This window comes from Rattus norvegicus, chromosome 4, assembly GCF_036323735.1.
Source record: "Rattus norvegicus strain BN/NHsdMcwi chromosome 4, GRCr8, whole genome shotgun sequence".
Classification (NCBI taxonomy): Eukaryota; Metazoa; Chordata; class Mammalia; order Rodentia; family Muridae; genus Rattus; species Rattus norvegicus.
In genome coordinates this window covers 62668202-63665701 of record NC_086022.1, presented here as the reverse complement: position 1 = coordinate 63665701, position 997500 = coordinate 62668202, and the positions used below count along the sequence as shown (strand labels likewise).

Here is a 997500-nt window from a genome sequence, read left to right as displayed (position 1 = left end):
ATTCCAGACAGGGCTGTCATGGACCTGCTAACAAACCATGCCCCTGGAAACCACACTGTTGGGAAGGAAGGAAATCTGGACGGCCATCCCTACTAATGGCATTCTAAAGTGTCCAGGGCAAGGTGAAAGGAAGAAAAGCCATCTAAGAAGAAAGAATGAGAAGGTAGTTGGGGAAGTAGACTGTCCCAGTGAGACTCAAGCATAGCTTTAGAACCTTAGTTCTGGACTTGAGTGCCTCAGGAAACCATGAGCAGGACAGTGAGTCCTGTGCGTCCTGTGCTAATTCAGGCAGAGCTTGGCTGAGCCCATGATTCAGTCCATGGTAATATGTCGTATTGTTGTGATTTCTCTCAATGTGTAGCCACAGAAGCCCAGGTGTTCTGAGTAGGCTAACGCTGTTGTCTGCACACCCAGGGCATCAGGAAATTGCTGGACATAGTTGAAGGGATCATGAACACAAGGGGCTCCAGGGAGCCACCCCTATGCTCATGTTCTGGTGAGTAGAGACTGCCTGGCTCGTGCCAGCATCACCTGCCCACTTTATTGTAACCCATCTCCCTGTCTCCAGTGTTCCTTCCCAAAGCCTTGTCCCAAACTGCCCACCTGGCACCTTTGTTAAAGCACAGATGGTAACATCCTGCTCCCTGCTTAGACACTCACGGTGACCAGACGTCTGTCTACCTTCCTAGCCTAGACTTCCTAGTCTTTTGTCTGCCCACCTTCCTACTTTCAAGTTTAGCCTTCAGAGTTGTTCAACAGTGTGTCCTCTCTCTTAACAAAGTGTCTATGCCTCACTAGGGCAGTGTCTCCATCAGACCCTACATCCTACCATGCTGTCGTGGGCTCTTCCCTGGTAACAGAACTCTGCCAGGTCTCTTGTTAGAGAGCATTTCCTGCGTAAATCCCATCCAACATGCATTGTTTTATGAAGCCAGAAGGATGGGGCCCATATTTGCTCATTTCAGTTTTATCATTGGTGCCTGGACCATGGCCATCCCGCATTACTGAATAAGTCAAGGAGACATGCTATAAGGCTGTTACATTCGTAGAAAGGGACGCATCAGAGAAAAATGGCCTTAGGCTTTCTCGTTCAGCTAAACTGAACTTTAGCTATCTCATGCAGCCAAACAGCTAAAATAAAGACATTTTTATTTTAATGCTAAAAATAAAAACACATGTAGTAGTCAGTATCAGAAAAAGCAGTAGAGATTATTATTATAAAACAGAGATGGAGGAAAGAACAGTCTGTCTTTCAGGACGACGATTCAGGTCACATGACTGGTGTTAAGACTGGAAGACAGTCTTGGTGGGGCCTTCTTTATTTAACACGTTTCCAGTCACAGCTCGTATGGTAATATGGAGTAAGAAATAGACTTTGAGAGCAGTACTTTCTTATCTCTAGGCCACCAGTAACTATAGGTAAAGAAATGGCATCTGACCTGGTTCTACACCAAGAAGCAGCAGTAAAAGCAAAGCCTAGTATCACAGAACACACCGTCCACCACTGTTGGGTATATCACGGAATCATGCTCTTTCTTCATGTATCTGTGCATGCAAGTCGGCATGTGAGAATTTCACTCATTGCCTTGATCATGGTGCATGTAATTATAAGGAGAAAAACACCAAAGAAAAGAAAATAAATAAGAGAGAAGAGTCGAGTAAGTAGCCGGGAAAATGTTGCAGTGAGATTGTATCTGTGCCTTCTTTCATTTAATTAAAAATCTACAATCTATGTGGGATAAGGAACATTAAGAGGAAACTGTAAAGGAATGGCTTATCTCTTAAGATGTGCTTTGGTTTACTTCTGGTGTTAATCAAAGTGGCAGGCCTAGCTTGGCCTTCTCCACGGATGAAGTCACTAGCTACCTAATACTCTTCTTCTTTGTGGCCCAAGGACAAGGTCTCTGACCCAGACCCTGGGGGAGCTGAGAACGATCCGCCACAGGACGGGCGTGGCTGAGACCAGTGTGTAGGCCTACCTCTGCCCCTGAGGTGGGGGTGAAGGGGGAGGGGGTGGAGCAACTGGTAGCACAGTCAGAAGGGGAGAATCAGTGGCCGCCCCAGAACAGCCATGAAGCTCATTCTGTGGGATTTGCCACCTCACACCTGCACAAATGCCACACAGTCCATGTTTTAAGGCAGCAGCTCCTTTCCAGGCTATACGCTGCACAAAGGAAAGACCTCAGCAGTCTCTCACTGTGTCATCAGGGACTAGAACATGGGAGAAACTCAGTAAAGATTGAATGAATGAATGAATGAATCCATCTATCCATTTCTCCACAGAGCCATCAGGAAGGCCATCAAAACTTCCTGTCGCTGTCATTTCAGCTAAATTTGCATACATGGCCACTAACTTAGCTGTCCATTTATTCAATTAGTCATTCATGTAATAAATATTTATTATACATGTTCTAAGTACCTGGTCATATGTTAGACACTGAGAACTCACTGGTGAACAAGGCTAAGGTGGCCACTCATCTACCTGGGCTTAGAAAAAGACACTAAGTAAAGCAATCGAATCAGGATGGGTAAGCATTTTAACTTGTTTAACATGTGGGACTGGTGGAAATGAGTAGTTGGGCCAGATAAGAGCATTGGAGCAGTCTGGATCAGAAATCTTGATGGAAAGTTAATAAACATTTCCAAAAGCACGTCACAGCAAACATGCTGTGGAAAGAGCAGCAATAAATGAAAAGGTCCAGGCCACCAACTATTGCCAGATGCTGCCAGAGACGTGACAGGGATGAGAGAAAGACCTGGTTCCCTAGGTGGCTTTGGTTTGCTAAAAGGTTCCAAATGTATACCGTGGCACAATGGTCAGTGTGTCCCTTGATCTCTTACTTGACCTTCCACACACTGTGTCCAGCTTGTCTTTGAAAGCCGATTGGGGGGCTGGGGATTTAGCTCAGTGGTAGAGCGCTTACCTAGGAAGTGCAAGGCCCTGGGTTCGGTCCCCAGCTCCGAAAAAAAAAAAAAGAAACCAAAAAAAAAAAAAAGAAAGAAAAAGAAAGCCGTGGAACATATTGGCCGCTAAGCTTTTAACGCTAGTACTAACTTTTAGCTCATTTTTATAACTTTGTGGTATTTCTATTCTATAGTATTTGTGTCTAGAATGCCCAAATGTGTGCTGTAATTTTAAGTATCTAGATAAATGGGCCTTTTAAAGATGGTATGTACACTGTTTGAACACATACAGCCTCAGGAAGGAACCTTTTCTGTAATGGCATTAGAAACTAGCATTTCGTACTGGCCTACACAGCTTTGTAGTTACATCTTCAACTCGATGGCATACACACCACTAATTTCAAAGTAAATCCTTTGCCACATATAAAGACCAAAGAGGAAGGGGTCAGAAGATCACAGTTCAACTCTAAATGTGATTTCCAGAAACGTCTAAAACTCTTGCAAGTTCAGTGGGCTGGTTTTCTCAGATGGTTCCTTTTGCTCTGTTTTGCACCCCCACGACCCCCTACTGGCCCCCACCCCCATCTACTCCATTTGCTACAGGAGACCTGGAGCTTGTTGAGTCACCTGAGGGAAGGGACAGGAGACCCTCGTGCTGCCCCCTCTGCTGCTATGTGCCTCTGGAGAGGAGACGAGGAGCCTCAGAGTTGCCAGCATGTGTTCCAGGCCCAGCTCGGGAAAGGCTGTCCGCGGAAGACAGACCACCAGGTAAGAGTAACTCCATGTGACCCACACTATGACCTCGCAGGCACTGTATACCAATGTCTCCTGACTGAAACAGTTCATCCCAGAGGGATGCTCAATACGATTCAGGGAGTCCTGGCATCCCAGAAAGTTCCAGATACAAGATTCATGAACACAGCTCCCATCACCACCTGACCCTGTCCACCAATCCCCACCCACCCCATCCCCTCCTACCCCTGCTCCCTGAGGCCTCTTTTTCCCTGAGGTTAACTATGCAGTAAGGACTGCTGAGGGCCTGCTGAGGGGGCTGGACGTGGTGCTGTGAGCTGCAGGGTCCCAGCCTTTGTGAGCCATCTCCATGCTGAGATGGGTTTTGGTGAGGCAGCTGCCTTTGAGCTGTCCCTGCTACTGTAAGTAACCCCAATAAACTCATTGGTTCAATAAGTTGGTCTCTAATGGAATCACCACCTTGGTCTGTCAGACTCAGATGCCAACAGGCATACTTACCCGTATCTGAAGTAAGTACTAAACTGTCTGCAGAGGCGGTGGGCAAGTTCTCGTTTCCCACAAGCTTCAGGCCCAGTCAGTATGAGCATGGGATAAGGGGCGTCCAGACTTGGCAGAGTGCTGCAACGAGACCCAGCAGAGACGCCCTGTGTTAGCCACTTCACAGTCATAGTCACCTCACTGCTGAATACAGGCAAGGACGGTTCCACTTTCCAGAAACAAGATTATAATATGCCCAGAATGACATTTAGGGCTGGAGAGACAGACCAGGGCTTAATTTCACTTGCTGCTCTCGTGAGACGACCCAGGCTTGGTTTTAACACCTACATCTAGCAGCTCATAACCAACTATAGCTCCAGTTCCATAGGAATCTGACATCCTCTTCTGGCCTCATAGGCACCTACACACACATGGTGCACACATACGTGCACTTGGGCACACATACATACAACATAAAATAAAATATAACCATTGGGGGAAAATAACATTCAAAGGATAGATGATAATAATGATGATGATGATGATGATGATGATGATGATGATGATGATGTAAAAATGCAAGTTTACCTCAATTTACTTTACCAAGCTTTTCTAAAGGAAAAACATGGAAGGACACATTAGTTCCTGACTGCTAATCTATTCCTCTTAGAAGTTATCAATGAGCAAAGTGCGTGAATTCTGGGGGCAGTGTTTAGAATCCATATCTACTGTCCCAGAACACAGGCATGCCAAGCAGGCTTCAGAGGAACAACAGACGTCACATGTGAACAGTCACTGCATGCCAGGCACTGCTCTACACTCTCCACACACCCCTCACGTAATTACCACAACAGCTGAGGAGGCTGTTTCTACCGTTCCTCATTTGACAAACTGGAGTAAAGAAAAGGCTGACTGACTTGCTCAAAGGGAAGGATGGGCTGGAGCATGACTCCAGACTGGAAGAATAAAGAATCAAACTCTTGCTGGCCTAGTGGCACACTCCTTCAACCCGGCACAGATTCAGAGATAGAGGAAGGAAGATCTTTGTGCTTTGAAGGCCGACTTGGTCTACATAGCAAATTCCAAGCCAGCCAGAGTTGCATAAAGAGACCCTGTCTTTAAACAACAACAACAACAACAACAACCAATGAATGAAATGATCAACACTGTGTCCGTCCTCATCCTGTCCTGAGTATGAAGCATACCACAGAAACAGATTAAAATAAAATGTCGGGGTTGGGGATTTAGCTCAGTGTAGAGCGCTTGCCTAGGAAGCGCAAGGCCTGGGTTCGGTCCCCAGCTCCGAAAAAAAAGAACCAAAAAAAAAATAAATAAATAAAAAAATAAAATGTCTGTTGGCGTAGCTGAGATGTGGATCCAGTTCTACAAAGGTCAGGAAATAGCAGATTTCTAATCTCTATGGATAGGCATAGAAATGGGGAAAGCATGGGACAAACGCCCATGGAAAACACTCATAACAGAAGTGTCTCCAGGGAAGGGCAGACTGCCTGGTGCTGGAGCCCGTGCAGGACAGGGAACAGTGGGTGCCATCTAACAGATCTGAGGTCAGGAACCCTCCAAACAGCCCTGGGTAGGCACTGGGAGCAGACAGGCTCAAGCTGACATGTGCTAACACCTGCAGGTGGTATTCACAGTTCTTCAGCAGTGGCAGCCCAGACTGGAGTCAGCCTAAATAACCTTTCACATGTGAACGGTTAAACTAATGCAGATAAACCTATGCCCTAGAATGCTACTTTGCAATGAAAAAGAATTCAATCACAAGGACGGATTTCCAGGAAGGTATCCTGCATGGGGTGGGAGGGTGCCAGTTTGGGCAAGTTACTCTGTATGATCCACACATATCATCAACTTTTTTTTATAAGATTATTTTTTATTTTATGTATGTGTGTGGCATCAAATCCCATTATAGATGGTTGTGAGTCATCATGCAATTGCTGGGAATTGAACTCAGGACCTGTGGAAGAGCAGCCAGTGCTCTTAACCACTGAGCCATCTCTCCAGCCCCGACACATCATCTTCTTGAAGTGAATATTATACAATGAGGGTAGATCCAGAGACGGTAGAGAGGAGAGGAGAGAACAGGAGGGGGTTCTGGCTATCCAAAGGCACACAGGAGACACTTGTGGTGACACTGCTAAGTCTTGAGAGTGGTGTTTGAGTGACTGAGTCCTGATGAACCTGCATAGAACCAGATGGAACTGAACCCACAGGAGCGCCTGAGGGGCTGCAGAAACCTGAGGACTCAGAAGGCCTCCATCAAGTCTCCTAGTTTTTGGCACCTGACTAACGGCTGTACAGGGCACCATTATGGTGGAATATGGGGAAAGGCTGCACTGTTCCCCACTACTGCATGTGCATTACTGACTCCATCAAAGTACATTTTCAAGAAAGAAAATATGACAGACAGTGACAAATACAGAAAATAGGCAAATGAACAAAACAAAACAAAACAAAAAAAATCAAAGCCACCAAACAAGAAAAATGTTAGACAATTCAAAAATGTCCCCTATTGTAAAAACAAATACAAATGAAAGCACATACTACATCCAAGGCAAAGCCTAGCCAACCAAGCCAAGCCGAGGCCTCTTAAAGAAAGGCCTAGTGTCAGAACTGGGGCGAAGCATGTGCAAGGCGATTCTGGGAAGCTGGCCACACTAAAGAGCAGGAGCTATCAGTGACAACCAGGCCACTCAGTTTGTCTTCATCCTCACCCCAGTGACACCAGGTGAGGGGACAATGGATCTCTAACAATGCAACACACAATTGACAGGGCCAGGTGCGGGCAGCGGCTGGTGCCCCACTCCAGCTGCCCCGGCCTGCCGTGTCTTGGCACAGTGGGAAGGGCAATGGTTGGGCTAAATGCAGCCATTGATGCAGAACCGTGAATGGTGTCCCATCCTTCCTCATCCAGACCTGCTTGGCCTCTGCCCTTGTTTGTCTGGCAGCAGACATGACCATGAGATATGTGTTTCTCGAACATGGCCACTGATTTTTTGATACACGTTCTTACACAAACGCGACCTTAAGCACCAAATAAGCTGCCCCATTACAAATCAGAAGAGACCTTCTTCCAAGTCAAATGTACTTTTCCTGATGTACACAAAGGAAGGATAAATCATGTCACCCACAGAGCTCTCATAAACATGCAAGCCGGTCAATGCTGACATGATTATATTATATGTAATAACTGTGTCCTAGATTGTGAAATAAAACATTCTACTACTCTCCATGGGACTCCAACCGTGAGGCGCAGAAGCAAACACCACATGAAGAAAAGGGTGCTTATATCCAAGAGTTTTACATGTATTTTTAAAATGCCTTTGGGTATTGATAGAATTTCTGTGTTAAACTTATGGTTTAAATGGCCATCTGTTCTGACAGACTGTTCAAAAAGAGATGGAGAAACCGTGGTAAGTCTGTCTTTGGCTCTGGAGGTGAGAGACTGGAATTGTGTGTGCAGCCAGGCACGGTGGCTCCTCCCTGCTGGGCTGATGGCGGCTCTGTAAGGGACTAGTCAGGTCTCCCTGAGGTGAGCAGTGCTTCCTTCTAGGGACTCCCTAGAAGTCTGAACTCACAGGACGCTCTCTGGCAGGAGTATATAACATCTGCTCATGGTTAAGGATGGGTTTACAATTGACGGTGTGATGGTTAATTGTGATGGTCAGCTTGTCTGGATTGAGAAAGAAAGCCTAGGGTATCAGTGAGGCAGACCTCTGGGCGCGTCTTTGAGGATTCTTCCAGAGAAGATTAACTGAGGGAAATATGACCCATGCTCAACGTGAATGTGTGGGGTGATGCATTAGTGACTTCTGGGGCTGTGATAAAATAGCCTGGCTAAAAGCAGCTAATAGAAGAAAGTTTATTCTGGTCTCACGTTCTTCATCAAAGAACAAGAAACGTAACAAATGTGTTTACGATGATAAAAATTTTCTATTCATTTATTTTAGAATTCAAACTCACTGTCATTTGGCTCAGGGTATCTGTGACAGAGTAAAGAATCAGATCGCGATTATGTCTGCACGGGCCACCAAAGGGTGAATGAACAGCACATTCGAGTACATGATCACAGGCCGTGATTGAACACTTGGGCCCTTACCTCTGAGAAGACGACAGAGAGCTTGGAAAATTCTATTATCTAATGTATGCGGGTGTTTTGCCTGTGTGTTTCCTGGGTACTGTGTGTGCCTGGTGTTCATGGAGAACAGAGGAGAATGTCAGATCCCCTGGAACTGAAGTTGCAGACAGTTGTGAGCTGACATGTAGGTTCTGGGATTGAACCCCAGGTCCTGTGGAAGAACACCCAGTGCTCTAAACTGCTGAGCCATCGCTCCAGCCCTGAGAAAGCAGCTTTCACAGGGAGTGAGTGAGTCACAGAAGAGAGGTCTGGGGAAAACAGCAATGCTGTCTTTGCTTACCCACCCAGAGTTCTATCTGTGTGGCCCTAATACGTACCTGTCGAAGATCCTCTGTGGCTGCGACATGCTGTTGACGACATGTGTCATGTGATCTTGGGCAGCAACCACTTCAGGGGGAGGGTCATACTTATTCACTGCATAAACCTTTGCCAGAATTAGAAAAGTAAAGAGAGACATGTTTGTTTCTCAAAAGAACCAAGGTTGGACCTGCCCTTCCTGTGATTCCTAGATGTGCAACCAGACTAACAAGGTGAGTCCTGCGGTCCGCAGTCTTGCAGTCTCCGGTCAGCTCTAACTTTCCTCAAATCCCAATAATGAGAGTTACTGTAAAAAGCTAGGGAGTCCTTTTTTCCTTTTCTTTATATTCTCTGGTTTGGGAGGAGCTAAAGAAAAAAGTCAAAACAAAATCTCTGAAGTGTCTGATCGGTTTTAATCAATAAACAATCCAACTTGTAGTACAAGAAGTAGGAATACAAGGCGCTGTCTAAGACTCCACGGTGTTGGCACTAAAGAACCATTTCCTGACATCCTCTTGTCCGTAACTGTTCCCACCCCCTCCAATCCTCCCAGACCTGCACCTCTTTACCCTGGCTTTCTCTAGCCAAGGATACAGGCCCTTTCCTTGGTGTAGAGGCCTCTCTGTCTTTACTACCCTCCTAAATACATTATCCCTTTACTTAATAGTGACTTTCATTTTAATTCCATTTGCAAAATGTTAAAAGAGGCATGTACCAGTGGCCCGGAGCGTGGAAATATGGATGAAGAAGCATCTGGGACTATTTTTAGTCTGGGCTGCAGAAAGACATTTGTGGGATGGAATATGTGCCCACCTATATACTGTCCTTCATTCCCATCTCAAATTGGATCTGGTGTAGGAAACCCCTCATTAGTATTGATTCCTGCTACAGCTATGGGAGGGAGGGCGGGCGGTAGGTGATGGCTAGCACGCAATGGCTCACTCCTCTGGAGCTTAGTGGATCTGACGGATCCTGGTAAGGAGCAGAATTAAGGAAACTACAGTATTAGATCAGCGATTTAAACAGCATTTGATTAGATAGTATGGCACGATATATTTCACTGTTAACTTTCAATGTGACATAGATAGAATTTCAGACTCTGTGATTACGTAGGGAAGCTATACATGTTGCAAACCAGCCACGACTGGCCACGGGCAGCAGGAGGGGCACCTGTATTCCTTCCTCAATGACAGACGTCCCACTGTACCCAAGGAACACCTGTCAACGCCCAGCTTAGCGGCTTCGGCTGGCAAATCCTAGGACAAGGAAACTGTTCCTAAATAAGGAGTGAATTCGCACACCGCTCTGCCGCTCACTGATGGTCACGTGTCCTGCTGTAAGCGCTGTGACATTTTTTAATGTATCAACCAGAAAGCACGTGAGGCAGAGTGGTCACACACCTTTTCCTCCACCTTAATCTTCTGCTGATCTAGCTCTGTCAGTCGCAGCAGCATAAATATCACGAAGAACCAGTACTCGGGTTTGGTCTGTTGAAAACAAGAGGACTATTGAATGGCTTTCCTCTCCCCAGGTCAGCAAGCGCCAGCATTCTATACTCAAGGGCCTCTCAACACTTGCTGCCATGACTGTCTTCCAGTCCCCAACACCGGGCTGGGCATTTTTCAATTAACAGCCAAGATACAGAATGTGTCTTGCAATGCATAAAACTCTTCAAATGTGCAGATCCCACTAATCTCCGTGAGATAAGCAGGAAGGCAGGATTATCCTCTGAGCCCACAGAGGTGGGCAGCCCAAACCTCTCTCTACTCATGCCAAAGAGTTTCACTTCTGAAAATAATGACATCTGACGATGTCTCATGATTCATTACGGGTTGATTATTTATTGTGCTCTTTTGTATTAGTTGGGATCATTACGAACTTGTCTTACAGTAACAAAATGTCGCTTGCTTATGAACGAATTCCTCTTTATTCCCTGCCAGCTGTTAGGATTGCCTGACTGTAAAGTGGTAACTGAGGGGTTTATTTTGTATAAGATGCTTCGCCTCCCTCAATAGCAAGACACGGCTGTAAGATCCCTTTCTCGGATGGGAATGCACGAGAAGTATATAACAGCATCTTCCAGCAGGGTCCCAACACAGGGACACAGGAAATGGAATGCTAATTACCCTGATTGGATCACTTCCGTGTTGTAAGAGAGAGTGAACCACCACCCTGCAACCCGGGAACCTGTGTGATTATTAAATACCAAATGAAGCAAATTAAAACTTCTCTTACGTACTTCGAAGGGTGTTGAGAGTGTTTTTCTATAAGTGAATTCCTCTGCATGAGAGGATTTGCCATGGTCATTGGTGTGGATGCAGAGCACTCTCCAACAGCCGGAGTCCGGGGTGTGATGGGCACCTCAGACCTTCCTCCGAGGTGCCTTTGCGTTGTCTGCCGCCCTCCCCTATGTGCTTTTATTTTTCAATGTTTCTTTTTAATTTCTGATTTGGTGTTTTCATTTGTCTAGATGTATTTACTCATCAAGATATGAACAAAATGAACACAAGAGAAGCTTCCATAGTCAGGCACTTGGGAAGGATATGGGTAGAAAATCTGAACAAAGCTGTGATAGGTGGTGAGTAGGGCAAGGGGACTGGGAAGGAGGCCTTAGCAATAGAGGGATAGAAAAACCTGGAAAACTGTCCCTGATCCTTAGGTCTCGAAGGGTGCAGCCCCCTAGGGATTGCATTTGTTTCAGCCTCTAGTTGTTTTATTATGGCTGTGCCAGTCCAATGGCTATATCCAGGCACATTCCTCTAATACTGCCTTCCCTCTGTTAGAAAAGAGGAACCACATTCTGTCTGGACCTCGGGGGCTCTTCATTCTCTGATAGAAAAGAACGATGCTTTACAATTTTAATTAGTTCTCATTAGGAAGGTTTAGATCCACCCACCATCTGTCTTAAAGGACCAAGAAGTCAGTGACTTTCAAATGTGGGCTTTAGGGGAACTGGGGCAGCCCACAGTTTGTTAGCCATAAAAGACCACCTTACTTTTCCTAAACAAGTTGTTTGAAGTGTTAGCTGTGCAATTGTTTTCAGAGGGTGTGTGTGTGTGTGTGTGTGTGTGTGTGTGTGTGTGTGTGTGTGTAATTGTATTTACATTCCTGATAGTACAGATCAAGGCTGAATCAGAATTCCAAGACTGGTCCCTGTTCCCCTCCCCTCCCCTCCCCCGCCCCGAGGAAAACAAACTCTCACCTGAATTGGATTCCTTAGTAGATTGAGAACTCGAAGGATAGGAAGATTTTCAATGTATTCTATTTCACTCAGCTCCTTAATCTATTTGATTAAATAAAAAAAAAAATAAATGAATGAATCCATTGTCAACAGCCAGTGAGCAAAGACAATAAGGAACACAATATAATAGAAGCCAATATAATTAGCTCCTTTAAATGTAATTTATTTTAAACATGTCTTGTTGAATATTCAGTTTTTCAATGAGAGTACTACAAAGCCATTGAAGAACACAGGAATGACCACATTAACTTCCGAAGACGTGAGAACTCATAGGAGGGGGGCATTTCCTCTTTCCCCTCTGGGCTGGAGAATGGTTATCTCCTCATCCATGTTGATTTTGAGGACAAATAAAATAGTGTGTAAAGGAAGAGAAACAGCCAGCCACCCCGTTCTAGCCATCAAGGCTCCTGCTTCATTCCTCAAGGCCTTATCTCCTCCCTTGCTGTGTCTGTGACTGGCTAAGCCTTCTTACTGCTACGAGACATGAAACTCTACACTTTTCCCGTAAGAATTACTTTGCAGTGGAAACTGTATGATTTGCTTGTTTATTTTGAGGTCTCTATGCAACTCTAACCAGCCTAGGACTTGCGGAGATCCTGGGTGGAAGTTCTAGTTTACAATTTGAAAAAACGGAAATGATTCTGCAGATGGCCGAGTGCCTTGGTTTAGCCAGGGGTCCAGCCTGGGTTACAGAGGTCCTGCACCCTTGACCATACTAAAGACAAATGGGCTTACTTAAATGTTCTACGATAAACAATTACAATCTTATTGTGGACACAGATGGTGGCTTTTGTAATAAATTAGTGTTTCTCATAACATTCCGCATGCCTCATAAAAGCATTCTACCAACAGGTTCACAGAAAATTTCTTGGTTTCCTTCCAAAACCAAGGGACACCAAAATAAAAAATTATCCCAAAACTAAGTCAGGGGTGGGCACACATGCCACTTTTAAAGAATGTCATTTCCAATAATGTAATCAGTTATTCCAAAGTTCCAAGTGTCCCCCATCCCAAAACCAATCTAGCTCGTGTAGTGGCAGGCTGTTATTCACATTTTTTTCTCATATAGGAGGATGAGATTATCCTTTAGGCTACCATTTCAGTTCTAATACAAACTAAATTATGGATTAAGAGTTCAAGGTAGCTGAGTGTGTGGTGTCACATGACCTTAGCCCCAGCCTGAGAGGGGGACAGACCTCTGGTTTCAAGGCCAGCTTGGCTTACACAGTGAGTGTCAGGCCAGAGTACTGCACAGTGAGAACGTATCTAAAAACCAGAAGAACGAGGACAACAACTGTGGAGGAGCCAGGAGAGGGTGTGGGATTAAGAGCACTGGCTGCTCCTCCAGGACACCTCCATTTCATTCCCAGCACCCACATGGCAGCCCCAGGAGACTTGATTTCCTCTGCTGGGAGGGAAAGCATCTGCACACTAAACAAGCAAGTAAATACAAAAGAAGAGGAGATATGAAAGTCCCCACTCTTAAAATTGTTTTGTTTTTTAAAAAAACAGTAGAGAGAAAAAAAAAGTTTAAGGCAACAACATAGTGGAAAATAGTTTAGATAAGCATCTATCAGATCCAGAATGGAAAAAGATTTGCAAGAAGATAAAAATAATAAAGGGATATATTACAGAAAATGTTGACGTATTCTATACCTTATTTTAAATGTGTAGCTGAATACCTTTCTTACAATAAGAAGCACATTGCAACTGTCATAGAGGAAATGATGGTGAGGAGAATGGACTGGGAATTTTTTAAAAAGAAATAAAAGTTTAAAAATTGTTTAACCATTGATAACCAAAGAAATGTATATAAAACGGTATGCAAAGCACCAGGATTCGCTACTGGATTGACAATTCTTAAATGATGTGGTTGACAAACGAACAGCCAGATATGCCTACAATAAGTTATCCTAACTTCATAACTGCAGTGGGAGGAGAAAGCATGAGCGTTCGAAGGAAAAATCAACAAGCTTTATGACACCCATTCCCAGAAACGGCATTTCCAGAAATCCGTCATACGGAAATAATAAAAGATGCAAGTAATGACAGATTTATGTGTGAGCACATATACTTCAACATTATTTTAACAGTGAGTTGTAAACACAACAAATTTCAATAAGTAAATAATTCAATAAATCCTGACAGATCCATTAATAGATTATCTTATGCTATTAAATCAGATTTTTGAAATGTTGGCACAATTTGTTTTCTATATGGGAATTCAATGTCTATTTCACACTGCACACACAGACACCTAAATCCTACTTAAACACTACATAATGAAAAAAATTCGAAACTTAAAATTGTAAAAAAACAAAAATGTAGACTATTTTAAAAATCAAAATAAGGAAGATTTATTAAAACAAAAATCTTAAGAACAGAAATGACAAGAGATCACAGTTAAAAATAACTCCTAGACTCCTCTCCATTCCCCAGACACAGCACCACACATACTCAAGCTTGGAGGGTCCATAGCAACCCAAAACGTATAGCCCAGAACCACAGGAGCTGATTCTTAGGGATCTCAAGAGGAGACTACAAGTCAGGGCTGGTGAGGCAAGCCTGTGAGTCCTTTGAAGACTCTAGAGGAGAACCTTTCCTTATCTCTCCCAGCTTCTGTTAAGCCAGACAGCATTGACTTAAAGCAACATAAACCCAGCCTCTGTGTCTGCTGGAGGAACCAAGTTCCATTCTCAGCTTCCCACATGGAGGCTTGAAACCAGCGCAACTCCTGTTCCACAGGTCCTGATGCCCTCTTCTGGCCTATGCAGACATACACGTACCCACAGACATAAAATAAACTGATAACTGAAAAACAAAACAAAACAAAACAAAGAAACAAAAAGACACTGACTTTCAGGCCACCCTAATTCCTAATTCCAGGATGACGATCTCATCTTGAGATCATTAACTTCATCTGTGGAAACTCCTTTTCTAAACAAGGGTACATTCATAGTTTCAGAGGCAGGTGGGTCTTGGGTATATCCGTGGTGGGGGATGTCACAGCTTAACCCATTCCACCTTGAAGGATTAGCTTCCAGGGAAAGCTGCCCACAACTACCTTTACCTTCTATCTGAGAGAGAGGCCGTGGTGCAGCTCCCTACACTCCAGCTACACCGGAGTGGGGCGCCACTTCTAACGCATTTAGGGACAGCCTGCCTGACCACCATACAGGTTAGCACCACTGTCATCCAGTCAGCAGCTCGAATCATTACAGCATCTTCCCATCCACTACCTCTACTCTGCTATTTCCACCTCAGAGGGCGCTCTGGAATCTTCCTTCTTCACTGCCTTACAGAAGACCCCCCCAGTCTCCATTAAACCAATGTACTGAGCTTCATGACCCTTTCCCCTTTCTTTGCCTAGTAGGGAAACAGTGGACCGAGCCTCCTCCTTAGACATGGTTTTCTCAGGTTTTTACTCCACCTTAAACATCACCCACACCCTTCAGAGGTGAGGGGCTGAGAGCTCTTGAGAGTTATATTTTCATCCAACAATCTTCATAAGTACCAACCATAAACCAAACATTGCAAAATTTGAACAAAATAAACTCCCCAAGGTCAACTATCACGCTAGAACAGTGGCTCTCTTGAAGGGGCTCGAGACCCCATATGTACAACAATGTCAAGCAACCAGAGCTTCCAGGGACTAAGCCACTACCTAAAGACTATACATGGACTGACCCTGGACTCTGACCCCATAGGTAGCAATGAATATCCTAGTAAGAGCACCAGTGGAAGGGGAAGCCCTGGGTCCTGCTAAGACTGAACCCCCAGTGAACTAGACTGTTGGGGGGAGGGGGACAATGGGGGGAGGGTGGGGAGGGGAACACCGATAAGAAAGCGGAGGGGGGAGGGGGATGTTTGCCCGGAAACTGGGAAAGGGAATAACACTCGAAATGTATATAAGAAATACTCAAGTTAATAAAAAAAAAAAAAAAAAAAAAAAAGAACAGTGGCTCTCATGCTCCCTAACTCTGCTACCCTTTAACTCAGTGCCTTGTGTTGGGGTGGACCCCAACTAAAAATTACTTCTGTTACAACTCCATAATGGTAACTTTGCTACTGTTAAGAATAGAAATGTAAACATATGTAAATGTTTTCTGATGGCCTGAGGCTGCCCCTGTGAAACTCAAAGAGGTTGCCATCCACAGGTTGAGAAACACTGTTCTAGAGGGAAGGAAAATAACTTCAAGATATGAGGTATAAAACGTGGCACAGTCTAATCTTTAGCAATAGCAACAATGAAAAGCCCTGTGCAGGACAGAGAACACAGGAGGAGGTGCTGGAGAGGCTAGACATGGAGCCCGCGAGGCAGACAGGAAGAAAATGACGCCCTCCAACCCCTAACTGAGAGCATGTGGCCCCATGCCTACCCCGAAGCATACTGGCCCCTGCCCTAAGTAGTGTAGACTGACCATAACAGATCTTCTGTCTTACATCGATGGGCTAATGATCTCAGTCAAGTCCTCAACTTCTTTAGCAGGCTCTCTCTAACTCTGTTGACGTTGATGAGTCTGGGCCAAGCCTGGTGCTATGGAGTCGGCATTAAGTAAGGGCTATGACTAAAGGGAAAGTCATATTGGTCTTGACCTGAAAGCTCAAAAAGTACTGGAGAGGCAACGAAGCAGTTTAGGAACAAGGCTGCAAGGGAACGCCCATCAGCAGTCTGAAGAGAACCAGGGACACAGCCACTATCTTTTTTTTTTTTTTTTTTTTTTGAGCTGAGGACCGAACCCAGAGCCTTGTGCTCTACCACTGAGCTAAATCCCTAACCCTTAGCCATTATCTTTAAGACTGGATAGTAGCTCAGGCTATCTACCTAGCCTGGGCTGGCCTCCTCCTTGCTTGTCTCCAATGGCAGGAGTAGACAAGAGACTGACTGTAACAGTGATGTGACCATGACAGCATCTCCTTGGGCTGCCTCTGCTTCAGTGTTGGCCCCTGCATAAACCAGGAGCCCCCCAAGATCATATACCCAGCCATTCCTCAAGTCTAATAAATGTGAATCCAGAGAGAGAGAGAGAGAGAGAGAGAGAGAGAGAGATCAAGTTCACTCAGCAGTCAGCTCACAAAAAGCTCTGAGATATAGCACCAAGGTTCAGAAGTAGCCCGAGTCACCCCTGACAAGTACTGCACTTCTGGGAGGGAGTGGAGAGGTTGTAGAACTGAAAGTCTGGGTCAGTTTTTAAGTGCTAGCTGTGGTTTGGGATGTCACTGGGACCCCAGAGTGGAAGCTGGCAGAGGCCTCCCTAATCAGCAAAGAGTAGACACTGGCGAAGGGTCGGCATGCACATGCATTCACACAGGTGTAACACAGATGAAATTTCTACCAAGAAGACAGAATTTCTAACATCAGATTTAATCAAGAAGGAAGCAGCATACCCCTATGTTGTGCTCACTTTACAAATACATTTTCCATTCCTGAATCAAAGAATTATCAACTGTCCTGGAGAAACCCCTGAGGAACTAACTCTTCAGATGGTTCAAATGGCATTTCAAAGGACTGTGGGTTATTCCCCAGCATGCCCAGTGGGGAACCAGGGAGTTATGTTACCATCAATGACTGATTTGCCAGAGGAGTCCTCTGTAGGGCATGTGGCCACTTTTTACAAAATAGAGTCTCTAACATTTGAAGATTACGGATTCCTTCATTTGAACATGTCTTTTTTTTTTTTTTCAACTTTCCAATGCAGTTTAGAAGGTGACTTGAAAAGCAAGGGAGTAGTAAACCCTGTGTAAGGTTGCTCTATTCCCTTATTCTGGCTAAATGAAGGGAGATGCCCTCCAACTATAGTAAACACCCACGTCAAAGGCCAGTACAAAACAAGGAGACAAGGTAACGCAATGATAATGTTGTATAGAGCGTGTGTGCTAAAATTACATTTCAGATACTGTGGTGGTTGGTATACGCTTGGCCCAGAGAGTAGCACTGTTGGGAGGCATGGCCCTGTTGGAGTAGGTGTGCCACTATGGGTGTGAGCTTTAAGACCCTCGTCCTAGCTGCCTGGAAGTCAGTCTTCTGCTAGCAGCCTTCAGATGAAGATGTGGCACTCTCAGCTCCTCCTGCACCATACCTGCCTGGATGCTGCCATGTTCCTGCCTGGATGAGAATGGACTGAACCTCTGAACCTGTAAGCCAGCCCCAATTAAATGTTGTCTTTTATAAGGCTTGCATTGGTCATGGTGTGTGTTCACAGCAGTAAAACCCTAAGACGGACATACCTAGTTAAATAATATGTATTACTAAAGTTAGTATTTCCTGTTTCGTTTTCCTATTATTAGTGGGAGGTGCTTTACATCACACTCATAGCTCACGTCTGAGCCTCACCATTTTCAAGTGTTACACCATACTCATTTCCGAAGGGAGGACCCGAGATTCTCATCTACTGTATCTCTTTTTTTTTTATCAGCCTTGCTGTTTCTCCTCTTGAATTTTGAGATGTACTGAGTTAGTATTTAATGAACATAGTCTACCTTTTCAGCATCCCCCGTATAAATATGAGAAAGAACATATTTCCTAAGTCAATCTTCAATGGCAACTTCAGAAAAAGAACAATGAAAGCCATCTGCAACAGAAGTTATACTGACTTCCTGCCACAAGGACTAAAGTCATTTAATAGAATTAATTACCTTATAAGAAGTGACTAGATCTACTCAGTAAACAGATCAAGTGAGGTGAGGATCAACGTTACAACTGTGTTTATTCTCAGACCTTAATAACTGACTTGTGTTGGGTTGTTTGCAGCCTAAGCTGGGGGAAGGGTTAAGTTGCTGGGAATACAACTTAGTATTCCAACTTACATACAACTTAGTATGGAGTGCGTGAGTACCTATGTGAGGTACTGTGCAAGGAAAGAAGAATGGAAAGAAAGAAGGAAGAAAGAAGGAAGGGAGAGAGGGAAGGAGGGAGGGAGGGAGGGAGGGAGGGGAGAGAGAATTAAGTAAATTAATCTGAGACACAGCTCAGTGGTAGAGAGAATTCAAAGGGTTCTGGGTTCAGTCCCCAGTACCACCAAAACAGAGAGGGAAGGGTAGGAAGAGAAAACACAGAGACAGACAGACAGACAGAATATGAATATGAACAGTAAAAAGTACATTAAGTCAGTTATGCAAACAAGTTCATTCCCAACCCATCAAAGAGGCAGAGTTGCTACCAGCAGTATATAAGGAATCACTGCTATGTTTTGTGGGTTTTTTTTTTTTTTGGCTTAATTTTTATGTTAAGCCTATGGTATTTACATGTATTAAATTACAGATACAACTGTATATATTTAACATGTACAGCATGATACTGTCAAGTATATCTACATTTTATAAAAGGCTAAATACAGCTAAAAATGTATTATTTTCTAAAGTTTATCATCTTTGTGGTAAGAACATGTAAAACTCAATCCCAGCACTTCTCAAGACCACTATTGATAACTAGTGGTGGCTCTTGTCTATAAATTTTAGCACTTTGGAGATGGAGGCAGGAGGGTCAATGGTTGAAAGCTGACTTTGGCTATATAGCAAGTCTGAGGTTGGCTTAAACTTCCTGAGACCTTGTCTCAACATCCACTACTTTACCACCACCAGCAGCATCACCAAAGAAACAAAAACCAAAAACAAAACACCCCATACTATATTGTTAACTCCAGTTATTGGTGTCAATAGACTGTGTCCCTCTGCCTGGCCTCTAACCGAAGCTTGTATTCTTTTTAGTAGCACCCCTCCCTCCCACAAGCCTCTTCCACCAACAGTCATTTTTCTCTGAGCATAGACAAGAGGTATTAGCCTGTGGATATTCTGTTGCCTCATCTTGCTTGGACATTTCAAATGTTCCCGATGATCTCTTGCTACAGAAAATGTTGCCTGAACACAACTTCAGAAAATTATACACAAGTGATGACAGTTTGAACCTTTAAAGCAATATAAATAAGAATCGTCAAGTGTTTAAAAATGATTGAGTTTTTTCACAAAGTCATACTGTCCCCTGGAACTTGCTAAGAGGCCATTTCATATATCATCCTTGGAAAGCCAACGTGAAGTCATTGGGCCAACTCTCCAATACGCCCACGTCCTATTGCCATTGAAGCCACGCCCTGCAGCCCACTTCACTTCCTGAAGCCACGCCCTGCAGCCCACTTCCTGAAGCCACGCCCTGCATTACCAACCTTGTTATCCTCGAGGTTAATCACCTCCAGGAGGTCATGGTTCTCCAAGCCGTGGAGGCTACTGATCTGATTGTGGGACAGATCCAGGTTCTGCAAGGCTTTCAGTTCCTCCAGACCTGTGATGGTCTCAATCTGATTGTTGCTCTGAAATGGATAAAATACAGTTTGTGTTTTTAAGCGATGTCTAAGAGGACTTGTAGTGGCAAATCTTCACATTTGGACATGGGCCCCAAATTCTTTAAAAACAAAAACGAGTCAATAAGCTGTTTTTGCCCCACCCCCACTTTCACCATTCATCTATCTAAATGTCTACACAGATGTCCAAGGAGTAAATCCTAGTTTTTCTAACTAAAAAGCCAGAAGGTAGTGTTTTTATTTAGTATTTTAATATTTTCATCTTCAGAATAAACTTTCAAGCCAGTAGGAAAGCTTTAAAAATGCATGATATGATGGTGCTAGTGCTTTGACTTTTCAAATTATTTATTTTTAAGATTATCATTTATATCGTTTCCCTCTTTCCTTTCTTCCCCCCAAACCCTCTCATATGCCCCTCCTTGCTCTTTTTTCAAGTTCATAGCCTCTTTTTTTCCATTAATTTTAAACTACATATAGCTTGGGAAGGGAATCTCAAGAAAAGATTGATGAGGTGGGTTGCCTGTGGGCACGTCTGAGATGGATTATATTGATTATGTTGATTGAGGTGGAAGCCGCATCCAGCATCCACTGCGGGCAACAGCATTCCCTAGGCAGAGGACTCTAAAGAAAGGCAGCTGGGCACTGACATACATGCACCAGTTCACTGCTCTCAGCCTCTGTGAATTCTGTGAATCCCGTTAGATATGCTTCCTCAATCCCTGCTCACATACATGCACCAGTTCACTGCTCTCAGCCTCTGTGAATTCTGTGAATCATGTTAGACATTCTTCCTCAACCCCTGCTATGTTGGACTGTGGCCCGGAACTGTGAGCTTTGTCACTGTTGTTTATCAAGGCCACTAGGAAAGAAACTCAGACACACACCTGGAACCTGAACATCAGTTCTTCACTGTGGTCTCAAAGACATGAGCTGGATCCGCTCTTTTACCATCATCACAGGAAGCCAACACTGTAACTCCACAAACATTTTGTGTCTCAGCGTCTCAAAGTCAGTGGTGATGGCTGACTCGGTAGAGTCTGTCTGGTTGTTTCTGCTCTCTAACCTGTGCTAGCCTATCAGAACCTGCCTTAACCAAAGGTGCGTGGTAGAACTGTGCAGTACTAATTCTAAGATATAGGACCAAGTCACTTGTGCTTTCAGCTCTGAGGAGCTAGAGACACCATGCACCCGAGACTACATTGGGTGAAAATCTAGTCATCAAAGCAAAGTCAATAATTCACATATAAGCATTTCTCAGACAATGAGACTAGGAGGAAGTTCCCATATTCGAATGGTTGCCCACTTTTTCAGTCTCCACACACCCTGAGCAATAGCAGTAATGAGAATAATTTCCATTTTTGAATATTTTCCAACATTCTCCTCATTATTTGGCTCCTTTGCCTGAAGGAACAGGAAAAGATCATAGTAAAATTTAACCTTTGGTTTGAGTCAAAAGTTGTCATAAAGAATAATTTCAAATTTTTGGTTAATATTATGTTTTACCCACCCTTAAGACATTCAAAACTTTCATGCAGAGGCAGGGGGATCTCTGTTCAAACTTTCAAATTTTCAGCTAATATTATGTCTTACGTAGCCTTAAAACATTCTAAACTTTCAGGCTAAGTGAGGTGACACAGAGGCAAGTGGATCTCTGTAAGTTCAAGGCCAGCCTGGTCTACATAGGGAGTTCCAGAATATCCAGGACTACATGGAGAAACACTGTCTCAAAAAACAAAAACAAAAACAAAACAAATTAAAAAAAAACATTCAAAACTTTCAAGATTGACTTAAGAACTGAAAATTTAAATTAATGTATTCCCTTTAATCTGAATATTTTCACTGTTAAATGTTTCATGGCACATTGAATAGCAAGAGCTCATTTTCATCCTATTCTTCGTAAAATTTCATTTTAATAATGAGCCAGATTTGTGCTCACTGGTAACTCTATAGCCCTTAAAATGGCATAATAGGATGTTAATAATCTTTAAAGGTAGGTTATAGCCTATGAGGGTTTATTATACTATTCTTTTTACCTCTATATGTTTAAAAAAGTGTAATAAAAAGGAAAAAAACCCATAACCTTATTTGCCAAAGTGAAACCACATTTTCCTGTTCAAAGTTCAAAAAACTTAGAAGAAGTGAAAAGAGGAAAGAGACCACGCTGAGCTCGCCATATCAATTTAATGTATTGAAATGAGGGCTCAATCTCCCATTCAAACACTGCCCACATATCCAATTAATATACAATACACTTTCCCCCAAAGGACTGTGAAGCATTTTCTATGCACAAGACAGATGTGAGATGGTCTGAGCAGAGTGAGGCATAGAGAAGTTTAATTAGATAGCCTGTGGCCATGAAAGAGAAGAGGCTGAGAGAAGTTGAGAATCACAGAATCGCTGATTGAAAACCAGCTAGGTAGTGCCTTTGTCCAGCACTGCGAACCCAAAGGCTCACTCCTGGGTGTGGACATGGAGTTTCTGCACACAGTTCCTCCAGTCTCACAGTGAATAGCAGGGGGAAAAACCCACCATTTTTATAGAGAAGCTGTTTGAAGTAAAGTAAATTAGAAAGCATTCCTTATCTTCCAGTGTAGAGGATTGTACTTTGACAAAGTGAAGTTCAAGGTTTGCAATTCAGTGTCACTGTGTTCTAATAAGGATGTAGTGGCCACAGGCAAGTCATGAGGCTCCCCTGCCAGCTTTTCCAACCCCGGGGGGGGGGGGGAGAGAGAGAGAGAGAGAGAGAGAGAGAGAGAGAGAGAGAGAGAGAAGGGCAAGTATTAGCAGGTGGAGTGTTCTTCTTACTATGCTGTAGACTGAATTCTGGTCAATAGCTAAATCACACTATGTTGTGATTCCATGAGTTAAAAATAAAGTCAAGAAAACTCCTGAAGCAAACATGTATCGTTTTTGGTTATAAATTGTATTCAAATTTGGGAAGAACAATTTTCCAATTTTCAGAATCTCAGTGAAAATAAGTAAAAGCATTTTCTGTATTTTCTAGTCCGTCTTGGGTGCTGGGTATAGGGACTAGAATAACCAATCTCATTTGTTGGCGGGAAAAAAAATGGTAAAATATGCTAGTGTCAGTGAGCGAGGGGCATGTGGTTATTGAAGTGCAGAATGACAGGAATGTGCTGTTTTAATAATAACTGCTGCCCCCAAACATACGCGTCTTTCTTTCCCCTCTACTGCAGGTGGACGGGAATGTCAATACAGACAAGACACATGGAGGGGTCTGCAGTGAAGGTTCACACCTGCAGTCCGGTGGCAGAGGCAAGAAGATCATCACAAGTTCAAGGCCAGCCTGGTCCTCATAGCAAGTCCCAACCAAAATTGCAAAACCACATGCGTGCACGCACACTCACATATACACTCACATGCACACACAGAGAGACAGACAGACAGACAGACATGCACACAGACAGAGAGAAGTGAGGAGGAAAAGAAGGTAAACTTCAAAATGGTGAGCAAAATAGCAATATGCCAGCAATAGCTTTTTGGATAGTTGACATTTTCCAATGTAATTGGCTTTATTTTATAACTTAAAGTTTTATATCTCATTTCTTAAGATTCTCCGTTATTCACATTTTGTTAACATGCCTTAGCAGGCAAAAAACAAACTCTCAGGGTGAATTATGAAACCTTTGTATACATGGTGGGAGAATCCCTGCCCTCTGCCCTCACTGAATTCCATGGAGGGCTAGAAGAGTCTTTAGAGCATTTCGAGCTTTAAGAGGAGCCAAACGTAGGTCACCTATGGTTCAGTACAGAATTTCTATGTGTATGTAAGCTATGTGAGAAGAGGCTGGAGAGACGGCTCAGCAGTTAAGAGCACTGGCTACTGTTCCAGGTCCGATCCCCAGCACCTACATGGTGGCTCACAACAGTCTATAACTCCTGTTCCAGGGGATCCTACACCCTCCTCCTGCCTCCCTGGACTCGAGGCATGAAAGTGGTGCACAGATATTCATGCAGGCAAAACATTTACATATATAAAATAAAAAATAATTTTTTAATTAAAAAATGTACACATAACCCAATATGCAATTTCATGCTTAACACCCTCCTGAGAGAGAGACATAAACATTACTAAGATACAAGCCTCCATGAAATGTTCCCCTACCCAATGGATATAATAAAGGCCAAGAGAGCCTAAGGCTAAGCGGGAGGAGAAAAGAAAGAAGAATCCTGTATATAAACAACATTGGCACCCTCTCTCAGATACCAGTAACCCATACTGTTAATTTATAAATACTGTGTGCACCTTTGAGTCTCTTGGGTCTTATTAGTGAACAGCCCCTACGTGCATGTGCATTTTGGTCATGTGGCATGCCACAGGACTTAGAAAGACACCTTCTTTGGGAAAGGGCAATCAGATGGAATCCTTTGGACTGGAACTACGCTTTTATTCTCAGCACAACCTACAACTTTGAGAGCAGGAGACTAGACTAGCACACAAGATGGGCTGCCTAAGTTCAGTGTTTAGGAAGCATTCTGTAGATCATTACATCCAATAAAGTGTGAGCAGCACTAAACACAGTTACCATGCTCAGATACCATTTTCATTATATATATATATATACATATATATATGTATATATATATATATATACACTTACTTGTAAAAATTACCTTCTTTCACAGCATAGAAAATCAATTGTCTACATTTTTTTACCTTGGACACCAAATATGAAACTGACTTTACTTGGACATGGACTATTGACCACACACATACACAAGTACACACACACACACATACACACACACCCACACACACAGAGCAAGAAAGGGAGAAGTGGGGGGGGGAGAGGGAGGAGGAGAGGGAGGGAGAGAGGGAGGGAGAGTGCGAGAGAAGATAGAGAGAGAGAAGCATGTGTGCACACCAGACACCATAAGGAACAAAGAAAAATTCTAAGCAGTCGCCACTCACACTTCTTAAATACTAGTCACCACTTCTACAAAGAATGCTATCATATTGGACTCACCACAGAAAGCACTTTGATGGGTAATGTCCCTAAGCCCTTGATTGTTGTGATTCTGTTACCAGCCAGACTAAGGTGGGTCAGGCTGATGCACTTCTCCAGCCCAGTGATTTCTTCTATCTCGTTGTCTGTACGTGATGACTACGTTTAAGGAAAATGTTATTCAAAGCCTTAGGAAAGATATCCGAGGACCTGGAGTTCAATCCCTAGGTCCTATATGGTGGGAGGAGAGAACCAATTCCTAAAAGTGGTCCTTTGACATTTCACACAAGCACCTTGGAAAACACACACATGCACCCACACTAAATCAGTGTTAAATTATCACTGGAAAAATCAGACTGGAGTTTAAATAAAGGAATATTATATGCCCCACATAGGATAAGCCCTAAATCTTGATGTGGTGTTCATATAGGATAAAACACCAATTCTATGAAATGTTAAAAGTATACTGGGGCTTGGGGATTTAGCTCAGTGGTAGAGCGCTTGCCTAGCAAGCGCAAGACCCTGGGTTCAGTTCCCAGCTCTGAAAAAAAAAAAAGTATAGCATGTGTGTCTCCGTGTGACTCATTTAAACTATGGAAGGAAACAGTAGTTCAGAGCTGTGTCCTGGACCATGCACGCTTCCCTCAGTTAATGATGTCCATGAGTAATTCATGGGGCTCCCCTCAGGCAAGAATTTGGAAGACAGGGTCATCCTACGGAGACAATGTGAATGGGGCTTTCTCATCTTGCAGGTGACCTCTGGCGCAAATGGGAAGGCCACCACCCTCTCATAGAAGGGAGCAGTCTTTCCAACTCATATTGGCTTCCCTACTCCCATTCAAATGCAGAACCCTGGAAGTCTCTAACATCACCATTTGTGGTTTCTATTCTTGCTGATTGCATTTTAACTTTATCTCGTGCCCAAACTGCAGTTCCAAAGCTGAGTTGTGTGCTCCCTGGTGAGCCACCAGGCTCCCATGGAAGGTTTTAAACCCATGATCACATGGACAGCCCTTGTTAAATGCAGTGGGTCACAAAACAGAATGAAAATTCGTAAGTGAAGGAAGGGGGCTTGGGAAGACAGGAGAGGGGTGGAGATGAGTGGGGGTGGGGACAAGAAGAGCTAGGATGCATTGTATACATGCATGCTGTCAAAGAACAATTTTAATGTTTCAAAGGGTGTGAACAAGCTATTCTTCCGATTAGAAGGCGCTCGTATTATCACTAAGTTACAATCACATGGGGCCAAGGAGTCATGTCCTCTCACTCTTAGCATGGAAATGGATCGCTCAAGGCTAGGATCGAATCCAGAGAGATCTGTACTAGGGAAAGAGATAAATAAGAAAACTGGACAAAGACGTGTTACCAAATGTAGCAGAAATTTCCAGGTCTCCCTTATTAGTTCCAGATCCCACTCATGGGCAGAAACACGGTTTTTGCAGTGGTCATATGCCATCTAAAATCTCCTGTGAGCAAGGCCTCTGCCAAAACCACCACACAAACAGATACTCACGAACATCGTCTTTTAGATCCCGTTTTCTTTGGGATGGCTAAACAATGATTTTGGATATAGAACAAAGGCCAGTTCTTTGTAAATATGGACCCTCGTGAAAGATGAACATGAAATATAGGAAATAAGAGATTAAATTATCTCACACAGCTGTGATGGAATATCTTTGCAGCGAGCGATCTTTGGCTACAAAAATTAAGCCGTGGAAACTTCAGATGGCCATCTGCTCAGCATCATGGGGACGCGGTGTCTAAGCCTGTTTCAGAACACCAGTGTCCTGGAAGCTCTGTTCTGGCCAAGAGGAGGACGCTCCAAAGCCCAGCAGCGAATGGAGGCAGTAAGTAGGCAAGGCGAGGAGCTCCGTGACAGGAATCCTAGTGGTGACGGCGATGCCAGGGATTGGAAGCTTGTTTCTGAGACCCCAGAGGCTGCCTCAGTTCCCCTGGAACCTCCAGAAAGGAAGTGAAATGTGGGTGCCTTACTGCAACCACAGCCCAGCCTCCAGCAGGTCCCACTTGATGCTCAAGGAGTTTTGCAGAGAGTAAGGGATCTAACGAGCACCCCTGTTGAGAACAGTGCTCATTTCCTACCATTGCCTCCCACCTCCCGTGTCTCACTCCCCTTGACACAGGAGGGTGTCCAGGCACACCCTAGGTTAGGCTCACACGTAAAGGGTTCGCTGGCCCTGCGTCTGCATGGATTCTACACTCTTTCGTTCAACCAACCACATAATGAAAAACTTGATGCAAAAACCAGACAACTGCGTCCAAGTCATACAGACTCATCCTTTGTCTTTATTCCCTAGCAAAATGGCATAACGACGTTTGAGACAGCATCTAACTTATTATACACAAGGATTTGAGTGTTCATGGCTTAGGCATCTGAGGAGTTCTGGAACCATCCTCCCTCCCACCCCCAGGAATGGCCACACTCTATGTTGTCACCGACTTCTTCACCTACTTATTCCAACAGTCACTTTAAGGGTCACTGCCTGTGTTGATTCCAATCAGTACACGTGACTGGGTCGTCAGGAGCTGAGTTCCTAACTAGCCACACCTCTCCAGCTACAACACCCTCATCTCTCTCGTCTCCCTCCTGTTTCAGGCCCTTCGTGGAGCGATTCTTGCCCTTCCTCCTAACATTATCATTTCATGTTCTTTCTGGGGTCTTGGGAGCTGCTGATAAGAAGTACAATCTGATAAGTCACTAAACTATTCCGATGAATTAGCTTACTGGATTAATCCTCTTAGGGGCCTTATAATATTAAAAGGGGGCTATCAGGAGAAAGACTCCAAGAACTCGAAATCATCAGGGTTGCTTTCTAGTTCTGAAGTTTTACCATTTTTTGTGAATAAATCATTTTCGGTGGAATTTTAGATTGTTCTGGAAACCTAGTGAAGAAGCCCTGTGGCGCTACGGCCTAACTTCACGGCCGAGGTCCCGGGAACCCAACGGTATTTTTTTACATTCCAGCAATGCCGTCAGTAGCTCATAAATGTTTGACATGAATTATTCACTAGCCCAGCATTTGCTCTTATTCATTTGTCTGCAGTCATAAAATATGGTTTGGGTGTACAGAAAACAGTTACAGAGAAATCATGCCGAAGTCCATCACGATTCTCTCAGTGGAGAGAGATCCGGGATGACGGCTTTAATCACAACCAACCCTGAGAGATCTCTGCCGCCTCACCGGTGAAACGTGGCCTTTGCCACCAGAGTGAATCTGGAGGAGGAAGGAAATGTGCACACCCCTTAAATGGTAGCATTATAAAAGTAGTAATTGCTCAGGGCACTGCAAAGTGAACAAGCCAACAGGATGCAGAACGGTAAACTCTAATCAGCTGTTTACCAGGTAGCTCCAGAAAGGTGTTGACCTTCCTGGGTCTCTGGCTCCTTTTCCATAAAATACATAAAATAATGATTAGTCTGGGCAACCTCTAAAATCCTGTCTGGATTTGAAATTCTACAAATCATGTTTTTAACTTATCAGGAACCAGTCAGGGTTTGTAAGGTAAAGGATCAACTATGCCTAATACGTGCATTTACCTTACCTTGACTGGGCTTCTCATCTTGTAATTTAGGATGCTTGTCAATTAATCATCAGCCATCTACACAGGGAAGGACAGAATAATCTAATAATGATAAACTGAAAAATCGACACCTTAGAGTTAATAGTGTCGTCCAAGATATCAACATATAACTACTATAATCATTTTATATTACAAGCATAATTGGTTTAAATCATTTTCATATGACTCAATTAAGGATTTCCAGGGTGTGGGGCTGGAGAGATGGCTCATGGTTAAAAAATATGTACTGCCTTTACAGCGGGCCTGAGTTTGTTGCTCAGCACCCACATCAGGTGCTTCTGACCTCCATGGGCACCATGAATGCACACAGTGCACATACATACATGCAGGCAGCATATTCACAGACATCAGAGTAAACTAAGGGCTAAAAAGAGTTCTTAAATATTCCTCTCTGCTGCAGCCCACTGGCACCCTTGCTCCATCGCCACCGCTGTCACATTCTCTGTGACCTGACAGTAGCGGAATTTATGTACAGCCTGTCTTCCTTGATGAACACTCGGTGCGTCTTCCTTCTTGCTGCTACAGCCAACAGCACAATAAGCTTGCTCTGCAAGCCTCCAGGCACACACACGAGCAGCTTCACACAAGTCAGAAGTGCCAGGTCCTAGTGAGTGCGGACACTCAGCTTTATAAGAGAACTTACGGCTGTTTTCTCCGAGAGGAAGAGCTGGTTTCCAAAGCACAGGCAAGTTTCAAAGAGGTCCTCTCACTCTGTGTGCAGCTGGCGTTTTGAGATTAGTGTGCCCAGAATACCTTTGTAGAGAGCATGCACAGCGAGAACTGTGTATTCTCGTGTCCAGGGTTGTACTGTGAAAAAGCACTAGTTTGGGAGCTGCAAAGATGCCTAGAGGCATCTGTCACCACGTTCGGGACACGATCCACTTGAGTTGGATCCCTGAGAGCCATGTGGTGGAAAGAGAGAACTAACTCCCAAAAGTTGTCCTCTGACCTCTGACCTCCAGGTCACTGTGTGCACCCACAAACATGAGACATGCGTGCATACAAAATAAATTATAGAATGTAATAAGAAATTTAAAGAGTGATAGATTTCATTAAAATTTACAGATCACTTGAGTTTCTTTATGGGGAAAACAAAGTTTATTTTCCCAAATCTGTTACTTATATTTATAGAATTTCTAATATGAAACTATTTGTATAATGGCTCAAGAAGAGCGGTTTGTTTTGGCTATTTGTCTCTGTAGTTCTTCAAACAGTTTTTCAAACATGTTCTTCAAACATGATATACTCTATCTGCCTATGTTCTGGATTGCCATCAGTCTTGATATAACAATTACTTCTCTTTGTATGTCAGTGGTGAGACCCGACTACTATGATGAATGTCAACATTTAAAAAGCAAACCTAGTCATTCTTTATGTGTCACTATATTATTTGACATTTACAAAGTGCTAATGCTTTACTTTTGTACATGGAAAGCTAAATATATTTAAAAAATTAAAACTCTCATGATAGAAGTGTTTTGAGTCTACAAAGTGAGAGTGGCAATTCTGGGCTGCACACTGAAGATATCTTTCCAGACTGAACATTCTCCGGACCTGACTCTATGCTGTTCTCTGGGTGTCCTGAGGCAGGGCCTCAGAGTACTGAGTCTCTTCTGACAGGCAAGGCTCCAGCATACAGTCAGCTTCTTAGCTTGCATGTGTACTAAACTGTCTAGATAGTTGGTTCAAATAGGCTTTGGGCAGAGCCCAAGGATCTGGATTCCTAGACGGTTCCGGGCTATGCTACGCTGGTCCCGGTGGCAGCATTCTTCTGCAGGGCCAGAGATGAGTGGATTTCTGAACCCGGTGGCTTCTGAGTTCTCGTTCTCTGAACGTTCAATCAAGCATGAAGCCAAGGTTCCATAGGAAGGCGTTGTGTATGTGTGTGCCTCTGGTTTGCCATGGAAACACTGTTTAAATTCTTATCTGCATCATCTAACTGGTCACCCACTGTTATTGTCATCTGTAAGCTCAACAGGGAGTGAGGGAGTGTGGCTGTGTTCTAGGGCTCCACATAGAAGAAAGACTTTCTCTACAAAACACATCTCCAAGATCACCACTTCTGCAATCTCAGACGTACACAAACAGGCTGCTGTTTCACCCCTGGAATGAGATACTCAGGGGTAATCAACTCATCCTCCACCCGCCCCACAAGTGGAGAGGAAGATACTTGCTGAGCAACAGAAGGCACTGCTCTCTTATTACCCAGAGAACACCAGTCCCTGGTGTAAAGGAGACGCAAGCTCATTAGATTCACAGATCTTCAGTTAACTCTTTAGGCTCTACAAGGTGAAGCTGGCATTCTGTTTGCATGGGAGCCTGACGCGTGCAACGCATACATGCACGTTCCTGAGGGAACTGCACATCAAAAACCGAGCTTTTCCTTTAAGTTAAACATGTTTTAAATATACTCAAAGGGCTGGAGGTCTAGGTCTGTGGTAAAGCACTTAACCAAGCATGTCCCCAGTTTAATCCCCAACACATAAGGATAGATAGATAGATAGATAGATAGATAGATAGAAAGATAGATAAATAGGTAGATGGGTGGATGGGTGGATGGACAGACATAAAATACTAAAATACCTTGCTTTATTTAAAAGCAGAAGTTTGACTTCCTCTGTAGAATAAATACAAATTTTCCTGATGATAAATCTAGATTTTAAGATTCTGAATTTATATAAAATAAGGCAAAAACTTAAGTAAATTTGAAGAAACATGTTCCTTAAACAGAATTTTTTTTTAGTTCTAGAATCAAAAATAATCTTTGTTTTATGACTGCCTATTCTTAGTTACATGAGTCACACTCTTCCGGGAACCACGTCTCTGGTGCCTTCCCGTGTCATCTGTAACAGCCTCTTTGGTGGGGCTACTCCCCATCGTCTCCCCTTCCCACCTTCAAAGGATACTGTCCAAAATCAGTTGAGTGAGAGTGTGGTACGCCGACAGGTCATACATTTCAGAAATCTGGTTGGAGGAGAAATCCACCTTCTGCTGACAAAAAGAGGAAGAAGGTTACACGACGTCCTCCTTCAGGCTCTCGACAGCGTTTTACAGCAGAAAAGAAGACATGCTTCTGGATGCAGACTTAGAGTTGACTCCTGCACGAGAGTCAAACTCGGCATCCCCTCTCTGTCTCTTGTTGGCTTTTTTTTTTCAATAACTTATTTTTTTTCTCTGTCTTTTCTAACCTGGACCCTATAACTGTCACCACCTTGAGAGGGATCTGAGGAGGAAAAGTCTTCTACATGGCCCAGAGGATGGATCTACAATTCTCCCTTTCCCTCCTTCCCCTACTCTCCAAAGTTGCACTCACTAAGTAGACCAGGCTGGCCTCGAACTCAGGGATCTGCCTGCCTCTGCCCCAAGTGCTGGGATTAAAGGCATGAGCCTTCATGCCGCACCAATTTTTTTTTAAACTTCCTTGGTCTTCCTTCAGGATTTAGCTCAGTTTCACCCACAGCATCATGGTCCCAATATCTCTAATACCCAAAAGACCACATTCACTTCCCGTATATGCATGCCCATCCATCTTTTGTTTGCCAGACATTGCCATGCGCCACCCACGACTGCTAGGGCTGCAGTCCTTATGACCCCTCAGGCTTCAGCTTAATAGCCTTTCTCAACTGACTCATTTAGACAGGCATTTGTCAGCAACATCTCTTGACCCTGGTCTAGAATGATACTACAAACGAACTTAACCAATTAAATAAATAGCTTTGCTCTACTTTCATTTACTGGCAAAAAAAAAATGGCAAGAAAACTCAAGAATTTTGAAACAATACATCCATGAGGATGTTACAGTGTCATTCTGGAAGGTCATCAGGCAGGTACTGAATAAACGTGGTCCCTCCTGTGCCCTTTAAATCAGTGACTGCACTTCCCACAAGCTGACTAAGATAATAGTTTCCCTGACTGAATCCTAGCAAGCACTGTAAGGCAAGAGTAGACAACAGGTCAGGTCAGTGATAGATGTAACTGGGAGGGAGGGCTACGCTGTCGCTGTCGGTGAGCGAGCACTGTAGAGCACCTGGAGGAGGACAATGCGAAATGAAACATTGTTTTGACTACAGGAATCCAAATGGAAATTTAGGCCTGAGCACATGGGGGGATATGGAAAAGACATGGTATGACATCAGCCAACCTGACATGGCAGAAACAAAGTTCAACATGCACCCTTTTTGCTTTTGTGTGATAGTGAGGGACTCAAAGTGAACTTACTGTGAGGGCTTACATGCGACAGGTGCAGTTCCTTCTTACGCCTTATGCAAGCACAGTGTGCATGCATGCCTTTGTCAGGGCTGTACGCCGACACCATACCTTCTGCGTACCAGTGACATTAGGCTTTTGAGCAATTTAAAAAGGTTACATTTTTTCTATGACTCCCATTGAAACCTACAGTTCATAGAACATGCCCACCAAGTCAAATGAACAGTTTCACCTACTATGATCAAAGCATATAAAAATAGTTATTTTATGTCATGTAAGTGTCTGCCTGCCCACCCACATGTGTATCCTGTCTGTGCTTGGTACCCAAAGCAGCCAGAAGAAGGTACCAGATCCCCTGGAACCGGGGCTAACAGGCTTTTTCAAGCCATCATGTGGGGCTGGGAACCAAACTCAGGTCCCCTGCAAGAGGAGTAAGTGCTCTTAACCAGAGCCAGCTCTTCAGCCCTGAGACGGAAGTGTTTAAAGAAACACAAGCATGTCAGTACAAAGTTCTGCCCCTCACCAAGGAAGTGCCTGCTTTCTCTTGTTGATGGCACAGGCCTCACCAATATTAAGTAGGAAAGAAGCCAATCTTCTCGAGTGTGAGAGAGAGTTCTATTTCGGCTTGTCTTATAGAAAACGGTGGACTCTTAGTGGTTCTTCCGTCTCCCTCACAGCTTAACCATCTTGTGCTTTGGTGTTTTCATCCACAGATGGGCCAATATGAAGTGGCTCACAGCCTTGTTGGACTAAATGAGAGAATGTACTGGAAGCAGCAGAAAGCCTGAGTGTGGGACTGTGTGGCACTGCACAGGCCTAGCGCTGAGCAGGCTCCCTCCAGGCAGTCTGGCACACGGCGCACTTCTCTGGGAGACAGGATATGAATTCTCCAAGAAGTTAGACCCCTGGAGAAGGAACGCATGGCTTGTTTGGTTGATTCGTAAGGTCTTCTGGAGAGGGGGCTGGGGTGAGAAGAAAGTCCTAGAATAACTTCTGAGGGGAGGGTCAGGCTTCTCCTGTAACTCACTTCCCTGGGATGCAAAGCAAAAAGGGAAGCTGAGGAGACAGAGTTGTTTAACTCTGCAAATGCAGCTCTTAGGATGCTCAGAGCCTCCTGCTGAGCCAGACAGGCATCTAAGGCAGCCTCTCTGAACAAAGGAGTATTGCCCAGGCAGCAGGCAGTAAATGAGGGGGGGGAGAGAGAGAGAGAGAGAGAGAGAGAGAGAGAGAGAGAGAGAGAGAGGGAGAGAGACACTATGTCATCTCTGTGTGTCTCTGTATGTGTGTCTGTGTGTCTGTCTCTGTGTGTATATTTGTATTTGTCTCTGTGTGTGTGTCTGTCTGTCTGTCGGCCTCTGTCTGTCTGTGTGTATATGTGTGCATTGATCAAATCAGAATGGCAGAATGACTTGAAACTATAGAAGAGACCACAGTGTTTTGACATCAGTATGGAGAATGCCAAATTCTTGATTTCAAATAGACTTTTGTTTTGATTCAGGGCGAAGCAGAAGGATTTGGGTCTAAGTTTATGAACCAAACAAGTGTATAATAAAAGATAAGAGTTGTTGTTCATTTATTCCTTAAAATAATGTTTTTGTTAAATATTTAAGTCCAACAGAAGGAAGCTTAGCCCATGTTCTCGGGTAATGGGTCTCAAATTGGTTAGAATATTAGGCTCATCTGGGAGCCATTTAGCAAGTCCAAAATCCCAGGCCTCTCCTTGAACCTCTTAAATAGATATTCTGGCAAAGGATCCACACCTTATAGGTCTGCAAGTTCCCCCAAGTGATGCCAGTGGTGAAAGGCCTAGGAACCACCTAGGCCCTTGTGACCTCTCATGGCCCGGTCCATGCACCAACTCCTCTGATGACAGCTGGACCAAGAAGCTTAATCTCAGGCACAGCTCCCACCAAACTGCCCAGTTAGAACCTTACTTTCCCTGAGAAGCACAAGTGACCAGGGCACCCCTGGGAGCAGGAGAAATGGCACTCACTCTGCACACAGCAAGCTGCTCCCCAAACCACCATTTGTATGTGATTCAGTCCTGCTTTCAAAGAACAAGCTCTTCAAAAGTGAGTGCAGGAGACAAACATGGAGGTGGAGAGGAGAAGGGGGCCCCTGCCTCTCTCTGGGGCGATGCTCAGGTGGTCAGCACTGTTAAACTCTGTTAAAAATCATGGGCGTGTCAATCATAAGTCCACAAAATTCTTCTTGCAAGCATTTCTTCTGGTGGATGTTTTTCTATAAGCAAGGGAAGGGGTAGGGGTAGGACAATTTGGCCCCTAACTGACAGCTGTCAGACTCTCTTGTGATGCCCTAGCCACCTTGACAAGAGAAACAAACGTTAGCCAGTCAGCCAATCCTTATGCCAGCACAGCCATTTTGAGCATCCCATGGAAACAAAAGCTACCTAATAATTCCAGCTCGTCTCTCCAGTTCCTGAGGGCACAGCTTCAACCAGGCCTGCTTCACTTTTACACCATACCTTTTTTTGTCACGCACGAACGCATGCACACACACAGGGTCTTGCAATCATCTCCACCGAGGTTAGTGGAGGCTCACTTCCATGATGACCTAGGTAGGAGACTGCTCTAACTGGGGGAAAGTAGAAAGGCTGTTGATTGGTGCAAACACAGCACTTCATTTACATGCAAGGTGAGCTGTGATTGGTCCAACATTTCTTCCTTGGTTCTGAGAGCAGGTTGCTCAGGTGTCTGGAGCAAGCTGGCTGAAAGACCTTCTCCTATGCTGGCTCTACTGGTTATACAGAGCAGCAGGTCCAGCAAAGGTTTCTCTGGGGGTGAGCTGGTGACAGGAAGACAGCAGCAACAGAGACAGCTGAGCAGTGGTGACAGAGGAAGCATCAAAGCGACCGCAGGAACAGCTGCACAGCTAACCACCCGGGTTACAAAAGGTGGCATCAGGTTCCTTGAACACTGAGAGAATGGCCAGAGCGGGACTAGGGTGACCGAAGGAACAAGGGGAGACAGTGAGCAGAGGCTGAAGCTGATGGAGGATGGAAGCCTGGAAGAGTTGGGGGACAGAAACCGCTGAGTTCCAGAGGCCTGTCAAGTCCTTAGGGTCCAGAGTCAGCTACTGCATGCCCTGGAATTCTAACACCAGTCACTGTCAAAGGCTGAGAGAGACCCTGCTATCCAGACCTCGCTGGAAGCTGCTATGCCAAGTACTGCCAAAGGCTATCTGTGGAGGGCTGACTTCCCGGGACATACAGGAGCCTACACGAGGTTTGCAGGAGCTTTAACAGCAGAGCGAGCTGCCTGCTGCCGCTCCCTCGTGTGCCATGCCGCAGGCTGCTGTCAAACACTAAGGGAACAAAAGTAGCCAGACACCAGCACTGAAAGAACCTGCATTGCGGACTGTGACGACCATCTGGGTTGAGCCAGCCAATGAGGAATACAAGCATTATTTCCCTAAAAAGCCAAAGTTGGATAAGCAAGAGGACAGAGTGTGCACCGAGGAAAATGTTATCACTTTTTCAGATAGAATTATGCTGCTGTAACAAAAGAAAACACAGCAGCCACTGCTACTTAGAGCAAAGGTGATACGTGGTGGCTCATGCCTGAACTCCCAGCTTCCGGGAGCCTGAGGCAGGAAGGGAAGGAGTTTGAGGCCAACTGGAGCTGCACAACAAGACCTGCCTCTCCTAACCAAAGAAATAACAATCAATTAAAATCCTATTTTTAATCTAGGAAAATAAAATAGGTGGGTGGTGGTGGTGAACTTCTTTAGTCTCAGCACTTGGGAGGCAGAGGCAGACAGATCTCTATAAGTTCGAGGCCAGCCTGGCCTACAGAGTGAGTTCCAGGACAGCCAGGGCTACACAGAGAACTCCTGTCCTGAAAATCCAAAAGGAGAAGACACAACATATGGCCAAGAGAACAGAAGGCAGCTGCTGTGTGAACCAAGTTTTCAGCAGAGCTCTCAAGGACTGAATGTTGATGGAGCATCTTTTGGCAAAGCAGCAACGCAGACACTTGTCTGTATTCCGGTGCAGACACTCACACTCTTGGTCTACATCTGCTCGCTGCGTTAGCTCTCTCCGCATTGTTCGGGCGCGGTGGCAAGCACTTACCGGATGTGATTAGGGCACTGATAAGTATACCTTGAGATTTTGGGGTGGTTTGAAATTGAAGAAGGTGGTCAGCCTGTTTTGAGAAGCATTCAGTTCTAGAAGATACGGCATGCAGCTCACACAAGACAAATCTGGGGGCAAAAACGGTAAACCAGTAAGATACTAGAAAAAGCCAATAAGCGCGTTACTTCAGAACACATACATTTTTTTCCCTAGGCTGGATCTCACTGGATAGCCCTGGCTGGCTTGGACCTCACTGTGTAGATCAAGTGCTGGGATCAAACGTGCCCTACCACGCCTGGCCCATATTGGGCTAATTTTTAATTATGCCGGTGCAAGCACATCTCAAATATTTCAGTTGAGTCAAATTAATAAAATCAGGAATGTGTGAAGTACTTTGTAAAATGTAGAACAGACAAAAGCAGGCATGTTAGTGGAGGGAGGGAGGAGTATAAGAGAAGTTGGAGGGTAAATAAGAGGTAGAGGAACCCTAAGGACACACTTCGTTCTAACAAATCCTAACAGTACCCAACACACTATGAGCTGACTTAAAGAATCAGTCGTTTCTCTTTCTCCCTTCCTTCTCCTGTATCTCTAGGATGCCTGAGTAGCCAATGACTGCGGTCCCTTGCACAGCCCCTCTTATTTTTCCCACAATCTGCTAACCCCTGAGGGTTTCAAATATTACCAGCCTTACTGGGAGGGATGAAAGACTATAAAGCCTTAGATAATCCTCTTGATAATTAGCTCCTAAATGACTGCATTAGGTCTTTTCAGAAGATTGGAAATACCACAATTAGGGAAGTCTCGGTTGCAAATTCAATTTTGTTGTCGTTGGACTTAATCCTAAATCACATTAATTATTCGAGGTGATTTAGATCATTGCTTGTTACTGTGCCTTGACTCTGGATTGGTTCAAAATTACATCTGAGCTCTGCATTTTATCCCAACCAGATATCCCTAAAGTTGATGCTAAGGAAAGCACTGTGCTAATGGAGTTCATATGGGACAGAATTGCATGCGGGCTGTGGCTGGGAAGTAGCATTTGCCATTTTTTGTGGCGGCCGAGGCACTTTGGGCACCCAAATGCAAGAATCCACACAGTAGCCCTGTCAGTATGAGAGACTCAGTCGTCACGAGAAAGAGGTGTGGTGACAGCATCCCCTTTCTCTCTCAGTCGGAAGGACACAGCAAACCAGGACAGACATGCTAAGCACAGGCAAAGCCAAGCCAACCGGCACAGACACGCACAGAGAGGGTGGCACGCCGGCTGTGCCTTGGGCAGGGTTAGCAGGCAGTGAGAGATGGCTCTGCCATCGTACATTTTGTGATGGTCTGAGTGAGAACTATTCCGCATAGTCTTGGGCGTTTGAATGCCTGTTCTCCAGCTGGTGGCTGTTCGGGTAGGGCTGGGAGGCAGGGCTGGCGGTAGGAAGTGTCACTGGGGGCAGGCGTGGAGGTTCTAAAAGCCACACACCATCCCTGGTCCACTCTGCTTCCTGCCTGAGGTTCCGGGTGTGGGCTCTCCACTCTCAGCTCCTAATGCGGCCGCCATGCCTGCTGCTTGTCTCCATCACTATGGACTCTAGCCCGCTGGAACCTTAAGCGCACGTAAACTCTTTCTTCTGTTGGCTGCTTTGGTCATAGAATTTATCACAGAAACAGAAGAGTAATCAATACGCCTGGTCAAGAGTCTCTGAAGCCAGAAAATATCACCAACTTCTACTTCAGCTTTCTGGCTCAAACAATACCCTAGTTGCAAACCTCTCTGAGATACACTGGGATATTAACATTTTGGTAGAAGTCGATGATGGGCCAATTAAGGAAGGTTGGTTGACACAAAACCTATGGGGAAGTCAGATGCTTAACAGTTTATATCTATCAGCCCATAAACCGTATCAGCCCATCAGCTGCCCATTCTGCCACCAGCTGCATGTCTGTTAAGAGTGGTCTCACTTCTACTAGTTTCCACTGAGCGCCTGAACTTTAACGTCATCTTTAACGTCAGCTGCATGGATGTTTCAGAGTAGAAGCACAAACTAGTGTTTAGACAGATACATCGAGATGGTAAATATATCTCATGCTGTGTATGAGACACTCATACAGTCAGACACTCACTGTGACAGAAGCAGTCCCTGGCTTGCTAACTTCTATGTCGTCCCTCCTCGGTGCAGTACCCTCTGTGTCCACCAGATGGCAGGAGCACCTTGCGTCTACACCAAGGGTTCTGGACCAGCAGCATAGGCCTCACCCACCCTTCCCGCAACTGTAAATTCTCAACCCTTACTCCAGTTCTACTGAGTCGGAAACCCTGAGGGAGGGGTTCAGCAACCTGTGTGCTCACAGCCCCACTCTAACACAAGTGAGTCTGTTCAAAGTTGAAATGTGGTCTCCCTCAGGATAACCTGTAAGACTGACGTCAATCCCCCAGAGAAACACACACTGCTCTCCTGACAGGCGGCAGACTCTCAGACTCCTGATGAATTAATACAGTGGGCCATGGAGAGCAGTGAGGCACGGTCCTCGTAGAGAGGAGTGTGCCTTGAGCGTCAGGGTGTGAAGCTAAGCCTCTGGCATTGGGCAGCCCACCAGGCTGCAGTTTCTTATTCAGTAAGGGGGAAACCTACCCTGGAGATGTGGGGTGGGGCAGAACGTAATCAACCTTGCTTCGGGCAGGCAGACCACTGCTGCCAACGGCTAAAATGCCTTCCTGATGGCTGGACCATTGCATAGTCTGGATTTGCTTTAGAGTAACGCGGAGGAGGAGGGACAGGGAGGGTCACATAGAACGAGACTACTGCTTGCTACTGCCGAGCCTCAGTACTCATCCCAGACGTTTCTCGGCTCCTGCATTTGTTTGCAAGTTCCTAAACCGGGTTAATTAAAACTAGGAAAACAATGAAACAGCCTCTTGTACAGGGGTATTTGAAAGAGTACAAAGCGTCTTGGCACTCAAGGCCTGAACTTTGATTATTAGAGTCAGCTGAGGGCGTGGGGAAACGCCATGGAGAGACCATTGTATTTAACGGTTCCGAGAAGGCAGGGAAAAGACCCAAGCAGAAGGGCGCTCAGTGGAGAAAGCGATTCAGAAGTACTCGCCTGTATCTCTAGGAATCTAAAGGGGAAAATGTACGCTGTCACATCAAAGATGGGAAAATCAGAAACGAGGACCTGGCTCTGAAGAAAATCTGACAGTTAGAGGACTACATTCGCTGAGCGTGAAGAAGGAGCGTGTACTGGTAAATACAGGGACCTGCAGATGGTGTGGTCAGAAGATGGTGTGGAGACAGGGAAGGACGACTCTGGGAAGAAGCCCTGGTGCTTAAGCATTAAAAATGGACGAGCTAGCTAGGATGGAAATGGAAATCCAAAAGCAAACCAAAAAGGTAGGGAAAGCTAAATGGGCTGGGCTGATACAGTTCAATAAAAACAAGTGTTGTCTGTCCCTGGAGGGCCTGCTCCTTTCTGAGGGAAGGCGGAGGGGGTGGGCGTGGGAGTCAGGGGAGAGACTGTGGAGAGGGAGAGTATGGTGGTCCGGATGTGATGTAGAGGAGACAAATAAAAATAAATAAATAAAAGAAAAGGCATCATCAGACAGCCTGCGAGTACTGAAGGAGTGTTGACCCTGCGAGGCTCCCTGGATGACCCACCACTGTTCACCACACAGATCTACAAATCGCTCACATCAAATTCAGTATTATTCAATTCCATTAAGTTCCACACGCAGCCTGCAAATTTTTGTACTAGCTCAGTGATCAATCTCCCGGACCGACAATCACATACCTTCGATTCTGTTTCCTGAAAGATTCAACTTCTGCAGGTGAACATAGCCACTCAGAATGCTGACGTCAATCAACTCACAGTGCTGAGGGGAAGAAGAGGGGGAGGGGCTTGAATATGGCTTCTTCTGTGATTGTGTAAGCCTTCAGGCAACACCTAAAAAACAACACTGATGGAAAGAAACTCGGAATTTCTTTCAAAAGTATAGAAGGGAAAGAACAAAACCTAAGGCCTACTACCAATGGGATCCCAAAGTGGACTACAGATCCCACTAAAATAAAGTATTCCTTCAGAGGAAATCCTAGTATGTCTGGTGTGGTGGCACAGGCTTTAAATTAAGGCAGACAGGTGGATCTCTGTGAGTCTGAGGCCAGCCAAGTCTACATATAAGACCCTGCCTCAAAAATAAGAAAAAAAAAGAAATTTAAAAAAGAATTTATCAGCATAAGAAATTAGTGTCAGTATGAACAAACCTCGTGAAAAGATAAACGGCTTATGAGAACCGTTAGGGCGGAGTTTGAAATAAAACCTAGAGCAATGAAGACCACATTTTCATCTAGCCAAGGAAAAGCAAGCAAGCGCTGGGAGCTTAAATGAAGTTTTAAGGGGACATCACACCCCACGAGGCTATCACTTACAACACACTAGCAAACAGAAGCACAGAGTGCCAGCCTGGAGTGACAGAGCACCTGGAGTGACAGAGCACCTGGAGTGACAGAGCACCTGGAGTGACAGAGCACCTGGGGGAGCTGCAGCATCTGACTCTGCTGAGTCTCCATCCAAAATTCATACCAGAAAACGGTACCCAAAGCAAGTTCAGGTGGACTGAGGAGGGGAATTTGATCCCGTGGCATAAAGACTTATACCACTGTTTATGTCATTCTGTCACAAGCAGTAAAAAAAACAAAAAAACAAAAACAAAACAAAAACGAAGGACTCTAAGACAGAGTCATCTGAAAGCAAGCTCTCATGAATGTGTGTGTGGGGGAGGAATGATGGTTGCTACAAGTGGCAAATTAGCACTGTGTACATCATCCAGGAAAACAGGGAAGGGTGGAGCTCTACTGTGCCTTTAAGAATGCAGGAGAGAAGATATGTATGCTGGTAATTAGAGGAGTCAAATAAAGAATAATAATAATACATCATCATCATTTACAGCATAAGTAAGATACTGAACCAGAAAGTGTATTCTTTTTTTTTTTTTCAGAAAGTGTATTCTTTAAGAGAGGTTTTTGAGGCCAAGTAATTTAACGTGTAATACCTCAACAGTAAGGAGGCCAGCAGCAAAATGAGTTAAGCTCCATTCCTCTGGCTGAAATAAGATTCAAAGGATCGCTTTTTCTGGCAGATCAACTTAAGGCATAGCACTACATACATGAGCAGACTACTGGCTGAAATGGACCTTCATAGGGCTATACTGGCTGCTAGGATGACATCACCCCAATGTCCTACACAGTGCTGTGTGTACCGGGCGCTCCCCATACGTCACACCTGAGTGCCTGGGACGCCCACAGAAGGTTAGAGATTGCTGGGGATGGAAGACTATGGCCTTCGGAAGCTGAAGGACATACTATGAAGCCAGCACAGGGATGACACTTCATTAGTCCTTGGGTATTTTATTAGTTCAAATCGGAGGCAGAGCACCCTTTCAGTCAGGAATGAGGCAAACCAGACCAGAAAGCGGCAGTAAAATTCCAATGTGCTTTTCTTTAAGTACATGTAGAGTGTATATTTGTACAGGTATGGGTGCGTGTGTGTAAGAGGGGTGTGTGTGTGTGTGTGTGTGTGTGTGTGTGTGTGTGTGTGTGCGCGCATGTGAGCAGGTAGCAGCCTATGCTCGTATCAGGTATCTTCCTCCCTTGTACATTGAAGCTGCAAATCTCACTGAATCTAGAGCTCGTGATTTCGTCTGGACAAGGCCGCCACACCGGCATGACTGGGATCTCAACTCCAGCCTTCACACTTACACCTCAAGCACTTTACCCATGAGCCATTGCACCAACCCCTCCTTTTTTTTTTTTTTTTTTTAAATGGAAGCAAAAAGAGTTAACTATTTTCCCAGGACCACGAGCAGCAGCAGAGAAGCTGAAGTGTCAGCTCTTGCAGCCCTGACAGTCAAAGTGGAGCCAAGGTTCTGTGCTACTCGCAGACCAGGGTTGAAATCTTGAAAATGGATAGATAACAATAGATTTTTTTTTCTTTAATGATAGGCATCTTTATGAAAATAAAAGACAGCTCAAAGCTACTTACTTCTTGACATACTTCAGGGGAAAAAAAAATCAATATTACTCGGCTCCCTGGGATTCAGATAGAGTTTAGCTCAGCTTTGACCTGATCAGAGCGAAAATTCTTACAGCGTTTTTGATTGGTTTTACACATCCAGATTCAACCTCCTGAAGAAGGCATTGATTACTATAATATAGACTACTTAGGACGAAGGAGGGCAGGAGAGAATGAAAACAGAAGAAGGTGCAGGAGCAGACAGCCGAGGCTCTCTGAGGTCTACCATTCACAGCACCTCCCCCAACAATCATCCCCATTAAACACGAGGCCCTCGGTTTTGCTACCACCACATGAGTGCCAAAGAAGAGGAAGGTCATCTGCCCATGTCGCCAGCCCACAATGATCCTGCCATACTCACGGATAGGTTTAGGTTGCGGTAGACCTGCTCCGTGCCTCTGCCTGACCACCCCAATCCATCGAGTGCGTCGGCCACATTCTCCTCTCTCAGGACCCCATCATATTCATCCTAGAGAAAGCAAAGGGCGGACAAAGAATCTGCATGAGAAAGGCAACCATCTACCTCGCCCTATTCAGCTTCTGTGGGGAACACTTCCGCAGTGAACTTTGGCTGACGTCTGCTTGTGATTAAGGAGTGAGTATGCTGACATGTGTCTTTGTTTTTAATTAAGACGTGCATTATACCCTGACAAGTCCCTCCGCTTACGCATACGTCTTTGAGAGACTGTCCTAGCCTGAAGGAAAAGGCCCTAGACAGACATAGATACTGTATACCATAAACTCACCACATAAGGATTTGAGTCATTGTTTATCTTTCTGGACTTGGCTTTGTGTTGCCTGCCTTTGAAAGACACTGAGAAAATACACTCGTTCACTGGTGTGGTATTGACCAGCAGCCCTCCCATATCTGCCTCCTGCATCTTCTTTCTGCCTTTCCTATAGCCGCCCTCACTCCCTCAGTCGTGGTTCCCACACTGATTGACCAGCAGGCTCCAGCAAGCTTCCAGAAAAAAGGCTGTGTGTGCGGTAGACATGTACGGACTATATATACTTAGTTAAATGCTCATTAAAGTCATGACTTACCACCGTGGACTTCTCAGGTGATGTGATGTTCGATGCTGAGAGAACACAGTGGCCATAGGAACATCAGAGTCAGTGGCCCTGTGTGAGAGCTCTGCTATCAAACTGCTAATCCTTCTGACAGCCCTGGGGTAGCATTCTTATCTCTAATTTAAGTAACCAAGGCTTAGAGGTTTCCTCGCTCAAAATGACATGGCAGTATGTGACAGAGCTGGCATGAAATCTCAGCCTGCCTTGATCCTGCACCGGGCTGCTTGCCGCACCTCAAAAGACGGTTGCATCAGACAAAGGCAATAATGTCTTGAAATTTGGTTCTTGCCGAGCAAATCAAGTCCTCAGCTCACTTCCTAGTTGCTGGTTCCGTAAGATTCATCTCCGTTACAAGATGATTTAATGGGTCACCTCTATTAGGAAACTTGCCCTTGGTCAATGGGTGGGCATGGCTGTTCCCCAGTGATGGCAGACAGAAGAGACAACACACCAATCTATGTTGCACATCTTCTCCTGCCTTGAACTCTGCAATGGCTAGCCCGGACACTGACATCAGCAAGATGGCAGAAAATGGTCACCATGGCAGCCACACTGACATAGCCACCATGATGAGCTAGCATATTACCTGTGAGGAGAAAACATCTGTTCATTAGTTCTTTATTAACCCCAGTTCTGGAGCCAAGAATGCTGTTTGGGTTGTTGGTCCTGAAGACCTAAGTACATAGACTCATGTTGCTGTAGGAGGCTGTCCCCGGGGAATGTTGCCTGCATGGATGTAGTGCATGTCCTCTGGGGTACGGAGGGCTCAATTTGAACCCCACATCCTCTGTCATGTGACTTGGGGGAGGGTCAAGCTTTCTCTGAGCCTCATTTCTCCACCTATAAATAGAAAGTGTTTTTCTTCAAAGCCTTTCTAGACACACCATCCCTCCAAAGTAGGCTGCGTGCGTTTGGTGTATTGATTGTTTGGGGCTGAAGGCGCTTGAAAAACCAGCGAACTCAAGGAGAGACTTTCACTGAACGGCTTTTATCTACAGAGAGGCAGATCCTTCAAAAGGAACTCGATTGTTATAAATCCCCTCCCCAGGAGTTTCATCAACTGGAGGAGATTGACCCTTATCACAGGAGCCAAGAGAGGCCAACACCACAGTGAGGCAAGCTTTGTCACAAGCTCTCATATTTCCCATCTGTTCTAAGAGCCTGTGTCTCTTTCCATAAAAGCATTTGCCCCCCCATCCCTTTAATCGGCCTAAATTCCCTCTCCCCTTCCCCTGTCAGCATGGTGTGCAAAACTCTCAAGTCTCACATCAAAACTGTTTCCGGATCGGCAGGATGACTGACTCAGTCGGTAGAGGCCCTTGTCTCTAAGCTTGAGGACCAGAAGTCCCATGGCAGGAGAGAGCAAATGTCTACAAGTTGCTGCCTGACCTCCACATGTGTGACACACACATGAATGAATGGTTATAATAGAGTTTTTTGACATTTATTTATTTTATGCGCGTGAGTGTTTGCCTGCACATAGATAGGTATATGCTCCACATGCATTCGGTCGGTGCCTGAGGAGGACAGAGAAGGTGTTGGAACCCATGGAATTGGAGTTGTGGATGGTTGTTGAGTCACCAGTTGAGTTCTGGGAACCAAAGCAGGGTCCTCTGAAAGAGCAACAAGTGCTCTTTTTGTAAAAAATATATATATTTTATTTATTCAATGTATATGAGTGTACTGTAGTTATCTTCAGATATACCAAAATTCGTTACAGATGGTTGTGAGCCACCGTGTGGTTGCTGGAAATTGAACTCAGGACCTCTGGAAGAGCAGTCAGTGCTCTTAACCACTGAGCCATCTCTCCACATGCCACAGTACTGTACTTGTAGGATTCGTTTGCTTATTTAATTTTACCTGTATGGGTGTCTTGTTTGCAGGTATGTCTGTGTACCACATACTTCCCTGGTGCCTTTGGAAGTCAGAAAGGGCTTTGGATGCCCTGGACAGATAAGGTGGAGCCCCAGTGTGGGTGTTAGAAATCAATCCTGGGTTCTCTGGAAAAGCAGCCAGTGCTCTCTACCACCGAGCCGTCTCTCCAGACTCTCCCCGATTCCTACTAGAAATCTAACTAGTTATTCAGTGCTAGTTAGACTGCGGTTATTGGAGAAGAATCTACAACCACTAGAACCCAGTATAATCCCTGACAGCCATCTATAAGCATCTGCCCATTAACCCACACAGAGAAGTGTAGCCTTCACCTCTCAACAAAGAAAACTTCGATTTGCAGCTGATGAGGACCACTACAAAAACAAACAACTGTAAGAGAAGTTTTTAAAAAATCTTTTCCTATGAGATCCCTGATGAATGCACTATTAAAAGCCACTACGCCCAGATCCTTAGTCTGTGCCAACACGCTCATTCTCACTTTACCTCAGAGGTCCTGCTATGGAAGCTAGGACATTCGGAAGACCATCGTTCCTCTCCTATCCCTTATTTTTAATACTTTAAGGAGAATTAAGGAAACGATGTATAGAAAGCCCTTGGCATGGTGCCTGGAACACATCACATGCTGTGTGCAAATGTCCCATGCCTGCCACACTGCTCACAAGTGGAAATGGCATTCTTGCCGGTAAGTGAAATGCCCTGTGAAACCTAGCGGGATTGAGGTGGAGTGTGGAGTGTAGGCTGATGTCTACGTGCAGGGGAGGGCGGGCACACGTTAGGTCAAGGCCCATGATTGGACAGTAAAAAGTAAGGCGGGGACAAAGTTTTTGTAAGGCGGGAGAGAAGAGGAAAGAAAAGAACCAAGATGGAGGCAGAGAAGGACGACCCAGATCTGTGTGGCCTTAAATGGCCACAGGTAGTCATGAATATTTCCTAAGGGATGGATTTCTATAGGTCAATTTATCTTACCTAGGTGGGCGGTTTACATCTTTATCAATTGGTTGTGAGTTTATTGCGTGGACGTATTGTGGGTTGAGAATTTTACATATAAATCTGATTGCTAAATTACAGCTTATTGAGTCTTGATTTTAACGGGCTGCTGGGCGTTTATACTATAACTACCAGGGGGCGGTTGTTGGGAGTGTGGGCAGCGTCCGTGGCAGGGAGCAGCGATAGGCCAGCCACTGCTGGACCTCTAGTGTCCTGATTTTACCAGGTAGCTGGGACCAGAGTTCCCGGCTGACAGAGAGGCCGCTAGGAGAGGGCAGCTAGCAATGGGGGCCCGAGAGACTGCCGGGACTGGAGGATAGCTAGAGGTGCCACACTAGGACCATGCAGCCCTACAGTGTGGGCACTAGCGCGGGATAAAAGATTCCATTTTTTAGGGGGCTGGGGATTTAGCTCAGTGGTAGAGCGCTTGCCTAGGAAGCGCAAGGCCCTGGGTTCGGCCCCCAGCTCCGAAAAAAAGAACCAAAAAAAAAAAAAAAAAAAAGATTCCATTTTTTAATAATTACCGCAACAGTGGAGGGATCCTGCCTTTCTCCCAAACTTTCCACCTAGAGCTCCGGAGGTCATGTGACCTCACATGACTCCGTTTCCTTACTTATTCTGGAAGGCCCGTTTGTCCCCATAGCTGTAGACACAGGGTGGGCAAAACTGTCAGTATTCTCTCGGATCCCTAAGCCAAGGCTACACACACTAAGCACCTCCTCGCCCTCAAGATTCCTAGAAGAGGTGTCAGACTCTTCCTCCAATAGGCAAACCGAACGTCAACCTCTCAGACCTCTTTCCATTTGATCTATCCACGGCATGACCCCCGCTTCTGAGTTCTGGATATTTCCTTGCCCTGGCTAAGTGCGATCATACAGTTACTCCCGTAGCTCTTCTCCTACGTCTCTGGACTGGTCCCTTCTCACACTCTTCTTCACCTCACATCAGAGAAGTATCTGTTTTCCTATCCTGCTGCTCTCGGTCCTTCCCACCTCCCCTTTCCTTCCTTTCTTTCAGGCCTACTTCACAGACCTAGAGCTATGAACTCCACGGTTTCCTACCTCTGTGATCCCTCTTCCCTGATTCGAAGCCATGTGATTCCTAAACCCAATTCCTTAATACGTAGTAATCTCTGTCCCTGCTTCCCTTTGCAATGACCCAATATCCCCCAGTGTCCTTCGTATCTGATGGTGACATGATCATCCCGTCATCCCACGTCTCTGACTCTCAGTTAGTGATGGTCTCATCTTAGATGTTTTATCTTTAGCCTGTTTTATATTCCAAGCCCTCCCTTAGCCCAGAATCTCCCTGCTCCCCTGTGGATATTGCTAGAATGCACAGCACCCTCTCTAAATTTACCTGGTCCTCAGAGAACTGCTTAAGATGTCAAGCGAGTGACCGTGCACAGCGCAGGGCCTACCTCAGTTCCAGCTGCTTGTTCTGCCCCCACGCATGACTCCCGAGTGCGGCTGCTCTTATCTCTGTACGTGAAACTTGAGGTGCTGCTTGCTGTGACGTGCTCGTGGGTCACTATGAGAGGATGGGCTCATGACGGCCACATCTCCACCTTCTATTTTAACTGCTGCTATCCCCTACTTACTCCATCGGTAACTTCTGCGAGCCTACTCTACCTAGCAGATACTATATTACTGAAAACTTTAAGGTAGTCTCTTGTGAAATCAGAAGTCTGTAACTGTCCTAGCGGATAGGCATTGCGACTCACACTGAGTTACCCATACTGGCAAAGGGAGGCTTTCATACACCAAATTCTGAGTCAAGACACAGTCAAAGAGTGCTTCCTAGCAAGCAATAGTTCCCTAAATGTTTGTTCAATATGGCGAAAGTCACTTAACAAGCTCCAGGTAGCAATTAGAAACGTCTGAATTACTGTTTTTAGTATCAAGACTCTATTATGATAAGTATTTATTTTTTTACTATGCTTTTTATTTGCATATGTGTTTGTATGCATGTACACATACCACAGCAAATGTGTGGAGGTCATAGGACAACTTTAGGGAGTCCAGTCTCTTCTTCCACTCTGTGGGTCAAGGGGATTGAACTCAGGTCATGTAGTTTGGCAGCAAGTCTCTTTACATGAGAAGCCATCTTGCCGGCTGTACACTAAGCACTTTACATAGAGGATATCATTCAGTTATTTTACGAGACAGAGAGCACCATCAAGCCCATATTTTGAGTTCTAGACAAGCTAAATGACTTATACAGAATCTTGGTACTAACAAAAGGCTAGCCCATGTCTCCACCACTAGCCTTTCATCCCAAAGGCTGTGCTCCAAACAGCTGGTCTCAACTGCTTCCCTTAGGGCTTCGGTAGTTTGAAGGAGCTGTATTGCTGTGGCCACCACATTATTACTTGGAGTCAGGGTAAGATACGAGAAATAAACCACACTTTACAACTTCTCAGTACATTCCACACTTTAAAACGTAATACCATGAAAAGTCAGTATCGAAACAAACTTTTTTCTCAACATATTCTCCAAACCAGAAAGGGGTAGCCAGTTGGGTGGACCCCCTTCTACGGCGCGTTAATGGCATCCTGAAGACAGATTAATGATGGCACTAATGAACCCATATCTAAGGAGCCTGCGCTAATTAGAATCATAAACTATGCTTGTGGTTCATTTGTGAATTCCTCTGGGGTGGAAGGTGGTGGAAACCACACAAACATTTGAAAGGAGCACAAACACGGCCAGTTTGTGGTAGTCACTGGTGAAAGCAGCGAAATTAACCAGCAAAGAATAAAATAAATAACGGCCTTCCTGGTCAAGTTCACTATCATCATCATTGTCGTCACCATTATTTTTTAAGGCTCTCACTGTGTGGTTCTAGCAACATTTCCAGCTAATCAGGAACTGGGTATGTAGACCAGGCTAACCTCTAATTCACGATAATCTTCCCATCTCTGCTTCTCAGTACAGGGAGTGTAGGTCAGAACACCAATGCCAGCACATTGCTATAGCCAACTTCAACAGCATTATAATGGAACTAGCACGAAGGACCACGTGGAAAAGGAAAAAGGAAATGAGGGATGAGGTGGGAAAACGGACCAAATATTCCTAGTGCACAAAAGGGCATCAGAGACAAGAGCCCAAGGAAAGGAGGACGGGGCTGGAGTAATGGAAGGTCAGAGGCGGGGGAAGAATAAGAAAGAAGACCAGAAAACATGTCTGACATCAGGGAGAAAGGTAGCTTGAAAAGGACATATGTGTGAAGAAGCTGAAAAGATGTATACACTGAAGGAGAAGAGGTGGGGAGGGGGGAGCCCGATATAAAGGTAAGAACTAGGAACGCTGTGTAGAAAAATAGTTAAGAGTGCTAGGAACACTCCCATAAGCCAACCGCTCTCCTGACTGAGGGTGAGCTGGCTCTCTCTGATCATGCTATGAATCCCTTCTTAACCAGAAAGAGTGTGAGTGCTTAATGAAGCACTTAAATACCGGTAGCAGAACTAACATATAAAACTTATATAAGTTATTTTTTCTTCAACAGAGCATTTGGATTTTTTTTTTTTAATTTTTTTTCACCCTGGAAGAAAGAAGAAGATGAATGGCCCATAACTGGGAATAGTGCAGAAGTACTTCAGTTTGGGGAGACCAATGCTTGCCTATTTTGTAATAATGCATGATTTTGTCAATGCATAATTTTGAAAGCATTAAACCCAACCATGAAAAGAAAGTAAATATTTGGAGGGTTTATTCCCCCTCCTCCAAGACAGGAGGGAAGGACGCCAGAAATTTGGGGAAAAGAAATAAGCAGCAAAGAAAAGCCCTTGTCCTTTGGGCGGAAAGGAGTGGACTGAAACCAGGGCACTGCAGAAGCAAGCTGTCACTGAGGCAGCCAGGCTGGGCGGCTAGAGGGAGCCCGAGACTGGGGTGGGGAGTTGGGGGGAGAGGGAGGCACACCTCCAAATTCTGCATTTCGGACTCCTCTGACTCTTCGGATTCTCCTTCCTCCTGCTGCTCTTCTTGCTCCACTTCTGCCTCGTGAGAGCGGTGGATGAGCTGGTGGAGGAGGTAAGAGGAGGCGCTTCTGAAAGTCCCTTTTGATCTCAGTCCCATGGGAAAAGTAGGCCATCGCTTCTGAGGTTCTTTGTCTGTGAGTGACAGTATCGCCTGGGCTACAGCGCGAGAAGCACCCAAACTCCGCTGGAAACGGGTCCCTTTCCATCTCGAGGGACTTCCCTCGAAGGTCGCCATCTTGTTTATACACGTTGCCTAGGAGACTGACGCTTTGGCCCGCGGCCGTGCAAGGAATTCTGGGGGCTGTAGTCCCAAGCTTCCGTGCTTGCGCAGTCTGTCAAGGTCTCTGCTGCCATTCAATTTTGCAGCCCTCTGCTGCTTCTTTTATTTTCCTCTTTACGTTCATTCGCTAGTTTTATTCCTTTTTGCTTGTATCTTTCACTCCTTTTCTCCACCCACTTTCTTTGTCTCCTGCTGCCTGTCCTTCTTAAACCTTGTTCATCTCACATTTGATAACATTCACCCAAGCATCTCCAATCTAGCTTCATTCACACCATCGAAATTTGGAAGGATTTGGCATCCCTAATTCTGTTGATCGGAAAACTAGTAAAGATGAAATTTAACACTATGCACAGCGCAGAGGAAGGAAATGACGCCATGACATTGATGATTGAGAAGACCTGACTCCTTTCCTTTTCCTTTCATTTTGAATGTGGAAGAGAAACTAGCAAAGGATCTTTGAGAGCTCATTTGCAGTTAATTTACATACCTGTTCAACTCTAAGTCTGGTTCTTGGGGGAGAAAAAACTAGGAGGAGGGGCGGATTGGGGAAGGGAAGGGAAGGAAGGAAAGGGGAGGAGAAAGAAGGAAAACAAACGGAACTGACATTGTAGTGTATCTTAACGCCTTTGAAGAGCTGTTAGTATTCCATAAATAATTGTATTAGTCAAGTGACCTGCATCGGTAATTATTTTCATCCTGCTGAGTAGTTTTATCAACTGTACTTCTTACAGGATTAGAAAACATGGTTTCATGCTTGTGCGATTTTTATGAAACCCAAATCCTATAGCCTTAAGTTCCATAAAGTAAACACTCCAGAGAAAGGCAGAACGAGAACTGTAGTAACTATTATCGCCATAGCGATGACACTAGAGATCCTGACGGGGAAGTTGTCCTCATCCTCTGGCCTTAGTGGGCCATTTCTCCATGCTTCGGTGACAGCCATTACAAATACAAAATGATCCTGTCAATGGCTGTCAGGGGAAAAGGAGAAATAATTCTTATGGACACCATCCATTGACTATTATCTTTCTTAGTGCTTGAGGGACCATTAAAACTGACATAAAGTTTTCAGAATTACCTCCCTTCATTATGCTGCAGCTTATCACTGGAAAGGGCGCAATGAAAGTGTCTCTCCTCGAGGTCTGCCTTGCTCCTTATCTCTTTCTCTAGTGGGTACCGATTCTGACAAGGGATTTCTTTCCAACCTCATTGCCTGAGGGTCTGGCTCTGCCTAACCCGGAAGACTATACTGCTCTCCCCTTGTGGAGATTATAAAAATGCAAACCGTATGTGTGTTTTCAATAACTTAATCGGCATTTGTAGCAGAGGGAACTTTGCCAACGGCAATCTACTGAGAAAAAATGTTTGATGGTAGAGTTAGGATCTGTCAAAGAATAATTTCAAAATTTGAAAAACATGTTTGTCCTACAAAGACTAGAGTGAAACACAGCAAAGAGATTATTTGTCTCAATTGGTCCTGTGCTCTGGGTATATGGACGCTAGTTCTGTGCCCCAAGGTCACGTTTAGGTCTGGACGTGGGCATTGTATTAACCGGTGTGCTGTAAAGAGTGCTCCTCAATCTCTGTTGGACAAGAAAAGGCTCAAGCCCAGACTGGGGAAGCAAGAGAGGAAGGCAGAACTTGAGATAGAGTAGGAAGTCTCAGGTAGGCAGGAAGAACCAAGAGCACACAGCCAAGAGAAGCTCACCCTGAGGACACACAGGAAACAGAACGAGCCTCAGTTGGCAAGTAGCGGGATACTCATCCGGTTATATAGCCTCGATGGGCTGTCACAGTCTCAGAACCTGTTCAGCTTAGGTTTATAGCTTGTTAATGAATTCTGATGTCTTTGTGTTGTTTACTCCAGAGCTAAATGGGAAAGAGTGTGGCAGAAACTGCCCACACCCCTAAAATGACATCAATAATTACTCAGGTCAATCCGTGAGGGATTGTTAAAGATGGCAGCCGTGTTCAGAATCTGTATGAGAAGGAATTGTAAAGTAAGTTTGCTAAGTTGGAGACTGCCAGAAATAACTTTGGGGTCCCAAAGACATAACCCAGTGGAAGCATCTCAACAAGGCAAAATGTTACTCCTGTTCAGGAGGGCGACTTAGAAAGAATGAGGGCACAGAGACTGGAAGTCCACTTGATGGTGGCAACTGTCTTTTTCCATTGGCTGGAGTCTGACTTCAAGCTCTCAAGATTGGATAGGTTTTTTTTGTTTGTTTTGTTTTGTTTTGTTTTTAAATCAGAGCAAGAGAAATGAAGACGGAAGGGAGCCGATGACTTTAACCTGAGACCTTAGCAGGGTCTTGGTATAAACAAAGGTTTTACTGGGTTGGGGCTATTAAGACATTTACATAAAAGTCTTACTGGGTGGGGTAGATAAAAAGATCTGAATTCTTTGTCCTAAACACAGGTTTTATAGTTGCATAGCAGCTGATAGAGAAGACTGATATTTAATATTTCTTTCAGAGACAAAACTGGCTAATGCCCTACAACATATTAAGACCTAGCCATTGGCATGTGATACGGCTGTGTGTTTGGTCTTCTCATCTCCACACCCACCTTTACCTTCACTTAAAGCATGTGGCCACTGAGGCTCCAGGGAGGTCAACAGTTGACCTAAGGCAGGATGAGGGGTGGGGCTGTGCAAGACACCTGATGTAGACTGACCAGCACTGCCTTCAGTCTTTTACAACTGAAAAGAAAGGAACGAAGGAAGAAAAAGGAAAAGAAGAAAGGGAGGGAGGGAGGAAGGAAGGATGGATGGAAGGAAGGAAGGAAAGAAGGAAGGAAGAAAAAGTGAAACAAGATAAAACTTTATCAAAAGACTTACCATAAAAATATACCAGTTGGGGCTGGAGAGATGGCTCAGCAGTTAATAGCACTGACTGCTCTTCCAGAGGTCCTGAGTTCAATTCCCAGTAACCACATAGTGGCTCACAACCATGTCTAATGGGATCTGATGCCCTCTTCTGGTGTGTCTGAAGATAGCTACAGTGTACTCACATGCATAAAAGAAATAAATCTTTACAGAAACAAACATACCAGTCAAGGTTCTTCAGTATGAATAATGAATCTACTAAGAGAATCACTCTTTCTCCTGGCCTCAGAACACACTAGACCCTGAAGGAACCAAAAAGTCTATCTGAAAACCAACCTTTTACAGAGCTAATCAATGGCCCTCCAGGCACTGTGATGTTCCTCAGACCGCCTGAGTTTGGACTGCTCCGTGCTCAGCTTTGGTCTTGTCTTCTCACTGATGTGCCTGCCAAGTTGGAAATGTGGTATCTTATTTTAGAATTCTGCACACCAAAATGGAAGGTTTCTGTCTTTATAAATGAAGTTGTTTTACCAGGTGTTCGGGCTATCTTTTGTCAACTTGACACAAGACTAGCCATTTCTGGAAAAGCTTCAGTAAGATTGGCCCACAGGGGTATTGTAATGATTGATGTGAGAGGACCCATCTCATTCGGAAGGGTGCCGCCCCTGGGCAAGTGGTCCTGAATTCCTTATGCGAGCTGAGCTAACCAGTAACCTACTTTCCTCTATGGCTTCTGCTTCTGGTCCTGTCTCTTGGTTGCTTGCCTTGAGTACCTGCCCTGACTTCCTTCATCTATGGAGCATGAACTAAAAGCTGAAATAAAACCTTTTCTCTCCAACTTGTCTTTGGTTTTACCACACCAATAGCAGCCCTAAGGTACCAGATAAGGGGAACAACGTTAAAAAGAGGGTAGGATGTGAGGAAAGGGTATGCTTTGTTGAAATTCTTCCAGGTAGTATAAAACAGTTGGTAACTGCATCCATGTTTCCATAGCTTCCTGTAAACCAGGACTGTGAAAAGACTAGCCGTGCGTGCGTGCGTGCGTGCGTGCGTGCGTGCGTGCGTATATGCGCGCATGCGTTCATGCATTTGTGTGTGTATGATGCCAAAGCCAGGGAAGTGGAGTGGGCTAGGCCAAGGAAATAGAATAGGGTTCAGAACGGAGTCCTCATAAGTCCCTCAAGGAGACACAAGGGCAGGAAGCTGTTGGCAGAGAGTACAGTTCCCCCTATGTTTACCAATCCTGGCTGTGGCTGCTTGTTGGCTTTTCCTTAGTGCTATTAAGTCTTCCCCTCATTTCCAAAGTGCAGCTGGTAGCTTTCTCTGTCCAGAGCCAGCTTTAGATCTCTCCGTAAGACCTTACTTTGTTGAAAGCGGAGAGAAGGCAATTTGGGTCCTCTGCTGCCTAGATTTAGAAAGAGAACCAGCCCAAGAATGTAATCCTCGACCAAGGCAAAGGATGTGTATCTCCACATTCTGCCCCACCCCTCCCCACCTCACTCCACCCCGCCTTCATTTTATATTGGGAAAAATGGTACTTCTTGAGTATGTTGAGATTGGAACACTCAAAAGTATTTGGAGATGGTGTTATTGTAGTTTTTAATTTGTTTTTAGCATTTTAAAGATTTTATTTTGAAATTTTATACACGAGTATTTTATTCACGTTATTTCTACCCCTCCCTTTTCCTCCTCCGGTTCCTCCCAGGGCCTTCCCACTTCTTTTCAAATTCATGACCTCCTCTTCTGTAATTATTTTGTTGTTTTACACACACACCTCTCTATCTAAATGCCACAAGCGATGTGAATGGGGAAGTCTCACAAGACCTACTCCTAGATGAAGAGCTACAGGCAGATCAATGGCTGCTAAGTGATAGAGAATCAGGGATGCCCCCCACCCCGTGATGGTTTGAATGAACATATTCCGCATAGGTTCTGGCATTTGGACACTTTGTCCCCAGTCGGTGGGCCTGTTTTGGTAGGTTTAGGAGGTCTGGCCTTGCTGGGGGAAGTGAATCACTCAGGTTGAACTTTGAGGTTTCAAAAGATCGTTACCATTCTCAGTTTGCTTTCTCTGACTCTTGATAGTGGCTCAAGACGTGAGCTCTCCACCTTAGCAGCACTAAGCCTGGTGCTTGCTGCCATGTTGCCTGCCATGGTGGTGTTGGGCTCTGAGCTTGGTCCAGCCATTTACAACAGACCTGTAGTCAATATGGCACCAGCAGAGATTTGGGCATTCTTGGCCAAAAGGCTGCTCCTTCCTGTTGCTACTGGAGATTCTGTGACTCTCCTGTGAAAAGCACTCAGGATAGTTACTGGATAGCAAGAAACACTGGTCCCAGTAGGCCCTGTGGTCACAGCCATCAGTGGATGGTACACCAATGTGGGCAGTGTAGACCATCTGGTACCCAAAGACTTGCCTGCTGATTCCGATTTATGGATCAAAAGGACCCAAAAGAACTTTCCAGACAATTCGAAGACTGGTGGTGAAGTACATGTGGTTGTAAGCCACTGCCCTCTGGCGTTTTGAAAGGTAGCAGAAAGTACCTTATACAAACAGAGCTTCTGTCCCTTCCAACAGATGGAAGTTAAAATCTTTATTTCCCGAGTCTCACCAGTGACTAATTTCATATTAGCCTTTGATATTGTTAGCAAGCAGGCATTTCCACTGGCCTGCCCTCAGGGACCCAGCAGCAACAGCTATGTCATCACCTGCCCCCAGGTGCACTAGGTGTGCCAAGTGCAGAGCATGAAAGGCCCCAGCCACCCCAGCGCTCTCTCTCTCTCTCTCTCTCTCTCTCTCTCTCTCTCTCTATCTATCTATCTATCTCTCCTTCCCTCCCCCTCGTTCTCTGTCTTCTTCATTATCATTCTCTCTGTGTCTGGTCTTGGTCTCTCTTTGTCTCTTTTCCCCTGTCTTGTCCATTTTCTCTGTCCCTACCTCTGACCTCCCCTCCCCCATCGCAAGATGGCCTTTTGCTCTCCCTCCACCTTCAATAAAGCTCTCGCACTAGTTCTGTTGCATGGTGTGATTTCTTGACCCTGGCCCACCAAAGGTACCTCTGCTTCAATGCTTTATTCTAACACACAGTCTCAGCTATGAAAATTACCAGAGCACCCCCAAATCTTGCCAGTATTTCAGGACCAAGCATTCAAAGCATGAGCCATGAGGAGGACATTTAATATTCCCACCATAAGAAGGATACACACAGAGCTAACTATAGTTAGTTAACTCTAACTAACTAACTAACTAACAACTAACAACTAACTAACTAACTAGCTAACTAACTAACGGCACCATCTCCCTTACTTAATCAATCTTTGCTGATCTCAATTCCAAAAGAGAAGCTGTAGATCTTCCCAAGTGAATGAATTGGTAGTTGGGGCTCTTCAGAAAAACAGAACGGGCGATAGGGTTGTCACACTCACACTTGCACACACATACACACAGAGATATAAATATGTAAGTACATTAATAGGTAAAATAATAAATTAGCTCATGCAGCTATGAAGCCTAAATTGCTCATAACCTACAGGCAACGATCTGAAGGTCCCGGGGCAGATGAAACCCTTGGGAGTACCTGAAAACCTGGGGACCGGGATTGCTATTCTGTAAACTTAAGGACAGGGACAAACCAAGATCCCAGCTCAAGTAGGCAGTAGGAGAAATTCCCTCCTACTCAGGCCTTTTGACCCATTCGGGGTTGAGCAAGCCCTCTCATTGAAGGAGACTTGTACAGCCTATCAATCTGTAAGTTCATCTCAGCCTGTAACACCCTCACAGGGACACACAGAAAATACTTAACCAGATAGCTGTGCACCCCATGGTCTAGCTAAAAATATTAACTATTCTAGCAAGTGAAACTGGGGGTAATTTTCTATGTAAATGGCTGAAGGGAAAGAACCTGACGTCATTGCTGCTGCCTTAGCGGCCCCCTTGCCTAGCAGTTACTCTCATGCATGTTCTGCTAGGTCACTCCACCATTTCATGCACCACAGTCTGCACAACATTTCTACCTTCTTAAAGATGCAAACTACTATAAATATTAAAAAGCCGAAGACCGCATCAGTGACTGTTGTCATCATTATGACTGAAGTATGTGAGAGAAACAATTTGGAGGAAGAATTACATACTTTGGTTTATGTTTGCAGAGAACTGGGTCCCTGATTGGTTGGCCCCATGCACATGGTGGCAGGAATGTAATGGTGGCAAGTGTGTGTGGTAGAGAAGAGCCAAAATGGGGAAAAGAGTAAGAGAAAGGGGCCAGGAACAAGAGACCGTAAAAAAAAGAGAGAGAGAGAAATTATCCCTAATGATCTACTTCATCCTGCTAAGTCTCACCTATTAAAACTACCAGAGCATCCCCAACTCTTGCCAGTATTTCAGGACCAAGCATGAGCCGTGGGGAGAACATTTAATATTCCCATCATAGGAAGGATACACACAGAACTAATAATGATAAAAAACTGTCTTAGTTAGGGTTTTTCTGCTGTGAACAGACACCATGACCAAGGCAGCTCTTATAAGGACAACATTTAATTGGGACTGCCTTACAGGTTCAGAGGTTCAGGCCATCATCATCAAGGTGGGAACATGGCAGTGTCTAGGCAGGCATGGTGCAGGAGGAGCTGAGAGTTCTACATCTTCATCTGAAGGCTGCTAGCAGAAGACTGACTTCCAGGCAGCTAGGGTGAGGGTTTTAAGCCCATGCCTACAGTGACACACCTACTCCAACAAGGCCACACCTCCTAATAGTGCCACTCCCTGGGCCAAGCATATACAAACCATCACAAAAACCAAGCTTAGACTGGAGTGCCGTTAAGAGTGCTTATGGTTCTACCTGAGGATGTAAGTTCGGTTCTCAGAACCCATGCTAGAGAACTCACAACCCCCTTTTCACTCCAGCTCCAGAGGACCCAACATCCTCTTCTGGTTTCCCCAAGCATCTGCATGGCAAACTGTCAAACAGACGCAGACACAAAAATAAAAATAAATCTTAAAGGACCCGTTCTTGTGTGGGAAAGTACAACAGACTCCAGTCAGCATCTTCAAGTTACACATTAGAATTTCAAAGAGAAAATGGATGCTGTGCGGGGAAGCTTGACCGTGAGCTGTGCCAAGGGGTCTTTGGTGAGTCATAAGACGTTGCATTGCCAGCGTACATTTCTGGAGAACTAATCCCACAACCATCAGAATAAGAAAGAAACCTGGCCTTGGCCCGTCACTGCCCTTAGATACCCAAGTGGAAAAATTGTGTTTGAATTATTTATCTGATTTATAAAGAGATTTGCAGACACATAAAGCTCTGTGTATGCATAATATTTTCGTTATAAATAACTAGAGGCTTAGGGTATTTTTCAAAGTTCATTAATTATTGACACTGCCTCCGGCAGCTCTCCTTGGCATGGTTTGATTTTTGTTCCTGACCAAATAAAGGTACTCAAGAGTCCACTGTGACTGAACTTATCCAGGAAGTAATTTACGGCATCTTCAAAGCTCTGAATAAAAATCATTTTTGGAAAAATTGGATTTTACCTCCTTCTCTACTAAGTAGCTCTTCACAACGTGCTTTTTTAAAAGTGTGGGGTATATCATTTGAGCATCTTTAAGTGTGCACTTCAGGGACATACATGCATTTGCTCTGATGTGCATCAGGAGCCCCCGTCTCTTGAATTTTCTCACCTTCCCAAGCCGAAAGCTCTGGACCAATTAAGTGACATGTTCCAATTGCCTTCATTGTGCTTTCTGTCTCCAGGAATTTAGGTAATGTGATGGTTGATCAACTTGACAGGATCTAGACTCACTAATAAGGCCGTCCTCTGGGTGTGTCTGTGAGCGCTTATCCAAGTGGGGTGGGAAGATCCACAGGTCACCATTCTGTGGCTGGGATCCTGGACTGATTAAAAAGGAGGAGAACTAAGCACAACCATTCGTCTCTATCCACTTCCTGACTGTGTGTAGATGCAGTGTGAACAGCAGGGAGCAGGGAGCTCACACTCTCAACTTTTAAGCACAGAAGCAGAGAGTGTGAACTGGACGTGGTGTGAGGCTTTTAATCTCAAAGCCCACCCCTCCTGTAAGGCTAGAGTACTCAGTCTTCTCCCATTAGAATCACCAAGTGGGGACTGAGGGTTCCATCCACGAGCCCTTAGGGAACACTTCTCAATCAAACTGCCTCAGATCACTTCTACATGCTGGCCAAATAGTAGAGTACTAGAAAAGTAGTGCTTTGAACGTGGGTTTGCCAGGATCTCTTCAAGACCCTGCTTCCAGTGCTTTGGAGCATAAACTCAGAAGTGTAATTGCTAATTACATGTGTGTATAGGTATGTATATACATGTCACATGTACGCACAAGCACACTATAAAATTTCCATAGTGGCTGCTCTATTCTGCATTCCCAACCAAACTAATCAAGATTTTCAATTTTTAAAACTTATTTATTTTATGCATAAGAATGTTCTGCTCACACAGCACACTTGTCTCCACAGCACACGTGTATCTGGAGTTCAGAAGAGGGCACCAGATTTCCTCGAGCTTGAGTTTTGGACAGTTGTGAGTCCAGTGTGGATGTTGGGAATTGAACATGGTTTTTTTTGTTTTTTGTTTTGTTTTGCAAGATCAGCAAGTACTCTTAGCCACTGATCCATCTCTCCAGCACTGAGCTTTCTATTTTTTAAAACCATAGTCTCCAAAATTTATTATATTTTGCTTGTAGCAACCCTAATGAGCATGGGGTTGTATCAAATTATGACTTTGATCTAATTTCTTTAATGATTACTGACACACAATATTTTAAGTGTTTATTGGCCACTTACATATCTTCTTTGGCAAAGTGTCTATTCAAATCCTTTCCAGTTTTAAATTTGGCTTTTCTTGCAGTTGTAGGAGTTCTTTATATATTTTGTATACTAACTCTTACCAGATCTATAATTTGCAAGCACTTTCTCTTAGTCCGTGGGTTTTGTTTTTAACACATTAGTAGGCTCTTTTAAGGTGGTCTAGCGTTTGTGGGAACGGTGGTACCTCCTTCATCTACTTTACGTTCCTTTGTTACCTGCGCTTTTAATGTCATATTTAAGCAGTAATTGCCAAGTTCAATGCCATAAAGCTTCATTGTGTTTTTCTTTAGAATTTGCAGCTTCATGCTTACATAACTGACGATTACGTATATGGCTCAGCTACAGATTTTCATAGTCAGTGGAAGTGTACACTATGAAATGCTCACCACAGCTTATTAACAATCCACTGTGTCCTTCATCCCTCCCCTCCTGTCTCTGTCCTTGCCATTCTGTGTGTGTGTGTGTGTGTGTGTGTGTGTAACTAAGCTCTACCCTCTTAAATTGCACATTTGAATATGCAATATAGTTTTGTTTCGTTAGCTATGATTGCCACAGTATATGTCAAAATGTTACAGCTCATTCATCTGTCCTGAAACTATATCCTATGACCCACATCTCTCTTTTGGCCTCTCCCCAAAGCCCTTAAAAGATGCCATTTGCTCTGTTAGTTTAATTTGACTTCTTAAAAGCTGACTTATGAGATTGTGCATTGTTGCCTTTCGATGGCTGGCCTAGTCACCTACCCCAGTTTCACCTGTTACCTGCAAATGGCAGGTTTCTCTGGCTGTTTGTACGTATGTCTACGTCACATACTCTTTACTCACTCTTAGCACATGTTATCTTTATTATTAGTTTTCACACAAGAGACCAGTCTGCTTTGCACGAGACTGTAGCAGTTTGCATTCTTACTCAAGACTAAGCAGACCTCCACAAGTCTGCCAGTGTTTGTTTCCTCGTGACAGGTAATGGTGGGCACTTTTCTGTATGTCTTGTTGGTCCACAGTTGGTGAAACTGTTTGGAAATGTAGATACCCTTTAAGAGTATGGCCTTGGTGAAGGGGGAATGTGCCATGGAGTAGTGTGTGTGTGTGTGTGTGTGTGTGTGTGTGTGTGTGTGTGTATGTGTGTGGGGTGTGTGTGTGTGTGTGTGTGTGTGTGTGTGTAGGGGGTGTTGAAGGTTTAGGGAGGGGGTGTTGAAGGTTTATAATCTTGTCCTCTCTCTCTCTCTCTCTCTCTCTCTCTCTCTCTCTCTCTCTCTCTCTCTCTCTTTGTTTTCCTGGTGTGCTGAGGAAATGTTATTAGCCAGCTTCCTGCTTTAACCACCTTCCACCACTCATTGTCTACCATTTCGGTCTTGCCTCTGAAACCTGAAGCCCAAACAAACCCTTCTTCCTATAAATTGACTTTGGTTGTGGTGTCTTATCACAGCAGCAGAAACATAACTAAAAGCTCCCATTAGGAGACACATGGTTTGTAAAGACGTTCTCCCACTCACTCTATCCTTTCCTTTTATGTGTGGAAGCGTTTAGTGATGTACCATGGCTTGTCTCTCTTTGCTTTTGTTGTCTGCTTTTTGTGTCAATTTGAAAATTGGTTGTCAAGAACAATTGGATGTCAAGCATTTGTCTCCTGTGTTTTCTTCTAGTAGTTTTTTGTTTGTTTGTTTCAGGTCATATGTTTAAGTCTTCGTTCACTATGAACTGATTTTTATATTTAGTGTGAGGTAGGGGTCCACTTTCATTCTTCTGTGTGTGGGCATTCCAAACTTGCCAGCACCATTTATTAAAAAGATACAGAAGCTTTTAAAACAATGTTTATCAGTAACCTTGGCCTCGACCTTTCCTTCTTAGTAGTTAAATTCTCTATAGAATTCTGAGTGAGTCTAATGTTTCCTGCTGGGTCCAGGTAGGAATGTTATTTTAATGGAGTCAGTGGAAATAATTGGTCCGAAGAGATAGTCGCCTTGATACTTGACATCCTGTTTTGAAGTTGCAGGTTTAGTGACAGAAGCCAGGAGTCATTTCTCTCCCCTCCCTGCCCCTCCATTCCTCCTCTTCCTCTTATTCTTCTACATTTATTTGTTTGTTTATTTACTACTTATCTATGCAAGCACTGTGTGTGCATGTGTATCCATGCATGTGTGTGTGTGTGTGTGTGTGTGTGTGTGTGTGTGTGTGTGTCACAGTGTGGAGGTCAGAGGACAGTCTGTGTGAGTCTGTTCTCTTGGTCCACACCTGGGTCCTGGGGATCAAATTCAGAGCCCAGCCATCCTGTCATCCCATTTTCTTTCTTTATCCTTTCTTTTCTTGTTCTCTCTCTCTTTCTGTCTCTTACTTTTATTTCTTTGCTTGGGGGAGGAAGTACTGAAAGGAAAAAGTTTAAAATTGCCCCCTAGACAAAAGTTGAAGCCAAAAGTGGGCCCTGAAACTGCCTGTTCCAGAAACTAGCTGATCACAGAAAGAGTAATTGCACCAGCTGGTTCAGCCACTTTGTTCCAGAAACTAGCTAACCATAACAGCAGCTAACCATAATAGCAGCTGACCATAATAGCAGGAACTGGTTAACCATAAAGTTAGATTAAAATCTTAAAGAAAAATCATGAGAAACAGGAGGTTCTTCCTTGTGATTCGGTATGGTTTTTCCTTTAAATACCCCTTCTCCCAAAAATTCGAGGTTGAACTCCTCTACCCCTGCGTGGGATACGAGTCTCGACCCCAGTGCACTGGTTTCTGTCGTCCCTATCAATAAACCTCTTGTTGATTGCATCAAGATCAGTCTCTCATGGGTTTTTGGGGGGGGTCACGTCATCCCGAGACTTGAGTGAGGGCCTCCCCACTTCGGGGGTCTTTCAGTACCAATGGAGAAGTGAAGGAATGAGAAATGCCACTGTTCTTTTCTTATTGTACTGTGTTTCTTAAAGCCATCTCCATGTGAGTATCTAATGTTTTTCCTCGTAAAGATTTCAGAGGGAAAACATAAAATGAAAGGGCGAGAGCCCTGGTGATCTCTGATTAAGGGACTTATTAAAAGCTGACTAGTAAGAATTTATACGATCAGAGATCTAAAACAGTTAAAAACTAACATGTAAGTTTCCTGGGAGTTAAGCATCAGGCTAGAAGGTAGCTGCCAAGGACAGCACTTACCCAGCATGCCCTCATCCTGGTTCTGCTTTTAACTGTTGTTTATATACCACGTGGGCACAGAAAGATGTATGCAACTTGGGCATAAGAGGCAAACCCATAGCTGGATTACATTTTATGACATATCAGAATGTTAGTGTCCCTGAGACCACCATGACCAGCAGAGTAATGACCAGAGAGACAAGAAGGTAATTTGGTTCAACACAGCTAAGTAGCCAGTGTTGGTTCAAACTTTGAGGGTCTAACTCCAAGTAGTTTGTTTTAGGCAAGTTTAAGCACAGCACAATTTGGTTAAATTTTTCCTGGTGATAATTAACTCAATCCAGTGTATACAACAAAACTTGAGATGTGACTACATCAAAACTCTTTGTAAAGTACATGTGACATAAAGATGGGTTCTGTAGATTGACAAGCTCAAAACGTAGTTCTGGGGGAGGCTGGGGTGTGTGCGGATAGAAGGTTATCCTTCTCTCAGTTTGAGGGGTCAACACCAGGCTCTCCTAGCACTTATCTGTGAGTGTAAGAACCTCTGAACCTCCCACATCAGAAATCACAGGGAAAGGTGGCATCCATCTGGGACTGCCTGACTGTTTCCTTTCGTCTTGCTCCTTTAGTCTTCTTCTCAAAGGGACGTGTCATCTCCTGGTTCACTTTCCTCCTAGGCATGTGAACTGACTAGTTGGGCAAACCCCATTCACACCTGAGCCCACCTCAGTTGTTGGCTGAGTGACTAAGTTCGTCTAACAACACTTGAATTACATTATTGTATAGGCCACATTCGGAACCTTATATCACAGGGGTGGCTCCTGATTGGGTCCTGTTAGCACACTTGTAGACAAGAGTTGTAGCACCTGCTGGGCCTAGGAGCTCCCCTCATTGCTGAATCAGGCAGATGATATATGCCGGCTTCCACCCTCACCACAGCCCAGCAGCAGCTACCAAAATGCTCATGGCCGAATCCAGACCTCTGACTGTTTACCGGTTACTTTTCTTGCTGAAGTCATCAAATGTTTGACAAAAGCAGCTCTAGAGGAGAAGGATTTGTCTTGGCTCACTGTCTGACGGTTTACAGGACATCCTGGTAGAAAAGAATGTCAGTAGAAGATTCCACGGTGCAGGGACATGTAAGGCAGGTCTTACCCCGTCAGTAAATCTCTGGAAACTCTCTCACGGGCACACCCGAAGCCGTAGCTTGGTTTTAAACAAACAAAACACAAAATTAACCTTTACGTCTTTTAAATGTTTTTTGTACAGTGTTTCTGCCTCCATGTTTGACTGTGCCCCACATGTGTGTAGCCTGTAGAGGCCAGAAGAGTCATCAGATCTCCTGGGACTAGAGTTATAGATGTTTGTAAGCTACCATCCGGATGCTTGGAACTGAGCTCAGATTCCCTAAAAGAGTGGTGCATGCTCTTAACCACTCAGCCATCTCTCCAGCCCTGAGATGTGGCTTCTCAATGCAGTAGGCACTTCTAATCCAATCAAGCTGACAACCAGAATTAACAATCATAGGCGGAAATCCACTACGTGTGGAATATTTTGTAAGCCTAACCTCTTCCAAAGTTAACATGAATAATTCCTAATCCTTTGGCGTTTCAAAAAGTATTCACTCTCTTAAAAAAAAAATAGATATGATCACAGTTTAAAATACAGAGATGAAGGGGGTAGGATATTGGGGGAGGGGCCCACTGGATCAGAGGAGAAGTGGAGGGGTGGTGAGAGGAAGGATGGTGGGGGGCTGACTGGGAGAGGGCAGTGATCAGGATGTGAAGTGAATAAGTAATAAAATAAAATAAAACATAGAGATCATATTCCTGACCAATCGGCTCCTCCTTATCCAAATAATGATTTAAAGGGAAAGAGATGACCTCCGAGTTTGATTCACAGCTACCCATCGGTCCATTTCTCAAAGAAGCTGCCACGTCGTCTTAGATAAATCCTACACGATATTTTATATTTTCATTATGCTTGTTTTTAAAAATGAGAGTAAAGAAGACGAAGTATTCTTCAGCGTGGCAATAAAGCTGCACAGGCAGAGAATTCGATGTCAGAGGCTTTAGGAGCAACCACATTATTTAGCTGATGAATTAATGGAGGCTCGCGGAGAAGAGGTAGGGCTTTAAGTTAAAGCTGCATAACAATTAGGTTTTAGTGTCATTAAAATTCCACTTTCAGCTGCTACTAATTTTCTTTTGACCACAAAAGACATTAGTTTTTTTCTGAGTAAAGAGGGAAAGAGACCTACATTGTTTCACAACTGTACCCACCCAAAAGGCTGCTGTTAGAGGGAAGAGGTTGTCATCTGCCTAGACAGGAAAATACAGAAAGAGAAGAGAAAGAGAAGATGGGAAAAGACAAGGATGTACTGTGACATTCGGAGTTGTCATCTGGGCAGCGTGAGCTGACGCAGCAATGCTGTTTCCGGGGCTAAGGTCACAGATAAGAGTGAGCAAGAAGAAGGACCCAGGGGAATTGGTGCGTGCCAAGAGAGCCAGCCAGAGGAAGGTGGGTAGAGGCAAGAGGACAGCAAAATAAAAGCTAGTCTGGGCAACATAGTGATACTCTGTCCCCAAAATCAAACAAACAATTAAACCAAACCAAAGCACCAGCAGAGGCCAGTGTTTGGACCTCTTTCTCTTCTACTACAGACAGAGTACCTGGACCCAGTATGAGCATGGAATGAGTCAGAACTCCTCCCGGGCGTAGGAGTTGCAGACAGTGCTCGTAGTAGGCTTGTCTGCGTCCACCACTGCTATGTCGCCTCACCGGCCCGCCAGGAACTCATCCAAAGTCTGCAGGGCGGGCTGCAGCCGAAGTTCGATCTTCTGCTCCACTTCTGTCTGCTTCCACAGGGGCCCTTCCAGCTTCGGGGGCTCTGCGTCCACCTCGCAGGTCACCACGCGGCCAGCCTCGGGAAGCGCCAAGGCTAGGGCCAGGGCCGAGGTAGCCCGTGAAAGTACCCAGATCCAGAGCTTTCTTGGCTTTGATGAGCCGCGCCAGGTTGACCAGAAGTTGGGCCTGTTCACAGGTCATCATGGAATCCCCCTGCGGCTGCTCCAGGGTCAGCAGTCGCAGGCTCCGCAGCGCTGGGTGTTCCCTCATGGAGCAGCTCAGCAGATACTGCCACAGGGGATTGTCCTGAAGGGGCAGCAGGTGCTGATGCCATCTGGACCCCCACGGAGGCCACCATTTCCCCAGGAAGAGCGAAGGCCAGCGCGGTGGGAATAGACAGCCGAGGCACCGGCTGGGCCATGGTGCGAGTTAGCAAAGGCAGAGGTCACGTGTGCTGGAGTAGAGGGGACAGGACTGGGACCAGTAAGCATACTGGGCTCCACCTTGTCTACAAATGTGTTCTTAACAAAATAAAACAGAAGCATTCATATAATTTATAATCCTCATTTCTGCATCTGGTCTCATGCCTTAAATAGTATTTACAACTACCTTCCTTTACTACCCATCTGTATCTCCTCTACCCTCTGCAAGCAACTCAGCAGGTCTTGGCTCTTTTCCTGAAGGAGCGACCCATATCTTTCTTCCTGATGGGTGCCCTTTGGCATCCTGCTTGGATTAGGCTGTTGTAGTTTCCCATTGACTTTAATCACAGGACATGGGAGCACCAAGGGACACCCTAAAGGATCTCCTGCAATCTAGACATAATCAATCCTTCTTATATTCACTGTGGAGAGGCAATCTAATTTCCTCCTGATAATCTAGATCTATCACCCCTCCTAATACTGTTGTTATTCTTTTCTTTCTTTTTTTAAAATTTTTTATTAGATATATTTCTTTACTTACATTTCAAAGGTTTTCCCCCTTCCCGTTTCCTGTCCATAAGCACCCATAAACTCCCCTCCTCCTCCCCCATATGGGTATTCCCCCTATACATCCCCTTTATCCCCTCCCCATATTCCCCTGCACTGGGGGTCCAACCTTGGCAAGACCAAGGGCTTTCCCTTCCACTGATGCCCAAACAAGGTTATTCTCTGCCACATATGCAGTTGGAGCCCTGGGTCAGTCCATGTATAGTCTTTCAGTAGTGGTTTAGTCCCTGGAAGCTCTGGTTGGTTGGCATTGTTGTTTTTATGGGGTTGCAAGCTCCTTCAACTCTTTCAATACTTCCTCTAATTCCCCCCAGGGGGTCCTATTCTCAGTTCAATGGTTTGCTGGTAGCATTGACCTCTGTATTAGACATGTTCTGGATGTGTCTCTATATCCAGTCCCTTTCAGCATGCATTTTTTTTCTTCATTAATCTTATCTAGTTTTGGTGGCTGTATATATGGGCCACATGTGGGTCAGGCTCTGAATGGCCATTCCTCGAGTCCCTGCTCTAAACTTTGCTTCCATATCCCCTACTATGGATATTTCCCTCCTTTTAAGAAGGAGTGGGAGCATTTGCGTTTTGGTCATCCTTCTTGAGCTTCCTGTGGTCTGTGGATTGCATCTTGGGTAATTTGAGCTTTTTGGCTAATATCCACTTATCAATGAGTTCATACCAAGTGTGTTTTCTGTGATTGAGTAACCTCACTCAGGATGATATTTTCTAGTTTGCCTATGAATTTCATGAAGTCGTTGTTTTCGATAGCTGAGTACTACTCCATTGTGTAGATATACCACGTTTTTTTTAATCCATTCCTCTGTTGAAGGGAATCTGGGTTCTTTCCAGCTTCTGGCTATCTTAACCAGTTGGTTTTAGGGCATCAGAATCCCAAAATGACCAGAGGGAAGTCTGAGCTTCCAGTTCAATGGAATGTTTGTCGTAGTTCCTGGAAGGAGCACTTCTTCCTCTGGATCCAAAACTTCTAGGCCAACAGAACTTAGGGTTGTGAGTACAGGACACAAAAAATTTCATAGTGGGTCATTAGGAGTGATAGTGAGTGGAAATATTTCCTTTTCCACCCCTGATTCCTGAGCCCATGGATCCTGGCTATAGGAGAAACTATACCATATATCGGATGCTGATTCAAAGCATACACTGCCTTCTGAAGAAGCAGGCAGCCCTCCAGGCTGCTGCCTCCTAATTGGCCCTGTAACTGTGTTTTCAAAAAGCCATTCCATCTTTCTATCAGGCCAGCTGGTCCAGGATAATGGGAAACATGGTAATACCAGTGGATTCCATGATCATGGGCCTACTGTCGAATGTCTCTGGCTATGAAATGAGTTCCTTAGTCAGAAGCTGTCAGGAGCCATAATCGGACAAGCTAATAACCAGCAGGTGATCTTCCTGAGATGGTCTGCCTTAGATTATAGTATAATCTGGCACAGATTTACTCTTATAGGCAAGGCCAAGGAGAATTCATTTTAGGAAAAATTCCTGCTATTAATATGCTTTTCCCATTATTATTAAACATATATAATGGGGTTGGGGATTTAGCTCAGTGGTAGAGCACTTGCCTAGCAAGCGCAAGGCCCTGGGTTCGGTCCCCAGCTCTGAAAAAAAAAAGAGTGAAAAAAACATATATAACAATCACTGGGTATTAGTCCACCCCTTTTGAAATCTAGCCCACACTTCTGCATATCTACAAAGATGTATTGTATTGTAGTGATGCTATATAGATAAATAGATGACTTCTTTTTTTTTTTTTTTTTCGGAGCCGGGGATCGAACCCAGGGTCTTGTGCTTGCTAGGCAAGCGCTCTACCACTGAGCCAAATCCCCAACCCCAAATAGATGACTTCTTAAGTCTTAATGATGATCCTATAAGAATTCCTAAAATTATATCAGTGATTATTAAGCTCTTTTATAGTGGGACTGCTATAAGATCCCTTTCTGATAGTCAAAACTGCAATGAGCCTCCCATGTGTCACCAGTTAATTGCCTCCTAAATAGTAACCAGACTGTCTCCTACTCAGAGCACATTCCAAGAGGTTGTAAAACAATTAACCAAAGGTCATAAATAGGGAATTAATGATTTATTATAGGTGCTAGGACAGAAGGTAAAATATTGACTGGGTTTATCTATATAAAACTTTACTAATAACTTAGTTATGGTTTTCAACCTTCTATGAACCTGTGGAGCTAGGACAGGTGATGGATGTTTAGCCAGATAATTTCTCCTAATGGATATGTATGTAAGCATTCTCCGTCTATTTGTGTGCGTGTGAACTTGTGTTGAACTGTTTAACATGTGATCATGTATTCTGAAAGATGTTTTTTAAAGATTTATTTATTTTATGTATGTGAGTACACTGTAGCTGTCTTCAGACACACCAGAGGAGGGCATCATAAGCCATTACAGATGGTTGTGAGCCACCATGTGGTTGCTGGGAATTGAACTCGGTACCTCTGGAAGAGCAGTCAATGCTCTTTACAACTGAGCCACCTCTCCAGCCCCTGAAAGATGTTTTAAGTGCTGAGGACAAAGAAAAGAGACTCAACTGAGCTGAGAGGAACTGAACTGAGAAATTTTTACAGGGAATACTTAGAAGACAAAGAAGAGAAGCTAGGAAGAATTTTCCCCTTGTCCTGCTTAGGATCTTTCTGTCTTTCCTCTTTTTCTTAGATAGCTTTAATAGGAAACTTTTTTACAGCTTAGTATAAACACTATAATCACTTTTCAAAGTGTCCCCCTTTTCTTCCCACTAGCAGGCTAGTTAGAGCCGCACAGTTCCTGCTGAGATAGAACAAAGGCCACCTACTTACTCCTCCACTGTTAGGCTACAGGTGTGAATCACCTAAGCCAGCAGCCTTTTATGCTCAAAAAGAGCAAGAAGGTTTTTAGGATGTTTTAGAAGCCATTATCAGCATCTCAGTACAGTTAGAGAGTGAGAATGTCCAGAGACCTTCAGACTTTAAAGCCACACCAGAATCCTACTCTGTGCCCCCACCACTACCCTCTCTAGGCTGGGAGGCTCCTGGCAAGAAGTAATACTGTATAGAATACCATAATAGTGGATAAGGCATTCTATAAGTCCACAGATGGTGGTTTTGGCATAAGCATTACATGCAAGAAAGGTAAATCCATAACCAGAATAAGTATCTACTCCAGTAAGAACAAAGTGTTGTCCTTTCCACTGAGGAAGTGGTCCAATATAGTCAACCTGTCACCAGGTTGCTGGCTGGTCATCTGGAGGAATGGTGCCATATCTGGGGCTCAGTGTTGGTCTCTGCTGAAGCTATAACCAGGTCAGTCTTGGTGAGTTGGAAGTCCATGTTGTTGAGCCCCCATTTTTGCCACCATGTCCACTTTGTTCATGTGCCCATTGGGCAATGACAGGCATAGCTGGGGAAAGAGCCTGACTGTCCATAGAACAGATCATCTTATTGACTTTATTATTTACTTTATTATCCTCCTCAGCTGAAGTCACCTTTTGATAAACATTTACATGGTACACAAATATCTTCATATCTTTTGGAGAGGTTTTTCTATAATTTTCCAAACATTATCTTTCCGGTCCCCGATCATTCAGTAAAATTCCACTAATCACCTGGCCTCCATAAGCCCCTATTTTAACTGGAAGGCCACAATGTTTCTTGGGATCTCCTGGAGTTATTGTCACTTCAGAACCAGTATCCAATAGGCCCGAGAAAGCCAGATCATTTCCTCCTTGCCCCCGCCCCCCCCCCCCCCCGTGTACAGTTACCCTTGTAAAGTCTCCTCCCCTTCAGGACTTTTGTTTTGGGGATGGCTGGATTTCTGAACCGTAGCTAAGACAATCACAGTTATGATTCTATTGTCTGTCACTCAATTAAAATGCTCATGAGATTTGCCCTCCTGAGTACAGTTTCCTCCAGTGTACAGTTACCCATAGGTCCCTTTGGGGAAGAACTGGAGAAAGGCTAACAGCAAAACTTATAGGTGTCGTATCAAGGTCCTTCCTCACAGGAACCTGGCCATCCCTTCATTCAAGGAATACTGTGTCTGCAAACTTGTGACAAGTCTGAATTGATTCACTGGTTGAGATTGCCTTTTGCCATGATCCAATGTAGCCTTTCTTTAATTTGTTTGAGAATTTTTCTGCTTATATAGATCAAAGAGATACACAGGAGGCTTCCTATCTATTTCATGCCTAGAGACACTATGATTGATTAGCCAGCACCAAAGGTGCATACAAGTCAAGCCATTGTAACTTTCACCTCTCCTGTGCTGACCATTACAGCATTATGAACATTGTTTTGTCTACACTGTCCATTATAATAACTATGATCACCTTGCCTCTGGCAATTCAATGTTCACCTTTTATGTGGGTGCAAGGGATTCTAACTCAGGTCTTTACTTGCATGGAACTTCCTATGTGGGCCAGGCTAGCCTCAAACCATGTAGATCCACCAGCCTTTGCCTCCCAGGTACTGGGGTTAAAGGCTTAGACCAACATGCCCAGTTCTAAAAAATCCCTTAACGTGTCACAGTGTTGGTATGGAATCAGAGGACAACTTGAAGGAATAAGTTCAATCCTCTCACCATATGGGTTCCCGGGGGTAGAACACACTCCAGTTGTCAGGCTTAGCAGCAGGTCGTCTTACCTGCTGAGTTATCTCACCACCCAGGTCTCCATTCTTGATGAAGGACATCACACAGAACTTGCTTTGATCTTGGCAGTCTGTTTCGACACCAGCCAATGAGCATAGAGATGAGTGTAAGGACATGTGCCTTTTACAGGGCACAGGGACTTGAGTTTGCAGTACAACCATGATGTGACATCCTACCCTCTTCCCTCCCCCAGCCCCTTCTCCCAAACAAGTGCTGATATACGACCATTGTCACCAGGACTATCCACCCACTTACTGCCTAATTACAGATAATAAAGACAAGGGGCTGAATACAGTGTGTTATTAAGCAGGCCCATTGATTTATTAATGGAGGGCAAAGCTCATGAGCATTTTAATTGAGTGGCAGACAATAGAATCAGAACTGTGATTGTCTTAGCTACGGTTCAGAAACCCAACCATCCCCAAAACAAAAGCCCTGAAGGGGAGGAGATTTTTGTAGCACAAGGAAATTGGTGGAAATAGGAAATCAGGACAGGGCTGCCACTGCTAAAACTCAAAAGTTGTTAGGAAACAAGGTGAAGCTTATCTACAGGAATATAGAGATGGAAGCAAGCTGAGTCTGCACATTTTTGAGCTGGGGCCCTAGAATAGAAGACCAGAAGCCTCACCTCTCACAGCACATGAGTTAAAGAGAGGGCTGTCAGCAGAGGCGCGGGGGGGGGGGGGGGGTGGTGACTCAGCCAGAACATGGCAGCCCCTTAAAAATAAAATATGGGTCACAGCCCAGCTCTCTTTAACCTTCCTCCTGGCTTCTCAAGGCAGCTCTGCTAACTTTGTGGTCAACCCTTAAAGTCAAGAGTAAATAGATATCTAGTGACCCCATCACAGCATTAAAAGGGGTCATATTTAGTGGGGAAATGTGTGCTGTCTCGCTCTGTAACTTTTATACTGAAAAGAAGCTTCCAGATTCATGAAGCTTCCCCTGGGAAGACAAAATCAATAATGAGATGGACTTTAGGATAACCCATGGTCTAGCAGGAGGGACTAAACTGAGTCTAGACAGTCTGTAGAGGTGGACAGGTGAGGCCATGCAATATGCTAGATGCTAGGGGGGAAGCTATGGAATGCAGAGGGGGCCATGTCTAGCTAGATGGTAGTTTTGAACCTAACAGTTCTTACAGCAGCCCAGTAGATTTAGTGAAGACCTCGGGTGAGAAAGAATATGACAGCGTTTCCTCTTTGGAGACACTCATTCACTCATCTGCCTCCCCAAGCCTCTTTCCTGCAGTATTTGTAGAAAAATAACGCATTCTACCAGTTTCCCTTGTGAACTCTATGTCTTACGGTTTTTTAATATGAAACATGTCCCCTAGAAGGTTCATCCATTGAAGGCTTGGTCCACAGATGGTGGTGCTATTCTGGGAAATTGAAGAATCTTTAGAAGCCTAGCTAGAGAAAGTATGTCACTGGATACATATGCTTGGTGGCTGTATCTTCTCTATTACATTTTTTTTTTACCTACCATCTATCTGTCTGTTGATTTTCTTTCTTTCTTCCTTCCTTCCTTCCTTCCTTCCTTCCTTCCTTCCTTCCTTCCTTTCTCTTTCTTTCTTTCTTTCTTTCTTTCTTTCTTTCTTTCTTTCTTTCTTTCTTTCTTTCCAGGGGCTGGAAAGATGACTCAGTGGTTAAGAGTGCTGGCTGCTCTTTCAGATGACCTGGCTTTGATTCCTAGAACCCATATGGTAGCTTACAGCCATAGGTAACTCCAATCTCAGTGGAGCCAATATTATTTTCTGGCTTCTACAGGTACTGCATATGTATGAGGTACACAGTCATACATGTAAGCAAAAAACCCATGCATATAAATAAATCTATTAATAAATAAATATATACATATATCCACAAATAGATTTTGATTGTTATGGTGGCAAATGCCTTTAATCCAAGCATTCAGAAAGATGGAGGCAGGCAGATCTCAATGCCTTCAAGGCTAACCTGTTCTACATAGTGTTTTCCAGGTAAGTCAAGGTTATATAGTGAGACCTTACCTCAACAAAAACAAGCATAAAAACAAAACAAAACAACTATCTACATTTTCTACTTACTAAATAATACTTAATAAATAATAATCAATCTAAAAATAAAATACAATAATCTAAGCCCCTCCCCATCCACTGTAGGATAAATACTTCTTGCCACCATGACATTCTGCTTATCACCTATGGTGATAGGTCTAGGGACCATGAACTGAACTCTCAAAATGTGAGCACAAATATCAACTTTCCTCCTGTAAATTATGTCAGGTGTTCATCACTGCCGTGAAAAGTTTGCCCCTTTATAGAACTCTAAGTTAATTAGTGTTTGCCCTGAACACAGCTACCAGCTTGCAGTGAAACATACTCCCTAAAACAATACACCCCAAAAGGTTAAAATTTCACCAAGAATCCCACACTAGGGGAGGCAAAGGCTTGAGGCCAGATGCTGAAGGAGCCTCAGAGGCCAAGAGTTACCTCACAGTTTCATTATCATGGGAGATGTCGTTTGTTTCATCTTCTCTATGAAAGTGTAACATAGTTCTAGAAAAGGCAGGGAGAAAATAGGAGTCTCAATGGTTTTGCCAAACTATAAACAAAAGCATTTTCCTTTATCAATTTCTGCTCCTTAATTTCTTTTGAAGTTCATGGTAACTACAGGATTGAGCCTGGCTTCAAACAGATGGACTGAAGGAACCTCTCAGGAAAGATGAGTAAGTTCTTTTTTTTCTTTTCTTTTCTTTTTTCCGGAGCTGGGGACCGAACCCAGGGCCTTGCGCTTGCTAGGCAAGCGCTCTACCACTGAACTAAATCCCCAACCCCGATGCGTAAGTTCTTTACACACTCTCTGTCTCCCGATAGCCATAGGAGGGATTTACTGCCCTCATTTCACAGGTGACACAGAGTCGAGGAAGGTTTGGTGACTTCTTCCCAGCACATATACTACTTGGTACAGCAAAAATTACAAACCTAAAATCTTCTAGAACAAAAGCCCATTGCCTTTCTATCCGTTCGGAGCCTGCAAAAGCAACTGATATTTCTTAGTGTTAAAAAAAAAAAAAGGGCAGAGAAATTATTAGCTTTAGATTTAAATACTAGTCATAAGAAACCCATGTGGAAGCACACCCCAACATTTGATGACTTCACTGCTGTGCCCCTTCCTTTCCTCCATTCCTTTCTTCCCACAGAAGCTCAACTCCCCTTAGTATCCATATTTTCAGTGGCCCCAGCCAGCTTTTGTCTGTTGACTGATAACAGCCAATCCGAGGTCCAATTCCTTACTAAGGGTCTGATTCCTGATGGTGATTGGGTTAAGATGCTAACAGGGCAGCAGCAGGCTAGACTTAAATGCTGTCAAGTGTCTAGGAACCATTGCTCTATTTTTTTTAGAAGACAGTTTCACAGGGAGAGGTTGGATGATGGCTCTTGCACGACAGCACTTCTGCCTAGGCCTCTTGAGATGTTTGCTAGCCTTTTGAGGCCCAGGACCAGTTGACACACAAGGATGGTGCTGTGAACAATGTATCTGGACCATGGATGTGCTGGGGTGCTTTGCTATTTACATCCCTGTGTATATATCACTACACTCCTGCTATACACACAACCCCTCTCTACGGTGTGTGTTCATATGAGTTCATGAACCTGTGTCTACCCGCACAGGTCAGAGGAGGCCATCAGACACTGAACCTGGATCTAGACTGGTGGCCAGTAGACCCACTTGATTGACCTCTCCCCAACTCCACAGCAATGGGGTTACAGGGGCTCCTGCTATCACGCCCCCTTTTGGTATAAGTGCTGAGATTTGAACTCAGATCCTTGTGCTTGCACATCAAGAATACTTACCCATGGAGCAATCTCTTTAGCCCTATTTTGTTCTTAAAGCACGTGGATACTAAACTCTCCCCCTTCCTTTGCCGTGGCTCTTCATTTTGTTTCCTCTGAGGCAGGGGGATGATAACTTCCTCTCCCTCCACCTGTGTTTTGTAGGTTAGAGAGTTTTGAGTTTTGTCAAGGAAACTTAGAAATTGTACTACGATTTCAGGACTGGGAGGTTTCCCTGGTGAGTGTGTGTGTGTGTGTGTGTGTGTGTGTGTGTGTGTGTGTGTGTTCCTCAAAGGCACATTTCCTCCCTCCAGCTTAGGAATGTAGCTTCTAAACTCAAAATCACCAGCCTTCTCAGTCATAGGATGGATTTAGGGTCCATGGGAGGCAGCGTGGGATTCTGAAAACGGTTGCCTTTGTTCAGGCCAAGGACTGGCTTGGGCCTTTCATCATTTCCCTTGGTGGTAACTGTCTTTGGACGTTTCCAGTGGTTAAAAGGTTACTTAAGCTATTTTGCCTTTCTTTTTCCTACTCTGGGACAGTTAATCACTTCCTATTCATCTCTCATTTGTAATCTAGAGAGCTTTCTCTGTGAAATGCAGAGTGATTTTGAAGGGAGCCACAGGAAATGTCTCTCTCCTCCTTTCTTTGTGAGATCAACTAGGTACCTGCCAACAAAGGGCAGCCATCCTGTGCTCAAGACTCTCCAGTGTGATGAGATAATGCTGGTCTCAGACATCTAGGGGTGTCTTCATGGGTCCCTGGACTGCACCCCACCTACACATCTTCTCCCAGTCTGACCCCTTTCCATGTCCTCTCCAATTCCTCTCAAGTACCAACACATTTCTCCATGGTCTGTATTCTTTGTGGCATTTAATCCATTTACAAGGAACCCCAAAATCTTGTCATTCAATTCACCAAAAGTTGCCCGCAATACTCAAAGATGTGTGATGTGATAAGGACAGCAGCACAAAATAGAAACATTAGCGTAAGTCACATATTGGAAAGGTAGGCAGAGAGTATAAACCAACCAGGACTGCAACATCAACCAGCTGAGGTAAGAGAATTTGGAGCAGAAGAATGCAAAGTAGCAGTTGCTGCCCCCTTACCTTACAGATCATGACCAGCTCTCACATCCCCAGTCCCTCCCCCTCCTATCCCTTCCTGCAGGTTCATGCTTTACTATACCACAGGTCAAACTGAGAACCCCACACATGACAGCTTCATGCTCCACAGAACATCACTTAACAACCCAACTGTTTTAATTACTTTGATAGTGCTATGGTCAAAAACACTTTGGCCTAGGCGACTTATAGAAAAGAGGGTTTATTTAGGATTATAGTTTCAGTCGGAGAAGAGTTCATCACCATCGTGGTAGGGAGCACAGTGGCAGGAAGGCAGGCATGGTGCTGGAGGAGTGGCTCAGAGCTCATCTCTTAATCCACACTCTGAATGCCACGGATCTTTTGAAACCTCAAAGCCACCCCCAGTGACACCTCCTCCAACAGGGCCACACCTCCTAATCCTTCCCAAACATTTCCACCAACTGGGCACCAAGCATCAAAGATATGACCCTCTGGGGACCATTCTCATTCAGATCAGCATAGTAGCTGACTCTGCTTTAACTTTCTTGTACTCTATTTTTGCCTCCTCACCCCCTTTTAATCTGAATCATTCTTCTTTTTGTGGTGATCTTGGAGCCCATAAATTGCAGGGCAGATCAATGACTATGTCTATGACCAGAACCATGGAGAAGTCATGTAACAGTGTACCTTACTGGACAGATCATGATGAGATCCCTTCAGGGATAGATCATAATGAGGAGACTGCACCCTGGAGAAAGATCCATCTCATGGGTACCAGATTGCCTGCTTCAGGGATGACAATGAAAACAAAACGAAAGGCCAAGGGCAAAATGCCCTACTTTCTAATAACCAGACCTGACTGCTTAGAGCCTGACCCAGTGACTTGTGGTAAACAATTAGACAATTAGAGTCTAATTCCTAATAACCCCTGCTGCCTCCCCCCCATCCCCCACAATGGCCAGTTTCAGAAAAGACAAATGGTACTATAAAGTTTACTACACAAGATACTCTGCACCTCTTCTCTCTTCAAATACGACCCCTCACAACTGGCCTAGGAGTTAATTAGCTGACATAAAAAGACCCCAGTCCCCCCTCAGGGGTGTGATTCTCTCTGTGAATTTGCTTACTGTGTTCCTGCCCAGTGTCTATTCCTTATTAAACATTTCATATCAATTCTGGCCTGTGTAAACACGTTTACCCCTGCGCCCCTGGGCTCATCACTCCCCAAATGATGCTCACAGGAATCCCTTACAGAAGCAGGATCCAGATACCTCCTCCGTCAGCCTGACCCCCACCACCTGCTCTGTCAGCTCTGCAGACCCCAGCCTCTCCCTTTGTTTCCCCTTTAAAAAACAGCTCAAAGTTCCCACCATCTTCTGACCCTTTGTCTGCCCCTCCAGACCCAGTCAAGTTCCAGACACCTTCCTCTGATTGGAGTTGTTCTTTGGTCAGATAAGCTCAGTTAAGTTTATTTTTGTTGGGAACTTTTATTAGAAGTAAAGTATCATCCATTTTGAAGATGAAGCTGAATGCCTTTACTAGAGAGCCGATACACTTGGTATATCAGAAGTTTGGGGCATGCTGCCGGAGTCCATGTGTAACTGTTAAGGGAGAATCTGGGTCTGTCTTTAGGTTCTTAGTTTTCTTAATAAAATAACTTAAGAATGGACTCAAAAGGAAGCTCCAGGAAACATACTTTTTGTAGCATTAAAAACAAACAACAAACAAAACAGGGCAAGCTGTAATCTCGGCAGCTTCTTGGCAGCATGGCAGTCATTCACATGGTGGGCCAACAGGTACATGGCAGAGGGGAGCTTGAGAGAAAGAGGAAGGAAGCCCAAAGTACCAAAAAAAATCATACTTAGGCTCGCTCAGGCTAGCATCCGAAGAAAAAGACCAAGAAGAAGAACAAGGAAAAAAGTTAAGCAAACCCAACAGAACCTCATGGCGGCTCATAGGGACTAGCCTAGGAGGGGGAAACAAGTTACCCCATTGACGGATTAGTTATCCTCCCTCCCCCTCTTTAGCATGGCTTAAGTCTTCCTTCCTGAGGAGTGGTCCCTTGGCCTGGTGACTGACTGGCCTAACCGGATCAACTCTTCCCAGGGGAGACAATGGCCATTCTCTTACCTAAGACACAGGTTTCTCCCTTACAGGGCTTTTCACGTACTTACCACAAGGCTAAAGGGCCACCAAGTGAAGTAGCTGGCTACTGGCCACTCATAACCCAAAATGTGGCTAATATGACTGACGACCACTTTAGGGGGAAAATGCACTCTAGGTTTTGAAAACAATTCAGCGAATGAATGAGTGAATGAATGAATGGCTTCAATAATTTAGAGCTTTGTGTTGAAACAGTAAGAATTTGTATATATTAAGCTAGATAAAATTATAGTTCAACGTAATTTCCCATTTCTTTTTACCTTTTGAATGGAGCTATTAGAATATTTCAAGTTACGCTGGGGCTCCCACTTCCTTTCATTGGGTTGCGCTGATGCAGTGAGTAAGAAGTTTTGGTGACACTCTGTTCTTGTCTCCGCAGTTGTTTGGATTAACAAGCTTCGGTGACAAGGGGGTCACATAGGATTCGCCCGAACCTGGCTTTATGAACTCTTAAGCACGGAGTCAGCTGTGGTGGGGTCTGAATTAGTGCAGGCAAGGACCCTTCTAGGCTTCATTTAGCCAAGGTTTTTCCTAAGCTGCTTTAAAGAAGGGACTTCTGGAGCTAAAAGCGCAGGAGGACTGCAGGAGGCCGCAGCAGCTTTGTCCTTCTCCGGATGCATCAATTAAGAAGGCTTTGATGATGCAGCTTCCTCTCTGGCCCAGAGCTCATCCTAGCCAGCTAATTAACTCTCCAAAGAAAGCCAGGAGCTGCAACTCAGAGGGCTCCATCTCTGCTTCCGCTAGGGGGCAGTGGCTTGGAGGGTCACCTGCTGGAGCTCCTGTTCTCCAGGACAAACAGCACTGTTTTGGTTTTGTTTTGTTTGGTTTGGTTTGGTTTGGTTTAGTTTTTTGCATAATTTCATCCTTCCAAAGACTGAGACAGCTCGTTAAAAGCCAGAATTCCCTTTTTTTGCCAGTGACTAGGCCTTTTCTTTGCAAATACTGTTAAGAGGAAAACAGGGTGTCTTTGAGCTCAGTGGGGGATTTTCCTCTTGCCTTGTGCGAGCTGTACCTTTTGGGGTTAAGGCCCATAGTCACACAGAAGTTCCACTAAGTCAGTGGTCTCTGGGTTCTGTTCTGTTTGTTTATTTTCTGCCTCTCCCTCCCCTCCATATGTCCCCCTCAAACCCTGCCGCCCCTTAGAGAAGATTGGGCCTCCCAGGGATATCAACCAATCAGGGCATACGTGTTATGAAACATAATGTGCGCGGTGGGGAGTACCTGGTGAGCCCATGGCAAGGTGACCTCCTGACAAATTCACCAAGCAACAGATCTGCTATAAAGAGGGTTTTTTGGGGGAAAGGGAGGAAGCGAAGGCCTGGAGAAGGGGTAGAGGCAGATAGAGCGGAGCCACGAGGGCAAAGGAGGACAGAGAGGAACAGAAAGGGAGAGAAAGAGAAGAGAGTAGGGAGCTGGGAACACGGTGGGGGCGGGGGGTAGTGTGAGCATGGGGTCGGGAGCAGTCCTTTTATATGCTACCAGGTGCATCACTCTAAGCAGTGGCTTCTCCCTGGGAGGAGCCTAGTAGAATCGCCTGGAAGCCGTCAAAAATAAGCTAAAATAAGACCAGGCACTTACCGTCACATCAAAGCTGGACACACGGCAGTCCAGTAGGAGGAAAAGGGTCCCATAAATGGCAAAAGAGTCCCCACTCCCACAGTTAGGATTTCCATTAAGAACGCCAAGCTACTCACTCGTAACACACGCAGAGTTCCTAGGACATGACCCATACAGCCTCCCTGATCTCTGCAATTTCCCATCAGTCCTAGTCGGTTGACTCTGTGGACCCTCTTCTCCTGGTGTGTCTCTGACCCCTCTGGTTCCTCCAATCCTTTCTCCAGTTCCTCCACAGGACTTTCCTGAACTCCGCCTAATGTTTGGCTGTGGAACCCTGCATCTGACCCCATTAACTGCTGCATGAAGTCTCTCCGGTATCCTTCGATGACGATTCTGCTAGTCGCTGGTCCCAGCACACTCTGCAAGCAAGACAATCTGTAGGTCTAACGTTTTGTGTCTGGGTTGGTGTCCCAATCCCACCACTTGAGGCCATTGCCTGGTTATAGGAGATGGCGGGTTCAGGCCCTGTATGGCCTCTGGGTTCCTGTCCTATGACTTTGAAGAGTGAAATTCACGGACAGTGAGAAGTGGGTTCAGAGAGGAGTCTTGCTAGAGATCGGTGGCAGGAGATTAAGACGCAGACAGCAGCGAGCTCCTTTGGAGTCTGAACGGGGTCCTAGAGTAGGATGACAGTGAACTGCTAGGCCTTCCGTAGGGTTTGCACAAACTGGAGTGGCCTGTGTATAGAGGAATGAGTTTGTCAACTCTTTTGACTCAGGAGGCTTTGGTAACATCTTCACATACAGCTTCCAGGTGGCAGGAGTAGGGGGAGTGGGGGTGGGTTCTCCTCTGGGGGAGTAGACCTACAACCAGAGGGCCTCTGGCATACCTGGCATCCTGCCAAGACAGAGCCAGAGACATTTGGGTTTATACCTTTCTGGCACATCTTGCCTTCAGCGAAAGGGAAACAAACAAATAAACCCAAAAACCCTGTTTACTTTTAGGGCCCTCTAACCTAAAACTGTCTGGCCAGTTTGTCCCCCATTCTCCCCTGCAGTATTTGAAGTAATAAACAGAGAACGCACACAACCGAGTAGACTGAGGGATGCAGGGCGACAGAGCGTCTCCTCCCCTTTCATCTCGTTTCCTGACAAGTGGAGCTGCTGTTTTCTGTCTGTCTTCAAACTTTGCTTCTCGCTGAGGCAAAGGATGCTATATTTTTGTCCAAGTTCAGCTACTCTTTGCACGTCTCTGCTTGAGGCCCAACAGACACCCCAAAGTCAGTCTATGCAAAAGACATCCTCAAAGTCTCCTGTGGTGCCCTACTTCACATTAAAACTGACTGCGCACGCGTGCTCCCGGTCTCCGAAGCTCGGAACACTGCACTAAACTTGGCTTCCCTCTCCCTTGCACCTGGCTTGCAAACATTGGCTGAGTCACAGGAAGAGAAAATCTGGGTTATCCCAGATTCCATGGTCCAATGTGAAAGCAGTTTCGCAGTTTTATAGAATAAAGAAAGTCATTAATCAAGGGAAGATTAAAGTACATTGGTGGGTACAGGGAGAGGTGGGTTTAGCAAGATGGGAGAGGCTTTTCTATAGGGATCAGATGCTGTCTGATGGCAGTCTTAGCTTTTGGGGTAGAAGCTAAGTCATTAGATTAAAATTGTTTTAATTTAATTTTTCTTGCATATTTTCTTTACATTTCAAATGTTATCCCCTTTCCCCCATCTCCCCTCCCCCTGCTTCTATGAGGATGCTCCCCTCCCAACCACCTACTCCAACCTCAACGCCCTGGCAATCCCCTACACTGGGGAAATGAGCCTTCACGGGACCAAGAGCTTTACCTCCTCTTGATACTGGACAATGCCATCCTCTGCTACATATGTGGCTGGAGTCATGGGTCCTTCCATGTGTACTCATTGGTTGATGGTTTATTCCCTGGTAGCTCTGGTGGGGTCTGGTTGGTTGATATTGTTGTTCTTTCTATGGGGTTGCAAACCCTTTCAGCTCCTTCAGTCTTTTCTCTACCTCCTCCATTGGGATGGCCTTGTTCAGTTCAATAGTTAGCTGCAACCTAATGGTTAGCTCATCTCTATCAGTAAGGCTCTGGCAGAGCCTCTCAGGAGACACCCATATCAGACTCCTGTCAGCAAGTACTTCTTGGCATGAGCAATAGTGAGTGGGTTTGGTGGCTGCATATGGAATGAATCCCCAGGTGGGGCAATCTCTGGATGACCTTTCCTTCAGTTCCTGCTCCACTCTTTGTCCCCATATTACCTCCTGTGAGTATGTTGTTCTCCCTTCTAATAAGGAATGAACATTTCAGTCTTCCTTCTTCTTGAGCTTCACATGATCTGTGAAATTTTTTTAGGTATCCCAAGTTTTTGGGCTAATATTTACTTATCAGTGAGTACACACCATGTGTGTTTTTTCTGTGATTGGGTTACTTCACTCAGGATGATATTTTCTAGTTCAACCTATTTGCCTAAGAATTTCATGAAGTCATTGTTTTCAATAGCTGAGTAATATTCCATTGTGTAGATGTACCACATTTTCTGTATCCATTCCTCTGTTGAAGGGCATCTGGCTTCTTTCCAGCTTCTGGCTATTATAAATAAGGCTGCTATGAACATAGTGGAGCATGTGTGCTTGTTATATTTTGAAGCCGGGAGTGGAACAGCCGAGTCCTCAGGTAGCACTATGTCCCATTGTCTGAGGAACCTCCAGACTGATTTCCAGAGTGCTTGTACCAGCTTGCAATCCCACCAACAATGGAGGAGTGTTTCTATTTCTCCACATTCTCACCAGCATTTACTGTCACCTGAGTTTTTTATCTTAGCCATTCTGACCAGCGTGAGGTGGAATCTCAGGGTTGTTTTGATTTGTATTTCCCTGATGACTAAGGATATTGAACATTTCTTTAGGGGTTTCTCCACCATTCAGTAATCCTCAGTTGAAAATTCTTTGTTTAGCTCTGTAGCCCATTTTTAATAGAATTATTTGATTCTCTGGAGTCTAATATCTTGATTTCTTGTATATATTAGATCTTAGTCCTCTATTGGATGTAGGATTGGTAAAGATTGTTTCCCAATGTGTTGGTTGCCGTTTTGTCCTTATGACAGTGTCCTTTGCCTTACAGAAGCTTTGCAATTTTATGAGGCCCCATTTGCTGATTCGTGACCTTAGAGCATAAGCCTTTGGTGCTCTGTTCAGGAAAATTTCCCCTGTGACTATGTATTTGAGGTTCTTCCCCACTTTTTCTTCTATTAGTTTCATTGTATTTGGTTTTATGTGGAGGTCTTTGATCCACTTGGACTTGAGCTCTTTACAAGGAGATAAGAATGAGTCAATTTGCATTATTCTACATGCTGACCTCTAAGTTGAACCAGCACTGTTTGTTGAAAATGCTGTCTTTTTTCCATTGGATGGTTTTAGCTCCTTTGTCAAAGATCAAATGACCATAGGTGTGTGGATTCATTTCTGAGTCTTCAATTCTGTTCCACTGATCTATCTGCCTGTCTCTGTACCAATCCTATGCAGTTTTTTTTTTTTAAATCACAATTGCTTTGTAATACAGCTTGAGGTCAGGGATGATGATTCCCCCAGAAATTCTTTTATTGTTGAAAATAGTTTTCACTATCCTGGGTATTTTGCTTTTCCAAATGAATTTGCAAATTGCTCTAATTCTAGGAAGAATTGAGTTGGAATTTTGATGGGGATTGCACTGAATCTGTAGATTGCTGTCAGTAAGATGGCCATTTTTACTATATTAATCCTGTCAGTCCATGAGCATGGGAGATCTTTCCATCTTCTGAGATCTTCTGTGATTTCTTTCTTCAGAGACTTAAAGTTTTTGTCATACAGATCTTTCATTTGCTTGGTTAGAGTCACACCAAGGTATTTTATGTTATTTGTGGCTATTGTGAAGGGTATCATTTCCCTAATTTCTTTCTCAGCCTGTTTATCTGTTAAGTAGAGGAAAGCTACTGATTTGTTTGAGTTAGTTTTATACACAGCCAATTTGCCAAAGTTGTTTGTCAGCTTTAGTAGTTCTCTGGTGGAATTTTTGGGGTCACTTAAGTATACTATCATAACATCTGCACATAGTGATATTTTGACTTCTTCCTTTCCAATTTGTATCCCTTTGACCTCTTTTTGTTGTCTGGTTGCTCTGGCTAGAACTTCAAGAACTATATTGAATAAGTAGGGAGAGAGTGGGCAGCCTTGTCTAGTCCCTGATTTTATTGGGATTGCTTCAAGTTTCTCTCCATTTAGTTTAATGTTAGCTACTTGTTTGCTGTATATTGCTTTTACTATGTTTAGGTATGAGCTTTGAATTCCTGATCTTTCCAAGACTTTTATCATGAAGGGGTGTTGAATTTTGTTAAATGCTTTCTCAGTCTCTCAGGAAATGATCATATGGTTTTTTTCCTTCAGTTTGTTTATATAGTGGATTACGTTGATGGATTTCTGTATACTGAACCATCCATGCACCCTGGGACGAAGCCTACTTGATCATGGTGAATGACCATTTTGATGTGATTTTGGATTTGGTTTGTGAGAATTTTATTGACTATTTTTACATCAATATTCATGAGAAAAAATTGGTTCTCTTCAGTTCTCTTTCTTTGTTGGGTCTTTGTGTAGTTTAAGTATAAGTGCAATTGTGGCTTCATAGGAGGAATTGTGTAGTGTTCTTTCTGTTTCTATTTTGTGGAATAGTTTGAAGAGTATTGATATTAGGTCTTTTTGAAGATTTGATAGAATTCTGCACTAAACCCATCTCCTGGGCTTTTTTGATTGGTAGACTTTTAATGACTGCTTCTATTTCTTTAGGAGTTGTGGGACTGTTTAGATGGTTTTACTGGTCCTGATTTGACTTTGGTACCTGGTTCTGTCTAGAAAATTGTCCATTTCATTGAGATTTTCCAGTTTTGTTGAGTGTAGACTTTTGTAGTAGGATCTGATAATTTTTTTAATTTCCCCAGTTTCTGTTGTTATGTCTCCCTTTTAATTTCTGATTTTGTTAATTTGGATACTGTCTCTCTGCCCTCCAGTTTATCTCCCTAAGGGTTTATCTACACTGTTGATTTTCTCAAAGAACCAGCTCCTGGTTTTGTTGATCCTTTGTACAGTTCTTTTGTTTCTACTTGGTTGATTTCTCTGAGTTTGATTATTTCCTACAGTCTACTCCTCTTGGGTGAATTTGCTTTTTATTCTAGAGCTTTCAGGTGTGCTGTCAAGCTGTTAGTGTTTGCTCTCTCCAATTTCTTTTTGGAGGCACTCAGACCTATGAGTTTTCCTCTTAGCACTGCTTTCATTGTATTGCATAAGTTTGAGTGTGTTATACCTTTATTTTTATTAAATTCTAAAAAGTCTTTAATTTCTTTCTTTACTTCTTTCTTTATTTCTTCCTTGAGTAGAGCATTATTCAGTTTCCATGTGTATTTGGGCTTTCTGTTGTTTCTGTGGTGATTGAAGACCAGCCCTAGTCCATGGTGATCTAATAGGATGCATGAGGTTATTTCAATCTCTGTGTATCTATTGAGGTCTGTTTTGTGACCAATTATATGGTCAATTTTTGAGAAGGTACCATAAGGTGCTGAGAAGAAGATATATTATTTGTTTTAGGATGAAATGTTCTATAGATATCTGTTAAATCCATGTGGTTCATAACTTCTGTTAGTTTCACTGTGTCTCTGTTTAGTTTCTGTTTCCATGATCTGTCCATTGATGAGAGTGGGGTGTTGAAATCTCCCACTATTATTGTGTGTGGGGATATGTATGCTTTGAGCTTTAGTAAAGTTTCTTTTGTGAATGTGGGTGTCCTTGCATTTTTAGCATATATGTTCAGAATTGAGAGTTCATCTTGGTGTATTTTTCCTTTGATGAGTATGAAATGTACTTCCTTATGTTTTTGATATCTTTTGGTTGAAAGTTAATTTTATTTGACATTAGAATAGCTACTCCTGCTTGTTTATTGGGAAGATTCACTTGGAAAAATTTTTCCCAATCTTTTACTCTTAGGTAGTGTCTGTCTTTGTCACTGAGCAAAATGCTGGGTCCTGTTTATGTATCCAGTCTCTTAGTCTATGTCTTTTTATTGGGGAATTGAGTCCATTGATGTTAAGAGATAGTAAGGAATAGTGATTGTTGTCTTCTGATATTTTTGCTGTTAGAGGTGGAATTATGTTTGTGTGGCTATCTTCTTTTGGGTTTGTTGCAAGATTATTTTCTTGCTTTTTCTAGAGTGTAGTTTCTCTCCTTGTGTTGGAGTTTTCTATCTATTATTTTTTGTAGGGCTGGATTTGTGGAAAGATATTGCATACATTTGGTTTTGTCGTGGAATATCTTGGTTTCTCCATCTATGTTAATTGAGAGTTTTGCTACATATAGTAGCCTGGGGTGGCATTTGCATTCTCTCAGGTTCTGTATGACATCTATCCAGGATCTTCTAGCTTTCATAGCCTCCGTTGAGAAGTCTGGTATAATTCTGATAGGCCTGCCTTTATATGTTACTTGACCTTTTCCCCTTACTGCTTTTAATATTCTTTCTTGTTTTGTGCATTTGGTGTTTTGACTATTATGTGACGGGAGGAATTTCTTTTCTGGTCCAGTCTATTTGGAGTTCTGTAGGCTTCTTGTATGTTTATGGGCATCTCTTTCTTTAGATTGGGGAAGTTTTCTTCTATAATTTTGTTGAAAATATTTACTGGCCCTTTAAGTTGGGAATCTTCGTTCTCTTCTATACCTACTATCCTTAGGTTTGGTCTTCTCATTGTGTCCTGGATTTCCTGGGTGTTTTGGATTAGGAGCTTTTTGCTTTTTGCATTTTCTTTGACTATTGTATCAATGTTTTCTATGGTATCTTCTGCCCCTGAGATTCTCTCTTCTATCTCTTGTATTCTGTTGGTGATGCTTGCATCTATGACTCCTGATCTCTTCCCTAGGTTTTCTATCTCCAGGGTTGTCTCCGGTTTTGGTTTCCTTATTGTTTATATTTCCATTTTTACATCCTGGATGGATTTGTTCAATTCCTTCACCTGTTTGGTTGTGTTTTCCTGTAATTCTTTAAGGGATTTTTTGTGTTTCCTCTTTAAGGGCTTTTACCTGTTTATGTGTGTTCTCCTGTATTTCTTCAAGGGAGTTATTTATCTCATTCTTAAAGTCCTCTATCGTCATCATGAGATGTGATTTTAAATCCAAATCTTGCTTTTCTGGTGTGCTGGGATATTCAGGATTTGCTGTGGTGGGAGAACTGGCTTCTGATGATGCCATGTAGTCTTGGTTTCTGTTGCTTTGTTTCTTGTGCTTGCCTCTCACCATCAGGTTGTCTCTGATGTTAGTTAGTTAGTCTTGCTGTCTTTGACTGGATTTTGTCCCTTCTGTGGGCTTGTGAGCCTGTGAGCCTGTGAGCCTATGACCTGAGGAGTGAGAGCGTTCTTTGGAGACCAGCTTTCTGCAGACAGGTTTTGTGTTGGAGGGGTGGAACAGCCTGGTTTCTGGGCGCAGAAGGAGAATGAGTCAATAGATTTCAAAAGGTTTTTATGTAATAGACACAAAGATGGGCAAGGAGAGGCTCTTAATGCCTAGCTAAAGCCCAAGAGAAGGTAGCCTGTGGATCTGCTAGCAGGCTAATGGCAGAGATAGACCAGATTAGACCAGATTAAAAGCAGACAAAGGTGGGTTTATTAGGAGGCAGCTCTCCTATGGGTTCACTGGTCTCACAGGTGGAGGTCAGGGAAGTCACACATCCAGGCTGAAGCAAGGAGGCAGGATGTCATAGGGCCAAGGCCCCTCTGAATGGACTAGCCAGGGGTATGTTTCAGGTTTCACTCTTAGCCTCTGCTAGCTCTGTGGTTTGGGGCAGCATATTTCCAATCTTCATGTAGCATTTGTAAATGTGTGTGTGTGTGTGTGTGTGTGTGTGTGTGTGTGTGTGTGTGTGTGTTATTTGTTTGGTTTTGTGTGTGTGTCTGTCTGTCTGTCTGTCTGTCTGCCTGTCTGTCTTCACATTTTCTCTTGTTGCAGAGGAAATGGGACATCTTTACTTCACCCATTGCTAGTTTGCAGTAAGATTCCCAGAGGAAAGCCAGGTTAACAAGAGAAAACAAATGCACTCAGCATTCAAAAAATATAACGACAGGACCCATGGCTGAGAGCTCCTGGGCTCCAAAGGAGAACCAACTACCCCAATTTTGTTACATGACCGTAGTATTCAGCTGCCCTCCAAAGATGTTTCTTTACCCATGGATTAATTATCACAGTCTTGGCCCTCACCAGAGAAGGGACATGGTTAGAGCAGAAACTCATGACTGGTAAGAGTGCAAGGAGTAAATGTCTGTGGATGACTCAGCCATAAATGATCCATTTACATCACGTGTCCTTCCTCAAAGGTTCAGTGAATACTGTTAATCCCGTAGATGCAAAGAGAAAGACCACTGACCCAAATCATGGCCAAATTAATCAAAGCAAGCTTTATTTGATTTGTGTACACTGGCTGTCTCTGCCTAAAGGAAAGGCTCAAGAGATCAGCACTGGACATGGGTAAGATAGGGGTATTTATAGTTCAGGAGACTGGGGTTTCAAAATGGGGGATTTGACAGGCAAAGAGGCAGGGCAAACAGTCAGAGAAGCAGAACATGAGTATAGTAAGTTGGTCATAACAACCTCTCAAAACAGACATGGCTTCTAGGTGGTCATAACAAGGTGGTCATAAAACAAGGTGGTCATAACAAGGTCGTCCTCTTAATCTTTTGAAACAAAGGCATGGTTGCTATTTCCTGGAACAGGCAGTACAGAACCATTTGTAGTTCAGGTTACAGATAGGGCCTAGTCCAACCCTTGAGAAAGAGATTCAATCAGAAACAGTGATGAACCTAGTTTGTTTTACTATAAGATGGTTTTCAAGCTTAAGATGGAGGCTGGCAGGTTTATCAACATCTCTGAAATAATGTGGAGTCGAAAAATTGTGCTAAGTGCTCTACCCTGAGCCATGACCCCAGCCTCTCACTGGGGGATTCTAGGCAGACGTCAGGGAGGACTGGGGTGAAACAGCACTTCCTGGACATGACAGAGCCAGTGAACTGGAGCAGTTGTGACTGCCTATATAACACCTATACAGGGTCAAGCGGGTCAGCATTCCAGCAAGGGGATGGGATGGAGGTGGGGGCTCCGGAGAAGCAGCTAACAGTTTATGTATGCTAATAGGAGAGTCTGTGTTTTTCAGACTGGACCTGCCAGGTCCACCACGTACTTGCCCGGGAGTATCTGGGCAGCACAAATCAGAGTCAGTGAGGTATTAAAAAAAAAAAAAAAAGAAAGAAAGAAAGAAAAAGATTTGAAGTTGAGAGGGGAGGGTTATCGAGCCGTGGAGGTAAAATTGGGAGGAATGGGGAGTAATATGATCACAATACACAGTAGGTATGTATGAAATCCCCAAATAACGAGAAGATAGATACTCAGCAGACTAACATCACTTAGATTTACGTCGCAGGAGTGGCTTCATAACTGTATGGGGAAATGTATGTACGTATGTAAATGTGGACCATCGAGTGGAGCTATGACTCGGGAACAAGAATATGATCCGAGGGCAATGAACAGGGTGTGTGGGAGCTCGCCAAGTCCTGCTTGTGTAGGTTCTTCTAAACATCCACGTATGTATGAAGTTTCTTCCCGCCAGCATTAGGCAGGGAAGTCTTCAAAGGCGAAGGTTAGAGAGTGACTTCCCTGTGTTTTATGGCCTGCTTCAGAACTATGAGGGAGGTGCAAGTAAAAGTGGCTTTACTGCCTCTGTTTCTTCCTCAGATGGTGAGATGCCGTAGTTAGAAGAAGCATGCCCTCATCCACTCTGCTACGGTGTTCAATCTCCAATACTCCAAGGTATTAATTACTTTCTTATCGTTGTCACAAAAGGTAGGGCAAAAGCAACGTAAAGAAGGCTCAGTGTGAAGTTAAGATCTAGTCATAGCTGGGAAGGTGTGGCAACAGGAGCCGGAGGCGTGGCAGCAGGAGCGGGAGGCGTGGCAACAGGGACAGGAAGCGGGGCAGCAGGAGCGGGAGGCGTGGCAACAGGGACAGGAAGCGGGGCAGCAGGAGCGGGAGGCGTGGCAGCAGGAGCCGGAGGCGTGGCAACAGGGACAGGAAGTGGGGCAGCAGGAGCGGGAGGCGTGGCAACGTGGGCGAGAGGCGTGGCAGCAGGAGCGGGAGGCGTGGCAGCAGGAGCAAGAGGGACCTGGTCTCCATGTGTCTGCAGTCAAGAAGCAGAGGGTGATGGACGCTGTTTTGATCAGCTAGCTCTTTCTCCTTTTTGTTCAGTCCCAGACTGCAGTTCTCCTGTGGAAGACTGTGGCTCACGTGCAGCGTGGGTCTTCCCATCTCAATTAACCCAATCTAGAAAATCCATCACAGACTGCCCAGAGGTGTGTTTCCATGGTGATTGTCAGTCCCATCAGCTGACCTTCCTAAATGATGTCCTGAGTATCAAGGGGTTATCATTTCACTACGCAAATGTTAGGAGGTGCAGTTAAACCCACAGCACCATGTTTTTGGCCAAGCCCAAATGCCGTGCACTTCTGAAAATATCCCTGACCCTTGGCACATTTCTCCTCCCCAAGCTTGAACATAATCTCTCTAGCTCCTCGCACACCTGTGGCCTCACAATGCCTCTGTGTTTATAACAAAAACCACTGAAACCAGCACTTAGAGCAGCTGCGTGGGCTAACACACACAGCATTGTCACGGACCTGCAAGGTAACAGGAGCAGGATCGAAGCCCAGCGTGACATCTTTGCTTGTATTGTATGACATGCTTGGGCCGAAGGAACAGATAAATTGTGCTCCTTAATCTTTCCTCTATGTAACCTTGAATTCCAGGAAAACCTCCCAGAACAGACTCCCTCCATCTCCACATGAGGACACCTACCCAAGAAAGTGAGACCCTCAGCAATTAACAGTGCAGAGACGTACTGGGCCACAGCTCGGGTAGCGCTGTATCGGACTGTCTTGCAGGACAGTGCGGAGTTGTAACAATGTCCGGTCAACGACTGGCAGGGCTATGCCTTGACGGGGACGACTTGGTTATGCATACCTCTCCCCTGTGTTTCAGCCTAAGCTTCGTCTCGGCACCCAGCGGACATGGAGGGTCACTGGACTGTTGTAATTGGTTCTTTCCCCGATGTGTCTATATTGCCTTCTGTCTTCATTCATCTCTTCACCCGACATATTGAGATGAATGGCTAAGTCTGCCTTGTTTTAGTGATGCCTTAGCATCTGGTTCAGATATTTGTGATGCTTAGGCTGTTTTCTGAAGGGGGTGCTGACCTTTCCCAGGACAGGAACATGAATTCTCCTTGGTCCTAAACCTGCTGTGTGTACACGGCCATTCTCTGCCATGATTCTCATCCCAGGAGCTAGCGCTAGGTTCTAAAGACAGCACGGTGGACTCTTTGATCCCTGTCTGCTGACCGCAGCACCTCCCCTTTCTCCACAGAAGGGCTGGGCTCGTTCCAGCCACGCCCATCCCTGCCAACACCTTCCACATCTACAGCAGTTAATCTGATATTTTAGATGCAGCTCTCGATTTCTTTTCACGGCCCGCTCAGCTACTTTGTGGTTTTGATTAGGAGATGGTGCCCCGTGTGCAAGAACTAGGTCGGGTCACACCATTTAATAAAGCTATCATGGCCGACGTGAGCGCGACACACAAAAGGGAGCAGGGGTGCACAGCTGTACTCTTTGTGGCACAGGAACCAGGCAGTGTGCACTTGGGGAGAGACCTTTTTGATGTCACAGGGTGAGGGATTAAGTCATAATTATGTAGATCTAAATTGCCTTCCAGCGAGCCCACAGGCAGTTCTTCATTAACATCACAGCAGGTCTAATTCTAATGCAGACTGATCATCCTTCAGCTGCCTGACACCCAGCCGCCCGAATGCGCTCAGAATTAAGCAGAGACCTGGGCTGTAAAGAACATCAGGTGCTGTCTTTCCAGTTGTGTGTTGATGAATGTATATGAACTCTCTCTCTCTCTCTCTCTCTCTCTCTCTCTCTCTCTCTCTCTCTCCCACACACACACACACACACACACACACAGTGGCTGACCCAATCCATCTGATTCCAGTCATCAAGGCATTGGAATCGGAGAAGCCAGTAGTTATTGAAGTGTTGGAGAAAACTGATTGGTTGAATTTCTTAGGTAGTGCCGAGACAACTCAGTTTTCATTGCTTAGAAACATTTAGGACTGAGATGGTTAATTCATATCACCACAAAGCTAGACCTCAAATAACTCTTCAAATGCCCATAACATCTGTTATGAAGTATAATGTGGGGAGGGGGCCCATGCCGAGGTGTCTCCCTGAGAAGTCACGCCATGCAACAGATCTGGTATAAGGGTGGTTTATTTGTGAGGAGGAGAGTGAGGACTTGGAGAAGGGGTAGAGGCAGGCGAGAGTAGATATGTACATGGCAGACAGACTGGAGCAGAGACATGAGGGCAAAGAAGAGACCGTCAGGGATAGGGGCAGAGAGGAGAAAGAAAGAGGGAGAGAGGGAGGGGAGGAAGGAGGGAGGGAGGGAGGGAGGGAGGGAGGGAGGGAGGGAGGGAGGGAGGGAGGGAGGAGGGAGAGAACCGAGTTCGCAAGCCATCCTTTTCTACACTGGGGCTGCAGGTGATGGCAGTAGATGATGATGTAAGCAATTGCTAGGACCCTGGGAGGAGCCTAGTGGACGCCGGTAAGCTAACTACAGGAAATTTCCCCAGGAAGGCAGAGGCAATGGGTGGATCAATGGGGGCTTATGGACCAAAAACGCTGGTCTGGTAGCTAGAGTATTTCTGTCCCATATAGGTGTGGAGAATTCCACAGTTGATGAGCAAGAAACCTGGGGATTTACTTGACTCTCATTTTGGGCACCCAGATGTTTGTGAGTCCAGGAGAATCTATGAGCCAAAAGCAATTCCGCTTCTTCCACTGGACTGAGCCCAGGAAACTGCTTTTCCCAAAAAGCTTAACTTTAGGGGACTGCAAGGTATGTCCTATGAACAGTGAGACTTGAAGTTTTCCAAGGTGGGCCCCAGCTACCTCACACCCACCTTCTAGGATCACCTGCATGTGGCCGCTTTTCTATGCACATTGAGGAATCTTCAACTGATTTTAAATTGAGCAGCATTTAGCTCCCAACAGAAAGAAGCACTGAGGTGACAGAAATGGGGAGAATATTCTAAGCCCAGGCCTCTAGTCAAAGTGACTTCGAGGCTTATGAAGACTGCATCCCTGTTCTACTGCAGAGACCGGCTCTCATTCTCGGGAGCCAGGGGCTGGGGCTTTCTTTCTCCTTGCGATTTCATGATACTGAGTTTTAACTTGTCACATCTCTCTTGCTTGTATGTCCTCCTTGACTGCTGTTTACAATTTACTTTTAATTTGTTAATTTTTTAAAAAAGATTTATTTACTGTACACTGTAGCTGTCTTCAGACACAGCAGAAGAGGGCGTGGAATCCCAATACAGATGGTTGGGAGCCACCATTTGATTGCTGGGAAAGGAACTCAGGACCTCTGAGTGCTCTTAACTGCTGAGCCATCCCCCCAGGCTTGATTTGATGATTTTGAGACAGGTCGTACTGTGTCTCTGTACTCAAATGATGCCCGTACGTCTGCCTCCAGTGGTGGGATCACAGGCACGCACCACTGCGCCTGGCTTACCTTATTATTTATTTTTAATCCTTGTGCATCTATTTCATAATCCAGGCTACTTTAGATCCTTTCTGGAAAACAGATGGTGGAGGTGTTTCAAACTGTAAGTTTCAAAGCAGAGGGCATCTCTGTGGAAAAGTTCCTCTAGGCACCAGAGAAGAAACCCACACTCATGGTCTCCAGTCATCTGTCATCTATCTTGGTTGAAATCTCCATGCGACAAGTGGCAGAGTGCTTTAAAATGGTGACATTCCACTGCGCGCCGTGCAGAGGGTGTGAATTCCTTCCTTGTATTAAAACACAATTAGCAGCGTGGTAATGTTTTCCCATTTAATTCGGTCCTCTGATTGCCTAGAGGATTTTTCCCTCTTAGCTCGTATTAGTTATGATCTCTGCATAACAAATCACTCCAGGCTCTAGCGGCTTCAGAACAAACAAACATGGCTTCTGAGAGCTAAACAGCCTCTGAGCGTGGTTCTAGCGAGCGGCTCTGCTGAGGTTCTCTGGCGGGGCTTGGCTCAGGTTGTGGGGCTCAGTTCTTTGCTGGCTCCTGGTCGGCAGGAGCCCAGTCCCTGGTCTCAGTCCCTTCTCCTTATGGCTTACTTGCGAGTCTTATGACTTGGTGCCAGCTCCCCACGGAGGGTGAACTGGGAGGCAAATAACTAACAAAGACTGGGATGACCCATCCCGCTCTATTCATCATCTCTGCCGCATTTCAGGAGAACAGAACCGCGGGAAGACAAAGAATGAGAGCAGAAAGAGGTTTAAATGCCATTTTGAAGCTTTATCTTTTGAACAAGTTGTATCTCTAAAAAAAAAAAAACAAAAACAAAAACAAAACAAAAAAACAGCTTATTTTATGTATATGACCTCACTGTCCTTGACACACCAGAAGAGGGCATTGGATCCAATTACAGATGGTTGTGAGTCACCATGCAGCTGCTGAGATTTGAACTCATGACCTCTGGAAGAGCAGCCAGTGCTCTTAACCACCAACCCATCTCTCCAGCCCCCAAAAGCAAGTTGTGTCTTGTTATTGATATTCTCTTGTGCTTTCTTTTAATTCTGTAGTCATGGTTTCCTTTATTCCTTGAACGTTTTACATTACTTGATTAGATTTTAAAATCTTACTATTGATGCATATGTATATGCGTATAAGATACGTGTATGTATGAGGGAATGTGCACGTAACTCTGTGGAGTCCATTCTCTTCATCCGCTGTGGGTTCCTAGGATCAAACTCTGGGCTTGTAGAGCACTTGTACCTACTGAGCCATCTCCCGGGCCTTCTCTCCACACTTTAAGAGCATGTGTAATGCGATAGGGTTCAGTGTGCATGATTGTACATCACCATGATCTACCTCTGGAATATTTCACTGCCCTAAAGAGAAACCCATGCCCAGCCACCGGAAAGCTGAGTGAGGAAAAGGATACCCCAGGAGGTCCTGCTGATCACTGTTTGTCAAGAAGCTCTTCCAGATGCTTCTGTAAACTAAGCATTCCTTGCCCCGACTAAAGTCTCTGCTCAGTTAACCGATTTCCTCAGGTTACTGAACCAAGCAGTCTGCTGTCTTTTCCAAAGGCTTGCATATTGGGTTACATTTTGAAAATCCCAGAACTTGGTAACTTTCTGCTTGTGTCCCAGCTCAGTCAGAGGTGAGGGGTTACCAGCTGGATCTCTCCCCAGCACACCCAGTTCTGTACATGAGCAAGGCCCTCTCGATTGCCAGCTACACGTTGGAGCTTTTCAAAGCTCTCTGTGAACATTTTCTTCCCAAGATCTTCTTTTTTAAAGTTTGATCAAGCTCCCACTGGCCCCAACTGCTACTGCAGTCTCAATCTCAGTTAAAACATTCTATTCATTGTTTTTGACTCCAAAAGTTGAATGAGGTTAAATAACATCTTGTGAGCGAGGCTTTTGCAGGGAGCTGTAAGCTGCATCACCACAGTGACAACTCTATAAGATGTGCATTCTGAGGAGCTTTCAATACACATTGCCTTCCCAGTGGGTACAAAGCAACTTACTGTCTCAGCAAAACAATCTCTCTCTCTCTCTCTCTCTCTCTCTCTCTCTCTCTCTCTCTCTCTCTGTGTTTCATCTGTGGGTATACATATGAAGGCTAGAGATCAATGCCAAGTATCTTCCTCCATTACTCTCCATCTCTTTAAAAATATTTTATTGGTATGTATGTATGTATGTATGTATGTATGTATGTATGTATCTATGAACAAAATTCCTTGACATCCTCCTATGGAGAGGTGAGATGTATTATTACCCTATTATTTTTCATCCTTTAGAGTATAGCTGAAGTGATGCTATGCTAATTCAAGGGCTGGTCTTTATAAGGTTTTAAAAGGACTTCCATTTTGGTTTGGGTTTCTTAAGCATCCTGAGCCATTACCTAAGAAGTCCAATTCCTCCCAGGAATATGCTGGAGAGATCATGGGATATGAGATGGCATGGGGGACGGACACACACACACACACACACACACACACACACACTCACACACACACACACAGAGAGGGGGGGGGAGGAGAACCTCTCAGTTCATTACCTTGAGATTGGTACCCACCAAGGTATTAGGTTTCTGAGAAAAACCACCTTGGGTCCATTAGACTTCTCTGGGGATCAGTTCAGTAAGTGATCCCAGTGGGTGTCACATGGGGCAGAGGATCATCCAGATGTGTCTCATTAAACAGCTGGCCATCAGAATCATGGGACATAATTGTTTTAAAACACAATGCCTTGCGTTTTGGTTTTTTTTTTTTTTTTTTTTTTGGTTCTTTTTTTTTTGGAGCTGGGGACCGAACCCAGGGCCTTGCGCTTCCTAGGCAAGCGCTCTACCACTGAGCTAAATCCCCAACCCCAATGCCTTGCGTTTTAAAGTATCCACAGTATACAGAGATACCGACTGGAACAGGGAGCCAGTGACCTGTGAGTGTGCTGTAATCACGTGCAAGGGCTCAGAGGCGGACATTTTTCTCTGCGGCTGTGTCTGGATGGAACCTCTTATAGCCATGTAACTATAGGTATATTTAAGGCCCTCTGAAGGACCAGTCTTGTGCATCATAAAACCTCGTTGGGTGTGCAAGCTGACCACATCCAAGTGGGAAACTCTCTTGTCCTCTTTGAGGTCAGCAAATCTTGTGTGTATGACAAGCAAGTCAACGGTTAGAAGGAGAATTGCAGGGACATAGATGGGGTATAGTCTAAGCGGCATAATTGCACACTACCAAATCATATACCAGAAAGGTGCTAGCTATTCCAAACTCCTCCCACAGTCGGCAAGGGCGCTTCTCTCCTGCTTCTTCTTCAGCGCAGGGCATCATCGGTGCAGCAGTAACTGTGTGTGATCTTTTGGATTATATTACCTCTCTGCAGGACGTCAGATTGCTCATCTTTATGACCACTGTGCCTGACACAGTGTCTGGACAGAATTAGCAACACAATAAACATTATTTGAAAGAATAAAGCTCACGAAGCCCCGCTATCGCTATTCCTCGGCCCAGAGCCTGCTCAGCAAATGCCTTGGATTTGTTCTCCACCCTCCCTCTCACTTTCCACACTGTCTCTCTCCCCTGACACTGCCTCTCTCCCTCTGCATGGCTTCCTGCCTCATGAATGACACTCCACACAGTTTCTCTATCCACAAACATGGTGTGGTGCTTTGAATGAGAAATGTCCCCCACAGGCTCCTGTATTTAAACACTTTGTGGAGCTGTTTGTGGAGGTTATAGGAGTTATAGGGCATGGAGCTGAAAAAGCTGCTCCCGATCGGGGAGTCTCTCGCTCCAGTCACGGGATGGGGTTCCCCAGGAAACACGAGTAGACGGTCTTGATGTAACAGCAAGAGGTAGCTTTTATTAACGAGATCTCGAGCCGACAAGACACGCATCTCACGCAGGAGATAGAGGAGTTGACCCTGAAGCTCAAAAGTCAGGGGTTTATATAGGGAAGGCTAGGGGGTTTGGCGCGGTTACACACAATTGGCTAATTATTGGTGCGGCTATAAGTGATTGGCTCATTTAAACATGGCAGTGAGATTACAGCACAGCAGGAGAGTACGTATTGACTGGAGCCTACAGGATTTTAGAAGCTAGGGGCGTATCAGGGTTTGAAGGACATCTGGTTAAGGTGTGACTCTGAGTAAGCTGGGGAGGTGCCCTTCTGCCAAATGGTTAGAGTCAGTCCTGATAACTCGGGCTGGTTCCTGTATTCCTTTTATCTTTATGGTCTGTTAGTACTAGCGGCAGGGCGGGGCTGCCTGGACTTGCTTTTCACAGTGTTTAGCCCTGAGTTTGTGAATTTTGAAACTTACTCTTTTAACTTCATATTTTTAAACCTTAAATCTGTATAATTTTCCTTTCAGAGCCTTGTTGGGGGAAATACATCACTTGGGGGTGGGGGTCTGGCTCTGAAAATGTACAGCCTTGTCCCACTTGTAGTTTTCTCTCTTTGCTTTCTCTGTGTGGTAGGAGATGAGCTTGCTCAACTTCCTGTTCTAGCCACATGCTGCCATTATCTCTCTAACATGATAGACTCTTCCTCTTGAACCATGAACTCTTCTGTAGGGAGCGGCGCGGCAAAACAAAGATGGCGCCGACATCCAGCCCCGTCTGAATGTAAACAACTTACCCCGCATGCGCAGGCTTGTCCCCTTGCTAGGGCGGCCGTATGATAATGAGGTGATCTGGCGTCCTCCTGTGGTGAACAATATTACTGCGAATGTGCGTGGTTTTGCACCTGGCGTCAGTCTGGCTGGGGCGGTACTATGCTAATGGGAGGTTCATGCCGCGCCAATCTCTGGAGGATAAGTAGCTGGGATGACAGTGGGTGATAGTGGGGTGACTCGTGCCCCACCAATCCCTGAAAGAATATTAGCATACTGTTGTGTATATATGGCGAGCGCTTTTGCTGCTCGCGTCCCCGTATCAGCAATGAAGGTGTCCTGCAATAAAGGCTGTTGACAAGGATCCGACGGTGTTGCGTCTTCCTTGCCGGATGAGGTGGGTGCTACACTCTTCCTCTTGGTCTCTGTTAGTCATAGTATTCTCTCGAAGCAACGGAAAAGCAGGCTAACACACCCGGAGCTTCTTTTGCTCCTTGGAACATTCCCCTAGGCACCTTCTCTTATCCAACTAGTGATTACATCCTGTCTATTTGATTCCCTGTCCACCCATGAAGTATGCTCAACATAGTTGGTCACTACCGTGTACCAGTGATTGAGCTAAAATCCAAGGATTCAGAGAAGAAAGGAAAAGGCCCTACCCCCCCCCCCCCCACAGGTAAGTTACAGAGACTGTCAGAGGGTGTTGACTTTTTTTGGCCAAACTGTGCAGATCTTGTCTGCTGAACCTGGGATCTGAGGACCTGAAAGACTGGACAGACTACAGTCTAATGCTGTAGACAGCCTTATTTCAGTTTCAGTGTGGTTTTCTACATGAATGAAACAAAGAAAGCTATCATCTAAGGAAGGTTGTTTGAGTTCAGAAAAACATGATCAGAAAAACAGGTAAATAAACACCATTACACACATACTAAATATTAGCAACCCTTTCCCAGAACTTTCTTAGGATAAACCAATGTGAACACAATTGCCTGGCATGCACGTCTGGGAAAACATGAAAGCGAGGCAGAAGGCCATATCCATATTCAGGGTACACTGACCAGATGGGGTTCCATAGCTCTATTCTGACATCCACCAAGAATATGCTTGCCTTATAAATTGAATGTCAATGTTTGTCAAAGGTTTTATAAATCACATCCAAGAACAATCCAGAGAATAAAATGCACCTGATGTAAAGGCCCTCTGCCTGTTTTCCTAGAGCCTCTCTCAGAGTTAGTTCCCCAAGGCATTGTTCAGCATGGGTCACTCTTTTGACTGTGCTCCAACAGATGGCGATAAAGCTGTGAAGGAAAAGTAAGAAGGCGTAAGATGTAGATAAGGTTTAAATAGGTGTCCAAGTAAGGACTCATTCAGAGGTGAAATCCAAATAGAGAGCCAAGATGGCGAAGGACTGGTTATGCTTTGGGATGTTTCTTAAATGTATCCACTTCTCTCCTTGTCTATGCCCGGTCTGTCTTAACCCGACCATCCCTCTCATCTTCTTGGGACCCACTTGCATTTCATTATGCGTTCTCCTACCCAGGCCATATTTCTAAGTCAAATCGCATACTCTACTCTTGCTCACAATCACTTAGTGGCTGCCCCACATTCCCCAGAGTAAAAGATTCAAATTCATTAAATAATGTCACCTATAAGCCCTTGTGTCTGTCTCCAACTTTTATATCTTCCAAGTATCCAAGTACCCCAGCTTAGAACTCAACGATGACAGACCCCCCCCAAACTTCGAGTCTGTTTTTCTCTCATTCCACAGAAAAAAATAAAGAGCCAGTGCTTTTTGTTTTTAAATTTTATTTTAAGCTGTACTTTAGAGAACATGGTACCCTTTAAAAGATCCGTTCATCCAGAAAGGGCATGCTTGTGACAGGTTAAAGCATTCTAATCAGGAAGCTAAGAGCTAATCATGCAGATGAGCGACGTTTGTATCCTAACGAAGTGGGAATGGTCATGCATTATTAATAAGCTGAGGGCTAGTGTCATGGCGTGGCTATTAATAGCACAAGCTAGATGGACCCCAGGCATGTCAGGATGAGTGCAAATCTCAGCACCTTTGGCAAGGGAACTTGTTTGCAGGAGGGGGACTTGCACTGCAGTTAGCTGAACTAGTTCACAAGATCTCTTGGTCAGACTTCCTGATTTGGAGGGGTGGGGATGTGGGCATGTGGGATCACAGTGGGTTGCAGGAGCATCAGGCCATGGAGACAAAGGGCAGCCTTGTTCTGGAGGAACCTGCCCTTGTCCTTGTTCTGTGAAGCAGGCTGGGACTGCATCCTAGAGCCTACTTTGCAAATTTGAGCAATGGTTTCCAAAGGCATGTGGAGGGATTAGTGCAAATGTATGTCCATAGCCAGTAAGGTGACAATTAGTAGATGTCCCATTTGGGGAACTAGAGGAACTGTAGGGTATGATAATAATGAGGCACCCATCAGTCCAACGTGGCAGCTCTCTGAGAGGCCAGACTCCAGAGTGATTTCCAGAACTCTCTCCTGGAGTGGGCATGGACAGTTTCTCCAGGATTGACATCTAATAAATTAGAACAGTACCAAGGAGTGTAAGATCCTAAGTGAGTATGAAGTGTGTTTGAGATAGGTTTTATGGGCTTTACCTTTATAGGTTTTATGGGCTTTACCTTTTCTTGAAAGCGATGGTGTTACCCTGCAGGGCCCTGCAAATCCCAGAACTGACAGCAGTCTAGAGCTGATCTGACTAGAAGGCTGATCCTGCTGACAGAATACTGTCTTGTTTGCTTTGGAGTAAATGTTCCAGTAGCGTGATGGTCAGAGAGCGGGGACAGACTGGAGACTTCCCAAGCTTACAGAGTATGTTGAAGGGTGACCTGTATACTTGCTTGCTAACATGTCTGTAGATTGCTGGCTTTGTAGTTTACTAGCTGCTGGCAAAGTTGCAGAGAGGGGAGGGGAGGAGAGGAGAGGGATTTCTTCCACTTACTCTCAAGGCAGAGGTGCAGGTGCGGTGCTGATGCTGAGCTAGCTGAGGATGCTGCAATTCCATAGGACAGTTCTTCCTGGAGGCTTAGCTATGGAACAAATCAGATGCTTACTTCCCCTCTGAACTCTGAGTGAGGTCAGGGGCAGTGAGTGGCCATCTTGAGTGTCTGCTGGACAGGGTCTCTCTGCATCCAGAAACCACGGATGGAAGAAATACAAGACCATTTTGATCGTTCATACAAGTGCAATTCCCTAACGTCTATCACGCCTGCGCAGACGCCTGTCTGCTGAATCACAAAGGAGCCAGCCATAGCCCTTTTGGTTCGAAAGGGCCTACCATTGGGAACTTTCTTATAGCTGGCCGAGTTAGCAGCCCTTTGGCTAACATCCTCTCACTCATATGTGGTGAGTATAGCTCTGTTTAAATTTCAGTAACATCTACTTTCACCGGGACAGCAGAGAAGGAAGTCGCACACAGCTGTTGGGGAGCAGGGTAGAAAACAGGAAGATGGAGTTTTCTCCCAGTACTTTCAAGGTTGATGAATGAGATCTGGGTTTCAGAGGATAAAAATCTCAATTCTGAGGAATTGGTATTGCATGGTGAGTAATGGAGACATGTAATACAGAAAGGGGGCTGGTTCCGCCAGATTAGAGGGTAGGGTAGAGATGTATGGCCTCCTGTTGGGGCCTTCAGGCCTCAGCTGCAGTTACTCATTATAGATAGCAAAAATTTAAAATTATATATTGGATTTTTATAGGAGATTTCTTATGCATAATTCAAATGCCGACCTCAGACCTATGTATATGGGCCTACAAACACTAAGGGAGCTAAATACAAAACAAAGAAGCAGAGAAAGAAAAGAGGTGTTAACGGAGGAGATCCAGCATCAGTGTTTGTGATGGTCAATTGAAAGGCCCAGGTAGCCAATAAACATTGTTTCTGTGTCCATCTGGAGATGAATACTGACCAGTTCACCGCACAGAGATTCACCATCACGGTTTCCGGAGGGCGCCGCCCAATCTGTTGTTCTTTCTGAGAATAAAAAGGGGCTGTGAGGGTGAATTCTCTATCCAATCTTCTCCTGCTCTTAGGCCATGAGCTCCGGGCTGTTTTTTCTTTTTTTCTCCATGGCTTAAGTCAGACCCCGCCACCCTTGCCTGGGCAGCGCAGCACTGATTCCGTGGTTCTCAGGTATTCACATTTGAGCCAGTTCCTACAAGAATCTCTCTCTCTCTCCGTCCCTCCTCTCTCCCTCTTTCCCTCTCTCCCCCCTCTTCTCTCCCTCTCTCCCTCTCTCCCTTTTCCTCTCCCCCCAACCCTCCACTCATTTTTTTTTATGCATGTTTTTTGTTTAGTGTAGGCTGTTCTGGAAGATGTTCTGTAGCCCAGGCTAGACTTGAATTTGTGATTCCCCTTCTATCTCAGCCTCCTGAGTGCTGGGATTACAAGCATGAGCCACTATGCTTGGTTTTCATCTTTGTCTGTTTTCAACTATTTGCCTTTCTGCTTCCTACCTTGTGGCAATGGGGCAAGATGACCTTTGCCAGATGTCAGCCACCTGCTTTTGAACTGCTCAGCTACCCAAATAGTGAGAAACACATTATTTAAAAAAATCTTTTTTATGAATTTCATGTCATGTACCCTAATCCCTATCATGTTCACTAATCCCACTCATCTCCCTTCCCCTAGATATCTCTGTGTGTGTGTGTGTGTGTGTGTGTGTGTGTGTGTGTGTGTGTGTGTGTGAGCTCGAGTGTTTGGTAATCATTTGCTGAAAGTAGCCAACAGATTGAAAGCAAACTTAAGCAGAACAAATACATACCATAAATATTGGGAACAGCATGTAGATATAGGTTGGTAACATCTGGATGGGGTTTTTGACTGACATCTGGGTTAATAAAGTCATTCCCCCCCTTATTAAACTGTTTAAAATCTTTATAGAAAAGACTTTCTTATTCCTTTCCATTACTGCATTTTTGTGCTGTTCAGTAGACACACAGCAAAGTCCTTCTTAGGGACAGACAACAGACAGACAGAAAGGCCACAGAGGGTGGGAGAAGACACAGGGAGAGAAGTGGAGAATCCCGATATGGGTTCCATCTTCGTCTAATTCACGACGTTATGAGGAAGTCTCTTTTTATTCCTCTGACCCGGACTTAGAATCAAAGGCACTGACTCTTCTCCTGACACAGTCTGAGGTTGCTTGGGGGTTGCTCTGGAAGTCTAGGTGCCCTGAGCTCACTTCTAGTGCGAAGTTAACAAGCTTCTTTCCTCCGGGCAGGGAAGGGGAGGGGCAAGGAGGGGAAGAGGGAGGGGAGCAGGGCGGAGAGAGTTTACCTTCATTTGGAGAACTTCTCTCAGCATGATATTTTGATGAAAGGTTTGGGCCAAGAGGAAAGGCCCTTGACTTTCTAGTAGCAGAAAGGAAAAAGAGGTCTCATCTGTGAAGGAGAGAAGGAAGAGCTAACCAGTGAGGAGTGCTGATTCCTGATGCTGAGAAAGCTGGCAGGAGGCTGTGGAAGCCATGTTCTTCTGTCTGGGCCTGGCTCACCAGCAGAGCCTGTGGAGGCTGAACCCTGGGACCTGGAGGTTGCAGATGACACTGGGGACACTAGAGAGGACCTCCAGCATCACAGGGCAGGGCGACAGATGAGGAGGCGTTGATGACGTTGTCTTCATCTTTCTTGATCATCTGCTGCACCTGGGTGTTGTGACCACAGGAAGGAGAGAAAGCCTCCCAGGCTGCGTGGGGGTTGGGGTTGGGGGGTGGGGGGTGGGTAGGGGGTGGGGGTGGGGAAGCCACAGAGACTTCTCTTGGATTTCTGCTGACAATGCTAAGTAGGAGCCCAGAGCACGGAGATAAATCTGATTTAGGGAAATTAAAAATACCAAAGAATGTGAAATTTTTTTTCCCATCCTAATTTCACAGAGCAATTTGAGAACTTGTTAGCAGTCCCAATCAGACTTTCCTCAGCATAGATGGGACAAGTAACCCAGACTCTATGCCCAGGTAGGAGGCCATTCAACCTGCCAAGGCCTGGTCCCTCCAGGGCAGTGAAGCCCAGAGAATTAATGAGATCCTGGAAATACAATGGCTGGTGATGATGTGCCAACTCTCACTAACAAATTAGAGGAGGAAGATGCAAGGAATCAGTCCCCTAAGGCACTCGTCCTGTCTGGAGGAAGGGTGGGTTGAAGCGAATACATAACAAAAGTTAGAATGTTCTGTGGGTCTTCCCGTTGTCTGGCGGCTTCAGGCATGGAGACACAAGAGGGGTTTGAGGGCCCTCTGCCTTTTTAACTGGGAGTAGCTGTATTCCTTTTTTTCATCTTTATTAACTTGAGTATTTCTTATTTACATTTTGATTGTTATTCCCCTTCCCGGTTTCTGGACCAACATCCCCTAACCCCTCTCCCTCCCCTTCTCTATGGGTGTTCCCCTCCCCATCCTCCCCCCATTACCACCCTCTCCGCCAACAATCATGTTCACTGGGGGTTCAGTCTTGGCAGGACCAAGAGCTTCCCCTTCCACTGGTGCTCTTACTAGGCTATTCATTGCTACCTATGAGGTTGGAGCTCAGGGTCAGTCCATGTATAGTCTTTAGGTAGTGGCTTAGTCCCTGGAAGCTCTGGTTGGTTGGCATTGTTGTTCATATGGGGTCTTGAGCCCCTACAAGCTCTTTCAGTCTTCTCTAAGATTCCTTCAATGAGGGTCCCATTCTCAGTTCAGTGGTTTAATGATGGGATTCGTCTATGTATTTGCCGTATTCTGGGTGTGTCTCTCAGGAGAGATCTACATCCGGTTCCTGTTGACCTGAGTAGCTGTATTCTTGAGCCAAGAGTACAAAAGAGCAAGTCTTCTCAGTTGTGTCCAATGTCCAAGGCTTCTCAAAGAAAATAACACAGTAGTAACAATACTGTTGCATTTTCTCTGTCTGTCTCGTACACGCACTCACTCAGTCTTTCTAAATATGTATCTATTACATGTCTGGCAGCAGACACTTCATATGCTTTGTACAGCATTGCTGACAAGGAGTGCACCATCCCATGTGTACCAGCTACACTCCAGAATAGCATGTACCAAAGTTCAAGCTGTGGAAATAGGTTCTTGGGTTCACTTGGGCATGGGTGTGGGCTTCCTAACAGGAGTGTGGGTGACTCAAAAGCAGCTGGGCCAGTTCAGCCTAACATGAAGGATGACTTCCCCACAGCTGCCCAGGGCGGCACCTCCCGCTTCGGTTAACATCTGTACACTAAATACTCTACCACCGCCAAAGACCATGAGGCCACACGCAATTAGGGCAGAATTACGCACAGTACACAGAGCTATAGGAAGGAGTGGCTGGACTCTCCTGGGATGGATGGTCCAATGATGGTCCAGCCCTTCCTTCTGAGGGAACCTCAACTCAACAGACTTGGTCTCAGGAGTCTCTTCTTGCAAGTAGTCACAACCGTTCTGATGAAGTTGTTCCTGCTAAGCCGGAGGCTAGTGCACTACAGCAGCCCTACAGAAACAGGATGGAGCAAGCCCCAGAACTGTTCTGCTCCCCCTCTTCTGGCAGAGGCCTCGTGCCTTATAAACCGAAATTACATTTGCATGTTTTCATGTGCCTTTGATACAGACGCTGAAGCCAAGCAGTCCTTCCTGGGCCGACCGAAGTTGTTTTTCTCCCCTGTACAGGCTAAGGTGACAGTCTGAGCCACCTTTTCTAGACTCTGAGCCTCCAGATTATAGAACCATGACTATATAACTATATAACTCCAGATTATAGAACCATGGTCTCTGCTGCCTTTGGAGGGAGTGTGAGTCATTTTCATCAGCCACGTCGGCCTCTGGTCTTTTGGAGTTTTGCATTTCTCAGAGTTTTATTTATTTTTATTTTTTGGTAGATAGACTGGGCCCATGTTATTCATAGACAGCTAGGTCCAGAGAGAGGCAGAGACGGGGGAAAGGGCTTCTCAAATTAAGCCCAGTAGTGCCTTACTCTGGGGGCCGTAGAGGTGACGGAGGAACTTGAAGAACCAGATTGACAGAGAATATCACCGGAGCTCAGAGTGGTGAAGTGTCCCTTCTTTGTCACACTAGACAGAGTATTGGCTGAGAATAGTGAAGGTGAGAGGGACTCCTGGTTTGAACCTTGGGAGCATGCAGTGCAAGGCCTGTTGTTGGGTCTCAGGCACAATCCTTGGTCTAAGCCTCTGTGTTCTCAGTGAAGTGGGCATGATATTATCTCTCACAGGGTTACTGTAGAGATTTAAGGATTTAGCCCATATCAGACACATTACATCTTCAAGAAATATTGTCTCCCATAATGCACTAGTAATCAATCACAAAATAAAGCAACAATAAGAGGCCATCTAGAAATGGTTTCCCGACCTGTCACAGTAAATAAATCCTTGTGATAGAAACTTGCTTTTCCAGTGTGGCATCCTGGAACATCTATGCTGAGTCAGCAGGAGTCTAAGGCCACCTTTCTACAAGGGATCATGGATAATGAGAACGAGTGCCGGCCTTCAACTTCTTTTCCTTCCAGTTGTTTATGCATACACAAGCTGTATATACATTTGCAGATTCATATGTGGTTTTACAGGTCATTGAATTCTTGAGAGCCCAGGGACTCCTGCTCCAGGTGTTTGAACAGCCTGGCAGTATTTTCCACCGTAGATGAGTCTTTGGCCAGGTACGTCCCCACAACACCTCAGGTCGCATGCATTTCTTTCCCCCTCACGCCTCATCCTGTTCACAAAAAGTCCTTTCTGCTGTTTGCACCTTAGTTCATTTTGAGAGAGATTTCTAGCTCAGCTCCAGCGACTCTCGCAACTCATTACACTCTGGGTGATTAGCTCCATCTCATTACCCCAGCTCGGTTGGAATAGGATTACTCGTTTCCAGGTGTGGACCTAGGCGTGCATCCTTCTACACCTCTTCAAAATTCCAGGCAGGCCTTCTGCCGCAGCCCGAGCAGGGCAACCACTTCTAGCTGAGCACAGTTCATTACCACGTCCGTGTCAGGAAAAGAACTCCGTGGTCTCCCACATCTGGTCACATGCTTATTAATTATGTACTTCTTATAACAACTGTGTCTAATTAGGACAGAGTTGAGACCTCCGCGGAGCCTAGCGATTCTTTGTTTCCTGTTCTCGGTACCTCATTACCCTCCCTCCATATTATGCCCAATTTGTTTTACATCCATGCCACATTAAGACAATTGCTCTCAGGTGTGTATTACAACGCACACTCTGCTTTTCAACCCAAACTTTCTTGACCAGAACATTCCTTGTTTCCATAGCTTGTGGGAGGCTAGCCAGTTTTCAGTCTCTGCTCGCATTTGTCCTAGATGGAGTGAATCCAGCTTGGACTTGCTGAGTCCTGGGGCTGGACTCTGGTCTGCTTCATTCTTTGTCAGTCTGTCTTTGTGCCCTGGTCCCAGGGAGGCAGCCATTGCCATGTCTCAGAGCAAGAACCTTGACTGTAAAGGCCCTGGTCCATTCCGAGAGCCTGTGAGGCAGGAATTCATTCGTTCTGTCAGGAACTGGTGAGGCGTGAGCTGCCCAGCTAAGATGGCAAGTGAAGGCATATAGCAAGTGGCACTTCTGAGCGTCTAAAACATGGCATAGCTCACTACTGAGTAGCAGGGAGTCAGGTGGAAGATTTTAGACCTCAATCCTATGCAATGGCATCCCGAATGAAAGGTTAGAGACCTGAGGGGGGGCTGTGGACTTTGGCAAATATAAGATCCCAGTGTTTTAAGAAGGCAATGAAAACACCAGACCACACCGGAAGGACAATCGTGTGCTTGCCACTGCAGAGATCCCATGTCACCTGAGCTGTAACACAATCCTATCTTTCTGCCTGCCTGCCTGATTCCCTCAGTGCTAAGAAATCATGGATACAAGTTGTCAGTAAGAGATATCAGAAGTTGGTTGCCAGTTTGACTTCTCTGTGTTGAAGCTTTCTTTCACAAGCTATTTGAAACATATAGTAGTGACTCTCAGGCAAGAGGACAGTCCTGAAGAGGGCCTGGGACTTCAGTGAGTGAAGTATCTCCAGGAAGGGTCCAACTACTGAGTCTGATGTGGAACACTCCTGGATAAAGTTGTCTTTGAGAACTTGAAAACAATTCTGGGCCAAGAGGCAGTGTGAAGGATCCTTGTGGATCTCAGGATGTTATTAGCTGCAGACTGGACAAGGAGATTAAAGCACCCATTGTGAGGCCAAGGAAAAACAGGAAGTGTGCTGGATGCCTTGGGAGAATCTGAATACGACAGGCAATTTAATGAGTGCTTAGTGGGTGAAGGACCTGGGACAAAGCACTGCCCGAGGTCCCAAGAACAAGGCTTGTTGATACATCAGGGCCAGCCTGTTAGATTGGTGCTTTTTCAGGGAAGTTATTCTAAGCACGATGAGGTTGGGAGTCTTTGGGTGGTTTCTACAGTGGGCCTAGAGGGCAGACTACCTGTGGTGTGGGGTTGTGGGTGTGGGGTTGTGGTGAGGACGAAATGGGAAGACAGGTCAGGTGCTGTAGAGCAGGTGACAGTGGTAAGAGGTACTTGCTGGGAACACTTCAGCTTGTGGAGTTACCTGGTAGCAAGGTGGGTGACAATCTCAGCCGTCCTTCATGGTTATGCTATTGTCCATCTCAGGGCCTTTCCTGATCCAGGGGGCTGGTTCCAGATCCCATCCATGTACATCCAAGAGTATGGACATATTCTGCATTTACTTTAAAAAAATGATGTTATTTTATGTATGTGTGTGTGTGTGTGTGTGTGTGTGTGTGTGTGTGCGCGCGCGCGCGCGCGCGCGTGCGTGCATGCATCATGCATGTGGAAGCCTGCAGAAGCCAGACAGGGTGTTGAATGCCTGGAACTGGAGTTGCAAGCAGTCATGGTAAGCCGCATGCCTGGCACTCCAAAACAGCAAGACCTCTTAACCACTGGACTTTAGGTTTTGCATTTAAAAATAAATATTTTCCTTCTTTGCTAAGGTGTATTATTCCTTCTGTCACTAACATTTCTAAATATTTATTGCATATATTAATTGCACATGGAGAGTTTTTCATATACATGTATGGACACTGAGCATTTTTCCTCCAGAATCCTTTAAACCCACCCCACCCCCATTAGTATCCTTTGTCCCTTGGGATGATTTTGCTTCTATTCCCATGTCATATATACATACATAGCTATATATAGCTATATAAGATCTAGAAAATACATACATGAACTCTCAACAATATTATGGCTGCCTGCATGAGACCTGCCTGTTGCCAACAGTAGTTGACATGCCTACAAAGGCTTGTCTGAGACTGGCTTAATCTGCTTACTATAACGCTCTGCAGTTGCACCAGCTTTCCTGCAGATGACAGCTTGTTCTTTGTAGGGGGAGGACACACCTTCCTGCATCTACTGCAGCAGTTCCTTTACACAGCCCTCAGTTGTTGGGTACCTGGGCTGGTCCCATACTTAGCTGTTGTGGACGGCGCTGCAGTAAACACGGCTGTGGGAGTACCTCCGTGATCTGTGCTTGAGCGGGGTGGCTGCCTCCTGCGGTACATCTATTTCCATTTTGAATTTCTAACAGTTTTACTTTTTTGAGAATTTCATGAAGGAGCACTCCTCCCATGTTCCTTCTCCTCCCCTTCTGGAACCCAGGACCTCTTCTGTGATTATCACTGTTACGCATAGTCCCTAATGTGCCTGTTTGGTTCTGTCTGAATGAACGTTTAGGGCTGACCACTCGTGACTGAATAACTTACAAAGAGGCTTGTCCCTGGAGACTGAGTCTCCCTCTCTTAGCGGCCACTGACTGTTGGTATTATATAGTCTTTGCACGCAGCCATAGTTTGAGTTCTTGGGGATAACATCCCTCATATCTAGAAGACATCACCTTGTAGCCCCACTCTGGTCCTCTAACTCTTGCAGCTTTCCTGCTTCCTCTTCTGTGATGTTCCCCAAGTCTTAGGTATAGAGGCTGTCATGTAGCTAACCCAGGGGGGAACCTTGTGGGCACATGGTCACAGTATCTGCATTTTGACCAGTTATGAGTCTATGTGGCAGCTCTGTCTGCTTCAGAAAGGAAGGTTCTTGATGAGGGAGGAGAGCTACATTTGGGAAAGCCTGTGGATACAGCTCCAGAGTGTGGAAAGGAGGTGTAGGGCAAGGGACCAGGCACAGAATCACTCACCTGTTTTTACTATTTTGAGGAGTCTTACAGCAATCTCAAAGTGGATGGACAGTTTACATCCCCACCAGCAGTATAAGGGTTTCCTGCAGCCCACATCCTCATCAACATCTGTTGTTATTTGCTTAAGAAGTACTTCTGTTCAATGTTTGGTAGAGTCTAGAAGAGGAGCCAATGGCTGGCTATGTGGACTAGCTATGGGTCCATCTCATTTGCCCCACACGTCTCCTGCTGAGGCCCATTGGTATTCTTTTTTACTCTCAACAGCACGTTCTAGGGAATGGTTGCCATGGTAGAATACAGCTCTGGTGGCTATATGAATGGCTGGGCTCTCTGTACTTATTCTAGTTCTTTCTAGTAATGATTGTGAATGACACAGGATCCTTCTCACAAAACATTACCAAAGTCGGGCCATACCCTGTAGACACCGTCAGTGTCCCCTGCCTGGTGGCAGATTCTAAGGTGGCTATACCAATCCATTGCTTCCACTCAACCTGCTACTAAATGTGTCACTGGCTTTGACCATTTGGAGAATAAACCTCAATGAATTTCCAAAGGCTTGTGCTTGAATGCCCTGGCAAAGGCCCCTATGACCTTTTTCTGTGTAGAACTGGCATTTCTGGTCTGTCACTGTTGTGGCAAAGCAGAGATCCAGTCTCACACATGCTCAGAACCACCCTGACCACTCAGAACCCATGGGGAGGAAAAGGGAAGACAAAGGTCTAAGCTGGGAGGCCACAGACATTACAGGGACATTTCTAAACCAACGTGGTCCGCTCTAACAGCTCTCTGCCTGCTCCTGCCATCCCTGCTTCTTGGGGGTACTTCAAAGAACCTTGTTTGAGGCAGTGTTCTTCTCCACCGTCGGCCCCGTCAGGGTTCTAAACTACACAGCTGCATAGCCCTCCTTCCTCTCGGAGATGCCGGAAGGCCATCCTTTAGCTATCAGATGGCTCCTTGCCTCACTGCCCAGCTCAGGTCTCCAGCTCTGAGGTGGGTATAAACTTGTTGGGTTTCAAGTTCAGTTCCTAAATGCTAGATAGAAGGGTGTCCTCTGTCTCTGTATCTGGCCAAAGCGTAGCAGCACTTGCCACACATTAGGGTCTTGGAAACTTTTGCTGAATAAAAAACATGAGAAAAACAACATACGATGTTTAAGCTTCTCAAACAGTTTTTAATTTTTGGTTATTCCCATCCAGACCAAAGTTGTTAGAAGCAGGTGTGAAAATCCCCTCCCTTGGGGTCTGACAGTGACCTTGAGTGGCCAATCCTCTGGCTCGTCTTCCCTTGTGTGTTCAAGATGCATCCTTGTTGATCAACGGGTTGCTTCCTAAGACCTATGAACTTTGAGTAGCAAGAGGACTTGAGGGCTCGGGGCAGTGTAAGATCCACAGGGCTGGGAGCACTGCAGACATCCATGTCAGGAAAGGACAATTAAAAAAAAAAAAGAAGGCTTAGCAGCTGGGTGGGCTGGTGCATACCTTTAATCCCAAGGGGATCTCTGAGTTCAAGGCCAGGCCAGTCTGGTCTACAGAGTGAGTTCGGGACAGCCAGGGATACATAGAGAAATCCTGTCTTGAAAAATCAAAACCAACAAGCAGAAAAAGAGGCCTCAGTGGCAACCGCATGGGAAAAAATGTCCCATCTTCCCTGCTGTCAGCTAAGCAGACCTGAGCTGCATGGCTTTATAGAAAATATTTGTATTGCTTTAGTCCTCTCTGAATTTTTCAGTAGTTTCAATGTTTATTATAATACTAATTGATTTACTTTTTCATCGTCGATTTTTTAAAAAATTTATTTTTATTTTTGTGTGTCTGTGTACCTGGTGTGTGTGTGTGTGTGTGTGTGTGTGTGTGTGTGTGTGTGTGTGTGTGTGTGTTGGTTTTGGTCAGTGTTTTTCACAGCGATAGCAACCAAGTCGGGTAGGCCTTGTCTGTGAGGAGTTAGTATCTGAGCTATATGAACTGAGGTTGGAAGGCCCACTCTGACTGTGGGGGAGCCACTCAGTGGGCCAAGACCCTGGACTGCACGAAAAGGAGGAAGCTGGCTGCCCACAGCACCCACCGCTCCGTGCTTCTTGAGTGCAGATGCAGTGTGATTGCTGCCTCAGGCTCCTGCTGTCACCCTCCCTGCTCTGATGGGCTATACCTTGTGAGTGTTAGCCAAATAAACCTTCTTTTCTTGAGGTGCTTGTGTCGAGGAGTGTTTTGTCACAGCAGCAAGCCAAGTCACTAAGACATATGCATGGGAACATGAGGATGCCCCTTACAATGTACCCTGGATGATGTGTGAGATGGAGTTCTCCGACGGTAAGTCACCTTTCTCCCTACTAGGTTCAGCAACGGTTTTATGATGATTCTTTTTGTTTTTTACTCTTTGTTTATGAGTATTTTTGCCTGCATGTATGACTGTGCACTGCATGCATGTAGTACTCAGTATTCCTGGAGCCTGAAGAGGGCTTCAGGTCAGATAGAGCTGAAATTACAGAGGTTTATGAGCCTCTGTGTGCAGGTGTTGAGACTTGAACCCTGGTCCTCTAGAAGGACAGCCAGTTCTCTTAACTGGTTTTAATACAGAAGGAATAAAATAAAAAGGTTGTAAAACCAATCAGCAGCCTGCGAGCAGTCCTGGTATAGGTGCAATCTGTCCCAGGGTTGGGATAAAGGACTGCTATCCCCAGCCTTAAAGAGATCTGTTTTGGATTGGGAAGCCAGCTGAGAAGCGCTTTGATTTTGGCAATGCAGACAAAGCAATGTGCACATACTTATTACACTGAATTATAAACTGACAAGGCTAAGACAAGAGAAAGCCCACTGCTCATGCCACAGGCCTTACTTGGCATTTCAGGATGGTTCTAAAACTTAAGTGGCAGTTGGCTTTCCTTCATTCCTTTCTGAGTCCAGCAACTTGACATGGTCTCCTCCCTGTCCCACCCTCATCCCTTGGGAATAGACTAAAGTAGTTATTAGGCAAAACATTCTGTCCTGCAAACTTTCTTAGCATTCATATAGAAAAGCAAAACTAAGAGAAAATAATCCACCATCTACCCACTAAGCATCAGGGTGGACAAAGCACAGCCAGCTCAGGCTGAGGAGCTAGAGCCTGTGTCTGTGCACACCGTGAACCCACCCACACCCCATCACACAGTGGTTATTTTCTTGTCCTTGGTGGCTTGCTTGATGGCAGCCTGCTCACAGATGATCTCCTTGAGTCTCTGCAGCCTGGTGTTCTGGGTGGTCTGGTCCCCCACGCCAGTCTGGCTTCGGTGCAGCAGGGTCAGGGCATGGATGTACTCTAGCTCTGTGTATTTCACACCCTGGTCCACCACCAGGTTCAGGAGCTCATCAGCAGTGTTGTACAGCATCTCGTAGTACTGTCTGGGGGAGCAAGACGGAGCGAGTTCAGTGTTTCCTCCCTCATTATTTGCACATCCTGTTATTGGCATGTCAGTGTGTTCACTTATCTCACAAACAGTTATGATTATGTAGAAGGCAGGCTCTGTCCCACCCAACCTCTCTCTATATACGTATGTAGGGGAGGCTAGGTCCAGCCCCTGCGTGCTCTTTGCTTGGTGGTTCAGTCTTTGGGAGCCCCGAAGGGCCCAGGTTAGTTGTCTCTGTTGTCTTCCTGTGGAGTTCCCATCCCCTCTGGGCTCCTCAATTTTTCCCCTACTCTTCCACAAGACTTCACCAACTCCATCTAAAGTTTGACTGTGGGTCTCTGCATCTGTTTTGGTCAGCTGCTGGGTAGAGCCTCTCAGAGGAGAGTTATGCTAGGCTCCTGTCTGCAAGCATAGCAGAGTAGTTCATATAGAGCTCCTGGGGGTCAGGAGGAGTGTGGAGTTTGGGAGTCTTGCACCCTGGACTATACATGTCAGAGGTTTCAAGCCAAGGTCTTTGGGAGGAGAGTAACTACTAAACCACTCCCACCTCTAGGATGCCCTGGACCTAGAAGCAGAGGCTACTACAGTGGTGGTAAATGGCTTATGGTACTTTTCACTGAGATTAAGCAAAAAGAATTGGAGTTCTTTGCATTATGACATTGATATTTTCATCATTTATCTTAAAAAGCAGCACTGAGCCCATCAACCCAGATGAAACTGGATTTCTTTTGAGAAGTCTGATGAATTGTTTCCTGGGAGACTGGCTGGTTTTCTACAGAGACTGCCATTCCTCGATGGGAGTAAACAAGACAAAGATGTCTGGAACTCTAGCCCTGGATCTTCCGTGGTGATGAGTGACATAGGGAACGGGATTTAAGTACTTAATGTTCCAATATCCTCTGTGCATTGACGACTTTTATAAACCCCCAAATGACATTCTGAAGGCAACAAGGGAGACTACCGGGGTTCTCAAGAGCCTCAGATGACAGTGCACCAGAATTGCAAAGCTGAGTTATTAAACAAAATTGACAGGTAACTGATGGCATATTTTCTATAGTTAGGGGGAAATTCCCCTATAACCACGATGATACATTAGATCATAAAGAAACATAAATATTTAAAGACAGAATGAAATGCATTTGTCTTCAAGAAAGCTACCTTACCCAGCAGCGAAGCTAATAAATGTGTAGAATGTACTTGGAGGTGGGAAGGTGCTACAAGATGCCCTAAGGAGAAAGGGAAAATGCCCCAAACTATACAATTAAAATGAGCCTCCATGATAAACACTGACAGATTGAAATAAAATCATGGAGCCCAGCAGAAATAAACAATTGATGGATATGTACTGAGACTTCAGGAAAATAAAAGCATGGTTTTTATCATCGAGCATTACAGCAGCAGCCCCCAGGGTACCCCAGCTTACAGCAGGTGGCACTGTACGTGGCTGCCTGTGTTGCATTAGTGAACACACGTGTGCTTTAGACGTTTTCCAGATCAGGCCTCGTAGAGGGAGTCTCTTCATAAGGACCCCCTAACATTAGAGGCCAGATGTTAGCTGTGGATTGAGTGGCCTGTGCTGAGGACAAAAGGAGCTTGGTATCATTCCTAGCCGGTGAGTGGGACATTCTATGACCAAGTGGATGCCTGCCCACGGTTCCTCTTGCCCTTTGCTGTGAGTCTTTTGGTAGCATTTCCCAAAGTGTCCTGAGTAGACAAAGTGTCTTAGTGGCCTTTCTCATTCTGTAATTAAACATTATAACCACAAGTGACTTGTAGAGGAAGACTTGATTTTAGCATATGGTTCTGGCATGAAGCCACACATTTTCAGTGCAAGCCGTCAGGCACGTGTGTATACAAATTACTTGAACCTCTTGCTTTTAGCATTAGGATCTTCCCTTTCTGGCAAGTCCCTGTCTCCATTGTGACTGAGGTGACTGCACATGGTCTTGGGGTTCCTGTAGGAAAGAATGTCCCCCTGAAATCAGCTCTTCCACCCATGGCAATTTTTCCTGTACCTACAGCCCTTCTTAGCAAGTCTGTGTGCAGTGACATACAGGAAGGCCCGCTGGGGGCTGGCCTGAATCCACGGGTATCCCTTTACCATCTGCCTTGTTTTACTTGGTGGACTTCAGAGTCCAAGGTTCATTTCTAAATGGTTTTTAAACAGGTAACCTGTAGTGCCAGTACCCCAGTCCAAATTCCTTATAAAGTAACAAAGTATTGCATAAAACTTATACAGTTGTCCTCTGCATTTTAATGTTTTTGTTTTTTTTTTTTTTCAGACAAGCTCTCCCTACGTTGGTAGTCCTGAACTCACTCTAAACCAAGCTAGCCTTGAATTTCCAGAGAGCTGCCAGCTTCTGCCTCCCAAGTGCTGTGACTAAAGGCGTGTGCCACCATGTCCTGCTCTTCTGCACATTTTAAAATCCTGTCTAGATTATGTAAAAGACTCAGCAGCCTGCGAACACACTGTTACACTAGAGTGTTCTGAGAATAACAATCAATACAAAGCCTGAACATACTTTTTCCTGAATACGTTTGATCTTTGGTTGGCTAAAACATAGAAGGCAGAATCTATGGTAAGAACCTGTGCACAGACATGGCTAATGTTTACAGCTATGGGCTTCTGCTCTGTTTTGGAACTGTATTTATTGTAGTAATGCTTAACAATTTTAACTTGTAGATACATTTGTGTATTCAACCGTCTGAAATAGATATCACAGTTCACACTGTACACAGAAGGAGCTCAGCTGTAGAACATGAGTGACTTGCTCATGTTCTCAAACTGAAGGATTTCAAGACCTAAATGTCGTCCAAAGCCAAGGTAATAGAGAACGAAAGTGTAAAACGCAAAAGTGCTAAGTGCAAATACTGTCTGTATACAGATAGCATCTGGCCGTGCTCTGGTATAACTGAACACAATTCTCAGACTAACTCACCCAGCTCGGTTTTCTGCTGAAGTGGAGTGAGCCTGCACGGCAGTTCACACTTCGTTCAGACACACCTCACAGTTACAGCTGAAGACTCCCTAGCGACCTGAAATTCAGGGCTCCAAACTTAAACTGTAGCGCTTAACTTTTTCATTTTGTTACCTACTTTACTTTTCCCTGTTTGTCTGTCCAAGATGGTAATGGATGAGGTAAGCATTCTTTTTAAAAGTTGGTTGCCTTTCTGATTTATTACTTCCGTGAGGAGGGGACTAATCATGTATTCTCGGTGTGGAGCTTTAGGAAGGGGAATTTTCACACAGTTGGTGGGCATGGAAATTAGTACAGCCATTATGGCAGGCAGTACACAGAGAGCGAAACACACAGAACTCTCACATGATCCAGCAGTCGCACTCTGGGCTCTACATCCAAGGGAAATGAGGTCATTACAGCAAACAGATCGTCACACTTTCTTCTTGATTGCAGCAGTGTTCATGATAATTCACAATAATGGAGTTAATTATGGTGTCTTTTCACTGTGTGTGAATAAGGAAACTATGGTGTGTGTACCTAACAGGTTGTCACACAAGGAAGAAGGAGGGCCTGGCATGAAAAGTTGACCTGAATCTAGCAGTATTTGAGATGGCTTACTATGGAAAAAGGTGTTTGCTTCCAACCATGGTGACCAGAGTTGAATTCCTGGGACTTATGGTGGAAGGAAAGAACTGGCTTCTACCAGTTATCCTCTGACCACCACATGCTCACTGTAGCCGAGTGTGTGCCTGCAGATTGGATACTGCTTTTCTAATGTTTAGAACCAGAGTGTTGTGCTACAGTTGATTTCATTTTGGGGACTATATGCGCATACAGTGAGACAGCTTGGCAACTGGACTTCAGTCTAAATTAATGTTTCCTACACATCTGCGAGGTGTGGCTTGGCCTGAGGTTTCTCCAAAGGTCCTTTGTGTAAGAAGGCTTTGCCCTCAAGATGGCAGCACGGGGAGTGGTGGGCTCTTTAAGAGCCAGGTCTTATGTCAGGTTCCTGAGTCCCTGATGGTGCAGCTCCCTAAAGGGACTGCTGTTTTGGAAAGAGAGGCTACCATCATGAGTGATGGGTCTGGGATAGTCCTTACCAGTGATGAGAGTATACAGGCACAGTGTGTTTGAACTTGTAAAATGAAGCTTTTTGTCCTCAATAGTAACTTGCCTCAGGTATTTCATTATAGTAACATAAAGCTGGCTGTTACAACACCTTATGTAGAAGGAATGTTTGTGCAGTATTTTAGTGGGGATGCAGTTTGACAGTAACTCCTTGTATGAGGTCAGAGGTGGCATTTTCCACTTGTGGCATCAGGTTAATGCACAAAAGATTTGGCAGTTTAGATCATTTTAGGTTTCAGATTTCAGATTAGGGCAATTTCACCTACAACTGGATATTTCAAGCACTTTAATGGAGACCCACTAGTAAAGGACAACTAAATGATCAGGGGAAACACTGAATTCTGGTTTTCTCCATCTCCTTAATGGTACATACAATGAAATGGGGAGGAAGAAGAAGAAGGGACTGATGGAGCCATAAGCCGGATAATCATCCGTATATAACGGGCAGGGGCTCTAGTAGGTGCTCTTTAGGCACCGGTAGTAGCTTTGGATTCTTACACTGGTGCAGAGTCCCCTGACTGGTACTTTCACATCATGGAGCTGCCATCGGCTTCACTGATGCTAACAGTTGCCAACCAATGTCAGGCGAGCGCATTAGCAGTTGATCTGCAAACACTGTGAACAAGTGTAATCTTAGCCCAGATACTTTCCAGACCAATAGTAAAGCAGATGATAATCCCGTGTATCTGAAGAATAAATTACTGTATTAGAATGTAATATAATTGTTCTTATTTGTCTTCTCCTTCAAAGAGCTTAGGGTTTATTACAAACATGATTGAAAATTTTAATTTGAAATGCAGCAAAGTTCTTTCCATTTCAGGACTGGGAAAAAGAAGGAGAAAGCTCAGTAAGTGTCAGGCAGCTGATGGCAGGTTTAGATGAGCATTCTATGTTGGGGTGGTTTTTAATACTGTTATCAGATTACACTGGTTTTTGTTTTGGGCAGGCTGCCGCAGAATGATTTTAGAAGAGATTTTGCCTATCTTCTCTCCACAGATGGCACAGATAATAACCATCCCACAGGCAGCATGTGTGGATTTGTGTTTTCAAGGCTTGCTTTGTGTTTTTGGTGGCTCAGTTTCGTACATTTCTTTTTTCACCCCATTCGTCATGTTGAAATGACTGGGGATTCAGCTCAGGGGCAGACACTTCCTGAAGGGTGGGACATGAAGCCAGACCCCAAGGCACCCCAAAGTTGGGGGAGAGGCGGGCAGACAAGCAGTTACTTATCATCCTTATTCTGGAAGAGACCACACTTCCGCAATTCTGGGGTGTCACTCCTGCAGACTTCGAAAGCTCAGGCCAGCTGTGCTCACCCCCTCTCAGGATTGTCTCTCAGCACTCCTGATGGGCAGCTGCAGCCACAGCCTGGTTTTATTTCTCTTCCGAAAGTGCAGTTGCTTAAAACAAAGGAATTCCACTGATGAGAGGCCATCAGTCATCAGGGATAAGATGTCCCTGTCACTGCTGAGGTGACCGTAGCACTCCTGTTACAATCCTGAGACTCAGAGAGAATGTCTCCTCATGCTCTTAGCTGGCAACTTTGTCCTCACTCCGCTTCTGGAATACATTCTAAATTTATAAATATCTAAGTTTGAAATTCCCACCCCAACAACTTAAGAATTTATATGTCACTCTCCACTATATCAGATAATTTTTTTAAATTAAGGTTTTCACAGGGCTAGAGGCCAATTTGTATTTTAAATTCAGTGCAATTAAAACTGTGTCTCTTTGGTCTAGTCCTGCCTTTGGTCAGAGCCTGTTTATATGAATAATTATTTACTACATTAAGTAGTCAGCTCAAGTCCTTCTCCCAGTCTGAAGGTTTTAATAAATATTGATCAGGACCATTTTTGTTTGTACTTGCCAAAGCAATTCTGATGGATTCATCATCTGATGTTATCAAATAATGAAATATGAAAGAGTGAATAGAATTACCCTCTTGTTCTGTGATTTTTTATTTAGGGTCTTCATTTTACTTTCATAATTGTGTTTGTCTCATACGTCTGTAAATGTTCTTTTGATTACCAAAAGGTGAGCCCAGGTTAAGGAGAGCTATGCTGTGCTGAATAGCAGTTTAGAATCTTTTCAATTAAAATAGTTTATCGGATAGCACTTTGAAGAGTTTTCAATTTTTGAAAATAATTTATCTGCTACCACAGGGTGAAGAAAGGCACACAGTGTCCTGCCCTCTGGCAATAACAAAGCCTCTGATTGTTTACTAATTAGTAAGAGAATCTTAAGTTATACATTATCTATATTTCATAGACTAGAAATCTGGAGGCAACTGCTGGTGTAAGCTGAAAAATAATTCAGAGGCCCTGTGGCCCTTTCTTCTTTAGGTAAAGCAAAGGTAATGCATTCAGAGGCCCTGTGGCCCTTTCTTCTTTAGGTAAAGCAAAGGTAACGCATTCAGAGGCCCTGTGGCCCTTTCTTCTTTAGGTAAAGCAAAGGCAACGCATTCAGAGGCCCTGTGGCCCTTTCTTCTTTAGGTAAAGCAAAGGTAACGCATTCAGAGGCCCTGTGGCCCTCTCTTCTTTAGGTAAAGCAAAGGCAACGCATTCAGAGGCCCTGTGGCCCTCTCTTCTTTAAGTAAAGCAAAGGCAACGCATTCAGAGGCCCTGTGGCCCTCTCTTCTTTAAGTAAAGCAAAGGCAGCGCATTCAGAGGCCCTGTGGCCCTCTCTTCTTTAAGTAAAGCAAAGGCAACGCATTCAGAGGCCCTGTGGCCCTTTCTTCTTTAGGTAAAGCAAAGGCAACGCATTCAGAGGCCCTGTGGCCCTTTCTTCTTTAGGTAAAGCAAAGGTAACGCATTCAGAGGCCCTGTGGCCCTTTCTTCTTTAAGTAAAGCAAAGGCAGCGCATTCAGAGGCCCTGTGGCCCTTTCTTCTTTAGGTAAAGCAAAGGCAGCGCATTCAGAGGCCCTGTGGCCCTTTCTTCTTTAGGTAAAGCAAAGGTAACGCATTCAGAGGCCCTGTGGCCCTTTCTTCTTTAGGTAAAGCAAAGGCAGCGCATTCAGAGGCCCTGTGGCCCTTTCTTCTTTAGGTAAAGCAAAGGCAACGCATTCAGAGGCCCTGTGGCCCTTTCTTCTTTAAGTAAAGCAAAGGCAACGCATTCAGAGGCCCTGTGGCCCTTTCTTCTTTAAGTAAAGCAAAGGAAGAGCTAACTTTTCCATAGATAATGCAAAGTGCTGCTTCAAAGGGAGACCCGACTTGTTACCAGTGCTGAGCCATCCGAAATGCTACAAGTGACAGCTTCGCATGGAGGCATGCTCCTCGGCCTCAAGCTTTCTTACTTGCTATTTAAAAATAACGTCTCGTCTAGGCCTAGGTCAAAGGTGTCCATTAAATTTAAAGCCAAGCCAGGGTTGTAGTCTACCCAGTGGCCTGGGCCATTCCACATGTATTGACACTTGTGAAATGACAGAAGAATGAGGGGGCCATGGACATGAGACAGAAACCAGGGCTTGGGGCTCAGGAATGGCTATGTTGAGGGTGGGGTGGGAGAGTGAATGGGTTAACGAGGCATGGTTTCTCTCCTACCCACCCATCTGTCCATTGACCTACTTATCTACTATAGTGCTGGGAACTGAACCTAGAGCCTCATATGCATTCTGGGCAAGGACTGTACTGCTGGGCCATGCATACCAACCTTGGTTTCTGCATTAATAATGTGGAGATTCTGTCGACCTGAAAATGTTTTGGAAGAAAGATCTGTGGAGTTGCATGGAATCACTTGGCTTTGCTCAGAAACCACTCATTAGGACGTTGTGCTGAAGAAATCAAGGCAATGGCTTGATTATAGCAGCTAATAGTTATGGCAATTCCATCCCAACTCACAACTGTGGAGACGGCCGGGTGAGGGTGAGGAGTGGTTTACTACTCAGGCAGCATTTGTCACATGACAGTCACTCAACCTTTCCTTTCTATTTAGAAATCTCAACACTTGTCAGTATTGTTAGGGGACTTCTCCACTTAGTACAAACAAAGACCATATATTTCATGATTAAAAGGTAAAAGGCTGGCAGCTGGGTTTGGTGGCTCACACCTGTAATCGCCCACTTGTGAGGTAGAGGCAGGAAGATCAGCAGTTCTGATTTTCATGACACTATCTAACACACACACACACACACACACACACACACACACACACACACACACACACACGGTGGGAGAAGAGAGAGAGGGAGGGGGAGGAGGAGGGGGAGAGAGAGAGAGAGAGAAAGAGAGAGTTGCTAGAGGAAACCCAGCCCCCTCTGAAATCCAGGATTATTTGAGAAGTGTAAGCATATGCAAATCACCAGATCCCAATAGCAAACACTTGAGGGTATATTAACTAAACGCTTAGGTTATTTATGAAGGAGAGAAAACCTAAATAAACCAAAGCTACAAAATGGGTCACCTGAGATTCAAGGACATGTGACTCGGGATGGATGTCAATTAGGAACGTAATGGAGTAAGGAGGACGGAGCTAATGGAAATATGTACAGTATCCAGCAGGGCTTAATTAAAGACCCGAGGACTCTGACAAATGTGATGGATAGCTGTGGGAACTGTGGATTTGGTGGGTGAAAAGACTACTGTGGGTGATACATATTTGGCTGTCAGCAAACTGTGTGATATACTAAGTCTCAAGTTGTAGCTAGCAAAATGCATTTATTCTGAATGGCTACCCCTGACAGGACACAGGCAGAAAGCCCAACAAAGGGTAATGCTGAATGCAAGTCAACAACTTTGGTGAAGGAAGCTTCTATCGAACACTAAGGACACTGGCTTTACAACTGATCTCACTTAATGCCTTAATTAGTGTGCAGGAAGATAAGTGAGCAGTGGAAAGGCCAAATGTTAGTAAATTGGGCAGGGCTGTGAATGGCAGGAAAGAAGGAGAAATAACATAATGGTCTCTAGAGAATTTAGAATGAATCATTACAAAAGGAGATCCATCTTAGAAAGGCCCACATGACCATGGCAGGAGGAGTTCTAACCTCCTGCCCTCAAAGGCTGGAAGGAAGTGAGAGTAGCCCTGGAAACCAGCCTGGCCATGGCTGGTGGGGAAGCCAGGACTATAAACACCAGGATTGGTTTTAGGGCAGAGAAGCAAAGGCAATCTTTTCTTTGATGCATTTCATAGCTCTTTCTCATTTTGTACCGTAAGCCAAGTAAAAAAAGCTCAGAAAGGAACATCAAATGGAAGCAAAGGGACAAAGGGTTGGGGGAATCAATTAAACGAGATTTAGTTCAGTTTCTGTTCAAATGTCAGCCTACAAATAAGCAAGGCTCCCTCTCTCTGGCCTCATTCTCACCAAAATATATGTTAGTGCACACTTTCACATCTTTCAGACCTGTTGTAGTACACTGCTTAAGGTCGCCAGTCGCCCGGGGTTTGACTTTGGACAGATACTGTGGGAGCAGCTGTTAGTCTTTCTGATACTTTTCTCAGGAAGAGAAACAGTGACATGGACTGAAATGGTTCAGATCTTGAGCTGGACCGTCAGGCTGTACAAGCATTTATATAGAAATGTAAATTTGGGATCCTCTATCGTTCCCTACTGGACTACAAAGGAGGTGTGGAGAGGGAAGGAGGGGGAAATGAAGCTAGCCAGGAAGCTGGTGCCAGATGTGAGAGACCTGAGGGCCATACAAAGAACTTCCTAGGTAAGGGGGAGGGATGTGAGGAGACAAATTTAAGAACTGAGTATCTTTTATCTTGTCTACATTATTAAAACAGTTATGATCTATTAGTATCAGGACTTAATAAAGAAGAGATTTCAACATTCCTAAACAGAAAAAACAAACAAGCAAGCAAGCAAACAAACAAACAAAAAAACCCTCTCACCACAAAAGGCTAAACACTTCACCTTATGAGAAACTCACAAATTCACTACTTATCATTAGTTTCCTGACTTTTCTGTGGATGAGACTGTCCAGCTTCAGGTTACAATGCCCATGTGGTTTGAGGCCCAGGCTGTAGTAGTGAAGATGGAAAATCTAAAGACAGAATATTTTAGAAGGAAGTCAACCTGTCTCAGAGACCTCTTCAGCTACAACAAAGATGGGGCTCCTAAGAGAAAGAGCCTCAGACTGTGGATGACACAGTTTCTCTCTCTCAATCAGATCATAGCAACCTTCTGGAAGCTTCCTCACAACTTTAGGTCCTCAAACTTAGAGCTCAACAGAATCAACCTCTAAACAAGAGAAGGGGTACAGGTGTCTCAGCAGAGACACTGTCATCAATATCTTTCGTTACTGAGCACAACACATGCTTGCACTGTGTCTAGGCAGGACACAGAAAACTGGCAGTAAGAACACAGGAAACAGAAGACTGTCTTTTCTCATAGGTCCCTCCTACCCGGCATCTCAACTGATCTTGCTAAAATGTGTGTGAGGGGCGGTTGTCATCCACAGAGCATGAATGAGGAGGCTATGGTCTCAGTTATTGCTGACAACCACATAAGGAAGCTTTAACCTTAACTTGGTGGACGTGGTGACCAGAGTGAAAAATGTCCCTCCGTGGCTCATGTATCTAAATATCTAGTTCCCGGCGGCTGTCGGTGCTGTTGGGGGAGGCTATGGAACTTTTAGGAATCGGAGCCTATCTGGGAGACATTCATTGCTTGGCATGGGCTCTGAAAGTTTGTGGCCTTGTCCTACTTCCAGTTTACTGCCTCTGTTGCTGGTGTGCTGCTGAAATGGGTCAGTCTGCCATGCTGTCCCTGCCATTGTGGAAGCCAACCCTCTGGAACTGAAATCCAGAATGAACTCTTTCTTCCCTAAGTTGCTCTTGGTCACCCGTATTTTTTTTTTTTTTAATTAGAGCAGCAAAAAGTAACTGTAACAGTGAATAAGTAATGGGACAGAGGTAAAAATTTCAGTTAGCCAGAATCCAAACCCTCCTTCATTGGCTAGTTTTATGTCACTTTGACACAAGCTAGTCATCAGAGAGGAAGGAGCCTCAATTGAGAAAATGCCTCCATGAGATCTGGCTCTAAGGTCTTCTCTTACCTAGACATTGATGGGGAGGGCCCAGCCATTGTGGGCAGTGTCATCCCTGGGCTGGTGGTCCTGGGTTCTATAAGAAAGCAGGCTGAGCAAGCCATAGGAGCAAGCCAGCAAGCAGCACCCCAGCACCCCTCCATGGCCAGCTTGAGTTTCTGTCCTGACTTCCTTCAACGATGAACAATGTGGAAATATAAGCTAAATAACCCCTTTCCTCTCTAAGTTGCTTTGGTCATGGTGTTTCATCACAGCAATAGTAACTCTAAGACACCTCCCATGTTTCTACTGAATCTCTGGAAACTTTTAGAAGCTCTGATAACTGAGGAATCGTTTCACAGCAAAAGTGGATGCTGGAGTTTTGGTGTAGAATTGGGATTTGAAACTGGATAGAGTGTCTGGAGGGAACAAAATATAACACATTACATTAACCAAAGGAAAATACATTTTAGGAGTCATGGGTGGGGTGGGGTGTAAATCTTTGAGGTGTAGAATGACGATTTTTATAAAAGGACCTTTTTTTGTTTTTACACAATAAGACTAATATCAGGATTTTTCATAGACTCTCTTAAGTCTATATATAATAGGGCCTTTGAAGGTAGAAGATATATATAGCATTTGCCCTCTTTCTATAGAAAGAGGGCAACTGTGAGGAGTGTGAATAATCTGTGAATAAGCCAATTTACCCGCTTAATGCTAGCCAATAGCCCTAGGACACACCTAATTTTTTTCAAAGACTAAAAATAATTTAAAACTAAAACCTTAGTTTCTTTAGGAAATGACTTATTATTAGTGAAGAGCAAGCAAGGCATGGGATTTAATACAAGAAATAACATTTTTATTGGAGTTAAAAAATAACGTGTTGCAAGGCAGGTTTAGGAGAGGCCAGCACAGGGTTACAGGGCTGTCTGTCCAGGTTCCCCTCTGTGACTCTGGCACACATGATCCAGGAGGGAAGTTGACGTGTAACCTGAAGAGATCTCTGGTGTCTGGAAGGAATGTGGGGGGCAAAAGCAAGGAAGCAACACAAAGGCTGGGCAGCTGCTCAGAACATCAGAAAGATGTAAGTCTGTGTGTGGAGAGCTCGAGTGTTTAGCAAGGGTGACTTTATTTCCCCTGGGCACCAAGGGTAATGGAAGGAGGGAACCCAGGTGCAGGGCCAGGGTGGGCTTGCTCCATGCCTGTGTGAGCAGGGAGCAGGGCTTGGCTGCTATGCCCTGTATGAGGATGCACACAGAACAAACAGAAGAGCACTGAGCAAACCAGAAAATGCCTGCTTTGGGATGCCTAGGAGGGGCCGAAAGGAGGCTTTCTGGGGGTGACTTGGTGTTCGGTACTTTTACTCTGACACGCTCACCAGGAGACATTCACGTCCTAAGATCTAATCAAACTGTATACTTTAGATTTGGGCATTCTACTCATGTATATTACCATAAAACACGGTACCAGGGCTGGGGCCGTAGCTTAGTGGTAGAGCATCTGCTTGACCTACAGGAGGCCAAGGGCTCGATCTTTAGCACCAGACAATCTCCCCAACAACAAATGGCACAATTTGAAAAATGGTGGTGGCACATGCCTCTAATCTTAGCACCTGGGAAGGACTAGGAGATAGAAGTCATCTTTGGCTACATTGCAAGTTCAAGGCCAACCTGGCTTATATCAGTAGGCCTTTCCTCAAACAAAATAAGACAACACGATCCCCTACCCCCTAAAACAAAACAAAGCAACAACAACAACAACAACAACAACAACAACAACAACAACACAATCACCGAAACACAAACCCAAACTCAAACGGAAGGCTTTGGGCATCAGTCAGGTTAGAATGCTTGCCTAGTGTACACGAGGCCGTGACCTGACTCCAACTCTGCAAAATCTAAAGTAAGAACAGAACCCACATTAGCTCTTTCTCCCTGTGCTCTACCCCCTCAAATCGACAACAGAAAACAGAAAGAAAAAGGCCAGGGGTTGGGGTGGGTCCCTGGATACATAGTTTAACTGTCAGTTTCATACTGTAACTTTAAGAAGTGCTAAGGTTTTGAACTTTGAAAGTGCAATGCTAATTGAAAGAAGCTAGCTGTAAAAGACTGCTTATTGCATAATTCCACTTATATGATATGTCCAGAGGAGACAGAAAGTAATTAGTGGTTGCCAGGGGTAGGCCTTGCAGAGGAATGAGGAGTGATTGCTAATGGATACAGGGTTTCTTTGTGGGGCAATGAAAATATTCTAAAATTAGCCAGTGATGATGGTTGTGCAACTCTAGCTACACTAAAAACCAGTGAATTGCATACTTTAAAAGGGTTAATATTTATGGCATGTAAATTATTACTCAATAAAGCTATTACAAAAATGCAAATTTTATGAACTACAACCCTGACTTAAGTACACAGAAGACATTAGTCCACAGCCAATACTGCTGCGAGCATTTACCCATTAATCAGGACATTGGCTGCAGTTCAGAGCTTCCCTTTGGTAATTGCAGCAAAGATCTCCCAAACTGACAGATGTGGAAACACTTTCACTAAGTGCCCCTGAAATGCACGAAAGCCATTTCTTAGGACTCCACACTTCCATAGGTTAAGTGACTGGTACCCTTTTGCACTCTTCTCAAGAAATACTGTTCTCAAGAAAACTTTATAGTAACAAATAACAGCTAACCCTTATTAGAAAAATGGGTGTGAATTGCGACAGTTCTGTGTGTATAATTACAGAGTAATAGAAACATAATTGAGCCAAAGATTCGCTAATGATTGTGTTAATGTTCATTATTAAGAAGGACATTAATTAAGGGGGGCAATTAGCATCTGACAGTTACTCCTGCGGTACTCTTTACAGGCACACCTGACCTAGCAAAGGTCCTCCTAAGGGCCAGATACCTGCCTAAGGTCACCTGTTAAAAACAAGCACAAGACTGAATTTTCTCTTTCAAGATTGAATTTTGATTACCAAACAACATGCTAGCCTGACTACATAGAGCATTTTACTTAAACTATTGAGTTGGCCTATGAGGAACAGGATTGAAAGTAAGGAGACAAAACCACTTACATATTAGGAGAAGCTCTGAGGTCCCCTTTGTGGCAGCCCTGTGGGAAGTTGTAGGGTGAAGGGAGTGCACACATCTACCAAAGATTAAGGATGTTGGATGCTGCTACAGTGTGAGCGTGGTGCCACTGTTAGTTCACAGACACATCTTGTAGCTGCCTGGTCTTTTGCACAGATAAACCGGGGGTCCTTACTCATAGCCGGAACTAACCAAGTGTTTATAGTTGCATTGAGAAGGAGGAGGACAGGGCTGCCCGAAATCTCAGAGATCACAGATTTAAAGGGTTAAAAATGTGCGTGCCTATGTCTTTTTCTGCACATATGTGCACTACATGCATGCCAGTGTTTGCAGAGGCCAACAGAGGGCACAGAACTGCCTGGAGCTGAAACTGTAGGTGGCTGTGAGCTGTTTGATTGTTACTGGAAACTGAACCCGAGGCCCCTGCAAGAGCAGTATACGCTGTCAACCGCTGTAGCCCCTCTAGTACCAAGGATACAGATTTTTTTTTTCAGAGCTGGGGACCGAACCCAGGGCCTTGCACTTGCTAGGCAAGCGCTTTACCACTGAGCTAAATCCCCAACCCCAAGGATATAGATTTTTAAAGAAAATGTTTGCTGATCCCTAAAAGGAAAAGAAGTCAGAACGGAAGGTCAGAGCTGGAACTGTCTAATTTCCTATGTGCTTGCAGCCTTTACAGTCAGAGTCTAGATTTCCAATGCTTAAAGAAAATGCACAGGGTGTTATCAGGCACTACTGTGGTCCACTGTGTAGTGGACTACATACCATGGTCAATGCAGGAAGTATGGCACCTCTCGGTTACCTCTGTGTCATACACACGTTGCTCTCGTGACCTCTATGTCAGGAGGAAAGCTACAGGGACAGAGGTGGAGAAAGGACTCCCAGAGCAAACACTGACCACACTCCTTTTAGCCTCTTTTCCATTCTGCTCCCTCCATCCAGTGGCAGGATGAGTTATTTAATTACCCATGGGTCGGAAATAGAGTTAGGATTTGACCTACTCTGCCTAGACTCCCAGTTGCTGGTTCCATGCAGAGACTGGGCTTCATCATTAGATCAGTATTACATACCATCACTACTGGAGTCACAGAGGGAAGTGTGGGAAGGACGAAAGAAACCTCTGCTTATCCGTTTCAGTGACACAGTTTTGGCCTGTTTCCCTTATGCAACCCTTTCCACTTCCTTCTCAACAGAGACTAAATTCCTACCTGGAGGAGGAGACTCACCCAATCCAGACCACAGTGCCATTCACTACAGCTTTTAAAGTTTGAAGTCAAAGAATGCCCAAATTGAAGGGGATGCTGGGTAATACCCCACGTCTTTTATGGGTCAGCAGCAGGCAGTTATACCTTGACTGTTGTAAAGTGAGTGTCTGAATGTACTCTCACTTCAGACTGACATTTCTGTTGGGAATCTGCTTTACTGGCATACATTTCTAATGTTTTCAGAAAGAAACATTTCAAATGTGGTGAAACAAACATTAGTTTGTGACCCAAATGTTTCTACAGAGCACTTCTCAGGCTGGGTGTGTGTGAATGTTTGAAAACCATTTGGGCAGGAAAACTGTGGGGAATGTGTTTAGGAACAGTTGCTTGAGGGGACAAACTCCCAGCAAGGGTAGCCAGGATGTCCTTAAGATCATGCCTGTCTGTTCTTTCACATTCTATGTGGCAGTGTAGACACTATGACATTCCTGTGTGTCTCTTTCAAACCTTGTTTTACTATTAATTGGGGATTGTGATCTTGCTATTCAATCCCATTGTACCTCAGTTTCCATTTCTGGACAACAAAATGAATTAGGCTACAATTGATGGCATCTAAAAACTGCTGTAATCCATAGGAGGGCAGGAGAAGGAAGAAGGGGCAACATTATTAATAGTGTTTCCATGTTCCAGGGAATGCAATTTATGCAGAGAGAGATGAAGAGATGAGGCCCTGGGTCACACAGCTCATCAGCGTGAGGTTAGACTTAAATCTGCATCTCCTGAGCCTGAAGCCTGTACCCTTCCATTATACCACACTGGCTCACAGCAATTTATCTGCTTCCCTGGATTCCTCAGGGCCTCTGTACTAAACGACGGTGTGCCAGGTTACAGACAGTCCCCATTTGTTATTTGTTCTTTTACTTTATTTTTCTAGTATGCATTGTGTCACTCAGCTGGTGTGTGCACACACACACACACACACACACACACACACAGAAAGAGAGAGAGAGAGACAGAGAGAGAGAGAGAGACAGAGAGAGAGAGAGAGAGAAAGAGAGAGCGCTTTGACAAGAACACAGAGCACAGGGTGTGCTGGGAAATGTGGGTGATGCGGCTTTATTTCAGTGTCTATTCAATTGGATGTAATGGCAGTTTCATTGTAATAAAAAGCTTTATTATGCTTTGTAATGAAGACACAAAGCACTTAGTGGAAATCACAGTCTTTTAAACTAATCTGCTTTCGACTCTATTGCAGAGATGCAGATACAGGGGGATTCAAAAGTGGTTCCCACAAAATGATTCACCCAGAATAGCAGCATCAATAAGTGGGCATTCAAGTTTTGCTAGGGTTTCTCATCTTTTTTTTTTTTCCCAGGGTTGGGCTGGGTGCTTATCTGTTCTCCTTCCCCAGCATGTTTGTGGCAGGTGCACTCTGATCTTTCTGTTTTAGTCTATTTAGTTTACTTCCCAGTAAATACAAGCATGAACTCTGTGATCACAATCTGGAGCACTATTCTGTCTACTAGTATATGTATATACTTGTGTGTGCGTATGCACACTCAAACACACATGCTCATGCGTGCCCACAGACGGCTGGCCCAAGGGAGAAAGGGGGAATGAGGATTTTAAAGCCTAAGACTGTAGCTGTTGTTGGACTACACACAGATACAGAGTAATTAAAAAGCTCTTCAAAGAATAGAATAAGTCCATTAAATCCAGTTAAATAATTTTTCAGAAATACCACAAGAGAGACTTCTTGCTGTTTCCTCCCCTCACAATGACTAGAGGAGGAATATCTCATTCTCCAAATGGAACTTTATGGAGTTTTCAATAAGTCCCCTCAGCACTTATCTAAATCTTTAATTAGTTCTATAATATACTGATGATATCAAGCCTAATTAAATTTATATAGATAAGGCGCAATGAAATTCTACCAAGTGAGCTGGAAAGCATATATTAAACAGTAAATTTAATGGTTCAAGCTGATAACTACAATTTTATATCAAAAATTAAATTCAATTTACATGTTGTATTCAAATTGATTTTGAGTGTGCAAATTATTGGAAAAAATCTCTGAAATATATCAGTAAAATTGCTAATCTAGCCTACTTAAATATCAGTTATTAATGCCTGCATTTGCAAATAAGCCACACACATTTGCATTTTTACTGAGTATAATAAAAAATCATCTAAACATTATGCTATTTTGTTAAAAATATTCAGCAAGTTTTTTTCTTTTTGACCCATGCATAAATTAAAGAATTAAAAAATGACTATTGGATCTAAAGAAGAGCCAGCAATTCAACATACAGCAAATGAAGATGACATATATCTTTGCCAACTAAAGCAGTTTATATTGTCCTTCATGGACAACAGTTACAATGGCAAAATTCCCCCTTAGGACCAACTGGAACAAAACTATCCGCAAACATCTGATGACATAATCATAGGTGGAGGTAGACAAGTGCACACTGAGTGGCATTTACTGTCAGGTTGGGGAGGGGAAAGAAAACAGGCATTTCTGCCTCACAGAGGGTAATGGTAACAACAGCTCATTCCATTGCCTTGAACAGATCAGCAAAGAATAGGCCTCCTGCAGTCTGTGGCAAATAACCACTCAATTAAAGAGCCAACCAGATGGACCATGTAATTTTATCAATAATGGTATTGTGCTCAGTCAGTTCCATATTGAATTGCCTGCATCTTAAAAGCACTAGCCTTCTGCATGGCTTATATCTTTTTCTTGGTTGACATATACAATATTGACAATAATATGACTGTAAGTACATTTCAATGCCCTCAGAATTACTACCCTTTGGTAATAATATGTGTCCTAATGACTTTGCCTTTGTTACTAGGAACTTTCCCCAGGACATATATCTGTCACTCCTGATTCTAACTTATCTTTCAGATGATGATTGCTTTATTAAATACCTACCATAGGCTATATGGAAGCATTATATATGAGAGATGCAAGTAATATGTTAATGATTTCAGAGAACAGAAAAATGAACTGGCCAATCGTTTCAGAGGAGAGTGAGGTCTTCCAGGTGTTTTGGAGGATAGAAGTTTAAGAATAAGCCATCCAACCAGGTAGGACAAAGGCATGGAGGTTGGACCATAAGTTACAGGAACAGGAGAGTCCAGGACAGATAAGGAGAGGAGAAGCATGTGGTTAAGTGCAAACATATGGGCTAGGTAGAGTATAAACATGTTACCCTAAGGATTGAGCCAAAAAGTAGGTTGGAGAGATATGTGTGTAATTATCCCAACTAACTCATTCACAAGGTAGAGAGGAAAAGACGATGGAAGCCTGAACCTAGCTGAAAGATTCTCTATTCCAGATATGATAGTGCAGCGGAGGCAGGGACAGTGACAGGGACAGAAATGAGAACTACTTAGAGGAAAAAAGAAGTGGTGTAAGAAAGAAGGTAGTCCATGGTGGGGTGTTGGTGGCTTGGGCAATGTCGGGTGACATGGAAAGATGAGGTTGGGACCAGGTTCAGTTCTGGCAGATTTTGAAGCTGCTATTACAGAGAAGCAAAATCAGAGGGAATAAACCTTCAGTCCCTCAGTGACAGCTGCAAACCTGGATGAGGAACAGCAAGGACAGGTACGGATGATGGAGCAGCAGCAGGGACAGCACTGACAAAGTTAGACATGGGGACTTGTTTAAGGAGAGAAGACCTTGGGCTCCTTTGACCTAAATCCTGCAGGGAAAATGAGAGTCCTGGGGTCCTGCAGCTCCTCCTCACATCTGTTCCTTCTCTTGGGAAAGCTAAGCAAAATGGCACGGAGAGGTATGGCCAGGCAAATGGAGGACTCTGATGGGCGTGGTGGCAGCAAGGCACACTACCAGGCCTTGGAATTGCATTACTTTATCAAGTCTGTGGCCAAGTTCTCTGATCCCTAGCTGTTTGATTTCGAAGATGAGAATGAGAGAAAACAGAGAGGGCCAAAGAGAAGGGACTTTGGATCCTATAGCATCATTTGACAAATTCCCGAAAGCACAACTGTCTTGTCAGAGAAGAGAACAAACTCACAAGCATCTAAAGAAATCCTGATCTGCTTACCAGATGTCCATGGACTCCTGCAGTCTCTGAGGACTGCATGTCTTATATGTCAACCACCGTGTGTTTATCAGTGCACACACACACCACACACTCTTTCCTACACGGCGTGCACCATAGTGCATATATGTTTATAACCCATTTTCCTATCTACCCTCTCTGTGTCTCTGGCTGTGTGTACCTTCCTAAGTGCAGGTGTACATGCAGGGATATACCTACCTGCCTTGGTCTTCTTGACTAAGATTATAAGCATGAGCCATCATGCCAGTATTATTATTATTTCTACGTAGGCTCTGGGATTGAATTTGGGTCCCTATGCTAAATTATCCCTCAGACCCATCTTCCTGTCCATTGTTTAGGCCTTATGCTGTATACTCTAACGTCTATTTCTGACTATGTGGATTTTGGTCTAGACTAGAAGAAAGCATAAGGGTATAAAAATATGAAGGTGGGCAGTTCTTGTCCAGAAAAATAAGGGCAGAACATGCACAACCCACAGGCCATGGAGGAGCTCCTAGTTATGGTGGAGAAGGAGGCACAGATGGGCAACTGTTTGCCTGTGTTTCACCTGTCTGCTGGGTCTTGGCTTCAGACCACCATCTGTGAAAATGAGGTCTGTCAGGCGTGGAGTACAGCAGAGAAACACAGGGCAGGAAGCAGAGGAAGCCTATCATAGAGGTGAGTGTGAGCTACAAGATCAGAACGTGAAAAGACGTGCTGAATGAGGAGCTCAGAGAGAATAAAGTTAATGTGCTATCAATGGTTTCTCAAAGCTATAATTTATCCACATAACTTGGCATGGTACTTTAGAGCAATTTAAAGGATATAAAACAAACCAGAGAGGCCGATAGCCCCAATACCTGACTACTCTTCCAGGTGAGCTAATACCTCTCCAGTCAATACTGTGAACAGCAGGGAGGCTAAAGGAGACCCAATTGCAGGGAATCCTATTCCCATCGGGACCTTTTGAAGGCAGACAGAGGAAGGATGGGCCACTCTTCAGCTCCTTCACTTGCTGTTCTAGGCATTTTGAGAGGAACTGCCTTGATTCTGAGTCAGCAGGTGATTCAGGGCACCCTGTTGTGTTCGGCTGTGGCACTGTTCTAGGGACTGAAGCTAGGGCTTCTCATCTGAACACATGCAGTGAAGAAACCGGGAAGCTGAGTCTGGGGACCAGGAAAGCTCTGGAGGAGGGATGGGGACCGTCCACTTGTGAATTGCACCCAAGGGTTAGTGGCAACAGCATGAAGCTGCAGGTACCAGGGCGGCAGTGCTTGCTCAGTCTCATGCCTGGGTGGGGTGAGGAAAAGGCAGAAACCAGCACTAGGCACTCGCCTCAACCAACAGATGTTGTAAATAACTAAGCTGCTCTGTACCTCTCTGCCAAGAGAAAATGCTAGAAAATCAATGATTATTGAGTTATAGTCTTACAACATATTTTATCCACCATCTTGCATCTTTTGATCATCTGACTTCTTTTTATAATTCAAAGTGTCTCAGTGAAGAAATAAAGTTGCCCTGATCTCCTTCTGGGAGGAAGCCATTCCACTGAAGCCCCTTCAGAGGAGCTCCGCAGGATCCAGCTCAGGGCACACAGCGAGAGCCACCGGTTCTTTGACTGAGAGACAGACTCAAAAGCATGGGTATCTCCTCCCTTTGGTCTTTATCCCTGCTTTCATCTCTCTTCTTATTGCTACACTCATGCTTCAATGGGAGCTAAATTCCTTTGCCTAGTCCCTAATTTGACTCACTTTCCAATAATCGGCCTTCTATAAGAGTACAAAATTAGAGAATCAAGGGCTAGTATCCCCTGCACATTACAATAGGAAGGAGACTGGAAAGTGAATCACCTCCTCCTTGCATATGTAGTGCTTTCATAAATTTTTTTAAAAGATTTTATTTTATGAGTCTTCTGCCGGCATGCATGTCTGTATATCATGCTTGTGCAGCGCTCACAGTTGCCAGAAGAGGGAGTTGTAACCCCTGAAACTGGAGGTACAGACTGTTGTTTACTACCCTGTGGGTGCTGAGAATTGGAATCTGGGTTCTCTGGAAGAGTGCTTATGTTCTTAAACACAGAGCCATCTCTCCAGTCCACTGTACTGTTCTCTACTGTACTCTTAAACCTCATGATTTGCCTAGAGTGTAAATAAAGTACCTCCAAGCTATGGAGAAGGAAAATAAAGTAATAAAAGCTTAAGAAATACATGGTGGTTATGCACCTACATGTGCATGCAGGGCCTGGGTCCAAACACCAGGGTTGTGTGAGCAGCATAAGAATCTCTCTCTGCAGCATCTATACAGTATGCAAAAGTTGACAAACTACAGAATAAGATCCTTTACATATATGAATTATATACAAATGATTGCTCAAAGGGGAAAAATCTTTTGGAAGCTATGAGGATGCTAAATTTACACATTAACTTGTATTTCAAGAGAGAATTTCTGAACAAAGAGACTAGACACTGGCCAATGGCCTCTTTATTCTGCATTAGTTCTGTAATTGAGTACAAGCATGACACAGACAACAATTTTTTTCAATGGATCTGCTGGCACGAGCACTAATCAGCTATGAGCATGAGATTAATAGACAACATGTGTAGACCTTATAGTCATGCTGAGCTAGACATCGCTGTTCCCAGGGACTTTCCACCAAATCCAGTCTGCTTTAAACTGGATTTGTGAAGGCATCTTCCATTTGTGCTAGCAGATGGATTGGGTGTGCATGTGATAAAATTTTGACCAGTACGAGTCACAAAACATCAGCTGAGGAATTGCTAAAAAAATGTTTCTTTCTTGGCAAAAATAAGACAGAAAAGGAAATTCTTCTTGCATGAGATTTTTTTTGGGACACTTGAGTATTCAGTAGCTACCTTCAGACCACAGAAGAAGCTTCTGGGAGGAAGCCAACGTGCTCAGAAGGAGGAAGAGCAGAGAGACGGCATGAACTTGACTCTTTAATGACATCAACAGACTGTGAATTACCAGACCTTCAAGCCAGCTTATCTTGGGGCTTCAAATTATAGGAGAGGAAATATCTATTTTTGAAAATCACGTTTTAGTCAGGCCTGGAGGTATAAAGCAGAATGAGGTAGGCTGAAGCATGGAGGGTGAGGACAGCCTAGCAGCACAGTGAGACCACCACAAATTCAAGTTTCCAGTCAGGGTTTGTGCTCCATGCCGTCAAAGCATCCCAGTAGGGGCTGGAGAGATGCAGATGACCTGGTTGGATTCCATGCACCTACATGTGGTTTGCCACCATTTGTAATTTCGCTCCTGGAATCTGATATCTTCTTCTGGCCTCTAAGGGCTCTCTACACACGTACTGCACAGACATCCATGCAGGCAAATTACATTCACATAAGAGAAAAATCAATTGAGAAAACAATGAAAAGACAGCATCCTAACAGATGAGAAAGATCAGGCTTGGCCGTGACACTGAGCTCTTTTAGTATGTCATGGGTTAGTGTGAAGATGCTATTCTTGGACCTTTAAGTCATTTGACATTCAACTGCCCAGACATCTTACCAGTCTTACCTGTCCCTGTTTAAGGCAGGGCCACCACTGACACAGACCCTTTTCCCTTGTTCTCCTGCCCATCCTCTCAGCCTCCCGTGATGTTTACTCCTCACATTCTCTCCTCTACATTTCTCTTTTGCTGTGTGAAAGTGGAATCACACTGTCCTACAGCAGAGTCTCCTATGCCTTGTGTGCATGAGGATTCATGAGAAACCAAAAGGCTGATGTCACCACATACACACATACTCGTTAGTGCTGGGAAGGTACAGGGTAAGTAAGGGCCTTATTCCTTCATGGACAGAAATAATCCCCAAACCTCTCATGGGCAATTATTCCAAATATTTATTTTATATGAATTGATTAGTTTTTCCTTTAAACATTTCCAATCCAGTGTTCTTTTTCTTACACTACTTATATTTATCAGATTTTGCTTCTTTTTAGCCCCTTAGTATCATTATCTATTTTCGGGCATCCCCCCACCCCAGATTTTCCCAAGGATGCTGTACCCTTCTTTTCCAGCTGTGACCGGTTCACCTCTGAGCTGCTTCATGGCCCTGCCTTCACTGTTAGTCGGAGTGGGATCTACTGTTTCTCACCACTACCTTTTCCTTTTTTGCTTGGACACACCTTTGGTTCTTAGTTCCCTAGGAGAAGAACGTGAGAAGTGCGCCTGTGCCTGGGAGGGCAATTGAGTGGTGTGAAGGGTGCCCACAGGTAGAGTTCTGGGGTGGGGGGCAGCTGGGACTCCCCCTCCCAGGACGGTGTCTCACTGCCCAGCTCTGGCTGTCCTGCAATTTACTATGTGGACCAGGCGGGCCTTGAATTCACAGAGATCCACCTACTCTTGTCTCAAGAGTGCTAGGATTAAAGGCATGTGTCAACACACCTGTTGTCACATAATTCCAAATTGGCACTCATTTTCCCATTAGTGGTCAAGGAGGAGAGACTGCTTACTTGTGGGACCTAAGTAGGCACGCTGGGAGGAGGAGGCTATTGAAGCTATACAGAATAGCTTTTCATTCCAGAAACTCACAAAGAGACTGTTGGGGTCCACTGTGGTGGACTATAGTGACTCCTAAACATGCAGGATTCTCTAAGTCCCTAGGTGCTGTCTCACTGACAGCTACCAGCTTGCACAGGTAGCAAGATGACTACTATAGCCCCCCACCAAAAAGCTGGCGAGCTCAGGCCAGGCTGGTCTTAGCTGGCATTCTTTCTGGGAAAGTGATAATGAAGACTGCCAGGAGAGGGTGTTAGATGGCTCAGAGCCTGGCAGGGTGACAACATCTGTACCTTGATGTGGCATGGAGAGGTGCCAGTCAGTCCCATTAGCAGCAGGAAGATGGTGGCAGGGGCAACAGCTTGTATGTGATGGTGATGACAGCCACAAACAGTGAGACGGGCTAGGAGCCGCAGACACTGAGACAATCACTGGGCAGTGACAGCAGCTGTAGCCACAGGAGAAAGTGCTGACAGACACAGGCCACACATGCCTAATGCCTTGATGTAATAAAGCGAGATTGCTTTCCATACGTAGGACATTGCTTTCAGGTGATGTGGTTATAGGGAAGACTTCAGCAAGTTCAAAGGTACTCTGTCAAGGAGCCATTTTCTGCTTTCAAAGGGAAAAGACCTTAGAGAGCCTTTGTTTTCATCTCTGGTGTCACCAGACGGAAACTTTTTGTCCAGGAAAATCAGCGGTTGTAGCAGGATACATTCTGTGTTGTCATCAGGTGGCAACAAAGAGTCCTAGACCATATTCCCAGAAGGCCGTGGTCACTAGGGGACCACACAGCGAGCATATTATGTCATGCTTATAAACTTACTTGTTAAAAAGGACCACGACTGAGAGATTCAGCAACACATGAAAGCGTACAACACAAACATTGCAAACAGGAAACAAAGGAACTCTGTCACACTTCTTTAGCTGCCTGGATTTGACGGATGTATTCACGTAGGGGAGAAGCCCTTCATTTGCAAATAGGAGTTCTGGTTCTAGTATAAGATGGTCTTCTAGCTTTGAGGAGCTGCTTGTCAGACTCTGAACTAGGGACAGCTGCCCTGCTCTCCCAAGTGCAACGCACTCTTCCCTGAGCTGTAATTTCTCTGTCCTAATTAGCTCTACAACTAATTCTTAATAATAGTGCCGACCTTACCAGGGTTGGTGAAAAGATTCCGTTTCCAGATTCTGTGTTTGCCTTGCCTTAACAAGGCAGCTTTGTGCTCCCCACTCCCCCACCCTCTCTGCGGGGTGGGAGTGGGGCAGGATAGTTGCTTATCACTCTTAGTTTCTGTTTCTTTTATTTTCCCAGGTAACCAGCTTTATTGAGATAAACTTTTCCTAACACACACTCCCCATCTCAAGTGTCCAATACACCAGGGGTTTCCATATTTAAAATATGTGGATTCATCACAACAGTGAATTTTACATTTTTATTTTCTTAAAAAGAAATCTTGTATCCTTCACCAACCTGCCCCCATTTTCCAACCAGTCCTATGCAAACACTAGTTTACTTTCTGTCTCTTACATGGTATTTTCTATTCTGGTCTTTTTATATTGGAGACATGTAGTCTTTTTGGAGGTATGGGATATGGAACAGTCAGAGGGTAGACTGGGCGGGGGGATAAAATCTAGAGTGTATAAATAAATAAATAAATAAGAAAATTGGAAATAGTTCTACCTGAGGACCCAGCTATACCACTCTTGCACATGTACCCAAAAGATGCTCATATAACATATAACAAGGACACATACTCCACTATGTTCATAGCAACCTTATTTATAATAGCCAGAAGCTATTGCAACCCAGATATCCCTCAACAGAGGAATGGATTCAGAAAATGTGGTACATTTAAACAATGGGGTACTACTCAGCTATTAAAAACAATGACTTCATGAAATTCTTAGGCAAATGGATGGAACTAGAAAATATCATTCTGAATGAGGTAACCCAGACACAAAAGAACACACATGGTATGCACTCACTGACAAGTGGATATTAGCCAAAAAGCAGCTCAGAATACACACGATACAACTCACAAACCACATGAAACCCAAAGTGAAAGTCACACCAAAGTGTGGATGCTACAGTACTACTAGGTAGGGGAGAGAATAATCTCTGGGAAGTCGAGGGAGAGAGGGACCTGGGAGGGAGAGAATGGGGTGGGGAGAAGGGGGCAGTTTAGATAAGGGAGGAGATGGGGAGAAGTACAGAGGGTCGGGAACTTGATAGGTGGTGTGTGGCAGTGGGGGATGAAGAACTGGGGGTGGACACTAGAGAGTCCCAGATGCTAGGGACCCAAGAGGTTCCCAGGACCCAACAGGGAGGACTTCAGCCAAATACTCAACAAAGGGAAGAGAGAACCTGTAAAGACCATATCCAGTGGATAGGCACGGCCCCCATTAGAGGGATAGGACCCACTTCAAAAATATTAATCCAGAATTCCTCCTGTCAAAAGGAAATGCAAGGACAGAGAGTGGAGCAGGGACTGAAGGAAAGGCCATCCAGAGACAGCCCTACCTAGGGATCCATCCTATATACATACAGCCACCAAACCCAGACACTATTGTTGATGTCAAGAAGTGCTTACTGACAAGGAGCTGGGTATAGCTGTCCCCTGAGAGGCTCTGCAGAGCAGGACAAATACAGATGAGGATGTACACAGTCAACCATTGGACTGAATGCAGGAACCCCAATGGGGAAGTTAGGGCAAGGACTGTAGGAGCTGAAAGGGTTTGCTACCCCATAGGAAGAACAACAATATCAGCCAACCAACCCCCCCACAAAGCTCCCAGGGACTAAACCACCAACTAAAGCATACACAGGGAGGAACCCATGGCTCCAGCTCAATATGTGTCAGAGGATTACCTTATCTGGCATCCCTGGGAGGGGGGCCCCTTGGTCCTGTGGAGGCTTGATGACCCAGGATAGGGGAATGCTAGGTTGCTGAGAAAGGAGTAGGTGGCCAGGTGGGGGAGCACCCTCATAGAGGCAGTGGGGAGAGAGGAGGAGAGAGGGGGCTTGTGGAGGGGAAACTGGGAAGGGGGATAGCATTTGAAATGTAAATGAATAAAATAACCAATGGAAAAAAATGCTTTCAGGCCCCAATAACAAAATACCCAAAGACTCATTTAGAATAATATTTCATAATTCCTTCATGAACATAAAGAACCTATTAGTGATTCAGTCTTATCACACCACATACTATTGTGATGTATGGCTATGCCATATATGAAAGTCTATTTACCACGCATGGACATATGGCTTGTTTCCACATTTTGGCTACCGTGAAGGATGCAGTTCTAAGTGTTTGAACAGATGTTTCTGGTTTCATTTCTCTTGGGTACGTACCTGAAAGTGAATCGTCTGAGCTGTATTTTATCCACTTTATTCTTAAGACTCTACACTGTCACATTACTGCTCACTGTGTGCTCACATTACTGTGGATAAGCAGACCATACATTCATCTTTCTAACTCCAAGAATGAAGTGACTTTTACATACCTTCAGTAGACAGTTATATGAACGGAATGACTAGTCCCTAGCTGACATGTCCTACCCACCCCACACAAGTGAGTTCTCAGGGAAGTGCTTCAGATGCTGAAGTAATTGGCATAACTTGGTTTCACTCAGCTCTATTAGACAAATTTGTGTTAAGAAGCTCCTAATTGTTGACGGTTCCCAAGAAGTGAAACTAGAAGACAGGCTAATTCGACAGGCTCTACCAACGAGGGAGAGGCCTACTGTATAGCCAGTGCAGGGGTACAAAGAACATACTTTATTTAATGAGGTTACATTATTTCTTCACAGAAAGTGAACACCTTGATTTAAGCACAATGTCTTCCCCTTAGTGTAGTAACAAAACTACCAAGAGTTTCCTGTGGACATGAGGTCTGCTTCCTTCTAGTCCCTTCTGAGTCATCCAGAAGACTGTGGAAGGGGCCTCAGGACCCTCTTCACATCAACACATTACACTGACCAACCCAGAGTAATATTTTATGGCAGTCAGAGATGTCTAGTTTAGACCTGAGAGAAAGTGAGAGTTTGTAGATGAAACTTAGGTCTTCTTTGACCTGATTGGAGATTCACAGATCCTCTTCTATCTTGGCATTAGAAGGCATTTCTAGGGGTTGGAGATTTGGCTCAGTGGTAGAGCACTTGCCTAGCAAGCGCAAGGCCCTGGGTTCGGTGCCCCAGCTCCGGAAAAAAAAAAAAAAAAAAAAAGAAGGCATTTCTATATTATGATCATGGACTTGGGAGCTCAAGATCAGAATCTGCTCCCTCGGGGGAGAAACGGTCACTGGAGACAGGAGACTGGAACCAGGTTAGCACCTGATGAGTTAGGTGACAACATTCATGCGCTCATGGGCTACAACTTCAGAATCAAGTCATTTTCTACCCCTGCTCAAGATTTCACATTATTTTCCTGAAAAGAATTCTTTCATATGATCTCTTATCCCCATATAACCCCAGTTCTTACATTTGTTTTGACTTACAGTTTAGTAGAATTTAGATGTAATTAATTGTGCTACAGTTTCAATGTTAATTTCCTTAGGGGGAAAAGATTCAAATTGATGTAGGCAGAGTAGATATTTATAGCCAAGAGAGAACAGGGTCATATCAATATCAACTGTTAGCTAATAAAACTAACACTCTGCCTACATTTACTTAGTAACAAGGACAGGGGTATGTGTAGAGGGCAAAGAGCAGCCACAATTGTCACGATGCAGGAGTTTCTGGTTGTATGAAAGGAATCTTATCTAGTACTAAGGAAGGGCCATATGATAGTAGTTACCACGGCATTTTTAGGAGCCTGTGGTATTTAATCTTCATTATCAACTTGACTGGATTTACTGAGTCACTGAGGAGACATTCTTGGGGTGTGACTTTGAGGGCATTCCTCTGAGGAGAAAAGAACTGTCTGTGAAGGCTAGACTGTCTGACTAAGGCTTTCTCTGGGGACCTGAGCTCTAGCTCTAAAACCAGGAATATGCTTGGCAAAGCTGGTGATGGCCTGGGGCCAAGGCCGTGGGAGAGCTGTGGCTCCAGATCCTGAGAATCCAACTCTTCCCACCTTCTAGGACTATGGCTATGAGAACCAAGGGTGCTTATGTGCGCTGTCTATGATGCTCTTGAGATACCCTGTATTTCCTTTATGCAAAACTGTTTCATTGGCTCCTCACTAACTAGTTCTGTTGTATGAGTTTCTGCAGAGTCTGTCTTCTTCCTGCCCTAGGAATGGTACATAGGATGCTGTGCTTCTTCTTTTTTGAGACAGGGTTTCTCTATGTAACCCTGGTCGTCCCAGAATTCACTCTGTAGACCAACTTGGTCTCAAACTCAGAGATGTGACTGCCTCTGCCTCCCTAGTGCTGGGATTAAAGGCATGTTGCTACCACCACCACCTGGCTACTATACTTTTTAATAAGCTTGCTTGGTATAAGATATAGTTTATTCTAGACCTCATAATCCCAAGGTTATCTATCTCCCATCTTTCTGATCTCCTGGTTCTCTCTCAGGACACTGTCATTAATGAATGGCTTGCTAGTCCAAGGCATCATCCTGAATGTTGGCAGTACCAACCTATGTACCGGGTCCTAGGCTGAATAAGAGGGAAAAAAATCAGTGAACAAATATTCCCCTTTCTCATATCTATCTAGCATCTATTGTCATCTGTTTCTTTGATCTTGATCATTCTATCCAGGGGAAGGTGAAATTTCAAAGTAGTTTTAATTTGCACTTTCCTGATGGCTAAAAATAGTGAACAACATTTCAAATCTCTCTCAACCATTTGCCTTTCTTCTTTTGAGAACTGTATGTTTAGGTCCATGCCTTATTTTTATTTTTATTTTTTTTATTTTTTTTTTTTTGCTATTTATTTTTTTTTTATTTTTTTTTTATTAACTTGAGTATTTCTTATATACATTTCGAGTGTTATTCCCTTTCCCGGTTTCCGGGCAAACATCCCCCTCCCCCCTCCCCTTCCTTATGGGTGTTACCCTCCCAACCCTCCCCCCATTGCCGCCCTCCCCCCATAGACTAGTTCACTGGGGGTTCAGTCTTAGCAGGACCCAGAGCTTCCCCTTCCACTGGTGCTCTTACTAGGATATTCATTGCTACCTATGGGGTCAGAGTCCAGGGTCAGTCCATGTATAGTCTTTAGGTAGTGGCTTAGTCCCTGGAAGCTCTGGTTGCTTGGCATTGTTGTACTTTTGGGGTCTCGAGTCCCTTCAAGCTCTTCCAGTTCTTTCTCTGATTCCTTCAATAGGGGACTTATTCTCAGTTCAGTGGTTTGCTGCTGGCATTCGCCTCTATATTTGCTGTATTCTGGCTGTGTCTCTCAGGAGCGATCTACATCCGGCTCCTGTCGGTCTGCACTTCTTTGCTTCATCCATCTTGTCTAATTGGGTGGCTGTATATGTATGGGCCACATGTGGGGCAGGCTCTGAATGGGTGTTCGTTCAGTCTCTGTTTTAATCTTTGCCTCTCCCTTCCCTGCCAAGGGTATTCTTTTTCCTCATTTAAAGAAGGAGTGAAGCATTCACATTTTGATCATCCGTCTTGAGTTTCGTTTGTTCTAGGGATCTAGGGTAATTCAAGCATTTGGGCTAATAGCCACTTATCAATGAGTGCATACCATGTATGTCTTTCTGTGATTGGGTTAGCTCACTCAGGATGATATTTTCCAGTTCCAACCATTTGCCTACGAATTTCATAAACTCGTTGTTTTTGATAGCTGAGTAATATTCCATTGTGTAGATGTACCATATTTTCTGTATCCATTCCTCTGTTGAAGGGCATCTGGGTTCTTTCCATTTTCTGGCTATTATAAATAAGGCTGCGATGAACATAGTGGAGCACGTGTCTCTTTTATATGTTGAGGCATCTTTTGGGTATATGCCCAAGAGAGGTATAGCTGGATCCTCAGGCAGTTCAATGTCCAATTTTCTGAGGAACCTCCAGACTGATTTCCAGAATGGTTTTACCAGTCTGCAATCCCACCAACAATGGAGGAGTGTTCCTCTTTCTCCACATCCTCGCCAGCATCTGCTGTCACCTGAGTTTTTGATCTTAGCCAATCGCACTGGTGTGAGGTGAAATCTCAGGGTTGTTTTGATTTGCATTTCCCTTATGACTAAAGATGTTGAACATTTCTTTAGGTGTTTCTCCGCCATTCGGCATTCCTCAGCTGTGAATTCTTTGTTTAGCTCTGAACCCCATTTTTTAATAGGGTTATTTGTTTCCCTGCGGTCTAACTTCTTGAGTTCTTTGTATATTTTGGATATAAGGCCTCTATCTGTTGTAGGATTGGTAAAGATCTTTTCCCAATCTGTTGGTTGCCGTTTTGTCCTAACCACAGTGTCCTTTGCCTTACAGAAGCTTTGCAGTTTTATGAGATCCCATTTGTCGATTCTTGATCTTAGAGCATAAGCCATTGGTGTTTTGTTCAGGAAATTTTTTCCAGTGCCCATGAGTTCCAGATGCTTCCCTAGTTTTTCTTCTATTTGTTTGAGTGTGTCTGGTTTGATGTGGAGGTCCTTGATCCACTTGGACTTAAGCTTTGTACAGGGTGATAAGCATGGATCGATCTGCATTCTTCTACATGTTGCCCTCCAGTTGAACCAGCACCATTTGCTGAAAATGCTATCTTTTTTCCATTTGATGGTTTTGGCTCCTTTGTCAAAAATCAAGTGACCATAGGTGTGTGGGTTCATTTCTGGGTCTTCAATTCTATTCCATTGGTCTATCTGTCTGTCTCTGTACCAATACCATGCAGTTTTTATCACTATTGCTCTGTAATACTGCTTGAGTTCAGGGATAGTGATTCCCCCTGAAGTCCTTTTATTGTTGAGGATAGCTTTAGCTATCCTGGGTTTTTTGTTATTCCAGATGAATTTGCAAATTGTTCTGTCTAACTCTTTGAAGAATTGGATTGGTATTTTGATGGGGATTGCATTGAATCTGTAGATTGCTTTTGGTAAAATGGCCATTTTTACTATATTAATCCTGCCAATCCATGAGCATGGGAGATCTTTCCATCTTCTGAGGTCTTCTTCAATTTCTTTCCTCAGTGTCTTGAAGTTCTTATTGTACAGATCTTTTACTTGCTTGGTTAAAGTCACACCGAGGTACTTTATATTATTTGGGTCTATTATGAAGGGTGTCGTTTCCCTAATTTCTTTCTCGGCTTGTTTCTCTTTTGTATAGAGGAAGGCAACTGATTTATTTGAGTTAATTTTATACCCAGCCACTTTGCTGAAGTTGTTTATCAGCTTTAGTAGTTCTCTGGTGGAACTTTTGGGATCACTTAAATATACTATCATGTCATCTGCAAATAGTGATATTTTGACCTCTTCTTTTCCGATCTGTATCCCTTTGATCTCCTTTTGTTGTCTGATTGCTCTGGCTAGAACTTCAAGAACTATATTGAATAAGTAGGGAGAGAGTGGGCAGCCTTGTCTAGTCCCTGATTTTAGTGGGATTGCTTCAAGTTTCTCTCCATTTAGTTTAATGTTAGCAACTGGTTTGCTGTATATGGCTTTTACTATGTTTAGGTATGGGCCTTGAATTCCTATTCTTTCTAGGACTTTTATCATGAAGGGGTGTTGAATTTTGTCAAATGCTTTCTCAGCATCTAATGAAATGATCATGTGGTTCTGTTCTTTCAGTTTGTTTATATAATGGATCACGTTGATGGTTTTCCGTATATTAAACCATCCCTGCATGCCTGGGATGAAGCCTACTTGATCATGATGGATGATTGTTTTGATGTGCTCTTGAATTCGGTTTGCCAGAATTTTATTGAGTATTTTTGCGTCGATATTCATAAGGGAAATTGGTCTGAAGTTCTCTTTCTTTGTTGTGTCTTTGTGTGGTTTAGGTATAAGAGTAATTGTGGCTTCATAGAAGGAATTCGGTAGGGCTCCATCTGTTTCAATTTTGTGGAATAGTTTGGATAATATTGGTATGAGGTCTTCTATGAAGGTTTGATAGAATTCTGCACTAAACCCGTCTGGACCTGGGCTCTTTTTGGTTGGGAGACCTTTAATGACTGCTTCTATTTCCTTAGGAGTTATGGGGTTGTTTAACTGGTTTATCTGTTCCTGATTTAACTTCGATACCTGGTATCTGTCTAGGAAATTGTCCATTTCCTGAAGATTTTCAAATTTTGTTGAATATAGGTTTTTATAGTAAGATCTGATGATTTTTTGAATTTCCTCCGAATCTGTAGTTATGTCTCCCTTTTCATTTCTGATTTTGTTAATTTGGACACACTCTCTGTGTCCTCTCGTTAGTCTGGCTAAGGGTTTATCTATCTTGTTGATTTTCTCAAAGAACCAACTTTTGGTTCTGTTGATTCTTTCTATGGTCCTTTTTGTTTCTACTTGGTTGATTTCAGCTCTGAGTTTGATTATTTCCTGCCTTCTACTCCTCCTGGGTGTATTTGCTTCTTTTTGTTCTAGAGCTTTTAGGTGTGCTGTCAAGCTGCTGACATATGCTCTTTCCTGTTTCTTTCTGCAGGCACTCAGCGCTATGAGTTTTCTTCTTAGCACAGCTTTCATTGTGTCCCATAAGTTTGAGTATGTTGTATCTTCATTTTCATGAAATTCTAAAAAGTTTTTAATTTCTTTCTTTATTTCTTCCTTGACCAGGTTATCATTGAGTAGAGCATTGTTCAATTTCCACGTATATGTGGGCATTCTTCCCTTATTATTATTGAAGACCAGTTTTAGGCCGTGGTGGTCCGATAGCACGCATGGGATTATTTCTATCTTTCTGTACCTGTTGAGGCCCGTTTTTTGACCAATTATATGGTCAATTTTGGAGAAAGTACCATGAGGAGCTGAGAAGAAGGTATATCCTTTTGCTTTAGGATAGAATGTTCTATAAATATCCGTTAAGTCCATTTGGCTCATGACTTCTCTTAGTCTGTCTACATCACTGTTTAATTTCTGTTTCCATGATCTGTCCATTGATGAGAGTGGGGTGTTGAAATCTCCCACTATTATTGTGTGAGGTGCAATGTGTGTTTTGAGCTTTAGTAAGGTTTCTTTTACGTATGTAGGTGCCCTTGTATTTGGGGCATAGATATTTAGGATTGAGAGTTCATCTTGGTTGATTTTTCCTTTGATGAATATGAAGTGTCCTTCCTTATCTTTTTTGATGACTTTTAGTTGGAAATTGATTTTATTTGATATTAGAATGGCTACTCCAGCTTGCTTCTTCTGACCATTTGCTTGGAAAGTTGTTTTCCAGCCTTTCACTCTGAGGTAGTGTCTGTCTTTGTCTCTGAGGTGTGTTTCCTGTAGGCAGCAGAATGCAGGGTCCTCGTTGCGTATTCAGTTTGTTAATCTATGTCTTTTTATTGGGGAGTTGAGGCCATTGATATTGAGAGATATTAAGGAATAGTGATTATTGCTTCCCGTTATATTCATATTTGGATGTGAGGTTATGTTTGTGTGCTTTCATTCTCTTTGTTTTGTTGCCAAGACGATTAGTTTCTTGCTTCTTCTAGGGTATAGCTTGCCTCCTTATGTTGGGCTTTACCATTTATTATCCTTTGTAGTGCTGGATTTGTAGAAAGATATTGTGTAAATTTGGTTTTGTCATGGAATTACCATGCCTTATTTTTAAATTGGGATGTTTGCTTTCTTGGTGTTTAGTTTTTCTGAGTTATTTGCACACTGTAGATACTAATTGTCTATCAGAGGCATGGCTGGCAAAGTGTTCCCCTCATTCTGTAGATTGCATGTTTATAGGAATTACAGTGTCCTTTGCTGCACAGCAGATCCTTGTGTCAGTTGTTGATCCTTAGTGCCTATGCTAGCAGTGTCCTAAAAGTCGCTGTCATGCTTGTATGCTGAAGCACACATAGTCCCCACTTTCTTCTCTGTCCGATTCAGGGTATTGGGTCTTAGGTCAAGGTCCTCGGTCCACTTGGAATTGAGGTTTGTGCAGTAGAACTTACAACCAAGGTGTTGGTATTTCCAGCAGTTCTTTTATTGTTCAAGTTGTTTGGCTATCCTGTATTTTTTGTTTGTTTGTTTGTTTCTATTTTTTTAATTTCTAAGTGGAAATGGTGGCAGTAACTCACACCAGAGTTCCCCTGCCACAGCAAGACAAAAAAAATCCTCACTGAAAAGGAACAAATTGAGGGGGTGGAGAGATGGCTCAGCAGTTAGGAACACTGGCTTTTCTTCTGGGAAACCTGTGTTTAATTCCCAGCACCCACATGGCTGTAGCCATCTGTAACTCCAGTATTAGGGAATCTGGCATCCTCTTCTGGTCTTTGCAGGTACCAGGCATCATGCATGTGGTTTACAAACATACCATATAGGTGAAACATCTATCTGTCTGTCTGCCTGTCTATCTATCTATCTACCTATCTATCTATCTATCTATCTATCTATCTATCTATAAATTTTTAAAAGAGACAAACTTTTCCTAAGTCACAAAAGCAGGTTGTATAGAAGAAAAGGTACTCTAGTAGAAAGAGAAACAAAAACTTCCTATACTGAAATAAATTCAGTATAGAATAAATGCAGCAATACTGAGAAAACAAGGTCTTTTGGTGGAGAAGGGGAAAGAAAGGGGAGGAGATGGGGGAGGGAGGGAGAGGAGTGTTTACTTTATTACCTCAGGAGAGGTGTTAAATTAATTCACATTCCTGGTAGCCTTTAGCTTCTCAGGAGGGATATAACACAAGAAACTATTATTTCTGGTAATTTAACTTTATGTTGTTAGCCAAAGTGTCAGAGGACAAACAATGAATATACATCTGAAAAAGGCTTTTCTTTGACAGCAATCACCGCTTTATATTTGTATGGGCCTCTCAAACCCTCAAACCCTCGTCACATTCAGAGTTAATCTTGTGTTTCTTGGAGTGGAGTGAATCTGAAACAATACCACATAACATGCCACAATCGACCAACTCTTGATTTTCTTACAGGTCTAATGTTGTGAAGGCAGATAAAGAAATCCTCAAATTACACTTTGTAAATTCATGTGAATAACATTAGGAGACTGCTTTCCTCGAAATGCATAATATGCAAAGATGGACTTTTGCTGTGTGTGCGCGTATGTAACAGTCAAGGTCCCGGTTGTAGAGAATGGATTATTGTTGAAAGGACACCCGGAAACACACTTCCAATCTTTCCTCTGCCTCTTTTACCTTCCTTCTTTTTAAATCTTAACTTTCAAAGTACAGCTCAGGACAGGCTTCTTCAACACGTCCCTGGACTATTTCAATCTACCCTGAATAACGTCCTCAGCATCCACTCTCTTTCCATACAAAGCCTCTCTATGATGTGACTGTTTTGAAGTGTCTGTCTATACTTTAGTGTTATTTTTTGATTAAACTGTATCCAGGCAGCAAACTGCTACTGGGTGTAGCTTCTTTTCTCCTTCCTGTGTATCCAGCATTATCCCCTCTTGATTGGGTAACCGACCTTATCTTTGGAGCATGTTTTCTGAGGTCTGGCCTAGACTCATCAGATCACCACATCAGAGATGGACAGGAACTTGGACAGCCCCATTACAGTGCACATCCCTCCTGACTCTAACAACTTGTTCACAAATGGTCACGGAGAGGGGAAAGTCCCTCTGCGAGATTTGCTCCATACTTCTGGGAGAGAGACGGTAACTATTTGAAGTTCTAGCTGTGCATATTAAATGCATTTCAGCTACTATTTTACTACTACTGGGAGACAGACTATGTGGAACAGCTAAATAGATTCAAATACATGCACGAGCTGTAGGAAGAAAAGGAGTCTAGCTGATATAGTTAGAATCCTGCGATAAAAGCAAGTCTAAAACCAACTATTTCTTGTAAGTCTCAGTTTCATGATTCAGTACATTTTTCCCCCTTTTAGTTTAAGGGACTTTGAATTTGGTTTCTCTTCCATGAAACTGATAGTCTTGACAAAGACATTGGATAGGTCTAACTGTATCAGGCTGAGCTAAGCGCATTTAACTTGGAGCTCATCCAAAGATAAACCCTCAAGAGCCATGCCTCCCACCATTATGCCTTCATTGAATCCTCTCCTCTGTCAAACCTGGCAAGCTCTGCGACTTGGAATGTTAGAAGTGATTCTGTGCAGGTACCGGGTCCCAGCCTGATGATAAAGTAGTTTCTGTGTCATGCTTTCAGAGTCTCACATTGTCATGAGTGTGATGCCCTAATAGTGACAAGGGGAAGTTACATTGAGAAGAGGGCATTGTGAGACAACAAGGTAAAAGGATCTAGGAGATCTAAGGATCCTGCATCCTTGCTGAGCCTGGTATTCTAGCTAGCCCCAGCAAGTCAGCAAACCTGTGAGGTAAGCCACTCCAGCATTGTAGTCCCACCACCATCAGACTACAGACTACAGAGAGACCAACATTGTCTACAGAAGAAGCTCATGGTGGTACTGAGTAGTGAGGTGGTTTCTTACACAGATATAGACAGCAGGAATAAATGTGTAGATTAAATAGGTTTTGGTTGGATAGCCAATGTCTATGGGTATAATTCAGTCAGGTCTGCTCTTAAAAAAAAAAAAAAAAAGAAAATTCTTGCTAGTTATGTAAAAGGGCGTTATGTAACTGACCAAGGTGAACAAAAGGGACAGGATCAGAGCTTTAATAGCAATCTATGATGTGGGAACCTGGCTTTTTCTGTGCATGTATATGTGTGTGCCAAGCCACTGTCCTCAGTTATGGAGAAGGGGATGATTGAAAGGACACCAAGCAACTCATGCTTCTAAGAGAGTGGAACTTAGGAAGTGAGCAAGAACAAGTCATCCAGGAAGTGGTTACAATCATGGCTCAAATTGCTTACAAATTCTTCCTCAAAGCTGGTTTGATGGAGAAGCACTGCTGCTGGAAACAGAATGCCATGTCTTGCTTTGCTTCAGCAAACAGAACTGAATGCTGGTATCCCACAGCAAGGTCTAGCCTGGGCCCCTACATGGGGTCCAGGACTTGATTTCTAGATTTCTATGATGGATGGCAAACCCCTTCCAAACCCAGGCACTAAAGAACTCTCTAAGTAGATTCAGAAACTAGGTAGTCAAAATGATCTGTCAATCATATATAGAATTTTTTTTAAAAGACTTAGTTTTCTATTGATATAACACAAAGGCACAGCTCCTTGTGATTTAGACTAAACATACTAGCGTCTGTGAGAATCTCAGCTGTCACCATTACCACCATATGCTAGGAGTTTACTGATTCTCTGCGAGTTGCTCTTGGTTGCAGCCTCGCTCTCTTCAGACTGCCTGGCCCAGTTTCCTCCCTGACGTGGATGTTGTCTAATGCTGCTGTGTGTCAGGTCTTTCTGGAGGACTCACACCTTTTCTAGTTTCCTTTGATCCTTCAGTGATGGTGATCACCTCAAGACTGGCCTTTCTCATAATCATTTGGATGTGTTTTGTTTACCCTTGCAGGAGATATTTTTCTCATTGAAAGGACAGATACATGACAAAGCAACTTAAAGAGGGGGTTTATTGTGGTTCACAGTTTGAGGGTCCATCCCATTAGAGTGGGGAAGGAATGGTGACAGAAGTGGGGGTGGCTGGTTATACTGCCTTCACAGTAAAGGGGGGAGAATGTAAGTGCTGGTGTTTATGGTTCTCTCCTATCCAGGCTGTAGAACAGCGCTGCCTATATTATATTCACGGTGGGTCTTCCCACCTCCGTTAAGCCACCTTTTGAGATGACCTCTTAGACACTCCAAAGTTTCTCTCCAAGGTGATTCTGAAACCTGTGGAGTTCACATGCATGCCATTCACCATTACACTCCTGCTATTCTCTCACCCAACATCTCTTCTCAGTTTCTCTCAGAGATGAGAAAAGGCTGCTATATACGTCCCTTAAGCTCTAGGAACACTCTGTCATGTTTTAATAGAGTCAATAAAAGCATCGCGGCTGTTGTGTATCTTTTTGAAATAATACTGTATGTCACTATAAGGCATGTAACATGACCAAGCTGCAGAGAGACTTGTCACCGAATCATGGTACTGCCATCCACTATTAGTGAGGATCCAGTGCTGCTCTTTCCAAGACTTGATTTTCCTGTTTGCAGAAAGAGAATGCTAACCCTTAAGCACACTGGGTCAGTGTGGGCTTCATTGAGGCAATACATGAGTAGAGTGTCTTAATTACTATTACTGATAGCAGTGCAGTAACAAAATCAAGCCAAACCCTTATTTTAAGCAAGGTGTTGCTACCATCTAGGCTTACCGAAAGCTTGGGACGCCATGACAGAGGTGGAACTACTCTATAATGTAGTATGACAGGGAAGGAGATAATCAGATGCTGCTTATGCTGGGTGCCATGCTGACACCACTGACAGAGTACAGTAAACTCTACTCTGTGATACAAATGTCTCTATGTAGCTGTGCCCTTCCTTGATGACAGAGAGGGACTTCTACACTCAAGGGAGAACATCACATACTCTAAATTGTCACTGCAGGGAAAAGGCACCATCATCCCAGTCAGCATGATTCTGTTTTCAAGTTAATTTCTGAACATAAACAATGATTCAGAGGAGACTAGAATTAGAAAGGGAAGGATAAACGAGATTTAATGAAAGGAATGGACATGGTCTAGGAGACAAGGCAAACCTCTGAAGGGCCAACAACAGGACAACAGAACAGGACAGCTTAATATGAAGGCTCAGATTTTTAGGCGTTGGCCATAATTAGTACAAGCAGATGGAAGCCACCACGTGCTGATGGATTATGTTAGTTTGAACTCCCCATGATGCATCTGCCTTAGCAGGACTCCTATTGACGGCTGGCAGGCAAAAGAAGTCTTTCTATCTGCCCAGGTGAGCAAACAGAGGGGCCAGTATTTTCCAGGAGGACCTTATGGGTCTTGCTGGAATAAAGGTGTCTGAAGAAAGGAGCTGCAAGCACTGTTTATTATTTTTCATTGTGTGTGGGGGCTAGGGTTAGGCTGTGGCTGAAGAGCCCACCATTTCAGTGTATGCTACTGGAGAGAAGGAGCCTTAAACTCCTGAGACCCAAAACACACCTCTGCACAGTGCACGGTAAATATTGGAGGCTCACTAGAGGAGCTGGCCAATAGCTGCTGGCCAATGGTTAAAGCTTTTAACTAAGGCAATCATGTCCCCGGCAGACATATGCTTCTCCTGTTCAAATGCTATTTATGTGTCATTACCATTTCCATACTTATGTCCCTGGAGAGCTAAGAAACCAAGAAATGGGGGAAAAAAGTCCAAATTTCTGAAAAATAAAAAAATTTTCCTCTACCCCATAATTAAAGTTAACAAAAGAAAACAGACGGACTGCCACATCCATGGAGCGGAGGGAAGCAGAGGCTTCAAATGACTGATTTACCACAGCAAGTAATTACTTTATGTTTCTCACAAACATTTGAAACCTATTATTACTTTCACAGCGGCACACATCAACAGAAGACTGTCACCTAAGGGAGAAATGGGGAACTGGGCTGTAATTAATTTCTGGTCGAATATATCATGAAGCCTTTAATGTTGTCAATAAAAGGCTCTAGCCACTGAAAATCCCCAGCTTCTCCCTCCTCCTCAATCCCCAATACTTCCAAAATATTTAATCAGCTTCTCTATGGAACAGATCGCCTAAAGGGGAATGAGATGCAGTGCTCAGGTCTGCTGAAAAGTTGTGGCCATTGATCCCTCCTCCCAACTTCAAGTACCACGAGAGAGAAGTCAATCAAGTGCTGGCCTCTCCTACCCCCACGTGGGTTTTTCTCATTCCTCTCCATTTGCAGCAGAAGGAGATAGAAGGCACAGTTCTTTGGAGGAATCTGAACATGCAGATGCCAGGCAACAGAAATCATTACAGCAGCAACCAAAGCCTGTGTCTTTAAAGGTTACAACACAAAGATTGAGAGTGCCCCCGGGGAAAAAGTGCAATGGCTGATCTGAATAAAGCCTTTCCATCAACTGGAAAAGCACAGCACAGCAGATGAAGAGCTCCAGTGGAGGTGACATTTATGTTTTTGAGTACCCACATGTTTATTTTGTCAATTACTGTTTGGAGTCCACTAAGACCTTTATAGGTCATGCACGGGCAGTAGCTAGCTTCTATCATCCGGCTTGCTTCTGCTGGTATGGTGAGTAAATGCTACAGGCACATTTTTGACTATGATAAGAGACAGGCCTACACGACCTCTTTCCTCATCCATCCATCCATCCATCCATCCATCCATCCACCCACCCACACATGCATTATTTGGAGCGCCCATGGAGAAGGGTACCTCTCAGAAGTCTTCAGTTTCCTATGGACACAGATCGGAGCGGATGTTTCCCTTTCCTTCTCCTTCGAGAACTGGGGATGAAAGTAGAGCACTGGTCCCCTGGATCCTGTCCCTGGCCGGAGAGCACGTGGCTGCTCATCTAGTCAAAATCACTTTACAGGTGGGAGAGCCTTAGCCAATGAGTGGAGTTTATTCACTCTAGTTCATATAATTATTAAGAGTGAGATTTGCTGGTCACTCACTAGACAAAAGATGAAATAGACACATCTTTTCTTATGGCAGTTATGTCCCCATGAGTCCATCGTAAGTTGCAAATACTGTAAGGCGCACATGCATGTACTCTAACCAATGGCTTGTCATAGCTCTTAGCCTAGCCACCTCTTACTGGGCTCAGAACGCTTACATTCCCCTCCAGCTGGGCGGAATCATGACACAACAGCTCTGCTCGTCAGTAGAGCTCTGCATCTCAGCCACATGACTGAGTGCACTACTCAAAGGGAAAGAGCTGTTGAGCGTGAGAAGCCTTGGGTGCGATTCTGAGCACCAATCCCTGTCCTCCCAACACCAGAGAATCTGAAATGCCTGCCGGCTAGGTATCCAGACTAGCATTTCAGTCACTGTGATTTTCTTTGGCTACAGTAATTGGGGAGAGGAAAGAAAGAAAAGGGAGGCAGGGAGAGGGATAGGAAAAGGGAGGGAGGAGGGGGAGATCATAAGCAAGCCTTAAACAAGAACAGAGGGTGGCTCTGATGGTAGATAACTGCATGGGTTTCAAAAGATGTGAGGTGAGGTCAGTATGTCTCCTAGACTCTCCATGAACTGCCCACATGGCGATCTTCTCAGCATCCGTCAAGCTGCACATACATGCTTAGGAAAATTCCCAACCAGCTAAGAATTTTTAGGGATAGAGTCAAAAAACTTCCCTTGTAAGGCCTTCAGAACAAGAGGTAAAACTCTCCGCTTCTCCTGCACCATGTCTGCCTGGAGGCTGCCATCTTCCTGCCTTGATAATAATGGACTGAACCTCTGACCTGTAAGCCATCCTCAATTAAATGTCATCCTTACAAGAGTTGCCTTGGTCATGGTTTCTCTTCATAGCAGTAAAACCTTAAGACAGTTACATTTATACTACACCCACCCACCCACCCACACACACACACACACACACACACACACACACACACACATATGCAACAGGAATAATTAGCGACAAAAGGTAGCCTGTAGAAATCCACAGAAACAAGTGGGGCAAATAAAACTAGAAAAAGTAAAGGAAAAGAATATATTCACGTTTTAAGAACCTAATTGAAAAATGATGCTATATAAAACAGAGACCCTATATTTTCCAAAATGATAATCTTCTCTTTACATGAGTAAGAAGAGCATGCTGAAGTCCAGTGATCTATGTGTGAAATCTACTATTTTATGAACTGGGAATTTATTTAACCTCTTAAATATTCCCCCTCTATTCACAAGTATGACTGTAACAGCTACACACAATTTTGAAGAACCAATGTGGAGAAAGCATTTACTACAGTGTATCTATCAAGCTCAGCTCTATGTATACTGAGTTTTACCACAGTAGTGCATCTTCATTATCAGACATGGATGATTTACACCGAGTCTATTTTGGAGCTGCCCTTGTTTTAGAGAAAGCAATTTATTCACACAGGACTGACTATAAGGCTAGGTATAAAAATTATTTCTTGTCAATCTATTTGTATTTATTGATGGATGCTGTCTGAAACACATGTAAATTCATGTGTACTAAACATAATTTCAAGTCTAGACCATGTTCATAAATACTTTCAATTTATATGAGCCTATTACAAAGAGAAGAGAAAATAAACAAACTACATAATAAATTACAGACACCCAGAAATAAAACTAAATACAATCTTGGCGACTAGTTACAAGACATTTATGATTATGAGGGGAGGGAGAACATGCTAATAAAAAAACAAGAGTAATAAAATATGGAAAAAAGTGAATACTAAGCACATAAAACATTAATATCAGAATACAGAAAATTAGAAAACTCTGGCTTACAAAGAGAATGATATAGGCAGACACATTAGGAGAGGAGCAAAGCTGTTTTGTTCAACATGGCCATGTGGCTTCCTTTCAGCATCTGGGTTGGGTCTTTCTAGATAGGAAAGGGGGAAATCGATTCAGAGGAATGCAGAAGGTACTTCGTGTGTGTGTGTGTGTGTGTGTGTGTGTGTGTGTGTGTGTGTGTTTTCAGGCTTGGGAAATTTTGCCCTGAATTTTGAGGAAGCTAGTCATATGAACCTGAGGTGAGATAACTTATCCACGTGGCAGGACTCAGACGAGTTTAAACAGGACAACAGAGGCTTGAGTTAGGGGAACAAGCCAAAGGGCCTAGACATTATATTCATATATAAGAAGTCTCAGAGTCGCTCACTCTTCCTTCCGCGCTCTCTCTCTCTCTCTCTCTCTCTCTCTTCCTCTCCTGGCTTCACACACACACACACACACACACACACACACACACACACACACACACACACAAAGAAGTCTCAGAGTCATTATTTTGGGGAACTAGGGTGTGGGTGGGCTTTAGAATAATAGCCTTGGGCCTCAGTCCTCAGGTGTCTCCAACTCCTTTTTGAGACAAATGGAGCTTATTGAGTGAGCGAGGTAGGACTTAGCCTCAGGAACTTCTCTGTGTCTACTTCCCTGGTGCTGGGATTACAGGCGTGGCCTGCCACACTCAGATTTTTATATGGGTTCTGGGGCCTGAACCCAGGCCCTCCTGCTTCAGTCACTTAGTGGTTGAGCGGTCTCCTTGGTCTGTGTTTCTGAGTTTTAAATATATTAATTTCAACACTAAACTTTTATTTATAAAACAAAAGGGGGTCAGTTTCCATCCTCCCATTTTTCAGTAAGAATTATACTAGAATCAATAAGTGATATTTCTTGGGCTTTTTCCATAAACAATGTAACCCAGTCCTTTCCAGGCAGAATAACAGCCTCACACAAAGGCTAACTTAATTTCTTAAGCACGAGGCCAAAGAGACACTGAAGGATGCATAAATAGCACAATCTGATGGGAGATCTTGGACAAGTTATTTCTAATTTTTATTTTTTGGTATCTTCATTGCATAATAGCATCTGCCATCTATGGTATTCTCTGAGCAATGCCAGTTCCCCAAATAAGCTACAATGAAATGATTGCCACTGTCTGCCAGGAATGGTGATGAACCCCAAGTTAACTGTATGTTATCATGACAAAAAGGAAATCTTATTTAACCAAGGCCTTCACATGTGAGGCATGTCTATTAGAACTCAGACATTAATTAGAGACAGGCGTTTTTCTGGGAAGATTATGAGGACTCATTGTTTCATATCCTCTGTGGAGGATATGCAGGCTGGTGAGGCATGCTCACCTGCATTCAAAAAGCTCCAATTAAACCATTAATTAGAGACCAATTAGTTTCTGCAATGTATGAAATCCACTTAAGTATAATAAACTTAGAGAGGCAAAACCAGAAGAAAATGGTTTAAGCAGAAATGGGTAGCAAAGTCAAAAGGAGGTTAAATTCAAGGAAAGTTACATTGTTTAAATAATCCCACAGAAGGTCCTTAAAAAAACACTCTTAGATATCAAATTATACTCATTTTTGTTTTATTACTGAATTTTATTAATAGGTATCTTTTTTTAAAATCAGGCAGTAAAAGCTATAAAACTCATCATTTACCAGTTTTTCCTGGCTGCTAGGAGTCAGGGCTAGCTTTATTATCTCTACGGAGTTAAAGTAACTTCTCAGAACTTTTAGAGGTCATCATCACTAAAACAATGTTTGGCAGAAGCAGTCTGCCTTATGTGACCACAAATCCAAACAGAAACTGGTCAGATGAAAGCCCTTTAAAGGGAAGCTTGCAAAAACGGTTGGACTTGGAAAGGCAGACATGACTGATGGCAGGATAAAGCTGGCTTAAAAGGACCAGTGAAATGGATGCAGAGAATATTTTCTTTCTGGCCAAGCAAAGGAATGAGTGCAAGGGGAAGCAGTCAGTGTTCAGCCCAGTCACTGAAGCAGGAGCAGAGCCCCTCAGATCACAGGTCTGTCCTGACGGCCGTGGGCGTTTCCAGTAGGTGGCAGCATGGCATCGCTAATTCTATAGCAAGCTATAGCAAGCTATGCCCTGGTCACTCCAGATAGGAAAACTTAACCTTCCTGCAAAAAAACCAAAATAATGTCCCTCTGCAACGAGCCCGTAGAAAGTAAATGTACACAAGAGCCCCCATGGGAGGAATTCAACATTCTCAGCTATGTCTGAGGTCATTCCTAGACTTGGCACAGTACAAAGGTCAAGGACAAAGCAAGGGTCCTACTTAGCACATTTACTTTCTAGGCTGGGCTTCTACTTGTACCTCAGGAAGAATCTGGGAGGGGAGCTCACCTGGGATGTGGATGGTTTAAAAAGCTTTCATTCACCCTGAAGGAGGACTTTCTGCCCACTAATGGGGAAGGTAGCATTTCTATTCAGGTGGCAGCAAGGCTGTGCGCTCTCTTGGTGCCCACGTATCCTCCTCCTCCTGTCCTATCCTATGGGCCCTTCCTTTCCTAGGTTGGAAGGCTCCATGCTGATGGTTCCCCAGGTCTGTTTTTGTACTCCCATCCTTTCTGTTAAGCTCCCTGTTGTGTCTTAGACATAGCTGCTTTGAAGTCCCACAGGCATGTTGCATCCTAATTCTGATGTGTGTAAGCCCAGTCTTCCCATTGGGCATCTCCAGGGCCACCCTTAACTCCCTATACACCACACCTCCATCAGTCACTTTACAACTGAGGACATTTACAACTGAGGTCCTACTCAGTTGGGACTACTGCAGTGAACGTTATAAAAAGAGGCCTTGCCTATGGAAGTCACACTCTATTGTGGGTAGACAAGGTGAACAGTCAGATATACAATAGGTGAGTTATATGATAACAGGAGATAAGCTAGGGCAAGGGAAATGATGAGGGGTATGTTTTGAGTTACAGGCAAGACAGTGGCGTCCATAGCTTACCAAAGGGGGATCTCACTTCCCCCAGGGTTCATCTTTCAGGGTCCCTCTCTGTCTGCTTGAATGGCTCTTCCCCCCAACTCTGGATAACTCCACTTAGTATTTAAATTATGCATCACTTCCTTACACACTCTTCCTTGATTGTTCACCTCTCAGGATGGTTAGGAAAGTGTGAAAATGCGTAGGAGAGTTCCCTGACAAAGTTCTCTATTAATGTGGTATAGAACTTGAGCTGCTCATTTTCTATGACAAATCATTTGGGACTTTTAAAGCTTTAAAGCTCAACATAAAAAACCTTACTGCAATGTAATTCGGCTACCATACGATTTCCATATTTGCAGTATAGAGTTCAAGATCATTTAATGTATTCAGAGTTGTACAGCCATCTGCAAAATCTATTTTAGAACATGTTACTCATTCCCAAAAGAAACCCTGAGTCCACATCTTCATTTCCTCACAAGCTCCAAACAACATAGCTGCTACCTCTGAAGAGTCCCTAATTTTTGACATTTCACACAGAGTCATATACACTGTAACCATTCATGGCCAGCTTCTTCAATTTAGCCTCATGCTTAGAAGGTCATCGTTATATTTCATATTGTGGCCACATAATAGCTATTGTGTGGATTCACATTCATCCATCCATCAGTAAATTAGAAATAACACTGCTATAAAATTTTGGTTAAAATTTTTGAGTGCATGTACTTTTGATGTTTCAGGTAGAATCTGAGTCATATATATGATAAAGTCAATTTTTAACTTTTTGAAGAAGGGATAAACTGTTTTTCAAGGCCACTGTACTTTTTATTTTCCCACTAGCACAGATAAGGCTTCTAGTTTCTCTGTATTCTTGTCAATACTTAAAAAATATTTTTATTTTATATACATGGGTATTTGCTGGCACGTATGCCTGCATTGCCCATAGAGGACGGAAGAGGGCATCAGGTCCCTTGCAACTGGAATTACAAATGGTTGTGAGTCACTATGTGGGTGCTGGGAATTGAACCTGGGTCTTTTGGAAGAGCAGTCAGTGCTCTGAACTAAAGAGCCAACTCTTTCACATTGTACTCTTTGGACTGTGCAGGCAGGCTTCTCCCAGTGTGGTTTTGGTTTTCATTTCTCTAATAACCAGTGATGCTGAGCATCTTTTCAAGCTCAACATAAACCGTCCACATGGATCTTCATGGCATAGATGTCTCTGACAACATTTTAATAGATTATTTTTTTAAAAAGTTTTTAGACACGAAAAGTTGAAAAAAGTTCTCTAGTAATTTATATTCATTATTCCTACTAACGTCTTATATTAGTATGGCACATTTATCACAAGTAATGAGCCAACATTGAGATACCATCATTAACCACAACCCAGCTTCATCCAGACTTCCTTCATTTTTGCTGTGTGCTCTATTTCAGGAAAATCTGGATAGAAGAGACATTTAGTTGTTGTGTCTCCTGGCTGACACAGCCAACTTGGTTTATTTGTTTGGTTTGTTTCTAATGGTGTTTATACTATGGAGGAGCACTGGTCAGGTATTTTAAAACTATCCCTGCATAAAAATCTTTCCGATGTCTTTCTTGGGGAAAGACCACAGAGGTAAAGTGCCAATTTCATCACGTGGTATACACTGAGAATGTGTTCATGAATGCTGATGTCGATCGACCTTGATAAACGAGATGCTGCCAATATGGCTTTTTCCATATCATAGTACAGATATTCTGGTTGTATTCCTATTTTCTCTAATCACATCTAAACCTGATACAAATTAAGAGAAACCTGTTTAACTTGAGGCTGGCTCCTGTTTTAGGCAAATTACATAGGAAAGATGGGGGACTATAAATCAAGGTCCAGGCCTCTGATCAAGCAGCCAGTTCTCTGTACTGAGCTAATGTAACCCAGGAGCAGCATTTGACACAGAGGCACCTCCAGGATACCTCTTTCCCTGCGCTACTTAGTGCTGTTTACTCACTTCTCTGCTGGCACTTTTTCAGCACCCTCATTTCCAGCATATCAACAGGGAGGCAGTCAAGGCCCATTTCTCAGACACATCTCTTTTCCTCTGTTTGTTCTCCCAGCCAGATCTCACATCTCAGTCTTTCTTCTGGATTCAAACCCCATGTGTATGCTGATGGTTCCCATGCTCTTCTCTCTAGGCCAGACTCCTACACTCTTTTTTCTCAAGTCCCTCCTCCTGTCTCCATTCATACCCATAAGAGGCATATCAAACATTGTCTTACACTCAACTCTTGGTACCTCCATCCCCAAACTCATTTAACTTTGCCCATGGTCTGATTCAGTACATTAAAAACTCTGCTTTGAATCGCTCAAAAGAAGGTAGTCACCGGTTCTCCCTATCATCTCGACTATTACAATCTAGCCTAAGCTTCTTCTCATTTTCCCCAGTACTGATTGGTCTGGATCACCACGGTTCACTTGCAGAATGACTGTGGCTGTTTTCTAATGGATCCCTCTGTTTATATGCTGGTCTCCTCCCCAGGCCTATGATTCTCAGAGCAGACAGGAGGGTCAGATTGTGACACATTCTCCCTCCACGTGAGCATTTCCTACTTCCTTTTAATGAAAGTCAGTGTCATTACAATGGACTTTGAGCTCTCAGCTCCTTTGAATACCTTCATGATCTTACCTCTGCTTCTTGTTCTAGCCATACTCACCTTTCTGCTTTCATCGTCAAGCATACTCCTCTCTCCCGGCCTTCATCCTGTGAGTCCCTTTGGTCTTTCTGGTATGGTCTTTCCCTAGATATACTGAAGGCTTGTTCCCACTCTTCCTATAGATCCCACCCTCTAAATATGATCATCTCATGAAGGACTCTCATGAGCACTGAAATTAAACCCTGAGCTCTTAATTTTCGTTTTCATGCTTAGTTTTTTTTTTTTAAATCACAGCATATCTGAAAAACGGACATACCTTGCATTTTACCTACTAGTTTGTATTTTGCCTCTCAACAATGCAAGTTCCTCAGAACTGACATTCTCATGTCATCTGACATATTTTACATTTTACCTATCTATTAGTTTGTACTTTGCCTTATAACAGTGCAAGTTCCTCCAGGGTAGGACCAAGAGAGAGGACACACTTGCAGAAAAGTGTTCACTGAATAAAGAAATAATAAGGAAATGTTCTGTTCTCCTTTGTAGAACTGATCTCCTTAACACTTCTTGTGCTTCAGCTTTCATTTCCTTATGTTTGAAAGGTTTAAAGAAATACAAAATGGGGATGTCTGCGTGTGTGGGGAAGGGGGCCGATGAGCCATAACTGTTAATGAGGAAAGCAGGAAGCAAGGCAGTATGGGCAAGATGAACAAAAGAACTGACAAAAGGACCGAGCAGCTACGGCTTTAAAACCAGTTGGATTCTAGTGAGTTCTAGGGCAGCCTACTTTGCATCCCAAGTTTGAGGCCAATGGCGCATAGTGAGACCCTATAAGCAACAACAACAACAGCAACAACAGCAACAAAAACCTCCAATCACCCACCACCCAAAAGCAAAGCAACCAAACATACAAAAAACAAGGACAACAAGAACAAAAAAACTCCAGTAAAACTTAAATCCAAAGCCAAACAAATATTCTATCCCCTGCAAAAGGAAGGCATGAGAAAGAGAAGAGGGACTGGGAAAAACCACTCTGGGATATTGTTTTTGAATAAGGGCCTCACGTCATCTACAGAGACTGGCAGACAATCCTGTCACGCAGCTCACTACCTTCTGCTGTGCTCTGTCCTCACACCACATGGAACCCACGGTGGGCTCGGTGACTTACTCCTGTAAATGAACACGGCAGCTCAAGTTTAGAGGAGCTGTGATAGGCGGAACCACAGACACACACACTTAGAGACCCACTCTCCGGTTAATCTGCTATGGGTTTCTTGGGCAGAGGATCTTTTTGATTCTGAAAATTAAATGGTGGGATAAAGAGTCAAAAATGACAGAAAACTTTAAGTGATCATCACCATGGAGGACAGAGCTCTCAGTGATCCTGGTAATGTTGGGCTGTCTTGATTCTCAGCTTACCTAATCTACCCCAGTAGATATTAAAGTACAGTATATATAAAGAGACAGACAGAATCTCCTGTCGGGCAGGCGAATCAACAGGAAGGAAGCAGAATCACTTCACATCCCTTAATTCTTTAGTACAGAAAGGTGCTATATTTTTGACCCACCAGGAATGCAGTGGCAGTGAAAAAACCTACAATCACAGTACAACTTCTTGTTAAGTCAGTTTTCTGACACATGGCGACTGGTGATTAATTACTTGTTAGAAGATAACATTTCTATAGAGAGTCACTGGAAATACAGATGCGGTTGTCCATGCTTGATTAGACACTGTGTGAGGAATGCCGAGGCACACTGCTGCAGTCTGTTAGCTCTGGCTCTTTTGGTGTTTATTTCACACTGCTTCAAATTTGGAAGAATCGATGGAGACCACTTCAGAAAACTAACTCCTACCTCAAAGAGAAGAGGAAGATAAGGCTATCTTGTCTTATCAAATGCATCCACATGAGAACAACAGCAAATGAGACTGGCAGCCAACGTTACAACTTTGGGTATCTTCTGCTTTGCTACATTGAGAGACTCTCTTGCTTCTTATGAGTGGATAGAAAACTGATTATATTTGTTGACTAAAACTTTCAGAGCAGATCGCCTAACTGGTCATTTTGCAAACTCTTCGTCAGCTTTGGTTTGGCACTCTCTCACCACATCTAGTGATCATGTACTTTGTTCTAAGCACTGAGGAAACAGCGAGAAGCTGTAAAGGAGAGATGGTGTCTGGAGCACAGAATCCGCCCATGCTATATGTACACACCAGCCTGCATAATCCATTCTAGAATAGGGCTAGCATTAGACACACCCTCATTGGTGGTCACACTCACCTTTCGCCCACTCCTTGGATATAATTCAGAAACCCAACTGTGAAAGGCATGAGTGCATTGCCATTCAATTATGTCCTGCAGAAACCCTTCACTGGAACATCGCCCACTGATGCCAATCTCAGTGCTACCCCGCCAGAGCTTCATGATGCAGACACTGTTTTTTCAGAATGTGTTTGGGCCCCATACTGTCTGCCAAGAACTGTGTTAATTTACTTATTTCAGCTAAATAAAAAAAATCATTTAAAAAAGGATGATTGAATTTAGGAATTATAGTCCTCAGAGAATTAGTAATGGCTCTTTGTATCCCTCGGGCCTCCATGTTCTTAACTTCCCCTTGTCAATGTTATTATGGATAGACTAATTCAATAATGAGATCATTTCCCATAAGAGCGGCCAAATAAATGCAGCATCCAGTCACACCTGGTTTCCCTAATCTGAACAAGGAAAGCTTTCCACCAAATTTATCATAAAACATGGAATTTAATGAACACACACACACACACACACACACACACACACACACACACACCACTTTACTGCAAACAGTAAAAAAACATGTAGGGGAAGAAAGAGTGGCAGAGAAGCAAGTGGGTAGTGATCCTGTAGACTAGAAAAGTTAAGAAGGAACACATGAGGCCACTTTCCAAGCAAAGACCCCAGCACAAGTGTCCTTATCATAGTCACAGTCAGATCATACTGTGTCATTCGCTTAAATACTCAAAAACTATTTCAACTTTCCCCAAATTTCTAGAGAAATCTAAAAGTCAAATGTAAAGAAACAGACGTAATAAGAAGGAGCATTCTGGACTACTAAAAACAAGTGTTTTTCTAGTTAAAAGGGCATTTGGAAATGAAGTTTAAGGTCCAGTTCTAACTTAAGTAACAGAGCACGGGGGAAGGGTGGGAGGACTACATACTGCCACCACAGTCTACAGAACACTTTGAACTGTCCGTAAAGCGCCAATGGTTTGATTATTTATTATACAGTCTGGAAACCAAACAGCGTAAAGCAAAATTAACCCTACCACTTGAAAAAGAGCCTTAAAGGAAGCAGTAAGAATCGAGATGAACAACCGTGAAAAGAAAAGGGGCAGTGACGCTGCTGCCAGTGGGAAGAAAATTGGACAGGTTTCAACTGGGTCAATGCAGAAACAGTGTCCAAACAGGCACGTGTAAAGGGAAGCCCAGCACTTGCTTACCAGAGAGAAACAAATGTAAACAACTAACATCCAAAGTGATTAGAAAATAAATTTCTGTTAATTTATACCATGAATTTGTGCACTTATTGAAAGTGAAATTTTCTAGAAGTATTAATGAGTATTTGAAAAAATCATGTTTTCAAAGATTATTACTGTATGGCAGAGTGCAGTGAATGTATTTTAAGATACATTAACATAGCTTCAATTTTGTAAAAGGAGAGATCATATGCATATGTATGCTTGAAAATCAAATACATGCAGCATATGTACAAAGCCAGAAGGTAGACCACGTAGCACTCAGTCTCTAGGCTAAAGCATTATCTACTACCTTATGTATCTTGTGAAATGTTGCAGATATTATTCTTTTACTCAGAGGAAAATCACCAATGCTTTATAGCATGAGGAACTTAAGTTTGAGGCCAGTGAGAGCTCAGCAGGTAAAGATAATCGTCAGCAAGACTGGTGACCTGATTCACTCCCAGGATCTATGTGGTGGAAGGAGAGAACCTTAAGTTGTCCTATGACCTATCTCTACACACTCTACAGCACGCCCTCCCTCACCTTGCTCCTTCCTACCCCTGCCACAAAATACAGAAAACAAAACAGAAGGAAACACAGCTCAGGTTAGACAGTGGGAAAACTACCCTCTCGAGGGATTAAACTTTGAATAGTGTTTTATAGCATTGTTATTTTTGTCACTTAAGAATGCAGTCTCTGTTTCTTCTTTCTTCCCTTTTTTTCATGTATGTGTCCCGGGAACGCATGTGAGTGTGCTTGTTTGCACATGTGTGTGCTCACATGCAGAGGCTGAGGCTGAGGTCAACCTTCCACCGTCTGTCTCCTACCTCACTCACAGAAGCAGGCCTCCTAGTGAAGCCCAGGCCCGTGGAGTCTTAGTCTCTTCCTCCCAAGGCTGGTATCACGGGGGGTCACCAAACCCACCTGCATGGCATCTACACGGATGCTGAGAGTTTGAGCTCTGGTCCTCTTGCTTGCACCACAAGTACTTTAACCAAACTATTTCTCCAGCCATCTTTCTCTCTTTTTAAAGATAATCTTTCTTGCCTTTTTTTTTTTTATTTTTCAAAGATAAGCTCATTACAGGCCATAAGCTTTGGGATAAAGAGTCTAGCTCAGTATTCCTTCATACCTTGCAAAGTCCAAGTCTGCCTCCCGTGACATGGTGATGTTGGTCAAATTCTGCTGAAGAACAAAAATGTTTCTACACATTTTCTTGATGCCAGACTCACTGATGCGCCGGAAGTACTGAGCCCCATTAATGAGGATACAGGAGATGAGGTGTCCCAGACCTGAGGGGTCAGCACAGGGTAGTGAGGAGAGAAGAAAAAAGATATTAATGGCATCTGGCTTAAACTAATACAAAGGACAACTCTTTCATGCTCTACAGGTTTAAATGACTCAAGAAATCATACATCCCATTTACAATAGCTAATCTTACAATAACTTCAGAATACTCCACAGATTTAGAAGGTGCGAATGAAAAGTTCTAATACAGTCAGTCAAATTTGGTATATTCACAGCCCAGTCACACTCACCTAAAGCTACCGTCCACAGGGCTTCAAGAACAAGCCAGGATGGTACAAGCTATCAACATGCAAAGGAAATCCTACTGTATGTGTAGATATTTGGAGAAAAGAACACATGCACACACACAGTGATCTGTTCTCTTATACACATGAAACACAGGAGGGCACACATTTTGCTCTAAACATGATTGGAAGCCTACATATGTAAAATTAGTGAGGCCTTATGAATAATAATGCTAATGTTTAGCTTTCCCTGTATTAGCCACCTTCCAATAACTTGCCAAAATAACAAACAGAAAGGGAAGAGGAGGGACACTTGTTATATGTTCTCCAGGCCTTTTAGGAAACACAGAGTTGTTCCTTTGGCCACACGCATGCAAATCTACAAGAAGAGTGATACTGTAGATACTAAGGGAATGGACACTGAAAGGAATGCCCCAGAAGTGTTTCCATGGCAATGCCTACATGTCTACAATGTCACCCGGTATGTCACGTGCATTACTGCAAACAAGGAAGTTAAGGGCAGGATTCTTGCTAAGAGAATTAATGTGTGGATTGAGCCCATCAAGTGCTCTAAGAGCAGAGACAGCTTCTTGAACAGGCAAAGAGAAATGATCAGAAGAAAAAGGACAGCAAAGAGAAGGCACTTGGGTTCAACTAAAGCACGGATCTGCTCCACCCAGGGAAGCCTACTTAGTGGTGATTAATGGAAAGGAGTCTGTGCTGCTGTGGGCCATTCCATTTACATTATGGCCTAATGTCCACAAAGAGATAAAGGACTTAGACTGTAAAAAAAAAAAAAACAAAAACCAACAACAACAAAAAACACAAAACCAATAATGCTAATATTTAAACTTCAACATTGCTAAGTAAAAAAAAAACTTAATTGATAAATATGGGCTACTGGCAACAATGCTAATAGATCTCAGCATTGACAATAGGGTGGATGTGTAATAGACAGAAACACGAGTATTTAGGAAAAATAAACTGTGAGTTCACTGTTGATATCCCAGAGATCTTTAGGATTGAGGTCTAGTGGAGAGCACTGTGAGACACTGGTCTCTTTATTCACACTCTGGCCACAGGGTCAGCGGCTCTGCCATTAGTGAGCTCCTGGTCTCTGCCATCTGGACTCCTTACCTCTCACACCTCACCTAAAAGCAGTGGAGACTCTTGATGATGAACAGTAAAATAAACCTGTCTCTTCGTAGTTTGGTTATTTTAGGTACTGGATTATAGAGAAAAGGTTTGTGGTAAAATTCAGCATGAAGAACTATTTGACTGGCACCACATTTTTTAAAAAAATTTGAAGCAAATTTCTCTAGGGAATACTGCCTCCCACAGCACTGCTGATGGAGGCGGCACTGCTGATAGAGGGCACTGAAGCAGCTGCCCTCAGTTACTGCGGAGCAAGGCGTCTGATCACTTCAGCGAGCAATGCATTCTGTGAGAGAAACCTCCCTACCAAGGACTAGGCACCAGACAAAGGTTCTTCCAAGTTCCTTGCTCCCTGTCTGTGAAGGTATGAGCCTTTTCTTTTTCTCTCCTTCCTTTTAGTCTTTAAACAAGCTCCTCTCAAGCTAATTTGTGGCCTACTCTGCACATGTTCCCAAACCTCTGTGGCATACATGTCAAGGCAGGTAGAGGATAGATAGCAGCATTTTCTTAGATAAAAATCTCCCTATCAGCCACAAGCGAATGGCAGTCAGAAGCTAGGTGCAGCAGTTCTAATCTAAGCACGCTAGCAAGTGACTTTCTCTAACAAGTATTAGTAAACATTTTAACACAGACATTGTGAACACCTCTACCCTTCTCCCCTCCTAGGCTCCTGGACACAGTGGTAAGCTCTGACCTTCGAAGATGTACTGGAACTTGTGTTGCTGGAGGCTGGCGCTCATGGCCTCTTCCATGGCACTGATGTCTTTGTTGAGCTTGACCACTAAAGGGTCATAATCCATGCTTTCCACATTGGCCACAATGGCATAGTTCCCCTCCTTTGCCAGAGGGATGAGATAGTGGAAACAATGAACTCTGAAAGAGAAAGGAATGGGTGGAGCAATTAATATAAAATTTCCCCATGAAGTCCTGGATCTGCCTGGGAAAGAGCACCAAAATATTTGAAGCAGTCATGGTCTTTTTAGCTATGTTTCCCGCTGGTCTTTTCTTGACCAAAGTGCCATCTTAGTTATACAGTTGAGTGATCTGAAGCAAGCAAGCGTCTATGAGGTTTGCACATTTAATGCATATACTCTTGGTAAGAAATAGACAACTTCTGAAATTCCTTTCAATGCCAAGATTGTGTGTACAGTTAGGAGTGAGATGGGGCAGCTTTTAAAAGATGTTGTTATGAAGACATTGAGAGACTGAGTTTCCATCCTTGATGCTCTGTCACCATAGGAGACCACTGGTTTTGTTTCCCAGTTTTGATACTTATTAACTGATTGACTTTAGGCAAGACAGTGGAATCTTTCTACGCCTCAGTTTCCCATGAAATGGACATAATCACAACTGCGGCCTCTAAGGGCCCATGTAAAGTAAAGCATATAAATTGGAGTCTGATGTGAAGAAAGCACACAGTAAGACTTGACAAGTGTCACTAGTGAATGAGTCACTATTGAACATGTATAAATTTGCTAGCAACTATGCTAGTATCTGGAACTGTAAGACAGTTTGCAGCATTAAAGACTCCATAACTTAATGGGGCAGAATGACAATATAAATGCCTAAAAAATGGTCTGAAGAGAAGGCTCAGTGGCTAAGAGTAGTTGTGGCTCCTATAAAGGTCCTGGGCACCTACATGATGACAGTTTACAGCACCTACATGGTGGCTCACAACCATCCATAAGTACAGTTCTTCATCTTAAACTTGTCTGGATTTGGAATCGCCTAGGAGATACACCTCTAGGTACAACTTTGAGGTTATTTTCAGAGACGTTTAGTGAGAAGAAAAGAATATATTTGGTACCATTTCATGTATAGGTGTTCCAGGCTGAATAAAAAGGGAAAAGGAAGGAAGCCACTGGGTACCAGTAGTCATCCCTCTCACAGTGTTTCGTGGCTGCAGATGCAGTGTGATTAGCCACCTCACGCTCTTGCCACCGTGCCTTCCTGTCCTGACAGGATGTACCCCTTCAAACTGTGAGCTGAAAGAATCAAATTTCCCCTTTAAGTTGCTCCTAGCTTTATGTAAATATACATTTTCATTTCTCTTGACTAATTACTTAGAAGTAGGCTTTGCTGAGTCAGAGGCTAAGGGTACCTCTAGTTTTGGAAGAAACACGCCATGTGTTAGTGAGCTTTATTATGTTGTTCTCCTGCTCACAACATTCTGGTTGGTCTGTATCTTAGCCAGCACTGTGTGCCAGTTAAGAAGTATTTGTTTTTAGTCATGGAGATGCAGTATAGTATCTCACAGTGGTTTCCCCCAAATTTTTCTAAATAGTAACAGTGTTTGGCTTTTTCATGCTGTGAACTGGAACCTGTTTTGGCTCCCCTGACCAGCCAGCAAGATTCGAGGATTAACCTTTCTTTACCCCTTTGCCCCAAAGCTGGGATTCGGTACTCAGAGCCATATCTGACATTTTATGTTACACGGGTTCGAGGGATTCAAACTCAGGTTGCCATGCTTGTACAAGTGTTCTTACCACAGAGCACTCTGTCCAGTCTCAAGCAATATCCTTAGAATTTTCCATATGAGGAAATATAAATATAAATGACTATAGTTAAATTTCACTGATTTCAGATTATCCTCACAGCTGTTAATTAATAAGTAATGTCACCAACAAAAAGCCCAATCTGACATTCCTGAGTTAATTGGCCAAGAGAATAGTTTTGATCAAGATGCAACCAAAGGCTCTGGTCACAGCCCCTCTACAGTGTGATGTTCCTGATGTAATTAATGAGAAATGACCCACCTGGGAGTAGGCATCTTGATTAGAGCAATTAATTGCTACCTTGCAGAAATTAAAATGAAGTAGCATTGGTTGAAATACAAGCATCTATGCTCAAGTATCTTTAAACCAGGCTTAAAGTTGCGGTAGCCTGGCCACACTCGATAGGAAGTACATGCTAAAGGGCGTGAAGGTGAACATGGGCCAATGGCTCTGAGTAGAAGTGAGAGGCCTGTTTTGCTCCATGCAGATCACTCGAGAGAGGTGTGACATGAGCTTAGGGACATGGGCTGTAGAGTGTCATCCTAAGCTTTAGAGGCCGCCTAAGTCATGAAGATTTTATGCCGGAATGTTTAGGGATCCTTAAGAGAACTTTACGGGTTAATTAAAAATTAAAAAAAAAATCAAGTGTGTTACTGAATATGTACAAAATTGCTGGTGCCTGAAGCAGATGTGAGGAAGTTTTAGTTGCTGATATGGGTGCTGGGAACTGAACCTGGGTCCTCTGTGCTGACTACTGATTAAGCCATTTCTCCATCCCAAGGGAACTTTAAGCAGTAAAATGATAAGATCAGATACTAGCTTTGACACAAAGAAGAAGTAGCCTGCTGATAGAACTCAGAGACAAATCAAAGAAGAGATGAGTCAGAAGATTCCGACACACTGCAGGTGAATCTTCATGATGATATTCTACAGCCGAGGGCAGAGAGGAAAGACAGCCACTGCTTAGTGTATCTCCCTTTTCCAAAAATGATTAGAAAAAAGTGTCACTAGAGGATATCAAATTCAAGTAAAGTTTTATTTTTCTCTGGGCTCCGGTGTGCTGGTGCTGACCTTCGCCTGACCTTGGCATTAGGGTTTTCTGCAAATGCCGCTGATTGCACAGCAGGATGGCTGATTTTCAGAAAGTGCACACTCAGGATCCGACGGTGACAGGCAGTTGCTGTTGAACCTACTTAGAGCCCTCCTGATGATAAGGGAAATCAGCTGATAAAGGTGACATTCTTGGCACTGTGGACTCAAATGGCAACTTAATTTTCTTTTTTCTAAAGTTCAAATATGGAAAAAAAAAACCCTCTCAACAACTTTTAGTGGTCTCACCATGACTTTCTTCTCTTGGGGGGTGTTGTCATTTGCCTTCTGCCTCAAACTGTGGAGAGATACTGCTTGGTGGTTAAATGTGACCTACAACGACATGAGTAAAATGTCAAATGTTCTTTGGATGGGTTCTTCAACATGGAACCTGAAGGACTTGAGAACTTTCTTTTCTCTTTTGCTTTGAACTTAAACAGCGTTAAACAATTATATGGGCTATGAATACAAAGATATTTTTGGGAATAAGATAAAGTTTGGCATTTGAAGTTGTTCTGGATTTTTGCTGGCATAATCTGTTAATATATTTCACATGACTTTCATTTTTAATTTGGTTCTTACTGCCATGTTTTCATGGCTACAAGTGCTAGAGAGAGTATCACTTTTCATTACACCAGCTCCTGGCAGGGTCTCAATTATAATTCTCTTTCACAACAGGATGGGGATAAAATAAGCATTACTTAAGTATCAGAATTAGGATAAGGTGGCTTTAATGAGTACCGTCTCACACAGGCTCATGTATTTGAATACGTGGGTCCAAGGTTGTAGTACTGTTTGGGGAGGTTATAGAACCTCTAAGGGGTGGAGCCCTGCTGGAGGAAGTCAGTTACTGGGTTGGGCTTTGAGAGCCTCTCCCCTAGTTGTTCTGTTTCCTGTGTGTTGCTGAAATGTGATCTCTCTGCTTCCTGTTCCATGCCTTATCTGCTATGATAGACTAGAACTGTAAGCTAAAATGAACTCTTTCTTCCCTAAGTTGCTTTGGTCACAACACTTTATTGCAGCGACAGAGAAGTGATTAATACGCTCTGTGTACTGGCAGATACGTGTGGTTGAATTACAAGTGGACTATCATGTAAAACTGCAGCTTATAAGACAACTCATTTCCTTTCAAGAATGCAGTCTTGTTTATGAAAATAAGAGTTTATTTTTATGAAGAAATTTTACAGGCATCACAACTGTTCAATTCCTGGGGCCATTTATAACAGTGAACAAGACACGCCGGAGGAGTGAGCGGTCTCCTCTCTAGCCCTGCACTCTCGGTTCATACAATGTGATGATTAGCACATCTGTTTTGTGTACTTTTCATCCTCACCAATGCTCCCCTCCCTCAATGGCAATGTTAGAGGAGAGTGTCAGCAGTCATTGCCTTAGCCGTATGTGCAGAAGTCGCTTAGTTCTGTGAACCACACCCAGCAAAAGTAAGAATGGAATGGAGACACATTCACAGAAAACAAATGAAATGTTGGAACCGGCTATAACAAGAAATAAAATTTAGAAAAACTATGTCTAGTATTCTCAGAGCAAAGGAAAAATAATTCTGTATCTAGAGCACTAAAATTCTGGCTGAAATTATCCTTTCCCACTTATGAAGATGACAAGACACATTTGGCATTGTAAGAACAGTATTGGAAAGAAGCACACACAATAAAAGGGACAGGACAGAGGTTAAGGATTTCAAAGATCTTCCTCAGACGTGCTGAAAACATCCTGTCTGGAATTAGCTACACACAAGTCGGTGATTCTGAGTGTAGAACATGTCCTGAGACTGCACAATCAATAGCATGAAACCCCAGGAGCTGGGAGAGTAATTAATTTGCTGTTCTCTTGTTTTGTTTTGCAAGCCAGAGTAACAGTCGCCTCAGAATATTACTGGGTGTTTTCTTTTTTTCTTTCTCTCTTCTCTGTCCACTGGATTTATCTATTCATAGAAAATGCCTGCTTTATCAGCTTGAAGATAAATAGAAATCTAAAAATTATTGTAAAACAAATCAGAAAATACATAGCAAGATGCTTTATTTCAAACAAGTTAATATAAGAAATAAGCTCAGGAATTATGCTGAGCACAACAGATTCCAAACCTGCAGGCTACTCTTTTGTTTCACTCTCAGGGTGCTAACAAGAAACAGAGAAGTAGTTCATTGTGGGGAAGCCAAAGAATGCCAAAAGCAAGTGGCATATAAAGAAAGTGATATTAACATGCCTCAAAGCTATCCAAGTTTAACTGAATCTAAATATATTCCTCTTAACTGTAAACTAAGCTTGTGTTTGTACTTTTAAAACATAGATGATATAGAAACTTCAAATTAAAGAAAATATTTAATCAACTTTAATATTGTTCCAAAAAATACAGAAGAAAGTGTATACCAGGCCACACCAGGCTTTCTGATCCTGGGGTTTCAGAAGTGTATATCCAGTGAGCTAGGAGTTGGCACTGCTGTCTAGGTATCAGAGAAGCTTCTCAGAGTGAACTCCTCAGGTTCTTGTATTCTGAGACTTCGAATCCGTACCTCTGACCTTTCTACTCCTTCAGTCTGTCCTGCTTCAGTTAGATATTAGGCACATCCAGGGGGATGTGGCCACAAAGGTATAGTCCAGACTGTCCTCAAACTTGTAATGCCCCTGTTTTACCTATCCACAGGTGTTCATGTCTTTTAAATCCACAAATTCCTCTGAGCTGGTTGGTTTCTGTGAGACTTTTTTTCTTATTGCTACCCATTCCTGAACCCAAGCCAATCTGTCAATAAGTTCTGCAATTTCACTTTTAGTATATGTTCCAAGTCCTACATCTTTCATATTTTTACCTTGTCACTTTGATGCTAACAGGCCTCAACTGGTCACCCTATATTTTTCTGCAGTCCTATTTCCATACAACATCCAGAACAGTCTTTTAAAAATATTACTAGCACCCGTCCTATATTGAAGAAGCTTCTCCAATGGCTTCCTAATACACTTAGAATACATTTGAAACCATTCTCTTGGTCTTGAAGACCTCCAGTATATCAGACACACAACTGCCTACAATTAGGCCCCAGACAGTCGTTTACATTATTCTACCCACCCTCCATACCTGCCCCATCATCTGGTTGCAAATGTTAGGCTCTTCTGGGTGTCTCCAACTTGCCTGGACTAACTGTACCTTTCTGAGTGGTGCTCCTCCCTGAAACTTTTCTTTGTCTAGGTTTTTGTTTGGATGGCTACTGCCACTTTGCCACATGTCCTGTCTAAACAACTCCCTTCCTAGTTAACTTGTATACTCTGTGTTTTCCAGTGTACCTCTGCCACACGTAGCTACTGAGCATGTAGAATGTCCTCACCACCATGTACTCTAAGTATAAAATGTGAAGATGCCAAGGCTTACCACAGAAAATGAAAAGTAACTCACTGTTTCTGTGCTAACCTTGGGTCATATAGATATAGATATCTGTATGTATGTATGTATATATGTATGTATGTATGTATGTATGTATGTGTGTATGTAGGTATATATGTATGTATGTATGCTTGTATGTACTTATGTATGTATGGTTAAACAAAATATACTTCATTTTATCTCTCTTCCTTCTACATTTTCAAATGTAGCTATTGCTTGAGAATCCCTTACTGAAAATACTTGGGATCAAAAAGTTTTAAGTTTTAGAATATGTGTGCAGACTTATTGGCTGGGCATTTGAAAAGCTCAAGTCTAAAAAGCAGTTTCAGGTCTGAATTTTCAGTTAAGGATTATCAACCTGTGTGAGCAAATTTACATGAGTTATGTGGCTTGCATTTGCAGTTCACACTATAAAATTATTTACTTACTTAATTTATTTGTGTGAGCACACCATTAGCTAACAAGTATGGAGTTCAGAGGGCAACTGAGAACTTGTTCTTTCCTCTCTTCATGTGGTCTCTGAGGATTACACTCAGGTCAGCAGACTTGGAGGCAGGTGGCTTAACCCTCTGAGCCATCGCTGGCCTCTCATTCTGGTATTTACTGCTTTAGCTATGACTATCTGAAAGTATCTTTGTTGCTTTATCTGTGACTGGCTGGCTGCACCATTAGAGATGTAGGAACCTGAAGTATTTTGCTCATAGCTATGTCCTAGTGTTTAGAGCACAGCCTAGTACAGAGAAGACGCCTGTTAAAATTCTGAACAAATGAGTGGACAAGTGAAGATGCGTATCTGAATGGCAGTGTCTTTCTGCTGCAGGGGAAGGAATAAGGCATACTTAAACCCTTCTCTTAGATCAATCTTTTCCATAATCTCCTCAACTGGGTTTTAAGTTCGTTGAAGAGGGGCTTTGTGGTTCTGGGATATAACTTCTTTCTAACTTGCAAAACTATCAGTGATGATAAAGTCAACACTTTTGACTTAATACATGACAGAAATGCTATAAATTATTCTAGATTTCCTTCATAACATTTAAGGTAAAAACTCTTATTCTCATTTTAAGAGGAAACTGAAGCTTTGTGAAGATAACCTGTTAGCTGGCCCTGAGACCACCCACATGGTTGGTATGCATGCGTGAATCCAGGTTTCATCAGAGGCTACATGCCCTTGAGTCATCACACTCACAGCCCAGCATATGCTCACATCCTTTAAGAACACTGAATGCTGCTAAAAATGATGCTAGGATAAGAAAAGGACAACACAACAGTAAAAACTAAAATGATGGTGGCACTTGATGTACCCCCCCAAAGACAACATGTGAATCACATCACAGCAGGCCCTGACGCCATAATCTTCTGTACTTAGCTGGGTCCTACCTCACTTCCAGATGCAAGACGAGCAAGCAGCGGTCAGCCATGTCCTGGAAGGACTTGGCAAGTTCACTCAGCGTCTGCATGATCTGTTCAGACACTGGAGGAAGGTCCATGTTTACGTGGCTCTCTTGAGCAGGGGAAAGCACTGGAAGAAGAGGAGACAAAAGCAATCATTTCATCAGTACCTGCAGGCTTTCCTGGAGTGTAGACTATCTAGTCATCCTGCTGTTTTCACTGCTCTGCAGCATCAGAAGCCTAAGGCACGCTAGACTCTGGTTTTTACTTCTTGTATTTATTTTACTTCTTACTATTGCTGTGTGTGTGGCTATGTGTGAGTATGAATGCATGTTTCCGTGTGCCACAGTGTGAGTGCGATTAGAGGCAAACTTTGGAGAGTTCATTCTCTTCTTTCTTTATGGGTTTTGGGGAGGTTGTCAGGCCTGTACAGAAAGCATCACTCCCCACTGAGGCAGTTTACAGTCCCATTGTGTTCTTCCTTAGTCAGCCCCTTTCTTCAGTCAGATTACTGAAATAGAAGCAGCTTTGGGGCTTGTATGGCCTGAATGTGTAGCCCGCGTCTCCTGTATAGTTTTCAAGCTGCTCTTCAGTTTCTGGCTGCACATTCACAGCAACAATGGGGAAGTGAAAATCATCAGCTCTGAGCCAGCTGATTACACATCTGAAATACCTGAGCTGACAAAACTCCCTGGATCTGTCTTCAATAACTTCAAGGATTTTACTGGCACCAATTCTGCTCAGCTCTGCAGTCATTCTCGGGCATGTTAGAACTACGTACTGAAGATATCTCTTTGACCTCTCTGAAGTCTTCCTGTTTCCAGGAGAAATGTCCCCCATTCTTTAATCACTTCAAATGACTGGACTGAATTGTTTCATAATTCTCAAACTCTATTGACAGAAAAATTCCATCTGTTCTAGATCACTCCTGAAATATAAGTCTCAGAATAAATATTGTAGCCTATCCAGGCTGTAAGAAGTGATTACTTGTGTCGTTCTAGAAACTATGACACTTGTACCCAGGCCTAACGTCTGGGAGGGTGAGACAGAGTGAGGTGGTCGTGGGCCACATTCATTCACATGTAACTTAAGAGCAATGCCAGGCCCTAACAGGCGTTGTAGGATAATGGTATAGCTATTTTCTCTAACTTTCCAAAGGAAAGTATCTTACTATGGAGATACTTGTGCATTTGTATTCTCTGCTGGTGTATTTGCAAAATCCAGCAAATAGAACCAGTCCAATGTCTATTAAATGAATGAGTAGGTAATGAAAACATGCTGAATCACATGGAGTACTATTCAGCCATAAAGAAAATGAAAGTATGAAATCCACAGCAAATTAACAGAGTTGGAAATAATCACTCCGAGTGAGGAAACTCAGATCCAGAAAGACACACGTCCCCTCTCACATGTAGGTGTTAGCTCTGAATCTTTAGGATGCATGTTTACACTGGAGAATGCATAGAAACTGGGAAACTAGCAAGAGGACACAGGGGACTTCAAGGAAAGGGGGGATAGAATGTGAGTGACATAAAGATAGGAAGAGGAATAACGCAATGACCAGAGGGTATAGGATAGGAGTCAAGGGTAGAGAAGGGTGTATGGGGGAAGGATAACACTTAAGTTCCCTGAAAACATAATATAGAACCCTACTAACGTAGAAGCTTACAGACACGCGAGGGCCCGCGCGCGCGCGCGCACACACACACACACACACGCACACGCACACGCACACACACGCACACACACACACACACGCACACACACACACACACACGCACACACACGCACACACACGCACACGCACACACACGCACACACACACACGCACACGCACACACACGCACACACACACACACGCACACACACACACACGCACACACACACGCACACACACGCACACGCACGCACACACGTTTAAATAGAGTTAACCTATAATAAGGAGACAGTGCTTTCCTCAGACACCATCGGCTACAACACCATTAGACACTATAAAAGGCCCACTGCCGGGTATTATTTACCTATTTTTGATTTGCTGGTCAATAGGGTTTCATACACATTGTCAAGACTGCTGTCATTGATTACTCTCCAGAGCTTGATCATAAGACCTGAAGACACTGAATATCTGGATTATAGGACATGGAAAAATCAAGCTAATAATGATCTGGGTGTTTCTTCCCTATTAGCTAGGATTCATAGTGCTAGAAGGGTCTATGGATGCCATGAGACAAGAAATGTCGTCAACAGACTCACCCAGTGAACCTTGTGAGCTATAACAATGACTTGTCTGGCAAGATCTATGCAACAGTATAACAAAAGTGAGAATATCACGGGAGTAACCAACTACTTTCTGCTTAGACTTAAAGCCCGTCCTATAAGATGGTCCTCATTTCTAGTACTATCAACTGGGCCAAAAATTTATGACTGGCCAAATAGTCATAGGCCTACTACTATTATTCTGCTAAACCAACATAGTAATGAATGTCTCTAAGTTTTTATCTTTGTACCCACAGACTGATTCACTGATTGACCTGAAATGCTTCCTTTTATAGTGGATGACGATTAATACCAAGAACCACAACTGGCCAACATGCCGAGTCTGTGGAGTGCTCAGTTCTAAATGTCAGTATGTTTTTGCTCTGTCGGAGAACTCTTCTCTCGGGCAGAGGACCTGGGTCTTCTGGAAAAAGGGTTCCTGAACTTGAGGCCCACAGGATCTGCTGAGACACCACTACTCTGGAAACACAAACAACTGCCCAAGCAATGTCCACATGGGACATCAATATCATATCCTTTCCCACCAAGGTTTGAAGATCACCCAGGAAGAGGGTATGGAGGGATTGAAGGGTCAGAGGATTGGATGTCTGCAGTGGAACAGTGGTGCCTGACAACTCACAGTGGCTACAACTGTATGCACAAGACTTGTACGGGGTTAAGTCGGCCGAAACTCTAGAGTGGATGGGGAGGTGCTCATGAAGTTCCACCTGTGTCTGAAGAGCTGTTGGCATCTGATGGCTGCTGCGGGGAGGGAAAGTCGGTTTCCTTAGGGTGTGTGGGCTCTGAGTAGCTACTCAGCCTCCAGTACATGGTCCTATACCTAGCACAAACAGGCAGCACCACATAGACTAAGGGTATTAAAACACTTAAAAAGAAAGGCGAGCGCACATGATGTTGTGTGTGTATGTGTGGAATGGTGGTGGGGATGAGGGAAGAGTTGGAGGGTGGATTTTATGCAAATAAGTTTATATGTGTGTGTGTGTGTATGAATAGTAAGTACAATATTAAAACACTTAAATAGATTGATTCCTTAGGAAAATATTAAACAGCTGGAGTAGGAGTTCTGTTTATTTAAGCTTCTCATGGTTTCTTGGAGACACCAATAATTTGGCCATACTAGCCAAGACTTCTTTTAGCTCTCAGAACTAGCATGTTGCAAGAACAAATCTCTTCAAATGTCTCTGCCTTAGTGTCTTGTGTAAAGTAGGAACAACTGTGTCACATAATGGTAAATGGGTTGACATAGGAAAACTAAAATATTAGCACATAAAGCTTTCTCAGTATTCATATAAATCAGAAACGTAAACAGTCATTACTCTCCTTCAGTCTTTTATTTGTCCAAGTTAAACTGCAGTCAGAAACAATCCCATCAAAGCTCAGTCTCCAGTCATCTACATATTTTTGCCTCTTTGGCAGAGAAGAAAATTTTCTTGTCTGGAGTACATGGGTCCTTTGCAGGAAGGGCTGTATGGGCTTGGAGCCCGGCATAGGAGCCCCTGAGACATCACTGACTTACTTCATAGGGTAGGAGTCAACACTGCCCAAGTAGTATGTACTGTGGTTATGTCTTTCCTGGAATACCAAGCCCAAGGGAGGGCCAGAAAGGTGATCCAGGCTTGTAGCCTTTAAGGCTAAAGTTTGTTTGGGAATCAGATTCTAAGAAATTAAAACACTGCGACACAGGTACAAACAAGTGAATGTTAATCAAGGGAACTGCCCTGTAAGGAGGAGTAGAATATAGTGATATAGATTTAAAATTCTAACAATCCCTGCACTATCCTAGTTGTTCACAAACTCGCTCTGCAGGAGAGTAGACATAAAACACTGCATTTCCTCTCAAATGATATTATTATTCATATTGTTTTATGGCCAGGCAATATCATTGCTATGTTTCATGTGGCAGGCTGGATGAAAGCAACTTTAAGTAACATTATTATATTATTTCAAAGCACTTTAGGGCTTTTAAGGCTCTGAATTCCTTTCCTTTGTGACACAAAGTCTGGTCCACAGAACTATCTGTATTCATAAATGAGAAGAGACAGAGATTGCTCTGACACTGTACTCATGGTCTCAAGCTCCAAAATAGTATAACTGACCAAATATTATTAAAAATATTTTGGGTAGAATCCATTAAAAAGCTAGAAATTCTCCTTTTTTATTATACAAATAAATAATCTCACTGTGTGAAAACCGACCACTCACAAACTATGAAAAACAGAAAAGATAAATACAACAAAACCAAAACCGGAAATGGAACAGACAAGGGCAGGTTCCGTTGCCGAGTGAAGTTTGCAGTGGCCATGCAGGAGTGGTGTGGAGTGACAGGAGGCTGTGTGTTACAGCAAAGCTATGCATGGTAACAATGTATATTGAAGTAACAATGTAACTTATGCCTAGAGTATCCCTGAAATGCTGGTTTGTAAATTCCTGAGGGCTTCCTCAAGTCTACGAAGCTTCCTTAAGTAAGAAGGCTAGAAGCATTAACCGGCCCTTAAATGTCAAGTGACATTGTTGATAGATTCTGTTTACTGGCAGGAAATGAGGTTATTGGACACACACACCTCTTACCACACCCCATACCTGTACACACCATACTCACACCTACATTACACACACACACACACACACACACACACACACACACACACACCACACATGCCCGCAGCGGCTGCTCTTCGTTCTGCCACAGCCCCATGTGTACTGAACTTTTAAAACGTTAGTGATTGATCACCTCTTTTAGACATGCACTCTGAGCAGCTTTTCTAAGTGTGGGAAGGTTGACATCTGATCATTCACAATGAGGCCACTGCATATGTAAGTATGGATTGTTTAGGATTCCTTGCTCACCTCATGCTGAGGTACCTGGCACTCTCTCTATCAAATCCATTGGTCTACCAGGAGGAAGGTGAACATATGAAATGCTCACTATCCGCAGCCCTGGGGTTGCAGAGAGAAGTGGCTGTGTGTCACAGTCTGGTAAACCTTCAAGCAGAGTCCTGTGCAGCCCCTCAGACACTGATTTTTGTGGTAAAAGAAGCAGGCTGAGGCTGGCACCACTCCTCTCCCCTACTCTTCCTTTTCCTGATGTGGGAAGTAAAGGCCCAGAATCAGGTAGGCGCTGGTCTTACTGTTTAACTGTTGGCCAGCCCCAGCACTGCTGACTTCAGACTTCCTGCTCTATCAGGAAAACAAAGGCCCTCTCAGAGCCCCGGAAGGGATAGGGTAATGGCTCGGTGGTGAGCGGGTGGTGAGCGATCTTCACAGCCAGTCATAGGCTTCTCTTCTTTCAGCCCTGTCATAGGCTTCTCTTCTTTCAGCCCTCTCCTCTGCTCGCTGGTTTGCCATACACCTCAGCTCTGGAACTGCTTCACTTTCCCCTTTGAAGGCCTCAGGTGGACCACAGAGCTGAGGCCCTGAGTCACCCTCTCACCACAAGGTGTAATTCTCTTGAGTCCTCTTCTTTTGTTCTAACTGCCTTAAAGCTCTCTTTAGCCCCGGGCTAGTTTCATAACCCACTGACAGGAAAACAAAAACTGAAGAGCAGATCATTGCCAATAGGAAGTTTTGATTCTAATCTCAAAAAAGTTTTCCACTTTTTTTGATGGTAAGGGCGTACTGAGAAGTGGAGACGCCGGATTTGAGCCTTCACCTCCTACAGACTAGCACTCACGTGCTGGAAGGTACCCTGCATGCTCCTGGAGAAGAAAGGTAAGTCATCAATGTCACCCAGCCACAAACCCTGCAACCTACAAACCTTGCAACCCACAACAGTGACCTGGCACACGGTGTACTGGTACAGCAGCAACATAAGCAAACGGCAGCAATCACCTGCCCTTTGACTGACTCTACACTACACGGATGGCATCCATCCTGACACTGCTAACATGGCCAAGACCCTGAGACGACAGGTCATGGGCATGGAGGAACCTAACACGATTATCCTGCAAATTAAATAAATAAATGAATGACGTCTTCCCACAGACCTGTTCCTCAGCCTGCCTTCAGTAGAGAAGTTCCTTGCTGTAAATGGAAACCAACACAGACATCGACAGTGACAATGTGTAGAGGGAGCTACTCTGGAGCACTCAGAGAGAGAGAGAGAGAGAGAGACAATGCTAGCTGGGGAGGGGCGTGGGGCTGATCTGGGAGGAGATGGAGGGAGGGAAAGGATGATCAACATCTATTGTATTTTTTTAATTAAAATGCTCCCACACCACTTCTCCCTTCTCTTGCCAGCTACCCTCTTTTAGTAACTTGCACACTAATGCTACTCTCCTCCAGCCCTTATTACCTCCCCTCATAAGATCACAGATTCTTGCCGAGGGTTTGAGAGCCCTCAACAACTGCTTTCTCTACAGTCCTGCGTCCTACTAATACCTCAGTGTGCCACAATTTGATTTCTACTTTCACTACGTTATTAAAAATTATTCTGATATCTATCTATAAATTTAAATCCAAACCCACGGGATAGTTTCTGGTGCTAATGCCATGTAAGCTTTCTGATACATGGAGAGAGCAGCACTGACCATCTATATCTGTTAGCTGACCTCACTTCACCTCCTGAGCGCTCCTCATCCTCTCTGGCGCTCCTACCTCTGCATGCTCTTCCTGCAGCCTCCGAGAACTGCTAGGGTTGCCTGGGACCTTTTCTGCTCAGTCTCCCTTAGTTCCATGGAGCGTGGGTGAGCTCATACATTTCTGACACCTCTTCTATTGTTTATGAATTTATAAATCCGTGGCTTTAAAACTTCATTTCGTTAACTCTTTATAAAAACCTTTCTGTCTGTGTACATCCCACAGGTACCCCAAAACTAAACACACTGTTGTTTCTTGTAAAATTTATTTAAATTATCTTCCTACCAGTAAAATGTAAACTATATTATCCTTGACTTTTTCTTTTTTCATTAAAGGCCAATTTTTGCTTATACTAGGTAGCATATATTTTTCTTTTACTTATTTTCTCTTTTCTGCACCAAGTGCTACTACTACTTGGGTTTAGACTTCTTCTCATCCATGGATCCTGTAACCAGTGTCTCTGCCTCTTGCTTGACCTTTCAAATCTAACAAAACACAAGGTGGATAGAGCTAATTACCTGAAAATTAAGTATGGTTCATTACAATATTTTCATTACAACACTTTCCAGTCTTGTGGGTCCAAGCATGGGCTCTGTAGCCAGGTTTTCCAAGACTGCTGTCTTTTCTGGGGATCACAGAACTTTTCATGCCAGGCACATGCTCCACCATGGTACCAGCAATCTCTAGGATTTATCTCTGTAAAACATTCTGGTTTTCCTCTTCTGTAGTTCATCTTTTCCCTAAATCTTACCTTTTGACCTCCATACTTTAAAGCAAATCTTTTAATTCTATCATGAGTTTCCATCATTCAATACTTGTGGTGGTTTTTATATTTTTTAAATAATTACTCATCCTAGGGCAGAGCCAGTGACTTGTCTATATCTTTTTCTCCATCCAATTCTAGTAGAGTAGTTATCAAATCCCATTTGTGTGACTGCTAATAAACTGAAGGTTTATTATTAGCTTGTCTCTCAACCAGATCACTAACTCCTAGAGCAAGAATCATAAATTTTCCATAATCGTCAGGAGAATAACTGGAGGCATTATATAATTCAATAATGCCCTTTTAGTTAAATTGAACTAGTGATTTTAATTGACTAGCACAACACAGTAAAGAATGCACATAATAATCGATTGTAAAGATCGAGAAAAGAGAACAACTCACCATTCACTACTCTCTCTCAGTTTTCTGGGTACAATGTGGGACGAGAGTGAGGATGAGGAAGTCTCTTGTTATAGGTGGTTTCTGGGCTGTTCAGGAATCTTACAGATACAAAGTTTACTGCAGTTCTAGTTAATTCCCCCAGCTCATGAACTTTCCCTGCAGGCAGTGTTGCTTTTTGTAGCCTTTTTTACTTTTAGGACTAGTCAGTCCATTTTTACAACAGAGGTTTTGGGCCCCCTTTTGTCTACTGACATAAACTCCTTGGCATGTCAAATACTCTGCATCCCTCAAGGAAAGCCAACACTAACTGTCATGGAGAAGCAATCAGCCCAGGGCGTTAGGATGTCTCAAGTGGCTCCAAGCCCAACATTAACCAGACTGAAATCTGTTTAGGTCTTAAAAATTAGGCGAAATTGGACTCATTCACACCCGGTAGAGCATCTGTTTTCAAGGATGCAGCTGCTACACTTTCAATGGCAACTTACTGTGACTTCTTTAATTGATTCATATGAGGATGTCCTTGTACATCTGCAATATTATCTAAAATTGTTACAATATTAGCTTAGGCTGCCATCAGCTGTCAAGGAAGTGATAAATTGAAAAAGGAGAGATAGTTATCATGGCAGGAAAAGAAAGGTTAACCCTGTAAATTCAAATATTTAGAGGATAGAAGAAGGCACTGAAGAATGATCTCAGGAGACTTCTCATTGGGAACATTTTAGGAGATCAAATTTTGGTAGAGTAATTATTTCTGAATCCCATTCTTATGTGTACAGAGATGACAGCCGCCACATAATGATCTCCGCTCTCACCTGAGATCAAATTACTTAATTTCCAATCTTCAGTTTTCCTATTTAGAAAATTGTGGCAATTACATCTTCCTTGCTCTGAGAGTAATATGTTATTAGGCCTTGTAAATAACTCTGAGATGCTTTGATAGTGTTACCAGGCTGAACAGTTTAGAAAAAAATAAAAATAGGAATGATGACAAACTGTGTGAAATTAAGAAGTCATGGAGCTTACAGTCTGGGGATGGCGACAGCAGCTCCTCCATCTAACTTCCCTCCTGTCTTCAAATGCCTATGTAATGTGGGCCCAGCACTGACTGATTTTAAACTGTCAACTATTCACAGCTCCATGTTAGACTCCAATGCAGCCAGCTCTACCCCTGTCTTTATAATCTCTGAACCACCATCCACACTTTTTATCCATGCCCTTGGAATCCTTGCTTATCTTCCTCTAGTCCCATGCTTTGGGGCTGTAGGCATTCCACAACTGTCAAGTGATCTGGTTATTTACAAAGCTTTTAGTCTCTGAAATATGCCAGTGATCTTTGCTGGATCACGTATCTCTTGTTCTATTACCTTCAAATTTTATTAAGAAAAAGTGATTCTAATTATTATAAATGGAAATGTCTAGGCAATATTTTTAAGCATGTGTTTACATGTATGTGCAGGTATGGAGGTCAGAGGACAACCTTGGGTGTCTTTTTCAGGAATACTGACTACCCATGGGGTCTCTCATTGGCAGGAGGCTCACTGATTAAGCTAGACTGCTTGGCCAATGAACTCCAGGGCTCCTTCTGGTTCCTTCCCTGCAGAACTGGATTGCCCAGCATTTTTATGTAGGTTCTAGGGATTGAATTCTGTCTTTCAGCCTTGTGAGGTAAGCACTTTACTGACTATAAATTACTCTTTTATGATACACACATTTTCCACATCTAGGCATACTTAGGTATACTTTACCAATAGACCTCAGGTTCTGCCATTATTATCAATTCATTTATCTGCAATAATATAACGATTTACTTTTTTCTTTCTGTTTTCAAGATAATGCCTTGTTAAGTACACCTAGATGGCTGGAGTTCATTGTGTGAACCAGGCTGAACTCAGTTTGCAGTAACCTTCCTGCCCCTGTCTCCTGAGTGCTTGCTTGGATTACAGGTATGCACCACAGTTACTGACTCATTCTGTAGCTGTTCTTTCCTAAACTTCTCCATCATCTCCTTGTGTGTGTGTGTGTGTGTGTGTGTGTGTGTGTGTGTGTGTGTGTGTGTATTCTTTTTCTTCAAGGGTGCTTTTTGAGGCAGGGTCAAAGTCTTATCTTTGAACTTGGCCCTTGGTATAGAGCTGAAGATGGTCCTGAACTCATCTTCCAGCTTCTGCCTTCCACATACGAGGGTATTAGATGTGCACAACCACGCTAGGCTCGGATAACCTAGTTTTGAGTTTCTCTGTTAGGATTCTAAATAAGGCACAGAGCTAGGACATATGTTGGTCCTCTTCATTTTATTTTCTGTTCAAAAGACAAGGCTCATTTTTTGCAAATAATAACTAGCAATGAGGATTAAACTAGTAAAATTGGATTCTGAAACCATTGTGTGAACTGATGTGTTCTTTAGCCAATAGAATTCTGACTTCAAAAGGACGGGAACATATCCCTGCTGTTCATATTATACTGCACATACAGACAAGATTATAAGAGTTCTAGAAATACAGCTTTCCTATGAGACTGCTAGCCAATACGCAGGCCTCTTCATTAGTTTGAATATGAAATGTCCCCTACAGGCTTGTGTTTGGAATGCTTGTTCCCTGGCCAGTGGTGCTATTTTGGGATAGTGGGAAATCTCCAGGAGGTGGGGCCTGGGTGGTAGAAGTTGGTCACTAGATGTGGCCTTTACACCCATAGCCTTGGCCCCTGTTCCAGTTTTGGTTCTTCTTGGTTTGCTGTGATGCTAGCTGTTTCTGTCGCACACTTCTCCTAACTTGAATGCTGTCCTTTCCCTGTCACAACAGACTGAGAACCTTCTGGAACTGTGAGCCAAACTAGATCTTTCCCCTAATAAGCTACTTCTCTTTGATCTACACTCATGGGAGAATTAGGGCATTCTTAAATGGGAGAAGGGATTCTGAAGAAGAAGAAGAAGAAGAAGAAGAAGAAGAAGAAGAAGAAGAAGAAGAAGAAGAAGAAGAAGAAGAAGAAGAAGAAGAAGTAGAAGGAGGGGGAGGAGGAAGAGGAAGAGGAGGAGGAGGAAGAGGAGGAGGAGGAGGAGGAAGAGGAGGAGGAGGAAGAGGAGGAGGAGGAAGAGGAGGAGGAGGAAGAGGAGGAGGAAGAGGAGGAGGAGGAGGAGGAGGAGGAGAAATCCAGAGTGAAGAAAGTAGAAGTTCCTTACTAGAAAGGCAGAGGTGTGCACTGGAGGTTACTCCACTGTCTGTCTCTTGTGCCCTTGACCTATTTCATTTTGTCCTTTGTCTACCTGCCACATCCCTAGGAAAGAATTAGATATGTGGCAACACATCTTCACAGGGAATGCTCCTGCTTACATCCCACAGAGTGCCAACAATACTTGCTGGATTTAACCTTCAAGTTAAGGACAAACCAAAGAATTCTATATCCACTAAAGCCAAACCAAACCAACCAACCAACCAACAAAACAACACCACCCCCCAAAATACCCACCACCACCACCACCACCAACAACAACAACCAAAAAAACCCCCAAAAACAAAACTGTATCTTTACAATGCTTTTAACCTCACATCTTCCTAGCAGTTCATTGGTCTGGCTTCTCATTCTGTTTCAGGGAAGAAAACTGATGTTCAGCAGTGTCAGCATTTGAATGAAGGATTACTCTATACCAGAAGAGCTACACAGAAAGAACAAAGGGGACTCACACAGGCCTTCAGAAGAGTAAATATAAATAAATAAGAGCCAAGTTAAAAATAGATCATTGTTCCCCTAGGCTACCATAGAAGAAGAGGTCAACTTTGTGTCCACAGTACACTCTGCACACAGCAGGGCTCTGTGGATACTCACAAAGCACTGCTTGATGGTTCCAAGGCTGACAAGCTCTAGGTCCTGGAGCAGTTAGCTGGAGGGTTCTTTCTGCACACACTGTAACCCAGTGTGGACACATGATGCTCATAGCATGTGATTGACGGTGCAGACCTCAGCCTCTTTCACCTGGGGCCAAACATTAAGATTGATTTTCCCCCTTTATTCTATAAAGGGGAATAATTATCTTCCTGAAGGCTTGGCTGGAAAAAAAAAAGAAAAAAGAAACCGAGAAAACCTCATCATCTACTAAAAAGGCATGCGGTGTGGCCAATTCAGTTCCTTGTAGATATGAAAGAGAAGGGAAGGGCAGCCATGCAGCAGCTCTGGTCCTGCTGACCACACAACTGCAGAGCTGAGTGACGTCCGTGACTGCATAAAACCCAAGTCACAGAGCACCTTAAATTGTTAGGAGAAAAAGAGACAGGTTTAAATTTGAAGATAATTTTTTTAGGCAAAAATATTAAGTAGCACAGAGAAACACTTTTCTCTGTTTAACTAAGGTTCCTTTTTTGGAGATGGGGGAATGAAAGAGTTTATTTCAGTTTACAACTCTCAAGCCACACTCCATCATTGAAGGAAGTCAGGACAGGAACCTAAAGGCAGGAGGTGATGCAGAGGCCGTGGAGGGATGCTGCTTACTGGCTTGCTCCTCATGGCTTCCTCAGGACCTATAGAGCCCAGGACTACCTATCCAGGGCTGGCACATCTGCAGTGGGCTGGGCCTTCACATATTAATCACTAAGTAAGAAAATGCCCCACAACCCGCTATGCTATTATTCCATGGACACTGCCTTGATATTGGGATTATTCTTCTCTTCCTCTTTTGTTGATTTCTTTTGTTGTTGTTGAAGTCGTTCTCACATTAGTATACTCTGATTATGGTTTCCTTTCCTTCTGTTCCTCCTGGTTCTTTCCCCCTTCCCTCCCACCCAGATCCACCTACTTTGTCTTTCATTAGAAAACAGGCTCCTAAGTGATACAAAATATAAGATAAAAAAACAAAAACAAATATACCAGAATAGGACAAGACAAACACACACGCACACATGGAAAAGAGCCTAGGAAAAGGCACATGAAACCAATACAGATGCAGAGACCAACTTATTCCCACACTCAGGAATTCCCACAAAAACACTAAATTGGAAGCATAATATATACACAAAAAACATGCTGGGCAAAGTAGGAGGGAGGAAGAGGGAGGGAAGGAGGAAGGGAGATGGAGACAGAGGGAGGGAGAATGTGTGTGTGTGTGTGTACACACAAAAACAAGACTTAAAAAACAAACAAACAAACAAACAAGCGACAATAACAACAAAGCCCTAACGCAGACGTGACATTATGAGAGGACAAGGGCTCTCCAGTGCTGCTGCTGAGCTCACTTCCTGTTGCCATCACTGCTGGGCAGCCTACCCCTTAAGAGTACTTTGTTTCCCCAGTGAGACTACCTTGCAGAAAACCAAAATTTTCAATTGCAAGTGGTTATCAACTGGATATGGCTTCTGAGTTAGACTGTGGACCTTGTGTCCATTTCTTTCAGCTCTAGGACCCGCTGTGGTACAGATCCAAGCAGGCCCTGCACGCTGCCTCAGACTCCGTGAGCTCACGTGTGTCAGTCCTGCTGTGTTTAGAGGCCTTGCTTCTTGGTGTTCTCCACCCTTCAGGTCTTACACTCTTTCTGCCTCCTCTTCCACAACACCCTGTGGCCTGAAGAGAAAGATTTGATTAAGACATCCCATTTAGGGCTGGTGTTTTAAGGTCTCTCTCTCTTTCTCTGAACAATGTCTGGCTTTGGTTCTCAGTATTTCTTTCTCTTTGCTGCAGGCGGAAGCATCTCTGATGGTGGCTGAACAAGACACTGATCTATGAGCACAGTAGAATGTCATTAGAAATCATTTTATTGCTACTTAAAAAGCTGTCTATTTAAGGCCAGGCCCCGGGGCACTAGTCTCGTGTTTTTGGTCACCCGAGCAGTGTTGGGTACATGTTCCATCTTGGGAGTGGGGCCCTAAGCACATCAGACTGTGGTTGGTCACTCCCACAAGTTTTGTGCCACCACTTCACTAGCATACTTGCAAGCAGGCCACCCCTGTATACCAAACACGCAAACCGATTTCTTAAAGTTTATTACCTACAAATATTCCTAAGAGCCTTAGGGCATGATTAATTCACTGTGCCAGTTAGAACATTAGGCTCATTTGCAAGTGATGGAACAGAAAACAAGAGTGTCTCCCTGATACACAGACCAGCTGGCAAACCCTACAAATGGGGACAGAATGACGTAGGGGGCCTCAGAGCCCATTGTGGGTCCTCCACACTGAATGTTCTACAGTTTGCCTTTTCCAGGGGGTCCCTTCCAGGCAGCTGTATCACTCATGAACTGGGCTTGAATAGGAAAGGACCATTATTTTCATGATTGACAGTAGGAAAATCTTATTTTTATCTTTGTGTCCTCAGTTAATAATGTGGTTCCTGGAACAAGAGAGTATTAAGGATATTGAATCAGACAATGTCCTCAGAAAGACCTGAGTTCAAATTCTCACTGTCTATATTGTATTTGATCATCTTCTCTATACCAGATTCTTAATCTGTAGGAAAAGGATGATCCTCCTCCTCTTCCTCCTCCTCACAGGATTCTGATGATTAAATAAGAAAATTCAGAAAAGGCTGGAACTGTTTAATACACACACTTAGTCATGACCATTAATATTCCTGTCACTAATATTACTAGTTACCTAGCAAAGACGTGTTGGACTGATAGGTACTGTGATGGTTTGCATATGCTTGGCCCAGGGAGTGGCACTATTAGAGGGTGTGGCCTTGTTGGAGGAAGTGTGTCACTGTGGTGATGGGCTTGGAGACCCTCCTCCTAGCTGCCTGAGGATGCACAGTCTGTTCCTGGATTCCTTCAGACGAAGATATAGAACTCAGCTCCTCCTGCACCGTGCCTGCCTGGTGGCTGCAATGCTGCCATGCTCCCACCTTGATGATAACCAACTGAACCTCTTGAACCTGTAAGTCAGCCCCAATTAAATGCTGTCTCTTATAAAACTTACATTGGTCATGGTGTCTGTTTATAGCAATAAGACCCTAACTAAGACAGGTACCCTCTGGAGTTATGCATGCAGTGGAACATCTGGCTGGCTTGACACTTTACACTGAAACTGGAGAGTGACAATGACTGCACGGACAGCTAGCAGAAGCCTAGTGACTTGCTCCACAGATGCTTTCCTACATTAGGACAATGTGCCGATTCCTGTTTTTGAAAGACAGAGTTGTCCCTGCCGTAAGACGCACAGATGTCACTGTGGTGGCTAACTATGTACGTGGCAGACTCCTCTGCTGCACCAGGAGTCAGGAATGCAGAGAAAACTAACCTGCTGATACGGAGCAGAGCTTGCAGGCCTTAACCTTGCTGTTATCCTTCTTTGGTGAGGACAAGCATGGCCACCTCTTTAGCTCTTTAGCATGTGGTAAAGATTACAGCTGCATTCTTCTCTTCAACCTCCCATGCATCAGATATGCTAGTCATACACACAATGTCTTCTGAAAGTTAACACTGTATGAGCACACCCCTGTCTTCATACCTTAGTAACACATGGATATTACTCACCTCTTCATTCCCATATCATCCTTACAATAATTCAGTCTCTGCACATGTTTCCACAATCAGCTTCCTTAGAACCCCAAATCTTACCAGCTTGTGTTTATATCCTTCATGAAGAAGCAGTTGTTTATCAGCTGATATATATAATTACAAGTTCCTCTCAAGGGGCTAGAGCGTTGGCTCAGTGGTTAAGAGACTGTTCTCCAGGAGGACCCAGGTTTGATTTCCAGCATCCACATGGTTGCTCGCAACCATTCTCAATTCCAATTCTAGGGGATATGATACCCTCTGCTGGCCTCCTCAGGCAATAGGCATACAAGTAGTGCAGAGATATACACACAGATATACACACAGGCAAAACACTCATATAAACATAAAAACATCTAAAAGACATATAAGATAAAACTAATAAATCTTTTCTGTTTTTTGTTTTGTTTTTATTTTTCTGAAACATGGTTTCTCTGTGTAGTCCTGGCTATCCTGGAACTCACCCAGTAGACCAGGCTATCCTTAAACTCAGAGATTCACCTGCCTCTGCTTCCCGAGTGCTGGGATTAAATGTGTGTACCAGTGTTTGGCAGAAATGAAAATAAATATTACAAAAAGATACTCTCTCAAAATCTAAGTAATTTTGTCAAACAATAAGAGTGGGTTTTCTTTTCCTTTGTTGTTTCTTCTTTCTCCTCTTCTGCTCTTCCCTCCCTCCCCTTCTTTCTCCCTCCCTCCCTCCCTCCCCCCCCCTCTCCAGGTTGTCTCTACATAGCCCTAGCTGTCTAGACTCACTATCTAGGCCAGGCAGATCTTGAATCCACAAAGATGCTCTTGCCTCTGCCTCCAGAGTGCTGAGATTAAAGGCATATACCACCATACTGCATATGTGAATGCTCTTATATTTAGTTGTAAACAAACTTTTTTGGGCAGTATTTTCTAGAATGGCCCAGAAAGCAGTGGTTAAATTCTGCATTCAAGCACTTACCTTGGACAAAACAGTTAAGGTTGTGAATGTGGGCGATGATTTTTTTCCAGTCATTATAAATCTCCAGTGAGATTTAAGAAACAGAAGCACTTAGAACAATGAAAAGTGCATTAGTAAATGCTCAGTAAAGGCAGTTACTGCTGTTACTCCTGCTAGACACCCCAGGAGACTGAGACCCTAGATTCACTCTATTAAAGCCTCTGAGGGCTGGGGGCATAGTTGTTCACAAGAGTGGTGGTCAGAAAAAAAGTGATACAGAGATATCTTAAGACATTTGTGCTGGATAAAAGCACGACCTTTTGGAATTAATTACAAAACTATCAGAACAGTGTAGAATTCCAGAATGTTCAAATCAACATGTAGGGAGATGTGGACTAATAACGGCAGAGCTGAATCATCTTTCCATCTACAAGTCAGCAGTAGAGAAGGAATTTGCAGTAAGTACAGGGCTCAGGGTTTGAGGGCAGGCAAGGAAGGACACTGGGTGGCATCTGGGGAGACAACTGCCTGCTTCTCATTTTACTTTTTAGAATAACCAAGCTGAGAAGTAGTTCCCTTCATACAGACTCAGCAGGAGCCAGCAGGTACGTGCATATTCATATTCTGAACCAGTATTTATTTCATGATCACAGTTACTTCTCTTCTGCCAAGAGAACAGTGGGAACATGGGGCAAAGCGTGGATGGGACTCTGTGGTTCAGGTAAGGGGGTGCCATGCAGGAATCTGAATAGCCATTATTGACACCTGGGCATTTTTAACCTTGAAATGGCGGAAATTGTGTTATTTTTCAACCAAAGAGAGATATGGGTTATAAGTTATTACATGTAAACGATAAGTCATGTATTCTTTTAAGGTTTAAAAGAGCTAAATGGAGTTACTAGGGAGAGGCTTTTTTATATATTGGGTCACAGGAGTCTTGATCTCTCTCTGTGTATATGTGTGTGCACACACATGCGTGTACATGCACTTGGAGGCTAAAAGTCAATGTCAAGTGTCTCTTTTGATCACTTTCCCCCTTAACTTTTGAGAATCTTTCACTGAACCTGACACTCACTATTTGGCTAGCTGGGTTGGCCAGGCAGCTCAGAGATCCACCTGTCTCTAATGTATCTCTCTCCCAATCACATGCCCAGCTTTATTTATTTGTACTTATGTGGGTACTGGGGAATCTAAAATCAGGTCCCTTGCTTGTGTGACAGGTACTTTAAGGACTGAGCTATCTTTCCAGCTCCAAGTCCAGCTACTATTTTACTTGTTTTGTTGGAAGCATGCCTCTCACCATATTACCCTAGACTGAGAGTAAAGTGGGGGAATCCCCTTGCATTTGTCTGCTGACAACATCTTCCCCAGCTGCTTTCTTGGAAGCATAGGGCCATTTTTCAACCTCTCACCAGTAGGGTTTTGGATTTGGGTTCTGCCCCTGAAACTGTTCCCTAAAGATGTGTAAGGCATAAAGAAAAGGAAAGCTTACTCTCCCTTTGCAGGGCTGACAAGAGATGCTTTGGCAGCTGGCAGAGAGGAAGCCTGAACAGCTCGCACTGCAGACAGCTGCTTCCTCCATCTAGGTAGGCGGAACCCTGGGTTACATTTCCTGATTTCTTGAAAGGTGACATCTACTTTCCTGGCTTTTTGCTTCCTTCCAACTGCTTTCTAAGCTCTCGCAGCAATTTTTAAAACATCTAATTTTTTTCTGGCTTGAAATAGCTAAACTGCTTTCTGTGTTCTTCACTGTGCCTCGTTGAATGAAGATAACTTGCGATACATTTGTGAACAATGGCAAAATCTGGAACAGGAAAGAGTGGGTGAAGGGTCACTAAGAACTTCTGGCTTGGCGATCATAGTAAGTACTTGCTGAGTGCATACGAAACCCTGGGTTTGATGTGCAGTTCCACAAAAGGCAGGCACCGTGGCACAGGCCTGCAATTCCAGCACTTGGGACACTGAGGAGGACGATCAAAAGTTAAGGTTACTTCGGCTACATGGTAAGTTTAAGGCCAGCTCGGAATATATGAAAACAAAAAAGTATTTCTAAGCCATGGACCTTGAAGAGGAAGACTCTGGTCATTACCAAGCAGGTTTCTAGTGAGGACAAAGGATGACCATTTAAATTAGGCACAAGTGTCACAGGCTGATGGGGAGAGGCAGAACATTAATAATATTGACCAGATATAAGGAATCTATTTTCTTCCTTCATTGTTTTAATTACATGTTCTCCCTTTTCTACACTGTTTCACATGATCCCTACCCTTTTGGTATCTATTTGATACTCACAAATATGAGTTATTATCAATAATACTTTGTAGCATTTCTTTGGAAAAGAGATTCATTCTTTCCTACAGAAAAGTATTTTACAGATACTTCTGTTTTCTAGTTTTTTAGAAGACTGTGCCCAAAGTTTCTCTACTATTTCTAAATACACACCAGATGAAGATGTAGATTTGACAGACAGGTAGGTTGATACAATATGTCGACTATTCATAATGACATCAGCACAGACATGTGCAGGTGCAGCTTTAATATGCTGATTTCCTTGCTTTTGGATATGTGCCCAGAAATGAGGTGCTGGATCAGATAAATGGAAGTTACATATTTTAGATTTTTGAGAAAGCAACACACTAGCTGAACTGATGAAGACATATCTCTGTCTCTCCTGCTCTCCACCCACTCAGGGTTTATTCTGTCCTGAACTCTGAGGCAAAATGAATAGAACTGAAGGATGTTAAATGAAATAAGCCAGACACAGAAAGGCCATGTGTTTTCTCTCATATATGGAAGCTAAAAAGGTCAATGTGAACATCAAATAGTAGTTATTAGAGGGTGGGAAGGCTGGAGGGCTAGAGGAAGGCTGGGCAATAGTATCAAGTGCTCACGTCACAGGGAAGTGACAATGGTTCACAATGATCTATTTTGTATTTTATGAAGATCTAGAAGAGGCCAGAGAGAAGTGCTAAATAGAAGTGAAGGAGGTGGAAATGCTACCCTGCCAGGACATATGTGCTCATATACGTGTATTAAAGTGTCACACAGCACCCTACAAATATGTATATTATATGTTAATCCCCAAAGATGCAGACCTCAACTAAATATACTTCAGGGCTAGCCTCACAGAGTTGCTTGTAATGGCTCTGTGAAGGTTTCTACATAATACTGAATGCAGCTTCCAGTCAAATTGCTTGTCTTTGAGAAAACAAGGGATACTGCAACTTCTGGGGTCCATGGCTTATAAACCAACTGACACAGCAACTGGGTTAAACATTTGGCATTAAGAATGAATCACTTACGAAGGCATACAAGCTTAGCTTTGCTCATTCATGAGAAACCTTGTCTTTAAACAATGAACACTAGATGAGTTTCCCTTCCAAGACACTTGGGACCAGAAATGTGTTTCTTAATTTCAGGTTTTTAAGGATTCTTGGACATTTGCTTAGATTTTACTGACTGGATGGCCTTCTGAGAAGTTTGAAATGCTCCCGTCTGGAGCTGGTTGCCCATCACATTGTCATTTGAAGTTTTAGGAGTGTTAGATTAGTAATGCTCAACCTGAATTCAAATTCAGTAGCTTCCTCTGCTGGGTGACTGGGTAGAACTTAATTTTCAGAGAAAGAAGGAAGAGATATTTGTAAAGGACACACGAGCTGAGCTGAATCATGTGGGTGTGGACTCTTCTTCCTGTTCCCTCACTGTAAGTCCTTGTGAGTTCTCTCTTGCTCTTCCAGTGCCGGGCAACGGTGACGGCTTTCTCTGAACCATTACCGCTCTGCACTCATCTATGGGGACACATCTTTTTCTCTCAGGTTTTAATTAAAAATTTGTGTGTTCCCATGAGAATTTCTTTTCTAGGTGATACCTACCTAATGTGTTATTTAACATAAGGACTATGAGGAATAAGAAATAGGATCGAATTCTGCGAGAAGCTCTCAGTATTTCAATGGCTGTGTGTCCCAGTTAATTATCTCACTCCTCAGTGCCATACTTCCTCTGTATTTAAAAACAATGATAATTGCGGGATCTATATAATGAGGTCTTATGGAGATAACATGTACAGGGTTATGTCCATTTGCACAGATGGATATATTAGAACACTATCTATCATAATGCATTTCTTATTGCCAATTGATCATTTCCATTTGAATGTTTGAAATCTGAATTGCTAGATAACCTTTCCTAATGTAACTGCAGTAAGAACTCAGGGTGCCTTGAAAGTGCCGTAAAACATTACCTTCACACTATGTGGTATATGGTGTACAGAAAATATGGATAAAATCTGTGTGTAGATTTGAGTTCCAATCTCTGGGCACTGTATATGCAAATACTGCAATATCTAAAAAAAATCTGAAGAAAGCCCAAAATCCAAAATGATTCTGCTTTGAAGCCTTGTGTCTTCTAAAAATTACTTAGCATCTTCTCTCTCTCCCCTCTTCTCCCTTCTTTTCTATGCTTGGGAATGAAGCAAGGCCTCCAGAATGCTAGGCAAGCATCCCATCACTGAACTATTTACCTCTTATCCTGATGTTATTCAGTACTTTATGAAGATTTGACAGACTCACTCACCTCTCATCATGAATTAGAATTTTTCCACACTAGCTGTAGGGATTCATTTTATAGACCTCTTCCACCAACACCAAAATCTGTGAGTGTTTAAGTCCATTATATAAATTGGTGTTCTGTTTGTGCTGGGCTTACGCACACATACAGTTCATATCATTTCTAGATTATTGATAATTCTTGATACAACGTAAGTCCTCTGCAAATAGATACCATACCTTATTTTTAAGGGAATAATGGCTCATAGCAGCTTCATTTATAATAGCCAGAAGCTGGAAAGAACCCAGATGTCCCTCAACAGAAAAATGGATCAGAAAATGTGGTACATTTACACAATGGAATACTACTCAGCCACTAAAAACAATGACTTCATGAAATTTTTTTTTTTTTTTTTTGGTTCTTTTTTTTTCGGAGCTGGGGACCGAACCCAGGGCCTTGCGCTTCCCAGGCAAGCGCTCTACCACTGAGCTAAATCCCCAACCCCGACTTCATGAAATTCTTAGGCAAATGGATGGAACTAGAAAATATCCTGAGTGAGGGAACCAAGTCACAAAAGAACACACATGATATACAGTGACTGATAAGTGGATATTAGCCCAAAAGCTCTGAATACCCATGATACAACTCACAGACCATATGAAGTCCAAGAAGAAGCAAGACCAAAGTGAGGATGCTTAAGTCCTACTTAGAAGGGGGAACAAAATAATCATGGGAGGTAGCGGGTGGGAGGAACTTGGGAGGAGAAGAGGAGGGGAAGGGGAAAAAGGAGGCAGGATCAGGTATGGGAGGAGATGGGGAGATGTACAGAGGGCCAGGAAATTGAACAAAGTTGTAGCAATGGGGGATGGGGAACTGAGGGTAGCCATCAGAAAGTCCCAGATGCCAGGAAAGTGAGAGGCTCCTAGGACCCAACAGGGATGACATTAGCTGAAGTACCCAACAAAGGGGAGGGAGAACCTGTAGAGACCATATCCAGAGGTTAGGTAGGCCTCCAGTTGAGGGATAGGGCCACCCACCCATCTCCAAAATTTGAACCCAGAATTCTGTCTAAAGAAAATACCAAGACAAAGTGTGGAGCAGAGACTGAAGGAAAGGCCATCCAGAGACTGGCCCACCTGGGGAATCCATCCCATATGTGGACAGCAAACCCAGACAGTTGCTGACAGGAACCTGATGTAGCTGTCCCCTGAGAGGCTCTGTCAGAGCCTTACCAATACCGATGTGGAAGTTCACAGCCAACTATCAGACTGAGCATGGGGACCTCAATGGAGGACTTAGGGGAAGGACTGAAGGAGCTGAAGGGATATGCAACCCCACAGAAGAACAACAATATCAACCAACCAGACCCCCCCCCCCCGGGGGGGGCTCCCAGGGACTAAACCACCATCCCAAATGAACTCATGGCTCCAGTTGCATACATAGCAGAGGGTGGCCTTGTCGGGCATCGATGGGAGGAGAGGCCCTTAGTTGTGTAAAGGCTCAATGCCCCAGGGTAGGGGAATGCCAGAGTAGGGAGGCAGAAGAATATCGAAAAGAGAATTATCTTCCCGATGGCTCCATAAGATAGTTCTTCACCATGTCTACTGGGTAAGTTTCAGGGAACACACAATTTATGAGTCCTTGTCTAAGCATGTGACCCTTGTGATGACCAAACTAGGTTGACTACATGTCCATCTCTTTGCTCAGCTGTGATGCCTACTGGCGAGCTAGACATGGAAACAGCTGGCATAGCCAGAAGAGTACAACAGAGGACTCAGGTGAACAGCACTTCCCTCTCTCTCCGTGCTCACATAACTTAGAGGACAGAGGTACAAAAACTCAACGATACAGGAACATCTTCAAGTTGTTGCATTTTTAGTGTTTATCTAGGAGGTGCTTATTTAAATATAAAAGTGTAGGCAGCATCTCTCTAAAATACAGACTACCACATATTTCCAAATGTATCCATCTCTGGGAAACAACAATATCACCTCAAAAATAGAAATCAGAAGCACAGTTGATAGACCACATATCTACAGGGAGGGGTGCACAGAGCTCCCGTGGAAAACATGGAGCAGAAGGAGGAGGAATGTCAAGCCAGGCAAGCTCTCATTTCCAGCACTACGGCTGTCAGATCATAGGCATCCTTCCTGCTTTCAGGTTTATCATCTCTACCAGGAATTAAAAGAGCTAGCTTTAAATTAGCTCAGCAGCTCTAGGAATTAGCCTGTGTATGACTACTATAAGGTGCAAATGTGCAGGGCTAGGGAGGTTTGGCTAGAATGCATCAGGAAGTCAAGGAGAAAGAGGAGAAAATTAGAAATGGTCCCTGTCACTTCATGGCTTCCTTGGCACCCCTGGGTTGCTGGTTTTCAGGAAGGAAACAGAAATGCCCAGTGAAGCTCAGAAAGTGATGCAAATTCATTTGAGATGAGATGTGATAAGCAGGCCTACCCACGATCCCATCAGCTTCGTAAACACCAAGCAGAGAGCTGGTACAGACCGCCACCAGTGATAAAGGGCCAGCTAAACACTCGATTAGTTTTCCATTTTGTGAATTAATGTCCTTCATGCAGTGTGTACACTAACTGGTAATAAATTGTCTTCTTCCAGCTGCCTGAGGTACTCTTCACTGACTCTGCTAGGAGGCATAAATTTCACTTGGAAATTAGCACTTTTAAGGAGGTAATAATTCCTTTAAAAGGGGGTCATTTTCTGTTAGTCTCTGCAAACATCTTGCTTTAAGAAAATCTACTGTTTTCTTATAAATTATCTGTCTAATGTATTTTGTGAAAAGAAAAGAAAAAAGCAAAATAATTCTTCATAGGAATCCATCCATCCATCCATCCATCCATCCATCCATCCATCCATCCATCCATCCATCCATCGGGCCTAGGTAAACTGGAAGTAGGAAAATCCACCCTTGCCATGCGGTGGCGGCACACACCTTTAATTCTAGCACTTTGGAGGCAGGGGCAGGTGGATCTCTGAGTTCCAGGCTGAGAGTGAGTTCAGGACAGCTAAGACTACACAGAGAAATATTCAACCACCACCACTACCACCACCACCACCACCAAACCAAAAAAAAAATGAAACACCCTCCCCCTAAAAAGAAAAGCCATTCTTAACCTCTCAAACAACCCTAACAAGTCAGCTGGATGTGGTAGTAAATGCCTGTAATCCACACACTCAGGGAAGAAGGAGGAGAATCCCATACATTGAAAGCCAGCTCCATCTACAAGAGGGTTCTAGGGCAGTCAAGGCTACACAGCCAGACCCTGTCTTATAAAAGCAAAACATCAAAACCAAATCAATTGAATACCTCTGAAGGCCTATTTGTTACCTCCCCATAACAATAAAGGAAAGGCATCTCTTCCTGGCTGAACTTACATATTACCTGGCATGGGGATGGGGTGGGTTCTCTTCTGCTGAGATCCTTCATGCCTTCTCTATTCTGAGAATTAGATGGATAAACCCAGGTCTACGCACATGACACTGTTTCAGCGTCTGGGGTCTAGCACTCTTCCTGTACCTTAGAAAGAACTGTGCAGTTATGTTTCGTTGCTCTTCTCAAACTTTAGCCAGCTTTGCCTCAGCCTTATGATGAAGAAGTCATCTCTCAATCATTTCATGGTCTGCAGGGAAGATGGTCAAGAAACCTGACTCTTCTGATGGTGACAGCTCATTAAGCCACTGATGATCTTAAACCACAGAAGCACAGCTGGAGAAGCTAAACTTACAAACCAGGAAGAAAATGTGGTAGGTTCTTCAACTTTATCTGGCTTTTTAAAAAAATATAGATAGTTGTAAGTCTGCCATAAAGACAGGGAGGCAGTCGGTCTCAGGTGTATGACTGGTTCCTTTGCTGACTTTTCTAAGAGGGCTTGGGATTCATTTTCTTCCCCAAAGATTTATGTACTGCCTATTTTCTTAAGAACTTCAAGTTCTTTCTCATATATTACCTCTTATTAGTCTTGCAGGTTTTAATTAAAACGATTTCACAGGGGCATACATACATAATAAAAACATTCTCATAAAATATATAAGACAAGTTCCTGTTTCTATACTTGTCATTCTTAATATTCATTCCTTCAATGTGAATGGCCGCTTTTCTTCTTCTCTGCAGAAGAGTCAGTATTTCCTAAGCTAACTACTAAAAATAAAGCAAAAAAAATCTCCACATTAATTTTAACTCCCACATATGCAGATAACAGCTCAGCTAGGCTGTAAACCCTGAAGTGGACAGGACTGTTTCTATGCTCCCATGAGTTCCCACAATGCAGCATCTCCATCAATCACCCATGCTGTGCACAGCTCTGGGCACAGAGCAGGCAGAACACAAAGCCAGGAATAAAGGAAGGGGCAGTGTATTTCGTGTGTAGTCCCGAGTTCATCTTCACCTCTCCCTCCACGGGAGCTCTCGGGTCTGTGTTTTTTGCCTGACACCATAATGTCATGCATTTAAGTAGAGGATCCTTCTTCCTACACTGTGCTCATCCCATGGGTGCTGGTCCTCACATCTACCGTGCTGTCACTTTGCCTTCACTGCTGGCCTTGCTTATCAGAAACATCCCTGGTGATGGCATTTCTTTTGCCCTTGGACTATCTCCAGTTTATAGAGAAGTTCAGTTCCTATGGGTTCAAAATTCTGCTGTTCTATTGTGACACACACATATGGTTTTTACTTCGATAGATTAGAACAATTTTTAAGCGACACTGATGGTTTTGTTGTAGGTTTATAGCCTTTCTTAAACATTCAGAATGTGCTCTGAAATACACTAAGAGCACTCATCCTTTTGTTTCTTAATTCCTGAAGAGTCTCAAGTTTTGAATGCTTTAAATATAGTTGCTCTCCCCTTACCCCTCACAAAAGGAAGAGCTTCAGCAAAGACTTCCCTGTAAATCCTACCCTTGGGGAGTAAGAGGAGCCACGGATGCAGTGAGGGGTTGGCCAAGGCCACCCTGTCAACTGCAAGAGTCTTGAAAGGCAGCCACTGGCCCCTGTGCACACTCCGTGGAATCAACTCCCTGCTGCTGCAGTGCCTGCCACCCCTGTGCTACGAAGGCATCCCTGTACGTACAGCATGTGAAAACATATTGAAATCCTCTTCATATCACAATACATCTGCTCTAAGAGGCTGAATGGGAGATGCCAGGGGAACATTAACTCAGAATTTCCTAACTTGAGTGCAATTAAAATCTCAGCCACAGTGCAGAATTAATGTAGCCTTTGAATTTTAAATACATATTATAATTAAATGACACCCATCTGTAGAATATGAGAGTGCATTTTTATTGAGGATTTCAAATGATATAATCTGTTTCTATGAAGCATAAATGGTTTGGCTCATGTTTCCAGAAGCCTCAAGAGCATTATATAGATGTGGCGTAAGCTCGTGTGGTGACACTCACTTTTGCTCAGATGTAAATGTCTGACTTGTTGGTTACAAACTGTTTGAATGAGATCAAGGGTGTCAGAAAATACGAGCACGGTCTTTTAAATGTTCAGATTGGGTCTCCGCAGATACCACTGGAGGGCTAAGGGGAACAGAGGGTCATAGCAGCACTTGTCTGCTATGACTAGTGTCAGATAGGGACTGCAGTCCTCTCTGCATGAATTTAATCCAATCTAAGGTGAAGTTTGCTAATGAGCCCAACTAAGAATCATGGGCTACAAAGTTCGTTTTGACAGGAAGGAAGGCTTTAGGTTCCTGTAACATTTCTCAGGAAACAGAGCTGCACTACGAAGGAGAGGGTAAATGTATGGCTTTGCATTTAGCGTGGCCACTTAATTATTCCTTGCTGTTATATTCCAACAGTTTGAAGAACATATAGCCAGAGATAAGCAGGGAGCCTCTGGTTCCACTCCTGGCTGCGGTGTCACCTAGCAGGGTGTCTTCAGGAGACACAGTGAGATGAGAGGAAGAGTACAGGGCACTGGCGTTACCTGCTGTTTAGATCCTGCCTGCACCACTCGTGGCCTCCATTTTCTCCACTGAGAAATGAGGGCACCCACCCCAGACCGTGCAGGCTGCTGTAAAGGCTCCAACAAGATGACGCAGCCTGTCTTGCACCTGCTGCTCTTCAGGAAATGCCACTCACAATGGCAGTTAAAACCCTAGGCTCGGAGCAGGCTGGCCTAGGTTCCAGCCCCGGCTCCAGCACCTAATATCTCATCTCTTAGGAAAGTTGTTTTATCTCTGAACTTTATTTTTGCGTTCTGGAAAAATGGAGGTGAGAATACTTTCTGTGTTCCCTCCTGCTGCTGTGACACATGTTTATGTTCTTAGTGTCTTATCTCCATCCTGCACTGGCGATCTGGGGTATGCCACAGCTGTTATCTTCTTGAACAGTGGTCCTGGAGCAAATGTCCTCACTGCCTTGACCCTTCGCACACCCTATGGCCTCTCCTTCATCTTCAAAGCCAGCAGCGTGCAACCTCTCTCACAGTGTAACCCAGTATTCATCTCATCTCACTCTACTTGAGGACGCTGGACTCATGTGCATGATCTGGGATAATAACCCTGTTTTAAGATGAGCTCACTGCCTACCAGATTCTTAGGTTTTGGGTATTTGGGCACAGACATCTTTGATGACTGAATTGTTCTTTACTGTTTCGTGTACTGAGGGGCCATTCAACCTTAGGTTCTTCCCAGAGAGAACAATTCTCCTTTCAATACATCTATCCACACACATGGGACCCTGGAAGAACATTCCTGAGATATGCTATGCTCTTCCGGGGCCACTGGGAGTTAGCCTGGCCTCTCTGTCTTTATTCTGAGGAGTTCTCTGTAAGGATTCTAGACTCTCTCTTTCCTATAGCTCAACCTTGGGCTTCCATGGTGCACCAGTTTCCTGCGACTCTGCATGTCTAAAAATATCTGTTATCTTCTCACATACTGAATTGGAATGATTGGATACATAATCCTATATTGGAAGTAAATTTTCTTAGATCTCCTAAAGGTATTTTACTTCTATCCTCTGGCTTCCTGTGCCAGTTTTATTATTGATTTTCTTTCTTTCTTCCTTCCTTCCTTTCTTTCTTTCTTTCTTTTTTTTGTCTTTTTATTTCTCTTTTGACATTTTAGTATTTTCTCTTTATTTTGAGGATTCTGCAAAGTTGTAATGACCATGTTGGGAGAATATAGGTTTGTTTTTATTTGAACATTTTAATGTGAATTTTGTATTACCTGTGTTTTGGAAGTTTCCATTCATTTTTGAATGGCCTTTCTTCCTTCCTTCTTTCCCTCTTCTTCGTCTCTCTGGTCCTGTCACCCACTTGTCAAAGACTGGGCTGTTCTTTGGGGTCCTTCACCTCCTATTTTTCTGTCCTATTTTCTTTGATGTTTTATTAAGTTTTATTTTTTAATCTTTCTGAGATTTTTTTTATTAACTTGAGTATTTCTTATATACATTTCGAGTGTTATTCCCTTTCCCAGTTTCCGGGCAAACATCCCCCTCCCCCTCCTCTTCCTTATGGTTGTTCCCCTCCCAATCCTCCCCCCATGGCCACCCTCCCCCCCACAGTCTAGTTCACTGGGGGTTCAGTCTTAGCAGGACCCAGGGCTTCCCCTTTCACTGGTGCTCTTACTAGGATATTCATTGCTACCTATGAGGTCAGAGTCCAGGGTCAGTCCATGTATAGTCTTTAGGTAGTGGCTTAGTCCCTGGAAGCTCTGGTTGCTTGGCATTGTTGTACATATGGGGTCTTGAACCCCTTCAAGCTCTTCCAGTTCTTTCTCTGATTCCTTCAACGGGGGTCCTATTCTCAATTCAGTGGTTTGCTGCTGGCATTCGCCTCTGTGTTTGCTGTATTCTGGCTGTGTCTCTCAGGAGCGATCTACATCCGGCTCCTGTCGGCCTGCACTTCTTTGCTTCATCCATCTTGTCTAATTGGATGGCTGTATATGTATGGGCCACATGTGGGGCAGGCTCTGAATGGGTGTTCCTTCTGTGTCTGTTTTAATCTTTGCCTCTCTATTCCCTGCCAAGGGTATTCTTGTTCCCCTTTTAAAGAAGGAGTGAAGCATTCACATTTTGATCATCCGTCTTGAGTTTCATTTGTTCTAGGCATCTAGGGTAATTCAAGCATTTGGGGTAATAGCTACTTATCAATGAGTGCATACCATGTGTGTTTTTCTGTGATTGGGTTACCTCACTCAGGATGATATTTTCCAGTTCCAACCATTTGCCTACGAATTTCATAAAGTCGTTGTTTTTGATAGCTGAGTAATATTCCATTGTGTAGATGTACCACATTTTCTGTATCCATTCCTCTGTTGAAGGGCATCTGGGTTCTTTCCAGCTTCTGGCTATTATAAATAAGGCTGCGATGAACATAGTGGAGCACGTGTCTTTTTAATATGTTGGGGCATCTTTTGGGTATATGCCCAAGAGAGGTATAGCTGGATCCTCAGGCAGTTCAATGTTCAATTTTCTGAGGAACCTCCAGACTGATTTCCAGAATGGTTGTACCAGTCTGCAATCCCACCAACAATGGAGGAGTGTTCCTCTTTCTCCGCATCCTTGCCAGCATTTGCTGTCACCTGAGTTTTTGATCTTAGCAATTCTCACTGGTGTGAGGTGAAATCTCAGGGTTGTTTTGATTTGCATTTCCCTTATGACTAAAGATGTCAAACATTTCTTTAGGTGTTTCTCAGCCATTCGGCATTCCTCAGCTGTGAATTCTTTGTTTAGCTCTGAACCCCATTTTTTAATAGGGTTATTTGTCTCCCTGCGGTCTAACTTCTTGAGTTCTTTGTATATTTTGGATATAAGGCCTCTATCTGTTGTAGGATTGGTAAAGATCTTTTCCCAATCTGTTGGTTGCCGTTTTGTCCTAACCACAGTGTCCTTTGCCTTACAGAAGCTTTGCAGTTTTATGAGATCCCATTTGTCGATTCTTGATCTTAGAGCATAAGCCATTGGTGTTTTGTTCAGGAAATTTTTTCCAGTGCCCATGTGTTCCAGATGCTTCCCTAGTTTTTCTTCTATTAGTTTGAGTGTGTCTGGTTTGATGTGGAGGTCCTTGATCCACTTGGACTTAAGCTTTGTACAGGGTGATAGGCATGGATCGATCTGCATTCTTCTACATGTTGCCCTCCAGTTGAACCAGCACCATTTGCTGAAAATGCTATCTTTTTTCCATTTGATGGTTTTGGCTCCTTTGTCAAAAATCAAGTGCCCATAGGCGTGTGGGTTCATTTCTGGGTCTTCAATTCTGTTCCATTGGTCTATCTGTCTGTCTCTGTACCAATACCATGCAGTTTTTATCACTATTGCTCTGTAATACTGCTTGAGTTCAGGGATAGTGATTCCCCCTGAAGTCTTATTGTTGAGGATAGTTTTAGCTATCCTGGGTTTTTTGTTATTCCAGATGAATTTGCAAATTGTTCTGTCGAACTCTTTGAAGAATTGGATTGGAATTTTGATGGGGATTGCATTGAATCTGTAGATAGCTTTTGGTAAAATGGCCATTTTTACTATATTAGTCCTCTCAGTCCATGAGCATGGGAGATCTTTCCATCTTCTGAGGTCTTCTTCAATTTCTTTCTTCAGAGTCTTGAAGTTCTTATTGTACAAATCTTTTACTTGCTTGGTTAAAATCACACCGAGGTACTTTATATTATTTGGGTCTATTAGGAAGGGTGTCGTTTCCCCAATTTCTTTCTCGGCTTGTTTCTCTTTTGTGTAGAGGAAGGCTACTGATTTATTTGAGTTAATTTTATACCCAGCCACTTTGCTGAAGTTGTTTATCAGCTTTAGTAGTTCTCTGGTGGAACTTTTGGGATCACTTAAATATACTATCATATCATCTGCAAATAGTGATATTTTGACTTCTTCTTTTCCGATCTGTAACCCCTTGACCTCCTTTTGTTGTCTGATTGCTCTGGCTAGAACTTCAAGAACTATATTGAATAAGTAGGGAGAGAGTGGGCAGCCTTGTCTAGTCCCTGATTTTAGTGGGATTGCTTCAAGTTTCTCTCCATTTAGTTTAATGTTAGCAACTGGTTTGCTGTATATGGCTTTTACTATGTTTAGGTATGGGCCTTGAATTCCAATTCTTTCCAGGACTTTTATCATGAAGGGGTGTTGAATTTTGTCAAATGCTTTCTCAGCATCTAATGAAATGATCATGTGGTTTTGTTCTTTCAGTTTGTTTATATAATGGATCACGTTGATGGTTTTCCGTATATTAAACCATCCCTGCATGCCTGGGATGAAGCCTACTTGATCATGGTGGATGATTGTTTTGATGTGCTCTTGGATTCGGTTTGCCAGAATTTTATTGAGTATTTTTGTGTCGATATTCATAAGGGAAATTGGTCTGAAGTTCTCTTTCTTTGTTGGGTCTTTGTGTGGTTTAGGTATAAGAGCAATTGTGGCTTCATAGAAGGAATTCGGTAGTGCTCCATCTGTTTCAATTTTGTGGAATAGTTTGGATAATATTGGTATGAGGTCTTCTATGAAGGTCTGATAGATTTCTGCACTAAACCCATCTGGACCTGGGCTCTTTTTGGTTGGGAGACCTTTAATGACTGCTTCTATTTCCTTAGGAGTTATGGGGTTGTTTAACTGGTTTATCTGTTCCTGATTTAACTTCGGTACCTGGTATCCGTCTAGGAAATTGTCCATTTCCTGCAGATTTTCAAGTTTTGTTGAATATAGGCTTTTATAGTAAGATCTGATGATTTTTTGAATTTCTTCTGAATCTGTAGTTATGTCTCCCTTTTCATTTCTGATTTTGTTAATTTGGACACACTCACTGTGTCCTCTCGTTAGTCTGGCTAAGGGTTTATCTATCTTGTTGATTTTCTCAAAGAACCAACTTTTGGTTCTGTTGATTCTTTCTATGGTCCTTTTTGTTTCTACTTGGTTGATTTCAGCTCTGAGTTTGATTATTTCCTGCCTTCTACTCCTCCTGGGTGTATTTGCTTCTTTTTGTTCTAGAGCTTTTAGGTGTGCTGTCAAGCTGCGGACATATGCTCTTTCCTGTTTCTTTCTGCAGGCACACAGCGCTATGAGTTTTCCTATTAGCACAGCTTTCATTGTGTCCCATAAGTTTGGGTATGTTGTACCTTCATTTTCATTAAATTCTAAAAAGTTTTTAATTTCTTTCTTTATTTCTTCCTTGACCAGGTTATCATTGAGTAGAGCATTGTTCAATTTCCACGTATATGTGGGCATTCTTCCCTTATTGTTATTGAAGACCAGTTTTAGGCCGTGGTGGTCTGATAGCATGCATGGGATTATTTCTATCTTTCTTTCTTTTTTTTTTTTTTTTTGGTTCCTTTTTTCGGAGCTGGGGACCGAACCCAGGGCCTCGCGCTTCCTAGGTAAGCACTCTACCACTGAGCTAAATCCCCAGCCCCTATTTCTATCTTTCTGTACCTGTTGAGGCCCGTTTTTTGACCAATTATATGGTCAATTTTGGAGAAAGTACCATGAGGAGCTGAGAAGAAGGTATATCCTTTTGCTTTAGGATAGAATGTTCTATAAATATCTGTTAAGTCCATTTGGCTCATGACTTCTCTTAGTCTGTCTACGTCTCTTTAATTTCTGTTTCCATGATCTGTCCATTGATGAGAGTGGGGTGTTGAAATCTCCTACTATTATTGTGTGAGGTACAATGTGTGTTTTGAGCTTTAGTAAGGTTTCTTTTACGTATGTAGGTGCCCTTGTATTTGGGACATAGATATTTAGGATTGAGAGTTCATCTTGGTGGATTTTTCCTTTGATGAATATGAAGTGTCCTTCCTTATCTTTTTTGATGACTTTTAGTTGGAAATTGATTTTATTTGATATTAGAAAGGCTACTCCAGCTTGCTTCTTCTGACCATTTGCTTGGACAGTTGTTTTCCAGCCTTTCACTCTGAGGTAGTGTCTGTCTTTGTCTCTGAGGTGTGTTTCCTGTAGGCAGCAGAATGCAGGGTCCTCGTTGCGTATCCAGTTTGTTAATCTATGTCTTTTTATTGGGGAATTGAGGCCATTGATGTTGAGAGATATTAAGGAATAGTGATTATTGCTTCCCGTTATATTCATATTTGGATATGAGGTTATGTTTGTGTGCTTTTCTTCTCTTTGTTTTGTTGCCAAGACGATTAGTTTCTTGCTTCGTCTAGGGTATAGCTTGCCTCCTTATGTTGGGCTTTACCATTTATTATCCTTTGTAGTGCTGGATTTGTAGAAAGATATTGTGTAAATTTGGTTTTGTCATGGAATATCTTGGTTTCTCCGTCTATGTTAATTGAGAGTTTTGCAGGATACAGTAACCTGGGCTGGCATTTGTGTTCTCTTAGGGTTTGTATGACGTCAGTCCAGGATCTTCTGGCCTTCATAGTTTCTGGAGAAAAGTCTGGTGTGATTCTGATAGGTCTGCCTTTATATGTTACTTGACCTTTTTCCCTTACTGCTTTTAATATTCTTTCTTTATTTTGTGCGTTTGGTGTTTTGACTATTATGTGACGGGAGGTGTTTCTTTTCTGGTCCAATCTATTTGGAGTTCTGTAGGCTTCTTGTATGCCTATGGGTATCTCTTTTTTTAGGTTAGGGATGTTCTCTTCTATGATTTTGTTGAAGATATTTACTGGTCCTTTGAGCTGGGAGTCTTCACTCTCTTCTATACCTATTATCCTTAGGTTTGATCTTCTCATTGAGTCCTGGATTTCCTGTATGTTTTGGACTAGTAGCTTTTTCTGCTTTACATTGTCTTTGACAGTTGAGTCAATGATTTCTATGGAATCTTTTGCTCCTGAGATTCTCTCTTCCATCTCTTGTATTCTGTTAGTGAGGCTTCTATCTACAGCTCCTTGTCTCTTCTTTTGATTTTCTATATCCAGGGTTGTTTCCATGTGTTCTTTCTTGATTGCTTCTATTTCCATTTTTAATTCCTTCAACTGTTTGATTGTGTTTTCCTGGAATTCTTTCAGGCATTTTTGTGATTCCTCTGTGTAGGCTTCTACTTGTTCTCTAAGGGAGTTCTTCACGTCTTTCTTGAAGTCCTCCAGCATCATGATCAAATATGATTTTGAAACTAGATCTTGCTTTTCTGGTGTGTTTGGATATTCCATGTTTATTTTGGTGGGAGAATTGGGCTTCGATGATGCCATGTAGTCTTGGTTTCTGTTGCTTGGGTTCCTGCGCTTGCCTCCCGCCATCAGATTATCTCTAGTGTTACTTTGTTCTGCTATTTCTGACAGTGGCTAGACTGTCCTATAAGCCTGTGTGTCAGGAGTGCTGTAGACCTGTTTTCCTGTTTTCTTTCAGCCAGTTATGGGGACAGAGTGTTCTGCTTTCAGGCGTGTAGGTTTTCCTCTCTACAGGTCTTCAGCTGTTCCTGTGGGCCTGTGTCTTGAGTTCACCAGGCAGGTCACTTGCAGCAGAAAAGTTGGTCCTACCGGAGGTTCCGAGGCTCAAGTGTGCTCGTGGGGTACTGCCTAAGTCCTCTCCGCGACGGCAGCAACCGAGGAGATCTGCGCTGCTCTTTCCGGGAGTCTCCGTGCACCAGGGTTCCAGATGGCGTTTGGTGTTTTCCTCTGGCGTCTGGATGTGCGCAGAGTGCAGTCTCTTCTGGTTTCCCAGGCGTGTCTGCCTCTCTGTAGGTTTAGCTCTCCCTCCCACGGGATTTGGGTGCAGAGAACTGTTTATCCGGTCTGTTTCCTTCAGGTTCCGGCGGTGTCTCAGGCGCAGGGGTCCTGCTGCTCCTGGCCCCTTTCTATACCTATTATCCTTAGGTTTGATCTTCTCATTGAGTCCTGGATTTCCTGTATGTTTTGGACCAGTAGCTTTTTCCGCTTTACATTATCTTTGACAGTTGAGTCAATGATTTCTATGGAATCTTCTGCTCCTGAGATTCTCTCTTCCATCTCTTGTATTCTGTTGGTGAAGCTCGTATCTACAGCTCCTTGTCTCTTCTTTTGGTTTTCTATATCCAGGGTTGTTTCCATGTGTTCTTTCTTGATTGCTTCTATTTCCATTTTTAATTCCTTCAACTGTTTGATTGAGTTTTCCTGGAATTCTTTCAGGGATTTTTGTGACTCCTCTCTATGGGCTTCTACTTGTTTATTTATGATTTCCTGGAATTCTTTCAGGCATTTTTGCGATTCCTCTCTGTAGGTAGGCTTCTACTTGTTTATTAATGTTTTCCTGTGTTTCTCTAAGGGAGTTCTTCACGTCCTTCTTGAAGTCCTCCAGCATCATGATCAAATATGATTTTGAAACTAGATCTTGCTTTTCTGGTGTGTTTGGATATTCTGTGTTTGCTTTGGTGGGAGAATTGGGCTCCAATGATGCCATGTAGTCTTGGTTTCTGTTGCTTGGGTTCCTGCGCTTGCTTCTCGCCATCAGATTATCTCTAGTGTTACTTTGTTCTTCTATTTCTGACAGTGGCTAGACTGTCCTATAAGCCTGTGTGTCAGGAGTGCTGTAGACCTGTTTTCCTGTTTTCTTTCAGCCAGTTATGGGGACAGAGTGTTCTGCTTTTGGGAGTGTAGTTTTTCCTATCTACAGGTCTTCAGCTGTTCCTGTGGGCCTGTGTCTGGAGTTCACCAGGCAGGTTACTTGCAGCAGAAAAGTTGGTCTTACCTGTTGTCCCGAGGCTCAAGTTTGCTCGTGGGGTGATGCTTATGAGCTCTCTGTGGCGGCAGAAACCAGGAAGATCTGCGTCGCCCTTTCCGGGAGCTTCCGTGCACCAGGGTTCCAGATGGCGTTTGGTGTTTTCCTCTGGCGTCAGAGATGTGTGCAGAGTGAAGTCTCTTCTGGTTTCCCAGGCGTGTCTGCCTCTCTGAAGGTTTAGCTCTCCCTCCCACGGGATTTGGGTGCAGAGAACTGTTTATCCAGTAGGTCCCTTCAGGTTCTGGCGGTGTCTCAGATGCAGTGGTCCTGCTGCTCCTGGGCCCTCCTCTACGGGAACCCAGAGGCCATATACAGTTTCCTCTTGGGCCAGGGATGTGGGCAGGGGTGGGCAGTGTTGGTGGTCTCTTCTGCTCTGCAGCCTCAGGAGTGCCCACCTGACCAGGCGGTGAGGTCTCTCTCCCACGGGTTTGGGAGCAGAGCTCTTTCTAAGATTTTAATTTCCCTTTCATTAAAGCTATTTCTAAGGTTTCTTATATTGCAGATGTATTCTTATCATCCCATATACTGACCTTGTTTCATAGATGTAATGCTTTTACTTATATGTTTCTATAATTTCCAAGCTCTTCTCCTCACTTTCTTTATAATCCTGTCTCCTCTATGTTACTATTTCTGACTGATTTGGACTTTCCTTCATATTACACACTCTTCATAAATATCTCCTGTCCCTGGTTGTCTGCCTGTATCTTAGAGGGGCTCAGTAGAGTTCTGTGTGTAGGGAGACAGAGATGGTGGACTGTAGCCATCCTTGTTGGTGACATGGCAGACTACTTCTTATTGTTAAAATGACCCTTACAGGGGTGGTGAGAGTGTTCAGTGAGCAAGGGCACTTGCCACTAAACCGTAATGACCTAGGTCAAGTTCCAGAACCCAGTGGTAGAAGGACCTCCACGCATGTGCCATGATACATGTATGCATGTGCAGTGCAGACACAGAGAGAGATGGATAGACAGACAGACAGACAGATAGACAGATAGATAGATAGATAGATAGATAGATAGATAGACAGATAGACAGACAGATAGATGTAAAAAGAGGTTAAAAGTTGGCACACACAGTAACGGGCTCGGACGGCTCTTTCACACATCTTTTTTCGTTCTCTTCCACATTCCTAATTCTCCCACCCTGCACCGGCTGAAGCTCCTCCCCATGGCTCAGGCATTCCGTTCTGTCTTCCCTCCTCCCTCAAGGCCTCTTTCCCTGTGCTTGTGATGGGTCTTTTTCACTGAAGAACTACTAACATGTATCTCTGGCTGCTCTGCCCTCTCTGGGGGATGCTCGGATTCTCCTAGTTTCTTTCCTGTGGTTATATCCTTTGATGCTAGGTCACAGGGAACAAGAGGGGACAGTCATCAGTGTAAGCTTTGTCTAATTTCAGCTATGGCTTATTACACGTCAGTCAGTGCTATCAGTTTCAGAGACTAAACCTTGAGGGTGTGTGGGCACGTGTGGGCACACTGTAGGAGAGAGGATTTATTTGGATTGGCTTACACAGTATGCACTGCTTAGTACAACTACAGCCATCTAAACTCTGAAGATGTGGAGAACATGGCAGCTGCTCAGATCACGATGCTGGATAGACCCCGGCAATCCTAATGTGGTGATAGAGGGCTGGGGGCTCCTGAAGAGCCACTAGCATTTAGGTCCATGTTTGAAAGCTATAGAAGCTGGGTTCTGATGTCAGTAAAGGATGTCATCATCTTCAGCAGCAGGGTAGATAACTCACTTTCTCCTCTAGAGGGTAGACATGCAAAAGTCTAAGTCATGCTTTGAGACCCCATCACCCATTGAACCTGGAGCTCACTGACTGAAACACTGGGTAGCTAGCAAGCCTGAGGGACCCTTCTGTTTCTGCCTATACAGCACTATAGGGGTACAGGCTGGTACCACCATGTCTGGTTTTTACCTAGGTACTGAGAATTGGGCTCAGGTTCTCATGTTTGCATAGCATTTTACTAACTGAATCACTCTGCTGCACCTCCTGCTATTATATACAAATAATGGTAGAGCTAGGTGAAATGGGGGGAAATCTGAGACATATATCTCCTAAAGACATGCTCAAATAAGTCTTCTTGCAGTTAGCTTCCTATTGCTTCTTGCAATGTAATGAGTTATGCCAATGTCCTGGATTTTTCTTTTCTAAAGAACGTCTGGACTATTACAGATGGAATGTTCATTGACTGCACGCTTGTGCCAAAGTTGTTGCTGAAGAAAAAACTGTATAAGAAAAGAACATTGTCAATAAATAAAATCCCCAAAGAAAAATAAGAAATATAGTCAAATATATTGCATCAAATGATAAAGTTAAATGACTGATGAATGGTGGGAATTTAAAGGCAATCATACTATTTAATCCTAGGAGAAACTCTTAACAGAGATAAATGGATAACTAGAAAAGAACCTTTCTATGCTATTAATTGTTACTGTTACTATTCGAGGAGAACAAAGTAATGGTAGATTTTGGGAAAACCAGGAAAGGTTCATTTGGAAAAATTCTGCAAACAGAAGCAGGAAAGTGCACAACAGGCTCTCCATGGCAGCATTTGTTAACCGAGTTCAGTCTGATGAGACATTTGCTGACTACGTCCATCTTTCATTTACCTCATGAACTGTTTGTTGCAGATAGCGACACACATATTGACTTTGTTAACATTGAGATCAACATCCGTGCTAGTAAGCTGCTTGTGACATACCTAGGTTGACCCTGAGTGCTGCCTGCTACTACTGGTTTGCAATCTAAGTGGATATGAAGTGCTGGTGAGAAAAAGGAATAGTCAGAACAATCTGGCAACTGGCATTTTTAGCAAAGTTCACATGTCTACTTCCATTCAGAAAGCAAAAAACCAGGTGGATTGCAGTATGTAATTGGTCCTTAGTTAATCCTGGTTAAATATGTACCTTTCACTATTCATGTTTTCAAGGCTTCCCAACTATATGGAGTGGATGTGCTTCTCAACTCTTTAGGGGTTTTGAGCAGTTTTGCTGACGCCAGCCGATAAGACTTCTGCTGTTGTATGATGCATGTGAAGCCTTAGCAGAGGGTTAGCATACACAGGAAACCATGGGATAATCCATCATCCACGTAGAGGACACACAAACCACCTCATTAACATTTAGGAATCTTGACTTCCTAATCTAAAATCCAGAATATCTTGAACTTTTGGGACCCATATAAGAAAAATGGAAATTTAGTTTAAGTTATGTTTTTCTATCAGGAATTAATTAAGGACTAAAGACTAGAGTTATTTAAAATTAAGGACTTGAAAGTTATTGTAGATGTTTAAGTTAATGCATATTTATTTGAAAATGTCTAATTTGAATAGTGTTATTTGTCTGTTAGTATTCAGCCCATCTTCCTCAATCTGTTCAGGGTCACTCAGATGTTTAACAGAACATAAAATTATCCTGCCTTTTAAAATAAAATTATTTAAAAGAGAGCTAACTGGAAAAAACCTTATGAACAATCCTTTCAAAGAGACATGCTGCAAGTTAACATCTAGTGAAGGATGCATGAAAACCTTTGGCTTTAGGGAAATAGTGTAATGGTGAAAATACTTAATGGTCAAGTGTACGAAGATCATTTTGAGCTCACCACAGAGAAATAGTAAAAAGAGGAATACTTTTAATCATCCATTCTACTCTCTATAGTCTTTACACTGGGAGAAAAAACAAATGTACTTGTAATTTCAGTTAAAAAATGCAGCTTTTCTTTAAAATAAGGAAATGGTCAGAAAACATTCTCTGTAGGTCAATTAACTATAAATAAGAAACATACCTTCCCTCGTTATATCTGAGTGGAGCAGAACACACCTAGAGACGATTCTTTGCAGCTTTCCTACTAGGAAATCGTCTTCTCCTGTCTCTTAACCCTCCAGTGGCTGACAGCTGACACTGACTGACAGGATAACTCTGCAGTGGCTGACAGCTGACACTGACTGACAGGATAACTCTGCAGTGGCTGACAGCTGGCACTGACTGACAGGATAACTCTCCAGTGGCTGACAGCTGACACTGACTGACAGGATAACTCTGCAGTGGCTGACAGCTGGCACTGACTGACAGGATAACTCTGCAGTGGCTGACAGCTGACACTGACTGACAGGATAACTCTGCAGTGGCTGACAGCTGGCACTGACTGACAGGATAACTCTGCAGTGGCTGACAGCTGGCACTGACTGACAGGATAACTCTCCAGTGGCTGACAGCTGGCACTGACTGACAGGATAACTCTCCAGTGGCTGACAGCTGACACTGACTGACAGGATAACTCTCCAGTGGCTGACAGCTGGCACTGACTGACAGGATAACTCTGCAGTGGCTGACAGCTGGCACTGACTGACAGGATAACTCTGCAGTGGCTGACAGCTGGCACTGACTCACAGGATAACTCTCCAGTGGCTGACAGCTGACACTGACTGACAGGATAACTCTGCAGTGGCTGACAGCTGACACTGACTCACAGGATAACTCTACAGTGGCTGACAGCTGACACTGACTGACAGGATAACTCTCCAGTGGCTGACAGCTGGCACTGACTGACAGGATGCGGTTGAAGTTAGGTCGGACAAATTCTATAACATGGGCTTTGGTATCTAAGCTTCTACCTTTGCCTTCGTGCAATTTTCCTGAGTGTTTCCTACTGTGCAGTAGCCGAAGATGAAAGACCACAGGAGAGGAGGGATCTGCTTTCCTGAGTGAGGTAGCCCCTAGCTGAACCTAGTTCTTTGAAGATCTGTGGAGATAAAGAGTGGCCAGGCAGCTCCCTGAACTCTACTTTTTATTTTATTTTATTGTAAATATTTACTTACAAATAACAGAAAATTCGAATTCCCACACACTCCAATGGCATTTTTTTTAATGTTTTTGGACATGCTATGCTTCACTGCTAGTGCCCAAAGTGGACAGAAGAGCTTCCAAACAGAAAGGATGCTCACCACCCTCTGCTTTCCTGGGTACAATCTTTTCCTACCTCATCGCCTTCTACCCTCTTCCTCTCACTTTGGAAGTTATGTCCTAATTATGTCCTGCTTTCTGAGACAACTCACAGGGCTACTGCAGTACAAGGCCCAAACAATGAGACCGTCAGAGCAATGGCAGTGCTGGGCGTGATGAAGCACACCTTTAACAGCTTTAATCCCAGCATCCAGGAGACCGAGGCAGGAGGCTCTCTGAGTGTAAGGCCAGCCTGGTCTACATAGTGAGCTCTAGGATAGCCAAACTATGGTAGTGCTGTTCCTAGAGTTCTCCATAGCTCTGAGGGCCTTTCATTATATATCCTAACAGAAGTGATTTTGGAATTCAAATTATTAGTATGTATACATTTGGTCAATTTATACTTTATGCATATTTATAACATTATGAATATACCCTTAATATAACCTAAAAAGAAATCAGTCTTTGACAAGTTAAAGATGGGACAAATGAAGTTCTCAAATGTCTTTCCAATCATAAGAGCTTTAAATCATACTAGCCAATAGCTCAAGGCATAAAAAACTTAGGGCAAGCAAGGTTCAAATTGAGGATTTTAGATAAAAATGTATATTTCAAGTAACTTCTTTGACTCATTTAAGTTCTTGGCCAAATTTCAGATACTTGATTCGGTTGTCATTTCAGGTCAGACACACAATAAACACACAGAGATGTACCTAGTGTAAAGGTTTGCACTTTCTTATGGCTTATTTTTGCTTGGATTTTTAACCAATCGTTTCCCTTTAAGATATTCTCCAGTGGAAATGAGTTTAGTAAAAACTAGAGATCCAACATCTGCAAACTCTCCTCAGTAAACATTGTGGTAGAGGGCAAAGAAAGATCGTAAGAACCAGATCAGGGAGTTTGCAGTGATACAGTGTAGGTTGATGTCCTTATGCAGGTGAAGGTAGACACAAGATAAAACGAGGCCTGTCATTGGACAAGAAGGAAGGGATGCAGGAACAGAGGTTTTAGAAGGAGAAGGAGGAGTAGAAGAGAGGAGAGGCAACTTGGAGGCAGATGTGGTCATTCATCTCTACATAGATACAGGTTGTTATGAATATTTCTTTAGGGATGGAATTCTATAGGTTTATCTTATCTAGGTGGGGCGGTTTATATTTTTATCAATTGGTTGTGAGTTTATTTTGTGGATGTATTGTGGATTGAAAATTTAACATATAAATCTGATTGATAAATTACAGTTTATTGAGTCCTGATTTTACTGGGTAGTTGGGAATTTATTCCTTAATTACCAGGGGCGGTTGTTGGGAGTGTGAGCAGAGTCCGTGGCAGGGGGCAGCGATAGGCCAGCCACTGCGGGACTTCTAAAGCCCTGAGTTTACTGGGTAGCTGGAACCAGAGAGTTCGCAGCTGGTAGAGAGCTGCCGGGAGAGATAGTAACCAGAGATAAATTATGGTTAGTGCCATATGGCCCTCCGGTGCTGGAACGGGTCTGAGACTACTTGGGGGCAGTGTGGAACCCCTGAGATAAAAGTACCCCGCAGTGCCATGTGGCCCAACGGTGCCCGCACCATCCTGGGATAAAAGGTTACACAATATTTTCTAATATTTACGGCAACAAGACAGTATCTCCTAGTAATCTCAGAAACTACATAAAGTCTCACAAACATGACCACCCAAACACTGAGATGAAGAAAGACGACACTAACGAACATACCAAAGTGAATACAGAAAAGCCCACAAGGCCTCACCCCGGCCCAAAGAACGGAAGGCAACCGAGGAACACTGGGAGCAGAGAGGTGGTCTTTCACAGGGAAGCGCACACCAAGTGGTTGCTCAGGGCCAAATGGCCAGCCCTGAAAACACAAGTCATATTCTGTGGGCTCAATAGGCTACATATAGAGAGATATATGTATATAATAATGAATGTATGTATACAACAACAACTAGTGGAAGAAGAGGCCATGAACTTGAAGGAGAGAGGAGGGGTGCTATATAGGAAAGTTTGGAGGGAAGAAGGGGAGGGGGAATAATATAATTATATTATACTTTCAAAGCCATCCATCCATCCATCCATCCATCCATCCATCCATCCATCCATCCATCCAACCAACCAATTAACCAAACAATTAAATATCTAATAGAAAATTGAGAAATCTAGTTCACTAGACAGTTTTCCAAGATGCTGAAGAGGAAAACAGCAGCAGCAGCAGCAGCAGCAGCAGCAACAACAACAACAACAACAACAACAACATCAACAACAACAACACCTGCTGCTGCAGCCGACGACTACAGGCAAAGGATGCCAGCCTATAACCCTTAGGCTCTTTCCCTCTCAAGATACTTTACTAATAGGACTTGATATATTGCCTGAATGAAGACCCTATGCCATTTCTAATACTAAAATACTAATACTAAAACCAGTAATGTAATTGTTTAGTTTTAAAAAGCATATATAAATAAGTAATCTGATGTTTTCTTCCTATAGTCCAACATGTTGTTTCACATATTCTTAGGGGGTATACAGTCCAGACTAATAATAGAAGAGGAAACTTAAAGTTTAATTGTAAATGTTGAATTTCTTAAGATTAAAAACATAAGGAATTATTCATTAGCTTTTATTTTAATTTTTATCACAATTAGAGACAAAATAACTATTAAATGGAACAGATGGAAAATAAAACAAATTAGCAACAAAAAGAAAATTCTATATAATTCTGCCTGTATAGAGTACTAAAATCAGTGACATATCTAGAGACAGAAAGTAGAAGGCTGGTTGCTTGGGGCTGGGGAAAAAGGAATAATTTAATCGATACCTGGGCTTTCCATCTACAAAAGAGAGGAAAGTTCTGCTGCTGGATGATGGTGATGAACGTGCACAACTTGTGAATGTACTTAGAGCCCTTGAACTGCCTATTACGATGGCTGAAACAGAAACAAAGAGAAAGTGCCATTCCGTGGCAATGTTTGAGAGAGGAGCAGAATCTGAACTCTGGAAAAGTCAAGTGTTTTAGGACCCCACAGGCAGCAGAGCAGGGTCAGCAGGGAGCTGCATCGTCTGTCACTCCTGTGAGCCAGGCCCAGGTGAAGTGTGGCTATGGGTTAAGGACCGTCATTATATAAACCTGCTCCAATGCAGGCAGAACCCCTTGATGTTAAAGGCTCAGGAAAAAGGTGGACTGTTGTTTTTTTGTTACAGTAACACCACAGCTTCTTCAGGTCCACGTGGCCTGACAGTCCGAAGTTAAAGTTTACAGAGAAGTTACTCACAAGAACTTGGGATTTCACATCAGGCCCCAATTATTATGGTTATGAATAAATACAGCCTCCCCTGCGCCTGAGTTCCCAGGCCACATGGAATTTTGAAAGCTGTTGAAGTTAAGAACTCAAAAATCTAATTTCAAATGCAATACATCAAAGATTCCCTTGACAGTGAAGTCAGGTTAGCAAGCAGACTGGCTCAGCCATCAACGGGGAAGAGACACAAAAACAGGACACAGACTGGGGCACTTCTTATCAAGACGCTGTGGGCAAACACTGGCAGTGCAGTGAGATGATCGGAAGTAAAATGATCTCAGAAGGAAAAGAGCTTCACAGGAGGCAGGAGAACACAGATATTAGCACTCACTGGAACAGGTGTTGTGCATACATTAGTTGACTTGATCCTCCAAGCAATCCTACTGGGCTTTAAAATATAGATGACATGTTAGCAATGTTAAGTACTTTGCCCTGTTTTTCTCTTCGACTATGCTGGGACTGAAATGCAAGTCAGAAGCGAGGAGGTACAAAATTAGGTGCTGAGTGGACTTCAGTGTTCTACAGGGAGGGCTGGGTCAATGGAGAGAAAATCAGAGCATGGTGCTGAAGAAAATTTTGTGCAAATGAGAGGAAGTGGTTCTGGCCAATGGTGACACTTGTGGCAGCCATCTGTCTGTGGGTGACCTATGCTCTGCTTTCCAGAGAGGCTGGCACAGTGACATATGCAGAACTCTCGTGGGGGGTGTTTCTCAACCACACTTTCAAGATTTCCGTGAAAATGTAAAAGGCTGTTGGACTGAGCTAATGCGTTAATTGGGCTTGTGGTGTCTTTAACCAAATGACATACAATGGTGGAGTTTTAGTCGCATTTCCTTCCAGAGACAGATCTGAAGGAAGCCCTAAGCATCCTCCTGCCTCTGAAAACTGTTTGAGCAAATATTCTTCTTATATAACGCCAGTCCTCAAAGTTCTTATTATCAGTATATGAGGGAAGACTACAGAGTCATTTTTATTTTGTTCATATAATATATAATTCTTGAAATTAAAATGTGGATTTTCTTTTTCTCATTTTTGAGATGATTTCATTGTACAGCTATACCTGCCATGAAATTTAATTCTATTATTTCTCTAAAAATTTGAGAGACTATCTTGTAATGCACATGTCCTTAGCAGAGCTAAGAGTCAGCTACCATTGGAAGATGTGGCCACTCATCCTAGCAGGTTCTCACTAAAAGGAGAACAAATTTGGTCTCCATTAGAAAGAGCTCAGGACAAAATTCTGAATAAAAGACAAACACCTAAAAGTATGTGTTTTAAGTCTGGCTCAGAGTCAGGGAGTATATGCCTGCTTTAAAAACAACCCTTTTAGAACCATAGGTGGTATAACTTCTCAGAATGAAGACAGTTAACATCCTCAGTAATGAGAGCCACACATAGAGGAGATGGTGTTTGAACTGGCATTTCCTCCCGGGTGTCAGGCTAATGACTTTATCATCTTCCTTTCGGGAACTTTCTCAATTGGAGACAGTCGGTGTTTACAGAGAGATCTACTTACATTGCTTATCACCGCCATGCTGAAGCTCTATAATATAGAATTCTGATAACACCCCCTCGCCTTGTCTGTTATGCACATCACACTTTGCAGTACCCTCATCTTTACCCACCACACACTGCATTTGAACAGCACGGGAGGCATGTGGGAGTCCAAAGAGGTACAGACTGTGCACACGCTGGAAAATAAACGATAAAGAGAAGAGGGGAAACCCCGACTGCAATTAAAATGCAACAGTCCTTCACCGCGGCCCAGTGCTGGCTAATACAGACACTTCCAATAACTTTAATCTCTAAGTGGTGATTGTTGGAAAAAAGAAATCAAGTTTGCGTTTTTTTAAAAAGACAAGAGGAAAGAAAATGACTTGTCATATCTGGCTGGTTTAGAAATATAAAATCCAATTCTGAAGAAGCAGAGATAAGGAAAGTGCAGTAGAAGAGCCATCAGCTTAGCAAACACTAAATAATGAACAATGCAGAGACTGTCCGGTGTGATAAAATGCTCTATTAGAGGGACTGCTTTTAAATGAGTGATAATTGTGGCACATCCACAGTGAAAGGTTATTGAATTTTTATCTGCAGAAGAAGCTTTTGACAGACTTGCTAGAAAAGTCACCTACAAATAGCACCTTCTTCAGATGAGTTTGTCCAAAGGGGCTTTCTGGTGTTTAGCATCTTTCTGACATTTGCAGGTTTTTGCTTTTCTCAAGGATCAGATCAGATAGTCTGGGTTTCTATGAAGCACTTGGGTTTTTCATCAGCCTTATAGAAAAGTCCCCATTATTCTTCCTTTCATAAAAATTGAATTAAGTTGTTAGGTAAAAACTCAGTCAAATCTACTCAGAATTCAACAACCAGAGTGCTACGATTAACACGCAGCACAAAGCTGTGGAGACTCACACCCGACACACTCGCTTTCCTCACACGAACACAGAGGTCCTTTACATTTTTCTGAATAATTTGTAATATAAATTATATTTATAGATTTAAGATAATAAAAGAAACTTTCATTGAAAACAAGACAGAGTTTTTCAAAACAGGTCCTCTGGGGGCCAAAGCGGGGAGGGGCAGGGCCAGCCACGGCGCGCACTGAGATTGCTTCCTCCCACAATTCCTCTCAGTGCACATGAAACCGTCCCTGTGCTGGTCTCAGGGACTCAGCACAGTCTTCACCCTGTTGCTGTAACTATGGGGGACAGCTTAAGAATGGCCCTGTTTGTTTTCAGTTTAAGAATGTCTCTGTTTATGTGGGAAACAGAGGCATGCTGGCCTGAATTCTGAGGTACCCTTACCTCAGGTGACTGCTGGATATCCCATACACTCAGAAACCAGATTTAGTCACCATTTTTTTGTTTTGTTTTGACCTCGGACAAACAGCCACATTTCTGTGCTCCACGATCATACTTTGTTAAACTAAGAGAATAAAGGCTGGCCTTTAGTCAAAGCTATCAACTATGGCTTGAGGCAGGGATATGCAGTTAAGAATTAATGTCTATAAAGGTCCTTGAAACCATGAAGGGTGCTCTCACCGTGGAGTGGCATCGATGTCATTATGCTGTCCTTTGGGGCTGTCACATGTGGACGCATTCACACACACAGCCCTCTGGTAGTCTAACAAAGGTCTGCGACCACTGGTGATGAACACAAACTTTCTGAGGAATATCCTGTTTAAGGTTAAGGTATTTTTCTACACCCAATGACGGAGGTTTCTTGCATGTAAGCAGCCAGTCCTTCCTCCCCTCCACTCCTTGAATTCCTTGTCAAGTTTCATCTCTTTTCACTCACTACATTTCCTGACATAGCCAAACTTTGTGTCAAAGGTGAAAAAAATTAAAAGGCATAGCTTTCTCAATGGAGTTCATTAAGTCATGATTTCACACTGGTTCTTAGGCTTACATTAGTATTAAAGAACCTAAGTCACCGATAGGAGCCACGATTTAACAGTACAATATGTGCCTTCAGGTCCTGTCTGTTACTGTTCCTCACTGCAACGTTTGGGCCATTTGGCAGCCAAATTGATCCCTTTGGATTTATTGTCTAAGCTGTGCTTGCCAGTAGCCAGCCCTCCTTCCTATTCTGCAGGGTGCTACCTCAGACCCAGGGAATCCACACCCTCTCTCTAGGCTGGCTCTGAAATTTTAGCATGCCATTTTAGAGCATTTTTATTTTCCAACTTCTGCCTCCCATTTTTGCCAGAGTTTTCATTTATATTTATTCTTCCTGTTTCCATTTTATAGTTTTGTTTTGCAGACACAATCATTCAGCTGGAAGTTCCCAGCAACCACACTTAAGCATCCATGATATTATCATATTTTAATAAAATATTCCCCTTATGGATACAAATGTTGGCACTTTCACAGAAATAGCCACATAATTCTTTATGGGCAGATACTTAGAACTTCGTAATTACATTGGAACGCCCACAGCACTAGCCTCCTCTAACTCTGCAATTGATATCTGCCTCCTTATAGAGTGGGAGAAGCTCTGCTCCCAAATCAGGACTTGGCACAAGACAAAGAGCATTACAAAACACCAGCAGACTGATGACAGGGAACTGGCTTAGGTGTTCAGAACAAAGGAGAGCAGGACATATTCTAGATATTACCTTAAAAGAAGCCGTGTGGGGAGAGGCAAAAGTAACCATAGTGAGGGAGCCACTCACAGTAGGAATGCCTCAAAGGGGGAGTAGCTCTTATGCATCAGCATTTAGGGCTGTTCAAAACAAAAAGGAACATGGGGAACCTCTAAGGGGCCCCCTGAAGCTTGGCATTAATCCACAGTCATAGCACATATCAATGAGAAGCAGACGGCAGCCCGAGCAGTTGGCACTCCTTATGACACCCAGGAAGAGGATTACCTCCACTCCTAATGTCAGCAGTCAGTGTCCTCAGAACCACACCCTCTGACCACAGCAGCTTCTATACTGTTCTTTCCTTGATTTTTAAGTGTCAATGAGTTTATAAAAACCAACACCATACAATTAATGAGAAATAAAGGAAAAATCATCAGTTGGTGTTTTTGCCCAAACAAAATATGATGAGTTGTGAAGTTGGGTAGAATATGGCAGTGAATTTGGATGTTATTTTAATGAAAGAAAGAAAGGCTTATACAGGAGTATACTCAATGTTGATTAGAGAATCCCCAAACAAACTCAGAGATGATCAGTGGGTGGGAAACTCATGAAGGAAATATGTCACCAATGGTATTTATTTTTCTTAGTAAACATCACGGCCATGAAACTAAACAATGATCTTGTATCACCAATAAAGGAAGAATAATAGGCATGAGGACATATGATGAGTTCATTTTAGGAAATGTCAGCTACTGACACCAGACAGTGATGACGGGACTAGAAACCTAAGTACAGAAAGATGATTAGAGAAGCTAGACACACAGGGGCAGGCTCAGACAGACTGAGGCGGGATGTCTGATAACAGTGCACAAATATTTGAAACTTGTAAATACTGAAGCAGGAAAGGAATCACTACACAGAGAGTTCTAATTAAAAAGAATCAGATGCAATTAGGGCACGGGGCTGCTGGCTTAATGGTTTAACAAAAGCAAAGCTGAAATGGAAGTCTACCCCATGGGACACTTTCATTCTCATTTGTGCTGGAGCTGGGAGGTTTGCATCTCATTTCTGTTTACCATCAAGGCACAAAAGACCAAGGTAGTGAGTTTCTGCATGAAAAGGTACAAGTCCACTTCAGAAAGCACTGACACACAGAGCAGACAACATGTGGGCGTGTCCTGGCGTGCCACACAGCCATGTGGGCATGGGGGTGCGGTTGGCTTCCTGCACCATTCTACCTACATTTTCAGTGACATAACTGTCTGGTACCTGATCCATAGCCATTTAATGGTTTTGGCAACCAAAGCCTTTTGTGTTAAGAAAAACCTTTGTGTTCTCCTTTAGTACCTTCAGAAGTATAAAAAGAATACTTTAACTTTCAATCATTTTGGACAATAGTCAGGCTAATAACTTCTAAGATTCTTGTTACACATCTAAGTAATGTATCTCAGTGGCTGCTCTTCCTGCCTATAGGGTGGGATTATGTCAACACCATGCTTCTAAGAATAGAACCAGCAAACCTCCTGCAAAATCCCTCTTATATACATGGAGCTATAGAAATAGAGGAAGAAATGTTTAGGGGCTCTAAGTCAGTGGTTCTCAACCTTGACTGTTTGCTATTAAAAAGCCAGTGCAATTCTAATATGAGCTGAGGTTGTTAGCTCCCTATGAGGTTGTAGTTCTTAGATTCACTGGACTGGCTTGGGGTGTAGCACAATGCTCAGGCATACCCTGTCCCTTGCATTGATTACCTCTGGAGTGGGGCCCAGCTCTCCTACTGATTATAGTTTATATGCTGTCAAGTGTGAGAAGTGCAACCCCAAAATGTTTGTTTGGAAGTAGATTTTAATTCACTACACATTAAAATCAGATGACAATGCAGTAAAAATGGCTATCTTAGTGAAGAGATCCCAACATGGTTTTGTTTGAAATAATACAGTTGTACTAGTCTATCAAATGCTGTTAATACACATGACAGCTAAGTGGTAGTGAGGCCCCGATAAAATGCCCCAAGCACAAAGCCCAGTTCCCCCAATAAGGAGCCTTGGGTTATAATCTATACTGACAACATCATTATTTGAACTGGATAGCTAGTTATGAAAGTATTGACCTTGGCTAAACATTTGGTTCATAATAGGTACATTTATTATATGTATATATTAAAGGTCACTAGAGAGATAAACAGACAAAGCCACTTTGTGGTGGGAAAGTAGAGAATTGATCTAGAACCCAGAAGGAACTATCCAGAAAAGATTAAATGAATTGGAGGCATGGAAAGTAAATTGAAAATTATATCAATGGTAAGTTATGATAAGAACATAAATAGTTCGTGGGAAGAGAATGGCATTATAACAGGTACTTTTCCTTTCTAAAATCTATATGCTCAGACTGATCAAGAAGATATCAGATAGACCCACAGTGAAAGACATTCTATAAGCACCCAACCAGCACTATTCCCTCAATGTAGCAATGTCATCAAGAGCTGGAAAGTATGTATTTTAAGGTCTCTGAATTGATTAAAAGATAATATACCAAAAACAAAACAAAACAAAACAGGAAATGGGGGAGGAGTAAGAGAGATTTGATCAAAACACACTACGTTAAGTATGACATTCTGAAACAGTAATTGAAAGCAATTAAAAATCACAAGGGAAGTCTAGGAAACCACTAGTCTTCATGAGCTAAAGGAAACAGGATGGCTACTTGTACTGTCATGTCCTGGGACACCCAGGAGAGAAAACGTACACTAGACAAACCAAAGAAACTGAAACTACAGACTTCAGTTAATAGTAATGCATGAGTATTGGCTCATTAGTCAAGATAGTCTATTTCAATGGAAGATGTTAACAAGGAGGGCATATGGGCATTCCTGTACTGTCTCTGAAACTTGGTGCCTAAAAATATGATTTTTTTTTACTTTAATAAGGTGGACTTAGGAGCCTCGTGATGGATCTGCTGGCCTGACATGGTATGTGGCTGCCTGGACTCCTTGACAACTGTGAAATAAATGTGAAGAATAGAAAAGAGTCAGTAGTGCAACTTGGGTCTTAAGGAAACCCAAAAGGATGTGGGCCATTGTCTGACTCCAACATAAAAAGCAAAACAGAACAAATGAACCAACTGAACAGTGAAATAAGAAGATCACAAGATAAGTCACCTGGGGTTGTAAAAAAGTAAGTAACAGTGGGACATCTCGGTCTGGCAATGATGGGAGAAAGAGATGCTGCTAAGCACATCACAGCACTATAGCACTGAACTGTGGGGGCAAGAAGCTGGTTTAATGGGGGAAGGCCCACGAGTATCTTTGCAAAGAGAGCATGGATTCCCATGAGAAATATGTCTGATAAACTCTACTGCTGTTTCAGCTTGGGCAATACATTGAAAACTGTCATAGATTTAGGGTAGAGAGGCATCCTCAAAGGGTTTTCACAGTAATGTTTCCTGAGGCCATATGATCACTCACCCCTTCACTTTTAGCATCTATTAACACCAACAGAAAAAGACATTTAGAAAACGCAGGGTCCAAAACATACATCTCTGTTGGGGAGTGTTACCAGGTTTCCAGACAACCATTGAGACATTTTGAGTATGCTGCAAGGGCAGAGTATACAGAGTGCTACTGTTAGAAACATCCATTCACTGGTGGGTGGGATGACGAGCCACAGCCATGCTCAGTAGAATGACACCACAATGAAGTCAAGTGGTAGAAAGAGGGAATGACATAGTAACTTAAATAGCCATACAGATAGTGTAGTATCTAGAATATATTACATTGCATAACAAGACCGAATTTCTCAATTAGAGAATGCTTGTAACAAAACCCAAAAGGTGGCATATTAATACTGCTTACAACTCAGATGAACTACACAAGAGATATATGCAGTAATTCCATGCACCTAAGGCACAGATATTTTGGGCCGGAGAGATGGCTCAGTGGTTAAGAGCACTGACTGCTCTTCCAAAGGTCCTGAGTTCAATCCCCGGCAACCACATGGTGGCTCACAACCATCTGTAATGGGATCCGATTACCTCTTCTGGTGTGTCTGAAGACAGCTACAGTGTACTCATATGAATAAAGTAAATCTAAAAAGAAAAGGCACAGATATTTTGTTGATGTGTGAGAAGAAAATGGTGATCAAAACTAATCAGCTGAGGATGACCTTGATCTTGACTCTCCTGCCTCTACCTCCTGAATTTTAGGGTTACAGGCCAGTGTTACAACCCCTGTTTTATGGGGTGCTAGCGATTGAATCTGGTTTTTGTGCATGCTAGGCAAATGTTCCACCGAATGAACTACATTTCCAGCCCTTTAGATACATTTTAAAGAGAAAAGATTGAATACTGAATTTCTGAATAAAACATAACATAGGAATAAGGGACTGAACATATAGCCTTAATAGAAAAACATGAAGTAGTGATTACTCTTAAGTAGCACAATGCACTATATAACTGAGGATGTTCTAGAACATTAGTCCTAGAGATGTGAACAGAATCCAAGAAAGAATGCAGGTCCCCTGTGAGAAAGCAACCTGGGCAGAACATACCCTGGAGTCTTCTTCAGTTCTTTGTATGCTACATTTTAAAACCAATATATCCACTTGGAGAGCTGAGAAATAAACTCATGCATAAACAATCAGCTGATTTTCAACAACAATGGTAAGCACACTGTAAAAAAGACAGTCTTTTCAACAAGCGGTGTGGGGAAAATGGATACACACCCTGAAGATTGACAAACGCTTATCTCCCATCAGTTCCCAAAGCAAACTCTAAATAGACTAAAGACTTAATTGAAAGGACGATATGGAACTATCGGAAGAAAACAGAAGACATGCTTCAGAACACTAGGAAGGACAAGGACTTCTGGATAAGACCCCAGGCAAAAACAGACTTCTTGCAAAGCAAATAATAGAGCGAACAGACAACCTATGAAATGTGACAAAAAACACATGTAATAAGGGGTTAGTAGACAGGATGCATAAGAAATGAAAAAAGGTCAGTAGAAAACAAAGTGTAATATACCTAAATAGATATTTCTTAAAAGAAAATATAGCAGTTCAATATCACAGGTCAGATCAAAACCACAATGAGATACCCCTTCAGTCCCAGAAGGCCCAGATACACAACGAAGTTACTAAGTTAGAGGGACAGCTTCACACCCATGTTTATAGACTCATTAACTGTCAACTGATAAATGGACAAGAAAACTCTCTTTCTCTCTTTTTCTCCCTCTCCCTTCCACCCACCACCTCTGTTTCCCTCCCCCTCCCTCTTTTTCTCCCCCTCTCTCCTCTCTCTCTCTCTCTCTCTCTCTCTCTCTCTCTCTCTCTCTCACACACACACACACACACACACACTATTTAGACATTTAAGAGAGGAATGAATGAGATCTGGTCTGATGTTGTGTTACACCATATGAAATGAGTAGCACACATGTCACACATATCTAGACCTAAAGAGGTTGATCTTACAGAAGTTTGGAGTAGAATGGTGATCACTAGAGAATGGGGGACAGTGATCAATGCTGAGAAATAGGTATAAAGGAGGTTCATGAATTCTCCACACTCACTGGATTTTGACACACATGGGCCAGAGGAGGAGGTAGGATTCCCTGGAGCTGGAGTTACAGGCAATTGTGAGCTGCTTGTTCTGGGTGCTGGGACCAAACTCAGGTCCTCTGTCAGAGCAGCGAGCTCGCTCTCTGAACTAGTGACTTACCCTTTTATTCTCTAACTGAAAGAATCTTAAGGGGAGCAGGTATAGCCAGGGTTGAGGGAGAACCCTCAGAGGTGGAACAGCAACTATTTAGGGAATGTAGAAGCACAAAAGTAAAAGCAATGTTTTCTGCAGTCAACATCTAGAAAATGGAGAGGATCCTTTTCTATGTAAAATGCCACTCACTCTGATCTCCTGGACCCTGTATGACCAACCATACTTTGCCACCCATAGGTGATATTTTCCTCACAAGGCTATGGCATGTTTCAGGTGGATGAGGATCCTGCTGTCCTTGAGTGAAGAGACATTTACTATAAAAATGATTTTCTGCAAACTGTCTCTAGTCCATTAAAGCTGCAATGTAAGTTTAATGCAATCTGACATTTACCATAGCAAATAGTTACCAGGGTGTAGAACAAGAAATAAGTCTGAATCCCCCCCTCCCCGCCCCCGCCATCTTGCTAGGTTTCGTCTTCACACTATCTAGTCTCTTGGTCTGGAAGTACTCAAGATGCTGTAATCTTTTGGTCCGCTTTTCAAGACAAAAATAAAGAGCTGTCCTCTATTGTAGAGTCACACTGACATGGAACACTCTGAGAAGGCCATTAGCACAACCTGCTTTGTTCAAATGACGAACATCAATGGGCATGTCTCTGGGAAATCGCAGAGCTGGCAAGTGGGGGTGAGCTGGGCTGACTGCTAGCAAGATACACCAGGTTTGCTTTGGGCTTTGTTTTAGCAAAGACACCAGAAGTAGTGATTATAGTTCACTTGGGTTTTGAACCGATTTTTAAAATGCTGACAGTTAGTTAAATCACTCACTGGGTGGAATAATCACCCTGAAAGGAACTGAGAGGGTGCAACTGTATTACAAAATGGAACTGAGTACACGAGACACAGCACTAATGGGTGCAGTAGAAGTTATCTTTGTCAGAATAACAGAGATGATTAAAGACGTGAATTAGACATCATCTCCACTGGGTACTCTCAGTGACATGAACACAACAGCTAAATTGAGCAATTACAAAGTTAAGTGTAACTCAGAGAGCATCTTTCCTCCTTCAGAAAACAGTTAATGCCAAGTTAGCTTAGCCTGTCTGAATCACACAGTGACTAGCTTTAGAGTTACAAACTGTTTTGTCTTGTGAAACCCATTGAGAATGGACAGACTATAAATCCAATATGCTGTGCCACTCGAAATTAAAAAATGTGCTATAAAATGTCAGCTATTATACATAAATATATATGTATATATGGATGTGTATATATCATATCTACATCGACAGCTATGGCTACAAACAAGCAGATCTCTTCTAAACATCATTGAGAAATATACCTGTCTTCACAGGAGCTAAAAGAAACCAGAAAGAGAGGTACCTGGTCCCTAGTTAGAGCTGTTTGTAGTTATCAAGAGACAATTAGCTCTGACTTTTTAGAGTGAGGAAGAGCAGAGTGGATCTGGGAGAGAAGAGGGTTGATTTCAGTGGCTGCTTTTGACAGAACTGTGATTATGGAATTGTCAAGTTGGAGTAGCCTTTCACAGACTGCTCTTTATGCAAACTGCTCAAATGTAATTCCATGCCCCAAACTACCTCAAACTGGTACACTTTCTATTTGTGCATACTTCTGAAAATTAACCTGTAATTTTATAATTAGATAAAAATATTTTACATAAAGTGTAAGTGACTTTTAAGAAAAAGTCCAAGCACGGGATATGATTCCTACCCACACTGTGCTTCCCCAGCTTCTTCTGCTCTGCCCCAGCTGTGGGGATGGGGACATGCTCAGCTATACCTCTCTTGGGCATATACCCAAAAGATGCCCCAACATATAAAAGACACGTGCTCCACTATGTTCATCGCAGCCTTATTTATAATAGCCAGAAGCTGGAAAGAACCCAGATGCCCTTCAACAGAGGAATGGATACAGAAAATGTGGTACATCTACACAATGGAATATTACTCAGCTATCAAAAACAACGACTTTATGAAATTCGTAGGCAAATGGTTGGAACTGGAAAATATCATCCTGAGTGAGCTAACCCAATCACAGAAAGACACACATGGTATGCACTCATTGATAAGTGTCTATTAGCCCAAATGCTTGAATTACCCTAGATGCCTAGAACAAATGAAACTCAAGACGGATGATCAAAATGTGAATGCTTCACTCCTTCTTAAAAGGGGAACAAGAATACCCTTGGCAGGGAAGAGAGAGGCAAAGATTAAAACAGAGACTGAAGGAACACCCATTCAGAGCCTGCCCCACATGTGGCCCATACATATACAGCCACCCAATTAGACAAGATGGATGAAGCAAAGTAGTGCAGACCGACAGGAGCCGGATGTAGATCGCTCCTGAGAGACACAGCCAGAATACAGCAAACACAGAGGCGAATGCCAGCAGCAAACCACTGAACTGAGAATAGGACCCCCGTTGAAGGAATCAGAGAAAGAACTGGAAGAGCTTGAAGGGGCTCGAGACCCCATATGTACAACAATGCCAAGGTCTGCTTCCAGGGACTAAGCCACTACCTAAAGACTATACATGGACTGACCCTGGATTCTGACCTCATAGATAGCAATTAATATCCTAGTAAGAGCACCAGTGGAAGGGGAAGCCCTGGGTCCTGCTAAGACTGAACCCCCAGTGAACGTGATTGTTGGGGGGAGGGCGGCAATCGGGGGAGGATGGGGAGGGGAACACCCATAAAGAAGGGGAGGGGGAGGGATTAGGGGGATGTTTGCCCGGAAACTGGGAAAGGGAATAACACTCGAAATGTATATAAGAAATACTCAAGTTAATAATTTAAAAAAAAAAAAAAAGAAAGCATGCACTAGGGGCCACGGTGATGTCCTAGCACTTGCTGCTCTTGCAGAGAACCTGGGTTCTGTTGCCAGCACCTACATGGTGGCTCACAGCCACCTATAACTTCAGTTCCAGGGAGCCTCTCGATTTCTTTGGCCTCCACAGGTACTAGGCACACATACAATAAATATACACATATGCAGGGAAAACACATATACATCAAATAAATCTTCATTAAAAAGCACTTATTCTATAGTAATTAAAGTTTATGTGCCTTAAGTTTTTCTAATTATTTTTCCTTGAAGCATTGGTCCTTTGATATAAAAAGGATTCTCATTTTCCTTTCATAACCGAAGTCTCAGTATCTTAAAAATCTGTAACTGTTAGCTCTCCACTTTTACTCATTTTTTTTTCTGAATAATTGTGGTCCTTATTATTTCTATTTTCTATTTCAATCAGTTGTACTATTCTCTTTTGGATACATTTTATTAGCTTTTATCTAGTTAGAGGGAGAGTGTGGCCATGCACCCAGGCTCTGAGGGAAGTTGCTGGAAGGAGGACCAGAGGAGTTGCTTTCTGTTCTTGAGACCCAGTGCTTCTGTGCTCCAGGGTGCAGTGTCTCTAGGATTTAATATGGGGCCTGTGACATGAGCCTTTTCTGTCCTCCTACTCCACAGAGGGAAGTGAGATGAGTTCTTCCCCAGAATCTCAAAGTAGGAGAGATGTAGTATGAACAAAACTCACACATGGCTCTGACAGTCTTGGGCATGCTCTATCAGGTGACAGGCATACACACATTCCAAATAAAAACACTTGGACCTGCTGTGCGATCATCCGGAGGCTGCCCCCTAGGCACTTACTCTGGGATGCAGAAAGGCTGGAGAAAGCTGACTTTGTTCGGCCTGCCAGCCATTCCAGGCTTTCATGCATGTTGGCCAAGGCTTTGAGGTCACTGACGTCACGGAGAATATCTTGTGGAGGAATGAGTTTGTCACCAAGGTTTCCAATCAGAACCTCAGACTCCTTGCCAAAGGCTGCCCTGAAAAACAAGCAAACCACAGCTCACTTATTGCTGGTAAAGGATGGGGGCAGGGTTTAAGCATTTAGTTTAAAAAGAATCTGAAGCAAATAAAATATAAGCATTCATGTATGCTTAGAGGAACAAGCAGAGTCATGCAAAGCAACGCATGGCTCCTTTAACTCAATGGTTTTCTCAAAGCCTACTGTGCTCTGGAGGGGTGTAAGAACGGACTCTGGAGACCACCTGGCTAGACACAGCAGAAATGAGAATTTCATAATTTTTTTAAAGGAGAAAGGGGGAGAAGAGAGGGAGAGAAAGAGAGGCGGGAGAGGCTGCTAATATGAATAGAGATCACTAGGCATTGAGTCACACGTGTGGATAAGCAGAGCTAACACCAGAGGAGGCTGAAAGAGGTGCCTCAGCCTTTTCTAAGTCCTAAGGCTTTTAAAACTCAAAGCAGCTTAGTGAACAGATGTGGGGGCTCCATTTGAATGGAAAAACACAATTTGAGCTTTGAGTAAGCAGTGGGTAGTGACATGAAATACAATAAAAAAATTCTTAATGGACAAACAGGCCCTTAAGATCTAGTGCCAGAGACAGACAGAACTTGAAATCCAACACCAGATCCAGCACTGTGACAGAAACAGTGAATGAATGAAGTGTGGTGAATTAAGTGCTGACAAAGGTGTCTGACACTAAGCCATCGCCCATGATTAACGTCATTTCAGTAGAAGGTTATGCTCTAAAAGAAAAAGTCTGAGGTGATGGGCTGACTTGGGTCTGCTGTGGTGAGAGGGATAGAGCACATGATACTTGAGTGTGCTGACAGACACTACCTGTGATCTGAGAAATGCACTGGAGGTGACTGCCCCTCCAAATGCCATATGTCTAACTTCAAGAGATGCTTAGGTAAAAATTAGTGCCCAGATTTCTAAGTTGGGAAATCCAGGTATGAAGCCTTAGTCTGTTGCTTGCTGAAGATGTCATGCTGAAATTCCCTGTGGGACACTTCTGGTAGTAATGGCACCAACCTTTCCTGAAGTAAAGTGAGGATCAGGTAAGGTAGTTTTGAAAACTTTTCACTGGGAAGATATCAGTAATCATGAAGACACAATCTCCATATGTCCATCCCCCAGTTTCACCACCAGCAACTCACAGTGAACTGTGTTTTTTGTCTTCATCCCCTGCTGGGGATATTTAAGCATATAATACAATGCTTAAATTGCTTAACAGAAACCATCAAGTTTTAGTTATTATTTTTCTTAGTGCCATTGAGGCTAGGTATTTATACATGACTCAAGGTATGTGCTGATAAGTGCACTTACATAGGCAAGAGCAAGCAGTGGGATGTTAAGTCCTAAGGGAGAGTACTGCAAATGGAACCTTCCAACAGTACAGTTACTGTAGAGGTGAATTACTATGACACAAACCCCTCGTCCCCTACCTAGTGCTCCTTATTCCAATCCTGTCTAGTTAAGGCCCTTCATATTGCTGAGGTTGAAAATGTGCCCAATGTCAAAATGATAAAACAAACGATCTCACTAAGTCTTCCCATCCCTCTTGCCAATGTGGTTCTGAGTGCCATGTGATACGGAATCAGGGCTGTGTAGGAGACAATTCTCTGAAGTGATCATGGTGGACAAGGCCCATTCTTGTCTCTTCCCTGTCTGGCATGCAGCCATAGCAGCTGAGATAGAGTGGCTCTTCTTAGACATCAGGAGACTCTGCAAGAGGAAGTCATTGCTAAGAATAACGGAGCCAAAAGATAGGCGCAAGCATACTTGTGACATCACAGGTGCCACACTGCTGTCCCAGACACTACTTCTGGGCTTCATGTCAGAGAAGAGAAAATGAGGGCCTTATTGTTTGAGCTGCTGCTATTTCCACTTTGCTAGTAGTTGCTAAATGCAATTTCTGACTGACACAATCATCTAATTAGCATAAGTGAGTTCATCCTCAGAAAACTTCCTCTGAATTTGGCTGTCCTTAAAATCTAGTTACTGGGAAAAGCAAAACTAAGCCTCCTTCATGATGTGAGAAGAGAAAACATCTATAATATCTTCCCTTGGGCTAGGCTGCAAATATCTACTTTTCTTAAAATGTCCTTATAAATCAACTTTTCCAGCCCCTTAATCACCTTTGATAGATATAACACAAAAAATGCCTCTGAGCTGGGAGATTACAATGAGCTTTGAAAGCCTGGCTTGGAGCCACTTTTATGCATGTAGGTCTAACCCTGGGTGGAATGTAACAGTCAAGACAAGTGCATTTATGCAGAAGTCTAACCCATTGTGCAGGGCTGGGGGCCAGGCACTGCATGCTGGTCTCTTCCCTCTGGATCAGTGACATTTGCTTAACCTCCTCAGACAGGAGAGCAATAGACTTGGAAAAATACAAACTGCCTCATGTTGAATACATAGCAGACATCTCATTTGACGGGAATCCATAATCACCCCTTAACAACCTGGAAGACGCATAGAGACCATGGCATGGAGAATAGCTGACTGACAGCTAGAACCATTTCACACACAGAATCATTCCTTTGAGGATTTATGTATGTGTGAAAGAGCCTGGTGGAAGACTTTTATGTGTTAAAATCACCTTAGCAAGATGCCTGGCTGTAGATTTCTTTTTTAAACTCTCTGACTTATTAAATTGAACCATATCAACACTGTGGAGTCATTAGAAATTATTCAATAGAGAACTCTTAATATCACAGAAATTGTTTGGTGTGCCTTATTTTTAGTGATGATATGCAGTTGGCTCAAATAAGCTATTATTACACCATGTGCACAGAATATGATAGAAACTGAATAATCCCATATATGCATCTAAAGAATATTGGGTATCTATTTGCTGAAAAATGTCAACTAGGGGACTTGAACATTCTTTAAGATCTTCTGTATCTTCCAAACTTTCTTCAGCAAACATGAAAAGACATTTAAATAGACATGCTAGGAACCCTAGGAAGGGAGACAGGAGTACACACAGGATTCACAGACACCAGAATGACACTAGGAGGAGTCTGGATGGCTTGCGGCTGTCCTTGAATTGTGGCTCCCTTATGCTAAAGATGGATCCAACGTTTCTGTAAATATTTCACCACCACATTTATGGCTACTGATAACTTGATGAGAATTATTGCCTCTTCCTAGATCTGAATTTTGACAGTTTTTAATCTTCTTCTTTTGAAGCATATTATTTAATGAAGATAAACTTTTGAATGCTACAGGCAACAGAAGAATTATGTTGAGAACATAACAGGCACTTGGTAGTAACAGGTCCTTATCATTGCTCAGAGATACCATGATGTGTGTGTGTGTGTGTGTGTGTGCGTGCGTGCGTGCGTGTGTGTGTGTGTGTGTGTGTGAATGCCAGGAACAGAAAGCAGAAATCATAGCTCCTATGTTTAAAGAACTGATCTCTTAGGAAGACCCCCTTCATAGCCAGATGGCCAACAAGCACACATAGTCTATGAAATTGAAGGAGTGTGTTAAGCCTCTTATCTTAAATTTTACCACACTTTAAAAAAAACTCTAAAAACCTTGATCTGACAAGGATTCATTTAGGAGAATTTTGCTAAGAGTGTTAAATCTGTTTAACTTAATTTTACCACACAATTATAATCTTTAAAGAAGTCTATCTGACAAGAATTCATTTCAAAGAATTTTGCAAAGGATGCACAAAATTGTCTCCATTTAGAACTTAAATAATTCTGTTATCTACTGAAAGGAAGAGGAAAAAAATCTGCATTTTCAGCAGGCTACATGGAATTATGAAAGAAACATCATAAATGGTTTCAAAAGTGATTGATTTGAAGATGTGAGCTATATCAGACATGACATATACACATTTCTATCTCTTTTCTTGTGCTTGTTCCCTGAATCTTTTCCCACCATTTCCCAGTGCTGAGCTCAGCTTGGAGGTAACAACCTCCAGATAGTGGAGCAATGTTGCCTGTAGGGCAAGGGCCACTGAGTCAAAATAAGAACAGGGAAGTGCCAAGACCCATGCCAATGGCTATGTAGATAGAGGGACTCCTTCCTTCCTGGGCCTGACAGTGCCAGATTCACATGAAACAGGTACATGGGTTATGGGGTTGCCTTCCTTGCCTGAAGGTTTTCTACCAGTCCCTCTGTTAGCTCTTTTCAGGGTTTAATTCACGGCCACAATATCTTGTTCAAAGAGTGCATACCTGGCTTTCCCTTCTCCAGCCATACTCTCAATTCAGATGATACTGGCAAAGTATAACAGTGGGATGGCCTGGGCAGAATCCAGTTCTTACCAGTTAGGAAAGTACTTACAATATCACTGTGCCAGAATACTTGACCAAAAGACTAATCATATTGTTCCCCTTAATAACAAGGAAAGATGAGTCTGGGAATTCAGGATTAAAAGTAAAGATAGTCTCTTCTCTCATCAGTAATATTACTCATGGAGTTACGGTTCTTTCCCCCTCAGATTTGGGCTAAGCCAACCTTGGTGGTGCCCAGGAAAAAGTACCTCTGTTGGAAGATATAACAGTGGCTGCATTTAGTTAGAAGGATAACTTGTCGTTAGGCTGCTTTGAACTTTTCACATGACTGAACCAACAGGCTCAGTCCAAGAGGTTACTTGGATGCCTAGGAGTCACCTAATTTTCCAGGGAGAAAGTGAGTTCCCTCAGTGCAATAGGATTAGCAGGATCATGTATGTACAGGCACTGCTCTTAGTAACTTCATGTTCACAGTAAACAGTATGTTAAAGTCATGGTACACAGACAAAGAAGGGTAGGTTCGTTAGGAATTCAGGTCTTTAAGGAACAAAAGCTAGAGAAAGACAGGAGAGAACTTTGGCCAGCTGAGGCATTGGCTACAGGCAAGGGCAATATGGAGCAGGGAGCAGCAGTATGTGATCCTCACTCCTGCTGTCTTGATATGGGAGTAGAAAGACAACAGAGGCAACCTGGCATGCCAAGACAGGTAGCAAACCAATGCTGGTTTGTGCTTTTACTTTATCTAGTATTTTATTACTGTTGGATAGATGAACAAGGTTTCCAGTTCCCTCATGTCCTTGCTAAATTTGCTATTTCATGATTTTTTTTTTGCTTTTAAATAAAACCATCCTCATGCATGTATCAGAGTGTTGTAAAGAACTCATAGTTGAATGCAATGATTCAGGAGACTCTGAGTCTCTACTGAAGGGTGGAAGAATAGAGAGTGGCTTTATACGATGAATTACTCTGTATTTAGAAGCATGGCTTTCTAAGATGTGGGTATAAAATAAGAATGATTAAGAATGAATGACAGAGGGTAGATCTTTCTAGGATCTGTAATTCACTTCTGCCCTTTCATGGTTGTGATATATTTTGGAAGACTGTAGCACAACCCTTGCTCACCGGTTGCAAGACATGCAGGCTCTGAAATCAGAGGTCTTGGTAGAAAACTGAAAGGCAAACAAAAGGGAGAAGCAGTGCATTTGCCCACAGTAGTCAGCCATGGCTGCCTCTTCTGTGTGGTTCTCTATACCCTACTGTACTCTGGCTTCCTTGAACTCTACTAACATGTTCCCCTTCCGGCATTTCAGCTATCAGGTGGTGTGGAGGTCATATCATTATTGTGGTTAACACTGACATCTCCTGTGTGCTACTCTGATCCTCATTAACCCTGGGGATCAATTCCTACATTATGTTCACTATCAGTACATGAAGTGGATTGCCCAAGTTGCACTTTGATGTATGTAAGATTTGATACTGATACCCGTATTAATGCTAATGAGAGTTAATTAGATTCTTTGACAAGGTGACTGGGTGGTTCTTTTGTGGAGGTAAAGAAAGTAAAATATGCTGATATAAACTAATAAAAGTCACTGAAGAATTATCTGGAAGAGATTAAACTGATGAAAGTAACAGCAGGCCAGGTCACCTGCCTGGATTCCTAAAACTACTGACTGGTTCTTATCAGATGTGACAATGACTCTTCCATTTTCACACTTCTGCTCTTTACAGCTGTTAAACCTTCAGCCTTCTCAAACTTCTAATTTGTCCTTGTCAAACATGATGGGGATAGAATATCACTGATGGTTCTTTAATCAGGTTTTCAAAATTTGTTTTTCTAAAATCATCTCAGCACAATTAGGGAAGACACTTGAAGTCAACTCGTGGCTTCCACATGCACATTTACCTGGTCTGTCTCTCTGTCTCTGACACACACACACACACACACACACACACACACACACACACACACACACACACCCCTTTTGAGTGGCTAGATGAGGCTCTGCAGTGCACAGAGACTGAACTGGGACAGGGTATGGCAGTGTCTTGGTGTGTTCTTTGGAATGAAGTCATATGTAGGTAAACACCAACAGCTTTTCTTTCATTTTGTTAGAGGCTGAGAAAGAAATAATCCTTTCATTATTTTTTTCAGTTAAAGAAACAACAGGGTTTGTGGGCTTCTACTCATTTAGGGGTAACAGCCAGCAATTCACCATGGTTACCGTGAAGTGGGGATGGATAGGGATGCCCACTTGTCCCTTTGTGCCTTTAGATCAGCATGTTTACTGGACACAGAGCACGAGGCTTAGTGATTTATGATGTATGTTCTGTACACTTAGGTCCACACTTACCCCCCTTTAAGTAACTAAGAATCTAGATCCTATCTCAGTGGATTTTCTCATTTTGGAGATTCGTGTATAATTGCTACATATCCAGGCTTACTCTTTCCTTTCATTTTCCATATTTTAAGGATTCATCCATATTGAAGGATGTAGCAGTACTTCAATATTTTCATTTTAGCAAACAAGAGTATATCATCTGATATATCAATTCGTCTAATCAGCATGTGGATTTACATGGTTGGTTTCCAACTTTAAGTTATTATGATGATGCTAAAAAGATTTGTGTATACAACTTTCTTTCTCTTCCCTCCCACGCTTTCTATATGAAAAGTAATACTCTGCCACAAAGAAACAGGAATTATTGGGAGAGATAGGCTTGGGATAATTTGTGATGATTAAAGATTAATGAAATCATGCCAGAAGAAATCAACATTCTCCTTGTCTTTATTTCAGATGCTTTTACATCTCTCTCCCAAAAGAGTAAAAGTAATATTGACTTTGCTTTAGCCATAAAGAGGAAATGGTATTGAATTGGCTCCCCTGTCATGGTACAACTACAAATGGAAGAAATAATTAAATGGCTGATCAGATGTTGAACAAGAGGCAACACAAACCGTGATTCCTGAGAGAAGGCAAAGAAGGAAGTAGCCATCCCAGCTTATCCAACTGGTGACATTATCTAGATGACAGTGCAAGCAAGTCTCTCTCTCTCTCTCTCCCTCTCTCTCTCTCTCTCTCTCTCTCTCTCTCTCTCTATATATATATATATATATATATATACACATACATACATATATATGTATTATATATATGTGTGTGTGTATACTATATATGTGAGAATCCAAACATATATCTCTTAATTAATAAGCATAGAATATATCATCAAAGTAGGGAAGCAGGGGTTGGGGATTTAGCTCAGTGGTAGAGCGCTTGCCTAGCAAGCGCAAGGCCCTGGGTTCGGTCCCCAGCTCCGTAAAAAAAAATAGGGACGCATATGCATACATCCATTACAATATCTTGAAGAGTGACACAGAGGACATTCAGGGCCATTATGGCAAGTATAGTAAATTAAAAGAATTGAATTCATTTCAGAGTGTATCATCTGATCACAAGAGAATCACATTATGAATCAATAACAAAATGTATCTGTGCCATGCTTCTAAGTAGTCTCAGCTCATAAAGGAAATCATCAGGGAAAGAGAAAATACTTTGAAATGAATGATAAGAAAAAATGCAGTATATCAACATTTGTGGGACACAGCTAAAACAGAACTTAAGAGAGATATGTAAAACTGTGAATGCTCACCAGAAAAAGAGGAAGAGGAGAAGGAAGAAGAAAGAAGGGAGAGGAGGAGGAGGAGGAAGAGAAAGAGGAAGAAGAAGAGGAGGAGGAAGAAGAGGAGGAAGAAGAGGAGGAAGAGGAAGAGGAGGAAGAAGAGGGGGAAGAGGAAGAGGAAGAAGATTAAGAAAAAGGAGAAGAAGAAGGAGAAGAAGGAGAAGAAGAAGAAGAAGAAACGATGAAGACGACAGCCACAGGATCAGTGATGCCAGCTTTCTTTCACCCTTACTATAATAGCAGAGAAAAGCAGATGAAGATGAAACTACATGGCTCACAAAGCCGAAAATGCTAAGTATCTATGTTATACTAGAAAGAGATGGACAGCTTTTGCCCTAAATAAACTGATTAATAAAAACATGAATGGACACATACTACTAATATCAGAAATTAAATGGGGGCTATTACCACAGATCCTACAGACATTAGAAGGATACATGGGAATTTTCAAACCTGCCCCAGGTTTTTGACTTCAGTAACTTAGATCAAAGGAATAAATAAATTCCTTGAAATGTTTAATTTATGAAAGGGATTCAGAAATAATAGGATCTATAAATATACACATATGCATGCATATTGAAAAGACCAAAATAATAACTAAAGGTTCTCAAAAGGAAAAAAGAACAGATGGCTTCATTATAGAATCTTATCAAGCATTTAAAAAATAATACTAGTTTTATGCAAACTCTTTCAGCAAATAAAAAACAGACAAGATGTTGACAAAAAAGTGAACCGATGACGGCTCTGGGCAATTTCATATAGTATTAAATAGGTAGTGATCCCATGATCCAGCCACTCTTCTTCATGTGATTATCCAAAAGAATAAAGGCATATGAATAGTGAAAGATTTTTATAAGAATTAATGAGCAACATAGCATCATTAATAGAATTTTAGTTATAAGGGACTGGACACAATCAAATGTTTGTTAATGGAAGTCTGTGGGAAAAACTATAGTCTTCCCATGCACCAGAATACAAGTCGACCATCGATATAAAGCGTCGATGAGAGAAGCTCTTACTACTCTTGCGGCAGGGAAACCTGGGAGAATGAAGCAGAGTGATACTTGAGGACAACTAAGTAACATGCAATAGCCAATTTCACAGCCTCAGACAATTCATACTCTGAGGGTTAAGAAAGGTCACACGAGTCGAGTTCTCATGAGTTAATGCAGTATACAATCAAAAGGACAAACCAGACATGGCAAAAACATGTTTCCCATAACAGGCATAACTGAGTAACAACAGAAAGCACTGCCTGAAGTAAATTCCTATCTGCTCTACCTGGGAGGAGCATGGAAACACTTTCCAAGAACAATTCCATGTTTTTAAGAATCTGAGGTCAAAAGACGGTCTTGTTTTCTTGGAGTATTCTCACAAGCTTTCAGAATTCTCCATATATGACTCCATAACTGGATTGTGTTCTGACAAAAAATGATATGGAAGAAGTTCAAGCTGGTAAGAGGAGTGAAACAAAAGACAAATAAGAGTGTGTATGAGTCTATTAACATGAAATTGTAGAAACTAATCTAATTAGGTAAAACTAATATATGGTGAAGGTATCAGGACTGTGGATGTTTCCAATGTGGAGAGGAGCAAAGAACCTTTCTTGGAGTAACGGATGAGTTTTACATACTTGTTGGAGTATAGGTCTTGTGTGTGTGTGTGTGTGTGTGTGTGTGTGTGTGTGTGTGTGTGTGTGAGAGAGAGAGAGAGAGAGAGAGAGAGAGAGAGAGAGAGAGAATTTGTCAAAACTCATCAAAGTGAACACTAAAATTAGCCGCATTTCACTGTCTGTATTTCAGTAAAAACATAAACGAGAAGACATAAGGTAATGAATTGAAAAGAATTCATGCCTACAGCACAGGAAGTATATGGGGGGGGGAGGGAAGGGCAGAAGAGAGCATGTCTTTTACAGAACAATCTCAGTGATGTTTCACACAAAGTTTATCAATGGCTGTAGAAACTACTGGTGAATGCTAGGAAAGAGAAAAACCTAGTCTTAGGGTCTCATATAATTCGTATCATTAATAACCATTGGAAGTAAGGTGAGACCTGCCAGTCATCACCTTAACCTAATAGCTGTTACACAGCTGGGCTTTAGGTGTGGTGACACAGTAGGAAGCCTAAACGATCATCTGAACTGTTCATGTAGGAGACTGTTGCAAAGCAACTGTTAGAAAAATAGACCCTCTGGCCTGGATTGGCATCCAAGTAATCCACTGCAAATACAACAGGAGCTGATGAGACTGTCACAGGTTATTGGAAACTAAATGTATAGATCTTGACTACATCATGGATTTAAAACGATAGAGGTGACAGGTTTTGGAGGATGAGTAGGGAAGTATGATTATAGACCAATGGTTCTCAGCCTATGGGTTGTGCTCTCTTTGGGTGTTAAATGACACCAATTCACAGGGGTTGTCTAAGACCATCAGAAAAACCAGATATTTACATTATGATTTATAACAGTAGCAACCGTTATAACATAGCTACAAAAATAACTTTATGGTTGACAGCCACTACCATGAAGAAGGGTATTAAAGGGACTCTGCATTGGAAAGGTTGAGAACCAGTGAAGTAGACTATTTGTATGAATAAATAATGACCATTCAAAGATGTTCTGTATTAACTTCAGAGACTATGTCCACCCATGGCCTCTGCTTTAGTTCCTGCCTCCAGGTTCCTGTCCTGCTTCAGTTTCTGCCCTGACTTCCCTCAGTGATGGATTTATCCTCCATGGTATACAATAAAATAGATCCTTTCATCCAAATTGCTTTTGGTCATGGTGTTGGCTAACAAACAAATGAACACAAAAAAGCAAACTAGGACAAAGACAGTTACAGATGAGATTAATAAGGCTGAAGAGGGGGATATTATTCTGAATTATGTGATATACGAAGTCTAACTACATGGACCTGAGAGGAGGAGAACCTTTCCTGGCTGTGCTCAGGGACAGAGATTGTTTTCATAAGGGTTTCTCATTGATAATTGGTTTGGTTGTCAAAGAGCAACAACAACAACAACAACAACAACAACAAAACAACAACAAAGCTGAAGGTCAGGGGAACACCTAAGAGGTAAGACACAGAAGACAACTGCTATGGTTTTCAAGTATCTTCTCTACTGTCATCCCAAAGAGCTCCCAGGCACAGCAGTCTCATGCTCCCCGGAGGAATCCCTTGTCAGAGGTCTACATTCCTAACTAGAGTGCTGAACTTCTGGAAATGAAGCTTTTATACTAGGTATAATTTGTATATATGGTGAGAAGTTAATGTCCTAAGTTAAAAATCTCAACATTACTAACATAAACAGAATTCTTGCACACAGTTTCTACCCTTCTCCTTTCAGACCAAGATATAACTACCTGCCCCCCCCCCACCATGATACTGTCATGGTAACTGTGGGAAATGCTTTGACAGGTTCAATCCATGATGACATGCATGCATATTTTCTTCCCTCAGGTTTTCTTTCTGCATGGTAGGATGATTTGTGTGTTGTGTTGTCATTGGACATGAGCACAGAGAAACTATTGTATACAACTGAACTTTTCTAGAGGAAAAAAAGGCCAGGGTTACTAAGCTCTGGGGTAAAGGTCCAGATACCACTGTGCTAAGGGCAGCCTTGCCACCATGTGGGGTCACTATCCAGAGGACACAAAAAGCAACATCTTTTATGGAGTGAGTTGGCAGCAAAACACTGAGTTCAAAGAGTTGGTTTCCAATTAGAGGCTAAGATCTTAATCACAGGTCAAGGAGGTAACTGTTTGATAAGTTCAAGTGTACTATTATGGGAGATGCATTAGGTTAAAAAGCCTTATTCCTATTTGACTCATCCCTGTAGAATTTCTATGCAAGGAATTCTGTAAAAGTTCTCTGTAATTAGTTTTATTTTAAGCTGCTATTTTCTTCCCCAGCAGTGCAACTTTTGTTCTTTGGCCTATATTACTAACAATATATGCAATAAAGAGTTACTTTTAAATTTTCTGGTTAATTTCCAATTTTATCTTTTGACACAGTGTCTCATTCTGTAACCCTGGCTGGCAAGGAATAGGCCATGCAGATAATGCTGGTTTTACATTCATGGCAGCCCTCTACATCAAGTGCTGGGATTACCAAAGCGGGCCACCTGGCCAAATTTCCCATGAAAAATGTCCAAGTGCAGGGGGATGTTATGTCAGCAGCTCTCTGTACTGCACCCTGGACAATTCCTCTACTTCCCGCTCTCCAGAAGCCATTGCCCGACAGAAATCTGAGTCTTCAATATGCCTTTCTCTCACAACTGTGGTGTAGCCAGTTTAACGTGTGTCACGCAGACAACAACACAAAGAGCAATGATCACACTAGGGACTCTGGTCGGAACGTGTTGAATTCTGATTTGATCTGGATGGTTCCGAAACCTACTCTAGGTTCTGATTTTTGTAAAAGTGTTCAAGTGGAGATTTCGGTGGAATATAGGAATCATCAAAGAACCACTCCTTTTTTTTATAAATTGAGGTGACTTTATAAAGAAGATCCTTTGATGCATAAAATAAAGGGATGAATCTTTACAAAAAATGTGCTGTGCACACTGAAACTAGAGCCCTAAGCACTGCCAAAGAGTAGTAAGTTGTGCTAAAATTTGACAAAACAGTCATGATACATGAGGCTGCTTTCTTCTGTAAGGCATACTCTAGTTTTATAAACTACACATGGAAAACATAAATAATACTGGATTGGACCTTTCATGGCTTTTTGTAAATATTTTTTCAAAAATTTTATTATACATTTAAGAGATTTAGCACATTTATTATCTCATAATTGAGAGCTAATTAAGAGCTCTATAACCTATGCTTGTAGCAAAAGTCCCCAGGACAGTAGAGTATTATCGAGGACAGCCCCACACTGCACATCAGCCCCCACTGCACATCAGCCCCACACTGCACATCAGCCCCCACTGCACATCAGCTCTCCACTGCACATCAGCCCCACACTGCACATCAGCTCTCCACTGCACATCAGCCCCCACTGCACATCAGCCCCACTGCACATCAGCCCCACACTGCACATCAGCTCTCCACTGCACATCAGCCCCCACTGCACATCAGCCCCACACTGCACATCAGCCCCACACTGCACATCAGCTCTCCACTGCACATCAGCCCCACACTGCACATCAGCTCTCCACTGCACATCAGCCCCACACTGCACATCAGCTCTCCACTGCACATCAGCTCTCCACTGCACATCAGCCCCACACTGCACATCAGCCCCACTGCACATCAGCCCCACTGCACATCAGCCCCACACTGCACATCAGCCCCACACTGCACATCAGCCCCCACTGCACATCAGCCCCCACTGCACATCAGCCCCACTGCACATCAGCCCCACACTGCACATCAGCCCCACACTGCACATCAGCTCTCCACTGCACATCAGCTCTCCACTGTACATCAGCCCCACACTGCACATCAGCCCCACTGCACATCAGCCCAACACTGCACATCAGCCCCCACTGCACATCAGCCCCACACTGCACATCAGCTCTCCTGTTGCCTTCATCTGAGTGTCTGATACCTTGCATCTTTTAAGTGTGTGTTTGCTTTTTCTTCTTCTTCTTCTTTTTTTTTGTTTGTTTAAGACAGAGGTTCATGTGTGTCTTGTTAGCCTCAAACTTGCTAGGTGGCCAACTTTCCTGCCTTTGCCTCCTGAGTGATGGAATCACAAGTGTGCACCACCATGTTCAGTTATTCTGTGCATGCAAGGTAAAGTCAAAACTAACGTTTCTTCAATTCTATGAATTTTCTGTGGGTGAGACTAGTAGAGGCAGTATACTATCTGGAGGCAGTGGTCAGAACCACAGGACCAAAAGTTTTGTTTATTTGTGGGTTTACATCACTTTTCCTTTGACAATACCACTTACCACACTAGGAAGAATCTATACACTGCTCACACCTGTGATGGCTGTTCACTGCACACACCTGTGACACTGATGTTCCGTCTGCTCACCACTCACACTTGTGATGTCTGCTCACACCTGTGACACCCTGAGCTTCTAGCCAGGTAAAAATGGGAGGCAGGTGGGAGGGGAGGGGAGGGGAGGGGAGGGGAGGGGAGGGGGAGGACTTGTGGAGGAGATACTTGTGGAGGGGTGTTGAGACCTGAATTGAAGCTAGAAAGCTGAGCTGGGAAGGCATAGGAGGGAGAAAGGGCAGTGGGAAGACTGGAGGCCATGCCAAGGAGGAAAGCTGAGGGTAAAGAAACATGGCAGGCTGAGAGCCTAAAGGACTAGTCGTGAAAGTCAAGGAGAGATAAGTGGTTAGTAGTCCTTCATCACCTGGCAGTGAAGCTCACCCTGCAGGCTCACTGCTCGACCCTTGCCTGGCTCACTTGCTTGGCCTCCATCACAAGCATCCCACTCCCAGCCATGACCAAGACAGACTATAACAGAAAGTCAGCTTTTAAAAATCTGTTATTAAGATTTCAAACGAGAGAAAAAGAAATAGTGTTAAATTCACACCTAAATGGAACTTATTAAATATTTCCCCTGAAATTAGACAAACAGATAATTAGTGCTTTTAAAAATGAGATGAATGAGATTATGATTCTCAACAGTTGTCTAAAAAAGCTAACATTTTAGAAGTGATATGGGAGGTTTTATTTTACTTTTCACGTATTGTCAGTGTTTTGCTAACAGGAGTTTAGGACTAAAGCTCTGAATTCATCAAACACTGACATTTGTTGCTGAGTTTCTGGGTAATGACCTGTCTCTTCTGTTTAATTTTGAGACTTAAGTCTGCTTTTCACCCTGACCTGTTTGACTGTGTGCCCTATCTATCCATGACCTTCATCTTTTTTAATTGAGGGATAAAACAAATTTAACAAAGCATTTTCTACCCTTGTACTTACTTAATATATTCATGAGTCTGATTCATCTTTCCTCTTCTAATTGCATTTTAAAAGTCAGATTAAGCATCTAGAGATAGTGAGACAAGTGTGTGCATTCTACAGAATGATTGGTTAGAGCGAGCTCAAGTCTTTCCCACTGCATAACCGCTTTGCCCCTTCAGATGTATTAGAGATTTTCACAGCAGCTGCAGTTCACGGAGACCTTTCAATAGCTGTTGCTTACATTATGCTGGGGCCCTTTTAAATTTCAAGTGCAACTTCTCGGAAGATGGTTAATGCTCTACTTTATCCACATCATTTCTATATATGAATATATTTCTAGCTTTGCTTCTTTTGCAATTGTCTAGCCTGAGCCTTGTGAAGAAACCTATTAGGGCTAAGAAAGAATAGAGGAAAAACCAAACCCAAACAGAACGAAGCAGCCTAGTTAATAGCAGTCAGTGCTGAGGACTAGAGCCCAGGCCTGTGAGCTTCTAGAGGGAAAGCAAGTTCCCGGTTGGTGGCACTCCCCAGTTCTACATTGTGGGCTGCTTATTTGAAGACGAGCTGACTTTTCGTTCATTAACAGTTATTAAGTATATACTGTGTGCTTTGAGGATTCCACAGAAGGAAGACTACAGTGCCAATCGACTCTCTGCTTTCGTTCTGTCTTTAAATTAAACCATAGTATAGCCCTCAGACTGAATAAAACCTTAGCTATCATTGTAGTCAGCCACTGAGCATCGAAACAATATTTTCCTGCAGTTTAATTACCCTGCCTCCAAAATTTATAGCACAATTAAAAAGAAAAAAGCTAACAGTGAATGTGCCAGTCACCTGGTCCTGCAGAAGATGCATGGAAGGTTAGCATCTAGACAACTAAGTCACTAAACATACAAAAGCGGTGGCTCTCCTTAAGCCTCTCCTTCCTACTCAGAACCACACTATCCTCCAACCCAAGAGGAAGCAATCAATTTTACCTACTTTTTGTTTTTACATTTTATCTTTTTTGCATCTTCCTTTCCTTACCAACAATGGCCATTTCTATTTTCTTTGCTTTGAACAGACAGAATATTAAGAAGAAAATATAAGAAAAAGTTTTAAAGATAGTACTGGATTTAATAAACCATTCCTTCCAGATACATCTGGGTACCTAATGTTTCAAAACTTGCTTACTGGAATAAAGAGAACCCACAAAATGCAATATATTAAATAAGATACAAAAATAAAAAAAAAGAGTCATGACTCATGTCTGTGATACTTGCAAAAAAAAAAAAAGCTCTATAAGTTGAGATTATGATAATGAATGAAAATGAGGGAGTAAACCAGAAGTCCCAAAGTGTACATTCTCGGCCCAGTTTAAGCCTGGATGACCACAGTGTGGTGGCTCTGGGGGACAGACCCCCTAGGTTTAAAGCCCAGCTCTGTCACTTGATGGCTGTGTTATGAAGAAGGCTCTTTCCTCATTTTGAGTGGCAATGATAAACACGTTGACTCATGATGTTGCCATATACTGCCAGGCACAGACAATCCTAACTGTTTTCATTATATTATTGGTCTAGAGAATGACACTATAATTCAAGACTAATCTGTAGGGCTCACACTTATTGTTTGACCTTTATCCCTACTCAGAGCCTGGTCTGCCACACTAAAGCTTTCTGAGCTGGCTCTAGAGGAATGACTTCTGTAAAGTACAAGGGCCATGAGTGAAAAGAGTAGCAGGTCTTGGGGATCTGCTTATGGTCACTGCTGATCTCCCTAACTCCTAGACAGCAAAACAGCTCTGTTGCTTTTATTTCCTTCAACGCTCTCCTCCTCCTGTTAATTACACTAACCCAGAAGCAGACTCTTAATCAGCGGATAGACAGCTATTATTTCAAAGGATGTGTACACACACACACACACACACACACACACACACACACACACACACACACACCATGACAGGCACAAAGACAATGGGCTAGAGAGACTGCTTTAGCTCTTTGGGAACAAAAGGGTATTAGCTTTTTTCCCCCTCTCTATTAAAGCCCTAGCTTGACCTAGTTTTTTTCTCCGTCTATTCAAAGCTGAACCAGGAAATAATACATCTCATTTTTTTTCAGTTAAAAAACAAGAATAGAAAAAGGCCTCATTTAATAATGAAGAGCGCATAGCCTTTACTCAATGCAAAGGGCACTGGAATCTATATTCATCTGTTCACCAAATAGTCTACTGAGCTTTAAAAACTAATTATAGGAGGAGAGTAACTTTCCAATCTTTTTGGCTCATGCAGTGCTATATGGTACTCAGTGTGCTAAATCTGGCCCTCTGTCAACTCTGGTATGCTGGAGTATCAGTGAAGGGTCTCTCCTACTTACATGGTTTCAACATCTAATCTAGAAAAAGAATTGGATAGGTTAAAAGGAAAGAACTAGTCACATCTAAATAAAACACACCTGGAAATGTTTTCTCTCATAACAGGGTTAATGTAATCTGCTTGTCAAACTATGTTCACATGCAAAACCATGGACAAGTCTTTCAGGCATGAAATCCAGTAAAGCAAAGCAGACACTGTGACCAAATTGATGAAAAATTGAACTTTGGTGCAGAATGGGCTCTGTTTGATGGTAGATCGTTGGAGTACATTAGAGAATGGATATTTTGATCTAGTTATATGGGCATAATCATATATATTTCATTGGTACAAAAATGAGGACATATATGTATAATTGGATTTTCCTTTGAGTTTAATATGAAGACTAGTCTGACTGAATGACCAAAACAAGAGTAAAGAGAGCTAGATCCTTAAATCTAAATCAAAGGTGGTACCAGAGGCGGGGGCCTGGGGTGGGGGCCGCTCTTTTTCCTGGTGCAGCATTCTTTTTTCTGGAATAGAAGTTTCCTTTTACACTGAGCTTCAGAAGGTAAGTAGTCCAGCTGGCTAACAATCTTCTTGCAAGCATGCATTACAATAACGATGAAGTTCTTATGCAGAAACAAGCTGAGAAACTATGAGAAGACAGTTGCCATTTAAAGTAACCTAAAATATCGGTGCAAAAGAAATTAACATCTAGAAATTGCTTGTAATTCAACTGCTGAGGCTGGTAACACAGTTAACTGATATGCGTAATAAGAAGGAATTTGCTTACTCAGACCACTTGAGAATGTGGTAAAATGATGATTTGACAGTAATTCTGTAAAAGAGTAGCACCTTAAGGCTTGCTTTCTGTATTAAGGTCAGTTGATTATCTCTACTTAAGCTCTAATCAATCCTTCAGTCATTCATTCTCTCTTGTGGTTATCTCATGCTAAAGTCATGAGAATACAATTTCAGTTGAGGAAGGTTTAGGTTACAGGAGAATAAAAATAAAAATTAAGTTTATTTTATTTTTAAAGATGCTGAAGAACCACTACATCAAAGTTTCCAAGGAACATTCCTCTGTGACTTTTGTGTAAGGAAATGTTCTTACACAAAATGCCCTACCCATAAAATAAACAATAAACTATACTTATTATTATAGACAATCTCTTCAGTGAGAGAGCGCGCTGAATGAGTAAACAGGCAACCTGTCAAGTGGGAGAAGACTGGTTTATCTATGACAGCCTGGTATATTCCTACAAGTCATTAGGAAACCCACCCTACACACACACACACACACACACACACACACACACACACACACACACACACATATACACGCTAATTAAAATTTAGCAGTAGATTTGAAAAAAAAAGCATGAAGACCAGTAAATGTATTAAAATGCACAAGAAATTGCTCGGCATCATCTAAGAGAAAAGCGTACTAAATGCCATCAAATTACCTCAGCACACATAAAGGAACAGCTGACGGACAGACGGAAGATATCCAGCCTTTGTGACACACAGGCCAACAGGAACTCGGAGAGAGCACTGTGAGGAAGGAACTTCTAGGCACACTTTCTTTTTTTTAAATTTTTAAAAGACATTTTAAGTTATGTGTATGTATGTATTTTGTGTGGGGCTATGTGTGGATTAGGTACCTGTAGAGGCCAGAATAAGATTTCAAATCCTCTGGAACTGGAGGTACAGGGAGTGGGTGCCGGGAACAAAACTTAGGTACTGTGTAAGATCAGTCTGTGTGCTCAATGTTTGGGCCATTGTTTACAGCTCCTTAGGAACACTTTTGAAAACTGATAAGGTGACCCATCGAAATTTGCACACACTATTACCTAGCAATTCAAGTCCTAACATATGCCAAATAGAAATGTACATATATCTCACCAACACTTAGTGTCTTACAGTTTTTCAATTTTAAGAGCTAAGATCAAGAAAAATTTATCTACTTTCAGAGAAAATAAGACATGTAGGATGTGAATACAGTTACATTTATGAACAGTAAATACTTACTATCTGTATGAGTTACTTTCTGTGATAAAATACCACGACCAACACATGGAAGGAAGTTTATGTTGGCTATGGCTCTAGAGGGAGAATTCATGATGGCAGGGAAGGGTAGTGGGAAACCATAAACATGAAGCAGAGGGTGAACTGAAAGGGGGCAATGCTATGTGCTCTTAAAGCCTGTTCCCAGGCTGCACCTTCCTTCTAAACCTCCCCAAACAAGGCCACCAACTGGGGACCACGTATTCAAATACCCAAGTAAATGGAGCACATTCAAACCACCACATTATCTAGAGTTTCCATCTACATTCTGTCAGACACCAGCCTATTGTTTGTTGGATCATAAATTGAAAGTGAAACCAATTGCCACTAACTTAAAAATTATTTATTCTTGCAAATCAAAACAACCCTGAGATTTCACCTCACACCAGTGAGAATGGCTAAGATCAAAAACTCAGGTGACAGCAGATGCTGGCGAGGATGCGGAGAAAGAGGAACACTCCTCCATTGTTGGTGGGATTGCAGACTGGTACAACCATTCTGGAAATCAGTCTGGAAGTTCCTCAGAAAATTGGACATTGAACTGCCTGAGGATCCAGCTATACCTCTCTTGGGCATATACCCAAAAGATGCCCCAACATATAAAAGAGACACGTGCTCCACTATGTTCATCGCAGCCTTATTTATAATAGCCAGAAGCTGGAAAGAACCCAGATGCCCTTCAACAGAGGAATGGATACAGAAAATGTGGTACATCTACACAATGGAATATTACTCAGCTATCAAAAACAATGAGTTTATGAAATTCGTAGGCAAATGGTTGGAACTGGAAAATATCATCCTGAGTAAGCTAACCCAATCACAGAAAGACATACATGGTATGCACTCATTGATAAGTGTCTATTAGCCCAAATGCTTGAATTACCCTAGATGCCTAGAACAAATGAAACTCAAGACGGATGATCAAAATGTGAATGCTTCACTCCTTCTTAAAAGGGGAACAAGAATACCCTTGGCAGGGAAGAGAGAGGCAAAGATTAAAACAGAGACTGAAGGAACACCCATTCAGAGCCTGCCCCACATGTGGCCCATACATATACAGCCACCCAATTAGACAAGATGGATCATGCAAAGAAGTGCAGACCGACAGGAGCCGGATGTAGATTGCTCCTGAGAGACACAGCCAGAATACAGCAAATACAGAGGCGAATGCCAGCAGCAAACCACTGAACTGAGAATAGGACCCCCGTTGAAGGAATCAGAGAAAGAACTGGAAGAGCTTGAAGGGGCTCGAGACCCCATATGGACAACAATGCCAAGCAACCAGAGCGTCCAGGGACTAAGCCACTACCTAAAGACTATACATGGACTGACCCTGGACTCTGACCTCATAGGTAGCAATGAATATCCTAGTAAGAGCACCAGTGGAAGGGGAAGCCCTGGGTCCTGCTAAGACTGAACCCCCAGTGAACTAGATTGTTGGGGGGAGGGCGGCAATGGGGGGAGGGTTGGGAGGGGAACACCCATAAAGAAGGGGAGGGGGAGGGATTAGGGGGATGTTTGCCCGGAAACCGGGAAAGGGAATAACACTCGAAATGTATATAAGAAATACTCAAGTTAATAATAAAAAAAATCAAAAAAATAAAAAAAATTATTTATTCTTAATTTTGGTCTTTCTTTCTTCTTCCTCTTTCTCCTTCCTCCCCTCTCTTTTTCTTTCTGACCCTGGGTCATATGGTCAGACCAGCATGGAATTTACTATGCACTAAAAGGTAATGAATTCCTGCACTCTTCCCTATCTTTTGAGTGCTGGATTTCAGTTAGGCTTCACTACCTCTTGGTCTTTTCTTTTTAAAAATGCTTTTATTTTATCATACCATCTACTTCTTCACTTGCATAAACAAAAGATAGTAAGAATGAACCTAATTCTGATGTGATAAAATATATTTTACAGAGGTCTAGAGTTACATAAGTGAAAACAGTTTACAGTTGCAAGCCAGTTGTAAAAAACAAAACAAAGTGCAGCTTCATCAGATTCCACGGCTTAAATACATTGTACAAAGTCAAATGCTGAGTGATAAAGTTAAAAGTCAAAACAAGCAGGAAACAGTGGGAACAATATAGTCTGTGTGAACGAATGTGGAAGTCATAGACCATGCTTGCAATGCTGTGACGTAGACATATTCTGAGCAGTTTATCTTACTCTAAGTTTGTCAAGGACAGGGTCAGTAAAGCTTTTCTGAATGAATGAATGCGTGAGTGAACAAATGACTGTATTGTAGCTGTATAATCTGAGACATATTAGCCCAACTTGGCCATGCTTCAGATTGGATTCACAAGTCTTCCTTGCTGACTTTTGAGCCCAAGGTACACTTGGATGGGAAAGGAGAAGGGTGTGTGTGTGTTGGAGTTTTCAAGTTCAAGTAATTGTCTTTTGATCTTTAGATTCAACATTTCATTTAAGAAAGGCTTTGTTGAGTATATGGGTTTCCTCCCTACGTCTAGCATACATTAGAAAGTAGGCATTTACCTTATGAAGTCTTCCTCCTCCTCTCTCTTAGGCCTTAGCTGTTTGGGCTGAGCCATGTTAGTCCAGTTCGGCAGTGATTTCAAGAGTCTGCTGATATCATCATCTTTTGCCCAAGATGCACTGATGACAAGTTTCTCTTCTGATTGGACAATGCCTCTGAAAACGGCCACAAAGAAATGCACGTTAGCGTCATATACAGTGAGTGGTTTCATCTCCTGCTGCATAGGATGTTATGTCATCTCTCACAACAGTACACTTCCTGTGTCAGAGCAGCAGTGTCCATTCATAGGTCACAGGGCTGAAATGCCACTCCCTGATTTTACTCTCAGTTTCCAACTTATCGGACATATGAGCTGATTATGTTATCACAATATTATCATTATACCCTAAGCTTATATTGATCGTCCATCTTATAACTGTTACTTATAGTGAACACAAATGTGCAGGAGTTTGGGTTGGGCTTTTCAAGAAATGTTCAAACAACAGAGAGTAGTGCAATAATACTTTTAAAATGCTGTTTGAATGGAGCAGCATTGGTGGCTGACGGATGTCCTAAGCGTTACTACAGACTGTCCTCTAACTTTCTGTTTGTGCTACCATTAGTTCTTCTTGAAGGTAGCTTTTGTGCGATGGACACTCCTCTATTCAAAGCTAACCACCATCATAAAGAAAGCCTGTGTCCCAAATGTCAGGCAGGAAAAGCCGTCAATGATAGCAAACTCCACCGGGCTTTGACTAGTGACCTGGACTTGACAGGCTTCTAGTCCTTTAATAGGGCCCATGGGTTCACTATTAATGCTGCCCTTACTAGAATGTACCTGAAAAGTCACCTTAAATGTTCAATTTCAACTTAATTAAAAAGCCCATCTTTCTACCCAACATTTCTGCCACCATAGCTGATTTTAAGGGTCTAAAGATTCTCATCAGCAGTACTTCCTAACAGAAGTGACATTTACTTATGGAATGTTAATGAACTGGACCTTCTTCTGACGATGACCAAGTCTCCGTCTCTGGAGGCTTCCCACGTCACAGGCAAGGCTATATTCAGGTGCTAAGAATTACACCATACATTTTCAAATAAATATAAATGGTACCTATAAGGAAAGAGGCTTGACTCAACAGACAGTTCAATAAGCATAGACAAGAAACGATGAGGCCGACAAATCTTTACTCATTGCAGCCTGACCATGGTTTCATATTGCAATAATACTGCCCTGACTCTTTTTTCAAAAGCTAGAAGAGGAGAACTATGGGAGATTGCTAGCATTTTTCTAGGTCGCTTCAAGCAAATGTGGTCTGAGAGAAACTGGTCTGAGATATAACCTAAGGACAGCAGCGTCTTCTTCCTGTTCTTTCACAGGAGTGTCATGGGCGTCCCTTAGGCTTGCTTCTCTTTTTATTCCCTTGCATTTTCTTACAATCCCGCTTTTATAATCTTATACTTGCAAATCTTACAGTATGATATCATTCAGACTTATAACACCTGTTGCAGCAAGCCCTCAATGTTCTTGGGCTCTCTGAAAATGTGTCTCTGTGAGGGTCATTTAAAACCTTTGTCTTATAGATCCCCATTGCTTACCTCTCCATCCTCTCTGTCTCACAGAGCACGCAGGGCACATTACACACTTAAAACGATCTCTTCAGCAGGTGTATCCAAATATATAATATATGAGTATTACTCAAATACATCTTCATTCGTTTCTAGTTACCCCTCCATTTAGACTCTTGAGAATCCTACATTATTCCTGCTTATTCCTTTTATATTTTACACATTTCTCACCATAGTGCATTTGCTTAGTTAGTTTCCTAAATAATGCATAAATGATTTTTCTTCCTTGTCCCAGAATTCCTATCATCCAAAGTTCTACTGTTCTCTTTAAAAACATTCCAGCAAATGATCGCGCTGAGAGCCTGAGTTTCCTGGTTGCACTCGTGGCTGAAACCCGCCCTTGTATTAAGTTCTTACAGAAGAAGCCTTCACCTTTTGTTGTAGACAGTGCTATCATCTCTTCCTTTTTTGCCTCTCCCTGTGTGCTGACACCTTTCTGGTCCCTTCAGTGTCAGTCTTTACTTGTTTCTGGGGTTTTAATTACTTCTTCATTCAGGGACTCCGGAGAAGACTTTTTGAGTTTGATAACCAATTAGAAGTATTTTTAAAGCTAAAGAAGACTTCTCTCCCATTTTGTATATGTTAGGAGCAGGAAAAGGGCTTCCTAAATCTATTTAATCTATTTTTGACAGGTAGTTAACACTTAGTCTTAAGCCAACTGGTCCTCAAGCCAACATTCCAGTGATGTTGATCTACTCTATGGGCTCGTCTTAATCTTTGACTGTTCTGAGGCTTGTAATATTTAAATCCCCCTCTCTTTTCTACTTCTGCTTTTTTCTTTTTACATCAATCCTCCTGGTCCTACTCTTGTCACCTGAACCCACTTGGGAGCCAATGTGATGGCTTTTCTCCTGGGGTGAGTCCCACAGGCCTGTGCATTTCACACTTGGGCAATCTGGTCTTCTGGCCAGACTGATGACTCCTTCATTCAAATCTCCAGGGAAGCATCAATTCTCACTCTTGTTCTTATATTTGAAAGCTTAACTAGAGAGCTCTTAATGGACAGTTTCACCAGCATTTCAAAGTAAAATGAATCAAAAGGAATTCCGTCATTTCCCTTTCTCCTTCCCACTAGACACCTGGCATCCCTTATTCTAGCCATCCTATAATTCAATTGGGAATACAGTCTTCTTTTTTTTTTTTTTTTTTTTTTTTTTTTTTTTTTTTTTTTAAACTAGGACTTTCTCTTTATTCCTGTCCTTTAGAAACAATGAAAAAACACATGGCGAAGTTCCATTGTACATGCTTATGTGTTTTCTTTTTTTTTTTTTTTTTTTTTTTTTTATTAACTTGAGTATTTCTTATATACATTTCGAGTGTTATTCCCTTTCCCGGTTTCCGGGCAAACATCCCCCTCCCCCCTCCCCTTCCTTATGGGTGTTCCCCTCCCAACCCTCCCCCCATTGCCGCCCTCCCCCCATAGACTAGTTCACTGTGGGTTCAATCTTAGCAGGACCCAGGGCTTCCCCTTCCACTGGTGCTCTTACTAGGATATTCATTGCTACCTATGGGGTCAGAGTCCAGGGTCAGTCCATGTATAGTCTTTAGGTAGTGGCTTAGTCCCTGGAAGCTCTGGTTGCTTGGCATTGTTGTACTTTTGGGGTCTCGAGCCCCTTCAAGCTCTTCCAGTTCTTTCTCTGATTCCTTCAATAGGGGACCTATTCTCAGTTCAGTGGTTTGCTGCTGGCATTCGCCTCTATATTTGCTGTATTCTGGCTGTGTCTCTCAGGAGCGATCTACATCCGGCTCCTGTCGGTCTGCACTTCTTTGCTTCATCCATCTTGTCTAATTGGGTGGCTGTATATGTATGGGCCACATGTGGGGCAGGCTCTGAATGGGTGTTCCTTCAGTCTCTGTTTTAATCTTTGCCTCTCCCTTCCCTGCCAAGGGTATTCTTTTTCCTCATTTAAAGAAGGAGTGAAGCATTCACATTTTGATCATCCGTCTTGAGTTTCGTTTGTTCTAGGGATCTAGGGTAGGGAATACAGTCTTCTTAATCACCAACAGTGACCACATCCTGTCAATTCTGTCTTTTTAATATCTTCAGAATAGTTATTTCCTTTCCAGATTCACTGCCATTAATTGGCATTTAAGCCCTAATCATTTCTTGTGTGGACTTGGCAGTGACTTGGTACCTGGGCTTCTTGCCTGGAGTTCTGAGAAGAGTCATCTCTGTAAATAAGATACAGTGAGGAAAGAGTCCTTTAAAGATTCCTGCATGTAGAACAGAACCAGACAGCAGTGTGTGAACATTACCTGTGCAGCAACAGCTCTTTTGTCCCTATTTCATTAACTCCAGGTCATTCTCCTGTGGAAGTTAGCCATATATTTCATCTAGAAGGACAGGTCTAGCGATTTAAAGTGGGTATTAGGTTTCAAACCTGGGACAAATGGCTGAAGTACCCATTTAACACACCAAAGCAGACACTGGTTCCTAGGTTTTCCCTGCATCCCTCAGTCCCTACCTGTTACAGGGTCCTCCTGGCTGGCACTCCCATCCCAACCCTAAACTTCTCTAGCCCAGCACTCTGGGCTGGTCTTCCCTATATAATCAAACCATTTTGGTTACTGGCTATCTTTGTACCTTTGGACCTCCTGGCTGCTTCCCCTGGTTTCCCTGTTCTTCTCTTCTCTCACCGATCTCTGCACCATGGCCCAGCTAAGTCTGGTCATGTCCACTCTGGACTCTCCCAGATGTTCTGTCTCTGCCTCTGGTTGTGCTTCCCCACGTACCTATAATAATCTTTCTCCTCCACCATACCTAGGAGCAGTCATGTCCTTTCCTCCCTCCCCGCCTTTCTTTTCTTCCTTCCTTCCTTCCTTCCTTCCTTCCTTCCTTCCTTCCTTCTTCCCTCCCTTCCTTCCTTCCTTCCTTCCTTCCTTCCTTCCTCCCTCCCTCCCTCCGTCCCTCCCTCCCTCCCTCCTTTCCTTCCTTCCCTACTCAGTGGAATGTATTGTTTCTCCCATTTTTATCTACCACATCCTCTTTGTATGTTTTTACTTATCAAAGGTTACTTTGGTTCCTTCTTTCCTATTTATGTGTGTGTGTGTGTGTGTGTGTGTGTGTGTGTGTGTGTGTGTGTGTCCAACTCTGCCTATGCTAGAGGTTTTTGGCCTTTACTGGACACTAGAATCACTTAAGGGAGCTCTTAAATCAAACCAAACCAAACCAAACCAAACCAAACCAAACCAAACCAAATCAAACCAAATAAAAAACTGGATGCACAGGCCATACCTAAGACTACCAAATCAGAATTTGGGTCAGGGAGTAGCATGAAGTATACAATCTGTAAATTTCTTAGGTTATCCAAACCATATGCCAAGCAATAAATATCTCTCCTCATTGCTGCTTTGTTTTGTTTTGTTTTGTTTTGTTTTTACCCTCCCTCCCCTCCTTTGTTCTCCCTCTCTCTGTGTCTGTGTCTCTCCTCTCAACAGAGGAAAAGTCCTCCCACAGAAAACAAGTGAAGCTGGAGCAACTGTTGACAAGCCTGGCCCTGCATTCTGTCCTCCTAGGTGGTCTATTGTGTGGAAAGCCTCCTCAAGACTTTGGTTTTTCTAGGAGGAGTTTGCTGACTATGACAGCACGTGGTGAGAAGACACAAAGCTTTTATAAGGTCTGCCTACCAGGCAGTTAGCACCTCATTGTTTACAGTGAGGTTGGCAGATTATGGCCTGTGGGTACCACCTGCCCACCAGTTTGCCACTTTATGTTCTAGAAGCCATCTAAAGTTAGCTGCTTTAAACGGATTCTAAAAGAATTAAAGAATAATACTTTGTAATGTTGGCAAGTTATATAAAGTAAATGTCAGTGTCATAGCAGAAGGAACCTCGGCTGAAGGGTTCTTGTCCCTTTAGAGCCCCATTACAGGTCAAATGCTGCTTTGTAAGTTAGAAAGCTCAAGCTGAACTTACTTCTTAAATCCTGAGCCAAAGCTAGCCTGTCCCAGGGTTCAGGAAAGTGATCGAGCCCATACCTGTGAGACAGTACTATACATTTCAGAGTGGGTATAACTACAATATTCTATTTTAGTACTTCATGAAACAAAAGAAACACTAGCTAAGGTATTCACTGTGTTAAAGGTACCCAGACAAATTACTTAGGTCCCTTAAAAACACTGCTATGCTTAAAAAGCTCAACAGTATATTATTATTTGATATTATTTTATTAAGAAATGATACTGGTAATTAATCAAAATGTTAATATAAAGTGCTCTCAGTAGATAGTATATTAATTTATATTGGAATAAAGATAAAGCCAAAAAAAAAAAAAAACCCCAGTTCTAAATAAACTAACCTGAAATACTGACTTCCTGTAGGAAATAATTACCCTAGAGGAAAATTTTCATTCAAATGGCAACATATCTAAACAGCTTCAAAAAAGGATCCCAACATTCCCCAAAATAATTCTGTAGGAGGAATGGGGTTAATCATTCCACCCAGAACCATAATCTACCAATTAATTCACAGCTCAATGGATAACAGACAGAGCCATCTGTTTAACTATTTGTACCCTTCCCAGAGGGAAGAGGAAAATAGGCGTGTCTCTTGAAACAGGTGATGGGTTGCCATGAGAAAGTCTACCCTCAAGACGTGGCTGAGTGGATTTCATTCAGAAAACATCTGCTGATGTCAACTGGCTTCCTCCCTGGAACAGTTGGGAGGTGCAAGTGTGTACAGTCCCCAGACACAGCTGGGTGCTGAGGCCTTCCCTGGGTAAACAACCAGGGGCGGGTGGGGATAATTGGATTCAACTGTTTTGTGACAGCTAGGGCATGATGCTTACTTCCCCAGACTGAACCTTTCAGATACTTCGAAAGCTGGAAGCCAAGCTGCCGTGAGTCCAGTTTATAGACTAGGAATGTCTGAGTGTACATCAGACCAAACTAGTGTGTGGTGCCTAACAAACACGTAATAGTGACAGCGAGGGGAGCAGACCAACAGTTCTACAATGCTGGCATTTGATAGGTTCTGGGAGAGCAGATGTCACTCTCGGCAGGGGTCCTCCAGTGGACAGCTCCAAATCTACGGTAACACAAGCCTGGTAAAACTCAGTGGGTCACCAAGCAAAGCCAACAGACACGAATGTGAGCGAGGGATTTTTGGGAGTAAGTGTGGGGGAGTTGATATGGATGGGGGAGGGTGGAGGTTGAGTGATCAGTGTGCCCTACATACCAAGTATCTAAGAATAAATACAGTTAACTGTAAAAAGAAAAGGAGATGGGGAAGAGAAAGATGAAAAGAAGGAAGAGAATAATAATAAGATGGGCCACAATTCTTTGGAAAAGACAGAAATCCACGTGGGCCTTTATAGGCGGGCGTGCCTTAGTTGAGGTTATTATTGCTGTGATGGCACACCACGACCAAAGGCAACTTGGAGAGAAAAGGGTTTATTTCACTCAGTTTCATAGAGTAGGCAAGTATCCAAAGGAGTGAGGACAGGAGCCTGAGGCAGGAGTGATGCAGAAGCCACGGAGGGATGCTTACTGTCTTGCTCCCCACGGCTTGCTCAGCCTGATTTCTTTCTTTCTCTCTTTCTTTCTTCCTTTCTCTCTCTCTCTCTCTCTCTCTCTCTCTCTCTCTCTCTCTCTCTTTCTTTCTTTCTTTCTTTCAATAATAAATACTTTTTATAACGTTTCTTATTCAAGGGGTTGGGGATACAGCTCAGTTGGAAGAATGCTTGCCTAGTTTTCAGGAAACCCTAGGTTCCATCTGCAGCACTACCTAACTCCAGGCCTGGTAACACTTGCCTGTTATCACAGCACCAAGGAAGCAAAAGCAACACTAGAAGTTCAGGATTATTCCCTGCTATAATATCAATATCAGTCAAAATAAAGCTTCAAGCCAACAGTCAAACTCCTCAAAGCCTAAAGTGGAACAAAATAGTAGTCACTTCTTTGCCACAGTCCTTCTACTATTCAAATGCAGTCTTTATTACACAGCAAGTCTTCTCAACCCGATAGAACAGTGAGCTCCAGGCCCCAGAAAGGCTTCTTTGTTATCTTCAGTTGCGTCCATCATGGCTTCTACAGTACTGTTCTACAGGACTTGAGGTTGTGTTTAAACTGTTCAGGACAGCACCTGCTGCCACTTGTGCACTGAGTGCTAGAAGGGCTGGTGGTGTGATTGAGGAACTGAGTTTTGAAGCTGGCGACAACCACACTGAACAACTCAGCCATGCTTTCACATCCCTTCTCCCTATTGATCATTCTTCCTTAGAATGCATTCATGCTTGTCAGCATCCCTCAGATGCCCGGTACCTACAGAGTAACAATAGGACTTTTAGAATAAAGACGTATTTGGCAGCACCTGGATAATATTTCTGTTCTCCAAAATGGATTTTTTAAGCTTCCTTGAAGTATAAATATTAGAGATCACCAGAACTAGTATTTTATCAGAAATCATATTCACTTTGTATAACTATATATTTTAACCACTATAGAATTTGATACTTGTTTGTGCCCAGCAGTATAGGTACTCCAGATTTTCATGTTCGAACCTGTTCCAAAGTAGTCTACAACCAACCTTCTCAACTCTGTGGTATTTACAGACGTGGCAGCACTACTGACTGACCTGCAGGTGCTCCTTTACAGTTTGCAAGGCACTTTTGTATCCAATGTATTTAATCTGATCCTGACATTAGCCTTGTAAAGTAGACAAGATGTGAATCAGCCTGCTTTCTTACAGAACCAAGGGTCACTGGCCAAAGGGTGGCCCCACCCACAATCCTCTGGACCCTCCCCCACCACTCATGGATTAAGAAAATGCCTACAGGTTATCTTATATAGAAGCATTTTCTCAACTGAGGCTCCCTCCTCTCTGATAGCTCTAGCGTATGTCAAGCTGACACAAAACCAACACAGGGTGACATAAAGCCACACAGGGTGACTAAAGCCACACAGGGTGACATAAAGCCACACAGGGTGGCTACTTCTTCCAGAAGACACCATTGCATGCAGGCCATGGAAACAGGTAAAGGGGCTCCAGGGAAGGAGGGCTTGGATTTGAGTATCTGCAAAGGTAGTAACTCTTGGAGATAATTTAAGAACAATCCTCAAATAGCTAAGTTTGCAAGATAATGTTCATAATTGACATTTTAAGAAAAAGAATTATATTGTAGCATAGGCAGCAGGGCAAAATGAATGTGAAATGTGCTTCAACTGTCAGTGTTCAGATTTTTCCTTTGGCAAACAAATTTAAGTACATTCTATGTTTGAATATCCTTAATATGTTTATTGAAGAACAGACTAAACTTAACTTTCCATGTCTTCTTATTGCACTTAGGTAAAATCCAAACCTCTAGTTTAAGATCCTTTATCAATCCTGGTTATACACTAAAATTCCAGGAAAACTTTTAGTGATATCCACTAAGTTCAGTCAGAAGCTGGGCCCAGAAGTACTTAACAGCATTCTATGGTGCAGCCAGAAACACCTGTAGGAGGAACTGAGCCAAGCAGGCCCAGTCACAATGCTGGCACATGAACCACTGACACTTCCTCCTGGAGCCAACCTAGAATCTGCTGGGATGGCTAGAGACCTCTGACACTGGATTAGGAAATGGAGCAAGCCAGTGAGAGGGAGACAGCACCACATCTGGCTACTTGAGATGCCAATGAGATGCTGGGGGCGGGGTGTAAAGGTTTGCCCAGTTCCTGCAATAAACAAGTCTGCTTTTGCCATTTGCCTGACCCCAGAGTCTGTGTCACTGACTCTGTCTTCTTACCTCCACCCCTAAGGATCTTGGTTGGGGTCATAAACAACAGAAGCCGGGACCCCTGCTCCCATCTGTTTCTTCATACTTTTGTCTCTGCCCGGTGTGTTCTTTCCCCTTCTTCCCATCCTTCTCAATCGAATCCAAGCATCACATCCCCAGTGGGGTCTTATTGCTCCTTACCCAGAAAACATGTTTTAAAAAAATCCTTCTATTACCAAAATCCACTTTTCTTCTTTGTCACATGATCATTATTTGTCTCCTTCCATTAGAATGAAAAGGCTTGATTGCCTAACCGATTAATTTCTTGAAGTTTAGCCTGCAGTAAACCCCTGCATATACAATTTTTATATTCTCAGTTGACAAACTATAATTGTAAACACAGAATACAAAGTAATGTTATGATTCATGAATATAACATGAAGCAAACTATCACATCCACCATCAAGGACATCATTTTTCTGAGGAGTGCATGTGAAGCTTAGTCGTTATCATTTACTAGATTCCCCACAGTGTGCAATACACTCCAACAAGGGTAGGGAAGCCTTACTTTTCTTCTAATTGAGGCTGTGTGCTGGTTATCATCACTACTCTGACTTCTCCAACGACCATCTGGTGACTACCATTCCACCCTCTTCTCCTAGACTTGAGGAAATGTCTCTGTGCCTGGCGTATTGTACTCAGTATAGTATTTGTCTATCCCATCTGTGTTGTCATAAATGGCAAATTTCTATTTAAAAGGCTAAATAGAAACCCCTTGTGGATGTGCACCACATTTTCTTTTCCATTCATCTGTTGATGGACACTTGGGCTGATTCCATAGCTTGGCTATGTAAACAGTGTTTTATTGAACAAGGGACTGCAGACATCTTTTTGACATACTAATTTTAACTAGGGGAGTAAACATCCAGAAGTGGGATTGTTAGATACAATTTTATGTGTAGTTTTTGATTAGCTCCATTTTGCTTTTTCCACAAGACAAGATGAGTTATACTCTTGGCAACAAGGTATAGGTGATCTCTTCTTTCTACATACCAACTAGCAGCTAAGTTTTGACTTTTTGGTAACAGCCATAATAACTAGTATGAGGAGATATTCTATTATTTTAAATTTGCACTTATTAAATAGTGATTCTAAAAATATCTGTTGGCCATTTATACATCTTTTGGGAAATTATGATTCACCCCTCTTAGTAGCTTTTATTTTGTTTTGTTGTATTTGGTACAGGATTTGAACCTAGGGCCTTTAACAAGCTAAGTATACACCCATATTGAACCATCACACTCTTTATCTGCTGCTAATGAGATCTGTTGTTTGGTTATTGTTATTGTTTTTAAATATGGAGCTAAGTTTCCTACATGGTTTTCTACCAACTACTAATGAAATGTATGGCTTGGAAATACTTTCTCCCACGTGTAGGTTGGCTCCTCACTCCTTAATTTCAGTGTGCAGAACTTTTTGTAAATGTATTCTCATTTGTCTTTTTTTTTTTTTTTTTTTTGCTTTCATTTTTCCTACTTTGGAGTAGGAAAATCTAAAAACTAATCTGGAAAACCTCTTTGCTATAGCAGCGCCACGGAGCTGTGGTCTGTATGCTGTGGCTTTGTGTGTCACGTGAAGGGTTTGACCACCTGCACTGTATGTGGTGTGGATCCAGCACCTCCTCTGCTATGCACGCTTCTCCCACACCACACCGCTGGAGACAGTCGTATCCTCCCAATATGAATTCTTGGCACTTGTGTCAAAACTCAATTAACTGCATACGCATGAGTGCATTTCTGGGCTCTCAATTCTTTTCTTTTGGTCAATGAGTCTGTTTTTATGTCAGCACTGTGGTGTTTTAATTACTATCACTTTGTAGCTTAGATTGAAATCAGGTAGAGCAATGTTTCCAGTTTTGTTCTTTTAGCTCGTGAATATCTTGGTTATTTTTGGTTTTACTTTTATATTTCCACATGAATTTGAGGTTTAAAAAATATTTCTACAAAAATATATAGTAAGGGCTGGGACTATATATACAAAAATATATCGGAGCACTCACATATGGGTGTGAACTCCAAGACTTAAATAGGTGGATTCCAGAAACTCGCTGGCTTGCCAGGGAAGCCAAAATGGTGAGCTTTCAGGGTCAGCGAGAGACCCTGTCTCCAGGCAATAGGTGGAGGATACAGATGAAAACAAGGACATCTTATTCGACATCCATGACCATGGGTGAATGAATTAACACACTCATTTACACATAGCAAACAACGCACACACACAGACACACCAACACTTGGATTTTGAAAGGCATTGCACTGAATCTGTATGTTACTTTGGGTAGTAAGGCCATTTTGTCATTTTCACAAAATGAATCCTTTCCACCAACGTGGGTTATTACACCAGTCATTTGTGCCGTCTCCCTTTTCTCCCATTCACACTACCCCATTTGTTCTGTTCAGTTGGTAGGGTTTTCATCTCCTCGGTTACATGGATTCCTAAGTGTTCTTTGTAGTCTTTGTAAATGGACTGTCCCCCCGATTCACTTTCATTATGCTCATTCTGGGCATACGGAAGCGTGGCAGATTTCTGTTCTCTGCGACCTTACTGGATTCTCTTAGTGGTCTAGTGGTTTGTACTGGTAGGCTCTTCAGGGTCTATTGTCTGTCAGTGTCACTGACCATGCCATTAGCAGAATGCAGCAATTTTACTTTTTCCTGTTCTTTCTTTCTTTTGCTTATTTGCCCAGCATCTCATCCTGCCTGGATCTTTGAGGAAAGGATTTTAATTTTTACCACTGTATATAATGGTAACTGTGGATTTACTGTATATGGCTTTAACTGTGTTAAGGCATATTCCATCCACAACACAGCTATTGTATTTTCAAAAAGAAGGAACCTGAATTTCGTCAAACATTCTCTTTGCATCTAATGAGGTGGTCACATGGCTTTTGTCCTCTGCTCTGTTATTATGATGCATCATAATTATTGATTTATGGATGCTGATGTGTCTCTGCATTCCGGGGATAAACCCCATTCAACCATGGGGAATGGTCCTTTTAATGTACTGCTGAATTTGATTTGCTAGTACTCTGTTGAGAAATCTTATATCTGTTAAAAAGGTTGGCCTGTAGTTTTCCTATCATATGATATCCTTGCCTAGCTTTGGTACTAGGGCCTTGGTAACTGCTGAATTAAAAAAAGTAACTGATTTAATGATGGAATGATATATTTACAGTATAAGCACCAAGGACACAACAGAAGGCATAAAAATATCTTTCCTGTGACATCAGCAAATATAAACAATGTTACTAATGAATGTAGAAATAAGCAAATGTGCTAACACAGTAGTTATTGCAGTCTAAGCACCGTTCTTTACACACATGCTAAACCTTGTTTTCTTGTGTGTTCATGTAGGTATGTGTGTGAGTGTGGTATGGTATGTCTATGTATGGTGTGAGTATAGTATATGTATACATGTGTGAGTGTGAATGTGTGTATATGTGTGAGATATGTGTCTGGGGTATATATGTGTAAGTGTGGTGTATATGCTTGTGTGTATGTATTATACATGTATGTGTGTGTGTTTTATTTGTATGTGAATGCATGTCTCTTTGTGTGGTCTGTGCATGTATTTATGTGTGAGTGTGGTATGTGTATGTGAGAGTATGGTGTCTGTGAGTATATATGTGTATGTGTAGTGTTTAGTGTAATGTATGATTATTGTAGCATGTGAGGGTGCATGCCTGTGTGTGCACTCATGGAGACCTGTTTCTTATTGAACCTGGGCATAGGCCACAGCAAGACCTAGAGATTTTCCTATCTCTGTTCTTGTCTTCTCCAGTACTGGGGTTATAGATATATGTGTGGTCATGTCTGACTTTTTCCCTGGGTTTTGGGATCTTCATGAAAGTCTTTATTCTAGAATATCAAACACTCTTGCTCACTGAGTTATCTCTCCAGCCACATTCATTATTGACACAACAATTATGGTGGACAGGTTCATCACTTCTATTTGGTAGATGAAACACCTGGGCATAGAGGTTAGAGAACCTGCCCTGGTCAGCTGACTGTTGGGACAGGTCTAAGTCAGGCCTGCTGCTGGTCTTCTGGAGCCTGAACTGCTTAGAACGGTGTAGATCCTCTAAGCACCTGAAGCATTTCTAGGTTTCCCATCACTTTTTTTGACTCCATTGTTTCTTATTTGGACTTTAAAGTCAGTCAGCGTTAGCTTCTAATGCACGCACTACAACTCTGTGCCCTTCGCCACATTATTAACCTTTCTGAACCTGTGTTTTCATGGGTAAGGTAAGGAGAATCCAATTTAATAGAATTGTTGTGAGTGACTAGATAAGCTAATGACTTATAAAGTCCTCTGCACTGTGACTATGCACTTTATTTATTTCCACTCAGACCAGGTTCTTATTACTGTGTATCAAGGTTACTGCAATAGGCTCCTATCTGATCATAGAAGGCTGAGCCAGGCAAGAGAAATGAGATTTGCTGCTTCCTACTGAATCTATAGGACAAATGGTTAGGGGTCAAAAGATGCAGGCTAGAGCAGCTGGCATGGTAAGTAAAGTGAAGGGGTTCATCTGATCAATAACCGTGAGTACCTGGGCTATGGAATATGTTATTCTGGTTCTTGGAGATAATTATGTGCAAAAAGTCATAGTAAATTCCTTCTAGAAGCTGACAGTTCAGACAGTGATTTCTAACCAGTAACATACATGACAACCGCTTTTAAAAGTACAGTTGCTTAGTGGACCTAATGTGGGAAACCTAATGTCTTAATATTTCCCCTAATAACTTCTATGTTAATGTACACTTGAAGAATGATGTTATGAAAAGGAAAACACACACATCACTAAATGATAAAATAAAAACAAGTAATGTAACTCCAATGGGGTAACTTTAGAAGCATATTAAAAAAGTTCACCTGACCTACCCTTTCTAAGAAGCAAATACTATATATTTTATAACATTCACTTATATATATTTTATTGTTAATAAAACTGTGTGTGATGGCTTAAATAATAATGGTTCCTGTAGACTCATATTTTTGAATACTTGGTCGTCAGTTGGTGGAATTGTTTGGGAAGGATTAAGAGATGTGGCCTTGTTGAAGAGGTATGTCACTGGGGGTAGTTTTAAATGATTCATGCCATTCCTGGTGTGCCCACTCTGCCTCCTGCTTGCTGTTTGGGACACGAGATGCCAGATGGTCCTATCACCATGCCATTGTTCCACTATCATGGACTCTAATGCTCTGAAACTGTAAGCACATTAAACGCTGTCGTTTGTAAGTTACTTTGGTCATGGTATTTTATCAAAGCAAACAGAAGAATAACCAATACACTGCGTGTTAGAGCTGCATGAGCCAAGCAGGTGGGAGAGACAGTCTGCACAGACCGAGGAGGATTAGAGATGGGTGGTCCTGTGCTGAGGGTTCACAACTTTGTTTTGATTTTTTTGTTGTTGGTTATTTTTTGTTTATATTTCATTAGGTTGGAAAAGCTCAAGGCAAACTCGATTCTATTCTCAATCCTACAGATTATGCAGGGGTAGTGAAGTACTTTCTGAGTCTGAAGGCATCCATGAATGTCCATTTCATTTTGCTGGTCAACACAATGGATGTTATAACTGTTCTTGGACCATGCTGTCCACCTCACCATATAGGAGTCAAGTAGTACTAGGACACAAAATGGGAAAATGTCAAACTTCCCTTCGTTACCTGTCTGCAGTCCGGTGCTTGTTACTATTTACTCACTTTCCCGCATGCATCCATTCATCCCTTCTGCTTTACTGCAAGTTGTTCTTCCCATTCAGTAGTGAAGACTTCCTCATTTATTCAACAAACATGCCAAGGGGCCAACAAGGTATCATCCCCGAGCTGGATCTGTTGTCAGCATCCTTTACCAAGTGTGCCCCTTAGCACTCTGGAGTGCTTGGGATCAAAGCCAGGGCCCTTTGCATGCTAGTCAAGTTCTGCAGCAGTTCACTGAGTCCATGTTCAGCTTGCAAGTGTGTCATGTTGCAAAGGTGTCTTCATAATTTAGCATGATTTCTGGCTCCTTTAGGAAGACGCAGTGAACGGCTGAAAGGTGAGTCCCCAGCTGCTCATAACCCTCAGTAGTTTGCTGGGTCTGATATCAATGGGACTTCTGAGTTTACAGCAGAGGTTTTATTTGTGTTTTCTACCAGGTTCAACATTATGGTAGAGTGTGTGTGTGTGTGTGTGTGTGTGTGTGTGTGTGTGTGCACTCTACCAGCCACTGGAGAAAAATTAATGAACTGATACTAAATTAGAATGAAGAGAAACTTTAGAAAACTGTGACTTCCAAGCATTAAATGACTCTTCGAGGACAGATGGAATTGCTGGTTGAATCTCAGGGCAAAGAGGACAAACATGGGGAGAGAGCATTTGGCTTGGAGGTAGCAGAGTAATAGACAGACTGTCTGATTGGTAACATAGCACATTTCAGAACTCACAACTAAGTTTACTTGAAGCTCCAAGGGGTGTGACTAATTAAGGAAAACACTTCTAGTTCTTCTTTCCCATGTACGGAACATCTGTATCCCAAGCACGTGTCATGACATCATTCCAGAGCAGTCTTTCTCTTGAGCACTGTGCTCACACGAGTGAGATGTCCCTGACCTTTCCTCAGAGCTTTAAACCCACGGCTCTGCTCAGGTTCTCTGGAGAGCTCAGAAGACAACTGACTCTCGGCAGAGGGCGTTGTGAGCTTAGGGATTTGACAGCTCCGGTGCTAGATCTGCTGAGAATCATGTGGGAGAAGTCAGACTGCAATGGTTCCCTGCTTCCTCCCTCCTGCCCTCCCTACTGTGGTAGCATTTTAGATGATTTGAATTGTACACGGCTTTCTATTTAAGTCAGTCATTTGCTGGCAGCAAAACTAGAACATTTCCTGTTTTCCCTCTCACTGTAATCAGGATTTGGTTGTCCAAATTAGGACTGCCCTAATTACTCCGCAGCAGGTGCCAATCCGGGGGAGGGCAACAGACTGGAAGAGAGGAAGTAAGGACACTGCATCTTCAGAGCCACTCAAGAAGAAAACACTCATTCCCAAACCCCGAAAAACCTGAGTAAGTCACAGAAACACACTCCATGCGGGTGTGTGTGGAGAACATACACACATGGCCATGTAAAACAAGTATAAAGATTTTTTTTTTTTTACGTAGCTGCCTTCAAAGGTTTATAGATTTGCTTTCTCCAATCATAGATGAACTAAAGTTAGACCCATAATTCAGGAGCTGTGTGCATTATTCCTAGGAAACCATGTGCATGAAATAATCTGACAGTGGGAAAGAAGAAGTGGATATCATTCTGGAGGTTTTGTCTCTGTTCCTCTCCCCCCACGTGTGTGTGTGTGTGTGTGTGTGTGTGTGTGTGTGTGTGTGTGTGTGTGTGTGTTAGTTTGTTTCCACAGCAGGTCAGTCTCTTAGACAAAAGAATCAAGATACTTTTTTAGGAGTGCCATAGACTAAGAACCCAAAGCAATGACTGTGTTCTAAAAGAAATAGGACATTGGCTTAGGAGGTCAAGTGCTGCCAAGCCCGATGACCTGATGTCTTTTAGTTAGGATTCCTACTGCTGCTATGAAACACCATGACCAAAAAGCAAGTTGGGGAAAAAAGGGTTTATTTGGCTTACACTTCCACATCATAACAGAAAAAAGTCGGGACAGGAACTTAAACAGGGCTGCAGCCAGGAGGCAGAAGCTGATGCAGAGGCCATGGAGGGCTGCTGCTTACTGGCTTGCTTCCCCTGGCTTACTCAGCCTCTTTTCTTACAGAACCCAGGGCCACCATCCCAGGAGAGGCACCACAGTGGTCTGGGCCCTCCCTACCAACCACTAATTAAAAAAATGCTCTACAGGCTTGCCCACATCCCCTTCCTTTGGAAGCATTTTCTTAATTGAGGCTCCCTACTCTTGGATGACTTTAGCTTGACATAAAAGTAGCCAGAACAACAGAGTTTCAGCTTGGGAACTCACAGGGTTGAAGGAAAAGAACTGATCCCATAAGTTGTCGTCTGATGATGATATGAGTACCACAGTATATGCACATGTGTATACCATCCCCCACAGTTAATAAATATGATACATAGTAGATGGTGCGCACAGGTGTCTTGGGAACTATAAATGCAGAGGAATAACTGAATCCCTAATCATAAGAGTTCAAATGAACAAAACTATTCTCATTTCTCCCTAAAACCAACCACTCTGCCTGTGTGTAAGATCCCACCCTTACCTATTTCTTTCCCAATACAACTTCAGAGTCTCCCTTTGTTTCATATACCAACAACTTTCTCTCTCTACCAGATGGTTTTTAAATATAGAGATGTAAGCATTCCTCTTTGGAAATGACACACCAAGTATAACAAACCTCCATGTGATCTTGGCTCTCTAGCAACCACCACGTTCCTGTTGCCCTTTGTAGTGGCACTATCTGCAAATTAGTGCTTAGCTTATATTTATACTTTCTCTATCTATATTTTCCTTTCTCATCTATCCCACTCTGGTTAGTAGCCTAGTACCCTACAAGAACAGCTCATGTGAAGGCTACCAGCAACCCACTGGGCAAAAGACACCACTCAGTGCACACTGACCAGACCCAGCATCTCACCCAGCTCATCTCTGCATCCTTTGCTTGGTTCCACATTACATTTTTCCCTGTTTCACTGGCTGTTGCTTCTCGGTCCCTTTGACACTTACTCTGCATTTGGTAAACTTGTTAGGTGTAGGCTTTTGTCATCTATGCCCTGGCCATCTATGCTTACCCCAAGGAGGTTTCATCAAGTACCATAGCTTCAAATACCACGCCCACCTACCTCTCTCCAGCAGGAGCTCTCTCCTTTCGATGACTACAGCCAAGTGCCTCCTTCCCGTGCCCATGTGAATATCTTCTGACCCTTCAAATTTACATCCCTGTCTACTTGCTCCTGGATCTGCAATATTCTTTTCCTTAGTAGGACTTTATTCGGAATTTAAAAGTAAAAGATGAGAGGACTGGGGTGACAAACAGAATATTATCCATGTTGAATGCATACATTGTCTTGGGTAGATGCTGAAGGGGGAGCTGCATCAAGAGCTTAGGCTTTGCATGCACAGTGGCACAAGCCTATAGTACTTTGGAGGATGAAGCAGGGGGCTCTTCCTAGGCTACACATTAAGTTCCACAACTGTCTCTACAACTAACACTAAAAAAACCAAAAGCCAACAAACCAATCAAATAAAAAAAAAACTCACAAAATTAAAAGTACAAGGCCAGGGTGAGAAGCACCTGAAAGAAAAATGTTTCTGAAAAGGCAGAGGCTGACAAATAGGGGCTGTTGTGGGCCAGACAGGGACTGACCACCATCATCAATATCGCAGCCGAGCAGGCTGGGCTGCATTTCATTTGGTGAGAAGCTGGTAAAGCTTGGTCTTTCCAGAACACGTCCCCCTCCCCTTGTTAGGAAAGGGGGTTAGGGCGGAGAGGCTGTGTGCTGTCTGAAGTCATGTAGTGAGTAGGTACAAACTGGCACTCACACTGGCTCTAGGGCCTGCTCCTGAGCCAAAGTGGGGCCCCATCTACAAACAATGTATAACACGTACACGCTCACCTGGCAAGGCTGGCAGAAGAGGAAGCACTAAGTTTTCAACTTACACTGTTTATTGGTTGTTTTCCTATAAAGAAGGCAAGCTCAAGAGGCATGAGACTTAGAGGTTAGTTCAGAATTTCTGATGACAGAATGAGGATGCAAAAATACCTCAATAGACCCAGATGAGGAGTTAAAAATAACATCCCATGCAATGGGTGGGTGTGAGATTTGAATCTATGTTTAGAAAGTTACCACAGTCGAAAGGAGAAAGAAGCTTTCACCCTTGTTTCTCTTAAACCCTTCCCTGGCCTCCCCAGACATCAGTGGCCTGGCTGCACAGATCTTACCTCTCCATTTCCCCAACTTCATCCCTAACAAGCAAGCTCTTATCTCCCCAATCCACCCCAACAAAAAGCAGAAGAGAGACCTCCCTGCACCGGCTACTCCCCTCTACCTTCAATCCATACTGCCTAACTTTAAAACAAGAACCCCCGAGCCTGTACTCCAGAGTCCCCGGCTTGCCCACACTCATTCACCTGCTCTTCCCGTTCTAATCTCCCAACCACTTGGATGTTGCCACAGATCCATCCTACCCTGCTTAAGCTTCTCTGTTTCAATCATGTTCATTCCTCTTCAAACCCATTCACATCCTTCTGGAATCCTTGCCTGCCCTGGCATATTAGGAATGTAATCCTGTGGCCTGGCCCGTCCATGCTTCACTGTGTTTCTTCTCACAACCGATACTGTGGTGTATCATTCCATTTCCTTGGCACACACTACTTTCTCTACTTTCTGTGATTGACTAACTCTACATGCACACACACACACACACACACACACACACACACACACACACACACACACACACAGAGTGTGAATCATGGTGGAGGCCCTGTGAAGCACCACCCAGTGCAACGACAGGATACAAAAACAACTGGGGCTAGCCTTGGCTCCTAAAGAGGACATGTGATGATGCTGTTTTATCATGCAGAACACACCTCAGTGACCAGTCTAGGCTTGGGGGAGTCTTTTTTAAGATGGATAATATTAGGCCAATGACAATGGAGAGTAACGACTGGGATGGTTTAGACCCAAAGCTTATTAGATACAGGAAATGTCCCACAATGGACCATAATGAACTGGAAATGAACCACAATAACTATCTTCACAAATATGCAAGATTTTTTTTAATAAAACAACTATTTTCACAACTATGAAGATTTTCATATAATTATCTTCATAAAAATGCGATATTTTCATATGGAAGGAATAAAAAGGATTTCACTCTAATAAAAAGAAGCGGCATTTGAGTATGTGTTTTCAAAAGGAATTGTGTTAGCCTGGTCTCAAGATGTTTCTCTGTTTCTTGGTTCAAGATGCAAACTGCTGGCTTCACTGGGCACTTCTGCTTTGATAGAAAAACCTTTGTAAGAGGCTCTCAGCAATGAGAGCACCTCGTCTTGGACCAGAGCCCCAGATGTGAGCCGGAATAAACTTTCTCATTACGCAGGGTAAGTGTCCAAACCACAGTAGTGCCCCAAGCCTGACTAATACACACTGGCTTCCAGTCCACAACGATGAGAGGAAATGAAGAGGGTACCACACCCTGGGAACGTAAGACTTTCCTGTCACTAAGCGACAATGCTGTAAAGTACCGATCAGTAGAATTGAGCCTGTAGAACTAATGACTTCTTTATAGGTTATTTACTGTAATGCGACTGTAAGTAAAAGCCATCAGCACTGTTTTGCTGAGAAATTATTTTGTGATTTTTAGACATATGTATATTTAAAAAAATCTTTAAACTAATGGTGGTTCCACAGAGACATAAACTAGATGTCATTAAAACATTATTTTAAAATATTTCATTGCTTAAAATTGAAGCTTCAACGTTTAAAATGTTTTAAAATTCTCATTTGGTAGGTGACACATTGGTAAAACACTTAGGAATTTATTTCCCCAAAAATAGAACACCCTTGCAGTGAGTCAGAAATTCCAATTTCAAACAAATATGTTAGGTCAGTGGCTTCGGCAACTTGTGTACTCACTAAAATAATTTGTAAAACTACAGTCTCCTCTCCACATATTAAAGCTGACATACAGTTGTTTTTGGTATGAATGTAAATACTTGCAAAAGTCAGGCCTTTTGGCATATCATAAATAAATACATTTGTAAAAATCACTTTTTTAAATGTTTCAAAGATTAGGAACAGAAATATCACGTTTTCTTTTAGATGCAGAATCTTTACAATTTAAATCCTGATACGTAGAGGGTAAAAAGGTGGTTACTTGAGTTGTGGGTGGGGTGGAAAAGGGGGTGTTTGCTCAAGGACATAACCTCCATTAAATTCAACATATTTTAAAAATTTGGCTGGGAATGGTGGCTCATGTCCTTAATCCCAACATTCTATAAACAGAGGCAGGTGATCTCTGAGTTTGAGGCCAGCCTAGTCTACAGAGTTGAGTTCCAGGACAGCAAGGCTACCCAAAGGAACACTACCTTGAAAAACCGAACCAAATCAAACCAACATCTCCTGCCCACAATTTGCTTAATAGATTTTAAATATTCACATCACACACATTAAAAACTTATATGAGGTGACAGATATATGAATTAGTTGATTTAATCAATACATATTTAAATCTCATTGTTTCCTAAGTAGCTTTAATTACTACTTTTAAAGTAAAAATAAAAAAAAAAAACCCAGCACTTTTATTGTTGAGAATAGTTTGTGCTATCCTGGGTTTTTTGATATTCCAAATGAATTTGCAAATTGATCTTTCTAATTCTAGGAAGAATTGAGTTGGAATTTTGATGGGGATTGCATTGAATCTGTAGCTTGACTTCGAAAAGATAGTCATTTTACTATATTAATCTGCCAGTCTGTGAGCATGGGAGATCTTTTCATCTTCTGAGATCTTTGATTTCTTTCTTCAGAGACTTGAAGTTCTTGTCATACAGATCTTTCACTTGCTTGGTGAGAGCCACACCAAGGTATTTTATATTATTTGTGACTATTATGAAGGGAGTCATTTCCCTAATTTCTTTTTCAACCTGTTTATCCTTTGAGTAGAGGAAGGCTACAGATTTGTTTAAGTTAATTTTATATCCAGCCACTTTGCTGAAATTGTTTATCAGGTTTAGGAGTTCTCTGTTGGATTTTTTGGGGTCATTTAAATAGACTATCATATCATCTGTAAATAATGATATTTTGACTTCTTCCTTTCCAATTTGTATCCCTTTGACCTCCTTTTGTTTTCAGATTGCTCTGGCTAGGACTTCGAGTACTATATTGAATAAGTAGGGAGAGAGTGGTCAGCCTTGTCTAGTCACTGATTTTAGTGGGATTGCTTCAAGTTTCTCTCTATTGAGTTTAATGTTGGTTACTGGTTTGCTGTATATTGCTTTTACTATGTTAAGGTATGGGCCTTGAATTCCTGATGTTTACAAGACTTTTAACATGAAGGGGTGTTGAATTTTGTCAAATGCTTTCTTAGCATCTAATGAGATGATCATGTGGTGTCTTTCTTTGAGTTTGTTTATACAGTGGATTACATTGATGGATTTCTGTATATCGAACCATCCCTGCTTCTTCCCTGGGATGAAGCCAACTTGATCGTGGTAGATGACTGTTTTGATGTGCTCTTGGATTCAGTTTGTGAGAATTGTATTGAGTATTTTTGCATGGATACTCATACTTGCATAAGGGAAATTGGTCTGAAGTTCTCTTTCTTTCTTGGGTCTTTGTGTGGTTTAGGTATAAGTGTCATTGTGGCTTCATAGGAAGAATTTGGTAGTGTTCCTTTTGCTTCTATTCTATGGAACAGTTTGAAGAGTACTGGACACTAGATCAATGGAACAGAATTGAAGACCCAGAAATGAACTCACACACCTATGGTCATTTGATCTTTGACAAAGGAGCTAAAACCATCCAGTGGAAAAAAGACAGCATTTTCAACAAATGGTGTTAGTTCAACTGGAGGTCAGCATGTAGAAGAATGCAAATTGATCCATTATTATTTCCTTGTATTGTACAAAGCTCAAGTCTAAGTGGATCAAGGACTTCCACAGAAAATCTGATACACTGAAACCAATAGAAGAAAGTGGGGAAGAGCCTCGAACACATGGGCACTGGGGGAAATTTCCAGAACAGAATACCAATGGCTTATGCTCTAAGATCAACAATAATCAAAAGGGACCTCATTAAATTGCAAAGCTTCTGTAAGGCAAAGGACACTGTCATTAGGACAAAATGGCAACCAACAGATTAGGAAAAGATCTTTAAGAATCCTACATCCAATAGAGAGCTAATATCCAATATATACAAAGAACTCAAGAAGTTAGACTCCAGAGAGTCAAATAAGCCTATTAAAAAATAGGCTACAGAGCTAAACAAAGAATTCTTAACTGAGGATTATCAAATGGTGGAGAAGCCCCCTAAAGAAATGTTCAACATCTTTACTCATCAGGGAAATGCAAATTAAAACAATCCTGAAATTCTACCTGACACCAGTCAGAATGGTTAAGATCAAATATGGCTAAGACTGGTGACGATGTGGAGAAAGAGGAACACTCCTCCATTGCTGGTGGGATTACAAGCTGGTACATCCACTCTGGAAATCAGTCTGGAGGTTGCTCAGAAAATTGGACATAGTACTACCTGAGGACCCAGCTATACCACTCCTGGGCATATCATATACCCAAAAGATGCTCCAACATAGAATAAGGACATATGCTTCACTATGTTCATAGCCTTATTTATAATAGCCAGAAGCTGGAAAGAACCCAAGTGTCCTTCAACAGAGGAATGGATACAGAAAATATGGTACATCTACACAATGAAGTACTACTCAGCTATTAAAAAGAATGACTTCATGAAATCTTAGGGAAATGGATGGAACTGGAAAATATTCTGAGTGAGGTAACTCAGTCACAAAAGAACACACATGGACTCAATGATAAGTGGATACTAGCCCCAAAGCTCAGAATACCCAAGACATAATTCATAGACCAAATGAAGCTCAAGAAGAATGAAGTCCAAAACGTGGATGCTTCAATACTCCTTAGAAGAGGGAACAAAATACTCATGGGAGATAAAGGGTGGGAGGGACTTGGGAGGAAGAAAGGAGAGGGAGGGGGGAAGGGGGGCAGGATCACATATAGGAGGAGACATGGATGATATACAGAGGGTCAGGAATTTGAACAGAGGTGTTTAGCAGAGGGGGATAGGGGACTGGGGGTATCCACCAGCAAGTCCCAGAAGGCAGGAAAGCAAGAGGCCTCCAGTACTCAATGAGGATGAGATTAGCTGAAATGCCATGAAAGGGCAGGGAGAACCTTTAGAGACCATATCCAGAGGTTAGGCAAGGTCCCCACTTGGGGGATGGGGTCACCCACTCATCTCCAATTTTTTAACCCAGAATTGTTCTTATCTAAAGGAAATATGGAGAGAAAGTGTGGAGGAGAGACTGAAGGAAAGGCCATCCAGAGATTACCCCACCTGGGGATCCATCCCATATGCAGACACCATCCCCAGTCACTACTGATGATGCTAAGAAGTGCATGCTGACAGGAACCTAATATAGCTGTCTACTAAGAGGCTCTGCCAGAGCCTGACAAATACAGGGGGATGTTGGCAGCCAAACATTGGACTGAGCACTGGAACCCCAATGGAGGAGCTAGAGAAAGGACTGAAGGAGCTGAAGGGGTTTGCGACCCCATTGAAGAACAACAATATTGACCAACCAGAACCCCCAGAGCTTCCAGGGACCAAACCATCAACCACAGAGTACACATGGACAGACCCATGGCTCCAGTTGCATTATGTAACAGAGGATGGCCTTGTCTGGCTTCAATGGGAGAAGAGGCCCTTGATCATGTGAAAGCTGGCTGCCCCGTGTAGGGGAATGCCAGGACAGTAAGGCAGGAGAGGGTGGGTGGGGGAGCACCCTCATAGAAGCAGGGTGGGAGGGATGAGATAGGGTGTTTTGGGGGCCGGGACCAGGAAAGGGGATAACATTTGAAATGTAAATTAATAAAATATCTAATAAAAAATGTACTTAACGGAATCTCAATCTCACATGGATTTGAAAACTTCCACTAGATATTTATAAAGATACTAAAAGCTCCGTTTATGGATCTTATTTTTCCCCTATTTTGAATACCATTTGTATTTTATTTCTTCACTGAGTTTTATTGTATGGAGTACATTTTTATGCTTGAAACATTTGCTTATTAGGTTGTAATTTTTGGCAAAGCAAATTTGTATACACTTGTTTTAAAATTAAAATTTACATTTTGTTACCACAAGAATATATTTTAATATTTCTGGATTACCATGATGATTATTTGGTCTGTATTGATATAAAAATATTATTAGTACATGATTTGAATCTAACATGTTGATTTTGACGAATACAAAGAGTAAATATAGTTGGGAGCACAACTCAATGTGGATAAGGGCTTTTTATACTTCCTGTTGGGGTGAGGAGGCTTGCATTCACGGGAGTGAAATCGCTCTTTCAGACTACTGTTTTCCTTATTTTTGTAGAACTCTCAGAATATCTACATGTCGAAATCTTGTTGTCTCATACCCTTTGTTGGTCAGTGTCCCTCTTCCTAGGTAACATTATCACCTATGACTTCCTGCTTGGGCAATTCTTATTGTCTCCTCCCAGTACCAGGCCACTGGGTTGGTGTGCCCTTTCCTCTATTGCAATGCCTTGATGATTCTCTCCACTTCCATGAATGTCATCTGTCCAGAACATATATCACCTTCTGCAAAATTATACCTGTCTGTAATCACTTTTCTGTGGGATTTCACACAGATTATGACTACGGATTGTACTGGCCCTCCCCATCCTTAATTACATGTCCCATATACTTTAGCATTTTATTTTAATTCTCTCTTTTTTGCAATTGTTTCAAGCCTTGCCAACCAGGCTGCAATTTGTTCCTATTATTAGTTTTCTGTGTGAAGTGCTATAATCTTGCCATGAGCTCCAGATGATTCGTTGAACCCAGAAAAAAGAGATCTGAGGTCTAACAGGTTTCAAGTTCACACAAGAGTTTTTCTCCCTTCAACTGATGCTAATACCAGGTGTAATTGTCCTTTTCTGACAGTAGGTAGGGTTCAGATCAATGTCAGTAGGAATATGTTTGGAAGAGTGAGAAAAACTTTGTAGGATAGAGCATTAAGAGTTTTAAATCACTATGTTATCAGGATCTTTTTACTCACCAAGTGGACTAGTTAAGACCTGAAGTTTCCTTGAGGAAGACACATCTTGTACTTCTAGGTTCCGATGGAAATCAGAGTTGACCCCTGAGCTGAGCCATCATGGCCATCTTAAATGTCTGCCTTTGCTCCCTTCATTCTCTTTGCCAGTGCAACTGTGTAAGGACCTAAGATACCATCTCTATGGTGCTCTTTGTTGTCATGCCCTTTGACAAACTCAGGGATAGGCAAGAAAGGCAGTGTTGCCAGGCTGAGCCACTACCAGGCTCCACCCTGAGTCAGCATTCCCACTAGCGCCTACCTGTAGGCTGTGGAGCATGTGTCCTTGTATTCCTGTAGCTTCACACACACCATGTTGAGGAACTGATCTGAATATGCACTCAAGTCATGCATCAGGTTCATGAGGTCTTGTACTGTCTTCTCCACGATGATGGTGCTCTGGAAATGAATAAAAGGAGAAGACACGGAAATCATGAGATTTCTATTTAGAAATAACGTACAGGAGAAGCAAGCACAACTGGAAGGATGTGACAGCACCTGGCCTTCCTGAGGGTTTGTGGCACCTAAACATATGGATTAAAATCAACAATGAAAAAAGTACCTCTCACAGAGCTAGTCTTTCAAAGACCTGAAAGGCATTTTCTCAGAAATGGCACAGGGTAGGGATTTTCATAAGATTTTGTTCATGGGATCTATCGATATCTCTGTAAATGGTTTTTCATTCTTTTTAAAAAGTGGTGCTGGGGATGGAAAACAGAATTTTGCACTGCCTCCCTGAACAACATTCCTATTCCTTGCTGATTTTGAGACTGAGTTTTGCTATGTAGCTCATGTAGGCATTGAACTTATGAGACAGCCCAGAATGGCTTAAATTAATGACCTTCCTACCTTTATTTCCCATGCTCTGGGATTATAGGCTCCTGTTACCATGACTGGAACCTTTTTTTTTTTTTTTGGTTTTAAGAAAGACTGTTCATAGTGAATAGGCACCTTATTTATCACCTTCGGGATTCATTACTACTTGAGTAAAGATCTCCTAGAGGCAATGAAAAGAAAAAGGCTTCTATGACTTATTTTACACTTCAAAGCTACCACAGTATTAATAACAACAAGGAACATTTGGGTCATGCCTTACAGCTTGCAGGGTGTTTGTAGCATGTGTTGTATCATTTGAAAGTCACATAGTACTCAGGTTATCATGAGTGTTTCCAGGGTTCTTACAAGTACAGGGCACAACACTAGCACTTCACTTGCTTTAGCTTAGTTAACCCTTTCAGCACCCCTGTAATGACTGTCCATGAAAAGCAGAGCAAACAGGCTGAGGAGACAGGAAAGCAAGGGCCCTAGGCTCTGCTCATTTTTCCTTCCATTCTGCTTTAATACTGGTCCTGAGTTCTGACCACACTCCATCATTTTTCCATGAGTTCATTGTGCTTCTCATTTATTTCTATTACCATGACAACTGAAGGAGATAGACAACTTCCAGAGAGGAAGGCTGCTTTTGCTCACTTTGGAGATGTCCATCCATAACTTACTGGCTGGGTTGATTCTGGCATGTGCTGAGGTTGCACACCATGGTGGAATCTCATGGTGAAACTAAACTGCTCAAGGCATGGCTGGAGCCTAAGAAGAGAGGTTGTTGTGGGCTCTACAGTCTCCTGCAAACACCATTCTACCTGACTCGTACAGCTGTCAGCAGCCTCCAATAGCTCTTTTCACAGGAAGGCTCTTGAGGGCGAGTCCAGAACCAAATGATGGCACTGTTGTCAGCATAGGTGAAGAAGGGCACATATAGACTATGACTTTAAAATTGAACCAAAGAACTTCCAAAGTTAACAATCCTAAAACCATCTTGAAGCGAGAGCACGGTGCAGCAAGCTAGTGTTAGGTCTGAAAAGAGGAACATTCAATAAGTCCTAAATCTTTGAGAAAAGGCTCAGTGTTTTAAACCATTATTTCACAACTTTTGCAACAGGAGCAGAATCACACTGAAGTAAATATTAATCGAATGTCTAGCAGCCTGGAATCCTTTGGTCAATAAAGAGTTTGTTATATATTTATTAAAATAAAATCACACAGGCTACAGCAGTTAGTCATAAAAGTAAACATTAAAAATACTTTTTACAGTCTCATGGTGGCCTAGGAAAGAATCAAAGAAGCATTTTATTATGCTTAAAGATACACTATGGAGACAGGATTTTAGATAAATTTTCCCTGAAAATGAAAAGATCAGATAAAAGCCAATACAATGGGGGATTATCTTGAAGTATGAGCTACAGTGGTATGCTTATTTCAGATGATTTGGTGGAAGAGCTTCTGTCTCCTATGCCTTCCCCTCCCCTTCCCATTCCTACTGAAATAATTAGAAGGAGAGAAGAAAGGAACATTGTATTATGTAAGGCAAACCTCATAGGAAACCAAATTACAGTCTCTATAGAATCCTCACAAGTTCAACTTCCTTTTCTGTATTGATTTTGAGATTAAAGCACTGCAGCTTCACCCTGATCTATAATCCCATTCCTCTGTATTTGTGTGTGACTGACAGGAATTGATTCTGCCCGGCTACATGTCCCTGCGTTAAGCATCTAAAATCCTCATCCCAATTCAGAACACAGGATATGCTACAAAATGTGGACAGCAATTAATAACGCAGAGAGGAGCTCGGCAATCCTCACAAAGCCTGCTTCAATTCTAAAGCACTGTAAGACGAACATGAGGAGCTTACTCTATCATTAGGAGAAAGGGCCTGGTTCTATCCTCAATTACACGATTGATAATCAGCTTCGGGTAGCTTGGGTAGCCCCTTCCTTTGCTATGACTCAATTTAGTCCACTAATAGCAAGGATAATTTGATTGCTCCTTTATTGGCCCACATGACTCATGCATTCAATCTGTGCATTGGTACTGTGACACTGGCTGAGTTAGCAGTGTGCAACTCTTCTCAAGCTTTTGCAGGTGTGTCTGGCCTTCACAGCTAGATTACCAGCTTCTCAGAGGCAACTGGCGTGCCCCTTTTCCTCTTGTTCACCTCCCATCCTTCCTCCCACTAGCTCATCCCACGGCAGCATCTTCAGAACTAATAAGAGAATGCTTGCACAGGAAATGTGAAATCTTCTCACTGAAAGTCACATAGGCACGGGATGTGGGAAACAGCCACCTGCAGCTTGCAATCTCTTTGGGTGAGGGAGGTTTGTTCTATATCTACTGCAGTGCTTTTGGGCAATAAGAATGGAACTGACAAAGAGTTTGGAGGAGAAAGGATGACTGAATAGTTTTTGGAGGTGAGCAGGAAATACCAGCAGGGACTAACGAGAAATGCACAATTTAATTCCAATGGCTGTGCTCGACATGGCCCCTATGTGATGCTATATGATTACATACAATTTCCGAGCTATTTGGTTGGTTTACTTTGTCACCACAGCACTCTGGATAATCAATCACTACATTCTCTTCAAGGAAAATGAAACTGCACTCTGCAAAATGATGGGAATTTTTATGGGGGAAAAAGGTCTACCTTTTTCAAGAAGTTACAACAATTTCCAAATCAGTGGTTCTGACAGATAAATGCTGGAAACATTAAATTTCAACAAGGTCGATCCTGGTTTTATTTGTTTTCTTTAAGCATTTCTTTTCTTTAAGCATCGCCACTGCTTTACTAGTGCGGTATTAATTTGGAAGTTTGTCAATGTGAGTATAAGGGCTTCATAATAAGGAAAGGTGACTTTATTCATTATAATTGCTATTCAACACATTTATAAATCATTTATATTTGTTTAGAAACAGCTAAGTTCACAGTTCTTACAACCTATTAGTAGGTAATGAAGCCTGGGCATGGCAAAAGCAAGGGGTTAAAAAATCCCCAGGCCGAGAATGCAATGGAAAGCTGCTAGGAAGCATAAGCAACTGAGTTGATGGCAGGGATACAGGAGCACCTGAACTGCCAGTGGGTGGATAAGAACCAGCTGGTTGGTTCTGCACTGAAAGTAATTCACGTACAGTTTAGGTGTAACTCATTAGTAGAACCTGTGCCCACGTGAGGGTGATCTTAGAGTTGAACCTAATCAATGCACAGATACAGAAATAAAACTTACGAATGGAGAGCATTGCTTTTGTTTTGGTTTTTGAGACCCAGACCACTGTTTGCCAAAATTGGGCTTCATAAAATAAATATAAATATAAATATTACTATCATAGAAAGTTGGCTCCATGCTCACATGCTTTGGAAAGTGATATGAAATTGTTTCTATACTGGGAGACTTGAAAGCCTTCATATATATTAATGCTACAATGAATCTTCGGGAAATAACGGTCATAGGCTATCTTTATTCTAATTAATGGACTTAAAAAAAAGTCAAAACATAAAACCATTTATCATAGACCACCCCTTTACATTTGCTGAAAATGTATTTGTAGGCACATTTTCTACAGCAAGTAGGCTTCATGACATGCTTGGACATGCAGAGGGAGAATTTGGGGCTTCTTTTCTCATCCTATAATACAAACCTGCTTAGTTTTGGCTTCCCTAGGCTTTTCTCCAGTTCCATGCAATCCCTTACTTAACTGTCCTAAGTTACCAGTCATCTCATGCTTATATCCAGCTAACCCCTTCATGCCCCCTATATCTTCTTTCTGTCTATAATACTCTTCCTATGACATGAATCCCTTTCTTTATGCATTGACACATGTGTCAATTGACACACGTTCAGTGTCCTTTTCTGTGGACTCTGATAATCACTAATTCACTTGGCTGTCTCATCCATTAGACTGTAGTTAAAAAAAAATCCAGTGACCATTCCTTCTTATCACTAACACTGGGCCTGAATATACAACACAATGTAGGTTATTTATAAATTGTATTCAATGAGGTAATACAGAGTACTTTCAGAAGGGTGGAGCAAAACCGAAACCACACCCCCACACATACCCCCATATGAATAATCATTGATGAGATCAGTTAGGATAGTAGTCTCCCTTCAAGGACTGTGATCAGGAAGCTGAGAATCTTTTAAGTACTGGATATATTTGGAACGGGTAGCTACTGCATGAATACAAGCAGTATTCTTTGTACTTAAGATGACTAGCCTTTACAATGTGAAATTTAACAAAATAGGAAACAGTTTTAAGCTATATTTGATCATGTTTCTCACTGCCTTCAAACTCTCTTTTGGGCTAGCAGATGTTCTTCAGACAACCCAAAAGGCCCTTTGCATGGCGGCTTCCTACACCCCCGCACCCCCAGTCTGTAAGGTTCAGCAATGTTGGACTCCTTTCAATCACCATGACTACTTCAGAGGCTTATTATTGTCTAAAATGCTCTGTCCTTTGTTCCCTTTGCCTGGAAAACATTTTCTTATCTTTCAAACCCGAGGGAAGACATTGTCCCTTTCATGTTGGAAGATTCTTCCTAAGTCCACATTGAGAGGGGAAGGAGGACTTCCTGTTTAAAAACACCCAGAACATCTTAGATTTGTTTTCTATAACATTCCCATGCTTTTAAGTGCTCTCGCAACAGTCCATAAGATTTCTGAGAAGAGACAGGATCTGACACACAAAAGGTGCCCAGTATACTCCTTAACGACAGGGATATAATTCCTTTCCGAACCTCACTGAGGAAGGAAGACAACAAGCAGGTAACTGACAATGTATTCTCAGTATACATCGTCTACAGCAAAACCAGGAAATGACCAACAAGAAATCGACCATTCAAAGAGGAATGAAAAGGAAAACCGTAATACAATGAGATGCTGCCGAGCAGAGCAAGGTAAAGGAAGTAGGAGACTAGTAGTCCACTTGAACAGCCTAGGGATGAAGAGCACAGAGAAACTGCAGTTACGGAAGTGTTAGAATCTGATTCCATGGGGAGACGCTCGGGATTAAAGGCCATCAGTAGTGACAGGATGGAAGCTATTTGTACTAGACAAGTGTGTGTGTGTGTGTGTGTGTGTGTGTGTGTGTGTGTGTGTGTGTGTGTAGGTGGGGTTATCGAAAAAGAAATCTGCTTGGTGGTACATGGGCAGATGGTAAACTTCAGTTTTAAACTATTCTATCCACTCACTGCATAAACAAACAGGCACTCCTTCAGAAAGTTCTACGCTTGGTCCACCCCTCCCCATACCTTTCTTGATGTCCTGTTTTAATGCCTTTTGTGGTTTTAAATGTGAAGATACAACACAATTACTGAAATTGTTAGTGCTGACCACCAGGTAAGAGCTGTCTAGAGAAGATCAAGGAAACTTAACTAATTCATTAAGTAGAAAACTATCTTTTCTGTGTGTAACACTGAATTAACTGAACAGTTAGCCCCCACCCACACCAAAAAAAAAAAAAAAAGGACAGGATTCCTGCCTACTAGCAATTATGGATGAACAAGTAAGTTTATCTGAAATATAGCAGAGGTATTGAAAAAGTTAATGGTACTGGGGCAGATGGGTGGACAGTGTTAAGAAAGAAGAATTTGCAACTGAATTGAGTGCCAAAATAACAATTTTTATAGGCTGAACAAGAATACTAGAAAAGACCTTTAGGTTAGCAAAACAATGGGCACATGAACTAAAATTGGATTTAAGAATCTGAGTGGTCCTTTAAGATGGGGAAGAAGGAAGAAGGGAGAGTGGAAGTGTCAAAAGAGCAGGCTGAGAGGCGGCCAGAAGCCAAATCTTTTATCAAGTATATATGTATAGAGGACTAGATATTTTGAAATCTCTTTTCCAAAAACAAGATGCAGCAAATGAATCCAATTTGATGTTCTAATCACCTGATGACCTACTTCAAATGTAGAAAGTGGCCTTCAAAAAGTTCCACTTCTCAGAAAGGCGGAAGGTGTGGTGTAGACAGAGAAGCGTTCTGAAGCTCCTTCATCAGCCCAAAGAATTAAGCAGGATTTATAACTGTCTCGGAAAAAAAGATATACAATTCTGGGGAATCAGAAAAATACTAGATGTCTTTAGAATTCATGTAAGTAATTACACAGCTTATTTGCTCATTAAAACCTTGGAGAATGAGACAGTGAGATGGCTCAGTCCAGTGACCTGAGCTTGATTCCTTCTTACCTTTTAGGGAGACTTGTTCTGATGAATAATGTGCTCTGGGACTATCTGGAACTGGATTTTCAAAACATAATTCCTTAATTACAGATGCTATTTCTAATTTCTTGTTTGACTTTTAGTATTTCCAGAGTGGATGTTTCTCAAATGCAACTGTCCCGGAGTGTGGAAGTGCAATGCTATAAGTATGCTATGGTTGTTGTAAATAAATTCATCTGAGATGAACAGAAGAGGCCATAGATTCAGCTTTGAAAGCATATGGAAAACTGATCATGTATTTGGAATAATTTAAATCTGTGCCATGACCTTGACTTCATGATTAAAGTGAGAAGGCAGCATAGGAAAGTGAAATACAAAGTTTTATATTAGTAATTGTTTTTGAGAAAATAGCAGCAGATCACATTCCATTATTCTTGTATATCGATATAATTTTATTTTGTTCAATGATATGTAGGGGAGTAGTATAGCAGAAGCTGCTGACCAATCTTGATTTCTCTGTCAAGAAGAATAATAGTCACTATGAGATACTTAAGTTTTATTCCCCTTCCCTTCAAGTAACACCCTGAGGCCTCTTGATTATTAACTTTAGATGAACTCTTCCTTTTATGAGATGACAACAGGTCAACCTTGGCCACTGCTATTAGCTTAGACTTCCCACGCTGTTGAAGTATTTTATACTTGGCGAAGATCATTGGTAAAATATCATTGTAACAAAACATGTTCTGCACCAGCATTTTCATTTTCACTTCAAACAAAACAAAACACCAAAATAACACCAAAAGCAAAACAAAACAAAAACCTCGAGGTAAGGAAAAAGGGCCAAGGAAGAGGATTAGCAAGAACACTGGCCTGTAAACAACAAGGCCATTACTCTAGGCCCTCACAGGAGAAAGAAGAACCTAGAGGTTTCCTCCAGCCAGTTGGCAGTGTCTTTTAGAGCTGTCCTTCACAGCTGTGTATTGCTAAATATTCTGCCCAAAGGGCTAAATATTCCACATTCTACAATGGAAATAAATACATTTTGAAAGTTCCCTTGTTTCTTAACATAACAAATACTGAAGTTTTAAAAGCTAATTTATTCAAAATGAAAAAATAAAGCAGCAGTAAAAAAAGCAAAAAGACTTGAAAGGAACTGTCTAGACACATTTATAGAGAACAGAGAGATCCTGAAAGACAAATGCTGACCCTTACAATTCTCAAGTGCCCAAAACTACTATTCCTTTCTCTTATTATGGAAACAACTACAAACGTAAATACAATTTATGCTAAGGTAAATAGGGATTGTAAGATAACAAACTATGTTTCACCATCCAGTACTCACTGAGATGGTGTCAGTTATGCACCAGGCACCACTACAACACTATGCTGTAGCCGTGCCACAGTACACGCACACAGGCACATGGATTTCCTATCTTTTGGAGGTTTAACTTTTAAAGAAAATTTTGAAACAAACCATAAGATTATTGTGAACTCTACACATTTTACATGCATTATCTTATTTAACTCATGTTAATCTTATCTAGGCATCAACAAGGTACATGCTAACATTCCATTTACAGATGAAATAAACTGAGGGTCCAGGTTCTACAAGGTGCACAAACACAAATACAAAGTAATAGTATTTGAAATTAAACAGTCTAAATACACGGCCCATCTTCAAATAACTGTTTTTGTTGCTTCTGCTGTACTGTAAATGGTGGGCTAATGTCTTTGGTAGTCTACAGTGCAATGTTCAGCAAGGTCAAGATGATTGATGGATGCTTGCGGAGGGTTTATACAACCTTTATAATTGTTATAGTTATGGATTTGGTGAAGCCAGGTTTTCAGAAAGCTACAAACACGGGGTAAAGAGAGGGAAGAGAGATAGTGGCTGGAAACATGCTATGAAGGAACATGTGACGTATGCAACTAGGTACACAGGATAGAAAGGAAGGCTGATCAGTTCGATGTTCTGTTTGGCCAGCCTTCTGGAGGCATGGACCTTCAATGTCAGTAGCCAAGGGTCTACTCATGGATAGCTCAAGTCCTCTCTTAAGCCTTCTTCTCTCTTTTTATTTTCCCCAAACTCTGGCCTTTTAATTTATCAGGAACTGACACCTACGATGGAAAGACAGACTGGAAGGGCACAGGATTAAAATTTCTTCAAATTGGGTCTTAGCATAATTTCCCATGCACTGTTATCACCGTAACCCAGCATTTTCTAACACTACTCTTCCTGTTCCCAAGAGCACTCAACACTGTAAATACATCATGTGAGATCTAACAGATTGTGAGAAAGTAGAACAGTCATTAGCTTCCCATTTTATAGCAAGTCTCACACTCAAAGCACTTTACGGTTAGAAGGTTTGCAGAGGATGCCAGCATGTCAGGCTGCCACCAAGGTGCGGGGACATGCTTTTATTTCTTTACATTTCTTCCCTTCTCAAGCCACTCTGACTAGACTCCATCATGAGGCAAAGCATCTGCAGTCACAAGAGCGTGTTCCTTAAGGTAGCAATACTACTCAAACATTTTATGTGATTTTTGTCCTTTTAAAGATTAGACATCCTCAACCATTTCTGTTAGGGCCAACCAGCAGAACCAAGCATTCAGAGCAGATTTTTTTATTGTTCCTGTGTTAGCAGAGGCAGGGTGCTCAGCAGGGGGTTCCAGTGACTTACAACGGGACATGATTCATTAGGGAAGAGCTGCAAATATATAAATCAACATGTCAGAGGAGGAAGACAGGGTGGACCCAATGGGAGATGCGTACTACATACAAATTTGTTCCACACTGTGCAGGCTCACTTGTCTTTGGTGGCTCATACCATATAATAATCAATTATGCTGACAAGCTTCACTACAAATTCTTTCAGCCTGGGTTACTCAGGTACCTCTGAGGTGAGATCTGGAGCCCTCTGAGGAGGGGAAGGAACAGGAAGCTTGGCTTCCAGTAAAAAGGGAACATATGGACCTGTTCAGGAGAGAGAGCATGTGAGCAAGTGTGCAATCATCTACACATGCAAGGGGAAATTTGTTCAAGGGGAGACCACACAACCCAAATATGCTCTAAACTAGGAGTGAAAACATTTGAGGACTGATGACTTCAAAGTTGCTTCTCATTTAAAAAAAAAAATTCTGGCAGTGGTAACCCAGCCTTCTAGCTCACTGTAGGAACAAACTTAACTATACTACCTGACTTTTCCACATTGGACAAGTCAGAATGTGTTGTCAGCACCCCCAAACCAAAAGACCAACAAGGAGAGCTCCATCGTGATGTTCCTGTTCACTGACTTGGGAGAGGTGAGTGAGTTTTCGTCCCTTTTTTCATTTGCAAGGAATGGGTATTCTTCATGACACAGGATGACACCTCCAGCCACCCATGGTAACAGAAACATTGCTCTTAGGTCACCTTCTAAGTTTTGAGCCCAAGTCATTCACGTTTCTGTTATGCTTTAGTCTGGAGCACATTATTTGTGAGGATATGGACTGAAAATGAGCTTGGAGATCCCCACGATGCATTCCAATGAAATAAACTCCAGGATATCCTGCCAAAGCTCCTGTGAAAAGAACAGGAATAGAACCACCTACACACTGCCCAGGGAGGCAGCTTTCCTACCATGCACAAGAACAGTAAGTGGCTAAAGCCCAGAATATTGAGGTTTTGAAGTCCTTCCTTCTAAGACAGTCTTCACACAGGAAACACCTACACCCCTGGGACAGATGTAGCCAATACTTAGAATGTACAATGCTTCCTAGACAGTGCGATTTCACTAATCAGAAAGAAAAAGGCAGACAAGCAGAGATCTAATTTTTTTTATTTTATTAAGTAAAGAGAAAACATAAAAATCTATAATATCACTGAAGGTACAAGTGTAGACCCAAATAATATAAAAATATCTCGGTGTGACTTTAACCAAGCAAGTGAAAGATCTATATGATAAGAACTTCAAGCCTCTGAAGAAAAAAATTGAAGATCTCAAAAAATGGAAAGATCTCCCATGCTCATGGATTGGCAGGATTATTATAATAAAAATGGCCATTTAACCAAAAGTGATCTACAGATTCAATGCAATCCCCATCAAAATTCCAATCCAATTCTTCATAGAGTTAGACAAAACAATTTGCAAATTCATCTGGAATAGCAAAAAACCCAGGATAGCTAAAGCTATCCTCAACAATAAAAGGACTTGTGGGGAAATCACTATCCCTGAACTCAAGCAGTATTACAGAGCAACAGTGATAAAAACTGTATGGTATTGGTACAGAGACAGGCAGGTAGATCAGTGGAATAGAATTGAAGATCGAGAAATGAAACCACACACCTATGGTCACTTGATTTTTGACAAAGAAGCCAAAACCATCCAATGGAAAAAAGATAGCATTTTCAGCAAATGGTGCTGGTTCAACTGGAGGTCAACATGTCGAAGAATGCAGATCGATCCATGTTTATCACCCTGTACAAAACTTAAGTCCAAGTGGATCAAGGACCCCACATCAAACCAGATACACTCAAACTAATAGAATAAAAAAGTGGGGAAGAATCTCAAACACATGGGCACTGGAGAAAATTTCCTGAACAAAACACCAATGGCTTATGCTCTAAGATCAAGAATCGACAAATGGTCTCTCATAAAACTGCAAAGCTTCTGTAAGGCAAAGGACACTGTGGTTAGGACAAAACGGCAACCAACAGATTGGGAAAAGATCTTTATCAATCCTACAACCGATAGAGGCCTTATTTCCAAAATATACAAAGAACTCACGAAGTTAGACCGCAGGGAGACAAATAACCCTATTAAAAAATGGGGTTCAGAGCTAAACAAAGAATTCACGGCTGAGGAATGTTGAATGGCTTAGAAGCACCTAAAGAAATGTTGAACATCTTTAGTCATAAGAGAAATGCAAATCAAAACAACCCTGAGATTTCACCTCACACCAGTGAGAATGGCTAAGATCAAAAACTCAGGTGACATCAGACGCTGGCGAGGATGTGGAGAAATAGGCACACTCCTCCATTGTTGGTGGGATTGCAGACTGGTACAACCATTCTGGAAATCAGTCTAGAGGTTCCCAGAAAATTGGACATTGAACTACCTGAGGAACCAGCTATACCTCTCTTTGGCATATACCCAAAAGATGCTCCAACATATAACAAAGACACGTGCTCCACTATGTTCATAGCAGCCTTCTTTATAATAGCCAGAAGCTGGAAAGAACCCAGATGCCCTTCAACAGAGGAATGGATACAGAAAATGTGGCACATCTACACAATAGAATACTACTTAGCTATCAAAAACAATGGCTCTATGAAATTCATAGGCAAATGGATGGAACTGGAAAATATCATCCTGAGTGAGGTAACCCAATCACAGAAAAACACACATGGTATGCACTCATTGATAAGTGGCTATTAGCCCAAGTACTTGAATTACCCTAGATGCACAGAACACATGAAACTCAAGGATGACCAAAATGTGGATGCTTAACTCCTTCTTTAAAAGGGGAACAAGAATACCTCGGGAGGGGATAGGGAGGCAAAGTTTAGAACAGAGGCCGAAGGAACACCCATTCAGAGCCTGCCCCACGTGTGGCCCATACATATACAGCCACCAAACTAGATAAGATCGATGAAGCAAAGAAGTGTAGGCTGACAGGAATTGGATGTAGATCTCTCCTGAGAGACACAGCCAGAATACAGCAAATACATAGGCGAATGCCAGCAGCAAACCACTGAACTGAGAACAGGACCCCCGTTGAAGGAATCAGAGAAAGGACTGGAAGAGCTTGAAGGGGCTTGAGACCCCATATGAACAACAATGCTAACCAACCAGAGCTTCCAGGGACTAAGCCACTACCCAAAGACTATACATGGACTGACCCTGAGCTCCAACTGCATAAGCAGCAATGAATAGCCTAGTAAGAGCACCAGTGGAAGGGGAAGCCCTTGGTCCTGCTAAGACTGAACCCCCAGTGAACGTGATTGTTGGGGGCAGGGCGGTAATGGGGGGAGGATGGGGAAGGGAACACCCATAAAGAAGGGGAGGGGAAAGGGTTAGGGAGATGTTGGCCTGGAAACTGGGAAAGAGAATAACATTTGAAATGTAAATAAGAAATACCCAATTTAATAAAGATGGTAAAAAATAAAAGTATAAGTGTTTTAATGCCCCAAATAGGAAGAATAATTTTGCCCAAGAAAGTAAACTAACTTTAAATCTCTCTCACCTTCATTCAATGATTTTCTGTGGCTCACACTCGGGATTGAACTGGCGTCTGGGAGCCACCATCTCTCTTAGGAGTCAGGTTTTAGGAATCAGTAAACTCTGCAGACAATATGTCTCTCATAGGAAATATGCCTGAGCACAGAGTTCAAGTATTGTTCTTGATTGTTTTTAACATTAGCTTTTAAGCCACCATGATGCTAACTTAGGTTTTCATATTTCTATGGCTTCTCACTAGACTGTAGACGAGAATGGAAACAGACTCAGAATTTCAAAAGCAGGAGACGTAAAATGCACAAAGACTCAGCTGTCGTTATTTTGTCTTTGGTTTGCTAAGTACAAATATTTAAAAATACAACATTAGCACAAAATCCAAATGCATTAAATGAAATTGTTCAGCAGCCTTTTACTGTGGTGAGCTTAGGAGGAGGCACTTTGAGAACATGCACATATAATTTGGAAAGAAAATTCTAATGATTCATAAAATTACCATGGTTCCCATGTAGCTGAGAACAATAGAACCCACAGCAAAATACAGACTGAGCATTCAAATCATTATAATGGCCTTTCGTTTTTTTTCTTTTAAACTCCCTGCTCCTGTTATCACTTGAATTATTTTTTAAATGAAAAGTAGAATGCCCTGGCAGCCCATTTTCTTCTTTTATTGTTTCTCCTTTATCCTAAGAATGAGGGTAAAATTAAGAGCCTGGCTCACTGGAGACTTCCAGATGGCCAGACAAATGAGTGCTGTGGCTCCTGGACTTGCTCTTTCCATGGACACAGACACCCATCTTGCACTCTGTCTCCATGGCATTTGTGCAAAGCACATTTGATTTAGAATAAGTACCTTAAATTTGTGACAACTGAATTTCTCCCTTTAGTAAAAACTAAAATTGATTTAATTGGTGAAATCAAAATGGGAATTTTCTAAGCATTTTGAAAAATGTTCCTTTTGGGCTCACAGCCTAGCTTGGAGCTTGCCTAGCAAACACGATGTTCTGAGTTCAACACTTAGATGGGGTTGGGGGGTTAAATAAAATATTCTTTATTTCCCTAGAACACATATTTGAAAGAAAATACTAAAGTTCATATTATAGATTTTAATTTTTGTGATGTATTCTGAAATTTAACCCTTTTTGTTCTTATCTGTCTCCATTCCTAATGACAACTCTTTTTTTTTTTTTTAATTTCATTTACCTTTCCACTAGCTCCCAGTAGGTATTATTCTGTTACAACCTCAGGAAGTTTCCCTCTTCTTTGATACAACTCAGTAATCTGGTGGACAGGGAGCAACTGCCAACTATTTATTCATGTTATTTGAGACAGTCTCATAATATGGTTCATGCTGGCCTTGAACTCATGATCTAATGTCCTAGGCTTCCTAGTGCTGAGGCTGTATGTATGAGCCATCACACCCAGCTTACAAGTACTTACTTCATTTAAATACGTATGCACATATTGCTTGATGTAGTGTTGAAATTTTTCTAGGCATTTTAAAAATTAATTTATACCTCATAATTAACACCTGATCTATATGGATAATGAGACTAAGACTAAAAAGATTCAGTAAGAAGCTAAAGTGATAACTAGTAAGTGTGGGGTCAGATTAACAGTCATTTAGTTAGTCTGTCTCCAATGCCTTTGATCTTAACTACAGCAAGGCAAAGACTATGAAGCAGTTGGTAGAAGTGATGGGAGGCAGATACAGAGAAATAAATGGCTGATTTGTGGGGGACCAAAAGGAAAGGGAGTCCGATCAGAACATGAGCATGAATTCAGAGCAAAAATCTGGGCCTAATGGTTACTCACATGAAGCACAAAGGAAAGTTAGGTAGATATAGCTATCTTGGGTAGAGAATTTTGATATCTTGAAGAGAAATGGTAACTGGGGTGGCTCGAGTCTGAGCAACTGGTAGGAGCAGAGACAAGCACAGCTGGTTAGTGGGGACAGCATCTGACAGCTGGGTTTCCTGGAGAAGGAAGAGCCTTAACTTATGTGTTCCCTGCCTGATTACATAAGCAGTTCTAATATGGTGGGTTTTAAGCAGCCAGTGTGACAACATGGAACTCAGACCTGGGAAAACACACAGCAGCACAGGTAGTGACTGGGCTGAAGCCACAACAGACGCAGATAACTTCAAGAGCAGGGGTATTAGTATGGTCTAGTAGAATAATTACATCTGATTAATTCACACTCATTATCATTGCTGTTGATGTGAGTGATTTTATTTTTCATTAATTGCTTTTTTTTTTTTTTTACTAATCAGCTCACAATACTTCTGAGAGTTTTAGACCCAGTTCTTGGGGAGCCAGGGTATGACTAAAACACACCCTGTACTAGTTCCTTTCCTAGGTGGTGCTGTGGCCCAACACCTGACAAGGACCAACCTAAGGGAGAGGCTGATTTCCACTCATGGTGTGAAGGGCATCGCTGACATGGTAAGGAGAGCCTATGCTCACCAACATCTCAGTGGACCAGGAATTCCACAAAAACCAGAAATTCCCACATTTGACTGTCTTTCCCATTTCTTTCCTTTTGATCTAGTCAAGGAGTCCAGTCAAGAATCCAGCCCCGGCATGGTGCTGAACACATTCCAGGCGGTTCTTCAACCCTTTGTTAATTCTCTGTGAAAACACCCTTGCAGATGGCCCAAAGCTATACCTCACTAATGGTCTATGTTTGCTTTGTTGTTTTTAAATCTTTAACTAAAACGTAAGTACATCATTTCTTCCTTTCCCTTCCCTCCAGGAATCTCTGCTATATCCTTCCCTTAAGTTTTTTAGTTTAAACAAGTAAACAACGAAAATTAATCATCACCACCATAGAGAGCAGATTTGAGATACTTCGTAAAGCATCATATTTATATGAATCAAAATGCTAAAATAAAGAAAAGATATGACTGGGAAATTTAATGATGGAAATTTGTACAAAACATTGAACACAGCATTGAGAATACTTTTATGGCAAGCTCTGAGACAGAGTAAACCGTGAGCACTAACTAGTGACAGTAAGAGTGGACAGTCTGTCGAATGTATTAAAGTTCTCCAAGTCAAGGCTGGGGTCCAGCACCAGTATAGTCAGGCAAGACGCTCACACTTGATGAATTTCCCTAACACCTGTTTCATGAGGTCTGAGTATCACTTGAGTACAAAGAAATGCAGGGAGGTATACGTGAGAGGGAAACATTTTTTAAAATTTTTTATTAGATATATTTCTTTACTTACATTTTAAATGTTATTCCCCTTCCCGGTTTCCTGTCCATAAGCCCCCATCTCCTTCCACCCCTCTCCCCTATACGGGTATTCCCTCGATCCATCCCCCTTACTCCCCACCCCATACTCCCCTGAACTGGGGGGGTCCAACCTTGGCAGGACCAAGGGCTTCCTCTTCCACTGGTGCCCCAACAAGGCTATACTCTGCTACATATGCAGCTGGAGCTCTGGGTCAGTCCATGCATAGTCTTTCGGTAGTGATTTAGTCCCTGGAAGCTCTGGTTGGTTGGCATTGTTGTTTTTATGGGGTTGCAAGCTCCTTCACCTTTTTCAATACTTCCTCTAATTCCCCCCAAGGGGGTCCTGTTCTCTGTTCCGTGGTTTGCTGCTAGCATTGAGAGAGGGAAAAACCTTAATGGAGAAGATTCTGCCTATTTCTTTTGTTGCTTAAGATTTTATTTGAGAATGAGTCCACCAAGGAAGATACATTAAAATATTTTTGACCTGCAGTTCTTTCTGTAGTTTTTACTGAGTACAGTGCAATGTGGAATTTATGTATAAAGCACTTATCAAATGCATGTTGGACTGAAAGATTAGGGCAAGGTCCATATCATTACTCCAAACTGCCAAATAATGAACTGTTTTGCTAATTAACACCTGGACATATAATTGTAACTGGCAACTCTACATTGCAGAGGGCCTTAGGTCAAAAAGCTTGCCAGCTTCCAGAACCCAAGTGGCAAGATGTGGCCTGCAGCGGAGTTAGTCGATCCGGTTTTCACCGTGGTAACACAGTGGAGGCACAGCAGTGCCTCAACTTGGCTTAGGGGTTGCCAGGAGAGACAGGAGCCCTTTCAGTTTCATTGAGTGCAGAGCTTCTGTTCCTCTGATGCCCCCACACTGGAGAGTGGGCATTATCTGCTATAGTATTATAGTTTAGAGAAGGAAGTCGACCTTGCTGCCATATTTGATATGCTATAGCATGGGTATAAAGAAATAGAATAACGATGTCTAAAGAAGAACCTCTAACACTTTTTCTAGAAGAAACATTTAGTACTTACGCATCTATCACCAGGGAAGCACTGTGTTGAAAAGATGGAAGAATACGGGAACAAGTGTGCGTGTGTGTGTGCGTGTGTGTGCATGTGCATGTGCGTGTGTGTGTTAGTGAAAGTGCATGTGTATGTACATACATGTGAAGGTCAGAGGTCAAAGATGTTTAATCTTCCTCAATTGCTCTCCACCTTTCTTTTTTAAAGACAGGTTTTCTCGATGAACCTGGAGTCTGCTGGTTAGACTAGTCTGGCTGACCTGCAAGCCTTTGGCATATTCCTATCTCTACCTCTCCAGCACTGAGGTTACAGGTGTGTGCTACCATATCTGGATTTCTTTCACGTGACTTCCAGGGATCCAAATTCGGGTCCTCTCACTTGGCAGAAGCATTTTACCAGTGGGGCCATCTTTCCACACCAGACTAGCTTTTGGCATCTTTATTTTTGTGGTGCTGACCCCAGGGCCTTAATTATGCTGGGCAGGTGGTATATGAGCTGTGCTGCTTACCTGCTCACTTACTTATCCACTCTCTTTTTAAGATTTTAGATGGGGTCATGCAATGAAGCCTAGGTTGGCCTGTAACTTGTGATCCTTCAGTCACAGCCCCCTAAATACAAAGATTATTTTCCTATGCCACTATACCTATTTGGAGACAAACTTCTATTACTTTTATAACTCTTCTATACCAGGAGGTAGAGTATATGGTTAGGTAAAGCAGGGCCATATACTCCTGGTCATTTGATCCTCACAGACTTCAACTTAATGATGAAGTTAGGCGTTTCAGCGTTCAGAGGAATGCAGCTGGACAGTGGAGCAGTCTGCAGTGCCCCTCAGGTTTTCCTGTATCAAACTTTGCTCTTTCTACACATTGTATCTGAAATTACCAAATATCAGGCAAAACCTTGACCTGACGAGATGTGAAAAGCTAGTTTTAGTCACCTAGAAGATGAGAAGAGAGATGTACACAGGTCATTGAGCTTGGCAATACTTTAGACTAGTGCTGCAGGCAAGGTGGCATCCTTGGCAGAACACCTTACAAAAGCTGAATTTCCCAAGTATGAGCAGGAAGGAAAATGGGGGCCAGTTTCACATGCTCTTCTTCAGCAACAGTAGGGGTAGTGGGTACAGGGTCTTCCAAATCAGGGCACAGGTAGCAGGAAAGAGATGTGTGCAGAAGGGATTAATTTACTGCCAGATAAAGGAGGAGTCTGAATATACATATCAAATTTCTTCCCAAACACCACTAAAATGACATAAAAATGATCTTTTTTCCAAGATACAAACAGGTAAGAATTGGAATGAGAAAACAAGACTACGGAATGTTAGAAGCTGAAAAGCAGATTAGTAGTCACGTCCCTAACAGACTTAAGGAAACGGAGTAACCCCCAGATTTCCTCCATCCCACTGTTTTCCAGGATGTTGGTACCCAGGCCTCCTATTGCCAGAAAACAGGGCAGAACACCTTTGTGGAGTCAGGATATAAAGGAGAGACCAAAGCCATGTGTCTTGGTTAGGGCCTTCATTGCTGTGAAGAGACACTATGACCAAAGCAACTCCCATAAAAGCCCACATTTAATTGGGGTTGTTTTACAGGTTCAGAGGTTTAGTCCATTATCACCAAGGCAGCAGCTTGGCAGCATCCAGGCAGGAATGGCGTGGGAGAAGCTGAGGGTTGTACATTATGTTCTGAAGGCAACTAGGAGAAGTCTATTGTCTTCTGGACAGGTAGGAGGAGGGTCTCAAAGCCCACACCCACAGTGACATACATCCTTTAACAAGGCCAAGACCTAATAGTGCCACTCCCTGGGCAAAGTATATTCAAATCACCACACTGTGCATATGTGCATATTAGATCAGATCTTCACAGGTCTATGACCTCTGCCTCAACTTACAAAGTACAATCAGGAGAATAAGGAAAGCTAAGGGAATCCTATTCTTATTCTGACGCACAGAAAGCATCTTCTTCTTTTTTTTTTTTTATTAACTTGAGTATTTCTTATATACATTTCAAGTGTTATTCCCTTTCCCGGTTTCCGGGCAAACATCCCCCTCCGCCCTCCACTTTTTTATGGGTGTGGTCCTTCACCCAACAATCTAGTTTACTGGGGGTTCAGTATTAGCAGGACCCAGGGCTTCCCCTTCCACTGGTGCTCTTACTAGGATATTCATTGCTACCTATGAGGTCAGAGTCCAGGGTCAGTCCATGTATAGTCTTTAGGTAGTGGCTTAGTCCCTGGAAGCTCTGGTTCAGAAAGCATCTGCTTTAATCAAGCACTAAATAGAAGCATTACTACTCCAGTGTCCTTGGCCAATTTGGTTGCTTAACTTATGAAAACCAAAATAAAACACCCTCAAATATATACAGATTTTTTTTAAAAAGCAGAAAGTAAAATCTTATAAACATCCCTTAGAAACATATCGCATGTGTGTGTACGCGCGCACACACAGACACACAGACACACAGATACACAGACACACACACAAACACTTTGTAGGACAATTTTCCTTTAATGAACACAATCACACATTTGCTTGGCATTGTACTGAATCCATTAGTTCTCATTTCATGTGCACACTCATCTGTGAGGCAGCAAGAACGTATCTTAGGAAATAGAGGAGGTTTCCCACTGCTCTCACACAGGTCTCACTCTCTATGCATTTATGTAAATGTGGCAAGATACTTGTCCTGACAAGTAACTGCCTTAACTGCTCCATGATGCTGTATGTGAGAGACACGCAGTATCTCCTTCCTTACCCCTGGCTCTCCAGGAAAAGGGGAGTGCTTCCCTCCTTTGGGGAGAGGGAGCTCTGGTGCTGCCCTCAGCATAAGGGAGGAGAGAGCTGTAAGCGTTGAGGAGGTACAAAGCATAGGAACAGAAATACTGCTGAGCATTTACTGAGCACTAACTGTCATTTTAGGAATGACAGTAAAAGATCATGAGCAAACTTACTGAATTAAGAAAGCCCTGATATTTAACTGTATGAAACAGAAAGCCGAGGTAAAGAAAGGTGAGGTAATGTGTCCCAGATTACACACCTGGAAAGTGGCAAGGCCAGAACTTGGACCCAGGTGGCCTGGATCCTACACCTACTGGCATATTCACTCAGAATGGACCCCTGGAGCTTGGGCATGTGGGGACACACAAGAGGTGCCTTCACAGTGCTGTGCATCAGGTTTGAGGAGGTGTGATTGCCTGGAAGCAACTGTGCACTAAACCATATGGTATCTCAAAGCACTACACAACATTGAAGGCAATGGCCATGGTTGAATTTGGCTGGCCCACTGGAGAAACTGCCAGGTAACCAGATCCAAATGTTTTCAAATCAACCAAAGGGACTTACTTGCAAATGAACCTCTTAGGAAAAACTATGATGAGCAAAAGCTTCAGTAGAGAGTCTGCACATTTCTTTCTTCGTTAGACACTGCATGAGTATTATAAAGCTCTAAAGCTCAGGTTCAAATGTCAGTACTGAGGTGCTAGGTATACCAATTAGCTTTACTGTGGAAATCATTTCTCAAGGTGTATAAATCATCAGGTTGCACACCTTAACTATATACAATTTGTACTGAAAGACCCCCAGAGCGGGGAGACCCTCACTCAAGTCTCGGGATGACGTGACCCCCCAAGAACTCATGAGAGACCGATCTTGATGCAATCAACAAGAGGTTTATTGATAGGGATGACAGAAACCAATGCACTGGGGTCAAGACTCATATCCCACTCAGGGGTAGAGGAGTTTGACCTGGAATGGTTGGGAGAAGGGGTATTTAAAGGAAAAACCATACCGAATCACAAGGAAGAACCTCCTGTTTCTCATGATTGTTCTTTAAGATTTTAATCTAACTTTATGGTTAACCAGTTCCTGCTACTATGGTCAGCTGCTGTTATGGTCAGCTACTATTATGGTTAGCTAGTTTCCGGAACAAAGTAGCTGAACCAGCTGGTGTAATTACTCTTTCTGTGATCAGCTAGTTCCTGGAACAGGCAGTTCCAGGGCCCACTTTTAGCTTCAACTTTTGTCTAGGGGGCAATTTTAAACTTTTCCCTTTCAGTATATATCTTTTTATTTGTAAATTACTCTTTCATAAAGATTAAGGAAGGGGAGAGCCTTTATATCCTCAGAGAATACAAGCTCTCAAATTTACAGATGAATAAAAGTGAGTTATATTTTGGAATGGTCAATATGATAAAAGCTTAACAGTAGCGTACTGGCAGAGCTGAGAATCAGTGGAGGAAGGAAGTGTCATGTGTAGATTAACCAACTGCCACTGTGCAGCCTGCATGTCTGAGCACCCCTCACTAGTAACAAGACAGCCATCTCGCCATCATGGCTTCCCCACTAGCATCTTCTCTGTCTTTTGCCACTTCCCACAGCTATACAGAACAGCACACTCCTGCTCATATTCTCAACTCACCTGCCCTTCCTCACTCATCTCATCTGCACCTCTAGGTTTTGTTCATCTGGAACATACAGTTCAAAGGCACAACAAATACTCTCTACATACAATAACCCATCACCATTCAGTGACAAAGTAGGGGTGGCTTTGGCAGAAAAAGGAGTTTCAGCCATTTCAATGACAGCAAATTGTTATGCAAGTACTTTCATGAGTTTATACAACTATTTACATCTTAAGTCTTTGAATAATAAAACAGCATATTCCTATTGCTTTTAGTTCCTAAATTAGCAGTAAATGGCTTCTTAAAATAACATGAGCTGGGCACTATCTCTGTGACAGAGCACTTGACTAGCATTCACTGGGAAAAGTGAACCTGGAAATCAGAAAGCAAAAATTTCCTAGAATGGAGAGATCCGACTAAGGATCTGGGGTGAAGTACAAAGGCTTTGGCTTGGGAACCTAGGTTTGTAACCATCGGTTATGCAACTTGAAATCTACTTTATAAAATTATATATGTACATACACACACACACACACACACACACACACACACACACATCTACCTTTTGTACTTAGTTTCTTGGTTGATTAGGCTCCTATAAATTATAAAAATTGGGAGCATGATCTCCAACAGGAAGTCTCATGTGCAGCACACAGCATGAGCATGCCGATGAGGAAGGACTCATGGTACAGATATACGGTTCATATCCTTGTGTTTGAGTTTAAGTTTCCTAGAAGCAAAGCTTCATGTTGCTCATTTTGTTATGTATCAAGGCATCTATCATAGTGTCCAGCAAGGAGTTAGCAACCAGTAATTGGAAATTATCCAGAAGTAGGAGAAAAAGAGCTTCTGACATTTCTTCAAATGCAATAGCTGCCTCCATTAAGGGCACACAGAAATAGAGAAAACAGAATAGGGAGGGGACAGAAGAATAACTGATCCCTATTTAAAAAAAAAAAAGGAGAACTTCACACACTGGAGAGGACTCCCTACTCAACTGTTCAAGGCCATTGAGTATTCAAGACCCGTGAACATGCTGCCCACACCTTGCGTTTCTGACCTTGGGACTCCTGCTCTCAGCGACCTGATCTGGCCTAATTCCTGTGTTTTCACCTTATAACATGGAAGTCATCTAGATCCAGAATGAGCATGAAAATATATGTCCTGTATCTGGTACACATAATTTGCTTCGGAGATCTATCTCTTATTCCACGGTTATAGATAGTCATGACATTGTTCTCTCTTTTCCCTAACTTTGGTGTATCATACCTTAAAGAGAGAAGGGGATGGTTTGGCAATGTACTCTTTACCAATATGCAACAGACTTGTATTTGGGAAATTATTAAAACAAATGCTTATTGGAAAAATTTGTGGGTTAATGATGTAATGATTCCTGTTGTTTCATAAATTAATGAGAACCCTCGAAGCATTTCTGGTCCAGGAGAGGGAGTATAGAGGAGTAAAAAAACACAGAATCAGAGAAGAGATGACACTAGATTCTGGTTTACCACTTATTAGGTATAATATTTATATAAATCATATGTTTCCTTCTATGTAAAACAGAAGAAACACCCTACCTTATGGGGGTAATGGACAAAGTACACACAGGCAAAGGTCAAAATGCCATCCTAATGAATATTCATTGATATCATCAATTTACACATTAGGACTCAAATGGTCAATCTAATCAACTTTGAACAGAAAACTACTTGGTCATGCTTCTTTGTACTACTAGTTCATCACAGCCACACAGTCACCAGAAATGACATCAGAGTCATGGCCAGCAATCATCCAAGTATTACCTGAGGACGGTAATGAGAGTAAGTCCTCGGCATGGAGAGAACACAACCCGAGCCAACATGAGAAGTTATGTGCATTATTCCTAGAGTAGATCTAAGGAGAAAATAGCTGAAGGGCTATCTATTACCTTTTTTGGAAATTTGGTTGCTCATATAACTGTTTGGTCAATATATTATGTTAAATTGTGGATTGCTTCAATTGTCAGTCACTAGCATAGTGTGGCAAAGCTGGGAGTTTATCCAAACAGCAAAGCTATTTCAGACTAGATGGGCTCTTCTAACACAGCCTTAATTTTCTTGGCAAAATGTTTAAATGAAATGAATATACAACTACAAAACAATTATCTGTGTTGCCAAATTATTCAGACTCAGATCACTGAAGCTCCTGAGAGGCGTTCAGCCTGGTAACTGTTGCTTTAAGTGATAAATTTCAAATGATTTTACTCATATATCTCTGCCCTACTAAAATTTCTGCATCACCACATGTTAATAAGATGTAGAATATTTCTAAAAGCTTTCTCCAATGTCTGCTTCAGTTTTTAAAAAAGAAAAGGACTGGGGATGCTTCCCAGAGTTAAAGAACTTGTCTGGCTGTGTGTGGCAATAGGCTTAATCTCCAACATCACAGCAATGCACATGTACACACACACACACACACACACACACACACACACACACACACACACACTGAATTCACATGCGTATTTACATAAATTTAAAGGGCAACCTTGACTTCTTGTACATATCCTTAGAAACCTTAGAAATAAGTCATGCATGATTTTCACAGCCGGAAGCAATGAGTGAACTTAACTAAAGGGCATCCTTTTGCTGCAATTAGTACTTCTGTTAGTCAATCAATCAATGCAAGAAATAAAGTGCCCTGGGAATAAAGCCCTTTATAATGAACTGTTTTTTTTTTTTTTTTTTTTTTAAGATAGAAGTAAAAGCCTCAACCACACAAGCCAGTGCTGGTATAGGCTTTGTTTTTACAGGAACATTTACAAAGCTATATGCATAACAGACTGTGATCGAACACTTTGTCTTATAGATGTAATCACCTGAACAGGAGCTTGACCTAGTGCAGAGCTGAAGGAGAATCCCTGGCACCCTCACTGTGCCCCTTTGCCCTTCTTTCCCTTGACATGAATGGCACCGCCCTTTAAGTTGGTGGGCATTTTCTATGAGTGTGGGCTTTGGATTAATTACTATACCACAGCTGAAGATCAGAATCTCCATTCCAGAAGCTTCCATTTTTTTTTTAAACAAGATTCATAGGGCAGCTTTTGTGCACCCATACTTGAGAACTGCTAGTTTGGCTGGTGGCAGTTGATGGAGAAATACTGACAATCTTGGAATCGGTGGAGGGGGATTCTCAGTACCGAGAGGTCAGGGATCTAAAACCAGGGATGCTGAGAATCTGTGTGAACAGAGGACAGTGGAGTCTGTCTGAGTTACTAAGGCCCCTCATACATATTAACAACCTGCCAGCCAATGTGTAGAGCTAGGTCATGAAATGCTGTATCCTGACGTTAGAAGTTTCATATATTGTCAGGACACAGTGGTAGAACTCTATGATGCCAGCGGTGAAAAGCTGAGGATGAAAGAGTGCAAGCTTGAGGTCAGCTTGGATCACAAAGCAAGCTCAAGGCCAGTCCAAGCTTCAGCATGAGACTACCACAAAAACAAGAACAAATAAAGTATTTTGCATAGGGCACCACTATTTCATGGCTCTAAATTAAATAACGAATTGCTATTTTGTCAGAAAACCAGGAGTCAGGAGAAGAGCAGCCACATCTACTTAGTAATTCTAGGCCTTGGCTCTCCACACTGACTTCTTACCCAGTTAATCTTCGTCAACACCTCTGTGATGTTATATCCTTGATATGAAAGCCCAAACAGAGGGCACTGAGATATATGCCAAATGTAGTCGTCTCCACACCCCTTCTTCCCTCTCACACTGCAGAATAACTCACCACCGGGTCACTGGAGTCAAAGCCTTCCATTGTGAAATGGCACTTTGTAGGACTGGGGAATGCTGGCTCCTTCCCTTTCCTGGAAACTGAAGTGTGGCGTGCGCTCAGACTCCGCTGGGTGACTGTATCGAGTGCAGAAGTGCTGTGTAATTGAAGCTTAGAACGAGAAAGCCAGCTGTCCAACACTAGCCAGTCTATGTAGCTGATATTCCACCAGCGTAGCAACTCTGGGCCTTATTTCTGACACACAGTTTACAGCTTAGAGTTGGGATCCTCTCAAGGACGCACAGTCTTTTTCTCTTATAAGCTTTAAATGTTTCAGAAGACAAAAGATACCAACAGTGTTCTGTTGCTTCACAACCTCACCCCCACCCCAGTCAGCACTGTATAGCTGAATATGGGAATGACTGCCAGATTTTGACCTTTTCAAACGACAAATGGCAATACCATGATCTAACACAGAAATTCTAGAGTCACCATAGGATTTTTCTAGTTTGCATTCTGGCTCTCTGCTAGAACGTTAAACAACTATTTGCTGTATAGTTCTTCTGCATTTCATAGCTTCTGATATTGACCACTAATTGTACTTAAAAACTTCAGGGCAATTTTAATCCAGCATCTTATTTTATTTTGTCACAATCTTGTATATTGAAGACATAAAAACAAATCATTATTTTCCAACTCCTGAAAGTCAGAGGTGAGCCTCCATTCTAGGAGTTTGTGATTTCACTTTCTTAAAAAGCCAACCAACTACTTAAGCTTTCCCAGCTGGTCAAGGCCAGCCTGAAAGAAGCTCACAGCCCTCGCCTTCATCCCGTGCTAATGGCTCCAAGCCACTGTCCTGTGAACAAACCCATTTAGGTCTCCTAACACCAGCTGCAAGTAGGAGATTAAAACAAATGGAAAGTCAGGCGCTGCAGCAGTTCCAGTGTGGGTACCAGCATCCGAGAGATGCTCATCCATTAACCGAACAGCAGCACTTTCAAGCCCAGTGGGGCCAGTGGCTCCCTGCTGAGAAACAGAAATTAGCTTTGCAAGGAGATAATTCATCTTTATTTGGCTGTCAAATTGAGAAGAGCTCTCTGGACAAGATGGTAGGAAAAGAGGGAGCAAAGCTCCTGACAACACAGCCTCATGTAAAACAAAAGCTCATCAGGAGCAAGGTGGAGCTGAAGACAGATGCTCTGGCACATGACCTCTGGGACATGTGCTTCAAGCATAGCAGGAGCTGTGGTGCCATTTGCTTTTCACGGCTACGTGGGAAAAAAATGACTCACAGTAATGGCTTGTGATTTAACTCAGTTATGAAAGAAACCTAAGTGAGGGGAAAGGCACCCCAGGGTGGAGTCCTGCAAAATTTGGACAGAGGAGAATCAAGTACCCAGAGGCTGTCAGGGATGGCAACAAGACCTCCCGGAGTAGAAGGGTTTCATGACTGAAATGAATCCTAGGATTGGAAAACAAGCTGGAAGATGTCATTTCATGTTCAAAATGGATGAAGTATAAAAGGTGCCTAAGACATTGTTTTGACCAATTTGGAGATGACTTAATATATGAATTTGGATTGAGAGGGTGAAAGTATAAGAAAGTGACTGATACTAGGGATTGAGTGCTGCCTAAGAATCAACATTTTCCAGAACCTCTCCATACCTTCAAGGACCTCCAGATATGTTTGATTATAAAGGCATTCAGGTGCCTTCTTCAGAGCCATTTGTCTGCTTAGTGCTAGTGTAATAACACAAGGAGCAGATGGCTTTAAGTGAGAATCTATAAGGTCACTTGAATCAAAAGCCATCAAGAAGCCCAAAGAAGCACAATGGGAGCGGCTTTGAGGATTTCCTGAATTGACCATTGTCTTCCAATTTGTAGTCATTTTTATGCAAATGATATCCATGAAGTTATCAGAGGGAAAAATAATGATAGATGAAAAAAGGCATGCACTCATTCACAGACTTCCTGAGGGCCTGTATACGTGTATATGTCACTAGAAACTGCTTATGAGGTGAGAAACGGTCTCTCTACAATCACAGAATTTAGAATAACTGTGAAGTAACAGTTCAATTACAAAAGAGGTGATATTACACTGTCAGTAAACACAGCAGAACTTAGTGTGCCCTACGTGTTGTGCCAGTGTAATGTTCTCTTGTAACCTGCTAAAACAGCATGCATACACTTTTTGTAATTGCACCAATAACTTAAATATATAAATAAGTGTAAATGTATATACCCATATATATGTCATGTGTGTGTGTATACGTGTGTGTGTACACATATGTGTGTGTGTGTGTGTGTGTGTGTGTGTGTAAACACATCTTTCCTATACACACTAATCCCCATGCTGGTGCTCTAAGGGTCAGTGTAGTATTTTTCCACCTTACAGATATGGAAATTAAGGTTCAAGGGAGTTGAGCTTCCTGTGAAAGGTCACATATACAGGGGCAGTTCTAGGAAACTGGTCCCACATCTAATTTAAAAGTCCCATGCTTCTTTAACTGCCTGAGTTAGTTTCTTAAAGTTAATATTCAGGTAGGATTTTACCTCACTAAATCTCTCTCACAGTTCTCGAGACAAAGATCTCAGGTTACAGGTAAACAAACCCAGGCTCAGAGCTGATGGGAGAGACCTGTTTTTATGGTTAAAAGTGACGGGGCCAGTAGTTTGCTATCAGGAACCAGATTCAAACCAACACAGTCTCCACTTCAGTCTACATAGGTAGTAATAACTGAACGATTATTGCAGTTGGTCGTAAGCGTTTCCTTTTTTGAATTCAAAGCAGAGCCAACCACTGTGAGCAGCAGATGGGACATGGGATGAAGTGATGCCCACCTTCCTACCAACGCTTTGACCCCACCCCAGAGGAAGGCCACACACTAGGCTTTTCAGGCCTGTTTGCCATCCACTAATGTGTCATCACTGCTCAGACACCAAAGCTGATGACGGTGTGCATCACGCTTGAGAATCGAGTGAAGCATCAGTGTCGCCCGACCTGTAAGTGGAATACATGTGGTCATGGCTGCAGATTTTACTTCCAGGGTATTTGTTGCAGTGAAGAACAGCAGAAATTTGTAAGTGGAACTAAGTTCATTTTCTGGTTGAAACTACTGGACCAGGAAGGCTGGTCATTTAGGAGGCTTGATGGAGCTGTATCAGGCAGACAATGTTCTGTATCAAATGCCTAGGACAGAGCAGGCCTTGCACCAGGAACTGCCTGCTCTTCTCTGCTGGTAGGAACTATCTGGCAATGCCTTAGGGACAGAGGAGGCCTGAACTATATGAAAACCAGGCAGCCCTGTGCCACTACGTCCTCGCCAGAGAAAGCCATGGTGTGGATCAGAGAAGCCTAAGTAGCAGCGTAATGTACTGCACAAATCTCTAGCCGAGGGTCTAGATCAGAAAGGCTTCTTCTTTAATTAGTGCCAAAAGGCAAATTCTTCTTCTTCTTTTAATTGGTTTCTAGGGAGTAAAGGAAAGAAATGGCGAAGGGGGATATACCTAAGCAGAAGAAATGGCTGTGAGGGACCATTTGAAGGTAGGGATGGGGTGGGAGTTTAGAGAGCTCCAAAGTTTAAAGTGCCTCAGGGTCCCATGCAGCCTCTCAATTTTGCTGATGGCTGCACTTGTGTTTTAAAAATAAAATATCTGCTGAGTGGATTAAAGGAGGGAATTGAATTCCCGAGGCTCCGATTACCTTTCTTTCTGCCAGTTTTTATCAGCAATGATCAGTACGAATGTCAGATCTGATGTAAACTTCTTTCCTCTCATACACTGTTTTGCCTCACAGCATGTGAAACACAGGATTAGCCCGTGCCCTGTCCCTTTGTGTATATGCCGTTTAACAATTGAGCCTGTTGAAGACAATGCTAAGACAAATACCTAGGGGTCTAAAGACCAACCGGAAGGGGTAGGAATACGAGCAGTGGACACAACGCTCTCCTCCGGACAGCACTGTGCAGCCATGAGAACCCCACTAATGCATTCACAGTGTTACCATTGCTTCGTCCTGAGAAACAGGGTACTGAGGGACAGTTCATATGAGGACATGTCTTGGCGCCAAGAAGCTTTGGCACTGATTTTCTGATGAGGTGGTTGCCCCTGTTCCTGGTTAAGGCTATTTCCTCCATGCACTCCACTTCCTTAAAAATAAAATGAACTGCTTCTGGGAAGACAAATGGAAATACAGCCAACATCTTGAACCCACCAAGCCCCTGCCTGCTCATGAGATGTTACAGCAGAAGGGTGAGTCTGGAACATGCTGTCGAGCTCGCCCTGACTAGCTGTGCTCCTTACGCTTCACCTGGCCAGAAGAAGAGTCAATTGCCTGTAAAACAAGATCACTATACCACAGGAGGTACAGAAGCACAAACCGGGGTAAGAGTTTGATAATGCCTGGAGACTGGCACACAGGAGGGGCTTGGGGACGGGGTCAGGCATACCTAAACCCAGTGTTGAGCAACTTGGGTATCAGGGTGAAGATTTTATTTTATACAAAATAATGGTGGTTATAGGCAAAACAAGAAATGAAATCTTGAAAGTGAGAAGATGGAAAAGAAAGGCAGGTGACAGCAGAGCCCATCTAGCTAAATGAAGTAGGTGCTCTGGCTGGTGAGTAAGCACCTAGCCACTCCCAGTGTTGTTTTACAGCCGACCAAGACCTTGACTGCCTAAGCCATGGCTAATTGTACTCTAACTCCTACTTTCCCACTGTAGGCTAACAGAGATTTTGAACATTAGGGGAAAAATGATACATAATTGACCTTATTTAGCTTCTATAACTAAACCCATCTCATTTCCACCAAGCCTTCAAGGAACTTTAGACGAGACATTGTCTATTGCTTATTGTTTAACACATCTTTGTTAACGGCCGCTGGTAGAATGCTCAATAAATTAACTATGAATGAACTGAGGTAAACCTATATCCAAAAGGCAGAAGATGCTGCCCTGAGAAAGATACTTTCTAAGTTCTTTATTTTTATTTTGTAGTCCAATTGCTGTCACAAAGACACAATGCATAACAGTGCATAGTTTTCCAATGGGAGAAGAGCACATTCTAGAATTTACTAATTATATTACAGTCTTCTGCATTATGAAAATTTAGATAAGAAAAATCTCATCAACACTCTTCCATTGTTGGTGGGATTGCAACTACTCTGGCAGATCCTGAGAAAACTGGACATAGTACTACCTGAAGACCCAGCTATACCTCTCTTGGGCATATACCCAAAAGATACTCCAACATATAACAAAGATACGTGCTCCACTATCTTCAAGCAACCTTATTTATAATAGCCAGAAGCTGGAAAGAACCCAGATGTCCTTCAACAGAGGAATGGGTACAGAAAATGTGGTACAGCTACACAATGGAGTACTACTCAGCTATCAAAAACAATAACTTCACTAAATTCTTAGGCAAGTGGATGGAGCTAGAAAATATCATTCTGAGTGACGTAAGCCAATCAGAAAAGAAGTCACTGATAAGTGGATATTAGCCCAAAAGCTTGGAATACTCAAGATACAATCCATAGGCCACATGAAGCTCAAGAAGAAGGAAGACCAAAGTACGGATGCTTCAGTCCTTCTTAGAAGGGGGGTACAAAATACTCACAGGAGGAAATACAGAAAGAAAATGTAGAGCAGAGACTGAAGGAATGGCCACTCAGAGCCTGCCCCATCAGGGGATCTAGCCCATATACATACAGCCACCAAACCCAGAAAATATTGCTGATGCCAAGAAGTGCATGCTGACATGAGCCTGATATAGCTGTCTCCCGAGAGGCTCTGCCAGAGCCTGACAAATACAGAGGTGGATGCTTGCAGCCAACCATTGGACTGAGAATGGGGTCCCCATTGGAGAAGTTAGAGAAAGAACTGAAGTAACTGAGGGTGTTTGTAACCCCATAGGAAGAATAATATCAACCAACCAGATTCCCCAGAGCTCCCAGGGACTAAAATACTAACCAAAGAATACACATGGACAGACTCATGGCTCCAACCACCTATGTAGCAGAGGATGGCCTTGTTGGACATCAATGGGAGGAGAGGCCCCTGGTCCTGTGAAGGTCTGATGCCCCAGTGTAGGGGAACACCAGGGTAGGGAGGTGGGAGGAAGTGGGTGGGTGAGCACCCTCATAGAAGCAGGCGGAGGGGAGATGGGATAAGGGGTTCCAGAGGGGAAACCAACAAAGAGGATAACATTTAAAATGTTAATATAGAAAATATCCAATAAAAGAAAATAAAAATCCTATTTCATGATATCAAGGATGATATATTAATTTTCTTTCAGGATTAGTAGACTGAATAATCTATATGTCTTTAATGATTTTGAAAAAATATGTATGATGGGTGACAATCCATGATGTCAAAGAGGTAAAGCAGTCAATGGATTCTTTTAAATTTAAAAGATATTCCTAAGAGCTAAAGTCTATAGAAATGACAAATACTGAAATTTTATCATGATATTGAATAAAGACATAAACTTAATTAAACAAGAAAACCGAGACTGTTCAACAACAATAAGTGACAAAGTCAGGATTAAACATCATCCTGATATGCATAAGACCAAAATTATGAAATTAGGAGAAACAGATGTTCTTCTCTTAGATCCAAAAATAATGATTTTTCAAATCATTCTTATCAGAAAAATAACAGTAAAATTATGACAAATATAAAATTTAGAAATTTTAAAAGTTTTTATTTAAAAACAATTGTAATAACTAAATAATTTGAGCTAGATTTCTAGACGTATGGTGTTAACATGATGACTCATGCAGAAGTCTAATTAAGTAGAACTAATTTTTGAAAACCTATGTCAGTCTTGTTCTTAAAAAAAAAAATCTTCCAACAGAGTCCACAATATTTAAAGACCATGGTTAGCTGGGCCACAGTTGCCTTACATAAGCCCACAGCCCTCAGTCAGCTTCCTCTTTGACATCTCATTACTTTCCCTTTCTCTTACTTCACCTCCTATCCAGGCTCCTTTTGTACTGACAAGACTCCTCCCATCCCTGAGCCTGCCCCTGGCCTCTTCCTCTGTGGAATGCACTTACCCTTTACAACTTGCTTCAGGAAACCTTAGAAAGGGTAACTCCTGAGAGGTCTTCTCTCAGCACTGTCTTCAAATAAGGCACCGATTGCCAACCACTGCCCCCAGTGTCTGCCTTACAGCTTGCTGAACTCTCTGCATCTAGAAGCATGAACCAGACAGAAAGAGTGACTCCAGAGTAAAGGTTCAACACTGTGCATGGGAAGACCATCCCAGGCACTGAAGTCTCGCTATATCATTTGAGAGAGACACTGGACACTATCTAGGAGAGAATATTTAGAATCACAAGAATTCCAGGACCTTCTTTGGAGGAAAGATTGAATTAGTTCCATCTAGCACAAAGAAGGAAAGAATAACAGAAAACAAGAGCAATCTGGCTGAAGAGAAAGCCAACTTGCTTTGCAGACATTTTTGATGGAGAAACAGGAAGGGAGAGTGATTGCTGAGAGATCTGGTTTTTATGTGTTTACTCTTTGAGGGAGGGAAGGTAAGTTCCCTGAAGAAGCTTCTGGAAGCCACACGAGATGGGCTCTGGCACGGGTACTGGGCAGGAGTGTAAGCAGGGAAGCTCTGTGCTCTCAGTCCCAAGCCCTCTATGGTTTTTAAGTCAGCTCATAATGAATGCACTATTTCCCACAGAACTCCTTGGAACATTTGGTCTACAATCTCTTACGGAAGAATATTTCATTGGGGAAATAGTATTTACTGTATCTCCTTCTGTTATGTGCTACTGCAAAGACTCATTTCATGTGGAAATAATGTCTTCCCAAACTTATTTTGACCTTGGAGCCAGTTTTCACACAGTGCCTATTAACAACCTTCAGGATGGGAGCTCCTGAAACAGGTTCTGTGAAAGGTTAGCCTACACTGTGAGAATAGTACTCTCTTTCCCTTAGAATGCCCTAAAGTGCAAAATATGCTAAGAATTCTATTTCTGCATTCTTGTCAGTGCCAAAGCTTGAGGCTGAAGGCATGGAAGAATATAGTATCCATAAAAGGGTTTACATTTTCTGCAATTTCATCAAAACAAATAATCTATATATCACAGGGACTGGCAATGTTTTGTTGGGTTAAAAGAACAGAAGCAGCTCAAAAAATTGACATTATGCTGAAAAATAGTTTCAGAATATATTTATATTAAGAGTTATTTCTCTGAACACTATGCCTATGAATAACTCACATATACTTAGTTGCAAGATATTGAAAACATTAATATTTAATGCACTGAAGTGCTTCAGGACGAACAGTTATAGTATATAGTTAAAGGCAGCCAAAAGGAAAAAAATAAGGTGGGATTTTTTTAGAGAAAGAAACCATTTTTCCTTTGTTTTTTAGGTTGTATTAATTTGGTTAGAATGAAAAAATTGGACCGATTTATTCAGGCAATAAATATTTAAATATCTGTGTTCGGCATCAGAGATGCAACACTGTTTGAACAAAGATAGCTCTCTACCTTCAGGAAGCACATAACTTGTGAGAGAAGGCAGACAAAGAACCCATTATAATAAATTTAACAATAAACAGTGATGTGTTGGGGATGTGTCTTATCTGTTCCTAAGGGTGCAAAGTTAAATTTTTAAGGCTAAAGTGAGTGAGTCAGCAAATGCATTCATTATTAAAATTATATAATGTACATGTACAATTAAATATAGTTAATAAGTTACAGTAATACCCAACGCTACTACTTCCCAGTCTTATTTGTGTTTTCCTACTCTATATGTTCTGAGGTCATTTATGCCTACTGTACCTATATGAAGGACGTTCCATATAGTGCAGTGCTACTATGAGTTCCTAAGACAGCATATCATGTTAGCAGCATTAAACTGACCACGTAGGAGAAGTTATACTGTGGGTATTGGCAAACAGTAAACATCAGGGCTGATATCAGTTCCCCCTCATTCTTTCCTAGAAACTGCTTGCTATATATTTACCATGACATGAGTGAATACATGATGTAGATGAAATACACTCAAATTTTGAGATTACGGCATAGGAGACCTCCAATAATAATGCGGAAGCACCAGACACTGCTTGTGTGCATTAATCCTCGGGTTCAGAGAGGCTTTCTGATCGCGAAAGCGTGCTTGCTTTTGTCTGAACACACTTGCTTAACAGCGTGTACTGAGTGGCCTACCATTAGGAAGCTGGGAGACGGAGGCAGATTTGGATTAGGAAGAGCCTCAGATTTCAGACAATTTTACAATTGGGAAGCTAAGAGCACCAAGACAAGAAAACAGTAGACAAACAAACTATCACTCCTTAAAAGACACTTTAGGAGATGGTATCACTAGAATAAGAATGAGCTTACTTCACATCCCAGAGGAGAGCTGAGATGTGCTTTAGGGGAGGGTCTGACAGTTGAGGGCAGAATAATAGGTATTTTGGGAAGGTGGGAAGAACTGTGGATGTGAAAGGGGTCAACGAACCAACTAGTATGCTTTAGGGATGGCGATGGAGCAATCAGAAGGCCTCCATTATGTGATGCATGACTGCTTTTCAGGTGCTGGTTTCACCCACAGATTTCCTCATGGGGCAAGTTAGAACACATGGTTCATGGTTTATGATGCTAGTACAAAACAGAGTGTACCATATCCTTGGCAAGTTTAAACTCTTGGGAAGGCTTAGATGGAAGAGAACAGTAAGTCTCAGCATCCAACCAATACCAGGGTTGAAGTTAGGAATATTACAGTCCTGGGGTCTCTCCTGGACTCTTCCTGAAGAGAGCAAGCATACTCTCTGGCAGAAGGGGTCATAGAGCTCCCCTATGATAGGCAACACAGTGCTAAGTTTTCCAACTAGAAGCACGGTCATGCAGAGAATCCCAGGTGTAGCCTAACTTCCAGTGTGGGGCTCTCTCAGAGCGTGTGGGAGCCCTGCCCCCAACCCATCAGTTCCAAGATACTCTAGCATAATTGTGAGGAGTCAGAAGTGAGTCCTAAGTCTCTCCTCTCCAGAGAATAGTACTAAGAATACTTGGTAGAAGGATATGTTCATGAAGTTTCTCAGGGTGAATAAACATTTACCTATTGAACTGTAAAGAGGAGGCAAAAGCAGCACTGTTACCACAAAATTTATAAATAAATATGAAATTGATGAGCCTCACTTAAGATCAAGTTATAATAATTAAGCACGAGCTTAACATTTAGATTCTTGCTACTCTATTTGTTAATAAGCGGTGGCCTACCAGCAGGTCTCACTTGCTGCCTACTTCTGTAAACTCGGTTTAATTTACTAGAACACAGATGAACAAGTGAGTTTTAGTTACTTATGCTTCTTTCTCGCTATAAGAGCAAACCAGAGCATACATGATCATCAACTGCCGGTGGGGTTATAATCCTGATTAGCTCAGTTTAAGTAAAAACTACATTTTCTCTTTCACCTGTGCCCTGAGCAAGCTTGGCAGCAGTGCACTATGGACTTCAGACACTTGCCCTCACCACTGCATGGGAACCTGAGGTTTGAGAGGGACTGTTCATGCTGGCCATAGTGAGAAGTATAGAGTATACATGCTCACCCAGGAGAGAGCAAAACTTTCCATACTAAATGTGCATTTTTGCACCATCATAAATTCAAGAATTGCCTAGTAAAAAAAATATGGAGCCTTTTTGTCTAGAATACAGGTAAGGTGTCTGTTTATTGGCTGGTAGAAATCTTTTTTTTTTTTTATTAACTTGAGTATTTCTTATATACATTTCGAGTGTTATTCCCTTTCCCGGTTTCCGGACAAATATCCCCCTCCCCCCTCCCCTTCCTTATGGGTGTTCCCCTCCCAACCCTCCCCCCATTGCCGCCCTCCCCCCACCAGTCTAGTTCACTGGGGGTTCAGTCTTAGCAGGACCCAGGGCTTCCCCTTCCACTGGTGCTCTTACTAGGATATTCATTGCTACCTATGGGGTCAGAGTCCAGGGTCAGTCCACGTATAGTCTTTAGGTAGTGGCTTAGTCCCTGGAAGCTCTGGTTGCTTGGCATTGTTGTACTTTTGGGGTCTCGAGCCCCTTCAAGCTCTTCCAGTTCTTTCTCTGATTCCTTCAACGGGGGTCCTATTCTCAGTTCAGTGGTTTGCTGCTGGCATTCGCCTCTGTATTTGCTGTATTCTGGCTGTGTCTCTCAGGAGCGATCTACATCCGGCTCCTGTCGGCCTGCACTTCTTTGCTTCATCCATCTTGTCTAATTGGGTGGCTGTATATGTATGGGCCACATGTGGGGCAGGCTCTGAATGGGTGTTCCTTCAGTCTCTGTTTTAATCTTTGCCTCTCCCTTCCCTGCCAAGGGTATTCTTTTTCCTCATTTAAAGAAGGAGTGAAGCATTCACATTTTGATCATCCGTCTTGAGTTTCCTTTGTTCTAGGGATCTAGGGTAATTCAAGCATTTGGGCTAATAGCCACTTATCAATGAGTGCATACCATGTATGTCTTTCTGTGATTGGGTTAGCTCACTCAGGATGATATTTTCCAGTTCCAACCATTTGCCTACGAATTTCATAAACTCGTTGTTTTTGATAGCTGAGTAATATTCCATTGTGTAGATGTGGCTGGTAGAAATCTTAAAGGCATGGTGTCAAACATGGGATGCATGCTATCAACAGGGCTGAATTAAGGGTGATAAAGGGCAGTGGTTAGCAGGTACTTGGACACCTTCAGATGAGCTTATGCTTTCTACTCTTAGTACTTTCTGGTGTTTCCATGAAACCGAAGAAAAGGGACTGAGTCAACAGATAACAGTAAAGATTTCAAAGACTGACTGAACGCCCAAGGTAATGAAGCAAGCAACTGACAGGGATTGAAATAGATTTTATGAAATTCCAGCTTCAGCTTGCTTCTTACATTGCCTTTTCTCAATTTGTCTTACATTTTATCTCCTATTTCTTTGCTTGATTAAAGACCAGTTTTATAGACATAAATGTGCTTTCACCTTTTTGGAGGTATCCATGAACGATTTCCTGAATGGGTATGTGAACAGGTACGGTACGCATGGGTGTAGGCATGGGTGTAGAATCAGGAGGAGACGGTGGTTATCACAGAGTCACTGCCAAGCTTGTTGGTTTATTACGGAGAACCACTGCTGGCCTTTTATCTTCCTTATTGTCTTGTAAGTCAGAAGAGTTTCAGCAGTCAACCAGAAATACTTCATTTCCCAGCCCTCCTAAAATGAGTATGTTATCACCGCAGCAGAGAGCCAGGTGACTGTCTCGTGTTCATGCCATGATTGTACGATGAAGCTGTACTTGTCACTGTAACCAGACAGATTTCCTTTAGCCCGCTGTATGCAACGTGAAGTATGGGACTCGACTTAAATGGAGTTCCGAAGTGGAAGAGGCTCCGTGAGGAGGAGGCCTACGGCGAGGAGGAGGCCTACGGCGAGGAGGAGGCCTACGGCTAGGTGTAGACTTGGAGAACGTTTGCACTGGCAGGAGCTATATGCTGGAGATGACACATGTGAAGTATGTTTGTCACTGAACCACATGCCAATATTGCTTATTCCTGAGAGAATTAGATACCAGGCAGTTTGGTTGGGCTCAGTCTAACCCACAGGCGTCTTCATTTGGGAAGAAGACCGAGGTCGTATTTTGAACCTGGCTTTCTCTTTTCTAGTTGGCCCACACTGGAGGCTCATGCATTTCAACTCTACAGAACCCTCCCCGTAGTCCATTTTGTAAGACAGACTAGGAACATGATGTTCACCGACCATACAACTGTAGTTACTATGCTAAAAAAAAGTCATAAAGCATATGTCTACCTAATTAGAGTCTGCCTTTATATTATCTCTCTAAATAGATAACAAGATTAATTCCTTTCAAACAGAGAAACAAACCCACAGCAACAAAACTGAAATTCCTACAATATAGAGGCTAGCTACCTCCCCCCACCCCCACCTCTCAATTACAAATATCAAGATATAAGTTGGGTAAATGGCTAACCAAAATGAAAGTGGTCTGCAAAAGCTATATGGAAATCTGCTTTGTAAGCCAGGTGAATAAAAAAGGTATAGAATCAGAAGATATTCAGGCTGCCATGGAGTTATTAACAAAACCCTCATTGCCACGTATGAGAAAATTCCTATAAGTTGTTAGAAAGAGAGGCCATAGAGGCTCTTATCATCCCTTTGGTTATATCCATCAGACCTGACTGATATGAATACTTTTGTTGCAAGATACAGAGAAGTCAAACTGGGACTGACCCAGAGGCACTATCCTTCCTAGATTTCATAATACCGAGAGGTGCTCTGCAGTCTGCCAAGGGAAAAAAGGAGTCAATGGTGTTTCCCAGTTGTAAACCCTACACACTACAATAATAACTTGCCAGTCAAGATATGCACTGGTACAAATGTGATGGTAACTGACCATTCAGTGACTGGACTTGAGGCCTGCTCCGCAGGAGAGAACACATGTCTGATACCATGAACTCAATCAAAGCCCCATGCACTGGGAACTCTTAGGTCCCAGGTAGTGATTTACTACAGTTGTTCAGCTAAAGTTACACGGTTCCAGATTGCACGCCAAATATTTATATGCATAGACAAATCTTACACCCAGTCAAAATCAGAGAAGCTTCTGTCTGTGATGGCAGTGAATGCAATTATCTATGGCTGCTCAGTGTGCTGAGAATCAGTGATGGAAGATCCCTCAGTTCTAAACAGGCCACTTGTGCCACCCCTTCTAAGGCTAAGGAAACACTGTGGAAAAGGAGGGAGGAGAGGAATGTGAAAGGCAGAAGGTATGAGGAAGGACGGTGGGATGCTATTTTCTGGGTATTATATGGCCACTACAATCATGATCTCGTGGCAGATACAGTTGTTTGTACTGGGTAGGCAGAATGGACCAATGGGTCTAAGAAGCACTCACAGGACCCTGGCCACCCTACTGGCTATTGGCTACTGGTAGATTCTGGGGGACAGGATGTTATTGTCTTTACTTATGTACCCACAGGTGAGCCTATCAGGCTCCAAAGGGCAGTTCCAAGCCCATAGTCACACAGATGTCCCTTCTGATCATGAGACAAAACAAAAGGTCAGAATGTGAAAGGGGTGCTGTAAGGAGGACTGGAGGTTGACAGGGATGAGATATGAGAGGGTGAGAGAATAACTAGAATGTACTATGCATATGTAAAGATTTGTCAATAAAGAACACTTAAAATGTTATATAAAAAGATATGTTTGAATTTTCAGGTATGAGTTAGGTCTTTTCAATAAATAAATGTACTTGATAGGAACAAACTCTATTTCCAAGTTAAGAAGAATTGTGGTTTTCATTTGAGGCAAAGGGTCTTTCTTTTTTCTTTCTTCCTTTCTTCCTTTCTTTCTTTCTTTCTTTCTTTCTTTCTTTCTTTCTTTCTTTCTTTCTTTCTTTCTTTCTTTCTTTCTTTTTAAAGGAATTGGCCTTGTAGTAGATTTTGTTTGGATGTGAAAATTGAATTGAGTCTGAGGAAAAACAAATAGTGGTGTGGGTGGGGTATGAGGAAGAAGGTGAGCAGTAGGGATCAAATTCTCAACTACAGTGACAAAGGTCAGTCAAGGGCATAAGTACTTTGAGGTAGTTACTGGATGTGAGCAGGATATGAAGATGGGAAAACCAGCAGTTTTCTTGGTCCCATGGTAGATCCAGGCGTTCTATCTACAACCAAGTTAGTGACCATGAGGTTCTACTGCAGAACACCCTTAATACACTCAATGGACTGAATGCTTATTTTATTTAAAAATAAAGACTAGTTACTTTTCTGTTGCTGTGATACTCTGACAAAAGCAACTTATTGAAAAGGGGTCAATTCTGGCGTATGCTTTCAAGGGATCATCTGTGGCGAGGAACACAATGGTTTCAGGTGGGGAAGGCACAGGAGCAAAAGCAGTATGCCCCAGTTCACACCACATCCACAGTCAGGGAACAGAGAGTGACTAAGAAATGAAGCTGGACTAGAAAGTCTCAAGGCTTGATCCCAGTGACCACCATCTACCAGTGAGGCCCAAGTTCCTATAACCTGCCCAGAGAGTACCACTGCTGGGGACCATGTGCTCAAACAATGGACCTTATTGGAGATATCTCACACATAAATCATCAAATCTCCCATTCATATGTTGACATTCCAATCTCCACAGTGAAAGTCTAATCCCAAGGCCTCTGGGAAGTGGTTAAGTTATGTCAGTAGAGGATCTCTGTGTAATACTAATGCCTATTCAGAGCCACCATGCATTAGATTTGTTACAGTATATTTAATGGACCATGATCAAACCCACTCCTTCTACTTCTTATTTCAAAATTTTCTCTTATTTGAGAAAACTCTATTTCATCAAACCTACACACACATACACGCAGAGAAAGCGAGCACGAGTGAGCACTGGTTTGGAAACATATTGAAAGTGTCATCCAAGAGTTTATGAAGCTTGGTCTGCATATGCTATCAGTGGAAGAGGGGGACTCTGAAGAGGCAGGAGCTGGCGGAAGGTACTTCGGTTTGGGGCATCTCTCCTGGAATAGATTAATGGAGTTCTGGTGGGACTCCAGTTAATTCCTCCAAGAACAGACTGACATAAGATGGGATAAGCCTGACTCCCTACCTCATTTTCATCTTACTCTGAGACTGCCTCAACACACGCTTTTGCTATTCTGATGCCACCTGCCATGAGGCCCTCTTCAGAGGCCAAGTGGATAGGTAGTCCATTCTTTGATTTATAGACCCTAAGACTATGAGTGAAATACACCTGTCTACAAACTATTTTATTACAGTAACAGAAAACAGACTAATGCATACATATGCCAAATGTTTATCATATGAACACATATCTTAATCATAATTTTAATAAAGGAGACATGGAATAGAAATCAAAACCTGAAAAAGACATAAAAATTTCTAGTGTCCTAAGTACTTCCCTGCTGTATTAAAAAACCTAAGGTAACCCCCTGCAGTAATCTTTATAACATAAAATACACATTTTTAAAATCCATAGCATTACTTGAAATGTCATACATGAAATAATGTATTACATATTCTTTGTGCCATGCTTTAACGAATAGTATGTATGACAGCTGAGGGTGATAGTATAGGCCTACGATCCCAGTGCTGTAGTTAAGGTAAAAGGATCATGAGTTCTAGGCCAGCCTATATTAGTTTAGCAGGAAACTGTCTTATGACCTAAGAACAAAAATACTTATTAAACCCATCCCATACATGTTTAACATGTGATTTGCTAATTTGTTTTCATCACTGCATGGGAGTCCCCTTTGGGTATATATGACAATGAATCTGTCATCCTTGATGAGCTAGGACACTATATCTTTCTCAGGGTCTCTTCCTCTACCAGCAACAAGCTCCTACGTGTTAGATTCATTAAATCTTGTCACTTTTATAAAATCTTTTTTGAATAATCTCCAAAGTAAAATACTTGCAAGGTGCGTTGTATGACTGTACATCGAGACGGACTACTGCTGACTTGCCAGTATGTCTTCTACTCCCTGATAAACAGTCAAGTTGAGGCAGGATTTAGTCTTCATGTGTACTGCTCTAGCGTCTTAACTGACTGTACTGTGTTTTGAGTATGCACACACGATGCACCTCAGCTAAAGTGCAGAGTTAGATAACTTCCAAATATGGCAGGAAGAAAGGGGAGAGCACAGGGAGAGTATTTGATTAAAACACATTGTATACACTATGGAGTAACCAAATAATAAGTAAATGTGTTTTAAAAAATTCAAATGTTTCTGAGGTTAAAAAAAAGACTTAAAATTTCAAAGAAACAAAGTTGATGTGATTTACAGAAACAGGAATACTGAAAAGGCAGATCTCATCTATTGGCCTGAGGTTCAGGAATTGGACTTTAACATTCACACAGAGCACTCATCACTATAGGATTTGGTTATTGGCCCATGAGTTGCATGGCTGACATCCTAATGCACTCCCAAATGGGTGACAGCCTCTTTTTCTCTACTGCTCTCCAGTTCAATGACCATTTCCTATTATTGGTAGACAGCAGAGCAATGCCGAGTAAGCCAGCCAGGGAATGCAGGGGAATGTGTCACGAGCCTGCGCTCTCACCAGAGCACCATCTTTAAAGGGGTAAGCTGCACTGTCATTATCTCATTACAGTGATTTCAACACTTGCTCCTGCTAACTTATTAAAAACATTTTACATCATTTTCTTCATTGCAGGCACAACAAACTATCTCATCACCTAATACGGATCATTGCCAAATGCTGTGGCGAGGGGTGTGATGGAGGAACTGCACAAGAGGAAGTCCGGGTTTAGAGAGAGGCGAGCGCAGAGCAGAGAGAGCTGGGAAGCAGTAGTGCTCAGCAAGAAAGGGTTTCCAAAATGCTGGCCCTGGTGCTGCTCAAGAGGGACAAACTATCCTTCTTCTTACCATGTTCTAAGTCCGTTAGAGGACAGAGCTGGTTTATTATAAATTCATCACCACCCATTCATTCTGTTCATGTGCCAAGCATTGTAAAAATGCCCCAAGTGAGCACGTGGACAGAAACTTTTAAATTAAACCAACAAAAAACGAATCATTTCCAACACACTGTCTAAAGCAGGGATTGGCAAAACACAACCCGTAGCCAATACAGCTGCTGCATTTATTTTTTGTAAATAAGGTTTTACTAGCTCACAGCTATATGCATTCATTTACACAGTCTGTGTTTGCTTTTATACTGGAAAGGCTCAGCTACTCAGACAGAGATGGCAAAAATACATGGCTCATCTTTACTGTCCAGCATGTTGTAGAAAAAGTGTTCTCGGCTCTGATCCAGTCTTGCTCCTGGATTAGTGGACCAGGAACATAGCACTCTCAGGGGGCTTGACTCGAAATGGAGAGCAGAGTGATTCACCCACAGAATGGATCAAAATGAACATACTACAGAGATACCACCCTCTTTGATGAACAAGATAATGAAAATATTCACAGCACTGATCCAAAGAGTACAGTCCTAAAGATAAAGATAATTCTCCACTCATGAAAAAGGAGTGGGCTTATCAGATGATATTTTATTGCTAGACAACAGAGGGCAGGCAGGGTTCTTTGAACAGAAAGCAAGGAGGTAGAGGCAATCCAGAGGAACCACTGCTATTGCGATGTAGGGGAGAGAGTCCTTATGTTAGTCTTCAGCACCAGAGAAGATAGGACATGTGCGAACTGCATCAACTCAGACAGACTACTTTTTCCATAAAAGAACTATTACTACTGAAAGCTGATCTTGGCTCCATATCACTTCCCCAGTACAAAAACAAGTAACTAAAAAACAGATTTGCTAATTTCAACCAAGTTCATTTGGTTGTCATATTCATTTCCTTCTTAAATACTCCATTTTCTCTGTAACAGGAAAATTGCTTCTCCAATAAGGCAGTGGGTTATGACTTGCTCCTTGAAAACAAACATGCTATAAAATCCATTTAAATTCTCCATTCTATCATGTGCTATTTGTGTTTCATTTGTAACAGGCAATTTGCTGTCATTTGGGGCTTACTCTAGCCAATGCTAGAAGGACCTGACAGAGATGAACATCATTTCTTCTTAAAGTTACAAAGCCTGCTCAACACTGTGCTTACACTTAACATCTCTATGGTTTCTGCTTTTGAGTTGGTTAAGTCTGACCACATCCAATTCAAACACAAAGAGACAAGAACAGTAAATATGCAAAGGCAAAAAAAAAAAAAACAGTTTATGATCTTCCATTCTAACCAATGGACAGAAGGTTAGACTTGTGAACACATACATCAGAACCACAAGTCTTACTGGAAAAATAGCTTTACAGGTAGGTGAAAAATGTACCATGCAATAATTTGACACACAAAGTTATTTCTACTCTGATGACAACTGGCACTTGCTCAGACAATGCCATTTTCTGACCTCAAACTCACCCTGCTTTGGGCAGTCTGTAGGAAGAATGTCTTGAAAAAAGGGGTCATTTGTCTGAATACTTGCAGACTGGACAGACTTTGATTTCAGACATAGTGATCCAACTTTGGTCTTAGCAAATTTATAATTTTTATAGCATCTTACTCTTCCAACCAAATATGACAAAGAAGAAAGATGGCCGCTGCTTCATGATCTCCTGAGATGGTACAGGCAGGAGTGCCCTGGACCAGCACTGTGTGTGGAGACAAGATGTTGAGGCTCAGAGACATCAAGCACACTGCTTCATGCCATGCCACATGTGAGCAGCTGAACGCCAGAAAGCACATTCCCAGAGGACAGATGGTTTTCTATTCTTTCAGTGGTTTGCATTTGCCAAGTCTTGGCACACAGTAGGTATTCACAAATTGTTTACTCATTGTACTACAAATCTCTGAATTTCAATCTAAAAGTTTCTTCTATTGTACTATGCCTGCTCATGTTTAACAATGAATTAATCTCTCTTTTATCTTTTAAAAGAATCAGAAGTCACATTTCAAATTACGCTTTTACACAGGTATAATTAAATCTTTAAAAGGTGGGATGGCAAAGAAATTAGAGGCTAGAGTGTAACAGACATTTTATAACCTGCAGATGCCAAAAGCAGGCAGCTCCCACCCTACTCCGCCCCCTCCTCCCCCACAGTATAACGACAATTATATTTCAGGGTGAATAATATAATTATCTAAATGAAACCAGGAAGAAAAAATTGCATACAACATAAAAGGATTAGCTGCTCGAGGACTTGTGGTTGGGGGAGGCAGGAGGATGGACTCAGGCTGATAATTTCATAAAGTAGCCATCAATTATTTAAATCATCGTGACTTTTCAGACAGCATTCTGGACGGCAAGGAGAAAAAAAAAACACTGTAGAAATTTGAAAACCACAAATTAGGAGAGAGATGCTTGTTATTTGGTTTTGGAGTGAAACGTGCTCTGCCTAGTGAAAGAATCAAAAGGCAAAGGCATTCGACAAGAGAGGTAGTTAAAGACGGAATTCAACACAACAAAATAGTGTCCAAACGCTAGGGGGAGGGGCTGTGTGAGAGGAGGACTGGGAGGTGTGTGTGTGTGTGTGGGGAAGGATATGTGATCAGGATATAAAATGAATAAGCAAATTAATTAATTAATGGAGAAACAAGACATCCAAGCACTATTAAAATCCATGGTAAGTAAACCAGTCAACTAACGGCAACATTTTAAACTAACACTGCAAGTAGAATGCATAGAGAACTAAGCCAGAAGGAGGGGACACAGGGACTCTATTACAGCTGTCATTTCTAGATGCCACTGTATACAAGGCTCTCACATGTAGAGCCTGGCTCAAGGGATGCAGATAGACTATTTTCTAAGGCACATCCCAGCCTCAACAATTCTATTGAAGTCGTCTTTATATAAATATATACCAAATTGTGCTGGGGAAACTCATTCGAATTAATTATATAAAAAACTAGTTTTTGACAATATTACATATTACATACTTATAAAAGTAAATGACTTGTCTCATGTATGTGCTTAAGGTCACAATACTGCCTGTCTTATCTATTATTATATTTCTACCATAGAAGTAAGTCTGCCTATGACTCTAAGTCCAGGTCGTAAAAGAAAGAAGAAAACGATCAAAAAAGCCCCCCCCCCTTTTGCTATTGCTTGAAGCGTCTGCATTTGCTAAGCTGCTGTAGAGAAATCGATTCTTTCTTCACAGGCACAGATCTGCTTTGGTTAATGCTCATGAGGTAAGTCTAGTCAATAGTCGCACAAGCCAATTAGCTTGCTTTCCATCTGGATTTAACTAGTTGAGAAAAAATAAAAACAGCTCAAGTCAGTCACTTATAATGATCTTTAAGAAACAACCAGATTTTCCATAGGAAAATAGGCATTATAAATATATAATTAATCATTTAAATAATTTAAATGCATTTTAAAACAAGTATACAAGCTTTATATTCACACACAAGATTAAAAAATAGCGACATGGGGACTGATTAAGAAAATTCTCAACAACTTTATAAACAATGGTTTTATAAATTGCAACTTATCTTTCAAACTTTGTTCATGAAAAATAAAACCTTTAACTTATTACCATGCTGATATCTTCTGCTAATGAATTTCTTGTCTGGCTGGTAAGGATGACTTTTCTGTTCTTATTTTACCTCTGCCATTTCTGTGACTCTAAATGCCTAGGTCTTTTCAAAATGGTGGGCATGGAATAGTATGTGTTTGTCATATATACAAACCTTTGCAACACAAAGATTAAATGTCAATGCATGTAATGTTTTTTTAAAACAAACAAACAAACAAACAAACAAACAACCCACCCAGGATACCACGGAATCTCAGGATGCCAGAACTGGAGTGGTAGCTTGGTAACAGAAGGCCCTGTCAGGCACTGCCACAGAGCAGCAGTCACAGTTCACATCAACAGGTGATGGGTCACACCAGATCTGAGACGTCCAGAACTGCATCAACAGTGATCAGTCACACCAGATCTGAGATGTCTAGAACTGCACGATTCTTATGGAGTCATGAGAAAGGACAAACAAGCATATGGTGTAGGACAGTCTACAAGATACCTCACCAGCACCGTATGAAATAGATATGCCACTTCTGTGCATACTTTAAATCAATGTAGCACCAAGACACCATATCAATGTTTACTGCGGGACCATTCACAAAAGCTAAGTGATGGAACAAAGTAGGTACTCACAACAGAGGAATGGATTTATAAAACTGTGCTACATATACACAAAGGAATGGCTCCAGCTATAAAGAAGAATGCCATTGGTGGGGAAATGGCTACAATTGGAGACCATCACATTAGAGTGACTTACGTCAGTTGCAGAATGCCAAACACTGCGTGGGTTCTCTCATCTGCAGCTCCTAGATTTTATATAGTACATATAATCATGTATGCACATATGACATGAAAGAAGTGTTCAAGGGAAGAAAGGACACCAACAGGGGGACAAGAAAAGGCTGGGAAAGGTGGTTTCAGGGGGAACATGCTTAGTGTACTAACACGTATTACATAAAAATGGAAAAAATAATAAAAAATAAAACATCGAAAAATAAAAATTCAACTACCATGGCTATTAACAGGGGGACTGCAGGAGGCCACAGGAATCCTTCTGCATTGCCCTTACACCTTTCCTGTGAGAAAAACTATAAAAAGAAAATTTATTTTAAAACATAATTGTGTTTCGCCTGACAAAAGTCATGTGTTTGCTTTTGTACACCTTTTGACAAAGTTGCTGGAAATTCCATTTATTCATTCATTGTGAACCTACTATGTGCTAAAAATTTCTACCAGGCTATAGCAAAATTTGAAAAGATGAAAGAAAAGGGAGACTTTGTTTGGAAAGTGGAAAGAAAGTAGCAGACAGTCCAGCCCTTACTGGGTTCACAATGCTTGCTCTGGTATAGTTTTGGAAGTCATGGACACACAGCAAACAAAGTCACCAAAGCATTTCTGCAAGTACCTGATAGGCAGCCTTGACCTTGAAATAGCCAAGAGGACAACCAACTCAGAAATGCCTAGTAGAATAAAAGGGGGGAAAGCAATTAAACTCCTGTAGTTGAAATCAGCCAAAGAGAAGTGCTGTGTGCGCCCAATGAGCAGAGGTAGAGAACGGCTCATTTAAGTGCAGTTATCTGAATTTGAATTTGTACATATTTGCAAGTGAATACCCACAGTATTCTGGACTCTACAGATAGGACCATCCATCATGGGAATAGTTGTAGCCGTAAGGGGTAAAAGAAGATAGAAATGGGGAAGAAAAAGAAAGAGAAACCAAATAGAAGCTGAGATGAATTTTTCTTCTCAAAAGACTCTATTTCTAATATTCATAGTCCGAAAAGGACACAATGACACAGATAACCTGTTAATGAGCTAGCTGTGGGTTGTCTATTCCCCAGGGCAGGATTCCCAACTGACAGACCTCGTGTGGATCTAAAAAGAATGAATGAGAAATTGAATGAGAAATGTACAGCTTAATCTTTCAGCCAATGCAGATGTACTCTGGCTGATGGCTGCTCCTGTGGACACAGAGGTGATAGAGAGCTCTGGCCTGTGAGGCCCTTGTGGCAAAGGAATGAAAAACCTGATAGAGGCTTGAGTGTGATACATATTCCAGGAAATCAGTTTGTTGAGTTTGTTTGGCCAACTATAACAATCCATCAAAGGTCTAACCTCAAACACCAAGCCTGGGTTCACCCATCTCAGGCAGTTCTGAGTCCCGAGTGCTTCAGTCTAGAGCAAACAAAACGCCAGAGATGTCTCCTGTTCAGGACAGTGGGACTATATCAGCTGCCTCTGTGATGCCAGGTCTCTGACTTTTATGGTATCCGTAACTGGCAAGGCACAGTCTTCCTCAAAGGCCTAGCCCTTGAGGACCTGCATTCCCTAAACCCTTTCATGCTTCACTGTCAAACATCAACAGGAAGCTGGTCCGTTTAAAGCCCAAGATGGCCTCGGGGTGCCGTGTCTGTCTAACCTTGTTTCTCATTCTCCTTCCATACAGTTTGTCCTTTTAGATCACCGAGAATCTTGTGTCCCCTTTTCAGGACACTTTCTCTTTTGTCTTCTCCATATGAACATATCCAACAGCACTGCAGAATTCTTCTTATCCAATGTTTCTCTTGAGTCTTAAGCCCCCAGAGCCTCTTCACCCTGTACAGTGCCTGGCTTCTGAACCATCACAACTGGTACTCCCTATCTATTTTGTCCCACGACACTCAGAGATGAGATCATAAGTTTGGCATAGAGCAAGGATTTAATAAATATTGCCATTTAGTTTCAATAGCCTTTTAACACTGGGGAATTACTTGATTGAATCCTGTCATTCTTGTCACACGCAATGTATCAGATTTCCCCAGCCCATTGCAGATGCCCACACCAATATTAAGTGCAGACAAGTTGAGCAGGAACCTTGAAAAGCACGAAGAAAACCAGTTGCTTTCCTTGAACGGTTAATCTTTAAAGGACCATTTAACTTTCAAGCTGAGATAGTCTTGGTGCTCTTCACTTTCTCACTAGAATGTGTCTAAGCCAGAGTGGCAACATACAGACAGGGCAAAAATTACCGAGGATAAGAACCGCGGAAATTCCCTAAGTACAGCACTTCTCTGCCTTTACTTGTCTGGCTGCTCCCAGTAATCTCGCCAGACCAGCAATTCCCTCTAAGAGTGATAGCCATCATTTGCTTGTGCTGTTGAGCCAGCCGTTCTCTCTTCCTGGTTTCTCTTTCTGAGATGCTCTTCCCCTTCCCCAACATTTAAGGAAAAGAAATAAATCTGAAGATGCCTTTGTTAGCACATAAAGTCAAATATATTTCAGGCAAAGGCAGCCTTCTAAAGACCTGAGTGACAGAGTGCTAATGTGGCTTCGTCCCTGTCAGCAGATCTGTCATAAGTCATTACCTTCTCTTCCGCTTATCCAGGAAAGAGTGGGCTGAGGAAAGATCAGAATGGACAGCAGCCACTCAATGTTTCAAAATATTTATCTCAAACGTGGCCTGATGCATGGAATAGTCTAGGTGACAAACTAAGCTGGCTATCAGCAAACCCCCCATTACTCATAATAGAAAGTAAATTCAGACTCCCAGCTTAAAGCTCAAGGCTTACCCTCATACTGGTGTCATTTTTAAACAGCCTTGTCCTCAGCAACCAGGGCTGGGAGACAGTGTCACTAGCTGTAATTACTGCCCACTCAGAGTCCCTCTCCGACCTGCTGCTTTCTGTTTTGACTTGTACTTTTAAATGAGCTTAAAACCTATGAGACTGGTCTCCTAAAACAAAAATGTAAAATAATTAAAGATTCCTATAAAATACATATAGGGATAACTATACTTTGTTTTCTTTCCTTCTTTCCTTCTTTCCTTCTTTCTTTCTTTCTTTCTTTCTTTCTTTCTTTCTTTCTTTCTTTCTTTCTTTCTTTCTCCTTTCTTTTTTTTTTTGCGAGAGCCAAAAGGACCCCACTAATGATTATTTCTAGTCTCTTTGCATTACTATCTATACTCTATACAAGTTAAAGTACAGCTATTTTTTTTCTCTTCATTTTGCAGGAAGATTTTTAAAGAAGACCCGTTAACCAAAAACTTCACTAAAAACGAACAAGAAATGTATTATTTTATCCTTCAGAGATGAGACCAAACGTTTTTAAAGACATTTATATAGATTGAAGTTACTCATACAGTAGGTGTGGACGGCCTGTGTATAAAACCATTTCTGACTCATGTCACAGACTTATGAATTAATGTTGATGCAAACAAGTTCCTTTATCACATAACATTCATAAAGGGTCTACTTTCAAATTAATATGAACCGGTCAATTTCATGTTTCATGACAATATTTAACGGAGGCTTTTAGACTAGTGTTTCCAACTAGCGAGCGCTTCAAAGAAAGCAACTCTGCTCTCGCTCACTGTGGCATCTCCACATTCCCGCTTTTAACGTCCTGTGAGTAACACCACGTCAATAGTGAAAACTTGGAGCTGAAGTGCTAGAATAGCTGAAAGGCAATCAGAACGTGCAAGCTCACTTATGCTGTAAGACAAGTATGGGAGAGCGATCACGGTAGAATTTTGGCTGGGGAGAATGTGGATGTTCAGGGGACATGTTTTTAGCTGTTAGGTGCTTAAATATTTTATAAATTATTCAAAAATAGTTTATTCATTATCAAGTTCTCATGTTGATGGCTTACTAATGTCTGAAGCAGCACTGGAAATGCTACTGCTATGTTTGAATAGAAATGCCCCTAGCTGGTAGTGGTGTCCTGTGAGATTAGGGAAACCTTTCTGACATGGAACCCTGCTGGCAGACATAGCGATGCAGGAGTAAGCTTTGAGGGAGAGAGGTGGGCCCTGCCTCTAGTCTTGTAGCTTCCTGAATGCCAACACTACTCGGGCAGCAGCCTCACTCTGCCTTCCTCACCATGATGGAAATATGTCCTTCTCACCTCAACTTCTTCCTTCTGGTATTTAGTAACAGAGATGAGAAAAGCAGCCAGCACAGTAAATGAGGCCTTTCCTTTAATAGGGAATGTTTCCACAGGAACCGTGTAAGCACCAGTCTCTCCTGGATGCTTCTCAGGATGAAGGGATGATGTAAGTGAAGCAATGACTGATCTGAGGAGTCTCAGTCTGCGGAGACTTCCTCAGGCCCTGTCGGACATAGCAAAGCCAGGATACTTCTCTCCTTGCCTAGTGGTAGCTTGGGCCAGTGTCCCTCTCGCCTGTAGATGAGGGGAGGGAACCCTGGGCAGGTGTTCACTGGAATTCTTTCTCATTAGTGACACCAGACTCATGCATTTCATGCTCTCACCACCTTACCACAGGGAAACTTAATAGCAATTAGTTTTGAAGAATCGACAGAAATGATATAAAAAATAAAAAAGCTCTAGACCAGCAATAGGGTTAACGGTATACAAAATGGGACAACTGCATTAAAAATGAAATGAGAACACAGGTAAAGGCAACGGGATCGCAAGTCCCCAATGGTAACAAAAGGCTTGACTTGCTCAAGTAAGTTCGCTGGCAGCAAACAGCTGAGTGTGGGAAGCTATGAAAGCTGCTTACTCGAGACTCCTCGTTGTTGTGGAAAGGCCAAGTGTCACTGTTAGTGAATACATACTATTAGGAATAAAATGCAAAGAAAACAAAAGCTTCTTTAGGTATAGATGCACACGGAAGGGTGAGGCTGGATTACAAAATGCTTTGTTCCTTAAACCTAGGTTGTTTTTTTTTAATAGAGAGGACATTAGAACCATCTATAAGAGATTGGGGGTCGGGGGACCAATTGATCAGGTCTCTTTTCAACTTAATGGTTTTCATGATGACTTCCAGCAGACCTTAAATGAAACTACTCTGTTTACACTAATAAAGCTGAGTCTCTTCTGTACCAGAGAGTGGAGTGGTAAAATGGCAACACTGGCTGTGATCACATGCCACTGAAAGGCGACATTCTTTATAGTAACACAATCTGATCTGGTGAAAACAATATGCTGTTGCTGCTATCCATACATCCTTGGGCAAACAGAAAGGGTTCCTGGCAGTGCTTTGGTCTATCTGGGAAGATAATAAGTTTGGGCATCAGTGTAATTATCTCCAGCAAACAATTATACTGAAAGCAGCTGTACCCACCATTGCCTGACTGGGGTTCCTGCAATCACCCAGCTATCAGTAACTTTCACTTTTAACCCTGCTAACTCCTACAACTCAGACTATCCTGGGCATTTGCTGTTCCCCTCTGATCCCCATGGCTAGGTAGAGGAGTGAGTCATGTGCCTCCCAGCTTACGTCCACCCACAACTTCAGAATATGACCTAACTTGGAAACAGGTTATTTGCAGATGAAATTAAAGCTTGGGATAGAAACATACAAGATTAGGATGGCCTTAAATTTACTGAAAATGTCCTTATGAGAGCCAGACAAATGGCAGAGGCAGGGAAAGGTTATGCTAAGGAGGCAGAAACAGAGTTGTTTCTATTTAAACTATTTAAAGTTTTCAAATATTTATTTATTTGTTTGTCTGTTTACTGTGTATGTGCACATGTGCACACCTATGTATACTACAGTGCTTGTAGTTGCCCAAGGACAACTTGCAGGAGTCACTTCTCTCCCTTGGGTTCTATACTTTGAACTCTGGTTATCAGTCTTGATAGGAAATATTCTTACTTATCTAGCTATCTTGCTGGCCCCACAGAATAGGCTTCTTTTGTTTTAAGCCACTGCGCCTTTGCAGTGCTAGGAAACAAATCCATTGACTGTAAGAGTCATGAGTACCACATACTGCTACTGATGTCCTCCAGCCAGCAGAGGCTCCAGGAACTGGGCACGGTGGAGCTACAGAGGCTGCCCTTGCTTGCTGTCAGGCTAGGGTATAGGGGCACCAGCAACGTGGCTAGGTGTGTGTTAAGAGTGAGTGTAGGTTGGTAGGGAGAGGAAAGGAGCCTGAAAATCCAGGAGGAGATGGTAGGATGTGGACGAGCAGTGACAGAGGTCAGAAAGCCATAGAAGCAAGCGCTAAGGAGCAGGCAGGAGCTGACTCAGAGCGCTCGGTGCTGAGGCCAGTCTCCTGTGCTATGAGGAAGGAGGTGGAGTGTGTTCTACAGTCATTATCCCACTTAGCCATTATCATGTTCCTAGGCAAAAAATATAATTTCTATTTTCCAGAAAAGAAATAGGTATCAAGAGGCTAAATAATTTGGTCACAGTAAAGAAGCTATTAAGTGATATGGCTGGAATTCATTTGTATGCGATTCCAAAGCTTACGTATAGAGCTTGGCTCCCATATAAAGTTGAGCACTCTATTACAGACTTGACTAGAGTAACGCCTCAGCAATAACCAGCTCTCCCTCTCAGGGAAATCTCTGATTATAAGCAGCAGCAATCTTCAGAGAAGTGGTACTGATTCTGGCGGAATGCTGAGATCATCTGGGCATCTTGCAGGGAGACCCTCCCTCCTGGCCAACTGATGGAGTGTGGGCAGTGGTGGTTTTAGGAAGCTTCCTGGGTGACTGTACTGGGTCATGTTCCTGGGAATCACTGCTCTAAGCCAGCAGGTGGGAGTGGGAGGTGTAGCTGGCTGAGGAGGAGGTGAGAGTTTGCTGTTTGCAGGCAGACTGTAGCTATTTTACTTTTCAGAAGTGACTCTGTCAAATGCTGGGACAGTGGGGAAAATATAATATGCTTTAAATGTTTCAAGACGGCTGGCTTACTGTGCTACTCAACACAGCTTGTGTTTGTTCCTCCAGTCATAGGGAATTTGAGCCTGAGCCTGAGCCTGAGAAGCTGCCTCTGTCTCACATTGCCCTTCCTGAGCCAGAAAGCGTGGGCTCCTGTCTTGGGAAAGCACTCTGTAAAATTCCGAAATGTGCAGACTAGCAAACAGCTTTTGCCGCTGGGGCAAATAGTTTTTGTTTTTTTTTTTTTTTTTTTTTTTGCAACGTCTGGGTCAGCATGAAATGTAGAATATTTTCTTAATGTGACTATGATTGCTCACCACAAAGCTAAACACACCTAGCAGTAGGTCTGCAAACTCCTTACCCTAAGGCTGGGCATGGCGACACCGAAGATGCTTCTTCAACCTTGGTATAAAGGTCAGGAGTCTAGTTTTCACAAGTTCCCAGGTAAGCTGCACTAGTCTAGGGCACTACTTTTCAAACAAAAGTACCCAGACACCACAGATAGTGACATCATACAAATGCAGGCTATGTTGGAGGTCCAATGCTCCTGTCCACAGATAGCTCTCTAGTTGGCAATAAAGGTAAAGATATAGCAGTAGGGTGGGAGGAGAGACTTTCTGTGGATCACTGATCTGATGGCTGCCCTCCCATTCAGCAGTTACATAGGTAGGGAATAAAAACATGAAATATTGCTACTGCCAGTTAAAAAACAAACAAGCAAACATCAAAGAATATTTACATTAGCAAACAACAGTGCATAAGAGAACTAAAGTTGAACCAGAGTTCAATCTCTTTCCTCATGCCTATTTTATGGATCGGAAATCTCTGGACCACCTCAATGTCCACCTCAAATAAATGAGCCCTAAATTCCACCTCCATAATGATGACCACAAATGGGGAATTTTCCTAAGAGGCCTCCTTAGTTGAATGTTAATCATCAAGCTTAGGATTGCAAGAGTTGAGGCCTTTTTTTTTTTTTTTTAACTTGAGTATTTCTTATATACATTTCAAGTGTTATTCCCTTTCCCAGTTTCCAGGCAAACACCCCCCTCCCCCTCCCCTTCTTTATGGGTGTTCCCCTCCCCATCCTCCCCCCCTTGCTGCCCTCCCCCCAATAATCTAGTTCACTGGGGGTTCAGGACCTAGGGCTTCCCCTTCCACTGGTGCTCTTACTAGGATATTTATTGCTACCTATGAGGTCAGAGTCCAGGGTCAGTCCATGTTTAGTCTTTAGGCAGTGGCTTAGTCCCTGGAAGCTCTGGTTGCTTGGCATTGTTGTACCTATGGGGTCTCAAGCCCCTTCAAGCTCTTCCAGTTCTTTCTCTGATTCCTTCAACGGGGGTCCTATTCTCAATTCAGTGGTTTGCTGCTGGCATTCGCCTCTGTGTTTTCTGTATTATGGCTGTGTCTCTCGGGAGAGATCTACATCCGGCTCCTGTCGGCCTGCACTTCTTTGCTTCATCCATCTTGTCTAATTGGATGACTGTATATGCATGGGCCACATGTGGGGCAGGCTCTGAATGGGTGTTCCTTCTGTGTCTGTTTTAATCTTTGCCTCTCTATTCCCTGCCAAGGGTATTCTTGTTCCCCTTTTAAAGAAGGAGTGAAGCATTCACATTTTGATCATCCGTCTTGAGTTTCATTTGTTCTAGGCATCTAGGGTAATTCAAGCATTTGGGCTAATAGCCACTTATCAATGAGTGCATACCATGTGTGTTTCTCTGTGATTGGGTTACCTCACTCAGGATGATATTTTTCAGTTCCGACCATTTGCCTACGAATTTCATAAAGTCGTTGTTTTTGATAGCTGAGTAATATTCCATTGTGTAGATGTACCACATTTTCTGTATCCATTCCTCTGTTGAAGGGCATCTGGGTTCTTTCCAGCTTCTGGCTATTATAAATAAGGCTGCGATGAACATAGTGGAGCACGTGTCTTTTTTATATGTTGGGGCATCTTTTGGGTATATGCCCAAGAGAGGTATAGCTGGATCCGAGTTGAGGCCATTTTTGCAGGAAAAATAGTGTCACCCTCTTAGAAGGCCACATGAGTCAAACATAATCCTGCCCTTACAGCAGAATAGAGGTAAAAGAACTGTGAGATTCTAATATAGCAATGTGTTGGTTTTAAAACTCAAGATTAGGGATTTTGTACTATTAAAAAAGGACATATGTCTTTACGGGAAGGAAAGCATCATTTATGTCCACCCATTTACTCATCCATTTATTAAATACTGAATATGAGGACTAGCAGATGGCCTTGGGTTTGACCTTCATGGCCCTCATAGTGGAAGGAGAGAACCAACTTTGGTAAGTTGCCCTCTGATCTCCACACATGCACCAAGGGCTGTATGTCTACCACATGTGTGAATGTCATTTTTATAAATATTATTAAATATTCTAGCTATTCTAAGTCTATTCTGGAACCAGAAATTTAGGAGAGAACCAATAGTAACAACTATCCAAGCTCTCTGTCTGCTCTAAATGCTTCAGGGCTAAGGCAGATGGTCCTTTCCTTCACTCTCTGGGAGGCAGAATGGGACAGTAAAGGATTTGGAGCAATGCTCTTCCAGCTATGGCAGCAGCCCAGTATCCCCACAATCTGTCATGAATATACACTTTCATGAGATACAATAAAAATGAGTTACTAGAAAAAGAAGTTCAAAACCTAGAAATATATATGACACAAGTCCTAATTTATTAGATTCCCAGACAATGTCAAAGTGCAAAGAACGATTAAAGCGTCTAAATGCCTGTTTTTAAACACAGAGGTGGGTAGCTTGCAGACAACCATAATCCGCAGAATATGATTTGTGAACTGTTGTAGAACACAGGGCTCAGGACTAGACTTCCTTTGCTAGCCAGAAGACTAGGGTAGGTAATTTAATGCCATTGTCTTCAGTTTCTTTATCATAAGGCCATTAAGGAAGCTCCTGCCATACAGACAAAGCATATGTAAGCCAGCACACAGAAAGTACTTGGCAGAGGGGCTGGCTCCTAGTCAATGCTAATGTGCTAGCTGCAATGATGAGTGATATTACTTCTTGTCCTGCTGGGCTATGCCATTTGTGGGCCACATCTAGCATAGCATTTCACCCACAAAATGGAGCTTGCTAGTTTCTTTCCTACTAACTCCCTTTCTTCCTTCCATGGAATCTACCATGGAAAGTACCAGTGCCAGTGCATGTCAGCACCCCAGATGTGTCTCCTCATGATACAATGTCTGGGCTGCTCAGAGGCCATGTTGGAGAGGCCAAGGCAGACCTCTGGCTCTCCTCACAGCACAGCATGCACCTCACGTGGCAGTCCTCAAATTGTATACCACAGGCCTATGAAACAAAAACATCTATTGTCAGATAATTTTTATGGCTCACACGCCATATCTTCAAGTAAAATGTTCAGTATTAACAAAATCATCGCTTGAATCAAATAATCTGAATTTTCTTTTTTTTTTTTTTTTTTTTTTTTTTCGGAGCTGGGGACCGAACCCAGGGCCTTCCGCTTGCTAGGCAAGTGCTCTACCGCTGAGCTAAATCCCCAACCCCTAAATAATCTGAATTTTAACACCAGTTTAGTGGTTTATTTTTTTTTTTCATTTTTTTTTTTTATTAACTTGAGTATTTCTTATATACATTTCGAGTGTTATTCCCTTTCCCGGTTTCCGGGCAAACATCCCCCTCCCCCCTCCCCTTCCTTATGGGTGTTCCCCTCCCAACCCTCCCACCATTGCCGCCCTCCCCCCATAGACTAGTTCACTGGGGGTTCAGTCTTAGCAGGACCCAGGGCTTCCCCTTCCACTGGTGCTCTTACTAGGATATTCATTGCTACCTATGGGGTCAGAGTCCAGGGTCAGTCCATGTATAGTCTTTAGGTAGTGGCTTAGTCCCTGGAAGCTCTGGTTGCTTGGCATTGTTGTACTTTTGGGGTCTCGAGCCCCTTCAAACTCTTCCAGTTCTTTCTCTGATTCCTTCAATAGGGGACCTATTCTCAGTTCAGTGGTTTGCTGCTGGCATTCGCCTCTGTATTTGCTGTATTCTGGCTGTGTCTCTCAGGAGCGATCTACATCCGGCTCCTGTCGGCCTGCACTTCTTTGCTTCATCCATCTAGTCCAATTGGGTGGCTGTATATGTATGGGCCAAATGTGGGACAGGCTCTGAATGGGTGTTCCTTCAGTCTCTGTTTTAATCTTTGCCTCTCCCTTCCCTGCCAAGGGTATTCTTTTTCCTCATTTAAAGAAGGAGTGAAGCATTCACATTTTGATCATCCGTCTTGAGTTTCCTTTGTTCTAGGGATCTAGGGTAATTCAAGCATTTGGGCTAATAGCCACTTATCAATGAGTGCATACCATGTATGTCTTTCTGTGATTGGGTTAGTTCACTCAGGATGATATTTTCCAGTTCCAACCATTTGCCTACGAATTTCATAAACTCGTTGTTTTTGATAGCTGAGTAGTATTCCATTGTGTAGATGTACCACATTTTCTGTATCCATTCCTCTGTTGAAGGGCATCTGGGTTCTTTCCATTTTCTGGCTATTATAAATAAGGCTGCGATGAACATAGTGGAGCACGTGTCTCTTTTATATGTTGAGGCATCTTTTGGGTATATGCCCAAGAGAGGTATAGCTGGATCCTCAGGCAGTTCAATGTCCAATTTTCTGAGGAACCTCCAGACTGATTTCCAGAATGGTTTTACCAGTCTGCAATCCCACCAACAATGGAGGAGTGTTCCTCTTTCTCCACAACCTCGCCAGCATCTGCTGTCACCTGAGTTTTTGATCTTAGCCAATCGCACTGGTGTGAGGTGAAATCTCAGGGTTGTTTTGATTTGCATTTCCCTTATGACTAAAGATGTTGAACATTTCTTTAGGTGTTTCTCAGCCATTCGGCATTCCTCAGCTGTGAATTCTTTGTTTAGCTCTGAACCCCATTTTTTAATAGGGTTATTTGTTTCCCTGCGGTCTAACTTCTTGAGTTCTTTGTATATTTTGGATATAAGGCCTCTATCTGTTGTAGGGTTGGTAAAGATCTTTTCCCAATCTGTTGGTTGCCGTTTTGTCCTAACCACAGTGTCCTTTGCCTTACAGAAGCTTTGCAGTTTTATGAGATCCCATTTGTCAATTCTTGATCTTAGAGCATAAGCCATTGGTGTTTTGTTCAGGAAATTTTTTCCAGTGCCCATGTGTTCCAGATGCTTCCCTAGTTTTTCTTCTATTAGTTTGAGTGTGTCTGGTTTGATGTGGAGGTCCTTGATCCACTTGGACTTAAGCTTTGTACAGGGTGATAAGCATGGATCGATCTGCATTCTTCTACATGTTGCCCTCCAGTTGAACCAGCACCATTTGCTGAAAATGCTATCTTTTTTCCATTGGATGGTTTTGGCTCCTTTGTCAAAAATCAAGTGACCATAGGTGTGTGGGTTCATTTCTGGGTCTTCAATTCTATTCCATTGGTCTATCTGTCTGTCTCTGTACCAATACCATGCAGTTTTTATCACTATTGCTCTGTAATACTGCTTGAGTTCAGGGATAGTGATTCCCCCTGAAGTCCTTTTATTGTTGAGGATAGCTTTAGCTATCCTGGGTTTTTTGTTATTCCAGATGAATTTGCAAATTGTTCTGTCTAACTCTTTGAAGAATTGGATTGGTATTTTGATGGGGATTGCATTGAATCTGTAGATCGCTTTTGGTAAAATGGCCATTTTTACTATATTAATCCTGCCAATCCATGAGCATGGGAGATCTTTCCATCTTCTGAGGTCTTCTTCAATTTCTTTCTTCAGTGTCTTGAAGTTCTTATTGTACAGATCTTTTACTTGCTTGGTTAAAGTCACACCGAGGTACTTTATATTATTTGGGTCTATTATGAAGGGTGTCGTTTCCCTAATTTCTTTCTCGGCTTGTTTCTCTTTTGTATAGAGGAAGGCAACTGATTTATTTGAGTTAATTTTATACCCAGCCACTTTGCTGAAGTTGTTTATCAGCTTTAGTAGTTCTCTGGTGGAACTTTTGGGATCACTTAAATATACTATCATATCATCTGCAAATAGTGATATTTTGACCTCTTCTTTTCCGATCTGTATCCCTTTGATCTCCTTTTGTTGTCTGATTGCTCTGGCTAGAACTTCAAGAACTATATTGAATAAGTAGGGAGAGAGTGGGCAGCCTTGTCTAGTCCCTGATTTTAGTGGGATTGCTTCAAGTTTCTCTCCATTTAGTTTAATGTTAGCAACTGGTTTGCTGTATATGGCTTTTACTATGTTTAGGTATGGGCCTTGAATTCCTATTCTTTCCAGGACTTTTATCATGAAGGGGTGTTGAATTTTGTCAAATGCTTTCTCAGCATCTAATGAAATGATCATGTGGTTCTGTTCTTTCAGTTTGTTTATATAATGGATCACGTTGATGGTTTTCCGTATATTAAACCATCCCTGCATGCCTGGGATGAAGCCTACTTGATCATGGTGGATGATTGTTTTGATGTGCTCTTGAATTCGGTTTGCCAGAATTTTATTGAGTATTTTTGCGTCGATATTCATAAGGGAAATTGGTCTGAAGTTCTCTTTCTTTGTTGTGTCTTTGTGTGGTTTAGGTATAAGAGTAATTGTAGATTCGTAGAAGGAATTCGGTAGGGCTCCATCTGCTTCAATTTTGTGGAATAGTTTGGATAATATTGGTATGAGGTCTTCTATGAAGGTTTGATAGAATTCTGCACTAAACCCATCTGGACCTGGGCTCTTTTTGGTTGGGAGACCTTTAATGACTGCTTCTATTTCCTTAGGAGTTATGGGGTTGTTTAACTGGTTTATCTGTTCCTGATTTAACTTTGATACCTGGTATCTGTCTAGGAAATAGTCCATTTCCTGAAGATTTTCAAATTTTGTTTAATATAGGTTTTTATAGTAAGATCTGATGATTTTTTGAATTTCCTCTGAATCTGTAGTTATGTCTCCCTTTTCATTTCTGATTTTGTTAATTTGGACGCACTCTCTGTGTCCTCTCGTTAGTCTGGCTAAGGGTTTATCTATCTTGTTGATTTTCTCAAAGAACCAACTTTTGGTCCTGTTGATTCTTTCTATGGTCCTTTTTGTTTCTACTTGGTTGATTTCAGCTCTGAGTTTGATTATTTCCTGCCTTCTACTCCTCCTGGGTGTATTTGCTTCTTTTTGTTCTAGAGCTTTTAGGTGTGCTGTCAAGCTGCTGACATATGCTCTTTCCTGTTTCTTTCTGCAGGCACTCAGCGCTATGAGTTTTCCTCTTAGCACAGCTTTCATTGTGTCCCATATGTTTGAGTATGTTGTATCTTCATTTTCATTAAATTCTAAAAAGTTTTTAATTTCTTTCTTTATTTCTTCCTTGACCAGGTTATCATTGAGTAGAGCATTGTTCAATTTCCACGTATATGTGGGCATTCTTCCCTTATTGTTATTGAAGACCAGTTTTAGGCCGTGGTGGTCCGATAGCACGCATGGGATTATTTCTATCTTTCTGTACCTGTTGAGGCCCGTTTTTTGACCAATTATATGGTCAATTTTGGAGAAAGTACCATGAGGAGCTGAGAAGAAGGTATATCCTTTTGCTTTAGGATAGAATGTTCTATAAATATCCGTTAAGTCCATTTGGCTCATGACTTCTCTTAGTCTGTCGACATCACTGTTTAATTTCTGTTTCCATGATCTGTCCATTGATGAGAGTGGGGTGTTGAAATCTCCCACTATTATTGTGTGAGGTGCAATGTGTGTTTTGAGCTTTAGTAGGGTTTCTTTTACGTATGTAGGTGCCCTTGTATTTGGGGCATAGATATTTAGGATTGAGAGTTCATCTTGGTGGCTTTTTCCTTTGATGAATATGAAGTGTCCTTCCTTATCTTTTTTGATGACTTTTAGTTGGAAATTGATTTTATTTGATATTAGAATGGCTACTCCAGCTTGCTTCTTCTGACCATTTGCTTGGAAAGTTGTTTTCCAGCCTTTCACTCTGAGGTAGTGTCTGTCTTTGTCTCTGAGGTGTGTTTCCTGTAGGCAGCAGAATGCAGGGTCCTCGTTGCGTATCCAGTTTGTTAATCTATGTCTTTTTATTGGGGAGTTGAGGCCATTGATATTGAGAGATATTAAGGAATAGTGATTATTGTTTCCCTTTATATTCATATTTGGATGTGAGGTTATGTTTGTGTGCTTTCATTCTCTTTGTTTTGTTGCCCCGACGATTAGTTTCTTGCTTCTTCTAGGGTATAGCTTGCCTCCTTATGTTGGGCTTTACCATTTATTATCCTTTGTAGTGCTGGATTTGTAGAAAGATATTGTGTAAATTTGGTTTTGTCATGGAATATCTTGGTTTCTCCATCAATGTTAATTGAGAGTTTTGCTGGATACAGTAACCTGGGCTGGCATTTGTGTTCTCTTAGGGTCTGTATGACATCAGTCCAGGATCTTCTGGCCTTCATAGTTTCTGGCGAGAAGTCTGGTGTGATTCTGATAGGTCTCCCTTTATATGTTACTTGACCTTTTTCCCTTACTGCTTTTAATATTCTTTCTTTATTTTGTGCGTTTGGTGTTTTGACAATTATGTGACGGGAGGTGTTTCTTTTCTGGTCCAATCTATTTGGAGTTCTGTAGGCTTCTTGTATGCCTATGGGTATCTCTTTTTTTAGGTTAGGGAAGTTTTCTTCTATGATTTTGTTGAAGATATTTACTGGTCCTTTGAGCTGGGAGTCTTCACTCTCTTCTATACCTATTATCCTTAGGTTTGATCTTCTCATTGAGTCCTGGATTTCCTGTATGTTTTGGACCAGTAGCTTTTTCCGCTTTAAATTATCTTTGACAGTTGAGTCAATGATTTCTATGGAATCTTCTGCTCCTGAGATTCTCTCTTCCATCTCTTGTATTCTGTTGGTGAAGCTTGTATCTACAGCTCCTTGTCTCTTCTTTTGGTTTTCTATATCCAGGGTTGTTTCCATGTGTTCTTTCTTGATTGCTTCTATTTCCATTTTTAATTCCTTCATCTGTTTGATTGTGTTTTCCTGGAATTCTTTCAGGGATTTTTGCCATTCCTCTCTGTAGGCCTCTACTTGTTTATTAATGATTTCCTGTGTTTCCCTAAGTGTGTTCATGTCTTTCTTGAAGTCCTCCAGCATCATGATAAAATATGATTTTGAAACTAGATCTTGCTTTTCTGGTGTGTTTGGATATTCCATGTTTGTTTTGGCGGGAGAATTGGGCTCCGATGATGGCATGCAGTCTTGGTTTCTGTTGCTTGGGTTCCTGCGCTTGCCTCTCGCCATCAGATTATCTCTAGTGTTACTTTGTTCTGCTATTTCTGACAGTGGCTAGACTGACCTATAAGCCTGTGTGTCAGGAGTGCTGTAGACCTGTTTTCCTCTCTTTCAGTCAGTTATGGGGACAGTGTGTTCTGCTTTCCGGCGTGTAGTTTTTCCTCTCTACAGGTCTTCAGCTGTTCTTGTGGGCCTGTGTCTTGAGTTCACCAGGCAGCTTTCTTGCAGCAGAAAATTTGGTCTTACCTGTGGTCCCGAGGCTCAGGTTCGCTTGCGGGGTGCTGCCCAGGGGCTCTCTGCAGCGGCAGCAACCAGGAAGACCTGTGCCGCCCCTTCCGGGAGCTTCAGTGCACCAGGGTTCCAGATGGTCTTTGGCTTTTTCCTCTGGCGTCCGAGATGTGTGTGCAGGGAGCAGTCTCTTCTGGTTTCCCAGGCTTGTCTGCCTCTCTGAAGGTTTAGCTCTCCCTCCCATGGGATTTGGGTGCAGAGAACTGTTTATCCGGTCTGTTTCTTTCAGGTTCCGGCGGTGTCTCAGGCGCAGAAGTCCTGCTGCTCCTGGGCCCTCCCCCACGGGAGCCCAGAGGCCTTATACAGTTTCCTCTTGGGCCAGGGATGTGGGCAGGGGTGAGCAGTGTTGGTGGTCTCTTCCGCTCTGCAGCCTCAGGAGTGCCCACCTGACCAGGCGGTTGGGTCTCTCTCTCACCGGGTCTGGGAGCAGAGAGCTGCTGCGGGCCGGGATCCGCGGGTGTGGCAGTTTAGTGGTTTAAATTCACTGAGCTAGTCTAGTTATTTACATGAACTACCTAAAAAAAATGGTTCAGAGAACTGACTTCCCACTGGTAATTGAGGTTATATAGGGTACCTACTTTCATTCCTGTTAATCCTTCCTACTCTGGGAATGCATTCACCAGTGGAAAAACAATTCTTTCAAGGACAAATTCTAGACAAACAGTAAAGAGTTGCCTGAATGTCAATGAGACTCACCATCCTCTGTAGTCAAACTTTCTTTTTAAATTCCCTTCATGACGTTAGGAATTTCCATCATCCAAACTATATCAGACTTAAATATCCCTAGTGTCTATTTCAGTTATTTCTTCTTGTTTGTCCCTGTTGGGACACAGAACCAGATGGTAATTTTTCTTCTTTTTTAAAGTTATGACTCTTGCCAATTCATAAATGGTCATTAAAGAACAATAATTTGGTGGCTGGAGAAGATAGGTCAGTGATTAAGAACATTGGCTGGTCTGCTAGAGAACCTGGGTTTGATCCTTAACACCCATTTCATATTGCTTTTAAGCATTTGTTTCAGGAGATCCAATACCCTGCTCTGGCCTCTGCAGGCAAAAGGCACACAAGTGACTCACAGAAATACACATATACAAAATCCATTTTAAACAACTAGAAAAAGAGCAGGCTCTCCTTACTACCTGTAGAAGAGGCCTCTGCACGCCCAGAACCTTCATGGTGTCTGCATTAGCTAGGATCTTCAAGGGGTCTGAGGTTTTGGTGACACCTTCGATCTCCTTGTTGATCTCAGTCAAGACCTGATTAAGGAAGATGTTCTTGATATATATAGTGAGAAACTCTCGAAGAGGACACTGTTTGGCAGGGCCAAGTCCCAGGGCATGCTCAATCTCCTGAATAAATCTGGAAGACAAACAGAGAAAAAAGGTGCTTAAATAGATCAGAAAAACATAAATATGACATCTCACACATCAGTATCTGTGGCCTCAGGCTGTTTCCATGGAGATAGCAAGGTCATCATTGCATCTCAATACAAGTTTCAATTTTTAAAATAACTTTATTTTACTAGTTAAATAAAAGAGAATGGAACAGAAAAGCATGGCTTCTATGCAGGGTATAGCAAAATACTTTCATAAATTCTCAAAAAAAAATAAGACTATAGGAGTCAAAGGAAAAGTATGATGAGCAGAAAACAAGATTATAGGACAAATTAAAGGGCAGACTCACAAACAGGGCACATTTCTCATTGAGATTGCTTAAATATAGTTTGTGAGACATGAGTCTCTTTCATGCTTGATGATCCCGAGTTTGCAGGCTAAGAAAGGGAAAGAAGAGGAGCTGGAAGACAAAGGAGAATTTCAACTTTATTTTTAATGTTTTATTTCTTTTATTCAAAACTTTATGGGGGTTGGAGATTTAGCTCAGTGGTAGAGCGCTTGCCTAGGAAGCGCAAGGCCCTGGGTTCGATCCCCAGCTCAGAAAAAAAAAAAAGAACCAAAAAAAAAAAAAAACTTTATGGTATATATACAAGAATGTTAACAGTTATTCTTGACTCGCAGATGAATATACATTATTGTTTTCAATTTTCTGGAGATTGCCTTGCTTTCAATGGTTTATTATATATAAATTTAATATATATGTAGTTCATAATATATAGTTCAGTTAAGTAATATCAGCCTCCAACAGCATAGCTTAAATCTTATAGAATCACAGTATAGTTAACATCGTTCATTCAGTGTAACTACATAAAGCCAAACTATGGTGCTATGCCAGCAGAATTCTGGGTATAAATAGCTGTTGTGTACTGTGGTCAGTAAAGAATCACTTCTTTTGAATCTATTGCAAATGACCACTGTGTACTGTCTATTCAGTTCACATATAGACCATCAAATATGTGGTTATATAATCTTCTTGTCACCAAGTGAAAAGGCCATATAGCATTTTAGAAAAAGCAGATAGCCAAAATAATTGGCTAGTACAGAAAAAATACAGGAACAAAGCTAAATGAGATGAAGTGAAAATAGGACTGAATGTAAAAAATGTTATAGACCACATAATTTTGACACTGCCATTTCAGAAACACATGTAACCAAAATAAAACTTCTCAAAATAAACCCAGGAATTGGTTGTGATAGGAAAGAGGTTCAACGATAAAGAGGGATGGTTCACCAGACAGAGCAAGAAATGCTGGAAAGTCCTGGAGGTATTTTATAGCAAAGGGGAAAAGAAGGATAAACTGCTCACAATTGACTGAAATGTAGAAGCACAAAAGTTTGCCAAGCCCAGAAAAGATACACATGCAGACGCACCAAGTACAGTATAAAGGCAGGAGCGCCATTCAGTTCATTTTGATATTTTAAATCACTTTAAGTGTATTTCCAAGGTTCCAGCTACTGAGCATATTTTAGATCCTAGTTTCTTTGCTTTTAATTTCCACATATTTTTACAAGTGACAGTAAGAGCTTTTAATGTTTTGACAGAACTTTCTAGAAAACACAAACTAATTAAGAATAGCTTGCATTGTTTCCTTACATGGTCATTTTTGCAGTTCTACAATGTCATGCAAAGTAAGGGCTGCTTATAATGTTTGTTCAGAAAAGAGGAGAAAAAGAAAGTCAAGACAAAAAAGGAACATATAACTAGAAAAGCACAGTTTCAACTTATATCACAAATGTTGTCTAAAAAAACAATATGAAAAACATAAAGACCTTAGAAGAAAAGTGGTCAAAAGGAGGAAAAGGCCTTTAGAGTGAGAGAAAGCAATGTTCCTTAAACAGGAAAAACCTCAACTTCATAATAAAATAATTATTAAGTACTACAGCATTGCGGTTTTTGAACGTATGTGATAGGCCACATTGTGATGGCTGGAAACCATCACGTGTTGGTGTGAGTGTGGTGAAGGAGGCTCTTCCCCCAGCACTGATGTAAGGAAAAGCTGCTCAGAGGGCATGAAGCCTGTTGCAGTATAACGAAAAACCACACATGGATTTCCTTTCCACCCAGAAACAACCTCTGGGAAATACTTCCAAAGGCTAAAGACAAGAAATAATCTTAACAATCAATTAGGTGAAAAATAAAGGACCGTGGTGCAGTACGTACCAAATGTTGTGTACCTGTCTCTGTCTCCAAATGAAAAACCTTTTGAATACTTGGCTATGAAAAGTTCCTAGCTCACAAGGTTAAGCGAAAAAAGGGAAGTGAAGATCAATGTGTATTTGATAGTATAGAAGAACTTTATGAGCACTATATATTCTCATTGTATACTTTATCATGGAGTATCAAAAAAACCCAACAGGTATCTCAAGGAGATGGGATGAGGTGAAGTCTTGCAAACGGGAGTGACAATTTTCAATAGTTTAAAAATGCTTATTATAAACTGAAAAGTTAGCTAACTAGATTAAAATTAAATTCGAAAAATTTTAAATTGCCTATATATATCACAGACTAAACTTTGCAAATTACTATCTAATTAGACCACATTTAATTCCTTAAGTTTTGTTACTAAAACTATAGCTGACTCAATGAAAGAACTTACTACAATGTTGCTATTCCATTGATTGTGCGCCACTCCGGCCGCTCTCTACCTCCTCTCGCATTTGTGCTTGTGAGCATATGTACCATGCTAGGAAGTAAAGGGTGATGATGAAAATTGTGACTCACGGAATTCTAGAAAGCAATGAGAAACTGAAACAAGACTCATTTCAACAAAGATAGGGAAGAGGACGACCTCGTGAATCTTTAAAGAGATAGTGAGTAGAAGAAAGGCAGGGAAGTGAGAGACAAAACCAGTCAGTGACAGCCATAATTTTATTTCTAAGACATCCCAATTCCATACTGCCCCTGAATGTTTCTGACTCCATGGAACTTGCAGAGGAGCCCTACCAAGGGCGTTCTGGTCCTCTTGAGCCAGGGGAAACTATTGCAGCTCTTTTATCTGCCAAGGAACAAATGAGAAAAACTCCTTTCATTAGGGTCTCATTTGCCTCTATTAGAAGGACTAGAAAAAGTTTTCTTAACAGAAGTACTTTCATTTTCGTTTCAAAATCTTAACCAACTATACAAAGAAACTTTTTACTAGTCAGGCCTGTTCTCAAAGTGACAGAAATCTTAAATTATCCACATTTTCTTTCTCTCGTGATGTATTTGTCTTTGATGTCCCTAAAACATGAGATGGCTACAAGCAGCATTGGTATAGGGCTCCCATCACTTTCAGTGAGCCATCTCTCTTGAACAGAAGCCACTCATTCCCTACAGCATACACACATCCATCTCCAACGGCACCTCCAGGTTGATGTTGCCATTTTTAACTTGAGGGAATCCACTCAACATGTTTCTAAATCTGCTCTCAGAGCTCTGAGGGATCTTAGCAGAAAGCATGAAACATGGGAGAATTAAAAATGAAGGCTGTTCTCAGACTCTTCTTTAGTCAGAAAGTGGGAAGAATGATAGTTATCAGAGTCAGGATGGTGCTGGGGTACGCTCATCAAAGGACATCACATTCAGTTAGAAACAAGAAGTAAACTCAGGAGATGTACTGTACGGATGGAGATAAAAATTAATGCTATGGAAAGCACACAATAAGATTTTAAGTATTTTTACTACAAACGAAGTAATCATGTGAAGGTTAATCATATATGTTTAGCCTTGTTAGCCATTCTCTATCATGTTATATATGCCTTAACATGTATACATTTTTAAACATGAAAATATGCAAATGTATGGTTGACCTGTGCTTGTTTTTGGCAAGAATGACAGAGAGAAAGAGGGCTCCTACATGCAGCAAGTACTGGGTAAGTATGGCTGCTCTACTAGTTAGTAGTGTTCCTAGTGTGCAGGTGTGAATGAGGATGGAGGGCCCTAGCAGGACACGCTGATAACTAGACTAAGACTCTGAATCCTTCAGAAACAAACAAACAAACAGTCCAGGATGACCCAAACCTCCATGTGGCCTGAAGCAAAGTGTAACATGCTTCCCTCATGCCTTCATCTGCACAGAGCAGACTTTTGGGAGAAATATACAGAACAAGATAGAGAACAAAGAAACACATCTTTTTATCTCAAACCATAGTTCTTGAAACGAGGATGGAATCTGCCTGATAAACAGTGCCCTCCAGGCAAGAGTTTAGATTAGAGGTCCCAGTGAACAATTAAAAAGAAAAGTTCATCCCTATAGAACCACTCCAGTGTCAATGGGTTCCTCTTCGTGAGAGAGCAGTCAGTAAGTCTGTCAGCTGTCACTTGTCTTCCTTTTGGGCAATATGGCTGTTCACAGTACCTTCCCCACCCCTTTCACAGCATAGCATAAACTAGGTCTGTCATGAGAATGAACACATTATGAAATGAAACATCTGTTATGGAACGTTAGTCCAGGTTTTATTATAGATAACCCTACAGTGGACATCTTCATTCTGCTTCCGGTGAGCTATTTCAACTACAAACATTTTAAGTAGCTCCTCTCTCTCTCTCTCTCTCTCTCTCTCTCTCTCTCTCTCTCTCTCTCAATATATATATATATATATATACATACTTATATATATATTTATTTGTGGGCAACTTTATATTTTATTTCCTGTTCCCCTAATCTCCACAACATTGTCTGGTATTTGTTTGTTTTTCCTACCAATAAGCATTTTATAAATGGTCTGTTGAACATGAGGCAAGAGGGAGAGACAGAGGCAGAGAGGAGAATCATCAAAAAGTACAATCTTCTCATCAAAACTCCTCATTAGCTTTATGGGAGTAAAGAAACATTGAATATTTGATCGTGTCAAGAGAGTCCCATTAGGAATGAAAATACTTCACTCAGAGTTAAGCTAGAACACAGATGGAACCCGGGGAAAGGGGTGTTCTCTAATTCAGGAAGTGCTGTCACATGGGGATTTCCCAGGCCTTCTAATAAGGAGCATGCACACTACAGGTGCGTGTGTGTGTGCACGCGGAAGGAAGGAGACAATGAGAATCAAAGGGAAGGATCTGCAGAGCGCTATGTGTGGAGGACCTAATTATAGGACTTTTAAAACTGTTCTCCAAATAAGCCTCCTTAAGCAAAGGTTGTAAAAGAGGAAAAACCATAAAGCAAAGGATGAGCACACATGATTAATTTTTACTGCAAGTTTAAAATACGGATCTTCTTCCCTAAATCTAGTACGGAGAGTTGTATATTTGTAAATACTAAACTGAATATTTTCACTTCACAGTATTAATGAGGGAGTTTAAAGGTCTGTGCATGTGAGACTGTATGTTTGATCCCTCACAGCAAGCGATTTGTCCTCTGGGACACAGGGACGGGTACCCCACTGCCTACATTTCACCCAACAGTTTAAATACTTTTTATCTTGATGTGGTTCTTATCTAGGAAATTTATAAACTAGTTAAAAGTTTATTCAAGCATTCCAAGCCCCTTGCTCTGCCTCCTTTTTACATATCTATGTCATTGTAAAGCATCATTTTTGCTTTCATTTCAACCAAAATATTGGGCCAGGCACCAGCTACACACAATATCAAATACAGAACATCTATATCTACTGTTGACACGCACCCTTTATTTATCTGAAAGAAAATAGCTGCTTGAAGTAGACTTTTATTAGGACAAGGTCTAGTCAAAATACCTATTATACTAGATCTGTGTGGAAAAAGATATCAACCTAGAACCTATCAAAGACTGTATTCTCAGGCAGGAGCTCATCCTGTACAGAGCTGACAGCAGTTATACAGACAGGTGGGACACTGGAGTACAATCTAAATAAGGCCAGGAGAAATGCCCAAAACAACCTGGTCTGCAAACAAAGAAGCAACAAGGCACATGTGGGTTAAGACATGTTTCATATGTGCTTGATATTTCTCACATTAACATTTAAGGAAGAGCAAACTGGAAGACAATTTGGGCAAAGAAGTGAAGACGCTTCGACAGAAATGATTTGAGATATAGACAACTTACTTGCATTATCTGAGTCAAAAAAGATCATTTAGGGATGATTTGCAAGGGACTCATTCAGAAACAGCAGCAACAGGCATATGTAAGACCACAAACCAGTGGAACATGAGAACTGAGGAAAAATCCATGAAGGTTAATGCACACTGGAGCACATTTGCCTCCTAATTCATGGGAGTGAGCCACTGGCACATCGGGGAGAGCCTTTCCCTCAGTCGTCTGTAATTGCTCATGCTGAGTCTAACTACGATCTGTGCCTTTTGTATATACAGATTTTCTGGGGGAAAAGTACAAAACAAGCTCTTCATTGCAGAGCCCAATTGTGTCCTCGGCTTGTGCCCCTAGGAGAGAATTGCTGAACTAATGAAATCAGAAGGGGTTGGGGCGCTCTCATTTGTGATGAGTGAGACTCAGGCCTGGGCCTTAAGGAGAAGCAAGGTAACAATCATTAAGTAATGGGAGAAAGGAGTATTACCTATGAAATTTGGACTCTGCAGGCTTACAAACAAATTTAACTTTCCAATGTCTTGCCATGAGTGTATTGCAGATGATTTGAGACTGTGTTTAAGTGCTCCCTCCAGACTGAAAAGCACTTAAGGAGAAATGAAGTGAGCCTCTTTAAAATGACAGCTGTTAAAACTTTTAAGCATATAATTTAGAAATTGAAATGAGACTTAAACTCTAACCCTTAATATAAAACAATCTTTCTTTAACCCCTTAAGATGCAAATAAATAAGTCAATAATATGGATCGCTGAACCAAGCACAAAGGCAAGATGATAATCTTTCTGTTCTGATAGGGTTGAATTCTGTTTTATTGCTTCAACTTACTTTACTTAAGTTAAATACATTCTCATGTTATTATATAAAGTACAAAGCTGTCAAAAATTTCCAAGAAGAATTTAGCAGAAGCAGCTTACCACGTGGCCTGGCAATGTGAGTGCAGCATACTTAATGCACTCTTATGGCGCTGGAGATCAGTGGCCTTCAGCAACTAATATAGAATGCAGGGGAACATGGCCAACATTGTACCTGTTGCTACATCAGTATTAATAACTGTTTACAGTCACACAGCTCTTACCTTTCTGGCTCAAAGAGCTTCATAAGGATTCCTTAATATGAGTTTCAAAGGCACTCTAGGACTGCACTATTGTGTCCATTTTCACCGGATGGCACTGAGATGCCCCACAGAGGCAGTACTGTATGCAGTTACTGGGCTCTGTGTCACATGGGCTTTCGATGCTGCAGAATAGAACACTTCTATAATTGCCAGGTGGAAGCCAAAAGGGCAGCATCACACATTAAGATACTTACTCATGATCAAATAGCTGGTAAGTGTAGGGCAAAATTATGACCTAGATAGTAAGTCTCCAGAGACCATGCTGGACTTCCGCCTGTTCTAACACACCCTTCTCATTCTCAGACATTCAGCCCTAGGATCAAGATACTTGAGGTGGGCTATCAAAAGACATAGGTTCACACTCAAGTTTGAGTATGTGGATAGAAAAATATGTGGATAGAAAAGATATGGTGCTGGTAAGAATATTTTAATAAATCAAAACCAAATATTTACCTTAAAATATAGTAAATCTTATCTTCAGTTTAAACTGCTGGCTCCTGACCAGCATTCCCAATTACCTGCGAGGTACTTTCTTTTTTTTTTTTTTTGGTTCTTTTTTTTTTCCCGGAGCTGGGGACTGAACCCAGGGCCTTGCACTTCCTAGGCAAGCGCTCTACCACTGAGCTAAACCCCCAGCCCCTGCGAGGTACTTCCAACTGGATCTCCTCCTGGTAATTCAAATTATGTCTCACCTAGAAGAACTCTTTACTGCTGAGTTCCCATTGTTTTTACAGTTCTCTCCTATGATTTCCATATTTACACCATTATTTTCACAATCACCCTGGGTCAAGCTCAAAGATCATCTACCATTTTCTCCTAACTTTGCTATTTATGCAAGAAACTTCCAGATTTAGAGACTTTCCATGTATAGAGATGTTCCCTGCCTTGGTCATTAAGCGCTATGATTTTTAAAGTGGTCACTATGCATGGGCCATTTTAATGTTCTGTTGTACAGCCAAACATGGTTGGATAAACAAGACGATAAGAGGGCTGAGGTGGTGCAAGAAATATAAGACCACGTAAAATAGGTGATCATGCATTGTGTTAAATGTATCGAAACGAGGCATTTAAAGACAAATTATCATTCTCTGCTCACCACTTTGCTTATCTGGGCAATATATATGGAGTATGTATCTTATGTTGCCCATGGTGCTAAAGCAAAGACAGTGAACACTATATCCTCATAACACTCGGTGTGAGAAGCCCTCACTCTACCAGTTACAACTTCCCGGAAAGAGGGGACACTCCATATTCACTGTAGGTACCATGGTACTTAGTAGTTATGCATATATATATATATATATATATATATATATATATATATATATATATATATATATGTCCATTGTATAACCCACACAGAAGGAAACCTAGTGCTTTTTCTCAAAACATTCACGTGGTATTCTCAGGGCACCCTGAATCTTCTTCTAAGTTGTGGCAGAACAACTAGAGGTTTACAAACTGTCAATTTTTTTCTTCACCGCAGCCTTTGATTCAGGACTGACTCCAAGTGTAGAATGTCCCTGACCTCTAATTCCTTGTCTTCAGTGGTAAAGTAACTACTTCAGTTGATTACTTCACAGCACTTCTCACTTTTCCTCTCTGGTGACACCATCATGCTCCCTCAGAGCAGTAACTATGTTTTATGTACCAGTGAATCATGTCTGAAGCATCCAAATTAATTAACTGGTGCACAGTTAATAAATATGCTAATAAATAATAGTATTGAATTATTATTATAGCTTATTTAGTCTTGGTCATTAAGGGCTATGATTTTTAAAGTGGTCACTATGCATGGGCCATTTTAATGTTCTGTTGTACAGATAAACATGGTTGGATAAACAAGATGATAAGGGAGCTGAGGTGGTGCAAGAAATATAAGACCATGTAAAATAGATGATCATGCATTGTGTTAAATGTATCGAAATATGGCATTTAAAGACAAATTATCTGCATCTTAGCCCTGCTCTCTCATGTGAAGCTCAGTGAATTTGGTATGACCTGAATAGCACTCAGGTATCAGTAACAGAAATCAATACTGGAAATAATACTGGAAATTTATCATGTATCCAAAATAGACGTGTGTTACGACAAGGTTGTTGCACATGTGAACTCACAGCTGCGACTGAATGCACAAGATGCATAAGATCAAGACACCCAAAATTCTATCATGGCTGGGGCAGGGGTACATAAAGTTCTACCCTGAGCTCTCCAAGGAGCTGGTAGCAATGGATACTGGTGGGAGGAAAGGCAGCCTATCTGGTAGTTGGCGCTACATCATGCCCACCCACACTGGCAGCACTAAGTGTCAACAGTGGGTAACGGAAGACCACCAAGGAAGAGTGGTGGTTGGGGATAGGAGCAGATGAAGGGAGGGGATGGGGGATTCCACTTGATCAAAACACATTATATGCATGATAAAATTCTCAAACAATTTAAGATTTTAAAAATATATGGCAGACAAGCTACTTGGTTCTCTTTCAGTGTTCCTTAATGGGATGGATTTTTTATTATGTGCAGTAAATGAATGCCTTAGAAAGCTCAGCTTGGATTATCTCTAATGAGCCTACTTGGCAGCTTATCTTGTTCCTGGTCATAGTTTAGATTGTGTCTTACCCATTCTATGTTTACTATTACTTGATTAACTGCCAACCCAAATGCACAGCAATCTAAGAAAAAAGTACCTGCAAGATAATGTGTTATTCCCAGCAAATAATTATGAGATGAACCCCAGACACACAGTACTAATTGAATCCTGAGCCTTACACTCTTCTATCTTTATCTTGTTTTATTTGAGTATTTGAGTCAATACAACTCAACCATGATTGTCTTCTCATTCCATAACACCACATGTGTTTTCCAGGACATTATGTTTAATGAAACATCATGAAAAAATTCTCACAAAACTATCATTGTACAGAGGTTAAAGGCCTCTTGGACTTACTCCAGTTAGTCCTTTCCTGCTTGGAAGGTCCCCCTTCTCTTTACCCAATTCCTTTCTCCTCTTCGCCTCAGAGAAGGTGCTCTCCACCCTCCCCTCCCCCATCGCCTACCTCCACCTCACAGCATTCTCTTTCCCTGGGGCATTAAGTTTCTACAAGATTAGGTGCATCCTCTCCCACTGAGACCAGACAAGGCAGTCCTCTGCTACATATGTGCTGGAGGCCACAGACCAGCCTGTGCATGTTCTTTGGTTGGTGGCTTGGTCTCTGGAGCTCTGAGGGGTCCAGGTTAGTTTGATACTGTTGGGTGTCCTATGGGGTCGCCTTCCTTCAATCCTTCCCTTAACTTTACTTCCTTAGGGGTCCTAAACTCAGCGCAATGGTTGGCTGGTAAGTCTCTGCATCTGCTTTAGTCAGCTGCTGGTAGAACCTCTCAGAGCACAGCTATGCTAGGCTTCTGTCTGCAAGCACGGCATGGCATCAGTAATAGTATTAGGGTTTGGGATGGCCTTTCCTTCTGTCTCTGCTCTATCTTTGTCCCTGCATTTCTTTTAGACAGAAACAATTACGAGTCAAGAACTTTGAAGGTACATGGGTGGACCCATCCCCCCACTGTCTGTCTCCTGGAGGTGTCTCTTCAGGTCCCATCCCCCCACTCTCTGTCTCCTGGAGGTGTCTCTTCAGGTCCCATCCCCCACTGTCTGTCTCCTGGAGGTGGTCTCTTCAGGTCCCATCCCCCCACTGTCTGTCTCCTGGAGGTGGTCTCTTCAGGTCCCATCCCCCACTGTCTGTCTCCTGGAGGTGTCTCTTCAGGTCCCATCCCCCACTGTCTGTCTCCTGGAGGTGTCTCTTCAGGTCCCATCCCCCCACTGTTGGGCATTTTGGCTAAAGTCATCCCCATTGAAATCTGGATCACTTTGAGCCATGAACTATTAGCGTTTCAACGCAACAAAATGAGCCTGTGTAACACTTACCTAGGATAAGAAGTGAACTAAGCCGAGTATTTTCTCTAGTTATCTTTGCCAATGTTCCATCACTATCCTTTCATAAATGTGTCCATTATAAGCCAGGAACCAAAGTCTTTTACTACCCCTAAAAGTCCGTTTCCTTCAGGTTTTCCTCAGTAAAGCTAAGTCAGATTTTAAAATTCTGCTCACAAGACCACAGTGTACAGAAGTGGAAATTATGTGTGAGAATCTGCAGGTAGATATGTATCAATAAACAGCATTTCCAACGGGAGAAAATCTTGTAAAAGAATTTTTATGATAATATCAATTCCCACAGAACCAACACTGTCCACATTATGGTGTAAAATACTAAAGCACAGAACAGACACCACAGCTGTGCAACAGTTAGTGTCTATGATCACGACTGCCCATTGTCTTACACTGTGGGCTGCATATTGCTACACACTGGAACTGAATACAGAAGAAATTGTTTGGACAGGAAAAAACCTCCAAAGTCACACCTGATTTCATTTAAGAAACATTTTTTTCAAAGAAATGAGGAAAATTACAGAATATATGCTTTACCATAAGATAAATAGAAATTTTTGATGTAAAAATTGGTTTAAAAAATTTGTGGTATCATAAGAAATGTGTGAAATAATTTCTAGTAGTTATATGAACAATGAGTTTAACCTTGATACAGTTTACATATTAGTATAATAGAAACAGGAAACTTCACCTTTCAGGTGAACTATGAAAAGTGACAGCCACAGGCATGACAGACAAGTTTGAAACAGTTCTGCATTCAGCATCCATGTACTCAGCTGGGTGACATCATTCTTATTTGTTAATACCATGAAGTGTTTTTTACAACACTGCTCACACACATGTTTTGTTGCAAAATAGATACAATAAGCTGTTATTGGAAGAGACGTTAATAAATCTTCTTTGTTTTTAAAAGGGATATAGGAGTATCTATTTCACTGATTTATAAAGATTTTTGGAAATAATCACTCACAGTAGATCCTGGTAATAAAAATAACTGCAAGGTTGATGGAAAACTCCAACATATAACTAATTCGGCGACTATTTGCTGATTACGACTACACTGTATTCTACGAGCTAGAGATACCAGCAATGTACACCATTGCTTACAGTAGATTTTTACATAATCTAATCTCTTTCTGCTTTAGGACTATTTTGACACTGATAATTCTTTCCATTTTACACATGACAAATCTTCAGTTCAAATAAGCTGGAGTTCACATGGCTATTAAGCTTAGAGATTTTGTCTTGAACCAAGTTTTGGCTTCTAAGTAGCCTATCCTTTTTTCTTTAGCTATAGGTAGAAATACAGAAGAATATAACAGTTGGTCACTGATTCAGTTATTGTAACCCCCATAATAAAAAATATGAAATGCCATTTTTATAACTAAGTTACAGATATCTTGATCATATTATGCATTTTTGTCTGCACTACTAAAACCTTGCTGGTCTGATGCATAATTTTTTTGTTGGAACAGAGTGTAAGAGTGCCATAAGAGGCACACAGGGTAAAGATCCTATAGTCCTGAATTTACTTCTACAGCAAAGATCCAAGAGCACATACAACAGGACACAAGTGATGCACGGAAGTCCAGTAAGTGTGAGAGATGTGGGCATCACTACGGTTCCAGCTTTTTAGGCCAAACACAGAATCTGCACCTTTTACCCCAGTTCAGTGTTAAATTCTCCAATGGCAGAAGCAAAGGAGTAGTTAGAATATGTGGGTTTCTCTTTATCCTGGCCAACCATTTCCCCTATTAGCACAATTACCCTGCTAATGAGATTAAATTTGGTTTAACGAGAGGATTATTTTACTGTGGAGCCCCATGGACTCTGGTTCCCACAGGAGCCGTAGCTCTGCTGCTGCACCCACCTAGCATTCACTTAGCACTGAAAGCCAGACTGGCCCTGCACAGTAACGAAGAAACACAGGGCTTTTGTTTATATTGAAAAAGAGCCTCATTTAGTCAATCTGAATCTTCCTAATACCCAGTGAAATATTTATTAATGAGTATCAGCACAGCAAGCCAGGGCGTCTTATTTGCATTAATTTAAACCATAAATAATTGAAGGTAGATTTCATTCCTTAAGTCAGAGTTTCAGAAAAAATCCTCAGCACACTGAGTAGAGGAGACCATTAGTGAGATGAAATGTATTAGGAGTTGGAGGTGGTGGATGTTTTTGCCCAATCGAAGACTATGTGCATCATTTCTCAATTATACATAATTCATTATCCTGCTCTGCTCATCTCTGTACCGGAGTCACGATGAGCCACTGGCAGATTTCCCTCAGTTCTGCAGGTCAGAGTTCTAAGGAACCTATGGCAGGCAACATTCTTCCTCAGGTTGTGAGATTTGAGTGCACCTCTATCTCCTTGTTTTCTGTGTGCTTACCGTGAAACATGACCAGATGCCACAATGCAGACAGAAAACCTGTTCCTTGAGAGCTCAGGAGAAAGACATGTGGAATTGAAACAATTAAAATCGAATCAGATTGAAGGATTGTAAACTGTGGGGTGAAAGAGAACAAGGGAGTAAGAGTAAGGAGACTTGAATGGAACACGAAACACCAGAGTGTATTATAGCTATCAAGGACAAACTGCCATGTCCTCATTATGTATAATATAAATTTAATACTCACATACTTTACTTAGCACATATGTGAGAGTTCTGGATTTTGAGTTTTAAAAATTCTTACTGTGGGTTGTGATGAAGGAAAAATATCTTCATTGACCCATAGAGAAAAAAACTAAGAATTACACAGGAGAGAGGCTCTGTGGTGTGGACTGCTGTGAAATTCATGTGTACATTTCAGAACTGTCTGGACACTAGGTTCTGGGGGAAGGATGTGGGTTCAGTTCATTACTATGCATTACTATGTTCTCCACTGGACCTAGAAGTGTGTGCATCAGTAAACGCTCACTGCAAGGCTTCTGCATAAGTGAAGTTATGTCAGCTCTGGAAATGGCCATGGTAAAAGCAACTACTTAGGGCAGGCTTAGACAGACAAATGGGAAAAAAAAATATATATATATTTGTTGTTGGATGGTGTTTTTTATCATGATAATGAGATGTACCTTCATTTTGTGTAGGTTCTAATTCATATTTCTAAATTTATATGTTCTGAAACCATTTGGAAATTAAAAACAGTATTGCGCTGAAATCGATTTGGGCCTCTTATTAGCTAGGTTTGCAGTAATGTAGATGTGGAGTGGGCTTATTGATTATTCATAAAGAGTAAATAGAGCATACCCACCCAATGACAGAACAGTAATGGGAAGAGGGAGTGAATGATGTCTTACTCACAGCCAATGAGAAGAGGATCGCTTCCCACCATGGCCATGCCCCGCTCCCCTTGGGTATCTCGGGAATAAACTGAATCGTTAAGAAAGCAGTGGTGAGTGGAAGGAGGCCTGCCTGTCTTCATACCCTCGAATCACCCGAGCCACCATTCCACGTCCCTCATCTGCCCTCAGCATGCCCAAGGGTCTGCTGTGTATCCACACAGGCTGGGATTCTCAGCCAGTTGCCATGCAACAATCCTTTCACTCAGCTGGAAAAGACAGGCTTAACCAACTTCAGCCATATGCCCAAGCCATTCTCTTCCCATGACAATTTATGGACATTAAAATGCTAGAAGGGAACAAAAGCAGAACATGATCTTAAAAGTTTTATGTGTTGTTCTTAGATGTGAGAAGTTATGCATGACTGACGCTCTGAACTTGTTATTGGAGAATAGAAGATGCTGGCCTGCGATGTCCTAACACTGGGAATAGTTACAATTATGTGCCACACTCTTAGTTACTTGGGTCAAGTAAACTTTAGAGCAATGATCAGGTGATTTTTATGAAATGTTTCCATGAATAAACATCTTTTTGACTACTGTACCTAAGATTGCTTGGATTTTGGAAACAATATAAAGAAAAGCCAGTACACAAACATGGTTCTAATGTTACTAACTTAGTTCCTATAGTTCTGTGAGGAAACAGTAGGACTATCACTGAAACAAAACAGGGACACCTGGCTTGCAAATATTTCAATAAGAATTATGAGCATCATAAGAGCCAAACAAATACACAAACAAAAACCCTCAGTGACTATTCTAGGTCTTGGTATACAGAAGGAAGAGGTTCTCTCTTTTGACCAATTAATTCTCTACAAGCTGCAAAATGCAAAAGGAAACAGAATAATGAGAAATCAGAGCATTGTGGGATGTTACACAGGACTTGTTTTCAAATATACTAGCAGTATGCAAATCTAACTAAGTTAAGGATGATTTGAGAGACTCTAAGGGATGATACCTAGGCAATAAAAAATCATGTTAATATTTCAATTTTGTTTCAAAATCTTTGAGTCCCTTTCACCTTTGTCACCTAAATTAATGCTGCCAATAGCCTGCAGAGCCATGCTAGGGTTTTATTTGGCAGGGGTGGGTTCAATAGCAAGTGTAAACTTAAAGAGGAAACAAAGAACATGGATGAGTGGGAAAACACATAGGGTAAAATGCTACCACTAGACTCAGCCAATTATTGGTGTTTCAATCTGTTGCTCTGAACTCAAGTTCCATTTCAATGGCCTCACTATTATCAGGGTAGTAAAATGCACCAGTTCCCGCCATACAAGTTCTGTCTCTTAACTAGCGTTAGCTCTACGCATGCTCTTTACGTGGATCTTCAACAGTCTCACTGCACAGTGGCTCCTATCTCTAGTCCTCCCACCTCACACCCTGACCCTGCCCACTCTCTAGCTCTGGTTGTAATGGCTTCCACCTCTGACCTGACCCCACTGTCTACCCACACTTCAGTAGTGTGCTCCCTTGCTTGTCATTTCAGGAGGATCTGCATTTGTTTTCCATCCAGGACTTTTTGTTAATGGTTCTGCCCATTCAGAGCCCATTTCCTTTCTGTGATGTTTGAAAACACATTCAGTATATATGAAACCAATGACACGCGGACTGACCAGGGACAATGTAAGTACCGTGAGACATTTAGCCTGTCACTTACTAAATGAAGATATGTCCCAGGAGAGGCAGGACAGGAGACATAATCATAGGTCCCTCAGTCAGAATCAGCTCCTGGCTTCCTTTCATACTGTCACCATCTACCTGCTCTGAGTGTGCATATGTGACCAAGTCTTTTAGAATATCCATTTTATTTTACATAACATAATGTTTATTTCACAAGGCGAATGAACACTTCGTCTGGGGCCTAACTACAGGAGAGCAAAGCTGGAGGAAATTCCAACTGCACTGTGCTCGCCATCGCTAGCAATTTTCATGGGTTATAACACAACACCTGACGTTCAGTCTAGGTACACAAGTGGATCTTAACATCCATACATGTTCCTACCTGTCTCTCAAATGTTCTGCTTCAGGCTTATTGTCTGCAGTCTCCATTAATCTCTGTCTCTCCCTAGCTTTCACAGACCACACAATGCAATTACGTGTTTCTACCTCATCCCTCACTGTCCTCTGTTCTTTCTCATGTAATCATCTCTTTCCACTGTATTTTCATTTCTCTGGATACAGGAATTGCATTTTTATTTTATTATTATTATTTTTTTATATTTCCCATGGTTCGTAACACAATTTTGCCCCTACTATAAGAACTCAGAGGTAATATCTTTTGGGCAATGTGGTATACAAAAGACAGTAAAGAATTTAGGGTCAGCCAGGCCCAGGGGCTTCAGATCTGCGGATAGTTAACTACGGAACTTCCCAGACCAGACCCTTAATCTACAAATGAGGAAATAACACGGGCCTTCAGGGATTATTGTAAGGTTATCAGTGATGTATGCATGGTGATACTGCCTTACATTTGTGCAATGCATATAAGTGTCTCACCACAGTAATCATTACATTATGTAAAAATAGAAATTAATTTTGTTCATTTATAAATCTGCCAAATCAATTAATAGTAGAGTATTTATAATGAGAAAATGTTGCCTGTAAGTAGTGTGCCTTCTCTGGAAAGAATTTCCTCAAGAACAAGCAATGACTCAGTTTACAATGGTGGAACCCTGGAGTGTTCTGCTTATGGACTGTGTGTGGCTTACAATAGCCTTGCATGTCCATCAGTACCAGGCAAAGTGAGCTGTCTGCAACGGACAAAACAGGGTACTTAAATCTGTTAGGTGCTTTACCCAGACATCACTATTAGCAGTCAGTTTCTTAAGAAGTTTGGAGAAGGGCTGACATAAAAATATCTCCCTAATTAACTGTCTCTTCCAGCTGCCTTCTTTTTCTCCACTGGAGTTGTCACAATCTGATATGACATACATGCGTTGTCACAATCTGATATGACGTATATGAGTTGTCACAATCTGATATGACATATATGCATTGTCACAATCTGATATGACATATATGCGTTTGCTGTTTACTTTCTATTTGTCTCAGTGGAATGTAAACCCCCAGAGGGCAGCTCTTTGGCCAATTTCCAGCAGTATGTTTGGGAGCTAGAAAAGAGCCTGGTACATTGCAGGAGCTCTTTAGAGACTTGTTGCACACACACACACACACACACACACACACACACACACACACACACGCACACACACACCCTCAAGCTTATTGGACTGCTCCTTAGTTCTCCCCATGAGTTCCAAGGGCAGGGATGGAATGAGGAGGGGTACAGCATCCCCTGACCTGTTCCTGACTTCATTAACCACATCTCTGGTACTTGGCTGTCAGACAGATCTAGGCACAGCTGCTTGAAGAAGAAAGCTCATAACCAGCTCCACTTCCAAAGCCTTATATTTTGCTCACCCATGTGATCCCAAATCTTCAGTGATAACTGAAAACAAAGCAGAATATGTGAAAGAAAAAAAAAGGCAGTTAAGTAGTACGACTGTGCCCTCATCACCCTTCTTCTTCAATGCCTCACTACGATTGTCTCGCAGTTATGCCTGCAAAGGAAGAAAGACATTTCTTGCACAAAATAGCTTCAATTTTTTCCCCTGAGTTATCTGCAGTAGCACATTCTAGCATGTTCAAATCCTGCAGCTCTCAATCTGTCCCTCTGCAAAAAGTAACATATGCTCACAATAAATCTTTAAAATGGCTCTATTAATAGAGTGGCTGGGGTGACAGCTTTATAAATGGGCCCCATCTTTATGCAAACTGTGTTTTATTAGATTGCATTATAATGATTTGTAATAATACAGAAATGAGTTCTGAGAACAGGAACTCCAAATGTTCTTAAGCTGGTGAGGGGTTTCAAAGCTCATGTATTCTGTGTGAAGGGCGATGTACTCCAGGAATAACAGACAACCTCAGACTAGTTTTGTTACACTGTATGCTTCTTTGCCTGTTTTTTCCCCCAATAAGATAATAACATTATAATAACTGGCTTTGTGTCTGTCAATCCAATTATGTCCTATTTGGGATATGCTGACACTCTATTAAAGTAGCAGACAGATGGCAGAGTCTTTCATTACTCTGACTGAATAATTAGCTTCCCAGGCACATAACCAGGGAAAGAGTACATGTATAAAGTCAGGTGCTTCCCACATAAAACCAAAGCCACGGATCACTAAACATAATCTTGTTGACCCAGTGTTGGGGCAGCACCGTGCCTGCACGGGCAAAGTCATGCAGTCCACTGAGGACCCTGCAACAGCCTGGGGTGGTGGCTCTCTGGCCATGGTTCACTTTGGTCTTTTCCTCAATTATTCTGATTGGTATGCTGTCCAGGAAAGCCACAAATTTTGCTAGACATTTAAGTGATTTAAGGGAAAGTAAAACAATTCTCTCTTTAGACCTAATCTCATTAAGAAATGTAAAAAAATAAAACATTCACTAAAATACACTGCCTATGGGAAAAGTTGAAATGGAATTTGACTGAAAACTCTTAAAGCTAGATGTTTGGATGTCTACAGTAAATTAAAACATAATGATTGTAATTTTAATAAACTTATCATGTAGTATTTACAATTAGGAGAAGAAGCAACATATGTCCTTCAATATTTGCCATTCTATCTCCTGTAACCATCAACACCAAGCAGGTGTTCCACAACTTACTTGTTAATAAACTCAAGGGTGTTTTTAAAAAATTGTTTATGACAATGGTAAGAGTTAAACAAGGGAATGTAAAATGTAGCTGGAAACATTATTTTAGAAGCCAACACGATTAACAGAACCACATTTCTACTCCTCTCTCATCCTTCCTTAGCTCTATCATTGAGATCTCGTTGTCACGGTCAAGCTCTAGCTAACTATTTAGCATTTCATATCTTCCTGGGATACAACTTCCATAAAGAGGCAAACAAACTAATATAGAGAATATATATCATAAAATATGACCTGGCAATCAGAAGGCATATGTTCCAATGTGAGTGCACTACTTATAACTGTAGTCCTGAGCCTCAGTTTACTCACAAGACACTGTGAACTTAGCTTCACATTCCATGGTTCAATAAGGGATGCTGGTGTAATCTGAACCATTTCCCCCAGCTTTCCCAGTTGCTAAGAGTAATTCCCCTGGGGCTGTAAAGAGGAACTGAATCACCACTGCTATCTTATTATGAATATTCATTCCCAAAGGCCAGAACGACTAATAAACTCCCAGCTGCAGGGAACAGGGGGTCAGCATACTCAAACAGCACTAAAAGCAGGGAGCCATTAGTGTGCTAAACCACTAAAGCAGACAACTTTATAGCCCTTTAATGACAATTACATTTTCATGGCCCTGGTTAGAGGGAAAAGCAAACCCATTAACCATTGTTCTCTTTTTCTAAGTATCTTTATTCCTTATTCATTGAAGATAACAGTTTATTCAACAATGGTTATATATGAACTTATGTGAAATACCTAATTTTAAAAATGGAGTTCTTTGAAACTGGTCCTTTCAGTCTGACATTTAAGAAAGCACACTTAGTGAAAAGTTGAAACATTGCAAAACAGTGGTTAGATTGGGAGCTGTCCCCTCTGGGGCCAAAGAGTGCAGCTACTGAAAGGACAGGGAGCAGGAGCCCCTGGCTGAGACACACTCAGTACTATCAGCAGGCTGGGTAATTTCCAAGGAACTGATAGGAAGTGGGTAAGGGCATCTGGGCCGAAAGAACTGAGACCTAAAAGAGGTGATCTGAAGGAACCTCCTCTCAGGTACTGACTGCAGAACGGCATCGCTAAGTAAGTTCAAAATTGAGACAAAGGTGGTTTCATTTTGAGATTTCCACAAAGAGCAGAAATTCAGCCAATGTGTCACAGCAGTAGGCTCGAGGGGGCCAGGTAGTTTCACTGCTACTGTGAGGGAGGTGGCCATGGAGAAGGGCTGCCACAGGCACACACAACTATTTACCATTTATACTGGCCAAGAGGTGCTTAAGTGGTGACTGGATTTCGACAGCAAAGATGGAAAGTCCACGCTATTTAATTAAGTCTCCTCAATACATATGCTAGGATTTCTCTAAAGACATATATGTATCTTTTTTTTTTAAATCTAGGAATCAAAAAAGTTAGAATACTCATAGAGAATTCAAAGTTGAGAGTTCAAATTGGGAAAAAAAAGTAACAAATAATAGAACAGATACATAAGGAGACTATGGCTTCCCTTCACGGCCTTTTCATCAGCTCCTACCACAGGAGGAGCATGTGGTGGGAAGCATCTCATGTGCATATGTTGTGAGGCTCAGTGTTCTCGTGGAATCACATATTTGAGACCTACAGTTTAAAAGTTATACGAATACCAGATAAATATAGTCAAGAATAGCAGAGGTTCTCTTCAAATCACTAAAATAAAGGCAATGTGAAGAGAAAAAAATGAGATGAAAATATTCCAAGGCTTCCTACATAGGCTCCTCTTTGAAGATTTTAAGGGCATTGTTGCTGACCTTTCCATGTAGCTGCAGTGAAGAATAGTCCTACTGATGGTCTCAAGGCAAGAAGGGCACCTTGGGAAGATGACGCACCATCCGGTTCTCTACCCTAGAGAACCTGCAAATCCTCTTCAACAACCTACAGTTGACTGACTGCTTGTTGCTACGATTTGATATCTCCTTTTGAAAAACTCTAAATGCACACCACTTTTATAGACTTTTTCCAGAACATTAAAATCATCTCAGTTTTTACAGTTCCATTTTCATTTGGGGATAAAAATGCATATTTTACAATAGCTCCACTTACAGCTTCATCATAGCATGGTAATTTAGATTTTTGCTCTTTGTGAACAATTTTCTTCTACAGCAGCATTTTTATCTTCTGTATTTTCCAAAAAATAAAATGTCTCAGTTGTAAATAAGTAATCAGCTTCCATGGACAATGTGGAGTCACCTCTGGAACACTGTGCGTGATGAAACACTATGAGCTGTTTAACTCTGATGGGCATAGGAAGCAGAGGTAAAACCCTTCAGTTCTGACAGAGCAGCCAAAGCCATGAGAGAAACAAAAGCAAGGGTGTCACAGCCCTTAAACTAGGGCCTTTCGTCTAGGGTCTGCAGTCTGCCTAATGTTGTGGGTAAAAACAGTATGGGTTTGAGAACACAAGCATTTTCCAGGATCTAGGGTGTTATCAGTCCTCCAGTGTGGTTCTGACCATCACCGATGATTTCCTCTAAAGCATAAGATTCACATAGAGTCCTATCCTCAGATGAAAAACAATACTGAATCACATCTTTATACCCACAGGCATAAAAGTAAGAAGAAACTGTACAAGTAAGTTTTAGTTAGAGCAACGGATGCTTGATTTTTCAATTTTAAATAATATTTTTGTTTTACAAATATTACCTATCTTAGGGGCTGGGAAGATGGGTAAATTGCTTGCTATTCGAGAATGAAGATATCAGTTCAGATTTCCAGCTCCATGACAAACAAAACAAAACAAGCAAACAAATGTCAGGCATCACTAACCAAAGTAAAAAGGTAACCACCAACCCAGCTACAAACCACTCACCACACAACAATGAGCTGTGTGTCAGATGTGCTAGTATAATATTACCGCAATGCTTGTGCGGTAACCAGCCGATATATGCTGGATTTAAGACCCACTCGAGGAGATGGAATCCATCCCTGATATCCTTGGGTGTCCAAGAACCTGAGACCAGACACACTAGAGTTCTAGGGGAAAGACAAATACTACTGTTCTGCTAAAGGAATGTGGCAATAAAATCACTCCTAACAACATTCTGCTATACTCATAAGAATACTCAGGAGAATAAATACAGCAGGACCAACATACGTACGAACCTCCAGAGACTGTGGCAGCATGCACGGCATCTGCATGTGTCTACACCAGATTGGGGAGGTGGGGGGGGGTGGGGATCCTAATGTTGACAGAAGTGGGCACAAGGCCTTGTCCCTAATGCAAAAGTTATCTCCAACAGATACCTACTCAGACATGAGCAATTCATTTTCTCTCACAGAGTTTCTCTTAAGAGCAGACCTCCTACCCAGCAGTAGATGGTGATCGCAAAAGAACTCAATGGTATTTTTGGAAGTTTTTTTGTCTGTCTGGGCTCTCTGTTTCTCTTTCTCCCCATCCCTCCCTTTCTCTTTACCATACAGTTCCTTTGTATATATATTAGACTTCTAGTTTTGGGGTTTTTTTTTTATCAGCTTCCTGTGTATGAAAACATGTGTCACTGTCTATATTTGTCTCTTGTGCTTTTATTTTTTGGGGACGGGGGCTCTTTTTCTTCTGTTTGTTTTGTCCTATTCAGGTTTGTTTTTATCTTATTTTATTATTATTCTTTAGATGCCTGTTTGTTTTCTAATTATAGACTGAAAGGATATATATTTGGTTGGAAGGCGAGGTCGGTAGGATTTTGGAGGGGTTGATGGAGGGGGAACTGTAACCAGAATGATGTGTATGAAAAAATATTTTCAATAAAAGAAAAGCAAAAGGATGGAGAAACACCTGGCACAGTAGGTTGTGCCAATAATTCCACAGCTAAGGAGGCAGACAGGAGGATGTCTGAGGTGTGCTGGTCAGTCAGTCTTGCCAAACTAGTGAGCTCCCGGTTCAGTGAGAGACAGTGTCTCTAAAACAGTAAGGTGAGATGGCTGAGTAGACAAACTGCCTGCTTTGCAAGCCTGAGGACGTGAGTTCAAACTCCTAGGACCCATATAGAAATAGGGTATGACAATGTATATCTGCAACCCCAATGCTGAGGAGGGGTGGGTGCAGATGGGAGGCCCTGCCACGCGAACTGGGCAGCTAGACTCTCTGAAACTACAAGTCCGTGTTTAGTGATGAAATGGCTTCAAAAAATATGGCAGTGATGAAGGAAAATACCCAAAGCTGACTTCTGTTCTTTCATATGCACACATAGGTGACTATCTGCACACATGTGGAGCTCTCCCTCTCTGTCTGTGTCTCTTTATCTGATACACAGACACACAGACATAGACACACACACACAGACACAGATGCAGACAAACACACACACACACACACACACACACACACACACACATGATTAAATGTCTCAAGAATTAGATGGATTTTAAAGAATATAGTTTTGAGAGAAGACTATGGATCAAGTAGCTTTGGATTCAAATGTTGGTTTTGGTATTATTGTCTTCTTAAAGCAAGGTACTTACCCGGCCTAGTTTGCAACTACCCAAAGTAATTGTTAAACCAATCATTTTTCACTATCATGGAGATTTTGTTTCAAAATACTTTGCATTTATTAAATTATAAGTAACTACTAAAGAAAATTAATTAATTTATAAAACTGACAAAAGAAATTCTAATTGTTTTATCCAGTACCCATTTAAACAATGAACCAATCAACAGATATTAAGGTTTCAATCATATGTGACATTGTACTCATGAGACCCCATACACACAAATGTAAATTGAACTGATAGAGTGAGTACTAAGGACCATAAAGTAAACGCTTTATTCTGAATGGAGAGAACTTCAGCTAAAATATAAACTCAGGTCTTGGTATTTTACAACAGCATGTGAATAACATTTATTTTTAACAATATATTGAAAATAATTAGTGAATTTTACCACCTACTTAGCAGACATCTAGGTACTGGGCACCTTCAGTGGGCAGCTGGTGAATGAGGTCAGCTGCTGGATTCCCACTAGTCCTACAGTGTTACAAGGCACAGGTCCCAATGGAGAGGAGAAATCCAATAGGTCAACACAGTTCCTAATTCTCAGCACTAATAAAAAGACACTCCGATTAAAACATTCTGCATTTTCCAATCTACATACATGTTTTCTTTCACTAAAACCGAATTGTGTCTACAACAAAAGTGGATATTTTAGCTGATAGTTCAATTGATGTACTGCACATTTCCTTCTATGCTTCAGAGAGTTGAGTTTAAATGCCTTTTTGATTACTAATTATTTTCTAAGTGAGTTTAATGCTTGTGAAAGCTATTGAGACTACATGCCTGAGAATGAATGCTTTCTGTTTATTTGACAAGCACGTTCCCCAGTGTCCCTGGCAGCCTGCAGCTGCAAACTCTACCTGCAAACCCTAACATGTATGACTTCTTTTTGTGGAGAAGAAGAACAATTGTGTCATGCCATCCTCCCTTTACTTACTAGCTTGTTGTAAACCTCAAGAAGGAAGATGACCTATCTTTGGGAATGTTAGTGCATTACAGGAAGAATTTAACTAATGATTTACTTCTGACTTAATTCATGAGGCCATCCACAAAACACAAATTTCAAAACACAGTACTAACACTGAACTGTAGTAGAGGCATCAGCTCCCAGTTTCTACCAGCTGTCTACGTTCTATCATTTTAGAGCAATTTCAGGTGTTACAGGAATCACCCCCACAATTCCAGGAAATTGAATCCTTTGCTTCATCCTTCTCAGTGCTTAGCAACATGTAAGTGCCCCAGTGGGATGGGCAGAGACTCTCATTAGCAGCTTAAAGCTTTAGGACTACTAGGCAACCTCAGGTGAAGACATGTCTCAGACTTCTCCAATGAAAATCAATTTATTAAATTTGTTTCTTGTCTACAATCTAATGCGTGCTCCATCACTCCTAAAAGCTTGTTTCTCTTCCAGCTGTGGGAAGCAGAGTTCACTCAGCAACCTCTGGCTCACTGTGCACTTCAAAGCGGGCCAACTCTTACTCTGCTGGGAATATCAGGCTGTGTTAGTCATAAGTTGATTATTTACAGGGCTGGAGGCAGATTTGGACTCCCTGAGGAGCTGCCCAACACTAATGGCGTCAGGTTTGTTACATGGGAATAATATTTCAGCTAATTATATGGTCCAATGGATGGAGCTCTAACCATCCAAGGCAGTGTGTCCTTGAACACTTAAACAGGATGATCAATATGTCGAGCACATCAGGATCTCCAGAGAGAAGTGAAATCTTAGGATAATGTGTTTGTGATGGTTAAAACTCCCAGCTTACACGTGAAATTTTACACAGACTTTGAAACAACATCTCTGACATTAAAATAACAGATCTTTGAAATAGATACTTAGAATAACTAGCAGACCTGCAATTATCCTGCAGTTATTGTGGTGACATAACCTTCTAAACAAACACAGTAGCTGGGATAGAGTTTGTTAACTTGACCAACTATACCTAAGTTATCAACAAACCAAGAACTTTTTAATCTGCCAGTTAGCATTTTCAGTACAGTCCTACCATGCCTGGCTAAACTCCTATCTTGATAGTATTAGGAGGTATATGATTTAGAACTAATTAGGTTTGAATGGGGTCATAACGATAGGATAAGTATCTTAGTAAGAACAGGCATGAGGATGGCTACTGTGCTCTCCCACACTGCCCATAAGGAGATACACAAAAGCAGCCATCTCTATACCAGGAGGAGCATTCAGCAGAACCAGGTGACACTCTCACTTCTGACTTTAAACTCTAGAACTCTAGAAATGTAGTACAAGTCACATGGTATTTTGCTTTAATAGTCTAAGGTGACTAAGTCAATAGTCTTAAGCCTTCGTCTGAAAATCTACACCATCTACACATATGATGAGCAATTAGATGAATTAACCCCTAAAAACATTCAGTGTAGTACCTGGCCCAACATGCTCAATAAATTTACTTATAATTACTGTTGTTATTCATAAATTCTTCCTATTTTATGCATAAATCTCTTTGCCTCGGAAGTATGATCATCTTGAATTTATTTACAACCTTGAAGCCTAACTGTATAATAGCTCCTTCCATGTTTGTCTTCTATTATCAACTAAAGCACAGAAATGCAGGACCCAGTTTGACATCTTTAGTCTTCACAATTTTATCTCAGTACTCTAAACAGAGTGGATTCTGAATACATATAAGTCAAGGAATACAGTCAAAGGTACAAAAAAAAAAAAAAAGCCTAGCAGTCTCTTATATTTTCTTGTCTGAATGCACACACATGTAGGTGAATACTTTTTTCCTTTTTGTTGTAATTAAAATATAATGTCATCATCTGCCTTCTTCCCTTTTCTTCCACCAACCCTTCTGAACTCTCAATTCATGGACTCTATTTTTTCAACTGTTGCTACAAGCACACACACACACACACACACACACACACACACACACACACACACACTCTCCTAAATACATACACATGAAATTTAATGAGTTATTGAATCACTCTTTCTTGGGCTGATAACATCACTATTGGATCTGTGAGTCCTTTTGTTGACTATGGAAGAAGTGGCAAATAAATAGTGAATGAGAGTCAGAAAAATGCATCCCGGCAGAGTCCAACCTTGTGAATAGTCACTGGCTATTCAGGACCAGTGTTTCACACTGCTCAGGTCCGAAGGTGTTTAAGAACTGTTGCTACATTTCTAGGACATAGGTTGTGCCAGACAACTAGTTGAACATGGTCCATTCTGTACTAAGTTCTTGATGTGTCCTTACACAAATCTAATCCCCGAAGTGAGGTCAGTAACGTCAGAGTGGATGATAACTAGGACTGGTAAGCCAAAGACTCTTAGGAATTTTGTATTACAGGGTCGTTCAAAACTACCTTTCCCCCTTTAATATTACATTTCTATTTTACTTCCTTCTCCCATCATTTTCTTCCCTCTGTTCTGAGGCCTGAACCAAGGGCCTCATCCACACTAGGCACACATCTATCTCATGGCTACACACCAGCCCACCATTTCCTTTGCCTGCGGTGAAAACAACCCATTAATGATTATATCTGGTATATAAGGAAGAAGTTGGGATATAAACTAAGACTCTGAAGTTTTAGGTTTAACACAAGTACCTACTTTCCATTTCCACCTCTTCTTTTAAACTTTGCAATTAAAAGTCATGGCATTTAAAGTGCTAAGGATGTAAGAATATAGGTAGCTCAGAGATCATGAGCAAGGGCTGTGGGAGGAAAGGGAATGTTGAGTCGTCTATATACAAGTAAAGCAGGGCCCTTCCTGTCTAACCACAGTCCATCCTTCAAAAAGGCCCGACAGATTAGCTGTGAGATAGAAGGAATATGCTATTAAGAGGTCATATGCTACAAATATTTTCCAGAGTGCTTGGAATAGCGCAGCTAAGAGCATAAAAACCATAGACAAGGAGTTACTTGCATTTGAGAAGGCAAAAGATGTTTTTTAATAGCTCTATTTTAAAAAAATTAGCCCAGTTTACCGGAAGTCCCACACCCGCGGATCCCGGCCCGCAGCAGCTCTCTGCTCCCAGACCCGGTGAGAGAGAGACCCAACCGCCTGGTCAGGTGGGCACTCCTGAGGCTGCAGAGCAGAAGAGACCACCAACACTGCTCACCCCTGCCCACATCCCTGGCCCAAGAGGAAACTGTATAAGGCCTCTGGGCTCCCGTGGGGGAGGGCCCAGGAGCGGCAGGACTTCTGCGCCTGAGACACCCCGGATCCTGAAAGAAACAGACCGGATAAACAGTTCTCTGCACCCAAATCCCGTGGGAGGGAGAGCTAAACCTTCAGAGAGGCACACAAGCCTGGGAAACCAGAAGAGACTGCTCCCTGCACACACATCTCGGACGCCAGAGGAAAAAGCCAAAGACCATCTGGAACCCTGGTGCACTGAAGCTCCCGGAAGGGGCGGCACAGGTCTTCCTGGTTGCTGCCGCTGCAGAGAGCCCCTGGGCAGCACCCCACGAGCGAACCTGAGCCTCGGGACCACAGGTAAGACCAAATTTTCTGCTGCAAGAAAGCTGCCTGGTGAACTCAAGACACAGGCCCACAGGAACAGCTGAAGACCTGTAGAGAGGAAAAACTACACGCCCGAAAGCAGAACACACTGTCCCCATAACTGACGGAAAGAGAGGAAAACAGGTCTACAGCACTCCTGACACACAGGCTTATAGGTCAGTCTAGCCACTGTCAGAAATAGCAGAACAAAGTAACACTAGAGATAATCTGATGGCGAGAGGCAAGCGCAGGAACCCAAGCAACAGAAACCAAGACTGCATGCCATCATCGGAGCCCAATTCTCCCACCAAAACAAACATGGAATATCCAAACACACCAGAAAAGCAAGATCTAGTTTCAAAATCATATTTGATCATGATGCTGGAGGACTTCAAGAAAGACATGAACACACTTAGGGAAACACAGGAAATCATTAATAAACAAGTAGAAGCCTACAAAGAGGAATGGCAAAAATCCCTGAAAGAATTCCAGGAAAACACAATCAAACAGATGAAGGAATTAAAAATGGAAATAGAAGCAATCAAGAAAGAACACATGGAAACAACCCTGGATATAGAAAACCAAAAGAAGAGACAAGGAGCTGTAGATACAAGCTTCACCAACAGAATACAAGAGATGGAAGAGAGAATCTCAGGAGCAGAAGATTCCATAGAAATCATTGACTCAACTGTCAAAGATAATGTAAAGCGGAAAAAGCTACTGGTCCAAAACATACAGGAAATCCAGGACTCAATGAGAAGATCAAACCTAAGGATAATAGGTATAGAAGAGAGTGAAGACTCCCAGCTCAAAGGACCAGTAAATATCTTCAACAAAATCATAGAAGAAAACTTCCCTAACCTAAAAAAAGAGATACCCATAGGCATACAAGAAGCCTACAGAACTCCAAATAGATTGGACCAGAAAAGAAACACCTCCCGTCACATAATTGTTAAAACACCAAACGCACAAAATAAAGAAAGAATATTAAAAGCAGTAAGGGAAAAAGGTCAAGTAACATATAAAGGGAGACCTATCAGAATCACACCAGACTTCTCGCCAGAAACTATGAAGGCCAGAAGATCCTGGACTGATGTCATACAGACCCTAAGAGAACACAAATGCCAGCCCAGGTTACTGTATCCAGCAAAACTCTCAATTAACATTGATGGAGAAACCAAGATATTCCATGACAAAACCAAATTTACACAATATCTTTCTACAAATCCAGCACTACAAAGGATAATAAATGGTAAAGCCCAACATAAGGAGGCAAGCTATACCCTAGAAGAAGCAAGAAACTAATCGTCTTGGCAACAAAACAAAGAGAATGAAAGCACACAAACATAACCTTACATCCAAATATGAATATAACGGGAAGCAATAATCACTATTCCTTAATATCTCTCAATATCAATGGCCTCAACTCCCCAATAAAAAGACATAGATTAACAAACTGGATACGCAACGAGGACCCTGCATTCTGCTGCCTACAGGAAACACACCTCAGAGACAAAGACAGACACTACCTCAGAGTGAAAGGCTGGAAAACAACTTTCCAAGCAAATGGTCAGAAGAAGCAAGCTGGAGTAGCCATTCTAATATCAAATAAAATCAATTTCCAACTAAAAGTCATCAAAAAAGATAAGGAAGGACACTTCATATTCATCAAAGGAAAGATCCACCAAGATGAACTCTCAATCCTAAATATCTATGCCCCAAATAAAAGGGCACCTACATACATAAAAGAAACCTTACTAAAGCTCAAAACACACATTGCACCTCACACAATAATAGTGGGAGATTTTAACACCCCACTCTCATCAATGGACAGATCATGGAAACAGAAATTAAACAGTGATGTCGACAGACTAAGAGAAGTCATGAGCCAAATGGACTTAACGGATATTTATAGAACATTCTATCCTAAAGCAAAAGGATATACCTTCTTCTCAGCTCCTCATGGTACTTTCTCCAAAATTGACCATATAATTGGTCAAAAAACGGGCCTCAACAGGTACAAAAAGATAGAAATAATCCCATGCGTGCTATCAGACCACCACGGCCTAAAACTGGTCTTCAATAACAATAAGGGAAGAATGCCCACATATACGTGGAAATTGAACAATGCTCTACTCAATGATAACCTGGTCAAGGAAGAAATAAAGAAAGAAATTAAAAACTTTTTAGAATTTAATGAAAATGAGGATACAACATACTCAAACTTATGGGACACAATGAAAGCTGTGCTAAGAGGAAAACTCATAGCGCTGAGTGCCTGCAGAAAGAAACAGGAAAGAGCATATGTCAGCAGCTTGACAGCACACCTAAAAGCTCTAGAACAAAAAGAAACAAATACACCCAGGAGGAGTAGAAGGCAGGAAATAATCAAACTCAGAGCTGAAATCAACCAAGTAGAAACAAAAAGGGCCATAGAAAGAATCAACAGGACCAAAAGTTGGTTCTTTGAGAAAATCAACAAGATAGATAAACCCTTAGCCAGACTAACGAGAGGACACAGAGAGTGCGTCCAAATTAACAAAATCAGAAATGAAAAGGGAGACATAACTACAGATTCAGAGGAAATTCAAAAAATCATCAGATCTTACTATAAAAACCTATATTCAACAAAATTTGAAAATCTTCAGGAAATGGACAATTTCCTAGACAGATACCAGGTATCAAAGTTAAATCAGGAACAGATAAACCAGTTAAACAACCCCATAACTCCTAAGGAAATAGAAGCAGTCATTAAAGGCCTCCCAACCAAAAAGAGCCCAGGTCCAGATGGGTTTAGTGCAGAATTCTATCAAACCTTCATAGAAGACCGCATACCAATATTATCCAAACTATTCCACAAAATTGAAACAGATGGAGCCCTACCAAATTCCTTCTACGAAGCTACAATTACTCTTATACCTAAACCACACAAAGACACAACAAAGAAAGAGAACTTCAGACCAATTTCCCTTATGAATATCGACGCAAAAATACTCAATAAAATTCTGGCAAACCGAATTCAAGAGCACATCAAAACAATCATCCACCATGATCAAGTAGGCTTCATCCCAGGCATGCAGGGATGGTTTAATATACGGAAAACCATCAACGTGATCCATTATATAAACAAACTGAAAGAACAGAACCACATGATCATTTCATTAGATGCTGAGAAAGCATTTGACAAAATTCAACACCCCTTCATGATAAAAGTCCTGGAAAGAATAGGAATTCAAGGCCCATACCTAAACATAGTAAAAGCCATATACAGCAAACCAGTTGCTAACATTAAACTAAATGGAGAGAAACTTGAAGCAATCCCACTAAAATCAGGGACTAGACAAGGCTGCCCACTCTCTCCCTACTTATTCAATATAGTTCTTGAAGTTCTAGCCAGAGCAATCAGACAACAAAAGGAGATCAAAGGGATACAGATCGGAAAAGAAGAGGTCAAAATATCACTATTTGCAGATGATATGATAGTATATTTAAGTGATCCCAAAAGTTCCACCAGAGAACTACTAAAGCTGATAAACAACTTCAGCAAAGTGGCTGGGTATAAAATTAACTCAAATAAATCAGTTGCCTTCTTCTATACAAAAGAGAAACAAGCCGAGAAAGAAATTAGGGAAACGACACCCTTCATAATAGACCCAAATAATATAAAGTACCTCGGTGTGACTTTAACCAAGCAAGTAAAAGATCTGTACAATAAGAACTTCAAGACACTGAAGAAAGAAATTGAAGAAGACCTCAGAAGATGGAAAGATCTCCCATGCTCATGGATTGGCAGGATTAATATAGTAAAAATGGCCATTTTACCAAAAGCGATCTACAGATTCAATGCAATCCCCATCAAAATACCAATCCAATTCTTCAAAGAGTTAGACAGAACAATCTGCAAATTCATCTGGAATAACAAAAAACCCAGGATAGCTAAAACTATCCTCAACAATAAAAGGACTTCAGGGGGAATCACTATCCCTGAACTCAAGCAGTATTACAGAGCAATAGTGATAAAAACTGCATGGTATTGGTACAGAGACAGACAGATAGACCAATGGAATAGAATTGAAGACCCAGAAATGAACCCACACACCTATGGTCACTTGATTTTTGACAAAGGAGCCAAAACCATCCATTGGAAAAAAGATAGCATTTTCAGCAAATGGTGCTGGTTCAACTGGAGGGCAACATGTAGAAGAATGCAGATCGATCCATGCTTATCACCCTGTACAAAGCTTAAGTCCAAGTGGATCAAGGACCTCCACATCAAACCAGACACACTCAAACTAATAGAAGAAAAACTAGGGAAGCATCTGGAACACATGGGCACTGGAAAAAATTTCCTGAACAAAACACCAATGGCTTATGCTCTAAGATCAAGAATTGACAAATGGGATCTCATAAAACTGCAAAGCTTCTGTAAGGCAAAGGACACTGTGGTTAGGACAAAACGGCAACCAACAGATTGGGAAAAGATCTTTACCAACCCTACAACAGATAGAGGCCTTATATCCAAAATATACAAAGAACTCAAGAAGTTAGACCGCAGGGAAACAAATAACCCTATTAAAAAATGGGGTTCAGAGCTAAACAAAGAATTCACAGCTGAGGAATGCCGAATGGCTGAGAAACACCTAAAGAAATGTTCAACATCTTTAGTCATAAGGGAAATGCAAATCAAAACAACCCTGAGATTTCACCTCACACCAGTGCGATTGGCTAAGATCAAAAACTCAGGTGACAGCAGATGCTGGCGAGGATGTGGAGAAAGAGGAACACTCCTCCATTGTTGGTGGGATTGCAGACTGGTAAAACCATTCTGGAAATCAGTCTGGAGGTTCCTCAGAAAATTGGACATTGAACTGCCTGAGGATCCAGCTATACCTCTCTTGGGCATATACCCAAAAGATGCCTCAACATATAAAAGAGACACGTGCTCCACTATGTTCATTGCAGCCTTATTTATAATAGCCAGAAAATGGAAAGAACCCAGATGCCCTTCAACAGAGGAATGGATACAGAAAATGTGGTACATCTACACAATGGAATATTACTCAGCTATCAAAAACAACGAGTTTATGAAATTCGTAGGCAAATGGTTGGAACTGGAAAATACCATCCTGAGTGAACTAACCCAATCACAGAAAGACATACATGGTATGCACTCATTGATAAGTGGCTATTAGCCCAAATGCTTGAATTACCCTAGATCCCTAGAACAAACGAAACTCAAGACGGATGATCAAAATGTGAATGCTTCACTCCTTCTTTAAATGAGGAAAAAGAATACCCTTGGCAGGGAAGGGAGAGGCAAAGATTAAAACAGAGACTGAAGGAACACCCATTCAGAGCCTGTCCCACATTTGGCCCATACATATACAGCCACCCAATTGGACTAGATGGATGAAGCAAAGAAGTGCAGACCGACAGGAGCCGGATGTAGATCGCTCCTGAGAGACACAGCCAGAATACAGCAAATACAGAGGCGAATGCCAGCAGCAAACCACTGAACTGAGAATAGGTCCCCTATTGAAGGAATCAGAGAAAGAACTGGAAGAGCTTGAAGGGGCTCGAGACCCCAAAAGTACAACAATGCCAAGCAACCAGAGCCTCCAGGGACTAAGCCACTACCTAAAGACTATACATGGACTGACCCTGGACTCTGACCCCATAGGTAGCAATGAATATACTAGTAAGAGCACCAGTGGAAGGGGAAGCCCTGGTTCCTGCTAAGACTGAACCCCCAGTGAACTAGTCTATGGGGGGAGGGCGGCAATGGTGGGAGGGTTGGGAGGGGAACACCCATAAGGAAGGGGAGGGGGGAGGGGGATGTTTGCCCGGAAACCGGGAAAGGGAATAACACTCGAAATGTATATAAGAAATACTCAAGTTAATAAAAAAAAAAAAAAAAAAAAAAAAAAAAAGGAAAATGTAAAAAAAAAAAAAAAAAAAAAATTAGCCCAAGTGCAGCTGTGGATCTTGAACAGTTTGTTCTGAACTACATGGCCTTCCAGCCTCACAGCCTTCCCACTGTGCTCCATGTTCAACTGGCTTGGAACAGTTTTCCTGAAGCAACTGTACAGCATACTAAACTTGGGTTTTTCAACACCCAGTGACACTTTTCTCTCTTTAATGGGATAATTTAGCCGTCCGACTTTCATAGCAGATGCATTAAAGACTCAGTGATGTCATTTAATTACAGACTCAGAACAAATCTGAAAGCGTCATTCTAAGCAGACTCTGCTGTCAGCCCCCAGGAGGAGCACACTAGCAAAGCCACACACACAAGCATAGTCTACCCAGAGGAAGAGGAGAAAGACTCAGGCCAAAGCTGATGTTCCAATTAGAGGTTTGGAATGCTCTATGTGTCATCTCATTAAGTGGAGATAAAACTAAGAAAGGAAAAGACTAAGATTCCAAATTAGAAATCAAATAAATGATCAGGTCAGCATGCACATAAGTAATTTTTAAGGTGTATTTTCTCAATTAGAGTGATCAAATGAAGATATCAAAGGTGTATTTTTCTGTCCCTTTAATGATTGCTTGATGTCTTAGGCATAGAGTTCAATACCTGCCACACACTATCAGCTCTTACACTTGACCTTTTACATAGTGAGAGATGATGATGAAGGAGAAAAGGGACCAACGAGGAGGCTATGTGCTCATTAAATAAGAAAGCACTTTAAGAAAAAAACCTAAGTGGCATAATTGTACATTTTGTTGATCAAAATTATTAATATGTAATTGCCAACAATATCATAGAAAATGAAATAAAAATGCTTTTAAATGATTGGCTTCTATTATATAGAAATATGAAGATAGAGGCATGAAGAATTTATCACTTTATAGGTTGTCCAAAGACAGCAAACCAAGTCATACGACACACTGATATTTCATGTACTACATGAAATTTTCTTATCATGTCATCAACCAAATACCTGAGAAATTAAACTACATAAAACAACCCATTAAACACTGAAAGCGTCTCGGCCCCACATCTACTGACTGGTTTTGAGCTTATGTACTTCTGGAGTATTGAGAGAAGAAATAGCAAAGCCAGCATTTTACGTTTTCAAAGCCTGAACCTTCTTTCTTTCCAAATCATTTATAGTTTTTAAAGCAACCTACAAGCACTCTTCTCTTACGCTGAATTCTCCCCAGTTCACTAGATGCATGCTTCTTTATACACTGTCAATGTATCAAGAGTTCAAGAACATAAAGATGGATGAATAATTCGATGTGGTGAATGAGATGAACATTTTGGCCCTCTGCTACTAGGAATCATGTAAATTCTCCGTTTCTAGTTTTTGATTCCTCGTTACTTCCCACAGGAATCAAAAAGATGGCCAGGATCGTGCCTTGTGATGATGATGCTACACACACAGCAGTGCTTCAAATGCAAGTGTGATGTTCTTTGTGTATTCATGAATAAAATACTCTTTCAGAAATCAATTTCAGTCAAACCCTAGTTTACTGATTCATCTAATCTTGGTAGTAACTCATAGTCTGTGCAGCATAGACTTAGACATCAAAACAGAGATAATCTGAAATTTCCAACTATTAGGAAGCAGCTAAAAAGGTACAATTTTCAAGATATGTGAAGGTTAATGTCCATGATAAAAGATCCATCACAGAACATCTCTTAAAATCATTTATCGAGGGTCACTGGTGAGGTGACTCAGTGGTTAAGAGAACTGACTACACTTTCATTGTGTAGGAACGTAAGGATGGAGGTTTGAAGAATTCATCACATTCATGGGATGCCCATAGAAAGCAAACCGAATCATGTGAAAAACAGATACTTCATGATTCCTAGCACCCACAAGATGGCTCAAAATTGTCTATAATTCTAGTCCTAAAGGATCAAACACTCTCTTCTGTCTTGGTGTGTCTTTATGTACAGGCACACATATGCCATACACATTAAATAAATAAGTAAGTCAATAAATAAATAAATAATTTACTGAACGTTATGATATCAAGGACCATGAATATATGAGTTCCATTTCTAGTTTTCAGAGAACCCCTATGACACTGATGTCAGTTTTCTATGTATGTGTATTGTGTATTTATTTGTATGTACACTTACATTCCTCCTGTTTTAGTCTTCTAAGTGTTGGGATAACAGGCATGTACCACAAGGCCCAGCCATATTATTCTCATTTTGAAGATGAAGTACAGTAATTTGCTGAAAGCAACTAGGGAATTGAAGGACACACTCTGAATTTAAACCCTGCTCTGTCTTGATATTTGAGTCTTTCCACTCTGGCACGATTCTTTCCCATGCCTCGGGCTTGTGACTAGGGTAGAATCCATTAGTGCTGTGCCCTTTAAGGCAGGAGATCGGTCTCCAGAACATTATGTTGTCCTATACATTCCACACAATAGAATCAGCCTTTGATATCACTCTAGTCTCCCTGCATGTTCAATTATAGTTATTTACTCTAGTCCTAGGAACATTTAATCTGAAGTAGCAGTCATCCTTGGCATTCATTTGAAATATTTTAGGTCTATTATAATGTGACTTGCCCTAGGCTCTCTACTTCTGCTAAGGGCAATGCTGTAAAGAGGGCTCCCATGTTGGGATCATTTTTTCTGCCCTTATTTGAAACTCCTTCTCTGACAGCTTTCTTCCTGCCTGAGCCGAGTCTCATCTGTTCAGGCAGTTTATTGCAGAAGAGGCTCCTTGCATAGTGAAATCAACATGCAGGGAGCATCAGATAATTTCTAATTGAATTCTGCATCACTTTCATTAATGTTAATGCCCTTAAGGCCCCAAGGATGGGTGCATCGGATGTGTGATCTGAAGTAATCTAACAGTTTTATAAAATCAAGGAAGGATATTTGCTTATTTGTAAGCCCAGGGGCCCAAGCATCTAACTAATATGAATCCTAGAATGCTTGCATACCCTCAGAGGTTACATTTATTTTAGGAAACCTAGATATGCAGAAACATTTTATTTCCTAATGTAGCATTTTGACAAATAACTAGTAGTCAGGATTGGATTGATGAATTCCTCTGAGCTATCAAAGTTAACATGGTTTAAACAAAAGCTTAAGAGACACTGGTTGCAGTAAACACTATAATTCAGTTAAGACACATGGCAGCCTTCTGCCGCTGAGCCAACTTAGTTGTCTTCATCCCTAATACAAATAGGTAGAAAAGCATCTCAAAAGCTAGGATCACAAAGACAGAGCTTTAATAAGAAAACAAAAACCACAAGGTCACAATTAAAATCAGCATAGGTTGCTGTTGACACAACAAAACTATCTGTCCTATCACTCATCACACGGCTTGTCTGAAAGGAAGCCTTATTTGGGTTTTGCAGCTGGTAGAACTAGAGATAAGTCAGACAACATGCCCAAAGGCATAAGGGCTGTGATCAAGCCAAGAGCACAGTTGGGAATTTCAGCTCAGAGATTCCTACCTTTCCAATCCAATGACCAGGATGAATTAGGGATGAACTTCATGGAAAACAGAGCTAAAGAAGGCAAATTCAGTGCAGATATATTAGGTTCCCCTAAAGATCTGAGTATATGGGTTTGGAGGGCTGCTGTCATCAAGATTTAGCCTAGCTATTGAATGGATCAGTGAAGTTTTGAAAGGAAAAGACTGTCTACCCTCATTATTAGTGCAGTACTTGCATTCTGCAAAGAAATTTAGAGAGGGGAAATTACATCCTCAAGAAATAGAGGTTGTATGTGTCAAACACAGACCCTATGCTCAAGTCTACTAACTCCTGCTGCAATGTTCTTAAGGGGAGGAAAGGGTTTACTTAGCTTACATTTCCACAACACAGTCCATCACTGAAGGAAGTCAGGGCCAGAAGCCAACAAGCCGGGAACCTGGAGGCAGAAGCTGATGCAGTACATGGAGGTGTGTACACTAGCTTGCCCGCCCTGGCTTACCAAGCCTGCTTTCTTATAGAATACACCAGCCCGGGGATGACTCCACCTGCAATGGGCTGGGCCTACAGACTTTTCCTACAGTTCAGTCTTATGGAGGCTTATTTTCAAAACTGGGGGTTCCCTCCTCTCAGATGACTCTAGCCTATGTCAGCCAGCACAGTGATCCAGAAACTTTAGTGGACTCTCAGGCCTCCATGTCCCATCACTCAGAGGGTTGCTGGGATTACAGACATGCATTATCACGTCTGTCTTTTCTACGGATTCTGTAGATTGGAACTCAGGTCCTCATGCTCCTGTGGCGAAGCACTTTAACTACTAAACCATAAATATCTTCAGCCTTTTATGCTTCTAGATGATGCATATTTGTAGTACAGAAAAAACATCTCATTAAAAATTGACATTAGTTTTTAGACACAAGGCATGGTGGGAACATAGGAATTATAATCTACTATTGTGAGAATGGCTGATTCACTGGCTATGGCCTCATGCTTCCAAAGTAATGAAAGGTCATCTTTTCAGCTTTGTGAGCAGTCAACATGAAGCTCTGTTTAGAACAAGAGTTTTCTCTAGTACATTCAATTCTCATGCTCAATTCCAGCTAACAAAAGTTAATTCTCAATTTAAAAATATCTCACCATGCTAATGTTAGCTGTTGTCATTGTGGATAATCCGCATAGATCACCAAATAAGAGAATATGCGGTGGGCTGTAGGATTTACAGGTGCTGCAGACCATTAGAAGTTTGTGACAGGCCAAGATCTCCTTAGACACTCCTTGCCAAGGGCTGGGTACAGCAAGACTGCAGAAACTGAGCCACTCCCACACAATCTGAGATCTTATGACAGTTGACAGTCAAACACCGGGAAAGAAAAGGAGACATGACACACAAGATTTATTTGTACAAAGCTACTTTGATGGACTTCTGTTGAATCTGGGAGTGTTTTCAAGCCTTAGTGAAAAGGCTGTCTCTCTATTAATATGAAAAGACAGCTAAAATATGTGCAGCCCGTTTAATGACAAATTCTTACTGTAACAGATAGATGGGGTTGTTCATATTGTTCATGTTTCCTTTTCTAGATTTAGGAGAACAAAACAAAATTTTATTGATGTGGCAATTCTGATAAATTATATGTTCAAACCATAATTAAAAAGTTCTTAGACAGTAACTAAAGAAAGACTTATTTTAAATATAACGGAAGCGGGATTTTAGAAAGCATATTAAGTATAAGAACTGAGGTATTGGGATATCCTTTGATCAGTAGAGGTGAAAATATAGCTGGTTGTTAAGTTCTGTTAGTCACTATTAGTTCTAGTATTACCCTATCATTTAAGTGGCTGCTTTTCTTATTTTCCCCTAAATGTACCAATGTCCCCCTAGCAAACTATGGGGATCAGTTGCTGACCTGAATCCGTAAGTCAGCACATAGATTTTCCTGAATGATCCAGAGGCTGAGGTGAGTTCTCAAATTTGAAGCTGTGGTTTCCAGGTATTAAACTGTTCCTGTCTCTTGTTTTCCTAGTCTTTGAATATTATAGTACTACGAACCCACATTATTTTTTACCTAGCACTGAAGCACAAAGAATTAATAGTCTTGAGAAAGTCATTAAAGAGAAAAGAAACCCCATTTTTATGGAGGAGGGCATAGTATGTAAACTTCACTGACAGACTGAAGAGGGAAGCAGGCACAACTGTGAGTGTCCGAAAGCAAACCTGGGGCCGGCCTGAACAACATTACCTTTCTAATGCAGCTCCACAGTAAAATCAACCAAACAAACACGCAACCAAAACAAAACAAAAACAAATAAAAGCAAAAATAAATGAAGAGTCTAAAGGTCACTGTGCACCCAAGGTATTTAGGGATGAGTCATTTATACTCAGAGACAAATCAATAGAAGCTTGGTGCTTCAGCATCCCTCCAGTGTATCAAATCTACAGAGTAGAGAGATCTTAGGATGTTTGAAGGCTGCTTACTTGAAGATGAAGAGGAAGCCTAATCCTATCATATTAAAGAATGGCGCCCGACCACAACATCTTAATTAACACTGTAACAACTTTCGTAAGAACCTCTGATGCAGCTTGTATGAGGTTAAATCAGAAGGGAATGAAACCTTGTTAGATTTTTAGTAGAATTAAATTAAAAGGAGAGGAGGATCCTTAGCAGAAGGCCATATTGCAGACTAATCAGGGATTAGTAACACAATTATTGCTTGAGTAGTATTTTTTCTGCTTTGTGATACCACAAAGTGGAAAGCAGCCCAAAACCGTGGATACGCTCTGGTACTCTGAATGAACAACGGAGGGAAATGTCAGGTGGCTACAGCATGCTGACTTTGGTTGCACTCTGGAAGGAGGTGGGGTCCACAGTGAGCTTATATTTCTGGCCAAGTCCCATATAACATTGATATTACTATTAGTAACAATAATAAGTTCATAAAAGGCTTGGATTCCTTCATTAAACAGTAACTAAGATACCAACCAAGATAAAGTGGCATAGATGGAAAATTGGGTCAAAATTCCCATTTTTAATATTTTGATCCTTTCTTTTGTACTAATTACACTTCAGTCTTGTCTAAAATTTAGATATGTGGGGTAGCATAAGAGCTAAACTTGTCAATCAAATACAATTTGTCAACCTTTCATAATGACTTTTAATTAGTTAATAGAAGATAAGGTAAAAACTATTAGAGATCTAGCTTGCAAATATCACTGAACTATAGGGATGGTGTTATTTCCAAGGAACAGAATACTACTCGGGCTGGGTATAATATCAAGACAAATATTCTCCTTGCCCATGGAAATAGTCTCATGTATATCACATATCCATATGCATAATATATTATATACATATCAGAGACAGTTCTAATGGCATCACATGTACTAACAAGCTTACTCCTTATAAAAGGTGGCTCTACTGTACTTGAGTCATATTCTACATAGGGAAAGTGGAGCTTTCTCATCACAGAGTGATGAGGCAACTTTCTGGAGGTACAGGTAACTGGCCATCATCTGAAACCAGTCTGGTTTGAAGTATGCATTCCCAATCTTATCTAAGACCTTATCTAAGGTGTGCAACCCCATATGCTATCTATACTGGACTCTGGAGTCTAAACACAATTCCAAGTAAGGCATTCCTGATTACATCACCAATTTTTTTTGTTTTTGTTTTTGTTTTTCTTTTTCTGAGATAGGATCTCACCATGTAGCCCTGGCTGGCCTCAAACTTAAAAATCCTTCTGCCTACCCCAGTGCTGGGATTAAAGGCATATGCTACCATGCCTGGCCTCAGCCAGCATTCTTAACACTGTCTTGCTTTTTTATTTAGAAGAAAAACATTGGGAGTGTGGAATCACTTTTTACCATCTGAGAAAGGACTGCTCCAAGACCTTCAGCAGAAAGTGTTTTACTGCCATATAATGACTCTCCATGTGACTGAAATAGAGGAAGTAGCAATAAGGTTTCTTTAAAATGTCTTCTAACGCAATAAAATTCCTATGATCCTGTTACTCACATGCACCACAAGAGGAGGACTAGCGGGAAGAATGACATGCACATGGGCACATGGGTCTTAATCAGAGATTCTGGTAAATACGAAGCTGAAAGAACCTTGCTTGATAGGGAACAAGAATTACTGATGATCCTAATAAAACTCACCATATAGAACTTACAATCCCACTTTACTAAATATTCAACTACAACAAAAGATCCTTAAAACAACATCTGAAACTATGAATGAAATTATTTTTTTTGCTCTGAAGGTGGTCTTGTATTTAAGAGATTTAAGACCTTTCTTATTTTATTTTTTGTTTTTGTTTCCATTACAGTTACTTTCCAGAAAGCTACAGGGACCTTTTTGATATAGGACAGTTTTGTTTCATGTTTGTTATACCATAGTGAATCATAGGCAAGCACTCGACACAAAGCACGAGTGAAGTGGGGAAAAGTTCATGGCACCCAGCCTGCAATCAAGAAACAAAAAAAGCTGGAGTTTTTGAAGGACATCACTGAACACCCAAATCAACAGTTTTCTGAACTTGAGCCAAATTATTTGGCATATGAATAAGCTTGCTCCAAGCCAAATGTTAGCTCTTGAACATTTGATAACTCCTAAAAAATAATATGTTGATGATTTAAAAGGACAGAAATTAAACATGAGTTGACTCTTTCATACACTAAAAACTAATGAGAGTAATAAATGAATCATGTCTACATTCATAACGGACCCTGATTCATCATTCACATTTTGAAGTCCTTCATTCACAAAAAGGTCAATTAGCCTTCTTTGATGGTCTCTTTTGCTACATAAAGGAATGGGGCTTGGGGCAACATGTGTCAAATGTCTGAAACAAGAGACAAGATGTTCAATTAGCTCCTGAAAGAAGACTGAATAGTGAATGAATACAGAACTGAAACTCATGTACGAATCCTGTTATTGAAGCCAGCAGTGTTAGAAAAGGAACACAAGGGCAGTCTCTGAAACACATACTACCCTGCTCTTTAATCAAGCAAGAACATAGAGACATCAGCACTGTACTCTTCTTGCCAAAGGGCAGATGTAGAAGACAGATTCCTGACCACCAGTAAAAAGACAATAGAGAAAAGAAACCAAACAGCTCAGTTTCCCCATGTGGCTAATACAGTCTTAAAGCAGATACTATAATTTGTTCCTTCCTTTGCCTGTTAAGTCAACTAGGAATAGAGATGTACCTTGTTTTGCCTTGTTCTATGATCTGAGTGTGTTTTCTCTATCAATTATGCAAGGATGTCCAAAGATATTAAGACCACTGAGACTAGGAGCCAAAATAATATAGACATAACTAAGAACTGATGATAACTTTTATGTTTCCTTAACACCAAGTCTATGTTCTAGAAATACTGTCTGAAGCTTGAAGAACATAAAACATTAATTACTTTGTAGATTCCAGAACATTCAAAATGGACAACAGACAATGCCTTACATGCATTATGGTATCACATCCATCTTACTATATGTGCACACAAGGAGGATCCACAAAGGAGAACAGAAGAAAAAAGTCTATGGGATCCAGGATACCTTGCAGAAGACATGAACAGGAAAGAAGATTTCACATATATGCTCAGTCATATTGATGCTTTATCCGTGTGTTATGGTTTGGGTGAGAATCGATCTGTGTGTTCAAGACCTAGACTTCAGAGTGAGTGGTGCTATTAGGAGCTTCAGGAGGTGAGGCTAGTCTGGGAGGTGGTCCCTGGGGTCATGAGCTCAAAGAGGATTCTGGATTCTACTCTTTTCCTTTATCTCTCTGTTCCTTGCTTATGTAATGTAATACAATTACATTGTAATGTAAGTGCCTTGCTCCAGTGAATATTCCCACCAGGCTAGAGGCCCAAAGCAAATGGTGCAGCTTTGGAATAGAAGCTCTAAAACGCAAAGTGTAAGCAACCTTATTCTATCTGCCTTAGATATTTTGTTACAATGGCACATAACTAACATGGCATATTAGTCTGCTTTACTACTGTGGATAAAGACTATGCCTAAAAGAAACTAGAGGAGAAAAGGGTTCATCTTATGGGGGCAGGAACTGAGGCAAAGATATTGGATATGGTTTCTAGGGGTCACAAAGCTTTTTTTTTTTTTAATAACCCTGGTCCACCTGTCCAGGGGGCACCTCCCACAATAGGCTGGGCTCTTCCACATCGACCACTGATCAAGAAAATACTCTACTGACTCGCTTACAGACCAGTCTAATACAAGAATCTTCTCAATTGATGTTCCCTCTTCCCAGATCTCTATCTAGCTCATGTCAAGTCAACAACAATAAAAACAATAGCAGACATACTACGCTATTCTTCCCTCTCATATACAAAGCCTATAGAAGGGCTATAAGATTCAGATAACATCAGTGTAATTTGTATATTCTACAGATGAACCTATGGCATATTTGACAAATAAATTAATTTAAGCTCCTGTCTAACTTTATTAAGGATAATTAGCTACAAGACAAGAATGTAAGGACGATACTACAGTGTGTACCTAAATTAAAAACACTGTGTGTTTGCATCTCACCCTATGGGGATTATCAAATTGACTGTTGTACTGAATGGCCTGACACACGGCTTGAAATCATTCTTCATGTTAGAGCCTACACATGATCAAGCCATACAATTGATATGAAAGACTAACGTTTGTATTTCATCCATGTTGATTTCAATTTTTGTAACATAAAGGACAGAATGCAGAGAAAAGACATAAGAAACCTTGGCATGTAGCACTATATAGTAAAATATTATACAGAGATATGATTTATTTATGGTAAGAGAAACCAGAAAATCATAAAAATATTATTTATCTTTTTGGAAAATTGCCATAACTGTGGCTCTAGAGTTCAATCCACTTAAATCCTTGAGGTCTGGAGTCCATAGGTAAAGGCCTGGCTTTGTTCAATTACCATGTATCTGAGTCACTGTTAGAGACTATAGACATTGTTCAGGTAAACCAATGATTTTATCTTTCTTCATTCAACCAATGATGGGAAAGCTGAGTGGAAAATGAGAGTCCTTAGGGAAAAATACAGACTCTGAGATGACATTGTGAATTTTCCATGAGCTCCAGTGATCTTTGAAACTGGTCCCAGGATGAGCTTCTTACAGCTCAATTATTTACCTTAAAAATATCTAATTCTCTAACCCCAAAAGAAATAAGAAATCCCTGAAGTCTGTAAGTTAAGGATCATATACTATAATATGCAAAAACAGAGTAAAAAGCTTAGCTTAAAGTAGAGATTTTACATTTTCTCCTAAAACAAACAAACAAGCAAGCAAAAAACAAGTTAAATGTCCTCAAGGTTTTAGCTTAACATCAACATCTATGATGCTGACTATTAATAACTTGTGTTAAACAGTGAGAACTTGAGAATAGTAACAACCTTAATTAGAGCTAATACTTGGTGAAAGCTGATCATGTGTTTGATTCTGTCTGAACTAAACTTATTATCTTTAAGGGGATTTTTTAATTAATAATTTTATTTAAAATTTAAATTTGTGAATTTCATCCATTGGCAATGCATTTTCCAACTTCTCTCCGTGGTACCCTAACTTCCTTTCAAACTCATGACCTCATCTTTCCTTATCATTACTGTCACACACACACACACACACACACACACACACACACACACACACACACACACACGACTCCCTACTGAGTCTATCTAGTGTTGCTTATATGTACACACTTCTGGGATTAGATAACCTCTTAGACAGCTCATCCATGAACAAAATGGATTCTCCTCTCATAGGTCACTGATTGCTAGTAGCTCTTCATCTAGGTGTAGGGACATTGTGAAATTTCTCTCAGCTATGTTGGCAGGTCAACTGATTTGGCCAAATGCAGGCTTTGCTATAGCAGTGATGCTGAGATTTCATGGTGTGGCTTTCCTGTCAGGTCTAGAAAATCCTATCCAGCAATAGGCATTCTGGACTTCCCGCTCTTGTAAGTGCTTCTATGGATATTAGGTGTAAGAATTGAAACATCGTATCAACTGGGCTGGGAAACTCCACAGTCACTGGTTCTCTGCATTTGACCAGCTGTGGATGCTAGTAACCTCCAAAAAGAAAAAACAAAACAAAACAAAAGCTGTACTGAAGTGGCAGAACAGCTACATTTTATCTGTGCATACAAAAACACAAAATAACTATTTAGAACACAGTTAAGATTCTACTGGTTAGGAAAACAGCATTAGCAGGTCTAAGACCTCTCTAGCCTAGTTGGCTAGGGTTACAGAACAAGACACAAACTCACTCCTATTGAGCAAGCCTAAAGTTACCTCCAAGATAAAAGTACCACACTGTGCCACTGTTCAGTGTTGGTTCAGTCATTGTTGTTCTCATGGGCTTTATAGCAGGACTACTTATTGCTTTCCCAGGCAGCTTGTTTAACTTCATCAGATATTACAGCCAGTCTTCAATGGGAAGGCCTCTAGATCAGTTCCAAGTACTTTTGTTAAATGGAATTCTCTTTCTACTGGTATATTGTTAAACCTTTACAATCATTTTAAGTCCACAACTAGAATGGAGACTGCAATTTGAAAGCCAATGAATAATTACAGCAACACAGGGACTTAGCCATGTATACTTTTTGCCATGTCTGATAATGACTCAAGACACCTAAGCCTGGATTTTCTAGGATGCTCATGGACCATACCTCCCCAGTTTATCCCTGGTTGGTTGGTAAAGAACTAAAACTTGTTGTACACATTGCGCAATGTGTATAAAGCATGCACATATGCTTTGTAATAGCAATCTATACACAGTGATTAATCACTTGATTCAACATACTGTATCTTTAATTCTAGCTACATGTTTGAAAGTATGCACCTCTGATCACAAGAGATAAGAGACAGAAGAGAGAGTGCCGAATTATTAGGTAGGTGATAGGTAGGACAAGATTAAGATTATGTCTTAGTTACTTCTGTTACTGTGATAAAGCACCACGACCAAGGCAGCTTATAAAAGAAGGCATTTAATGGGCATCCAGTTTTGGAGGGTGAGTTCATGACCATCATGGTGGAAATCATGGCAGAAAGCAGGCAGGCAGTCAGGCAGGCAGGCAGGAAGGCAGACAAGCACTGGGGTAGTGGCTGAGATCTTGCATTTATCCCCAGGCACCAGACAGAGAACTAAATCGAAATGATATGGCCCTCAAAGCCCACCGCCATGACATACCTCCTCAGACAAGGCTATAGCTTCTAATTATCCCGAACAGTTCCAAAAAGTGAGCTTCAAAAGCTCAAATATTCGAGCCTGCGGAAGCCACCCTCCTTCAAACTACCACATAGTAAGAAAACACAGATTAACAGGCTCTGAAAAAGTTCTGCTGTATAAGGCTTTTTATTTATTTACTTTTTTATTTTAATTTTTGGTACAGAGTCACGGGCAGAAGTGGGTGGGGGAACAGGAGTCTAGAAAAATACTCTGTGCAGTTCTTTGCTATATTTGGAAGTCACAGCTCCAGAGACAGAACTTATGGCATCTTCAGTTGAAAAGCTTGCATATCTGCACATTCCCTGAGGGAGAATTTCCCTAAATTAAGACATGGAAGGCTAAAGGACAGCCTGTAAAGGACATCGTGAATTTTGCAGGCAAATGGATAGAACAAGAAAATATCAGCCTGAGTGAGGTAACCTAGACCCAAAAGGACATGCATGGTCTGAACTCACTGACAAGTGGACATTAGCCATAAAATATAGCATACCCATGGTCCAACCCACAGACCATAAGGAGTTCAACAGGAAGGAAGGCCCAAGTGAGAAGGCTTCCATCCCATTTAGAATGGGAACAAAATAATCATGGGAGGCAGGAGCGAGGGAAACTGAGTGGAAGAGGGGAGGGGGAGGAGGGAGGGGGCAGGGTCATGTGTTGGGGAGACAGGAGAGAAGACTAGAGGCCATGAGAATGAATGGAAATATGCTGCTTCAGGGGAGTGGGTAGGAGGAACATCTAGAAAGTTCCAGAAACCTGGGATGTGAGAGGTTCCCTGGGTTCAGTGGGGATGACCTTATTCAAAACGCCCAACAATGGGGCGATGGAACCTGAAGAGACCACCTCCAATCGATAGACAGGGTCACCAGAGGGAAAGGGCCACCAATCCACCTTCAAAAATTCTGACCCAGAACTGTTCCTGTCACACATGTAGCAGAGCTGTCTTGTCTGGCCTCAGTGGGAGCCGATGTGCCTAATCCTGTAGAGATCTGATGCCCCAGGGAAGGGGGTGAGGAGGGAGAACACCCTCTTAGAGGCAGAGGAAAGGGGATGGGGTGAAGAACTCTGGGAGGAAGGATGGGGACAGGGGTGGTGGTGGTGGTGGAGAACATTTGGAATGTAAATACATAAAATAATTACAAGGAAGAGCACCATTTCGACTTAGAAAGGGGATGGGAGGCTCTGTGGTGGCCTCAGGCAAGCACTTACAACTGTTGCTGGCATGGTAAAGGCAGTGAGGACAACACACCTTTGCTGGAAATGCAGAAGACTGCATCTTCCCTTGTAACACGCACTGCAGCTCTAGGAGGTTACTCCTACGTCCTATGTTATTCTTATGTTCATGTTATAGAGTAACTCAACCTTAGAAAGTTCCTGTGATTCGTTCACAATCACAGAATAGTAAATCAGGAGTCGATGCTCCTGTGGGGTTGGGGTGGATACCAGTCTACAACTCAAGTCAATAAATTCAGCTCACTGCAGGATCTTAGTCGGCTACTTTTGAGTCTCAAATGTCTTTGTATAGGAAAAAAAATTGGACTAGATAATCTCTATGAACCCTTAACACTTTGACAATCTAAAATTTTAAACTACCACAAACAAAGGTTTGTATCTCATGGCTTAGTTTCCTTAAAAATAACTTTATTGTCTTTTATAATGATGCTTGGAACAGAGGTCATGAACAACCTACGATAACAACCACCATAGGGGCTACCCCAACTTAAAATTGTTCTAAACAGAAAAAAGAAGTAACTTTAATTAATGAACTGAAAACTCCATTTTAATACAGAGAGGGACTTGGTGGTTTGAATGCAATGCTGAAGTGCTCTGCGCTCTGATGCTTGAGTTGCAGTGACAGTGGCACCTTCCAGAAGACCAGGTGCTAGAGACTGCTGTGTGGGGTGTTTCTAAACATTCCCAATGCTGCAGCTACATCTTGGTCTGTAAGATGCATGCCTGGCAGAGCCTGAAATGCAGGGCACATTCTAAATAGAAGACACGAATGTGTACCACGGCTGTATAATTGTTGAACTTGTGCCTCATATATTCATAGTTAATTTTGGCAACCGCTTTTTAGTTACGGGAAAGGGGAAGAAGGGGAGGGGGATGACTTCTCCTGTCCTTCAACTTCCCAGAAATGTATTAGAAATGACAGCCTATGATTGCTGCAGACAGTATCTAATTAACTGTCATTATAAAACACATGTCAGAGCCTGGGGCCTATGAGGGATCTGATGTCTAATTTCTTTCCAGAATAATAAGAGTCTTCTTTGAAACAAGCTGGTGAGTGGATTTTGTTGTCTTGTTAATCAAGTGATTTCCATCTGACCCTTTCTTTTCCGCCTACTCCTCATTCTTTCCCACTGTATCCCCTCCACTAACAATTTGGGAACTCATTTTTTAGCCAAGTGATGGATTTAAAACAACTTCATGTCATCCTCCGCCTTGGCGATCTCAATAGAGACTGACTGCAGAAATATGATATGGAAGTGGAAGCTGTTTGTAAAAACTATTAACTCAATAATGAAACAATTATTCCTAAACAACCATGAAAATTACTTACAAGCCTTATTTTCTCTCATTTTGCCTTACCACAAGATTGCAATTCTATTTTCATTCCTATTAATTAGAACAAAGAATTTAATCCTTTTCTCCTTCTATTATGCAAAAACAAGCTTGGTTATTAGGAAGCTATCTAGTTTCCAATTAATTTTGTTTAGGAATGAACTGCAGAGACAGAATCATTACTGATGTGCTCTAACTAGGGGGTTAAGATGAAATGGGGCCTGAGTCAACACAGAAAGTAAGCAATTTTCCCCACTTTATTTTTTCTATTCACAAGATTACTCATAAACATTCTGCAACCGACCAAGCAACATTAAAAACAGGGCTGAAGAAACACGACCAAAGAGTGTCAGCTGATAGATGTTACATGACAAGCAATTAACAGCACATCCATGGTAACTACTATCTGTGCCACCCTAGGGTGGGTGCAACATCAGTCTATAACCATTTGCTAATTCTGTGATTGGGAATCAGATTGCCACTCTACTTAGTGTCACAGGTTAAAAGACCAAACTGCAGTTTTTATACTGGAGTACAATCAGTGTAGATAGATGGAGTTAAACAAAACAGAGTGGAAAAGTCCGGGTACATTTTGATATTAGGTATCTATCCAGTGGTGGTTATGAGCCTGTTTTTTTTAACAGACTAAAGTAATTAATAAGTATCCATTAAGTAAACAGAAGGCTCAAGAGAAAACAGAGCAAGTATAAAACTGTCAGACAGATTCTCCTCAACAGATATACCTGCTCCCATCCTCCCTGCACAGGAGAAGTTAGGTGGGTATGGAGAAATCCCAGCAACAAGGGTCTAAAGATAAACCTTCAACTTGTGGAAAAGGTAGTTCTAATGGTTACCGAAGATTTAGCTGTGATGCGGCATACTGGGAAATATTGGAAGGTCATCACCACTGGAAAGAAAATCAAGCTGCTAAACTTTATCCAGATGATGAAAAAAGATAATTATATTTTTAAATGTTATGATCTTCACTTCAGTCAAAACACTTGCTTCCACAGCCAATACAACTACTTATATAGTGAATAGTTATATCTGTTAATCAAAGTATTAGTAAGTGACTTCCATTTTGAAAATAAAAATCTGGGCTGTATATTAGATTTTCCATAATATTTATCTAGAATATTATGTGGTACTAAGAGGTGATCTAAGGTTTAACAAAGCAAACAGATTGTTTGCTAAGTGCACAATAAGATGGATAAACTGGTTTATCTGCCCTCATATCTATACATCCCTCTATGCAGCATTTAGTCATCAATAATTATGTGTCAAGACACAGTGCTAAATGCTGCTGAAGATGTTTATCCAGTGAGGGCATACAAGTATAACAAAAGAGTAAACTAGCAACGCTAGAAAACCTGTAGATGACTCTGTAGACTTTTCTTTCTTTCTTTTTAAAAAGTTATTATTTTGACTTTGATCTCTGTGTATACTGCAGGTTCTACCAATGGAGGTGGAGTATGGGCCACTGGAAGGGCCACAAGCATCTAGTCCCTGTCCGCTTTTCTCTGTCATCAGACTCTTCCTCCTTTCTACTGCTTTAGTCTGAATCACGTGTAACCATGCTTATAATAGTATGGCTTCATACCTTACAGATGTAGAATTCTTTCAGGTGAAAACCGGATGAGGTGATTAATCTGCTCAAGGGCTTCCCAGTCCTCCTCAGCACCCAGCTAAAGAAAAACCTGGCCAGGGGCAGTGTGAAGACCTCCATAATGAGGTGCAGAGTGGCCCCATTTCCTTGGTGGCCTTACAAGTCAGTTTCTTCAATCACCTGCCCTGCTCCTTGACCTTAGTTCTGTCTACATACTCAGCACCACTTTTACACCTTCTCTGCTGTGAACCTTTACCTCCCTGGGGAAGTGTGTCACTTCTATCTCTGGGTTACTGCACCTGCTCACTTTGCAGGGTTACAATTCCGTTTATAAAACTCCAAGGACCATACACAGTTAAGAATTCAAAGTTCAAATCTTGGAAAGGTTATGCGAGGGATTCACTATATATTCTCTAACTTCTTGAGATAATTTCGCATAGTCCCTCACAGCCAAATTCATGCATGACTATTTAAGAGGTACAATTAAATCCCATGGAAGCTTCTTATTAGGTAGGCCAGGCATTATGGCTACTTTTGCAAATGTTAAATCACTCACCTCTTTCAGCTTTTTAGAGTTGGAAATTGTGGGTAAGACGTCAGATATAATTGCTTTTGTTTTTTTCTCCAGTCCTGGGGTTCAAACCCAGATCCTTGGATATGCTGTACAAATGCTCTAGAGTTCAGTTCTCAGGGCCTATAATTACTTAGGTTTTAACAGCTATATGTAAGGTTTTTAAAACTTATATCAGTGCTTGCCATAATGTATAGCAATTACTAACAAATTCTACTTGCAGAATAAACATTTATTAACTCTGTGTTGCGTATACGTATAGCTCATTTCCAATGTTTACTACAATGTGTAGCAATGTGTCAGTAACTACTGTCACTAGCAGTCAGTCATGTTTACAGTGAGAAATAGTCTACTTTCCAAGAACACAGAAGGATGAAAGAGATGTGGTTTAGCCTGGCAGTTAAAGGCATGTACTCAGGAATCAGACAGACCTTGGTGGGGGTCCCTGCCCTTTCAGCACTCGACAGTAAGCACCAAGTTTGACTTCCCAACTCTTAGTTTATTCATAGATATACATTGGATGTTACCCTGGGGTCAGCGTAAGTTAAATGAGAAAAATAATAGTGAACAAATATGATGATTATAAAATGATTACAGAAACATTTATGATCTGATGGCAACAGCTAAAGGAGCAGTGAAGATGGCATCCCACACAGAATGTGACACTTGATTTCACTAAGTATGTCAGAGCAATGATTTATTCTTCTCGATGTATAATTTGGCTATTTTATTAATGTTCATTTTGGCAAAGGTGAACATGTTTAAAATGCACATGATGAAGCCAGAAAACAAAGGCCCTCATAGTAAGCCAAAGAAAAATGATTCTGTGCTGGAAAAAAAGTGGGAGGTAAACCATAAGTGTGAGGCTCCCTGGAGTGACTGCTAATGATTCTTCAAAAATGGAAGCACAGACTGAATGAACATTTGCCTGCTTTGGACAGAAAACATTCATGTCCAAAAGAATTAAAGAAAAGTTCAAAACTGCCTAATCCTGTTATCATTGCTCTTGTTTAGGAAATAACATTGGCAGACTATGTTTAGAAATTTTCTTCCTCATTAGAAAATTAACCAAAGTTTCTCACTAGTAAAATTTTTGTTCCTTAAATAAATGATAGTTCTTCACAGTTGCTAATAAAGGGGATTATCAGAATAAATCAAGTGTCCCTCTATGAGCTACATGGCTCAAGGCATAGATGTGTGCAGACAGACCTGAAAATTGGAATAAAACCTAGACACAACCTAAGGACAGAGAGATTTGAGGGATCAAATGCTTATCTTGCTTAATGTCTTAGAGAAAAATGGTGCATTGATAGGAAATAAAAGCCTCCATTTTATATGGCTGACAAGTTCAACTGCTACCAAACACCAACATATGGCCACCATAACAATGAAAGGCCAGCAGTTGTCAACGTTAAAAGAGAAACCAATATATTTTTAAACAACCAATACCATTTTATGTGCATTTTCACATTGAGTTCTCACAATTTTTTGTGGTAATCACTAAATGTAGAAATGGGAGGTGATCTTCAGAAGGTCAACAACAGGCTTGAGCATGCTCACACAGCCTTGGGTATGGCCCCCACTCTGTGATGTACCTGATGACCACTCTAGGAGAAAATACATTCCCAGTCCATCCTCCTGGATGCACATTCAGAGTCATGATCTCTAATATGGCATTCTCTATTCTGCTTCTGCTCTCTCTCTATTTCCTTTTAATACTTACTACAGTACTGCTAAATTATCTCTTTGCAACTCTGTCACAGGACATCTGAGACCTCTGAGGAGGACCATGTCCTTTTTTTTTTTTTTTTTACATCCTAGACTGCTAGTTGTCAATCAAACAGCATCTATTACATTGAACTGGACAACTGTCCAAAATTCAGCATCAAATTTTAGGAGTTTAATTAAAATGTGATTACTTAGGATTAGATAATACTTTCCTATGAGGCTGGTATAATTTTTGGTTAACAAGGAGGAATTTCTTCTAGAAAACACGTAGCATTCATTTTACTAATTAAATTTTACATGTGGTTTTTAGATTCCATGATATCTCTAGTGTTGTAAATTAATACTCAGCAGTGTGGTATAAACTCTAGGGATTCATCATTAAAGTGTATAGGTTGCCTATTTATAGTTGACATGGGAATGTATTCTGCGTGTACAGTGTTTCCATGTAGCATTTTCCTTGATTAAAAGCTAGAGTACCTCATCTTACCACTAAGTTCCCATATTATCTGATAACTGATTCATTTCAGCCCATCTCATTTTCAACGCCCTAGTTCTGTCTGTGCCACTTACCACAATCAATGTATAAGGAATGTTTTCCATTTCCTAGCCAGTCTCCATGTCTTCTTTGCTCATCCTTGAGGCCCAGAAGAGTTCAATTGGTTGCAGATTCCTCTCCATTCTCAGCAGCCATGTCACAAACTGTTAACCCACCATTAAAGACATCCTTCCCAGACTGGTCTACGGATGAACATGACTACATAGCCCTTCTGTACTTCCATATCCTACCTAGCTAAACACAGTCTGCTACAACTACTGATGCCTTTATTTTCAATCTAGAGTTCCTAAGTATCAGAGTTGAAAAGTTTGTATATTTGACTATTTACTATTTGAGGTTTGAGGTCAAGGGCTACACAATAATTTATTATCATTTCAAGCACCTGCAACATACCTGACATATCATGGACACTCATTGTAAATGAATTCCAAATTATTGTAGTAGCTTTAAATTATGGATCTCTGATGACACGAGTTTTCAGATATGATTTGGAAGGCCACAAATAGCTCTTATGTTCCAAGGACAAAAATTATAACTCTATGCTTCACATAAATCTCATATGGATTTATATAACATTTCAATAGAAAATATCTTCAGCTGCTTTAAAAGCTTGAAAAGCACTGATTTTGGCATCTCCTGTCTTATCTGTTAACATATTTGTCCCTTGAAACAGACGGGAGGATATGACAACAGAAATTCAGCTGTGTGCACACAGTAAGTTTAGAGCATGACAAATGTCCTAACATCATAAATATAATAGATGAGTACTGTGAGCTAGAAGCTTTATTTGTGTTATTCCATTTGACCATTTCTCTGGGCTTATGACAGCCAGGCCTTATAAATAAGAATTCTGAAGCTTAAGCAATTAGCAATTTACCTCAAGAGGCTTATTTGAAACTTAATTCTCTCCAGGTCAAAGATCAAGATCTTCAGATAGCAAAAGAAGTTTCAAGTATGAATTACAGAGAATAACTAGTAAGAATGACTTACAAAAATTATCAGCTCTGTTTGGAAAGACAAAGCTACTTTTAATAAATACATAAAAAACAGACCAACAATTCAAAAACAAACTAAGATAACAATCAGGACTGATCCAAAAAAATGGAAAGTTAGTTAGATGTGATGGCTACACCCCCACACTGTAGGGGATAATCCAGGAAGTTCTTAAGTTGAAGCCAGTCTGGGCTACATACAGAGATTCTGTCTTGAAAATGGGAAGGCAGGCAGGCAGTAGTTAGTTATGTGGATAAGAGTTTCCAGTTTCACACTATGTGTGGAAATCCCCCACAACACACAATTAATGTGTGATAAGTGAAGGAGGAACGAGATTTCTATAGAGGCACAAGAATGTCAAATCTGAGAAAGGAAAGAGACCATGAAAATGGATGACTCAATTCCATTTAAAATTAATGAAGACCATGGGACCACCTACACACTAAGGATATGGATGACCATAGCCATGTGATTGGGGCATGTGAATGTACTAAGGGAGAGCAACACTTGCCAGTCTACAGACTCGCTGTAAAGTGCTAACACTTTCCCCTTGCTGCAGTAGGCAAGAAGAACATTTGGAAAGGCAGATAGATTCTCCTTACAGGGTGACCATGTATCTTTCGGTAGATGAACCACGTACAGCACCTTTTGAGGGTGTAATAACACTAAGCATTTTATTCTAGAACTTTTAAGAGTCCCAATTACTACCTAATGTAGAAACAATTTTGTCAAATTTAAACAGTCCAAACTTCAGTGGGGTAGATAAATATTTTTCAACTACTGTTCTAATGAAATGTCACTACTATTATTTTAGGAAGCATATTAAATTAGAATTTAATTTAAATAGAAAGTGAGTTGCTTTCTTTTGAAGAATTACGCTATTGCCTGTGTTAAGCAAATAATAATTAACACGAGTACATACAGTTATAATTAGAAGGGAATTTAATTAAACAAATATGCCAACATAACCAGATGCATGACAAAGTAATTGTAATATGCTTTGCCAATGTATTCTTTCCCACTTTATAGTTCTTACACAGTAATTATAAAGCTATCTCTCTCTTTTTTTTTTAAATAAGCACAGAAATTCTAAATGCAGGCTTTCTAAAAGCCATACTTAAGTAAAGGAAGCAAGTAAATGAACTCTTACTGATCAGGGATGCCAGAGGAAGTAATCAGTTCTGTCAGTAAGAACTTGTACTCAAAGTTGGAGGATCTGGTTGGTCGGTTTGTTTAGCCCGACCTGAATGTCACCAGCCTTCATCCTTACTTCAAGTTTAAAGGGATGTATCTCTTATGCTGGAGAGATCTTGATTTTACTTAAATCTTTGCCAAAAACTTTTTCTAGAAAGCTAAACAAATCACCCAGAAATAGTCTGTCACTTTGAGTGTTTAAAGAGTTAAGCCATAGGCAGATTATCTAAAGGATAGAATGATGAATCCCAGGTATCTGCAAAATAACCTTTCTCCAGGCATTACAGCATATTTGTGTAATCGCACTAGTTAAAAGTTGATGCGAGAGATCACGCATTTGATGTCAACCTGGGCAACACAGGGATCCTTGACTCCTCAAATCAGACTAAAATCAAACTATAACAACAAAAGAAACAAAATTAAAAATGTATTCAAGTTTAATATCAAGGAAAGAAAGTAGGTAGATTCATCTGAGCGTTTCCCTGCAGAAAATATTAAAATGTAAAGGAGACTAATGTACAGAACATAAAAAATTTAATTTTCCCATCTCTAAAATATGACCAAATGTAATTTTTAACATCACAACACACACAGATGTTAACACTCCACATTTCACTTATAACATCTATATACTCAAAAACCAAGATGTTCTCACTGAGTCATCAACAAGGGATTTGTGCATGAAAATAGATCTGAATTTGTTGTCACAAATCTATCATTCTTAACATCGTTCCATTAACCTTGTGTTTCCAAAACATGAACAAGACACTTGAAAATGTGATATAATCTGTACTTAAAAGCAACTATGCAGCTCTTTAAATTTTACAATATATGATAGATCATAGTTAACTCAGCAGTAATGAATCAGAAGGCACGTGGGCTATGACCATATGTATCAGAGACATCTTCATCCACAAGCAGGAGGGAGGGGAGATTGGGGGTGTGCCAGTTTTTTGAAATCTCAAGTGCAACCTGTGACATACCTCTTTCAACAAGGGCCACACTTCCTCATCCTTCCCAAACAGTTCCAAGTGGGGACCAAGTATTTAATCATATAAGCCTAGCCATCTTCATTCTAACTAAGTGTGATGCTTCCTAAGCAACAAGACATACTCATTATTGCAAACCATATAACCAAGACAGGAGGAAAGTCCAACCTCCATGTGGCCTAGTGGTCTCACCTAAAATATCCCTACTCAATATTTCTACTTCAGCTGATGGCTAGACCTGTAGCTGCTGATGAATGCATATCTATATTCTATTTCGGGGAGCTTGAGACCTGGGAAGTTTCAATGACCTACTTATTTTGGATGATGAAGTTCAAGAGACGCCATACCACTGCTTAAAAACTAGTCTTTTGATTTTGAAGTTTCTGTTTCTTGCCATCTTCCCAACGTCACACAATGGAAAAATGAATGTATACGTGAGTAATAGATATCATTATTCTCTAGATTACCACCGGCCTGATAAGTATTTGGAATGTCCAGCTAGGTGAGCTAGTATTAGAACACCTTGGCTGGAAATCACTCTATAGTTGAAATTATTAAACTTCTTATAATTACAAATATTATCTAAGTGGCTGCATACAAAAAACATTAAGTGTATTTTCTGGCTGCTTCACAGGAAACCAGCAAAGTCATGAGAAGGAAGTTTTTGGATGAGCTTTCAACATTTTTTTAATGGCACATTTACCGCAGAAAAACATTATAGTCCTAGCCCAAGTCTTGTCAACTCGTACTGACTAGAACCTTTATTGAGGGTTAAAATGGATTTTCCCTGACCTAGAGATGAAACAGTCATCCTTTAGGTTTCCTGTACTGCAAGAGTGGGGTTTCACATTCTTAGCACACAGACAGGCATCATAGGATCAGAAATACTTCACATTATGAAGTTTATGGTACCTAAGGAAAATCTCACCAACTCTAGTCAAAACAGTATTTTCATTTGTGTCCAATATTAGCAAACTACATAGAGATGTGGGAGGGGTGAGAAAAAGTAAAAATGAGTATTAAGGTAAGCTGCTGCCTTGGACCTGGTTAGTGTATCGCCTTTGACACCTCATAGTCTTCTCTAAGTCCTCAGTTAATGCTATGAGTCAAGACTTCCACTGCTCACACTGCATACAAAGGGACAAGGCACAGGGGAAGAAATTCTACCGAGAAAGAGGATCTTTTCTGTATTTTCATGCATCAGTACCACCGTGAACTTAGAGATACACAAGTTTATGTTTCTAGAGGAGCATGCTAAACTTTAGCGAGGGGGATATAGACTTTGTATTCCAACAAACAATGGTTTAATGTATCCTCTCAGATGATAAATAATACATTTTAATAATTATTGATATATATTAGTAATATAAAGTAATATATGTTTAAATGTAGTTATTTAATAACAAAGGAGAAATACAAATAATTATTTGTCAAAAATCAAGACAATGTTTTGGTATATTTTAAAATATTTTTCTATGATTGTAAATAGCTTAATATTACAATTATGATAATATAGATTATTCTCAAAATGTTCACTTTTTTCATTGAAGACATTTCCAAGTGTCTTTAGGTAAATATATTACAATTATTACATAATGCCACAATATGGATATATTATGGCTAGCAGATAATCTTCCTATTGCTACATATTTAGTTTCCTTCCAATTTTTCTGCTGTGTAAACAAACTGTGATGAACATATTTGTAGAAAAATATTTATGCAAGTATCACTGCATTACCTAGGTATAAATATATATGAAAATCACTGAGTTTAAATATTTTCATATTCACTGGTTGTATTAACCAATGTTGCTACCAAGAGAGTACAAAGACTATCTATGGACATACAATACGGCAGAGGTAAGGGCACGGTTTCTTATTTAAATTTAATTCTATAATAACTCCTTCCATTCCTGAATTTCTTATATATTTATAAACCAAACATATCTAATCTCATGTGTTTTTTTATTCTATAGTGTATGAGCGTTATAAGTAAAATATACTTGTAAACTAGTAATTTTATATTATTCAAACCTAAAATCCTAAATAGAGTTTTAGGACTCATTGTCAATAATATGGTCGATTTCTAAGGGTGCGCTGCACAGTAGAACTTAGCTGATCTGAGACATACATACACTTACAGGAAAGGGGACAACACACAGCAATATTCTCAGCCGCGTCTCTGGCCACAATCAGAGCCCTAGACTTACAACAGTAAGCACGGGTTGGGGATTTAGCTCAGTGGTAGAGCGCTTGCCTAGCAAGCGCAAGGCCCTGGGTTCGGTCCCCAGTTCCGAAAAAAAAGAAAAGAAAAAAAAAAACAGTAAGCACATAATAGTAGACGGGACGGATTAAACTGAAGAACTAAGCTCAGGAAAGCACCGAGGAACATCCGCAAATCTCATTTTGTGCCTTTCACATATGAAGAAAGAGAAGAAATATTTTAATAGCAAAATCTGACCCTAATTGACTATTTACTCAGAATGAGGGTAGGTGGGTGGGTGAGTTGACCAAGTGACCAGGTTTGCTTATAATTAGTTTTATTAGTGAGTTACCTGGGGACATGGTTAAAAATGAACAAAAATTAGCTATTAGAACAATCAACAAAGCCCACTGCACATTATCAAAAACAAACACTGCCGTGCAACAAGAAGAGATGGAGAGGTAAGAAAAGCACTGTGTCTCCCCATCTTTTCAGGCAGCCTGAGCCTAGCATAAGGACTCTCACCTACACTAGACTAAAGTCAATCCATGAATCCGTTCCCTCTTTCACAGAGAGGGAAGGCTCTATAGCAGCTTCCCAGTTCTACGTTCTACAGAGTCAATTAGAGACTACTGTTGACAATGTCCTTTCCTTGTAACTCTTGCAAGAGTGTAATGCTGTCAAGGAGACTAGGCAAATCTTCCAAAGTAGGTTCCTAAGCACCCTTAAACTCTCACATATGCAAGAAAACACACAGTTTTTTATGAGTTTCATGAGTCTGATTCATATGCTTTAGAAGAAGTGTTATCCCAGCTAATTAAATCATTTCATCTCTGTGGCTTTATACAATTGTTGGGATTTCTCCAAAAGTGTTCCTTGGGGTATCTTCTACTTACACTGTTTTGTTCTAAATTTTAGAAGTAAACATCAATAGAGGATGATAATCTCCCTTTAAGACTTCTTAATTAGAGCGGTTTGGAGCCCCAGTAGGTTTCCTGTTAGCACTAAATTCTTAGTGTAGTTGCTTGTTCACTTATTGTCAATAGACTGAATCCACATTGGCTTCTGAGGAGGGCAGTAAATCTGTCATTCTATTTGTACATTTAGTTGTAAGGCCGGGTATTATAGGTCAGATAACGATGGCATAAAATCTCAATAGATGATGTGTATTGCTTTATTTTGCTGGAAGTTTGGTCTATCAGATATTTCTTGAAGTAAGACCATTTTTCTTGAGGATGTTTTTGTTATACAGAATTTTAAATCAGGCTTAGGACATTAAATATGTCCTCTTAGTTTTTAGGGAATAACATTCATGAGATGGAGAAAGTTGTGTGGAGATCTTGATTCTGGCTTTGCTAACAATGCACTTCCTAAGTGCAGTTCAGAAAACTGCAAGGTTAAAACAGGGAGAGGTGATGTGGGCCTTGGAACAGGAGGTCAAAAGCACAGGGCCGGACAGTTAGGTTGTACTCTGACAGGCAAACAGGACAGTCCTCTAGTGATTGGGTAACACACTCCCCTCCCGCTTCTTACTCTAGGAATGGACATTCTCTTACAGCTGGTGCTTCTTTTAACTTCTGTATTCCTATGCCTTGTGCTTTGTGCTAATGACTGCTGATCAACCAAACAGACCAGTCTACCGCATATCACTTTATTCTTCCTCTAAATTTTTTCATAAACTACACACGCCGCCACCCGCCCCCCCTTGCACGCGTGTGAGCGCGCGCACGCGCACACACACACACACACACACACACACACACACACACACACTCATTCTACAACAACCGAGGACAAATAAGCCATTTTGCTTTCTCCTTTCTTGCAAGTTCTCTCTGAGCATCAGCTTACTAGGACTTCTGCAGTCTGCTCTAATGGAGATAAGGGCTCAGTTACAAAGTGCTTTCACTGTAAGCATGTGATGATACCTTTACATCCAGTGGCGGCAAACACAGGAGTGAGTGGCTATGGAGTTGTATTACCGAGGTTTGAATTCTCCTCTGCCACTTACTCAATATGTAACTGAAAAAGGTAGAAATTCCTTTGCAGCCCAGAGCAGTTTGTTTGTGAAATGATAGTTTCTAAGTGTCTGGCATTTAAACCCCTCTGGATGTATCCCCAAGACATAGGAAATACTCAGTACCAACACAGAGGTCTTTATCACACATCATTGTGACCTCAGCTTTCATTAGTTTGCCTGATACATTTGAGTTTAAAAGATTTTTGCAATGAAAAATATCTTCATCTATTACTCTACTCCATCCATCTATCCATCCATCCATCCATCCATCCATCCATCCATCCATCCATCCATCCATCCACCTTAGATTGCATTTGTAGGAATCTGGGATGTATCCCTTTTAAAAAAACAAAACAAAAACCAAGGAGATTATTAGCATCTGTCTATCTATGTACATATGGAAAGTCAATATGGAAATGTGAGTTTCATAGAAAGATTTACAGAGGGTGACAGTGGAGCAAAGAGCATGTGTAGCTTTCTACATATGGCTTTATGACTCGTCCAGCAAGTGTGAGCTTGTCCACTTTCTCCTCATTCTAGAAGCTCTGCTTTAGCATTTCTGATTAGCTGCAGAGAAAATATCTTTGGTGACATAGATCTCCTAAAGAATATGACCAAACGAGACTCAAATCTTTAAATTTTAAATTCAAGTCAATGTTTTAAGTAGCTTTCTAGTTCGTTTTACATATACTTTTCAAAATATCTTCCCATTTCTTACTTCCTTGGTGTTGCAATACTAAAATAACACCCATATCAAACCTCATCTAAGAAATGCCTACAGCTTGATTTCCATGTCATTTCCATAATCTTTCTCTCCTATGTTTAGGGCAGGACTCTTGAACCCAAGACAGTAGTGAATTTAATATTCTGTGAGTGTGCACAGTGGTATTTTTAAATACAGAGGATCCAAAGCTTTTCCCACATCCTTAATGGAGTGCATGAAACCAAAAGGTGAGAAACTGATCAATCCTGTAGAAATGCATTACATGCAGAAGGGCACGGTCACTTTCATAAAGCTAAAAGGCCTTGAGAGACGATCATAATCAGTCTCAGTGCCCTCACTCTATAGGTCAGGAAATGGAAATTCAGAATGGCTAAATGAATCTGAAATAATTTTTGTGAAAAATGTAACCTTTACCTTAATAAAATATGGCAGTCTAGGTTTCTTTAACTATTTAAACACTCCCACCCTCTGCCTTAAATTATACACAGGTGAAAATACTTGAGAGTCATTAAGATAATGATTATAGTCTATTTTCTATAATTAGCAATATTTTAAATGAAAAATATAATCATAAAATTGTGTAAAAAATGAAAACAATAATATATAAAGGAAATAAGAAAATAGTTCATGAAGAATTATGACAATATGTTTTAGTAAAAGATCAGGATAAAAATAAAAAAAAGTCCCCCCAATCAAGATAAAATAGTTTTTTTTTAATACCAAATTTCACTATTTTACCAATGATTTAACAAGGGAGAGCCACCATGCAGAGTGATGTGATGATAGATGTAGCACAGAGATGGGAGGGACGGCCCACTGTTCAGAGCAAATATTACTGCTGCAGTCAAGAAATGAGAAGAGAAGAACAAGACCATGTCAGGCTGGGAATGGAGGTTCCTGTTTGAAATCCCATCACTGGGAAGGCAGAGGCAATCACATCACTGAGAATTCAAAGCCAGTCAGGGCTAATACAGTAAGGCTGTTGAGAAAAGTTGAAAACATGAACATTTGAGCAAGAGTGTAAGAAGCCCACAGGAGCTAAATATACAGTGATGGGAACAGAAGGGTGATAAGTACTGTTCCTGTTTGTAGATCCCACAGTAAAGGTGCTGTTATTTTTCTGTCACTTCTCTAAAAATTCTCAATAAATGTCTTACTGACCACTTGAAACAGAACCACTTCCCGCTTAAGTCCTTAGAGGTTCTGTTACAGACCCTGCTTACTAGTCATCAGACGGTTTCAAGAGGCTACACCCTTGAATGTGTCTGAGCTCACCCACAAGTTTCAGTCTGGTGACCTTGTGTGGTAAAGAGGATCCTGACCTGGGGCCTAAAGCCAACAGGATAAGGCCGAAACCCTGAGGTTCTCATCACCCCGAAAACAGTAAAGGCAGCTGGTGTTATCTACGGATACACCACTCTCAGCTAAGGGACTTTATAGAAGCCATTGACAGATGGGTCATCATGAGGTCCTCCAAACCCCTAGAAATATGACTGAAAAGGCCCTATAATTATGGTTGTCTAAGTTTGTCTTTCTTGTTACCCCATGAGAAAGATCCCAAAACCCCATGATCCAGGACCTTGGGTATAGAAATCAAAAAAGACCAGGGCTAAGACACTCATAGGCAGTCTATTCAATAAAAGCCAACTTAACTTCTGTGTAGATTTCTGTAAAATATTACTTCCAGAGGCTATTAGGCCTTCTGGAAACTTCTGTTTCCCGAGGTTCTTCTTTAAAATTGAGGCATACTAGACCTCCTCTTCCCGTAAAGAGGAGGCCTCCGTATGACAATGGGAGAGAATTGTTGCTTTTATGCCAACCCGTGATAATGCAAGTTTTGCCATGGCTAGAAATAACCTTTATTGATAAAGAAGAGAAATAAAGAATCTTAACAGCTGGTACAAGTCTTTGTTCTTCTGGTCCCTTGGTTTAACTACTTTTACTGTCAAAACTGGGTCAATCAGTTGGCCCTCACTATAGGACCCTGCTTACTCAACTGCCTACCTAGCTTAGTAAAACAGAGAATAAATTCTGTTACACTATTAGTGCCAAGAGGACAATCTACCACCTCCAACCCAACTTGCCAATCCCTACCCCAGCCCACACCCATCCTCAGCTGAGTCCATGACTTGACTCATGCCCATAGAAACAGTGGGGAATAAAAGAGGCCCCACACCTTAGGGGAACTGACACTATGATAGAAGTATTATTCAGGCCTTGAAGCCCAGCTCATAGGCAACAATGTCCACCAAAACAGAATCGAAGACCTAGTCCATCTGCCAAACCAGAAACGAAGGCAACGTCAACCCTCCCAGGATGCAGCTAGGAAAGTCCCTAAGTGTAGTAACCTTGCTCTTTGGCTTCTGTAGTTCTGCTTCTTGCTAACTGCTTTTGTTAACTAAAATGTGTTACCCCGCCATGTTGGCTTTATGCATTAAAAGACAAAAAATGGCAAGGGCCAGGACTGCATCATTTGGGTGAGATCCTCATGTAGCCACTGTCTGGCTATAAGACTATATATTCTGTTTGGAGAGTCCATGTGTTCTATAAGGAGTTACCTCAAAATACTGTCAGCATTTCCACTAGCATCCAAACACCTGCAATTCCCCCTGCTGCTCTGCTAAGCTCCAGAGCTATTCCTAATCAGCTGGAAGTTTCTTCAGCATTTCAAAGGCCAGAAGTTCAAACCTAAGCCGATTGCTGTCTCTGCAAATCCTCTCCTGCTCTCACTGTCTTTATTTCAAAGAGAGGCTCTGCCTAGGGTAAAACTTCTATCTCCTTTATGTCCAGAAGCTTCATTAAGACCTGTGAATTCTGCTGGCAAGAACTCTAACCCCTGACTTATTAGACAACTCTTGCTTCAAGACCTCCCCATTCCTCAGACTATTATAATAAATTGTTCTCCATGTCACTGCTTTATTGCATCCTCAAAGCCCAACTACAATGACACACTTCCTTTAACAAGGACTAACCTACTCCAAGAAGACCACACCCCCTAATCCTTCTCACATAGTGCATTATCTGAGGCGTGAACATGCAAATCTATGAGTCACCACAGTAAGCAACACAAGCTTTTGTCTGGCACACCTTAAAAGCTAAATGTCTCTACTTTCCTCTACTCATTTCAAGTTCAAGTCAGATCAAATCTTTCTGATTAGGCTTTTCATGCAATGCTCTTCAACTTATTAAGTCCAAGGTATGCCCCTATATAAGATAGACCTTCAGGCTTAAGCTGTGACCTCTTGTCCCACAATATGCTAAATCAGTAGGTGCCCTGAGCAACCTGTAACTCTGCAAACATGTATTAGAATTTCCCATCTTTTTGCTTTCTGAATCTTGAATCCTCAGGCTGGAATGTACTTCCTTCATCCGGAGAAATCGAAATTCTTGGCAGTCTTACAGATTTAGCATCAGTAGGATACAATTCATGGAGAATTTCCTGGCCTTTCCTAGCTAGAGGTCTGTCAATGCCTGAACTGCAATTCTGTAACATTAACTCTTAACAGGCTGTATGGATGAGACAGCTACATAGCTCACTTCCAGAGGTCTTGTTAAGCTAAACCCTGAAGTTCTTTTTGTGCATCTCTTCCCTTTTCATTATATCAAGTATTGATCATGAGTCACTTTTTATATGCTAGTGATCATAGAAGCAAGCATATTTGATTCTCTACCTTGAGGGCCACAGCAGGCTGGTTAGAGTGCAAGAACAAGCAACTACAATGAGAACTATAGTGTTGGCCCTAAAGAAGAGTAAATATTTCAGCTCCTTGATGCTCAATTCCCAATAGATCAAAGTACTCTATATTTATATGAAGAGACTGAGTATATTTATTATATAAATAAAGCCCATTTTAAAGAGATTAAGTTATTTGACTTTTGAAAGAGATGGATAAAATGGTAGAGAAAACAGCCAGACTATTCTAGAGAAAAGAGTTAAAAATAACAGTGTTGTACAACTGGCCAGACCAAATCTCAGAGAATCATGAAAACCTGCCCGAGTCATCACAGCAGGTGGAACAGACAAAACCCGGCATGAGATGTGGGCACCTGTGCAGGGTAAAAGGCGACGACGCCAACTTGTTTTCAAAGGTTGGAAAGAAATGAGAAGGGAGACTCTGATAAAAGTATTTACCACACTTGCTGAGAGCAGTCAAGCATCCAAGTCATCGGCATTTACTTATCTGCTAGGCCAAGTTGGTCATGACACTATGTGAGCAGTCCTCATCTTTTACCAAAAAAGAGACTGTGTGACGGCCTTTGTTTAATACCTGTGCTGCTCCTCTGTCATGCTCTTCCTGTGTTAGACAAGTCATTTTTACCTTGTCTTTTCCTTAGCGGATTATGGGTTACATGGTGGCATCACCTGTGCCTCTCAGCACTATACCGTGGTGGTGCCTCTGTGTGTAACAGGGAGTAAGTGTTCAGCACATGAGGGAAGATGAGAAAAGGCAGGGAGCAGGGCCCTGAGAGATGAGCTCCCTTGCTCTCACTTATTTTGAGAACACCGACTCTGAAGTCAGCAGCAAGAATAGTAGTGAGCAGAGCTCGTGATACTTTACCACACACTTTCTTCCCTGTAGAACACACAGCTTCCCTCGGAAAGCAACTAAAATTAAAGATGTAAGTGCTGAAGGAACACAGATGTTCCTCTCTTATAAGAAAGACTGATGGGTAAAAGGGTTTAGGTGTTGGTCTTAAACTGGAAACTTCCCACATGCAGTTGTTACTCTACGTGAGAGAAACGGTATGGAAGAGGACAGTTACAAGGGCTCTTGGAACGAGTGGAAAGTAACACGTATTTATATTAAAGATTTGCTTAAGAGATATGAAAAGCCCACATGGAAAGATCTGTACATGAAGCTGTGTTTCGATGAAAGTAGAGAAGAACAGATGAGCCACAGATACTCAAGTCACAGGACCACTCTACATGGAATCATCTGCTTTCTTGTATCCTCCAACTCTGCCCTCCTGACTAAATGCAGCCAAAGCAACCCAGTTAAACCTGGGTGAAAGGGAAAGCAAACAGATTGTAGGAGATGGGACACTTCATACATGCTGATGAGTCAAGTTTGGGGGAGCAATGTTAACAAGGAGATATCAAACTATTTTGGGCATTATGTTTTCTCAGGTCCTTCTTTGCTAACCCATCCCAACCCAGATATTTTACTAATTGCAACTTCACATTTCAAGCAGAAGTCTTAAGCTGTAATTTGGTACATCTGCTTAGAAATGTGACTAGAATCTCAAATGATTCCATTGTAACATTGGAAATGGTGAACATTCGTACAATGACAAATAACTACAAGAGAAATGTAATAAATGTCACTTTGTCAGGAAAGAAGGCAGACAGACCACAACTTTATGGAAGCAATTAAAGGGGTCTTTGTGACCATGAAATATGCTGGGCTTCTAAATATTTTGAGGGCCTTTTATAAAATAAGACATCGAAAGATTACATAAACCAATTCAAGAAATAAGTACTTTCTACCAAAATAAACCTGGACATGAATCACTACCAACTTCTGTGCAAATATTCTGACTCTTTCTCCCTCTCTTTTTCTCTCTCTCTCTCTTTCTTCCTCTCTCTCTCTCTCTCTCTCTCTCCTCTCCCTTTTCTTTCTTTCTCTCTCTTTCTCTCTCTCTTTCTTTCTTTCTTTCTTTCTTTCTTTCTTTCTTTCTTTCTTTCTTTCTTTCTTTCTTTCTTTCTTTCTTTCTTTCTTAGAAAAGTCCGTGTTGCCCCGTAATCTTGCCATGGGTAGCTTTCAAACAGCATTGGGACTTACCCATCAGGCACTATCCTGACCATAATGTTAAAGCTGGATCCCTCACAGCATTAAGGGCTCTGATTGTTTGGCTTTATACCCACAGAATAAATATCTTTAATTCAAAACTCCCCAGTACTACAAGCATTTCGAGTGCCAATGCAATGTCACGAGTGGAATATTTGGCATCAAGCACTAGGTTTATCTGCTTCCCCAGCTCCTGTGTTGCTCTTCATGGTGGTAGTGACATGAAGGTGTGAACTTTTAACGGGTAGGTTCCAAATGCTGAGTGAAATAGCATTAAACAGGTTTTTTTTTTTTTGCACACAATAATCTAAAATCTTGTATAAAATTAACTCTATAAGGATGAGGTATATAGAAAATGCTCATAATTCTTAGACTTATGTCCCATCTCTAAGATATGTCAGTGGATCTAAAAGCTCTGAATCAAAAGACAATTCTTATCCCAAGCATTTTGGATAAGGGATACCACAGCTATATATCCAGTGTAGAAGACAGCAAAGAATACTAGATTTGCTAAGTCCTTGTCCAGAAGAAACTAATTAAACCAAAAGTAGTCTAATACCTCTAAAAACCATGGTTTAAACAGATACCTTGGAAAAGTGTTTTATTCTAACAATTCTTAAACATATTGGGTTCTGAATATATTGAAATATAAAATTTCAATGATAACGTCTCAGTATTAGTATGAGAAAATCTGGAATCTTGTCCTCCTAGGAAGGAAAAGTAGGAAGAGGTATTATAGAAAATAAGAAGGCATGGCATTTGGATCCTCAAGCAATTTTAATAGACTAATGCTTCTCTTGTGCTGATTACTAGAGAATCACATTGGTTCTGTAGCTTTCCATCAGTTTGTACATATTTACCTTCAGATGCTTATCTGCTTACTATTCGTGGCATCAAATTCACTGATAAAGAAAAGTTCCATCATTGGAAGGCCAACAAAGAAGGGAAAGTACCTACTGACTCCCAAGGTACTATAACGGAGAAATGTAGCTTTGGAAAGAAGGAAGAAGTGATTTCATGTCAACAGTAGCTTCTGTTTAATCATGCTCCGTGTCTGACTAGGTAGACATACTTACAACATGGAATGACACAATTATATCACAGTTTCAGGGTCTGCCTGATTATAAAGTTGTAAACATAGGTCACTAACCATCAAGACCTACAAACCCAACTCCAACTACGAAGCAGTCCATGGAGAAGAGAACTGTCCCTTCCTATCCTCTGTCTGGTCTCCCCTGGGAAAATACAGAAGTGAGGGCAGGGACTCTAACAAAAACAAAGCATGGCACCAGGAGTCCCCGAATGTACTTTCCTGCTAATGATGGGAAGTCACTACCTCAGGGAACCCTTTACTTCTTTGAAACTGGATCACTCACCTGAGGAGACCAGAGCCTGAGGCAAAGCCTTCAGCCTGGCTCCAGAACAGCCCTATCATGTTACCTTTCCGGTTTCTGGTAAGTAACTGAAGCCAAAGGGCCTGGTAAAAAAGGAAGGACAGGCTGAGGAGAGATGTACAGAAGAGCCTGCAAGTTTGCCTCTGACTGAGATTTGGCAACTTGGGTTTTAGAAATGATTTATTCCTTTCACACGCTCCTTAGTATGATAGTGTGTCAGCTGTTCCTGTATACAGTGTGGATTAACTGAGTACTTGTTTTTCTTCTGGGATGCTGGAGTAAAGGAGGGTGTTTAGTTCTTGACTTTTGACCCTGAATCTCCCACACACATCAATGAATGTTCCTGGAGGAAATGTATGCACTGGGTGGTCCTCTCAAGAGAGAGGGAGGAAATCTAAGCAAGTCTATGGGCTTCTCTTGATGCAACCCATTCCCAGAGCCATTCCCAGGTCATTGCGTTATGTGACCTTATTACTATTCTGTACGATATTTATTACTGTAATCAATCTTAGCTGTAGACACAGCACCATGTTAAGTCCCATATGCACTTCCAGTGCATCCCCCCTGCAATTCTCAAGTACTTCCTGTGATGGATATTCTTGGTTGTCAACTTCATTACATCTCAAATCAACTAAAATGCATCGGGCTAGGCATACACTCATTGGTAGTTTTCCTGACTGAAATTTGTCCTATCTCTTCATCTCTTCCTAGACTACTGACAAGTATTAATAAAAACTAGTCATAATTTCTAGAATAGGGTATCTTCCTTTAAATCTATGTAATTTTCAGTATTAGAGTTTTTGTTACAACGCCATTGGCTTCATTATATGAACTAAAGTGTTAACACTTATAGTGGAAATTCAAAGCCAGTATAAAAGATTGATCATAGTGAGACGAGTTTGGGAGTAATATAGGATTTATAGTGCTTCCAGCAACTCATGCCAGCATGTCCCAGATCTGCAAAGGAGCTGGACTGCAAGAGTAAGAGGTAAGGCACATACTCACAGGAAGGGAAAAATCTACTGGTCTGCCTGTCTCGGACTTATAGCTTCTTCTGTAGGGGGCCAAGGAGTAAATAGTTAACGAGACATTCTAAATCAGAAACAACCAATTTTTAGTCAGAGTTTAGATGTTGCAATTATATGGTCGTAGCTGATAGGCAAGAAAATAATTAATATTTTCCTTTACTGTTGGTTTATTTTCCTGAATTGTAAATATGTAAAACACTGCCTCAGAGTAGGGACAGTTGTATTAGGTCTGAGGGCAAGCTATAGAGGAGTCAAGTTTATGCTCAGTTGATCGAAGTATCTCAAATCACCCTTACTTTGGACCATAGTAACCTGGACATAAGAATATTACCAACATACATTACAATGTATGTGAATTACAGAGCCAATTCATAAATTATTTTGTTTGACCTTCATAGAATGCCAATTCCTGAGTATATCTCTGGTGTTTTTTAAGTGAAGTGATAAAAACACCAATCCTGCTAAATTCCTACACATTAAATGTGCTAAATGCGTTTCCTATATGAAAAATGAAGTATTTCTGTTAATAGGCACCACAGTCACCCTGCTGTTAGAGCAACCCAGTGTGCGCCATTTCCTCTACTAGGCATGGCGTTCTCCTTATTTAGACACTACTTACAGAAATGATTGCTTTCAGGTGTGTTCACTCCAATATACTCCTATCCTATGTAAAAGTAAGTAAATGGGGCTTAATATAAAGTAATAATAGTGTCTCGCAAGATGGAATCAGCAGTGACTTGGAATAAACCTGACATACGGGCTTTGGAGCAACACGAAGCCACGGGAGATTCTGCGCATGCTTGTCACCGCGCACTCTGTCACTCGGCTATGGCACACCTCAATCAGGAGGCCTCCAGGGTGAACCTGCCCTTCTGAAACTTTCCTTTTCTTAATTTATCTTCTTTTTCTCATCTACCTTGCGTTTGCTTTCTTCAAAGGGCTTCAGGAAGAGGCTCTTCTGAAAAAAGAAAACTCTGTACTGACTTGTAAGCATGTGATAAAATTTCTTGCTGCCAGTGTGGCGGTTGAATGAAGGGCCATGTGGAAAGATGGGTTCATGGCTATATGACTTTGAAATCTTCCAGCAGCAGATAAAAAGGACTTCTGCATTTCCTCTGAGTCCTCCCTGTGAGAGTTTGTGGGGTCGTTACAACACTGTTGCACTGAGGCCTCCTCATAAAAATGAGCGCTGAGTGGCAGAGCCGCCAGAGAACTGGGTGCACCTCAGAGTATCTAGGCCAAGCTCTACTGAAAAGCAGGTCTTCTGGCGGAGAATCAAGTATGTCCCTGCAAGGCTGAAGGACAGATAATGGCGTCTTTGATGAGAGACTCTGGTGCTTAGCAAGCTGAAAACATACTAGTATGCAATGTGGACTGGGAGAACTGATGCTGAATGAACCGCTAGAGGCGCTTTTACATTCATTAGCCAGGCTACACTTTTCTGTTACATTGTTACCTACTGTGATGCTTGAAGGAAAAATTTAACTAAAAAATATCTAAAGCTTTCCATGTACCCTGGAACTTAAGAATTTCTATAACCAAAAGAGAGGGCCTTTCATATGCTAAACTGTGAGAAATTAACCTACCCATTTTACTAAATGGATTAAACACACACACACACACAGACACACACACACACACACACACACACACACACACACACCCCACACCCCACCACACAAAACCACATTATGTGTTGGAAAGGTCACATGAAGCAAATATATAACGTGAGGAGCCCTTCTTGTTTGATGCCTGACCTTGACTGAATGCAGTACTTTGCCTTCGGTGAGGCTAAAGCAGTGCTTACAAAACAGCACTCCCCATTCCATCTACTCTGCTAACATCGCTGGAAGACATAAAAAAGAAAGAAACATATTTATTTATCAACAAATACTTACTAAAAGGATACACAATGTTATTAGCCAACATAAGGCCTTTCACATAAAAGTGTGTTTCATACAAGAGACCACCAAAAACTAGGTAAGCAGGCCGGTAAAACATTGTACACTGTGGTTAAGTAGCTCATATTCAGAAAAAGACAGCAAGAGGAGGGAATGGTTTTAAAACAATGGGTAGTCTTACAGATTTGCTTTTCAGGGCCTTTAAGACATCTGAAATGTTTGTATACTTGCGATCACATATCACTGTATACATCTTTGTTTCATCTCATTCATATTTCTGTATCATTACATATCTTCACAGACATACATTTATTAATGTTTCTTATTCTTAAATAAAAAGTAAACAGTAAAGTTTCATAACTCACTGAAGGCTACAGAGGTAATTCAAAGGCATAGCCGAAAGCAGGCAGTTATACCCGAGTCAAAGTTATTACTATGTATTTACATCCCCAGCAGGGCTGCACAATATTCTGCTAGTTATTTTCTATTTAGTACCCAAATTTTTATAGAAACATTAAAAACAAAGAATATGGAGGTGTGAGGGAAACAATAAATACAAGAGGAAAAGTGAGGAGGGGGGAGTTGTTGCTGAAAAAATTGCTGAAATTGTCCTTGAAAAAACTAAGTGAAATGAGAGGAGAGAAAAATAACTTTCCAGAATTTTCCATGGAAGTCAGGGAGAGAGCTCTCAGGTAAAAGCACTTGTTATAATGCCTGAGTTCCATTTCATGGAAAGCCACATGGTGTGGCGTGCATATGTAATCCTAACCCCCATACTGGAGATGAATGGAAGAGGCCCACAGGCCAGGAGTTCACAGACAGACAGACTGTATTAATGAGATGCAAGATGACAGCCAACTCCCAAAAGTGTTCTCCTGATTTCTACATGCACCCTCACAACCAAAAATAAATAAATTACAGTAATTCATTTCCTCAGAGCTAGGCATGGCGGCACATACTTGCACTTAGGAGGCTGAAGCAGGAGGATTGTTAAGTTACAGATCTAACGTAGGGTACACAGGAAGCCTCTGTTTAAAAACAACAGTAGTAACCACAGAAAAAGAGATCCTAATGGGGCCACAGAGAGGGCAGTGGGGTGTAAGTGTTGTGATGGGGGACTCCCAGGAGGGATGAAAGGACCAATAGCTGGGGCCAAGGAGGCTGAGGAAGGCGATTAAAGTTGTATGGTTTGTAATTCCCCAGTCTCAAACAAAGGTTGTACAGGAAGTAGGAATCTTCTAAAAGGCCCTGGCACAACAAATGTCAAACTCATGTCACCCATCATGACAGAGTCCCTTTGCTACAAGTTCTCCATGTAACAGACTCACAGACACAAGCTCAAGTGGTAGCGAATGACAGAAGCGAATCATTGCCACAGCTCTCAGCAGGCCTGGCTCCACGGGCCTCTTCTTCCTTTTCCACCCACACCATAGCATCTCTATCAGCAATAACATTTGAATTCCCTGCCTGAAGAGCAGGTTGACACATCAACTCCCTAGAGCCTTAAAAAAAAGTATGAGTTTAAAATGAAATGATGTAATAAAAGGCTTAAGAGTTTTAAAATCAGACTGCCCTGGACCCAAACACAGGTATTATCACTCACTTCTGATCAACAAACAAGGAGGAAGGGAGGAGGGGAGGGGCACTTGGGGAAGGTGATGAGAGTTCTTCATCATCATCATCATCATCATCATCATCATCACCACCACCACCACCACCACCACCACCACCACCACCACCATCATCATCACCATCATCAACACCACTACCACCACCATCATCACCATCATCATCATCATCACCACCACCATCATCATCATCACCATCATCATTTTGCCAGTAGGCTCTTCTATGCTTTAGACATAGCAGGTGCTCAAGAAATACTCTATATCATATTCTTTTCATCTCAATATTTCCTGTGTATTTACCAAGATCTAACTCTTTCACATTTTTTCCTCCAAGAAATATGTATGTGGCAGATGTTTAACAGCTATATATCAACAGTGAATGAAATGATGTAAGTACATAATTTGGTTATAAAGTTTATAAAGTGCTTTAAGCTGACAGAAATAGTGCATATGCAGACTGTAAATGGACATAAAACATAAAATATCTCTCTAACCAAAGTAACCTTTTTTTTTTTTTTTTTTTGAGATTTATCTCTCTCAAAGGAGGAGCTCCTTTGGTATTTCCTTCCCCTATAAGGTAGACAGCAACGTAACATGCAACAGGAAGACATGGGGTGCCTCTGTTTAGAGCATACAAATGCCCACGCAGGTCAAAACTAAGGCTTGGCTCCCTGTCCGAGGAAGTACGGATCACACATAATGTGTTCATAAGTGGGCTGGTATCCATGTCAATTGTATCCAGAGAACAATGCTCAACTATGGCACACAATCGCTAGCGACTAGGAGATTTTTAGTTAGTTCATAGTTTCGTACGAGGTAGAATTAAATTTCTAGAGAGATCCGGATGCTTCTTTCTGGGAGAAATTCATCTCCTGTCTTCCACTGGAGCCTGGATACATGACATGTCATGGTGCTTTTATTGGGCTCTTGCCAGTGGTTCAGAAGCTGATGACAGAAACAGGTACAGACAATGGCACAGCTGCTAATGCGGACATTTAAATCAGTGCCCATTCTTCCCCTGCCATCGTGCAAAGCCCCTTCACTGCTCCAAAACAAATACAGCTTAATTTTATTTCCTGCCTGCCTTTGTGTAATTCTGACATGTCCTCAGTCAAACACGACCCAGTCCTTCAATCAGGCCCTATTTTTCTAGAGATGAGGAAACAAGAGGAAGCTAAAGCAATTATTGAAAACTCATAAGCAGCAGCTTTAGCCTAATTACCTTGACTTTCCTTTCTAATTTTTCCATCGATTGTTCCTTGCTAATATGTGAGCATTGACTGAGCTGGTAGAGCCTGGAGCTGCTATGATAAGAGCAGATGCCACGGGGAGGCAGAATGTAATTAAGAGGCCCCGTACTCCTTTTTGGAATCACACATGCACAGTCAAGGCTCTGGTTGGGTCCCTCTTAAGCAGCAAGCAGCTTCCTTCAGCATGGCTGCTGTCTGCTGTGTCTTTGCCACCAGAGGGCAGCTAGGAAAAGGAAAAAACTACTCCATGTTCTTTGTTCCTCTTTTGATTTTAAAATAATGTGTTTCCCATATTTCTCAACACATTATCTATCAAAACTCCCAGGTCTGTATAACTCTAGGAGGGTGAGGTGCCACCATTGTTTTGAGGGGCAAAAAGTCCTTTTTTCCTCTCAAATGCTACGAGATTAAGCCTCAACTTAAACAACTGGGTGCTTTATCTGAATATTCATGTATCACTGACAACTGTGACAACCACTTTAACAACTCTGGGCTCTTTTTTTTTTTTGTCTTGGAAAAAAACCAAGTTTCTTGCTTTAGGGTATAAAATTTGTCTTTAAATCATATTTATAAGGTAGTGTAAACTCTTATGTTTTAAAATATATCTAAGTTTTCTCCAGCAGCAATAATACCTTGTTTGTTCGTCATTTTAAATTGCTATCACAGTATGGCTCACTATGAGAAAACACAGCTTAATAAAGCTGTATGCTAGGTTTTATAGGAGTCCAGATGACCCCAGAGAACCAAGGTGTCATGTGTGGTACTATTTTACTTTATCTTCCTCAGAAACCCGGGGAAGAAACCAAGTGGTAACGATTAGCAATGCTTAATGAACTTCAGATACAGCTGCGAAAACTGTTAATTAAGCAAAATGTAAGCATAGATGAAGCTCTAACAGAAAGGACAGAAAAGAAAAATATGAATGAAAGAAACATTAGGCAAAAACATGAAGAAAAATGGAGGGCTAAAGACAGACACAGCATAAGCAGAGCTGGACAGCAAGCCCCTTGAAATTTCAACAAAGCTACGTGAATGACAAAGGCATCCATTATGAAGTGACAGTTCTACATACAGTGTGGATGTTTAGTAAATAATAAACTGATTTATATTAAAATAACTTCACCAATACCTGAGGGAATTAATGTAATCCCCAAGTGACAGGAATAAGGATATCACCCATCAGATCAGCAATCACAATTTACTTGCAGGAACTGAGAAACAAACTCATACTATAGTGTGAATAACTGATTAGAACTGCATCAAATAATGCCATTAGGTGTTCATGATACGGATTTCCAATAGGATTTGGTGAAATAATGTTTGAAGTAGCTGGCATAATACTTAAGGTTCAGAAGCTGGAAAACATCCTAGGACTTTACATGACTAGATCTGCAAGTATAATACTGTGGTGTGCACAAGGCTTGATTAGCACACTCAGTGTTCTTTCCAAGTAGTTCAGGAAACTATTCTAGGATGCCACAATGTCCAAGAGGGTGGGTTCTAAGGCAGGTATAATTTGGGCTTTCTTTTTACAAAGGTCTACAAACAAGTACCTATGCTATGATATGATATGAACCACAATTATATAAGAACAAGATGTTAAGACAGCTAAAGAAAGAAAAAGAAATTTTACAGTCATCTTGAAGCTGTTGTAATGAATAAAGTAAAAGGTGGTCAGGAGAGAAGGAACGTTGTAGCAATGGGTACAGACAGGGCCTGGGAAGTTTAGACCTCACGAAGGGAAAGAGAGAGACAACCCAGTACTGGTAAGAGTAGACATGCCATGTGTTCCAAGTGGGTAGGACTACTGATTGCCTTGGCAACTTACATAGCACCTTCCGGTACTGAGAGTCAGTCCTCAGGACGCAGGACTGTAGGTCAGTTTCACCTTCATCTTGCCCTTCCTATATCCACAGTGTGTGGTACCTATAGCAGTAGGCACTTACTTTCAAGTCCTGGGAGGCAACCAAGAGCAATAGAACAGTCTGAATTATTTTAGGATTCTCTTAAACTTTGTTGACCAACAACTGGCACTCATGTTTTTCCTAGAGAGTCTATGGCTCTTGAGGGAGAATTATCGCCCAGTATAGTATGACTTCATTAACTATGTGTTGTATGTATTTACTTTTAAGTAAACATATCAAATGCTTCCTTATGTGTTTTCAAACATATCCTTAATATTATCCTTCCTTTCTCACTCTTTATTGCTCTCCCTCTGCCTACTCCGGTTAGGAGAACCACTTGACTCATTGTTCCCATTTCTTCCCATATAGCCTGGGCAAGATTCCCCCAGTGGTTTAATGTGGTACTCTCATCTTGGAAGTAATTGGTCTTAAACTCATTCAAGAGAAGTAAATTCATTCCTCGTACTATAAACCTAGGCAACCACTCATGGCTGGAGAGGTCAAAGACCCTAGAGCAGCATCTACTATAGCCATTTTCCTAAATCAGGAGAATTTATAATTGTATTCTAAACACTTAAAACAACAGATGAGTTCTTTTTGCAGCATATTGAAGCTTCTTTTTGCAGCATATGGAAGCACTTGGTCAAAATGCAGAAAATAAGTGGCTATGAAGATAGGGTGTCCAGGTCAAACTGATACATTTGCATTGCAATCCCTACACCTAAGACTCAGGGAACATTACAGAACACAGGGCAGACAGATTGTAAGAACCAGAGGCCCATGACACCTGCTCCTAGACAGTGTCTTCTAGACATGACAGAAAAGTTATACCCACGAAATCTCAACAATATGATTGCCTAAATAAGATTTGAATAACACCACCTCTAGTTGACAACAAGCCAACAAAGATTTCCCAGGTTCACACCCCTAAATGAAGAGTTACAGGAAACAGCTGGCTGCTAGGACAGTGAGAATCAGACTTTTTCAGGGATAAGATCACTGATAGGTTATCTAATCCCAAGTGGTCAGCCCTGAAAATATGCACATCCTGAACTTGAGAGAGAGGTGAGGGTCATGCAAGGACTTGAAGGTGCCAGAGGAAAGGGTAGAAATGACATAAACACTGTACTCAGGTATGACATTCTCAAAAAATATAAAAATAGAAAAAAAGGACAGACAAGTTCTACAAGACAAGGGGCTGATGGGTATGGGTGTGGGGAAATACCAGAATAATTTTAGGGTAAAGAAATGAGATAAAAAGTAGAAAGTCGTCTTCCAGAAATGAAAAGATAACAGCTCTTCTTGACTTTCTAGTTGCAGTGTCATGGGAAGAGGTTTGAGTTTTTATCAAATGACTTGGTTCAAGTAACAACTACTCTTTAATATGTATATAACTGTCTTCTCCAGGATCATTTCTGCCATGAGTATCATAAAATTCACTGGAAGTGGTAAGTAGGCAACAGAAAACACTTTAGCTATTCTGTTTAGGAATTATTTAATACAGGGAATATGCTATTCACAATAATACAGGAAGCATTGGTAGACCAGGGAGTAAGCTGTGTTTCCAAGAAATAACATGTGACTAGTGACCCATTACTGGCACAAACCACGACCTCTGACACTGTTAGCAAAGTGACAAGTTAGGGATGAGTTAGGAGGTTGTCCCGACTGTAATGATTTCTTTTAAGACGTTAATGAGTGACTTGCAGTGCTATGGCAAACCCTGTACCCTCATACTTACCAACAAATCAGCTGAAGCAAAGACAGTCTTCACCCAGATCCCTCTCCCAAACCTCTCAAGAGTGTATCTGCTTGGAGAAACCGGATTCCTAAACACTATAGCAAGAAGATACTTGAACATGCCTACAAAGACACACAATAAGGATTTATAAAGCTTCCTTAGTACCAAGTCAGGGTATGAAACACAGGCTGAGTGAACATGAAGTAGTCCAAAGGTAGGGCTAGTTCAGAATTACTTGCCTTGAGGCTAAAAATCTCAGGGTCTTTCCAACTTTTCTGTTATCACCAGAGGTTTGTCCCGCTTAGACTGCAAAATGGATGTCACAGCTCTACTCAGCACTTTACAAATGACACCACTGATGGGAACGAACTAGACTAAATCTTCATGTTATCTTTTAATCAGACACAAAGGTCCACCTTGGAAGGGCCTTAGCAGACTTTCCTCACATGTGCTGACCAGAGCTGTATCATTTTACATGTTTCTCACCATTACTGCCACATGCTTCAGTGCGTGAAATGAAACTGTAAGGTAAATCATGAAGAGTTCCGAGGGTTAAAAAAACCAAGACCCTTCCCCAAAAATGTCACCATGCTGGAGTATAGCCCAACCATGTTACAAAGTGAGGGCTGGGAGGAAGGGTGGTATGGATGCAGGCAGGCGGCCAGGAACTGCAGGCAAGCTGTGTGCCTTCAACTCAGGGTCTTCATTCCTTCAATCTCAACACTGATCTATGTGCTTACTTAACTAACTAACTAACTGACTAACTGAACAAGGTTATCAGTACTAGGATAACTGGTGCCTACAATCTGACAGGGACATTATTATCTGACAGAGGAAAATCTCTGCAGACATGGGGAAGTCTAGGCACGTACAGGGAGAGTGAGGAAGGAGATCTGCTAAAGTTTTACTCAGAAAGGAAAACAAGTGTCAGGGGACAAGTAATCGGATAAAACATGTTTTTTTTTCTTTTATTTTATATTATTTATTACAGGAAAGACAGTTAAATCATATCTGATGACAGACAATAAACAAGCCTTGAAAGTTCCCAGCAGGGCTGGAATATTTGCAGGGATTGTGTTCGTCAACAAAGACTCTCACAGTGGCACTGTTCTGATGACAGTGAACTACACTGATGATGCATGCTAGCCACTCTTCTGGCAGGTAAAAGTGAATCAAGAATGGGAAGTTTACGGGCCAAGGCCTGATATTAATGCAGATGCTAATAACCACACAGACTCTCCTTTATAGCATGTATGGGTAACTTTAAAGTTGATGGTCCTAGAGTTTTCAAAGGATCATATGCCTACTTAAATACCTGAGTGTACAAGGAATTGCATATCCATGCCCCCATGTCAGGGTCTAACATTCTATCCTCAGAAGCACTCACTTCATACAGTTATAAGGGTAGCAAGGATTATTACCTAATGATACACTTACAGTGTCTCCCTGCTCGCCAGAGATAATTCATTGGATCAGACTATATTATAATGTGAATTATTACTATAGAATCAATATCATAAATTGATTATGAAACTTTTAAAGGTATTTACCCTAACATCTTCATGTATTTATTACCACCACTGCTTGTTAGAATTCATTACCCCTAAATACAGTAAGCCATGCTGAAGAACCCTCAGCTATATGATAGTATTAATGATTACACACACACACACACACACACACACACACACACACACACACAATTACAATTACAACTTGGCAGTTTCTGGGTTCTGAGAATGTTAAGCAAGTTTGGCCTATAGAATATTAGCTTTTTGAATAAAAAAGTAAATTATATAGAAGGTTTTTGTGATGGCTATTCCTAGTTGTCAACTTGATTGACTACTTCTGCAATAAACTACAATCCAGAAATGGAGGGCACAGCTGTGATCCAGATTTTGAGGCTAGAAGACATAGGCTTTTAATCTGGATCTTGATTTGGAGATCTTGAGGCATTAGTGGCCATGAAAAGTTTAGGCCCAGGCAAGGTACTACATGCTTTTAATCCCAAGAAACTGAGGCAAGCAGATCTCTGAGTTCAAGGACAGCCTGAAACAAATCAAGTTCCTGATCCAGGCATGGTGGTACACACCTTTAATCTGGGTCACACTCTCTGCTGGAGGCCTACATAAGGACACTGGAAGAAGGAAGGCTTACTCTTCTCCTGCTTGCAATGTGCCATGCCGGCACATTGTTGGAACTTATTTCTGCAGGATTCCAGCTTACACAGAAGACCAGCTGAAACAACTAGCCTAGGGCACTGAGCAACTACTAGACACTTGGACTTCCCATTCACAGCTGCCCATTGTTGAGTGAGTTGGACTACAGACTGTAAGTCATTACAATAAATTCCCTTAATATATAGGGACATTGCATAAGTTCTGTGACTCTGGAGAATCCTGACTAATATAGCTTTCTTGTTACAGGAGCTTGTGATGTGCAACTGGGTCAGGATGAGGTGCTTTTTCCCCGTGGTTTAAAGTAAGGCAGGCTTGGAGCCTTCCCCATGTGTTAACAGTTAGAATGGCACAGGAGGGAAACTGACATGTGAAGGGTGGCAGTGGGGCACTTTGATGTTGCCACCAGCTGTGTCTCAGCATCTTGGTCTGTAGCCATCGCTCTTACACCTGCTCTGATTTTTCAGGAAAGGCTTCTCAGCCATATGTAGGTCTAGCACTCTGATGGGGTGCAGTTTGCTGCACTCAGAGCAGCAGAGGTGGAGACAGTAAGGACAAACACAACCCCCTGCTCAGAGTCCCGAGATCATCTTGTTCTCATTAACTTCTATCATTTTCTCCTTCCTGGTGGCCTGGCCTGCAAAGTCCAGGCTCTGGCAAGCTTTGTGGTGAGCAATCTTACAGAAATTGTTTGACCTGATTCTATAGCTGACTAAGGTAAGGCTACCATGCTAGGCCGCACATTGCATACACACATGCCCATGCACTATTCTAACATTCATATACCAGATAACATTATAAAGAAGCCTCCAACAGGCTCAAATACATTGGCACCATTGTTTAGAACTGCTGAGAAACACCATTTTTTTCAAGGTAGCAGTAGAATACTTTACATTTAATATTCAAGGATCACAGAAAGAAAGCAAAGTTGAAGAATTAAGAAAGCACAATCCTGCTGTTCAGCAGAAGTCTTTGTTGCCCTGCAGGGAAAAGTACATTCTTTTACTAGAGTAGGTATGGGGAGGAAGGCAGCAGAGGTGGGAGTGTCAGGTCTTAGACCAGGGAAGGAATTTGCATTTATATTACACTTCACAGCTCATTTTATACTTCTGGATCTCAGTTCTCCTTCAATCTACCTTAGACCAGTTAGTTTCCTTCTCTTCCACTGCTACAAACTATGAATGCAACCAACTATTTTATTAAATGCCTTCTCCATGAAACCCAAAATGCATCTAGGGCGTGTTCATTTCAGATACCAGAAAACAGAAGAATTCCAATGGCATGGAGGGAATGTGGAGACACTGTCCAGGGAGGGAATTTCCAAGTATGCTGTCTCACTGGATATGGTACTCAGGCTCCTTACCCAACAACCAACAACCCTGAAAGCTGTCAATAACATCATCTTCAAATGGGAAGCTAAGAGTTAAGAGAATTCCTAAAAATTATTACTTTAACAAACATTTTAAACCATGCTCTCTAAAAATGATGTGTATATAACTAAAAACAAAGTGTAAAGTCGTCTCATCAAAAGACACCACAAGGAGAAGAACAATGTGGCCTCTGTGTAGGTGCCATGATGGTTCACTCCAGAGAAAGCCCTGTGGCAGCCCAGACAGTGAAAAGTTATCTGTTATCCAGACTCTCACACAGAGCTCATTCTCCTAACGAATTTCTTCATCTCTGAAAATGCTGTATTAAGTACTATGCCATTTCCAGCAACAGCTACCAGAAAGGTAATGATGCTCCACATCTAATTTCTCACGCCTTTTGTGTCTGCTGACATTGTAAGTGAATCGTTAACAGTCTCACACGGACTGGCACTGTTGTTTGCTACTAATGAGGAATTTCATTTCTTCCAATGCAGCAGGAGGACAAATTGGAATTGAGAATTGAGGGACATTGAATGAAAGCAAGCAACAAAACAAAACAAAATAAAAACTCCCAAACAAAGAACAACAAAAACCCAACAGTAAATGGGGCCAACTTTCTAGGACCTTTGTTTTGTCACTAAATTTAAATATTAGATATCCCAGAATAGAACATACCAACCAACACCAACACACACACACACACACACACACACACACACACACACACACACACACACACACACACAGAGAGAGAGAGAGAGAGAGAGAGAGAACTACCCAGACCTCAAGCAAAGCTTGTGACAGTGTCAGGATAACAATCAGCTACAGGCATCTTTTAATACATTCTCACACAAGAGTTACGTGAGATACAAGTAGAAACCAAGCTAGTAGTTCCATGCTGAATTTAGCAGTAAATAACGAAAGAGAGGTGTATGTAAGCTAGGATGTGTTTGACAGAAAGCTCCCAGGGCAAGGTGCAGGTTTCCACATTACCTAAGAACCTGGACAGCAGAAGGACACAACGCTGTGGGAATGAGCAGCTGGGAGGTTACTGCAGCGATGGTGCAGAGGTTTTGCCCAAGCTGCACATCAGCATTCTCTAGATGAGCTGAAAGTGATCAACAGATGCTTATTGCTGACCGATTAAATCAGAAACCAGCACGATGGTTTCCAGGCATCAGTAGATTTCACAGCAACTTCTATTCAAATGCAGCCAGGGCTAAAATTTGCACAGAAATGTTCCAAAACAGAATGGAGTCAGTGGGTAATAAAATGTCTAGAAGGAGCCTAGTCAAACTTTTCAGATAAACTTGGGTGGAGAAAAGAAGGCAGTGTCTTAGCAGATTGTAGGTAAATGCAAAGTTTCTTTAGGGTATGTAGAAAATGAGTAAGCTGATATGTAGGAAAAAGATAAGATAGAAATAGAAAACAAATATGTGCTAATACAGAGGATTATTTGGATTGAACAAAGGGAAGTAATAGAGGAGGGTGCTGAAAGTTTGGGGGAACATAAAACCAAAAGTGCAAATGGGAGCTTCGCCTCACACAGAAGATGACTTAATTCTTAGAAAAACGCACAAAAGGAAAGAGGGAGAGACAGATCTCCCCTCAAAAAACAGATTAATAAAATGGTAGAAACAAAACAAAAGGCTGCTGGACCTAGGGACAAATGGGGTGATATTACCTTCCTCTGTAAGGAATACAAAGGAGAATATTACATAGACAGAATGGCAAATCAGGCTCAGTAGCCTAGGTCCCACAGCTAGACTCTAGGGAAACAACAGGATGGCTGAATACAGTAAGGGGTGTGAATGTGACACAGTGGAGACACTTATCTAATAACGACAGGACTGTTAATCCTGCCAATCCAAGAGCATGAGAGGTTTCCATCCTCTGAGATCTTCGGTTTCTTTTTTTCAGAGACTTGAAGTTCTTGTCATACAGATCTTTTACTTCTTTGTTTAGAGTCATACTGAGGTATTTTATGTCAGGATAGCAGAAAACTACTCTCAAAAATAAAGAACTCCCGGGGGAATCTCCATCCCTGACCTCAAGCAATATTACAGAGCAATAGTGATAAAAACTGTATGGTATTGGCACACAGGCAGGCAGGTAGGTCAATGGAATAGAATTGAAAACCCAGAAATGAACCCACACACCTATGGTCACTTGATCTTTGACAAAGAAGCTAAAATCATTCATTAGAAAAAAGATAGCATTTTCAACAAATGGTGCTGGAAATCAGTCTGGAGGTTCCTCAGAAAATTGGATATAGTACTACCTGAGGACCCAGCTATACCTCTCCTGGACATATACCCAAAAGATGCTCCAACATACAACAAAGACCCATGCTCCACTATGTTTATTGCGGCCTTATTTATAATAAAGAGAAGCTGGAAAGAACCCAGATGTCTCACAACAGAGGAATGGATACAAAGAATGTGGTACATCTACACAATGGAGTGCTGCTCAGTTACCAAAAACAATGACTTCATGAAATTCATAGGCAAATGGATGGAACTAGAAAATATCACCCTGAGTGAGGTAACCCAGTCACAGAAAACCACACAGGTTTTGCACTCACTGATAAGTAGATATTAGCCCAAAAGCTCGAATTGCCCAAGATACAATCCACAGACACATGAAGCTTAAGAAGAAGGACGACCAAAATGTGGATATTTTACTCCTTCTTGAACGGGGGAACAAAAAAACTCATAGGAGGGGATATGGAGATAAAGTTTGGAGCAGAGACTGAAGGAACAGCTATTCAGAGCCTGCCCCACACCTGTATACAGCATATATATATATATATATATATATATATACACACACACACACACACACACACACACACACACACACACATATATATATATATATATATCAAATTAGACAATATTGATGAAGCCAAGACGTGCATGCTGACAAGAGCCGGATATAGCTGTCTCCTGAGAGGCACAGCCAGAGCATGAGAAATACAGAGGCGAATGCTATCAGCAAAGCATTGAACTAAGAATAGGATCCTTGTTGAAGGAATCAGAGAAAGGACTGAAAGAGATGAAGGGGCTTGCAACCCCATAAAAACAACAATACCAACCAATCAGAGCTCCCAGGGACTAAACCACTACCCACAGAATACACATGGACTGACCCATGGTTCCAGCTGCCTATGTAGCAGAGGATGGCCTTGTTGGGCATCAGTGAGAAGAGAAGCCCTTGGTCCTGCCAAAGCTGGACCCCTAGTGTAGGGGAATGTCAGGGCGGGGAGGCGGGAAGGAGAGGGGGTATGGTAGGGGGAACACCCTCATAGAAGAAGGTGGGGGAGGGGATAGGGGGCTTATGGAAAGGCAGCTGGGAAAGGGAATAACATTTGAAATGTAAATAAAAAATATCCAATAAAAAATAATAACTTAAAAAAATAAGAATGACAGGACCAGAGGGGTAGGAAAGGAGTGTAGTATCTCAAAATGTAAGGGCCCACCCAGGCTCCTTCACTGCTTCATTTTGTGGCTCAACATGTGAGTTCTTAGCTTCCCTCTCCAGCCACCATGCCTGCAGTTTGCTCCCATGTACTCACTGCCACTACAGAGCCTGACTCCCTACATAGGTAAGCCAAAAAATATCCTACAAACCAACCAACCAACCAACCAACCAACCAACCAACCAACCAACCAAATCCAGTCACCCAAGCGCTCATCTAACTAAAGTAGGTTAATGAGCCTAACGTGACTGAGCATATTTCTTCATGAGAAAAGATCAGGAGGAAAGCACAGGGAAAAACCGGAGTAAGCTTAGAAGTCATCCGGTGGAGGTTTATAAAAACGGCGTAAAGTCAGATGCCAACTGTTCAACAGAAAAGGAAATGGACTGATCAAAGCGAAGTTTTATAGCATCAACACTGACTGAAGAACACTAGAAAGATTGAGGTAGGAATGGTTTTGAAATAGTTATCCAGTACCAAACTAGAACCATTAAAAAATACAGACAATGAAGTATGAACCATGGCTTGTTAATCCTCTAAAATCTCAAAGACTTGTATGAAACCATTACAGGAAAATGAAAATGTCAAGGAATCCCTGGGTTTTTCACGACATACAAAATGAAGAAAAACTGGGGAAAACCCTCTAAAAGTAATTTTCTAGTAAATAGTCTAACAGAAATAATCAGAGACCATCTACAATTTCAACTTCATACGCATATTGAAAAGAAGTGAAGAATTATCATGAGATAAGTGAACTTCAATGATTCCATTTATATTCTGCCAGATCCTGTTTAAATAAAATAGAAAACCAATTTATGAGCCATCACCATCTCCTGCTTAATGTAATAAAGACTGCATGGGATTAAAAGGCTTACTTTTAAAGACTTTTTAGGACTTGGGATGTTCTCATCAATAGCTTGAGTTTTTGAGTGTCACCAATTTTCATCCTAGGCTGTTAACGGAAGCTATCCTGGTGATACAATAAGGCTCTCCTGTGGACAACAAACAACTTACCTGTCCAAGTTTGATCTGCCAAAGGCACTATTGTCTGGTGCTTGGTAAATGGTTTGTATAAAAATCTATATATTGAGCTGTGCAGAAATGAAATAAAGTCTGAGCAGTGACAGAATGTCAATTATGGATTTGGTAAAATGGCCCTGTTAAAAGTTGTTAATTTGGTCACTTTTTGATCCTAGGCATATTTATATTTAAATATCATAGCAAGGAATGTCATTAAGAGGGACACAGTTGGATAGATGACATAAATAATATATCTATTAATTTTTATCTACAGAATACATTGTTATAGTTAAGAACACAATTCCTGAGTTTCCTAGAATATTTAAGGTAAAAAGCAAAACAAAACATACTTTTGCTATACCCATTCTAAAGCCAACACAGCAAAGGCTTACAGAAACTTAACTATGTAACTAGGAGGGTGTTTGAGCAAGGTATCAAACCACGGCTTCTGCTAGATTCCATGACAACTATCTGAATCAGGAAGCTTTGCGTATGACGAGATTCATTACCATTGTCTCTTTTTATTCTTGTTCTCTGTTATGTTGCAAGTTTTACAGCTGAAGAAGTCAGTGTGATAGGTTTTCATCATGGCCAGTAATGTACAGGGAGTGTGAAATTAATTATATAAAAAGAGCCGAGAGTACTGGGCATCTTTCAATTTGTGTCCTCCATAAAAGACATAGAAGCTGTCAACTGGGATATAGAGAATTACTGTTCAGTGGCTAGAGTGTTTTGAATGTAAATGATGTGACTCTACTTCCTGTCACTGAATTGTAAGCTCAGTTAGATAGTGAAATTACTGTTTGGTATTGTTCAGTTTTATCACAATAATAAAAATCATTAAATGTTTTAAACACTAACAACTTCTTATTAACATTGTACAACACTAACTCTGAATACCATTGTTGTACAAATGATAAATTACTATATGAAGATACTTAATGAACTGGAGGAACTATGTTAAATGTGCTGCTTTTCAATTTAAATATGACTCATACTTAATCTGAAAACCCTCAATCCTTTTGTCCCATTAGCACAACTAGATCCAGTTCATAAGGAGTGTAAGGCCTTTTAAGTGATCATATGGAGTCAAATCAAGTCTAGTAGACGGCTGTAGAGTATCTGAATGTTTCCCATAACACTTCATAAACTGAGTGAAGCTCGCACTAGTGTCTGTGAGCTAATCCACACAACACTGAGGAGGAGCTCACTCCAGGAAACATCTATCCGTACGGAGCTCAGTGCTCAACAGTGGCATTTGTAGCCACTACTTCCAAAACACACCGCAACATCATGGGTCTATGAGAACAGCGCTAGTGTCTTCTTTGCTATATGCTAAAACGTGAGCAAGCAGCAGAGGAAGGAGAAAGAAGACGAATGTCTCTTTAAACATATCCAAATAAGAAACAAAAACATTTGGGATGTGCTCAATCAGAAGTGGCTGGCTGTTCACCAGGACTCTGATCAGATGAAAACACTATCTTTGTACACTCTTGCTCAGCGAACACACTGATTCATCACTAATGCCAGGCTACCAGTCCATCATCAATTGGAAAGGAAAAGCAGCAAAACAAGACATGTCACAAAGAGACAATCACAGACACTTCATCCAATACTCCTTACTTGAGGATCCAAGATGCCTCTATGACTTTCCAGAAAATGCCATGTGCAAGTAGAAAATATAATTTCACTTTACCCGATGAGATTCTGATGCTATCATATTGACTGTTACCCCTCTGAGCTATGCGACTACAGAGGAGGCGGAGTCTCCTAGAGGCTGCCAGAGTTAGAGGCTGTCTGTACTTGCTTGCTGTTACTATTATTGTTGCTTCTTTGTTTTGTTTGTTTTTAAAAGAAACCTTGGGTTGTGATGGCTAGAACTGCGCAAAAAAATCAGAGTAAAGGAAGATTAGGTCCATACTATTTGCTCCAAAGCCTACAGCTTTTACTCCCTTCGCCTCCACCAGGAAGACAGCAATCCCAGCAGCCAGGACTTCCTTCTCCATAGTGCAACATTTCATTTATAAAGGTCATTACTTTATATACTGATTTGGGAGGCTTCCGAATTAAGATTTAATTAATCTTCTTCCTTGGACCAAGAGACTTACAAATTTAGACTTAGCAAAGGAAGCTTTCTCAGTGTGCTATGGTGAGCCAGGAAGCTCTCTCCACACATGGGCACAGTTTAGAAAAAAGCACATAACATTGACTATGGCTGCTATTCTTTCTTTTATACTGGCATCAAAAACATGGGTATGGAGATTATAAAAAGTTTCATTAAAATAGAATTCCATGAAAAATCTGTATCTAACTAAAAATCATATATCAAAAAGAAAAAAAAAGTTTCAGAAGGTCTTGCTATCTTTTCCAGGACCTAAGAAGGAATCTGATTCCATGACACCCTCCAGCCATGGATGACACACAGAACACTCTGCACTGCCCCTGGAACCCACAGTTCAGTCTGCTCCTGGCTAGAGATGCATTTACCTGGCGGTTACCTTCCATGTATTTCTCTTTTCTACTTTGTACAAATACTGACTTGCAAGATTTGAATATTAGGCCAGCATGATGAGACCAGGCCCAGTGATTAGTGACAAATATGAGTTTTCCTTTAATCATTACATACTACACCAACATGGTTACTGTCTTCCCAAAATTAACAATGTAGTAAAATGGTATAATTAAAAAATATATATATATATACTTGAAAATATAATATATATATATATATATATATATATATATATATATATATATATATATACTCGAAAGACAGTAACAAAGTCAACAGGCACCCGCCACCCAGTCTCACATTTCTTCTTATAGCCTTCCCCAAGTTTTTAGTTCATTAAGTTCTTTTTATTCATTTTTAATATCTGTACATTTTTGTTTTTCTTAGAACTAATTCTAAGGAGAATGGATAAAAGTAGAAAAATCATCAATACCAACAATTATCTGAGAACAAAAGAGACTTACAAAGCCATTTTCTTGTCCCTTACATGCTGTTTTGGTGGCTATGGTTTAAATTACCTCCAGATGCACTGAAACTGGAGGGGTGAGGTAAGAGAGACCAGAGGAGACAAACTATTGGGCAGTAAATGAACGTTCCAGTGGCACTTGTGCTAAAAGATGCACAAGGGGAGGGTTTTGTGTAATTCTAGTCTACATGTTAGGTTGGGTCAAATGAAGACAAAGAGAGACTAGGGGATAGCTGTGTATTAAATGACTAGAAGATGTCAGTGGATCAAATACAATACCTATATGCAAAAAAGAACTCTTTTCAGCTCACTGATAAAAAAATGGGGTAAGCACTCCAAGTTAGTTTATAGCACTGAACTGTACATCATGTCACTGGAGGACTTAATATAAATTACAAATAGTGAGAAAGCAATAAAATAAGGGAAGTTTGTAGTAAATATCAAGATAAAGTAACAATAAATACAGTAATTTCACAAGTGAAGTCCAAAAAAATTCTAGTTTAAATCTAACAAAGAAAGGTATTCTTTGACTGATTCAGTGTATTTAAAAAAGACTGAGAAGGTCTATAACTCATAACTCTAGCTACAATTCTGAAATAAAAGGCAGTCTTCAGTAAACACCATGTGATAACATCAATGGAAAGACTCAATAAAAACCTTCCCAGTACATATTGTCATAGAAATATTCTCCTCAAGGCAACTTCCCAGCAGTTACTTTCAGGAAAGAACAACTGTGCATCTTTCTGCCTGAGGTTCACAAAGCCATTAACAGAAATTTAGCACCCCATGTAACGTTCCTGGTCCAAGCTTCACAAAGCCATTAACAGGAGAGACTCAGCACCCTGTGTAACTATCCCACCTGATGCACTGCTGTAAAAATTTCACATGACGTTTTAAAGTCTAATGAAAAGTTATAAATATTGACTTTGGCTACAGCACCTCATTCTATGATTCTCTGTTGATCCAAAATAATATAGCACATGGGGACAAAGGAAGAATCAGAAGATACCATGCTGTTACCAAGTGGCAATGACTTAAAGGGATTTCAGCAGGAAATGCAGAGTGTAAAAGACTAAGTCCAACTGTAGTTAAGGCATAGGACTGTATACTTAAGTGTTTCACTGTAAATAATTTAGGAAAAAAGTATATGCAAAGTTAAAAAAGCAGTATTATCATAGACATAAAAACATAAGAAAAGCAATCTTTATGAGTCTTCTTTGTACACACTTGGTTGTTAAATTATTTACATTAAAAATTGCTTTAAACTGATCCACATTATTCACAATAAATGAATAAACTTATTACAACTCTCTTATCTAATGTTCATGGAACCTTGGTCATTTTCCATTGAAGGTAAAGAAATGAGGCCTTCAAAACTTTTAGTTACTTAGCAAAATCACAAGCAACTAATAACATATGGAAAAACAGGTATTTCAAAACAATGCTCACCATCACTATTCTACTGATTTATGTGTGTGATCTTAAGGGTCTAAAAAAAAATGTGTGCATTAAATCTGCAACTGAGAAAAAATGCAAAATGGCAATCATGGCAGTGGCTCCACACTAACATTGCAAGTGTGGTTTAAAAGAAACTCCCAGAAAAAGGACAATGTGCCAAAAAAGACAAGACATTTGAAAAGATTCAAAATAGATGACCAAGATTTCAATAGAGAATGAAAGAGAGAAGACTTTTTTTTCCTTTTCTTTTATTGGATATTCTATTTAGAAATCCCCATCCCATTCCCTTCCTCCCGCTTCTATGAGGGTGCTCCCCTACCACCCACCTACTCCTTCCCACCTCCCCAACCTGGCATTCCCCTGGCATAATGAGGCATCAAGCCTACACAGGACCAAGGGCCTCTCTTCCCACTGATGCCCAGCAAGGCCATTCTCTGCTACATATGTGGCTGGAGCCATGAGTCCATCCATGTGTACTCTCTGAATGGTGGTTTAGTCCCTGGGAGCTCTGGAGTATTCGGTTGGTTGATAATATTTTGCCTATGGGGTTGCAAACCCCTTCAGCTCCTTCAGTCCTTTCTCGAACTCCTTCATTGGGGTCTCTGTGCACAGTCCAATGGTTGGCTGCAAGCATCAACCTATGTATTTGTGCTTAAATACAGTATTCAACACACAAAAAGATGGAGAAAGGCAGTAATCTTTCTGAACAGAGAAATTCAGTTGCAGGGCTGTTGGGCCCCTGTATGTGCTGTGGTTGGCTATAGTCATATTAAAATATGCATGCCTGGTCAAGGAGTTGACCACAGGACAACTAATAAAAGCTGAGATTCTTTTTTTGTTTGTTTGTTTAGAAAGCAAGATTTTATTCATTAAAATCTCCACAGACATATGAATATAGATTTCTTTTCTTTCTTTTGTTTTTTTCAGATAGAAAAAAGTGACTTTTATTTTAGGTTTCTGAAACACTCACACACACTCCCCCTCCACCAGTGGAAAAACAACAAGATGTTATTCCAAAATCTCTAAATTTTTAGGCCATGTAGGTGTTACTTAGAAGAGATTTTGTTTTAGCAATGGTTCTGCCATGCCCATATTACCTCAGTAGAGTTGTACCAGTCACAAAGAAATCAGAAGCAAAGAAATGGCAAATGTAGCCATCACCAAGCATGAGAGAAATGAGTATTATGCAGTTGGAACCTGTGATCTGACTTACCCCTAAGGAAATTGAAGCCTGAGGGAGAAGTGAAGGGTGTTCATCAACAGACAACCATCAGTGTCAGCAGGGTGGAGTCTAGAACCCAAGACTCATGACTCCCAGGCCAGAGTTTCTTACCCAAATTTGACTACTACAGAGGTTTGCATGGAAAGCTGAGATTCTATGTATTACAACTTAACAGAAGTCAGAAGAGACTAGTTTATGCTCAGTGACACAGTGACCAAACACACGTGGCCAAACCACCAGGCTCCACATGGAATCTGCTAAGTACTAATGAGTCCTTTCCCTTTCCTGGAAGAGCACTTCCTGCTTGATGTTCATCCTTCTGTAAGTCTTCTCACCATCTTTCCCTTATTTCACACCGAGATCTGCCATAGAGCAGAACTTACAATGCTTCTTTTCAAACTGTCACTCCAGGAAACTTTATTATCATTCATGAATACTATTATATTTGCTAATTATCAAATATGTATTATAGCCCAGATGTTTCTTTTCAATCTCAAATTTCTTTTAGCTGTCCAAGTGATACCTTAAACAAAAACAAGGCCAAATTAAATACTATTTTTCCTCCAAAATTTGCTACTGAGTCTTTTCTCTCTTTTTAACTCCACTTTACCAAATGTACAGGTCACAGGCTTCACGCTATGTGAGCCTGCCTTTTCTTTTATACTACTTGCTATCTGCCAATAAGTTCTGTCAACTCTACTTGCAAGGATCCTATCCATCACCATCTGCAAACTATGGCCTACAGACCTACAAGTAATGTTCTACCGAAAAGCAACCACCCTAGTTCATTTATATATTGCCAGCATGCACATGAGGATATTTAGCAGAGGCTACATGACAGAAAAAAAAACTAAAATAATTTAATCAACCCTTTGCAAAATAGTGTTCTCCAAGCCTCAGTGGGGATGAATACAAGAATTATCATTTATTCCTGCCTTGTCTCTGTCTCCTTACACATGTTCTTTACAAAGCAGCCACTGAAAATGTAAAGCTATTGCCTAATGTGTCAGCCATAACTGCATTAAGTTGAAGTCTTTACTTTTCAGGTTCATTAATCACAAGTGCCCCATATAGGTGTCCTGGCTGACTTACTGGATATTTTGATTTTAGAATATTTCTGTCATTGCAGGAAATCCTGTCCTCTAACACTGGTTTAAAATCTGGCAGGTCATATCCCTCTATTTCTATAAACCCTCTAAATGTTTCTATTTTTATTTAATGTCAAAATCTTAGTCATGGCCTTCTATCTGCCATTGTCATGTCCCCTTCTGACTACCGCTCTGCCCCCACCTCCCTTCTCTCTTCACTTACCAGTCTGTTTTCACCAGGGCCTCACAGGTTCTCAAAATGCCAGCATGTAGTTCCCTAGGGTGCCCTGCACTTGCTACCTCTTCCTAGAATATCTCACTAATACCTTCTTCAACCTTCTTTTATTGCCTTTGACTTTTGTTTATTTCCACCTCTAGAGACCCTTTTGTTTGTCCATTGGTGTGTTTCATCTATATTAATGACTCTGTCTATAAATATCTGTATTTTGTGATGTATTAGCAAAATGACAGATAATGGTATTGTGAGTATATGTGTTTCTCCATAGAGTATATGGTATGAAAATGGAAAGTTCTGTGTGTGCTGTTCAATGGCAAACCCCCAAGCTCAGAGCACTATCATGTACTCCAGAGATACTTGTAGGAGCTCCTCCTTCTTTTCTACCATCCACAAAACATAATTTTGCCAAGAACTTGAAAACAGCTACTTCAGTGAGCAACACCATAGAACAAATATATTCATTCATCTTACAGTTTTCATCTAGCAAATCTGTGACATATGACTTCGAAAGCAAGTAAATAATTTATGATTAGTAATATAAACATTATAAAGAAATTATAATTTTCTGAAGCATATGAATAAAAGCAAATCTGTGAGCTATCTACTGACCAAGAGATGACCAGGATCCCTTGAAATAAGAAATGTAGATCATTTCTGACTCACATCAACTTTCCTTTCCTGTCGCTGGTCCTATCTCTAACCACATGACAACCGCCCAGACTGAAGAGCTGATGTATGCACCAAGAACAGAACTCAAAGGCCACTCTTCAGGGGAGTTGGACTGAAGGTGCTAAGCACAACTATGCATTTTGAACGGGAGTAAACATTTACATTGATTTTCAGAAGACATTTAAATATCTAAGTAAAAATTAGTGGTGATCTTTAAAGTGCCAGAATCCAAGCTGAAGTATTGAACAGTTATCTCCTCTGCTTGCTGTATTGGTTGCACCATAGCAAAGATCTGTGGGTTCAACAGTTTTCAAACTCATTGTCCTGTTCCTTTCCTGCAGGAAGGATCTGTTGCTCTGCCCCCAGTTAGCAGAATCTTTACATTTTTCCCCAAGGGAGAAACTGAACTTTCTCCCTTTAAACAGACTGCAGGATCTCCCTGAAGTCCAGATAAATGCAAAAGTCACATGAATAGACCCTTGAGCAAAGCAGCGGAACACACATGGAAACTGTTTTATTCTCTCTCAACCTCTATGTTTAAACTCTCACTATCAATGGATTTCCAATATTTCCAATATTAAAAGAATTTATTTAAATTTGATATATTTTAGGCTCAAATTAGATAGATCTTATCAGGAAACAATGAACATAGTTTGTCTCTTCAGTTTTAACCTCCTCATCTATGTCCCAGAACGTACATGCATGTAGAAATTCTTGTGTCTTAATTAAAGTCATAGTGTTAAAACTCAACTGACTTTGGCAATGTGAGAGTCTGAAGTTTTCCCCTAACTGCGAGCAATTAAGAAAAGTTAGCAAGCCACAGATTCACAGATGCCGGCAGAATTAAAGCAGCTAGCAAAGGAACCAAAAAGGAACTACTGGTACAAGTCTAGGGACATTGCTTCTCCTTTGGCAACAGTCACAGCCAGCATTACTGTTCTGCTAAGTTTCCACCAAACTGCAGGACGAGCTTCTGCTTGTGCGCATACTAACTCGCTTGTACTGGAAAGTGGGGACAGATTGATCCCCACCCCCTTTTTAATCATGGATCGTGAATTTCAGAAATGAAATGGCTCACTCTGCAGCAGGAGGAAAATAGACATAAGTTTTGTAGATAAGATGTGATTTCTTTAAAAACAAAGAATTCTCCTTGTAAACAGTCCTCAATAAAAGCAGACCAATGAGTCACGAAGAAAAGGAAGTGAACATGGAGACCTCGGAACTCCCAGCCTTACAGATCTACCTGGCGGTGACCCCGTACTACAAGGCCACAGAAAGTCCTGATGCCTGTGATTGACGGTGGAAGTTCACACTATATCTATGTTTCACATTTTAAAAAACTTTACAGTTTGATCACATGTGATCAAATCTGTCTTCTGCCACACTAAGTAACACTATTAAGAAGAGAAATGTGACCCTTTTGATTCCTAAACTTCTTTTTCCTGGCCTCTCAATTTGCCTATGCATTAAAGAGGTTCTCTATCATATTAATGGTTCCAATTATCAGTTTTGATTCTTGGTTCTTCCCCTATGGATCCCATGCAAGCTTGAAATAGATAATACTCCAAAAGCATGGCTGATGAAGCTTCAGGGCATTTTTCTTCATAATAAGCTCCTGTGAGTATGGAAAAGAGTATATTGCAAGGAGATACTACTGCTGCTTTCTCAGTCTTAATGAAAAAAATGGAAATGAAGCGCTATACTTTCCCGTCTTCACTGAGAAGCCATTAGTTTAGTGATAGAGAGAATGAATTTTCTGAGTTTCAAGTTCTCTTTCCACCTTAATTGGGTGAAGACAGTAAACACAAGAGCAGCTCTACCAGAAGCAAAAGAAATAGAACCAAACTCCCACCTTTATACTATACCACTATCTACCCAAATTTAGAAAATGCTTAGAAGTTCTATTTTAAATCAAAAAGTAATTCTTAAATTATCAGATGACACCTGGGCCCAAAATGGCAATATATTACCTTCATGGTAGAATGCTAATATTGTCAGAATATTCTGTCGAAAATCGTGTATTATTCCTTTGTCAGAATGTTCATTTTCTGCATCAACAAGTGGTCTTGTATTCCTTTTGCTAACAATGAGAATATTCTTATTATTTGCAAAACCCAACAATGAACGATGGTATGTATTATCAACAGTAAAAGTAAAATGTCATCTTGATTCTAACAGTTCTTACACTCAGACATTTAAACAAAAAGTAAGTAGGAGAGGATAGAAAATATACATTCCTGCTAATACTGGTGAAATTCTATCATAAAAACCCAGTTTAACTTTATTGTGGGAGTAGACTCACTCAAGTATCTTAAGGAAAAAGTATTCTAGGACAGATTGAGTGACTAGGGATAAAAAAAAAAAGACAAATCACCCCAGGAATTCCTCAGTCCATGGTGATGATGGTGGGGGACATGGCGGATAATTAGTCACAATGTTAAAGGCTGACAATCTACTAATTCCCAGCTCCTTTGCATACTATCAAGTCATCCATCTACCCAGCCATTCATCCATGTACCCACCTATTCACCATCCAATAATGTGCCCTGCTGTGTATGCCCCTACCCATCATCCATCCATCCACCCCTCATCCATCCATTCATTCACCTATCCATCCATTTTCTGGGAGAAATCAGTTGCTAGGAAGTGCTAGCTTGCTGGGGTTGAAGAACAGAATGCTAAACAAAACTTTCTAGTATATATGGAATTTTGGCACCATCACAGCTTCAAAGGGATGTGCTGTTGTAATTAAATTAAATCAGAAATCATCAACATCCACTTCAGAGAAAACTTGCTGCACATGTTGTTTGCTCTTGAGTCATACTAACGATAATTTATATGATTTATTTGTTCTTACAGTGCGAAGTCTCAAACCCTGACTACAATGAAGGAGAGGAGCTGACAACAAGTTCTGATGGATACTGCACCTGAGCCTAGAAATGAAGAGCTAAAGGCTAAAGACAGACTGAATGACATCCAAAGCCAGAACTTAAAGCTGCAGCTTCCTGGAAGGTAAGCCACTTATAGTCTAAAAGGTCTTGTTTTTAGTTTCTTAAGCTTTAAATCTATTTGGTTTGCTTACAAACACATTATTCTTAAAATGTCCAATACACATCATAGTTTGCCATGAAAATCTTGAGGACTCTAAGTGGAGCGGTGCGTGAATCCATAGTGCTACTACAGTAAGGATAATACAGTCATAGATTAAACCCAACTTTCCCCAGAACGCACCTTTATCTGATGGGACTGGTCTGCTCACAGACATGAACATACATGTACTCATATAAGTTTTCTCACAGATGGCTTTCTTGGGGGAATTTTTTGTTCCAGCAAATATTCACTAAAACTTAATAATATGCTAAATGCCTGCATAACCCTCATTGCAATACTACAGGGGACCAATCAGTATTACTTCAATTTCATATTTCAGAGAAGTTAGGGGCCTAAGGTGACATAACTATTGATGAGAAAGCCAGTACCTGAATTGAGATGTATAGCACTGGGTTCCAAACTCTTAGCCACATTGGCACAAGAGGAAAGATTAACTGGTAGTGACAGTAGAGCTCACTCAGTATTTTCTAGACATAGTGACACTTGGCCAAGAGAGGAACTTCCTTCCCTAAAAGTGAGGAATTCTTCACAAAATTCTTTCTCACTGCCTGAAGGTCTAGATACTTGGCAGCTGACATTCTCAGATAGGTTTTGTAGGTAGCTGGTTCCCAGAGACACTGATTCCTTCTCATTCTTGCCCCATGACTGGTTAGAACAGCGAGGGAAGTTGATCTTCATGATGGCTTCAGCAGAGTCCAAGCTGAGTACACATGTCATGTGTGTTGACATGAGAATTAGGGGAACGATGCTTTTCCTTTCCTTGCTAACTTAGCCTTATGTTTTGCCCCTCACTCATATAACTGTTTCTTAATTCCTCCTGGATAAGATGGAACAATTGGTTTATTGCTATCATTTTTGGGTGGAGTCTTTGATGGCTACCAATGAATGCAGTCACTATTGCTACCTATACTCCAGTGTCATTTGGCGCGAGTCTTACCTCTCATACAAAATTTAGTTAAAATTTTATTCTCTCTGCTAAGAAGCTCCTAATTCTCTTTAGTGAAGTGGTTCCTGGTCTATCATATCAATAAAGTAAATCACTAAGATATATTCTATTCTTTTGATAATGTATTGTTTTCTCAGACGTATATTCCAATTTCATTGAAATTATAGTTTGCTCTAGGGAAATTACATAACCATGTAGTAACCATATACACAACAGGCACTTTATATCCCCACATCCCTGTGTCTGAATGTCTACTCATTAGAAATTTATAAGCAATATATCAAGAACTTTCTTGGGTACAAAATTCACAAAATACAGCTTTGCCATAGATGCTACTAAACTCACAAAGGGTGAACTATAAAAACAATTTATTCTAATAAGATCAAGCAGAAACATAGTGACATGGGTAATAATAACAGGAGAACTCAAAAGTGAATGAGACACACTCAGGCACACGTGTATGTACACACAAAGACAGACAAAGGGAGATACAGGTAGAGATAGACACACTAGTGAGGAGGGAGAGGAACAAGGAAAGGTGGGGGTGAGGGGAGAGAAGAAACAGAGACAGACAGAGAGATAGAAAAGAATCGACCTTTGCAGTGGCCTTGATAAAGTGGACTACAAAGAGATCCTCCCTAAACCTAAGGTAAGAAAACCCCACGTGCCCTCAGGTATCAAGTCATTCGTAGGAGCTAATACTGGTCACTTCTAAACCTGCAAATTTCACCAAGATTCAAAGCTTTCCTACTGCTTATCAACCTTGAAACACCCAGAAATATTCCTGATTTCATTCTTGGTGTCTCTTTGGAAGCCACCTAAATGCATAAGAAGCAAGAGTGCCGTTTTAAAAAATTCTAACAATTCATCTTTGTCTGGATTCTTTCTATTTCAGGTTGCTTTGTTTTTCTTGTGTTATGAACCAATTGTAAACTCATGGGAAACATCAAAGAGAATGGAGTCATTTTTAGCTTGACAATGAAACCAGTAATAAAGTTCATGTTTCAAATAACATGGCACTTAGATGAACTATGGTCAACTGAAGAAACACCCTTCTGGATCTTTTTTTAAAACCTGCTAATAACAAGTGAGTCTTACAGACAAGAATCTTCAGAGGAAAGCTCTTCCATTTTGGATATTTTCAATTGTATGTCTCCTTTCGGAAGACCAGATTGCTACTAAAGTAATCTTAAGTCTTTCGGTCTAATAGATAATGCCAAATATAAAAAGCATGTACTCTGTGAGCACGAGGGACTTTTCTAGATTATTCAAAAGCAGTGTTTGTTGCTTTCAGTGTTTTTGTAAATCTGTGTGTGTAAACAGGGTCCCTTTGCCCAGATACTCTCCCATGAATTCTGTAACAAGCTCTTGCATTAGGCTTTTAAGATCATTTCTGTTACAATATTGACAACTCCATGAATACAAATCTCCTGTCAACTTTTCCACCACCTTTCATGGTGGAATGCTATTTCATTATATGAATACAGCATTAATTTTTCTGTGTATCTGTTGATAGATCTTCAAGCTAATTTTAGCTAATATGGTTATTGCTATTAGATTTAGTTTTTTTTTTTTTTTTTTAGTTTTTTCTGGAGCTGGGGATCGAACCCAGGGCCTTGCGCCTGCTAGGCAAGCGCTCTACCGCTGAGCTAAATCCCCAACCCTGGTTATTGCTATTAGAAATCTGTGTGCAGATATACACTTTTGGACCTCCCATTCTGATTCTTTTTGGTAAATTTGTCTAGTAATAGAAGTGTACACTTTATATAGCAGAACTTACCATATAGTTTTTTGACTGAACACCACATCATTGAATATATATCATCTAGAGGAATATTCAACATGTAGCAGGCTATAACAAATGTCTTGAGGGTAGCACTGCAAAAAATAGCCAATGAGAACTGAAAACATTCATTAAATTTCATTCGTACACAAGTCCAGGTGGGCTCCAGCCTGCAGCACTTCTGCCAATCTCCTGAGCGCTGAGATTACTGACTTTAATATTTTTCAGAAATGGGTAAAAAAAAAATCTTGCTTGTGGCAAAATATATTAGGCGCACTCCTGAGGCAAAGCTGATTGATTTGATGACTCAGCACTACCTTTAAATGGTTTTCCCATTGGAACAAGAATAATACGTCTACCTGACAGAAACTTCCTGATAAAGAAATATGCTTCCTGAAGTCAGAATTAAAGTAAGCAGGAAAAGTCAACTTCATGGTCTTATGCAGGGAGAAAAAGGCAGGAGGGATGCTAAGAGTTCAAGACCAGCCCAGAATATATGGTAAATTCTATGTCTGTTTGGGCTACACAACAACATTTTGTCTCTAAAAAATGAAAACAAAACAACTAAGCAAACACACACACACACACACACACACACACACACACACACACACACACACACACACACAAACCCTAACAAGAATAGGGTGGACACAGATGTTGAAGACAGGCAGGGCTCAGGAAAGACTAAGACAAGAGGACAGGAGGATAGAAGAGTGGCTGACAGAGATGTGAGAAAGCAGAGTAAACAAGAATGAAGGCAGAGTGACAACTTCAACAGGATGGGAACAGAAATCAGACAAGCCAACCTCCAGAAACATGGAGTCAAAAGTAGGGAAGAGCTGGCATAATCAGACAGTATACCAGAAACGCCTGTATCATCCTAGCAGAAAGGGGTAATAAAATGTAGTGATTAAAGAAACACAAAGGCCATATACCAACCATCAAACAAATTGCCTGACTAGATATAGTGCAGCTGGTGAGAGAGCAATGGATTGGTATGGAGAAAGTAAATTCTGGGACGTAGGGGTGCAACTCAGTTAAAAGAATGCTCAGTTATTGTGAAGAAAGTCCTGGGCTGATCTCTAGGACTGCATAAAGTCAAGTGTGGTAGTCCACTCCTACAATGCCAGCTTTTTCCCAAGTGGAGGCAAGAGCATCAGGAGATTCATGTCATCTTTGGCTGCATAGTAAGTTCAAAACCATCCTGGGCTGTATGAAGTCCGCACCACAAACAAATGACAAAAAGGAATGGATAATTAATTTTTCTAAGTAAATGCTTAGGAATACATGTAATAAGCACATAGTGTAGTTAACCAGGAAAAGTTCAAACATTAAGATAGTGGTTCTCAACTGTAGGTCATAACCCTGTTGACAAACCTCTGTCTTAGAAAAATCTTTAACTATTATTTATAACAGTAGCAAAATTATAGTTATGAAGTATAGCAACAAAAATAATTTTATAGTTGGGGTTATGAACACTGTATTAAAGGGTCATAGTATTAGGAAGGCTGAGAACCACCACATAAAGGAAATGTGTCCTTTTAAGAAATTTAACTAGTCATGGCACTTTGTATCAGAGGTTTGAAGGTGGTCAACTTCCCAGTCCAAGGTTCTGTGTATTCTATCTAGTGGAACAAAAGCAAGCCTTCCTATGCTTTCAGATTTCATCTTTGTATTAATTTCTAACATAGTTCTTATTGAGGTGCTTGATATGTTTGTGTTGTCTATTTATGTGTAGTTTGTTTGGGGGTTGTAATGTTTTGTTTGTTTTGAATCTTTCTCCTTTATTAGAAACAAAATTTAATGAAGGGTATATTATGCCTACCGTGCCACAGTTACAGTTTCAAAGATTAACACAATCTCTCTAGAACGAGAAGTTCTCATTAAATAATACTTCCAGTGACAAAAGTAACCATGATAAGGGCCCATGGGCATGGGTGGGGAAATATAGCTGTCCTTTCAGTCAAAGTCACATCTGTTGTAAGTAAAGATCAGGGCACTTACTGCCTTTACCATTTACTACTCTTTCAATTAGTCAACTCTGTAGATCAAGAAGAGATGTTAGTATTATGCACTCTTAAGTCTTCCTCCAGAATGCTAGCACTAAAAAAAAAAAAAAAAAAAGAGAGAGAGAGAGAGAGAGAGAGAGAGAGAGAGAGAGAGAGAGAGACCAGCCACGATGAACAACTACCTAGGAGTGTTTGTCTTTAGTAACGACATTTTGATTTACCATTTCCTGGATAACACCTGTCACCTACTTTTTCTTAGAAACATGATTTATTTAGGAAAAGTTTACATAAAGAATTACTCACATCACAATGCAAGTTCAAGGACATTTACGACATTCCCACAATATGCTGATTACTTGTCATTCCAAATATTTCCTTCATTCCAAAGTAAAACCTCTAATCCAATAGGCAATTACTTTCAATTCTCCCCTTCCCCTATTAGTGTGAACAAGAACAAAAATCTGTATTCTAATACTGAGCATAAATGTACTAGAAATATTTCATATAAATTACATTATATAATATATAACTATTAAGCCTGGCCTCTCTAACTTAGTCAAGAATAATATTTTGGAAGTTTTGAGCAGCTCATTCTCTTTTATGGTGGGATAATATTCCATTATATGGAACTGCCAGTAATTTATGTTTATACCTTCTTTTTGCCTTTCTTTTTTTATTGGAAATATTCTTTATTTACATTTCAAAAGTTATCCCCTTTCCTGGTTTCCCCCTCCAGAAATACCCTATTCCATCCCCCAACCTCCATTAGTGTGCTTGCCAACCCACCCAACCACCCACTCCCTCCCACTTCCCCACCCTGGCATTCCTCTACACTGGAGCATCAAGCCTTCACAAAGCCAAGGGCCTCTCCTCCCATTGATGCCCAAAAAGGCCCATCTACTGCTACAGATGCAGCTGGAGCCATGGGTCCGTCCCTGTTTCTCTTTGATTGGTGGTTTAGTTCCTGGGATCTCTGGGGGCTCTGGTTGGTTGATATTGTTGTTCTTCCTATGGTGTTGCAAACCAGCTCAGTTACCTCAGTCCATTCTCCAAATCATTCATTGGGGACCACGTTCTTAATCCAATGGTTCACTGCAAGGAACCACTTCTGTATTTATTAGGCTGTGCCAGGGCCTCTCAGGAGACAGCTATATCAGGCTCCTCTTGGCATTCCCAATAGTGACTGGGTTTGGTGACTGCATGTGGGATGGATCCACATGTGTGGCAGTCTCTGGGATGACTTTCCTTCTGTCTCTGCTTGACACTTTGTTTCCATATTTCCTCCAGTAAATAATTTTGTTCCTCCTTCTAAGAAGTACTGAAGCATCCATACTTTTGACTTTCTTCTTCTTAAGCTTCCTGTGGTCTGGAAATTGTATGTTGGGTACTTCAAGCTTTTGGGCCAATATACACTTATCAGTGAGTGTGTATCTTGTGTGTTCTTTTGTGAATTGGTTACCTCACTCAGGATATTTTCTAGTTCCACCCATTTGCCTATGAATTTTAGGAAGTCATTGTTTTTAAAGCTGAGTAGTATTCCATTGTATAAATGTACCACACTTTCTGTATCCATTCATCTGTAGAAAGACATCTGAGTTCTTCCCAGCTTCTGGCTATTACAAATAAGGCTGCTATGAACATAGTGGAGCAGGTGTCCTTGTTATATGATGGAGCATCTTTTGGGTATATGCCCAGGAGTGGCATACCTGGATCCTCAGGTAGTATTATGTACAATTTTCTGAGGAACCTAGAGACTGGTTTCCAGAGTGGTTATACCAGCTTGGAGTCGCACCAACAATGGAGTAGTGTTCCTCATTCTTCTTGTTTTTTCTTTTACCCATTCTGAGTGGTGTGAGGTGTAATCTCAGGATTGTTTTGATTTGCATTTCCCTGAGACTAAGAATGTTGAATATTTCTTTAGATGCTCCTCAGCCATTCGATATTACTCAGTTGAGAATTCTTTGTTTAGCTGTATACCCCATTTTTTAAAGGGTTATTTGGCTTCGAACCTCTTGAGTTCTTTGTATATATTGGATATTAACCCTCTATTGGATGTAGGATTGGTAAAGATCTTTTCCCAATCTGTGTTGGCTGCCATTTTGTCCTATTGACAGTGTCCTTTGCCTTACAGAAGCTTTGCAATTTTATGAGGTCCATTTGTCGATTCCTGATCTTAGAGCATAAGCCACTGGTGTTTTGTTTAGGAAATTTCCCCCAGTGCTCGTGTGTTCGAGGCACTTCCCCACTTTATCTTCTATTAGTTTGAATGTATCTGGTTTGATGTGGAGGTCCTTGATTCACTTGGACTTGAGCTTTGTACAAGGCAATAAGAATGGATCAATTTGCATTCTTCTACATGCTGACCTCCAGTTGAACCAGCACCATTTGTTGAAAATGCTGTCTTCTTTCCACTGGATGGTTTTAGTTCTTTTATCAAAGATCAAGTGACCATAGGTGTGAGGGTTCATTTCTGGGTCTTCAATTCTATTCCATTGACCTACCTGCCTGTCTGTGTGCCAATACCATAGTTTTTATCACTATTGCTCTGTATACACCTTCAGGGCAGCTGCTTTATTGTTGAGAATAGTTTTCGATATGCTGGGTATTTTTTTCCAAATGAATTTGAAAATTGCTCTTTCTAACTTTATGAAGAATTGAGTTGGAATTTTGATGGGGAGTGTATTGAAACTATAGATTGCTTACAACAAGATGACCATTTTTACTATATTCATCCTGGTAATCCATGAGCATGGGAAGTCTTTCCATCTTCTGAGATCTTTGATTTCTTTCTTCAGAGACTTGAAGTTTAGGCCATACAGACCTTTCCCTTACTTGGTTAGAGTCGCACCAAGGTATTTTATATTATTTGTGACTATTGTGAAAGATGTCTTTCCCTAATTTTTTTCTCAGCCTGTTTATCCTTTGAGTAGAGGAAGGCTACTGATTTGTTTGAGTTAAGTTTATATCCAGCCAATTTGCTGAATTGTTTATCAGGTTTAGTTCTCTGGTGGAATTTTTGGGGTCACTTAAGTACATATCATCTGCAAATAGTAATATTTTGACTTGTTCTTACCAATTTGTATTCTTTTGATCTCCTTCTGTTGTCTGATTGCTCTGGCTAGGACTTTGAGTACTATATTGAATAAGTAGGGAGAAAGTGAACAGCCTTGTCTAGTCCCTGATTTTAGTGGGATTGCTTCAAGCTTCTCTCCCTTTAGTTTGATGTTAATTTATCCATATATCTCTTGATGGATCTTTGGCTACTTTTTGTTACTATGAATATTGCTATTAGAGACCTGTGTGGAGATGTACTTTTCTGGATCTCCCATTCTGTTTATTTTTGGTAAATATACATAGGAATAGAAATATAAAGTTATACGCCAAGTCCATGTTTAAATTTTTACCCCCAAATGATTCTGCATTTACATCAGATGATTTCAATGTTAGCCATTTTCCAAGCTTGATCTTGGTCATTCTAGTGGATGCAATGGACATTTCAATGTGGTGCTTTGATATGTTTTAAGGGTTTAATTTTTAATGAGTCTGATTATATAGCTCAGATTTAGGCTGAGTAAGGAGACTTTTGGAATACCTAGATACTGAGTAGAGAGTAACATAGTCCAAAAGAGCATACAGAAGGAAACAGGGAAGAATGTTAAGATGTGAGATCCATGTTTAGTTACAGAAGCTTAGGCAGTAGTTAGAGAAAATGACAACAATAAGAGGCCCCCCTAAGGAAGTGGCTCCTCTCTCCAGCTAGCAGATCCAAAAATGACTGCTGAAAAGACTAAATGCTTGGGCATGGTCAACAACATTTAACTTTCTCCCATTCTTTCCTAGATCAGCTCACTGCAGAACACGTGAGTAAGCATAGTTTTACAAGTATGCCAGGCTATTATAATGGCTCTAAGTATAGGTCTGTATAACCCAGCTGACACGGTCTCAGTTCCTGCAAATGTAAGGGGTCTTATCAGTACCCAGCTGGGTCTATTTTCCCTATAAATATCCCTGAATTGCTTATGTACTTTTATGACACATTCAAAAGTGATCTTGTGTATCTTATCAGTGTGTTTCAGTTTGTGCATCCTTGTATAAAAATCCATGAAACCCTCTTTTGAGTTCCACTAAATCCATTTCTCTCTCATTTCAGTTTCAGCATTGCAGTCCACCTCTACAGGTAGCAAATTGAAATGTTTAGTGGCCCATTGCAGACAGATTGAATCTGCAAAGAATACAGCAATAAGAAAGAAGAAAGGCATCAATATCATACGGCAAAGCTCTCACCAATGACAGCGCTGATGCAGGGTGAGTGATTGAGCATTTGTTAAACTTCTACCATTGTGAAAGTAACCTATTATTTTCCCAGTTGTATGCTGAAATGCCTCAATCACTGACAGAACAAGTCAGTAAAAAATGATACAGTTCATTTTCTATTGCTCTTCTTGAATGCAGACGATGTGGCATATGGTCCCCTCAGCCCCTGGATTCAGTTCTACCAGTAGTATGTTTAATTTATCTGTCCTCTGGTTCATTTCGTAACATGTCTGATAATACCTGTACCTGATACTGATTGCTTTTTCTTTTCCTTCTTTTTGTTTCACTAGCTGTTAAAGAAAGCCTCATACATGACATGGTTCGATGTGAAAGCAAAACAAAGTGAAAAAGAAACATGCAGCAGGTGCCCCAGAAGAGCTTCCTTGTCTCAGACTGCACATGTAAACAGCTGGGGGCTCTTGCTCAGGGTATATCCTATAGCACTGCACATCTGCAATCCCTGTCCCAACTACTTTCCACATCTCAACCGTGTTACCACCGTGTGATTCCCTTCTGCAACATGAGCCAAAAACACTGCTCTGCCTCAGGGCTGTGGGTCAGATCCAAGACACTGGGAAAAGCCTGAGAGATTAGATGCAGAGGCGGTTGAAGAGGAGATGATCCATCTACAAAAGGGGAAACCACACATCCAGCAATGAAAGCAAAATCCACGACAGACTCTTCCCAAATGCTCTGCTCTAAAAGGCCAATTACAACCATGCTTATATTATGAAATGCATAAGTCGTCCTTGAGTAGAGCGTTGTTCAGCTTCCATGTGTATGTGGGCTTTCTGTTGTTTTTGTCATTATTAAAGACCAGCCTTAGTCCGTGGTGATCTGATAGGATGCATGGGATTATTTTATTCTTCTTGTATCTGTTGAAGTCTGATGTATGACTGATTGTATGACCAATTTTGGAAAAGGGTACCATGAGGTGCTGAGAAGAAGGTATATTCTTTTCTTTTAGGATGAAATAAATAGATATCTGTTAAATCCATTTGGTTCATAACTTCTGTTAGCTTCACTGTGTCTCTGTTTAGTTTCTGTTTCCATGATCTGTCCATTGATGTGAGTGTGGTGTTGAAATCTCCCACTTTTATTGTGTGACGTGCAATGTGTGCTTTGAGTTTTATTAAAGTTTCTTTGATGAATGTGGGTGCCCTTGCATTTGGAGCACAGATATTCAGAATTGAAAGTTCATCTTGGTAAAGTTTTCCTTTAATGAGAATAAAGTGTACTTCCTTATCTTTTTTGATAACTTTTGGTTGAAAATCTACTTTATTGGATATTAGAATGTCTATTCCAGCTTGGTCCTTGGGACCATTTGGTTGGAAATATTTTTTCCAATCTTTTACTCTCAGGTAATGCCAGTCTTTGTCACTGAGGTGCATTTCCTATATACAGCAAAATGCTGGGTTGTGTTTGCATATCCAGTCTGTTAGTGTATGTCTTTTTATCAGGGAATTGAGTCCATTATTGTTAAGAGATATTAAGGAAAAGTAACTGTTGCTTCCTGTTAAATTTGTTATTAGAGGTGGAATTATGTTTGTTTGCCCTTCTCCTTTTGAGTTTGTTGCAAGAAGATTACTTTCTTGCTTTTTCTAGGGTATAGTTTCTTCCCTTCTCCAGTTGGAGTTTTCCATCTATTATCCTTTGTAGGGATGGCTTTGTGGAAAGATATTTCGTAAATTTGGTTTTGTCATGGAATATCTTGGTTTCTGCTCAGTGATAACTTGGTCAAGGAAGATATGAAGGAATTAAATACTTTTTAGAATTTAATGAAAATGAAGGCACAACATGCCCAAACTTATGGAATACAAAGAAAGCTGTGCTAAGAGGAAAACTCGTACCTCTGAGTGTCTCCAAACAGAAACTGGAGAGAGCATACACTAACAGCTTGACAGCATAACTCAAAGCGCTAGAAAAAAAAAGAAGAAAATACACACAAGAGAAGTAGAAGGCAGGAAATAATCAAACTCAGGGCAGAAATCAACCAATTAGAAACAAACAAACAAACAAACAAAAAAAAACATACAAAGAATCAACAAAACCAGGAGCTGGTTCTTTGAGAAAATCAAAATGATAGGATAACCCTTAGGCAGACTAACCAGAGGGCACAGAAGCATCATATTATTAAGTCTGATTAAGGGACCATCTGTAGACTACAGGAACACTAACATTAATTTAATAAGAAATAAGGTAGCTAAAATCCTAACCTTTTGGGGCACAGCCTGCTGACGACTACAGCTGATTATCAGCTTACAGAATGTTCACTACACTTGATAAATAATGTGCACAACTGTCTTGATTACTGTGTAAAAGAATCTTTTATTCCTTCTTGATGTCATCTCCCATGTTCCACTTCTTCAGAAAATCTATACACTCTATAGCACCTCTGCCAGGGTCAGCCTTTTTGGACAGTGCCTACTTAAAATCAGCCATCTTTTGCTCCTGTGTGGATGGTACAATTACAGGAAGTGGCTTATCAGAGTCACCCTACTGAAAGGGCATCCATGAGAACCCTTCCTGCTGATACTGAGGGAAGAAAGTTCTCTAATCAGAGAACACACTAAGCACAGCAGATCTAATTCCTTTTCAAAGTATCACCACCCCGGGGTTGGGGATTTAGCTCAGTGGTAGAGCGCTTGCCTAGCAAGCACAAGGCTCTGGGTTCGGTCCTCAGCTCCAGAAAAAAAAAAAAAAAAAAGTATCACCACCCCAATCCAATAGAATGACTGCTCTCGAAAACAAAGAGGCAAAAACCCCCAAACAAACCAAACCAAACCAACAAACAACCCAAGCACTTTTCAAGCACATTGAGCACTACCCTTAGAAATTTTTTTTTATAAAGCTAGTGGCCGCAAGAGGTTGCCACACACCCATGAGATCCCATGGTAGACCATATGCAGGATCTGCCTTTTTGTGCTTTCTAATTGGCTATGTAACCTTAAGCAACTTATGAGGACCCAGTGTCTTCATGTTTGTTTCTGTTTTCCATGTTCACTGTGGTTCTGTGGATGAACTGAGTGAATGCCACAGGCATGTGCCACTGCACTGAACTTCCACCCTAGCTTCAGGTGAATTTCACACGGGCATTCAAAACACAGCACTCTCCATCTGCCAGCTGGAGCGTGTGGTTTTTTAGACACAATAGTACAAACGCAGCAAGGGCTTATCAGGATAAAAGCCTCTAACTTCGTTTACTTTAGTTTAGGAAGAGAGCTTCATATACAGGACCCCCGTGTTTCCTCTTGGCCACATGTCCTTCCTTTTCACTGATTCTCTTATTCTAAGTGGTTATATTCCATGCCACTGTGTAAAAACGTCAATATATCTACATCTAATAAGAAGCATGATTCTTCAGAGTCTTGATTCAACTTCAGAACGATTCTGAATCTGATGGCTCATTAGTTAACACATTGGGGATTTAAAAATGGTACTTTATAAATAATAGACAGCACAAAGCATCAAAAAAACTGAGGGACAGGTATCATTCCATATTGAAGATATAATGTATTATCACTATATATATAGGATTTCAAGTTGCAGGAACTCAAATTCATCAGAAGCAAATATGGTATCACCAAATGTATGTCAGAAATGACCACTTGCAGGAATGGAAGTGTAGCCCTGTGGCTGAGCATGGCTAGTGAACAGAGGCCTGTGTTAGACTCACAGCACCACAAATCACTTTAAAATTAGGAAATGTTGATTCCTCTGCTTCTATTTACCATCTTTTGTACTTGTACCAGCAGCACATACACTAAAATTCAATGAAACAAATCAGATAAGACTAGTTAAGCCCCTCACAAAGAAAGAAAAAAAAAAAAACAACAACAACAACAACAAAAACCCAAGAACAAAAACAACTTGTCAGTGTTACCAACTATAAAGAGAGCCTGGGGCATGGTTCAGTCACAGTGTGCTCACCCAGAGTGCTAAGGGCCTCTCGTTCTATCTTCAGCTTGGTAAATGCTTAGTCAGGGTTTCTATTCCTGCACAAACATCATGACCAAGAAGCACGTCGGAGAGGAAAGGGTTTATTCAGCTCACACTTCCACATTGCTGTTTCATCACCAAAGGAAGTCAGGACTGGAACTCCAGCAGGTCAGGAAGCAGGAGCTGACACAGAGGCCACGGAGGGATGCTTCTTACTGGCTTGCTTCCCCTGGCTTGCTCAGCTTGCTCTTTTATAGAACCCAAGACCACCAGCCCAGGGATGGCAAGACCCACAATGTGCTGGGTCCTCCCTCCTTGATCACTAGTTGAGAAAATGCCTTACAGCTGGGGCTCATGGAGGCATTTCCACAGCTGAGGCTCCTTTTCTGCGATAACTCCAGCTTGTATCAAGTTGACATAAGAAACTAGCCAGTGCAGTAAACTAAGTAAACAAGAGCAGCAATTGACCCTAAAAGGCTCCTAGAAGGTGTAACTTTAGAGTCAGTGAGAAGGCTCTGCGGGTAAGCTTGTTACAGTCAAGGCTGATGACCAGAGTTTGATCCCCGTAATCCACATAGTAGATGGGAAGGATCCTTTCCCACAATCCATCCTCTGGCTTCCATCCTGCTGTGGCATGGTACCCTCCCATGCCCCAAAATAAAACAAGGGAAAATAAAAGTTTACGTCATTTTCTCAACATATGACAACTATATGCTTATACAGTTTTTTTCAAGAGTAAAAAGCATCCATATAAATCCTTCAATGCTCCAATGCTCCTGGTAGTTCACCATGTGCTCCAAGTTACCAGGAGCAGGACCTTTTTTTTTTTTTTTTTGGTAAGGGACACAGAAAGAAAAATATTTAATGTAAACATAAATAAACATGGTATGGACTCTGTTTTACTTGGCTAGAGACAGTGACACTTGATGTATGAAAGCAGTTTAGAAATCCTAGTCTGAGTGTTTGCATTTCCCTTACCAATGCACTGGTTGAAGACCTGATCCCCAGTGTTGCAGTATTATGAGTGGGGCTTTGGGAGTCTTATAGGCTGTCACACAGGTGGCATTTCCTTAGGAGACAGCCAGGTAAGCACTTTCCTCTCACCTTTGCCATCTCTTCTTTCTCTTCCTCTTCCACCTCCTGCACCACGAACTACACGAGCAAGCCAGAAATCGGGTCATCACCATTTCCTGACAATGCTGGTACCGGGATCTGAGCCTTTGGGCCTCCAGGGATTTAAGGAATAGTTTCTGCAGTCACCCAGTCTGATGCAGTTTGCAATGGCAGTCTGAGTTACAAAGACATCTTCATAAGCTTATGTCACATTAACATTAATTGGGAAAATTAACCAATCAGGAATCATTCCTCAGAAGAGCTTAAGTCATAGCAATCCACCCTACACTATCCCCTTAGTAGGAAGTGCTGGGGCTAAGGCGGCGTCTAACTTCAGCAGGCTCCTGTGAGCTGGACAGGCAAGCCGTTCTTTCCCAGGCTACGAAGGAATCAGCACGTCCCAGGCTTTCTCTTGCCCTTCTACATATTTTGAACTTCAAAACTATAGTTTCTCCTGACAAATTAAGTTCTTTGGGTATATATCCTGTGCTACTACTTACACATGTATAGATAGATGCCTTATTTTTCAATTTTGTGTTTCAATTTTACTTTTATAATAAAGAAGCAACAATTATTGGAGAGGCTGTCAAATGACCTATGATTTAATCATTGTATTATTCTGACAAATCCTATAACCGTTCCCAATTATTTACCTTGCCCTATCCAGTAACAGTAGATATGCATATATACATGTGTATAATTCCTTAGCGGAGTGCAATGTCACTGGCAAATCTAATTTATAATTTATGAGGTCAAGGCAGACATATGATGTGACTGCTTAACTGCTTGATTCCACTTAAATAATTGATTCATACTGAAGGTAAGAAAATAAGACATACACTGTTTTACACAAAGAGACAGATTTGTATATGAACACATACACAGTGGCCTTAAAAGTGATAATATTAATTCAAATAACTGGAGAAAAAGTTCATGTACAAACTAGTGAAAGGCCAATTATATCAGCTTAGATCTAATTCAGATCATTATGGCCCACATGTTGAACTATGCAAGGAATGGTTTTAAATACATCTATTTGAAATTTCTAAAATCTAGGAGTACAGCTGACTTTAAATTACTCAAGAGGAAATGAAAATTTGCAATGAAGACTCTAGGAATTTTTAACCTTTTGGTGGAATGCCTATAAATTCAAGATGATATTTATGGTTCATTGATGTATCTCTCTGTATTCTGATACTCAAATCCATTATTTCTGTTTATTTCACTGTAGAGAGCGGCGCGGCGAAACAAAGATGGCGCCGACATCCAGCCTTGTCTGGATATAAACGACTTACTGCGCATGTGCAGGCTTGTCCCCTTGCTAGGGCTCCCTCTCGTGGTGAACAGCGGTACTGCACATGTGCGGTTTATGCACCAGGTGTTAGTTGACCGTTAATATGCTAATGAGGTGATTCATTCTCCGCCAATCCATGGAGGACAAGTAGTGGGGTGATCCAAGCCCCACCAATCCCTGAGAGATAATTAGCATACTGTTGTCTATATAAGCCGAGCGACTTTGCTGCTCGGGGTCCCTGTTCAAGAGAGCTGTAACACTAAGAGAGCTGTAACACTAAGAAGAGCTGTAACACGGTAAAGGCTTGCTCGCAGAAGAATCCTGTTGCCGCGCGTCATTCTTACTGGCGGGACATTAGGCGCGCGACATTTCACCAGAGAAGAAAGTTATAAGATGATTTAGAAGGTTCTAAATTTTCTTCTTAATATTTATATTTATATGTGTATACCTGCTTCTCTCCCTAACCACTGCATGTACCCACGGAGGCCAGAGTGGACATGGTACTGGAACTGGATTCTTAGTTGGTTTTGAATACCACATATGGGTGTCTAGACCTGAACCTGTGCCCTTTGCAAGAGCAGCAAGTATTCCTATTTTCTGAGTTCCTATCTCAAATAAAACTTAACTACTCCAAACGCCCTTTCATCATTAAACTTTAATTCAGGGAAGCTTAAGATTTGATCATATTCAATTTCTTAAATATGAACACTATTAAGTTAATATTTAATATCAGCAAAGGGCTTCTTTCCTCTTTAGCTGACACAACACAAATGCCCAAGTAAGCTCTGCAATCTTTCTTGGAACAGATTTGATATTCATATCTCCATATGAAAAATAATTGTCACTTCACCTTACTTCATGCAATAAAAACATAACTTCAGCAAAACAACTGAATATAGACTGTTGCTACCCAAATGATCTGACACACACATTTGGAACGAGGTGTGTTAGCAAAGCAGATTTTAGTGCAAAGCCATTAAGTCCAAAACTAAGTAACTGACTATGTGTCTTCCCAGAAGACCCTTTTACTAATGGGTGAGTTGGCACAAATTCACGAAATTTTAGAATTTGTCAAAGCCTGTGAAGCAAATGAACATCAAATTTGGGAAAGCACCAACAAACAGTATCATTTCACTTTCTTTTGTTTTCAAGCAAGGTAAACATGACTTTGGATTAACGAATTTGACTCAACATCCAACAAAACAAGTCTTCTCCAAATTTTGTGTTTATTAAAAGGGGCCAGACAGAGAAAAATCAGAGTAAACTTAAAGAACAGTTTTGCTTACATAAAACTGTGGAAAAATGATGTAAAACATAATGTAAGTTATGCTAATCACCCTGTCAGTGTGCATGTTATTATACTTTACTTAAGAAAATCCTAGTGTTAAACTACAAAAAGAAAACCTAACCATGTAACTTTTAGGGCCAATGTTTTCTCAAAATCCATCTTCCCTCTCTAGACCATGAGTCCAGTTCCATTTTGTGAGAACAATAACCTCCTGTGGAAGACACTTTAGCAATGGTAGTTTATTGAAAAGTATACAGGATTGAAACAAATGACCACGGTGTCAGACAAAATGTAAGGAGCAATCTGTATGGCTTCAGCGAGCTATTTACTTCCTCATACTTTAGTCTTTCAAGGGTTACAATAAATCTATCACTCACAATGTAATGTGAAATCATTTGCTCTCTACCACAGGGGAAAATAATACATTTTATTCATTAAATCAAAATAAATGTTTAGTGAATATGTCCCAAACCTTACCCTATAGTATCATAATCACTAGAGAAGAAGTCAAAGTCTAAGAATTGTTTGCAGTGTTCCCTAGGAAATTCTGATACACTTAATGCTAGGTTGGTGCTTAGCACAGGTTTGTCAAATAGATAACAACTAAGGCATAGTTGCTCCAGAGTTTAATAACGCACAAAACAAAAGCAAATTGTGAAAAGCACAACAATGGAACAGAGAGGATTGGGGGATTGCTGTGTTGTTTTGAAACAGCTAAAGAATCATGCACCGTAATAGTCTGATAGCAATAGCAACAAAGTCCAAAATATACAGAAGATAAAATGTAAATACAAACATGAGTGTTCAGATATAAACTATATCACACCTTAAATGTTGCTCGTCAGCAATTGTGTGCAGAGAGAGAGAGAGAGTGCTTTGTATATATACAATATACATGTATATGTGTATATATATTTAAGGGCTTAAGAAGCATTGAAAATAGCCTCTGAGCTGTGCATGGGACACCTATATTAAGGCCATTACCACCGAGACACAGTGAACATTGCTGAAAAAAAAGATGAAAGGAGGGAAGACCCAGAGGTGAGAGAGCAGCAGAGCTATAAAATGCTGTGTTCTGGACATGACGTGTTTTTTGCATACATCAATTTACCACTATGTTTACCAGTGCCTACCTATAGAAAGTCAAGCCATACAATATACTTGCACAAATAGGTAGATCATCTCCAGGCCACAGCCCTTACTAGGTAGCTATTGAGAATGGATAATTAATGTGTGAAGGGGAATCATTCTTTGGTGAGCATGTGACCAAACCCACCCACCCCCACACCCCACACACAGACACACAGAGGACATAAAATTGGGAGGGAGTATGTTAGGAGGAAAATGACATATGGAGTATACTTACATGTCAATTTTCATGTAACAGAATAGTATTATTTTACACAAAGCCTCAAATAGCCACATCACATAAAATAATAAAGATGTTTTTAATTATTATATGATTTGATTCATGCAATATCATTGTTAAGAGAAGCATAACATAGATGGCTCTAAAGTTCCATTTTCAACTTTTAAAATGCTAAGAGCACAACAGATATCACTTGATAATGCTTAAAGCAGAGTTGCTACCACTGCCACAATTATCAACACAGACTGATTCAAGATATTAATGGTTTAGTTCCCCGAACTTGTTGGCAAACAGTTCGTGATTTTATTATGACAACTTATCGTTGAATGATACCAAGCTTCTCCACACTGAGAGGCTAATTGGAAGGAATTCAACTCCTAAGAGCTTGAGATGAGAAAATGGTGAGTCAATACCATCGAAGTCTACTCTTTTCTCAAAATAAAGGGCTAGGAACGATGCACAGAGGGAAAGCACTTGGCTAGCATGCACACAGTCCTTGAATCCACTGCAGAACTATGGAAAGTGATGACTGAAGCACCCATCGTTTAACTGTTCCCTTTGCAAATATGGTCAGGTCAGAGGAAGACAGCCTGGGTGTCTACGCTTCTTTGGGAGGAAGGGGAAGAAACTGACATAATATCAAAATATTCTGATTATTGGGAAAAACTCAGGTATTTTCCCCTCGTGGACCATTTGTAATGGCTGTTTGAAGAAATCTAGAATCAAGTGCAAAGGCTGAGGATGACACTCTGGGATGACACCCTTATTGTTTTATTAATCATTTTATTCATTTCCAATTCAAATCATATCCCCCTTCTAGGTTACCCCTTCACCAACCCCTTATCAGTCTCCCCTTACCCCCTACCCTTCCCTCTATGACAGTGCTCCTCTAAAAATGGACAGAGACTAAAGGAAAGGCCATCCGGAGCGCCACCTTTAACTTTGTGCTTCCACAGTCAGGTGAGACGGCTACTTACATGTCTACAAGTTCACAGGAGGCTGGTCCAGGGCCATACTCTACACTCCTGGCAAGCATCATCTCTGCAGCCTGGATAGGTCTGTGCAGACGTGGCATTTACACTGAGCCAAGATCAAAGACAACTTTTTCCTGAGCCTTTCTAAACTCATTTTCTGTTTACAGAAAACCCCTCCTTTGTCCTTCTCTATAAAGGAACAGAATGGACTCAATCTACAGTAAATGACCTACAGTACATGGCTTCTTCTTTGTTCTCAGTGCCTAGAACACAGATAGCATCTTATCTCTCATTTCTCATGACTGAAATTCACATGCCAATCAGGAGAATGTATAGATTCTAGACTCAGACGCCCTATGTAAATATGGCCATGTGAGTTTCTATTGTGTTAGGAACTGCTACCTAAATTTCTGAAAACTTGCTTTCCTGCTTACAGCACCAGGGCATCAGCAAGGCTGGCATCATAAGATGGTGGAGCAAACTGCAAACAACAATGCATCTACAGCACTCAGACCAGCACTCACGTGGTACAGGCCTACATTTTTATTCACAGTAGTAATAAGACACACTAGTGACTCTACAAGGAGAGGAAGAGGAAGAGCTGTTAATGCAGACAATGAAAGAGCACACACCAGTGCCATATTGGGATAAACTCAGTGCTCTGAACAACGATTGCTAAACTTAGGACGAATAAGATAGACTTCTTAGTAACCATTGCAAAGGCATCGCTTCCCAAATTCAACCCTAACTTATCTATGTTGTGGAGACCCTGTCTGACCATCCTCTTGAGAGGCCATTATTTTTTTATCCTTTCCCTCTCGACTTGCTGGCCCTATATTGTATTTTCTTATTCTTTAATTTTTGCTTTCATATTTGTTCACTACCTGTGAATCCCCATTATATTAAATCAGGATGTTTAATCATCGCTCATGTCTGCATAGTTTACTAATCCACACCCCAAGCGGCTAGCATATTCTGTATACACAGATACTCAGTAAGCATTTTCATCAGAATCCTGTTCATTCTGTTCTGTTGCACTGTTGGTGCATTGCTGAGATGCTTGTTTGTAACTTTAATTTTTCTAAATCCTATTTTCAGTGGGGGTGGGTGTGGAAGTGGACCGGTTTAGAGTTCTTTGGAGCAACTCCTGTTTGTGTTGTCTGGAAATCTGCAGTCCAGTTCTCAGGTTAGCAGGCAGCAGCAGTTTGATCCACTGGTAAACACCTCATGAATGCACCAGCCGTCCAGTTCAGTAGTCAGGAGAGCAACAGTGGTGACAGCACCGAGCAGAGACAGCCAACCCTTAGCCATGGCTCCTGTCAGCAGGAAGGACCAGCAGGAATACCAGGAGAAGTTCTTGAGAATATCAGTAAAGAGGTGAGACCTACAAGCATTGCACAGCTAGGTGTACCAGCAAGCCAAGCTCTGACTCTCTCTCACTGGAGTCCTAGTCATACTCTCCAAACATCACGTGTCCTCCTTGTGTCTTACGTCAGCAAGGCTCTTGCCTTAGTGCAGGTCTTGCCTCAGCAGGTGCATCCACTCAGTCTGAGGCCTTGGAAGGGACAACAAACTGCAGCACAGCACCAGAAGTTTACTGGTGAGTTTCTCTTTATACAGTCCTGAAAAAGGCAGCTCAACCACACCATGTAAGGCAGACGAATACATGTTTGTCTTTAGTAAAGAATATTTCATTTCATGTCCTTTCATGTGCTTGCTTTAGCAGAACATCTTTTCTCTTGTGTCTCCTTCAGCAAAATGTTCCTTCACAGTCTGCCTTAGCCTTTCACATCTCATTGTACTTTAATAAAACGTTCCTTCATGTGTGCCCCAGCAAAACACCATGTAACTGACTTTCCAAGAACCCTCATGTTTCCACTTCACCTATCACTACATTACAAAGTATCATTTCCACGAAATCTCTAGATGTAATTTACTGTTATGTAAGTTATTACAATGATTGAGAAAATCGTTTATTTTATATTATAGGTATAAGGGAATATAACAGTGATATCTATATCGATCTGTGCTGCTATCTGGAAGTTCAAAGACATATCTGTGACTCATCTATAATGATCACACTAACTTGACAGTTGGATGTTATCTGAATTTAAAAAAAAATGGTTCGGGAAATGGAAGCCATGGCCACTGTGCACGCTAAGTATATGCTCTACCATTGGTGCTTAGCCCATGTCCTCATTTACCTTTTCCTTTCATTTTATATGTCTCAAATATCAAGATAATTTATGTAGTTACATCACTATAAGCCATATTTTTTGGATGAGGAAAATATCAATGCGTTTCTATAGAATGGGTCACCATCACATGAGAAGCTCTATGTGTTGTAGGCAATTAAAAATTAGCAGATACAAAAAGAGCCCTCCATACGAAGGGCTCCACCTTCTTCTTATAGCCTGAAAGCATAGCATAAACTTGTCTTTGTGAAAGGGGAATGATTCCTCTTGTACCATATTTCTTCTTATAAATGGTTTTACTATGTAGCCTAGCATGGCCTAGAACTCACCATCTTTTGGCTGCAGCCTCCAATATGCAGACTAATAGCTATTCACTATTAATCTGGATAGAAAAGCAAGCAACTCATCAACATTGGTATAAAACGCAATGTCACAGCTCCTACCAATATCACAGCTATATGATTGCATTATTTATCCACCAGCCTCCATAACTTAACACTTTAGCCTGAAATTAGCGATAATCCTGACAATGATTTTTCTCAATTTCTCTTACCACTGGCATTTCCTTTGAAGAATTTTCCATCTACTATCCTGAAGGGTGGATGCAGATCTTTAGGACTCCTGATGCATTTAGTTCCTTTATGCTTTAATAACTGTCAAGGATAGTCTTAGCCTTAATAATTCCTTCATTTTTCTCATTATTATACTAGTAAATGACATTAGTCCACAAGACCCCTAGAGTTTTGTATTATGTATGTGTAGAGAGAGGAGATGGAGGAGAAACTAGATGGATATTAAAGCAGGAGGCAGAAAGTGGTCACCATGGTCATGAACAATCACCTTTACAGACAACTGTCTTCCAAGAAATGCTGAGTGTGTGGGCTGCTGAGCTAGAGATTAAAATGTAACTTTAAGGCTGTTTTCCCCAAGCTCCTTCACTTAGAACAGGAATTTTTGGAGGAATAACAGAAAAGAAGAAAGACTGGGCTGCAGATGGAAGAGGTGACATGAAGTAGAAACATGACAAAATACGTCTAAGGAAATGCGGGATTAGCACAGCTTCAGGGCATTCACAGAAGGACATAACTGCTTCTCCTGTAAATAAACAGAATCCTTTGGTCTCTTCTTAAATATTTAGAGCAAATACAAATATGAACACTTTCATGAAGAGGTGAGAAAGCAAATACCTCCTGTCAACAAAAACAAGACTTAAGCTATAGAAAACAGAGATCCGTGTCTGACCCAATACAGATTGCATGTGAAAACCATTTTTCTTTAAGACTGTCTGTTGTTCTGTATCCCAGGTTACTCTTCAACTTCTAATACTTCTACCATTGACTCTGGAGCATAAAAAATACATAGTACACATATTAAAAATAATTAAAATTTGAAGACTGATTCAGACTGATAACCATAGCTTCTAGTCCATCACTTCTATTGCTAGATACGATGAATTGCCTTCTACTATTGCAGTCTACCACAGTACATTGATAAAAGCTTCTATTGACAACAGTTAAGGGTGTTTCCAATGTTTAGCTATACCAGATCAGGAACGTGGTTTGTTTTTTTTTTTCCCAGAGCTGGGGACTGAACCCAGGGCCTTGTGCTTGCTAGGCAAGCGCTCTACCACTGAGCTAAATCCCCAACAGGAACATGGTTCTTTACTAGTACTTTCTCTCTGCATTTAATTATGTGTTACCTTTGAACTGACTGTTGCATAGATATATGTACTTTATGATATGTCTTTATTCTCCTTTCCCTAATAGAGATCTATTATGCTTCTGGGATCTAAAACTTTGCATTCAATTATCGACATTTCTTAACTTCTATTTCATTAAGTGCTGATTTTTCCCTATTTATTTGACTTTCTTTTTATGTTCTTTTCTATTTATGCAAGAACTTGTCATATGATATGTTCCATGTATTTCCTGATGCATAAAAAATCACTCCAAAACTGTTTGATGCAAAATAACTTCCTGGAATCTATGAGGGTGACTCTAGCGAGGACTCCCAATAATGGAAAGTGTGGAGTCTGAACTGGCCATCTTTTGTAGCCAGACAAGGCTTTCAGTGGTAGGACTGGGTTATATGTGGTTGAATTGTTGATCCAAGTGTTCCAGTAGAGATCCTTAAACAACCCAGGCTGATACTAGGATAGAAGGTTAGTCTCTGAAAACTGACGGCAGTTCCCATTGGCAAGAATAACTTGCACACAACTCACTGAATGTAGGTAGGTCGAGCTGATGCAGGTTTGGAGCGTTCACCCCTATCACAGTCTAGTCTCTTTGGCACAAGAAGATGCTCTGCTGGTTGTAGAAAGAGAAACCTGGACACCAACACAGCCACAAAATCCTCTACCTATAACCTGCCCTGCCTGCAAGATGTGCTAAGGAAATGGTGGCATCTGTGGGATTGGACAACCAATGCTTGACTTAACTTGAGGCCCATCACAGAGGGGAACCCATGCCCTACACTGCCTGGTTGGCCAGAAACTAGAGACTTGGAGAGCTCATTGGGTAGAAATAAACAGGACTGGTAAAAATAATGAACAAAGGAAAGAAAGAGAGAAAGAAAGAAAAAGAGAGAAAGGAAGAAACAAAGAAGAACATGATTTCTAATAATATTCTGCTGTAGTTATTTATATTCCAGTCCTTTCTACAGTCATGATCAGAGAGGCTTCTTCTAGGAGTAGATTTGAACAGGTCCAGAATCCATAGCCAGACATTATGCAAAGAGAATTTAAATTGTAGGTATGCATTGGGTCCCTCCACTCAGAAATCTGGAACCCTGCAGAAGAGTGAGGAAAGATTGTAGGAGTCCGAATGGATGACAACATGGTCCAACTAAGCAGGACACAAAGGGCAAACATGGGCCTGCATGGGACTACACCTAGGTCCTCTGTGCACATGTTATGGCTCGGAGCTTGGTGCTTTTGTGTGACTCCTGACAGTACGAACAGGGGTGTCTCTGACTCTTCTGCCTGCACTTGAGACACTTTTTCTCCAGTTGGATTGCCTTATGCCACCATGGTATTAGGGCTTTTGCCTTGTCTTATTTTAAATTGTTTTCTCCTGTTTGGCTGTCATGTCTTAGAGGCCTATTCTTTTCTGAAGAGTAAACAGAGGGGAAGTGGATCTGGCAGAAAGTAGATGTGTGTTGGGGGCAATTAGCAAAAGTGGGGGGAAGGGAAAAAGTTTGGATATACAATATGAGACAGGAATCTATTTTCAATTTTAAAAAGGTGAAGGCGATTTGGTGCTCTTTAAATTACTAATCACTGGAAATGAAATTTAAAATGTTAATTTTTAAATTGTGATTCAAAGTCTTTAGATGTATGTTATATATATTATAGAATCAAGCTATTACTGGAATTATTTTCATAAAAATTTAAACTTCAGCAATAATTAATCATGAGTGAAAGAATAACATCACAACATATTTTCGTAAGATTCAAAAGCCACAGATATTAGTTATAATAGCTAAGATAATCAAATTATAAACCACTCATTCTATTATTACAAGACTCTTAACAGTTATTTATTTATACACATAAACACATCAAGCTATGACCCACCACTGCATATGAAATCAGTACACAGTGAGTTAAATTAACAAGTCCAATGTAGAATAAACCACAGACTTGATATTGATCAATTCTGCCTCAAGCACAGCAATCAAGGATTTCTATCTTTGAAAGTAAGCTTGTTGACCTGGAAGAATGAGAAACAGCAGTCATAGTGATTCCCCTCTTTCTAATCTGTCTGATAACACTAACAGAATGTGTCAGCCGGAATGAGGCATGTAATGTAAACACATAGGGAAGCATGGAGAAGCATGGAGAAGCATGGAAAAGCATGGAGAAGCCAGGCCCAACAACGAAAGGCAGGGATAATAATAAGCAAGGAGAGATGACATTCAAAAGAGCCAGTGCTCACAACATTCAGATGGGAAATGAGGTCTTTTAGATGAACCCCCATTATTCACACCAAGTTGTTTATAGAAAAACATTGCTCAATGTTATGCACAAGAGATGAAATTCGTATATCCTCTTGCCATGTTTGTACCAAATCCTTTCCTTCCACAGCTTGAAAAATAACAATGTGCTCCGGGACCCAGCTGAGAACCTGAACCCTTATGTGGCTGTAAAAAGGCCTTAACAACTACTTGCTGATACATAACTCACAACAGTGACATTGCTTCATATGCCCCTCATGTAACATACACAAGTGCTGCTGCCATCGCTTGTTGGTCTCTATAATGTAAGAATTAAGGTTTCTTTTCAAACAGACAGGCTGTAAATAGTTGCAAAGATCTAATATATTAATATATGTAATATTCATAAGTGCTAAAAATATAAGTCTAAAACATTTACGTGGTTCAGGAATATGTACATTTTCATGTGTGCTAATAGCATTTATGTTTATCATTATACACGTATTTGACTTTCCTACCTCAATTTTACCATTTGTGAAACTTGCACATTTATATATTTTAATAACCTTCTATTTCAGACATTTTGATATGATTTCTTCATGGTGAATGGAAACATTATTTTAGAAAAATATCAAATTAAAGGCAATGTATAATCCATCTGCCAGAAAAAATCTCTAAAATAGCAACAATGCAAACCAAGATTCTTCAGGATTTTCAGACTCTGCATGTGTGTGTGCACAGGGCATGAGCGCTGCTAGGCATATCCAGCACACTGAGACCCGAACCTATGGCCTCTCTCATACCAGTGCACATCCTCTGCGAGGGATCTGCAGCCCTTTTGAGCGTTTTGATGATACAAGTCACATAATGTTTACAATTATACACAGATGAATATTATACACAACACACTGTTTCTTTTGAATGTTGCTATACACATGTATGACATAGACCCTTATTTTTAAAAATTATTTTGAAATAATTGCACCATTACTAGTATTGTGCAGAAATGCTTATAGATGCTTCCCCTGATTTAATCCTAAGACAGAGGTTAACGCAGGCGCACCCCTGTTAACTGAAGTGCAAACTGTCACGTCTACCGCTCAGTTCCGCTACTGCTTTCTTTCTGCTCCAGGACACAATTCTTGAGGCCACACTGAATTCAGATGCCACATTTGCTTAGGCTTCCTCCAGTGTAGTTCCACATCACGGGCCTTCACCTTTCATGCTGTAGATGCTTTTGAAGAGGATGAGTAAACTATTCGGTCACCTTACGTTTTTCTAGGGTTAAAATAGTACATGTTACTACTGGGGACATGAACTTAGAGCACCTGCAAAGTGGTGTCTCTTGTGCTTCTTTGTAATAATAATTTTATTTTTTATGTATGTATGGCAATTTTGCCTATGTGTATGTCTGTGTACCACATGCATGTAGTGAGTGCCTGAAGAAGCCAGAAGAGGGTGTCAGATATACTGGACCTGGTGTAACCGGTGTTCGTGATCTAACATGTGAGTGCTGGAAGACCCAAGCCGTCTCCCCAGCTCCCACTTCTCTTTAAAATCACCGTTTTCTTGCAGAGCACTGCATGTGTGAGAACTGAGTCCCTATGCTATGGGAGGAAAACAGTTCTCATTTATCACTAGGTGGAGGCTGAGGCCTTGATAACAAAAGATTTTTTAATTAAGTGAAATGCACAAATGCATTTGAATTACGTTTTAGGTGGCATAAGACCTGTGAAAATGGAGAACACAGGAGTAGTGAAATCTTTTTGTGCTTTTGCTATTTGACATAGAAAAGGACAGGAGCAGGGAATAATTACTGTACAAAGCAGGTATGACCTCATAGTCATAAACTGGTTGGGGAGACTTAGCAAGGCGTGTTTGTTGAAATGCTTCTGTGTCTGCATCTTGGGGGATAAAGATGTCCCTTTCCTCTTAGCACTCACAGGGAACAACTCACATCAAAGTCTTATGTGCTCCTTATGGGAAAGTCAGAATATTCAAGAATGTATAAACTGCTTCAGTGGAAGAGAATGAAGGAAAGTTATAGAAAAACTTTCCTGACTGCTGCTTTCAGTAAGTCCAAGATACTACACTGGGTTAGGGATCTGACATGCCCTCAGTGTTCAACTCTAGAACAGATGAGTTATTATTATGCCTATGTAAATGAAAGGAAGGTGGCCCAATGAGTGAAAAGGCCACAATTTATTTAGCCTCTTCTTTTCTTCTTCTTTTTTTCTTTTTTTTTTAAAGGCTGGTCTGGGATTCCTGGGGCCTAGAGAGCTTCCTATTACATCAGCTATTAAGTGGCCGGGACTATGGGTATCCAAAGGTGAGCCTGGTTCTGATATTCCTTGCCCTGTAAGGCTGTTTGCAAGTTATAAAATAGTAATATATATGGCCAATGTTAAATTCTCATTCTGCATCTATTAGTAACACAAACACATGCTGATTTGACTGAATTGTTGATCAAGTAAAAAAGAGAGACACAGAATTATTAGACATTGCTAAATAAGTGGTAGTGAAATAAAAGGCAATATAAAAAGAAATACTGCCTTTATTCAACCAATTAACTTGGATTCCTATATGAAATAACAGTCTATGTTCAACTCAGTTATTAACTTTTTTTTTTTGCTTTAAGAATAGTCTTTTACTCCATGATTGTAACATTTGAAAATATGGTGTATATAAGGAAAATGGTGACTTAGAAAATCAAAGTTACTCATTTAATCAATCAGTCAATAAATATTTCACAATCAAGGAAAAATCAACTGTTGCATCTAGCAGATTACATTGCCTTTTCATTTTAAAACTATATAAAGTCCTTCAAAATTCTCTACCCACAAAGAAGACTGACTGAGTTCCCGTCTAACAACAGGAATGAAAGATGAGGCCCAGTAAACACATTAACATTTTTTGCTGCCAATTTTGAATTATTAGGCAAGTAAATATCTGTGTTTTCATAAACACAAATCTTTCTCACCATTGCTACAGAGAGAACATTTATTGCTAAATTAAAACAAATCCATTCCCCTTGAAGCAAGTTTCCGACCCTGAGAAGGAGTCTCAGGGCCCTTTACCTGTTTTATTTACATGAGAAACACAACACAGAAGAAACTTAAGGCCCTCCACCACCTAATTTCTCTAAGCTACAGCCATTGATTCTTTGTAAGTTTATTTATTCAAAACAACAGCACAAACAATTCTTTTTTCTTGGGTCAGCAACTTACTGAATTAACATCAATCATCAAAGGAGACAGGGCTGAAAGGAAGATGGAAGCCCATTTTCTCAGAGATTGATTTTTTTTTTTAAGCCAAAACACACAGGCATAAGCAAGAGGCTATTTACCATCAAAAAGGTTCAGCTTGAAAGTCACAGCCAAAAGTGCACACAACAGTACTGCCTGGGCTCTGAACTCTTAAAAAGAGCTTGTTGTTGCTTATTTGTTTTAATTATTTGATTTTTTTAAGTGGTGAGCAAGAATTTGATTTTCATAAAAAGCCCACCCAGATAGCTTAAGACAAGAAAAACAGTGGCTCTGATGGGGAAGGAAGGGGATCAATGTTGGTGTTTATTACAATGATTTTCTAATGGCTCTCTCAACTCTCTTTACTTCCTTTGATGTATTTAAAGTAGGAAAGTTCATCAAAGGCATCTGTGATCAGGGGCTTAAATGTATTTAAATAACTACCTTTGGAGTGTCTGAAAGGTGATTTGCTTTTTTAGCAACAGTAAAACCATTCTTTGAAAACTTTGATTTGCTTTTTGCTAGGAATTCAGCAGGAATCATTTTATTCTTACAAAGGTGGGCAGAGAGTGTCTTATGTCCACTTTACAGTTTATGGTGTTGGGGGAAGGTTTTTCCTTCCTAGAGCTTTCACAGAGATTTATGTACAGTGAAGAAGGCATTAGACCAAACACATATGAAGTGCTGGCTGTCGACAGTCTTTATTTTAGACATATAAAAAATTTACTCTATTGCTTTTTCAAATTAGGACAAAAAAATAAGATTCTCTAATCTTGCATAGAAGACAAAAAAAAAGCACATATATGTGAGCTGGCTGGCAGACAGGATATGTGCTAATACTATTTTCTCTCCATTTGAGGCAAAATGTATTTCAGTTCTGAATTTTCTCAGAGCCGTCAATCAATCACTCTCTTGTCTAGAATGACACAGGTACATCTATTTGTTTTTCTGATGGAAAAGTAAAGATTTTTAGCCTTTGATTCACATTAATGGGGATTATTTTGTAGAATAAAGTTTATACCTTGGAAGGGAGAAAGTTTACAAACTTATCTAATAAAATTAATCAAAAGCTTTCACTCAATCGAAAGAATAACAAAAACCCACTATTTAACAAAAAGTTTGCACAGTTTACACCCAGTATTAATTTTATTTCTACTTACTCTTCATGCTTTAATCATACATAGTCAAATTAAAATGCCAATTTTGTACATCTGTGCCTCAGCAATTTCGAACTTTGAGGGTTTTTGTTATTGTTTTTGTCTTTTTGCTTGGCACAAGGCTGTGTCACCTATACTGGCCTTAAATGTATGGTTGTCCCCTTGACTCAGCTTCCTGTGTGTGGGGACAGCAAACAGGAACATCCATGCCCAGTGTTAGTCAAAAATCCTTCAGCTTCCTAACGCTGGACAATGAACAAAGAAAATCTAGGTAAAAGAGCCCTGCCTCGTACAACGCCTGCAGGATCAATTGATTATAAAGGGTTCTAATTGATACATCTGTACCATCCTATGTGAAAAATGTGAGATTTAAGTGAAGCTAAAAATACTCTCCAGACCACCGGAAGACAGGGTAAGCACTGGATGTCACACCCAGGCTCTGCTCCTGTAGCTCTGTAGTCAAAGCCACGCTGAGTAAATCGTCCCAAGGTCACCAGAGCACTAAAAGCATGGGTCGAAAGACACTCACCATAACTGGTTTGAAAAGGAAAACTTAGGCATTATATTATCTACAAAAAAACCAAAACCAAAAAAATACTCTCTGGGGAAACTTAAAATGCACAAGGCAATAAAGATGAAAAAGGAATAAAAAAGCTTTATAAAATTCTGAAATCAAAGTGTTTAACAATTTTCAAAATGGCTCATTTACGACAAGACAGTTAATTTTCTTAGAGCACTAGGAGTACAGATAGAGGTGGGAGGTGTTGCTCACTAGACTAAGACAGAGGCAAGAGTTCCAATTGCCCAAGTATTATAAAACTGAAGTTCTAACAGGGTACAAACAACTTCCCCAAGCACATTTCCCCCTGATGCAGCATGCCAGTTCCCCTTCTAACCCTCATTATGGTTACTTCCTCCTCCCTCCACACTGTTACAGAGGTCTCAAAACAAGTAGGAAATCAACCAGGGAAGAACCAGGTAGGAGAGATCAAGACCTGGATTGGTGATATAATGTGGGGAAGAACCAGGTAGGAGAGATCAAGACCTGGATTGGTGATATAATGTGGGGAAGAACCAGGTAGGAGAGATCAAGACCTGGATTGGTGATATAATGTGGAAGTTTCATAATCACACTCACACACACACACACACACACACACACACACACACAGAGACAGAGAGAGAGACAGAGACAGAGACACAGAGACATAAGATCAGGTTTGCATAAATTTATGTCCTCTAAGGAAATTAAATAATTTCAAAATAAATGTAACCTTGAGGATTACTTTAATAATGGGGTCAGCATGAGAAAAACAGTTGGGAGTAAATTGCATTAAATTATTTCCTTGCGAGTGAACACACAGGTAATAAGCTGTGAACAGGGTAATTCCATCCTTACATTGTGTTTGCCAGCAAAGTAGGAAATTGAGAACTACTGAACCCTGCTCAAGCTCTTATCCAAATGAGAGTTCCAGTTATTTCCTTAGATACCTCCGTGTTTTAGAACTGGAATTAGTATGTGGAATATGGCAGTCAATTCACAGAACACATGAGGTTAAATCTGACTAAAGAGGGGTACTTGTGTTTTCAATATATAGCTTTACTAGGGAGGTAGAATCTTTTATTTTATATAATATATGCATACATTTGTATATAATACCGCCTAAGACATATTTTATATATCATAAAATTATAAGTGTTTTTATACTTTGCTATTGACTTCAACAAATACAGTAAAAAACTGAGACAGTAAAAAACAAGAAAAGGTAAATGATTTTTGAGAACTACTGGGTATATTATTGAATATACTAAAAATAAAACAATGACTATAAAATAATTATACATGTCATATAAATCCCAATTCATTAGGTGATACTAAGCTAGTATGTGCTCTCAAATATAACTATCTCACTAAGACAGAAACATAAAATACACCAAATCCTTCTGCTTAAGATCAAGAGCCCATTATTTTACGTCTACTAGGAAACAAAGGATTTAAGAGCACTTGCTGGTTTGAATAGCCACAGAATTGAAAGTATCTACTTTCTAACATTTTGCTACATTTAACTTTGAAAATGCTTGGTGAGATTCATGCCATCAGTAGGAACTAAAAGAATTTATCTGTATAATTAAAGAATGCTTTGGAAGCTGAATTATACGATGAGGAAAAAGCCAAAGTAAAAAAACTAAAGCCATGCTCACTGTGCACTACAAACACACCTAAAATGAGACTGTGGGGTTTTATTTGGGAATGGGTAACTTGGATGACAATCTTGCTCTCTTTTTGGTGTATGCATTAAAGGACATATGAGAAATTCTATCGAAGCCTCTTTGTGGAGAGATCGGTTGGGTCTTGAAGAAGAAAGTATGTGAGGATGAGCTCATGGAGGAAGTCAAGTACAGTAAAGCTCCTAGATGTAGCCCTTTGACCCCCGCAGAATTCCTGAATGCCAACAAACTGAAATTTGCCCCTGCTCTTAAGAGTTGTAATGCATTCTTCACATGACAAAGAAACTACAAAAATATTATACTCTCTGAAACTTAAAAATATGAAACAAATGTCAAAAATCATGAGTTAATTTTATTTCCTGTATAATAAATCAGGAGTTTAAAGAAAATGGAATAACAGATTTAAGGTTATGATAGACATCAGTATAGATAATGATTCTAACTATGGAAAGAGAGAATCGCTCAGTTTTTGAGGTGCTTCACTTTCTACACACTGACACACATACTCAGACACAGATAGACACATATATAAAGACACACAGACACATAAGATACACACACATACCCAGAGACACACAAAATACAAAGGCACACAGTACATTTAGTACCTAGAATATTGCTAATTACTAAATAGAATATTTAGTAATTAGAATATTTAGTACACAATGACTAGTCAATAAATAATTTTTTGAAAGGGCAACTGAAACTCTTGCTGGATGCAGTGGTGTTATATTCTGAGTCCTTGAGAGGTAGGGAACTGACTCCTCTTTAGTCAGATTTAACCTCATGTGTTCTGTGGATTGACTGCCATATCAAGAGCCATTCTTGATACCATTCTGAGACACAGTCAGACACAGCCTGAAAAGCACCAACACCTCCATCACTATCACTACCATAACCAATACCAACACCAGCACTCACCCTGCTAACCAGATTACGTCAGTGGCTCTTTTCCTCAAGTTTAGCTTCATATCTTCAGGTTCCTAGAGTAGGCACACTACCAAATCAGTGGTGTGTTTTTTCCCTAATGACACAGGGCAAAATAATTAACAATGTATGTTCCCACAATGATGAACTAGCAGGTAAGAAAGCCTGGAAATGTTACGGGAAATTCAGAAGTTGGAGACATAACATGCGTAGATTATTTTATAATTAAATAGATTTTATTTTGTCCAAAATAAGGATACTCATCGAGGTCCTAGCTCCAAGGTTAAAGTCTGCTTTCTGAGGCTTTGTCTCAGTGACCTTTTCCATGCCCCTCACCCTTACTCTCAAGATCCAGCAAAGCCTAATTATGCTTGTCAAGGTTATCAAGCATTCAATCTGCTATAAGTTAAAAAAAATCTGCGAAGTAGATTGTTTTCTCCCACAAGAGGCAGACAACTACTAGTAAGTAGATCAGACCTCAGAATCATCCACAATAAAGTCGATTCTACCCATATCATACATATATCTCATCCCATGCTTGTTCCTACAGCATGTGCTTTGTAGAGTTTCTAGGTTGATGTAACATGACTGAGTATTCAGTGTTGACTGGGTTTCCACTAAGAAAGAAGAGCCATTCTATGTTTTTTCCATCTTTATTAACTTGGGTATTTCTTATTTACATTTCGATTGTTATTCCCTTTCCCAGTTTCCGAGCCAACATCCCCCTAACCCCTCCCCCTCCCCTTCTCTATCGGTGTTCCCCTCCCCAGCCTCCCCCCATTACCACCCTCCCCACAACAATCATGATCACTGGGGGTTCAGTCTTAGTAGGACCAAGGGCTTCCCCTTCCACTGGTGCTCTTACTAGGATATTCATTGCTACCTATGAGGTCAGAGTCCAGGGTCAGTCCATGTATAGTCTTTGGGTAGTGGCTTAGGCCCTGGAAGCTCTGGTTGGTTGGCATTGTTGTTCATATGGGGTCTCCAGCCCCTTCAAGCTGAGAAGAGCCATTCTTGATACCATTCTGAGACTAGAGTTTGTAGATACTGTAGGGGTGGATGGCTGACAGTCATTATGAAAACCCTAATGAAATGGATAATGAGGGGATTTTGAAGCAATTTTGTCCCTGAAACAAAATACATAGGGCTATGGCTTTCCTGTGTGTAAAACGCACTAACCTAACACTCGGTCCAGGAAAGTAAGGATTATACACGACTGAGAACAGGAGAGTAAGGATGATACACTACTGAGAACATTATCCTATTTTTCTTGCCAATTTGCAGGTGATGTAACCTAAGATCCTGCTTCTGCAACTGAGTCTCCCATCTCAAAGTCTCATTACATTCAGAAGCCGGTACTAAGCGTGATATTAACCACTGTAATTCTGTCTTTATTAGATTCAGGTATATAAATGGCATCCCAGTGTGCGTGGTGAATTTTGATCATTCTCCACTCAAATTGTGTTCAGCTTCCTGCTGAGAGGATGATCACTAAGTTTTACTATAAGCCCAAGGGACCCATTAATTATTATATTACATTTTATGGTGTGGAGTAAATAAATAACATTAAAGTGCTAAATTCATTCATTAGGATGAACTGCATTCATTCACTGAATAGGTTCTTCAAATCGAGCCTAGACTTCTAACAGGCCCTTCATAAAAATGCAGAAAACACCCATTGTAATATGGCAGTAATAAAGGAAGGCATCTGGGTTAACAGAGAAACATTAGAAGACACACATTCTCTGTGAGGCACATAAATGGCATGTAAGTGAATTACAAGGTTAAATACACAAAATTCATTTAATATTCAGTCATTTCCATGTAGCTCAGTCATAAAAATTCATCTTAAAGTAATATAATTATCCTTATAGAAAAACAAAATAAACTGAATGTATGAAGTGCAAGCAGCCCTGACCCTTTCTAAGACTCGCCTTAATTACTGTACATATTGCCTTAATTGGCTTATCTTACATTAAAAGCCCATTGGGCAGGGAATGTCTGTGCATTCATCTTTTGTATTATATATAATCCCTGCTCATTTCCATTTATAGTTTCTAGAGTTACAAGCAATTGCTTTTGTTAAAGCTTTTGACTGTCAGAGATTTTCTAGCCAGCAGCCCACTGGGATTTTCTTTCCCCATGCTTCATGTGACTTTTAATCATTCAAGGCAAGGTACAGCTCTGCATTTTTTCCCCTTGGCAGATTTAAACTCCTGAGAGCTTGAGAGTGACACCAACTCTTTGCCTCTCTTGTACTTCACTGCAGAAAGTCGCTATGGGTCTTCAGGGTCAGGCTCCATCCTACCCCACCATCTGCTCCTCTGCACACCTCTCTGTACCAACACTGCACACTTGACCTTCAACCACAGCAGTGAGAATACACTATTTCACCTATACTACACACTATGATGAAATAGTACAAAGAAGAAGAAAAAGGAAAATGAGTATTAAGTATGTCCTAGAGTTAATTCAGAATCATACCAACATAAGCTACCATAGGGACTATAACCAATGTATCAAACCTGGCAAGGTAAAAGCATGCTTGTCTCCCTGGCTTTGAGATTTCTCTCCGTGTAAATGTAATAATTACTCTGCTATCATAAGAAACAACCCACCAAATACAGAAAAGATGGGAGCACTGTACCTGGTGCGAGGAATGAAGACCCAGATGAGGACTAGAGAGAAATAAGCAATGGCCGCTTACAAGGGCCTGGATGGCCATAGCAAGGACCCAAGGATACTGCTAAGTAAGAGGTATGAAGGAACCATGGAGTTTTCAAAATAGAGGATCAAAAGGAAAAATGAATAGACAAATATTTTATAGTATATTTACATATATATGGAAAAACACAAAATTGAGTATGAAAATTCAATGTCCAACTAAAATAGAAGTTGAAAGGGAAAAACAGATCAACACTAGGCATCAGAAATTTAGGGTAAAAACCTACCTCAGTCACATGCTTTTCAGAAAAAAAGAATATAGTAACAGAGAGAGGTCTAGGCTAGGCAGCTGTTTGACTCTTTTCCTGGCTTCCTTTCAGCAAGCTCTGGTTGGACTGGAGAGGTGGACTGTGGTGGCCATGCTACTGAAGGCTGACCAGCAGGAAGTACTACACACAGCAAGAACACTGTGCCTGGGGTTGGGGATTTAGCTCAGTGGTAGAGCGCTTGCCTAGCAAATGCAAGGCCCTGGGTTCGGTCCCCAGCTCCAAAAAAAAAAAAAAAAAAAAAAGAACACTGTGCCTTACATCAGGGGACTCATCTCCTGAGGAAAAGCTTTTGTCTTTTGTACACTCTTATTTGTTGAATGTCCTTTACTGTTGAAACAATTTAAAACAAAACCAAACAAACAAAAACACTTGCTGGGATCTGGGGTAGTACGAGTTATTAGGCAATAAATGCTTCTGTAACTCACTTGAGGAGTATGCATTACACATACAGTGTGTGTTCCCCTACAAATGCTGGTGGCTAGAAGCCATGTGTGCCCACTGTTCTGATCACCACGTAGTTCTATTGACTAGCCTTCCCTACCTAGTAGTCCTTTATCTTCCTAACTTCTACTACACTGGTGAGATAGCTTTTCTTCTTTACCTACGTTCCTTCCCAAATAAATTTATCTAGTTTGGAGGTTTGATAAATCATTGACATATTGATGACTAGGAAATTAACATCTGCAGTCAGCCATACAGACCACTAGCCATATGTAACTTCAGAAAATTAATTGACATTAATTATATTTAAATAAAAATAATCTCCTCAGTTGCAAGAGTCAAATTTGTCATGTTCAGAAGTGATCCAGGGCAAGTGATCATCCATGAGACAAAGATATGAAACCATTCAAATGACTGTTACGTATTCAAGTAACTACTCGATGAGTCCACTGACTACAGAGGCCTCAAGCTGACCTCAAGACCAGATACTCTAGGTCTTCCTTGATCTTCATTATCCCCTTAGATTGCATCTAGGCTCTTGCTGTTGATCGCAAGGAAAATCTCACACTGACCTCTGGTTTTCTCGTTGTCCTGTCAGGTCTATGGCAATCGTCATATCCACCCAGAATATAGGAACCTACTAAGGCCACAATCACTGAGTATTACCACAATGGCTTTCTTCTCTGTCATAATACTTTTACTTCCCTATGGTATATTTTCATAAAAGAGCCAAAACAATCTTTAAAAAGGAGAAATGAATCAGAATGAGACAATCCTTTGAAACGTTCCAATCCCTTAACAAGCTTTCCAATTCTGGATGAGATACAAAGGCTCCAGCATCTGAAGGAAGTCGCATAGCCTGGCCCCTGACTGCTCTCTGATGTCATCTTCCACACAGCTTCCTGCTCGTTGATGTCCAGTCTGGCCACAAACCTCTAGGACTTCTCACATCCTCCATCAGGAAGACCTCCCTCATACACAGCCCACGGCCCTTCCCTGCTTCCATCCATGCATCGCCTTGTATAGCAACCTGCTCTCAGCGCCCTGCCAAAGGCGGCACCCTCCCTGCTCCTCCCTACCCTGTCTTCTTTCACAGAATTTAAAATCCAAGGCATGTGGTATCTGTCTACTCTCTGCTTTTCCTATTAGGAAAAGATTCTGTTTTAGAAAAACACAGACTTCATGCTTTTTATTGCTTGCTCATGATAATAGTTACATAAGTATCTGTTAAATCAAACAAGAAATAATACCACTGTGGTAAATGCCTGAACAGAGGAATACATAGGAATGTTCTCGAGACCTGTAAACTCTGAACATCAGCTAGAATTACTCTATCAGGCATATCCTACACACAAACACAGAGATAAAGACAGATGTAAACATTCAGGAGAATTTCTCATCATACAATTTTGTACACAATGGAAGACAAAATAGGAGAGCCTAAACAGGAAATTCTGGAGGCTCATGACCTTGACAAAGAGAATCGTTAAGTTTTCAGGGTCTCCTTCACTGCTCCACAAATACCCTTCAGGCATATCGCTGCTTTGGCTTCTTGTTAGCAACAAGCAAAGAAGGCCCTGCCACGAACGGAACTGAGCTAAAACAAAGCAAGTGCTGATTGGGCAGCTAGCGCATGCCAGGACCATGCACAGGACGGAATCCTGAGAGCACAGTAGTAGTTGGCCCACAATAGAGCTGAGGAAAGAAGCCATCATAACTAAAGTACTTGCCCAGAGTCAAGAATTACAGCTTAAATGGGAGTCCAAAGCTTTTATAATGTAGGTCACATAGATAGTAGGAGTAGCCTTCACAGCTTCCAGACCCTGAATAAACGCCTTTTACTTCATAAGGAAGTTATGTACAATGTTCACAACTAAACAAACTGTAAATCTGCACCACCAAAGGTTGAAATAACTAATTATTAGAAAGCCTAAAAAAATTCCATCAGACACTTTAGTCTTAAAACAACAACAAAAAAGCTTCGTGTAGAACTAGAGTGCAATGCCAAATTAGGGAGCTGTGACTGGGAATACGGCTTAGCGGGCAAAAGAGCTTGCCTTTCAAGACTGATTATCTGAGTTTGCAAAGTTACCCTCAGAAAGTATTCTCTCCTGACGCTCTTTAGGAAGTTCTAAGTAAACGGGCTCTCCAAGCATTCTACCTTGAAGACTAATGGATCTTTCGTTAATCTGTCTATCTGCCTTTTTAGAGCCATCCTCTTGTGTTGAAAACATAAATGCATGCCACTGGCAGTAAAGCACAAAGATTTGCAAGACTCACTGTAAATAGAGGCATCTTCTTGTTTGTCAAACACAGAATCTCACAGACTCTTCAACCCAGTTTTTAAATATTGTTTGATTGGTTTCCCAACGCCAATTTCCACAAAACTTTCCCCAAATTGTCACTGTTAAAAATCAGACTCAGTGGAAAAGCAGTTTTTGAAATGCAGACAGGTGCTCAATTGAACCTTGGCATTTTCTGTACACACACACACACACACACACACACACACACACACACACGCACGCACATGTGCGCACACACACACACCATGCTTTACCAGACACTGTCATCCCCCTGTATGATTCACCCTGTATTCAGACAGCCATATCACCTTCATACATTCCCCAAATAGACCCTAAGAAGCAATTCTTCATCCACTGATAACACCCCATCATTTCTCCTTTTGGCATTGTACTCTGCAGCCAAGCAGTTGGAGGGAGAAGGGTGAGGTGAGAAGTTAAGAATCAGAGACAATATTGATGTTTTGTCCAGAAGAATGTCCTTGAGTATTTGATCCTGCCCTCAGACCTGTCCCAATCTCTTCCTGCCAAGTTCACTCTAGAAACAACATCAAGCTCAGGCCAAAGCTCTACCTGCCACTCAGTGCCACTGGAGATTCTGTAGCACATGCCCTTGGCCTTAGAAAGAACCTCCTACAGCAGGTATAGCTAACATTCCAGGGCACGCAGAAGGCTGGACTAGACCATCTCCAAGACCCCTCTGTTTGCCATATTCTGACCTCAGGTTTCACTAGGGAAAAAAGTACTTTCAGAAATTCACTCCTGGATACAGGATTTCATTACAATAGACTGAGGACGCTGCAGTGAGAAACAATAGATACCCTAATGAGGTTTGTACCAAATGAAATGAAATGATTTTCATGCAAAAATGCATTCTGAGTTCCAAACAACTGACTTAGAGATGACCCAGATGTGTGAGCTATAATCTATACACAATGTGAAGCCGCTATGTAAGGATGGGACAGAGTACTATTGTGGAAAAGTTTCCAAACATAGGCTGTTCAGCAAATGACAATTAACATGATAGAAAGGTGTCACAGAATAACCTACAATACAAGTACACATTTTTTATTTGACTTTCATGTGTTTTGGAGAAAAAAAAGAGAAAAACAAGGCCTTATGGCTTATTTTAAACCCATAAATTTTAGTGGTTATTTTTTTTAATTTTTCTGACTGCATTTACTGTACTTTCTTGGACATTAAAAAGCCATTCAGAAACCCCTGCACTGGGCTCCATAGGTGTTACAGAGCTCAGCCTAGGGATATTTTGTATGTCTGGGGAACATGGGAAAGGAGACCCACTAGGGCCTCAAACAAAAAATGGCTATCGTGGGGTTGGGGATTTAGCTCAGTGGTAGAGTGCTTGCCTAGGAAGCGCAAGGCCCTGGGTTCGGTCCCCAGCTCCGAAAAAAAAAGAAACAAAAAAAAAATGGCTATCGTAAAAACAAGGCATACCTTATGATGATAAAAGGAAAGGAAAGCTGGCTGATTCTGAGATTATTGTGAGATTTCAAAGGGCATTTGACTCTATAGGCTACTTCTGTCCAGTTTGATTGTAAAGGCTGTTTATATAAGAGATGTCCCAAACATATTGCTTGTCCTGAAGAAATAACCTTCTAATCAGGTATCAACTGAGAAAGCGTATGGTATAAAGAAGAATCAAGAATCTTGGGCTTTGTCAGGCTCTTCTAAGTGGGTCTAGCTTCCTGAATAAATCACACTATCTCTTTCTCTTGGCCTGGCCCATAGAAATACATGCCAGAGACAGGCTATGAAAGGGACAGTGGCAGCTAGACTGTTTTTCCACAGACTGCAGCTCAAAGCATTTTCAAGGAGTGAGGAGATGCAATATTCACCAACTGTTCCAGGAAAGCCCGTGCTGTTGAGGACAGACTGGAAGTGAGTGGTGACAGTTGTGTATCGTCAGTTCTCTACATGTGCACTAAAAAGCAACCCAGAGGTTGGTAAGCTCAGAAAACCAGGCGCACTCTTGTTTCACTGCCGACACTGATAACACACCTGCTGTATTACAGGTGCTAAAAAATTCTCCAACAAAATGTGCTTGTTTAGAACACTGAAAAGTATCAACAGGAAGTTTCCAGGGTATGAGAACCACTCCTTAATTTACCTTTCTGATAATGACACAATTGATACATGATAGTGTTTGTGTTTTGTTAGTGCTGTTTAAATGCAGTAGCTGAACCTGGGAATGTGACCAATGTTTAAATCATTAAGGCTTTCTCAGCAAATTCAAAAGGTGTAATATATGAAGAAAATGCAAGAGTATATAAAATATACAAAACCAGAACACTAGTTCCCCATGAGGACAAAAGAGTAAATTCACAGCATTACGTTTTGTGGACTACTCTCTGCAAGCATAAAAGGAAAGCCAGAAACAAAATATTTTTGCACAGGACTCATGAAAATGTGCTCCATAGGGCCTCAATAAAAATTAGCTAATATTTTCCAGAAGTTCCTATAAGTTATTTATCTAGTCGCTTAGGTTCTCAGTACCTCAATTTCCCTGTCTATAAAATAAACAAATATTTACTCTAAAATAAAACAGCAATCTATACACACCAAGGAGTTGCCAAGCTTAATGTAAGTTTCAGAAGCATCTGGACAGAGGCAAATGATGGATGGGAGTGTCAATCCGCATCACTGTGCACAACCACTATTGCGAGCAAGGCTAGAAAGGCCGCCAGCTCCTGGCTCTTGTGTGCTGCCTCGGGAGACCAGCCCTAGCATAAAAATACAGAGTTGTCTGCTTCCTGAGTGTGGGCAGAAAGATGAGAATTGCTAAGGACACCAACTGTATACATTTAAGCTCAATTGATTTGCATTAATAGAGATTTTTAAGCATTGATGTCTGACACTTTCTACTTTCAAGGTTATATAAATCATTTTGCTCCAAGTGCCAAGATAGAACATAGTTTAAAAAATAAGAAAAGAGAAAAAGGGAATGTCATGAAGGGAGGGGAGGGAAGAGAAACAGAATGAAGAAGTGTTCCGGAGCTTCAAACCTACAACAGGGAACTGGGGCTGTCTTGATTAGGATCTTCATTGTGTATCACAAGTTCCTAATCCACCATTAAACAAGTTACTTGGCATTAGGATGGTGACAGTTACTTTTACAGCCGTCACGACTGCATGCTTCCCGGAATGCATTAGGAACTGAGAGAGGAAACATGAAGGAATGCATCAGCCCCAGTGGTTAACAAGCAACAGGCAGACGGATCCTAACCAGAGGCTAACACCAATGGCTCCTGCTGTTTAGAAACTGTTATAAGGAAAAAGATGAAATGTTTGTCTCATATTACCAAAAGTCTTAACAACAAGAAGAGAGGAAAGAGAAGCCAGCATCTAGACAAAGTGACCACCAGATTAATCTATGGCAGTGCCATCAATCTGTACACCACTCACCCCAATCCATCCTGGACAAAAATCACTGCTTCCAACATAATACACTAAAACAAATTTATAAATGTTAATAAAAATTTTAAAAGGTCAGGTCACTGCTTCCTGTAACAGATGTCAGGGGAACCTAATACATCTCGGTATCAGGTCACTGGCAGGACAGCTCTGACATTAAAGAATGGGGAAAATGGAATTTTTCTCTTTTAAAATTAGTTAACCAGCACATCTGTCTGTTTCCCCTTTGGCTGCCTGGTATAGAGTAAGCACTGTAACAGGGGAAATTTATTGAAACATACCATTAAATCAATATGGCAAAGCAGTCTACTTTATACTGGGCTATAAAAGTCATGCATGTGGCAAACTGAAAGGAACGCATTAGTACTGGAAATAGCAATGTTTTGCAGAAGTAAATGAATTCCTAGAATATAAAATTTAAGAGATTATTTGGTAAAGCAAGGAACTTAAAATTGATTATGTAAGCCTTTGTTCTCAGGTAGATACTAAAGAAACATTTCGTACTCAAGACAGAGCTGGAGCATGACAAACAAAAGGGAGAGTTCCAACAGACTTGTCAAAAATTACTCTGGAAAAGGGCAATAAAACCAGATTTATGGAACCACGTCATAGTAGGACTTTATATTCTCATAAATGGAGAGGCCATATTTCTGTCTATAATCCAGAGAGATGTAGAGGGCAGAAGAAATCCATTGCCAAGTAATGTTGCTGGAGAGTAAAATGTGTTGGGAATATGTGAGAAGCAAACCCTGAGAATAGCGTACTGGTCACAGTAGAGATCGTCCATGAGTTTTTAAAGTCCTTGGTCCCTTCTGATCACTTACTATCTCCAGGGCAGCTCTTAGAAAGCCCATGCTTCAGAAAAAATTCAAAAAAATTGAGACTACAGGTCAAAGGAATTTTAGATATCAGCTAACCTGATATTAATATAGGCACTGATAATTTAAATGTTACAGCAATTTATGAAATGCATTTGCGTATCTTTGATTCTCACAAATCAATTTGTAATTATAAAAGTTAACAAAGCAAGATCATCTGACAAATACTATGAAAGTCAAACAGGAACGTGAAAGACTTCTCACTGAAGAGTGAGGAAAATAGGCCTGGGAGAGGGCTCGACTGGTAGTGTGCGACTTGCTCATGCACTAGGGCCTGAGTTTAGGTAATTAAACTCACATAAAAGGCAGGTTTGAAAAACAAGGTCTAAAATCCTAGTGCAGGGATGCGGAGTCTCTGGAACTTGCTGGATTGTTGATCTAATCAATTAGTATGCTAAATAAATAAATAAATAAATAAATAAATAAATAAATAAATAAATAGTGTATGCATGTGTACATACATACATACACACCCACACACATAAGCACACACACATATGTATACAGTGTAGAGCAACAGAGTAAGACACAGAACATCAACCTCTTGCTTGTACATACATTAAAATCTGGACCACTGTGATAATAGGGCCAGCAAGAAAATTCAGTGGTAAAAGAAGTTTGCATCAGGCTTGTTGAACTGAGTTAGGTCCCTGGAAGTCACATGATAGAAAGCCAGAAGTAACTCCTGTAAGTTGTATTCTGATCATCACATATCATCACTGCAGGCACAGCTGCCCAAATAAATAAATATTTAAAAGATGAAAATGTTGATGATCACTAGTATTAAAGTTAAGACAGCAAGCAAATAAAAACTCCACTTAATTTGAATGATAGTCCTCATTTAACAGAAAGAGAAAGGAATAAAAGTCTGTCACTACTAAGAACAAAGCCACAGTCCATTTGCAATCAGCAGAGCAGAAACCCCACCAACACAGACATATACTGGTATCCACACAGTACTTTCACCAAGGAATCATTCTTGTACAAAGTGATGCCATTCAAAACACCTCAAATCGAGAGACAAGAATCAAGATGTGGAGGTTGCTTGTCCACGTCTTCAGAATAGTTTTACTCTTATCTTTTTTTCTTTACCAGATTCAAAAACAGAGGAAAGTCTCCTCCTTGCATGGTAGCCCAGTCTATAAATATCCATTTCATCATAGGCCATTAGCTTCATCATTACAAGACCCATTGTAGCTATCTGTTCCTTTCCATGAACTAGGCCTAGATCCATCTTCAGCTAATGCAGCAGAAGCTACGGGAAACTATAAAGGTCTTCCTTCCTTCCTTCCTTCCTTCCTTCCTTCCTTCCTTCCTTCCTTCCTCCCTCCCTCCCTCCCTCCCTCCCTCCCTCCCTCCCTCCCTTCCTTCCTTCCTTCCTTCCTTTCAGTTTATGGGATAATATCTTGAAGTCACTCTGTGCCAAAAACCTCCACACAGTTGGAGATGGTGATACACATATTTCTTTCTCTGTCCTGCTCTGACAGGCAATGCTCTTTCATGAAGATGAAGATCAGGATATCAGAGCGTCTGTGTTCTGAGGTAGAAAATCTTCACTTAGGATCCCAGTAAAGACCTCAGTAGAAAACTTCCATTCACAGATCACACAGGCAGCACTTGTACAGTGTGATTCAACAACTCGGGTGAGAAAGTTCATGAAATGAAAATAGATGGGCTATTACATGTGAGTTTGAGATGTGGTGCTGAATTTTAGATAGTCCTTTACTGAACAAATCTGAACGGCACACAGAGGATGAAGAGCACAGGCTGCAGCAAGCACAGGGGAAAGGCAGAGGATGAGGCAGGGTATAGTGGGATAGCCAGGATAACCAGCAAGGCAGTATTAGAGAAGATCCACCAGGATACACGGACAGCAAGGTAGGTGGATGCCTGGTAGTACAGATGCATGCATGAACTCACAAGCAACAGTGGAGCATCACTGACTTTCCAGGGTGATCTACAGAGAGAAAGCTGTGGAAAGTGTCCTGGCAGAGCAAGGAACCATGACTGTACCATGGAGGAACACTAGTGGAGGGTGTTCAACCACAAAATTCATATAATGGGATTGGAATTTTTAACGGTGTTATGCTGGCAAAAAAGGAAGTAGGGAATAAACCAGAAGACAAGAGCCTAGTTCAGTAACCCAGCTTACAGCTGACGTGTAATTACCCTCTGAGCACTGGTTAGCTCCTGGGCTCCAGGTTGAAAGTGCACAGCATATGTGCCCTGGTGGGCTGCCTCTAGGCTTTGCTCAGAGCATCTTCAAGCTTTGCACCTTCACTGACTGAAGCGTAGAGAATGTGAGGTAGACATTTCTGGCCTCTTTAACAACTCAGTTGTGTCACGTGCTGTTTCTGGAAGCTGTTTTGATGAAAACACTTGAGAGGGCATGTGATGTTTTGCTGAAAACAGACACTTGACAAGCTGTGTGATGTTTAGAAAGAAATCAAATACAACCCACAAACAGAGAGAGGGTGCTCTTGCATTGCTACACCATGTGATGCACTGCTTCTTTGTTGGTCTTCACCGGGCTTCCCTGGTCTCACTCCTTCACGGATCTTCACTTCACAAAGAGAAATGCACCAAAGACCATCTCGTGGTATTCCAGCTGCTCCTTGCTGCTTCCACTGACTCGTGCCCATTCAGTGGAGCCTTGATGTTTCTGTTGGATTGAGCCTCCACTCTATTGAACTGGATTGCTTGTATTCTGACAGCCAAGAGCAGAATTGCACCAAGGAACTACTAAACAGGCCCACAACCCCCTTTTTCTATTAAGTTTCATTCTCCCCTACCTCTGGCCAGTGGGCTAGAAGGGAGGTTGAAGTGTTTTTTAGAACACCAAATAAGGTAGGTTGTGAAAAAATCTAAGCCTAGAGGAATGAGTAAAGAATGGCAAGTGGTGAATATATTGAGCAGAACTGACTTTGGGATACTTGAAACTCAAGACTCCTAGATGACAAACCAACGGAAATGGTAAGAAAGCAAAAGTTCATCAAAGTCAAAAGTTCAATAAAGCGTTCCAGGCTGAGATGGCCTTTACAGCACAGAGATTGGATTAGGCTACCAAGGGCACAGATAGGGGGAGAAAACGAGAAGGTAGTCAAGGATGGAGTCAGTTACCACATCATAAGAGTTCAGGTAGATAAAGCTGAGAACTCAGAATGCGCCAGGGAGGTGTGAGGGAAAACGAAATAGTGTCTTCCTCTGGGAGCCAAACTGTAGGAATGCCTTTCAAGGATGTAGCTGAGAAAAAAATTGCATCAAATACTGCAGCTAGGTTTAGTAACAAACAAAGTAAATGTGTTTGCCCCAAAGCATTCTGTTCTCCTTTCAATTGTGTGTGTGTGTGTGTGTGTGTGTGTGTATGTGTGTGTGTGTGTGTGATGTGTGTGGTGTGGTTTGAGTGTGTATATGTGTGTGTGGTGTTGTGTGTGTGTGTGTGGTGTGTGTGTGTGTGATGTGTGTGTGTGTGTAAGTAAAGATATTAACAAACTTATCCTTGCACATATAATATTTATAGAAGCTGAACAAGTCTGTAAAATGTTTTGAGTATCTAACAAGGGAAATCATGTTTTCAAAATAATTCACTAGTCAATCTCCCTTGTCACCCACTGTCACTGCCTATCTACCTCTGGCATTGTTCTACTGTTCTCAGCAAAGCACATGCCACACTTGAGTTTTTCTTTCTTTTATATTTGTACTCTGTGTGTTTGGGAGAAGGAGAGATAGAACAAAGACAAGAGAAATGCACACTAGTTATAGTTTACTAGGAAACAAATGCTCAAATCTATTATTCTAGACTGAAGAGAGCTCATAAATTAACATTAAGTGATAACAGAGTGTAGTCGTGGACTAATCAAATCCAAAGCTTCAAAATGAATTGTACACTCAGATTTGATGAGCCTCTCTCTTTAAAATGGCTCCTGTCAAAGACTCCAAAAACGCACATCTCCATACTCCATATTTGGGTCCTTGTTCCTGGGGACATCTCCTTGTTGTTAATATGTCCTTCTCCACACACTTAGTCTGATGACTACTTTCTTCAGATGCTCCTTGCTACCTTGTCACCTCAACATCATTTGATCATGAACTGTGAATGAGTTAATTCAAAAGTGTAAAGAAGCAATGTGCAGACTACCACAGGAACCAAAGTCTTAGATTTAAATAATACAAGGATTTGGATTGAATTTCTATCAATTACTGCTCTGCTTCTGTGACCCACAGCAAAAGTCCAAGCCTTTCCAGTGGTTGTCTCCCCACCCATAATATGTATGTATGTATGTATGTATGTATGTATGTATGTATGTATGTATACGTATAGGTAGATATAACACTCAGAAATTAAGGTGCTGACATAGCCCATAATCTCTCCACTTTAGAAAAAGAGAAAATAGCATTATGGATTCAAGTCCAGCCACAGGAGATGCTATCTCAAAAACTAAAAATTAATTAAAAAGGTATCATTTGACTATTTTAAATTTTGATCAACATAAAGAGAAGCACATATTAAGCATGCAACACTATTAGCTGTTATTGTATTCCTCAAATATAAATTCCTAGTACCATTATTTCAAGTCGAATTTCAAAATTCTGCAATCCCTCAAGCAGCTAGTGAAACAACATACTGCTGGAAACATGTGGCCTCACTGGCCAATGCCCTGCTCCACAAGTGCAGCCCATGATTTACGGTCTTACATGTCGTGTCTTGTAGTTGTTGTCAAACCTAATAGACAATCTGTTTCGAAATCTAGATTCTCATTTCAATCAAAATTATTTTAATTCACACATATACCACCCTCAACATGAATTCTTAATGAAATATGCAAGTGTGTATATTATGTATTGTATATTTATTCATTCTTTCATTGATTTATTTATTTTGAGGTGGTAAAGATGCAGCTTGTAAAAGCTAGACAATTCAGCTATGTTCCCAGGTACAAACACATAGTCTACTTTTATGGTTTTTTGTTTACTTGTTTGTTTGTTTGCTTTTTCTTCTTTGAGATGGGAGTCTTAGATCATTTGCTAAGGCTTCTCTCTTACTCAAGATCCTCTCATGTCCTAGCTAAGACAACACATGCCAGGCATTACATCCGGAATTTTGCTATTTTTTTTGTGAATTGACATTTTCTACATTCTTTGTTGCTGTAGATTTTTCATATCTGGAATGGGGAAGGGAATAAAGCTGATGTTTTGGAGACAGTATCTAAGATGTGTAAAATATCTCCCATTTTTCTCAATGAAAGCTACAGCTGGCATGTGAAATGTCCACACAAATGACCATTATTAATGATGTAGTCTTTCTCTGTTGGAAGGATGCTGCATTCTGAATGCCAAATGTCTTTGACAGGCTTCAAGCTTGCTCTGCAGCTGTTGGCACTGTTCAGGAAGGCTGTGAACCTTAGGAGGTAGGATCTAACTGGTGAAAGGAGATCACCAGTTAGGTGAGGCTTTGAAGATTATACTCAGCCTCACTTCAGCCTTACTCCATGCTTCCTGACCCACTGTGATGACCCCCTCTACCCAAACGTCCCCACAAACATGAACTGAGCTTCTCTGCTATGCCATTCCTGCCACTATGGTCTGAAACTATGAAACAAAGAAAATGTTTATTTTGGTCACAATGACAGGTACATAACAAACACATTAAGAAAGCATTAAGGATAGTCCAATAACCTGAAGTGAATTCACTGGAAGGAGCATGTCCCTGAAAGAAATAGTGGAATCCGGTTCCTCTTTTCCCTCTTTTGCTTCCTGGCTGTCATGATGAGGAGCTTCATGTGTGCCTGAGATTATGAAATCCAGGACACAGAGTAACCATGCTTTCATGGACCAAAACCTGTAAAACTGTGAGCCAAGGCAAACGTTTTTTCCTTTTGAATTGACTAACAGGAGTTAAGACAGCTAGAAGCTAAGATTAAGGACTTTATGTGTTTGGGTTCCCCCACAAGATGTCCCCTCCCCTGTGTGTGGGGGGAGACAGAGACAGTTAGTTTTAATTCCCTCAGAGACTAGCTTCCCGAGCAGTCATTTCCACAGCCCTTCTCTACAGATGCATGCATGCTCTGCCAGCAAGAAGCAAGGGATTCATGGGCAACATGCAAGCTCACTTCCCTCCTCCTCCCTGGCTCAACGTTACACTGTCTAGCTACTTCGGAGAGGTCAACTGTCTGAAAAATGCCCCGAGGGAACTGAGTAGTCCAGCAAACAAACAAAACCCAAGGTGAGGCTAAAAGGAATTCAAATATCCATTTCTCCACAAAATACTGCCATGTACAACTTTCAGCAAGTTGTACTATCTCTGTATCAAGTGATATCACGAAAATTCAAACAGGACAGTCCATGAAAAGAACTTGGAACAAAGTAAATGTTTTTTAGGTAAATGGCAGGCCTCTTGCTCCAGGCTGAGTGGGCTTGTGGGATGGCAGCACATCCCTTCCTGTTCATCCCCTTTTCATCTTATCTTGCATTCAACTTAAATAACATCCACTATAGAGTCCTATAATTCAAGTCAGGGTGAATATGAACAAAGTAAATGGAATGCATACATGTATGAAATGGTTATAACACCATTTGTAGAATGAATATATACTAGTTAATAATTTTTTAAAGATTTTTTTTAAGCTGAGGGAAACCCCAATGTAGACACACAGGCTTAGTATTTTTACAATTAGATTTATTTTTACAGTTGCAAGGGTCTACTCTCAAGCACGTCCGACCTTCTGATGCTGTGACAGGACATTGTTACCTAAGAAGTTCAACCTTAAGTGTATGATTGAATAACAAGAAAAAGAATAAATCAATATTCTATCTGCATTTTCAAATGCATACTGGGTCACAATTATAGTAACCACTGACCACATACAGCCCATGTAGGTTGGAAATGTATGTGATCCATGTGGTAGACACTGTATCCTTTTCAATGCCTCAAAGAGAGGTCATAAAATGACAGCAAAATCTATCAAGGAATAGTTCCCATTCGGGCATCTTCCTCAGCATCCTCTCCTGCTCCTATTCTAGAGTATTAGAGTTAGAGTATTCTAGAGTATTAGAGTTAGAGTATTCTAGAGTATTAGAGTATAGAGTTAGAGTATTCTAGAGTATTAGAGTATAGAGTTAGAGTATTCTAGAGTATTAGAGTTATAGAGTATTGCAGCACACAGGCAGGCAGCACCCTAACTGTGCCTTGACATTCGAGGCACCCAGCAAAGGAGATGTTGGTTCTCCAATTCAAATTTCCTTGGAAAATACTCAGTTAAAAAAATGCGTGGAAACAAATTAGTAATTCTGTAGTGTATTGATTAAGCCATTCTAGGTCAGGGTCACTGGGTGTGCTTTGGGGGGTAAGGGAAGCAATCAATTCAAGGCTCCACAATATTAGTAAAAGCTTCAGGGACTTTCAGTCCGTTTTTTACCTTGTTATTAACATTCAAGCTGGGAGCCCAGAACAGACTGCTTAAGGGCAGTAACACAGCCTGGGAAGGGAACAGGAACTTGCATTAGTAACACTTCAGAGCAAAGTCAGTGGCAGGCAGGCAGGCGACATTTCCTACTTTTTGAGTTCCACAGAAATAAATGTTAGTGAGGAAAAAGTATGTAGAGAGAAAGAGAATTCATATACATGAAGGTTGATACATAGGAAATCAGTCACTTCCTTAGTAAGCACAACTGTTTGTCTGGATTCACAGTTGCAGAACACTGAACAACTGAGGAGGAGAAAATACACTTTCCTACCATGCTGTACCAACATGTAGGCCTGTGAGAAGACTGACTTTAAAAGGCTGCTAAACTTAAGTGCACAGGAATCCCCTAAGAGTCTGTTGAAATGCTAATTCCCCACACCTGCCCACAGATTCTCATTTAGTGAAGGACCAATGCACAAACAAAAGGGCCAATAATTCTTTTTATAAATTATTTCTCATAGTGATTTTGATAGAGAGGTTCTTGGAAAAGTCTTTGATGAGTGTTATGAAATAAGTGGTATAGAATTTACCTGAAACAAATAAATTAAAAATTCAAACAGCAGCCCAGTCATTCCCCTCCTATGAGTAGATAGCAAGACCTTTGAGCATCTATGGAATGTGTCTGCTCAGTGAATAAATGAGTATGTTTATGTTTAGTGAACAAAGGCAGACAGCTGTTAGCAGAGGAACCATTTACTACTTCTAGAATCTCCAGCGACTATGAAAATTGCTTCTTCTACAGTTACTATTGTTTGATCAACCATCATGCTCATTAGAAAGATGAAGAAACTGAAGTCAGATAACAGGACACATCATGTAGACAGGAACAAGGAAAGCTAAGTTGCACATCATAGTGTGTACCACAGCCCATGGTCCTACTAACTTGATCTAGTTGGTAACTAACGGATTGGGGCATGTTTCCTGACAGGACATCATAGACCAGCCCCGGAGGTAACAGCCCTGCCATGCCTTTTCTTTTCATTTGCACTAACTCTAAAAAAGTTTTACTTGCATTCTCACTGAATCAAAGATGGTTACACTTTTTTTTTTTTTTATTAATTTGAGTATTTCTTATATACATTTCGAGTGTTATTCCCTTTCCCGGTTTCCGGGCAAACATCCCCTAATCCCTCCCCCTCCCCTTCTTTATGGGTGTTCCCCTCCTAACCCTCCCCCCATTGCCGCCCTCCCCCCCAACAATCTAGTTCACTGGGGGTTCAGTCTTAGCAGGACCCAGGGCTTCCCCTTCCACTGGTGCTCTTACTAGGATATTCATTGCTACCTATGAGGTCAGAATCCAGGGTCAGTCCATGTATAGTCTTTAGGTAGTGGCTTAGTCCCTGGAAGCTCTGGTTGCTTGACATTGTTGTACATATGGGGTCTCGAGCCCCTTCAAGCTCTTCCAGTTCTTTCTCTGATTCCTTCAACGGGGGTCCTATTCTCAGTTCAGTGGTTTGCTGCTGGCATTCGCCTCTGTATTTGCTGTATTCTGGCTGTGTCTCTCAGGAGAGATCTACATCCGGCTCCTGTCGGTCTGCACTTCCTTGCTTCATCCATCTTGTCTAATTGGGTGGCTGTATATGTATGGGCCACATGTGGGGCAGGCTCTGAATGGGTGTTCCTTCAGTCTCTGTTTTAATCTTTGCCTCTCCCTTCCCTGCCAAGGGTATTCTTTTTCCTCATTTAAAGAAGGAGTGAAGCATTCACATTTTGATCATCCGTCTTGAGTTTCGTTTGTTCTAGGGATCTAGGGTAATTCAAGCATTTGGGCTAATAGCCACTTATCAATGAATGCATACCATGTATGTCTTTCTGTGATTGGGTTAGCTCACTCAGGATGATATTTTCCAGTTCCAACCATTTGCCTACGAATTTCATAAACTCGTTGTTTTTGATAGCTGAGTAATATTCCATTATGTAGATGTACCACATTTTCTGTATCCATTCCTCTGTTGAAGGGCATCTGGGTTCTTTCCAGTTTCTGGCTATTATAAATAAGGCTGCGATGAACATAGTGGAGCACGTGTCTCTTTTATATGTTGAGGCATCTTTTGGGTATGTGCCCAAGAGAGGTATAGCTGGATCCTCAGGCAGTTCAATGTCCAATTTTCTGAGGAACCTCCAGACTGATTTCCAGAATGGTTTTACCAGTCTGCAATCCCACCAACAATGGAGGAGTGTTCCTCTTTCTCCGCATCCTCGCCAGAATCTGCTGTCACCTGAGTTTTTGATCTTAGCCATTCTCACTGGTGTGAGGTGAAATCTCAGGGTTGTTTTGATTTGCATTTCCCTTATGACTAAAGATGTTGAACATTTCTTTAGGTGTTTCTCAGCCATTCGGCATTCCTCAGCTGTGAATTCTTTGTTTAGCTCTGAACCCCATTTTTTAATAGGGATATTTGTTTCCCTGTGGTCTAACTTCTTGAGTTCTTTGTATATTTTGGATATAAGGCCTCTATCTGTTGTAGGATTGGTAAAGATCTTTTCCCAATCTGTTGGTTGCCGTTTTGTCCTAACCACAGTGTCCTTTGCCTTACAGAAGCTTTGCAGTTTTATGAGATCCCATTTGTCGATTCTTGATCTTAGAGCGTAAGCCATTGGTGTTTTGTTCAGGAAAATTTTTCCGGTGCCCATGTGTTCCAGATGCTTCCCTAGTTTTTCTTCTATTAGTTTGAGTGTGTCTGGTTTGATGTGGAGGTCCTTGATCCACTTGGACTTAAGCTTTGTACAGGGTGAAAAGCATGGATCGATCAGCATTCTTCTACATGTTGACCTCCAGTTGAACCAGCACCATTTGCTTAAAATGCTATCTTTTTTCCATTGGATGGTTTTGGCTCCTTTGTCAAAAATCAAGTGACCATAGGTGTGTGGGTTCATTTCTGGGTCTTCAATTCTATTCCATTGGTCTATCTGTCTGTCTCTGTACCAATACCATGCAGTTTTTATCACTATTGCTCTGTAATACTGCTTGAGTTCAGGGATAGTGATTCCCCCTGAAGTCCTTTTATTGTTGAGGATAGCTTTAGCTATCCTGGGTTTTTTGTTATTCCAGATGAATTTGCAAATTGTTCTGTCTAACTCTTTGAAGAATTGGATTGGTATTTTGATGGGGATTACACTGAATCTGTAGATTGCTTTTGGTAAAATGGCCATTTTTACTATATTAATCCTGCCAATCCATGAGCATGGGAGATCTTTCCATCTTCTGAGGTCTTCTTCAATCTCTTTCCTCAGTGTCTTGAAGTTCTTATTGTACAGATCTTTTACTTGCTTGGTTAAAGTCACACCGAGGTACTTTATATTATTTGGGTCTATTATGAAGGGTGTCGTTTCCCTAATTTCTTTCTCGGCTTGTTTCTCTTTTGTATAGAGGAAGGCAACTGATTTATTTGAGTTAATTTTATACCCAGCCACTTTGCTGAAGTTGTTTATCAGCTTTAGTAGTTCTCTGGTGGAACTTTTGGGATCACTTAAATATACTATCATATCATCTGCAAATAGTGATATTTTGACCTCTTCTTTTCCGATCTGTATCCCCTTGATCTCCTTTTGTTGTCTGATTGCTCTGGCTAGAACTTCAAGAACTATATTGAATAAGTAGGGAGAGAGTGGGCAGCCTTGTCTAGTCCCTGATTTTAGTGGGATTGCTTCAAGTTTCTCTCCATTTAGTTTAATGTTAACAACTGGTTTGCTGTATATGGCTTTTACTATGTTTAGGTATGGGCCTTGAATTCCTATTCTTTCCAGGACTTTTATCATGAAGGGGTGTTGAATTTTGTCAAATGCTTTCTCAGCATCTAATGAAATGATCATGTGGTTTTGTTCTTTCAGTTTGTTTATATAATGGATCACGTTGATGGTTTTCCGTATATTAAACCATCCCTGCATGCCTGGGATGAAGCCTACTTGATCATGGTGGATGATTGTTTTGATGTGCTCTTGAATTCGGTTTGCCAGAATTTTATTGAGTATTTTTGCGTCGATATTCATAAGGGAAATTGGTCTGAAGTTCTCTTTCTTTCTTGGGTCTTTGTGTGGTTTAGGTATAAGAGTAATTGTGGCTTCGCAGAAGTTATTCAGTAGTGATCCATCTGTTTCAATTTTGTGGAATAGTTTGGATAATATTGGTATGAGGTCTTCTATGAAGGTTTGATAGAATTCTGCACTAAACCCGTCTGGACCTGGGCTCTTTTTGGTTGGGAGACCTTTAATGACTGCTTCTATTTCCTTAGGAGTTATGGGGTTGTTTAACTGGTTTATCTGTTCCTGATTTAACTTCGGTACCTGGTATCCATCTAGGAAATTGTCCATTTCCTGCAGATTTTCAAGTTTTGTTGAATATAGGCTTTTATAGTAAGATCTGATGATTTTTTGAATTTCCTCTGAATCTGTAGTTATGTCTCCCTTTTCATTTCTGATTTTCTTAATTTGGACGCACTTTCTGTGTCCTCTCGTTAGTCTGGCTAAGGGTTTATCTATCTTGTTGATTTTCTCAAAGAACCAACTTTTGGTTCTGTTGATTCTTTCTATGGTCCTTTTTGTTTCTACTTGGTTGATTTCAGCTCTGAGTTTGATTATTTCCTGCCTTCTACTCCTCCTGGGTGTATTTGCTTCTTTTTGTTCTAGAGCTTTTCGGTGTGCTGTCAAGCTGCTGACGTATGCTCTTTCCTGTTTCTTTCTGCAGGCACTGAGCGCTATGAGTTTTCCTCTTAGCACAGCTTTCATTGTGTCCCATAAGTTTGGGTATGTTGTACCTTCATTTTCATTAAATTCTAAAAAGTTTTTAATTTCTTTCTTTATTTCTTCCTTGATCAGGTTATCATTGAGTAGAGCATTGTTCAACTTCCACGTATATGTGGGCATTCTTCCCTTATTGTTATTGAAGACCAGTTTTAGGCCGTGGTGGTCCGATAGCACGCATGGGATTATTTCTATCTTTCTGTACCTGTTGAGGCCCGTTTTTTGACCAATTATATGGTCAATTTTGGAGAAAGTACCATGAGGAGCTGAGAAGAAGGTATATCCTTTTGCTTTAGGATAGAATGTTCTATAAATATCCGTTAAGTCCATTTGGCTCATGACTTCTCTTAGTCTGTCGACATCTCTGTTTAATTTCTGTTTCCATGATCTGTCCATTGATGAGAGTGGGGTGTTGAAATCTCCCACTATTATTGTGTGAGGTGCAATGTGTGTTTTGAGCTTTAGTAAGGTTTCTTTTACGTATGTAGGTGCCCTTGTATTTGGGGCATAGATATTTAGGATTGAGAGTTCATCTTGGTGGATTTTTCCTTTGATGAATATGAAGTGTCCTTCCTTATCTTTTTTGATGAATTTTAGTTGAAAATTGATTTTAATTGATATTAGAATGGCTACTCCAGCTTGCTTCTTCTGACCATTTGCTTGGAAAGTTGTTTTCCAGCCTTTCACTCTGAGGTAGTGTCTGTCTTTGTCTCTGAGGTGTGTTTCCTGTAGGCAGCAGAATGCAGGGTCCTCGTTGCGTATCCAGTTTGTTAATCTATTTCTTTTTATTGGGGAGTTGAGGCCATTGATGTTGAGAGATATTAAGGAATAGTGATTATTGCTTCCCGTTATATTCATATTTGGATTTGAGGTTATGTTTGTGTGCTTTCATTCTCTTTGTTTTGTTGCCAAGACGATTAGTTTCTTGCTTCTCCTAGGGTATAGCTTGCCTCCTTATGTTGGGCTTTACCATTTATTATCCTTTGTAGTGCTGGATTTGTAGAAAGATATTGTGTAAATTTGGTTTTGTCATGGAATATCTTGGTTTCTCCATCTATGTTAATTGAGAGTTTTGCAGGATACAGTAACCTGGGCTGGCATTTGTGTTCTCTTAGGGTCTGTATGACATCTGTCCAGGATCTTCTGGCTTTCATAGTTTCTGACGAAAAGTCTGGTGTGATTCTGATAGGTCTGCCTTTATGTGTTACTTTACCTTTTTCCCTTACTGCTTTTAATATTCTTTCTTTATTTTGTGCGTTTGGTGTTTTGACAATTATGTGACGGGAGGTGTTTCTTTTCTGGTCCAATCTATTTGGAGTTCTGTAGGCTTCTTGTATGTCTATGGGTATCTCTTTTTTTAGGTTAGGGAAGTTTTCTTCTATGATTTTGTTGAAGATATTTACTGGTCCTTTGAGCTGGGAGTCTTCACTCTCTTCTATACCTATTATCCTTAGGTTTGATCTTCTCACTGAGTCCTGGATTTCCTGTATGTTTTGGACCAGTAGCTTTTTCCGCTTTACATTATCTTTGACAGTTGAGTCAATGATTTCTAGGGAATCTTCTGCTCCTGAGATTCTCTCTTCCATCTCTTGTATTCTGTTGGTGAAGCTTGTATCTACAGCTCCTTGTCTCTTCTTTTGGTTTTCTATATCCAGGGTTGTTTCCATGTGTTCTTTCTTGATTGCTTCTATTTCCATTTTTAATTCCTTCAACTGTTTGATTGTGTTTTCCTGGAATTCTTTCAGGGATTTTTGTGACTCCTCTCTATGGGCTTCTACTTGTTTATTTATGATTTCCTGGAATTCTTTCTGGGATTTTTGTGACTCCTCTCTATGGGCTTCTACTTGTTTAATTATGTTTTCCTGGAATTCTTTCAGGCTTTTTTGTGATTCCTCTCTGTAGGCTTCTACTTGTTCTCTAAGGGAGTTCTTCACGTCTTTCTTGAAGTCCTCCAGCATCATGATCAAATATGATTTTGAAACTAGATCTTATTTTCTGGTGTGTTTGGATATTCCATGTTTGTTTTGGTGGGAGAATTGGGCTCCGATGGTGCCATGTAGTCTTGGTTTCTGTTGCTTGGGTTCCTGCGCTTGCCTCTCGCCATCAGATTATCTCTAGTGTTACTTTGTTCTGCTATTTCTGACAGTGGCTAGACTGTCCTATAAGCCTGTGTGTCAGGAGTGCTGTAGACCTGTTTTCCTCTCTTTCAGTCAGTTATGGGGACAGAGTGTTCTGCTTTCGGGCGTGTAGTTTTTCCTCTCTACAGGTCTTCAGCTGTTCCTGTGGGTCTGTGTCTTGAGTTCACCAGGCAGCTTTCTTGCAGCAGAAAAGTTGGTCTTACCTGTGGTCCCGAGGCTCAAGTTTGCTCGCGGGGTGCTGCCCAAGGGCTCTCTGTGGCGGCAGCAACCAGGAAGATCTGCGCCGCCCTTTCCGGGAGCTTCAGTGCATCAGGGTTCCAGATGGCCTTTGGTGTTTTCCTCTGGCGTCCGAGATGTATGTACAGAGAGCAGTCTCTTCTGGTTTCCCAGGCTTGTCTGCCTCTCTGAAGGTTTAGCTCTCCCTCCCATGGGATTTGGGTGCAGAGAACTGTTTATCCGGTCTGTTTCCTTCAGGTTCCGGCGGTGTCTCAGGCAGATGTCCTGCCGCTCCTGGGCCCTCCCCCATGGGATCCCAGAGGCCTTATACAGTTTCCTCTTGGGCCAGGGATGTGGGCAGGGGTGGGCAGTGTTGGTGGTCTCTTCCGCTCTGCAGCCTCAGGAGTGCCCACCTGACCAGGCGGTTGGGTCTCTCTCTCACGGGGTCTGGAGGCAGAGAGCTGCTGCAGGCCGGGATCCGTGGGTGTGGGACTTCCGGTAAACACAGGACGTGCCCGGTCCTAGAGGAATTCGGCCTCCGTGTGCCCCGAGCTCACCAGGCAGCTTTCTTGCAGCAGAAAAGTTGGTCTTACCTGTGGTCCCGAGGCTCAAGTTCGCTCGTGGGGTGCTGCCCACGGGCTCTCTGCAGCGGCAGCAACCCACTTTTTATTCTATTTTCTTTTAGCTGAAAGTAAGCTAACCTATCATTCCTTTCCTATGTAATTTTGTTTTGCCAAATTTTCACTGCTCTAATCTCTCTACATAGCCTGCATTTAAGGATAACTACATAATTTCTACCTTCATACTTGCCACCTCCTAACAGAAAGGTGCCTTTAGGACCAACCTGTGTGTGTTTGTGGTTTCAGTCCTAGGAAACATCTCAGGATGAGCCTGCATGCAGCTCTCATTTCTACACTTCTATATTGTTTAATACTTCTAAAATGCTTGTAGGGTGTCTCACTAACAGAATAAATCTGTAGAAATTTGCAGAATAATTTTAAAGTAAAAAGTCTCAGGGCTTCGGTTCACCCAGGATGTAGGCAGGTTTTACTCCCAGGGTAAGGATGATGTATATGCCTTTGAGGGCCGGGGAATATGAGCCAGAGAGCAGCGTGGAAGACAGGAAGCTCGGTGGGGCAGTCAGACAGTGGTCTGAACTCCGTATCCGTTTTTGATCTCATGTGATTCTCCACGGCTCTCAAAGGACCAAGAAGCCATTCACATGATTCACAAACACTTGCATCCACCTCCCAAATATGGAAGAGAGAAAAAAATACTAATGGCAGGTGTGTCCACACTGACAACGCTGGTGCGACTCAGAGTCTCAGTGCCTCCAGATACACAAGATTTGTCTCTCTTGCTCTGGCTCTATCATGTGTCCATGCATGGATCTCCCTCATCCCTAAGTATGGATCTCTCTAGTTCCAGCCCAGGAGCCCCCTCCTATAGAAGGACTTCTCTGAGGGGCTGAGTTAGCCACTATACCCTCCTGTTCTCTGTGTGTTGCTGTCTTCTTCACAACTGCTTGGCTCCAATACTCTCTGGCACTATGAGAGCCTGAAATGTAATCCATGTCTCTTAGATTCTCTCTGGGTAGCACAGAGTCTAGTATTTGATGGGTGCTCAGTAAGTATTTGCTGTGTAAGTCAACGAGAAAATAAGCCAGCAAACTAAGTCTTCCCAGCACGAGACCCCATGGCAGCTCACATGAAGGCCAATTCTGTGTGCTTCTTATCATGTACCAGTTTTCCTGCAGCTGTGAGATTTCCTAAGTGTAAGAATCATGACTGGATTTATTCTAAAAGCCCAAATTAACGTAGAGCACTAAAATATGCAAAAAGAGCCAGGTGTGGTAGCGCATCTTAGTTCTACCAAGGTACGAGGCCCTAAGTTCCAGGTTAGCCTCAAATTAAAGGAAAAATAATACATGCAGATAGACAGTCTCTATCTTTGGGCTCTAATTTCTTTTCCACAGAGCCTCAATAACCAAGTGGATTATCTCTCATTGTTGAGTACATATGCAGTTAAGGCCAAATCCACAATAATGTCAGAATAACACAACAGTGTAATTCTTACTAGCAGAAACTTAGAGCAAATTTCAAAAGTACTGGAGATTATGTCTGCTCATAATTGCAATTTACTCTTGCGAGTGTAATGATCCCCTTTAGTACACTGTGAATACCATGCATACTCAATTATGTGTGTCAACAGGATTGGGGTAGATTTACTAATACTGAACCTCTGGCCGCTTTAACACCCTTGTCTAAAACAATGTTCTGTGTTAAGATGTCATTCTAGTTTTTAATTTTCTATGCCGGAAACAGATTCTAAGGCTTTATTGAGATTTTGTTATTAGGATTTTATTATTTCCAATAGTTTAGAATGCCAGTTTCTGCTTGGGGTATGCATTAATTACAACCAGGAAAAATGTTACCCAAAAATTTCCTTTGTAATTCATTATAATTAAACTATTAAGAAACCAAACAGGATCAGTAAGTACCTTTAGGCCTGTAGGATAACTTTCTCCCTTAGCAGGAAAAATGCCATTTTACCTTAGGAGACTGAAAACCAAAAGGCAGGAGACCCCATCTGCCACTTCTCGTGATCTCCCTGGGGCTCTGCTCATCTTCACAGCATGGGCTAAATCGCATGAATGAGCTCCGCCTGAACTGCTTTTTGGTATCTGAAAAACTCTTCTAATTCTTATTTCAAGTCATGACTTATTTCTCAAACTTGAGCACCAAGAATAAAATTCAGACAGCCATATAAAACTTTAATGAAATTACTACAAAGCTGCAGAATATTACTTTAAAACTTTCATGTATGGTGTATAAATGTGTACACATTAGTGTGTATGCTGATGCATACAAAGACTGGAGGTCAAGACTGAGTGTCTTCTATCATTTTCTAGCCAACTTTTTGTGCCAGACCCTTTCACCTCACAGAGATCATTAATTCAGTTACATTGACTACCCCATGAGGTACAGACATCAGCCTGCCTCTGCCCCTTAGCATTAAAATCACAGGTGGCTTTTATGTGTGTACAGGAGCACACACTTAATGACTAAACCACGTTCAAAGCGTTTGTTTTACTTTTTTTTTTAACTTGGAGCTCACTTGTTGGCACGAATTATTTAGATCAAGTCAGGAATAAGCTCAGCTGTATTATGTTGGAAGACTTCTTGTTTGTTTAACACTGAACAAAGTAGCTGTTTTGTTTTCTTTTGTTTCCTTTTCTATTTTAATTCTATAGGGGTTTGCTGCTATTCTCACAGTAATTTGTTTAACATAAATGTATCGATAATGGGTAATTTCATCAGTATTCTGCTGCTATTTCATATACACTATTATTTTAATTAACAAGGGCCATTTATCATTCTACTAGATATTTTACTAGATATATGTTAGTATATATTGTACATATAATATAGCATTTTAGAACTCAAAATAATTAATTCACATTACTCAAATTACATACTAGAAATAATCTAAAGTTGTGATTCATTCTGTTTTTTTTCTAATTTCTTCCATAAAAGAAAAGAAAGTAGTATGCTCTGTAATATCAGGAAAAATTCTCCAATTATTTCCTTATAACAATAGATTGAAATTCAGCCTTTAGGGATTCGCATGCAAGCAGCTTTCTCTGTTTCCTAAAGCACCTTGTTAGAGCAATACATCCTACTATACTTCTATGAAGGAGCTTCAGGAAACAGGGAGAGGAAAGAAGGGTTGAGCCCAGCAGTGTGGAGGTAAGGGCACAGGAGCAGTTTTCCTACCCTGCCCTTCACTTTGGCTTAGCCATAAGCAAAGCCTAAATGCTAAGGCACTACAAATCTCTCTCTCTCTCCCTTTCTCCCTCTCCCTTTTTTCCTCCCCCGCCCCACACACTAACCATTTACTTTTAGTTCTAGAACCTGTATACATATTGCTCATCAAGCTTTCCTGTCTCAAGTCCCACTGTAATTAGTGTAAGAATGCTGGCTCAGATTTCATGCCAACATAACACATGGACACTACTCCTATTGTGTGATGAAGAAACCTAGTCTTGGAGCATCCTAGTGAGGAATATTAGAATTAAAGCTGAGATTGCTGGGACTCCTAACTCTGACAGCTCACAGAATGCTGGCACTTAGGATAATTTAGGGATGTATGACACCCCCCTTCATGTTCTAACGCATACTCCCCTGTACAGTATTTTCATGGGCTTTAGTCACTTCTTTACTAACAAACGTCTAGAACCAGAGCTGTAATGGGAGGTGTGATGCAGTGTGTCTACATTTAACATTCCTAAGGGAAACTGCTCATTACAAACTATTCTGTTGAATCCAAAGGAGGCGCCCATGCCATTGGAGAAACCTGTTTCTTTCTATACTGTACTTCCCCAGTGTGTTGTTGTCATTGTGGTTTGTTGTCTGAGACACAGTCTCATGTATCCTATGCTGTCCTTAGCAGCCCCATATCTTATAATGACCTTGGCACTGTCATCCCTCTGCCTCCACCTCCCAAGTACTAGGAACAGAGGAGCACCACCATTCCAGGGTTCCCATCTGAGCTTCTAAATCCTTAAGACTTCCCCAGGTCAGTCTACACAGCCTGGACAGAAAGAGCTTGACTTCCTTAAACTGTGACTTCAGCAGCCCAGGGCTCTGTCCTTTTATCATGTTAGCAGAACAGCAAACCGCTGTGGACAAACAGCAGTTTTCAAATGTCTCTGTTTTGTCCACTTCACTTTCACAGAACGGTTCAGAAGAAGGAAGTTGTTTGGGAAGTGTCAACACAGAATAGGGTTTATAAAGCCAGGCTTATCCTCTCTTATCTGTCAAAAGGGAAAGAAACTCAGCAATACAAGTGGAGACAACAGGGATATAAAGGCAAACATATTTGCTGAGCTTTGGAGAATTTGCAAGGATTTTGCTGAGTGAAGACCCAGAGAGAATAGATTACATGTTAATGATGTTAATCTGCCAGAGGGCATGGGAAGTTCTAGAAGATAAACATCTTGTGGTACTGGTACACACATGTACAATGGTGCAAACAGAGCACAGAACTCTGGTATCCTTTAAGAAAAGTACTTCTAATGTACAATTTCACAAATAAAGGGCTATCTGGACATGGGGCATTTCCATCAATGACAGGAAAACATATAGAAAACTATTTTGTATTATGGTAATTGGTCTTAGGAGAAAAAAGTCCCTGACTGATGAGCTACAACGCTTAATAGAGAACGTAAGAATGTAGTATCTACTCAAAAACTGTAAACACCAAAGCCCTGGCCTTGCTGCCAGGAGACACACTAGGGTGAAGCCATATGTGATGGAACTGTGGAAAAGATAGAAGCATGGAGCAGTGTGTGTGTGCTAAGCAAAAGTGGAGGCCTGTGGTGGACACAAGTGAGAGGCAGCTGAATCAACACACTGTCATTCCCCAGTGGGGTCTGTGGTACGCTGCACAGCAACCTGGAGCTTATAAAGAGACAGACTGAGACCCCTTACCTGCTGCCAGACCTCAGGATCCCAGGGCTATAGGCAAGGATAGAGGCCCAAAATAAAGAACATTTACTTTTGGATTGGACCTCCTCAATGGACTGTAATGCCACAGAAGGCCATGTTGGTATCTGTGGTCTCCACTGCTGCACCAGGCCAAGATGAAGCCTGAGATTCATGTGCATGTATGTGATCAATGACTCTGCCTAAGGCCTTGGTGATGTCCTCAGGTTTTACCACCCAGGGGGATAATCTGACATGAGTAGAGAGTGTAGCCACCTTAGAACGTGTTGAGGTCCATGGCCCTGAGGTCATGAGTGGCTTGGTTCTGACATGGGCAAGGGCCATTTTGATGTCTTTGGCTTCTATTACCACCGAAGTCTGTGGGCATGTCCATAGGACCTTGTTACCTGTTGATGCTCACAGGCACGGGAGAGCCTGCATACCGCTCCTCTCAAGTCACAGGTGATGGTTTCTGGCCTGGATGCAGGCAGACAGTGACTAATTGCCACCCTCCACCCCACCAGGAGAACTGGCCACTATGGAGGTGACCATGTCCAGTGAGTGTGTGGACAATGAGAAATGGGCGTTTCTTTCTTTCTTTCTTTCTTTCTTTCTTTCTTTCTTTCTTTCTTTCTTTCTTTCTTCCTTCCTTCCTTCCTTCCTTCCTTCCTTTCTTTCTTTCTTTCTTTCTTTCTTTCTTTCTTTCTTTCTTGTTTTCTCTTCTTCCCTCTTCTTTTCTTTGTTGGGGGCTGGGAGTCACAGGACAGAGGTGGGTGTGGGAAGAGTGGGAGGTGCCTGTGATTGGGATGCATGATGGACAATTCCCAAATAATCAATAACAAACTTTAAATGTAAACATTATTGGCACTATAAGCAGTGTCTTTCCGCTAGAAACACAAACGAAGGGGAGGAGATACTGGCCTAGAGTGTTCAATGGTGGGAAGGAAACAGGAGCTCACACATGGCAGCGGGTGGAAGGAGGCTGAAGAGGCAGGGAAATGCACACTACTCACACTTATTCCAGTTCGTCTAGACAGTGACCTCTGACACCCACACTCAAAACCCAATGAAATACCACTGAAGAGATGATAATCCTGAGGGAGGTGATGCTGGAAAAGCGTCTGGTCTGACTAATGATTGTGTCAATGAACCAGACCCTAACCATAGACTACAGATATCCAGAAAAATTGTACAGAGAGTGTAATTCTTCTTGTATTCTAAAATGGGAGGGAAATATTCTTTCAAAATAAGAACAACAGATGACTGAGGAGATGAAAAGGAACATGCTTATAAACTGAGAGTTCTCATTATACACACAGTATGAGCACGCCTCCTGAAGCACAGAGAGAGTACTGCTTTCTCACCTTTCTCTCCTCCTCATTATAAAGGCACTAACTTGAAAAAACAAACGTTGACTAAGAGAAGCCAGTGCAGAAAAGGAACACCTCTGGCTTGTTTCTGACAAAGCAGTTCATGGGCTTCTTCCCATGTTCAGTTTTCAGCTGCTCCTGGGGCAGAGTATTTGGTCAGCTGTCTCATGGTTACTTTGGAAAGAAAATAAATAAAATAAACAAGTAGAAGAATTAAAAATGTTATGTTTCTCAATCACATTAATGCCTTCTGAAATGTTTCCAAATAAACATATTGCTGTGTTCATTATTCAACAAAGAGTACAGTACGGCAAAATGGTCCTAACACTGTCTGGATGTAGGACAGGACTGCCTTCATCCCCTATACTAGATTATAGGAGAATGAGGAATATTCAGATACTCTCAGGGTACACGTGTTTAAAGGGAGTTTAGCAAATATTTGGGAATAATATTATACTTGTTATATGTTGTAAGAAAAGAAAAACGTTCAAAGGTAGATGTCATTTGCAAAATGAAATAATGCTATGAAACATAAAATCTAAGGTTCTCTTGAAGACAAAGCTGAAGATAAAAACAGACCATCTGTCAATGTAGGAGATTTATTTCACTATTTCTGAAGAAACAAAGTCAATGAGACAAATGATTATGCTGTACTTTCTTTTAAAAAGTTATTATTAGAGATTTTATCTATTACTCTAAACTATTTTTATTATTTTTCAGTCAGTGTGTGTGTGTGTGTGTGTGTGTGTGTAGGAGTGTGCACATGAGTGCAGGTACCCACAGAGGCCATCAGATTTGGATTGCCCTAGAGCTAGAGTAACAGATGAGTGTGAACCAGGTGACCTACGTGACTCGCAGTAAACCAGAATCCTTGGGAAGAGCGGCTCATGGTCTAACCACTGAGCCACCTCTCCAGCCCAACTGCATACTTTAAAATATTTAAAAGTACCTTTTAAGAGAGAGAGAGATATTTGTAATCTGCGTAGAGAGATTTCTTTTAAATACATTTTATTTACATTGGCTAGAGATTTTATCATAGATAAATTTATATAGAAAACATCTTAAACATATAAAAACTCAAACTAACCAGTTAAGACTGTTTCCTTCTAAAATGGCTCAAACCTTTGTACATTTTCTTTTCTTTCAGAGTATAAATTAAGAGGCAGACACAAGGAACACACTGGCGTGCCATGAGCACAAGAACTGCACCAGGGCCTTCACCTGGTCTGCAGTGTCTCTGAGACTCAGAGATGGGATGGATGATATAAATATATATAAATTTTCCCATTCTCATTGTCTAATTGAAATATTATTTATTCTAACAAACCGTATTTGTGAGCTATTTCCAAAATGCCACAATACAATGATAGTCTAGAGTAAAAGAGACCACTCTGCTCTGTCACCAGCAAGGACAGGATCCCGAGATTCCTTTTCATTTAGTGTTGAATGGGGAAGAACACAAAAGTAGATTATAAAAGTGAGCCCAAAGTTATGCAAGCTTGGGGAGTAAGCCCATGTTACGTTACTGCAAAATCCTAGATCCACAATACTTGAAGACTACCAATTATTTTATATGCAGTGTAAATTCCAAAGTGTTACTTATTTCCTTCTATGTAATTTAAGACAAGGAATCAAGATGTATATTCATTAGTATATACAGCTACAAGTAAGAAACAATATTAATGTTGAAGAGATTCAATGTTTGTATGATTCCAAACATATGATGATAAATTGGATGTGAGCAACATACGCAGAATCACCAGGATTCATAAATAACCTGACTCCTTGTGGTTTTGGTGATGGTTTTCCTGGAGTTTGCTGTGATAATGACTATATGCATTGTTGAGCCATTAAGGGCCATGCCTGCTGTCTTAATGTGCTCCCTCAAGTAATTCTATCATGTTTGTTTGGGAGAGACTTTGTGCTATCTTGAAGACATTCAAACATCAGGGTCTCTTAGGATATGCTAATATACATAAATTATAGAGGGGTGTTCTGATTGCATTATAAATGCATCTATTTTTCGTTTTTTCTCTCTGCAAAGGACATACTACTGGCTATGTTCCAACCAAATGCAAACTTCTTCAGAGCTGTGATTATTAATTACATATTAAAGTGCAACTGGTCTCACTCTTGGTGGTTATTCATCATCCACCACGTGAAAGAATATGTGAAATGTGAATGGCATACGAATATATTTTACTCAAGTACCACTGAGCACAGAGTGGGAGTGTTTCGGTCAAAAGAATCTACTTGCTAAAAATCAGTACCAAGGCTACTTGGAAAAGCTTTTACTTTACTTTTTCAGAGAAGGCAGGAAAAACAAACAAAGAATATCAGATAATAACTAACATTTCAAAGATGGTTGTCCTGTTGGAAGATTTCAAAGTGGTCAGGCAAGCCTTCTTCCAAATGCAAACTATGCCCAAGATGTCCTGCAGAAGCTCCACAGGCAGTGACAACATCCCATTGCCATTGCCGCCTATAAGAGTTTCACCTTCGGGAGCAGAATGTATAGGGAAATGAAATTTTTGAAGCCTCTGTGATGTTCAATAAGGTGGAAGTATGTGTGCAAACGTGAATCCTGACTGACTTGCTGTGGCACTTTTTCTGACAGACGATGTTAAACAAATGTCGCACAAAGGAGTTCCTCTGATATGTGTGCCTGGGTGTGGGGAAAGAAGGGGAGGAGAAGCTTCATAAGCTGTCATGGGAAATTAACAGTCTACCTTAAGGAGTTTACATGCTATCATCTTAAATCAAATGCAGGCAGCCTGTCAGCAAACATAAAGCAGGAAGACAGCAAAAGAAGAGACTTGCTGCCTCTGTCTCACCCTTAGATTTATTTGGAAGACCTCAGGAGAAATTGTTTTCCTTGAATAACTCCACTAGAAAGCACAATCAGAACTGTGTACTTGCTGCTTACCTATTAGAGATACTGCAAGAAGAGATCTGGAAGCAAACGTGTTTTAGAAGGCAATGACCAGAGAAACATGACTCATGACCTGTGTGTGCCCCAGAAATATACATGTCTACACCCATCTTACTCTGGTTCAGATATAGAAAATTACAGTATTTCTCTTATGGAAAAAATTACATTATTGAATATGCCAAAATTCATTCCCCTTCACCAAGTATTTATTGAGAAACTATTACTGTCTCACGTTACCAAAGATCTAGCTATGGCCCATACAATAACAACTGGCTCTGAGTCCTGCTTCCTGAGCGAGGAACAAAACACACAGTTCCATAGCATAGATTGCCTGCTTAGGCCTTTCAAGGGCACCGCAAGCAGGGAAGGGAGCGGTGGGAAGGGGAAAAGAGGTATCGGAAAGTTCTCCAGAGGAGATGCTGCTGAAGCACGCACAGACTTAGTAGGTAAAGTAAGAGGAATGACTTGGAGAGAAAACACGCAAAGTGGAACAGAGCAGGACACAGATGACCACTTATGAGAGCCAGTGGAAAGGGAGGAAGTGGAGGAAGTACCATGAAAAATGGATAGTAAAGACAACCCTTCTGGAACTTTGCCTTTGATATAACCTTTCCTTTACTATATAAAAAGACAACAAGGACTTAGATACAGCAACCACCAAATGGAGGAGGGCCTGGAACCTGAATAAAACCCTTAGTAGCTGAGACTGTAAACTCCCCATGATAGAAAGAACAGTTTTTAAATTCAATCAAAGGTGTCCAGCCTGCAAAACTGTCACCAATACCAAGCTTGTACTGAAGCCTCATCCATGAAATTAGGTCTCACCATACAACATTTTCATACCACATCTAAGACTGTTATGATAACTAAACATGTAATGTCCTTGTAAACTGCTATTTAAATATTAGCTAGTATTTGATATTATAAATATCTTATTGATAAGGTTATTGTTATCAAGCACTAGAAAATCATGGCCTTGGAAATAAGCTTCTCTCTGTGTCGTTAGTTCTAAATAAGCATGTGTCCTTTGAAATCATAAAAATACAGGAATGTATATCAAAGAGGAGCAGCGATGTGGCTCAGTGTAGACATCTTGCCTAAGACGTGTGGGTCCTAGTGTTTGGTCCCTACAATCAAAGAGAAAAGAGAAGGAGGAGGAGGGAGGAAGAATAACAGGAAATACAGGTTATCATCCCATGGTTATTACCAAGTGTAAATGGTCTCTATGAATTATGAAATTGAAAGGTATTTTATACCTTTTAAAGTTACATATTTAAGCAAAATTTGATCTGCTGTACATTCTGATGTTTAATCATCAGTTAATACATATGCTAAATGCAAAGTTCCATGCTGATAGAAATATGCCTGTCTACTTGAGAAGATTAATACTGATAGCCAACTAAGAGAACAGAGACTCACATAGGAGACAAGACTCATGACACTTCTGGGAGACATTATCTAGATTCCTCTAGGCAAGCCTGTGAGGAACTTTCAAGGTCAGTTCAATTGAGGTGGAAACCTGGTGATCTTACTTAGGGTTTATACACTGAACAAAAACAATGACAATGACAACTACAATAAAGTTGGGGTCCTGTACTCAATATAAAGGAAGAAGTGATCTAAATTCTAGCATCCACCCTGCTGTGACGGACTATACTCTCAAAGTAGGAGCCCAAACAAGCCTGTCCTTCCTTAGGTTAGCTTGTCAAGTATTCTTATGATAGTGACAGGAAGAGCAGCTAATGCACTGTCTCAGCAGCAATGGCAGGACAGTGTGGTACAATATCCTGTGATCTGTATCATAAGACCCCTCAGTCTTCTATAAGTGAAGCCTAGAACTAAACATGTCCCGGGATTTGTCTGATTCTGCTTATTCATTCTTCTTCTTCTTCCTCCATATGCTTACCAACTGAATTGCTGGGTTTGTTCCTTTGGTATAATCTCTGTTTTGCCCTCAAGCATTTTGTTTTCAGAAGGATTTCCATTCTGCCATGATAAAATACAATATCTCATTAATCTTGATATCATGTGCATGTCAGTCGTGACTATCAGTAGCTCATCTGGCTTATTGTATTTTCATACAGGTTCTACGCTGACTCACATTCTCCCTGCCAGACTTCTAACTTCAACTATGAATGGAACACAATTCTATTTTCATCACTATTCTGCCTTCTTTCCAACATCACCAGAAATTACATATGTCCCCACTTTCTCCTAATGAGAAGGTCGATCTCATATTCTAATGTTCCCACTGGTAGTGGGAATGTCCCTTTAAAATAATTCCTGTTTTGTCTTGAACCACCTCAAGACACTATGTAATGGTTATAACCAAATATGGTCAACCTGGCAATATCCACACAAACCAGCCCACACCTGTCAGGATGAAGGTAAGCTGAAAACACAGGTAGAACTGGCGATGCACATGTTGACTCCTGAAGGATAAAGTTTCAATCACACAGGGAAAGAGGTTAGAAGATTATATGACTGGCAGATCATGGCATGAGAGGGCAAGAAAAAGAAATTGCTTATGGGTCTCGATTGAGAGTTTAGAATAAAATTTCTATGTACAAGGAGATCATCAGGTATGATGCCTCACCCCAAACAACCCAGAGTGGGAGGCAGGGAATATGAAGTCAGGAAGAAGCAGGAAGGCAGCATGAGCCCTCACTGAGCTGACTGAGCTGGATAAGAAAGTTCAGATTTGGCATAAGGGAAGTAGTCCAGAGCTGAGGAACTAAAGCAATGCCAACAGAAAGAGGAGAATCCAAACTACAGAAGTAGAACCAGAAAAAAAGTAGTTTCACTGGATACATGAGGTATTAGGAGCAAGAGTTTTCTAGGCAATCAGCTTAGATATGCTAAATTTTATTTGGTTTTATTTTAATCCAGATCTTACCAAGTGGTAAGGGTCAAGCCTAAACAAGGGTAGAGAAGAGTCTGTTTGTGCAGTAGTAAAGGGGTATTCATGGCAAATAACTTGCTAACGTGAAAAAAATTCAACAGCAATGGAAAGTTGGACTTCCTTGCTGTGGAGTTCCTTTTGTAGTCAAATCACCACAGTAGTCTAAGAAAGATCCCTAAAACTCCACAGACAGTGCCTCACAAACAATAACTTCTAGATAAAGATGTGAAGGAGGTTAGGAAGTAATAAATGAATGAAATGACATATATATGAAACAGTTTACATTTGCGTGTGTGAATGAAACCACACACACACACACACACACACACACACACACACACGTCCTCAGATTCAGTTCATTGTAAAGTACAGTCACCTCCTATTTGAACTCAGAGCTGAGCCTTGAAAATTAACATGTCAGCCAGGAGTGTTGATGCACGGCCTTTAAGAGCCATACCTAGGATATTAAGAAAGCAAGACTTTGAAATTGAGGACACCATAGGCTACAAAGAAGACTGTGTCTCAAAGTAAGATATGGGAGGAAGGAATTTCTATATTAATCAAATCACGTGCAAGTGAAAATATAATAAACTAACACTTAGATAGGAAAGGGAATGGCGGCTCCAAGGAACACGTCAGTTCCTTGTTATTTAGAGAAACCATTCTCTTAATTCTCCAAAAAGGGCTGAAATGAGAAAGAAATGGACTCACTAAGATGCATTTCTGAGTATTGAGGAAACTCTTCTAACCTGTGGAGCAGGTTTTGGGTTTCTAATTGCAATCTGGAGAACAGAACCAAGGCTGCTTTTCTTACACCTTTCTCTGCCATTTTTATTTTTATTCTTACCATTTAACATTTTCCCACTGTACTCCACACTGACACACAGGAAAAATAAAATGTAAAAGGAATCAGTGGCTTCCAAGATGCAAACACCGGGAGCCAGAGAGCTTGAGATGGCTGGGAAGGCACTGCAGCTCATAGCAAAACTAGGGATAAGAGAGGCCAGGAGGACAATGAGACCTGCTACAATCTAAAATGTAGAGGCAGCTACAATAAGCACAGAAAACTACTTCAGTGCTCTATGAAGACAATAAAATGTTTTTTTCTTAAATATGCATAATTAAAAGGCGAATTCCAAATTCATCCTGAAAAGGGTTGGGGATTTAGCTCAGTGGTAGAGCGTTTGCCTAGCAAGCGCAAGACCCTGGGTTCAGTCCTCAGCTCCGAAGGGGGAAAAAAAAAAGCCAAACACCAAATTCATCCTGAAAAAAGCTTTTAATATCACAATTCATCACCACTTTTCAAGTTGTTGTAATTATCTGTATGTAATTCACAGTTTTGTTTGGTTCAAAATCATTTCCTATTTCTCACTTCACTAGAGCACTTGCTGTATGAAACCTACTCACCCTGATCTCATGTCGGCCTGCAGAAGGCCACCCCTGCTTCCTCTTTTGTGATGTTGCCTCTAAAGGGTTCATCCCACTTGCCAACCTCCTGCCCTCCCCATTGGACTGAATTTGTTTTCCTAAAACTAGATTACTTACCCATGTTTGCTTAATAAAGGTAATTTAATATTACCAACTATCTTGTTTTGAAAAGGATAATTCTTAGTTCTGAGTTAAGTATATTCACAATGACAAAATTTTCAAATATTTTTTTCTTGAAAACTTGAAAATTTACCAGCTGAAGTTATCAAAGGGTTTTAGTAGTATACAGGGACACTAATATCAAAGTAAGCAAAATAGAAATAACTAAATGAGAAAAAAGAAAGTAAAAGATGGGGAGGAGAACAGGGGAAAGGAGGAACAGAGGGAGAGAAAGAACAGGGATAGTAAAATCTTCCAAACTGATCGGTGCATAGCTACACCTAAAGGAATGTATAATTAACGGAAGAAATTGTATTTTCTCTGGGTGTGGTATATTACTCTGATTCTAAATTACATTATCAATTTACATTTCTAAATTGGATGTAAATGGGCCCATATCTGGACATAAGCATACTTCATTGATGCCGAGTAGGCATATTTTGGCTATTACAGTCCAAAAGACAAATGTGGTTCAGAGTACATAAAAAGCAGTACAAAAACCATGTAAATTCTTGCACTGAAAGAAGTAAAACTGAAGTTTCACTGCTGACTTTTATATAGAAGCTATCAGTAATGTTAGTGGATAGAGATGGAAACGGTAGATGGAAAATCTTAGCAGCACAGTAGTGATTTTAGTGTAAGGAGTTGTAGATTCTATGTCTCAGGAGTCATCGCAAGAGGAGAGTCACATGAATATGTAGCTATGAAAAATTAAAACAGAAAAACAGCAAATCAAAAGAGAAGGAGAGAGTAAGTGAGGGAAAGAGGAAGACAGGGGTGATTTCTAGTAACACTGCAGATCTCAACATGACCTGAGTGTCCCTTTTACTCCACTGTGGAGAAAAAGAGAATTAATGCTAAAAGGGTCCAGAAGACTATCAGAAGTTCTTGTCCGCCAATGGCAACCAGTAGTGCTCACATGTTTGAATTAAACAACAAACAATAAAAACAAAAGTAACATACAGAAAGAAGTACACGACTCCAGACCTGAGCTGCGGCACAATGGGTCAGAGCCACCTGAGTGAACGTCTATCTGGCTGTGCTTGCCCTCAGCCCTGGCCCCCATTCCCATATCTCCAGGGTAGACATTGCTTCAGAGGCAAGCTCTCCTATTTTTACAAGTCTCACCTCACAGAGCCACATTTCTAACATTTAATCAAACCCTCGGTTCTTCACAAATCTTCCTGATTCTTCTTAGTTTCTGCTTATATTTTATAGAATGAGCTGGACTTCTCATGTGAATAACTACCAAATTCTTATTTCAAACTAGATGAGAGGCAAGTGTTCATATAGGTAGGAGACTGACTCCCTGACTGACTTCCATTTTGACTCAGGTGTAGGGTTTTGTGACCCATGTGTAGCCTGTATCACAAAACATGGTTAGAAAAGACAAAGGTTAAAAGAAAAGCTTAGAATAAAAAAAATAATTTCATCTCAAATACTTAATAGAAGATTAAAACAGCTCATATTTATAATATAAAGTTTAAAGCATGCACTCACATGTGAGTTTTAGAATCTACATAAACACTGCACAGTGCACCTCAGACCTCATAGTACCAACAGTCTGAAAATTAATTTTCATAATTCAGAAAAACCTGTTGGATCTCTTAAAAATATGACACAATGGCCGCATTGCCTCCCATGCATAAATGCACACAACTCACAAGGTCATCTGCTGGACTGTCTAAGACTTTCTAAGTATTTTTTCAAGTACACTATATCAGAGATCATAGCACCTCAACATGTCCCCATAAGCTTTAGCTCATTAAGAACAAACATGTATCTGCATACAGTCACCACATAGCTTCAATGCTCAGAAGAACACACTTCCAAAGAGCACTGCACATAGCAAACTACCATGGTGGGAATAACACTTCTACTCTCTCTCTCTCTCTCTCTCTCTCTCTCTCTCTCTCTCTCTCACACACACACACACACACACACACACACACACACACACACACACACACACACTTGAAACAGGGTTTCTCTGTATAGCCCTGGCTGTTCAGGTCTCAAACTCAAGATATCCACCTGTCTGACACGAGTGCTGGAATTACAGACGCGTACCACTGGCCTGGCCCTATATTTCTGCTGCAAGTCTCTGTATAATGCCCCCATTCCTTAAGCAAAAGGAAGCCATTTCTATTTTACCCACACTGAGTACAAGTTCCGACTCCACATCTCCATCAGAGAGGCTTGAGGAGCACACCCTGGCCCCCAGCAAGCCCACTGTGGTCCTTGGAATGCTTTCCCCTTTGATTTGCAGTCTCTCTGGCCTGGGCTTCTTTCCTCAAATATTCAGGGTCGCTTCTCTTCCTGCATCATCAGGTCCACATAAGAGACATGGTCTCACAAAGACCTTCTCAACTCAGATTCTCTAAAAGGCACCAGCAAAAGAATTAACACATTATAAAAACCATTTGACATTTGATTTTTTAATTTTAAATATCTAAGGCCTTAGGAATCTTGAAGGATAAAGGCATTTCCCAGTCATCCAGTCATAAAACTTAAAGTACAGAAATCAACATGTGGACTAACCAACTCTTTGCTAATATATGAAGAAAATTAAAATGCTCAGTAATTTATCCAATAAAAATGTCTCCATATGTTTTTCTCATTTGGCTCAACAGGGAGAGAAACAGATGAGATGACCTCTTCTCAGTGCAAGCTGTCAGTGGGGTGGAACTGCTCACAGTAGGTAGGCTTGGTAGGCTAAGAGAAAGCAAACAAGAAGATTCTATACCCAATCTTTTTAAGATAAATGCCTGATCAAAAGTAGAGTAAAAACAAATATTAAATAAACATAAAGGACCCAGTAGAGTTAATGGGGTGAACAAGTGGAAGCCAGTACATTTGCCTCTGCTTTCCTGGAGGTAAGGCCACCATGGTTATGAGGAGAGCACAGGGTTCCCCAAAGAGAAGAGCTTGTAGAATAATTTTATGAGAGGGAAGAACAAATGGCTTCTGGGACATCAATTCTGCAGTGTTCTCAGAGGGCAGTTCAGTTTCCATTACAGAGCTTCTAGGCACTAATGAATGCACCGCCAGAGAAACAGAAGTTACAATGGTGCTATCTTCATAAAGGAGTGGACGAACCACATACAACGTTTCAAGAGCTCAGAGTGCTGTCCTTGTTAGACAGAGTCAGGAGGGAGCAGAGGACAAAGTGTTTCCCTTCCAGGGAGGAAAGTATTTGAGCTCAGTGAAAAGTCACAAGGAAGCTTATGCAGTCTATTTGCACAAATATTAGTTGTTACTAATTAATTTATGATAACTGTCATTGTGAGGAAAGTTACTTCTGAAGCTCAAAATCATGATTTAAGATATGAATAAAAACAACTGTCATAATTAATTAGAAAAAGTTTGGGATGAGTCAGGAACAGAATTATTTGATCTGAGTAGAAAACCTTTCCAGAACAGCAGGAGGACGACGGTGACTAATAGGCAATAGAATATGTCATTATAAGAATTGTCAATCTGGTTCAAGAGAAACCCTGCATATTTATCTTTCCTGACACGTCTAAAAGATTCCCCTGGTTCATGTCCTTCTCAATACCTGCTGCATCCAGACCTGTTAGCTTACGCCTCCTGGCAAGTTCCCCAGCAAGCAGCTCAGAGACAACAATGAGGTCTCATCTTTTTCCCTAAGCTTTACATAAAGGCAGTGCCCAGTAAATAACTGGTGATGAAACTAAAGGAAAGGAGCCAATATATTGTTGAGTTTTCATTTTAAATTTTAGTCTCCCACCCCCTGAAATCGTTCCATTCTCCTATTCTATAGGTCTCATTTTGCCATACTGTCTTTCGGTCCTGTGAAGGCACATTTCCCCAGTGTAGGGGAATGCCAGGGTGTTGAGGTGGGAGTGGGAACATCTGCATAGAAGGAGGGGGACGAGAGAGATGGGAGAGGGGGAAATGGGTTAACATTCAAATGTAAATACATAAAATATCTAATAAAAAAGAATAGTCTTATAAATATTGAAATAGTGTATTAACAAAACTACTAGTAAAGAGTTAATTCGTGATAAAAATTAATGTTTGGAAATATACTATTTATATACAGGTTAATACTCCTAATTACAAAAATTAATTTATAAACTTAAGAAGAAATAATACACACTTAGAAAAGGGTGGAAAATAATAACTACAATTAAAAAGTCCTGAAGGACTTAGCCATTTGAAGTTTTATAAGCCTCTTATTAGAGTTTAACTGATACTCATTGGTTCCTTTAAGGAGCAAGGTTTAAAATTGTGCCAAGGGCTAACAATGTAGCCTGCAACTATCACATGATTACAAAGAATTAATTCACCTTGCAAGCCACATAATGCTCTTGTTACTTACATTAAGAGATATAAAAAAAAACACTTAATGATGAATTGTATCATGTGATAAACCTTCAGTTCTTGTCAACAGTAAGTTACAACTGTGAATTAAAATGTAGATGGGATGGTGGAGAAGTGGGAGTGTGTCACAGTAGAACAGCTGTCCAGGAAAGCGGCAGGAGCGCTGGACTAAGAAGCTGATAGACAATACAGGAAGTTCTACCCTCCATAGGCCTCCCGCCATACTCGAAATAAATGTACACACAAAGAATCAATTCTCCCTAGCAATCGCAAAACGGGACAGCCAAGTACAGACTTAGACTGAATTTTGAAGCAGCCCATAAAGTTTCAGGTACATTCCTCATTTCTTAACAATAAATGACACTAAGTGAAAAGCAATTGTAATTGCAGAATGAATGCTAAACTAATTAACAAAATCATACTATATATCAACAATATTGTTAAATAGAGGTTTCACATTATAATACATAACACAGAATATATAACAAAGAATTAAATATTTTCTTATTCTTCTTAATCACATGATTCTTAGGCAAATTTACTTCCAGCAAGAGATTTAGAAAGTTAATATCTTATTCTGAAATACAACTTGTAAAGAATTCAAAAGTTTCTGTTCCTTTACATAAAACACAGAAAATATATAATGGTTATTTGCAGAGAAAAGGAATATTACATTTTGTATCTAAGCCCAAAGTTCCTTTTATAAATTGTGGTAAAATATATAATACTAAATGTCCTTTATTAATCATTTTATGTATACTATAAAATAATGTTGGCTACTATATGAGCATGGGTATATCCTCAATTAATGCAATTAAATATGGAAAACAGTGTAAAGGTCCCACAGAATTAAAAATACAACTGTCACAAGATCTAGCAATTCCCATGTTCTGACCATACCCAAGGTAAAGTGGAAACACCCAGAATACCATTCAGCTGATGACTAGATAAGAGAAACATGACAGTTATACACAATGGAATATTACTGAACCACAAAAAATGAAATTCTGTCATTTGTGACAAGATGGATCAAACTGCATGATCTCATTCTTGTGTGATCTAAAAGTTCAACTTGTATAAGAGAAAGAGTGGAATGCAGGTCAACAGACAGTAGAGTGAACGGGGAGGACAGATGAGCAAGGTGAGCAATGAGTAGCCATGGTGGGGGAGGCGGGGGACTGGTACACAGCTGTGCAGCGAGAGGACTGCAACAATGGTGTGTAGCTCAAAAAGAAGTATTTTGAAGTTTTGATCCCCCCAAAAAAGATAAATGTCTGGGGGGAGCAAGATTATTATATGTATGAGAACATCATGTTACCATGTTAATATGTATAATGCTTGTTCTTCATGTATTTTCAAAATAAATTTAATGAACTACAGTATTAAATATAGCATGTTGGTCTTCTATAAGTTTATAAATAGTTTTAACTCCATCATGCACACAGAACTCTAGAAATTAATTGTAAGGCAACGCTGATGGGCACTGAGCAATTGTCCCTTTCATCCCGGCAGAAAAGTACCTGTACTTAGGACTTAGAATATTTTTTCTGAAAGAATCATGAATTTTTTTCCCTACAATCTAGTAAACTTGTAAAGTGAACATGTAACAGATTTTATTCTGCTCACCATCAAATTATATTAAAAGAAATAAAGCCATATATTTTACTCTTAATATCATTTAGGTTAATACCAATCACATCTGTTCAGGGATTTGCTGATTCTCGAGGGACACTAAAGGAGTCATTAGTGTAAATGAGTAAGACACACTATGGGTCAGTAATTTGATTTTCTTGTGAAGAACTACAGAGAAAAATAGAACAGGCTTGTGGGCCAGGAGTTATGCTGTAATACTTCATTTCTGCGATGGCAGTGCACAGGCAGAGTAAGGGCACACATGGACATGTGAGCCAGACTATGGTCAACAAATGTGTATTTATGAACACAGACAGCAGGCTAGATGTCCCCAGTGGGTCCTGGCTTGCAAACCACTAAGACAGATCCAAGAAAGCAGGAGGAGGAAAAGACAGGATGGGCAGGACTAGAGAAGAAAGCAAGGAAAATCAAATCGAAGTGTCTTTGAGCTGTATCTCCCGAGAACAAGGCGCTATAGGGCTGACATTGTCTGCTGTATTGACGAACGTTCACTGTGAAACCTTACATAACGAAACAAGTTTCTTTGTTCTAATGACTTGACTGAATGCTGGCTGAACTATCGGCACCCAAAACATTAACATAAATAATGGAAATATTGATCACAGATAAGTACATCATAAGAGTTGACTTACCTCAGCAGTGGATGGAATATGACGGTAATATTTCTGGCTCCAGGTTTGCAGACAAATTTTGTTCCTCCACCTTCAATTAAGTTGTCATCAGGACCTCCTTCCAGGAAAAATGAAAACCGAGATTTAGCTAATTAGAAGTTCTATGAATAAGCAAACCAAGCTTATCTGCACGAGTGTTGCATAATCACAAGGGCTGCCTCGTAAATTACCCACTATATTTACAGTTATTGCAAAAGACATGATCTAATTTTTCTCTTCAACAATGTATGGCATAATTACCCAGCAAAGACAAAACTGAAAGTCCAAGAAGAATAAATGACTCAAGGGTACAGCATAGTCGAGGCTAAAGCTTTTCTTTTACTCTGCGTCTTCTTTGGAGAGGAGGCACACAAAGAAGGAGGAAGATATATTTAAAGCATCTCAGATTGTAAAATGTATATAAATCCTATTTGTTGTTACCAAGTCAAAAAACCCACAGACTAAAAGACACACTACTATTTTATGTAACACTGGGAGATATAATTCTGGTTATTAAAACATACAGTTTTGGGGCTGGCTCAGTGGCTACTCTTCCAGATGTCATGAATTCAATTCCCAGCAACCACATGGTGCTTCCCAACCATCTATAATGGGATCTGATGCCCTTTTCTGGCAGGAAGATATACATACAGACAGAGCACACACATATAAAATAAATAAAATAAATCTTTAAAAAATTAAAAAAAAATTGGGTTCAAAAAATTTAAATCTTTATTATAGAGAAGTCTTATTTGGCTATTATAAATAAACATTTTCCAAAAATATCTCAAATACATTCAATATGCAAATGTAAGAAAATTAAATTTGGGCAAGGAAAAAAAAGATCAGTGTATGAAAGTGCTGGTGCTCCTTCCAGAGGACCTGGAGGTAGCGCAAAACCATTGCAACTCCAGTTACAGCAGATCTGATGCTCTTTTCTGGCCTCCCAGGATACCAGACCCACAAGTAACTCACAGACATACATGCAGGTAACTCACACACACACACACACACACACACACACACACACACACACACACACACACACATACACACAAATTAGAAAGAAACTTATCAAGATAGTCTTAAGACTGTAAGATGCACAGACATCAGCCCTCAGAATAACTGATTGAAGCTACTAGCAGTCACGTTTTCCATTAAGTGCTACCCCGAGTCACATAAAATCTAATCGTCTTAAGGGAGTATACCACATTGCTAGCAGGACTTTATTTCAAGCTACTGACATGTATTTTACAAAGCACAAAGTTGCTGTTTTCTTGATGATATCACAAGTCTTAAAGCAGATTTTGCAATGCCAACCAGGACTTATATTCCTTCTCAAATGGCTCTTAATTGGTAATCAGCTGAAAGACCAAAGGGTCACAGTGCAGGAAGCAATCCACAAGCTCACAGGCTGAGGTGTAACAGTTAACATCACTGTTGTAGGGATTTAGTGGCAGAGTTGAGATATATACTGGATATGACTTCAGAAATTGGAAGCTTTGCTTCTACCAGCACCAGCCCTTGTGGGGTTTTGGTTTTGTGTGGTTTAAATGAAATTCAACTGCTGCCATCCCTAGCTTCTCCCCATGGGGTGGGGTGGGGTGGGGGAATCAGGCATATCTAGTATTCCATTTGAAAAGTCATGAGGTCTACAGGTGGTAAATGTAGTTTGGTTTATGCTGATAAGGTTGTGGATGTAGTTCAATGGTAGAATAATTGTGTGCAAAATCCTTGGTTCAATACTCAATCAGGGAGGGAGCAGCAAACTTTACCTATAAAGGATCTGTCTTAGGAAGGAAGGAAGGAAGGAAGGAAGGAAGGAAGGAAGGAAGGGAGGGAGGGAGGGAGGGAGGGAGGGAGGGAGGGAGGGAGGGAGGGAGGGAGGGAGGGAGGCAGGCAGGCAGGCAGGCAGGCAGGCAGGCAGGCAGGCAGGCAGGCAGGCAATGAATGATGTGGTCTAACAGTCTCTATTAAGGGTAAACAAACCTATCTCCAGTGTTCAGTTAGCAAGGCCATTTGCCTCTTAAGCTAGGTTTTCTCCTCAGTCTCATGATGTCTTGTGTATAATTGGTTCTCTACTCTTCATTAACCACATTTTTTTTTCTTCATAAGTTTCAGAATTCTGGAGCAAGCGTATATACACATACACGTCCACACACACATACACAAACCATGTTGTTTAGGGGATTTCTTCAAAATATCTAAGTGACCTACACCTATATATTTTTCTTTTTACTTTAAAATGTTTCTTGATCAGAGTTCTTTGCGTGCTATCAGACACAAACAAAGCTGAGGTTGCTTTATTATCCATCTCGGTGTTCTCAGGCATGCTGGAGCTCCAGCAGTCCACACCCAGCAGCTTCAACACTTCCTGGAGGCACCAGCATTAGACAGACACTGTGTTTCCCAAACCATCAAAGAACAGTTCTAAATTCTAACAAAAATACAATGGAACTTTCACCTCCTCCTTTGAATTCTTGCCCTGCTCCTTCACAATCTCAAACTCTGCATCACAACACAATCTGAACCAGGCCTATGGATGTCTTGCTAAATTTTGCGACTTAAATGAAAGCACTGAGACTAACACAAGGATTATGGGAGTAGCTCAGCTGTAGAAAATGCTCTCTGATGAGCAAGGCCCTGGGTTCAATGAATATACAAAGGAGATTAGGTAAGCAGAGGGAGCTTGGAATACACTCACAGATAGACCCCTCCTTTAGCCAACCTCTTTCTCAAAAGAGCATATCAAACAGTTACAAACAGAGAAAAGGAACCAGGAATAGATTTGTCTTCTGAATCAACAATTTTCCTTCCAAGACCACAACACCTAATCAGAAGGGAATAACCAAGGAGATGTGTTCATGAGAAACAAGGTTATTTCTCTCCTGCACTCTAGCAACAACATAAACAAAACTAAACAAAAAATAACTTTCTATGAGATGGATACAAAAATAACACTCAATTTTATTCACCCTGAACATTACCTCAAAGTGTATGAATTAAAGTAGGCAACTTTTAATGATCTCTAAAAATATCAAGTGCTATGATGTTAAGGACTCCATATTTTTAGAACAACCAAGCTGCAGACTGCTAGTCATTCATATACACTGCACACATGGTATGCAGCCCAACCTGTATGCCTTGGCCATACTGGTCTCACTTCAGGAGGGGCATGACTTTTACCAACCCTGTAAGTACAGTATCTAGCTTAAAACACCCAATCTTGTCGCCCAAGCCAACAGCTCTATTAAAAGTAACTTTATATAAAAAGAACCCAACATACTTTAAATATATCACCTTTGTTATCGCATGATTTCACTAATAATTACATAACATCTCAACCTAAAGAAGTCAAGCAAGCATGCATATGTTGCACTGACGGAAAAAGAAATGGAGACCTACATGGACAAAATAATATTTAGGTTAAATGACAAAGCATATATGGAAGTCTTTTGTCAAGTGTTGAAGGCCAGCAAGTGCAAGTAATTCTTTCTGTCTTACAGGTAGTAGGAATAAATGCATGCTTGTTACAGCCATGGATTAAGAGGTGGAGTCAACAAACAGAACAATGGCAACAGTGAAGACTGGAGGCACTAGATATGTCTGTGGCAGAGAGGAAGCCCTGGCAACAAAGGCAGGAAGGCAGGGTATGAAGTTCCAAACTTAGACACAGTTCCCTGCTCAAACCTGGGAGTTGAGGGAAATGATGAAATGGGCCAATGCAATTAAAAGTGCTTTGTCTCCTTTAAGCCTTAACCAAAATTCTACCTACAGGACCTGTTTATTCTTTCAGTTCTATGCTTATGTGAACCTTCACTGCATCCTGTAGGATTTCCTCTTTATAAATCAAGTGTTTAAATCTAGGTTATGGAGTGCTATGGAATAAATGTGCCCTCCTAACACCATGTGTTGGACTCTTAACCTCCAACTCACCAGGATTGACATCTGAGATTTTTTTCCATGAGGATGAGTGCTCATGAGTAGACTGAAGCAAACTTCCAAGGACACAGATGACTATAGAAATCTGAGTCCCTCTTCCCTCTCACCCTTTCTCTGTCTTCTTCCATTGTGGAATGATATACAAAAAAGTTGTTTGTTGCCAGTTAATTTCAACTGCTAGTCCTCCAGATCTAAACATCACTGAATTTCTCTTCATTATAGACAATTCAGTCTGTGATATTCTGTTGCAATGGCACAAAATTGACAAAGGTATTGAATTACCAATTAAAGAAAAGAAGAAACAGCATCCCAAAGAACTACTTTTGAAAATAAGCTATCAGAACAAAAAGAAAGGGCCTGACCCAAGTTCCCAAAGCCTGAGTGTCTCTAGCATCAAAATGGACTAGAAATGGATGTTTGGCCTTTCAGTATGCTGTGTGAGAAATAGAACTCACCTCTCCTCACATGCCCTCCCATCCAGCCAAGTAGCCTGGGAATGGCTGTCAAGACCATTAAGGAGCAAGCTGCTCAAATTCTGTGACATGCACTGACCAGGCCAGGGCAGCTCTCACCTTCATTCATTATGCCTGCAGACTAATCTCTGCTGGGAAGGCCAGGGGATGGGCACCAGAGAAAACGGTAAATGATGATGGATGGTTGGAATGAAAATGAAATTGACAGCAGGATTACAAGCAGGCTGGATAGCACAGGGTGATGGAAGAATGCCCCAGTCATATTTCCCTCTTCTTACAATGAGGAGAATGGTGTGACAAGCTCTCCCAGACGACTGGTAACAAACCCCAAGGCCACTGAACAACTGTGGTATGGCAGCATTTTAGCACTCACAGACTAGCCTTTTCCTTTAGAGCTCATTTGGAGGAAATTAGCTGCTAAATTTCCCTATTCCTTGACTCTTTGAGGCTGAGATCTGTTGCCATGGATAATGAATATACTCATCTTAGTAACACAGACAGAAAATACCAATGCCTCAGAAAAAATGAAAACACATGTTGGCCTTCAAAATGATCATGGTGAGATGGGAACAATCAGTAAATTTTAATCAAATCCCAGGTGTTACTTAGCATTAGTGTAAGGATTATAAATTTATTAAAATAATCTGAGCCTAAGCTAGCCCCTTTATAAGATAGGAATTATGGTCAATTCCTTCAAACCTAATGTGTGAATGTGCAAATGAGAAATTGTACACAAGGGCATTCAGCAGTGACTGATGTCCAGGACACACATCCCAATGGAGCCAGTCCATTTTCCCTTTTGAGGCTATCAAAATGGTAAGGATGTGCTTCCATATTTTTTCGGCAACATTAATGGTCAATATCTTTAATGAGCCCAACAAATGAATTTGTAACAAATAAATTTGTAATAACTGTATAAAACATCCCTGTAAGTCAGTATCACTGCAGTGACAGATTGAGAAAATCCCTAGGAACATTCATAGTGTGACAAGATGAAATAAACTGTTCTTGACTCTTAATTTTTCAGTTAAAATAATATTAAATATATAGAAGCTAGTACTGTGAAAAAATATCTTGTGCTGAGTTCTCTAATTAAAATAGAACAGAATGTAGTAGTAACTTCCATTAAGTTACAGAAAAGAGCATGTCCCAAATGATATTATGAAGGTGTCCTGGGTACCAAATTGGTTTTCAACATTGCAAAGAATTACAGCGAAGATTGAGTGTTTTACAATGAATATCTGACTTTGGAAAAGACGTCTAGAATAACAAAAATGGAATGCCTACTTGCATCAATAAAGAGCATGTTTAATTGGATCTAGACACCAGCTGAGTGGTTTGAGTTTCCTGAACTGGAGTGTCACCTTGGCAGAGGAGGCAATCTTATAGACTAGTCTTACAGAATGGGTCTATTCTTAAAGCATGTTGTAACCTCACAACTCTATCTGGTGATACCATCACCCTTCAGCCTCTAACAGGACCTGAACACAGCCCTGAGGTGTAGACCTGAATCAAAAAGGTAGAAAATCCTTATCCACTACTATTTCAGAAAATCAAGTCAGGACATTTGGTGGTAATGTTTTGTTAAAGGATAAATTTAAAATAGATCTAGGAAGAAAAACCAGGCCAAAACAAACAAACAAACAAACAAACAAATAAACAAACAAACCAACAACAACTACTTCAAAGGCCATATCACATTGAAACTCAAATTGAGGCTAAGGATATAAAATTCAACAAAAAACAAGACCATTTTAATCAGCAATGAATCTGTGGTACTTGTGATAGCTTCTAGAATGTAATAAGCATTTGTTGATGAACACATGCATTAACAAAAGGAAGAAACTTTCTGCTCTAGAAGTGAATTATGACTATAAACTTCCTATGAAGAAACCACTGGTATATTTTATAAGAAATATGCTCAGTCAGGAACCTAGGTTTTAAGGTTAAATGAATTAAAATATTATTCATAGAACATTGGCCTAAGTAGAAACAAGCTACTTATTCTGGCCTAAGTTAAACGAACACCTTGCCAGGATTCCCATGACAGCTGACATACATTTATTCTCGGTTTCTTCCATTGCTGTGATCAAGGCTACTACTGTTACCCTGGGTAAGAATAAAGAAGGAAAGGGGGAAGCAAAAGAGATGCATAATCACTAAATAGCTACCAAAGAGGCTGCTAGACTCCTTACAAAAATGTTCTCTCTTGAGGAATTTAATAAAATCCCTGAAATACTATTACCAGATACAAAAATTAAGAAATGTAGGCATCTTTGGGGCAATCCAAAGTACAGGGCCTGCTCAAGGATGCATGTGGTAGGCTCAGTATTCAAACTTCAGTCTGATGCCTATTTAGACATAAATAGACATTATCAACCGAATTAACAGCATCAGCTTCTCATCACAGGAACTCAGATGTTGAATAAGAAAATGGTGTTGCCATGCTCCACTATGTTCATAGCAGCCTTATTTATTTATAATATCCAGAAGCTGGAGAGAACCCAGATGTCCTTCAACAGAGGAATGGATACAGAAAATGTGGAATGTTTACACAATGGAGTACTACTCAGCTATTAAAAACAATGACTTGAAATTCTTAGGCAAATGAATGGAACTAGAAAATATCATCCTGAGTGAGGTAACCCAGTCACAAAAGAACACACATGGTATGCACTCACTGGTAAGTGGATATTAGCCTAAAAGCTTGGAATACCCTAGAAACAATTCACAGACCACATGAAGAAGCTCAAGAAGGAAGATCAAAATGTGGATGCTTCGGTCCTTCTTAGAAGGGAGAACAATATACTCACGGAGGAAATACAGGGACAAAGAGTGGAGCAGGAAGGGGGTTGGGGATTTAGCTCAGTCGTAGAGCGCTTGCCTAGCAAGTGCAAGTCCTGGGTTCGGTCCCCAGCTCCGAAAAAAAAAAAAAAGAGTGGAGCAGGGACTGAAGGAAAGCTCATCCAGAGTCTGCTCCACCTGGGGATCCATCCCATAAGCAGCTACCAAACCCAGTCACTATTGCTGATGTCAAGAAGTGCTTGCTGACAGGAGCCTGATATGAATGTCTCTAGAGGCTCTGCTAGATCCTTACTGATACAGATGAGCATGCTTTCAGCCAACCATTGGACTGAGCACTTGGACCACAGTGGAGGAGTTAGAAAAGGGCTAAAGGAGCTGAAGGGGTTTGCAATCCCATAAGAAAAACACCAATATTGACCAACCAGACACCCCAGAGCTCCCAGGGATTAAACCATCAACCAATGAGTACACATGGAGGGACCCATGGCTCCAGCTGCATATGTAGCACAGGATGACATTGTCTGGCATCGATAGGAGAAGCCCATGGTCCTGTGAAGGCTCATTTCCCCAGTATGGGGGAATGTCAGGGCGCTGAGGTATAAGTGGTTGGGTGGGAGTGGGAGCATTCTCATAGAAGCCGGGAGACGGGGGAGGGGGGATGTAAAGGGGGAAAGGTGATAACACAAAAATGTAAATATATAAAATACCGAATAGAAAAAAGAAAATGGTGTTGCATAAAACTTCTAAAATATAGAACATTGAATTTAACTTTATGATAAGATGATAAATTTACGGATATTTCATAGAATCAAGACTAAACAAGTGAACTCAAAATATCATATTTTCTTGCTATAAAATGAACATACAAGCAGTATATTTGGTAGAAGCACATTTAATTATCCAACTGATGTTAGAAATAGCTTTCCTCTCTAACATAGTCCCATCATGAAAAACTAGATATGCTTCTGCATCTCTCCAGACTGCCACCAGGGAATATGATGGGCACTTCAGCCACTGAAGTGGCTGTAAGGGCATGAAGACAGAAGACAAGTGGCTGTGCCTTTCAAAGGGACAATTTATTTTCTATTTCTCTTTTAAAAATAAGGAAGCCCGATATACCCTTCACATGCTCTGATCAGGGCCACCACACTGCACCTCTAGTTTCCTACATAAAAAGCCCACAGAGTATCTTCTGTCTAGTTTCCTCACAGCAGGCAAACAGTACAAATGTTCCACCCCGTAACCCATCACCTCGTGGATCTATCCCCATTATCTTGTTCAACATCTGAGTCCCCATAAAGAGAAAATGGCTTTAATTTTTGTGGGATTTCTATATGTTTAAAATACTTAAGAAGTGTCAGTTCATTTTAAAATCAGAGGGAAAAGGGATAAAGAAGGAAAGATACAGTGGAGAGTTAGCAGTGCTGGGAAGAGGAGAGGCCCTGTAAGTTACAGGGAGCATCCCCTACCCTGCCACTCTCCTCTCTTCTCCTTCTTTCCTCTTTTCCTTCATCACCTCTCTCTACTGGTGCTCAAGGGTAACTTTCAAGAATCACGAGATGAATTTGGGGCTAATATTCACGAAATACTCCCCAACCCCAATGTCATCCACTGCCCTAACACTCGACTCCTATAAGCAAAATGAATGACATGGCGGGTTACCACGGCAGCTGACAAAATGAAATGTGAGTGGCCTCCATCACTCAAGAAGCCATTCTTTCTTCTTTTAGGCATCAGCAGTCATTTCCACAGACGTCACAAAATCTCCTGTGTAATACGCAGTCACAACAGGTGCTGAGAAATGAAACCTGAAATCCCTATTACAGAGGAAAACACGCATTTTGTATGTGCATAGTATTCTTCCTTTATCAAGAGTCAGGCTGGTGTAACATAATCAAATACCTAAAACAAACGACGAGCTGCACTGAAATGTTTGTCATAGCACTTCATCACAGAGAACAAGAGTGGAGTGACAGAGCCAAAGACCAGAAGTTCACAAAAACTGAGGACATTCATGCTCAATTTCCCTTCTGAATTAGGGTAAGGATTAGGGTGAGCAGCGATGAAAGAACTAACTTCAAGGAAAATGAGAAGAAACTGACGAAGACTGGCGTACAGTTCTCTGCCTCCATGAGTCAGAGCAGTGGCAGTGCTTGCAATTGGGAGTATCAAGACACAACTCTAACACGGCAGAGTCGCAGGGTCTGGGGGAGAACTGCTCTCAGAGGGCGAGAAAATGGAAACATAACGGAAGGTTCTAATAAGAGAGAAATGTAGGCAATAAATCAGAGATGAAGAAAGCCTTGATGGGGGAGGGGAGCTTGCCTACAGGAAATGGGGGAAGCTACTGTTAGGGAGCATCCGTGAGGTTGGACACATGCCACAGTCCGGTGAGAAGAATCAAAAATGGCAGCTAGAGGGTAGGTGCTTGTAATAGTGCTCTTCTTACTTTTTCCTGAGGTCAGAACCAAAGGGACCCCACTTCTGAGCTATAAATAGAGAAGAGAAGAGGCATTTGTTAGCAAGTACATAAGGAATTTAACTACAGAACACTTGAGGATGAGGGTAAAATGAAAAGAAAGAAAACCCTAAGCACCTACTCACTGGGATAACAAAAGGGGAAACCACTTGTTCCCTCATGAATATGAAACTCGAAGAAGAGGATGATAAACTCAATTAGGGCAACATGACTACATAAGTTCCTGTAGTAGGACATAAGCCATTTGTCTTGAATAAAACCAAGTAACAGTGTACAATGTTCATGACGTATCTCATCTGTTGGAAAGATCTGTAGGTAAGATCTAACAATGCTTGTGGGAACTGCTTCCAGATGATCTCTCCCAGAATTCAGCCACAGTACATAAAGGAGTGCCCACGAAGACAGAAAGCTGTGTCATTTTTAGCTCCAAAGCTGAACATATTCATCAGGTGTGCTGGCTCATGCTCTTCATCTGGCACTCGCAGGCAGAGCCAGGATGATCTCTGTGAGTTCAAGGGTAGCCTGGTCTGTAGTGAGTCACAGGACAGCCAGTAAGAAACTAGGGCAGAATATGTTGTAAGTAACAAATAAACTTTATAATAATCTAGTTAATTAAGAGAGCGGGAGAAAAAGGTATCACTGCAACCTCACTATGAAGCTTTAAAATAAAGTGAATTGGAAGATAATGTCACTAAGACAGATGTGTCCCTCAAAGATATTCCTTGTTTTAAGAACTGTTATCGCTTACAAATCAAAAGAAATACATTCATTGAGACATAGAGAAGAATTGGGTAGAAGAGAGAGAGAGAGAGAGAGAGAGAGAGAGAGAGAGAGAGAGAGAGAGAGAGAGAAGAGGGAAGAAAGGGAGAGGGAATACTTTAATAATTATCTTTCTAACAACCAATTAAGAATTTGGGAAGTATAACAAGGAAAGAAAATGAATTAACATATTTTAAGGTTAATAACCCTACATCTTAATCTACCAGAATATGTGATAATTGAAAGGCTAGAGAAACAGGCATAAATAATATGTAGCACTCTTGCAGAGGACATGATTTCATTTCCAGCTTACAACTGCCTGTAACACCAACTAAGAGGATCCAAAACACTCTTCTAGCACCAAAGGCAATTGTAGTCACATTGTATAGAAACCCCCAACCCCACACATAGACCCTTTCACACATTATCTATCTATCTATCTATCTATCTATCTATCTATCTATCTATCTATCTATCTATCTATCTATTTTTGAGATAAGGTTTCTTTGTGTAGCTTCAGCTTTCCTAAAACTAGCTTGGTAGACCAGGCTGGCCTCAAATGTCTAGAGATCTACTTAGCTCCGCCCCCCCCAAATGCAAGGATTAAGGACATATGCCACCACCGCCTGGCTTCGCACACTCATAACTAAAAAGTATAACACATTTTTTAAAAATATGGCCACCTATAGATCTTCCAGGGACAAAGCTATTAGCATCCAGCTGTGGCAGTACTGGAGGTTTTAGAATACAAAAGGAAATGGAACATTCTACAAAAGGGTGAGTCACTCACTGAATGATCGCTAGTCCACTCTGTGTGTATTTTTAAATGTCTGATCAATAAGGCACAAGGGAACTTCAATTGACCATCTTTGAGGAACACTTCTATCTTAGTGTCATTATCCTCCAACTCACTTTATTTTAAGCTACATAGGAGATTGCATTGATCCATTTTCCTCTCATTATTTTAACTAGTTTTAATGATCTTGAATATATTACCTACACTGCAGTGCCCACTTGGGCACCACGAGGTCAGAGGTCTCATGCCTGAAGCTAAATAACTCTGTTACATATCAAATGTTGGACTCCATTTACATAGTGTATTTTTAATGGTGTAGCATCTATTAGCACTACATTGTTACTTATGACTGAATAAAGTCCACTGTACATGCATGGCACATTGAATCTGTTGCAATAGTCATCACTGATCATCAGGGATCTCCACTTTGCACCTATTATAAACAAGGAACATCCAAATACATATATCTGTGAGAAAGAACGTTCAACTCTTCTAACCACTTTATGACTATAATGTAGTGTTCATTGTTGGGATTTTCTGTTTGTTTTGTTTTATTTTTTCAAATAACTAGCTGATCAACAGAAAGGAGTAGAAATTTGGGGATAATAGATGAGAATAGATGGTTGGAAAACAAATATATATGTCATTGTTGCATATATACATATACATATACATATATATTTTTCTTCTGTAGACTCCCTTCCCAACCCAGCAAGCTCCCCAACCTCATTGACCCTCTCACCATGGCTGTTGTTGGTATTAGAATTAGATAAAGGTTTGTTAGGGGCTGCTGCACTCATTCCACAGTGGGAAAACAGAGTTTGGCTGACTTGGAAGTCTTATTTAATTGTATTTATTTGTGGGGTGTGTGTGTGTGTGTGTGTGTGTGTGTGTGTGTGTGTGTGTGTGTGTTCATCTGTGTATTGGTATCCCTGTTTCAGAAGATATTAAAGAGTGTATTTGATGATACTGAGCCCAGCAGCGTTTTTGAACTGCCAAATGCGAAAAACTCTATGTGTTATCTATACTGTTCTAAGTATAAACACTGTCACCTATGAGCAAAGAGAGTTTCTCTCACTGATTGAATTTGGGAATGTAGGCTATTTTACTGTGTGCTCAGGAATCCTTATTAAACTCAAACAGGATGCAAAGGACAGCAAAGTACAACAAGGGGTCCTGATTTGATAAGTCAAGCTCATCGCCAATCTCCCATGCATGGCGGCCAACTGGAGGCCACTAAGGATGGTTGCAGACTATACTAATTTTTATGAAAGGGAGAGCCAACAAATTGAAAACAGAATGTGATCCTCAGTCTTGACCTGTGGAGTAATCTACAAAGTAGTTCATTGGGAATGAGAATTGCATAAATACCAGTTCAGATGAAGATTTGGTACTAGAAAATGCTTTCATTGGCTTAATACTCAGAGAAAAGTAAATCTTCTTACTCCCTAAGTTAGAAGGAAATTAATTTGAAGAAATCAACATAAAAGTTATGAAAAATAATAAACCTAAGTGACTGAGTGGAAAAAGGTAGATGGTGAGCTCTTTGAACAGTCGAAATACACTAATAAGTCTTGCAGGACACTCATATTCTTTCTAACGTGGGCTCTACGGGAATTTGGGGTTGGAATTCTAGTTAGACAAGCTGCCTGCTTCTTAATGAAGGAGTTATTGGAAGGTGATTAAGTTTGTTTGTAGAAGAGAGTACAGAGATTACCCAAACCACGTGGGGATTTTCACCCACGGTTCGGAACTTAGATAGGGAATATTAATCACTGGCTCCAAGTAGAGAGCTGTGATATTTATAGGTTAATACTGTTATTAAAAATAGATGTCTGTACACGAGGCAGAGTGAATACAGACATATATTATCGAAGTTATTAATAAAAATCTGAGGCCTTGGGTAGAGAGCTTGACAGAGTATTTTGGGCTAAAGTCCTAGTTTGATAAGTTGCTTACTTCTTATTGATAAAAAGTGTATAATTATTACCCCACTAAAGGCCATATGGCTTGATGATGCCTACTAGCGAGGGTTTGCCGTTATTTTTTATATTTACCACAATAAGGAGCATGGTTCTCTTAAAGTGGGCTCCACGGAAATTTGGGGTTAATTTTCAGTTGTGACAGGTTACAAAAGCCTGGCAGGCTCATACACTATTGTTTAGCTTACTTCCTTTTTTAAATTGTTTAATCTTCATAATGGGTGTGACTTTGAGTTTTATGGTTATATTATTCCTCTGGGAGAGAGTGCAAGATACAAGCTTTCCTGGTTACAGACTAAGGAACCTGGTATTTTGGGAGAAAGATTTTATCTTTGTGTTTTTACAAAGGGTGATTAGGCTCTGGAAACCTCACAGAGTCATATAGATAAGATTTGATAGAGGGAGACTGCCTGAAGAACTAAATTCAAGAGAATCAAGCAAAAAGAAATCTCATTTCTAAACTTCTGTCTTGAGATATTTTGCAGAATGTACCAGCTTAGATCCCTGATCTCAATGACTTTCAGCTGGATCTGGTCAAGACCGGCACATCCGGCTACAACATTTGTTCCATTTTCCCTAACCCCAAGGACATCTCAGTGCCCACGTTCAGTTTGAATTAGTTACTGAAGAGTCATCGCCCCGATTTCCTGGACTTTTGTGGGGGCTGAAATTGGTACAGCCACAGTCTCAGTTGGTAATTAAGCTAAAATCATATCTTTACTTTGGGATAGGACTTATTTGTTAAAAAAAAAAAAAGTAAAAGTAAAAGCTTTTACCCAATCCTTCTATTGATGCCATTACACATTTCTGAGTTGATTACACATGTGAGTTAAGGGCCAAAAGCAAATTCATGGCTCTAAGGTTGTTAGAGTGATTTCAAGATAGTATATTAAGATAGTTAATGGACAACAGTTCAGATTACCGTATATAGACAGATGGTTTTCAAAGAAGTCAGAAATCCACAAAATATAACATTTAAAGTTATTTATCTTTTGTTGAGACATATCTGCTCCTAATACTTCCCATTTGGTGGATTTAATGAAAAAATTGAGTATCTCCATCTCCAGGTAAAGTAACACTTTGTGGCTAGACAGCCACTGGGCAAAACTGTCTATTTCACCTACGGACTAATATTGTCCACAAAGGGACACCTTATGGAGAATAGCTGACTGATAATATTTGCTGAGCCAGAATTATCAGCCCTTCAAGCTTTCTGCATTTCAAGAGTTTGTCAGTTGATTCTAGGCCTGAAGGCTGAGAACTTGCGCTCACATGTTGCTAACAGAAGACTGTGCTAGTGGAGATTTGTCTCTACAACCTCTCAGTTCTGAAACCGTATTAGACTTCCTATATTTATAGATAATTGGTCATTCTCAGATTTCTGACGGGGTTGAAGACTGATTATAATCTTAGAGCCTCCTCAGGCTGTTTAACTTTGAAAATACATATTTAATTGGATAATTATCAGATAGTATACAAGCTAGTATATAGTAGATAGATAGATAGATAGATAGATAGATAGATAGATAGATAGATAGATAGATAGAATATATTTTAAGCCATTCTTAAGGTGGAATGGATAACTAAATTTTCTGTTTAACTGATAAAATGTTGGACTGGGTGTTAGGTATACATTTAAATTATAATGATAATAGTTGTGCTCAACTTATATTTCAGAGAAAAAATTTTAATTAGACAGAAGGGTGAAATGTAGAATGATGTCATTATGCAGGTGAAGGCAAGTACAAGATAGAACAAGATCTGTCATTGGACGAGAAGGAAGGATGGGCGAGAGAAAAGTTTTAGATGAGGAGGAGACTGGAGCAAGAGGAGAGGAGCAGCAGACAGAACATGGAGGCGGCTGTTAAGATTCCACTCTGCACATTTAAAGATTGTTATAAATAATCTTAAGGGATTGATGTGTACAGGGTTTTGTATGTCTAGATGAACAAATTATATCTTATCAATTGGATCAGAGTTATTGTGTTGTGTGTTTTTCATGTGGCGATTTAATTGAGTTCAAGAGACTGTGTGGTGGCTGGACACACCGGGCCGCCATGGAATTGGGATGTGTATGTCTGGCATGGTGGCAACCTACCTTGGGAACTAGATGGGTAGAGAGATTGTTGCCAGGCTCAGAGCGAAGCCTTCAGCAGTGTGATATGGGATGAAGCAAAGTGGGTGAGACAATTGCTGACTGAGATAAAGATATCTGACAGATGTCATGTGACACTACTGTGCCGACTCTATGGGGGCAAAAGAAACCTGATATTTTAATTTCACCACAACACATCAGCATCACAGAGGCACAGGTGGTTAGTTTTAGATAACATTACCAGCAAACCCACAGTTACTAAGTTTAACTAGTAAGTCAGCTTTCCAGTCACTGTAGATAGCAAATTTTGCAAATTTCCTGGAATTACAATCAGTCTTGAAACTAGGGAGACAACTCAGTTGGTAAAATGTTTGCTGTGTGAGTATGAGGACTCAGGATGCAAAGGAAAAAACAAAAGCCAAGGTTATCTTCTAGCATTCACACACACACACACACACACACACACACACACACGCACACACACACACACACACACACTCATGTTCACCCATACACAGAGAACATGAAAAGGCACACATAGACATAATTAATTAAAATAAAGTAAAATGAGACTTCCAAGTCAGCTAAAATCTTTTCACAACTGAAGAGTAAATTCAGCACACCCCAAAACACATACCTTTCTGTGTATAATTCTAATAGTGACAATAGCCGTGGAGGGAGGGTCAAAGTTTGTGTATTTGAAGGTTTGGGTCCTGTGCTTCAATAGATGCACAAAGTGTAAGCTCTACCACCCACTGAGGAAAGTTCCCAATATTTATTTAAACATTTATCTAAAACATTGATATATTTATCCTGAGATTTTTTTCCATGTCATAAATATTTCAAAGCTCATGACTAAAGTGTTAATGTTCCACTTCTTATGTATCATTCCAGGAGCCTGCTCTCCTACTCAACAAAATAATAGTACTATGGGAGAAATTATAGTTTGACAACAAAACCATTCATGAAAAAATGAAATGTTAAACATTTTAATATATATAAAATGGGATTGGTTAGATGAACTTAATATGCAAATAAACACTTAACTATATACACATAGAATCAGGCTAATATAAGACAATTAAAAAAAAGAAACAATGGAAACCAAGACAAATATAAGAGGCAAGAGGGTAGGACGACATCCACCACACCACCTCCTACCAGGGAGTGGTATATTATGAGTTCAAATCACACTACAGAAGGAAGAAACCTGATCTTTGGAGGCTTCGAGTTTTGTTAGTCTTTCACCTTAGTTGAATCCGGTTAGTTTTTCCCAGTGTGCAAGCCATGCATGTGAAATCTAGAGGTTCATATATCACAAAGAATTTTATCTGTATCAATTCTTCGAGGCCTGTTTAGAAAATTTTTACCAAAAACATTTGGGCATGTCAGTCAGTGTCTCTACCAAAGAGAAAAGGCAACTTAAAACCCATTTTAAATTTAGCATACATTTGGAAACATTCAGAAACCAATCAAAGGACACACACACACACACACACACACACACACACACACACAGGTACACACGGGGTGGGGCCACTTAAAGTTATAAACATTCTAGAGAATTATTTCCTCCTCATCACCTCCATGATAATTTTCTCGTAAGTGTAGAGACTGTGGGAGAGCCTGGAATCTAGACATCATCCACAAGGTTCACAATGAGACTGCCCAGGTGAGGCCATCCTGGGCATTTTTCTTGGTCTCTTGAGCTTTGCAAAGTTAATGGGGCTGACCAGAACCTTAAGGCTATGTCTTCACCTTCTCTCCAGCCTTCCCTCCCTTCCTCTACCAGATTCTCTTTTGACTCCTATACTGCCCTCCAAGGGATAGTTCCTAGTACTGAGATTACAACAGTAGCACCATGTCCAACACAACTTTCTCAAGTTTCTCTCTGAGTTGCTCTGTTTTGTTTCCACTAATCCTTTCCTGTTAGTTCTATTTCTAAAGTTTTCTCCAGGGTTGTTTTCCTGCCCTAGCACAAAGTTAATGGCAGAGGTCTGAATAAGAATGGCCCCCATATGCACATGTATCTGAATGCTTGGTCATGAGGAAGTCATGATACTGAGACAGATTAGAAGGTGTTGCAGGAAATGTGTTGATGATTGAGAGGGTGGGAGGGGGGAGATGCCTTCAAGGTTTTAAAATCCCAAGTCAGGACAATGGCTTTCTTTCTTTTCCTGCTGCCTGCAAATCTGGATGTAGAATTCGCAGCTACTTCCCCAGCACCATGTCTGCCTGAGCACCATCAAGCTCCCGCCATGACGAAGGTGCTCTGAACCTCTAAAACTGTAAGCAAGCCCCAAATAAAGGCTTTCCTTTAGAAAAGTTGCTGTGCCCATGTCTCTTCATAGCAACAGAACATTGACTAGGACATTAATTAAGGCACTAGTCAAACTGCTGGGAAGAGAAGTTGTCATAGAATCTGTCTTCACTCAAGAGTCTACACATAACTGTACCTCAGAGTAAAATCACTTCAGTGCACTTATCTTCAAAGTCTACTCAAATGTTCCCATAGCTGTGTGTGTTTTGACTAATTCTCAAAGTGCACCTACGGTAACTATTCTAACCAATCCAGGTAAAATACTAAACTAATAGATCAGAATAGAGCATTACCTTAACCATTATCAGTTATATGCTGAAATAAGTGAACATATAATAAAATATAAGCTATTAGATTATAAAATAAGCCCTCAGAGCTGGAAAGATACTGACTGCTCTTCCAGAGGTCCTGAGTTCAGGTTCCAGCAACCACAGACGGTGGCTCACAACCATCTGTAATGAGATCTAATTCCTTCTTCTGGTGTGTCTGAAGACAGCTACAGTGTACGTACATAATAAATAAATAAATCTTTTTTAAAAAATGAAATAAGCACTCAAGTGAATAGTTTTCTTTTTAACTTTAATAACAAATAGCTCTGTGACAAAAGCAATCTGTTTACTGAGTCTGAATCTTCAATTTCTACAATAAAATGAGAGGAATCAACTATGGTATGCTCTTTAAAAAGACTTCTAGGAGAATTTTGATTTCCAAATTTATAAAATTTCCATTATAATTAGGTCTACTTACTGCTTTTTTCATCAAACCACATAAAATAGTAAAGTGCACTTGTTGTCCAAAAGAAATTTATTTCAATTATGGTAATCAGTGAAGCGTCATATGTACTAATTTTCTTGGCAGTTTAAATGAGAACAATATGTAAATGTATGCTTTAGGATATTTGAGGTGCTAACAGGAAAAAATGGTCACTACGATTTAAAGCTCATACTTTTAGGAGATCCATTTATAATTATTAATTATGAATTTACTTTATTTCTTTTATAGGAAGAATCTTAAGTTCCTCTCACAGTTATCACAAGAATTCCCCAACACAGTAAAACAAAATAGACAAAAATGCTGACTGGTCACTGTATATTTATTCAAAAATATTTTTCCAGTTATTGTTTCTAAAATAAGCTTCTAGGTGTTAAAAATCACTACAATCCCACACCAACGGATCCCGGCCTGCAGCAGTTCTCCGCTCCCAGACCCCGTGAGAGAGAGACCCAACCACCTGGTCAGGTGGGCACTCCTGAGGCTGCAGAGCGGAAGAGACCACCAACACTGCCCACCCCTGCCCACATCCCTGGCCCAAGAGGAAACTGTATAAGGCCTCTGGGCTCCCGTGGGGGAGGGCCCAGGAGCTGCAGGACCCCTGCCTGAGACACCTCCGGAACCTGAAGGAAACAGACCGGATAAACAGTTCTCTGCACAAAAATCCCGTGGGAGGGAGAGCTAAACCTTCAGAGAGGCAGACAAGGCTGGGAAACCAGAAGAGACTGCTCTCTGCACATACATCTCGGACGCCAGAGGAAAACACCAAAGGCCATCTGGAACCCTGATGCACTGAAGCTCCCGGAAAGGACGACGCAGATCTTCCTGGTTGCTGCCGCCACAGAGAGCCCGAGGGCAGCACCCCGCGAGCGAACTTGAGCCTCGGGACCACAGGTAAGACCAACTTTTCTGCTGCAAGAAAGCTGCCTGGTGAACTCAAGACACAGGCCCACAGGAACAGCTGAAGACCTGTAGAGAGGAAAAACTACACGCCCGAAAGCAGAACACTCTGTCCCCATAACTGACTGAAAGAGAGGAAAACAGGTCTACAGCACTCCTGACACACAGGCTTATAGGACAGTCTAGCCACTGTCAGAAATAGCAGAACAAAGTAACACTAGAGATAATCTGATGGCGAGAGGCAAGCGCAGGAACCCAAGCAACAGAAACCAAGACTACATGGCATCATCGGAGCCCAATTCTCCCACCAAAACAAACATGGAATATCCAAACACACGAGAAAAGCAAGATCTACTTTCAAAATCATATTTGATCATGATGCTGGAGGACTTCAAGAAAGACGTGAAGAACTCCCTTAGAGAACAAGTAGAAGCCTACAGAGAGGAATCACAAAAAAGCCTGAAAGAATTCCAGGAAAACATAATTAAACAAGTAGAAGCCCATAGAGAGGAGTCACAAAAATCCCAGAAAGAATTCCAGGAAATCATAAATAAACAAGTAGAAGCCCATAGAGAGGAGTCACAAAAATCCCTGAAAGAATTCCAGGAAAACACAATCAAACAGTTGAAGGAATTAAAAATGGAAATAGAAGCAATCAAGAAAGAACACATGGAAACAACCCTGGATATAGAAAACCAAAAGAAGAGACAAGGAGCTGTAGATACAAGCTTCACCAACAGAATACAAGAGATGGAAGAGAGAATCTCAGGAGCAAAAGATTCCCTAGAAATCATTGACTCAACTGTCAAAGATAATGTAAAGCGGAAAAAGCTACTGGTCCAAAACATACAGGAAATCCAGGACTCAATGAGAAGATCAAACCTAAGGATAATAGGTATAGAAGAGAGTGAAGACTCCCAGCTCAAAGGACCAGTAAATATCTTCAACAAAATCATAGAAGAAAACTTCCCTAACCTAAAAAAAGAGATACCCATAGACATACAAGAAGCCTACAGAACTCCAAATAGATTGGACCAGAAAAGAAACACCTCCCGTCACATAATTGTCAAAACACAAAACGCACAAAATAAAGAAAGAATATTAAAAGCAGTAAGGGAAAAAGGTCAAGTAACATATAAAGGCAGACCTATCAGAATCATACCAGACTTCTCGCCAGAAACTATGAAGGCCAGAAGATCCTGGACTGATGTCATACAGACCCTAAGAGAACACAAATGCCAGCCCAGGTTACTGTATCCTGCAAAACTCTCAATTAACATAGATGGAGAAACCAAGATATTCCATGACAAAACCAAATTTACACAATATCTTTCTACAAATCCAGCACTACAAAGGATAATAAATGGTAAAGCCCAACATAAGGAGGCAAGCTATACCCTAGAAGAAGCAAGAAACTAATCGTCTTGGCAACAAAACAAAGAGAATGAAAGCACACAAACATACCCTCACATCCAAATATGAATATAACGGGAAGCAATAATCACTATTCCTTAATATCTCTCAACATCAATGGCCTCAACTCCCCAATAAAAAGACATAGATTAACAAACTGGATACGCAACGAGGACCCTGCATTCTGCTGCCTACAGGAAACACACCTCAGAGACAAAGACAGACACTATCTCAGAGTGAAAGGCTGGAAAACAACTTTCCAAGCAAATGGTCAGAAGAAGCAAGCTGGAGTAGCCATTCTAATATCAAATAAAATCAATTTTCAACTAAAATTCATCAAAAAAGATAAGGAAGGACACTTCATATTCATCAAAGGAAAAATCCACCAAGATGAACTCTCAATCCTAAATATCTATGCCCCAAATACAAGGGCACCTACATACGTAAAAGAAACCTTACTAAAGCTCAAAACACACATTGCACCTCACACAATAATAGTGGGAGATTTCAACACCCCACTCTCATCAATGGACAGATCATGGAAACAGAAATTAAACAGAGTTGTCGACAGACTAAGAGAAGTCATGAGCCAAATGGACTTAACGGATATTTATAGAACATTCTATCCTAAAGCAAAAGGATATACCTTCTTCTCAGCTCCTCATGGTACTTTCTCCAAAATTAACCATATAATTGGTCAAAAAACGGGCCTCAACAGGTACAGAAAGATAGAAATAATCCCATGCGTGCTATCGGACCACCACGGCCTAAAACTGGTCTTCAATAAAAATAAGGGAAGAATGCCCACATATACGTGGAAGTTGAACAATGCTCTACTCAATGATAACCTGACCAAGGAAGAAATAAAGAAAGAAATTAAAAACTTTTTAGAATTTAATGAAAATGAAGGTACAACATACCCAAACTTATGGGACACAATGAAAGCTGTGCTAAGAGGAAAACTCATAGCGCTGAGTGCCTGCAGAAAGAAACAGGAAAGAGCATATGTCAGCAGCTTGACAGCACACCTAAAAGCTCTAGAACAAAAAGAAGCAAATACACCCAGGAAGAGTAGAAGGCAGGAAATAATCAAACGCAGAGCTGAAATCAACCAAGTAGAAACAAAAAGGACCATAGAAAGAATCAACAGAACCAAAAGTTGGTTCTTTGAGAAAATCAACAAGATAGATAAACCCTTAGCCAGACTAACGGGAGGACACAGAAAGTGCGTCCAAATTAAGAAAATCAGAAATGAAAAGGGAGACATAACTACAGATTCAGAGGAAATTCAAAAAATCATCAGATCTTACTATAAAAACCTATATTCAACAAAACTTGAAAATCTACAGGAAATGGACAATTTCCTAGACAGATACCAGGTACCGAAGTTAAATCAGGAACAGATAAACCAGTTAAACAACCCCACAACTCCTAAGGAAATAGAAGCAGTCATTAAAGGTCTCCCAACCAAAAAGAGCCCAGGTCCAGACGGGTTTAGTGCAGAATTCTATCAGACCTTCATAGAAGACCTCATACCAATATTATCCAAACTATTCCACAAAATTGAAACAGATGGAGCCCTACCGAATTCCTTCTATGAAGCCACAATTGCTCTTATACCTAAACCACACAAAGACCCAACAAAGAAAGAGAACTTCAGACCAATTTCCCTTATGAATATCGACACAAAAATACTCAATAAAATTCTGGCAAACCGAATCCAAGAGCACATCAAAACAATCATCCACCATGATCAAGTAGGCTTCATCCCAGGCATGCAGGGATGGTTTAATATACGGAAAACCATCAACGTGATCCATTATATAAACAAACTGAAAGAACAAAACCACATGATCATTTCATTAGATGCTGAGAAAGCATTTGACAAAATTCAACACCCCTTCATGATAAAAGTCCTGGAAAGAATAGGAATTCAAGGCCCATACCTGAACATAGTAAAAGCCATATACAGCAAACCAGTTGCTAACATTAAACTAAATGGAGAGAAACTTGAAGCAATCCCACTAAAATCAGGGACTAGACAAGGCTGCCCACTCTCTCCCTACTTATTCAATATAGTTCTTGAAGTTCTAGCCAGAGCAATCAGACAACAAAAGGAGATCAAGGGGATACAGATCAGAAAAGAAGAGGTCAAAATATCACTATTTGCAGATGATATGATAGTATATTTAAGTGATCCCAAAAGTTCCACCAGAGAACTACTAAAGCTGATAAACAACTTCAGCAAAGTGGCTGGGTATAAAATTAACTCAAATAAATCAGTTGCCTTCCTCTATACAAAAGAGAAACAAGCCGAGAAAGAAATTAGGGAAACGACACCCTTCATAATAGACCCAAATAATATAAAGTACCTCGGTGTGACTTTAACCAAGCAAGTAAAAGATCTGTACAATAAGAACTTCAAGACACTGAGGAAAGAGATTGAAGAAGACCTCAGAAGATGGAAAGATCTCCCATGCTCATGGATTGGCAGGATTAATATAGTAAAAATGGCCATTTTACCAAAAGCAATCTACAGATTCAGTGTAATCCCCATCAAAATACCAATCCAATTCTTCAAAGAGTTAGACAGAACAATTTGCAAATTCATCTGGAATAACAAAAAACCCAGGATAGCTAAAGCTATCCTCAACAATAAAAGGACTTCAGGGGGAATCACTATCCCTGAACTCAAGCAGTATTACAGAGCAATAGTGATAAAAAACTGCATGGTATTGGTACAGAGACAGACAGATAGACCAATGGAATAGAATTGAAGACCCAGAAATGAACCCACACACCTATGGTCACTTGATTTTTGACAAAGGAGCCAAAACCATCCAATGGAAAAAAGATAGCATTTTAAGCAAATGGTGCTGGTTCAACTGGAGGTCAACATGTAGAAGAATGCTGATCGATCCATGCTTTTCACCCTGTACAAAGCTTAAGTCCAAGTGGATCAAGGACCTCCACATCAAACCAGACACACTCAAACTAATAGAAGAAAAACTAGGGAAGCATCTGGAACACATGGGCACTGGAAAAAATTTCCTGAACAAAACACCAATGGCTTATGCTCTAAGATCAAGAATCGACAAATGGGATCTCATAAAACTGCAAAGCTTCTGTAAGGCAAAGGACACTGTGGTTAGGACAAAACAGCAACCAACAGATTGGGAAAAGATCTTTACCAATCCTACAACAGATAGAGGCCTTATATCCAAAATATACAAAGAACTCAAGAAGTTAGACCGCAGGGAAACAAATAACCCTATTAAAAAATGGGGTTCAGAGCTAAACAAAGAATTCACAGCTGAGGAATGCCGAATGGCTGAGAAACACCTAAAGAAATGTTCAACATCTTTAGTCATAAGGGAAATGCAAATCAAAACAACCCTGAGATTTCACCTCACACTAGTGAGAATGGCTAAGATCAAAAACTCAGGTGACAGCAGATGCTGGCGAGGATGTGGAGAAAGAGGAACACTCCTCCATTGTTGGTGGGATTGCAGACTGGTAAAACCATTCTGGAAATCAGTCTGGAGGTTCCTCAGAAAATTGGACATTGAACTGCCTGAGGATCCAGCTATACCTCTCTTGGGCATATACCCAAAAGATGCCTCAACATATAAAAGAGACACGTGCTCCACTATGTTCATCGCAGCCTTATTTATAATAGCCAGAAAATGGAAAGAACCCAGATGCCCTTCAACAGAGGAATGGATACAGAAAATGTGGTACATCTACACAATAGAATATTACTCAGCTATCAAAAACAACGTGTTTATGAAATTCGTAGGCAAATGGTTGGAACTGGAAAATATCATCCTGAGTGAGCTAACCCAATCACAGAAAGACATACATGGTATGCACTCATTGATAAGTGGCTATTAGCCCAAATGCTTGAATTACCCTAGATCCCTAGAACAAAGGAAACTCAAGACGGATGATCAAAATGTGAATGCTTCACTCCTTCTTTAAATGAGGAAAAAGAATTCCCTTGGCAGGGAAGGGAGAGGCAAAGATTAAAACAGAGACTGAAGGAACACCCATTCAGAGCCTGCCCCACATGTGGCCCATACATATACAGCCACCCAATTAGACAAGATGGATGAAGCAAAGAAGTGCAGACTGACAGGAGCTGGATGTAGATCTCTCCTGAGAGACACAGCCAGAATACAGCAAATACAGAGGCGAATGCCAGCAGCAAACCACTGAACTGAGAATAGGACCCCCGTTGAAGGAATCAGAGAAAGAACTGGAAGAGCTTAAAGGGGCTCGAGACCCCATATGTACAACAATGCCAAGCAACCAGAGCTTCCAGGGACTAAGCCACTACCTAAAGACTATACATGGACTGACCCTGGACTCTGACCTTATAGGTAGCAATGAATATCCTAGTAAGAGCACCAGTGGAAGGAGAAGCCCTGGGTCCTGCTAAGAGTGAACCCCCAGTGAACTAGACTGGTGGGGGGAGGGCGGCAATGGGGGGAGGGTTGGGAGGGGAACACCCATAAGGAAGGGGAGGGGGGAGGGGGATGTTTGCCCGGAAACCGGGAAAGGGAATAACACTCGAAATGTATTTAAGAAATACTCAAGTTAATAAAAAAAAAAAAAAGGTAAAAAAATCACTACAGTCAAGGGTTTCAGAAGAAATATGATTAATAAGAAAATAAAATTTTATTGCATTTATTATCAGTAACAGTATCTTTGTGCACAGGGGTGTGCCTGTGGAAAACTCAATATCGGATATAGACAACTAAAGACTTTGGTAAGTTCATGTTATGACTAGGATAGAGAGAAAGGCACATTCGAAGTTGCGAAGCTATTAGGAAATACGACAAACAAATGAAACAGGCTACAGAAAGGACCAGCCTACTGAAGAATAACTAAAGCCAAAGGAGAGATGTAAAGTTGTAGTTCTTTCATAGAGAAAAAAAATATGACATTGCTCCTGCACAATATAGCAGATTTTAATAGTATTAAGAGAAGAGATTGGACAAATAGTATATAATATGGAATTTCAAATATTAGCATTCAGGAAATACTCCATTTGTCTGATCAAAAATAGTGACACAATCACAGAACAAAGGAGCTACTTATCCACATCTTCTAAATGCATCACATGAAATTACAACCCCGTCCTGGAAAAGTCCTTTCCTTTGTATTTCTTTAAAGATTGGTTATTCTGCTTTTTAAATGCTGTTTTTCAAAAGTCTAAAATACAGAACTACCTTTTATTAAAACAGAATGCACAAAAGAACCACTTGTCAATTTAGCTCAGGAGGAAGCAGAGACACTAGAGGTTACCAACAAAAGGCTCTGAAGAACTACACAAAGGAACTTCAGCCCGGAAGTTAATGGTCCACGGAATACAGCTTTTGTGCAAATATTTTCAGCTCAACAATCATGCACATCCCTAGAAATAGAGCCAAGCAATGGTTGAACCTGAACACTAGAATAGGATTATATTCCAAACATTTGTTATGAAGTGCCAACCATGTACCCGACCACAGGGCCCTGGCGATGGTAGGAATGACCACTTTTGGTTGCTAATAACAATGATGTCTGAAGCCTTGACATTATTTTCTGTTCTTCATACGTTACCTCATGATATCCACCAGATATCTTACCAATACTGGTACTTCTCAGCACTCTCACCCACGGCTACACCAGTCATCCTTGCTCCCATTCCATGGAGTGCTAACAGCAATGCCAGACTGGTACTGGTACAATACAAATCTCCAATCTCTCTATCTCCACGATGCTGCAAAGCTTTCCTTTCTTATTTGTAATAAAAACCAAATCCCTTTCAATGATCTATAAAAACAGTCCCCTCCTCCTGGCCTTGGGATTTTCTGAAGTCATTTCCCTTTCTTTCCCTGTCAGTCAGTCGGGTCCCATCACAGTGCCACTGTTGTTTTACCATAGCATGGGTCCATCTGTCTCAGAGCCCTCCGTCTGTGGGTGCTCACAATGGAACAGGCAACAGGAACCGTCTCTTACCTACTCCACATCTTTACTCAATTATCTCCTCCTCATGTCCTTTCTGGACATGCAGGATGAGAGAATGCAATACAGGTGACGGCAGGTGAAACTTAAAATCATTTTCTACTGAGCACATATCAACAGCTAAAGTTCCTAGAACTAAATTCCAAAAATCATAGTGGTCGTGACATAAGTCAATGGAAGAGATGACATGGAACACAGCGCTACCAAAACGAAACATTTATGTCATCTCATAACACAAGGGCAAGCAAAACCACTGAAAGGAGACAACTATAGATGCCACTGATAGTTTTGCTCCCATGATACTTAGTTTTCTCTTTCGTCATGAAAATTTTTTAGAAAAAGAAATAATTTTTAAGAAAAAAGAATAATGAAGTTGACCAATACTAAAGGGGCAAACATTCGGTATTTAACAATTATTAGAAAGCCTACTGTATGCCAGGAACTATGGCAAGTATTAGGAAATGAAAAGATCATGAAGCTAAAACCCTGATGTGTAGTACATTAGAGATCATTCCTAGGCTAGAAGACAAGCACTTAGGAATGGTTCTGGAGCATGGAAGGCTGGAAGGAGGTGGCTGCCAGAGTGGGAAATGACACGTACAGCATGGAAAACATTCAACGTGGAGTAAAGGGAGAGGGAAAGGAGTAGGAAGAAAGCCAGGTCACAGAGGGGCCTGCAGGCCATTCAAAGAAAAACCTCTTTTTCATCCAAAACAACAGGAATTGATATGACTGACTGGAACTAAACTGTAATGTATGCAAAACATGGAGTAACCTAGCACAAGGTTCTGCTTCACTTACTCACATATAAGCAATGTTCCAAAATGCCTTTCTATCTGCTCTGAAGCAAAGCCCCTAAATCCATAAGCACACAAACCAGCAAGTAGAGCCTGCAGCTTTGAGCAACCATCCAGCAGAGTAGGTGGGCAGGCACTCTTCTTGGGGAATAGCCACGCCCACAGCGGCAGTTCACTGGCTAAGCTCTACCACTGCAAAGTGCTGCTGCCCCTCTGGTTCTTCCAAGCTCCTCAAAAGCCTTGCACCTGATTCAGACCAACTTGTCCACAGCATTTAAAACTCTCCCAGTTATACACTGTTTTTATCCTATGAATAATACTTTTTCACTGGAGTCTCAATCTCCGTATTTCCTCACTCACAAGAAGGCAGGCTAGCAGCTTTAGCATTGAATGGTATTTTCTACCTGTATATCATTCTTTGTTACCATCTACTAAACTTGTTTCCTGTTTACTAAATTTTCCCATAAAATTATAATATCTAGACTCTGGCGTGACTTAATTAGCATTTATGGTCTTAGATGGTCTTCTAAAAGTTTGGACAGTCTCTTGCCCAATGGCTTCTTTATTTCCTTCAGCCACTGCGGGAGCGTCAGCTCAGGAGTGGTGACAAAGTCTCCACCTGTCTGCCCCTGGTGGCTCAGGCTGGAATGGCCTCTCATGTAGGTCAAGAGCAGTAAAAACAGTAGGAGAGCCTGACACCTGAGAGCTCATCTGGAGAGGAGACATCCTTTACATCCTGGATAAACACGCTTTACCTACAGAACATCAACACTTGAGACAGGGCTCCCCAAAGAAAGACAGGGTCGAAGCTTCTTAGAACATATAAACATACCATGTGAAAGAAAAATTCTGTCTCAAAATATCCAAGAGAAAAAAATTGATACATTAAAGTTACAGAAATGCAGTTTCACTTAACAATGCATGCCTATAGGAACAAGACAGATTCCGAAATCAGATTATCTTTTTCAAAACCCACTGCCAATTTATCATACAACTAAAAATAAATTATTACATAATTCTAAATTTTGAAAAGAGTGAAAAAACAATAAAATATGTATAAAAATAAAATATATTTGGTTATTTGTATTCTCATGCTAATTATGTTTCCCCAAAACCTGTATGCAGTGTCCCACACATAGTACACTGAAGGACTCTACCCCCCCCCCCCAGCTGGTTCTGATTGGTAAATAAAGATGCTAATAGCCAGTGGCTGGGCGGGGCAGACAGAGGCAGACCTTTAGGTCTCCTGGGCTAGGGACAGACAAGAGAAGGAAAAGTAGACATCCACCAGACAGGGGAAGGTAGAGGAGAAGTGATACCAAGAGGAGAAGGTGTGGGTCAGACAGCATAGCTACTATGTAGGAGCGGGGGTGGCCCGAGTGGGCCCAGGGCAGCACAGATGGAATGGAGATTTCAGGGGAATATCAGAGTGAGGTAGATTAGCCATGTGGCAGTAAGGAAGTGGCCCGACACTGAGCAGTTTAAGACATATATGAACATACTCTCTGTATGTGTGTCTTTTATTCAGGAACCCAGAACATTGAGGTGGGTAGCAAGGAATGCGCCACCCCCACCAGGATCAATTTGTGCAGATTAATTGGGTACTTACATTCTCTACATAAACAAATAAATAGGTGCGGTGTATGTGTGCCCGTGCCCGTGTGCATGCAAATAACTGTATCCTTAGTGATGTATATACATATCATCTGGTTGGATTTCAACATTGTATTTTGTGGTGTCTATTGCATTTGAATTCATATAATACAGTAAGACAGCTCAGCCAATAAAAAGAAATGTCTGTTCAACAATATGAAATCAATGAGATACATCTTGACAAGCAAGGAAATATTAAGGCCAAATATTTCATTTATTAATGAAGAGTCTCCTGTAAAAGATTAGCTTGGAGATAATCCTTCAGAGACCTGAGCAGGACAGACATAGCATACGGTTGTTGTTTTGGAAGTCTCTTTGTTGTTTGTTTGCTTCTTTACTCTGTGAAATCAGGTGTCACCCTGTAGACCAGGTTAGCTGTAAACTCTATCCTCTTCCTCAGTACCCCGGTGCTAGGATTTGAGGAATAGGTCACCATATCTAGCTGGTCATTTTTCTTCACCTTTGTAAGGTCACAAATACCTTCCAGTATTTTATATAAACCACAATTTTCTTTTTTTTTAAGATTTATTTATTTATTATATATAATTACACTGTAGCTGTCTTCAGACACACCAGAAGAGGGCATAAGATCTCATTACAGATGGTTGTGAGCCACCATGTGGTTGCTGGGATTTGAACTCAGGACCTCTGGAAGAGTAGTCAGTGCTCTTAACCACTGAGCCATCTCTCCAGCCCAATAATTTTCTACTTAGAAAAATGTACATGCACATGGAGACAATGATCAAACAATGCCAGTGTTACAGATAGTCTGAGTAGCATTAGCCCTGAGTGAGGCAGTCAGAGGCAAACTACAATGCTGTAGTCAGACCTCATCGCCGAGAACGCACAGTGGCCCTCCTGCTGCCACGCAACACAGCAGGAAGGTACTGTGTGGCCCACTGGAACAACTATAGCTTCCATAGACAGATACTTTCTAGGCTTTGTGGTTTTGGTTTGTTTATTTTCTTTCATGAGGAGGTTGCAAGGGTAGAGGGCAGATAGGAGGGGACAGGGAGATGAGTGGGACTGGGATGCACGATGTGAAACTCAAAGAATTAAAAAAATGCTGGGAAAACACCTCAATGACTCTGTTTCCTCCCTGAGTCTGTCTTTGGAGCAGACAGTAAGCTTTTCCCATCATTATGAGCTTATCTATAAACAGGAAAATAGCAATTTATAGTTATAATGAAGATTTAAATATAAAAATCTTCTAGTACTTTTGTGAAGGACATGATCGATGCTTGTTCCAATGAAACTGAAATAATTGTTGTGTACTTTACTAGCCTCTATTATAAAGAAGCAATGAGATGACTCGTCAAAGCCGAGCAGGTTTATTAATACAATTTCATTCTATAGTTGAAAAACTTGGTATGGAAACTGGGGAATATTTAAGCTATATGAATGGAAATGTCAGAAACAATATCATTACTGCCTTCAGCTGTAAGAAATGCTACCCTATGAAAAGGGATTGGGATTTCTTTCTATGGTCCTTCAGGAAAACAGAATTAAGACAAGTTTATATATTTTGCTTACACCTATCAGCAGAGGGTAATCATGGTCTATGGTGAATTATATTTCAAAATATCTAAAAAAATACCTACCAGGTTAACAACCAGAGAAATGATATCTGAGGATATGGAAATAACAACTAGCCTGATTTGATCACTACAAATGTGATACATGTATCAAATTATCACAAACATATATAATATTTATATTAATTTAATGCCATAAGCACAGTTAATAATTAATATTTTGACAGACTTAAAATTTAAGTCTGTCAAAATCAAAATTTTAAAGCCAGATTTGGCCTTGTATAAGGAAAGCCTTGCTATAGCTTCGAAAGATATAGAACAGTAACAACTGACTTGGAAGACAGTGTGCCTTTATAACCAAGGTCCTGTTCTACCAAAGAAAAGCTAGGAGCACATTTTCACAATCTCATAAAGGACAGGTAAAGCACTGGTCAAAGAGAGATTAATTTTAATAGATAGGTTCTAGAATTTCCTAAAGACATTCTTACACTCACATACAATTAGCAAATAAAATTATTACCAAAGGTTTTGTAGTAGTTGACCCTTTGGAAGTTATCACCACTATAGTTTCTAAGGTGAAAAATACTAAAAGGGAAATAATCTTGTAACATATCTAATTATATGAAGTATGTCAACAAAAAAAAAGCAATATTAATGCACACATTAAAGAACAAATGATTATAAAGAAATATAAATGGTGTTTTTAGAGGCCTAACAGTATAGGAAAAGAAAATAGATGGTAGGGCTCCTTCTTGTAAATAAAGATTTTGATAGCCTTAAACCACTACTGTGTTGCTTAATATTTAAAAGCTTTCACAGAAGGGAGAACACCAGATTCACACATTTGCTGGTGTCTGTGCTATAAATACTGACCACAATGGTCAATAGAAACTTCCAACATGCTGACATGGAAATCAGACAGATGTGACTATGGCTCAAATGGGACAGTGTAAGCATGCTCTCTGTAACACTATTGTATCTGAAACTACTCTAATGATTGCTAAGGAACATCACCACAAGCCTACCGTTAATCTCCCATTAATGATTTTCATCAGCAGTGGACGAGTGCAATGATCACTCCAAAGACATTATAAATTAGTAATATCAAAATTGTTAGTTTTCTGCCTTCTTACAGACAAGATGTACAGATTAGTAAACAGTGTTACAGTTACAGAACCAAATTTATCAATATCCAATAGTAATGAGGCAGGTGGTGATGGCACAGACTTTTAAACCCAGCACTCAGGAAACAGAGGCAGGCAGATACCTATGAGTTCGGGGCTAGCCTGGTCTACATAGTGAGCTCCAGGGCAGCCAAAGCTACACAAGGAAACACTATCTTGAAAAACAAAAACAAACAACAAGGTCAAAGAATAAATTCAGAAACTCTAGAAAAATGATAAAATTCTGTATATTATATTAAATTTCAACTAATAAAATTCATTCTTTTTTGGCCACACATTTTTAATCAGTAAATCCTAAGTGAAGCCAAAATGTAAAATTGTCCGACACTTTCATGGTAGTCAGGATATTACTAAGTGATGATGAAAACTGAAGTCATCTAAATGTGTGGCCTCATTTTTAAAGATGCATATTTAGATAAAAAGAATCAAACACCATAAAGTGTGGGAATGTATACACTGGGAATGGAGTAATTAGAACTCTATGGTAAACAAATGTAGATGAGTATTTAAAAGTATAACAGGGCTGGAGAGATGGCTCAGTGGTTAAGAGCACTGACTGCTCTTCCCGAGGTCCTGAGTTCAAATCCCAGCAACCACATGGTGGCTCACAGCCTTCTGGAATGAGATCAGATACCCTCTTCTGGTGTGTCTGAAGACAGCGACTGTGTACTTACATATAATAAAAAAATTAAAAAAATAATAAACTCAGATGTATCCACACATATGCATAAGCATGCATACATCCATGCAGGCACACACATACACATACCCATACATGTGTACATGAGTGTAAATATTCATGCATACTATTACTCTGACTTCTTTAACCTCAGCACTCAGGAAATAGAGGCAGTGTTTATGTGCAATTTCTTCCCAATATATACAAAAAAGCTTGTAGACATGCAAAATTATGTTTATACAGATAATAACTATTATTTTTTCATAAAACCAAAGATTTAATAAAGCCACAATAAAATCTAGATACCGGCGGTAACATATTTAAATACTACACTAATTTTAAAAGATTGATAGTCAACAAATGAAGAATGGTAAGAAGATTTAACTACATTGGCCCAAAGTAAAATGTTCTCCTAATCAAAAGTATTTATGTAAAGCCATTTATGACCCTGTAGAGACACAGAACCATTATGTGCAATATCAATTGTGCTCCCATTAAAGTAACGCCCTTCAGGTATAGTCCTGACTTTAAAGCTGGCAAATACCACATACTCATGTGAACCAGAAGCTATGCTACAATGGCTTTGGCTGCTGGAAGCATTAAGTGTAAGGAGAGTAGCTTAGAGTTGGCAGGTGAGAGTCTCAGAGGACCCCAAGTAAAGGCCTCACCTGACTTATATGTATGCATGGAAGTTTCCCAAACAAGCAGCATGTGGAAGACACAGCTTCGCAATGGGTAGCAGCTACTTACAATTTGTTATAAATGGAGAGAGACTTAAATTTTGGCCACAGAACAAAACATTGCGTGCCTTAGCTAGGCATTAAATCTCAGATTTTAATACTTTACTTCTTCATTTTTAGAGTTTTGAGGAGGAGTTGAATGTGTTACCTTCACCTTCCCCAGGGACTCTGAAAATCTTTTAGAGGTCTACTTATCTCCAACTTCCATAAAAGGCCTACATTTCTATGTGTTCAAGAATATATATATATATATATATATATATATATATATATATATATATTCTTTGAAAATCTAAGATAATGCTATATATATATAATGCTATATATATATATATATATTCTTTGAAAATCTAAGATAATGCTCATTAGATTCATCCCCCTTTTGTCTCAAGGAAAGTTTTTCCATAATTCTTCTTTCTTTCAATAAGAGTCAGTCCTGAGCTCAGACAAATCTGTGTAGATAAAACTAAACCCAATAGATCAGGGGGGGAAAAATAAAAAACCTCCCAGGAAATACTAGCATGCGAGTCTGAATATATTCAAGTGGAAGCATACTGTACGTTTAAAAAAAATTGCTGTTTATTTTCTTAATTTTCTCTAAGAAGACTCAGGATCTGATAAGATGGTTCTGCATTTAAGATCATTTAACTATTCCTGTAAAGGATGCAGAGTCTATTCCCAGTACCTGAGCTGGGAATCTCATAACACCTTAACCCCAGCTCCAGGAAACCTAACACCCTCCTTCGGCCTCCATGGGGAATACACACACACACACACACACACACACACACACACACACACACACACAGAGAGAGAGAGAGAGAGAGAGAGAGAGAGACAGAGACAGAGAGAGACAGAGACAGAGACAGACAGAGAGACAGAGACAGAGAGAAAGAGATAGAGAGACAGAGAAAGAGACAGAGAGAAAGAGACAGAGAAACAGAGAGAGAGGGAGAGGGAGAAAGAGAGACAAAGTGTTTATATGAAAAAATACATATGCCTAAATAAAATAATAGTAGTAAATCTTGAAAATAATAACAATGACACTCTGCAATGTCAAAACTCTAGTAAGCAATGGCATCGAATGACTTAAAAAAAAAAATCAACTCCATTTCCCCAATCTGCATTTGACAAACAGTAAGTACAATCATGAAAACAATGCGGTTTGTTTTGTTTCTAGGAAACCTGTTTTTCCTCCAGTTGAATGGGTGGTTTGCGTTCTGCCAGCCATGGAACAGAGAGGAGTGGCACTGCACACTGCTGCTAGTGTGTGGAATGCAGGAAGCTGACTTTACTGTGGATTCTTCTCATGAGGAGTATGAACAACGACTGGCACTGTGGAGGACAAGTATCGGCCTGAAGAAATGTGTCCGTCTGCCCATGTCCCTTTCCTCGCGCAGCAGCACTTCACGGAGATGCTGAAGCTCCTGGGTGTGACTGTAGTCACGGCCTGACTAAATCTCTAAGCCCCGTGCTAGGAGATGCTGACATTCTCAGACACTCTTCTGAGGCCTGGGCAATTCTGACTCTAATACAGTTTTGTTTAAAATCCAATACCACAGGAATTGAAATAACTTGTGGTTCAATGTTTCAAAACCTAGTTTATTAGTTGATCCCATTCTATTCACCTCAGGAGGCCACAGTGCACCTTTTATATTCGCTGGTTGCCCCAAAGTCTGAGGTCCACGTTTTTTTACTTTATCGGTAGATCAGCTTGTCATCAGAAAACAAACTCTCAGGAAACTCTGGCATGAGAGTGTTAAGTTCACGTGTGGTAAGTCCTCTTTTCAACTATATAAAGCACAAAACATTCATGCCCAGCCCCGAAACCAGGCCTGTAGAGCAGGAGTGTGACTTATGCACTTGAAGCTGGAGCAAGGAAAGCAGGGTGTCAGGGGGAGACAGGGCAGGTCTGGCGCTCTATGAAATGTAAAGGACTCGTCAGTGATGGTGTTTACAATACCAGGGTCTATGGCGACCAGGCAAGACGTTAGGCAGGGGTGGAGTGTGGATGCAGGGAAACACTGGGGATGGACAAGGGCTGTGAAAATGTTGGATGTGTGGCGCTGTAGCTCAGATGTTTGGACACCTTCTTGTTTCTAATATAGTTCCAGGGTCCATGCTTCCCGCAGAGTAGGACGCACACTGACTTAAGCAGAGGATGCCAATCCTGCAGAGGCCCAGTATTAAACACTTGGGTCATGGCATGGTACAAGTAGGAAAGAAAAGAATCTTGAAGAGGTGGGCGCTAGCAAAAAAGGCCATAGATACCTGGAGACATGTTCTCAGAGGGGACTTGAGACGTTTTTTCCTTGAACATGCAGAGATCCGTTTGCTCTATGGCCTGCTTCCTAACTTTAACATACACCACCCCTAACTCAAGGAATAAAAGCACTGGGCTCACCTAAGCATGTATTTAAACAGCTAAGAGAATGAGAAAAACAAAGCCTTCTTCGTAAGTAGATAATCTCAGGTATTTTGTTATAGTGTCAGAAAGCAAAATGACAAATAGGCAGTCCTGGCTTCTTGGTGGTAGCTGGTGTGAATAAAGGAAAGGCTGAGATGAAACAGACCACAGGACCAATCTGTTAAAGAGCCAAGCGATTAAGAACCATCTGAATGCAAGAGGCATGCCTGGATCTGGGCACTTCCCCTTCATGACATTGGTAGAGAGGAACAATTATCACTGGTCACCTCCCTCACTAAAGGAGTAGCACTGACTGACAAAGTTCAAGGCCCCTCTTTAAAAAACTTGCCTTGCTTAGCTTTCAGGACCTACTGTCCCTCCTTAAAACACTTCCCTCACTTTTAGCTTTCAGGACTTTACAGACTTTGAACTCCCCTAAGACTTAGACCTTTTCCAGAGTTCTTCCTCCCCTCATTTTTCTGACCCTATATCATTTAAGTGCTCCAGGGTAACCTTTTCACCCTTTCTCAGCTCCATCTATGCTCTACAGAAGACTTTGTTTAACCTTGTAGCTTTAAATATCATCTATATGATAATGACTTTGCAATTTATATCTCTAGTACAGATCTCCTTGCTGAACTCCAGATTAGCATGACCAAGTGGCTACTCAGAACTTTCCCTGGAATTCAGTATCTACTAATGTAATTTCCTTTATTAATAAAACAAAACAAAACCAAAAAACAAATTCAAACATAGCCCTCTTTGTCTATTTCCCAACAGTCACACTTACTCAGGAGGGGAAAAAACATAAAGTTTTGATTCACATTACCGTGGGGCTGCATCTTTAAACCATTATACAAAGTGGCAAAAATAGACACAAAGGCCACATAGTATATGATCCCATTTATGCTTAATGTCCACATTAGGCAAATCCACAGAGACAGAAAATAGATCGGTTGTTCCTGTGGCTAAAGGAAAGAGGGATAGAAAGTCATTACTAATGGACAGGGGTGCATCTTTTAAAAGGAGCAACAGAGTTTAGAATTACACAGCACTGATGGCTGTATAGCTCTAAAACATGATGGAGATCATCGTTTGTGAATTTTGCATCAATAAATATTCAAAATAAAATAAAAACATTAAGATGGCAGGAACTGATGCTGTTGTTTCTGTATCTGAAGCATCTAACGTAGTTCCTGGCAATTGTGAACACTCGGAAAATGCCTGCTTAAGAGCTGACAAATCAATCCCAAAATCCATACATTTGCATTCGTCTGCTATTTTTCTGTTCTTTTTTTCATTCAGTAAATCTAATGATGTGTGAACAAAATGCAATGGTAAGACCAGAAGCCTATTGTTCATCTTAGAAACGGTCCCAGATGTTAATGTAAACATGGGACTGGGGCTGGCTGAGAGCATTACAGAATTCAATTTTTTAATTCAGAGCTCTTGCGAGGTAAAGTAACTTCAATTATTTCAGATTTTGTGTAGCATTGGAGTTGAGCTTTTAAATTATCTTTTGCAAAACACAAAAGGTATATTCTACATCATTCCAGATAGGCATTACAAACCTATTTTTTATGTGGAACAGTGAGAGATAACAAACACCAAGGCACAGTGCCACACCAAGAAGAACTTTAGAAGGATAGAAAAGAAATATTCATTGCATATAAGAATGCCCAAATATAAAGGATTATTAGCAAGTTAAATAACAAAATTATGTTGTTTTAATTTGGTAGCAACTGAGAAAAATTACATACTCAAAAGAATATTTAAAAACTGGAAATTTTACTTAATGTGGAATATATTATCATTAAATAGAATTTATGTAGATATTCAATCATTAGGGTTTTTTAAAAGGCAGTCATAATTCTATAATAATTCTCAGAAACTAAAGAACAACCCTTCAAAACACACACACACACCACACCCAGAGAGAGAGAGAATGAGAATGCAGGCAAAGGGACCATTCTAACATCAGGTTTTCCCCAGATATTCACTACCAAAGCACAGTCCATGCCTCTCAGGAAGAAAAGCCCAGCTGAAACTAAAATGGATGAGTCCCTAGACTTTGCCCTGATATATCGAATTCCTCAGCCTGTTCATCCATAATCTCTCTGAGATGAATTTCTCTCCCTTCTCATCATGGCAGCTTTGTTTGGTCTGAAATTCAATCACAGATGAATTAGGCTTTAGGAACCATTCCCATTCTAGCTCTGTAGTCACATCAGAAACCCTGGACCCTGTGTTAATTTTGTTACAGCTTTTAGTTCTCGAATTTCAATGCAAAATCACTTCCCCCTGGAGAATGCCACTGATATTGGCAAGAAAGCACAAGGGGCTGCCACACAACTCAATCCCAATAACAACCAGGAAACTCAAGCCTCGGCAGACATCAGTAATCACGGGAAAACAGCCAGAACTTTAATCACAATTCTTTCACAAACAGCCAGGGATTTCAAAATGCTGTTATTCCAGGATATGACCCTAATACAGTGCTTAATCAAAGCCATTGCCAGTACAAGAACAACCTGCAGACTTTAATGAAAACCAATTTCATAAGAGTCAGTGTGTCAGCATCATGCTGCATCCAATTTAGAAGAGCTCCAAGAGCTGTACATACCATTTGTATGAACACATATACACACTTTCAATAGCTACAAATTTGTTTATGATTCCAAATACCACCGCTGAATAGGAGAGTGTGAATGCATTCAATTACACAGGCACACAGACAGAGATCCATGTACACACAGATCGCTCCCCACATTTGGGCATGCAGTCACACAAACAACACTGTTTTGTCAACAAGCATACTAGAAAATGTGAACCCATAAACTAGTAGCCAGCTGTGTGGGCAGGTGCAGGATCTGGATTGAATTGCCCTGGGCCTCAGAGGATGGTGTGCAGACTTTCTTCTAAACTAAAATTTGGTTCAGACCATTTTCAGTGCCAAGTCTTGCCTGGCAATAGAGGCAAATCCCAGATGTTCATGAAACTAGGCAACTTGACTTAACTCTATCACTAGTTCTACTTTTAGGCAGTGTCCTGGTGAAATGCAGGACATGATGAGACCTTAAGACACAGACGAGGAGGAAGACAGAAAAGGCAAACACTGCCAGATCTCTTCACAGGATCTCTAGTCACACAGCTTTCCTGTTCCTTCAGCCAGACAGAAACAAGAAAGAGATGGTGCAGGGCCATGAGAGAACAAAAAAGAACAAAAACAAAACAAAACAAAACAAAAAAGGCTGTAGCAAGGTCCTTTGCTAATTTTTATAAATTTCTATGTGGAAGAAAAGAGGGCTCCGTATATCATAGTTTAGAGAGATTACAAACTATTACATTGGAAAGGAATGAATTACTCGGATCCTTCAGAAATGACCTCAGAGGACAGATTCACTAGATATTTCACCTAATCTTTCCACTAAAAACTGGAAGCGGTCCATTCTAACAGAAATGCCACTTCTCTAAAACAGCAACCCAAACCAATGACACCAGCTATAACAAAACTCAGCACTTCCGTGAGTTTCAAGGAAAGAAACAGAATAAATGCACCTCTGACAGAACAACCTCAATCATAAAGGGGTTAAGGAAAAAACAAAACAAAACAAAACAAAGAAACCAGTTTTCAACTATCATTATCATCATCGTCATTGTCATCATCATCAACGTTGTTGTCCTTGTCCTCGTCATCATCATCATTGTCAACTTGCTTGGTTGATTTGATTTTTCCAGACATGGTTTCTTTCTATATAGCTGTGACTATTCTGGAACTCTGTAGACCATGTTGGCTTTGAATTCTCAGAGATCTGCCTGTCTCTGCCTCCCATGTGTTGGAATTAAAAGCCCTACACCACCATTGGTCTCTATCATTTTATCGACTTTAAAAAGGTAACATATAAACACAACAAAATATAGCAATGAACTACATTTTTTTGTATTTCCATGAACTCATCCCAGAACAATCTTTAGGTAGTTCTTCCCAGAATAAATGTTTCATAGCAAACCTGGTTACTAACATATATTAAGTTTAATTATGTATTTCCCATCATAATGTATATATTCTAAAGAAGCTGTTCTTAGATTTCCCAACAGAACATTGTACTCATAGGAAGCTAAATCAACAGTGCTTAAAACAAGAACTCTACACTGGAAGAATGGACAGGCACTTTTCTGCCCAATAAAATATAAGGGAAATTCCCCACAAAATTCTAAAACTTATTTTACTCGGTACTAGACGTATTCTTCTTCTTCTTCTTCTTCTTCTTCTTCTTCTTCTTCTTCTTCTTCTTCTTCTTCTTCTTCTTCTTCTTCTTCTTCTTTAACTTTTCATACTTTTGATTCTTAAATTGCAAATCTCAGCCCATGAGAAATGTGAATGAGAAGGAAAATGCTGACATATTTTCTAAATCAATTTAATGTTTACTTGCCTCTACTTTAAACTCTGAAAATGGGTCACTGTCCTTAGTGAGTTATTACCATGGCTTCCACACTGACACTCGGGAAAGTAGTAGATAACTGACATTTTCACTTCAAGAAGGGACTCCTCTACAATAAGGCAAGGATTCAACATCCAAACTGCCTTTGCAATCATACTCTCATGGGGCATCACAAGAACTGAGGTAAAGCAACTCTTACCAGTGCCTTCATAAAGAAAAAAGAAGCCCAAAGAGGAGCATGTGCACAAAATCCAATTTGTGGCTAGAACAGAACTATTTGAAGATCACAAAAGTCCTGGACTTACAACTGCTCTATAATTTGCTTGTGTGCTGTTCAGGGTAATAATGTCAACTTGAACATAAATTTGCAGAACATAAATTCTATAAAGAATAAAAGCCATATGCCTTTCCTTTGCTCTGTCATCACATGCACCAAAATAATGAAAGTTAAGTATTTTGTGTGGTTTGAATACAGCACACTCCATACAGTTTCAAGGAAAATATTTTGTTTCTGTTATTCTACCTTGGAATGGAAAAGTATCCAGAAAGTATACACTATAGATATGGAAGTATACACTTTAGATCACTATAGATATTATAATGTCAGAAAGTCTACTATAGATTTATCATCAAAGAACAAGTAAAAGCATCATATTCGCTGAGGTCACATCATTAAGATGAAACAATACAATCACCTTTCAAACAGAATTAATTAAATTAATTAAGGCTAGCAAAGGTTAAGAAGAAGTTGGAGAGAACATCTTGACAAGGGGTGAGAAAAGGCTCTTGAAACAAATATGGGGAAGGTAGTGTACAACAAGGCAATATGATAAGAACATAAAAGATGGCTCTATTCACCTTTAAAACTGTTGCTGCCTGGCTGTCCTCTGAGAAGTTCTACCCAGCAGCTGACTCAGAGAGATGAGACACCCAGAGCCAAGTCAGAACTTGGGGACTCTTACGGAAGAATAGGAAGAAGGACTGCAGCCCCTAAGGGATAGGAACGCCACTGGAAGACCAATGCAAACAACTAACCTGGACCCTTGGTGTTTTGAGAGACTGAACTACCAAACAAAGAGCATACATGGGCTGGGCATCGCCTGCTCCCCACATATATAACAGATGTACAACTTGGTCTTCACGTGGGTCCTGAACAATCTGAGTGGGGGCTATCCCATAAGTTGTTGCCTACAGGAACCTAGCATAACTGTCCTCTAAGAGGCTCCTCCCAGCATCCAATGGAAAGAGATGCAGAGACTAACGCCCAAACATTAGATGAAGCTTGGGGGGTCTTAAGGAAGAGTTGGGAGGAATGAGGGGTACAAGGAGGACATGAACTCCACCAGAAGACCAATAGAGTCAACTAACCGGGACCCTGGGGTCTCCCAGAGATTGAATCTCCAAGGAAAGCGCAAGTGATAGACCTAGGTCCCTTGCACATATATAGCAGATGAGCTACTTGGTCTTCATGCAGGTGCCCAACAACTGGAGTGGGGCTGTCCCTGAGCCTATTCCCTGCCTGTGGATTGTGTCTCCCTAAATGGACCTCCGTGTCTGGCCTCAGTGGGAGAGGATGTTCTTAGTCCTACAGCAACTTCCTGAGTAGTGGGGAGAGGGGAGGAGGGGGTCAACACTCAAAGAGTGGCTCCCCCTCTCTTTTTAGAAGAGGAAGACGGAATGGGAGAAGGACTTGCATGGTGGAGTACTGGGAGGAGAGGAAGGGCTGACATTGGGTTGTAAATTGAATAAATAAAATTTTAAAAAGAGGAAATTTTGGTGCCTCAGAAATCAAAGATGCTAAGAAGTCAAGTCCTCTTTTTTTAAAAATGAAGTTTTCCAAAGTGCTGACTTGGAAATATGACAAGCATCACATACAATTTCAAATTTTCAGCAGCTGAATAAGAGCAGAAAATGAATTTTATTAGTGAGTATTGTCTTTAACCTTTATGATCAAATCATAATTTAGCTAAGGTTAAAAATAGAGAGATTATGCTTTTATAAGGACCTGTTAAAACCAATTCCCACTTTATACTTAAAGCAAAAATAGATTCAGATGTTAAATTTTCAACAAAAGTACTCATCTGTTTTTACATTCTATAAAATTTAGTTTAAAAATTAGTCACATGCTAAAGTTGTTCCAGGGATGATAAAAACTTTCCAGTGACTGAATCAGATGTTTTAAACTGAACATTTTAAGTAGTCAATAACATTGTGGAACACGTGGCTGCAATGCTAGGCAAACAGCCACTCACATTAAGTTCTGCAGTCTTGAAATGTTGGACACTAATTTACTGAGACTACCACAGCACTCAAAAGGACAAGTGGAGGTAAATAAATTTCAAATATTAAGTAATTGTAATTGGTCATCTGTCTATTAATTTTCAGGTGACAAAATGGGGAAGGTGGAACACAGACTATTACTTGTAGCCAATAAATATTCAACTTAGCCTGTTGCTTGAGCATCACTGAATTACACACACACACACATACACACACACACACACACACACACACACACACACACACACACACACACACGGGTTAGCTTTGACCAATACAACATAAAAGTGTCATGTGGTTGCATTTTAAAACTTTTCTGAAAAAAAAAAAATAACTGGTATATGTCACTTGTGTTTTACCCTTTCTGTCATTCCGTGGCTACAGTGACAACAATGGTCATCATTTAGGATCATCGATCAGTCACAGACTAACTACCTATCTTTCTCTTGGTGACAAGAATTTGAAGAAGCCTGACAACACGAGTGTTTATACAAGGACAAAGCACATTGTCTTTGAAGTAAGGAGGAACAGCAGAGCAGCAGAGGCCATTCTTATTTGTATCTTACAGCAAAACCTAATCCGAGTGTTGAAGGGATACTCTGGTGAGCTCACCTGATACAGCGCTATTCATTAACATGGATGTGGATGACTTGTCTGGTACAGCAAAGAATATTTCACATACACTTCATAAGTGCAAACACTGGACCCATACCCAAATTCATATTATGAACCGTGTCTTTTTCTCTAAAGAGCCATGACATTGTTCTGGAAAACAACACAAGTTACAAAAGAGAGTCTACCCTCCTCCCTTTGCTAAGGCCAGACTTAGACCAAGTTTTACAACTAAGGTTAATGAAATGTGGGAAAAGAGCCAAGGACCTTGGCTTTTCATGCCCTAGAGTTCTCTAATGAATATGAAAATAATGAAATCTATGATGTGATACATGTTGATCAGGAAGTTAAGGTGAAATCATCATTGCACTTGGAAAACAGAGATGTTAACAGTACGAGGAACTAAAACCTTACCTAATTATAGAATTATTGGCCTTTTTGAGATAGTTAATTCCATGAGAGAAAAGATTAATTCTCCCATAGAATCATACATTTTAAAAAGCTCAAAACAACCACCACACAAGGACTAAAAAAAAGACATTTAGCTGAACTATGGAAAAAAGAAAATATTAAATAAAGAATGAATTCCCTGAGCTCTATATCACAGTTGGCAAACAACTCCAGTCAGAGACTCCTGCTTTACCTAGGCCCATACAGGTACTAGAAACCCCACGTAAGACACAGTCTACCTCCACAAACATGCCTTAAAACCTACACAAAAGCACCCAGCAGCACCCCTTTGTGACTTTGTAGCCTACAAGTCCAGCAGAAGACTTCTGCTTTAGCAGGGATCATATAATACTAGAAATCCCAGACGATGAGAGACCAACATACGAACACAATCAACAAGTGCCAGGGCAGTACTGCACCAACAGAGCCCAGGCAGCCTACTGTAGCAAACCCTGGCTATTCTAACACAGCTGAAGCAGAAAAAGAGCTAAAATCCAATCTTACAAAGACAATGGAGACTGTTAAGGAGGAAATTAATAAATCTCTTAAAGAAATCCAGGAAAACACAAACCAAGAGAAGAATGTAAATAAATCTGTTCAAGATCAGAAAATGGAAATAAAAACAATAAAAACACAATTGAGGGACTTCTGGATATGGAAAATCTAGTAGGTAAACAAATAGGTATTACAGATGCTAGGATCATGAATAGAATACAAGACATGGAAGGGAGAGCCTCAAATGTATAAGATATGACAGAAAAAATGATACAATGGTCACATTAAACATTAAATCTAAAACTTCCTCACACAAATATCCAGGAAATCTGGGATATCATAGAGATATCAAAGTTAAGAATAATAGGATTAGAAAGAGATGATTTCTATTTTAAAGTCTAAGAAAATATTTTCAACAAAATCATAGATGAAAATTTTCCTAACCTAAATTAGGAGATGACTATAAACATACAAGACACTTGGAGAACACCAAATGGATTGAACCAGAACTCTCCTGTGACAATAATCAAAAAACTGAACGTACAGAACGAAGAATATTTAAAGTTGTAAGAGAAACACCTAAATAATATATAAAGGCAGAACTACTAGAATTACACCTGAATACTCAACAAGGACTCTAAATGACCGAAGGACCAGGACAGATGCCTTGCAGGCTCTAAAAGACCAGCCCAGACTACTATACACAGCAAAACTTACAATCAACACAGAGAAAACAAGATATTCCATGACAAAAATCAAATTTAAATACCTATATGGAAATCCAGTCCTATCAAATTTACTAGAAGAAAAACTGTAACTCAAAAAAGATAGCAACATCCAAAAATAAGACAGACAGACAGACAGATGGATGGACGGACGGAAAGAGAGGGAGAGAGAGAATTTAATATATGAAAACTAAAGGGCTGGAGAGATGGCTCAGTGGTTAAGAGCAAAGACTGCTCTTACAGAGGTCCTGAGTTCAATTCCCAGCAACCAAACGGTAGTTCAGAACCATCTGCAATAAGATCTGATGCCCTCTTTTGGTGTGTTTGAAGATAGCTACAGTGTTCTTATATATAATAAATAAATATGGTTATAATAAAAGAAAAAAGAAAATTAAAGGAAAACACACACAAACACACCCCACACTATTACCATCACTGCAACCACCACCACAAAATAAGACAGATTAACAACCAGTGGTCATTAATACTTCTCAATGTCAATGAACTCAATTACCACATAAAAAGACATAGACTAACAGAATGGATGCAAAATCAGGATACATTCCTCTGGTGCATAAAAAAAACAATTCGACATCTAAGATGGGCATGACTTCAGAGTAAAGGGTTAGAAGATTTTCAAAGCAAATGGACCCAAGCTATTACAGCAATTCTAATACCTAACAAAATAGAATTCTAATGAAAATTAATCAAAAGAGATGATGGCAGACAAGTCATATTTATCGAAGCAAAATTCTAACAAGATAACATCTCAATTGTGAATATTATGCCGCAAAAACAAGGGCACCCACTTTTGTAAAAGAAACACTTCTAAAGCTTAAATCACACATTGAACCTCACACATTAATCATCATTCCACTCTCACCAATGAACAAAAGATTGAGACAGAAACTAAATTATTTAACTTATTTAGGTTTTACTGGTGTGAAGAGGCATCATGACCAAGGCAATGCTTATAAAGTCAAAAATATTGGGGCTGGCTTATAGTTTCAAGAGGTTCAGTCCATTCATTATCCTGATGGTAGGAAGCATGGCAGTGTGCAGGCAGCCATGTTACTGGAAGATCCAGAAGTTCTAGAGCTTGTCCTAAAGGCAGCCAGGAGAAGACCCTGATAGATGCAATTCCTCCAATAAGGCCATACCTCCAATAGTGCCATTCACTATGGCCAAGCAGTCACACACATGGACCTATGGGGACCAAACCTATTCAAACCACCACACACATGGAAACTGAACATCTCTATTGAATGACCACTGGGTCAAGGCAGAAATAAAAAATAAATGAAAGACTTCCTAGACGTAAATGAAAATGAACAACATACACAAACTCATGAAATATGATGAAAGTGTCTGAGGGTTCATAGCACTAACTGCCTTCATAGGAAAGTAGAGAGATTTACACTAGGAATTTAACAGTGCACCTGAGAGCTTCAGAACAAAAAGAAACAAATACACCCAAGAAACACACAGGAAACAATCAAATTCAGGGCTGAAATCAATAAAATAGAAAAAAAATAGTATACAAAAAATGAAACAAAGAGTTGGGTCTTTGAGACTATCAACATGATATTCAAACACTATCCAAACTAATTACAAGCAAAGAATATCCAAATTAGCATAATCAGAAACAAAAATGGAGATATAACAAGAGACACCTAGGAAATCCCAAGAATCATAGGTCATATCATCAAAGACCTGTACTCCACAAAATTGGAAAATCTAAAAGAAATAGGCAAATCTCTTAATAGATAACATTTATCAAACTTCAGCCAAGATCAGATAAACAGTTTAAATATGCCTATACTCACCAAGAAAATAAAAGCAGTCATTAAAAGTCTCTTAACCAAAAAATGTTCACTGCCCAACAGTTTTAGCACAGAATTCTCCAAGACATTCAAAGAAGATGTAATTCAATACTGTTCAAATTATTCCACAAAATAGAAAGAGAAGGAATATTGCAAAACTCATTTTATGAAGCCATAGTCACCTGATACCGAAACCACACAAACACTCAACAAAGGAAGAAAATTACAGAACAATTTCCCTCATACTGGGCTGCCTTGTCCAACCTCAATATGATGTTTCACATCAGAAAATAGCCATTTCTTTCTAAGTGTTTCTCATAAACTCATTATACTTTTTATTTTTACAACAGAAAATAAAATAACCAAATTCTATTTTCTATTACACCTAAAGGGGGAAAAATCCAAAGTAGGCCAAGGACCAAACAAATGGATTATTTAAACTGTATGGATAAGAAAGAATCGAGATAGACTGAAAGCATACAGAAGAATTAACAGCACTGGGAGGCCTGTAAGGAGAACTGTACGGGGAGTGCACAGGAGGAAGGGAAGAGGTGGAGGCATCAGGCAACACTAATGGACTATATCTGGCATCCAGGGGAAAAACAAGGAGACTATAACCAACAGAGACCATGGCCAAGACAGAATCCATGACTAAATGGACAAACAGGTCCCTGTAACCTCTGAAATCATGTGTCTACTCTTTATAAAGCTGGTTCCCTCAACAATCTTGGCATCGTGAGAAAATGCTAAAAAGCACACCCTTCAACTGACTCATGTTTCTCATTTGTTCTTCCCACAACCCAATCTGCTTGCTCAATCCCTGTCTATCAGATTCTATAAAAACAAATGTCCGCTCCATAAAAACAGAAACCTCCTGCTTGCTTGATGCTTATCCCTCCTGTCTGAAAGGCTGTCTAGCACGTGGTTAAGTCTGGGAGAATCACTGCTGAAAGGAAGAGGGAAAAGCTCTTCAATGCAGGAAACTTTTCGTTCTATGCTTCAATGCTCATAATGAACTTTGTTTTCTTCCACTGTGCATTATACCCAGTTTTGCTTAAAGGTTTAAGAAAAGTGCCACTCTCCTCTTTTGCTTGAAGGGAAGAAACTTGACACGAGCTGGCTCTGCTTTCGTGGCTCTGACTATTCATTCTAAAACCTCTCTCTGCTCAGGCTGGGACAGTTTTGCCACAGTGATACCCACAACACTTACTCAAGTGCCAGCATTGGTTTACAGACAAGCATTAAGTTCATGGATTACACCTCTACTTGGTACAAGGACATTATTTATATATAATGTACAGGTAGATGTCACCAAATAATTTTTAAAGGTACTAAATTTTACTATGTACTTATATCACCACATAAAACACAGATTTTTAAATTAGACATTAGAAGGCCCACACTGAAATATTTAGTTAAAATGATACACAAATCTTACCTGTTTTTATTTGTTTACTAAACAACTTTGTGTATTATTTTAAAGAATGTTTTCTATTTCATAATGTTTGACCAAACTATGATCCTAAAATAATTTAGAAATCCACTCAAAAGGAATTTTTGAAGAGCAGCATGCAAAACAACCAGCCTGCAAGAGCTGACAGTCAGTCACCAGGAGCGCCTACACACCAACTTTTCTGCTCCAAGTGACCTGCTTGTTGGACTCAGGACACACAGAGGCAGAAGTCCTCTAGGACAGGGCACTTCCGATTTCTGGCTGTGCCTGAAACTAAACTGAACTGATCCCACAGCTCCCTGCACCCAAATCCTGTAGGGGGAGAGAGCTGAACTTCCAGAAGTGTGGATACTCCTGAGACCACTGAACAAACCACCACTTCTTCCCACATCCCTGGACCAAGAGGAAACTGCATAGTGCCTCTGAATACAGGAGTATAGGAGCAGTCAGCAGCAGGAACCTACTGGTTCCTGCCAGTGCCCCGAATTGAAATGAACTGGTCCAATAGCGCCCTGCACCCAAATCCCTTGGGGGAGCAAGCTGGACCCTCAGAAGTGCAGGCACTCCTGAGAAACCAAAGGAGACAACTACATTCTGGCCACATTCCTGACTGAAGAGGAAATGGCCTAGTGCCATCTGTGCCCCCTGGACACAGGGACCTAGGGGCAGTCAGGGGCAGGACCCTTCTGGTTTATACCTGCACCTAGAGTTGAAAGCCAGTCACCATGAGTGCCTACACACCTGAGAGTGGAGCTCTCTGTTCCCAGACCCTGCTGAAAGAAAACAGGTTTACAAGAATATTGACACACAGGTCTATAGGAGGGTCAAGCCACTGTCATGGACAGCAAGACAAGCTATCACCAGAGACCACCTGTTGGCAAGAGGCAAGCTCAGGATACTAAGCAACAGAAAACAAGACTAAAAAGCAACAGAAAACAAGACTATGTGGCATCATCAGAGCCCAGTTCTTCCACCAAAGCAAATACTGAATATCCAAACACACCGGAAAAGCAAGGTTTAGATTTAAAATCACATTTGATGATAATGATGATGACGGTGGTGGTGGTGGTAGTGGTGGTGATGGAGGACTTTAGGAAGGACATAAATAAATCCCCTAAAGAAATACGGGACACCACAAGTAAATAAGTACAAGCCCTTAAAGAGGAAACACAAAAATCCCTAAAAAAATTACAGGAAAACACAACCAAGCAGGTGAAGGATTAGAACAGAACCGTCCAGGATTTACAAATGGAAATAAAAGTAATAAAGAAAGCACAAAGGGAGACAACCCTGGAAATAGAAAGCCTAGGAAAGAGATCAGGAGTCAAAGATACGAGAGTCATCAACACAAAATGGATGGAACTAGAAAATATCATCCTGAGTGAGGCAATCCAATCACAAAAAAACACACATGGTATGCACTCACTGATAAGTGGTTATTAGCCCAAAAGCTTGAATTATCCAAGATAAAATAAAAAATCCACAGATCACATGAAGTTCAAGAAGGATAACCGAACTGCAGATGCTTCAGGCTTTCTTAAAAGGTGAAAAAAAAGTATTCATAGGAGGGGATATGCAAATTTAGAACAGAGACTGAAGTAATGGCCATTCAGAGCCTGCCCCACATGTGGCCCAAATATATACAACCACCAAAACTAGATAAGATGGATGAAGCTAAGAAGTGCATGCTGACAGGAGCCTGAATAGATCTCTCCTGAGAGACACAGCCAGGGCATGACAAATACAGAGGTGAATGCTAGCAGCAAAGCATTGAACTGAGAACTGGACCCCTGTTGGAGGAATTAGAGAAAGAACTGAAAGACCTGAAGGGGCTTGCAACCCCATAAGAACAACAATACCAACCAACCAGAGCTCCCAGGGACTAAACCACTACCCAAAGACTATATATGGGCTGACCCATAGCTCGAGCTGCATATGTAGCAGAGAATAGCCTTGTTGGGTACCAATGGAAGGTGAAACCCTTGGTCCTGCTAAGGCTAGACCCCCAGTGTAGGGGAATGTCGCGGGGTGGCGAGAAGAGGGGGTGGATGGGGAGGGGAACACCCTTTTAGAAGAAGGTGATGGGGATGGGATAGGGAGCTTATGTCTGGGAAACCAGGAAAGGAAATAACATTTGAAATGTAAATAAAAAAATCCAATAAAAAAAAAACCAATCAACCTCTAATTGTATGAGAGGCTTGGATGGAAAGGAAACTTGGAAACAGAAGAGATTTTAAAGTTTGAGAGCTTCCACCATGAAGAACCAGCATGGTCATTAACCAACAGAGCTGACAAACTTCCTCCGCTATTCTTTTCAGTGTGCTTTCCCCCCCAAAAAACCATTCCCATTTGCATACATGTTAGTGATACAGGACATAAGATGCCCTATGGCTTATAGATTTGTAGCTGGATTATCTCAGGCTCAGAAGGTTATGCATTCTGGGTAGGATGACAAGAATTCATTTCAGATAGAAAATGCTAGATACTGAAGCAAATGAAGAATTGTCAGGGTTCACAGCCAGAACAATAAAGCATCAGTGTAACTCTTGCTTTGACAAATATCTCCTTACCCATATGTGTTTCATTTTGCTGCATCATTTGTAAAAACGACACAAACATCAGGCCCACAGCTGACTGCAGCTTTAAGTGATAACCGCTCACAGCAATTTTTCCTCTTCTGGGTTTTTACAACAAATGAGGATTGAGAGATTCACTGGGATGAAAAAATATTTTCCCATTTTTAATACACGTTTAAGTCTTAACAGTATCTTACTTTAATGGCTAGATAGGCCACTCAGTGAAACTCCAGATGGCCCCAGGTATATTCATGAATGCACCACAGGGCTCATAGAAAATGCTTTTTACAAGTAGCCTTTGAAAACCAGACCTTGTGATTCTATCTTTGGTCCAAACATATTTGCAGGAGAAGAATATCAGTGTTCTGAGTAGGAAAAGCTCAAGTACTATCTGTATCAGGTTCACAGTACACACTCAGGATTACAACATCCAACACAACAGCAGGCCTATCTGTCTCTGTCACAATCATTGCACAAACCAATTCTCAGACTTACATCCATTTAATCCCTGAAATCAATGACCACATTTTAAAATGCAGTGAGACCTGAATATTTTACTTTCCCAAAGAGATGGTTAAGCAGGCTCATTAACAATTTCGTACCAGCAACTAACAGAACGAAACTTTTACACATACTCTCCGAGCTAACAATGAAAGTTAGGCTGCAGGTTTGCTGATGACTACCTAAGCATGCAAAATTAAGTGATATTAAAACATCTAAAAATGGTATAATAAAGTACAAGGTCTTCTTTTTTTTCATTTCATCATCTGATTTCATATAAATAAATGGAGAATAAAGGAAAACAGTACTATGTTAATATTGAGCCAGTAGCCAGTAAAGTATTCCTTAAACATAAAATCATAAACAAGCAAACCAAAACATTGAGAAAAACACTTTCTCTAGTTGTAGGATGCCATTTAAGGTGTGTAAAGGATATGGCAGCAAAGGCCACAGAGCAAGGCAGAGGAAAATGTAAGTGTTCATTCTATTTATATGATGTTTAATTTTTTGTTCTTCGAATGGACTTAGGACCTGAATGTCATGAATCTAAATGCTGCCATATGGCCTAGTTCCCAATAATTGGGCTATTACACTATGGTGGATTTATTTATTTAAACCAATAAATGGCCTGTCCATGACAGAAGGCATTCCCGCTTTCCAGTAGATAAAATACATAATTTCTCCTGGGGGACAAATGTGGGGCAAGAATACAAAGAAGTAGGTCTAACAATGGCAAAAAATGTCAAGAAATAGAAAATGTCAAATCCCCAAAGGAAAAACAAACTTAAACTTTGGTTAGAACTCAAGCATTTTTTTTTCTTTTTTAGTGTGATGAAATTAGTTTATAGCCTCCTCAGGGGAAACCAAAAACAAAAATTACTAGAACTAATCAGAATTTTTCATTTGGTGCAGGTTTTTTTTTCTTTGAAAGGGTAAAATGAAAGAAGTTGAAAGAGCACAGCTTTTCTGTCATCCCTGCAGAAACCTTCACTCAGGTCACTGAAGAGTAAATGAGAACTTCACAACCTGGCTCCTGCTTCTGACTTCAATCTCCTGTGCTGGGATCACAAAAGATCTAGTCAACAAACTCAACTGCTAATTTTCATTCAACCCGTCTGGTTGTGTGGATGAACATGCAACAATGATGTGAAAACTTCACGTGGACGGTTCACTACATAGAGACGCTTATAGTGTGGCGTGCACACACCACATAAGAAGGGCACATGACATGAAGGATGGCAGCTGATGGCACTGTCCTAAAAAAGGTATCGCAGGTTCAGGGCTGGCTACCCAGCACAGGGACACGAACTAGGCTGGCACTTAGTGCAGCATTTGCACCGTGAAACTCAAAGACAGGCCTATGAAAGCTCCAGTCTCCATCTGACAATAGCAGCTGATCCTGGCAATTCCCTCCAGACCTTTGGGTTTTCATTTTCAAATCATGAAAGTCTAAGCAAATAAAAGTTTGATGAAACAAGAACTAAATATTTAGCTTCCAAAGAATTCTACCACCGTCCTCTTAAATGTGAAGGCCTTGACCTTTCCATCATTTCTAGCTGTATATTTTGATACAGTATCAATTTCTTGTCATGATGATATATTTCTACTTCAATAAAAATGGAATGAGGAGTACAGAGCTAATAAAAACGGTCCCTCAGATCAAGGAGCCCATAAAAGAGCTAAAGGGAAAGCCAGTGAAGCATGTAGAACGAGGGAAGCACGGTATGTCAGGTGGAGAATAAGAGCACTTACGGCTAGCTTTCTAGGTTTCTTTAGAGAGAAAAAAAATCAAAGACACTATCCCCATATGATCTACCTAAAACTTCCATTCCCTTTTGAGAATTTATGTCTCCTTTTCCCTCTTTAATTTTTAGGTCTAGCACATATCAATATATTATATCATCATATCATCTTTTAATATGATGCACAAGCATAGGAGTTTGCACATGGGCTTCAGAATACCCTAACCTTTGAACCTGAGTGGCTCACTGATGTAACACTTCAGAGTAGTGCCAGGACAATACCCACTGACTGAGCAAACTCAGCGAGTGAGAAACGCATAGTTACCTGGCTACATAAAATGCTGTGCTAAACACAGTACTTCGTTATTCTTGATAACACTCCTTTCAAACTACAGGTAGCCTGTTTTAGAAATCTTAAGATAAAAAATGGTTCAGGAGGTGAAGCATGAGAGTTGACTGAGTCCTCACATGTCGCGGCTGCAGAATATTATGCTGACAAGGTGCCCTCACTTAGTATGGCATGGATATGTCAGTGCAGGAGTGGAGAACCACAAAGCTGCATAATGAATGAGTTTGTCTGGTCAGGGAACAAAAAATTGTATTCATAAAATTTATCACAGTTTCACTAAAAAAGTAGCTGTACAGAATTTGCCAGTTGTTCTAAATGTAATAATCCAAAAGTTGTCTTTCTTTGCACAAGTGAGAAATGTGAAGAAAATGGAAACATTATTAATCAAAGGTAGTCATGAAAACATGAGATTTGGAATTACAAGTTCAGGGTCAGGGAGTGTACCACAAAACCTGCCCATCTGAGGTGACTCTCCTTCCCCGTGGTGGAAAGAGATCCTCCCCCTATTGACTTGTCCTCTCACCTCCACATGTGCACAGGAATTGATCAATGCAAAAGTTTAAACACACGGATGAAACAGTATAGGGCGGAAGGAACCTGACAAGTGTGATGAGACCTAATGCTCAAAATGTCTGTACACTGAAGCCTCGAGTCCTGCGTTTTCATACATTGGTAGTTTCAAACGTTTTGTTTTTTAACAGAACTTTAATTATATGAAAAGTTATTTGTAACTCTAATATATTTAATAAATAAAAGTATGAGAAATTCTTAAAAATAAAACATGGATTTAAAACATCATTAAAAATCTATAAAATACAGTGGCAGAAGTTGTTAAAACAAGAAGAGCATATTTGACGGCTACTGTAGGGAAAAATGAACAAGTTTGTTGACCAACATGTCAAAGATTCTGCCAAAGAGAACCTCCCAGTCAGATCCTATTTGATGGAAGAGGAAGGATGCAGAAGTTTGGAGACGATATGGTGCGACTTCAAATAGATTATGGCATCTTCTTCATCCAATAGGGCCAAATTGCTTAGGTCCCCAATTTCATTCTCAATCATTTGTGCTTCTCATGCATCCGGAAAATGAGCTCAGCATCATGTTGTCAAGTGCCATTTGAACTCTAATGATACCCTACAATCCATGCTTGGTTCAGATTGTTACCCATAGATCTGGGTTTTACCTGATTATTTCACAGGTCTCAGATACAAAACGTTTTAATGTGAGTTCCTCTTTCTTGAAGCTTGTCCTTCATGCTTCAAAGTAAGACCCTCCATTATCCAAGCAGTGATCCTCCTACACTCCCCTCCCCAGCCACCCCATCTAAAGGGGCTCCGGCCCAGCCACCACACAAGTCAGACACAACTTTTCATCCCTGACAGGTACAATAACAATGATATCACCTGGGATGGCTAGTATATGCTTGGCCCAGAAAATGGCACCTCACCTCCAACCTCCAAGAACATGTAGGGTCAGGCAGCGCCTGGGGCTCAACTTGGTCTAAGGTCCTCAGATTGTTTTCTGGGCTGCTTGAAAAACTCCTTTTCTAGGGGCCCGTTCTTTTGCCTGTTGCTGCAGGGACTGTGCTTGCAGTTTGACCTGATCTGCTCTGCTCCTGTGGTGCTGCTGTCAAGCCCCCTTTGGTTGTTTCTTGGATGAGTTGGCCCCTTAGCGTCTTATGCTGTGGGTTTTGAGGGGAGGGCTTGAACCACATTTCTGCCTTGGTCTCTTTTGTCGTTAGCACCAGTGTCCTTCATACTTTCATTTCTGGTCTTCCTTGAGGGTGAGCATGCAGAGGACATCTTTTCTGTCCTCTTTGTCTTTGTCTGCTTGCCTCTATGAGTTTCTCTCTTAGTCTTGGATTCATTGCAGTACCTGACATAGGGGCTGGTATCCCAGGCAATCATGCTGGGGACTGGCTCCCAAATGCCTTTCCCATCCCAGGGACACCATGCAGGAATAAGGCCTTTGAACTAACCCAGAGGGAGTCCCCTGCTTAGTAAGAGACTATTGTCACTTCATTTGTCAGATTGGCCATATCCTTTCATTTATTTCCTTTGCTTTTGAAAGAATGAAAAATGAAGCCAAGAAGTCAGACGTTTAGAATTGCTAAAATGTTATCTCACTCCTAGAAGCCCTAAATACCTCAAATTCCAGACCATGCTCCAGACCCCATAGGTATAAGGTCACATTTCTTGAGCCTGCTCTCCTAGGAACTAGGTGAAAGAGCAAAAGATAGGCCCTTAAGTACTTGATCCCGACCTAGTAAGATAACAGAAAGCTTCTCCCAGGAACTGGTTGGCCATAAAGTTAGATTACAATCTTGAAAACAATCTTGAGAAACAGGAAGCTTCTCCATGTGATTTTTCACAAGGTTGTGGCTTCTTCCTTTAAATACCCTTTCTCCCAGCTACTCTGGGTCGAACTCCTCTACCCCTGCATGGGATACAAGTCACAACCCCAGTGCACTAGTTCCTATCAATAAACCTTATGTGATTACAGCAAGGACCTTCTCTCCTGAGACTGGAGTGACAGTCTCCTGGCTCTGAGGGTCTTTCATTTTCATTCTGATGGGTTCCCTCCCCTCCACCAACAAGGAACCCCGGATTAGGGTACTCAAAACCCTTTTGTGCTGTTAAGGGAGAAGACAGCCAACCTTAATGAGACCAGGGTTATCTGTGTTCTCCCGAGATGCTGGATTCTTAGGAAAAGTGGCACAATATTAAGAGGCTCTTTGACCCCCCATGAGTAGTCACTTACACTACAATGGGAGGAATTGTCATACTAATAATTAATTGGTTTAAGTGTATGGCACAGCATATTTCCAGGCAGCAATCCATAAATAAGGCAACCCTTCGGGTACTGATGGCTCTTGAAATTTTTGATTATCTCCTGCCCCCCCACCCCCCCTCCCCACACTCTCGAGCCCTGCCCCACCCCATCACGTAAGGAAATGATCAAAGCCTGGAAGGCAGAGATGTGTGTGTGTCAGAAGTGCTGTTCTTTGCAAACACTGGTAAAAATATTTGACAAATCAATCTTCTCGTCTGTAAAATTAAAGTTCTTGTTGGATCATCTCAGAGTTTTCAAACCACTTGAAATTTCCAGGCAGCATTAAAAAGTCAGCATAGCTGGTACAAACACTTTCTGATCTAACATCAAAAGCAACATTAAAAATTGAAATAGTCTTCATGAGTTGGCATCTGTCTTGAAGAAGGAATTTAGAAATATACAATCAGAGCATGGCCTGGAAGAGATTTAAGCCAGGGAATCCAGGAGGAGAGAGGCCTCAATTACCTCCTTAGAGGAGTCTGTCTGGCTGTACAGGGGTATATGTTCAATATATGTTTGAACACTTACAACTTGTGGGACAAAATGGTATCACGAAGATAAAAAGGCATGTGATGCACGCATACAGTGTCTGACACAAATCAACATTCTGCAGCGTGCACTCTGTGAAGGCACCATGTTAAAGGAAGAGCCATAAAGGGACATGCAGGTGTTGTGAGGGCATCCATGGAGGATGTGGGAGAACATGGAACCTCTTCCGAGACCTGAGTTAGACTTAATAACAATTTGAGGGGTCAAGGAAGGTTAACGAAGGATTTTCAATTTTGTTTTATACTTTGAAATTGTTCCAATCTCCACAATAAGTATAGGGGGACATCTACAACTTAAAACCCTGTGTACTAAAGACATTATGACAAGTGTTGGTGAGGATTTGGACAGGATGGAAGTCATCTGTACCACTGGATGGAGAATGAAAGAAAAAGTGCTGGTCTATGGAAAATTCTAAGGATGTTTACCCAACCACTCAATAATAAAGTTTAAGGTATCGCATGATCCAGAAAGACTATTTCTGGATATACCCAAGGAAAAGAAAGTACAGTGTCAAACATGTGTTTACAATCTATATTTCTTTCTCCAGATTATTCACAGAGCCAAAATCTATAAGAAAATCTACAACCGATTAATAAAAATGGGATTATATATATATGTATATGTGTGTGTTATATAATATATATTATATATATTATATACACATATATATGAGAGAATATTATGCAGCCTTTTAGGAAGTACACACATCCTACACCATGGAGGAACACTGAGGACTTTATGTTAAATGAAACTGAAAGGGAAAATATTGGGGCAATGATTCCTACCAAGGGAATCAGCTAAAGCCTATTAAAAAGAAAACAAGAATTCCAGAACAAGTAGACCCTTATACAATGCCTTAAGGTCTTTCTCCCTCCGCAGCTATAAATCTATAGCCTTCTAGGGCTCTTGCTGGAAACTATATTCATAGGGAGACAAAATGTACTCAACACTGCATGGCACCAGTAAGTTTTGGATTTTGCATTATTAGATCAATCTAAGGCATGTCCAGAGCTATCCTATAATCATACTTCAAAAGAAATGAAGGGAGAAAGCTTCTGAGCTATAACTTGAAAACAAATGAGGTCTGTATAGCTAATGCTAACAAACTTAACCTTGATTGTCCTTGAAGAGCACATACTTACACTTGGGTATGTATCACTTGGACCCTCTACAGAGGTAGAATATAGATTATGTGATTTAACTAACATGGGTTGCTTGCACTTGTTTAAAGAGGACTTAGAATATGAAAACAGGTTTACATCAGGTATTTTCCAAGACTCCCTATCAAGTGCAGGCTAGGCTTCTGACTTCTGAAACTCCAACAAAAATAACAACTACGATAAGAACTAAAATCATGATTTTACAGAAAACACACAAAAAATGATTCTCCTTCTCTCTACTAAGGTAAACCTACAGGGAAATAATGAAAATCCCTCTAATATTTAGGAGATGAAATCCATAGAAAAGGGGAAAGATGAGACCAAAGGTTAAGGCAAAACAAGAAGTCTACACTTCTTCACTTCCGGGGTGACAATCTCATTTTAGAACACAAATCTTAGAACATAGATATATATTTTTAACAATGATAATAAGAAGTAAGTGAGTGTGGGTGCATGCATGTGTGTGCGTGCGTACGTGCGTGTGTGTGTGTGTCTGTGTCTGCGTGTGTCTGTGTGTGTGTGTGTGTGTGTGTGTGTGTGTGTGTGTGTGTGTGTGTATGTGTAAAAACCTGCCTTTACAAAGTGGGGGTAGAAAATGAACACAAATAACAGAATAATAACTAATGGTATTAGAAACTTTGCACTTAACAGCAGCTGTAAGACAAATTCTGATCGATTGTGTATGCCATGGTATAAAAATGTCTGCAATAGGGACAGACCTTCATCCCTGGAAACTGTTGCATGGTAAGACAGCTCAACACTGCAGTCAGGTGCGACAGGAGCTTGAACGTGACAGTTGCAGCAGCATTTCTCTAGCTTTCCTGATGCATTTGATCATATTTTATGCCTATCTGTTATTTGTTTGTTTTGGTCTTCGTGTTTGTTTTACATGGAACTCTCCTCAAGAGAACACTCTACTTCACACAGAAACTTTGGTCGGTTGTCTCGACAAGGCTTCCTCTGTCTTCTCTCCTGGGTACTTTAAGCACAAGATTTAACCTGGTTATGCTACCTATCTGTTAATTAGCGTCTCTCCTCTTACTTTTACTTGATACATATTTAATAAACATATTTATTCACATCTGAAGGTACAGCTACTGCAACTTAAACCTTCAGACACAACAGGAAGGGCATCTATACTGGATGTGTTTTTCTTTCTGAAAGCCTCCCTTTCTCCATAACTCTCATGTTTAAACCTACAGTTCATCAGCACTGATAGTACTGACATTCTTTTCTACCTTGAACCTATAACCTTGTTTGGCCTGAGTATAGGTTCCTAAACTTCTAGAAGAACTCCTCAGAATATGGAAGGTGTAATGAGAGTTAGGTATTTTTTTCCCAGTTGTGACAAAACAAATCAGGCCTAGAAACGCAAATGTTGTTTGTATTATTCATATAAAACATAGGAAGGGAAAATTCACAGAGACAGAAATAATGGCAGTTGCCAGGGGCTACAAAGACAAGCGAATGTGGGTTAGTACTAAATGAGTACAGTTAGCCTTTCACAAGACAAAGAATTCCAGAGACAGATGAAGGTGAGAGCTGGACAACAATGGTAATGTGGTTTAAATCACTCTACCATACAACTTAAAATGAGAACGATGCCACATTTTGAATTATACATTGTTTACCACAATATAGAACATTTAAGATAGAGGTAAGGGTGTTACTTAAGGGAATATTCAAGGTATCAATGCCCAGGATATTGTTTTCCAGCAAAAAAGGAAGGGAAGGAAAGGGAAGGGAAGGGAGGGGAGGGGAGGGGAGGGGAGGGGAGGGGAGGGGAGGGGAGGGGAGGGGAGGGGAGGGAAGGGGAGGAAACAAAGGAAGATGAATGATGGAAATGAAGTATCTAATGGAGATGAAAACTAGAATTGAAGGAAAGTATTTTAGAACCCAAAGATTTCTACATGTCCCCATGACTTACATACTCTATACACGAAAAACTTTCTTCTCCAAAGAAATGACGAACTACATAAATAAACAAATAATTTATACAAGTCAGGTACTACCTTTTCATTTCAGAGACAAAAAGCTAATGTTATACAGTGTGCTGAAGTATCCATTTACTGTTAATCAAGTTTAAATGAAAACCTAAACTTGAAGTATCAGTATACCATTAATATTTTAATTGACCATGAATATGCATAGCCATTTATTTCTTTAAAGAACAAGATAACTTAATTATTCTAATATGCAAATTCCAGTACTGACATGATATCTTACCTTCATCTACATTACAAAAACACTGATGAATTTTGGGCCTATTCATTATTAAGAGAATCCTAGAGTTCTCAGGTTAACAAGAGCTACTGAACACAGGCAGCATCTTCTCAGATGGGAGCAAATTAATTGTGGTACTGAAAAATCATTTTGTCCTAGATATCTCGAAAAGTTGCATTTTATTTTCCAGGCTCCTAGACTGATTTCATCATTACTCAACACCTGCTCTTCACTAGGAACCCAAGAAAAGTCAGAACATAGTACGAGTAAACATTTGTTTATTTGCTTATTCTTTCAAGGCCATGGAAAATTCCAGACGTACTTCAAAAAAATGTTAAGAACTTTGACAGTCAGACCAACAGTTTTATGGAAGTAATACTGTATTACTTCAATTATCAATCACAAATACATTTATGCAAGCAAGTTGATTGTTTCCTGAGGTGAAACAACTCTTTTATGCAATGGGATAAATAACCTACTAAACTAAGAGAGCGATCAAAAGTACATAACTTGCCAATGTTGCATATATTTTATAATGGATAAAAAAGGCAGTATAATTTCATGTGTGAATGGTAACAAAAAATGACATGATAAAGTCAATGAGAAATATATTTTATTGATTTGATATATAAAAATAGATATACAAATATCCAAGCCCTATATGCAAATGGTGAATGAGGGCCTGATATATAGTTGATCAATAATTAGCAACCTGAGAACTACAATCACAGTTTTGCAGCAAACACACAAAACAATTCTCCTTGTATCTACTAAGGTAAATCTACAGAGAAATAATAAAAATCTCTCTATTATTTAGGAGATAACATCCACAGAAAAGGGGAAAGATGAGACCAAAGGCCAATGAGCCTACACTTCTTCATTTCCTGGTGACAATCCCATTTTAGAAAATAAATATAATTATATAATTTGTAGCAATGATAATAACAATTTCGTGTGTGTGTGTGTATGTCCCTCTCTGCCGTGTGTGTGTGTGTGTGTGTGTGTGTGTGTGCTTGTGTCTGTGTGTGTCTGTGTGTGTGTCTCTGTGTCAGAAATCTGTGTCTATAATTTGGGGGCTACAATATGAACCCCTCTAATATTCTGAAAAGTCTCTAATGTCTGTCACATGATCTGCCTCTGATTATGAACACGGACTTGTATTTAATTGTACAACTGTGCTGGTGTTTCATTATACAACAAGGACTTTCCAAAAAGACAGATGGATCTATCTTGATTTCATTTCTGAATTTAACTTCTTGTAAGTCATAAATATTGCATATGCAAAACCAAAGTACAATGTTAATTCACTCATTCAATAAATATTTATGGAACTTGTAAAATGTATAGCTTACAGAATAGAGATCTATAATTCTATTATTTAAAAATGTATGGAAACATTGATAGTAGCGACTGAGTCAGAATGAATAGTGCATACTTGTGACTTTTCTCAGGCAATCCATCCAGATGGAGTCCGTGACAGAAGCAGTTTGGCACTAAAGATGATGAAGATGGAAAAGGAGGGTGTAGGGGCTGGAGAGATGGCCAGTGGTTAAGAGCACTGACTGCTCTTCCAGAGGTCCTGAGTTCAATCCCCAGCAACTACATGGTGGCTCACAACCATCTGTAATGGGATCTGATGCCCTCTTCTGGTGTGTCTGAAGATAGCTACTGTGTATAAATAAATAAATCTTTCATACTTTCAGGTTCCTCATTCCAGGAATGTCATCTCTGCCAAGGTTAATAACTCCATCATAATCAGAGACAGCATGAGTATGAAAGGTAAGGGTAATGTCTCAGCAAAATAGTACAATGCTGTGACCTTCAAGACAGCCCTTAAGGCTGAGAGAAAGAACACTGAAAACATGAGTTCAAAACATAATTTCTCAACTTACAAAATAGAAGAATGTATAAGGAGCTTCACAATCTAAAGGAACAGAGGCAGGTGCACAGTGAGCCAGCTTGTCAGAAAGATCCTAAGGAAGGAGATTAAGAGATTTAGGGCCTGGTGGTGGCAGGGCAAGATCCCACCCAGCTGAAGTTTGTTTGTTGTTTATGCTTACAAAGGGAGGCACATTCCTGAGTTCAAGGTCAGTCTCTGACTGAGAAGTCTAGGTCTAGGTCCAGTAGGAATGGTAATTTCAGGGCTGGGTGCCACTCAGTTACCTTACTCTCTGTGCTCCCCAGTCTCCTTCTAAGAATCTAAGGACTGGGATCATAGGATGCAGATTCCTGGGATAATCAAAATGAAACCTGGGCAAAGACTGAATTGATATGTAAATAAAAGACTGCACTTCTGATCTGCAAGATGGGCTGGAGAGATGGCTCAGCAGTTAAGAGCCCTGATTGCTCTTCTAGAGGTCCTGAGTTCAATTCCCAGCATCCACATAGTGACTCACAACCATCTATAATGGGAGCTGATGACCTCTTCTGATGTCTCTGAAGAGAGTAACAGTGTACTCACATACATGAAATAAATAAATTTGAAGAGAGAGAGAGAGAGAGAGAGAGAGAGAGAGAGAGAGAGCCCTTCCTCAGAAAAGAAAGAAAAATCTAGCACCACTGCTGGTTTTGGACAAGGATAAAAAAGCCATGTAAGGTGACAGGTGTTTGTTTTCCTTCTCCCAGATACATCTTCCTCATCCTCAGAATCCCTCTGCAAGTTGAGGCTGGTCCTTGGCACCTAGTCCTTCAGTTGACTTGTACAATCTGGCATGAATCTCTGACTCTTCTTGGGTTTCAGTTATTTCTCCCCTGAAGTGAATTAAATATTATTTCAAGAGATCTTTCGTGTTTTAATAATCACTGGGATACTTAATAGAAGCATTTCTCAGTAGGGGGAGAAGGATGAAAGTGATTATGATGAACCAGGGAACATGCAAAGTGATGTTTTTAGAGTTTTTCATACAGAAGAATGCTACTGAAGCAGAGAAGAGAGAGGCAGATATAAATTTACAACTATCATTTATTTGCTAACATCAACATATCTAGTGATTACATGAAGTAGAAGGAATATTTAAAGACACGCAGAAATAACACGTTCTCTTTTCCTACTGTATGAGAAACTAAGGACTTTAGTAGAAGGCTGTCCCACTCCATCATCTTTGTAACATACTCGTTTCAACTATAACACACACTACCCTCTGCAAGGGACTGTCTAATCTATGCTTTCATGCCTAACATACAGAAGTCTTTTCTTCCTCGCACTCAGACATGAAAACACACATCCAATCCTGGCCATGTTTTTTCACATACTCATACAGCGAATAATAGATTTGAAAGCAAAAGGAAACAATTGATTCAATCTTAGCATGTTTTTGAAAGCATAAATAAATGTCCTCATTCATTGTCACGAAAATGAGGTGTTAGAAAACAGAATGTTTCACAAGTACTGATACTGCCTGCCTTGGTGCTGTTCACAGGGGATCTTTGTGAGTTTAAGACAGAGTTTGAGAACTTGTCTCAAAAAATGTGGATATTTAGGCTAATATCACTTTTTATCAGTAAAGAAGATAAGCACACCTTTATCCTGAATATCTAGCCATTCTATTCAGATTTGCTGTGTGCAGAAAGGCATCTCACTATAAAGACCTCACAGTCACCTCGCCAACCAGAGAGGTCCATGCAGTCTGTCACCCTATGAATGGTAAATCTTCACTGAGATGGTGTCAAGTTCCTATTTGTCACTTCTGGTGTACTATGTTTGTGCTCAGACTCTCTTAGGTTTACCCGAGTGCTACCTGTTCCTCCCTTGGAAAACCAGCTTTGTCGATCTGCGATTATCCAAGATCTCCCACCTGTGTTCATTTTGATTTTGCTAGCTGTTACTAAATTGGCTAGAAAAATCAGTCATATAATAACATGATTTAAACAATTCAAAGTCAACGAACAGATGTCCCTTAACAAATGGGTGAAGCGACAGTTTTAAGGTGTAGTAATGTGCTCCATAATGGAAATGTGACTAGTATGGAAACAACAGATTAAAATGAAATAGACAAGCTAGCCAATCACTTTCTTAAGGTGTGATCTGCCAATTATCTCAACCAACACAGACCCTAATATTATCATTCCAGGCCATATGTGTAGTTCTTAGGCAAAAAATAAATCTTTTAACAAGTCTGTAAGAATTGTTGGCACCCATTCATGACAGCATGCAATAACATCTTGAGAATTTTCGTTATTTCAAAAAGGACACGAGAGGGGGGGAGTGGGTTGGTAGGGAGGCACAAAAGAGGTTGGAGAGAACCCACCACAAACGTGAGATAGTTATGGGTCCAAAAAATGATGAGAGAACCCAAGTGATTCTTTTTAGTTTGCTAATAGACAATAAGGAAAATGCTGGCAGTGCTCCCTGCTCACGAGCTGGAGGATGCGGAGGTCCAGAACATGTTCAATATTCACTGTGCCCATCTGTTCAGCAGCACAGTCGCCGAACAGAACAAGCAATTACCAAAGCCCCTCTCAGATATGATCTGTCAACCACATCAAGTCCTCGTGCCAAAAGAAATCAGAACTGAGGAATGCAAAAACAGACTAGCCTTATGGGACCAAGAGAAGTTCATTTGAGATAAACTTGAAAGTAAAGAAGGAAAACAGGGGGAATCAGAGGATTGCTATAAATATGTACTAAAATATTTTAATTGGAAACCATTCATATCAAAGCAACATGAAAGGAGAAATGTTCTATTATGACTTACACCAGCTTTGCTATATTGTTTTTATTACAAGGTTTATTTCAAGAAAAAACCATCTTTCGGCAAAAAAACATATTGAATTTTGCCCTCTTAACAAGCATTCTATTACCAAATCCTACCACCAAAGTAGAAGATTTCAATCTAGGAGACTGTGTCAACTGAGAAGATAATCACGAAGTATTTTCAAAATTTGAACCAGCATTGTATATATGCGATGGTCACAAATTGAGGAGGGATCTTATAAAGTAATACTTTACAATTTATAACCCAGTATTTCTCAGGTTCTCTCTGTGGTTTACTGTTACTTTCCATCTACAGTTAAGAACATATACTCACTGACTTTTGGTACCATAGTATGTATTTGTTCACTTACAAATGCAGAAAGGATCAAAAGTAGCAAACAGAATCAGGAAGTCTGTAATAAATACACTGAGTTGATGGTGATATGAACTTAGACAATGAAGTAGCATTGAACCTAGTAACACAAAAAAAATAAAGGAAATAACAAAATACGTACATAATGATTTCACTGGGTGAAGAGAAATCACTCTAAATATTCTTAGCTAGGGAGGGAACATAATTCTTTCCTTGTTAACTGGTGCACACACAATAACTATTTGATTTTGTGGAGACTTTCTTCAATATAGATAATATACAGACTATTATAAATAAATTCATCATAGATAAAATGAAGTAAGTCATCCATTTCAAAAGTACTACCATTTTAATTCGAATATAATCTTCCAACAAGTGTTTTTCTAACAGATCTGTCATCTGCCACTGAAAATAAAAGATAATTTCAACTCCTATGAGGTCCTCAGCTTTTCATCAAAGAGGATCTCTGTAGGGAGCAATGCTGAGTTTAGACAGGCTCACAGGGTAAGGGACATTTACAAGGAGGACATAGGTAGCGCTCAGAGAGGAGAGCAGCCAGCAGGAGCAGCAGTGTAAAGGTAAAGGATGGTGGCAGTGACCGAACTGAGAGCGAAGGGTGAGCTGACCGACCCCGTCTCTCAGACACCCACTGCAATCATGAAATGTGTGATGTTTGAAGACCGAGGCAGTTATCATAGGCAGATGAATGGCTACCTAGACAAACGGACTCTACACATGTGCAAAAGCAGCACGATCATACGTTCTCCTTTGGGAAAACATCCATCTTAGAAGGAAAATCTGTCTATTCAAAAGCAAAGGACTCCTGGGAATGACTGTTCACAAGACTGTATGATCTTGCAAAGGACATATATTTAAATATCTGTATAGCTTTGTAAGATTTATGTACATGGTATATGAAGAGTACAACTGAATGTTTATATGTGCATATGCTAACAAAGGCACATCTACACTGTACACACAACACACACACACACAAAGTCCACTTATACAAACACCCATTTTCTACTTAATCATACTAGATCATACTTCTCAGTGGTAATGTAGAAAAATATATATGAAAATACATATACTTACATTATATATTGTTTATATACATAGCAATAAGGTACAAATACTTTATATATAACAAAATAAATAAAATCTTCAATACTACTAGATTGCACTTCCTGCAAGAACATAAAACACTGACTAATTATGCTTTTGAGGAATGTATAGTTGATGAAATATTATCAAAGTTAAAGATTCCAGATTCAAATTTATGGAAGCTGTCTTTGGGAATTCTACTGCAAGTATGTCAGTAGCGATTCGGAGGACCATGCCTTCCAGAGAGGGTGAAGAAGGCTAACTGTACTGTCATAGGTGTGTTAGTAGATACTGAGCTGGCCATCCATCCCTCTTCTGTGTATCTCAATGATTTATGGACCTGTGACCAAATAACTCAGGATCCTATCTGTTTCTATCAATAATTAATTCACATCCACAAATTTAAGATTTGGTCCTGTATGCATAGCTCCCATTATTACTACAAAACAACTTTCAAATGCAATTGAGAGAGGAAAGGGTTTGCTGATGAGATCCCCAGGATCCAACAGAATGTTACATAGCCACGGTCAATCAAATATCCCCGGTTAAATTCAGTAAGTCATGAAACAAATCAAAAAGAGACATGAATACGGAAAAGGGTTCAGAAAAGAGAAGGGTCATTAAGATTGACAAACGACGGAGAGAACAAAGAGTCTAAGGATAATCTAAGAGTAATCAATGGTGGAGTCTAAGCATAATCAAAGTGAACTATGCTAATTGTGAAATTGGTGATAAATAAATTTAGTTAATTCAGAAGAACATAAAGGAGGGATGTGGCTTGCAATTTGGAAATTCTGCCTCCTCATCACAGGAAAGGCATGGTGGGAGGGCAGAAGTAGCTGCTTATTGGGCATTTGCAGTGAGGAAGCAGAGAGACCAATGCTGGTGCTTATCTGCCTTGTCAGCTCCTCCCAGCAGGAGAGATGCTGTTGTCCACATTCCGCGTTGTACTTACGCCTGTCTGAAATGCCCTCAAAGATGAACTCAGATGTGTCTCTTAAGTGATTCCAAATCTAGTCACGCTAACAGTGGAAACTAATCACCCTAGTCACCCTGTAAAGCTGAAGTCCCTTACAGCTCTCAACATAGTCCTAGTTGTTTTCAAGTTTTTATTTAGCGTATTATTCTGATACTTTTAAAGTCACCCTAGACTCAAGTCCTGATTGTTCGAGTGCTATCAGAGCTGATTATCCGCATGCCATTTGTGTGTCTTAGTTTCAAATATTTACATACCTAACACCATTATCACATGGCTAAACACCAGGAGGTTAGCACTGCCAGCAAATGCCGGATAATTACAACAAAAGTCAAAAATAATAGTTTTAGAAAATATTAATCCACTTTCCTATACACATAATTGGGGCTTAGGCTTAAGAAATGAAAATCTCTTAAAAAATACTTTATAACTCCATCTCATAAAAACATCCAGATGACATCATGCTTTTAATTCACTGCACCCTCAACACAACTTTATATTTCGATGACCCCAACACATATCCTCAAAGATTCCTCAAATCAGTGTGATATCTGCCCTAAATGTAATTCTCTTGTTTACAAAACTGATACTTGTAGGTCGGAAGGAATTTCTGTTAACATATTTTTCTCTTCTATTTCTTGGCTTCATCGAGACACATTCAAATGCAGGAAATCTTTCACATCGCTCAGAAAAATTATCAATCTTTATTTCTATATTCAAAGTAAAATGATTATCTAAGCAACTTGAATGTTTATTATTATTGATTTATTGCTATTTTTACATTGACTGAGTTTGTAGCATTTTCCCCCTAAACTATTGATTCTTCAAATTCAATTTTCTATTCCAGCAAAGTTCATATTGTAATGTACTTAATTATTCACATCTATGATTCATATTTATTGGTTCAGTTGTTAAAAATTTAGAGAAGAAATTTAAGATATATTATAGATGAGAGTGATAGCTAAGTAAGTTTAAAGGATGCTGAAACAAACAAAAATGGTTAGAGTCTTACACCTCTGAGTACCTGTAAGCATAAACATGGGCATTTACTTCATTGTCTGCTTTCTCTAAAGCCTACTGTCAGTTCAAGTCTCGATCACAACTCTAGGGTCTTCTGCATAAAATTCTCCCCTTCATTCTTTATTTTCACCAAACTCATTGACAAAGAAACTGTCTAAATTAAATGCATGAATCATCTAGTGACAAATATTACAAATTTTATAACGACACTAGTAAATGGACTGCTCTATATTTTGCACTGTCAAACGTGCCCAAAAACTACACAGGCATTTTCTGCAAGCACACAATTCAACTTCAACAGAGATTCCGTCTTGGTGCAGAAGTAATGAGGCAACTACTCAGTGTTTTAGTTCATCTTGCTATTCTTTTATAAAAATCCCTCGTGAATGGGAAAAATATGCAATAAATGTAATGAGGAGTTCATACACACAGATCGTGGGACAGACAGATTCAGACCATTGGATGTGCAATAGAACAGACTCAAAAGCAGCTGCAAAACTTGAGACTTGGGAAATGATAATGAAAAAGAAGATTAAACTGCTTGCTAGTACACTGGAATTTTATTCACTCTTTTGAATGTTTCAACCATAAAAATTCAACTTACTTTCAAACTTCTAGCTGTATTCACCTGGATTACTTCCTCTGGGTGTGCTGTCTAGTCCTTGTTTGGTTGTCACCTTCACTGTATGCTAATTTAGGATTCCACTCAGCAAGCTTACTCTTCCAAGTGTTACCTAATCCCCACACAAATACATTCCTTCACCATGGTCACCTGGGAATTCGCTCTGTCAGCTTTTTTGTCATCCAAGCCTTTCAGGTTTTGGTTGTGCTTTTGATTTTATTTATACATAACTGAAGACTGAGTTCCCTAATCAAGAAATTTTGGTTCCTTCCTATTCTTCTGACATAGGAAAAGTAGTTATTCATCTATTTTCTTTAGTTTATTCCATATATTCACTTATTTAAAAATAAAATAAAATCAGACAGTCTTACATACCTGGCTCGCATTATCAGTTAATTCACTCAAGCCATATACTCTACACTCTAAGAACTCAGACCCACTTACTTTGATAGAATACTAGATTAACCCATTATTTACTTGCATTATTTTAAGACAGATGGTCAATGCATAAATTAAAAAAATGGAGACACAGTTATTAGCATGCCTTATTCATTCCAAATTAGCAAGAGAAAGCACATTAAATATCTTCAAAATAAAAATGACAGAAGTAACAAGAAAAGTACTTAGATATATGAACAGTGCAGTATCGCAACAAAGGAAAATGTAGATTCCAACTAAAATAAACTTTTTTTTTTCAAAAGAGAATTTGTGTGAGTTGCGTCTGATAACAGTGTTTTAAAGAATGTAAAAATGATGAAACTGCCGTATGACTTCTAAATTGGAGTTCTGGAGAAATGGGGTAGTGGGGAAGATGGTATGCTGTTCTGGCAGAGAACTACCGTTCAATGTCAGCACCTATACTGGATGGCTCAAAACCAGCTGCAACTCCCACTGCAGGGCATCTAACATCTCTGGCCTTTACATGCAGGAGAACTCAAGTGTGTGTATACCCACACTCAATATCACACATAGTCACTGGGATATTGAGTAACCCCATCAAAGCTGCAAATGCATACCAGGTGACCTACACATTCACCTCAAGAAATTTATCTTACAATTAATTTTACATATGTGAGAAAGGACCTCTTTAGCATGTACTCAGATAAGAGAAGATTAGAAGAAATGTGATTGGGGGTGAATCATATAAATGATGGTATATCAATATAAGAAAAATGTTTTCTAAACATAAAAAAGCAATAAAAGAAGCCTCATGGCATAGTAAATGAAAACAATCAATGTTCAGAAAGACATTTGTAATGTTTAATGTTGCTATAGTTTGAATGTGAAATTCCTCCACTGGTTATTGTGTTTCAACACTTACTCCCTGGCTGGTGGCACTGCTTGGAAAAGTTGCAGAAAATTAGGAGGTGGACCTTGCTAAAAGAATGGCACACTGCAAGAATCTTTGAGGTTTGAAATCCTGACCCCCTTCTTGTTCATCACCTGACTGTGGATGCAATGGGTCTCCTGCTCCTGCTGTCATGCCTTCCTAGCATGATGGAAAATGTCATCTCTAGCTGTAAAACAGAATAAATCTTCCCCACCTTAAACTGCTTCTGGCTGTGGATGTTTATCACAGCAGAGACAGGGCAGCCAATGAGATATCTATAAAGAAATATGCATATATTTGCTTAAATGTGCACAGAATCTTCCAAGTTACTAGAAACTAAGGCTACCAGTTGCCTAAGAGAAAGATAACAGGGTGTCTTGGAAAGAAATATTTACCATATAAATTTCTACACACTTCTGAATTCTGAACCATGTGAACATATTACATATTTACATTGGTTTTCAAAAAGCCATACCAACAAGTTAAAAAGACAAAAAGGGGAGGGTGGGGGTTTGATCACTTTATTCCTGCATAAGTACAATAATGAATGCACAAGTATGTAGAAAAGTCTTTCCGTTTTTCTTTAAATCTGCTGATTCTATGATTTCTATGATTCCTCTGGTCTGTGCTGTGTTAAATTCTACGCTTTTACAATAATGCTACACCAGAATAAACACAGCCTTACAATGTCAGTTCATCCAGATGCAAACAATCTTTTAAACTTAGTTCACTTAAGTATTTGCTAATAGCAGTCATCCTTAATTTAGTCTGCAAATTACAAGAAAGACACTATGTATGTCAGCAAGGACAAAACAGCAAACCAAAAGGAGCCCCTGCTATTATGAAGTTAACATTGTAAAGGACATCAGATCAAATAAACAAGTACACATGCTAATCTTCCACTCTACCATGATTAGTGATGCTTTCTGTCAAAAAAAAAAAAAGAAAGAAAGAAAGAAAAAAAGGAAAGAAAAAAGAAAAAAAGAAACCCATCAGGTTTGACTACAATGCATTAAGACATGAACAGGAGGTGTTTAATTAAATCCTCAGCCAATTTTACGTGGCACCTAAATGTTTAATATATACTTAGCCATGTGCTATGTGTACTCATGCTCACAACAACTATGTGACTAAAAACTATTTTTATGTTGTCTGTATATTTGGTCAAATGTTCTAATATTCCTATAGATGTAATACATCTAACTTAATTTCATATTAAAATTAAGTAGAGAGATGTTGCAAGAAGTCGGGCTTTGTCTTTGACCTACAGCTAGGTAAGTAGGTGACATCAAAGAATTCTCATGAAGCAGCTGCTCTTTCCCATTAAATTCAATCTGAAGGAGTCTCATATATCAGCAAAAATAAAACACTTCTCATCACCTCTATACTTCTCTCTAGAATGATGCTACTGGGAAAACACACCCATGTTCCTGCACTTTTACTAACACACACACACACACACACACACACACACACACACACAGAGAGAGAGAGAGAGAGAGAGAGAGAGAGAGAGAGAGAGAGAGAGAGAGAGAGAGACCAAAAAATAACTCAGCAGGAAATTGAAGCCTGACAATGTGGTAATGTCAAAAGATAATGTCCTCATGTGGAATTTAATTCCTAGCAATTCCACAGAAATAAATCTGTATTTTCACCCATTTTAAAATTCATGAAATGTGTTTAGTCTTATTTTATAAGGACTTCATCTATTCTGGGACCCAGTTAAATTTTTCCAACTAAATAATGCTATCTAATTTTATGAAACATTTGAGTAAGAACAAAACGTAGATAACATTAGTATGTCCTACCAGAATTACTTGGAACTGCTACAGCTGAGGCACATTAAATATGACTGTTAACAGGTGCTTGAAGAAAAAGATTTCAACAGATGAGCATACTTTAGGTTCTTAAAAGCAAGTAGAATTTCTTAATTTGTCAACACAAGCAATAGCATCTGACCTAGCCAGCAGTTGAAAAGAGCAAATTAAGTGACATGTGAAGGCAGAAGAGAACTAGAGGAATAAAGCTAGAGATCCCTGTCACTAGCAGCTGCGGGCCAATTAAATTCAATGCTTTACAGATGTTCATGAGAGAAACTAATTTGCCTAATTTTGATTCAGATTTTTAAGCAATACACTTCTTGAGAGTTAATTGTTTCCATTGAGGATACTTCAATAATTAAAATATACTATGTTCCTTCCTTCTAACCTTCAGTCTCTTTTAACTTAATATACCATTAAATGTGGCCATTAAAAATAACTGCTAATGCCAGACTGTGACAATGTACAAGTCCAAATATAAAAAATGAAATTAAACGTTTTAAACATTAACACACATCTTCCCAAATGCTGAACACAGTGTTCGTGGTTGGCCTGAAATAACCATGTAAAATTTAAAATGGCACTGAAATGCTCAACATCATTTCATTCTGTTTTCACAATTTCAAGTGTCACCATAGTCTATCCAGGCAGCTTAGTGCATTACTAATGAGTCTTCCTATTATTAAAATTAATTAGGAGAGTAGTTGGTTTGGTCACAGGAGGAATAGCAATAAAAAAAAAATGATGGCTTAGGGAGTGAAAGGGACTGGATATTAAAAGTTCTTACTAAAAGGAATGAAGAGAATTAAGGATATTTTACTTTGGATTCCATAAGTCACAAGGTCCCATAGTGATACATGAACCCCACAATGCACAAACTGTATCTTCAAAACTACAAGGACTCGTGCCCTCAATCTTTTAATTTGTTGCCTTAGTACAAAACAAGAATATTTCAGCTGTGTTTATCTGTGAGTAATTGTAATTTTCCAGGTCTTCCCACATTTGTGAAAACAGAGTTAAGATACAGTGAATTTTTTGGGGGGTAAAGTTCTTTGTTATAAAAAATAACTCTATTTGTCAAAGGGTGTCTCCTAACTGTTGAAGAGACGAGACCTAATAAAAATGAAAGGTCTGGAAGTTCCAGATTAATGAAATTTAGGAAGTGAGGAAAGCCACAGAGCATAGCGACGGAGAGCCTAGCAACAATCACTGCAGCCTCCAGTGAATCCAGGGCCAGCCGTGACCAGAGAGCCCCGTCTGCAGAGCTGAAACCAAGCCATGGCGTGAGTGGCCAAGCCCAGGTCAGGATTGACTAAAGTACTAAAGGAACCTTCAGAGGAGTTCCATTTCTTCCTCACTAGTGTCCACATAGACAGCAAGGCAGTGAAATGACGGATGGCACAGGCAATCATTCTAAACAGACACGGGATGATCGCTTCATCACAGAAGTAATTCCAGTCTGGAACACTTTTCTGGACTGAACTTGTGGATGGTGGGCACAGAAAACATATTCTCAGAAATCGTTCCATTGGGGAAAACATGGAGGAATTATTAAGGCACAGAGAATTAAGGCACTATTAAAACTGCTTGAACCCTTCATTTGCAAAGGCCACCCAACCCAACTTTCCAGGAGGAGGACTAAACAGCAAGACACCTGACTGTAGATAGAGACAACACCGCCCCTGCCGCGTCACCGGCGCCACAAGGTTTGGAGCACGGGAAGTGACCATGCCCGGCCTGCGTGGACTTCAAGTCGTGGGTGCGGACCCAGCAGAAGGTGCAGATGCCCCGCTTGGACGCCCGGTCTCGGGCCCGGTCCCCTGCTCAACACCTAATTTCAGCGGGACATCAAGTTTAGGGAGAATTGTCCACAGGATCGGGAAGAATTGGGTCACAATACCTGGCCTTTCCTTCATACGCTGGCCTCCTATTACCTGGACATGCCCAGGCCAGAACAACAGCAGGATATGGCCCAGTTCATGCATATATTTTCCAAGTTTTACCCCTGCGAGGAGTGTGCAGAAGACATAAGGAAGAGGAAAGGCAGGAGCCAGCCAGACACAAGCACTAGAGTGTCCTTCAGCCAGTGGCTGTGCTGCCTGCATAGTGAGGTGAACCGGAAGCTGGGCAAGCCTGATTTTGACTGCTCAAAAATTGACGAGCTATGGCGTGAAGGCTGGAAGGATGGCTCCTGTGACTAAGGATTACCACAGACAGTGTGGGGCATCTAGCTGGGTTCGATGGGCAACAGCCTGACTGACGATTAAAGTGCATCCGAGTCCAAAAAAAAAAAAAAAAAAAGACACCTGACTGTCAACCTCAGGTACCCGGGAAAGTGGTCATGTGAACAGCTGCAAACAGGGCTGCCCTAAGAAAGGTTGCCTTCTATGGACAAGGGCAGAGCTGCATAGTTCATGCCTGCCCACCTTTCCTCTCAGGTGTGAATAGGACCTTCCCAGCAGAACCTATCTTCTGATCACCAAAGAAAGACAAAAAGAATTTACTGAAACCATTAGGACTTCTTCCATCACTGAGGCAATGCACTTAGACTCTTCGGTTATGAGTAATGTAATTCAAAGTGCTATCTGGCCCTGCTACAGAGAAGTGTGCATGCTGCAAAAATGCCACATTTCCATATTCTTGATGGCTCTCACCATGAGCCACCACCACAGAATAATGGTCATCATGAATCCCACACAGCACTATAAAAAACATTTATTGTCTTCTTTTGCTTACCTGTGTTTTCCATAGTTTCCATTAGGTTCTGTTTGATTAAGCAGAGATTAGCACAGGGTAAACAACTGACAATAATGTGGCCAAGTTTAGTATATGTTAACACACTTTTTTAAAAATAAAAAAAATACACTGTGATTCTACAAAATGAGTCTCAAAAGAGGAAAACCAATTTTCCACTTATAAAGTTACGAATTCAATCTATCCCCATAAAAAAACATGGGATGTATAATGGAACTTGACATGTTCATTCTAAATTTCATCTGGAAGAATAAATCCCAGGCAATGAGATTTTAAAGGAATAATAATAAAAAAAAAAGATAAATTTTTGCACGTGCGCGCGCACGCGCGCGCGCACACACACACACACACACACACACACACACACACACACACACAAAGAAAAAGAAGGAATTTAGAACAACAAAACAAAGGAACTCGACATGTATTAACCGGCCCAGCACTGGACTGAAAGAGAAAAGGACAAACATAATTATTCATGCACTCAGGCAGAGGGAAGGATAGTCATTTATCCAAAAGCTCTCTGGTCAAGTATGACCAGACCTGCACTTCCAGGACACAAGGGAAGGCCAAAGGGGAGCATGTAGACTGAGGTTCAGTAAAGGCCAGAAAGGGGCAGTCCGTAGTGAAAAGAAGGAGGCAAATGTGGGACTGAGAGGAGGTGGAGGTGTAAACAGAAGAATTCCACAGCACCCAAGCCCCTGTCTGCCCGCTGCAGAGGCCCAGCCACACTCCTTTTTAGTGATTCTGAGAATTGCATTAATTCCTCCATACACAGAACTTGGACACTAACATTTTTTTAAAAATTAACTTCAAGTTCTAGCTCATATATTATAAAAAAAGAAATCCCATGTGGACTATATATGTAAACAGAATAACAAAAGAGTAAACTAGGGATGCTAGGGCAAAATTTTATTTTAAATAATGGATGAAGAACATCTTAGCAAAACTTTAAGAATAAAGTATCTTAAAAAAAGATAATGGGATGATACAAAACAGCACACAGTTTCACAACAACATATACTAGAGATTAAACCTAAGAAAATAATTTGGCACCTAAAAAAATACACAGTTATATACACAGTTATATACAAATCAAGAGGTATATGAAAATGAAGAAATTAAAAAAGATAACTAAAAATAAAACACAGAATCTGAAATATAAGCCAAATGCAAACTAAAGTTCATGTCCAAAGGCCTGAGTGATGGTTTAACTCCTTGAAATCTCCATGCAGAGAGTATTGTGTGTACTTGACACTGTCACATATTTCCGCTGTCTGTTGGTTGGCTTTAAGGAGAACATGAGAATGTTGTCACATAAAGCTCTAAAAATAAGCAAGGCACACAACACCCTACTGTTGAGTGACCTTCCAGGCAGTCTGCTCCAGGGAACATTCCTGCTCCCCCTTTGTCTTAGTTAGGGTTTTATTGCTGTGATCAGACACCATGATCAATGTGTTTTATAAAGGACAACATTTAATTGGGGCTGGCTTACAGGTTCAGAGGTTCAGTCCATTATCATCAAGGCAGGAACATGGTACAGGAGGAGCTGAGTTCTACATCTTCACCCGAAGGAAGCCAGGAGCATCCTCAGGCAGCTAGGATGAGTGTTAAAAGCCCACACACAGTGACACACCTACTCCGACAAGGCCACACCTCCTAATAGTGCCACTCCCCGGGTCAAGCATATACAAACCATCATATTCCACTCCCTGGCCCACATAGGCTTGTTCAAACATGAGTCTATGGGGTCCACGCCTACCCATAGGATAATTAAAAAAATACACTTAGTCCAACTCCAAAGCCCCCATGGTCTATAGCAGTCTCAATAATGTTAAAAGTCCAAAGTTGAAGGTCTCTTCTGAGATTCATCCAAACACTTAACTATATAATCTCCAAAGCAAGTCAGGAACCCAGCTGGGCAAACTTCAAACTCTGCACCTCCATGTCTGAGGTCAAGTGCTCTTCAGATCTCCAGCTCCTTTCTCATCTTTGTTGACTGCAACAAACTTCTTTCCTCTGGGCTGGTTCCACTCCCTGTTTGCAGCTCTCCTCAGCAGACAGCCCGTAGGCCTGGCATCTTTCACATCTTTGGGTTTCCAAGGCAGCTTATTTCAATGTATTGGAACCACACATGATCCTCCAAAGGGCTGGCTTCACTTCTCCAGCTCTGCCCTCTGTGACACTCAGGTTGATCCACTCCACTGCCTCGGCTGTTCTTGGTGATCATCCCATGGTACTGGCATCTCCAATATACTGGGGTCCTTCTTTTACAAGTAGGCTTCACCAGTAGCCTCCAATAGGCTCTCTTCATGGTGCCAAGCCTCAACTCCTTTGCATATCCCCAAAGTTCTTGTAGACAGGAACAATTCTGGGTCAGAGTTTTTGACTGTGAGATGGCAATTCCATCCCCCCACTTGATGTCCTGTCTTTCTACTAGAGGTGGACTCTACAAGGTCCCTCTCCCCATTGTTGGTCATTTCATCTAAGGTCCCTCCTTTTGAGTCCTGATAGTCTCTTACCTTCCAATTTTGTGGTACTTTCTAGAGGGTCCCTCAACCTCCCACCCCAGGATGCATATTTCTATTTATTCTGTTGACCCTTAGGGCTTCTCTCCTGTCTCCCCCAGACTCCTAATACCCGATCATGTTCCCCCTTTTCCATCCCCTCTCCTCTCCCACCCAGGTCCCTCCTTCTCACTGCCTCCCACAGTGAGATTTTCTTTTCCTTCCCAAGTGGGATTGAAGCATCCTCACTTGGGTCCTTCTCCTTGTTAACTTTCTTGAGATCTGTAGATTACATTCTAGGTATTCTGTAAGTTTTTGGCTAATATCTACATATTACTGAGTACATACCATGCATATCTTTTGGGTCTGAGTTACCTCACTCAGGATGGTATTTTCTAGTGCCATCCATTTCCCTGCAAAACTCATGATGTCCTCATTCTTAATAGCTGAATAGAATTCCATGGTGTAAATGTGCTACATTTTCTATATCCATTCCTCTGGATATAGATGTTCTTGAGGAACATCTGGGTTCTTTCCAGCTTCTGGCTATTACAAATAAGGCTGCTATGAACATAGTGGACCATGTGCCCCTGTAGTACAGTGGGGCATCTTTTCGGTATATGCCCAAGGGTGACTTAGCTGGGTCTTCAGGTAGATCTATTTCCAGTTTACTGAAGAACCTGCAGATTTATTTCCAGAGTGGCTGTACCAGTTTGCAATCCTACCAGCAATGGGGTAGCGTTCCTCTTTCTCCACATCCTCATCAACATGTGCTATCACCTTAATTTTTGATCTGATTGGTATAAGGCAGAATCTCAGGGTCATTTTGATTTGCATTTCTCTGTTGACTAACGACCTTGAACATTTGATTAAGTGCTTCTCTGATATTTGAGATTCTTCTGTTGTGAATTCTGTTTAGCTCTATACCCCTTATTTTGATTGGGTTGTTTGGTTTTTGGTTTTTTGGGTTTGTTTTGTTTGGTTTTTTTTGTGTGTGGGGGGTGCGGGGGGGGTTAGCTTCTTAATCCCAGCACTTAGAAAGTATAGGCAGGTAGATCTCTGGGAGTTCCCGGCCAGTCTAGGATACAGAGCAAGTCCCAGGACAGCTAGGGCTGTTATATAGAGAAACCCTATCTTAAAAAATAGAAAGTAAGAGAGAGAGAGAGAGAGAGAGAGAGAGAGAGAGAGAGAGAGAGAGAGAGAAGGAAGGAAGGAAGTAAGTAGGCAGGCAGGCAGGAAAGGAGAGAGGAGGGGAGGAGGGAAGGAAGGAAAGAAGGAGGGACAGACGGAAGGAAAAGAAAACAACCTGCTTTTACTGAAGGAAAAAAAAAAGAAGGAAAGAACAATGTAAGCTAAGACTTTCTTGCAGGACGATTTTCACCAGGAATGTTCCAACTGGCTCATTTCTGCTTTGATCAAGGAAAAGAAGCAGATAAATGAAGAAACAAATGACACAAGTCAAACTGATGCATGAAGTAAAACTCTGTTTTAGGTACAGTGGACCCTAAACTACTGGATCCAGGTAGATGACTACAGGAGATTTTCCTTATTGTCCATAACTCCCTAAAATCTTGCACGTTTTATTCACCATACATATACACCCTAACATCAGAACATATCCTTAAGAGTTTCAGTCCAATAACCCTATTTATTGAAAATAATGGGTTCGTTTTGTTTTGTTTTGTTTTGTTTTGCTCATGAAAACTAGAAGCCTTTGATTTTGAAATTAAATGACTAACTCTAGGTCCATGAAATCTCTAGGCTGTAAACAAAATTTATATTTCCCATACCATTTAGTTGGTAGACATGCAACCCTAGATGACTGTGTTTTACTGGAGGGATGCTGGAAGCTAGATGAACAGTAGACTAGATGATATTTAGGGCTGCGAGGACTAGTCATTCTGAAAATAGCTGTCTGAAGAAAAAGCTGAAAAAGCTATAGTACCCATGTGTACAGCTGGACATTTGCTCTGTGACCAACATCAAAAGGAGTCCCTCATTCTCGAGAGCTTAGCGCTCTTGCAGATGTGCTGAAAGGGAATTCTAAAAGAGGCCTTCCTCAAGTTATGGAACAGCCTCAACATCTCTCTCACTCACTCTCCTCCCAGAGCCCCTGCTTTGTCCCTTTCCTTCCCCGACATCTCCTGCTAGCCATCCCTCTCCTTCTCATTCATAGATTCAGTTAAACAAAATCAGGAAGAACAGGTTTAGGAATTCTTAATGCAGGGAGACTGGTTAGACCCATGGATGTTAGGAATCTCTGCTGCCTAGCTTGCCTCAAGCTTGCCTCACTGTGGACCTCCCTGTCACCTTAAAATTCTCCTAATATGAAATCCTTGCTCCTCAGCTCTTGACCCTGCCCATCCCAAGTCCAACAGTCCAACATCTCTACTAACACCAACAGGAAAGTATTCCCTTGGTGTTTTATCTCCTTCATGCCCAGTCCCAGGTACTGGTTCAAATCTATCATAAGACAATTGGTGGGTTTTTCTAATGGATGGGTCCTGCCCTTAATGTGACACTGTACTTTTGTTTCTTTAAAAGTCTGACATTCATGGTTTCTTCAGTGAAATACAGAGTTGTGACTGATGTTTTGCTCTCAGTAGTGTAGAAGTTATGAACGCCGGGAGAAGATGGAGGCAAGCTACAAAGTAGCAACACTAGGATCAGCCTATAGAGAATGGCAAAGGCAGGGCAAGAAATCTCTCGAAACAAGAACATTAGACATGTATGGAAACTCTATTTAGGATAAGAATCAGTATCTGGAAACAGCCGAAGGGACGATTTGTACTGAACTACAAGCCATTAACTTGAGTCAAGCTAACAGTAAATGACTGCAGTGGCAACTGTTGGCTGAAGATAATTAGTTTAGAACCTACTTTAACATGAATATTTTATCATTCAGCACAAAACTCGTTATGAAGAAGAATTAGAGGGTCAGGATGTCTAGAAGCTCTGAAGCGGTGATCTGTCAGGTCCCAGTAAAGAGCTCACTAATAGAAAGCAGGTTTAGTGATTCAGCAAGACTGGATTTCATTAAAGGTTCAACAATCCATTAAAAACATTATCTAGTGACAAGTTAAAGAGGACAGGTACCAAGCTACAATGCAACAACTTAACTACTGAGCAACAACTGACAGAAAAATGAAGGCAGGGGAAAGTCACCTAAAGCAATTACAATTGTCTAATAATGCACAACCCTATTTTTAAAAAATCAATACATATGTACCTTTCTCTCACAAAAAGTTGAACTTTGTGTTTACTTATAAGGGGAAAATTCAAATTTTGGAAAATTAAACAAATTTATTGCTCATGTTACTAGGTGTAGGTCAATCAGGAATTTGTGTGTCAAATACAATATATCAAGGAAGCTAATAAAAATGGGTAAGACTCTTATTATCTCATTAGTCATAATTACCCTAGAAGAGGTAGCATCCTTATCCTCTTCCTATGCATAACAACCTAGCAAAGAGATGCTAAAATGAGCATGTTTAAACTCATGTTCCTGGAGGAGCAAAGAGCAAATGTAAACTCATGTAGTCTGGAATTAAGTTTATTTTGTTATAATATCTGTATTTTTCAAATAAACAGAGGCTTCTAAATATAACCTTAAGCTCATAGAGAAAGAAGGCTAGGGCCTTTCAATTGTACTAAATGAATGAAACAAAAGCCATGGCATAGACACATTACACTATAAAAGAAAGTTGAAGTTAGAGTGGAGTCTTCGGGTTCTGAAGATGAGCCCTGAGTTACCTTTCTGATGGACAGTTAACACAACCATTGCTTTAACTTGCGTATATTCAGTGGCCAGCAGTTTAATTATCAATATTTTGGCAATCCATTGAGATCGCTCCATCTATATAAGGCATAGTCAAGTCTAGTACAGTCCCCCAGGCTGCCGGGAACTCAATAAATACTTGTTCATTATTATATAGATAAATTACTTACACAAGCTATTCTGTCCTATTGGATTAATCCATACCCAAAGGGGGAATTACAGGCAAGATTCAATTTTCCCAATAATTTCAAATATACTGGTATCACAAATATTTCTTCTCCAGAGCAATCTTGGAAGTTTTTCTAGACTTAATGAGACACTGCTATAATAAAAGAAGCTAGCAAGAAAAAAATTCTTATGATCATTAACCAATCTTTTAAATCTACAAACATTTATTACTGCATGTAATGTGCAAAACACAGAGTTATACAAAATAAGTATGACATAATTCTCTTGATCCTCGGCATTAATAAGAACAGAAATAATATAATATAACGTGATAGTGGATGCTACCCAAGGAGCTCCAGGAATAGGAATGGAAAGACATGAAGACTGTTAGTCAGGCATAGCAGCACTGGGGAATGCTGGGACAGAAGCTGACAGCAGTAGGCTTAGGAAAGAAGAGGCTCAAGAAATGAAACTGGGGAAGTTCAATACTTGAGGAGGAGATGGCAAGGGCCACAAAACCTAAATCCTGAAGTGAGGCCCGTGATTAGCAGTTAAGTGACTAATTGTGATGGTTAATTTTGATTGACAACTTAAATGGCTAGAGAAATGTCTAAGCCATTAATGAGACACCCTTTCATGTGTATCTGTGAAGGCATCTGGACAGAGCAGTGATTTAGGGTGAACAAGAAGATAAAGAAGGAAGGAGGTGAGGCCTGGCACTCACTCTCCTGCTCTCTGGCCACTTGAGCTGTGAACAGTCCTGAGCAGATAGGAGTACTGAATGGAGTTGCCACCAAGGGGCCTAGTCCACACCATGATGGGATGAATTCTCACAAACCAAAGGCAAAACAAATGACTCTTCGCCCTTGAACTGTCTCTTGTCAGGTGATGGGATACAGCAACAATGAAAGCAATCAATACAGAGTATTTTTATTAAATGGAAAATATAACTTGGTTGTGTTTCAAAGCACAGATCCAAAGGTAGGCACAGATGTTCTGTAAGTCCTGGATGAAGGCTGTCAGACTCAAGCAAAACATCACCATTTTTTAAATTTATCAGTCCATTTTTGATTTGATAAAAAAAAAAGATGTTGCAATTATACTTTCAGTACAGAGAGCTCAGAAACTTAGAATATAAAAACATAAAACATTTCTGTTGATGCCTGATAAGAGTCCTACTATATGACAAATTGGTATTTCAAATTATACAACCAAGAAACATTTTAGAGAAAACATTAAATTATCAAATTATTGTGATAAAATTTAAAAATTCTAATCTATAAATTATAATACAGGCAGATTTTCCATTTTCAGAATAGGCCTTGTCTGATTTTCCACTTTCTATTTATATAATCAATCACCTAAACAAGAGGAAAAGTATAGATTAAGGTAAAAAAAGATGATCATGCAAGTTACTGGATTTATATAATACTGTGAAACTAAATTCTTCACTCTCAAGATAGTCCATCCATACATTCCTCAAAATAGACTACTTCCTAAGAAATTTACATTATATTTGTCTAAAATTTTCAGTTTCTATATTATAAAAATAAAGTGTTGAGAGGCCTCCATAAAGTCAACTTACCACCTAAAAATAAAATGGAAGCTCCACAGAGCACATGGGAAAAGTGGAAGGGGAAAGCACATGTCTGGAATGAACGGGGACAGGACACATGCGCGACAACTAGCTACCATGAATAAGGGCTCAGCTGCAAAATGAGACCTGGATTAACTCACACCAGGAAATAAAACTGGATAACACCTCTCTCTCTTGGTAATACCTTCCCACTCCTGGCCAACACCTTCTATTCTTAGATCCTATTATCTATTTCTATGAAATTTTACTAAGTAGAGACAACAGGTCCTATGGGTGCAAGGACTATGCATTAGAGCATAAAGCAGAGCACACCGATGGGAAGAACACAGAGGACAAGTAGGTGGGGACTTAGGGAAGAACACGGGAAGAAGAGCAGTGTGCAAGGATAAGAGGTGCAGAGTAGACAGGTGACAGGTACCACACCAGTCTGGAAAAGAAAAGTTGAGCTATGATAGGAACACACAACACATTCAGTAAGAGACATGAGAATTCATTTAGGATAACTCAGGGATAATGCAATCTCGGGGAGCAAGGTCTGAATTAGGGAAGTGAAGTATAATATACAAATATACTGCACCATGCTATCTTAGCACATCTAATAAATGATAGGAGCACTCTATGTCAACTGTCTTGTTTGGGTCTTAACCATCTTCTGAATCAAGGCATAAAATAGGAGAGAATCAATACATGAGCTATTACAACTTACCCAATGTTGTAGATCCACTAGCAAAAGACAAAGGTCATCCCAGATCTTAGTGTATGTTGACAGTCTTCAACTACACAGACAGTGGGTGAATCATATACACAAATATACTTTTTACTTCTCTGTTCATCAATTCACATACATTTAAAGTGAACATTTTATAAAATTTTGGGCAACAAGTATAATAATAAATATGAATTAATAGTAGGAGGTTCTTTAGTTGTGAACACCTTTAAGTATGACAAAAATAATTTCAACCATGTGAAGTAGACTCTACCAGGTGCTACGAACATAGCTGAAGATATATCCACTCAGGCTGACTGTAACACTATATAGACATGGTCACTGTTGTCTGGGAAAGCCATCCCTCCCTACTACACTCCTGTTAATGTTATTCACTCAAATAAAATGAAGTATTTATGGAATGATCCTGTGTATGTGTGTGTGTGTGTGTGTGTGTGTGTGTGTGTGTATTTGCAATGTTAAAATAAGAGAAACATTTATGTCTTCAATATTACCACTTTTATAGTAAAATATTAAAAATCTTTTCTTGTAGCTTTTCAAATATGAACACTATATTACTTGTATTAACTCATAATGTAATATAACGTGAGAACTTTTTTCTCTGTAATTGTAATTCAATTTAGGTTAATTAACTTCTCTCCATTGCTCTACCACATTTACTCTAATCCCCAAAGAGTCCCAGTAAAAAGGAGCCTACATCAACTGTCCATTCTGCCGTTTATTCCATGGGGTGGATACCACTGAATATACGATCATCAAAATCATCTCAAGCACCAATAATCTAATAATTATGCCTCTATTTGTCCTGCATGTTTAGTATGGATTAAATACCCGAGTTAAAGATCCCAAATGGGACTGTGAGATGGCCAGGTAGGTAAAGGTGCTTGCAATCAAGCCTGAATACATGAATTTTATCTCAGGACCCACATGCAGAGAGAGAACCAACTCATGCGAGATGTGCTCTGTCTTCCATATATTCACTGTGAATGGTGTACACACATGCACACATGTTCACATATATACACACATACATACACATACAGGAAGAAATAGAGACAGAGACAGAAAGACAGAGATGTAGAGAGAGAATAAATACAACAGCAGTGTTCAGTGAAAGCAAGAAGTACCCTTTTCTTTTCATAAAATAGCAGTAACAAAAAGACATTATAAATGATTTCTGTCCTGTCTATTAAAACAGCTGCTTTGGAAAGAGACTAAAACATTTCAGATGCAATACAAAACAATACTAGCTGACACATATACCAGCACCTCTGACTCAAGCTTAGAGACACATTTTTATGAGGACTGAATCCATGGTTCAACAGAACCTTGCTTTTTTTTTCCTATTTCTGAAGTCAAAGTTTCTTAATGATATAAAACATCTTCAATATCATGCAGTCATGATACAATCATTTTATTACTTTTTATATTCTATCAAAATGCCAAATGGCATTCACAATACCATTACTCCCAGACCATGAAAACATATTTAAATCCATTACTATTATTACTTTTTAAAATGTCCAAAATGATCTAACTCCATCTTCACACGAAGACACAATAAAATATAAAACAATTTTCCTCTCCACGCTGCAAGTAAGAAATGGATATTCTGTTCCCCGCTGATAATGGGGTGATAGAAGTAATATTACTTTATGACTAATGTACTTGTTTAATAAATTAACATTTTCTTGGTAATTACTGTATAATAGTAAGTCATCCCAAATTTTAGCATTTAAACACAGATGCATTATTTTCCCATCCAGGTTTCATTTGCTTACCTCCTGGACAAATGTAAATGAATGAAAATCAGCAAGATTACAGGTGGCATAAACCCCAAAGAAAGACCATATGGAGGGCCATATGCTCTGGCAGAACATCAGCATGTGACAGAATCCTGGAAGACAACTTCAGAGCAAAGCTCTGTACTCTAGAACACATTTCATCCCTCATGCTAACATATCCCACACATACAACCAGACACATTAGTCAAAATGCATGGCACCTACTTATCTCTTTAAAAAAAAGAAGAAATAGACAAATAAATTTTGAGACAACTAAATTTACCTAACATGATTTCTCTATATTCTAACCCAGAAAAAAGTGGAGAAAGTTTCCACGTACAAATGAGTGGTGTGCAAGAGCACGTACCGCTGGTAACTGCTACGAAACTGCAGGTGGGTAACAGTCACCAAACAGAAAGGGTCTTCTTCCAGGAGCAGAGAAATAGGTAAGACTGGTTCTTGTAAAGTTATCAGGAAGCAGCATACTGCTGACATGCTGTATAGTCGGGGACTAACCAGAGAAACAGGATTACTGATAGATGCAGACTAAGGAATATATCCCAAAATTGTGGATAGGAGTAGGCTGGCACTAGCGAGGTCACTACAGAATCCACAGGGGGAAGCAGAGAAGCTCTGACTCTGTAAGAGGAAAGCTACTATCCACAGACAAAACTTCACCTTCAGCTCCATGCTAAAGGCCTTTCATTGAGAGAAGAGGACACACCCATCTGATATAGAATCATTGTCACACTTGAAGTCAACTGATGATAAACGTTAACATTTATGAAATACCTTTGCAGCAACGCTTCAGTCAGTGCTTTACTGAACTGCAGGAGACTGCAGCCTGTTAAGGTTAACACACCTTGAAGTCATACAGGGAATCCTGGGAAATCTGTCCCCGCGCCTCCTTTGCAGAGTTAGAGGATTGCAAAGGGACTGCAGCTGCATCTCAATAAACACAGAGTGTTTGTGGTTGTCTTTTAAGATTTAATTTTGGTTTGACTTTGGTTGTAATTTGGAGAAAACAATAAGAATAGGTAATTAAAAAGGAAGTATGAAGAGTCCCTACTAATAATACTAATTCAGTAGTGATAAATAAAGCCAAAGTTAATTCACTCAAGAAAAGGCAAGGCGCCACTACAGGTTAGATTCTATTAGAGCTAGAATTAAAATGTATGATGTAAATTCCTATAGGCAAATGAATGATTATTGTAAATAATCGCTATAGATGCACAAAAAGCAAGCAAAGTGGGAGCCGTGTTTGGTAGCCACAATGAAAGAACTGATGATTCTTACTGAGGAAGCACCTGCTGTCTTCTGGCATTCTGTCTGGTCAGGACGTCCAGCAGGTCACAAGTAGACGAGTGCTTATTTATAAAATATAAATTACTTAATACAAGACACCTCTTACCTGATAGTATAAGGTTATTGGATATCGAGTGAAACTGGCCCATAACAAATTAACTGTAATTAAAATACAAACTGAATTAAGACATACTTTATAGTTTTGATTCATAAGAAATAGCCAACTGAGGCTGAATTTGTTGACTTCATGTAATTATAAGAAAAAGTAGCAAGCAAATAAATCTCAAAATTTAAAATATCCAAGAACAGAAATGATGCGGAGAAGTATGTCTTGACAGTGGGCCACATGACAGTTTGAACGGCAGGTTGGACGGCTGAAAAGGTTCCTCTGCAGTTCTGTATGGAAACTCATGTCCAGTCTATGTGTTCCGGATTCTATAAGTCATCTTGAGCTGTCCTTGGTTAAACTTCATGTGTGAGTCCAAACGCAGAGGGAAAACACTCAGAGGAGTGAAAGCACAGCAGAAGAGACTGGATGGGGGCAGATGCACCCATGGAGAAATGTTCTCTAATGCAAAGCGCGTGCACTGTCCTCTCCGACAGTCTACAGTCACATTACTACCTACGAAAGCAGGAAGAAGCCGCTACACTTCTCTCTGGTTTTACACACAGTGTGAAATGGGGAAGAAAATATAAATAGAATCAGGAGGAAAAAAACAACAACAGAACAACACAAAAAAACCAGGACAAGTCTAAATTTCTGTGCCCAAACTAAGCTTTAAAAAAATTAAAATGAAATTCTGTGACAAGCAGAATAAACAGCCAGGTAAAAACAGAAGGATAACAACAAAATGCGAAGCTATAACTGGTCTGACTGTCCAACTCTAGGTGTGAACAGGAGGCCTAACTTCAAAGGGATAATGTAGGAAACTGGGAGAATGGAAGAAATGACAGAAACACTGAGTCTCAATAATTCCAATACTTGCATGGCAATAGAAACCAATGAAAATAGAGAATTTTTACTGCACATAAATAATTCAAAAATTATCAAAAGAATAAATTATAAACATATTAGAAATAAACAAAGTGAATGCTATTAATACCTCTGGAATAGCATTAGAGAACATTAGTAGAATATTAGAGAATATTTACTCTAGACACAGGAAACCATGTTTAGAATACAGACTCCACTGAAGGACAATCTGAAACAGTCAATAATAACAAACAGAATGTCAAGATCACCAGAAGCAAAGAAACATGGGAGATCGTGCACTGCTGCCTAAGAGATAACTGATTTTGTGGGAATATTGAGGCCATTCCCACTGATCCTGGGAGCCTGAGACTAGAAACTGCCTGTGGTTTTCAGGCAGGATCAGAATAGAAAGGAGACATAGAAGCAATGCTGCAGGCAGGAAAACAATCTGGAGAAATGATGCAAATAAAAGGCAAGCGATAATATGGAAAATAAAGTCAAATTACATGGCCTTTGATTTTCTTTAACACTGAAAACAGTTTATGAGTGAAAAAGAAAATATGACCTAGGCAACCTACAGTGAACACAGAAAGAAAGACTGAAACTGTCACCACGGCATTCTTTCAGGATTGCCAGCACTAGAGATTTTTCGTAGGATCCAACTTGCTCCCATAATAACTGAAGGTGCTGCTTGCCTAGACCTGGTCCCAGCAGACCCAGCACCTCCGCCAAGTCCCGCTCCACGTGCATGTGGCAGAGTTCAGAGGAAGCGTGAGACATTTTTAAATATCAAATCTTGACAGTGAAGTGAGGAAGGGAGAATCTCTCCTGTATGGGTATTTGGAGAAAAACAAAAACAAAAATCCCCAACCTTTTCATCACTGAAAAATTTTCAAATACAACAAACCTATTTTCCTTTACTTTCACAAATTCAAAATAGACAAAGTGTGAGGCATGGTAGCTGACATTGGCAGTTCCAGCAGTGGAGAGCTGGAGGCTGGACAGTCAGGCATTCAAGGGCAGACTCAGCAACCTAGTAAGTTCAAGGCCAGCCTCTGCCATATAAGGCCATTACAAAACAAAACTGAAAGGTTATCTATCCTCTTATCTAGTGGACCCTTCCCTCCCTATTATGTGCAAAACACAAAGAGAGCTCAAGCACCATGAGAAGGGACTGGAAGAAAAGCAATCTACACATGGAAGATAAGGTTTCCCCACAGCCAATCAACTCAGAATATCAATAACCTGTTCCTTTAGAAACACTTTCTTAAAAGTTAGTGCTTTAATGCCCTCGATTTAGTTAGACCTCACTTTTAACGAAATACCAAATTACAAATAACAAATAAGTTACTAACGAGGCCCTTGATATCAATAGTAAAGAACAGAAATAATGACCAAGTGGAGGTTCTGAAATGTCTGTTGAAATGAAGAAGAAAAAGACATTAGACAGTGTGAAGTAACTTAATTTAATTTGCTGTAACAGTTGCTAAAGTGGGTTCTAATGTCCTTGATCCTAACTGACAAGAGAAAAGATAATTTCAAAACAAAGACATGAAGATCTCAGGGACAGGAAGGTAAATCAGTTTCCCACTGGGAAAGTAAATGAAGGGTGGAAGCTGCTCTCAAGTCACTTCCTGGCAGGGACTTACATGATTTCAATTTAACTTGATCTTCAAACGATTAGGCAACTAGGAGGGAGGCAGATAAGACAATGAAAACATTATCTTAAACAAGCTGTGATTTCAAGATTTTTAAATTGTATTTTAGATCTGAAACAGACAAATCAAAGTACAAATATCTGGTAAAATTTACTTTGAACATGTATTATGCATTCTACCTGAGTAAATTTTTAAGTTAGGAGCAAGCACAAATGATGAGGAGTCTTTGTTCTGTTCAAGAAATATACAATGAGCTCTTAACACTTTGATTTTTCTCAAAGCACCATTATTTGGTTTGATAAAAACTAAGCAAAAAAAAAAAGAAAGAAAAGAAAAGAAAAAGGACATACACACTACTCATCAAAATGTAGCCCCTAGCCTTTGCTATTAACTTTGTTCAGAAAGGTATATTTCAAAATTTTCTACGTAATGATATTTCACTGGGAAATAAGATAAACTTAATTTCATTTACAATCTAACTAAAGACTTAGGGTCCATTTATCATTTTTAAAATGCTAGCTAGCAGATAAGATTAGTTTCTGTCACTCACAGCACTGTCAGGAGAACTCAAGATGATTGCAAAGTCGATTTTTATGGCCATATTTGAACAAATAATAAATGTTCCCATGGAGGCTTCAGTTTGAGGGTCTCAGAGAATTTGCCCGATACAAAGGATAACTGACAATCACATTTCTAGCAGTAGGTTCAATTCATGATTTCACGCTACAGTTTTCTAAAGATCTAGGAGAAGCCACTAAAAGCATTAAACCTAGACAAAGAAGTATAAAAATAAAGCCTAAAGGAACAGAGATTATTGTGGGTGGAAAAAAGACAGCATAATGATAACTGAGGAATGGTCAATAATTACATGTATGAGCTTAGTGCCAGAAGAACTGAAAAGACTGGAACTGTTTAAGAGAGCAACTCAAGCGGAAACAGTATGGAGGCACCCTGTAAAGCAAGAAAAGGAATGTGCCTAAGGCATAACCACAAGACACTAAAGGCATAAAGTCCTCCTCCCAATCTCAGTCTTGGAGAATACCAACTGAGAACAGACTGAGTGGGATGCACAGAACTAATCTAATTCACATAACTACTTCAGGTAATCTAAGACTCAAAGAAAATTTTAAATTAAATAAGTTTGTTTTTAAGTGGCATTGAGGGGAAATCCTAAACTATGAAGATTTGGTCAGGATTCTCAATTGGCATACAGAGTAATGTCTAAAGTGTAATGAAAATCTACAATAACATTTCAAATCAATACAAAAAAAAAAAAAAAACTCCTCAATTCTTTTCAATTCTACTAAGAAAACAAACTGCAAAGCCAACTATGAGTTCAACTACAAACCTAAATGTTCATATTACTCAATTCCCCGTGCATCCGCCCATCTGTCTTATTTATATCATTAATAAAAACAAGTCTAGAGTGGTGTGCACCTTGTGATCATCATTGCTTCTAGTGTAATCTCTAAACAGCACTAAAACAATGTCCAAGTTTTAATTTTGAATCCATCAGGACTTTTGTTAAGAACATTTTTTTCTAAAACTATAAACTGGCCCGGATTGTGAAATTCAGAATTGAATGTCACCCATTAAATCTGCTTCAAATCATTTGTTAGCAAAATTAAATTGACATTTTCCACAAACATCTACCTTTTGTTTCTTTGTTTCCCTTCCTTCCCTCATTACTTGTTTTGGTTTTATAAGTTTGCTATTTATTTTGTTTGTTTTTGTTTTTATTTGTATTATATTCCCTATACTGGTCTCAAATTCACAATCTTCCTTCCTTAGCCTCCTGAGTTCTAGTATTACAAGCCATGAGTCACCAGGCTCGGCCAGTACTAATTCAAAACAAATATAAAAAATGCTTTTAAAATGCATTTTTATAGAAAAACAAATTATCAACGAGTATTTTCCTTAAAATGCTCAATATCAACAGCCACCATGCAACTATTAAATCTATCCTAAGGAACTATCTCACTCCTCCAGTTAGAGTAACTGTCACCAAATGCTCAATGCAATGTGGGAAAAGAGGAACCTTCTTCACAGCTTGCAGCAGTAGAAACTAGTACAGACATTACAGAAATTAGTTTGGAGGCTTCTAAAAAATGCAAATGTAACTACCATCCCACTTCTGGGCAGAGACTCCATATCCTACTATAGAGACACTGAGCATTCATGAATCACCCTGAGTCAAAAGGAACTGAATCCTACAGGTCCATTAACAGGTGAATGGAAATGAACGTGAAAGGTAAACACAACAGAATTTTATTAGTGGTAAATTTATTTGTTGGTAAAGAACAACAAAATTATGAAAATTTCAGGACAATGGATGGAACTGAGAGAAGAAAAATGAGTGATAAGGATGGACAGGGAATGAGCATGAAAGACCCCCCCTTAAAAGAAAAATTATATGAGTTTAAGGTCCACAAATATAAAAGTAAAGAAGTAAGTTTTAAGATACACAGACTCAGAGCTGAAACAGGCCAGGGCGACCCCAGGCCCGCCCAGGCCCTGTAGGGCCTGCCACGCCCTTAAAGACTAACAGACCATAAAGATAAGGAAGAAGGAATGCAGAACCAACCCGAGGTATCGAGGTATCGGAACTGACTCATAGGCCATCTGGTAGGAAGGGATAAGCCCCTAGCCCCTGACATTCCGGACGCCCCAGCCTGCACGTACTCTTTTGCTGTGTTTTAACCTCATTTGAATATATTTGAAGTAGCCAATTGTGTGTAACCATGTTGTAACCTCATTTGAATATGTTTGAAATAACCAATTGTGTAATCATACCTCCGCGCCTCATTTGAATCCACCAATCAAGTCCTTGTAACCACGCATCTGCTTCTGTATGCCTGGTTCTGCTCCCCAGAACCCTATAAAAACCCGTCCCTGGTTCTGCTGGGTGCGCCAGTCCTTCCGAGCTGACTGGGACGCCCACAGGTACCTGTGTAGACGTCCACAGGTACCTGTGTATCCTGTGTAAAATAAACCCTCTTGGTGATTGCATCCGGTGGTCTCAGCCTGGTCATTGGGCTTGGGGATCTCCTTCCCGAAGGAAGATTCTCTCTGAGGGTCTTTCAAGCAAAAGAACACACGCATCCTAAAAGAGGAAGAGAGACTTGGGGTGATGAGGGGAATTTAGGGGAAGGAGAGAACTGGGATAGATGAAGAGGAAGGAGAAGCTACTAAAACACACTGTTTGAAAGTGTCATAATCACAGCGCCTTCTATGATAACTTGAAAAAGTTTTGAAACAGAATAAATAAAATGAAAGCATACTGTATATTGCAAAGAAAATTCATTCATAAATTAATGAAACTTCAAATCTATTAGGGAATAACTGCATCACCATAAACAAAAGGACCTTGAGCTCTTCTCCCAGAAGGCTTCTGCATACGTAACAAACAAAAACAATCCTCATTCAAAATTAATCACATAGTGCCTGGAATTGCTTGCTTTACCATACTGCCTAGGTCCCATATGCACTAGTAAAATTTTTTCCTTTAAAATTAGCAAGGTCCATGCTTAAAAGTAAGAATTTATGTACCTGCTCTATGATATACACCCATCACCATTGTCTATGGTCAAAATCTTCCAAAGTTGTCCTACACAATGGGCACATTACAGTGAAGAACGCCAAATGAAAAAAGTTTAAGACAGTTAATCTTGGTTATCGATGTGACTATATCTGAAATGAACTGTGAGGCAAGCTGCCAGGCACACCTGTAATGGGTTTTCTTGATCAACGTATCTGAATTGAGAAGACCCACCCTAGATGTAGGCTGCACCATTTATGCGCAGCTGAAATAAAAGGAAGAGCAAAAAGAAGCTTTAATTTTAAGAACTTGCTTTCACTCTCTCTCACTAGCAGGTTCAGCCCAGCTATGCTGCTGCGTTGCTTCGCGGATAGACTACTATTTCTTCAAGGCTACCAACAGGAACAGAAGATGAGTGGTTCTCTGGGAATCTTCCAGGCCTCGAATGACAAGTCAGAACTACTGAGGCAAACATATGCAATGCACAGCTGAGAGGTGCTCAGCCTCTACAGTATTAGTAAGCCATTGCTGGACTAGCCATACCTTATTATTAAAGCCCATCAACAAATCCTACTTTAAAATGCATTCACTTTTTTGGGTCTGATCCACCCAAGAGCACAACTAGTACAGAGCTCGGTAAGCACAGATTCTCAGACATTGAGAGCTACACTAGTGCAAAAAACCTCAAGTGGATTAGAAAACATACAGGAAAAATTTTCAATACAACTGAATTAAAACAAAGAATGTATGATAATAAATAAGAAAGAATAAAAATATATCCAAGCTCAAAAATTATTTCATGTAGACATAAGTATTCAGCAGATGAACAGCAATGTTGCTTACTACTATATGTCCTAATATAAAACCTTTCATGTTCCTAGAATTAACAAATAAAATTACTAATAATTTCAGAAAAAGAGAATTGCTAATAATGTCAGAAAATTTACCAAGAAGTACTTTGACTCTTTCTGTAATATATCTCACATCAAAAGACCACTAATTTCAAAACAAAATATTTTACAGGATTTTTTAAAATAAAAATAAACACCAAATTAATAACACTGTCTAGAAAAAATAACTTTATTTTATTATGGAAAGCTATTAACTTTACACGCGAAACAGGTGAATTCTATCAGGATAAATTATTGCGTGACATGCAAAGAGATATTAACTACTGGCAGGAGTCTGAAAAAAACTCAAAACTCTTAAAAACATGTACAAATATAATCAAAGAGCTATACATTAGGAAATAAACCACAGATTATGTTTGTAAATTTGAAAATGAATTTAAAAAGTAAACAACAACTTCAAAATTGGGTATAAAAAGAGTCATGCAAAAGAAACATATTAATGTTCTTTCAATATTGCTCTTGGTTAATGATAACTATGAGGGGCCTCAGCTGTTGCTATAAAGTGTTAGATGTTTTCTTTCCTTGGATTCTTACTATGGTATGTTCTTAAGAAACTTCCAATATACGGTTCATGAACAATAGGAGGAGAAACACTATTGGAAGGCTGGAATTTCAAGAAAAAAATCCACCGAAAATGTTTACATAGTGTGTGGTTTACCACAGATTACATAATGACAAAAAAGTAGCCATTTGGAATAAAATTGCAGCTCCTATAAGCAATTACATTAGTGAGGCAGGTGCTACATAAATGATACCAAGTAATGGCAACAGTAATAACAAAAAATGCCTAATGTTTACCTAATGCTTTCCTTCCAGAGTACTCAAAACTACCAACAGAAAATAGCTAACCACTCCTCCCAGATGTTCAAGGTTGCTACTGCAGATAGAATATACACAGAAACACACAGACACAGGTGCACACGCGCACACACACACACACACACACACACACACAAGCACACACCCCCAAGTTACAGAACAGTTAAAGAATCAGAGAGCAAAAAGGGATCCCATTAGATTTATCTAATCCTAACACATTACCTGGACAATATATCTACCCCTAAAACATTCATCCATAGAATCATCTAGGATATAGTGACCTCTTCCATTAAGTAAAAGAATAATAAAAGTTAATATTGTGAATCTGGGGATCCATAAATATCGCAGAGCAAAAATCTTCTTTCTAAAGATTATTATGACAGCTAAGTTCGTCATAAAACCTGTAGAACACACACATACACATGAGAGGGGGGAGTCAAAACTATTAAATAATCCAATATCATTTTGATAGCTTTCACAGAAATTACATATATGTTTTGTGTCATTTCTCTCTTGTCTATTCTTGTTTTAACAGGCAGTATTTCTTTTCATGCTTGAGTCTAACAGGAACTAAGCAAGACACACTGTCTTCACTAAAGCATTGAGTTCTGGAATTCTGTTAAGTCAGTCTCCTCAAACACCTTTGGCTCCTGAAGGCATAATTGAGGTGTCTTTTAACAGAAGGACCGAGTTGGGTCTGGAAAATAGGAAACTATAGGCTAAGCAGCACAGTCAGGGCAAGATGAGGTAGAGGAGGGATGGCTGTCGGCAGCACACAGAAGAACTAGCAAGCATCGATGGCAAACCTCTCTCCTTATCAAAGTATTAGGATGCTGAGGAGGGCAAGATAAAAAGACTGACAGGAGAGAGAGACCCAACCGCCTGGTCAGGTGGGCACTCCTGAGGCTGCAGAGCGGAAGAGACCACCAACACTGCTCACCCCTGCACACATCCCTGGCCCAAGAGGAAACTGTATAAGGCCTCTGGGCTCCCGTGAGGGAGGGCCCAGGAGCGGCAGGACCCCTGCCTGAGACACCTATGGAACCTGAAAGAAACAGACCGGATAAACAGTTCTCTGCACCCAAATCCTGTGGGAGGGAGAGCTAAACCTTCAGAGAGGCAGACAAGCCTGGGAAACCAGAAGAGACTGCTCCCTGCACACACATCTCGGACGCCAGAGGAAAAAGCCAAAGACCATCTGGAACCCTGGTGCACTGAAGCTCCCAGAAGGGGCAGCACAGGTCTTCCTGGTTGCTGCCGCTGCAGAGAGCCCCTGGGCAGCACCCAACGAGCGAACCTGAGCCTCGGGACCACAGGTAAGACCAAATTTTCTGCTGCAAGAAAGCTGCCTGGTGAGCTTGGGACACACGGAAGCAGAATTTCTCTAGGACCGGGCACGTTCTGTGTTTACCGGAAGTCCCACACCCGCCGATCCCGGCCCGCAGCAGCTCTCTGCTCCCAGACCCGGTGAGAGAGAGACCCAACCGCCTGGTCAGGTGGGCACTCCTGAGGCTGCAGAGCGGAAGAGACCACCAACACTGCCCACCCCTGCCCACATCCCTGGCCCAAGAGGAAACTGTATAAGGCCTCTGGGCTCCCGTGGGGGAGGGCCAAGGAGCGGCAGAACCCCTGCCTGAGACACCGCCGGAACCTGAAAGAAACAGACCGGATAAACAGTTCTCTGCACCCAAATCCCGTGGGAGGGGGAGCTAAACCTTCAGAGAGGCAGACAAGCCTGAGAAACCAGAAGAGACTGCTCCCTGCACACACATCTTGGACACCAGAGGAAAAAGCCAAAGACCATCTGGAACCCTGGTGCACTGAAGCTCCCGGAAGGGGCGGCACAGGTCTTCCTGGTTGCTGCCGCTGCAGAGAGCCCGTGGGCAGCACCCCACGAGCGAACTTGAGCCTCGGGACCACAGGTAAGACCAAATTTTCTGCTGCACGAAAGCTGCCTAGTGAACTCAAGACACAGGCCCACAGGAACAGCTGAAGACCTGTAGAGAGGAAAAACTACACGCCCGAAAGCAGAACACTCTGTCCCCATAACTGACTGAAAGAGAGGAAAACAGGTCTACAGCACTCCTGACACACAGGCTTATAGGACAGTCTAGCCACTGTCAGAAATAGCAGAACAAAGTAACACTAGAGATAATCTGATGGCGAGAGGCAAGCGCAGGAACACAAGCAACAGAAACCAAGACTACATGGCATCATCGGAGCCCAATTCTCCCACCAAAGCAACCACGGAATATCCAAACACACCAGAAAAGCAAGATCTAGTTTCAAAATCATATTTGATCATGATGCTGGAGGACATCAAGAAAGACATGAAGAACTCCCTTAGAGAACAAGTAGAAGCCTACAGAGAGGAATCGCAAAAATGCCTGAAAGAATCGCAAAAATTCCTGAAAGAATTCCAGGAAAACATAAATAAACAAGTAGAAGCCCATAGAGAGGAGACACAAAAATCCCTGAAAGAATTCCAGGAAAACACAATCAAACAGTTGAAGGAATTAAAAATGGAAATAGAAGCAATCAAGAAAGAACACATGGAAACAACCCTGGATATAGAAAACCAAAAGAAGAGACAAGGAGCTGTAGATACAAGCTTCACCAACAGAATACAAGAGATGGAAGAGAGAATCTCAGGAGCAGAAGATTCCATAGAAATCATTGACTCAACTGTCAAAGATAATGTAAAGCGGAAAAAGCTACTGGTCCAAAACATACAGGAAATCCAGGACTCAGTGAGAAGATCAAACCTAAGGATAATAGGTATAGAAGAGAGTGAAGACTCCCAGCTCAAAGGACCAGTAAATATCTTCAACAAAATCATAGAAGAAAACTTCCCTAACCTAAAAAAAGAGATACCCATAGACATACAAGAAGCCTACAGAACTCCAAATAGATTGGACCAGAAAAGAAACACCTCCCGTCACATAATTGTCAAAACACCAAACGCACAAAATAAAGAAAGAATATTAAAAGCAGTAAGGGAAAAAGGTCAAGTAACATATAAAGGGAGACCTATCATAATCACACCAGACTTCTCGCCAGAAACTATGAAGGCCAGAAGATCCTGGACTGATGTCATACAGACCCTAAGAGAACACAAATGCCAGCCCAGGTTACTGTATCCAGCAAAACTCTCAATTAACATTGATGGAGAAACCAAGATATTCCATGACAAAACCAAATTTACACAATATCTTTCCACAAATCCAGCACTACAAAGGATAGTAAATGGTAAAGCCCAACATAAGGAGGCAAGCTATACCCTAGAAGAAGCAAGAAACTAATCGTCTTGGCAACAAAACAAAGAGAATGAAAGCACACAAACATAACCTCACATCCAAATATGAATATAAAGGGAAACAATAATCACTATTCCTTAATATCTCTCAATATCAATGGCCTCAACTCCCCAATAAAAAGAAATAGATTAACAAACTGGATACGCAACGAGGACCCTGCATTCTGCTGCCTACAGGAAACACACCTCAGAGACAAAGACAGACACTACCTCAGAGTGAAAGGCTGGAAAACAACGTTCCAAGCAAATGGACAGAAAAAGCAAGCTGGAGTAGCCATTCTAATATCAAATAAAATCAATTTCCAACTAAAAGTCATCAAAAAAGATAAGGAAGGACACTTCATATTCATCAAAGGAAAAATCCACCAAGATGAACTCTCAATCCTAAATATCTATGCCCCAAATACAAGGGCACCTACATACGTAAAAGAAACCTTACTAAAGCTCAAAACACACATTGCACCTCACACAATAATAGTGGGAGATTTCAACACCCCACTCTCATCAATGGACAGATCATGGAAACAGAAATTAAACAGTGATGTCGACAGACTAAGAGAAGTCATGAGCCAAATGGACTTAACGGATATTTATAGAACATTCTATCCTAAAGCAAAAGGATATACCTTCTTCTCAGCTCCTCATGGTACTTTCTCCAAAATTGACCATATAATTGGTCAAAAAACGGGCCTCAACAGGTACAGAAAGATAGAAATAATCCCATGCGTGCTATCGGACCACCACGGCCTAAAACTGGTCTTCAATAACAATAAGGGAAGAATGCCCACATATACGTGGAAATTGAACAATGCTCTACTCAATGATAACCTGGTCAAGGAAGAAATAAAGAAAGAAATTAAAAACTTTTTAGAATTTAATGAAAATGAAGATACAACATACTCAAACTTATAGGACACAATGAAAGCTGTGCTAAGAGGAAAACTCATAGCGCTGAGTGCCTGCAGAAAGAAACAGGAAAGAGCATATGTCAGCAGCTTGACGGCACACCTAAAAGCTCTAGAACAAAAAGAAGCAAATACACCCAGGAGGAGTAGAAGGCAGGAAATAATCAAACTCAGAGCTGAAATCAACCAAGTAGAAACAAAAAGGACCATAGAAAGAATCAACAGAACCAAAAGTTGGTTCTTTGAGAAAATCAACAAGATAGATAAACCCTTAGCCAGACTAACGAGAGGACACAGAGAGTGCGTCCAAATTAACAAAATCAGAAATGAAAAGGGAGACATAACTACAGATTCAGAGGAAATTCAAAAAATCATCAGATCTTACTATAAAAACCTATATTCAACAAAATTTGAAAATCTTCAGGAAATGGACAATTTCCTAGACAGATACCAGGTATCGAAGTTAAATCAGGAACAGATAAACCAGTTAAACAACCCCATAACTCCTAAGGAAATAGAAGCAGTCATTAAAGGTCTCACAACCAAAAAGAGCCCAGGTCCAGACGGGTTTAGTGCAGAATTCTATCAAACCTTCATAGAAGACCTCATACCAATATTATCCAAACTATTCCACAAAATTGAAACAGATGGAGCACTACCGAATTCCTTCTACGAAGCCACAATTACTCTTATACCTAAACCACACAAAGACACAACAAAGAAAGAGAACTTCAGACCAATTTCCCTTATGAATATCGACGCAAAAATACTCAATAAAATTCTGGCAAACCGAATTCAAGAGCACATCAAAACAATCATCCACCATGATCAAGTAGGCTTCATCCCAGGCATGCAGGGATGGTTTAATATACGGAAAACCATCAACGTGATCCATTATATAAACAAACTGAAAGAACAGAACCACATGATCATTTCATTAGATGCTGAGAAAGCATTTGACAAAATTCAACACCCCTTCATGATAAAAGTCCTGGAAAGAATAGGAATTCAAGGCCCATACCTAAACATAGTAAAAGCCATATACAGCAAACCAGTTGCTAACATTAAACTAAATGGAGAGAAACTTGAAGCAATCCCACTAAAATCAGGGACTAGACAAGGCTGCCCACTCTCTCCCTACTTATTCAATATAGTTCTTGAAGTTCTAGCCAGAGCAATCAGACAACAAAAGGAGATCAAAGGGATACAGATCGGAAAAGAAGAGGTCAAAATATCACTATTTGCAGATGACATGATAGTATATTTAAGTGATCCCAAAAGTTCCACCAGAGAACTACTAAAGCTGATAAACAACTTCAGCAAAGTGGCTGGGTATAAAATTAACTCAAATAAATCAGTTGCCTTCCTCTATACAAAAGAGAAACAAGCCGAGAAAGAAATTAGGGAAACGACACCCTTCATAATAGACCCAAATAATATAAAGTACCTCGGTGTGACTTTAACCAAGCAAGTAAAAGATCTGTACAATAAGAACTTCAAGACACTGAGGAAAGAGATTGAAGAAGACCTCAGAAGATGGAAAGATCTCCCATGCTCATGGATTGGCAGGATTAATATAGTAAAAATGGCCATTTTACCAAAAGCAATCTACAGATTCAATGCAATCCCCATCAAAATACCAATCCAATTCTTCAAAGAGTTAGACAGAACAATTTGCAAATTCATCTGGAATAACAAAAAACCCAGGATAGCTAAAGCTATCCTCAACAATAAAAGGACTTCAGGGGGAATCACTATCCCTGAACTCAAGCAGTATTTCAGAGCAATAGTGATAAAAACTGCATGGTATTGGTACAGAGACAGACAGATAGACCAATGGAATAGAATTGAAGACCCAGAAATGAACCCACACACCTATGGTCACTTGATTTTTGACAAAGGAGCCAAAACCATCCAATGGAAAAAAGATAGCATTTTCAGCAAATGGTGCTGGTTCAACTGGAGGGCAACATGTAGAAGAATGCAGATCGATCCATGCTTATCACCCTGTACAAAGCTTAAGTCCAAGTGGATCAAGGACCTCCACATCAAACCAGACACACTCAAACTAATAGAAGAAAAACTAGGGAAGCATCTGGAACACATGGGCACTGGAAAAAATTTCCTGAACAAAACACCAATGGCTTATGCTCTGAGATCAAGAATCGACAAATGGGATCTCATAAAACTGCAAAGCTTCTGTAAGGCAAAGGACACTGTGGTTAGGACAAAACAGCAACCAACAGATTGGGAAAAGATCTTTACCAATCCTACAACAGATAGAGGCCTTATATCCAAAATATACAAAGAACTCAAGAAGTTAGACCGCAGGGAAACAAATAACCCTATTAAAAAATGGGGTTCAGAGCTAAACAAAGAATTCACAGCTGAGGAATGCCGAATGGCTGAGAAACACCTAAAGAAATGTTCAACATCTTTAGTCATAAGGGAAATGCAAATCAAAACAACCCTGAGATTTCACCTCACACCAGTGAGAATGGCTAAGATCAAAAACTCAGGTGACAGCAGATGCTGGCGAGGATGTGGAGAAAGAGGAACACTCCTCCATTGTTGGTGGGATTGCAGACTGGTAAAACCATTCTGGAAATCAGTCTGGAGGTTCCTCAGAAAATTGGACATTGAACTGCCTGAGGATCCAGCTATACCTCTCTTGGGCATATACCCAAAAGATGCCTCAACATATAAAAGAGACACGTGCTCCACTATGTTCATCGCAGCCTTATTTATAATAGCCAGAAAATGGAAAGAACCCAGATGCCCTTCAACAGAGCAATGGATACAGAAAATGTGGTACATCTACACAATGGAATATTACTCAGCTATCAAAAACAACGTGTTTATGAAATTCGTAGGCAAATGGTTGGAACTGGAAAATATCATCCTGAGTGAGCTAACCCAATCACAGAAAGACATACATGGTATGCACTCATTGATAAGTGGCTATTAGCCCAAATGCTTGAATTACCCTAGATCCCTAGAACAAACGAAACTCAAGACGGATGATCAAAATGTGAATGCTTCACTCCTTCTTTAAATGAGGAAAAAGAATACCCTTGGCAGGGAAGGGAGAGGCAAAGATTAAAACAGAGACTGAAGGAACACCCATTCAGAGCCTGCCCCACATGTGGCCCATACATATACAGCTACCCAATTAGACAAGATGGATGAAGCAAAGAAGTGCACCGACAGGAGCCGGATGTAGATCTCTCCTGAGAGACACAGCCAGAATACAGCAAATACAGAGGCGAATGCCAGCAGCAAACCACTGAACTGAGAATAGGTCCCCTATTGAAGGAATCAGAGAAAGAACTGGAAGAGCTTGAAGGGGCTCGAGACCCCAAAAGTACAACAATGCCAAGCAACCAGAGCTTCCAGGGACTAAGCCACTACCTAAAGACTATACATGGACTGACCCTGGACTCTGACCCCATAGGTAGCAATGAATATCCTAGTAAGAGCACCAGTGGAAGGGGAAGCCCTGGGTCCTGCTAAGACTGAACCCCCAGTGAACTAGTCTATGGGGGGAGGGCGGTAATGGGGGGAGGGTTGGGAGGGGAACACCCATAAGGAAGGGGAGGGGGGAGGGGGATGTTTGCCTGGAAACCGGGAAAGGGAATAACACTCGAAATGTATATAAGAAATACTCAAGTTAATAAAAAGACTGACAGTATGCCCGTTGCCAGGCAACAGGGAACACTACTGGGATCAGGTATATCACTTTTATAATTAAGACATGATAAAATGGGAGGGTAGATGCATAAACATAAAAAATTCCTTCAGGGGTTAGGGATTTAGCTCAGTGGTAGAGCGCTTGCCTAGGAAGCGCAAGGCCCTGGGTTCGGTCCCCAGCTCCAAAAAAAAGAACAAAAAAAAAAAAATTCCTTCAACAGAGATAATGGAGTACAACAGTCTTGCATATGACATAGGTACAAAGTAAACAGTCAGAAGAAGAGGAACATAATGACGAGTGTCTCCAGAATAGAGTATGACAGATTAGCATCACTTTACAGTGAAAAGGACCTAAACCATGAAATATAAGCAACTAACTAAAAGTAAACACATGACCTTTTCTTCACACGGGCTTTCTGTCCCTCTAGACTAATGGTATGTTCTGAAGCATATGGACTTACATTTATGTAGCTATGTCATAAATTCAATCACAAAAGTACAGCAAAATGGGCTAAATGTAAAGAATTTTAAAGGAGAGAAAATGTTCGTTAGATATTGAAAAAGGAAAGCATTCAGGACCAACAGAAACACAGGAAAACAAAACAAAAAGCATCACACTGGTCACCATTATGGTAAAATAGAGGCTCTTACATGGAAAATGATAAGCCCATTCTGAAAATGCAGGAAAAATTCAAAACCTGAGCATCTAGGGCAGGTGAAAGGTTCCTGAGATTTTGTAACTCAGACAGCAGCCAGCACCGTATGAATTAAGTGAACTTAGAACAGCTTCCCGGTATCTGAGTCCACTGATCTGCCTAAGTAACAACAGTCCGCAGTCCTCACAAACCTGCCCATCCCGTGAAGTACATAAAAGGGGGCGGGAAGCTCCTGTGGCACTAATTAAAACATGAAACACTTACTTGTTAAAAACTAAAAGAGAACATGGGTTGTGAGATTTCTACATAAAACTGTCCTCTACTGACTCCAGGAGGTCTGGTTGAATGAGCATTCATGCCATCCTGTGAGCATTGATACAACACATAAAGCACCCTTCCACAGGGGCGGGGCAAACAGATTCTGGGAAGCCATATTCTTATGGCTGACACCATCCAGATGCTGGATTACATTCAGAGGACTATTCAAGAAATGGAGCATTCTCCTAACTACATGCTGAGCCCTGTCACTGATCAGCATGTCCCAGTCAGGAAGGGACAGACAACTGACCAGAAAACACACATCTCTTGGCAAGAAAATGAACAAAACAGAATACAAATGGAACTCCCTTCATTTCCAGAAATAATTTAGGCTTATAAAGTAGGAAACAAGAAGAAAAGGGCTGTCCCTAAAATGGGGTGAAAGTATTTAGTTTCCTGATACTTTATTCAAGGACACAGCATGTCTTAGGGACAAACTGCTAGCTGTTCTCTTACTATCCTTTCTTCAGCAATATGAAAGAGTGAAGCAAATCAAATGAGTATTCTTTATGCACTTGTTCTCTGTGGGACAGGCTGGGCATTGCTCCCACTAATTTCTGTTAGGCAACACATGTATTTAAGGGGGATCCAAGTATCCATGTCATGCAGGGAGACCATACAAATAGTGGGACATTAGGATAGAAAGTGTCTTTGTTTTTGGTTCTAAAAGCCCATACCAGCGTAAGACTGACAGAACTATGCATGGGAAATAAAACTGAACGTTCTTTATACATGTGCTGGTCACCCCAAACCACACCTATTCCTGTAGTGAGAATAAGTTCAGAACAGGCTACTTTAAACAATCTCACAAGGAGACAAAGGCCTAGGCGAAAGGGGCACTACAGGAAACAACATTTATGATGGGGAGGGGGCTATGAAAATGACCCACAACTACGCTTTGTTGAAAAGAAATACCAACAAACTTTTTCCAATACAAATTACCATGGCATTCATAGCAAACTTCAAAGTAGAGAGTAAAGAGTCAGGGGGTTGGGGATTTAGCTCAGTGGTAGAGCGCTTGCCTAGCAAGTGCAAGGCCCTGGGTTTGGTCCCCAGCTCTGAAAAAAAAAAAAAGAGTCAGATGCAGATATTTGCACCCAATAATGAACAAAAGCTGCTGACCCCTCAGGTAGAATTAGGGGAAAATTGGAGGAAGCTGAGGAGGAGGGTAACCCTGTAGGAGGTCTAGCAGTGTCAATTTAACCTGGACCCCCGAGGTCTCTAGGACATTTGATCACCAACCAGGTAGCATACACCCGCTGATATGAGACCTCCAAGAGAAAAGGACTGTCAGGTCTGAGTTCAGTCAGAGAAGATGCACCTAACCCTCAAGAGACTGGAGGCCCCAGGGTGTTTAGAGGTCTGGTGGGAAGGAGGGTGGGATAGGGACATTCTCTTGGAGATGGGGAAGGGGGCACAAGTGGTAATGGGGGAGAGGGAAAAGGCAGAAGGTATGGGATGTGGAACAGTAGGAGAATGGACTGGGAGGGGAATAAAATCTGGAGTGTAAAAAAAAAGTAAAATAAATAAATAAGAATCACTAACCTTTAAGGCATGAACATAGAGAATATTAAACAAAGATAAATACCTAACAAAACAAAACAAAAAAAAAGTGGCTTGGAAACACCAATGCACAAAAAGAGAGGATTGTAATCCATCAAAAAGATGTCAACAGACATGCTAATATAGACAGGAGAAAGCTTAGGAAACAGTGAAGACAAAGAACTATATGCAACTATGGAAGGAGAAACAGGCTTCCTGAGGAAAGAACACACAGATTGGTACCTAATACCAAAGGGTCAGTCCTGAAGACAGATACATACAGGGAACACCAGACAGACCGAGCAGGTTGTATTTAAGAATTTAGGAACACACACACACACACACACACACACACACACACACACACACACACACACGTAAAAGCAATTAATGGAAAAAAGAGGCAGTGAATTGGACAGACAGAAAAAAAGATATGTGGGAATTTTAAGAATAAAGGTAAGGGGGAAATGATGTAGTTATATTATAACCTCAAAAGATAAAAAATTACCACAGAAAGAAACCGTGATGGGCTGCTTTCTGGAGTCTACCCCCACAATATCCCAGATAACTCACTTTAGTCATAGCATACCATGACTAAAACCAGAAAGAATGTCAACAAAACTTAGAGGTTATATTGTTTGGTTTTGTATGTCAACATAGCAAACTGGAATCTTAAGTGAAGAAGGAGCCTCTGTTAAGGAAACACCTCCATAAGATCCAGCTTTAAGGCATTTTCTCAATTAGTGATCAATGGGGCAGGGCTCAGTCCATTGTATGTGAGGCCACCTCAGGCCAGCCCCCGTGTTCTGTAAGGAAGCAGACTGAGCAAGCCCTGTGAAGCAAGCCAGTGAGCAGTGATCCTCCACAGCCTCTGCATCAGTTACTGCTCAGGCTCCAGCCCTGCTTACGTATATGTCCTGACTTCCTCCAATGATGAACTGGAAGTTTAAGCCAAATAAACCTTTCCCTCCCCAACTGGCTTTTTAGTCATGGTGTTTCATCATGGCAATAGAAACTCTGACTGAGATGAGGTGCAGGAGAATTCAAATTCAGGACTTACACCGAAAGCCCATATTCTTCCCACTACCTGACTCTGTTGCCTCAAACTTCTATTTCAGAGCAAAGCTTATTTGAATCAGAATAGAGAGAAGAGGGAGTGGGGACAGATTAGCACATAAGGCAAAAGAAACCAAGTGTTTGTGATGTGTTAATCTGAGCCTTACTAGAAGGAAATGGTGATTTAGTAACCAAACATCTTGGAGGAAAATGAGCATTTATTCAGAGCTTCCTCAAGCACAGAGGTGTAGTGGAAATATTTGAACATGCACCACTAGATTTAAGAAAAGGAAATGAGAACATATATGGACAAGAGGCAAATATGATTCCAAGGCTAAAGTATGTAAAATAAATTCTTCAAAGTCTATGAGAATGGGGCTAAAGAGATAAGAGCATTTAAGAGAACTGGCTGTTCTTCAAGATCCACTTAGAGACTCATAACCATCTGTAACATACGCCCAAAAGATCTGGGATCTGATGCTATCTTCCGGCCAATGGGTTACTGCATGCACATGATAGCAAGACTTACATACATATGAACACATCTCCGTGACACTACCAAATGCCCCCATCCCAAGAAAAAGTCTGTAAGAAAAGATACATTCTGGGCAAATGTAATTAATGGCTCAGCAGGTAATGGTACTTGCCAAGCTTGACATTCTGACATTGATCCTGAAAACCTACATGACACCAGGAAAGAAAAGGTTCCCACAGTAGTCCTCAGATATTAACATCTGTGCATGCAAACGATCATACAGAAGTATTAATACACATAAACAGAAATATATACACAATACATAAAAGCATAAAAAGTAACAAATGAATGTAAAAGATTTTCAAAATATAATTCTATGACATAAGGGATATTAATTTTTTAAATCCAATAAATTGGATTCCATCAAAAGTTGCAAAATCTCAATGTCAAATGATACCCTTGTTCTGAATGTAAATGCTACAGTTTCTTCAGAAAAGATAGAAGGCAATGTTGGTGTTCAACAGTACATTCAAGCTCTCTTATCCTGAGTGAAGTCGGGAATCACACAGCCAGCTGTGGCCATTCTGGTATGACTGGAAACATCTATGCTAAGGAATCATTGTAGAAATGCAATTACAATTATCAAAACCATGCAAACAAGATTCTAAAAGAATCTTTATCAGAGATCAAGGGCTACAAAGACATTTGGTTATGTAGAGAGTGATCAATATATAACAGCTGAGTGAAATGTGCAAAAAAAAAAAAAGATTGATTCTAAAAATAATATAGAGTCAAACAACTCTCTATGTGCTCCAAGCAAGATGTACATAGTGGGTTCAGACCTCTTAAAATCACATTACCTCATGAAATAAGGGCTCTTATACACTTATGCACATATATCGATACAAATGTTCCTGAGAAACAACCGTTACCATTTGGGATATTGTCATCTCTAAACAAAACACCCTATCCTGTAATTCCCACATTTGTTAAAAGCATGTCTCCATATATAGGTATTATTAATCGAGTAGTTCTTTAGTCAGATGGGGGAGTCAGAGAGACCAAAGAGAAACATGCTATTTGGTTTGGTAGAATGAAAATAGAAGAAAAGCCATATTTGAAGTCTAATTATTTTCTTCCTTTGTTTGATTGGGTCTGATTGACGTTGAACATGTCTGTAACACTGCTTCTGTGTGTGTATGTGTATGGGAGTGTATATACATGTTAATATAATTCAATACTGCTAGGTTAAACTGCAGAGGAAACATTTCTCAGCCCTTGATTAAGGCCTGCATTAAAGCATCAGACCCCATCACAAGCCTGGCTGATGAGTAGTTATTTGGACACACACAGAGCTGTGATTTCCATCCACTTTGCTAATCAGCAAGTTCAGATTTGCTGCTAATGTGACAGTGATGAACAGGAATGATGCTAATGTGACATTGATGAGCAGGAATGACAGCTCAGGCTGATTAAAATTAGCTGAGGTTCTCTGACCTAAGAAAAAATGAAAGGGCTGTGTCAACAACTGCAGCCAACACGTATCTCTGACACAGAGTACAAACACCAAAATCACACATTTCCTTTTAGACATAAATTTAACCAAATATATGTTTCATTGTGACATGATTTAAATGTATGTAGTCACTAATCAAATCTAGTACAAAATCAAAAATGGTAATAAAAGCATGAATACACAGAAGCAAAGCCAACCCACTCATATGCCATGGTGAGAATATATATTTGTGTGTATATGTGGCACAGAAACACACAAATACACAAAGAAATGAATGCAATAGTATTCTTAATTTATAAAGTATTTCTGAATTACTTTTATTTTAATTGTGCATATGTGGGTGGGGGATATATGTGCACATGAATGCAGTTGCCTATGGAGTCCACAGGATCATGTTATACTCCCTTAAACTGGAGTTGCAAGCAATTGTGAGCCACCTCTCTTGGGTGCTACAAATCAAACTCTACAAAAACAGTATGTACTTTTGATGACTGACTGACCCAGAGTCATTGATAAATGAATAAACTATTGTTCCAGATTCTCAACCTTGTCCCTCAAAAAAAAAAACAAAAACAAAAACAAACGTTAAAGCAAGCAAGATGTCTCAGTAAGGGACACCACATGGTAGGAAGAGAGAACTAACTCCTTCAATTGACATCAGAACTCCATAGGTATACTGTAGCATACATGTAACTATGTACATATGCACATACACACTAAAAAAAAACCCAATACATACAAACAACTAAAAACAGCTTTCAGAACCTTGACCTTAGCTTCCTTCACTTTCCTTTGCTCACCACCTACTCCAATGCCATCAAGGCCAGCTCAGCACCTTAGCAACAGTGGCAAACAGAACAATGCCTCAAAGGCTAGTACAGATGAGAAAGTATACCTTTATAGGATAACAGCACATATCTGTTTTCTGACATAGTTCAGATAATGAACCCATGAATGTTTGTAGTAGCAGAGTGCAGCTTTAAAATCAGAAAAACAATTTATGAAACACATACAGAATGTCCATATTAAATAGTATAGCTGGGCACTACTGTAGGTTTTCAAAATCAATATAGAAAACCAACAACATGAAGTTGATCCGAACCTAGAGATATGTAGAGTTCCATTCTTAAAACATGGGGCACAGAGCTAAACAAAGAATTCTCAACTGAGGAATACTGAATAGCCTAGAAGCACCTAAAATTCAACATCCTTAGTCATCGGGGAAATGCAAATCAAAACAACCCTGAGATTCCATCTCACACCAGTCACAATGACTAACAAAAAACTCAGGTGACAGCAGATGCTGGCAAAGATGTGGAGAAAGAGGAACACTCCTCCACTGTTGGTGGGATTGCAAGCTGGTACAACCATTCTGGAAATCAGTCTGGAGGTTCCTCAGAAAATTGGACATTGAACTACCTGAGGACCCAGCTATACCTCTCCTGGGCATATACCCAAAAGATGGTCCAAGATATAACAAAGACACTTGCTCCACTATGTTCATAGCAGCCATATTTATTATAGCCAGAGGAACAGATACATCAGAAGAATAGATACAGAAAATAAGGTATATTTACGCAATGGAGTACTACTCAGATATTAAAAACAATGACTACATGAAGTGCTTAGGCAAATGGATGGAACTAGAAATGTCATCCCAGTCACAAAAGAACACGCATGGTATGCACGCACGCACTGATAAGTGGATACTAACCCAAGAGCTCAGACACACATGAAGCTCAAGAAGAAGATAGACAAAAGTGTGGGTGCTTCAGTCCTTCTTAGAAGGGGAAACAAAATACTCACAGGAGGAAAAACGGAAACAAAGTGGGGGGCAGAGACGGAAGAAAAGGCCATCCAGAGACTGCCACATACGGGGATCATTCCACATGCAGTCACCAAACCCAGTCATTATTGAGGATGACAAGAGGTGCACGCTGACAGGAGACTGATATAGCTGTCTCCTAACAAATACAGAGGCAATGTTTGCAGTGAACCATTGGACTGACAATAGAGTCTCCAATGGAGGAGTTAGAGAAGGGACTGAAGGAGCTGAAGGGATTTGCAACCCCAAAGGAAGAACAGCAATATCAACCAAACAGAACCCCCAGAGCTGCCAGGGACTAAACCACCAACCAAAGAGTACACATGGAGCGACCCATGGCTCTAGCTGCATATGTAGCAGAGGGTGGCCTTATTGGGCATCAATGGGAGGAGAGCCCTTGGTCCTGTGAAGGCTCGATGCCCCAGGTAGGAGAAAGGTGGGGCAGGGAGGCAGGAAGGAGTGTGGGGGGAGCGGAGCACCCTCTTACACACAGGGGATCGGATCGGCGGATGGGAAACAGAATGGGGATAACAATTGAAATGTAAATAAAGAAAATATCCAACAAAAGAAGAGAAAAAAGAAAAGAAAAGAAGATGTATATCCGTAGGATTTTCCTTGTAAAATATTTGAATGAAAATTGAGCATTTTAAGGATTATACAATAATTCTTTTTCATCATGCAATAAAATATTCATACAATGCAAAAAAAGTCCACTCACACACATAATGAACAGACTCTGTTGACAGTACTGAAGAATGTTCTTAAAGATACGGTTCTTAAAACACTGATCTGTGCCAAAACGGCATTTTGAAAAAGTGGACACTCGAAGCTGCAATAGCTCAGCACCCGAGATCATGGGAGATCTCACACATTCACATGGATGGGGCTTTATGAGAATAAGTAAGTATTCACATGACAAAAATTAGTCTCAGTTAGTACAGCTGATGCTGTTCGTTAGAAACAACATTGATTGAAATGCTTTCCACTGCACACACTCAAGGGAAACAGGTAAACCTTCTACGGATCTAAGAATCTACAGAGAAGCGTGACACATTTTACATGCAGTGCTGAGAAGAGCTAACAAAGGAGATGAAAGGACAAGATGCACTGCCCAGAGTGTCTGTAATCAGATTCTGAAAGTCAATCAACACGCACACACCTTCAATTACTCCCACTGGCAATCACTGCCAGGCCTCTTCTGGGTCATGCTCCATCCATGCAATTTCCCTACTGAAATCTCAGAGAAGAAACTACATTCAGAGTCCATCTCTAGCTTTAAACACTAAACACATTTTTAGCAAACAGTCATTACTCATGCATAATATAATTGTCTAAATTATCCTTTATTAAAATTCCTTCTTGAAGGTAAATTTTCTGAAATTATCTGAATTACCTTATTGCTGTTAAATAAGTCAATTTTTGGAGTCTACAAATAAATTCATATTAAATAATTTTGCCCCCCCCCCGTTATGTTTCAAAGACTTCCAAATATAAAGTGGCCAATTTTTGACATGGGCACTCACTCCCAAATCCTACTTTCTACGAAAACAGTATGACTATCTTTTTCCTAGACTAACAGTTTCATTTTGCTTTTCAAATTTGTTTTCTGCCATGTACTCACTACCACAAGTTCACATGAAAAAAGCCCTGGACACTGAGGACAGTAACTCAGCTGTAAAACTAAGCAGCGCCAGTCACTCTGAGCACACTCTGTTCAAGTCAAGCATGGAGGGAGAGCCACTTGGCAGGCGTTTCCTAAGAGACTGCACTGAAATGTAGAACGCCAAGCCAGGCCAGCCTCAGCTCATCCCTTTATTACGTTTCCAAACTCCCGAATTATGGAGGGTCACAGAATGATGGGGAAAGGAGAAGTTTCCAAAGACACTGTGGGACCCCCAAACTAGAAATAACAATGTACTCTGTAACTAAGTAGTTCAATAGCAAATTGCTTCTTTAAAAAAGTATCATATTACTAAGTCAGGCAGCCACGAAGGGGCAGAAGGAATGAATCTCAACCACAACTCAAAAGGACTGCTACCCCTAAGGCCTACCAGATACCTTTCAACATGTTTTTTAAAATGCCTTTTATAAACTTAAGAGTTCCATGTTTGATATATTTGTTCTCAACCATGATATTTCTCTAAATAAATGATGCTGTCACATCTCCTGACTATAATTAAATCTTTCTTAATTTCATTATAAAATTCCAGTTTCTCCTTGTTCTATGTAACCTATTAGTCAGTATTCAAAAATAAACGTAAATCCTGTTAATACTATAGTTCAAAACCAAGCAAACTGCTCAATATGTAATACATATTATATATAAATATAAATATATAAAATATAACCATGAAATATTTATTATATCAAAAATAAATGTAAATGCCTGATAATCTTCGATTTGAATGTTTGGATTTAAATAATTGGTGGAGGTATATGGTTCAAGAACTGACTGAAAAATACCTTCCTTATAAGTACATTTTTAATCAATTAAATAAGATAAAGATATCATCTCAAAAAAAATGACATCAGTGGCACACAACCATAAATAGGGCAGACTCACCTCTCTCAGGTTCACAAACCATCTTGACAAGTGTACAGAATTAAAGAGCCTAAGGAAGAAGTGGAGTGATGTGGCCCACTGAACCCTGGGCATGGCATAGCCATTGCATCTGACCTTAACAGCAGCTGTAGTCACCTGCACTAGATCCTGCCATGGAAATGGAAGAAGCTTACAAGGCTAGACTCCTCCCTGTGTGTGGGCCTCCCTTCTCCCCTAGGAGGAAGAGAGCAGAGTGGAGAAACAGGTTTCAGTTGGCCAGTGCTTATGAACACTAATAACGACACACTGGGAGACAAACCAGCTTTTTACTTGGGGTGAATCAGGGTTATACAATATAGCTTTGGGACTTGGGCAAAGGTCTTAGGCGGATGGCAAAGGCACAGAGACACCTCATTGGCCTGGGGAGACACTCTAGGGATCTAAGGTGCTTGCTGACTGGGTTCTTATCAAGAGAAAGGATGCTGAACTTGTAATCTATCTGATCAAGGCTACTTGACATTCCACAGGTAGAGGTGTGTGGGGATTTTTGAACACCCTAGATAAGGTCAGAGAAGAAACTAAACGGAATACACCAGTTTGTGCTGAGCTCAGAAGGCAATACAGACAGTGGTGGATTTCATCCTTAATTAGCAGGGCAACACCTGAGTATATAAATACAGTTAATGTTTGCTAAGGGAGGAAGAGAGATTCTTGTCATTGATATAGTCACTAGTAAGGTGCCACACTCCTGTAAACAAGTCCTCCTCCATACTCCTGTAAGCAACCAAATTGAATTAGCTGGACAATCCAAAGAAAAACGAGGGAAAGAAGGAGAGCAGAAAACAATGTTTTATAAAGGACTAGTTGGTAGGGGAAGGTGATCAGTGGGAGTAGAACAAAGGAAGGTAATTGGGGATAGAAATAAATATGAAATGTATTATATTCATGTATGAAATGTGATAATGAGACCCATTATAAATAACTAGCATATGCTAATGAAAATTTAAAAGATATCATCAACAATATTTTACAAAAAATTAATGATGAACATCATATTGTTACTTTAATTAAAAATATTTCCTCTTGAAACCTAATATTATCCTATGGCTTGTCTTTGCTAAAGAAACACAAGCACATATACATATACACATTCACATACACATACACACACATAGATACACACTCTGCCTGTATCTGTATGTATATGTACTACAAGAGGATTTTATCATTCGATTCACATATTCAACGATGCTGTTGCATACTATTTCTGGCCTCCTGTGTCTTGCTGATGTCAGAAATGTCAAATGCCATAGAATAATTTAATGGAGAAAAAAAAAAGGTAAGTGTGACCTCTCAGCCACATTCAGAGTCATGAAGATAAAATTCCTTATCCAGAAAGGTAACCTTCCTGGACTTCAGATGACCTTCCTGGACTTCAGATGACCTTCCTGGACTTCAGATGACCTTCCTGGACTTCAGATGACCTTCCTGGACTTCAGATGACCTTCCTGGACTTCAGATGACCTTCCTGGACTTCAGATGACCTTCCTGGACTTCAGATGACCTTCCTGGACTTCAGATGACCTTCCTGGACTTCAGATGACCTTCCTGGACTTCAGATGACCTTCCTGGACTTCAGATGACCTTCCTGGACTTCAGATGACCTTCCTGGACTTCAGATGACCTTCCTGGACTTCAGATGACCTTCCTGGACTTCAGATGACCTTCCTGGACTTCAACTCCCGCTATTTTTCCTTGGAACTAACAGTGTCTTCCATTTGTGGGTAATGAATGATTTAGAAATCACAGAACTTTCTTGAATCAATAAATACTACACAAGGTGCATTTTTTTACAAAAAGTTTGGTGGGGCTGGAGAGATGGCTCAGCGGTTAAGAGCACTGACTGCTCTTCCAGAGATCCTGAGTTCAAATCACATGGTGCTCCCAACCATCTGTAATGGGATCTCATGCCCTCTTCTGGGGCTTCTGAAGACAGCTACAGTGTACTTATATATAATAAATGAATAAATCTTAAAAAGAAAATAAAAATAAAAAAGGTTTGGTGACAGTAAAGAAAATGTCCCCAGCTGTTGAAATAATTTCATTCTCTTTTTCTAAATTATTAGGGTGCAACGTCTCAGCTCTTAGACCTCATTCCTTATAAGCATGAAGCTGGGACCTAGAGTCTGCATTAGATTCAGTTATTGTCTCTAGTACAGCTGAGCTTGTGAGCTACATACCATTGAGGAAACTCTTCCGAACTCAATTTCCCTCATCAATTCTAACACTCCAGCAGGGTTAAATAAACAATGTACAAATGAGTCCAGGACATACTGCATCTTCAACATCCATGAAAGTAAAGACTGGTACTTTCCTGTGCCCAATTAATTCCAATGGAAGCGCTATGTGGATTTCCCTGGACATTCTCGCCTCATTCCTGTGTAAAACTGAACAAGCCTTCAAACACAAACATGATAATCTAAAGGCAGTCTGAATCTCCAAAGAAGTGACAGCATTCATTTATAAAAACTGTGAATAATTAAACACACATACACAGACATTGATGCCATATCAAAACGAGCATAGACACATACATTTATGTGATCCACTAAGAGATTGCCTCTATTCTAGGACTTGATGACACTGCTGAAAAGACAAAGCTTGATTCATGATCTACAATCTACTAACTGTATTTTGTACCTTTCTAATGCTTTGTAATCTGGCTGTAAGGGAGGATTATAATTTACCACTGCCATCAAATGGAACAATATGTGTAGTCACTAGACATGAAAACGTGAATGCAAGCATGAGGACCCACCTTCAACAGCAGCCCTCTTTGCAGCAGCATCTCAATGACAGGGATTTACTCTGAAAATCTGCTCTCGAGACTCTCTAAGCTACACAAACAAATGGTATGTTCTAATTACACTGGGGTTTTATTTATTTTTTAAATAAAAGGCACAGATAAGCCATAAACATAACAAAAAGCCAAGGAGAAGGCAAGGAGGGGAAAAGGAAACAGCTGGTATAAACCATGCACATCATTCAAAGAGGCAATGGGGCCCACAGTTTCTCAATAAATGCAGGAGAACACTAGGTGGTAAGAAAATGGATACTTCAGATCCAGGGAAGCAAAACATGCTCAAATACTCTTCAGGATGCCAGGGGAGGCCTGGATGAAACCTCCTGTCTTAATGAGCTACACTCCAGTCCCAGCTGTTCACAATGACAGAGTTCACTGCAGCAAAACACATACATACAAAATCGCTGCAGTCCCCAGAGTCAGGTGCAGGGCCAATGCTAAATCATACATCTGCTGAGGCTTGCCTGTGTACAAGAACAGGAATCTAAATACACACTTGTGCACACTGGATCTTTTCCTTCCCTGTCTCATGCACATGTTTGCCTCTATTCTTTTGTTCAGATAAACACACTGACTCTGATTATTTTTTAGTTAATTAAACTATTTTGCATCAAGTTTCAGGTTAGGGACAAGTAACTGACTCTACAGTAGATACCCCAGGCCTCTGACTCTCCATATTCCTCTGAGGAATGGTCCCCTACTTTTGAGTGAATCTCAACACTGTGCCAACCCACTGGCACATCTCCCCAGTCCAATGATGATGGCTCATCTCAATTAAATATCTCACATCAGAAGTGAAGTCCTAGCTGACAACATGGAAGGAAGTAGCCAACATTTAAAAATTTAACTTATATAAATACACTGAAAAGGAGATAAGAATTTCCGATTAACACATTTACGTTTTGATCTATTCAATCGAATTGAAATAAGAACCTCCTCCTGGGCAGTGGTAGCATACATCTTTAATTCCAACACTGGGGAGGCAGAGGCAGGCATATCTCTGTGGGCTTTCTGCTTGGTCTACGTAGTAAGTACTCAGACAACCAGGAACATACAGAGAGAGAGAGAGAGAGAGAGAGAGAGAGAGAGAGAGAGAGAGAGAGAGAGAGAGAAAGGGAGAAGGGAGGAAGGGAGGAAGGGAGGAAGGGAGGAAGGGAGGGAGGAAGGGAGGAAGGGAGGGAAGAAGGAAGGAAGGAAGGAAGGAAGGAAGGAAGGAAGGAAGGAAGGAAGGAAGGAAGGAAGGAAGGAAGGAACCATTTCAAACTTTCAACAGCCTGGGAGATAATAACATACTGGTCTTGTAAGTGAAGAATGTGCCAGTTTGGGGAATGAAAAAAATAATACACCAATTATGTGTCAGCCCTCTTCTGCCAATGCAGCCCCTTCAAGAACAACAGCAAGGTAACTTGTCTCACCATAGAGGAACAGCTCAAAGGAAGTGCGAAACAGGAGGGCTTCTTCTAATAGAAAGGGAGCGTTCCACTCTGAGGGATATGGATAGAACTGAAATATATGATTACAGATATAAACTATTTAACTATGACCAAAATCATAAACAATTATTTAGGTTACTACATAATTTGTCAGGAATAAAATGCACAAATAATGTTATAACACACATTAATGTAAACATACTTAAGATTATATAGTAATTACATGACTTTTAGACTTGCTATGATACTTTATTGTTTATTATAAGTATATTTTAATAAAGGAGGTGCTTTCTGTATGATGTACTCCTTAATCATTAAACATTATTTTGAGGAGTACATAGGGCTCCGTGACTCAGAATCTTGTTTTACACAAAAATAGGATAAGAAGATTATAAAGTAATATCAGTGTTAAATGACTCTATCCAAACCAATGTACACAAAAATTCTCATATTCAAATGTTTATTGAACTTAATGTGGTAGAGTTTGTTTTACCAGGCCAAGGTCATTATTTTATGAGGTTGTGAACTTCTAACTTTTTTCTGGCCTTATTTTTCCCCCCTTTAAAAATATGGTTGTGCTAGACACTGTCAAGCAAGGGAACCCTATGGCACATTATATACAGTAGCTAGAATTTAAACGCAAGTTAAGTTAGGAGAATACATATAATTTTGTATATTTAAAATGTTCTATAGCTAGGAAAAAAAGAAAGAGGAAGGAAGGAAAGGGAGGAAGACAGGGAGAGAGGGAGGAAGAGAGAAAGGGAAGAACAAGCAAAAAAACCCCACTCTTTCCCACTTAGAATACATTCCTCTGTGCTACACGTCATTCTATTTTTGAAAACTCTGCACAAGGAATTATGATTCCCTTGGAAAAAAAAGGCAGTACCAACTATAATTGTGCCCAATGAGCCCCAAATATTAAACTTTCATTTTCAAGTATGGCTTTCATCATTCCCTCCTACAATGTGGTATATATGATAATATATTATTTGTTATTCAGAAGAGAATGAATTCCATACAAAATAAATGACTTCAATTGCCTTATAAATAAAACATGTATAAATGTCTTGGTAAAATAAATTAAAGAAGCATTTGTATTTGATCATTCCATCATATTACTGTCTTTGTCTACAAGCTCAAGAAGCTATTGTTATGTTTCCTGAAATTCATTATGGGTAATATTTATAATAGAGAAAAATTACAACAAAGTTATGTCTAAAACTCAAGCAAATAACACATGTAAAGCACCTTCAAGATACTCACTGCACACTAAAGACAGATTCACTAATGACAGCCTCCACCTGTAATGGAGTGATTTGTGATGGTACTTGTTTTGGATGGAACTTTTAGTAGCTCCATAAATTAAAAATTAAGCCATTAGACTTATTACGAATTTATATAAACTTTATTTTTACCTCTTAAGAGTTACTAATGGCAAAAAGGGAATAGTGGCCTTGAGAAAACATATTCTCTAACTTGATTTTAATCAATAAGGGTCATGAGATAAGCTAATTACATCCAGTTTTAATTAAATAGACCCTACTGCATTATTGTCACATTGTTACAGAAATAGAAATAGATGACTAAGAAGAGAAATATTTATGCAACCATAAGTACAATGGGATACATCCCATTGGTGTCCTTCTAGTGTTCTCTTTGTTTATCCCTATTGTAGCTGAAATGCATTGGAGGACACAGGGAACTTCAGTCTGTATAAATGTAGAAATAAATGTAAACAAATACTCTCAGACTTTGTAACTGGGGAAACTTTGATGTTTGTAGCAATAAATACTTGAAAGGAGAAAATCTTGAGTGGAAGACATATTTACAAACAAAATTTTAATTGCTACACACACATACACAAATCAAGCAAATTCTCAAGATTTCAAGTCTTTCAACTAGTATTCTCCATGGTAGGAAATAACTCAAGATGTATAAATAAATAGAGAAGTGTACTCAACCCAAAAAGAGTCAAACACTGGTGTATTTCAATGTCATTTTGAAAATGTGGAAACACTGTCATTTTCACTGGCCAATTTCACAATGGCTCAGTTTACCATAGACTATGTAGCATGTACTAAAAGCCCTGAGGGGCTAAAGACACATGAGGGGTCTCTATCCCACACATTTTATACATCATCATAAGAGCAAGCAGCCTGCATCCAGGGCACACTCCCATCATAATAGTGTAGTCTCAAATACACAACTGAATGATTATGGCTAAATGGGACAAAAAATAAATGAAAGTCAAAACCTTCCCACTAGCTGAGCTTGTTGGCAGGAAGGAGAAAGTATGTGAAAGGAAGAGAAGATAAAGATTGGACAGGAAGGAAGAAAAGAGAGGAAGAGAAGGAAAATATAGCAAAGAATGCAAATGGAGGTGGAGAAAATTGAAAATAACAGCAAAAGGTATATCAACTTTAGTTTACACTGAAATTACTCATTGTATGCATTCTATATTGTGACTTCACTGGCCATTTATTTTTTTTTAGTGGAGCATACAGTTCAGATTTTGAAATATTGTTACATAAAACATTTAATAGGAACTATTATTTAACAGGCACTTTCCCCCATAGTTCCCAAATCTGTTTCTTCATCAACAAACTCATCAACTGCATTTCAGAACAGGCATCTCAGAACCTATGCATTCATATTTAGATATTTACCAATTTCCTTGTATAAGCTAGACTATTCACAGAAATACCCAAATTTAAAAGTTATGGCCACAAACATGGTTAGACATTTGTGTGGGCACACACACGTGAGCACACGCGCGCGCGCACACACACACACACACAAACACACACACACACACACACACACACACACACACAATACAGAGACATACAACATTCCGAATGAAGTTAAAATTTAAAAGTGAAAAATATTATAAATAATGTGGTAATCATGAGGCTCTAAGACATGTAAAGTAGGGAGGGTTCCATCTAAATCAGGTGTGGGCCCATGTGAACTACTGATTGCGTTCCCTACATGGATAGCACAGTTGAAAACGTTGCTGAAGACAACAATTATACAACCCACTGAACACAGAAGTTGGCTGATTCCAACTTAGTGTCTTTGTCCCCATGCACTGCCACTCATGGTACTAGAAGGTACCCTTCAATCACAAGCATGACTGTCTACAATAGTAAGTAGTACAACAGTACCACAAATCGTGTAGGAGTAGCCAAAAAAGAATGTGATTGGATTTAAAGCTCACTCGATGAGCAGGAATCTACCTGGATACTGCTCTTGTGGTCGAGAATGTGAGACTGGGCCAGGGACTTAGATGAAAACCAAAAATCACTCTTCTGCTACAGGAACATTGCAATCAAATGACCCCTAACAACATTCTACTCTACTAATAAGTGAGCATCTTGCTCAGAAATCATCAGAGAAGCTTCTTCCTACAGTAGATGCGACAAATACAAAGGTGTGCAGCCACATAATGTGCAGAGAGAGACCTTGGGACATTCAGTCCTAAGAGCGATGTCCCCATCAAATCTCTGCCCTCAGGGATCAGGAGACACTGCAGGAAACAAGATGGAAAGACTGGAAGAGTCAGCAAGGATGGTCAACATCTAAGAATCTAGAATACCTAAACGAAGCAGGAACACGCACATGCACGCACAGACACGGGCAGCACACACAGGGCTGGCACAGGGCTGTGCCAGATGGAGTCTCAGCTCTAAGAGAAAAGTAGAGACACAAGCCCCCAACCCAAACTCAGAACCGATTTCCAATTGATAACCACTCACAAATGAAAAATTAATTTTCTCAAATATACCATCTCTGGAGATACAAATCACACTTCAGGGCAAAAGGGCATGCACCATCCATAATAGTGAATGGCTAAACAAAACAAACGAAGTGGCATCCTTGAAGTGTCTTTGTCTCAGAATTTTTTGTCAGGAGTCTTTATTTTAAATACCTTCCAGTCTAAACATATGTTTCCTAGTCTACATGTTTCTTGTGCTTTATTAGGATTATTTGGCTCTTTTTCTTCTGTTTTATAATATTCTAATTTGTGCGTTTTTCTTTCACCATACTGTGATGGTTTGCATATGCTTGGCCCAGAGAGTGGCACTTTTAGAAGGTGTAGCTTGTTGGAGGAAGTGTGTCACTGTGGGATGGGCTTGGAGACCCTCCTCCTAGCTGCCTGGGGATGCACAGGCTGTTCCTGGCTTCCTTCAGATGAATATGTAGAACTCAACTCCTCCTGCACCATGCCTGCCTGGATGTTGTGTTGCTGCCATGCTCCTACCTTGATGATAACCAACTGAACCTCTGAACCTGTAAGCCAGCCCCAATTAAATGTTGTCTGTACAAGAGTTGCATTGGTCATAGTGTCTGTTCACAGCAATGAGACCCTGACTAAGACAGAAGTTGGTACCAGGGACTGGGGTATTGCTATGATATGCCTATCATGCTTTTGTTTGGAAGAATGTGGATTTAGGGACTTTAGATTTGGAAAGCAAGGGAATGTTTTAAATGGGGCTTAATGGACTCTTAGTAGGAATGCAGAAGACTTTGTTACTGAGAGTATGCTGAATTGTTCTGTTCAGACCTTGCCCAAGATGGTTCAGTGTAGAATTTCAGTATGTGGCCTAAAGACTGTTTTTGTGGTATTTCGGGGAAGAATGTGGCTGTTTTTTGCTCTTGTCTGAAGAGTCTGCCTGAGGTTAAGGTGAAGAGATTTAGATTAATTGCTTTGACAAAGGAAGCCTCAGAAATGCTCATCATAGATTTTGTTTTCTGGTTAAGTCTCACGAAGAACATTTTAATGAAAAAAGGGAAGTTGAGAAAGGAAAAATACAAGATATATGGTTTGAGCATTAAAGGGACACCAGAAAGTGGAATGGAGCTGAACCCTGTGTTCAAGGATATTAAATTGAATTAAGGGAGTAATGACCTTGGGGCAAGATCCCACCCAGCTAAGTTAGCTCCAGGCAACTTAGTACAAACCTTTAATCCCAGGAGACAGGCACACAGATCTCTACATTCAAGGTCAGTCTACAGAGCAAGATCCAGGACAGTCAAGCTTAGGCAGTGAAGGAGTTAGAAAAGAGGAAGCAAGTGACAGTGTAATAGAACAAGGAGACCATGTTCCAGCTCCTGCAAGCAGCAGAACTCAGCAGCTTCAGCCATGTGTCTCTGGCTTTATATTCAAGAGGAGAAGGAGACTACTGGGACAATTGATGCTGGTTACCTGGAGCTAAGAAAGAGATCAGCATCATTGAGGTGAAATCTTCTGGGAAGTGGTGTGTGTGTGTTTGTTTGTTTGTTTGTTTGTTTGTTTGTTTGTTCATTCGTTTTTGAGAGCTGTGTTCCAGAAATGCCAAGGTTGTACCTTCCGCTGTGGCTTGACTTGGTAATATATGAGTTATCCAGGTGGTACTGGTTTTGAAGGCATGAAGGGGTCATGAAGAGCAGCTGAGGCTGGGCACTGTGAGAGGCCATGGAAGGCCATTGGTGAAGGTACAGCCTCAGTTGCAATTGATGGCCCAAGACTGAAGGGGTCAGGCAAAGGAGGTGGGGTGTTGGCACCATGAAGAGAGCTTAGAAGGGGCTATTGGTGAAGTCTAGATGCAATGGAAGACTCCAGTGTATTGGAGACACCAGTGCCATGGAATGATCACCAAGAACAACAGCAACAATGCAGTGTGGATCAACCTGAAGTTAAACTGCTACAGAGGGCAGAGCTGGAGAAGCAACCTAAGCCCTTTGAAGGATCATGTGTGCATCCCAGACATTGAAACAAGCTGTAACATTGAAACTGCCTTGGAGACCCAAAGATGTTAAAGATGCCAGCTACAGTCATGGGCCATCTGCTAAGGAAAGCTGCTAACAGGGAGTGAACTAGCTCAGGAGAAAGAAGTTTGTTGCAGGGGACAAAGATGAAAAAGGAGTTGAAGATCTGAAGACCGCTTTGACATCAGACGTGGAGATGGCAGAGTTTGAAGTTTGTCCAGCTGACTGCCTGTCTTAATTGGGGATTACAGTGATTAGATGGATCTGGGAAGAGACTTTGAATTATAGACTAAGGTGACTCAGACATTGAACTAAACGCACTTTTTATTATGCTAAGTTTAGGTATGGCCCCCCTAGACTCATGTGTCTAAACAAATCTGGAGGCCAGGGAGTGGAATGTGGTGGTTTGCATATGCTTGGCTCAATCTGTTCCTGGCTTCCTTCAAGTGAAGATGTAGAACTCAGCTCCCCCTTCACCACGTCTACCTGGACACTGCCATGCTCCCGCCTTGATGAGAATGGACTGAACCTCGGAACCTGTAAGCCAGCCCCAATTAAATGTTGTCCTCTATTCACAGCAATAAGACCCTAACTAAGACACATACTGAACTTTATCATCATCATCATCATCACCACCATCATCATTATTATTAATTCAAATGTCTGTTAATTTTCTAAGGAGAGACAAAATGGGTATGGATCCTACTGAGAGATGAGGTAGGGAAAATTCACAGGAATTGGGGGAAGAAAAAACATAATTAGAATATATTATATGAATAAATCAATTTTCAATAAAAATAGAAAAAAGTTTTATGGAAGCTCATATTAAATAACTTTTGGGAGTCAAATTCATTACAATTTTATTCAATTTAATTTTGAATATTAATTAAAAATGCTTGAATTATGGTAGGCGTGAGGTTTCTCAGAGATTTTCATTATACTTGAGTAAAAAGAATTTGTATAGAAAAATTTGAGACGTTTATGCTTACCAATTTTGTTGTTTTATTCACCTTTAATATTTTAACCATCTGTAACTAATTTTGTTGCATAAAAGGGATAAATTTGATAGATTTGCAAATTGTTGTTGCACTAACTCTGACAAAAGCAATTGGTCTTGAAACCTGGAGTGTATCTGTTTCCTCTGATATTGTCCCTTTCTTCGCCTAGGGACATCAGGAACTACATTCTGCTGCTAGTGGCTGCAGGTGTGGTGTCCTACTAATGCCCAACTTCTCTAAACTGTGATTCCCAGGAATCCTGTGGGGAAAACCCTTCTGTTTTTACGACAACATCTCATGAATACCCTTACCTTTTTCTGCTTTGATTCCTTTTTTTCAATAAATTTTCTCAAGGTTCGTGGATAGCACATACCTACCTACTCTATGTGTTGGATTTATATCTTTGAGATTGTGCTACTTAAATTCATTCCCTGATTTTATTTATGATAAGTATTTCCTCTTGTTATCTCTATAAAACATTTAAATTACAACCTAAAACTCTCTAAAGCCTCATAAAATTTCATTTACCTATACTTTCTCTTTACCTTAACATTTCAGTGGAGGAGACTTTTTCATTGCACTCTGAGATTATGGCTAACTAAAAATGTGGAGACATGTTACAGTCTCTATCTGCAATGCTTTGGAATTTCAATGAATACAAATTTGGTTTTCTTTTGTTTTTATATATTTCATACAATTTACTCAAGATGCAAACCTAAAAGGGAGATGATGCATAATTTAAATTTTTTGGGAACATAAGAAAAGAAAGCCAAACTTATTACTTGACTTGGGAGGACTCTGATTCTACACTGCCTCCCATGAAGGAGAAGGCGGGGTGGGGGGAGAGACTTGGGAGAGGGGGCGAAGGAGAGGGAGAGAGGGAGAAAAGGAGAAGGGGAGAGTGTGTGTGTTTCCCTGCCTTTCAAACCTTCAAATGTGAGATATTACCAAATGTGACTCAAAAATACTTGATGGGCACATAAGACAACAGACAAGATGTTATGTGAAGAGGCCCCAGCTCTTGAATATTGGCAGGCACTGCAAATAAAGACTCCAGTTATAAAAGGGGATTCCACCCTAGAACAGCCCATCACATTTGAACTGTTCAAGTCCTGAGAATGAGCCAGTCAATAGCAAGATATGAACAATAATAAATATTTGATGTTTTAGGGCAAGGAGGCATTAACCCTTGGCTTGATTTTTGTTGTTGTTGTTGTGGTTCTTATTGCTGTTCTCTTAGAATTTAAACCTTCTGAGGCTGTCTGGAAAGTCCATAGTGACTTCTGCTTCAATATTCTAGAATCTACTAAGCTCCCTGTGATGGCTGTTCCTAGTTGCCAACTTGACTACATCTGCAATAAACTACAATCCAGAAATGAAGGGCACAGCTGTGAGACTTTTGCTTGATTTGAAGTAAGTGAATCCACCTCTAGTCTGGACCTCTGAAGTGTAAAGACACATTCTTTTAATCTAGATCTTTAGCAGGGAAAGCATTTATCTGTGTCACACTTTCTTCTGGAAGTTTACATTAGGATATAAAGGAAGTTTTTGCACTTTGTCTGCTTGCTTTCACCATTCTACAACATCCACTAGCTTGAGAGAGCACTTCTTTAGGATTCCAGCATACATTGGACAGCAGCTTAAGACTTCCATCCCTATAGACTCAGAAAATACTGGATTCTTGAACTTTCTGTTCAGTCAGTCATGGTTGGACTAGCTGGACTTCAGCCTGTAAGTCATTCCCATTGGATGGATGGATGGATGGATAGATAGATAGATAGATAGATAGATAGACAGACAGACCGACCGACCTATACCTACCTATTAATTCTAGAGAACCCCAACACCCAATGAGTCACAAACATATTGAAACCTTCTTAAACCACTTTTACAAATATAGTAAAAATCATTTAAATGGGCAGAACTACTTTTACTCTACGAAGATCACATATATGCTCCTTTGAACAAACCACAATCAGTCTCTTTAGGGTTATAGTAGATACCACAGCCCTTGGTTCATGAAGATAGATTTATATCAGGAGTAAAAATAATGTAATGAGGTAGATATAGACATCTACATGCACACACGCACACACACACACACATATATATATACATACATATATATACACACACATACCTGTATGTATTATATGTGTGTGTGTGTGTACAAACGGTATATTTGTATATTTACTGTTTATAGATGTTATCCTCATCACAAAGGTGTAATTTCACACATTAGGAAAACAAGAAGTAAACAACAACTTACCTTGAAGACAAGGACCTGATCTTAATAAATTATTTCTAAGATAAATACCTCAAGTTATTTTAAAAACTGAGCATCTGTTATGTCAAACTTCACATGCCCCCAAATTAAAGCAGAATCACCTGTCACCCAGTAGTTCCACTCACAGGCTTTTAGGCAAGCACAGTGAAAACTGTATGTCCTCCTAAAATTCACCTTAGTATCACATCATATCATAACCAAAACCAAAAGCAGCACAAAGTTCATCAACTGTTGAATAATAAACAATCAAACAATAAAAGACTATTCATCTATGAAAAGCAAGAAAATATTAGATTGCATAATAAGCAAAAGCCTTGAAAAGTCTACAAAATACAAGTCCTCTGGATCACATATTGTAGGATCCATTATGCAAAATGTCCAGACAATGGAAGTTTACAAAGAAGAAAAAGATTATAGCCACCTGGGATAATAAGGCTTGTGAGGAAATAGGGAATCAGTTAAATGTCTGCAGAGATTAATAAAAATGCTTTAACCAAATGGTGGTTATGGTTATTTAGCTCTGACTATCCTTAAAGACAGTAAGTGATAAGGTGTGTGAGTTGTGTCTGATATACTTGCTTTATGACAGTGCGTTAACAAAGCAGGGTAAGAAAACAACACCAAAGCCCCTCCAACCATTCCGATGTTGAGACTGACAGTAATTGAAAAGGCAAATACGGAAGGTTAAGCTGCAGGTACGCCTCTGTCACAGAGGTGATAAACTCATCCTCAATCAAACGTGACTTCATAAATCCTTGCAGTATTGTGAAGCGCTGCCACTGAGCAAACGAAAGACCTTTAAATAATGTGTAAATTAACACAGAGAAAGTGGAAACCAACAAATTTTCTATCAAAGTGACAAAACTGAAATTACTGACAATAATTTGGTACACATGAGTTAACCATCTCATAGTTTCCCCTTCTATCTCTGAATATGAGAATTATTAAATTTAATGTACCACAGGCTTAGAAAAAGTGACTTTCAAGGTATGTAACTGCTAATATAATGTCAAAGGCCCTTGGGTCAACATAACCCACGTTCTCTCCTCCCTTATCTACCCAAACCTCTTTCCTGACTCAGTCCTTGCAAGTCTCCTCTGGGTATCTAGGGGCGCTCCCCGCCTGTGCTCCTCTGAGAATCCCTTAGAGATATATTTAGTGTCTTCTCCACAGCACTTCAGACCTAACAGACTCATCTCAGCCTGTGATGATGACTTACTGTAAATGACCATAAGGGGTCCCAGCAGTGTTGCTAATATTGCTTATACCAAACAAAACAAACAAAAACAAAAACAAAAACAAAAACAAACAAAAACAAAAAAACCCTGAAATTAAAACTGACACTGAAGTATAGCTAAAAATCTATTGCAAAGATAATATATTCTCAACAGATTTTATTATGGGGAAGAAAGAGGTATGCTTTGTAAGTATCTAAACCTATTCCTTACTTTTGATTCAAAATTAGTCTGAAATCTCTGTGGAATGAAAGTTTAGAAACTAGCCCTTACTACTGAACATTTTTCATCTTCAGTTTGGTGATACGTGAATAAAAATCAAATGAAGGAGATGTATACAAACTTCCAATTATAGAACTTGGTGATTGTTAATTTGTTACTATAGATGCAGGTTTTATGTCATTTGATGGGAATGTATCTTTTCAAATTGCTGTGGACCTAGGTGTAATGTGTATGATCTGTTAATGCACATGCATAATTCTATTAGATTCAATATTCTCCAAGGGAATTGGATACTTTCTGGGTACTGCAGTGTTAAGGAAGAATCAAAAGTAGTTGGGGCTGGGGATTTAGCTCAGTGGTAGAGCGCTTACCTAGGAAGCACAAGGCCCTGGGTTCGGTCCCCAGCTCCGAAAAAAAAAAAAAGAACCAAAAAAAAAAAAAAAAAAAAAGTAGTTAGTCAGAGGAGACATGCTTGTCCTGGCTATCTCCATCTTCCCTCATTTTACTGAAAGATTTATTATACAGACCCTAAAGTATATTCCCTGTATATTGAAGGGGAACAGCTTCAGAAAGAAGATGGAAATGCTAATTCACGGACCTACAAAATAAAAGGATTTGGCAATGGGGTCTACAGGTCTGTATTTTAATGGCTTTGTAGATATCTGAAGTCCTTGCAATTTAAAGTATGCTGCCTCTGTTTGTATTCTGAATTCCAATGCTTTTCCTAGATAATAACTAAAAGTATATTCCTATCAAGTAGCAGATGTAAATATCATTAATGTTTCCTCATATGAAATGATAAGTTGAGATTGGTACCCAAGCTGTGTGAACACACCACTTGGGCTGAGCCCAGAGCATTTCCTTCTCCATTCTAACCATGTCTAGGCCTGCAAGCTTCTAGCCTCCATGCAATCAAACCTTACAAGCTGACTGATTCAGTCTGGCTTCTCTCTGCTTCTGACAGAATTGCTCTGCCTGCCCACATAACAACTTTGGCAATATGTTCTAATCTTTTGGCTCTGTCTCATTCTTCAGCTCATTCTGTCTTTACCTGTGTTTAGCTTATTCTATCTGTAACTTACTGCTGTAAAACTGTCCAAGTAAAATTGGGACACACACACATATACACCCACACACAAACACACACACAAATATAGACACATACCAAACCACCAAATTGTTTTCTCTCTCCCTGCTCTTAAGTAGCCTCTCTTCCTCTGCTGTTCTCGTGCGATTTGGGTGCATCCTATCTCTGACTCATTCTCTTAATCTTTCTCAGATTTCTTACTTACTCTGCTCCTCAATTAGATATCATTTTCAAACATGGGTGCTTCCTCCTACAAAATAAGCTTACCTTCATTGTTAGGAATTAAAGGTATGTACTAAGGGCATGTCTGTACTCCAGCCAGATATATCCAAAGTATATCTGTATTACAGACAGATCATATCTTTGGATGTGATCCCACAACAGAGCAGACATGTTGATGTATTAAAATTCCTCTACATGGTGAATTCTGAAAATTTAAAAATACTTCCAATTGTAAAACGGATAAGGTATCAAAAGTGGTGTTAAGGATGAAAGAAACAATCTAAAGCCATAAACTTTTGCAAATAATTCAGGCTGATGAACATTTTTGCGAAAGTATTAAGTCTCTAACAAATTTTAAATAGAATTATCTTGTTTGTCCCTTCTAGAAATATACTTTCAAGGAATACCCATAAGTTCATGGGTAACATTTTTAAAATAGCACAAGTTGAAGAATATAAAAAGTAAAATATTTAAAAATGAAGAACTTGACCCATATTATAGGCATTTCAGGAGAATAGGACTCCTGGTGAGCAAATGCTTATAGCATATGCCTCTGAGACACATGTGCCTGCACTTACCCAACACTTACACTTTTCACTGCAAGTGCTTTAAACAGTATTTGTGGTGGTGGTGGAGGTTGTAGGATAAAGAGGAGAAAGAGGAGGAGAAGGAGGAAGTAGCGACAGACTCTCATGTACCCCAGACGGGCCCTGAACTTACTAGGTAGTAGAGGCTGGCTTTGAATTCCTGATCCTCTGTCTCCATCTCAAGAGTGCCAGTACCATAAACATGCACTACCATATTCAGTGGAAGAATAAAAATTTAAAAACACTGGACTCAGTTATCTCAAAAGATTCTTCCTAGTCTCATGTAGACATATAGAATACAATGCTTTCAAGAGACTGAGATTTATTCAAACTTCAAGAATGTATATGGGTACATCACAGTAACTACATTGATGTCAAGGACTTTTACCTAAAATATAAATCTATCAAGTGTCAATATCAAGAAATATATTTTCATAATGTATTTATTCTAAAATATAATCATATATAAATCATTATTTATATATATAATCAAATAAGTCAGTGTGTCTTAGTTAGGGTTTTACTGCTGTGAACACATACCATGACCAAGGCCAGACTTATAAAGGATAACATTTAATTGACCTGGCTTTCAGATTCAGAGGTTCAGTCTATTATTATCAAAGCAGGAGCATGGCAGTGTCCAGGCAGGCAAGGTGCACAGGGAGCTGAGAGTTCTACATCTTCAGCTGAAGGCGGCTAGGAGAAGACTGGTTTCCAGGCAGTTAGGACGAGGGTCTTAAAGCCCACACCCACAGTGACACACCTACTTTAAAAGGCCACAACTCCCAGTAGTGCCACTCCCTGGGCCAAGCATATACAAAGCCAATCACTATAGAAAAAAGTAATTTCGAAAGTAAGGCAAGGTAGTGCTTTAATCCCAGCACTCAGGAGGCAGAATCATATGGGCTCTCTAATCTGAGGTCAGCCTGTCTGATCCTGGAGAGTGAGTTCCAGGATAGCTGGAGTTACAAAGAGAGATCACATCTCAAAGAATCAAACAAATAAGACAGACAAAAATTAATAAACAGAATATTTCTTTAGCATGTGTTCCCACTGTAACATTTTAAAGACCTGTGGGTAAAGTAGTTCATTTGAATATATTTATATATCTCACAGAAGTTATCAAGAAGAGATAATTTTCACTTCATGTGTTTAATGCTACTGATGGGCATCAAGTGCAAAAGGAGTAAACAAGAGACCTCGGCAATACTTAACACAACTAAACTGAGCACAAACAGAAAATCACAGCAATGGAAAGTCATACCGTCTACTAATCACCTTTACCTCCTGCCACTTCTTTTATATTATTTAAGGGAATCAAGTTACAGAAAATGAAGCTATTCTTAATATCCCATCAAGAAATTAGAGGGAAATCTGAAAACACTATTGCTATATATAGTGTTAGCTAATCAAAATGAAGACGGTCTCTTTCCCGCCTTTCCTGCGTGCTGACATTAGCAGGGCAAAGCTTCGAGAAGCTCATAGAAGATGCAGACAGCAATTGCTGGTGCTGCTGTAGGAAAGTTTTCATAGTTCTAGCTCATTCCCTACCAAGAAAAACTATTTGCACTCATCATTTTAAATAGTGGCTACAGAAGGTTACAATTCTAGCTCAGGATCTGGCAACCAACAACAGACTATGAAACCATTAACATAAACTGAAAGTTTGCACATAAGACACTCAGAAAGGTACAGCTATAACAACTGGCAGTGAACACTTAAAGAAAATGAAAAATGTGATTGTGAGCTCTAGAGACAGTCAGAATGCATGCAGGTATGTTATTTAAAAGCTGAAGTGGATAGTCCCGAAACACGTGTGTACCAGTCTGCCCTTCCCCTTGAGCGATGCTAGACACTCTTGAGACTTGTATCTACTTCAGTCACGTAGTGGCCATCTCTTCCATACTCTCCTGAGTTAGTCTTCAGTATTTCTTTCCACTTGTTCCTGCTTTAAAAGCTTAACAACCCCATATTACCATAATAGACTGTTCATCTATGCCAAATACTGCTTGATTCTCTCCCAACCTAGTGTCTGAACTCAATGGCCTATAAACTCACCATGTGCTTACAAAAATATCTAAAAACATCAATTAGAGTGATCATATGCTTAAGAAAATGAGCTTCCTCATCCTTACATTATCTTCACTAGAGGAGGGTGCCCTATCAATCAAGGACTTCAATAGCAAGTTAAGAGAATTTCAAGAGTCTGTGCCAGAGAATCCCATGAAATAAATATCTGTATAATTAATGGAAAAATAGCTGCATCTCTAAAGACTTACTAAAGCACACACACACACACACACACACACACACACACACACACACACACACACCTCTATTATTATTAAATGTTAACTATATGAACTGGAAAGGTTTGAAGGCATTCCTTCCTACTCATCATCAGCATGTTTTGCAATAGTCTTTGTCCTCATCAATCATCTATCACCACTTATACTACACCTACAGTATATTAGACAAAGCAGAGAGCTTCCAGAACAGCAGCCAACACCATCACATCGCCACTGGAAATTCCACATGATATTGTGATTATTACTAACTATAAGCATCTTAAATCAAATCAAGTTCCTTAATTAATTAATAGACAAAGCCATGACAAACTGTAGTTTTAAAAAGCTTCATAATAATGAAAAAATGTTTAGACTAGCATGGCTTCCCTACTTTACTAAATAATATTTTCTTTAAAATTGGTTTGTATTTAAGTATTATACAGTTTTGATGAAATTTTTCTGAATGTGAAAAAATCCTATTACTTCTACTTAACTTTAATATTAATATTGTTAGTGAATTTTAAAAATTATCTGATTTTACACTTTATATAAGTTGTTTTATTGTCTTCTTCTACAAGTAATAACACTCAGTATAGAAAGCAAATAAGATATATATTTAGATGGCTGCTTGTGTGTGTCCATACATGTAAAAATAATGAAAGCACTTTACAAGCCTAATGTAAGCAATACGCTGGCCCTCATCCACAAATCTGCAAATACTGCAGGGTGTCAGGAGCTCCTGGAAGGCTACATATTAGTTTTTGCCATGGCACATAAACAAAAGTTAACATCTAATTCATCTCTATCTATCTACCTCTATGTCTTTAACTCTCTCTGTTTCTCTCTCTGCCTCTGTGTCTATCTCTGTGTCTGTCTCTCTGTGTCTGTCGTCTCTGTCTGTCTCTGTCTGTCTGTCTGTCTCTCTCTCTCTCAGAATTGGAAATGTACAGTCATTCTTCAAAAAGAATAGTGATAAATGTAAAACTATACACATTTTAAACAAATCCTTTCTTGAACACTAAAAACCATATATTCAGCAACATCTCCACACACGAGCACTAAACCCGATAGCTGTAAATCCAACATTGACTACTCTTTGGCCTCTGACTGGCAGTTCCTCTTCCCCAAGATTAAACAGCAACTAATTTTTATCTAGCCAGTGATAGATACTCTTCATCACCAAAAGGCAAGAACTGAGCAAGAATGACACACAAAACTGAGAATCAGCAGTGAAATTGCAAAAATGATATAACATGTCAACAAGTCATGTTTCTAAATCAGAGGTGTTTCAGGAAGGAAATAGCAATAGTGGAAATCTCTGATTGTATAAGAGCTGTGTGTCTGTCTCTTCTATTCATAGTCAGCATGGTGTAGAATATGCTTACCAAGCTGATTTTTAAAATAACTGCAGAGCCTGACAATAGTTTCCCTTGTTTAAAAGGAGAAAACTAGGCTTGTATAACAACAGACCCACTAATGGTCAGCCCCATCCCCGTCCAGACCAAGGAAGGTTTCTTTACCAGTGTTCCACCTGAGCCTATATAGCAGTGGTGCCCGGAATATGACAAAGCAAGCGATCCGCATGAATGAACTAAATGGGCTGCATAACTTATAAATTATTAACAGAGTTTGAACAGCGTGGTAACTATGAAGACAGATCAGTGAAGAAATGGTTGAGTTTGAAACACACAAGGGTCTCTATGTTTCTTTGAGGAGCTTAGAACCTAATGATTAAAGAGACATGAGTTATAACTTTACACTGGAATAAGACAAATGATACACTGTTCTATATTCCAACTAAAATTAGAACTCTAAATTAAGAAGACAAAGGGTGACAAATATTTTACAGAACAAATGAATTTTCATCATGCTGCACCTCCCTAGTAAAAAGCAATTATACTAATGATAGGATAAACCTTAGTTTACAGCAGGTCTGACACAGCCTTATTCTTTATCTCAGTCAGACACCTGGCTTGGTAAAGGTCACATATCAATAAGTGGTAATCTATGACTTGACATAACTCACTAAAACTATGTCTCACTTGAGAAGTGATTTGAAATAATTAAAAACACCAACAAACAAATGAATAGGCCCTTAAATTAGCAAGCCATCATTTAGAAAATAAGTGTCATTTTCTACTAGGAAAAAAAATGGCCTCCCTCCAATGCATATAAAGGTTTTAGATATTTGTTCAGGCATTGGCTACCAAAAGAAACTTATGGTAGAAGGATTAAATAATAAATAATAATAAAGAAACAAAACCCACTGGTTTGTATCTATCCAGATTCTGCACACACATTTAATACAGACACCCTGCACAGCAAACAGGTCACTGAAGAACCAGGCCTTCAGACCTTGCACTTTCAGATTTTCTTGTCTTCTCCTCTTTTGAATGTTTTATTGCCTGAATAGCAATCTCAGAATCAAAATCAAAGATCTTTTTTTAAGATATAATTTCACACTCCCCCACTCTCGCTTTGCTGTCAAGTGTCTGACCCTGGTTTGATAATCTCATTTCCTGAGAATCAAAAAGCTGGAAATTTAAGCTTCCTAGAGTGCTAATTGCGGCCCTGCTCCACTGCTAATCAAAAAATTGGATGTTTTGCATGAAAATGCTTCTCTAATTAATTCTCAGTCATAAATTGCCCTGGTTTTAATAACCCCTCCTTGATTGGATAGCCTTTGAAGAGACAGTGCAGCTAATCCGTTAAACTAGAGAAACACATGCAGAGGAAATAATAAGTGGGCTTACAAGGTATGAACTAGACAATTGCATTAATACTCTCAAGCCAAAAACGCCAGGATCCTTTCCAGAGCTTTCATGCCTCGCCCTGTGCCCACTAAAACAAACCACAAAACTAGGAATCGTGAACAAAGGCAACTATGAAAGAGGTCATGTACCAAAGTCAAATCCTCTCCCCCTTCCACAAGAGAGGTATTCCTATCACCTTAAAAAGAGGTTCCCCAAGGGTTGGGGATTTAGCTCAGTGGTAGAGCGCTTGCCTAGCAAACGCAAGGCCCTGGGTTCGGTCCCCAGCTCCGAAAAAAAAGAAAAAGAAAAAGGAAAAAAAAAAAAAAGAGGTTCCCCTGACACTTGCCCCCTAGAAAGCAGAGGTCGGGCAGCGTCCACATGTCACACTATTTTAATAAGACCAGGTTTGTGCTTCTCTTCTGTCTGCTCTGACTGACAATATATTATCATACATATCTCTAAGAGGTGCTGAACTGAATTTTCATTACCCAAAATGTCAAGACTCGTTTTTGTCATCAGAGAACACAGCTGGTCGATACCAGCAGCCCTTTCATTAATTCAAATAGAGCAAGTCACCTATACATAACTTCATTTTGCCTGGGCTGGGGCTTGTATTCTGCAAGTTTTAATTTACATCTTGTCGGTGTGAGGTACCATGTACCTGCATAGTGGTGCTCAAACATGAAGAATCTTAATTAGTCGTGCTGTAACCACTGGCTAGAAGCTTAGTTTTACAACTAAAACTAAGAGAAACCAGGGATATACATAGGAATAAGTGTTTCAATAAGCATTATTTTTTTTTTTGGTTCTTTTTTTTTCGGAGCTGGGGATCGAACCCAGGGCCTTGTGCTTCCTAGGCAAGCGCTCTACCACTGAGCTAAATCCCCAACCCCTATAAGCATTATTTTTAACATATAAGTAAATTCATATATAGCTTTTCCAGGGACTTATAATATAGATACATATATTTATCATATATTTTTAAAATTTAGTGAAGGTATATATGATTTTTTGCAAAGAAAATGATATAAAATTAGGGGCTTAAGCTAATTACATGAAATAAAAAAGATTAGTAGTCTATTTTAATTTGGAAATAAAAGACTCAAATGGAAAACCCTATAGTATAATACATCTGCAAAATGTTAAATTAAAAATAGACATACTACCACAATGATACCACTAGATACTCACTTGAATGTCTCACATTGAAAAGACATACACTGCAGGCAGGAATATAAAATCCACTAACTTTGGAAACCTAGTGGTTTCTTAAAAAGTTAAGCAAAAGTAATGACATGCTTTACACACCAATCCAATCTCTATACATTCCTAATGAATTTAAAAATGCTTGTCCCACAGAAAAATGTGAACATGAATGTTTGTCACATACCATTCACAGGGTCAGAAATCTAGAAACAGAATCAATACAAATCAACAACTGACAGGTTAAATACTATGTGACCTATCCACAGCAGAGTACTAATCATCAGTGAAAGGATGTCCTGAGACATACAGTTATTCAGGGGAAAGCCAAAATTAAAGAAAGAGAGAGGGAGGGAGGGGGAGGGAGGGAGAGAGGAAGGGAGGGAGGGAAGGAGGGAGGGAGGGAGGGACGGAGGGAGGGAGGGAGTGAGTCTCAAAATTGTAGAGTAGATGATTTCACTCAACCTAGAAATTTAATGCTGACCTTCTGTGACATAAAGCATTTCAGCACCTAGAAGAGACCTATAAGAGAGACGCAGACCCTGTAAGGGAACATGGAAACTACCGACATTGTTCTGTCACATGATGGTCAGATGGCTTGCACAGGTGTAGATCTCAACCCCAACTCAATAAATGCACACATATTAGCAAAACAGGGTAAAAATGCACAGCCATTTCAAAAGCAAGCTATTTTACAGTGTTTACACAAGGAAGCCACAACATAAGAACGTTGGGACTTACTGACTTTGTGACTTTGATGAAATTACTTAAATTCTATAAGCCATGGTTTTCCTAACTCTAAAAATGAAATAATGAGGCTTACTTGACAAAATAATTATGAGAATACAATAATTATATATGCATTGAAAATCCCATCACTAATTTTATTCTCTTCTCTCAAATCACATTAGTTTCCCTTATCTTGTTCATTCACATAAGTTAATCTGATATATTCACACATTTTAACAAGTATTATTAGCAATTTAAGAAAAAAGATGGACATCCTGTCGTTTAGCCATCTAGTTAATGAGTAATGCTGAACTTCTCACATGTAAAAAGTCAAATTATCAGAAGTGCTTCATATAGTAGACATTCAGTTGTACAATGAACTCAAGAACTTGACCTCTAGTTGCATGGACTAAAAACAATAAACCCACACTTTAAAGAAATAATTTCAAATAACTATTTGAAAGATGATTACTATAATCGAGGCTAATCTGGAAAGAGGAGTTTCTCCACTAAAATGCAATGATAAATGATAATAAAAGAATATACTCTGTGTCAGATTTGGAAGGTCATTGTGTGACATATGGTAAATTAATCAAAATAAAAGATTCTTGAGTGCTGGGAAGATGGCTCTGCAGGGAAAGGCTCTTCAGCTTTACAGGGACTGGAACTTAGTTCCCTATAAGGAAATCAAGACCCTTCTGTGTTCATGGCAGCCTATACTTCCAGCTGAAAAGTATCCAACTACATCTTCTGGCCTCCCTAGTCACCAGCTCACACACAGCCCTGCAGGGACAGAATGAAGTAGAAAGAGGCGGCAGCCACTGAGTGAGTGCAGCCCTCACTCTTCAAGGAAGCCGCTTTTTCTTGCAGCTCAGAGGAACTACAGAAATCAACTGGTCAACATGGAGAGAATACGTGAGCACGCTGCCTGGGTAGCCAGACGCAGAACTCTTTGTAAATGTTGCTGTGGACATGATGTCTCTTCACAACAATAAATTCCTTACTAAGAAAGGTACCAGAGAGAAAGGAATACAATCTGTTTACCTTTCCTTGAACAGTTACAATCATTAGGTTTTATTTGTCCATTTAAAAATTCTATAAATATTTTCAAACACTGTTATCACAAAGAAAATCTCTTAGCCTGTATATTTCCCCTATCAGTTCCCAAAGAAACAAATATCATAGAGAATTAGAAATATAGGGAGCAACTGTTAAGACTGAGAGCAAGAATGAATTTGGAGAAGGAAAAGAAAAATCAGGTTCATATTTTCCTTTTTAAAAATAAGAGAAATCATTTATAAACTCTATTAACCTTGGAGTCCCAAAGGAAGAATTGTATAGTAACAAGAGTGGATTGAGCAATGGTTTCCTATAGATAGATAACACGGTACTGTGAATCCAGAGCTTAAAACAGCATAATTCATTAATCTCACAATTTCTACAGGTTGTAAACACTGTCGCAGGCAAGCTGGTACTACTCCAGAGCCTCATATCAGAATGAAGGTGCAGTTCACACTCTCACGAAAGTTCTAGAGCCCTCTTAATAAATTGTCCCAGTAATGGGAGAATTTTGTTCCTGTGGTTCTGGACTAAGGTCCATGTTTTCCCTCTGGATGTTGCACAGGGCTCACGCCACCCCTTAACACGTGATCCACTCTTTTTATAAACACTACTTCCTTACATCCTAAGTACTGTTTCTTGTCTCTTAACAGATTGCCTAGTACTAAGGCTATGACTGTAAATGACAATATAGAAGAAGCCACTTTGCAAGGGAGACTTGAAGCCTTAGCTGGGCTTCACCTAAGGATCAGAGCTTGAATGGAAAAAGCCCAACAAACAAGGGAAACAGAGACTATAAAAGTCTAAGCACCATGCACCATGCACCATGCACCAAGCATCTGGAGTCATGGAGGCTCTTCCCTTAGCCACCAACCCACTTCCACTCTTGAGTGCCATTCATTCCTTTCTTAATGTGCTAACTCTGTCTCTGTCCTGTGATCCTGGTGCAATCTTCTGCTCCATCTACAACAGGGAATCTTGCGAATGAATGCACATCTGCAGCTCACCACTCCTAAGCTTGCTCTCCTTGACTCTCTGGAAGGCTCATTGTTTCTCTTAATGTTGGAACACCTAATATAAAGGCATGAGTTTCCCTCCATTCCCCCACCCTCCTAGAGGATGCTCTAACTTACAGTTCATATATACTGTTTTCCTCGGGAACACTAATAAAACCATGCTGGAGTTTCCTTCAGAATCCTTTTAAAATTAATTTATTAAGGATACTTAGAACCCAAAACGGGAACCTCAACTGTCCCTGATTTTAAAATCCAGTTACAGACATGAAATGTCCCTTTTAGTTAATTCTTAATAATATTATAACTTCTTCTTTCATTATTGCTATACAATGAATGATAATCCTACGACTGACCATTTATCACAGCTACAGATTCTCACCAACACAGGGGAAGGGATTATACAAGGGTATGGATCTGCCTACCAACTGTAGAGATACCTATGCAAGATATGCACTCGAGGAATAATTCACAATTGTATGTCACTGAACAAGCAATGGCAAAGAGATGAAAAGAAATGCCATTCGCTTCAACCTCAAAGGTACTGAGAAATTAACAAGCGATACCTGTGAATAAAGTTCTCCAACTGTGCACTAGGCCAAGAGAGCTATGCAATATAACCTTGACTCAGATTAACATGCAACAGACAAGCAAGCAACCACAAACAGGGCTACCTGAGAATGATGGTGAAAAACTACTTATACACTATCAGGACTTCCTCTAAGAAAACACAACTATTCACTATGGACTAGATGTACTGGAAATCTGTGAATTGATATGTAGTCTAAAAAGTAAATATATCCAGGAACTTGTCAGAATGGGATTAAAAAGACTAATACAAGAGAATGCTTAGATTCCTTAAAAAGAAATCATGTCAGTAAGGGAGACAGCATTCCCACCACAACTACAATCACCAGGCGCTGAAAATGTAGAAATAGAATTTGCATACAATATCTAATAAATGTCTACTTATCAAACTTGTTAGTATTTTTTAAATCTAAACAATGCCTACCTCATGACGCAGCAGTGCTACCCTTGAAGGTACCCAAGAGGAATGAACACAAGGAACAAAGCTCTCCTTAGCAGAACGACCTGAAGGTCCGAGTGGGAGTAATCAAAGACTACAGAAATGAGAATGGGTTCTCCTGCAGTCACAGAATGGAACACTACATAATAATAGAAAAACAATGTATACAACAGAAAATAAATCCCACAGAGCTTTTGCTAAGTAAACACAGTCTAACATTATTTCACTATAGGGGAAAGAAAAGGGCAAAATAAAGTGACAGCAATCGACAAAAAGAAGTGTGCAGACAGTGGGGATGGAATTGCCATGAAACAGCAGGAGAAATCCCTCTCTCTGAATGATGGTTTCTTTGCTCTCACTGAACACGTTTCAAATTTTACTGTGAGTACTTTTTACTCAATAAAATATGAAATATAATAAAATGACAACAATATCAACAAAGAAAAGTTAAAGGGAGGGCAGTCAGAAAAGAGCATTTATCTTATAAATGGTATGCTTACTAGAGATAAAATGCCTTTTGAATTATTTCTTATAAAATATTTGTAGCAATTATTTAGCACAAAGTATAAAATGTGGCAAATATAATTTGAGCCTACTCAAAAACCATTTAAAATACAGAAAACATAAGATACTTAAAATAAGCTAAGTCTTCCCCTTGGGCGATATATTTTCATTTTTTTTTAAATGTCCTGGAAATAAAAAGAAAAAAAGGAACCATGCTGATTTACATGAGCAAAATGATTTTTTTAATTCCATAGATGTTATACCAAATTAATTTCCATTACAGACACTATATCTATTGAGTTTATCAGATTAGCTTTAGATGTGACTGAAGCCATCTGCTAATTCAGATGCTAAACATCAGTTAGGACAAGGCATCTACTATTACAACTGTCTAGTGATTAATGAGAGGTCTAAGAAGGGGTGGAATTACTGGTCCTCAGTAAGCATCCCAGGTCTACACAGTCAACATAATCTAACTGAGTGAATGGTTTGCCCCACTAACAACTTTGTTTCTATCAGTCCTCCTTCAGCAGCCATGCTTCTAAAGAATGATGTCCATTTTGCTTGCCTCCCAAGCAAAATCCAAGCTTCCATCTCAGGTTAGCTGTGAATACAAACTGACTAACGGAGTGATAACTTTAATGTACAATACTCAGGTACATAGACAGCTACTAAAGCATTATTTATGGGAATGTCTGTAGTAGTTTTATAAGAAATTACAATGTGAATCCCTGGAGTAGGAAAAGAAAACCTTCCTAAACAAGGTAGCATCAGATCCATGGAGGGCCATATCAGAACAGTGAGAAAAGGGGTCCAGTCACCATTGCTGCTCACTCTGGAATGTCCAAGCTGTTCTGCCCACAGTCTCTGGCACTGCAGTTCTCTTCTTACAACCACAAGCAGAACCTAAGCTACTCTTTCATCACTCTAGTTCTGGGGCCTACACCTTAGACTGGCATTTTCATCACTACCCCATGTTTCTCAGGCCTTCAGTTTAAAATGAAATTTCACCACTATCTTTCTTTCCTGGGATTCCAGTTTACACATCATGGGATTCCTCTCCCTTCATGGTTAAACAAGGCTCAATTCTTCTAATCTACCTTTTCTATATATCTAAGTCTGTATCCATCCATCATACATGTACGAGTGTGTATGTGTGTGTGTGTGTATGAATGAATGAATGAATGAATGAATGAATGAATGCTCATAGGTGTCTCTTGGTGTATGCATGCCACACATGTATGCAAATGGATGGACCACTTTCAGGAGTTGGTTCCCTCCTCCCGCCATGTAGGTATGTAGATCTCATGGGGTAGATAGTCGGGGATATTTACTGAGCTGGTTGTCAGGTTTGGCAAGGTCCCTTAGCTGTTGAGCGATCTTGTTGGCCTGAGTAAGTAGTTGTCGATGTTAGGTTAGTGTGAAGACAGCCAATGTGTGTCAGTTTGTTTAGAGCTATCTAATCTCGTCACTAGACTGTTACCCCGGCCTGTTCAAATGTTCACACTGCTTTAGCAGTTTGTGATTACATATACCATTTCTACTCCCAAGTCCAAAGGGAGGGAATCATGGCTGTCATCTCACCTTCTTCCTCTTTTTATTTTTAAATTGCAAACAGTCTTCCTTTCTTTATAAGCTTTGATTGATCTATTAATTGCAGGATCAATTTTAATCTCTGAAATAGATAAGTTCCTTACTTTTTGTTCCTAGATGATTTCTGTATTATTAGTATTGAAATTCAGCTTACCAATATCTTTTCAGATAATATTCTCTAAAATATTGTGCACATTACTTAACCAACTTTCTCACTTGAGAAAAGAAGTAAAATTATTGTTCTAAACCTTCATTTGTAAAATTAAATGTTTTGAGACTCTAAATCATTTGTTGTTTGTTCCTCAAATAAGCCTCTTAGGACTACTCAGATGTCTAGAATACGGTTTCCGGATCAGGCTTACTACATGGTTGATGTTCAAATTACTTCTTCTCTACGTTGCTTCATTTTCTATAAAATCAAATCAGGGCTAAAAAGAAACAATTTGAAGTTTTTTAAAAGAACATAAAAATTTCAGAAAGGATGTATGTATGTGTATCAGAGTTCCTTATAAAAGACCACAGATGGATGATGAGTGGATGGATGAGTATGTAGACAGACAGTCAGACAGATAGAAGTTTAAAGAGAAATTCTCCCTTCTTTGCATTGACTTGTTTAACAAATGACATAATATGTACCCAATACACCAGATTGGAAAACTGTTAATGAGCTCAAACACAACAAAGCATTCCATGTGCAACAAAGCATTCCATTTGCATTTTCAAATCAGCCTCTGAACCTGTCCCACTTGTCCTCAGAGAGCCAGCACAGTCTTGGAGAAGGTCAGCTTGTTACTATCACTGCACTCACATCAGCTTCCACACAGACAGCAGAGCACTTTTCTAGTATGAAAAGTTGACTATATTGTTCTACTACATGGAGTCCTCAGAGACTTGGCATACATAGGAGAAAATACAACCTTTATGTTATATTATACAATCTTTTAAGATCTACTCATTTTTTTTTCCTTCCCTAGGTCCAATCTTTCTCATACACTCACTTTGACTACAACTGCAGGGCAGCCCCCCACAACTGTGGACTAAGGTATATCCTCTCTTTATAGTGCAGCCGGTTAACTACAATTGGTCAGTTAAACTCCCTTGCTCATGTGGTTAACTCATTCCCAAGCTTAGGAATACAGTCATTCCTTTGTAATGTCTTCTATGACTTTCCAAGAAAATACTGTCTTTTCTCCTTTGTCCTGTAAAGGAAGTTGTGTCACTTACTAGAACTGTGCCTTCCATAGTACCTACTGCCCCTTCTTACACAGGAGATGCATGAGAAGCCCCCCAGAGGTAGAGTCCAGAATAGAGCTGACCTACAAATGTTACTGCTACCCCATTACGGTGAATATAGCAATGGATACAAACCCTAGAAATAGGCAGGTAAGTGTTTCTCATATCATATTACAAATATGTAAGCAAACTAGAGCTTGGAAATGTAAAACAACTGGTCCATGAAGTAGAAGTATAATGAGAAATAGGTGCTCCTCCATTAAGCCATAACATTCCCCAAGCCACTCAAAGCACAGAGCTACACCAGCGTTCCACACATGAACATCACTAACCAACTGAACAGGGATATGTAAATTAGTTAACTGATGCAGAAACCACACATTAATGTGCAAACAAACAGGGACTTCTTTAAGCTAAATGGGCATGAATATGCAAATGAACTGGCGGCAATTCAGAGGATGTCATCACAACTCTAGGAATGAACATCCTATATTATGACTATTACAATATTCATGTAGCATTCCTACACACTGTCATATATTACTATAATATGGCTTTTTGAGTTTAAATTTGTGGGGAAGCCAAAAGTAACTTGATGCGTATTTTCATTCACACCACAATCACAAACTAAAAATCAGATGTGAGCATGAAGAATTCTGAAAACTCTATATAGTACCAGGCTGCCAGCACCATTTACAACTTAACTGAACATTCTATTTTTAAATTAAGGTGCTTTAGAAAGAGGTTAATCTGATCCTTCAAGATATGGCTCCTCCCGATATGCCCAGCTTCATTTAACATACACAAGTAGGTCACACTCTAATAGCTACATATAAAAGTGTTACTTTTCCTATATGGGTCCTTATAAAGTTGTACAAATGAACTTCAACAGTATTCAGAAAACTCGTGCGTGGTAACATGTACTGTTTGCCCCTATGCTAATGACCTTTCTCTTCCTGTGGCCACCTCTACAGAATTGTGTGTTACTCCCGTGGATGTCAGGACAAGCAGCGGCAACTACGTTGGTGTTGCTCTGCAGGGTCTGTTTCCCAAAGCAACAAATTCGAATGAGTACAAATCACTCAACACAAGTGGGGTTCCCTAGTTACCTCTGAAACGTGGATTAGGAGGGAACAGCTTCTCCTTGAGCTCCCTTTCAAGGACTTATTCACTCTGTGCCCAGCCATTGACATGCTGTCCCTTTTCATCTGAAAAGCGTTCCATGTGGACAGGATGCTCTGTCTTTTCTAACATTTGCATATGCAAACATGCAATGCCATCCAGTGTGTCACAGTGCCGCCATTACCTTGTGGCATTAGAACTTAGAGTGTATGTAGGACTGGAAGTAACAGTAACACAAAAGATCCTAGAGACTTAGCACAGAGATCTTATCCTTGTGGATGGGATGGTAGCTCTGGCTGAGTACATCATAGAGGAGTGGAACTGCAGCGGGCAAGAGCCTGAGCTCCTTCTTCTGTTAGCTCTACTGTCCTTACAGTATGGCCTCATCTGCATTACCTAAGAAGCTCCTCACCACATTCCAACATAAGTGTCTTCACATACATGCTGGACTGGAGGAGAAGGATATGCTGTTTCTTCTTTTACATATGTGACCTGAAGTAACACACAATTGTTTTTCTTACACACTACTGGCAAGAAATAAATCATATATCTGTAGCTAGCTGCAGGCAATGTTTGAAATCCTTATAGTCTATGTAGCCCCAAAATTATGCAAATCTCAGGGATTGTATGAGAACAGAGCTGAGGGAAAACAATGCTGGCTGTAAATGTCAGCCTGGGTTACTAACAGTCCCTCTTCTATGCATAGGAGGATGGTTATATAAAGCGCAGTAGAATTACACAGTAGCCAGTTAGAAAACTGGTTACATACATTATTGTACGCTGCCGGTTAATGAAACACAAGTAAACATATAATGAAGTTGTACAGGATCAATGAATACACAGGAAAAGAAAATATAAAAAACAAACACATTCAAGCTGAGGACTCCAGCTCAGGCTTGGTAACAAATGCATACTGCAGCTATGAGGAAAAGTAACACAGGTAGGCCAAGAGGGAAAGTATCTGGTGCAGACATTATCTTCTGGTGAGCTACTTAAGTCAGCTAAGAGCTCAGGAGGAAGTTGCAGATTTGGGGTGTGGAGGGGGTAATAAGGTTTCACTGGGATGGTGCAAACCAAAAATGTGCCCTACTGTCAGAAAAGTCCAGATCCAGGGGCTGGGGATTTAGCTCAGTGGTAGAGCGCTTACCTAGGAAGCGCAAGGCCCTGGGTTCGGTCCCCAGCTCCGAAAAAAAAAAAAAAAAAAAAGTCCAGATCCACTCAGGATTTATACAGAGAAACATCAATCTAGATATATGGTGTTATATTATGGCCTTAAAGTACACCTTTTAATTACTTGCTCATTCCGTACTTTACATGAGATATATAACATGTAAAATACTGTCTATGACATTTGCACCATTTACAGAAAAGAGTAAAAAGGCAGCACAGCTATTGTGAGAGTCTCTGGGCTCAGTGGACAATGTTCCTGAGTGTGTGTGCCTTCTCGGCTTAGCTTCTGTGCATTCTGTTACTAAACAATAGCCACCTGAATAATACGCTCTTCATTTCTATCTGCTTCCGACAGCCATCTAAACTCATTTATATCTGCTATATCTGTGTGAAGACAAAGAGACAGACAGAGAGAGAGAAGACAGACAAGCAGACAGAGGGCAGGTTTCATATGGTTGAGTATAACTGAGTCACTGTACAGTAGTTCATTCACTTTCCCCACCACACAGCACTCTGCGTAAATCTTCTGCACTTCATATAATAATCCCTTTGGTAATAAACAGGGGACCTGTTTCTAGGTTTTTCCTATTTGAACAATACTACTATGAACAGTCTTCTGAATACATTTTACCTTTCATATCTGAGTTATCAATCAATTAAAATCTTATTTTTCTAAATGGTACAATGAACAAATTCAATTTTATGTTCTCTTTTTCTATATAATCAATTATCACACCACCTTTCTTGATTCATCTTTCTTTTATCAATCTATAATGTCAGCTCTCTGTTGAACTAAGTTTCAATGTGTGTGGAGATTTATCTGCTTCTGATAACGCAGTCTATAATGGCTGACAATGGTCTTCCAGGAACCTTCATTGAAAAGGGGCAAAGGGCAGGAGAGGTAACCGAATACACAGAACCCAAGTCCTTCTTACCAAACTATGACCACTTTAATTTATTCTCTCTTCTGAACTGTGGAATCAGACTTAAACAGGACAAGTGCTCTATACCTAAGAATAGTCCTGAATAGCACTAGCCAGTTGTCAGGAGCCATTTAGCCTGCTTCTGTAAAAGCCTCCCTGTCAGGCAGAGTCAAGACAGGCCAGGGTATACTGGCAGATTTCCTGGCCTACTGACGCATGGGATGATAAGAGGAAATACACTTGAAGCTCATGGCAAGAGGCTTAATGTTCTGTTAATCTTTAAGGAAGGAACAGCAAGGCTTTCAGATAGGGTACAGATATCCAGTGTATGGCAGCCATTGTTTCTGCTAGCTTGTGATTTGTTGCCCATGATACTGTGAAGTATATAAAGCTTGTGATAATTAAACTTGAGGCTGCCACAGTACCCACTGGACAGCCCTCCCAAGTTCTAACTTTTGTCTCTGAGTCTTCTTATCCATCTTCCCCATAATCATCCTCACTCCCTACTCGGAGGACTGGTCAACCTTGCACCAGCAGGACTGGTGAACCAGTGAGCTCTGAAACCCTGTTGAGACTAAACTCTACTGTTTTATTTTCTAGACTCAATACTACCTGCGTCTTAGTATCAATTTCTTTTGAATTCTGTGAATAGGTTACATGAGGCAATTTCTCCCTTATAGAGACCTCTGAAAGGTTCTACCCAGCAGCAGACTAAAACAGATGCAGACACCCACTGCCAAAACTGAATGGAGGCCAAGGACTCTTATGGAAGAATTGGAAGAAGAACTGAAGGCCCTGAAGGGGGCAGGAACCCCACGGGAAGATCAACAGAGTCAACTAACCTGGACCCCTGGGAGCTCTCAGAGATGGAACCATTAACCAAAGAGCATACATGGGCTAGACTAAGGCCCATGGCACAAAACAGCAAATGTGTAGCTCAGTATCCACAAGTGCCTTGTCTGGTTTGAGTGGGAGAGAATGTGCTTATCTGGCAGAGACTAAATGTACCAAGGTGGAGGGATATACAGGGGGCTGCACCCTCTCAGAGGAGAAGGGGAGGGAGGAGGGACACTGAGGATGGGATGGAGGCAGTATTTGGGATATAAATAAATAAATAATACATTCTTACAACACTTTTGTGTTTTTAAAGAAACCAAAATTCTCACTCAGCTGTCTTTTATCTTCTAGGTACATAGTCTCGTAAATTCCAGCCACTTATACATGACTCAGCTAACATTGAATCCCATCTCCAACCAATACTGTGTAAATAGGAAACCATATGAACCCAGATTCTTTCAAGGAAAAAACAATTGATTTTGTAAATTAAACTGCCAAATATTTTTAAATAAAATAAACTTCTCAATTACATAAAGAGGGTAATATATTACCCTCTTTACATATTAGGTAAACCTAATAAAAATTTGGAATAAAAAGTTTTTATTTCCAATATGATTTCATTAGTGCCTTAAGTTTGTCCATACATGAAAAAAGTCTATTTATAACTTACTAGTTCTTAGAAACAGATGAATAAATTAACATTATACAAACTCTATTATAAGCTCATTATTTGACAGATCTTACCATAAGTAAGTTAAGATCATTCCTTTTATAAGCAAGGATATGAAGACACAAAAGGGAATACAGTTTTACACTGTATTAACAGCTAAACCAGAAGAGATAATATAAAAGATTAAAGTTAGTTTGAAATAATTATATGTAATTTTCAAAAAAGGAACTTCTTTCATGTACTCTGCATATTGTTAGTTATTAACCAAGTCATTAAGTAAAATTTAAAAGACTACAAAGAATTTCCTAATCAAATTTCAGGACATGAAGTTCTACAAGCGTTTCTTGTGTTTAAGAATGTAGAACAAATGTGCAGAGTGAGTATAAAGTCACTGCACTAAATACCACACCTCACTCCATCCCAAATGTCCCCGAACATGTGCACATCAATGATACCTTGTTAAATGCTCTGCACTACACAGCAGTTTGCAGCTTCTGAGATTGCCATTATAAATCATTTTGTAAAAAGGATCATCACCTCATGGTTAATGTACATCAAATGTTGTCTTACCTGAAGGCAAAGCGCCTACAAGGACATTAATTACATACAGTGTCATTATATATTCACATTCTAGTCATTGGAAATCCCTCAAAAGGAAAACTTCAGGAAGTTTGTATCAGTCAGAGTCCAGTTCCCCTGATGCCAGCACATCCATATGTACTGTGGGAAGCAGAGCTGCTGAGCAAAGGGAGTTCCGGGAGCTGAAGCTTAGAGTCTTTTAATGCCAGGGTGAGAGAAAAGCCACTCGTTAAACTGATAGGAATAAAGCTGGCACTCCAAGGGTAGATCCCTGAGAACATGCAGAAAGCTAAGAAGCCCCAAGACAGGGGAAAACTGTAATCAAAACAGAATACATTTCTGCCTAAATCTATGGCCATTAATAAACTCTACCTATACATGAGTCTTACTGTATTGAAAACTGAGGAACAATAAATCACAGGATTCTGATTTTGGCTTATTAAACTTATTACTAGAATTTCTTAAATAGGTCTATGTATGCTTATAAACTAGGAAACTTCACTATGATATATATATATGAGATATATCTACATATATACAGATATGTACATATATATATATGAAGAATACTAAGAGCATACAAACACAAAATCGTGCATGCTTGTGTATGCTAAATACAAGTTCCATGTTACAAGTGCTCATCCTATATTTTAAAGAACCTAATTTATTCCCAACTTTATTCTGAACAACATTTATATCTGGGCAACTACACTGCAACAATAAATAATATAATTTGTACTTTGGTGAAAGGAGGTATAGACTAACAAGCTAACAAGAAAACAAGGCACACCAAAGAAGGGTATCATGACAGAAATGTCTGAATGTTGTGTGAAACACTAACAGGATGAGGGGTGATCCAGACACAGTAATGCAATCTGGGCAGGAGACACAGATCCAGTGATCTAATGTTCCTAGGCACTAAGCAAAGCCTTGTCTGAACTGATGGTAACTGGGGAGAGTTCTAGAGTGAACAGAGTAGAAACCCCAGGAGCAAATCCTTACAAAAGGATGAGGAGACAAAAGAGCAAGTAGCAAGGGGAAGAACAAGTGCGACAAATGCAGAAGAGTGAACACAGGAGTCTGCCATCATGGACAGCACTGTGACCTGGAGAATGACAGCTCAATGGACTAGAGTTGAGAGTCTAGGAGCCATAGGCAGACGCAACCTTTCCTCAGTGCACTGCTTTAATTTAAATCAAAAGTCAGTCTAATTTCTCCCACAATATAAACATCTAACTTAATAGTCTAACACCTACTTGAGCAGCCAGAAATCGAGAGCATTATTTGTTAAGTCAGAAAACTGAGGTACAGTTGAAGTGATTAAACTAAGAGCTGTTTGTCCATGAGTAGCAGTATTTTGATTTTCTCAACTCTCCCAAGTGAATGTGTTCATGAATTTTATTATTCTGCAAATTTACACATTAAAATAGAGAAGACATATTTAAGTTAAGCTAAATGTTCATTAAAACAAGATTCCCCTTTACTTACAACAATGCTGTCTAAGCAGTACAACGAGGCAGTTGAGAGGCTCAGAACAACAGGAAGCCAATGATTAATACATGCATACACAAGTTAGATTTCCACCTGTTATCCCACACACTTTGAAGTAGCACTCCCACCTCCTCAGTCCCGACTGCCAACGGCGGGCTATATAATGAACCATCTGTATCAGAACAGTAAGAGCCAATTGAGATGGGCTGATAGTACCAAAGAAATCTCATTTTTAAATTCATTTTCCCTCTGGTGTACTGGTAGACTAAGCAACATTTTTAATTGCATGATAAATCACATGCTGGCAAGAACTTAACTTTGTAAAACTTGAGCTTTTTAATGTCACTTTGATGGTCATTATGATGGATTTCTTTGCTGCACCTCAGCAACAGAAGGAAAAACTGACCCCATGAACCAAACCACTGAGAGGAAAAGCCTACAGCTATGTGGCCTTAAAAGAAGATACGGAAATCTGGCCAGTCTCTTAGGACCCGGATGACCTACTCAATTAGGCTTTTTCAAGAGTGAGTGTGGTGCTTGCAACGGTCATATTAATGAATGACTGAAAAGAAGACACCATTTTAAAATAGAGAATAGGTGTGATTTCTCTCTTTTTTTTTTTCCCTCTGAAATGTTAAAAGCACTCATCAGAGAAACTTTTGCTCCTGAACCAAACACCCTCAAACCTTCACAAAAGCTAGTCAGCTGATCCACTGCCTCCCCAAGCACATGAGGTGTCAGTACACTACAGTACCTTTTAATGGCTATTATAAATGTGTTCACAACCTTTTCTCTCTGGTAACCAAAGCCGTTCCTGCAATCATGCTCAGCACACTCAGTGTACCGAACTTCTGGTGCAGAGTGCAGTATTCAGTGAGTGTTCTAAAGGATGAGAAAGTTAGATTGAACTCATTCTTCCGTTTCCTATCGTGTAACTTGGCTATTTTCCTTTTTCCTTCCACTTATGTACAGCAGTTTCCCCCTGGGGTTGGCAACTCTAGAACAACTTTTCTACTTAATAATGAGTCAGTGTAAGGATGCATGGTCCTTCCTCTTTAAATGTGGAAATGCATGTAAACCTACCACAAAGATAAAGGCTGTTAGTCACCACACCTGTCGTGGCTCTACCTCCCACTAAGGCAATCTCTATCTATCTCATACCTTAAGTATCCTTACTCATTCTCTTGCAGTGAGCCTGTTGAGGGTGCATGTGCACTAACAAACACTGTAAGAAGCAGTCTTTGTCATAAATTCTGCCAGGTAAACAATGGCCCATGGTATACTATGGGGCACACTCACAAAGAGAACAGGGAAGACACATGGCAGTAAAACACTAAACAGCAGGGCCAAACCCAAAGAGGGAATATGTGTCTGAAACAGAGGGGAGTGGAAAGGAAAGCAAGGGAGCTCACTAGAATGAATAAGTAACAAATAATTTTACCTCGGAAGTCAGGTTGGGCTTAACATAAGAAAAAGGACAGAGGGAAAAACAGAATTTCTCTGTGTGTGCGTGTGTGTGTGTGTGCGTGTGTGTATGTGTGTGTGTTGGGGGGGAGGGGGGGACTGCTACTAAGATGGGAAAGTCAGAGAGAGACTGAGAGGAAGATATGGAGAGAGAAGCTGACTCCCAATCACGGCACCAGAAAGAACATTATAGGCAAGAAGGACACCATCCCATTAACAATGAACTAAATACTGCCTTCTGCATTAATTAAAGTCAACTTCTCAAAGCATCTTCACAGGATCATAATTAAGGGGGAAAAAAGCAAAAGCAAAGAGAAAGAATAATTTACCTGTGCCTGTTCAGCTAGCAGTGAGAGCTAGCAGTTGCTAGTGTTAGTAGCTAGAGCTAGCTAGCACTAGCTGCTAGTGTTCAGCTAGCAGTGAGCATTGAGGCTCAGAACTGGCTACTCTGAATTGCCAGCTCTTCTGTCTCTTAAGAAATCATGGACCACAGAGGAGAACTGAAAAGTCCACAAGGCTCCACCACAGAGTTCTTACTATGCTCACTGTCTCAGAAACAGCATGTGGCACTAGTCACTAATAACTTGGCCCTGAGTGACAGACAGGGACACTGCTGCTGCACTGATTACATCTAAGTGCTGTTTTACCTACAAGTGCTAAGTGAGTATTTGTGCTATGGTGCAGGGATATGTTAGAAGAGACTGTGCTGAGGACAGAGATCCTACACACACTCTGTAATTACTACTCAATTACAGAGTCAACACATAACTGCCCTTTCAAATATTCATCCTTTTTTTTAAGAATGAAATGATCAGGAATTAATTTTAGGGGAAGGCCTTGTAAGGGTTAAAAGGATTTAATATTAGATAGATGGCAGAAAAATTATAGGGACAAATTTGAAGTATTTAGTAAATACACACATACATACAACACCGCCAAACCACACAAAACAGGACAGTAGGAAAAATGTTCCACTAGCCCTCAATAACCTGGCGTGACCCAAAGGAGCACCTTACGTGGGATCCCAACCCTACAAACTCAAGTCCATGTCACTACTACTGCCACGCCATTCCACACGTTTCAGTGTACTCCTTTTCTCTCCACCTCTCCTAGAAAGTAGCTACCTTCTAGAGCTGGGTCAGCATTGTGCTCCACTCCATGCCTGATAGAAGGGGTCAGTTCTAATCTAGATCAGGAGTCACAATACCTTAATAGCAAATAAATAGATGTCGTGATGCCAATCTCATTCTAATGCTTACAGAGCATGTTTCGAGCCTTATACTTCTGGCTAGTATGCTCTTTGAGACAATTACTGCAATGAGATATGAGAGAGTACAGCAAAGATTTTTGAAAAACATTACAGGTTAATAGCGTGGTAATAAAGGTGGACATGGGATGACTAGGAAGCATTCCGAAAACCAAGAAAGGCTGGCTAGTTACCACATAGTGTTTGTTCTAAGGAAGATCTATGATGAGTATGACCAACTAAGAAACTGTGTAGGCCAGTCACAGCAAAATAATCAAAATAGCCCTGTGCGTAAATGACTCTAAAAGTATTCAAATCCATCTCTTTGTAAAGTCCAAGTTCTAAAATATTCACTCTGTTCTCTGAACTCCTCTAGCAATTCTATACATGTGATCTATCAAGTTATTAATATGTATGTCACCAAGCCGTTGTTGAGATATCTGTAAGCAGTAAGTGCATGTTCATCCGCTATGGATAGTAAAACTCAAATATGTTCAAATTTCTTACATAAAATAATACAGAATCTACACATAACTTACAAACATTCACTCTTGTTACTCGAAGTCATCGTTTTATAATGACTAATATGATATAAATGCTATAGCAATAGCTGCCCTATTAAAGTATTTAAGCTATGATAGAAAGAGCCAATATGTGTTTAGCATAGAAGCAACTTCACAAAGAATGTACGGATAGGAGGGCTGACCATGCACACATGTGTACACATGTCTCTCTTTGTTAACTGGATCTTAAATCTCTATCTTAAATTTCTTTTTATTTGACTTCCATTTCTTATAACACCTAATAATGATTAGGAAACCCTCATAAATCTTTCTTCATATATGTGTTTCACCATGGCTAGGGTGGCAATTTGAACAGGTATAGCCCCCATGGGCTTATATATTTGATACTTGAATTAGGTCATTAGGGAGGGGGGCTACTTGACAGGAATCAGGAGGTGTAGCCTTGTGGAGCAAGTGAGGCCTCTTAGGAGTCAGTGTATCACTGGGAACTGTGCTTTGAGGTTTCATAGGCTCAAGGCAGGCTGGCGCTCTCTCTCTCTCTCTCTCTCTCTCTCTCTCTCTCTCTCTCTCTCTCTCTCTCTGCCTGCAGATCTAAATATAGTACTCTTAGCTCCTTCTCCAGCACCATGTCTACATGTGCAACTCCATGCTTCCTGCCATGTTGATAATATACTAAAACTCTGAACCAGAAGCTATCCCCCAATGAAACATTTTCCTTTCTAAGAGTTGCCTTGGTCGAGGTGAAGAAAGTCACAGCAACAGAAACCGTAAGATAGTATCTATTTCTTTGTCACAAAATATAATGTTGGTACCTCATATCTTATTTTATTTATATTATAATTTATTTTAAAAATATTTCCCCTGCAAATTAAAACTTGCTAGTAAGCACAAATGGGTCCAAATATCTTATGGGTCAATTTACAAGGCGAAAGCACACTATCCAGAAAGCATCTGTGAACTCTTTACATGACAAAGGCTGAGCTTCCCATTTTCCACCTGCCAGACTCCAGAAGACTTCAAAAGTAATAAACAAAAGGACAATCATACTGGCCGACATAAGACTAGCATTTTATTTAAATGCTGCTGGACTCAGTCTTGCTTCAACACATCTGCTTAGAATTTCCACCTCAGTGGCAAGGCGGTCTTTAGTTTTAGTATTAGTTTTAGAAGCTTGATATCAGACGTTGGGAAATGACAGGGTAGTAATGGGAAAGGACTAACAATTCATTAGAATTTGTTGTCTAAAAGGAACTGTGAAAGCAGAACATACACTCACATGCTCTCCACTGCAGACGATCCTGCAGACAACTGATTTTCTAGAGAAGTGCAATCAATCACTTACCTTGAAGTTCTCCACTCCGACTGTACAGCTCCCTTCTCTGTTCTCGGAGATAGGCGCTCATACTGATAGCATGGGAGGATGATTCAAACCTAAAATGCAGCACACGGTACCACACAGTTAAGTCATGTAGGGCCATCCATCTCTATGCTCCCCAAAAATTCTATCCTATTCTTGTCCGTATAACATTCCCTGGTGTATAACAATTATGACATATTGGCTATACCATAAAAAGTCCAGAGAGCACTGCCCAAACCTTGTTTTATAAAGAAGATCCCTGCTAGTGTTCCTCTCAGGAGTATTTGGATCTTTTCCCTTTTGCCTTCTTCACCTACAATAATACTGCCCTCCTCCACTTCTGTTACCTTCAGATCCTCATAGCCATAGTCATCATCATTATATCAGAGCATGACTACATCTACAGCAACAAATGTATCCTACAAAGTCATTCTAATTGGGCTACTACCCAAATCAAAACCCATCACTGACTAACCTCTGCCTAAGCAGACATAATGGCTCTTCAGAGCAGTTTTCTTCCTGAATTGATAAATTAAAAGATTAATGCAGAGGATTCAAGAAAAGACCAGTGATATCAAAAAAGCAAGGCATCATTAGTCCCTAACTAAATGTTCTAAAAAAGACTTTCCAAATGGCTGCTAGTTTTAGCCTGCTATATAGCACCATTTAAGTATTCTCCAGGAACTGTTTAGGTCAGAAACATGGGAAACAGAATTGTGGTAAAGAATGGGTCTCTAAAGGTTAAAACAAGGAACACAAAACAAATCGGTCATAAAGAATAGCTTATAGGTATAAATAAAGCAAAGTGAAACTGTGACTGTATCAAATAGCAAATCCTTTGATGAGTAACAGATTCCCTTTCGTATCTGAGACTTTCAAAGCCAGGAAAAGAAGCTGAGGAAAGAAGGGATCCTTCCAAGAACTCTTCCTTTAAAGGGTCAACAACATAGGGAGAAAGCAACGGAGTCTGTGGACTCAAGGACCGGCAGCAACAAGAAAGGAGCATCATTTTCTTAATCATGTCTCTTTTATCCAGCCCTTGACAAGGAGCATGAATACCAAGATGAGTATCAGCCTGGGAAGGAAATACTTCAGTTACTTGATCTGCTCTCCGCACCCCACCAAGAACTAAGAGCACCAAGAGCCAGAAGCAGGGCGAAGTGTGCAGTACTTCAAACGTGCCACCTGCCAGTCAAGTGCAGAAAAGGAGCCACTGACCTCCAAAAGCCTGCTGACAGCTATTGATCAGAGATCGCAAAGGAAAAAACAACTCTCAAGCGAAGAATAAAGAAGTAAATGTACAATAAGAGAGAACTTAAACACAATTAACCTTGGCTAAGGGCAATTAAAGAGGGTAATAAAGTCCTTCACAGATTCGATAGAAATAGATTATAGCTCTCCACAATCTGAGTCCTTTATGACTTGATAGGCTTGCTATTCATGAACTCTCTTTCTGTTTGCAACAAGTCATACACTGAGATAATTTTATAGCAAAAGAGGCATGAGAGATTCTTTAGTCTCACCTCCTTATTTGATAGTGAAAGCCACTGAGGCAAGCTCAGATATGAGACCTACTCAGGCCTGCATGGCTCATTAACAGTGGATCCAAGTTAAAAGTGAGCAGATCTGTTTAACTGCCCAATTCTGGGACGATAATGAGTTTTATTTCTGCCCAATAATAATAATAATAAATGTATAAGAATTATTTAATATTTTTCATTTCTAACAATTAGGGGGTTCCCCCCACACCAACCCCAACCCTACAATTTGGGCAACACTGAATGATTGAATATGTGTGCTTGGTCTCAGCCTGAAGACAGTGATGGCTGAGAACATGGCATGTGAGAACCCTGACGCCTGCTTTCTTCAATTTAGAAGGTCTTTGCTGAGTCTTTGCTGCCAACATAACACAATCCTGAAAAAAGAGAACCAAGAAAGACCACCCTTGATCAGTTGGCCATATGTTTTAAGTGCCAATTGGTGTAGAAGGGCCCAGCCCACGGTGGGTGTCACCATCCTCAGGCATGTAGACCCACACTGTATTAAAAAGTTGGCTGAGAAGCCCAGCGGGAGAGAGCAAATAAGTAAGCAATATTATCCGGACCCTTCACACACAGTTGCTACTTCAGTTCAAGCCCGGAGTTCCTCAATAATGGTCTAATCTGGAAATTTAAGCCAAATATGCCCCTTCATCCCCAACATGCTTTTGGTCTGAATATTCATCAGAGAAAGAACAAGTACATAGGGTAAAGGTAAGTATAGCTTTCAAAGGAGAAAGAACTAGGGAGGGAAGGAGAGAGAGAAACTGAGTGACAGAAGAAAGGGACAGTAATATGCACACAAACAGGAGTAAAAGCCTGAAGAGAGAACGACACTGAAGTGTGTGTGTGTGTGTGTGTGTGTGTGTGTGTGTGTGTGTGTGTGTGTGTGTGTGCACATGCATACACATATATATGTTCTGGTGGCTTTTGAAGTTATACTGCTGCAAAAATATAATTTATAATCAGGTTCAAAGATTAAGCAAATTTCAAGTTTAAAAACAGTAAAAATATGAAATAAAATACACAATGTGCTTATTTTAATTTTTTTTCCTTTTTTCAAATAAAAGTGTATGATGGCTCATGAAGATCATCGTTCAACCTGGAGGATGAAACAGAATATGGATATTGTTAAGCTCAAGGGCATGAACATACAGACCCTTGGCAAGTATAGTTCCTGTGTTCTTTTGCTTTTTTCTTTTTTGCTTTTTTTTTTCTTTTAAGATTTCTTTATTATATATAATTACACTGTAGCTATCTTCAGACACACCAGAAGTGGGCATCAGATCTCTTTAAAGATGGTCGTGAGTCACTATGTACTTGCTGGGATTTGAACGTAGGACTTCTGGAAGAACAGTCAGTGTTCTTAACCACTGAGCCATCTCTCCAGCCTTTCTTCAAATGTGTTCTTTTTAATGTCCTTGTTTGAGCATCTCTGGGAAAAAGAGACTGTCTCTGCAGGCTACTGCGATTTGTCAGTTGTGGTAAGGCTTTTTACTCTCAACCAGCTGCAGACACAAACTATATTTCAGGGTGAGAGGCTTCTCTCCTCTTGTCTGTATCTCACTACAACTTGAGGGATCTATCGCTTTACATAATTTACTTAATATTTCTCATGGATGAGCTTTTGTTTATGAGACTTTTGTATTTATAGAACTTAGTAAGGAATGAAGCTTAGGTTCTGCTGCTTACAGTTGCTAAAATTTGACTAATACCAAATGAAATAGCTTTATTGGAATCATTTTGATAAACTCACCATGTGCACAGAATCTTGTACATAAAAAGTATTCAATCAGCACCAGCTGGCAGTATTACTAACATCACTGTCACCAAGAAATGCACATTCTGAGCACATGGCTTGGTAGAGCTCACTAAAATGGTAATTAAGAAAAATTAAAAGCTTCTGGATTGTTCCTGTATTAAAAACAAAGGTTATTTTTGGCACTGGGGGCTTTGTCAAGGATAACATATTTCATTTCCTTTAATTTAATATAAAATTCCCCAGAAATACCTGGGAAGTTTTACTTCTCTTGATTTTGTATAAAAGTCCCAGAAACTACCTTTAAAAATGTACTGAGAGTTATAGATAGTCCGATAGCCATTCGAAAACAGCCACTTTACCTGACAGAAGGCAACAAGATACAAAATAAAATATGTTCACTTCCTATAAATTGCTCCAAGGCAGCTTCAGCTAGCAAATGTGTGGCTGTGGATGGTGTAGAAAGCCCTCACCCTCAGAGCTGGCTCTCCACACTGTGATACGTACTTGAAAAGAGAATTCTTTGGCCTTTGTGGTTTCTTCTTGGCAAAAAAGGCTGCGAACTCTCGTCCAGTACTGGCATAGCTTAGTTGAGCTGACGGCTCTGACGCAGTACGTGTGTTCTTCATATCCAAGTATTCAGTCAACAGCATCTGCACAATCACAATGAGGAGTTGAATTTATTGTACAAATATATTTAAAAACCTCATCTCAGACTTTGAGAATATATTAGCCTAGGTATTCATTCTTCTATTCAAAGATATAAGAAAAGCTTTATTACGGCCATAAAATAATATTCTTGTTAGCAATTCACAGGGAACGGGAGTTTATAGGCATTGGAACATGCCAGGTAGCATGTTGAGGGAATTCGTCAAAATTCTTCTTTACTTAGCATTTAATCCTCATTATTGCAAAGTATAGCAGCATTAGCAGCAATGGCCTAACATTTACTGAGCACACTCACTGTGCTCTAGGCAACGCATTACTCTGTTTAGATGTATCAGGTTGTGGGTTCAGAGAGATTTGTAAGCTGCAAAGCAGTCACCGATGGGCTAATGGCAGGGTCCATGCTGTAACCCTTCGTTCTGTCAGCACTATATACAAGCATGACAGCACACCTGTCAAGGAAGGCCTAGGAGGTGGGGCTGAGTAAGGTACTCCTGACCTGCCAAGCTTACTAGAACTGCTATTTACCTTGAAATGGGGGGGAGGGGAGGCAATTGTTTTTGATTAACTTCTTCCAAAAGGTACTCCTTATAAGATCAACTCACTACAGAATCACAAGGTTTGGAGCCTGCGCTAGAGGCAACTAGTTAGCAGAATTCTAAACAATCCATGAAAAAACAGAAATCAGAAAGCACAATAGTTCCTAAAAAATACCTAATAACTTGATTCTGTCATTAAAAAAAAAAGACAAAACTACCAACGTTTTTCAGAGAGTCAAAGTTGCATCTGATTTACTCACTCATTGAACATTAATCTATTTTAAATATCATCATCGTAAACCAATTCTGAAGCCTATGAGCATTATTTAGTAACTTGGAAGGTCTGCCACAAGCAAACATGTTATTTAAACATTAGAAGTTTTTTAAACATTAGCATTCTTTTGAGTCTCAAATCCATTAAGTCTGAATTTCTATCTATATTCTGTAGTTGAAGATTAGATCTTAAATTTTTCCAAATCCTGTTCATGACCAGGTGTTCCACAGAGCTTCACAAACTCTTTTTAAGAGCAGTACTGTGGGTATCAACAGCTTCTGCACAATAGAAATGGTGCAGGAATCCACAAAACACTGTAATGGAATGGGAAACGCTTACCTTACTTATGGGACCGTGAGAGTACTATCCACCAAGTTCATAAAGCAACAGGAACAAATATCATCTCTGATAAGCATCACTCAACTATCTGGTATGAGGGAGACACTGATTTGAGTCTCCACTTACAGTTCAACTGAGGAACGTGACCAGGCTGTGGACTGAGAGCTACTGGAAAGATACTCAGCCATATACGATCAAAAGAAAGCTAGGATACTCAAAAACAATTTCAAAGTGACAGAGATAGAAAGATCTTTACTAATTCACAGTGTCAAGTGCTGGACTTATCCCCAACAAGAGAGATAGGCCACTGTGAAAGCGTAAGGCTACACTGAACCCAGCGATTGCTGTAAGGCCTTGCTTACGCTGCAGGAAAGAAGAGATGGCCTTCACAATAAATCACTGACCAAGCAGGGCAGAACAACAAGCACTCCCCGGAGCCCTGGACCTTAAGATCAGGGGTCTTTCCCCATGTCAGTGACCTCCCTGTTTGTCTGGCTCTCCCCCAGGATATCACCACCTTTAAACAGATTCTACTTCTGTCTTCTCATCAAAATTCACCTTTGGCGATTATGTGCTATCTGAAATCCTTAATTCCTTTTTGTCTTTAGGTCCCAAAGTTCTAAAAGTAGCCTTCACATCTATGGTTTCCTTTGCCATGGTATGTTTTACTGCTGATGCCTCTCACAAATTATATCCCCACATGTGTAAGGGTATGCTTGACTTTACTCACATTTCAAAGGTAAAATCCAATTTGCTAAAACTTAAATTATTTTCAGATACAAGCAGCTATTCCTCCAGTTGACATTTTATTTTTACACATTGTTTATTCTTACCGCCTAACTTTAAATGTAGGACTACTTTAATAATTTTTAATTATAATATAATTAAATCATTTCAACCTACCCTTTTATCTCCCCAACACTTCCTAGGTGTCCCCTTATTCTCTATATGAATTTGAATATGATATACTGACATATATTCCTGAATCCATAAACACAACTTTCCGTATAATGTAAGCTATATATGTGTGTATGTGTATATATGTATACATGCTCATACATATCATATACATGTGTGTAAATATATATGATCTCAGGGCTAGTAATGGAATAAACAACTACCCAAGGTAGTGAAGTAATAGATCTTAGAAGAGGACCTACAAACACCACCTCACTAAACCAGTATGTTCCCTAACAACACGATAAATATTTACCATGTTCTGACAATTAGTCTAGTTATAACCTCTCATCACAGAAATTCCTCTTGGAAACAGATAGGGATCAGTACAGAAAGCCTTAGCTGATCAAACATAGAGAACTAGAGATTGTGTGGTGCCCAGTCCCAACTGATATGTCTACAAACACAATCCGTGTGCACAGCTCTGCCAGTATACTCGTGGGTTAGCAGTTGTCGCTGTGTCCATTAGAAATCCCATGATGTAACGAAGCAACAAAATTCTGAAATGTATAAGTTCCTGAACACTAGTAACATCATTCTGAAGGAACTCCTCACTTACCACTTAATCTCGTTTATTTAACACATTATCTATGAGAAGTATTTAGTTATGCATAGAGTTTTCTAAAAATAAATATGAAATTTGTAGGCTTATTATTAACATGACTCCACATGTAAGGGGAAGATATCTTTCCATGTGTAAGGGAAAAGGGGTTCTGAGTTTTTGGCTTTCTGTGGTTGTACTAATTCAATTCTCTTTACAGCATTTTTTTGAACAGTGATCTTTTTATGTAATCTCTCCTTAGTCTTACAATAACAACTAGCTGTATCTATCTTGCCAGTTGAACTTTGATGGGGAGAACAGATTAGTATTACTCATAATGGCCTCACAGCCAAATGTAAGATATTTCCAAAGGAGGCTGGCTGGCCACTTGCCTAATGTTAGGTTAGTGGTAGAACTAAGTATTCCATATACACATGGTGATGAAATGAAATATTCAAGAAAAATAGCACTTTCAAAAAGGTGTTTGTTCATCTAGCTCATAGTTCATACACATATGTAAAGATTTGTTCGTATCTGTGTATAGACATCTATATTGAGCAGACTGTACATTGCAATAATAAATCTTGAGTAAAACTTATGAACAGACATCATGACCCAGGAGATTACTGTCCACCCTCACTATCTCACCCAACTTACAACCTATGCAGCTACTGGAGTTTCTCCAAGGATTTCTCCTGCATGTTTGTTTTCCTTCTTTTGTGTTTTGTTTTGTCTATTTCCTGTTTGTGGGTTTTTATAACCTTCTCTCTGAGTTCAAGCCACAGCTTTTCTTTGTATCTCTGATACCTAACACGGCATCCTAAGCAGTGCAGCTGCTCACTTAGTTACCTGAATTGAAAGTAATATAATCTAAAGGGCAGCTCCTCACTGGTGTTCCACATTCACAGATGAGCTCCCCAGGGTAGAGCTACGGCACCCATGGTGAAACTTCAGGCTTTCTCAGGTACATTAATTTACTCACATCATGGGAGCAGCATTTATTAAATTTCTGCTCCAATGAGATAAGTGCTACCCTAATGACCCCAAAGAGTTAATGCATCTTGGAAAAGGGCCAAATTGCTCTCTGGAGACAGTTTATTCAATTAAGTACCTAAGACCCAGCATTTCCAATTAGCAGTTTAGTTACTAAAGACGCTTTCATATTGGTTCTCTATAACATGTGACTATTCACACATATTAAAAACCACTTATAATTCATTCAAAATGAGATCACAGAAATAACAGGTACAGATCCAGATTCAATTAACATTTATTTGTATCTACAGAATGCTAGGAAGTATGCTAAAGACTGTCTTATTGGGGTTTGAGAGAAACACTGTTAGGCCTGGGAGGTACTAAAGTTTGAAAGCACTAAGAATACAGCACCTAGATACAGAGATAAATAAAGGAGTCCACAAAGAAAACCGCAGTTGGCTTATCCAGAATCAAGGCCCTATGTACCCTGCTTTGAATGTATATGCCTAGTGGCCCTAACTAGAAAGGACTTCATGGATACCTAAGTTCTTCTGCTCCTGTAAGAACCAATCCGATCCCATGCTGCCTTCAAAGCCTTTTCTGTACCTTTAAGTGCTTCCAGGATCACCAGCAGCTATGTGTATGTTTCCCCAGGCCTGGCAGGTAACCATCTACAGCTGGATATTAAACTTTCACCTGTCACTTAACCTCCTTATGTAACTTGACAAGAAAGCACTTTGCTTAAAACTCTGTATTACCACAACTTCATATAAAGCTCAAATATCATTTTAAAATCTTTGTAATTAAAACTCAATTAAAATTATTCACTCTAGACTTCTTGTAGGCTTTTGTTTTAAAAAAAATTCTATCTCCAACATAAAATTTCATATCTATATTAGGTTTTTTTATTACATATACTATTTATACTAAGAAGTTACATGGTAATTCAAAACATGGAACTAAATTATTTCATCTATCTGTTACAAATGAGGTTGATAATAAATTAAAAGGTCGATCAAATGAGCTACACTGATTACTTAAATTAGTTTATAGTACAGATAGAAACTCTAGGGTCAAAAATGGAGAACTGATAATTCTGGTGTAAAATTTAATTATTTTAGATTCACTTTCTCATCTAACTTTATTTTTTAATACTTCCTTATTTTAATCTGATCTCTTATTCAAAAACAATGTCTGATCATAAAAATTTCACGATACTGAAATATACGAAGATGCAAGTATTCTCTAATAGTAGCTATATGGAATATATATTGCTAATTTGCCTCTCTTCATATGTGACCTCATGATTTTACTGATCATCTCTAAACACTAAAAGCAGTGCCCTGACATACATAAGGTACCTTATTACTTACATGCATTCATCAATGGGAACTAACTCTGTTCCTAAGTGAAATAAAAAAAATGTGCTTCATAGACAGCATATGATCCAGTATAACCCTGTCCACTTTGAATTATTTGCCACCCAACCTGTATGCATCAACACATGTCGGCCTATACATGATATTACATGACCCTGCACCACCCAACTCTCCTCCTTCCTGCACCTGTAACTCAAGAACAGGACCTGGAATCCTATAGCTGAAGTACTGAGCTTTGAAAATAGTTGTATACCGTAATTATTTTTGTAATGATTTATCCAGTGGTGAAATGATAGAAAGTCAGTAAAGAAGGATGACGAATGTGATCACACACGACCTGAGACTGCATGCCTGAAAACAGGACTGGAGAATACTACAAGGAGGGGCTGTGAGCATCACTTGCAGTACTGCAGAGCACCACACCTCCACCTAGTTAGCCTCGACACCGTGCTCCCCCTGTGTAATAAGCTCATGGGAGAAAGCAAGTTAGAGAGAAGGAAAAGATAGCAACCTATTTAAATAGCAACCATGTTAACGCAGAAGCAATGCAGTACAATTCATGTACTTCATGTTCTCTGCTAATTGCTTAAGACATCCTGCTATAGCGAAGACAGCAACAGTAGCCATATCCTAGTCTTCTTTAAATGCCAGCTCTTAATAGCAAACCCCCAAAAGGTCTTAATTGCATTTACCAGGAGCTCATGAACTTTAAAAGTTGTTAATCAGATTTCCATGTAAATGGAATAACGATTAAAGGTTAAGTACAGGTTTCTGAAATTTCAGAAGTTGAGAATATATTGCCCTTCATCGGGGGAGGGGGATAGCAGTCTTGACAAGAACCAAACATCTTAATTAAACATGCAAAACTACCAAGCTTATTTTTGTATGAAGTTCTATTTCCAAATGTCAAAGTTAATCATGCACTTGACTAAAATGTGTAATATTCTCTCTGCTAGAGAAGAAACGGTGCAGTATTGTAGTATTCTTTTCTGAGAAAACATCTACAAGTCTCCAAAGTTCTTCCCCTATCCTCCTGCACCTGACTTCACCTATGCTACAGGGAACCCTAAGAGTCACATGGAAATGCCATCAACACGGAGATTTTAATTGCTCCCTATCTGACGAGTAATCCACCACAGGGTTGGGTTTTTTTTTTTTTTCAGTTTCAATTTATATGATTTGGAGAAACATGAGGCACTTCCCCATAAATTCACTGCACCTGTGTCCCTGGAGTGACATGTTGACAAATGAACATGACATCTCCTCAAACTCCAAAAAGAATTTATAATTCCTAGAAACAATATATTTGATCAATTATAGTGTCATCACAGTTGAAAGAAAAATCCTGTCTTTGGAGCAACATCCCACAGTTTCTGAGGGCCTACGTTCTGCAAAAGAATGAAGGGAAGCCCGAGGCACATGCTCACACCATCTCTAGTACTTCTTCCAGGTCTCCAGCTGAATAGAGACCAGGTACAGCAACCACTGATATAATAATAAGATGGAAAGACTTTGCCCCAGAAAAAATAAAGGACTCAAGCAAATAACATCTGCATTATACTATCTAGCCAGAAGAAAAATAAATATTCCTTAATCCAGGTAAACATTTATGGGGAAAAAAAAGTCTCAGAAACTCTATTGTCTCTAACTATACTTTCAATTCTCCACTTTCCTTCCTACAAGTTTGAGAGAATTCTGTGTTTGCTCAACACACACTCTCACAGCGCTGCTTCATTTGTTTGTTTTACAAAGTCTGAGTTCTCAGCACTGCTGCTGGAGCTACAGCTACGACGATAGGAGAACAGCCTTGGTGAGATTCATTTGGACGATTCAATTCCACAAAGGTCAATAAAGCTTTGAGAGACAGTTCACCAACAGAAGCGTTTCACTCAGTGTGAGGTCTATGCAGGACAAGGGTGCTCTGGACTGAAACACTAGCCCTTACTAGATAGAGCCTTTTTGAAACAACAGCAACGGGAATAGCCTGGATCAAAGTTAGGAGATTAGCCTGCAAACAGAATTTCTCAGTAGAGAAGAAGCACATTCTCTTTATATGAGCCTAAAAGATAAAAAGGTTTTCATATCCATTCTCTTCCCTTCTCTTCTCTTCCCCACCTCCTCCTTCATACAACAAGTTCTATCATGTGCGTGCCTGCACCTGTGTGTACCTGTATGGGTGTATTCACTATCAAGTAAATCAATACTTTTATGTAGATGAAATCTTTCTCTATAGAATCGGGATTACCCAACAAAACAGATAATCAGGACAGGTTATCAATTAAGGAAAGGAGGAAGAAAGAAAAAGAGAGGATCAGGGGACATAAAATTCCCAGGAATTGATATTTGAAAGAAAAAAAACTCTTATTAATCAATCATCACTATAATATGTACAACAGGACTCTAATCAGACTGGCGAGTTGCTCTCTCATCAAATCAAGCTAGTTCACTCCACAGATCCTTACTAACTTAAAAAAATCATTTCATCTCTCTCTAAGTCAACTTCAATCTCCTCTCATGGCTAACCACAAATATCAATACATCACTGGTATGTCTGTCCATTCTGCAACACACACGCACGGTAGTATACCAGGTAATAAGCTCAGAGCTCTTCAGGACTCTTTTATTCCAAGGAACTATGGCATTCTGTTTCTGTTCACTTACACAAATAATCAAGGGACAACATACGCAAAAAGCCATCGCACCAGCAGACTCCATCCAGGGTGCTTATATCTGTTCTCTATTTTCGATGATCTACTCCTACAATTCAATCTATTAGTAGAAACAGTATTCATGATTATGTTCTGTGAGGTAGGAACCTAAATTTGTCACCTAAATGTGAAGGTCAAGTTGGCTCAGATCTACAAATCACTTCTATGCTTCATCTTGAACTCTAAGATATGTAAGATATATGAACTTATAAAGGCACATCTATGATTCAGATCAAAATGACTATCAACATCTGTAAAGGAGCCAGTGGAACTTCATTTGTACAGTTGCCTAAGTTTTCTGACACATCCAATACAGATGCTTAACTACAGATTCTAGGTCACGGTTACTACTGGATCTACCAAAGTGGCTCATGTGAAGATCCCATCCCTGATAAGCCTACCTGACAATGTAATCGTGTGAATGTTAACTACGAATCTGTACTTCAGAAGGCAACGGTTTATCAGACCTGAGAGTGACATTCTTTCCTACCACATAGATAGTTATTGCCTAACTTGATGGTTTTGGTATAACTACTGTTACTTCTGAACCCATTAAACAATACTACTAAACTTTTCCAGCTACATGTGCCTCTAGGCGAATGTGGTGACCATTTAAATATGTATGATGTTCTACAATTCAGTTCTAGTAACATACAATAAGAGCTGCAGGAGCCGCCAGCTCCACTACATTTACTTTTCAGTAGCAAAAATATCTCTGAATAAGGGCTCATGGATGAAGACAGAATGCTTCTCAGTTGAGTACAGAATGTATAACTCAAAGACATCCTGGCTTAGACCAAGAGAAAAGGAAACAGAGTAGCCACAAAATGTATTTTTCATAGTGTATATTTTCAGAGGCTTAATCTATTAAAATCAATAATTCTCAAATTAAAAAGTAATATTAACCTCTCATTTGGGAAATGAGATCAAAGTTAACAGCTAAACTGCTATATGTTGTATAAAATTCTGTTATTTTTAATGTTTAACACATTGCTACTAGTGAGATAAATCATCTGTTTGTTTGTTTGTTTGTTTGTTTGCTTGTTTTTAAGTCAAAATAGCAGTGATTTACCTCTGCAAGCTGGGACTTTTGCATATCACAAAGGCAGTTTAAAGCTAGAATCAGCACTTATCTATGCAGACAACAGCTAACTCAGCCACAGCCAGGGGCAGCAATTCTCTTCTCCATCACCACCTTAACACTCAGATCAAAGTAGCCCAGAACTCACTGCAAGAGGTTCTACAGGTACAAAGTTAGAAATTAAATGTATGTTTTCTTCCTATGTCCCAGGTTGACGTTAGAAATATGTTCTGTTCTAAATGGGGAGTTTATCATTCATAACCTTTAGCTTCACGATAAAAAGGTGGGAAACTACTAAAAAGTAATGAGTTTAAAATGTAAGAAAAATAAAATGGTTGTTAAAATGTTGAAAATTTTTTGAGTTTGAAACATTTCCTAATCTCTTAGAAACTGAATACTTGGAGACTTTGCGTGGTCACAAATAAGTAACAGTGGAAGTGTAATGCTGGCCTAAGTGGATTTCCTTTAAGATTGACATTTGAAAACAGGCTGAATCATAGAACTATGAACTCAATCATATACTAGTTTAAAATGGCAATGTTGTTAAAAATGGATTAATTTGATCTCAACTGGCAAGCTAAGAAAAAAACCCTGTGTCTTACACCTGTGCTTTATCACCAGTACTAACAGAAGTTGTTCACTCAGAATGTCATGAATAAAGTACTTTAATATGGGAAATCATCCTGATTTCAAATAAATTTATATACCAAACACATGTCTTTAATTGTATTAAAACTGTATACTACAATTAAAAACTTCAACAAGGATGTTATGATTGCTATCCAAGGGGTAACAGAATAGCTATAATAAAGACTGTTCTTTGCAACATACTAAAATGCTTACAAACATCTATTCAAAATTAATTTCCCAAGAAAATAGTACTCGAATCCATACAATACAAAAAAAAAAAAAATGAAGGCTTAAGAAAACTCTTTGGGTTCTTTATAAGCGAAAGACATAAAGGTCACCACTAGTTTCAGGGGAAACACGACTGCAACTAAATCAAAGAAAAAGGTATGAAATTTTCAATAAAGATTTTGATTTCTGAAGAGTTTAAAATCCATATACTACTAACAAGGAGCAATTAGAAAGAGGAAGCTAGGCGTGGGGGTATATGCCTATAAACACAGGACCTTTGAGTCTGAGGTAGAAAGATCACACATGTGAGGCCAGCCTGACTACATATCAAGTGTGAAGGCAGCCTGAACTATACAAGATAGACCTTACCAGGAAAGGGAATTATATGTATATATAATTTAAACATGTATATACATAGATGTATAATATTACAATTAGCACATCATACATTTATTTTGATCACAACGCAGCAGTGCAGACTCAATGCAATCTCCGCAAGTTAGAGTAAGCATCAATGCTCCCTCCATATTATCAATTACCTTCAAGAACTTTTACATCCAAATTTCTACTATATGGTACTCCACATACAATCTGATCAACCAATAATATTAAAATAACTGAGCCTTACTAGAGGAAGTGGAAACATATTTTTTGCTTTCACAGAAGATGATTTCTGTAACCTTGTTGCATTACTTATAATTCACAGTGATTTTTATAGTCTCATGGTTGACTACAGATTTTTCTTAGTGATTTATGTTAGGCTTTTTTAAAGCCTTGTTCATATTTATAGCTTATCCTCCTTCCACAAAAGGTAGCAATCCTATCCTTGTATATAGGTCATGATAAGCTTACGGATTGACAGAGGATGGACACAAGCAGACTTTACATATCAGAAAGATTGATCGACAACAGCTGAGGCCATGATAAGACAATTTAATGGGGGAAGGAGGGAAATAGAAATGGACTACAGAAGTGAACAACTGACCTCACATAGCACAGTTTAAAAGGTGTATCTCAAAGGTACACATATTGCATTTGCTGATAGTAAACAGGAAGGTTAGTAGTTCACACATGTATCGTTTGATGCTATTCTGTCATTATTACTAAGAACATGCTTCCACAGGGTACATGCCTTACCATCGGTTTCTGTCAATAATCCACAGTAAGGAAGAATCAAACGACCTGGCTAAAACCCTCTTCAGGTCTTTGTGGGCACAGGAACACACATGGTGCAAACACACTTGCTTATAAAACATATACATACTACAATATTTAAATTATAAATAATTCAAATCTAGGAATAACTTTAAAAAGAAGCCTATCCAGAATGGATGAGCACTAATAATTCTGAACATAAACAATGGGCAGAGAACTGAAAGTTGAGTAAGATATGAAGATGGAAGAGAATGGTGGAGGTAGAATGGTGGGGGTAGAATGGTGGGGGTAGAATGGTGCAGGTAGAATGGTGGGGGTAGAATGGTGCAGGTAGAATGGTGCAGGTAGAATGGTGGGGGTAGAATGGTGGGGGTAGAATGGTGCGGGTAGAATGGTGCGGGTAGAATGGTGCGGGTAGAATGGTGCAGGTAGAATGGTGCGGGTAGAATGGTGGGGGTAGAATGGTGGGGGTAGAATGGTGGGGGTAGAATGGTGGGGGTAGAATGGTGCAGGTAGATTGGTGGGGGTAGAATGGTGTGGGTATAATGGTGTAGGTAGAATGGTGGGGGTAGAATGGTGGGGGTAGAATGGTGGGGGTAGAATGGTGGGGGTAGAATGGTGAGGGTAGAATGGTGAGGGTAGAATGGTGCGGGTAGAATGGTAGGGGTAGAATGGTGGGGGTAGAATGGTGAAGGTAGAATGGTGAGGGTAGAATGGTAGGGGTAGAATGGTGGGGGTAGAATGGTGTGGGTAGAATGGTGAGGGTAGAATGGTGAGGGTAGAATGGTGCGGGTAGAATGGTAGGGGTAGAATGGTAGGGGTAGAATGGTGGGGGTAGAATGGTGAGGGTAGAATGGTGAGGGTAGAATGGTAGGGGTAGAATGGTGGGGGTAGAATGGTGCGGGTAGAATGGTGGGGGTAGAATGGTGGGGGTAGAATGGTGCGGGTAGAATGGTGCGGGTAGAATGGTGGGGTTAGAATGGTGGGGGTAGAATGGTGAGGGTAGAATGGTGGGGGTAGAATGGTGCAGGTAGAATGGTGGGGGTAGAATGGTGGGGGTAGAATGGTGCAGGTAGAATGGTGCGGGTAGAATGGTGGGGGTAGAATGGTGGGGGTAGAATGGTGGGGGTAGAATGGTGCGGGTAGAATGGTGGGGGGTAGAATGGTGCAGGTAGAATGGTGCGGGTAGAATGGTGCGGGTAGAATGGTGCAGGTAGAATGGTGCGGGTGGAATGGTGGGGGTAGAATGGTGCAGGTAGAATGGTGGGGGTAGAATGGTGGGGGTAGAATGGTGCGGGTAGAATGGTGCAGGTAGAATGGTGCAGGTAGAATGGTGGGGGTAGAATGGTGAGGGTAGAATGGTGGGGGTAGAATGGTGGGGTTAGAATGGTGGGGGTAGAATGGTGAGGGTAGAATGGTGGGGGTAGAATGGTGGGGGTAGAATGGTGCAGGTAGAATGGTGGGGGTAGAATGGTGGGGGTAGAATGGTGGGGGTAGAATGGTGCAGGTAGAATGGTGGGGGTAGAATGGTGGGGGTAGAATGGTGCGGGTAGAATGGTGGGGGTAGAATGGTGCAGGTAGAATGGTGCGGGTAGAATGGTGCGGGTAGAATGGTGCGCGTAGAATGGTGTGGGTAGAATGGTGGGGGTAGAATGGTGGGGGTAGAATGGTGGGGGTAGAATGGTGCTGGTAGAATGGTGGGGTAAAATGGTGTGGGTAGAATGGTGGGGGTAGAATGGTGGGGGTAGAATGGTGGGGGTAGAATGGTGGGGGTAGAATGGTGGGGGTAGAATGGTGAGGGTAGAATGGTGCGGGTAGAATGGTAGGGGTAGAATGGTGGGGGTAGAATGGTGGGGGTAGAATGGTGGGGGTAGAATGGTGGGGGCAGAATGGTGGGGGTAGAATGGTGGGGGTAGAATGGTGCGGGTAGAATGGTGGGGGTAGAATGGTGCGGGTAGAATGGTGCGGGTAGAATGGTGGGGGTAGAATGGTGCGGGTAGAATGGTGGGGGTAGAATGGTGGGGGTAGAATGGTGGGGGTAGAATGGTGGGGGTAGAATGGTGGGGGTAGAATGGTGCGGGTAGAATGGTGCGGGTAGAATGGTGCGGGTAGAATGGTGGCGGTAGAATGGTGCGGGTAGAATGGTGGGGGTATAATGGTGTAGGTAGAATGGTGGGGGTAGAATGGTGGGGGTAGAATGGTGGGGGTAGAATGGTGGGGGTAGAATGGTGGGGGTAGAATGGTGCGGGTAGAATGGTGCAGGTAGAATGGTGCGGGTAGAATGGTGCGGGTAGAATGGTGGGGGTAGAATGGTGCAGGTAGAATGGTGGGGGTAGAATGGTGAGGGTAGAATGGTGGCGGTAGAATGGTGCGGGTAGAATGGTGCGGGTAGAATGGTGGGGGTAGAATGGTGGGGGTAGAATGGTGGGGGTAGAATGGTGGGGGTAGAATGGTGGGGGTAGAATGGTGGGGGTAGAACGGTGAGGGTAGAATGGTGAGGGTAGAATGGTGCGGGTAGAATGGTAGGGGTAGAATGGTGGGGGTAGAATGGTGGGGGTAGAATGGTGGGGGTAGAATGGTGGGGGCAGAATGGTGGGGGTAGAATGGTGGGGGTAGAATGGTGCGGGTAGAATGGTGGGGGTAGAATGGTGGGGGTAGAATGGTGGGGGTAGAATGGTGGGGGTAGAATGGTGGGGGTAGATCCTTGCCTTCTGTAGAAGCCTGGGCTGAGCCACTGTTCCAGTGTAGTCAACAGGTTTCTCCTCAGATTTATTTACGGCTTTGTTTTACCAACTCAGAATCATGTCCCACATTTCTACAGCCAAAGTACAAATTCTCTCACAACCTAACTGCCTAAACATCAGTCATCTATTTGATGTGCACATGAGGGATGTGCTCATATTATTGCTGTGGGAACCATTCTCCTGTCTCCTCCAATGATTTCATTCTTTCTTGTCCTGTCTTTTGACTTCTCCTATACTTTTTTCATAGAAAAGCTAATCAGAAAGCCAGAAGGCAAAACTCATGTTACTAATGTCAACACTACTAAGCAGGTATCTAGATCATAAACTTGGCTGCGTAGTTTTTATCCCAATCACAAATTCTCATGAAGAAGGTTATATCCAAAGAATATATCTCTCTATCTTTCACAGCACACTATCACTGCACTCAAAATAACTAACCTCTTTCCATACACCAGTAAGTTATAAACTACAAGTTCATACTAACGACAACAAACTGGAAGCTGGCACCACGCAGACATCTTCCTGAACAGACATCAGCCTCAGAGAACCATTTCCAATATTCCAAAGATAAGAGTGCAGATGATGAGTCTAAATTCCTGCCCCTCCCCTACGGTTTTAAAGTGAGACTGAGACTCAAACCAGAACTAAATAATCACCTAACACTGAAATCCTTTTGCTGGAGACCGGGCTTAACTAAGCCATGCCTAGCAGCTGCACAAAGAGCACAGAGTAAGTGCCATGGCTGCTCCTCCACAGGGCCCAGGGTTAAATCCTAGCATACGGTTGGTGGCTCACAACATCTGAAACTCCAGCTCCACGAAATCTGATGGTCTCTTCTGGCCTTTGTGGGTACAAAAAACACACATGGTGCAAACATACATGTTGACAAAATACACAAATATATACAATGTTCTAATTATAAATAATTCATGTCCAGGAATGAAGATATAGAAAATATACAAATATAAAAAAGTCAAAATATTAAATATCATGACCATATGAAATGCAGAAAATCATTTGGTTATATAAATAATTTTTGTATATTAATACAAAAAAGATTGGCAAATCTTCTGACTTTAAAAATATGTTGGTCCATATTTACCACATATATTTAAATTTTAAAATCCTACTTGTAACTAAGAAAAATAAGATAAAAGAAGATATACCTCCCACTTAAAATTAATAGGCAATCTACAAGCAAAAACAAAAAAAGTTTAAGTGTAAAGATGTAAATTGATGAATAGTACCCCACAACCTCACCCACATTCCCATTAAAAGACTCATAAATGAAAAAGACATAAAAACAACTCACAATGCCAAAATCTAGATCCAAACACAGCCAGTGCCAGAATGTTTAATGAATTCCCACTAAGTTCAAGGCTGACGGAAGAGAGCTAAGCTTCAAGTAAAGATTTAATGATGCTGCTCCAAGGAAAGGCCACCCGCTTATGGAGAAAGAAAGACAGAAAGCCTCCCCCTTCTTTTCCTATACTTCAAAAAAGTAACGCTGACCAACTTTCGGGACCACAGTGTCACTGGTCTGAGAGGCTGCCGGCACTCCTAGCTTACTTTCCCCTCATCCAAACACCAGTGCCCATGTCCATTAGAGCAGCAGTTCAAACTAAAGCAGTTACTTGAAAGCAGAAGAACACAGAAGACAGAACTCAGACAATACAACTACCTTTGGCAAAATACCATGGATATAAAAACAGCAATCATGAAAACTGATTTTATTTGAATATTCGTGTCTTTCTCTGTATATGCCTAAAAATGATTTCTAGGAGTAAACCTCAGGAAATTATTTATTTAACTATCAACCAGACATTTAGGCAACAGGCTAAGAAATCCTCCTATTCCAACAGTGATCTGGACAGAGTTGTTGGAATGAACAAGAAAAAAAGAAACGGGTCGGGGTGTGTAACTGCAGCAAACTAGAAGCAAGAAGTTCTCAATAAATCCTGGCAGCCAGGGCAGCACATAAAACAAAAGGCCTCTTGCAACAGTAAAAGAAACCTTTCAAGGAAAAACTGGCTGAAAGAAATTCATTGGTAAAAGATTAAAGGGACCCAGGGAAAGTTAAAAAGGGACTGCCAATAAAACAAAACAAAACAAAAAATTCCCACCTAACAGAAAAAAGGAAAAAAATCTCAATAAAGGCACAGGGTTAGTAATAATTGATATCACATAAAGTAGAGGCACAAAAATTTTTCAGACATGGAATAACACTGGAAAGAGTGAGAATGGACAATAAATAGGAAGTTTATGAGAACAGGATTTTAGCTTCAAAACTACAGAGAAAGACGAAGCAGTGGGGAGAGCAGTGAGAAAAAGAGAGAAATTAGGAATGAGAATGAGGATGTCTCCTTTATTTTGAAGGAGGATATATTCTATTACTAGATAACAGTGCTCCTAAAATCTATGGATACAAATGTCAGGGGTGGCATACCTCCTCATGAGATGGTCAGGGAAGCCTCAGGGATTCCCCAAAACAATCATATTCTTGTCATATTTTTTGGCTGCCCAACAAAACTAGTTGATGGAATGACACAGCCATTCACAACCCTGATGTCAGAGCATCTGTAGTTGCCTACACTAAGCCTGTACAAGATTGGCCCTATTGTCTGTCAGTCACATATGAGCCAGAGTACAGCAGGTGCTACTCCTTTCTGTAAAACATCTGACTACTGGTTTCTGGAAAGGTAGCAGTTATTATCTTTACTCTGCTTCAGTGCCTAGGTACTAGCCCATGGACGCAAAGTTGGTCCTGGGTAAACTCAAACGGTCACAAAATAAAACAAACATACATGATGTGGGAAAGGTACCTGTGGGGATGAAAGAGTAGTTGAGGAAGGTGTCAAAGTGTGAGATTGTAAGAGAGATATGATGTCATTATCTACATGTGCAAAATTACCAAAAACAAAACAAATTTAGTAAACAATAAAGCATTATTCATTTTTATTAAGCAGACCTTTAGGGGGTGTTAGTGTGACTTTGCATATGCATTTAGTTCCATATTCCTGAACCTTATGGGTATAGATTGACAAACTCCTTCTGCCAAACACTTGATGGCTTAAAGACAGCATTTGCCAAAGTTTTCAACTTTTGTACTGGTAAGTTGAAACTCTGTAAAGTCATAGAATTTTACTCAAGTGTGTACATGCAGTTATAAGTCTCTGATCTTCAGGATTGAGTCCCCAGAATCTCTCTTAGTAAATGCTGTGTTTGAAAAGGATTACTTAAACATGTGTGAAGCACTTTACAGTTAACACTGTAACATCTGAGGGTCCAAGTCCCTGAGAGGACGCAGTACTTTTGCCTCTGCAGGTGTAAAAGAAGTCCTGGAAGTTCAAGGTGATGATGTGCAACTGAGAGCTGTTGGGTCGTATTAGGTTCTAGGGCTTTCTTTTTTTTTTTTTTTTTTTCCGGAGCTGGGGACTGAACCCAGGGCCTTGTGCTTCCTAGGTAAGCGCTCTACCACTGAGCTAAATCCCCAGCCCCTAGGGCTTTCTTTTTATCTACTAGATCCTTTCCATTACCTAACTGGGTGTTAGCCTTGGTTAGATACCAGAATCATCTTGGAAAGTTTACAAACACAAGAAAAGAAATCATGGTCAAGTAGGCTTTATCCCAGGGATGCAGGGATGGCTCAATATTCGGACTCCATCAACATAATCTACTATATAAACAAACTCAAAGAAGAAACCACAGATCACCTCAGTTTACTTTCTTATGCACTGCAGTGCCATAGTGGCCTGGGCTCTTCCAAATCAATTATTAGTTAAGGAAATGCTCCACAGGCCTGCTCACAGGGCAATGTGTTTGGGACATTTTCTCAATTGATGTTCGTTCTTCGGTAACTCTAGCTTGTGTCAAGTTCATAAAAACCTAAACATCAGACTTGATTCTTTTTTTTTTTTTTATTAACTTGAGTATTTCTTATATACATTTTGAGTGTTATTCCCTTTCCCGGTTTCCGGGCAAACATCCCCCTCCCCCCCTCCTTCCTTATGGGTGTTCCCCTCCCCATCCTCCCCCCATTGCCACCCTCCCTCCAACAATCTAGTTCACTGGGGGTTCAGTCTTAACAGGACCCAGGGCTTCCCCTTCCACTGGTGCTCTTACTAGGATATTCATTGCTACCTATGAGGTCAGAGTCCAGGGTCAGTCCATGTATAGTCTTTAGGTAGTGGCTTAGTCCCTGGAAGCTCTGGTTGCTTGGCATTGTTGTACATATGGGGTCTCGAGCCCCTTCAAGATCTTCCAGTTCTTTCTCTGATTCCTTCAACGGGGGTCCTATTCTCAGTTCAGTGGTTTGCTGCTGGCATTCGCCTCTGTGTTTGCTGTATTCTGGCTGTGTCTCTCAGGAGCGATCTACATCCGGCTCCTGTCGGTCTGCACTTCTTTGCTTCATCCATCTTGTCTAATTGGGTGGCTGTATATGTATGGGCCACATGTGGGGCAGGCTCTGAATTGGTGTTCCTTCTGTGTCTGTTTTAATCTTTGCCTCTCTATTCCCTGCCAAGGGTATTCTTGTTCCCCTTTTAAAGAAGGAGTGAAGCATTCACATTTTGATCATCCGAATTGAGTTTCATTTGTTCTAGGCATCTAGGGTAATTCAAGCATTTGGGCTAATAGCCACTTATCAATGAGTGCATACCATGTGTGTTTTTCTATGATTGGGTTACCTCACTCAGGAGGATATTTTCCGGTTCCAACCATTTGCCTACGAATTTCATAAAGTCATTGTTTTTGATAGCTGAGTAATATTCCATTGTGTAGATGTACCACATTTTCTGTATCCATTCCTCTGTTGGAAGGGCATCTGGGTTCTTTCCAGCTTCTGACTATTATAAATAAGGCTGCGATGAACATAGTGGAGCATGTGTCTTTTTTATATGTTGGGACATCTTTTGGGTATATGCCCAAGAGAGGTATAGCTGGATCCTCAGGCAGTTCAATGTCCAATTTTCTGAGGAACCTCCAGACTGATTTCCAGAATGGTTGTACCCAGACTTGATTCTTGAATATAAGTTTCTGAACATTCTATTGACACTTGTTTGCCGCATGCCCAGGTAGCATTTACATATGTTCATGTAGATTTCTTGTTGAAGGTTCTTAAGAGGAAAAGTAGTTTTCATTTTGCCTTTGCCAACTTACGCCTTTATTTTTTTAGTGATTTAGGCCATGTCAATTAAGTTATTCATCATTTATGTTTGTGTGTATTTTTTTATTTCTGTAGTAATGTGTTCTAGAAAATACATAATTTGAAAAGGCATACTGAACCATGAGAACACCTGTGTTGACCCTTTTCCACTAAGACACTGTTTTGTGCAACCAGAGGCTTCTCATTCCAGCTACGATAAACAGATCTTAGAAAGAAGGAAGGCTGCTGCCCACACACTGTGCTAAGCAGGACTGTCTGACAGAAGTTTGAGGATGTCAGAAAAGATTGAGAAGGAGAGTTACTACACATTTCCAGCACTTAGAGGTAACTGATATTTTCATTTGGATGCATTCCCTTCTCTGAGTCTTTGCTTCATTAAAATTTTGCATAATGCCTGTTTTGTGAAGACAAAATTCCATGAACTTATTTTAATAAATCACTATTTTCTCTTTGTTATTGTAGTTACATTCCTATTTAGATGTTTTTGGAAAACATAAATTTGAAATACATCCAGAATCCCTCGTTCCTGGGAAGTTTCATCTTTTATTTACATGTTTATTTAAAGTACTGGATTCCTCTCCTAAGTATTTTAAAGCACTATTAATAAAAATACAGTCACAGAACCTAACCAGAGAAGAATTAACTAAAATCTAATAATTCAGATAATTTAGTATGAGATTTAAGGATGTGAAATATTATTTTTCAAGATACCAAGGAAAACCCACAGATAACTAAATTACAGCTTATATTTTCTATGTTACACTTTTAGAGAAGGAAAAAAATTCACCTTTCATTTACTAAGTCTGAACTACTTTATTATATGTGTTTAAATAGTTGAGCGACTGTTGATGAGTGGTAGAGAGAATGACACTGGTCTTGCCTTTGGTGTCCAACTGAAATACGCTGGTTGTGACTCAGCGTATGAGCCTCTATGTGGAGGAGAGACCAGGACACGGTGCAGCTCAGGGGACGTTGCTGAGCCCATTGTGTCTGTAGAGTATGCGTCACCGAATTCCTCCAGTTTGTTACTAACACTGGGCCTGGGAAAGCCATCAGTGTCTTATAACTTCTTCATCCTTAAAATTAAATTTCTATTCCTCTTTGCAAGACTAAACTGAGGCAGGTAACCATAGTTCAACAGGTCTTCCGCAAATCCCATTAGAAATAAGTGGAATTAGACTGGGTTATAAGATGAGTCACCCTTGATTTGGTAGAACCTGGTTTAATGACTCCTGCATTTTATGGAGATGAGAATTAGATTACTGAGACTAGAATACAAGAGAAGAATGCTACTTATCACTAGAGGCAGAATGCGGAATGATGTTTCCATAGCAAAGACATGGCAAGCATTGCTGGCCACTCCCAGCAACAGAGAGCCTTGAAGACCAGACCTCCCCAGAGAGTCAGAGGCCATGGGATAATCAAACAGCATCTGTCCAAGAGAGACAGAAAACATGGCCCCATGCATACCGTGATTTCACTTATCTGGCTTCTAGAGCTGACAGGATACACTTCTGTTTTAAGGCACTCAATGAACTCTTTATGCCAATTGGAGGAACCTAATAGACCTCACGAACACTTGTTTTCTGAAGTCCCTAAAATGTGAGGGTGTATTCTGCTTCTAAAACATACTGATTTCCTTTAAAATCTCTATAAACACCATTTCAGAGTTTCCTATCACTTAGTGCTATAGAAACTGTGCAGCTCTTCAGACTTTTGTTCTTTTTATAAGGTCATTACTCTGCTTCTCTCACCGCTTTTGAAGTGGAAGGTTGCTTTGCAACAATATGATCCTAGCTAAAAGGTCATTCATTGACCTGCTCTAAATATCAAATATGGCAAACTCATCTGCTTTAGTCTTTTTTTTCATTCATTCAATTCATTCATTCATTCATTCATTCATTCACTTTATATCATGATCATAGACCTCTCTCTCCTCTCCTCCCAGAAACACCAGACCAGCCACTTTTTCCATACCTCCTCCCCTTCTCCCAACAGAGAAGCCCTCCCCCTCACATCTTATACCAACCTGCCCTGGCACATCAAGTCTCATCAGGTCAGGAATAAGTGAATCCTCTCCCTCTGGGGCCAGACAAGGCAACCCAGCTAGGGGAAAGGAATCCTAAGGCAAGCAACAGAGTCTGAGTCAGAGACAGCCCACACTCTGGTTGTTAGGGGATCTCCATGAAAACCAAGATACACATCAGCGCTCTCTCTCTCTCTCTCTCTCTCTCTCTCTCTCTCTCTCTCTCTCTCTCTCTCTCTCTCTGTGTGTGTGTGTGTGTGTGTGTGTGTGTATCAGTCCATGTATGCTCTTTGATTGGTAGTTCAGCCTCTGTGAGCCCCCGTGGGTCCTGATTAATTAACTCTGTAGGTCTTCTTGTAGTGTCCTTGACTCCTCTGGCTCCTTCAATTCTTCTCCCAATTCTTCCACAAGACACCCTGAACTCTGCCTGATGTTTGGCTGTGGGTTCTGCATCTGTTTCCATCAGCTGCTAGGTGAAACCTCTCAAAGGAAAGTTATACACAGCCTCTCTCCTATGTGATATGTCTCAAGTTAGGTCAGCCATTTCTGCTGCATTTTTATCCTTGCACATGTTGTAGGCAGGGCAAATTTGGGTCAAAGATTTTGTGGAGGAATTGCGCTCGCGCTCTCTCTCTCTCTCTCTCTCTCTCTCTCTCTCTCTCTCTCTCTCTCTCCACTGAAAGTCCTGCCTGGTTACAGGGGGTGGCCATTTCAAACCCTGACTCATTAAAGCACAACACCAAAGTTTTGTAACTTTAATATAACATGGTATGATATATTCCATGAAAAGTTTATGCAGTGAATAAATTTCCCTGACATATTCTCTCCAATAAATAACCCTTTTCTTTCACTGTCCTTAAAACTGTCCTTCAACTCATACTATTCTTTTCAAGAAAAGCTTCTAAATTTGTTTTCAGTCTTATTACATTCTACTTCATTATGAAAACTATGTCCAGTATATTCCCTCTAAAATATCAATCTCCTATTAATTGTAAAGGTTTCAAAACAGAAATCAAAATAAATGCAAATAAATGCAAATGAAACACACACACACACACACACACACACACACACACAATGCTATGAACTTTAAAGGTACAAACGCAAGCAAAGAACTAACAACAAAATAACCTCCAATATTTTGACAAGCCTTTGTCAGTCCTTAATAATTAATAGAGCCCTGTGGTCAAATTCCTTTGCTTTCACACATCTATCTATGAATACCCAGTGGAAGAAAACTTGGGCAACGCCAGACCCTTCTTTTTCAATCTGCTCAAGGATCCCACCTCAGTAATGAGAATCAGTGAGCAGTTGAATTGGCACTTGCACACACAGAGACATGCAGACAACATGTACAAAGACTTAGCAACTTTAGTCAAGAATAGCCCTATTATTCTTCAAGATAGCTTGTTCTTTCAAATATAAAACTTAAAATAACCTTAGGGGATATTTCTGGGTCCTCAAAGTCTCAAATAAATTCATCATGAACTCTGATAACCAACTGTAGCATGAGAAGTTAATTCTAAGGCTAATGGTGCTTGAAGAAGGAAGAGGAAGAGAGGGAAAGAATACTGGTGTTTGAGCTTCATAAAGGCAGAGCTGTTTGTTCTGCTTTCATTTGCACTCTTGACATGCCATCCTCTCTCCCATAAAACGCCATGAAAATATGAAGAGAAACAAGAGGACATCAAGTTCTCAGAGGTAAAGTCACCCGCTGTAGGCCTTGGTTTAGAAATAGTTGACATTCATGAACGGTGTTAAGTAGTGTCAGCAATTGACCTGGCATGGGATCACTAGACTTGTTTTCTAAAATGTTTTTAAGTGAGAATAATTAAAAGGACACAGACACAATGAGGCTATAAATCACAAGAACAGTACTAACCCACATTTGGTTTCTCAGAGATGCCAGGACACATTGGTAGATGAAGAGTTCCACTAACAGTCCCATGTTACTGCTGGGAATCTTTACACACTCCATGATTTAGGAGCTGAGGGGAGCAGGGTGCAGGGGAAGTTTGGGAAGGGCTATTTGGGCAGAGAGAAAGATACTTTGTCTCCTGGAATCTTAGTTTCTTTTCTCATTTAGTAAATCATGACTTGAGCCTGGGAGGTGGCTCAGTGGAAGTGCTTGCTATACAAGCAAAGAAATCTGAGGTTTGAATCCTCAACCGCCACGTAAAAGCTGGGCATCGGGGGCATGTATCTACAAACCCAGAATTAGGGATAAGAGAGAGGTAAATGATGAGAGTCTTGCTGAACAGCCAGCTTAGGCAGTGAGAAGGTTGCACATTTCAATGAGAAACCCTGTCTCAAAACCCAACATGGAGAACAATTGGAGAAGGTAATCTATATAACTCTCTGGCCACCAAATAAACACAAATAGACCAGTGCGCACGCATACACGCACAGGCACATGCATTCACCCTGACTCATGATCATAAGACTAGGGAGATGGACTTTTTTGGTCCCAGTCCCATGTGTCAATAATCAGAAGGCTCCCTGTAGTACTATATCCTCATAAACAATACAAACACAAATAAATGCACTGAGTCTCATAGATGATACAATGCACATTGTATAACATTTTAACTTCCCTGAAGTTGTGAGTGATCTGATATGTTAAAACTCATTAATTATGGCAGACTTCCTCTAAACTTAGCATTTGGGTCTTGGGGCAGAAATGGCTACAGAAGCTCATTGACTGAAAGCACCTTGTGTGATACGGCCAAACTATGGTCACGTGGCAAATGAAGCAGAAAGACAAAGAAGGGAGGTTAGAACCAAACACCAAAGTCAAAGTCAAGTTCCTTGATGTCAGCTATTGTTGCTCATCAGCACTATGGGGAAGAGGAGAAAAAAAAAAAAAACAAGGCACTGATTCAACCAAGAAATAAAAGAAATGTTTGAGTTAAAACATAAAGAAACAACTCATTGTATGATGAAGTGTTGCAGACCTGGAACCTAGACACCTGGAACAAAGTGATATCCTGTACCTAACGTCATCATACAGATGACCCTCTTATAAAAACATTAGGAGAGAATATATAAGAAGGAATCTCAGGCTGTTGTGCTGAAGGCAAAGGAGGCCAGACCAGAAAACCAGTAAGCAGGGAGTTGGAATTACAATGGTGTGGTTGGTGGCATAATTCTCCAACATCTTAACCCTGAAGCTATCAAGGTTCACCGACACACCAAGTGAATGAGAGTCTGAAGCTAGGACCCAAGAACCTGGACTTTGAACTTTGTAGGTAATTTTCATGACTGTTATTAAAATGTGAAAGTTAATTAAAAACTAATGTAAAAACCATTTAAATATGAGTGCACAAACGTTAAAGAATCAAAAAAGTTTGATCTTTATCAGATCAAGAAACAACAGCCGTGGGATGAAGGACCGATTCCATCACTGTGCAAAAGACCAGGAGTACCACGTGTGAGACTGCATTAGGATAATTAAATAATTAACACGAGTAGAATTAAATTCCTCTTAGGGCAAATGAGAATGAACAGGAAACACCTAATGTAGTTTCACCATGACCAAGGCAACCCTAATAAAAGCAAACCTTAAATGGAGCTGGTTTACAGTTTCAGAAGTTCAGTCCATTATCATCATGGCAGGAGGCACGGCAGCATGCAGGCAGACATGGTGCTGGAGGAGCCAAGTGGTCTACATCTTGATCTGAAGCAGCCAGAAGGAGACCTGCCTTCCCACAGGCAGCAAGGAGAGGATCTCTTTTGCACCAGGCAGAGGTTGAGCATAGGACCTTAAAGCCCACCTCCACAATGACACACTTTCTCCAACAAGGCCACACCTCCTACTGGTGCCATCATATTCAAACCACCATAGCAATCAAAAGTTATTCTGGATAGGAGATGATGGAGGTGGCCAGGGATTAGCAAGTGAGAAAGGTAGAATGCAAAGGAATGCCTTTCTCTGCCTTGGGTGCTGGCTACCCCCTCTCACACATCTGTAATACTCTCTCCTGATTGGCTTGGCTGCCAGGAGTTTTGGAGGACTCTTCCAACATACTCTTGGGGGTCATGGTCCAGCCTCTACCCTCACTTCTCCCTTTTGCCTCCGGGTCAAATGACTCTTAAATATCACAAAGAAAGATCTGAACTAAATATGGAGAAAAGTAAAAATGTATCTTCCTGCTCACCTAAAACTTAAAAAAAAGTCAGAGTTAGCAAATTAATTCATGCTACTCGAGTAAGGCAGACATGAGGAGATGAGCTTTTAAAATTATCAAGAAGTGGGGGAAAGACTAGGAAAAGAAAAACACTGCTAAAAAGAGAGCAGGACACAGAATTAATGAAGACTAAACTAGCTCAGAGACTAATTCTTTTTAATTTGTCTTTGACAAGAAAAATGAAGAAGACATAGTTGTATAATTAGAGAGAATGAAGACTTTGCAAAAATAGTGACTGACAAAAAGCAGATGTGGAACACTTGACAAAACTAAGCTCACACCAATCAGAGGCCTGGCTGATGGGAAGCTGAGCCTCTCAAGGGAATTCAACTCATGCCCTTGGACTCATTTAAACTCATTATGGAACTACCACAAGAAAATGAGAAAACAGAAAATCTGAGTGGCGGGGGCAGGGGGAGAAAAAAGAAAGAACCTAACAGTTTTAACATGGGAAAATTAAAAAGGCAAATTTTAGATTTTTAGTAGTGAAATCGGTGGCACTCTCACCCACACTGTGAACTCCATAAGGCTAGAGGCTTCTGACCCTCTTCAGCAGAGGACAGACAGAGGAACACACGAGCCGAGAGGGAGTGAGACACACACACACACACACACACACACACACACACACACAGAGAGAGAGAGAGAGAGAGACAGACAGACAGACAGACAGACACACAGACAGACACACAGACAGACAGAGAAAGAGAGACAGAGAGCACATGGGTAAACATAGTAAGCTGAAATGGGAGACTTACCAAGCATCTCCATGTCTACTCTACAGAAGAATGCACCATAAAAAAATTTATAGTTCATTTTTTCTTTAATAAATAACATAATGGCAAAGGGCAAAGTGCTTAAACATCTAGTAGATAATTTAAAAGATAGATCATAATTGGAATAAAAAGATATAAAGGGACTGGTTAACACAAATAAAATATATGCTATAATAAAATAAATGTTTATATTTATAGATAATATATAATAAAAATAATTGAAATACTTATTTAAAAGGCCAAAAGAGGTACAATGTAAAATATAAATTTGAACAACTATCTTCAGTATTTTGTTTAAGAATTAATGACTGAGTATTTAGAGAACATGCAAAGTTGAAGCTGTAGGAAGAAACTCTAAAAGACACCTTTACCATGATCATTATTTGGCCTAATTAAATGTCTCACATTTTAACATAATCCATTCACAGTCAAAACACTCTAATGTATTTGCCAATAATTCATCCTCAGTTTATAAGTAGCATAAACAGAAAAAATTTATATTGAGGCATATACTATCAGAGGGTTGACATTAAGCTAGCAGGGAAAGACCATAAGCAGATCTGAAATAACTAAAAACACAAGCTGAAAGAACTAAATGTTTCCTACATGACAAATTAGTATGTATAAGTGAGGGAAATTCCATTTCGTTTGAACAGTACATTCTGCATAGTATGCATTAGTAACCACATACTAATCAAATCATACTAAAAGCTTCTGATTCTTATACAGGAAAAGGATAGACACATAGAAGATCATTTGTATCAATAATAACAGCTCAGACTGAAAAACACATCTTGAATCATATTGCAGGATTTTCTCAGTTAGAAGGCATACTCAGGTGGATAGAGGGTTGAGTACAGACACATAAGCTAAAACAGTAAGTGTGGACAATGCATGTATAAGGCATTGAGGGTCTGAGTAAACCTCCAGTCAATTTCTATAAATGCCGGGGAGAAGTCACAAACATCTTTTAAAAACAACCAAGACAACTGCAGTAGAAGTACAGACCTATAATCCCAGTACCTGGGAGGCTGAGGTGGCAAGATTACAAGCATGGGAAGACAGTACCCTGTAGAGGCAGCCTGTCTCAAAAGAGAAGTACGCTGGCTAACACGAGAGCAACAATATCGTCACTTCCCTGGAGGAATTCTACCTGTTAAATAACACATAAATAATTAATAATATTTAATCACTATGGTAATTCTAATATCTATCAATTCTAAAATGAGTACTAAAAGATCAACAAGAAATAATTAAATGTAAAAATATTCTAATCAGATGTCTGACTACAGAAGGGTTGGGGTACAGGCTTCAGTGTAAAAGTAGCACTGCACACTGTGACACTCAAGCCAGTCAGCTTCATATGATCTAGAATCATTCAAGAGAAAAGCTTTATACTGCTTGTGAATGATTTTCTAGACTAGGTTAGTTGAAAATATCAACCCTAACTATGGATGGTTCCATTCTATGAGCTAGAGTCCTGAAATGAATAGAAAGAAGAAAATCCGCTGAGTACCAGCATTGGTCTCCCTTGGTTTCTTGACAATGGATGAAATTATAACAGATGTCTGAGGCTCCTGCTGCCAGGATGGGCTGTGAATCCTCAAACTGTGAGCCCAAATAAGCCCTTTCCCCTTAATTTGGTTTTGTTAGGGTGTTTTACCACAGCAGTACGCAAAATATTAACAATGTTCATTTACTTTTCCACTCAACAAAATTGAGATAACATCACAAAGAGACAACAGTATCCATATATTTAATCGTGATAGTTCTGGAAGTTAATAAAATAATGGGAGTACTGTTCACAGAAATGGGTGTCTATAGAGCATCTAAGATTTAACTCATTCATTACTGCAGAAAGGACTAGTCAAGAGAACTAACAATAAAGGTTTTTGAATGAGTTCTCCTGCTAGCAGCCTGACCATTCAGAATAATAGGAATCAAAGAACATATCATAAGCAAATTCATATATGCTACACAGTCCATGAAGAGCGACTCATACATTTGATACTAGGCAATGTTTTCTGTTCACATATTCACTCAGTGCTAACCACCTTGGTTCTCTATCTTTGCAATTTACCTCACAGTAGTTGAGCAACTTAAAAACATAAAAAGCTCCTCTGAGACAAACGTAAGTAGCTAAATAGGATGACCTACAACCAAACAGCATAGGGAAGGGGATAAAGAAGACAGATGGCATGAGAAGCAGAAAGAGTCAGCTTAAAAAGAAAATAGAAGTCTGGGGGTAGTTCTGAAATTATGCATGCCTCTACATAAATGAAAGGAACCTTGGGCCTACAACTCATCACTCACAAAGGAAAACATGGAAAAGCTCAACAGAAGCATCACTACCAAGTTGAAGATGAGGTCCATCAATGACTAAGGTTTCTGAATTTGTGTTTTTATGGATTTTGTGTGTGTTGTGCATATGTGTGTTCGTGTGTGTGTGTGTGTGTGTGTGTGTGTATGTGTGTGTGTATTTCTCTTGCTGTTTTCAATTCTATTTTGATTGCCTTTTTTTAAAATGTGATGTTTGTTTTCTAAACATTGAGAAAGAAGTTGTAGGGTTGGATGGGAAGAGAGTGAGCAAGACCTGGAAGGAGATGGGAGGAGAAATCAGAATATGGTGTATGGCCAGGAAGTGATGGCACATGCCTTTAATCCCTCAGATGCAGAGGCAGGTGGATCTTTCTGCATTACAGGCCAACCTGGTGTATAGAGCTCTGTCCAGGAGAACCAGGGCCACAGAGAGAAACCCTGACTCATAAAACAAAACAAAACAAAAAGAATATGTTTCATGAAAAAAGTTAAATAAAGTAATAAATAATAAAATAGAAAAATCTGAAGGTTCTTGGTATACTGTGACCAAAGGCCTGAACAAGATATATGCACATGATACAAGTTTCCATTAGAACTTGTGTTCTAATGTTTATGCTTAAAAGATAAAATTGTCTCTTGTGGAAATTTCAGTTAAGTTGAAATTTGAGAATCTAAAACAGTACTTTAATTGAAAAGAATTGAACATTACCAATCACCTTTAAAGAAAATATGACATAGGAATTTACTTAAAGTAAGTCTCACACAAACACAGAGACACAGAGACAGTGAGAGACAGAGAGAAAGATAGGATAATGATAAAGATTGATTACACAAGCAAACAGTCAGATGAATCTGTCCATGATCTCATAAAAGACCTGGTACACAAGGACAGGAAAATGTTTTAACAAGCTGGATCTTAGAAGCAACATCAATGGTATATTGTTTTTCTGTTTTTGTTTTGTTTTGTTTTGTTTGTTTGTGGTTTGTTGGTGTGTTTTTTATTTTTTTCTTTTGTTTTTTTTTTTAACTTTATTTTGCACTGATTCAAAGTTAGCAAATGTTGCTGGATGTACCTCTGCCTCCCTAGTCTGCCTACTCCACTCCCTAGAAAACAAAAGTACCCCTGCAGCCAAAGCACAGTCCAGAGCATTTGCAAAATGACTTGGGAGGGAAGCTTTGCAATTTGCAATTACAGAAAAGGAAATATACCATGAATGCCAGAGGGGGGAGCTCAGAGCAAAGGGAAAGATCATGACTAAAAGGGCCAGGAAGAGAAATGCTGAGAACACTCCCGGCTTTCACAAAATATCCTTTTCTTTTTTCCAGCATTCTCTTCTGAAGTATGACAATACCCGATGAACTACTACCCCACCCCAGCTAAAAGACAAGGAAAGGAAATATTGCTGAGGGCAAGCAGTTTACACAATGGCCAGCTTCCTGAGTTCTTTGCTTTAGGGGAGTCTCTGGCACCCTGGCCTTTCCTTTCTGATCAGTTTTGATTGCAAATGAGACCACACAGTAGGATTGGCAACTAATGATGTTGACAGCACAGTGAAAAGAATTAGCCCAAGACAATCATTATTTTTAAAAAGGTGCTTGGCCTCCTCCAGCTTCCTTTATATGTTTACTTCTAAAAAACAAAATGGAATTTTAATAGGCTCTTTCCTAATTGAGACTGTGGATTCACTTCCCTTGCTACCACTAAGAAAATATAACTATTTTATCCGACGGGGTGGGGAGAGAAGTACCATAATATCCTATACACAATTTCCAATGAAAGACTTGGGGAATCAGCTAATAAAAACCAAAATCCCCTTCCAGATCTATACTGTTCTCATCCCTAGCCAAAGATTTCACCTCTGAATAGGACCTACTTTGATGCTGGTTTTGTGACTCAATGGTGCTAACAGTAAAGACTTTGATTCTACATGGAAAGCCAATGATACAAAATCAGTACCCAAGGAACAACCTTCACATCGCAATAATCCTGTATCCCTTCAGCCACAACAACAGTGAGTATAAATTATCCTATGCTTGGCAGCATACAACAACTATCTGGTCATCTAGGATTCAGCTGCAGGATAGGCTCAGCTGGGCATGGTACTAAGCAACAGAACTGATCTAGCACTGGCCACTCATCTCCATTAATTAGCAACTACTTAGAGGCATGATAATTCAGGACAACTGACAGAAGTACAAAGTCCAACTCTAAAGCATAAGCACACTTCTAGCTTGTGCTATGGCAACTCTGTTAACAGGTCATTCATTGGTCATTCATTTGGAAAGGCACATGTCCAAACCCAATGTAAGGAACGAACAAGGGCTCATACGACTCCATGGAAAATGAAAGAGCAATAATAAACTGAAGTAGAAAATGAGTTTCTACTGAATCTACCACATTCTTAGACATGGCCCTAAAGGAGTGTCTAGTGCCTTATACCTCACAGCTTGATACTAATGGTATCCTAAGGAATTCCACAGTCACTACAACAACAGTGAGAGGGAGAAATGTCTGTATAAATTGTGTGTTGTAGGACCACTAGAAAATAGACATTGCTGGTTGCTGCCACCGCAGATAGCCCGTGGGCAGCACCCCGAGAGCAAACTTGAGTCTCGGGACCACAGGTAAGACCAACTTGTCTGCTGCAAGAAAGCTGCCTGGTGAAATCGGGACACAAATAGGCAGAACTCCTCTAGGACCGGGCACGTCCTGTGTTTACCAGAAGTCCCACACCCGCGGATCCTGGCCCGCAGCAGCTCTCTGCTCCCAGACCCCGTGGGAAAGAGACCTCACCGCCTGGTCAGGTTGGCACTCCTGAGGCTGCAGAGCGGAAGAGACCACCAACACTGCCCACCCCTGCCCACATCCCTGGCCCAAGAGGAAACTGTATAAGGCCTCTGGGTTCCCGTAGGGGAGGGCCCAGGAGCAGCAGGACCCCTGCCTGAGACACCTCCGGAAACTGAAGGAAACAGACCGGATAAACAGTTCTCTGCACCCAAATCCCGTGGGAGGGAGAGCTAAACCTTCAGAGAGGCAGACAAGCCTGGGAAACCAGAAGAGACTGCTCTCTGTACATACATCTCGGACGCCAGAGGAAAACACCAAAGGCCATCTGGAACCCTGGTGCACCGAAGCTCCCGGAAGGGGCGGCACAGGTCTTCCTGGTTGCTGCCGCCGTACAGAGCCGGTGGGCAGCACCCCGCGAGCAAAGTTGAGCCTCGGGACCACAGGTAGGACCAACTTTTCTGCTGCAAGAAAGCTGCCTGGTGAACTCAAGACACAGGCCCACAGGAACATCTGCAGACCTGTAGAGAGGAAAAACTACACGCCCGAAAGCAGAACACTCTGTCCCCATAACTGACTGAAAGAGAGGAAAACAGGTCTACAGCACTCCTGACATACAGGCTTATAGGACAGTCTAGCCACTGTCAGAAATAGCAGAACAAAGTAACACTAGAGATAATCTGATGTCTAGAGGCAAGCGCAGGAACCCAAGCAACAGAAACCAAGACTACATGGCATCATCGGAGCCCAATTCTCCCACCAAAACAAACATGGAATATCCAAACACACCAGAAAAGCAAGATCTAGTTTCAAAATCATATTTGATCATGATGCTGGAGGACTTCAAGAAAGACGTGAAGAACTCCCTTAGAGAACAAGTAGAAGCCTACTGAGAGGAATCACAAAAAAGCCTGAAAGAATTCCAGGAAAACATAATTAAACAAGTAGAAGCCCATAGAGAGGAGTCACAAAAATCCCAGAAAGAATTCCAGGAAATCATAAATAAACAAGTAGAAGCCCATAGAGAGGAGTCACAAAAAACCCTGAAAGAATTCCAGGAAAACACAATCAAACAGTTGAAGGAATTAAAAATGGAAATAGAAGCAATCAAGAAAGAACACATGGAAACAACCCTGGATATAGAAAACCAAAAGAAGAGACAAGGAGCTGTAGATACAAGCTTCACCAACAGAATACAAGAGATGGAAGAGAGAATCTCAGGAGCAAAAGATTCCCTAGAAATCATTGACTCAACTGTCAAAGATAATGTAAAGCGGAAAAAGCTACTGGTCCAAAACATACAGGAAATCCAGGACTCAATGAGAAGATCAAACCTAAGGATAATGGGTATAGAAGAGAGTGAAGACTCCCAGCTCAAAGGACCATTAAATATCTTCAACAAAATCATAGAAGAAAACTTCCCTAACCTAAAAAAAGAGATACCCATAGGCATACAAGAACCTACAGGACTCCAAATAGATTGGACCAGAAAACAAACACCTCCCGTCACATGATTGTCAAAACACCAAACGCACAAAATAAAGAAAGAATATTAAAAGCAGTAAGGGAAAAAGGTAAAGTAACACATAGAAGCAGACCTATCAGAATCACACCAGACTTCTCGCCAGAAACTATGAAGGCCAGAAGATCCTGGACTGATGTCATACAGACCCTAAGAGAACACAAATGCCAGCCCAGGTTACTGTATCCTTCAAAACTCTCAATTAACATAGATGGAGAAACCAAGATATTCCATGACAAAACCAAATTGACACAATATCTTTCTACAAATCCAGCACTACAAAGGATAATAAATGGTAAAGCCCAACATAAGGAGGCAAGCTATACCCTAGAAGAGGCAAGGAACTAATCGTCTTGGCAACAAAACAAAGAGAATGAAAGCACACAAACATAACCTCACATCCAAATATGAATATAACGGGAAGCAATAATCACTATTCCTTAATATCTCTCAACATCAATGGCCTCAACTCCCCAATAAAAAGACATAGATTAACAAACTGGATACGCAAAGAGGACCCTGCATTCTGCTGCCTACAGGAAACACACCTCAGAGACAAAGACAGACACTACCTCAGAGTGAAAGGCTGGAAAACAACATTCCAAGCAAATGGTCAGAAGAAGCAAGCTGGAGTAACCATTCTAATATTAAATAAAATCAATTTCCAACTAAAAGTCATCAAAAAAGATAAGGAAGGACACTTCATATTCATCAAAGGAAAAATCCACCAAGATGAACTCTCAATCCTAAATATCTATGCCCCAAATACAAGGGCACCTACATACGTAAAAGAAACCTTACTAAAGCTCAAAACACACATTGCACCTCACACAATAATAGTGGGAGATTTCAACACCCCACTCTCATCAATGGACAGATCATGGAAACAGAAATTAAACAGAGATGTCGACAGACTAAGAGAAGTCATGAGCCAAATGGACTTAATGGATATTTATAGAACATTCTATCCTAAAGAAGGATATACCTTCTTCTCAGCTCCTCATGGTACTTTCTCCAAAATTGACCATATAATTGGTGAAAAAATGGGCATTAACAGGTACAGAGAGATAGAAATAATCCCATGCGTGCTATCGGACCACCACGGCCTAAAACTGGTCTTCAATAACAATAAGGGAAGAATGCCCACATATACGTGGAAGTTGAACAATGCCCTACTCAACGATAACCTGGTCAAGGAAGAAATAAAGAAAGAAATTAAAAACTTTTTAGAATTTAATGAAAATGAAAGTACAACATACCCAAACTTATGGGACACAATGAAAGCTGTGCTAAGAGGAAAACTCATAGCGCTGAGTGCCTGCAGAAAGAAACAGGAAAGAGCATATGTCAGCAGCTTGACAGCACACCTAAAAGCTCTAGAACAAAAAGAAGCAAATACACCCAGGAGGAGTAGAAGGCAGGAAATAATCAAACTCAGAGCTGAAATCAACCAAGTAGAAACAAAAAGGACCATAGAAAGAATCAACAGAACCAAAAGTTGGTTCTTTGAGAAAATCAACAAGATAGATAAACCCTTAGCCAGACTAACGAGAGGACACAGAGAGTCTGTCCAAATTAACAAAATCAGAAATGAAAAGGGAGACATAACAGATTCAGAGGAAATTCAAAAAATCATCAGATCTTACTATAAAAACCTATATTCAACAAAACTTGAAAATCTTCAGGAAATGGACAATTTCCTAGACAGATACCAGGTACCGAAGTTAAATCAGGAACAGATAAACCAGTTAAACAACCCCATAACTCCTAAGGAAATAGAAGCAGTCATTAAAGGTCTCCCAACCAAAAAGAGCCCAGGTCCAGACGGGTTTAGTGCAGAAATCTATCAAACCTTCATAGAAGACCTCATACCAATATTATCCAAACTATTCCACAAAATTGAAACAGATGGATCACTACCGAATACCTTCTACGAAGCCACAATTACTCTTATACCTAAAGCACACAAAGACACAACAAAGAAAGAGAACTTCAGACCAATTTCCCTTATGAATATCGACACGAAAATACTCAATAAAATTCTGGCAAACCGAATCCAAGAGCACATCAAAACAATCATCCACCATGACCAAGTAGGCTTCATCCCAGGCATGCAGGGATGGTTTAATATACAGAAAACCATCAACGTGATCCATTATATAAACAAACTAAAAGAACAGAACCACATGATCATTTCATTAGACGCTGAGAAAGCATTTGACAAAATTCAACACCCCTTCATGATAAAAGTCCTGGAAAGAATAGGAATTCAAGGCCCATACCTGAACATAGTAAAAGCCATATACAGCAAACCAGTTGCTAACATTAAACTAAATGGAGAGAAACTTGAAGCAATCCCACTAAAATCAGGGACTAGACAAGGCTGCCCACTCTCTCCCTACTTATTCAATATAGTTCTTGAAGTTCTAGCCAGAGCAATCAGACAACAAAAGGAGATCAAGGGGATACAGATCGGAAAAGAAGAAGTCAAAATATCACTATTTGCAGATGATATGATAGTATATTTAAGTGATCCCAAACGTTCCACCAGAGAACTACTAAAGCTGATAGACAACTTCAGCAAAGTGGCTGGGTATAAAATTAACTCAAATAAATCAGTTGCCTTCCTCTATACAAAAGAGAAACAAGCCGAGAAAGAAATTAGGGAAACGACACCCTTCATAATAGACCCAAATAATATAAAGTACCTCGGTGTGACTTTAACCAAGCAAGTAAAAGATCTGTACAATAAGAACTTCAAGACAATGAAGAAGGAAATTGAAGAAGACCTCAGAAGATGGAAAGATCTCCCATGCTCATGGATTGGCAGGATTAATATAGTAAAAATGGCCATTTTACCAAAAGCAATCTACAGATTCAATGTAATCCCCATCAAAATACCAATCCAATTCTTCAAAGAGTTAGACAGAACAATTTGCAAATTCATCTGGAATAACAAAAAACCCAGGATAGCTAAAGCTATCCTCAACAATAAAAGGACTTCAGGGGGAATCACTATCCCTGAACTCAAGCAGTATTACAGAGCAATAGTGATAAAAACTGCATGGTATTGGTACAGAGACAGACAGATAGACCAATGGAATAGAATTGAAGACCCAGAAATGAACCCACACACCTATGGTCACTTGAATTTTGACAAAGGAGCCAAAACCATCCAATGGAAAAAAGATAGCATTTTCAGCAAATGGTGCTGGTTCAACTAGAGGTCAACATGTAGAAGAATGCAGATCGATCCATGCTTATCACCCTGTACAAAGCTTAAGTCCAAGTGGATCAAGGACCTCGACAACAAACCAGACACACTCAAACTAATAGAAGAAAAACTAGGGAAGGATCTGGAACACATGGGCACTGGAAAAAATTTCCTAAACAAAACACCAATGGCTTACGCCCTAAGATCAAGAATCGACAAATGGGATCTCATAAAACTGCAAAGCTTCTGTAAGGCAAAGGACACTGTGGTTAGGACAAAACGGCAACCAACAGATTGGGAAAAGATCTTTATCAATCCTACAACAGATAGAGGACTTATATCCAAAATATAGAAAGAACTCAAGAAGTTAGACTGCAGGGAAACAAATAACCCTATTAAAAAATGGGGTTCAGAGCTAAACAAAGAATCACATCTGAGGAATGCCAAATGGCTGAGAAACATCTAAAGAAATGTTCAACATCTTTAGTCATAAGGGAAATGCAAATCAAAACAACCCTGAGATTTCACCTCACACCAGTGAGAATGGCTATGATCAAAAACTCAGGGGACAACAGATGCTTGCGAGGATGTGGAGAAAGAGGAACACTCCTCCATTGTTGGTGGGATTGCAAACTGGTACAACCATTCTGGAAATCAGTCTGGAGGATCCTCAGAAAATTGGACATTGAACTGCCTGAGGATCCAGCTAAACCTCTCTTGGGCATATACCCAAAAGATGCCCCAACATATAAAAAAGACACGTGCTCCACTATGTTCATTGCAGCCTTATTTATAATAGCCAGAAGCTGGAAAGAACCCAGATGCCCTTCAACAGAGGAATGGATACAGAAAATGTGGTACATCTACACAATGGAATATTACTCAGCTATCAAAAACAACGACTTTATGAAATTCGTAGGCAAATGGTTGGAACTGGAAAATATCATCCTGAGTGAGCTAACCCAATCACAGAAAGACATACATGGTATGCACTCATTGATAAGTGGCTATTAGTCCAAATGCTTGAATTACCCTAGATACCTAGAACAAATGAAACTCAACACGGATGATCGAAATGTGAATGCTTCACTCCTTCTTTAAAAGGGGAACAAGAATACCCTTGGCAGGGAAGAGAGAGGCAAAGATTAAAACAGAGACTGAAGGAACACCCATTCAGAGCCTGCCCCACATGTGGCCCAAACATATACAGCCACCCAATTAGACAAGATGGATGAAGCAAAGAAGTGCAGACCGACAGGAGCCGGATGTAGATCGCTCCTGAGAGACACAGCCAGAATACAGCAAATACAGAGGCGAATGCCAGCAGCAAACCACTGAACTGAGAATAGGACCCCCGTTGAAGGAATCAGAGAAAGAACTGGAAGATCTTGTAGGGGCTCGAGACCCCATATGTACAACAATGCTAAGCAACCAAAGCTTCCAGGGACTAAGCCACTACCTAAAGACTATACATGGACTGACCCTGGACTCTGACCTCATAGGTAGCAATGAATATCCTAGTAAGAGCACCAGTGGAAGGAGAAGCCCTGGGTCCTGCTAAGACTGAACCCCCAGTGAACTAGACTGGTGGGGGGAGGGCGGCAATGGGGGGAGGGTCGGGAGGGGAACACCCATAAGGAAGGGGAGGGGAGAGGGGGATGTTTGCCCGGATACCGGGAAAGGGAATAACACTCGAAATGTATATAAGAAATACTCAAGTTAATTAAAAAAAAAAAAAGAATAGAAAAAAAAAGAAATACTCAAGTTAATTAAAAAAAAAAGAAAATAGACATTAAGTAGGAAAACCAATTGTAGAATTATGATTATATTAAAGTCATGAAGACAAAGAACAACTAATAACAAAATCAGAGTAATCAGAATAATTATACAATCTAGTGCTTGGCTCTATGTACTTCCTAAACTGTCTACTTCAAAACAGCGCAATATTTTATTTAATATAAGCTTTGCATAGGAACAACCACTAGGCAGAAGAATTACAAAAAGATGAGAAGTAAGAAAGATTGTGTCAAGGGTTCCAATTTGGATAATGTAAACAGCAGTGGTATCATTAGCAGAAACCAGAAAAGTGCAGAAATCACTTAACAAGCAGATGTACAACACTGCAAATAAACCTATAATAACTGTTTGACTGCTCTGACTACCTACAAACATTTAAGAGCTAACTTGTCAACCACGTAACCAGTTATATACTCTTCAAAACAAGCGCACACACACACACACACACACACACACACACACACACACACACACACACATATAATAGTAAGGAATCAAATGAGCCTTAGAGCTCACAGTTCACTATCAACCACTAAATATCCACTCTGTGCACCATATATCATCTCACCAATTCTGCCAAGAAGTAGAAATGATTATTACTCACATTCTAAAAAGGGGAGTGTGCCTTGATAAAGGTCTATAACTTAGACAAGTAAATATATGGGCAGAATGGAATGTAAATCTAAATAAAGCCTGCAGGGATATGTTTTCTTTGTAGCACTATGCTAACTTCTGTACAATGGTGCCTCATTTCATACATTAAGAAAATGAAGAACTTTTATATTCTCCTACAGTCAACCCACATATAACATGGATGGGATGGATTAAGAATACAATTATGATATAAATAGATTTATGACCTCTTTTGGATGTATCTCACAAATTTGGAAAAAAAATATAACCAGAATTTAGCAAACTTTAAAGCCTGTGACTGGGCAGTTAAAAGTTACAAAAAAAAAAAAAAGGGTGAGTGGGGATTCTACATACCTTCAAAATGAATTTTAACTAAAGAAACTGGAATGCCTATTTCTTTCCATATCTAATAAACCTTCATAGAAAGTAACTGAAATACATGTTCACTGTCCACGAAGGCTCCAGATTTCCAGTACAGCCACTATACAATGAAATCTCAACCTCACTGAACATCCTTCAAGCTCAAACCTCCACTTAACATGCAAATGTGGTTCCAAGAACACTATTTCCACACAGGGTAAGTGACACTCACTTATACTGTGCTACAGTTAATTTACACATATGTTACTCTCGAAGAAGAAAGAATGGGGGTAAAAGGCCGGTAAGATGGATTCCTCTGTCCATGGGGTGATTAGGAACAAATTCTAGTAAAGAACAAACTTAGATTAGCCTGTCTTTCTTTCAGATAATTAGTTGAGAGACTATTTTTAAGGGAAGTGACTCACAGGGAAGGCACAAATTTATTGTGCTCTACAATCTAATAATCTTGGCAGCTCTGAAAGTTATCTATTTATTGATGGGTAACTGTAATTTATCTTTCACAGATAAAATGCAGTTATTTAAATGTTTCTCTCTTTTTATGTTCTGGACTCAGCAGTAAACATGTAAATGACTTCATGAGAACAAAAACACTCATTAAATGTCAATAAGCCCTCAAAGCACAGCTAGAAAACAATCATACAGCCTTATACCAGGTCATCAAAGACCAGGGAGCTCAGGAAGAACTGGGAGATGACATTGACTAAAAAGGGCAAAGAAATGAGGTACAGAATGCTAGACTGTGTTTTGCCCTTTAGTCTCTGTATGATTTTTAGGAAGGCACCTCAAGTCTCTAGGCATTATTTTCCCTTTATAAAGGAGGTATGGCAGGGTAACTAGATTCACTCATTGAGAAACATGTATTAAGCACGTACTGTTTATAATACTGCTCTAAACAGAGCAAATACAGTAAACAAAATGAACAAGATTTACAGATCTTTTATCACACTAGGAATATAGACTCATCAGAACTCACTCACTCTAAAATTCCATGGCTTTCCAAAGCTTCACATAATAATTCATTTTACCATGCATGAGGTCCAAAAAGACTGGTTAAAATCACTTTTCTATAATATATCATTCCAATTTCAAGTGATATGATCAAAATGGAAAGAATGTAAGATAGTAGGGCTAATTCCAGAAAGAGGTAGTTTCTTCAAAAAGTTAAATACAAAGTCCCATGTGATGGCTCGGTAGATAAAGGCATTCACCAACGAACCTGACAACCTGAGTTTAACACCAGAGCCCAGCGCTGAAGGAAGGAACCATCTCCTCCAAGTTTTCCTCTGACCTCATGTGGCATGGCACACAGGCCATTTAGTGCATACACGCACTAAGTAAATGCGTAAATATTTATAAAAGAATAAATTAAACACACATGTAAAAACAGTTTGAATGGAGTAACCCTTTGTCGGGGCAACAGAGCACCTATTACATATCACAGGATGCCAAATAAAAGAGCCATTGCAAAGAAGACTGACTTCCTTTGGAGTTGTTGGCCAGTGAAGTCCCATCATTCCAGCCACCACAAAATATCCCAGGCTATAGCTAATGCTTTGGTTATCCTCCACAATGTGGCAGTAGGCCCATACTGCTGAAAACACCATTTGCTGGAGTCACAGAACAAGGGAAAATTTCAGGCTGGTACCGGGAAACTTCGCTCCTACTGACTAGATTTCATAGTGCTAGAAGGTGCTGTGTACAGTACAAGAGGATAAAATGAATCAACAATCTTAGCTAGCTGTGAGTCCTGGAATTACAATGACTGACCAGACAGGACACACCCACGGTGCAATATTAGCAAGAATGTCCTTGGAGTACGCTCCATTTTCCGATTGAATTTAAGACCCTGTTATCAGGACCAAGAACATGTGGCTAGACATAGTCCCTAGGGGGAAGCTACTACTATTACTCTGCTAAATGGACAGAGTGTAGAACCAGCTCCCACTGACTTATTGTTAAAACCATAAATGGATGCAACAGTGACCTCTCAGCAGAGAAGTTTCCTTTTGCAGCAGATGGTAATTAACAGAGACCCACAAGTGACTAAGTGCAGAGAATCAGGAACTCTAGAATGCTCATTGCTAAAGGTGCATCTAGATCATATCCTATGCCTAAGGCTCAGGTGTTGTGGCAGAAGAAGGCATGGAAAGATCACAAGACTGATAATGTGGATGATTACAAGAAAACAGCGGCTTTCAAACACCACAAAGAAGTTGCACTGAGTGAGCGTATTATACAGATGACCCTTGAAAACTTTACACTGTGTTATAGATCAATGCACAAATACAATGAACGATCTCATTTATACAATGTATACAGAAAAGACGGATATATGGAGTCGAGAGGAAAGTTGGTGATTACCAAAGGTTGAGAGAAAGGAAGAGGGCGATACTGGTGATGGTGATTGACAGTTAATGACCAACTTCCTTTCTGAATGACAGAAATCATTTCTAGAAATCATTGATGATTGAGAGAATATTAAAATATTAACATTAATATTAATACTATTTTCTTTTTTTAATTTTTTTTAAATTTATTTAATACGTAATAATAATTCTTTGGTTTCCCGGTAAACATCCCCCTCCCCCCTCCCTTCCTTATGGGTGTTCCCCTCCCAACCATCCCCCCATTGCTGCCCTCCCCCCAACAGTCTAGTTCACTGGGGGTTCAGTCTTAGCAGGACCCAGGGCTTCCCCTTCCACTGGTGCTCTTACTAGGATATTCATTGCTACCTATGAGGTCAGAGTCCAGGACCAGTCCATGCATAGTCTTTAGGTAGTGGCATAGTCCCTGGAAGCTCTGGTTGCTTGGCATTGTTGTACATATTGGGTCCCGAGCCCCTTCAAGCTCTTCCAGTTCTTTCTCTGATTCCTTCAACGGGGGTCCTATTCTCAGTTTAGTGGTTTGCTGCTGGCATTCACCAATACTATTTTCTAAAATGATATTTTATTGAGGGTAAATTGTGTCTTAACATTTTTAATTTCAAATTATTTAAAATTATACAAAAATATTGATCCTAATACTCAATAGAATAAATTAACTAACAAAAGGAAGGATTTGTATACAAATGGAAGGCAAAAAAATTCCTAGAGAAATATTTTAAATAATGTTCAGACCATTATTGCAAAGAAGTTTTATACTTGGTTCATTATGTTAGGTCCAAAGGAAACATCATTAAAATTGATTACCACACAACATGAAAAACCATGTTTCTGTCAATTCTTTCCCTAACAGCCTAAGACTCCATTGTTTCAATACTCCTACACTTATTAAGTCATTATCCTGCCCTCTTCTCCTTTACCAGTCTTTCCAACGCAACTATTAATAACCTGGATACTTATTCTGCAGTCACTCCCCCTTGGTGAGTACCCACCCTGCTAATTCTGCTTTTCTGGGGCATCAATACACCTTCAATCAGACTGTGACTCATTACACATAAAGTATTTAAGTTTGAGCTATCTCAAAATGTTCATACTATAACTTGAAAGCAGGAGAAGAGAAAGGATAAACACAAAAACGAAGGACTATGTAATAATCACAGCAAGTAATCTTATCAAAATAACACTGAGTCCAAGAATACTCTAGGAAACAACAAAATATATTCAACAGTTACAGTAAGTACTTGTGGAACAAAGAGCAAGTGGCATAATCACAAAAACATACTGTGGTGATTTGAGTAAGAATATCTGTGCAGGCTCATATATTTGAATGCTTAGTCACCAAGGAGTGGAACTGTTTGAAACAAAAGATTGGAGGTGTGGCCTTACTGGAGAAAGTGTGGCCTTGTTGGGGAAAATGTGTCACTGAGGTTTCAGAAGCCCATAACAGACCTGCCTTCCTCTGTGCCTATGTCTGTGTCTGTGTCTGTCTCTGCCCCTCCCCCATCCATCCATCCCTCCCTCCCTCTGTCCCTCGCCCTCCCTCTCTCCTCTTCCTCTTCCTCTTCCTCCTCTCTCTCTCTCTCTCTCTCTCTCTCTCTCTCTCTCTCTCTCTCTCTCTGTGTCTATGTGTCTATGCGTCTATGTGTCTATGTGTCTATGTGTCTGTGTATACATGATGTCTATGGATCAAAATGTAGCTCTCAACCTACTGCCTTAATGCTCCCATGCCCCCACGCTCCCCACAATGATGATAAGAGACTAACCCTCTATAACTGTGAGCAAGCCCACAATTAAATGCTTTTTTTATAAGAGTTGCCATGGTCAGAGTGTCTCTTCACAGCCATAGGACAGTAACTAATACACAGATAAATACTGATAGAGAAAACAACCAAATAAATGAGAATTATGTTAACAAGTTTTCAAGCACCAATAACAGAATCAAAGTTTCCTGATTTCTGAATCCTGTAAATTTCTGACCACCAAGTTTGTGCATAACTAATCAAAGCTGCATAAACCACAAGGTTTTCGAAAGAAATGGTGAGGACTCACTTACTAAAAATAATAAAATGGTGCTCATAGCAGTCACTGATCTCTCTGAGAGTAGTCGTTCTGAGGGACACATGCCACCTGGTGACTCATGCTTATGCCTGCTGAAACAACACAACAGCACTCAGCAGTCCTGTCCGGAGAGAACATGGCGAAGGGTGAAGGGACCCGGGAACATTAGCAATTCTTTTTGAAGAGTCCACAGAAGGAAGACTCCCTTGGAGCTCAGCTTCGTTGGCCTTAACTAGAACTTAATCTACCACAGAAGACAGCAGAAAGCATGGCTGCTCCTCACAGCACAGCGAGCAATACAACAGGAAATTTTAAAATCAGGACGTCCTCTATGCTGAGGTTGAATAATCCATAGACACACAAATCACTGTCAAGTGCAATCCAGCAATTCTGAGGACTGCATTTTAAGCTTCCATTAGACTGGAGCACTTTTAAGATGATCCTTCCTATCAGTCATAACTTGAGAAGTTAAATACCCTGTTTCTCAGACTCTTGAAAGCATCACAGAATGAAAGCAAATAATGAAAACAGTAGGTAGTTATGTCTCCCATCTTTTTCCTATAATAAGAAAATAGATTCTCGCCTCAAAAATCTACCAACTGACTTTTCTCCTCCTCTTAACCAGAATTATTAAAGGTAGTATAATTTCTCTACCTGGGAATTTATATGAGAGTAAGAACAATGAAACAGAAGCTACACTGGCCCTTTGAAAATACATTAAAGAAATATTTCACTACCAGAATCCCGAATACTAAGTTCCACATGGCGATCAATGGAGAGGACTGGCAAAAAAGATCTCGGAAAGCAAGATATCAAGGTCTGTGATTGGATGGCTCAACTTTTAGAAAATCTCTATGTTCAAGAACAGATGAAACAAACAAGCCCAAGATACAAATACCCTATTTTCCTACTAAATTCCAGGGTAAAATTCTGGCTACCTCAAGAATCAAGGCAAAAGTCATTTCTATTCTACTTCTTGTTTTGGTAACAAAAGATGATTAACCACAGTGTCTCGCAGTCCATAACGTTCAGCAAATTATTGTGTGAATGTCAGGGTTACTGAGGAAGTGCATAGAGGTGAGCTAAATTCCTGAGACTTAGCAACATACTGATCAAATAAATAAGGTAGTTCTCATTCTATGGAGAAAGAGTGACAGGGAGTAAACACAGCTTACAAAGTTGTACATAAAAACAATTACTTCCCATCACAACTACAATGGTACCTGGCCTTTGAAGTATCTGGCATACAATCCAGGTGAATGACCTGAATATTTCAAAAAGGAAAAGAAAAGAAACCACTGTCTCTAACATACATCCAGTAACACATGCAGACAACAAAAGAACGCCACAGCAGAGTGCAAAGGCACCTACCACCTGCTCTGGGTAGGCACTTGGCAAAAGGCAGCCTTCCCTGAAAACTGAATCCGATTGCTCATCACCCCACCCCCACCCGAGGGGGCTGAATAGGCATCTCATCTGCCTTTTCCGTAAGAGAGAACACTGCGCGAGTCTCACCAAGAAGCTGACATGGAAATATGTTCACACAGAAGTCTAAAGAAAATGTATGAGGACAAACTATGAGTGAGAAACTTTGATAAATAGAACTCATGTATTACACAGTGGTAATGATGTGAGGCAGACACCCCTTCTCCACCATTCACAATCTTTACGATTGTTCTTGGCATGTCAAAAATGGAGGAACAGGATGAGTTTTCAATACATTTAGGAGTAAAAAAAAGAAAGGAAACAATAGTTATTATTTTCCATAGAAAAATCAGCACAGAACTGCGCCATGTAAACAAACTTGCCATAAACACTTAACTAGATACTATTATTATCCCACTCTTCACACGCAACAGTTATTTGCATGTAATTAATTTGCTTATTTCTCAGGCCTCAGACAATATAATATGCTTATCAGCTTGGTTTCTAAACAATAACTGTTTAACTATTCCTTTCATATTTATAAGAAAATATTTATCTTGTTCTTTCGCTGACAGACTCAGAGACATGTGCAGGCATAACTCAGTGCTCTAACTGGGGGGGTGAGGGACATACCCCAGCTGGGGGGTGATGTCAGCATATCAAAGGTTAGCATGCAGCTTGCCAGGTTGAGTTTTATGGAACCAAGGCAGGCAAGTTGTACCAGTGACATACTCAATGCCAAAGATGTCTAGAACAAGAGAGAGAAAGCTCTAGGTAGGAGAGGGCTGATAATCCACTCCAGCTCCCAATATCTCAATCTTTTCTTCTGTAACTCTCTGCCATTTTCCCAAGGCCCCTGAAGCTCAATGGCTACTTGGCTCAATATGTTCATTGTACCCTCTGCATACACAGTTCTATAACTGATATACCTTACCCCACAGAACACCAGGACAAAGTCTCCCTGCTCCTGTGTTCAGACTTTAGGAAAATCCCATGTGTCCCTCTGTGGACAACTGACCACCACAGACATAGATGGATCGTTGAGAACTCCTTTAATGCTCTTGATGTGTTCACTAGTCTAGGTACTCCAAATACTCCCAAAGAACATGCCAATCATGTGTCATGGACTGAGGCTTAGAAACAAAAGCCACAGCAACTCCCTTCCTGTTCAGTTTTGATCCAATTGAAATGTATTTTATTATTTTTTATTATTGTTATCATCATCATATGACCTTATTTTATACTGCCTAAATTTATGTCTAATCTAAATGATTCTGAAAGCCTACAAATAATGTAAAGTATGCCCAGCATGATTTCCTAGAAAAGTTGGGAGGAGAGAGGATTATATGAATAGGTCATTCATTCACTCAACAATTACTAAGTACCTCTTACAGCCACAGACAGCACTAGAAACAGGACAGAGAGTGGTAATGCAGTCCCATGGGGACATCAATGAATCTCTAACCGGAAATGGGCTGCCTTGAAAACGGTTATATGTGTTTATGTTGATAACTTAGACCCAACAAACAACAAACATGCAGAACTCTGTTCGGGGAAGCCAGTACCTTTACGTGATGCACGCTGCACTCCAATAACCACGCCATTATTAGTTTCAACATGCTATTCGGGTTTTAGATTTAAAGCCTATAGGAATTCTACAGCAGTATCTGTCCTATCTTTGGGTTACTCCTTAACTCTATTACCTTCTCAAATGAGACTGTTTCCTTGTATTCTTTTATAAAATATAAGTATGCCCTAAATTTTCCCTAGCACTAATACAAATCTTTACATATTTTTCCAAAATTCTAACAATAGTATTTTCTATTATTCAAAAGAATGAGATTCCCAGGAAAAAAAATTTAATTGCTCCATAACTCCTCAAGGGATTCCCTACCAATGCCCATTTCAATCAGCTTTCTGAGAGTTGGATGCCATTCTGAACTAGGTCATTCTGAAGAAATGCAAGGGCCAGTAGAACCTGTGACCTACATAACCCCCAGGTTTAAAAAAAAATGTGGTTCTGAAATTAGTCCTCTCCAGTTAACCGTATGTGGCTGGTTTCCATCTAAGCTCCATTTTGCTATGTCATGCACGATATAGGGAACAGAGAATACTTATGGGACATACCATTTTTATTATATATTGCAAGGACTGTTAGCATTCTTTATAGGCTCCACCCAACAGTTACCTGGCAACATCCAGGTAGGCCTGGCTTGCTATAAAAAAAGACTTTTTGGCCCCCTTCTTGCTCTCCCTGCCACTTCTCTGACTCTTTTCTCCCTAACTACTTTCTCCCTCTCTCCTGTCTCCTCTCTACTCCTCTTTCTCCTCACTTGATCCTGGCTACCCCAAACACCTTTCTTTTAATCTCTCTACTCCCTTCTCAACTCCCCTTTCCATATTCTACAGGATACCCATCCTTTAGCTGGTATCTCAGGGGGAAGGGATGCCTCAGCAGGGGACCACCAAAGCACCTCTCCACCAGACCACCCCTCCCACTGCACGATACCAAACCCTACAAAACATATACTTGGTTCTATTTACAAATCACAACAATGACATATTAAGGGCCCTTTCTATGCATGACACAAGACGGAGAAACAAGACAAAGTCCCTCTAAGGTTAAACATGGCAATGAGCATTCAGATAGTGCATAGGTAAGGATATCTTAGTCATCTCAAGATAACTTGCTGGCCAAGTTTATTTTTTTACAAATCTCTAGCATTTTGTTCTAGGTTTTTTGTTCTTTTGGTTGTTGCTTGGTTTTTTGTTTTGTTTTGTTTTGTTTTGTTCTGTTTTTTCTTTTCAAAACAGGGTTTTTCTGTGTAACAGGCCTAGCCCTGGCTGTCCTGGAACTTGCCTTGTAGACCAGGCTGGCCTCAAACTCACAGAGATCCACCTACCTCTGTGTCCTGAATACGGGAATTAGCAGTATGTCCTACAACAATCCAGCTTGTTTGTTTGTTTCACATTTACTTGTATTATTTCAATTCTCTACAGCCACTTAGGGTCCAACTGCCTGCCTACTTGCAATGTCAGAAGCATAGGCAAAAGTGCTAGGTCAAAAAACATGTGAGGACCTAGCAACAGTCAAAAACAAAAGAAAAACATGAATGAACTTAAATGCATTACAGATCTAATCACTGGTAGACTTACTTTCCTGTCTGTTTACCTTACATCAAAGGTAGTCATTTACATGTAGTTATTTTCCCTGAGTAAATACAGAACAGCTTGGGTTCAAGGATCAGATTTCTTCATCTCAGCATCTCTAGCACATCCTAAAAAATACTCACTGACTGTTCAATAAAGGAAAGATATAATTGGCCTTTAAAAAATTAGTAGACATTAGAGGGGAAATTAATGGGTATTTAGGGATTTTAAAAGATGCTAAGTACCATATCTATTGATTTTCATTTCAGTTCTCTATTTGAAAGTAATAGAAACAACTTAAAATAGCTTAAACAACAAAAAAGGTAATTGTTATACAGATATGCAGCTGTACACTTTACTAATCAAAGTAAAAAATGTAGCCAGAACTAGAAAAGTAAGTAGGAACTGGAAGCAGACAGGCCTCAAGGAGAAAGTGCACTCCGGTGTTCCTCTCTCTCCTCCTTTCACATATATTCATTCTCTCTTTCTTCTGTCTGTCTTTTTATCTGTCTTTTTCTGTCCCTCTCTATCTCTGTCACTCTATCTCTCACCCCTCCCCTCTGTGTGTGTGTGTGTGTGTGTGTGTGTGTGTGCTTTCTTTCTTCTACAGATGTAAGCCTTCCTCTGCAATAAGCTTTCTCTGTTACATTCCATAGCATACAGTGCACTTGGTTTCATAGTGTACTTGGTTTTGAAGGTTTTTTCTACAATAAAATCATCAAAGGCAGATTTCATATACTAAAACCAAATGTCTAACATAGAGAATCTATGTAGCCCAGTTGAAAAAAGATCTATGGTTTCTTTAATGAGCAATAGTCAGAAAGATACTGTCAAAAGCTGGGTGTTATGGGACATGCCTACAACCAGAAACTTGGAAGAGGAGCTAGGAGGATCTGGAGTTCAATGTCATCCTCAACTACACAGTATATTTGGGACCAGCTTGGGCTATTGTAACTTTAAGAACAAAAAAAAAAAAAAGGAAGGGAGGGAGGGAGAGAGGGAGGGAAGGAGAGAGGAAGAGAGGGAGGGAGGGAGGGAGGGAAGGAGGGAGGGAGGGAGGGAGAGAGAGAGAGAGAGAGAGAGAGAGAAAGAGAGAGAGAGAGAGAGGTCATGCCCACCCACTTATAAGATAACCAAAACCTACCAGTGTAAATTAGGCATTTATAAAAGAAATCTACTACAACATTAAGGCTTTGCACTATACCATGAACTTTTACATACTAAATCATTCAAGTCATACAACAACCCTAAAAGAAAGATAGACATAAGATAACTGATGCTAAAAATAGTTCATCAACTTTCCCAAAGTAGCACGGGGCGGGGGGGTTACACAGTATACCACTTACCATCTATTTCCAACAGCAAAATGGAACATGAAATATTGTTAAAGGAGGGGGAACAAAACATTCTTTTTAAACGTCAGAGTTGAGAACTCATAGAGTTTCTCAGAAAAGTATCAGAAAAGTCAAAATGCATTGAATTGGGGGTTTGGGGCATGAACACCATGAAATCCATAATGTGAGTAAGCTCTTATAACCACAATTTAATACACTGTCCATAAAACAATCTTTCTAGCCATTCCAATCTTCTCCCTCTATAACTCACTTGGGACCCACCATCTACAATACCAGTTAAACCAGCGTATGGTTAAAATGTAGATTGCCTTTTGATTTTGTTCAATTTTGTTTTATCCCCTTGAAATTTGCTTCACAGAAAAACAAAAAAAAAAGTAGTAAACATTTTCAGTGTTTGTTCTCCCAATTTAGTTGTGAATTCCTTCTTCAATAACAAATACATGGAGAACATTTCAGAAGTTCTGTGTCATGAGCCTTCTTTCCCATCCCTGACATTCTTCTAGACTTACTAAGCAGACATCAGCTGAGGTGCACTGGCACCATCAGTCCATAACCACAAGTTCTTACTGGATGACTCACTGGATGGCCCACCAATGGAAAACCCATCTTGCACTCTTCTTGCATCACCCACTTCCACCTGTGTGCACTCTACCACACACCCACCTCCTGTGTGCACTCTACCACACACCCACCTCCTGTGTGCACTCTACCACACACCCACCTCCTGTGTGCACTCTACCACACACCCACCTCCTGTGTGCACTCTACCACACACCCACCTCCTGTATGCACTCTACCACACACCCACCTCCTGTGTGCACTCTACCACACACCCACCTCCTGTATGCACTCTACCACACACCCACCTCCTGTATGCACTCTACTACACACCCACCTCCTGTATACACTCTACCACACACCCACCTTCTGTGTGCACTCTACCACACACCCACCTTCTGTGTGCACTCTACCACACACCCACCTCCTGTGTGCACTCTACCACACACCCACATCCTGTGTGCACTCTACCACACACCCACCTCCTGTATGCACTCTACCACACACCCACCTCCTGTATGCACTCTACCACACACCCACCTCCTGTATGCACTCTACCACACACCCACCTCCTGTATGCACTCTACTACACACCCACCTCCTTGAAAGACCAAAGTTGCTCAGAAGTAGCTATCATTTCCACAGGTGTGCAATATTTCTGGAATTGATTTACAGGAGATTACATTGAGCCATTTTCTGATTTCTAAAAACAGTCGGAGATGACTTTTTCCTTAAGTTACATGTTACCCTTCTAATATATTTCTATAATTCTCCATTTTTAATTTCCATTTTGAAATTCTAAAAGTTAAGTATATATAAGATCTTTATCTAATCCTATATGCTACATTAGTTCTTTACAACCAACCGTGCATACCTATGATCCGGGCTACACAGCAATAGAGAGCTACCCGAAGGTACAAGAGATGCTATCTCAGAACAAGCAAAAAGAGTTCATTGCAAAATACCTAATCTACTATAATAATCTCTCGTTACTTAAAGAATTAAGTAAAATTGTGATTTTTAATCAATATTATACACTTCAATAATCTTAAAATATACATAGATATTGACAGAAAGCTGAAATAAAGGAAAATAAAGAATCCCTGGAAGGGTGCCACAGAAGCCCATGAAATGAGTCCTATAAATTGGCACATGTTTAATTAAACCTAAGATTCTGCCATAAAGCACTGAAGACTATGCGGTTCCTTGCTAAACCCAAGACATTCAATGTAATCACCCTTTTGTTCCTTATCCAGCTTTCATCAACCTAACTTAGACAGTCTGATAGATTCTAACACATTTATTATGAATATGCTTTTAATTCAACAATAACTTAGAAGTATAGATGAAGGTGATTCTGAGAGCAATTATTCCGCAGTCTCTAATTCTGATGGACAACTAAGTAAACAATACTGTTTTGAGTAAGAACGGCCCCGAAATGTTCATGTGTGTGAATGCTTGGTCACAGTTGGTAAAACTTTAGAAAGAAAGAGGAGGTGTAGCCATGTTGGAGGAGTGTGTCACTGGGGTCTTTGAGGCTTCAAAACCCCATACTATTACCAGTTGGTATAATAGACAAGCAGGCAGGTAGGCACACAAGCAGTGGCTGGTTTGTGTCAGCTTAACACAAGCTAGAGACATCAGAGAGTAAGGAACTTCAGTTGAGAAAACACCTCCATGAGATCCAGCTATAAGGCATTTTCTCAATTAGTGATCAACTGTGGAGGGCTCAGCACATTGTGAATGGTGCCATCCCTGGGTTGGTAGTCCTGAGAACTATAAGAAAATAGGCTAGGTAAGCCAGGGGGAGCAAGCCAGATAGCAGCACCCTCTGCATCATGGCCTCTGCATCAGGAGCTGCCTCCAGAATTCTACCCAAAATGAGTTCATGTCCTGAACATTTCAATCCACACTTCAATGTTCCTTCAATGAACAGTGCTGTAGAAATGTATGATGAATAAACCCTTTGGGCCCAACTTCCTTTTTTTTCATGCTTATGGATCAAATGTAAGCTCTTAGCTACTACTCCCAGCACCAAACCTGCCTGCCTGCTTACTATCATGCTCCCTGCCAAGATGGTCACAGACTTTCACTATGAAATTATAAAAAAGCATGAACTAAATGCTTGCTTTTATAAATTGCCTCGGTCATTGTATCTCTTAACAGCAATTAAAAAGTAAGACACTGACTAATATTATGATCCAAGCTATAGCTCTACTCTCTTCTCAAACAGCTGAGGGAAGAGAAGCTGTAGTGATGAATACTACATTCTCAGGAATTTATGTACAAAACCCTGTAAGATTACAATCTATAAACTAAGTATTTTAAGTATTGATCTAAGAAAGAACAAAATACAGAATGCTTCCCTTTATCTAAAATATCCTCATGTGTCTGGTGACATATTCTACAAAGGAAGAGGAAAGCTTACAAAATTTCCAGAAGGATAAAGTGGCAATGTAAATGAACCGGAAGAAAGTTACACAAAAATTACTGTTCAGCAAGAATGAGAAAAAAATTGTCGAGAACCCGACCAGTTCATGAGAGACAGTACTGACAAGACCTGTTTGATGGTCTAGGAGCAAAAGGATGGTAACAGCACACACAGAGTTTGGTGTAAACCATTGCCTAATTCTCTAAAGTGCTCAGCTCTGCTCTGGTTATAAATGATGTCTAAGCTACCCAGGTTCATCTACTTACTCTACTCTCACTACAAACTAGACAGTCTTTCTCCATCAGTGCTCTGATTATAAGCCTTGGAACACCTAAGCATTAAAAAAGGCTTTTGGCTATGTGGGCCACCACATTCTAGCCTCTTCTTTGAATCCTTCACTGACAAGTAACTCCATCCCTCTCTCAGAACAGCAGACTCCAACATGAGAATGGCCCAGTTATTAGCAAGCTCTTCATACCAGGTAGGGATCTATCTATATTACTTGGGATTTGTAGCCAATTTTTTTCCTCTATGAAAGCAATTAAAAGAATTATTTATTTATCCAGCTGAGAACTGTTCAAATTGATTAAAGAAACTAGTAATGACTGCAGCAAATTTTTCCTTGATAGACTTGTGTTCCCTGGTGGCTCCTTCCTTAAGAGCATGAATTCCACATACTCTTCTTCAATAACAATTCCAAAGCAAAAAATTCACTAAAGACGTCAACACCCTTGCCACCTAAATTACGCATCCTTTATATGCTGCTGGAACATCAGCCTTTTACTTCTGCATTTATCCACAGAATTTCTAAACGTTCTTTATCTCCTCCCTTTAATGCCACAACTGACATTTGCATCACCAGTGGGGCCTCATCCTCCTGCTTTCTTTACCTCAACCTTCCCCTCTTTGTTATTTTCCACATTACAATATGAGGACCCTTAACAAACATCTCTTCAGTTCCCCTCTACTCCAGCATCACTTTATAACCCTCCCTGCAAGAAACCAGTCTTCTTTCTTTCTTATAAAACTGTAGAAGTGTCTGTTTTCACTTGCTAGTAGAACAAAGATGAATATGCTAGTTTTCCTCCATGCCAAGGATCATAAGAACTAGAAGGAGAAGCAGTCATTATATGATGGTTTAAACAAAGGACACTCAAAAACATATGAATAAGAAAGTCACTGCTCAAAAAAAAATAAAAAACACACTGCTGTAAGTTATTAATCACAGCTGGGTTGCTGTGGTGATCCACTTTGCAGCACAAAGAGTATTTAAGTATGATAGTCAAGTACTTAGCATACTGAATGCACTAGGCAAAGTTCTTGGGTCCATATTTCCTCTGAACCTACTGAAAGTTTCTCTTTACCAGTTAACTGAAAACACACTAATGTGTTCTATGATTTCTCTCACAGGCCATCTATTTGATGTAAATGTTCTACATTTGAATTGGAACCTAACTTCCAAAATCAAACTAAGACAACTAACAATTCCCTCCTTATCAATAGTTTTATTCTAACATATAATAGGAAAATATCTTCTCTTCCTCTGTAACATTTGACATTGTTGAAAACTTCTATGTTATCTGCATTAATGATTCTTCAACTAAAATTTTAAATTAATTTTATTTTCCTGTATGTCATCTCTCACCAAAACAAATAACAGTATCAGACATTGCTATTATATTTTCATTTTTCCTATACTTACAATATAAAATTTAAATAACTAAGTTAACTGATGTCCTGTGTATAAGTATATTATTACCACACATAAATAGGAAATGGTATACCAGCTATGTATCTAACATTACAATTATAATAAATGCTAATATATTATCTGGTTCACTTCATACCTTTCTAAGAAATGAAATAACAATATTCTATCACTTATCACTTGGTATATGAATTATATTCCTAGAAAAACACACCAATGTTTTTATACTATGAAAATCTATACAAAGTTGAAGCACACAAAAAAGATAGCCAACAACAATAGCCATAGTGGAATTGCTATGAAAACCACAGTGAAAAAGTCTTTGCAGCCACTAGAATATTTATAATGAATAAGACAATAACAAGTGTTAGACAGTACATGAAGAAATAAAAAGCCACAAATGTTACTACTAATGGGGTAGTAAAAGCATTTAGACACTCTAGAAAACAGCTTGTCTATTCCAACTTAAAATATCAGTATCTTAGTAACAGGTATCATATACATATGTGTATATGTAAGTATATATAATATATATATATGTGTGTGTACATATATATGCTTATACATATATGTGTATGTATGTGTGTGTATATATATTATACATGTGTGTATGAATGGAGTCTATACATACATACACACAAACACATATATTTGCCAAAGAAAAACAGAAAGTTATGTCCAAATAAAACTTATACAAAAACATTCATTGAGATATTATTATTCAGTTAGCCAAAGAAAGCAACTCAAACTTCACCACAGATTAATGGATAAGTAGAAAGTGGTAGACGTATCTAAAAGAGACTCTCTAGAAGTAAGCAAAAGTTAGCCCCTGGTGTATGTACTGTAACACTAATGTACCCTGAAAACACTATCTGACTGAAAGAAAGTCATCGCAAAGACCGAACAGTATATGACTTCAGTTAAAGGAAATGTCCAAAATAGATCAATTATGGGAATGGAGCTCATTGGTACAGCACTTGGCTCAAATGCATAAGACCAGGAGTTCAATCCTCATCACATCAAAAAGTAACAATAGTCCTATGACAGACATACAATTTTAAAAACAACATATTACAATGTATTAAAAGCCATTGGATTTTACACTTTAAGGTGGTAAACTGTATAAGAATTACATTTCAATATAACTTTATATCTAATATATTAGATTATGTCACATATAGCATACATGTGTTTACAACTTTATTTAGGAGACATCATTTTTCTGAGACTTACCCATGGGGAAAGTTTGTTTTTAATTGTTCTGTTGTTTGGTTGAAAATTACATACCACTTGAAAGTTCCTCTATTTTTTCTATACAAAAAAATTTACAATAAACACTCTTACACATTTTCTCCCTGCCTCCAGCAATGTGACAGTTTTCTAGGCTAACCCATAAAGGAAAATAGCTGTTTATAAACCAGTTCATCTTCAACTTCACCGGAAAGTTCTAGAATGCTTGCTACAAAGGTTTTAGTAATTTATTCCCAACACCAATATACAAGAGTTCCTGTTTCTTCTTATCCTTGCCAACCCTTGGTGTTATCAAGCTTATTGGGTTATGCCAATCAATAGGTGTAAAGTGGAATCTCACCAGGGTTTGGATTTTCATTTCCATTACTGAGGATGAACAAGTTTCATAATTGGCTATTCAATCTTCTTCCTATGTGAATTGCCTAGTCATACCCTTTACATGTTTTATAAAGAGTACTTTGTCTTTCTGTCATTGATTTACATGACATCTTTCAAGTTTGGTTATTTATCTTCAGTTACTTACATGAGATGCAAATATATACTGATAGTCTGTAGTCTGTCCTTTCATTTTGTTTTTATTTTTTATTTTGAAAATTTTTATAGCAATGTAAGTATTGGGGGACTGAGATTTTTGTGTCTTGCCTATGTATCTTTTCCCTAATACACTCTTGTGTAGTTATGGCCTTTCATAGTTGGACAGTATTAAACAACACTGTCCTTTGAGTATGATGTGTCCAATGCTCTCTCTCTCGAGTTCTTACCAGTGACTATCCACAAAAGATTTATATGACACTGGACATACTAACAGTTGACAGAAGAAGAAGGGAGTTCACAAGGCCCTGTCACTCACTAACACATAGTCAGTTAAAGTTTGTTTCCAGAGACTGAGAAAAAGCTGTTTTAAATTGTTACCGTTAATATAAGTAAAGCATCATCCATGCTCTAATTATGCTGTGCAAGCTAGAGTTAAATAAAATTGGTTCTTTGGTCTGTCATTGGTGCCAAGTCTGTTATGAATAGATATTTATTGGTTTCCTCAGGAAACTGTCACACAACAGAATTTGTCTGAGATATCCTGCTTTTCTACTCTCTTGTTATTCAGTTAATGCAAACAAACCAACACAGAGCAATGTGGCCCACTCTAGGTTTGGCAGGCTCTGAAGGGACTGACAGCTCAAGTCTTGGGCACCAAAAGGAATAAGCTCCCATTTAAAACTCTTCAAAGACTCTACTACCCTTTCCAACCATGCCCAAAAAATAGTAAGCAAATGCCAATCTTCCAGGGAAAAGTCACGTTCATAAAATTGGCTCCCTTACACAACAGCCCACAGCCACACAAGGTGGGAAAACTGAAAATCTGAAAACTGAAACTAAAGCTTACCAAACTCAATATCCCTCTTATGACATGTAAATGCGACTATATATGTTATAAAGATAATATGAGGATGACTGTGGACAAAACATCTACAACCATTCCCTACAAGGCTTTTCATTTACAGAGAGTACAACAGAACACCACTATTTGTCAGACTAAATTAAGAAGACTCCCTGATAACTCCTTTGATTTTAAGCACTCAGCAAATGACAAGGAATTGGTGTTTGAAATGATCAAATTACTAGTTTCAACATAATCTTCATTGGAGCTTATAAATCAGAAGAAAAATTCAATAAACTACGCAAAAGGAAATCATTGGTGTCAACAGAAGGGAGCATTCTGAGAGGGGTCTTCAGCAGATGGAGCTCTTCCCTATGAGCCAGTGCTCGATCTTTGAGCAGAGAAATGTGAAAAGCTGAAACGAGCACTCACATAAAGGTTCTGCACAGAGACACTGATTAAAATGCCAATCACCCTTCTCATAAGAGCACACACATTAACCTTCTTGTACTGGCCGCACTTCAACCCTGAATAATGTTATTATTAAAGGTGTACAAGGTACGAGCAATGTCTTCAAAACCCCTAAGAAGGAGACAGAGTCCTTGCCCAGTATTTCTCCATCAAGTCACTTCTTTGCCAAAAGCAACAGAATAACAATAAATTAGTTGGAATCTAGCTTTCACAGGAAGAACCCTCAAAGTTTACCTCTCCCCTTGAATATTGAATATTGAATCAGAGAAACTTTCTGATTGCTGCTCAATTTCCTTCCTTTTCAGAAAAAAATGACAAAGATATATTAAGGCCTAAACCTGCTATGTAGGACAAGATGACTTTGACCTCTTTTGTGGTCCTCCTTCCTCCACCACCAAGTTTTTGTATAATAGATACACACCGTCATACCCAGCATATGATGTATTTTTATAAGCCAATGCTAATCAACAAAATATGTGCCAACTTTTAAAACAAAATACTGAAGGGATGTGGTAGATATATACCAGAAATTCTGAAAAATCTACACTCCTTTCCCAGGCTTGAAATAAGATTGCCCAATGCAAAGCAAGATTAATTTTGCAAGAGGGGTTGGTAAGAACCTCATAAAGTTGTGCTCTCAAAACAAACTCGCCGATATGAGGCTATTACTGAAGTCCTCACTGCATTTTAGACTCACTTTTATTATTAATTGTGTGTAAGTACTATGTGTTAGTAACTATGTGGGAGTTACAAATGACTGCATTGCCTTCGGGAGAACAAGACGTGTAATATCATTTTGGAGCTGGAGTTACAGGACATTGTGAACCTCCCTACGTGGATGGTAGGAACAGTAACCAGTGCTCTACAAGATCATAAAGTACTCTTAGCCACTGGGGAGTCACTTTAAGGCTCAGGGTCCCACTGCTTCCTTTCAAAGACCAAGCATAGAATTAAATTACATCAATAGAGATGAACAAATCTGTAACTCAAAAATCAAAAAAAAAATATTACTTTGATATACTTCATGATTTTTAAAAGACAAAAAAAAAAAAAAAAGACAGGAGTACACATGCACTCGAGTCTTTCAGCATAAACAACACTGCATAAGATCCACATGATCCAGCAAGATCTACTTGACCTTGTAAGATGGTTTTCCAAAAGCCAGCACACTCTTCTGACCTTGAAAATGACTTGTTCAAAATCTAATCAAACCTTGTAGCTGTAGTTGCCTTCTCTGAGATATTGACACCTGAGGTTTTTTATTCAGAAGATTTTCTTGAGTGTCTACATGAAATGTAAAGGCCAAGAAACTGTTCTAATTTTGCTGATGATAAACCATAAAAGCATTAAATCCATACATATAATGTGGGATAAATAGAATCCAGCAGGTGTAAGGATGGCTAAGAAAACTGACAAAGTCAAGAACTGCACACAGACCCATTGACCTGAGCAGACATTGGGTACTACCTCCATAGCCACTCCTACAACACCCAGAGGAAACCCGACTCCCAGGTGCTCTAATAAACTCAGGATCAGAAGTGTGGAAGTTAAAACATCTGCCCAAATGCCTGGAGTAACTGGGCCCCCCAGGATACAGGGATGGAGGGACCCCCGCCCAGCCAGGGGCACAGATACCATCCAGTATGAACCAGTGCCCTGAGCAGATCTTGGACACACAAGGTACCACAACACCCAGAGGAAGCCAGATTCCCAGGTGCTCTAACATGCCCAGGAACAGAGGTGCTCTGAAATGCCAGGATTACAGAGGAAGCTCAACTTCCAGGGGATCAGATACAACCAGGATCTCAGGATAACAAGATCCCAGGATCCCAGGATCAAAGCTGGACATTGTGGAGTTGTGACACAAGGAGGATCACGGGAGGGACAGGCTGTGCAGTCAGAGACTGCAAGGGAACTAGAGATAACCAGATGTTGAGAGCCAAGCTCAAGAACTTAAGCAACAGAAACCAAGAATTCTTGAGATCAATCATCAGGACTCAGTCCTCCCACTATAGCAAGTCCTAGATGCCCCAACACACCGGAACAGTAAAATTTGGATTTAAAATCACATTGCATGATTATGATAGATGTCTTTAAGAAGGACATAAATAACTCCCTTAAAGAAATACAGGAGAACACAGGAAAACAGGTAGAAACCCTTTAAGAGAAAACACAAAAATCCCTTAAAGAAGTACAGGAAAACCCAGTCAAACAGGTGAAGGCATTGAACAAAACCATCCAGGATCTAAAAATGGAAATATAAACAATAAGGAAATCACAAAGAGAGACAACCCTGGATATAGAAAACTGAGAAAAGAGATCAGGAGTCATACATGCAAGCATCACCAACAGAATACAAGAGATAGAAGAGAGAAAACATACCATAAAAAATATTGACACAACAGTCAAAGAAATTGCAAAATGCAAAAAGATCCTAACCCAAAACATCCAGGAAATCCAGGACACAATGAGAAGATCAAACCTAAGGATAATAGGTATAGAACTAAGTAAAAATTACCAACTTAAAGGGCCAGTAAATATTTAAAACAAAATTATAGAAGAAATCTTCCCTAACCTAAAGAAAGAGATGCCCATGAACATATCAGAAGCCTACAGAACTCCAAATAGATTGGACCAGAAAAGAAACTTTCACATAAAGTCAAAACATCAAATGCACGAAACAAAGTAAGAATATTAAAAGCAGTAAGGGAAAAAGGTCAAGTAATATATAAAGGCAGACCTATTAGAATTACACCAGACTTCTCACCAGAGACTATGAAAGTCAAAGATCCTGGGCAGATGTCATACAGACCCTAAGAGAACACAAATGCCAGCCAAGGCTAGTATATCCAGTAAAACTCTCAATTAACATAGATGGAAAAACCAAGATATTCCATGACAAACCAAATTTACACAATATCTTCATAGAAATCCAGCCTTAGAAAGGATAATAGATGGAAAACTCCAACACAAGGAGGGAAACTACACCCTAGAAAAAGCAAGAAAGTAGTCTTCTTTCAAAAAGGGCAAAAGAAGATAGCTGTACAAACATACTCCCACCTCTAACAACAAAAATAACAAAAAGCCACAATCACTTTCCTAAATATCTCTTAACATCAATTGACTCAATCCCCCCCCCAAAAAAGACATAAATGGAAGACTGCATACGTAAACAGGACACAATTATGATTATACCTAAACCATACAACGACCTTACAAAGAAAGAGAATTTCAGACCAATTTCATCAATGCAAAAATACTCAATAAAACTCTTGCAAACAGAAAGACAAACTTCTGTCTTACGGTTTTACTACTGTGTACAGACATCATGACCAATGCATGGGGGGAGGATGGAGGGGGGAGCACCCATATAGAAGGGGAGAGGGAGAGGTTAGGGGGCTGATGGACAGGAATCCATGAAAGGGAATAACATTTGAAGTGTAAATAAGAAATACCCGATTTAATAAAAAATTGAAGAAAAAAAAATTTACTAGGGCTAGCTGGCTTACAGGTTCAGAGATTAAGTGCAGTATCACCTAAAGAGGGACAGGATAGAACCCAGGCAGGCATAGTAAGGAGAAGCTATAAGTTCTACATCTTCACCTGAAGGCTGTTAGCAGAATACTGACTTTCAGGCAGCTAGGGTGAGGGTCTTAAGCCCACACCCACAGTGACACACCTACTCCAGCAAAGCCACACTTCCTAATACAGCCACTCCTCGGGTCAAGCATATACAAACAAAAACATTCCACTCCCTGGCCCACATAGACTTGTTCAAACATATGAGTCTAGGGGGGCCACATCTAAACATAACTTAATACAAAAAACATTTGGTCCAATTTCCAGCGTCCCCATAGTCTATAGCAATCTCAACAATGTTAAAAGTCCAAAGTTCAAAGTCTCCTTACTGTAATCACCAAAGCAAGTCAGGAAACCATCTGGGCAAACCCAAACTCTGCACCTCCATGTCTGACATCACAGCAGTCTTCAGAGCGCCAGCTCCCTTTTCATCTTAGATGACTGCAACTAATGTCTTTCTCCTTCACAGACGTAGAAAGAGCAATATGCAAATCATTTGGAATTAAAAAACAAAACAAAACAAAAAAAAAAAAAAAAAAAACAGGTACCAAAAACTATTCTCAACAATAAAAGAACTTTTGGGGGAATCACCATGCCTGATCTCAAGCTGTATTACAGAGAAATTGAGATTAAAAACTGTATGGTTTGGGTACAGAGAGAGGCAGGTAGATCAGTGGAATAGAATTGAAGACCCAAAAATGAACCCATACACCTATGGTCACTTGATCTTTGACAAAGGAGCTAAAACAATCCAGTAGGAAAAGAACACCATTTTCAACAAATGGTGCTGGTTCAACTGGAGGTCGGCATGTAGAAGAATGCAAATTGACCCATTCTTATTGCCCCATATAAAGCTCAAGCCAAGTAAATCAAGGACCTCCACATAAAACTAGATACACTGAAACTATAGAAGAGAGAGTAGGGAAGAGCCTCAAACAAATGGGACCTCATAAAATTGCAAAGTTTCTGTAAGACAAAGGACACTGTCAATAGGACAAAATGGGCAACCAATAGATTGGGAAAAGATTACCAATCCTACATCTGATAGAGGGCTAATATCCAATATATATACATAAAGAACTCAAGAAGTTAGGACTCCAGAGAATCAAATAATCCTATTAAAAAATTAGTACAGAGCTAAATAAAGAATTCTCAACTAAAGAATATTGAATGACCACGAAACACCTAAAAAATGTTCAACATCCTTAGTCATAAGGAAAATGCAAATCAAAACAACCCTGAGAATCCACCTCACACTATATGCACACATGATATGTACTCACTGATAAGTAGACATTAGCCCAAAGGCCCGAATACCCAAGATACAATTTACAGACCACATGAAGCTCAAGAAAAAGAAAGACGAAAATGTGAATGCTTCAATCCTTCTTACGGGGGGGGGAGGGGGGGGACAAAATACTCACAGGAGGAAATACGGAGACAACGTGTGGAGCAGAGACTGAAGGAAAGGCCATCCAGAGACTGCCACACATGGGGATCCATCCAACATGCAGTCACCAAACTCAGTCATTATTGGGAATGCCAAGGGATGCATGCTAAAAGGAGCCTGATATAGCTGTCTCCTGAGAGACTCTGCCCAAGCATGACAAATACAGAGGTGCATGCTCGCAACTAATCATTGGACTGAGAATGGGGTCCCCAGTGGAGGAGTTACAAAAAGGACTAAGGTAAGTGAGGGGGTTTGCAACGCCATAGGAAGAACAACAATGTCAACCAATCACACCCCACCAGAGCTCCCAGGGACTAAACTAGCAACCAAAGTGTACATAGGGAGCAGCTCCAGCCGCACATGTAGCACAGAATTGATGCCCCAGTGTAGGGGAAGGCCAGGTCAGGGAGGCAGGAGGGAATGGGTGGGTGGGGGAGAACCTTCATAGAATCAGGGGTAGGGGGATGGAATAGGTGGTTTTCAAGGGGAAACTGAAAAAGGGGATAACATTTGAAATGTAAATAAATAAAGAAAATATCCAATAAAAGAAAAGAAAATAAGAAATGCACACAGAGTGGGAAATGAACACAAAATGCACAATGACCAATAACAATTGTACTTAATGATAACAATTCTCAATTCTGCTACTGAGACAAAGGAAAAAAGATATCAGAACACACTACATAGACAGTGGTTTCAATGAGGATATATGATCAAAAGCTGACTATATCCTTATATTTAATAAATATCTTTCATAAACTATTTGAAGGATCTCCTTTGTAGTGAAAATGAATACATAAGATAGGAAGTCCAAAAGTTTCTTTTCAAGAGTAGGTATGAGTTTACACAAGTCTGTTTACAACTTTACAAAACAGAAAAACATATATCTCAATGACACCCAGTGATGATGTGGAGTAAAAATTATTGTCAAAAAATAAACCAAAGTGAATTAAGTCAAAGGTACTGGTCACTGTAACATCAGTCTCTTAAGACTATAGTTCTATCCAATGAAGTACACGTCTGAAAATGGAATACAATTAAGAACACACAAGTGCACCTAACACAATTTAGATCCTCTATAGTTATTGATTTTTTTTAGAAAACACTTAAAATAACAAAATTTGCTAGTATTACCAGGCACTCTATGGACAGATAGCCATAGAGTCATAGGACTGCCATAGCTCCTTCTGTGGCAAGAGCAGCTTAAGGAAAAAGAAGTTCACGTGGTTTACACTTGGAGAGTACATTCCTTAACAGAGGAGATACAGGGCCTTAAGAGTAGCTCTGTCTGTGGCAGCAGAAACCCGAGGCAGCTGGTCCACTGCTCCAGACTGGGTCCCTCATCTACTCCTTCATTTCTGGTCTAGGGCCAAGTCCACAGATGGTGTCACCACATTCAGGGTGAACCTTCTTTTCTCATGTAAATCTCTTGTTCTGAAAACAACTTTTTCAGAGATGCCATTGGTATATCCCATACAGGATTCTAAATCCAGTCAACCTGACAAGTCGATTGATCACCTCTAATAGAAATGAAGTAAGAGGTGCCTCTGTGTGTGCCTTTTAGTCATATACAGAGGGAAAATTACATACACAGACGTAACGACCTCATACTTGAAGTTCCTTTCATAACGATATGCACAATGCTAATTTCCTTAATGCTTTTTCTCTAATATTATGCTTTCTTCCTTCCCTCTGTGATTTCTTTACATATATAATCCCTGATAAGAAGACTCTGAGGTATAGAAAACAAATGCTCAGCATGCTATTGTGAACCCTGCAGGCTAAACATGTGGTATTCACTGACATGAACCATCTCAAAAGTGCCTTCACCATGTATGGGCTGAGGACAGACTGACTGCCTGGAGATAGGGAAAAATAAAATGGTTTTAAGAATGCAAACTCAGCTTACAAGATTTCATTTCTTAGACTCCCGTCCCAGAAGAAAACTCCTTGAGAATCTTCATGGTGAACTCCTTTCTTTATTTGTCATATCAGCTTAATTATGTGAACACTGCCTTAAAAGTATCACATGGCTAAGTTACTGGCAATAAGGAATCAGAAAAACAGATGGGTCTTTTGGGTTCACTGACACCAGATCTCTCTCTCTCTGTCTAAGTAAGGCCTTGTACTTCCCACTCCTTTACTTCACATGCAGTCCCCCTCATGACCCTGCAAGGGTGACTGACTTAGAACTCTGTGAAAGAAATTATTTATAACACTTCACAAACTATCCAATAGCAACATTCTCTTGGATACCAGCTCCCTGGGGCAATTTAAGCATATAGGAAAGAAAGAATAACTTAACTGAACACCCACCACAGCCTGTCAAATATCTGAATAAAGCCAACTGTTGATGTGCTCACAGCAAGAAATTTAGGCAGGGTCATGATGAGGAGAGCAGAAAAGCAGTTCACTGCTCTGAGTCAGTGAGCGCCAAAGGAACTGATGAAAATCCTCAGGAAACAAAAGCAAATCAACTCTGCTGAAACATCTGAAGAGTAACAAAGAAACTCAGCCATTAGCACATATCTCTCCTCAGTCATACTCCACAGGACTGCTTTAAGATAGGGGTAAAAACCACTGTGCTCAGCTACAGTGTGCAACACAGATGTGGACCTCTTCTCCAACTTGTGTGGAGGAAACTCCAGTAAAGACAATCAATTATAAGAGGTGTGTGGTCTTGTTGGAAGAAGTGTGTCACTGTGTAGGCAGACTTTGAGGGCTCCTGGTGCTCACACTTCACTGAGTGCAGGACAGACAGGCTCCTGGCTGCCTTTGGATAAAGATGTAGAACCCTCAGCTCCGTCTTCTGCACAGGCTCTGCCTGTATGCATCCCGCCATGATGATAATGGACTGAACCTCTGAAACTATAAGCCAGTCTCAATTAAATGTTGTAATTTAAGGGGGGTGGCAGACAGACAGGCAGACAGGCGGGCAGGTAGGCAAACAAACAGACAAACAGACAGAATGGATAGACTAAAAGAAGAAACCTAGCATGGATAATACCATTTAATTGGGTCAAAAAATGGTATTTTGGGGTTGAAAAACAAGGCCTCAAACATGTAATATGAAAACTAGATTGTTATGCCACTGTATTGCTGCTAAACATTTACAAATTAGCAACTTCATGGTAACATTTCTTATGAGCACTGCAGAGGCACAGCCTATGTGTAAGAATGGGGATTTATTTTTACAATAAGCAACTGGGAGCTTTATGTGATTTCCATTACACTTCTCTTTTTACACAACAACTCCAGACTCCCCCAACAAGAAAACTGTTGACACCAGACAGTCCCAACACAGAATACTTGCAGAGATTCCAAATGGTCTTTTCGTTATGGAAACAGGTAAATACTGAAAGATGCAGAGGTAATTGTAAAGAATCATTGATATGAGATCAATTAACTTCAACTAGGCCGAGAAGCCATACTTCACAGCTAGCCTCACTATACTATGAGAATATTCTGAAATTGCACCTCGTAATTGAAAAGAATGTGGGGTTGGGATTTGGCTCAGTGGTAGAGCGCTTGCCTAGGAAGCGCAAGTTCCTGGGTTCGTTCCCCAGCCCCGAAAAAAGAAAAAAAAAAAAAGAAAAAAGAAAAGAAAAGAATGTAGGAAATAATGTAATATTTCAGTTAAGTTTATGAAATTGATGTATGAATAATTTGAATTCAAATCCAAGCTCTGCCATTTAATAGTAAAGTATAGACAAAGCCTGGTCACTATTCGTTCACATCTTAATTAAACATGGTTGATAACCCTTAGGGACACAATGCCTTTAACTTTTAATTTTAAAGAGTATGGATCAGTTGAATTTATTTTCACATGTGAATTCATTTGAAGAAAAAAAGACTATTCTGACACTTGTTAAAATAGCACAAAAATCTTTATTGGAGACCACTCTGTAGGGCGGAGAGACCAGGCCTAACCCGACAATCTAGCAAAGACAGCTGGGGATTTACAGTCAATGAGCAGCAAGGAAAGCATACAGAGCAGAGACATTAGTTAGTGTAGAGGGGCGTTCTACTAAACTAACGGGATGATTCTTGTTAAGTTACAAACTAAAGAGTTACACATTAAAGGTACAGTATGAGACATTTGATCAGAGGTCAAGGAATGCCCCCTGAATTGGCATACCAATATTTTTGCTAAACTAGACTCACCAGAGATGAATGCGAAGTGTCAAAGTCACCTAACATCAATGCCAAGCTGGGAAGATGGTTGAGGAATAGCCATTAAAGTTCAACCCAGGAGACAGTTCTTGTCAAGGTCAGGAGTAAGCAAGCCACGTGTAGAAGCCAGAGGAGCCTCTCTTAATGAGTGCAAAGGTCACTCCACATACCTAAACAGTGGAATATTCTGCAAAATCTGACAGCAATGAGCTGTCACCTCTCACCCTCAATTCAAACTATGCATAGAGACATTCTAGACATACTAGCTATGCTTAAGTAGCATTTGACATCTGCTAGCCACACTTTGTTTTTCCCACCAGTACTATCAATACTAGTGATCAGCAACCTAAATGAAGAATTTCTATATAAGCAGACACAAAAAGGGGAACAATGAGATTTATACTTTATCAGCTAAAATGTTCTCCACCATATTTCTTTCTCTAATTGTTCTCATAATAAGCACTTCACATTACACTATAAAAACATAACAAGGAAATTATAACAGGTGATGAGAAAGACCCAAAAGAAATTTTAATGACTTTTCCCTATAGTTAAGTCATAATCACAATCCTAAGAAACATTAAGGGTAAAGCCCTGGTTCTAGTATTTGCACAAATGGAGAAGCAGTAAGCAACTTAGTGGACATAGGTACATTGAGTTCTGAGAAACAAGCACTACCAGCCCTCTGAGCTTATGCCATTCAATATTTTAAAGGAGTTTTCAAACGGTGCTCTCAAAAATGTCATAGAGGTATTTCATACTCAACACGTGGGGAAAATACAAAGTGGTCTAAGAAACTAGGAGAGATTTGGAATCAGAGTCTGTTTGGATCTGAAGTTCATTTTTCCCAGCTTAAACTGTAATCCGATAATACCCGGAATGGTGAACTGACCATAAAATGCAAAGTAACACTTTATAAAATTACAATGTAAATATTTATGAGTAGTATTTATGAATTTTACTATAATCTAAAAGCGGAAACCAGAAAAGAGAAATGATTTTGAAATTCAGAATCTCCAAAGCTCTCGATCTTCACACAAATATTTATTATTAATCTTGTGATTACTATTCCAGATATTTCCCTTCTACTTCATATTTAATATGGCTCATTGCCTGCATACTAAAACAAAATTACAAATTTTATTTTATTGACACTAGCTATTTGTACATCATTAAAACGTGATTGCTAAATGTTGTATGAACCTAATGTTAAGTTTTTATAGCCTCAAAAACAGTGCTAATACTTCTTTAAGCAAAGCTAAGTACCTAAGTTTTCACCCTCTACACCAAACTCAATCTCTTGTATAGTCAATATATCTAACGCCATGCTCTAAAAAGGCAGGTGTGCACAGGAAGGATTACCTTCTATCCAAGAACAAACAGAAAACCCACATATGGTAAAAATTTCTGGATTAAAAAAAGTAAGGATATCTATAACAGTGGTGCCAAGCCTTTTCTAGCAGTTTAGTAAATACAAGTAGCAATGCAATCCTGATCAAAATTCCAACTCAATTCTTCATAGAGTTAGAAAAGGCAATTTGCAAATTCCTCTCGAATTACAAAGAAACCCAGGATAGCAAAAACTATCCTCAACAATAGATGAACTTCTAGGGGAATCACCATTCCTGATCTCACGCTGTATTACAGAGCAATAGTGATAAAAACTGCATGGTATTAGTACAGAGACAGGCAGGTTGGTCAATAGAAGAGAATTGAAGACCCAGAAATGAACCCACACACCTATGGTCACCTGACCTTTGACAAAGGAGCTAGCACTTCACATCGCACTATAAAAACATAACAGGGAAATTATAACAGGAGCTGAGAAGGACCCAGAAGACATTTCAATGACCTTTCTCTATAGTCAAGTCATAATCACGATCCTAAGAAACATTAAGGGTAAAGCCATTTTCAACAAATGGTCTGTATGTAGAAGAATGCAAAATGACCCATTCTTATCTCCTTGTTTGTACAAAGCTCAAGTCCAAGTGGATCAAGGACCTCTACATAAAACCAAATACACTGAAACTAATAGAAGAAAAAGAGGGGAAAAGGTTTGAACACATGGGCACAGGGGAAATTTTCCTGAACAGAACACCAATGGCTTATGCTCTAAGATCAAGAATCGACAAAGATTCTATAAGGCAAAAAATGGCAACCAACAAATTGGGAAAAGGCCTTTACAAATCCTACATCCAATAGAGGGCTAATATCTATATATGCAAAGGACTCAAGAAGATAGAAACCAGAGAATAAAATAATCCTATTTTTAAAAAAATGGGGTACAGATCTAAACAAAAAATTCTCAACTGAGGAATACCAAATGGCTGAGAAACACCTAAAGAAATGTTCAAGATCTTTAGTCATCAGGGAAACACAAAGCAAAACAACCCTGAGATTCCACCTCACACTATTCAGAATGGCTAAGATCAAAAACTCAGGTGACAACAGATGCTGGGGAGGATGTGGAGAAAGAGGAACACCCCTCCATCGTCAGTGGCAGTGCCTCCGAAAATTGGACATAGTACTACCTGAACACCCAGCTGTACCACTTCTGGGCATACAATGAAAAGATGCTCCAACATACAACAAGGACACATGCTCCACTATGTTCACAGCAGCCTTATTTATAATAGCCAGAAGCTGGAAAGAACCCAGATGCCCTTCAACACAGAAATGGATACAGAAAATGTGGTACATTTACATAATGGAGTACTATTCAGCTATTAAAAACAATGACTACATGAAATTCTTAGGCAAATGGATGGAACTAGAAAATATCATCCTGAATGAGGTAACCCAGACACATGGTATATATTCACTAATAAGTCCAAAAGTTCAGAATACCCAAAAAACAATTCACAGATCATATGAAGCTCAAGAAGGAGGAAGACCAAAATGTGGATACTTCAGTCCTCCTTAGAAGGGAGAACAAAATAATCATAGGAGGAAATATAGGGACAAAGAGTGGAGCAAAGACTGAAGGAAAGGTCATCCAGAGACTACCCCACCTGGGGATCCATCCCACCTGCAGCCACCAAACCCATTCACTATGGCTGATGCCAAGAAGTACTTGCTGACAGGAGTCTCATATGGATGTCTCTGCCAGAGTCTTACTGGTACAGATGAGGATGCTTACAGCTAACCATCTGACTGAGCACAGGGACCCCAATGGAGGAGGTAGAGAAAGGACTGAAGGAGCTGAAATGGTTTAGAACCTCACAGGAAGAACAACAATATCAACCAACCAGACCCCATCAGAGCTCTGAGGGACTAAACCACCAACCAATGAGGGAACACATGGAGGGAACCATGACTCCAGCCACATATGTAGCAGAGCATGGTATTGTCCAGCATCAATAGGAGGAAAAGCCCTTGGTCCTGTGGCTGGACCCCCCAGTGTAGGGGAATGCCAGGGTGTTGAGGTTGGAGTAGTGGGTGGGAGTGAGAGCATCCTCATAGAAGCAGGGGGAAAGGGGAGGGGTTAAGGGAGAGGGGGGAAATGGAATAACATTTGAAATGTAAATACATGAAATATCCAAGAAAACATAATTAATAAATTAATTGATTGATTGATTGATTGATTGATTGATGGTCCTGCATGTGATGTGGAGAGTGAAGCAGAACAGGGATATGAATGGGATGATGCTATGTAGAGAAAAGGTTTTGGCCCTCGGGAAGGAAAGAATGAAGAGAGAGAGGGAGGGAAAGAAGGAGAGGGAGGGAGGGAGGGGGAGGAGGGAGGAAACAGCAGGTCTTTAGAGGTGTGAAGGCAAAGACATTAGACTTCTGTGACTGATGAGCTGTACTTGTGTCATGAAGCGGTCAGGACTCAACTCCTGGGTGGCTCCACTGAGTCTGCACTTGGTTAGTACTCAGCACTAAGCTAGCGAGTGCCAAGACAAGCACAACTATGTTATGGAGGGAACCATGTTAAATGATCTTGTCTCCCAGAAAAGAAAAGAGGAAAATTAAAAAACATAACAAACAAACAAAAATCAGTAGAGCAGACTCTCACATATAAGACAGAATAAAATAAATGCCTAAAACTATGGGTTTTTTATTGCTTTAAATATTTTTACAAGGAAAAATATTATCATTACATATTTATTGAGTAGCACAACTGACAGATTACAAATATTGTCATCTCTAAGTTCCTGCTTTCCTGGAGGAGCTTTGCAAAGCTCTTAACTATGTACTAGTCTAGAACAACTACTTCATTAGCTAATTTTCTGCCAACTCCCTTTGCCAGGTGAAAGTATGTCACCATGACTCTTTAAGAAAAAACACGGTTAATGTGTTTTGGATAGTAAATTGCCTTAAAAGGATAATTAATCTTCCAAGTGCAAAATGATACTATATTAAAAATAACACATTCAAAAATAGATTAAAAGGATGAAGAAGCTAAATTCAGAATTTGGACAAAGTTGACAAGAATCATTGTACATAATACCTGGTATCTACATGTTAAATGTTCAACAAAAAAGATTCATATTGATGTTTTATCCTTTTTATTATTGAAAAATATTAAATTATTAAAAAAAACTAAACAAGACTATCAATAATCTTTAAAAGACTAAAATCACAGAGGAATTAAGCATCTGACTAAATAGAAGAGAAAACTCACACCTAAACTGGAATCACTATTGGGAAAAGAGCTGCTGTCCAGATCTCTCTAGAATAACAGTAGTGAGAACACATGGGCTGTGACATTACGAGACAGTGCTGTGTATGAACAGTGAAAAGGGAGCACTGCTAGCAACTCAACAGAGTGATAATGAATAATATGGCAAATCTTCTGATGGAAAATAAACGGGAAGACATTACAATATTTTGGCTGCTTTATACAGAACTTCAGGGCTCATCAACTTCGACCAAAGGAAAGTGTCTGGCTACAGACAGTCCAGGAATACTCTCAGGTCTTACACTTTGTGCTTCTTGCTCGATTTCACCTACTTGCAGCCTCCAAATTTGACTACTCTGATTCTGTTCTTTAGTCCTCTATATCCTTTTACTCAATGCACCTTCCAGAATTGGCCTTCCCTTTTCTCCACAACAGACCATCTTCTCATTCACTCTAGGAAACCAGTAGGCAGCACAGAGCAAGAGAAGACACATAGGAAAAGGAGGCCTCTGGTCTCATACCAACACATCAGAAGACCCTTGGATAGATAGATGTTATGGCCAAGAAAGACTAAAGTTGGGGAAAAGGAGCCAAAGGTGAAGTCCTCAAAGAGATCTGACTTTTGTGCTTAGTGATGAAAGAGGAGGGTGGGAGACTAGAACAGAGACTGTAGAACTAGAGTTTTAAAAAGGTTACTCATTGTCAGAGTCCGGATGTGCAGGGCCGGACGTGCCTGAGGGAGAGCCAGAGATAGGACTTGCCAAACCAGCTATCAGCCCCAAGGACACTGACCATCCGTAGCCACCCCCTCCCCTTCCTTCACCCCCTTGAGTGAGATGAGCCACCCTACCTGCGCTGCCGAGCTGCTAGAGAGCACGTACTCCTTGCTGATGTAATTTCGAGCCGAAAGTAACTGTGCACCATTTGAATTGACCAATCATGTGTAACCGCGCGAATGACCCTAACCTCCCCTATATAAACCCCCGAGTTTGGAAGCTCGGGGTCGATTCCTCTGTCTCCTGTGTGGGATACGTATCGACCCGGGATCCCCCTAATAGGGATCTCGTTAATAAAAGCTACCTCTTGCTGTTATATCAAGACTGGCTACTCGTGATTCCTGGGGGCACCCCACCCCGCAATCAGAGCGAGAGACGCGGCTCCCCGTTTAGGGGTACGCTCTTTCAAGACAAAGAGTCAACTATAAATTAAACTCAGTTACCTGATATTATTATAATGCTATAATAAAAAGCAAAACTTCCTAAGGCAAAGAGAAAGCATCATAAAAACCTTCAGGGGATGGACAGATGGCTAAGTAGTTAATGTAGCTACTCGTCTTACAAAGGACCAGAGTTTGGGTCCCAATGTGTAACAACAGAAAAAGCGGTGTTCTCAGGGAAGAGGGAAAGAAACACAGGAAAAGGAGGTATAAGTATAAAATAATGATAAGGATGTCTGAAAAAGCCACAAGAAATCAATTATTAACTATGTAAAACAACCTATAAGATATATATTTCTGCACATAGGTATACATATACAGTTTAAATAACTTTTCTTATCTGACTGACATTTCCTCAAAGAGCCAAAGATCACCTAAAATAAAAACCCAAAGCCAGACATGAAACCCCCACTTTTGAATTGTTGGTCAGGGCTGTCCAAGAGATTTCCAAAGCATAACTTTATTGCTATTTCCCTTGTTTGCTCCCAGAGCTAGCTGAAGACATCATGTTCTTCAGCAGACACAGGGCTCAGAGGTCCCTGAGGTGAAACTGAACAGAATGTCGCCTCCCTGAGCTTTCAGGAAAACAGAAGCTGCCACACAAGCTTTCAAAGGAGGGAAACCACCAACAACCCTACCAAGCCATGGTGTCTATGAACCACAGCAATGACTGCATGGCACAAAACTCTAAGGACGCACTAGGGGCACACATACCTTGGCAGCAACCAACAGCTCACTAGTTGGGCTTAAGATAAGTGCAAGGAGAGGGAAACTGGCAGCTACTCAGTGAAGACATGGATTTTGAAAGAGAACCAATAATCACCACTTTACTACGTTAAATTTACTAAGTTAAGTTTACTAAGCATAATCTCTAACAACAAGCTTAACATTTGTGCTTATACTAACACATATGTGCAGTCTTCACCCCTCATCTCTCTGCAACAGACAGGGACAATTACGCAAAAACAACAACCAATCAAAATCAAAGTGGTGGAGCCTAGTCTCATTAAATACACCTATAAACTACTGCTGAACTTAAGGCTCTGGGAACATTATGGGAGAGGGGCAGAAGGACTGCAAGAACCAGATGATCAGGGAGTTTGCTGTGATTGTGCCAGCTAGTAACATCAGAAACAATACCCATAAAATCTCACCAGCACAACTGCCTAAACAAGGACTGAGCCAAAACAAAACCAAGAGACATGCAAAGGAAACAGAGAAAAGCCCACAGGGCCTCATCAACCAGACACAAAGAACTACAAGCAAATAAGGAACGGTGAGAGTGGGAAAATAGTCCTCCTCAGGGAAGCACATACCAATTAATTACCCAGTACCAAATGCTCAGCCCTAAAAACATACATTTAAGTAACATTATAGGGAATGAGCAGGTTATATTTGGAATATAATGTATACACATATACATATATATGCATATAATAACAACTATGTTTAAAAGAAGTCATGGACTTGAAAGAGAAAAAGGAGGTACAAGAAAAGGATTGGAGGGAGAAAATAATGTAATAATATTAAAGTCTTAAACAAAACCACCAGTCTTGCCTGCTCCACTACTCCATTCAGGCAACTCCATGTCTTTATTGTCTCTGTTCAGTCCTACTCTCCTAAATTCTCCATCATCAATAAGCAGTCTAACTCTAATCCCACATCCAGGTGAAGTATATCCAAAAGGAACCAACTCCTCTCCATGATACCCACCATATATTTTATATAATCACCACTAATAAGAAATAACTTGTGTTCATCTCTGATTGTCAATATTCAATTCTAGTTTAAAAATTACTAAAGGGGGAACATGATCAGGTAGTGGACGGGGTTGGGGGAGAGGAACAGGACTGAAGCCCTGAGGGCCAGCAGAAAGAATGGAAACAGGCAACCTCTGGAGGTAGGAGATGGGAGAACCCACTAGAATGTACCAGAGACCTAGGAGGTGAGAGATTCTAAAGACTCAAAGGGAAGGACCTCGGATGAAGTTCTTTACAGTGGGGAGAGGGAACGTGTAGAGTCCACCTCCAGTGGAGGGACAGGACATTAAGTGGAGGGATGGAATTGCCATGCCACAGTCAAAAGCTCTGACCCTGTTCCTGTCAGAAGGAACTGCAGGAACAAAAACAGAGAAAAGCATGAGAAAAAGGAGGTCCAGTAACAGGACCAAATTGGGATCCAGCTCAAGGGGAAGCCTAGGACTGAGATAGTGTTGCTAATGCTGTGGGGTGCTTACAGATAGGAACTTAGCATTGATGACCTCTGAGAGGCCCAACAAGTAACTGAAAGAGTCTGATGCAGATACTAGCACCTAACCAGTGGATGAAAGTCAGGGACCTCTGTGGTGGAATTAGGGAAAAGCTAGAAGAAGCTGAGGAGAAGGGTGGCCCCATGGGAAAACCAGCATTCTCAACTAACCTGGACACTGAGATCTCTCAGACACTGAGCCACCAGTGAGGCAGCATTACACTAGCTGATATGAGGCCCCTGACACATACACAGGAGAGAACTACCTGAACTGGCTCAATGAGAAAGATGCATCTAACCCTCCAGAGAATTGAGGACCCAAGGTGTGAGGAGGCTTGGTGGGGTGCGGTGAGGGAATAGAGATGTTCTCTTGGAAATGGGGGTTGGGGAGGTATGGGATGGGGAGCAATGGGGGGCAGACTGGGAGGGGAATGAAGGTTGGACTGTAAAAAAAGGATTAAAGGATAAAAATAAATAAATATAAAATCAAAAATAAAATAAAATAAAAGATACTAAGATAACATTTCTGAAATGTATAGGAAAGGCTTCCATAAGTGAAGCAATGTTTGTGTACGAAAGCTCCTCAAGACTATAATCCCTACTGTGTTCATTTCTGTAATATCTAGTATACAAGAAGGAATCTTAGATCTACATAGCCAATACTAAGCAAAGACCTCAAGATACTGGTATTATGTTGTCTCAAGACATACATGTTCATGTATTTGTAGGATTCAATCATGAAAATATGTAACTAGAACATACACCCATATTTGTAAGACTAAAACAAATAATGGCCTAGCAGACACTTGGGTGACTCTAGTACACTAGTCTACCTTCAAGAGCACTGAGGAATGTTTGTTCTTCTGTGGTTCTAAAGCTAGAAACTTCTTCACCCTTTTAACAAAATGAAGTTAAGTTGATATAAAATATTTGCTATATGTTGAAAATGTTAACATGTTAGGAAGAACACTGCCTTAAGGTAAAGAAAAGCTAGGAGGGCAGGACTGGCTACTTTCAATGAATAAATGCAATTTGGAAATGTAGACAGTATACAAACTCTAAATGATGGTAATAGTGAGCTATCTACACATTAACCTTTATAACATGTAATTAAAATATAATAAGCACTTAAATGTCACTTTATATTCTCTAATCAGTTTCTAGAAGCTAATTAAATCACAAGGCATCTACCCAAATATATGTAAATATTTCCATTTGGAAATCAAATCACTGACTTAGGGCCTCATGAAAAGAACTAAAGGTGATCAAGTTTTGGTTTTTTTGATTTGGATTTGGTTTTTGGTGTTTCAAAATTCAATCAAGAAGTAAAATTTAATAAAATATACCATGGTCAACACACATTCAACTTTCTAGTTCTGATTACAATTCTCTGTGTAAAACTGGCTTAAAGATTACCAAAGAAATTTGAAAAGAAAGTGTTAATAAGCAACTCCTTTGCCCCTCTCCATGTATAATATACCAGAAGTGTAGCCTCAAATGAATAAAGAAAAGTTCAAACACTGAGCAGGACAGAAGGAGATCATGTGTTGTAAATGGACAGTGCACTGGATCCCAGACTGAGGACAGAAGGAATAAAGTCCATAGCACCCACATCAACATGCCTAGGCTCCTCTGTTGTTACAAGCTGAGCAGTGTTGGATCTCTTTAGTGGATGATGACAGACCAAAAGAAATTACTACACCAAGAAAAGGCTGCTGTAATGATATCTGACTATAGGTCATATGTGTACCTTACCACATACTGGAATAAGGAAAACATGGCATCCAAGCTTATATGTAAGCCTGAACATATACATAAACAATGTTCCTGAGAAGAAAGAGAAAATTTGAGCAACTAGAAATAAATCTTTTAAATTACCTAATTAACTGAGATAAAGTTTGACATTTTGCCCACATTATAAAGCTCATGAGATCTTTCACTTCAGCCTGCTGGGTACTGAGAATGTATGTACCACACATCCGCCATGATCCGTATAGAATGGAACTTGACCTGGGAGCAGTAGCTAACTAAGGACTCTGCTACCATCTGGCCTCCCTAGCACAAGAACCAGGACGTGGGATATTTGACCTGTAGCCTGGAGACCTGCACACGAGACTCGAAATGCCAGTTTTCTAGATTGTAACTGGTTACGCCTAATACATAAGTAAGATATCAAGAGGAATCAAAGTAGGCAAAACCTTACAGTTTGTTTATGTTTTTTTTTAATTAGCCAGTTGTGGTGAGACAAATCTACCCTTCCTGCTGAAGCAAAAAAGATTTTTGACTTTAAGACCTGATCCACATAGTGAGACTCCATCTCATTAAAAAAAAAAAAAAAAAAAAAGATCCCTAGTAATGGAGACACAGGGGCCCTAACTGGCCATCTTCTGTAACAAAGCAAGGCCTCAAGTGAAGGACTGGGACACCAATCCACTCATAAAACCTTACTCATCAGAGAATTGCAAATCAAAACAACCCTGAGATTCCACCTCACACCACTCAAAATGGCTAAGATCAAAAACTCAGGTGATAGCAGATGCTGGTGAGGATGTGGAGAAAGAGGAACACTCCTCCATTGTTGGTGGGATTGCAAACTGGTACAATCTCTCTGGAAATCAGTCTGGAGATTCCTCAGAAAATTAGACATAGTGCTACCTGAGTCCTATCAGCTATACTACTCCTGGGCATATACCAAAAAGTTGCTCCAACATATAACAAGGACATATACACCACAATGTTAATAGCAGCCCTATTTATGATAACCCAATGTCCTTCAACAGAGGAATGGATACAGAAAATATGGTACATCTATACAATGGAGTACTACTTAGTTATTAAAAACAATGACTACATGAAATTCTTTTAGGCAAATGGATGGAACTAGAAAATATCATCCTGAGTAAGGTAACCCAATCACAAAAAGAACGCACAAGATATGTACTCACTGATAAGTAGATATCAGCCCAAAAGCACAGAATACCCAAGATACAATTTACAGACCACATGAAGCACAAGAAGAAGGAAGACCAAAGTGTGGAAGTTTCAGTCATTCTTAGAAGGCTGGAACAAAATACAGGAGAAAATAAGGAGACAATGTATGGAGTGGAGACTGAAGGAAAAGCCATCCAGAGACTGCCATACATGGGGATCCATCCCACATGCAGTCAACAAAGCCAGTCACTATTTGGGACACCAAAAGATGCATGATGACAGGAACCTGAAATAGCTGTCTCCTGAGAGGCTCTGCCAGAGCCTGACAAATACAGTGGCGGACGCTCACAGTCAACTACTGGACTAAGAACGGGGTCCTCAATGGAGGAGTTAGAGAAAGAACTGAGGTAACTGAAGGGGTTTGCAACTCGATAGGAAAAACAACAGTATCAACCAACCAGACCCCCCCAGAGCACCCAGGGACTAAACCACCAACCAAAGAGTACACAGGGAGCAACCCATGGCTCCATCCACATATATAGCAGAGGATGGCCTTTGTTGGGCATCAATGGAGGGAGAGGACCTAGGTCCTGTGAAGGCTTGTTTCCCCAGTATAGGAAAATGCCAGGGTGTTGAGGTGGGAGTAGGTGGGTGGGAATGGGAGCATCTTTCCCATTAGAAAGCAGGAGGAGGGGGAGGAAGAATGGGGGGGGGGAAGGAGGTAACATTTGAAATGTAAATAAAGGAAATACCCAATTTAAAAAAAAAAAAAAAACTTTCAACCTACAGATTGTCCTGCCTGCATTGTGTGACGAGTCCAGAGCCTAGCAGAATCATCATGAAAGAGACCAGAAAGACATCACCCATAAACTAATTGGTGTAGATGCAGAGTCCCACAGCCAAATATTAGCCAGAGCTCACTGAGCCCTGTAGAGAGGGAAAGGAAAGATCAGATGAGCCAAATGGGTCAAGGACATACTAGGAGAACACAGCCCACAGAAGCACCTGCCCTGGACTCATGGGAACTTGCAGCGATCAGGGAGCCTATAGGAGTCTGCCCTAGATACTCTGCATGTATATTATGACTAAGTAGGGTGGGCTTCTTTGGAAATCCTAACAGTGGGGATGGGAGCCGTCCTGGACTGTTTTTGCCTACTCACAGACCCCTTTTCCTCCTACAGGGTTTTCTCGACAGGCCTTGATGAGATGGTGTGTATCTGATCTCATTGCAGCTTGTTAGGCCATGTTAGGTTGATGTTCCTGGGAGCTCTGCTGGTCTCCAAGGGAATGGGAGGGGCAGGAACTCGGGAGGTATGGAAAGAGAAGAATACAGGAAAAAGAAAGATCTCTAATTATTTCTATGAAATTGCTAAGTACTTACTGCAAAATGTCTCTGAAGACTCAGTGGGGAAAGTGCTTATTATATAATATGAAGACCAGAGTCTGGTACCCAGTACCCATGAAAGACAGGCATGGTACCATGTATCTTTAACCCCAGTGTGGGGTACACAAGAGGGTCCTGGGGACTCTATGATCAGTCTAGCAGAAATGACAAGTTTCAGGGTCAGTGAGAAACTGTGTCAAAAAATAAGGTGGACAGAGATATATGAAGATACCCAAAATCAATTTCTATTCTGCACATACATACATGCTTACCAACATTCCTCCTCTTTCAGATCTGCCTCTCTTTCTCTGTCATGCACACACACACACACACACACACACACGCACACACACACACACGTGGGATGATGTCATACAGGTGAGGCAGGTACAAGATAGAATGAGGCCTGTCATTGGACGAGAAGGAAGGATGGGTGGGAGAAAAGTTAGAGGGAAGAGGAGGAGACAGAAACGGAAAGGAGAGAGGAGAAGAAGGAGAAGAAGGCGGAGAATCCACCACTGAGAGAGAACTTGTAGGCTGCTGTTAAGAGTCCATGCTGTACCTTTACAGGTTGTTATGAATGTTCTTAAGGGATGGATGTGTACAGGGCTTTGTATGGCTAGGTGGGCAATTATATCTTATCAATTGGATATAATTGTGTTGTGTGGTCTATCATGTAGTGATTTAAATGTAAGAAAGTATTCGTCTAGAGACACTGGGCCAATGTAGAATTGGGATATGTGTTTCTGGCATGGAAACCTGCCTTGAGAACTAGATAGGTAGAGAGATTGCTGCCAGACTCAGAGAGAGGCCTTTGGCAGTGTGATATGGGATGGAGCAAAGCGGGTGAGAGGCTTTGCTGACTGAGACTTAAGATATCTAGCAGATATCTTGGAGCATTGTGGTGCTTCATCTAGTGGGGGATAAAAGACAGCTTTTTATTTTTTATATTTTTACAACACACACCACACACACGAGTAAAGAAACAGTCGTTCTACAAGGGACAATAATTCAGCAAAGGAAACTAAAACTTTATATGAAAGAAAACAAAATTATACAAAAGTACAGAAGGAAGAAGGGGGAGGGAGGGAAGGAGAAATAGATGGAAGGAAGGAAAAGAAGAGGAGGAGAAGAAGGCTGCTGCCTACAACCCTGCTTAAAAACAGCTAGATGAACTCTAGGATAGTCCCAGATTGGCTAAATGTCTAGTTGAATCAAGTCTTGAGACAGAAGCAGAACTGTGAGAGGAAAGGTTAAACCCAAAACAGTCCTCCCTGGTTCAAACTTGTAGTGGACTGCTGAACAAATCAAGCAAGAACAAGTGAGCAATCCCAGTTGGCTCACAGTGAAAGAGGCTGGCAAGCCAAACGTGGCTTTGTGTGTATGGAATCCCAGCATGAGAGACTGAACTAGGGGGAGTTTGTTTGGGCTACAGAGTGATTCCCAAACCATCCTAAACTGTGAAGCAAGAACCTGACTTCAAAATAAACAAACAAAAATATGTAAAGGATAGTGGCAGGTTTAGTCTTCAAGCACCAATGTAATAGTGCCAAATTATAGCTCTTACACTGGAAGAGCAATGGAAGACCTTGGAGGTCACTCTACTGTACCAGCGTTTCTAGCGTACAGCCTGCCTACAGAATAGGTGGCATGTTACAGGGAAGGTAAAGTCATCTGTGAAAATGAGACCCACAGAAGAAAGGCAGTTCAGTGAGAAAGAAGGCATGAGGTTGGCTAGATGACTAGAAGGGTGGGGCAGAGCTGGGTCATGTGAGTTACAACTTAATACTGTAATTAGATCCCAGCAACATCTGGCTTACCCTCTTCAGAACCTTTGTAGTGGGTTGAAAACTGAGTTGCAAACTCTCAAGAGTAGGCACTTAAAACCATAATTCTCAAAATCTTTCTGTTCAACAGCACTAAAGAGAACTGACTTTGAAATAATACCAAGATTCTAAAGCCTGACTAAGATGTTTACCAAAAAATAATAAATAGCGAGTTCCCAGGAGGGTTGGGAAAGTAGAAGGAAATAACACAGGTAAGGCTTGGACCAGGTCACTACCAGAAGCCTGGATGACATTTTTCAAAATAACACTATCATTTCTTTACTCGAATCCAGTGCCGAATTCTGTGTCCTCCAGCCACAAATTATTGTAAACACAGATTGCAGAACCCCAGCCTCCAGTCTTTTCTCTGCCAGTAATCTGGGATAGAATGTGAACATTTGTATTTCTAACTAGTTTCCTAGTGATGCTGCTGCTGCTGCTCTGGGAAATAACACTTTGAAAAAACTCCCTGTCTGTCAAAAGGCATTCATGATACAACCTTAAGAATTTCTCATAGTAAGGCACAAAAATGAACTTCTTCAATACTCAGAAAAGGCTAAAAAACTAGAGAAAAAAATATTCATATTTCAATGTCAAAGTGTGGTAGAAAAAAAGGAAGATAGAGAGAGGGAGCGGAAAAAGGGAGGAGGACAGAAAGGGGAAGTGAACTGAGAGAAAAATAACCCCTAAGGGGAAAGTTTTACTTATCTCCACTCTATCCGATATAACACAGTATTAGTATAAATTTCTTCTTAGGAATACTAAATGATTCACTGTCAAATTAAGTCCCCACAAAAATGCAGACAGAATGGGGAGAAGGCCTCTCCCTTTTTAAAGAGTGTGTGTGTGTGTGTGTGTGTGTGTGTGTGTGTGTGTGTGTGTGTGTGTGTGTTATAAACAGGTTTCCTGTTTTTTATCTATGCCTGTAGAGTTTCCAAGGAGCTAAAACTGATCCCAGTAGTTTGACAGATACCATCCTGGTATTCCAAACACCTATTTTGATACTGTGCTGTGTTGGTGTCCTAACTGCATCTCAGCAGCAGGAGATAGAAAACCAAGGAAATGACACAAAAGATGAAGAGTTTCTCATGCTCTTCTGGCTGCCCAAAGTGTTTACTTCCAAAGAGCCCTGTTCCTCACTGCATTCCTATTTTCATCAGTCTGACCCTGATAATGTTCTTAAATGAACTGCTTAGTAAGATGGTGATTATATATGGTTGCTAGAAAATTCATGTAATTGCTTAAATGAACCTTTCCCTATTCAAGAAGTTCGCCCTTGACCACTGTTTTGGTTTGAATATGTTTGTCCCATGGAGTGGCACTATTAGGTGTGGCCTTGTTGGAGGAAGTGTGTCACTGTAAGGTTAGACTTTCTCCTCCTAGTTGCCTGGAAATGAGTCTTCTCCTGGATGCAGTCAAATGAAGATCCTCCTGCACTATGCCTGCCTGGTTGCTGCCATGCTCTCCCCTTACGATAATGGACTGAACCTCAGAACCTGTAAGCCAGCCCCAATTAAATGTCCTGTATAAGAGTTGCCTTGGTCATGGTGTCTGCTCACAGCAGTAAAGCCCTAACTAAGACACTCATCTACAAGGAAAAGGAGGTTCCATCATCTTCAACCAATGCCAAGTAAGGAAAAAAGGTGAGTGTACCTCTGCTTAATCACCAAGAGTGAAAACACAGACTCCATTATATTAAACACCCACAGTGGCTCGTGTGTCTGAATACCTAGTGCCCAGCTGTTGGCACTATCTATGTAAGTTGTGAAATGGAGGCGTGAGGGTCAGGTTACCACCTGACTGGGGATGTGGGTCACATCTGACAGGACTCAGAAGCTATAGTCAAGAGTCACTTGCAACCATGCTCTCTACATCCTGATCAACCAAGACGTGAATGAGCCATATTGCAAGCTCCTATGGTCACAAACCAGGCCTGTGTTATCTGCCAGGCCTTCTCATCACATTAGACTGTACCATCTGAAACTGTGAGTCAAAATAACTCAAGTTACTTCTGTTAGGTCTTTGCCACAACAACAAGAAATACTGAATAACACAACAACCATGTCAAAATTACTAATAAACAAAGGCTAGCCAGGCAGCTTTAAAATGAGGCCTTAGAAATAAGAGACCAGAATAAACTGATCCAGTTCTAGCAATTTTCATTCCATACACTAACAATTTGTTTTTCAGTTCTCCCTGTCTCCACAGTGCTCACATTTAGAAAGAACACTTTCAGTAGAAGCTTTTTTATGCTACATCATTTGTAACATTCACTTGAAGCTTGAAATTAAAATTTCCTTCTCTTACCAATTTAGTCCCTTCCCATTTGGCAAACATCCTTTTGACTCCTGCATTTCTAATGGAGCATAAAATTAATGTAACTTTTTGTTTAATTCTTTGACTATGCAAAAGAACCATCAATGATGTTAGCATGGATCTGTCCAGTTGGCCAAGGGTTATAATGAATTCTTTACATTTTCATAGTACCTGACCTCTCAGAGGACCACAAAACACCCTTCAAAACATACTAAGAAGTAAAACCTCCACACCAGTCACCAGCAGCTATGCCTCCTGTGAAATGCATGCTCTGATTAATTAACACTTACACCAAAGAACTGCAAAATAGAGTCTCCAAAGGTTCTAAAGAAAGATTTAGCACAGAGTAGGCAAATACATCACTGCAAGAAATGGATTTAATTCAGCACAAATGACTTTCAGTTATAGCAAGACTTAAAGAAAAATTTTATAGTAAATGTAAGAAAATCAAAATTTTAAATGTCTTTTTCTAAGGAATAAGGGAAATCTTGGATACTTATTTTAGCCTAACTTACTGCCAAATGTTACCATCTTTCCAAGTATATTGCTATCATCATGACAAAGATGATGCTTATCTGTGACTGAACATCAATCGGTGACACGGCAACAATCCCATGACAGTCTCCAGTCAGGCCGGTGACCAGTAGAACCTTGTTATAGGAACTGAACTGCAGTCTAGGCTGAGAGGAAGCAGGGAGAACTGGCCTCCTATGGCACATCACTCTTTCAGTTTTATGATTCTTCTGCTTTATATTTTTAAGTCTACCAAGTTCATCAAATTTAAAGAGCATTTCAAACTCAATTTCATCTTTGTTTATACTATGACAAAATACCATATACTGGTGTTATGGTTTATATATGCTTGGCCCAGGGAGTGGCACTATTAGGAGGTGTGGCCTTGTTGGAGTAGGTGTGTCACTGTGGGTGTGGGCTTAAGACCTTCACCCTAGTTGCCAGGAAGTCAGTTTTCCACTAGCAGCCTTCATATCAAGATGTAGAACTCTCAGCTCCTCTACACCATGCCTGCCTAGAGGCTGCCTCCCGCCTTGATGAGAATGGACTGAACCTCTGAACCTGTAAGCCAGCCCCAATTAAATGTTGTCTTTTATGACTTGCCTTGGTCATGGTGTCTGCTCACAGCAGTTAAACCCTAACTAGGACAACTGGGTAGCTCATAAGCAATAGAAATATAGTCCATCACAGTTCTGAAGCTGCAAAGTCCCAGATCAAAGGATCAGCAAATCTACTATTTTGTGAAGGCCTGCTTCCTGGGTCACAACCAGTCACATTATAGCTGTGCCACCACATGGCAGAGGAAGATCTCTGGGCCTGTGAAAGGGACTGATTCCATCCTTGAAGGCTCTATTCTCAAACACCTAATTCCTTCAGAAAAGCTACCACCTCTCAATACCACCACACTAAAAACTGAACTGGCTATATGGATCTAAGGGAAATAACAATAGTTTGCTATAAACCACAGACCATCCAATCACAGATACGTGCTGGGCCTCTACTTCTCACTGACCAATACAATGGTTAGTAGGTGTGTATTGCATAGATCAACCTGAGTGAAGCTCAGGTGGGGAACACTGGAAATAAATTATAACCTCTTCTTTCAAATGACCAGCTGGTTTAATAACAGCTGACCAGTATCCATTGTCCCAGCAAGCAATAGTTTTATTTTAGTGGTTGAGGTCTCTTGTTACTCATGGCTGATTCTTCAGCTCCAGCTGACCTAACACAAGAGTTTCTTCACACAAATGGCCCAGTAGACTCTTTGCTTCCCTCTGAACCTTCGCAAGCCAGGCAGGCCTCTATCATGTGTACTGCTCTCAGCATTCTTATCGTCCAGTCTCTTCAAGAACAGCGCACTAAGCTCTCAACATGCAATAGCTTTTGTCTACCAAATTCCAAAGTCCTTCCACAATGCTCCCCAAACAACGTGGTCAAGTCATCACAGCAATGCCTCACTAGCCTGGTATCAACTTGTCTTAGAGTTTCTAATGCTGAGAAGAAACACCAAGAGCAAGAGGCATGTTGAGAAGAAAGGGGTTTATTCAGCTTACACTTCCAGATCACTGTTCATCACACAGCCTGCATTCTTACAGAACACAGGACCATCAGCCCTGGGATGGCCCAACCCACAATGGGTTGCCCCCTCCTCATCAAGTAGGAAAATACTTTACAGTCCACTACAGCCTGATCTTATGCAGGCATTGTCTTAATTGAGGTTTCCTCCTCTCAGATGATTTTAGCTTGTATCACACTGATATAGCACAAGCATTGAGAAATTAAAAGATGGAAAACTACCACGGTCCTAGGAGGAAGAAACAACCTTTAAGCTGATTAAATTTGCTTAAAGGAAAAGGAAATACAAGTATGTCAAATACACTGCTAAAGGCAAAAAGTTCATATAGCTCCTGAAAGGAACTGAATGGCTCAAGTAAAAGCCAGAGGGCTGGATCACAAGAGAAAAGATGCTCAGGGATGAGAGGATACACGTACAATCCAAAAAAGAAAAAGACAGAACTGTATTTGGGTAAGAGAAGGAAAGAATGATTTAACTTGATCACAGCTACACTTCTCGGCAAGTGCAAGTACACCTGCCTGACCGCAGACTACGCAGACTGTGGAGATACTGAACACTGAGCTAAGGAAACAAAGTGCTCCACAGAGACTGCAGAGCGTAAGTAGTGAACCTAAAATTCAGTCTGTACTCTCAGTGTCCTTCTTTAATAGACAGTGCTGCTACTAGAGACTGTGGAATACACGCCGACAGCACATGGGCAGGACTGCAGCAGAGCGGAATGACCACACTTCCACACCGTAGATTCCAGGGGCACACAGGCTGCTACATACCCTTTCTCCTAAAAGCAAGATCCTGGGAAAGGGAAGGAAATAAGAGTATCCATCTCCTCCCCTCCAAATGTCTCTGGAGCCCATTGGACTTTGAGCTATCTTTGAGAAAGTCTCTGGTCGGATAACAGCAGCTCAGTCTACTAAACTTCGCTACCTTAAGAATGGCTAAGACTGTGCCCACATGGAGGAGGTCACTCTACAAGATCCAACCCAACATCCCATGTCAATATGGAAAATCCTGTACACTATGCTTGTGTATAGAAAAATAAGATGTGAAATTATTTCCTGAGCACAGCAGGTAAAGTGATCTACAGGGAATCAGAGAAAAGGTAAGTAAAAGGGACACAGAGGAACACTAACAGCCTGTTACTCTACAACAAACAGTCAGTTCTGTCAAAATCACCCAACCGCACTTCCCCTGGAGGACACCCTATGGCCTACCAGCTCCGCTGCAGACATACACCCCGGCGCGCGCTCCACTTACACTCTGCATTTCTTAGTTTCTTCCTGCCATATAGACTTACCCTATTGTGAGAAGTCAATAATTTACCCATTCCATATCTGCATTTCTAAAGATTACTCCAATAACTTGCTCAGTCCCTATTGTTCATGTTTAATATATGTATTTAAATGTCCCATCAAAACACCAAAAGCTATTTCACCTGTTGTTTTGTGTCCCTCTTATCATGCTGCCTAAAACAGCCAGTTCTGATGATCTCCCTGACCAAAACAGTGCTGATCATAACCGAATCCCTTTTTCATAATTTGTAGTTTGTGAAAGTATATATGTAATCTCTGTAAGTCACTATATTAAATATATTCCAACTAGTGAGGAGTCAAACTCTGGTTAGTAAACAGCTTTTCAGAAATACTATCCCGCCAGCACCTCCCTATCTCTGAAAAGGTTAATGCATTTTAATAGCACGCTCACTCCCAAATGTGCCACTTCCTGTAAAAGGCAGCAAAATGCACCCTATCTGAAGTCCTCAATTACCGCCAGTGCTCTGTCTGGGATTCTCACCCATTTGCCTATCTTCCAGGGGCACACACGCCCCAACACTCAACACAACTACCCGGAAGCCACTTCCTGGGGACTGGAAGAAAGGGATATATCATAGCGGCTCAGAGATGACATGCTGTTTGGTGCATCATAGCCAGAAATAGTGCTGGCCTTTTTCACTGCCATATCACGCTGCTAACACATATCTAAGTGCTGTTATGTGTCACCCTGTGAGGCTGACTACTTGTTGCTAAGCCTTCGTCATCTACTGTGCTTCATTTCCTTCTGCTGCAGCCCAAAACTCCCCATGGGATCATGGCCAAAGCATGAATTCCATTGCTGTTCACTTTATATTTTCAAATCCATACAAAAATTTCAAGTAGCTAATAAAAAATGTTGTATTTCACCTCCTTATGAGCAATTTCTTGAAATTACCAACAAATAACTATGAGAAGCCCAGAGTTAGGAAAAAATTTGTATTATAAATGCCATAATATTTTCTATTTAATGTTAATGAGGATAACAAATGAAGATGGATTTGAACGGAGCTATAAGAAAGATCACTCTTCTTCAAACTTTGAATTGTATGTGTAGATTTGGTGGCAAACATTTATTATGCCATCTTTCTACAACAGCCAAAGGCATCTAAAGACAAAGAAGTAACTTATGCACGGCGACACACTGTTATGCAGTTTAAGAGGTATTTGAATAGATTTGTTTTCTTAGAATCCTTTTAGTTAGTGGTGACATGTTTAATGATTCACAATTTCCAAATTCTGGTAAAACAAGAGAGGACATTAAGAAACCTGTCAACAGTTCCTCAAGGTAAGGAGGTCAAACAGGTGAGAACAGGAATTACAAGGAAAAAGAGAATAGTGGGGAAGGTATATCCAGTCCCCCAACCACAGCACCTCATACAGACTGTCTGCCCAGCACTTCCAGGCTCAGCTATGGATCAGTCTAGATGCCCAGAGAAAACACCAGCTTCTGGAAGATGCCACCCTTAGCCTGACTGGCGTGTACATCCATGTTCCACATGAGTCCCTAAGATACAGGCTTGTGGCAGAAAAGAGAGGAAACTGCAGAAACGTCACAGGAAGCTCCAGCCTTAGAGACTGTACCTGCTGTGACAACCACAGAGAGCTGAGTCTACAGACTAAGGTTACTTCCCACTCAGCCCTTCCATTCCAACATGCCCAACTGTATCACTTCAGCTACTGTCACCAGGCAGACCCCGACCCAGCCTCCATGTCCAAGCTGCTATAAGAGCTCTACAGGCTTATTTGTCAGTGCTTCAGCTTAAACAAATGCAAGCCACCATCTTTCTCACCCTCATTAGCAATCACTTGGGTTAAAATTTCCCCCTGACTTGGGGAGCTTCATGCATTAGGGTTCACGTAAAGACATTTTGGAAAGCCACTTGTTTTTCACACATTTATCTAATCACTATCTCCTTTCTTTTCAGGCAACACAGTGACTGAACTTACTTTCTGACTGATATCTCTCCATCCATTTTCTTCTCCACCAATATGGTGTGAACATTACTGCCAGATTAATCATCCAGAAAATATTATTTTAGCCATATTAGTCCTTTAACAAAAGAGAAGAGTCTCTATCGCCATCAATGAGATAATAGTGACACCGCAAATTAAATTAAATCTGATTAAGCCTTTATCGTCAAGTTATAAGGAAAAAGAAAATAGTAAGTGACACTAATCAATCAACAAAAGCCAGACTACAGGAAGTGCTGGAGACTGAACGATCAAGTTTCACTGATAACTATCAGGGCATGAATAGTAAAATAGAAGGAGAATGTATAGACTCAAAGTCTTAAAAATCTCAACAAACTACATTCCAGCCTCATTTGGATCCTGAATCACACAATGAAGAAGCATATAAATATCACATGTGAACAACAGAAATGTAAACATTACTGGATATTTGATGAAGAAATTTTGTCTTTAGCTATGGTTACATTTTTATAGAAATAGTTCTTATCTTTTAGAGACATGTTGGAATAGAAACAAAACAATATTATCTTTAAGACCCTTTCAAAATAGTGGAAGAATATAAACAGGAGAAATAAGCAATTTTGGCCATAACTGATACCTGTGAAGCTGGATAACAGGTGTGTAGGAATCCATTACACTATGTCTGAACATGTTTGAAATGTTCTATAATATAGAAAAATAGAAAAAGAATAATCATAGCTAGTGCATAAAGAGCCAAATCCAAAACCTGACCAAAGACATCCATAGAATCCAAAATAGTTCCATCCTGTGTCGGTCGGCTGGTTAATTAGTTAGTACTCATGGTAATGATATCTCTGTAGCGAACAAACTAAGTACACGCACACCTGCACACACACACACACACACACACACACACACACACACACACACACACACACACACAACTATATATATTACTTTAACCCACTCTGACCTCATCCTTCTGTGGTCCTCTCCAGTATGTGTATACATACCCAACATTTTTCTGTGGTACCACAAACTGCTCTCTCTTGATTTATTTTAACTGTCTTGCATATCAAAATTATTTCTAAATTTATTTTATGGGAAATGTTAAAAGAAATATCTTTTTACAAAAAAAAAAAAAAACCTATAAGGGAAGGTAGGAATACCAACCATGTAAAGTCATATAGAGGAAGAGGCTGTGTAGAGACAGAAAGGTGCCAGTCACATACTGAAGTGTCCTTCTGATTCTAACCAGTCTCTAGTGCACATGGAACAGCCAGACAAATAATCACCATGGAATATCTTCATGACATCCTGACCCGCTGAATTGTAGGAAATAAATTATGGATGATTGAAGCCACAGAGTTTGCAAATAATTTTGTCTGCACCAACAGAAAATCAGGTTAAATAAATTATCAGAACTGTCAATAAATCAGATACATATGATTCCTCAACAACTTAAGAAAAAAAACACATTTCAAAAAAAATTAAAGATTACCAATTCTCTATTCTCTGATAGAAACAGTCACTGTCAGTGAAGAGCAAGATTGTTGGCTCGCTTCAGAAGACTCACACAATAACATCTGTAACATCATACTTCAGCTCTTACTATTGTTCAGTCAGACTTCGGCACAGAAGCTTGGTGAGCCCATATCAAGTAGGAGTACCAACGGGATCATGATACAACTTGGCTTTGAATGCCTCATACCCTAAAAATCTCAGATAAAATTACAAAAGTGTGGCTTAGGCACAGAAGGTTGGAAGACCTGTTTTATCTGCCTGTAGTTTGACAGGTCAAGATATAATAGGGTCAAGGTAGGTCTTTATGGGTACCTAGAAATTCAAGAACAAACTTACAACCAAATCTACCAAATTCAAGTGTCCCCTGCCAAGTCTCTATTTTCTAAAGTATGGCTCAGTATAAACTGTCTCCATTTACCCCAGGTTTCATTGAGCACTGAATACCCTAGAACTTTCCTTGGTATCTATGACATCTGTGCAAGGCCCTAAGCTATCTCCTTGGCTGCCCATCCTTCTGCTATAAGGAGTAGTGGTAAACAGGTGCTATTCAAATGGGCTACAATTTAGAGTAAAGTTTGTGAACTGTCTCTCAAATGTTAACTGAATTATATGCCATTCAACTCACAGCAAAACAGAGCAAAACTTTTAAAAAGTAAAACCATTCTGGAGAAGCAGTCTCTAACAGAAAGCTTCACCAAACTATCTAAAATAGCAGTGAGCTAAAACTTTCAAGTCTGGGAAATGAGAAAACACTATTTCTGAATAATTTACTCCTAAGTTATGTGGCTGAAATACTTTGAAAGGCTGTCCTCACTTTAAGGATGGGAATCCTCACTTAGCTAAAATATTAAATGCAACAAAACCTAAGAATAACCCAGCTCCAGCCCTAGATTGAAAATAGAAACAGTACGTCTCCTTGAAAATCCCCTCCAGGTCATGATCAGTAGCAATAATTTCACACATTTTCTTCCCTGACAGCAAACTCCAAGCTCTCTCTCCATGAGGTTAATTTTATCACTATTTAAACATTAATGCAGCAGTTACCAAAGTAAAATGATTTTACATTCTCTAAAAAATAACATCAAGACACTAGAAAAGCAATGGCTTGTTCTAAAACAACTGTCCTCAGATCCTGCCTCGGATACTACTAAGTTCCTGTTTTACCAGAGGATTATACAATGGTAAAACACACAGCTTTCTTTTGAAACCAGGTATTAAGAAATTACATCTTTTCAGAATCACATAGCTAAGAAGATGAGATCACTTAGAGTGACCCTCTTCTTTTCTATGTTATGCAGAATTTGGTAAGAAATTAGTATCTTGTGTTTTTAGTGAACCCCAGGCTTACACACTTGAAAATGTGCAGCCATGGGTATGACAGGCATATCACCAAGTGGATGACATTTCAGAAGGAGAGTTCTGCAGCTCAGAGGGGTAAAAACATGTATTTCTATTATCACAGTTTCAAAAGAGTGCAAAGCCGAAAAAGGAGGGCAACTGTGTGTGGTCATGGGGCTGACACCTTGTTACTGTGCTAGCTATGGCCTTGTCTTCTTGTTGTCTGTCTCCAGACACAGACATACTGAGGCAAATGATGGGCTAACTAAGATGGGCTCTGCCTGAAGGGGAAGCCCAGGTTCCAGCAGACGCATTTAAAAGCTAAGACTCTTAATCACCTCCTCCTCTCCCCTCTTCTTCCTCTTCCTGCTCCTCCTCCTCCCCACCCTTCTTCTGCCTCCTCCTCCTCCAAGTTTTAATGTTTCAAAATTCTTTAAATTTTTAGCAACATTTTCCATACCAAAAAAAAAACCTAGAAATTAAACTCCAAGCATGTATAACTCCACTCATCATGTTATCTTACTTTCATTCATGCTTAAATGCAGATGTCTGCTATTTTAAATTATTTCATGCTTCAACAGTAATTTTTCACTGAAAGACCATTCTTCCAAGAAGCATATGAAAACTAAATTGGTCCTATGGATGAAGCTCTACATTGAAACTAAAAGAATCCTCATCCTTGTCCTAAACCTGCCAGAGAGAGAGACATTTCCTAGACAGGGACTGTGCCTGTGTTAGAGTGGAGAATGTGAAGTAACTTCATAGATTCAATATTTCCTTTTGGAGTAATGACATTTCAAAATTAGACTGTAACTATGGTTGTACAATTTCATAAATATATTGCAAAAACTATTCTTAATAGATAACCTTAGCCAACAGACTAAGAAACAATAAAACCTATACTTTAAATGAGTAAACTTTGTGGTATATCAATTGCATTCCATTAAAGCTGCTAAACTTTATGATGTGAAAATACAAAGTCCATATCTCCATTTTAAACTTTGGAAGGAATAAGTCACTTAATAACCCAGAAATGCCTATTGTAACAATTAATACATTCCTACATTAATGCCTAATTGAATTTAAGTTGATCCATTATTATCATCAATTTAATATAGGTTTTGTTTTTAAAGTTGTAGAACTACACATATTTGATAAAGCTACCTTAAATAAAGGAAGACAGGATAGCTTTTTTGCACTGCACATAATTTTTTTTAAAACTATGTAATAAACTTAGGAAGATGGTTTTCATCCTTAATTTCTTTTTTTTAAGATTTATTTATTTACTGCTCATAATTTTAATCAGCTCCTCATCATGACAGAATTAAGAACATTTGATTGTTGATGGAAACTTGGAAATATTAATTTAAGTTGTGCAAAGACAGAACCCATCTATTGCAGGAGCAGATGAATTACTGTATTTGCACGTATGACAATTTCATATTTAAATATTCTATACTGAACAACTGATATAAATAAAAATAAAAAGCCACATTATCTACACTATTGGGTTATTTTTAAAACTACGATATATGTAATAGATTACATAAATTACTATAAGTTTTTCAAAGAAGTGTGTTTGTGTTTTGTGTGTGTGTGTGTATGTGTGTGTTGCACATGAAGACAACTATATAAAGTAATACAATGTTAGCAAAAGGAAAACTTCAAAGAAGAGGCAAATGGGTACTCTTTTATTATTCTTAAACATCCCTTAGGAGAAAAATTACCTAAAAGTTCAAACAGTAATAAAAAAAAACACATCAATTAAGACTGCATGCCTGGATCTTGTCCTTGTTCAACTTTAACCCAATATGATCTCTGGCATTTAAATGAGGTGTTTAGTCATTTATATTTAATATAAATACACTTAATATAACCTTTTAATCTGTATCCTAGCCATATCATCTTGGCTTTGTTCTTTATATTTTCTTTCTCCTTTGTTCTGTTTTCTTCTTTTTCTGATTAATCAATTTTCTTCCTTTTGTGAGTAATCAATTTGTCAGTGAACAATTTTAACTCCTCTGGAAAGTTTTTTAGCTATATATTCATTCTGTTTTACTGCACTAGGAATTAAATTATGCATTGTGAACTTATCATTGTTTATTCTAAACATTATATATCTTCACATATGCTGTAAGAAACTTCTACCAACACAGATTTGTTTACCAGAAAAATGTTTCTGAAATTATTCCATATACAAAAATTATCATATATGGTTATTATCATTCCTTTAAACATAAACAAAGAAACCTCATCAAAAGATAAAAAGTCAATAAATAAGCAAAATGATATTTCACTGTTATCCACATGTTTTTTCCTGTAATTACCATATGGTACCTCTGTCCTTCAGCTTAAAAAAACTTTCTACATTTTTTAAGAGCAGGTCTAAATACTTTTGGCTTTAATTCATTTGAAAATGTCTGTTTTACATTTACTGCATACTTTCAATTGATACAATATTTTAGATTGACAATTTTACCCCTGGCACCTTCAAGATGACATTCATTGATTTCTGGCTTTTGCTGATACTGATGCAAAGCAAGCCAGTGATTATTTTTATCATGTTCCCCTCTATAGATGGCATGTCCTTTTTAATCCTTAGTCTATTTTTAACATTTTTGACCTGCGGTTTTCAGCAAACTAATAACATATCTAGTGTTAATTTTATTTGTGTTAATCTTGCCCACGATTGGTTAACTTCTTGAAATATGTATCTATGTTTTCAACAATTTTGGCCATTATTTCTTCTGACAATTTTATGGCCTAATCTTCTCCCTCTACCATTGCAATCATATAACTGTTAGACTGAAAGAAACTATATCAAGGAAACTAGTGGCTTTACTCATTTTAGGCTTGGGTCTGTCGTCACTCTGTTCTTCGGTTTGGATAGGTTACAGTGAGCTATGATCAGGTTCACTGATCCCCTCTAGAGTATAAAATTCACCATTTACTCCAACTGGTGATGTTGTAATTGCACATACAATTTTTATCCATTTTTATCCTGCATATGAGTCATGCATTCAGACTTTGCACGGTTTTATAACTGCATGCTATACATTGTGCATATGCATCATTGTTGGGAATCTGATTCTTTTGTGTTAGTTTAGAGAGAGTTTAGATGTTAGTCAATTACTTCATATGGGGATCGGCTCAATTCAGGAGAGACTTTGGGGGTGTATTGTATGAATTAACCTTTGCTCTGTGATTAAAAGGGCTATGCTCCCAAGACATAAAGTCACATCTGAAACCACAGGGTACTTTGGCATGTTCTCTCTGCATCCCCAAGTATTTGCATCTCCTTGCAGAATCTCCAGTCAGCCATCATCACCACGGTGGTTATTTCCTGCTAATGCTTGTGCAACATATTTAAGCAAGGGCTCAAGTAACTCTGCACTACTTTTCTAAGTATCTGTTTGCATTCAACTTCCTCCTCTACACTTAACAAATTTCAGAAGCCTCTACATCCCTGTACTGTGGTCCCTGATTCCTCTGCTAAGATAATCTGTTGGACTTCATTTCTCTATGATAATAGCTTGAAAAGAGGAAGCAAGAAAAAACCTGGAACTAACCTCATTTGCTCTCTGCTTTCTGCTATTTATCCTGATTCTATTCCGTTTTATCGTTGCTTAGCATAAAAGGTAATTTCAACATGGCCAGAACTATAGGTTCAAAGTACTACCAACATTTGAAACTATTTAACATGTTAATAACATGAAAAATACATCCCATTTCTAGATGGCAAACATTTCTATAAGCAAACCACTATGGAAAGTGTTAAATAACCAGGTACCCAAACGTTTCTCAAGCACTTGTTACAGATACATAGTAATTGACATATTAGTAAAAAGGATCTAAAACGTAAGATTTAATCCATCTAAACAGAGCAAATGCACATCCCCTCACTCCCAAAATAAGTCTAGAAAATGAGTTACTAAGAATCAATCTTATTCAATCTACCAGGAGGATGCATATATTCTCAAAAATGACTACAATTTGCATTCATGATTTATTTATCACTGCAAACATTCCTATTTTCTGTGCAAGTGATTTCATTGCAACATAGTCACATTTTTCAATTCTCTACATGTACTTACCTTTTTTAATACTAAGTAGATATTACCATTTCTATTTAGCTATGTCAAACTTATTTTGGCTAACTTTTAATTGCATAACTAATTTTCATCTGGCCAAACAAATATATTTTGCTGGAAGAGAGAAAAATATAATGCAATTTCTAAATGCCATGTCAGCAGAATCATATCAAACAGATTATAATTTCTTTGATCTTCAACAAATGAAAGTGATACACTTCTAACCACGGATTTATTTTCATCTCTCAGAATAAGCTCCTGACCTATCATTTAACCCAATCCCTGAAAAGGTGATTGTAAGAAAATAGTAAAATTAAGATCAACCATGTTCATAAAATAGCTTTAAAACATTTTAATATTTATTATATATCTCCCACATACACTTGTTCTCTTTCGTTTAAAACAGGGTCTAGTTTCATAGACATGGCCAGCAATTAACTCTCTGGAAATCCCAGAATGGACTAAACTCATAATCATCCTATATTAACCATCCAAGTTTCTTATTTGCTAATCATATGACAAATCTCAATGAAGTAAAAAACAAATGAATAGAAATCCTCATAGGTACATCTTTGGGTGCTACATATTGAGAATCAGCTCTTATTCTTAATAGTCTGACCCTCCCCTGCAAAATAATAACAATAATAATAACAAAAGTTCATTAGAAGTCCTTTAAAAGATGGTAGAAATTACACCATCCCCAGTCACTGAAAGCATTACTTCCTTATCCAATTTGTGTTTCCTAGGGTAATAATTGAGGTATCTGTTTTCTATTGCTATACACTGTTGTCCCCAATCAAGATGACAGTCTCTGTACAAAGGCCTTACCTGCAGCACATCCTGGATCTTCACCCACACATCTGCCATATCGTATAATTTGATCTCTTCCTGCTGTGTTGGCTGGGTCCCCACAGAGTCCTGAAGGTACCCCAGGACTATAGAATGTGCACTGGCTACAGCATTAAACTTATCAAACAACAGTTCCAGCAGTTCTAGAAGTAACCTGTGGAAAAACAAAACACCAAAAAAAAAAACACTTACATAAATCCATACAATCACAGAGAAATGGTTTACACTGGTCTAAAAGAAAAAAAGTATCAGCTCTAGTGAGAAGCACATCACAAGGCAAACAGTAAAATTACACATTCTAACAGATTTGGTTTGGAACAGCTGCATGATCTAAGCAATCTTCTAAATGTATCTGTCATGAAATGATGATGACTTAAGAGTTTATAATCCCATTGTTAAGTCCCTAAACCAGCAGCCTAATAAACACAGCTCTTTTTAACATATTTGAGAATATAGAATCACAATTATTTTCTTTTCATATAGGTGGTCTCCAATGAATTCCGACAAATTTTTTAGACAGCAGTTCAGATGCCACACAGAATATGATATTCAGTAGCAGTAAATGGAGCACTTTGGTAAAGACATTAATCCTGTTAGTCATGGGAAGCTGTGCTTTGCTATCATTCAAATGCATAGCCTACGGTGTAGGGGGGGGGGGAACAGACACCTGCTAAGCAATCTGACTTTCACTACAGGGAGCAGCTTAGGCATTCGCATTATCTCATTTATCATAGTGAGATATGCTGGACACATATTATTATATTGATTCTATACACTCAAGGACGTAAAATGAGGTTGCCAAGCAGCTGGTCTGAGAACAATAGTTGATTTCCAAGCCAGTGCATTTAGCCACCTACCTGTCACTACCATTCTAGAATACAGATGTGTATTTAAGAAAAAAGGACAGAGATTTCTCTCATGGATACAAAGTAATTCCTCTACCATTGAGCTTTATAGCTTTATCGATCATTTAGGCATAGTGTCACTTCCTCCCCTAAACTTGGAGACTAGCTTAACCTAGGCTGTGTGTGTGTGTGTGTGTGTGTGTGTGTGTCTGTCTGTCTGTCTGTCTGTCTGTCTGTCTGTCTGTCTGTCTGTCTTTGGGGGGGTCTTCCTTCTTTTTAAATTTTTTTTTAAATTCTTTTTTTAATTATTTTTCTACAACTATTTTTTTTTATTAACTTGAGTATTTCTTATTTACATTTCTTATGTTATTCCCTTTCCCGGTTTCCAGGCAAACATCCCACTAATCCCTCCCCCTCCCCTTCTTTATGGGTGTTCCTCTCCCCACCCTCCCCCCACTGCCGCCCTCCTCCCAACAATCACGTTCACTGGGGGTTCAGTCTTTTTTTTTTTTTAATTAACTTGAGTATTTCTTATATACATTTCGAGTGTTATTCCCTTTCCCGGTTTCAGGCAAACATCCCCCTAATCCCTCCCCCTCCCCTTCTTTATGGGTGTTCCCCTCCCCATCCTCCCCCCATTGCCGCCCTCCCTCCAACAATCTAGTTCACTGGGGGTTCACTCTTAGCAGGACCAAGGGCTTCCCCTTCCACTGGTGCTCTTACTAGGATATTCATTGCTACAGCTATTTTTTAAGTTAATCATTCCATTCGTTTACATCTCAAATGATATCCCCCTTCCACCTACCCTTTGCCTATATGAGAGTGCTCCCCCATACAACCACACTCTCCCACCCCACAACTCCAGCATACCCCTGCATTGGGGTATTAAGCCTCCCTGGGACCAAGGGCCTTCCCTCCTGTTGCTGTCAGTCAAGGCTATCCTCTGCTACATATGTATCTGGAACCATGGATTCCTCCAGGTACACACCTTTGTTGGTGGTCTAGACTCTGGGAGAACTGGGTGGTCAGGCTGTTCTTTCAATAGGGTTGCAAATCCCCTCCACTCCTCCAGACCTTGTGCTAGCTCCCCACCAGGTTCCCTGAGCTCAGTCTGATGGTTGGTTCCAAGCATGCACATCTGCATTGGTTCATTGCTGACTGGACTTCCTCAGGAACCACCACACTAGCTTCCTGTCAGCAATCACTTCTTGACCACAGCAACAGTGTTGGGTTTGGTGTCTACAGACATGATGGATCCCCGGGTGGGGCAGTCCCTGGCTGCCCCTTCCTTCAGTCTCTGTTCCATTTTTTTTTTTTTTTGTCCCTGTTCTTCCTTTGGTCAGGAACATTTCTGGGTTAAAAACGTTGAGATGGGTGGGTGTCCCCATCCCAGGACCGAGAGCCGTGCCTATCTGATGGAGGAGGTCTCTAGAGAACCTGTCTCTCCTTTCTCTGCCCATTTTGGTGGAAGTTCAACCTAGTTTTAAGGAACGTACCACATGTGGTTTACATATGGACCTTAAGAAATATGAGTCACACTTATCTTTATGCAGGTATTCTGCCTCCCCTCTCCATTGCTATCTCAATCACATTCTACGTCATATATTGCTATACTCATCAAGACTTAGAGATGGTTAGGAGATATTTGCTGAATAAATTTAATGACTGTATCATGAATGAAGATTAAAAACCTTGGAATGTAAGCTTCACTGTATGTGTCTATGTTCCCAGATCCTGAACATACTGATAAGCCAACCTGCAAAGTAGAACAGCAACACAGAGGTGCTTTACCGTGGTGTCAATTAACAAGACTTTATTGTCATAAGTGGAGGCGACAACTATAATCTCACAAAAACGCACGGCATGTTATCTATTCCTATGTCTTCTTTATTGCCCAATTGTTTTAATTAATGTGCCAATGTGACAGCCCATAACTATCCTATGATAAAACTCTAATATCTATTTGACATTGCAATTTCAATGAAAGAGAATCAATAGAATTTATGTAGTTCTGCCAGCCTGCTGTAGGCTTGCATAATCTAGAAATAACACATTGAGTGGGTAAACAGAAGCCATTGTACCTTTTGAAAGAAAACTTTACGTTCTCAATGATAGCACAGATTTATACCCACATATGCCACACTTTTGTTTTAGAGAACCATACACCAGCAGAGAAAAGGTGGCTACTAAGCATAACAGCTAAAACTGTTAATTCAGTGTTAAGAAAAAACTGGTGTAAGCTTATAACTGAAATCGTACACAGTAAATAGTAGGACAACCTACGTTTCTACTTAAAATTACTGGTAAGTACACTAGACTACGGCTCCAAAGTATGAGCCTGTAAACAATATGTAAACAAGGAACATGAAAGCAATGTATTGACCTTCACTAACTTTTGTTAACGCTCTTGATATGAGCTCTCAGGGTTGTAATATTTCTCTTATTGTTCAGCATAACGGTAGTTATATAACCAAATGTCCTTTCTGACAAATGAAACTTTAATGGCCATACTGTCCTTAGCATTGCTTGAAAACACATCAATTGATGACATTCAGAAGTCTAGAGAACACTATGGTCCAGGAGCTTGAAGTTCCAACAGAAACATGGAAAGGGAGGCGGTAAAATGGTTGGCTCTATGACCACTGCCCTCCATTGCTGTGTACCCTATCTGCCAGGTACCAGAAGAGCATAATGAGCACGTGCAGGTCTCCCTTAGAAAAGACCCAGTGCAGAAATGAGGTGGGATATGCGAGTCAGCGTCTCTGTTTACACTGAGGAAATGGCAACCATGATAAAATGAAACCTGAAACAGGGCAGCTTCACCCACTTGTGTAGGTTCAATGACAAGGTAGGCCAGCCACACAGTACAGCCATCACAGCTGCAAAGCAGAGAGGAAAGTGCATACTAGCTAGAAGGATGGGTCAGACTTGTGATAGCTAGAATCCATCCGAAGGAGGAAAGCTCAGCTCTGCTGTACAAGGATACAATCATAAATAGTAACACAGCTACAAGAGAAAAACTTACTTTTGATATCGCCAAGAATGAGAAAACTTACTATAAAAAAATGAGAAATAAAAACTATCAACCATAGCTTAATAGAGGACTTGTACCTAGACTATCTATTAAAAAAAAAAAAAAAACACTCCAGTGTGCCAGTGTCACTGTAATTTTAAATAAAGAGTGAAAATTTAAATGAATATTGTTGTTGTGAAAATATATATTGATAGCCACTGAGCAACACAACAATGTACAATATCATTAATGATAAGTGAAATGAAATCAAAATCAAAATGAGAAAACATTTTCATCTACCAGAATAAAACAATAAAAAATACAACAGCAAGTGTTGCAACTGTCATACAAATTTCCTCAGATTGCAAACTGGCACTTCCTCCATAGAACAAGCTCTCAAATTTTCTCAAAACAATAAATCAGAGATGTCACATGGACCACAGACTCCATATTTAGAATACAGAATTGATCAGAAAACATAGGCACACAAAAGCTTGAAAACAAATGTTCACAGTACCATTAGTGACAAGTGAAGAGCAAAATAACCCAATGTGTGTTTACTAATAAATGTAAACATAGTACAAAGTGCACATACTAGATAGTACACAAGAATCAGAACAGTCTATGGGACAGCAAAAACAAACTGAAAATATTCTGGTAAGAAAAGTCAACGATGACTGCCTATTTATATGAAACAGCTCTAGGACAGAAAACGTCATAGACACACTAGTGGTTTTTAGAGCAGGAAGAAATTAACTCATAAAGTGACAGATTTACAACTGAAACGACCCAGTGTCATTAGAGTAAAAACATAACTAATCACTGACAGAATGCCTATTCTTAAGCGTTAAGTGTTGATTCATCTTGACTCACAATTTCACAGGGTTCACCTAATGGTTGTATGGACCCATGAGCTTAGGCAGAACTTGGAAGGGGAAAGGCCCTCAGACAAAATACAACCTAAAGGCATGCATTTAGGGACTTGCAGCCTCCAGCTGGGCTCCAGTTTCTGGCTGCATCACCTCCAACAATGCCATCATATTATGAATTCATCAAGAGATTAATCCATTGTTCAGGTCAGAACTCTTGAATTTTAATGCCAGTATATCAAGAAGATAGTTTACTAACCGTCTATGTATTTCTTAGTTTAATCAAAATTAATTACTGCGCTCATTCAAGAAGTGAAATGTAAGGTATCTGAATTACATTCCAAAATAGCTTAAACTCCAACAGCAGCAGCTATGTCTTGAGCAAAATAGATTCAGAGTGTCTACAGTTCTACTGTGGTAGAAAATACATAGAACAATGGATAGAATCTAGTAATTCAAAACCAAACTATACTGAAAACTTATCCCTCTGAATGCTGACTGTGGAGAAAAAAATTAACTTTTTCTTTTTACTCATTTGGACTTTTTATCGTTCTTTCATAAATAGTACAAAAGAAATAAAATGTTTCTATTATGGACGTTTCTCAAAAAAAAGAAAAATAGATACTAGCAACCATGTGATCCAACTGGACCACAGTTAGAGTATAATGGAAGGGACAAAGCGTATTTGTGTAGTCACCTTTCTTGTGACACTATTCACAAGAGCTAAGTTATACATGCCCATCAACAATTGAGAAGACAAAGAAAATGTGGTATATATACACAATGAAAGGTTTTAAATTGTTGAGTGCACATGCGCGCGCGCACGTGCCTGCGTGTGTGTGTGTGTGTGTGTGTGTGTGTGTGTGTGTGTGTGTGTTTGTATGTATGCATGTGCACATACACACATGGGGGGAGCACACGGAACATGAGTCATGATCACGCCATGGCGTATGTGTGCAAAACAGAGAACTTTATAAAGATAGTTCTCTCCTACCAGCTTTGTGTAAGTTCTAGGGATAAAACACAGGTTACTGGGCTTTTCTAACCCACTCAATTAAAGCATCAGCACCTACAATGATTCTTTATTCAACCATAAAAAATGAAATTATTCAATTTATAAAAAAATTAATTAAAACATTAAGTGAAAGAAACCTGATTTGGAAAGACGACTATTGCATCTATTCTTTCACATGAGGAATCCAGAATTTATTCTATACACAGAGAGAGAGAGAGAGAGAGAGAGAGAGAGAGAGAGAGAGAGAGAGACTGACTTTAAAGCTTTAAAGCCATGGATCCCTACCTGATTAGGAGCCTCAAGGGAGATAGATGCCAGAGGGATGAGTCAGAACACAGAGCAAATCAAGGTAACTGAACAGTGATTTAAAAAGCAAAGGGCTCCATATTTCTCTGTCTGGGATTCTGGCTTGAGCAGCACCAATGATGCTGGATTTTCTTTTGAAAGGGAAGAGAATGAAAGAGATGAAGAAGTGGAAGGGAACTGGAGGTGGACAAATTAAGTGAAAATAGAAATTTAGAAGGAAAACTAATGGGATAGACCTGGATATGCTAAGTTTAATGGGTCATGTCCTTAGGTACTTGATATGCAAGTCAGGAGCTCAGAAGACAAGCAGATACTGGAAATGTGAAAAACATAAAAAACATAAATATTTGAAAGGCGCCATGAGGCAGAGATACTTTACAGAGTTTGATATGGAAGGGAGGGCCAGAGCCAAAACTCCTGGGAAAAGGCAGCATTGGAAAGGGATGATTACCGACTGTCTCAAAAGACCCAAAAATCAGAAAGAAAGAGAGAAAGGAAGGAAGGGAGGGAGGGAGGGAGGGAGGGAGGGAGGGAGGGAGGGAGGGAGGGAGGGAGGGGGAGGGAGGGAGGGAGGGAGGGAGGGAGGGAGGGAGGGAGGGAGGGAAAAAGTCCAGGTTCTTTGGGAGAACCAGGAGCAAATGGTCAAATTTTGTGGCATCTGAAATCATAAGGGAAAGAATGAATAATGTAGGATTGGAATATTATCAAAAGTTTAAGAATCAAGATGGCAATTTGGGATCTTTCCTTGGTTTGTGGCAGGAAGCAAACTTGTCCAGATGTGTGAGAACTTTGAGAAAGTCAGAATGATATTGGTGCTGACAAACAGATGACAACTGTGGTAACAATGACGATGCTGACCAAGAAGGATATTGGTGAGCTCTACCCTACTACTCACAATGTGCTAAGAACTGCATTCAGGGCTCTGTTTGGAGTTTCCCATTTCATTCTCTGAGCTCCACTCTATAAATGAGTGGTCTAAAGCCAGACAAAGGAAATCATTTATCCTGGTGCTTCTTTCTAAGGGAAAATAGGAAACAATTTAGCAGTACTGGTTAGAGAGATATTTGGACTCGAGGGAACCACAGCTTGCAAAAGTGCCAGGACTATCTGCAACTACCTCTGCCTCCCCGCCACACACCGGACATCCCTGTTGGTCAGCTACTAAAACACCTCTTGCTATAGCAACAGGAATCCGTTCGCTCTGTACAATGAGACACTCTTCTCAAGGAGCTGCAGCAGCTGCTTCTACTGGCTTCTACTCTCCTTGTAATTGTCTCCCACTGCTCCCACATTCCGAGGCTGCTGCTTTCCTCTCCCTCTCTTGATCTCTTTTTTATTCAGCTGACAGCAAAAGGCCATGAGTTATACTTGGCCAAAAGAGAGAACAGAACTAGTCCAGAATGCCAAAGGTCCAGAGCAGAGGGCAGCAGAACTGTTTTGGTTGTAAGAAAGGCATTCAGTTTCCCAGGTGATCTCAGCAAAGATGACGTTCCAGGTCCACTGAGACTTATTACTGACAGCAGCCTATAGTCCAACAACTTGTTCCGGTGTCCTGGCCTTCAGCATCCCTTACTTCTGTTCCTGCAGGCTTCGAGGGTGCACAAGCTGGTTTACTTGGACCTCTGCCTCATCTTTCTTCTCTTGTGCTTCAACTTGAGCATTCTCTTCTCCCACCACTTCACTCTCATGGTGCAGGAGTCTCAAGGAAGATGACGCTAAGACCAAGCCCATGGCTCCATCTCAGACGCTTCCTCCATTGCATATATCAACTCACCTCCCTCCTCGGGTCTCTCTCAGTAAGTGTCACATCACAGTGACTTCAGTATCACCTGCAAGGACTGAGTGGGTAAAATACCTAAGATTTAACATGACCTGAATGGAACTCATCGTATCCTCCCTCAAACCTAGTTCTCCATGGCACATCAGAACCCACACTTGCCCTGAGAAACAACCCTCAGCTCCTCTTCTCCCTCAGATCTAAGTATCCACCGAACCCCTCAATTTATAACCCTTACTATTCTCCTAGAAGAAAGTCTGTTCACTCCACTGTCACTACTACCCTGCTACCTTCTTAAACTCTGTCACCTCAGAATGATGAGAACAGACCTCCAACCCCCTCTTCTCTTGAACTCGATGAATGTAGAGCTGCTCTGTGCGGCACACTGGTAGCTGTCATACCCAGCAGCTGGAAAGGGATACTACTGAGAAGGAATGAAAATGAAGTCTCCAGAACAGGAGTGAGAGGAGGAACAATACAGACAATAAGTAGCATAAAAATATGTGTTCTGTGTTACAGCCTCCTAATTTAAGAAGCCCGTAATGAATTTTTCCATACAAAACTATATTCCCAAGAAATATAACTTTATCAACCAAAACACAAGACCACAAGGAAGGACAGTTCTGTAAGTTGAAAGATACATATATCCAATTACCATATATCCAGACAGGTTTTAAAAACAGCCTTCTACTTGTAAGCAAAATATTCACTCTCCCAATGTCTCTCCTAACTTCCTACCTGAGGGATCCTGGTGGCTCCCATCCTCAAGTTCCACTGTGCAAAAAGAGGGCTAAAAAAGAAACTGTCAGAGAACAGTCACTTGCTCTAGACCACAAGAACCCAAGGCACAAAGACACTCCATCAAGTTGCAAATAATATTCAGTATTTATGGTGAGATAAGGCTATCTGAATCTAAATTTAGCATCTTGGGAACCTTGGATGAGGCATTTGGCTGGAAAACCTAGGTTGACAGCCAAGAAGCTGCCGTATGTGGTCATCATTCAATGCAGAAAACTAGTTCTGTCCTACTATTTATTTGCTGAAATCTTAATATCAGGGCTCTGCATTTTCCCACTGACAAACAAAGGCAATAACCACAGATATTTATCTCCCTACCGTTATGCTCTAGACTCAGAGTTAATATTTTACATGAACACTAAAACTAATCAGTCATCAACTGTATCATATCAAGATGGTCTTAGCTTTGCTGGCCTGTGTCTCTCAGAAACATTTTCTTAATGTTAAACACTTTCTGATGACCTACCAGTATCTTTCATTTTAAACAAGACATAGTCTCCATTTACTCTTCAAAGTTACCTAAACGCTACTTTAGAAGACAGAGATGCTTCTTAGCAATTATCACATCATGTACAAAATACTATTTGACGAATGCTAACCAGTTCTCCATATGCACTATGAAAGAAGAGCAGCTGTTACAGACCCACAGTGAATGAACAGTAGCAATGAACGGCCCTGACTCTGGTCAGTTCTTCCCTGCATCCTTCTCTCTGTCAACTCAGGCTTTGAATTCAGGAGAGATGACCTTGAATGAAGTTCTAGTTCCGATGTGTGGCAAGTTAGTAACCAAAATTAAAAAACAAATTGAAGCCTTCTTCTTTTTGAATTAAAATATCAATACCACTCTCTTAAAGGCATTTTTCCTCTTCCAAAAACAGTATTTCATCACAGAAGAACATTAAAAACATTTACCCATAAACCTACTCCTATCACATACCTTATGGTTTCAGGGTTTTTGGTACTTAGTTGTGTGTGACTCTTATTACAAATGTACAAAGCCACTTGAGGATTTTTTGAGGTAAGTGGATTTGAGTCTCAAGTGAACTAAACAGGATCCACTTCTGAACCAGTCCAGTAATCTCTTAGAGGCCTACAATGGATCACAATGCAGGGGGCATGCAGCAAGGGAATGAGTAAGTCATGAAAAACTCTTCCATTTAGAGGAAAACCAAACTCAAGTCCAGGAAAGGAAGTAGAAACAGGTGTATATAAATAACCCAGTAGCAAATACATGCTACTTCTAATATTAAATCCACCCCCAGCAAGCTTTCTGAACTTATTTCAGAACTATTTCAGATTCTACAGTTCCTTGGACAAATCTGGGATTATTAATAATGCCCCTCCTATAATGAAGACTGTTGTGAGACTTATCTGAGAGCAGAGGACAGTCTGCTTTGCAAACATTACTGCACATGTACAGAGTCCCATGGCTCTGTACCCACATTCCAGATTACTCACTCCCACTTGCTAGTAAGATATGATGTCCTTTGCCACTTTATCATAGTTATTTATTTATCAGAAGTATTGGCTATGATCCCAAACCATAAACACAAAGTTAATCCCATCTTCCAAGCTCACTAAACCATAACAAGGTGCAATCTAAGAGCTAGAGGGGACCAGAAGTGAAGGGGCTTTGATCACACCTGGCATTGCTTCTACGCATGAGATTTCTACCAAGAGATTTCTCACTTGATAACAGTGTCTGTCTGTCTGTCTGTCTGTCTGTCTGTCTGTGAAGTGACCTTGATGTAGCATGAAGGTGACATTGAAATAGTTGCACCAATCCATGAAAGAGATTACAAACATTATTAATTTAATTGGCCCAATCTCTAATTTAAACCAGATATGTAAGAGACAAAAGGAGCAGATTAGTTATTAATTGCCAAATGTAAAACAAAGTTTTAAGAAATTTATTATTGAGAAGTACCTTCAGCTGATTTGATTATATGGCCCTTTCTAGAGACTATAAGCAAAGAACAGTGTATAACCTGAGAGACAGCTATTCAACTCCAGATCTACAAAGAAACTGTTAAGATGCTGAGATTACTGATTCGTTTTGTCTGTTATAGAGCTGTTAGTCATCCATTTAATTAAGTCTCACTAAACGGACAGAGAGTTAGAATCATCCATGGCAATGAATTAGTCAACACAAACAAGAAGTCCTACACTTAACGCCATTATTTTATTTCATTTGTTTAAAAGGAAAATACAGTTATGAGTGATACGTGCTAAAGAATGGTGGAGTTTCTTCACTCTTCCCTGGTTCATTCTTCATACCCTTCAATATTTAATAGCAGAGTGTATTTAAAGCATGTTCTCACTGATACGTGTAATCAAAAGTACAGATTCAATCAAATGGAATCATAATCACTGAAGTTAAATTTACTTGCTTCCCGCTTGCTTTGATTTGAATTAACTCTTCATCTAAATCACATCGAGGCCCTTCCTGATTCCAAGCATGTCCAGGTGCGGCATGCAGTGCCTGGCAATGGCTACAAGAAATCACAAGGACAGATGCCTGACCCTGCTTCAAAGCTGCTCTTAAATGACTTCTGTAAAATAAAATGACCAATTTCTACCAAGTCTTGCATTTTAGACACTCAGGAGGAGAGTAACTAATACCGAAAGAAGAGATGGAAGGAAATGCTATTATTTGAAAAGGAAACACATAACTGGCAGGTCTAAAGAAAATCATGAGAAATATTTCATTTCTTTCTCTTTCTACAAATATTGTAGTTGTACTATGAAGTTAACCTTTGTGGATGAGCATTTTGACTTCCTCATATATAAAATCACTTTATTAAAATACCTTTTTGTATCAGTAGATACTGTTACTGAGTTCCAGACTCCAGCCTTTAAAAATATTGTTAAGATATACATTTTCAAACTTTATCAGAATAACCCAACACAGTTTTGAAAATCCTACAGCCTTCACAAGCTGAGAGGTGGGAGGTGGGAGAAGTGGTGGGAAACAGGACAAATAGTAACCTTGAAAAGAACTATAACTATAAAGAGGATTATGATCAGTGTTAGAATTATTCATCAGGCAGAGTTAATCCTGTCAAGCAGTTACAGGGCAGACACATAGCAGGCAGACATTGAAGGTGTGAACCGCACTCTGATGCAGCACACTGCACAGGCCCTGATTTAGTGTATGAGGCCCTCCTTCAGAACCATGTAAGTAGAGCAGTCCCCACCTATTGGTGGCTTCCTTCTGTGATATCAGTTACACATTGTCAACTGCAATAATAAAATATTAAGTATAATATCTGACAAACAATTTAAGAATTTCAAATCCGTGTGTCATTTCTAAGTAGCAAGATCACTGGTCTAGAATATCTACTCTGTTTAAAAACTGCTGGTCACTCAGTAGGTGTGTGTAATCTGTGCAGCCTCTGTACACAGGGGGACACATCAACAAGCTGGAAATACTGAGTTCCGGCTGGCCAGGCCCCCTGTTGCAGGAAGTATCCTTTCTCTGACTGTGTTTTCTTCACCGTCTCAACTCAGCTTACTCTGAAGCATTACACAGACATAATCAGGACATCTCAACAAGTTACTGTCACACCAACGAAAACCGTACTCACTCATGACAAGGAAAAGCAAACCCAAACCACACTAGAGTTTTTACCTCTCAGATTAGCAAATACAAAAGTATCTGATGATATAATGTACAGGCAAGGGGAACACAGAAACTCTAAAACATTACCCATAACACGAAAATGTGCATCTCTAAGAAAGTATACTTGACAGTACTCATCAAAATTGAATAAGCCACCAGGCTAGTGTAACCATGAAATAACAAGGCAAGGGTCTGGTACTTCTTCTCACACTCAGATGTTGACGTCATGCTAACTGTATGACTAGAAAACCTACTTAGTGCTATGAAATAAACAAGCTTGACAACTACAACTAGCATAAACAGTAAACACTGCCTTACTTTACTCTCAAAAAACAGTGATACAAGCTATTTCCTAATAGAGACCTAAGCTTATACTACGCATATGCTTGCACAGTACCTTCTGCTTGTCTGCTAAACCTTTTACTATAGTTTTCAACAGGATACTGATTTGCGGGGCATTTCTTCCCCTTTAAATTCCATGAGGACAGTGGCATGTGTCTTGTTTGGCACTTTAGTGTCTGGTTCATAGCAGATATTCACTCTGTGGGAGTCATTCTTTCATTCAACACTTACTTTAAGTCAAATGAGCACTCTACTAGTATATAAAGTTATGGGAATAAATGGGGCAAAGTGGGTCTCTCTTCTTTCTAGATACAATCAAAAATAAACAAAGAAAGGTCTACAAAGACTGCAAAGTGGTCTCCTTAGAAAGGGATAGAGCCCTCCCTGACAGCCATGGCTCCACCTCATCCTGTCCTCCTTTAGGCCCACAGTTTTCCAGTACAGCGCGGCTTTTGCCTCCAGATGCACCTACTAAAGTAGGTGTCTTACATACTCCAACCCCCACCCTCCCCTGGTTCATCTCCTTATTCACAACAAGACTTAATACCTAGAAGAACAATTTTTCCTTCAATGTTTCCTCTCACTTTTGGTATTTATGAACTATAAAATTTCCTCTGGCTTCCTTGACACAAAAATGATATGTAAATCTCACTGGCTAGATTACTGAAAATTAACAGTAAGACAGCAAAAGGTGAAGAAGAACTAGCTTCTAAGCTACAGGCTGCAGGCTGCATTGAGCATCTGAGGTTGAAGACAGGCCTTGCCTCTGCAGGCGTGTGGGGAGGGACAATGGGTAGCAGATGGCTGTGCTAGGTTAGCAAGGCACTTACCACCTTGAGTTGATGCTTGCCATGGTATTAACAGCAGCCTAACAACTATTGAGCATTTTCGTAAACAGTGTGAAGAAGCTTATAAACACTAAAAGAACCAAAAAGATAAAGCATTTCTCCTATGAATAGAAAACTGGTATTTTAGGAAATAAAAATATAAAATTAAAAAATGTGGCCACCAAAATGTGGTTTTGTTTCGTTTTAAGTTGATGAAGGAAGGATTCTGGTTTTATATAAATAAAAGCAAGATGGAATTCAACAGCCTTATTCAATCTCCATTTCCAGCAAAATACCACACAACATTAACTCTCTTTGCATAAGACAAATGGAAAGGGGCTGCAATGGATCACAACCACTGTGTATTTAACAAGATGGAGATGAGCAAAGAAACTTCTGCAGAAACACTGATGCCTGGCTTCCGAGATGCATTTGCATAAAAAGTGTTTTAGAATACGTTATTTCATTAGGGTTAGGCCAGAGAACGTGCCTGTTGGGAATGGATGGAGATTTTGCCTGAGTTTTGCTTAAGGACCGCCACAGCAGTCTTAAGGTATAAAAGAACAATGATGTTGCCTCTGTTAACTTCCCTCTGAAACAGATGTCACTAATATCTCGGTGAACTTTCAGACACATAAGAATCATGAATGCCTTAAGGAATAATGTAATAATAATTTAATAATATCCTCTTTAAAGTTCCAAGCCCCTGGAAGCAACAATGCTAATTTCATCTCTGAATGACTGTGGTTAACTCAAGAGAATTAATTCTTGAGGAGTTTTAAGGCACCTAATAACTATCAGAAACTAGCTACCAGAGGTCAGCTCAGAACTGTCATTCACTTGGATTCCTAGCCCAAGAATTTAATAATATGGTTTATCCCAAAATTTAGTATCTGATCTAGTAATATGGTTTATCCCAAATTGCTGTTTTCTCCATAATATTTTATTTCATAATAAAGAGTTTGGGCCAAAAAGAAATGTAGATTTTAGCTTTTATAAAATAGGATTATGGAATAGAGGAAAAGAAAACAACAAATGCCAAAACATGAACCATTCATTTGCTTCTTACTAGCCCATATACCCTGCCTACTAAACCAGAGAAAAGGAAAAGAAAAAAGAAAAGAAAAATCTTTAAAATACTAAATAAAAAAGTAAACATAAAGGAGGAGGAGAAATAAACAAAGAAAGAAGAGAAGGAAAAAAAAACCCTCTACTGCTGACTCCTTCCTCACAAAAACCTATTTAGAATTTCCTAAGGCAAGGAGCTTTCTGCTTCTACTGATGTAATCTGCGCTCGTGAATTCTGGAAACAGCTGAGGCAATAGAAGAGGAAGAGGTCAAAATCCTATGAAAGACACAATGTTTTTAGGGCAACTATAATGAGAGCTGCAGGAAAGTTATTGATCTGTGCCCTTTGCTTTATTCCAGTATATATTATAGTAATGTTATTTCCCTATGAAAGTTCAGTCTATTCATCTGGGCACTTGCAACACCACAGCAAATAGCAAAGCAGAATTTTCGAGTATTCATTAGCAAAGAGTCAAAAGGTCTTTGCAGAAATCCAGGCACCAAGCTAAGAAAGCAGAAAAGTCAAGTTCAGTCCTGACTTACTGGCTAGCTTCTCGGAAGCACATGAATGATGAAACACAGGAGGACTGAAGAAGGCGCCAATAACAAACACGTGCTGGTACGCAGATGCATGTGTGTTATGTCCTTACTAAGCATTATAGCCATTACCCTCACTGCAGCAGACAGCCCTGCAAGGTACCAGGAGCTACAACACTATCAGATCTCTACAGAACTCACGCTCTTCAACCATCTGCTCTGATGCATTCCAGAATGGCCGGCAGGGAGACAGTACTTGGAGGGGGTTTTTTTTCTTTTTTTCTTATTTTTTTGTTTTTCCTTTACCAATTATAGTACTTTTAAATTAATTTCATAAGAGAATTACTTTCAAAGTGTTTCTAAGTCAGTATCAGTGTTATTTAGATATACAAAGAGAATTCAGAAAATATGAATAGAATGTATCAGCTTTTCCAAAATATTAAAATAAATCTGAGAAAAGTCTAGGCAGAGTTAGTAGTCTTTTTCCTTAATTTTGTTTAATGTCTGTCTTTAAAATGTATGCATGTTAAGCAAAAACAGTCGCATCTCCATAGTAGCACATTAAGAAAAGTATCACGGGGTTGGGGATTTAGCTCAGTGGTAGAGCCCTTGCCTAGGAAGCGCAAGGCCCTGGGTTCGATCCCCAGCTCCGGAAAAAAAAAAAAAAAAAAAAAAAAAAAGAAAGACAGAAAAGTATCACCCTTCATGCATTACCATCTCCCACGCACATCCATTTGAACAAAGGAGAAAATTACTTTTTTCCTCATATGACTTATTTTTCTTTGAAACAGTGTCTCCCTGTGTAACCTAGGCTGGCCATGAACTCCAGATCTTCTTGCCTAGACTTCTGAGCACTGAGATTATAATTACACACCAGCACATCCGCTTGCCTTCTATTCTCCAATGAACCTGAACTTTTCACTCATGTTTTTATCCCATACCATTCCAGCCTTACATGCCTGGTGTGTGCGTTGGGGGACGAGGGTAGAAATGAAGGAGGCAGGAGTGAAAGAAATCACTTTATAATCAATCTGTTTTTTTTTTTTTTTTACTAAGTCCTAATTTCAAATGCTATCATACAATCCTGGACTACTCTTCCCTAAAATCCGATCTGACAAACATGTTCTCCCAGTTATACCCAGTTATAATAGCCACAACTTAGGATTATAACAGAATTGCCATGTTCTCCAATGAACTAAAAACTTTGAAATTTAAATCCTATTTATTAAGGAGATGCAGAAATTTCTGATATTTTTCCATTCACACTTATGGCCACACGATGAGGAGGAAAACACAGGACAGTGGAAAGAACACTGACTTTAGAATCAAAGTAGTCTTGTACTCAAATCCAAGACTAGTCAGCCAGCAAGCATAAGCTTGGGCTAACCACCATCCCTGAGTCTCAGCTCTTCTAACTGTAAGATGTGGACACTCAGAACTAGCTCACAGAGTAGTAGTAAAAGCTGAATGAAACAATATCCATAAATATCTCAACAACAGCGTGGCACCTGACCCATGTTCAACAATTGCTTGATTCTTGTTTGCCATTGATTTATTAACATACGTGATAATAAGCAGTCTCAATTACAAACAGGTTTGTATCTCTCATTCCTTGTCAGTATAGATGGACACTAAACCTTCTCAACAATGGAAAGCAGGACAGACAATGCCTGGCCTGAGTATGTATAGAATACAGTATCCTCAGAAAACATCCCAACAGAACATAAACTATTTACTCTCTCCACCTGGGAAGTGCACAGCAAAAAGACACCAAGCCCAGGCTAGACCTACCTTGGCTGGTTGTCCACAGTGAGGCTCTCTCCCCTCTGATAGGCACTGTCTGCCACCTGGGTGGTTGACCTCTTCACAATCTGCTTTAGCTCCTGCTCCAAACGCTCTTTAATGGCTTTAACGGTCTCAGGGATCTTCTTCAGTCTGGCCAGCCCCTGAATAAGAATTCCCATGAAAAGAGTGCTGTTCTCCTCAGGATCACAGTCCAAGTCCTCTTTGATGTCCTGCAGGTTCATCTCCCTCACTGCAGAAGAAAACAACACCTAAATATCAGAACCAGTTTCCACACTAATTCAGCAGCAGCGTAGACTAATGAAGATCATTGTTTTGATTATTCTGTTAATGAATTGGAGAAATTTTATGTTAAATTAAGTTACAAAGTAATACGCAACAGCCCCCAATTCAAACCAATTGGTAATGGTTTGTCAAGAAATAAAATGCACAAGCAATTATATAGGAAGATGTAAATCTCCAGATGTATACAGACTACTCAGACCTAGTCTGTTGATAAATTAAGTCCATGGTACACGCTGTCTCTAAATTACAATACATGGCATTTCAGGATAACTTTAAAGTCTTAAACCCAAGCCTCAACTTTCTACTCATTAGTTAGAGGTGATAAACAGTGAAAATAAAAGATGTTATAAATATATATAGAGGCAAAAGTACATGACTACAACAAACAAAAACAAATGAAAAGAAGTATATAAGACAACATACATATATGAGGAGTTTGAGAGAAAAAATGATATTGACAAGGTATTAAATAACAAAAAAGCCATCATATTTGTCTTTAAACATATGTGTGACCCACAACATGTAATGCCAGCTACTGAGGGGCTGAGACATAGGGATGAAATTTAAAAGTAACCTTGGGTTAGACAGCAAATCCCAGACAGCCTAGCATACATACTGAGACCTTGCTATAAAAGTGAGTGAGACAGAAAGAGAGTATGTAGCGGGGTAGTGATTATCTTTCACAGACATCTATAATAGTCAAGAAAAACCTTCTTGTAAGTTATATATGCCAAATATCCCTATAGATCTTTATTTTATAGCCTTTACCCAAACCATCTGGTCTTAAAAAAGAGGAAATAGCCTCAAACTATGAGTAGTTCTCACCTCTGAGAGTAGTTGGGGAAAAGGATTAGCTGATGATCTGAGATATTTGTCCCTACTAAAACCTGTATTATAAACGTCATGTAGAAGGGGAGAGAGGGCTCAGCAATCACGAGGACTGGAGTCTGTGTTCCAGCATCCATATAACAACCTAGATATCCCTGCAAATGCCTGTTAAGGCCTAGCTATCAAAGCCAGACAAAGACACACAAGAAAGCCACAAACTAAACCAGCATTTATTATAAACAGTACTTCTCAACTGCGTATCTATATACCCATAAAGTTTCTTTATTCACAGCATTCATTATTATAATGGCAGCATTGTCCACAGTCACCAAATTTAGAATCATCACAGTTGCTCACCACTACATGAATAGATAGTGAGTTATATAAACAATGACATATCATTCCACTTTAAACGACGAAAACCCGACACACAGCAATACAAATACATCTAGAATACATCATGCTAAGTGAAATGAGACTTTCACAAAAGACAAATACTTAATGATTCCACTTATAGTGAGGTACTTAGAGTGGTCAAATTCCTAGAAACAGAGTAGAAGGTAGACTGTCACAGGCAAGGAGAAGGAAGAAAAGCGAAGTCACTTTTTAATAGATACTGAGTTTGAGTTTTACAAGGTAAAAAGAGTTATACAGAGGATGAAGGTACTGTCTACACACACTGTAAATATACTTAATACTACTGATCTATATTTTTTAATATTTTATGCCTAAAAATTATCTTAATAATGTCTATATTTTAACATAAAATATGCACTTAAATATGAACCAATGGTATTTTAGTAGCAAGTAAGATATAATTATTTATACAAGCTCACTCTTATGAATAAATCCTCAATATGTTTTATCCATGATGTCTTACGAGACTCACTAGGAGTACAGAAAGTCAAACAAACCATATGCATAGGACAATCCTTACAACAGTGTGTTTGATAATGCAGTGCTCAGTAAGTGTACTGTTTAATACTAATAAAACTACAAGTAGAACCCAAAGGTTTACCTTGGAAGGATGAAAATCTGAAGACAAGTTTTTAAAACATTACCAATACTTCCAAATGTAATGTTATAAAAACATGCATTTCAGCTCCTGGTTTTGTTTTATACATGAAGAAGTAGGATACCTCAGGCCACAGAAATACTCTATCTACCAAATCCAATCCCACAGCAAAGCTACAACAGTTCTCAGCAGCAGGGAGCCACCTCAAATCAGGCGGAATAGGGGAAATGGAGCTGAACTACGAGAAGAGCTTCAGGCAAGAGGAAAAGTAATGGAAATTTACCTGCTCAAAATGCTCTTTGTGAAAAGTGCGCCTATGAGCCACAAACAGGACACATACAAAGTGCCACCTAGACTTCACACTACTACCCAGGGTGGCCAATGACGATGTAAATGTAGTTTCAGACAATCTGGCCTGCAATGACATGGCATACAGCTACTTGTATGCACACTGATTGTAGAGCTATCTCATTAAAAAGCAACACAGAAGCAACATTTGAAAATTGAAATGCCATGGCCACAAACAGAACATCAGTTAAAGACATAGATTTCTGTTGTCCCCTGAAATCTCCTAGAGCATGAACACTTATCAGTACAATATTAATTGATTTATAGTATCTATTTCACTTATATCCGCTGAAAATTAAAAGGCAATGTAAAAGGATACTATAATCAACCCTGACTAGTCTAATATTCAAACACATACAAGGTCAGAGTATTACTGGAAAAAAGTACAAAATTAATTTAACTGAAATTCAATAAGGGTTCGCCCAACAATAAGAACAGACCTGTGCATCTTTGCAACTCCTGATCCACATCACTCCCAAGCACCTGATTTACTACAGTGGATACCTAATTTATAGGTATTAGACATTTAAAGCTAAACATATTTTACTTTCATCTCCATTCTCGTACCTTTGAACTTTATTTTGTTAAAAATTCTAAAGCTGAAGATGAATCAAATGTAGTTTTAAGACTCTGACGACCAGACAGGCTAAGGCTACATAGTAAAGAATGGGGATGGGTTCCCCTGCATTCTTTCTTCTATAACCCTGCTGTCTGCGCATTTACTATTATACGCACCACTTTGTTGATACAGACGTAAGTGGCTATGGAGAGTGAGAACTGAGGGCAAGCACTGAACCACAAAAGAAGGGTTCCACCTGACTGACTGATGAAAGAAGTAAGGAGAAGATATCTAAGAGGTTTTCAAGCTCTAGAATTCCACATTTACCTTAACCATGGATCTCTGGTTACATGGTTTAGAGCCACTTATCTGTATACCGTATTACAGACAGCACATTTTAAAAAAAAAAATCACAGAGAAGGCACAGCATACCTGAAATAATCACAAGTTAGAGACAACCCAAGGGTTATACAGAGAGACACTACCACACAGAAATAGAACAAAAGAGTGTAAGTAAACAAGGTGGAAAAATCTATTCATGACGCTAAATACTTTTTGTTTAATGACTCTGCACACTAATACAGAAAAAAAATCTAGACCATGAGTTCATGGCTGCTTTCTTTCTTCAATACTTGTAAGATAAAATCAGCAATTTGTATCATGGCTTACCACACACATCATAAAACTGCAGAAGACAAGGCCCTTTAATTCACTGTTGAATATGCCATATCATCCCATTTAGAACGTGCTGTTTGTACATGTTAATTGGAGCATGATACAATGATGGTGTACTATAGAAAATCTTCAGAGATGTCGTTCATTATATTATGCACAACATATAAATTTTGAAATGTTACCATACAGAAAAAGATTTCAATCTATATAATTTGAATTGCATGTTATATTTAAACAATATTAGCTCTATATAAGAACTGTCGAGCACCCCACGAGCGAACCTGAGCCTCGGAACCACAGGTAAGACCAAATTCTCTGCTGCAAGAAAGCTGCCTGGTGAGCTTGGGACACACGGAAGCAGAATTTCTCTAGGACCGGGCACGTTCTGTGTTTACCGGAAGTCCCACACCCGCGGATCCCGGCCCGCAGCAGCTCTCTGCTCCCAGACCCGGTGAGAGAGAGACCCAACCGCCTGGTCAGGTGGGCACTCCTGAGGCTGCAGAGCGGAAGAGACCACCAACTCTGCTCACCCCTACCCACATCCCTGGCCCAAGAGGAAACTGTATAAGGCCTCTGGGCTCCCATGGGGGAGGGCCCAGGAGCGGCAGGACCCCTGTGCCTGAGACACCGCCAGAACCTGAAAGAAACAGACCGGATAAACAGTTCTCTGCACCCAAATCCCGTGGGAGGGAGAGCTAAACCTTCAGAGAGGCAGACAAGCCTGGGAAACCAGAAGTGACTGCTCCCTGCACACACATCTCGGACGCCAGAGGAAAAAGCCAAAGACCATCTGGAACCCTGGTGCACTGAAGCTCCCGGAAGGGGCGGCACAGGTCTTCCTGGTTGCTGCCGCTGCAGAGAGCCCGTGGGCAGCACCCCACGAGCGAACCTGAGCCTCGGGACCACAGGTAAGACCAAATTTTCTGCTGCAAGAAAGCTGCCTGGTGAACTCAAGACACAGGCCCACAGGAACAGCTGAAGACCTGTAGAGAGGAAAAACTACACGCCAGAAAGCAGAACACTCTGTCCCCATAACTGACTGAAAGAGAGGAAAACAGGTCTACAGCACTCCTGTCACACAGGCTTATAGGACAGTCTAGCCACTGTCAGAAATAGCAGAACAAAGTAACACTAGAGATAATCTGATGGCGAGAGGCAAGCGCAGGAACCCAAGCAACAGAAACCAAGACTACATGGCACCATCGGAGCCCAATTCTCCCATCAAAACAAACATGGAATATCCAAACACACCAGAAAAGCAAGATCTATTTTCAAAATCATATTTGATCATGATGCTGGAGGACTTCAAGAAAGACATGAAGAACTCCCTTAGAGAACAAGTAGAAGCCTACAGAGAGGAATCGCAAAAATCCCTGAAAGAATTCCAGGAAAACACAATCAAACAGTTGAAGGAATTAAAAATGGAAATAGAAGCAATCAAGAAAGAACACATGGAAACAACCCTGGATATAGAAAACCAAAAGAAGAGACAAGGAGCTGTAGATACAAGCCTCACCAACAGAATTCAAGAGATGGAAGAGAGAATCTCAGGAGCAGAAGATTCCATAGAAATCATTGACTCAACTGTCAAAGATAATGTAAAGCGGAAAAAGCTACTGGTCCAAAACATACAGGAAATCCAGGACTCAATGAGAAGATCAAACCTAAGGATAATAGGTATAGAAGAGAGTGAAGACTCCCAGCTCAAAGGACCAGTAAATATCTTCAACAAAATCATAGAAGAAAACTTCCCTAACCTAAAAAAAGAGATACCCATAGACATACAAGAAGCCTACAGAACTCCAAATAGATTGGACCAGAAAAGAAACACCTCCCGTCACATAATTGTCAAAACACCAAACGCACAAAATAAAGAAAGAATATTAAAAGCAGTAAGGGAAAAAGGTCAAGTAACATGTAAAGGCAGACCTATCAGAATCACACCAGACTTCTCGCCAGAAACTATGAAGGCCAGAAGATCCTGGACTGATGTCATACAGACCCTAAGAGAACACAAATGCCAGCCCAGGTTACTGTATCCAGCAAAACTCTCAATTAACATTGATGGAGAAACCAAGATATTCCATGACAAAACCAAATTTACACAATATCTTTCTACAAATCCAGCACTACAAAGGATAATAAAGGGTAAAGCCCAACATAAGGAGGCAAGCTATACCCTAGAAGAAGCAAGAAACTAATTGTCTTGGCAACAAAACAAAGAGAATGAAAGCACACAAACATAACCTCACATCCAAATATGAATATAAAGGGAAGCAATAATCACTATTCCTTAATATCTCTCAATATCAATGGCCTCAACTCCCCAATAAAAAGACATGGATTAACAAACTGGATACGCAATGAGGACCCTGCATTCTCCTGGCTACAGGAAACACACCTCAGAGACAAAGACAGACACTACCTCAGAGTGAAAGGCTGGAAAACAACTTTCCAAGCAAATGGTCAGAAGAAGCAAGCTGGAGTAGCCATTCTAATATCAAATAAAATCAATTTCCAACTAAAAGTCATCAAAAAAGATAAGAAAGGACACTTCATATTCATCAAAGGAAAAATCCACCAAGATGAACTCTCAATCCTAAATATCTATGCCCCACATACAAGGGCACCTACATACGTAAAAGAAACCTTACTAAAGCTCAAAACACACATTGCACCTCACACAATAATAGTGGGAGATTTCAACACACCACTCTCATCAATGGACAGATCATGGAAACAGAAATTAAACAGTGATATCGACAGACTAAGAGAAGTCATGAGCCAAATGGACTTAACGGATATTTATAGAACATTCTATCCTAAAGCAAAAGGATATACCTTCTTCTCAGCTCCTCATGGTACTTTCTCCAAAATTGACCATATAATTGGTCAAAAAACGGGCCTCAACAGGTACAGAAAGATAGAAATAATCCCATGCGTGCTACCGGACCACCACGGCCTAAAACTGGTCTTCAATAACAATAAGGGAAGAATGCCCACATATACGTGGAAATTGAACAATGCTCTACTCAATGATAACCTGGTCAAGGAAGAAATAAAGAAAGAAATTAAAAACTTTTTAGAATTTAATGAAAATGAAGATACAACATACCCAAACTTATGGGACACAATGAAAGCTGTGCTAAGAGGAAAACTCATAGCGCTGAGTGCCTGCAGAAAGAAACAGGAAAGAGCATATGTCAGCAGCTTGACAGCACACCTAAAAGCTCTAGAACAAAAAGAAGCAAATACACCCAGGAGGAGTAGAAGGCAGGAAATAATCAAACTCAGAGCTGAAATCAACCAAGTAGAAACAAAAAGGACCATAGAAAGAATCAACAGAACCAAAAGTTGGTTCTTTGAGAAAATCAACAAGATAGATAAACCCTTAGCCAGACTAACGAGAGGACACAGAGAGTGCGTCCAAATTAACAAAATAAGAAATGAAAAGGGAGACATAACTACAGTTTCAGAGGAAATTCAAAAAATCATCAGATCTTACTATAAAAACCTATATTCAACAAAATTTGAAAATCTTCAGGAAATGGACAATTTCCTAGACAGATACCAGGTATCGAAGTTAAATCAGGAACAGATAAACCAGTTAAACAACCCCATAACTCCTAAGGAAATAGAAGCAGTCATTAAAGGTCTCCCAACCAAAAAGAGCCCAGGTCCAGACGGGTTTAGTGCAGAATTCTATCAAACCTTCATAGAAGACCTCATACCAATATTATCCAAACTATTCCACAAAATTGAAACAGATGGAGCACTACCGAATTCCTTCTATGAAACCACAATTACTCTTATACCTAAATCACACAAAGACACAACAAAGAAAGAGAACTTCAGACCAATTTCCCTTATGAATATCGACGCAAAAATACTCAATAAAATTCTGGCAAACCGAATTCAAGAGCACATCAAAACAATCATCCACCATGATCAAGTAGGCTTCATCCCAGGCATGCAGGGATGGTTTAATATACGGAAAACCATCAACGTGATCCATCATATAAACAAACTGAAAGAACAAAACCACATGATCATTTCATTAGATGCTGAGAAAGCATTTGACAAAATTCAACACCCCTTCATGATAAAAGTCCTGGAAAGAATAGGTATTCAAGGCCCATACCTAAACATAGTAAAAGCCATATACAGCAAACCAGTTGCTAACATTAAACTAAATGGAGAGAAACTTGAAGCAATCCCACTAAAATCAGGGACTAGACAAGGCTGCCCACTCTCTCCCTACTTATTCAATATAGTTCTTGAACTTCTAGCCAGAGCAATCAGACAACAAAAGGAGATCAAGGGGATACAGATCGGAAAAGAAGAGGTCAAAATATCACTATTTGCAGACGACATGATAGTATATTTAAGTGATCCCAAAAGTTCCACCAGAGAACTACTAAAGCTGATAAACAACTTCAGCAAAGTGGCTGGGTATAAAATTAACTCAAATAAATCAGTTGCCTTCCTCTATACAAAAGAGAAACAAGCCGAGAAAGAAATTAGGGAAACGACACCCTTCATAATAGACCCAAATAATATAAAGTACCTCGGTGTGACTTTAACCAAGCAAGTAAAAGATCTGTACAATAAGAACTTCAAGACACTGAGGAAAGAAATTGAAGAAGACCTCAGAAGATGGAAAGATCTCCCATGCTCATGGATTGGCAGGATTAATATAGTAAAAATGGCCATTTTACCAAAAGCAATCTACAGATTCAATGCAATCCCCATCAAAATACCAATCCAATTCTTCAAAGAGTTAGACAGAACAATTTGCAAATTCATCTGGAATAACAAAAAACCCAGGATAGCTAAAGCTATCCTCAACAATAAAAGGACATCAGGGGGAATCACTATCCCTGAACTCAAGCAGTATTACAGAGCAATAGTGATAAAAACTGCATGGTATTGGTACAGAGACAGACAGATAGACCAATGGAATAGAATTGAAGACCCAGAAATGAACCCACACACCTATGGTCACTTGATTTTTGACAAAGGAGCCAAAACCATCCAATGGAAAAAAGATAGCATTTTCAGCAAGTGGTGCTGGTTCAACTGGAGGGCAACATGTAGAAGAATGCAGATCGATCCATGCTTATCACCCTGTACAAAGCTTAAGTCCAAGTGGATCAAGGACCTCCACATCAAACCAGACACACTCAAACTAATAGAAGAAAAACTAGGGAAGCATCTGGAACACATGGGCACTGGAAAAAATTTCCTGAACAAAACACCAATGGCTTATGCTCTAAGATCAAGAATCGACAAATGGGATCTCATAAAACTGCAAAGCTTCTGTAAGGCAAAGGACACGGTGGTTAGGACAAAACGGCAACCAACAGATTGGGAAAAGATCTTTACCAATCCTACAACAGATAGATGCCTTATATCCAAAATATACAAAGAACTCAAGAAGTTAGACCGCAGGGAAACAAATAACCCTATTAAAAAATGGGGTTCAGAGCTAAACAAAGAATTCACAGCTGAGGAATGCCGAATGGCTGAGAAACACCTAAAGAAATGTTCAACATCTTTAGTCATAAGGGAAATGCAAATCAAAACAACCCTGAGATTTCACCTCACACCAGTGCGATTGGCTAAGATCAAAAACTCAGGTGACAGCAGATGCTGGCGAGGATGTGGAGAAAGAGGAACACTCCTCCATTGTTGGTGGGATTGCAGACTGGTAAAACCATTCTGGAAATCAGTCTGGAGGTTCCTCAGAAAATTGGACATTGAACTGCCTGAGGATCCAGCTATACCTCTCTTGGGCATATACCCAAAAGATGCCTCAACATATAAAAGAGACACGTGCTCCACTATGTTCATCGCAGCCTTATTTATAATAGCCAGAAAATGGAAAGAACCCAGATGCCCTTCAACAGAGGAATGGATACAGAAAATGTGGTACATCTACACAATGGAATATTACTCAGCTATCAAAAACAACGACTTTATGAAATTCGTAGGCAAATGGTTGGAACTGGAAAATATCATCCTGAGTGAGCTAACCCAATCACAGAAAGACATACATGGTATGCACTCATTGATAAGTGGCTATTAGCCCAAATGCTTGAATTACCCTAGATCCCTAGAACAAACGAAACTCAAGACGGATGATCAAAATGTGAATGCTTCACTCCTTCTTTAAATGAGGAAAAAGAATACCCTTGGCAGGGAAGGGAGAGGCAAAGATTAAAACAGAGACTGAAGGAACACCCATTCAGAGCCTGCCCCACATGTGGCCCATACATATACAGCCACCCAATTAGACAAGATGGATGAAGCAAAGAAGTGCAGACCGACAGGAGCCGGATGTAGATCTCTCCTGAGAGACACAGCCAGAATACAGCAAATACAGAGGCGAATGCCAGCAGCAAACCACTGAACTGAGAATAGGTCCCCCGTTGAAGGAATCAGAGAAAGAACTGGAAGAGCTTGAAGGGGCTCGAGACCCCAAAAGTACAACAATGTCAAGCAACCAGAGCTTCCAGGGACTAAGCCACTACCTAAAGACTATACATGGACTGACCCTGGACTCTGACCCCATAGGTAGCAATGAATATCCTAGAAAGAGCACCAGTGGAAGGGGAAGCCCTGGGTCCTGCTAAGACTGAACCCCCAGTGAACTAGACTATGGGGGGAGGGCGGCAATGGGGGGAGGGTTGGGAGGGGAACACCCATAAGGAAGGGGAGGGGGGAGGGGGATTTTGCCCGGAAACCGGGAAAGGGAATAACACTTGAAATGTATATAAGAAATACTCAAGTTAATAAAGTAATTATAAAAAAAAAATAAAAAAAAGGAGTAAATGATCCTATCATGAGAATAAGAACAGAGAACAGATGAGTAGCCAGATCTGCTGAATAAGGTTTCAAACAGTAAGATAAAAAATAAATGATTTGTTTCTTGGTAAATACAAACTAGCATAGATTAAAAACTAGCTATAATAGATTCAGCTTGCTTAAACTTTGTTAATCAATGACAAAGAATTATTGCCTTGAGTTTAGGATTTCTGGAAATCATAGGATGAATTTGTGGAAAGATGGGAACAGTTCAGTTAGCTGTGGGTTTCATTCATTGTATATGTATATGCATATGTATATGCATATGTATATGCATATGTATATGTATATGTTTATGTTTATGTTTATGTATATGTATATGATGTATATGATGTATATGTATATGTGTATGTGTATGTATATGTACATGTGTATGCATATGTGTGTATGTGCACATGTATGTAAAGGTGTGTATATATATATATAAAATCAGTAAACATGTGATTTCTCCTATGTAATGATTTTAATGTTTTGAAGAATATGTTTTTGTGGTGGTTGTTTTTGGACAATATGCAACTTGTGGCTATGAAGTAATCTTTTGTACTTATGTAAAGAATTTTCGCTTAGGTAGGATAAAAAGGATAAAAGAATAAATTTAAAAAGAGGAAAAAAAAAAAAAAAAGAACTGTCTGCCAGTACTGAGCAAATTCAATATTAAAAGGAGCCTTTGTAACAACAATTAATAAAAATGAGGAGCAAGAATTTGAAACATAGAAATGAGGGTTAGGAGGGGTAAGAGAAGGGGGAAATGATTTAATTATACTATGATCTCAAAAAATAAGAAAAGTAAGACAAACTAAAGAGCCTTTGAAAAAGTTGCCAAGCCTAATTAGACCACTAAACTATCAAACAAATTACCTGTCTACAAAGCTACACCACAGATAGGAACCTGGCATTACTGACAATATTTTTGAAAACTATTATAAAAAATGCCAGTAAAAAGTAATTTGTGGGGAAGTCCCACACCCGAGGATTCCGGCCCGCAGCAGCTCTCTGCTCCCAAACCCCGTGGGAGAGAGACCTCATCGCCTGATCAGGTGGGCACTCCTGAGGCTGCAGAGCGGAGGAGACCACCAACACTGCCCACCCCTGCCCACGTCCCTGGCCCAAGAGGCAACTGTATAAGGCCTCTGGGTTCCCGTAGGGGAGGGCCCAGGAGCGGCAGGATCCCTGCGCCTGAGACACCTCCGGAACCTGAAGGAAACAGACCGGATAAACAGTTCTCTGCACCCAAATCCCGTGGGAGGGAGAGCTAAACCTTCAGAGAGGCAGACACGCCTGGGAAACCAGAAGAGACTGCACTCTGTGCACATCCAGACGCCAGAGGAAAACACCAAACGTCATCTGGAACCCTGGTGCACGGAGGCTCCCGGAAAGAGCGGCGCAGATCTTCCCAGTTGCTGCCGCCACGGAGAGGACTTAGGCAGTACCCCACGAGCAAACTTGAGCCTTGGAACCACAGGTAGGACCAACTTTTCCCCTGCAAGAAACCTGCCTGGTGAACTCAGGACACAGGCCCACAGGAACAGCTGAAGACCTGTAGAGAGGAAAAACTACACGCCCAAAAGCAGAACACTCTGTCCCCATAACTGGCTGAAAGAAAACAGGAAAACAGGTCTACAGCACTCCTGACACACAGGCTTATAAGACAGTCTAGCCACGGTCAGAAATAGCAGAACAAAGTAACACTAGAGATAATCTGATGGCGAGAGGCAAGCGCAGGAACCCAAGCAACAGAAACCAAGACTACATGGCATCATCGGAGCCCAATTCTCCCACCAAAGCAAACACGGAATATCCAAACACACCAGAAAAGCAAGATCTAGTTTCAAAATCATATTTGATCATGATGCTGGAGGACTTCAAGAAAGACATGAAGAACTCCCTTAGAGAACAAGTAGAAGCCTACAGAGAGGAATCGCAAAAATCCCTGAAAGAATTCCAGGAAAACACAATCAAACAGTTGAAGGAATTAAAAATGGAAATAGAAGCAATCAAGAAAGAACACATGGAAACAACCCTGGACATAGAAAATCAAAAGAAAAGACAAGGAGCTGTAGATACAAGCTTCACCAACAGAATACAAGAGATGGAAGAGAGAATCTCGGGAGCAGAAGATTCCATAGAAATCACTGACTCAACTGTCAAAGATAATGTAAAGCGGAAAAAGCTACTGGTCCAAAACATACAGGAAATCCAGGACTCAATGAGAAGATCAAACCTAAGGATAATAGGTATAGAAGAGAGTGAAGACTCCCAGCTCAAAGGACCAGTAAATATCTTCAACAAAATCATAGAAGAAAACTTCCCTAACCTAAAAAAAGAGATACCCATAGGCATACAAGAACCTACAGAACTCCAAATAGATTGGACCAGAAAACAAACACCTCCCGTCACATAATTGTCAAAACACCAAACGCACAAAATAAAGAAAGAATATTAAAAGCAGTAAGGGAAAAAGGTCAAGTAACATGTAAAGGCAGACCTATCAGAATCACACCAGACTTCTCGCCAGAAACTATGAAGGCCAGAAGATCCTGGACAGATGTCATACAGACCCTAAGAGAACACAAATGCCAGCCCAGGTTACTGTATCCTGCAAAACTCTCAATTAACATAGATAGAGAAACTAAGATATTCCATGACAAAACCAAATTTACACAATATCTTTCTACAAATCCAGCACTACAAAGGATAATAAAGGGTAAAGCCCAACATAAGGAGGCAAGCTATACCCTAGAAGAAGCAAGAAACTATTCGTCTTGGCAACAAAACAAAGAGAATGAAAGCACACAAACATAACCTCACATCCAAATATGAATATAACAGGAAGCAATAATCACTATTCCTTAATATCTCTCAACATCAATGGCCTCAACTCCCCAATAAAAAGACATAGATTAACAAACTGGATACGCAATGAGGACTCTGCATTCTGCTGCCTACAGGAAACACACCTCAGAGACAAAGACAGACACTACCTCAGAGTGAAAGGCTGGAAAACAACTTTCCAAGCAAATGGTCAGAAGAAGCAAGCTGGAGTAGCCATTCTAATATCAAATAAAATCAATTTTCAATTAAAAGTCATCAAAAAAGATAAGGAAGGACACTTCATATTCATCAAAGGAAAAATCCACCAAGATGAACTCTCAATCCTCATCTTCAATTGGTTTATATACAAGTGTGCAATTTCTAGGCTTGAAAGTAAAATGATGCTATCTGGTGCTGGATAGAGGAGCCTTATTTTTTATTATGGCAGCTTGCTATTTTTGTAACATGGTGATTTGGTTGAACACAATAAAGTACAGTAGTAACTGATCTCCCCCTCTTCCTGGATGAGTGAGGAGATGATTAAATGTTGATGTCAGCATCCATGAGCATATTCAGATGAGCTTCTGCTTCTGTTGAAAAGGATGCTGTGTTTGATTGTGGTCCGAAGCTTTGAAGCACTACTTGGCATCTCCTTCCTTGGAGGTCTCACTGTTTTAACATAACAGATTTGATAGCTTGTTGGTAAGGTGAGGTCCAGCTTGTCTCCACTAGGTCATCTTCATGTGAATCCGGTGGTTATACGGTTTTGTTCTGGGGATATTTCATTTTTTTAATAACGGTTTTAGCTGACATTCATGGAGAGAATGAATCCTTAGAAGTGTGCCACTAGTGAAAGGAAATCCTGTCTAGAGTATGTTTCTTTACAAAGCTGTGTCACACCATCCTTTGGGCCCTCTGCTGGAAAAGTAGAATCAAGTCTCAAATAATGCCTTTTAAATTGTATCCTCTAGTATTATAGATGTAGGACAGTACTGTATCATACCTCTGTGGATGTAAAATAGCTTGTACCTGCTTTATGATACGTAGTAGTGACCGTGCTTTATCAGAGCTGTTTTTAATGATGTTGCTCAGAATGTTTTCTTTCCAGATGATGATTGAGAAGCTAATTTAAAAAAAAATGGTGCCAGGTACCACAAGAGTAACAGAACTGTGCTGTTTTCTCGGGTTTTGTTTTTTTACTTTTTTTTTTTTTAATGGAGTGTGCTGGATGTCTCTACAGTTTTGTTCAGATGACTGCAGAACCTGGAAAAGCTGTTGCTGCTGTTGATGCATAACACACTGCTATTATTGGTCTTTTTATATAAATATAAATATATATATACAGATATATAATTTGAATTTTTTGAAACTTTACCTGTGCTGTCAACTTTCGAAAAAAGTATCCCCGTTTACTGTGTTGAGTTGGCACTGTACAGAAATTAACAGCCATATTGGTCTAGAAATGTTGAACTTAAGTTTTTTCCATTTGTACAGGGGTAACACACTGTATTAAATATGTAAGGTCTTAAAAAAAAAAAAAAAAAAGAAGGAACACCCATTCAGAGCCTGCCCCACATGTGGTCCATACATATACAGCCACCCAATTACCAATTAGACAAGATGGATGAAACAAAGAAGTGCAGAATGAAAGGAACCGGATGTAGATCTCTCCTGAGAGATACAACCAGAATACAGGAAATACATAGGAAAATGCCAGCAGCAAACCACTGAACTGTGAACAGGACCCCCATTGAAGGAATCAGAGAAAGGACTGGAAGAGCTTGAAGGGGCTCTGAGACCCCATATGAACAACAATGCCAACCAAACAGAGCTTCCAGGGACTAAGCCACTACCCAAAGACTATACATGGACTGACCCTGACCCTGGCTCCAACCTCATAGGTAGCAATGAATAGCCTAGTAAGAGCACCAGTGGAAGGGGAAGCCCTTGGTCCTGCCAAGACTGAACTCCCAGTGAACAGGATTGTTGGGGGAGGGTGGTAATGGGGGGGCAGGATGGGGAGGGGAACACCCATATAGAAGGGGAGGGAGAGGGATTAGGGGGATGTTGGTCTGGAAACCGGGAAAGGAAATAATAATTGTAATGTAAATAAGAAATATCCGATTTAATAAAGATGGAGGAAAAAAAAAGTAATTTGTGTGCTTCAAAAATCACACTATAATTCATATTCCTAAGATATCCAATTTGCTTATTACATAATTATACATAAAATAGAACTCAATAAATTAAAAGGAAATAGTCTGTCTCAAAATAGAGAGAACAGTACTGATGACAAGAAATGCAAACAATGAACAGAGCCAGGAGCCAGCCAGTAATGTCATCAAAGACAGAAGAAAGCTGGGGCAGCTCATCTGTGCTAACAGATTCTCAGTATTCTCCGCTGGCCTACAGCACCCATTCACCATGGGTGCCATAAGGCCAAACCAAACCAAGCTCCTACCCACAGCTAGGCGGCTACAGGACCTCCCCAGATTCTCGTCCTCCAATCTTTGTGAAAGTTCTTGATCAAATATGTATCTTAGACACCACTCCAGTCACCAATGAAAAATTTACTTCTTACATGTTTTGTTCTAATTAACGCACCCACTGGTGCAGAGGAGAACAGTAACTGACACACTGGCTGCCTCTGGAGTACAGAATCTTGATTAGGGTCTTTCAAATGTTAACTAACTACCCCTGGAGTGTAGAATCCTGATTAAGGTACTTCAAATGCGTTAGCTGAGAACCCCTAAGGTGCAGATTAAATTACCTTAAAGAAACCTACAGACAATAAAATACCCCACTCCAGAAAAGAGGCTGCCTAAAAGGAGACTAAATAAGTTAGACAGAACACAGATATCAACTCACAGGAGAGGAACCACCCTGCTGACTTGAAAGCCTTGAGTGTACACTCATTAGAACTAGTGTTGGTCAAGAATGGAAGATGGCAAGTTTGTTTAAAGCAATGATAGGAAATATTTTTAAATTATTTTTTATTTACTTTTATTATGTGCAAGTTTGGGGGTGTTAGATTCCCCCAGAACTGGAGTTACAGGCAGTTGTGAGCTGCTATGTGGGTGCTGGGAATTGAAGCCAGGTCCTATGAAAGAACAGCCAATGCTCTTAACCACTGAGCCATCTCTGATAGTATTTTAAAACAAAACAAAAAATTACCTACTTGAGTCCTTTCCTCACGGACAGAGCTTGATGCCTATTGGGTCAGTTAGAGGAAGGACCTGTGAAAGTCCAGGAGTCCATCAAGGAGGCTGCTAACGGAAAGCCAGCATACAGCGTAAGGATAAGAACAGAGGGGTAAACTGATAGATAGCACACAGTGATAACCACTAAAATGTATTGGGTCCTAGTCCACTCCCAGTATTCCTTATGTTCAGTAATTTGGATAGACAGCAAGACACAACAAAAGTGTGAGGAATCAAAGTCCTATGATTTTAGGTCTGATTACCTCTACACTTTCAGGGTAATGATCTCAATCAAATCACTTAGTCTTACATGATCCCTATTCCTTTATCTGTAAGGTGAAAATTTTATTATCAGTTTCACAGAGTCGTGAATAAATTAACATTAAAGGAAACAGTATATCAAAACTCAATACTAAAAATATTCAAAAAATGTATATTGAAGACTTCCAGCTTCGTGAATGTGATAAGATAGCTTGAAAATACAAATTGCTCCAAATTGAAAACAGCCATAAATAAAAATATGTACTCTTAGAAATTGGTGTCTCGTACTCAACCCTGCCTTTATATTGTCAAGTTTGATTGGGCATGCATGAGTGATGTGGGGAAAACACACCTTCAGTGGGAATGTGAAGGTCAGGGGCCAACATTGTGGAGTCAGTCCATCATCTCCTTCCAACTACCAAAACAATTTAAAAATAAATAAATAAATCTATCTGGACTTTGTTATACTAACAGAAGAGGGAGCCAATAAACTGAAAAGTCTATGAGTATTCTATACCACAAAAAAAAAGAGGAAAAAAAATGATGAACAAATTTATACTGATGTACCAAAAGACACTCAGAAAACCCAACAAACATGAATATACATAAATAAAAATACACAAGAAAACAAGAACACAACATCCTGGAATGATATCGTCAAATAAAAATGTGAAGATATGAAGAAATCAGAAATCTAAATACAGACATGAATAAAATATAGGAAGACATGAGAAGTGACCAAAGTCAGGGAAAAAGTGAAAGGAAAGGAGAGTTATTGCAGACATTTAAAGGACAGAGTTTAAAATATCCATGAGAAAATTAAAGACATTTCATTAAAAAATGATTCAGAAAAATGTAGGGAAGAAAATAAGAGATTAAAAGATGAAAGAGAAAGTAGATTAAAAGAAAGCACAGCAAAAAAAAAAATTAACATTAGTGAGAAAGACAGAAACAAACAAATCAAGATTTTACCAAAAACTTTCTTTAATTTTTTAACTTACAAAAAAGGCTATTGGGTACCTGAGAAAATCTAACCAAAATAACCAACTCTAACACATACCTAGGTGAAACTAGTAAATATCTCAAATTAAAGAGAAAATCTGGGGCTGGGGATTTAGCTCAGTGGTAGAGCGCTTACCTAGGAAGCGCAAGGCCCTCGGTTCGGTCCCCAGCTCCGGAAAAAAAAAGAACCAAAAAAAAAAAAAAAAAGAGAGAGAAAATCTAGCAGATTTCTAGCAGACATCAACATGGTCCTCTGGCCCCAGGTGCTCAGAGGGCTAAGGCAGGGGGTGACAACAGCCAGTCGCTCAAAGTACTACTTTTTACCTATTAGATTAAAACAGTGACAAGCATAGCAGATTTTATGTTAGAAAGGGGCTGAGAAACAAGCCCCTCTCACTGGCAATGGGAAGCCAGCCTTGCACTATTCTGCTAAAGGATGACCTTACACACCTCCTAAACTACAGCCACATGTCCTTACCTGGCACTCCATACAAGTTTCTCTAAGTAGATCAGAGCATTAAGCATAAAAACAAAATGATAGAACTCACAGATGAAGACTGGACAAAAGCTTCAGCAATACATTCGACAAGCATTTCCTACATAGGAAGGCATTAAATGCACAGGCGGAAAAAAGGAAGACAGTGGGACTTGGTCAGAATTTGAGCAAAAGATCCACAAAAGACAGCCAACATAAAAAAAAAAAAAGGCAATCTACTTTCAAACACAGGAAAGTACTGATAGTTTATATCTCTGAAGAAGAGCTAATATCTAAAATAAGAAACACAATTTGATAATAAGAGAACAAATAACCCAATTACAAAGTAGGCAAAGGACAGGAGTAAACACTCCTCAAGGATGACAAACAAATACGCAGTAAGCACACAAAAAGATGCTCGACCTCACTAATCATTAGGGAAACTCAAATTAAAAACTACAATCAGATATAACCTCAGACCAATTAAGATGTCTGCTATCAGGAAGGAAAACAGAAAATGACAACTGTGAAGAAACAGAGCCCATATGCACTGTTGATAAGAAAAAACATGTACAACTGTAGTGAAAATGTGACTCTCTTCCTCGGAAAAACGGGAAAAAAAAGAATCACTGTATGATCCAGCAACTCCATTTCTGGATACACATTCCAAAGACCTAACAGGACGGGAGAGAAAATGTTTACATCATAACACTGCTGCCGTGCCATGACCTAGAAGCAACCCAAGTGTCCATCAACACATGTGTGAACAAGCACATCGCAGCTCTAAGCAATGCAAGTACTCGGCCTTGAGGAGGAAGGACGCTCTGACTCGTTTCAGTTTGGCTACAGAGTGTGCTGAACTAAGTCCAAGCACTGTGATTCCAATGATGCGCAGAGTACAGAGTAGTCAAGGTCTCAGAAATGGCGAGCTCAATGCTAGTTGCCAGGAGTGAAGGAGAGGAGGGAAGAGCAGCTGTTGCATAATAGGTTCAGACGTTCAGTTTTCCAAGATGAAAAGCTGCACGCACTGTACATACACATGACACCTCTGAACGAACACTGAGATGACCGGGAACTCAGAGCATTTTGAGCAGAATAGAAGATATGTAAAGTTTTACAACAAAACACCCTACAAAGACTTGCCTCATGATTTGCCTTCCCTTTTAAATTTCCAGGATCAAAGCGCTGCCAAGACTACGACAACAGATACTGAGATTTTCCTTGCACTCCTGCTAGAGTAATTTCCAAAAGATTTGCTGAGGTGAAAACACCAAACTATAGAGTTTGTAGAGGTAAGAAAGGTCATGAGAAAAGATACATTTGTCTAATTGCTTGTTTAAAAAAAAAAATAAAGGAGAAATGAAACTGGATTAGCAAGAAAGGCATAAGAGGGGTTGGGGATTTAGCTCAGTGGTAGAGCGCTTGCCTAGGAAGCGCAAGGCCCTGGGTTCAATCCCCAGCTCCGAAAAAAAGAACCAAAAAAAAAAAAAAGAAAAAAAAGAAAGGCATAAGAGTTAGGGATGCCTCAAGAAGAGATACCCACCTGAGTGCTTTTATATAGCCGGGATGTTTAATGTAAAGCTCATGTGATTATAAACTAAACCAAAGTATATGAGAGAAACCATGATCTAAAGGAACTGTAGTGAAATAAAAAGTAACTCAAGATGTTTGCAAACAATGTATGTGAGAGTTTGAATGAGGGCTGGAGAGACGGCTCAGTGGTTAAGAGCACTGACTGCTCCTCCAGAGGTCCTGAGTTCAAATCCCAGCAACCACATGGTGGCTCACAACCATCTGTAACAGGATCTGCTGCAGTGTACTGTAGTATAATAAATAAATAAGTCTTTTAAAAGAGAGAGAGAGAATTTGAATGTAAGGACAGTCCACATGGGGCAAAAGTTCAAACACTCGGTGGCATTGTTAAGTAAATGTACGTGTGACCTTGCTGGAGGAAATGTGTCACTGGAGGCCTGCTTGAGAGTGTCAAGACTACTGTCATTTCAAGTTTGCTGTCTCCATGCTTGGGGCTCAGGATATAAGTTCTCAATGGTCCATTCACCATGACTGCCTGCTGCCACAGTTCCTCACTGTGATGGTGAGAGACTCTTCCAAGTTCCCTTTGTCTTAGTGTTTATCACACCAATAGAAAAAATTCATTCACACCCTGAGCCATCTAGCATGCAATAAAAGAGATTGTATACCTACTACTATACACTGTATATACTACTATTTACCTACTTAGCAGTGCTTCACTCAATCACTGAGAGAAGCTGCATGAAGTCAGTGAAAGTTAACAGAGACCCACAACTGACTGTGCAGAGCGAGAGACTCTGAAGCACTGGATCCTAAATGAATGTCCTCATCAACCCCTGCACCTTGCCAAGGCTCAGGGATCAATTCAGAAGAGGTGGTTACAGGAGCTTGAGGGATGGATGGCTCCAAGTGAACAGAGTACTCCAGACACAACAGAACTGACGCAAATATCAACTCACAGAGACCCGCAGAATGCATAAGACCTGCACACGTTCAAGCCAAACAGGGTCCCAGCAATGAGAGGGCAAGTGGGCACATGGTACCACACCTAACCAAAATGCTACTCCACTTGTAATTTATACACTAGCAAAAGGAAATTTTTCTCCAATGGAGTCTCACTGGGTATGTCAACCACACTCCAGGACAAACCCAACAAAATAAACTCCATGTTTTTTCTTTTTCTTTTTTTTTTTTTCTTTTTTGTTGGTTGTCTTATAGGTCTTATATTTGTTTTGATTTTGACCTTCATTATTGTGGGTTGCATTTAGTTTTTGGCTTTTTTGAGGAAGAGGAAAAAAAAGAATGAACATAAAACTGAGCAGATGAGGGAGTGAGAGGATATGGTATTCGTACTTGGGAGTGGAACGAACATGATTCAAATATATTCTATGAAAAACACTTTGCAAATAAAAAAATTTTTTTAAAGTAATCATACACCAAGCCATATAACATAATAAAACCCTTACATTAAAGTTAATAAATTTGTTTTCGTTGTCATGAATTGATTTTCATAAAACTTCTGAAATTAACTTATGCACATATTATTATTATTTCACTAATTAAAATGTAAGATAGGTGCCACACCATTGGAGATATAAGAAAAGGAAAGGTTAGAATTGCAGTGAGTTTATTTCTATTGTAATAGAACTCACATTTCAATATAAATGTATATACCCATACAGAGAAGTAAATGAACACAGATCTATATGTCTGTATACGTATATATTCACATATGTGCACATGTATGTGTATGCATGTAAATATAAACACACATATATATCCATTATAAATGGACATGCTTTCTAGTTTTGTCATTTAAGAGAGATTACAACAATAACACTCTAATAGATATGTGTACAACTAGAGCACAGATCTCAATTTCAAAATTATTATTTTTCCAAGAAAAAGAACTACAGTTCCTTAGAGAGACTGCTAATTGGCAGATGAGGACAGGGTAAAAAGGAGATAAACTCCAAATGAGTTGCACTTCTGGAATGTAAGCAAGAATTAAAACCATGATGGTGGCATTTACTTAAAGATTGAGTGATTGAATAAATTAATAAATTAATAAATGCAGGGGAGATGATAGTTTGTCACTACATAATTCTATTTCTTCATGAAATATGAATACAGAAAAAGAAAATATGGATTTGCAAATTATCTTTGAAAAGTTTAGACAAGAATTAGCTTAGAATAAATGGTGCATATGAAACAATAAGAAAAAATGGGCGATGGAAAAGTTAAAATATCTCTGTAGCATATATATGAATTACCATAAGATCGAGCTTAAAGTCTAAAAAACTTTTTAAAATACAATCTACATGCAATATAAGTAAAAAAAAATGAGTCACTAAAGAGGGGTGTGAAGAGATGACTCATATACCTATGAGTTGAGCCAGTATGAGGTGGAATCCCCATTACCACCACCCCCCAAAAGAGCTAGAAGTGCTTTCATCACAGCAATGGAATGGAGAAGGGGTGGAACAGACAGGACATCTCCTGGAACATCCTGTGCTGTGATAAACACTGCTGAGATAGATAGAAGGAAGGATGGATGGATGGATGGATGGATGGATGGATGGATGGATGGATGGGTGGGTGGATGGGTGGATGGATGGATGGATGGATGGATGGGCAGGCCCAGGAAGTGGCACTATTTGGAAGTGTGGCCTTGTTCGAGTAGGTGTGGTCTTGTTGGAGTAGGTGTGTCACTGTGGGTATGGGCTAAAGACCTTCATCCTACTTGCCTAGAAGTCAGTTTTCCACTAGCAGCCTTCAGATGAAGATGTAAAACTCTCAGCTCCTCCTGCACCATGCCTGCCTAGATGCTGCCATGCTTCCTGCATGGATGATGATGGACTGAACCTCAGAACCTGTAAGCCAGCCCCAATTAAATGTCCTGTATAAGAGTTGCCTTGGTCATGGTGTCTGCTCACAGCAGTAAAGCCCTAACTAAGACACTCATCTACAAGGAAAAGGAGGTTCCATCATCTTCAACCAATGCCAAGTAAGGAAAAAAGGTGAGTGTACCTCTGCTTAATCACCAAGAGTGAAAACACAGACTCCATTATATTAAACACCCACAGTGGCTCGTGTGTCTGAATACCTAGTGCCCAGCTGTTGGCACTATCTATGTAAGTTGTGAAATGGAGGCGTGAGGGTCAGGTTACCACCTGACTGGGGATGTGGGTCACATCTGTCAGGACTCAGAAGCTATAGTCAAGATTCACTTGCAACCATGCTCTCTACATCCTGATCAACCAAGACGTGAATGAGCCATATTGCAAGCTCCTATGGTCACAAACCAGGCCTGTGCTATCTGCCAGGCTTTCTCATCACATTAGACTGTACCATCTGAAACTGTGGTTGAATGGACAGACGGACAGACAGACAGAATAAGGATGAGCTCCATATTTTATGAGAAACCTTGTCTTAAGGGAATAAAGTACAGACCAATAGAGGAGGACACTCGAAACCCTGGTCTCTGCCCATAGGTACAAGTATGCACACATGTACACATATATATGAATAAAAAACACACTCATATACTTAATAAAAAAAGAGAAAAGAATCTTATTAGGGATTAGAAACACCGATTACAATCAAGACTTATTCCATTACTCAAAATTACACTATATATTTCCTACCAAGTAAAATTAATAAACAAAAGACTTAAAAAAAAAGATGTCGGGCAAATAAGATTTCGACTTTAAATAAACAAGATAAAGAATTCTTAATTATAAAAACTGTGATTGTTTATATTCAAACTTAAGAAAAAATCCACAAATTTATTGTTCAAATAACTATTAGGACTTTTAAAATAATTCAGCAGATTTTAAGAAACAAGATAAACATGAAAAACATTTTACCTTTTTACCGATTCTTTGTGAGTTTCATATCACGCATCCCAATCCCACTCATCTCCATGTTCCTTCCTATATGTCCTCTGCCCTTACAATGCCCCCAAAAAGAAAATGGAAAAACCCAAATAATGAATGAATGAAGCATAGAAAACATCTTGCCCGGGAAGCTGCAGCTTTGGGCAAATGCTCCAGTTCATAAATGAGGCTGGGGCGGGCCACTTCAAAGCCCTGGATCTAGACCTGGGTGGCAGCTGAGTTACCAGCCCAACAGCTCTGCCACACCCTGACCACCAGGGTAAGATCTGCAGCTACCCCAGCAAGCTAACCCAATGCTCAGCTCTCAGGTCCTCACTCGGGCTGCTCACCCACGCCCAGGCCTCCAGAGCCAGCTCTACTGTGCTGTGCAGTGTTGGTGTGGGCTCACTCCCTGAGCACTGTAACCTGCTAGGTGCTGGACCAGCTCTCCAGTTCTTACAACCTTAGAACCAGCTCTATGGACTGCGTCACGTGGAACATGAAAATCTTAAGCCTTCCAGGAGTATAACAAAACAGAAAATATAACAGAAAAAAAAAAAGCATTCAAAGCAATCAATAAAAACAAATAAAGAACTCCAGAAGCACCTAATAAAAGATGAACAAGACACTTAAGATCTATAAAATTAAATGAAGTTGTCTCAAGTTTATGGATAGAAAGGCACATTTTCCCTAATTCTATAAATTAAATTAATTACCGGTCAAAATCCTAAGAGACTCTTTTTTTTTCTTTTTTTTCTTTTTTTTTTTTTTTTTTTTGGTTCTTTTTTTTCGGAGCTGGGGACCGAACCCAGGACCTTGCGCTTCCTAGGTAAGCGTTCTACCACTGAGCTAAATCCCCAGCCCCCTAAGAGACTCTTAATAGAAACTTACATCCTCGTTCTAAAATGTAGGAAGAGGACAGGACCACAAAAAGCCCTGCTAATAAGCAAGACGTCAAACAATTCCATTGCCGGCTATTAAAATAACCAAAACTACAATCATGAAAACAGTATGGTATTAGTCCAGAGGGTAATAGAAGATATAATAGAAGAAAAGACTGGTTGATTAAAAATCCTTGGGGCTCTTTACACTCTCTGCAATTTTATATCACCTTAAACTATAATAAAATATAAGCCAACTTAAAATATTTTTCCATCAATAAACAAAGAATATATTATCATTAAATGCTAGAACAATTGGTTACTCATAGGAAAACAACAAAAAGTAGTTCCTAATGAAATAAATTTTAAAGCATTCCAAATAGCTTATTAGAGTCAAGTTTAAAAGGCAAGTCTACAAAATATTTAGAAAACATTTGAAATCCTGACACTCAAAGTATGAACAAATTTCTTAAGGCAAGACTACAAATTCCAAAAATAAATGACCAAGTAAATAGCAAATTTAGCAACTTTAAAATAAAATCATTAATTGTTATAATCAAAATATAAAGGGAAGTTGTAGCTACCAAATGTGTGCAAGCAAACCACTCTCAGAAAGAGAAGAGTGTAGACTCCTCTCCTTGCAAAGTAAATAAGAGGTAAACTAAGCAAACACTGACAGTGGGCAACAAAGATTGAGGTGGCCCCAATACAGAAAGATCCTCTCAATCCCATTAAAAACATACCTACCTACCAGATAAAAAGGAAAAATCAACATGTAAAAATTACAATCTAACAAAAGGAAGCAAAGGGACAGTCGAGAACTCAAAGCTCATCACTATGTAGAGCCATCTATCCATCTTGGTAAAATCACTTCAAGGCGACTGCAGCATGGCATGGTAACACATGCCTACTATCCCATGAAGAAGTAGAATGATTAACACAAGTTCAAAGCCTGATCAACTAGCAGAGACCAAAGTCAGCCAAGACTTCACAGGGAGAGGTTATATCAAAACAGAAAGGAAAAAGAGGGGGAGAAGGAGACAAAGAGAAAAGAGAGGGAGAGAAATTCAAAGAATTTTGAATGAATTTTCCACTTTACAAAAATGACAAATTTTTGAGAAATTTAGCTGAATATATATGTTCAAGCTGAAGTTCAAGTTCAAGCTGAATATATATACATATATATTTTAATTTTCTGTATTAGTTAAATACAATCTAGTTTTTTAAATGTCCAACATGCCCATATATATAAGCAAATACTCATACTCGAAGGGTAGAGTTTCCTTGTCTTAGGGGCATCATGCACATATGGAAAATAAAACCGCATATGAAATACATTACACCACTGGGTACGGAGAGGTAGCTACACCTGGCTGGAAGGCATGAACCTAGGATTCGGACTACACCAGTGACTGAATGGATCAGGCTCTCAGTAACACTTAAAGCTAAGAGATCAGTGGTTGGGAAGCTCTATAGAAATATTTATTAATATTATTGTTATCATCATCATCATTATAATATTCATGTGTGCGTGTATGTAAGATATATGTAATCATGTGTGCTGTGGTGTATGTGTGAAGGCTAGAAAACAAGTTTGTGGAGCTGGTTTCCTCCGTCTACCTTTACATGTGTCCCAGGGAATAAATTCAGATTGCCAAACTTACATGGCAAGCATTTTTACCCATTTTGCCATCTGCCACTCCCTATTATAATATAACAGTGAAAAACATACTCTTTATCTATACATAATAAATAGATAAACTGTGATCTGTTAAATACAGAAATAATAAATAGTAACCAAAATAATCAATCGGAGCTACACTGCTACATGACTTAAAAATATAAATAATATATTGAATAGAAAAATCCAAGATAAAGATGATATGTCATTCTATACAACTCTTTAGCTTAAGAAAGAATTAGATAGCTTGCACCCATATAAACAAAATAAATATATACATACACAAATGTATAAATCATATACTGTTTAATGTACATACAACATATACATACATACACACAGAAGTATGAAAACATGTAAGAAAAATAAAGAACAATTTCAAAACAAGAATGACATTTGTGGTAAAAGAGAAAGGCAAACAATTGAGGTAAAGATCAGTCATTCAGACAGACAGTACTTTTCTATCTACCCAGTTTCAAGCCCAGAGGGGAAAAGTTGCTCTCCCAACCCTAGAAAGACCTACAGAAAAGGACCATATAGGAAAATCTAGTCACACCAACAAGAAGACTCCTAACTGCTGCCATGCCATTTTAATTTTATTTATTTTATTCTGGTGTCTGTGTTACTTGGGTTGCCATTATGACCATTCTGCCTATCTTAGTTGGGGTTTTACTGCTGTGAACAGACACCATAACCAAGGCAACCACATTAATTGAGGCTGGCTTACAAGTTCAAAAGTTCAGTCCATTATCATCAAGGCGGGAACATGTAGAATCCAGATCATGGTTCTACATCTTCATCTGAAAGCTGCTAGGAGACTTCTGCAGCTAGGATGAGGGTCCTAAAGCCCAGGCATAGTGACACACTTCTTCCAACAAGGTCACACCTGCTCCAACAGGGCCATACCTCTAGTGCCACTCCCTAGACCAAGCATACTCAGACCACAACATGCCTTCCTGCACACCAATTCTGCAGTATGCTTCCTCAGTACACTTCCCTTTGATTCCTGTTCTAATTGTATCTGCTTCCCTATCCTTCCTCTTTCCATTTCTTAATTATCAATACCTTTAGTTTTAATAATCTTTCAGTTGGTAGCATACCCTACTAGCATCCTAGTGCCTTACCATTCTAACCTTATTGGAAATACAGAAGAACTTGATAGCTTTTTCCTACATTTCGATCTCTGGTGTGTTGTCAAGTCATTATTTTTACTGTTATCTCATCATCTCAAAGAGAAGAATGACCAGCAAGACACTTATTTTTCAAAGCAAATTAGAAAAAGGAAGAAACTGAAAAACACATCCATTCTAACACAGAATTACCAGCATACACACACACAATAAGCCAATGAGCCCTACAAACTTTCATAAAGACCCAGACTAAAAATAATGACAATAATCAGCATATTTAGCATGTGGAAGGCCAAAGCAAGTGGGTAGAGCTATTTTTGTGTCACACGAAGTAGTCCAATCAGTTGTAAGACATAAAAGTCAGTACATATTATTAAAGATAATAATAAATCAAGAAAAAGGACCATCGGGGCTCATGAGATTACTCAGCAGGTAAAGGCACTTGCTGCGAAGCCTGCTGACCCTAACTATCTCAGAATCCACTTTATGAAAGAAGACAAGCAATTCTAGCCTCTACACTGAGCCGTGGTATTCACATGCTCACACTCAGGCAACATACATACATGCACAGAGGCAATATACATATATGCACACATACATACATAGAGGCAATAACATATACATGCACCCATACACATATACATAAATACATATACTACTTAAAAGAAGATAAAACAATTATAAATATGTATTCACCAAATGTTGGTGAACTTTATTTCGCAAACAAATACTACTCATATAAGGGAACAGATATGTCCAAATATACCAATAGAAGGGGCTTTAATACCAAAGTATGATGTCTGGGTAGAACATACAGAGACATTCCAGGTCTAAACAGCATCATAGATCAAATTCACTTAACAGATATCTACAGTTTATTCCATCCAACAGCTATGGAAAAATGGAAAACAGATGCTAGTCAGCAGTCTATAGAAGTTTCTTCAAAATAGAAGAGTCTGATACACAAAAACAATATTAACAAGTACAGAATAAATTCTTATATCTAATAAGGTAGATCACAGTGGAAAAACCTAGAAGCCTTGTTATTACAAGAGAAGCCATTTAAACACATAGAGATTAATTAAAACATTCTTGAATAATAATGAGTCATTGAAAAAATCAGACAGAAACATTTAAATTCCTAGAATCAACTGAAAACAAAACTACAACTTATCAAATCCTCTGAGAAACATTAAATGCAATTCCAAGAGGATGGTTTATAACAATATGATCTCACATTTAAAATTAAGAGAATCAACAAAGCAAAAGCCAAAAATACACCTTAAGGTTTTAGAAACAGGAGAATAAACCAAGCCTGAAACAAGTAGACAGAAAAAAGAAAAAAAAAAAAGAACAGCACAAAAATTAATGAAGTGGAGACTAAAGTATAAACATTTAAAAGCAATGAAACACAGTTAGTTATGGGGAAAAAGAAAGAAAAATCTCAAAAAAATTAGAAGCAAAACAGGGGACATTAACTACAAATATCAATAAAATCCTGAAAAATGAGTATAGAATTCTTTGAAACCCTAAATTTAAAAATAAAGGAAAAGCAAAGTCCAGAAGAAAGTCTTGACATAAATGAATTATAAAAATTAAGAAAAGAGAGGAAAAGCGACAGGCTGATAACTAACAATGAGATTCAAGCAGCAGAAAAAATCTGAATTCACTGCTCAAAGATGTTAGCGAACTACCATGAATGTCCTTTAAACTGTTTCATTACAAAAACTGTAAAAGAATACTCCTGAGCTCATCCTACAATGTCAGAATTATGCTGACCATACCAGATAATAACAAAATAAAAAGAAAACAAATATAAGTTGAACAGATACAAAATTTATCATAAAATTCTTGCAAATCAAAAATCAAGAACACATTAAGAAGTCTGTGTTACAACCAAGTTTGTTTTATGAAAAGATGTTTAATCCATTTTACCAAAAGCAATCTACAGATTCAATGCAATCCCCATCAAAATACCAATCCAATTCTTCAAAGAGTTAGACAGAACAATTTGCAAATTCATCTGGAATAACAAAAAACCCAGGATAGCTAAAGCTATCCTCAACAATAAAAGGACTTCAGGGGGAATCACTATCCCTGAACTCAAGCAGTATTACAGAGCAATAGTGATAAAAACTGCATGGTATTGGTACAGAGACAGACAGATAGACCAATGGAATAGAATTGAAGACCCAGAAATGAACCCACACACCTATGGTCACTTGATTTTTGACAAAGGAGCCAAAACCATCCAATGGAAAAAAGATAGCATTTTCAGCAAATGGTGCTGGTTCAACTGGAGGGCAACATGTAGAAGAATGCAGATCGATCCATGCTTATCACCCTGTACAAAGCTTAAGTCCAAGTGGATCAAGGACCTCCACATCAAACCAGACACACTCAAACTAATAGAAGAAAAACTAGGGAAGGATCTGGAACACATGGGCACTGGAAAAAATTTCCTGAACAAAACACCAATGGCTTATGCTCTAAGATCAAGAATTGACAAATGGGATCTCATAAAACTGCAAAGCTTCTGTAAGGCAAAGGACACTGTGGTTAGGACAAAACGGCAACCAACAGATTGGGAAAAGATCTTTACCAATCCTACAACAGATAGAGGCCTTATATCCAAAATATACAAAGAACTCAAGAAGTTAGACCGCAGGGAAACAAATAACCCTATTAAAAAATGGGGTTCAGAGCTAAACAAAGAATTCACAGCTGAGGAATGCCGAATGGCTGAGAAACACCTAAAGAAATGTTCAACATCTTTAGTCATAAGGGAAATGCAAATCAAAACAACCCTGAGATTTCACCTCACACCAGTGCGATTGGCTAAGATCAAAAACTCAGGTGACAGCAGATGCTGGCGAGGATGTGGAGAAAGAGGAACACTCCTCCATTGTTGGTGGGATTGCAGACTGGTAAAACCATTCTGGAAATCAGTCTGGAGGTTCCTCAGAAAATTGGACATTGAACTGCCTGAGGATCCAGCTATACCTCTCTTGAGCATATACCCAAAAGATGCCTCAACATATAAAAGAGACACGTGCTCCACTATGTTCATCGCAGCCTTATTTATAATAGCCAGAAAATGGAAAGAACCCAGATGCCCTTCAACAGAGGAATGGATACAGAAAATGTGGTACATCTACACAATGGAATATTACTCAGCTATCAAAAACAACGAGTTTATGAAATTCGTAGGCAAATGGTTGGAACTGGAAAATATCATCCTGAGTGAGCTAACCCAATCACAGAAAGACATACATGGTATGCACTCATTGATAAGTGGCTATTAGCCCAAATGCTTGAATTACCCTAGATCCCTAGAACAAACGAAACTCAAGACGGATGATCAAAATGTGAATGCTTCACTCCTTCTTTAAATGAGGAAAAAGAATACCCTTGGCAGGGAAGGGAGAGGCAAAGATTAAAACAGAGACTTAAGGAACACCCATTTAGAGCCTGCCCCACATGTGGCCCATACATATACAGCCACCCAATTAGACAAGATGGATGAAGCAAAGAAGTGCAGACCGACAGGAGCCGGATGTAGATCTCTCCTGAGAGACACAGCCAGAATACAGCAAATACAGAGGCGAATGCCAGCAGCAAACCACTGAACTGAGAATAGGACCCCCGTTGAAGGAATTAGAGAAAGAACTGGAAGAGCTTGAAGGGGCTCGAGACCCCAAAAGTACAACAATGTCAAGCAACCAGAGCTTCCAGGGACTAAGCCACTACCTAAAGACTATACATGGACTGACCCTGGACTCTGACCTCATAGGTAGCAATGAATATCCTAGTAAGAGCACCAGTGGAAGGGGAAGCCCTGGGTCCTGCTAAGACTGAACCCCCAGTGAACTAGTCTATGGGGGGAGGGCGGCAATGGGGGGAGGGTGGGGAGGGGAACACCCATAAGGAAGGGGAGGGGGGAGGGGGATGTTTGCCCGGAAACCGGGAAAGGGAATAACACTCGAAATGTATATAAGAAATACTCAAGTTAATAAAAAAATAAAAAATAAAAAAAAAATAAAAAAAAAAGATGTTTAATATATGCAAAGTAATAAGAGTAAAACACCACATAAAGAGGTCTGGGACAGAAGTCACGGGATTATCTCAAAACATGCAGAAAAACCCTTTGGCAAAGTTCAACATCCACGCATGAGAAAAGCCCTAAAGAAACCAGGACTAGTAAGAGCAGAAGTGGCAAACCTATAGCTTACATTATACTGAATGGGGAAAAATAAAACCATGTCCTTAAAAATCAAGCCCAAAACAAGGATTTCCACGTTCCTGCATATCCAAATCAGTGCTTGACTTCTTTGGCTGAAGAGAGAAGGAACACAGATGGGAGAGCAAGAAGCAAAAGTACTCCAGCTTCCCAATGCTCACTGTCGCACACTTAAAGGGCCCTAATACTGCACAAGGAAATCGTTGAATCTGATGCTTCCAGCAGGATGGCAGGATGCAAAGTCTCCATGCAAGATTCAGTACCTCCCATGTACACCAAATCCACTAAAAAGAAAGACAATCCAAGAAAGTTTACAACACAATTAGAAGGGAGAGGTGGATAAATGCACCCAAGGACGTAAAAGAGCTCTGCAATACAGAAAACTTAAGAAACTGATGAATACACTGGAAATGGAAAGACATCCCAAGTTCACACATTGTAAAATTAGCAATGTGAAAACGACTGTAACAAAAGCCATCAGGATTCAATACAATCTCTATCAAATTTCCAATTATACTCTTCACAGAAGTTGAAAAAAATGTTGAAACTCATATGGAAGCACAAAAGAACCCCAAATAGCCCCCCAAAAAAACTGGCCTAGGGGAGGGGAGACTCTGGGAATCTCACAATACCCGACCTCAATTTACAGTCAGAGCAAGAGTAACAGAAACAGCATAACAGTGGCCCACAGACAGTAAAACAGAACGGGGCGTCCAGGAATAAATCCCTGTATCTACAGCCACCTCCTTTTCAAAGAGGGTGTAAAAAGGACACTAGCCTAAACTACTCACCAACTAACAGCAAGTGTGGAGCACACGTACGATGACCAGCCCTAAAGGACACCGAGATGACGTTCCTTGAAGGGAGGCAGATCATGTTACACAAGGAAAAAGTCAAACTCAGAAGGACAATGACAAGTGTTTCCTCTTCTCTGTACATTTCAAAATATACCTATACGACATGAAAATGGAAGGGGAAGGGAAATCTCTGCCAGGAGGAGGGAGACAGTGGGAAGGAGCAGAGAAGGCAGTGGGAATTGTCCATGTTCAAACCTAGGTCATGATTTTATGAAAAGGTTACCATGAAACCCACCATTTTGCATAATGGATATTCCATAATTTACAAAACAGGAAGCAGGTGGAGAAGGAAGTAATTAACCTAGTGGAACTCATAGGTTAATGGGTATATTGATCTCTAAGATATGAATCATATAATCTCTTCTTAATTATAATTATTTGTAGTAAATGTATTTAATTAAATAAAACATGGTCACTAATTTACTGTTCTACCTGGCATCCCTTATATTTTCATACAGTGGTACTAATGACTAATCATAGAAGTCAACACAGACATTTATTAAGAATAATACAAAAGGAACTGAGGATATCCTAAACAAAAACAGCCAGACCAAGAGAGAGAATGGAATACTTGATTGAAACTCCATTGAAGTCCCTGACATAAGTGTCAGTTCCCAAAGAAACTGGGGACAAACAGGTAAATGTAGTGCCTACTAGCACAGTGCATGCTGGCCTCCTGGCTCACTAAGTACCAGGAATCCTCTCAGCTCTCCTCACACTACCCTCAACCCTAAATCTCTAGCCCTGGAGCATCCCTTCCCTCCTCCAGCTTCTCTACCCGGCAGGTGGTTTCTTGGTTCTTCTCTTGGCTCCCCTCTTGGTCTTCTTGCCTTTCTCTCTCTTCTCTTCTCTTCTCTTCTCTTCTCTTCTCTTCTCTTCTCTTCTCTTCTCTTCTCTTCTCTTCTCTTCTCTCCTCTCCTCTCCTCTCCTCTCCTCTCCTCTCCTCTTCTCTTCTCTTCTCTTCTCTTCTCTTCCCCTCTTTTTCTACCCCATACCTCTCACACCTCATGGCCCAGCTCAGTCTATGCAACATATTTACTCCCTCATATCTCCAATAAAAAGCTGTTCTTCGCCCATACCCAAAAGAGCTCATTTCCTCATTTCATTCACTAAGGACAGAAGTAATTTGAGAGTGTTCTATTATTTTGGTAAACCACAACATCACTGTTTTATAAATGTGAGTTCTGGGGCTGGGGATTTAGCTCACTGGTAGAGCGCTTACCTAGGAAGCACAAGGCCCTGGGTTCGGTCCCCAGCTCCGAAAAAAAAGAACCAAAAAAAAAAAAAAAAAAAATGTGAGTTCTATGAGGAAGCACTTCATGTCCTCTTATATTAAAACATAGAATCCAACACTCCATGTTGAAAGAATTCCTTAAATGTCAAATCTCCAGTTATTAAAATAAATATTAAGTCTCAGATAAGATTATATGAGGTAAATAAAACTTGCATCAAGAAAACAGAAGCAGGGTGCTTGGAGAGATGGCTTAGTGGTTAAAAGCACTAACTGCTCTTCTAGAGGTCCTAAGCTCAAATCCCAGCAACTAACTACATGGTGGCTCACAACCATCTGTAATGAAATCTGATGCCCTCTTCTGGTGTGTCTGAAGGCAGCTACAGTGTACTTATTTATAATAAATAAATAAGGAGTAAGAAAACAGCAGCAATGAGGAAAAAAAATTTGTTGTCTCTTTTAGGTTTTATTGACTGACCTATGCTGCACCAAACAGGAAAGAAGTAAAAAGTCCAGTTTTGCTGCTCCAGTCATAATCACAGCAGCCCAGTGGTACATGAATAAAATGAATCAAGAGGCCACAATGAAATGTGTGTTTACCCTGGAGTGCTTCCTCAGTCAAAATGTTCCAAAGGCACTTTGCCAAATAGAAGGATACACTGGGGAGTCCAAAAGCTTATACCAATATTTTTACTAAAATTGCTGGCTTTTCTCCCAATCTTTCTACCTAATTCTTTAGATGAACTATTACATCTAAATAAGACATTAGTCTTCCCATATGTTACAAAATACTGTAATGACAAGACAGAGGATGGCAACATGCATCCCTTACATAAGAGTGGAACCAGCACGTGGCCATGTCGCAACCATGACCCCCTTGGATGTACCTGGGCCAAGCATTTCATCTCTGTGGAAGCACTTTCTGTATTTGTAAAAAGAGTTTTGAAATAATAGCTCATTAGTATTTTTATATATCTGTAGTATGAGATTTTCATTAAGAAGGGGGAAACGCTCACATTTTCCCTTTATTCTACTAGCTTGCTTAACTGATTAACAAGGGCTCATTATAGATCTAGTTGCTTAACCTCCACCAGATAAATAACCAATCTTAGTATAGACCTGCCTTTCGTTCAGTTCTCCATTATCTACCCTGTTCTTTATTATGATGTTTATAACCCATTTCATATATAGTAGAAAAGCAGTGAGAATTCCAATTATTTGGCTTTTGACATTACTTGCTTCTGTCAACCTGTGCTTCAATTTTGCAATTAGGCACTTCACTTAGCTAGATAACACATGCACGCACATAATTATATAACCTTATATTCACTGCACTTAATAAAGATGACAATCGTAACAGTAATAACAACAGCAACTGCCCAAAAATGACCTCATAGCACTGTTGCACCTATTGAACAACAAAATGCAGTTTGCAAATGTTCACATACAAATTATGACAGAAAACTGCTCAGAGAAAAGTCACAATTGCACCTCCAAATAAGGCATCTGCAAAATGACTCATCCACAAGCAATCAGAATTCTCATTTAATTAATAATAACCTGAACATTCTCAGGAATCACCTCCAACCTTAATTTATGGCACCCCAATGGGAAATCAGCTCTGCCTGGGGATTCCCTACTGGAACTTCCTCTATAAAAGTGTCAATTCTAATGGATTACACCCTCAATCCAACTGTTTCACAAGATGAGAGGGGAGCTTTAAGAGCCTATGTTAAATTCCCTGCTGAAAATGCCTATTACTTTCTCAGCTGACTTATAGGGGTACTCCACAAATAGACACTAAAGACTTGCTGATCAGTACCAAGAATTAGGCAAATTTCTGCCCTTTATTATGGTATATTTCATCAGCTCCAAGCTTTTATGTATACTTAGTAACATTTTACGTAGTCTCTCAATAATATATATATGTGTACAAATGTATATATATATATATATATATATATATATATATATATATATACTTTGCTTGTAAAATCTCTTTTAATAATATGATTCAGATGAATAGGGTTCTAAGGACTAGAATGGCAATGACTTAAAAAGATTTACCATATAATTTCAAAAACATCAAAATTTTCACATTGGTTTCCAAAGACAAAGAAATCAGTACAGAAAGCAGAATGATGGATGCCCAAATATCTATGCCTAAGTCCCCAAGGCCTGTGAGTGGGTCACCTTACATGGCAAAGGAGACTCTACAGATAGATATCATTTGAAGGACCCTGAAGGCTTTTGCCAGCCTTACACCCACCCGCCTTGGGTTAAGACTAGGCCAAGTTCCATACTCCATCCACAGGAACATTCTTGAGTAAAACAATCTCAGAATATACCTGACCTTGTAGAAACTCCCAGGTACAGTTCAAATGGGTGTCATGATCTGCCCATGCTTGCTACCCAATAAATTTAAAGGTCAACATGCTTAGCCAATAAGTTTGAACTATAACCTTGCTGAGTCCTAAAAAGTAGGGACTAATTGAGGGTCAACCCAAACACGCTGGAAAATAAACCTCTTGCTTTTGCTTCTCAGTGTCTAACTCAAAGGCATCTCGAAGTAAGTACCACTAGCCAAGGGTTGGGGTCTTACACATTAAAGTTAAAGATTTTTAGCCTGAAGTACCCAGTGGTGCTTCTTAAAAAGGAAGGAAGAAAGAAGGCAAAAATGTGGGTCAGAGACATACATCAAGAGAATACCAAGTTTAGTTTGGCCATGTAAGAGGACAGCATGACATGGTTCCTGCTCCTGAAACAGAGCCAGCAGGGTATGGGCCTCCACAAGTATCACCTTTGCTGTGGGTGGAAGGCTTGTTTGTATAATAGTGCACATAGTTTCAGGTTCTTCCTCCGAGGAATGTCCTCTCTGCCAAGGTTAATGACTCCATGATAACAGAAACAGCATGAGTCCAGGAGAGAAAGGTGTATTTCTAGTGTCTCAGCAAAATGGTACAAGGCTGTGACCTTCAGGACAGCTCTTAAGGCTGAGAGAAAGAACACTGAAAATGTGAGTTCAAAACATAATTTCTCAACTGTCCAAAACAGAAGAATGTATAAGGAACTTCACAATCTAAAGGAACAGAGGTGGCTTGTCAGAAAGATCCTAAGGAAGGAGATTAAGAGATGTAGGGCGTGGTGGTGGTGGCAAGACAAGATCCCACCCAGCTGAAGTTTGTTTGTTTGTTGTTTATGCGTACAAAGGCAGGCAGATTCCTGAGTTCAAGGTAGCCTGGGACAGAGGAGTTTAGGTCTAGTCCCAGGTCAGTAGGAATGGTCATTTCAGGGCTGGGTCTCACTCAGCTACCTTACTATCTGTGCTTGCCTGTCTCTTTCTAAGAATCAAAGGACTGGGGTCATAGGATGCAGATTCGTGGAATAATCAAAAGGGAACCTGGGGTAAATAAAAACCTGGGCTTTTGATCTGCAAGAGATGAACTATCCAGAGAGTTTTTAGAATAGCAGGAGAAAGCAGTCTTGAGAACAGAGAGCAGAGCACTGCAATCTGAAAAACTGTCTCTGGCAGAGCGCAGGCCCTCAGCTTGGTCCCGCCACGTGACTTCCAGTAGTTTTTTTCAGCACTCCTAGATACCCCTTTCTTAGAAGCCTCTCCAAGTCAAGGCCTGTCCTTGGCAAGGGAAGAATCATCTACCACCATTGCTGGTTTTGAACAAAGACAAAGAAACCTTGTAAGGTGACAGGTGACAAACTCCAGAACCTGATAAAGACAAGGAATCTTCAGTAAGAAACACTGTCCTGTGAATGCTTTGATTTGGGCCCAATGAGATTTTTATTATGTTTTGTTTTGTTTTTAGTAACAGTCTCATGTAGCCTGGTCTCAAAATCTCTTCGTAACTGGGCAGACCTTGAACTGCTGATGCTCCCACTTCCACATCCTGAGTGCTAGGATGTCTTGCACAGGGTTGTGTGCCCATGCTTCTGTAGATGGCACTATCATCAGACATGGTAGCATACACCTAAACAAACAACGGCTCTTGGGAGGTAAGACAGAAGGATTTTAAGTATGAGTCCAGCTCTGACTACACAGAAATAATCTGCCTCAAAAAAGACACAATAAAAACAAAAAGAAAACAAAAACAAAAACAAAAAGAAAACGTGACGAACAGCAGGACTCAGCAGTAGTTTAAAGTCTATAGCCTACAGACGCCAAGGCCAGAATTCTTGTATGCAAGAAAGGAAATATCTCTGAAACTATGCTCATGACTGTGGATAATTACCAAACTTTATTCTATCCCTGAAAAAAATAACAAAAGTCTAATGCTTCCTTATTCCAGCAAGCAGCCTGGTCACCTCTGATCAATGTTACGTCTCTTTGGCTCTTGCTAGTCAGCTTGAACTCAAGTTCCAATATAAACAACCTGTCTGACTTTTCATTATAAATGGCTTAGACTCATTTCTATTTTTCTGCCATCTGATGTCAACAGGAGCAGTAAAGACTATAACCAAAAAGAAAAGCATACATTCTACCAAAGAGCACTCAAAGGCAAGCTTAGCAAACAGTACCACTGAAGTAAAAACACGTTCAAAGCTGGAACCTGCAGGCAAGCCAGTGAGCCGCCAGTTTTCACCCTCAATAATGCAACAGGTCCTCCCAATGGTTTTATTCTATTTCCTGTGAGGGTCCCAAAGGGCACAGCACACAGGCTACCGTAGATCTTTGTGTGGCTTTTGAATATACAAAGACTGAGGCATATAATAAAAATAACTTACCACTTGAGCTTCCAGCAGCAGAATATTGAGTGGCATCAAGGAATTTGCGTGGAGTAGAGATGTTTGAAACATCAATCAGAGGACCAGGAGAAGCATCTTTGCCATGAGAACTGTGGGGAAAGCAAGCAGCAGTCACTACTTTCTCCAACACCAACTGAAGTCCCATTTAGTGCCCGGAACTCTACACTGTGACTTCAAACACCTCACAAGTACATTGATAATGCAGCAGCTGCCACAGCTGGAGGTTTAAAGATGTCCTCTAAGAGTCGCAACTGTTTACCATAGCTATTATAAGGATATTGTGGACTGTCTAAATGATCATCTCACAATAAAATTGTGCCAAGCAATCATCTGAACTCCTTTGCACCCGAAGTAAAGATTTCTTATAAGTAAATAAAATTACAGTGACACTATGGTATAACAACTAAGGGAAGGTTTAATAGTATTAAACCCCCATTTAAACTTATGTTCCTCAAGATCAGTTTTTACTTATTTTTCAGGGGTTCAGTCCTGTTCATTGTCTTTAAAATAGACTCATAACTTTTGACCTGTCAAGAATCACTATAAAGACTTCAATGCTTTCTCAAAGAGACTTATTCAGCATTATTATTTCAATAAAGCCTAGTCCTGAATTTGAAGTCACTAAAGTAAATAAGTTGCTCAGAGATGGCATGAAGGTTATATATGGCACAAGTACCTGGGTAACATCAAGGCAAGTACAGCTTGGGCCCTGGCCAAAGCAAACTAAATCCTCTCATCACACTCCGTAGACAACAGAAGTTTCTCTCAGTTCAAACACCACAATACAAGTTACAATCCTCACTTCCTTCCAGCCCAAAACACAACAATAATAGTAACGGATCATTCACAAACTAATTCTTTCAAGGGAGAGAAGGCACAAGAGAAGGGAAGAACCAAGCAGACAGGAGAGACTTCAGACAAGATGGAGGCCAGATCCAATTGAGAACAACATGTAAACCAGTGGTTTTCAACCTTCCTAAAGCTAAGACCCTTAATGCAGTTCTTCATGTTGTGGTGACCCCCAATCATAAAATTATTTTTGTTGCTACTTTATAACTGTAATTTTGCTACTGCTATGAATCATAATACAAATATGCAGGATCCCTACTATGCCATCCCTGTGAAAGGGTCACTCGACCTCCAAAGGGGTAGTGACTGATGCACATAGTGCTAATCTAGATGCTCCTCCCCTGCAATATTTCCCCGCCCTCCGCCCCATGATGCTTCTGGAACCAAACCACTACGTTTAAGTGTTACATCTATCTTGCTTCTGCTTTCCTCCCTTACAAAGCTGGACATCACACCCTGCTGCATAAGGGCTACACCCCTGCATTTCTAACTAAGGACAACGTTATTTCACAAACTTTTGGGGAAAAAAAAAACTTTGTTAAAGAGTAAAACTGTCACTTATACAATACTACTTTTACTCCATGATAACAATGTTTGATCAATTATCCGAGGAATCGCAGATAATACGGTAGTCGCTAACTTCTCCGTTTGCACTGACTAAGGTGAGTGGGGATTGTTACCCAGGTAATCTCTGCGATGTATTAGTACTTGGCGCTGTGCTCAGTGTTGACTAGACAGTGTGAGTAAGGTAAAGCAAGCCACACATTCTAGTAGACACCATCACTCCTGGGTAAACGGAAACTCAATTCAGGTATGGAAGTAATAGGACTGAACTGGGATAGTCATTTCCAGCTAAGTCTCCTCTGTGGTATACACATCGCGTTTATATTACCTAAACCATCCTAAGTAAGTCCAGTCAGTCATCTATATGTTCAGTAAACTGTTCACTGTTGCTTTGATTTTTTTTTGAAACAAGGTCCTATGTAGAGAGAGTTTTGGTTTCTTTAAAAATACATTATGGCATATGAATATGTTTTTATTTTACTCCTAGCTGTGGGATATGGGGCTACTTCAGATTGTCCAGAGCATTTAACGAGGATTGTCCTGCGCTTGGGGGTTGGGGGTGAAGTGACTTTTGCCAGCTGCAGAGAGTGTAATCCTGGGACTCCGGGAAGGGTATAAATGAGAGAGCCCCAAGAGGGCCTGTGGCAGCTGCCGCTCCCTGCTGCTGCTTCATTGGCTAGTGCTGGGTTGCTGGAATTCTGCATATTCTGCACAGTGAAGACTGGACTCACCCCAAGGACCTCAGCAACCCAAATAAGGGTCTACATCCTCTTTTCCTTCTAACGCTCTCTCTTTTACCTCATGTTGGGGGGGCTGGAAGAAATTGGGGTACAATAAGGGTTAAAAGGAAAGTAGAGAAATGAAAAACCTCATAAAATCGCTTTTTAAAATGTCCCAACAGTCCTATTATGTAGCTAACTGCAAACTCGAGTTCCTGCCTTACCCCCTAAAGCACCAAGTTACAGTCATGTACCACCATGTCTCTTTGAACTCTCAATTTTTTACTCTTAACTCTTCTCCTACCTGCATGGTATTCCCAACAAGATGAGGTCTGCACACATGCCTAGTCCCCAGATATTGTCCAGAGAAACAGGACAATCACTCAGGAATACAGTATTGCTACTGAGCAATTTAAAAAGAGTTAATTTCAACTATAAATGACAGGAAAATTATATACATAATTTATAAATATTTAAAGAACGAGAGGAGTTATTGTATAGCAGAATAAATAAAAATATCAATGAGCAGGAAAACAGTCTTATGTATAGCTAGAATACTGCCTGTCACTTCTAAAAGTAAACAAGAACAAGTTGTGCCTGTGTGCAGATGCTGGTATGTACGCATGGCCTGTGAATGACTGCTGGTATGCACGCACGGAGAGTGCAATGGAGTGCCTGTGTGCAGAGGCTGTAACATACACATGAGAGTGCAATGGAGTGCCTGTGTGCAGAGGCTGGGACACACACATGAGAGGGTACTGGAGTGCCTGTGTACAGAGGCTGGGACACACACATGAGAGGGTACTGGAGTGCCTGTGTACAGAGGCTGGTATGGACATACTTCTACCCACAAAGATGACAAGGAATTTACTTTAGACCATAATCTACAAGTATTTTCTCAATATAAACCTAAAAATATGTTTCTGAAAAATACAGGGTAATAAATGGCTTGCTACTTAAAAAAAAAAAAAACATAGCTGCTAAACTTTATAATCAAAGCCAGAAGGACCTTCAAATGCCAACAATTTTTTAGAAAATCAATTTATTAAAAACCTACATTTACTACCTAATATTGTCCGTCCCTCCCTCCCTCCCCTCCCCACACTTTCCTTAGCCTTTAATTTTATCCTCCTCTGTGAATACTAATTCAAAGGCCAGTAGGCAAGTCCCTCTAATATCTAGGGTTTCTCTTCAACTTCTTTTTTAACTTGTGCTTTTTGGGACAGTTCTGGCTGTCCTGAAACTCAATATATTGACCAGGATAGCTTCAAACAGGCATTCACCTGCCTCTGCCCCACGAGTGCTGGGATTGAAGGCATATGCCCACTACTCCTGGCTTTTCTTGGATTTCTATGGAAGGATGTGGTTTCCAAAATGTCAGAGAAAGACTCCACACCTACTCATCTACCAACTAGTATCATGAGGCTCAACAGGGAGGGAGGTGCTGTTATAGCAGAGCACATTAAATAATGTGCTTAAATAATGGACCTTAGCTTTCGGTTCAAAACAGAGGCCTCTTCTCACCATGCATCAGAGAGAAAACTGAAAAGATATTAATTAGTTTCCTCATAGATCTTTGAATCTGAGTTATTTTAGAAAACAAAATAAGGGAAAGGCTCTTGAAGTTCTAATTAGTAAGAATGTTCTGAATTGTTTTATTTTGAAAGAAATGCGAGTTAGCAGATACGTTTTAAATACACATGATAACTTTTACCTTTACCTCACTCCAATAATTCACAGCTGAGATGAAAACAACACAATTACTGATGCATATCAATGTGTACTGTGAATGATGTGAGTTTGCTTATGTAAAAAGCAACACTGTGCAAGACGACAAACCTATACTACACCACACCACCCAAAGCCAACTGCCACCATAATTTACCCAAATCCTACACCACCATAATCTATCCAAGGACTTTCTGGCCACAGCTTAACCACTCGCTTTGCTAGGACCTTCTTCAATGCTGTTTGGTTTTCAAGTCATGAAAAGCATTCTTTCATTTTTGTTAAAAGAACAGTTAGAAGTTCGCCAGCTTGTAAAACATTTGTTTTTAATTACAGCTTATTTCTGCTCCTTGGATTTATAATTGCTAATTTGTAATCTGTGGATGTGTGTGTGTGTGTGTGTGTGTGTGTGTGTGTGTGTGTGTGTGTGTGTGTTTTCAACTATTACAAAATTCTCAGGTCCAGCTCATATGGTAGATTTGATTGTCGAAGGCAGACAGAAGTGAGTTAAGCTTTACACTATAAAATTAATAACTAATATTATATAACAGAACAGCTAGTATAGTAGCTGTCGAATATCAAAATTTTTCATAAAAGTTGGTTAAATCAGACTGAGCTGCAAAATATCCATCAGAGATAATATAATGAAGTGGGAATTGTTAACAGTAATTCTGTAAAGTTCCAAGATCTGGCTGAAAATACAGAAAGAACAGTGAGTGATTTAGAAATCAGAAAAACTGAGGAAAAAGAATCATGCCTTCAAATGACAGATCAAAGGTGAAGATAACAGAGTGCAGCTAAGCTGGTTACATCTAAGAAAAAAGAAAAACAAAAATGGAACTGAAAGGTAAAACAAAAATGGATGTATAAACAGGAAAAAATGCAAAGGAGAAAACAAGGAACACAGAGGATCTAAAATATGCTTTACACACTTGAACACAAAAATAGAAACCAGACCCCCTGGATCTGCAGTGCTCTCTACCAGGAGAGCATGTCAGAAGAGGCACAAAGGAGTAAGGTCGAAGAGATACTGACCCAGTATACTGACACGCAGTATGTCAAAGGATGAACTGGCTTTTAAACAATTTGGCATTGATCTCATGTGATGATAAAGGAAGAAGTTCTATCAAAAATATAAAGAATATTGCCCACTACAATGTTGGTATAATCAACTATCAAAATACATGTCTATGTTCTCAATACGCAGACCTACATACATATCAGAAGACAGGCTTGCACGCATGCTACTTACTCCTCATATCGGCCATCTCAGATTATCCTTCCAACTGTAAACCTCAATTCATTTCAAGGAAAAAGAAAAGATGCCAAAACTATTGTTATTATTAAAGTAAAGCGTGCCCATGGGGTTATAAAGAAATCCTCTGTTCTTCACTCCTCACCTCTACTTTCAACAACAGTGAATGTGCTGTATAACCCTTCTAGAAGCCTTCTGGCTAACGACAAATATGCCCAGATAGTGTACTGGTTTGGATTTGATTTAGGGGTCCAGTAGTATATCTCAGAAATCTTACAAATAGGCATAGAGGTCTTTCTCTATATGCTAGAGGTCATTCGTTCTATGCTGTTGGGTTACATGAAAAGATACATAATTCATTCAACCATGTTCTCTGTGATGAGCATTAAAGTTGTGATGAGTTTTGTAAGGAGCAAGGGAGTTGGTTAGGGCAGGTGCCCCTTTGTGTGGGCCATGGGATCTGTTCTTGAGACAGAGCAACATAGCTGGGATGTAAGGCACGCTGCGCCACACCAACCTCAGTCATGTGGATTTAACAATGACGTTAACAGCAAACATCCTACTACATGTATTTTCATAAACTGGTAATGTTTCAAGGAGGATGTAAACCAAGAAATGGAATTTCACGGTTAAATTTTATTTTCTAAAATGGCATACTGGTTATTTAACCAAGGAGAAAAAACTATTCATTTCCCCTACTCTTACCAAGATAGCATGTTATGGACATCACTGACTATTTGATGATGAAAAAGCCATACTTGATTTTTCAGGTCTGTGTGTCTCCAATCATGATAGGTCTGCATTTGTTTATGTTAAAAAGATTACATCATGTCTCTTACTACTCTGAGGAGTAGTTTCACACTTTAGAAAGTGAACCTTAGTACATATTTTTTAAGTCTATGTTTGAACTTTTGTTCCACTTTACTATAAATGTTTTCAGTTTTAAAATAGATAAATTGGGCTAGAGACATGGCTCAATGGTTAAGAGCACTGACTGCTCTTCCAGAGATCCTGAGTTCAATTCCCAGCAACCACATGGTGGCTCACAACCATCTGTAGCGGGATCTGCTGCCCTCTTCTGGTGTGTCTGAAGACAGCTACTGTACTTATATATAATAAATAAATCTTTTTTAAAAATAGATAAATTATTTAACATTCTTATTTATGAATTGCCTGATTGCTAAGAAAAGCCTGCCCCATACATACTCTTGTATGGTAATGCCTATCAAGTTTTATCATATGATTTTTATATCTGGCTAGAATACTTTGTATATCAAAGATAGGTATCTAAAGTTATTTCTGTGAATCATAAGCTTGGTTTCAGAACTCTACTTTGTCCCAGCAATGTCTCTACTCACACTCTGTGCTGTTCTGCTTTGAGTAGCATTACAATATACTTGAGTGTCACATGACGAAAGCTTCCCTCAGAACATCCTTTCTTCATTTTTTTTAACAAGTTACATACGTATTCTTCTAAGTAGACTTTAGATGTGACAATATCAAACATACCAACCAGGTTTAAAGGGATCAGACATCTATGTGCTGTAAGGCTGGCAGTCTTCCCATTTGTTCATTTATCCAAAATACAGCTTTCTCTTTCTCTTTCTCTCTCTCTCTCTCTCCTCCCTCCTCTCTCCCTCCCTCCCTCCTTTTCTTCTTCTGCACCCCCACCAGAGATCTTTGTTTTATTTATTCCGTTTCAGTCTGTGTATGTAGAGAACATACACACCTGCATGCAAGGATGTGTGCAAAGACACATGGAGGCCAGAGGTTGATGTCAAATGTCTTTCTTAATTGCTTCTCCACCTTCTATTTGAAATATCTTTCATGGTACAGAAATATCACTGCTTTGGCAATGCTTACTGGCCAGCAAATTCCTGATATGTTTGTCTCTGTCCCAAATGCAAGGGCTACAGACACATGCTCACGTAAGACTGTTTTTTATAGGGATGCTGGGGATTTGAACTTGGGTCCTCACATTCTTATAACAAATGTTCTGAGTTACTAAGCCATCTTCCTAACTACAATTTTGTTGTTGTTGTTAGTTTTGTTTTGGTTTTGTAGACAGTGTTTTCACCCTTTGGCTAGCCTAGACTTTACTGTGTATCCAACCAGTCTTCAGCCCATTCAAAAATTCAGTTCTTCATACATCATATCAGTTCTTCATATGTAATATCAAAGTAGAGATGGTGATGCTAGAATGGAAATGTTTAAATGGAGATGAAGAGTGGGAGGGAGAGTTAACCATAATGAAGGATGTATGAAAAAAATCAACACAGAACTCTATTATTTTATAAGATAATTTTAAAATATAAGAAAAAAACGGAAATGTCTATGTGCATTCAGAAATTATAATTTCTGAACCTCTGGTTATTCTGATTATACTGTCACCAGCAGAATACACTACTGAAAAGGTAACTGACAGTTACTCACTCACATCTAGTCTTTTTTTTTTTTTTTTTTTTTTTGGAGCTGGGGACCGAACCCAGGGCCTTGCGCTTCCTAGGCAAGCGCTCTACCACTGAGCTAAATCCCCAACCCCTCACATCTAGTCTTGAAGTAATTCTGGAGTACAAACTCAGTAGCTCAATATATGGGCCTACCAGTTTGTCTACTACCCATTCGCTAAACAGAAGTAGACATTTCTCTTTCAATGTCCGAGTCTCTGGTTATAAAGAAGCATCACCAATAAAGATGTCTTTGTTGCTCTTCAAATAGCACAGGAATTGAAAGAATTCATTCCCAGCATGCCCTACTTCCAGAGCTCTCCTGGTATACAGCTGGACGAAAAGGCATAAATGTGTATATTTCAGCAGACAGTACATAAAAGACCTTCTGAAATGGTCTTCTACATTTCTCTCTTGGAATATAAGAAGGACAGCCATTCTGTGCAGTTACCACATAACTGCAATGACTGACTATCTTAAGATCTAGCCTTATTCCACTCCATATCTACATTAACTTAATGGTTTTCCTGAGCCTACCTGGACTGTAAAACATAAGGCTGTGTTACAAGTCAAAGAAACAAAGCAGAGTTTCTTCCTTAAACCTCTCCTGAGCTCCTGCAGAACGAAGCTGAGAAGACCCTACTAAATCTTCAACTTCACTTCATAAGCCTCAGTATTCTTATCATTGCTGACTTCACTGTTTAATTAAAGGAGTTCTTTCTCAATTCCTTCTGAGAGCACAAGAATGTCTCTGATCCATAAGTAACAACAGGTCCACAGGACATATTTCTTACATATCCTTACAGAAGAGGACTAAAACAATATATAATGAATGAATGAACAAACTTTTATGTTAGCCTCTCTGAAAATGGCATATTTTCTATTATAAAATCTTCTATACTGGAAGAGCTTGAAGGGGCTCGAGACCCCATATGTACAACAATGCCAAGCAACCAGAGCTTCCAGGGACTAAGCCACTACCTAAAGACTATACATGGACTGACCCTGGACTCTGACCTCATAGGTAGCAATGAATATCCTAGTAAGAGCACCAGTGGAAGGGAAAGCCCTGGGTCCTGCTAAGATTGAACCCCCAGTGAATGTGATTGTTGGGGGGAGGGTGGCAATGGGGGGAGGGTGGGGAGGGGAACACCCATAACAGAGGGGAAGGGGAGGGATTAGGGGGATGTTTGCCCGGAAACCGGGAAAGGGAATAACACTCGAAATGTAAATAAGAAATACTCAAGTTAATAAAAAAGAGAGAGAGAGAGAGAGAGAGAGAGAGAGAGAGAAAACCTTCTATAAGTTCAGAGACAGTACATTACAGGATAAGGAAAATGAATCACTAGATTCTGGAATTCGAAGAATGTTTTTCCAAATAATGTTACTGCCACAAGACACTGTAGTAGAGAGGTTCCTTAACCAACCTCATCTTCCCTTTTTCCTTGTTACGCTGTACAACCCGGCTAGTGGATTTGATGTACAGATGTCGGTGCAGTTCCTCTATGAGAACCAAGTGCAGGTTCATCTTCTTGCTGTGAAGTTCCAGCCTGAGGTCACTGAGTCCTTCCACCTGGAGCAGCGGACCCTCCAGAGACTCCACTGCTGACACCTGCAAGGGAAAGGAAGTCAAATGAGCACAAGAGTCTCGCAGGACCATAAGGAGAACGAGTGGCTTGCGTACCGTCTAAAAGGAGCTCTGGGAACTGTGTGTGCACACCAGACTGCCGAGTATCGTGTGCACTAACCTAGGCTGGCCCTTAAGGATTTACCAAGATAAATACAACAAAAGAGAAAAATAAAAGAAAACCTTGACAAAAGAATACATAAATGGATGTAAAGCAGCACAGCAAAGCCATGAGTACTATTTACTCCCACACACATTGCTTGTCCAAAAACACATGCAAAATAACGACATCAATTCATATTCTCACCAGAATCTCAATGCTGATGGCTGAAATCAACTTCTTGTGGGGAGAAGGCATATTTTGTTTTGTTTAGATTGTCTGTTTTGAGACAGGGTCTAACTATGTGCTCCTAGGGAGCCTCAAACTCATGCTCCTCTTGCCTCAGGCTTCCTAGCACTGAACCACCACACTGGCTTGAAATCAAGTTAATAAAAGTTACTCTTTAAAACTAAAATTAAATCAAGGTGTACTTTTTTAATAGTTTATTCTCATGGTGATCATAAACCAGACAGTGCTGTTGGCTGAGGTCACATGTGTATCTATAAAGAACCAAGCTGTTCTCATTTTCTCATATTCACAAACATATGGAGATAAATGCACTTCTGCATGCATACTACAGGTGGGAAGTAGCAATTGTGGCTTCTTGATAGCCTGATCCAACCTGATTAAACAGAGGGGACTGAAATGGAGAACCCCAAATACAGTACAAAGGAGATGCTCTTAAGATAGATAGCTGAAGAGATTTTAAAGGCAAGAAGGACTGAATGAATGAAATCATACAGGAATGCCTACAGAGAGAGAAGCTAAAAGATCCAGGGAATTAAACTGACTTTGAAAACTCACGTGATAACTGCAAAGTGAGAAGGAGCACATGAGGTGTGATCTCCTTCCTTGTGTGAGCAGTTACTTCTGTATGTGATACTTATCTTTTAAATCTGGAAAGAAGAAAGGTGAAGGGCATATTCTAAGTATTACTACTTAGGAGTAGGGGGAAAGCTGAGGAGGGGAACTTGAGGATACAAGGTAGAAGAGAAAGATGAGAAAGAAAAAAGAAAAGGTAACCACAAGAAATCCTGATGAGGGGAAAAAAAGCTCATCATCTTCCTAAGGAATTCAGGTCTATGGCTATCCCCAGCTTAGGATATGCTGCTAAATATTTCAGACAGAGGTAGTTAAAGGAACAGGGTGACACCATTAAATCTGATTATAAATGCAAAATGACTCTCAACACCAAATCATTCATATAAAAGCAATAGTTAATAAAAGTCATGAAATGAGCTGGGGTGGGGCGGATGCACACACCTTTAATTCCAGCACTTGGGAGGCAGAGACAAGAGGATCTCTAAGAGTTGGAGGCCAGCCTAGTCTACAAATCAAGTTCCAGGGCATCCGGTGCTACACAGAGAATCCCTGTCTCAAAGAGAAAAGTCATGAAATGTATTGGTAATAAAAAATATTAATCACAGATCTGTAGTGGTCTAAGGAGTCACCTGAAAGCTTCTAGACAATGAATATAGAAAGCTCTGTGGCTGTCAAATACAAACCAGCCCAAAATGACTTAAGAATAATAATAAAGTGCAATGGCTCCATAAACACATCGCTTGTTTTGTGATGTGCTGTAATCAAATGTCAGGAGCAAATAAGTTTCCTTAAGTTTACAGCAGGAAAGAATCAAGGGGTAGAAGACTGACAAGCCCTGGGCCAGCTCTGCCCTCTGAAGCCTGCCTATACATTCTCACACTGACTGGCAAGTGCCCCTGCTATGACAGCCCCTGGGCCCTGGGCAACCTGCCAGTAATTCCAAATGGAAAGGCAGACTCTTAAAATGACCAAAGTGTCCCCAAGGGAGGAAAAGCAACAACAAATTCATTTATACTCACGCCCTAAAATGGATTTTAACTCAAGTCTCTAGTGAAGAAAAGAAGGCGCATTAACCTTCAGTGACATCTAGATCGAGAAAATAAAAAATAATTTGGTAAACCACTGGCCCATCATGTAGCCTTATCCCTTAAGGTAATTAAATCCAACCAAAATATTTAAGCTTGGAAAGCACTCACTGCACAGCCACACTTGACTTGCTTGTAGGAATTTGCATGAAGTGATTTAATTCATATCCCGAACACAAAAATACATAACAATGACAGCTTCCAAAGCCACTCAATCAAAAAAAAAAAAATAAACTTCAGGTAAAAACAACACTATGCCTGGCAAACGTTCTCACAGAAATTATTTTTAACAGTACCTACTTACTCTAAGGATAGAGAAAACTCAGAAGTAAATTTACATGGTATTTCAACACAACACTTGAGCAAGTGTTCCAAGAGACACCATTGTAGTCATTTAAACAACGAGCTTTCTGACTGTTTCCTGGGAACCAAATATAATTTTTATACACATGCACATACACACCCACACGATCAAAAAGTCCTAGAACTTCAAACTTTAACAATCTCAACATAAAAGAGAATAGAGAACAGTGCCTGTGGTGACTTGACTAAGGATGGTCACATAGGCTCCCAGGTTTCAATGTCAGGACTCCAGCTAGTTTAACTGCTTAGGGAGGATTAGCAAGTGCGGCCCTCTTGGAAGAGGGTGACACTGGAAGAGGAGGTTTCAAAAGTCCACGCCAGACTCAATTTCATTCTCTCCCTACCTGCAGCTTGTGCGTCAGATGTGTGTTGTCAGCTACTCCCACAGTGCCATGCTCCAGCCAGCTGCCGTGCACCCTGGTACTCTAGGGTACTGCTGTGGCAGGCCTGCCCAAGCTGCTGTTTGTTTAGAACATGGAAGATCGGGGACTTTGGATTAGAAAAAGCAGCCGAATGCTGCAAGTGGGGCTTAACCACCCTAGCAGAAACATGGAAGATAGTGTACTGAGAGCAGTGTGGACTATGGAGGCCCAGCTCAAGAGGTTTCAGAGGAGAGGAATATTAGAGGGCATTCTTGTGATATTTTGGCAAAGAATTTGCTGCTTTTTTGCCTTGTCCTAAAAATCTGCTGGAGACTAAATTGAAGAATTTTAGATTTATTGCTTTGGCAGAGGAAATTTCAAGATAGCATAGTATTGACTGAATTACATGGTTATTAGTAATCACTCTTAACACAAATACACAATGAAAAGCAGCAAGCAGGACAAAGTAAAATATAAAATTTACAGTTTGAGGAGAAAAGGAGCAGCCAAAAATGTCATAGTGGTTTAAAGAAAAGCCTGATGCTAAATGAAACAGAGAATGGCAATCTCAGGGCAAGACCAGACCTAGCTAATCCTGAACCCTACTGATTTCCTAGGCCTAACAACAAGGAACACTTATGTTATTCAGGGAGGAGACCCAGACTCCAGCCCCAGCAAGCAGAATTTGGCAGATTTGGTCAAGTGGCCCTGCATTTAGAGTCAGGAGGATGTAGGAAATAGGTTGTGTAACCTTCCATCCCAGTCAAGGAAAGCCACTAAGGCCAGACCTGTGACAAGGGAGATCCTGCTTGGAGGCCTAGAGAAACTATTACCTACAGCTGTGAAAGTGAAACCTAGATTGCACAGGACACCCCAAGATGTTGGAGGTGCCAGAGCTATGAGATAGCTGCCAAGGAGAAGTGCAACAGGAAATGAAACCAGCCCAAGAGAGAAGCATGGGAAGGAGTGGGAGACTGGAAAAACCCTCTAAGAATTTGAAGTCTGTCCTGCTGGATTTCAGTGTTCTTTGGTCTAGGATTTCCTCTACGTGCTTTCTTTCCTCCTTTTTTGGAATAGTAATGTGTATTATGTGCTATTGTATGTCAGAAGTATGTAAGTTGCTTTTTTATTTTTGTTTTTCTAAGATTTGTTTATGTATGAGTGCTTTGTCTGCATGAACATATGTGTGTATATCTGTATGCCAGAACAGGGCATCAGATCCCATTACAGATAGTTGTGAGCTACCATATAGAGTTGGTATTGAACACAAGACCCCTGGAAGAGCAGCCAGAGCTCTTAAGAGCTATGTTATCTCTCCTGCCCCATTTTTTTTTTTTTTGTTTTTTTTTTTATAGGGGGTTACAGTAACCCCTTATGAGATTGTCTTGAGTTTCAGAGATTTTGGACTTTAAACTTTTGAAACAGTATTGAGACTGAAAGACTATGGAGACCTTTGAAATTTAACTGAATGCATTTTGCATGATAATATGACTACGAGCCAATGGGGACCAGGGAATAGAATGTGGTGGTTTGAGTGAGAATGGCTCACATGCAGAATGCTTGGTCCCCAGTTAGTGGAACTGTTGGGAGAATTACTAAATATGGTCTTGTTGAAGAAAGTATGTCTCTGGGGTGAGCATTAAGGTTTCAAAAGCCCAGGCCAGGCCCAGTTTTTTCTCTTTGCCTGCAACTTTCTTATCAGATTTGAACTCTCAGCTACTGCTCCGGCACAATGCTTACCTGCTTACCACCATGCTCCCTGTCCTCATAATAATTGTAAACTAACCTCTGGAACTATAAGCAAGCCCCCAGTTAAACAGTTCCTTTTATAAGTAGCCTTGGCCATGGTGTTTCATTGCAACAATAGAAGAGTAACAGTCTCTTATGACTGCATGAATTCAAGATACTGCTCCATTAGAGATACAACAAGGAATTGGTCTGGGGAGGTTAGAATTTTCAAAATCGGATTCATAAGTATGGCAGTCAACACTAAATAAAACACAATTGTTTTATTCTGGAGACTTCAAAGTCCATTCACAAAGTTAAAAATTCCAAAAGTCAAGCAAGCTTTTTAGAATATAGAAAACAGCCATTGTATAAATTAGCTCACTGGTTAAGTCAGTCAATTTTCCCATCATAGGATGAAACACCTGAGAAAAGCAACTTCACTGGAGGAAATTTTTATTTTGGCTCATGGTTTCAAAAGATTCAGTTCTTAAGGACAGAATCCTTTTGCTCTGGGCTTGTAGCAGTACCATACATGTGGCAGAAGCATGAGAAAGAGAATACCTTCTCACCTCACAGAGCCAAGGAGCCAATACTCAGATCCGGAACACCTCACCCCAAAGATCTAATGTATTTCTTACCAAGTCCACCTTCTGAAATTTCTACCACCCAGGAGTGTGTGACGGGCCAGTGTTCTTCAGGATATGGACCTCTGAGGGAGTGGGATGACATGGCTCACTAACGAAGCAGTAACGGGAATTCAAGATACTGCTCCATTAGAGATACAACAAGAAATTGACCTGGGGAGGTTAGAATTTTCAAAATCGGGTTCATAAGTATGGCAGTCAACACTGAATAATGTCACAAATACATATTACAATTATAAAACTAGACAAATAGACAACATTCAGAATGTAGCTAATTAGCAAATATGTCTAAGCATCTCTTCAGAGAACTGATCTTGTATATTCATACATCAAGTAGTCTTTAATTAAACTCCTAGAATTCTCCAACCTACACCATTCCTTAGAGCATTATATATTGAAAATATTTCAATTTTCTTCCATATATATTTTTAAAATAAGCTTCATAGTAAATAAAAAAGATACTACAAACAGGGAACTTTAAATACTTCTTGGAGACTTTTGTACATATTCACCCTCCATCTCTAAACTCATCCAAAATCATTCCCTTCCTACCTTCCACTGCATCCTTTCCATCCTCTTCCCATCATCAAGGCCAATTCAGGAAGCTCAAATATTCTTGGATGTGTGGTTACCAGTGAAACATAATCAACTTATCAGCGGTTACACAGAAAACTCCCTTCCTCTCTTAGCAGCTAAGATTTGCACTTAGTAACACTTGTATTAGAAGTGGGACTTCACGCCCAACTCACCTTTCATGCTGGAATTTGATCAGGTTTGGGATGGCAAAGAGCTTGTACATGGTGTCATAACCACATGAGTCAGTATATGCAGCTACCCTCCTGGGCACCTCTATCTACCCCATCCAACAGAATGTCAGTTTTCTAGTCAGCAAGGTAGAGACTTGTCACAGAGATAACAAACTGTTTAGAGTAAAAGCCACGTTTCCTTTAAGATTATGAAAATAAGCAACATTTTCAAAATGTCTTAAGAAATCACACTGAGTAGGACAGCATGTCACTCAATATAGAAAATACTATCCATGTTAAAAAAATAAAAATTTAGGGTTGGGGATTTAGCTCAGTGGTAGAGCGCTTGCCTAGCATGCTCCGGAAAAATAAATAAATAAATAAATAAATAAATAAATAAATAAATAAATAAATTTAAAGAACATTTCTGTACAACACACAAACACAGGCCAAATGTACAAATTACCAAACCGAAAGTTCAAAAGCCTGGTGGTGATATCTATAACTACAATAAATCAAGTATCCATAATGAGCAATGTAGTGGGCTACTATAGTTATGCCATCTCATGAAAGTACTCCTAAGAATACTTTAAATGCTAAACACTCTTGTGTAAAACTGGTCTCTGGAGCAGTCCTACATTCCTATATAATGTGACCCTGCGCTAAAGGCTAACTGCCTGATCATGTAACTGCTATCTCTCTGCTTCTATAAACAAGGCTTGCTTGGTGCAATTGTTCAGAGAAGCTTTTCCCTACGCATCACAACTATGAGTTTTGCCCTTAAAAACTTGAAACAACTGGAGATCAAGGTCATTTCCTGCTAATCTGCTTGAAACAGTCACACTAGAGGTTAATAAAGACTCCACTGAGCTTATTCCAACCTCTCTAGGGAGTTTTTCTCCCCAGGTACCCACAATAAAGGACTGTCATGACCATTTGTTTCTTCCTACATTTTATTTCTCAATTTGATATTAACATCAAGAACTGGAGATTATTATTTCATAGTTACTTGACTGTCTTCAGCAATCTTAGACTTTTAAGTATCAAACAATCTAGTTTTTGTGTGTTGTCATGGATCCGTGGACACATTTTAAGGACCACTTCGAAGTTGGCCATTCTGAGCAGCTACTTCATTAAAGAAATGCTATTTAAAAAAAATAAGTTTTTTTTTAATTTGGCAGAGAAGAGATTCACAGAGATAAATAATAGCAAATATCTCCAAAAGAAATTAAGATATAAACCAAAAAAAAAAAAAAAAAAAGAGGAGAAGCAGGAGGCTTCAACCTCCCTCTCCTAGATGTCTGCTACTCCCAACTATCTACCTGAAGAGACAGAAGCCTGCCAGAGACACCAACCTCCAGGCCTCCCTGGGAATCTACCCTCTTTCCCAAACGCTTCTACTCTGCTGCAGTTAATTTGCAAAATTTTAGATATTTATTAGACAGAAACTAAGAAAAGTAACTGAATGAAGCTTTAAAGGTTACTAGATTCAGGTACTACTGCTTTTGTGAGTCATAATGATCAAATGTTGGCTATTTAGCTTGTTTCAACTTATGAAAATTGTCAGACTCACAGCTCGAAAAAAACAAAGAACAATCTTGCGATCCCACAAAAAAAAAAAAAAAAAAAAAAAAAAAAAACACATGCAAACAAAGCAAAAGTAGCATGGCAAAGAACTGTTTTCCAGAAAAAGTTACCAGAACCCAAACCAGTCTACAATCTAGGAAGCACACAAAGAGTTATCTGTTATTCCTAAGTGGTGGCTGTGTATCCGTAAGTGCTCACTGGTGAGGGCTGGACTTTCACAATCTAAGGTTCATCCACAACAGAAAAGGAGAAGTTTCAGGAAATATAAGTCCTTGCCAGGGCTAACTACTTTTGATAAAATAAAAATGTTAAAATTTCTCCCACAATTTAGTTATTTTCTTTACATCAGACTCTAACAGAGTACAGAGGCTAAAATGGAGGGGTCCTCACACACACAGACTAAGACTGAAAAAAGGGTTACAAAGAGTCTCTGGAAACCACCATCGTGAGCAGAAGCCACATCGACTTTACACAAAAAGATACTATTGCTTAGCCGCCTGTCCTGCTATGTACAGACTTGAGCTGATACTGCCCTGGGAGTGATCCTTGCAGCCAAAGATAATAGTTTTGAAACAATTTTGAAAACCTTCCTAGTTTGACCTTGGAAACTCCTTGAATGTGCCTGTGAGTTGCCACAGCACATGCAGCCAGGAATAAATAAGCCCATTTATTCTTGAATAAAAACATTTCTTTGGAAAGCAATTCTGTTATTATTTTAGGCTAACAGTTTGTGGAGCAGGACTGAAAGCTTTTCTATATCAGGGACATCAGAGCACTATTGTAAAATGCTGTGTCCTTTCTAGAACTCACACACCCCGCTTCCCACAACTCTGTGTACTTAACTGCATCAGATGGATTAGGCTCATTTTTACTAATAGACTATAACACTGTAAGAGATGTGAAGTGCAAAAAAGTAAATCCTGTTCACAGAATCTCCGCTGCTTATGTAACCTCAGTGACATCACTCAACTTTTGTCTATAGCATGACAGCTCATTGGTTACAAGCACTAGACTACTCAATGAAGAAAACGTTAGGAGTAAAAAGAGTTGGAGTATATAAAATAGAATAAAAGGAGTCCATTCAGGGCTCAGAGAAATAATGAGGTTTAGGGATCTATAGGAAAAGCAGTTTCTGATGCTTCCATCCCTGGAGAAAGCAGACTTTTCAGTTCTCTGTGGTTCTACACTCCCAGTGTCTGAAGGCCTGAGGGCTATTGACATCTGCTACTTAAGACAGACTTCCCAAGACAGTTGCACCATGGAGCAAGGCCAAGTGCCTGGAGCAAGAACATTTTTTTCCCCTAAGTCCTCAGCCAGTGTGCTAATCAACAGTTATCAGGTCAGACAATCAAACTGTCCATTCTTAAACCAGTCTGATAACACAGCATTGATCTGACCTATTCAGGCCCATCTCCCTCAGGAAGCCCATTCCTACAGTGCAGACTCAGCTCGCTCTCACCATTACAAACGGGACGCTATCTAGCTACACTCTCCTTTCATTATTGCCAGGGTTATTGCATGTTTTTATTTAATAAACCTTCATCAGCTCAAATGAAGGGTTGTTATTAGTTGAGCTAACAGCCAAATGATAATGCTCCAGAGAGATATCAGTGCTTGTTGGTGCATTAACAAAGAGAGAAGGAGGGCCGAGGTCAAGCACACCTCAAGCAAATGAGGTGGTACTGGGTACTCAGGCTTAATGCAATAGGCGGCCTGGGAGATAATGGAATTTACAGAATAAAGCAAATAACATGAAGTTATTGATAAGGGCATGAAGGGAGGAGAGTCTGTAAGATAAAGTATCAGCAAATAAAAAACTACCTGTGAATTTCTTCTTTAGACTTTCAAATCTATCTCGGAACACAAAATTCCAAGAGACCAAATGAGAATTGCAGCTTCATCAGATTTTACCACACACTACCACACAAAACAGACTCTCCTAAAGCTATTCTTGAACTTTCTTTTGACAGTGCACTCCTAAGTTTTTACTTTTTTTTTTGTCCTTCTCTCTACATTTGATTTCTGCCACAAATAACTCATATTTTATTAAAGCTAAAATTATTCGTTTTGTTTTTTTAGGGGAGGGGGGAAGTTGTTTGTCTTGAAGTAAAGTCAACTGGATTTTCTAAGATAGTTTGTCATCCCAGACTTCACAGAGTGACATTAATTGATAGATGAAACATATGAACTTTTTCTTAGGAGATCTTTAAATGTTAACTAGATTCCTATCTTGAGTTTACAGGTTGGGGAGGGTATGTTGTTTTCTTAAACCTTATTTTTCTTCCAAATTCTAAAAATAATAAATATTTAATCAACCTGAAAGACAACAATTCATAGAGAAGGATTTCATTCACAAGAAAAAAAAACATATCTAAAACAAGGCTTTTCTTCATTTGTAATAATTGAGAAATATCAGCGCATAATAAACTCTAGGAATGTGCTGTGCTATCGTGACAGTTCACACTGGTATGTGAACTTGTATATCACAAATTACTTAAATAAATCCCCTATCTCTAATTCATTGCAAATGTCTTTTTATCACAAATCTTGCTGTGATAAATAGCTATATCCAGGAAAACATAGATGCAGGTACTCCTGAACGCAGAATAGTTGAAAAATCTTCATTAACATAAAATTCTACAAGTAGAATTCCAATCCCAGAGTTCTGAGGCATAAAACCAAATAAAGAGTCTTATTTATTCTTAAAAAAAAAAAGTTTTACTTTCCCAAGTAAATTACACTATATCTAACACCATATGACAAGGAAACGGACTGTACATGAAGGGGGGAGCTTCTGTGTTCCCTTCAATTTTCAGTTCTCACAGAGAACTCTGAAAAGTATTGAAGTTAAGTTTCTCCACAAGCAGGAGAACACTAAGAAAGACATTCTCTTTTAACAAGTGTCCCAGTCGCTACACTTACCCAGCATCTTATTAGCTATTCTGTGACAAAAACAAGTTTTAGAAAGACTCTCCTACTATTTGGAGAATCAATGTCTCAGAGGATCTCTTCACTCATCTCTTACCTAGATAATTTCAGGAGAATTCTGCGTGTGCCTCTAAAGCTGCTGGAAATGCTGGGCGGCCTCACAGCCCCTTACTAATGCACCCTGAGTACCCCGTAACGAGAAAGGCTCTAATGCACCGCGAGTACCCCGCAATGGGAAAGGTGTAGTCTGTATTTATAGCTAAGGAAACACAGCTAGTCAGGATCAGGATGAACGTCAGCGAAAGCAGACTTTGACACAAGTTAATTGTATCCTGTCAAGCTAAGTAAGGACCACTAAGCAATCTTAGATCATAATCAGGCTGAAACACTAATGTCTATCAACACAGGTTACCATCATTTTAAACTGGCAGGAAGATCTGGTTCACATTTGGCTGAAAACTAACCAATCAAATCCTGTTCAAAGAAGCCTCTAGGTAAAACTGAAGCCAAGGGCTGGAGAGATGGCTCAGAGGTTAAGAGCACTGACTGCTCTTCCAGAGATCCTGAGTTCAAATCCCAGCAACCACATGGTGGCTCACAACCATCTGTAATGGGATCCCGTGCCTTCTTCTGGTGTGTCTGAAGACAGCTACAGTGTACTCATATAATAAATAAATAAATCTTTAAAAAAAAAACTGAAGCCAAAATGTAATCGATAACAACAAACAACTAGGGCATTATTCGGGACTTTTCCTCTAAAATGAAATGTGCAAACACTCGTGTAGTTTACCTGACTGAACAGTATGTGTACCCTATTGACACTGGCATCAGGATAGAAGTGCTGTTTGCTCAGGGTAAGCAGGCCCAGGACTATTGTCTGTTCTTTTTACTTCGCAGTTGGTACTGATGATGACAATGATGGTGCTTATAGCATTTTAAATCTTTATACTGCTTTAACTTTGACAAAGCACACCTTACACGAAATCTTTCACTTTTATCCTCATAACCATTCAATAATATTTATCATTTTTATAGGTAATGACACTAAAAACAGGGACAGAAAGGGATTCACCTCTCTAGGCTAAAAGCACTGGGGACTTGTGGCAGGACGAGATCAGGAACATCTCTGAAGCCCCTTGTCAAGGTTTCCACTTTTCCCAAGACTGTTTCCACTTTGCCAAAATCTATACAGCCACCATTTATCAGTTAGCACAGTTGTGCCTCAATATCAATCACTAAAGCCCTGAAGAAAATCAGACCAACAGCAAAGATTCAAGGGGTACATGAACAAAACTAAAATGGAGCACACAGTCAGTCCAAAGCTGTTGAGTCTTAGCCTAGCCAACTTAACTACTACACTAAACTCTTTTAACTATATAATCTACCTGAAATATCAGAAGAGAAGCCACCCCAGCACCAGCTATATCCAAACTGCAATAAAGGATGGCAAAAAACACCCACAAACCTTTCTACATGGATGTAAATATCACATTAGTCTTACACAAGTACAAATGCTTTGCAACTCTTCACACTTTGAGTTGGTATTAAATAAGAGCAAGGACAATTAGTCTTGTTTCATTCCATAACACAAGCTAAACCCCACACTAAGAATTCCGAATTTGGCTATAAGATAGCCAAAAAAAAAAAAAAAAAAACTTTTTTTGGGGACTGTCAAAAATGACCAAAGCCAGCAGCCCACAACCAGAGACTTGGATTTCATCATTCTGGGTTGTGGCCTAGACTACAATTTTTGAAAGATCCTCAATGAACAGTTTAGAAAACACTTCTCCAAATAAATTAAATGAAAATTGCTACACCGCATGAGGGGCTCACACAATGAAATGGAATTTCTATTGATTGTAAAAATAAAAGAGGTAAATGAATAGCAGTTTTAAAAGAAATGAAAATGAAGGTATCTACCAAACTGTGTGATTTTTAAAAATTCTCACCAAAGCCAAATGCAAATAAAGAGATTTCAACAGCAGGAAAAATAGATACTACCAAGTTTTGTGTTTTGTAAGAAAAACTGCAGCTACCACAAACCTATTCATTAATTTGGGACACAAAAGCCAAGTCAATAAAATACTTTATTTTAACTTCTCCTAACTTATCTGACGGATGTTTGCCAGCCCCACTCTCCCTGGCCTCCCTTTTTTTCTGCACGTCCCCCATGTATCACAAGATGAACACTATTCCCATCTCTCACTCTGCTGGCACATGAGGTCTTCCGAGGTTAAGACCACCTTCACAACCATGCCAACAACAGAAGTGATCAAAAATTGCAACACCACATTTTTTTTAATGGTCTAGGGGATGGAGAGATGGCTCAGCAGTAAGAGCACTGGTTGCACTTCTAGAGGACATAGGTTTGATTCCCAGTTCCTCCATGGTATTTTACACCCATCTGTAACTCCAGTTCCTGAGGACCTGATGTCCTTTACTGGACTTCCTGAGGGCACCAGGCATGTACAACAAGCAAAATGTATATGCAGGCAAACACCAATATACATATAAAATACATACCAATTAAAAAGATGAATAACTATAAATATTTAAAGATCTTATAATGTGTACTGTGGTTACTTTAAATCTTTCAATAAACCTCAGAGCTATATAGAATCCTTGACTCAAGCCTTTAGCAAAGAGAAATGACTGGCCACAAATCATACTGCTATTAAGAGTCAAAGCTAAGATTCAAGTCTATATCTTAGAACTACTAAAACCTACACTGGCACACACCATTCTCAATATCATCGAACAACTTCAAAGAATCATATGAACTGAAAATACTACAATATTTTTATTATAGAATTCTAGAAAACTACTCAATTAAATAGCTGCCTTAGACACTTTATCCCAGATAAGGTTCCATTTTCAAAGTATAAATAAAATACCTCCATTACACAATGCTCAAAAAAGGCATTCTGGGATCCTCTGGGGAAAAGACAACTACATAAATATGTTATTATAATTATCATAATAACCCTCATCTGACTATATAGCTATGGATTCTTTTTTGTAAAGGCATATAAATAAAGACAAAATGATTAAAAAGACATTCAAAATCTCTACAATCTCAGGCAGGCTTAGAAATGAAAATTTATTTTAGTCACAAGTCTTATGTGACTGTCAGCTAAAGTGCTTCTAAAAGACTTACACTGGCTTGGTTTCTACTGATTGAATGCAATTATGAATTGACTTCTATACCTGATAAATCAGAACTTGTGTAAGTGGTTTTCAAAGCGTTCCCTACAATTTTCATATGATGCAGACTTCTACACACAAATTCTCCCTGGGAAAAAAAGTTTATAAAAATATTAACTCTCAAGAAATACCTTCCTGGTTACTCGTGCCACTGGGAAGAAGCTGCTATTCTTATATTAATAACTGTTTCCAGAATTAATCAGTCATTGTACATTAAAACCAGCAGCTGGAGTGTTTTGAGTGATAATGAAACCTGTAACAAGGCATCTTCAGCCGTCTTTTCAAGACAATAAGGGAATTAAAATTTCAATTTAAATGCAGAGGTTTGAAACACGCTTCACTGGCAAAATTACTTCAATTAATGTGAGTGGAATACAAAGCCAGACTGCAGAAATGTGATGCAGCAACCAGAAATTATGTCATTAATGTGCTTGCATCAACCCAGCACAATACTGCAAAGGTCTAATTTAAACCATACATATCACAAAGCTACAGGCTACAATATTAATCAAGCCTCTGATTTCTGTGTGGCTTCTTGCTGGATCATTTCTAGCTTTTCATAAGCCAACAGCAGCTGTTTACCTTAAAGAAGGAAACAAAAGGCTGGACCTATTTGCAGACATTACCTGTCATGACAATTTAATTATTTTATGCAATATTCTGGTTATCATATCAAAAGGAGAAATAAAATTCCACCTAGAAGCCAAGCCTACAGCTACAAGACAGGTCAAATTTTAAAACAGGAATAGCAAGAGGTGGCAAGAGCCATGGGTCACCACTGATTTATTTACTCTGGGTTTATTAACCTACGCTGTGGAGGGATCAAATTACTACATATCTCTATCTGCACCTGCCTCAAAATGAAAATGCAAAATCTTCCGTCAAACAAATCCAAGGAAATCAGTGGGGCTTGAAAAACTGGATTGTTTTGTCTTTACTTTCCTCTGATGCATTTTAGTGAAGCTTTCCATTTGGACCCTGGAGATTGCTTAAGTAGATTTTACTTGTAACAGCACACAGCATGGAGAGAGGAAATGGGATTGGATTTCCAATATGAAGTCAGTAAAAGAGCATCTGCAGAGGTTATACTGCACTCTCCTACACGCAAGACCACTCAAGAAGAGTTCCAACCTTTTGAGGACAGGATGGATGAATCGCTGTATGTTTGGATACACCAATTCCCTTAATCAAGCACAATTACCTCTTCTATAAAATGGTAATACTAGAAACCCATCTATCCCAGCTCAAGAGTGAAAGGAGTTGATACATTTCCCATATTTACAATACCAGCACATAGTAGGTATATAATCATATTAGCTCCGCTGAAATTGCTTTTGCTTATTTAAATATCACAAAATAAATCAGAGTATTTTGCCAAAATATAAAATCACTAATCAGAGGAGAAAAAGCACAGATCCTGGAAAAGAAACATATTTAAGAAAATCGTTTCCTCTATGTGTTAGTCTTTCACATACTTACCCACCTAACTAATGATCTGTGAACTCTGACTCTATCAACGTCACTGTTGTGGGAACAGGTAAGATAGAAACCCCACAAACAATGATCTACCAAATAAATAAATGCAATTATATGATAATGAAATTCATGTAGCTTATAAGAGTGTAAGAAAAAAATGTAGTATCCGAAATACTTAGAAAACTGAGTAAATTTAAGCCAAGTCCAAGCAGATAGGATTGGTAATCACTCCTGGAAAATATATAGTCAATTAATAAAGAAAAACCAAGCCAGCAAAATGGGTCAACAGATAAAGGCATTTGTTGCACAATCTGACAACTTACACTGCATCCCTGGCCTAATGTGGCAAAGGCGGAGAAAGGATTCATAAAGGCTGTCTCCTGACCCGCAGATATAGAGTGAGACCTTTGTGGGAAAGGTCAGCCTATCCGGGTGCAGAGAACAAGTGACTGTGTAGAGCTCAGTCCCACCTGACCCATCTACAACACAAGTTTTGCGCCTAAGGCTCAGGGACCAGAGTTAAGGGGCAGAAAGACTAGAAGAGCCAAAGAAACAGGAAGTTACTGTGAGAGTACATCTCCTAGAAATGTCAGAGAAGCTACACTAACATGGCTGCCTAAACAAGACCTGAACAAGGACACCGACAAGCATGCTAACACAGGGGGAAATCTCATGGGGCCCTCAACTCTAGACAACCCTAGAAAAAGAACCACAGCACCTAAGGAATTCAGAGAGCAGGGGAAATAACCCTCTCCAGGGAAAAGCCCCAATTTGGTAATCTAGTACCAAGTGTTTAGCTCTGAAATCATATACACACATGTAAACATTATAAAGACTGAGCTGGTCACACTGCTATATTTAGGAATATATATATATATATGGAAAGGGTTAGAGGGAGAAAAGGGAAGGGGGCAAAACTGATATAATTATATTTTAATTTCAAAAAACATTTTTAAATGATAAATGTTAGAGAAATTAGCATATCATTATATACAATAAATAACTGACATTATAAAAAGTCATTATTTTTAAGCCCTCAGAACATACATTAAATTTAAAGGAATATATGCAAAACTGAAAGGAATCTATTTCTAAGCATTATCAAAAGACACAAATGAATAAGCAAGCATTATGTTCACCAATATAAAGACAAGACCATTTTTTTTAAAAGGCACAGACAAGAACAACTGAATAGAAAAAAAAAAAAACTGGAGACACATACATATGTGAAAATTTGGAATGTGACATCTAGCATTATAAAAAGAAAAAAGATTCAATAAACACAGCCAACTGGAGCAAAAATATAATTAGGTCCTGGGCTCACAGCATAAATAAAAATGGACTTTTGATGGATTAAAGAAAAAATAGTAAATTCTCTTAAAGACAACAGGGTGAAATTTTTTACTTAAAATTATATACCTTAAATAAGGTAGAGGTATTTTTGCATTAAAGATTTCATAATAGAAGAAATGAACAAAGAGATAAACACCAACTCAAAAACAGTATTTATAACTCGTGTAGCAGAGAAAGGATTATTATCCAGAATATAAAAACAACTATAAATAGGGGGAAAGGAGCAATGCCTGTTACACACTGGCCTTGTCTGACAGGGGACTCCCATCACCCTAAACACAAAGATTTCATTTAGAATGGATAATCACTATAGTGAACTGCTTCAAAAAAGTCTTAGACTTTTGTTAATTAGCAAAAGATAATAAATAAATAGATTATTCTCTTCTGAAAAATTGGACAGATGAAGTCTATGGCTTATACTCCTTACCCTCTCCCACCAAAACACAACCAATTCTACCCTCACACATAGCTAAGACCAGTTGTCCTGTCTGCTTTCTGTTGCTATGACAAAACCACAACTAAAAACAACTTGGGAAGAAAGGGTTTATTTTAGTTCACAGACTACAGTCCTTCACTGAGGCCAAGACAGGAACTACAGGCAGAAGCTTGCAGCAGAAATCAATGGAGGAAGGCTGCTCCCTGTCTTGTTCCCTCTAACTTGATCAGCTACCTTTCAAACACAGCCCAGAGTCACCTTTCTAGGGCAGTTATGGTCCAGAGTAGGAGAGGCCCAACTACATCAAAGAGCAATTAAGACTATGCCGCACAAACATAAATGCAGGCCAACCTGACCTAGGCCATTCTTCAGTTGAGGTTCCCTCTTACAGGGTAACTCCAAGCTTGTGACAAGTTGAGAGCTGAAGCTAACTCTGACCCCCGTCTAGAGGAGCGCAATAAAGACATACAGAAACAACACAGAAGTGGCTTTCCAAGGACGCCTCTGTCCTGTTAACAGACTGTTTGCATGAGTCCAGTTTCTTTTAACCCCATCAAATGCTACAGTTTTGCAACTTGAATATTGCCCAAAGAGCCATGTGTTGAGGATGCAACTCCCAGTCTGTGGCACTACTGAGAGGTGGGGGAACCTTGAGGCGGTAGTGCCCTATGGAAGTTAGGCCAACGGATACATGACTTTAAAGAACCCCTGGCTCGTCCTGGCTCTCTTTTGGATTCCTGGTCAACATGAAGTGAGTAACCTCTGCCACATGTTCCCAACACTGTCTGATGGCTTGTCCAAGCAACCATGAACCAAAACCTCTTAAAACTATAAACAAACCTGCTCCTTTTCATGAGCTGATTTATCTCAGGTGTTTGTTACACCAAGGGGAAAAACTGTAGTTTAATTTCTATAACTTACAACAAAGAATTTGATGAAGTTATTTAATTAAGTCCTGAGCAAAAATTAGTCAACAAAAGGGTAATATTCATTTTTGAAAAGCCTTAAAATAAATAAATTAGCACATAAGTAATAGGGCCATAAAATAACAATCTAAAATCCTAAAATGAACATAATTAACCTAAATAAATCCTAACAACCCATTTAGTGCATGCCATTTAATTAAAAGCAGACACACAACAAAACAGTGATTCAGTAAATCAAACTATATATGCATCCAACAAACATATATAAGCTTACCTATTCTATTTCCTAAATCTTGATAATTTAGCAAAATTATGCATAAACCAACTAAGGCAATTTCCCCATCACTGTGAGCTGAAATGTTACCGACAAGACGCTGGGAACAAGCTGGACCTGACTGCGGGGCTGACCTGGCTGATCACAGGGCTGAGGCAAGAAGACCACAAACCCAAAGCCCACCCAGGCTCCAGAATGCGCCTAAGACCACTCTTACAAGTGCATAAGATCCTGTCTTAAAAGATTAGAATACAAAAAGCCTGCGGATACAGCTTAGTGATAGAGAGCACAGTGCTTATCAATCATGCACAAGGCCCTACAAATGGCCAATACCAAAACCCAACAACAATACCAACATACACACACAGACCCTAATTCTTTTACTACCCCAAGACCACTTCTACTGTAAAAATCTAATGATTCCGTTGACTTATGGGATAAAACACCAGGACACTTCTCACACTTTGGTTCCAAATTCATTAAAACTGCTTATAGCAAGATTCTTCATTGAAGGAAATGAATTATTTCTTTCAGTGTTTCTACCAAGTCCCTCAGAGTTTTTACTAATATAATTTGAAGGAAAAAAAAACATAAAAACAAAACAAAACAAAATGAAGATAAAGAACTTGCCCCACTGTGGATAACAGAATGATTTAAATCCAACAAAGCCACTGTTGAAAGCATTTATAGACTTTTACAGAGCTGAGAGTGGACATGGATGTATGTAAATTGGCAAAAAATAGCACAGCCCTCCAGAAAAGCTACTAACCCTAGAAAGTCAGGACCAAGAGGGAGCTCAGTCTGCTTGACATTCACCACAAATCGCATCCTCTAGGAACTTTCATTAATTCAAAAGGTATCAGAACTCCATGGACTGAGGTGGTAAAGGCTAGGTCACAGAGCACGGCTATTCTGCAAAGGTACCTCCAAGATTAGTAGTAAAGAAGTCACTTTCTTATCAGGTGAAAAGAACCAAATGAAGCTATAATCCAAAACTGACATCCAAACCTTTGTGGAACACATAACTTTACAAATCTTCATGTCTGTGTCACATAGATTTCATCCTCTAAAATGAGATTTGTGATCTTCCTCTGAAGCTAAAATGAATCTCTCATTTCCATTTCAACATGTTTCCAGTACTGATTTCTTTCCACTACATTTCTTGCCTTGGTTCAGAGGGCAGAAACTGTATAAATAATAACCACTAACATTTCAAACACTATAGGAAAAGAACAAGCTAGGGTTCCCTGCATGGCTCGCAAATTCCAAGGGTCACTTATCCCATGCTATGCACAGAAAGAAGAGCGCTCTCACCCCTGGGCGGGGCCCTCTGCACAGGCTGCCTTACCAGCATGTCCGTGGCGCTGAGGTAGTGCTTGCTGGCCATGCACTGTTCCAGCTTTTGAGGCACTTGCTTGATGTTTTCAATCTCATCCAGAAGGTTCAGGACATGCTTATGCTCAATTCCTTCAATCCATAGTTTACGAAGCTCATCCCGTTTGCAATGCAACAGCATCTTGCAGGAAAGCAGGTTCTCTTTTACCTACAATAAAACATATTTGACCTTCAGTCAGTTCAGAGGCTTGCCTAAGCTTGTTAGTATTCCTCACTGGTCCTACTGTGTTTAACAGTTCCTAATTTCCTCCCACTTATTCCCCTTGGTTGGTCCCCTTGCAAAATTCTAATCCTGATGTTGGTGCTGAGTCACTTGTGTGCTTCACTACCTCTCTGTGTTTCTATTTTATCTCCCATGAAATGAGAAAACTACTTCGAGCATACCTTTGAATGAATCTAGAAATAACTCAATGGATATCAGGCACTCTAAAGATATGAAGCACCATATAAACGTGAATGTTCAGTGTAAGAACCCAGAGCTAATATCCCTTCCCAAATTTCCCTTGCAGCTGAAGGCCATCCCACCCACATTTACAGCTCTAGAACTCCACCTAAGTTTACAACCTAGGATCTCAGTGCTCACCCCAAATGGCCAGAATAAAATTAGGCCCAACAGTGAAAAAGAAATAAACAGATAGATTATCTCAAAGAGACATGATAGATTTTTTTTTCCTCCCATTTTAAGCATCAGACAATCTCCAGCATTCTGTATACCTATGCATTCTAACTGTGTCAAATATGTGGTCAACTTAAGATAGAGAAGTTTGGGTATAAAGGGGGCTGGAGGACAGACAGTAATCATGTTCACATCATAAAGTAATTTTCTACCCTTAAAATTTTCAATATTTAAAACATGGAAAAGGAATTTTTAAAAAATGATAAAGTCACTATTGGGGATGCCAAGAAGTCCTTGCTGACAGGAGCCTGATATGGCTATCTCCTAAGAGGCTCTGCCACAGCCTGACAAATACAGAGGCAAATGCTCGCAGCCTGCACTGAGAACAGGATCCCCAATGGAGGAGTCAGAGTAAGGACTGAAGCAGCTGAAGAGGTTTGCAACCTCATAGGAAGAATAACAATACCAACCAACCAGATACCCCTGAGCTCCCAGGGACTAAACCACCAACCAAAGAGTACACATTGAGCAACCCATGGATCCAGCTGCATATGTAGCAGAGGATGGCCTTGTTGTGCATCAATGGGAGGAGAGACCCTTGGTCCTATAAAGACTTAATGCCCCAGTATAGGAGAAGGCCACAGTGGAGTGGGGGGAGCACCCTCATGGAGGCAGGGGATAGGGAGATATGGGGTTTCTAGAGGGACAACTGGGAAAGGGGATAACATTTGAAATGTAAATAAAGAAAATATACAATAAAAGAAAAGAAAAAAGTGATAAGGTCTCATGTAGCTCAGGATGGCTCAAATTTACTGGCCTTGAACTTGTGACAGTACTACCTCTTCCTCCCAACCACTAGGATTCAAGCGTGCTGCTACATTTGGGTTTCTGTTGGAGGGAGAAGGGGCTGTTAAATTCATTATCATCAAAATTCACATAACTCATTCAAACACTGTTGAAATATAGCATATGCTTCTATTTAGTTTGTCTCTATTTCCCCTGAGGTGACTGCAACTCCAGTGTAACATTGGTGCATTTTGACAACCATGTACACCTATATAATCCAAACTGTCAACAGCATAAGGCATGCCCACAACCCTGGAGAGTTTGTGTGTGTGCTCTTCTGAAAACCTGTATTCTTCTTCAAAGAGAATATTTGGAGAGTGAACATACTACTGACACTGTGCTTCTGATAACTGTAAAATGAAATTTCAGTATTTATCTAACAAGCATGGAAAATGTGAATAACACTGCTAAGGCTGGAAAGTTTCTTGGGAAAACATCTCTTCGATTTTTATAATTTCATAATACCTAAATCAGCTTTCTATAGAACTCTCATGTAAAGAAAGTAGTCATGAATAAGAAGAACTTGTGCTGCTCTTTGAGAAGCATGGTAGCATGACTCCATGGAGGGATTAAAGAAAATCTGACAAAGATGGTTCCAGCTCTCCCTACTGCTTCCTGAAATTCCACCATGCTAAAAGCAAAGACAGTCTGCAGACACTGACATCAAAAAAGAAAGAACAGAGGAGGAAGAGCAAACAGAACACAGTAGTCACAGTAGTCCTAGAAGCCAGTCGGGTAGACGGTGGACACTGGAAGTTATCGGATCAGGAAGGTTGAGGGTCTCAGCCTGGAGTGGGTCTCACTGCCCTGAAGGGCAGCAGCAGAGCATGAAAAGTAAATGAAGAATTCAGACTCCCCACAAGGAAGCCTGACAACCAGCATTCCACCAAGCAACATGGGCAGGAGTCCTTCTGCCAAAGCGGGACAATTAGAAAGGATACATGAAGTGAGGAAGACAACAGAATAAGAAGAGGTTGTGTCAGGGGAACCAAGAATCCCAAGGCAGTTTGGCCTTTCTTGAGAATTTATCTTAGAGGAAGAAGAAAGGGATTGACACAGGAATGGGAAAGGGACAGGAAAGGAGGATGGAAAAAAATAAGAGATAGAAAATGGAGGGTTAGAGCAGCAGAGAGAGATAGACAACAAAGACGTGGATGAAACTCTAAAAGCTTTTGAAAGAAAACAGCAGGCCTACACAAAAGTTGAATTAGACCCCAACTAAAGCTCCCAAGACGAAAGAACATTATCTCTTCACATTTCTACGAGTGAAAAATTTTCCAGAAAAAGCTATCAAGTATGAAGAACAAGACATTTTCAGCCATGCAAGTGCTCACGAAGTAAACACTACATGAACAGAATCAGCAAATGTCTGAGAAATGCTGCCCCATCAAAACAAGAACACAGATGAAATGTGTAAGGTTGGAATTCCTACACAGAAGACGGCTACAGGGCTGACCTTATCACCCCAGGGAGTACAGTGGCCTCATCACCCCAGGGAATACAGTGGCAGCAAGAACTACACAGAAGACAGAACCATCAATGGCTCAGATGTAAATATTTACATAATTACAATAAGGTAACACAAATAGCTTAACAAAAACAAGAATAGCTACTATTTTTAGAAAGAGGAAGGAAAAATATGTGGTAGTCAGGAGAAAGATTAAATCACTCTCCCAGTACAGCAGGAAGTCAACATACAGTTTTCAAAACAGGAAACTCAAGAGCAGTATAGTCACAGTATCAGATGTGGAAATGTCCAGGAAGGAAAACTCAACAATATAAGGTGGAGCCTTCAATGCCCAGTGTAGGGGAATGTCAAGGCGGGGAGGTGGGAGGAAGTGGGTGGGTAGCTAAGGGAGCACCCTCATAGAAACAAGGGGGGATGGGATAGTGGGTTTCTAGAGGGGAAACTGGGAAATGGATTAACATTTAAAATGTAAATTAAAAAATGCAATTTAAAAAAAAGAACAGTTGGAACATTTACCTGACTGGGTTTGGGACCGGACAAGGATGATGTGAGGGAAGCTTTGTGTGTAATTAACATGTCTGGTTTTCTTCGACTTAAATATCTCTCAAAGACATTCAGAGATTCCCTTATAGTTCTTGATCTAAGTAGTTATTATTAAACTCACTCCATTTAAAAATATGTTAGAATTTGATCTTTGATATTCTCTTATGACCTTAATTCTACATTCTAGTCTTTCCCTCCATGTGTAATGGCTACCATGAAAGTAGGTAAAAAAAAAATTTGTCAGAACACCCAACAAGGCTCTTGACCAAGGATAGGGGGGATAAACTTACAAAGAATGAATAAAGTTTGGCAAATTCTTGTGTGATGAAAAAAGATCATTTTATAAAATTTCACACTGGCATACACAATCAAATCACTTCCTACTTTTGCTTACTACATAGAAATTAAAGTGAAAATAGTGTAGAATGGCATTGGGTTGCAAATAAAATGAACATCACCAAGATTATTGCCTAAAATGAACTAACAAGGTAGAGACATAAGAAATTATACTATCAAACTATCCTGAGTCTTTGCCTTTTTTGATGAGAAAATCATGAAAAATGGGAAATGGGACCAGTCAGAAATAGAAAAGAAAAAATCATGAAAACTATGAAAATTGTATAATGAGAGAAGACAGCTGCAATAAGGCCATATGTAGTCTAAGTTCCACAACAGGCAAATCGAATCTCGTGAGAGAGTTTACGTCAGTAGGTGTGCACAGCAGGATATAGGTGAGAACTAAGCATGAGAAGCAGAGGGCCACATGCAGCAGTGCACACTGTGTAGCCTAAGCATTAGGAAAGCTGAGGCAGGAGGAACCGAAGTTTGAGGCCAGCCTGAGCTACAACAAACAGCCAAGTCTAAAGTTAGCCTGGGCTACATGGCAGGAGTGAATTCTCTGACACAACAGTAACAAATTCAAAGATATAAACACCAAATTCACTGACCTGTACTACCAAAATACATGCACATTACTGCATGAAAAATATACATCTATAAGATGAGGAATAAACCATTATAGGAAATAATATAAAGCCAGGATAAGGCGCAAGCCTTTAATCCCAGCATTTAATAGGCAGACCTCTGTGAGTTCAAGGCCATCCTGATCAACATACGAAACTCTAGAACACCAAGGACTACATAGAGAGAACCTGTCCCAAACAAAATAATAATAATAATAATAATAATAATAATAATAATAATAATAATAATAATAATAAATGAAATAAATAAATAAAAAGAATATGGAGGTTCCTGGTTAAAATAAGATAAAATAACAGTACTGTATGAACCAAGAATTCTAAAACTGGGCATCGGATAGTTTCCAACTCACAATGTCAACTTCACAATGACCTAAAAGTGGGACCTATTCAGCAGATGCATTCCCTCAAACTATGCTCATTTCCCAAGTTACCATTATGTTGTGTGACTCTGTACCAATACTGGGCAGCAGCTGTAAGCTACAGCTCCCAGAGAGCCACACAGTCAGGAGGGTAAAAAAGGACCTTCCACAGCACTATCGTCAAGCTGGGATGTTCAATAGACAAGGTATACTAAATGTAATTTTTAGTTTGTGGCATTTTCATATTATGATGGGAGTACTTAAATAATATAATCCAACCATAAATCAGGGAACATCAGTAATCTAAAGGAAATGAAATCAGTATGTCAGAGACATCTGCACTGCCATGTTCATACAGCATTACAGAGACAACTAGATAGAATCAATGTATCAACAAACAGATAAAGATAATACTACCTGTACCTGCAGCATTCATTCTTTAAAAATATGTGTGATTCATCTTCTAAAAGGAAGGACATTTGCAACAACATACACCTGAAAGACATCACGCTGTAGAAAAGAAGCCAGGCATAAAAATACCACACAAACTCACACGTGAAAATGTTTAAGTTAAACTCAGAAGAGAATGACAGTGATCAGAGAATGGGACTGAAGAGATGTTACCCACAGGATACAAATTCTTAATTAAAAGTGTATGTCAATACCAGTCTGAGTTTCTAAGAGAGGTGTTCATGCTGGTACCAGATAAGTATATAAAAAAAAGATTAAGTGCTTTTTCTTTCATTACTTGATTATTTTCTTTAAAATCAGCTATTACAGGATATCTTTATTTTCTACATGCTGTTTTATAATTAATACGTACTCACTGAACTGAAGTTTACTAAATTTGTTTTATAAGGTTTGTAGTGTTACAGAATAACTGGGATTTATAAACCAGCTCTGATGAACAATGTATTAATTATTGAACTTGAACCAGACCACTAGGAAAATTATGTTATTTCTTCCCCTTACATGCTCTAAAAGAACTTTTCCCCCATACTGTTTTTGAGATAGTTTGAGATGTGAGGATAGGATACATGTATGAGACTCCATAAATTCAACATTCTGTACTATAGGTGACAACTATAAACAAAATGTATCTTAGCATTAATACCTTGAGCCTTGAACATCATATTTAATACAGGACCATTTTAGAAATATTTGGTTAGTTATATATATTCCTAGCTTACAAGGGCTAGATCTAAGATTATTCTCAAGAGAAATGTTGAATTTATAAAGAATGGATTTTGAGGCTTTGAAAATGAAAATGGTTAGTATCTCAAAATATGTCAGACATCTCTAGTTTTGTCCCAGGAGCAGACATTAGCTAGCTGGACAAACAGCAGTGATAATACTTGTCACACAGGGCCTATGGTTTGTTGCTGAACAATATAGTACTTTTCTCATGTGACTCAACTCTATAGCACAAGTATTATTTTCCTGGATTCTCTGGAGCATCTGAAAGACGGGTTTCTGACAGTGTTTGCTCTTTAAACTGTCTTCTACCCCAAGTTGACTTTGCATCTATTACATAAGTTCTTTAGCTGTCTTATTAGGAGTTCTGTGAGGGCAACACCTCTTCTTCTTTTCATCTTGTATTTAAGTTTACCGTGGTAAAATATTTGATTTCAGATTGAATGAATGTAATTAGAAATTAAATGAAATTTGAATGAAAAAAAGAATAAATTCAAGTGATCCATTATACAACATGCTGACTGAAGAGAACAGCAATGTGTTTTATACTTGAAAATTGCTAAGAGATACAATAAGTTGTTTTACTAGAGAGAAATAGTATCTACGTGAGGTGATAGACATATTATTTGATTTCACCATTTGATAATGTGTTCATATTCCCGAATACCATGGTACATCCATAAATGTACATAATTTTTATTTGTTGATTAATAAATTTAATTGCCTTTTTAAGTGTGGATGGAAAGCAGGGACTCTGTCAAAAAGGTGCCAAATTCACATAAGCATTTATTTCTCAAATTCATGTCTTGATTTCATAAATGTGATAACAGAATTTTCACTCTGTTATGTTTAATTAATATTGAAGGGTTGTATTACCTTGTTGCATTCATAAATCCATGGAAAACTAAGTTGTTAAAATCATACCATCATGCATGGAATTATGGTAACTTAACATTTGCTTCAAATCATGTGTTCAGTTGACCAAGAACCTCAGGGTCAATATACAAAGCTGTAAATAACTCTAATTAGAGACCAGAAGGAGAAAATATATGCAGGCTCAAGAGGCCACTGCAAAAGGAAATGTGAGATGAGACAGGTGGCAGAGAGGAAACAACTTTTGTAACCCTAACCTTGGGACAAGCAACAAACAAGAAAAACTAACTAACTAGAACTTAAAAAAAAAAAAAAAAAAACCACAAAAACAAACTGCCTCACCTTTTTTAAGAGAAATAGCAGAGATACACTTAGGAGCTAACATAAACCTGCACAGGGATTCAGAAAGGCCATAATCTTCAATAATTCTGCTTAATAAAGGCAGAAAAGTGCTGACTTCAAACTGAGAAATGTCCCTAAAGAGGGAAATGTCTCTGTGTGCTAACACCACAGTAAAAACACAAATTGTGGACAAGCAGCATGGGACACCTGTGGGCAAGAAAGAACCCTAGATGTTCCCTGGAAGCAAAAAATGGTCACTAAAAAAATCAACATGTCAATGTCACTTAGGTTTAAAAATACAAATACAAATACTTTCTATCCCTTTTGTGGCAGGGGAGGTAAGTCTATATCTAAGTGCTTTCATGCACATTTGCCTGTGAGAAGGGCCCGACTGAGTTTTTTCTAGAGTTTATAAAAGTTCATAGAAAGAATAAACTTGAGAAACAACACTCTGTTCTGTCTAAAAGCCCGTTAGAACTATAGGTCATATTTAAATTACCCTTCACATTTTTATTTCCTATGGCTCCCTTTAGTACTTTTAACTTCCATTCTTGGGTTTTAAATTCTCTGAAAATCTCCCCTCAACCCATTCCAAGAGCAATACCTTTCTCTTGAGCTACTGAATGCAGGCACAGATCAAGAAACCCTTGAACTTTAAGGAAAGAATGCCTTGTGGTTCCCACAACTACAATAATGCACTAAGACTGCTGTCCAGCAGTTAAATTACAGCTCTTCGCTTGAAGGGGCTCGAGACCCCAAAAGTACAACAATGCCAAGCAACCAGAGCTTCCAGGGACTAAGCCACTACCTAAAGACTATACATGGACTGACCCTGGACTCTGACCCCATAGGTAGCAATGAATATCCTAGTAAGAGCACCAGTGGAAGGGGAAGCCCTGGGTCCTGCTAAGACTGAACCCCCAGTGAACTAGTCTATGGGGGGAGGGCGGCAATGGGGGGAGGGTTGGGAGGGGAACACCCATAAGGAAGGGGAGGGGGGAGGGGGATGTTTGCCCGGAAACCGGGAAAGGGAATAACACTCGAAATGTATATAAGAAATACTCAAGTTAATAAAAAAAAAAAAAAAAAAAACAAAAAAAAAATTACAGCTCTTCCTGCTGGTCACTGTTTAGCCTGTCCATTTCTGGAAAAGGCTTTCTTCCTTTTCTCATACAATAGGTAAGAATTTTCACTAATATTTAGGCTGTAAATTACATCTTACAAAAGCCACGCTGTTCTCCTATGACATTCTTTGTATTAATTAAGGCTATTCTTCATCCTACATCTACCTTTCAAAATGTACTCTTACATAAAAGTCAAAAGTCATTTTAGGTAAATGTTAAGTAATGAATGTTGCATTCCTGAATAATGAGGCCCCTAGCAACATCACTTGAATAATTATTCCTAGTTATTTCTAGCTATAGGCAAGAAAAGCAGGTTTTTAGCGTGGAATCTAATTCCAAGAAAACAGCCAGTAACAGGTAAAATGTTAAGTGTTTGTATGCACACAAAGGGCCAAGCGGATGCTACTCTGCCCACCCTTCTTCTACAATAACACCAGACTGACTACTTAATAAGTTTGAAGAAATCTGCACTGAACTCACCTCATTTTCTCCTTGTGGAGAAACATGGCCAAGCTTGGCATGCATGGCACAAGTCTTGAATCTGTATCAAATAACTCCAATCAATGTCAATGCCATCATAACAGGCAACCATGAGACTGGCAGAATCTATGGACTCTGAGGCATCTCTTTTTAGGCAATTTTATAGTGTATTCAATAATAACAGGATCAAGAATTTTATTATGCACATTACTTGATCTGATTGGTCATAGATGGCTTTTCATTCACAATACTTTTTTAATCTAGAAAAGAATTCCAAATGGACTTAGCAAATGTAAAATGTTCAAATCACTTGGGAAGAAAGTCAAAGTCATCTTACAGCATGCATTTACCCCAAGGGACATAAATTCTAATAATATAATCTAAATGGACATATAGAAGCAATGTCAAAATGGGAGGTGATGCATGAATACGAACCCATCTTCATCTGACTTGTGCTACATTAAAACATATTCCCACACCATCAAGTACATGCCTTTAAATGTTAGCCATACTATGGTGTTCCTATATTCAAAAACTTACTTCTAAAGGCTACAGAAAATATATAGCACACATTTCAAAACAAACATGTATTTGGGCCAAGTGTCCATCAGTACATTATAGCCAAGCACACCCTAAGGCACCAGCCACACACACACACACACACACACACACACACACACACACACACACACACACATCACAGGCCAGCTCTCTCACATCTCTTGTCACTCTCAGGACTTCACTTTGTTCTCACTGGACTGGTCCTCCAGCTGCCTCAGGATTATTGCATTTGCTATCCTCCTTCCTCACAGTCCCCTTACAGACTCTCTTCTTCATCCTTTAAGATACTGGTCTTCCCTGACCAACTTAGTTAAAAGAGTAAAGCCAGGCAGTGGTAGTGTACACCTTTAATCACAGCACTCGGGAGGAAGAAGCAGGTGGATCTCTGAGTCTGAGGTCAGCCTGGCCTACAGAGTTAAGTACCAAGCCAGTCAGTACTACACAGAAAAACTTTGCTTCAAATAAAAGAAAAGAAAAGAAAAGAAGAGAAGAGAAGAGAAGAGAAGAGAAGAGAAGAGAAGAGAAGAGAAGAGAAAAGAAAAGAAAAATCGCTAGTCACTATTTTGCTCTTTTTCTTTTATTACCATGTACTCTGTTTATTCTGATTAGAAGGTAAACTAAAACTTAAACTCTCTTTCACTCCTGTACTCTAGAGCCTAGAACAGCAATCTCTGCATAAGGCAGACATCCAAGATAGACACTAAACAAAAGCTTGCACAAGCTACCTGTATTCGTTTCTACACACTACCCTCATGTCAGCGCCACGAGGGCAGGATGGCTGGTGCATCACCAGCACCCACAGCTAAGCCACTCAAGGGATATGTGCGCACTCCAGCTTCTTTACACTGCTTTGCTAGAGAACAGAAAGAAAGCTACACAGATCTGAGTGCCATCAGCTTGCTGTGTAGCCCTAGAATAATGCAGCCTGGTGACAGCTGACTCGTCCACGGCTTCACCTGAGACAAGCACATACCTGCACTTGGTATATAACCTGAAGTGCAAGCAAAATACAAAAGTGACATGGGAAGATAGCCTGGAAAACATGACTGCTTCTTCAGTCATTAAAGAAACAATCTCCTTATTTCATGATACAAAATTATCAAAGTACGGAATACAAACAAATTTACTTCCATTTTTCAGCATTTTTCCTTGCTTTTTAATCTAATATTAAAGTGGGGTTTCTTTTACAAGTTTTCATTCTGCACTTCTCATCCAAATAGTGGCACCAACTCCTAACACTGAATCAGGTGGCATTTACTTTCTTGGAAAACTAGTATAATAAAAGCTTCTCTTTTGTTGTTATTTTGTTTTGTTTTGTTTCTTCCTTCCCTCAGAACTTATACTTCAGTATACTGAAAGTAAGAATGATACAGAGAAACAGAGTGTGGCTTCTATCACAAATACAATATTCTCAAGACCAGGCAGACGCATTCTATTGGCAGCAATGATGCTGCTGTGCGGATGGATGCTGCATGGCAGGAACAGAGCAGCGATCACTGCTAAGACCTCCCTGGAGAGTAGGACAATGTCCGTCCAGCCAAGCAAACTAATCAGAAACACAAATGCTAACATGTCCCTCACCCCTACTGTGACAGCCTAGGCGAAGCCAGAAGGTCAGCAGTGCTTGACATTCATTTCCTGGTCTCTGTCAAGCTTCGTATAGTGGGTAGAAAAGGACTAGAGTTGTTTTAAATAAGAGCAACTCATCTACAGTCTCACCCAGTTTCACATACACACATAGGAGGAACCCACCACATCTAAAGGCAACGAACTATAGCACTGCTTTCTAACTTAGCCAATTACTCTTTAAATGCAGAGACCGCTCAAAAAAGGCCCAGGGCTTACTGGTTCCAGAGCTGAACTCTAAGAGGCTGAACCTCACATTCACAGTGTCTGAGTATAATTTATGCACTGCTTACAGAATCATAGTAAAAGGTCTGGAGGACCAGAAAGAACATAACAATGCCAAAAGCACAGCTGGTCCTGGGCAGGAACAAGCCAGGGAGTCCTCTATGTCTCACAGTCCAGAGAGCAAGTCCCAAACCAGAGTCTGCACAGGGCATAATCTCCCGGAGGTGCTTGAGGGGCAGTTGCCCTGCACGCCTCACTGCAATACTACAGAAGCAGAGATCTCACCCACCCGCTTCCTAGCATGCTGGGATTCTGCAATGTCTCATCTCTGGTTTTTAAAGGTAAAAAAGGCACTGCTTGAACATTTACTAGGAAAAAAAATGTGCCAATAAAGGCTTTAGAGTCAGAGAGTCCTTAGTTCACATTCTAAATCCGTTGTGATAATAGATACAACCTGTTTTGTAGTTCTATCTATACGTGTGTGTGTGTGTGTGTGTGTGTGTGTGTGTGTGTGTGTGTGTGTGCATGGTATGTGCATATGTGCACATATCTGTGCAGGTGTGCATGCATGGATATGTATAACAGATCATACCTGGCAAAAAAAAAAGTCAGCATTCAACACAGGTAGCAATTACTGTTACTTACCAAAGAACAGTACAGAACAGTATTAAAGGAGAGCTATAAAAGCTCAGGAAATGGCTCATGGGCAGCACCTGCTGCAAAAGCATGGTCACCTGTGTTCAGATCCACACCACGTAAAGACTGGGCATGGCACCATGTGCCAGTAACTAGATGGTAGAAGGACATAGACAGTAAAGCCTTGACGTTTGCTGGACAGCCAGTCTAGCTAAACCAGGGAGCTTCAGATACAGTAGGACCTTGTCTCAAAAAACTAAATTGGAAAGTAATAATGAAAGACACCGATGCTGACCTCTGACTTCTGTACAGACAAGGAGATACAGATACACGCACACACCCATGCACACAAACACTTAACACAGCTTTTTTTTGAGTAGTTCATCCCTTTGGCAAAATATAAAAGCACCTAACAGAAACTCACTTGTCCTTTAGGCACTAAAGGCTGGGTACCCAGGAAACAATAGCTATTTAAAACTCCAGAAAATGTCTTCATGAATCGCACTGGTCAAGGGCCATTAGATAGGCATTACTGTGTGGTATAGCTCCAAGCCACACCTGTAGGGGAAGATGACCAGTGTCAGTTAGAAAGGAGGCTCACCTGCTTGATTTTATTCCTGGAGTTAGTGATGCGTTCTGTGATGCTCTGGTATGTGCGAATGGCTGTTGTCAATTCTGTGTAGTGCTGAACGATCAATTCATCCAGGTCACGGTCACACTTCTCATAGGCTTCTTCAAGGCGACCTTTCTCATTTTCTCGGTCTTCAACATCATCACTGGTAGACAGAGTCCTGGTGAAGACAGAATTTGTCAAGCTGTCTCAAACTTCAAAGCAACAATAAGAAGAACAGTATAAAGTCAATGCACAAGCACATTCATTCTACAAACTAGGAAATGAAGCGACTTAACAGAACATACAAAATAACCTTCAAAGTTGATTTCAGCCCCACATCAGTACACGCACAGGCTTCCCTGGCCACAGATGCCATCCTTCACCCAGTCTCGGAACCCTGCAATGGTTTTAATCAGAGAGCAGGCGGGCATGCAAACGTAAGAAAGCTGAGCCGCTCTTGATTTGTTTGAACCATAATTCCTACCAGCTCGGCTCAGCTTACAACTCAGGCTAACAAGGCCTACAGAACATCTAGAGAAAGGGCCCTTCCCGAGCTCAGGACACTGACACAGAGAGCTGAGAGTCTCAGACACTTCTGGTATCTGTGGAAGCAAAAGGCATGGTAAATGCTTCTGCAGCTGTGTCCACGGGCAACAAGAAAGAGCCATCCCTGAAGCCACACTTCCCTCAAGACTTCTCGTTAGGGGAGATAAATATTATTGTTTAAGTCCCTTCTAGATAGCCTTCTTTCATATGTGGATGAAGGGAGAAAATTTCTCACACCAAGAAACCACTTTCTAAAGAGCCCGTGTGAATGGCCTGACGTTGCACAGAGCTCCCAGCAGCCTAGGAATAAGGTCATGTTAATTCTAAAATCTGTTAAAACAGCAATAACCTAAGCGGCACTACAAGACACTGCCTGCATTCACTATCCTTCCACAGCACCAACAAGACTGATAGGAATCAACAGCAACCAGACAATGAGATAGGTGCACTTATTAAAAATCTCTCAATAACTCAGTTTGATACATGGGCCACAGATCTTTGTTCCCTCCATTATCTTTCTTGGATAATTTTTTTTAATTTAGTATTATAATAAAGAAACCTTTCCCTCTTATCTGCTCACCGTGGTAATTTAGAGTTTCATTAAATTCCCTCTGATTTGTCAGCTTATACATTCAGCCTAGTTTATTTCATTTATCTTTTTTAATTTAGGGAGGGGGATATTTTAGGCTCTCAATGATGGATGCAATCAATTATAAGTCCATCATTAGAACTGCTTTCAGAGATGGTCTGTCAGCAAATCAATCACATACCCACCTCCAGATACTTTCGAGCAAAATACTGTACAACAGTCTTCTACAAACTGTCACTCAGAGCAAGGGGTCTTAATTCATGAGCCACACAATATATAAAACTTCCTTTTCAATTTAGAGGGGAATTCAGAAACCTGTCTGTGGCTTCAATGTACTTTCTAAAATGAATTCTGTAAATGTGTTAGGGATGCCAAGAGATCAAGTGTTGCATGAAATGAAACAGTCCTGGGAGCTAGGAAGGGCAGTCCCAGGCCAGACCCTATTTCCTCATCTGTAAACTGGTGATTCTAAGCCCAGTGGTTTTCACTGTTGCTTTTGGGTAGAAAACACACAAGTATTTAGCTAACAAAGTAAATCAACTTGATCTCAGATGGAGAGCCAACAAAATCACCTTTGATATTTGTCTCAGAGTACCTTAGCATGTTTCTCTGCTGTTTTTTATGATATATAACTTTGCTCTTTAAATCTGAAGTCTTCCAGTATACTACTCTAAAGAACAATCAAGAAATGCTTTCAATTTATCAACTGTCCCATAGGTAAGAGTCTCTGGATATTTAACTCCATCACTTCTGCAGAGCTACACAGCATGAGCCTGCCATTTTCACAGTGACTTCCATGTCCTCCTTCCCATCACACACACACACACACACACACACACACACACACACACACACACACACAGCTATTTGTGGAAGGAAACATGCCAAACATCTCTCACACTATTTACCTTAACTAGTCAGAAGTACCATTAAGGAAAATGTCAGGCCCAGGGAGGACACCTTCTCTTCTCTGGCATGAGCTGTCACCGCAATGCATTACCAGATCATTAGGAGTTACTTACAAAAGAGAAAGGGTTACTAAAAAGAAGATTAGGAGTAAATTGAGTCCACAGGGGATCTTTTCTCCTATTTTCATTTCCAGAGGAAATATTTATATAAGAAATATCCTGTGCCAAGTTTAACTCACACTGAGAGATCATCCTCTTTCTTTTGCTGTAACCTGGGATGAAAGACAGTTTTGTCTTTGGTCAAACACTACTATAAAACTCACAAATTGTTACAGTATCCTTTTTTAGTGAAGAGAAAGGCAGTGAGATAATGAAAATAATAAAGACCTCCAAAATTTAGAGAGGCTTGCAGATGCCAGAACCCATTTTATCAGATGTCCGCTCATGTTGGACTGCAGCCTTTTGTCTTCCAGTCCTCTTTCACACTAGAAGCAGCTAGGCTTTGAAGGGGCTAAACAATTTCCCCACCTCATGCAGTGAGAATGGGAGATCCTAGAAGAATCCAACAAGTTTGTTTATAGGTTTGAACAACTGCAGAGTAATTAAAACCTGTCTCTGAATTATAACTGCCAAGGTCGGGCGCCCTATTCCACTATATCTACTACCCAGAGGACCTCAGTAACTGAGTCTTATTTTGTTCATCTATAAAAAGGAAGGCAGATATTCCTTCCAGGATGGAGGTGTTAAGCAAATCAAACAAGGCCTCCTATCCCTTTATCAGTCAAGAAATGCTGGCCATAATTATTAGCTATCATTGCTACAAGAACGGTTTCGGTTTGGAGGGGTTTTTATCTTTGTATGTTTGTTTGTTGTTTGTCTTGAGGAAGTTATTTGGGGTTTTCATTTTCTAAGACAGTGGCTTGCTATGGAGCTCAAGCTGGCCTACCACTCACTCTATGGCCCAGGCTGACCTCTACTGTCCTCCTGCCTCTACCTCCCAAGTGTTATACTTTACAGACAAGCACCACCGCACCAGGGCACTACAATGCAATTAGAAAGAAAAAAAAAAAAAACCCTCCATCCTGGTGGACAGTCTGTGCTGATGAGTAGACTTCACACCTCTACTGGTGAAATGTTAATGCTGAGCCCAGAAATGTATAGATCCCCCACTGCCCCATGTCAGCACATAGGCAAGGAAGTAAACATGAGGCCCAGAGCACAAACAGAAACAATGCAACAGCCATTTAATGAGCAAGCCTGTGACAATCCCTAAGACAGTACATTGAGTTGGACAAAATCGACCCCTTTTCTGATGAACACGCAGAGCTCAGAGAAGGGGAAATGGGCACATATCACACACGCATGCAGCCTAGCCTACTTCTACCATACATGTGAACTGCTACATTCCCTGCCTCACCTCCTGAGCTGAGAACGTCACCCTAACTGTGTGATCGCTCACCTGTAAGAAAGCAGAGGTTCTAAAGATGAAAGATCCACATGGGCCCACTACAGTTTTTTCTCTCTCTTTTATTTTTATTTGTTTTTGTTTTTGTTTTTTTTTAATTTTTAAGAAACACTGTTGGACCTGACAAAATGGTTAAAAAGAACAACAACAAAAAGACATAAGAAGGAACATGATATAAACTTGACACTCCAAGATGCATCCAAATTACACAACCACTCTTTAGCTTTTGCTCTGCCCCATTTCACATAAACTGTGATCACGATTTACGAAGTGCTGCTGAGTGAACACTGGAGCACAAAATGCTAAACTAGACTGCAGTGAAGCCGGATGCAGAGACATTTCTGGATCACTAACAATTTTTCACTACGACACCACTGGTATTTTACATGATGAATTATATCTCTAACCATGACTAATTAATCCACAGGAAGGAATGTGTTCACCTAACAGGCTGAAGGGTCCACCAAACGCTTCTAGCAGGAACAAGGATGGTAGATGTTTGCAGCAGATTCACAAGCTACCAGCTCCCAGTGAATCCCACAGACAAACATAAAGATCTGGAGACTGAAAATGGAATTTGTCGGTTTCTTTTCTTTTCTTTCTCTTTTTCCTTTTATAACACTAGCTTTAGTCTTTCAGTTGGCCAGTAAAATGCTGTGAGAGGAAAATGCACACTTACCATCAGAAATTCCTTCTTGGAGCAATTTTGCTCTCTTTGGATTTAATAGAGTAATGGAGTCCAGACAGAAGCAAGCACATGAAAGTCAATGTCATGTTTTAAAAGATCAAAGGAAACACAAACAGAAGGGAAAGTGCACCTATGAAAATCGGGTTACTCACCAAGACAACCCATCATCACCAAAGCATGGACTTTCAGCCACAGACAGAGAAAAAGAAAAAAAACAGCCAAACCCAGTCTGCTGCCAGGAACACACCAGATCCTTCTTAGGCCCCTCGGCAAACATATCACACCGAGGCATTTGAGGTTTGCAGAAGGAGCTCAGTGGACAGCACTTGCCTAGCATGTGCAAGGGTCCTGAGTTCAGTCCACAACATTGCATTTCTGAAAAAACACTTTTCTTTCCCCATTCCATTTACCTGTGCGAAAGTAAAACATTAGCCAGATACAGTGACACAAAACTTTAATCCCAACAGAGGGATTAAAGACAAAGGCATGTGGCTCTTTGTGTGGTAGTTCAAGGGCGGCCTAGGCTACACAGAGAGAGTCTGTCAAAAAGAAAAAAAAAAAAAAATGAGGAACATATGAGTTTATAAACCGAGTTAGTTATAGTAACCTCACTGCTTTAGGGTGGTAGCGGCAGGAGGCTCAGGAGTTGAAGCCAGCCTTAGCTAAAAGTGAATCTGTGGTCAACCTAGGCTATAAGAGACTGTCTCAAAAAATAAAGCAAGCAAAATCAAACAGTTCTCAAAAGTAAAACCAAAGACTTAAATAGGGATTTGCAGTGGGGAAAAGTGGCATCACCCTATAATCTCAGACACTTAGAGAATAAAACAGGAGGATCATGACTTTGGGGTCAGCCTGGGCTACACAGTAAGACTCTGGCTTGGAAAAAGAAATTCTTAGTAAACAGAAACAAACAGAATTCTGCAATCCTAGTGAGTACCTCAGTCTCTCCAGTATGTTTTTCCTTGTAAAACAGGCTAGAGAATAGAACTCCTGCCTCTCTAGGATGTTTTAAGGACTGAAGAAGTGTGGGGAGAAAGATGGAATGCTGACTCACATTATAGAAGCAAAATAAATTATCTATGATTCCCAATACCATCAGCTCAAAGCCCCTCAAGCTCTGAGTTCCAGTTCCTATGACTCTGTTATGAACTCGGATCAGACCTTTCCTCTGCATTCTCACAGTGCCTGGCACATTAAATGTTTAGTAAAAGCTACAGAATGAGCAACAGCAAGATGCAGAATGTAGAAGGTCATGCAGGACAGCTCCCTGACCGAGACAACTGCAGTGGAATGGCCTCACTGGAAGTCATACATTCTTATGAGTCCCCAGGAAGGAAAGCAGCAGTTACAGTTACGACGGCCCTGTCAGTTCACTGACTCATTCAACAGCGTTTTCTAAGCAGGTCACTTACCAGGCAGACTAAGTGGCTAGACAAACAGCAGTAGTAACTAACCAGCCCTTCCTCAAGAAGTTAACATGTCAGCTTGGAGAGGCAGACCATAAAGTAGGTAGGTAAGCAAGTGAAGCAAGCAGAGGCAGAAGCTGAGGTACAGCAGAAACATAATGCCTCCCACACTCAAAGCAGCAAGGGCACAATGGTATCATGTGAACAGATCCGTCATGAAGACATCCTCTGTGAGAAAGCTGTCCTAGGGAGGGAAGGTGCCAGGCCACAAAGGGAAACAAATTCTAACTGCCATGGGGAGGATCCCACTGCAATCATGGTGGCTACCAACTGCTAATGTGGAAGTGACAACAGTGAGGTCAGTAATCAGACCAGACACAGTTCTGCCAGCTTTTCTCTGGGTATCACTGAAGCCACTACTTAGGGGTGATAACTTATCAGCCAGTAACTACATTTATAATGGTTTCCTTTTAATCATATCTTATCTCTTTCAAAACACCAAGAATCAGAGATGTTTTCTCTAAGACTACAGTAAAATATACAGCTCATCATTCTATAAATGTAAAATATAAGGAAGCCACATGGTCACACTGCGTTCATAGTAAATGAGTTCCTAATCTAAATTTGAGCTTCCAAGCAGCCAAGGCAAAAAGTTCTAAGACTCCATTAGGCAAGCCAACTTTTCATTTAAAACCATCTGGGAAACATTTTACAATATAATGAAAGATACCCTCAACAATCTTCTGAAAGTAAGGTAACAAATTTTACATTAACACCTCTTCAGGAGCATAATTAAAACAAAAACAAAAAAACTAAATTCAGGCCTCCATACTCTGAAAGGCAACAGATATAATCGGAGTATTCAACTTTCCAATGACTTATTTTTCCATTCTAATCTAGGAATAAAATTTAGAAAATGTATAGAACTGGGTAAGTCATGCTCCACTAGTTTCCTCCTCTCAGCAAATCTTTTGACAGCTCGAGCCACTGGCTAGCAGCTCTCTGCAGAGCGTAGAGCACACATGTAGGTATTAAGCGTTAATGCAATAGCTAATATCACGAGTCAGTGTGATAGGCAGTGCTGAATGCACCGGCAATCTCTCCTGCCTGCACTTCCAGGTTACCTGTCTGCAGATGACAGACTCCCATTCGGGAAGCTTACAGCATTTTAACAAGGTGAGAAAAGGACCTCGCTTACTTATAAACTGATCTGAGTGCCCCACAAAAAGGCTTTTTTTTTTCTTTTTATAATACCATCACAGTACTCTATTCTACTGTGTTTAGAGAAAGAAAACAGAGGAGGTGGTGAAGTTCAGCAAGTCAGGGAAGCCTCACTGATAGGAATGCTATTCTCATGAGAAAAGCAAGAGACAGGAAGGAATCCTGTGCACACAACCAGAAGAAAGGCTCTCAGAGGAACAGAGTAAGGAGGCACCAACAACCCATTCTGATGGTGCTTTGACCTTGGACTTTTAGTATCCAAAAGAGTGAGAAAATACATCTCTAGTGTTTAGCCATCCAGTCATAGGTGTTTTGTGATAGCTGCTGTCTCAGGAAGTGCAGGCAATATTATTACAGTTTTTATTAGTTATATTCTCCTTTACCCTCTCTCTGTTGCTGTTAGTTTATCTGGGGTTTGGAGGGTTGGGTTTCCTTACACAGAGAATTTGTGATCTCAATCTCTACCTGCCAAATCCACAAACTGAGGATATGTACCACCAGGCTCAACTTGGTTGGTTAAACTCCCAAGGCAATGTTATCAATCAGCCTAAACAACACACATTCTTGGCAAATCTGCATGAAGAATTGGCTGCTTAATACAGCCATAGATGGCTAACACACTTGTTACAAGAGATAAAGGTAAACACCTAAATCTTGGTCACCGTACAGAACGAACAGAACTGAGCCATATTTTCTGAAAGCTGATAATGGGCTTTACCTGTCCATTAAGGCCCCACTGAACTCTCTTCCAGAAATAATACAAACAAAGAAAACAACTAATGAAAATCCTCTTATGCAACTAAGAAAAACTAATTACAAGTACACCTTCACATATCCAAAAATCACTAATCAGCAACCAACAGAGCACCATCTACAACAGGAATCAAGTGCCTCGGCCACCCCCTTTCTGAGAAGTACTCCAGGTGGGCCTAAGAGACTAACCAGATGCTGCAAAGTTCCTGAGCTTCTTATCATCCAGAACCTCAACCCCGCCACCACAGATACCTTCTCTCCAACACAAGAGTACAAAACAAGAACTGAACTTGAGGTGGACTAGTGTCCCAGCCTGACTCCAGAAAGTGAAAACTGAGTGTTCCATTAACTGTCTTTTCAGAAGAAAATGTCTCTTTTTGTTAGCGATCCCAACACAAGGGGAAAAGTGTCCAGAGCTGATGTGACTCTTCCAGCATCAATCATGCTTCTTCCCACACTGCTGTTACATATCAGTTCTACCCAACACTTGCTGGATACTGGAGTCACACCCTCTTTCCAAAAAAGAACCCAGTTCATCTCATACATAGCTGACGGCAAAATACACCTACGTCCAGCAGGGAAGTAAAGACAGCTCTAGGCATGAGTAGAAAGAAACTCAAAGCCATGGAGAAGAGACTGAAGGATACAAACACACACTACACGGCTCAGTCAGAGTTCCACACTGATTATGCAAAGCAGGACACACTGATAGCGAATCATCTGTAACTTATTCCAGGGTGTTATCAAAATGAGAGGCCCTCATCATGAATCTGAGATTGAATAAAGGACCACACATTAAATAAATGCTAGAGATGTGTATCACTACATAATCACACAAGATAGATTTGATTCAAAGCAGAAGCAAATCAACACCTCACTTTCAAATCGGATTTTATTCTATTCAATTATACACTGTGATGTCTTGTTTCTTAATTATGATTCATTAGAGCCTTTGAAACAGAGGATAATCCCATCCCAACTGATAGCAATTCACAACGACAAGTCCCTCTGAAAAAGTTTTCTCGTGCATATGAACATCCCTTAACAATGCAGAGAGACTTGTAAAGCCTCAAGTGACAGGAAACAATGTCTGCTTTAAAGTCATTTGAAAACTCACTAGTGTCTGGCTGTAGACAGCACTTAGAGCCAATTACTACACCAGCATGTGTGTGTATGGTGCTTCAATAGTGCAATTAACTCATACACAACAGTACTGGAGACCAAACGCTATAAATTGCTTAGGCAACAAAAAAGGCCATTATTGAAAATTAAGTAAAATCACTCGACTCAAGCATAAAACTCAGTTTACAGCTGACAAAGTCAACTTAAAAATCTATCTCTTGGGCTGGAGAGATGGCTCAGCGGTTAAGAGCGCTGACTGCTTTTCCAGAGGTCCTGAGTTCAAATCCCAGCAACCCCATGATGGCTCACAACCATCTGTAATGAGATCTGATGCCCTCTTCTGGTGTGTCTGAAGACAGCTACAGTGTACTTATATATAATAAATAAATAAATCTTTTAAAAAAAATCTATCTCTGTCTCACTTCCTTATAAAGTCTAGTATCCTCAGAAAGCATTGTCCACAGACAGCCTCACTTCTTGGTGAGTTCCTCACAAGAGATATTTTATACTTCTGACAGATATTATATAGAGAAATACATAATGGAAATTGGCAATAGGCTTCTTAAATGCAAAGATCCATGAGGCTTTAGAACACAGGTGTCATGGAGAAATGACAAGATCTAAAGCACTGGTTCCCACCATCCTAAAACTGCAACCCTTTAATACAGCTCTCATGCTGTGAGGATCACCAACCATAAAATTATTTCACTGATACTTCATAACTCTAATTTACTACTGTAATGAATCATAATGTAAATATGAGGTGAAGGAAATCTGACATATGACCCCTGTGAAAGGATGGTCCAACCCAAGTCATGGCCCACAGGTTGAGGACCACTGATCTAAAGAGTATCATACAGTGCTTCAGTCCTTCTTAAAAAGAGGGAACAAAATACTCACAGGAGGAAATACAGGGACAAAGAGTGAAGCAGGGACTGAAGGAAAGGTCATCCAGAGACTGCCCCACCTGGGGATCCATCCCATATGCAGACATCAAACCCAGTCACTATTGCTGAGGCCAAGAAGTGCTTGTTGACTGGAGCTAGATATGGATGTCTCCTGAGAGGATCTGCCAGAGCCCTATTGATACAGATGAGGATGGTTGCAGCTAACCATCGGACTGAGCAGGGGACCCCAATGGAGGAGTTAGAGAAAGGACTGAAGAGCTGAAGGAGCTTACAACCCTATAGGAAGAACAACAATATCAACCAACCAGACACTCCCCAGAGCTCTCAGGGACTAAACCACCAACCAAAGAGTACACATAGAGGGACCCATGGCTCCAGCAGCATATGTAGCAGAGGATGGCATTGTCTGGTATCAATAGGAGGAGAAGCCCTTGGTCCTATGAAGGCTCATTTCCCCAGTGTAGGGGAATGCCAGGGCGTTGAGGTGGGAGTGGGTGGGCGGGAGTGGAAGCAACTTCATAAAAGCAGGGGGAGAAGGAAGAGGGATGGAAGAGTGGGGGAAAGGGTATTAACATTTGAAATGTAAATATATAAAATATCCAATAAAAAATTAATTAAAAATGGGAAAAAAGAATATTATACAGTATTTCTGTGATTAATTAATCTGCTAAGTAAACACTCTGCCTCCAGCCTTGACAAATACACTTTTATGGATTTTTTTACCATATTTTTAAATTGGTCAAAATTTCTGATAGCAAAATTTAAATTTAAAAGACTTGTCAAAAAATTCCACCTTCAACAAATAGTGCCACATTCCATATGGCTTCATCTATCCCTGACTGGCTCCAATCCTCTTCCCCAACTACATTAGCAAAATCCCAGGCATGATTTGTATTGGTGTGTATTTCATTATACAAATGGTCATCTTAGCAGCAATTCTTATTTAAACTTTAAAGAGGTATTTTGTTTAATGGTGTGTGTATGTGTGTGTGTGTGTGTGTGTGTGTGTGTGTGTGTGTGAACAGCATTGTTTTAAATGAAAAACAAACAATATCTTTTGGATTCATAAATAATTTATGATCTTGCTTTTTGAAAGGGCTTCTAGTAGCAAATTCAGAAAAAAATTCTCATAAAAATCTTGAAATGCATAATTGTTTTTATCGACACTACCAAAGGTAACACAGAAGCATTCTTTTATTACTTTGTGTCAAATTGTGAGTTCTCAGTGTCTTCAAGGCTGAATTCCTAGCAGATAAAGGACTGGCTTCTACTCGCTCTAAGGATCAAGGTCCTAACTCATTGCATAGCAGTAAACCAGTTAACGAACTGTAAGCAGCAGCAGACTCTGAGATGTCTCCAACAAAAGGCAGAATTCCCCACTACCAACAGCCTCCAAGATCAGACCAGTAATAAAAGACTCTGAAGCCTGAGCTGCCCAGAATGGCCACATTAAACACCAGACCAACACTGCTGCAGGTGGCAAAAGAGCTACAGCTTTAAAGAACTGTAACACGCTTCAAGGAGTGTTTCAGAGTCCTAACGAACTGTTACAGAAGTAAAGGTTTAATGAGATGCAAAATAGGGGTTGGGAATTTAGCTCAGTTTAACGAGCACAGGGCCCTGGTTTTGGCCTCCAGCTTTGAATTTGTCTGTCTGTCCATCTGTCCATCTGTCTGTCTGTTGTACAATAGATTGGACCCATGACCTGAAGAATACCAGGCAGGTACTCTTAGATTTAGTAAAACTCAAGTTTCTAACCAAAGATACTACAGACACTAGAAATAAAGCAGTAGCATTTGACTCTGTGCTTCAAACTATGCAAGGCCTTTCTATGCCTCGTCTCATTTCATGTCCCCAACCACACCAGATCGTCACCATCCCATTTCATAAGTGGAGAAGTAAGACTGGGGCGGTGGGAGGCTGAGGAAGTGATTCAGAGATTACGGGCTAGTACATTTTTCTTAGCTACCCTAACCACACCCTCTCAGTAAAGGATGTGACCAGACATATCTATAAAGGCATGGGTTGAACAACTTGATGGTATTACCCAGTAATAAAACTACATGCCTCAAAGCTTTCAAAAAGTTCCAACATTAACAATGAGTCCTGAAGCTAGAAACCAAGACTTAGTTCCCCAAGATACTAACTCTGCATGTATAACCAGAAATTGGAACATTTTCTTCTCATTTCTGTAAACGCAATTACCAGCGGTCCCAGGACCCCCTCAAAGGGTTTGTTCTGTTTCTGGCCAGGCTCTCATGCACCACCACACCCAGTTTAGGCTGGGGATCAAACCCAGGGCTTTGTGCTAGGCAAGTACTCTACCGACAGGGTTGATCAACAGTCCTGACACTCTTTATTCTGATAGTGATTTACAAATAGCAATGCATCATGGAGGGGAACAGGGCTGAGAGAAACAAAGACTGAGAAACCTAAAGACTACTTTGAGTTAGGCTCAGATGAAGAGAGGAGACCAGAAGTATCCATGCCTAACACAGCTCTTGGGGCCCAGCTAAAGGCAGAGTGACCAAGCTCTTCCTTCCACAAACTGTCACAAATCTCAAAGGTCTCTATTCAAAGTCCACATCAAAGCCTGGTCCTCTCAACAAATCTTACTTTGAATTAACTATGGGCTGACCAAAATATCCTCTGCAGAGGAAGGAAGGAATTTAATAGGAGCATACAATAAAGGATTTTCTATATTTCTGAAATTCCAACTTCTGTGAAGAGATAAAAGTTGATGAAAATGTGAGCTTTCAACTGCATTCAAACCTCCTTGACATCTGCGACCAGCCTGTCTGCAAAGGCTGTGCTCCAAGGTTTCAATAAGTTCTCCACAAGTCACACCCAGAGTTTGTCTCTCCAATTAAACTGGCTATTTGCAGGCTGACATACAAAGAAGGGAGAGTCAATGCTTAATTGGAAAGCAAATCACCTAACAGTAAGTGGTAGACACATTCCCCAATTAAAAATCTGACAAGAACTCACAAAAATAAAATAACATCTCCGCAATGCCGTCTTGCTCCTTTCACAACTTCAGCTTCACACCAAACAAAAGGCTGAGGTAGAGTAATCAATAGGAAAGAAGGAAGATATGGTGTGTGGAAGAGTTTTGTGTGTGTGTGTGTGTGTGTGTGTGTGTGTGTGTGTGTGTGTAAAACATCCAAACAGGGCAGTCTACCCAGTTATTTCTGCTGTAAAGGGCCAGTGGTGACTTCAATCTACAATTAGTGGCAGTCTCCAAAGGACCAGATCACAAGCACTACCTCTTCTCACCAAAAGCCTTCCTCACAGATCTGAGACTTCTACATAGACACAACAGTGAACCATTACACACCTGACTGGCCTGAAATATGTTTACTCAGGATTTTTAAGTAATTAAATTTTTAATTTAGATATCTCAAAGTTCCCTTTATAAGAATGCAACTTTACTGTATTTCTAATTTTTTTATTTTAAATTTTCAGTGGCAGACTCTGATACTAGCAAAACACTAAGTCATTATCTAGTTAGTACTCTAGGAATGAGAACTGGCTGTGGTGGGCGAAGCCTGTACGCCCAGCATCAGCATCAGGAGGTGGAAGCAGAATAATCAGATGTTCTAGATTATCCGTGCCTAGAAAACAAGTTTGAGGCCAGGGAGGGCTATATGCAAGCCTATCTCAAAATCCACATACAAACAAAAGGAGTAAATGGCAATGAGACTGGGGCATTTCCTTTGTGTGTACTAGCTCTGTCCTTACATTAGACCTTATCTGGAGTTTAATCCGGTCCTAGTAAGTGTCTACGACGGTCGGCATTTAGTCTAGGCTCCGCCCCACAGTAACCAGACAACAGTCAGGTGTGCATAACTCACTATAAAAGGGGCTGCTTGCCCCCTCCTCACTCTCTTGCTCTCTTCTCTTCTCCTCTTGCTCTTGCCTGCAGAGGCCCCTCTTTCCCCCACACAACTACCAAGCCTCCACCAAACATATCCCTGGCTTCTCTCTTATCTTTTTATAAAACAACAACAACAATAAAGTTCTTCTCTTCAAACTATGAAAAATAACATTTTAGCCAAGTGTGGTGGCTCACATCTTTACTCCCAGCACTTAGAAGGCAGAGCAAAGACATCTTTGCCTTCAAGGCCAGCCTGGTGTACAGAGCAAGTCCAAGCCAGCCAAAGCTATAGATCTTATCTCAGACAGACAGACAGACGGATGGACGGATGGATGCAATATAAATTGTTACAACATAAAGCCTGGTATAGAAATGGTATTTTTATACATTGGAAGAGAACTGAAAGAAATTTTTAAACATCCAAAAACCAGAAGAAAAACTCAGTGACATAAAGACGTAAAGGTGAACCAACCAAACTGTTTAAAAGACAGTGGATTCTATCTAACCTATTTTGTGACAAAAATAACAGGTCTAGGGCAATAAGAAAGAGCTAGCATGCGCCAAGTACCCTTTCAGGAATACTCGGACTTTATAAACACAAACCTAAAATGGGTTTTCCTTTGTGAGGCTTGCTGCCAAAGCAACCAGAAAAGGGCTAGTCTTCTGAGAGAATCTGAGAAGAGTTAAGGACAGAGGGAGGTAACGAAAGTCCATGGGAGGGCCTGAGAATAAAGGCTGTGCTGTGTAAGAGAAGCAGCATGGAGGGCACGAGCCCAATAGACCTGAGGAGCACAAACTTCAGAAGGACACACAGTTACTAATGAGAAACACACAGGTCCCCTCCTGTCTGCCGGTCAAGGCAGCCTCCCACCAAAAGTCCCAACAGAAGTCTCAAAGTCATGCTACCCTTCTCCTCTCACCCACTTCATGTAATTTAACCCACTGGATGAAGCACAAAAGAGAATCAGGAAGAAAACACCAAAAGAGACTGCCAACATCATCCCTCATTCCAAAGCTGTATAAAAAGAAATGTTCAAATACAAACAGCAATACTTCAGCAGCAAAAGCATCTAGTCTTGTGTTGGTATGTAAGCATGAAGCCCAATCTTTATTAAACTTGCCTAGAATGATAGGTCTGGACATACCTTAATAGCGTAACTGTAAGAAACACAATAAAGGGAACATGTCATTCATGATCTAGATTAGGAATCTAAATTAAAGCAGTAATTCACAACAAAAGTCACAGTAAAAAGGTGCCTGTGCCAAAATCATACTGAGGTGATGCAGACAAGTATGAGAGGTGGACAACCAAATAAGGTCAGGTGTGGTGATGGACACCTGTGGTCCAGGACTTGGGAGGTGGAAGCAAGAGTTCACAGTCACTCTTATCTACACAATGAGTTTGAAGCCAGACTGGGCTACTTGAGGCCATACTCAGTGGTTCTCAGCCTGTGGTGTATGTCTTGACCCCTTTCAGGTCAAATATCAAGTATGTACATTACGATTCATAACAGTAGTAAAATTACAGTTAAAAAGGAGCAACAAAATAAAAGATCTCATCTTTCAATTTTTAACTATCACATGTTGAGGCTAAATCTAACTTCCACTAAGAAATCTGACATCTAAAGCCTAAAGATTCAGAAGCACAAGGAAGAGGATGGGACATTTGTTTACAGTTGTTACTCTAACTCACTCCACTTCATGCAAGTGACCACTCCTTCCATGAATTCTGAATCTCAGTAATATTCCATCAAATTCATACTCTCCTCAAGGGTAGTATATATCTTGTCTTTGCATAACTCAGAGAGTTCATTCCTTCATTCAACAAATATGTCCTAAGTAAATGCCAGACACCACACTACATACTTATGTACTGTATAATGGAGTGTTGACTATCAGGCAGGAAACAAAACAAGTTCAGAAAAGGACCGCAAACGCTCATATTAGAACGCCAGAGAAAATTAAGACACTATTACAAATGCTCCAACTGAGGTTTTAATAGCGTGGGGGTAAATATGAACTGTATATTGTTAAATTAAGAATATTTGCCTGCAGTTACACACGAGTGTTTTCTCTTCAGGGCCTACAGAGTGTGTCATGTTCACAGACAGTTCTATTCTTTCATTTCTAAAATAAAACTGATAATAAAGACCATTCTCTTAAACTATCAGGCATAAAACCCATGGATGGGTCTTTTTCAATCAATTAAATAGTAAACTTTTAAAACCTTTTGAAGTTTGATTTACCCATTCTTCCAAGGGCTTAATACCTACCAGATTCTGGAGGACCCTGAGTTCTAATAAGATCATCAGGACAATTCCAGGGACCCTCAAATCAAAGTGAAGGAAAAGTCGAGGAACAGAGAAGCAAGGAGTGTTTGTTTTAGAAAAATTTATGGGGTGAAATTCAAATGACAACAACGTATAAATGTGTCATAATGCATTTTATTCAGGCTGGTCTAAATTTGTTTAACGTTTCAAACATTTAAAAAAAAAAAAAAAAAAAGACCAGTAAACAGTCCACCACTCGCCCACTCCCACCTCCACTCTCACCCTAATAGTTTAGGAAAAAAGTAATGTGGAGGGCAATTTTAAGTTCTGTTTTGTTATGGTTTTAAGTAAGAGACTTGAATAAGAATGTGATAAAATAAAGAGAGATAAATAAATAAATAAAGGAAAGAAGGAAGGGTCACTTCAATAGCCAATGCTAACAACTCACACAAAATCTGAAGCTGTGACTATTCACAGGTGGTGGAAAGTGTCCAGAGTTGGACACTCTGCAACTCCTGACAGGAAACTTGGGCCTGGCCACCCAAAAGCCCAGGCCACCGCTGGCCTTCAGGAGTGCACACAGCACCTGGGTCAACCAGAACCTGTTGTAGGAATGAATGAATATACCTGAGCCTGGATTCTCCCCGAACCCAAGCAAGCCAGCTTTTAGGACAGGGAACCCAAGTAAGAGTCATGCCCTGAGGAAAAGGCTCGGGAGGTAGGGTGTCCTCCCCTTAACCCCGGCCCCAGAGAAACTGGGAGTCTTGGGGCACTGCCCGGCGGGGGGCAGCAGGCCCTGGGGAGGGGCTGGGGAGGCCAAAAGGAAGGGAAGGGCCGGCGGGCGGGACCCAGCCGCTGCCTCTTCCTTCCACAGCGGAGGGCAAGCAGCTGCCCTGATTTCACCCGGCCTCCTGCCTCCCTCACCTGATCACCGAGATGAGCAGCCCCGAGGGGTCTTTGCTTTTGCTGACTGTGCTCCTGTATTTCCCACCAGCTGCTTCTGCCGCCATCTTGGTACGGGAGCGAGAGCCAGGTGCTTGACAGGACCGGGAAAGTGTAAACGCCGCGGCTGACCCGGAACATCCACCAATGGCAGAAGAGAAGCGCACAGGCGCGGAAGTGAAAAGCCCAATCACTGGAGTTGGGAGGCGGGACTGATGCTCAGCTGGAGGCTGAGGCGCCTGTCCTCTCTATGCACCCTGGGAAACGTAGTTCTTCTACGGGTCCTGGGCATGCCTGGACGACAAACGAATGGCAACTTCATCAAGACTCCTTGCTATCTCTTTAGATCTCTTCAGACCTTAAGTTGTTTTTCAGTTTACTCCACTTTATAATTCTACACGCTTTAATTTAGTGTAGTGATGATATCAAAGTGGATATGCAGATTGTTCTATTTGAACGAAGGCCCCAAAAGAATGCTTGTGTGTGCAAAACTATTAACTTCAAATACTATTTTTAAATCAACCAAATGCAAAAGTGTACAGGCACAGAGATTTTTTTTTTCCTTTGGTATTTTCTGAGTCTGAATGTTTCTATATTCGTCTTATGTATAAGTTCACTTTTGCAGTATATCTGATATGCAACCACAAAGGATTCAAACCCATAGGCTGAGAACCATAGACCTGTTTCAACTGATACAGGAAAACCTTTTGTAGAAATTCAACGATACTTTTAAAATAAAAGCAGTCAAAAGAGTCCAAAAAAGAAGGAAACTGCATAAATATAATGGAATTTAAAAAACAAATTAACAGTATATATAATAACGAAAAATAAGTTTCTCAGATTAGGAACAAGACAAGGTTGTCCATTTCCACTGTATCTACTCGATAAAACTCTGAGAATCATAGCCAGAGCAAGAAAAAGGAGAAAAGCATCTAATTTCCAAAGATAGGAACAAAACCATCTATATTTATAGACAATACAATTTTATTCAACGTATTAAAAAGAACATAAACAAAACACTACTAAAGCTAGTATAAAAAAATTCAGCAATGTCACAGGATACAAAGTGAACAGTGAAAATTCAGAGATATTCCTATACAATAAAAAAGAGCAGTCTTGGCATCTGGCTCCTGCTCTCACGGCCATTACAGTACATCGAGCTCCATAGAGATAGCGCCGGGACAAGCGAGAGCCGGACGGGCACTGGGCGACTCTGTGCCTCGCAGAGGAAAATCAACTAAACATGGGCAAAGGAGATCCTAAGAAGCCGAGAGGCAAAATGTCCTCACATGCATTCTTTGTCCAAACCTGCTGGGAGGAGCACAAGAAGAAGCACCCGGATGCTTCTGTCAACTTCTCAGAGTTCTCCAAGAAGGGCTCAGAGAAGTGGAAGATCATGTCTGCTAAAGAGAAGGGGAAATTTGAAGATATGGCAAAGGCTGACAAGGCTCGTTATGAAAGAGAAATGAAAACCTACATCCCACAAAGGGGAGACCAAAGAGAAGTTCAAGGACCCCAATGCCCCCAGAGGCCTCCTTTGGCCTTCTTGTTCTGTGCTGAGTAACACCCAAAAATCAAAGGCGAGCATCCTGGCTTATCCATTGGTGATGTTGCAAAGAAACGAGGAGAGATGTGGAACAACACTGCTGCGGATGACAAGCAGCCCTATGGGAAGATGGCCGCCAAGCTGAAGGAGAAGTATGAGAAGGATACAGCTGCCTACACAGCTAAAGGAAAACCTGATGCAGCGAAAAAGGGGGTGGTCAAGGCTGAGAGGAGCAAGAAAAAGAAGGAAGAGGAAGACGATGAGGAGGATGAAAAGGACAAGGAAGAGGATGAAGAAGAGGAAAATGAAGATGATGAAGAAGATGATGATGAATAAGTTGGTTCTAGCGCAGTTTTTTTTTTTCTTGTCTATAAAGCATTTAACCCCCCTGTACACAACTCACTCCTTTTAAAGAAAAAAAATTGAAACGTAAGGCTGTGTAAGACTTGGTTTTAAACTGTACAGTTTTTTTGTTTTTTTGTTTTGTTTTGTTTTGTTTTTTGTATAGTTAACACACTACTGAATGTGTCTTTAGCTAGCCCTCTCCTGTGGTATTTTCAATAGCCACTAACCTTGCCTGGTACAGTCTGGGGGTGGTAAATTGGCATGGTTCTTGTTGGTGCACAGCACAAATTAGTTATATATGGGGACAGTAGTTTGGTTTTTGGTTTCTGTTCTGTTGTTGTTTTTCTTTTGGTTTTCTTTTGGGTTTTTTTTCCATCTTCAGTTGTCTCTGATGCAGCTTATAGGAAGGTTGTTCTGTTAACTGAATACCACTCTGTAATTGAAAAAAAAAAAAAGCGGCTGTTTTGTTGATATTCTGAATGCTTCTAAGTAAATACAATTTTTTTTATTAAAAAAAAAAAAGAGCAGTCTTGAAAAAGAAATGAACCTAGACGGGCATGGCAGCACACACCTGTAATCCCAGCACTTAGAAGGTAGGTGCTGGTGTATGTCTATGAGTTTGAGGTCAGCCTGTGTAAACAAGACTTCCAGAACATCCAGGACTATGTAGAAAGACCTTGGTGGATCCCGGCCCGCAGCAGCTCTCTGCTCCCAGACCCGGTGAGAGAGAGACCCAACCGCCTAGTCAGGTGGGCACTCCTGAGGCTGCAGAGCGGAAGAGACCACCAACACTGCTCACCCCTGCCCACATCCCTGGCCCAAGAGGAAACTGTATAAGGCCTCTGGGCTCCCGTGGGGGAGGGCCCAGGAGCGGCAGGACCCCTGCCGGAGACACCGCCGGACCCTGAAGGAAACAGACCGGATAAACAGTTCTCTGCACCCAAATCCCGTGGGAGGGAGAGCTAAACCTTCAGAGAGGCAGACAGGCCTGGGAAACCAGAAGAGACTGCTCCCTGCACACACATCTCGGACGCCAGAGGAAAAAGCCAAAGACCATCTGGAACCCTGGTGCACTGAAGCTCCCGGAAGGGGCGGCACAGGTCTTTCTGGTTGCTGCCGCTGCAGAGAGCCCCTGGACAGCACCCCACGAGCAAACCTGAGCCTCGGGACTACAGGTAAGACCAAATTTTCTGCTGCAAGAAAGCTGCCTGGTGAACTCAAGACACAGGCCCACAGGAACAGCTGAAGACCTGTAGAGAGGAAAAACTACACGCCCGAAAGCAGAACACTCTGTCCCCATAACTGACTGAAAGAGAGGAAAACAGGTATACAGCACTCCTGACACACAGGCTTATAGGACAGTCTAGCCACTGTCAGAAATAGCAGAACAAAGTAACACTGGAGATAATCTGATGGCGAGAGGCAAGCGCAGGAACCCAAGCAACAGAAACCAAGACTACATGCCATCATCGGAGCCCAATTCTCCCACCAAAACAAACATGGAATATCCAAACACACCAGAAAAGCAAGATCTAGTTTCAAAATCATATTTGATCATGATGCTGGAGGACTTCAGGAAAGACCTGAACACACTTAGGGAAGCACAGGAAAACATTAATAAACAAGTAAAAGCCTACAGAGAGGAATCGCAAAAATCCCTGAAAGAATTCCAGGAAAACACAATCAAACAGTTGAAGGAATTAAAAATGGAAATAGAAGCAATCAAGAAAGAACACATGGAAACAACCCTGGATATAGAAAACCAAAAAAAGAGACAAGGAGCTGTAGATACAAGCTTCACCAACAGAATACAAGAGATGGAAGAGAGAATCTCAGGAGCAGAAGATTCCATAGAAATCATTGACTCAACTGTCAAAGATAATGTAAAGCGGAAAAAGCTACTGGTCCAAAACATACAGGAAATCCAGGACTCAATGAGAAGATCAAACCTAAGGATAATAGGTATAGAAGAGAGTGAAGACTCCCAGCTCAAAGGACCAGTAAATATCTTCAACAAAATCATAGTAGAAAACTTCCCTAACCTAAAAAAAGAGATACCCATAGACATACAGGAAGCCTACAGAACTCCAAATAGATTGGACCAGAAAAGAAACACCTCCCGTCACATAATTGTCAAAACACCAAACGCACAAAATAAAGAAAGAATATTAAAAGCAGTAAGGGAAAAAGGTCAAGTAACATATAAAGGGAGACCTATCAGAATCACACCAGACTTCTCGCCAGAAACTATGAAGGCCAGAAGATCCTGGACTGATGTTATACAGACCCTAAGAGAACACAAATGCCAGCCCAGATTACTGTATCCAGCAAAACTCTCAATTAACATTGATGGAGAAACCAAGATATTCCATGACAAAACCAAATTTACACAATATCTTTCTACAAATCCAGCACTACAAAGGATAATAAATGGTAAAGCCCAACATAAGGAGGCAAGCTATACCCTAGAAGAAGCAAGAAACTAATCGTCTTGGCAACAAAACAAAGAGAATGAAAGCACACAAACATAACCTCACATCAAATATGAATATAACGGGAAGCAATAATCACTATTCCTTAATATCTCTCAATATCAATGGCCTCAACTCCCCAATAAAAAGACATAGATTAACAAACTGGATACGCAACGAGGACCCTGCATTCTGCTGCCTACAGGAAACACACCTCAGAGACAAAGAAAGACACTACCTCAGAGTGAAAGGCTGGAAAACAATTTTCCAAGAAAATGGTCAGAAGAAGCAAGCTGGAGTAGCCATTCTAATATCAAATAAAATCAATTTCCAACTAAAAGTCATCAAAAAAGATAAGGAAGGACACTTCATATTCATCAAAGGAAAAATCCACCAAGATGAACTCTCAATCCTAAATATCTATGCCCCAAATACAAGGGCACCTACATATGTAAAAGAAACCTTACTAAAGCTCAAAACACACATTGCACCTCACACAATAATAGTGGGAGATTTCAACACCCCACTCTCATCAATGGACAGATCATGGAAACAGAAATTAAACAGAGATGTAGACAGACTAAGAGAAGTCATGAGCCAAATGGACTTAACGGATATTTATAGAACATTCTATCCTAAAGCAAAAGGATATACCTTCTTCTCAGCTCCTCATGGTACTTTCTCCAAAATTGACCATATAATTGGTCAAAAAACGGGCCTCAACAGGTACAGAAAGATAGAAATAATCCCATGCGTGCTATCGGACCACCACGGCCTAAAACTGGTCTTCAATAACAATAAGGGAAGAATGCCCACATATACGTGGAAATTGAACAATGCTCTACTCAATGATAACCTGGTCAAGGAAGAAATAAAGAAAGAAATTAAAAACTTTTTAGAATTTAATGAAAATGAAGATACAACATACTCAAACTTATGGGACACAATGAAAGCTGTGCTAAGAGGAAAACTCATAGCGCTGAGTGCCTGCAGAAAGAAACAGGAAAGAGCATATGTCAGCAGCTTGACAGCACACCTAAAAGCTCTAGAACAAAAAGAAGCAAATACACCCAGGAGGAGTAGAAGGCAGGAAATAATCAAACTCAGAGCTGAAATCAACCAAGTAGAAACAAAAAGGACCATAGAAAGAATCAACAGAACCAAAAGTTGGTTCTTTGAGAAAATCAACAAGATAGATAAACCCTTAGACAGACTAACGAGAGGACACAGAGAGTGTGTCCAAATTAACAAAATCAGAAATGAAAAGGGAGACATAACTACAGATTCGGAGGAAATTCAAAAAATCATCAGATCTTACTATAAAAACCTATATTCAACAAAATTTGAAAATCTTCAGGAAATGGACAATTTCCTAGACAGATACCAGGTATCGAAGTTATATCAGGAACAGATAAACCAGTTAAACAACCCCATAACTCCTAAGGAAATAGAAGCAGTCATTAAAGGTCTCCCAACCAAAAAGAGCCCAGGTCCAGACGGGTTTAGTACAGAATTCTATCAAACCTTCATAGAAGACCTCATACCAATATTATCCAAACTATTCCACAAAATTGAAACAGATGGAGCCCTACCGAATTCCTTCTACGAAGCCACAATTACTCTTATACCTAAACCACACAAAGACACAACAAAGAAAGAGAACTTCAGACCAATTTCCCTTATGAATATCGACTCAAAAATACTCAATAAAATTCTGGCAAACCGAATTCAAGAGCACATCAAAACAATCATCCACCATGATCAAGTAGGCTTCATCCCAGGCATGCAGGGATGGTTTAATATACGGAAAACCATCAACGTGATCCATTATATAAACAAACTGAAAGAACAGAACCACATGATCATTTCATTAGATGCTGAGAAAGCATTTGACAAAATTCAACACCCCTTCATGATAAAAGTCCTGGAAAGAATAGGAATTCAAGGCCCATACCTAAACATAGTAAAAGCCATATACAGCAAACCAGTTGCTAACATTAAACTAAATGGAGAGAAACTTGAAGCAATCCCACTAAAATCAGGGACTAGACAAGGCTGCCCACTCTCTCCCTACTTATTCAATATAGTTCTTGAAGTTCTAGCCAGAGCAATCAGACAACAAAAGGAGATCAAAGGGATACAGATCGGAAAAGAAGAGGTCAAAATATCACTATTTGCAGATGACATGATAGTATATTTAAGTGATCCCAAAAGTTCCACCAGAGAACTACTAAAGCTGATAAACAACTTCAGCAAAGTGGCTGGGTATAAAATTAACTCAAATAAATCAGTTGCCTTCCTCTATACAAAAGAGAAACAAGCCGAGAAAGAAATTAGGGAAACGACACCCTTCATAATAGACCCAAATAATATAAAGTACCTCGGTGTGACTTTAACCAAGCAAGTAAAAGATCTGTACAATAAGAACTTCAAGACACTGAGGAAAGAAATTGAAGAAGACCTCAGAAGATGGAAAGATCTCCCATGCTCATGGATTGGCAGGATTAATATGGTAAAAATGGCCATTTTACCAAAAGCAATCTACAGATTCAATGCAATCCCCATCAAAATACCAATCCAATTCTTCAAAGAGTTAGACAGAACAATTTGCAAATTCATCTGGAATAACAAAAAACCCAGGATAGCTAAAGCTATCCTCAACAATAAAAGGACTTCAGGGGGAATCACTATCCCTGAACTCAAGCAGTATTACAGAGCAATAGTGATAAAAACTGCATGGTATTGGTACAGAGACAGACAGATAGACCAATGGAATAGAATTGAAGACCCAGAAATGAACCCACACACCTATGGTCACTTGATTTTTGACAAAGGAGCCAAAACCATCCAATGGAAAAAAGATAGTATTTTCAGCAAATGGTGCTGGTTCAACTGGAGGGCAACATGTAGAAGAATGCAGATCGATCCATCCTTATCACCCTGTACAAAGCTTAAGTCCAAGTGGATCAAGGACCTCCACATCAAACCAGATACACTCAAACTAATAGAAGAAAAACTAGGGAAGCATCTGGAACACATGGGCACTGGAAAAAATTTCCTGAACAAAACACCAATGGCTTATGCTCTAAGATCAAGAATCGACAAATGGGATCTCATAAAACTGCAAAGCTTCTGTAAGGCAAAGGACACTGTGGTTAGGACAAAACGGCAACCAACAGATTGGGAAAAGATCTTTACCAATCCTACAACAGATAGAGGCCTTATTTCCAAAATATACAAAGAACTCAAGAAGTTAGACCGCAGGGAAACAAATAACCCTATTAAAAAATGGGGTTCACGGTCCCAGCTCCGAAAAAAAAAAATGGGGTTCAGAGCTAAACAAAGAATTCACAGCTGAGGAATGCCGAATGGCTGAGAAACACCTAAAGAAATGTTCAACATCTTTAGTCATAAGGGAAATGCAAATCAAAACAACCCTGAGATTTCACCTCACACCAGTGCGATTGGCTAAGATCAAAAACTCAGGTGACAGCAGATGCTGGCCAGGATGTGGAGAAAGAGGAACACTCCTCCATTGTTGGTGGGATTGCAGACTGGTAAAACCATTCTGGAAATCAGTCTGGAGGTTCCTCAGAAAATTGGACATTGAACTGCCTGATGATCCAGCTATACCTCTCTTGGGCATATACCCAAAAGATGCCTCAACATATAAAAGAGACACGTGCTCCACTATGTTCATCGCAGCCTTATTTATAATAGCCAGAAGCTGGAAAGAACCCAGATGCCCTTCAACAGAGGAATGGATACAGAAAATGTGGTACATCTACACAATGGAATATTACTCAGCTATCAAAAACAACGACTTTATGAAATTCGTAGGCAAATGGTTGGAACTGGAAAATATCATCCTGAGTGAGCTAACCCAATCACAGAAAGACATACATGGTATGCACTCATTGATAAGTGCCTATTAGCCCAAATGCTTGAATTACCCTAGATCCCTAGAACAAACGAAACTCAAGACAGATGATCAAAATGTGAATGCTTCACTCCTTCTTTAAATGAGGAAAAAGAATACCCTTGGCAGGGAAGGGAGAGGCAAAGATTAAAACAGAGACTGAAGGAACACCCATTCAGAGCCTGCCCCACATGTGGCCCATACATATACAGCCACCCAATTAGACAAGATGGATGAAGCAAAGAAGTGCATACCGACAGGAGCCGGATGTAGATCGCTCCTGAGAGACACAGCCAGAATACAGCAAATATAGAGGCGAATGCCAGCAGCAAACCACTGAACTGAGAATAGGTCCCCTATTGAAGGAATCAGAGAAAGAACTGGAAGAGCTTGAAGGGGCTCGAGACCCCAAAAGTACAACAATGCCAAGCAACCAGAGCTTCCAGGGACTAAGCCACTACCTAAAGACTATACATGGACTGACCCTGGACTCTGACCCCATAGGTAGCAATGAATATCCTAGTAAGAGCACCAGTGGAAGGGGAAGCCCTGGGTCCTGCTAAGACTGAACCCACAGTGAACTAGTCTATGGGGGGAGGGCGGCAATGGGGGGAGGGTTGGGAGGGGAACACCCATAAGGAAGGGGAGGGGGAAGGGGGATGTTTGCCCGGAAACCAGGAAAGGGAATAACACTCGAAATGTATATAAGAAATACTCAAGTTAATAAAAAAAAAAAAAAAAAGAAAGACCTTGGTGGGTGTGGGGAGGAAAGAAGGAAGAAAAGAAAAGAAAAAGGAAAGAAAAAAAATCAAATAATCGCAACTCAACAGAAGCAAAAATAATAAAACACAGAATGAATTTGAACAGGAAAATCAAATATTTGCATTTGGAAAACTACAGAATATTGCTGGAAAACAAAATAAAGTACATGAAAAATCATAGATGAGAAGCAGATGCAGCTACGATGACAAAACCTTTCGGGAATGGAATTGTTAATTCCAAGACCCATATGGAAACAGAAGTCCCTGAACAGTGTAAACAAACTTGGAAAAGAAAAAAAGAAATGTGGAGGATGAGGAAATGCCTCAGTAAATAAAGCACTTACTACAAAAGTATAAGGTTCCAGAAGCCAGGTAAAACACCAGGAAGAGTGAAATAAACTGATAACCTCAGCACCAAGGAAGCAGAGACAGGAAGATGCCTGCTGTTCGCTGACCAGCCAGCCTAGCCGAATTGGCAAGCTCCATGTGCTAAGTCTGAAAGCACCTCACAGAGACCATCACTCACATATGCAATTGGAAAGAGTGCTTTTATTTCTTGAAAGCAAGAAGCCTGCATGCCAGGTCGGCCATTTACAAAAATGGCAACAGCCCCAGACAAAGGCCTTTTTATAGGGAACTAGGGGAATTTCCGCTAGGGTTATATAATCTAAAACTTCATTGGTGGGTGCTGGGAATGTTACAAGGGCCGGTTTCTGATAGGCTTGTCTCCAGGTAGTCAGTAGAATGCATTCCTGTGTCATGAATGTTTAGCAACAGGACGAGATACCCAAACTATATAAGGGTGCCTGGCACCCATGGCCATCCTGAAATAGGATATTGCCCCATCCTTCTGGTTGTCTCCAGGCTGGTTTTGGATGGGGATTTTATGCCCTGGGTCCTGGAGCTGGTGACTTCTGGCCTAGTTCCTGGGAACTGATGACTTAGGAGGGTTTTAATGGTCAGTTACTGGAAGGGATGACTTTACTTTTGAAATCAGACCTGGTCCTAAAATGGAGATTATTTGGTCCTCTCACCAGTTCAGTGAGAGCACCTGTAGATAACAACTGAGGTAAACAACTATGGTTGAGCTCTGGGACTTCATACACACAGACACAAAACACAGAGAATAAATACAGAGGATTTGCATTTTCTGGTTTAAAACCATGCTAACACGTGGGAGTAATCAAAGGGAGAAGTCCTAGCTTAATAAGGACAAACACATAAACGGAATGCTTGTGAGAATACAGAGATAACCCCACATGTCTGTGAGCTGCTGGCTTTTGCTTTTTAAGGTTTATCCTTTTTAATTTTATATGCAAAAGTGTTTGCCTGCATGCATGTATGTGCATAGATGTGTGTGCCCTAGTGCTTGTAGAAGCCAGAAGATTACATCAGATGACCTGGAACTGGAGGTTCTGATGGTTGTAAGGAGCCACGGAGGTACTAGGAAACAACCCCAGGTTCTCTGCAAAAGCAGCAAGTGCTCCTAACCACTGAGCTCCCTCTCCAGCCATGATCAGTTAGTTTTTTGACAAGGATGCCAATACTGCTCAAAATGATATTTTGAATATTATATTTGAAATATGAAGAGAGAATAGTTTTTTCAACAAATGAAAATAAAGCTCTCATATAAACATGAAAAAAATAAAATAAAATGGACAGCTACCTCATGCCAAACATAAAAACGACTGATCTTCCAGAGTTCCAGGGTTCAATTCCTAGCACCTACATGATGACTCACAACCATCTGTAATGAGATCTGATGCCCTCTTCTGGTGTGCATGAATACTACAGTGTATACATATAAGTTAAATAAGTCCTTAAAAAAATAGGACTTTATTACACACCACAGACACATACACACACACACACACACACACATATACATATATGATATTTTTAAAGGCTTCAAAAATAAGCTGCTACTTCACATTCACTGAGACAACTATATATTTTTCCTGATTTAAATTTTTTTACATTAAGTTACATGTTTAGTTGGGGGAAGCACATGTGGAAGACAGAGACCCAGTTTAAGAGATCGGTTCTTTCTTTTCACCCTAACTGGCCTCTAACTCAGAGTTCCACCTGCCTGTGCCTTCAAAGTGCTGAGATTAAGGGCATGTATCACTCCACCCAGATCAAAAAGGGAAAATAAATGCTGGCAAATACATAAACAAATCTGAACAAAGTTGCTGAGAATATGAAATGTTTCATTCAATGTGGAAATAGTGGTTTCACTCACAAATAATACCCAAGAGAATTAAATGTTCAAACACAGCATGGACATAAATATTCTTAGCAGCGTTTGACACAGTAGTGGTCTGTTTGGTGTAATTGTGGTATAAACAAATGTGGACTACCCAGACAATAGGATGTTTAAACGCCATAGAAAGGAGTGAACTGGTGGTGCATGCTACAATGTGAGTTCTCCTTGAAACACGGTGCCAAATGAAAGGCTGAGGGGTCCTTTATATAAAATACCCAAAATGAACAAATTCATAGAGACAAATATGAGTTAGTGATTGTTCAGAGCTGGGGGAAACAGTGACTCCATGATACAAAGTTTCTTGGAGGGGACATAAAATGTTCTGATGCTACAGGGTTTTAGTGTTTATTCTTGCGCAACCTTTGAATCTATTAGGCCCACTGTTGACACATTTAAGATAGTTTAAAAGTAGTTTATGTTGTGTGCATTTTAAAGAATACATTTGTGCTGTAGAACTTCCTAGATTCAATCCAAGGTTGCCATTGAGTCTACTTCCCTTTGAGAAGAGACATAAGCTGTTCTGTGCCTCAGTTTCCAGGCGGTAGGTAGGTAGGTAGTAACGTGACTTCGCTTTGAAGCATGCCTTCAAAGTGTTTAAAGTATGTCCCTGGCAGTAATGGACAAGTACCATGGATAATTTTCCTTTTATCTTTCCTATAATTCCTATAAACTTTAAATAGAAATAAACAAACACATTTTATTTAAAAGCAAGAATTGGAAATGTCAAAATGATGGACTGCTTTTAGCACATACTAGAACTGTAATTAGGTGAAAATTAAATTATCACACACCAAATTAAACCCTCAAGAAAGTGTTCTAATTGTCCTGTTTTATATCACACTTCAGGAGAACTTTACCCAATATACCTTTCATCTTCTGGTGACAAACATAGTCTTTGACATTGTTTCTATTCTCGGTTGCCTTGCAGAAAAACTCCAAGCTTGTACTAGAATGTGAAAAAATATGGATTTTTTTTTAATTCTACAGGAAGATTAGTAGATCTACTCACTTATAACTATCAGCCATTAAGATAGACTCCCAAACTCAAGAGGCTTCTTAGAACGAAATAACATTTCTCAACATATCAGAGATTAATTATAGATTATTCTGTGTAGGAATGATATATATATATATATGGATTTAGAAATGAACATAGTACAAAGAATTTATTGGAAACACACACACACACACACACACACACACACACACACACACACACGCTACTGCAGATGTTTCAGTGAAAAGGAATCAATGAAGGCTGGGATGCCCAGCAAGTTCCTCATGAGTAGCTAGGCTATAATTAAGTTGACCTTAAAAATAGAACGGAAGGGCTAGAGAAACTTCTCAGTGCTTACAAGTACATGCAGCTCTTACAAAGAATCTGTGTTTGGTTTCCAGCAGCTTACAACCACCTGCTTTCTTATAGAACCCAAGACCACCAACCCAGGGATGGATGAACTCACTCACAATGGACTGGGCCCTCCCACATCAGACACTAACTAAGAAAATGCCCTACAGGCTTGCCTACAGCCCAATCTCATGGGGGCATGTTCTCAATTGAGGTTCCCTCCTCTCATGTGACTAAAGCTTGTGTCAAGTTGACATAAAACTAGCAGCAAACATGGGGTCCTGCACTTACATGCACATTCTGGCACACACACACACACACACACACACACACACACACACACACACACACACACGCATGAATAATTTAAAGTATTTTAAAAAATAAAATGAAGACTTACCAGAAGAAGGAGAAAGTAGGGGAGAGGGGGGTTGCAGACAAGCTAAGGATCAAACTGAAACCGTGAAGTATGTGTTCAAGGAGACACACGATTGATCTTGAATAGGCAGTTAATGGCTATAAAGTGATGTCACACGCCAAAAGACACACAGAGATGATCTTACAAAAAAAAAAAAAAGACCTTGAAGCCCACAGCTAGGCCCTACATAAGTTTACACGATGAGGTACAGAAACGATCTATGTGCATGTCTTGTTTTATATTGTCTATTAGTTTGCACACCAGGTCAGACTGTTTTATTATTACATCTGTAATAAACCCAGAGGCTCTTAAAACCATGGGAACATCTAATTAAATTAAAATGCTTTGACCTCTTCGGATGAGCAGTTCCGTATAAATCCAGGGTATTGATATTCTTATTATTGTGGATAAATGAAATGTGTGAATGAAGCCAGCTCAGCAGCAAAATGGCTTCCCTGAGATTCATAAAACTGCCCAGATCTTGGTATCCACAGAGCAGCACCCACTGACACAGGAGATTAGAAAACAGGTGTCTCCTGATACCAGCTATGGGGACAGAACTCTAGAGAAAGAGCTGTTTTCTGCCTCCATCAGCACTGCCTGCATATGAGAGCCAACTCAGCTAAGATATAAAAAAAAAAAAATGCACATGAAGCAAGGCGGAGTAAGTCAAGACATGGGATCTAAATTATATTAGAAAGAAAAAGTCAATGATACTTTCCTCATGAAAAAAGCAACTGTCTTATTTTATTTAGGATTTAAATTTTATACCAGCATTTTCAATTACTGTGGCATAAATAAATCTTACATAAGCATAAGCTTAGCTGGAGATATATACGCACTGTTGTGTATTTGGAGGAACATTTTATAAGTAGATCACGATAGGCTATAATTCTTACCAGTAAACTGTGTTGCTCATACTCGGTGCCTGGTTCATTTTGGCCTCCGACAGAATCCATGCTGATTTGGGTTTCTGGAAATTGGTCAAGGATAGTACATTCAATTTGGTTTTGTTGAGGGAAGGAGTAACCATTGTTTCTCTGGAACACAATCCTGTCTTTAGGCTACCTGGGACAGCAACAGTCTCCCAGTTCCTCATCCTCCATGCTGTGCTCACAGGTTAGAGAAAAGGCTACATGAGGAAAGTGCATGCAATGTCAGTAAGAGGATCTGAATTCAGATCTCCTATGCCCATGTAAAGCCAGACTTAGTACCACATGTCTGTGGCCCCACCAGTAAGGTGAGAGGCAGAGACAGGTGAATCCTGGGAACTCCCTGGCCAGACAGGCTGGTGTACACAGTAGTTAACAACAGGTCTAGGACATGTTTGACATGGGACTTTCCCTAAAACCTCTACCCATGCAGTATGACACATGCATACCTGCAATCATGCACACACACATATACACACCACATGCACACACACACATAGGAGTTTGTTGAAAAAAAAAAAAAGAGCCGAATACCTAAGGGCATCCTCAATCCTCTTTCAAACTAGATCGTTTCCCCTTGTCTTGAGCCTTCTCTATTTTCTCAACTGTGTTTCCTATTTAAGCAAAATGGTTCAAAAACCTATCAAGTGAGGAGGCTAGAAGTGAGGCTTAATGCATAATATGCATTTAACATGCAAAAGGCTTCAGGTTTGGACTCCAATACTATATTTTTTAAAAAGAAATTTATTTTTTTTCAAAAGAGAGTAGGCTCCATAGAGTGAAACAGCAATGTATAGTATAGAATAGAATTGTTTCAAATCCGTAGTTCATAGAGTCCTAAAATTCAGAAAATATAAAGAATTAACACAACTTGGCAACAAAACTAGCGGTCCAATTTTTAAAAACATTAGCAAAACTAAACTATGGTCTTCAGTTTTCAAAGATAAATATAGAAATGATCAATAAACATGAAAGGGGGCTTGGTGTCATCATCTATCTGATAAAAGCAAATCAGAAGAACAATAGATAGCGTTTTTATTTTTATGTATTATTACTATTACTGTGTGTGTTTGTGTGTTTGTATATGTTTGTGTTGTGTGAGTGTGTGTATGTGTGTGTCTATATATATTTCTACAGCGTGAGTGTGGAAGTCAGAGGACAACCTTCAGAAATGAGTTCTCTCCTTCCATCTGCTCACAAGGCAGGATTCCCCTTGTCTCTGTGGCACTGCACACTTCTGGATTATTCTCCCATTTCTGCCTCCCATCCCAGTCTGAAGTGTTGAGATTACAGATGTGAATTTACCGCATCTGAATCTTCATATGTGAACTCTGAGGATTGAGCGTGGCTTATCAGGCTTGCACAGCAAGAGCTTTCACCTGATGAGCCCTCTCAAAGGTCCAGGAGACCATTTTTATACTGCCCAGGGTAGCTATCAATGTTTTAAAAAAATAACCTAGGGCATACATATGAGGAAATGAACTTCAACACATCACTGGTAAGTATACAAAATAGTGCGACTACTATGGAAAACCATTTGGTAACTTGTAAAACAATACATATGAATCACCTTACAACTCAGCAACCCCACTGCTTAGTATCTTCCCCTACGAATCTGAAAGTGATGCTCAAAAATATTGCACGTGAATGCTCATACTAGCACTTAGGACAAAAGCCAGGAGGTATATAAAAAAAAAAAAACCCATCGATGTATACAGAGGTAAACACAATGTGGTACCCCCATACAATGGGATATTATTCTGCTCTGTAAAGGAATGAAGTGCAGGTAAACACTACAGCATGGATGCACCTCAAAACATTAAGGAGTGTGAAAGGCATCGATGCAAAGGGCCACCTTTTATATGATCCTTTTATGCGAAATGCCATAAAGGGATCAGTTCATAGAGACAGAGAGTAGGTTTGTGGTTGTCACAGATGAGGATGAAGAGAGTATGGGAGTGACTGCTGGATAAAAATGAGGACTTGACTGCTCCTAGGTACTGTTGAAGAGAAGGTTCTTATTGTAGATAAGAAGGAGAAAACAGTCAGAACCATCTGGAAGAGTCCAGTCTGAACATGGCAAGCACAATAGACTAGGCTATGAAAGGAGAGAGTGAAAGAGAAAGAGAGAAGCAAGAGAGGGGACCAGGACCTTATAATGAAGGACTAAGAGGCCAAGAAGCCAAAGAGAACATCTGGCCACAATGTCTGGGTTATATCGGAATCGGTCAGAAGCTAGGGGAAAGTGTAATGGGGCACGACTGACTCCATGATGGAAATACCATTCAGGCTGTAAAATTCAGCACACAGCACCATCCGCCAAAACTAAAACAAAGGCCTAGTACATCAAAGTCCATAGTTCTGGGAAAGTCTCAAAACACACTAACCTTGGTGTCTGGCTTCTATAGTTCTGCTTCTGTCTAAGTGTTCTTGCTAACTGAAGTATGTCAACCCCAAACATGGTGTTCCAGCTTAAGCACTCACCTTGAGAAAGGCTCAGGGCTACACCCAGATCTCAAAAAACCAGCCTAGTCACCGGCTGGCTAATAAAGACTTTATATTGGCTTAAACCCATGTTCCAGAAGTGTCTTCTGACTAATACCCTGTGACAATGGGAAGGGAAGCTCAGAGACTGGAGAGGTTTAGGGAAAAGGACAGGGATGAGAAGTGCTAAAAGGAGCCAGGACTTTGTAACGGGTACTTGCAGAGAGATCCTGATGGCCAGAGTACACTTTGGTGTGTTAAAGAGACTGCTGTCAGCCATTTGTCCCAAGTTTCTTTGGGACCTGACCATTGCTTTCAGAGTGATGAAAGTTCTCTGGAATTGGTGTTCATGGTTGCATACTATTGTGAAAGTTACCAGATCTCATATTTTCAAAGGTCTTGACGTTTACCTCAAAAACAAACCTTGTGTCCCCTCATGAGGAGCCATTAAGTCATGACTCAATTAGTCACAAGGTTCTACCCATGTGATGTACACAGTGCTTCTTCAAAGAACGTAAAGGACATTTTGAGACAAGAGTCTCGCTTTGTAGCTCAGGCTGGCTTTGAACTCTTGAACCTCCCAAGTACTGGGGTTGTAGATATAAGCCACCGCACCCTGCACACACTAAGCTTCTTAAGTCCACCTTCTTCTCCACATTCCCACTCCCATATCCCTCACATGGCCTGAATCAGGGCCTCACCATCTATGGTGGTTTGAATATGCTTGGCCCAGGAAGTGGCACTGTTAAGAGGACCAGCCTTGTAGGAGTAGGTGTGGCCTTGTTGTGTCACCTGCTAGCTTCCTGGAAATCAATCTTCTCCTGGATGCAGTCGGATCAAGATGTAGAACTCTCAGTTCCTCTAGTGCCCTGTCTGCCTGCACACTGCCATGCTTCCCGCCGTGGTGATAATGGACTGAACTGAACCTGTAAGCCATTGCTAATTAAATGTCTGCGTTTTTAAGAGTTGCTGAGGACATAGTGTCTCTCCATCGTAATGGAAACCCTACCTAAGACAACATCTTTTCTAGATTCTTCTAATTGCTTCCTCCTTTGTCTCTTACCAACTCCATGACAATATATTCACCGCTCTATCTGAATAACTCTCAAGTGTGAATCTCAGCGACTGCCCCTGCCTCAAGAACTCTAAGGACCACGTTGTCTACAGTCACTGTTTTCCAAACTGCTCACCAGACAAATAGCCCCAGACTCTTTTTCCAGCTTCCTTATTGATTGCTCTTGTTATACCCAGCTCTCTAAACAAGCTTAGAAAGCTGCAGATTTACCTCTTCCTTTCCTCCTACATGCTGTTGCTCCCCCTAACATCTCTCTGAGCATGGAGTCTACACCTGTTAAAATGTGCCTGTTCACTCTGCAGGGTTCTTCTGAGAATTTTTTTCCCATCTTTATTAACTTGGGTGTTTCTTATTTACATTTCGATTGTTATTCCCTTTTCCGGTTCTGAGCCACCATCCCCCTAACCCCTCCCCTCCCTTTCTTTATGGGTGTTCCCCTCCCCATCCTCCCCTCATTACCGCCCTCCCCCCAACAATCACGTTCACTGGGGGTTCAGTCTTGGCAGGACCAAGGGCTTCCCCTTCCACTGGTGATCTTACTAGGCTATTCATTGCTACCTATGAGGTCAGAGTCCAGGGTCAGTCCATGTATAGTTTTTGGGTAGTGGCTTAGTCCCTGGAAGCTCTGGTTGGTTGGCATTGTTGTTCATATGGGGTCTCAAGCCCCTTCAAGCTCTTCCAGTCCTTTCTCTGATCCTTCAACGGGAGTCCCGTTCTCAGTTCAGTGGTTTGCTGCTGGCATTCGCCTATGTATTTGCCATATTCTGGCTGTGTCTCTCAGGAGATATCTACATCCGGTTCCTGTCAGCCTGCACTTCTTTGCTTCACCCATCTTATCTAATTGGGTGGCTGTATATGTATGGGCCACATGTGGGGCAGGCTCTGAATGGGTGTTCCTTCTGCCTCTGTTCTAAACTTTGCCTCCCTATTTCCTCCCAAGGGTATTCTTGTTCCCCTTTTAAAGAAGGAGTGAAGCATTCACATTTTGGTCATCCTTCTTGAGTTTCATGTGTTCTAGGCATCTAGGGTAATTCAAGCATTTGGGCTAATATCCACTTATCAGTGAGTGCATACCATGTGTGTTTTTCTGTGATGGGGTTACCTCACTCAGGATGATATTTTCCAGTTCCATCCATTTGCCTATGAATTTCATAAAGTCATTGTTTTTGATAGCTGAGTAATATTCCATTGTGTAGATGTACCACATTTTCTGTATCCATTCCTCTGTTGAAGGGCATCTGGGTTCTTTCCAGCTTCTGGCTATTATAAATAAGGCTGCTATGAACATAGTGGAGCATGTGTCTTTGTTATGTTGGGGCATCTTTTGGGTATATGCCCAAGAGAGGTATAGCTGGGTCCTCAGGTAGTTCAATGTCCAATTTTCTGAGGAACCTCCAGACTGATGTCCAGAATGGTTGTACAAGTCTGCAATCCCACCAACAATGGAGGAGTGTTCCTCTTTCTCCACATCCTGGCCAGCATTTGCTGTCACCTGAGTTTTTGATCTTAGCCATTCTCACTGGTGTGAGGTGAAATCTCAGGGTTGTTTTGATTTGCATTTCCCTTATGACTAAAAATGTTGAACATTTCTTTAGGTGTTTTTCAGCCATTCGGCATTCCTCAGCCGTGGATTCTTTGTTTAACTCTGAACCCCATTTTTAAATAGGGTTATTTGTCTCCCTGCAGTCTAACTTCTTGAGTTCTTTGTATATTTTGGATATAAGCCCTCTATCAGTTGAAGGATTGGTAAAGATCTTTTCCCAATCTGTTGGTTGCTGTTTTGTCCTAACAACAGTGTCCTTTGCCTTACAGAAGCTTTGCAGTTTTATGAGATCCCATTTGTCCATTCTTGATCTTAGAGCATAAGCCATTGGTGTTTTGTTCAAGAAATTTTTTCCAGTGCCCATGTGTTCCAGATGCTTCCCTAGTTTTTCTTCTATTAGTTTGAGTGTATCTGGTTTGATGTGGAGGTCCTCAATCCACTTGGACTTAAGCTTTGTACAGGGTGATAAGCATGGATCAATCTGCATTCTTCTACATGCTGACCTCCAGTTGAACCAGCACCATTTGCTGAAAATGTTATCTTTTTTCCATTGGATGGTTTTGGCTCCTTTGTCAAAAATTAACTGACCTTAGGGGTGTGGGTTCATTTCTGGGTCTTCAATTCTATTCCACTGATCTATCTGTCTCTCTCTGTACCAATACCATGCAGTTTTTTTTTTATTAACTTGAGTATTTCTTATATACATTTCGAGTGTTATTCCCTTTCCCGGTATCCGGGCAAACATCCCCCTCCCCCCTCCCCTTCCTTATGGGTGTTCCCCTCCCAACCCTCCCCCCCCCATTGCCGCCCTCCCCCCACCAGTCTAGTTCACTAGGGGGTTCAGTCTTAGCAGGACCCAGGGCTTCTCCTTCCACTGGTGCTCTTACTAGGATATTCATTGCTACCTATGAGGTCAGAGTCCAGGGTCAGTCCATGTATAGTCTTTAGGTAGTGGCTTAGTCCCTGGAAGCTCTGGTTGCTTAGCATTGTTGTACATATGGGGTCTCGAGCCCCTTCAAGATCTTCCATTTCTTTCTCTGATTCCTTCAACGGGGGTCCTATTCTCAGTTCAGTGGTTTGCTGCTGGCATTCGCCTCTGTATTTGCTGTATTCTGGCTGTGTCTCTCAGGAGCGATCAACATCCGGCTCCTGTCGGTCTGCACTTCTTTGCTTCATCCATCTTGTCTAATTGGGTGGCTGTATATGTATGGGCCACATGTGGGGCAGGCTCTGAATGGGTGTTCCTTCAGTCTCTGTTTTAATCTTTGCCTCTCTCTTCCCTGCCAAGGGTATTCTTGTTCCCCTTTTAAAGAAGGAGTGAAGCATTAACATTTCGATCATCCGTGTTGAGTTTCATTTGTTCTAGGTATCTAGGGTAATTCAAGCATTTGGACTAATAGCCACTTATCAATGAGTGCATACCATGTATGTCTTTCTGTGATTGGGTTAGCTCACTCAGGATGATATTTTCCAGTTCCAACCATTTGCCTACGAATTTCATAAAGTCGTTGTTTTTGATAGCTGAGTAATATTCCATTGTGTAGATGTACCACATTTTCTGTATCCATTCCTCTGTTGAAGGGCATCTGGGTTCTTTCCAGCTTCTGGCTATTATAAATAAGGCTGCAATGAACATAGTGGAGCACGTGTCTTTTTTATATGTTGGGGCATCTTTTGGGTATATGCCCAAGAGAGGTATAGCTGGATCCTCAGGCAGTTCAATGTCCAATTTTCTGAGGATCCTCCAGACTGATGTCCAGAATGGTTGTACCAGTTTGCAATCCCACCAACAATGGAGGAGTGTTCCTCTTTCTCCACATCCTCGCCAGCATCTGTTGTCCCCTGAGTTTTTGTTCATAGCCATTCTCACTGGTGTGAGGTGAAATCTCAGGGTTGTTTTGATTTGCATTTCCCTTATGACTAAAGATGTTGAACATTTCTTTAGATGTTTCTCAGCCATTTGGCATTCCTCAGCTGTGAATTCTTTGTTTAGCTCTGAACCCCATTTATTTTTTATTTTTTTTTATTAACTTGAGTATTTCTTATATACATTTCAAGTGTTATTCCCTTTCCCGGTTTCCGGACAAACATCACCCTCCCCCCTCCCCTTCCTTATGGGTGTTCCCCTCCCAAACCTCCCCCCATTGCCACCCTCCCCGCATAGTCTAGTTCACTGGGGGTTCAGTCTTAGCAGGACCCAGGGCTTCCCCTTCCACTGGTGCTCTTACTAGGATATTCATTGCTACCTATGGGGACAGAGTCCAGGGTCAGTCCATGTATAGTCTTTAGGTAGTGGCTTAGTCCCTGGAAGCTCTGGTTGCTTGACATTGTTGCACTTTTGGGGTCTCGAGCACCTTCAAGCTCTTCCAGTTCTTTCTCTGATTCCTTCAACGGGGGACCTATTCTCAGTTCAGTGGTTTGCTGCTGGCATTCGCCTCTGTATTTGCTGTATTCTGGCTGTGTCTCTCAGGAGCGATCAACATCCGGCTCCTGTCGGTCTGCACTTCTTTGCTTCATCCATCTTGTCTAATTGGGTGGCTGTATATGTATGGGCCACCTGTGGGGCAGGCTCTGAATGGGTGTTCCTTCAGTCTCTGTTTTAATCTTTGCCTCTCCCTTCCCTGCCAAGGGTATTCTTTTTCCTCATTTAAAGAAGGAGTGAAGCATTCACATTTTGATCATCCGTCTTGAGTTTCCCTGAACCCCATTTTTAATAGGGTTATTTGTCTCCCTGCGGTCTAACTTCTTGAGTTCTTTGTATATTTTGGATATAAGGTCTCTATCTGTTGTAGGATTGGTAAAGATCTTTTCCCAATCTGTTGGTTGCCGTTTTGTCCTAACCACAGTGTCCTTTGCCTTACAGAAGCTTTGCAGTTTTATGAGATCCCATTTGTCCATTCTTGATCTTAGAGCGTAAGCCATTGGTGTTTTGTTTAGGAAATTTTTTCCAGTGCCCATGTGTTCCAGATCCGTCCCTAGTTTTTCTTCTATTAGTTTGAGTGTGTCTGGTTTGATGTGGAGGTCCTTGATCCACTTGGACTTAAGCTTTGTACAGGGTGATAAGCATGGATCGATCTGCATTCTTCTACATGTTGACCTCCAGTTGAACCAGCACCATTTGCTGAAAATGCTATCTTTTTTCCATTGGATGGTTTTGGCTCCTTTGTCAAAATTCAAGTGACCATAGGTGTGTGGGTTCATTTCTGGGTCTTCAATTCTATTCCATTGGTCTATCTGTCTGTCTCTGTACCAATACCATGCAGTTTTTATCACTATTGCTCTGTAATACTGCTTGAGTTCAGGGATAGTGATTCCCCCTGAAGTCCTTTTATTGTTGAGGATAGCTTTAGCTATCCTGGGTTTTTTGTTATTCCAGATGAATTTGCAAATTGTTCTGTCTAACTCTTTGAAGAATTGGATTGGTATTTTGATGGGGATTGCATTGAATCTGTAGATTGCTTTTGGTAAAATGGCCATTTTTACTATATTAATCCTGCCAATCCATGAGCATGGGAGATCTTTCCATCTTCTGAGGTCTTCTTCAATTTCCTTCTTCAGTGTCTTGAAGTTCTTATTGTACAGATCTTTTACTTGCTTTGTTAAAGTCACACCGAGGTACTTTATATTATTTGGGTCTATTATGAAGGGTGTCGTTTCCCTAATTTCTTTCTCGGCTTGTTTCTCTTTTGTATAGAGGAAGGCAACTGATTTATTTGAGTTAATTTTATACCCAGCCACTTTGCTGAAGTTGTCTATCAGCTTTAGTAGTTATCTGGTGGAACGCTTGGGATCACTTAAATATACTATCATATCATCTGCAAATAGTGATATTTTGACTTCTTCTTTTCCGATCTGTATCCCCTTGACCTCCTTTTGTTGCCTGATTGCTCTGGCTAGAACTTCAAGAACTATATTGAATAAGTAGGGAGAGAGTGGGCAGCCTTGTCTAGTCCCTGATTTTAGTGGGATTGCTTCAAGTTTCTCTCCATTTAGTTTAATGTTAGCAACTGGTTTGCTGTATATGGCTTTTACTATGTTCAGGTATGGGCCTTGAATTCCTATTCTTTCCAGGACTTTTATCATGAAGGGGTGTTGAATTTTGTCAAATGCTTTCTCAGCGTCTAATGAAATGATCATGTGGTTCTGTTCTTTCAGTTTGTTTATATAATGGATCACGTTGATGGTTTTCCGTATATTAAACCATCCCTGCATGCCTGGGATGAAGCCTACTTGGTCATGGCGGATGATTGTTTTGATGTGCTCTTGGATTCGGTATGCCAGAATTTTGTTGAGTATTTTTGCGTCGATATTCATAAGGGAAATTGGTCTGAAGTTCTCTTTCTTTGTTGTGTCTTTGTGTGGTTTAGGTATAAGAGTAATTGTGGCTTCGTAGAAGGAATTCGGTAGTGATCCATCTGTTTCAATTTTGTGGAATAGTTTGGATAATATTGGTATGAGGTCTTCTATGAAGGTTTGATAGAATTCTGCACTAAACCCGTCTGGACCTGGGCTCTTTTTGGTTGGGAGACCTTTAATGACTGCTTCTATTTCCTTAGGAGTTATGGGGTTGTTTAACTGGTTTATCTGTTCCTGATTTAACTTCGATACCTGGTATCTGTCTAGGAAATTGTCCATTTCCTGAAGATTTTCAAGTTTTGTTGAATATAGGTTTTTATAGTAAGATCTGATGATTTTTTGAATTTCCTCTGAATCTGTAGTTATGTCTCCCTTTTCATTTCTGATTTTGTTAATTTGGACGCACTCTCTGTGTCCTCTCGTTAGTCTGGCTAAGGGTTTATCTATCTTGTTGATTTTCTCAAAGAACCAACTTTTGGTTCTGTTGATTCTTTCTATGGTCCTTTTTGTTTCTACTTGGTTGATTTCAGCTCTGAGTTTGATTATTTCCTGCCTTCTACTCCTCCTGGGTGTATTTGCTTCTTTTTGTTCTAGAGCTTTTAGGTGTGCTGTCAAGCTGCTGACATATGCTCTTTCCTGTTTCTTTCTGCAGGCACTCAGCGCTATGAGTTTTCCTCTTAGCACAGCTTTCATTGTGTCCCATAAGTTTGGGTATGTTGTACCTTCATTTTCATTAAATTCTAAAAAGTTTTTAATTTCTTTCTTTATTTCTTCCTTGACCAGGTTATCATTGAGTAGAGCATTGTTCAATTTCCAAGTATATGTGGGCATTCTTCCCTTACTGTTATTGAAGACCAGTTTTAGGCCGTGGTGGTCCGATAGCACGCATGGGATTATTTCTATCTTTCTGTACCTGTTGAGGCCCGTTTTTTGACCAATTGTATGGTCAAGTTTGGAGAAAGTACCATGAGGAGCTGAGAAGAAGGTATATCCTTTTGCTTTAGGATAGAATGTTCTATAAATATCCGTTAAGTCCATTTGGCTCATGACTTCTCTTAGTCTGTCTACATCTCTGTTTAATTTCTGTTTCCATGATCTGTCCATTGATGAGAGTGGGGTGTTGAAATCTCCCACTATTATTGTGTGAGGTGCAATGTGTGTTTTGAGCTTTAGTAAGGTTTCTTTTACATATGTAGGTGCCCTTGTATTTGGGGCATAGATATTTAGGATTGAGAGTTCATCTTGGTGGATTTTTCCTTTGATGAATATGAAGTGTCCTTCCTTATCTTTTTTGATGACTTTTAGTTGGAAATTGATTTTATTTGATATTAGAATGGCTACTCCAGCTTGCTTCTTCTGATCATTTTCTTGGAAAATTGTTTTCCAGCCTTTCACTCTGAGGTAATGTCTGTCTTTGTCTCTGAGGTGTGTTTCCTGTAGGCAGCAGAATGCAGGGTCCTCATTGCGTATCCAGTTTGTTAATCTATGTCTTTTTATTGGGGAGTTAAGGCCATTGATGTTGAGAGATGTTAAGGAATAGTGATTATTGCTTCCCGTTATATTCATATTTGGATGTGAAGTTATGTTTGTGTGCTTTCATTCTCTTTGTTTTGTTGCCAAGACGATTAGTTTCTTGCTTCTTCAAGGGTATAGCTTGCCTCCTTATGTTGGGCTTTACCCTTTATTATCCTTTGTAGTGCTGGATTTGTAGAAAGATATTGTGTAAATTTGGTTTTGTCATGGAATATCTTGGTTTCTCCATCTATGTTAATTGAGAGTTTTGCAGGATAAAGTAACCTGGGCTGGCATTTGTGTTCTCTTAGGGTCTGTATGACATCAGTCCAGGATCTTCTGGCTTTCATAGTTTCTGGCGAGAAGTCTGGTGTGATTCTGATAGGTCTGCCTTTATATGTTACTTGACCTTTTTCCCTTACTGCTTTTAATATTCTTTCTTTATTTTGTGCGTTTGGTGTTTTGACTATTATGTGACGGGAGGTGTTTCTTTTCTGGTCCAATCTATTTGGAGTTCTGTAGGCTTCTTGTATGCCTATGGGTATCTCTTTTTTTTGGTTAGGGAAGTTTTCTTCTATGATTTTGTTGAAGATATTTACTGGTCCTTTGAGCTGGGATTCCTCACTCTCTTCTATACCTATTATCCTTAGGTTTGATCTTCTCATTGAGTCCTGGATTTCCTGTATGTTTTGGACCAGTAGCTTTTTCCGCTTTACATTATCTTTGACAGTTGAGTCAATGATTTCTATGGAATCTTCTGCTCCTGAGATTCTCTCTTCCATCTCTTGTATTCTGTTGGTGATGCTTGTATCTACGGCTCCTTGTCTCTTCCTTTGGTTTTCTATATCCAGGGTTGTTTCCATGTGTTCTTTCTTGATTGCTTCTATTTCCATTTTTAATTCCTTCAACTGTTTGATTGTGTTTTCCTGGAATTCTTTCAGGGATTTTTGCGATTCCTCTCTGTAGGCTTCTACTTGTTCTCTAAGGGAGTTCTTCACGTCTTTCTTGAAGTCCTCCAGCATCATGATCAAATATGATTTTGAAACTAGATCTTGCTTTTCTGGTGTGTTTGGATATTCCATGTTTGTTTTGGTGGGAGAATTGGGCTCCGATGGTGCCATGTAGTCTTGGTTTCTGTTGCTTGGGTTCCTGCACTTGCCTCTCGCCATCAGATTATCTCTAGTGTTACTTTGTTCTGCTATTTCTGACAGTGGCTAGACTGTCCTATAAGCCTGTGTGTCAGGAGTGCTGTAGACCTGTTTTCCTCTCTTTCAGTCAGTTATGGGGACAGAGTGTTCTGCTTTCGGGCGTGTAGTTTTTCCTCTCTACAGGTCTTCAGCTGTTCCTGTGGGCCTGTGTCTTGGGTTCACCAGGCGGGGTGCTGCCCAAGGGCTCTCTGTGGCGGCAGCAACCAGGAAGACCTGTGCCACCCCTTCCGGGAGCTTCAGTGCACCAGGGTTCCAGATGGCCTTTGGTGTTTTCCTCTGGCGTCCGAGATGTATGTACAGAGAGCAGTCTCTTCTGGTTTCCCAGGCTTGTCTGCCTCTCTGAATGTTCAGCTCTCCCTCCCACGGGATTTGGGTGCAGAGAACTGTTTATCCGGTCTGTTTCCCTCAGGTTCCGGTGGTGTCTCAGGCAGGGGTCCTGCCGCTCCTGTGCCCTCCCCCACGGGAGCCCAGAGGCCTTATACAGTTTCCTCTTGGGCCAGGGATGTGGGCAGGGGTGGGCAGTGTTGTGGTCTCTTCCGCTCTGCAGCCTCAGGAGTGCCCACCTGACCAGGCGGTGAGGTCTCTTTCCCACGGAGTCTGGGAGCAGAGAGCTGCTGCGGGCCGGGATCCGCGGGCGTCGGACCTCCGGCAAACACAGGACGTGTCCGGTCCTAGATGAACTCTGCCTCTGTGTGTCCCGATCTCACCAGGCAGCTCTCTTGCAGCAGACAAGTTGGTCTTACCTGTGGTCACGAGGCTCAAGTTTGCTCGCGGGGTGCTGCCCAAGGGCTCTCCACCATGCAGTTTTTATCACTATTGCTCTGTAATACTGCTTGAATTCAGGGATAGTGATTCCCCCTAAAGTCCTTTTATTGTTGAGGATAGTTTTAGCTATCCTGGGTTTTTTGTTATTCCAGATGAATTTGCAAATTGTTCTGTCTAACTCTCTGAAGATTTGGATTGGTATTTTGATGGGAATTGCATTGAATCTGTAGATCGCTTTTGGTAAAATGGCCATTTTTACTATATTAATCCTGCCAATCCATGAGCATGGGAGATCTTTCCATCTTCTGAGGTCTTTTTCAATCTCTTTCTTCAGAGGCCTGAAGTTCTTATCATACAGATTTTTTCACTTGCTTGGTTAAAGTCACACCAAGGTATTTTATATTATTTGGTACTATTATGATGGGTGTCGTTTCCCTAATTTCTTTCTCAGCTTGTTTCTCTTTTGTATAGAGGAAGGCAACTGATTTATTTGAGTTAATTTTATACCCAGCCACTTTGCTGAAGGTGTTTATCAGCTTTAATAGTTCTCTGGTGGAACTTTTGGGATCACTTAAATATACTATCATATCATCTGCAAATAGTGATATTTTGACTTCTTCTTTTCCAATCTGTATCCCTTTGATCTCCTTTTGTTGTCTGATTGCTCTGGCTAGAACTTCAAGAACTATATTGAATAAGTAGGGAGAGAGTGGGCAGCCTTGTCTAGTCCCTGATTTTAGTGGGATTGCTTCAAGTTTCTCTTCTGAGACTTTTAATTCAGCTCCTTAACATTCTCTTTGCTCTTCGGGGCCAAAGGTCGGTCGCTCACCCAAGCACAGAGCCTCACCGACACAGAGCCTTACAGGCACCGGGCCTCACCCGTTCAGTGCAGCTCACACTTTCGCTCTATTTTCAGTGAGTGCGGGTTATAACAAAATGACACGATTTATCTGATTGTTGGCGAGTGTGAATTTATTCTCTTTTGTTCATTTCAAAACACGAGCATGAAAACTGTTGCTTTCATTTTCACGCCCAATATTTTGCGCAGAGCAGGGTTTCCGGTAAGTAAACACAGGACGCATTGAATCGGAGGATCTTCCGCTTTAATATACTACTGGGCTAAGACTGAGCGCTTTCAAAAACACTTCATTTCAAAGAAAAGTACACCAGAGAGGCTGGTAAACGTCAGTACAGTCATCAAACTAATGATAAATGATTTAAACGTAGCATTTCCTTTAACAATTTTTTTTAAAAAAGACTATATCGTTTCAACAAATTAATTCAAACTTATGTTGCCTTTGGGAGCCATAACAAAAATATAAATTATTTTTGATTGATTTACTGATGATAACTCATTTTCATGCATAGCATTAGGAGGAACAATGGGACAGAATCAGGAATGATCCTTCATAGATGAACTTTCTCATTCTGTGTATAAAAGCCTGTGTTATGTTTAAAGAGCTCACATGGGGTTGGGGATTTAGGTCAGTGGTAGAGCGCTTGCCTAGCAAGCACAAGGCCCTGGGTTCGGTCCCCAGCTCCGAAAAATAGAAAAGAAAAAAAAAAAAAGAGCTCACATTTATGAATGTCCTAGTGTAGTTTCTACTGCTGTGACAAAAGCCATGACCAAGACCCAGTTGCGGAGAAAAGCCTTTATTTAACCTTACGGCCTCTAGTCTACCATGAAGGGAAGTCAAGGCAGGATCTCTAGACACAAGCTGAAGCAAAGGCAGTTGAAGGTCCTTATTGGCTTGATCCTCAGACTCCCATCCAGCTACGTTTCTTATACCAACCAGGCCCACCTGCCCAGGGGTGGCACTGCCCACAGTATACTTGGGGTCTTGCACATCAAGCATTAATCGAGAAAATGTCACCACTGATTTGCCTACAGGTTAATCTGATGGAGGCTTTTTTTTTTTTTTTAAAGACGTCATGGGTTTGGCAATCGGTGGCTCCAAGGTTTCAAACATCGACTCTTCAAGATGTCTGATGCGCCTAAAATCACGCTTCTTGTAATGGCTACAACCGCAGGAGTACCAGGTAGCCTCAGTTCTCCCCAGAGGACCTTTACCCAACACAGCGATATTTGTCTTATTTCTGATACTGCTCTGTGGCTATGCAGAGAGTGCAGACCCATCAAGGAGCCCAGCTCGCAGGTGGATTAAGTGTTCTGGGTGGATCTGTTTTTGATTCCCAAAGTCCAGCATAGCCCCTCTAACACTGAATACCTAAAAAGTCTTCAGATGTCCTTAGGGCCCAGAACAAGCAAGGACCAAAGGGGATGAGAGAAAACAGGAGAGAATATGAAATAAAAATCAAGTGGATGCCTATGATATCAGCACTGGGAAACTGAGATTGAGGAATGGTGAGTTCGAGGACAACCTGGGCTGTACGTGAGACCCTGGGGCAGGGGGGTTACAATGGAAAGAAAAGGCAAAGAGTCAAAGCCAAGAAAATGATTATACAGAGACAGAGTGAGCATGCAGAAAAGGGGGGAAAGTTCCCCCTGTGTCCCTTCAACAATCATGGAGAGTTCACCTCCATGTTTTAAACTAAGTTTTTAATTTATGAAAGTAACATTTGTTACAGAAAAAGCAACACAAAGCAACACACTGATTAAAGCAGTCCCTAATAATTCTATTATGCACCATACAAGCATAACCACGGTTAACATAATTGTTTTCTAAGATTTCATTTAGATATGTATTAGAACTTGTTACTTTCTCCATTTTGAACAATAAATAATAAAAATACATCTCGTTAAACAGTCTACTCTTATTTGTTTCAGAAAGTAGCTAAATATAATAGGTCTGGTGAAATTGTTTAAACAAAAATCCTAACGTTGACCATGTGACTATTTTGCTTGCGGGATGGGAGGAGGGGTAGAATTGACAAGGAGCAGAGCTTACCAAACTGAGCTGGTTCTGCAGAGAGGTGAACATAGCCGCCTGCGTAGTTTAATTGATTAGTGTCCTAGAACTGACTTGCCTTTCTTGGTCCTATTTCACTATAGCTGCTGTTCTCACAGAGGACCTAAGTGTGGTGCCCAGCACTCCAGTCAAGCAGCGCACAGCAACCTTTAACTCCAGCTCTAACAGGCACAGTGCCCTCTTCTGGCCTCCGTGGACATCCACACTCACTCGCACACCCACACACAGACACATATGAACACATAATGAAAAACATGTACGTGATGTCTTCCCAGTACTTCCTGCATTTCTGATGAAGTTCTTCAGAATTCATACACACAGCCTGCCACTTTAAAACCTAGAGCTTTTCAGACGTAATGGAATTATTGCTGAGTACCTCATACATTTCTTTGATTACTATCATTTCTAGGAAGCCCCCGTTCTTACCTGTATGCAGTGAGTAATACCAAATAGCTGACAGCTTTCTGTTTTTAGGTTTGTGAAACGGATGTGCTTAATTCCAAAGCTATTAGGTAAAATGGTCAGTGCTACCTGTTATCTATTCAGTGCCAATGTTTATAAACTAATAAATGTGGTTTTCCTGAGCATTGAAAGTTAGTCTCTTTGTGTAATAATATGCTCTTCTTCATAAATATGATACACATGTATATATATGTGTGTGTGTGTGTTTCTTGTATCGAGTCATATATGTGCATGACTCATACTATGATAGGTTATTATAATTTAAATTTTTATTATGATTTATTTATGTATGTATTTAGTAATTATGGGCTCATGCATGCACATACCGCAAAGCACATGTGAATGTCGGAGGTAGCTGTTTCTTGCCTTCTACGGTGTGGGTCCTCGAGTTTGAACTCAAGACATCTGTGTTGGCAGCAGACACTCTTACTCTCTGAACCATCTCAGAAGCCCCCAGTTAACATGAATAGGACTCATATATATCAGTCTTAAATGTGATAGATTAGTATGAACATAATGAAATACAGAATGTAGAGATTTTTAAGACTAACCAGACTTAACACCTGAAGAAGTAGAGGTGACTAATCCTAAATCTCTCAAATGGCTTTATGAAATATCAGGAGATCTGAAAGCTTAAAGAAAACCCCAGTCAGAGGGGCAATTAAAGTGGACCTGAAGTGGTGATGTAGAGTGTGCTTTTATCCTTCTAATTCAGGGGTCATACAAAGGTCAAGAAAGATGTGACCCTGATGCTAACCAAGTATAACAGGGGTTGCAGCCTTCGTCTTAGATGTCATCTACAGTGCCAGGGATCGAGATTTTAACTACTGCACTGTTCCTGTGAGGATGTGTGAAGGGCAGTGCATTGTGGGTGCTTCCGGCAGTAACCATTATGAACAGTGGGTAGCATTTCAGTATCAACAACTGCTACAGCTTGGTTGATATGTAGCAACAAAATCCTGTCCTGATTCTACCTCTTCAGGGCCTAAGGATGTGACCCAGGGATGATTCCAACTCTTCATAGTAACTAGTACCTGATAACTTTCCTATATTATGCTATAAGGATTTTGCTGTAGTTTACTCGCTCTGATAGGAATTGAAAACAGGGTCATATAGATGATTGAGCTACTGAGTTGCATCTAAGTATTTTTGCATAGTTATCTCTAGATCCTCTTGGCTCTTTCTAGGTAGAAGAAGGTACTCCAGACACACATATATATCACACAATATTTATTAAATCTCTGAGAATTTCACAGATTGTATTTTGGTCCTATGCACTTCCCGCTCCCCACTTCAGCTCCTCATGGCTCTGACTCCCCATCCCTACCAGCTTTGCATCCTTCTCTTTTTACATTTTTCATTAATCATTTCATTTATTCATTCACTTTACACCCTGATTGCAGTCCCCCTCCCCCCTCTCCTCCCATTCACCCCCTCACACCCATCTTCCTCCATATTCCCTCCCTTCTCCTTAGAGAATAAGAGCCCCCCCCCCATGGGTACCAACCCACCCTGGCTCCTCAAATCACAACAGGACTAAGAGCATCGTTTCCCACTGAGGCAGACAAAGCAGCCTAGTACGGGAAAGGGACCCAAGGCAGGCAACACAGCCAGAGACAGCCCTCCTTCACAACCTGGCTCCAGTTGTTAGGGGACCCACGTGAAGATCAAGCAGCATATCTGCTGCATATGGGCAGGGGGCCTGCATCCAGCCTACAGATGCTCTTTGGGTGGTGGCAGTCTTCTGTAAGGCAAAGGACACCATCGATAGGACAAAATGGCAGCCTACAGAATGGGAAGAGATTTTCACCAACTCTACATCCAACAGAGGGCTAACGTCCAAAATATATAAAGGACTCGAGATATAAAGAACTTAACAATATAAAGAACACCAACAAACCAAATAACTCAATTAAAAACGGGATAAAGAGCTAAACAGAGGGGTAGGGGATTTAGCTCAGTGGTGGAGCGCTTGCCTAGGAAGCGCAAGGCCCTGGGTTCGGTCCCCAGCTCCGAAAAAAAGATCCAAAAAAAAAAAAAAAAAAGAGCTAAACAGAATTCTCAGCAGAGGAATCTGAATGGTCAAGAAGCACTTAATCGTCAGGGAAATGCAAATCGAAAAGACTCTGAGATGTTGCGGAAAATTTTAATCCCAATCCGGGTTTCTATCCTGTCTTTACACGTTTAGTTTTCGAATAAAACACACACAACCTCTATGCTTACAAAAAGCCTTAGTCAGCACAAGAGCTGGGCAAATATCTATCCTCTGTGCCATTATGCCTATTTTCCAGCCAATAACCCCATTATACAATTTGCCATGTTTCGTCTGGGCTGATCTTTTTTTTTTCTTTTTCTTTTTTAATTTTTTTTTTATTAACTTGAGTATTTCTTATATACATTTCAAGTGTTATTCCCTTTCCCGGTTTCCGGGCAAACATCCCCCTCCCCCCTCCCCTTCCTTATGGGTGTTCCCCTCCCAACCCTCCCCCCATTGCCGCCCTCCCCCCATTGCCGCCCTCCCCCCATTGCCGCCCTCCCCCCATAGACTAGTTCACTGGGGGTTCAGTCTTAGCAGGACCCAGGGCTTCCCCTTCCACTGGTGCTCTTACTAGGATATTCATTGCTACCTATGAGGTCAGAGTCCAGGGTCAGTCCATGTATAGTCTTTAGGTAGTGGCTTAGTTCCTGGAAGCTCTGGTTGCTTGACATTGTTGTACTTTTGGGGTCCCGAGACCCTTCAAGCTCTTCCAGTTCTTTCTCTGATTCCTTCAACGGGGGTCCTAATCTCAGTTCAGTGGTTTGCTGCTGGCATTCGTCTCTGTATTTGCTGTATTCTGGCTGTGTCTCTCAGGAGCGATCTACATCCGGCTCCTGTCGGTCTGCACTTCTTTGCTTCATCCATCTTGTCTAATTGGGTGGCTGTATATGTATGGGCCACATGTGGGGCAGGCTCTGAATGGGTGTTTCTTCAGTCTCTGTTTTAATCTTTGCCTCTCCCTTCCCTGCCAAGGGTATTCTTTTTCCTCATTTAAAGAAGGAGTGAAGCATTCATATTTTGATCATCCGTCTTGAGTTTCCTTTGTTCTAGGGATCTAGGGTAATTCAAGCATTTGGGCTAATAGCCACTTATCAATGAGTGCATACCATGTATGTCTTTCTGTGATTGGGTTAGCTCACTCAGGATGATGTTTTCCAGTTCCAACCATTTGCCTACGAATTTCATAAAGTCGTTGTTTTTGATAGCTGAGTAATATTCCATTGTGTAGATGTACCACAATTTCTGTATCCATTCCTCTGTTGAAGGGCATCTGGGTTCTTTCCAGTTTCTGGCTATTATAAATAAGGCTGCGATGAACATAGTGGAGCACATGTCTCTTTTATATGTTGAGGCATCTTTTGGGTATATGCCCAAGAGAGGTATAGCTGGATCCTCAGGCAGTTCAATGTCCAATTTTCTGAGGAACCTCCAGACTGATTTCCAGAATGGTTTTACCAGTCTGCAATCCCACCAACAATGGAGGAGTGTTCCTCTTTCTCCACATCCTCGCCAGCATCTGCTGTCACCTGAGTTTTTGGTCTTAGCCATTCTCACTGGTGTGAGGTGAAATCTCAGGGTTGTTTTGATTTGCATTTCCCTTATGACTAAAGATGTTGAACATTTCTTTAGATGTTTCTCAGCCATTCGGCATTCCTCAGCTGTGAATTCTTTAAGCTCTGAACCCCATTTTTTAATAGGGTTATTTGTTTCCCTGCGGTCTAACTTCTTGAGTTCTTTGTATATTTTGGAAATAAGGCCTCTATCTGTTGTAGGATTGGTAAAGATCTTTTCCCAATCTGTTGGTTGCCGTTTTGTCCTAACCACAGTGTCCTTTGCCTTACAGAAGCTTTGCAGTTTTATGAGATCCCATTTGTCGATTCTTGATCTTAGAGCATAAGCCATTGGTGTTTTGTTCAGGAAATTTTTTCCAGTGCCCATGTGTTCCAGATGCTTCCCTAGTTTTTCTTCTATTAGTTTGAGTGTATCTGGTTTGATGTGGAGGTCCTTGATCCACTTGGACTTAAGCTTTGTACAGGGTGATAAGCATGGATCGATCTGCATTCTTCTACATGTTGCCCTCCAGTTGAACCAGCACCATTTGCTGAAAATGCTATCTTTTTTCCATTGGATGGTTTTGGCTCCTTTGTCAAAATTCAAGTGACCAGAGGTGTGTGGGTTCATTTCTGGGTCTTCAATTCTATTCCATTGGTCTATCTGTCTGTCTCTGTACCAATACCATGCAGTTTTTATCACTATTGCTCTGTAATACTGCTTGAGTTCAGGGATAGTGATTCCCCCTGAAGTCCTTTTATTGTTGAGGATAGCTTTAGCTATCCTGGGTTTTTTGTTATTCCAGATGAATTTGCAAATTGTTCTGTCTAACTCTTTGAAGAATTGGATTGGTATTTTGATGGGGATTGCATTGAATTTGTAGATTGCTTTTGGTAAAATGGCCATTTTTACTATATTAATCCTGCCAATCCATGAGCATGGGAGATCTTTCCATCTTCTGAGGTCTTCTTCAATCTCTTTCCTCAGTGTCTTGAAGTTCTTATTGTACAGATCTTTTACTTGCTTGGTTAAAGTCACACCGAGGTACTTTATATTATTTGGGTCTATTATGAAGGGTGTCGTTTCCCTAATTTCTTTCTCGGCTTGTTTCTCTTTTGTATAGAGGAAGGCAACTGATTTATTTGAGTTAATTTTATACCCAGCCACTTTGCTGAAGTTGTTTATCAGCTTTAGTAGTTCTCTGGTGGAACTTTTGGGATCACTTAAATATACTATCATGTCATCTGCAAATAGTGATATTTTGACCTCTTCTTTTCCGATCTGTATCCCCTTGATATCCTTTTGTTGTCTGATTGCTCTGGCTAGAACTTCAAGAACTATATTGAATAAGTAGGGAGAGAGTGGGCAGCCTTGTCTAGTCCCTGATTTTAGTGGGATTGCTTCAAGTTTCTCTCCATTTAGTTTAATGTTAGCAAGTGGTTTGCTGTATATGGCTTTTACTATGTTTAGGTATGGGCCTTGAATTCCTATTCTTTCCAGGACTTTTATCATGAAGGGGGGTTGAATTATGTCAAATGCTTTCTCAGCATCTAATGAAATGATCATGTGGTTTTGTTCTTTCAGTTTGTTTATATAATGGATCACGTTGATGGTTTTCCGTATATTAAACCATCCCTGCATGCCTGGGATGAAGCCTACTTGATCATGGTGGATGATTGTTTTGATGTGCTCTTGAATTCGGTTTGCCAGAATTTTATTGAGTATTTTTGAGTCGATATTCATAAGGGAAATTGGTCTGAAGTTCTCTTTCTTTGTTGGGTCTTTGTGTGGTTTAGGTATAAGAGTAATTGTGGTTTCGTAAAAAGAATTCGGTAGTGCTCCATCTGTTTCAATTTTGTGGAATAGTTTGGATAATATTGGTATGAGGTCTTCTATGAAGGTTTGATAGAATTCTGCACTAAACCCGTCTGGACCTGGGCTCTTTTTGGTTGGGAGACCTTTAATGACTGCTTCTATTTCCTTAGGAGTTATGGGGTTGTTTAACTGGTTTATCTGTTCCTGATTTAACTTCGATACCTGGTATCTGTCTAGGAAATTGTCCATTTCCTGAAGATTTTCAAGTTTTGTTGAATATAGGTTTTTATAGTAAGATCTGATGATTTTTTGAATTTCCTCTGAATCTGTAGTTATGTCTCCCTTTTCATTTCTGATTTTGTTAATTTGGACGCACTCTCTGTGTCCTCTCGTTAGTCTGGCTAAGGGTTTATCTATCTTGTTGATTTTCTCAAAGAACCAACTTTTGGTTCTGTTGATTCTTTCTATGGTCCTTTTTGTTTCTACTTGGTTGATTTCAGCTCTGAGTTTGATTATTTCCTGCCTTCTACTCCTCCTGGGTGTATTTGCTTCTTTTTGTTCTAGAGCTTTTAGGTGTGCTGTCAAGCTGCTGACACATGCTCTTTCCTGTTTCTTTCTGCAGGCACTCAGCGCTATGAGTTTTCCTCTTAGCACAGCTTTCATTGTCTCCCATAAGTTTGGGTATGTTGTACCTTCATTTTCATTAAATTCTAAAAAGTCTTTAATTTCTTTCTTTATTTCTTCCTTGACCAGGTTATCATTGAGTAGAGCATTGTTCAATTTCCAAGTATATGTGGGCATTCTTCCCTTACTGTTATTGAAGACCAGTTTTAGGCCGTGGTGGTCCGATAGCACGCATGGGATTATTTCTATCTTTTTGTACCTGTTGAGGCCCGTTTTTTGACCAATTATATGGTCAATTTTGGAGAAAGTACCATGAGGAGCTGAGAAGAAGGTATATCCTTTTGCTTTAGGATAGAATGTTCTATAAATATCCGTTAAGTCCATTTGGCTCATGACTTCTCTTAGTCTGTCGACATCACTGTTTAATTTCTGTTTCCATGATCTGTCCATTGATGAAAGTGGGGTGTTGAAATCTCCCACTATTATTGTGTGAGGTGCAATGTGTGTTTTGAGCTTTAGTAAGGTTTCTTTTACGTATGTAGGTGCCCTTGTATTTGGGGCATAGATATTTAGGATTGAGAGTTCATCTTGGTGGATTTTTCCTTTGATGAATATGAAGTGTCCTTCCTTATCTTTTTTGATGACTTTTAGTTGGAAATTGATTTTATTTGATATTAGAATGGCTACTCCAGCTTGCTTCTTCTGACCATTTGCTTGGAAAGTTGTTTTCCAGCCTTTCACTCTGAGGTAGTGTCTGTCTTTGTCTCTGAGGTGTGTTTCCTGTAGCCAGGAGAATGCAGGGTCCTCGTTGCGTATTCAGTTTGTTAATCTATGTCTTTTTATTGGGGAGTTGAGGCCATTGATACTGAGAGATATTAAGGAATAGTGATTATTGCTTCCCGTTATATTCATATTTGGATGTGAAGTTATGTTTGTATGCTTTCATTCTCTTTGTTTTGTTGCCAAGACGATTAGTTTCTTGCTTCTTCTAGGGTATAGCTTGCCTCCTTATGTTGGGCTTTACCATTTATTATCCTTTGTAGTGCTGGATTTGTAGAAAGATATTGTGTAAATTTGGTTTTGTCATGAAATATCTTGGTTTCTCCATCAATGTTAATTGAGAGTTTTGCTGGATACAGTAACCTGGGCTGGCATTTGTGTTCTCTTAGGGTCTGTATGACATCAGTCCAGGATCTTCTGGCCTTCATAGTTTCTGGCGAGAAGTCTGGTGTGATTCTGATAGGTCTGCCTTTACATGTTACTTGACCTTTTTCCCTTACTGCTTTTAATATTCTTTCTTTATTTTGTGCGTTTGGTGTTTTGACAATTATGTGATGGGAGGTGTTTCTTTTCTGGTCCAATCTATTTGGAGTTCTGTAGGCTTCTTGTATGTCTATGGGTATCTCTTTTTTTAGGTTAGGGAAGTTTTCTTCTATGATTTTGTTGAAGATATTTACTGGTCCTTTGAGCTGGGAGTCTTCACTCTCTCCTATACCTATTATCCTTAGGTTTGATCTTCTCATTGAGTCCTGGATTTCCTGTATGTTTTGGACCAGTAGCTTTTTCTGCTTTACATTATCTTTGACAGTTGAGTCAATGATTTCTATGGAATCTTCTGCTCCTGAGATTCTCTCTTCCATCTCTTGTATTCTGTTGGTGAAGTTTGTATCTACAGCTCCTTGTCTCTTCTTTTGGTTTTCTATATCCAGGGTTGTTTCCATGTGTTCTTTCTTGATTGCTTCTATTTCCATTTTTAATTCCTTCAACTGTTTGATTGTGTTTTCCTGGAATTCTTTCAGGGATTTTTGTGTCTCCTCTCTATGGGCTTCTACTTGTTTATTTATGTTTTCCTGGAATTCTTTCAGGGATTTTTGTGTCTCCTCTCTATGGGCTTCTACTTGTTTATTTATGTTTTCCTGGAATTCTTTCAGGCATTTTTGTGATTCCTCTCTGTAGGCTTCTACTTGTTCTCTAAGGGAGTTCTTCACGTCTTTCTTGAAGTCCTCCAGCATCATGATCAAATATGATTTTGAAACTAGATCTTGCCTTTCTGGTGTGTTTGGATATTCCATGTTTGTTTTCGTGGGAGAATTGGGCTCCGATGGTGCCATGTAGTCTTGGTTTCTGTTGCTTGGGTTCCTGCGCTTGCCTCTCGCCATCAGATTATCTCTAGTGTTACTTTGTTCTGCTATTTCTGACAGTGGCTAGACTGTCCTATAAGCCTGTGTGTCAGGAGTGCTGTAGACCTGTTTTCCTCTCTTTCAGTCAGTTATGGGGACAGAGTGTTCTGCTTTCGGGCGTGTAGTTTTTCCTCTCTACAGGTCTTCAGCTGTTCCTGTGGGCCTGTGTCTTGAGTTCACCAGGCAGCTTTCTTGCAGCAGAAAATTTGGTCTTACCTGTGGTCCCGAGGCTCAAGTTCGCTCGTGGGGTGCTGCCCACGGGCTCTCTGCAGCGGCAGCAACCAGGAAGACCTGTGCCACCCCTTCCGGGAGCTTCAGTGCACCACGGTTCCAGATGGTCTTTGGCTTTTTCCTCTGGCGTCCGAGATGTGTGTGCAGAGAGCAGTCTCTTCTGGTTTCCCAGGCTTGTCTGCCTCTCTGAAGGTTTAGCTCTCCCTCCCATGGGATTTGGGTGCAGAGAACTGTTTATCCGGTCTGTTTCCTTCAGGTTCTGGCGGTGTCTCAGGCAGGGGTCCTGCTGCTCCTGGGCCCTCCCCCACGGGAGCCCAGAGGCCTTATACAGTTTCCTCTTGGGCCAGGGATTTGGGCAGGGGTGAGCAGTGTTGGTGGTCTCTTCTGCTCTGCAGCCTCAGGAGTGCCCACCTGACCAGGCGGTTTGGTCTCTCTCTTGTCTGGGCTGCTCTTAACTCTTATCCAACCCACACGGACAAGATTTTATGACTCACCTAACCATGGCGGCTTTTCCCTCTAGTCTTCTTGCCCTAATGCTTCTCCACCAACTCCAAGCCTGGGAACCCTAAATAGCTCCTATATCTCTTCTGTCCAGCTATTGGTTGTCAGGATCTTTATTTACCAATCAGAAATAACTTGGGGGCAAGTTCCTATAGCACCGCTTGTGTCTACATGTGGACTCTCCCCCATCTTGGGGCAAGCAGGACTTGGGGGTCTGCACTTAGCATTGTAATACATAGCAGTAGACCGAATCACAACACGGAGAAGCCATCTTTTTGTTTTTCTTTTTTATTTAATAACCCATCAAGCATAATTTATGTTGCCCAGGTACTAATGGGTGTGGGGCTACATAGTAGCCCTGTCACATCCAGAAGACTCGACACACTAAATGTATTAGTTGTGTGTGCGTGTGTGTGTGTGTGTAAATAATTATAGATAAAAATCATGAATATGAGAAGAAGTGGGAGGAGTTGGAGAAGTGAGAAAGATGGAAATGTTGGTACATACAGTACGCATGCATGAAATTTTCAAAAAATAAAAAATAAAAAATAATAGCAGGTTCACTTCTGGAGCCTCTGAATTTCCTAGACTCTACCTTGAAGCATCGGATAGGCACAGGAAATGAACTAATTTGACTGTCCACATTGGCTTACAGTGACTTTGTAGCCATAAGAACAAGATGCAATTCATTCCCTGATTTCACCTTAGATTAAAAAACAAAACAAAATAATACTAATGATCATTGTAAAGGGTGTTTGGATTGACTAGAAAATTTTGTTTCAGTTTTATTTTTAATTTTACTGTATACAATCTTTTGAGGAGGGATCTCACTATGTTGTCCAGAATAACTCCTGCCTGAGGTTTCTGAGTGCTGGATTATAGGTGCACACCACCTTGCTTAGCATAACCAGAGAATTTTAAATACTGACTGTACATTGTTATTTTTCTTAGATATAACATAATATTGTGGTGATATAGGAAAAACATGTTTGTTGGCATGAAGTGTGAGAAGTATTTACAGATAAAAATGTCACAACTTCTGAAGCTTATTTTTTTTCTTCTTTTTTTTTTCTTTTTCTTTTTCTTTTTTTCGGAGCTGGGGACCGAACCCAGGGCCTTGCGCTTGCTAGGCAAGCGCTCTACCACTGAGCTAAATCCCCAACCCCCTGAAGCTTATTTTTAAAGCAGCTTGAAAACTAATGCTTATATAAATATATAAAGCAAATATGGACAAATATTAATCTCTAAGTCTTGGAGAAAACACACAGATTTTCATTGTTCTATTCTTTCAACTTCTACGTCTCTGAAGATTTTCAAACTAAGGTGTCAAGAAAGTTAGGAAGAATTTGTGGCTTATGTAAAATATCTTTGGGCTGGGGACTAGGTCTCCATACAATGATGAGACAAACATGAAAAAAAAAATCAGAAAATGTAAAGGTAGGTGCACTAGCAAGTTGAGAACTGTCACGTGTGTGTGTGTGTGTGTGTGTGTGTGTGTGTGTGTGTGTATGTGTGTGATTTTCAGTCCTTAAAAGTGATACTTCGATAGGCAAGGCCTTTGCAGCAAGGCCATGAAATAGGGCAAAAACTGCATCAGAAACCCTTCTTCAGCAAAGAGAATAAGGCCCTGATGGCTAATATTATCAGATTGGTGGACTTTACAATCACCGAGGAAATATGCCCATGAGGAAGTTTCTACGCTAAGTTAATAGAGGTGCTACGACCCACCCTGAATGGAGGTGGCAACATTCTACTAACAGAAGTAAACACATGTTATTCACACACTGAATAAAAAAATAAAATAAAATAGTGGCTGGAGAGATGGCTTAGCCTTTAAGATGGCTGCTCTCTCAGAAGACCTGCGCTCTAATCCCAGCACTGACATGTCAGCTAACAGTCATCTATTTAACTCCAGTCTCAGGGTATCTAATTTCCTCTTCTGGCCTCCATGGATACCAGGCATGCAAGTGACACACAGACATACTAGCAAGCTAAACCATTCATACACTTAAAATAAAATTTCTTTAATTACACTCAAGAAAATAAATAAAGCCAGGCGTGGTGGTACATACTTGTGATCCTAGTACTCAGGGCCATAGGCCAGCCTACTCTACCTAGTGAGTTCCAGGTCAGCCAGAGCTGCAGAGTGTGATACTGTCCCAACAATAACATAAAAACAGGAGCATTTATGGCTCTCTGCTCTCTGGCCCGTGATGGGCTGGACCCACACACTGTGAGCTACAGTAAACCCTCCCTTAAGTTACCTTTGTCAGATATTTTGTCGGAGAAAGAAAATTAACAAATATCACGGTTTTGCCCAAGAGTTTGGGGAGAACACTTTATCAAATGTTTAATTAAACTACCCAGAGAAAAAGAATGCTTTTTTCTACAGTCAACGTTTTGTTTTCTTAAGTTCTGGAAATAAGAATGTTCCCTTTGTGATATATTGTACTGAGACATCCAGGCCAACCAACCCCGTAGACTGTTAGGTCAAGATTCTCTGATCCTGAGTCAGTAGCAAAAGGCTTTGCAGAACTGGATCTCAATATGCTACTTTGGTCCAGTGTGACAGACCCTGAGGGTTACAGAGTCATGAGCGAAAGAGTGGAAGCTGCAAGCCGCCTGAGAAAGCAAACAATGTTCGTGAAACAACCAGGAAAAAAATGGAGTTGCCCAGAGAAGAATTCCTTGACTCCAGGTATGACCATCATACTTGTCTCTCCCTTTCTGCCCCACACAAGCACGTGTGAACAGTTTTCCCAAGGATCCTTGGGCTGCGGAAATTCTGTCCTTCTCTATAATATTGGGATTGTTCTGACCTCTCCTTCCCGGGTTTCAAGCCCACCTCCTCCACCCCCACATCGCTAAAACAAGCAAACAGAAGTGATGGCCTGCAGCACATTCTGAAAGCCCTTAGGCAGACACACTGGTTTTGCATCAAATTTATTGCTGAGTTTCACTGGCTCCCCCTGATCTGCTTTATTGCTGATTTTAATCTTGTTTGTTTTAGGCTTCTGAGCCTTGGCTGCAAAAATACCTAATATACTCTTTGTAGCAAGACCCTGTGTAAATAAGCCGTATCACACTCCCATTATAACCACACTATATCATCCACATTATGCAGCACCCATAGGTGGCCTATATTTGTAACCATTCTCCCCAACTCTAAATTAATACAATGAATTTAAAAACCCCTCCCCCTCTCATCAGAGTGAATAATTGACTACTCCATTATAATAATAAAGCACTTCTCATTGTAAGTACTCCTTCCCAGAGGCCGTCTGTAGGCAATCGTGCTAAAGGGCGCTATGAGAGCAGATAATAATATTTGCTATTTTGCCTTACATCATAAACCACTTTTATTCTACCAAGCCTTCCCCAGGATTCTGTGCCAAATATTCCGTTTTTCTGGGTAGGAAAGTCAGCAGAAACAAGCAGCGGGACTCCATGGTATCATAGTGCCTCTGGGAGACTGCACCACATAAAGTATGTAGCAAAGGCAGGGCTGGAGAGGGTGTTTCTGTTTCTCAGCACTCCTGTCCGGCTCCATCTTCCTCTCCTGCAAGTGTGTCTGGATCCAGGCGAGGTCTGAGAGCCATGCATCATGGGCTGTGTATGGTGTATCTAGAAACCGGCCACTGCTTTGCCTGTGATGAGCGCTCGATGAATGCCAGATGAGAGACAGTGTGCAGGCTTCTTACCTGGTTCACCTGACACGCAGATGAAGAGCAGAAAAAGACAGCAGTGTCTCTTAGAAACTGTCTAAGACCAAAAGATAATGGACACACACACACACACACACACACACACACACACACACACACCACCTATTCTCAGGTTTGCTGAAGCAACATGGAAGTCTGCAGATAAGTGCAAACAGGCAATTTGGGGGCTAAGGATATGGTTCAGTGATAGAGTCCTTACCTAACATGCATACAGCCTTGTGTTTTAGTTCCACTAATGCAAACAAACATTAAGTCCACATTTGATGTAAAGTGTCTCAAGTTTAAGAGCTAATATAAAGGGATTACATTAAGAATATGAGGCCTGAGAATGGGGGTGCAGTTCAGTGCTAAACAATAGGCCTTGCCTGGGTTAGGCTCTAGGTTCCAGTAGCAGCAGCACCAAACAAACAAAAGCCCACAAAAATAAGATTATAAACCCTAAAATCAGACCACCTTGAGGGCAATCTTGAGTGTGTGAGTATGTGAATGTGTTTGGATGTGAGAGTGTAAGTGTGTGTATAAATGGGTGAGTAGGTATGAGTGTGTGAACATAATTGTGAGTGTGTGTGTGCATATGTGTGTGTGTGCATGTGTGTATGTGTGTGCATGTGTATGTGTCAATGTGTGTACATGTGTGTTTGTGTGTGTATGTGTGTTTGTGTGTGTATGTGCATGTGCGTGTATGTGTGTGTGCATGTGTGTATGTGTGTGCATGTGTATGTGTCAATGTGTGTATATGTGTGTTTGTGTGTGTATGTGCATGTGCGTGTATGTGTGTGTGCATGTGTGTATGTGTGTGCATGTGTGTGTCAATGTGTATATATGTGTGTTTGTGTGTGTATGTGCATGTGCGTGTATGTGTGTGTGCATGTGTGTATGTGTGTGCATGTGTATGTGTCAATGTGTGTATATGTGTGTTAGTGTGTGTATGTGTGTTTGTGTGTGTATGTGCATGTGCGTGTATGTGTGTGTGCATGCCTGTGCGTGTGCGCAAGTGTGTGTGTATGGTTTGTCCAAGGGCAGAAGTCAAAGGAAAACATCTGCTGTCCTGATTTACTTTCCTGAAACAGGGTGTCTGACTGAATCTGGAGCTAGGCTGGCAGCCAGTAAACCCCATGACAGTTCTTCCTCTTTCCTCCCCTCCCCGTCAGTTCTAGGGTGGCAGGAGGACCTGCCGCACCCAGCTTTTATGTGGTGTTGGGGATTTGAGTTCAGGTCCTCCTGGTGATGCAGCAAGCGACCCCAACCACTGAGCCATCTGACTGCTGCGGGATAGTGATACAGTTGAGCCATAGCATCCGTTCCCCACTGCTCCTAGCTCTTGCACACCAAGAGCAAAGTGTGCGGTCTGTCTAGAACAGGGGGAAGAACTTGCTTCTGGTGTGCATAGGGGAGAAGGGAAGCTCTGGGGGGAGGGGAGGAGGTAGGGTGCCACAGACACCAAAAGATCTTCCCCCAAATCTTTTCTGTAGAAGCAGCCACCATTTTTGCTAAGCAAGAAAGGTGGTGGGAATGCTAAACGAAACGTTAGGAGATACGTTTAACTCATTGGAAAACACAGGCCTATACACTTGTGGAGATCCAGGCAACAGGGAGCTAAAGGAATTGCATCTCCTTATGAGTAACACTTCATATAAGATGCTCACCAAAGAGTTAAAAAGATACTGAATACATTTAGTCTCCATACTATTTGGAAATTAGAAGGAACTTTAGAGTTATAACCATAGGCTAAATAGAGAAGTCTGCTTAGAAGTTACTCAGAACGACCTGGGATTGCAGCTCAGTTGCTTGGATGCTTCTCTGACATGCACGAAGCGCTGCGTTCCTCAGCCCCTCACAAAGCCACACACTTGTAATCTAGCACTGGGCATGTAGACACAGGAGGATTAGAAGTTCAAGGTCATCCTTGGCTATAAAATAAGTTCAAGTCCAGACTTGGATATATGATACTGTCACAAAAATAAAATGGACTAAGTCTGAAAAAAAATATGTATATATATATATATATATATATATATATAAAACCTTATTACATTGCAGATGATAAGATTTACAAATGGTAACTCCAAACATAAAGGAAATATTATTTACATATTATTCGGCTATAAAAATGAAGCACTGATTTGTGCTACAAAATGGGTGGCCTTCTAGCACATCGGGATGCTTGCTATGAGACACTAAAGGCAGTAGAGGAGGTCGTTCGTGTGAAATATCGGGCACAGGAAGGTTCACAGAAATAGAGATTGATTGGTGACTGGCAGAGCAGGCAAGAGTGGGGGACAAGAGCTCAGTGGGCAGTAGTATCTAGAGAGCCATGAAACATCTGGGGAGACACAAAGGATGCCCAGTGTCGGAACACACCGCCCACCCCTACGCTGTCCACTTTGAAACACTTTATTTCATGTCAATTTCATGTTAATTAAAAACTGAAGGAAGGTTGGATCTAGAAAATCAACATCTTAATGCATCCCACAGCATTTTTAAAAACCTCTAGGTGTGTGCATATGCATCTGCCCATGTGTGCACCCAAACTGTATTCAGTAGCACACAAAGCCATCACTCTCTCTTTTGGCTTTTAATGTGGGCTGTGGGAGCTATTACTAGGGTCACGTTCATGGTTGGGTGTGGGAATGGGGATTTTCTTCCACACACTGTATGAGATGCTTTACTGCCTCAGCAGGGTGAATTTTATAGTTCTCCTGAGAAGAGAAGAGTGTTGAAAAAAGCAGATACAAATGGAACCGATGTGGATTAGGGACCTGTTCGTTCTTTTCTCCTGCACTTTGTTAATCTTGAACTTGATCCATTTGATATGGCCTGTCTGAAACAGTGTCTCAGAGCAGAGATTCTACAAATGATCCGTTGGTAGATCTTTAAACTCAGAGAGTAGGATTTAAAGTGAGAACCTGATAATGTGGGTGCCCTGTGGTCCTTCAGGAGATGGACATTGAGTTCACCTCGGGATTTAACTGGAGATGTTTGCTACCTTAGCCTAGGAGATTATCTTAGTGATAGCAGGAGGGCTTGAGCCTTTTGGGGGGAAGAAGAGGAGAAATTCCAAAGTTGTTCTGCATGGAAACTTTTCCTAGCATCTGCAGAGTTGAGCTGTCACTTGAAGAGTGAACTTGGACTAACTAACTGCAAGACAATGATAATCTTATGAAGCTACTATGCAGGTCTGAACACAAGAAGACGAGCATTCTGACAGAGGCCACCACAACAGCACAGGATGCTCTCAGCTGCTGGATTCCTTGGCTTCAGTGGACTCGAGTTCACTATCAGAGCTTGATCTGAAGTCTAATTAGATCAGGGTTGATAGATATAATAAATAAAACACAACACACTCGGGGTTGGGGATTTAGCTCAGTGGTAGAGCGCTTGCCTAGCAAGCGCAAGGCCCTGGGTTCGGTCCCCAGCTCCGAAAAAAGGAAAAAAAAAAAAAAACCAAAAACTTAACACACTCAATTACACTGAAAGCCAGAGCAATGAAGAGATTTCTAGTATGAAGATGCCCCGTGTCATGCTTGCAGAACACTTAGATTTTAAAAACTCTGAAGCCCAATTTTTATTGGCTATCCTTTATTTTATTGGCTATCCTAAATGTGTGTGTGTGTGTGTGTGTGTGTGTGTGTGTGTGTGTATATATTTGTGTGTATCTGTGTGTCTGTGTGTGGTGTGTGTATTTTGTGTGTGGTGTGTTTTTGATGTGTGTATGTGTGTATGTGTATGTGAGCATGTGCGTGTGTGTGTGTGTGTGTGTGTGTGTGTGTGTGTGTGCATGTGTGTTGGAGAAAGAAACTGACCTGATGCTTAAAGAAAACATGGCTTCTCCATTTTATATGGTCTACCATACTAAGACAGCCTTGTGGTTCATCTATCCTTAGACAAACAGGTGAGATAATTGTCTGAAATTTGGGGTTCCTTTATCATGATTTTCTTCCCAGTCTTTTTATATTGCCTTCATTCTTTCTGTTTTATAGCTCAGGGATTTCTAGTTAACCTCAAGCGCCCCACTTTGGTGGTCATCTTTGTGGTTTATGTCCTCTGGCGAACCTTTATCTTTCTGTGTGTTCTTATGGAGCCCCTGAGGTTTCATTTTGTTGAAGATCTTTCTCAAAACAATTGGAAAGTAAATAAGGACTGTTAACTCACCACAGCCCAGACCAGATGGAAGGAGGGAGGCAGCAAGGGAAAAGGGGGGAAATCCGTCTCACTTGCTGCTGTCTGTCACATATCACACAATACAGGACCTGCTGTGGCTGTGGTATTTACTGTAGAAGCGAGCTTTGTGTAAACTGGGTGAGCCACTTGACCTCAATATTTTTTCTCCAGAGTAAATAAAAATAATCTCAACCTAAGGCTGCTGGCAAATTCTGATGAAAAACGGAGACGTGAAAATCCTTTATAAAATGATAAGCCATAATTATGAGAATTATGTTTCCTCTTGCAAGACCAACTGATACAGGCTTGGAGCTCTTTCAAAGAAACACTGTCAATATATTCTCTTTCCCACTGCCTTAACCTCAGCCACTAGTCAAAAAATGTTGAATGATGATAAGGGAGTTTAATCAAGGTCATCACATGCCACCTTCAGCATAAATTACCTAGGCCTGTGGGCCCAGGGTCACTGTCCTTTAGGAATCAGGTGATGATCAATGAAAAACAGTGGTGAGGGTTTTTTTTTTTTTTTTAAGCTCCCTTGTGAGTCTCTAAGAAATTACAACATTTCAGATATATGAAAAGAAGTACTCAGGAGTTATACACCAGGAAGCATCTATCAAACCACAAAAGAAGTGACAAATTCCTTTATAATATGCAGAAAAATATGCATCTGAATGATCATCCTCAAAGTGTGGGGAGGGGGGGTAGCACATTTCCAGGTGTCAAGCTGGAGGTGGGTGACTACCTCATTCTTTTACTAAATCTTCCCAGACAAGGAACTTTCAGGAATTCAAAGATGATTGTGAAGTTTCTCTCTTTCCCTAACTTGCTTTTTTTTTTTTTTTTTTTCCTTTTAAGAAGGCACTGCAGGCCTGAGGGCTCTATCCATCATCATGGAGGACCTCCCGCTGTGGTCTGCTTTGTTTTGTTTTTAAAGCATCCTTCTTGGTCTCTCATCACTCCAGCTCCACAGAGTGAAAGCTGTGTCTCCTATCCATTTCTTTTTAAAAAAGATTTTTTAATAACACTTTTTTATTTGAAGGCTTCACATCTATACGGCGCATCATATCCACCCACACTACCTCCCTCCGACGAGCTCTAGTGCCCCACTGTCTCCTTCCCATCTCATGCCTGTTTGCATTCTTCGAGCCCTTGCATCTCATCCAGTTTTGCAAACCCTAGATACACCAACTCTCTTGTCTCTGATAAAAGAGAGTATGCCCGTCAGGAACCCTTGCGGGAGGCCCCCATGGCAAAGGTTCCTGACAGCGACACCGTGAGTTACTGTGCTGGTTCGAATGCCTGGTTTGGTCCCCAGTTTGGAGGCGATTACAGACGTGGAGGCCTGCTTGAGGAAGTCCAGCACTGGGGGTTGGTTGAGAGTTTATAACCTTGCTACCTGATTAATTTGTACTCTGGTTCCTGAGGGTGTGGCTGAGATGTGCTCTCTCAGCTTCCCGCTCCTGCAGCCATGTTTTCCCTGCCACTATGGAAACATAGCCCTCTGGAATCATAAGCCAAAATAAACTCTTTCTTAAGTTGCAGTTATTATTTTGATTTTTGTGGGACCTTGAGTAGTCTCAAAAGGAAGGTAACTAGAAGCAACTAAGAAGTAAAAAGGACCCAAGAGCTGTAGATCAGTACTTCCTGTTATGTCGAAAACCAAGTTGCCAGGGCATGTGCCTCCGCTATGTGGGGCTCTCCCGAAGAGGATGAGAAGAATCAACCTAAAAGAGACATGTGTCCTCCGCGATTTGGAAGGGGAAAAAGTGTGGCCTTTACTTCATCAATATTCCACCTGCCTCATAAATATTCATTAAAAAAAAAACCAGAACCCTTCTAGGGCCGCTCACTCCAGCCTGTGCTTCAGAGTGTTTCCTTTGCTCTGCTAAATGAACTTCGGCTTAAACTGTCTGTGTATCTCAACATTCCTCTCACAACACGAGCAAAAATAACAAAAAGATCTAGTTCTATTAAAAATGAAAGAGCTAAGCTTTAATATTTAGCATATGATTGACACTGACAGCTTGCCTTGGTTCGTGACATTTGTTGGCAGTGGTACCACAGGGAGAGAGGGATTCTACCCAAAGTCGGTGAGCTGGCTTTGACATTGACCCCAGTTCTCATTCACTCTCTCCCATCGAGCTCTGACATGTTGCAATTTGCATGTAAACAGTTACACGGATTTACTGATTCCCCCATTTAATTTTAATCCACAAAAAATGAAGTAAAGGCTTTAAAATATTCCTGCAGAGAGACCGTGAATTGATTTGAATCTTAATATAATGTACAAGGAGGCCAGGAGTTGGTGGGCCCATCCCTTTCCTCCAGAATTAGCTCGGTGTCAAATTGTAGGTGAGGACGGTGCTGATCTAGTAGAGTACATGGGTTTCTCTTGTGTAAAGATATTTTGTTTCCAATGGCAAGAAAAATTATATGACTAAAGGTAGTAGTATATGCATATTGTAAAGCTGACTACAAATGTTTTTGTAACTGGAAGTTAGGAGGAATGTTACTAATAAGAATAGGCAACCAGCTGGGTATGCTGGGACACACCGTGAATCCTAACATTCTTTTAACCCATGCAAAACCCAATGAAATGCAACTAGACTATGGAACCAGTAAAGCAGGCTGTGGTTCTGCAACCTCCTTCCCCTTGCAGCTGTGAGCAAGCCAAGACAACTGTGAATTATAACCTAAGTATGGTCCAATGCCTTGGCACATAGGCTTGGCCAGCTAGATCACATTGCTTGGTAGGGAGCTCAACCACACCCCTGTGTCTCTGGATTGAAACTAGCAAGTCCAGCATTCCAGGAACTAGACAGTCTGTCACGTTCCCTTCAGGACCTCTATCATGCACTTTGTGTCAGCTGTCACTTTTAATACTCTCATATTTCAGAGCTTCATGGTGGCTGGCTATGGCCTTGGCCCTTCAGCCCTCTTAATGGTGTTCTCTTGAAAGGTAATTTCCCATTGTCCCCTTTCTACAAACTTGCTTTCTTTAGTCATTTCTAATACATTCCAGAGGGGGCCTCATAGAGTCTGGAAAGCACATGTGCATGTCTTTCCCCAAATCCACACTCAGTGACAACACACCGATTGTCTGAATTAGCTATGACTGAAAGATTTAGACCATGGAGTCAGAAAACATATGCAGGGGAGGGAGGGAGGGAGGGAGGGAGGGAGGGAGGGAGAAAAAGAGAGAAGGGAGGGAGGGACAGAGAGAGCTGGAGACTCAGAGAGACAGGCACAGATAGACATAGAAGGACACACAGAAACAGAGGGAGAGGGAGAGGGAGAGGGAGAGGGAGAGGGAGACGGAGAGGGAGAGGGAGAGGGAGAGGGAGAGGGAGATATCACAGAGAAAGGAGCCTCCCTTGAGGAAACAACTCTATGAGATCCAGCTGTAAGGCATTTTCTCAATTAGTGATCAAGGACAGAGGGCCTAGAACATGTGAGTGGTGCTATCCTTGGGCTGTAGTCTTGGATTCTATCCAGAAAGCAAGCTGAGCAAGTGAGGGGAAGCAAGCCAGTAAGCAGCATTCCTCTACGGCTTCTGCATCCACTCCTGGCTTTAAGTTCGTACCCTGTGTGAGTTCCAGTCCTGACTTCCTTGGGTGATGGAAATCAATGTGGAAGTGTGAGCTGAATAAACCCTTTCCTCCCCAACTTGCTTCTTGGTCATGATGTTTTGTGCAGGAATTGAAACCCTGACTAAGAGACAGACACAAGAGGTAGAAAGACAGCGAGGGACACACACAAAGAAACAAAGAGACAGAGAGTCAGAAAAAGACACAGAGATAGAAAGAGACAGAGATACAGAGACAGAGAGACAGAGGACACGCAGATAGACACATATACACAGAGACAGACAGAGATGGGTATGAGTATTTGTGTGGGTATATCTGTATGTGTAGAGGCCAGAGGTCAATCTTGGTTGTTATCCCTCAGACAACATCTGTGTTTTCCTTTTTCGAGACAGACTCACTGGCCTTGAGCTCACCAAGTGGGCTAGGTTGCCTCTCTGCCTTCCCAGTCTGGGATTACAAGTGTGTGCCACCTCGTTTGCCTCTAGAGCACCCCCTTTCCAGCACACCTTCGTTTACCCATCTCTTCCCATTTTCACCATCTCAGTGCCTACTCTTCCACCATTTGCTTCCTGCACCACAGGCAGAAAAAACATTCAAAATAAAAAAAAAATGTGAGCCAGATGAGATTTCCAGGTAAAAATACCTTGATTTCCACTGTTTTAAGGAATAAAGAATGAAATACTAGAATTTCAAGACTAAAATTCTGACTACCCATTGTGTTCTCACGTCCCTATAAGGCACAGGCTGTCATTCTTTGACTATTAACATAAGAATTCAAATGTGTCTAGCTTTACATTCTATTCGTGTGTGTGTGTGTATGTGTGTGTGTGTGTGTTTTTTAAAAAGTTGTACTTATTTTATGTATTTCTGTCTTCAGACACACCAGAAGAGGGCATCGGGTCCCATTCCAGATAGTTGTGAGCCACCATGTGGTCACTGGAAATTGAACTCAGGACCTCTGGAAGAGCAGTCAGTGCTCTTAACCACTAAGTCATCGCTCCAGCCATATTTTATCTGTTTTTAATTGACCCCGAGACCAGTCTTTGAACAATGATACTGCACTTGGCTGTCATGATTCAGGTGTGCATTCTGTACACTTGGCTGTCATGATTCCGGTGTGCATTCTGTACACGCTCCTGAACTTCTGGATGGGATTCCCTTCAGTCACCGAAGCTGGAGTTAGCTTGGGCTTGCACACTTTGCTGGTACTTCCTCATGCCCTTGGTAAAAAAATTCCGCCCCTCTGTAATGCTGCTTGCACTTGTCTCAAAGACTGCTTTCAACACACTCAAAGTACCAAAAGAATGTGCTGAACCAAGGTCTATTACTGTCTTTCCTTTCCCTATGCTTACCACCCTCCAGGCCTCTGCTTAGTACAGTTTTTGACACTGGATCTAATTGGGTCAGTTGTCAAGTCTAGATAGCAGTAATGGCAGTAAGAAGATTCCTGGACTCCAGAACATCTTCGTTTCTCTATTCTCTCCTTCTCCTTTCCTTCCTCTCCCTCTCTTTCCGCCTATAAAAACTCACACACAAACACAACAAAAGAAAGTAGATAGAATGATCGAAGATATATTTTGAGGCTATTATAAATAAGGAGTGAGAGAAAAAGAAAAAGAAATCAATGGTGATTTTTTCTTAACTTTTAACTCGAACAATGGGGAAGCCGGCAGTGCTTTTGCTAATTCTAGAAAGGCTGAAGAGGCACACATTTGGGGGTAAAAACATCAAGAATTATGTCTTGAACACTTTATGTTCGAAATGTCAGTCAGTCAAGTGAAGTGATTAGGTAGGCAGTTTAAGCTACAAATCCGTGCTTTTGGGAATCTGGCTTGAGGTATAAATTTAGGACTTAATAACATTAATTTAGGTGTCAAATAAGAGATAACATTTAAAGCCAGTGGCCCGAACTTTTAGCTTTAATATTGTTATGGAAGAGACTTCTACCCCGGCACTAGATATTTTCTGTTCCACCATCCAGAACTACTCTTTCTGCCCTTCTCACTGCCTCCTGGAGAATGTGCTTTAGTCTGTATTCGGTTACTGTAACAATGGCTGATGTTTCGTAGGTTACCAAGTAAAGAAAGAGCTGCATTTGGTTGATAGTTCTGGTGGCTGGAGGTTCGGTGTGCATCCTGGCAATGGTCCTCTGGGTACATCCTAATATGGTAGGGACTCAAAAAGGGGGAGGTGTGTGAGCCAGTACCTGTGTGGCCTGGCTCCATGACAACCTGCTCCTAAGAAACCCTGGCTGGTCACGCAAGAGACCTCAGCCCACTCCTAAAACAAACCCTAAGTAACGTCTTTAGCAGGTATTGACCTCAGGATCCAATCATCTGCCATTAGGCTCCATTTCCTAATGCTTCTACAACTCTAATACATATATTGGATTCAAGTTTCCAGGATATGAAACCTTGCGGGGCAGGCCACATTCAAACCATAGAAAACTGTATGTACGGAGCCATCGGCTCTAGCGCAGAGCTCAGTGAATAACACCTCGCAGAAGCCCCAGCACTGCGGAACTGTCCATGCACTGCGGAACTGTCCATGGTTCCCCAGGTCCAGCTCAGTCTATTCAATGAATGTTCCCCAAATGATCCTAAGGTGAGACACTGTCCTGAGTTTCCTCTTATGACCCTGGATAGCGCACCCACCTTTCTCCTGTTGGGAATCGCACCGAAACAGTGAGAGCAATGAAGGGGCACACAAACCACCTTGTCATTTATAACCGCAAGCGACACTTTTAGAAAAGTGGAGATGAGTGATAAGTGGTAGAGCTTACAAAAGCCGAGCATTGGAAGCATCACAGTCTCCGGAAGGCAGAGAAAGACACGAAGGACAAAGGCAGGAAGATGACTTAAAAGGTTATGGCAGCACTTGTCCCCACGGCTGTGTGAGATCCAGGAGCTAACTGTCCGCTGACCAGGAAATGCATGAGGTCTACTGTCTAGTGAAACCAAACCAGATAGAGTCCTGACTGGAGTGCACAGGGGAGGCTCCAAGAAAAAAATTTCTGGGAAATTCAAATGGATCAATTTATTGACAAGTTTTGCAGTACAGAAAAGCCTTTTCAGTGACATTTTCCACTTCTTTGGGTATTCACAGGACAGCTAAGTTCAAATACTACTAGGAAAGGACACTCTACTACACTTTAAACTACAGGCAGAACAAAAATAACAATGTTATCTACCGGATCAGCAACGAACTGTGTGTTTCTGTTTGAAAGAGTTTAGCATAGTGCCATCATGAAATGAAAGCACAGTGAACTTACCCTCTGGCTTGGAAGGCTCTGTGACAAGTGGGGAAACAACATCTGTTGTTTTGTCGAGTGCACACGTTGAAAAGCACCTTCCAAGTGTTTACACAACAGTGCTGCTCTCAATCTTAGCCAGGGAAAACTTACTGTAGCGGGGGATCAGTTAATGAAGAGACTCGTGGTTGGTTGCTGCGAGTAAGTGCTGAGTGCTTCGTCCTCAATAGGACAGCTACCTCAACAATGCCCTTCCATGCAAGGCTCAGAAAACATCGTGGAAGAAGAGGTGAAAGAATGCAAAAGCTGGCGGATTGGGAAGTGTCTTCAAACCGAGACCTGGCTACAGCACACGTGAACTCATGCAGCATGATTACCTGTACAAGACATGTACAAGATCAAGCCAACCAGATCCTTCAACACTCTAGCAGGCAGTGCTAGCTGGACTCAACTGATTACCACCTCCCCTCCAACAAAAGATGACATGAAGCTTGGAAGGGGACTTGTTTACCAGGGGTGTTTAGGAGGAGAGTGAAAGGAGGAAGTCGGGAGTGGTTGCAGTCAAGAGGCATTTTATTATAACATGTTTGAAATTGCCAAAAAAACGAATAAAAGAAAAAAAAATTTTTAAATGAGTATACCCTATTACCCACCAAATTCCACGTAAATACATTCTCTTCCGGCTTCCAGTTCTAGCAGAATGTTGAGTGAGTTGGCTGATTTTGTTTTCGTACTGTGGGATGCTAGTAGCGTTGCCCAAGTCTCTGTTGTTCTTGCTAAATTTATGGAAGTCACCCTTAGGCACATTAAGGGTGTATTTTTTTCTTCCCTATTTTAGCATGAGGGGTTTTATATGTAAATCAGAGCAAGGGTTGAATTTGAGCAGACTTTTAAAAGCATAAATCAATGTCAACTTCAATTTCCTCATTTGCTAATGCAGAGAATTTACAAGAAAAGGTCTCCAAGTGTTGCCTCCTCCTCCTCCATTCTCCAGACTAAATCTTGTCTGTGGGTGTGGGCATTTACTTGGTAATGTATTATTTGGGATAGTCATTTGCCCTCCTGGCCCTGTGATTTTTCTTGTTCTATCTGTGTCTGTGTAACAAGTTGAGAGGCTTTCTGTCTTTTCTCTGCTTCTGAAATAATTTATATCGAGTCAGAATTATCTGTTTCTTGAGTGTTTGACAGAACATTACCTATAAATTGTCTGCGGCTGTAGCTTTTAAACAATAGATATTTGATTGCCTGTTAAATTATTTTTATAGGTATTGAATTATTCAGTTTTTCACCTTTTCTCTCTTCTCAAGTCAATAGGAAAGATTTATACTTTCCTGTAAAGTAATCAATTTAATCAATATTTTAAAAAATAATGCTGTAAAATTTATACAATCTATTTTGATTTTGAACACCATTGCTAAAACTTTAGTTTGCTCACTGTTTTTTTCTTCTAAAGTTTACCCCTCCCTGCCTGTTCTCCCTCCCCGATCCCTGCAGATGGTCTCAAGTATCCCAGAGCAACCCTGATCTCAATATGTAACCTGGGATAATCTTCAACTTCTTATCCTGACTCAGTCTTCTGGGTGTTGATACCACAGTGGGTGCCAACACACCTGATTTTTTTGGATTTAGGGAATTGAACCCAGACCTTCATGCCTCTCTAAACAAGCATTCTACCAACCGGGCTACATCCTCAGCCCTTACTTTTTTTTTTTTTTCTCTTATAGGTTTATACGAATTTCCAAAACTTTGTTTATTTAGTGGTATTTATGTTAATTTTACTCTTTCAAAAATAATTTGTTTTTATTTCTATTGATCAAGCCATATTTTATGCTTCATCAAATTTCCACTTTTATTTTCCTGATTTGTCTCCATTTTTTTTTTGTTCTATCCAAGTTTTCTGTGCTGAATAACCAGTTTGTTTATTATTTTAAGGTCTGCTGTGATTTTTTAATCTATTGTTTTTATTTTATGTGTATGGATGGGTATTTTTCTTGCATGCATATCTGTGTTTCACACCTGGAACCTGGTGTCTATGGAGACCAGAAGACATTGTCTGATCTCCTGAAACCAGAGTTATAGACAACTTTGAACCTCCATGTAAGTGCTGGGAATTGAACTCAGGACCTCGAGAAGTGCAGTCGGTGCTCTTGACCACTGAGCCATCTCTCCAGCCCCTCTCCTTTTTTAATAGATGTATTTAAGGCTATACATTCTCCTTTGTTGTACCTAACAGGTTTTGACTACTGAGACTATTTGTGGCCACTCTTCTTACCAATTAGTAATTTTAGTGTTGATGCATTTTTAAAGCCAAGAATCATTAAGGATTGTTAAATATTTAGAGGCTAATTATTGCATATTATTAAGCAGTAGTTGATTATCATGTTAATTAATATAAATAAATTAATAAATATTCATAAATACTTTAATTTTCTTCTTTCTGTGTTTGTGTGCAATATGTGTGTGTGTGTGTGTGTGTGTGTGTGTGTGTGAATGAAACTGTACTCGTGTATGGTGTATGTGTGGAAGTCAGAAGACAACCTTATGTGTCAGTCCTCAGCAGCTGACTGCTGTGTGTGCCAAACTAGCTGGCCCTCCAGCTTCAGCGATCCTCCTGCCTCCTGGGTGCTGCAATTGCACATGTGAACTCAAATAACAGATCATTTCAAAGATTTTACTATTTTAAATTATGTCTACGTGTGTTTTTGTGGTTGAGGATGTGCAAATGTGTGCAGGTGCCTAAGGAGGCCAGAGACATCAGATCCCCTTTGGAGCTGAAGTTACAGGGAGTTGAGAGACACCACATGGGTGCTGAGAACTAAACTCTGATCCCCTACAAGAGCAGCATGTGCTCTTAACTGCTGAGCCATCGCTCCAGCCCACTAAGTAACAGATTTTTTTAAGTAGCTATTATTGTGCTAAATATGATGAACTGTTACATTCATCGTATGTTATGTTCATATGTTATAATTACCCCTTATGTTCCCACGAGACACAGCACTTGTATTCTCTACTTCCTATTCTAATGTAAAAGTCATTTAGGTTTAATGTGATTATGTATTATATTCTTACTATGAGATATTAAAAGCCTCAGGGTCTCTTGTCTTCCATTTGCAAAACCGCAATGCAAACATTGTTATTCAAATTTATTTTTCTTTGGTGACAACATAGTCCCCCACTTCTGAAGTAGAAACCATAAGAGAGAGATTGTCAATGCATTTGGGGACTGAGTTGGTGCAAGGACTCCCAGCATCTGAGACCATGCTCTTTCCAATTTTGTTAGGGTGGGCAGGTAATCCAAGTACTCCTTGGAGGTCATATGCCACATGGACTACCTTATTGACTACAGTCAGATCAACTGTTTGACTTGCCTCTGGTAGTAACATGTCAATTATAATAATATCAAGAAGTCAGTAAAGTGGGCATTAAAGAGCTACCTAAGGGCTGTCCTGGTATGACAGTTAGCTTGATAAAGAACAGACATTTAGCCTGATAAACAGATGATTGGGGGCAAAGTCAGTAAGAGCCCTGAGAGTGGAAGCGTGGATGTCACTGTTAAAGTCTGAAGAGATAGCCTTGTCCTGGATGTACTCCAGGATAGCCCTTAGGTAGCTCTTTAATACCCACTTTGATGCTTTGATTGGTACTAGAGCCATCATGATATGGTTTCCTAGAGGAGGAATTCATAGATTTATTGGTGAAAGTGATGTCATCCATTAACTGTGTGGTCATGTGTCCCTTCATGATGTGGAGACTAAGTTGGTGGTGCAGGAGTCATTGCTTCTTAAAGAGCTAAGAATCTCATAATCCACACCTTTCACAGAAATATCAGCAAAAGGGACAAAGATGATGGTCCTTCTGCCTTCACCCTTCAAATGAGTTTCAGGGATATCCAAGGCAGTGAAAACACCAATGGACTCCACACCATACTCAACACAAGCATTACCCCACTTGATGTTGGCAGGATCAACCTAATGAGATAGACTCAGCCTTGTCTGTGGTGTAAAACATGCCATGATGGAACTGTACTAGAATATTCAAACCATGCAGCTGAGGCCAAGGAAAGGGTCATTGGGTGTTGCTATAGATGAAGCCTGCCCTGATAACCAGGGGCCTACAGAGGGAGACCTGTTCACTTCAACCTTCACCATCGTGTTTCAGAGATGCAGCTAAAACTGAATAAGAAGATGCTACTCTCTATCAGATGGGGGGGAGCAAGGATCTTCAGTGAGAACATATAGTCAGAAGGCAGTTAAATTCTAGAGCTCAGGGTCTGTGGTAACCAGGAGACAGGAGTGCCCAGGTTGTAGCCATTTCCATGATTCTGTGTAATCCACCAAACTACCCACAGAATGCACTCCACACAGCCAGGACGAGAACACAAACACCCCGTCCCAGTCCCAGTATCTCTTTGAAGAGCCAGAGCTGAGGAAAGGTTATTAAACTGGTACATTATCTGCTGGTAATTAGAACAGCAGCCAGAAAGCAAGTCAAGCAGCAAGAGAGTGTGGCAGGCAACAGTTCCTCAGGCTCTTGCCCTTTCAAGGGCTTAAGGGAAATTTTCATTCCTAGAATTGTGTACAAACCCCATGCCACTGTGTCTTAGATGCTTTCCACCTGCTCAGGTGGGTTCCACCTGCTCAGATGTGCTCCACCGTGTCTCAGATGTGCTCCACCGTGTCTTAGATGTGCTCCACCGTGTCTCAGATGTGCTCCACCGTGTCTCAGATGTGCTCCACCGTGTCTCAGATGTGCTCCGCCGTGTCTCAGATGTGTTCCGCCGTGTCTCAGATGGGCTCCACCGTGCCTCAGATATGCTCCACCGTGTCTCAGATGTGCTCCACCTGCTCAGGTGGGCTCCGCCGTGTCTCAGATGTGCTCCACCGTGTCTCAGATGGGCTCCTCCTGCTCAGATGGGCTCCACCGTGTCTCAGCTGTGCTCCACCGTGTCTCAGATGGGCTCCACCGTGTCTCAGATGTGCTCCACCGTGCCTCAGATGTGCTCCACCGTGCCTCAGATGTGCTCCACCGTGTCTCAGATGGGCTCCGCCGTGTCTCAGATGGGCTCCACCTGCTCAGATGTGCTCCGCCGTGCCTCAGATGTGCTCCGCCGTGCCTCAGATGTGCTCCACCGTGTCTTAGATGTGCTCCTCCGTGTCTCAGATGTGCTCCACCGTGTCTCAGATGTGCTCCACCGTGTCTCAGATGGGCTCCACCGTGTCTCAGATGGGCTCCACCGTGTCTCAGATGTGCTCCGCCGTGTCTCAGATGTGCTCCACCGTGCCTCAGATGTGCTCCACCGTGTCTCAGATGGGCTCCACCGTGTCTCAGATGTGCTCCACCGTGCCTCAGATGTGCTCCACCGTGTCTTAGATGTGCTCCGCCGTGTCTTAGATGTGCTCCAACTGCTTATCCTTTGAACTTTAGATTGCATTAGAAGAGCTAATATTTGCTTCTTCGGAAGGACGCTGACGCTCTTCTCGACCCTTTCCCCTGGCCATTTGAGAAAGGTCTGGAAGTGAGAAGGATTCTTTTAATAAGTAGAGGAGGAGCTTCTTCTTGCCAACAACACCCTCCTCCATCATTCATCTCACACCTTTTAAAAATGAGAATTCAAAGAGACTTTCCGGATTTGGTACAATTCCTGCCACCTAATACTTCTCCGAATTCATAGTTTTGCATAGCAAATTCTCACCCACACAACGGGAAAGCCCAGCGGCAGTGTCACGGAGTAAGAGCTGCTTATTGTACCATGAATTGGTACAATTTGGAAACATGGCGGTCAGGAGTTTAGACAGAAGGGTTCAAATAGTTCCCCCCTCTTCTTGCCTCAGTGTTCCTTCAACAGCTTGGAATGATTGTCTCCTGGGCGTTGTCCACAGTGCTCTTTCCCAGGTGGGGTCAGCGGGGAGAAGGTGGAGGTGGATTACAATGTTCAAACTGAAATAACATCTCCCTGGACCACTCCCCACTCTAAAATCACCTACATTCTAAACAGCCCCTAAGTCCTTGAGTCAAGAAAAAAAGGGGGTAATGGGAATCTTTAAAACAAAAAACAAACAAACAAACAAACAAAAAAACAAAAAAACCTCTTTTAAATAGTTTTTTGAGGTGATAAAATGTTATTCCAAATGTGGATTCTACAGGTAATTTGCACATAATAGTTTTATTAGTACTCTTTTACAAGTTAAAATCTTTGCAAACTACTCTCTCATGCAACCTTCCTCAAAAAGCAGTTTGCTTAAGAAAGCAGTTAATAAAAGTTGTAAGTTGCTGAGAAGTTACTAAGGAAAATCATTTACCTGCAAAATAAAATATTGATCAAATGGTTATGACTTGGAGTGAGCTCTCACATAAAAGAAAAAATAAAATGCAAAGGTGTAAAGCCAGCCGAGTGCAGAGAGGACTAGAAATAGAATTAATTACTATGAGCCTTTTTTTTTTCTTCTGAAGAGCTGAAGTGCTTTACCTGGACTCACCCTCCTTTCCCTGCTGCGTGAAAAGAATCAATGATAAGACCTGAAAGTTATACACACTTAACTCAGCAGAAGCTGGGGAAAATGAGTCTCACTGAAGAACTCTTAGGTTAAAGTGAAAATGGCTTTTCACCCTAAGGTTGCCTACACGGCCAAGATAGGTCCCGTTTAACATGCCTTTTCCTGCTTCTCTATTTTTTTTTTGTTTTGCTTTTGTTTGTTTGTCTGTTGTTGTTTTGGTTTGGTTTCCTTTTCTCTTTTTAGCCATGGTATCAAACATTCCAGGCTTGGGTGACACTGAACTTCTGATCTTTCTACTGCCTCCTCCCGAGCCCTGGGATTACAGGCATCCGGCATCACCTCCCATTTCTTGTGATGATGGAGAACAAAACCCAGGGCCTCATACAAGCAAAGCTTTAGAAATGGAGCAACAGCCTCAGCTCTATTTATTTAACTGACTTTAAATAAGAGCTAAGGGGAAAAAACCAAAATATCTTAAAATCAAATGTAATGATAATACTTAGGCCTTATATAAAATTAACAGAGGTTTATCATACACTAGGGGGTTTAAAGCTCCTGACCAGAGGTTAGAACATCTAAAGCACAGGGCACCAGAGACAGATGTCAGCGCTCACCAAGAGACAGGTCTCTTCTGTTTTACCCGACTCTGTCATGAAACTATTCCCAGCAATTGTTGGAAAGGCAGCTTGGGGCACACTCTGGTTCCTGCCTTTATCGCCTGCCTGTGAACCCACTCAAACTCCTCACACACTAGACACATCACTTTCTCAATCATCTTCCACTGCTTGGGTAAAGACAAGGCTTTTTTCATGAAGTGTTCTAGGTTCCTAAAGATGGCAGAACTCAGAAGTTGGACAGGGTGAGTCCCTTACCCTTGGCAAAGGAAATTATTAATCTACCTGGACAACTGTACAAACAAGATGCGACCCTTGTGTTGTGTTAGCAATCTCAAGCTTGGCGGTTGTCTATTATAGTTACCTTGGCGAATACAATGCTTATAAAAATTTATAGCTGTCTTGTCCTATTCTCAGATATACTGAATCAGGAAATCTCGAAACAGAGTTCCGAGTCTGAAACTCCAAATTCTCTAAATGATTCTGGACTCACTGAAGCTTAGCATTTGATTTAATTAAAAGTGTCTTCATAGAAAATGAAAAAAAATTTCAAACATGTTGAGTCAGGCTGTCTGAAAAGGGTTTTTTCACGTCCATATATTTTTATTTAATTATTTCTTTTATTTTGGACGGTTATAATCACACCATTTCTGCCTTCTCTTTAGTCTCGTCAAACCCTCCCATATCTCCTCTTTGCTCTCTTTCAAATTAATGGTCTCTTTTAAAGAGTTTTCAATATGACGGTAGAACAATGAATTTGAAACAAAGCTGTTCTCAAATTCAGAGTCATAGTTTAAACCATCGGTTAAAGGTGTCCAGACCATGTCCCAGTAGACAATGATCACCAAGATGGTCCAGTTTCCTGCATCCTTAGATCTTTCTATGGATACTTTTAATTAAAGCATGCAATATCTGGTGTTCTGAGGGAAAAAAAAAACACGAAAGTACCCTGAGGTACTTTCTCTGTAGATTTAGGGAAAACATCTCAAAAGAAGCATAAAAGAAGTAATCTGTTGGGACAGAAAAGGAGAACAACGGGGAAAAGTGTTGGCTCAAGCTGGTAAATGGTGTGGAGGAGATCAGAAACAGCAAGAAAAGGTGGGACAAAACACTGACATGGACATGAAGACACTGTGGCTTACGAAGTGAGCACAGTCCAGAAGGAGGAAAGGGATGGGAATCAATGTGAGGGGCCTAATGGTGAGGTTTAAAAAGGATGCACCTCCCCAGACTTCCTTGGAAAGTTACTCCAGTTACATTGCTGAAAGTATACTGGATGTGTCACAGATGGGAGGAAACCAGTCAATAGATTAGCTTTGCAGAAATCTCATGTTAAATTAATCCATTCACTAATTTCTTCTGAGAAATTATTTTAGCTCCATACAAAAGGCTTAGTGTAAAATAATGGCGAGGCAGCAAAGGTCTCCTTCCTCATAAACAAGATAGAGATATAGAGATGAAGGGTAGATAGACAGACAGACAGACTGTCAGACAATAGCCATAGTAAGGTTGGAAACTACTATCAGACATTGGGGAATGAGGGGCCCAGGATCCCAGGATAACGCTCTGGTTTTGGCATGCACAATGGATGAGATTCTTTTAGAAGTCTAGAAATAGGCACTGGAGGTATGGCTAGCAGTTAAGAGCACTGTACGCTCCTGCAGAGAACCAAGTTTCCATTCCCAGTACCTACACGGTAGCTCACAGTTGTCTGTAACTCCAATTTCAGGGGACCAGACACACTCTTCTGTCTCACTGGGCACCAGGCATGCACAGGGCACATACACATATATGTAGGCAAAACACCTATACACAGTAAAATAAATAAAATCATTAATTTTTAAAAAACAAAAAGGGATAATATGCTCAATATGCTACCCAATTTCAAGATTTATTATAAAGACGCAGTAATTAAAACAGCGTAGCATTAGCATAAAGGTCTAAACTAAATCAGTGGAACAGAATAAAAAGCCTAAAAATATCTGCATATGTGTATGGTCCACTGAGTTTCCACAAAGGTATAAGGATATATAGTTGAGTAAATATAATTCTTTCAACACATGATTCAGGACTAATGAGATAATACATACATAATGAACTCAAAATGGATTTTAGATCTGATTAGAAAACTCAAAAATGTAACAGTGATTGAAGTAAGCCTAGAAGAAAGAGCCAGTCACCTTCGAGGATTCTTAGATTCAATACCATATAAAACTTCTCAGCATTACAAACAAATAAACTTTTTTTTTAAAATATCAGAAAAACTAAATGGATAGACACACTGGGTTTCATAAAAATTAAGACCGGTGAGGGCTGTGGATTAATGGGCAAAGACGCTAAGCCTGAAAACATGAGTTTGATCCCAGGACCTACATGGTTTCTAGAGAGCACTTACCCTTGTTGTCCTCTGACCTCTACATGCATGCTTTATTGCACATGCATCTATACACACACACATGCACACACACACACACGCACGCACACCCACAAGTGATTTAAAAATAATTTTAAAGGATTTCTTAAAACAATACTAAGAAAGCTGTTATATTCTAAAATGGTCAAACGACTTGAGAAGTCACTCTGCCAGAGAAGACATATGGATAAATAACCACGTGTGGTGAGATGTGCAGTGTCGATAATCACTGGGAGAATGCACACCTAGGGCAATGTCTGTGGCTCAAAGTTCTACCCCACAGCTGTTGAAGAGAGTTGCAGAAAAACCGAAACTCCTATGTGCTGCGTACTCTTCTGGTGAGAGTGTAAAATGGTAATAATGCCTTTGGAAAAAGACGTAGATATTTCCTAAAAAGTTTAACATGCACCTGCAATATGACCCATCTGTCAGCTGCTAGGGATTTGCTAAAGAAAAGTGAAATGTATTTTTATATATTATTTTTATATATTTACATATTATACTTAAAATAGTGTAGTATCAGCATAAAGGTACAAAAGAAATGAATGGAACAGAATAGAGAGTTTAAAAATTATATCTATATCTATATCTATATCTATATCTATATCTATATCTATATCTATATCTATATCTATATATGGTTCACTGAGTTCTCCCAAATGTGTGCAGCAATATATATATATACATATATGTGTGCATAAACACACTCATATAAAACATATCTGTTTGTAGTAGTCCCAATCTGAATACTAATATTCATTCATCAAGGAGAATGATTGAATAAAATTCTATTAGAAGGGAAGCAGCGGGTGTTGGGGTGTTGTGCAGAGGAGCAGTGCTGCCTGTTGACATCCTCTGAGGCCACCAGGATTGGTTGCCTGCCCTTCCTGATGCTGTACACTGGAGGATGAGGGGATAGCAAGTCACTGTAGTGGTTAAAGACTATATGTACATAGTGGCCCCTGAGAACTCAAACTAAGGGAGAGATCATGACCATGACGAACCCCATCCTGGCGCCAGGTTGGTAGAACACTCCTGAGACAGTGCCCGCCTGCTTCCACGCGGCATTGGCAGGGCATAGCACTCCTGGGATGACCTCAGACGCTGAGAGGCCACTGGAAGAGCAAGTAAGTGGTGGAGAGACAGAAGAGAAAGAGAAACAGAAGGATGTGTGCACGATGAGACTGTAGACTCGAGGGTAGTGAGGAACAGCCTGATGCCACCAAAGGCCATGGTGAGATCTTGATCCACGCTGCTGCCACATCTGGGTCAGTAGCTCTGCAGCAGAGGGGGTAGGTGACCACCAAAGACTAGACGATGTCCTCAGTCTGGGTGGATGCCTGGGGCCACGTTTATACAGAGCCAGTCCCAGCCCTTGGCTGAGCATCCTGGGAGAGCATCCTGCCCCTCACCAGCTCTTGGGAGAGTAGGCCAGCACCACTCCTAGGAAGTACAGTAGAGCTGGGCCTGGTTGCTCGGATTGTGTATGAGCTGGCCCCAAATGCATGAGTGTAGGAGAGCTGGGCCACCACTTGACTACCATGCAGTGGCATGGGCAAGAGAGAGATGCCCTCCTTCCCCTTCGTCCCTCACCACCTGTGGCAAGCAAGGGAGCTGGTCCTGAAGTCATGAGAGCGAGAGAGCTGTTCCTAGCCCCCACCTACAGCAGCACTCAAGAGACCAGGCCCCGGACTTCATCTGGGCAGCACAAGAGAGCTGACTCTCCTGGCCTGGGTACGGGCAAGCTGGCCCTGAGGTCACGGAAGCAGAAGAGTGGGCTCTGCTTCGTGTCAGCTGTGGCACTGGGTGAGCTACCTGAGGCCGCACTGAAGAGCTCATCCTGGTGGCGTGGGTGCGGGAGAGCTGGAGGGCTGACCAGCTCAGGTACCACCGAGGCCCTGATCCAGGGCTTTGAGTTGGCCCGACCTATCTACCCGATCTGTGAACTGCAGGAGCACAAGGAAGGCAGCCAGTTCTACAGAACCAAAGCTACAGGATCCCCATGGCACAGGGTAACAACAGGGTATCTCAGAGGAGACCAGGTGAGGATTCAGTATTTATGGTGTAGCAGCTGTCGGAGGCCTCGAACCACACCAATAACTCATTGCAAGGAACATCTGTAAGCAAAAATGTGTAGATAGAAGGGTGTACTGTGGGACACACTGTGGCACACCACAGCTTCCGTGAGATTTTTTTTTCTTTGCTTTTGGTGAGAGGTTGCAACAGAGGAGGTGGGTATGAAGGGATGGAGAGGTGAGATTGAAGGACAAGATGTGAAATGCACAAAGGATCGATTCTAGCATAACCATTCACGGAATGCTCTGTGACAACAAGGGGAATCAGCTATGGATACGTGCAATAGTGGAGTTCACAATTATTGTGCTAGGGGGAGGTCATCAAAAAGATACACCTGGGGGTTGGGGATTTAGCTCAGTGGTAGAGCGCTTGCCTACCAAGCGCAAGGCCCTGGGTTCGGTCCCCAGCTCCGAAAAATAGAAAAGAAAAAAAAAAAAGATACACCTGTTGGTGAATCTATCGTTTAACTTTTTATGGATCGGAGAGATGACTCTGGTTAAGAGTCCTTGCTGCTCTTGCACAGGACCAGAGTTTGGCTCCTAGCACCCATGTTTTTTCACTCACCTGCAGCCCCAACTCTGGGGATTCAGCAGCTTCTTCTAGCCTCTGCCAGCAGCCACATACACGTATGTATGTACACACACAGGCACACATATGTAAATAAATGAAATTCTAAAATAAATAAATAAAATTAAAAAATTCTCTACAGTTACAGGAAGCAGATAGGTTGCTGCCTGGGAACTCGTGGGTATAAAGTGCAGAGTGGAAGGGCTAGAAAGGGGTACAGGGAACCTTTGGGAGCATAAGGGCATGCTCATAATCTGGAACATGAGGATGTTTTCATGGATCTTAACATCTGCTACCTTTTTCAGGCTATCTACTTTATACATGTAATTTTCTGTGTATCAATGGCTTGCATAAATCTATAACATACCTTAAAAAGTAAAACTGTAATGTCCCTATCTATAAAAAAAAAAAAAAAGATGCCTCAGAGAACAGTAGATGATAAAAAAACCAGCAGTCTGGACCAAACTTCTAGAAATGAGAACAGAATTTCTGGAAGCTAAGACTTAACTGAAATATCAGACTCATTGGATACATTTAGTGTTAAACTGGACGCAGCTGGAGAGCGATTTCATAACCCAGAAGACAGACCAAAGAGACTGCTTCCCACAAACGCGGTTTTCCCAACAAGGTTGTTAGAGCTGACCTCGGTGAGAGCAATTTCTGCGGAAGGGGAAGAAGCCAGAGTACATCGTAAGGAAAAGTGAATGAGGAACGAGAGTGAAGGTAACACATTTAGACAATCTATCAAATGCTTGCCTGGGGAGTGAGGTTTAAAAATAGAGTGTGCAAGAAGCAGAGAATTTTATTTCTGTTTTCTGAAAATGTCCATATCCACAGAAAAGTTAGAGTGATGGGTCTCTAACATGGCTCTCACCCAGTACCTTCACCACCTAGACAGACACTTTCCCCAGAGCATCCAAAGCAGACCCCTCGGGACCTCACACCTCAACATATGAGCACTTGTCTCTCAAGCATCCTCCCCTCCTTCTGTGTTTCCATGTGTGTGTGCATTTTTGTGTGTATACGGTTACATGTACGTGCGTGTATACATGTAGACCTAGAGGACAGTCTTAGAATTGTTCAGGCACTATTCTCTCTCTCTCTCTCTCTCTCTCTCTCTCTCTCTCTCTCTCTCTCTCTCTCTGTCTCTCTCTGTCTCTCTCTCTCTCTCTCCAGGATAGCTCATTGGCCTAGAACTCATCAAGTAGGGTAAGTTACAGGACTTCAGAGACACAAGATTCTACCCACCCTACCTCTCCAGTGCTAGGATTAAAGGTGCGTGGCATTGTGTCAGGAATTGAACTCAGGTCCTCATGCTTGCCTGGCAAGCACTTTATCCACAAGTTCCCCAGTGACAAAAGCACCCCACTTCTGATCTCAGGCAATCAATATGAATTCAATTAACTCATCCAACATGCAGTTTTACATTTCTCCAGTTAGCATAAACATGTTATATAGCTATTTTTTCTTTGAGACTAGAGCCAATCAGGGTTGACATATTGTATTTGACAATTAAGAGTCTCTAGTTTTCACCAATGCTCCCTTCTCTCTTGTGTGCATTAAGTCCTCTGAAGAATCTTAGCCATCCAGCAGTTCATTCCATGGTCTGGGTTACAGGACTATTTTCACAGCCTACGTGTCAGATCATTCATTTCTTTCAAGGCACCACAAATGTGCTTCTGCCAAGCTTTGAGTATGCATTACGAGGCACCGACTATCAGGCCATCCCACTTGGGAGAGAGCTAAGCTTGACTATTGGATTACCACCGTGTCTGAGGAAGAGTAGAGAAATGCATTAAAGGGATTAAATAGAGGAGGAAGGTGATGCTGGAAGAGAAAGCATAGGGAATAGAGGGAGACTCCTCAGCGGGGTGCAGAGAATGGACCCAGAACGAAGGCAAGATTGTTTCTGGCCAGAAAAAAGATAACTCTCATGCTGTGTCAGAAGGGAAAAAGGAAACCCGCGGCAGATGTACAAAGGTAATAATCTCATGCCGCTGTTCTGTGAATAGAGGGTAGAGGGATGGTCAGCACAAGTGGAAAACTGTTGGTAGCGCGGGTCTAGAAGCAGAGACTGAACAGTGGGTTAGTCAAGGGGCTTCTGGGACCGGTGGTTGGAGCGACAACAAGACAAGAGAGTTGAGGAGAGGGCCAGCAATAGAGTGGGGCTCAGGCTGCCGGATGTGGGAAGTAGAACTATGTATGCGCGGGAGCAGAGAACTTGTTTTGAAAATGCAGCTCACAGATGCAGCAGCGAAAAGGCCAGGACAAAGCCCGGGCGGGCAAGAACTTTGAATGAAGGAAAGTTTTCAGAAACGGAGGAACTGGATGATGACTTGGTCCAGCGATGTGACGCTGGAAAGAGACAGCGGTGAAACTGAAGACGCTGGTGCTATGAGGACCTTACCCAGAATGCTGTGTCCTCTGAGCGTTCTTGGTCAGGTAGAAAACTCAAAAGAACACAGGCATCGGCCACCTGCTGATACCAGGAGTTTCTTTAGCGTAAACAATACAATATCTCTGGAGAGCGTTACTGTCCTCAGCACACAATTGATCATCAAAGAGATTTGGCCTAAAATATTTGAATCAAAAGACTTTGTGGCATTCCAGCCTTCTTTGTCCTTTTGGGGTAGTTTTAGGGTTTTCAAGGAAAATCTCATTTTTTTTCCTTCTGTATGATCTTTTCTAATCCCTCTCTTGGCATCTGTGTGTTATCCCAGGTCTTGGGTTAGCTGTGATTGGATGCTCTTGAAGAAACTGGATTAGATCTCTGACGGGTTCTGAACCTCACTAGTTAATTTTTTTTATTGTTGGCCTCTTGGGAAATTTGATGAAAATATGACTCCCTTTTCTAGGAGAATGAACATTTTCACAGCCCCACACAATGCTGCATTCAATTTCAAGGCGCCTTGCAGACTGTCACTTAATATCCCCTGAATGTGATTACCGTGGGTACCATTTCTGTACAATAATATTATGACTATATCGCAAAGTCGCTTGGCTTGTTATCCAAACATTTCTTTAAAACTTTACTGTAATCGTTTCCCCAAAACTTGTCTCTGAGATCTCTTTTATATAATTAGCGGTCTAAAGCTGCCATATGAATTTCCCCTCTGACTAGGATGCGATTTTTTTTCCTCTCCAAGTCGGATCTACCCCCATCACAGAGCCTTGTGCTGTTTACCTGACAGATTTTATTTAAAAAGGATCATCTATACAGCGAAGCAGCTGAGCCTGACATCCACTTTGTCAATTGGCAGCAGCCCAGCTCTGCAGCTGAAGTGGGATAAGGGACATCAGAGACACTTACCATCCAGCCAGCTCACTGCAGCCTGGGAATCACAAGTCAGAGAGAGGCACTTGGGCACAGAAGGCAGTGCAGAGGCTGATGGGCTGAAGAGAGAGTGTCTGCTGAGCACACCTGTGCTTCTGGTCCCTAGAGCGTTAGACATGACAAGACCAGAGAGAAATGAGGGGGAGAGATGAGGAAGCAGAGAAAAGAAATACCACTTTCCCAAGCAAAGCTAGTACACAAGCAGCACACAAATATCGCTTTAAAACTGTATGTGGAGACATCATCCCTTTTTGCCTTGGTCTTAAGTTAAAAATCAATATCTCTTAAAGTATTACTAGTGGCTGAAGAGATAGCTCAGTGGTTAAAAGCCCTGGCTGCTCTTTGCAGAGGACCTGAACTCAGTTCCCAACACTCACATGGTAGCCTGTAACCATCTGTAATTCCAGTTTGAGGAGGTCCAGGAAATGCAATGACTTCCGACTTCTTTGAGCATCAGGCATGCATATGACACACACACACACACACACACACACACACACACACACACACACACCTCTTCTGGCAAAATGTTCTTATGCATAAAACAAAATAAGTATTTCTTTATTAAAACAAAGCAAAACACAACTGTAAGGGAGCCAGGTGAGTCAGTAAAGCAACTGTCTTGTAGGGGAGGACTTGAGTTCATTCCCAAGAAATCACGGGTTTGGGAGACAGGCATAGTGGTATGCATTATAATTCTAGGAAGGGGTGTGGAGATAGGCCAGTCTCGGGGGTTCACTAACCATCCGGCCTACCCCACTTTTCAAGCTTCAGGTTAACAAGAAACTCTGACTCGGCAAACAAGGGAGATGATTCCTGAGCATTAACTCTCAAGGGCATTCTCTAGAACATACACATGAGCACATGGACACGTAAGCAAATACATAATCACACACACACACACACACACACACACACACACACCGAGAGAGAGAGAGAGAGAGAGAGAGAGAGAGAGAGAGAGAGAGAATCTGTGCTGGTTACGTGGCCCAGTGTGTACAGGTGTTTTCCGCCAAGCCTAAAGTCGTGAGTTTGATTCCCAGAACTCACATGGTGTGAGGAGAGAAACTCCTAAAGTTGTCTCTGGCCTCCATAGTGCAGCATGGCATAGGGGTAGCATCCTAATAGATTTCAGAAGTGGTCTACACAGACGAGACCACTTCCTGCTGCTTCTCCTCGTAGCAGAAGAGCAAGCAGCCCTTGCCCTATTCGTTGTTCTGTCTGTCTGCAGCAGCTCTCCCATGCCCCACCTCTAACTACTCTCCATCAGGTTCCTCAAAAGGCAATATAACAACCATGTGCGCCTTACTTATTATATTGGTCTTTATCTATTGCCCCAGAGGATTTTAAATGATTTACAACAAAGACTGAAATACAGACCAAACAGTAAGAAGATAGCAGCAAAAATAAGAACCAGCCACTAGGTGGATTATAGCTTTGTCATGAAAAGCGTATGCTTAATAAAATTACTGGAATTGATTCCAAAACCTAGCTCCGAGCATCCTTGAAGCTGATAAAGAACAGAGGTAGGATGACTATAGTGGTTATTGTCTTCATTACCTGAGGAATTAATTATATCAACTTAGGGGATTTTGTTGTTTTTGTTATTGGGTTTTTTTTTAATGAGTTTATCTGTCATGGAGATATCCAGCTAATATGGAACAGTTATATCTATCTTCAGTTTATTTGAAATGAATGCAGATGTTTTTACACGCAGCTTTCTCAAAGAGGAATGCCAAAGGAGGAAGTGCCAAGCTGCGGCACGCTACGGTTTCTTTGGGGGTAGCGTGCAGTGTGTTGTGTGTTTGCTTTTGGCTTATTATGGGAATAGAATGTAGGCTAGAGAAATTAGCCTTTAGCCATGCTTCTCTGAAAATTCTTCTCGTTATCAGTCGCCTCGGGTGAGTTAGGACCAGACGATGAAAAGCAGGTACGCTGAGACCTGAAGCTCAGATCTCCCACGTAGGTGATGGGTGACGAACGGCTCCCGCAACTGTATTCCCTTGGCCCATTCTTGCCTCAACAGACGGTTTTTCTCCATTTGAACCCTAGGCTGGCTTTGGGTCCAACCTTTACTCAGAAAGCAGCTCCAGATAAATACAATATCGTATTCTTCAAATGAGATTTAAAAGTTGTGGGCTTTCGCACAGTTGAGAAGAGTCATAGAAGGCTTCTGTGACAACCCCTGCCCACTGCTACTCCCCAAAGGTAACAACCTAGACAGGAAGCCATTGAAGAAAATGCTTAAAAATTGTGATAAAGACCATGAAGTGTAGCTCTCCACAATTGGTTGCTTCTGGCAGGGCAGTGGTGGGGAAGGACTAAGTTTTCTTTAAGGGGCTAGCCACTGGGAGTTTGACCATGTTCTAGCAAGTATGTGGGTAACAAATTGAACCCAACACAAATTGTGTTTTGTTTGTATGTTTGTTTCTTCTTTTTTTTTTATTTGGGGATAGGGTTCACAAGGGTTAGGGGTGGATCTGGGACAACAGGGAAGTTAGTGTGCTCAGGGTATGTGAAATTCCCAAATAATCAATAAAAATACTATGTTGGGGGAAAAAGTTGTTGGCTGGAGAGATGGCTCAATGGGTAAAGGTACTTATCACCAAACATGACCACCTGTGTTTGATTTCTGACTGCATGGGGAGAAGGAGCAAGTGGACTTCCCAAGGTTGTTCTCTGGTCTTCATATAAGTACTATGGTATGCACATGGAAATCACACACACACATAAACACACACACACACACACTCTCTCTCTCTCTCTCTCTCACACACTCATACACACACACCCATACACACACACTCATACACACATATACACTCATACACACACTCATACATACACACACTCATACTCACACACACATTCACCCACAGTCATACTCACACACACTCACACACATTCATACACACACACACACACACACACACACACACACACACACACTTTTTACATTTTTTTCAATAAAAGTTGTTTAGTATGAAAGCTGGAGCTGAAGCAGATGCCCCTGGTGACTGTTTTGAATTTGGCACAGTTGATCCTAGGGTTTTCCTTTTGATACTAATCAATGGGACTGTTTTCTTTTTAGAGTGTGACTATGAAGAACAAGACTTCCTCTATCAGAGAAAATGATGTTTATCTTTCTGTTCACCATGGGAACAGAGATCCGTCCAGCTTATCTTAAAATATATTTGTAGCAATATCTTTGGCATGAGTTCTGACGAATGAGAAAGGATTTTAAAACTGCCACGAAGAAGGCAGAGAACCTCTCGTTTCTATTCTTTGGACTCATTTCATGGTACTAATAAAGTAAGGGTGACATCAAACTCAGCGAAGACAAATGACAGCAAGGCACAAACAGTGAGAAGCAAGGACTGAGGGCTCCAGCCCAGTTGCAAAGGAGGATTGCGCATCCCAGCTCTACCTAGTCTGAAAGTGAAACATTTTCTTTTAGAGTCCAAGTCCACCCAAATTACTTGTTACGTGAATTGCCTTTAAGAACACGAAGTTCCTTTGGTTTGTGTCCAGTTATTTCTCCTCTGGGGATCTGTCTATCTTGTAGCAAAATAACTAGACAGAAAGGAGGGCAGAAAAAGAGTACAGTTTTGCTGTCATTCATTTTAGTTTTAGGATTTAGGAATTAAAACCTATCGATGGTGATATTGTCCTGTGATTCATGTGGAATAGCACAAGTGCCAGGACTGGAGGTCCGTACAGACTACAAGAAGAAATCTGAAGATGTCTGAAGAATAGAAAGAGTCGTGGGGTAAGAGAGATGGAGGGAGGGAGGGAAAGAGAGACTCCATTTCAATACATCATCATTCCTTGAAATGTGTTAACCCAGATTATATGAGTTTCATGCCAGTTCCAGGTTCAGCTAAAAGAAAAACCTTTTTTTTTTTTCTGGGCCAGCAAGATGGCGTCATAGACAAAGGTGCTTTCTGCCAAGTGTGATTGCCTGTGTTTTATTCCCAGAAACAACATAGTTGAAGAAGAGAACCGACTCTTAAAAATTGTCCTCTGATCTCCACATGCGCACAGTGGCACGCACTCCCTTCCACACCACACATAAATATACACTAAATCAAGCAATCAATTGATCAATCAGTCAATCTAAGAAGAAAGCAATTCCTTAGCCACATAACTGGGAATATGCACGCCACATGCTGGCTCCTCGTGATTCATAATGCACATTAACAAGGGCAGAGGCGGGGTTGGGGATTTAGCTCAGTGGTAGAGCGCTTGCCTAGGAAGCACAAGGCCCTGGGTTCGGTCCCCAGCTCCAAAAAAAACAAAAAAACAAAAAAAAAAAACAAAACCAAAAAAAAAACCCAAGGGCAGAGGGACATTTTGTTCAACCGGAGTTTTCTAAACTCATTTCGCTAGGGTATTCTTGTATTTCCTATGAAAAACATTTTCCCAAGCATCAGTAAGTCACGTGCTGGCCATTTCCTAAGCAGAGTATCACACTTGGTTCCATGTCACAGGCCGAAGACCTCATCTTCACTAAACACCAGCTTCTGACAGATTAAGATAAACACGCCTAGCCTCTGGGGCTTTTCTCATTAGTACAGTTGTTTCCAGAAGAGTCCGGGTTCCTTCTTGGTGTCTACAGGCCACATTCCTCCTGTATTCATGGTGGAAATTAACCAGTCATTACAGAAAACTCCCATCAAGAGGCAATTGCCTTTACTTAAAAGTGTAAGCCTGGGTTATAAATGTAGGTTTTCTTGCTCTAAGATAAATGGAAAACATTTTCTATGACTGTAACATTTTTCTTGAAAATGGCAACATCTGAAGTTATTATTCATCTAGTTAATACGGTGGGTGCTTTGTAGAAAAAGAGTAGTTAAGAAAGGATGACATCGATTCTCACGCTTCCTCTGCACAGGTTATCTATTTCATATCCCAGTTGTAATAAAATCCAAGTCTTGTTATCTGATTTTCATGATTGAGACCTAGAGACATAGCAAACATATCTCGTATGTGGGAGAGGCAGAATTTGAAGCCAGGTTTCCTAGACTTCAAACTCCAAAATTGTTCCATGAATTGGAGGACACAAGTCATTGGAAAAGGGAGAAGACAGATTTGTCAATGTGTGTGTGTGTGTGTGTGTGTGTGTGTGTGTGTGTGTGTGTATTTCTAAATTTTCTAGCAGTCACATTTTCAAAGAACATTGTAAGTTCAAATTCAAAATGTAAATTCAAAATGTTATTGGATATCAAATATTCTTACACCCGCCTGTAACCAATAATTTAAAAATCACTAGTAGGATATTTTTCACTCTTCTTTTTGTAAGACATACCAAAAACTATTAGACATTCTATGCTTACAGTTTGGATTTGTTACATGTGATGTATTCAGAGGCCACATGTAAACACTAACTTCTATGTTGAACATAGCCTTAACCCATATATTCTCTTCTTTGGTAGGGTAGAAATGACAGTAAGAAGCTGTTCTGATTTCAGTTCTACTGTACACTTTGAGTTACTTAGGCGGGGGGGGGGGGGCTTCTGTAAACAGGTATCCTCAGAAGAATTCAAGGGCTCAGATCAGAATAAGCAATTAGAGATGTGATGACAGGTGCTAATCAGAGAGACATGAGGAAGGGGTCATGGGACAAGAGTGAGACAGCCTCTAGGTGCTGGAAAAGACACGGAGATCATTCCCCCCTGAGAAGTTCCAGTGCCTAATGGTACTGATTTATCTTCTGACCTGCAGACAGTCAGTTCCAAATTTTCCTAGGTTCTTGTCTTGAATTTTTATTTTATTATTGTGGGGTGTGTGTGTGTGTGTGTGTGTGTGTGTGTGTGTGTGTGTGTGTGCGCGCACGTGTGCGCGTAGGCCAGCTTTTGTGAGTTGGTTCTCTCTTCTTCCACAGCAGGTCCTAGGGATCAAATTCATGCTTGGCAGCAAGAATGTTGCCGATTGAACCATCTCAGAAGCCCTTGGTTCCAGATTCTTGGTGCTTGTCAAAGTCGTTGAACTGGTGAGAAATTTATTACAGCCACAGCGCAGAATGAATACAAATACAGCATCAATGACATCTGTCAAAGCAGGCGACTATCATTTTTGAGGATGTAAGAGCCATTTTAGTCTTCATTTAGCAAGATTTGGGGCTTAATTGAGTCTAGATGTGGGGGACACATGTGGGCCATGCCTCTTGCCAGCTAGGAAGGTGACTCCTTACCTCGTTTATCAGAAATAAGAGAAAGAAGAGCCATTGTAACAACTATTATGCATCCTATCCTCCTCCTTCCTGAGGGGATTGGGAAGAGGACATAAAGTCACATGGTAGGTGAATCCTCTAGCCCAAGGGCAGATACAGGATGGGCCATCAGGATCCTCCTTGAGGTAAACCATTTTGATAGAGGATCCGACCGGGTTGGTTGCCTGACATAGCATGAGCAGCGTGGGTGTGGCAACCATACTGTTTGGAGCAAGGACTGAGGATTAAAACTTCTGACTTTAGTATTGCTGTCATAAAACATCATGACCAAGACAACTTATAAAAGAAATCGTTTCATTCGGGCTCACACTTTTAAAGGGTTAGGATTCACGAACATGGCAGTAAGCAGGCACGGCACTGGAGCAATAGCTGAGAGCCCACATCTCATCCACAAACATGAGGCAGAAAGAGCTAATTGGGCGTGACATGACCATTTTGAAACCCCAAAGCCCACACCCAATCCTTCCCAAAATGTCCCACCGGGGACCAAGCATTCAAACATAAGAGCCTATGGGGGACATTCTCATTCCTACCACCCTACCCTTCCATACCCTTCCATCCCAGATAGTCATGATTTTCACTAGGATGAAATGGCTGTAAACTCAGAGAACTGGGCCCATCAGAGGCTGGATGGGCAGTATGGCTGCCTGTGCCTAACATTCCATTTGACTTCATGTTGGGCGTGGGGACAGAGGGTCAATGGGCAGACTCGGGGTCATCAGGAAACTCAGCAGTGGCATCACCACTGCTTGTCAGGCTTCAGGACATCTGCTCAAGTGACTCTTAGATAGAAGTAGTCTCTGCAAAGGTGTTAAGCACCCATGGTAGCCATCTATGATCACTATTTTGTACTCTGGGTATATCACTTACACACGCTCATTCTTGAAGCAAGTGTAAGAGTGAAAAAAAAAACCCAAAAGTATCACAGATGGGATAAACCCACAGTGGGATAAACCCACAGATGGGATAAACCCAGAACATGTAAATGCTTACATGTTCTTTAATAGTGGGGATCACCCTCAGATGTCCTATATAGTCCCCGCAAATTTAAAAGGCAGGGTCTCCGTGGCTGTGAGACGCCATCTTGGAACAAAATTGGTCCCTGAAGAAAGCATGGACAATTGACACAGATACAAGACAGTCCTGAAAGGAGAGTCCAGGAGAAGGAACAAGAGAGGAACCCTGAGAGGCCTGGCTGTCTTTTAAATTCTCTTTTTACCTCTGTGTTCCCATTGATTCTTGAGAAGAACATTGTTTGATTTTCACGTTTGTCGGTTTTATGAAATTTCTGGTTTTTTATTACCACAACCATTACCGCTTCAATCTCTTTTTCTTAAACATTTTCTTTTTATTTTCGATTATGCATAGATGCACGTGTCTACCATGTGCCTGTGAGTGCGGTGCCTGCAGTGGCCAGAAGAGGGCGCTGGATTTCCTGGAGCTGGAGTTACAGGTGCTTGTAAGCTACCCGACTTGGAAGCTGGGAAGGGAACCTGGGCACTCTGCAGGAACAGCGTGGGTTCCTAACCACTGGGCCATCTCTCCAGCTCCCATTTCAGTCCTTTTAAATTTGTAAAGATTTGTTTTGCGCTTGACATATGATCTATTCTGGAATATGCTTCCTCTGTATTCGTTGGATCAAATACTTTGTGTATATAAAAAGAAAACAGAGAAACACCTTCACCCTGGCTCCCAGGTGCTGCTGGCACGTTGTAAAGTGTTTCTGTGGAAGGACTGCTGTCGGATTGTCAACACTCGCCCTGGGAATTAAGCCTTTGGCAAACATTAACAGTCCAAGGTACTAGGGTTGATTTCTGCCAACAGATATATGAGAAACTTTTGCTATGGGGCAAATAAAGACAGGACACATTTAAACAAAACAACACAACACAAAACAAAACCTACTGTGAGCGTATTTGCATCCTGAGTTTGTGAAGCAAACAGTTTATAATGTTGATGTAACATTCTTATTTTCTGAAGCACTCAAGACAGAATTCAGTCTCCTTTTGTCGCTACAGACCAGACTTTCGTGACCTTGCTTTTTAAACAATGCAAATAAGATAGTCTTAGGACAAAAGATGGGGGAAACCACACACCCTCTGGCTGCTGTCCTTTGCAACTAAGAGTCCAGACAAGCATCACTGAGTTTGTCTGACATTTGCCAAATTCCTACATAAATAACCATTACCTGGGAAACCTGAGCAGCTGGGAAATAAATAAGACTTAATAGGTTCAGATGGATAAGGTGGTCCGATCTGGCTGACTTTGTTTTGAGATGAGATGAGGTTCCCGTCTAGGAGCTGCCGAGAGTGTAAATATGTGCTAAACGTGGCACTGAAAGCCTGTTAGACACAGCTCTGGGCTTCGCAGAGGTGTGAGGGGAAAGACATTTGCTTGGTGCACAACTGTAGAACATTTTAGCACTCTGTCTTTGCAGATGAAATACCGCCATCCCGCGTGGTCTAAAGCCTCCCCGCGTTCTTTACTATTCAACTCTGCTCAGAGAAAATGATGTGCGGTAATTTTAAGACAGACCCCGTTGCTGGAAGAGGTCAGCCCGGAAAAATTAGCTGCTCGGGGGTGCCAAAGTTCTTATTAAGGAGACAAAGTACTGCACGGACAGAGTCAAAGGCATGCTTCAAGGTGGAGGGGAATGCTTGAAGCAGCTTGGTAAAGAGACCCTGAAAGTGGTTTTCTGATTGGAAAGTGACCATTATGAGCTTCCATACTGCTGGCCTGCTGGCATTTAGGATGATAAATCTCTCTCTGTGGCGGCATTGAGTTCGGACCAAGACTTCCTGTGGAATTAAAGGAGGCGCATGTGTGCTCATTTGCATGGAATAGAAAGACAGACCGGGAGGAGGAGGGAGGGGTCATGGGGTTCTTGTTGCTATTTTCAACTTCCCTGCGGCGAAAATACCTGACAATAACGGTAACTTGGTGGGGGAAAGATTTCATTTGGCTCATGGTTTCCTGGGGGTTTTAGTCCACCGTGGTAGGGCAGGCAGGGTGCAGTGGGTCTGTCCATGGAGGTGGGAGTGTGAAGACAATGCCTGTCCACTTGGCATGGACCGGGAAGAATGCACAGAAAGGAGGGCCTGGCCAAGCTTCAAATACCCGCTCCTAGACACCTACTTCTGCCAGCCGGCTTCCACCTCCTAAGGGCTCCACGGCCTTTAAAATAGTACTTAATGGGGGTTGGGGGTTTAGCTCAGTGGTAGAGCGCTTGCCTAGCAAGCGCAAGGCCCTGGGTTCGGTCCCCAGCTCCGAAAAAAAGAAAAAAGAAAAAAAAATAGTACTTAATGCTGGGAACCAAATGTTCAAAGCATAAGCCTGTGAGGGCCACCTCAGGTTTGAACCGTAAGGAGGGGATTGGAGGTTAGAAGGCCTATTGCAGAGTGGGTTGTCTGTCTTCTTCTGAGATGTTTTCTGGGCTTACATAGTCATAGCTAGCAATTTGCAGCAGTCCGCACCCCCCATGTCTATAGAGCCCAATGAGGCTTAAGCTCTGAACCTGTCTCCAGCCCCCTACCCACACGAGTGCTTTCCAGCCACTGGAAAGGGATTTGCCTCACAGACAGAGATGCAACTGCCCCTGCTTTTAAATTCTCAGGTATCCCAAGATTTCCCAGGCAATGGCTGGGCTCCTCAGTGGCCTGATGTGGAGGCAGAGGCTGAGTAATGCATTCCTGACTCAGGGGTTGAGGCCTCTGTTTCACAGTCAATGCTGTCAACAACAGGACTCTTCTGACAAGATACAACATACCATAGACGGAGTGGTAGATATGGAAAGACACATTCTAGTGAGAGATGTGGGAAAGCAGAAGAAAGCTGGAAATAGTTCTCTGTGGGAGGGTGACGGGGTCAGACGAAAGCCTGTGTGCTTCAGCATGGTTAAACACCGGTTCCTGTGTTTCAGTGAGAGATGGATGCCATCTGTGTTTGGTTGGTCGATGGGCTGAGACCCATCAATTTCAATATCCCTAGATCACGGCAAAATCATTTAGAAGCGCCTCTGACTGATGGGCTATTCTTTTCTCTTCCATCATCACAGCATGTAGACTCTGTGCTTGCCATAATTAACTAACTTAGCGTTAATAGCAAACTTCAGTGATGTATATCAGCTCTCAGACACACCAAGATGAAGGAGGGAAAGAGAACTCATTTTTTTTTCTTGCTTAACTCACAATCCCCTCAGGAAATCAGAAGCTAAGGAAACTTCCAGCAATGAAATTAAAAACTATTCCCTTAGTGGAGTACTCCAAATAATAAGGAACAAGAGTGGCTGTGACTTCACTGTAAGGGACGTTTGATGTTGCTTCAGAATTGAAACCGTTAGCACACAATAGGCCTTCAATAAATTTTAAAGAGAGAGGGAGGAGGGTAGAGAAGTAGGAGGCAAAGGAACAGGAGAAAATGGCTGTCTCAGGCTACTCTTAGCTTTTGAAAAAGCCAATACCATAAAACACACACACACACACACACACACACACACACACACACACACACACAAAGCCACACATATAGACACACATGCACACATACACAGACACACACATACACACAGAGACACACATAACACACACACAACACTCATAGAGAGGCACACATACACATATACAGACACACAGACACACACACAGGCACACAGACACACACACAGAGACACACATAGACACACAGAGAGAAACATATACGCACACATGCACACACAGAGACGAGAATACACCCATATAGACATACAGACAGATACATAGACATACACACAGACACACACAGGTTCTTTCTTTTTTCCTTCCTTCCTTTCCTTGTTGACTAAGGATACATATACCAGCAAGCTGATACTATGTTAAACAATTGTTTTCTTTTCCAACATAAGAATTTATGATGTAACTATTCAGAAAATCTGCCTGATAACCCAGAGATTGATTGTGCCCGGACCCAGCAATTGCACTGCAAGTATAGACCCAATGAAAGTGTGTGTGTGTGTGTGTGTGTGTGTGTGTGAGAGAGAGAGAGAGAGAGAGAGAGAGAGAGAGAGAGAGAGAAGATGAAGTAAGAATGTTCATAAATAATAACCCAAATCTGAACAGAGAGTAAACACTTATCTGTGGTAGAACAGATAAATGTAAACTATGCTAAATATACCCATGAGATCTGTGGAGATGTAGAGAATGAGTGAACAATAGAGAAGAACCCCACAACTAAGCCAATGAAAACTCGAAACTATATGCACCATACAACTCCCTAAGCACAAAATCAGCCTAACCACCCAATGGGATTAAGAGCAAGAAGAGCTCCCTCTAGAGGTAAGAACCTTGAAAGCCGGGACATGGGGTGCTGGTCATGTCTTCCTCGATTTGGGCTCTGTTCACCTGAGCTGGACGTTTATGATGCATCTTTTCATTTATTTTACGGTAAACCAAATGACTGGAAGGAAGAGGAGAAAGTAACTGGTATCTGGTATCAGCATAGGCCTTGGCTTCCCAGTATGAGCACGGTACATCCTTAGCTCTGTGGCTTTGATCTTTTAAGTCTGCCATCCCATAGACAATTGTTCTACATTGAGTTCATCTTCATAGCATGGAAAAAAGCCACTTCACTTTTAACAGATTTGTTTCCTCATTCCCCTTTCCTAGTGCAGCAATCACATGTATTTTGATAGCCCTAACTGTTCCTACCCATAATTGGAGGAGAGCCATACCACACAGTGGGAGAGCCAAGGAAGATGACTTCCGCGAACCTTTTGTAACTCAACAAGTGTCTGCTAACTAGGCCAAAGAACACACATTTGTAAGTTGGTACTACCTGTTGTTTTTTTCTCTCTGGGTCTAAATGCAAGGGCGGAACATAGGAGGCTATATTCAAGACATACTTTTGAGGTTGACACAGCTGACTGCTGAATGATTCGAGCTGAAGAACCATGCTCACTCAAAGTGACAACTGAGAGTGGAGTCTGAGCTTGAGGGTGCCCATAATGATGGGGAACCTTCACCAGTTGTGATAACTTCTCTTTATTGAATAAGGAGTGAGATTCTGGGTGACTCATCTTGCCAGGATCTGTGTTAGTCAGACTTCTAACTATAAAAACTAGTGCGGGGCTTACCTAAAGGCAGGCCTTTTGGTTTGGTTTGGTTTTTATCTGGATACTGTGTGAACTCCACTCCTAATCAGGTCAAATATTTCACATAAAATCTTGTGAACTAATGACAAGTAGCTTAACAACCAAGAAAGCGTGGTAGGTGGGAGGAGCCGGGTAGTAGGTGGGAGGGGTCGGGTAGTAGGTGGGAGGAGTCAGGCAGTAGGTGGGAGGGGTTGGGCAGTAGGTGGGAGGAGTAGGGCAGTAGGTAAGAAGAGTAGGGCAGTAGGTGGGAGGGGTCGGGCAGTAGGTGGGAGGGGTCGGGCAGTAGGTGGGAGGGGTTGGGCAGTAGGTGGGAGGGGTCGGCGGGCAGCAGGTGGGAGGAGTTAGAGAGTAGGTGGGAGGGGTCAGGCAGCAGGTGGGAGGGGTCCAGCATTGCAAATAATAGAAAGGGTTCAATCTTGGATTTGAGGACAGTAATTCAAGTTGTTGAGTTGAAAAGCCAAGTAGAAATAATCATCTCTATCAGACCCAGACTGTCCACCAAGATGAACTCTTATTGCCTAAGCCGATCTATAACACATGTATTTCCCTTTTCATTCAATTGCCTTTCCCTCAGAGTCTTTGGTTTGCAAAGCCGATGCCGCTCTCCACTCTCTTGACATTTTATCTACGTGATAATGAATATATCAGGTGCTTTTTCCAGGGCTGTAATAAAATACCCTGACAGAAGCCAACTTAAGGGAGAAAGGCTTTATTTACTGATAGACGGTATGGTCCATCAAGGTGGGGAGTCATGGTGACAGAAATCTGAGGCAGCTGGTCGCATTGCATCCAAAGTCAAGAAGCAGCGAGTGATAGAGATAATGGGAATTAGCTCTCTTTCTCCTTTTAATTCAGCCCAGAGTCATGGCCCACAGAATGGAGCCATACAACTAGTGTCGGACTTCTCATCCCAGTTAACCTATCTTGTGTCTAAGCATGCCCAGAAGTTCTCAGTTCTCTCTCTCTCTCTCTCTCTCTCTCTCTCTCTCTCTCTCTCTCTCTCTCTCTCTTTGCTTCTTTGCTTCATTTCCTTCTCTTATTATTCCATACAGTGGAATAATGTATAGAATTATTGGATGTATGGAACTAGATGTGGGACCAAACATCTATCATCTGCCAAAAAGTAATAGTTGGCTGTTGTTTGATCCTCTAGCCTGGTTGGATGGATGAATGAATGCCTTTTTATGATATTAGAATGTTTGCATTCTGGACGATTTACATGGAACATTTGCATGCTCCCTACTTTGTTTGATGGTTCACGGGGACACTATGATTAAACTCATGGACTGTGCTGTAGCCGTATCCAATTAATCTACTCGATTCAATCCTGTGGCAGGGGCATATTCCTTGCTACCTGCCCCAGTGTTCTGGGTTCCCCAATGAAAGACACACACACACACACACACACACACACACACACACACACACAGAGTCTTTACACTTTCATATGCCTAAAACAGCTCAAAGGCTAAGCCACTTTCTACCTCCACATGGCTAATTCACCTCCTTCTGATAGTCCAAAGTTATTACTCTTTAAACCTATATTCTATCTTTGTTGCCCCAGACCCAGACGTTCAGCCCTCTCCTGCTGTGATCCTCCGTTTCCAACATGGCTGTTATGTTCTCTGTCCTGCACCTTCTCAGGCATGGCATCTTTCCTCTCATCCTGGCATGGGAGATCTCCCTCTTCCTCATTCCCCCATCTATCCCTAGGTCAGGAATCCTAAAAGTCTTGGCTCTGTTGGTCCTGCACAATCATTAACTGTCAGCATCTTTATTTACCAATCAGAACCAATTCGGGGTCAGGGTCCCTCTGTGTCTTACTTGCAAGAGAGTGCAAACAGGTTTTGGGGGGAACATAATTAGCAGGAGACTACTAGCAGCTACGCTATGGTCTCTATATCACAGTTGGCAAACCCCGGAGCTGTGGGAGACTAGGCAACTTTGTTATGTAGCCTGAACCTTCCTATGCTATTTTAACTTTGATGAATCTGGCTAGTTAAATGACAACAGGGAATTTATTGTAATGATATTGAGTCATTTCCGTTGAACCACCAAGTGAAAAGTTTAAACAGCCTAGGGCAGGGGAACCAGCAGAAGCAAGTATAAACGTGTGTGTGTGTGTGTGTGTGTGTGTGTGTGTGTGTGTGTGTGCATGTTTGTGTGTTTGTGTGTATGCATGTGTGCATGTGCGTGTGTGTGTGCATGTGTGTGTGTTTGTGCACTTAATTTTTTATTGTGGTAAGTATGCATTTTAAATAATTTAATAATGGTGTTAAATGTCAAATGTGACATGAGCTACATTCACAGTGCTGTGTTTGCATCACATCTGTCTTCTTGTAAAGCTGTCATCCTCCCTCCCAGAGATTTTAACAGTAGTAAGTAGTGACTCTCCATGGCTTTTTTTTCCAGCTTCTGGTAAGTCCCTCTCTGTCCTAGTGAATTTGTCTATTGTATATATTTTATGTAGTTGGAATTATCCTAGTTCTGCCTTTTGTGTCTGGCTTATTTCACTTAGTATAATGTCTTCAAGACTTGCCCATGGTATATATCTGATTGCCCAGATAGTATATATCTGAAATTATTCCTTTTTACAACTGACTATTATTGCATTGTGTAGACACATTACAATTTGTGCATTCATCTCTGCGTGGACTTTTGAGCCATTTTAAAAATGTTTACTTATTTTGTAGTGTGGGTGTTTTGCCTGCATCTGTGTCTGTGTAGCATGACATGCCCAGGGTCCAAGAAGCTCAGAAGAGGGCCTCAGACCCCTGGAACTAGAATTGCATATAGTTGTGGGCTGTCAGAATTCGAGCCAGATCTTCTGAAAGAGTAGCAAATGCTTCTAACCACTGAGCCATCTCTTCAGTTTGCATGTGAACCATTGTTACTTTGGGGCAGTTATGAATATTATCACCATGAAGGTTAGCGTATCTGAGTATTTGACTCTGTTTTCAGTTTTCTGGAATATATGTCTAGCTGTAGAATTGAAGAGTCAGAGGGCGACATTTTCAGGGACCACTGAACCATTTCCCACAGTACCTCACCACTTTAGCATCTTGTAAGGGCTCCAGCTCCTCCGAGGACTCACTTTCAAGTACTCTCACTTTCTCACATTGTATGATTCTGCGAGGATGTGACTGGCACATCTTGGGGTTCCTTTACACGGTGCTGTGACAAATACCTGACATTAGTGGCTTTAAGGAAGGGCTTATTTGACTCATTCTAAGTAAATATCCCAGCTTGGAGGGAAACTCCTGGCAACAAGAGGAAAATAAGGCAGTTGGTCCCTTTGTATATGCAATCAGAAAGCAACAGGAGGAACGGTCATATTCAGTCCGGGATCCCACCCATCCCATGTTGCTGCCCACATTCAAAGCCTTCTCTCTTCAGCTAAACCTTGCTGGTGGTTCATAGACACACCCAGAAGTGTTGCCGTGGTTCTAAATCCAGTCAAATCAATAAAATGAACCATTACAAACAGGTTGCTCCAGGGGTTGGGGAGGGGCCAAGTGGGGGAAGGGAAGCATCATGTGACACAGAGGATGGGATGACGTCATATGGAAGCGATAGCATGTTAACTGAGCAGCTAATGCCACAGGTTTGTAAATACCATTCCCTGTTCCCTAAAATGGAAATAATTGCATCTAATGCAGTGTTCCTGTTATGGTTGATAATGCACGGGAAGTTCTTTGTGAGTACTCTACACTCCAAAAGCCAACAACTGCAGTAGCTGCGTCTCTAAGAGCGGCGAGCAAGACGCTTTACAGGCAAGCACAGCCTTTCTCTGTCACATATCAAGGGTGCCTAGCTTTCTATTACAAAGCGAACCTGTGCTGTAGATTTCTGAGTCTTGAATTTATCCAAAGCAATTTTTGAACCTATTTCTATTTTCAGTTTGTGTCGCCTTCAGGGGTGACATGTTTCATTTCTTTACTGCCCGCTTTGTCGAGTAGTAATTTGTTGTACTTGTCCTAAAACCACCCCTTTCCAGACTGAGACAGCTTCTTGGTTCTACTTCAGCAACCTCAGAGACCTTCACCACAAGGACCTGTTCGTGTTTCTGAATCTGAGTGAATGAACATTTGTTCAGGCTCTAGGCTTTCTTCAGGGTTGCATTCCAAATCACATATTTCCCTGTATCCGTGCACAGACAGCACCGGGTCTTTTAAGCTTTATTCAAGCGTCAGCGTCACAAGTTGACTTCACGGCTTTCCCCATGAGCCGCTGCCTGGGCCGTTGCTGGGCCGCTGCTGGACCATTGTGTGGCTGTTTGGGGACTGGCACAGTGACACCACCAACTACAGACCTTATTCCCACAACCTTTCACAGGTGATGTGAATGCTGGCTGTCTCGATAAAATGCAAGCTGTTTTATCCCCCTTCTGGAGTTTGCTCTGATCACGAGCCGGAATCAGAACAGCAAGTGTCTACAGGTTCATAATTTAGTTAACATGCATTTCCCATGTATGTCTGTGTTCACATGTGCAAGCTGAGGCCAGAAGTTGGTGCTTGGCTGACAGACCTTTCTTACCCCTTTATTACTTTTGATAAAAAATGTAATTAGGAATGTCTGAAAAGAAATCTTCCTCTCTATAAAACTGATTTAGGCTCTTCCTCAGATCCTGCCAACTGATACTAGCCCAAATTCTGATGCTATTGTGATGTGATCCACACACATGACAATTGTGTATCTTCTTCCTATAGAGGCAACTCCCAATTATCTGCACACATGCAGGGGTGCGGTGGTGCAGTTAATTCAAAACCGCAAATAATACAAATGCCATTTCTGCTTGGCTTGAGAATATATTATGTAAATGTGGGGGAGCAAATTTACCTTTTTTATTACATTTTGCTTGGGTTCATATTAAAAATTTGTTTGCATTCTCCATGATAGTATATGTGTCTGCAGGGAGAGAGGGACAAAGAACGATATCCCTAGAGTTCAAGAGAATCAGAGTGATTTAGCATATCGCCATGCAAACGCCTCCTTCATTTTCTGAGAGTGGGTAACCAAGGTCCAGAGAGGTTGTATAACCTCTAGGAGATCCAGAGTAAACATGAGGTGGGTCAGATCAGATCCGATCTCAGACTCCTTTTTTCCAAAGACAGAAAAACACTGCTAATTAGGTGTCCAACTGGGCATGTTGGCCTTGTCAGGACACTCTTGCTAGTTTCTCCACAGGTGAAGCCACATCCACTGCAACTTTGGGAGGCACAGAGCTTCCTAATCAGGCAGCTTCTGCAGACTCCACATCCTCATGAACTGATTGATACGCCTGTTTCTCCAAAGTGGTCCCGCTGTTGGGTTTGAATTGCTTGCCATCTCCAAGAGCTCTCAAAGATGTCCACTTGAGTTCTGTGCTTGGGGCCCAGGGAATTTCTGGGAGTCCATAAACACTTGGATTGGCGAGTCTGTGGCTTGCGGAGTGGGGTAAGGGGCACATGGAGGCGCAATGCTTTGAGTACGATATACCAGCAGCAGAGCAAGCTGTTGAGTAACCTGGGAAAGTTTCACTGACCTTGAAGTAACAGCTAAAAAAGCAAAAGTGGAGAGAAAGCTCACCTCCCTGGGCAGCGAGGTTGGAGGGCAACCTCAGATGCAAGGTCAGCAGGCCAGTAATCACCAGTCCTAGGACTGTCGAGGAACTCCAAGGGGAGGTGTACTCAGTTGCTGTACACTTCGTCAACTCTAGACCAGATCTGGATGAACTGAGGGTCATTAGCAGCTAGATAATGGCTTTCTGAAGCATGGACCTGGCTAATGGTTCCTTGAGGTTTCTTGTGTGGGCAGGCGTCCCCAGTGCTCCATACCATCCTGCAGAAAGCAGTGAAGGTGTTAGGATTCTAGAGGAACAAAGAAGCTAGCAAGGCATGGGAAGTTGAGACTGTAACTAAAAAATTGGTAAGCAGCTCTAGGAAGGAATTCTGGAAGGGTTTGCTCCAAGTGCCTGGATCTACCCATCTCCTCGCCCTCCCTACACCTCCTTACTTCTGTCAAGATAAAGGCAAGTATTTATGTTTGACTGTAGCTACTTAATGGAGAAAAGATGGTCTTTTTAATCAGAGACTGAGTTTTATTAATGCTTAATATTTTAACAATTAATATTTTTGGGCAAATCCTCTTTCACTGTTGATACAACTTCCACTCCATACTTCGGGGGTTATCAACACTTCCAAACATATTGTTACAACAGTTTGATTGGTCACCAGTAGTCACAATTAACAATACAAATCTAGTTTATGGCATGATAACATGGATAGACTAACTTGCCTACACTGAGCGCATTCTGTTGTTTCCAGGGCTCAGAGAAATAAACTGATTTATGCCAACACTGTGTAACTGAAACTCAAGGCCCCAATTCTTATCCTTTTCTAAGTTGTGTGACCCTTGATAGGAAATGTTAGACAGCTTATGGTAAAACAAAGAATTGACAAGATAAAGGGAAAGTTAAACCCAGTCTTGGAGTCCAGCAAAATACTGGGTGTGTGGAGGGCACAGCAATGTTGCAGTGCATGGGTGGTTGCAGGACAGAGCTCAGTTGGTAGAAAGCTCACCTAGCATACGTGAAAATCTGGGTTGGATCCTTAGTACTGTGTAAAACACAGTGCAATTACATACAGGAAGATTGGAAATTCAATGTCCAATTGGTTATTAGAGAGTTCAATGGTTGATTATGTAGTGAGTTCAAGGCCACCCTGAGCTGCTTAAAATCGTCTCAAAAATAAACAACCAAAAAGGATTGTATGAACCAGGTTACATCTGAGTCTAGATTGAGGAAATTTGACAGCTCAGGAGAAATTGGAACACCAAGTCAGAAACCTTTATAGTAGACATACCTTTAATGAATAATTCAATGTGAGGAATATTGAAGTTCAAGATTCCTGGTGTCAACCAGAGAAACAGCAAACTTTTCCTGGAAAGGATCACATGGTAAAACTCTAGGCTTAGAGGGTCAGACTGGCTCCATTAAGGTTTGTCATGTCCCTGGAGCGGTGTCAAAGCAGCTGTAGAGCTTCTGAGAATGAGTGGCCGAGGCTGGGTACCGACACAACTACTTGGACTGATGAGGACTCACATGGCTAATGAGACCAACACAACAGTACTCTGAACTTATAGAATAAATTCCTGTAAGTAAAATTGATCTTTCCAAGTATGGTGTGGTGGTTAGTTCTAACTGTCTACACAACAAGCAGGGATGGGTGTCCCCATTCACTTAACACAGTATTTGTTTTTAGTTTGATCCCTGTTGCCTGCCTTCCTGACTCTGATAGTCTGATTTAATCTCTTCTTGGTACAGGATAGAGAAATGGCGGTCAGCCTGCTGTTCAGGACAGGGTGGAACTGTGGCAATAGCTCTCTTTTCTTAGGAATGTAGACCTGTTATTCCTCCTTTTATCCCCTTCCTTAATCCCATTTTGTGTCATTTTGTGCCTTACAAATCCTGCTTAACCAATAATACAGGCTTCCTCCATTCTGCTATATGATTTCAACTCCTTCATTCATTTTTTAATGAATTTCCTAGTTTGTCAGCTGTGAAATTTGTATTCAGTTGCTTATTAGTGTTACTGGTTTAGGGTGATCTCTATGAATAAAAAAGGGTAGAAAAAAATCCTCCTCTCTGCCATCTTGAGGTTGGAAATCTTTGGTAGTACATTAAACTTGAATATTTAAAATTACCTTTTCATGAACTGTACACCACTTTATAAGTGTCATGGTTTATATATGCTTGGCTCAGGGAATGGCACTATTTGGAGGTGTGGCCTTGTTCGAATGGGTGTGTCACTGTTGTCATGGGTGTCATCCTAGCTGCCTGGAAGTCAGAATCCCAGTAGCAGCCTTCAGATGAAGATGTAGAACTCTTACTTTGACTGCACCATGTCTGCCTGGATGCTGCCATGCTCCCACTTTGATGATAATGGACTGAACCTCTGAACCTGTAAGCCAGCCCAATTAAACGTTGTCCTTTATAAGACTTGCCTTGGTCATGGTGTCTGTTCACAGCAGTGAAACCCTGACTATGACAATAAGTAACAATATTTCTAAAGTATTCCCTATATCATATTAGTTTTGTTTTTGTCCTTGAATGCTGTTTACATTGTCTTTCATTTTTGAGACTATAATTAAACTACTTCTGCCTTCCATGTCCTCCCTTCAAACCCTACCATGTACTCATCTTTATTCTCCATCACACTCATAGCATATATGTAAATATAGGTAACATATATAACATTATTGGTTTTTAAATCTCAATGAAAATGAAGATGGCACAATTTTAACTATATCTTTTGCCAATGGCACTGAGGTCTTATTGAATATAAATTTAGTCATTTACTTAACGTGTGTCCTTGTATATAACCATCTGCAGACAAATGATTATAACCCCCATTTTGGAAACTACCTTGAAGGGCTCACCTTTTTGACACCATCAGTACTACTGTATTTATAGTGAGAGATTGCACACAGGTAAACTTGTTCATGCACAATAAAAGGCCCAGGGAAGTAGAATCTGAAGAGCTCTGGACCCTACACCATTCTTTCCCAGTTTACTTTTAAAGAATTTCCTTCCAGAAAACCAGCAGAGGTGACTGAAAAGGGTAGGAGACTCATCCTGCATTATGCTTTCTCCTCAGGTCCCTGACTTCTCAGCTCTCAGATTTACACAGCATGTGTCCTCTAAGCCATTCAAGGTGCTATATAATCTCTTTGACAGGGGAGATCTCATAAACATCCTAACGTCCCAGCTGTCAGACACCACGCTAAAAGAAAAAAAAAACGGTGACCCAGGAGTTAATCCAAATCTCTGGGCTGCAGTCACTGAAGGCTGGGGAAGGTGATGCTTAAAAGAGAAAGTTGTGATTAAAAAGTTATCTGTCCTTATTTTGAGAAATGGGAAGGGATTGGACTTTCTGCTAAATGATCAATTCTCCTCCATTGAGGATTCTTGTCTATCTAGAAACACAGAGATAAAGTACCAAGAATATTAGTGCAAGGAACTTGCCACATTTCAGCAAACTGAATCTGCGTGATGGAAGCATTCCACTCAGGTGTGCAAGGGTCCTGCTTCTTTCCCGTGTATCAAGCTCATGTGGAAGCTTTTATACCTACTTCATTACTTGTTTGCTTAATAGACTCTTCAATTTAAAGAGGACGAATTGAGTAAATACAGAAGAATCTTTTTAAATTATTTATTTATTTTTGTTTTATGTGCATTGGCATGTTGCCTGCATGTGTATCTTGTGAAAGTGTCAGAACTCCCGAAGCTGGAAATGATGAGCTGCCATGTGGTTGCTGGGAACAGAAGAGCAGCCAGTGCTCTTAACCTCTCAGCCATCTCTCTACCCTCCCCCTCAAAGAAGAATCTTTACACCAATAATTACGCCAGTCTTCTAAAAGCTATTCATCCCAAAGCATTATTTTTTTATTTATTTTATTGGATTTTTCTAAATTTACATTTCAAATGTTATCCCCTTTCCTGGTTTCCTGTCCATAAACTCCCTATCCCATTTCCTCTGCCCCTGCTTCTATAAGGGTGTTCCCTTACCTATCCACCCACCTCCCTACCCTGACATTCCTCTACACTGGGGCATGGAGCCTTGGCAGGACCAAGGGCTTCTCCTCCCATCAATGCCCAACAAGGCCATCCTCTTTTACATACGCAGCTTGAGTCATGGGTCTGTCCATGTGTATGTACTCTTTGGATGGTGGTATAGTCCCTGGGAGCTCTGGTTGGTTGATATTGTTGTTCTTATGGGGTTGCAAACCCCTTCAGCTCCTTCAATCCTCTCTCTAACTCCTCCATTGGGGACCCCATTCTCAGTTCAATGGTTGGCTGTGAGCATCTGCCTCTGTACTTGTCATGCTCTGGCAGCACCCGAAAGCTTTAAATAGGTCTTTAATGTTCTAAAATGTTTAGAAAGCCAACATTAAGAGTGGCTTCCTTTAAAGTTGGACTTATGGTCCTAAGTCTACCTCTTTCCTTCTTGCTATCAAGATAGCAAGATAGACCACATTCTGCCAGACTTTCTAGATGGAGGACTGAGAGGTTTACTCACACAGAGTTTCCATTTCTAAACATAAATTTTAGGTACATTAGTGAATGCCCAACACCTGTGGCCCTCAATGCCCTAATGTATTTATACCTACTTAAATGGAGTCCAGTAAGTCCATTAATAAGGATTTCTTCTGTTGTCACTTGACAAGGGAACAACGCCCTGACAGACTAAACCTACAATACCTCCTATCAATCAAGTATCTTGGGGAATCAGAAATTACAATAAAACCCTCTGCATTAAATAACTCATGGTGTTAGCAATTATTCAAAAATCTGGTAATGTAGAAAATAAACTTTTACTCATTGAACATGGAGCAGCAGATAGGAACAAATACAGAGAGATCCACAGCCAGACAATATATAGAGAAGGAGAGACCTTGAAACACTCAGCCTTAAATGGGGTGTCTCTGTCAAATCTCTCCTGTCACAGCTCAGGATGCAGAGAGAATCTAAGGGTCAGAGGGGGAAAGAGGTCCTCTAAATCAACATGACCAATGCACATAGGAACTCACAGAGACTGAGGCAGCGTGCACACGGCCTGCTCAGGTCTGCACCAGATGGGGTTCTAGAGCAGAAAGGAGAAGTGGACACATGTTCCCATCCCTGACCCAGAGCTATCTTCAATTGATAACCACTTGCAAATGAAAATACAATTTTCTCTAAGGGAGACTCCCTGGGGAAACAAAGTACTCGTAAGGGTAGACTGCACATTCAACAGTAGATGGACAACCGAAAACAAACTCGGGGATATTTTTGGAGGTTCCTTGGCTCATGATGTTGTGTTGGGATTTTTAAATCATATTTTAATTTAATTTAATCTATATTTTCCCACTCTTTTTACCTTACGAACTTGGATTATATATTATGACTTCCAGCTTCATGTTTAAGGGATTTCAAAGGGGGCAAACAAGTGGGTCTCTATATGTGTATCTGTTTCTTGTGACTTTCTTGGGCTCTTTTCCTTTTGTTTTTTTTCTCATGCTATTCTGCTGTATTAGTTTTTGTTTTATCCTATTTTATTATTATTCCTTAGAAGCCTTTTTTTTTTTAAAAAGAGAGACAGAAAGGGGGTGGATATGGATGAGAGAGGAGGTGTAGAGAAACTGGGAGGAGTAGAGGTGTGGGAAATGAAGTGGAAATTTCTGGTTTCTTTGGAGACTCAATTGTGTCTTGTGATGTTTTTCTGGAAGCTGTCTTATGAGAGTATGTTTTGCTGAGGCATATACTTAAAAGGACATGTAATGTTTGGGAAGAGTAGTACCCAACAGACAGTGGACAACGCTCTTGCATTGGTTCATCTTGCAATGTTTTGCTGGCCTCCACTGACTTTGACTTGTGATGTCATACAAAGACATGCATCAAAGAACTTCTTGTGGTGTTATGATTGCTTCTTGCTGTTTCCTTGGACTTGTGCCCATTTTGTGGAGCCTCCAGGTTCCTTCTGGATCTAGCCACTGCTACAGATTTGTGTTTGATGCTTTGAACTAGACTGACAATGAAGATTGGAATTGTCCCAAAGAACTACTTCTAGACAGGTCCCCATCCCCCTTGTCCTTTTAACTTTCTCTCTCCCCTACCTTTGGTCAGTGGGCTAGAAAGAAGGTTTAAGCATTTAAGAACCCTTATTAAAGTAGGTTTGGAAGAATTAGGTCTACAGTGAGATGGTAATCAGGATCTATTAAGTGAGAAAAAAATCTATTTTTGATAAAAAGGAAAAAAGTGAATTTTTAATAAATTAAATTTGAGGATTCATTTACAAGCTCTAAATTATAGGTCTGGGCAGGGCAACTTCAGATTTACTGGGGGATTCACAGGGTACACTGCTGGCAAAGCAAACAGGAAGATGCCTGCTTCTCTGGAGATGAAAGAAGCGGTCACTCAAGGATGTGCAATATCCTTGGCAATCCGTTTCCATATGGGGCAGGCGGGATTTCTGCATTTGATCTCCAATGAATTTAAATGTTTGTCCTTTTTGGACCTTGGACCCTTCCTATTTTTCTTTTAGACTTAAATTGCCTGAGGTTTTAGGGTAAATTATTCCAAATCTGGTAGCTCTCTATTTTATAATTAATTCTATCGATTTATCAGACACTCTATTAGTAATCTATAGTTAGTAGCTAATCCCAGTTCATGTGACTAGCTATTCATTAGATTTGATTTCTCACCTGTTTATGGAGTGTTTATGTGCCCTGTCAAGAATATGAAATTGTCGAAGCTATAAGTTATTTGAAGATGGGAACTGTTCCTATTTGTCTTAGTGCACTTTACAGCCTTCTGGGCTTTCCATATGCTAAGGAAAGAACTTAACCAGCAGGAATCCAGTGGCTACTGCTGATGTTTTTGCTGTGTGCTGATTGTGTCTGCAGCAAACCATCTCTTGGCTTGGGTACCTTCCGGTCTTCCTAGACAAACTATACTGTTGAATGAAATGTCAATTGGTCTGTTGAGGATGGATTCCTATTGTGTCAAGGCTCCCAGCTTGGAAACTTGCCTTTAGTTCAACCACATTTAACTACTTTTTTCCTCCGTCTGACATGAATATGCAAAGGCCACCGACAGATCCTGGCCTTGTGATTAGGTATTAACAGTGTGGACAGACTGAAATCCTCAAAGATTCTTCCTGATTTCGTTGACATGGCAGTGAGACAAGACGGAAAAATATATGATTATAACTAGCCTTTGGCGTTTCTTGTCCACACTCGTTGGGAAGAAGTATAACAGCTCATAAAGAAGAACGACTTCCCTATGTGCCAAAGGGCTTAACAAAGGATTAAGGCTATCTCTGCTTTGTAGCTGAAATAATAGAATAAAAGGAGATGCTTCTTCCTATATTAAACGTATATATTCCTGAGTATTGTCTGCCAAAATGACTCGATGAATCCACAGAGTGAAATACACTCAATTTTCACATGGGTACACTAAACCAAGCTGAAGGCACTTCTACAACTGCTTTGAAGGGAATGGAAAACATCAGGATGAAAAAGTGCTCTCGACGTATGGTTATATCAGCCCTAAATTGTATCACAGCTGCTTCTGGCACCATTACACAGAGCGCTGGGTAATTTATAGGAGTCATTTTTAACAATTTGATTGTTGGTATATATCTGCTGAATTGATTGGTTGCAGAGACAGATCCTTATTTTTATAATAGCAATAACCTCCTTTGCACATTACTGCTCAATTTATTCCTGATGCTACCATTACGAACCAGTAGTTACCAATTTATATTGGAAAAATATGTTCTTATTTCTTAATTATCTGTTTAATTGTAGGGAAACTAGTGTTCTATTGAGCCTTGATTTGCCAATAGCAGAGAGCCTGCCAGATGAGAGCCTGGAAATTTGGCTTCTAGTGGTGTGGTGGTTTGAATAAGAATGGCCCCCATATGCTCATATATTTGAATGCTTAGTCACCAGGGAGCAGAATTATTTGAAGGGATTAGAAGGATTAGGGGATGTGGCCTTATTGAGGAAGTGTGTAACTAGGAGTGAGCTTTGGGGTTTCAAACGCCATGCCAAGCCCAGATTCTGTCTCTTGGCCTGTAGATCAGGATGTAGCTTTCGGTTACTGCTCCAGTGTACGCCTTCATGTCACCATGCTTGCTTCCACGATGAAAAAAAAAAAAAAAAGACTAAACCTCTGAAACTGTAAGCAAGTCCCTAATTAAATGCTTTCTTTTATAAGCTTTTCAATAGAACAGTGACAAAGACACGTGTGCTGTGTGCAACTTCATGAGATTGACCACTCTGTCTCCATGTACGTATGAAGGCATTCATGTCCCAACACAACAGCATAGAAGACTCTTCCATATACCAACTCAAATCTCCACAAACCTCAAATCCCTGTCCCTTCTGGTTTAATTTTGCCAGCTCTAGTCATCAAGAATAGTGACGATGATACCCTCCATCAAGTCTCTACCGGGCTCTATGGGCCTTTCTGGAAAATGACTGGTTAGATGTTACTGTCTGATATCCAGGTCCAGTGGGCATCTACCACAATTACTGTGTTCTGGGGCACTATACCAAGGTTTTGGAAAGGGGCATATGGATGCTAGCAAAAACAGCACATTAAGACAAAATACTCTGGGGGCTGGAGAGATGGCTCAGTGGTCAAGAGCCACTGGAGATGTGGGTTCTATTTCAAGCACCTGCAACCGAGGGATCCAATACCTCCTGATCTCCAGATGTACATGCAGAGAAAACACATAGCAAATAAGATGAATATATATGTGGCACCCATCCACAAAAGACTGAGACTTGCGTAGATCTTTTGCTTAAAAAGAAAAGCAAAACAAACAAACAAACAAAGCCAAATACAGGTTTTCTGTGTATTTGCCCATTGTGGGATTTCTCAACAGGTTTTTATCTGTTACAGGACTTACTAGAGGAGATCCATCTTCCTTTCTGCCAGCCTGTTTCTTTCATATTCACGCACACAGTTCCTCCGTGCTTTGATCCTGGTCCTCCTCTCTTGTCACAGACAGATCTGCCCACCTTTGGGGGCAGCTCCTTGGAATAACTATGTGAGTACCATTGCTGGACATGACTTGGCTCAGCTTTCTACATTTGATTCTTTTCCTCTCCACCCAGACAGCATTGATGGCATACACACAGTTATGTGCGTGTAGTGAGCATGCTCAAGAATATAGTTTGTGCCCTTAAATATACATCCATATTTAGCTGCTCTCTTTATTGTCATTTTTTTTTGTTTATTGCTACAAAACACACATAAAGTTGAGCTTTCTGTTTTAGCCACTTTTACATGTATGTACAAATCAGGACAAATAAGTACATTTAAGAGGTTTAGGTAGGAATGGTCCCCATAGCTCATATATTTAAATGCATAGTCATTAGGGAAAGGTAAAACTTGAGAGGGATTATGAAGTGTGGCCTTGTTGGAATAGGTGTGGCCTTGCTGGAATAGGTGTGGCCTTGCTGGAAAAGGTGTGGTCTTATTGGAGGATGTGTGTCATTGAGGGTGGGCTTTGGGATATCAGAAGCTCAAGCCAGGCCTAGTGTCTTTCTCTTCCTTCTGCCTTTGGATCCAGATGTAAAACTCTGGCGCTACTTTTTCAGCACCATGTCTCCCTGCATGCTGCCATGCTTCCCTTCATGATGACAATGGTCAAAACCTCTGAAACAAGCCCCAAGTAAATGCATTCCTATATAAGACTTGCCATGGTCATGTTGTCTCTTCACAGCAATAGACAGTATAAGACAGTATACCTCACCACTACCCACATCCGGAGTACTTTTATCTTCACAAACTTAAGCTCTCTAGTAAATAATACACACCTTCCTCCCCCATTGCCCTCTACTCCAACCCCTGGTAACTAAAATCCTACTCTCTGGGCCTCTGCATTTGACAGCTTTAGGTATTACATAAATAGAATTCTATAACATTTGCTCTTTGAGGTCTGACTTATTTGAAATATCACAGTCTCAACAAGGCTCAAACATACTGTAGTGTAAGGTCAGACTTTCCTTTTAAGGTTGAATAAAATCCCACTGTGTGCATGTATCATATTTTGCTTGCCTACTCATCATTGATGGACCGTTGACTCCTTCCACATTTTGGCTATTGTAAACAAATGCCAATAAGAATGTCTGTTAGAGTTCTTGTATTTCAGCTCTTTTGGTCTTCACCCCCCTTTTAGAAGTGTTTATTGTCCCCTTGACCATGTTATCCTTTCTTAATCATTTTTCTTGTTGCCATAACCAAATATCTGACAAGAAACAACACAAAGTAATTATTTAGTCTCATAGTCTGAAGGTATGCTACAACATAGAGGGGAAGCTAGGAATAGCTGGAGGTTATGGACACAGAAGCATAAAGCTACTTGCTCACATTTGGACAGGTCAGAAAGCAGAAAGCAGGACACAGGAAACAGGAAGTTGGGCTGGGCTGGGCTATACTTCCAAAGGACCACTCTCAGTGATCCATTCCTCTAGCTAAGCTTCACCTAAAAGTTCCACAACTTCCCAAAAACTGTGCCACTGGACAAGTAAGATTGCTCAAGTGTGGGTACTTACCACCAAACCAGTGACTGAGTTCAAAGCCCAGAATCCTTCTAGTGAAAGGAGAGAAGTGGCTCCCAGAAGAGTGCTGTCAACTTGAGACTAAAAGTTCAGTACATGGACCTTTGGAAAGCATTTCCTGCTCAAACCATAACACACTTTAGCCAAAGCTTCGTTATCTCTGCAGTTCACAGTCTCCACCAAAGACTCGTCGAAGCTTCCATAGCACCTCTTTTGTTTACCCTATCCCTTCACTTCTACATCTCTTTCTTCAACTCATAAATTCAGTCTTATTTTCTCAAGTTTCTTCCCTCCATCCTCCCCTCTCCCTGTCTCCTTCTTCCTTTATTGCAGTGCTGGTCATTGAACCCAGAGCTATACACATGTTAGGTAATCATCCTGCCCCTAAGCTATATCCCCATACTGAACTCTCTTCTGAATATTTGCCTATGGTAAGACAGAGTCAGAATCCAGTACTAGAATCTTACAAGCGGGATATTTCCACCACTTCTCTATGACGCCTGTAAACTTAAGTGGGCCCCAAGCCTTTCTCAGTAAAACTAAAAGATTCCCATTTCCACCCAGCAGCACTGCATTGTGAGCGTACAATAGCTATTGTATTAGTTACTCTCCTTCCCTCTACCAAAAACCGATCAAAGCGCTTTAAGGAAGGAGGGCTTTGCTTCGGCTTACACTTAGAGAGGAAGTTCATGGTGGCAGGAAAGCCTACAGCAGGAGCACGAAGCTGCAACTCACATTGCAACCGCAGTCAGGAAGAAGAAGAGACCAATGAATGCAGGCATTCCATCAAACTGTGTTACCTACTGTTAGGGTGGCTCTTTCCACCGGAGTTTACCTGTTCTAGACATTCTCTCCTTCATGATTCTCATCCTGTCAAGTTGGCAATATTAACATGCTCATCCATCCCTGACTTTGAGACACGAAGGCTGACCAAAAGCATGACGGTCAAAGGTCAAATCTAGAACTATATCCCATTATCACTTGGACCCAGGACATCAGCTTGATCTCAAGTCAGACGCAAGTTTAGGTAAAGAGATCCTTCTCCCCACAGGAGAACTTTTTTTACTGGGGACAGAACTCATTCTGGGGATTGCCATTTGACCTTTTGTAAATGATGGGGTATTTTTTTTTTTGGTTTGTTTTTAATTGTTATTTTCATCATGAGCATCAATATAGATGGCTCCCATTTGGTGAAGGCTTACTTTATATAAAATGCAATACCAACCAGAATAAGCTTTGGAGTCAAACTGCAATGTATGGCCAAGTTTACCTCTTACTAAGGTTTGAACCTCTCTATTCTTCAGTTTCCTCAACAGAGAAGAGCGTGCTTATAAGAATAAAATGGGGGGCTGGGGATTTAGCTCAGTGGTAGAGCGCTTACCTAGGAAGCGCAAGGCCCTGGGTTCGGTCCCCAGCTCCGAAAAAAAAGAACCAAAAAAAAAAAAAAAAAGAATAAAATGGGACAGCGCCACGAAGAGCATTTGGAGTCAAACAACGAGGTGCATAGGCAGTGGGTGATGATGCTGACTCGTTATTATTTCATCACCTGGACCAGGAAACGAAGACGGAACGGCTTAAGAAACTTGTCTGAGGCTGGGCATATTGCTGCTGATGTCGTATTATCTCTTAGAAAGCTTGTAGACACTACATTGTCCTTAGAAGAAAGAAACTGACCAATCTGTACTTGGGCTTCTTATGTAAATTATAAATATCTCTCTACCCCAAGATATATTTTGTTCTTAACTAGCCTACCACTGGGTTGCAAAGAGTAGATAACAAGGCTAAATACAATTTCTGCCTCTAATTTTTACTGACCTAAGGCAAGCAGATATCGAAATTGATAACATCTCCCATGTACAAACACACAGAAGGCGTGGGCACTCCTTATCTCCCTCTGTGCTAAATATCTATTCTCCACACTCCAGTCACTGGAAAGCAGACTATTAATCCTTTCTCCTATCTCCCCACCCTCATCACTCTCCACAAATTGGTACATGAGAGATAGTGAATGTGGATGGCAATTCAGAGAGCCGGAAATGATCTCCACAGGTAGGCCTGATGCAAGGAACTGCCCATTTCCCAAGGGGAAGGACTGAGTGGGCCCAGCCCAAGTGCATTTCAAAGTTACAGCAGCAGCAGCAGCAGCAGCAGCAGCATTCTTACAATATGGACCATTTTCAAATGACCTTTAAGAGACTTATTTCGTTTCTTAGGGCTTTACTCAAATGAAAAGCAACATCACCTCCACTCCTGTCTCTGCTGCTTTGTTTTTGGACAGGGTGTAGCCCTACTTTGCCTGACACTGGTTATGTATGTAGAAGAGGCAGACCTCAGACTCACAGTTATCTGCCTGCCTCTGCCTCCATAATGCTTAGATGACAGACGTATACCAGCATGCTAGGCCCCACCTTATTACATGGAGCCAAAGTCATGCTGTGGTCGATACTGACTGCTATATTTGCAGTTAAGCATGGTTCATCTGATTGCTGAGTTTGTAATAGGGACACCTCCTGGATTAAATTGAAGCATCATTCTGTTTAACTGGATGGGCCTCTATAAACAATATAAGCTCTTCAGTAAACAATCGTATCATGTAATGTGGGAATTAATGTCAACCTCTCAGGTGGTTATTGTTGGTGGGACATGTGTCTAGATGTGTAAGAAAAAGTGTTTTTTACAGAAAACAGGATATTATATGTGAAGTACCTTTTAATAAGCATCTTTTCCCAGGGTGAATATGTATGTTGGGGATAGAATCGGTGAACATTTTCTAAAAATGCCTATCTTTTAGGATTGATAGGCAAATGGTCACTGACAATGGTACTTGACTCTGCCAGCGAGGAAGGGATGGATACACAGATTATATATACATGCGTTAATATGGCCATAAGCTCATAAAGCTTTATTGAGAAATATAGTTTATGGGATGGATTTCTCCATCAGAGCAGGATTTAGAGATACCATACTGGGTTCTGTTCTATATATATATACACACACACATACTCTCTCTCTCTCTCTCTCTCTCTCTCTCTCTCTCTCTCTCTCTCTCTTTCTCTTTCTCTCTTGGCTGCTCAGACTACTGAGTACCAAGACCATCTAGTTGAGATGTTGAGATCAGGGAGCTAAGTTATAGGCACATTGATAAGTAGATTTATTTTTTGAGATAGGGTCAAATTTTAAGACCTGGTTGGCTTAAAAATTGCTATCGAGTCATGAATAGCAAATAAAGCTGATTCCAGAGTTTCTGCAACACCATTCAATGTTAGGAGACTAAAGAGGAAACATGATGAGAGTTTTAAGAGAAAGTGTAAACATGAAGATGGTGTCATCCAACAAGCCTGAGTGCAGAGCCATCTCAGCTCATGGGCATGTCAAAGAGCAGAGCCCCAGGGGCATCGCTGGGAAAGCCGGCACAATTCCACATTCAGATAAAGCAAGATAAAGAATTTAGGAATGGGTATCCCCAAATAAAGGACTCCAAGTGAACATAAAACACACCTGAATGTGGAGTCTGCACTACATTCAAAGCAACCACATCGTTATGAAAACAATAACTCAATTAACGCAGATCAAGAGATAGAGGAAGAAAGATGAGCTGAAGTATGAGACTTCCAGAGCCTAAAGCAGAAGCTGAACAATTGTAATCCCCTTAACTTTAGAGAGCTCCTTAGGGACCGCTCCTCCTGAAGTGAAGAAATGCTTGTTAAACGACAATAATGGCAGGTTACGATGACCCACCCTCTAGGAATTCTGGGCCAGCCTGGTCTACACACTGAGTTTCAAAACAGCCAGAGCTATACAGTGAAACCCTGTCTCATAAAAAGCCCAAAAACCAGGGGAAAAAAAGTCAATAATGGTTTTGCTGTATGTCTTAAAATAAAGCCAAGTTTAATTTTTAAATTTAAAAGAGCGTTTGTAGAGTAGATGCATTTAAAAATGTATTCCTGTTTATTTTACAGGTTCACACTTTCATTTTTATTACATTTTTATTTGTGTGTATGTGTGTTGAAGCAGGGTTATGTACTTGTTAGTGTGAGTGTGTGCATGCGTGGAGGTCAGAGGTCAACATATTTAGTTTTTAAAAATGCCTCAGATAGCTAACAGTTTTTCTTATGTTATTCTTTTTTTTTTCATCTTTATTAATTTGGGTATTTCTTCTTTACATTTCGATTGTTATTCCTTTTCCCGTTTTCCAGGTCAACATCCCCCTAACCTCTCCCCCTCCCATTTTATATGGGTGTTCCCCTACCAATCCTCCGCTCAAGAATCATGTTCACTGGGGGCTCCAGCCTTGGCAGGACCCAGGGCTTCCCCTTCCACTGGTGCTCTTACTAGGATATTCATTGCTACCTATGAGGTAAGAGTCCAGGGTCAGTCCATGTAATAAAGGATTTCAGACAAGAGTGGCCAGAGAGTAGTCTGACCATTGACAAATAAGAATTTCTGAATGGAGAAATGTGGGTTGTTTCTATATTAATTGTCTATCACAAGCAAGTAATAGTGGGTTTTTTTGTTTTGTTTTCTTTTTTTTTTCAAAATAGAATGGGCTTTTTAAAGAAAAGAACTTAAAAAACTTTTAGGATAGCTAAAAGTAGCTCTTCCTGGTGATGACTCAACTGATGATATCTCTGGTTCATTGATATAGTCAAATAATTTTAAAGAAACCAATGTGGATTTGTAAAATTAAAATACATTGTTAGAGAATGATAGAAAGAACAAGGCCAGACGATTAACAGTGCCAGTACTGAAAAGATTTCAAGTATAATTCACAGAAACATTAGCAATCTGGAATTCAAGCTTGACCTTGAAAACAACTTCAAGGGCATGGTAGAACAAGAGACCAGGATTAAGTGAACAGTGGGCATATGGACCACAGTGAAGTCGAACCCTGAACTTCAGTGGATTTTTCCAAATTAGTAATTATTTCTCAAAATCACACGCCAGTAATTCCAGAGCTTAGAAGCCGAATGCTGTGAATTTGGGGCTAGCCTAAGCTATACAGTGAATTTAAAGCCAACCTAGGCAACAGAGTGAGTCCTTCTCTCAAAAAACCAAAACAAAGGGTCACACCTTGTAATAAATGCCATTTCTGTTACTTGTATAAAGAAAATGAGATTCAGTTAAGGAATCATAGGACAGCTAATGGCAGAGCCGGGGTTTGAACGCAAGTCTGTTTGGCCTCCAAGACTTTTCTCTCGCAGCTGTTGAGCTTCGTATGAAGTTTGAAGAGATAGAGGATGGGTTGCTATAGGAACAGAAAGAAAGGGAAGTGAGAGAGCTACTCTCTGTGACACATCTACCCATAGGCCCTCTTCTGAGAGCATTCGTCATCACAGCATGAGCGAACATGGAGCATTCTACGTGGTTTTGCCCTCTTAGTCATGGAGAATGGACGGGAGTGGCAACCAGAGGACAGCAGTAATCAGACTCGAGCTATATAAGCTACTAGTGCTCTGTTCTCTTCCAGATATGAGAACCTAGGATAACTAAAATGAGCTGAGATAGAGCGCATGCAAGCTCCACGTGAGAATGCAGGGAGAGGCAGGGAGGAGTGCGGCTGAATGGACACTGAGGACAGAGGACGAAAAGATAAAGGAGAGCAGCCATGTGGCACCACAAGGAGAAAGGATCACAGTGGGAGGGATGAGCTGATGTTATACAGCGGTGTTCTGCCAGCCATAGCTGTTCTTCTACAATTTAGTGTAGGTGAGTTTCTGTTATTGCTAGCAAAATGAGAAGGATTTAGTCGCACCGAGGAAGACTTGATGGATGTCTGAAAGCTAACGGGTTACCTGATGTCATACGGCACTGGGTTTGCCTATCTACTAGATGCCAGATATGTCACTTGCTCCTTGGAGGACCCTGACATTATTTAATAAAGTAACAGTCTCCATCCAAGACCAGTGAGATGGCTGAGTAAATGAGCTTCAAGCATAAATCTAGCAACCTGAGTATGATCCCTCAGAACTCACAGAAAGGCAGGAGAGAACGGACTCCACTATTCCTTTGACCACCATGGCTGTCCAGGTACTCAAAACTATATGCACACACAGTGCCACCAATACTCGTAGTTGTAGGAGTCTCCTGAGAGACGTATCCATGACATTTCTGCTCAGATGTGTTCCTTGTTCTCCAATGAAACTAGGAGAAACTCAGAGCATGCCTTTGCCTCCCCCATGCCCGCAAGGGCTAGGAATGGAACCCAAGGCCCTATCCATACTAGGCAAGTGCTTTTCTACTGAGCTACGTCCCAAGCCCTTGATTTCTCCAGACAGAATTTCACTGTGTGATTCAAACTGGTTTTGATCTTGCCATGTATCCATAAATGGTCCTGAATTTTCCTTCTTCTTGCCTTTTAGGTGCTGCATTACAACCAAATTGAACTTTTTTTGTAGAAGGATATACCAGCATGCATTTAAAGAGAGGGAGGTTATAGGTTCTGGAATGCTTCCTCCCAGTAACCTTCTTTCCTGAAGGGGGGCAAATCAGAGTTCCAAACAGACTTTGAAACTGATACCTTGAACCTCACCCCAGAGCTTGTTGGCTGCCGTGAGTTGTTCATTGACTTGGGTTTCAAGAACATAAGGCTGTTTGTGACTGCCAGTCTTGGAGGGAGTGACTAGAGGAGAGCAGAGTCAAATTCTGGCGTCAAACCTTTGTAGTAAAGAGTTGACTTAGGCCTTGGGACAGTCATGAATGTCACAGCTCTCTGGTGGTTTGATATCTATAAATCTGTTAGTGAGAGGAGTGATGATAATAAGATCCTAAGTTTAAACTCCATGTAAGTCACTTGGCATTTATCTCAGTAAGGTTTTCCTTGCTGTGAACAGACACCATGACCAAGGCAAGTCTTAAAAGGACAACATTTAACTGGGGCTGGCTTACAGGTTTAGAGGTTCAGTCCAGTATCATCAAGGCAGGAGCATGGCAGCATCCAGGCAGGCATGGAGCTGGAGGAGGTGAGAGAGTTCTACATCTTGTTCTGAAGGCAAACAGAAGACTGACTTCGAGGCAGCTGGGAGAAAGTTCCCAAAGCCTACCTCCACAGTGACATATTTCCTCCAATAAGGTCACACTTCCTAATAGTGCTACTCCCTGGGCCAAACATATTCAAAATACTACAGCATTATTTTGAGTTTTGAGCTGAAGCAAGAGATATTAATCCAGTCTTATACTTTATTATTTGCTTGCTCTCTCCACCCCCGTGTGTGTGTGTGTGTGTGTGTGTGTGTGTGTGTGTGTGTATAAATGTGTGCATGGATATGGGTGTACATGGACATACATTCACGGAGAGGCCAGAGGTCAATGTGTAGTATCTTCCCCTACCAATCTCCACATTATCTTTTAAGACTTAATCCTTCTCTGAACCTGGAACTCCTAAACCCTAATTATTTTATGATTTTTGAAATTATAATCCATCATATGCTATGTTGAAGTGTGTGTTGGTTTGAAAAAAAATGACCCCTATAAGTCTAGAGGGAGAGGCACTATTAGAGATGTGGCTCTGTTAGAGAAGGTGTGGCTTTGTTGGAGGAAGTGTGTCACTAGGGGATGGGCTTTGAGGTCTCAGAAGCTCAAACAGGCCTAGTGGCTCACAATTTTCTTTCTGTTGCCTGTGGATCAAGATGGCGAACTCCCAGCCAGTTCTCCAGAGCCGTATCTGTCTGCTTCCATGCTTCTTGCCATGATGGTGACGGACTAAACCTCTGAAATGTAAGCCAGACCTAATGAAATACTTTTCTTCATAAGAGTTGCTGTGGTCATGGTGTCTCTCAATAAAACCCTACCTAAGACATAGGATGAAATATATTGACTTACTTGTTTTAATGACGAAAAGCCACAATTGTGAAGGGAGAGAAACTTTAGAGACACATCCAGTGAATGAAATGTGTGTGTGTGTGGGGCGGGGGGGCGCTTATAAAGTCAAGCTGACTCCAGCCAATGTGCTTTATGCTCAAGTCCTTTGTGCTTGCCAAGAATCTGCTTCAAACATGTTTCCCCTTTGTCACATAAACTAAGACAGAGGGACATCCTCATCCTAAAAATGTGGAATATTTTCATTTGTCAGGTCCTTTTGAGAACACCATGGTAATGGGGCTTTTTTTTGCAAAGGACTTGTAATTCAACGCAATGGATGAACTTGTCTCTCAGAGGGAGTATGATGCCAAGGCTCTCTCTGGTGCATTTTTGCCCTCAGCTAGCAGTTCCTACACATGAGATCGCGTTCTCTGAATACCAAGCATCCAGTGTCCAAGCTGATGTGTGCAACTTTGCTGATGTAGATCTAAATGCTACGATGCATTACAAAGTGCTCCACCTCGCCCCAGGTTGTATCCGCCTCCATCATGGTTTAGGCTGATGGGCTGCAACGTAATAGGATGTGGCAAGCTGGGAGATGTATAACACAGTGCTACGTGTCCTGCCTGCAAAGAGTGTTCTCAACAAGAACGGCACATCACTGCAGAACGCCCCACTTTCCACCAATCCCACACGTGCCAGAGGTGTAGAAAGCCAGTTCGGTTAGGTAATGGGCTCTCTCAACACCTTAGAAGCCACTGTTCAGTTTTAACTTGCATTCTTTCAGTAACTGTTTTCAAAAACCCAATTCTATCAATGGTCGCTTTCAAAAAACCAATGTGAAGGCCATCGCTGTTGCAGCTGCCAATTAATCCTGCTCGAATCGACTCTGCTGCAGTGGCAGTGGTGCGTCCCTGGCTATTAGCCCCAACGTTCTGTTCTGGGTTCCTGAATGAAACACACACACACACACACACACACACACACACACACACACACACACACACAGAGTCTTCTATTTTAATATGTCTTAAACAGCTCAATGGCTGAGCTACTCCCAAACCTCCACATGGCTAACAC

General features: G+C 40.9%; 3 protein-coding genes and 2 pseudogenes across 20 annotated transcripts in view; 2 read left to right on the top strand and 3 right to left on the bottom strand.

Moving 5' to 3' along the window:
* Positions 1-51271, bottom strand: part of Lrguk (leucine-rich repeats and guanylate kinase domain containing) — a 123033-nt gene extending 71762 nt beyond the window's left edge. For 5 of the 16 annotated variants that reach the window (XM_017592530.3, XM_006236253.5, XM_039107286.2 and 2 more), the window contains exons 1-11: positions 50920-51248; positions 43410-43517; positions 40772-40853; positions 37019-37119; positions 31596-31680; positions 25111-25235; positions 19988-20131; positions 11790-11870; positions 9988-10074; positions 8608-8714; positions 4156-4275 (exon numbers count right to left, since the gene is read on the bottom strand). In XM_017592530.3, coding sequence (XP_017448019.1) covers positions 4156-4275; positions 8608-8714; positions 9988-10074; positions 11790-11870; positions 19988-20131; positions 25111-25235; positions 31596-31680; positions 37019-37119; positions 40772-40853; positions 43410-43517; positions 50920-51213 — 1334 coding nt within the window. In that variant the 5' untranslated portion in view covers positions 51214-51248. 16 annotated transcript variants of the gene reach the window in all.
* Positions 51272-66358: 15087 nt separating this feature from the next.
* LOC689234 (similar to catechol-O-methyltransferase domain containing 1) lies at positions 66359-82097 on the bottom strand (annotated as a pseudogene).
* A 32063-nt stretch (positions 82098-114160) lies between these two features.
* Positions 114161-890806, bottom strand: Exoc4 (exocyst complex component 4). Of its 3 annotated transcripts, NM_053875.1 has the most exon segments (18): positions 114161-114979; positions 168431-168590; positions 170680-170858; positions 178338-178479; positions 235629-235807; positions 257485-257640; positions 283924-284060; positions 348599-348818; positions 524430-524526; positions 678155-678243; positions 681974-682119; positions 777508-777682; positions 794339-794582; positions 832845-832954; positions 841855-842039; positions 861437-861631; positions 873961-874150; positions 890650-890735. In NM_053875.1, coding segments are annotated over 18 exon segments (2928 nt in total). In that variant the 3' UTR covers positions 114161-114741.
* Positions 597728-598540, top strand: LOC120102446 (FAD-linked sulfhydryl oxidase ALR-like). The gene is made up of 2 exons (XM_039108943.1): positions 597728-597787; positions 598181-598540. Exons 1-2 carry the CDS (start codon positions 597728-597730, stop codon positions 598538-598540), a joined length of 420 nt encoding a protein of 139 aa, XP_038964871.1.
* Positions 890807-891910: 1104 nt separating the features above from the next.
* Positions 891911-892971, top strand: Hmgb1-ps5 (high-mobility group box 1, pseudogene 5; annotated as a pseudogene).
* Positions 892972-997500: the final 104529 nt, after the last annotated feature.

Coding starts and splice junctions, on each gene's coding strand:
- Exoc4 (XM_039106942.2), bottom strand. CDS start 890,735: ATGGCGGCAGAAGCAGCTGGTGGGAAATACAGGAGCACAGTCAGCAAA. Junction 678,244..681,973: donor CCAAAGAATTCTCTTTTCAA/GTACGTATCACA, acceptor GCTGCATTTTAG/GTTTGAATCATCCTCCCATG. Junction 524,527..678,154: donor TCGGAGTGGAGAACTTCAAG/GTAAGTGATTGA, acceptor TTTTCCTGGAAG/GAGGTCCTGATGACAACTTA.
- LOC120102446 (XM_039108943.1), top strand. CDS start 597,728: ATGACGGATGGCACAGGCAATCATTCTAAACAGACACGGGATGATCGC. Junction 597,788..598,180: donor ATGATCGCTTCATCACAGAA/GTAATTCCAGTC, acceptor ACCTAATTTCAG/CGGGACATCAAGTTTAGGGA.